The 1,063,306-nt window shown below is 38.5% G+C and overlaps 5 protein-coding genes, 2 long non-coding RNA genes and 1 other non-coding gene across 16 annotated transcripts; 5 read left to right on the top strand and 3 right to left on the bottom strand.

Annotated features, from left to right (window-relative positions):
- Positions 1-15,639: 15,639 nt before the first annotated feature.
- STC1 (stanniocalcin 1) lies at positions 15,640-27,051 on the bottom strand. Its single transcript, XM_002756834.7, has 4 exons — positions 26,666-27,051; positions 24,529-24,671; positions 23,601-23,812; positions 15,640-17,389 (listed from the first exon to the last, which is right to left on the bottom strand). Exons 1-4 carry the CDS (start codon positions 26,781-26,783, stop codon positions 17,119-17,121), a joined length of 744 nt encoding a protein of 247 aa, XP_002756880.3. The 5' UTR covers positions 26,784-27,051; the 3' UTR covers positions 15,640-17,118.
- Positions 27,052-64,432: 37,381 nt separating this feature from the next.
- On the top strand, positions 64,433-80,351 carry LOC118146655 (uncharacterized). Its single transcript, XR_004732514.3, has 4 exons — positions 64,433-64,738; positions 70,129-70,283; positions 71,136-71,307; positions 80,231-80,351. It is a non-coding gene; the product is annotated as an uncharacterized LOC118146655 (long non-coding RNA).
- Positions 80,352-100,450: 20,099 nt separating this feature from the next.
- Positions 100,451-424,586, top strand: LOC144578932 (uncharacterized). Of its 2 annotated transcripts, XR_013525502.1 has the most exons (5): positions 100,451-100,587; positions 219,398-219,435; positions 364,476-364,533; positions 400,276-400,320; positions 423,868-424,586. XR_013525502.1 is itself a non-coding variant. In XM_078347219.1 (4 exons), the coding sequence occupies exons 1-4, from the start codon at positions 100,455-100,457 to the stop codon at positions 423,995-423,997; spliced, it is 366 nt and encodes a 121-aa protein (XP_078203345.1). In that variant the 5' UTR covers positions 100,451-100,454; the 3' UTR covers positions 423,998-424,586. The 2 variants fall into 2 exon arrangements, 1 of the variants encoding a protein (XP_078203345.1); XM_078347219.1 differs by lacking the exon at positions 219,398-219,435.
- Positions 227,699-227,861, bottom strand: LOC118147107 (U1 spliceosomal RNA). The gene has a single exon (XR_004733270.1). It is a non-coding gene; the product is annotated as a U1 spliceosomal RNA (small nuclear RNA).
- Positions 288,995-715,167, bottom strand: LOC103787459 (uncharacterized). Of its 2 annotated transcripts, XR_013525505.1 has the most exons (9): positions 715,078-715,167; positions 712,023-712,132; positions 580,044-580,136; positions 568,303-568,453; positions 567,219-567,362; positions 491,745-491,834; positions 448,569-448,670; positions 396,218-396,302; positions 341,383-342,092 (listed from the first exon to the last, which is right to left on the bottom strand). It is a non-coding gene; the product is annotated as an uncharacterized LOC103787459 (long non-coding RNA). The 2 variants fall into 2 exon arrangements; XR_013525503.1 differs by lacking the exons at positions 341,383-342,092; positions 396,218-396,302; positions 580,044-580,136 and adding exons at positions 288,995-290,720; positions 313,510-313,616.
- ADAM28 (ADAM metallopeptidase domain 28) lies at positions 453,736-526,056 on the top strand. 6 transcript variants are annotated; one of them, XM_008979108.5, is made up of 24 exons: positions 453,736-453,868; positions 459,960-460,066; positions 469,823-469,899; positions 470,091-470,169; positions 471,294-471,370; positions 473,263-473,455; positions 485,974-486,045; positions 486,939-487,010; positions 492,461-492,630; positions 495,148-495,232; positions 501,297-501,427; positions 502,467-502,644; positions 503,955-504,044; positions 507,159-507,354; positions 510,868-510,970; positions 514,110-514,269; positions 515,818-515,898; positions 516,225-516,303; positions 520,541-520,649; positions 521,919-521,997; positions 522,622-522,687; positions 523,496-523,561; positions 524,759-524,821; positions 525,373-526,056. In XM_008979108.5, exons 1-24 carry the CDS (start codon positions 453,820-453,822, stop codon positions 525,391-525,393), a joined length of 2,403 nt encoding a protein of 800 aa, XP_008977356.4. In that variant the 5' UTR covers positions 453,736-453,819; the 3' UTR covers positions 525,394-526,056. The 6 variants fall into 6 exon arrangements, 5 of the variants coding, with proteins under 5 accessions (XP_008977356.4, XP_008977358.4, XP_002756913.5 ...); XM_008979110.5 differs by lacking the exon at positions 503,955-504,044; XM_002756867.7 differs by lacking the exon at positions 524,759-524,821.
- ADAMDEC1 (ADAM like decysin 1) lies at positions 563,913-583,870 on the top strand. 2 transcript variants are annotated; one of them, XM_054243738.2, is made up of 15 exons: positions 563,913-564,017; positions 569,875-569,940; positions 570,075-570,193; positions 571,076-571,152; positions 572,134-572,212; positions 574,129-574,205; positions 575,353-575,542; positions 575,764-575,826; positions 576,573-576,644; positions 576,959-577,128; positions 577,482-577,563; positions 578,253-578,383; positions 579,166-579,343; positions 581,893-581,978; positions 583,178-583,870. In XM_054243738.2, exons 4-15 carry the CDS (start codon positions 571,106-571,108, stop codon positions 583,182-583,184), a joined length of 1,182 nt encoding a protein of 393 aa, XP_054099713.1. In that variant the 5' UTR covers positions 563,913-564,017; positions 569,875-569,940; positions 570,075-570,193; positions 571,076-571,105; the 3' UTR covers positions 583,185-583,870. The 2 variants fall into 2 exon arrangements, with proteins under 2 accessions (XP_054099713.1, XP_003734623.3); XM_003734575.6 differs by lacking the exon at positions 569,875-569,940.
- ADAM7 (ADAM metallopeptidase domain 7) lies at positions 621,507-669,282 on the top strand. The gene is made up of 20 exons (XM_078347220.1): positions 621,507-621,558; positions 622,865-622,968; positions 628,027-628,103; positions 638,963-639,041; positions 640,399-640,475; positions 641,688-641,877; positions 643,647-643,700; positions 647,418-647,489; positions 650,476-650,645; positions 653,261-653,345; positions 655,127-655,257; positions 656,742-656,916; positions 658,359-658,448; positions 659,452-659,647; positions 660,052-660,154; positions 660,604-660,790; positions 666,797-666,877; positions 667,849-667,927; positions 668,440-668,545; positions 669,128-669,282. The coding sequence occupies exons 1-20, from the start codon at positions 621,507-621,509 to the stop codon at positions 669,249-669,251; spliced, it is 2,232 nt and encodes a 743-aa protein (XP_078203346.1). The 3' UTR covers positions 669,252-669,282.
- Positions 715,168-1,063,306: the final 348,139 nt, after the last annotated feature.

Below are 1,063,306 nucleotides of genomic sequence, written 5' to 3'. Positions count from 1 at the left end.
ATGAGTGAGAACATGTAGTGTTGGTTTTCTGTTCTTGTGTTTGCTGAGAATGATGGTTTCTAGCTTCATCTGTGTCCCTGCAAAGGACATGAACTCATCCTTTTTTATGGCTGCATAGTACTCCATGGCGTACAGCTTCAGCAAAATCTCAGGATACAAAATCAGTGTGTGAAAATCGCAAGCATTCCTATACACGAATAACAGACAAACAGAGAGCCAAATCATGAGCAAATTCCCATTCGCAATTGTTACAGAGAATAAAATACATAGGGATACAACTAAAACGGATGGGAACTACAAGGAGAACTACCAACCACTGCTCAAGGAAATAAGAGAGGACACAAACAGATAGAAAAACATTCCATGCTCGTGGTTAGGAAAATCAATATCATGAAAATAGCCATACTGCCCGAAGTAATTTATAGATTCAATGCTATCCCCATCAAGCTACCATTGACCTTCTTCATGGAACTGGAAAAAAACACCTTAAACTTCATATAATTTGTTAATTTTATAATTTATCTAATATATTGTCTTTAGAATCAATGAGCATTTAGATTGCTAAGCCTTCTCCCTTAGTTGCTAGGTGAAGCTTGTACTTTTCTACTTTTTTTCTTAAATTTAATATGCTATAAACATTAAGTGGCCTGGAGGTTTACATATCTGCTGGGGGAGGCAGCATGGTTTAATGGAAAAGGAAATGGATGAGGAACTAGGCAGGCTGAAGCTCAAATCTCTTCTCTACTACTGATCAGATATGTAACTTTGGGCTGGTTACTTTATTGATCAGAATTTCTGTTTTCTTATCTGTGAATAGGGCAATAGGACACCTCCCCCAACCCCAAGTGGGTCACTCCGAGGATTGAATGAGATAATACGTGCTTAGCATGGCATCTGTCACATAGCAAACCCTCAGTAAAAGTTACTGATAGAGTGTTTAAGTCTTAAACTGAGTACTTAACATTAATTTTCTTCCACTTATAGAATGTTCTGTTTTTATCTTCAAACCCCTGTTAAAAAAACACAAACCAAAAAGCAATTGCCTTTTAAAATGGAATGTTCTTGTATTGGCTCACATAAGTGGAAATGCACATCTGTATTTTAAATTAGATCACCTGGTGTTTCTAGCATCTCTGGGGCATATGAAAGACTTGTTTACATTAGTTTTGTTGAGTTTTTTATATGCTCATTAATTTTCACAGCATTCTTATGAGACAGGAATTAGACATACTATTCATGAATTAATGAAAGTATAGAGACGTTTCAGTACTTGTCCAACATCACGGAGAAAAATGAGTGATGGCCAGGAATAGTATTGACGTTTCCAGGATGGAAAGTTCGTATTGACTCACTATCCACTGATGACGTGCTCGGTGTTTATGTGTGTCTTTTCTCCTGAAGCAGGGTTTTGCATCTCTTAGGTCCTGTGTAGTGGCCCAAAGGTCATGCAGGGTGCACACAAAGCTTCTATCAGATGCTGTTCGCTCCTCTCTGTGCCAGTTTCTACTGGGCGAGCAGGGAGGGGCAATTAGAGCAGTGCTGATGAGAGGAAAGTGGAGTCCATGAAATGTCCATCAAGTTCTATTCCACAACTAAAGGCACCTCAGGCATTCTTGTGAATATTTAGTAGTGATGGTGAATATTTTTGGGGACCAGCAGTGGCATTCCCAGTACCTGTAAAATCACCCTGTGAGGTGGGAACCTTTCTGGTTCTCTGTGAGGGGTTCTGGTGGAAATTATGGTGTGAGATTCTGGGCTGATTGCCTTGCTCTTAGTGTGGTGCAAGCCCCCTTTGGCGGAAGAACTCTGCTCCTCAAAGGCAGCCCTGGGATTGACTCTGGAATGAACAGATGGCCCACGTCTGGTCTCCCTGTTAACTCGGGCCATCTCAAGTCTTGGGATGACTCGCAGACTCTTCCTCTTTCATGTTTTTGGACAAGCTTTTCAGTCTTTTCTTGGCTTACCTGCTCAACTCTGCTTTGGTCACTGTAACTGTGTTTTGATATTTTAAAAAATATTTTATTTTTTTATTATTTATATTTAGAAGTTATAAGTACTTTGTTTTCTTTACTTTTTTTTTGTTATTGTTGTTGAATTTCCATAGGTCTGGGGAGAACAGGTGATAACCTGGTAACATGAGTAAGTTCCTTAGTGGTGATCTGTGAGATTCTGGTGCACCCTTCACCTGAGCAGAATACACTGAACCCAGTTTGTAGTCTTTGATCCCTCACCCCCTTCCCACACTTTCCCCCTGAGTCCCCAGAATCTATCGTATCAATCTTATGCCTTTGGATAGGAATCCTCATAGCTTAGCTCCCACTTATGAGTGAGAACTTACGATGTTTGGTTTCCCATTCCTAAGAGTTACTTCACTTAGGATAACAGTCTCCAGTGTCATCCAGTTTGCTGTGAATGTCGTTAATTTATTCCTTTTTATGACTGAGTAGTATTCCATCACATATATGCATACCACTAACTGCATTTTTTCTGGCAGCCTAACCTTGCATCTCCTCTGATTTTTGGCTTCAAACACTTGCCTTGGTGTTAACCACTTAGTTTTGTCTCTCCTTGCTGTCATGTAAGAAGACAGACGGTGGCACAGGTGGCTGGCTCAGAGAAGGTTTCCTGTAGAAGGTAGGAATTGAGCTGGGCCTTGAAGTTTTGGAAACATCGTAACACATGGGGGGAATTGGAGAGGCGGCCTCAAGCAGCAGGAGCAAGAGCAAGGCAGGACTTTGTGGAGTCATAGAAAAACCAGGGCTCAAGAGTTCAAAGTGTGAGTCATCTCTGGTGCTTACAGGAGTCAGAGCTTACAAGAACCTGACCTTGGGCAGGTTCCTTACCTCTCTGGAGCTTGGCTTTCTTACCTGTAAAATGGGGAAAATACAACTTACTTCTCAGACATTGGGACTATTAAATAGTACATGTAAAAACAGCTAGCATGGTGCCCATGGTAAGTATTCAATAAATGTTGATTGTTTTTATGTCATTGCATGCTGCCCACATGCTGGTCTACTTAAGCAGGTGGGAGAAAGAGTTAGAGAGCGCAGCAAGCTCCTGTCACTGCTCTAGCCTCTTGCCTGGGTAATTGCTCAATGCTTAGTAAAGGAAAAGCTTCCTAAACCTATGTGCCTGTCTCTCTAGGGCCAGTCCTTGAGTGTCTTGATTCTTTGAGCTTGCACATGGGGCTAATGCTGAGTTATCTTGCCCTTTTTAAAACTCAGCCTAGGGATATAAAGAGATGTCAATTCCTCCCCCTCCCAAGTGCTTGTGTCTCTCATCCTCCCTCCCTGGGGTGGTGTATTCCAGCTGTTGGAGGCTTTGTGCATTTAACAAAAGGAATTGTTATAGAAACCCCTGTTTTATGTTGAGTTCAGGGAGACCCTGATGTTGGGAGCAGCCTGAACTCATTTGCTCTTGTTAACCAGGTTTGCGTGTGTGAACATATCTTGTCCCAGCTTAGGCTCCTCCTTCAGCAAGACCTGTTTGATGTTGCCTCTAACTATGACTCTTTCTGTATTTATTGATTATCTTCTCTGCTTCTGGGTTCTGATCTTTGCTCCAGGATTTCTGTCTCTGGACTTGAACCTCTGCTAACAGAATGTAGTCATTGTCTGTGGTCTTTAATTTCTAACTTCTTTTCTTACATTTGATCAAGAGGTCTCACCGGGTTCCATCTTTCCTCACCAGTAATTAAAAATACTACTGATCACTGCCCAGGCATTAACACTAGGGTCTCTGGACTAGATGTCCAGAAATCTTTATTTCTATTTTTAGTTGAATCCCTGGACCCAGATCTTTTATATAGATTTGACTCCCTATATCCATTCAACCTTCCAGAAATGCCTTGCTAGAACTCATTCTAGACTGCAAACTCTTAAACTCCAGCAGAGATTCTGATCCAGAAGGTTGGTTAGGAAGGAACGGGAGCCTAGAACCTGCCTAGAATCCCACGTGTTTCTGATACAGGTGGATTATGGATCACACACTGTGAGCAACACTGATCAATACTGAAGTTTCTGGAAGTCTGACTTTCATATAAAGGGAAATATTGTCATATTGGCCAGAGATTTAAAGTAGCAAAGTTTAAGACCAGGTAAAAATAACTTAAGAAATCAGATCTTCTTTGCAGGTGGCAAACAATTTAATTTCCTAAGTAAGCTAAATGTTCTCTCCCCAAGTTTGTCTCCTCTAAATATTTTCTTGATTAGCTGTTTCTGTAGAGGAAACCCAGAGGTGAACATCAGGCCATGTTTTGTTCAAATTATTTTAAATTATGAATTTGTTCAAGTCTGTGTTTATGATTTGTGCCTGGGCTTACAGAGTATAAAGTGTATTCTCATTAGGTCCCATTGTCACTTTCCCCTTCCAACCCTTACCCTTAATCTGCGCCATACTCCAGCCGGCTCTCACTAACTGTTGGTTGCCATTCTGTTAAGTACTTCATGGGCAATCTTTCTGGGAGCTGTATTTTTAGAGGAAGAGATGAAAGAAGACTGAAAAATTAAAATCAATATAAGCGGTCTCTCACTTGGAATGTTATTAAGAGGATGTGGTCATTTAAAAGTATTTTCCCTTATCTTCAGTGTTTGACATCTGAAGTCATAGAAGATGTTATCACACCTTGCTTTATTAACATGGCTAGAGTCGCCTGTTTCAAAAGGCCCAGGAGTATTAACCTTAAGTGAAAAGAAAGTGGTGCTTTTGGCAGCAGGAGATGCTGGCTCCCAGCCAGGCCCCTGCGGCTATTCTGTTAAATGGCCCCATGAATTTATTTTACGGGGAGATTACTTCCACTATCTGAGTATACTGAGGCTGTCGTGGTTCAGACATCTTGTGAAGTTGTATAACACGCTGTTCTTCCAGGAGAATGTGGGAAGCTGGTAGTAAGTTAGGAAGGAGTTGACCAGACACATAATCAGAATTGGGCTCCTCTGGAGCTCAGCAGGACTTGCCGAGAAGAGTCGGAGGGTTCAGGAGAAGGTGAAATGAGGATCATACACACTCTTGCCATAGCCATTGAGCCCAAGGCCAAGGGAGTGTACTGGCAGAGCAGAGTTCTCCAAGGAAACGCAGGGGGAAGCAGGACTGGGGGTGTGGGCTTCATCCAGCCGCAGAAGCCCTGTAGCAAAGCACTGTCCCTGATTCGGTTTTCTTTCTCTGAGTGCTGGGCTTATTTCTGTTTCTTAGAGATTGAATATTCCTAAAAGATAGATGGAGCGGGCCAGGGTAGGGGTAGTCCTTTTGGGCATGGGGACCTCATAGCCCAGCCTTTATGAGAGAGTTCAGACTCCACTGCCCTTCTTTGTTGACTCTTTTGTCAAACTGTATGTCCTGATTTGGGGGTGGGTGACCCCTGCGTTTGGTTTCTCTGGCAGTGTGTCACAGAGCGGTTTTGGATTCTGTCAGCCTTCACTTCCAGGTCGCTGTTTCCCCTCCAGAGTCTAACAAGGCAAGTGATCTTTGGTTCATTAGTATATTAGACTAGTTCACCATTCAGTAGAGGAACCAGGACCGAGGAAGGGGTTAGACCAAAAGCAGGACAGCTGCTTTTAATTCCTGAGCACGGGCAGAACCTCCCCCATGGCAAGCTGCCTTGCAAGTGAGAAGAGCCGAATGCCCTAGAGCCAAAGAAAGAGCGGGGAGGGGGCAGAGATCAGGTGTGAATGGAGTTCGCCACCTGGGAAGCCAGCTCAAAGCATGGGTCACCACGATGGGCTTTATCATCATATACAAGGAACAGCAAATTAGTATGCTGGCAGGAAGTGCTTTCCACTCACTAAAGAAAATGATAAAAAATTATGAACTGTAATCACCTTGTAGGGGTGAAGGTGGTTATTAGTCTTGGGCTGTGGCGAGTTTAGAGCCTAACACTTAGTAGGAGCTGGATCTTGGTGTTGCATGCTGTGTGAATTGCTTTGACCTTGAGTTGTGTGACTCAGCAGTTTTCTTGGAACAGACACATATGCTCTTAAACGTTAAAATCATTGGCTGTGTATGTGAATAGCTAGTAATCAAACATAACAAAAGTGTTTGCTACTAAAGAGAGGGCTTTTATATCAATATGTGTGGCGAGAACATGGTATTAACACTGTGAATCCTTCAAGGTCAATTCAGAGTAGTTTTATGGTAGTAAGTGACTGATTGGTTGAAGGGCTGCTTTTTGATGGTGATTTAAAAAAAATCTTAGTCTTATTATAAAAATATAGTATCTTATAAAAATGCCGAAAAAAAACCTCAAACCCAAACTCAGAATGGTAAACAACCGTATGAAACAAAGACAATCATTTTAAAGACCAACATTTTAAATGGAATCTTCTAGTCTTTTATATATGTATATGTATGTGTATATATTACATATACACATTTTTAAAACTTTTAAGTTCAGGGGTACATGTGCAGGATGTGCAGTTTTCTTACATAGGTAAACGTGTGTCATGGGGTTTTTTGTATAGATTATTTCATCACCCAGGTATTAAGCTTACTATCCATTCAGTATTTTTCCAATCCTCTCCGTCCTCCCACCGTCCACCCCCAGGTAGGCCTCAGTGTGTGTTGTTTCCCTCTATGTGTTCATGTGTTCTCAGCATTTAGCTCCCACTTACAAGGAAGAGAAGAGTTCACTGAATCCTAAAGGATTAATAGTAGTTAGCCGGATGTAGAAGTGTGTGTGTGTGCGCGCGCGCGCGTGCGGGTCAGTGAGATGGAATAATATTAGCAAACTATGATTGCATAGTTAATACAGTGGTATAAGCAAAGTTCAAGGAACAGTTGTACCCCTTAAATTTACACAAATTAAAAATGAAAGCAAGGTGAATGCATGGAATTGCATGTACTACATACAAGACTGGAGCTCATACTGGGAGAGGTAGAGCAGAGGTTTGGTTTTTTAGCAAGAGATTAGGCTGAAAAGTAAGAAGTGGCCAGATCATGCAGCATTTTATTTTGCATACTAAGCAATGGGATGTCTTTTTCTGATAGTTTGAATTTGACATTGATGGTTTTCGGGAAGACAACTGACAGAATCAGATTTTTTTTTTTTTACTGTAAAGAGTCCTCTGACCCCAAGGGAGAGAATAGATTTGGGGTTAGGGGCAGATTCCATTCCAGGTATTCCTGGAATCTGAGAGAGAATTTAGGGGGCTTCTAAGGCTGGGGCCTGATGTCAATACAGATAAATGGATAGATTTGAGAGAGAAATAGGAGGAAGAATCAATGGGGATGATTTGCTGAGATGGGAGAGGAAAGAGGAGCCACAGATTACAGTATCCATATTCTGGGGGATGGGGATGCCATTCATTGAGCTTGGGAACACAGGAGGAATAGTCTCTTTAAGAAACAAGGAGGTTTGGAGAGAGTTCAGTTTTGAATATGTTAAGATTTTAGTGGCTGTCATACATCAGAGTAGATATCCTCCACTTTGATATGTAGATCTGAAACTCAATAGAGTTTTAAGGGAAATACAGAGTCTTGGAGTTATTAATACATCAACAGCAATTGAAGCAGAAGAACAGACCAGAATGCCAACGAACAGCATATAAAATGAGAAGAAAAGAAAGGCCCCCACACACAAAAAGCCAAAGAACTCTAATCTTTAAAGAATGAGAAGGGAAGGTAAAGATTGAGATGGAGCCTTTAGAGAAAGGGAAAAGTGTTGTCATGGAAAAGCCTTTTCAGGAGAACAGCATGCTTGTCAGCGCCAAAAGGCACTGATTAATTAATTAAGACAAGGAATAGGGAGCTTCCTCTGGACTTAGCAATGAGGAGTTCTTGAACTTGTTGGTGGCCATTTCGGTAGAGACAGATGCCAGATTCTAAAGGGTTAAAGGTTGAATGGGAAGTGAAGAAAAGAAAGTAAATGCAGGCGTTTCTTTAGAGAAGGTTGGTTTTAAAGGGGTGAGAAAGACAGGATGGCAGCTGAAAGTCAGATGGTTTTGAGGGGAAGCAGAGGGGAGCAGGTGCTGATTAGAGGGTAGGGAGCATGGAGGCTGAAGTAGAGGGGGGATGCTGATAACGAATGCCCCCAGGGTAGAAGGTCTGCCCTGAGCTGTATCTAGGATTCAGGTGGACTCATTCGTCTAAGATAGGAAGGATGACTCTGTACCTTTTCGGACAGGAAAATAACAATGGATAGGTGTGGACAGTATGATGGCAGGAAACTGAGGAATTTGCCATGTGATGGTTTCTATTTTGTCTGTGCAGTAGGAGGCAAGATTTTCTCCTGGGCATTAGAAGGGAGGTGGTTGGGTGGGAGGTTTGAATGGATTGGAGAAGGTTTTAATAGTTGCTATGGAGAGTAGAAAAGGAAACTGAGCAGGGAAAGATAAAATTCCCAGGCAACACTGAGGGTCTTGTTGAGCTTGAAGCTGACAAATTTTAAGTGACACCAAATCTGTTCATGGCTTGATGAATTTTTTTTTCTCTAGCTGAGAAGACAGACTCCAGGGCTAGAATTTTTCCATTTGAGTGTGGCAAAAGACTGATGAGGCAAGCTATTTGGGGGCAGTGCTATGGTATAGTTGAAGTGATTAGCCATGGGTTCATGGTTGGGTGGGGAGCAGAAGATGATAGAGGGGTGTTGAAAGATCAGGAGAATGTAGAAGGGTCAAGGGAATGGAGCTTAAAGAATTGGTATAGAGCAAATAAGTGAATAGGTGGCTGTAAGGAAAAGAAGCCATAGTCAGAAGGGGAAATCTTGGATTTCAGATTTCAGAATTGCATCCGTTTCAGAAAGGGTAATATTCAACATATGTAACAGGCTTGACATGGAGAATGACCAGTCAGAATGAACAGCCAGTATGGCTACACTGGTGTGTACCTCCTGTTTCCAGGGTGTGGCTAGGGGGTGCAGGTTATTATTATTGGAGCCAAAGAAGGCTTGTAAGTTTGAGCACTGGATGAATCACTCACATAAATATTGAATTTTCCCAGACTCGTGATGGGACTTGAGAAAGAAAAGGAAAATCATAAATCTGACATGAATGTCATTGATCAGTGAGAGTCAATTTCTGTCAATATCATTCCAAGGTGTTTTTGGGCTGGATCACAGTGATACAGAGAGGAGGAAGCAGTATCCCTCAATTGATCAGAAGCTTATAGGACAGTAGCAGAATTCTATCTGGAACAGCATTGGGAAAAGAGGCACATGAGCCCAATTGCTGACCTTGAGACTTGGAATAATAAGCATCCATTTGGGAGGAATGCATGGGAGAACTCTTCTTGAGAAACCAGGTTTTAGTTAAGACAGGACATGGAGGGAATATTAAATATTAAAGAAGAGATTGAAGATGTAGATTTTCTTTTTAAATCTTGGAATGGACAGATTTTGAAAGGAGAGGGGTATTGTGAGATTGACTCAGGGAGGAACATGAAGCCACATGGGAATGTGCAGACAGGAGGGGCTCGATGATTGCGGAGGCTTACATTTTGAATGGTGAGTTTCGATGACCAGAATATAAGGCATGAGGGAACTGGCAGGCTTCAAGGTTTCCAACCAGTTAGGCCTAGCAGCCACCCAATGCATATGAGATGGGGAGGAAAGGAGCTTAGGCTAGAGTGACAGGAGACAGCTATGGCCAGGAGCGATTGTGTTTCCAAGAAATCCCAGGACAAGTGAGCAGGCTGTCATTGGAATTGGTTCCAGGACTTGGACCACATGTTGGAAACAAGTAGCCTCTTGTGGGATGTATACTGTATCGGTTTCCCATAGCAGAGTATACCTGCAGTGTGACTTAATTGTGTTTGAGTTGAAAACAACAGTCTATCCTCAAGTGAAAGCTACAGATCCCTTAGTCCTGAGAGGAAGCAGAGATGCATTTGATTGGCAGGCAAGGATCTGATTTAGTGAGTTCTCAGCATGGCATGCTGCAGGCCATTCAGGTATAGTGTTGAGTAGCACATTGGTGCTTAGTTGACATTTATTTAATCATCAGGCTTTAATTAGTTATTTGCAAAGTAGAGCGATGTGCTTTGCTCTTCAGATTTTATAATAGGGTGGTGTGGTAGGCTTACGGTAATGTCTCACATAGACATTTCAAGTTCTTTGAGGTAAAAAAAATCAAATCGAAGGGTCATGAGGATTGGAGTTTGTGGTGGAGCTTGAGCACTGGGAAGAAGAATTAGTGAGAAGAGGGGTATTATAAGAATGATCACAACAAAATAACTAAGGATACAGGGAAACATGATGGAGCTTGACTTGCAGGTGAATATAGTCTCCCTGTGTTCTAGCTCTGCAATGTGATGCTTTGCGAAGACCTGGCAAATATCTAACCATGTTTGTTGGTGAGTCTTTTGTTGCTCAGATTAGCAGGAGAAAGTAACAGCAACTGTGCGCTTTTATTGGAGCTAGTGCTGAAATGAAATGTAGTTATGTACTGTGGTTGCAAACTGGCCAACTTAGGGATATCTGAAGTGGCATCTGCAATTTGTTTCTCTCCCCACCATGGCAACATGCCCTCTATTCTCCAGCATACTCAGGTATTGCTGCTAGGGGTTCATCGTACTACTGGGGGAGGTGTCATAGGTTAATTGGTGGTGTTGGAAAGAATCCCTCCCTCCCTCCCAGCTTCCCTGCCTCCCTGCCTGCTTCCCTCCCTCCCTTCCTCCCTCCCTTCCTTCCCTCCCTCCCTCTCTTCCTTCCTTCCTTCCTTGCTTCCTTCCTCTCTCCCTCCCTCCCTCCCTCCCTCCCTCCTTCCCTTCCTTCCCTTCCTTCCCTTCCTTCCCTCCCTTCCTTCCCTTCCTTCCCTTCCTTCCCTTCCTTCCTTCCCTTCCCTCCCTTCCTTCCCTTCCTTCCCTCCCTTCCTTCCTTTCCTTCCTTCCCTTCCTTCCCTCCCTTCCTTCCCTCCCTTCCTTCCTCTCTTCCTTCCTTCCTCTCTCCCTCTCTCCTTCCCTCCCTCCCTGCTTTCCTCTCTCTCCTTTTCCCTTTCATTGCCTCCCTTCCTCCTTCCCTCCTTCCTTTCTCCATTCACAAATGCTTACTGCATGCCAGCTTTGTGTTAAGCATCAGGAATACAATAATGACTAAGTCCTTTCGTGTTAGCGATAAGTCTGCAGTGCCATTTGCTACCTGTTTGGCTGTGCTGGCAAGGTTTCCAGGAGGTGACATGAGCTTTAGTGAATGAAAAGGAGTTTGAGAAGAAGGCTACTCATTATAAAAAATTCTTTAGCAGGAACTATTTATTAGAAGGAATTGCCTCCCTATGAAGATGATCTGAAAGTCATGAGGCAGAAAAGGTCATGGTGTCTTTGGAGGGATAACAAGAAGTTAGCACCAACAGAATTTACAGTGAGTGGTGGAAAATGAAGGGCCTCTATTTTGAGGGGCTTAAACTTGAAGTCAAGATGCTTGATCTTCATCTTCTAAGCAGTGGAAGCTTCTAAAGCAAGGAAGTGAAATGATCATACTTGAACTTTAGCAACATTCCTGCAGTGTGGAGGTCTCTAGGATTGGGGAACTGACTCAGGTACATTGCAATACTTGGAACCTTGCTACTCAAAGCATCCTCTCTGGAGCAATAACATCAGTATAGCCTGAGCGTGTGAGAAATGCAGACCCCTGGGCCTCATTAAGCCATTCTCACTCATTTTAACTAGATCTCCAGGTGACTTGTGCATAGTAAGTCTGAGAAGCTGTGACTTAGGGGTTATGCTGATGGCTCTTCTGCACTCACGTAGACCCGTCAGGAGGGGGCCTTTTCCTCTCATACCACAGACTCGTAGACCATTCCATGATCTCTGTCACCTCCATTTTGGAAAGGATGACAACAGTTTTTAAAAAATTAAATGTGTATTTCCATAATTTGAGAAGTTCTATCCTTTGAGCCGTGGCTTTTCAAAATGTTTTCAAGTCATGGATTATTGATGGGTTCGGGGGGCATGCTCAGGAGACCGTTACACCTGTTATTCTATTTTCTAAGCTTGGTGATGGGATGCAGGTGTTCATCACTTGCCATTTTTTTTTGCAGGTTGCAATAATTTATAATTCAAATTTATAAGATCTTGCTAGGTACAGTGGCTGATGCCTGTAATCCCAGCACTTTGGGAGGCAAAGGTGGGCAGATCACCTGAGGTCAGGAGTTTGAGACAAGCTTGGCCAACATGGTGAAACCCAATCTCTACTAAAACTACAAAAATTAGCCAGGCCTAATGAAGAGCACCTGTACTCAGGAGGCTAAAGCAAGAGAATCACTTGAACCTGGGAGGCAGAGGTTGCAGTGAACCTAGATCATGCCACTGCACTCTAGCCTGGGTGACAGAGTGAGACTTCCTCAAAAAAACAGACCAACAAAGTTAAAAAAAATCTTAATAAAATAATAATGTTTGATGACTTACAAAAGGAAAAAATCAGAAAAACATTCTTCATCTAAAGTGGTACCTTGATACTCACATTGAGGGTGGGAATAGAATCTAAATGCTGGGAATAACATTAATGGAAATGGTGAGAGTTACATATATTGGGTGCTCAGGGAATTCTATTCTGAGGGTACTTGCTATATATTAGACACTATTTTAAGTCATTTATATGTAACACATTGAACTCTCTGTTACTCTTGGAATTAAGACTTATCATTTGTCCCTATTTTATAGGGGCATTTTCCTAAATGAAAAAAAAAAACTAAGGTGTGAAATTTTAGACACTTGGCCCAAGGCCACAGAGGAACTAAGATTTGAACTCAGTTTATAGAAATCCCAGGTCTGTTTTTTTGTTTTAACACTATGCTATTGTGTAGTATGCAGTCTCTCTGTATAAATAAATATTTGTAGAAGACTGTGGAGGAAGGGTAATAATAAAAGAAATGTGCTCTTTTTCTTTGGCCACGTCAGAGTAAAGCAAATGCAATACATGTTTGGCCCTTAACTGACAATTCTTATGTTATTTATTAGTTGCTTTGGGCATATCTGAACTTGGGAAAATGCAATTTGGAGCTAGAAATGAATGATCTTGAGAAAAATGCCATTTAAATTTAAAATATGGGTAAAATACACTCATATGTAATTGTGAAGATTACCTTCCCAATTAAAGGTATCTCTTATATAAGGTATCTCTTGAAAAACATTATACCACTGAAGCTCCCCTTTTTATGTAACCAAACTCATAAGCATCCTGCAAGACCCAGCTGTCATTCTGTTGTGAAGTCTTTGACCATTTTTTTTTATTGCATTTTAGGTTTTGGGGTACATGTGCAGAACATGCAAGATAGTTGCATAGGTACACACATGGCAGTGTGTTCTGCTGCCTTCCTCCCCTTCACCCACATTTGGCATTTCTCCCCAGGCTATCCCTCCCCAGCTCCCCCTCACCTCTGTCCCTCCCCTATTCCCCCCAATAGACCCCAGTGTGTAGTACTCCCTTTCCTGTGTCCGTGTGTTCTCATTTTTCATCACCTGCCTATGAGTGAGAATATGCGGTATTTCATTTTCTGTTCTTGTGTCAGTTTGCTGAGAATGATGTTCTCCATTTTTTTTGCGATCAGAAGCTTTTGCTCTCATTGTCACAACTTGTATGATAACAGCTGACCTTTGCTGAGCATAGGGTCAGCTGTTAGCATACAAGTTGTGACAGTGAGAGCATATTGTAACAGTTCACTTGTTTTATCTCCCCCTAGCAGCTCTGTGAGATCGTGGTCACTACCCCCATTTTACAGAGGGGGAAACTGATGTGTTTTGAGATTGAGTAACTCATCTGACATCATGTGGTTAGTGAAGGACAGCAACAGAATTCCAATCCTTTGCTTTAACTGCAGAGCTTCCTGCCTCCCTTGTCACACTGATTCACTTGTTTTTTCCCCCTCTTCCAACTCCTTCTAAATCATTCATTGAAAATATTGAAGATGCTCTTTTAGTGCTGGGGACACACTGGTGACCAGGCACGCACTCCTCATCATGCTTTCTCTCTAGGTGAAGAGTGCAGGAAAAAATCTTCCAAATAGTGACGGTAGCATCCATAAAAGACCTGGAAGGAAGACAGTCGAGTCTTTCCCAGAGCTGTCCATGTGGCAGGAGCATAGAGGTCACTGAACAGAAAGAAAGTTGGGTCTTACAGCTGAGCGGCCTGCAGACCTTAAAACTTTTTCCAACCTTGAAAGGAGTTTGGGATTTCATCAGTGAGAATAATGGGAGCCAATCAATGGTTTTAAAGAAATTTGGAAAAGGTTGATTCAGACTATATGTCAGATCTACATATTGACCGTTCGTGACCTTAAAGAAAGTAGTTAGTCTGTGGTTCATGTTCAGAAATTCTCATTCAAGAAGTTTTTAAATAAATAACAATGAAAGACATGGGGGGAAAACCAATAAAATGTAACACTTTATTATTTTCATCTTAGAAGGAATTCACCAAAGGCTTCATATTACGCTATGGCATCTTTAATTATAAAAATAAGCAAATAAAATAACTTGCATCTGTCATTACCATGATATGTTTCATAACCTTTATATGCACATGGAGCTTAAAAATGTAATTTAACAATAAATAATGACATATACCAGATATGCTCACTGTTTATTCCAGTACTCAGCCAAAAACCTAAATATCAGTTAAATTATAAATACATAATGCAAATATAATGGCACAGAAATGTCTAAAGTGCAACCAAATCACAAGAGAAGAATCATGCAAACTGGTCTAGGTCAGCCCCCGAATCACTCTGCAGCAAACACAAGACGAAGCTTTGGAAGTTTAAGGGGGAGTTGGAGGAAGTGGGGTGGAAGAAAGAGAAGCAAAAAACTAGCAACATTGTGAGAACTGCTTCTTTCTGTATGTGTAGATATATGTATTGTAGATACATATATAGATATCATTGTGGGGGAGAAAAGGGGGGTACCACGGTTTGAAGAGGTCACAGCGAAAAAAATAAAAATAAAAAAATAATGAAATCTACGGAACTGAAAAAAGAGAGAATTTTGCTAGGAATACTCAAACTACTTATCGCATTGGGGTCCTGGCTTGGGTTTGCAAAATGGACACAACACACAAACTTTAATAGCTTTTCTGGTTCAGAGAAGTCAGCCTTGCCTGGGGGTGGGAAGTGTGGGAAGGCGGGGAAGAGTCTAACTTAGAATATGGTCTACCTGATTTCCAAGAGGCTAAGGCAGTGTCCATAAGTTTGGGGACCTGGGGATGGGACAGTTCTGAGTATAAAAATGCCCTTAACAATCTGATGTCAGCACGCTTAGAGGCTGTGTGGGGACAAAGGCGGCAACGTTGGTGCTGCTGCTGCTGCTGCTGGGTCTGCTGCAATTGCTCTTGGTCCTTGAGCAGCACGTTACTGGTTTTAAAGGCTTTATGGTAAAGTTGTATTGCTTTTCATTTTTCTGGAGATGTGCCCTCTCTCCTCCCACCAGGATCCCTATCACTCGATTTGGTCAAATCTTGAGTTTAGCCCGGTGAGAGTCAAGCACCAATAGTTTCTACCTAAGCGAGTTTGGAGTGGCCCCTGCAGTCCTACCCCTCCTCCCTCTCTTCCTCTCTGAACATTGACCTTTGGTGGGCAGTGACGCTCAGAAGGGACTGTTGGGTTCAAGGACAGTGACCCTGAGAAACTACTGTTGTTCATAGATAGGTTAGTCATTTGGCTTTGGTGGTTGCCATCTTGTAAACATCGTGGCAGAAATGATCAAACCACCAGCTCTTTTTCCCTCTTCTTTCTTTCTTTTTTTTCTTTTTTTCTTTTTTTTTAAATGATCCTACAGAGATGGTCCAGCTGCCAGGACTACTTTGGCAGGCAGCGTGCTACAGGACGAAAATGTAAGAGAAGTCTATTAAGGCTGGACAGCCCAGGGTTATTTATACTCTCTCAGCCCCAAGTCCCCCGGACTAAAGACCCAAAGGCTGGTTGACTCATTCCTGATTGATTTAATGGAAAGTCTCCCACCCCATCATCATTTGCCAGAGTACCAGGCACCGATGAAAGGGGATGAATCAAGAACTGCCACTTCCTAATATATAGTAGGCCTTATCACACTACAAGTGGTCCAAGCCCATAGGGATGCTCTTTTTGGTTCCAGAATTTCCAGTTGGATGTGACAGAGATCTTTCAGGACAGGTCTAAGTCAAGTGTAGCCTCTGGGTTGAGGTGGGCTGGGAGATTGACATCTTACCTGGGGTCCTTCAGATAAACCTGTTGGTTTTTCCTGTCTCATACAGGCCCATCTTAAGTTTCGATGTTGAATTAAAACTACTTCTACCCCCTTAGTTATAAAAAAGGCCACAAGGAGCATTTATGTGGATATCTGGAAGTGAGATAGTTATTCCATTCCCAGGAAAAGAAAAATAAAGCTAAGTTACAAAACTAAATCTATATGCAATAAAGTTATTATATACTGCTTTGTTTAAGCAGAGTCCTCTGGAATTTATGTACAGTACATTAGTTTTCAGCTACTTATATTCCACAGTTAGACCTTAAGATTCTCTGGTTTTAAGACAATTGTTAAAGATACTTTTAAAGCTCTGAGCAGTTACAGTACATAAAGATGTTAGCTTTTTGTTTTTCATTAGATGCAAGAAGATGCAGGCTCAAAGTCTGGTTGGACAGCCAGGCTCAAGCAATTTGGTAAATGTGTCGGAAAGGAAATTAGACATTGGAGGATCAAGACCATAAGACACTAGCTCATTAGAGATTAAGAATTCAAATGAGACATTCATATTCGTCCATGGCCAGCACAGATTCATAACACGAATTCCATTTAACATCTTTATGAGCGTTGAAGACATGCATTTAAGTAAAGTTTTCTTATCAGCTAACTCTACTGGGGCAACCATTCTAAAGGGATCCACATCTTCAAATTACAATGGCTGGAGAGTTACATGAATGTTTGGTGTTTGAGGGTAGGCTGAGGGGCGCAGAGGAAAGATCGTGGCAGAGGGAGATGGTAAAAGAGGGTACTTTCTCCTGAGGAGAGGCAGAATGATCACATGGATTTTGTTGGTGGGAACACTGCCATTGCAGAATGTTGGGATATTGTTTACAGAAGCCTAGTTTCATGCAATTTTCTTTAAGGGGGGATAGAAAATAGGAACTACTTTAAAAAAATCAAACCAGGCACAGTACACTCAAAGTTGGTGTGTCAACACCCCTAAATGATACTAGTTTGGTGAGGTTGGGAATAACCTCTCCCTGGTTATGCACTCTCATGGGATGTGCGTTTGATGTGGGAGGGAGAGTCCTCCTCACCTCGGAGGTTCCTGAGGAGGACTTTCAGCTTCTGCGGCTCATTGGTGCGCCTCCTGTTGAAGTCAATTCGCGGGTGTGTTTGGGCACAGTGGTCTGTCTGCAGGATGTGGAAGAGGCTGGCCATGTTAGGCCCAATTTTCTCCATCAGGCTGTCTTTGATTGTGCTGACCGTGTCTTCATCACATTCTAGCAGGCTTCGGATAAGTCTGTTATAGTATCTGCATCAAGAAAGACAGTGCATGTGATGCTCATCCAGTGAGAGCCAGGAGAGACCCAGGCTTTCATCTTGGCTGCAGCCAACACGAGCCTCTAATGGCCTGACCATGCAAACATCAATAGTTCATCAGCTGAAGATGGCTTTTGCTCTCTAACCCTTGTGCCATGTCTCCCTAGTTGGAATACATCTGCTCCTAAGGTTTACCACACAATGCAAGACAGGTCTTCATGTTTAGCACTCAGGAGATTTAGATCACACTTTGAAGAGCAGGCTGAATGTGGTGACTGACATTTTTAGAAACAGAATTACAGAGCTAGCTGGGACCATAGAGACCATTTGGTGACTAGTTCAACTCTCATTTTGTAGAGCAGAACCTAAGGTGGATGAACTGAAGTGACTTAGAATGAAGTGAGTCCAGTGCTTAACTCTGAGATTAGCCATTGAACATGTGTATACATTTATTCTGATGCTTTTTTGTGATTTCCCTTTTTTTTAGTGGTGTGTGGGCACAGGTGTGTGTGCATCTTCTGATGAAACTTCCATCTAAGGCCCCTCTTCTGTGTGCCATGCATTTTTCTATAAAATCTAATTCCCTTACCACGTTCTCAGCCAGCCTTGATAAAATATATTGACTGATTCCATCTTCAGCCCCGCTCCCCTCGCCTGCCTTCAAAGGTATATTTTAGTCAGAAGGCCAAATCCTAGGCAAGAAGGATATTTAAATGGAAATATTGGTGGCTTTTAGGGGTTCATACTACTGTAATTCATAAATCCTTCTCCTACTGTACCAGGGTTTGCTAACCTCTTCCCTTTTTGGATGTTTATAGATCTTTCACCCTCACACAGACCAGCATTTGATGGTTTTGTGATGGCTTTGTTTCCCTGACTAGACTGTAAGCTTACCAAAGGCAGGATGTGTGTCCCTTGTGTTCCTCATAGCCCAGTGCCATCATTGCCTGCTTACTGAACATTTGTTGACTTATTTTGTGGCCACTAAGAAAATGGAATTTTAAGAATATGATTCTCTTCAGTAGCTAGTGATTCCCAGAAGAAAACTTACCCATAGTTCGGGTTTGGTATCAGTTACCTTCATCTTTGGAGTTTGGAGTGAATTCTTTTTTTTTTTTTTTTTTTTTTGAGATGGAGTTTCGCTCTTGTTACCCAGGCTGGAGTGCAATGGCGGGATCTCGGCTCACTGCAACCTCCGCCTCCTGGGTTCAGGCAATTCTCCTGCCTCAGCGTCCTGAGTAGCTGGGATTACAGGCACACGCCACCATGCCCAGCTAATTTTTTGTATTTTTAGTAGAGATGGAGTTTCACCATGTTGACCAGGATGGTCTTGATCTCTTGACCTCGTGATCCACCCGCCTCGGCCTCCCAAAGTGCTGGGATTACAGGCTTGAGCCACCGTGCCCGGCCTGGAGTGAATTCTTTAACCCCCAAGCAATGCAGCTAAGCTCTGTGGCTCTGAAAGGATTAAACTGTCTAATATTTAGGGCATATCAGTGACTTGTCCTGTTATTAGGGAAGACAGTTCAGGGATTTTCCAGTTTAGATTGGGATGTGTTTGCTCCATTTTGCATTGGCAGTTGACTTGTCAAAACCCATTAGCTCTGTGTTCTCTAATAAGAGACTCTGGACGACAGTGACCTGCAGTATTTATGTGGAGAGAACCTTTTCTCAGAGGATCCCAAGGATCTCTTGGGCCACAGGATCTTCCGTGAAAAGAAACCTGTTTATTTTTAATTCACTGCACGATGCACAGGATCACACATCTTTCCAGAATAACTTAATCCCCCAGGGAGGGTCTTTGAAAGATGTATGGTAAGTAGCATGGAATGTGGGTAATGAGGTGGGGTGGTCACCCTTCTGTGGCCTAGCAGAAGGAAGCTGAGAGGCAAGTGCAGTGTCTGGGTTGCTGACTCAGGCCTGGCGAAACCCCTCCCTCCAGGGAGAATTATATCCAGCTGTGCTTAAAATTGGAACTCTCTGGCACAGAGGAATATTTTCCAACTCTTTGGAATTATAAAGCACATTAGTCAAAGGAGAGCTCCTTTGGATGGGGAAATGGGGAGAAAACCAGTTTTGGAAAAACATAGAATAAACAACTTTTCACAAGCAGCTTCCGGCATCTCCGCACCCACATAGATCTCCAGGCCTCTTCTAGCTCTTGGGCTCTGCTAGGACCTGGGTGCTTGGATGGCTGTGTCTATTTCAGAGGCTGATTAGATCCTGGAGGGTGGTTTCTGAGCTCTCATCCCTCCGATAAGGACTTTATAACTTAAAAGTTAACTCTTTCATTTCTAGAAAGAGCTGTTCATGCCAGATGAGTCCCCAAATGGGCCGGAAAATACAGTCTTTCTCTAGAAAGGGATAGGAAGAAATGCAAGTTCTTTCTTAGAAGGACTTGAAAGCTCTGGTCTGGACAAGGAGGTCCAGTACCCTTAAGGGAGTTCAGCTTCTGCAGCCAGCTTTGCAGCATCAAGACCACACAATTTCTTCAGGCTCAACTTTGTCAGAGTGCCTGCTCTTTTTCAGAGGGGTTCTGCCCTTTCTACCCTTTAATGTCGCTTTGTCTGCTGGCTCAGACATGATACCTGACCTTGGTGTTTCTTGACAATGACCCTTGTCATCCTGAGGGCTCTTAGTGAGAACCACCCACCCCCACTGGAATCTACCCTGTTTCCCTCATGGAGCTTTTGTTCACTCAACAAGGGCAGGCTAAGAAAGCTCTTTAGAATATATATATATAAAATCTATGGCCCCATCAGTAGTTCTTCAAAGGCTGGAAAATTTGTCAGGATGCTTTGATGTCACCAGTGTCAGTATGAGCAATAGGTTAACCAGCGCCTATCCAGTAAGGGCTGGAATAGGCATTTACCTCTGGGATCATGCTTGCCAATGACACAGCTCCTTTCTGTGTTACCAAGTGAGATGAATCATTGAAGAGGTTGTGTCTCCAGCCAAGGCTGACTTAGCAGTCATCACCTATTTAGTGAGCACCTTTCTGTACTGTGGTCTTATTGTTCATATAGCTATTGGAAGGAGGTGGCCATCCTTTAGGAGAGAAAGTACACAGATTTAATTGTGGACTACCCTGGTGCACATATATTCAATTGTGCTTGGTATTCTATTTTTGGATTGTGGCTATTTCCTGCAGGTTTTGCTGGCTGCCATTTTTGAAGTAGAAATCAAATAGCTTGGCTCAAGGCCACATGAGTTCTAAGCCCAACTTAGTTATTCACAAGCTGTGTGACCTTCAGCAGGTCACTGCACTCTCTGAGCGTTTCTTCTTTAATCAGTAAAATGAGGCAGTTAGTGTAGGTAACCTCTGCAGTCATCTCCAACTATGGCATTCTATGCTTTTAGGGATTCAATACATATTTTTCTTCTCCATTTTACAAAAAATAGAGCAGGTCTGCTTACATCCCCTCCTTGGCAATGGTAGCCAGGACTGCTTAAGAAGATTCCTTTCTTTATCTTTATGGAGGATGGAGGAGATATGTTGGAAAGACTTGGTGGGCTAACTGTCCTGATCACCCAGCCTGAAAGGACCTTTTTAGTTGTTTCTTTTTTACTCACTTTGAAAATTCTATCCCTTTTTTTTTTTTGGTAAAGAATAAGATCAGATATTCTCCATAGCTACTGTTTCAGCCATGCTTACCCAAATATACACATACTGCCTAGGAACGTTCTGTGTGAGGGTTTATAAATAGTCCTTTGTTTCCCTTCATCAATATTATTCTTCTGTTTCCTGTTCCCTATCCATGCCCTAGAGAGTTGGAAGCTTTGTCAGTTTTCCCACTCTGGATCTGGGTTGGTCTAAGTGGTTCCCAAGCCTCACGCCGCCCTGCCTGGCTGATCAATTTTGCCTGCCTCCTACAGGGTTGAAAGCATAGTTTGCAAATTCAGGCCGGTAGACACTCCAGCCGCCTTTTTATCTTCTAGGTGCATTTCTGTCATGGAAAATCCCCTTGTTCTGGCTCCTGGTCCAGTCACAGGCTTTTGGATTCTCCCAGCCCCAAATCTCATGCTAGATAAGTCACAGGAAGGTGGAATGAACCTGTAACTACTTCCTCTTGCAATTCTGTGCCAATTGGCACTGACTTAACGTGTGTCTATGGTGGGATAGAGGCTGGGAAAGCAGGATGTCCCAGGAAGGTGAGCAGCTTCAACGGAGCAGAGCAAGCCCAGCATGGAAGCAGACCATTCTACAGTCTTGAGCAGGAATAATACAGCCTGTTGAAGTGAACTTTTTGGAGAAAGGTTGCATGGAAGATTCTGGTTTTCAAGGGCTGGCCACATTTTTTTCTTCAACTGACCTTTCCTAATGGATCCCTAAGATGTAAGAGGGAGATAAGACTTTCTTTTTGAGCATTTTCTAAAGGTGTTGAAAACAAGGCACTGATTAGAAGAAATAATGGCCTGGTTAAAAATTTACTAGTCTCTTAGATAAGTTGGGACCCCTAGTTCAGCAGCTGTGTAGTTCTTCCTAAAGACCTCTCTGCCTTTCTAATGGAAGATGCTACTTCAGATGAAAGGGAGACTAGTATTGCCCCAAAATTGGAAATATGCCATATTATGGATCATGATTTGTCACAGAATCCTCGAGAATCTAAATCCTAATAGTGGCTTTGCTAATGCACCCCTCCCCCCACCTCCAACTACCACACAAACACATACTTTGTCCTTAGCCCCTGTCTGGCTGATAATTCTTAATTTCTTTTCCCAATGGTGAAGGAAGTCTCCAACAATTAATCAGGTCTCCCCTCCCCACCCCCTGCCCTGTTTGCTCTGTGCAACAAAAATCTTCCTAGAGGGAATTTAAAACTGAGATTTATATAGAGACAGCCCACTTGAAAAATGGTTTGATTTTTCTCTTCTGAGAAAATAATTTAGAACCCCATGATAAAGTCACTTCCAAGGACTAGAGAAGTGATTTTTACAAATTGACTTGTGGTTCTGAAGGGCAATCACCTGTAGTTAAGGGTGAGTAAGAAATTTTACAAGTGTTTGTGTTAGGCACCTTAACCTTTCCCTAAGGAAGAGCTACTTTTCTGTTGCATGTATGTACATGACTAAATCACTTGTAAGTCCCAGAGGGACTTGGCTGTTGCCACTGTCTTAAGAAGGGTGGTGGAACCTGGCTAGGAAATTAATCAGATAAGTCTGTGATAACTCTTGGGTGCTCAGAGTAACAGGCAAAGGACTGATCATTGTGACTGTGTGCAGATTTGGGTGGAAAGTCAAAGAATCATAGAAATTCAAGACTGGGAATCAAGTTTTTAGACTGAGAGATATCACAGGGGCTCAACTTGACCAGCCTGCACTTGCCCTGCCATAACTCCACACAACCCCATCAGCATCTCTCAGTTCTTGCTGGGAACCTTTCCAGGCCTTGCACATGAATTGAGGATGCCAGCTCTGTCATGTAACAGGAATTCACTTCTGGCTGGTAAAGACATTGAAAAGCACAGTGCCCAGATGTTCTAGCTCAGTGGCCTTGGGTGGTGTTTGAATACTCACATGAGAATAGGATCTGGGCAGCCACAAAACCTCATTCTAGGAAATCTTGGATTAGAGGAATGGGATAACATAAGGCCTTGAAGGGAACCTGAAAATGGTCCAGCCCAGCCATTTCGCTTTTTACAAAGGAAACTGGAGCCCCAGGAAAGTGAGGTGGCTTGCTCTGGGCTACCCAGTGAAACCTCTGACTGTGTTTGGGACTGATTTGAAATAGATGGGGATTTAAAAGTCTGCATTATGACATTTAACCAGAGGGCTTTTTTCGTTCTTTCCTTCCCTTTTTTTTTTTTTTTTTTTTTTAAATCACAGCCAATTGTGCTGTTGCATGGTTTCAGCCAAATCTGATGTCTTAAAAGCTTGTTACCAGAAACTTCGACATTCCCTTCAGGCTTATGGCAAAAAGTGCTCAATGAAAGAGCACCAAGAGATGCTGCAGATGAGGCTGGATTTCTATAAGCTTCATGAAAAGACTTTTCCTATAACAGTAGAGGGGGAAAAAAAAAGCCCAAGCTGCTTAAACTGTCACAACCAATCACAAACATATTTTTTTTTTTCCTGCAAAAGCTGGGAAGACTGTAAGCTAAAATAAGAGCATGACTGTGGCAATTTAACCCTCCCTCCCAGTCTGGCTCTGGCAGCCACCCGCTGCCAGTCCCCGAATGTGAAAAAGTAGACTCAGTGTGTACCTGTTGGAGAAGTGATTGGGCAGCTGGACAACCTCAGTGATGCCTTCAGGGTTCCGCTTGGCAATGCTGCACATGTTCAGCCTGCGGTAGCACTCTTCCTGCACCTCAGCAATCATCCTTTGGAAAGTGGAGCACCTCCGAATGGTGAGGAAGACCCTGGAGGTGACCCCATTGGCGATGCACTTTAAGCTCTCTTTGACAAATGCTTTTCCCTGCCATGGAGGAAGGATGAGAGGAACGTCTTTAGCTTGACCTGACAAACAGGATGCGCATACACATGAAGGAATTTAAGGGGGCTCCTCTGGGCACTGTATCATGGGCATCTGCATATCCTCACAATGAGAAGATTGTATGCTATGGCCAAGGATTAAGAAAAAATGCCCCCTCCCACCTCCCTGGATTCCCTTGAGAAGCGAGCTCTGCAAAATGAAATTAGATGAGAGAAAAAGATGAACCATGATCAACCATCCTGCAGCTTAAAAATAGTCATATTCCGACTTTACATTCTTGAGATTGAGACTTTGAAAATTCATATCAAAAACTAGTATGCTAGGTCATACAGAGAGAACTTCCTTGTTATAAGCATGTTTTTATGTCCTCTCACAGAGGAAAATCTTTTTGGTTTATCACCCCTGCCCTTATAAGACAGCCTCTACTAGCTCCTTACGATCATGCATTAGAGTGAGGGGGGTGTGTCTTATACAAGAACCTGTTTCCTGGCCAGACGTGTGCTTGTGTGTGTGTGTGTGTGTGTGTGTGCATGCATGTGTGTGGGCACTTGCGCATACACACACACTGAGATGGGAATTTAGAGTGGGGAAGCTGAGAAGAAGGGCTGGTTCCCTACAGGACTGGTTCCTAAGAACAATGGTCTAACACACTGTTAAAGACAAGCAGCCAGTGGGACCAGCGGTCAAGGTCTTATTACCTGAGTGTCAAATTTAGCAGCGCTGTACAAGAAGGATTTACAGATGTCATACATCCCATCTGTGTCACAGGTGGAGTTTTCCAGGCATGCAAAAGCCCCGCAGCCGACCTCTAGAGCACGGCTGAGGCAGCGGACCACTTCAGCTGAAAGAGATAAATGCATGCAATCTGGGTCAAACAGGGAGGGTGGCTGAGTGGGATCAAGTGTGTGCAGAGTGGATTTCAAGGACATAGGGTCAGAAAAACTTATCCTTGGAATCTGTCATGGGGGCAATTGGCAGACCCATTTGAATGAGAAAGAGAGAATAGGCTCCTTTTGCTTATGAGAGCCAGAGCACATGATGGACAGGGAGGGAGTTCTCTCTTTCAGACACATGTTCTTTCATCTTTACCTACAATTTTGGTATCTGGAGAAGTGAGGCTTAAGTCCTGAAATGCACAGTGCCTTTAAGCAATTCCATAGAACCAAAGGTCATTGCTTGGCACTTGAAAGCATGGGAAGGCAGGAGGCAGTGCCTAGTGGTGAGGTTTAAGAGGTAAAAGAGCCAGGGGATCCATCTAGCTTTGGAAAAAAAATTCACTGTGGAGTAAAAAGCATGGGATGTTAGTCTAAATGGCAGAGAAGACTGTGCCAGGAGTCCACTTGGAGACCCTTCTGCTTTCAGGCTTTTAACTTATCATCATATTGGCAAAAGGAAATCTGACCTGTTCATGTTTCACCCCAACCCTCCTCTAGGACGGTGCTTAGAGGGATGTATAATCTCTTTCATATTAAAAGCCTTAAAAAAAAAAAGAAACACAGGTGTGAAATAACCAGGCCAAGACACCCCTTGTGCAAGACTGGAAGAAAACCATAAAAAACCTTGCATGAGGCTTTCTACATTCTGGATAAGATCTCCCATAAAAGTAATTTCTCTCCCACAGAAGGGGGGTGTTCTGGCAGGCAGCTCGGCAAGAAATGATCTGCAGCCTTCATGCCATAGGATTCTCCTCTGAGATCAAAAGCATGGTTCAGTTAGTCTTCCCCACCCCCTCCCACCACCCGCAGCCTCTAGGATGTTACAAGTCATTTCCCTAATTATATATTTCCATGGGTTTAAATTATAACTTTGCTTTAAGCAGTTTTAATATGCATTAGGGCTGCTATTGTTTTAGGCAAGCTCGAATTGTGAATCACTGCATCTCTATAGCAACTAAGTACAAAAGGAAGTGAAGCAAAAGCCCTTTTTCTCGGCAGGGACCTGTGCTCTTCCAAGGGGATCATCATCTGCAGCATTTTGACACCTGCGATCTGATCTTTGCTGGCAGTTGGAGGACAGAGGGCAGTATTGGAAGGGGAACAAGTGGAGCCAGATAAGTCAAGAGGCAGAGGTGTCAATGCGGGCTTCCTAATGACTCTTTTCCTTCAGAAGCCAAGATAATGCACAATTAACTGCTCCAAGAGTCAGGACAAAAGTGAGACCTTACCCTTGGAGAAACAGCTGCTACGTTTCACATTTTTTTCCTCCAGGGGCTCTCTGGCTATGGGCTGCATGGACGATTGAATGGAGCCCTAGAGAGCCTGGAGGGAGACAGGCAGCAGGGTTGGGGGTGGGACGTGTAGGGTTTTCTCTGAATCCGCCCTGGATTTGTCAGACTTGAGGGCTATGGTTCTGAAAATCAGTCCGAAGAGGGAGCTTTTCTGTGTATTCTCTTAAGAGGTAAAAAAGTCAAGAAGTGAAAACGTAGGGTCTTCAGACGAAAGGAAGAGGGACATCATCAAACAAGCCAGGTCTTACCTTAGATCAGTTTCTGGAAAGTATAGAGAGTGCTTTGAAGCATGCCAACATTCGAGCCTTTCCTCCCCTCTCCCCCCTCCCCCCCCAAGAGGGTACGTGCCAGATTTCAGGCAATCAGGCTAGGCTTATGCAATGAAATACCCTCAGCAGAGCGTCCAGCTTCTTCGTTAAGTTGCATGCAATTTATTAAACAAAGGAGCTCCACTGCCTAAGGCTATTGGATTACACTGTCAGTTTATTGCCATCAGGCATGAAGCACATTTATTATCAAGATCAGCAGTCACAGACACAGTTGCAAAAGGGAGAGGCAAATGAGGACAGCTCTTTGCGGGAGAAACCGGTCTTGGGTTTGCTGCTTACCTGAGTTTTGAGCCGCCACTCGGGATCTCCTGGGGCTCACAGAGTAATTCTGCTCCGCCTCATGGGTTGCAGAAGCACTGATCACCAGCACCAGAAGCACTGCTAAGTTTTGGAGCATTCTCTGAGAAGTTTCCGCTAAGTTGTAGGGTTTTTTTTTTTCTCCTGCCCCCCTTTCCTCTTTCCCTCTCCCGGCTTGAGTGAAGATGTGGATCTGGATACACTGAAAGCTTAGGTGAGGATTTGATGAGGATTTTTTTTTTGTTGTTTGCTGTTGATGCTGCTCTTGCTGTTGCCGCTGCCACTGGCACCTCCGCTGCTGCTGCTGCCGCCGCCGCCGCTGCTGCTGCTGCAGTCGCTGCTTCTTGCACCTCTGGCTTTTGCAAACTGGGGGCCCAAGAGCTGCACCCAGGGATTTTATAGCCGTTCTTATCGGTCCTCAGGATCAAGGACCAATCAGGTCCCTCAACTTGTCTGGCGAGCCAATAAGAGGGCATGCAATTCAGCTGGAGCTTTTTGACTTCTTAGAAATATTTTCCAGCAAATTAAAAGTACCTGCTGCCAATGTTTTATATGAGTGTGTGGCTGTGTGTGCAGAGATGTGTGAAAAAGCTATTTTCATGGAAGTAAAGGATAACTCTGTATTGATGGAACTAGAGAAAAATCCTATAGAAATCTCTCCAAGTTGCTTTTTGAAATCTAGCCATCTTTTTTTTCTAATGAGCCACTGGGGGAAAATGGATAGCAGGGGTAGGGTGGCGAAATGTGATCTCTTCAGATGAGAACTAAATCGCTTACAGCAGTTTTACTCTAATTTTAACAGCACATTCTCAGTTCTGTTTTGTGAGCTACAAATGCACTCACTCCCTATCTTCTCTGTGTGTACATGTTCACATGTCTGTGTTGCATTTTTGTTTGTATGTGGACATCCTCGGTTCTCATTCACATGTTTGAGACCTTAAGGAGGAATTTATGTGAGTGGAAAAGCCTTGGTGGACTGAGATATGACAGCTCAGAGCTGGAGCCTTAGTCCCCCTACTGATCACCCCAGGACCCTGGCCAAGTCCTTTTACCTTGCCCCACCTCCGTATTCACATCTGTAAAATGCCAAAGTTGGACTCTGACATTCTCTATGCTTCTAAAATAATGTGATTCTTCAATAGTCAAGTCAACGTTGACTTCATCTTTTCAGTCATCAGCAAACTGCAAAGTCCAGAGATGTTAGTTACCGTAGGTATGTACATGTACACCTGTGCACACCACACTCAACAGGGAGATGTCATGAATGCCCAAAAATTAACAAACTGTGTGTTCAAGCCCAGCAACTTTATAACCACTTTAAAACAATAAGCTGGCCGAAGCAAGACTAAACCCGCTGAATGTAAACCAGTTCGTTTCTTGGGGAGTGGGGGAGAAAAAGCAGGGGCAGACTGGAAAGAAGGCATAGGGAGAGACCAGAATGTGTAGGAGAGAAGAATGATAAGCCGTAGACTTAATGGGAAAATTGCACTGGAATCACAAATCATGCTTGGTATAGAAGTTTATATTTTCTTATAAGTGAGTTGCAGGCAACACAGAGATTTGTCCCTAACATGGGAAAGAGGTTACTGAGCCAGGAGAGGGACTTCTCAGGGTAGGAAAGTGGTGAAGGTATTCTATAATTTTGGGGAAGTAGCTGAGAAAGGGCCATTGGTGATTCATACAGATTTGGAGCAGGATAATCTTGCAGAGAAACGGGGCCAGTGGCTTTAGTTTGAGTCCTAAAACCTTCAAACAAAAGTTGAAGAAAGAGTGTCAACACTGTTAACCACAAACTATACCAGAATCAGCTCTGTATATGTCAGTGGGGGGGTGGGTCTGGGAAGTGGGGGTTCTGGGTGATGATAGCCTATTCCTTACAAAATAGGGTTGTTTGGGAAGTATGAACGTTTACTAGAAAAAGGGGTGGAGGAAGTGAACAATACTGGAAATACCTAAAAGAAAGGAAGGGCATTTTCAGATTTACATTAAATAAGAATACATTTTAATTTATATTAGTGGACAGTCTTGGTATTTCTTGATTACCTTCTGGGCTGAGTGCTAGGGGACAGTGTGGGAGGTTAAATGAGAAGAGATAGAGAGGAAGGTAAATTCATGATTCTTGGCCTGCAGGTGAGTTGAGAAGATGACCAGCCACAGTCATACTCCCTAAAGGTTCAGGATGTCAGGACCTCACATGGGAAGACGCAGGCTCAGGCAGTGCTGGCTGGAGATGTAGGGAAAGCTCTTGGGGGAAAGATCAGTGGGGAAAGATGTAAACTGCTATTGTTGCTTTTTTAAGAGTTTAGGAAAAAGCTGTGCTATTTCATTTTAAAAAACAAAGCTTGTATTGTGGAAAATGTCAATGTTGTTTGTACATAGTCAGAAGTAGTCGATGCCAGGCAAGGCAATATAGTCACTCAGGGTTCTCTTCCAGAAAGGGAATAAGAGGACAGATGCATATTCCTCCCAAGGGTCTCCTGTTCCTTAGCATCCTCTACCTCCTTGGCCTTTACTCCTCATCAGAGGCAGTGCCATTGTTCCTCTTGGGCTTTCCCTGAGTTGGTCTACTTGGCCTGGTAGGGCGATGGTTTACCATCCACTTTGTTTTTCCAACTTTCTGTTGCTCTCACCAGCACATGATGTCCTACAAGCATCAATATGTGTTTGTGGTTTTTTTTTTTCTGATGTTGCTTTATTGTTTCTTCTTATTTTGCTCACTTACTACCTTGTGCCTGGAAGTTCATTGCTCGGTGTGCCAAGTGTTTCCCAATAACAGGTAAACTGTCCTTTGAACAAATACAATAGTGGTCAGCCCATGGATTTGAACGTAACTAGTGTGTGAGCCAATGCAATTGAGAACCTTAGGGGAAGGAGCTGAAGTCTGCCTGGAAGTGCCCAGTGTAAAGATTCTTCCTAGAAGGTCATGGTTTGTGGCTATCCAAGTGCCCTCAATCATTGTGCACCTGTCTGGAACTTTGATATAGCAATGATAAAAGTGTCTTGGGGACCCTGGAGGTGATGTCTGACTTCTTTGTAACTTCTCTTGGGGGTCTGAGAGAATATGGAGGAGTTTTCCTAGCAGACTTCAGAGTCTGGATTTTATCCCATAAGGCACAGGAAGTCATTAGGGCTCTTGAGTAGGAATTTTAAAGGATGGTTGAAGTGTTTGGACAAGATTGTTTCATCATGCTTATGATGGTTTGGAGGAAGAAAAGAATAGAAGTTTTAAGACTAGTTGGTAACATCGAATTTTATTGATGAGATTCTGGCCTATGATGGTGGTGGCAGGAAAGAAAGGGAGACAAAATGAGAGGTATTTTAAATGAACTGGAAATTGTTAATTAACTTAAGGATTGTCTTGGGAAAAACCTTTCTCCCAGTTCAATGGTAATGGAGATAATGCACGTGAGCACCTTTCCCTCCTCATGTTTTGGTTATGACTTTTAGTTGACAGGGCTACCTAGTGTCTCCGTGAGGCAGGTGCTTCCTGACTTTCTATTGAGCAGCAGAATTACCTAACAAAAGGACTTGACTGCATGTTAGGGAGGTGTGCCTGAGTGCAGTGGGTGGGAGGGGTGGGTACACTTTGTCATTGCCCTAAGCAGGGAAAGTGCTAAGAGGTTGGTGGGAGAAGCTGCCAACACCTAAGACTGGGTGATGATGCCCTGGCTGTGCCCATGCAAGGCTGGCATGAGTTCAGTGAGAAGATTAGGCCAAAAATCTCTGGGGCTTTGTTGGATTTGGCTAGCTAAAAGCTAAGTGGTGAACAGCGCTTTGCCTTTTGGTGAGAGGAGCCCAAAAACAGAGTATGTTTTCTTTGTGTGTGTGTGTGTGTGTGTATTTGTGTGTGTGTATGTGTGTGTGTGTATGTGTATGTGTGTGTGTATGTGTGTGTGTATGTGTATGTGTGTGTGCGCGCGCGTATGTGTATGTGTGTGTATGTGTGTGTGTATGTGTGTGTATGTGTGTGTGTGTGCGCACGTATGTGTGTATGTGTGTGTGTATGTGTGTGTATGTGTGTGTATGTGTGTGTATGTGTGTGTGCGCGCGTGTGTGTGTATGTGTGTGTATGTGTGTGTGTATGTGTGTGTATGTGTGTATGTGTGTATGTGTGTATGTGTGTGTATGTGTGTGTATGTGTGTGTGTGTATGTGTGTGTGTATGTGTGTGTGCGCGCGTATGTGTGTATGTGTTTGGCTAACAGAATGCAAGACCCCCCATCGTTGTTTTGACATAGTGACCCTTGGAAAAGTTTTCTTTGGGAATTCTGAGCCAGTGTTTTTTTCAACTGGACTTTGGGTGGTTGAATCATGCCATCCTAACCTCAAGACAAAGAAGGAGGAAAAGGAAAAGAAGGAAGATGAGGGGAACACATTTTTATTTGCTCTTCTATAAAGGCCCCAGATTATCTGTGTGGACAGTCCTGGATTGAGTAAACCTCTGCCATTTGCATATCTCTGATTGCCGTAAACTCTACTAAAGAAAGAATGTGAGAAAATATATTAAGAGGGCAGACTCCCCACTTCTCCCCTTGGTTGATGGAGGGTGACTGTGTGACTGGTTCTATCTAGGTCAGGTGTCGGAATGCAGACAGATGGTTGACCTTTGCCTCTGCTCCATGAATTCCCAAACTAGTTCGTAAAGCATGTTTTATTTGAAAAAGAATATCTGTTTTCTGGAAATAAAATATAGCAAATGGGTTGGAATAGAGTTTATAGATTTGGATTCAATCAACATTTACTGGGTACCTATCTGCTCTATGCCAGGCATTACTGGAGAGCCTTCTTGACTGTGAGCAAAGCCCTGCTCTCCTCCCTTCCCAAAGGAGGAGCTGGGGATCTGAAGAGAAGGATGGCCCTCCCAGAGTCATACAGTGCATGGTGGAAACATCTCCTGAGATTTGCTTATTACAGAAGCAGCTCTGGGTTATTTAGCTGTGTGACCAGTGCAGTGGTAGAGTCAGTGTGCATGCTGACAGCCCTGCCCCTCAGGGTGTGGGGAGCAGGATAGAGGAAAAAGAAATAGGAGGACCTGACATGTTTAAACCAGAACAGGCAAGTTGAAATTAGCCTCCACTCCTGTTAACATCTGCTTCTCGTTCCTTCATGTATATAAGTTCCAATGTCGTTTTATATCAGGGAGGACAAATTCATCATTCTAGAGCACCCTGAAAATCTTCAGAGTTTCACATGAGGCTTCTGAAGCAAATAGGAAGAGGTTTTATGTGTCATGGAATCTGTCCTTTAAAATAGCTCTTGGGGAGACCTAAAATGACATTACTCTATTGAGACGCATGAGGGCGCTCGGACCAACCAACAATGAGGATCTGTTTCCTTTAAAATTAAAAAAAAAAAAAAGTTGTGAATGCCGGCTGTGTTCGATCAGCCATTGTTTCATGCTGTCAGGATGCTTCTGTGTTCACGATCTAGGGCAGTCACTCATGACTTAGCCCTTGAGCTGTCAGATTAGTGTGGTCCTGCATATTTGGAAGCTGTGCAACATACACCTTTCTATATACTATTCTGTTATCGCCTGATAGAGAAATAGGTTGCAGGCAAGTTTCTTCCTGTTCAACCCCAGTCCTAAGTGAAGAACAATATCTGTACTCAGATTATTCAAGGCAGCTGAGAGGATACGTCAGATAATACACTTGTGGTACTTTGGGCTTCTTGGTTTAAAAAAAGGATTCTATTTCCAGGTGGTGGTGAGTGAGCATTCCTAAAGAAAAAGGAACCTTTCATTCATTTTTCTACCTAGGATTTTTTTTTTTTCTAGTGGTCTCTAGGCAGATCAAGGCTGAATAACTTATTCTATTTCGGTCACTTTCTGTGCCCATCTTCCTGCTTGGAGATCTTCCAGGGGAGCGTGAGAGGCAGACATCGGGACAAACCTGTGCACCTGCTGCTCCACGCTCCTGTCCCCAGCTGCCTTTGTGAAGAAGGGGTTTTGCATTCGGTTAGATGCAGAGGCTGGTTTGGAATGCCTGAGGGGTGGGGCAGGCTGTCACGCCTAGCATGTCTGAGATGTGCAAACCCCTTCAGTGAGATATCAGGGCTTACCACTTCCTGCGACAAATCCACCCATCAGTGTGCATTTCTTCTGCTCTCTGTGCTGAGAATGGTGTTAGCATTGTGAGAGTATAATGAAGTCATGGGACGAGGCTTAGGCTAAGGACATTGAACCCAAGGTAGCATATGCATGGTGTTAAAACTGAGCTATAATGAGTAGGGCTGATCAAGGATGCCAGTGAGTTTGTGAAACAGAAATATTTAAAAGTCCACTCCAACAACCCATGCTGAAGCATCATTCTGACATACTTAGCCTAAAGCCAGCTTGTCATTTGCAAAATGCTGTCAAATTATAAAGAAGTGTCTTTCAGCCATTCCTAGGTGCTAGACAAATCTATCGTTACTAGTTTATTGGCTGAGAAAGAGAGGTGTGGGAAGAAACAGCCTTTATACGAAGTTACCTGGCAAGTCAGCAAAAGGGCTAGACTAGGAGATTATAGATTTCTTTACTTGATGTTTGGAAATCTTGCCAAGAATTTTTTTAATGGCAATTCAGATGTATTTTATAATCAAATTGCATTTAATATGCTTTAGGCTAAAATGCAATTAAGACACATCAGTTCCTGGCTCTGGATGGGTCTCAGGGGAGAATCAACATATTCCCATTATTACATCAGAGTAATAAAGTGTGCAGAATGCAGAGTCAGAATTTATACTGTAAGATTTTGACAACGGTAGCAAAAATGGTCACCCAGTACCATTTTGTCTGCTTTTACAGAGCACTGTTCCTGTTAGCTGTTTGGGAAATAAACTCTCTTGATCCTTTTAAAAATTAATTGTAAGGAAATTTAGTGGAACAAATGGAAATCCAAGTGCAAAGGAAACAACTCTGGCCTCCAGGCAAGGATTTTCTTCAGTGTGTCATTCTGCACTCCCTGGTGACAATAGGAAGGGGAAGAAGAGAGAAGGGCTCCAGCTTTGGAGGAAGTGGCAGAGTCCATAAGAGAAACATGCCATCGGGGAGTCAGTGCTGCTAAGAGAGGGAAGTGTAGCTCAAAAAGTGTGGAAGGATGAAATATGATTTTTTTCATGTAGCAAATTTTAATTATATTTTCATATTTGTACTTAAAATAATTTCTTCATAGTTGAAATTGATTGTCTTTACTGTTTCTCTTGTTAGATTAACAAAGGAAAGGCCGTTTCCTCTGTGGGGTGTGTGTATGTGTGTGTGTGTGTGTGTGTGTATGTCTGTGTGTCTCAATCATTCACAATAGACTTTGGTATATAGGAAACAATGTAAAATGAGTCATTCTGTGAAAATCAAACATTCGAAGTGAGAATAGTGTATTTCCTATTATGATATATATCAGACCTTAAAAAATGGGTTGATTTGAAAGAAAGGTTAATGTTTTGGGCATTTAGAATGATAGCATCTCTCTCTCTTTTTCTCCATAGAGGTAGAGAAATAGACTGACAGCTTAGACTTATTCCATGAGTCCAGATGTCTTTCCAGACCATTCAGAAAGGGGCGTGGACACAGAGTCGTTCTGCAGAGATCCCTGTTGTTGCCCTCCCTGGCCCTTCATTGCAGCCCAGGCTGGAGCTGAGGATGTGAGGGGCAGCCTCATTTCCACAGTGAGCAAGGCTCCGAGAATGCGTACCTTTATATAAGCCTTACATGTTTCCTTTCGAACAAGTGAAATTTCTTTAGATGACCTTTAGAAGCTGTGAGGTTTTCTTTCAGCCTTGCTCCATCCAACTCCTTCCCCCACTCCTGAATATGTTGCCTTTTGACATCCACAGCTCCGTTCAGAAGCAGTGACTGCGAAGCTACCAGCTGTGAAATAGGTGCTGTGAATGGCTTGTCACAGGGAGGGGTAGATTTACCGAGAATGAGCTGTGCTTTGCTGCAGAATTCTGTGACTATTGCCAAAAAGGGTTTGCTACATGGCAAGGAATCCAAACCGTGCTGTCTGTGGGCCTTGAGGGCTGTGGAAGGTGGGGAGGGAGAATCCTCCACGTACCCTATTATTAGGTTCAGTAACTGAAACCGGGTGCTGCTTTTGTGCCAGGGGCTAGGTTCATAATTTTGGTTCCTTACTGGTTGAAACTTCTGCAGCTCCAGGGTGTGTGTGTGTATGTGTGTGTGTTTACATCATATGAGTGTATATCCACGGTGAAAAGGTGTGGCCTTTCTCAACTCCAGGTTTTCATTCTCATGGAGCTCCTAAGTCATAGCGAAGCAAGCATGTTAAAATGCACCCATATTCTACGATAAGTATATTTTTATGTAATTGTATATTTAAGGTGCTGGACAGTCACGTTTTGTAGATGCTTACTTAAATACCTGCTTCAGCTTTGTGCAGTTTTGTTTTTGCATTTTTTTCTTTGGAGTAAGGAAATTTTTCCCCCAGTTCTCCATCATCTTTAAGGCTTTGAAAAGCATGTAGATGCTGGGCACCATCCTGTAGTGCCTAATGAATAAGGTGGCTTTGGGTTTTGAGTTCAAGAAGGAGTTGTCAGACAGAACACAGAGGCCCATTCGTTTAAACCAACATTTCCCAGCCTGTGTTCCAAAAGTCCTTTGAAATGCACCAAGAGAAAGGGACTCCATGCTCAAATTCATTTTGCTGTAGGGCAGTACCAGAAACATCAGCATGTGAAATCACCCAGAAATCCTGCAAGATGAAAGCGTTTGAATTATTGAATCCAATGTTTCCTAAATACATTTGATTCAGATGTTTTTTTAAATGAGTACCAGTTACTGTTCTCCTGAAAAACGAGTGTTCCTTGGAACTAACTTTGGGAACTCCTGACTAGAAACCTCATAGCTGCCACATTAAGTCTTCTGGGTTTACCTTGGTCCTACTTTGGCCTACATGTTTATATCTGCAACCTCAGGCATTCTTCTTTACACCCATACTCAGAATTAAACCCACGTTTGCTTGAGGGCGGGTAGGGCTTTGAGTGCTGGACATACCTAATTCAATTGATCTCACAGTTGCAATCTTCATCGCAACAGTGTAATACAGGCATTATTATGCATATTGTACCTACAAAGAGAGTGAGGTTCAAAGAAACCCAATCAATATGAAGTAGAGTCTTTACTCAACAGAATATGGGGTCTGTGTGACTCATAGCCCATGATTCTAACCAATGGCATGCTATAGAAGAAAACTAAAACACTAAATCCAGAAATAAGTATATTGGGGAATCCAGGACATGACTATGCCCCGTTTTCATTCCACTGCAGGTCTCCCCATATGTGTCTTCTATCTATAGATCTAGGAAAGGTCATAGAAAGTGTATGTCTCCTTTAGGTCCTGACAAACTCTACCTTTCAACTGAACAGCACTCTTCTAAACTGCCTGATGAAGCAGCTCAGGGAGGAAGCAGTGCAGGCACTCATGACCAGTATCCCTCCCCCAGTTTAGAAAATTCTCTCTGCTGCTGACAAAGTGCAGGGAGTTTGGGTCAGGTTGCACCCAGAGGTTTAGGAGCGCTTCTTCCTTTGGGATTTCTCTCTGGCTTCTGCTTCTCATTGGCCATCTTTCCACATGGCTCCTTCTAGTAATTACTGCTGAGCTAGCTGCTGCCTACCCAAAATACTGCAGCAAAACAGAATCATCTGAGCTGCCTTTTTCTCTCTTTTCAATGTTGCGCCATTAAGATTGCTTTTTCTCTCACTAGGGAGATGGCCCAATCTCTGCTTGAGGGTGTTTTCTTGACTTGAGAAAATAGAGGGGCACCCCGATGGCTGCTTTGATGAGTCTGCAGAGTGCATGATGTCTTGGCTTTCTCTCTATGCAAAGAGAGGAACTTCAGGGTTAAGCTCTTATTGCTGCTCATTTGAGAGGTCTCAAGTCCTCACTCCTCAAAACTGCTGGGGAAAATTCTAAGCTTATGCCTTTCTCCATTCATATGTAGTGTAGAGGGTGCACACCCAGTAAGGGTCACAGAATCTAATATTTGTAAGCATCTCCTTTCATAGAACAGTCTCTGTGTGCCGCCCAAGTAGCTGATTCTCCATTAGTGAGATCCTGTTTCTGATCTCTAAGGCTTTGTGTAGTTGTAGCCTGCCCGTGCCTTTGTTTTTTGGAGGGTGGATTTATGGAGGGGTGGACATAAAATTGCACACCTATACTCTCCAGGCTTTGTAGTTGCATGAAATGACAAAAACTTAAAAGCCAAATTATTAAAATGAAAAGGGTAATTAACATTATGTTTCTCTTTCATACTGTTTCTAAACCAAGATCATCAGCAGGGATAGGAAGAAATTATGTGTTGTTAAATATTACTTAGACATTTGACATGTTATGAAGGAAAAAGTCTAATCACAATCTTACGTATACCTATTAATATCAGTTCTCTATTAATATCAATAGTTGGGCTCAATGAAAATTACAGGCTAACATTGAGCAAATAAGTCATAAATGTGCTCAGTGTTGCAACTCAAAAATTTAAGGCAAGATTCAGACTGAGCCCAGGTTGGGTGATCAGAGGTTTCCTAAAGGAGGAGGTGTTTAAGCTGGAATCTAAACAATACCTAAGACGTAGTTAGACAATAGCAGGGACAGGGTAATTGGTTGCACAATTCTGGTGATCACTAGTTACAGTATCTAGACTAGCCCTGATTGTAGAGGGTTTGAAATTAAGGTGAGTGGTGGGGAGAGGTTTCTAGTGACAAGCAACAGCATGCGTGACCATCCTTAGATGGAGTATGGTGGGTACAAGAAACTGAAAAATGTACAATATGGCGAAACGTAGGGAGAGAAGGACGAGTGACATTAAATGAGACCAAAGAGGTTGGATGGGCTAGATCAAGTGTGATTTAATAGTCCTTGTTAAGGCTTTTGGACTCTTCCTCAGGGCAGTGTGAGAGCACTAAAGGATTTAAAGTAGGCAAATGCCAGGGTGAGATTTGCATTTAAAATTATATGCTTCATACTACAATATGAAGAATAGGTTGGTTGAGAACTAAGGTAGAGTAGGTAGACTAATAGGAGATGAACCATATTGAACGTTGTTTGGACTAGAGTGATAGCAGAGTTGGGGGAAAAGAAATGGGTCCAAAAGATGTTTAGTGGGAAGAAGGATGTTGAAATGATGGTGTGTGTGAATTCAAGGGTAATTTCTAAGTTTCTGTCTTGAACTGGTTGGATGAAGGTGACATTTACTGAGGTAGGGAACACTGGTGGCAGAGAGTTTCTGTGTGTCAATGCAAGATGATTATCTCAGTTTGGGACAAATGGAATTAAGATGTTGACACGGTAATGGAAAGTTTTGAGTAGGTGGTTACTTTTGTGGATTGGGAGCTCAGGAGGGAAGTCAGCTGGAGTTATAAACTTGGTGGCTATTAGGGTCTGGAAACCATAGAAATTGGTGCAATTATTTAAGGGAAAAGCATTGAGTTAGAAACAAGGAAGGCCAAAAAAGTAAGAGGTTGTAGAAATCACACACACATTAAATGGTTGGGTAGAGGGAGGAGATTACGAAGGAGATTTAAGAGGCATGTTCCAGGGAGGTAAGAAGATCTAGTCACCAAAGGCAAGGGAAAGAGTGTTTAGGACGAAGGAAGTAGTTAGCTGTGAAGGGCTGTAGAGAGAACAAGGATATAAGGCTGGAAGTAACAGAAAAGCTGGTTGAAATTGTGTAACAACCAAGGTATGTATTGACTCTTCTTACTAGAATTTTAGAAGTAGGGAGAGCTTCTAGTTCACCTTATTCTAATGGTTCTACCCTCATTACTCTGGATTCACCTGTGGGTATGCTCCTCTGTGTGCTGGTTTTATCCTGAGACTATTTCCCTCATGGAGACAAAATGGTTTTAGTTGCTCTGGCTTCGAGTCAGTACCTCCTTGGGTCCAGAAGAGAGTTGTTGTCTCTTCTACTTTGCTCAGTCTTGAGAGAAGGAAACTTACTTTACAGAAGCTCCTGGAATACTCTTCCTGGCTTATTATGGGCTAAATTGAGTCAGGCTTATTCCTGAACCAAATCCCGGACAGAAAAATACCTTGCATTTAATGATTTAAATATGATTTCCCCAATTCATTATTGCCAAGGGGTAGGGGTAAGTAAACCAATAAATCTCATCTCAGGAAATAGGAATTGTCTTCCCTTGAGTTGTAAGACTAGAGTTCTGGGGATGGCGAAGGAGAGAACACATGTAGGTCGGGCAACTGACAGTGTCCACTATGTCACTATGTCACCATGTCACTATGTTACTAACGTAAGCAAGAAATGAGAACTGCTTATTGGAATCAAAAAAAATTGGACATATTTATTGAGGTATACTTGACACATATTCATTGCACATACTTAAAATGCACCATAAAATCATGACCACAGTAAGGATAACGAGCACAAAATTTTCTCATTACCCTTTGTAATTACTTGCTCCTCTCTTCAGCCTTCTCCTCCCCTCCTAGTCCAGTGCTTGGGCAATCACTGATCTTCTCTCTGTTGCTATAGATTCATTTGCATTTTCTAGAATTCTTTATAAATGAAAGTATGTGTTTTCTTTTTTGTGGCCTCTTTCATTGAGCATAATTCTTTTGTGATTCATCCATGTTGTTGTGCATATCAATAGTTCATTCATGTTGATTGCTGTATAGTATCCCATCGAATGGATATGTTACAATTTGTTTATCCATTCACATGTTGATGGACATTTCAGTTGTTTTCAGTTTTTAGCTGTTACAAATGAAGGTGCCAGGAGCATTCATGTACAAATGCGTAGAATGCACTACCCAGTGTTACTGCTTCGGGATTGTATTGCACATATTGCTATGTAATTTGCTTTTTTCCCTTTAAATACATATCTTGGAAATAAGTAAACACAAATACACCTTATTTTTAAACTGTTCTATAGAATTAGTGCACAAGATACATAGCCAGCCTCTGAATGAGGGACATTTAGCTTGTTCAAACATTTTCAGTATTACAAATTATTCTAAATCATTGTAAATGCCTTTTTAGGCATGTATAAGCTTTTCTGTAAAATAGGTTCTTTGAGGTAAAATTTTTGGATCAAAGGGTAAGCACATAAAATTTTATATACGCTTTAAAAATCACCTAAAGGCTATAACATTTCTTTGAACAATCTATGAAAGTATCCGTATACTCACCAGTGCTGAATATTAGGAATTAAACAATATTTGGTGAAATTAATGGACTACTATGAAAGTATGAAGAAAAACAAGATCGCGCCTTTTGCAGAAACATGGATGGAGCTGGAGGCCATTATCCGTAGCAAACTAGCACAAGAACAGAAAACCAAATACCACATGTTCTCACTCATAGGTGGAAGCTAAATGATGAGAATGCATGGGCGCATAGAGGGGAACAACACACACTGTGGCTTTTTGGAGGGTGGAGGGTTAGAGGAGGGAGAGGATCAGGAAAAATAAGTCATGGGTACTAGGCTTCATACCTGGGTGATAAAATAATTTGTACAACAAACCCCCATGGCACACATTTACCTGTCTAACAAACCTGCACATCTACCCCTGAACTTAAAAAAATTTTGGTGAAATTAAATGGTCATTGTAATTTATTTCCTATATTACTATTGTGTCTTTCAAAGTGAATCATTTTCTCTATTTTAAATATGTTTCGTTTGTATTTTTGCTTTATTAAGATTTTCTCTTTTTCTGAGTTTATTTTGGCAATTTATGTTTTTCCTAGAAAATGTTACTCATCTACATTTCATTACATTAGTGTAAGTTTCTCTATGGTATTCCCTTTGAATTAGTGAAAATTTCTCTGTAACTGTGATTAAGACCATTTGTTGGCTTTTAATATTGTTTATTTGTATTTTCTGCTTTTTTTTTGTTAATAAGACTTGGTAAAAATTTGCTTATTTTTATCAAGTGTTTTCAAAGCACCATAGAGTTATATTAAATCTTCTAATTAAAACCTTTTTAGATCCTCATTAATTAATTTTTTTCTACTTTTATCATGCTCGTTAGCTGTTAGTTTTATCACTTTTTGGAAAATAGCTTAAAATTTTTTATGTGATCAGTATTCAACATTTTTCAATCAACTTTATTGTGATATAATTTATCCATAATAAAATTAATTCCATTTACCTACTCCCTATACTTTTAGGTATAGTCACATTTTTTACTTCTATATATTATAAACCCAGCTTCCAATAATATTATATTTGCTTTCAACAGTCAGTTATCCTTTAAATAAATTAGAGAAAAAATTATATTTACTCGTTTATTTACCACTTCTGTTTGTCTCCATTCCTTCCTGTAAATCCTAGTTGTCACCTGGTGTCATTTCCCTTCTGACTTGAGGCTATTGTTCAGCACTACTTCTAGTAAATATCTACTGAGCAGGCCGGGTGCAGTGGCTCACGCCTGTAAAGCCAGCATTTTGGGAGGCTGAGGCAGGCAGATCACTTGAGGTTAGGAGTTTGAGACTAGGGTGGGCAGTATGGTGAAATCTTATCTCTACTAAAACAAAACAAAACAAAAATTAGCCTGGCGTGGTGGCTTGTACCTGTAATCCCAGCTACTTGGGACAGGAGGCTGAGGCATGAGAGTAGCTTGAACCTGGGAGGTGGAGGTGGCTGTTAGCTCAGATTGTGCCATTGCACTCCAGCCCGGACAACAGTACGAGACTCAGTATTTAAGAAAAAATCTATTGAACAAATTATCTCAGTTTTTGATTTTCTGAAATATCTTTATTTTTGCTAGATACAAAATTGTGGATATAGTGTTTTTTTCTTTTAGCATTTTAAAGATGTGATTTCATTAAATTCTGGCCTCCATTGTTTCTGATGAAAAATTAATAGTCTTTATTATCTACAGTCCCTTACATGTAATTAATCTTCTTTCTCTGGCTGATTTTAAGACTTTATCTTTGGTGCAGTTTTATGATGGCCATCTTCAGATTGGTTCTCTTCTTGTTTATTCTGCTTGGAGTTTATTGAGCTTCTTGGATCTGTAAGTCAGTTTCTTAAAAAAGCAAATATAAGGAAGTTTTTAGTCATTATTTCTTCAAATATTTTTTCTGTCCTGTCTTAGCCTATTATTCTCCTGAAATTCTTATTACAAGTAGGTTATACCAGTGATATTTTCCCACAGGTTCACAAGAGTGTATTTATTTTTCTGCCATCTTTTTTCCTTTTGTCCACAGATTAAATAATTTCTATAACTCTGTTTTCAGACAGCCTGGGCAAGACATCTAAGATGACCATTCACATAAGTAGTTGTTAATCCTCATTGTCAACTAGACCCAACTCAGTTGAAATTGTCAAACACAGCATCTCAGTGTGGCTTCTCATGTGACTTGACCTCCTACATCATGACAGCCCAGTGTTTCAAGAGGCACAGGTAGACGCTGTAAGGCTTCCTAAGACCTTGCCCAGGACGTCTTGTTATGACACTTCTGTAGTGTTTTATTGGTCAAAAAGTTCCAAAACCAGAACATAAGAGATTGGCACAGAACTTTGAAAAAAGAGCATATGGGATAGGATATTGTTGTAGCCATCTTCAGAAGATACAACCTGCCACCACTTCTTTAGAATCGTAGCCTGCTAAATATAACATCTGAACCATCTTGGTTTTAGTTTTATCGATTAATCTTTTCCTTTATGATAGGTTACATTTTCTTTATTTTTCAAAAAATATTTTTAGTGGTTTTTATTGAATATTTGACATCTGGAAGAAGACACTGTAAGGGTTCTGAATTCTGTCATCTTTCCTTTAAGATTATTGAGGTGTGTTTTACCAGGAAGTGAAATTGGTGGTTGATCATTCTGAATTTGTGTGGAATTGACTTTATGCTTTATTTGGGTGGATATATTTCCTAAGCCCCTCTAAGTCCTGGCAGTCCCTTATAACAAAAGGGATCTAAACTCCCAAAGCCCCTCTTCCATAAAGATCTTGTCAGGGCTTAGTTTTAAGCGTTACTGATTTTCAGAAAGTCTAGAATAAGTCTTGCTCTAGAGCTTTACCCTTACTTTCTGGTAATTCAACTTGATGTTGAGAAATTAATGAGGATTCTCCTCTCTGGCAGGGTTGGAACTCCCTGGCACTGCTCTTACCTCAGCACAGCCCCACCTCACGAATCCAGGTTCTCTTTTCAACCCTGGTGCAGTTGCTGTCTGGAAAACCTCGGATGGAATTGTCCCGTGCATGAGCAGTCTAGATCTCACCATGGGCTCATGTACCTAACACAGATTGCTGGAGCCCCCAACTCTGCGCATCTTCCTCTCTTTCTTACATCTTTCCCTATAGAATCAGCTGCTTTAAACTCTGATCTCTTCCTCCTAAACTCAGCAGGACTGTCAAATTCAGCTTATCTCCTGAATTTTCCTACTCTCAAAAATTATAATTATCTTGACTATTAGCCAATGTCTTAAAAGAGTTGCTTTATATAGTTTGTCCAGTTTTATAATTTCCTTTTTTTGTGATGGAGTCTTGTTCTGTTGCCCAAGCTGGAGTACAGTGGCACAATCTCAGCTCACTGTAACCTCTGCTTCCCAGGTGCAAGTGATCCTCTCATCCCTGCCTCAGCAGTAGCTGGGACTACAGTCATCCACCACCATGCCCAGCTTACTTTTTATATTTTGGGTGAAGATGAGGCTTCACCATGCTGGCCAGGTTGGTCTCCAACTCCTGAGCTCAAGTGATCTGCCCGCCTCAGCCCGCAGAGTGCTGGGATTACAGGGGTGAGCTAATGTGGCCTCACTTTATAGTTGTTTATAGTGAAGAAACTAATCTCATAGGGGCTACTTTATCATGGCCAGAAGCAGAAGGTCTGTCAATTTTTATGTTATGATTTCTCAGTTTCATGTTGTACTTGGAAAAACTGTCTCCATTCTGCAATTACAATTAAAATCTCTTTTTTTCTGGCACTATTAATGCTTTTAAGTTTTAAAGATTTAAATCTCTGATACATCTAAAATTTATTTTGATGATATATGATATGAAATATGGAGCCAATTTTACCTTTTCCTCATGATGGTTACTCTAGTCCCTAAGCCATTTATTAAAAAAAAAAATCCTTAATTTTTAACAGTTTACTTGAAATAGCTCCTACGTAATTTACTATATTTTAATTCTTATTTGAGTATATTTCTGGACTTCCTAGTATGGTACACTAATCTCCCTGTTCATATACTTAACTGTTTATTTTAAACTTTATGATGCTTTTAAATATATGTGATAAAGCTGTTTCCTCCTCATTAATCTTTTTCAGAATTGCAGTGGCTCTTTTTATTTTAGTTTTATATCAACTTTAAAGTCAGCTTGGGTAGTTGATAAACCCCATTGTTATGCACTTGGGTCGTACACTATTTAGCAGGAATTCTCTTCTTTGTGATGCCATTCTCTTCAAGAATGCACATTTCCATTTTATGTATGTAAGAGTTCTTTTGCATTCACTAGTCTCACACTTCTTATTAAATTTATATCCAGGTACATTTTTGGTGTGATTTTTTTTTTTTTTTTTAATTTTGAGACAGAGTCTTACTCTGTTGCCCAGGCTGGAGTGCAGTGGTGCGATTTTGGCTCACTGCAACCTCCGCCTCCTGGATTCAAGCGATTCTCCTGTCTCAGCCCCCCGGGTAGCTGGGACTACAGATGCCTGCCACCACACCTGGCTAATTTTTGTGTTTTTTAGTAGAGACAGGGTTTTGCCATGTTGGCCAGGTTGGTCTCGAACTCCTGACTTTGTGATCCACCTGCCTCAGCCTCCCAAAATGCTGGAATTATAGGTGTGAGCCACTGCACCTGGCCTTGTTATGATATTTTTAATAAGGGCTGTTTTTGCAGTGCACCCTTAACTAGTCATTGTGTATATGGAAAGAGTTTGGATAACATATGGATATCAGTTGGTCATTTTCAATCAACTTTGAACAACCCTCTGTGATGATATATATGTTTCTCATTTTAATCTAGCAATATCACATTTGTAAATCACAAATCACAAAACTGTAACAAATGATATTAATCACAATTTAATCTTCCACCTTGAAAGTGAATAAATAATGCAAATTCCCTTTCAGCTCTTAAGGCCATTAGAACGCGTGGTGCTGTTCACTTTGCACTTCTCAGCTTGTGACATGGCTGTCATTTGGTCTATTCCTGCTAGAAGTTGCAAATTTTCTTCTTTCTCTTAATGAGACTCAAGCCAAAACCCTGGTTTTTTGTTTTTTTTTTTTTTTTGGGTGAGATCGAGTCTCACTCTGTTGCCCAGTGCAGCGGCATGATCTCCACTCACTGCAACTTCTGCCTCGCCTCCCGGGTTCAAGTGATTCTCCTGCCTCAGGCTCCTAAGTAGGTGGGATTACAGGTGCCCATCACCACACCTGGCTAACTTTTTTGAATTTTTGTAGTGCTAGGCTTTCACCATGTTGGCCAGGCTGGTTTCGAACTCCCGACCTCAAGTCACCTACCTGCCTTTGTCTCCCAAAGTGCTGGGATTACAGGTGTGAGCCGCCATGCCAAGCCCAAAACCCTGTTCTTTAGAGCCCCAGTGTCCTGAGCAAGACTTCAAGCACCCAGGATGATGAGAATGGGCTATCAGCATTGCCATTGCCAGAGACATTCAGAGTGGCTGTGCATTTCTTCCATCTCATAACCACATCTGGGTCTCTGGGAAATCGCTCATGTGGCTTTCCCCCTCCCTTCCCCACTCTTTCAGTGGAATTTAGACCCATAGACTGTCTGGCTAGCTGGCAGCTCAGTTTCAGACATGGCAGCTGAGCAACCTACACTCCCACCTCTAGGTCTGGGTCTCTGGGGCTTCCCACATCTTTGTTTTTACCCAGGGAAGGTAAGAGCCTGGCTTCCAGGGGGCTGGAGTCTCAGCTGTGAAAAGTTCCTCTCTAGAACTCTCTGTACTCAAATAGGCCACAGTGCAGACACAAGGCTGGTGATAGACCCTTATGTCAGTACCAAGGAGGCCTCTACAGTATTGTTTCGGAAGCAAATTCCTTCTCTCTGATGCTTATGATATCACTGACGCAACTTTCTGGAGCTACTGCTGCTGCTACTGTCATCCTTTTATGTCCTCAGACCTGAGGATGGTGCTGGGTAGAAGGTTCAAGATCTTGAATAACTCACATCCCTGAATGCATGGGGTCATTCTGCCGCAGTCCTGGGCACAATGCTTTTCTTCCTGTGTCCCTGGGTCCTACCTCTCATCTGATGCCCAGCAGCCTGACCTGCACCGTGGCCTTCCACTAGTTTGAGTGGTCCTTCCTTTCTCCTGTGCTTTCAAAAGGACTTATGTGTTGAGTTTGAGAAATGGTGGAATAGAGCATTGTCTATTAATAGTCCTCATAAAAATGCCAATATGCTTTGGGAGGCTGAGGCGGGCAGATCACAAGGTCAAGAAATTGAGACCATGGTGAAACTCCGTCTCTAATAAAAAAAAAATGCAAGCATTAGCTAGGTGTGGTGGCACGCACCTGTGGTCCCAGCTACTGGGGAGGCTGAGGCAGGAGAATTGCTTGAACCCGGGAGGCAGAGGTTGCAGTGAGCCAAGATCGTGCCACTGCACTTTAGCCTGGGCAATAGGAGTGAAACTCTGTCTCAGAAAAAAGAACTGAAGATCATCATGACTTGTTTGTTGTCCCAAGCTATTTTTTTTTTTGATTACCAACAGTTGGTTTAACTTTATTTTGTGTCAGAGTCTCTATCTTTTAAAAAATAAAAGTCATTTTAAAGAAATTTACCTGTATTGTTACCTATTATTCATCTAGTATCATGTTTTGGACTGCAGAGGTATTTTTAGTGGGTTTATTTATTCTTCGCATTATACTTTAATTGTCTGATTATATGTATTTAAAAAAAATACCAGACTGAATTATTTGAGGAGAGGGTCCATAATTTCTTGGAACTCTGTGTCCTTGGGGTCTAGTAGAGAGAGCTTTGAGATGAATTAATGAACTCATGGTATAAGAGAACAGAGACTAGATGCACTGACGTGTGTGTGTGTGTGTGTGTCTGTGTGTGTGTATTTGTATAATCTAAGTGGCTAACAAATGGTACCAATATAAACTAACATAAAAACTAATATAAGAGTTGAATGTACAAGAAGGCATTATAAGGATTAGATTCTCAGCTAGTCCTTGACAGATGGAGAAGAATTGGATCTACGGATAGAGTATCAGATGATGCTTGACGAAAGGGAGATGGTGTGAATTAAAATATGGAGTGAGATGTGCCTGGGGAGCAGTTGGGAGCAGCGTGCCCAAATGGGATGGTTTGTGTTGGGAAATTACAGGCAGAAGTGCCCAGATTTGGGCCAGTGTGTCAGCATCTTGAACATCCGTGAGACATTTATATTGTACCCTTTACACACAAAATGAGGATATTGGGGATGCAAGGTTTGGGGTATGAAGTGGGATGGGATAGCTGCTTTGAAGAGAGTACTGCGCTTTCATTGTGATACTGCCACAGTGAAAGCAAAAGTGTTTAAGAGAGTGTTTAAAAGTACTTTACTCATTCTACCCACTTTTTTTCCTGTGGCATACAAAGTCCCAACCACTAGGGATACACCACTGAATGAGAGTCAGTGAGTATCCATCCTCAGAGCTGTAGAAGAGGCAGGCAGCAGACCTTTGCAATACTTGTAATCAGTGCTAAGGACGTGACTGGTCATTAGAAGGCATATCTGACACATCCTTGGAGGATGGCAGGGAAGGTTTCCCAGAAGTGACACCTTGTTGAGTCCTAAACGATGAGTAGCAAGTTATGGAGGGAAGGAAGACTTCTGAAAAAAAAGCTCCTAGCTCCTAGCTTTTTCTGTGGCAGGGCTGGGGTGGGGTGGGGTGGGGTGGGGGGGGGGTTGGGGGGAAGCTCTCTTGAGAGAGCATGGCACTTTCAGGCCATTTTAAGTACTTGAACCTGGAGCATAAGGGACTGAAGGGGAGGAGCAGAAACTCATGGCAGAGGGAACTGGAGAGGTCAGTGGGCTGACTTGTTACTCTAACCAGCTGGAGATTCCATTCTTAATATCTAAAATATTCATCTTTCTTATATCTCCTCTAAGATGTTTATCAGTTTACTTTTTTATACTATGTCAATGTAATTCATTGCATTCTCTTTTACTCTTAGAATAAGGGCTTTCAAAACCAGTGAACTTTTGTCCACAAAGCACAGAGACTCTCTTTTTCTCCACTGATAGTCTAAATTCAATTGATGGATATCTAATATTTATAATCCTGGAGTTTCTAGAATAAAGCTTGATTTATTAAAAAAGAATTTTTCTAATAGTAGGTGGATTCATTTGCCACTACTCTATTTCAGAGTTTTGCTTATGCATTTTGCCAAGGGATTGTTTTGCAGCTGTGTTTTTGAGTGGACTGTTTGTCAGATTTCAGAGAAGGTAAGTATAACTTGGTGAAGTGAATCACCAGTTAACTTTCTGTTGTTTTCTATGGCCTACCACATTTTTTTCAAGAGGGTAGAAATGATCTTTCTCTAACATTTTAAAAGCTTTATAATCTTGTAAGAAGAGCTTCTAATGGCATGAACCTTCCTCTGAGAACCATGGTGGCCCTAAACTTGTTTAGTTATATGGTGTTTGCATCTCATTCTTTTTATAGATAATTTGCAATTGTGGTTTGTATTTGCAGTTTCCTTCTATTTATGTATATATTTATTTAATTTTATTTTTTCTTCCCACCTTAAAGTTTTTGAATGTATTTCCAATTGTGTACAAAAATTTCTTAAAGATGTGTTTTCTAGCCTAGTTCTTAAGTTGGTTTCACTCATGAATTAAAATGGTTGCTATGATTTTCTTTTTCTAGAAATCATATTGCGTTCGTAGATTTTGATCTAAAGCAGGGATAGGTAAACTTCTGTGAAGGGCCAGATGGCAAGGCTTTGCAGGTGTCTAGTCTTTTTTGAAACTATTCAACTCAGTCATTGAAGCAGGAAAGCAGCATCAGACAGTCTATAAACAAATAAGCTATGCTTCAAATGGTGATGTTCCAATTAAACTTTATTTACAAAAGCAGAAAATGGGCTGAATTTTGCCTGTAGTTCATGGTTTTCTCACCTCTGGTCTAGACTATGGATTTTTGCAATTTAGTGACTTTTAAGCACTTTAATATACGATTAACTTTTATAAATATTTTCTGATCATTAGAAAAGAAGGTATGTTCTATCTATGCATGGTATGGTTTTTATCTCTTAAATCTGATATCATATAATTTAGGCCATTTTAGCTTTTTTTCTTTTTCTTTGGTCAAGTTTCTCAGCCTTTGACAAATCAGGTCATTTTTACCAATTATAGCAATTTTTTGTGGCACAAATAAAATATTTGCCAGTTGTCCTCTAAAAAAGTTCCAGGAGAGTGCTGAAAGGTCATTCTGTGAAATATTATAAATAACTGGTAGCTCAGTTATTTTTTTGAGGGGGCTTCACCATGGGATTTTTGTTTTGTTTTGTTTTGCTTGAATCAGTTCCCAACATTTAGCTATATGGAGATTTTATAAAATTTTATAAAATCTAAGATGCCATGATTGAGTTTAAGATACATCATTATTTTACATACTATTAAGGAAGTAAAAACATTGTTGCCATTCATAATTGTAAGACACCGTTGATCATAATACATATCCTGACTTTAAACCTGTGAAAATGTGAAAATGATTCCATCTTAGAGTCAATGTGTTATGGTATAAAGAAGTTCTGGATTTGTGGCTGCTTTTATTCATGGGAAGATCTAACAGTATTAGGACTACATTGTCACGTCTCAGTCATGAAGCTGCTCTGTTGATGGCTAGGAGCTTTGAATTTTTCACAATCCTCACCTGGCCCCACTAATTTATGTAAGTTACCTGCAGGTGTGACTCCTGTTTCTATGGTAATAGACCCAATCCAGAGGCATGCTCTGCCTTCTTCTGTGGAAGTAGAATGGCTCCTTGCAATACTGAAAAGAATACTTGACATCTCAGATTGCAGAATTTGGATTGCAGTGACTTTATGGATGTCTGGAGCTTCCATGGTTTAATAGGTACCTTTACAAAGGGCATTTGTGTGCTGAAGGAGACTCACCTTGAGGTGCCTCTCAGAACAAAGTGTCTGCCATTCGTTCTTAGGTAAATCCACGCTTTCAAGCCAAGGATCACAGAAGGCATGTTTCTGGCAGTCTAGAATAGCAATTTTGTTCCTACTTCTTGCTACCAAATGATCAGACATACAGAAGTCCTTTCTCAGTGTATCCCAGTACATAGTCTAGAATGTTTTCTTTTTAAGTGGTTAAAGAAATGAACATTTTTGTGTCTAGTAGGCTTTATTTATAATGTAACTACCAGAAGCCAAAATATTTTACAGTTCAGTTTAATACTGAATACCTGGAATTTCCATTTAAATATTCATTGTGAATACTAGCCATTAGCACCATAACAGAACCCTCTTTGGAATGCTTTATGCTTTTGACTATGAATTCTAATTTTTCTGCCATAAATACAGCTATCCCTATGTTAGTTATTGTCACTTACCTGACATATCTCTGCTTATTCTTAGAACTTTTTAGATTACTTTGTTTTATGTTTGTACCCAGAACTGATAGAGGATGGGAGTTACTGCTCCCAGGATTTCTCTTTTCTCCTGCTCTCCCCTGGAGGGCGGGGCATCACTGCCTTCCTTCTTTTATCCCAATTATTTCTGTAAGCTGTCTTTTCCTGGGGCCAGGCATGGTGGCTCCTGCCTGTAATCTCGGCACTTTGAGGCTGAGGTGGGCAGATCACGAGGTCAGGAGTTTGAGACCAGACCAGCCTGGCCAATGTGGTGAAACCCTGTCTCTACTAAAATTACAAAAAATTAGCTGGGCATGGTGGTGTGTACCTGTAATCCCAGCTACTCTGGAGGCTGAGGCAGGAGAATTCCTTGAACCCAGGAGGTGGAGGTTGTGGTGAGCGGAGATCACACCATTGCACTTTAGCCTGGGTGATAGAGCAAGACTGCATCCTAAAAAAAAAAAAAAAAGGTATCTTTTCCTATTTTGTTTTTAATAGGGAAGCCTAATGTTGCTGTATTATTCCATTTTCACATTGCTCTAAAGAAATATCTGAGACAAGATAATTTATAAAGAAAAGGTTAATAGGCTCATGGTTCCACAGGTTGTATAGGAAGCATGATGGTGGCATCTTCTCAGCTTCTGGGGAGACCTCAGGAAACTTTCAATTACGATGGAAAGCAGAATGGGAGCAGGTATCTCCCCTGGCTGGAGCAGGAACAAGAGGGAGAGAGCGGAACGGTGCCACACATTTCTAAACCACCAGATCTTGGGAGAAGGCACTCACTATCATGTGTTCAGCACCAAAGGGATGGTGCTAAATCATTCATGAGAAGTCCACCCCCATAATCCAGTCACCTCCCACCAGGTCCCACCTTCCATAATGGAGGCTACATTTTTTTTTTTTATTGTACTTTAGGTCTGGGGTACATGTGCAGACCATGCAGGATTGTTGCACAGGTACATACATGGAAAGGTGGTTTGCGGCCTTCATCCCCCCATCACCTATACCTGACATTTCTGCCCTCGTTATCCCTCCCCATCCCCCACTGTCCCTTTCCTAACCCTCAGAACTGACCGTAGTATGTGATCCTCCCCTCCCTGTGTCCACGTGTTCTAATTGTTCATCACCCACGTATGAGCGATAACATGTGGTGTTTGATTTTCTGTTCCTGTGTCAGTTTGCTGAGAATGAGATTTCTAGATTCATCCATGTCCCTATGGAGAACACAAACTTATTGTTTTTTATGGCTGCATAGTATTCCACAGTGTATATGTGCCACATTTTCTTTATTCAGCCTATCATTGACGAACATTTGGGTTGGTTCCAGGTCTTTGCTATTGTAAACAGTGCTGCAGCGAACATAGATGTGCGAGTGTCTTTATAATAGAAAAATTTACAATTTTTTGAATATATACCCAGTAATGGGATTGCTGAGTCAAATGGAATTTCTATTTGTAGGTCCTTGAGGAATTGCCACACTGTCTTCCACAATGGTTCCACTAATTTGCACTCCCACCAACAGTGTAAAAGTGTTCCTATTTCTCCACATCCTCTCCAGCATCTGTTGGGAGACTACATATTTTTTTGTTTGTTTTTGTTTTCTTAGACAGAGTCTTGCTCCGTCACCCAGGCTGTAGTGCAGTGGCACACTCTCCGCTCACCACAACGTCTGCCTCCCAGGTTTAAGCAATTCTCCTGCCTCGGCCTCCCAAGTAGTTGGGATTACAAGTTCATAGCACCACGCCTGGCAGATTTTTTGAATTTTTAGTAGAGATGGGGTTTCACCATGTTGGTTAGGCTGGTCAGGCTGGTCTCTAACTCCTGACCTTGTGATCCTCCTACCTCAGCCTCCCAATGTGCTGGGATTACAGAGGTAAGCCACTGCATCTGGCCTGGAGATTACAATTTGACATAAGATTTGGGTGAGGACCAGATTCAAGAGTCTGTATCAGTTTCCATGAGGAGAAATCTGATTTGTTGTTTTTTAATCCAGCAGTCCTCACTGGAAATTACTAATGGAGTCTGACATGATATAGTCTCTAAACCTTAGTTTTTGGGACAACACATTATCATATATCCCTGTACCTCAGCAAGGTGTAGTGTGAATTTGGTAAAGATGAACACCATTTTCACCAGAAAGTTGTAAGTGCTGTTTTAAATCCCTCCCTGGCTAGAAAGGGAGTTACTATCTGTGAGTTAATGTTTCTGACTTCAAACTTTTTTTTTCTGTTCAGCATGAATAATTTGGGAGAAAACAATTTTTTTCTCTTTTTGCTTAGTACTTCCCTTTCAAGAAACAGCAAGTATGTTATGACCGTTACTGAGAAACAATGCATAGTTTATTTGGGTCTTCTGTGTTTGGTATGTGTGTGTGTTTTTCTAAACAGATGTTGAGTAAAATCTTCAGAAGGTCATGTGTGAGACAGAATACTTAGAAGAATGCTTCAGAGCCCGGCCGACTTTAAACAACTTGCTAAATCCATTGTGTATTAAAGTGAAACAATGGAAAAGAGGAAGTGGCAGAAAGCGGCTTGGTTAATATTAAATGAAAGCCGTCTCTCTCCCCCTCATAGGACATGTCCAACTGCAGTAAATTACAAGCTAAATGAAGTTGGAGAGCTGGTTCAGAAACCTTTGAACCAAACCAAAACAAAACACAGCGCTGTTGACACGAGTGTCTTGTAAACCATTGTATCAGGTTGTTTACTGCAGAACAGAGGTAAATCTACAAGAGGTAGATTCTCAGGGTCAACCTGAGAATGACTCTACCAAATGGGAGAAGAGATGTAGCTGAGAGAGGTCTTGAGAAAAGTGGATTTAGGAAGATAAGGAAAGTTTTCCTATCGCTGTAGAAGAACTGGCTCTACTTTAAATTGACTGGAATGCTTTTTAGTGTTTCCTTTTTGTTGTTGTTGTTGTTGAGACAGGGTCTCACTCTGTCATCCAGGCTGGAGTGCAGTGGCACCATTGTGGCTCACTGCAGCCCCTGCCTCCCAGGTTCAAGTGATTCTTCTGCGTCAGGCTCCCGAGTAGCTGGGACTACAGGCATGTGTTACCACGCCCAGCTAATTTTTGTATTTTTTGGTAGAGACAGGGTTTTACCATTTTGGCCAGACTGGTCTCCTACTCCTGACCTCAAGTGATCCACCCGCCTCAGCCTCTCAAAGTGCTGGGATTATAGGCATGAGCTAATGCTCTCAGCCTAATGTTTCTTTAAGTAAGATCAAAACATTCACTCCAAGCAGGCGCAGTACCCTACAGGAAACCAAGCCAGCAGGAAGAGAAAGCAAGGTTGGAAGTATAAGGAAGATACCTGGTTTCCTTGCTATGATAGCTAATGTTGTGTGTCACCTTTGCTAGGGCATGGGACCCAGATATTTGGTCAAGCACTCATCTAAATGTCACTCTGAAGCTATATATTAGATCAGATCAATATTTAAATTAGTAGATGTTGCTGAAAGCGGATTAACCCTCATAATGTGGGCGGGACTTCAATTGAAGACCTAAAGAAGTAAAAGACGAAAGTCTCTTGAGCAAGAGGGATTTCTGCCTGTCCGCTGTCTTAGGACTTGAGGTACAACATCAACTCTTCCATGAACCTCTAGCTTCCTGGCCTGTCCTGCAGTTTTTAGCCTTGCCCACTCTGTGCTTGTATGAGTCAGTTTGTTAAAATCTCTCCTTTCTCCCTGCATCCATGCTATTGATTTCGCTTCTCTGGAGAACCTTGACTAATAGGCTTGCAGAAGTCCACAGAAAGTCCATCACTCCAGATGCCACCTAGGCGAGTGCCAACTGATTCTTTCTATTTCTTTGTTCATAATTCGGTCGCCCTTTCTAAGCCATGCAGTCAGCTCACGCCTGAATCTGCATAGTTTCTAGTGTGGCTCCTCGTTGCTGAAAAGTCAAGTTCAGGATTTTATAACTGAGAGATTCATTGTAATCTGGGCTCATGTTCTCTCTCCTGTGTCTCCTTTTACAACATAAAACCTCTGTTGTAGGTTAGTAGTTTCTCTTACTCTATTTTTATCTCAAGTAAGCCTCACATTGCAATTACTTATTCTATAATATTGATTGGATATGTTTTAAAATTCAACTGTAGGCTCCTGGAGAGAAGAGACCAAGCCTTTCACTCATTCTGCCTATTCATGTTGTCTACTAGAGAGCTAAGCACACAAAAATATCATCCAGTTCATGACAATTGATGGCTGAAAGAATCTCATCTGGGGTATGCAACTGTGCTCTATGTCTCCTCTAGACGCATAGCTGCACTGTAAACTGTGCAGTCTTCTATCTGCGTTCTCTTAGGGGAAATGTGACTTCAATGTGAACAATGGGCATGACTTCCTAGCAGTTATTGTTCATGTCGCATCCATGAGTAAATTGCTGTTTACTGCCTTGCAATAGTTCCTGGTAGAATTCTCTTTTGAGGTGGTGTTTGCTTTTCCTATACTTTAATATTTCATCGGTTTATATCTCAGAGTTTAAAGACATTTAGCAGACCCTACAATTTCTTGCACATAGTAGGCCCTCCATGAACTAGACCATAACATAAAGGAAGCAAAGTGTAAACCTGAGAGGTACAATCACAAACACTACAATCCTGAAGGATGAAATCCTGAAAGATCAAAATCCCCAGAACTTAATTCTGTAAAAACAGAATTTGAAGCATTTAAAAAGGACATTTACTTACATTTTAAAATGTGGATTCATTTGAGAAATATAAAAACGTGACAGAACACTTCACAGGCCACTTTACACAGTAAAATAGGCAAGAAGAAAATTCATATTTTTGCAAGTTTAAGCACTCAGTTATACTAATGACAGTTGCACCGGTACAACAGTTGTGAGCAGATGAACCACATTTTTAAGAACTAGATAAAGTAGAGAAATATATAAATACATATTATGATGAATGGCAATTGTGTGCACCCAACTTTATCACTGCAGTCATCTGAAATACTGTGACAGACAACCTACGTCTTTTGACAAGACTGTTCAAAAAATTGGGATGGGTCACCACTGCATGTGCACTTGTTCAAAAAGCCAAGATCTTGAGAAATTTTATCTTTCATAAATGCAGATGTACAAAAAGCACATCTCTTCATTTACTGAGGACATTTCCAAGTTTTTATGTACACACACGATGTTTACATGCAAAGTCGACGCTGTGATAATGCACTTTCATGGACCCAAGTTTGCAAGAAATGCACAAAATAGGTTAGAATGCTCTCAAAGTCACTATAGAATTTATACTTCCACTAATGGAAATGATGAGAAGATGAAATACGTAGTGTGGAAAATTGTAAAAAATAGTGCTGACCATGAAAAATAGTGAAAAACAAAACAAAACAAGGAAAAAAAAAGAGAAAAAGGTAAAAATCTGAGAACCAAACCAAAACAAACTAAAAAGAAAATTCGACGTATGAAAAAGTGGATTACAGGGATAGTTTATGGGCAGTCACATGGAGATAGTCCATAAGAACTGGCCTAACGTGGTGCAACTATCCTGTGATTATGATTTGCAGGATTTTAGACTAGAGATTTTGAGCTTTCAGGATTTCAACATTTAGGATTATAGAGTTTACAGTGTCTTTGGTGATTATGATTCAAATTTGCTATAAAGGGTATGGAAAGATGGGTTGTACTCTTCTTTTTGCAATAGTCTATCACCAACTTTAACCAAGAGAAGGCCCCTCATCCTGTCTAAGCCTGGCCATGGACCATAGTGGGAACAAAGGGACTCAGGGTTAGGAATGACTGCCTAAGCCTCAGGAAGTTGCTTTGAAATTCTAGGCTGGTGGCTTCATAATGTATGTTTGTCCATCAAATAGTTCCATGATTTCTTCTGAACAAGATTGTTTTTATAGTTTTAAAAGATATGTTTGTAGAGAATTTTAAACACAGAAAAGATGAAAAAAATATTGGTGGGTGGAGGGCCTCATTTCCATCAAAAAACTATGCTCTGTGAAATAGTTCAAGGGCTTCTCATGTAAGCCATCTCACAGAGAGGGCCTTTTCATGTTGAAGTGAGGCATAAAGATGTCTCTGATCTTGGACTCTGAGAAACCTCATCCTTGATGATCCTGCCTTTTTTTCTGCTTACTGTCTCATCCCCTTGCCTATCGAATCCATATGCTGTATAAGATACCAGTTATATTTTTAAAAACCAAGAGCTTAATATTTAATCAACATATAATTGAACACCTACTATGTGCCTGTTACTTTGGGTTCTGAGCATATTTCTCCTCTCCTTGAAAATCTCTCTTGAGTTCTCTTTGCTCCAGATTGACTTCACATGTCCTTTCCAGCTACAGCTCTCACCGCATCAGACACAGGGTGTAGGACACACGCTGTTTCTGCTACTAACATTCCATCCCTTCCATGCCTCTATGCCTTTGTTCGCATAGCTTCCTTGGCCTGAAACATGCTTCTTCCTACTCCATGTCTAGAAATTGCATTTTATCCCTCAAGGCTTAGCTCCCATTTCCATCTTCTGTGATACTTTTCCACTCGACTCTGTGAGTTAGCTTCTGCAGGAACCCATAGCTCATAATTCTGCTGTGGCACCTGAACTGTGATCATCTACTTCTTTGTATTTCTCTCTCTACTTCAGTAGGACCTTAAGTCTTGTATCTTACTCATTTCTCAATCTCTAGCACATAACAGATAACAATTTTTAAATAATATACTGTATGCAATACATACATAAATTATAAATTTTTGTCAGTTAAAAATAAATAATCAGCTGGATGCAGTGGCTCACGCCTGTAATCCCAGCACTTTGGGAGGCCAAAGTGGGTGGATCACTTGAGGTCAGGAGTTTGAGACCATCCTGGCCAACATGGTGAAACCCTGTCTCCACTGAAATACAAAAAAATAAAATTAGCTGGGCATGGTGGCATGCACCTGTAGTCCCAGCTACTTGGGAGGCTGAGGCAGGAGAATTGCTTGAACCCAGGAGGCGGAGGTTACAGTGAGCCGAAATCACGCTACTGTACTCCAGCCTGGAGCCTGGCAACAGAATGGGACTCTGTCTCAAAGAAAGAAAGATAGATAGATAGATAGATAGATAGATAGATAGATAGATAGATAGATAGATAGATCACAGAGAAAAATCAATTCCGGGAGAATGAATAAATGAGGAATGAAAGCTAGTCAAAATGCTTAGTATGCTTCTTTTTTGAAGTCTTGACTTGTGTATGGTACCATTTTGAAGAGAGGTCTTTCTGATTTTTCAGACATCTCTTCCAACTTCTCCCTGATTCTTTTTTCATTGATGGAAGGACCTCTTTTCCCTTAGTGGGGAACAATGACCTTCATTTTGCAAGTAGAAAGAAGACTTAATGCACAGTTACTCTCGGGCAAGATCACAGACCAACTGCTGCTCACCTTGAATGGTCCTTTAATTAATACTAGAGCTTTTTCTGAAAGCAGACTTTGGTGGGTGATGAAGAAGGAACTGGAGGAGGGCATCAGGGCCCTGAATGCTTGATGAGCTGGGGAAAGACAACACAGAAAAGGATACTAGGGATTTCAGGATGGTGTCGTTAGCCACTCTAGAAGCTCCTCTGCAACACTCTAAGATCATTGTGGGAGGCGTTTGCTTAGTGCCCTTTGCTGGTATATGTTGACTTGCCTTAGTAATACCAATTCTGCCACCTTCTATTTACACAATATCAGATAAAGTATTTAAACTTCCCTGAGTCTCATTTATAAATGGGGATTGTAACATATAGCTCAGAAATGCGTTGTAAGGATTAAATAGGGATCACGTACATAAAAATGATACAGCTCTTTGCAAATGGAACGGATTAATATGCTATGTTGTGTTTTTTCCCCAGTAACTAGTGCCAGGCCTGGCATCTACTGGGCATATTTTTTGAATGTTACATATTACACAAATGTGCATATGCAGTGTACAACTTGTGGCCATGGTTGGAATCCCTGCAAGCCTGTTTCAGGTTTGAAGCAGGAAAGGGTTTAGAAGCAGAATACCTGAGAGAACTTTTCTTTACCTAGTGGGTATAATAGATTCCATACTTTCTGATAAGCAGAGCAAGCCCAGCTTACCTCCTTTTTTACTTTTGTCTATTAGTGCACACCTTATCTTTTTCTGGAACCCTCGATGGCAGTTCTTTCAGGCCTGCCGGATGACCATATAAACTAGAATAAGCCAAGGCCAAGGAGGGCTTATTGGGGCACAGTTTTCCAGCATCTATTTCCATCAACCTTGGGAGATGGGCCATGTTGGGGGGCTTGCCACATAGGAGATTCCCATGACCTGAGTCTATGCATGCTCTTTACTTTCTTATCCAAAAATTGTTGCGCTACTCCCAATTTCATTTTATTCATTTTTAAATGTTCTTCTGATTTTTAAGAAACATCCTTTCTAGAGCTATAGAAACAGGAGGGGTTTGAGTTTAGGGAGGAAGAGCTAGTGTCCAGGGATAACAAAGGGATAGAGATAAGTCAGAGCCCATCCTTTTGCATGAGCACTTGGGCACCACAGAAAGGATCCTGTAATGAAACCAGCAACACTGTTTTGGGCATGTGCCATTCTGCCCTACCCCACTGCTGGTCAGGGGTCTCTCAGATCCAGTCTTTTCTCATTATGCCTCAGGCCATGGTAACTAGCAGATCCGCACACTGTAGCTAGCTAGTCACACTGAGAATATTCCTTTTGGAAAAAGGGGCTCTGGAAAATAGGAAATGCATAGTGGCAGATGTTAGAGTATGTTAGATTTTGGGTGCTCTGTTTCTGTAGCTGAACAGTGGGTAGATGAGGTTGATGTCCTGGCATGATGGGTGATTTTATGTGTCAATTTGACTGGACCATAGAGTGCCCAGATACTTGGTCAGACATGATTCTGGGTATATCTGTGAGGGTGTTTTTGAATGAGATTGACATTTAAATTGAAGGACTCTGAGTCAAAGATATTGCCTTTCCTGATATGGGTGGGCCACATCCAACCAGTTGATGGCCTGAATGGAATAAAAAGGCTATATTCATTTCAGTAAGAAAGAAGTCCTCTTTCCTGATCTTGAACTGGGGCACTAGCTTTTTCCTGACGTTAGACTTGAACTGAAACACCAGCTCTTCCTGGGTATTGAGCCTGCTGGCCTTCAGACTGGAACACCATCAGCTCTCCGGGATCTCAGCATTCACACTCAGACTAGAACTAAACCATTGGCTCTCCTGTGTCTCCAGCTTGCTGACTGTAATCTTGAGACTTTCCAGACTGCGCAGTTTTGAGAGTAAATTCTTAATAATCTCTCTCTCTCTCCCCACCCCACCTCTGTATATGTGTGTGTGTACATATATATGTAGATATATGCATACATATAATATATACATATATATGCATGTGTGTATATATGTGTATGTATATATATATATGTATATCTCCTGTTGCTTTTGTTTCTCTGGAAAACCTTGAGAACCTTGACTAATAAACCTGGTCTCTCTGTATAGCTCTGGGCTCTGCCTGAGCTCTGGGGATGAATCAGGGTGATGGATAAATACATAAAGCTCACAGGGAGGTTATGCAGCCAGCTCATGTGGCCCTGTTTGGTGCCTGGTTACTGTACTGTTTTGTGTTTCCCGATTGTCAGGATCTGAATTTCTGGTACTGATCTGAGGCCAGATCCAGCTCTTTACACCTTTCCCAGAGGGGATTTTTCTAGACCATTAGGGAATCCAGGGTATCTGACAACAGGGGTAGAAAGGGTCTCTGCCCAGTGGACCTAGAAGGTGGCATTAGGGATAAAAGCAACAGGATACTGGGGGTTGAATTTAGTGGCATCACAGGTAGCATTATACCAATCTGATTTTTCTGAAGTACAGTTTTTACTCTGATTTCATGTCTTGATGTGTGTTTTTTCAACAACAATGAAATGTTGTTTTTGATATTTTTGAGTGTGAGAGGTTAAGAAATTCTTCCCAACTGTGAATGGGATGGGAGTATATGGGGCCTCACATGAAGTCTCTGAGTGCCATTTTATTGAGTCATGAGGGCAAATGTCTAGAACGAGCCCAGGGCCGAATGTGAGTCAGTGAAATAACTCACGATTCTATTTCTACTTTTAACTCAGGGGCTGACCTTGGGCAAGTCATTCAGTTGTTCTTGGCCTCCTCGGTCCTTTTGCTTCTTCAAAGTGGTCTTCCAGCCAGCAGTCGCAGCATCACTTGGAAGCTAGTTAGAAATTTAGACATTTGCACCCTGTCCTGGACCTGCTGAATCAGAATCTTCCTTTTAACAAGATCACCAGGTGATCAAGTTTGACAAGCACTGTTATGGAGGAAAAAGAGCACAGTGTTCTGGGGTCATTTAGAAATGAGAGTTTTCTTGATACGCACATTCCTGTATTTGGATGTGTGGGTGAAACTCCCTGAGACTCAACTTACCTATTTGAAAACAAGGGGTAAAAATAGCTGCCTGCAACCTGATGGACTTTTCATGGCGATGAAATTAAAATCTCACATGCATGTATTGAGTGACTTGCATGTGTCTGGCCCCGTGTAAACACTGTAGGGTACAGAGATGACTGGGACCTGGTAGTGCTCATGCCCAGGAATTCGGCCTCTAGTGCGATGAGAAAATATGTGTGACAGCACTATATAAATGCAAAGGGCTACCTCAATGTTAGCTATTCTAAGTATTAATGGGGATAATAATACTTGCCCTACTTATGCTGAATGGCTATCATTAAGCTCAAGTGAGATAAAGCATGTCAAAGTCGTCCGAAAAGTTGAAAAGTATTGACGTAAGAAGTTATTATTAGTATTATTATCGCCATCACTGAGTGAATGATCATTAATTTTAGTAGGCAAAAACCTAGAGTCATTTACATTTACACAGGCAGCAGAGGATGCTGGAGTTTAAATACCAGACTCAGAACTCTTGAGCTGAATGCACAGGGAGATTCTCGCTTGCTTTTGGTTCTGCAGGGGAACTACATCGACAATTAAGAGTCTGTTAATACTTGTGCTGTTTCAGAATATCTGATCCTAGAAGCAGGGATTTATTTGCAGTTTATTGGCGACCCACTGAAATGCATCCATCTGTGAGGTGGAATGTTCTATCTGATGGGCAGCCTGACAATAGCACTACCCTGCCGATTAGGATGTGGTCAGGTGGAATAAACACAGGTGGCTTATGCTGTGTGAGGTCCTCTCCCTGGGTGTCTGTTCAGGGGCGGCCTTGCTCTGCGCATGACTATCCACAGAGTCCATGGCGTCATGCTGAAACCCTAGAAACTCAGGGCAGGCAAAGGAACAGGGAAATCAACCTAGTCTAATTCTCAAATTTGCAGACAATGTGGCCTAGTGTTTCAAAGGGCTGTCTGTGGCTGGCTCCAGATCACACTTGAAGATGATGGAAAAGTTGCAACTTGAAAGCTTAGTTCTCCTGGCTCCCGGTACAGTGCCTTCTCCTTAAAGCTCCATGCATTAAGGATGCTTTTTTGCTTTCAGTCATGTACCAGCAGGGAGACAGTGCTCACTGCAGTTTTGATCTGTCCCTCAAGCGTCTGCCCTTTGCTTTGTTCTTTACAGCGCAGATGTAGTCTGAGCGCTGCCTCCTCACTTCCTCACTGTGGCTCTTCTCTCCTGACACTGCCTGTGATATGGTCAGTGCAGATTTTAATGAGGCAGCAGCAAAAGGGCAAGATTAACATTTCCGTCCCTGACAGTCCTCATGCTTGTGGCTTATTCTTTTATTACATGTTTATCTTAGTCTGCCCTGAATTTGAGTTAACATATATGTGTTTACTCTTCTCTCTAGATTATAAGGCTCTGGAGCTCTGGAGGCGGCAGCTCCAGGGTGGAAATCCAGCTTTGTCACTGCATAGATCATTCTGTGATCTTGGGCAGTTCACATCATCATTTTGAACTTCTGTTTTTAACATGTAAATTGAGATAGGCTCATATCTACTCTATAGGTGGCGAAAACTAAAGAATACACATGACACCACTGATCCACTGTAGTTACCGCTAATGCCATCTCTGCTTCTCTCAGGTATGGCATCAATAGTAACCTTCCTTACTTCTCCATGCATGGATCCAAATGGACTCTCAAGACAAAAATGGCCTGAGCCTCTCAGTGGACTCTCAGACATTTTTCCCAAGAAAGGAGCTTTAGATCACTCATGAGGTCACTTATTCTGACTACTGGTCTTTTTCAGGAAGATTGGGTCACAGACTGCTAACTCCCATTTTTTTCAGCCTTTGGTTTTGCTTTTTAGCTCTGAAGTCTCTCATTCTCTTATTTCCAAGATCATTCCCATTTTGTTTTGATCCTTTCAGGAGATAAAAGTTGCTTGCTTCCCTATGTGTGAATTCATATGTACTGGATTGAGAACAGGTGGATGCCACCATGCCTGGGACTCTTATCTGTGCCTTGGCTCCTCATTTGTGGCAAATTTACTGTCTTAACTTCTTCCTCTTTGGAGGCTTGCAGCCGGAAGTGACCTCTTCCTCCTCTGACACTGTGATGTCAAGGCCAGCCCAGCCTTGGACTGCTCCAGGCCCCAGAAGCACTTTACCTGCAGCAGAAACAATACAGAGTTGCCTGATTCCTGTTTCTTGAACTTGATGCTCCTCTTTTAATTAAAAGATGTTTCCCTCTCACAGCATGTATTGGAATTCCTCCGAGAGAGTGTCTCAGCTCCTTCCCTAGAAAAATGTCTCATTAGTGTATTCAGTGTAGAAATTGAGCCTCTGGTACTTGGTGCTAAGGTCTGAAGAAGAAAGATTTCTTCACATAAGAGAGGAAAGAGTATTTGGAGCTGGGGAATTGGGGTATTCAGGAGGAAGGTGGTGAGGCCTGAGGAGAGAAGGACCCAGCAGACAGGGGTGAACATGATGACAGCATGCCCACTCTTGATGTTCTGACCTCTACCCTGGTCCTTAAGTAATCTGAAAAGATGGGCGTCTTGGGCTTTGCTGTAGATGTGGAAGAAAGGCTGATTCTGCCTCATGAGTGGGTGGGAAGGCAGATCTGGAGACTGAACATCTCTGTGATTTCACAGAACCTTGAAGGAGGAGCATGAATGGGAAACAAATTTTGAACTTCCCCAGACCTTGGAAATGGAGGTCTGATGCAATATGTGAGGGGCGCAGCAATTCAAGGAAGTTAAGTCAAGAATGCAAGGAGCAGAAGGCCCCCAGCTGACCTCTGGGTTATAGTCACATTGAGCCTGGCACAAAGTCAGGCATTGAAAATGATATCCTGCCAGGTTTGTTTTTTTTTTTTTTTTTGGTTGTTTCCTTAGAAAAAAATATGGCAAACTTTCAAGGGGAAACTGTTGATACCAGAAGGCCAGTTTGGGTCATCTCATCCAAAAATCTGTGCAAACTCCCACAATGCCCAGGCACTAAGCTGGCTTTACAGTCTGAGGCCACCACTGTTCTCCTCACTGCCTTCTCTTTGGACAGATACAGGTAGCAGCAACCACAGGATACCAGGCATTTGGGGAATCTTAATCCTGCTATGTTGTAAAATACTATTACTTGCTGTGAACACCACCACCACCTCTTCCACTGAGCGTCATGGAGCCAGGCTGGCAGTCGATCTTGTGAACTTGAAAAGCGGTCACTGGTACACAGAGGCCATGCTCAGTGGCCTTATCAGCACGTCAGGAAGGGGAGATAACCAACCAAACCCATGTGATGTTTCAAGCATGAACAGATGAAGGTTTCTGCGAAATTTCCCAAATTATTCCTTTCAAACAGCACCTCCTCAGTCTTCCCCATGTTTGCTGTGAGACAGCAGCCGTGTTGCTGTCAGCAGTTGCTGCAGGGATGCAAAATTGTAAGAGGTAGATCAATATTTTTTATTCATTATGACTTACCCACAGCTGTTCACATATTTGGTTTCTTTGAACATTCTTTCCACTGAACTTAACCAGGGAGGGGTTTCTTAAATCATAATATGACATGCAGAAAAATTAACAGTAAAAGTTTTAAATTTAAAAGTGACCTTAAATAGTTCTTAGGTTAACAGAGAAATCAAAACTGCAGTAACAGACTGATTAGAAAATAACCAACAATGAGAATACACACATCAAACTTATGCCAGTGTTGTTCTTGAGAAATGTCACTGCTCTGAATGTTTTCAGAAATAAACAATAAAAATGAAAGAGAATTAAACTGATGAGAAATGCAAGCAGCCAGAAGAAAAAAAAAAAACTGAAGAAAGCAAGAAGAAATTTTTGAAGGTGGATATAAAATTAGAATGCCTACAGGTAATATAATGCATTAATAAATTCAATAAGTATTTGTTTTATTTTATTATTTTTTTGAGACAGAATCTTACTTTCTCACCCAGGCTGGAGTACAGAGGTACAATCTCAGCTCACTGTGCCCTTCACCTCTGGGGTTCAAGCGATTCTCCGACCTCAGCCTCCTGAGTAGCTGGGACTACAGGCGGCTGCCACCACACTTGGCTAAATGTTTGTATTTTTAGTAGAGTTGGGGTCTCATTATGTTGGCCGAGCTGGTCTCAAACTCCTGACCTCAAATGATCCACCTGCCTTGGTCTCCCAAAGTCAGTAAGTATTTATTTTTAATATAATAAGATAAACTAAACTCTGGCAAATATTAATCACCAATATAGTGAAAATACAAAGATTTAATATTGGAAGCAAGAAAGAGAATGTACCTTACAGAAAGAGGTGATTTAAGGAGCAAAACAGTATTACAGGCAACTGTATGCCAGTGATACTAATAACACTATGTAAATAAATAATTTTCTTTTTTTTTGTTTTTTGAGACAGAGTCTCAGTGTGTTGTCCAGGTTGGAGTGCAGTGCTATGATCTGGGCTCACTGCAACTTCTGCCTCTGGGTTCAAGTGATTCTCCTGCCTTATCCTCCCAGGTAGCTGGAATTACAGGCCTGTGTCACCACACCCGGCTAATTTTTGTATTTTTTAGTAGAGATGGTGTTTCACCGTATTAACCAGGTGGTCTTGAACTCCGACCTCAAGTGATCTGCCCACCTCATCCTCTCAAAGTGCTGAGATTACAGGTATGAGCCACCGCTCCTGGCCATAATTTTTTTAATGCATATAAATCACCAATTTTACTGAAGAAGTACAAAACGGAAACAGAAGAGTAGCCATGAAAAAAATTGAAAAAAAGAGTTTAGAGAATTACTTTAAAAAAAAAGGTCCTGGTATATGTGGTTTTACTTTTATCTTCTTTTAAACTTTTAAAGAAACCTACCAATCATAAAAGAAAAATCAACAGATTTGGGGTTACACAAAAACTTTAAAAAAATATTATGGTACCAGGTATCAAAAACTTTTGAAAGAAAATGGTAAATGGAGAGAGAAAATAAGCACAAATATATATATATAATATGTGTGTGTATATATATATATATATGTATATATATATATATATGGCTAATATTTCTTGCATGTCAATAACTCAGAGATTAACAAGAAAAATTGTCAAAATAGGTAGAATTTATTGTATTTATAGCATAAACAAAATTTTATACTTAAAAAAAATGTTTAATTTCAGTGGTACATATGCAGAGTTTGTTACATACGTAAACTCATGTCATGGGGGTTTGTTGTGCAAATTATTTTCTCACCCAGGTATTAGGCCTAGTTCCCATTAGTCATTGCTCCTGATCTTCTCCCTGCTCCCACCCTCCACCCTCCAGTAGGTCCTAGGGTGGACGGTGGGAGGAGGGAGAGGATCAGGAAATAACTTTTGAAGTAATTCTCTAAACTCTTCTTTTTTTTCAGTTTTTTCATGGCTACTCTTCTGTTTTGGGTTTGTACTTCTTTAGTCAAGTTGGTGATTTATATGCATGAGAAAATTATGGCCCAGCGTGGTGGCTCAGGCCTGTAACCCAGCACTATGAGAGGATGAGGTGGTGTTTAAGTTGACAGGCATTTTAGTTGATTCTGTGTCTTTGCATACGTGCATAGGTCCTTATAATAGCACAATTTATATTCCTTTGGGTATATACCCAGTAATGGGATTGCTGGCTCAAATGATATTTCTGTTTTTATGTCTTTGATGAACTGCCACACTACTTTCCACAATGGTTGAACTAATTTACACTCCCACCAACAGCATATAAGCATTCCGTTTCTCTGCAACCTCACCAGCACCTGTTATTTTTTGACTTTTTAGTAATAGCCATTCTGACTGGTGTATCCCATCAATTATATTGTCTTATAATACTAAGCCTTCTAGAAGCAACTGGCATGTTCAGTATAGGGGATGATTATACAGATTATAAAAGTAATAATTTTTCAAGCCCAAATCTTTTCTATTTTCACACATACTCCATATCCAATTCATCTATAAATTTTCTTTGCTGTTCCTTAAAAATGATTTCAAATCCAAACATACTTCTTCACTTACTCAGCTGCTCCCTGGTCCAAACCCCAGCCCTCTCTGGCCTAACACTGAAGCATTTTCCACCTGTTTCCGATGCTTTCACGCTGCTCCTCCTCTTGTCTCTTATGCGCACAGGTGCCAGACTGGAAATTTAAAATGCAAAATAGCTGCCACCGTCTTCCTCAAAACTCTCTAGTATCCGTCTTCATATTATACTTAACATGACACCTGCAGTTCTGACCAAGTCTTACAGGATGTTACCTGATCTGGGACTTGGCCATTGCTCCAACCTCATTTCCTACTGCTCTCCCCTTTCTGGCTTCTCTACCAACACTGGCTTCTTCTTGTTCTTTGAACATGTGCAAGAACCTTTTAACTTGATGCTCCCTCTATTTCCTACACTGTCCCCTAAGGCTGTTGACATAACTCTCTTCTTCACTTCCCTTGCCTCTTAGTTCAATTTTGTCCTTCTCACACCATTCTGTTCAAAATAGCAACTCCCCTCTGATCCTCATTACATTAGTGATACATTCTGAGAAACACAAGTCCAAAACTCAATAAAGCGTTGAAAATAGTTTAAATCATTGGTCCCAAAGCTGGGTTGCAGTGGTATTTCTATACCAGTTGGAGCACTTTATGCAGATTGTCTCACTTAATTGTCACCACAACTCTTTTGATTGGTGTTTCTTATTTTGAGATCATGAACCTGAAGATGAGAGATGGTTTCCTACAGTGTAAGTGGAGGAGCCAGGACTTGAACTTTGGTAATGGGGGTCAGCACCAACAGGCTACACTGCCTCCCAGGGCACTGGGCATATCTTTGCTGCTCGCCCTTCAACTGTGTCACAGGGGGAAGCTGTCTTTAATTTCATGTTTTGCTCTCTCAAAATTTCCCCAATTTTTTTTTTCCCTAAAACTCAGCCTACACTGATAAATTGCTGTCCTGTGCTCAACTCCCTTCGTCCCAGACCTGCACTTTAAAGCAATCTGGAGTCCCGGACTTCTCCAACTCTATATTTTTGGCCACTTTGTCCGTCATCATTTGCATAAAGAAGTGCAAAAGACAGCCCGGGGGCATGCCACACCCTCCTACAAAGGGGCGGGAGGAGAGACAGTTCTCATCACACGTTTTGAGTTTTTAGGATATGCCTCTGCAATACTTCAGTACTGAGCACACACTTCCTGAACTACTCCAGGTGGAAATGACTTCACCTTCCCCTGAACTTCTATAGACTGTGTTTCTGTTTCCACTGATTTGACACTAGTATTTAACCATATAAAGAAAATGGTAGGTGTGTTGCCTTTAGCAAGTTATTCACCACTTTGTATCTTAGTTTCTTCCTCTGTAAAATGGAGAAACTATGTCTACACTTCCAGGTCATTGAAGTGATTTAATAACATAAGATACATATTAATACTTGGCATATAGTTGACACTCATTAGTCATGAATTGATCTTGAATCTGATGCTGAAGGCAGAATATGTATCTTTCCTCATATTGATGAGGAAAGCTGCAATGTTGAGTCATTGTATTAGTCCTGAGGAAGTAACTGGAAAAGAAGTCTAAATTTCACTGCCAAATAAGTGATTGGATCAAGATTATATGGCATATTAAAAAAATAAAAAACAAGCAAACAAACAAAATAAATGTAGGCATGCTGAGAACCCTCGTAGGTGTGATTTTTAGGTCAGACATTTGTAAATATAGTCTTCTGTGGACACCTTTGAGCACTGAATGACAGATGCATAGAGTGATGGATAAGGAAATGGACCAGACAGGAGATCTGGGTCCTGAGTATTCCCACCTAGAAATGTGACCCAATTTAAGGCACACACTTTCCTTAGGCTCAGTTGGTTTTCTCGTTTGTTTGCTTTTATTTCTTTATCCTTTAAATGGTAAATAATAAAAACCCAGTAATCAAACAATAGGGATTTCTGCTTGCTTCATAGAGTGTCTGTGTCAAGAAAGATAACCTACATTAAGGTATTTTGTGCATTAAACATGTAACAGAATAATTTTACTGTCTCCCTTTCAACTGAAAAAAATGCAGCTATAAGTATTTCCCTCAGTGTTGTGTTGCCAGACATTCTGCAGATATTGAACAGCTTCTACTCTTTTTAGGGACATGCTACTCTAGGATACCTGCATCAGGGTCAGGATTGGGAGGGGCATGATCAACAACTGAACCTTGAACTATGGCTGACTTCCAGAGGCCATTGCTTTGCCCTTGATAGGATAGTGACTCAACCTCCAGGGCTGAGTGATGCCTGTTGGCCATGGATGTTCTCTATTTTCCTCTTTATATACATCTATACATTTTTTTCTGCCTCTATATCTCTGTCTTTATCTGTATATGTATATGTGTATACATACATACACCTGTATCTGTCTATACTTATACCCATAACTCTATTTTTTCTTAATCACTACAGTTCTTAATCTAAATTCTTCTTTTTGCTGCAAAGCTAGTTTTATGCATTATCATAAATTTATTCATTGTCATAAAATACAAATGCTCCAGAATGGTTGGTTACCACACAAATTAAGACATATTCATCTCTGTATTATATATATCTCTATCCATCTGTCTGTCTTTCCATCTATCAATTCAAACTCTTGTTCAGCCCATCCGTTCAATCCTACCTGCTAGAGTTTATCTTTTTTTCTTTATCTTTTGCCTTTCTTTGGGCCCAACCTGGAATAGAAACTATGGCTTCCATCCAAGAAAGCATCATTCAAATTGTTCTCAGCCACATGGCGGTCTAAATTTGGAATCCACAAGGTTTCGAGAATGTCTTTCAACCTTGGGGTGATTATCTGAACTCAATCCAAACCTTCATGCTTGAAGACTCTGCTGTTGTTAATTATGGCTTCTGTTCACCACTGGTCAGTCACCTGGCTGTTTTCATTTTGCCTGGGAAATGACCTTGTACAAATTCTCTGGATTGTTTGAAATCAGCTGCATGGCAGAGGCTGGTTGATGATGGGTGAACCAAAGAAGGTTGATAGCTTTCAGCTTGGCCTACCCTGGACGAGGGCCTGAGGCTCCCAGCTTTGAATAAACTCAAATGCAATTCACCTGAAGAGCAGCTTTCTCTAACAGTTGTTTGTGTTATATACTTAGCCACAAAAGCCTCATGAGAATGCTGGGCCAGAGAGCACAGTGATGGGTGTGATTGGGGGCCAAGTGGGGATAGGGGAGCTGATTACAGGATACGCCCACTTCCCCCACCATGCACGTAGCTTTGGTTTGGTGGTTTGATTTTAGCATACCTTAAACTAATTTAGTCTTATTCATACTCAATTCTAGTTGGGCACTTGAGAAAGGACTTTTATTTCATCCTTGGCTTAAAAAATAAAGGCAATATATTCTTTTTAAAGAGAAAACACCAAACAGGTTTTGCAAGGGCTGGATTTTCAGTTCTGGAGTTTCCCACACTATGGCCTAAAGGCTTGGCAAGGGCAACCCAGAGCTGGTTAGGGTGAAACAGATGAAAAGAATATCTTATGCTTGTGCAGAGCTTTATACTTTAAAATGTCTTTTCAACCATTACTGATTGCAAACTTAATCTTTGCCAGGCAGTGTGCTGGGGAAACAAAGTGAGGTCTTTGCTCTCCAAGAGTTCACGGGTTAGTAGAGGGAGATCAACACTGATGTAAGCAGATGAAACAAGCCACTTTCATGCCACCATGACACGAGACAGGAAGGAGGAGCCAATTCTGTTGTGCAAAAGGTAAGGCAGTGAGAAGAGCAGGACAAAAGTATTACAGAATATTCAAACTTAAAGGGACCTTCGATTGTATTTAATCCACAGTCATTCTAAAGATGAAAGTACTTCATCCCAGATGTGAAGTGACTTACCTAATGTCAAACAGCTAGATTAGCAGTGCAGTGGATCTAGGATGCTGGATGTGTAGTTCTCAGGCTCAGAGTTCTTTTTTCCCACCCTGCATGGCAGTGTCTCACATTCTCAGCAAGGGACCTGAGCGCTTCAGTGGGGTACCACACTGTGCTGGTGAAGACCCCACGAACTTCTCTGTCTTGTTTGCAGCGCTACTTCAAGGCCAACCGAGCCTCAGCCTGTGTCCTCTCTGCATTTCTCACTGTCTTTCATTTTGAGTATTTTGATGTTCAGGGCCTCTCCGGGAATCACATGTACTCTTGCATTCTAAGGAGTTAATGATTTCCTTCTGGAATCTCTTCCAGAGTGTAGCACTTAGTATAAGGTCTCAAGAAAAGCAACTAATAGGAGACTTTTAGACACTTAGTAGAGATATATTTGGGAGATAAGAGCCTTCCTACATCTACTCAGTCTCTCTGCACTGAAGACCATTCAGTAGGTCTAGTTTTAGAAGTGAAATTGTCAGGGAGAACCTCTGCCTTATCATCAGAACCAATCCTTATCTCATGGAAATGCATTGGGAAGCCACTCTATGGCTCACAGGTGAACTAGATAGAGGGGTAACTGGCATTTTACAGAAGGAGACCGAGAGAAGTGATGTGAAAGTTAAGGTCACACAGCTGGCAGAGGACCTCCAGTGCTCATGCTGCCTGATGGAGATTTAATTGGTATCCCTCTTACCAGGCTCTGGTCGAGTCCAGACACTCACAGCTGCTGTGGAAATGTGAGATCTGAGAGCCAGGTTTGGAGGCTGAAGGCTTTTCTGTGCAATCATGGAAATCCATTACCCTCTGTGCTCTTGGGAATGCCTGCACTTCTTTCTTGCATTTGTCTGAAAAAGAACAAGCAAACAAAAGTAAGTATTGCTTTCCCTTGTGTTTGACAAGCACTTTATGTGGTGGGCCTCTTTTGTTACTTAATTCCTAGCTGATTTTTGGCTCTCTGTGCAGAATATTGGTTCTTGGGACAGCTGTGTGTGTGTGTATTTGCATTTTGATCTCTGTGTATCAACATACTAAAATAATGAACTCCCAAAGTTTGTTTCAGGCATCTGAGTATGGTAAAATTTGGCTTCTGGAAGGTCTAGGTCCTGGAGTTTTCTAGGCTAAAAGTTTTCAAGTTGTTTAAAGTCACAGAATCTTTGTGTAACAAAGAATCTCATAATTGTGCCTAAGAATTTATGTGTTTGTATACACACACATACATAGCTTTAAAATATATCTATTACTCCTTGCCATGGGTATATTGCAACTGGCCCTAATATGTTGTCCTGTAAATAATGCTAGAAAGGAATCAGGGGTGATGAGTGAGTACAGGAAGGGAGGAGAGGAGGGAGAAGCATATCATAATTTGTTAAGATAGAATATTGACAAATCATTTTTTTCTAAATAAAAATATTGCATCTGACATATATTTGGAAAAACGTATACACATTTGCACAAATATAAAATAGGGAATAAAGCAGAATTTACATCAGTTTATAGTAGAGAGCCATGGAAAGGTTGTGGGTCTGTGATAACGGTGCTGCCCAGGAGGAAGTGCGGCGTGCTGCATGAGAGAGTTAAGGGAGCTAAGGTTACAAGCCAGCTGCTCTCACTTAGCAGCTCTGTCAGCTTGGGAATATTACTTTCTATGGGCTTCAGCTACCTATTCTGTAAAATCAGGGGAAATGATGTTTCTTCAGAGAATAATGAGAAACAAAATCTTAAATTGCTTGGCGCATGACCAGCATTCCATAAAATGTCAGCTCCCTTCATAATCCTAGCGTTTTTAGTGTTTATGGCGGTAACATAATACTTGCACATTGTTATGGACTGAATATGTCCCCCCAAAATTGGTATGCTGATACCCTGTTTGGTGGTGGGGGCTTGGGAGGTGATTAAGTTTAGATGAGGTCATGAGGGTGGGGCCCTCATGTTGGGATTAGTGGCCTTATAAGAAAAGACACCAGAGAGTTTGCTTCCTTTTACTCTGTCTCCTCTGAATAAGAACACAGTGAGAAGGCAACCTTTTGCAAGCCAGGAAGATAGCCCTTATCTGGAACCAAATTGGTCAGCATGTTGATCTTGGACTTCCTAGCCCGCAAATAAATGTCTGTTGTTTAAGCCACCCACTTTGTGGCATTTTGTTATAGCAACCTGGCTGGCTAACACACACTTGATGGTATCTTATTTGTGTAATTCCTAATCCTAGGAAAAGGTAGTTATAGCTTGATTCCTGTTTTAAGGGTGGCAAACTAGAAGTCTTGGGGAAGTTGTGAAGTCCAACATCACAAGAAAGGGCCAGCATCAGGATTAGAGTTTGCGCTTCCAGTGCCTACCTCAGCGTTATTGAGTGAAACCATACTTCCTCTCTCTATAATAATTAGGGCTGTAATGTCAGAAATGGGGATGGTGTGGGGTTCTATCTTCATTGTTTTTAATTTGGTTTCTCATTTGGGTGACAGCAGACCTTCTTAACCGGGAGCAGCTTTGCCATTGCCCCTCCGCCGCCAGGAATATTTGGTATATTTGGAAACAGTTTTGATTATCTCTATTTTGATTGGGGTAGAGAGTTCTACTAGCATTTAGTGATTAGAGACCAGTGATGCTGCTAACCACCCTACAATGCATAGGGTAACTTCAATGGTGGAGAAAGCCCGGGTTATGGTCATACAATGGAATGTATTCTCTACCTGGAGATGGCCGTACTTGTACTGTTTGCCTTTTGCGGCGACTGCGGGATTTGGGGATGGACATCTTGCTGCAAAGTATAATATAAAGCTAGAGGAGGAAATACAACCAGCTGAGAAACAATAGTCCCTGAATACTTTTAAAAAAATATTATGGCATTGACAAAATCATATTAAAATAACGGGAGGTATCCAAGATAAAAATATTTCTCAATCTCATCACCTAGTTAATTCATCGTCATACATATTTAAAATGTGAGAAATTCATAACACCATTCCAATTCTAAGTTAATTAGTAAATTCAGCTGATTCTCATGGTTGTAAAATTGTATAGAATCGACCAAATATATTCTAGAGCCTTCTTCATGAGTCTGTTATTGAAGAAATGAACTGGAGGCTGGGCGCAGTGGCTCGTGCCTGTTATTTCAGCACTTTGGGAGGCTGAGGTGGGCGGTTCACTTGCGATCAAGAGTTTGAGACCAGCCTGGCTGACATGGTGAAATGCTGTGTCTACTAAAAATACAAAAATTAGCCAGGTGTGGTGTCGCACGCCTGTGATCCCTGTGAGGCGGAGGCAGGAGAATCACTTGAATCCAGGAGGTGGAGATTATGGTGAGCCAAGATCATGCCACTGCACTCCAGCCTGGGTGACAGAATAAGACTCCATCTCAAAAAAAGAAAAAAAATTTTAAAAAAATGAAGTGGAACTTTGATTAGCTGAATCTTGGGCTCATTTGAACCCCTATAATCTTATTTAACAAAATACAGAAATGGCAAGAAAAAGAAATTTATGTGAAGGATTTGTGAAAAAATTTCTAGGGCATCTGCAGAGGTCAGTATGGATTTCAAATTCCCCCACCCGCTGAAGGCCCTGGAGCAATCTGGTTTATGATGTAAATGATCCCAGGTGCTTGTGGTGTCTCACTTGTGCTGGACAGACTTAGCCTGACTTTGCCAAGGCAGGAAAGTAAACCCAGAAAAAAATTGCATCAGCATAAAAGATTGGGAGTGAGGAGAAATTTTTAGGGGGGTTTGGATTAATTACCTGAAAAGCTTAGTACTCCAGGGTATTCTAACCAATGGAGTTTTATTGCAAAACACCCTGTGTATGCGGAAGAGCGAGTAGGAGGCTACACGAGGCTGCATATTCCAGTACAGAATGCGGTTAGAGGTGACAGTCTACTGCAGGAAGCTCAAAGAATCCATGCTCAGCCAAACCTCCTGGGAGTATTAAGCTGGGGGAATCTTAGATTATGACAACTTTGATGATTCTGTCCCCAAAGCATACTGAGATTGTGGCAGAGGAATTCTTCCCTTTGAACATGAGATATAGGACAATCATGGAATGCTTGTGCAGTCGCTTGACAAACCTCTTCTTGAAAAAGCAAATTATTTTTGATTTAGAAGTAGTGGCTCACACCTGTAATCCTAGCACTTTGGGAGGCTGGGCTGATTGCCTGAGCTCAGGAGTTCGAAACCAACGTGTGCAAGATAGTGAAACCCTGTCTCTACTAAATTAGCTGGACATGCTGGCATGTGTCTGTACTCCCAGCTAGTTGGGAGGCTGAGGCAGAATTGCTTGAACCCAGGAGGTGGAGGTTGCAGTGAGCTGAGATTGCGCTAGTGCATTCCAGCCTGGGCAACAGAGTGAGATGCTATCTCCAAAAAAAAGAAGAAAAAAGAAAAAAAGAAAAAGTTAGAAATGCACAGAAAAAAATTTAAAAAACCAGCATACCATGTGTAATTAACAGTATGACGTACACCTCGCACCCCTCACCTGGATTTTCCAATGACATCATCTGGCCTCACAACTTCCATCCCACTGTGCACGTATAAACACACTGCCTTGGTGCCAAACCGTTCATAAATAGGCTGCAAACATCATGGCAATTCCCTCCTAAAAGTTTCCGCAACTCCCGGGGAAGAGAGAATTTCTTATACACTACCACGCCCTTAACAAATCTGAGGAAATTAATAATTTCATATCCTCACCCAACAGTCTATAAAGTCAAATCTTCCCAATTGTCCCAACAGTGTTCTCTGTGCTCTGTAGATACTGCATTGCCTATATGTCTCTTTAGTTTGCTCCCATCTAGACCAATCCACAGGTCTTTCTCTGTTCTTCATGACAGTGAAGCTTTTGAAGAGTGAGACTCATCTGAAAGTTTCCTCATAATTAAATTCGGGTTAAAAAATTGTGGCAAGAACACACACAAGGAATGTGTGTACTCATGTATCACACAAAAGGGCCTACAGTATCAGCGGTCCCACTATTCGTGATGGCGAGCTTGACTATTTGGTTAAGGTGGTGGCCCCCAGATCTCTCTGTTGAGAAGCACATCCTCTCCCCCTCCCTTTCCCCCTCCCCAACCCTCCCTGGAATTTAATAATCAGTGAGGTAATACTTTAAGATTCTATTTTTTTAAACATACATTGATAATTTTTGCCTTAACTATTATACTGGAGGGTTTTCTAATATTACGAATCCTTTTACCTTTACTAGTTGATATTTTTTTTGTAAAAAGATATTTTCATTTTGTTCTTATTTCTCCTCCTCCCCTTTTCTCTTCTTCCTCTTGTTCTTATCCTCTGCCTCTTCTTCCTTCTTTTTTCCTCTCTTGCTTTTATTCCTTCTCTTTCTTTTTCTCCTTTATCTTCATCATCTCTCTTTCTCTGTTTTTCAAGTATCAGTATTATCATAATATCTGCATTTCTTCAGCGTTGTATTTTATTATTACTGTTATTCCTTATGATCTGCGATCATCCCAGACTTAGGCAATGAGAGCCTCTTCAAGACACTCCTGTCTTTTGACCTGTGTCCATCAGTCCTGGATTCTTGCTTGATTCTGGCTTACGATGTGTCAGGCTTTTCACTGCCCAGGCTGGAGTCAGCATTTCTGATGGAATAGTGGTTCCTGTTGGTAGGGAGTGGTATTTAAAAATACACACATGCAATTGATACTTATACATCCTATTCATGTAGAAAACCACAGAATTCCCCCCCCCCCCAGCTTCTCTCACTCCATATCTGTATCTCCCTCTTGCAAAGGGAAACCCTGGCTCCCTACAATATTAATTTACTTACACATTCACACTTTATTGTACCACAAACAAAGTAGTTTCAAAATCACAGCATGAACACCACTAGGAACAGCAAACCTAACTGTAAAATTCACAATTTGGTTGCAATTCATCTTCTCAGACTACATTAATCCCGTGTTATCTGAAGTTTCACTTTTCAGTGTTTTAGTTATCTGCGGTCAACCTCTGTCCAAAAATATTGAATGGAAAATTTTAGAAACAATTCATACATTTTACATTGCACACCCTACTGCAGAGCATGATGAAATCTTGTGCTGTCCTGTATCTTCCCGCTCTGTCCTGCTGGGATGTGAATCATCCCTTTGTCCAGCTCCTCCATGCTGTGGATGTTCCCTGCCTGTTAGTCCCTTTAGGGCCATCTTGGTCATCAGAATCACTGTTGTGGCATCACCCTGCTTGTGTTCAGTCACCCTTATTTTACTTAATAATGCTCCCAGTCCCCAAGAGGAGTGATGTTGGCAATTTGGATGTGCCAAAAAGAAGCCATAGGATACTTCCTTTAAGTGAAAATGTGCAAGTTCTTGACTTAAGGAAAGAAAAGAAAGCAGATGCTGGTTTTTTCCCCCAGGATCTATGGTAAGAGTGAATCTGTGGAATTGTAAAAAAGGAAAAAGAAATTCATGCTAGTTGTGCTGTCACACCTCAAACTTTATCATAGGTGTGTATATATGTATAGAAAGAAACAGAATATATATAGGGTTCAGGACATCCACGGTTTTGGGTGTCCACTGGGGACCTTGGAACATAGTCCCCATGGATAAAGGAGACTACTGCATATCCCATTGTATTCAAGTTACTTGAAATGATTATTTTCCCTGTTTGCATATGTTTTAAACTTTATGTATAGTTTGAGTCATTTGCTTCTGTTTGTATTCAGTTCCAGGGCTTGGCTTTTATATTCTTTGCAATTTAAAAAATATGTGAACTCTTAACATGATTGAAAAGTAAAAATTATATAAAAAGATAAACTCAAAAAATCTCATTGCTTCTTATACTCTCACTTTATTCCCATCAGCTTCTATGGATAATCATTTTCATTACCTCTATTCTTAAACAAAAAGTAGACAAATATGCATATGTGTATTCTCATTTTTCTGTTTTTCTTTTGGAAAAGGTGGCACACTCTACAATCTCATCAACACTTCAATGTATAATGTGCCACATGCTAGTCACCTATCCCCTCCCTCCCTGCCACAATCCCACAATCCCACCTTCCAGAGATGCCGCCGTTCTCAGCTAGCCATCTATCCATCTACCCTCCCCTTGAAGAGCTCTAAGTAGGTGATGGCACCAGGTTGGAAGCCACATGTGATCTCCCCTCTCTGCTGCCCCACGATGCTCAGAGTGTTTTCAATATGGTCCAAATTAGAGCTTCAGGCTCCTTGTGCCTTCAGCAGTTCCTCATTCAGAAGCCTGGGTTGACTCTTAACTTTGATGCAGCCTTGCAAATTCAAAGCTCTCTTATCAGGAGGGATGGAGAGAAAGGTTTGTTTCCACCATCCTCTCAATTAGGCGATTCTTATATACTGCACCTTCTAGCCTAATTGTCTTCCAAGAGAACGATACACACAATGTTTTCCTTTTAACAAGGCCTGGCTTCCAAAGGTGCTGCAAGTTTATGTTTAGTTATAAATTTAACAGTTGGCTGAAATTACTACTAGGAATACCTTGAAGTTGAATGATGGTTCAGCCTCTGATAGTGTTTGGCTAGGCATATCCTGCTGGAAAACCCATTTAGAGCTATAGAAAAGTGGATGGACTAAGTTTTTAAATTTATAATCCCATTGCTTCTAAAAGCAGTCTTCTGCTAATGCCTCTTTACCCCAGCTGTATGAGATATCTCAAATTTTACTTGTTTTCTTCAAGTATGGAATTTATCAATTGGGTAATAAACCAAGAAGATCCTTCTGGCTCTGACCATCATTTCAGTAGAGGTACCACAGCTGTGATAAGAGCAGCCTGCTCAGGGGTGGTTTGTTAATGCCCTGGGGAGATGGGCAGGGTCGGGATGGCAGCTCTAGGAAGGGCTTGCTTTGTTAGGTTGGAAAATGTCACATGGAGTCATGGCCCTTTCCCTGAGGGGCTCTTGGAGAAGAAATCATAAATGCAAGGCTTTGGAGTAGAATCCCTGGAAAACCATTTATTGCTACAGCTTCACGGCTTGGCTCTGGAATCTTGTCTCCAGCACGGCTCTGGTTCCAACTCACTCTGCCCTCCCAAGCAACTGGGTCTTGTCCCGACCGGGGTGTTGGACACTCAGATAACTTTTAGAGACAAAGACAGCATGGTATTCACCCAAGTCCCTCTTGGTGTCCTATGTAGAGTCCAAATCCTTCAGCAATGCATTTGGAGGTCTGCCAGAATCGCCATATGTCTGTCTTAAAAATACTCATCTTATTCATCAGGAACCAGTTTCACATGGCCCCAGGCTGAAGGGGTCTTATCATAACATTATACTTTGCCAGGAGCAGAGCCAGAGAGACTTTTGCCCACAGCATGAAGGTTCAGGCTGAAAATCTCCTGGGGCGTCACTTTTAGCATCTTCTTCCTCCACAAAGGCAACATTTCTCAGAGATTGTCAGGAGTGAAGTATGGGCAAGTAACTTATCCCAAGTCTCCTTGTGCAGTGGCTGGAGAAGAGGGAGGGATAGTGACAAGAATCCTCATCTCCATTCTGGAAGAGGGGTGGGGCAAGTGTTCTATAGCTCAACTGTACACCCACTGTTTCCTCAGCTCTCTGACTTCTTCAGTGCCCTGGAACATGGGCGTGGGATTCAAGGACAAAGGGTAGTGGGAGTAAGAGAGAGAGAACTGATATGTGTCGAATGCTTCCTATGTGCTGGATAATATCCACGCTTTGTGGAACCCTCCCAGTCACCCTGTAAGTTAATCGTCTCTGTGATCTACTGGAGAGCGAGACTGAGTCTCCATCACACTGTTGACTTCCCCAAAGTGACACAGAGAGTGAGAGGTGGAGCCAGTATCTGAACCTAGGCTTGCCAGTCCTTCCTGTAAGTCACAATGATGCCTCTCACTAGTGTCCCCAATAAAGGATCCCTATAGGAGTGAAAAATGGGTTGGGAGGAAATAGAACCCTGCCCAATGCTCAGCACAGAGTCAATAAAATCTACCCTCACTCCTTTCCTCTCCATTCTCTCTTTCCATGATCACAGGATTAGAGGTGGAGAGTGGGCAGCAGTGGGTGGCACTTCTCTGGAAAGAAGCAAAGCAATACCAAATCAAGGCCATCTGGAGGAAAACACTCTTTTGAGAATCTGGGGAGCATGTCAAAAGGCACAATGATTGTTTTCTCTCTCTCCTTTCTCTTTTCAGTGGTAAGACTTCAGGACAAGATGCATTCAGATTCAAAGATACTGTTTACTGTGGAGAGCTAAAAGTAACAGCTCTCAAAGTTTTTGGTGTGAGTCCTTTCACCCCATAAAAATTATTAAATGTGAAGTTTAAGGTGGTTTTTTCCAGTTCTGTGAAGAAGGTCATTGGTAGCTTGATGGGGATAGCATTGAATCTATAAATTACTTTGGGCAGGATGGCCATTTTCACGATATTGATTCTTCCTAGCCGTGAACATGGAATGTTTCTCCATCTGTTTGTGTCCTCTCTTATTTCATTGAGCAGTGGTTTGTAGCTCTCCTTGAAGAGGTCCTTTACATTCCTTGTTAGTTGTATTCCTAGGTATTTTATTCTCGGGAGTGTAAGTTAGTTCAACCATTGTGGAAGACAGTGTGGCAATTCCTCAAGGACCTAGAAATAGAAATTCCACTTGACCCAGCAATCCCATTACTGGGTACATATCCAAAGGATTATAAATCGTTCTACTATAAGGACACATGCACACGAATGTTCATTGCAGCACTGTTTACAATAGCAAAGATCTGGAACCAACCCAAATGCCCATTGATGATAGACTAGACAGGGAAAATGTGGCACATATACACTATGGAATATTATGCAGCCATCAAAAATGATGAGTTCGTGTCTTTTGTAGGGACATGGATGAACCTGGAGACCATCATTCTCAGCAAACTGACACAAGAACAGAAAATGAAATACCGCATGTTCTCACTCATAGGTGGGTGTTGAACAATGAGAACACATGGACACAGGGAGGGGAGCACTACACACTGGGGTCTATTGTGGGGAATAGGGGAGGGACAGCGGAGGGTGTGGAGTTGGGAAGAGATAGCATGGGGAGAAATGCCAGATATAGGTGAAGGGGAAGAAGGCAGCAAATCACACTGCCATGTGTGTACCTATGCAACAATCTTGCATGTTCTTCACATGTACCCCAAAACCTAAAATGCAATACAAAAATTATTAAATAATCTTAAGTGGTTTTCCTTTTTCTCTTTTTTTCTTTTGAGATGAAATCTTGCTCTGTTGCCCAGGCCGGTGTACATTGGCGTGATCTCAGCTCACTGCAACCTCTGCCTCTGGGTTTCAAGCAATTCTCCTGCCTCAGCCTCCAAAGTAGCTGTGATTACAGGTGTGTGCCACCACTCCCAGCTAATGTTTTTTTGTTTGTTTGTTTTTGTATTTTTAGTAAAGATGGGGTTTCATCATATTGGCCAGACTTGTCTCAAACTCTTGACCTTGTGATCCACTCACCTTGCCTCCCAAAGTGCTGGGATTACAGGTGTGAGCCACTGCACACATCTTAAGTGGTTTTAAAATGTGTATATATATATATATATTGGTATTTACTAAGACAGATATTAAAAAACAGAAAAATTACAAATACTAGTTTCCCTAATAGTAACAATGATATACTGTTGTATGTTAAATGGCATATCTTAATTAAAAAGAACTATATTTTTTCTGAACAAGGAAGGTATTTATTGGGTAGAGAGGCATTTTTTTTTTATTCTTGGAAATCTCTTTTATGTGTCTTAACAGAAAACAATAGCATTCTTATATTTGCTCTTACATTCAGTCTGTTGCAATATACTATTTTGGTTAAAGTATATTTGGCAGAAACTTTATACAGATATGTAGTTGGAAAAGGGAGTATTTTAATAGCCTTTTCAGATCACATTACTATTCTTTGATACTTCAAAGTTCAACAAGTGGTGATTTCTTAAAGGTTAGTGCAATGTGAAGTATGAAACCAAGTCAGTGAACTTTATGTGCTCTGTGAAATTGAAATATATTGGTCTATCTCACACTTTTAATATATCTTTTTTCATGCATGATTTTATAATTTTCCTGCATTGGTGATTTGGAAGATATTAGCTCAACGAATCATGCAAATCTTCCAAATGTTAATTGGTTTTATTTTTAAAAGTCACATTCATTAATTGCTAACCTCCTCAGAAAAGTCACTAAGTATTGGAAAGCTATCAAGCTCATAATAGTGGATACACGTTTTCCAATATTCTTATTTTCTGTGAAAGCTCAAATTTTATCATTGGCAACAAATACTGATTGTTTCTCTTTAAGTGACAGATTTGCTTTCTTCATTTTCAAGAAAATGTCTGCCAAATGCACGAATCTAAGTAACCATAGTATTATGACTATTTTTCCAAGTAAAAATGTTGCTGCATTAAAAAATAGGGTAGTTTAGCTTGTAGCTTAATCACATAAGTGCTTTTTCCTGAGACAATCATTGGACTTAGGTGTGTTGCAGAAAAGGTTTATTCATTCTTCCCTTTTAGTCACACCCAATATTAAAATGACATGCACTCAAAGGTTAAAATATAATAATATTACTACTTTTTCCTGCTTTATCAAGGACATTCTCAAGATACATTGGCATTTTTCCTCTGTGCTAGTATGTGGTATTGAAGCATATGACCACTGGTAGAGTTTGAGGTATATCCTTGATTTATGCTAAATGAACAGCAATTTTATCTACCATTCCCGCTCCACCATCAGTGCAAATGTCAACATAGTTGGTCCAGAATGAAACACGAGATTTTTAGAAGTTACTAAGCACTTGGAATATGTCAGTACCACTGTGTTCGTTGCCAAGCACTTACATGAAACATATTCTTTGATCATTAGCTGTTGCTGATACCAGACAAATTCAAGCAAAACAGCAAGTCTCGGCATATCTGTCGGCTCATTTAATTGTAAACGAAAGTGCAGTTGTGCAGAGGAGGACTCAGTTTTGCTGTTTACAGACACGTTTTTAATTTATTAAGTTACTGTGTTTTTGGAAAGTGGCAGTGTCATGATTTTGTTAACAGACTTTTCATCTAGTAGGCAGTTGGCGGATGTCAAATGCGGACACTTCATTAACGTCTCAGTTATTATATTCACTTCTCAGCCAGTGCTTTAGGTGCTGAATGTCAATATCATACTGCACCTTAACTGACACCAAAATACTATTCAACAATGTTCTGTTATATGAGACACGCCTGGTAAATTATCTATAAAACCAAGGAAAAGATAACTTTTGCTTATTTGCTTATTTTTATTTCTTATTTATAGTTTTGCCCAGATTGGGGCAGTTTCTTCCCTTCCATGAGTCAGAGAACTCTCTGATATGTCAATATTATCTTTATTAGCATTTTAGAGATAGGTAATGCAGCTGTGAGTTGAAAAACTCAGTCTCTAGTTTCTCCCTGTAAGCCAGCAGTCTATCCTAAAAATGCAAGAAAAACATGTTTTAAATGTATTTTTATTTATTTTAGAAAAATATTCAATTAAGTTCTAAAATAATGCTTTAGACAAAACAGAAAAGTTTTAAAAATTGAAAAATAATTTTGCAAAAGAAGACAAAAAACATAGTCACACTCTTCTTGTGCATCTGCATAGGTATGAGGAAAACTTGGAATTTTAAAAATAACTTATTGGACGGTAAGGAAGTAACACAGATTATAGATGGTATAAATGGAAATAGCTGGCAAAATCTCAGTAGAAATTCTGAGAAGAAACTGAGCTAACCTCTGGAAGTGCATGTGTTTATGTCCTAAACCTACAATCTTAAAAAGTTCTAGAAAACCCAAGAATACAGGAACACATATTTCATTAACCATCAGAACAATGGAATCCTTACACATCATGTAAATCAGGAAAATACCTTACACATCCATGAGAGGAAAAGAGTGAAGAGGGTCAGTGACATTTGTATTAGTCCGTTCTCTGGCTGCTGTAATGGAATACCTGGGACTGGGTAATTTATAAAGAAAAGAGGTTTAATCGGCTCGTGGTTCTGCAGACTGTACAGGAAACATGGCAGCTTCTGGGAAGGCCTCATAAAATTCATAATCATGGCAAAAGGTGAAGGAGAAGTATGCAGGTCTTACACAGCTGGATCAGGAGGAGAGGAGATGGGGGGATGCACTAAACCATTCATGAGAAATCCACCCCCCATAATCCAGCCACTTCCCATCAGGCCCCACATCCAGCAATGGGAATTATAACTCAACATGAGATTTAAGTGGGGTTGCAGATCCAAAGCATATCAACGTCTTAGTAATACGACAAAAATAATCTTGGCGTCATGGACACTCTAAAAGAACTGCTGATTCTTTGAGAGCTGCTGGCTACAGAGGGACTGAACAAGGTTCAAGGCAAAGAAAGGAAAAGATTAATCATTTAGGACCTATTTTTTATTTTTAACGGAAAGGGTTAAAAGGGACATGAAAGTTCCACATGATCAGGCGTAGCTTATCTGAGTAGGCAGAGATGAACTTGGGAACAGTGGCCCTACTCAGGAACAAAGGTTACAGATGGCTTGGACATATTTCGTGTGTGTGTGTGTGTGTCTGTGTGTGATTCTAAGTTGACTCTACATAGCAGAGGATTGCTGGCCTGGGTACTAGTTTCATGGAGAGCTGGGAACACCTAATAGTCATTAATCAATATGAGGCCTTTTAAAAGTGAGATAGGAAAAGGAACAGAAAAACATGTATATTACGAGATTGCTTTTTTTCCCCCTTGAACATAACATTTCTATTCTTATCATTTTCAAGTAATATGAAAAACATATTTCTTTGCCACTGTTCTTCCATTACGGTTCCTTGTTTTCATCCCCTGCCCCATTTCTTTGCCTAGAAATTTCCTGCCAAACGGTGAAAAATCTGAGCTGTCCCAGAGTTTGATAAGGGGCAGTGTTGGGTCTTCAGCAGCAATGATAATGTCTGGCAAGAAATGGGATTGTCTGGAAATAGCCCGTGCCCTTCTGACTCATTCTCTTCCCATCACGTTGTAACTGGCCTGTTGACAGTTTCTGTACACTTCATCTTTTCCCTCTTCATTCCGTTAGAAGATTTAGATGAAATTAAAAACAAAACTCCGTATATAAACAAACATAAAACCGTTCATTAGAACTTACTGCAGTGATGGCTGTGTCCCCTATCTGTGCTGTCCAATATGGCAGCCACAAGTGACGTGTGGCTGTGGATCCAGGAAATGCGGCTACTGCAACTGCCAAACATTTGAACTTCAATCGCCACACGTGGCTCGTGTCTACTGTATTTCATTGCACGTCTCTAGAAATCACTGGCCCTGACCAGTCTGTCTAGTTTCATCTTTTGTCTCTGTACTCCTAGACCCCTTAGGTTTCAATAACCTATCTTTCCTTCACAGAGTTTATTTGTGTTGTTTCCTCTGCTTCATGAAATCTTATTTGTCCCTTAAATTGCCATTTCAGTGCCATCTATTTTGCTAAATTTCCCCAGCCTTTGGACCCAAATTAAGTATTCTTTACTCTGTGCTCACATAGCGCTGTGTTCATGCTACTAAGAGAGTGCCTGGGAAGTTGTCTTTTTTGTAGTCATAATATGTTTGTCTCTCATGCATGTTCAATACAGATGCTGCTGGCCACCTGTGACTACCTAAATTTAAGTGAATTAAAATGGGATAAAATTGAAAGTTCATGTAATTAGTTGCACTTGCCATTTCAGGGATTCAATAGCCACATATGGCTAGTGGCTACCAGATGGGATAGTACAGATACAGAACATTTCTATCATTGCAGGGAGTTCAGTTTGACAGCACTGACTGAATTATCTGATAGCAAAGACTGTTCATCTTTGTGTCACTGGGATGTTCATGGTGTCTGAAAGGGAGACAACACTCTATCAGGCCATGCCAAGAAGACAGGGCTCATGGGGCACATTTAATGCTGGCATGTGAGAGATAGAACCAAAAGCCATTTGTTGAGTTGAAGAATCAGGATTTTTAAGAAGACTGCTAAACACCAAAGCCTGTTGGGGTGGTAATAATGATGGCATGGCCAGGATGAGTTAGCAAATCAGGGCCAACATCAGAGTAATTTTGCTAGATAAAATATAGGCACTAACATTGTCATCAAAGGACTTTCTTTGAACAGTCATTGTCTCTGCTCCTGCTAAATTGTCGGTGATTTTAGAGTGGCACTTAAAGCCTGGCTTCCATCAGATGGGAGATAGTGCTCACTAACTGTAAAATAAGATGCACAAAATATAAATGCAAATATATATTTTAGAAATAAAGCATATTAGTTATAAATCACATATGCAGTGAACAGAACTAGACAGGTCTAGGATGATTAGTTTCTCCAATCAGCAAGTTCTTAGTCTAGGTAGAGAGACAAACACATATACAACCAGCTGAGCAGTATGATAATGCTGTATTAATATGAGCAAAGCATGGAACCCACTAGAAAAGGTGATTGATTCTACTCTGCTTTTAATAGCCACATTCTTTCAATATGAATCCTTCATTTGCTCAGTTCCGCACAGGTACAGAAATGTTTGTCGAATCGAGGAATGGTTACCCTCTTAACAAACATACTATATTTCTGCTTTTTGTAATCTGGGATCACCTTCTCATTAGCTCACTAAGATTCCACCAACATCACTCCTGAATACCTGGACAACTTTCCTGTCATCTCTAGACAATTAGTCAACCAACATTGCTGGAGCATCTATGGGGCATTCTGCATACCACTGGGTGCTATAATGGATGGGTGCTTATTTTCAAATAGCTCGGGATTGTATAGGAAAATAAGCATAATGCACTTAAAAGTATCATTGCCAGTCCAGCGTACATTAAATACCAGATGAATGGTATAGAGATTAAGTGCTAGGCCAGTTCAGAGGAGGGAAGTATGTTTTCTAGCTGGTGTGATCCAGCCGCTGTGATTAATCAGCAGAAGGGTGCCCTGGGGGATGGTAGGTAGTGAGAGGTCTGTTTTCTGAGGTCTTAACTGCTAAAATAAGCCGTTCTAGGGACTAAGGAAACTGACTCCATGAAAACAGTTCCACTCTGCCTTCTTTTAAAGAAGAGCCTTGGCAAGTAGACTTCCCATTGGAATTCAGTGACCAGCAGCTTAACATGACTGTTGTAGATTGCCCGTTTTTTTCTTCCCCCTTTTTCTTTGTTAGCTTCTTTTGGCTGTGAATTGGACTATAGAAATTTTTTAAAGTCACAAAAGTACCATTCTGGTGTCAGTTTTCATACGTCGCAGAATGTCTCCTTATTAGTTGTGTGCTTGGGAAACTGAATTTCATGATTTATTTGTAATTCATGGCAACATGGAGTAGGATCTGGATTTAAATTCCAATTTGCCACTTGCCAGCTGTGTGACCTTGGACAAATCAACATCTCCACTCTTTCCTCACTTTTCCATTTTTATTCCTGATTTCTGCTTTTATTTTTGTGTATATAGGTGTTAAATGACATCACAAGTCATTAGTTTATTCAATAGTTACCTTTCAGTTAAGTAAGATCCAGGATCTCTTATTTATAGATTTTTCTTTCTCTATCAGATAATTCTGTCTGTAGCTTCCCTTTAGACATAGATAACATTATATGATTTTCAATGTAATTACCTCAAGAAAGGTGGCAGAAACCTTCATCAGGACCACTTAAAATAAAGGCTTTACTTTGAGATACTCATAGGTGACATTCCCCCTAAATTTAATGTCATTTATGGCTGAATTATGGTATAGAGATACAGGTTTTGTGGTGCTGAAAGATTATCCAGTTGAAGATGGAACTTGCCATTTATTTATTTTCCCACACTTTTTGTTATATAGGTCTGAATTCTGATCTATACTATTTTTCTTCTCCCTGAAGAATTTTTAACGTTTCTTACAGAGCCGGTCTGGTAGCAATACATTTTCTTAGTTTTGTTTGAGAAAGTCTTTATTTCTCTTTCACTTTTGAAAGCTAATTTTGCTGGACATAGAATGCTAGGTTGGTGGTTTTTGGTTTTATTTTTGACATTTAAGTGTTTCATCCCTCCCTCTTCTTGCTTGCACAGTTTCTGACAGGAAGTCCACTGTAGTTTTTATCTTTCTTCCTCTATAGGTAAGGTCTTTCCCTGTCCTTCTTCTCCACTCCCCACCAACTTTTCTAAAGATTTTGTCTTTGTCTTTTTTCTTTTTTCAGTTTTAATATATTATGCCTGGGTTTAGATATTTTTGTTATTTATCCTGCTTAGTGTTCTCTGGGCTTTCTGGATCTGTGGTTTGATATCTCTGTTATTTACTTTTAAAAAATTCTGAGCCATGATTGCTTCAGATGTTTCTTCTGCTTCATTCTCTGTATATTCTCCTTCTGATAGTCCAATTATCTAAATGTTACACCTTTTGAAATTGTCCCACAGTTCTGGGATGGTCTTTTCTTACATCTTAAATTCTTTTTTTTCTCTTAGAAAAGAGAAAGTTTGAAAAATTTCTATTTGAACTATCTTCAAGTTCACTGATTCTTTCCTTAGCCATGTTCAATCTACTGATGAGCCAGCACATCAAAGGCATTCTTCATTTTTGTTACAATGTTTTTGGTTAATCACATTGATTTTATGCTTGAAGTCTTCATCTTTGTGTTTACCTTATTCACCTATACTTCCTTTTTAAAAAAAATTTTTTTATTAAACCTATAATGTGTGATCATAGTTGTTTTAAATTCCAAAATCCATGCCATATCTGAGTCTGATTCTGAAGCTTACATTACAACATTTTTTTTTTACTTCTCCATAAGTTATTGGGGTACAGGTGTATTTGGTTACATGAGTAAATTCTTTAGTGGAGATTTGTGAGAACCTGGCATACCCATCACCCAAGAAGTACACACTGAACCATCTTTGTAGTCTTTTATCCCTTGTCCCCCTCCCACTCTTCCCGCTAAGACCCCAAAGTCCACTGTATCATTCTTATACCTTTGCATCCTCAGCTTAGCTTTCACATATCAGCGAGAACATACAATGTTTGGCTTTCCATTCCTGAGTTACTTCACTTAGAATAATAGTCTCTAATCTCATCCAAGTCAATGCAAATGCTGTTAATTCATTCCTTTTTATGGCTGAGTAGTATTCCATTGTATACATATATCAGAGTTTCTTTATCTACTCATTGATTGATGGGCATTTGGGTTGGTTCCACAATTTTACTATTGTGAGTTATGCTGCTGTAAACATGCATGTGCAAGTATCTTTTTCAAATAATGACTTCTTTTCCTCTCTTCACATGTTGCTTTTTACTAACTTTTTGTTGAAAATTGCACACGTTATGTTGGGAAGTAGGAACTGAGGCAAATATGCCTTTAATCAAAACATCACTGTACTCATATAAATACATACAATTATTATATGTTCTTAAAAATTTCTTTTTAAAATGGGAAATAATAGGTTTTACTGTGAGGTTCTGTGTTAATCTGGGTCTGAGCAGGGCTGTATTTAATGTTTGTTGCAGCTGTAGGTTCTAGAGCTTTATGTTTCTCTCTTGTCCTTATTTTTGTTTCCTCTGTTGTCATTGGGCTTCCCTGGAAGCTCATCTTTATATAGTCTCCATCTTGCAGTCCTTTCAGCTGTAGTCTCTGTTATTATAACGGAGTCCTGCTGGTGTAATGGTAAGGTCTGGAGGGCGAGAAGCATTGTATAATCTTACAATTAGTGCTCAGTCTTTTAGTGGGCCTGTGACCTTCACAAGGGTTTCTTAGATTTTATTTTCTTACTCTTTATTTGAAATGGAAAAGGTAGATGTTTGGGACAAAGCCCCCAGGTGGAATAAAGCTCTGAAAACATCTTTTCTCTGGGAGAACAGGCTTTTGAAATGAAGGATGCTCTGGGTATATCATATAATAGTTACTTCTCCTCTCCCTTTGCTTAAGCTAGTCGGGATCTACCGAGCTCTTCATAGTGAGAACCTGGTGGAATTCCTGAGTGTAAAACCCATAAAACTGTGAGGTCCCTCTAAGACTGTGCTCTCAAGAGTTTCTCCCTCTCTGGCTAGTGCATACTCAGCCTTGAGAAAATCACCAAAATGACCATTTACATGTTCCTACTAGTTTATGACTCCAGCAGCTTCTGCTCTAGGTAGGCAGAGCCTTGTCCGTGAGCCTCTGAATTTGTGTTTTTCTCCAGATTTCAAATGTTAAAGATATACACTTTGAGTATTTGATTTGAATGAACTCACAGTGTGAACTAGATTTTGCATATGTGTCCTTCTCACATGCAAATCAACCTTGGCTCTAAAACTACACTTGATTTTTAAGCCTTTTGTTTAGGTTTGTTCTAGGGGCTTGTTGAGGGAGCAGTGGGAACAGAAGGAAGATGAGTTTTGCATTATGCTTTGCATTTAATGAATTCTTCAGAGTCTGTTTTATTTCTTAGGCTTATGGCAACACGTTTTTGTAATTACAGAGGAGTGCCTGAAAAATCTTATAATTCCTCATACCTGTAATACTTAGTCTATATTTGAGATTGGCAGAATAGTAGGAAAGCTATGTTTCTTTTGGTATTGTTTCCAGTAGATTGGGTGTTTGGTGGTTTAAAATGCTCCATTTATTTTATTTTTCCATTTTTCTCATGGGATGGACTTAATCCATGGACAGTGTAAATGACTGAACTATTACTGATCAGAATGAAAGAAAGAGCACTGCCCTCTCTGTTCAGGTCAGTGCTGGCTCAAGTCCCTTCCCTTGGGCCATGTGGACAAGTGTGTTGCAGCTACATTTGTTAAACTGGTTGGCAGTTCTTAAGGGCAAAGATATACAATCTCTCACCAACTACCATGGTGCATGGTATATCTTAGAAAGTAAATCACTCAAAAATACTTTGAAGAGAAAAATGATATTTTAATTACGATATGTCAGAAAATGGAGAAAAAGAATAAACCAATTTTTTCTCACAATTAATTTTCCCCTTTTCATGCATTTCCTTCCTTACACCTTTTTGCTCTGCATATGTTTCATGTAACTGTAATCATAGAGCAAACATAATTTATATCCGCTTTTTGAACATCATTATATTGCTATGAACTGGATTGTGTTCCTCCTTCCCAAATTCATAGGTACTAACCTCCAATGTAACTGTGTTTAGAGACAAGGTCTTTAAGGAAAGTAACTAAGGTTAGTGAGATTGTAAGGATGAGATACTAACCCCGTAGTGGATGTGTGTGTGTGTGTGTGCATGTGTATTATACAAGAGATTGTGTATCTTTGCCCTTATTTTTATTTTTGCGTGTGTGTTTTGGAGAAAGGATTGGCGTGAGATCTGTGGGAGTGGTTTGTAGTATTACAGACTTTTATTCCTCTCCCTTAGCCCTCTGTGAGGTGATGGGAAAGTAATGGTATCTGTACCTGTGAAACCTAGAGTGCATCCCGACCACAGTAAGTCTTGTAAAGTCAACGTTATAGAAGGTACTCTGCTTTCATGGCTCCAAGCTCTAGAATTTTGTCTGCGGGGCAACTATAGCTGCATCTACAGCTATATCTAGTTTTTATAATTGAGAAATTTTAAAGAAAGTGGTATGATTAAGTTAGATGACTCAAGCCACACTATGAAATTAGAACTATAAATATTTTGGTATGCAGTTAACATAAGCATAAAAATATATATTAGCAATGACCAGACTGGGGGTTCTGTTTCTTTTCAGTTAGGAAACTATTAATCGTAAATGGCTAAGGAAATAGTTTCTGTTTCAGTTCTATCCAATTTCTCTTCTTTTGAATTATCAAGATTTTGATAATTCTCATTAATGTGAGAGAAATGATCAATAGCCAATATGTACAATTAATCAAATTTCACATTTACGGCCAAGTCTTTGTCATGGACTCCTTCAAGGATGCTCTCCATCCACCTGGGGTTTCTTGTTTATTACTGTGGGAATTATTCCTTCACATTTTTCTTTGACATATTCTGCACTGAGTGTTGCACAATCTACATGGAGTTTCTGTGCTTTGCATTCGTGTATGTATTTGTGTTTTTCTCCTCTCCTTTTATTCACTGTCTTTGGCAGGAAGAACAACTTCCTGATGGAGTTTCAAGCTGGGAAGAAATAGGAGTTGCATGTTTCCTAGACATATTTTGTAGCACCTGTTCACCAACACCCCATTCTAAAGGATACTGCTTCATCGTGTCCTGTGTCTCATCAGCTGCTTCAACTGCAACTGATTGGGAATATCACCTAAGCAAAGGCTTTGTGAAGCAAAGCCTGGTGTTTTGTTTGGGTAGAGAAAATGTGTCTTGAAAGTCAAAAGCATGGGTTATTCATTGGACATATTTCTGTGAAGAGCTACCATCTATTAGGCAAAGGGGGAATGTCCACCTGGCCTGCACTCTCAGTACAGTTGAATTTTTACAGCCATTTGCAATTAGGTATCAAGCTTCCTTCAGTATCTAATATCATTTGATAATAATACCCTTAACAGTTCTCAAATGCCTTTTTTTTTTTGACTTAATGGCTTTATGATAACATCATAAAAGGATTTATCAAGACTGACTTAACCTACAATAAATAGATAGTTAACTTAGCATAAAGTGATACAGTTAGAACCATAAATAATATGATGTTCTATTATTAACACCGTTCTCCTGCATGAGAATGAAGAAACTGCTCCTCAAGGGAGGCAAAGAAGATATCACTGTCCTAGTCCTTTATGTATCCTCTTTTCTTCTTTAGTTCCTCAACATTTGCCTTCACTGTTCTAGACCCCATGGTATTCTGGGTCCTATGCAGGTCTGCCTGGGAATATATGTGTTGTTGTAAATTTGGATTTTGATTTAAATCACCTCTTGATATGCAGTTGATGAAATTTCAGACTTAAAAGTATAGGTATTATTTACATTGCTGCTCTGAAATCAGGCAATCTAGATTTCCATTTTGGTCTCTGTTGTGTACAAACTCCACAACCTTAGACATGCTTCTTAACCTCAGTGTCTTCATTCCTGAAATGGACATAAGAATATTACCAAATGTATGGGATGGTAATGAGGATTAAATAAGAGCCTTGCACTTACTCTCAGTGTGATCTCCGTAATGTTAGCTCCTTATAACACTCACACTCACAGTTGCTACCTCTAGACACTGCAGTTGCTGTAAGGCACCCATGCTGTTTTGTGCAATGTAGGCTCAGGGCCATTCATTTCTTCAGCCGCTGTCAAATGCCTGCTGCAGCTGCTTATGGCTCAGGAAAGACTTCTCTCTTTATTGCTTTGCATTCTGTGGCATCTTAGCAGGATAATGGTCTTGTTCTTACTTTGAGTAGCAAAAGGCATTTTTCAGGTTATGTACAGAATGGGAAAGACCCTTTTCTCTCTCACTTCTTCCACATACCCACACAGTCACTGGCTGTTTTGTTCTTTCATGTTGCACCTGGCAAACTCACATTTGGATAAAGTCATCTGGAGAATTTGGTTCCATTAGTTGCTCCATTCGATGTTCAGGCTACATTTGTACTGCCCTAACTACTCATTTATAAGACAAAACAGTCAATACTCTTTTCTACTGAATTAACTGACTTTTACCTACTGTAGGTTTTTTGCAACTAACTGTATCTAGGCCAAATCATGAAGGTGATGAAACTTACATCGATCCTCTCCCAGGTTCTTGGAGTTTTTCTGTATCTTTCTTCCACAGATTCCAATAACTGAGCACCACTAAAATTATATGCATTTAACTTGGCAGGTATTTTTGAGTTTATCCAAGCCTCTCAAGATGTATCCTATTCTGATGAAGGAGGGAAGGAGAACTGATTTATTTATACCCAGGAGTTAACATGTTTATCTTCTTCCTTTCTGGGAACAATATCTGCAAGAAACAAAAGGAGATGGCAATGCTGAAGTGAACCAAGGAAGGAAAGAAACAGGGATCTAGCGAGTGCCTTCTATGTAGCAAGAAGTGCCAATATGTCCAGCTGCATGAGGTAGCAACTTCAGGCATTTGATATTCAGGATTTGACCATTTTACAGGTGACTCAGACAGATGAAGGAACTTTTCCAATATAACCCAGCTAATATGCAGCAGAGCAGGCATTTTAGACATCAAGCTTGTCTTTTCAGAGAGATGTGGCTGCACCACATATCATAGCAGTGGGTCAGCCATCCATGTACTCAGGCTGGCACTGGTGGCTGCAGGAAGACTGATCTACAGTCACTTCTATAAGATGAAGTCCTATTTTCCAGTGGCGGTTATGGGAGGTAAGATTGGAAAGGGTTAACAGATGGTTTGCAGTTCCTTCAAGAACCCTGCTGACTTTTGTACTGTGAAATAATAAAGTTCCAATTTGGAGGCGAACTTGCTGCTGTGACACTAATACAGCCCGAGGCTCTCAGAGGATTAGATGAGCCATCAGCTGTGGCACTGGAGGGTGACTCAGCATGGTGGGTGCTGGGAGGATGGCTGTTAATTGGAACTGGAGAGAAGGAGCCCTCGTTTGGCAGATTGGGTTTAAATGGGTGGATTGTCTGACGGAGACGTTTTCTGTTCTTTTCTGGCTTTGGTTCAATGCATATAGCCAGATTGTCCTGCTGCCAGCTGGACTTCGCTTGAAATGTGTTTCTTTTCTTTCTTTCCTTGCTTTTTCTTTTTTGTCAGTTTGTAGCTCCAGATTTATACGAGCTTGGGTTAAGTGAGAAGCAGTGGCAATATAGCCAACTTGCATCCTTTGACTCCGAATTCTCTGAGACCCAATTTTACTTTCAAGTTCATTTCCTTCTGCAGTCAGCACTGACCTGGGCTCCTTCCCTCCTAACCATAGAGCAATTGTTGGCTGTGAGTTTCTCCTCAGTCAGTGCAGTCCAGTTCAGTAAATGTTTATTAGGCAGCCAGGGAGATGCAAGGAGCAGAGAATGTGCTGGATAAAGACCAGAGTTCCAGTACTGCTCTTACTACTTGGATAAATAACTTCACTGCCCAAAGCCTGAGCTTCCTCCCTTGTAAAATGGGGATTATAAAAATGATATTCACCAGACAGATTGGTCTTTAGCCTGTGCATTTGAGAGGCTCCTGTATTAATTCATTTTCACACTGCTGATAAAGACATACCCAAGACTGGGTAATTTATAAAGAAAAAGAGATTTAATGGATTCACAGCTCCATGTGGCTTAGGAGACCTCACAATCATGGTGGAATGTGCAAGACCAAAGGCATGTCTTACATTGTGGCAGAAAAAAGATAATGAGAGCCAAGTGAAAGAGGTTTCTCCTTATAAAACCATCAGATCTTGTGAGATGTATTCATTACCATGAGAACGGTATAAGGGAAACCACCCCCATGATTCAATTATCTCCCACCAGGTGCCTCCCACAACACATGGGAATTATGGGAGCTATAATTCAAGATGAGATTTGGGTGGGGACACAGCCAAACCATATTAGCTCCCATGAAATCAAGTGGTAAAAACTCAAGAGAAACCAATGTCTTCTTACTGTTTATGAAACTCAAGAGCCATACCCTCATGAAGTTTTAAAAAAAAGTTTCTTAGGCAGGCAGGGTCTCTTTGTCCTTTAAGTTCCTTAGTGTGATAAGATTGCTGTGTGACTACCTCCCATAATCCACATAGTGTAGACAGTGGAGACTGGAGTGCACTTAGCAGTGTGACCTTGGGGGAAGTTACTTTGTTTCTCTGAGACTCAATGACTCAAACTCTAGAATTCATACCTGTCTTGCAGGTTTACTGCAAGGAGCAGAGGCCATAATGCTTCTATAGTTCCTTCTACAGAGCCTGGAGCATAGAAGGAACCATAAGTCCTTTCTGTTTCTTCCATTCCCTTATTTTTATTCTTTTCATCCCCTTTCTCTTTACTAAGTCCAGAAAAAAGAGTTTGCAAAATGCTCTTTGTAAAGGGGTAGGAATCTTGTCTCTCTGTAACCTCTGCCTCCTGGGTTCAAGTGGTTCTCCTGCGTCAGCCTCCTGAGTAGCCAGGATTACAGGCACGTGCCATCACACCAGCTAATTTTTGTATTTTTAGTAGACATGGAGTTTCACTATGTTGGCCAGGCTGATCTCAAACTCCTGACCTTGTGATCTGCCCACCTTGGCCTCCAAAGTGCTGGGATTACATGCGTGAGCCACCGTGTCTGGCCTCTTTGTTTCTCTCTTTAGGATTCCTACTACATATCTCTTTTACCTCTTGGATTGATTGCATACTTTTCTTCTATTTTTGCCTTTGATTTCTTATCTCCTTTTCTTCTTGTTCTATATTATTGTGAATTTTTTTTTTAAACTTTCTGTTCTATCCCTTTCAATTTTACTTATCTATTTATTTTGTAGAGATGGAGTTTCACTATGTTGCCCAATCTGGTCTTGACCTCCTGAGCTCAAGTGATCCACTCACCTCGGCCTCCCAAAGTGTTGGGATCACAGGCATTGTTCCACCGTGTCCACCATCCTTTCAGTTTACAAAAATATTCTGCTAGCATATTTTAAATTTTCAAGACTTCTTTCTGACTCTTCTTTCTTAAATAGCATCCTATTCTTCTTCTTTGTTTTGAGACAGAGCTTCGTTCTTATTGCCCAAGCTGGAGGATCTCAGTTCACTGCAACTTCTGCTTCTCAGGTTCAAGTGATTCTCCAGCCTCACCTCCCAAGTAGCTGGGATTACAGGCATCTGCCACCCTGCCAGGCTAATTTGTTGAGTTTTTAGTACAGACCAGGTTTCACTATGTTGGCCAGGCTGGTCTTGAACTCCAGTGATCCACCAGAGTGGACCTCAGGTGATCCACTCACTTCCCAAAGTGTTCGGCCAAATAGTACCTTATTCTTGTTTCATAGCTCTCAGTCTTGCTCCATTCTTTGTTATATATTTTATATTAAATATGTTTTACTTTTTTTCCTCTTCCACATTTCTTTTTTGGTATAGTTTTTATGTTAAAGACTTTCGTCAAGTCCTGGATACCCACAAGCCAGCCTTTTAAAGGCTGAAGTACTCACAGGTTGAGCGGAATAGCTGAGCTGAGGAGGGACTCTTTGATTACTGGATGCCACGACAGGATTCCCAGGTAGGAATTGGGATCATTTGTTGGGGATGAAACTTCAACATCGGTAGGTGTTTTATTCCCAGGGGGAATTGGACCTGTCTTAGAGAGGAGCTCTTTAGTTTCCAGGCTGGGAGCTGTAGACCTGGCTGTCACTTTCGTAAGAGTTCTCTAAGGTGCGGAAGAATTGTGAAGCCCATCGTTCATCATAAGGACTTACCTAGTACCCCTGAGTTTGGCACAGCATCTCTCTCTCCTGCTCATAGCTGTGCCTACTATTCTTGTTTCGAGAGCTTCCTTGTCTAACTTGTTCAGAGACTAAATCTCCCATCTTCTGCCAGGCTAAGAGATGGCAACATTTGGACTGTGCAGGCTGATGGAGAAGATCTGGAGGTTTTCCTCCTTCTTAGACAGACATCTGACCAGTTCTTGTCTCTTTCCACCCTCTGGGCTCTCACTCTGGCCTTCAGCAGTTCCTGCTGCTACCACCTGCTGAGGCTAAGGATTCTTCTCCTCCAGGCAGGAAACATGAGTCCCGAAAACCATAAAGTACAGCAACAACATGATATAACCCTATTTCAGTTAGAAAGATGTTGTGGGAAGTTTACTTAATACTTGTCTTATTCAAATGAGGTTTTTATTTTTTGGTTGGTTTTTTTTTTCTTTTGTCTCTCTCTATCTATGCTGGAGTGTAGTGGCACAATCTTGGCTCACCTCAACCTCCACTTCCTGGGTTCAAGCAATTCTCTTGCCTCAGCCTTCTGAGTGGCTGGGATTACAGGCATGCACCACCATGTCTGGCTAATTTTTGCATTTTAGTAGAGATGGGGTTTCACCATGTTGGCCAGGCTGGTCTCGAACTCCTGACCTCAAGTGATCCACCTTGGCCTCTCAAAGTGTTGGGTTTACAGGCGTGAGCCACTATGCCTACCCGTGTGAAAGATTTATACTATAGGCATTCCTGGGGGACTCCTTTGGGCTCCACCCACTTAGGCAACAGGGTGTTAGCAGGTCCCTGACCAATTGTGTGGGACCTACCAAGTGTTTTCTGCCTTACTTTAAGGACCCAGCAGATCCTCCCCTCCTCCACAAAGCCTTCCCGAGCATTCCTATTCTCATTCTCGCATCCATCTTTCTTTCTAGTTCTTAATATCCATGATCATCAGCCCTGTGCTTGCCTGGGGCATCTTCTTTCTTGGCTGTTTAGTGTTACTTATTTATCTGTTTAGGCACTTACCTCTTTTGCCCCCAGGGATGGTGGGTATTTTGAGGATGGTGGTACCTGAGTTGCACTTGTTAATATCCCCCTGTTCCGTACAGTGTCTTCACACTTACACACACACCCACACACTATGCACTCACACAAATGCTCCCATCACCTTAAACCAGCAGGTATCTGACTATAAATAATCACCGATGGAGACATTGACGTCTCATGAATTTAGCTCTTCATACTTCATAAGAACCTTCGCACACTATGTCATTGCAGTTTTACGACCACCTGGGAGGAAGATGTGTTACACCTTTCTCAAAAGCTGAGAACACAGAGGCTCAGAGAAGTGAGATGACATGGGAGACTCACAGCCAGACCTTTCGAGAGACAAATATTTGCCACAAACAATCGCTGATCCCTTCACCCAAGGGAGGGCTAGGGAGTACTCCCTCTGACCCATGTTGCAGAAGGAGAAGAAAGCCCTTGCAGTGGCTGAGAGGGCAAAAAGGTGAGCTGTGATGAAACCAGCCTTGCAGAGCCCAGGTGCCATGTCTCCCAGGCTGCTTGAATCACACTTCCTCTCAGACGAACGTGGGATTGTTTTGTCATAAAAATACAAATGCAGTCATAAAACATGTCTTTGTGGGGGAAACAAGTTCCCAGGCCTAGGAATGCATCTGTGTATATATGAGACGAGCTAAGACAGGTGTTTCTCTTCCCTGCCTCCTAGCCCAGGGCTAGCATCTCCAACACAAGGGGACCCCTGAAAAGCCATGGACATCTGATAGCCTCCATATCAGGCTTCAAACAGTTTTCCAAAAAGCTCTGCATTTCCTGGGTTAAGAGTGCTCTCTCTATTTTTTTTTTTTCCCTCAAAGAACATGTGTATTTCAGCAGAATTTTAATCCCTGGGGCTCCAAGTCCTTCACACTTACATCAGTTAAAATGGCATTTCTGCAAAGACATGTGATCCTGCAGAAACCTCCAGGGACTGCACTCAGCTTGGCATCCTTCTCATTTCTTGACCTAAAAACAAAACAAAGCCACATACAAAAAAAGGGGGGAAAGTCACGTTTCATTTTCAAAATGATCTTGACAAAGTCTTTCCTTCAAGTTGGCCCAGATGGAATTGCTTCTCTCCCAGATCCTTTCCCCACATTTTCGTATTGCTTTGCGTGATGGCAGCAGCTGCCAGGTTCAGACCGTGCCTCTGAGCCCTCGAGCTGCTGGGCTTCTTGAAAGAGGTGCCTTGAGAGAGTCTGGGCCTTTGCATGAGAATCGGACAAGTTTTCTTTCTGAAGGGAACCTAGAAGTTACCTTCCAATTTCCTGCTCCCCATTTTGCAGATAAGGAAACTGATATCCAGAGAGAAATGCCTTTCTACAATCGCACAGATAATGAGTAGAGATTCCCATTGTTTGAAGACCTAGACTGCCAGACATGGTGCTAAATGTTCTACAGGTATTATCTTATTTACCTATTTAGTAATTCATTAACAAGCCATTAGTATCCCCATTTGACTACGGGCGAAAGGAGGCCTGCAGGGATTACGCACCTTGTCTAAGGTCATACAACTTCTGGGGCAGAATGGAGATTAGAGTTCAAGTATCTGATGTTCATGTTCATGGTCTTACCCAAGTGTACTACACAGCTCCTGTAGGGAGTGGAAGGGAGTCTGGGGCAGAGACCCAGGGCTCCTGTTGCCTATCTCACATTTTTTATGATTTTGACCTTAAGAATATTTTATAGACTGGGTGTGGTGACTCTCACCTGTAATCCCAGCTTTTTGGGAGGCTGAAGTGGGCCAATTGCTTGAGTCCAGGAGTTTGAGACCAGCCTGGGCAATATGGTAAAGCCCTGTCTCTAAAAAATAAAATAATTTCGCTGGGTATGATGGTGAACACCTGTGGTCCCAGCTACTAGAGAGGCTGAGGCAGGAGGATCAATTGAGCCCAGGAGGTTGAGGCTGCAGTGAGCTGTGATTCTACCATTGCACTCCAGCTGGGGTGACAAAATGAGAGAGACCCTGTCTCAAATAAATTAAAAAAAAAAAGACTATTTTGTATAATTGCTCAATTTCAGTATGCATGTCTAGCTCTTAAAAACTTGTCTACTTTTGCCTAAGATATTCTGAGAACTAATAGGTGATATTGTTGACTTCGGTTTTTGCTCCACCCCTGTGTTAGCCCCTCCCTCACACCTCCTCTTTGTCTTTCATGTATTGGTGGCACCTAGTTCCCTCTTCTTTTTAGAAGCAATTTTCAAGAAAGGATCTAATATTGGTGATTTATAACTCTGTGAAATTAAACCAATCAGGACCTCTTGTAGGGGTATGGTCTTATCTCTGATGATGAAATGAAGCGACTTCAAGGAATAGGGAAAGGCAAGGAAATCGCATTCATTACTGGCAGGTTCTTCATGTCAGATCCTTTCCTAGATTCTGTTATACAACTCTGCTCGTAAGACTCTTCCTTTCTCCCACCTCACCTTTTTGTGGATAAGGGAACAGAAGCTTAGGGTGGTTAAGTAACTTGCTTCGGGTCATCATACAGTGACTTGTATTTACAGGATTTTTTTCCACTCTCCCATCAGCTAGAAGCTAAGGATTTTTGGGGGTGATATGGTTTGGGGTGGGGGCTACTCTGTGTCCTCAAATCAATTGTGAGATGCTCACCTCTACTGGCATACAGCACTTGAACACCAAAAGGAAGGAATGGTTTTCCTGGCCTCTTGTGGTCTTTTCTTATATTTTGGAGATAAATCAACATCATATATGCATGACTAGTGCTTATAACATTTGAAGTGCTGGACTAAATGCTGACAGAGTGCAAGTATAAATGAATTGGCCTCTGAAAGTCCCGCTAGGAATGCAGTGCAAGCGCTCCCCACTTAACATGGTCTCTGCTTCACCAGGGAGACATTTCCAAACAGCAAAAGGACAATGTTCTCTTCTAGAGGAGCTAGAAGACGCAGGTCTAACCACGGAGCAGGCTTCTCTAGGTAAGCATTCTTCCCATATCCTATTCAATATTTTAGAATATGCGCATCTTCTTTCTGTATCATTATTCTGTATCTGTATCTTTATCATTCTCCACCCAATTGTCCATTCTTTTTTCATGCAATATTAGTTCTTTAAACAGCCACTCTGACTGGGAGCCATATAAAATGTGTTGGTGACATAGAGAATGGACTCTGATGAATGTTTTATTTCCTTATCTGTCATTCTTATCCCTGGCCTTCTCTCCTGTCTCTGGTTACCTGCTTCACTTAGCTGGCCAACTGAGAATGAGATGAAGGATGAAAATAAATTGGCAGATTGCCTTTAGCTGCGAGACAAGGGTTCTTTCTTTCTGTGGTTTAGTTTCACAAAGGGTTTTGTAGGCACTGGAAGTTTTGCTACAAAGCAGCAGGATCTAAAGGCTGCACCCCAGAAGGTTGAATGAAGAGGTCAGCGTCCCTGGCTTCATGCTGCCAGGTTTTGATGCGAGGAACTCACTTATACCTCTTCTTGCCCTTTATCTGCACTTGGAAAAATTAACTTTGAATTATAGTAGATTATGATCATTATTGTTTTATGTTTTGTTTGGAAATAAGTTCAGATTTACTGAAGGAAGTGCCTGACTGGAGTTGTATTGCTCACAGCCTGAATGTGATCATGAAGCTGCTTAGGATTGTGTATAAAATCACTCTGCGTCTAAAAGAAGCAGTTTTCAATTAATTTATAATGTTTTCATTATGCTTTTCTTATTATAAAAGTATTTCATGCAGAAAATTTGAAAAGCTCAGATAAGGAACAAATAACATACATAAAACCACTTGAATCCTGTTGCCTAAAGATATCCACTGATAACACTTTATATTATCCTTTAGGCTTTTAAAATACATTTTTAAACATAGGCAGTATTACACAGTTCACAGTATTTTTAAACTGACTTTTCTCTCAGGAGCATATCAGAATGTCTTTTTATGTTATAACAAACTTACACGATATCATACTTCATGGTTGCATAGTATTTTGTCATACACACAAATAGTAATTTGTGTAAGTCTTTCCTTGTTTAGGGATAATTAATTTATATCCAACACTTTGTTCTGTTAAACCCTTCTACCTTAAACATCTTTGTTGCTAAATCTTTGTGCTAATAATTTATTCTTGGCCGAGCTAATAAGTTATTCTTGGCCAAGCGCAGTGGCTCACGCTTATAATCCCAGCACTTTGGGAGGCTGAGGCAGGCGGATCATGAGGTCAGGAGTTCGAGACCAGCCTGGCTAACACAGTGAAACCGTGCCTCTACTAAAAATACAAAAGATTAGCCAGGTGTGGTGGCAGATGCCTGTAGTCCCAGCTACTCAGGAGGCTAAGGCAGGAGAATCGCTTGAACCAGGGAGGCAGAGGTTGCAGTGAGCTGAGATTGCTCCACTACATTCCAGCCAGCCTGAGTGACAGAGAGAGACTCTGTCTCAAAATAATAATAATAATTTATTCTGTGTGTGTGTGTGTGTGTGTGTGTGTGTGTGTGTGTTTAAAGTGGAGAGTTCTATAAATGTTTATTAAGTTTACTTGTTCTGGATTTGAGTTCAAGTTCAGGATATCCTTGTTAATTTTCTGTCTCATTGATCTATCTAATATTGATGTTGAAATCTCCCACTACTACTGTGTGGGAGTCCAAGTCTCTTTACAAGTCTTATGTATCCTGTATTGGGTGGGTACACATTTATTCTTTAGGATCAAAAAATGTGAGGACAAAACAGTTAAAGTTTTGATATTGTCCAATTGACCCCAAGAAGGTGGTATTAATAGATTTCTCTGCTCATTGAATTATATACTGGACAACAGTTGCAGTAAACTACTTAAAAATGTTACCAATTTGATAGATTAAAATACTGTCATGTCATGTGCTTAAAATTTCTTGATACTGAAATTAAACAGTTTTTGGATTTGTATAATAGACTTACTGATTTTCTAACCCATAAACAGCTCTTTATTTCCATTTGTACATTTCTACATTTCCAAGTGTTAACATATAAAGCATGGGCGATGGAGACACATTGTCTGGGGTCCTGGACAGGCTCTGACACTTTCTATCCTGCTTAGAAAGGCCTAACCCCAAGACTATATGAATATTTACTCCTATTTTTTTTTTTTAGATACATTTTGGTCCTATTTTCTGCTTATCTACATTTGAGCGCTGTGTTAGTGGCTGTGTGGGCTGTTGTTTGGTCCATCAGAACCATTCCCTCTCCTTTCCCAGCGTATTTGGTGCCATGTGACATTGCAGGAATGTTCTGCCTCAGTGGGCTGCCTTGCCTGCTGACTTTTGGTTGGGTTCAAGAACTGCATGGGAGAGAAAGAAAAGGAGGAGGCGAGAACACTAGATTGCAGAGAGCAGCATGGGCTGGGCTGAAGGGTCTGGGTTTAATTCAGTGCTCAGCGGGCAAATGTGAAGGGTTTTCGGTGGAAAGTAAGACGATCAAAGATCAAAGTGATCAGTAAAGACAGTCAATTTGACGACATTGGGTAGGCTTGAAGACAGACAGGCCCAGGAGGAGGTCAAGGTTGCAGCAAAGAGGTCAAATTTGCACATGTTGACTGCGAGTGATGAAAATAACAAACCACTAACTTAAGAGACATTTTCAGAGAAAATGCACTGGTCTTGGAAACAGGTATGTTAGATGTAAGAAACCGAGGAGTAACACTGCTGGTATATCATCTTCTACCCCTGCCTTCAGCCCTTCTAGAGCGAGATCCCACATGGATCTTTGCAGGAGACCCTACCTGGCCTGATAAAGAGAAAGGCCTTATTTGTCATACCACTAAAACCAAACAGTATTTCTGTATTTTTCTCTTTTGTTTGATCCCGGGTCTTGGAATTTTGTTGATTTCTTGAAAGCATAACAATAGCTAACTTCACTAAGTACTTTTCTCTTATTTTTTATGGCATTAACATATTATTCCACTTAATATTTTATTTCTAACTGGCCTAAAAGTTATTGCATGATGAGTTGGAAATATGAGTTGGGAGGTAGCCTGGAAAAGGAAAGAGCCTGGTCTGGTGCAAGCAGAGCTGCTTCCAAGCAAAATGGGGCAGCCCACAGCCTGCACAGCCTGCTCAAGCACCATGCTTCGGTAACTTCTTTATCCTCTAAATCCTTTTCTTAAAAACATGACTTCATCTGGGGACAGTATGTAAGAAGGTGGGAGGGAGTGGGAATTTCGTCCCTGAGAGATATGATAGATTTGGCCTTCTTTGCTATTGGCACTGCTTCCTCTTGGACATTTTTTGAGATAATAGTTTCGGTCCGATAAGTTAGCAATGGTAACTGTATTGAAAATTCACCTTGGCAATGACTTCACATATTGTGTAATCCAATCTCTTCACTGTGTCAACAAGGAAACCAAAATTCAAACTTCCTTTTTTCTATTCTTTTCGGTCTTATCGCACTGAAAATCCCTTAGTTTCTGTGAATCAACTCTATGGTTAGTTATATATCACATAATGGTGTTCCAGTCAACAATTAGCTGCATGCACTGTGGTGGTCCCATAAAAGACCATGTTTTTACTGTATCTTTTCTATGTTTAGATGCACAAATAGCACTGTGTTACAGTAGACTATAGTATTCAGTATAGCAACACGCTGTACAGGTTTGTAACCTAGGAGCAGTAGGCTGCACCATATAGCCTAGGCATGTAGTAGGCTACGCCATGTAGCTTTGTGGAAGTTCACTGTATGATGTTTGTGCAACATTGCCTGAAGCCGCATTTCTCAGATCTATGTTGTTAAGTGATGCGTGACTGTATTTGGGTAACTTGGAGGGGCCTGGTAAAATGTGACAACCCCCATGACAAGCCTGTGGCTCTCCTCTGGCCCTTTGGTGATCTGCCCATGTCCACAGCACCCATTATGTATTTTATATTTGCTTTTATTTTGGAGGGAGTTGATTCTGGTAAGGACTAGAGCATGCGCGGGGTTATGTAGGGAGCAAGTGTTCTTTGCTCAGTGGGATTTAATAGATGAAGTGGAGGAGGAGATGCAACTGTGACCTGTGGGACAAAAAGGCAAGAATTCATCTGGAAAGACCACACTGGTCCTCCTAAGCAGTAGAAATTCTGCAGGATTAGCTGGTTTTCAATACAAAACACTTGCAGGGCTACAATGCTATTCACTTTCTCATGGTTTTAAATTTTCTTCTTTGTAGATTTCTTTATTCTCCGACTTTTGTGCCATGAATTTCTTCCTTAGGTGTTCAGAGATATGTATGTTATGTATCTGTATCTATCTCTCATTTCCTTTAAAAGGTCAAATGCCTGGGAGAGCAGCTCTGAAACCTTTGTTGGGGAACTTCCAAGAAGATTGAAAGTGAAGTCCTAAATGGAATTCGCTAAACTGTTCTTGGGGAAACAACTTTGGAATAAAGCATTCTGTGGTCAAATGCTTTTGGAGTGGTTTATTCCAGCCCCTTTCTGGAGACTCATGATGCCCATGAAAAGCACTGAAACTTTCTGGAGGAAAAGTCAAAAAAATGAGACAATGCAAGATTCTGTCTAAATCTCTTTAACACAGTGTTTCTAAACATAGGAGACTTGATACTCTTTTTCTGTGTCTTAACATTCCAACAGAACAATATTTTGTAACATACTTTGGGAGAACTACTCTTGGAGGAGTCCTATTAACAGCTATAAAACCTTTTTTTAGGTGTTTATTTGAAGCCCTTGGGTCTCAGGATAAGCCTGCCAGGGGCCAGAGACAAAACTGATCATGATGTCTCTTCCTTGTTTTGTTGGGGTGCAGATGAGCACCAAATAAGGTAAATAGTAGGACTTGAGAAGTCCTAAAAGCTCACAGTTTAGGGTAGGACGGGAGGTGTCTTAGTGGGAGGCTGTCAGACTTACAGCCTGGAGGCAGGGTCTATACATACCTCAGTGTAGGTGGGATATGGCTTCCTCTTCTGTTTTCTGTAACTGACTTCTTTCTTTTTTTGAGATGGAGTTTTGCTCTTGTCAACTAGGCTGAAGTACAGTGGCATGATCTCCACTCACTGTAACCTCCACCTCTTGGGTTCAAGCGATTCTCCTGCCTCAGTCTCCCGAGTAGTTGAGATTACAGGCACCCACCACCATGCCCAGCTAATTTTTTGTATTTTTAGTAGAGATAGGGTTTCACCATGTTGGCTAGGCAATTCTCAAACTCCTGATCTCAGGTGATCCACCCACCTTGGCTCCCAAAGTGCTGGGATCACAGGCATGAGCCACTACGCCTGGCCTTGTGACTGACTTGTTGAGTCACTTCCTAGGAGCTTGGCTGCAGCTGTTCCCTGGCTGGATGGCGGCCACTGTTCTTTTCTGGAGGCCACAGAGCGGCAGGATCTGCAAGTACTCTGGGTCCATCCTGGGTGTGCAGCACTGTTCCAGATGCCTAGGAGCCACTCAGAGAGACAGATAGCCTCACTCTTAACTTTCTCAGCTAATAATCTAGTTGAGGAGATATGGTGTATATGTCCGAGGTATCAGAAAATGTAAGATGTGATTGCATGCTTTGTCATGTGGTATAGATTTTAAGGTATTACAGGCTTTTGGAGAAGTCGAGAACGTCTATGAGCCAGGAGGAATTAGGAAAGACTTTCTTAGGGTGTGGGAAGATGTAGTGTGGAAGAAAGAAATCGAGTTTGGAAAGCCGGGGGCGAAAAAGAAGGTGACCAGGCCAGCGAACCCACGTAGGGGATGGCCCAGGGCCTGGGAGGAACACAGGATTTGTCTTGGGTGGTATTAGCAAGTCTCATTAAGAAGTGTCAGGCCTCCCCAAAAGGTCTAACACTTGCCAAAGTTTTTCAATCAGGGGTGCCACTTGAACATCTCCATGTAGTCCTCCTTGACTGCCCCAGTGTCTTCCCTGACTGGAATGGGGCTATGGTGGAGGAAGCCGTTTGTTATTCACAGTCTCTGGCTTGGTCATTCGCTCTGCAGGTACATCTGACAAGTTCACACTCTGCTAAGAAGAACCAGGCTCAGAACTATCATCTATAAAGTAGTTGCCAACTTTTGAAGGGCTGGGAAAGGAGGGGCCCATTCAGTTACTTGTAGATTCTTACCCATTTTTCAAGAACGATGAGTTGGAGTCTATTCTGTTGTGTTCTGTGGAGGCTGTCTTTCTTATTGATGTGGACTAGCCTGCCAGCCACCCTAGTCCATATTCTCTCTCTACCCCAGGGCAGGGACTGGAAGGTTCTGTAGCTGTTTGCCAATTTCAGAGCAGACCTTGTACCTCTAGGCGCAGTCCACCAGATGGTGCAAAACAAAATGAAACACTCCCCCTGGTCTGTCCGGCTTATCAAACCCAAAACTGGACAGTGGAGGAGAGGACTTTCTTTCCTGGAATTTTCCACTTTTGAGTTCAGCCAGAATAGTATGAAAATGCACAACTGAAACTTGAATAGAAAGTCTGGAGTAGTTTTAAGGATTAAAAACGTTTTTGTGTGCGCACGTGCATGCATACTGCCTGTATGTGCTTGTGATGAGATCTTATATGGAGGCAGAAAGGAGACATTTGCCTATGCTTGATTGCCAGGAGTCTGGGAGACACCCTACCCTCACTCCAAATATTCTTTCATCTCCTGGCTTACAGCTGCACTTCCATGCCACAAGGTCATAAAGGTGTTAGTGTTAGCATCCTAGGGAAAAGTCGTAATAACACCTCATATTTAGAGCCTTGCATGTACTTTCATGTATATTATTTAATTAGAACTTCATACCAACCCTGGAAAGCAGGTGATGCTGCTATATTCATTTTTTAAATGAGGAAACAGAGTAAGAGACAGTACGATGGTATACCCTTAAGGTTGTACTCCCAGTGTACACCCTTAGTCTGTGCTAGAGCCGCTAGATCAAATGGAGAATGTCAAGGGTTGATCTCCTTCTGTTTTTCATTACACTGGGATGAATTCTGTCTTTCAATAACTAGCATCCAGTTTTTTTAAATAAACAGATTGTGAGAGGGAGAAGGAGTAAAAGAGTGGAGGGAACTGAGCTCTTTACAGAGGAGAGAACAAGGACAGTGAGAGAGAATAGGGCCCCCGAGATGTAATGTGTGTTTCTGGATTTCCTTGGAGTTGTTTGGTGTGTTGTGTGTGTGTGTGTGTGTGTGTGTGTGTGTGAGAGAGAGAGAGAGAGAGAGAGAGAGAGAAGGTGGGTTTATACTCACACATACTTGCACACACAGTGTGAACGTCATCTTATGTACATACTTTTATTCAAGTTGGTTGCATTTGACTCCAGTGACTCTTGCTATAGCAGTGAATAGTATTAGAAAACCAAGTTCCAAACAAGAACCTATGGGAAATAAACATAGAAAACTCTTACACTATTAGTCAAGGTTGCACCCATATCCCAGTACAGAACTGTGCCAGGCCTGGGGACATGGTTTTCATTGCCTGTCCTATCTGCCCTCTGAGCTGTGCAAGCTCTGTCCCTCCTGGTGTCCTCATAGGGCAGCCCTTGCAAGCCCATCATCATGCATGCTCTGTCTCTGTCATTCTAGCCTTCTCCTCGACAGATCCCACAAGACTGTTGCAGCCTTCAGAGCTGACAAGTGACCAACGGATCGCTCCAAATTATCTGTGCTAATATGTCAGTGAATGGTAGGGATCTCATGGGTTTCTCCTTCTAAGTATCACAGAAGCAAAGGCTTTATTTTACTTAAAGCTTTAGACATAGTTCAAAACAAAGCAATATGGAAATTCCAGGCACTGCCTTGGTCAGGCCTTCAAGGTTCTGCAAGACTTAGCATCCTGCAAATCACAGGAGCTGTTGGTGCAACCAGCCTGTGGAGTCAGCCTTGAAACTTGTCCTTTTTCTTTCTTTCTTTTTTTTTTTTTGAAATGGAGTTTCGCTTTTGTTACCCAGGCTGGAGTGCAATGGTGCGATCTCGGCTCACCACAGCCTCCACCTCCTGGGTTCAGGCAATTCTCCTGCCTCAGCCTCCTGAGTAGCTGGGATTACAGGCACGCGCCACCATGCCCAGCTAATTTTTTGTATTTTTAGTAGAGATGGGGTTTCACCATGTTGACCAGGATGGTCTCAATGTCTTGACCTCGTGATCCACCCGCCGTGGACTCTCAGGTGATCTGCCTGCCTTGGCCTCCCAAAGTGCTGGGATTACAGGCGTGAGCCACCATGCCCAGCTGAAACTTATCCTTAGAGTTGTTTTCTGGGAGGGGATTGTACCTAACCAGGTAAAGTCACTCATACCTGTTCCCTTCTTTCTTATTTTAGTGCCTCTGGGCTAGTTGAGACCCCCAGGAGCTCAACTTGGATTATTGTAATTATCTAGTTGGTCATTTTATGTCCAAGCCTCCTTGTACTTTGATCTTAGATGTGGCTACCAGAGCAACTTATTTTTAAGACAGGATATCTTTCTTTCGCTCAGGCTGGAGTGCAGTGGCATGATTCATAACCCATTGCAGCCTCAAACTCATTGGCTTCCCAAATAGCTGGTACTACAGGCACACACCACCATGCCCAGCTAATTTGAAGAAAAAAAGTCTGGGTGCAGTGACTCATGCCGGTAATCCCAGCACTTTGGGAGGCCAAGGCAGGCAGATCACCTGAGGTTGGGAGTTCAAGACCAGCCTGACCAAAGCCTGACAGAGTTTAGTAGAAACTCTGTCTCTACTAAAAAAACAAAATTAGCCAGGCATGGTGGCACATGCCTGTGATCCCAGCTACTCAGAAGGCTGAGGCAGGAGCATTGCTTGAACCCAGGAAGCAGAGGTTGTGGTGAACCGAGATTGCACCACTGCACTCCAGCCTGAGTAATGAGCAAAAACTCCATATCAAAAAAAAAAAAAGTTTTATTATAGAGATGGGGTCTCATCATGCTGCCCAGGCTGGTCTCAAACTCAGAGCAATTTTTATATAACTCAGATTGTATCATTTCACTTTCCTGTTTGAAAATTCTAAATAACTCCCCTGTTTTTCACCCTATTGTTCTTTTTTAAACAATTGCTTTATTGAGATATAAGTCACATACCATAAATGTCATCCATTTAAATGACAGAACTTGGCCAGGTGCTGTGGTTCATGCCTGTAATCCCAGCACTTTGGGAGGCTGAGGCAGACAGATCACTTGAGGTCAAGAGTTTGAGACCAGTCTGAACAACATGACAAAACGCTGTCTCTGCTAAAATTACAAAAATTAGCTGGGAGTGGTGGAGGATGCTTGTAATTCCAGTTACTTGGAAGGCTAATGTGAAAGGATCACTTGAACCCAGGAGGCAGTTTGCAGTGAGCCAAGCTGGCACCACTGCACCCCAGCCTGGGTGACAGAGCGAGACCACGTCTCAAAAATAAATAAAAATAAGGACACAACTCAATGACTGTTAATATATTCACGGAGTTGTGCAACTACCACCACTGCTATGGACCGGATCATGTTCCTGTCATTCACATATTAAATCCTAACCCTCTAGTACCTCAAAATGTGACTGTATTTGGAAACAGGGATCTTAGGGAGGTGATTAAGGTCAAATTAGCTCATATGGATACACCCTAATATAGTATGAATAGATGAATATGGACAAGGACGTATCCTAATCTAACTGGTATCCCCATAAGAAGAGAAGATTCGGCAACAGTTGTCATACAGACTGAGAAGGCAGCCATCTACAAGCCATGGAGACCTCAGGAGAAACCAAACCTACTGACCCCTTGATGTTGGACATCTGGCTTCCAGGAATGTGAGAGAATACCTTTCTGTTGCTTATCCACCTAGTCATAGTATTTTATTATGGCAGCCTGGGCAGACGAATACAACCACAATCTCATTGTACAACATTTTCATCATTCCATTTTCCTCCATCTCCCCCAGGCCCTGGTTAACCATTAATCTCCTTTCTGTTGTATAGACTTGTCTATTCTGGACATTTCACTTAAGAGAAACCACACAATATGTGGTCTTTTGTGAATGGCTTCTTTCTCTTAACATAGTATTCATCTGTGTTGTAATATGTGTCTATTATTCATTCCTTTTGATTGCTGAAGGAAGTTCCACTGTTTGGGAACACCACATTTTATTTATTCACTCATTAGTTGAAGGAAATTTGGGTTGTTTCCACTTCTGTACTGTGAATAAATTAGCTGCGAGCGTTCATATACAAGTTTTTTTGTGTGGATGTCTGTTTTCATTTTTCCGGTGCATACGCCTAGGAAGGGCATTGCTGGGTCAAATGATGACTGGTATGTTTAAGATTTTGAAGAACTTCCAAACTGTTTTCCAAAGTAGCTGCAGCTTTTCCATTCTTGTCAGCCATGGATGAGAGTTTCCATTTCTCCACATTATTGCCAATATTGGTTTTTATAATCTCTGTTTATGATGATAGTTGCAGTAGTGATGTATTTATTATCTCTTGTGGGTTTGAGTTACATTTGCCTAAGTGGATAATTTTTGTTTTGTTTTGAACATTTTTCGTGGGCTTATTGACCATTTTCATATCTTCTTTGGAATAATGTTTATTCGGATGATTTGCTCATTTTAAAATTATTTTGTTGTATTGTTATCATTGAGTATTAAGAGTTCATTATATATTCTGGATGTAAGTCCATCCAGACATGATTTACAAATCTTTCCATCTATCCTGTGGGTTGTCTTTTTGATGGTATCCTTTGAAGTTAAAATGTTTTTAATTTTGATGTTATTAAATCTATTTTTTTTTATTGCTTGTACGTTTGGCATCTTAGCTTCTATGAAATCGTTGTCTAATTCAAGATCACAAAGATTTACTCCTATACTTTGTTCTAACACTTTTATAGGTATGGTTCTTACATTTTCATCTGACTCATTTGAGTTAATTTTTCTGTGTGAAGTTAGATAAAGAAGTCTACTTCATTCTTTGGTCTTCAGTCAGTTGTCCTAACACTATTCGCTAATAAGACATCTTGCCTTATTAAATTATCTCAGATTCTTATTGAAAATAAACAAACCATAAATGTAAGGCTTTATTTCTGGACTCTTAAATCTATTTCATTGGTCCATATGTCCATCTTTGTGCCAATAACCCACTGTCTTGATTACAATAGTTTTAGAGTACATTTTGAAATAAGGAAGTGTGCGTCTTCCAACGTTTTTTCTTATTTTTAAATATTGTTTTGGTTAGTCTGGGTTCCTGCATTTCCATAAAATTTAGAATCTGTTTTTGTATTTCTTCAAAGAAGTCATCTGGAATTTTATTTTCATTTTTGTTATATATGTTTACATAAAAATATATATATAATAAAAATATTGAAGCTATCGAAATACATATATTTCAATAGATTTGGGGATACACGTGGTTTTGGTTACACAGATGAATTGTATAGTGGTGAAGTCTGAGATTTTAGTGTACCTATCACCTGAGTAGGGTACAGTGTACTCAGTATGTAGTTTTATATGTCTCTCCCTCCTCCCACTTTCCCCTCTTCTGGGTGTCCAGTGTCCATTATACCACTGTGTATGCCTTTGCACACCCATAGCTTAGCACCCACTTATAAGTGAGAACGTACAGTATTTGGTTTTCCATTTTTGAGTTACTTCACTTAGAATAATGCTCCCTATCTCCATCTAAGTTGCCGCAGAAGACATCTCATTCTTTTTATGGCTGAGCAGTATTCCATTGTGTATACGTACGACATTTTCTTTATCCCCTCACTGACTGATGGGCACTTAGGTTGGATCCATGTCTTTGCAATTGTGTATTGTGCTGCAATAGACATACACATGCAGGTATCTTTTTGTTGCAATGACTTCTTTTCCTTTGGGTAGATACCCAGTAGTGGGATTGCTGAATCAAATGGTAGGTCTACTTTTAGTTTTTTGAGAAATCTTCATACTGTTTTCTATAGAGGTTATACTAATTTACGTTCCCACCAGCAGCGTATAATCATTCCATTTTCACCACATCCATGCCAACTTATATTGTCCTTAGACTTTTTAATAATAGCCCTTCTGGCTGGGGTAAGGTAGTATTTCATTATGGTTTTAATTTGCATTTCTCTAATTACAGTGATGTTGAGCATTTTTTCATATGTTGGACATATGTATATCTTATTTTTAGATGTGTCTATTCATGTCATTTATCTGTTTTTTTATGGGATTATCTGTTTTTTCCTTGCTGATTTGTTGAGTTGCTTGGAGATTCTAGATATTAGTCCTTTGTCAGGTGACTAGTTTGCAAACATTCTCTCCCATTCTGTGGGTTGTCTGTTTACTCTAGTGATTATTTCTTTTGCTGTACAGGGCTTTTTAGCTTAATTAGGTCTCTATTTATTTTTGTTTTTGTTGCATTTGCTTTTGGGGTCTTGGTCATAAATTCTTTGCTTAGGCCAAAGTACCGAAGAGTTATTCCTAGGTTTTCTGTAAAATCTTTATGGTTTCAGGCCTTATATTTGAGCCTTTAATACATCTTGAGTTGATTTTTATAAAGGATGACAGATGGAGATCCAGTTCATTTTTTTTACTTGTGGCTATTTAGTTTTCCCAGCACAATTTCTTGAATAGGGTATCTTTCCCCCAATTTATGTCTTTGTATGCTTTGTCAAAGATCAGTTGGTTGGAAGTATTTGGCTTTATTTCTGGGTTCTCTATTATGTTCCATTGATCTATGTATCCACTTTCTTTTTTTTGAGATGGAGTTTCGCTCGTTACCCAGACTGGAGTGCAATGGCGTGATCTCAGCTCACCGCAACCTCCGCCTTCTGGGTTCAGGCAATTCTCCTGCCTCAGCCTCCTGAGTAGCCGGGATTACAGGCATGCAACACCATGCCCAGCTAATTTTTTGCATTTTAAGTAGAGACAGGGTTTCACCAAATTGACCAGGATGGTCTTGATCTCTTGACCTCGTGATCCACCCACCTCGGCCTCCCAAAGTGCTGGGATTACAGGCTTGAGCCACCGCCCCCGGCCTGTATCCACTTTCATAACAAGTACCATGCTGTTTTGCTTACTATAGCCTTGTAGTATAATTTGAAGTCAGGTAATGTGATGCCTTAAGGTTTGTTCTTTTTGTTTGGGATTCCTTTGGCTATTTGGGTTCTTTTTTGGTTCCATATGAATTTTATGATTAATTTTTCTAATTATGTGAAAAATGATACTGATGTTTTTATAGGAATTGCAGTGCATATGTGAATTGCTTTGGGCAGTATGGTCATTTTCATCCCGATTCTTCTAATTAATGGGTATGGGAAATATTTCCATTTGTTTGTGTCATATATGATTTCTTTCAGCAGTGTTTTGTAATATTCCTTGTAGAGACCTTTCACCTCATTGGTTAAGTTTATTTTTTTTTTTGAAGCTATTGTTAAAGGGATTGAGTTCTTGATTTGATTCTCAGCTTGGTTGTTGCTGGTGTAAGGCAGTGCTATTAATTTATGTACATTGATTTTGTAACCTGAGACTTACTAAATTCATTTATCAATTTGAGGCATCTTTTGGAGGTGTTTTTAGGGTTTTTTCTAGGTATGTAATCATATTATCAGCAAACAGAGATAGTGTGACTTCCTTTTTTCCAAACTGAATAACCTTTATTTCTTTCTCATGTTTGATTGCTCTGGATAGCTTGAATTTTAAAGAAATTGTGTTAAATTTTTACATCATTTGGGAAATATTACCATCCTATGGTAATATGGATCTTCTGATTCATAAACATGGATTCTTTCCCCTTACTTAAATCTTTAATTTCTTTCAGCAGTGTTTTATAGTTTTTGGTGTAAAATTCTTCCACCTTTTTAAGTATTCTATTTGATTCCTTTGTATATGAAATTGTTTTTAAATTTTATATTAGATTGTTTATTGGTAGTTTAGAGAAGTACAATTGACTTTTGTTTGTTGATTTTCTGTTCTTCAAACTTGATGAACATATTTCAATGTAAACATATTTCAATAGTTTTTTAGTGTATCCCATAGGGTTTCCCATGTACAAGGTCATGCCATTTGCAAATATAAATAATTCTACTTCTTCCTTTACAATCTAGATTAAAAAAAATTTTTTTTTCATTGCCTAATCACCTATCCAAAGCCTCTGGTATAATGCTGAATAAAAATGGTGAGCAGACATCCTTGCGTTGTCTCTAATTTTAGGGGAAAAAAATTCAGTCTTTCAGTGCTAGCATTATGTTAGCTATAGGTTTTTTTTTAATAGATGTCCTTTATTAAATTGAGGAGTTCTATCATTAATCTGTTGAACATTTTTATCATTAAAGATTGCTGGATTGTATTAAGTGCTTTTTCATTGTCTGCTGAGGTAATGATATAGGTTTTTTCCTTTATTCTATTAATATCATGTATTACATTGATAGGTTTTCAGATGTTTAACCAACCTTCTATTCCTAGGATAAATCCCACTGGGTCACAGTGGGATTCTTTTCACATTTTAATAAATTTGATTTCAATTTTGAATTTGTTGGTATTTTGTTGAGATTTTGATATCTATATTCATAATTAATATTAGTTTTTAGTGTTGTCTGTGGTTTTGGTGTCATAGAATGAGTTGGGAAGTTTTTCTTCTTTTTTCGGAATGAGTTTGTGGGATTAATGTTCATTCTACTTTACATGTTCTGTAGAATTTATCAGTAAAGCCATCTGGGCCTGGGCTTTTCTTTGTGGAAAGTTTGTAAATTATTGATTCAATAGTGTGGTGACTGTTATAGGTCCATTCCGATTTTCTATTTATTCTTGATATTTCAGTAATTTTTGTCTAAGAATTTTCCCATTTCCAGCTAAGTGTGGTGGCTCACTCCTGCAATCACAGAACTTTGGTGTGTTGAGGCGGGCAGATCACCTGAGGTCAGGAGTTTGAGACCAGCCTGGTCAACATGGTGAAACCCCATCTCTAATAAAAATAAAAATTACCTGGGCATGGTGGTACATGCCTGTAATCCCAGCTACTTGGGAGGCTGAGGCAGGAGGATCACTTTAACCTAGGAGACAGAGGTTGCACTGAGCCGAGATCGTGCCATTCCACTCCAGCCTTGGCGACAGAGCAAGACTCTGTTTCAACAACAGCAACAAAAAATGGTCCATTTCATCAAAGTTGTCTACTTTGTTACCGTAAGTTAATTGGTCAATAACTAATGATCAGTTGTCAAACAGTAACATTGTTTGTGTCATTCCCTTATAATTTCTTTATTTCTCGAAGGTTTGTAGTGATATAGTCTCTTACATTCCTGATTTTCATAATTTAAGTTTTCTCTTTTTCTTGTTCAGTCTAACTAAAAGTTTGTTAATCTTGCTTCTATTTTTTAAAAAACCAATTTTTGGTTTTGTTGATTTTTTTCTATTATTTTTCTATTTTATTTATTTTCATTCATATTTTTTATTTTTTTCTTTCTGCTTTGAACTTAATTTGTTCCTTTTTCTAGTTTCTTCATTCAAAAATGAGGTTATTGATTTGAGATATTTCTTTTTTTTTTTTTTAAATATGCATTTACAACCACAAAATTTCCTATACAAATTGTATTAGCTATATCACATAAATTTTAGTCTGTTGGACTTTTGATTTCCTTGGTCTCAAATCATTTTCTTATTTCCCTTTTTGATTTTTTCTTTGACCAATTGGTTATTTAAGAGTGTTGTTTAACATCCACATATTTGAAAATTTCTCAATTTTTCTTCTGTTATTAATTCCAAATTTCATTCCCTTGTATTTGTAAAACACACTTTGCAGGATTTAAATTACTTTAAATATATTATTGCTTGTTTTATAGTCTATAATATGGTCCATGCTGAAAAATATTCCATGTATGCTAAAGAGGAATGTATATTTTCCACTGTTGCTGGATAGAATGTTCTATAGTTGTTTTTCAGGTCTAATGGGTTTATATTACGCCCACACTTTTTGTATTCTTGTTGATCTTTTGTTATCCTCCTATCCACATACATGGATTCAAGTCACTGTCTAATGTGACTTCTCTTCAGCCTAAAAACCTTTGAGTACTTTTTACAAGGAAGAGCTGATAACAATGAATTCTCTCAATGTTTGTAATATAGGAATATCTTTATTTTGCCTTAAATTTTGAAAGGTAGTTCTGCTGTTTATTTTAATTGACTTTTGTCCTCAGTACCTTGAGTACGTCATCCTGCTGACTTCTGATCTCCACTGTCTGTGACGAAAAGTCAGCTGTGAGTCTTACTGGGATTTCTTCCTCTGTAACAAGTTAATTTTCTGTTTCTGTTTTTAAGGGTTTTCTCTTTGTCTTTCAACAATCGATTATGGTACGTTTTGGAGTGACTCTCTTTGCATCTATCCTACTTTGAATTCATTGAGTTTTTAGGATGTGTAGATTAATGTTTATTGTCAAATTTAGGAAGTTTTCAGCCATTATTTCTTTCAATATTTTTTCTTCTCCTTTCTCTCTGGAACTCCTGTTTTGTATATGTTTGAATGCTTAATGCTGCCCCGTGTTTCTCTGAGACTATGTTCCTTTTGCTTTATTCTCTTTTTTTCCTCTCTTTTTAGATTTCATAACCTCCACTAATCTATTTTTGAAGTTTTCTGATTTTTAAAAATTCTTTCTTCTGCCAGTTTAGATATACTGCTTAGACTCTCTGGGAAAATATTTTTATTTCTGTTATTTTATTATTATTTTTTAGGTCTGGAATTTCCATTGGTTTTCTAAAAATAATTTTTATCTAATATTGATATTCTTCATTTTATTAGACATTATTATGATTTTCTTTAATTATTTAAATATGACTTTAGTCTTTTGAATATATTTCTAATACCGGCCTTGAAGTACTGTCTGTTAAGTTAGGTACTCAGGTCTTCTCACAGACGATTTCTGTTGCTTTTATTCCTTTGTATGAGGTCACATCTTTCCGTTTCTTTGCATTTCATAATTTTTTATCAAAACTGGACATTTTAGATAATATATAGCAGCAATTCTGGATACTCATTTTCATCTCTGGAATACAAAAATGGTCAGCAGAAAGAAAGACAGCATTAGATTCAACTTCTAATTTATTTTCTTGCCTCAACTTTTTAAGAAAATATAGTCAATGTTAAGACTTACTGAATAAAGAGAAATAAAGAGCTATTAGGAAATAAAAGGAAATAATATTTAATAGGAAATAAAAGATTGAGGCCTGGTGTGGTGGTTCATGCCTGTAATCCCAGCACTTTGGGAGGCCGAGGTGGGCAGATCACCTGAGATCGGGAGATCGAGACCAGCCTGACCAACATGGAGAAATTCCGTCTCTACTGAAAATGAAAAATTAGCTGGGCATGGTGGTACATGCCTGTATTCCCAGCTACTTGGGAGGCTGAGGCAGGAGAATTGCTTGAACCCGGGAGATGGAGGTTGTGGGGAGCTGAGATTGCACCGTTGTACTCCAGCCTGGGCAACAAGAGCAAAATTTCATCTCAAAATAAAATAAAATATTGAGCAAAAGTGTAAAAATTCTTCACTGTACAGGTTAAGATAGATATCTCTTTTCTACCTCCCCAGGTTGAATATTGCTGTATTTATAGGGTGAGGTGACAAGTAAAGGTGAAACCAAAAGAACTTGAAATTACTTCTCTGTTTTTTTTATTTTTGAGAGCAGTGTTTTGATTTTGTACCAAACTACTTTTCAAAAAAGGGTTATGAACTGTGTCCTTCTGGAAAACTAACAAGGGTAAGACAAAGTCCAAAGGAGATGGAAAGGGGTCATGGCTACTCAGCATGATTTCTGCAGTCTCGGCTGTAAGAGATAAGTGCTTTGAGCTTTTCTTCTTACTCATCTAGTGTAGGCAGCTAGGAGAATGAATACAACACATTTTACAGAGCAAAGTCTGTACAGTTAGGAGTTTAGATTTGACTGAATTGTGTCTTGTGTGGTGTATGTCTGCTGGCATCCTTTTCATTATTTTCTCATAATAGCATCTCCTTTCATCTGTGGAAGCTCTCTTGTCTATTTCTCATGTTCAGGAGAAGCACTTCATGACAGCACCTACTCATCTAACTTCACAGATGTGGGCCTCTGATCCACATCTTTTTGTTTGTACAATTATTTCTCTATATTCTAAGAACTTTACTGTATTCATGCAATACATTTTTCCCCCTTAGGTCAATCAAAATCTATTTATATTAATTGCAATTAAAAAATCCCTAGATACCCAGACCCATGTGATATTTGTCTCTTCAGACCTTTATTGTAACTCCTGGGACTCCCTTACACAGGTTAATATTACTGACCAAATAACGTCGATGATAAGGCGATGATCTATTTCAAATTCAAAGACAGGAAAAAATGAACGACTTTAGAATGAACATTTGTTCATTTGTTTAAGAGAGCTTAATACTACTGGTCCATTACTTATCAGTACAGAGGAAATGTTGAAAGAGTTACTAGATGCCAAAATGACTACATTTGGAATTTGAAGAGGGAACTGGAAGGAGAGTGGAAAGGGGTCAAGCTATTCCTTTAAATTAAAGAGGAAAACAAAGAACACACTGTAATTCAGAAAGCAGCAGGAGAAAATCCTGTACACATCACCGAAGCAAACTGTGCCAGACAATTTCTTCCTTAAGTCCTATCCCACTGAGACTTTTTGGCAGCCTCTGTGTCACGCCTGATGTGAGCTTTGTGGCATCTTTGGTCTGCTGGTTGGAGTTCTTCCTGCTAGCCAGGTCACTATTGCCACCGCCAGTGCAGGGCCTGTAGCTGGTTCTGCAGCGCTGCACGCTGGCACTTGTCATCCCCACGTTCACCTGCCACCACCTCCCCTGCCACCACCTCCCCTGCCACGCCTCCCCTGCCACCACCTCCCCTGCCACGCCTCCCCTGCCACGCCTCCCCTCAGCCGTTGCCTTTGTCCTCTGTGTTCTGTTGCTGGGAGTTTTGCTGATGTCATGCCAAGGCTCTTTGGTTATGCCCCCAATATCCCTGCTCTTGTCTTTCTCAAAGATGACAGTATTCTGTCCTTTCTAGAAGCAAGGGCAAATTCATTAACACCTCTCTTTACAACCTTCTTCTGCGCCCCCTCCACAAGCAAAAACAAACAAACCATCTGATCTTAGCTCATACACATGTTGAACATTGTTGAACAAGAGTTCTGCTGGTGAGATTTTTTATTCAGTGCTTCTCAAAGCTTAGAGAACAGAAGATCCCTATATGAAAACAAAATTCCAATTCCATAACTTCAGGCTTTTGCCTTGCTCTTCGTCTCAGTTGAAAGGGGGCATCCTGAGGCCTAGCCATCCCTGCAGAGGTACTGGGTGCAGTTCCATATTTTTTCTGATTCCCAGATTTCTCACTTTTTCTTCCCCTCCTTCTTCTTTTGTTATTTTGAGACAGAATTTTGCTTCTGTTGCCCAGGCTGGAGTGCAATGGCATGATCTCAGCTCACTGTAACCTCAATCTCTTGGCTTGAAGTGATTCACCTACCTCAGCCCCCAGAGTAGCTGGGATTACAGGCACCTACCACCATGCCCAGCTAATTTTATATTTTTAGTAGAGATGGGTTTCACCATGTCGGTCATGCTGGTCTTGAATTCCTGACCTCAGGTGATCTGCCTGCCTTGGCCTCCCAAAGTGCGGGGATTACAGGCATGAGTCACTGCATCTGGACTGATTCCCAGATTTCTCATTGGGGGACTTCAGTCAATATTATGTCTTATGGTGATATTTGTAATACACCTGTCACAGGTAAAGCATATACTCTTTTTCCTTCTCCTTTCCCTCTCATTTTACAACAATAATTTCATTATCTTTAGGAGGCAAATCCTGCTGGCTTCTTCAGTGAGTTTGCTTTATGGCTTCAGCTTCCTCCTACCCCACTCCTTCTACCCCAAACACATGCTCGCTGAAGTCGCATTATCACGGCTTCTCTGATTGTGAGCAATCCTATACCGTCAGCCTTTGATGACGGCATATATTTTGGGGAATTCTGCACATCAAGAAGGCAGATAGGCACCTTACACAGAGAAAGTTTGACCCATTTCTAACAAACACGTTTACTGATTTCAACAGACTCCTTCAGATTCTAAATGTAACTGCTCATGCTGACGTGTAGGTGACTCACATCACCACTCCTCTGAACATCTAGTTTTTGAGCATTAAGAGGTTGTAAACTTCACTTTTTCTTCCATTGTAAAAAGACATTCATTGACTTACACATGACAGTCTGTATGCTTCACAAATTTGTTACAGAAAAAGGGAGGAAGAGGCTGGGAACAATGACTCATGCCTGTAATCCTAGTCCTTTGGGATTTTAAGACCAGTCTGAACAACAAAGGAAGACCCTTCCTCTGCAAAAAAAAAAAAAAAAAAAAAAAGAGATATATATGTGTGTGTGTGTGTGCATATATATATACACACACACACATATATATACACACACATATATCTATATACACATGCACACACATACATACACACACACACATATATGAAAGAGAAAGGGGACAAAAGTAGAGAGAATTGAGAGACATTTCAATATTTAGAAAATGAATCTTAGTGCTTTACCTCATTACTTTTAGACAAAGATTAAATTCAAGAAAACAAAGGCAAAAATGACAAAGGAAGGTGGATAAAATTTGACAGGTTTTAGACATTTTTAACACTTTAGAGCTGTATAAAAGGTCCTAAGAAAACATACCATCTTTTCTGATAGTAAGGAAAATATCTTTTTAAAAAATGGAAAAAAGGCCGGGCGCGGTGGCTCAAGCCTGTAATCCCAGCACTTTGGGAGGCCGAGGTGGGTGGATCACGAGGTCAAGAGATCAAGACCATCCTGGTCAACATGGTGAAACCCCATCTCTACTAAAAATACAAAAAATTAGCTGGGCATGGTGGCGCGTGCCTGTAATCCCAGCTACTCAGGAGGCTGAGGCAGGAGAATTGCCTGAACCCAGGAGGCGGAGGTTGCGGTGAGCCGAGATTACTCCGAGATTGCCATTGCACTCCAGCCTGGGTAGCAAGAGTGAAACTCCGTCTCAAAAAAAAAAAACAAAAAAACAGAAAAAAGCTGTGTCTTTTTCCTTTGAACTTTTATGAGACAGAGTGACTTGTTTCTCACTGACTTTCCATGTTAGCAAGATTCAGAATACTTCAGATTGAGGTTCACTTCCCATTAGTTAATTGATGTATTTATTTTATAGAGCTGAGGCTCACTATATTACCCAGGATGATCTCAAACTCCTGCGCTCAAGTGAACTTCCTGCCCTGACTTCCCGAAGTGCTGGGATTACAGGCTTGAACCACCATGCCCAACCTCAGTTAGTACTTATTGAAAGCTTATTGAATATAAAGGTTTTATCTGAGGCTTTCAAGTATATTACCTCCTTTGCTTCTCAAAATGATATTATAAAATATTATTGCCATTTTACAGCTGAGCAAATTAAGGCTTGTGACAATTAGTGATTTCCGTAAAGTCAAAGCAGAGAGTCAGATGAAATCCTTCCTAACATCCTTAAACTGCTGCAAAACCAGAACAATTTTCTAGGACCCAACCAAAACTAAAGGAAGTGACAATGAGAAATGATCAGAACTCTCTCCAGAAGATGGGTAGTACATATAAGCAGACAATTAGAGTGTTGCCTAGGGCAGCTTTCTCCAAAAACCACTCAGAGCACCCAGGGCTTCAGAGGGTCACTAAATCCAAGGCTCAGCTCATAAAGATCCACCATGGCCCTGAGAGGAGGCCACATGCCCACAGCTTCCCAAAGAACAGTATGCACAACTTTTGGAAATGAGTCAGGGCTGTGCAAAACACCTCTGATCAACCTCATACATTGTCACGTCTTTGTGACTGTGCAAAAGGTGTAAGTTTGTCATCATGGTAGACAATAAAGATTAAGGAAATCTATGAACACTTGAGCAACCTGTGCTTAGACTGTATGAGTGTTCTGCCCATAACCCCTGGCAGCCTGCAGAGATGATGGGCTCAGGCCAGCACTGCGGCGCTTCACCGTGAGTGGCACACAGGGACCTTACTCTTCTTTATGTATTCTTACTGGTCTTGTAAAGTCACCTCATGAAGAAACCCTCCAGCTCTGCTCGCTTCTCCAAATCCATGCTCTTTTCCTGACCACATTAAAATACTCTGAGTGCAGTCTTGCCCTGAACCAAACATTTCACTCATGCTCTGTTTATGTCCTTGTCTACTTTCTATGGGGGTAAAATCTATTTCAAAATGAGACATGACTTTAAAAACAATTGTTTTATGGAGTGCAGATAGCACAAGATTCCAGGTTAGAGTGAACACAAGCTTCTCTGAAGAGCTGGCTTGGGTAGGGACAAGGGAGGGTTGTGATGGTGGTTTAGTGTAAAGGACCTCTACTGTCTTGGAGTCAGAGACTGAGATACCAGACATGGCATTCAGAGTTACTGACTGTATTCATCTGGGCTCTGGAGAGGGACAGAACTAATAGTGGTGTATATATACATATATATATATATATGTATATATACACCACTATTATACATATATATACACATATATGTGTGTGTGTGTATAAATATATAAATATAAAGGGGAGTTTATTAAGTATTAACTTACGTGATCACAAGATCCCACAATAGGCTGTCTGCAAGCTGGGGAGCGAGGAGAGCCAGTCCGAGTTACAATACTGAAGAACTTGGAGTGCGATGTTTGAGGGCAGGAAGCATCCAGGAGGGGAGAAAGATGTAGCCTGGGATGCTAGGTCAGTCTCTTGTTTCCACTTTTTTTTTTTGCCTGCTTCATATCCATCGTCAGCTGATTGGATTGTGCCCACCAGTTTAAGGGTGAATCTGCTTTTTCCAGCATACTGACCCAAATGTTCATCTCTTTTGGCAAGACCCTCACAGACACATGCAGGATCAATACTTTGTATTGATCCAATCACGTTGACAGTGTTGACCTTCACGCTGATTAACATTAAAGAAGAGGTTTCTATAAGTAGACTTACAATATTTAATGAGAAGACAGGTAGGAAAAGGTGTGAGAAAGCATTATGGTAACTGGAACACTCTAAATGCACTGGTTATTAGAACGTAGGAAATGGAAGTGGCAGAAGAACAGACATGGGCCCAGGGGAAGCCATGTGGTAGAAGGGTTGAAATCCCTGCATGGGCTGGTGGTGGTTTCAAGGGCACATGCTAGAGAGCTCAGAGGTAGATGTTTTAAATATGGGTTAGTTTTCTGCCTATTTTTTGTTGAACAGTCAGTGGCTTGTTGGCCATGGATGATGATATCAGTTGCTCTGATGATACAAATACTTCAGTTTTCCTTGCTGACATCCACCTGATGGTGAAAGAGGACTGTTGCTTTCTTTCAGGTTCCCCCAGGGTTCTGAAATTCTGCAGCATGCACTAACCTGATTGCTACAACTGCAGACTTAGAAAAATGTGGTCACTCTTGAGGTGGCCAGAGTGGAATTTAGAACCTCTGGGAACATCAAGTTAGCAGCTGTCTCTGGCTTAGAGTCTCTGCCATGTTTTCTTCTTTTGGGTGATCCAGAGGAGGAGAATCCAGTACCAGAGGAAGAGAATTGCTCAATTGGAAATTTCCTTAATATGAGACAGGTAGGCCAGTGTTAGAGGAAAAAAGGCTCTTTTATCCCCTATAATGTTATCTGCAATGTTTGAATTGCTGAGACAATGCATAATTGACTTTTGAGATAGAAATAAAGTTTACTGTTACAGGTAAATTCCTGAACTTTGACTTTGGCTGAGCTAGAGGTTACCAGAAGAGGCAAGATTGACTCCAGGATTTCTCCATTGGAGAGGTTTGGGTAGGACTCTAGTTGCCAGCCTGGGTTGGGGTAGGGCAGGAAATATTGACCTGGCCAGGGATTTGTTAGGTAGAGTAAACACACTGCTTTTACTTAGAGTATATGCTTCAGTGGAGTGGCTTGGGAATCACAGTGTTTCTGACTCTGGATGGGGGCACAAGCCCCATCAGCAACTCCACACTGCCAACTCAAGGGCTGGAGAAGCCAGGTCAATTGCTTGCTGAAGTGTAATGGACAGCACATTCACCAGGGAGGTTGGGAAACCTGGCTTCCAGTTCTAGCTCTGCTGACAGTGCCACCCTATGCAAGTCAGACTCTCTTCTCTTTAGACATTAGGCTGATAATACTGAAATTAGAGAAGGATTCTAGATCAACACTATTTCACAGAATATAATGTGAGAAACACATGCAACTTCACATTTTCTAACAGCCACATTAAAAAAACAAGTACAATTATAATATCCTATTTTACCCCACATATCCAAAATATAATAATTCCAACAACTATCCAACATACAAACAACTGATGGGATGTTTAACATTCTTTCTTGTACTGATTCTCTGAAGTCTGCTCTTTGTACTTACGGCATATCTCAATTTGATTAGCATGTTTTAAGTTCTCAGGGGCTCCACGTCAGTGCCTCATTGGACAACCCATCTCTAGATGAGTAAAAGCCGGTCCAGACAGGCCCTCCCTGAACTGCTTTGCTGTTGGCTTCGTCATCCTTCTTATTCTGGGTCTTCAACTCTCAGGGACCCCCGTGTCAACCTGAATACACAGAAAGGAATAATCTGTGACTAGACCCTCTGCCCCAGATAGGCTATAGGCGGAACAAAGCAATTAACTACCCCACTTACCTTGGGAAATTGCTTTGAGATCCCGTGTGAAAGGAGATGATAAACACAAGTGTGAAGTAATTAGTCCTTGAACATTTCTTCTTACACAGTCACCGACGTAAGTGCAGTCTGTGATGCATGTTCCTGCCCGAGCCTAATTAACAATCTCCTGTAAAGTGCTACGAGATGCTCCAGATGAAAGGTGGTTAGTGAAAGCCAAACATCATCCCTAGCAACATTTAATCCTGCCCCTCCTGGGGCTGCACCATTATCACCTGGACTGACGTCACTTTCTACAGTTAGTAGCTCTTCTGCCAGGAAAAAGAAGTGGGAGTGTCCAGGTCCCACCAGACGACTCATAAAAAACAAACAAACAAAAACAAAAAAACAACAAAAAAACACCCTGGACTTTGCTCCAGGGGCATTGCCTGCTCATCCATTCTAAGAAGCCAGATCCCATTTTCTCCAAATTACGCTTTTACTGCCTAATTGAGCTCTCCTCTCCTTAAGCTGAAGTCACTTAGGGTAGTAGATGAGTCAGAAATACCAGTGTGGTTTCATTTGCTTTGAAGGCAGTTTTTTTTTTTTCTTTTTGTCACGTTGATTTTGTCCTCAGGACAAAATGTGAAGGAGGTAGAGTTTAACTTTAACATATGCCTACTTTCTCTTTCTAAGGCCTGTTTCCCTTCATAGGCACCTTGCTGTACTGATCAGGGTTCTCCAGAGAAACAGAACCACAGTAGGATCTAGGTGATCCATACATATCACATCATATACCTAGATGATAGAAATTGTCTCACATGATTATGGAGGCCATGAGGTCACAATCCACGATTTGCAGAGAACCAGGAAAAGAAGGTGAGGTGGGAATGGCAGTGATGGTATAAGTCCCATCTCAAGTCCAAAGGCCCAAGACCCAGGAGCACTGGTGTCTGATGGTAGGAGAAGATGGATGTCCCATTTCAAACAGAGAGAGTAAATTCACCCTTCCTCTGTCATTTTGTTTTATTTAGGCCCTCAGGGCATTAGCATTGGATAGTGCACATCCATATTGGTAAGGGTAGTCTTTCCTTAGTCTTACTATCTCAAATGCTAGTCTATGCTAAAAACTCTTCACGGACACCCAGATAATGTGTTACCAGCTATCTGGGCATCCCTTAGCCCAGTCAAGTTAAGATATGCAATTACCCATCTCACTGGCCACTGAGCAGGCTTTCCCTCTTTTACTCCTACCCTGCTATCTCAAAAGCAAGCCCTGGACCCATACGTTTCCATTTCACTTTTGAAACTGCTTTCTCACATTGCTATTTTATAAAACTTTTACTATAGTTATCAGGTGTGAAAACCATAATGGCTGATTTCATTCATTCTTTTTTATAGTTAATTATTCTTCAACATTTACTTAGCACTCCTTATTTATCAGTGTGCTTGGTAGGCAATGATCTGGGCTTTTGAGGTGAGATACGCCTCTTTTGATAATTCTTTTTTCCTGCTTGCCCTTTTAATGCTGATTTTCCTCTGGGGTCCATCCTTAGACCCCTGCTCTCATTTGTTCATGGAATGTTCTCTTCAGTCCACATGGTCTCTCTAGGCCGCTGCACTTGGCTATGAAGATTGTCACTGTACTATTTCAGGGAGCTCCAGGATAGAGTTTCAGTTCTATAGTGGTTGGTTCTACTTTCCCTAAGAAATCTCAACTAATCCTATGCCAATGAAGTGAAATGTGTATTACCAGAGTCCTCCTCATTCTTCACCATTGGGCTGCCTGGATTCAGTTTCATTTGATTTGGTTTGACTTGATCCCCTCCCCTCCCCTCCCCTCCCCTCCCCTCCCCTCCCCTCCCCTCCCCTCCCCTCCCCTCCCCTCTCCTCCCCTCCCCTTTCCTTTCCTTTTTCCTTCCTTCTTTGTAGACATCCTTCCTTGCACATAACATTTAAGAAATCGCACTTTGGGAGGCTGAGGCGGGTGGATCACGAGGTCAAGACATCGAGACCATCCTGGTCAACATGGTAAAACCCTGTCTCTACTAAAAATACAAAAAATTAGCTGGGCATGGTGGCGCGTGCCTGTAATCCCAGCTACTCAGGAGGCTGAGGCAGGAGAATTGCCTGAACCCAGGAGGCGGAGGTTGCGGTGAGCCGAGATTGCGCCCTTGCACTCCAGCCTGGGTAACAAGAGCGAAACTCCGTCTCAAAAAAAAAAAAAAAAAAGAAATTGATACATAGTATTTTACATATTTATGGCTACATTTGAGTGCTTATTACATGCGTAGAATATATAATGATCAGTTTAGGGTATTTATGGATTCCCTGCCTTGAGTGTTTGTCATTTCTCTGCCGGAAACATCTAAAACCTCTCTGATAGCTGCTTTGAAAATACAATACATTGTTGCCAACCACAGTTACCCTATTCTGCTGTCAAACATTAGAAGTTATATCCTTTATCTAACTATATGTTTGTACCCATTAACCAACCTCTATTCATCATCTTTTCTACACTCAGACCCTTCCCAGCCTCTGGTATCTATTCTATTCTCTACCTCCACAAAATCAACAGTTTTAGCTCTCACATATCAGTGAAAACATGATACACGCCTTTTATGGTAGAACATAACATTTACCTACAGTGAGGTGTATCAAGTTAATTGGTTTTGGCTGATATGACAAAAATACCGTAGACTGGGCAGTTTAACAGCAGAAATTTATTTCTCATAGTTCTGGAGTCTGGGAAGTCCAAGATCAAGGTGCTGGCTGATTCAATTCAACTCGTGAGGACTCTTCCTGGTTTTCATATGATCATCTTTTTGTGTATCTTCACATGGCAGAATGAGACAAAGAGGAAACAAGCTCTCTTCCATCTCTTCCTGGAAGTGTACCAAACCCATTATGAGGGCTCCATTCCCATGATCTAATTATCTCCAAAGGTCCCATCTTTAAATACCCATCATATTGGGGATTGGAATTTTAAGGCATGAATTTTGGGGCAGACACAAACGTTCAGTATAGAGCAGGCTCTAGTCTTAATTGTATATCATAATAAGTTTCCGCATATGTGTACTTCTGTGTATCCTCTACCCAGTTCAACATATAGAAGGCATCTAGCATCCTAGAAAGTCAACTCATGTCCTTTCTCAGTTGCTACCATCCCCTGGAGGTAACCAGTTTTGAGACCTTTTTATTTTATTTTATTTTTTTGAGACAGAGTCTCTCTCTGTCATCCAGGCTGGAATGCAGAAGTGGTGTGATCTCGGCTCACTGCAGCCTCAACCTCTTGGGTTCAAGCCATCCTCCCACCTCAGCCCCCCAAGTAGCTAGGACTACAGGTTCATGCCACCACGCCTGGCTAATTTGTGTATTTTTTGTAGAGGCAGCATTTTACCATGTTGTCCAGGTTGGTCTCCAACTCCTAAGCTCAAGCAATGCACCTATCACAGACACCATTTTTGAAACTTTTGATCATAGATCAATTTTGCTTGTCCTTGAACTTCACATACATAGGACATTTTGTTGTGGGCTAGGGCGGGGGCAGGTGGTTTGGCTTCCTTCACTCAGTGCAACGTCTGAGAGATGTAACCTCTTGCATATATCAATATTTAGGCCCATATTTCTGATGAGCTATTCCTACTTGTATATCCTGCTGGAAAATTCAATGGTATATACCACAGCCAAACACACTATTTCTATATTTTAAAATATGAACAGAGGTCACCTTTGGATCAAAATAATTAAAAGTGATCCTGTAGAGTTTCTGGAATATTTTAATGAGATAATGTATATAAAATGCCTAGCATACTACTCATGTAGCTAAAGTTGAAAAAGTTATTCAGAATTAGGGAAGGGTGACTTTCCTCATTGTTCCTCTTTAATCTTAGTTGTCTCCTTGCTTTTTAAGGGAGATAGGTCCTGAGCCATCTAGTGGTCATAGTATTAATTGATATTTGAGCCTTTACTGGTGCTAAATAAAATGATTTTGTGTGTCGCGGGGATTTAGAGATACATTGGAGTCTGCTTATTTGCACATTTGCATGTGCGTTAATTTCCTGGGAACTACAGATTAGGCTTTGATAGTACCTTAATTAAGCCTTCAGTGTGAGAAAAATAATCTAGATACTCTGTCACCTTTAAGCATAGAGTGATGTCTTTAATCACACAGAGAATCTTAAGATAGATAAATAAAATAGGAACCACCCTAGCCTTCACTCCGTGTGTCAGACTTACGGCACTGCTGAAGTAGTAAATTATTCATTTTGCATAACCTTAAAACTCAAGCATAATGTGAATCTATGGTCATCATAGAAGCTCTATGAAACATTATAAATATCTAGACAAAGGGAAAAAGGAAACAAAATTCTGGGAATTTGGCGTATAGAGTCAGGATCTCCCACTCTGGGAACTAATCGTGGAATCTGGGAAAGTGGCTGAACTGTAGATGTTTGGAGTCAGGGAAGTGTTATGCATTGCTATGAAGTTCTATAAAGGAAAGAGTAACTACAGGAATTAAATTTCCACAAATCTCCAATGCTATGGTTTTAGGCACTGCAGCCCAACTGCTGTAATACACACTTAACATGCGGTATAGAAGTGGCAAAATGCCAACTCCTTTCATACCCTGAATTGTCAGTTTAGCCTGGTTTGAACTTTTATAGTGATAACACCTTTAAAAATGGAAGCAATAAGGAAACAAGATTTATTTTACACAGATTCCCAGCTCATTCTGTGGCCATAGTCTATAACATTAAAAATGCCAATAGTGAAAGGAAAGCACTTTCCCCACCAAAGTTCCTCCATTTCTCAACCTTTTCTTTTTATGTAAATGCAGTAAAAAGGACATAAGAGTGACACTGTGATCTGTTGGCTGCTGAAAATTTGGGGCAGCTACAGAGCCTCTGAGTGGGCAGCACTGATCAGAGGGGCAGGGCTGCTTCTGAGCAGAGGCTATGAGAATCCTCAGGAGAAAGACATACAGCCACCTCTCTCTCCACAAGGCAGTAACAAAACGTGGGATAAGCAATGACCCTGACCTTGCTGTGCCTCTACCATCATCTCCAAGTTCATGATATTAGAGGTATCCACCTCAATAGCTATGTTATTATTCATTCACTGAATATTATTATCCTTGGTATGGGATACTCTGCTAAAGGCACAGATGTGAACAAGGCATGGAAACTCCTGTTACTGCTGCTCCTTCTTATTGTAATTTAATTTATTTTTTGCCATTGTTGTTTTTTGAGAGTGTCTTGCTCTGTTGCCCAGGCTAGAGTGCAGTGGCGTGATCTCAGCTTGCTGCAGCCTCTGCCTCCTAGGTTCAAGTGATTCTTGTGCCTCAGCTTCCTGAGTAGCTGGGATGACATGTGTGTGCCACCACACCCAGCTATTTTTTTAATATTTTTAGTAGAGATAGGGTTTCTCCATGTTGGCCAGGCTGGTCTTGAACTCCTGACCGCAGGTGATCCACCTGCCTCAGTCTCCCAAAGTGCTAGGATTACAGGTGTAAGCCACCACCCCTGGCCTTCTCCTTTTTATTTTTTTTTTTTTTAATCATGAAAATGACCTCTTTCGTGTAAAGACTTGATGGCTTGCAGATGGGATTATCAAAAATAAGTACTCTGGGTCATGGCTTTATGTGCAAAGGTCAAGGAGAGAGAATGTGTGATCGGAGAAACACAGTATGGTGTGACTGTAGCAATATGACAAGCATATCAGGACTTGAACCTCATTTCTATGCCTTACTAACATGTGACCTTGGACAAGGTACTTGCACTTTCTGAAATTTCTTTGTGGAACAGAGATGAGCATAGCTACTTTCTAGGATCGAGGTGAAAATCAATGGGGTAATATGTGCAGAAGGCAGAGGAGAGGATGGAAAGTGATCATAATTAGTCCCCATCCATATCTTTACCACCTACTCTTCCAACGATATTTCTTTTTCACTGACTTTGTGCTGGGGTCCAGTGATAAGGCAGAGAATGAGGCAGTCCTCCACAGTGTGAAGAAGCCCAAGCCTGCTGCAGCACACACTGGGGCAAGCACAGCTTTCCTGGGGCTTGGATAGCAGCTGCTTTCTATCTTGCTGGTCTGGGACCACGTCTGTGTTAGATGGCAGGTTAAGGAATATGGGCCATAAAAAAGAATTCTCCATTTGTGTTGTCTTCTGCATTTCATCGAAACTGCACTGTCAAGACTATTCTTGGGATGAGTGATGTAAAACAGGGACAGAGGGAGTAACTAATATATCAGGTTGTAGATGTCTGTTCAGTTAGCCCTGATATTCCTACAAGACTGCTGTTAGCTGGCAGGGAAACCTTTATGTCTGGATTACATTTCCAGTGTGCAGAGGGGCCTTATTTTGTACGAAAGTTGTTTTTCTAAGAGGAAATGCAAAATAAAGATACAAACAATTCCCCCAAAACTTATTAAACCTGCTAGGACAGTTGCGGGTTATATTACAGACTCAGGGGCCTTATTTTGTATGAAAGTTGTTTTTCTAAGAGGAAATGCAAAATAAAGATACAAACAATTCCCCCCAAAACTTATTAAACCTGCTAGGACAGTTGCGGGTTATATTACAGACTCAGGGGCCTTATTTTATACGAAAGTTGTTTTTCTAAGAGGAAATGCAAAATAAAGATACAAACAATTCCCCCCAAAACTTATTAAACCTGCTAGGACAGTTGCGGGTTATATTACAGACTCAGGGGCCTTATTTTATACGAAAGTTGTTTTTCTAAGAGGAAATGCAAAATAAAGATACAAACAATTCCCCCAAAAACTTATTAAACCTGCTAGGACAGTTGTGGGTTATATTACAGACTCAGGCAGCCCTAAGCACATATGAACAGTCCTTCCTTAATTTATATAAAACTGGTAAAGTTAGCCTTGGATTTTCTCAGTGAGAGATGGCCTTGTGTTTAGTCACAAAAACTAACAGCTACCACCTGGGCTTGCTGGGGGCAGTTAAGAGCAGGTTATTCAGCTCTTGCTTTAGATAAGCACTGGGTAAGAATGTCAGGTCCCCCCACCCCCTTTTCCTGCTCCCCACATGCCACCCACCTCGGCTCTCCCAGATGTTTCAGATTCCAAGAATGTTTGCATTGATTAAACATTCTATTTTTTGCTTGTTTCCCCATCCTAGACCTTGAAAATGTTATCTCCACTTTGATTGCTTGAGATCAGGGTTATTTTGGAAGGTGTGGCGTTCCGGGAAAAACAAATCCTATTCTGTGTTCTTCTCTCTCCTGGTTCTTTACTTTCATAGAAGTGGAAGCTAAAGTGACTTTGATGGCAGCTGTGGTAGAAGGAGAGACTATCCAAAGTCTATTCTTGAAGAATTCAGCTGGGATGTTCCTTGAGTGAGGGGTAAAGGAGTGCTTGCGAGCTTGTCTGCCATCTTTTTTTTTAGAACCAGGCAGTCTTTGTTTAGCAGTTAGGAGCATGGAGTTCATCCATGTGTGTGGAGAGAGGAATACATGTGAGGGGAAGAGAGGTGAGGATGGTCTTATCTTTATATTCTGGGGAGGGAAATGAAAGGCAACAGTGCCAACGCATTGAGTTTCAGAAAACAAGCCACAGACTGGAAATAGTCCGTCAGTTATTCAGTAGCCCAGTTTTGATTCTAATGCACTTCACTGGTTTAGCACCCAGGTCACTGCCTTCAAGCTATGCTTGGGCTAGTGATCAGAGGCAACTAATATTGAATACATTGTGGACTTCAAGTTAGTAGACTTGAGATAAAACTAGATCTTGGCACTTCCCAACTCTACAGCTTTGGGCAAGTCAGTGAACCCTTTTGAACTTCAATTTCTTTATCTACTAAGACTTGGGCAATAACACCTGCTTCATAGGACTGGCCTTTCCGTGTTCTTAGGAGCATTAAATGGAATGATGTATGCAAAAATTTAAATCCATTGTTTGGCAACTGGTGGATGATTTGCTCTGTCAGGATTTGTGAAGTTCATAGAGTGTCCTTTCCTGAGGAAGGGATGCTTTCATGGGGCTTCTGTGCTCAAAATTGCTTTAAAATGACCCTTACCTTTCTAAAAGTGGATCTGATTTAGAGAATTCTGGGTCAAGACTCTATTAAAATGCAAATTTTTATTGGTGGTTGTTCTCTAAAAACTTTACCCTTTTACTAATTTGTGAAATAGGTGGGGATTACAAAAATCGAAGGATATGGTTTTAGCAATGATTTGGGGGTGCTAATTCCCCCAATTTAGAGCATCAGATGGTGGTCCATGATATTACTTAGAGACCTGTCAAAAGTGCAAAACTCAGTCTCACCACAGACCTGTGGCATCGGAATATCTTAGGGTGGTGCTGGAAATCTGCATTAAAAACCAAGCACCCTTGATGATTCTGTGCACAGCAAAGATTGAGAGCCACTGCTTTAACTGTTATGGGTCATTTATTACTTAGGCCGACCATGGGATTGGAGTGCAGATTTTGATGGTGTGGAAGGAAATTGAGGAAGGAGAGGTAGCCAAGGGTCAGATGAGAGGTGGAAGACAGAGACAGGAATAACTACGGACCAGTTTTGGGAACTTCCTTGATGTGAGAACCATCCCTTGCCTCATTATGAAGGATCACCTTCTCCGGGGTGAGACTAGGACTGATTTCCAAGCACTTTAGCCTGGAGTGAATCAATAACTTGTTTTTCTCCCCACTTCATGTTTTGGTTTTTGCACAGTGTTTGACAAAGGGTCAGTGTTGTGCTTAGGGATCTTTGGAGGGAGGACTAGAGAACATACTCCAGCCATGGATTGTGCCAGGGAGAACTTACTGTATTTTTCCTCTCTGATTAAAGTAAGCGTAAATCACATGCTTGCTAGTAGCACAAAAAAATAGGTGTGAATTAAGTTGTTGTATTTCCTGAATTTAACTTTGCCTGTGTAATAATACACAGCCCACAAGAATAAAGGATATGTTTTTCTCCCAGTGACACATCTATGATTCCTCCCTCCAACTCCCCCACCCCAAACATCCTACAAGAAAAGGAAGAGAACTTTAGCACGAAACATAAGGAGGTTTCACACAATTTAGCGGGCCGTGGTGGAGTTCCTGGAATGGAGTGGAAAGCCCAAAATAGACATCCAGGGAGAAGAAAGGAAACGGCTACAAAGACCTTCCTTTAAGCTTGCGGAACCCTCCTTTCATTGACACAATTGAGTCACGTGAATTTTTGGTCCCTGCTACCAAGAGGGGTGTTTCCCATGGATTGATTCATATTCCCTGTTTCCTTCCAGAAGGAAAGAAAAGGAAACTACTCTGATGATCTGAGTAATCCCAGCCATCAAAGTAGTAAGAACTCATTGATTTTAGGTTCACACGGAAGTGCCTGGGAAATAACGGAAGGTTTAGAGATTCTGTTCCTGTAAGAATGCATTCATTCGGTGCATACTTACTGAGTGCCCACGACATCCCAGGCACTGTGCTAAGCAATGAGAGACAGAAACTAACAGGAAACTGCCCTTGTCATTAAGGAGACTTTTGTCCATTGCAGAAGACATAAAGTGAATGAGGAATGCCTGCGAAGTATGAACTGAATCTGGGGGAGGCCAAATGGCCGCTCTGATTTTCTCTGTGAGCCTTCACATAGCTCCAGTCCAGTGAAATTCAGCAATGACAACAGTTTCAAAGTTTAGTTGCTGTTGTGGGCTAGGCAGTTTTCTCCTAAATTCATGTCCACCTGGAGCCTCAGAATGTGACCTTCTTTGGGAATAGGATCTTTGCAGATGTAGCTGAGTTGAGATGAGGTATATTGAATCAGGGTGGGCTCTGATAAGAGGAGAGGATACACAGAGTCACATCGGGGAGAAGACCATGTGAAGATGGAAGCAGAGATTGCACTGGCCAGCTCCCACCAGAATCTAGGAGCGACACAGGGAACAGATTCTTCCTCCCAGGTCCCAGCAGGAACCCACCCTGCTAACGCCTTGGTTTCAGACTTCCGGCCTCCAGAACCAGGAGGGAATGCATTTCTGCTCTCTTCAGCCACCCAGTGTGTGGTAGTTTGTGATGGCAGCTCTGGGAAATGAATAGAGTCGCTTGCTACAAACTGCATATTGCTGTCTGTCTCCTTGCTTTGCTCCTGAATCTACTAAACACACACAGTGTTTCTCCTGGCGTTTGAAGAACCTCCGAATACTGATAAAAGGGAAAAACAAACAGGAGACAGTTCAGTAACGCAAAAGTTTCCATGGTTACTTTCTTATTTGCCTTCTACTTTGGTGTTTTCTAATCAGGTTATTCTGGCTGGTTCTTAGCGCTTCAGAACTGATAATTCCCATGGCTGGAGTTGTCTTTATCTCCGTTCTCACCTACTGCCTTTCTTCACTTGAGGTATCTCCAACATCCCTTGTGAAAAGGCTTTGTTCCTTGCAGAGCTCTCTAGCAGGTCACCACAGGGACTTTCTAACTCATGGTGCAATTGTAATTGTTGGCCTTACCTCCCTGCAAGGAGGTTAGTAGGAGGATAATGGCTATATGAATATGAGACTTTTAGCCCGACAGCCTTCTGGTTGTTCTTATAAATACAGGAATTTTAATGTTGGGAGAGGAAAATCTAATGAAATTTTTTATTGTATTGATCCTGAGTAGCTAGGATTACAGGGGTGTGCCACCATGCCTGACTAATTTTTTATAGAGGCAAGTGTTGGTGATTTTTGACACATATTGGTAACCAGAGCCAGAATCGAGATTGAATAAAAGGTCTTCTGCTCACCTTTCTAAGTGTCAGGCAGAAATGGAGTGACCATTGTCCCATAGATTCCAGTGGTTAGGTACCAGAGGTTAAGGAGTTATCTCTCAGGTTGGATTATCTGGGAACATTTTTAAAATTCGACTTCTCTTCCCTTCCCCCAGCTGCATTATTAAACAGATGCCAGATGACGACTTGTAGATTGTATTTCAGTTTCCCCATTCACTCAGAAATTTTGTGACTTTTGTTTCATATCCACAGGACAAAATGTTTCCAAAGAAGCTTGAAAATTATTGAGGGGATTGAATGTCCCTCCAATAGCCCCCTGAGATGCACTTAGGGGTAAAAGTATTTTTTAATCTATTTATTTTACTGTGTGGGGGCGACTGGATATATAATTTTAATAGAAAAAATAAGTTGAATTAGTCAATACAATGACCCAACTGATCCATATTCCCTCCATCCTCCCCAAACATGACTGGTTGTGAAATTTGTGCTAGAAAGAAAACCCAGGATTATGAATGGGCTGGATATCTAGAATACCTGTCATACTTCTGCTTTACAAATCGCTGCCCACATCACTCTGCAAGCCAAGGAATAGACCAACCAGACTTAAAATGATCACAGCAGCCACAGGCTCTCATTCCCACTTCCAAGAATATGCCTGAGTAGAAGGATAGACTCTACTACTTATAAAAGATGTTGCTTTGTTACTTACCCTGTCTGGCCTCAGTTTCCTCATCTGTAAAATGGTGGTCACTCTGTCCACCTGTCAGGATTACTATGAGGTCAAGAGGTAAAGTTCATGAAGGAATTTTTGGCAGAGTAAGAGTTTACAATTGGGAACTGTGCTTATTATTATTTTATTGGTTGGTTGATTGAGATGGAGTCTCTGTCACCCAGGCTGGAGTGCAGTGGCACAGTCCTGGCTCACTGCAACCTCTGCCTCCTGGGTTCCAGCAATTCTCCTACTTCAGCCTCCCAAGTAGCTGGGACTACAGGTGCATGCCAGCATACCCGGCTAATTTTGTACTTTTAGTAGAGATGGGGTTTCACTGTGTTGGCCAGGCTGGTTTTGAACTCCTGACCTTGTCATCTGCCTGCCTTGGCCTACCAAAGTGCTAGGATTACAGGTGTGAGCCACTGTGCCTGGCCTATGCCTATTATTTAAAAAAAATTATTATGATTATTTGTGAGTCTTTGTGTATAGTCTTACCATTCTGAGGTTTTAAAATGGGAAGAAAATTACCCTAGGTTTATTAATTAATCAATTTAAGAGGTAAAATGTCTTTGTGTTATCTTCAGTCACGTTTGGCAGTGGTTCATCTGCTTATTAATGCTTGCTTTCTCACGGCCCCTAGGAAATAGGTCAGCTGAATGTCTTGTGGCCTCTGTCTGGTATTAGGTATCCTGGTGCAGGGATTGGGTGGCTGGAAGTAGGAAGAGGCAGTGAATGGCACCCTTCTTTGGGTAAAAGTGTTGTCACCCAGTTAACTGAGTTGTTTGGGTCCCAAAGTGCTCTTGCCTTAAAGGGCCCAAAGGGGACATCTGAAAGCACAGAAGAGCAGTTCATATTAAAATTATGGGGATATCTGATTGCTCTGTCTAACTCCTCTGGGCGAAGCAGATTCTCCATCCTATAGCAGTCACATTGATTCTCTTTTTTAAATTTAGACATGTGGTCTTGCCCTGTTGCACAGGCTGGAGTTCAGTGGCAGGATCATAGTTCACTCCAGCCTTGAACTCCTGGCCTCAAGTGATCCCCTCACCCCAGCCTCCTGAGTAGCTAGGATTACAGGGGTGTGCCACCATGCCTGACTAATTTTTTATAGAGACAAGGGCTTACTTATGTTTCCCAGGCTGGTCTTGAACTCCTGCCTTCAAGCAATCTTCCTCCTGCCTCAGCCTCCCAAAGCACTGGGAGTAGACCTGTGAGCCACTGCACCCAGCTGATTCTCTTTTGGTAGCTGTTTTAGATGCAGCTTGGTCTCTTGTCCTCCTCTTTTGCATGTCTCTGTCAAGACAAGGCACTATTTCCATTTTTACCTAAGAGAAATTAGTGTTTGCCTGTGCTTGAAAGAAAGAGTATGCTGGTGTGTTATTAGGCTTGCTAACGGGTCTGAAAATATCTAAGATTAAAGGCACAGCATACTTAATATCTTCCTTAAAGAACTAATTTGGACAAAACACCAGGTATCTAATTATTAAATATTGGAGCCTGTGGAGAAGATGGAAGGAGTTATTATGTTTAACAAATGAAGACATAGAAATGAAACTGTCACATCATCTATAGGCACATAAGTTTCCATCTGACCTGCTGGGTAGCTCTTTTTAATAGAAAGGACATAGCATTTGGAATCAGAACATTTGAGTTGTGTTTCAATTCTGCTTGATACTGTGTGATTGCATCGGGTAACGCTTGAGTCTCACTGTCCACATTTGTAAATGGGGATAATAATGCTTGCCTTACCTGTCAGACTGGTTGCGATGATCAGATGAGTTTAATGATGATCAAATGAGTTTAATGTGAAAGTGCCTTGTACCAAATGCCATATAAGCATGATTATCAGGCTATGGCTTGATAAAAAGGGGCTTCATGTCTGTTTATATCTACTTAGTACATAGCTGATCTTGATCTCCAAGGAAATTAAGATCAGCTACTGACTTCATATAGAAAACTGAAGGAAAGTGTCTGCGAAACTCACATCACTGATCTGTGGAAGCTTTTTATCATTCCCAAATGAATCCAGGAAGAATTTAGCAGCTGAAGCAGTTTTGCTGCTTCATTTGCTTTCAAAACCTTAAGTTGTCTGGAAAATTACAGGGTTGGAGTGGCTAAAAAAGTGAAGCCACTGAGGAAGGCATGGCCAGAGAGGCCCTGCATGGCCGGTGCTGCTGAGTTCTGCTGCAGACACCACAGAGGTGGCTTTTCAAACCAGAGAGCAGGGCTTGAGGAACTAAACTAACCAGGAGAGCCTTTCTGTGTTCAATTCCCAAGAGCCTGAGGAAGTCAATTTGCTCAAGCCTGCTCAGGAACTTTCTGGTGCAGAGAGGAAAAAGGAAAAACAATGCTTCATGGGTAGGAGGAGGTGGAAAGTCAGAATCTTTGAGGCTCTTACTGTACTGCTGGAATAAGAAAGAGCCAGTGTGGGACAAGGAGAAACCAATGTGTGCCTTCCTTGACTCAGTTCGTTCATCTCCTCCTTGGCAGGATACGCAGCTTGTCTCACAAACAGAGCCATTGAAAGATCTAGCCAGCATGTGGGCTCATGTAGAACGTACATACTGAGTGGCTTTCCTTCATTACCTGATAGTGGTGGATTTAGGTCAGGACCATGAGCTGTGGCTTTCATAGTGTGCCCAGTGAAGTATTAATTCTGACGGGATTTTTTTTAAGTTCATAATTGTTCCCATGTCTGGGCGATGGTGTTAGAAAGTCAAAATGCCCAGTCTGGGCGTGGTGGCTCACGCCTGTAATCCCAGCACTTTGGGAGTCTGAAGCATATAGATCATGAGGTCAGGAGTTCAAGACCAGCATGGCCAATGTGGAGAAACCCTGTCTCTACTAAAAACACAAAATTAGCCAGGTGTGACCCCAGCTACTTGGGAGGCTGAGGCAGGAGAATCATTTGAACCTTGGAGGTGGAGGTTGCGGTGAGCTGAGATAGTGCCATTGCACTCCAGCCTGGGCAACCAGAGTGAACTCTCTCTAAAAAAGAGACTGTCAAAATGCTCTCAGCCATTAAAGGACAAGCTTAGTGTCGCCTCTGTGGGCAGGAAGATGGGGCCAGGTCATGGCGGGTGACAGCTCGGTGACGACAAGTCCACAATAATAATCATAGGTACCTTTATCTTCCGGGTTCTGTGCTTTATTCACTGCATTTCGTGTGCCCTTTTCTTCTCACTTAATCGTCACAATTGACTTATGAGAGAGGTAGTATCACCCTGTTTCTCAGAGTAGAAAATAATAATGGCAGAGCTTCTATAACTAGCTCAGAGACATATATTTCTAGATTGTCAGAGCTGAGAAAATGACTTTCATCCAAGGAATGTGAGTCCTTTTAAATTATCAGGCCAAGAGGGACATTAAAATGAGATGCCAATCACATCCTACTTCCTGCTTGGGCATCTCTCAAGCTCTTGCCATAAGTAGCTATAAATTAACCTGCTAAGGCCACACCGGACACTACAACCCATACCCTATAGCTTGACAGTATATAGCCAATCCGATAATCAATGTTATTTCTGTAGAACAATGAGAATTTCTGACAAATAGCTTTGTGTCTACCCACTGTCTGTTCCCCTCTTTTGCTTTTAAAAATTCATTTGTGACTGCTGCTAATCAACGTATATTCAGAGCAACTTGAATTGATGTTCCCGGGTTATAGTCTTCAAGCTTGGCCCAAATCAACTTTCTTTTTATATTAATTTCCTCTCAGCTTCTTCCTTTTAGGTCAATGTATCCAAGATTTAGACCCAAGTATGTCCACAGGTGACATTGTACTGCCTTGACTAAACAAAAACTTGTTGCAAATTCCTCAGTCTGTAGGGCCCTGTGAAAGGTGCTGTCTTACTCCCAGTCTTCAGTGGGGGTTTCCCTCTCATAAGATAAACAAAAGAACACAAATATCTGTGTCTGAAGGAGGAGCCCTATTCAATAGATGTGGGAATAGGCAACTGACCACTCAAAGCAGGTGCTGGCATGAAACCACCAGTCCCAATGTACCAGTGGGGACAAGTTAATCAGCAGTCCTAGCGTTGGAGAAACGTTTTGAAAGCCACATATACTGCCACCTATCAAGGAGGATGAGGGTGAATTGTGATTATAAGGCCATATGTAGAATATAAGTTAAACCTTTTGTAACTCAAATTATAACTCAACAAACATCAATGACATTGATGTGGGACATTAGCTTCCCAGCTTACCCTAAGCATCTCCCAGACACTTTAGTGCAATGCTTGTGTGCAATGCTTTAGTGCAATGCTTGTGTAATGTTCTGTGGAATCTTCATCTTTGGACACCTTGTTGGCCAGGCACAGCTGTGTTTTGGTGACTGCAACCATTCTGCCAACCATGGACTCCCCAGAGGGGCAGCTGCTCTCGCTTCACCTGCAACAATTCCAACATCTTAAGTGTATGTCTGCTCACAAACTTTTTTTAGGTGGTTAGACTGTTTTATCCCATTCTTGGGAATCTGTTCTTCCTTGGCTGTCCGGGAGAATGCTAGCAACATGGTGTACTGTGAAACTCACCATCTTCTTTAACCAGTTTTGTATCTAGACCCATGGAAAAATCATCCCTCAGCCCCCAAACCACAAAGCACATGTTGAATTCTTGCTGTTAACTCTGCTAGGTACCATGTCAGAGACAAAAAGAGAAGGTATGTTTCCATGCTTGAAGAGTTTTTACCCTCCCTAGAGAGACACTGATGTCCCCATGGAGACCAGATTGTCAGAGGAGTGTGTGTAGCAGTCAGCTCTCTGCTTTCCACGTGCTGTGACCTTGCTCAAGCCCCTCAACCTCATGCTGTGCCTTCATGTCCCCCTATGAAAAGAAAATAACTGACCTAGATGGTATTTTACTGCCATTCTAATTCCACTTTCTTCAGATTTCAGTAAAACATGAGACAACAGTGATAAGTAATTCATGGCCTACTGGGAGGATCAGACATAGGTTCTGTGTAGACATGGAAGGAAAAAGTGCATAGTGAGTCGGGGGTGTTCATAGAAGACTTGAAGGAGGAGAAGGGACTCATTTGCAAATTAAGGAACAATTAGGCTTGGATTTGCAATGTGTGGGAAGAATTTGGTGCATTTCTATCCAGGGTATAAAAGGATTAGGTTTGGGAAGTTACAATCTAAAATGAAACTGTAGTTAGTGTATATAGTGGGGAGTGGGCGGATTCAGCATCCATTTTAGACAAATTTGCTGTATTTCTGTCCTTAATTTGTTTTCCTAAAATCCAATTCCATTTTTGAGCTTCTTTCTTGCCCTCTAATTTAAAACAAGAAGTGGCAGCACGTGTGTGTGTGTGTGTGTGTGTGTGTGTGTGTGTGTGTCACCACTTCTTGTTTCTGAATTCTAAGGGAAAGAGCAGCTTTTCATCTGTTCATGTTGTTTGCACCCTTTCTTTCTAGAACCCACCACTCCCAATATTCTTTCATTATCTAAAGGGCTCCCTGAGTGTAAATAGTACCGTGGTAGCTCGTCTTCAAAGATGACCCCCCTGCGTAGAATCATGTGTCATCACACAAGTGTACCCTTACACCATTCTTTTTTTTGAATACAACTGGCCCTGAAACTCATTCCACGGAGGGTGGCAGAAGTGAAGCTGCCTGCCTTCTAAGACCAAATCATAGAAATCCCTGATGTTTGGGTCAGTGTCTCTTATTGTGTTAGCTCTTGGTAAACTCTCTGTTAGAAATTAGCCATGATGTAGACAGGGTAACAATGGTGTTATCCTGAGATGTCATGCTGGAGAAGCCTGGGAAGCTGAGATGTTGTGTGAAAAGATCCTGGGCCTATAAGTGAAGGAACCACGTAAGAAGTGGATCCTCTCGTACAGCTGATGTTATGTAGATCAGAGACAGACCAACCCAATCTTTCTCAGATTCCCAACACACAAAAATTATGGTCAAGCAAAAGTGGTTGCTTAAATCCCTGAGTTTCTGGGTGTAGTTTAAAAGCTGCAATAGACAGCTGGAACAAGGACCGCAAAGCTGTGATACTATTCCTAGAAGTGTTTGCAGCAACAATTTACAATTTTTTTTTAAGTAGTGGAAAGTAATGTCAGAAAAGGAAATTAAGGCCAGACTGTATCATTCTAAGACATTTTGATTTTATTCGATGAATAATAGGAAACTATTAAAGTTTCTGATTGGGAGAATGACCTGTTTGAATAAAAATTTACCTTGAAGTCTGGCTGATGCCTCAGAGAGAGAGAAAAAATAAACAAAGCCAGGAAAATCAGTTAGGGAATCCAGGAGAAGAAGAAGGAGGGTATAAAATGGAAAAATGGGAAGAGAAATGGAGAGAAGGGAGTGGGCAAAGTATGTTGTAGCATTATCATAGACAGCATGTGACAACTAGCTAGACATGGGGTGCAAAGAAGCAGTGGAGCATCAAAAAGGACCTCACATTTGTAAGCCTTGGTGACTTCAAATGACTAGCCATTAATAGCACCAGGGGACTTCAGAGGAGGATTATGTTTGAAGATGGGGGAGGCGAGGGAGGAATATGATGATAAATTCAGTTTTGTGATATTTTATTAGCAATCTATTGCTAACTAATACATTTTCCCAAGGCTTAGTGGCTAAAAGCAGCAGACATTTACTATATCACATAGTCTCTCAGGGCAGACATCCGGGACTGGCTTAGCTGGGGGATTCTGGGGGGTCTCAGGAGGTTTCAGTCAAGCTGTCATCCCAGACTGCTGTTATCTGAAGATTTGACTGTGTCTGCAGAAGCCCTTTCTAAGCTCATTCACGTGGTTGTTGGCAAGAGGTTGCAGTTTCTGGCCACGTGGACGTCTCCATAGAACTGCTCACAATATAGCTTTTCCCTAAGCAAGGGGTACAAGAAAGGCAAAAAGAGAGAGGATGGGGCGAGGGGAGGAAGGAGAGAAGGAGGAGAAAGAAGCAGGGAGGGAGGGAAGCAGGGAGGCAGAGCCAGAGCCCAAGCCCGGAAGACAGCCATAGTTTTTTAAATAATCCAATTCTGAAGTGATGTGCCAACACTCCTGCTGCATTCTATCTGTTAGAAGCAAGTCACTAAATCCAGCCCACACTTGAAGGGAGGAAAATTAAGCTCCACCTCTCCTGAAAGGAGAATTGGATGGATTTTTAAAACCACCATAGATGTAATGTTTAGCTGCTGAGAATCTGAGCTAGGACAGCCGTGGACTATAGGAAATGTGCAGATGGAAATCAGGATTTTGACAAGGGTGTACACCAGGGATTGAGAAATTATTCTTTGATTCATTTGACTTACAAATATTTATTGAGCATCCCGAAGTGCCAGGCACTCTGTTGAGAGAAGGGGATTGGATGGCGAATAAGACAAGTAAGGTGCCTGTCTTTATCACGCTGACAGCTTAGAGGAAAATTCAGATAAGCAAATAGGAAGTTATACATAGAAAATTACAGTACCTTGGCAATAGGAAATGGGGAGTCAGAAGGTGAGGTTTAAAATGAGATCTGAAGGATATGTAAGAATTAAGCAGATGAAAACAGGGTTAAAAGAGAGACGTAGAGGACAGTGTGGGGATCATGTGGAAGTCGGGGAAAAAAGAATGCTGTCTAGGAGACAGGAGCTGTTTCCAACCTGGCTGCTCGTGAACAGAATCTGGCCCAAAGGCGTATTTGATTTGGCCTGCATTCTGCTTTCTTTCTTTCAAAAAATGAAAACGTTGCCAATATTTAAAAATCCTGGATTTCTGGTTTCTCTAGAAATTTGCATTCTCTTGTGGCATTTTCTGCTGGTGTGGAGATGGGGCTGTTCTCTTTCCAGATTCGCCCCCCTCCCCGCGGCTCCCCCTAGACGCCAATGCGGCTGCCCTTGACTATCTCATTTACATTGTTAGGCCCATTTCCTTCATTCAGACCCTCCGCCTTGCCCTCGTTCATGTGTAAATGTGCAATTCTTGAGTGCATGTTTGGATGCACCATCATTAGGTGCATGTTTAAATTATCCAAGACGATGGTAGATGCAGCATTAGGGGAAAATTACCCTCTCAAAGTGGGATTCTAGAAGGCACCACTGAAAGATCTGGAAGGGAAAGGATGCTTGGCAGAGTGGTCAGAGGGGTGGAAGCACTTGGCCATTGAAGGTGAAATGCTGGAGAGAATGGTACTTGTGGGGCTGCCATTGAGGATGACAGACAACAGGATGGGGAAACACTGGGGGTAACAATCTCTCCAGAAGAGTATGTTCTCGCAGTCCCTGAAGGAGGATGTTAATAAGACTAGCCAGTCATCACGGAGCACTTACTATGTGTCAGCTCCTGTTCTAAGCACCTTGTGCTCACTATTTCCATTATTACCGTAACAGTGCTAGGAGGAAATACTAGTACTGTATCTTTTTTTTTTTTTTGGCAGATGGAGAAACTAAGACAGAGAGAAGCTGAGCTGCTCAAATTAAATAGTGGCAAAGTCAGGATTTGATTCCAGGCCTTGTGACTCCAGAGCCTGAGCTCTCAACCCCCAACCTGTGAGAGAGGAAACTTGAAAGCTGCATCAGGACAGAATGAGCCAGCTTGGTGGGCAGGATGAACTGCACTGGGGAATGCTTCCTTGTCTCCAAGATTTGCAGACACACCAGCCTCTCTGGAAGGAGCTAACTTCATTCTGGATGAATTGTGTCTTCTTGGTTTTTAGCTTGTTTGTTTTTTTAATTTTGGGGCAGGCTCCAGAGAGAGGCTCCCAGAGAGACGTTGCTGGCACGTGGATGCCTAAGTCCTGATTATTAGAGGACTGATCTCAGGAGCTAGGGCAGTCTCAGACAGTGTCAGGGTAGTCAGATGCCTGGTGTCTCTATGTCGGATGCCTGGTGTTTTGAGGCTGACTGAAGTATACAATGCAGTCCAGGATTTTTTTAAATCTGTATTTATTATTAGTCACAAGCGCTGTCCCTGTTGGGCCCTGCCTTGAGCTTTATCTGTGGGGGTCTTGTGTAGTCAAGCATGTGCAAAGGTACGCAGCCAGCCCTGGCGTGTGTTGTGGGCTGGGACTAAGCCTCAGAATGTACCCTCGCTCGGCTCTTGCTCACATGACTGGAAAGGTTCAATATTTACCATCTACAGCTCTCTGCTTCCAGCTCCATGTTAGTGATAACCTCACTTTAGAATGAAGATTCTGAAATGCTTAAAGCTAAAGCTCGCTCTTTCTTAGACCACATCTATCTGAGAAGGGATAATTGAATTCACAGAAGTAGATAACTTGAGTTGTTAACATGGTTTTTCAATTCAAATCTTTGCAATATGGTTTGGTTTATCTCCTGGCCTGTCTTGAGTCCTGGGGACCCCTGGAGGAACAAACGTAAGCCCTTCTGGTTCCTGGTTTTGATAATTACCGTTAGCATCGTCTGCCAAGATTGCTTCCTAGCAGTATAGTGCCAGTTTTCCCTCTGGTTTTTCCTTCTTTTGCTGAATCAGAATAAAGCTCAGCATAGAAACCTGCTGTCTTGCAACATTTGCCTGACATGCATTTCAGACTAACCGACAGCAGTGTTGCTGTGGCAGTTTGGGCTTCCTAGAAATAGCCTTTTCATAGTTGGAGGCATGTTTAAATAATAAAAGTAGGCTGTCATCCCTGGGTTATGGGTGAAGGAGCTATTTATAGATAAGCAAAAAAATCCCCAACGTGATAACTTACATTATTGTACAAGGACAATGGAAAATTCTTCAGAAGACAGATAGCATAAAAGGGATTTAAAATTAACCTCGTCATGTTTTATTCATCAAGACCTTAAGTTGACTTATTTTTTTATGAAGGCCATATAGTTTTGATTCCTTTTACTCTCTTTTAAAAATAAAACAGCACGCCATTTAAATAATTATGCAAGGTCACAAACTGTGGTCCTACTGGCCTGTCTTGCCTGAAGACCCATTTGTTTTGCTCAATATAAAATTTTAGTTTTTGAGTCCTTTAGCTTGGGCTCATTCTTTCTGGTGTATGTAGTCTGCGGTGCCCTCTTCTGCAGCCCTGTGGGCCGCTTTGGATGCCCAGTGGGTATCACCTTGTGCTGATCATGTTTCTTCTATGCCCTGGTCTTTGTGCATATTGCACCCTCAACTATTGTATCTTTCTTGACCTATTCTTTGAATGCAAATCTTACATATCTCATACACTGCTTCCAAGAAGACACTGTAGGTTATTTTGGTCTATGGCTATCATTTGCCTTTTTCTTTTTTTTGAGATAGGGTCTCACTCCGTCGCCCAGGTTGGATTGCAGTGGTGCAATCTCAGCTCACTGCAACCTCTGTTTCCCTGGCTCAAGCGATTCTCCTGCCTCAGCCTCCTGAGCAGCTGGGACTACAAGCTCGCACCACCAGCCCCAGCTAATTTTTGTATTTAGGGGTTTTGCTATGTTGGTAGGGCTGGTCTTGAACTCTTGGACTCAAGTGATCCTCCCCTCTGGGACTCCTGATTTATCTGTGGGTCTTGTGTAGTCAAGTGTGGCACAAAGGTACACAACCAGGGCGTGTTTTGTGGTCTGTAACTGAGCCTCAGAATGTGCCCTCAACTCAGGAGAGTGGCCAGGCTTAGTGGCTCACACCTGTAATCCCAGCAGGGTTTAAGCCACTAAGCCTGGCCACTCACTTGCTTTCTTACTTCTCAATACATGTAATTCTCAAATGTTGGAGACCGGGCAGAGGAAATGTGATTATTGAAAAATGTTATAATAATGTTGTAATGATATTTAAGATCCTTGAGGACAGGTACCACATCATCTAATTGAAAATGCACACCTCAATGTTGGTCACAGCCTACACATTGTAGTTCTTTTGGACTGCGTAGCGTTTCAGATTTACTTGGTTCATTTGCTTTGACACTTTGAATAATGAATAATCAGACATTGGAAAGTAAAAAAAGCAAAAAAAAGGAAGGAAGCAAGCAAGAAAGAATGAGAAAAAGGTAGAAGGAAGGAAATAATTTAGAGTAATATAATTCATAGCGAATCACCAAGATTAAAATCTGATCAGATCTTAAAGAACACATATGACCCTCCCTCAGATTGTGAGAAAAGAGAGACACAGAGAGTTGAGGTGACTAACTGAAAGTCACACTGCTAGTTAACAGAAGCATGAAACTCATTATGTAGTCTGCCAGTTTCCACCCCAGCGTCATTTCCCTCTTTCTCCCTCCCTCTGTGTATGAGTGTGTGTGCATATGTCTGTGTGTGTATTCACCCCCACACACATTGGTATACATAGAGTAGGTTTTGGAGGTCTGTCTAACGAAAACAAGAGCCCATTGACTCAGCGTCAGTCTTTTTGTGTTGATGGAACAAGATTAACTAAAGCTGTAACATTAGGAATATACAGTTAATTTGATTGAGAAAGTCAGGGAATCTAGAGATACATTTTAGGAAAGTTTTCATCTATAATGGTTAAACAATTGTTGGTGCTTTCATGTGTCACAAACCTTCAGCTAGCTAGAAAGGCTGAATGTCCAAACTGTCTCCTTCCACCAAGTTTACAGATAGTCAAGCTTGGATTGCATTTTAATGAGTTTGCAAATGTGAAGCCTCAGCCTCTGTGAGTCTTTGGAGCAAGAGAGGCTCCAGGTGGAAAGGGTGCCCTTGCAGACATTTTCTCTTGCTTTCCTGCCCTTTGTGTTGTGGGGGATTGATATGCAGCTGTTCTCCAGATGCCAGCTCTTTCCCATAAGCAGCTGCATCTCAGCAGGAGCCCCTTCTATCAAAGTGACAGCCTGCTGAGGGCTTTGGAACTCTTCCAGATGTAAGGCCTGTTGAGGCTATAAAACATAATCATTAGCATTATCTCCATTTTCATTTTAGAGTCTCAGCTGTTAAAATTTCTTGTACAGATTTAGGGCTTAATTGTTCTCATTTTTCTTCATAGGTGGCTTCTTTTAGACAGCATGGGATCTTCCCTGGGAGCTGATTTTCCTAAAAAGAAAGACAGAATAGCTATGAGTAATGTTCTTTGCTTCTGGCTGGCTGGGAAGGCTGAGATTAAAGAGCAGTCTTTTCCCAGCTGCAGTTATATGATTGTCAGTGAGCTAAACATAATTGTCCATGGCTTTCTTTTGCTGAATCACAGGCTTTCTTTTGCTGAATTCACTTGGATTCAATTTCTTCTTTCTTTTTTCCTTTTCTACCTTCCCCTCCCTTTGTGAATACAGCTCTTATCTTTCATGTAGCCTGGAGAGGATCTCTTCTTACTTCCTCCCTCTTGGAATCTATGCTCTATTCAAAAGGGGCAATATATATTTTTTTTTTGGCGGGGAGGGTGTTACTTGAAGATTAACAAGCTAACATTACTTTGCATGAAGCAAAAGGATTTTATATTGAGGGTGGAGAAAATTGGAAATGGAGAACTTGAAGATCTCCGAAAATATTAATCAAAGAAACAGATAAAATAGTAACCTTGAATACATTTGCCCCCAGAAATTCATAAACCAATAAAGGTTTATATTGCAGTAATTTTGTCTTGAAAACCCAATTCCTCAGTGCACAGTCTCAGAATCACACTGAGTTTCGATGACAGGATTAGAAATACTCACACAACTCCACGCTGGTCATCGTAGGCAGGCGATTTATGGAATCAGTGGTAAGCATCTCATGCCAGGAGCTGCTGAGAAGGATTTGTTCACACAGGGAGCCCAATAATTGGCCAGAGGAGAGAGGCTTATGCATACTGATATCTAAATATCCTGCAATGTTTTACAAGTCTGGAATTAGACATTGAGAAGGTTCTTGTCAGCTTCCTAGCTTCCAGAAAGCTGGACAGGCAATCCCCCAAGGGACTTGAGCTGCAGCTCTCTCCAGAGGCTGGATGTTGGGGCAGGTGGATTCCTGAGATACACAGGCCTGTCTTCTTCAGTGAGCGCCAGTGTCTGTGAAGAAAAATGCACAGGCTAGATAGAGGGTGCACCTTCAATCAGAAATTCCTTCTTTTGCTTAATAGCATAAAACAGTATGTGTAGTAAGATTCTATTTTAAGGATACACACACACACACACACACACACAGACACACACACACACACACACACACCCCTATCATCTATTTATCTAAAAATATGTATTTAAAAGAAGACCGAAATACACAGAGCTGACATTGCATTGATTTTGAATAATCTATATTTTCTTTTTAGGGTTTAAAAGCATTTTCTGATGTTTCTTGTATTTTCTATTTTTTTCTTCAATTACACGAGTTACCTTTATAATCAGAAAATATGTAAAGATGTACACAAATCTAAGCGTTTGAGCCTGCAAATTAACAGCAGAGTTGGACAGGATCAGTGTTGAGATTCTTTTCTCTACAATCTACTGGAATCCCAGTTACTCAGGAAAGCAACCCCGTGTGTCATAAAAGCTAGCTCAGGCAGAGCAGCAGAAATACGGCTCTGCAATCTTGCTATCATTGTTGCTGGTGAATTTCTCTAATACCCATATTTTTATTATCCCATTTTGGCTAGTTATATGACATATACAATTGTGAAAATGCCCAATTATCTTAAAGATCTATCTTACTGTATATTAGTTACATAAGTAAAACAGAAATAAAAAATCCACATAAGGTGAAATGTGCATTTTTAGACCTTTGTTAATTTCGATGGGACTATTTTTGCACAAATTGGTGATCTGGTCAGAAAAATCCCCAGTGGGACCAAAAATGTGATATTAATAACACTAGCAAAAGCCATGTCTTCCCCAAGAAACAGCAGCCCCCAAAATGCTGCCTCTTACAGAAGACATTAGTGTCAGGGAAGAAAGGAACTGAGAAAAATCCCTTAGGTTTTATAATTGGGAGAGTAACAATGAGAATCTCTATGATGTGAAAATGATTGAACGATAAAAGCATCATCTGGCATTAAATCACTGAAGAAGGCAAGAGCAAGGTAACATACCTGGGATGTCTTTTATTTTATAAGTAATAAAGTCACCTTCAAATTGTCATGTTTTCCCCATTGGTGTTTAAGGCTCAGCCCCTCCCAATATGTGAGACATTTTAATAATAAGTAAGTAGCCTTAAACCCTTGATAAAGCCAAAAGCTTACTTCCTAGGCCTTCTTTTTAATTTCAGTGGTACAAGGTGAATTGAAAAATAAATCAGATGTTTTTTTTTTTTCAAATATTTAGCTAATAAAGTAAATTTAGGAAAAATTTATTCTAATTATTGTCTCAATCCTTATCTTCAGTTAGAGAATTATAATAATTGTGTTTCTTATAATTATTATAAAAATAGTATTTTAAGTTTTTGGTGCATTATAGTTTTTAAAGCATTTTCACATACTGGATCTCAGTGGATTACCCTAACAACCCTCAAAGAAGTCAGGCTAAGAATTATTACTTTTTATTGTAAGGAAAATGAAGTTCAGCGAGGTTATGTAACTTTCCCAATCCACTGCTAGAAATTGGAGCCAGTCCTCTCAGTCTGGATTCTGATATGCCTGAATCAGAATAGACATTTCTTATTTATTCCTATTTTAGAAAAATTTGTTTAACCAGAATCTAGTAGATTAGTGAGTTGGGCTGCTCTGGATGAGTGAATGCCCTAGTTCTTCCACCTATGGGGTTTATATTAGGGTCCAGGCTCCTCCTGCTTCATTGGTCTATGGCTACAAGTGAGGTCACTATAAAAGCAATAATTGAAATATCTCCAGATCAAGTTACGTCCCTGAAAAAGGTAGAAGGGTAAAACTCCCAAACAATCCCCCACATCGGGGATTCAAAGGGGGTTGGCCCAAGTCTGTAAAATGCCAACATACACTGCTAGTAAACATTTTTACCATCTGTCATTGGAGGGGGCCAGAACTCTCATTTTTAATGGGGTCCAAATCTGCCCTTGGGAGCTTTAGCTCTCCCTGAGCCGCTGTGAGGTTGAGTACCTCTGAGAAGTAGATACCTATGCCTGGCTCACCTGCTGTCTGCTTCTCTTCATCACATCAGCATTAAAGAAGGATAGCTTAGCACCCTGGTCTCAAGGCTTGCTAAAAAAATTAAAAATAAAAAAAAATAATCCATCAGCTCTGCTAACACTTTTTATTAGTCTGTTCTCACACTGCCAATAAACACATACCTGGGACTGGGTAATTTACAAAGAAAAAGAGGTTTAATGGACTCACAGTTCCACCTGGCTGGGGAGGCCTCACAATTGCGGTGGAAGGTAAAAGGCACATCTTACATGGCAGCAGGCAAAGAGGGAATGAGAACCAAGCAAAAGGTTCTCTTATGAAGACAGATGTTTTCCCTTATAAAATCATCAGGTCTCCTGAGACTTATTCTCTATGGCGAGAGCAGTATGGGAGAAACCTCCCCCATGATCCAGTTATCTACCACCAGATCCCTTCCACAACTCATGGGAATTATGGGAACTACAATTCAGGATGAGATTTGGGTGAAGGCACAGCCAAATTGTATCACTGTTCTTCTCTTCCTCAGCTCATACCTGAATTTGAAGACTTAGCAGAGGTCTAATATCTACAGTCAGACACAAGGTTTTCCTGCATTCCTTGTATTCCCCTCCTCCACTTTGCAATACATACACACACACCCATCCCAAATCTTCAGCAAAAACCTCATATGCAAATAACATTTGGTGACCTCACCTTCTAGTCATTACACAGGCCAGATTGCTCAGATGTGTTTGAATCCTATTTGTGGCTCAAACCAAAGCCTCTGCTCCATTATTTAGCTGCAACAATAAGATGAACACCTGTGAAAAGATAAGTGCACGCAATGCAATGTGAAACATAATCAAATGCTACAGAAGCTACATGTACTTCCAGTGTCATGGGGTTCTGGGCCAGGAAAGGTCCCTACAGGCACATGTTAGGAAAGACTGCGTGTGCTGAATCCAAAAGCAAGGGCAGGATTTTGATAGGAGGGATCCTGTGTTCATTAATCCTGCTTGAGGGAGGTTTAGCACATACATTCTTATAGAGTTCATTTAATGAGTTTTCTAATTTCCTGCTTTCAATAGAAACTGAATTACTGGCCCTTTGTTTTTTTTCTGGTACTAGAAAGACAAGTGTTTCTGTTCCAGTTCCATGCCTTCATGTATTGAAATTATTCAGGCCAGAGATGAGTGTTTCTTAGACCAAAAGAGAAGCAGTGGAGACAATCAGAAGTTACTAGATTTTACTGTTTGCTGATGAACGGGATGTGGAGAAACAAAGGAGATGAGAATGATTATCAGATTTTTGTCCCAATTGACTGGAAGGATGATGTTCCACTGGACTGAGATAAGGAAGGCTGCAGGCTCAAGATGTTATTGAAGAGAGAGGATTGGGAGCTCAGTTTTGCACATTTTAAGCTTGGTATCCAAACCGAGATACTCATTACCTGGTGAGATATGTAAGTCTGAAGTGCAGAACAAAGTTCTTGAAGTCATTGGCATAGACATGACCCTTAAAACTATGATGCTTAAGGAGAGCACCTTAAAAATGGGAGGAGATGGAGAGGAGGCAAGGCCCCAGGCCTGAACTCTGAGCCTAGGGGTGCCCCAGCATCCCCAGTCATCAATTCTGTCTTCCAGACCTATGGGCTTCCCTTCCCTGCACCCCACCTCCAGGCTCTGGAGACCAGGGCGCAGGTCACAGGCTCTGCTACCTCGGCCGGGTACTGCTGCCATCTGCTGGGCACTGGTGGGGCTTCTCTTGTGTGCAGCTACCCGGGGTGTCACAGTCCTGAGTTCTGCAGAGCTGGAGTAGTCCTAGACACTTGAGATCTCAGAGATGGGTAGAATGAGGGCGGCATGTGTGTGGGCACACAGGGATTTACCAAAGCAGTGGAGCTTATGCCCCCAAATTTAGCGACTGAAAACTCCAAATTCTTGATCTTGGAGCTACCTACTCTCCCAACTTCCGCAGGACTCAAATTCCATTCAAACACCACACTGACCTTAGAACTGTCCCTTCCCTGACTCCATCGGCCATGCTTATCTGTTTGAACTTCTACTCCCTTGGAATGAATTCTCCCCTGGGAGGTTTCTTCATCCCTCATTCAAATAGACATTTGGCAAGTAGTCTAGCACGTCAGTTTGCCAGACATACCTAGATGTATATCAGCTCTGGCAGTGGGGCTTTTAGGAGTTTACAGCACCCTAAATTCAGACATTTTCTGTTTCCCATAAGAACACCTCACATGTTAGTTACTCTGAAGTTCACTGGTGCAGAGTGCCATGCATCTGATTCATAATAACGTTTAACAAGATGGAATCTTCTGGTATGGGAGATATCTTTTCTGAAACCTTTTAAATCATTAGCTTCAAGGAAACAAAACTTCATTTGGCACCAGCAAAGGCAAAGCACTTGCATAGGAGTTGATAGACATTTGCTGTTTAGCTGGTATACAGGTGAAAGTACACAGAAGTCTATGATACTTAAAAGTGTTTGGAAATGTGACCCTTAAGATCACACATTTATTAATCGTTTTTAGTATGGTCAGGCTTTCTTTAAATTTGGGGTTTCACAGTGTTTTTAAAAGTTGATATTTTCTTCCACTTACTGTTTTAGAGACAAGGTAGTGCCCTGTTGCTCAGGCTGGGTTTTAGTGTCGTGATTACAGCTCACTGCAGCCTTGAATTCCTGGTCTTAGTCATCCTCCTGGCTCGGTCTCCCAAAGTGCTGGGATGGGTTTCAAGGCTTTTAAAAACCATATTAGCATTAGGAATCTTTGCATGCCATAACAAGTATTTATTTTTGAGCTTGAGCAGACCCCACAGTGGCTTTGGTTAGGCACCTATTTTGCTATTTTGCTGTTTATACCACTTCTCCTACTATATCATATGTAGATCTGCTATATCATATGCAGCAGTTTGAGAGTTTGTGGGTAAGCCCCACTACTGCTGGCTGGTGTTTATTCCAACTGATTGGATGTCCTCTTTGATTGGTTCTTTCCAATAGCACATCTGTAAATAAATTTTGAGTACCATTCCTGATTTTAGATACAGTTGTTAACCTACTAATGTGATAGTTTACATTTTATAGAATGATTGTACATACTTATCACATTCGAAAATTGTAACAACTCTCTGAGGTAGATGAGGGAAATATAATATTCTTACTTTCTTTTTTTGTTTGTTTGTTTTGAGGTGGCATCTTGCTCTGTTTCCCAGGCTGGAGTGCAGTGGCATGATCGTGGTTCACTGCAACCTCTGCTTTCTGGGTCTAGTGATTCTCCTGCCTCAGTCTAGGAGTAGTCTCCTGCCTAGTCTCCTGAGTAGCTGGGATTACAGGCACCAATCACCATGCCTGGCTAATTTTTGTACTTTTGTTAGAGATGGGGGTTTCACCATGTTGGTCAGGCTGGTCTCAAACTCCTGACTTCAGGTGATCTGCCTGCCTTGGCCTCCCAAAGTGCTGGAATTACAGGCATGAGCCACAGTGCCTGGCCAACTTTCTTTGAAAGATAAGAAAACTCAAAGTCACAACGATTATACTCCAGTTTATACAATAAGAAGCATCAACACCATCTTCAGGAATCAGGGCCTCTGAACCCTGGGAAAGTGCTCTCTCTCATAGGCAATCTTCCCTTTTATTTTCTTTTCTTTATTCTTTATTTCTTTCTTTTGGCATGATCTCAGCTCACTACAACCTCCGCCTCCAAGAGATTTTCCTGCCTCAGCCTCCCAAGTAGCTGGGATTATAGGCATGTGCCACCATGCCCAGCTAATTTTTGTATTTTTATTAGAGAGACGGTTTCACCATGTTGGTCAGGCTGGTCTTGAGCTCCCGACCTCAGGTGATCTGCCCGCCTCTGCCTTCTGCCCTTTGGGTTATTATCTAAATGGACTTTGGTTTCTGTTTAGAGCTGCTAGAGAGAAGCAAAAGTAGAAATATTTGCTACTGCATACTTTTCACTATTTTTTTTTAAACGGCATTTCCTTCTCATTTTGGTTTGTGTGTTTGGGAGACAATGTCTCATCTAAATGAAAAAATGAAGACGTAAATTTATAGGCTGATGTGTAGGAGAGAGGAGGGGGTGTCTTGTGTGTGATGACGGGTGTATGAGGGATGTGAGGTTGAGAGCAGGTGTGTGATAGAGTGTGATGGAGCACAGTCATGTCAGGCTGAGTAACATTTTCTCTCCACAGGGTGATAGAGCAGGGGACTCTTGACACCGCAGGAAATGTGGAATAGATAGTGTAAGAACAGCTGGAACACCTGGAGAAACTTTATACTTGGAGAGAATTGTGAATTCAACATCTTTATCGTCATCTCATTTGCTACCTGGTATTGCTAGTTATCTTTCTTTGAATATGTTATTTTTTTCTCTAATTCCATGCCAAGCTTTCAGATGGACAATATGATATTTGGCCTCAACACATTCCTGCAATATCTGGCACAGTAGAAGGAACGGTGTATGTGTTTAGAATTGATTGTTAGTTGAGTGATTCCTGCTGTTTTCAGTGGTCAGGGAGACATATAGCATATTGCCCCACAATCTGTAGTTAAAAACCAAAAAAACGAACAAAATCCTCCAGCCCCAGTAAGGGAAATCTGTTAATAGTCACTACTTCCTTCAACTCTTAAGGGGTCCAAACATAATAATGCTCTCATTTGGATGTGCAGATAGATTTCTTTAGGTAAAAACTTAAGAAAAACTAAACATTCTGGAAAGTCTGGTCAGAATAGCCTATCTGAAGAAACTTTTGATTGCTTAACCATAATAATTCTGTCCCTAATCACTTCCCTTCCAATAATTTCCCTGTGATCCATTTCATCCCAGATTTTCATAATGATTATTTGCTGGCCGTAGAAACTCAGCAGTAGAAAGGATAAAATGTAAGTTGCATGCAGGTGAAAACTTGGAGCACATGATGCTTATGATAGATTGCAAAAATGACCTCAAATTGTTCTCCTCTGTCTTCCATACCCCGTTGTAATTTACGTCATTGCTCCCCTCATCACCATTGGAATATCTTTCCCCACTCTTTAAGTCTGGCTGTACTTGATTTTGCCAGTGGGGCATTAATTAATGTGACTCTGGTAGAGACTTGAAAAGTGCTTTTTCATTGAGACTTTTCTCTCTTGCTGCTATGTGAATAAACCCAGGCTACCTGACCACATGAGAGCCGGGTGGCCCAGTTGCCTCTGTTGCCCCAGCCAATAGCTAGTCAAGTTCCAGAAGGAGAGCTACTTTAGGTAACTGAAGGTGAGTCTGACTGAGACTACCAGAAGAGTCATCCAGCTGAGCCCAGCCCAACTTGCCACTGTGTCAGATTCTGAGCTAAATAAATAGTTCATGCTTTAAGTTACTAAGTTTCGTTGAGGCTATACAGTAAACGTCATCTAATACAGTCCTCAGTCCTCAATAAAAAATTATTGAATAGAAAATTTTAATGAACGAATGATTAAATAAAGGAAATAGGTGGTTATTTTATTCAATCTTTCCATTCCACAAATAAGGGAATTAAAGTCAAAGTAGTTAAATAACTTGGCTAATTTGAGGCAGCAAGTTTGTGGAGAGACAAATATAAACCAACTATTGTTGCCTTTAAAAATAATTTTATGTTTCCCTAATGATATTGTAAGCTCCTTGAGAGCAGGAAACATGTTTCTATTTCTTTACATCATCAGGATCTACAAAAAGTATCTCATACATTTCCAATTTACACATTACTATTTTAATATATAGCATATGGCTATAGCACGAGTCAAAAGGCAGAACAACTCTAGTGAAAAGCAACCCTCTTTCTCACCTCTTTCACCCAGCCATCCGATTCTCCTCCTCAGAGATGTTCACGGTCAACACTTTTAGTTTGCTTGTTTGTTTTGTTTTCTGTCTTTTCAGAAGTCTATCATATGTTTGGTATAGATGATGGTGAGTGGAACTCAGGGCTTGTTTGTTTCCAAAAATCAGGGAAAAGAGAATATGGGACAATTAACAAAGTCCAGTCCCATGCCTCCCTCTCAGCCACCTGCTATACCATCTACAAAACCACATCATTTTTTGGAGACAGCGTTGAAATAAAAAATAATCAGTGCTGATCAAAATAATCAGAGTAAGTGATATCTTCCACGTTATCGTGGTCTATATCCTGGCAAAATGCAAAAACAAAAACAGGAGGAAAATCAGTGTGAAGTTATAAGGGATTCTTCAGATGTTGGTCAAGAACCATACCCTTAAATGTTTTGTCTGGCTCAGAAACAATGGAAATATGTCTCCAAGGCTCAAAGGAATTACTGTGGTTTGCTATCCTGTAGGGATAATTGTGCATAGACAACATTGATACTCTGAGGCTGGACTGGGGGAAGACACAACAAAGGAGAAGGGGAAGAATGTGAGAATGTGAGACGAAGTTGGGGTGCAGTTAAGAAGGATCTGGGTTTCCAGTAGTTTAAAATGTGGTAGATAAATTAAGAGGATGAAGTTTAAGAAAGGGTGTGGCTGTCACACAAAGCAGGTTATGTTACAGCGTGGAAATACAATACATTTCAGTAAAGTAGGGAGCTGGGAGCTAGATTGATGGAGTGAAGAAGTAAGGGACAGAAGGAGGGAGGACTTGTATAGAACAGGAAAGTAGCAAGTGAACACCATGTGTGCAAAGTGTTTTGGTTACTATGGGAGAGTGAAAGATAGGTTAGAGTAGGGAAAGAGGGAATAAAGCATTAAAACAGCCTTTCTAAAAGTCCTTTTAAGATCGGGAGGTTCAGAAGTTTTAAAATGGAAAGAACTTCTCCCCCACCATTCAGAGAAAGGGACAAGGAAAGAAAAATTATGGGAGAGAAGTCTCGGATACAGGAGGAAAACTCAGTTCTCTTAATAATATCTTAGAAATAATTTTTTTAAAAGTGCTTCAGGGACTTTATCTCCCTGGTATTTCTTGTTATAAATACTTACATGCTATACAAACTTACAGTTATTTTTCTCTGTCAGGAAAAACCAAATATTTGTTACAATTCAGCTTTTTATAAAGATTAAAAACCTGAAGTTTTATTTTCTTTTCCTTCCTTTCTCGCTTTTCCTTCATGCGTTATCTTTTTATCATCACCTCTTCTCCATGTCCCTGTGCTGCAGCATTTTGCCCGAGATGATGAAATATTACCACTCCCCTCACTTTGTAATTTTCTTTCAACTTATTTTATACTAAAATGTTGTCCTGTTTCCCCAAAGTTTTTATTGTCGAAGCTTTATAGCTCACCTCTTTTCTACAAGTGTACTTTAGGCAGATGCTTACCTCTTGCTTTAGGGTAGTGTAAAGTTTTACCAGCTCCCTGAGACACACGTGCAAAACGCCACAGCAGCCTTTCACTAAGATATTCACCACATGGGAAGAGTTCACTTGTTTCTTAGCAGAGTGTTTTTCTACCAGTGCAACATCTTAATTTTGTGTGGGGAGGGTTTTTTAGATCCTAGTGTGTGCTAGCGGTTTCAGATCAAATGAATTTCCTTCTGCAGAAAGAATTTCTTTTCTGGTTCAGAAAACTAAATTTCTTTCTGTGGACGTCTATTGAAGACAATTTTTTTCCTCAACATCTAGTCTCATTCTACTCTGTTTCTGTTGTCTTGCATTAAGGTATGTCATCTCCTTGAAACCTGACCAAAGGCATGGCTCCCCAAATTCTCCCAAACGGAATTATACTCTAGGACAGAATCATAATATCCTTCAGATGGTACATTCTGAAAATTTCATATGCCTGAGAAGTCAGGGATTCTCTTGCGTCTCCTTTCATTTCTCTTCACCAAGTACTTTTGCTGGTGAAAGTTACGCTGTGATAGTTATGGGAAGGCATTAGTAACTTTAAGAAGTCTGTACTTGATCTGATCCTTGGATGATGACTTCTTAGACACCAAAGGGCAGATATGTTTGGGCAGAGGAAGGATCTTCCTGACATTCTCCAGCCCACCCAGCAAAGTTGCTGCTGACTCTGCATGCTCATAAGACAGCCCAGCCCCCATGGTAATTATCAGTGCTTATACCAAGATTCAAGGCTGCCTTTTCACCAGTCTCTCTACTTAATGATCACTTCTCTCTACATTCTCCACCACCTCGCAGCTCTGCTGCATTGGCCACCTGCATATCAAGGTTGCACTTGTCTGTACGCCCTGTCTCTGGCAGCTGTGATATTCACCTTCCCTGAACTGGAACAAGAGGGAAGAAGAAAAACCTCTCTGTTGAGAATTCGTTCCAGCACAATTACCCGGCAGGGAGCCTGTCTTCTAGGTTCCCTCCCACGCACTGCTCAAAGCTTCCAGCATCCTATCTCTGTAGCTCTAACCCTGTGTCTGCTTTGATAAGAGCCTTGGTGTAATCAGCCCAGCCGCAATTCTCTAGCTCTGATTCCCCCTCGTGGCTTCTGCATTCCTGTTGATAATTAAAGAAAGCTTTCTTGCCATGATGCAGGCTATATAAAATAAGTTAATAAGTAATAAAGCAGCTGGCCTCAAGCCAGGAACTTGCTGCTGCTGGTATTGGTCCCATCCTGTGGTACGGTTACTGAGGGGGAAGGAAGCTTGGCTCTCAGACACGGCCTTTTGGATCAGAAAGCTGAGAGAGTTAGCTCGGCCTGGCATTCCACTAAAAATGTGAGAGCCATAAAGATCATTCTGTGAGAGTTTATGGGGCCTTGGCCTTTGAATGAGATGATCACTGGCCCTCTTCCCTCCCCCTTAACTCCCAGATTACCTGACTCTTTTTGCCATCCTTATCACTGCACAGCTCACTCCTATTTTATTAAGTTTAAAATAAATGCAGCAGGGACGTGATTTCCAAATTTTATGTGGACTCAGCCATCAGTTTCATATCTTCCTTTTCAAGATTGCACCCTGATACATTAAAGATGAGTGCCCTGAGAGCTGTTTATTTTAAGATTAGTGTGTGTTCAATTATTGTATTAAAGTTCTCTTCTCAGACAGAACCAATAGGATAGCTGGATGGATGGATGGATGGATGGATGGATGGATGGATGGATGGATGGATGAATGTGAGGGGATCTGTTAGAGAAATTGGCTGACATGATTATGGAGCCTGAGAAGTCCCACCACAGGACATCTGTGAGGTGGAGAATCAGGGAAGCCAGGAGCATGGCTCAGGCCAAGTCCAAAGGCCTGAGAATCAGGGAAGCCAGTGGTGTAGCTCTCAGGCCAAGGCCGAAGGTCTCAGAATGTGGGGGCCACTGGTATAAGCCCTGGAGTCTGAAGACTGGAGAACTTTTTCTGATGTCTAAGGGCAGAAGAACGGTGTCCCAGCTCTAGAAAAGAAAGAGTAAATTAGTCTCTCTGCTGTTTGTTCTATCAGGGCTCTCAGCCAATTGGATGGCAGTGCCCCACACTGGGTGAGGGGGGATCTTCCTACTTAGTCCACTGATTCAAATGCCGATCTCTTCTGGAACCATCCTCACAGACATAGCTAGAAATAATGCTTTAGCGGTGATCTGGGCATCCTTTAATCCAATCAAGTTGACACCTAAAATTTATTGTCACACCCATGCTCTTTTGAAGAGGTTTTTTTCTGTTCCTGGAGGCCTTGCAGAAGTTTCCCTGTAATGAGGTTTTGGCTCCATCACAGCCAAGGAAACTTCCTGGGAAGCGTTTTGGCCTAGAGGAGAGTTGGGTGGTGGTGATCCTGTTTTGATTAGTCACAAATGCCTTGCTTGCATTTAGTCTCTCTTTGGTACAAAAAGAGGGAAGAGCTAAGACCATTATTCAGGTAATTTGGGTTAAAAAAATCCCCATACTCAGTTTCCCTCAAAGAAGAAAGTGATGTTTGAATGTGAATGAGCCAAGATGTCTGTTTCTATTAATGAGGGTAGCTGATGCTCAGGACACACATTTGCTTTTATCAGCTGCCCATATTGTCCTCTGACCTGGAAAAGGTACAACTCTTCAGAGGGCTGGAGGGGTAGTTTCAGGAGCACCCCACAGCAACAACCCCTGTAAGCCCTCCAGCCTTCCAAACCCACTGGCAATTAAGTACAGCATTAGCAAAATAAGCTCTTTTACACCTAACTGCTACTTCTGCCTCTGAAGTTTATTCTGGAATTATCTACAGCTCATCCCTGGTTTTGTTGTTGACTGTAAGCTTTGGGTTTCATACATTACTCTCTGTGCATCCCTTGGTACTGACTTCATGGTGACATTCAAACATTCACTAATGCTTTTTCCCTCCTGAATACTGATGTGTCATCTTCTTCTTTCTTCACACATGCTGTCCCAGAGTTGCTCTTGGTTGATTCAGAATTCCTCCTAGGTTTCCTACCCTAGGTTGGCTCCTGACTCCAGCTCCTCTTAAAGTTGTTTACTGTGAAACTTGACTGCCTGGTAGGTGATGAAAAAATTGCCACCATCTATTTGCTGACTCATCCTGAGATCCAGAGATATAATTATGATAACTACCATAGAATTAATCAACCACATTCCATAACCAGAGCTGCCACAGTGGACAACCACGGGGGCCACCCCTCACATAGAACACAAGGTGAACAGTGCCTCTTAATGTCGTGCTATGTGAAGGTCCTGGTCAAAGCTTTGTCCGTGGACAGCAGTAGTTCCTTTAACCTTGACATGCAAGACTAGACTGTAGATGCATCTGGAAACTCTGACATATTTAGTGATCGCAGGAATGTTAAGATCAGACTTGCTAGAGTGAACTGATTTATTACTGTCTTCTGTGTCTACACTCTAGGTGTAGGTGAAAAAGCCACATTGTGGTTGGTCATGCACAATATTGGGAAAATAGAAACTGGGTTATATGCACTTACGTTACATTCTGCCACGTCACCCAATGCTCTTCTGCATCTTTGTCCCTAGCTGTATCTACTATTCTTCTCAATCTGAAACATTCCCTACTATTCAGAGACTTTATTCTATTTGGAGTTAGTCATTCCCCTTCCTAATACATACTGAATCCTTCGCCCCTCCTCTTTTTGCCCCGGACGCATTTCTCGGAAGGCTTGTCTTGGATTTCTTTGCTGATGGGCTTTGACAATTTTGATAGTGGTTATAATTGTTCATGTACCCTCTATAATTCCTTAATTGTTGGAAAGTTAGGAGAGGTGGGTTATTTCATCATCAGGAGGATTAGGAGTTAGATTAAGCTATAAACTCTCCTTCCTGTGTAAATATATGGTGATATGACTTCAGTAACTACTTTATCTCCCTTTATTTGTATACTATTATCATAAGGGGATTGAGTTATATAATTCCAGCTACGTGGCTGACTATATAGCATGTTCCATATAGTATATTAGTACTTTTTGAGCACTACTGTATGCCAAGTTTGTTGTAGCAAACAAATGAGATTGAATTTGATGTTATGTCAAGGAAGATAAATATTTCGCAATTGATTATGCAATAATTGATTATGGTTCCTTTAAAGTACCTTGAAAGAGAGGTATAATAGGCAGTGAGAACTGACAAAGGGAAAGCCAGCTGTCCTTGGAGGCCAGGGAAAACTTCCTTTAGCTGGAGTTGAGATTTGAATATAGAGTAAGAATTATCCAAAGAGGTGAAGTGATGATAATGAAGGAATTGGGAAGTGGAAGTAATCTGGCAGTAAATGTCCCAGGTAGAGCCTAAGGCATATGAAGATTCTGAAGCAGGAAGAAAAATGCCATATTCAGGGAGGTAAAAGATGGCCAAAATTACAGGAATAGAGAGAGCTTGGGGAAGCATGTTAGAGATGTCAGCAGAGGTCAGATCACACATGGATATCTGGATCATATAAAGGATACTGTCACAAGTCAGGTTTTCCAAGAAGCAGATTCAAAATGTAGATGAGTAGCATGCAGGGAGTTTATTGATGAATACTTTAGGGATCAATATCTGTAAAAGAGTGAAGCAAGTGGGACTGGAAAGAGAGACAAGTTGAATTATGGTATAGTCTCAAGAAATGTGTAAGTTCATTCTGTAGAGAGCTGGGAGGGTTTCTCAGAACTGTCAAAGTTTAGGTGAGGGGGCTGGGTCTTTATGCTTTCTCAATGACCAGTTGACCAATGGCCAGTTGAGAAGTGTGGTGGGGAAGGGTTTGCTTTCTTAATTGAGTGGCTCTCTTCATTTGAGGACAAGTCCAGGAGAGGGATTCAGCTGAGAGTTGTCAGCTGTTATACTCTCAGCAGCTGGGGGAATGCATGTCTTAGTCTGAAGGGAAGGATCCTGATGTACACCATGGTATCCATTATCGACATTATTCTAAGTCTGATGAGAAACTGGTGGAAGGTTTCCAGCCTGGAAGTAATATAATATTTGTGTTTGAAAAGATGATACTGACTGTTGGATGGAGAATGGATTGGAAGGCTGATCAGATTGGCTCCAGAGAGACCAGTTAGGAGACTGTGGCAGTAGTTCAAGCATCAGGTAACAACAGGCTGCACTGGAAGGTGGCAGAGTAACAAGGGATCAGGTATGAAAAAGAGAACCTGACAATGGACTGGCAAAGTTAGGTATAACCATATGGTTACTGGCTTTCAGCATGGAATGGATGGTGAGGCCATTTGCAGAGCTACCCAGCTAAGAGAGTAGATCTTGAGTTCAATTTAGGCAAGTTGAATTTGAGCTGCTTGTGAGACATTCAAACAGGGAAGGCAGCTGGATGTATAATTATAGAGCCTAGGAAGATGTCTGGACTGTAGATGTAAATTTTAGAGCTGTCATGGTATTTCAGGCCATGGGCATAGATAATAAGATGGCTTAGAAGAGAGCGCGGAATAAGATGAGATCCCCAGAATGAGCTTAGAGGAGCTCCCGCATTTCAAGTGGAAGATGAGCCCCTAACTAAAATAGACAAGGCATAACCAGAGGGAAAGGAGGAAATTCAGGGGAGCGTAACATCAGAAAAAATAAGAAAGGTGTAATGAGGAAGAGTTTCCAATGCTGCTCCTGTAACAGGTAGGACTGTAGCCATGTTTTAGGCATTTTTACGTTCTAATAAAATGCTGTAGTTTAAATATAATGAGAACGTGTGTTAAAAATATGGTCCCAGTGTTTTTTACATTCCTTTTTAGGCAAAAACTACTTTATCCAAGTTTCTGAATCTGTGGTCATGCAGCAGGATCCTAATTAAGGAAGCATTTTACCTTGGTGCAAGGGAAGAAATATATATTTTTTTTCTGTCATGTTGCACAGAAAAATAATTGGTGCCTACGGTGCTCTAACATGCTGCTAAATGCTGCTGACTCTGTGAGTTCTAAGACAAGGTCTTTGCTCTCTAAAGGCTTAAAACCTAATTGATGAAGTAAGACCTGCAACTTCATTAGATCTGTCTTAGTACCAACAAAAATGGTGCTACTGTCTAGCAAATGACAGCAAAAACTATGCGTTGGAAAGATCAGAAAAGGCTTGGGTGAAGACACTTAAGTTTGAGCTTCACTCTAAATGTTGGGTAGGATCTGGGTGGTAGGGAAGGTACTTTACGTGAAGGTCAGGATTCAAGCATAGGTGGGGATGGTGGAATATTCTAGATGCATGTAAGGGATATCAGTAAATGAGAAATCCACAAATTGAGTGGCACTGGAATGCCATTTGAAATAACTGTCATATTCTAAATTCTCACCCATTTTTGAGGCATTTAAATATCCTGATAGGCGGTTTGTAATATCTCTTGAGATTCTGAAATTTTCTGATGAAATATATTTTTATTTGCTTTTCTTTTGAATTATAATTGGTGTGTGCTTTGCTTTGTGGTTTTAAGGCTCAGATTGGCTAACTTTGGCAATCAAGCCTGGAGGAAGTTTCCGCTGAAATGCAATCCAGTCCTCTCCCATATTGTCCTTCCTTCTTTCATCCTTACCCCACCCAGATAGATCACCGCACGTGCTTTTACTAATGAATTATAGATAACACGTTTGGTTATGGTTTAGAATCCAGAATGAACAGTTTTTTGAAGCATCTAAAGCTTTCACTTGTACTTTATTCATATTCATTTAGAATCGATAGACTAAAAAGGAAAGGTATAATCAACCCCTATATGTTGAAATAGCAGACACAGCCCCACAGCATTTTTGTATGATAACTGAACATATTTAGTAAGTGTCAGAATTCAATCTGGCTCTTTCCCAAACATAAGATACTGAATGTCATTTTACAGGTTTGTAATTTTCAAACCTAAACTGCTAGAAGCTTTTTTTTTTTTTTTTTTATGGTTACTACAGTTGTAACCCCTTCAAAACTGAACAGTTTCAGAGAGCACCGCTGATACTATGCTTGATGTAAATGCCCTTTTATTCCTCTCCTATTGCATAGCACCTGGCCTGTACCACATATCCTAACTTTGCTTGCACACAATGTAACAGGCAGAGGTGATTCCTGGGCCCTGGCCTTCTGGTAGAATGGCTTAGAATGTTAGAACAGCTTGAGAATGTTCTTGTTCTTAGAATATTCTTTACCTACTCCAGCACTTGCTTTATAGTTTGATTGAATCAAGAATTATATGTTGAAACTGATTTTCCCTAAGCATTTTGAAGGTTGTATTCCATTTTATTCTAGCATGCAGAATTGCTATTTAAAAGGCTGATTTTTTTTTTTTGGTATATAATCAGTTTTAATCCTTTGAATAGTTTTGGCATCTTCTCTTTGTCCCTGATGCTATCAAACTTCTGCATCTATCCTGAGTATCTTGGGAAGAACATTTTCTGACACATTAGGTGTCTGAAAATGTCTTTATTTTAGTTTCTCATTTGACATTTTGTCTGGATATATAATTTTAGGTAAAAAGTAATTTTCTATTAGATTTTTTAAGGAATTGGTTTATTGTCTCAGAACTGCTAGAGTTTCCATTAAAAAGATCATTGCCATTCTGATTTCTGTTTCTTTATTTGAATTGTATTTTCTCTTGGAAAGTGTTTTTGTTCTTTTTATCCTGGGAGTTCTGAAATTTCATAATGATATGCCAAGGTGTGAATTTGAAAATATTTATTACGTTGAACCGATGGTTAGACCATTTCAATCTGGAAACTACTAATCTGTAGTTTTGAGAAATCTTTTGTATTACTGACTCATTCTTCTTTCTGAATATTAGATTCTTTGGATATTTAATATTCTAGTCCGATTCATCAAATTTTATAGTATTTTAGTTGCTAGTTTTTTCCGTTTCTTTGACTTTCATTTTACTCTTTAGAATATTTTATCCTTTCTTCTAGCTCCCTTACATTGAGTGTTTTATTTGTGGTATGTTTTTAATTCCAAATAGTTTTTCTTGTTCTTAGAATGTTCTTTTAAAAAATAGCATCATGTTCTGTTTTCTTATCTCTATAAGGATGTCAATGATAGCTGATTTTTTTCTGCTTCTTGAATGGTCTGTTTGCGTCAGGACCTTTTATTGTTTGTTTTGGTTTCTGTTTTTCATTTTCCAGGCTTCCCTCAAATATCTGATGATCCGTGGCAGTATTTAATATTTGAGAGTAAAATTCTGAAAAGCAATTTTGCATGAGGCCTATTGACTGGCAGGTTCACTGCAGATGACAGTTGAGCTTGCTTCATTGGGCTGGTTGGTTTTTCCAGAAGGGAGTCTTGCAGTCTTCTTCTGAGGACTTATAGGCCTGGCTGTTTTTATTTTAGGAATCAGACAGAGGATGGGGCTGTGAGTCGCCCTGCTCAGTATGTAAACTTTCCCATATGCCCTGTGCAGAACTCCGGTCCTCATGGTGCCCAGCATCCCCATAAGCCATGCCAGCTGGACTGCTTAGGAAATGCTCAGTCTTCTCTTTGGTTGAGGGGGAAGGAATTATATTTTCCTATTTTCTTTGTCTTTGTAGACATATACCTTTAAAAGAAACCACTTTATCTTGTTTTTAATAGTGATTTGAGAGACATGGAAAGTTACCTTTTGTTTTTAATCTCCTATGTTTACCGTGGGGTCAGTGGCGTTCTCTTCAGAGGACAGTGAGTTGGCCCCATCATGCACTCACGAGGCCGTGGTATGAAGTCTCAGACCTCCTTATGACTGTGGCCACAGTGAATTCCTCTGGAAGATGAGGGTCCCTGAAACTATCTCCACTATCTGTGCATAGTCTGCTTGCAGGTGTGGTCGTTTCTTACCCTTTAATCATTCTCAAGGGCCCTTCTCATGGCCACCAAAGTGGTACCTCACTAGGGTTCTCCTTGGATCCCAGAGCAGACAAAACCTACGTTCTACTGGGCAGGTTACACTGTGTGAGCTCACCATGTCTGTGGTCTCCTGGGTGATTCTGCCCGCTACCAACAAAACCTTGAGTCCAGACAATGCCGACCCTGTGCCCTATCTCTGTTATCCACATTGACTCCCAGGCAGCCTCTCCAGTTTCCTATCTCCCCATCTCCCACTCTCACTTTCCCCAGGCTTTCTCCTATATACCTCTTCCTGCTGCTGCTCCTTACTCAGCATCTTTCATATCAATACGTTTTTCTTTATCTTTTAGTCTCTTCAGAATTCTTTCTAATATCTTTCTTTAACTTTGCTTAACTTGACCATATTTTTTAAACTCATGAGCTCCCTTTGCAATATTACATAATTCTTTTGACTCTTTTTTGAGTTTGAAATTTCTGTAATTATGTTCCTATAGTATGTGATGAGGAAGTGCTTTGAAGTAAAGTGCTTTGATGACGTCAGCATGCTATTAACGTTCATATTATAAACTTCATTACAAGACAGTCTTTACATTTGACTGTAGTCTTTTACCCAGAAAGGGAAAACTTGAAATTTGTATATAAAATATTATTCATTAATACACATCCATATTTTAATATTATATGTGAATTTTAATTTTTCCCATTTAAAAAATGAGACATACTCTTTATAGTAAATTAATCCATAATGATAAGCCAAATTTTTTAACAAACTGCTACAGAAATGGTAAATTTTAAAATGCATATGTTTGAGAAAGTATATTGAAGTGTAATTCAACATTACACATTCAAAAAAGCACTTTATGGCTTGATGATTGGGATTACTTCACTTTTTATTTACATGGAAACCTGGCTCTTCTCCTAAGATTGCTCTCTCCTTGTAGATCTCTTTTTTTTTTTTTTTTTGAGGAAGGGAGGGATGAAGGAAGGGAGGAAGGGGGGAGGGAGGGAGGGAAGGGAAAGAAGGAATTCAAGCAGTGAGAGAGACATTGCCGACCTGGATCTAGAGGTTTACAAGTTGATTTCTTTTTTTTTTTTGAGTGAAGGAAAGAAGAAAAAAATGAGTAAAGGAGAGGAAGAAAGAGGAAGAGAAGGAGGGAGAGTGAGTGGAAATATTGCTTTATTCTTAAAAAAAATGGGTATTAATAATGGCCAATCAATGTTTCATTTAAACCTATGAGTACGTGTGATGTGGTATTGACTAGAATGTATATTTTGTGTATTTGAAGTGGAGAGCTCTATAAATATTTATTAAGTTTACTTGTTCCGGATCTGAGTTCGAGTCCTTGATATCCTTATTAATTTACTGTCTCATTGTGTCTTGAGTAGAGGCAGTTGTTCCCTTATCTCACAGGGCATGAATATGCCATCAGCAGTCTCTCTCTTGACTTTGTAACTGACCAGGCCATCATTGTATCAGGAATTCTTTATTAGTTGAGAGCATGGCCACCTGGATCACAGATTATTTCTGTATTTAACAGAGTCTGGAACTGATGGCTAAGTTGTCTTCCTGGCTGGGGAAGGGATTGTGGTATCCTGTACGTTGGGCAGTACTAACCTGGGCCAGCTCTGCATCCCCTCTGAAATAATAAACTCCAAGAATCATTCTCTACGTCCAACTTTCCATGTCTGTAGGCCTTCCTTCTGTCCCAGATACCCTGGGCTTAGATCTCACTTTGATCTCTCATTTCCTTTTCTTTCTCCAGTCTACAAGTCTCCTCTGTACTTGACTTCTTCTCCATCTGCTTGAGAACTCCATTGCATTATTCAGCTATCATTTTCCTCACTACTTTCCACATTTTATTAGTAATAACAAAAATCACATTTAGTAATTGTGTTCCAGGTATTGGGTATGCTACTAACCACTTTACGTGAATAACCGTATTTCATTCTAAAAACAAGCTCTATGGTTAGATGCTATTATTATTTCCAGTTTACAAATGAAGAAATTATAACTGAGAATGATTAGTTTGCCTCAAGCGATGTAGCTGGAAAGAGATACACTGAGGTTCTGTGTTGCTCTAGAACATACACTCCTTTAAACCACTGTGTTAGCACCTCAATAGCTTCATCTTACCTGTCTTGCAACTGCTGCTTTGAAAGATTTTTGTCATCCACTTTCCTCCTCTTACATCAAGGATTCTTTTCTTTTCTTTCTTGAGACAGAGTTTACTCTTGTTGCACTTGTTGCCCCGGCTGGAGTGCAATGGTGTGATCTTGGCTCACTGCAACCTCTCCCTCCCGGGTTCAAGCAATTCTCCTGCCTCAGCCTCCCAAGTAGCTGAGATTATAGGTGCCCACCACCATACCCGGCTAATTTTTGTATTTTTAGTAGAGACGGGGTTTTGCCATGTTGGTCAGGCTAGTCTTGAACTCCAGCCTCCCAAAGTGCTGGGATTACAGGCATGAGCCATCGTGCCTGGCCTTACATCAAAGATTCTAAGAGCTGTTAAAGAAAAATTGTCAGAGCTAGGTGGATTGGTGCCACTGCAGAATCATCATCTCCAGAATCCCCTGAGCTTTTCCTTGAATCTAGTTTACATAATTATTTCCCTTTCTTCAGCGGCCATTCAAAACTTTCCGCACAACAATGCTTGGGTCCTCTGTCTCACTCCTGTCTCATTCACTCTTAGCAAATGACTTTGACTCCTACCTCACTAGGAAAATTATGATTATCAAGTGTAAATTGCCTTATTTTTTTTTTTTTGCCTGCACACTGACATATGGACTCATTTGTGTAATCCCATTAGTCTTTTTTCCTGAAGTCCAAGAAGATGACTTATCTGTTCTCTTATGTCTGGACTCTGCACGTCACCTTCCCTCATCTAGCCAAAGACAAGGATCGTATTACGTATTTCTTTCTCTTTCTTCTGTACTTTCTGTCTCTTCCTCTCTGCTGGCTTCTTCCCTTCACAATGGTCCATATTCTCCTTTAGCAGACTTGAGATATGCATTAGCTGGAGTCCTACCGAGAAGCAGGTGGCACTCTCACAATAATTTGAGGAAACGTTAACAAAGAGAATATTTGCAAAGCTATGAATATGTTGTAGGTAAACTACAAGCACTGTAGACATGCAGGGCTGAGGGGCAGGGCAAGGAAGTGGTTACTGGAACCCAGGAAAGAGTTATTTGTATGAGATCAACTTGAGAGGAGTTAGCTAAGGCACAGAGCTAGTCTGAGTTGACTCTGCAAGGAGGCTGTTGAGAAATAAATACCTGAACCTCATTCTTCTCCCTCCAGTCTCCTGCCAGAGCTCTCCCATTGGTTTGAAGAAGTCAAGCCAAACAGAATCAGAAGCCAGAGGACAAAAGATTCCTTGATATGATGATAGCCCGTAGAGATCAGCCTCTTAGGGCACAAAACAGGCTGAAGAAGAGCAGATAGGAGATCAAGAGGGACAAATTATTGTACAGAATCATTTTTTTTTTCTGGAAAATCTTCACTCAAATTGTCACTGGAATGCTAATTTTAAAGACAAATGTCATTTTAAAATTTTCAATTGGCACCATTTTGTTTCTAGATGGTAGAATAAATTTCAAACAAAATACATCACTGAGAACAGGTCCTGCTTTCTATGATTCTTTGTTCCGTCATTGTGAGTGGCCACTTACTTAGTCTTGAATATGGTCAGTGCCAAATAAATGATTGAATTGAATTTGCTCTAGCTTCACAGTACACCATTCTCTATTTGCCTGTATTTCTGTTGCCTGGTAACTTTCAAAGTCTTCATTCTATAAAAAACAAAGGTGAGAGAAAAAGCAAAACCAAAAATACTCAGGATTTTTTCTCCCTGGTATCACAAAGTAAAATACACGACAAAACATGGAGTGCTGTTACACATTGAGGAGAAAGATTAATTTGAAAAGTAAGGAAGCAGGTTTCCCCACCATGCTTGGCTTTGGCTATGCCATGGTCCATTATGGCCAAAGGAGAGCTACAGGGCCAGGGTAGGTCTGAGGGAAACTCCCTGTTCAGACTTGGTGGGCCCCAGAGCTGCACACGCACACTGCAAAGAAGAGCAATGGGCCCTGTTATTGGTGGCCAGGAGCAATTGCTCTTTCATCAGGGCTTTTTCTAGGCCTTCTCCATTTTTCTAGCATGCATTGCAGTTAGCATATTCCAGAAATGGATATACCTTTGGCTTTCCTAGGAGACTAATGTGGAAGAGAGTGGGTGTTGGCTACCTAGACTTGGTCAAAGAGGGTCCTGGCTTTCTTGGAAGCCTTGAAACCTGGTGACTCCCTTGGGTCTGTCTGAAGCTGTCTTATATTCAGGATAGAGTGCATCACCATGAATTGTTTTGTCGTCATTATATCCTAAAATGGTAAAACATGCCTCATGGGCATAAAAATCACATATGGGGTCAAACTGATGGTTATGACCTGGGGAGAGGATGGCATGCATATCTGTTTCATCTTGGAGTCAGACAGAATCTTAAGAAAACTTCTTTGTCTCCTAAGAACAATTTAAATCATTGTGTTTGCTTCTCGACCTCTATTTTTTCTTTCCAATTTTCTATTTCCCTTTATAATTGCACTTGAAAATGTCTTTTACCATCAGTCAGGAAACAGGATAGACACGTATCTGATCACCATTCTTTGATGCCTAGACATGTGTCCCAATCTATAGGCCAGGCAATTGGCTAATGATTCCACAGTTTAAGTGGGTTGCAAATGCAAGGGAATTCCTACAGAAGTTTTTCACTGCTACAAGAAATTATTCCTACCCTTTGGTTATATGCTGCCAAATGAACAGTGGAGCTGGAGCCAGATTAAATATACCCTGATGGGAAACTGGGAAACGGCTGGTGTACTTCTCAGTAGGCCCGCTCATTTCTGTTGAACTAAAAGCTTGCTATTGCCTATGCATTGGAATTAAAATAAGATCGTTTCAAATGGGGCTTTTATTTCCTCTCGTTACTTTATAGTCATCTTCTCTACAGTCATCTTTTCTGCAGATATTCACTGAAAGCCTTTTAAGTGCCAGGTATTGTTTTAGATGCTGAGATTACAACAAGAAACAACAGGCAAAGCACCTGACTCACCAAGCTCACATGTGAGTGGGGCAGACATGCACGCAGGGGAGTATGTGGGAGACAGCAGGTCTGTGAAGAAAGGTGAAGCCGTGTGAGGGGAAGCAGGTTGCAGGATAGTCAGGGAAGGCCTCTCTGATGAGAATCCTTTTAGTGGAGATCTGAAAGCTATAAGGAGGTGTACCAAGAGTCTGCATGACGGTCTATGCGTGTAGCATGTATCTGGCTACCCAGGTACAGTAAGTGATAGAAAGGTCATATCTAGATGACATACTTCCTCTCTCTTTCTCTCTAAAGCACATTGCTATATTTTGCTGAGGTTGTGCTTTACTGCATGTCTGATTACCTGGATGGCCATTCAGATGGCCAGATGATGGTGCAAATATATTTATAGGATTTATTGGAGCATACTCCAGATGGTCAGGAATGATCTGAAGCAGGGAACAGGGACTGAAAGAGAAGCTTCTGCCACCAAGAAGAAGGAGAACGTTCCTTCCTGGGCCTGAGTGGGAGTGGCCTGAAGAGCTGCAGAGGTCAAGTTTCATGGGTTGGTTGTGCTTATGGTTTTCATGGAAGCAGAAAGCGCTTTATACAGGAGTGTTGGAATTGCTACCTCGGCCTGTGAGCTCTTCAGTGGGTCTTGTACCTGCCTGGTTGGTGATCCATGCTGGCTCTGAGAGACACACTCGACAATAAAGGTGGGGAGGTGCAACCTGATCTGGAGGCATCAGTGACAACATTGAGTAGCACAGAGTTTTTTGAAGAGGAGAGTGAGGTATTAGGAACGCAGGTTGACTTGTGAAGTTCCTTTGAAAACGTCCTTTAAGCAAGTCTTTATAGAAGCACAAAACTTAGTTACCTCATCTCTAAAATGCGGGTAATAAAGCATCTCATGGTGAGAATTAGATGACATAATGCATATAAAATGTTTACAGTTACGTGGGACATGTATTAAGTGCTTAATAAAGAATAACGGCTACTTTGATAATGAACGTGGTGTTTAAGGACGACTGATGTGGTGATAGTGTGTAGGAATAGTTGGAGGAGGGATACAGTGGAACAGGGAGTGCAGTTACGTGGTGGCTTTAACAACGAAGGCACAAGACTAGTGGTAATGAGGCTGGGAGAGAAGGCACCCATGAGGAATTACGGTAAGGAAGAGTTAGGAGGATGTGGCGACTGCCTGGGAATCTACCATGAAGGAGATGGAGATCTAAAGAGAATTAGGATTTGGGCTGGGCAGTGGAGAGAGTGATGGGTGGTTCAAAGTGTGAAAGTGGCATTCACTAGGATTGTCAAATAACAATAGACAGAGGAGGATGGGCTGGGAGAGAGCCCCCCGCTGGAACAGGAGTCACACTGGAGGAAGGAGGAATGGGGAGAGTCGAGTAAAAGTTGCAGGACGGAAACAGACCAGAACAGAGGAGAATTGAACAATGGCACGGCCTGTTGATCAGAAAGGCAGCAGTACCAAAAATGAGCTGCCTGGTCAGCTCTGCAGAGTCCAAGAATTAAACCAGGCTGGTTGCTCCTTCCTGCCCTCCCTCCTTTCCTTCCCTTGCTTTCCTCCCTTTCTTATTTCCATTCTTTCTTCCTTCCCTTTTTCTCTCCTTCTCTCTTTCCCTGCATCTCTTTCTCCCTGCCTTCCTGCCCTGCCTCCTTTCCTCTTCCTCTTCCTTCCTTCCTTCAAGAGTGGGCTAGATCTTGATACTAGATGTGTAAGGAAAATAAATGAACCTTTGCTCTGAGGAAGTTCACTACTGAAAGTGAATTACAGAAAAGGCTGCGTACAAATGTGAGGTGTAGGTTCAGTGAATGAGGCCCACTTATTTTGGGTGAAGGAAATAATAAGCGATTTTTTTTCTTCGTGAGGATCTTTACACAGGTGATATGGTTTGACTCTGTTTCTGCCCAAATCTCACGTTGAATTGTAATAATCCCCACCTGTCAAGGGCAGGATCAGGTGGAGACAATTGAATTGTGGGGTGATTTCCTCCATACCGTTCTCGTGGTAGTGATTAAGTCTCACGAGATCTGATGATTTTATAAAGGGGAGCTCCCCTGCACGGCCCTCTTGCCTGCTGCCACGTACGGTGTGTCTTTCCTCGTCCTTCGCTTCTGCCATGATTGTGAGGCCTTCCCCAGCCGTGTGAAACTGTGAGTCAGTTAAACCTTTTTTTTCTTTATAAATTACTCAGTCTCTAGTATGTCTTTTAGCAATGTGAGAACAGACTAATATAACAGGTAAGGAGTTGTGGTCACCCCAGCTTATTCTTTTTTGTTGATGACCCATGAAGCCCCTTTCTCTCAGATTGTAGTTGCTAGGCCTGCTTCGGCAGCACCACCTTGGAATTGGCGAGGAATGCTAATTCTCAGGCCTCCTCCCTAGACCTACTAAGTCTGAAGTTCTGGGCTGAGGGAGTTTTGTTTTTACACATAGTCCCCGTGATGCTGAGGCAGGCCAAAGCTTACGAATGACTGCTTTATGTTCCTAGCATGGAGTCTTGCACTTAGTGGATAATCCATACACGTGTTGAATCCAGTTAGTAATATTGAAGGCTCTTTTCCCTATCTACCAGAGAGATGGTACTAGACTCCCAAGGTGAAATACTATGTAAAGTTCTCTTTGAAAGCTGGAGAAGCACTGATTTCTTGTCCTTTTCTTACCTAGCCTGATTTTTCCTCTTTTCCTTGATCTCAACTGTTGTCATATGAAACTTGCCATTTTGTGTGAGGCTCAGGTTAGAGTTTGGGATGCAGTATTTTGTGCTTATGAGGTGATAGTGAATGGCCTTGATGAAAGCGAGTCATGAATAGCAATCTTTTAGTGACCGCTTCAATTTCTAGGTTTTACAGAGTCGAGAGAGCAGCCTTTCTAGTTTATCCTTGCTGCTTGGGCACACGACAGCCTTCAATCCTGTTGATTAATGCTGCCTTCTTGGGACTTCGCCTCTTGTCTTCCACCCTACCTCTGCTGTCTATCCTTCAAAGCTGCTTCTCCTGTTCCTGACTCCTCCATGTAGGTCCCTGCCTCTTTCTCTCTCTCTGTTCTCTCTGCTTTGGAGATTCCAACCACCTCTCTGGTTTTAAGTAGTATTTCATGGGGAAATTGGTCACAAGCTTATTTCTCAAGCACAGATCTTCATTATCTGTGAGCAGCACATTTCCTTCTTCCCTCCCCTCCCTTTCCCTCCCTTTCCTCCCTCCCCTTCCCTTCCCTCCCTTTCCTCCCTCCCCTTCCCTTCCCTCCCTTCCCTCCCTTCCCTCCCTTTCCTCCCTCCCCTCCCTCCCCTCCCCTCCCCTTCCCTCCCCTTCCCTCCCTTTCCTCCCTCCCCTCCCCTTCCCTCCCTTTCCTCCCTCCCCTCCCCTTCCCTCCCTTTCCTCCCTCCCTCCCCTCCCCTCCCCTCCCTCTCTTCCCTCTCTCCCCTCCTCCCTTTTCTCCTTTCCTGTTTCCACTCTTCCTTTCCTCCTTAAAGAGTGGGCTAGATCCTATGCCTGATACCAGATGTATAAAGTGAAACAGGTGACACCTTTGCTCTTAACACGTTCACTATTAAAAGTGCATTAGAGCCTGTAGTCCCAGCACTGTGAGAGGTTGAGACAGGCAGATCACTTGAGGTCAGGAATTTGAAACCAGCCTGGCCAACATGGTGAAACATTGTCCAAAAATTAGCCAAGTGTTGTGGCGGGCACCTGTAAACCCAGCTACTTGAGGAGGCTGAGGCAGGAGAATTGCTTGAACCCGGGCGGCAGAGGTTGCAGTGAGACGAGATCATGCCATTGCACTCCAGACTGGGTGACAGAGTGAGACTCCATCTCAAAAACAGAAAAAAAAAAAAAAGTGGATTAGAGAAAGGGCTAACTGTCCTCTGGACCTTCTGCCTAGACATGCCCCTGGTGCCTTCAACTTAATCTGCTGTAACCAAACTCCTCAATTTCTTCCCATCGTCCTACTTCCTTCCAGCCTCCCTGTTACTGCTCATGGTGCCATTACTTTCCTAGTCACACCTGAAATGTTAGAACATCTTTTAACATGCAGCATCAAGGAGAGGGCAGGATTAAGGAAGTAGAAGCTGCTGAGGAGTCTCCCCAGGTGGTTCTCTCTCAGGTACAGCCCTGTTTTTGCTCGCTCCTCTCCCCTTTCCTAGTTTAGCATCTCACCTAGGCTGTTGCAAGAGATTCCTGTTTTTCTCTCTGTATGAGAGACAGGAGATTGCGAGAGATTGCCCTTAGCCTTTTCTTTCTCATTTGAACATCCCCCACTCATTAAATATGTGGAGAAAATAATTTTGCTCTGCAGTTGTGTAATAAAGCTCTTTGTGGCAGCTTGTTCAGCGTGGGCTCGAGAGCATAAACAAATGGAGGTCACTTTGCCTTCTGGGGGATTATTTTTAATATCCAAGTGCCTGCTCATTTCCCCTGCTTCTTCACAAGCTCCTTACAGCTAAATCCATTGATGGCTTCCACAAAACATAAATCCCACAGAAGGATGCATAACTTATTAATAAGAGAGACCTTCAGCTCTTCCATCAAAACACAGGTACTAATGTTTTAGATACATTCTTACCTGGCTTTGCACACGATGTAGAAACAGCAAATTCGATTTCTAAAAAAAGAGAGGGGTGCTGGCAATGCTAGTATTTATTGACCTTACAGGGTGACCGTTCGAATGTGCAAAGGAAAGGAGGAAGTAGAGTAATCAATTATCATTTAGTATTTTACATTCCTGTTCTGTAAATCCTGACAATAACTCTCATATGCCAGATGAGGAAACTGGAACTCAGAGATATTTAATGACTCACTCAAGGTCATATTTCCACAAGAACTAGAGATTCTTACTTGAGCCCGTTTAATTCTCAAAGCCAATTTTCTTTATTACACCAGCATTTTCCAAAATGACTCCACGGAACAAAAGTTCTTTGGAATGATAATAGGGATTCTGTGTAAAAGGTCATTGAAGTTACAGAATGCTTCCAACACAGCTCTTCGTTGTTGCTGCTCATCCCCACGTTGAGACCCTGGCTACCATTGATTTCTTTGTTCCTATAGCTTTGCCTGTTCAGGTGTCATATGAATGGAATCATGCAGTTTGCAGCCTTTTGGTTTATGTCTCCTTTCATTTAGCAAATGCACTTGAGATTGCCCATGTCGTGTGTATCAACAGTTGGTTCCTTTCATTGCTAATGAGTGTTCCGCTGCATAGATGGACTGCAGCTTATCCCTTCACCGAGTGAAGGACATTTCAGTTGTTTTGAGTTTTGGGCCATTGTGACTAAAGCTGCTATAGACAATCACATACAGGTGTTATGGGTACGCATATATTTTCATTTCTTTCAGGTGGGATGAGCAGAGGGTGGAGAAGAGACTGGAAGTAGATACACAAATTCCTCGCATTTTCTCCTTTAGGGTTTCTAGATTCTTGCACCTTCACACTGAAAAGTTTAGCTGAATTCTTAGATTTCTGGCTGCATCTTCCCCAGGTAAGCAGGGCTAGAGTTCTGTCTCTCCCTGCAGGCACCAATCTTTGCCTAGATTGCTGGTAAGTTGGTTACCCTGAAACCTCAGCTGTCGAATGGGTTCCTGAAAAATTGTGACTTTGCAATTGGTCTGGCTTTTGGTATTGTTATAAAGGAGAAAGCAATGCTTTTGATACTGCTATAAAGGAGAGAGCAGTGCTTTCAGGCTTTTCGTCTCAAGCTGAAACTAATCTTAAGCCGAAATTCTACTTGTTTATTAAAAAAAAAAAGAGTAAGCATTGGTTTTGAACAGTTTATTTCCAATATAGTAGCTATTGTTTATCTGCATGTCAGAAGTTTGATTGTGACTATTTTCATCTGTGAACATGGAGGGTTATTCTCCATGGATTCAAAATTTCAATGCCCTCTGCATGTATGTCCTTTAAAGAGAAGCCTGACATCTTCCAGCTACATGGCTCTCTTGTTGATTCCATCCCAAAGCAAGATTCCTTAGATTTAACTAATCTTAGTCTTAGATTAACTACTCTTCATTTCACATGTGCCCGTGCAGCATGTATATGTGTAAATGTGTGTGTGAGAGAGAATGATGCAAACAGGAGCTAGCACGTTCCTGTCTCAGCTCAGGAAAAGTGTGTAATTTTGGATGCCCGTATCCTTCAGCGGTACCTTCCTCCCTGCATCTTTGTGTTGTTACCTTCTGACCTCCCGATTGCTACAGCCTGTCCATTGGAGCCTTGGGGAGACAGTCCTGTTACAAATCCCAAATTTTGTCATTATCTAAACTCTGTCCTCTGAGAATTACTGGAGATAAAGCCCCTGAATGGTGCCTATACAGGTACATGTTTTTAAATCTGACCTCGGCTCTCAGCCCTCACTTCAAAATTTTGTATGCGTTCCTAGCCTGCTCATTATCCCATTAAATTCAGAGAATATTTCAAAATATTAATCCCCTTTTCAAGATACTCAGACTATTGTCCTACCACTCATTCAGCTGATGACCTCACTGCCTACTGAACAGAGAGATACAGGCATCATGCGGATCTTCTCCCTGTCTTCGGTGTAGTTTCTCACATCTTTTATAACCTCTTTTTGTTTTAGTCAAAGATAAATTTATTTTCCAATCTAAGCTTAATCCTTCCCTCAAAACTCAGAAATGTCTAACATACAGAATCAACTACTAGTTGACATAACCAGTTGAGGTTTTGGGTGGTAATTACAGAATTCAGAGAGATTCACACTAATTATTAATATTTGCTGATATCCTTGGTAATACTTCATATTTGATGGTTTTCTAGATAGGACCATAGTGACTTTAGCATTTTAAAAATTAGTGTTTGCATCCTTTTTTTCCCTCCATTTTATCATAGTCTGTGTTTTTGTATTTAAAGTGAGCTTCCTGTAGACAGTATACAACTGGATCTTGCTTTTTATCCTGTTTGAAATGTAAATCAGGTATTTTAATATATTAACTATTTAATACATGCTTAATATTTAAATTGGAGAGTTTATTACATTTGCAGCATGTAATTTCTCATATAGTATGGTTCATATTTAATATCTTACTATTTCCTATTTGCTTCATCTGTTCTTTGTTCCATTTTCTTGCCTTTTGGATTAATTCAGTATTGTACATTTCATGTCCTCTTCCTTACTCAAGTTTTATTTTTAAAATAATTGTTTTAGGGTTTACAATATGAATCTTTAACTTACCACAGTCTACCATTTCATATGTAATTTAAGAGCTGACAACATAGATCTCCTTTTCTTTCACTCTGTCCCTAGATTAACTACTCTGCATCTCACATGTGCCTGTGCAGCATACTGGAACAGATACTAAGGAGTCTGTCATTTTGGAAAGGCTCGCTATTGTAGATCCCAGGGATGTCAAGACAGAACTGTCTCCAAGGTGCTTGCTTGAGAATATGGTTCATGTTCTCAAGAATATGAGAATATGGTTCATGTTTATTTTTTATTTTAAGAAAAAATATATAATCTCAATATTTTGGGGGGGTGTAAGTGGTTGTTTTGGTTACATGGATGAATTGTAGAGTTGTGAAGTCAGATTTTAGGGCACCTATCACCTGAGAAGTGTACATTACACCCAATAGGCAGCTATTAGTCCCTTAACCCTATTCCACCCTCCCTGCTTCTGAGTCTCTAATACCCATTATACCACTCTGTGTGCCTTTGCAAACCTATAGCTGAGCTCCCACTTATAAGTAAGACTATGTGGTGTTTGGTTTGCTATTTTTGAGTTATTTCACTTAAAATAATGGCTTCTGTCTCCATCCAAGTTGCTGCAAAATATATTATTTCATTCTTTTTTATGGCTGAGTAGTATTCCATGGTGTATACATACACCACATTTTCTTTATCAGCTTATCGGTTCATGGGCACTTAGGTTGGTTCCACATCTTTGCAACTGTGAATTGTACTGCAATAAACATGCATGTAGGTGTCTTTTTGCTATACTGACTGCTTTTCCTCTGGGTAAATACCCAGTAGTGGAATCACTGGATCAAATGGTAGATCCACTTTTAGTTCTTTAAGAAATCTCCATATTGCTTTACATAGAAGTTCTACTAATTTACATTTCCACCAGCAGTGTGTAAGTCTTTTTTCACCAACATCTATCAATATTAGTTGACTTTTTTAGTAACAGTCATTCTGGCTAGTGTAAGGCAGAATCTCGTTGTGCTTTGCACTTCCTTGTTTAGAGATGGTGAGCATTCTTTCATATGTTTCTTGGCCATTTGTATCTCTTCTATTAGTCAATGTCCATGTCATTTCCCACTTTTTGGTGAGATTGTTTTTCTCTTGCTGATTTGCTTGAATTCCTTGTAGATTCTAGCTGTTAGCCCTTTGTCAGATGCATAGTGTGCAAATATTTTCTCAAACATTTAAATGGAAAATAATTATAATAGGGCAAGAAAATACATATAGTAAATGCCTAATGACAAGAACAGATATTAAGGACAAAATGAGCTCATGGTAGAATAGCATCACTTTAAGTGGTCAGGAAAAGCTTCATCAAATAATGAGAATTCAAAGGAAGAATTTATCCAAAGAATGATTTTATTAATTGAACAGATATGAATATGATGCTGACACAGATATGGTAGAACCAATCAGATGGAAATGAGCTGGAATAGGATGAGAAGTTCAGGCTGCAGACAGTAGAATATAAATTTGGAGCAATTGGCATAAATAATTGCTGAGACCAGCTCAGCTGTGGAGACCCCAACCCAGGCAGTGCTGAAGGAGTTAAGAAACAGACACAGAGATAGGGCACAAAAGGTGGGTCTAAAGTGGGGATCAGGGGTCTCCCAGCATGTCCCAGTTGAGAGCATAGAGCAGACTCTGACTCACGAATTTATTCTTCCGGTGACAAGTTTAACAAGCGGATGCTCTGTGTTCTTCCATTGGTTAAAGGTAAACTAACCAGGCATCTAGTGTATGTTTACTGCAGGTTAAAGACAAACTAGCAAGCACTCTTTAGAGAGAACAAAGGAAGGACTCACATATGCTTAGATCAAAGAACTAATTGATCTGGTGTGAGACATACTGTTTTATAGTGCTTTGAGCAGTTTTCTGGTTTGGGGCACTGACTAGGTTTTCCTTGCCACCATTGCAGCAAACAATATGATTTCTCACACACATCAGAATTTGCTCTCAACAAATAATTCTACAAAATTATGCACGGTATTTCTTGCAAGATGCTACCTCATTATTCTACAAATTTTGTTTCTATAGCTTTGTCCCTTTGTGGTAATGCTATTCCATCTCACTTTTAGATGATGGCAATTTGTTGCACAGCTTTCCAAAAGCAGTACTGCTTTCATAAACCTTGTGTCTAATAACTGTTAATGAATTATTGAAGTGCGAAAGGCAGAGCTGGGAGGCAGAGAATTTAATAAGGGATGGAGAAAGCAATCATGAATCTGGTAGCAAATAACACTTTTGGCCTTGAGAGAACTTTACTTGAAAAAGAACAACAAATATTTCTTAGTTTCATTCTCTCTTCTCTCAGTCCCTCTTCTCCACTGCCTATTAGTTAGATTTGTCTCACCTTTAAACACACTGTTTGAGACAGGGTCTCACTCTGTTACTCAGACTGGAGTACAGTGGTGTGATCGCAATCACAGCTCGCTGGAGCTACAACCTCCCAGGCTCAAGTGATCCTCCGACTGAAGCCTCTGGAATAGGTGAGACTATAGGTGCAAGCCACCACACTGGTTTTCTTTTGTATTATTATTATTATTTTTTTTTTTTGTAGACATGGGTTTCATCATGTTGCCTAGGCTGGTTTTGAACTCATGGGCTCAAGTGATCCACCCACCTCAGCCTCCCAAAGTGTTGGGATTACAGGCATGAGCCACTGTGCCTAGCCTTAATACATTTCTAATTTATTGCTCATGTTCCAGCTTGTATTGCTTCTGAAGCCTTAATTAACATGTGAGTGATCCACTTAGTGACTCCATGCCATAGTTGTTGCCTGCAGTTGGATATGGGGGTGGTTTATCTTCTCTCTGATGGAATCATCCTAGAGGCTGTATAGGCATTTAAGTTTTCCTTCACTATTTCATGGCATTTCCCAAAGGATAATCCTCACTGATACATGGAGATCATTCTTCAGTCAACAGTGTCTCTATATAGTCTGCAATACATAAAGAAACTTTCATATGATTGCTAACCTGGCACTAAGACTCCCCCCACCCCTTCTCAATCCTAGCAGTGCACAGCTATTGCCATGACCAATGCTACTTCCACATCCATTACCACTACCACTGTTGGCTGTAATGCTCAGCATGGTGCTAGATACGATGTTTCCAACCCTCTCACAACCCTGTGTCACTGCCCTCATTCTTCATGAGCTCCCCAATTATCTAATGGATAGTGCAACTTGCCCAAGGTGAGTCATCAGTAAAGCCAGGAATTAAGCCTAGGACTGACTACTTTTTTTTTTTTTTTTTTGAGATAGAGTCTTGCTCTGTCACCTGGGCTGGAGTACAGTGGTATGATTTTGGCTCACTGCAGCCTTTGCCTTCCAGATTCAAGTGATTCTACTGCCTCAGGTTCCCATGTAGCTGAGATTACAGGCATCTGCCACCACAACAAGCCATATATTTTTTTATTTTTAGTAGAGATGGGGATTTCACCATGTTGGCCAGGCTTGTCTCAAACTCCTGACCTTGTGATCTGTTGGCCTTGGCCTCACAAAGTGCTGGGATTACAGGTGTGAGTCACTATGCCCCGACAGGTCTGTCTAACACTTAAGCTAAAGTTCTTTCAACCGTCACCAACAGCCTCTCAAGTACCCTGTGTTTAACATGAATTCATTTTCCAAAACTTCCATTGGATTCCTACAGGGCTGTGCCTGGAAACCCACTATTCTGTTCAGTATGTACCTATAGACGTCTTTCTGACCATCTTAATGTTACTACTTTTAAAATTGTCTTATTTGTCTTTCTCGCTGCCTCACCGCCAAGTTGAATGTTGTATCCTTGGTTTGGAGTGCCTGTGGCAGCTGGTGAACACTCCACTTGAGCACTGATTTTTATTCCATAAATGCTTTCTAAGGGCTGTGTAACACATTCTCAACGTGAGGTCATTTCATAATAAGGAAAATTTGGCAATTCAGTAGTTTAATGTTCTTAGAAGTGGTGACATATGGTAAGTATAGTTTGAGTGTTTTCTTGGGGAAGGGGGTGATACATGATGGCACAGGGTGTAACTTACTTTAAACATAGTCACGCTGAAACATTTACACACCAAAAAAATTGCCAATGGTATCTGCTCTCAGGTTATGCCATATTTGTGTTTCTTATAAAATACAGAAAAAACCCTTGCTGTAACTGGTGGTTTTAATTATTTCATGCTTTGCTGCTCTAGTTTCTATTTCATACTTCAAGTCAAATTCATTTTCTATAGTTCCAAACCTCTTGTATTTAAATCTTGTCTTGCTATGTTTAGAAATATCCCAGTTCCGTGAAATGCAGACACTGTTGGTTGTCCCCCTTATTCCTTTAGGCAAGATTGTAAGCTTGGCTTTATTCCAGCAACGAGGGGATGCATCTTGATGAGTATTACCCAATTATAGGTCATTTCATTGCCCTTTAAAGTGAACAGGTTAAGTCTTGACATTTAATGCAATTGTGGCTAAAGAGACATGAAGGGAAGTCTGTTGAATCATTCTTGTAAAGCTTATTTTCATTGGTAAATATTTATGCTGGATGAACTGTTTTTCTTTTCTTGAATCCCTCAGTATTTCTGTGACTATTGTGATGTATGCAACTTCCATAGTCATCTTGCAATAATGAGAAACAAACCTAAGGAGCAGGAAAGAAAACAGATGCAATGCTGGAAGATGGAAAAAACCTGCGTTCCTAGTAATGTCTTTGACTTACTGAGTTAATAAACTACAAAGCTGATCTGTAATCCTTACACGAGGTGATAATACTAGATGTGCAATTAGTTGGTATTTATGAGCTATCAAACTTTGAGAAGAGGCCAGATCCTTTTTCTTCTTCTTTTTTTTTTTTCCACAGAAGCACTTGTCAGAGATTGCAAGGCCAGTAGATAAGTGAGGAAGAGGCTCATTGAGCTGAAGGATGTTGAAAGAGTATTTTATAATTATAATACGAATATTAGCAACCTTTTTTTTTGTTTCACTATGCTGAATTTCTAATGCATGCATTACTATTAGATGTGGTCTAATTATTTGGCCTTTATCATTCTCATGAGTATGGAAATCTCTAGTAGACAAACAAAGTGATAAAGTTTTCTGCTGACCTCAAAGTCATCAATGCAGTGCTTGAGACTGCTAACCACATCAAGACAGCTATGTCTGCTTTTGCAGAGGAGGTTTTTACAAGAGGCAAAGCTGAAGAGTTGGTTTATATAAATCTTTGTGGCAGAATCCTACATTCAGACTTAAGTTACCATGAAGAGAATAAACAAGAACAATGCGTATAAGGTGCATTGACTCACAGAAATTGACTCACAGAAATTGATAAACTAATTTTCTAAATTTGGCAATAATGTCAGTAAGTGACGAATGTGAAATTAATAGCAATAGCTAAAAAAAAAAAAAGCAATAGCTAAATAAACAATTGAAGACATTACAGGATGTACTTTGTCCTTTGGCATGAAACATTTCAGCCAGTCTTGTTCTCTTCCAGGATTTTCTTTAGGATCTAACTTCTGAGAAAAATTAGAGAACCCAAGGTCTGTATCTCCCTCTTCTCTTTGAAACCACATCTGTTTTGTTGCTCGTTCTGTCAAATACTGGAATTTGCTGACACACTGGAAAATAGGATAAAGATGCAAAAACATTTCAGTAGGATTCAGAAGACTTGGGTTCTGCCCTCCGGGTCATCACTGACTAGCTCTGTAATCATCAACACGTTAGGTAGGTTTGCTTTATCCATCCTGGAAATGATTTAATCAAAGCCAATTGAACTGATTTTTTTGGATAAGCCATAGTATCCATACTCTCTGGAAGTCATGAATCACTGAGAGTTGACTATAAACTCAATTTTGTCTTTGTTATCATATTATACATACCTAATATGACTTGCTCACCATGGATTGTGACGGTCCTTGCCCTTTAACTAATAATACACATGCATAGCCAGTTAAGATATGGTCTGAATCCCTGAGGTCAAGTGAAGCTCTTGGCCCCACATGGGCACATAGCAATGTACTTGTTATTCCTACACTCCCACCAGCTGTGCTTATTGACCTTGTTGCATATCAACTTGTTTTGAATACCCATGCCGGAAATTGTGGAGATAGGTGCAAGATACTGAAAAAATAAGCAAATGTTATTCATCTAATGATGTAGAACCATAGAGCTGATTACCTGCAAGCATGTCATCTCTTAGTTAAATGCTGACTTGAAAGGTGGCATCAGTTCCAGGCTGCTCCTCTGCTTCCTCATAGGTGATTTATAACCAGTTGTCAAGTGATAATTTGATGAGATTAAATTAGGGTTTTTAGATAAATAAGTCTCTAAATAATTGCCACACTTGAGAAATTTTATGTCTCACCAATGTTCTGGATACCTCACATCACAGTCAAACCTGTGCGTGCTGGGTTTTTATTATTTATTGACAAAGCTGCTGTGGGTCCTCTTCAGACAGCTCGTTTACTAGGGTGTTAATGTCAAGGCCAGACCAGTACAGTAGGATTTGTGTTTTCAAGGATAATGCAAACCTATTAAGAGAGACTTGGAAGACCACGGAGGATGAAGCAGAATGAAAGGGAGAGCAAATAAAACTATTGAGAAAAATTTTTCCTGCAGAAAGATAATCGGGAGGAATTTTCTTTTTAAGAGTTAGCAGATAATTGTGTTACATTTATTTATTTATTTTTTATTTGCTGTGGTCCTGCTATATGGTTTGCGAGGTCAGATAAGTTCAACTGTTGAATCCAAGTATCTCTAGGTCAAGGAAACATGAAAATCTTCAAATTTTTGTGTCATAATGCAGGGCTTTTGGTTCATACTGTTCTAAATCTGTGTCTGAGACTCTATTCTTGGATGTTCAATAATTGCTTAAAAATGCTGTAGAGATGACGTGAAGTAATGTATATGGAGAGAAGAAATTGTTTTCATTAGTATTGTTTAAGCCAATTAGTGTGTGACAATTTGGCTGGACAGAGCTTTAGAGCTTCATAGAGAGGGTGTTCTCAGAAGTATTTTTCTTTCTATTTTTTGTTTTGTTTTGTTTTGAGACTCAGTCTTGCTCTTTCAGGCAGGCTGGAGTGCAGTGGCATGATCTTGGTTCACTACAGCCTCTGCCTCCCAGGTTACAGTGATTGTGCTGCTTCAGGCTCCCGGGTAGCTGGGATTACAGGCATGCACCACCATCTGTGGCTAATTTTTGTATTTTGAGTAGAGACATGGTTTCACCATGTTGGCCAGGCTGGTCTGGAACTCCTGACCTCAAGCAATCTGCCTGCCTCAGCCTCCCAAAGTGTTGGGATTACAGGCATCAGCCACTGCACCCAGCTCAGAGGTGCCTTTATTGAGCCACAGAATGACAAAATAAGAATGGATCCTTCCATGATTCTAATCTTTTATTCTCCATTTATAGACAGGAACATTGAGGATGAAGTTGAGATAATTTAAAACTACTTGAAAAATTAGTGTCAGAGTCACTAGGACACTTAGGAGACAAAACGCCAAATGTACAGGTGGTATGTGGAGTCTGGAGCTGGGCTCTGAGCTAAAAAGTGCTTCTGCCACCCCCTGACTATGTGCCTTTGAGTAAATTGCCTAGGTTCCCTGGGACTAGTCTTCCTTATATGTAAAATAGAGGTGTTACCTACCCATGGTTTTGTTTTACTTACCCCATAAGATGCTTATGTATGATAATATATGTAAGGATTATAAGTATATATAAACTAGACATATACTTAGGCAATACCTAGTAAGTGCTTCGTAAATGTTAGCTACTATTAACTATAATTACAGCAACTAGCATTCCATTTCATTGCTCAAATGTTGATGTCAGTAAAGATGATGTAAGATTATAAAGAGTATGCAGCATCATCTCTGACTGTGGGAAGAATATGAACTGATGAGTCAAGAAATGTTGCTCAAGTAGTTACAGAGCAATGAAAGGCAGTACAATAAGTTGGTTATTTATGATAGGTATTCATCAAGGTTAGACAAGTCTGAGAATTTGGAATAATGCAGCTAGCAGAAATGCAACTGGCCTCTTTCCAGCCTTGAAAGAAAAAGGAGTTAACTGAAGCCCCCGGCCTTGAAAGAAAGAGGAGCTTCAAGAAAGGGGAGTTTCTTTCAAGGCCTGGGGCTTTAGTAAAGAGTCCCAGGAACCACAGGTGACTCAGTATAAACTTTGGAGGGAGGATATCACCAAAAAAATCCAAAGAAAAATGGAAGCATCACAGGAAAAAGATAGAGATTTAACAATCTGCCAGACAGAAGGAAGCTTATAAGGGTGCAAGTCTCATAATGGTATTTTTGTTTCCATTATTTCTTTTCTCTTCCTTTCCTCTAACCTCAGAGGAAGGGATAAGAATTAGTAACTGGTATGAGGAATAAAAAATGAAGGAGAAAGAACGAAGTTAGCTGCAATCCCTTTCTTAAAGGCAGATGCCTTGTCTTTAATAAGGATTAGCTTGGAAAGAGTATAATGGTGTCTTGCTTTTGAATAAAGTAGGTAATTAGGCTGGAGAATTTAATCTACTAAACTCAGAGTGTTTGTGACTCAAACTCATGATAGATTTTTCTATTGTAAATTGTCTAGAGGAATCATGGGAGGGAAGAGCTAACTAAATTTTTATTCAATGATAAAGGGAAAACTAGCATTACCGAATACCTTTAAATGTACAGTGGGAGATAAAAATAAAGTAACTTTATGATTTTCTTCATGAGTTTTCTCTTCAAAGAATCATTTAACATATTTGACCAAATTTTCAGTCAGCCACCAAATTATTCCAGCTAATTTTGTCACCTGAAGTGTTCATGGTAAAACAGCCTATTACTCTCATTTTCAGAACGATAGAAGGAAAGCGTATCTACGTATTTATACCTACTTAGGTAGGTATACATCTATATACAAAGCATAATTCTCTAGACCTTTCTGCACTCACTTATGCAGCAGTCTTTTATGTGACATACATTATTCTTATACTTGGGGTAAAAGAAATAGCCCAGAGAGAGTATCTATTTCAGATGTGACCTTAGGAGGCCAGGCTTAGAAACAAAAGCAAGAACTTAACAAGAAGCTAGCACAGATCACATACCTCAGGGAATACAGAATCTAGAAAAGTTACTACGCAAATAATTGGCAACCAGAAAAACAGTAGCAAAAGCCACAAAACTTTGGGATGGGATGCCTCGAGGAATCTGATGCCACAAATGTTACAATGTGTTGTTAAAAATCTAATTTTCAACAGTAAATTAAGTCCTTGTCTAGTAAGTTTCTGAGGAAGCTTGGACATTGGATTTACTAGACCCAGACTTTAAATGAGCTATGTTAAATATGCTCAAAAAACTACTGGAAATTGTGTTTAGATAATTTTTTTAAGTATGGCAATAATGCTCACCAAATAGAGAATATCATTAAAGAGACAGACATTATAAAAAGGAGGGTAAATAGAAATTCTGGAGTTGAAATACAGTAACAGAAAAGAAAGTAATAGCAATAGGAGATTGAGCTGGCAGAAGAAAGAAGTAGACTTAAAGATAACAAGTCATTAAAGATGATCCAGTCTGAGAAACAAAAAGAGTAAAGGAAAATGAGCAGAGTCTGAGAGACCTGTGGGGTACCATAAATACACATAATGGAAATTTCAGGAGGATGAGAAAGAGAAAGGGCAGGATACAAGTGAAGTAATGCCCCAGTTTTTCAAACTTGATGAAAAATGTTAATCTACGTATTTGAAAATTTCAGTACACTCCAGTTAGAATAAATGGAAAGATATCCCCACATAGACATGTAATAGCTAAATCGATGAGGTCAAAGACAGAAATAGGATGTTGAAAGCAAGAGAAAAATGACATCCCATGTGCTAGGCATTTTTAGTGAGTTTAATAACTGATTTCCCATAAGAAAAAAATAGAAGATAAGGAAAATCTGATAAAATCTTACTATTTAAAGCAAAAGATTGTCAACTAAGACTCCTGTATACAGATAAGCTATTCTTTAAATATGAAGAAAAATTAATTTTTAGGAAAATGGAGAATTTACTGCTAGCAGGCTTTCCCTATAAGAGTTTCTAAAGTATGTCCTTTTGGATACAGTGGACAGTAACTCAAACTCGTGTAAAGAAATAGCACTATTTGAGGATAAATGGAAGTCATTATGAAAGACAGTATAAATATTTGTAACTATTCTGTTTTAGAAGACAATTGCATAATGCAATAATTATAAAAATATTTGTTATACACTCAACAATGTATAAGGTCGTAATTTGTATCCCAACACTAGCACAAAGGAGGGAGAAGAGAGTTAAGCTATAGTAGAGCAAAGTTTTAAAACACGATTCAAATTAAGCTGGAATTTTTTTACTAGGTTGTTATAAATTAAGATGTTAACGTAATCCCCAAAACAACTGAGAAAATAATTTTTAAAAGCAGATAGTAAAAAAATTGACAAGAGAATTGAAATGCTACAATAGAAAATATTCATGAAACCCACAAAGACAAATTAAGGGATAGAAAAACAGAAAAGACATAGCATATAAAAATAAAATGGGAAACATAAATCTTTATCAGTAATTATGTAAACCGACTAAACACACCAAATAAAAATAGATTCTCAGAATGAATTGAATACAGAACATCATGATCCAACTATATACTGCCTACAGGCAGTACACTTACAAGTCAAAAGATGCAGCTCAGAAAAAGACATAAAAAGATTAACGTCTTAAAAAGCAGGGAAAAAGATACATACACTGTACAAACAGTACCCAAAATAATTCCAGTGGCTATACTAACAGCAATCAACACGGTACTTAAAAGCAGTATTAGAGACAAAAAGGACATTTCATGAAAAGAATGAGTCCTTCAGAAAGATGTTATGATTATAAACAAAGGCACGTTTAAAAAGTTCTCAAAATACAGGAAACAAAAATGGACAGAATTGAAGGGAGACATGGATAATTCAGCAATAATATTGGGAGGATTTAATATACGATATTCAATAATGAGTAGATTAACTGGACAGAAGGTCAACATTGAAACAAAAGACTTGAACAAATAGACTTAATAGACATCTGTAGAATAGTTGTCTCTAAATAATACAAAGTATGTTTTCCAACCAAAACAGAATTAAATAGACATCAATTAAAAATTTGAGAAATTCACAAATAGGCAGAAGTTAAGTTACTCTTCTAAACAGCCAATGGGTCAAAGAAGAAATTGCAATGGAAATGCAAATACACTTTAAGACATGAAAACAAAACATGACATATCAACATAAATGGAGTGCAGCTCAGGCAGTGTTCAGAGGGAAATACATAATTGCAAACAGATGAAGGGGTAAAATTCATAAAGGCACTTGAAAAACAGCAGGCGCATAAAGATCATTCTGACCTTTGAGTTATTTCTTGAAAGCAGAAGACAAAATTCCTATGTGAAATGCACCCTGAACATTAGAAAGAAAAGCAACATCTTTATCCTCAAGATAGGAAGTCAATATTGAGAGAATTCTGTATAGACCTGGTTAAAATAATTTTTATCTTTTCAGCCTTAGTTGCTTATTCACAATTAACTACTCTTAATTCAATACAGAACATACGTAGCTGACTATAATTGCTGCTTTGGGTATTCGTTTCTTCATGAGGGTTCTCATACCATGTAAAACTTGAATTATGCTTTTCTCCTATTAATCTAGCTTATTTAATTCTTGGATCCAGTCAGGACCCTAAGAGGATAGAAATGGAATTTTTTCACCACTGCACAAATAAATAAATAAAAAAATCTCTAGATAATCCATCTTAAGATATTCTTTGAGAAACTAGAACACCAACAGAAACTAACCCAGAGCAAACAGAAAGAGTGAAAACAGAGCAGAAATAAATGAATTGGAGAATAGAAAAGCGATAGAGAAATTCAACAGAATTAAAACTTGGCTGTTTTGTAAAGATCTACAAAATTGACAAATCTTTAACTAGACTGAATAAGAGAAAAGAAATCAAGATTTTTATTAAATCGGAAATGAAAGAAGATATCACTAAAGATTTTGCAAAAATTAAAAAGCAGTACTGTGAATTCAATAATTTAGATGAAAAAGTAAATTCCTAGAAAGACACAAACTATTGAAACTGACTCAAGAATAAATAAAAGAACTAAGTAGAACTATAAAAAGCAAGTTTGAGTTAATGATTAAAAACACTTCTAGCAAAGAGACGCTCAGAGCCAGCTGTCTTCACTTGTGAGTTGTAACAAATGTTTAAAGAATTAATACCAATTCTTCACAAACCCTTCCAAAAAATCAAAGGAGATAACACTTCCCAACTCATGCTATGAATTCAGCCTTACCTTTTTACCAAAAACAGAAAAATGCATCATATGAAAACTATTTACCAATATCCTTTATGAATGTAGGTGCAAATACCCTCAACAAAATGAGTATACAAAATCAAGTAACATTTATAAATGGTCATATACCATGACCAATTGAGATTCATTTTAATACAAGGTTAAACATCTAAAAATCAATAAATATATATCAATAAATATATAAATAAAGGACAAAAAAGCCCTACATTTATTTTAATAGATGCAGAAAAAACATTCAACAAAATCTAATACTCCTTCATGATAAAAAGAATACCAGGAATAGAAGGAAACTTCAACTCAATAAGTCACATCTGAGAAAACCCCACAGCTAGTGCCATTCTTAATAGCAAAAGAAAGAATGCCTTTCTCCTAAGATCAGAAACAATAAAAGAATGCTGCTCCTGCTATTTCTATTAAACATTGTGCTGGAGGTTCTAGCCAGGGCAATTTGGCAAGAAAAAGATGTAAAAGACATTCAAATTGGAAATGAAAAAGTACACCTGTATTTGTAGATGATTTTATATAGTTTTGTATAGAAATAATTATTAAAAAACTAAACAATTTAAACTGGTAAACAAGTTCAGCAATGTAGCAAGATACAAACTCAATATATAAAAATCAATTTAATTCACCGGCAAAAAACAATTTTAAAACAAAATTAAAACAATTCTGTTTATAAAGCATCAAAAAGAAGAAAGTGCTTAGGAATAAATTTCTTTAAACAAAAAATAAATTTCCCTAAAAAATAAGATGTGTAAAATGAAAACTACAAACATGGTCAAAAGTAAGATCTGAATAAATAGAAGGACGTCTGTGTTCATGGATTTGAAGATTTAACATTGTTAAGGTGGCATTGCTTCCCATTTAAATATACAGAGTCAACATAACCCTGTCAAAATCCCGCTTTGCCTCCAGACATTGATAAGCTGATCTAAAAATTTATATGGTAATAAAATGCACCTAGAATAGTCAAAACAATCTCGAAAAAGAAAACAAAGTTGGAAAACTTACACTCTGCTGTTTTAAAACATACTGTAGTTCACCCTCTTATACCCTTGGGTTCTGCATATACAGATTCAACCAACCACAAATCAAAAATAATTGAAAAAATAATACAACAAGTCAACACAAAACACAATAAAATGCAGTGACTAGTTACGTGGTGTTTACATCTTGTTGGGTACAATGTGGAAGCAGGAATAAAACGTATGACTGTTATGAGGCTGCTTTCTGCATTGTTGAAAATGTCCCACAGTTAGAATGTGGTCATGATTGTATAATTCTGTAAATACAATACAAATTATGAAACTGTACAGTTTAAGTGGGTGGATTTTATGGTATGTGCAGTATATCTCAAAGCTGTAAAAAGTGACCTAGAATCCCAATTCCAACTGAAAACTCTTTTCAAACCTATGCTCAATTTTTGAGACTTTGAACGACTTATCCAGTGTTACATCTGTGGGCTGTGGCAGATTTAAGGATGGAAACTAAATCTAACCCTGGAATTTGGGTTTTTAACCTTTCCTAGATCTTCACCAGACAATAGAGCTTACTTGACTGATAAACCCATCTTATTCAGAGGTGTGAAGCCCTGGGTTGTTTAGAAGTTGCCATTACTATCATATAGTAAGCTAAGATATAGTTGATGTAATTATAATCAGGTCTGCTTAAGAATAGATTGTAGATATTCTTTTCCTCTGATATGATTTAGATTCTGTTTCTTTTTTTTCACATTGATAGCGAACATTTGATGCAAAAACTAAAATATCCTGTAAAAAACATTCTCTAACTAGGTTAATGTTTGTTGAGAGTGTGATCATGTGTAAGGTGTAAGCGTAGGTTTACATGTATTTTTTAAACGCTTATACATTCAGTCAAGTGTTACGTATTTAGAAAAACATCAATGGATCCTCTTGCTTGTCTAAGCGAGACCACTTGTACAGGCTTAGCATGTGATGTTCTCTAGTACAGCACCACCCACTTCATCCATATCTCCCATGACTCCTCTTCCTATAGCACATGTTGTAGACAGATTGCCTGCAGATGGGTTATTTGTCACATCTTCAGTTCTGAAGACCAGAAGGGAACCTTGGGAAATATTTCCTTAAGGATAAGATCATAGGGAAGGAGATAGAGAAGTAGCCTTCCATCCCTGTAAAGTCACAAAAAGAGTGCTGAGTAAGTACTTCTTACTCAGAAGTCCTGAGCACAGTACTTCTAACTTACTATTGCAGTGAATTAGAAGTGCTTACTGCGTGCCTGTCATATGCTCATCTTGGCAGCGTAAAAGAAAAATAACAGCAAAACAAGGTTAGGCAAGTAATTTCTTGTGGAAAAATAAGGTAATTCGGAGATGAATGGGTGACTGTCCAGTAGAAATAGCCAGATTGGAATGGGTGGTGAGCACTGGAGACAGTGAATGTATGAATTTGACTCTGAAAGGAAATGGATTTTGAAACTGTCAGATGGACAAAATAGTCCGTGAAGAACTTAGAAACACAAAGTATATTTAAGCAAAATAAAGGGAAAGAATAAATCAAAAATAGGAATTCAGATACCAGTTACAGCCTGTTTGGAGGCTCCGTTAACAAGGCCATGGTCAAGGGTTTGGTTGTCCTCCAGGCCAGTTAGTCCTTCATAATGAATCCTTCGATTTTGGTCACAGCTGCCTCTCTGACCCTGGGCAGCCATTTAACAATTGCATAGTTTTTGACACATAGGAAGTCAGGCAAGAGCTGTGAATGTTCAGATGCAGAATCTTCTCAATCTACGAAAAGGAAACTTAGATCCACACCCTGCAGAACGGGTGAGATATATGTGGTAGAAATCCTGCTGGACTTGGATTTAGAAAACCTGGATTGCATGTTTTCTTTCTGTCACTGTTCCCTGAATATTATCAGGACCAAAGATTCCATGTTCTGCTTGCTGAATGTGGCTGATAGTAGTATAAACATCCTCACTAAGACAATTTACCCTGTCTGGTAACAAAAAGGTTACTGCGCCGTCATAGCGTGGCAGGAAAGAGACAGTGAGCCTGGTTCAATCATTTGTTTATTCACTTAGCAAATGTTTATTCAGTGTCTATTATCAGGCACTAAACTAGGTAAGAGGCGGGGTGCAATTGTTGAGAAGATAAAGTCCCAGGAAAAAACAGAGAACACAAGTAGACAATAAATAAACAGGGCTTTTAAGGACTGTGATTAAGTATATAATAAATTTGAATGGCTAAGAGTGGCCTCTGTAGAGGGAGTGCCATGAAGAATGTCTCTCTCTTGATTTGAGTTCGTCCAGGAAGAGGCTCTGCACTAAGAATTTAGGCACACGGGGTTTGTTTGGAAGATAAACCCAGGAATCCCCAGAAGACCAAGGAGTGAGATGAGGGAAAGAGCCCATCAAAGTGTTTCATTGACCCTGAAATCACTTAGGCACCTGCAGCTGACTACTCCTGGGGAACTCTTGGCGATGGTGTTGAACATGGACCTCTGTCTGAGTTTCCCCACTTGAGATGGGTGGGAGCTGGGGTATTGTTAAAGCAGTCATGGTCAGTTATTGGTTGAAAGTTACTGTGAGAGGAGGGCATTTTTTGGCATTTCCTCCCTGCTGAACATGTGGCCAAAGGGGATCCAGCAGCCAGAGAAAAGCTGCCAGCTTAAAAATAAATGGAGGTGTCAGCAATCGGAAGTCTGGTCGTCATAGTAAGAGGGAATGATGGGAGCCCGCCCCAGTTTCTTAATGACACTTGCATAGAGATAGAAAGGATGGAAATGATGCCACCACATGAAGAGCTAGAAGCAGGGCATTTTTGGAAACAGGAACTGCAAGAAGAAAGGTCAAGAAGTAGGAAGAATGGATGTGTTTGAAACTAAAAAACAGGCCAGCTAAGTACTGGGGTTAGGAGGAAGTTGAATGTGATCAAACAGGTAGAAGGGTCTCGATCAGATGTGGCCTTAAAGAACAGAGAAATGGGATAGAAGTCATTCCAGGGGCAAAGGGCCTAGGTAAAGAATTTTAGGCAAGGAGAATGATGTGGCCTGATTTACTGGCTCCTAGGGACTAAAAATTACAAAGGGGCAAGAGTGAATGAAGGTGGTGACAGGGTAAAAATAAATGAATGGGTTTGACATTTGAAAAAAAAAATCGACTGGGTGCAGTGGCTCACACTTGTAATCTCAGCACTTTGGGAGGCCGAGGCAGGCAGATCAATTGAAGTCTAGAGTTCAAGACCAGCCTGGACAACATGGTGAAACCCTGTCTTTACCAAAAATACAGAAATGAGTGGGCTATGGTGGTGTGCACCTGTGGTCCCAGCTACTTGGGAGGCTGAGGTGGAAGAATTACTTGAATCTGGGAGACAGAGGTTTCCCTTAGCTGAGATTGTGCCACTGTACTCCAGCCTGGGTGACAGAGCGAGACCCTGCCTCAAAAGAAAATCTAGGAAAACCATGGGACATGATTGGGTAAGAGGGCAAAAGAAATGAAGGACACAGGGATGACTTAGGCATTTGGTTTGAGCAAACAGGCAGATGGTGGTATCCTTTCTTGAGGTAGGGAAGACTGGAGCAGAAGAGTTTGGGGTGGGCAAAAAATAGATTTGTTGTGATGTCTATTAAACATCCAGCTGGAGGTGTTCAGTGGGCAGATGAGTCCAGAGTTGAAGGGAGAAAGGAATTTGAATTACGAATTTGGGAGTCACTGACATATAATTGACCTTTAAAATTAGGTTAGATTAGCTCCCCTAGGAAGAGAGTAACAGATGAAAAAAGGAGAGATTTGTGCACTAGTAATCAGGAACCATCAGCATTTAATGGTCAGCTGGAGAAGGAGAAACTGGCAAAAGAAACTGAAAAAGGAAAATCTGTGAAAGAAAAACAGGAGAATGTGTTGTCATGAACATTATTAGTCAATGCATTTTGGAGGCAAGTTATGATTCAAGAAACAGCTGACTTATGCAAAAAAATGAATTCATTGAACCGCACAATTGAAAAATTCAAGATGATCCAGCTTTAGGCATGGCCATATATAAGAGCTCAAATGACATAATTTATCATTTTGGGGCTCCATTTTTTCCCACTTTCTCCTTTATACTTATGCCAACTCTTTCAACATGGTCACAGTGGATTCTTCTGACTTACCAATTCCATTGTCAAGAAAACTTCTCTTTCTTAACACACACCCCCTAATCAATGACTGTGGTCAGGAAATGTGAGAAAAGCAGAATAGCACCATGATTAAGGGAATGGGATTCCACTAGTCAGCTCCATCATTCATTAGCTGAGTGAATATGGACTAGTCAAGGATTCTGTGGTTCTGTTTCATCATTACTCAAATGTGGCTAATACTAGTACCTACCCCATAAAATTATTATGAATATTAAATGAATTGTTGTTTCCAAAATGTTTAGGACCGTGCCTTTGACATAGCACTTTGTGCTATTACTATTTAATTGAACAGATCTGAAGTAGAAGGTCACTCCCGACCTTCTGAAATGATGTGACCTCCTGAAATGATATGACCAAGAGAAGGAAAACTACGAAATTAGAGTATTGTCAACAGAAGGGAGAGTGGGTCTTGGTGAATGAAATTCAAGACATTCACTGCAGAAGCAAGAAACAGAATGTTCCACGAGGCAGGACAGAGCGGAGTGAGTCAGATTCTGCGATGATGCAAGTGAAACGAGAACAGAGTAGAATCTGTTTGGCCTGGAAACAGGAGGTCACTGACAACAGAAGGTGAAGGAGACGTGTGGATGCAGAGAGAACTGGCAGAGATGACTCTTGAAGATTTTCTGTGATCTTGGACATAAAGATGAAAAGAATGAACACTGGAGACTCCAACAGGGGAATGGAGGGGAGGGGCAAGAGCTGAATAAGTGCCTGTTGGGTACCAAGTTCACCATTTGGGTGATGGGGTCAATAGAAGCTCAAACTGGAGCATCACTTAATACACCTATGTGAAGAAACCTGCACATGGATGCCTCGGATACATTTTTTAAAAAGTTTCTCTGCAGTTAGAGGTATTGAACAATTGAGCAGACACTGGTAGGAGATGTGAGAGTTAATGTTTTGTTTTCTTTTATGTTTTCTTATTAATGTTTTGTTAATAAGAATACGTATGTCAAGAGAATGGCCCACGAGAGATAGAGAAACTGGTGACATAGGGTATGGAGAAACGAAAATTGACGAGAAAGCAAGAGGGGATGAGAGCCAGATCTTAGGCAGAAGAAATGGTGTGCAGTGAGAGCAGGACATTTCCTCCATTGGAGTAATGAAGGCAAAGCTGAAGATGGATGCAGGCAGTTATATAATTTTGTCGAGATGATTATGAGGCAGTTTGCCTTCACTGCCTTCTTGTACAGTGGTGTAAAAAGTGAGGTCATTATCTGATAATGTATATCTGAGTCCATATTGCTGGGGGATGCTGGAAGGTTTGAAAAGAGAAGTTTTGATAGAATCTTAGCAGGGCTGTGTAGGATTGTAGGATGTTGCAGGATAGTCCCTTTCTCTGCTCATGAGTGAGCATTGCTGAGGCTGGGGGCTCATTTAAGGACTGGGCACCCACTCAGGTAGAGTCCTGGTATGTGTCAGGCAATCTCATTATGTGTGAGATAAGCTATAAATGTTCGTGATCTTACACTTCGTGTTTCTAAATTGTATTTTAATCACTCAAGTGACATGCAGATATTTTTAATTACTGGCCTACCTCCAAGAAGCCTTGCAGTGATACTGACTGTCACCTTTCCACCACCTGCATCAAGTACAGAGGCACAGACGTTTCCTTAACTCTGCCAGATGCTCAGGCTTACTCTCCCCTGTAGACTTTTGGATCTTTGGATATTCTGAAAGGTGGTGGTTTTCTTTATTTGGTCAGGGCATAAACAGTGGCTGGGCTCACTCGATTCTGGATTTTTGTGGAAGGAAAACTCTCATCAGATTCTGATGGGAAGGGTGTGGGTAGCTCCTGGGCAGAGAAGATGGGTAGTTTTCATTCTCACAATGGCTGAGATGTTTGAGACAGGTGCCTCATTGCCCAGGTTATGAGACCATGCCCTGAGGTCCCTCAAGATGTTCATTTGCACAATGCCTTCTTGTTTCTATATATAAAACATGATCAGATTTGAACCTCTTCATTACCCTTAAATTTTTCTCTCATACTTTTTCTTCCTGTATAACTTTGGAAGAATCTTTTTCTATCTTCTGGATAAAAATCCCTCATTCTCCTAAATAACATGTTTTATCTCAGAAGTATGTCACTAGATAGTGGCTTCTAAGGGATTTATCATTTAGTAAAAGTGTCTAAGCATGCACCTGTAGTATATGCATAATTTTATCATTAAATTTGTATTCATGTCTGCATATATTTGTATATATGCAAATAATCATATATTTGCATATGTGCCTATTTATGTAGTTGTGTATATGCATAATTCATACGTAATATACATGTACTACGCTATTGATAGTTTAGATTCTTCACAAAACATACAGAAATATAAATTTAAACAAAGATGAAATGATAAAAGTAAAATTTATTTAAATACATTTAATTAATAGCAATAGAGACCTTTTTGCTCTCACTGAAATATCAGTAATGATAATTATCAACAATAACATGTTTAGTGAGAGTAAGGTGAAAAACGACTGTTGTTGGAATGAAATGGAGGCTTTTGAGGCCCGAAAGTAGTTTTCAATACACCCAACTCCGCCCCCCCCACCCCCCCCACCCCCCCCCCCGCAGCCTTTTTTCTTTTTAAACTTGAATGGGCCCAGGCTACTACTAGAACACGTTTAACTTGGCCTTGGCCAGACTTCACCTTGAAGCCATGATCAATAATTTCTAAAACTGCTGCTGATAGTGGGAAAGAGCAGAAGATTGGGAATTGGGTGTGAGAGCGCTACTTTCAAGTTTGTCATCTTACTTGGCCTGCCTGTACCTCTACTACTCTGCCATTTTCTTACTGCCCAAAGTTAATTATTTCATGAGGTAAGAGAGTCTCCTATGAGACTTTTGAGGTAAAATATGTTACTTTCCATGTTCCCACCCTTTTATTGAGGTTATATTGACAAAGTTTATGGAAGGATGAAAAGGATAAAATAACCTTTATGATCCTTCTCTTCATCCCCCTCTCCCACCCTTTTTTTGTTGGTTAAAAGAAGGCAGTAAGGAACCATTGATAGAATGGGATTAAGATAATTAGTGACTGCCTTTTTTCTCTTTCAGATCATTAATCATGCTGGAGTAGGGCAATGTGGGAATGCTCCAGGCTGTGAAACTGATCTTTACCCACATTCTGTCTCCATCTGTAGTTAATGGGACAACACTGAGGAATGGCTATGAGTAAAGAACTTTTTTTTAAAATAGTAAGCAAGCTTAGTGAGTGCCATCTCCCTCAAGGGAGACCCCTTCAAAAGCAGTGCATTTATTGGAACAATAATGTCATTGCTCAAAATAGTTTCTGTAAGTTCTATTTTTCAATTGCTTTTAGAATTCTTCATAGCGAGGTGGGTGGATCACGAGGTCAAGAGATCGAGACCATCCTGGTCAACATGGTGAAACCCCGTCTCTACTAAAAATACAAAAAATTAGCTGGGAATGGTGGCGCATGCCTGTAATCCCAGCTACTCAGGAGGCTAAGGCAGGAGAATTGTCTGAACCCAGGAGCCGGAGGTTGCAGTGAGCCAAGATCGCGCCATTGCACTCCAGCCTGGGTAACAAGAGCGAAACTCTGTCTCAAACAAAACAACAAAACAAAACACAGAATTCTTCATAGCTACCCAGTGAAAATCAGTGCTCATGTATTAAAAGTCAACCCTAATTTTTAAAAAATCAGAATTGCTAAGCCTGATTGCATACATTATTCAGAGAACTCAACTTTGGATGAATTCAGGCTGTTTCTGAAACTCCTGAGAATTTTCTGGAGAACAACAAGTTCTGAACAAAATTCCACATGGGACAGCTAAGCAGTGTCTTGGGCATGGGACTTTAGAGTTAGGAGAAAGGGATTAAAGTCCTTTTTAGGATACTTGACATATATGCAAGCCCTTTCTGGCAATTATTAGGTTCTCCTACACAGGGTTATGTAATGAACGGTGATAAAAATAAGGTCACTTTCATTCATTTTCCTTCCCCTTCCCTCCCCAACTTAGTGCCATTCCCCAGAGGCTTCTGTGCTTTTTCTTCTGTCAGTTACGTCACACACTTTCTACTGAACTCCGGCCACTGGAGTCACTGAGCCTCCCACCACCCAGAGTCCACAAGTGCCTGGGAGTTGATGATCCTCTGGGTGGCCATATGCAGGGGAATGTGAATCACCAGCTTCCTTTTCTTGATCAAATGTGAGTCTTGCTCAGAGAGCACTTGACCTGAAACCATACTCTTCCCTGTCCTGGCTGCCCTTTTTCCCTGGGATTTCTCTTTAGGACCCAGTCCTTCATGAATCACTTGCACAAAAACCTTTCTCCCAGGATCTGATTCTGCACACACCATCCTCCTAGGATCTACGTTTTAATTTAAATCAGGATTGATGTTCAGTTATTACCATGTAAGTATTCCTGCAGAGGCAACCCACGTACTGTTTTTCTTTATTAGATTAAAAGTTTTTTCTAAGTTTCTTTTAATTCTGTCATACTCCATTAGCATAGCCTCAGTAGTTTTCAAATGCATTATTTTGTCACGTCCTTTATTGCACTTCCAGGGCCATTCTTTGTCCTTAGCCTGAAATTTTTTTAGGCTTTCCTATGCACCGCTCTCTGCCTAAAGGTCTTTCCCCCAGATCTTTACTTTTTATTTTTGAGAGTTCAATTAAATGTAAAATTTCCTAGAGAGGTTTTTCTGACAATCCTGGTTAAGTAGAAGACCTGTACTTAAAACCTCTCCGTTACTCGCTATCTGTGCGGTTTTTTTTGTTTGATTGTCTTTATAGCACATATCCCAATTTGAAATCATGTCACTTGATTAGTGGGTTTTGTTTTGTTTTTGCCTGTATCAGTGAGTGAGGGGTTGCCTTTGGCTTTTTACCACCCTTTCTTAGTTGTCTGGGACAAAGACTGGAATTAAAAAGGTATGCAAAGTGTATTTGTTGAATGAATGAATGAACTGAAAGTGTAATGAAAAGTGAAAGGATAAGGCGGGAAACAGCTTCAAGATGCCTAAAGATCTGTAACAGAAGAAGCAAAGTGGAATGAAAGTAGGCGGTAGTACAGCAGTGCCTCTTGTCTGAGGGGAATGCCTTCCAAGACCCCCAGTGGACCCTGAAACTGCAGACAGCACTGATGGAACCTGGTTGCTGCCAATCAGAGCACACTTCTGTTCATGTGTCCCACCCACAAGTTTAATGCCTTTTCTAGCCTAACTAAGCGCTTAATCATGCACTGTGGCCAAAATTTTTGCAGCTTAAGATGCAACAGCAAAACTAGCATGGATTTTTTTTCTTTACAATTTCACAGATAGAAGATTAGTTTTTGCGTACATCTTAGCAACCTCAGCATATGCTCTTTTCTCTTACCTTGTTAGGTTGAAAACTCATCTTGTCACTCAAAGGAGGCACTTCAGTGCTGCCCTTTGGCATATCTGAATTGCCAGCATCAGTTCTCTTGGACTTTGGGGCTGTGATTCAATAAGACAAGGATGACTTGAACACTTCATGGTGATACTGTAACAGTGGGTCACTGAGATGCTACTAAGTGACTAACAGCAGGTAGTGTAAATGGTGTAGATACGCCGGTCAAAGGAATGGTTCATGTCCCAGGCAAGGTGGTGAGAGTCATCGTGCTACTCAGAATAGCATGTGATTTAAAGCTTGTGAATTGTTTGTTTCTGGAATTTTCTACTTAATACTTTTGGACCAAAGTTGACTACAGGCAACTAAAATTGTGGATAGCAAAATTGTGGATAAGGAGAGGCTACTATATCCTAGGGTAATTTATAAAATACAAATCTGCCTAACATTCTTCACTGGCTGGACTTTTTTTTTTTTGAGACAGAGTGTTGCTCTTGTTACCCAGGCTGGAGTGCAGTGGCCCGATCTCAGCTCACTGCAACCTCCGCTTCCTGGGTTCAGGCAATTTTCCTGCCTCAGCCTCCTGAGTAGCTGGGATTACAGGCATGTGCCACCATGCCCAGCTAATTTTTTGTATTTTTAGTAGAGATGGGGTTTCACCATGTTGACCAGGATGGTCTCGATCTCTTGACCTCGTGATCCACTCGCCTCGGCCTCCCAAAGTGCTGGGATTACAGGCTTGAGCCACTGCGCCCGGCCCTGGACTTTCTTTTAGGGCAATGTCCAAACTCCTTAACTCCTTTATGCAGCCCACAAGGTTCCTACGATGAGGACCCTGTCTACATCTCCTGCCTGAAGACCAACCATTCTCTCCTAGTCTCCTTCCTCCAACTATTTTTGTCATTTTTCAGCAACTTGCATGTGGCCATGATCATTGTTCCTTGGTGGCTTTATGTATACTGTCCCTCGGTCCATAACACTCTTCCTGTTATTTCTGCCAAGCTCCTTTTCCTGGACTTGCTTCAGGTCTCAAACGTCCTTCTTCAGGGAAGGTTTTGTGATTCCCTAGACTAGCTTATGCCCTCCCCCTCCCATTCTGTAATAAACCCTCACACACCAGCATTTCCTTTGTAATCAGTATGTTAGGGTCTATTTTTCTCTCTGGGCTTTGCTCAGTGGCAATATCATAAAGAAGGAAGTTGCTCTGTGGCACAAATATTAGTATTTTTCTCTCTGAAGTTTCATTAGGTATAGTTTGAAGATAGCCTAGATTAAGGTCATGTGAGATTTCTATTTTTGAAACATCAGATTCTTGAGCCCCACCTCCAGAACTACTGAATCAGAGTCTTGAAGTGGAAACATTGAAACTGCATCTTTAGCTGGCTCTCTAGCTTCTGCTTTGCAAGTTGGAGATCCACTACCCTAGTAATACCTGGTATACTAGAGTCTATATATACCTTATTTCATGTGCATCATTAGTCTTTTGTGGTGCCTGCTTATGCCAGTAAAAATGGAAAAATAAATCCCTTGGCCATAGTACCTAGTCATAGAGAAGAAGAGACAGAGCCTGGGTCTAAGTACAGGTGGAGTGATAGGATTGGATATGTGAAAGGAGGGTCGGAGATATACATGATTCTCAATAAAAGATTCAGTGAGGGCTCTTCATTTGTAGAAGACAGGAACTAAACAGGCTTCAGCCAGAGAATAATTTGTTGTTTTGTATAGTTAAAATATTTAGGTGTGTGTTTGGTTTGAGGCATGAGCGGATTCAGAGGCTGTGACCCATTAGACTCAGTCACTCTTCTTTCTTGCTCATTATTAAATCCCTATTTCTTATTTGATGCATGCTTTACTCTGTTGATGGTGAAATGGTTACTAACAGCTTTTCTTACACAGGTTAATTCCGTTCAGCTCAGTGATCTTAGCAGATAAAGAATGTCTGTCCCCCCCCCCCCCCCCCCCCCCCCCCCCCCCCGCCCCGAGCTGGAGTCTAGCTGTATCACCCAGGCTAGAGTGCATTGGTGCTATCTTGGCTTACTGCAACCTCCTCCTCCCGGGTTCAAGAGATTTTTGTGCCTCAGCCTCCCTAGTAGCTGAGATTACAGGCCTGCACCACCACGTCTGGCTAATTTTGTATTTTTAGAAGGGATTTCACCATATTGGTCAAGCTGCTCTTAAACTTACCTCAGGTGATCCACCCACCTCAGCCTCCCAAAGAATGCCTCTTAAGGATTAACTCCAACGAAAGCCCTGAGATTTGAGTTTATTTGACCAATGTAGTTGTCCGATCATTCCTAAGTCATGCACTGGGGCAGTCTAGGGGGTGGAATTAATTGCCCACACCTGAAAAATGTGCCCATTCCTTTAATGATGGAGAGTAGGAGGTGGTAGAGTCAGATCTAACCAATCCATATGGATTGAAGGGAGGGCTGGGTTTTCAAAAGAAAAGTGAGAATATACCAAATATCTATTATTGAAAATTCATCCGTTCAACCATTATTTATGATTCCAGGTTGTCTCATGCACTAAGTGCAGATCATCTCATGCACTAAGCATATAGCAAGAAACAGTGAAAAAATCACACCTTCTAAGCTTGTGTTCTTTCAGAGCTTACAGTCTTTCAAGGAAGGCAGATAATTTGATTATAATTACAATAAAATTGGGTGACTGTTACAGTAGAATTAACACAGAGGATTATAGAGAGCTCTTGTTTAGGCTACAGATTCAAGTAATTGACTGAATTACTTCCGTGACTGTGTAACCAGTTCTCTGTATTAAGTGCTCACTGCTTGAATACCTAGAGTGGTTTTCTACTTTACATACTGTACTATGGCAAAATGTAAAGCCATGTGCGGTTACCTTGTTTCACTGTTGATTTGGGAACAAAAGCCTTATTAGCCTGGATTCAAGATACAAGAAGAATTTTATCTCTAGTTTGCCTAGTTTTCATTTCAGGTTTTTCAGAATTTCTTAATTGATGTGCTAGAGGTCTTTATATATTGATATCCTGACACTAATTTTTTGTCTATTGTATATGTAACAAATATTTTTCAGGATGGACTTTCTCCTTTTTCACATTTTTGGATGTCCAGAATTTTAAAATACTTAAAAGTAAAATCATATCTAGTTATTTTCTGTAATTTAATCTAAAAAAACACTGAAAGTTATATACTCATATTTTTCTAATCATTTATTTAATGGTTGAATTGTTTACACATCTAGAATGTACTGAATCAGATACCTAGCTTATGTTCCCCACAACCCTCACCAAAGGGTTGGAATTACTTATTGTCACTATTTTGTTAAGGGCTGATACGTTGAGTAACAATAACTGTTATTCTGTTCATTTAAGTCAAATCTCTTTATCCAAATTCCTTAAGATTTGCATTATAGTATATTTTTGTGTTCTTGACATTTCGCAATAGCAGAACATTTTATTGAATGGTTTCCGTATCTTTTAAAAATCTGGCTGAAGATACCATGTAGAAATCATGTTAGTAGGTACTAAGACACACAGGAGATGAGTATTTTCTTAAATTTAATTTAAAATGTTTACTTATCTAATTATATTTACGGCAGATTGGCTGGAATGAATTCTCCTCTCAGAATATAAAAACCATGTTGCACAATATAGTATTTAGCCAAAAACGTGCACGTATTTAGCTCTGTTATTTGGCATCTAAAAAGTCCTTCCCTTTAGGAGCTTAAAAACCATGTATTCCTTCTGTTTCCTTAAAGACTTGGTTCAGATTATCCTAATTGTCATGACTGGTCTTCAACCCCCCCACCCCCCCACCCCCGAATGAAATAAATGTGGAGGACACAAATAACAGTAATTAAGGTCCTTAGGATACCAGTGTCACCATAAAGCTTAGTATGAAAGCTCAGAGCTCAGAGGAAGATGTTTTTGTAAATCTAAGTAGAAGTTTGTTTAGGCTTGCCCTTTAGATAAATAATTCAATGTAAAGAAGCATGGAAATAATTCATGAGCTCAGTATCATTCAGGCCCATTTAACAACTTTAAGCCTCCAGAATGCATCAATTCATTCAATCAAATCAATCAACAAATTTTACACTAAAAATCTCAAGTGCTAGAGATTCAAGAGTGAACAAGATATACGTGGTCCCTGTATCCAAGAAACTCCAGTCTGCTGAGAGAAGTGGCCTGTTACCGATGTGATGGGAGTAATTAGAATTTGTTATTTAACACACGTGGAAGTACATTTTATCCAGTTTGGGTAGGTCAGGAAATACATCTCTCAAGAAATCTAACTGGAAATCTAAAAAACACCATAATGATGAGTGGGAAATGGATATTCTAAGGCAAAGAAACAGCATAAAACAAAGTCCCTAGGAAGAAAGCCCATGGGGGCAACAAGAGAACTTCAAATACTGATAATGACTTGAAGACAAAGGATGATGGGGCTGAAAAGATGACCATGAAATCCAGTAAGTCAAATTAAATATTTGTCCCTAGGCCAGTCGGGAGGGTGGTAACTGTAGGGTAGAACACAATCAGATTTGCTTTTTGTAAGACTCACCTGGCTTCAACTGATGAATGAATTGAAAAGAGGGCAAGAAGGGAGGCAGGAAAACCAGTTAAGAGGCACAAGTGGGGTTGTATCATAATCACATGAAAAGAAGTGGACAGATTCCAGGGGGTTTAAAGAAATAGAATCCGCAGGGCTTGATGACACATTGGAGATGAGGAAAAGGGAAGAGCACAGGCTGACTTTCGCTTTCTGACTTTAGTTTTGTACACTAAGCTACAAAAGACCTTAGTGTAGTTAACTGATGAGACAACCCCAGAAGAAATAACAGATTTGGGGGAAGAGGCGCTGAGTTCAGTTTTGGGCAAGTTAAATCCAAGGTACCCATGGGTTATCCAAGATACATAGTAAAGATTCGAGTACTGGACGTAGACCTTAAAGACTGAGGTGTGGGGATTTTGGATTCAGCAGTTTATCAATAGAGAACGATATGGAAATTATAGAGATTTTTAATTGTACGTCTGACTGTTCACTAAGGTGGGAAGGTACAATTACTGAGCAAATAGAACTAAGCCTTGCCACCATTTGACACATCATGAAGTACAGATAGGGCAGTAGGGTTTACACCTGAACAATTTCGCCTATGAATTTTTAATTTTATTATTTTTTAAAATTTATATTGGGGTGAGGCATGGTGGCTCAGGCCTGTGATCCCAGCACTTTGGGAGGCGGAGGAGGGCAGATCACCTGAGGTCAGAGGTTTGAGATCAGCCTGGCCACCATGGTAAAAAACATCTCTACTAAAAATATAAAAATTAGCCAGGTGTGGTGGCGGGCACTGTAATCCCAGGTACTCAGGAGGCTGAGGCAGGAGAATCACTTGATCCTGGGAGGTAGAGGTTAGTGAGCTGAGATCTTGCTGCTGTACTCCAGACTGGGAGACAGAGCAAGACTGTCTCAAAATACAAACTATATTAGATATTGATGAATTATAATTACATATATTTATGGGATAAAAGCGATACTATAATATATGTGTACAGGTATACATACCTTCTGTCACCTCAAATACATGTCATTTTTTTCATCCTGTCTAACTGAAACACTACACCCTTTGATTAACATCTCCCCATTTCCCTCACTCCCAGCCTCTGTTAACCACCACTCTTTCTACCTTTATATGTTTGATTGCCTTAAAGTCCACAGGTGAGAACCTGCAATATTTGTCTTTCTATGCCTAGCTTATTTCATTTAGCATAATGTCCTCCAGCTTCACCCAGGTTGTTGGAAACGGTGTAATTTCCCTATTTCCTTAAGGCTGAATAGTATTCCATGGTATACACACAGCATTTCCTTTATCACTTCTTGTGACATTTAGGATGGTTCCTTGTCTATTGTGAATCATGCTATAATGAGCATGGAAGTGCAGACTTCTCTTTGACATAATTATTTCAAATTCTCTGCATATACGCAGGGAAGTAGGACTGCTGGATTATGTGGTAATTCTGTTTTTATTTTTATTTTGAGGGCAGTTCATAGTGTTTTGCATAATGTCTGTATTAATTGACATTTCCACCAACAGTGTATAAGGGTTCCCTTTTCTCCACATCCTCACCAACACTTGTTACCTTTCATCTTTTTGATAATAGCCATTTCGACAGACGTGATATCTCACTGTGATTTTTAATTTGCATTTTCCTAATGGTAAGAATGTTGAGCATTGTTTCACATTATCTGTTGGCCATTTGTATGTCTTCTTTTGGGATTATCTTTTTATTTCTGGCCGGAGTACTCCAAACAACTTTTCTCATGTCTTTGCCGATCTTTTAAAAATTGGGTTACTTATTTTCTTGCTCTTAAGTTTCTTATATATTTCAGATATTAATTTTATCAGATGTATGGCTTACAAATATTTTCTCCCATTCTGTAGGTTGCCTCTTTACTCTATTGTTTTCTTTGCTGTGTGGATGTTACTGAGTTTGATATAATTCCATTTGTCTAGTTTTGGTTTTGTTGCCTGAACATTTGGGGTCAAATCCCAAAAAATCATTGTCTAACTAATGTTGTATAGTCTTCTCTCTGTTTTCTTCCAGTTTACAGTTCCAGATCTTAGGTTTAAGTCTTTAGTCCATTTTGAGTTGATTTTTGTACATATGCTTCTTCACCTCTGATAGGGTTACATCTCCAACCCATCATAAATTGAAAACATTGTAAGTAAAAAGTGCATTTGTTACAGCTAATCTAGTAAACATCATAGCTTAGCCTCGCCTTCCTTAAACATGCTCAGGAGGCCCGGCACAGTGGCTTACGCCTGTAAGCTCAGAACTTTGGGAGGCTGACATGGGTGGATTACCTGAGGTCAGAATTTTGAGACCAGCCTGGCCAACATGGCAAAACCCCACCTCTACTAAAAACACAAAAGAATTAGCTGGGCATGGTGGCACTCACCTGTAATCCTAGCTACTTGGGAGGCTGAGGCAGGATAATCACTTGAACCCAGGAGGCAGAGGTTGCAGTGAGCTGAGATCATGCCATTGCACTCCAGCCTGGGCGACAAAGCAGGACTCTGTCTCAAAAAAAAAAAAAAAAAAAAAAAAAAACCAAACAAACCACGTGGCACTGTTTACAATAGCAGAGACTTGAAACCAATCCAAAAGCTCATCAGTGATAGACTGGTAAAGAAGATATGGCACATATACACCATGGAATACTATGTAGCTATAAAAAAAGATGAGTTCGTGTCCTTTACAGGGACATGTATAAAGCTGGAAACTATCATTCTCAGCAAATTGATACAACAGAAAACGACATGTTCTCACTCATAAGTCAGTGTTGAACAATGAGAACACATGACACAGAGAGGGGAATATCACACACGGGGGTCTGTTGGGGGTGGGGAGATTGGGGAGAGATAACATTAGGAAAAATATCTAATATAGATGATGGGGGGATGGATGCAGCACAGCACCATGTCATGTGTATACCTATGTAACAATCCTGCACCATCTGCACATGTACCCCAGAACTTAAAGTATAATAATAAAAAAAAATGCTCAAGATACTTACATTAGCCTACACTTGAGCAAAATTGTCTAACACAAAGCCTATTTATAATAAAGTGTTGAATATCTCATATGCTTCATTGGCTACTGTACTGGAAATGAAAATAGGAATGGCTTGCTGCTGTTGCCCAGCACTACAAGAGAATATAATGCTACATATCACTAGCCTGGGAAAAGTTCAAAATTCAAAAATCAAAATATAATTTCTACCATATATGTATTGCTTTTGCACTATGATAAAGTAAAAAAGAAATCAAAATAAAAAACCAGCGTAAGTCAGGGACCATCCATATATGGTGTGAGATAAGGGTCTAATTTCATTCTTGATGTTGCTATTCAGTTTTCCCAACACCATTTATTGAAGATCCTTTCAAGAAATAACCTTTTCTCACTGTGTATTCTTGGCAACTTTGTGGAAAAGCAGTTTACCTTAAATGTGTGGGTTGATTTTTGAGCTCTTTATTCTGTTCCATTGGTCATTGTATCTATGTTTATGCCAGTATCATGCTGTTTTAACTATAATAGCTTTGTAATACAATTTGAAGTTACTTTCTGTGAATTCTTAGAAGTGCCATGTTTTAACCGCATCGGCATAAATTTAAATTTGAATATATTTTCAAGGAAAATTAAAAAAAAGTTTTGTTCAGTGATACATCTAAGATATGGAAGACTTCTTGACACATAGTAGACACTTAACAAATGTTTGATAACTCAATACAATTATATGCAAAAAAAGCTAATCAGCACAAAATAGTCTTCAAGTTCTTAACGTTAATAAATTCGGTAAATGACTGTCTCATTGATTATATTTTTTAAATGTCTAAAATTTATATCTAGAAGGGGTGAATTGCAAACAAAAAAGTATCAGAGCCTACAGCACAGAATCCTAAATTCTGATTCTTGCACCAGGATTTGTGCTGGCCAAGAGTACCCTCAGCATCTCTTCTCATTTAGAGATTCCTGTGAAAGGGGATGACAGATTATGTTGCTTTCCCACAAGCTCATGTGAGGCTTCCACTGTGTGTTTCCATGGGTAGCCAACCTTCCAGATTTGATCCTTTAAAATCTCTGCTTCCACCTCTCCTTCCTTGTCTTCAGTGAAAATAGTTCTTTTCCATACAAATTTGAGATTGCGACTTAAGATATCCCCATTCAAATGTCTTTTCTCAACCTGTTGTAGACTCTTGCCCTTTGTTTGAAAAGAGTGAAACATCATGAACTTTACTTTTTGACCTTTGAACATTCATGGGAGAGACAGGGGAAAGAGGCAGCACAGAGGCCCTGGAGACTGCCTGCCTGTAAGCGGCTGTCATGGTTTGAGCTTCTAAAAGGGCAAGCCTGTTGCTAAGGAAACTGCTGCTCTAGGAAGGCTAAACACACAGTAAAATAGCAGGAAAGGAAGGCATAAATAAGTCAGGTGCTTGGGGGAGGGGTGGCATGAGGCAACCTGAGAACTTTAAACCTTTATTGCTAGGAATATATCGAAGTCTCTAGTGAGGGGAAAACCAAGCATCCATATCCCTTCCTAGAAAATAGCTGTAATTTAAAGGAAACCTAGACTTCATGTGATTTTAATTTTGGTTAGTATACAAGCAGAAAAACAGTGGCTGTCAATATTCCATTAATACTTAGAAAGTATGTAACAATTTTCCAAATTTAATAATGCCCATTTGTGGCATTTAGTATCAAAAGAACATATTTGCAATACTCAAAAGCATTTTTTATTTTGTAGTCAATGCTTAAAGTAACTATAGATGTGGTGACTTTGGAAATTACATAACATATGTATTTTTAAATGAATAACTTTTCTTAAAAGTAGTTATGCCCATAGTTAATGGTGTATTACATTTATTCCCTGTTAATTACTTCTAACATTCCTGTTAATTACTTCTAACACAATAAGCTTAGAGTGACTTAAATGAATACATTTGCAAAATTAGGAAACATTAAAAAGATTTTTAACCTTATGCTAAATACAGGAGGAGTATAACTTCAAAGGCATTTTCCTATTAACATAAAATAAGTCATTTAATGCCAGTGAAAGTTAGATTTTTAATATGCAATGAGTTGGCACAGCATCTAACATGAACAATCTTTGGACCGTTCATTGCCATGGCTTGTAAAAACATCTGCTTGTATCAGTAAACATTTCCTTTCCGTCCATCCTCTCCTCTCCCAGAATAAGTCATCAGTCCACAGCTATGCTATCTAGATTACTTCATTATTAAAGGTATATTGTTGATTAGAGATCATGTAATCTAAGCCTTTCATTTAACATTTGATGGTATCTAAATAATGCTTCTATTTCTCGTTTCTGGGGCCATTTTCAAACATATTTATGAATAGGAGTCCACAAAATTCCAAGTTCAAAGTCCTACAGCTACCACCAGTACACCTAAAATTTTGGCTTTGAAAATATCCACCTCCTTGTTAGGCTACAAAGATTTTTATTTCAAAGGATGTTTTACCAGAGTAAGTGTGTAAGATAGTCCCACGGGTAGGGGGGCAGTGCCAAGATGGCTGAGAGGGGGCAACACTGGAATGCAGCTCCCAGGAAATGGGACGCAGAGGGCTAGAGGATTTCATGATTCCAAATGAGGTGCTCGGTTCATTTTGGGGGGACTAGAAGGACTCTGAAAGTAGCCCAAAGAGGGAGCCAAATCATGAGTGAACTCCCGTTTATGTTTGCTACAAAGAGAATAAAATACCTAGGAATACAACTAACAAAGGATGTAAAAGATCAAGGAGAACTACAAACTACTGCTCAAGGAAATAAGAGAGGACACAAACAGATGGAAAAATATTCCATGCTTATGGTAAGGAAGAGTCAATATTGAGAAAATGGCCATGCTGCTCAAAGTAATTTATAGATTCAGTGCTATCTGCTTCAAGCTACCATTGGCTGCCTTCACAGAACTGGAAAAAACCACTTTAAACTTCATATGGAACCAAAAGAGAGCCCACATAGCCAAAACAATCCTAAGCAAAAAGATCAAAGCTGGAGGCATCGCTGTACCTGACTTCAAACTCTATTACAAGGCTACCAGCATGGTACTGGTACCAGAACATAGATCTAGACCAATGGAATAGAACAGAGGCCTCGGAAACGATGCCACACCTCTACAGCCATCTTTGGTTGTAGATCTCTGACAGACAGGACACAAACAAGCAATGGGGAAAGGATTCTATGTTTAATAAATGGCGTTGGGAAAACAGGCTAGCCATATGCAGGAAGCTGAAACTGGACCCCTTCCTTACACCTTATACAAAAATTAACTCCAGATGGATTAAAGATTTAAACATAAGAATTAACGTCACAAAAACCTAAAAGATAACGTAGGTAACACTATCCAGGACATAGGCACAGGCGAGGACTTCATGACTAAAGCACCAAAAGCATTGGCAACAAAAGCCAAAATAGACAAGTGGGATCTAATTTGTCTATTTTGGCTTCTGCACAGCAAAAGAAACAATCAGAGTGAACTGGCAACCAACAGAATGGGAAAAAATGTTTGCAATCTACCCATCTGACAAAGGGCTAATATCCAGAATCTACAAAGAACTTAAGCAGATTTACAAGAAAAGAACAAATCCATTCAAAAGTAGGCGAAGGATATGAACAGACATTTTTCAAAAGAAGACATATATGTGACCAACAAATATATGAAAAAATGCTCATCATCGTTGGTCATTAGAGAAATGCAAATCAAAACCACATTGAGATACCATCTCACACTGGTTAGAGTGGTGATCATTAAAATTTCTGGAGACAGCAGATGCTGGAGAGGATGTGGAGAAGTAGGAACACTTTTACACTGTTGGTGGGAGTGTAAATTAATTCAACCATTATGGAAGACAGTGTGGCGATTCCTCAAGGATCTAAAAATAGAAATTCCATTTGACCCAGCAATCCCATTACTGGGTATATACCCAAAGGATTATAAATGGTTCTATTATATTTATTTTATTTTTTTGAGACCGAGTTTTGTTCTTGTTACCCAGGCTGGAGTGCAATGGCGTGATCTCGGCTTACCATAGCCTCCACCTCCTGGGTTGAGGCAATTCTCCTACCTCAGCCTCCTCAGTAGCTGGGATTACAGGCACACGTCACCATGCCCAGCTAATTTTTTGTATTTTTAGTAGAGACAGGGTTTCACCATGTTGACCAGGATGGTCTTGATCTCTTGACCTCGTGATCCACCCGCCTCAGCCTCCCAAAGTGCTGGGATTACAGGCTTGAGCCACCGTGCCCGGCCAAATGGTTCTATTATAAAGACACATGTACACATATGTTCATTGCAGTGCTGTTTATGATAGCAAAGACCTGGAACCAACCCAAATGCCCATCAATGATAGACTGGACAAAGAAAATGTGGCACATACACACCATGGAATACTATGCAGCCATAAAAAAACGATAAGTTTGTGTCCTTTGTAGAGACATGGATGAATCTAGAAACCATCATTCTCAGCAAACTGATACAGAACAGAAAACCGAACACCTCATGTTTTCTCTCATAGAGGGACGACGAACGGTGAGAACGCTTGGGCACTGGGAAGAGAACAACTCTCTCTGAGCTAGGTGTGGGGGTGGAGGGGAGAGGAGGGGAGGATGGGGAGGGATAACACGGGGAGAAATGGTTGATGCAGGTGATGGGGGTGGGGGTGGTTGGCGGGGGATGGAGACAGCAAAGCACCATGGCATGTATATACCTATGCAACAATCCTGCAGGATGCAGGACATGCACATATACACCAGAGACCAAAATACATAAAAAAAAAAATAGGAGCTTTAAAATTAGGAGAATGCCTTTTGAATAAAAAAATGTTGAGCTGTGCAGAAATGAGAATGTGGCAGAAAGGTCAAGAAATGTACTTTCCTATGCATAGCATTGTGTAGATTCCAGGGGAAGGGTGCGTGTGTGTGTGTGCGCGCGCGCGTGTGTATGCACGAGCATGTGCATGTGTATGGGTGTGATAAGAACAAAAGAGAAATTAAAGATATAAATGTAGTTTGGCTGGAATCCAGAATCCAACAAAGTTACTTGGAAGGAACCCAGCTTATCTTTTATAAGTGCTTTAGTTCAAGTAGGTGTTGTCTTCAAGAGCTATGCAAATTCAGGGTTTTAAGTAAAACCTCCAGTGTGTGCTTTGATGAACTCAGCAAACCAGGTTGGGAACCCTCCCCAGTACCTCCTTTGGGACTTGCAGCATGTCACCAGATTTCGTTTTTTATATGGTAGTGTTTGGCTTTGTTACGTAGATAAAGTATATTTTTAGAACAAAATAATGCTTTCTTTTAAATTGATGCTAATTTCTAACCCAATATCTCTTGTAGATATTTTCAGAGAAGCTCTTGAGCTCTTAGTAATACGTACTAAACAGTCTTAAGAAAAAAATTAAACAAACATTCCAAATGATGTAAGCTGATTTAAGTTAATTGTGAAAGTGGAAAAAGCAAGAGTAACATAAAAGAAGGAAGATAGCTGAGAACATGAAGCTTAATTAAGAAAGTCAAAGGCAGATTAAAGTGGTTCATTTGTTTTTAAAATTCTTTTTTCAAAAATTATATTTTATTGTATTAAGAACACTTAGCATGGGAGCTACCCCGTTAACAAATTTGAAGCGTACAATATGGTATTGTTGCCTGTAGGTACAGTGTTATACAGTAGATTTCTAAAATTATTAATCTAATTTAACTGACACTTTATGACCATCAACTAGTAAGTCTCCATTTTCCCCATCACCCCAGCCACTGGCAGCCACCAATCTACTCTTTGATTTAATAAATTTTTTATTTTATTTATTATTTTTGAGATGGAATCTTGCTCTATTTCCCAGACTGGGGTGCAGTGACGTGGTCTGGGGTCACTGCAACCTCCGCCTCCTGGGTTCAAGTGATTGTCCTGCCTGTCAGCCTTTGGAGTAGCCAGAATTAGAGGCATGTACTACCATGCCCAGCTAAGTTTTGTATTTTTAGTAGAGACGGGGTTTCACCATGTTGGCCATGCTAGTCTCGAACTCCTGACCTCAGGGGATTCACCCACCTCAGCCTCCCAAAGTGCTGGGATTATAGGCGTGAGCCACTTTACCCGGCCTGATTCTATGAATTTGATTATTTTAAACATATAAGTGTAATTGTGAAGTATTTGTCTTTTCGTGACTGTGTTATTTCACTTAATGATCAGACATTTTTCAAAGAAGACATATGTGACCAACAAATAAGTTATAAGACCTGACTGAACTCCAAGCACTGTGCTAGGTACAGTGTAGGAATATATTATTAAGAACATGCAGTTCATTTCCTCAAATAGCTCACACTCTGTGACCTAAAAATAGAATTTATGGAAATAATTATATAGCTTTCCATCTGACTTATTTTCTTTATATTTTTTGGTTAAAAGTTCTTTTTCAGACATATGCATTAACAAATTTTATGCCAACTTCTAGCTTGCTTGTATTTTCTTAGCAACACCTTTGAAAAAGCGAACGTTTAAAATTTTAATAACTACATTTTTATAATGTGGGCTTTTTGTATCCCATGTAAAAATCTTTGTCTACTTCTAATGTTGCAAGGAATTTTTTATCTATGTTTTCTCTTAGAAGTTTTGCAGTTTTGGACTTTACATCTAACTCTATGATCCATCTTAAGGTCATTTCTACACATTGAGTAAAGGAAGGGTCAAAGTTACTTATGAATTTTTTTCATATACATATTTAGTTGTTCTATCACCATTTGTTAAAAACATACTTCTTTCCACAATAAATACTTTGGGTTTTTTTGGTCATAAATAAATTAATATACATGGATCTATTTCTGTTCTAATATATTTCCTTGATTTATGTTTACTTTCTAATGTCACATTCTCTTCATTGAAATGTGGTACTTTATAATAAGCATTGAAATTAGGTAGCATGATTCCTTTATGTTTGTTCTTTTTCAAAATTTGAATGTTCTGAGTTTTTTGAATGTTCAAGTCATCTTAGAATCTATTTTTTGTAAATTTTTTGGGTATATAGTAGGTGTATATATTTATTGGGTACCTGAGATGTTTTGATACAGGTATGCAATGTTTAATAATCATTTCATGAAGACGAGGGTATCCACATTTCAAGCATTTATCATTTGAGTCACAAATAATCCAATTATGTCTTATTCAAAATTTATCTAAAATATATGATTTATTTAAAAGTATGCAATTATTGATTGTAGTTACCCGGTGTGCTGTCAAATAGTAGATCTTATTTCTATTTTTTGATACACATTTAATTTATTAGTATCCTCAAAAAACTTGCTGGAATTTTTATTGAGATTATTAATTTGAGTAGATTTGACATCTCAAAATACTGTATCTTATGAACCGCAAGCATACTATATCCTTCCATTAATATAGGTCTTCTTTAATTTCTCTCATAAGTATCTTTGAGTTTTCATTATACTGGTTTTGTACATATTTTGTTAAATTTATTACAATTTCATAGTTTTTCTATTTTAAATGGGGTGTTGCTTTGTATTTTAATTTCCAAAATTGTTCTGTAAGTACAGAAAAAAAAACTGAATTTCCCTTGATCTTACATTCCTGAGTCTTGCTGAATTATTCTAGTAGAGCTTTTTGTAGATTGTTTAGGATTTTCTATGTACAATTAAGTCTTCTACAAATAAAGACACTTTAAATTCTTCCCTTACTATCTTAGGCTTTTAGATAATTTTTTTGTCTGTACCATTTCGTGCTCTTAGTATATTACAAAATAAGAACAGTGAGAGTGAACGTCCCTCTTTTGTTTAAAATCTTAGGAGAAAAAAAATCTTTTAATGTTACGTTAGTTGCAGATTTTTTCGCATATGTCTTTGATCAAGGTGAACAGATTCATTTCTGCCGCTGTTATTTTGAGAGTTTTGCCATGATTAGCTGTTAATTTCTGTTACATGCCTTTTCTGCTATGTTTTTATTTTATCAGGATAATGAATTGTATTGATTTTTTGAATGTTAACCAATTTTATATTCAATCTCCTAGCTCACATTGTATTCTTCTATTTCTTGGTTCAGTTAGCTACAATTTTGATAAATATTTTTATGTTTATGTTTGTGAAAAATATTTGTCTATATATTTTTTGATTGCCTCTTGTCTGTTTTTAATTTGACTTTTTTTTTTTTAATCAGGGTAATACTAGCCTCATCAAATGAGTCAGGGAGTGGTTTCTTCATTATTTTCTTAGAGAGTTTGTGCGGGAATATATTGATATTAAATTTTCCCTTTAAATATTTGAAGTAATTCAACAGTTAAGATATTAGAGTCTGGAGTTTTTGTTATAAAGATTTTTAAGTTACCAATTCATTTTAATACATGTAAGCCTATTTTTATTTTCTATTTCCTACATCAGTGAATGTCTCTACTCTACCTTAGTTATGCAATTAAATAGCAAAAAATTATTCACAACATTATTTAAAAATCTCTGTAAGGTCTATATTGATTTTTTTCATTTGTGATATTTTTAGCTCCTGAGAACTCTTTTTTCAGTTTCTGTCTACAAAGAAGTTTCTCCATTACAGTTGACCCTTGAACAATGCAAGGGTTGTTATGGCTGTTATTTGCTCTATTTTTCTCAACGAACCTGGAAGACATTATGCCAAGTAAAGTTAAAGTAGGACTCGGAAGAATAATGCATGGTCTCAATTCTATGTGGAGTATATAAAAGTTAACCTCATAGAAACAGGTAGTAGAAGGGTGATTATCAGGGGTCACAGGGATGGAAGAAATAGGGAGAAATTGGTCCAAGGGTAAAAATTGCAGCCGTAAGATGAATAAACTCTGGTGACCTAGTGTATAGCATGGTGATATAATAATTATACTTGAAATTCACTAAGAGAGTACATAAGTGTATATAGATATGTTAACTAGCTTGATAATTTTACAATGTATACATATATTAAAATGTCACATTGTACACCTTGAATATACACACTTTTTATTGGTTAATCATACCTCAATAAAGCTGATAAAAGATGAGTAATTTTTAAAAACCTGAGATTGGCCAACTCTCCATTTCTCTGCCCTGATTTGGTCTATACGTGTCATTTTCTGTAATTGTATAGATTTCTCTTTATTTCCATTTGTCTGCTCTAGTGGAAATTTGGATGTAGGCAGGGGAAAGGGAAGGTTTAATTCCGTATCTTCAGATTTCCATCTTGATCCTTAAAATTCCTCCCCTTTTTTCTTTATTTCTAGGCTAAATCGCAGGACTGGGGCCTCTCAAGTTACTTAAGGTATACCTTGCTTTCAATTTATTTAAGTGTCTTAGAGATTAACAGATCAGCCCCATCGATGTTAGTTGGTCTGGGATGGGTTTCAGTTTGTCTAAATCTACCTGCTTCTTTACTTGCAAATTAGAGGGTATCTTGCAAAAGTTATCTGTTCTGAAATGATGATATACACAAAGACAATTTCTAGGCAAAAACTGAGTATCTGATAATCATCACTAAAAATGCAAGTATGTAGAGTGTTTACTTTTGTTAGAATATATCGTTCTTTACATATATCACACCTTAAAATGAAATCTTTTAAGAAGATGCAGCTCTGAAATTTTACATTTTACAATTGCAAAACTCTGAAGTTTGGAGAATGTATTACAATACAAATATGCTGAGCAATTGTCAGCCTAGAAAACTTGCTGTCAGAGAAAATTAGAAATAGCTTCACACTACAAAATTAAGAAAGGAATTTGGCAATATATTTGGGTTGCTTGCCCAATGTTTAATATCACTTGAGGGAGTACCTACTTCTAATGAAAAATAAATTTGTAGAGTGAAAGAAAAGTTTTATTTGTTCCTTTACCAAAAGTAAAAGTATGAATAAAGAATATGGCCGCAGTACTGCATTTTTTTATGAATATAAAAGATTTTTCTCATGCTAACACACTTCATGATTAGCAGATGAGCACCCTTATTTTACTCCTGTCCAACCTATGCAAGACCTATGCAGGGCCCTGGGTAAGAGTAAAAAAGCTGAAGATTATTTTCAACTGCACGGGAGTAACTGAGAACATACAATGCCTGCAGATCAGGCAAACCTCTAAGTGTGTCTTTCTGAGCCTTAGTTCCTCATCTGTAAAGTGAAGAAAATACTACCTATGCCAGTGGAGTGTTGTGAGGATTAAATGGGATAATTTATGCAAAACAAGTAGGAGCTCAATGAATGATGAAATTTGTAAATTTTTATCATTGTTTATTAGAATTATTTTTCTGAGTCTATTCCTTTTTCTACAGTGCCCAAGAAAAGAATTAAAAGTGAAGGAAAGATTGGGAATGAGAGAGACTAGATGTTTCAGCTTTAAAGTGATGGTAAAGGAGAGAATCTAGAACTGTGTCTCTGTTTAGTAATTTTCTGTTCCTAATAAAACAGTAAAGCTGAAGAAAAGAATAGCTTTGTAGCATTTTAGAATCAGTTTACATTACAGTCAACCCAATACACACACAATATATTTGGGTTGCTTGCCCAGTGTTTAATATCACTTGAGGGAGTACCTACTTCTAATGAAAAATAAATTTGTAGAGCGAAAGAAAAGTTTTATTTGTTTCTTTACCAAAAGTTGTTTCCATGATTTCCTTTACACGTTGTTTCCATGATTCAAAATGGAAAGGGCATCTCAAATTTAGCTCCCATCACTTTAGAAATTTTAACAACCAGAGTTGTTTTGTTGTCATATTTTTGATGGATCCGTGTCTATCCGGATGCCCGTTAATGCAGTGTGGCCCCATGGTTCTTTCAGAGGTACACGCCCTTTCCTTGAGCATGTATCAGCATAAGGTGCAGACTCGGGAAAGAAAACAGCTTTTGGGAAACCAGACATCAAATTCAGTTCATTGCATTCTTCCCATTTTCCCCATTGTTTGGATCAGAGTTCTGGTTTGGATAAGTTCAGAAGGACAGGTTTTTCAGGAGTCAAATCGTTTATATGATTTCAGGAATTTGTAAGCCCATGAGTTGTTGGCTGCGGTCTTCTTGTCTTTGCCCTTCTTTTCTTGGAAAGTCTAAGTCCTTTCAATGTGGCCAGAGTCTAGCTTCCCTTTGCTGCTGCATCTCTCACCATCTTCCCTTGCCCTCTGTGACTCAGCACTTCTCACCTTCTGTCATTTCTTTAAACTTGTGGTTTCTGCTCCTGCATCCAGTCCTTCGCATGTGCTTTCTGCATGCTCTTTGCTTTTTCTTGTCTGCTTACCCTTCAGGTCTCGGCTCAGAAGTCACTTTCTTGGCTAGGTCCCCTTCTCTGTGTGTGCACATTTGCATTAGAAGACATAACAAATTGGGCTGCAATGGGCTGATTGGCTGCTCACTGTTCTTGTAGTCCCATAATGGAGGAAAACCATGCTCATTTTATGTCTTAAGTGTCAAATATAGTGCCTGGCACATAGGAGAAACTCAGTGAATATTTGCTAAATCGATACATTTGAACTGTATTTTAAGGAACAAAAAGGAAGAGTTTGGGAAAGTACCGGTGGCCCAATTATAACACAGCTTTTATTTGCCCCTCAGCTATTCCTAGTTCCTTCTTGCCACATCTTTATAATCTCCCTTTCTGGAATCTGGGTAAAAATTAAGCAAAATATCAAGTACCTTCATAGCAAAGCCTGTTTAATGGTAATGCTACTTTTAATTTATAGTGTAGGTAATGAGAACGCAGAAGAGCTTAGATGTGAAATCCCAGATTTGGAGTTAAACAAACCTGTGTTTAAGTCCACACTGACAGATGGTGACCCTCAATGCTGTACATGTCTATGGCAAAGGATTTGCTGGGGACAATTCCATTAGATATTTTATGTGCAGTTGGTTTATTGAACACTACGGGTTCCATAAGGTATGAGTAAGAAGCAACCTACTGTTTTTTTCTTTTCATTATTTCTTTAGAGTTGTCTTGTTGACTCTTTCCTTTCTCCAGGGTGAAATCCCAAGCAGGTAATCATGAGACTTCTGATCATTCTTAAGTGTGAATAGGTAGTTTTGTTTTCAGGTACTAAAGAGTCTAGTCCATTCTGATTTCACAACAGTTTCTCACTTAATTCCGAGTTTTTCGAGCTTGGGATAACTTCAGGTTAGGAAAACCATAATGAGGGAAAGAGGTTGTAGTGAGCTTCCTCAGTATTTTCCCATGTTACTCCTCCTCCTGTCATTCACTGAGCTGCCTCTCTTCTCACAGGGAAGAGCCTGGGAAAGGGAAGAGAGGGAAGGATAGAAAAGTTCTTTTTTGCCAGCATAGCTCCTACCCAGTACTGGTACATTTCTAATGAGACAGAGGCAGATGCAAGTTATTTCTCTCTGGACCTCTTGTTTGTTTCTCAGAGGATCTCATTTTTGGGAATCTTCCTCCTGCTCTTCCATGATGGATGTAATATTTTATGGCTGGCTGCTCAGCACTCTCCTCAGTCCATTTCTATCCACTCCAAACAACTTTCTTGGGAGTGCCTTACTCTCCAAGCCTGCCTTTCAGACAGGTTCCTCTTAAGTTGTCTCATATCTGGCTTCATTCCCCAATGCTACCTCTCTTTTTGTCCTGGAATTTCTAAAAATTCTCAAAGTGCAATGTATTCTTCATCTCTTTCCAGTAAGTGGAGCCAGACTTGAAGACCTTGTTTTACATAATAGAGTATGGGGAATTCTTTTCTACTTTTGATACAGGATTCATAATATATTTATATTATGACCTTCATTCTAAGCATATCTCTTCTGCCAGGCCAGGGTGCTCTAAGCAGCTTCTGGCCTTTAGATTTTTTGGGGGTGGGGGCAGAGGGGCATAAGTCAGGTATCAGTCCCAATGTCCCCACAACTTCAGAGGATATACCCATCAAGATTTCTGAAACCTAGCTTACTAGGTTGGAAGGTAGAAAAGGGAAGATATGGTACCGTGCAATGCTCTTGATAAAGACATGCTAACACACCAGCGTCTCCTCACCAATAAGCAGATTTCCTTGGTGGTTTATGCCCTGGAGGTAGCCCAGTGTTTGCTAATCCTGTTCGCTAGGCCACCCGCTAGGTGGTCTGGTATCTCTTTGGAATATTCGATACTCATCACCATTTGATATCGGGTTACCAGCCAAAATTAACATGATGGGAAAACACCCCATTTGATATCCTGTTGTACATGTAAAATTTATATAGTTAATTAATAACTGGTTGTGGTAATTAGCTTGTTATTAAAGCAAAGCAGATATGTCAACATCAATTCTATCATTCTGAGTCATTCTCCCTTTTAAGAATGGTGGAAAGATTTAAGAGCTGGATGTTAAATAAAAGATGAATGAGGACTATGTCCATGTCAGAATCACCACCTTGTCATTTCCCACCCCTGTTATAGAAAGAGATAGCAAGGAAGGATTTTTCTTTACTGAAATATATTGGGATTTTATGTCACGTGTTATTTCTTTGATCTGAAATTTCTTTCTATCTCTTTTTTTCCCCAGCCCATTTGTTTAAAAATATGTTTATTTTTTAAGACATAGCAAATGTTTCATTATATTTGAAAGTTTTTTCCAGTGTCTTTTAGAGGAGATCTACCTTTGTATTCAGATGGTATTCCATATAGGCCTTTATTTTGAGACTTCATATATTACATTCATTAGTGTATTTATGAAATTCTTAAGAGTAAGAACTATGCCTTATGGCACAAGCTGGAATATGCAAGAAAGCTTCAACTGTAATGTAACACTGGTGGAAATTTTACGGTTAGACTAAAATCTATGAGAAATATCGATTTGGTGTTAATAACAGAAATATGTACACATGATTTTAACTGAAACAAATCTATTTTTAGGGACCATTACTAGATCACCAATATTAAATGCAAAAATTATGCTGAAATTTTTCAAATTTATACTAGACTTTTCTATTTACATAGCACTTAGTACTTTAAAAACTGCTTGAAATTTCTTGCAGGATTCTCACAATAATTCAAACTCTGAGGCTTACTCTTTATTATCAACTCATAAATAACCTATAAATAGACATAAATTCCGTCATTTCGTGACATGCTATAATGCAGAAACTTGGTTACAAGTTTATGAGAAAGTGATACTATAAATTACAATACCATTTATAGCTTTGAAGCAAGAGAATCTTCTCATCTTCTAATGGTAAAGCTACCATTCATCCATTTATGTACTGATTAAGTGTTCTTCTATCACAGTGCAAGAACATGGCTTAGATCTATAGAGGATATGAGCATTAATAAAGTTTATCCTTTGCCATCAGGTGTTTGAGATTAAATAAGTATATGACATAGACTTACACAATGCCAATATTTAGTAGGAAAGATAAAAAACTGAAGGAATATTTTAAAAAGTTCAGTGGAAAGAGAATAATACCGCCTCAGGGAATTAAGGAAGATTTTAGAGAAAAGACGTTTAAATAAGATCCTGAATAATATAAGCAAGTAAAAAAGAAAAGAATCTCCTAGAGTCAGTGAAAAAAAGACAAAAATAGAAAGACACAGGTTGAGTTTTGGAAATAATTGGTTGGACTATAAAATATATGACAAGAAGTAGAGGGAGATAGGTCTAAAAAGATATTTGAGGCCAGTGAAAGGCCTGGAATATCAAGTGAAGAAATGGATTGTATTTGGTGTTGATGGGGAGCTCCTGAAAGATTTTGATTAGGAGAATGTGACAAGTTGGGAGATGGATTCCGTAATGATTTTCACATTTGGAAAGTGGAAGAAGCATCAGTTAGAGTGATTACAGTTGTACATTTCAGAATTGCCTGAGGCCAGGAGTATGAGACCAGCCCTGCCAATATGGCAAAACCCTGTCTCTACTAAAAATACAAAACGTAGCCAGGCATGGTGATGTGTGCCTGTAATCCCAGCTACTCAGGAGGCTGAGGCAGCAAAATTGCTTGAACCCCAGAGGCAGAGATTGCAGTGAGCTGAGATTGCACCACTGTACTCCAGCCTGCTGGGTGACAGAGTGAGACTCTGTGTCAAAACAATAAATAGACAAAAATAAGAAAGAAAATTCCATTCTTCTTAAAATGCTTGAACAGTTCCCCTTGTCTTCAGGGAAAATTAAAACTTTTCAATATGCCTGAGAAGATCCCATGTTTTCCCATTTTTCTTTCTCTACCTCCCCTCATTTATTGTAATATGAGTGCTCTCTCACTCTTGATACTTTCCCCATGAGAAAACTGCTGCCTCTCTCTTCTTATCTGACTGACTTCAAGAATATGTATTAACTTTATTAGTTCAGGGAGATTTTTTCTTCTATAAAACAATAAAATCCACCAGTTATATGTCCCCATAGCACCATGAACTCCTCCTGCTCTGACTGTTATTCCATTTCATTGTAATTAGTTGTTTAATTGTGTATCTTTCCAGTTAGACTGAGTGCTCTGTAGGGGCAGAAACAGCATCTGTCTTATTGATTCATGTGGACACATGCACCTGGGCCATATTTCAGCGCAGTACCTGGGTCATGAAGGTTTCTTTCAGATAGATGGGTGTATATACAGGTATCACATACAGAAAAAAGTCCTGGAGGAGCCAAAGAGGGATGTACTGTTTTATAACTGAGAAGTAGATGTTTACAGAAAATAATTAAGTTACTTGGTAGATTTTTCCTTTTATAAATTAGAATGACCATGAATTCTGGTGAGGTGGGTCAAATTTCATGGTTCGTTCCAAGTCTTTGCTATTGTGAACAGTGCCGCAATAAACATGTGCGCATATGTCTTTATAATAGAATGATCTATAATCTTTTGGATATATACCCAGTAATGGGATTGCTGGGTCAAATGGTATTTGTTTCTAGATCCTTGAGGAATCACCACACTGTCTTCCACAATGGTTGAATTAATTTACACTCCTATTTTTCCACATCCTCTCCAGCATCTGTTGTCTCCTGATATTTTAATGATCACCATTCTAACTGGCATGAGATGGTATCTCAATGTGGTTTGGATTTGCATTTCTCTAATGACTGGTGATGATGAGCATTTTTTCATATGTTTGTTGGCTGTGTAATGTCTTCTTTTGAAAAGTGTATGTTTATATCCTTCGTGCACTTTTTGATGAGGTTGTTTTTTTCTTGTAAATTTGTTTAAGTTCTCCATAGATTCTGGGTATTAGACCTTTGTCAGATGGGTAGATTGCAAAAATGTTGGTGTTCTGTTTATTTTTTAAATACTTTTCTCCCTCTGTTTTATTTTGGATACCCTGTCCTGCCATGTCTCTAAGTTTATTGTTTTTCTTTTCAGTGTCTAATCTGTCAGTCAGTGCATTTCTATATGCCTGAGAGGATCCCATTTTTTTCATTTTTGCAGTTTCATTTCAGTTCAATTTTTTAATCTTCTACTTTTCTTTTTATTATACTTACACTTTCCTCCACCTTCTTGAACAAATTGAGTTGTATTTATAATTACAGTTTTAACACCCTTGTCCACTAATTCTATTATTTTAGTTATTTCTTTGATTTCCTTGTTACTGACTTGGTATGCTTCGTATTTTTCTGGTTCTTTTCGTGACTAGTAATGTTTAATTATATTCTAGTTATGAGTTTTAGATGATAAATTTTGTTTTGTTTCTTTATGTTATAAATTTTAGATAATAAATTTAGTTTTGGGCTATGTTCCAGTACACACTAAGCTACTTAAAAGTTTGTTTTGAAGTTTTGTTTTGTGGGTCCAGAACAGCTTTTATTTTAGGACTAATTTGTCTCAACTCCTGAGGCAAAATACGTTTGAGGGCTCTAATCCAAACATTGGTAAACTTTTTCTCTAGAAGATCAGATAATAAATATTTTATACTTTGTGGGCCAAATGGTCTTTGTTGAAATGGCTTAATTTTGCTATTGCGGCACGAAATCAGTCATAGATCATATGTAAACAAGTGAGTATGGCTGTGTTCCAACAAAGTTGTACTCACCAAAAATCAGGCAGCATGCCAGATTTGGCTTGTGGGTCATGTTTTACTGACTCTTACTTTACTTAATGCTATGGTTTAGGAGATGTTTCCATTGCAGCTGTTGAGAGCATGAACTAGTCCCGTCTTTTGGAAATCATTCTCCCTGCTCCTTTCTAATGCTACTTGCCTTAGCTTCAGGACTTACTTTTCAAGCCTATGCTGATCAGTACTTGGTTAAAGTCTTGAGGAAACCCTCAGATAATCTCTGATGTTCATTCACTTCTCTTCAGTAATCTGCCTCATGAATTGAGAATTTCAGCCGACTTTTTTTTTTTTTTTGAGATGGAGTCTTGCTCTGTTGCTCAGGCTGGAGTGCAGTGGAGTGATCTCGGCTCACTGCAGCCTCTGCCTCCCAGGTTCAAGCTATTCTCCTACCTCAGCTTCCCAAGTAGCTGAAACCACAGGCATGCACTACCATGCCTGGCTAGTTTTTTATTTTTAGTAAAGATGGGGTTTCACCATGTTGGCCAGGCTGGTCTTGAACTCCTGACCTCAGGCGATCCCCCTGCCTGTCTCCCACAGTGCTGGGATTACAGGAGTGAGCCACCTCGCCCAGCCTGGACATGTTCTTCAATCATGAAGACCAGGGGAAAGTCCAAACACAGTCCCCCACTACCACAAATTATGCCAGTTGAGTTTCTCACATTTGGGGAAATTGCAGGGGTCAGCGCATCCAGCTTGCATCGATGAGCCTCGCCCTAGGAAAACCACCTTCATGACCATGGTATCTCTCTTGCCATTAAGTGTGAATTCTTAGCCTTCTTAAACCCTGACCTCTGCCTCTTCAACTCAGGGAAATACCCAGGTCCTGCTTGGGCTGATCTGTTGTATGTAGCATACTTTCTCCAGGTAGGAAGCTAGAGCAATCTTAGGGCTCCTTTACTTTGATTTCTGATTCTTAGGGATCCCTGCCATTATTTACTTGTTTTCCAATGTCTGAAAACTGCTCCTTCCTGTATTTTGCCTGCTTTTCCCCTGTTATTTCAAAGTATGTATAAATTTAGTCCCTGTAATTCCATCATGACTTGGAGCATATCACCTCTGCTTTAAAAAGTACTTTATAGGTACTGTTTATTACTTATAAAGTCTCAATTGTTATCTGTAATCCCTTTCTACCTTGATTCCATGGGAATGGATTTTTCTTTTTTGAGATGAAGTCTCGCTCTTGTCACTCAGGATGGAGCGCAATAGCGCCATCTCAGCTCACTGCAACCTCTGTCTCCCAGGTTCAAGCAATTCGCCTGCCTCAGCCTCCAGAGTAGCTGGGATTACGGGTACCAAGCCTAGCTAATTTTTGTATTTTCAGTAGAGACAGGGTTGCACCATGTTGGCCAGGCTGGTCTCAAACTCCTGACCTCAGGTGATCTACCTGCAGGTTTTTCTGATTCCCCTTTTGTATATTCTACTTATAAAAATAATTAGTTATATCCATATAGACACTGGAATTTGAGTATTATTCACTATGGTAAATATTTTTTAAAATAAAGTTTCTGAATCTTTCAACATTGTTCCCTCTAAGCTTATAAAACCTTTTTATCTGTAAATGGGAATTTTTCTGCCTTGTTTTTGCCTCTTACTTTTTTTTCCACTAGCGCATCATCTTAAAACTTATTATGCTAACACTACTCTCAATACCTACAATTTCTTTTTCATATTAATGGATTTTCAGTAAGTGACAGGTTATATTATCCCTGATTGTATAAAGGAGTATTTTCTTGTCAAAGTTTAGCTTTAGACTGAGAAGGTGGGAGGTTGAGAGGATTTTGGCACAGCTTATACCTTATATTAATAATATAATTTCAAAATTAAAATACAAGTGGCAATGATTAGAAATCTAAGAGACTAGAAGACAAGCCAGGTTGGTGTTATAATGTGGGCTTCCACACAGGGATGAGAGCAATTACAATGTCTGGGCAGTTAAACATCCAGACACTCTTAGCTGGATGACGGAACAAAGTTGTGATTGGGCTCTAGGTTTTAGTCCGATTGCGTCTGCACTAGATCGAGTGGAACTCAGGTATTTATAATTGTGGATCATACCCTTTTGTTGTTCACACTTCTGATGTTCTGGGCCCTCCTTTTTGCATCTCTTGTTATTTAGCTGAGATATGACACAAAAGGGAAAGGGATGGGATGTATCTTCCGTTCAGGAGGAAAATAGAATCAGCTATCCTGAGCATTTTAAACCTTTTGGGGTTACATGAGGCATTTCAACTACCTACATCAACTACACACTTCATTCAGTCAACGTTTGCCATGTATATTGTCCCTCTATATCCATGGGTTTTGCATCTGAGGATTCAAACAACTTAGGATCAAAAATACAGAAAAATAAATGCATATACAATAATGAAAACAATACAATTAAAAACAATTACATTGACTAGCATAACATTTACATTGTTTTTAGTATTATAGTGAGTCTGTTGATTTAAAGCACAGAGGAGGATGTTTGCAGGTTATCTGTAAATACTACTACGTTTTATGGAAGACACTTGAGCATCCATGGATTTTTTTCTATCTGCAAGGGTCCTGGAAGCAATCCTCCGTGGGTACATAGAGATAAGAGACAATAGAATCACAATAGCTGATTCTGTCTTCCTCCGGATGGGAAGATACATCCCATCCCTTTCTCTTTCTCTTTCTTATCATATCTCAGCAAAATAACAAAAGAAATGCAAAAGGGGAGGGTCCAGAACATCAGAAGTGTGAACAATAAAAGGGTATGATCCACAATTACAAATACCTGAGTCCGACTTGATGTAGTACAGATGCAATTGGATTAAAACCAAGCGCCCAGTCACAACTTTGTTCTGTCATCCAGCTAAGAGTGTCTGGATGTTTAACTGCCCAGACATTGTAACTGCTCTTATTTCTGTGTGGAAGCCCACATTATAAGAGACAACTGTACTCGTTATTTGCTACATACTGAGACAATAATGGTTATTACATGTCTTTTAACTTTATAGATGTTAGTTCCTAGTGAGAAAGATTGATGTAATAGCAGGTAACTTTACTTATTATCTCTAGTATTAGATGTATATGTGAGATGCTCAGGATCGTCCTTGAACAATTAGCAAGGCTTGTCGGGACTTCTTTAGTAAATGCATTATCTATGCCTCTGGGAATTTGTATCACATATTGTGTCAATATACTCCTATCTCTGATTACCCATTATCTGCAATTTACTCATAGAAAAGGGCATGCTGCTATTTTGTTCTTAAGTAACCAATTTTATTCTTATTTTTGACATTATCGATTAAATCACTTTTCCTTTTCCTTGACTCTGTATTTCAGAAGTAGCACCTTTTAAATATACTTTTAATATTTTACTTTTTGAGTCGCCGAGAAAAAATATTTCCAATTATGCTTAGCTCTGGAGAACTGATTGTCATTATTAGCAATTTTGCAGCATGAGAGAGATTTTTAAAAATTTAATTCCTAGTCATCTGAGGCAGATGTTGATTTAGTAGGCAAATAACACCAAGTAATTTCAAGACTGGTATCGGGCAGTTCTTTATGTTGTCAGCTTATGAACACGTGTGATCCTTCCTCCACTCTCAATTTCTTTTTCTCTTTTTGGGCACATTAGATTAAGTTGATCTTCCTCCTCCTGAGGCACAGTAAAGGAAAAAGCCAGCTGTATCCATTTGACGGAATTCATATGAAGGCATTAGGATATTTGAGCTGAGTTTCTAATGGGGAAAAAATCTCAAGATGTTTGTGTTTGCAAGTATCTTTGGAAGCCACGTACCACAGAAATTTGAGTGTAGAAGGTTATGCCCGTGTTTCTTCTAGACAGGTAGTTTTAGAGTGCACATGTGAATTAAAAAATCTGAATTAATAATTACTTTGAGGTAATGAGTCTATTCTACACAAAGAATGCATGAATTGCTGTGGGGAATCAGCTTTATCATTCATCCTAGTATTTTTTTTTTTTTAAAAACCTTTCTAAAACTTACCTGGTGGGTGTCACTCCTCATACCGGGCTCAGCTGGGATATTTACTCGGTAGTGTACAGTCAGACAAATGAGAGGAGAAATGGACTGAACTGTGCAACCAGAAATTTCAGTGCTAAGAAGTCAGGCAGGCTCTCCGTAGTATCAGCTGACATCCATATTTGAGAAGGCTTACTCCAGCAGGTTGAAATTGTCATAAAGGTATGGGGAATGGGGGCATCTGAAGTCCAATGGCAAGCAACTGAAGGTATTGGGAGCGAGACCAGCTCTTCAGGGGGATTTCAGGAATGTAGGACTGGGTAAGCTGGAGTCGGAATAAAAAGCATAGTATCCAAGATGCGATCAGTGGACTGAGAACTTGGGCTAGAGGAAGGGTATTTATGTATAATAGGGAGGTTGGGGGAGGAAAGAATGTACAAATAGGAACAGAGCTCCCTTAGAAATACAAGACATCATTTGATGAGAGTGAGGCTACTTTCAGGCACTGCTCATGTTGTACTCTCCTTCTAGTATGGGCTTAGAAGACTAACCAGGGCTCAGCCTGCAAAGGTGAAGGTAAAGCAGCCCAAAGTTGACTCTTGATGTTGAAGTTAAGAAAAGAAAAAAAGGGCTTATTCTAGCATCTAATTTCCCTCACATTCCTACACAAGGATTAAATTAATAAATATCAGGAAGGCCTTTTCCAGCTCCAAACATCCATAATTTAGGGTTACTTTCTGTCTTATATACATACGTGTGTGTGTGTGTGTGAGAGAGAGAGAGGGAGAGAGACAGTGTGTGTGTAATATTACATAATCGATATCATAGATACCTAGAGCTACAAGATATCTTACTGATATTTCTTAGTTTCATATATATTTATGTTTCATATGATATATAAAAGTTATATATCGTTTTATATATAAATATATTTATAAAGTGTATATGTGTGTGTCCACATACACACATATAAAGAGAGAATTACATCATCATTAAGAAATACATTTTAAGTCAGTCCACTCAATAAGAGGTTTTTATGCCAGGAATCTTTGGCATTATTACTTCCTGCCTGTCCCTAGCCTGCCTTGTTTTCATTCAAGAATACTTCTACTACATTTTAAGCATAGGACTAGGGTCCAGGATGCAAAGATAAATAAAATATGGCCATTATTTAGGTCTTGCAACCAATAGGCACAAAAGGGTTTGATTCTTCTCCATGTCTAGACCAGATGGGCCTCCTTAATCTATAATTAAAGCTTCTGCTGATGTTGCCAGAAGACCAGCAGTTTTGTTGCCCAATGCTAGACCAGGCACTCCTAGGTGCCAAACAGATGCTTATTCCAGATAAGATTCATGTTTGGTGATTTGGACTGATGATATTTTCCTGGATGGGGAAATCCTTCCTTCTTAGTAAATGTGTCCTGCTTTCACCCAAAACGAGTCCCTGTTTGCTGCCTTATCTTGGCTGAAAGTTCCCAGAATGCCATGTGGTTTTAACAAGAGATGTGCTGAACAAAATAAATAATTATACTTTTGTTTCTAGGCTGGGGGATAAAAATGAGGATAAACATGTTGTCTCATAATAGTTAAACTCACATTCATCCTATATATATGATTTTTGAGGGTATTTGATTACTGCATTCTTCAGAATGAAGATTAAGACATATCAGGGTTAAATTAGAGAAGAATAATTATAAAGAATATGAGATTTATTATACGGTTCAGATCTTTTGCAAGGTGGGAGCTGATGGAGTCTGTGCAATCCTGGTATCTTGAGTCTGGGTTGAGCCAGAAACAATTATGAATTAAGAGAGAGAGAGATGAGGAAAAGAGCTGAACATGTACAGGAGCAAGAAAAAACAAAACAAAAAAATCACACAAGAAAAACAGAACAAGAATGGATGGACCTGTTAGAATAAACTGAAACCCATGTCTGTCTATCATCGCCTTGCACTCTCCTCAGGGGTTACCTGCAGGAGAAGCAGGCTCCCTTTGCCACGGGGCTGCACATATGCTATTATCTTAGGACTCAGGGTACCAGAAGAATACCTAGCAAGGGTCAGGAGTTAAAGTGGGTTCAGGTGTTGCTCCACAGTAATGGTGATTCCCTCAGATGAATGATCACATATGAGCTCTAGTGGTCACCTTCATAGAATGACAGCATGGCTGTGGTTCTATTTCCACTTTACAGATTTGTGTAAATATTGGCCAACTCTTACCCAGCACCGTGTGAGGTGAGAATTCTAGGAAATGCAATTTCAGTTTAGCTAAATTGATACAGAACAAAGCCATCACTTTCACCAATTGTCAAATTGTTATACCAATACACTTCTGATCATATTTAACTTTCAAATAAAGACAGTACTAAAATCATGTTTTTACCTAAAAGGTAACTATCTCATGTACAACTGAGAACACACTAACTTCCTCCCCAAAGGTACAAAATTATTTTTCTGTCTTTGATCCTCTTTTCTCACTGAATTCCCTTTTCCCTTTAATCCCCTAGAGTTTTCCTCCTGAGATATGGATTGTCTACTATTAACTCATTTTTTGTTATATGGTGGGGAAATGGGGGGAAAGGAAGCAAAAAAGAATTAGCTGAAATATACACAATTATATTTACATCAAAATAAGAAAAATATCATATCTGCAATGGGGCATGCAACTATTACTCATAACTTTCTTATTGTACTGCTCATTTTTTCCCCTCCAGTCAGTTGCTAGGGTGATTATAGCCTTTATTGTTGAAGTGTCTCAGCCGGCAGTCTTGTCTCCTGCTAGATTGCTGAAAATTTCCCCTGACTTTATGGCATATGGGAGGAATAGCACATCATCCCAGGAGATCTCCTATTTACCTACTCCTCAGTATCCCCATTTTGTTACAGTAATTCTATTTTCCATTGTCAGAATTAGAATCAAAGTCAGAGTCGGAATCTATTCAGCCAGTATAGTAGCTTCCTTTTTTGCTTGTAGATTCACTGAAGTGAGGAAGTCAAAGTGGACAGGTGGCAGTTTGAAACTTTCTGTTCAATAGGAGATTGCTGTGTCTTCAGGCAAATGTACACCTTCTTGGTAATGAAAACCTCTAGCACTGCAGAACTTACAGTTATAAGGATGTGATAGAGATATTTTGTTAATGAATGGATCATCAGAGGTAATAGTTTGAGGAGCTATTCCTACCTCTTGATGCCCAGATCCATGAATCTTGGCAATAGGAGAAATAGCACCATATGTTGGCCACTGATTTAGGGCATGTAACATATCTTGGTGACATTACCCAAGTCCTGCAGGTGTTATCCAGCTGACACTGTGTTTGAATCTCCAAAAGGCCATTTTGCTATTCTGTCGGATTTTAGGGTGTTAGAAACATTTTAAGGCTCGTGAATTCCATGAGTGTGGGTTCATTCCCACGCTTACATTCTGTAAAATGAGTGCTTTGGTCAGAAGGCATCATATCTTGACTGTGAATAAAGCAATTTAGAAGCTCATGAATGGTGGTGTTGACAGAAGTGATACAGTCAAGAAGGCAGGTTCAAATCCAGAATAAGTATCTGCTTTCCAGTGAGAGCAAAATGCTGCCCGTCTATGGTGGGAGTAGTCCAATGTAACCAGCCTGGTAGTTGGCTAATCCTCACTGGGAATGCCATAGTAGGGGTTATCATTGGTCCCACAGTTGGACATTTTCACTAGGTCAGCTTTGGTGAGTGGATCCATGTTGCTAATCTCTATCATGCTGCAGTAGCCACTTTGTTGATCAGCCCACTAGGCAAGGTCAGTGGTGGTTGGGAAAAGAGACCTATTGATGTCCATAAAAAAGGTCATTTTATCCACCTGATTATTAAGGTCTTCCTCTGCTGGGGGAATTCTTTTGGCAGTCATTTTCAAGTGTCTTTACACTCTTCCCACTTGGAGAGTTTCTCTACATATTTCTTCTCAAGATCCCCCGAGGGCTTATTTTCCAATCTTGTTTCTTCTTAGTCCCTAAGGTCCAGCTAAACCATGGGTCACTGTACTTCAGCCGTACTTCTGGCCACCTCTATGACTTCAAGATGTGCTTACATTTTTTCTCTTATACCACTTTATTTGCTTACAGAATGCTAAATTTTCAGCTTTGCAGGTCAAACAACCCCAATATATGATGGGCATCTCAAGTTGCATGGTGATTTAAAAGTCCACGGCTAAGCATTCCTTCTCTACCAGGGCCATTAGTAAGCCAGAAGCTGTTTCTCCAGGTAAAGGATGGCATAGTTTTGTTTCAAAATCCTAAAAATCTGCAGTGTGGTTCACCTAGAGATTCTTGCCAAATGCCTATCTGCCTCAGACATTTCAAGCAACATCATGATCTGCTGGGTCACACAGCCTTACTGACAGAACAGCTTGCTTGACAGCTGGACAGGTGCAGAGTGTTTTCTTATTCTGCTCCTCAGTATGCTGACAAATAAAAAAAGAAATCTGAGCTTGGGCTTGTGGCCAGAGCTGATCTTTTAAAATTCAGTAAGTTATGGAATACCTTATGAAGCCTTTAGAAAAATAGCTAATAGTTTTTCCTTGCCAGTGAAATAAAGTCTTGTCTTTCCCTGATAACTTGGAGAGTTCTGCTTTTATTAGAGTTTTTTTAGTTTGCTACCAACTAAAACCCTTAGAGCATTTTTAAAGATGTCCTTAGGCCTGTGTAGCAATCCTAACCGTGGGCATGTGGTTAATCCTTTAAATTTGTTGAATTACTGCATAAGCAAAGAATAAGCCAAGAAATAGTTATGAGACAAATGTTCATGTTGCACAAATTGGTAGAAGATATGGATTCAATGTATACAGGATGGTTTATATAAACACTGATACCCATAGATACCTAAAGAAATTATTCAGGTTTTTTGAAATTTATAATTTGTGTTCTGTTACATGGAACGAATGTGAAAGATTATGTATGTGTATATACATATATATGTATTTTTTTTTTTTTTGAGATAGAATCTCGCTCTGTCGCCCAGGCTGTAGTGCAGTGGTGTGATCTTCGCTCACTGCAACCTCTGCCTCCAGGGTTCAAGAGATTCCTCTGCCTCAGCCTCCCGAGTAGCTGGGACTATAGGCACGCACCACCACATTTAGCTAATTTTTGTACTTTTAGTAAAGACGGGGTTTCACCATATTGGCCAGGCTGGTGTCAAATTCCTGACCTTGTGATCCACCTGCCTTGGCCTCCCAAAATGCTGGGATTACAGGCATGAGCCACCATGCCTGGCATGTTTATGTATTTTAAATTTTATTTTCCAAACAGTTTTAGATTTACAAAAAGTTCAAGATAGTACAGAGAGTTTCCATACACCCTACATACAATTTCCTCTCTTATTAATGTCTGTCAGTACCATGGTATGTTTGTCACAACTAGTAAACAAATATGGATACATTATTTCTAACTAATGTTCATTTTTTTTAAAGATTTACTTAGGCTTGTTAAACCTAATGTTGCCTTTTTTTGGTTACAAAATCCCATTCAGAATACTACATTACATTTAGTCATCATGTCTTCTTGGTTTCTCTTGGCTGTGTCAGTTTCTCAGTTTCTTTGTTTCTGATAACTTTGAAAGTTTTGAGACATCCTTCTCAGGTATTTGGTAAAATGTCCATCATTTGGAATTCATCTGATATCTGTCTCATAACTAGATTGGGATTCTGTGTTCTTGGGAGGAATACCAGAGAGATAAAGTGCCATTTTCGTCACATTGTATCAAGTTCAAGGATATATACCATCAACATGACTTACCACTATCATTTTAACCTTGATTACTGGGCTCAGACAGTGTCATATTTCTCTACTCTTACACTGTTCCTTCCCCTACTTGCTGTCCTCTACTCCTGGGGAGGAAGTCACTATGCAGAATCCACATGTAAGGCATGGGGAGTTATGCTTCCCATTTGAGGGTGGAAGAGCTACATAAATTATTTGGGATTCTTTTGCATGAGAGATGTCTCTTCTCCTTTATTTATTTATTTATTCATTCATTTATTTAAGATGAATTCATAATTCATTTATTTAAATCAGTGTGTAGTCATGAATATTTATACTTGGGGTTATAATCTAATACTATATTTTGTTGTTCAATTTGTCTCAGGTTTGCCCATTGTTGGCCTTTGTGTTCTTTTATATACCATAATCATTACGGGTTCTTTTGAACACTTCCTTACCTTCTGTCCCTGCAAGATGCTCTGATCTCGTCTTGTATATTTCCTGCCTCAGTTCTAGAATCAACCATTTTTCCAAGGAGTCTTTGTAATAGAGAATGACATTTTTGTTGGAGAGTGGTATTGGAAACCACAAGATCTGGATGCTAGGTGTACTCATTACGATTTGGGTGTCATTGTCTTTAGGTTTTCTCAGTGGACAAAGAAAGAACATACATGTGTGTTTACTATCCAATCTATATCTATGTATTTTTTCACTATTACTGTATGCAATCATTTGCATTTATATTAAGCTAAACATAAGCTTATGCTAATGCCTCTATACCTTGTTTATCTGTACATAACCATTCCAAAATATGAAAAACTTGACTTCTACCTGCTATCATAAATTCACTTACTTGTTCTATTCCAGCATATGTTCATAATGATTTAAAATTGTTCACCCACATTGTCATGGGAAACAACTTTATCAACTAGAGTGCAGTGCTTCTGCACACTTTCCCTTGCTTTACTCTAGTTTACTCAAGTCAGCACTTTGCCCCATCCCATCAGTGAGATTATTTTATACATTTGTAGTACAATTGATTCTTTTGTGACTACTTCCATCATAGGATTCCTCAACCTCCTAAATGATATTTAAATTTTTACATACATTAAGGTTCAATTTCTGTGCCATAAAGCTTAATCTGTTTTGACAAATGCATAGTGTCATCTATCCACAATTATAGTATTACAAAGACTGTTTTACTGCTCTGAAAAATATCCCTGTGCTTCACCTATTCAACTTTGTTTTCCCCTCATCTACTGGCAACCACCGATCAGTTAACTGTTTCTACTACTGTGGCTTCCCTAGAATGTCATTTAAATGAAATCATACAGACTTTCAGACTGATTTCTTTTAGTCAACAATATGCACTTAAGATTCATTTATGATTTTGCATGGCTTTTACAGTGTAATGTATTTTCTAGTTTCTGTGTTTGATACTTTGTTATCTTGAGGTCCTGGAGACCCTGGAGGAACTGCCCCTCCCAGAGCAAGCTAATTCCTAGACATATAGGTCAGTCTTTACCTTTCATGTGAAAACTAACCAATCTAGAGCCTATGACCCCCAGTGTCCCTCTTTATCCTCTTACATTACAAGCGACAATCTCTCTGTTCCAGTCATTCTAGGGAAAGGTAATTCAGGTCTATAATCCACTTGGGTTAATTTTTGTGAAAGGTAAAAGGTTTTGGTTTAAGTTCTTTTCTTTCCCTCCCATTTTTTTTTTTTTTTTTTTTTTGCATATAAGTGTCCTGTTGTTCTAGCAACCTTTCCATTCTTTTCTTTACTGAATTGCCTTTACACTTTTGTCAAAGATTATTTAGCTAAATTTGTCTGGATCTATTTCTGCACTCTCTGTTATGCTTCACTGATCTATGTGTCCGTTTTCCTTAATGATAGCACACTGTATCTGTATTTTAACTTTATAGTAACTTTTGAAACTGAGTAGTATGTGTCATCCAGATTTGTTTTTCTTCTTTAGGGTTGTGTTGGCTATTCCTTGCATTTTGACTTTTCATGTAAAGTTTCAAAATATTTTATCGATATCTAAACATAATTTGCTAGAATTTTGGTTGTGATTGTGTTGACTCTATAGATCATGTTGAGACAAACTGCCATTTTAATGCTATTGACTCTATTAACCCGTGAACATAGAATGCCTCTTCATTTATTTATGTCTTCCTGGATATCCTATTTTTTTCTTATTCCTCTGCTTTTCTCCCTCCCAAGAGAAATTCTTGGCCCTCTGAAGCTTCACTGAAAAGTCAGATATCAAAAAGAAGAGTAATAGGAGAAAGGATGTACAAATTTATTTAACATGTTTACTCAGGAGGCTTCAGAATAAAGACCCAAGCCCCCAGCAGGGTACAGGAGCTTATATACTATCTTGAGGTTAAAATAATGTGGGCTCAGAGCATAACCAAAAACTTGTTATGGTAGTAAATCAAATTTGAGGGTCAAGACAGGTTATGGGAGAGAGAAATGAAGAGGCGATGCTAGCAAAGGTGGCCTTGTTACATAGATGAAGTCTCATAGGCCACAGCCCTTAGAGACAATGGATAATAACTATTTCTTTTCAAACGTTTTAAGATGTCAGACTTAATCTCTACTAGATCTAGGAAAGACTAAGAAAGGAAAGACCTGGCTGCATTAATGGAGATTCTCCACAGCTGCAAATTTCCTTTACAAAAGAGAGCTTTGCAAGGTTACTTCTGTCTTCTGATCCCCCTCAGCAGCCATTTCAAAATGAGTCAAAGAAATATATTTTGAGGTAAAATGCTTTTATTTCCTTCAAAAGCATTCTTCATTTAGGTTAGAGTTTTTGATATCTAGTATTCCCTTTGATTCCTTCTTAGAGTTTCTCTCCGGTTACCTTTCCTATTTGTTCTTGCATGTTGTCTGTTGTTTTCTACAGTTATTAACATATTAATTACAATTATTTTAAATTCCCTGTTCCAAAGTCTATGTTACATCTAAATTTGGTTCTAGTGGTTGCTTTGTCTCTTTGGACTGTGTTTTCCCTTGACATTTATCTTACTTTCTGAACAACGTATGGAGTAATAGAAATCGAGTTAAATAAACATTTAATTGTGACTTTTTAATGTTATGTGGGTAGAATTAGGTTGTCTTTAACATTTGCTGTAGTTATAGGTGCCAGAGTCTTCACATCCTATGATATCTTTGTTTTTGTCTTGTTTGTTCTCTTTCAGATTCTCCCAAAACTTCATTTTTGTTTTGTTTTTTTTGAGACAGGGTCTCACTCTGTCACTCAGGCTCAAGCACAGTGGCATGAACACAGCTCACTGCAGTCTTGACTTCCTGGGTTTACACAATCGTCCTTCCTCAGTCTCTCATGTGTCTGAGACCACAGGTTCTCACCACCATGCCTGGCTAACTTTCTGATTTTTGTGGAGACAGAGTCTCATTTGTTGCCCAGGCTGATCTCAAGCAGTCCTTCCACCTCAGCTGTCCAAATTGCTAGGATTACAGGCATGAACCATTGTACCCAGCCAAAACTCCAATTTTGATAGAGTCTATATCTTGGTACTCTTTGAGCTGTAGTTCACTGCGACTATACAGGAGACCTAACAGTGTTGTGTAAAGTCTGAGGGAGAGGAAGTATTCTATAATCTTATAATAAAATCTCAATGTGGTAGGTTTCTTAGCTTCCCCCTCTTTAGATTGAACATGAAAGCCGGAGGGGGCTTGAGTCATAGGAATGACTTTTTCCATGTGAGATGAGGCTCTGGTAAAGTCTTTATTTTTGGAGAGTAGGCGTTGTTATGGATAAGGCTTTATATGTATTTCACAGTGTTTTTTCTTGCCTGACCCCTACCACAGCCATGTTTCTTGAATTTTCACATTGAGAACTTGTATTATCTATCGCAATAAAGCCCACAGAAGTACGGCACCCCCATCAGACTGTTAACCCCAGGAGTTTCTCTTTCATGCTGATCTACACTTAGCTTCCCAGAATTCATCAAAGCTGCCATTTAGTGTTTTTTCCCAGTTTTTGACTCCAGAAGGCTTCTGCTCACAGTGAGCAGATACCAGCTGTAATTGTTTGGAGTTACCTGTGTCCAGATTTTGCAGTGGCATGAAACCTGTCTTATGCATCCAGTTCATGTTTTGTTTGTTGTAACACTGGAGTGACGACATCTTATGTCTTTGCACATCATAGGTGAAACTGAGAGAATTGCCATCTTAATACTATTGAGTCTACCAATCCATGAACATAGGGTATCTCTCCATCATTCACTTTCTTATTCTTGTTGATGTACCAAAATAATGCTGAGAAAACATGTTTTTGTTTCCTAAGAAATATATCATCTATCCCAAGGAATTAAAATCAAGTATAGTATTCTTTTTTTTTTTTTTTTTGAGACTCTGGTTACCTAGGCTGGAGTGCAATGGTGCAATCTCGGCTCACTGCAAGCTCTGCCTCCTGTGTTCAGGCAATTCTCCTGCCTCAGCCTCCTCAGCAGCTGGGATTACAGGCACGCGCCACCGTGCCCAGCTAATTTTTGTATTTTTAGTAGAGACGGGGTTTCACCATGTTGACCAGGATGGTCTCGATCTCTTGACCTTGTCATCCACCCACCTTGGCCTCCCAAAGTGCTGGGATTACAGGCTTCAGCCACTGCGCCCTGCCACGTATTCTTTTTTTACTTGATGCTTTACTTGGTTTTATGACTTTAATAAAAAATTACTGCTTTCCTCTCCAAACGCTATGCTTAAGCATTGCTTTTCTTTGGACTGATATGCCTATATCCGAAATGTTTTTCCAGTTGCTAAAAATCTCTATCCCTCAATTGATTTATTTCTCTAACTTGGGTTATAGCTCTAGGAAGTGCCTATAGATTTGGGGAATGTCAGTAAAGTGCCTTTTTTATAAAATTTATTTTTTAATCTTATAAAAGTTAAATTTGTCATAGGAATAAAGAATAAATATGCTAGAGGAACTAAAATCTAAAAACTGGTTAAAGTTATGATGGAAACACTTGAAAACTTTTCTGTGTGTGACAAAGCATACATCTGTGTCTTTATTAAATGAAATTACTGCCCAGCAGATCGTAAAATTACATGATATAATTTCCCTGTACCACAGAACTTCCTGTGACTCACACACATGAACTACCTTGTGTTTAACTAGCACTTGTTTTTTTCTAATACAAACCTAGAGCCAAATTAGTTATTAAGCTTCCAGGAAAATGAACAAGATTGTCTTTGCTTTTATTCTCTCTTTAAAACCACTAGTTTACTTAATGTTATTTCTTCTTTCTTTCTAAGTAAGAATTCCTTGCCAATTTTGATAAAAATCCAAAGCAATTGGCAGGCATTGATATTTCCTCCCTCCTCTGCATGTCTTATGCAAAATGACCCACCAATATGTCTCCAAGTAACTTACTTCCCCATCTCTGGTAGCACCATTAATAACAGCACTCCTTTAAGAAATTTTAAGAGTTTCACCTGCTTTCCAGGCAGCTTAGCAGCAGTCAGCCTGTACACTATTCAGCACTCTTGTTGCTACAATAATTCTACTGTCACACCTTTTTGTGTAGAGTACCAGGTTTTTGTATCTTTAAGAGGATAATAATGATGACCACAATTTATTAAGCAACTCCACTCTTGTAGAAATTTTGCATATATAATTCTCATTTAAGTTTTACTGTAATTTTATGAGTTAAGGGCTGCAGCAGGCCCACATAGATATGACCAGACATGTTATTTTAACCGGTATAATCCAATTTTAAAGATGAGTAAACTGTGTAGAGACTATTTTACCCAAGATCCTTTAGCTAGTAGTCAGCAGAACGGATGTCTAAACCAAGATGTCATGCCCTGCCGGGTTATTTATGAATCCATCACTTTGCAGGAGGACAGCAGCTTTCAGTGGGCAGGTAGTTTTTCAATTGGGCTAAAGATTTAATGCCTAGAATCCCTAGAATAGCAATATAAGGGCAATTTTTTGATGCGGTATTGCAAAATATGAGTATATTAGAACCATCTCCCTGTGATGGTTTCTTTTGAACACAAGTTGTGTTCAAAAGAAACACAATTTGTGATCAAAACCAAGACAAGGTCCCTATGATCAAACTTATGACTTTACATTTCTTGGTTGTAGAGAAATATGAGCACAACTCTGTTGAACTGTGGATTTCCCCCTTCCCTACCTTTTCTCTCCTTTTTTCTTTTTGCTTGCTTTCCTCCTCTCTGCCTCCTTTTCCCCCCCACTTTTTCTTTCTTTTTCTTCTTTCCTTTGCTTTTTGCTTTTTACTGGGAAATTACAAGAAGAAACTGCATTTGGCTACAGAGGCTGGCAGTGGCTGATGTGCTAAGTTTGAGCACCAGTGCATGGGTCAGGCCACCAGGCCACATACAAAAAAACAAAAAACAAACCCTGTTTTTGTATGATTCTATGAGCTAAGAATGGTTTTTACATTTTTAAATAGTTGAAGAATTAAACTCTGTGACACAATAAAATTATATAAAATTTAAATTCAGAGTTCATAAATAAAGTTTATTGGAACATATCCATGCTCATTCATTTACATATTGTGTCTGGCTTCTGTCCAGCTACGATGGCAAAACGGAGCAGCTGTACCAGAGACCACATGGACTCTATAGCTTATTTACTCTCTGGCCATTTATAGAAAAGATTGGTGACCTGGGTTTTAGACGGTGAATACTAGTCCCCAGACCTTAGAATGTAACAAATGGTTGGATCTCAACTATTTGGCCTCCTTCCTTTGGAAAGAGGGATTTTTGTTTATTTGAAATGCAGATCTTTCTCGAAGACAAGCCTGTTAATCACTAGAAATGCGTTAGACTTTATTGATTAGATCCTTACATGGCATGCAGTAAATGGCCAGGACCGACAGATGAAAGACCTGAGAGATCACACAGTTTTCTCTAGGCCGTTCTAACAAGATAGGGTAGACAGGCTGTGGAGTGGGGTGGAAAAAATACAAGACACCGACATTTAATGTAGACTTAGGATGCATCTAGCTCACCATAACATTTTAGTGTACATTTTCTATTTTAATCTTCATAATTCTACCAGGTAGATAAAAATATTATTTTTATTAAGGAAGAAATGGAACATCAGAGAGATTCTCCAGGGTATCAAGATAGTCGGACAACAGTAGTTTTGAAACAGGATTCAACCCAGGTCTAACCAATTCCTCTGTTGCCGTGATCACATGTATAACTTTCCTTTCCTGCTAACACAGTTTTGCCTAGGAGTGACTCAATTTACATAATTGCAATACTGGTGTAGTTTCTATACTATCAAATTGCTACTTGTAGTAACGAACTTACTACCTGTTGATTGAGTTTAGCTTTTTGCCGGAGGGAGAAGGGAGCTGACCCAGCCCAAACAGCTTTGATGGAGTAAATGGTTCTCTGGGCATAGGGATGAGAGATAATGACTTAAAAAATTCATACTGTACCCCTGCCTTTCATCCCATCTTTCCTGGTTCACTAGGTTGAATCTTACAGAATTCTCACTTGTAGATAAAAATGAATTGAAATTAAAAAAAAAAATTCAGAAGATGCAACCTAACATATTTATGTGGTATTAAAGAAAATTACTTTCAAGAAGATTTTGTGGAATCGAAAAAGGCTGAGTAATTCTCTTTCTCAGCATATTGTTGAGGGAGTTACAGATGAACACTGATGTCTCTTACTGCCAGTTTACAGAAATGTTCTCTTTGCTACTTCTCATTTCTTCCCTAAGCCACAGGTTTCTGCAGCATCTGTGATGAATTCCTATCCTCCAAAAACCCAATGAACCAGAATAATTGCTTTTATTTATTTGGCTGTGATGTCCTATTATGATGGAAGTCATATGATCAAATGTGAATGTGGGTATCTATGTCTTTAGTTTTTTCCCAGATTAAGGATGGGATATGTCTAGATTCACTAGACTTAATTTTCACACAGTTTTCTACTCAAAATGCCATGGACCTCCTATTGATTTCTTTCCTATGTTTAGAAGCAATTAGCAATTGAAGTAAATTATAAGGTGTTTCATAAGCTTCCTTTAAGAATATTCCTTCCCTCTGTGTTTGTAATTCCTTATGCCTTTCTCTTCTTCCCCACACTGTGTGGGGTCATTTGTCTTTGGAGGTTTTCTCATATGCTAATTTTTTTTTTTAAGCTATTCATTAATTCTGGGCTACTGCTACTGGTTTAAATTGTGGTTTTATTTTTTTTCCTGGTTAAAACAATAAAACAACATGCAAAGAAAGTTATCCATACAGATGACTTAATGTTTACAGATTTTTCTGTGGAGATAGAAAATGCTTTGCTTGCTGGCACAGGAGAGAGAGCTGAAGGCTGTGTGGACAATGCGAAACTTGAGAGGGGAATAGGAAATTTCTGTTTTTCCCTGGCACGGGCTTCCAGGAGAATCACTATGGTTCAGCTTACACAAAACCAATCTCTGAAGTTTTGCTGCTCACAGCCCAGATGTGGGAGTGTTGAAAACCTGATCTCTCAGCCTAATAAGAAAAAGGAGCAGCTGTCAGGATTAGGTCAACCTATTTGTGATTTTAACTTTCCTGATTGGACTCAAGTCACAGTTAGTTGCTTTTTCTGTGCTCAAGTTTAAATAGCAACTGCAGGTACTCACTTATGCTTATGATTAAAATTCACAGAGAAGATCTTTGGTAATTTTACCTAAAATGTACAATTGAACTGAAAAGAAATTGCATAACCTCTGCTGATTCTTCATTTCCACTGTTTAAAACATAATAGGCTTTCAAGATACACATTTTTGCACTTTATATTTAAGAAAAGGCTACTACAGGCCAATGCCTTAGTAGGGTGTGAAACTCTTAGTAAATCTTACTATTTCCTTTTTTTTCCCCCACTTCATATATTAAAGCCATGAAATACTAGATAAAAACAAATGTTAAGGGCAATCTTAGAGGAGAAAAGAGGTCACAGAACATGGGATCTGGCTGGGTGTGGTCATTCACACCTGTAATCCTAGCACTTTGGGAGGGTGAGATGGGCAGATTGCCTGAGCTGAAAAGTTTGAGACCACCCTGGACAACATGGTGGAACTCAGTCTCCACTAAAGTATAAAAAGCTAGTTGGGCATTGTGGTGAGTGTCTATAGTTTCTGCTATTCAGGTGGCTGAGGTGAGAGAATCACTTGAACCCCGTAGGGGGAGGTTGCAGTGAGTTGAGATCATTCCACTGGACTCCAGCTTGGGCAACAGAGATCCTGTATCAAAAGAACCAGCCAAACAAAAAACATGGCATCTAAGGACAGGGTGGTGAGAAACCTCAGCTGTAATTATTTATAAAAATCCCAGTGACAGGCTAGACACTGAGGGCTAGATTGGCACCTTTGCCGGTCACTTTCCCTCCAACTGTCCATCTGAGCAGGAGCTCAAGCTATTTTACAAGTAGACAAGGAAAAAGCCATCAATAGGCTGAGCGAGGTGGCTCACATCTGTAATCCCAGGATATTGGGAGGTCGAGGTGGGAGGATCACTTGAGGCCAAGAGTTTGAGACCGGCCTGGCCAACATGGCGAAATCCCATCTCTACTAAAAATACAATATTGTGTATTTTAAAAAGTTGTAAGGTGGATATGTCATTTTCTCTTACCACCATAAAAATAAGTAAATAAAATTTGAAGAAAAATATGTAACTTTGCTGAGAATATTGACAAAAATTTGAAAGCAATGGAGCTTCATATCATCGTCTTATGATTCAAATTGTAAAAATATCCATTCTTTTGTTATTAATACATTCATGGATTTCAGTTCCCATCAGAATGTCATAAGATGTTGAAACATGATAAAATGTTTCTAATACTCATCTAGAAGCTTAAAAATATGAAAATAGGGACTTAGAGTTTGATAAAGAATAATGAGATAGGGAAAGTCATGCAAGGAGGTATTAACATTTAAAAAAAAATCAACCTACAATAGTTTTTTTCAACAGCTATGTCATTGTAGATACAATAGAAAGTTGAAAAACAGACATTAGTATATGTAAGAATTTACTGTTTCAAAAAGGGAGTATTTCAAATTAATGATTGCTTTTTAGAATAACCCTGTCTCTTACACATTTACATACATTCTAGACAGAAGAATTAAAGACATATATATTAAAACAATCTCCAAAATTGTGACTATGCATGTATATGAATAAAAATATTTTTGATATGGGTAAGGTTTTCTTGAGGACAGTGGGTAAAAGTTTTTGTTTTGCAAAAGCAACTTACACGGTAAAAAAAAAAAAAACCATAAATAGGCTAAGCAAGGTGGCTCACACCTGTAATCCCAGCACATTGGGAGGCTGAGGCAGGAGGATCACTTGAGGCCAGGAGGTGGAGGCCAGCCTGGCCAATATGGTGAAATCCCATCCCTACCAAAGAAATAAAAATTAGCTGGGTGTGGTGGTGTCAGCCTGTAATCCAATCCACTTGGGAGGCTGAGGCATAAGAATGGTTGAACTTGGGAGGTGGAAGTGGCAGTGAGCTGAGATTGTGCCACTGAACTCCAGCCTGGGAGATAGAGCAAGACTGTGTCTCAGATAAATAAATAAAATGCAGATAAGACCCCGTGGGAAATAGTTGTCTCATATATGTTAGACATTTATGTGTCTCATATGTATTTGAATTTCTTTCTCAGAAATATAAAAATATATATTTCTTACATTTATATTATATATATGTACAGTCCATTTGCATTTCTTCCTCTGAATTTTCTGACAACCATTTCACAATGTTTGAACACCTAGTAAACATACTGTCATATGTCCCACTTCAGTATATTCTTAAGAAATTCAAGTTAAAAGCATGACATACTTTTTGCCTATTGAATTAGATGGTATTTTAAAATTATATTAAAATTAGGCTATTTTATCTGGGCAAGGTTATAACAAAATGGATATTCTTATATACTTCTTTTCAAAATGGTTATACCCATTAACCCAAATGATAATTTTATGGTAATTTTTATTAAAATAATAATTACGGCAGTGAATTTGGCCCCTGATGTATATTTCATATCATTAAAAAATACAAAAACATAAAATTCTATAATTGTTGAGTGTTATAAAAATTTGTGATAGATACAGGTAATATACAATATTGACATTTTATCAAAAACAGTTGACTACTGGGAAGATAAATGTTCCAAATCAATATTAGACATGCAAATAACTTACCACTTACTTTAAAATAAAATTGAAGATAATATGTATAGCATGAATTAAAGATAACTTTTTATAGAAATAAATCTGAAAGTGACAAAATTTGGTAAGTCATCTTTGAGTTCTTCCTCAGTTTTGTTGATCTGTACTTTCTAAATCTTCTAAAATATGTAATAGTTGTTTAAAAACGTTTGGAATAATTTAGGTATAGGAAAGTTGCAAAGAGAGCAGAATTCCTGTATACTCTTCACCCAGCTTCTCCTAATGTTAATATGTTATGTAATTACAGTACAATTGTTAAAAATAAGATATTAACATTTATACATTACTATTAACTGGTTACTTTATTTGAATTTTGCCAGGTTTTAACTGGTTCTTTCCAAGATTTAAACCAGGATACCATTTGCATTTAATGTGTTACTTTTCTAAAAAGAGGGGAAAAAAATCTCCAAGACTAATTGAAAAACAGTAATAGCAACATAAAATTTCCCAATTAAGAAAAACTACAGCATTTGAGCATAAAATTGGCTTTGTCTAGGCTTTCTATTGTACAAGAAACTAAAGGAACGATGATAAGGGACATAAGCCTTCCTTGTTGGGTACTGTGTTCAGTCTACATACTTGAAGCAGGTAATAGATAGTAATGGGGTGGTGGAAGTAGGAAAGTGAGGTGGGATATACACACCACTATTCCAAACTGCCCCACTGAAGAATGTTTCTTCTCCTGTGCAAAGGTTATCTATAGCAATGGATCTTTGATTCTTGTTGAAATATACTTACATACAATGAAATATACTTACTTAGTTCTGCTCAGAAACTTTGGTGATCATTCCTTATTCATAATAAGTTGAAAATGATGTATTAAATGCAATTGATAGGCTTTTGGTTTCTCTTGGGGGAAGCAAGAAAAGAGATTTGGTAATGAAATATTTAGGGTTACTACTTACATGCTAATGAGGTATTTACAGTCTTGTCTCATATCTTGAATTGTGCCAGTTTATTTCCATTTCTGTTGCTTGGCCCCCCGAGTGACCAGGGGTATACCTTTGTATGGCAGCCAGTGTAAGACTTCCAAGCAGAGTAAACTTTGAAGGACAGTTTAAGTTTGCATATCCGAGAGCTACCTTTGGAATGGCTTTGGTAACTATGGTATAGACCCATTTTATCTCCTTCAGTATTTGATTGGGTATTAGGCAACCTCCTCTTTGCCTCCCTGTAGCGCTATATGATTTGGAGTGTTGCCATTGATCACCTATAACTCAGGATTTATCTGACTTTATGAAATAGAGAGAGGATTTAACTGAGGGAACTTCAGAAACTCAATCCCTTTGACTTAGAGAGCTTTCTATCAGAGTTCTTTTAATGAGTAGGGACTATAGAAAACTGTCATTGTGGAATCAGGCTAAGTAGCTGAGTGTCAGATATACTTTTAGGGCTCTCTCGAGCCTGAAACAAGTGGTGGCCGATCTCTTGAACACATACAGTATGTTGATTTTCCTGGCAACCCACCCCTTATGGGTTAAAAGAGTACCTAAGCTCTTTTAATCTAGGCAGTATAATTCCGGATAGAGCATATGTAGTAAACAGTAGACTTCAGAACCTAGATGTGAACAAGCACTATTGAGGAAAAGGTTTACGTATAAACCTACTTTGATTGGCATGTAAGGCCCCTCTATGTAATCCACTCAGCACAGGCTCTGGGGTAAGGCAGAGGTGGGTTCAATTCTGACTCTGTCACTTACTGTGGGATTTCTGGTTCATTCCTTACCCTCACTAACTTCTATTTCCTCATTTATAGAAGAGGAAATCTGATATCCTCTTTGCAGAACTGTGAAGTTAAAAGAAAAAAGATTATAAAATATTTGACACAGTCATGGAAAAATGAACACTTTATTTCAGGCCTGTTTCTTCCCTAAAAATGAGCCATCTTGGTCACAAAGATGTAATTCTTACATAATCATTTTTTTTTAGAAGCAGGAAAAGGGGGGACAAAAAAGAATAAAACAAAACATGGTATTTCCCAATGGAGACAAGTGAATTGAGAGTTTTGGATGTCAGCATCAGGCTATGTCCTTTTGGATCAAGAAATTTCAAAAAGGCAGGGTAAAATTGTGCTGTGATTTATACTCCCATCAAATTGAATTTTCAGAACCAGCTACTCTGCAGATACTTGGTGCTGATAACTTAGTTTTTAGGCTCATTTAATCAGTTCTCGCACGAAGCCAGAAGTAAATGAATCCCAAATGATTTCTAGCTATTCTAGGACAAGTGTCATTTTCCTTAGCGCTGGTCATTATGCTTCTTCCCCCTGTGTATTCCACAGTTTTCCTGCCAAACAATTTCTGTAACAAGGACTACAAAAGCAAAAGTGTTTACTTTCAAAATATTGCAAGCTACTTTAATTAAAAGAAGATGAGATGAAAAAGCATTTGCTCTAAGTATACACTAACCCTAATATGATATAGTTATGAAACTCAAAAGGAATGTCAAAATGAAAATAAGAATTTGTTTCATTGCATTGTATTAGAAGGTAAGAGGGTAACTTTGTCATACAGATGTATCTTTCTTTAAACAAGTACACTTATTTTAATATTTTGTTGGTTTAAAATTTTGATGCATTGCTTAATAAAACTGTGAATTTGTAGGTCTCACTAACAAAGATTCTGAATCAGTGGTGCTGAGGTGGAGCCCTGGAATATGCCTTTCAAGAAAGCATGGATACGACCTTTGGGTAGATTTCTTTATAGAATTTTTTGGGAAATAATTGGAGAATGAAATTGTATTGGTGCAGAGGACTTTTCTTTTTTATTTTATTTTTTTAAAATTTTTATTGCATTTTAGGTTTTGGGGTACATGTGCAGAACGTGCAAGACAGTTGCATAGGTATACACATGGCAGTGTGTTTTGCTTCCTTTCTCCCCTTCACCCACATTTGGCATTTCTCTCCAGGCTATCCCTCTCCAGCTCCCCCCTAGCCCGCTGGCCCTCCCCTTTTCCCCCCAATAGACCCCAGTGTTTAGTACTCCCCTCCCAGTGTCCATGTGTTCTCATTTTTCATTACCTACCTATGAGTGAGAATATGCGGTATTTCATTTTCTGTTCTTGTGTCAGTTTGCTGAGAATGATGTTCTCCAGATTCATCCATGTCCCTACAAACGACACGAACTCATCATTTCTGATTGCTGCATAATATTCCATGGTGTATATGTGCCACATTTTCCCAATCCAGTCTATCATCAATGGGCATTTGGGTTGGTTCCAGGTCTTTGCTATTGTAAACAGTGCTGCAATGAACATTCGTGTGCATGTGTTCTTATAGTAGAACGATTTATAGTCCTTTGGATATATACCCAGTAATGGGATTGCTGGGTCAAATGGAATTTCTATTTCTAAGGTCTTGAGGAATCTCCACACTGTCTTCCACAATGGTTGAACTAATTTACACTCCCACCAACAGTGTACAAGTGTTCCTTTTTCTCCACATCCTCTCCAGCATCTGTTGTCTCCAGATTTTTTAATGATCACCATTCTAACTGGCATGAGATGGTATCTCAGTGTGGTTTTGATTTGCATCTCTCTGATGACCAGTGATGATGAGCATTTTTTCATATGATTGTTGGCCTCATATATGTCTTCTTTTGTAAAGTGTCTGTTCATATCCTTTGCCCATTTTTGAATGGGGTTGTTTGTTTTTTTTTCCTGTAAATCTGTTTGAGTTCTTTGTAAATTCTGGATATCAGCCCTTTGTCAGATGGGTAAACTGCAAAAATTTTTTCCCATTCTGTTGGTTGCCGATTCACTCTAGTGACTGTTTCTTTTGCTGTGCAGAAGCTGTGGAGTTTGGTTAGGTCCCATTTGTCTATTTTGGCTTTTGTTGCCAATGCTTTTGGTGTTTTGGTCATGAAGTCCTTGCCTACTCCTATGTCCTGGATGGTTTTGCCTATATTTCCTTCTAGGGTTTTTATGGTGCCAGGTCTTATGTTTAAGTCTTTAATCCATCTGGAGTTAATTTTAGTGTAAGGTGTCAGGAAGGGGTCCAGCTTCTGCTTTCTGCACATGGCTAGCCAGTTTTCCCAACACCATTTATTAAACAGGGAATTCTTTCCCCATTGCTTGTTTTTGTCAGGTTTATCAAAGATTGTATGGTTGTAGATATGTTGTGTTGCCTCCGATGCCTCTGTTTTGTTCCATGCAGAGGACTTTTAGAAATTCAGTTCCACCAACTTCTTGCAAACTTGCTCCATTGACCTAAAATTCTGGACTGTTTGAATCAACATTAGCATTCCACACTCTGACTTCCTGTAGTCTGAGGAGGTCAAGATGCTCTGAAATCAATAATGAAGCCAGTGAACATTTTAAATTGTATTAACAGTAAACACTCTGATGTAGGGTATATGGCAATGTTTCAATTATAATAAAAATATTGTGTACAAGGTTATAGAGATGCTTCAGAGCTAGCGGAATTAGTACATAAGAGAAACACTTCATTAGAGTTTCCCAGGAGCATAACTGACATTAGAGAATGGCATCTTGCATAATGAATCAAGCGGTAACTTTAATTTTTACGTAGAGCCTCTTGACATAGACCAGTGCTACCCAAAGTGTCTTCTGAGGGCTGGCGCCATCTTTGAATTGCTTGTTATCAGTTGGTGACAAAATCAGAACAGAAATTAAAAGTAAGCTTTTAGAAACTTTGATAATATTTGTAAGGAGTAATTTTACGTTTCTTAAATCCAAGAGGTAAAAATACATCGGATTTGCATTTGGTGTATCTTTTCTCTCCATTTCATTTTTCTAGAAATTGATGTTGATTGCATTTTACAAGTGTTGGGCCATGATGGATTGGGAATTTTAAGTAAACGTGTTTTTTTCATCAGGAGTAGGTTGAGAAACCCTGATCCAGATCAATTTCATTGGTGAAAACTCTTTCTTTCTTTACGATTTTCCTTGGGATAGTGATTTATGATTGCCCAGAGACTGACCATTTTTCTCTCTTGGCAGTCATACCATAGCTGTTGCAAGCCTGTTTGTAGTTATAAGTAGACAGTGAAGATAAGGAGAGCTATTTATTGTATTTTGTATGCGCGCGCGCGCGTGTGTGTGTGTGTGTGTGTGTGTGTGCGTGTGCTTACATTATTCCAGAAAAAAAATTTCAAGGAGACTGGCTTAGGGAATAAGAAAGCTGAGATGGAATGAGGCTCTCTAAATTTCAGAGACATTTCCTTTGTTCTCGAAGAGCCCAATGGCATTTCAATGGGAGCTTCCTTTCCTTTCTCCCACCTTCTGGAAGATTATTAGCATCTGGGAGCTGGTCTTGTCTACAGTATGTTTGGATCCATGTGGGATTCAAATCTGGCTTTTTTTATGATGATGTGCAAGGCCACTTCTTAGGTGGAATGCAGAAAAAGCTATTCTGAAATTTAAGTATGATTGTTGTCAGGCATTACACAGTTGACGTGCCTCACGTACAGTTTCTTAACTCTGAGAAATTAAGTTTTGGGAGGAGAAATATTACCTATCAATACTGATTACCAGCTACACATTTATTACATCTCTGAGTCTCATGTCCTACTAAACACTGTCCCGAGTCGAAGGTGGTAGTTAGATCAGGTCCACAGCCAATATTTTCAGAGTTCATTGGGCTGTTCCTGTTAACCTGCGATAGCTGGGCAGATCCAATCTAGCTCTCCAAAGATGCTTCCACATAGTATACTGCAAATGCTGTAGTTTTTATAAACCCGTATTAAGTTTCTGTTGTTATTGAAACAAATGATCACAATTTGCTGTCTTCACAAAAGGTATTTATTTTCTTACAGTTCTTGAGACCAGAAGTCTGGAATGAATCTTACAGGGTGAACACCAATGCTAGTTTTCTCTGGATGCTCCAAGGGGAAATTCCTTTCCTACTCTTTGCAGGTGTGTGTCTGGTGGTCTTACCCAGCTTCTGCTGGCCGTATCACTCCAGTTTCTGCTTCTGTCATCACTCTGCCTTCTCCTCATAGTATCTTCCTCTGACTATCTTGGAAGCATTCTTGTGATTACATTCAAGGACCACCTGGCTAATTCCAGATAATTTCTCCATCTCAACATCGTTAGTTTTATCACATCTGTAAAGTCATGTTGGCTCTCTAAGATAACATATTCATGGTTCCAGGGATTAGGATCTGGGGAGTTTAAGCTGCCATTATTCAGCCCACCACAGACCTCAGTAAAAGTCCCTTAATCCCCTTTTCCTAATCTTAACACATTTTTAAAATGTCAAAGCAGGGCTTTTTTTTTTCCTTTGTGAGAGATTTTATTGGCTGCAGAATTAATATTGAAGCAGAAAAGCAGGTAAGAGCACAGCTTTGGTATTAGACTATGTGGGTTAAAATCCTAGCTCTGCTACTTACACTCTGTTTAACTTTGAAAATAGCCACTTTGTGCCTTATTTTTCTCGCTTGTAAAATGGATAAAATAGTATCTACTGTATACTCTTCTTATAAAGATTAAATGAGTTAGTTTATACAAAGAACTTAGATCAATATTTAGATAAATAGGACATGTTCAACAAATGTTAGCAATATTCTATTATCGTTAAGCAAATATGTATTGGTTCACCCTGCAGCAGGCTCTGTGACAGCCCCCAGGGATATTTTCATGTGAGTCGCATGACTGAGGACTGGAAGAAGTTGTGCTGAGCTTTGAGAACTGGCTGCTTCAACCTTTATTCACCTACATCCAATGTGTCTGCCTGTGGTGAGGCCCCTCAGCAAACTGACTCAGAGGTGAATAATTGCGTAGGAGAAGTTGACATTGAAGAGTCGCCATGTTACCGGAAGCTGTGGGGGATTAAAAGACATAAGATTATGTAGAGAAAGGAGTTAAACTATGTGGCAGTTGTAATGCAGGGTACAGTCCATTCTATGAGGGACCTCTGTTGCTGGAATGATCCTGCCTTGAGCCAAAGGGTCCTTCCTGTCCTTCTTACCCTCCTGCAGGTCAACAATTAGATGCAGTGTGTTCCTGGGATTGGGCCTCATCCTGGATAAATTAAGTTTCTCCAGCTGAAGGGAACTCCCAGAGAAAGATTGAGCCTAGAGAGGTTGGCCACCCATAATATCAGCGGCAGGAGGAACGAGTGACTCAGTCCCCAGGAGCATCTGTGCCACCCATCTGGAGGGCGTCATCTGCAGTGCTCTCCTAGACATTCTGTTGTCTGAAGTCCTAGGGTCTCACACTCCCTTGTGGATGAAGAGCTCTGTGTGATTTTGGTTCTAGCAATCAGAGCTAGTCTCCAGAGGTTTTGATTTAGAACTTAGTGAGGCAGAGGACAGAACAGACATTCATTTACTAACAGCGACTGTGGCAGAGACAGTGCAGTTTTTCAGTTGAAGGCTTCCTTATATGGCACCTTCTCTCACTGATGTTGACAGCTTTCCTGCTGTCATGGCAGAGGCAGTGTGATACTGGGGACTGGGAAGCATTCCACAGAGTCAGGTTGGAGCTGGCGCTCCTAACCTTCCTGTGAGTTTTCCGTAAGCCACAAAATACCTGATAGTAAATTATTTCTACTTAATTTAGCTGGATGCTAAGTTTGTGGCAACTGTACCATACCCAGCTATAATAATCTTTTTGTCTTATGTTTTGGAGATAAGAAAACCAATTCTCATAGAGGTGCAGTGATGCTCATAGCACCATAGAACTTGCAGCTTACTAGTGGCAGAGCCCAGATTCTGACCCCAAATGCTGTGCTCTTCCCCTGTGGAAAGGTTAGAAAATACACATTACATATGCTGCCCCTCATCTGTCAGCCCATGTCCAGAAACAGGCTAAGAATCCTTAGCACGAAGCTCCAGAAAGCTACAGCCAGTTGACAGAGGGTAGCATGTAGATAAAGTGTGTTTCAAATTTAGCTCCATATCACGCAATGTTTAATTATGGTGGAGCAAGTTTGGTTTCTTGGTTCTCTTTCTACCTTTGTTTCTCCTGTTTCTCAGTACATTTCAGGGCCTTTTCCCGGTCGAAGACTCACAGATGTCAGTAGTCCTGCCCCGCTGAAAGGTGTTGTCAATTGAATGTGTTATCCTCACATCAAGGATTTTAACACTTAAAGGATGACCTCCAAAAAGAAAGGCAATGCTTCACCCTACAGAAGGGACTAGTAATAAAGTAGGTTTAGAATACTCGAAGGGGGATGTTTCAATAACGTCGTCTGGTTACTGGCACTTCCTCTAGTATAGCACTTTGCACCCTTTTGCTTGGTAAATATTTTTTGATGGGAGCTTTTCTAATTTGTCTGCTAATGGCTGTGTGGGCAAAGGCAGAAGACTTGGATTCAAAACAAAGAGGAGTATTAGGGTTAAAATGATTTCTTCCAGGGACAGCTCTCAGGGTAATATTCTAGAGCATAAATTTAGCTTGGCTGATATTTTGTGAAGGAAGTAGAGGAGTCTTTATTTGTTTTGAAATGCAATAGCCAAGGATTCAGCCTTTGATTTTTCTCCAGATATCGTTGGAAGTTCTGAAAAGGTCTTCTGGGTGCCTGGATCTTGCTGCTCCAATGCGAATCATCTTGGTGTCTCTCCTGGATAGTTACAATTTGCCTTTGATCTCTCTCCCTAATTCTGTGTGTGTGTGCTCTGACATTTATAGTTGTAGATTTGTTTGCCTCTTTCTGCTTGCCTAATTGATCCATTTTCCTGCTGGGGGTCAGTATCCAAATGCTGTGACTTAGGTGGCAATGCCACCCACCCCATTCTCAAAGTAAACACATGTCTGTATCACATAAACAGTGTGGTATTGTCCTAACTGCAGAACTTACACCGAAGCTGTGTGTTTCTACAAATGTATTAAATAAAATGCTGCTTGACTACATTGGTGGTTTGACAATGAGTGTAACCTTGAAGCAGTCATATTTTGGCCTCGTCTAGTATGAAATGGGTAAAGGAAGTGACATTTACTGAGTTTAGTTATGCTAGGCACAGTGATAGGCATTGAAGTATATAAATTTCATTTCATTCTCACCATGTTTTATGAGGTGGGGATGATTATTCTTCAGGGTGAAGTAACCCAAGGAGACAGAGATTGGAACCCAATTGCGACTGCCTTGTCAGAACATCACGTTGCCTCCTGGTTGGTCTGCATAGTTCCAGGTAGACCTGCTGGAAGTAACTGTGGAGGTCTGATGGTTGGGGGTGGTCTTGGGTTTTACCTTCACTCTGTTCTTCAATTTGCATTCATCTAAGTGCAAGAAAAGTAAACTCGGGGTGGGAAGTCATGAATTCTTGTCCAAATATTATCTTTAGCTTGCTGTATAATGTTGGGCAAAATGCTCCGCTTATTTGGGCCTCTCTCTTATCACCTGTAGGAATGCTTTGAGCTAAATTTCTGCTGGATTCTCCCCTGCAGTCCTCCTGGCTGCCTGGGAGTAGGAAATGGCTTCATAAAAGATATTCACTTGATTTTGGTCTTTAAAGATGTACATGAGTTTAGCAGCAAAGAAGGAGAACAATAGCATTGCTGAGAGAGAAAACAGAACGTTCACTTCTGTATGTATGGTGTGATAGGACACATATTTGGAGAAGCAAAGTAGGCTTTATGGATAAGATACACTATGAGGTGAGGAGAGAGAGGAAGTTTGGGATCCAGTTGTAAAGGGCCTGGGGTGACAATTTAAAAAGTTAGAATTTTTCCATAGATGTAGGAAACCAATGAAAGTCTTTAATCTGAGCAAGTCATTGTAAAGAGCTGTATTTTAAAAGAGTTTTTCTGGCTGCATTAGTATTCCATGGTGTATGTGAAAAAGGATGGGCTCATGTCCTTTGCAGGGACATGGATGAAGCTGGAAACCATCATTCTCAGCAAATTGACAGAAGAACAGAAAACCAAACATCGCATGTTCTCACTCTTAAGTGGGTGTTAACTATGAGAGTACATGGACACAGGGAGGGGAACATCACACACTGGGGTCTGTTGTGGGGTGGGGGGACTAGGGAAGGGATAATAGGGGGTTGGGGGGTTTGGGGAGGGATAACATTAGGAGAAATACCTAATGTAGATGATGGAGAGAGGGATGCAGCAAGCCACAATGGCATGTGTATACCTTTTTAACAATCCTGCATGATCTGCACATGTACCCCAGAACTTAAAATATTATTTAAAAAAAAAAAAAGAGTTTTTCTAATAGCAGTACAGAGGATGGATTGGAGGGAGAAGTCAAATGGAAAAAGCAACAGGTTTTGCATATTAATGTTCCAGAAGGTGATGATGAGGGCTAAATTAGCAGAAAAACAGAAAGAAAGGATGAGTTTGTAAAGAAATATATGAAAGACAATATGTTCCCTATCATACTGATCTGAGTTATCTTTTGTATTTTACAGATTTTAAATGTGCATTTAAAAATATGTAAAGATTTTTGAAATTGGGATTCATGTTACCAGTGGCTAGTCCTGGTTTGATTGGCAGAATATTTTTTTTCTTTCTAAGTGCGTAAACATACTGATGAGTGTAACAATTCATTGCGTCACAGTTAGAATAAAATAAGGTAAGTTATTGTCTACTTTTCTCACGTTCTCTGTACAAAAACCCTTTAAACTCTTCTGGCCCAGTGGAGGTAAAAATCATTGCCCTTTCCTTGGTCAATGAAGCAAAGTAAAAGGATAAAAATCAACCTGGCTCTTTTTAGTAAGTAGAGGATCAGGTTGTTTGTCTGTTGAACATGCAAATCCAGTCTTTATTGTAAATATTTGTTTATAGGTGAAGTCAGTTCTCTTTCCTAAATGAAACAGCAGAATACTCAGACTCTGCAGAAGAGAAGTAGCATGAGATAAAACAAAAATAAATTTGTTGCAAGCTTTAATTTCGAGTTCTGCATGTGGGGCATTAGTTGTGTGACCTTGGGCAAGTCATGTCAGCCTCTATAAGCTACTCAATTGCCTTCTTGGTAAATATAGTTCCAAGATCAGTCGCATAAAATTGTTGGGAGACTCAAATCAAGTAATATATTTACATAGTGTAAGAGAATTTTTTTCTTTGTTAATTCATTATCTTGTTTGAGTACTTTGTAAGCTCCAAATTACTATGCAAAACCTAATTGCTGCCCATATCTGCATGCCCTGGTGGTATGTTCACAGCCTATTGAAGACCTAGTATCTCAGACCTCCAGAGAGTAATCTTGTTTAACCTGTTTTGTAATTTGGCTCTGAAAGCACATTTTGATGGCGGATGTGGTATTAACAAATGTTCTAGAGGGGAGAGTGGTTTGCCAGGAAGCTTTGCCAATTAAAAGCAAAGTGAAAATTCAGAATTACAGAGATTTAATTTCCTGCTGAATAATTCTCCACAAGCTGTGTAAACTTCTCTTTACTGAACAAATACTCAGAATAAAATACCTTAGATGCTCTTTTCCTTTTTAATAAGAAAATGTTCATATTATTTGCATGTGGAGCCAAGGGAAGAAGGAGGTCTGTCTCTCCTGAGCTGAGTTTGTATAAGTCATCAAGAATCCTGCTGTACCCTGGACCCATGGAGCTTGGAAGGCCGAGTGAAAAGAACCATTTTTTCCAAGGGCCTTTTGCCAACAGGAGCTCCATAGATTGTCCCTAGGTTAGTTCCTTGCAGTCTGTTTAACTTGATACTTTTAAAATGAATTAACCATTAATGGAAGATGCTTTAGAAGAGCGTTTGAGCACCTCCAGTGGGCCAGTCCTGAGATCAAGTGGGTAGCAAAATAGACATGGTCCTTGACTTCCCAGAACATAGTTTGCAAGAAAAGTCAACCAACAGATGTTCACATACATAAATATAAAGAGAAACATTGTGATACATGTTAATAGTAATGCATCCAAAAAAGGCTATTTAAGAAAGGACATTTGAACTGGAACTTAGTGTAAGTGGCAGGTGTTCAGCTGCCTGGATCATAGATGAGTGTTCAGGCACTGGTAGTCTCTGTGCAAAGTCCCTAAAATGGAAATGGCTGGGCGACCTTGAAAAGCTGAAATGAGGCCAGTATGCAGGAGACAGCATGAAGAAGAATGGTCCAAGAGAAAGAGAAATAGTTCCCAGACAATAAAGCTCCCCTGGACCTAAGCACAGTGGGAATCCATTAGAGGGTTTAAATCAAGGGAATAGCCTGGTCAGACTGTGTTTACAGAGATCACCTTTGCCTGCTGTGTGGAAACCCAGTGAAGAGCAAAGTTTGCAAGCAAGGAGAGTAATTAGCAATCCTTGTAATCATTCTAGCAACTGATGGTATTGAGATGGACTAACGTGGTCAGAGGTGGTGGAGAACTGTGCAATTTTGAGATATATTTCATAGTCAGGATCTGCCTGACTTGATTCAATATTGGATGTGAGAAGTGAGGGAGAAAAGGAGTCATAGTTGAGTCTCAGGTTTTCAGCTTGAACACTAGCTGGGTGGATCATGAAGCCATTTACCAACTCGGTTCCACAGGGGAAGGAAGGTTTGAGGGAAGACTTTAAAGTTGAGCTACAGATTGTAAAGTGTTTTGAACTGTATATTTCATATAGATTTCAAATAGACTTCATATTGAGTTTGAGCTTCCAAGACTTCCAAGCAGAGTCATAAAGTGCATGCTACACTATGCACTCTATGACTGGAGTTTTCAGCAGAATCTAAGCTTGGAGATACACATTCAGCAACTCAGGGGACTATGGAGAGTTTTGAAAGCCATAGTATAATGGGATTCCAGGGTGTTGTCACTAAAGGAAGCTGGAGTAGGTGCCTCCTTCTGAATACTATGTAAGAATTCATTGATGTGATCAGGATAGGAAGATATAGGCCATGATCAGGAAGCTGAAATAGATCACTAAGCAATGAAACTAACTGAGACTCAGACCATAGGCTTCTGCTGAGGGGAAAAAAAAAGCAGCCCTGTCTTTCACATAAAACATGATAAAATATTATTGTGCTTGTACCATGTAACAGGAATCGTGCAAGGCATTTTGTTAACATTTTTCCAATGTAATTTTTTTGAAAAGTTTGCATTGTTATGAAAGACACACACACACACACACAAACACACACACACACACACACACGTTAAGGGGTTGAATAGTTATACGAAGGTCATTATGAAAACCACTGTTTCCTCTGTCACTATTTCCAGCACCCACTCCTCATAGTCAGCTGCTTTCTATTCTTTTAGCTTTTCCTCTTGGTATTTTCACCTATGTCCTAAAATACATTTTATGATGTTAATTCCTGATTTTTTATTTTATTTTTTGTTTCAGCCATTGTATTTTGGCATTGTTTTTCAGGCATTTGTATTTTTATGAAAAATGGAGAACTTAGCCTTTTTCTTCAGGCTCTTCCTCCAAACACAAAGGCACTGAGAGAATAGACTCTAAAGCTATAGACAGTGTAGAGTGGGATGCACTTTTAAAAGCTTCCTGGTAGAGTTCGAATTTCCAACTGTACCTCCAGGTAAGAGATACAGCTTGATGGAACGTGAGGGTATAGCAGTAATCTCTCACCTACAGAGGAAGCTTCTTACCTGGACGAGAGTGGTAAAAGGAAGTTACGGCAGTGACCACAGCACCTTGCATTTCAAAGCTTTGTGTCTTTGCAATTGCATTTTCCTGCTGACTCTCTAAAGGGCTTCCGATATTCCAGTGAAGCAGGTTGGGCATATCATTATTTGTATAATTTTTTCCCTCAAAAAAGAAATTGAAGTTAAGAAAATTTGGGTGGTTATGCCAAGTTGAGTGACAATTGTGGTTACAGCCATGAGAGAAATCATTGATGAATAGCTATTTTTCAGAACTAAATGAACAAAGTCATCTGTATGTTTCTAATAATCAAGCAATATAAAGTACATATGTGTATCTCCATAGCAAATGTGTTTTTGCATATGAATAATGTAAATATTTAACAGCATATTTCACTGGCTCTTTAAAGTATATATGTGTGTATATATATATTAATATATGACATAAATTGGCACAAGACTAGAAGAAAATACTCAAACCCGAAATAATTTAGTTGAAAAGGCAGTAGCTTAAAAATACTTTTCCCCTGCTATGTTACAGCTAAGCAAATTAAAAAGTAGTGCAACTTAGCAGGTTAAAATAATTTTCCTCCCTCCCCTCCTCCCCTTCCCCCTTCCCCTCCTCTCTCCCCTCCCCTCCTCTCTCCCCTCCCCCTCCTCCCTCCCCTCCCCCTCCTCTCTCCCCTCCTCCCTCCCCTCCCCCTCCTCTCCCCTCCCTTCCCCACACCCCCTCTCCCACCTTCTCTCCCCCCTCCCCTGCTTCACTCCTCCCCTCCTCCCTTCCTCCCTCCCTCCCTCCCTCCCTCCCTCCCTCCCTCCCTCCCTCCCTTCCTTCCTTCCTTCCTTCCTTCCTTCCTTCCTTCCTTCCTTCCTTCCTTCCTTCCTTCCTTCCTTTTCTTTCTGTCTTGTATTGTCCTTGTTTTGTTCTTGTGTTGTCTTGTCTTGTCCTGTCCTGTCCTGTCTTGCTTTGTTGCCCAGCCTGGAATACAGTGAAGCAGTCTTCACTCACTGCAACCTCTGTCTTCTGGGTTTAAGAGATTCTCCTGCCTCAGTCTCCAGAGAAGCTGGGATTATAGGCATTTGTCACCATGCCTGGATAATGTTTGTATTTTTAGCAACATGGTTTCACCATGTTGCTCAGGCTGGTCTCGAACTCTTGGCCTCACAAAGTGCTGGGATTACAAGTCTGAGCCACCACACCTGGCCAAGAATTTGGACTTGTTACTACAAATGCCATAGGCTGTTGTTTAGAAATCCACATGAATTAAATTATTTTAAGAGAAATTGTGGAGTGAGCGTGAGAGTAGTATAAGAAAGGGTAGGGATAGAGTCTTTCCTCATTTTACAATGCACCCTCCCCAGTCCCTATTTCATCATTTATATCAAAATTGTAATTTTTTTGGAGTATTTTATCTAGTGAATCATGATTATTTATGAATCACCATGTGAATTCATAGACTTACCACTGCCTGTCACACAGCCATAAGTGTGCACATGCTTATTTCGCTGTGCCCCTCTGCAAGGCAGTCATGACATTGCTGGCTGGGAGAGAGGCACAAGAAGATTTGTTGGTGTGAATTAATCATGGAGGTGATAATGCCTGGACAAGGGCATATATGGGAAAGATTAAGGCAATAATTTGAAGAGATATATTTTCCCCAAAGAAGTTAGTTGGAAAAATCACTATTCTGAAAACTGCTCAATATATGATTTTTTCAAAATTCGGGCAGTGTAGCAGGCATGCCACTGAAAAACAGTTGAATTAGCAATGACCGAAAGCACTGTTGAGAATGCCAGGTCTCTTACATGTGAATGTTATGTCTATGAAAAATGCAAAGGTGGCTTGGGATGTAAACACAACCTGTTTACATATATATAATGCCTCCTTAATAAATAAATATAATAAAATATATAATAAATTATATTTAATTTTATAATAAATTCATACTAAGAGGAGGGATAGCAGGAGTCGGGGGCTAGGGGAGGAATAGCATTAGGAGAAATACCTAATGCAGACGATGGGGTGATGGATGCAGCAAACCACCATGGTACGTGTATACCTACGTAACAAACCTGCATGTTCTGCACATGTACCCCAGAATGTAAAGTGTAATAAAAAAAGTAACTTTATAGAAATTACAAACAAATTTGTAATAATAAAATTATTTTTGTTAATATAAAAAGTCATGGAAGACCAAATTGCAACTTTCTAGCCTAACCACTAGAACAGTTAAATTGAAGAAGAACCTCAGCCTTCCTCCATCATCCTATAATGGATATGACATGCGTTCGAATGGCAGCATCTACTCTGGGTGACACAGTATAACCTACGCTCTGAATAATCCCAAGAAAATGGCTAGTTCTACTTTTTTCCCTGTGGTATGCTTATCTCTTGCTGATAAATGCATTATTTATCTTTGTAATGGTATATGATTACTTACAAATGAATTCTACCCCCTACCTCCAAATAGGAGTATGCTACTCTCTCAAGTGTGAAAATTCGATTTGGTGAGGAAGTTGTTTTAAGAATATCCAAATGAAAATAGTAAGTTCCAGGTTAGAATGAGTAAGGATTTTTGTGTATTTCATTAATTTCTCTTTATTGATTCAGAGACGTTTTCATCCACTTTGGATTATAAATTTCATGTCTTTTTGATAGATACTTTATATCCTGATACAGAGTTGATATAACATGTGTATTTCCTGCCTCCGTGTATCCGAGATTATTGGGAAACAGTGGTCAGAAAGCTGGTTGGAGGCTTTCTCGAATGGAATGAAACTCAGGCTCACTTTTTTCTTCTTATTGACTTTTAGTCTCACTCTGTCACCTAGACTGGAGTGCAATGGTGTTAGCTCACTGCATCCTTTGCCTCCTGGGGTCAGGCAATTCTCCCGCCTCAGCCTCCCAAGTAGCTGGGATTACAAGTGCCAGCTGCCATGCCTGACTAATTTTTGCATTTTTAGTAGAGACAGGGTTTCACCATGTTGGCCACACTGGTTTCATATTCCTGACCTCAGGTGATCTGCCCACCTTGGCCTCCCAAAGTGCTGGGATTACAGGTGTGAGCCACTGCACCTGGCCATTTAAATTTTTTTTCCCCACATTTCTAGAGCATAATTAACAAGCCTGCAGGGGAGTAGGTAGATGAAGAGTCACAGCATCATGCTGAATAAAATGGGCACAAAGAACTGTTCAAAGTGGGACCAGTCATCAGAAACAAGTGGCTCCTTAGGGCAGACCCCAGGACCTCCTGAACTAGAACTGAGTAGTTCAGCTTTTTATGTCACTGGGTTAGTGAACATAGCTGTGTCACCCACAGGACAGTGGCCAGGAGCATCTGCTCATTTTTACAACAGAACAACCAAGGGGCTTATGTTAGCTTATAACAATTTTGAACTCTAGAGTTAGATGGCAGGCGTACCTCTTGGCCTGGGAAGGATGACAGACGAAGGCCACTCTATGTTCAATAGCACAAATGCCAGCCAGTGGGTAATGATATTTGCAGCCCTTTCTCCCACAGTGGGTGAACCTTTATCCCTCTGTTGTGGTTTTTACAATCATGGAAGAAGACAAATGGGTGAAGAGAATGAAAGTGTTCTCAGCAATTTCTTTCTCAATAGGCTTTTCCAGTCAACCATTTGTTCAGCCAGTGCTATTTTCAGGGTGACTTGTGTTTGTTCTTTTTTTGGGTTTAAAATCCACAGTCTGGCCTATTTCCCTGGCTATTAGCCTCTTCCTTCTTCGCTTATCCAGCAGAAACAGAGCTGCTTTTTACCTCTGTGACTTCCCAGAGACAAGTGCCCAGCTATACTTCCATAGTGTATATTTCTCTTCCATAGGAAAATTAAGATTAAGTGTGCACACGTGCATGCGCGCGCGCGCACGCGCACACACACACACACACTGAAGTCCTTGTTGCTGATGATTGCAGTTTGGGAATTCAAATTAATTTTTTTTTCATTTTTTAAGCGACTCTCTTTGAAGGGATAATTGCCAATTACTGAAAGCCATTTTTACTCACTGATCTGTTTTCTTGATTAGTCACATAAAACTGTGTGTGTGTGTGTGTGTGTGTGTGTGTGTGTGTGTATGTATTTAAATCTGATGGGTATAGATATCTTCTTACCAAGGATGACTACACACCTTCCTTTTTTCCCTAATGCAGCTGTTCTTGTTCACTTTCAAGGAGGCACCATCCTATGCCATGCCCCTAACAGTCTTGAGCATAAGTTACTGAACTTGGATTTGATCATGTTTGTAGATGCTGCAGGCTGTGGTTTATTTCATGCCAATTGCAATTTCACTAGGAACAATTTATTTGATGTCTTAAAATACCTTGAGCAGGTATGAACACAGTACCTCTGGCAGTTCCATTTTCTGCAGAATGTTGGCAAACCTGAATGACTTGAGAACGGTTCAATATTTGAACTTCCTATTAGGAGAGTTGACCTTGGAGCTATTTTTAAGAGCAACCAAGGAAGTTGGAGGAAGAGTTAAAAACAAAGTCGATGATCTTAAGCAGCTGGCTAAAGCTTGGGCAGTGTCACACCATTTAAATTTTCTTGTTAAAAAATCCAAATAATTTTTATTTATTACCTTTTAAAAATTACGTCTCTTCAATTATGAAAAGTGATACAATATACTTTAAAACATTTGGAAAATTCAGTAAACAGGAAGAAAGTAAAAATCATTTGTTATCCAAATTTTAGAAATAATTTCTGTTAACATTTTGATACGTATCTGTGGATATTATATATACACATATCTATCCATGGTGTGCAGTAATATATGCACAATTTGGTTATATTGGTGTGTGTGTGTGTGTGTGTGTGTGTATATATATTTGCATTGCCCACAAATATATTCATAGTTTTGCTATATATAATTTCATTGCATTTGAATTGAAGACATATATGAATCCTCTACAATATTTTTTACATAGTTAAATAATATTCCATCTTCTAATGTTTTCTCATCCATTGTTGGGCATTCACAGAATTTCAGATTTTTTATTATAAAGAATAATTTTGGCTTGGCACAAAATTATTGTGGCTCATGCCTGTAATCCCAGCCCTTTGGGAGATCAAGCCAGGTGGATTATGAGGTCAAGAGATCAAGACCATCCTGGCTAACATGGTGAAACCCTGTGTCTACTAAGAATATAAAAATTACCTGGGCGTGGCAGCGAATGCCTTTAATCCCAGCTACTCAGAAGGCTGAGGCAGGAGAATCACTTGAACCCAGGAGGCGGAGGTTGCAGTAAGCCAAGATCACACTACTGCACTCTAGCCTGCACAACAGAGCGAGACTGTCTAAAATAATAATAATAATTTGATGAATATCTTAGTATATTTATGTTCATTAATGGTTCTATTTCTATAAGAAATATGGTTAGCTCCAAAAGCTTTTGTACTTAATTCACATTCTTAAATTTCCCATCAAAATTGTTCTTGTGCCCCAGCCAAAAAATTTTTATGATACATATTTCTCCATAACCTTGCTAACATTTGGTATTAATATTTGTGTTGATAATTTTGTGAGCAACACATTTTATTTTCTGATTATTACTGAGTTTGAATAACTTTATTCCTACTTGTTACTTATTTTTTCTCCATTTGAACACTATGGTTTTTACCCATTCTTTATTTTTTTTAATTTTACCTTAGGTTCTGGGGTACATGTGCAGATTTTTCAGGATAGTTACAAAGGTATATGCCATGGAGGTTTGCTGCATCCATCCCCCCATCACCTACATTAGGTATTTCTCCTAATCTTATCCTTCCCCAATCTGCCCACCCCCTGCTAACCCTCCCCTAGCCCCCCACCCCCCCAACAGACCCCAGTGTGTGATGTTCCCTTCTCTGTGTCCATGTGATCTCATTGTTCATCAGTGACTTATGAGAATATGCAGTGTTTGGTTTTCTGTTCTTGTGTCAGTTTGCTTAGAATGATGGTTTCCAGATTCATCCATGTCCCTGCAAAAGACATGAACTCATCCTTTTTTGTGGCTGCATAGTATTCCATCCTATATACATTTTCTTTATCCAGTCTATCTTTGATGGGAATTTGGGTTGGTTCCAAGTCTTTACTATTGTAAATGATGCCACATTGAACATATGTGGACATGTGTCTTTATAATAGATCACTTTATAATCCTTTGGGTGTATACTTAGTAATGGGATTGCTGGATTAAATGTTATTTCTATTTCTAGATCATTGAGGAATCACCACACTGTCTTCCACAATGGTTGAATTAATTAACACTCTTACCAACAGTGTAAAAGCATTGCTATTTCTCCACATCCTCTCCAGCATCAGTTGTCTGCAAATTTTTTAATGATCACCATTCTAACTGGTGTGAGATCCTATCTCTATGTGGTTTTGATTTGCATTTCTCGAATGACCAGTGATGATGAGCATTTTTTCATATTTTTGTTGGCCACATAAATGTCGTCTTTTGAAAAGTGTCTGTTCATATCTTTCACCCACTTTTGGATGGGGTTATTTGCTTTTTTTCTTGTATATTTTTAATTCTTTGTAGATTCTGGATATTAACCCTTTGTTAGATGGATAGCTTGCAAAAATGTTTTCCCATTCTGTTCGTTCCTGGTTCACTCTGATTATTGTATCTTTTGCTGTGCAGAAGCTCTTAAGTTTAATTAGATCCCTTTTGTTTATTTTGGCTTTTGTTGCCATTGCTTTTGGTGTTTTAGTCATAAATTCCTTGTCTGTGCCTATGTCCTGAATGTTTTTGACCTAGAAAAACCTTAGGAAAACCTTTCTTCTAGGATTTTTATGGTGTTAGGTTTTGTGTTTAAATCTTTAATCCATCTGGGGTTAATTTTTGTATAAGGTGTAAGGAAGGGATCCAGTTTAAGCTTTCTGCACATGGCTAGCCAGTTTTCTTGACACCATTTATTAAACAGGGAATCCTCTCCCCATTGCTTGTTTATGTCAGATTTGTTAAACATCAGATGGTTGTAGATGTGTGCTGTTACTTCCAAGGCCTCTGTCTCTTCCACTGGTCTATATCTCTGTTTTGGTACCAGTACCATTGCTGTTTTGATTACTGTAGCCTTGTAGTATAGTTTGAAGTCAGGCAGTGTGATGCCTCCAGCTTTGTTCTTTTTGCTGAGGATTGTATTGGCAATGTGGGCTCTTCTGTGGTTCCATATGAGGTTTAAGGTGTTTTTTTTCCAGTTTTGTGAAGAAGGTCAATGGTAACTTGATGGGGATAGCATTGAATCTACAAATTACTTTGGGCAGTATGGTCATTTTGGCAATATTGAATCTTCCTAACCATGAGCATGAAATATTTTTCCTCTCTTGTTTCCTTGAGCAGTGGTTTGTAGTTGTCCTTGAAGAGGTCTTTGATGTCCTTTGTTACTTGTATTCATAGGTTTTTTTCTCTCCGTAGCAATTGTGAATGGGAGTTAACTCATGATTTGGTTCTCTGTTAGTCTGTTGTTGGTGTATAGGAATGCTTGTGATTTTTGCACATTGATTTTATATCCTGAGACTTTGCTGAAGTTGCTTATCATCTTAAGGAGATTTTGGGCTGAGATGATGGGGTCTTCTAAATATACAATCATGTCATCTGCAAATAGAAACAAATTGACTTTTTCATTTCCTAATTGAATGCCTTTATTTCTTTTTCTTGTTTGATTGCTCTGGCTAGAACTTCCAATATCATGTTGACTAGGAATGGTGAGAGAGGGCCAGTTTTCCAAGAGAATATTTCCACTTTTTGCCCATTCTGTATGATATCGGCTGTGGGTTTGTCATAATTAGCTTTTATTATTTTGAGATATGTTCCATTGATACCTAGTTTATTAAGAGTATTTTAGCATAAAGAGCTGAATTTTGTTGAAAGCCTTCTCTGCATCTGTTGAGAAAATCATGTGGTTTTTGTGTTTGGTTCTGTCTATGTGATCGACTACATTTATAGATTTGCATATGTTGAACCTGCCTTGCATCCATGGGATGAAGCCTACTTGATCATGATGGATAAATCTTTTGATGTGCTGTTGCATTCTGTTAGCCCGTATTTTATTGAGGATTTTTGCATTGATGTTCATCATGGCTATTGGCCTGAAATTTTTGTTTTTAGTTTATCTCTTCCAGGTTTTGGTATCAGGATAATGTTGGTCTCATAAAACGAGTTAGGGAGGATTCCCTCTTTTTGTATTGTTTGGATTAGTTTCAGAAGGAATGGTACCAGCTCTTCTTTATATGTTTGGTAGAATTTAGCTGTGAACCCATCTGGCCCTAGACTTTTTTTGGTTGGTAGGCTATTAATTGCTGCCTCTACTTCAGGCCTTGTTACTGGTTTATTCAGGGATTCAATTTCTTCCTGGTTTAGTCTTGGGAGGATATCGTGTCCAGGAATGTATCCATTTCTTCTAGATTTACTGGTTTATGTGCATAGAGCCATTTGTAGTAATCTCTGATAGTAGTTTGTATTTCTGTGGAATCAGTGGTGATATCCCCTTTATCTTTTTTATGGCATCTATTTGATTCTTCTCTTTGCTTTTAGTCTGGCTAGTGGTCTATCTATTTTGTTGATCTTTTCAAAAAACCAGCTCTCGGATTTATTGATTTTTGAAGGGGTTTTTTTTTTGTGTGTGTGTGTGTGTCTCTATCTCCTTCAGTTCTGCTCTGACCTTAGTTATTTCTTGTCTTCTGCTAGCTTCTGAGTTTGTTTGATCTTGCTCCTGTAGTACTTTTAATCATGATGTTAGGATGTCAATTTTAGATCTTTCTTTGCTTCTCATGTGGGCATTTAGTGCTGTAAATTTCCCTCTAGACACTGCTTTAAATGTGTTACAGAGATTCTGGTACATTGTGTCTTCATTCTCATTGGTTTCAAATAATATCTTTATTTCTGCCTTCATTTCATTATTTACCCAGTAGTCATTCAGGAGCAGGTAGTTCAGTTTCCATGTAGTTGTGTGATTTTGAGTGAGTTTCTTAATCCTGAGTTTTAATTTGATTGCACTGTGGTCTGAGAGTCTGGTTGTTATGATTTCTATTCTTTTGCATTTGCTGAGGAGTGATTTACCTCCAATTATGTGGTAAATTTTAGAGCAAGTGTGATGTGGTGCTGAGAAGAATGTGTGGAGAGTTCTGTAGATTTCTATTGGGTCTGCTTGGTCCAGATTTGAGTTCAAGTTCTGGATATCCTTGTTAATTTTCTGTCTTGTTGATCGTCTAATATTGACAGTGGAGTGTTAAAGTCTCCCACTATTATTGTGTGGGAGTCTAAGTCTCTTTGTAGGTGGTTAAGAACTTGCTTTATGTATCTGGGTGCTCCTGTATTGGGTGCATATACATTTAAGATAATTAGCTCTTCTTATTGCGTTGCTCCTTGTACCATTACTTAATGCCTCTCTTTGTCTCTTTTGATCTTTGTTGGGTTAAAGTCCGTTTTATCAGAGACTATGATTGCAAACCCTGCTTTTTTTTTGCTCTCCATTGGCTTTGTACATGTTCCTCCATCCCTTTATTTTGAGTCTATGTGTGTCTTTGCACATGAGATGGGTTTTCTGAATACAGCACACTGATGGATTTTGATTTTTTTATCCAATTTGCCAGTCTGTGTCTTTTGAATGGGGCATTTAGTCCATTTACATTTAAGGTTAATATCATTATGTGTGAATTTGATACTGCCATTTTGATGCTAGCTGGATGTTTTGCACGTTAGTTGACACGTTTTCTTCATTGTGTTGATGATCTTTACCATCTGGTACGTGTTTGGAGTGGCTGGTACTGGTTGTTCCTTTCCTTGTTCAGTGCTTGTTTCAGGAGCTCCTGTAAGGCAGGCCTGATGATGATGAAATCTCTCAGCAATTGCATTGTCCATAGATGATTTTCTTTCTCCTTTGCTTATGAAGCTTAGTTTGCCTGCATATGAAATTCTGGGTTGAGGAGGCAGTCTGTTCCTTATCAGAGCTCAGGTGCTGTGCTGAGAGCTCTGTTGCTCTCTTCAGAACTGTTAGTCAAAGATGTTGAAGTCTGCTGCAGCGGAATCCACAACTGCCTCTTTTCCCAGGTGCTCTGTCCCGGGAAGGTGGGGCTTTACTTATAAATCCCCGAACTGCTGCTTCCTTTTTTCAGAAAAGCCCTGCCCAGCATGGAGGGAGTCTAGTCACAGTCTGCCTGCAGAGGCATTGCTGAGCTACTGTGGGTTCTGTCCAGCTGCTGTGTAAATGTCTTTGCAGTTTTGTTTACACAGGTAAGGTTAGAACTGCCTCAATAATGGCAGACTGCCTCAGTTATGGCAAATTGCCTTGGTAACGGCAGATGCCCTTCGCCCCATGAAGCTGAAGCATCCCAGGTCTAGCTCAAACTGCTGTGCTGGCTGCGAAATCTCAAGCCAATGTGTTTCAGATTGCTGATCTTTGTGGGGGTAGGACCTGATGAGCCAGATCACCTGGCTCCCTGCCTTCAGCCCCCTCTTTTTCAGGGAAACATGTAGCTCTGTCTCACAGGCATTCCAGGTGCCAGTTAAAACGGCCACCCAGATTTGTGCAGGTTTTTGTGCTGGAAACTGGCATTGCTTGTTGGCTGGCAGCAGTCTCCTAGTCAGGGGGCCATAAAGAGCACAGGAGAAGTGCAGTATCTGAACCAGAGTGCCAGAGTGGTTGGAAAAGTCCCCATGGCCTCTGTTGGGTCAGGGAGTTGGGTCCTCCAGTGTGATGCACTTCCCAGGTTGGGCAATGCCCCACCCTGCCTCGCTCGCCCTCTTTGGGCTGCACCCACTGTCCAATCAGTCTCATTTAAATGCACCTGGTACCTCAGTTGGAAATGAGGCGATCACTCTTTTGTGATCTGTGTGTCACTCTTAATGGAAACTGTGCTTTGGAGCTGTTTCTATTCCACCATCTTGGCAGAGCTCAGGGCCACCCATTCATTATTCTTTTAAGAATATATTCTCTTAGTTTTTTCTTTTTACTCCTTATAAGACTGTAGCTCAGATATTTTGCCAGTCAGTGTTGTGTTTCATTTCACTGGGATGTGATGAGCTTTCTCAGTTTCATACAGAAGTGTTTTACTTGAATAAATATCACTGTTATAGCTCTGTTACTTAGAATGTAATAATGCATTCTTAAACAGCCAATCTTTGTTACTCATGCATTGTATCTTTGTGAATTTGCTTACTTGATAAAATTTACCTATAAACCCCAAATAATAATTGCAATGCTTTCACAGTCATTTGTAGACATGCACATGTGCTCACCAGTGAAACCTTTCAGTCCCCCAATGTGTGCATTCTCAGCTGAGGTGAACAAGGTGACGCTCTGTCTTCTTATTTCAGTTCAATACTGAAAACAAGAGTCTTGATCATGTATATTTAGTGCCTCATTTTTATTTGCATCTTTATGCTTTTCCTTGGTAATTTCTCCTTTTAAAATGGTCTCCAAACATTGTACTGAAGTATGTCTCGTGTTCTTAAGTGCAGGCAGGCTGCAAGATGATTAATGGAGAAATTGTGCGTCTTAGATAAGTTTTTTTATTTTTCCAGACATGAGTTGTAGTGCTGTTGGCTGTGAGCTTAATGTTAATAAAAAAATATATAGTCAATAAAGTGTCTTTAAACAAAAACACATATAAAACAAAAGTTATGTTCTGTAAAGATGTTGTAACCAGAGGTTCATAGGGCAGAAACCCAACCATTATTTTCCTTAGGGGGTACTGATTTGTTATTTGGTGCTTCATAGCCACTTTACAGAATATAACTACCACAGATAATAAGAATGGACTGTATGTCCTTAAGGGCATTGGTATGTTGGATCACTGAGCATTCCTCTGTTTCTACCATTTTCTCATGTTTTTTAAACTTTTGATCTCTCAAAACATGAGAAAATGGTAGAATTTTTTTTGAGAGTGTTATAAATTTGATGCTGCATCAGTGATTTATTTATTTATTTATTTATTTATTTATTTATTTATTTATGAGATGGAATCTGACCCTGTCACCCAGGCTGGAGTTCGATGGTGAAATCTCAACTCACTGCAACCTCCACCTCCCAGGTTCAAGCAGTTCTCCTGCCTCAGTCTCCCGAGTAGCTGGGATTGCTGGCACATGCCACCACACCCAGCTACTTTTTTGTATCTTTCATAGAGACAGGGTTTCACCATGTTGGCCAGGCTGGTCTCAAACTCCTGACCTTGTGATCGGCCCGTCTTGACCTCCCAAAGGGCTGGGATTACAGGCGTGCCACCGTGACCAGCCCACACCAATGACTTATTACATCTTCCGTGAGAATGATCAGCCTTTCATTGTATTGTTGTTCATCTGAGTTTCATCTATCCACATATCTCTGAGTATGAGTGTAAAGAACCAGGACAAGTCTTACCAGGCTTACTAAAGAAACACCATTATGAACTGAATGTTTGTAGATTATTTTGATTTTCATTTTAATTCTTTGATGCATCACAAGGCTCAGTATGCCAGAACAATATGCAGAAATGAAAATATTTCCTTCATTCAATTTCTCCAATATAAACAGTTCTACTCAAGAGTATTTCAATGAGTAAGATAAAGTGTAATTTTCTCCTAAAATAGAGTTGTTTACCTATACTCCATTGTGGCCCCACTTTTAGAAAGTTAAGGTTAAATAGCACCCTTAATATTAATTGATCCACAGCAACATTACTCTTTGAGTATATGGAGTAATGTTGGGGTAAGGGTCAGGAAAGGCATCCGTGATTTTCTTTTACATAAAGAAGCTCACCTTTATTGATTACTAATAGGCATTTAAAATATGTTATCTTAATAATTACAACCCCCAAATGGCATAGGCATTTAGATAGTCAGTGTAAGAGCTGATCTTTGGAGGCAATAAAAGCTTCCATTTGGATCTGGACTCTCGTACTCATAAAAATAATAATTGTGTCTAGCTTATAAGGTTATTGTGATCATTAAATAAATTAATCCTTGTAAAACTTCTAAAGGAGCTTCTGACACATAGGAAAATATATGTGTTACTTTCATAACTGTAACTTTGATTTAGGTGAAGAAAATAAAGGCCAGAAACATCAAGTGACTCATTCAAGGTCATACAGCAAGTAAATGGAAACACCAAGACAGACCAAATTTGTCTGTTTTTAGATTCTTCATTTCTCCTGTGCCATTTACTATTTCTCAAGATAGCAAATTTTATGAATCTATATTTGTATTATAACTGCAAATGCTGCAGTAAATACTATAAATCTATATTTGTATTATAGCCGCATACGCTGCAAGAACGCAAGGATCAATGTCTTCAAAGTGATGACTTCTCAGTAATAATAAAAATAATAAATGATCATGCATTTAAGAGGATTACTGGTCTTATATAAATGTTTACACACTTGATCTGAAATGATGGGCTTCTGCTAATTTCCTCCTTCATTTTTGTGCCTGTCACCTGTTTACCCTGCTGTGTAGCATGGATCTTCTATTAGTGCTGGCAGTTGAGATCTCTTTGACCTTTTCAGCTCAAGGATTAGACTAAGGCATAGAGTTTGCTGTGCCATGACCCTGTGATTCTTGTTGTGGGTAATTATGAAACCTGTTTTGAAACCAGCTGTTCCCCAAACACAGAAACTTCTTGTATGTCCCACCTTACAGATACTGCAGAAGATATCTAATTGTTGTGGAGGTATTAGAAAATGCTTCCCGAAACCTAAATGCCATCTCTGTGGCTAATGTAGCCTTCTTTCCAACCTTCTATCTTAATGAGGGCGGGTATAGAGTAGCCAAAAGTCTACAGACTATGCATACCATAGTTATGACTACTTAATACATGTGAGACCCAAAGCAAATTACTTAGTCTTTGATTAGCAAGTTGGTCATTTAAAAAATACTGTAATGATGACTATGATTTAGAACAGTTGCACAGACTTACTGGGATAATACATGAAAGCACTCACCTGTGGATTTGTATGTTAAAGGTACTCTTCTGGGCCGGGCACGGTGGCTCAAGCCTGTAATCCCAGCACTTTGGGAGGCTGAAACGGGTGGATCACGAGGTTGAGATCGAGACCATTCTGGTCAACATGGTGAAACCCCGTCTCTACTAAAAATACAAAAAATTAGCTGGGCATGGTGGCACGTGCCTGTAATCCCAGCTACTCGGGAGGCTGAGGCAGGAGAATTGCCTGAACCCAGGAGGCGGAGGTTGCGGTGAGCCGAGATTGCACCATTGCACTCCAGCCTGGGTAACAAGAGTGAAACTCCATCTCAAAAGAAAAAAAAAAAAGGTACTCTTCTATTTATCCTCTCATGATTCTCACAGTCACGTGCGTGCAGAGCATGTTTTCAAGATCTCTTACTTCTCAGAAAGTCTGAGGAAACTGTAGCCTTTTTGATGATTTAAAAGAAACCAGCATGCAGGAAAGAACTAACAGAAGGTATCACTTCAGACTAAAAGATCCTTAGGTAAAATGATGAGCTGAGAAAATTTTCCTGAATGCAACAATTGATTGCTGACTCTGATTTCAAAATTTAGGGAAGTTCTTCTTGTTTTGGGTGCATAATTATAGTGGAAAAGTATGTAGCTATACTGTTTCTACTATCATGTAAGTTTCACACTAAGATGACTTGGACTGTATGAACATAAAAGATAACATCAATAATCAATGTAGTCACCTTAATGGCAAAAAGAAAGGTTTTTTTTTAAGCATCATGTAAACACAATGCTAAAAATTTGGGAAACAATATTATTCCAATACTATTTCCCAGAGAATAATATTATTGGGGAAACAATAATTCTTCGGCAGAATAAGAGGTTGAGCACCTCTAATCTGAAATTTCAAAATTTCAAATGCTCCAATATCTGAAACTTTGTGAGCACTGGCATTATGTCACAAATGGCAAATTTCACACCTGACCTTTTGTGATGGTTTATAGTAAAAACACAGGTGCATATCACACAGTTGATTCAGCATTCTCAAGGGAAAAAAGACCCTCCCAGTCCCCTTCAGCCATGATACAACTTTGCTGTGCAAACAGATTCCCCATGCAAGCATGCCCTAGAAGTGTAATAATGGCATGTGTGCAGGCTGGACATGCCAATGGTAGGTTCACCACAGTGCTCCACATGGGGCCAAGACCTATGCACATTACTCATTGTGGGTTTTTGTTTTGTTTTGTTTTTTGCTTATTCTCTTCTCTGTGGTGTAAAAACATTGTTGAAAATGTCTACAAATATCCCTATGGGTAGTGATAAGCAAAGAGGAAGCATTTATGATAATATATAGCACAGAAGGTCAAGCTGTAGGAGAAAGTGGACAGTGGTGTAAGTTTGAAACACCTCATAAGAGAGTATGGTGTTGGAATGACCACTCTGTATGACTTGAAGATACAGAAGTACACACTTTTGAAATTTTATGCTGAAACAGATGGAGAGAAATCAATGAAAAATAGAAAAACACTGCATAAAGCTAAAAACAAAAATCTCCATTGTGTGTTGAAAGAGTAGATCTGTCATCACTGCAGTGAATACATGCCACTTAATTGTATACTGATCGTGAAACAAGCAAAGATCTGTAACAGTGAACTGAAGATTGAAGACAACTATAAGTATTCAGCAGACTGATTGCAGAAACTTAAGACATGAGATTGAATTTTTTAAGACTTGTGGTGATAAAGCATCTACTAATTATAGAACAGTGGAGAAATTCATTGATGAGTTTGCCACTGATGAAAATATGATACCAGAACAAGTTTATAATGCAGTGAAGCATCACTGTTTTGGTGTTACTGCCACAGAGAGCCACTGACTATAGCTGAAGAGACAGCCCCTTAAGGAATTAAGGATGCCAAGAATATCCTTGCTGCTGAGACGTGCTAATGTAGCAGGCATGCCTAAGTGTAAATTGCTGTGATATGCAAAAGCTTGCATCCTTCCTGTTTTCATGGAGTGAATTTCTACCAGTACATTATCATGTTGACAAAAAGACAGGGATCACCAAGGACATCTTTTCTTTTTCTTTGAGATAGGGTTTCACTATGCTGCCTAGGCTGGAGTGACGTGGTGTGATTGCAGCTCACTGGAGCCGCAGACTCCAAGGGTCAGCCTCCTGAATGGCTGACACTACACACATATGCCACTCTGCCTTTATTATTTTATTTTTTGTAGAGATGGGGCCTCCCTATGTTGTGTAGGTTGGTTTTGAACCCCTGTACTCAGGTGATCCTACCACTTGGGCCTCCCAAAGTGCTGGGATTACAGATGTGAGCCACCAAACTTGGCCAGACATCTTTTCTGATTAATTTCACAAATACTATGTACTAGCAGCTTGTGCTCATTGCTGGGAATCTGGACTGCAGAATGACTGCAGTAGTTTGTTATTACTTGACAACTGTTCCTCATCCTCTAGCTGATACTCTCATAAAAAATAATACTTATGCCATGTACTTTTCCCCAAATGTGACTTCATTAATTCAGCCATGTGACCAGGGTATTCTGAGATAAATGAAGAGTAAATATGGAAAACACCTTCTTGAACAGCATGCTAACAACGGGGAACAGAGGTACCGGTGTGGAAGTGTTTCAGACAGCTTAGCATGCAGGATGCCATATATGCTGTTGCAACACCTAGAGCACGATGATGGAAGACAGAGTTACATGTGCCTTGTACAACCTCTGGTCTGAGACTATGTTCGGTCATGATGATGAACAATGTGGTGGCTTTGAAGGATTCTGCATTTCAAGTAAGAAAAAAATGATGTCTTACCTTCCTTTTTTTTTTTTTTTGAGACGGAGTTTCGCTCTTGTTACCCAGGCTGGAGTGCAATGGCGTGATCTTGGCTCACCACAACCTCCGCCTCCTGGGTTCAGGCAATTCTCCTGCCTCAGCCTCCTGAGTAGCTGGGATTACAGGCATGCGCCACCGTGCCCAGCTAATTTTTTGTATTTTTAGTAGAGACGGGCTTTCACCATGTTGACCAGGATGGTCTCAATCTCTTGACCTCATCAATCTCACCCACCTCGGCCTCCCAAAGTGCTAGGATTACAGGTGTGAGCCACCGTGCCCAGCCGATGTCTTACCTTCTTATATGAGCAAACATTATGCCTTCAGAGTCCATCAGTAATCTGGAAGAAGTAAATACCAAAGAAGTTTCTAACATTGACAAGGAGGCTCCAGTTATTCATTCATTCATTGATGGTTAAATAGCTGAAATGGTTCTGAATCCAGGTGATTGGGATAATAGTGATGATGAAGATGACATTGTAAACACTGCAGAAAATGTGCCTGTAGACAGTGTGGCAAAAAGGTGTCATGGGCCTAGTGAAGGGCTGGAGCAGCATGCATTCATAACAGAATAAGAAATCAGGTCAGTATTTATAAAGTCAGAGATGTCTAAGACAAAAACTTTAAATCATGTAAATCTCATATGTATATACACATATTACATATTGTATAAAATTACCTTCAGGGTATGTATATAAAGTGCATATAAAGCATATATTTGTAGAATATCTACATGAAACAGCATATCTACATGTATGTATATTAAGCACACATAAAACATTTTATATATATAGTATAATATAGGTATGTATGTATTTTCTCTAGAGAACCTTGACTAATATAGCTTGTAAATACCTCCTTTATTTTAATAAGGAGGTGTTTGTTAATAAGGGCAGTGACTCTGGGAGAAACATTTAAAAAGTCACCCAGCAGAATGCTTCCTCGTTCTTAAGGTCCCGTTTCCTTATTCCTCAACTGCTTCTGATGTTTCTTTTCACCTAAAACCAAAATACAGCGTACAGTAAACTTGTAGCTAAACACAGCATTGTAGGGGAGACAGCCTGCCGTTGCCCCGTGTTGCTGTGGTCTAACAGCTGATGCGGGTCCTCTGAGGATGACACTGTGCTGCTTAGTTACCTGAACACATCTTTTTTCTTGTATTAATGGTACGTCATTTTTATTTAACTGTTAAGTACTTATAATGAATAAGTATAAGAACTTACTGCTTATCAGTAGCATATACATTCAGAGTTAGGAACAATGGTGATGCCAAACTACAGGTCGTCCACACGGGTGGCTTTCTGATGTGTGCAAACTGTGTTTCATGCACAAAGGTATGAAAACTGTCGTATAAAGTTACTTTCAATCGACGTGTAAAAGGGGTATGTAAAACAGATTACTTTTGTGTTTAGATTCAGTTCTGTCTTCAAAATACCTCATTATATATATGCAAATATTCCAAAATCCAAAAATTAACAAATTTGAAATACTTCCAGTTCCAAGCATTTCATATTAGGGTTACTCAAAACCTGAGAAATAGGGTGTGATCCCCAAATAACTAGATAAAGATAAAAACAAGCGTCTTTCAAGGGAGTGTCCTTAAATCAGAGATGTAGGAAAGAATCGCCTGTAGAATCTTAAATATGTACTCATCTCTGTCATTTGGCCTCAGAAGTTCTTATTTGATAAATGTGGATGAGGCTCAGTATCTGTATTTCATTTTATAGCAGGGTTATAGCTGTAATTCAAGCTACCACGTGGATTCTACAATGTACATATGACTCTTGCTTTAGGCCAGCAATATATATGTTGCTTATCCATGTTCAGTATCCATTCTTTGCCATCTTGTTCTGTGTTGGGGGAAGCTGATCTCTAGAAGTATTTATTCCTTTGCTCCTTCCCTATCAAAGTTTCAGTTCCTAGGCATCCCTTAAACTGTCTGGGATGTGCTGAGGTCTCCCTCCTTCAGGCCCAGGATTGTAATGACTTTTTACTATTCACAGACCAGGATATGGGTGCTATTTCTAACCCCAGAGCATTTGGTTTTCTTAAATTCAGTCAATACCTTGTGTGGTTAGTTTTGTGTGTCAGTTTACTGGGAGATAGGGTGGGTGTCCAGACATTTGTTCAAAAGTTATTCTGTATGACTGTGAGGGTGTGTCTGGGTGAGATTAATATTTGAATTGGTGAAGAAAACCAGGTTAGCCTCCCTAATGCAGGTGAACTTCATCCAATCAGCTGAAGGCCTGAACAGAACGAAAAGACTGTTTAATAGGAAACTCCTGCCTGACTTCTTGAGCTGTGGCATTAGTGCCTTCTTGACTTCAGACTCATTCTGAAACACTGGTTCTTCCTGGGTCTGGACTTTGGACTGAAACTTACGCATTTGGCTCTCTTGATTTTCAGGCTTCTAGTCTCAGAATGGAACTGCAAATAGGCTCTTCTGGGCCTCCAGCTTACTGGGTGCAGATCTTGGGACTTCTTATCCTTTATAATCACATGAGCCAAGTCATTGTAATAAATCTCATATATGTATATAGAGTATTACATATTTAAAATTACTTTCAGGCTGTGTGTATAAAGTGTATATAAAACACACATACACACTATAACTGTAATATATATAACTACATATATAATTATATATCATATGTAACTATATATTGTATATTATAGTTAATATAGTTATATGTAATAACTATAGTTATATATTTTATATAATATATAACTATTATATATAGTAACTATATAACATTCAATATATAAAAATATATATTAATATATGTTTCTATATCAGTATAAAATATATATTATTGGTATAAAATAATATTTCTCTATCAGTATAAAATATATATTATATTCTTTAAAGAATCTTGACTAATACATCTAGTAAATACCTGCTTTATTAAATTCTCTTCAGTTGTCACATTTGGTGAGTAAAATGTGATAATTAGTTCTTTCAAGACCCTGCCTGGTACGTATACTCTAGTCCAGTGAGCAATAACAACTAGTTACTCTTTAAAAAATTCAGTAAACCTAAAAAGTTGGCATCATTGGCATTACAAAATGGTTTGTATTTCTATGTCAAAAAAGTATTGAGGGTTTTTCAGTGGTTTTTGGAGCAGTTGATTTCTCTCAAGAGGGGATTAAGACTTTTAAAAATAAAAATTAGCTTCTTTCTAAAAGTATTTTGCCTTTTTTTCCCTAAATTCCAAATGTAAGGGTAGATTAACTTCTTCAACATTTATTTCCATGTGTGTGTTGTCAGCTCTTCTAGTGCACTGGTATGTGTGGGTCTTAGTGAAAACAGCTGAATTCCCAATAGAAGGAGTGTCCAATTGCTTTAATTTCCTTTATCACAGCTGTTAAACAGCTCTTTGATCTTTGCTATGGATCAACTTTTGTTGCATTTGAAATTCTTCAGAATAAAATTTAGCTCACAAAAAGAATATTGACGTTGGAACACACGGGTGCTGATTAAATGTGCAGGGTAGGGAGATGGACTGGCCATTCCAGTGAGGGCTCTGGTGATTGGAGTTGATGATTTCCTTGGAAAAAACCTGGAGTGTCATCTGGGATTTTTATTGAATATTCAGTTCATTGCCCTCCCTGGTTCAGTTTTGTCCAGTATGAATCCCCATATTTTTCTTTCTTTCCTTTTTTTTTCTAGAAGTGGCAAAGTTAGTTCAAGCAATGAAGGTAAGCACAATTCTCTGATGAGCTTAAGTGATTGATGATTCTCCATTTGCCGTATGTGTTATGGAGCAGAGCTATTTAGTCTCTTTGTTTTTATTTTCTCCATACATAAAAGCCTAGCTTTTCTACTTCAAAGAAGTCTATGCAAATATAGGCTAGACTCTGGATATTAGAAAAAGTAGGAATTAAGCTATTATGTAATGCAAAGGTTCTCATTCTGGGAGACGTAGGTGGACATTAGGGTTTTGTGAACCCCTGAAACTAAATGTGTAAATGTGTGATGTGTGAGGGCAGGGAGGTGGAAAAGCCAGAAAAGCAACTGTTTGGTTGGTTTGTTTCACAGATAGCTCTTTCTCAATCCTGGTCTTCCACATAGGAATCTAGGGATCTCCTGGGGAGAAGAGTAGAATCAGGTCACATACATACACATACACATACACATACACACCCTTGAAGAATAAGGTTCATGTCATATTGTCCAACCCATAGTCAGTTCAAAGAGTGATAAGAAATTGGTGAGTCTATTTCCTGTTCAGAAAAAAAGGGCCTCTCTCTTAGATATTTAGGGTATCCCGTGTGGGCCCATCTCTGTCAACAGTAATAATTTTATTTATGTTCTATATCCCTTCTATCTCAGTCCCTAGGTGCCTTTCACCTCTTCTCTTTCTCCAAAGTTCTCATCTCCTTGTCTGTTTTGGCATTTCACCTGGCTCGTGATTATTCTCTCCTTTGTCTGGTTCTCTTTTGGAGAGGAAAAATAAACCAGTTTTTGTACATAGAGGAGAATGAAAGGCAAGACACCAGGAATTCTGGCTTCTGAGTGAAATACCAATAAGATAATGAGACACTGAGCTTCCTTATCAACTAAATGATAACATTATAAAAATGTCTGTTTCATTGTTAGCTTGATCTTAGAATATGCTAGCCTCTAGGAAATAATAATAAAATATAAGAGGAGAAACATTTGTCCAGCTTTGTGTATTTTTCTCCTGAAAGGTTTACTATCACCAAAGAATAAATGACCTGAAAGAGTTTGAGTATCACTGCTTCAATGGAAAGTTTTCATGTTACAGATGAGAAAACAGGTATTCAGAAAAATGGAGAGAATTGCCCAAACTCACACAGGGAAAGGCAGAAAGGTGGAGCAGAGCTATAATCCACATTCTCAGACTGCGTTTGTCATTCCATCGCTCTTTCTAAAATACACTGAAGACTCTAATATCACATATAAAAGGAGGGTGAAAAACAACTTCTTGAGGAAGATAATTTCCTTAAGAAAGAGGACCTAGGACTTTTTTTTAAATAAGACCTAAGTCAAAACCCAACCTGCTTTTCCTAATTAGGGAATAAAATTTTGAGACTAGTTAATTTTTTAGGAAAGATAGTTATAAGTAATAGTTACAAGTGAGCAGCATCCCAATATTTAATCCATAAGGGGATCTCAAGTGTATCATCTTTTGTCTTGATAGCAGGGGGCAGACAATGCTTTGTAAGTGGGAGAGAGCAAGGAGAAGAAGAGAATTTGATTTTCTTTTTCTGGCTTTAATTCCCACAGACACAAATTGATAAAAATATTCATTTGTTTTCCACTTGTGGCTCGTAGGTTTATGTTTTTCATGCACACATATTATAATTCACACACATCATAATTACAGACTCATATAGAGCAAATTTGAAGATATTGCTACTGTTAAAGCTCCTCAGTGAATCACTGAATCCATTGATCTCTGATAAATCAGGCATCTGTAATGCTTCCCAAAGTTAGCTCATGTGTCTGTAATTACTTGTAGTGCTACTCCATTTTACGACAAAGTACTTTTTTTTTTCTTAGATGATAGCATTTATTGAAACGTTGTTTTGGGTGCATGAGAGTCCCTACACTAAAAAAATGTTTACCTATTTGCTGCTTTCTATCTGTGAACTGATTGACTAACACATATTTGAAGCTTGCCAAACTACTACTTCTCTGTGTTAGTGCCTAAGGCACATATGTGCATAGTGACTGGATATACTTATCCTATGCATGTGGCTGAGTATAGCTGAGTCGTACTCAAGTGGTCCTACTAAGCAAACTTATTCTGGATGGAACCGAGTGGTTCACATACACCACTACAGCAGTGTCCAAGATTTCTCTGATTCTTTCAACTGCCGCCAGAAATTATATCCCAACAACAGTGTAGTATAATTATGCAGATCACAGAGGGCCATCAGAATGTGAACTGGGTATCATTCACAGAATGACTGAAATAAGATGGTTTCTTAAATATCTCATATGTCGCCACTTCTTCCTCTTTACATATAGACACTGTTTTCTGAACTCTAACAAACAAAGGGTTAGGCCATGACTTAATGCCTTGGTAGGAAGGTCCAGGCCTGGGATGATGCCACTGGTGCTCAGAACATTGCTGGTTGACACCTAGTGTTCTAGGATGATTTCTTGATTTCTCAGGACATCTGTACATGTTATTTTAGTGTTCATTCTAGAGATAATATAAATCCCTAATTTATCACTGTATATCTTGAATGAATATAATGTAATTTTACTTATGAAGTAAGAGTCTTTCAGCAATGTTTCAATCTAAACTTCTATTTTTTGGTACTATTATTGTCATACATTTTGTTGCTATAAGTTATAACCCCTATGTAACATTCTTATCTTTAGCTTCCAAGAGGCAACTGACTTTTATTTTTTATTTTTTTGATGTTTTCCATAATAATATTTTATTATTTTTTTCAGATAGTCTTATTCTTAGCTTGTATGTTTGTGAGTTTGGGTACATAGCTTAAAAGAAAGACTTCCAAAAATCTCCATTGAACAACCGGAATTTTTAACAATGATTTTTTTAAGTTAATTTCTCATAGCGTTTCAATTTATTATTATTATTTCAAAATGCATGCATACTTAGCTAGTTGCTGCTTTTTAAAAAATTACATTCCAAGATGACTCCCAAAACTAATTGAAGCAACATAGAAATATTAGCTTCTTTTAGAAATACTTTTACTTTTTAAATGACTTTTTAAAAAAAAATTTTTTTTTTATTGCATTTTAGGTTTGGGGGCAATACCACATTACAAAGAAATGCTAAATAAACTTCTTCAGACAGAGGCGAAATAAAATATCAAACTGAAATGTACCTCCGGAGTAAGGAATAAAGAACAATGCAAATGGTCAGTATGTAAGAAAAAATAAAAGACTAGTTTTGTTTTTTAAAAAAATTATTTAAAATCAGTTGGATTGGGAAAATGTGGCACATATACACCATGGAAGACAGTTGCATAGGTACATACATGGCAGTGTGTTTTGCTTCCTTTCTCCCCTTCACCCACATTTGGTATTTCTCCCCAGGCTATCCCTCCCTGCCTCCCCCTCCCGCTGGCCCTCCCCTTTTCCCCCAATAGACCCCAGTGTTTAGTACTCCCCTCCCTGTGTCCATGTGTTCTCATTTTTCATCACCCGCCTATGAGTGAGAATATGCGGTGTTTCATTTTCTGTTCTTGTGTCAGTTTGCTGAGAACGATGTTCTCCAGATTCATCCATGTCCTTTCAAACGACACAAACTCATCATTTCTGATTGCTGCATAATATTCCATGGTGTATATGTGCCACATTTTCCCAATCCAACTGATTTTAAATAATTTTTTTAAAAAACAAAACTAGTCTTTTATTTTTTCTTACATACTGACCATTTGCATTGTTCTTTATTCCTTACTCCGGAGGTACATTTCAGTTTGATATTTTATTTCGCCTCTGTCTGAAGAAGTTTATTTAGCATTTCTTGTAATGTGGTAATGCAGGAAACAATGTATCTAAGCTTTTTTCTAGGAATGATTTGATATTACCTTCAGTCTTAAAGTATTTTTCCACGAGTATAGAATTCTAGGTTGGCAGTTCTTTACTCTCAGCACTTTAAAGATACTGTTGTCTTATTTTGAGGCCTCCATAGTTTCTGGGAGGCAAGTCAGCTTTATTACTGTCACTATTGCACCACATGTCATGTGCCCCTCTCCCTTGGTTTCTTTACGATTCTTTTATTTTTGTTTTTTATCAGTTGGACTATGATGTGACTATGTGTAGTTTTCCTTGTGTTTAAACTGCTTAGTCTTCCTGGATTACCAATGTGCTGTTTTTGAACAGTTTTACAAAAAATTCAGGCACAATCTCTTTAAGTATTTTTATGCCCTATTAGCTTTGCCCTCTCTTTCTGGGATTATCAATACAGCGGCATTAAGCAACTTAACAAACATTCAACTACTTGTCATTGAATGCTTTAATTCTTAACATTTTAAAATTATTTATTTTTTACTGTGCTTCATTTAGAAAATTTTCTATTGACTTCTGTTCATGTTCACTGTTATTTTCTCCTGTTGTGTCCAGTCTGCTTAAAATACCATCCAACAAATATTTCAGTTGCTAAACCATTATTCTCAGATACAGGAACAGAAAACCAAACATCCTAATACAGGAACAGAAAACCAAACACTACATGTTATCACTCATAAATGGGAGATGAACACTGAGAACACATGGACACAGGGAGGGGACCATCACACACCGGGCCTGTTGGGGGATTGGGGGACTAGGGAAGGGATAGCATTAGTAGAACTATTTAATGTAGAGGATGGGTTGATGGGTGCAGCAAATCACTATGGCATGTGTATGCCTATGTGACAAACATGCATGTTCTGTACATGTGTCTCAGAATTTAAAGTATAATAAAAAAGTTTTAGAATTTCCATTTTGTCTTATTTAATTTCAATGCATGAAATAGTGTTAGAGTATATGAAGTTCTATATTGCTCCTGAAATTTCCCATTTTTTTGCCCATTGTATTTTTTTTCTATAGCTTCTACAACATATTTATCACTGTTATTTTAAAGTCCTTATTTCTTAACTCTGTTTGGATCATTGGGGGCATTTGTAGTTTTATTTCTATTAACTAATTTTTCTCTTTATCATAGGTCATGTTTTTGCAAATCTAAATGTACTTTTTCTGAATATTGGATATTATGTGTTTTTGAGGCCTTGGATCCTGTTATAATTTTCAGAGGGGTGTTGAATCTTGTCTTGTGTTCCCTGGAACCTCACTCCATGCATACTTTGTTCAGTGGTCCACAGAGAATTTGAGGGACGTTTGCATGCAGATTTTGTAGGTTCTCCTCTGTGACTCATTTTTTTCTTACTCTATTCACTTCCAGCTATGCTGGCAGGCTCAAATTCCATCATCTGACTTCTCAGTCCAGTAATACTATGAATGATTTTCTGTTTGAGTTCTCTATTTTAACTGCACTGTAGACAAGGAAATGCCCTCAGCAGAGTCAGGAGGAGGGTAAGAAAGGCAGGCAGCTGGGTTGTAAGGTATGAGGAGACATTCATTCTCATGGTCTTGAAGATCAGGGTCGGAACCTGACAGTATGTGCCTCCTTACATTTTACACTTCACATGCCTCTTTTTTCTTACTTTATTCTAAGCCCTGTCTGACTTTCAGAGAAAAAACTATATAAACTAGAAAAGAGAAAATAAAACTATTACTACAAAAGAAGACAAGAAGAGAGCAAGAAAGAAACTAAAGAAACATCTCCCTTCCCTAATAAAAACCTAGATTGAGAAACTCACTATCCAGGCATCTATACAGTCATGTATATTGCTGTCTGTCTGTCTGTCTGTCTATCATCTATCTAACTAGCTCACAATATCTTCATAAAGGGAAAGAGCTGAGGGAGACTATAAATTAGAGATGTCAGTGGATTTGGAACAAATGAAAGCAGTTAGGTAAGTGGAACCTGTTTTGCATTTTGGAGAAAGCTGAAATGCCTGAAGAGGAAATGAAAATTAGAAGCAAGGCTGTTTGAATCATAGAATCCTGAAAAAGCTGGGCAGGAAGGAGTGAGAGACACTGCTAAAATCAGGGGGTTGGAAGCCTTTGTAATGATTACTTAAACCTTAGCATCCCTCCTACTTTCCAGATAACTAGATGCTTACTTTCCTCAATACTTCAGAAGACCCAGGACCTTATTCCTATGGAGTGGTGAGAATGCCCTGTCTTTGGCCAGAGGTTAAGCATTGTGTAACAAGTATGAGGATTGAAAGAACATACATCTCTAGTGGGGATGTTCTTGGCCCTCTTTTAATACTCTTCAGCCAACATTTTGGCAGCCAGCCTTACATATCTCTTGGCAAGGGAACTAGAAGATTCTTCTCTGGAGAAGCTGACCCAAGAGAAACACCTATAGATACTAACATTTGGGAATACTCCAATGAGATGGTCAGGACCTGACCAGATTTACAATAACAATCTGAGCCCTAAGCCCACTTATCTTAGAAACTAATAAACCAAATAGAAAAAAAAAGACTTGAATTACATGAGAAACAAGTGAGATATACAACATCTTGTATTTAATAAACTGAGAATAAGCAAAAATGTTCTATTAATAAAATTTGTGTTAGGCCCCAAAGAAAAATAATCTCCTTAAATTTCCATAAAGTAGAATTTTTATAGACAACACTTACTAGCTATCAAACAGGAAATTGTAAATTACCAGTAAAAACTTCTTGGTTGTAAGCAACAGAACTCACCATGACTCTTTTAAGCAGTAGAGAAGTGTATTGGAAGATAGCAGGGAGCTTCCAGAATCAGCTATAGGCTGCAGATCCAGGCAAAATGCAAGAAAGCCCAGGTCAGACATCAGGAAAGATGGTCAAGGTCTAGTTCAGGCATCACATTGTGTGTTGCTATTATTAGACGCTGGCACTACTGGAATCTTGCTGAAGCCCTCACCTCTGTACTCGCCACATCATTGCTCTTACCGCTGTAAACATTTCAACTGTCCCTATACCTTGTTTCTCCTTCAGTATTCAAAATCTAGGACAAGAACATTGAATTGGCCAAGTCTAAGTCATGGCCATTCCCTAAGTATTCTGAGGTGAACAGAGAGTATGACAAGGCCATTCCAGTGGGAACTCCACCACACATGCTAACCTGAGAATTAAAGGGGTGGCTGGATGCTAGGTAGCACAAAACAACAAGCATCCACTATTAAAAATAACAAAATAAAAATAAATGCCCTCTATTATCCACATGAAGTTTTAAAAAAGTTTTAAATAACAAATAAATGTTGAATTGATAATTTATTTGGGAAAAATGAAAACATGAGCAGAATATCAAGACTGATGAAGTAATACAGGCATGTGTAACTCAATGAGGGGATACGTTCTGATAAATGTGGCATTAGGCAATGTTGCTGTGCCAGCATCATAGATGTAAACCTAGATGGTGCAGCCTACTGCACACATAGGCTACATGGTAGAGCCTATTGCTCCTAGGCTACAAAATTGTACAGCATGTTACTGTACTGAACACTAGGCAATTACAACACAACGGCAAGTATTTGTGTGTCAAAAAACATCTTAATATAGAAAATGTACAGTAAAAACATGACCATTTTAATGTTATGGGACCATGGCTTTATATGTGGTCTGTCATTGAGTGAAACATCATTGCTTGGCACGTGACTGTATTTAGATTCCAATTTTTAACAAAATGCATATATTAGAGAGATTGAATATAAAGCATATTATTTTACAAGCCAAAAACAAAAACAGTTATCTCAGGAAGAGACAGAAAACCTGAAGATACTAAGAAACAAGGGAAAATAGAAAATATAATTTCAGATTCATCACCTTAAGAAGGCAACCAAGCCCAAGTTAGTGGAAAGAGTCCTATCAAATCTTTTAGGGACGGAATTCTATTTACACTATTTAAATGGAAAAAGAAGTTCCCTAAATCACTCTGTTTGGCTACATGACTCTCATGAAAATAACTGGATGAGAAGCATAAAGAAAAAAACTATAGATCAATTTCACTTGTGAGCATCAGTGCAAAAAATATGAGTGTGCTATTTTCAAATTAAAATGCAATAGTGGATTAACAGAATAACCACATTCCAAGCTTGGTTTATCCCAGGATTGCAAGAATTATTCAACAATTGGAATCAATTACTCTAAACATATTAATTGAAAAATCAAACACATTATATTATCTTCTCATAGATACCACAGGGGTCTTGATAGCATTTAACATTCATTTCTGGTTTTAGGAAGCGTCATGAAGTTAAGAAAAGAATACAGCTCCTGGCCGGGCGCGGTGGCTCACGCCTGTAATCCCAGCACTTCAGGAGGCTGAGGCGGGTGGATCATGAGGTCAATAGATCGAGACCATCCTGGTCAACATGGTGAAACCCCATCTCTACTTAAAATACAAAAAAAAGAAAAAAAGAAAATTAGCTGGGCATGGTGGCACGTGCCTGTAGTCCCAGCTACTCGGGAGGCTGAGGCAGGAGAATTGCCTGAACCCAGGAGGCGGAGGTTGCCGTGAGCTGAGATCGCGCCATTGCACTCTAGCCTGGGTAACAAGAGAGAAACTCCATCTCAAAAAAAAAAAAAAAAAAAAGAATACAGCTCCTTCAGGCTGATAAAACTCTGTATCACAAAATTACAGTACATATCATAACAATTACTGAATCACTAAACATCCCCTAGAATGTCAATGTGGCAGGCAATATCGTTGTCTACCCATTATTCATTCCTCATTTTTTTGCTAGCAAAATACCAATGTCCTTTCTAGGGGTCAAGGTCTAGTTGAATATTCCTTTTCTGACTGTTGCTGTTGGAGGTGGTCATATAATCAAATTCTGTTTGCCTAATTGTAGGGGGAAGTCTCCCGTGCATTCTGAGAATGCCTCTTTCACTTTCTTGATAAAAGGTGGTGTCGGATGGTCGTACTTGTCTTTCATCTTTTTGCCTTGATTATGAGAAAGAGCCATGTTGCAACCAAGAAGGAGCCTAAAGGAAAAAAGACCAACATAGTAAGGATGATGCAGAGAAAAATATGAAGAGCTTGAGTCAGTTTGGGCAGTTTTATCCAGCAATTGTATCACAACCAGCAACTTACTCCTAATTATAGAAGAAGGGATGAAAGAGGGAAGGGAAACTTCAGTTGAGTTACCCATAGCCGAAACATTTCTAATGGAAACACCCAGAAATAAGACAAGAATGCCTGGCATACCCAATACGATTTAGTGGTGTATATTAAAGCTAATATAGTAAGAAGAGAATAATTGAGTAAAAGCTACGGGGATTGGCAAAGAGGCCAATTTTCACCATTAATAAAACAATATATTTTGCTAGAAAATAAAAATAAATTTAAAACCAAAAGAATAGCAAAGTGGCTGGTTACAGTATCAACATAAAATGATCGATGGCTTTCCTAATCAATATTCGCAATAAGCAAATATAAATGGTTCCATTCACAATAGAAACAAAATTATAAAATACCTAATAGAAAGGATACAAGGTCTGAAGACAATTATGAAACTGTAATGATGACTAAAGACAGACATACTGTGTTCCTGGAAAGAATGATTCAGTATCTTAAAGATGCTAATTATATCTTAAAGATGCCAATTGTTCAAAAATTATTTAAAAAACCCAATGGAACACAAAGTTCTTAAAACGGTATTTTGGAAAACTTGGTGAGAAGATTTTAAAGTTTCAGAAAAAGATAAAGTAGACAAAGTAGGCAAGAATATTTGAAAACAACATTGAAATATGAATAAATATACCCTGCCATACATCAGCATACCATAAAACCATAGTAATTAAAGCAATATCATTTTGTCACAATAATAAGTCAATTCAGTATAACTGAATAGTTGATAAATTGGCCTATGTTTATGATAAAGTTGTGTGTGTGGGTGTGTATACATGTGTATATGCTAGCTTCTTCCACATCTAGAGTTAAAGACAACACTTCGAAAATGTTGTTATTATTAATGTCATTCAAGTGGTTACGAAAAAGTGAGCCATCCATTGCCCTGGTTGAGTGGTACGCAAAGGCGCTGGTGAGAATATTGTTGAATTCAAATATGGGAGAAAGGCCAGACCACGTGACCTCTTTATTTTTGTAGTTCAAATGTTGTTCTGACTTCTCTGGTGACTTGAGATTGTCTTATTCATATCTATTGCTATCAGAAGACACCAAGGATCTCAGAGGGTGGTCATTGGGAAGGAGATTGCTTGTGAGGATTGTGTCAGGTGTAACAGAGCTTGGATCCCCAGAAAAGATGAGGGCTGTTTCACACACCAACTGTGGCTGAGACTGGGAGCTCTAATGGCCCTAATACTCTGGCAAACTGCTATGATTTGGGCATGAGATCTGAGCATGCGAGTGTGCAATGATAGATCTGCACTGTTGGAGGGCAATGCAGTCACTAATGCAGACTGCACAAGCCCAGGCATAAATTCAGAAGTGGACAAGTGACCATCAGACTGTATAGGGATCAGCGCTTAAGAGCAGTACTCTGTGGCAGAGACAAAAGTGCTGATGCCGATGAGCTGATCAGATGTTGCAATCCTCTTGCTTTACCTGGTATTTGGAAGTAGACTTGAGGAAGACCCCTTTCTTCATGCTGTTACAATTTAATGTTAGGATGGTGGGAGGCATAAGGAACATAGTAGATTTTCTACTGGTAAGATATTTAAGGCTTGATGAATGGAAAAATAAATCAGATATGACTTTATATGTTTCCCTAGTTGATAAACTCACAAAGGTGCAAAAAGTTATAGATAAAATTAGATGTAACTTAGATTTTCCCATTAAAATTGCAAATGGAATCACAGTATGAATGCATTGTTATGAACTTAACTGTTTGCTTCCATATATATCTTAGACATTTTCCTATATGATTATATGTAGATATAATCCATTCTCTTATTCTCTGGTATCTTATTGTAGGGATACATAAAAACATATCTATTTTGCCCACTATTAAGGAACACAGGGGTTCTTTCTACGTTTTTGCCCTACAAAAACGCACCAAAGAGTATCTTTGCAAATATATCTTTGCATCATTGTATAATTTTATTCTTAGGTTGAATTCCTGGAAATAAAGCACTTAGATCAAAGTGTATGTATAAAAAAATTTTAAAGCTACTGCCAAATTGCACACTAAAAAGTTGTTTTAGTTTGTAGTAGCCAAAATAATGTTTAAGTGGGCCTGTTTCTGTATTGGCAAACATTGGATATTCTCAAAGACGTGAATCTTTGCCAATCTGATGTATGCAAAATTGTATCTCTTTATCATTTTGTTTTGAATTTCTTAAAACATAAGAGGCTGAGAATATTTTCAAATTTGTCGGCCATTTGTATTTCTTCATACGTGGTTTGAAGCAGTGTTCTTTACTCATACTTATATTGAGCTAGTATTATCATTTCTAATTTTCAAAAGTTTATTTTACTAATGCATTTTTTTCCTAGACTTTATTTTTAACTTTCTTATGTCATTCTGTTTTATATATCTCCTTTGGAAATAGTAAAGAGCGATTTTTTAACCTAAATAAATTGTAACAGCACCGGGAAAGGGGCTTTATTAAGTAAGTTGTATTTATTTATGTTCATGATGACTTCTGATCTGTTTGGTCCCTTTGGGAAGATACTAGTTTATTTCACTTTATTATTTATGCACATCACATTTAAAATTTTAATTTTCTCTCCCAACCCCCTTTCCTTAATTAAATTAATTTTCTTTGTTTTTTGTGCCTTAAGTGGTTTGAAATGTATACATCTCATGTATATTCAAGTAATAATTATTTTAAAATATTTAAGACATGTTTGAATTACCTATCAAAATGAAGAATTATAGCATTAATAGTCTTCTCTTTTTGAACAAGAGAGCTTTAGATTTGAGCCTGTTTTAACTTCCTGCGTTGCTAGTCTCACTCTTTTCTCAGTGCACCACCCAGGTTTTGCTGAAATAATTGGAAGTTTTAGCTTTAGGTTGCTATTATCATCATTGTCATTATTATAACTGTGTTTTATATTTCTCACTTCTATCTAATTTAAAAATAATTTCATAGATATTATCAGCAGTTATTTAGATGCACCCCCAGTTTTCCTTGTTGTAACTGACCACTGGTTTTCCTGCATCGTGTCTTCTCTCTTCTTGAGGTATTTATTGCTCAGATTCAGTTTTGCTTATTTAATACATTTTTTCAAGGTCTTTACTCAGAAATATATTTAGAAAGTACTCTTTTAGTTTTTATGTATCTAAGAATATCTTTATTCCTCCTCATATGGCAAAAAGATCAGCCTTTTCTGTTTGTAGCTTTTCAATGTCATTTTCCTTGACCTGCGTCCTGAGGGGTGAGTTTGAATTCTAGTGTTCATGTGACTGGAGAGATGAGGAGACATTCTGGACAGAGGAAAGAACATTTGGAGAAATTCTAGGTTATTAGAGTTATCCTTGGATATACAGGAAGAAGAAAAGGAACATATTGAAGGTAAAAATGTAGTTAAGGAGGAAAAAAAAGAACCAAATGTATATTTCATGACATTTTACAGTTGAAATTGGTAGAAGTGTTAAGATCATATAATAAGAAGGCAAAATTATATAAATAAAAAGCCAAGATCAAAGAGAAGAACAAGAAGACTAGAAATAAAAAGGAGAGTGAGAAAACTGTAGACATATAAAGGTATATATAGAGAGAGGGAGAGAGGGAGGGAAAGAGAATCGAACTTGGCTGGCAAGATCCAATTGGTGACTCAAAGAAGACAGTGGACGTGAAAGCTAAAGAGTACTCATTTGAAGAGTTTGGTTTAAAGGCAGGAGAGGTTGAGACTGGTGGTTGGAATAAAAACCTTCAGGAAGAAATGGTGAAACAGCTGTGGGTCCTGTTTCCCAGCATATGTGGAACATAAATCTGGACATTTCAGGAGGTCCGATATTGGGCTCTATCTACTTCTCCGAATATTTTCTCTCTCTTATGCTTAAAATAATGTTTCTAAATTTAAAAAAAAAAGCATTCTGATGATTTCCCATGAGTAACAGAAAGAAATACAGATCCTACTATATGGGAAATAATTCTGGCTCAGGCACTGCTAATTCTGATCCTGGACAGCATCGACTCAGAAGGTTGCCCCAACAGGCCTCCTGTGCCTGATTCCACTGACCACACACATTCATTTCCAGAGTAAAATAATTACTGTAAATGCAAGACTCCTCTCAATAAATTTCCTGTGACATTCTTTGAATGACCTCAGTTTACCCCCAAGTGACAAATGGGAAAGTAAGAATGCCACAGAGACTGGGTTTAGCACAGCTCTGATTATCTGTCCTTGGTAGTGGAAAATAGTTTTTTTCAATTTGGATGCTTGGATCTGGCCCCATGGGCTTTCTCTTTGATGAAGCAAGGACATCAGGCTAAGTTACAGCTGGGGTCTCCCCAGCTGCTGGCTTAGCTTATCTTAAATTGCTCAGGGATTGAGTAAATGTCATTGAGATGGCAAAAGCCAACAGGGCCATTAAGTAACACTGTGAGTATTCTATTCGGTTTTATGTATCAGGCATTACAAAACTACTAAGCAACCTTCTGTAATTTTTTCCTGTTGTAAAGGAAAATCAAGTAAAGGTAATGAGTAGATATTATTTCTAATATATAGGTATTTCAATTTTGAGAGCTACTCTATGAGATAGTTTGATATGACCTGGTCTTTCCCTTGCTCCCTAATCCCTCAGTGACAGGGAAGAGCCTGTCGTTAAGCAAACACAGAGGTGATTTTGAGAACATTTTCTGTTCCATCCTGCAGTACCATTTCTCATTGGGTAGTTTCCCTCCCATCTCCCCAACACCATCACTTTTTTAAAGCAGTATAAATGCAAATGAATTGAGTGATTTACAGCTGCCCTCACTCATAGCAGCTGGAGAAAATTGCTTTTGTACAGAGTTGGTTCTCAGCACTCTTAAGATATTTTCTGGTTTTTCCATAAGCAAGCTGTGCTGACCAGAAAGAGGGGCCGGGCATAATCCTTCATTAAATTGACAGGAGAAGAGCATTTGACAATGTCACAGTGTCCCAACTCTGGGCAGCATGTGAGAGGTGACCTTGTCTCTTTTTGAGGAGAGCAGAAAATGGGAGAAGGTATCTTTTCCCCTGGAAAAAAAAAGCTGAAAGGAAAGGAAACATTTATTTGTCTTCTGTTCTGTATCAGGATCATTGTCGAATGCTTTTATTTGCCTTTGGTTATTCCTTTGACAATCTTTGAAGTAGGTGATAGATGGTCCTTCATCTAAAAAATTGTGAACACTATAGGAAGTTTAAGATAATTCCTCAGGCCACGTGGCAACCTTCTTTCACCTATAGCAACTGCCCCATCTGCAGAACAGGGAAACTGATCAACAGACCAGTTGACTCCTTTGGAGGCAAGAAGAGCTGTATTCATTCAGGTCAGGAAATGACAATGTTCACTTGTTCCAAAAAAGATTCAGAAAGCCTCTTCCACCTCATAATGCACACAGTATGCATCTTCTAGGTCAATGTGCTTCATGCTTTTTATAGAAACACATTTTATATTGTGACCTCTAACTGTACACATGCATAGTGTCACTAAAAGTTATCTGTTTGATTAGAAAATGCTGGCTGGTGCTCCACAAAATTGATTTTATGATCACTCACACAGTGATCTGCCATTCAAAAATCACTCCCTACACTGTGAAAATGAACAAGTAAAACCTTCAATCCCCACCCTCACCTAATTTTAAAAATTATTTTTCCGGCTTTCTCTGATCTCATACAAATTACTCCTCATTTCAAGACCTGATTATTACACCCACTTTTTTCTTCAGTCTTCTCTGGTCTTTGACCACATAGATGTATTTGGTCGAAGTTAAATCCTGAAGTTACCTAATGAAAGGTTAACTTTATACTTAGCCTCTCAGAGCCATATATAACATCTTAATAAAAGGTACAGGCATTTGGTTTAACTTAGCTTTGTGGATTCCTCATGTCAGGACCTTAAACCACATAGCGTATACTCTGATCCCTTGCTGGAAGATAGCACGGATTTTGAACTTAAAGATGCCCAGTGGATGAATGTTACGCAATGGTGGGAAGACCTAAAAGTGGAACAGAAACTAGAAACCTGTGTGGCCTGATTGATGGTCTCCAGGAACTATTTTGGTGCAGTCATAGGGTATCCAGAGCTCCTGAGTGCAAAGCCTAGAAGTCATGAATCATACTGTGAGGCTTACTCTGAGGGAGACTTTGCATCACGTTTTTTTTTTTTTTTATGATTTGTGAACAGTCTTTGACATGGGCCTCACCATTCTATTTATTTAGTTTAGAGAGTATAATAATTAACTGTAGAAGTGAACTGTAAGGCAGAAATAGTCTTATATAAATGGGTTCTAGACCAAGCTACAGAACCAAAAGGATTTCAAATGCATGTTGCTGGTGGCTCCAGGGGTTACTGCAGTTTCTGGTTTGCAGAAACTCTGTAGGGAGCCGGGAAACAGAATCAGGAGAACCATATTCCTCAGTGGTGAGTGTCTTATCAGACTCTAGTGGAAATCCGTTTTGCTTTTCTTCATGGAATTCTATCCATCTTATAAGCCCCCAAAATAAATTTCTATTCATAAATATATTAAGCACTTGACTTTTAGAAGCAGGGGAAAAAAAAAGGTATTAATTCTGTTACTGTTTACCAGGATAAAGGAATGTGAGGTACAAGCTGAGAGGAACTTTTCCCAGATTTCAGCCTAAAGGAAGTGTCCAATAAGCTTATTAATACTTGGTTTCTACTTTACTGGGGTTTTCAAGATTTCCTGGGATTCTATCTTCTTGCTCCATCCAAGTACTAATAAATCCATTGATTAATTTTACTTTCCTGATATTTATGGATACCATATATTGGGCTAGATGCTGCTAAGGAAAAGTAAGTTAATCACTGTTCCTCCCTACATGTAATGCAGAGTCTGAAGGCATGAAAGTAATTCTGTAGTTCAAAGTAGCATTCAAATGAGTAAAAATTTGTTAGAAAAATATGGGGACAGGAGAATCCTGCAAAGCCTCCCAGTGACACTGCTGCCTCTGTGGGGACAGATTCTTACAGAACTGTGAAGCAGGTAACATTTGTCTGCCTGAATATTTTCCAGGATTTTAGAGGACAACAACAGCGCAAGCCCAAACTGTCATTGATCTTTCAAACTGGAACTGTAGGAGGGCTGATTAAATGCTACTACTGATACTAATCAGAAAGAATTCAGAGAAAATGACCCTGTAGTTTCAAATGTAATGCAGATAAAATCTAAATGCCTAATTGATTTTTATCATTAACACAATCCTGGCAAGCTGTTTCAAAAGCTACTAGTTATCCTGTTGTGGAAGCCTTTATTCTAAGACATGGCAAGAAGTAGAATGGATTTTTCAATGCTCCATTTCTGTTTCTTTTGATGTGGACCAGTGTAACTTACTCAGGCTTGGAAGTTTTCCTCGTATTGGTTTCTTGCAAACTATAAACTTTATTTAACCAACAGTCTGCAAGAGACAGGCTTGTTCTGCAATCTATTTTTTTGTTGTTGCCTTGGAAATAGATTAATGTCTAAGGGAGGTAAAAACTTTCTTAGCACTAATTTCTTTTTTTGAGTCAAGAGATATAAACAGGATGAAAATCTATAATGCCATATGTGGAAGCATTCAAGTTCAGGAATTCCTTGAACTTTACCTAAAACTTGATTGAATGTGAGCTCCGTGTGGACAGGTGTCTTTGCTTTGTTCATATTGATATGTCAGGCATCTAGAACCATGTCTGATATGCAGTAGATGCTCAATTAAACAAAACCTTGAATCTTCAACAGCCCAGTTAGATCTTCCTCAGGGACATGACAAAATGCAACATGGACTTACTGTGGAAATTAATCATCTGGGGGAATTTGTGGAGCACTTACATGTGCTCATTGTACACCATTAAAAATTTGTTGCAAGGAAAAGCATGGAGATTGCTTTTGGGTACAGTAGGATATAGTAATATTTGCACTTCTGGATTCCTTTCTCCTGTTTCCTTATGAAATAGGTGCTCTTTGCTTATCCCTTTTTCTAATCCATATCCCACCATATTCTTGTTCCAGGAAGACATAGTTCAATCACATACTACATCATAGTGTAAAATTATGTTACATGGATAAAGAACAGGAATGTCTAAGTAGGTCTAAATATGTGTGTATTTTTTAGGGCAAGGTTTCTTAACTTTGTTACTACTGACATTTCAGACCAGATAATTCTGCTAAGAGGTCTATCATGTCCATAGAAGAATGTTTGGCAGCATCTCTCTCACTTGCTAAATGCCAGGACCACCTCTATTCTGTCCACTTCTTCTTACCCTGTTGTAATAATGAAAAGTCTCTCCAGACATTGGTCCTCTGGGGAGAGGGAGAAAAATATCTTTTTGGTTGAGGACCACTGCCTTAGAGAAATGTATGGTTTCTCCAAGTTCATTTCTCATCATCAAGTTGAATATCCTGCTAAAGGAATTTCAGAGAACTGTAATACATCTAAGTGAGAGGAATTTTTTAGGAGGTCTTTTGAAATGCCTTTAAAGTGAGTGTTTACTTATTTATCTTTGTGAATAGCTATAATACAATGATTCTTGCACTCTTGGACCCGGGGTAGGGGTTGAGTAAATCAAGCATCTATGAGTTATCTGAGGACTCTTTTTGATTGTATATACCTTCCTATCCATCCTTACCTCATTTTTAAGGTTGTTGGAACATATCATGCTTCTATTCTTAATGATGACATAATGGCAATGATCATATTATGATATAATCATAATTACAATGAGAATAATATTGATGAATGCTCTATATGTTCCAGCCACTGTGTTAAGTGCCTTATATGAAATAATTCACACAATTCTCTCAGCAACACTATGATGAATGATGATAACAATTGTGTAACACATAAAGGAGATTATATTCTAATTGTCATCATTATTAATATCTGACTGCAGAAAATATATTTCTGAACAATTGATATAAGTAGAACACTCTGGTAAGTAAAAGAAAATATACTTGGCTGTCTTTAGTTTGTTGTACTATTCGTCTTTCTGCATTGCAATTATTTGTAAACATCTGTCTCTTTTCACTAGACTCTTAAACCACTTGTGAGGGTCTGACTTACTGCCTTTGGTATCCCCAGTACTTACCACATGACAAGCACTTCAATGTGTATTGAATGTGTAAAGGAATAAGAGAATGGAGGCCATGTTGTGTTATAAAGAGGACAGCACAAGTGAAAGAAACTCTGCATTTATTTCCAGATTACTTGATTTAGCCATCAGGACTCAAAAAATATTCTCTTTCACACCTCTTGTTGGGATAAGAAGTTCTTAAAGGCTTACTATATAATGCAATCCTTGTGGGTTAAAATGAAAGAGAGAGTAACATTTTTGAATCACATATTATGTGTGAAGCCCCTTCTCAGATGTCAGCTCATTTTATTCTTGCATGGACCCGGATAAGTGGATATTATTTCCATCATTTTGAAAATTAAACAACTAAGACTCAAAAATGCTATCAAATGTATTTTCTTTCAGATCACTATCCTTACAGGAGATAGCACTTTTACTGAATTCTTTATTTATGATGCAAGATACACAGTGAGTTGACCTGTACCCTCCCCCAGAAAACTCTCTGTCCTATTAAATGAGTGTACATTCCAGTGTATGGACTGAATTTCCATTGCCTTTCCCTTCAACTTATGTTGGCATTCTGGTGTCTCATTTTTTTCATTCTTAAATGAACATTGTTCATTTTTGCCATCAGACCATGTCAACGACTACTTTGAAATCCTTAAATGAAAGACCCTAAACAAAGGTTTTTTAGGTTTTTTGTGGTTTTTGTTTACCATAAACAAAAAATATGGTATTTCAGTGACAGTAAACAATCAAAAGGAAGTAACTTGGGGCTAAAGTGTCAAGTTTAATACTTTGAATTCTTTCATTTCCAAGCAGAGCCAGGGCAAGTGCATCTTTCCCCAAACTTCTGTGAACCACACACTAAAGAACTGGGAAGTCTGTTGAGTTCTACTGAAGAGTTAAGCGAATCTCACCAGTACTCCAGCGCATGGCTCCAAGGAGTCTAGGTACATCAAACAAGATGTTCAGACCACTGAGCCATGCCCTCCAGCTGTCCTAGGAAAACATTTCATAGACTAAAAATGAGTATCTCGCTTGTCATCACTGAGCATCATGTAGCTTCCAGGAAAGCCAAGGCTGGTATTTTTAATTCGTTTTGCTATTGTTAAGCTGTTCATTCTTGTGGTCTACTTTATTTGTGTGTGTGAGAGGCTTAAAAAAAATACATGTTTTCGCTTTATCTCTCTTTTGGTATTTATTTTCTTGGGGACAATCTTATTTAAGGACAATTGAGGATTGCCCAATGGTCAGTAGAGTCATGAGGCTGCTATCTAATTTTCCAGTAGGAGGATAAAGCTCAGTAACTGCTTCCTTCTGAAAACTGCCAGTCTGTGGAAATTTCCAGTCCCAATTTTTAGGTGTTATCTTTAATTTTGTGCAAAATATCATTTTGGCCCTCTGATGTTCCAGAACACCTCTACCTTCTGCTATTTCACCCTTTGTGTTGATTGAGACTTTACCAGTGTAAAGATGTAACAGCTGGAGCACAGTATTAATAAAAAACAGAAAAAGCATCTGAATTCGCTTAAGCCTTTGGACATCTGCCTCCTCCCTTGTGTCTAATCCACTATGCATGCATGAGTTCTGGGTACCAGGTTAGAGAATAAAATGTCCTAGGACATTGGTGTCTAAAATATTTTCTTTCTTTCTGATATGAAATCATTCAAAAGACATTTTTTTTCTCTCTGTCAACTAACAACTATGCAGTAGGAATTAGGTTAAGTTCTAAACCAGCACTTTGGTAAAGCAAATGCCCAGTCAGATTCACAGCGTTGGTGACACTCCCTCCCCCAACCCTCTTTGATGGCAGTTTTGACAATGGAAACATTAGAAATATGCACTATTGCGTAAAAAGCTTTTTTATCTTGGGACCAGAAGAAACGCTTTTATGGTTATAAATACACTGAAAGAAACCTCAAGAAAACCTGGAGCAAATTAGTCAATTGCTGTCAAAATGACAGAGGTCTTCTTACTGTCACTGCCTGGCTGCAACCTTTTGAGTTCCTTTCTAATTGCTTTCCTCCAGTTAACCTACCATATTCACTACATTTTTATTTTTGGACATTAGGCATTCTTTACTTTTATCCTTTGACACGCTAGCCGAATACTTGGCCAAAGATGATTTTTGCCTCAAAGTGATATAAAGAGGGGAACTATACGATTACCATTTAAATCCTAGTATTCTCAGAATGCAAAACCGTGAGTGGCAATAGTATTCTCTTAAAAGAAATAAAAATTTTCTGCTGATCAAATCTGCTTTGCATCATGTTGAATCTTTGACTATCTGTTGTCTCCTATCGGTTTACAAAATACACACTTGTTCTGGTAGTCAAGAGCCAGGAAACTACCTTTTGTTTCCACATTGGGTAACATTGAAATTCTTTCCCTTTGCCTACTCATCTGAAATTAAAGCTTTGGATGTTACTGGTGGCCTGACAGTACCCATGTGGGGCAATTAATAATGGAAGATAAATATCTCTAAGGAATGTTTTCTCAAAACAACTTGGTTCCAGCCAAAGTTTTGAGGGACAGGAGAAGTCCTGGTGCAGCACATGAGTCCAACAGCATATGTTCCTGGTTGCTTGCCTTCTCACATGCCTCATTCTGCCTTCCACTGTTCTTATAGTCTTTCTTTAGATTATACTGAAATGCATGGGGTTTTGGTCAGCATTATGATTTAGAGATGTTATAAACACCAAAAACCTTAAAAATAAACATACTATGGGTAATGGTATGTTTCAATGAACACATAAGAGTTTAATAAACAAATTTTCCTGCTGAAACTTGTCTTTCTTTCCTTCTTTACCCCTTTTCTCCTTCCTTAAACATTTATTGGCTCCACTTTCTCTCTTCTTTTTTGATATTGATGCTTATAAGAATCTGAGATATGGCATTATTTTTATATGGATATTCTAGATGAAAACTATTCTTTTTGGGGCCTTGTGATTTTTCTGTCTTGTCATTGATTGACATTAAGATGTATTAGGGCTTTAGCAACAAGCTTACCCTTTAGGTTTCTTTATTACTACTAAACAGGTCTTAATTATAATCTTATCTGTGGTGTTATGCTATGAAAGCCCAGAACACAAAGCAATTTAATGGATCTATTGATGCAATATCAGCATAATTATGCTCACAGATGCACTTCATCATGATCAAAGTTGGGATAGGAGTTGGATTAAGAATTACAGCCCAACTCTTCTTGCTCTTACTCTTTCAAGAAGTATTGATTGAAAAGATAGCCCTATATGGCCAAATCTTAGAGCAAATCCTTATCTACACATAAGTATCACATAGAACTGTCTAATCTCCTAGACTAGATCCATGGGATATGCAAAAATGCAACGACCACTTCATATCACCTTCAATTATCTTTATAGGAGATGGCATGAAATTCAAAATATCAGTACGCTTCGTGTCAGTCTGGCATATCTGAATGAATTTGGGGAGATATAAAAAAGTAAGTTTAACAAAGGAGAAAACACAAGGGAAAAATTTAGAATTCTTTGTATATTGTGAAATTACAATGCTGATCAAGAGTAAGAGATCAATATTGTGATTATGAGTCTGATGATCCGTGTGCCTACTGAAAGGCAAAAATGCTGGAGACTTTATGAATGTGAAGAAAGTTTAGACTTCAGCAAATGGATATGCAAAGAAAGAAGTTTATTTATATGAATTAATATTTGTATTTACTGATCTCAAATATATGTCTATGTTTAATCTATTATCTCTAAAAAACTTTAAGTAGAGGATGGATTAAAGAAATAAATATACTTTCTGAGGGTACAAGTGTGGCAAAGGTTTATGCTCTTGCTTGTGGAATTAATCTGATCACAGAATATAAAAGAGTAAAGGTTTTCCTTCATTAGCCCATATTTTATGGACTTAGGTAAGAAAAACATACAGAAATGCAAGTTGGTAGAATATGCTACAGACCATCTAAACTAAGCTGTTGATTAAGTTATTTTATCTCTCTGAGTCTCCGTTTCCTCATCTGTAAAAATAAAGACATTGATTTACCTAGTCTCTAAGCTTACTTCCAGTTCTACAGTCTAAGATTGTATTAGATATGTTTATTAATAAAATACACAAGCACATATAAATGAAAAGAGAAGTACGGGATGATGACGTTACCCTTGGGGTAGTCAAAGAAGCAGAAGGTGGACATTCACTGAAAGGTGTTTATGGAGAATCCAGTGCTGATGATCCACATCACCTTCCTCATGTTAGGAAAGGAGAGCTTGGAGGAGAAGCAGAAGGCTCAGAGATAGTTAGAATATTTGAACAAAAGCTGACAGGTTGATATGGAGAGAGCAGAATGGGCAAAATCAAAACTGGGTGAGAATTTTCAATGTATTTAGGGAATGAGTGAGTAAAAGAAAAATTACAAAGGAAAAGTGATGGGAGGATGAAGCTAGAAGGCTGATTATGAAACAGTTGCAATAGTCTAATATGTCATGATAAGGATTTTTAATTTATCTTAATAGACAATGGGTAAACATTAACAATTTAACCAAAATTTGAAGGTGGTAAAAAGATAACTCTGGTAAAAGGTAGGATGGTTAGATTTGAATTTGTTACATGGGTTAGGGGTTCCATAAAAGTATGCTCAACCTTGGTCCACTGGAATAAGGTAAAAATGTATTGGAACTAATATTTATGTTTCATGCTTTATTTTTAACTGAGGAAGTTAGCCTTTTGGGCTGGGAATGGTGGCTCATGCCTGTAATCCCAGCACTTTGGGAGACCAACATGCATGGATAACCTGAAGTCAGGAGTTCAAGACCTGCCTGGTCAACGTGGTAAAACCCCATCTCTACTAAAAATACAAAAAATTAGTTGGGTGTCGGGCAGGTACCTGTAATCCCAACTACTCAGGGGGCTAAGGCATGAGAATTGTTTGAACCCAAAAGGCAGAGGTTGCAGTGAGTTGAGATCACACCCTTGTACTCCAGCCTGGCCAACAAGAGTAAAACTCCATCTCAAAAAAAAAAAAAAAAAGATATTAGCCTTTTGTAATATTGCCTATACTGATTAGGTGTAATATATATGCATCATTTATAAATTAATAGATATATATTGCTGTGTACTCTTTTTTCTTAAATTGAGGGTCATGAGAAAATTAAATTTGGAGATAGGGTTGTTCTAAACAGGTGGTCTTTACCTTGAGACCATTGACCTATTTTGGAATGTGATAATATCTCTGGATCTTTTGTCCAAATACTACATATTTTATATATTTTTATTTGTTTGAAGTATAAATTAAAAGGAGAAAAAGAATACATGTTTAAATATATTTTAAGTACAATTTTAGAAGGTTTATAAAACATCTGAAGCCAAAATAATGAGTGTTTGATCTGTGGTTAAGGAATTTTGGGGTGGAGAAAATAGAAAAGTTAAAGACACCACACACACACACACACACACACACACACACACACACACACACAAAATCACCAGAAATTTGTTAATAAATTGGGTTTTGTTAGTGATGAAAGAAAGTAGCTGTGGTTGAATCTCAAATTTCTCCTTTGAGCTTATGTAGAGACAGATGGCGATATTACATTAGATAGAAAAGAGAAGCATGTTTTGGGGGAATATGAGTTGGGTTTGGGATATTTTGAGTTTGTGAAATTGAAGAATACCAGTGGGAGTGAAAAGATCTGAGATTTAGGAAAACAGTAATTTGGAGCTATATATTTGAAAATGAATTGTACATATATGATAAAATCATGGACCAAGATGAGATCCCCCACAAACAAAAATGAAATTTCCCAAGAGCATGCAACATGTGAGAAATGATGAGGGTTCTAGTAAAGAACCCTAATAAAAACTACGCTTAAGGGGAAGTCGAGGAAGAGGGCTGAGTGTAAAAGAGACAGTGCAGGGAAGGAAGAGGAGAACTAGAGTAATAATACAAATGAGTCAGAGTAGACCACTTGTGAATATAAGGCCAGCAAGTTTAAGTGCATAGACATCAATTAGGAAGAGGCTATTAGGTTTAAGGATCTTAGAAAATATTTTCAGAACTTGAAACGTCCATTTGTTAGGACTAAAGAATAAAAAAGTAAACAGAAAATGTAGTTTATGTTTTAAGAAGATGGATGGCAAAAAAAAAACAAATAAATTAGGTTAGCACCTAGACCGAGAGGAAGAATCAGGGAATGTTTGTCTGTATTAAGTAATTGAGCATATTATCCATGAGCTCTTAACTGATTAATGATGCTTAATCTTCAGGTCTTAGCTAAATAGTTCATTCTTCTTAGGAGGTTTTCCCTGACTTCCTGAAATTGGTTAGAACTCTAGAATTTCTGTGATGTTCACCTGTAGCTTCCACTAGCTTGTCTTTCATGGAATTCATTATACTGGCCCATAGTACATTTTCAGTAAATGACAGCTATTACGTTGAGTCATAGCTGTCCTTGAGACTTCTAAGCAGAGCTATCAAATACATAGTCAGATTTATAATGTTGGACCTCAGAAGAAATGGCTAGTTGGAGGTAAAATTTGTGAGACAGACACAAAGGGATAATTGGAGCCACTGGTTTTAGTAAAATCCCAAAGGAGACAGTGGGATATAAGGAAGCCTAGGATTGAGCTTCAGGACCCACACAGTTAAGTAGCCCTGTAATGGACAGTGACTGTTGAAAGGAAGAAAGGAGTCAGTGAGTTCCAAGTCCCACTTGTTTACTTTTTTTCTGTTGCATGTGCTTTTGGTGTCATATCCAAGAAATCATGGCCAAGACCAATGTTAGGAACCACCCTCCGCCACTGCCAATATTTTCTTCTAGGAATTTTATTATAGTTTCAGATCTTATGTTTTAAGTCTTTTATCCATTTTGAATCTATTTTTGTGTATGGTATAAATTAAGAGTTCAATTTTATTATTTTGCATGTGACCCCTGTTTCCCAGCATGGTATGTTGAAGAGACTATCCTTTTCCCATTGAGTATTCTTAATATTCTTGTCAAAGAGCAGTTGGCTTTATATACATGCATTTATTTCTAGACATTTCTTTGTTCTGTTCCATTGGTCTATATGTCTGTATGCCAGTATCATACATAATCTTTTGATTACTGAAACTTTGTAATATGTTTTGAAGTCAGGAAGTGAGTTGCCTCCAGCTTTGTTTTTCTTTTGCATGCTTCTTCTGGCTCTTTGGGATCCTTTGTGATTCCACATGTATTTTAAGATTGTTTTATCTATTTCTGAAAAAAAAATAACATTCGGATGTTGATAGAACTTCCACTGAATCTGTGGATCATTTGGGGCAAAATGGATACTTTAACAAAATTAAGTCTTCCAATCCGTGAACATGGAATGCCCCTCTATCTTTGTCTTCATTAATATCTTTCAACACTATCTAGTAGTTTTTAGTGTACAAGTCTTTTGCCTTGTCTAAGTCTGTTTTGTATTGCTATTACAGAATATCTGAGACTGGGTAATTCATAAAGAAGGAAAGGTTTATTTCACTCATAGTTCTGTAGGCCATGAAGTTCAAGGGCAGTGGCTTCTGGTGAGTGTTTTATGCTGCCTAATAACATAACATAAGGTTAAAGGGGAAGCAGGGTTGTGTGAAAAGGGACCAAACAAAAGCGAAAACCTTGCCTTATAACAACTTGCTCTTGCAAGAACTCATTTATTACCACAAGAGTGAGAACTCACTCATTCCTGCAAGATGGCATTTAATCTATTCATGTACCCCTATGACCTAAAGATCTTTCACTAGTCCCCATCTCCCAACACTGCCACATGCAATTAATTTTAAACATAAGTTCAGGTAGGGACAAATTACACCCAAATCATGACATGTATCTTGGTGAAGTTTACTCCTAAACTATTTTTTTTGATGCTACTATAAATGAAATTGTTTTCTTAATTATCTTCTTGAATTATTTGTTATAAATTCATAGAAATTCAACTGGTTTTGTGTGTCAGTTTTTTATTTCTCAAATTTGCTAAATTTACTTATAAAATTTTGTGATATTTTTAGAATTTTCTAGGTATAAAATGATGTCACCTGCAAAAACTCATCATTTTACTTCTTCCTTTCCAAGTTGATGCCTTTCAGTTTGTTTTCCTGCCTAATTGCTGTAGGACTTCCAGTGCTATTTCGAAAAGCTTTTAAATTGTGCACATTGCGTATGTTAGCTGTGAACTTTTCAGTATGGTCTTAATTATGTTGAGACAATTTTCTTCTATTCCTAATTTTTTGAGGTTTTTATTATAAAAGGGTATTGAATTTTGCCAAAGGGTCCTTCTGCATCTATTAAGAGGATTGTGTTATTTTTATCCTTCATTCTGTTAAATGATTTATCACTTTGTTTTTTATATGCAGAGCTATCCATGAACCTTAGGGATAAATCCCACTTGGCTATAGTGTATAATCCTTTTAATATCCTGTTGAATTCAGTTTATTGGCATTCTGCTGAGGACTTTTTCATCCATATTTAATAGGAATATTGGCCTGTAGTTTTATTTTCTTGTAGTGTCTCCGTCTGGTCCTGGTATAAGGGAAATGCCAGTCTCATAAAATGAGTTTGGAAGTGTTTTCTCTTTTTCATGGTTTTGGATGAATCTGAGGGGATTGGTGCTAATTCTTTTTGAGTGTTTGGTGCAATTCACCAGTGAAGCCACCTGGTCCTGGGCTTCTATTGTTGTTGGGAAGGTTTTGAAAACTGACTCATTCTCATTACTAGTTATAGGTCTGTCCAGTTTTTCTTTGACTTCATAATTCAATTTTGTTTTGTATGTTTCTAGGAATTTATCTATTTCTTCAATGTTACTCAATTTGTGGGTGTGTAACTCTTCCTAGTAGTTTCTTATAATTGTTTGTTTATATTTCTATGGCATCAGTTGTAACATCCCACTTACATTACTGACTTTATTAATTTGAGCCTTCTTTTTGTCTTGGCTACTGTAAGTAAAATTTTGTCAAGTTCATTGGTCTTTTAAACTATTCTTTGTTTCATTAATTTTTTTTTCTATTGTGTTTTTCATACTCTATTTTACCTATTTCATCTGCTTTACAATTTATTATTTCTTCTGCTAACTTTGGACTTCATTTTTTCCTTTTCTAGTTCCCTGAGATGAAAATTATGTTCGTTATTTAATATTTTTCTTCTTTTAATGTAGATATTTACCACTATAAACTTTGTTCCTAGTACCACTTTTTTTGCATTTCATATGGTTAACATGTTGTGTTTTAATTTTCCTTTGTCTCAAGATATTTTCTAATTTACCTGTAAGTTTTTTTTTTTTTTTTTTTTGGATCCATTGACTGTTCAAAAGTGTGTTTTTTAATTTTCACATATTGTGACTTCTCCAATTTTTGGTCTGCTGTTGATTTCTAATTTATTTTTATTCTAGTAAGAAAAGATAACTGGCATGATTTCAATCTTCCTAGATTTTTAAAGTCTTGTTTTGTGGCCTAAATTGTGATTTTCAATGGAGAGTGATCCATGAGCACTTGAGAAAAGTATTTGCATTCCGCTGTTTTTGTCTGCTAGGTTCCTTTTATCTAGAGTATGGTTCAAGTCCTGTTTCCTTATTGATCTTCTTTCTAGATATTCTTACCATTATTGAAGTGAAAGTTAAAATCTCCTATTGTTATTGTAATGTTCTCTATTTTTCCCTTCAGTTCTATCAATATTTGCTTCATATATTTGAATGCTCTGATGTTGGATTCAAGTATACTTATAATTTTTATATCTTCCTGGTGAATTGAACCACTTATAATGTCGATATTTGTTGTGACAGTTTTTGATTTATAGTCTCCTTTGTCTGCTATTAAGTTTGGCCTCTTTAGCTTTCGTTGGGTACAATTGACATGGGATATTTTTTCCATCTCTTTACTTCCACCTATATGTGTCCACAAATCTAAAGCAAGTTTCTTCCAGACAGCATATAGTTGAATCTTATTTAAAATCCATTCAGCCTTTATGTGTCTTTTAATTGGAGAATTTTATCCATTTACATTTAAAGTAATTACTGATGGGGTGGATTGCTGTTGACATTTTGTTAATTGTTTTATGTCTGCCTCTGAGTTTTTTTCTTTGTCCTTCTCTTGCTATCTTCCTTTATATTTTATTTATTTGTCATAATTATGTGCTTTAATTATCTTTTCCTTTTATTTTGTGTGTCTTCTATAGGCATTTTATTTGTGGTTATCATAGAGGTTACACAAAATATCTTATAACCATGTATTCTAAGGTGATAACTTTAATTACACACACAAGCTCTGTATTTTTAATTTTCCCATTATGCCATTACAACTTTTTATATTTTATATCCATTTTACATATTTGCTATCGTTTTTTAGACTAATTTTATAACTTCTATACCAAAACCAGAATTGATTTATGGACCACTGTTACTGTATTGTAGTATTCTGTGTCTATCTATATATTTACTTTTATCAGCTAGTTTTATACTTTGAGATACTTTTGTGTTTCTTTCTAGCATCCTTTAGTTTTAGCTTGAAGGACTCCATTTAGCATTTCTTGGAAGGCATTTCTGGTGGCAATGACATTTCTCAGTGTTTCTTTATCTGAGAATGTTTTAATTTCTCCTTATTTTTTGAAGCATAATATTGCTGGACATAGTATTTGTAGTTGACAATTATTTTCTTTCAGCACTTTGAATTCATCACCCATACCTCTGTTCCTTTAGGACTAGTTTTGGAGACTTATTCATCTGAATGGGCTATGTCTTCTTCTGTTTCTTCATGTGCCTCATGACTTTGTGTTGCAATCCACACACTTTAAAAAACAGTCACCTCTCCCAGTCTTTATGGAATGGATTCATACAGGAAAAGACCTTTACTAATCACCCTGGCTGGAGATTATGGGAACTTCTCAAAATTTGTGTGTGTGTGTGTGTGTGTATGCATCTTACCTGGATTGTGCAAGTAAACTCCTGATTTGAGGGATTTGCTGGTTCCCCTTATAGGAATTTCTAATATCTTGTTCCCTCTGGTGTCTTTCTACGGTACTGCAGGTTATCTAGAGCTGTTGCAAATTCTTTTGTTTTCTATCAGTGTTCCCCAGGCTTCTAGAATATACTAGTTCTCATCAGTGATACAAATTGGGTGAGACAAAAAATGGTTAGTTCTCCTAAAAGCTCGAATTTGGACCTATATTCCACTTCCTTGTCCAGTGGAAGGGGCCCTTAAGTTGCTTTAACTTCTGTCTGTTCTATGACACATCCTCTGGAACAATAGCAAATCATCCAGCTCTCTTTTGTTCTTGGTGGCTTCCAAGCATCTAGATTATGCCAGGTCCTATCAGCACTCTGAGATAGATAAGAGGGAATAAAGTTCCTTGGACAGGTCCCTTGAAAAACTGGAATGTTGGATGTACACTCCAACTCTTTCCCTCCCCAGGGAGAAGCCAGGAGTTGGGGATATTCTCCTGACTATTCCACACTGAGTTAGGGAAAGGGATTATGACAAATGAATGCAAATAGCTCAGGTTGTTGCCTTTGTTCTCAGTACTGTCAACCTGATGCCCATTCCTGCTAGCTCTTAGATTAAAGCAAGTCAGAGCCAGTCCTTTGGGCAGGACCTCAGCTCCAAAGTATGAATATGCAATGTATGATCCAGTCTTCTTTTTTGTTCCCAGGAAAAAGTTAACAGCTGGGAGTTTTTCCCCTTATCAGTGCACTGTGATAGGAGTAGGGACTATCGTGAGTGGCATGAATTTTTCTACCTGTGTTGATGCTGTTGGATTTGCATTTGCTTGATGTTCAGGAGCCTCTTAACAGGTTTCTGTATTTTTCTGAGAGGGAATTGGTCTGCATATCATTCAGTGTATTTGCAGAGGATCTGGGGCTTTTTATTCCACATTGCTGATGTCAGTCCTTATTTTACTATTTATATTTGGAAAATTTTAGCAATAACTTTTTAGGAAGCATGTGATTAGTATTTGGTATCACTTAAAAACAAAGTATTTTAAACAGCATTTATTATTTTAATATGTTTAGTTTTTAAAAGTACTTTAGTTATCTGACAAATACACCCAAATATTTAAGATTTTCTAATATAATACATTAAGCCTTTTCTAAAGATTATTTTTCTCTAAAGTCTTAAAACTTTTAATTTGTATATTATAACCTTATGAGAGTTTAAAACTTAAAACATCAATTATTTAATTATTCATTGTAAATTTGGAACTATAAGACTGATCAGCCAAATTCACTTTATATTGCATTTAAATATCAAATGCCTATCTTTTAGGACCATATGTTCATAATTCTACTAACAGCTAAAAAATGGAAAGTCATTATGTACAGCTCTTTTAAGGATGTGTTGTCAGATGTTTTCTCAGGTATCTTGCCTCCTACTTAGCCAAATTGTAACCTGAACCTTTTTGGAGCTGAGCTTAATCTAGCATGACTTGGCTTTAGTGAAATGTGATGTTTTCTATTGATCAGAAATTTGTTTTCCATATCTCGAAATTGAATTTTCTCTTATGTTTTACAGTTTGTGGCTTGAAAAGCAAGCTCCTTTGATTTCAGGTTCTCAGGCTTCTTTTCTGCTGTCAGTCAGTGACAGAGACTTCAGGTCCCTGTTGAAGGGGATTTTGTTCTTGTAACTGGCAATAGTATCCCTGAACTTGATCTCTTTTGTGGGATGTCAGTGAAATGGTTCAGGTGGTTTTGATGTTTTCAAGAGTAGTATTCATCATCTTTCTGGCTCTTCTGTCACTAAAGAGTTCTGAGAGTGGCCACTCTCCCCTTCTGCCCCTTCAGTTGCAGATGGACTTCAACTCCTCCAGATTGAGGTAGGCAGAAAAATATCTTCAGCATACTTTACACCTCTCTCCAGTGCCCTTTTGAAAATCTTAGCTTACCATAAAGCTACCCATGCAGCCTCATTATTTTCTTTACTATTTCTTTCTTTTTAGAGGTTTTTCTATCATTATCACAAAGTTTGGTTGACATGCTACTTTTTCACAAAATTCTGTACACATATCATTAACCAATAATTCTTTGTTGATAATAAATTATTATAAAATGAATATTTTAATTTTTGTTTCCTTTTCATGACAATATATACAATGGGCTTTAAGTCACCTTAGGAATATACCTGATAGATGTGACTTTAGCAGGATTAGACCTTGATCCTTCCCCTTCACATTAATTATATCATTATTTAATTTTGTTTCTCTAAAAATTCCTATGGTATCATTATCTGCAGCTTCCATATTTACAAAATCAGAATCTTACATAAATAAAAAAAATCTATATCTCTTATCATATATGAGATTTTCTAAATGGAGTTAATTTTTTCTCATTTTTAAAATAATCATCTATTATTTGTTTTCCTTAGCATGTAAAATGCTAGTAGGTAATAAGCAAAGCAATATATTATTAGAAAAACAATTTAATTTAGACTAATTAGTTTTTTAGTATATGTAAGCTTGCAAAAAAAAAAGATGTTTCAGGCTGAGCACAGTGGGTCATACCTGTAATCCCAGCAATTTGGCAGGCCAAGATGGATAGATCACTCGAGCTCAGGAGTTCAAGACCAATATGGGCAATATAGCAAAATCCCATTTCTACAAAAAATACAAAAATCAGCCCGGCGTGGTGGCACGTACCTGAAGTCCCAGCTACTCAGAGGATGTGGTGGGAGGATCACTTGGGCCTCAGAGGTTGAGGTGGCCGTGAGCCATGGTTATGCTACACTGCACTGCAGCCTGGGATTCTGTCTCAAAAAAAAAAAAAAAGTTTCAGAAGAGTGCCTGACTAATGGCTGTGTATACTAAAATAAGTACTGTAGGACATTTATAAGAAGGATATATGGTATCAGGTTAAATTTGACATATCTGGCCTTAAGGAGGAAGCAAGAAAATGAGATGCAAAGAAGCAGAACAACAAGGAATGATGTGAACGAAGACTTGAAGGTCTGAAAGCATAAGGGGACATTTGGAGAAAGCTAGACCTCTTTGGCTAGATTGGAGCATTTGAAGTGGGTTGATGTAAGCATAAACAAGTATGAGTCCAGGTGCAAGAGGAACAGAATGCCAGAGATGAAGTTCTGATGCTTAGAGCACTGAAACCTGAATGACAGTGATCCCTGAATGACACTGATCCCTGTGAGAGGAAAGTTTGGTTTGTAGAGAGACCATGTCGATAAAGAACAGCTTTGGCTCTGTGATATTTAACATTACCTGGTGTTAAGCCATTTTGTTTGAGAAAGCTTAGAAACTGGAAACAAGACAGACTGGATGAAAGAGACTGTTCAGGGGCTTATCAGTGAATGTACTGTCTATAGCCATTTTAATAAACTCATTATGTCTTGCTAGTATAAATTTTTTTAAAAAATTCTTCTTTCTCATTCTCATACTGCTTTGCTGCCCACCTGGAAGTTTATGGTGCTTACACAGAAAGAGTTTGTGTTGATGCTCAGCATCTCAAGAGCCAAAGATGAATCTCATATTAAATCTGAGTTTGGCTTGCATGGAGAGATGAAGAGATGTTTTTTCCAAGTTTGGCAGCCGCTTAGATGTTGAGGTCCCAATGTTTCAAACTCAGCTCAAAACCCTTTAGTATTTTGCGTTTGGCTCTTGGCAAAGCATGATTTCCTGTTTCTAAGAAAAAAGACACATGAGAGAGCCTTAATAAAGCTTCTTGGACATGAAAACAACATTCTGATGAATTAACTGTAAATGAATCCAAACATATGGATTCATTCTCTCGAGATACACACATGTTTAAAAAGAGGGGGGCAGGGTTGTTGCTCAGGGCTAGATGTGTTTTGAGTTTCATCAAATGAAGAATGCTTAAGGGAAATAAAAGTAAAAAGGATGAATTGGAACTTCTGCTTTCTCTTTAAATAGACAAACCATTTATAATCTTACTTGTTGCCACCTATTGTTCCAGAAGAAAGTTGACAGTGATAACTAGTCACAACCAGCCAGGCCTCACAGTTTCTATCAGTACATTGTATAGTTATGTAGTCAGTACATTGTATAGTTAGTCATAGGGGCTTGAAATCCTGGGCAAGGCTTTGAGAGTTTAGGACAGAATAGATTTTGTTTTCGTGTTATTAACAGAGTAACAGAGTTCAAGTCAGACTGTCTGATAAGGATTGTTTTCTTTTACAAATCATTTGTAAATCTACTAGCCTTTTATCGAATACTTTTCTCCTCTTGATTGTCCTTTGAAATTCAGAATGGTTTTCTTTGATTATTATTATACTTTAAGTTCTGGTGTACATGTGCAGATGGTGCAGGATTGTCACATAGGTCTACATGTGCCATTGTGGTTTGCTGCATCCATCCTCCTGTCACCTACATTAGGTATTTCTCCTAATGTTATCCCTCCCCAGACCCCACACCCCCAGCATCCCTCTCCCCAACAGGCCCCGATGTGTGATGTTCCCCTCCCTGTGTTCATGTATTCTCATTGTTCAACACCCAGTTAAGAGTCAGAACATGCGATGTTTGGTTTTTACAGAATGGTTTTCTGAAAATCTTTTTTCAAAACGAATGGAACCGCCATAAGTTATTACTTCACTTGCACTAGGATGACTGTTCTGCAATAAACATAAAAAAACAATTTTTTAAAAGGAAGTGGAGAAATTGGAACCCTTCTATACTATTGGTGGGAATGTATAATGATGTAGCCACTATGGAAAGTAGTGCCATATGATCCAGCAATCTTCTGTGTATATATACACAAAATAATCGAAAGCAGGGACTTGAAATGTGTACACCCATGTTTGTGTCAGTATAACAGCCAGGTATCCACCAACAGATGAATAAAGTGTAGTTTATATATACAATGGAATATTATTCAGCCTTAAAAAGAAATGAAACTTTGACACATGGTACAACATGGATGAACCTTGAGGACATTATGCTAAGTGAAATGAGCCAGTTCAAAAATTCAAATACTTATGATTCTATTTCTTTGAGGTATATAGAGTAGTCAAATTAATAGAGACAGAAAGTAAAATGGTAGTCCCAGGGGCTGGCTTGGGGAGAGGGTAATGAGGAATTGTTGTTTAAAGGGTACAGGGTTTCAATATTGCAAGATGAAAAGCTTTCTGGAGATTTATTGCACAACAAGGTAAATGAGCTTAACATTACTGCACTGCACATTTAAAAATAAGATGGTAAACTGTGTGTTATAGTACTTGACCACAGCAACATAAAACGAAAACCCTGAAACAACTAATGAAGTTTATTTGAATACTGTTGGTAGCCAGAGTAGTCTGAAGAATATATGACTCCTGCAATCTCTGGAGTTTTGTCTATGGCTCTATAGACTCTGATTTCTGGACTAGAAGACTTTGGTTTTACCTGTGAGTATATGAATACACATGCGGGCACACACACACACGTATAAACACTTATCTCCTACCCAGTCCCCTCATACTACAAGTTCTGTGATGCTTCCCAGTACATTCCACTGGCCCCAAAGACTGTTTAGTCTCAATTTTAAGGAACCATAAGTGAAAATTGATTTTGTGCTTGGAGGAAGGAGCACATTTGGATTTGCCAATTTCTACTCATTTGACGGTATTCCTGTTTCTGCTTATTATCATGGAACTTAGGTAAAGTCCCAATAAAATCACCTACATGAAGAGAATGAAGGAGAATAATATGGCTTGGCTAAATTTCATGAATAGCACTCTTACCACTGCAAAGAATACATTTTCCCCTTGGTGTTTCTTTTCAGCTTGTGCCCAGGAAGAGAAATGATAAAATGTATGGTTTGTGGAGTATATATTTGATTTATACTATTCCTCTAAAAATGATTTAAAATTCCAAGTCGCAAATAAGGAAAAGTAAAAAGGAGAAAAACAAGTTGGAGATAAGGTTCCTTTTAGTACAAAAATATATGCAATAGACTGTATTCTAGCAAAAATACTGTATTATTGCTAGAGACAGGCCATACATTTGACTCTGAGTTTTTTAACTATTAACACAAGGAGGAAAATGCACATTATAAGATTTACAGAGATGAATTTGTCTCTACCTGACAAAAAGCTCTCTTGAAACAGGTACACCATGGAAATCTTTTTAGTCTGATTTTTATTTTATTCTTTATCTTTATTTTATTCTTTATCAAAAATTCATTTGGTGCTACCAAGTGGCTGAAAGACCTTTGGTTTACTACATCTGTCAACACTGCAGTGAATGAAATCTAAGCATTATCTAATTTTTTGAAAGTCACCTGGATTTTAAATTTTCCCTTTATTGCCTCATTCTCCTCCTTTTTTTTTTTTTTTTTGAGATGGAGTTTCACTCTTGTTACCCAGGCTGGAGTGCAATGGCGTGGTCTCGGCTCACCACAAGCTCCGCCTCCTGGGTTCAGGCAATTCTCCTGCCTCAGCCTCCTGAGTAGCTGGGATTACAGGCATGCGCCACTATGCCCAGCTAATTTTTTGTATTTTTAGTAGAGACGGGGTTTCATCATGTTGACCAAGATGGTCTCGATCTCTCGACCTAGTGATCCACCCGCCTCAGCCTCCCAAAGTGCTGGGATTACAGGCGTGAGCCACCGCGCCCGGCCCTCTCCTCCATTTTTTTATTAGCATCTCCTGAAAAGGAAATACAGGTTGCATGAGAGGAGACAAACTCAACTTATGTTACTTTTTTTCTCTATTTGTTTACCTGATTCCTGGAAAAAAAAAATCCCAATTTAGTCAGTACTTGATTCTTCATTTGACTTGAGGTCTAAAAAACTAAGTGGCTTTAGGCGTCTTTTCTCATTCTGATTCTGTGCTAGGTCAGCAACTTGGTAGACAAAGTAGAAATGGTGGTAGATGAAGAGTTAGCCAGGGCTAGCACTTAATTGACAAGTTAGCTTAGAATAGAATAATCTGATCACTGAAGGCTTGGCAGTGCCTTTTTGCTGGTCTTTAACACAGGAAAGGTGAATTAGATAGTCTCTTTGGTCTTTCTCAGCCCTTCATTATATTAGTTGTTTAATTTTTCTACTCAGAGATGACTCAAATACATGGAAATAGCTTTAGGTGTGGTGTTATCTTTCACTAGTATCTATTCAGTAATCTCTAGCTACAAAATGTTGGTAATAACAAGATCCCTTAAAAATGCTTCTGAGTTCTTTGGGGCAAAAGTCCAAGACAAATGCTTTGTGTAATTCAAAGGGCAGGGGCATTGGAGAGGGCCAGGGAGAGGAGGTTGGGATGTCACCCTAGGCTGAAAATGACTACTATATACACAATGGAACTTGGCAGTCTAGATTGTTTTGGCTTTGTTTCCATTCCTTTAAAACAAGTATGTGTGGGAAGGAGATTGTGGGAAATGGGAATGGAAGAGATAGAATTTATTTTGGGTATTGTGTATTAGTCATTTTTTTGTCCACAAAGTCACCACCTGAAAGAAATAAGACAGCAATAGATGTCATTCGTAAGCAGTACGTTTTGTTTTAAGAGAGACGTTCATGGATGTGATTAAGCCCTGTTAAACATCCTATGCCACCGGGGCCGGAAGCATTCTCATTGTGTATTCTCACTTGTAAAATGCCACGACTCAGGAAATACATGAACTTTTACTACTCTGGCTGAATTCATACATGCTTTGGAAACTAGGGAAGGGCAATAGAGTAACCTGATCATTGAAGCCTTGATTATGTAAAAACTGAGCCATAAATCACCCAGATAATTTCCACTGTTTGCTGTATCCATTTTCTGGAAGCAAATAATGTTGCTTTTACATTTAAAAACAATTTATTTTCTTATTTAACTGTAATACCTCAAATTCTGTCCACGGTACTTTACTGGTACATTTGGAGCAATCGTTATACACACATTTCCAGTAATTCTTCACAATGTTGCATGTAATGGTCTTAATCTAAAACTGGTGGACAGGATTATTTTTGGAGTAACCTCAGTATTTTGCTAGAAAAAAAAGTCTTTGTGAAAAGGAAGAATAAATAGCTTTTTATGAAACTAAAGGCCTGGGTTAATATATGTATCCAAAGAAATTACTGGTAACACAGATACTGCAGAGGACAAACTGAGAGTGACAACGATGGATTGGGCCTGTGACATGGGTTTTGTCCTTTTTCAAATATGGCCATAATCATAGAATGTTCCAGACTACACTGACACTCCAAATTTTGAACTGGAGTGTTTGTAAATCAAAAACTCCACATTTGATTTACATTTTCAAATTAAAAAACACTTTACAATTCTTTTGAGAAACAGCACACGGTAAATAATGCCACTTTAAATAAATGACTTGTCACTTCATTTGGGCATAAAAATCTCTCTTAGAGCTTAGAGGTACATATGCATCACATGGTGTTTGTGAAATTAGTTCCAAATACTAGATGTTTGTCTGATTCTTTACAACTGGTTCTATCCACAGGTTATATAACTAAATGTAAAATCCAAAAATAATTCATTTGACCTACCACTCCTGAGTTTAACAAACACTGTCATGTAACAAAGATCGAAACCAAAGACAATGGCAAAAGCTAGAACAAATAAATGAGACCACGTATATATAAAAATCAAAAGAAACCACTTAACATGACTTGTAAGTTTAATATTTTTATAAGTTGTCTGATTCAAAGAAAACGTCAAATATAATAAGTTCTTATGGAGGATCTAAGGTTGGCAGCACGTCTTATCTGGGCACTCTTTGACATGGTTAAGATAGAAAATTGATGAGGGACTGTGGAGATTAAGATACAAGGTTCTCCTGGAAGGCTTATTTTTCCAATCTTCGACTTAATTAACCTTTGAATTTTAAAGATTTCAGGCTATTTTCTGATTGACTTTTGATGCCTATCTCTCACTGTATGATACTTGAAGGTATAAAAAGTCTTTGAAAGGTTCCTACTCTGAGAATTGAGGATCTTTCTAAGAGTGAGCTTTGATTTACAATGATTCGTTTACCTTTATCATCTATTTTGCAAACATTGCATGTAGTTGAAGTAAAAATATAGTTCATCTTATTTTTTAATCTTTAATTTTGGTAAAATATACATAACATAAAAAATACCATCTTAATAATTTTTAAGTGTATAGTTCAGTAGGGTGAAGCACATTTACATTGCTCCAGAATGCTTTTTATCCTACAAGCAATCTCCAGAATGCTTTTCATCCTGTAAAACTATAATTCTGTACTCATTAAACAGTAAGTCTATATTCCCCTGATATCCTTCTCAGCCACCATTCTACTTTCTGCTTCTAGGGATTTGACTATACTAGATACCTTAGATAAATGGAATCATACAGTATTTGTCTTTTTGTGACTGGCTCATTTCACTTAGCATAAGGTGCTCAAAGTTCATTAATGTTGCAGCATGTGTCAGAATTTCCTTCCTTTTTAAGGCTGAATAGTAATAATTCACGGTATGCATAAACCACATTTTCTTTTTCCATTCATCTGTTGGTGGACACTTGCATTGCTTCCACCTTTTGGCTATTGTGAATAATGCTATTATTCACCTTAGGGTGTGAACAAGGGTATATAAATCTCCTGGAGACCTTTTCATGTTTTTAATAAAAATTTTATTCCTAAATATTGGAGAAGAAACAACTTCCAAGACAGTCAATCTAAGATACACACTTCATTCTTTCTTAATAAATTCTGAGTAGATTATATAGATGAGCTATTACCTGAATCATCAGTGTTACAGCTTCTATTGCTTGTGAGGACTTCCTGTGTGAGTCACACAAACTACATTGACCTGATACTGACCTTTCCTTTGCATTTAATGCATGAACAAAATAAGTTATAGATGAAATTAAATGAGATCAGTTGAGACCCCTGATTTTTAAAGCAAAATCAAAACCTGTACTTGATTCTGCTTTGAGAATCATGGAATTATTGGAATGACCATTGGAATGATCTTTAAATAGGTATGTTCCCAGTGAAGGAAAAGATCTCACTTCACCTTTTAAATTTTACCTTACTGACTTAACAGCACTCCCTCCACTATTCATTATCATTTCACTAATTCAGTCCTGCATTCTTTTACATTCTATGAATCTTTATAGAGCCCCTCTCTTTCAGACACCTTTGTAGGTGCTCAGTGTATAGCTAGGAACAACACAAGTTCCTAGCATACATATTTCTTATGTTAGACACTGACATAATGGATGATTGCTATTTATAATAAACAAGTAATAATTCACTTTCCACCAAGCGATTTGTTATTTATGAATAAGTCTTACAAAGGAAATTAGGTGGGCAGTATCGTAGCTTGCATTTTGACAGTGCAACAGGAAGTTCCTGGCTATTTCTGAGAAGGCAATTACCATGCTCTGATATAAGCTTTTAAAGTCACTCTGGCTTTTAAATGGAGAAGAGACCTCGAGTGCCCAGGAGTAAGGACAGAATCACAGGGACCAGTTAGGAAGCTGTTGCTTTAGTCTAGATTAGGAATAATGGCGACCAATCATGGGACTTCACCTTGTGATCCTGTGAGTCAATTCTCCTTAATAACCTCCCTTTCATATATACCTGTATTCTATTAGTTCTATTTTTCTAGAGAACCGTGACTAATACAAACATATTGTTAGTCAGTAGTAATGACAATTACTCATGCCAGTTAAATTTGGGATGTCTGTTACTTGTGACTCTCAAGTCCCACGGCAGGTTGTCTGCAAGCTGAGGAGCAAGGAAGGCCCATAGTGGCTCAGTCTAAGTCCCAAAACATCAAAAGGAGGGAAGCCAACAGTGCAGCCTTCAGTGTGTTGCCAAAGATCCAAGAGTCCCTGGAAAACCACAGGTGTAAGTCCAAGAGTCCAAACAAGAAGAACTTGGAGTGTGATGCTCAAGAGCAGGAAGCATCCTGCACGGGAGAAAGATGAAGGCCAGAAAACTCAGCAAGTCTGCTCTTTCTACCTTCTTCTGCCTGCTTTTTCTAGGCATGCTGGCAGCCAACTGGATCGTGCCTACCCAGAGTGAGTGTGGGTCTGCCTTTCTCACTCCACTGACTCAAATGTTAGTCTCCTCTGGCAACATGGTCACAGATACCCAGGAACAATACTTTGCATCTTTGAATCCAATCAAGTTGACACTCAGTATTAAGCATCACAATGGTTTTGGCCACTTGTGTGTCTCTTTTGTTTTTTAATTCACCTCCTGTCAGATTGCTTATTTTCCTGGTTTAGTTTTTTCCTTATCAATGTACAATAAGTTTTAATATATTAAGGATATTAAACATTTTGAGTGATGCATAATGAGAAGCATATTTTTTCATATTTTAAAATTTGCCTTCAAGTATCCTAATGACTATATCATTCAGATATGTTAAGTTTTTATATAGTCAAATATAAAAATATCATTTTGAATTCTTTTCAGTTTCTCTGAAGGTGGAAGGTAGGGAGAAAGAAGAGCAAACAAAACAAGGCAGACAAACAAAAAGCAACTACCGAGTACTAGGCTTATTACCTGGGTCATGAAATAATCTGTACAACAAACCCTTATGACATGAATTTACCTATATAACAAACCTCCACATGTACTCCTGAACCTAAACTAAAAGTTACAAAAAAGAAACAATAACCCTATCTACGTAGAAGAGATTAAGTAAATTCATGTTTGTGATCTTCTATCTTAAAAGATTTATTTGAGCCTGGACACGGTGGCTCAAGCCTGTAATCCCAGCAATCTAGGAGGCTGAGGTGGGTGGATCGCCTGAGGTTAGGAGTTCGAGACCAGCCTGGTCAACATAGTGAAACCCTGTCTCTACTAAAATTACAAATAATTAGCTGGGCATGGTGGTGGGTGCCTGTAATCCCAGCTACCAGGGAGGCCGAGGCAGGAGAATCACTTGAACCCAGGAAGTGGAGGTTGCAGTGAGCTGAGATCAAACCATTGTATTCGATCCTGGGTGACAAGAAAAAAAAAAAAGATTTATTTGAATTTTTATTATGATGTGTATAGAAATACTGCAAATATTAAAAGTAAAATTATCTTTAATCAAAGACAATAACAGATTACATTGGTATTTTTAATATTGTACTCTGTTTTAATGTATTTTCACCAAATAATACATACATTGTACATTTTTGTATCATTTCATATTTTTTATAACATCTTCAGTATCTGTCTTTATTTTACTTATATTCAGGTATGCTCTTTGTGTTGGACGTTTTCAATTTTCTGCTATTGCAAACGATGTTGCTAAGATACATTGGTAATGAAATCTTTATGGATGTTCATGACTTTCCTTAGCAGCTACTTCTAACATAAGTTGGATTTCAGCAGTATTTCTATTTTAAAACCTCTGCAGGGCAACAGAAGAGTCATTTTGAAGTTGGACTGTGAAGGCAGGCTGCCTTAGGTAGATCCCTCGTCCTGTCCTCTACTAGCTGTGTCACCTGGGCAAGTCACAAACACAAACTCACTGGGTGCCATTTTTCTCACTTCTATAATGTAGAGTCCATCATCTACAATAGTACCTACCTCAATATTGTCATAAATATTAAGTGAGCTAAAACACACACTAGCTTAAAAGTGTGTCTTGGCATTCAGTGAGAAATATACTACTTTTTTTTTTTGAGACGGAGTTTTGCACTTGTTGCCCAGGCTGGAGTGCAATGGCATGATCTCGGCTCACCACAACCTCCGCCTCCTGGGTTCAGGCAATTCTCCTGCCTTGGCCTCCTGAGAAGCTGGGATTACAGGCAAGCGCCACCATGCCCAGCTAATTTTTTTTATTTTAGTAGAGACGGGGTTTCACCATGTTGACCAGGATGGTCTCCATCTCAATTGTCCTAAATATGGTGTCTGTTTACAATTTTTTAAAATATATAGAAATTCCTACTTACAGCAGGCTTTTTTCTTTAAATTATACCTTAAGTTCTGGGGTACATGTGCAGAACATGCACGTTTGTTAAATAGGTATACATGTGCAATAGCGGTTTGCTGCATCCATCACTCCGACATCAACATTAGGCATTTCTCCTAATACTATTTTCCCCTACCCGTCATCCCCCAACAGGCCCTGGTGTATGGTATTCTTCTCCCTGTGTCCATGTGTTCTCATTGTTCAACTCTTACTTATGAGTGGGAACATGTGGTGTTTGTTTTTCTGTTACTGTGATAGTTTGCTGAGAACGATGGTTTCCAGGTTCATCCATGTCACTGTATAGGACATGAACCTATCCTTTTTATGGCTACATAGTATTCCATGGTGTATATGTGCCACATTTTCTTTATCCAGTCTATCATTGATGGGCATTTGGGTTGGTTCCAAGTCTTTGTTAGTGTGAACAGTGCTGTAATAAACATACCTGTGCATGTGTTTTTATAACAGAATGATTTATAATCCTTTGGTCTATACCCAGTAATGGTATTGCTGGGTCAAATGGTATTTCTCTTTCTAGATCCTTGAGGAATGGCCACACTGTCTTCCACAATGGTTACACTAATCTATACTCCCACCAACAGTGTAAAGGTGTTTTTATTTCTTCACATCCTCTCCAGCATCTGTTGTCTCCAGATTTTTTAATGATTGCCATTCTAACTGGCGTAAGATGGAACCTCATTGTGATTTTGAGTTCTCTAATAACAAGTGATGATGAGCTTTTTTTCGTATGTTTGTTGGTTACATAAATTTCTCCTATTAAGTAGTGTCTGTTCATATTCTTTGACCACTTTTTGATGTTTTTTTTTTTCTTGTAAATTTGAGTTCTTCGTAGATTCTGAATATTAGCCCTTTGTCAGATGGGTAGATTGCAAAAATTTTCTACCATTCTGTAGGTTGCCTGTTAATCTAATGATAGTTTCTTTTGCTGTGCAGAAGCTCTTTAGTTTAATTAGATCCCATTTGTATATTTTTGCTTTTGCTGTCATTGCTTTTGGTGTTTAGTCATGAAGTCCTTGCTCATGCCTATGTCCTGAATGGTATTGCCTAGGCTTTATTTTAGGGGTTTTATGGTTTTAGGTCTTATGTTTAAATCTTTAATCCATCTGGAGTTAATTTTTGTATAAAGTGTGTAAGGAAGGGATCCAGTTTCTGCTGTCTGCATATGGCTAGCCAGTTTTCCTGACACCATGTATTAAATAAGGAATCCTTTCCCCATTGCTTGTTTTTGTCAGGCTTGTCAAAGATCAGATGGTTGTAGATGTGTGGTGCTATTTCTGAGGCTTCTGTTCTGTTCCATTGGTCTTTATCTCTGTTTTGATACCAGTCCCATGCTGTTTTGATTACTGTAGCCTTGTAGTATAATTTGAAGTCACGTAGCATGATGCTTCCAGCTTTGTTTTTGTTTTTGCTTAGGATTGTCTTGGCTATGCAGGATGTTTTTGGTTCCATATGAAATATAAGGTGTTTTTTTCCAATTCTGTGAAGAAAGTCAATGGTAGCTCAATGGGGATAGCATTGAATCTATAAATTACTTTGGGCAGTATGGCCATTTTTACAATACGGATTCTTCCTATCTGTGAGCATGGAATGGTTTTCCATTTGTTTGAGTCCTCTCTTATTTCCTTGAACAGTGGCTTGTAGTTTTCCTTGAAGAGGCCCTTCACATCCTTTGTGACTTGTATTTCTAGGTCTCTTTGTAACTATTGTGAATGGGAGTTCACTCATGATTTGGCTCTCTGTTTGTCTGTTATTGTTGTATAGGAATGTTTGTGATTTTTGCACATTGATTTTGTATCCTAAGACTTTGCCAAAGTTGGTTATCAGCTTAAGGAGATATTGGGCTGAGATGATGGGGTCTTCTAAATGTACAGTCATGTCATTTGCAAGTAGAGACAATTTGACTTCCTCTTTTACTAACTGAATACCCTTTATTTCTTTCCTTGCCTGATTTCCCTGGTCAGAACTTCCACTACTATGTTGAATGGGAGTGGTGAGAGAGGGCATCCTTATCTTGTGCTGGTTTTCAAAGGGAATGCTTCCAGTTTTTGCCCATACAGTGTGATATTGGCTGTGAGTTTGTCAAAAATAGCTCTTATTTTGAGATTTGTTCCATCAATACCTAGTTTATTGAGAGTTGTTAGCATAAAGGGCTGTTGAATTTTGTTGAAGGCCTTTTCTGCATCAATTGAGATAATAATGTGTTTTTTGTCTTTGGTTCTATTTATATGATGGATTACATTTATTGATTTGGATGTTGAACCAGTATACAGGCTTGCTATTTTATTTTTAAAATACCATTTGAAAATTTAGAATGTTATATTACTGTTTTAATTTGCATCTACTTTGCTTTCTATCAAGAATAAACATTTTAAATCTATATGTCAGTTGCTGATATATATTTATCCATTTCTGAATTGCTTGCCTAGACATTTTCCAAAATTTTCATTGGGATATTTGTCCCTTATTTAGTAAGATTTAAAAAAATGTATTGATATTAACTCTATACCTTATGTGCTGCAAGTATTACCTCCTGTCAGGTGTAAATTTGTATATGTGTTTTACCTAGTATTTTTTTAGGGGCAGAAACTGTGGTATAATACTCTTTTATAAAAAGATTTTCTATTATCACTAGCATGTTCACTAAATTGCTGGAAACTTAGACATTATATGAGTGAAGTATAAATTTGACAGATTCAAGTTAATAAGGCAAAAGCTTGAATTTAGAATTAGTTATTTTTAAAATGAAAGGATAGTAATATACTTTAGGTTATGTATGAGAGAGAGAGAGTGAGAGAATTGAGTCCTGTTGGCAATTCTTGATAAGATTTAGATCATACCCAGTTGGCCCTGTCTGGAGTAGTTCCATGAAATAAGATCGGTACTTCACCAAAGCTGCAGTTGTTTCATTGTTAAGATCTGCAAGTGGAAGAAGAGTTCCTTCCCTGGGAAAACAAGATCCAGTTTTCTTGGAGACACACAGGCACCCAGATAAAAGTGTAACCTCTTTTCCATTGGTGTGCACCAATTCAGCCTAGGGTGTGAAAATCTCCATTCCTCTCTACTATCTTTAGCTACCACTCTCTGCCATTTCATTATCCACAGGAACAGTCTAGGAGGAGAAATTAAAACTTATTTTGGTTCCTATCTTGTGAACCTATATTTCCAGTGTAAAATCCCACTCATTTGAAGGACAAAATATCCTCTAGATCAATCTCTGACATTTAGAAAACCAGTTTTTATTACAGTAAGGCAAAGTAACTCCTGAAGCTGAAAATTTAGAAAGATTTATAAATATATTCATCTTAAAAATTAATGGTTTCATTATTTATATGTTTGTCTTCAGTTCCTCTGCTGTGTATTTGGACTTATGGCAAAACAAGATTCTTACTTAATTTATTTTCAAATAATTAGTCAACATTTTCAGTTCCATTAATTTAAAACACTATTTCAGCATGCTTTTAGAATATGATATTTATAACATTGAAATTCATATATAAAGTGAACTTTATAAACTACTACACCAGAACAAATACTGTTTTTATCATGGATTTGTCGTATGTTTTACTGTCTGGGAGGCTGTTAAATCCCCTCTTTCTGACTCTTGTCCTCTAACATTTCATTGGCTGATCTTTTCATTCTTCTTCCCAAAAAGAAGTGTTGAACGTCTTAAGAGGAAAAGGAGAAAAAATTAAAACTGTTCCAGAGGGATTTTTTTCTTCTAATTTTTGAAAAAAAAATCTATATAAATTTGTTGGGTTAGCTGTTTATGGCATTTTTCCATGTGAGAATATTACATATATGTATAAATTAATGACTATATATAAATATGTATATATACATATATATGTGTGTATATATATGTGTATATACATATATATGTGTGTGTATATATATATATATAAAATTAATATGTTATTTTATGTCTGTCCTTAAAAAGATAGTCGTAATAATACTCTGTATATTTTGATAATATATGGATATATAATGGCTATGCATTTTTGGATATTTAATATTTTAAAATTTGAATCATTAATGAGATATGGTCTTTCTCATGTATTCTACCAGAGAGTTACTGATAAACAGCAAGACTGCTAGTTGTCACACATTTGCTTTTCATGGGGATATATAGGGACATTACCTTGGTTTAAGTAGTACATTATCCCTTTACGTTTCTTGATAGGCAATCATATGATTGCAGATAGGTGATGTTATTCTTTCCTTTTCTGACAGTAATTACTTATTTTCTTGAGAACTTACTCACCTAGCATGAACTTACAAGATACTGTTAAATAACTGCAGTGAAAATTATTTTACCTTAAAGTTTTGGTGTTTTCTCTAGTTTATGATTTTTTATCATGTTAAAGAAAAATAATCTTTTTTTTTTTTTTTTTTTTGAGACAGAGTCTCACTTTGTTGCCAGGTGCCAGGCTGGAGTGCAGTGGCACAATCTTGGCTCACTGCAACCTCTGCCTCCCGGGTTCAAGCAATTCTCCTGCCTCAGCCTCCTGAGTAGCCGGGACTACAGGGGCACGCCACCACACCCAGCTAATTTTTGTATTTTTTAGTAGAGATGGAGTTTCACCATGTTGACCAGGATGGTCTCGATCTCTTGACCTCGTGATCCACCCACCTCGGCCTCCCGAAGTGCTGGGATTACAGGCTTGATCCACCACCCCGGCCCAAGAAAAATAATCTTTAATAATTAGGAATGGGAATTCATTCTTATCAAATTGCAATTAAAAATGATTATTCAGTCCAGGCACAGTGTTTCATGTCTGTAATCCCAGAACTTTAGGAGGCTGACGTGGGCAGATAGCTTGAGCCCAAAGTTCTAAACCAGCCTAAGCAACACAGTAAGATCCTGTCTCTACAAAAAGTATAAAAACTAGCCAGGCATGGTGGTGCATATAGTCCCAGCTACTCAAGAGACTGAGGCAGGAGAATCACCGGAGGCCAGAAGGTGAGGCTGCAGTGAGCCATGATCACACCACTGCGCTCCAGTCTGGGTGCCAGAATGAAACTGTCTCAAAAAAGAGAAAAAAAAAAAAAAGATCATTCAGTACTTCCTATGACCCCTATCCTAGGAACTTTACCTGTATGATGATTCCTCTGCATCCTCCCAACTCTGTAAATTAGGTACTCTTATAATCCCAGTTATACAAATTAGGATATTATAAAGAATTTAAAAAATCTTTTCAAGTACTATGAAAGTGGTTACTGGGTTTCAGAGTTCTATTCTTAATATCCTATTCATCTCTTTTTGGGACATTTATAAACATAATTTATTATTTATCTTCTTTGACATATCATTGGAATGAATTTTAACTAAAATTTCTATTAAAGTTTTTTCTTTGAGTTACTAAAGCTGGCTATGCTACTCACTGTCTACATAGTAGTGGACTTAGGTTAATAGCACTTATTATGGTATATTTAATTATGTATCTATGTGCTGGCCTAGTATTTTTGTTTAATTTTAGAGATAAGATTTAAAGCATATTAATACTCTTCATACTCCCTTCCCTCACTCCATTTCTCTGGTTCACACTCCAATCTGCTATTCCTACCACATCATTCAAATTAAACTGCATTGTCTATATCATGAGCCTCCTCCATGCTACCTGCCACATTTAATGGTTCTTGCCATCATTACTAACTTAGAGAAGTCTTCCAGACAGCAAGCCAGTCTTGCTATCTTGAAACTCTCTCTTAATTTGGCTTCTGAAACAAAATACTTCCAGGGTGGTTTCTTGTTTTATGATTTTTTCTCTTTTTGTGTTTCAACTTGAACATATAAAAATTAATCTTTAGTTCACTGATTCTACTGCTTATAATAAATCTGATAAACACATCAAAACAATGCTTTGTCTTTGATATTTTATGTATGTATATGTGTACATATTTATAATATTTTCATTTGATCTTTTCTCATTTTTCTGCTGAAGTTTCGCACATGGTTATTCATTTTTTTTTCCATGTTTTCTGATAAGGGTTTTGGCATATTAGTCATAGTTCCTTCAAATTCCTAACTCTCCCACTGTTAATCCCAGTGCCTGAATTATCTTCACGTCTAGTTATATTGTCTGCTTTAGCTCTTGACCCAGTTGTTTTCCTTGCTGTATTTTCTGTCTCGGGATTTTTGATTGAATTCTGTGCATGATGTAGTATAGAGTGAGGTTAAACTGTATTCATGACTGAAAACAGGCATGCCTCTTTATATTGATATATAAAGAGGCTGTTGGTGTGAAAGACTGATTTATTCTTGTCAGGAGTTGAGTTATCTTTGGGTTTTGTTGTTGCTATCATTACCTCTAGTAAAGCACAGGCTTCAAGGCTCTCTAACAGAGAGCTGCTGTTATCTTGTGTAAGAGTGGGAATTGTGATACCACAAGGTTTTTATCAGTATAGGAGTCCTCTCTTATCCAGGAAGAATACATTCTAAGAACTCCAACGAATGCCTGAAACTATGGATAGTACCAACCCCCTGTACTCTCTTTCTTTCTCTTTCTGTCTGTCTGTCTGTCTGTCTGTCTGTCTGTCTGTCTGTCTCTCTCTCTCTCTCTCTCTCTCTATATATATATATATATATATATATATATACACACACACACACACACACACACATATTATATATATAATATATATATATAATGCCATATTTTTCCTACACATACATCCTATAGTAAATTTAATTTATAAATTAGGCATAGTAAGAGATTAACAGCAATAATAAAAGAAAAATTATAACAGTATACTGTAATGAAAGTTGTATGAATATGGTCTCTCCTTCAAAATATCTTACTGTATTATACTCTCCTATTTTCAAACCATGGTTGATTGTGGGTAACTGAAACTGTGGAAGATAAAATCATGTATAAGAGGGACTACTGCTTTTCTTTTCCACCCTTCCTTCAGTTTTTAACCATCCTAGCATGTCTCAACCACAGAGAGGGCTCTTCCAAAGCTCTTTCCCTCTCCCAAAAGTAGACTGCTCTTGTTACTCAGTACTAGGTTCCTGGCAGGGGAAGCAAAGTCCTCAGTTACCCTGCTCCAGTTTCAGGCTTAGCCTCACTCAGTGCATGTCAGTCTTATATTTAGAGCTATCTCAGTGTTACTACCCATTCTGTCCATTGCAGAAATTCTTTTTTTAATCTGTGGTCAGTTTTGGGCAAGAGAGAGTTTACTGTTCTTTTGCTAGCGGTAGCAAACTTCTGCTTAGCATTGGTGTACTATCCCGAGTCAGAGGTGATATTCCACCCATTTTCTTTCAAGCAACAGTGGTTTCTCCAAGTGTCTTTCTCTAGAAACATCCATGTTTGTATGGTTGGAAAGGCTTCCTATTTCTCCCCAAGAGGGAGACAGGTTTTGTTTTTCTATTCATTTCCTAGAATCAGTTATGTTTTGTCTGTACTCTTAGTCTAAAGTATTTGTTGCTCTCTTCCAGTAGTCTATGTGTTTGCTTCGGATGGGAGTATTACATAAATAATCCAAAGACATCTTCTTTCTATTGTCCGTAGATGGTTTACTTCTTCAAAGCTCATGATGGTGTCGTTAGTCCAGAGGCAAATCCAAATGTTTACACATCCAGTTGCCCAGAAATGTAGCCCAAATAAGCATATATTTAGTGAGTTACAGTCTGCCTTCTTTGCATATCCCAGAAAATTTTACTCAACATCTACTAGCCATAGATAAGCCAAATTCTGGAGTTATAAATGACTCCAAGCCACTGCTGTCCTTTGAAAATCTTGGTCCTAGGGACTCCCCATGTTGCTGCTTTGTCACATCATGTAGACACATAAGCCCCACACAAATTATTCTCTTTTGCCCTTGCCCTGTTTTCCTTCTGGATGGTAATCCTGTGCCATTGTCACTGGAAGGTCTCATGCTGTAATAGGCACCCCTTCTGTCCCACCACATATACACATGAAAACCTGTCAAGGTACCACCCTCATAAAGCTCACTGTTTGTTAATGCTACTTTGCTATCATATATTTTATTTTTTTTGATAAGCCTTGAAATCCCTGAACTCACTTCACTTGGCGATGAGGTGATTTTTGGTTATGATCAAGGAATCCATACGGGTCTACCCAGTTAGTAAAATAATCACTGGTCATATTAGTTCTGGACAGCCTTAAGTGATTGGGACTCAAACAGTGGAAAGCCTATATGTTAATTTGGTATGACATTTCTCCATGCTGTATTGTACTCTTAGTATTTTTCATGTCCCTGCCATGTGTTATTAGCCTGGCCAAGCAGAAACACCAATATCTGAGTGACTCCTCATCATTGGAATTGACTTTTGGAGTCAGAGTCCCAGGAAAAGTTGTTAGTGCACCTGTCTGAATCCCCCACTAGGAAGGTGCTCAATACTGTAAGACCTGCAGGCCTGAATTGAAAAGAGGGAGGAGTATATACCTCTAGACCAAGGGTGGCAGATCTGTGACCCCCATAACAGGCTACAGTGGCAAGAGCTCCTTGTAGCTCTGAGACAAGTGGATATCCTTATTCCTGGGGACTGATGAGGCAGAGACATTAGGCTCCTCAGCCCAGCTGGAGGAGTGGCCTTTGAAGCAGCTAGCACACCTCCGTGATACTCAGTTATGTTGTGTGATGTTGTCATTATAGTTTCTCCTTAGAGGATACTGAGGTCCCAAACCATGCACCTAACTACCCTAAGTGTTACTTCAGGTGAATAAAATCAAGGCAATTTACATCTTTGTTCCTTCCAGAACTTTAAAGAAACCACTCTCCTGGTGAGCAGATGTTCCAAACCACAACTCATGTGTTGGTCCTTGTTTATGGCAGCTTCTTACCAGGAGGCCACGCAGAGAGTGAGGAGGGGCCTAAAGTCCTGGGGGAGATCATATGAAGAGAGGAACCTGGGGAAGAGGACTCGTGCTCTCTAGCACAGTGTCACCAGGACAGGGACTGTGATAATTTACCCTCTGCTTGCCAGTGACCACCCACTAAGTAATGAAGACACAAAAATCAGAAGGAGAGGTCCAAGGAGGAGGAGAAGGTTATCATTTGGATGAGGAAATGTGGCCTTTCTCTTATGCTGAGACCCAGTTTCTCTTTAAGGAGCTAGCCTGACAAACAAATGTAAAAGGGCAGTCTGGTTACATAGAGTGCTTTGGTGGGGAGTAAGCTCTACCTAGCAGGAGCTAAATTTAAACCATTGGCTGCCATAGTATTAGATGCAAAAATGGTATTCCTATTAAAGAATTCTGTAAAATTAGTGCAGAAGGTAAGAATAACCCACAGAGGAAGCTTTGGTCCTGGTCCACAGATGACTTGCTGATGTAGATTTGTATGAGTTGGGCAGGTATTCAGCCTACATGAGTCCTTATAACAGCCTGGGCAAAGTGTCAATGGAAAATATTAGCTGAGGCCAAAAACCCTCTCCACCAATTGGGGTTGTAGGAATGGGCTTATCAGTCAACAGATGGCATATAGTATGATGACTTGGCAAGTCTGGCTGAGGCTGAAATATGTCGAGTCTATCCAGCTGTTTCTCGGTGGTGGTGGTGGGGAAGTCCTGAAAAATATAAGTTGTCCTTATTGGCAATCATGGCTAATGCTAAATTAATTCGAAAGGCCATACATACCCTGGATTTAAAAGGTGTTCAGATAGCCATGCCTCAGGATAACCCACAAAAATTAAACGAATAGCCCAAGGACTGGAACTGATGGCCACATCTCATGCCTGGATTATTTTTTGGCTAAAGAAGCAGGTGTACTTGCTAACACATCTTTCTGCAGTGTTTATGGATAGCCAGGAACAGGTCCCAAAGGGGCCATAATGTTACTCCATTCACTAAACATTTAAATGTGTAAAAGTCTCTTCCTTTTCTATTCTCCGGATTTTCTTCCCCTAAATGGGCAGACTACCCGCAAACAGAATTTGAAAATCGTAGCATGTGCCCTTATTGGATTCTGGGTCATTAGATTCCTTTATGACTCACTGGCTCCAAACTCAGGCTTTATGAAGTAATATACAGCTCGGATTATAAAACGACATGGGGCAAAGGGATGGGTTGCTATATACATGAGCCAAAAATAGCCTTGTGTTGTTTATGTCTTCACACCAGACTGGGACCACTGAGCTCAAAAACCTGTCAGAGCTAAAATCCAAATTTTTACATATCCAGTTGCTTTAAATATATCCCAAATGAGCATATTTTTAGCTATTTGCGAACCTGCCTTTGCATATTCCATAAAACAGCACCCAACATCTGCTAGCCATAGATTATACAAACCCTAGGATTTAAAAATACTCCAGGCTGCATAATTCTCTGACCCAGAGATTCACCGTCATGGTGGACACTTAAATTCCCTTTCCAGTTCCTCTCCCCTGAGAGCACTAGCTCTCCTGACCTCTTGCCCCTATGAGTGGTCCACCCTGCTCCCGTTGTCCCTGGAAGATCTCTGACAGAGAGGGAATTTCCCTCCTCAGGCTAACTTGTCAAATTACTCCCCAGACTCCTGTGTGTTACTACCACTTGGTTGTTTGCAGGCTGATCAGCCTGCAAATCCCTGAATTCATTACGGAAAAGAACAGTCTGGGAAAGTAGACTTGGCTTTTCACTACCCCAAAGCCTATCTGCTAATACCCAAAAGGGGTAGAGATTCCCAAAATGAATTGTGAGATAGACAGATTACGGGGAAATGTTGGGAATGCCCAGGTTTCCATTCATTTTAAGTAAACGGTGGGAGATAAAACGAAGCTGCATTTTATTACATAACATGAATTGGGCTTCAGTTCAATGGCTAGGTTATAAGCACAGTATCTTCTGAGTTTGACCACATTCTGCTACTTCCTCTGCTACCTCTCTAGACTAAAGCACTGTGATCTTTTCCTTGGACAATTACAACATTCCTAGTGTCCTTGCAACTTAGATATTCTACTCCCATGATGTCTGATGTCTATTCTCTATGTGACAGTTTTCTTTTTCTTTCTTTTTTTTTTTTTTGAGACAGTTTCACTCTTGTTGCCCATCCTGGAGTGCAAAGGTGTGATCTTGGCTCATTGCAACCTCTGTCTCCCAGGTTCAAGCGATTCTCTTGCCTCAGCCTCCTGAGTAGCTGAGACTACAGACGCCTGCCACCACACCTGGCTAATTTTTGTATTTTTAGTAGAGACAGCGTTTTACCATGTTGGCCAGGCTGGTCTTGAACTCCTGACCTCAGGTGATCCACCAGTCTCAGCCTCCCAAGTGCTGGGATTACAAGTGTGAGCCACCGTGCCCGGCCTGTGATGGTTTTTAAAAATGTAAGTCAAATTATTTCACGTTACCATTTGTTCTCTCACTTTATCTCCAATCACTTTCTTTTTTGTTCTGTCTACTGATATGTTTAAGAGAAGCAAGGAGGAATGTAATATCAGTCATGTTCTTGCCTTAGGCACTTGCATTGGCTGTTCTCCTGGCCAGGAGTGCTCTTTCCTACTTATTTCTGTGGGCTTCCCCAGGACCTTATCTAGAATAACCTTCCTCCTGTCCATTGCATACCCTGTTTGCTTTGTCTTCATAGCATTTTAGACATCCAGCATGCCTTTGTTTCTTTCCTATCTCCCACTGAAATATAAGCATTGGAAGGGTGGGAACACCATCTTGGTTTTATTCACTGTCTCTCGAAAGCCTCATTCTTGACAGGTCCTCTGCACATCTCTTTGGACTTAATGGGCCAGTGTTTAAAATCAATATTTAGCAAAAGGAAAATACTACTTTCAGAGAAGAAACTTCATAATATGAGAATTTGAGTACCAACAAATTAACTATTACTACAATTTTTAAATTGTAATCAAAGAGTCAAATTTTATAAGTTTGGCATTGAAGGACACAAATGTTAATTTCCTAGTGCCTTCATCTACAAGCTTGCTTCCGTCATGGTTTTTTCCGACCAAGATAGTTTTTTCACTCGTTCAGCTGACAGTGTTCAACTGGTAGCTGCCGCCTAATTATTTCATTTTTCACTCCCTATCTCCTGACATAACCCCTGAACTTGATTTGTGTTACATAATGCAATTTCTTTGAAGCAATCTTATAAATTAAAGCTTCATGCAGTATTTCAAAAAAGATGTTTTCTGAATATTTTCAGAGTTTAGGCTTAGAATTATTGCCTTCGCTCATATATCTTATCTCTAATATTGCTTTGCATTCACTTGCTGTTTGACATAATCCCTGTGGGAAGAATACCCTTAAGACCCGGAAATGCAGAAATGAAAGCAATGTAATTAGTTTTCAAGATAACAAAATTGCCTTTGATTTATTGTCTGTAGCTCAGTTTCCATTTAATGAATATTAATTTTAGCATCTTACGTGAGTGGAATCATGGAAGAATTTTTGCAGCAGATAAAATATTAAAAATTTATAAAGTTTTGAAATTACTCTGGTTACTTCAGCAGTATCCATCACACTCACTGCATTTTCCGTTTGAAACTATTGATGAAAGAGGTCAATGCTGGTTGGCTATGGGTTGTCTTGTAAATAAATTATTAAAGATTTATTTTATTCAATAAATCTTTTTGATCTGTAATTGCAATTTTACCACATTTGAATATCTTGCATAGGTATTCTAGAGGGCAGCGCTCAAATGTCTTATATATTATGTAGTTTTTCTTCCGCTACAAAAAAATGCAAAACTCCCAGTACATTCCTGATAAGGCAATGGAATTTTTTTTTTTTTTTTTTTTTTGAGACGGAGTTTCGCTCTTGTTACCCATGCTGGAGTGCAATGGCGCAATCTTGGCTCACCACAACCTCCGCCTCTTGGGTTCAGGCTGCCTCAGCCTCCGGAGTAGCTGGGATTACAGGCACGCACCACCATGCCCAGCTAATTTTTTTTTTGTATTTTTAGTAGAGACGGGGTCTCATCATGTTGACCAAGATGGTCTCGATCTCTTGACCTCATGATCCACCTGCCTCGGCCTCCCAAAGTGCTGGGATTACAGGCTTGAGCCACCGCGCCCGGCCGGCAATGGAATTTTTAAAATATTATTTTGTACTACAATTTCTTTCTGAATGCACAATTAATGGGTGTTAAAACAGTGTATGCTTTTGGCTTCTTAAAGCTTACTTAAAGCGTAGACCACATGGGTGCCATTTGCAACATCAGTGGCATAACATTGTTTTAAAAATTATTTTCTGTTTTATATGTATTTCTTCAATGAAATTCACTGTGTTATTATTTTACATGGGATACAAAATTCTCTGAGCTAGCAAGCAAACAGAGGTATAGTGGAAATCACTGTAACTCCACTGGGCCATCAAACCTTTAAAATTCAAAAATGGTTGGGTATCAATATCAGTCCTATTGACGTGTTTCATTAATATTTTCTTCTACAGTCAGAACTATAGGACAAATTTTATTTAAATACTTTTGTAATAATTGTTTTGAAATTTAATTAGTGAAAAATATTGGTTCTTGGGATACCTTTATTTGCCTCTAATTTTTTCCTTCTTCAGACTATTTATTTATATTGTTTATTGCTTTGAATCAAAGTAATTTAGTGTGAATGTTTTCTATATAATTTTGAAAATTTTTCTTTTCATGAAAATGTAGTTTTTAATTCATCCTTATAGATATGAAAATTCATGAGTAGGATGCTTTTAAATAAGCTGTAAAGTATAGGTGAAATTAACTAAAATTTAAGGATTGCTGTATATAATAGGAATGCCAGTATGTAATTACTCTATTAAGTACTAGAATTATGATAACAATTTCTCTCTTTTTAAAATAATTTCTATTATATAGATTTTTAAATATTGTTGCTTTTTATTAGAAGTATGTTTCTCATATAGTTAGTTATGCAGAATCTATCTAGTATTCTCAAATTAACTATATTACTCTATTCAGCTGCTTGAAATTGTTTAATATTGATTTTTATATATAAAGTTAATGGCTTTCAGTCATTAATTATGGAATAATTTTTCTTGCAATAATACATACAAATATTTCATCCAACTGATACAATTTTAAAATATAGCATATAAAAGGGTTTCATTCAAGTTACAGCTAGAATATTTGCCTTCATTTGATTATGAATATTTAGATATTAACAATACATTTCAATGGTATGCCTATTCATATTACCGAAGCTGTTATACTGATTAGATATTATATCAACAGATTATGGCTCATGTACAAATTTGTGGGTACCAGTAATAACTCTGGAGTAGAGTTTGAGCCTCCTAAAGAAGCCACACAGGAGCTTTTGGCAGGATTCCACCACCGAAGCCGGTCTCCTGTACACCAATAACCAAGGGCTGAACCAAGAATAAAAGAACAGGCACACTTTTCTTTTACCTAGCATTCACACAAGAAGAAAGATGATGTGACATTATCTCAGCATACATATTGGGAGAGAATATGTTTGGAAAAAGCATCTGTTCATTCTGCAAAGCTTTATTGGGCATCTTCTCTGTGTCAGGCACATTCTGTTAGTCAATGGGCATACAGCCCTACAGAAAAGAGACTAAGACCCCATTCTAGTGGAGTAGACAGGCAGTATACAGATAAACAATTAGCGTTTTCCCAGTCAGTTTCTATGAAGACAAATAATACAAATCAAGGAAACAAGGGGATTGCAGCTTCTATATTAGAGAGGTGGGTCAGGGAAGATCTCTCTGGGATTTTCTGATAGTTGACAAAAGGTCTAAATAAAGTGAGGACATGAATTTGTGAATATCTGGAGGAAGAGCTTTCTAAGCAGAGAGAACAGCATGCACAGAAGCCTATGGTGTGAACATGCTTACTGTATTTAACTAACTGAAAGGAAGCATATTTGAATAACTGAAAATGGTTGCTGTATATTACCATTTTCAATTACAGGGCCTTTTACAATGTGTTAAGTTCCAGAAACTCATTTTTAACAACAAGAACAACAAAACAAAATTCTTTTTGTTTTTTTTTGAGATGGAGTTTCGCTCTTGTTACCCAGGCTGGAGTGCAATGGCGCAATCTCGGCTCACGGCAACCTCCGCCTCCTGGGTTCAGGCAATTCTCCTGCCTCAGCCTCCTGAGTAGCTGGGATTACAGGCACACACCACCATGCCCAGATAATTTTTTGTATTTTTAGTAGAGACGGGGTTTCACCATGTTGACCGGGATGGTCTCGATCTCTTGACCTCGTGATCCACCTGCCTCGGCCTCCCAAAGTGCTGGGATTACAGGCTTGAGCCACCGCGCCCAGCCAACAAAATTCTTAAATAACAACTATTTTTAAGAAACAGCAGCATGTCCTGTATAGCTGGGTAGCAGCAGTTTTCATAGTTTACGGCTATAAAGTTAAGTATGTGGGAGCGCCACAGAGGCAAGGAGCTGTGTTTTGACATCAAACCAATTGTCCTGACAGAAGGAGTAATGAATGACACTTTGAAGTAAAAATTGGAGGTGTGGTGTGAGATTATGCATTTAAAGATTAATTACAATAGGGTCAAATTGTACCTAAGTGTGTGTGTGTTTCTTTTTCCCAGTCTGTTGCTTACTTTGTTGTAGTTCTTATATTTTAATAGAATTATACATATTCCTTAAGCTACTATATGGCAATATTTTATATGTTCAAGCATCTAATGTTCAAATGTGGCATTTAGGGCCTTGTGAGAAAATTATCTACTATTTGTATCACATGCTCAAGTGCAAGATCAAATAAAATGAGTATAGTTTAAAAAAGCAGAAAGGTCACTCTGTAAATCTGTCAGTCTAAAAACAGTAATGCTACTGTCACTGAGATCTCAAACATCTGAACTTTTTATGAGTTATTTCAGTAAAACAGTTACTCTTGCTATATTCTTGGAGTAAATGGCATTATAAGATCCTCGTTCTTCTGTCTTTTCTGCCTTTGTCTAGTTTACAACATGGATGTACTAAATGGTTTAAAAGGAAAAAGGGATTATAATACTATTGAAAGACTTCTGGTTTCTGGGCCATCAGAGAAGGAGCTTAGAAGCTGCCACTCCATCTCAACAATAAGTAAAAAGCTGGAAAAACAGCAACTCTTTTCAGATTCATCAGAACGCTGAGGTCACAGGGCAAACTTGCTGCCCTCATTATTGGAGAGACAGATAAGCATAACCAGAGAATCAGAGCTTACTGGAGCAGACACAGACCCGCAGGACCCACCCCAGAACTAATGCTGGCATGGGCATATCTGAACTGTAGTTGACAAGCTGCTGGAGGTGCAGTGTGGACAAGTCTGAGAACTTCCAGGGAGATCCAATTGTAGAGGGCCCCACTCTTTTGTGAGTTCTCTGCCAGCTTCTCACAGTGCAGATTGTTGAAAATTCCCTAAGGCTTCCAGCAGGGACTCGGGGGGAAAAGCCATTCCTGAAATGCAGCAGAGGACTCTGCTCTCTCTCACTAGGCCTGCCTTCCAGAAAAATTAAGCCACTGGGGTTTTACTAGAGGATAACTTACATGGGGAAGGAAAATGCCTAACTTTTCTACATTTCCTGTACCACCTAAGAAGGTGGGGGTAGGGGGTAGAAATCCCAAACAAACTGAAAAGCATTAGTGAAGTTTCTAGTCCAAAGCACAGGCTTATTAAAAGACTGAGACGTGAGACCTAATCATAGGAGTATAAAATGCTTCCCCTCCTCTACATAGTACATCACATTACTGGAGGCGCTATTTATCACAGTTCTGTTTACCCAGTGCATGGTATCCTCTATCAATGAGAAATTACAAGGCACACTAAAAAGTGAAAACAAACAAACAAAAAACAGTTTAAACAGAGCAAACATCAGAACCAGATATGGCCAGGATGTTGGAATGATGGATTTAAAACAAGGATTAATATGCTCAGGTCTCTAATGAAAAGAGTAAACAATATGTAAGAAGAGATGGGTAATGTAAGCAGAAAGATAGGTATTCTAAGAAAGAGTCAAAAAGAAATGCTAAGGATCAAAACATGGTAAGAGAAATGAAAAATGCCTTTGATGAACTCACCAGTAGATTGGACACAGCTGAGGAAAGAAACTCTTAGCTTGAGGATATGTCAATAAAAACATTCAAAATTAAAAAGCAAAGAAAAAAAGGAACAAAATATTCAAGAACAGTGGAATAACTATAAAATACTCAAAATGTGAATACCAGGGAAGAATAAAAAGGAAAATAGAAGCAATATTTGAAGCAATAATGACTGAGAGTTTCCACAAATTAATGGCATACAACAAACCACAGACCTGGGAAGTTCAGAAAACACCAACCATGATAAATGCTCCTCAAAACCTTGCACATAGGCACATTTGTAGGCATGCTATATTTGAAAGTGGACTTGAATTACCTAGTTAAAGGTAACCACTCAGGCAATCCCTGAAAGAAATTTTAAAAAGTAGTATAATATGCTAAGGAAGGAAAAAAAGTAAAATCATGTAGAATAATATAGATCTTACGATCCTGACAATAAGTTTGAATGTTAGTAGTCTAAAATCAGTTAAAAGATAAATTTTGTCAGAGTGGAACAGAATAAACAAAGACCCAATTTTATGTTGTCTATAAGAAATCCATTTTAAATAAGACACAGATTAAAAACAAAAGGGTGGAGAAGGTTACGGCATGCTAATTAAAAGAAAATTGGAGTAGCTACATAAATTTCAAAGAGAATAGACTTCAGAGCAAGGAACGTTATCAGGGATAGAAAAAGGCATTACAAAACAATATAGCAGTAAATTCTCCAGGAAGACATCCACACTTTTATTCAAAATGTACAAATCCAGTAAGCAGAAAATCAGTAAGAACAAAGCTGAATTCAATGACTACATCAATCTACTGGATATAATTGACATTAACTAAATATAATTCACATGCCACCTTTTTCAACAACAGTATCATTCTTCTAAAGCCCACATAAAACTTTTTACCAAGATAAACAATATTTGGGGCCATAAAACACACCTTAACTTATTTAAAAGACCAGAAATTATACAGTGTATGCTCAGACCACAATGGAATTATACAAAGAACAAATAACAGAAAGATAGGTTAAAAAAAAATCCCCAAATACCGAGAGATTAAACATACCTCTAAACAACACATGGTTCAGAAAAGAAATCCTAAGAGAGTTTTGTAAGGATTTTGAGCTAAATAAAAATGAAAATATAACTTATCAAAGGGGATATAGTGAAATTATTTTGTACTGAAAAATTTATAAAATGGAATGCATATATTAGAAAATAATAAAAAGCTAAAATCAATAAGCTTCCATTTTAGAAAACCCGAAAAGGAAGAGCAAGTTAAATCCAAAGTAAGTAGAAGAGTATAAATAATAACAAAGCAGGAATAAATAAAATCAAAAACAGGAAATCAGTAGAGAAATGAATGCAGCCGAAAGCCAGCTCTTTGAAAAGATCAGGAAGATTGAAAATCCTTTATCTGCCTAAGGAAAGAGGAGAGAGGACACAAATTACTAAGATTAGAAATGGAACAATGCAAACAACTCTGTGCCCAGCCATTTAATAATTGGACAAAATGAACCAACTCTTTGGAAGACCATCTTCCAAAAGATTATTATTTCTCACATAAAAAAAATTACTCTCTGAATAAGTCTATATCTATCAAAGAATTTGAATTAATATAATAATCTGTCCAAACAAAGTACTAGGTCCAAGTGGTTTCACCCATGAATTCTTTTTTTTTTTTTTTTTTTTTTTTTTGAGACGGAGTTTCACTCGTTACCCAGGCTGGAGTGCAATGGCGCAATCTCCACTCACCGCCTCCCCCTCCTGGGTCCAGGCAATTCTCCTGCCTCAGCCTCCTGAGTAGCTGGGATTACAGGCACATGCCACCATGCCCAGCTAATTTTTTGTATTTTTAGTAGAGACGGGGTTTCACCATGTTGACCAGGATGGTCTCGATCTCTTGATCTCGTGATCCACCCGCCTCGGCCTCACAAAGTGCTGGGATTACAGGCTTGAGCCACCGTGCCCGGCCTCACCCATGAATTCTACTGAATATTTATGACAGATTCTAGACCAATTTTCTACAATATCTTCCAAAAGGTAGAAGCAGAGGGAATACTTCCTAACTTACTCTATGAAGCCAGCATAACCATAATCCCAAAACTAGACAAAGGCATTTCAAGAAAAGAAAATGGCAGTTCAATGTGTGTCATGGAGATAGAGGCAAAAATCAACAATAAAATATTAGTAAATTTAATCCAACAATGTATAAAAAGAGATACATACCATTACTAAATGAGATTTATCTCAAGTACCTAGGGCTAGATCAGCACCTGAAAATCAATGAGTGTAATACATGACATCAACAGGCTGAAGAAAGAAAAATCACATGATCGTATCAATATGTACAGAAAAAAACCTTTGACAAGATTCAACACTCTTTTTTTTAAATTTTTTATTGCATTTTAGGTTTTGGGGTACATGTGCAGAACATGCAAGACAGTTGCATAGGTACACACATGGCAGTGTGTTTTGCTTCCTTTCTCCCCTTCACCCACATTTGGCATTTCTCCCCAGGCTATCCCTCCCCATCTCCCCCTCCCACTGGCCCTCCCCTTTTCCCCCCAATAGACCCCAGTGTTTAGTACTCCCCTCTCTGTGTCCATGTGTTCTCATTTTTCATCACCCGCCTATGAGTGAGAATATGCGGTGTTTCATTTTCTGTTCTTGTGTCAGTTTGCTGAGAATGATGTTCTCCAGATTCATCCATGTCCCTACAAATGACACAAACTCATCATTTTTGATTGCTGCATAATATTCCATGGTGTATATGTGCCACATTTTCCCAATCCACTCTTTCATGATAAAAACGCTCAACAGACTAGGAGTAATGGGGAGCTTCCTCAATTTGACCTATAAAGAACATCTCCAACAAATTGCTAACACATTTAATGATGAAACATTTGAAGCTATTTCACTAATATCAGGAATAAAGCAAGTATGTTCCCCCTTAACACTGCTTTTCAATATTATGCTGGAAGTCCTAGCATATGAAATAAGACAAGGAGAGGAAATAAAACATATAAAGACTGGGAAGGAAGAAATAAAACCTTCTTTGCTGCTGACTTGATTGCCTATGTAGAAAAGCCGAAAGAATCAACAAGGAGCTCTTGAAACAAGTAAGTGATGACAGCAAAGTGGCAGGATACAAAGTTTATGCACGAAAGTCAATTCCTTTCCAAATACTGTCAATAAATGATTGGAATTTTAAGTTAAAAGCACATCACCATTTACATTAGCACTCCCAAAGATAAATACTTAGGTATAGATCTAGCAAACTACATGTATGTATACAATTTATATGAGAAAAACTACAAAACTCTGATGACAAAATTTAAAAGAACTAAATACATGGAGAGCTATTCCATATTAATAAATACTCCATGCTGGTACTGTAAAGACATCAGTTCTTTCCACCTGGATCTATAGATTCAGTGCAATCCCAATCAATATCCCAGCAAGTGATTTTTAAAACTAGCTTTAAAGTTTATACAAACAGGTTAAAAATTCCACACAATATTAAAGGATTACAAAGGTGGAGGACTGATAGTACACAACTTCAAGACTCTAAAGGTATAATACACTTTGTTGGATTGGTTTAAAAAAAAAAACACTGGCAGAAAACATTTAGAAAAGACACATCTGATAAAGGACTACTATCCAAAATATACAAACAACTCCTAAAATGCAATAGTAAGAAAACACATGGCTTGATTAAAAAATAGGCAAAAAAGCTGAGCATACACCTCAGTAAAGAATATGTTCAGGTGGCAAATAAGACTAGGGAAATATGTTCAATATCACATGCCCTTAAGGAATTACAAATCAAAGCAAAACAACGATGAGATGCCGCTACACAACTATTAGAAGAGCCGAAGTGCAAAACAGGATGTGCAGCAATAGGAGCTCATTCTTTGCTGGTGGAAATAGAGGTAAAATGGTTAGCCACTTTGGAAAACAGTTTGACAGTTTCTTCAAAAACTGGACATAATCTCACCATGTGATCTGGCAGTTGCCCTCCTTGATATTTGCCTTAATGAATTGGAAAGTTATGTTCATATAAAAACTTGGACAGATATGTGTATAGCTACATTCATAATCAGCCCAATCTGGATACAACCAAGATATACCTCAGTAGATAAATGGATAAACTCTGATACATCCCAATATGGAATGTTATTCAATGCTAAAAAGATAGGAACTACCAAGGCATTAAGTAGCATGGTGAAAACTTAAGTGTATATTTCTAAGCAAAAGAAGCTAAAAAGTCTATATACTGCATGATTCCAACAACATGTCATTCTGGAAAGGCAAAAGGCATCATCTATGTAGATGATAAAAGGATCAGCGGTTTCCAGGGTTCAAAAGGAGGGATAGTTGAAGAGGCAGAACACAGAGTGGATTTTCAGGGCAGTGAAACTATGCTATAGGATTCTGCAATGGCAGATTCATGTCATTTTACAGTTATCAAAATTCATAGCATATAGAACATCAAGAGTGAACCCTAATGTAAACTGTGGACTTTCAATGATGATAATGATGTGCCAGTGTAAGTTCATCTATGTCGCTAGTGAGTGAGATTGTGTGTGAATGGGTGCAGGGGACATGTATATGACAAATCCCTGTACTTTCCACTCAATTTTGCTGTGAACCTGAAAGTGCTCTAAAAATTGTCTATTAAACTGTACAGTTAAAAAAAAAAAGCACCTTTCAAAAACACTTTTGGGATTTTTGTTGTTATGAATTGCATTTTATTGTCAGCTGCTGAAAATAGTAGTGTGGAGAGCAGGGGAGCCCTTGAGTTTTTGGTGGAGGCTGTCTGGCTTTCTTTTTACCTTCTCCTCCCCTTCCCCACCCTGCTTCTTTTGGACTGGTCTTTTTTTTTTTTATTTTACTGGTGGACTATAGATTTTAGAGCATGGTGGTGGTGTCAGTGTCAGACTGATGACATTCAAATCCTGGCTCTGTCCCTTACGTACTGTATAACTTTAGGAAATTTACTGACCTACTCTAAATCTCATTCTTCTCAGATACACAATTTCAGGGAAAAATATAGACTTCTTTTGGTTACTGAGGAGCACTCAGCTAATTTTCAGTTCATAGCAGCTCCTGTTAATATGGATGTTGCCGCTGAGTAAATGGGACTGCCCTGGAGAAAGGAGTTTATTTATAGACAAGTCTGCTGAAACCCCTGATGAATGTCCATTGCTCAGTTGTGTCTAATTATCCTAAAGAGGAATTTCTGCCTTTTAATTTAGACCCACTTTCCTATCCTTAAAGATTTATTTATTACCCCAAAATTTAGACTTCTTTTGTGGCCCCAAAGGGTAAACTAAGAAGAAAGTTTTTACTTCACGATAAGCAAGAGCTTTGTGAGCATAATAATAATTAGCTCTTACTATCTTTAGAGCCTCAAGAAGTTTCCTCCAGCTTTCTGAACCTCATCTTCTTCACTAATACAATCAGAAAGATGAGACCAATCTTAGAACATAGTTGCGAAGATTAAGAATTACAGTGACAAGCACTAACTGAAAATGTTAGTTCCCTTTGCAAATCCTTGTGATCATCTTCCCTTTGGTGTATCTGCAAGGAGCATATCTCAATTTCCCACCAATCCTAAACATCTATAGTTGTCAACGTATAATATATTCAGTGCAGAAAGGTCCTATTTTCACTGTCTGCTTTAACAGGGCACCTATTCTAGTGAAGCTAAGGCAAATATAAAGATAGATGCACATACTTCAGGATAGAACTTTGCTGAAAACTCAAGAACATTCCACCATCATCCTTCACTATATTCCCATTCCTATTTTTCTGTGGTGGGGTGTATGTGTGTGTGTGTGAAGAGAGTGGAAAGAGAGATTCAGACAAACAAATACAACTTTCTCCTATCAAGAAAGGGGCAGCATTATGTACTTCACGCAAGCATGCATGAAGATGAATGGGAAAGCAGTCAATGAATGGAGGTCCCAGATAGAAAGTAGAATTCCTTCCTAAGTCTGCCCCAGAATGACAGCATTCTCTCTTGCCTGGGATCAGCATGCATATTTGAAATAGCCATTAAAGAATAAATGAGCTTTGCAGTCAACAAATCAGGGTTGGAATTACTACACTATCACTTACCAGCTATTATTGCTATTGCCATAGCAGTTTCACATATGTGAACCTGAATTTCTTCATCTGTAAAAACAGGAATTATACCTGCTTCACAGTGTCAATGAGAGGAGATAAGGCATGTGTATATAAAAGATAAATGTTTGTTTGTTGATATAAATCAGCAAGCTCTATGTAAGCTTGTTAGAATATACACTATCCAAATGGGAGAACATTTCTTAAATTCCTCACTGGATGCTGCTACCATGGAAAACCCAACTTTCAAATTAGCCCCAATTAAGACCTGATAAATTCACTTAGTATGAATAGTTGATTGCAGAATAGCAACAGTTTTATGTTTGTAATTTCAATGTCAAAAAGAATGTTTGTACGTGAAAACCATTGTGTTTCTAAGCAGTTGTTAATAAGAAAGTGAATATTAGAAAAATCCATTCATCTCTATGTGCCCAGAAAATATTAGATATGGCCATTTAGCCCTGTATGCTAGCTTCAACAGGGGTGTTTTGTGAAAGCATGTGATTATCTTCTTGATAGCTATTCTGTAAATTTACAGAGTTCCTTGCCCCCAATATTAAGTCATTTAATAAGTACACATGGTTTTATAATTGATTTATTTATCACATCCCTTAAACTCTTTTCTGGCTGGTTGTGGTGGCTCACACCTGTAATCCCAGCACTTTAGGAGGCTGAGGCAGAAGGACCACTTGAAGCCAGGAGATGGAGACCAGCCTGAACAACAAAGCAACGCATCATCTCTACAAAACTTGAAAGAAGTGTTCTGGCCATGGTAGGGTGTGCCTGTAGCCGCAGCTATTTGGGAGGCTGAGACTGGAGGATTGCTTAGCCTAGAAGTTCAAGGCTGCAGTGAGCCATGATCATGTCACTGCACTCTGGCCTGGACAACGGAGTGAGCCCCGGTCTCATTAAAAACAAACAAAAACTAAAAAACAACACCCCGTAAAAGCCAACCTTCTTTTCTGAAGAGAATCAAAGTAGTACAGGATCAGGGGCCCATTTGTGGCATATGTATCATGGCTTCTTCCTCCTGTGCCTACAGCAGACACCACTGATCAGTAAAGAAATTCTTATTCTCAGAATTCTTCCCAACTACCAGTCTATATGTTTGGCAAGTAAAATGAAACCTAGGTGTTATCCTGTTTATAGAGAAAAGAAGAATACTGGAAGGTTAACAGGATTTCTTTACTCTCAATTCTTGATAAATCTTAGATATAGATATCTCAGAATTTATCCAAGACTGACTTTTCACATCTATAAAGCAAGAGAATCATTGTGGCTTTGTGACAGGTCAACTTGGGTGGGCTAAATTATTAGGTTGGTGCAAAAGTATTTGTGTTTATTTTTCCATTAAATTAATGGCAAAAGACGCAATTACTTTTGCACCACCATATACATTTTTCAGCATTTTCTTTCCTATATTTTTCCAGATAGCATTGACCAGAAAAGAGATTCTTGAGGAAGATTCTTGATGGATGGGAAGCAGCAGCCATTTCATTGATGGCAGGCATTGTGGCTGATCTGCTGACTCACCTTGCTGGCATGAGGCAGCAGACAGGCTGGCAATGGCTCTGCTTTGGCATAATCCTCTCCATTTGTTCAAAGCCTAGGCCAAGTGTATGTGTGTTCAGCCCTATGACAAAGGCCCCAGCTTCTGCAGGATAGCTTCATCCCCAAGTTCAGTGGCAGCAAGAACTGATAATGGGTTTCACACTGTCCTTCCAGTTATGCATGAGTGTTCCCACTTGATCTTGCTCTCACTCATCTCACATCCAACTTCCCTTCCAACTACCTGTCTTGTGATCTTCAGACTCCAGCGTTAGACACAAAAGCAACAACCTTACGAAGATCTCTAAACCAGACCCACAATAGCACAAGATCAAGTCCTTGCAACAAATCGACCTATATCCTATTGATTCTGATTCCATGATTGAGCCTTGACCTATACAGGAATTCAAATCACATGAACAGTTTCCAAAGTTTATTTCCTTTCCTGATCCCCCTTCATAGAGGGAGGCCCAAATTAGCAGAGTGTTTGGGGGCCCAGGCTTTGTAGTTAAGGTTAACTCAGGTTTGAATCTTAGCTCTGAGATTTGCTGTACACATGTCTTTGGACAAGCGTTAAACCTCTTTGAGCCTCAGATTTCTTGTCTGTAACAGAGAGGCACTAATATTTACTTCTCTCATAAGGTCATTATGAGGATTAATAAAAAATTATAATGCACTTAGAATAGTGCCTGTCACTCAACAAATGGTAGGTTTGTAAAGTTGTATGTATAGGTCTAGTCTTTGAATTGACAGAGGGGGTTAAAATAATAAAGCTGAAATTTCTTTGATTAAAGCTAAAATTTCTTTGATTACCTTAGCTGAGAATAAGCAATGTAGGAAAAGAAAAAAAATCAAAATAATTTTATTGTCAAAAAGAGCTTACTGCTTATGTTTCCAATTTATTTTCTTTTTAAGCTATAATTTGATATTTGATTGATATTTAAAACAGCTGCTTTGCATTTTGAAGCAAAATGCTTCTCTCTTGATTACTTCTTTTTTATGGGGTCTTAAGTCTGTGTGTGTGTCATTCAGTAGAAAGTGTATACAGAGGACTCCAAAGTCCTGGATTCAAGCTTGACTTCACTGCTCTCATAAGTGACTTGCACAAATAATGTAGCATTACTCAAACCCGATTCCTTATCTGTGAAATGAGGATAATACCTTCTATGAATACCTGTTTTAAAGGCTTTCAATGAGGATTAAATATGAAAGACTTTTGGTAACTTCCAATGATATATAAATATATATGATATTGTGGTTTTTAGATGTGTTCTCATTTAAGTCCAATTTGAACTATTCTCCTGGCCCTGTTTAGCCAAACAGCAGCACTATTTATTTTCCATAGTTTGTCAGTTCTCATGAATTTTTCAAAATTATTTTTCAAATTTGTGAAATATAGCACACATTCAAAAAGTGAAGAAGGCGTGAATGTCCCATACAATAATTAACAAAACTGAATGCCTAAGTCCTCACCATGCCAGTGGAAAAATAGAAAAAAAGAAAAAATATATTGTCAGTATCTTAGAAGCTCTTCATATATGTAGATTTAATCTATGTAGAAAATTATATTGTGTATTCATAGAAAAAATTATTTCAATTATTTTACTACTATTTCTTGTTTTGTTGAACTGCATAGGACCTAGATTATTACACTGACTAATAATTTAAGTTTCTTGAGTCCCTATTTAAGTCATGTGAAACCCAAGTAGAAATTTTGATATATATTTCCACAGGCAAAACGTGGCTGGTGGCATCTCTCTTACATTGGTTACAAAATCCCTTTCAGTCTCATGGATTAGTAGTGACCTATTTCTCATTTACCTCAGTATCAGAACTTTTCATTTATTAATTATGGAAATTATCATTCTTGTATTCAGTAAATATTTAGTAATGAATCAATGAACTCATTCATCACAGAGCTTCTGATATAGCTAGAGAGATAAAACATATATCCATGTAACTTTAAAATTTTTACTTAATTTTTGGCAATAGTATGATACTGTAATTACATAATGTAGGCAATAACTGCTTTGAGTTTTCTGGTGAGGTGATATGTGGAGAGAGAGCTGGTTTACAGATGGACTGAAAATACTTGGTCTTTATCCCTGGGGATTCCTGGATGCCTGGTTTTACTTTTCACCAGGATAATGGCAGTGGTATTTATAACTGGCTACTTAAAATCCAAACTTCCCCAGTGACCACCCCCCGCCCGCCGGGTCAGTTTATTTGCTGAGGATTTGCAACTGGCCTAAACTGGTTTAATAACCTGGCATGACTACTTAAAGAGCTACTGAGAGCTTTGGGGGGAATCTGGCCCCAGGCTTTCTTGCTTGAAGTTGGTTCAAGCCAGAGGCTCAGTTCATCCCTAGTTTGCAGAGACAGGGCCCCGGGGACTTTGTGCCTCCCGATGATGTCTCTCCAACCTCCAATGCATGTCCGCATTTCCCTTCTCCTGCTGCCTTGAACCTCTTGCCTTTACATAAAACCTCAAATGATATACTTTATGGCAAGTACTTTTCAAAATATCCAAACTGGGGAACACTATACAGTGAGTGACCCAGACGGGACATTTGAAATGACCCTTCCTTCCCACTCTGTAATTTAGGCAACAGCTAAGGCATTGCTTAGGAGAATGAGAGATGAGCTGAGTTTGAGGGGATGAAAGCATTGGTTTCAGCTGGCTTCTGACCGCCCACTCATAGGCTGAGGTCACAAAAATATTCTGTCCACAGATGGGTAGAAAAGCATTTGTGGACCAGGGCCAGGGGAGGTAGCTAAATGGGTAACAAAAAAGGTTTACACTGAGGAGAAGTCAGCCAAGAATAGGTGTCTTGGCTGCTCCCATCTGTTCTAGCTAAAATGACGATCCCAGAGAGGCAGAGTGAAGCTGCCAGAGCCTCGGTATTAGGTCCTGTGTCTGTGAGGAATGGGCTGTCCATGGGGAACCGGTCAGATCTTTGCTTTGATTATAGTCTGGTCTGTTATAAAAGTGAGTTAAACTACTTTTTAGCTTCATTTGCAGTTATTTTCACAATTGCTTTTGCAATGGAAATTGAGTTTGGGGGATCGTGGGTAACTTCATGTTGGATCTTACTCAGGATCCTAAATTGGCTTGCAGCTTTCACGGAATTATGGTCCCACTCTGTTAAGTTGCATAAAGGCAAGAGTATGTGATTCATGCCCTGAAAAGGAACGTTGTCTCAGTCCTCTCTTAGATATTAAGTGGAGTACCCCCAAGCTATTGAAATGCTAAGGATGTGGGTAACTTTATGTTGGTTATGGGGTGATGCATAAGTTAATGCTGTGACTCAGGAGTTCCCAACCCCTGGGGCACGGACCAGTCCATGGTCTGTTAGGAACGGGGCTGCACAGCAGGAGGTAAGCAGCTGTCATTACTGCTTGAGCTCCGCCTCTTGTCAGATCAGCAGGGATACCAGATCTCACAGGAGTGCAAACCCTCTTGTGAACTGCGCCTGTTAGGGATCTAGGTTGCATGTTCTTTATGAGAATCTAATGCCTAATGATCTGAAGTGAAACAGTTTTCCCTCCCAACACCCCAACCTCACTGGTTCATGGAAAAATGGTCTTCCATGAAACCAGTTTCTGATGCCAAAAAGGTTAGGGAACCCTTCTATGGCAGGCCTAGGTGAGAGCTGATGTTGTAATAACTTGCAACTTCATGGACTCCTCGGGTGCCTACGTTGTTGGGCAGACAAAGAGATACAAAGGAAACTGCAGATCTCTTTACTCAGCTCCCCCAAATGGGGTTTAATGACAAGGAAAAGAGCAGGATTATTCAGAAGAAATAAATCAACAAGAAGGCAAGAGTTGGAAAAAAAAAAACTTGGGATCATTGAACCAAGTGTAAATAATTTATGGTTGATTAAAAAATGGCATGAAAAAGGAGATAGATGGAGTAGTCATTAAATGTTAATGAATTGCTATAAAAGATTATAAAAGCTATTATACCAACTCAGATGATAAAATGCATGAGACAGGTTTACTCAATGTATCCTAGTAAATTTATCCCAGTAAATTCATCCTTGGAAATTTACCCTAGTAAAAATTTTATGGTTTAAAATTTTGAGTATTACACAAAAGAAGAGTCTAAAACCTTTTCAGAGCCTACACCAATATTGAAAGTGAAATTCAAGAGAGGGTTATGACTGGGACATGACAGAGCCCAAGCCTCTTAGAAAAACCCTCAGGCAGGGACTCCTGGTTGTTTGCATTGGTACAGGTCAAGTGGCTCATGCATAGTGAAGAAACTTTCAGGACTGCTGAACAGTGGTACTTAAACCTGCTAATGAAGTGTTAAAAGGTGATGCAGTTAAATTAGAAGGTTGTGGTGTTGTAAGTAACGAAGGTGAGCAAGTGGCTCAAAGTGGAAATTTATGGATGCAATATGTGCATGGTGGTTGCCTTGCTCTGATGAAAGTATCACTGCAATGGATGTGATATCTGAATGAGGACATTTTCCTTACCTAAATCACTGGGAAAGGGATGTTGTGCAGGTTTCCTCCTCCTGTTGTTTTATTATGCATGCTGGATCACAAATTGTTAGAATGAGCCCACTTACGTGTAATTTAAAACAATACAGGATACCTTGGCAGGCATAAAGTTTGGCCTGAATTGCAGATCTATTATATGCAGTAACATTAGTGCCCATGAATTCCTTACATCATAGTGCAGGATGTTCTATAAGAAAAGCTGATGGATCCAGGAGGTTAATTGTAGATGAAAAGAGGAATGAATGATTTGGGAAGTTTCTGCAACTTGCAGCCATGCTGACTGCAGCTTCTGGTAAAGGCCTGTGACTGCCACCCAGCGGCAGCAGCTAGGATTTTAAGCTAGAAGCTAGCAGACTGGCAATGTGATTTGGAAAATAGGCCTTAGAAGACCGGAAGAGAAAAGGAACATCTGGTGGGGTACTCTGTTATAGAAAAAAAAATCTATGGACTTCAACAGGCAATTAAAATGGGACCTATGTCCATGCTCGCTAAAAAGCCCCCTTTGGCTGGGTGTGGTGGCTCACACCTGTAATCGCAGCACTTTGGGAGGCCTAGGTGGGTGGATCACCTGAGGTCAGGAGCTCAAGACCAGCCTGACCAACATGGATAAACTCTGTCTCTACTAAAAATACAAAATTAGCCTGGCATGGTGGCACATGCCTGTAATCCCAGCTACTTGGGAGGCTGAGGCAGGATAATCCCTTGAACCCAGGAGGTAGAGTTTGCGGTGAGCTGAGATCATGCCACTGCACTCCAGCTGGGTGACAAGAATGAGACTCCATCAAAAAAACAAACAAACAACAACAACAACAAAAAAAACCTTCTCATTTCTGAGGAAACTTGGACCCATAAGTAAATGTCCTCCTGTGCACTTTGGAAGTGGCCTTTTAGGTATGCAAATTGAGCTCTGAGCTGCCATAGAGGCATTTGAGCAATGCAACAATCACGGGGATAGAGACATATCCACATGTCTCCCTTAGGAGCTTGAACAGTGACTAAAAATTGCTCTATTTGTCAGCCGGAACATGAAAGACAAAATACAGGCATGGGCTTCATACCAAGGTGGTCTGAGCCTGCCTATAGCTGGCAGGTGGATTCCCAACTTTGTGGTAGACACAGTGGGTCCTCACTGGGATGGATATTCATTCTGGATTTGGGTTTGCACATCTGACAGCTGAAGCAAATTCCTCTAACACCCTAGAGGCCTAGAGCAAACAGTATTATTTCAGTTTGGACTTCCTGCTTATATATTATCAAATGCAGGAATCAATTCTATTACAGGTGCCCTGCAGTCTGAGATTCAAAAGCATTCTATACAAGGAAGTTGACAACCTACCGAGTACCAGACTAACTGAAAATGGGAATGGGGAATTGAAACACTGGCTTAGTAAACTGGAGGTGGTAAGAATTGAAGTGATGGTTACCATGATCGAATACAATATGTTAAAACACAGACTGTGTGGAAGTAAAGAGGGTTTGCCTTTGAATCGATTGTTGACATATTGTGGGCAAAGATAGGGAAGAAGGAATGGGGCACAGGAATTTACATAAACTTTTTCTCTACTTCTAGATTATTTTCTTTTTCTCTGCCTGATCTTGTAGTGCCAGGAGTTGAAATGCATTTGAGTTCCAGAATAAGGACCAACTGCTAACATGACACCATGACAGTGTCCCTCAATGTCACCGTACAATTCCCTCAGGGAATGGCCAGTTGTATTTCTCCTGACTTGTATGAACTGGAAACTGGATCAGTTTCTGCTTTCATACCTAGTGGATGAGCTAGTCTTTTAAGCATGTACTTATACAACCCTAGTCTATTTGAATGAAACAAATAAAGAAGACATTTGCAGGACTCACACTGCTGCCCTGTCTATACGTCAGTCCTCTGCTGAATCTTATGCTTTTACTCCAGGGGTAGAAGGAGGATGCGGGTGAAAATCAATCAAAGAAGGAGAAATGCTTGCTAATCTAAAGGGAGTCAATAAATGGATAATGCTAAGAAGGAAAAGCTAGAGCAGAAAATGGTATTTACTTTAGATATATTTACATATGCTCATGAAACTGAATGTGCAAGCCTGCAGAAAACTCCTTTTTTGCTTGAATGTGAAGGTCCAGGATGGGCTTCAGGGAATTAAAGAAGCATTAACATGTGTTCATTTATATGAAGTGTGTCAATGACAGTATTGACACCTGTGGAAGACATCTTTTGGAAAGCACCATGCAGGAAAGAACCATAGATCACCATGTAGCTGTTGAACTAAATGATGACCTGTTAACAAAGATGCCTAAACATGATGAACACATTTGTTGCATCTTCAATTCGTCATAGTATTAAGTGGCCTAATGCATATAATCCATGTTTATGTGGATTGAGAAAAAATCATCAATGTGAAGAATACTTTTCAAACAGATTTCAGTGTCAGTTTAGGGGTGACTTGGTGAGCCCATACTTCCTACTGATAGCCCCAATGTCTGCCAAGGGATTATATAGGAAACTGGCATACTCAAAATATTTGAGGGTGTGACTATTGATTATGTGACATTATCCGGAGAAATTCACCATTTTTGTATCCTCAATATGTACTCAAGTTGTACTCAGTAAGACTCTATGGCAATAGCATATCCAATGGGTAAACCAGCATTGTCCAAAACACTCTGAAGGCGCCCTGGACGAAACTGGTATAGCCCTAGGACAAGCCAAATTTACTTTTATTATATATAGAAAATATACTGGAGAAACAGACTCACTGACCCATATTAACCTATTAGATTGGATATTATTTCAAGAGAAAGAGAAAAGGTAGCAAGAAGCCTGGGCAGATAACACAGTCTTGGAGAAGAAGGTAAACAGACTCAATAGATAGTTTGGCGCACCCTAGGGAACAAAGGTAGAAAAGAGTGCATGCACAGTAACCAAAGAGGAGCTGTGAAATATGCTCCTCCAGATGGAAGCAGTTAGCATAAGGGCAATGGCCTGGGATCCAGGGATGAGTTACAGGAGAGTTATGTTCTCTGGAGTGCATGGAAGTTTGTAAATAGAGAGTACAATCTACATGCATGTGCTTAACTGTCAAAGTCACATGCATAAATAAAAACAGATGTACCCCATAGTGAAGTTAGTTGAAAGTGGAAGCCTAATTAAGCTTGATCAAGGTTTTTCCAGTGGGGAAAAGATAGACATTTCTTAAAAACAAACACCTTGTCCATAAAATCTTGCAGTATCAAACAGAGCATGTAACTATGCCCACAAGGGACTTGGAATCCAGAACTAACTGCAACTTGGCCCTCGATTTATACTTCAATCCCTGATCACATTAGGTTTATGGACAAAGTCAGTTTTTGCTGGGAAAGTCAGAGAAATGCAACAATTTTAACTGACTTGTTTTGTAGTAATCTAACTTGTAATCTAATTGCTTATTGGTATAATTCTGGTATAATTATAATGTTAATTTAAGGGATTTTTACAAAACCTGTAACACTGATACTAATGACCAAATATATTGTCAGATTGAATTAAAACCTCTACAAGATTTTCTTCCAATAAAAGCTGATTGAGCAAAGGAGGAACTAAATTTAGTTAACAATGAAGTAATCGTTCCATTGGATCAATGCATTGATACACTTTACAAGGTTTACATTTCAGTGGCAGAGGGATGTCAAATTGTGGTCAAGCTAGTGCATTATTATGAAGAAGTTTGCACTGGAATCTTCTAGAATCTTTGACAAACCGAAAGCTTTCTTTAAAGTTATACCCATGGTTCTTTGTTGATAGAAATCAATAGTATTCTAGCAGTTGTTCTTTCTTCTGTAATAGTATGAAAGATACAGAGAAAGGAACACCTATCAGCAATTTATACTTGCAATGCTTTGACCAAGAGTTAGAGAGCAGGCTGTGGGAATAGAGCTGTACTGGGAATATTCTGTTTTTATCTTTGGGGATATAGAGATACCTGGACACTTTTTACTCTTAAGCAAAATAAGGTCAGTGGCATTTATGATGTACTGCTTAGGGTCTGAAACAAGTTTATCTTCCTTACTGATGGTCAGGCAACAGGACCAACTAGTTTGATAAGCCTGGTTTGACTGAAAGAGATACTGAGATTGTTTTAGGAGCATTCTCCTGGAGCTGAGATTTCTTACACAAATGACAGTTGAAATCATGGACACACTAGTATACTGCCCAGTCCTAGCGTGCAGATAGAGCCCTGGGGAGTTCAAGCTATGGGATATCTCTGGGGACTTCTTTCTTGTTATGTACTCACTTGAGGCTTTTATTTAAAGGATACATGGTAGCTTTCTCATGCTACCATGTATCCTTTAAATAAAAGCCTCAAGTGAGTACATATCAAGTGGTGATATTTCTTTTGAAACATCCAAACTAGATATGTATATGTGCACTGGACATGATGTTTTGTTGGAAAAGGTAGGAGTTACCAAAGCAGTTTCTTATAAAACACAAAACATTTGGGGCTGCTTAATTTTAGACAGCAGGTATTATTAACTCATCAGAACCAGTAATGCCCAGGACCAAATGGGTTTAGGAGCAGCCCAATAGCCTTCAAAGCAGGTCATGAGGCAGATAAAAGAGGAAAAATAAAATATAACCTCATGAACTCATAGTCAGGTTTTCGCTCAAGTTCCGAGGTCTATATGAGTCTAGTTTTTCAAATATTCATTTATTTAGAGCCTTCTAATAGTTGCTTTTGTATTCTGTAAATATTAAGTTATAATTATCAGGAGGAAAAAAAAGTAGAATGCTCTTAATCTCGTCCATCACTGGAAGCCCCTGGAAATCGTCTTTACAACATAACTCAAATTGTGTGACTCTACTTACCTTCCAATCGATTGCAATTACACTTAGAATGAAATACACCATTTCCCCATGGCTTCAAAACCTCTGCTGAATGGCTCTTGCCTATTTCTTTCTTATGTTAGCTCCTTCCTTAGTACTGTGCTGTCCTACCACAGTGGAATACCTCCTGATTCCGGAAGATGCCAAGCCTGTTTCCACATAGGGATTTTACACTTGCTATTCCTCCGCCTGAAGTACTCTTTTCCAGATTTATAATCACATACCTGGCTTATTCCTTACAATGGTAAAGGAATATAACTGGAAGATAAATCCATCAAAACTATATACAATGTTGAGATGCAGATGAACTAAAGGTCTAATTTTAATGGTCAACCATAAAGTTATTAGAAGATAATCACAGTGTATTTCTGTCTAGAATTGTTGAACAACTCCTTGAAATTCAGGATCAGGAGATAAACTAAAATATTCTCTCCAACCTTAATTAAGATGCTATTTGGAAAAAAACATACATGTGGTATTGGGTATTCTGCAACTTGAAAAATAATTAACATTTGAGATTTGATAAAAATTGCAAATGCAGAAAACATAAAGCCAAAATATAATTACATAAAAAATAAAGATTTCTGTTAAATATAGGACATTATAGAGAATTTAGGCTGAGAGAAGGTGTTTGCAATGTCTAACATTGAAGAGGGATTAATATATAAAAGTTATAAGAAAGACTTGCAAATAAGAAAAAGACATGAAAAGAAAATGGGTAAAAAGTTTGAACAGGAAATTCACAGAATAGAAAAGCTCAAAGAGATGCTCAGTTTTATTAAAAGAAAAATACAAATGGAAACATCCATAATTATCCCTTTATGTGTAACAGAATGTGATAAATTAGTAAGCTGGATATTGGGAAGTGTGGCTGTGGATATATTATGCACTGCTCATGGAAGCATGGTACAGCTTATTTTGCAGAACAGCCAGAAATATTTAGTCTAATTAAATCCATCTATTCCCCATGACCCAGGGATCCTTCTCCAAGGCATATGATCCTAGAGAAACTAAAAAAAACATGCCCTCTGATACTCACTGCAGCAGTATTTGTGTTAGTGGGCAGCAAAAATGCAGAATATGCATCACTGGGGAGGCTGTTGGATAGTGTGTTGTAGGTAAACCCCATGGAGGATGAGTCAGAATTAATAATAACACATTAGATATACACACAGAAACATGGATTGACCTAAAAGCAGTGATGAAGGACAAAATTAGGAAGGTTAACACAATCTTAAAAAAAAAATTATAAACTTCAAAATTACATGTCTACAAAACAGCAATTAATATTTATAAAAATGAGTAAAAGGCTATACATTTTGTTAGAATAATTGAGACACAGATATGGAGGAAACTGAGTAAATACACAAATTAAAATATCAATGGATGAGTCAAAAACAAGAAACACAAAGAGCAGGGTTGTGCAGAGCAGTGATGATAATGTTTCACTGAGTGAAGATTGTGATTAAAGTGGCTCTTGGTACCAAGAGTTTGTCCTACCCCCCAAAATACACATCACACACTCGCACTATCTCAGACACAATCAGTGTTAGTCCCTTTATGTTTAAGATCAAGACAAAAATGAATATTCTCTTCAACACTTAATATGCTATTTGACAAAAAAAAATACATTAGCTACTCAGTCCTGTGATAGCTTGGATGTGGGGTATTGATTACGATGATTTTCCCATATTCATTTTGGCCTATTTCATTTTTACTTATTTTACAACTTAAAAAAATAAGTAAATATTATTGAATACCAGTATATATCAAACCCTGTGTACAAAAGAAAAACAGATGAATTTTAAATGGTATAGCGATATGATCAAGACATTCTAAATAATTTCAATTTAGAAATTGTATATAGTATTAAACATTTCAAGTTATGTATATATTTTTCAACTCCTTTATTGAAGTATAATCCACAAAACTTACAATTCACTCCAAGTATAAAATTAAACAGCTTTTGGGAAATTCGCAATTCTGCATCCCTCATGACAATAAATTCTAGAATACTTTCCATATCCTACAATGAGGCCCTATATGTCTTAGATGTCCCCCACCAGTCTCTCCACTTCCTGGCTAGTTGTACCTCTCCAGGAATTGAATTCCTGTCTCTATACATTTCCCTATTTGGGATATTTTGTGTAAATGGAATCACATAATATGTGGTCATTTGGGCCTGTCCTCTGTTTAGTATAATGTTTCCAAGGTTCATCTATATTATAGCAGGTTTCAGTATTTCATTGCATTTTATTGAATAATATTCCATTGTATGAATGTAAGATATTTTATTTATCCATTTATCAGCTGATAAACATTTGAGTTGTTTCCACCTTTTGGCTATTACAAATTATGCTGCTGTGAACAATTTGTGTACAAGTTTTTATATGAGCGCGTTTTCATTTCCCTTTCACTTCATGTCATTTCCTTTAATCTCTCTCACATAAACAGCTAGGAGTAAAACTTGCTGGGTCATGTGATACGAGTTGCCATACCGTTTTCTAAGACAGCTGCACCATGTTATGTTCACATCAGCAAATAATGTGATTGCGATTTATCCACATCTTTCCAACACTTGTTAATTATCTTTCAGATTATAGCCACTTTAGTGGATGTGAAGTTGTATCCCATTGTGTTTTTCTGCATTTCACTCATGGTTAGGGATGTTGAGCTTTTTTTTCATCCTTTTTGACCATTTTTGTATTTCCTTGAGAGAAATGTCATTTCAGTTCCTTCACTCATCTTTTAATTGGATTATTCATATTTTTATTATTGTATTACTAGAGTTGTAAATCACTAAAAAAATTATTCTAGATGTCAGGAGCTCATCTGAACTGGCATATAGGCTGAGCTGCCATGCATGAGAGTCGCCAGTCAGAGCAGCAAGTCCAGTATGAAAATTTAATTACTGTAATGGCGTAATGAGGCTAAAACTCAAGAAAGCACAACACTGCCTATTCCATCTTCCTCTCTGGAAGGATGCACCAACGAAAGGTGCCGAAGAGAAAGAGCAGTGTTCATTTCTCATTCTGGGTTAAGGCTATGCTCAAATTTTACTCTTCCCTGTGGAACAATTCCCTTGGTTAGAACAATGCTGTAAGCATATTTCAAAACCGTTGCTTTGCCCTTTCCTAGACAAATCCAGGAGGGAATCTTTCTCATTGCTTCACCAGGAGAGCCGTTCAGGAGTTTCTTATAGGCTATCCAAGTCAAATTTCAGCAATTTAGCAAAGTATTTACCCAAAATTCAGCCATTTTGGGTACTACTAGAGTTTACAGCTTCTGTGGCTTCAGTTCTGCAGATAAGCAGGCCTCAGCTGTCACTCTCTGGAGTCACCTGTCTGTCCAGATTTGGTGGTAGATTTTTATTTAGTCCAGCTTTCTCTTGTGAAAGAGGAGATGACTTGCAAGCTCTTTATGTCCGCGATGCTTGAAGACATATTTTGGATTGTGGATTATTAGAATGTAAATGTTTATTCTCTAATGTCCAATGTGGATGCATTATTCCCTTTAAAATATTATCTTATTAAAATTTGTATTTGATTGAAAGTAGCTGAAGGAGATATTTCATGTCACTTCAGGCAATGTGTACTGTAGTTAAGAACCTCACTCTAAAGTCAAAATATGGGATTTTTAATTCTGATTCCTTTTTTATTGATGTGTAACTTTGAGAAAAGTATTTCACACCTTAGTTCCTTAATCTGTAAAATAAGGTCACAAAACAGATAGTAACTTTCTCTCATAAGGAGGTTTCATTGTGTTAATACCTATAAACAGAATAGTGCCTGGTACAAAATGTGCTTGGTACTTAATAAATACTGGCCATTATTAAGTTTCCTAGATGAGTATCTTTTTCTCTATTGGTGTGACAACAGTGCTGTGGTTTTAAGATGTCTCAGTGTGCCTTTAGAGTTTAGAAACCAGGCTCAGATTGGCATCAAAACTGATGTAAGTCACCAGGCAATTTCAAGGAATGAGGCCAGGCTATGGCAAAGGGTTATCTAATCAAGAGACACGCCTTTACCCGTGATAACACAGGGCAAAAATCCAACAGCTTTGCCTTATTTTTGTTGAAATTATGTGTGTTTGAAGAAGTCTCTTCATAGTTTATAGACTTTGGGAAACTTCCCACAGAAACAAGACTCTTTGATCCACAAGTTTTTTTTTTATCTTAAAAATGAAACAAAAGGAAAAAATCACCAACTGTAAAATAAACCTCATACAAACTCTAAAGTAAGTGAAAGTGTTTGAGGAGCTTTAGGGCCCATTCTTCTTCCTGGAAGTCTTCATACTATTGTAACCATTGCCTTGTGATGACTGAGAATGTGACCAGGTCCTTCAATGAAACGGAAGATGTCTGTAAATAGGAGAGGAGAATTCTCTGCTCTGATTTGACTAGTTGGTACCATATTGACTAAGGCAAAATCTTGAAATAGAAAGATTGTCTTCTACAGTACCCAGCCGCTCCTGTTCTCGTCTCACCTGTTTCATCCCATCCTCAAGTCTATCTGTTTCTAGTATCATCAAGAAAGATTGTTAACTGCCCATAAGTTAATATCCCTATAGTTGCATGTTAACTTATGGGAATGTTAACAATTGTTAACATTGATATAGCAGGATAGATAGACAATTGTTAACATGCCCATATGTTGCATGTAAAAATGTGGGAAATTCATTTTACATCTAGGGAATGTAACTTTCTATTCACAAATGTTGGGAGTGAATGCGAATTATTTATTCTGTGGATATTAAAGAGTTCCAGTCTATGGAATGTGAACAAAGTGGTACAAGTCAGTTTCATATCTCACTCCCAAATCATCCTACAAAGTCTTTCATGCGTTCTCCCTGTCTGAAAACCAAAAATGAAGAACATCAAGATGAGATAGCCACAATGTAGAAGGAAATGGTCCCTGAATTAGTTCTTGGCAGAAAGTTACCCCCAGTGAAACCCAAGAGACACCTGATACAGAAAATCCTCTTTGGATTTTGTGTCATTAGGACATATATTTTACTCTGTTAACTCTCCAAGTTTTGCAGTGGTTTGTTATAGCAGTTATCATTAAATAATGCAGTTGTCCCTTGGAATCACTGGGGGTTGGTTTTAGCATTCCCCACAGATACAGAAATCTGCAAATGATCAAGTCCCTGCTATACAATGGTGCAGTGTTTGCATATAACCTCTGCACATCCTCCCATATATTTCAAAGCATCTCTAGATCACTTATAATGGCTACTACAATGTAAATGCAATGTAAATAGTTGTTATACTCTATTGCTTTTCTTATTTGTATTCTTTTTATCATTACATCATTTTTAACTTTTTTCTGAGTATTTTTGATCCAAGATTAGATAAATGTATGGATATGGAACCCATGGATATAGAAGGCTAGTTATAAAGACAGAAAAAGAAATCTCAGAAAATTGAGGTAATTTATTCTAGATGACATATGACTTAATGCCAGGGCTGGAACTAGAAGTTTCCAATCCCTAGTTTAATGTATTTTTAAATCTCTAGTACTTTTACTGTCCAATCCCAGTTAGTTATATAAAAAAGAAAAAAAACATCAACAGACAAGGAATGGAAATTGAGCTATTTAATGCATTAATTCTACTCAAAGCCTTTCTGCTTTCAGAAAATTACTGAATTTTAAGACATTCGTTCCTTTGGATACATGCCATTGCTTCTCCCAGCATATTTTCTGAAACGGTGGATTTCAAGTGGTATAGCTAAAGTTTGGGGAGATCTGTAAAGACACTGGACAGTTATTCAAAGTCAAACCACAAGAGTTACCACTAACTCTATAGACTAAGTCAATTTTCAGTTTTCAGAGGTCATATTTCCCTTTAGATTAAATGGTAGTCACATGAGATTGTCAATATTTAATTCCATTTAATACTCTATCCATGCCAATGGGATGAGTTGGATGGTGAAAGGTATCTGAGTAACGGAAATGACTTAGGGCCAAAGTAAACTGTCAAAAGGAGGCTAAATTTAGCTTTGCAACAAAGCAGATGTAAATCTCAGTGAGTTTCTCACCATCAGCTAAGAAAATAACAAAACATCCGTGTCCCACAGAAGAATTTTAAAAGGTTGAAGACAGACAGGGCAAGGTTTATACCCTGTTTCCTCTAAGCTGCAAGTTTGAGATCAGTTCCAGTAAAAGTTGAAGGTTATTTGAAGGAGTCTGACCTATTTCACCCTGGGTACATAAAGTGTTCCCAAATAAAACTCTAGTTCAGTGGCTCTGAAAGTGCATGCTTATGTCGAAATCACAGAACATGACAGCTTTCGGTAGCCATACTGTTACCTCAACTGCTCCAGGGAGTTTACAAAGATTTCCAGAGGGAGGAAGAGTGATTCTCTTTCCCAGTTCTCTTTTCCAGCATAGTGAAATATTTGCATACAGTGACTCAATCACAAGCAAGCTGAATGTCTATTGTTATGAAATCTTACATTCTTCCACAGTGATGGGGAAAAAAGAAAGGATGGAGAGGGATATTTTTATTTTACAAACAAAATCTCTTGTTCTATAAGCTTTTCCTTAGAAAGTATATGGAATTCTATAACTGTTATTAACTATATTTCAGTTGTGACTGTTGAGTTTTGGGTTTTGCATTTTGAGAAGATTTCTGTGTTCTCATTGCTTAGTTTTCTTAACATTTGTAAAGTAATTGCATGAAATAACTTCAAAAAAATGTTTCCAGATTTCTCTGCCAAAAGTATCTGAGCAACTTTTCCCACTGTGGCATTCCTGCAGGTCTTTCTTCAGAGCTGATGGGTTACTCATTTGCCCGAGGACAAGGCCACGTGACCAGGTAAACATACTGTGGCTTTTGAGAGAGATTAATTCATACTATTTTGGCATTATATAAAAAATAAATACAATGCACATCAAAGTATTTCTATATAGTAATTATCTCACAAAATATGTCTACATAGTATAAGAAAAATTACAACAAAAATCTCAACATGGGGAGTATTCTAATGTGAGCCTGGGGCAGGTATTTTGGAATATACTAAAATATATAGAGTATATATGTATGTTGCAGAATATTAATTTAAATATTCATAGTCAGTATAATAAACACTGAGCTGTGAACAAGATAATAACCTCTATGTCTTATACTCCATTGAAAGTAAAGAATAGCCTCATTCAGTCCTTAGAGGACAGCAGAGCTTTGCTGCTAATGCCTTTGTAAATGCTGACAATCAAAATGACTTTAAGCTTTGACCTAAAGGGCAGTGGCTCTGCCCTATCAACTAAGGAAGCAACCTCAGTTGGGACAACCAGAACCCAAAAGGAAAGCCACGCCTGTTCTTCCAGGGAAAAACAGATGAGGACTAACATGATGGACTTTCTTTCATAACCATTGTCTTTTTTCCCCCTTGTGTAATTATTCAGATATAGGCGGTCCCCAACCTGTAAGTTCACAAAGTTCGTTTATCAAGAGAACCGTGGGAACTCAGAACATAATGTTCCATCAAATCAATATTATGCTGCTGGTTTCTAAGGTTGATGAGTGTTTTTCTTCTTTTTTTTGGCCTAAACCCCTCCCTTTGTCTACTGTTGACAGTACCCCTTTCTCTGTCTCTCACAGTGTGGTTCTCCAAGAGTGCCTGCAAACCCCTTGACCTCCAGCGGTTTAGTCAAAGTTTACTAATGAGTCAAAGGAGTGGAGGGGATTCAAGTTGGGGCAAACATAGTAGCTACCCCCGAGCCATAGTGATTTATGCAGTGGTGGCCAGGCAGCTTAAACTGAGCCTGATTAACTGGATTCCTTTCCAAGTCATTTTCAACTGGAGCTATGAGGACAATCCCAAGTTTCTCTACTGTGAGGTTGTGAGGTTGTGATCCCCTCACTGTTAGAGTCACATCTCCCACTGTGTGAAGACACTATCTTATAATAAAGAATAAAACTACCAAGCCAAGAGAAACATGAGAGAGGAAGCTAGGGAGGGTGATAACAACATCGGATCTCTCTCTCTTTTTTTTTTCCTGCCTGAGGACCAGAACTGCTTTGATTCCAAGGTTGATTGTTTAACTCCTTGAGGATGAAAGCTCCTTGTCACCTGAAAACAAGACCAAACCAAACCTCTCTCCCTTTTCTATCTTTGTTTCCGCTAAGTCTATTTTTAATTATATTTCTGGCTCTTATAAGCAAGTGTCCTACTTAAAATGGTTGGATTCTCAGGCCAGGCAGGATTTAGAAGCCTATTTTGACAATGAAGTAAGAAAGTGAACCCCTAGTATGAAACTGGGGACTCTTGCCCTCCTTGTCCCTCTTATCTGATTTCAACAAGAGTTCAATGAGATCAGATAACCTAAATAGAGAAGGTTCAACCCCAGGATTTGGAACTCAGTATCTCCTTGCTGTAAACATAACAATAAGTATTTGGTATAAAGGAAGCATAGAGATTCACAGAACTCATCTAGTTTTCTGGGGACCTCAGCCCAAGTAAACAGTGTAGAAAGACCTTCAAGTAACATGGTGTGACTCACTAATAAATTCAATGTTGTGCTGGCTGACTATTCATAGCATAGCTTTTGTGAAAGGGTGTGTATGACAGTGGAAACAGCTGAGAGGGTCATAGCTTTAATTATCTGAGGAGGGCATTCAGGTCACACTCATCCACTTATTTGTACTTTTATTTTTCTTTAAATAGCTGAGTCATCTCAGTCATGGAAAAATTTAAAAATACTGCTGAAAATAGCAATTACATTATGGTGATGATAATGATTGCTAATCAACACTATTAGACCAATTCATGATGCATGAGAATATTCATTTCTGTAAAGACATGAATCTTCCCAGGTTCTGGAATAATGCTTTATCATACTCTGAAACAATTAATTTGTATTTTTTAAAATCCTAGCTGTTTATCTTGCCCATATGCTCTATCATCTTAAAGCCCTTCTGGAAACACACAGACACACTAATGTGTGTCCATTTCCCTTTTCAGCCACAGTCTCCATGTTGCTTAGTGTGACCACACTCAAACCAGCTACATCTGTACAAACCAGTAGGATGTTTGGTGAAAGGTGGGGACAGATGACACTTTTATATCCGTTTATTCTTCCCACACATTTTCTAACTTTCTATCCCTGGGGTGGGTTATCTAACTTTCTTTGATGGATATATTCCTCTATTTAATAAATCCTACTCAGGACCTGTTGTGTGTTAGACACTATGTTATACTCCAGGAATTTAAAAATTAATAGAATAGAGTCCTTGGCAGTAAGTTCTCAGCCCCATGGTGAGGCTGTCACAGAATCAGGAAATTTTAGTAGTCACAATAGATGGTTTGAGTGTATAAAAGAGGGACACCTATTGCCTCCTGAAGTCAGAGCGTGCTTTCTATAAGAGGGATAGTTTAACCACTACATAGAGAATGCATAGAAGTTGTTAACTCCGTGGAGAATAGAGGAACAAAAGGTGATGGCTGAGAGGAGGACTCAAAGGAGTGTATTTTAGGAATAGGACCTAGTATAGAGGGAATGGCGTGGTATAAAAGTGATCCTCAAGCAACTTCATGTTGTAGGAGTGCAAAATGAGGAATAGTTAATGACTAAAACAGAGAACTAAGAGATAGACAGGAGCCAGATGATGGAAAGATTTACCTGGCATTTTATGGTATTTGAGTCTTTTCTTTATTGATGGGATCCACTAAGGGAATTTAGATAATGGATAAGTAGCATAAACAGACTTGCCAGTTTGATCAACGGCTGTAGAATCAGCCTTGAGGATTGATATGAATAGTATGTGAGAACCTTACCTGCTCACATGGAGGAGGGCTTATCTGCCACAATTCAATAGAAGTCCAATAACTGTTGCGAAAATAGTCAAAGTATATGAACACAGAGTTTATGGAAAAGGAAATACAGATGATCTCTAACATTAACTATTAAAGCTCGGTCTCATTCATGATAAGATAAAAGAAAATTAAAGTTCCAATAACATGTGACTTTTTCCTGTTGGCAGAGGTCAAAATCTATGAGCACACTGTGAGAGCATGAAATTTATGAGAGCATGAAAACACACACATTCTTGCATTCATGATAAACTTTTAATTCGGTAAAATCTATATAGAGAAAAATATATATCTACATATATAACATGCATATTTACTTTGAATCCTAATTCCGTTTCTAAGAGTTAGCTTATAATCTCATATGGCATAAAAGTAATTATACACAAGGTTCTTATTGCAGTGTATTATTTTTAAAGGCAAAAGACTGAACATTTTAAATTAAATAGCAAATAATGACAGTTTATACGTCTCGGAATAGTATGCCCCACTAAGAAGAGTATTGATAGTTCTTTATATATGGAGAGAGAATGACCTCCAAAAAGATACTTTGAGAAGAAAAGAAAATGATACACAAGATGATATACTGCATGACTACTATGTATGGGGAGAAACCCACATCAGTGTGCATAGAATATTTCCGGAAGAATACATCAGAAATTGACAATGAGGGTGGCCTTTAGTGAGGGACCAGTAGAGTGGGGCTTCAGGAATTCACAATGACTTCTTTTTCATAATATACTCTATGGTATTTTAAAAATTTGTGTCACTTGCATTTATTTTCTAGTCAAGGATGGAAGAGAAGGAGGGAGAGAGGGAGGAAAGCAGAAAGAAAAGATCAAAGAAAGAAGAAGAAAAAGAAAAATTAGTGTGTAAACTGAAATTTCCTTTCTCCTAAGAAGACTGAATTTTTGCCCTACATGGGGTCAAGAGATAAGTACTGGAATCCATGTGGAGTAAAGAAATGTACTTGAGGCAACCACAGCACACTCTGATTCTCAAAGTGCTACAGCCTCACAGCCTCAGACACATGACAGCCTAGAAAAGGTACACATATCAGCATTATGGCATCTTTTCTCATGAATGGAATAGAATAGAAAAATAAAATTTTCTTTATGAATTCATAACCATAAACCTGTCTTTATTAGCATTTGAAGACTACTTCTTATTAGGTATGAGAATCCCTATGCCAAGAAAGTAAGACAAAAAGATGCTTAGGGATGGTAATATCTTGTGATACACAGCAGAATCGAAAACCATCCCAGCAGTACACAATGTTAGTCTCAATTTCTTAGAGTCTTCATTGATAAATCCCTTAGAATAATGAACACATGACCTAAAAATGGCCAAAGACACCACAAAACAAAATATCATGAATGAGAGATGAAAGTTTAGTATTTCAAGAGTGTCATATAACAGAGCCATTACATAAGATGTTTAAAACTATTAAACACATTTTTTTTAAAAATGACTCAAATCTAAAAGATAATATAAAAACACGTAGCAACAATGTTAAACTAAATAAAATGAAGCTTCTAGATAAAGAATGGTTCTTGGAATTAAGTAAAGAGACATGGAAAGTACAAAAGAGGTCAAGAGTCATAAAAATCATATTTTCAGCAAGTAATTTTTCCTTGCATTAACTAAAGAAGTTTAAAACATTGATCTGGAAGAATGCAAATTATTATCTTGTCTATGAGATATTCGTAAGGCCCAAGTAATAGTAAAAATGCAGGTCTATACAATATATGTCTAAATAATTAAAACTTATTAGTCAAGCTAACCAATTAATAAATGATTGATATCTTTCCTCATTGACAGATATACCTTTATAACAATGTAAGACTTTGATATGTCTAAAAGAATAGCAAAGATGACTAAATTATTACTGTGCATGTTTGGATTTTCTGTTCATGAAAAAAGATGTCTGAATGTATAATATACAATAATATACACAATTTATGAATTACAATACATTCATACATTTTTCTTTTTCTTTTCTTTTTTTTTTTTGAGATGGAATTTCGCTCTTGTTACCCAGGCTGGAGTGCGATGGCGCGATCTCAGCTCACCGCAACCTCCGCCTCCTGGGTTCAGGCAATTCTCCTGCCTCAGCCTCCTGAGTAGCTGGGATTACAGGTGTGCACCACCATGCCTAGCTAATTTTTTGTATTTTTTTTTTAGTAGAGATGGGGTTTCACCATGTTGACCAGGATGGTCACGATCTCTTGACCTTGTGATCCACCCGCCTTGGCCTCCCAAAGTGCTGGTATTACAGGCGTGAGCCACTGTGCCCGGACTAAAGTTTTATTTCAAAAAGTCATTAGTTATATTAATAAAAATAAGATTGTCATATAATTTGTTCCATAGACAGAAATGTCAAATTAGAGCACTTTCCTTTAATTTTTGTAGTTCTTCTATAATATTCTTAAAATTGATTTCATTTTGAATAATTAATCGATTTGGAAATAACCTAAGAACATTATATTGTATTCTGACTTTTTAATAAGGATGCCTATGATAATATATTGTGGCTGCAGGAAAATGTTAAACATTTTAATTAAATCAAATGCATTGCTCTCAGATAGTGAGTTTCACCATCGATTAAAGTGATATCTACAACACTACACTAATGTAAAGATTTAGTATATCCAGACATACATGAATACAAACTCAAGAGTAATACATTAGTCAAGGTTCTCTAGAGAAACAGAACCAATAGGACACACACACACACACACACACACACACAGAATAGATTTTTGGGAATTGGCTCCCATGATTGTACAAGTCAAGAAGTCCCACAATATGCAATCTACAAGCTGGAGAACAAGAAAAGCCAGTGATGTAATTCTGTCTGAGGCCAAAGACCTGAGAACTTGAAGAGCCAAGACCCAGAGGTTGAGCCAAGAATCAAGAGCTCTGATGTCTGAGGGCAGAAGAAGATAAATGTCCTGGCATAAGAATTGTGAAAGTCTGTGCCTTTTTGTTATTTTAAGGCTCTCAATAGATGGGATGATGCCCACTTGCATTGGTGAAAAGGAGCTTCTTTGCTCAGTCTACTGTTTAAGTGCTAATCTCTTTTGGAAACACCCCCAAAGGCACTCACAGAAATAATGTTTACCAGCTATCTGGGCATCTTTAACTCAGTCAAGTTGACACATAAAATAAACCATTCCACAAAAATTCCTTGGTATTGCAAAACATTGCTCAGTAAGATATGGTTTGGCTCTGTTTCCCCACCCAAATCTCACCTTAAATTGTAATCTCCATAATCCCCATGTGTCAAGGGTGGGACCAGGTGGACGTAATTGGAACATGGGGGCACTTTCCTCCATGCTGTTCTCCTGATAGTGGGTTCTCACAAAATCTGATAGTTTTCTTTTCTTTCTTTTTTTTTGAGATGGAGTTTTGCTCTTGTTACCCAGGCTGGAGTGCAATGGCGCGATCTCGGCTCACGGCAACCTCTGCCTCCTGGGTTCAGGCAATTCTCCTGCCTCAGCCTCCTGAGTAGCTGGGATTACAGGCACGTGCCACCATGCCCAGCTAATTTTTTATATTTTTTTTTAGTAGAGACGGGGTTTCATCATGTTGACCAGGATGGTCTCGATCTCTTGACCTCGTGATCCACCTGCCTCAGCCTCCCAAAGTGCTGGGATTACAGGTGTGAGCCACTGCGCCCGGCCAATCTGATAGTTTTCTATGTGTCTTGTATTTTCCTTTCTTGCACTCACTGCATCCTGCTGCCCTGTGAAGAAGGTGCCTACTTCTCCTTTCCCTTTCACCATGATTGTAAGTTTCCTAAGGCCTCCCCAGCAATGCAGAACTGTGAGTCAATTGAACCTCATTCCTTTATAAGTTACCCAGTCTCAAGTAGTTTTTCATAGCAGTGTGAGACTGAACTAATACAATCACTAAGTTCAATTGTTGGTAACCAGGCTAACTGTTAGGTATCCTGGAACTATGAACTGAAACAAGAAGAAAAGCAAGAGAGTGGACTCAAGGTACTACTTGGAAACGTATTGTGTTATTCAAGAATCTCTTATATTCATCCTTTCAGAAAAGAAGGATTTGGCAAGCTAAGTAAGCTTCCTGCTCCCTCAGTCTTCTGTTGCTCACATCCTCCGAGCTGCAAAGCACCATCCATCTTTGACACCGGCTGCCACACAACCACAACATTTAATAACATTTAAAAATTGCCTTTCTTTCCCCACAAGAATACAACCAAGATTTCTTGGGGTCTAACTGGTGTTGATTTTAAGACCAGATGTTTAGTTTTAAGTTAAATTGTACCAACATTGAGTACTGGATCCCAAGTGATGATACTTGTTAAATGTGAGTTTTTTTTTTTGCCATGAAAATGCTTTATTAGGTCAAACTACACACTATAAAAATGCTTTAAAATGTAGCAGGAGGAGATGCAAAGAATCAAAGAAGTAACAATGGCTGTCAGGACACACTAAAGAATCCATGCTATTTCCCCCTTTACCTAGAAAAGGAAGCTTCTAGGCTACCTCCTCCTCAGCACACTTGTTTAAAATGTTAATTATGAGAGAGAGAGAAAAAAATAGACAAATTGCCCTATGAGCTATCAAAAAGCGATGCAAGGCAAACTCAATTACAATGATAAGGTTTTGGTATAGGATCGAGAGACAACAGAGAAACGTGTCCAAAAATGTTTAAATAAATATGTAGAAACAAGGAGATGTAAATATTTAAAATAATAACTACTTTAATGCCTCTTTATAGGAAAACTCCAAAAATATACAAAACCATCCAGATCTTCCTGGATTACTTAATCTATAATATTAGAAATGCCTCATGTTTTCCTTAGTTTGGTGTTAGCAAGGAAAGATGATTTCTCTTTATTTATTATTTTTAATTTACAAGTGGGACCATTTAATTTAATACCTAAATTAAATCTTCAGGGTTTCACTAATTTCATGTGTTGAATTCATCATACCAGGTCCTATGTCAGTAATTTCTAGACTTCCTAGACAAGATACGAAAAGGATTCAAATCCATTCCATAACATTTATCCCTCTTCATATGGCAAGGATGGGAAAAACTTCTGCTCCCGATATGAGAGCTACAGTAGAAAAAGAATTCCCCGCAATCCACTAGCAACAAGCACATTATGCTGTAGTTCAGGCTAAACACTTCACACCTGAGAACATTCCCATCCTGATTCCTGTAAACAAGGACTGACTCCTTTCAAAACCCAATTTTGGTTGAGAAGTGCAGATTCACAGATACGGGCATGGAAAGATGATTTTAATAACAAAATAACTAAGAATAGCCAGAAAACCTCTAAAAGAGTATTAGTAAGAAGGAGATAGTCCACAAATTGACATATTAACTCAGTATTAGTAAGGGGGAGAGAGTCCACAAATTGATATGCTAACCTATCAGAAGATAGTCCAGAAATAGACTACAAATCATGTTGTGGATAATACGTTGTAGAAATATTGGGTACTTACTATGTACTTTCAGGCTTTTAAGTCCCTTAGAAATACTCTCACTTAAGTCTTTATTAAATCAACCCTATAAGGTAGATGCTATTATTATCTTCCTCTTACAGAGGAGAAAATGCAGCAAAATTTTGAATAAATATGGAAAGATGGATTTATTAAATAGTGACGGGATAATTGATTCAGTTTCTTAAATAATATGTAGATATCTATAGCTTTACACAAAAATTAATTCCAGTGCATTAAATGCTTAAATGCAAAATATGAAACAATGATAAAACTTTGAAAGCATAATAACAGAATACTGAAGACTTTCTAGTGGAGACAAAGTCCATGGCTTTTTAAAATTCCTAGATGATTCATAACAAAGAACATTAAGACAGTGGATGAGTATGAGAAAAAAGAGAAAGATTTATTTATTTGTATGTGGTGTTTGTGTGTTTTTAGAATAAAATAGACCTTTTCTTGAGAAGAAGACCTATTGAGAAAGATGAAATTTGGAAAAATTTAGGAAACAAAATATTTGAGAGACAGGAATATAAGCAGGAACTGGAATTATTATAAACTAGAAGACAGACATCTCACATTCTTAAATGAATGAGTGTTCTCTTCCCTGTGTCCATGCTTTCTCATTGTTTAACACCCACTTATGAGTGAGAACATGCGGTGTTTGGTTTTCTGTTCTTGTATTAGTTTGCTGAGAACGATGGTTTTCAGTTTCATCCATATCCTTGCAAAGGACATGAACTTATCCTTTTTTATGGCTGCATAGTATTCCATGGTATATAGGTGCCACGTTTTCTTTATCCAGTCTGTCATTGATGGGCATTTGGGTTGGTTCCAAGTCTTTGCTATTGTGAACAGTGCCACAATAACAATACATGTACATGTGTCTTTATAATAGAATAATTTATAATCCTTTGGATATATACCCAGTAATGGGATTGCTGGGTTAAATGGTATTTCTAGATCCTTAAGGAATCACAGGGAGGGGAATATCACACACCAGGGTCTGGGAGGGTAGGGTGCTAGGGGAGGAACAGCATGGGGTTGGGGGATTGGAGAGGGATAGCATAAGGAGAAATACCTAATGTAGATGATGGGACAATGGACACAGCAAACCACCACCACAGCACCTGTATACCTATGTAAGAAACCCGCACAATCTGTGCATGTAGCCCAGAACTTAAAGTATAATAAATAAATAAAAAGGAAAACAAAAATAAAAGGAATGAATCCTGGGTGTAGTGACTCACACCTGTAATCCCAGCATTTTGGGAGGCTGAGGCAGGCAGATCACTTGAGGACAGGAATTTGAGACCATCCTGGGCAACCTGATCTCTACTGAAAAATAAAAATGTTAGCCAGGTGTGGTGGCATACACCTGTAATCCCAGCTACTTGGGAGACTGAGGCATGAACCTGAGAGCCAGAGGTTGCAGTAAGCAGATATTGCACCACTGCACTCCAGTCTCGGTGAAAGAGCCAGACCTTGTCTCAAAAAATAAAATGAATGAAGTTCTGGGTTGAAATTTATGCTTTTGTGGTGACTTACAAATCATTTATAAGGTTGGGTATTTTTATTTTTCTACCAATGCTCAACTGAGAGGGGAGAGAAAACACTGGAAGGGATTTGGAGTAGGAAGTTTGTGGGGGCAGCAGAAGGAAGGAGGAAAAGGAACTGAGAGTTCTGGCAAAAGGGGAAAGGGTTTTTTTGGGGGAGCTCAGCTTGGGTAGGATTAAGGGAGAACTGAGAACTGAGAGATTAGGGAAAAAATGGAGGTTTGAAAAACATGGCAGTGCTAATGGAGACAAGAAGAAAGGATGAGCACTGGAGAGTTACAACGGGAGGGAACTGATAAAGTGACTGTGGAGACATCTAGTATGACTTCCACGCTACTGTCTTGGACGACTCGGTACATTTATAAATTTGGACGTATAGAAAGGGGAGCAGGACTAGGAGAAAAGGGATAAATTCCGTTGTAGACAAATTGAGTTTCAAGTGCATGTGTTCATCTAGAGGACCATATTTAGTAGGCATCTATGAATTACAGATTCAGCAGTGTTTTACCTCAGCTTTCCCAGAAGCAGATGCTGAGACAAAATTCATGTGCCAGTGACATTAAAGACGTGCTTATAGGAGTTCCTTTGGTAAGAAAGAGTCAGACAAGAGTTAAGTTTCGATGATGTTTCAGCCTTCTCCAAAGCCAAATGAAAGTCTGAAGAATAAATAGCACCACAAAGCTGGTCATAGCAAGAAACCTAGGTTTTTATACTGTGGCATCAGTCATTCGCTGCGGTCTGCCCCAAGGGACCAACTTCCAGGCACTTGAAGGCTCTTGGTTTATCCAGGCCGAGTGGCTCCAGTAGCCCAAGGAATACCTTCTGAAGAAGGTGGCTGGAGTTAGGCTTTAGAATCAGAGAAATGCAAATCAAAACCACAAGGACATACCATCTCATGTCAGAGTGGCTATTATGAAAAAGGAAAAGGATAACAGATGCTGCTGAAGCTACAGAGAAAAGGGAATGCTTATACACTGTTGGTGAGAATGTAAATTAGTTCAGCCACTGTGGAAAGCAGTTTGGACATTTGTTGAAGAAATTAAAATAGAGCTAACACTTGACCCACCACTCCTGTTACTGGGTATATACCCAAGGGAAAAGAAATCAGTTTGCCAAAGAGACGCATGCACTCGTATTTTCATTGTAGTATTACTAATAATAGCAAAGACATGGAAACAACTTAGATGCCCGCCAGTGATGAGGATTCAATAAAGAAAATGTGGTACACCGACACTGTAGAATACTATGCAGTCATAAAAAGGAATGAAATCATGTCCTAGTCAGCAATATGGATGCAGCTAGGGGTCATTATCCTGAGTGAATTACTGCAAGAACAGACAACCAAATACTGCACATTCTCACTTATAAGTGGGACTTAAGCACTGGGTACTGATGAACAGAAAGATGGAAAAAATAGATGCTGGGGAGTGCTGGAGGTGAAGGGCTGAAACACTGCACATTGGGTACGATGTTCACTACCTTGGGATCACTCATATCCCAAACCTCATCATCACATGAGATCCATATAAGAATCCTGAATGTGTACTCCCAGAATCTGTGAAGAAGGGACACACAGAATCAATGAAGAGGATCTGAATATACCTAGTCAGGACACGGAATCATCTGGAGACAGATCTAATTCTAGAATTCATCAATCTGAGTAAAATTCGGGACAGGAAGTAGGTAAGTTCCTGAAGAGAGAGGGTACAGGAGGTCAAAATAATCCTTGGGAATTTCTGACCTTCAAAAGGAAGAAAGGCCTTTAAAGAAGCCTGATTATTGAAAAAACCATCAAGAAAAATAAGAGTAGCTGACCATGGAAATATCCTGGGGCGTAATCTTGATTGGGTTTTACTTGTTTGTTTTGCAATGTAATATTTCACACACTGCTGTTTTCATACAGCCAATAGTGAGGTGACAGCAGAGAGTTCCGGTGAGTGGCATAGATGCATCTCCTGGGAGAGTCCAGTCATCAGCCCAAGTGGGACCTTTCAGCTCTGCCTCCTTTCCACAGAGCCCCTCAAACCCAAGCCGAAAGGACCCTCACTGCTGTGATGGACTCAGACCAGTTCGAATGGCTGCAGCCTGCAGGCTCATAGTTTTCTTGACCAAGTGCACAGTGTTTGCAATCTGGCAATCCAGACAGCAGTAAGACGATAAAGAACAAGCTTTCTGAAGGGGCAAAGGAAATTGTCTCAGGGGCAGGAAAGAGCCTGGGGTGATATTTACATAGACAGAGGTTGAATCAGACAGTGCTAAGACCTTCTGGGTTTGCTACCAAATAGGAAATGAAGCTGTATGCATTATGGTGACTCAGAAGCTAATCTTACTACCTACTTGGTGGTGGGGTGGGGGGATGAGGGGGAGAGAGAGAGACTACCCCTTCTGAGTTACCTGGAAGGGAGCGGGGACCACAAAGCTGGGACTAGTGTGAGTTATCTGGTGGGTGTTCTTTCTCTCAGCACAGGAAAAAGCCTTCTGGTGTTTTGAGAGGATATGCCTCCACAATTCTTTTATTTTCAGGTCTACTACCCACCTTTGTTCAAGGGCACAGTTAGTCAGGTCTGTTACCACTGTTATTGTTAGACAATTAATTATTACTGAAATAATACATGCTTAGTGGGAAAACATAAAATTCCAAACATGACAAAAATAATGCATATTCTCATAATCAAATATTGGAGATAGTTCACATGCATAAAATATGAATCTATAATTACATTGTGCTTTGTATGTTAACACATTTAAAAAGTCATTTTACGGCTACAGAATATTGCTTTGTACACATGTCACAAGGTATTCGACCTCTTGACTATGGTTTGATGTATTTTCTAGCATCCTGTTTTTAGACTCAGAACAATGCATGCCTCTTTGGTGTGCTCTAGGTCTCAGGTGTTCTGCAGCATGGTGGGGATCTACCCGCACTTGGATATTCTAGGCGCAGCCGTTGATTGTATTTGGGAGAAATGCTCCACAGGTGGACAGAATGAGAGGACAGTGTAAGAGGAAGAGCTATATCCAGACAGAATCTCCAACCAGGTTAATGATTCAAAACTATCCTCTGGTTTGATAAAACGATTTTAAAGCTAAGTGTGTAGGTCTAATATGATAATTGCTAGTTGAAGCCCCTCTGAAATCTTAGAATCCTAGGAAATGTCTCCAGCAACACCACATACGCTATGCCACCTCACCCCATTTCCAGATTAGGATAAGAAAGAAATGTAAAATATGTTCCATGGCCTGAAAGAAAATATGATAAAGCTAGAAATATAAGATAATGTAGGCTCTCTCTCTCTCTCTCTCTCTCTCTCTCTCTATATATATATATATATATATATATATATATAAAATACACATATATACATATAAATATATATGTACATATATACATACATATAAATATATATACACGTATATATGTACATATATACACACACACATATATAGTCCTGCCATTTCCTCTAGCGCAAGAATAGTTGTTCTTCTGATATTCTTAAGTTCTTTACGTCTACTGCCTTTAAATCCTAATTTCCTCAGATTCCCTCTACTATGTCTACACTTTGAGGTAAAATGGCTCCATATTAGTGAACTTGTATTTACTTAATAAAATCTCTTTATTCCTTTCTCCTACCTGTTCATTTTCTTTTCTTTCATCATGAACTCCAGCCGTACTTTTTTTCCCACTCTTAATTTTTGTAACTCGTGGCAGTCTCTGTTACCTTCTAAAGTTGTGGTTCCCATGATCAGCCATCCCACACCTTTTCCATGAAGATCTTAGCATTCTTCCTTCCTTCAATACTTCATATATTCATTTACTTCAATTCTGAGACTGCTGTGTGTTGCCAAAGAATGTCCCAGGTTTAGGATATTATGTTCTCTCTAAATTCATGCCTTCTCAGCTTCAATGTTGCACTGACAGGTGCCCAGTAATCCTTTTATTCACGTCTTATGGATTTCCTATGACATCATCCATGCAGCTGCTATTCTCAGACTTCTCCATGCTCACTTGATCAGTCTGTGCGCGTTGCTTACTCTGAATTATTGCCCTTCATTATTTGCTAACAGAACCTCACTTTTATTAAAGTAGCACAATGCTCAGCCTGGAAGTAAAAATTATCATTGGTCTAAACCAGTCATGCTAACCTTTTATTTATTTATTTTTAAAAATAGGTTTACTTTAAGTTCTGGGATACATGTATGGAATGAGCAGGTTTGTTACACAGGTATATATGTACCATGGGGGTTGCTGCACCTATCCTCTGAGCTATCTTCTAAGTTCCTTATCTTCACCCCCAGCCCCTCAACAGGCCCTGTTGTGTGTTGTTCCTCTCCCTGTGTTCATGTGTTCTCATTGTTCTACTCCCACTTATGAGTGAGAACATGTGGTGTTTGGTTTTCTGTTCCAGTAATGGATTGCCGAGTCAAATGGTATTTCTGTTTTATTTTATTTTATTTTTATTGAGATGGAGTTTCACTCTTGTTACCCAGGCTGGAGTGCAATGGCATGATCTTGGCTCACTGCAAACTCCACCTCCTGGGTTCAGGCAATTCTCCTGCCTCAGCCTCCTGAGTGGCCCAGCTAATTTTTTGTATTTTTAGTAGAGATGGGGTTTCACCATGTTGACCAGGATGGTCTCAATCTCTTGACCTCATGATCCACCTGCCTCGGCCTCCCACAGTGCTGGGATTACAGGCGTGAGCCACCATGCCTGGCCTGGTATTTCTGGCTTTAGATCCTTGAGGAATTGCCATACTACCTTTGCCATACTGTATGGTTGGACCTTATATAAAAATTACCTCAAGATGGATTAAAGGCCTAAATGTAAAACCCCAAACCATAAAATCCCTAGAGGAAAACCTAGGCAATACAATTTGGGACACAGGCATGGGCAAAGACTTCATGATGAAAATATCAAAAGCAATGGCCACAAAAGCCACAATTGACATATGGGATCTCATTAAACTAAAGAGTGTCTGCACAGCAAAAGAAACTAGCATCAGAGTGAATAGGAAATGCTGCAGAATGGGAGAAAGTTTTTGCAATCTACCCATCTGACAAAGGTCTAATATCCAGAATTTACAAGGAACTTAAATTTACTAGAAAAAAAAAACATCAAAAAGTGGGCAAACACTATTCAAAAGAAGACAGTTATGCAGCCAACATACACATGGGGAAAAAAGCTCAACATCACTGATCATTAGAGAAATACAAAGCAAAACCACAGTGAGATACCATCTCACACCAGTCAGAATGGTGATTATTAACATGTCAAGAAACAGCAGATGCCGGAAACGCTGTTCAGAAATACGAATGCTTTTACAGTGTTGGTGGGAATATAAATTGGTTTCCACTGTGGAAGTGAATCCCATTTTCTTAGTAAGTGGCTGATCTTGGATTAACCCCTGACTAGTTTTGGCTGCTGAGATTAAGATGATATTTGCTGGTAGCTTCTGAAAGAAGAGTGTCTGTATTTGTGTGTTGGTAGTGTGTGTGTAAAATATAATATATATGTTTATTACATAACACATAAATATATGCAATGTATTTTATATATAACATAATAACATGTTTATTTTTTCCCTTCTTTCTTGTCTTTTTGGTGATGTCCTGTAAAATAGTGACGTTTGACTCTTCCACCACCATCTCGCCACTTTCAGGGAAAGGCGAAGGGAATTGCACAGATGACAATCCTGTACCTTGATATTTACCCTTACCCCATCCTGCAACTGCTTGCTTTTAAGCTTCTTAGAGCTAATGAGATAACTAAGCTAAATGAGATAACTAATTGCCTTTTATTTATTTTTAGCTGGGAGTTATGCTGTTTGTGGGGAAAAATTACCCTGATGAATCCATGTCTTAAGCCCCAGTCCTTATCACTGCCTTCTGATCTCAGCAGTTGATATCATTTCCTACTTGACTGACAAGCCCTAAACTATCCACACAGCTGGGTGGATAGTGGCACATCTGGGTGTGCCACAGATGGCACAGCTGGGTCATCTCCCATTCTATTCTTTCTTTCTCCTATTTAATAGAAGGGAGTGCTTTTTCTTAGCAAAATTAACTGGTTTATCTGTTAGAGTCCATCAGCTTGTTCCTGATCTAAGACATGGTTCTACCAATTCCTTTATTTCACCTGAGACTTTCATCTTTTTGTTTTGTCTCCTCCTCTTCCCACTAGTGTGGGTGGGATTTCCATCTTAGGGTTATGGGGAAGACCAGACAGACCCATGACACTCAGCACTGTGCATATGAGATCAACTGTGTATTAGTCACATACATTCACAGCCCAGGGAAAGAGGATATCACGTGCCACCCATGGCCATGTAGTGATTACACTGAGGGATATTATAAACAACCAGAGGCTGTGGGAGGTTAGTGGGGCTTTGTAGCATCAAAGGGGTGAGGTACCCTCTGGTTCCTGTAGGAGCAATGTGATTGGCTTGATATTTCTGTGGACTGGCAAGATACCGAAGCCTGCTACTTAGGGATAAGTAGGAAGTATCCCAGGTCCCTGTGATATGGAGGGTCGTTTGGGGAATCTTGTCCAGAAAACAAATATGAACATGTGGACTTTAAATTCTAGGCAGATATGGTTATAAACTTACCATATACTATTCATATATTTTAAAACTTGTTCTTTTTCAACTCGATGAATACTTTTCTGTTCTTTGAAGCAGAGCTGCAATTGCTTTTGCACCGATCTAATATATATTGACAGTATGTGATTTGTGACTGTAATGTCTTTACCCAAAGGCCACATGTTAGATGTTTAATTTGGGATGAGATGCTGCTGTTATATTTTTTTGCTGAATATTCTTACGGTTGCATATTTGCACATACACATGATATTTTTTCTTTTGGATAAATTCTAGGAAACAAATTGTGTCAAAGAGTTTAGAAAAAGCATTAACCATCTGCTTTCAATTGTCAAACAAAAAGTTCTGATTTATGCTCTTTAACATATTACAGAGTTCACATTTCCATGTATTTTTGATAACATCTATTCTATTTTAATTAACTCCAATGGGATAAGTTAAAATTGTCCCTCTTGTTTAAAAAGCCTTGTTTTCCCACACGTTTACTGGTTATTTATGTTTATTTTTTCATAAACTAAGTATAACCATTTTCTATTTTCCTATGTAAAGTTCATACAATTTTAGGATGAGCATGTAATTCTTTTCTAATAGAAATAATTTTCAAAATGACCCTGTAACCTATTTAGCGATAAAATATTGCTGGATGTGCTATTTTTAATTAAAATTACCTAGTTTTTAGTAAGAGGCCCTTTACCTCTAAATATCCAGGGCTTCTTTATCTTAAGGCAATTTTCTTCCTTCCTTTATTATGCCTTCTCAGTTCACTGTTTTGAAATTCCTCTTACAATGATGTTGGACCTCCCCATTCTGTTACCTGTATTTCTGGTTGTTTCTTAACACAAATTTATTGTCTTATTCTGATTTTTCTAGGTGACTTCTTAAAATTGTACTCTACTTAAAAAAATTCAGCAGTTCACTGCCTCTACTGCATTTCTCTGTTTAGTAATCACGTCCTTATTTTCTATTGTGACTTTCCTCCTCCTCTTCTAATACCATAGCTGCAATACTCTCTCAGCTTTATTTGAAAGTTCAAGATTTTCTAAAGTCCTCTTCTGATTCTTTCAGCAGCTATGTTTCATAAGATACACTTTTACCTATATTGATGCTTCTGTTCACTGCTGTGGTACTAACAGATTATGTTTTTCTATTTTATTTTGTAATTTCAATACCTTTGATCCAAAATATTTTCCTATTTTAGACAGTCAAAATGGGTGCTTTTAGAAATATATCTTTTGGGTCTCTATTTTAGTTAATAAAACTCTGCAGGAGGTGAAAAAATTAGGTTTGTTAAGATGTTACTATGCCAGATCATATATCTGGGACTTTGGGTGAAAATAATAGGCAGTATTCTGTACAGTAAAATTTGCTTCTGTGCTAAAAACTTTCTTTTACATAGTTATGATGGCTTGAGTATAACTTAGCCAGTGATTGTAAGGGTTATTGCTGAGTTTAAAATGAGGAAACTGAAGCCAGTATAAGAAAATTAAATGCCAATTTATTCAGCTCCCGGGCGAGGTTCTATGATCCAGGGAAAGGGGGCCAGAGAAGTCACGTTGACTTCCCAGGGCATGAGGGTTTTATGGCTATGAGGAAGGAGCAACAGCTGGGTGATGATTGGCTCCAGGGGAGCAGGATTGGGATGGGGTGGGCTGCCATTGATTGGCAGGTTGTTGGGCAGGTTTTCCAGGGCAAGAGCTGGAGCGTTCCAGGGGAGCCATGTGGCAGAGCTAGGTGCTGAGTGCAGAGCCTCGTGCCGGGTGCAGAGTCAGGTGCTGAGTGCAGAGGTGGGTGTGTCTGGTCTCCCGGCGAGGCAACTGGCCTTACAGTGACACCCTCTCCAAATTACTTCGTTAGTAGCCAATTGGAATATCAACAATATTTCACTTAGGTTATTGTATACTTAGCAACACAAAAATGAGTGACTTCAAAAGAAGACTCTCCAGCTCTCCAAGAAGCTAGTAGGATAGATATTAGGCCTTTACTAATTGTCCCAAGAGACATCTGCACTCCTAGTGTTTTATTTTTTAAGCTAGAAGATAGTATTGTAGTTCTGCTAGGTAATAAGTGCTATTTTCTTCAAACGCAGACTTTTGTATTGTGATAAACAGCAATTCACAGTAATTTCATCAATCATTTCTCACCTGTGGGTATATTGCATATAGCCTTCTTCCACACTTTTCACACATGAAACTATTCCCTGGATAGTGTCAATACACATTTTTCCCATTATTATATCCCTTAGGGTATTTTTTTTCAAATAACATTTTTTTTAAATAGAGGTAAGAGATAGGTCTCTTCCTATCTTATGAAATAAGTAGTTGACACTCTTTCCCCTAATTTCTTATCAATGACTCATTGTTTAATTCTTTAAATCTACTTCCTTGTTAGTTTAATTACTTCCTATCTAATAACAAGAATATTAGTTCTTTTCACTCTCTGCGTCAGTCAGAACAGGCTAGCGTACGCTGTAGTAAGAAACAGTCACACAATCTATGGTTTTAAAGAACTAAGAGATGTTTCTCAGTCATGCAACATGTCCTTTGTGGGTTGGCAGAAGAATCGAGTTCACATTACATGGCACCCTGTGCTTAGTCTCATGCTAATGAAGCAGCTGTTATCAAAACGTTTAGTCACCTAGCAGTGGAAACCAGAGGAGACAAGGGGAAGTTCTCACTGGCTATCAAAGCTTTCAATGGAAAATAACACAAGTCACTTCCAATCACATTTCATCAGCCTGAACAAGTCAGGGAAACAGTCTTTAATGCACCACAAAAAAGAGAGAGGGGGCTGGAATATTTATGGACAGTTCTAATAACTACCACATTTCCTATCATTTTTAACCTTTAACACTATTGCCAACCCAAACTTCTAAAAATGTCCTCTTTGTTTTCCACAACACAAAATACCAGTGGCCTCTTTTCCCCTAGCTCTGATTGTTTATCATAGTTTTCTCCAACTTCTTTTCTTTTTGCAATGACCTAAGTGTAGTTGATCCCTAAATTTCTATCTTTGTTCATTTTCCATTTTATCACTTTTCTCTGTCCTTGAGTGACCCTATTTGTGTCTGATTGTTACAAACACTCATCTATCTACTAATTCTTGAGTTATACATTTACCATACATTTGTTTTTAGTTTTACATGTGCTATGAGACATAAGGATGAATGAAATAAAATCTCTATAGGAATTTCACCAGTTACTTACAAAGGCAAAAATAAAACATGAAGTTCATTTTACTGAAACTGTTAGAATAAATGTGTGGTATGTGTGATAGAAAAGTTTGTAATTCCAGTGAATAGCCTTACGAATCTGAAATATGGAAATATTCAAGATTATTTTCATAAACTTAAGCTCAAAATATGAAAAATAATGACAAAGTCTCAAAACTTAAATGAAATTTTTTATTTCATTACTTTTGGGTAAAATTTGTTTCTTGAATGTTCTGCAGAGGAAAACTATCACAAAGAGGAAGTACTAAGGGGGCGGCCATAATTATTTAATACTGCTTGTAAGATTTACCTGGATGTGAAAATATTTCTAATCAGAAAATATGAAACTACAGATATCAAGATTTCGTTTTTTAAAAAAATATCTAACTTAATTAGTATAAGAACAAGGTCTGACTCCTTAGAGGTCAAACACTACCTCTATTCATCTCTGTGTTAAATAGAACACTACACACAGTATCTCAAAAATATTTATGGAATAAAATTTACCCACTATCTTCACAGAATTCACTTTTTTCATGCTACTTCTCATGTACAAGTTGAAAAGAAATTCCCTCTGGACTATTAAGAGGATTAATGACCATAATCAGTAAAGGCTCCTCGAAGAGACCTAGGTTAGTGATTTAGAGCTGCCGCTATTTATGAGCAAGACACTTACCTTGCTGTGGTTTGGTTTTCTAGCATTAAACTTCATGAGGAATCGATGATTTCAAGCAGGAATTGAATGCTGAAAGGATGAGTTTAGTAACATGTGATTTATTGTATCTTTAGATTCATGTGCGTTTGAGTTACTCAGTCTAACATCCTTAAACCCCTAACCTCCAAAGCCAAATCCTATATATATTATTTTGAGAGTGAGAAATGATGTACAGTTGTTACAGTCAGTATGTAGAGGTCAATCCACCCTATTCCTAGAAAAGTAGACATCTGAGTAAGTATGCAAATAAACAAGGTAAAAACAAATATTTTCCCTTAAAACGTGTATTAGGATTCTCTAGAGCAGCAGAACTAATAGGAGATATGTATATATATATATATATACACACACACACACACATACATACACATACATACATACGTACACACACATATATATACACATACATACATACACATATATATATCTTGTATGAGTTAATCATATGGGTTAATAGTACTTGATAAACTCCCATAAACATATAAACTCCCATATACATTGGAGTTTCTTAAGTAGTATTAACTCCCAACATCACAAGGTTCCACATTAGTCCATCTGCAAGCCTAGGAGCAAGGGAGTAGTCTGAGTCCCAAAGCTGAAGAACTAGAAGCCTAATGTTTGAGGCAGGAAGCATCCAGCATGGATGAAAGATGTAGGCTGGGAGGCTAGGCCAGTCTAGCCTTTCCATGTTTATCTGCCTGCTTTGTATCTGCTGGCAGCTGATTAGATGGTGCCCACCCAGATTAAAGGTGGGTCTGCCTCCCCCAGCCCACTGACTCAAATGTTCATCTTCTTTGGCAGCACTCTCACAGACACACCCAGAATCAATACTTTGCATCCTTCACTCCAATCAAGTTGACACTCAGTATTGACCATCACAAAACCCATATCAATCACTGGCATTTCCTAAATTCAACATAATGTGGAGGAGGGAAAGAGGTAAGTAAGAGAGAATGAACCATGTTTGGACTTCTTTCTATTTCAGGACATGCAGAGTCTCTGAAATGTATATTTTCATAAAGTCAAGATCAGCTAACTGTAAACATACCATCCCTTTACATTTTTGGACAAACCCTTTATATGACAGGTATTCGTTAAGATCATATGCATTATTAAGGAGGCCATATTCAAGCACCATCTGCACTTTAAAGAAAAAAATTTCACTTAATATACATTAAGTGAAAACAGATGATCCTTGAGGGTATAAACCTGTAAAGTCACAATCAGTCTCAAACATACCTGTAAATAAATGCCCACATACTAATTTTGAGGTTAAAAACACATGTTTCGTACTTGGAAAAAACTCCAGACCTTGCATTTGTAGCAGAGACATGAAATAACTCTGGAGTAAAAAGGCGTCTTAGTTGTATGTTACACGTCAGTCTTTGCAAATGTTCTCACTGGAAGCATTCACTATAATATTCTTTGTTGATGAAGCCAAAGACCTAATTGTTTATTAATCAAATGCTCTATCATAATGTTGCTCTACTAATTCATGTTGGCGTGTGTGTGTGTGTGTGTGTGTGTGTGTGTGTGTGTGTATTTATTTATTTATTTTGAGACAGAGTTTCACTCTTGTCACCCAGACTGGAGTGCAGTGGTGCAATCTCGGCTCACTGCAACCTCCACCTCCCTGGTTCAAGGAATTCTCCTGCCTCGGCCTCCTGGGTAGCTGAGATTACAGGTGCGTGCCACCATGCCCAGCTAACTGTTGTATTTTTAGTAAACATGGGGTTTCACCATAATAGCCAGGCTGGTCTTAAACTCCTGACCTGGGGGTGATCCACCCGTGTCGACCTTCCAAAGTACTGGGAGGCATTTATTTAATACACTAAACTCTGGAATAATATTTTCTTTTGTAGGACAAAAATTTATCTTTTTAGAGATAAGTTCAATTTGTTCTTTACTTTTGTGGTCATTTTGGATGAAGAAAAGATGAATGTCTTACATTACAAATTTGAGTAGAATTCCTTAGGGAATGAAAGTCAAATGTAGCTTTTTTTTCAAGCTATGTCGTTTTCATAATGTGCTTTGCACAATAATACATTCCACTCGACAGCTTATAATTAAATAATTTTTAAATTTGGGTTTTAGTTCCCTCCTTGGCTCTGAGAACAGTGTGATTTCTTTCCCTTGCAGAATGTGTCTTTCCATTCAATCTGTTTGAGTTTGGGACGCTGACTTCTCAGCTTATTGTTTCTAAGGAAATGTGCAGGAAACGTCACATATCAGCTTGTGAGTTAAAATAATGAATGGACGTTTGAAATGAGTAAGAATGAGTCTTACCCTCTGTCCCACCTAGGCCACGTGTTTGCCTTGTGCCTCATTTCCCACAACTGGACGCTCCCAGCTGAATAATCATATCCCAACATGCTGAGCTAATTGAAGAAAGGTGCTATATAAACACAAGTTACCATTATTATGGTCATTTTCCCAGACCTTGGGCTTCCCCACCCACTTCCTCTAAATTTACAATGAAATAAAAAAACGTAGCCTCCCAGTGGATGCAGATTTAAGAGCAAGGCCTTTGGCGCCCTCTAGTGGTCTCTTCTATGTAGCAATCACTTGAGTGGTGGAGGCTTAGTTGAAGACAAATTCCCTTCAACAAGCCAGTTTAGAGAGGAAAAGATATGTGGTAGAAGTACATAGTCCTTTACGTAAATATTTTTTAAACAAAGTGATTTCCATGTATATAAATGTCAGGCAGTCTTTATTTAAAAATAACATCAGCATCTCTTCTGAATGGGAAAGGTACAAGAAATACTTTTGTTGATAACCTCGTCACTCAACAAGTTGCTGCTTTGGCAGATTTTTCTATCCTAAAACTAAGCTACGTTATGGATACTCGAGAGTATGTGGGAGTACTTAGCAGCCAGGACCGCTAGTAATCAGCCAGTACTTTATAAATGCTTCTTGAGTCTCTGTCTTGTCTCAAATCCGCCACTGTCTAGTTGGGTGAGGTCAGATAAACTACTTGTCCTAGCTGATCTATTTCTTCATCCCTAAAAAGAAAGCACTGAAACAAATTGGTTTTTAAAATTATTAATTGGTTTAATTAGCTGAGCCCCTTATTATGGATGAAACATTCCACAGAATGCAAAAATACAATGAAGGATGGTGGAACCATTCCAGCTTAGGCTGTGTCAAGGAAGCTGAGCTCGGCCTTCTTAGGTCATTTCCCCCAAAGTCTCTTTCGAACCCTGATACAACCCTAGAGCTCCATGGGACAGAGTTCAAAATCATTTTTACTAGTCATCTCTATTGTTTATTTAAGCTCTAATTTTAAAAAATGCCTTAACATACTTATTAGTTTGCTAATAGGTATTTTAGTGTTTACCTTTTCTATTGGTAAGTATTTTTTCCATTTCAGTCGTTAGTGTGTACACAGAGGAAAACTGAGGTTAAACAAAATGCATTCCCAAGCCTCCTGTGTATTCTCCTCTTGTTTTTAACACTATGAGTCTCTACAAATACTTCTATTTAATCGCACATACTTTTGAGTATCAGATAGTCAACTTGATGCTGGATTTTAGCAGGATAAAGAAGCTGATTGAAGTATAATCCAGTGAACAGAATTTTGAAGGCTATAAGGTACTATCACATTATATAACTGGATAATACCAAATGTGTATTATGAATGTGCCATTTATGTGACACAGCAGTCTAAATTTTATTGCCGTTCAGAGAAAAGGGAGAGCAGTATGTTGTGCAGGAATCAAAAGACAAAGTGAGATGAGTTTAGTGTGTAAGAACGAGTGACTTTGGATACATAAAAGGATTAGAGGCTGATTTAAAAAGCCTTGATCAAAGTTCGGGCAGGACTGAATGAGCAGAGCCTACCTCTGTGAGGCCACTGGTACGCAGGGGAACCCCAGGCTTTAAAATCAAGGGTTCTATTGCTTGACCTTGGCTCTAATTTCTGTCAACGGGAGAATGTCCATGAGATGACAACAGTATGTGACACTAAATATCATTAATCTACTTTCCTCCCTTAAAGGGTGATACAAAGAAGAAAAATTACCTACTGTTCTCACATATGTGTACTTTTTCTTTTACTTTTTTTAAAAAATTGTACTTTAGGTTCTGGAGTACATGTGCAGATCTTGCGGGATTGTTGCACAGGTACACACATGCCATGGTGGTTTGCTGTCTCCATCCCCTACATCAGGCATTTCTCCCAATATTATCCCTCCCTAACATACCCACTCCCGACAGACCCCAGTGTGTGACGTTCCCCTCCCTGTACCCATGTGTTCCCATTGTTCAACGTCACCTATGAGTGAAAACAGGCAATGTTTGATTTTCTGTTCTTGTGTCAGTTTGCTGACAATGATGATTTCCAGATTGATCCATGTCCCTACAAAGGACATGAACTCATCCTTTTTTATGGCTGCATAGTATTCCATGGTGTTTATGTGCTTCAATTTCCTTGTCCAGTTTATCATCAATGGGCACTTGGGTTGGTTACAGATCTTTGCTATTGTAAAAAGTGCTGCTAAGAACATATGTGTGCATATGTCTTTATAATAGAATGATTTATAATCCTTTGGGTAATACCCACTAATGGGATTGCTGGGTCAAATGGAATTTCTATTTCTAGGTCCCTGAGGAATGGCCACACTGTCTTCCACAATGGATGAACTAGTTTACACTCCCACCAACAGTATAAAAGTGTTCCTTTTTCTCCACACCTTCTCCAGCATCTGTTGGCTCCAGATTTTTTAATGATCATCATACTAACGGGCTTGAAATGGTATCTTGATGTGGTTTGGATTTGCATTTCTCTAATGACCAGTGATGATGAGCATTTTTTCATGTTTGTTGGCTACATAAATGTCTTCTTTTGAAAAGTGTCTATTCCTATCTTTCACCCACCTTTGATTGGCTTTGTTTTTTTCTTGTAAATCTACTTTAGTTCTTTGTAGATTCTGGATATTAGCCCTTTGTCAGATGGGTAGATTGCAAAAATGTTTTCCCATTCTGTTGGTTGCTGGTTCACTCTGATGATTATTTCTTTTGCTGTGCAGAAGCTCTTAAGTTTAATTAAATCCTATTTGTCTATTTCGGCTTTTGTTGCCAATGCTTTTGGTGTTTTAGTCATGAAGTCCTTGCCTATGCCTATGTCCTGAATGGTTTTGTCTAGGTTTTCTTCTAGGGTTTTTACGGTGTTAGGCCTTATGTGTAAGTCTTTAATCCATCTGGAGTTAATTTTAGTGTAAGGTGTCAGGAAGGTGTCTAGTTTCTGCTTTTGGCACATGGCTAGCCAGTTTTCCCGACACCATTTATTAAACAGGGAATCCTTTCCCCATTGCTTGTTTTTGTCAGACTTGTCAAAGATCAGATGATTGTGATGTGTGGCATTACTTCTGAGGCCTCCGTTCTGTTCTATTGGTCTATATCTCTGTTTTGGTACCAGCACCATGCTGTTTTGATTGCTGTAGCCTTGTAGTATAGTTTGAAGTCAGGTAGCATGATGCCTCCAGCTTTGTTCTTTTTGCTTAGGATTGTCTTGGTTATGCAGGCTCTCTTTTGGTTCAATATGAAGTTTAAAGTGTTTTTTCCAGTTCTGTGAAGACGGTCAATGGTAGCTTGATGGGGATAGCATTGAATCTATAAATTAGTTTGGGCAGTATGGCGATTTTCATGATATTGATTCTTCCTAACCATGAGCATGGAATGTTTTCCATCTGTTAGTGTCCTCTCTTATTTCCTGGAGCAGTGGTTGGTAGTTCTCCTTGAAGAGGTCCTTTATGTCCTTTGTTAGTTGTATTCATAGGTATTTTACCCTTTTGGTAGCAACTGTGAATGGGAGTTTGCTCATGATTTGGCTGTTTGTCTGTTATTGGTATATAGGAATGCTTGTGATTTCTGCACAGTGATTTTGTATCCTGAGACTTTGCTGAAGTTGCTTATCAGCCTAAGGAGATTTTGCACTGAGACAACAGGGTCTTCTAACTATACAATCATGTTGTCTGCAGATAAAGACAGTTTGACTTTCTCTTTTCCTAATTGAATATGCTTTATTTCTTTTTCTTGCCTGATTGATTGCTCTGGCTAAAATTTCCCATACTAAGTTAAATAGGAATGATGAGAGAGGGCATCCTTGTCTAGTGCCAGTTTTCAAAGGGAATGCTTCCAGTTTTTGCCCATTGAGTATGTTATTGCCTGCGGGTTTGTCATAAATAACATTTATTATTTTGAAATATGTTCCATTGATACTTAGTTTATTGAGGGTTTTTAGCATAAAGGACCGTTGAATTTTGTCAAAGGCCTTTTCTGCCTCTGTTGAGATGATCATATGGTTTTTGTCTTTGATTCTATGTGTGATGGATTACATTTATAGATTTGCATATGTTGAAACAGCCTTGCATCCCCAAGATTAAGCCTACTTGATTGTGATGGATAAAACTTTTGATGTGCTATTGCATTTGGTTTGCCACTATTTTATTGAAAATTTTTGCATCAATGTTCATCATGGATATTGGCCTGAAGTTTTCTTTTTCAGTTGTGTCTCTGCCAGGTGTTCGTATCAGGATGATATTGGTCTCATAAAATGAGTTAGGGAGGATTCCCTCTTTTTCTGTTGTTTGGAATAGTTTCAGAAGCAACACTACCAGCTCCTAAGTACCTCTGGTACAATTAGAGTGTGATCCTCTTTGGACCTGGACTTTTTTTGGTTGGTAGACTATTAATTGCTGCCTCGACTTTAGACTTTGTTATGGGTCAATTCAGGGATTCAGCTTCTTCCTGGTTTAGTCTTGGGAGGATTTAAGTGTCCAGGAATGTATCCATTTCTTCCAGGTTTACTTGTTTATGTGCATAGAATTGTTTGTAATAATCTCTAATGGTAGTTTGTATGTCTGTGGAATCGGTGGTGATATCCCCTTTATAATTTTTTAATTGTATCTATTTGATTCTTTTTTCTTTTTTTATTAGTCTGGCTAGTGGTCTATTTTGCTGATCTTTTCAAAAAACCAGCTCCTGAATTTGATTTTTTTGAAGAGTTTGTGTGTGTGTGACTCTATCTCCTTCAGTTCTTGTTTGATCTTAGTTATTTCTTGTCTTTGGCTAGCTGTTGAATTTTTTTTTAATCTTGCTCCTCTAGCTCTTTTAATTTTGATAATAGGGTGTGAAGCATTCCTTGCTTCTCATGTGGGCGTTTATTGCTATAAATTTTCCTCTAGACACTGCTTTAAATGTGTCCAGGAGATTCTGGTATGTTGTGTCTTCATTCTCATTGAGTTTGAAGAACATCTTTATTTCTGCCTTCATTTCATTGTTTATTCAGTCATCATTCAGGAGCAAGTTGTTCAGTTTCCATGTAGTTGTGCAGTTTTGGGTGAGTTTTGTTTTGTTTTGTTTTGTTTTTTTGAGATGGAGTTTTGCTCTTGTTACCCAGGCTGGAGTGCAATGGCACAATCTTGGCTCACTGCAACCTCTGTCTCCTGGGTTCAGGCAACTCTCCTGCCTCAGCCTCCTGAGTAGCTGGGATTACAGGCACGCACCACCATGCCCAGCTAATTTTTTGTATTAGTAGAGACGGGCTTTCACCATGTTGATCAGGATGGTCTCGATCTCTTGACCTCGTGATCCACCCGCCTAGGCCTCCCAAAGTGCTGGGATTACAGGCGTGAGCCACCATGCCCAGCCCCTGGGTGAGTTTCTTAATCCTGAGTTCTAAATTGATTGCCCTGTGGTCTGAGAGACTGTTATTTCCATTCTTTTGCATTTGCTAAGGAGTGATTTACTTCCAATTATTTTGTCAGTCTTAGAGTAAGTGTGATGTGGTGCTGAGAAGAATATATATTCTGTGGGTTTGGGGTGGAGAGTTCTGTGGATGTCTGTTAGGTTCACTTGGTCCAGATCTGCGTTCAATCCTGGATAGCCTTGTTGAATTTTCTGTCTCATTGATCTAATATTGACAGTGGAGTGTTAAAGTCTCCCACTATGCTGTGTAGGAATCTAAGTCTCTTTTAGGTCATTGAGAACTTGCTTGTATCTGGGTGCATATATATTTAGGATAGTTAGCCCTTCTTGTTGCATGGATTTTTTTACCATTATATAATGCCCTCCTTTGCCTCTTGTGATCTTTGTTGGTTTAAAGTCTGTTTTATCAGAGACTAGGATTGCAACCTGTGCTTTTTTTTCTTCTTCCATTTCTTTATTTTGAGTCTATGTGTGTCTTTGCACATGAGACGAGTCTTGACTTTTTATCCAGCTTCCCAGTCTGTGTCTTTTGATTTGGGCATTTAGGCCATTTACATTGAACGTTAATATTGTTATGTGTGAATCTGATCCTGCCATTTTGTTACTGTCTGGGTTTTTCCTGTTAGTTGATGCAGTTTCTTTATTCTGTCATTGGGCTTTACCATTTGGTCCATTTTTGCAGTGGCTGGTACTGGTTTTTCCTTTCCATGTTTAGTGTTTCCTTCAGAAGCTCTTGTAAGGCAGATCTGATGGTGACAAAATCTCTCAGCAATTGCTTGTCCATAACAGATTTTATTTCTCCTTTGCTTATGAAGCTTAGTTTGGCTGGATACGAAAATCTGGGTTGAAAGTTCTTTTCTTTAAGGAGGCTGAATGTTGGCCCCCACTCTCTTCTGGCCTGTAGGGTTTCTGTTGGGAGATCTGCTGTGAGTCTGATGGGCTTCCCTTTGTGGGTAACCAGACCTTTCTCTCTGGCTGCCCCTAGCATTTTTTCCTTCATTTCAACCCTGGTGAATCTGATAATTATGTGCCTTGGGGTTGCTTTTCTTGAGGATTATCTTTGTGGTGGTCTCTGTATTTCCTGTATTTGAATGTTGGCCTGCCTTGCTAGGTTGGGGAAATTCTCCTGGATAATATCCTGAAGAATGTTTTCCAGCTTGGATTCATTCTCCCAGTCACATTTAGGTACACCAATCAAGCGTAGATTAGGTCTTTTCACATAATCCCACATTTCTTGGAGGCTTTGTTCATTTCTTTTCACTCTTTTTTTCTAATCTTCCCTTCTCACTTTATTTCACTGACTTGCTCTTCAGTCTCTGATATCCTTTCTTCTGCTTGATAGATTCAGCTATTGAAACTTGTGTCTGTTTTGTGAAGTTCTCGTGCTGTGTTTTTTGGTTCCATCAAGTTATTTATGTTCTTCTCTAAGCTGACTATTCTAGTTAGCACTTCATCTAACCTTTTTTCAAGGTTTTTAGTGTCTTTGCATTAGGTTAGAACATGTTTCTTTAGCTCAGAAAAGTTTGTTATTACACACCTTCTGAAGCCTGCTTCTGTCAATTCATCAAATTTTTTTCTCCATCCTGTTTTGTTTCCTTGATGGTGAGGAGCTGTGATCCCTTGGAGGGGGAAAGGTGTTCTGGTCTTTGAGGGTTTCATCCTTTTTGGCCTGGTTTCTTCCCGTCTTCATGGATTTATCTATTTTGATCTTTGAAGGTGATTTCGGATAGGGTCTCTGAGTGGACATTCTTTCTGTTGATGTTGAATCTATTTGTTTTTCTCTTATAGTTTTCCTTCTAACAGTCAGGTTCCTCTGCTGTAGGACTGATAGAGGTCCACTCCAGATCTTGCTTGCCTGGGAATCACCTGTAAGGGTAGTAGAACAGCAAGGATTGCTACCTGATCTTTCCTCTGGTAGCTTCATCCCAGAAGGGTAGCCACTAGGTATCAGCCAGAGCTCTCCTGTATGAGGCATCTTTTTGGTTTTACAGGGAACTGCTTGAGGAAGCAGTCTGTGCCTTGAAGATACACTGCTGGGCTATCATGGACTCAGTCCAGTTGCTACGTAAGCTTCCTCTGGCTTTTGTTTACACAGGTAGGTTTAGACCTGTCTCAGCAATCGTAGACACCCTTCCCCGCCACCGAGCTCGAACATCCTGGGTTGAGGTTGAACTGATGTACTGGCTGTGAAACTCTCAAGCAGGAGGCTTGGTTTGCTGGTCTTTGTGGGGGTGGGACCCAAACAGCTGCATCACCTGTTTCCCTGCTTTCAGCTCCCCCTCATTCTGGGGAGTGGGTAGCCCCGTCCCACAGGTGCTCTCCGTGCTAGTCAAAACGTCCACCCAAATCTGTGCCAACAACTTGCCGTGCTGCCTGAAGCTGCTGCTCAGATGCATGCTGGTAACTCGTGGCACCTCAGCCAGTGGGGATCTCCTGGTCCGTGGGTTGTGTAGAGGCCACGGGAGAAGTGCAGTGTCTCAACCGGAGTGCCAGGAAGGCAGGGGGGAGGTCTCTGATCCTCTAGTCAGTTGCACTTCCTGGGTGAGGCATTGCCTGACCCTGGCTTAGTTTGCCCTCCTTGGGCTTCACCTACTGTCCAGCCAGTTCCATTGAGATGAACCTGGCACCTCCATTGGAAATGCGGAGATCACTTGCTTTCTGTGTCTCTTTTGCTGGGAACTGTGCTCCAGAGCTGTTCCTATTTAGCCATCTTGACAAAATCTCCTATATGTACTTTTTATCATGTAAAACATAAGAATATTAAAACATATTTACAATATAAGTTCACAAAGTATATTTAGAAAGGTCTCTTAAGTTTCAACCTTTAAGCAGATAATTCATTTTTTAAATTTATTTTTATACACAGATGTATTTAACACATAGATATAAATAAATTTAAATTTATTTTTAATACAATGATGTTAAGAATTGGTTTAGCCCTTTAAACTTGAGTGTATATGGGCATCTGAAAAGTTTCTCACTGTCAGGTAAGCATGCCCCAGGAACACTACTGGCTAGGTCAGAGCTGCCGTAAACAGAGAGCACAAGTCATTAGTTATCACCTATCCAAGGAGTAGACTATGTCATAATATTGGAAATGTAGCTTTCCAAATATAAGAGATCGAACATGGCTAAAATGAAAGGTCTTTTTTTCTTATGTCACTATTAAAATGCCATCTTCAGCAAACACAAGGCAGATGGAGGTAAGAGGTAACATGAAAGTGAGCAAATCCCTATAAAATAATGACAGCTCCTAGTTGTTCTTCACCAAAATCCACCCCACCCCTTATGCATTACAATTACAAAATTGAGGTAAAGGGTGTTTCTCCTCATAAGTAAATTGCTCCTGCGACTCTTTTTCATTTCACACCCAGGCTCATATGTTTTCTGGCTCTGGAAGGGAGTGAAGGAGGGCAGGAAACGTGGTTTTACCTTCTCTGTTTTCTGCCATATCAGCTTTAGGAAGTGTGGGTTCAAGTCGGGTCCTGAAATCTCCCTGAATCAAATTGGTTCATCCCTGGAGAACGAGACTTTCTGTTAATAAAATATATAGTGCAAACTAAGAACACTGATAGGAAACAACATATTTCATCACAGTGAACTCAAGGGAAAGAAAAGCAGAATAATCCGGAGGATGCTGGAAAAGTATCTGAATATGAAAAGTCAGCATCTCTTCACAATTGAAAAATATTTTAGTGCACTTGAAATTAGAAATTTACATTCAAATAAGTAGGTAATTTATTTTCTAGGGGAAAGGACATATAACTATTGGAAAGAAGGACAGATAATTATTATTATGCAGATGGTGTACCTAACAGGAAAATAAAACCATTACTTTGACAACCATTATAATACTTATATGTGAAAATTCATACATGTTCTTTATAACAGCAATAACAGCTTCTGTTGTGAATGGAAAAATAATCCATTCATAATGGAATATACTCCATTCACAATATTAATAAAAATGCCATAAATAAACCATAACAAGAAATGTATTATACAAAACATTAGAAGCTATAATAGAAGTGATATCATAGGGTTATGGTCTATTGTCTTTCTGAAACATGCAAAGTTTATTTCTTGGCCATCCCAGTCTGATGCTACAAGTTGTAAAAGATTATTTTAACACAATTTTAAATCACTGTTACTAACTTTTGGTCCATGCCTTGAGCAGAGAATTTTGGCAAAGTTTGGACTTCTAGATTGTATACCACTGTCAAAAGCAAGTGGCGAATGTCAAATCCCTTGATGTTTCAAGCCTCATATCCTCTTCCACTCACCACCTACCTAGGCTTCCAAAGTTTCTGTTTAATAGGCTTTTCAGTATAGGTGACCATAGAGAGCCTATGTATGTCATCAGCTGCCAGCGTTCTAGCCCTTGATTGCATAAAGGCTTTTTTTTATTGCTGTCAGCACCAACAAGGCCAGGTCATAAATCTTGAATTTCACCAACTTTGCTGGAAAGATTCTTGGCTGCAATTATTTTCCAGTACTAATTTTTGTATTAGTTTAATCATAAGCACAAAAGTCCAATTTATAGCATCCAGTATCACAAAATACATTATTGTAAGCAAAAGAATGGTGAGTTTTTAAAGACAGAAATTATTAAAGAATAGTGGTAATGTACAGAATCTTTTGAGGTGCCAGGAAAATAAGCTTGGAGATTACACAGACAGGGAGAATGTCTTAAATCAGAAGAGGACACATTCTCCTGCCACTGCTGGGATTTAGGTGGCACGTGTGACTGACACTAGACATTTATGTCACTGGAATTAGCTACCTCCTGTCCTACTACCTGTCAACCCAGCATTAACCTTCAATTACAAGCTGGGGGAGGGTGTGTCTGATTGGCATAGCATAAAACATGTGGCGACCCTGGAGCTATGGTGGGTGGGACAGTACATATCTTGCATTCCTACGTCTTTTGGGGAGGTAATCATTGCCTCTTCAAGAGAGGGTGTTTGTAAGTACACTAAAGGTTTCTATTCTTGGGCTGCAAAAAACAATGACAAATACTGGTAAGGAGGGGACATCCTCTCTCATGTATTTCCTTTCAGAAATCACTTTCTATCTTATTTGTTTCCTGGAGAATTGTAGCACTAAAAAATGTTGAAATTATTAAGTAGAGTTCAGATTTTGGTTACCATAGACCTGTATCAATGAGATAATTTGAAAAAGTCACATTTTGTAATGCTCAATAATTCAGGAATATGGTGTGAGTCACATACTCATTTATATTTTATGACCAAATTTATACTTGTTATTGCCCAGTATATTGAAAAGCTATTGATTTGTAACATTGTTTTATTGGAATTTAATATACATATAGAAAAGTATATATAGCATGTGGATATAGCTGAATGGATTTTCCTAAGCTGAACACATCCTTATAATCAGCCTCCAAATCAAGAAATACAATGTTACCAAAACTTGACACCCAAGACACACAATGTCATTAGCTTGAGATCCATCCCATGTTGCTTACATGTATTAATTCATTTCTTTTATAGGTGAGTAGTATTTTTTATTGTCTGTACAGATAATATATTTATTCAATAATCTGTTGAAGGGTATTTGAATTGTTTCCAAAGAAAGCTGCTGTGAACTTTATGTACAAGCCTTTATAAGAATGTCTCCTGTAATTTATCCAGGACAGACAGTCTGCTGTCAGGCTTCTAGCTGAGCTGGTAACTAGATTCCCAGCTCCAGCCTCAGCGCTCAGGGTGGATCATGGAAAGTGTGTTGATCGTATCATCTTCAAATAATGCTAATTTCATTTCCATTTCAATGTTTATAGCACATAGTTCTTTTTTTCCTTGAATTTCTAGAGATTATGGAAAATGTTCAATAATATTTTGAACTTATTACCTAACTTATTACCAAATTTAATGTCTTCAAAGTTTTAATTTCCAAAAGAAAAAATTATGCTAAGGAAATATCCTTCCAAACCTAGTTTTCTGATTTTTAGAACAGAAATGTGGTACATTAAGGTGAGTAAATGGCAATGGTCAATTCTATTATGAAATGGTTTTCTCCTTGGATCTGATCACCTAATAAATTTATATTAACACCACTGACATTTTAAAGTAGTTTTTATTATTTTGTGCTTTTTGGGGTTTAATTTCGAGTTTTAGAAAACAAATTAATTTTTGTGTTTGCTTCCTAAATTTCTTTCTTCTTCATGTTATTAGAGAGTTTGACTTATTTACCATTACTTTTACAAGTGGCTTTTTTCCCTATGTTACAGTTTTATGCCCTACATATGTTTTACTATGTTACCTGTTGGTCTTTTTCCTATGGATCATTTTCTGTATTTTATTTCTTCTTCACCCTTGTATAAAAGTAAACAGCATTTTAAAAATTCTCTAATAGAGTACCTAAACACTTTAAAGCATATACTTAAATTTTTTTCTAATTGTACACTTTGACATAAAAGAAGATTATGCAGGTCACATGTTACAGATGAAAATAAATCAGGATATATTTATTTGATAGTTCAATAAGTGTACATAAAATTATAATTAAATATATATATGATATTCCATTTAGACTTTTTTCATGTCTTTCCTTAGCCTTATGTATTTGTCTTTTAAGAAGTTATTTCCGGCCAGGCATGGTGGCTTACACCTGTAATCCCAGCACTTGGAGAAGCCGAGGTGGGCAGATCATCTGAGGTTGGAAGTTCAAGACAAGCCTTACCAACATGGAGAAACCCTGGTCTACTAAAAATACAAAATGAGGCAAGTGTGCTAGCTCAGGCAGGAGAATGGCTTGAACCTGGGAGGCGGAGGTTGTAGTCAGCCGAGATTGCGCCATTGCACTCCAGCCTGGGCAGCAAGAGCAAAACTCCATCTCAAAAAAAAAGGAAGTTATTTCAGATGTTTTACTATGTTATTGTTCTTCCCCAAACATTAACCAATGTTTATTTTTATGTTTGTTTACTTTTTTCTTTCCATCTGTCTTTTAATTTTTTGGTTAGTATCAAAGAATTTACTGTAATTTTGGCTGAATTTCAAATATAGGATTAGTTGTTCTTAATGTCATAAATTAATTTATAGCCTACAGTTTCACATTTGATCAACAAATATTGGTATAGTACAGAAAATGTGTTTGATTAGTTTCAGTCTATGAACAAAATGTTTTAAAGTATTGACTGTACTAAGCTTACTTTATTTATTTTCAAGATGGAGTCTCACTCTGCCTCCCAGGCTAGAGTGCAATGATGCAATCTCGGCTCATTGCAACCTCCACCTCCTGGGTTCAAGCGATTCTCCTGCCTCAACCTCCCAACTAGCTGGGACTACAGGCATGTGCCACCATGCCTGGCAATTTTTTTCTGTATTTTTAGTAGAGACATGGTTTCACTGTGTTAGCCAGTGACCTGGTGATCCGGCAGCCTCAGCCTCCCAAAGTGCTGGGATTACAGCTGTGAGCCAGGCCACTAAGCTTACTTTAATGAAATCGATGACTTCCTCTGTGTTTTTCAGCACAGCCACGACGTTAGCAGTACTTCCTTGGATGCCAGTGCTTCAGTAAGTCTAAACCCACCTTCTTATTGATAGCTTCTAAAACTTTGATAATGTTTCTATGTCATCTGCTATGTTTTACTATAATGTTACTTAAGGTACAACTTCCAGTTTAGCATATGTTGGTTATAAACATACTTTTCCAATTCAAACAGCAATTAATAATATAGTATGTGAGATTAAATAAAATTCTATCTCCATAAAATTGTCTTAGCACATGTTGCTGACATCAGTTACCATATGTCCTTAAATATGAGACTCCAATGACTCTATAATACACCACTTTATGTATTTGTGAGAAAAGCAAGGCTTTTAATTAAGCTGTAATGCAATGCTGTCTTTTCTCATAGAATTTTTATTTTACAGCTATTGAAATAGCTCTTTTATATTTACGTAGACAAATATTATCACAATCATTTTATCTTGTCATTTTTATACCTCCTGTGATGTAAAGCCTAAAATTAATGTTCAATAATACATGTGTCTTGATATTTGGAGAAAACTGGGAGGGCTTTTAATGACATAACTGCAAGTTTTCCTCCCTACTCTGCTCCTGGAGAGAATGGCCTCAATTCAAAGAACCTTGCTTATCAAAGGGACCAGTTCCTGCTTAACCTGGGTTACCTCTCAGTCCACAGAGTTACTCATACAAGTCCATCGCATCCTTTTATAGGGACCAGGGAGGATCCTGTTTCTAAGAATCTTTGGTTGTATACTTCATTCCTGAATGCAACCTCTGTGTGGTACAGTGCCCTCCTCTCCCAGGTTAAGTATATGTGACTAATAAACAGATATGGTTAGACCCTATGTCCCCACCCAAATCTCATGTGGAACTGTAATTCCCAGTTTGGGGGAGGAGCCGGGAGAAATGTGATTGGATCATGATGGTAGATTTCCCCCTTGCTGTTCTTGTGTTAGTGAGTTCTCATGAGATCAGGTTGTTTAAAAGGGTGTAACACTTCCCCCTCTCTCTACTGCTCCATCATGGTAAGACGGGGTTTTGCCATGTTGACCAGGATGGTATCAATTTCTTAACCTCATGATCCACCTGCCTTGGCCTCCCAAACTGCTGGGACTACAGACATAAGCCACCCCACCCGGTCAAAAGGTATACTTTTTAGTGATTATTTGATTTATTTATTTGCCAGAGATAGGGTCTTGCTGTGTTGCCCAGGCAGGTCTAAAACTTCTGGCTTTAAGTGATCCTCTAGCCTCAGCCTTCCGAAACACTGGGATTATAGGCATAAGCCCCCATATGCAACTTCAGTGATTAAAGATTCTGAAGCTGTCTTGATCCACTGCATCTTTTTGTCACCCAAAGCATTTTTTATGGTACCCTAGGCTCAAATAAATACCTTTAACTACTAATTAAGTAGTTAGGCACAAAAGGTAAAAATGGTTGGTGGCAGTGTAAATTAGTTCAACCATTGTGGAAGACAGTGTGGTGATTCCTCAAGAATCTAGAAATAGAAATACCATGTGACGCAGCAATACCATTACTGGGTATGTACCCACAGGATTATAATCATTCTTTTATAAAGACACAGGCACACATATGTTTACTGCAGTATTATTCACAATAGCAAAGACCTGGAACCAACACAAATGCCCATTAATGATAGACTGAATAAAGAAAATGTGGCACATATACACCATGGAATACTATGCAGCCATTAAAATGAATGAGTTCATGTCCTTTGTAGGGACATGGATGAAACTGAAAACCACTGTTCTCAGCAAACTGACACAAGAACAAAAAACCAAACACTGCACGTTCTCACTTATAAGTGGGTGTTGAACAATGAGAACACATGGACACATGGAGGGAAACATCACACAGTGGGGCCTGTTAGGGACTGGGGAGGGATAACATTAGGAGAAATATGTAATGCACATGATGGGGGAATGGATACAGCAAACCACCATGGCATGTGAATACCTATGTAACAAACCTGCACATTCTGCACATGTACCCCAGAACTTAAAAAAAGAAAAATACTTTTACTTCATTAAAAAATGAATGACAGTTACTTATTGAGTGTATATACTTCTCAGGTCTGCATGATTTCCCAAAGCCCAGTGAGACTGGACACTGTATTAGTCTGTTCTCATGTTGCTAATAAAGACAAACCCAAGAGTTTAGGTTCCCAGATGGCTAAACAGAGGCAGCTCCAGAAGGCAGCTCCCAACAAGAGAAACACAGAAGCTGAGTGGTCTCCACTGTTCTAAACAAGGTACCAGGTTCATTTTGTGGGTCTGGTTGGAGAGTAGGTATAAACCAAAGAGGGCAAGTTAAGGCAGGAGGGGCATGGCCCCACCTGGGAGGTGCATGCAACTGACCAGAGGATCGGAGGCTCTCCCACTCTGGAACTTCAGTTTTGATACTGTGGTTCACCTAAGCCCTCCACAATCCACAGAACAAGTTCTTCACAGGGATGAAAAGCCACACAAGCTGCCTGAACAAGGCTGAGCAGCAACACTGGTGGTAATGCAGTTGGTGGCACAGATCTAGACAAAAGCACTGACACCAAGAAAGTCTGTGGGACAGAACTACCTGCCCCCTAGAAAGAAAGGAAACTGAAAACAGGAAATCAGGCCACACAGCTGGAAGGCTACCTACCTCCCCAACAAAGCCCAGGAGGCGGAAGCTCTCTCACTTGAGAGTATTGCAGGCAGCACATCAGTTAGAGCATGACTAGGAACGATTGAAATTGGGGGGGGGGGGGAAGGGCAGCTGCCATTGCAGAGGTGGGTCTAATCTTCCTGAGTACACAAAAGATACAGGAAATATATACAGCAGCTACACTGAATCTGTGGCAGCCCAGCAGCACCTCCACAGGCAGGCAAAGGAAAGTCCACCTCCCCAAGCAGCTACCTGAAATCAGAGCTAGATAAATCCAAGAAGATGGGAAGAAACCAGTGCAAAAAGGATGAAACCATTAAAGACCAGAATGCTTCGCCCCCACTAAGGGATCACAACTCTTCACCAGCAAGGGAACAAAACAGGATGGCGAATGAATTTGATGAATTGACAGAAGCAGGCTTCAGAAGGTGGGTAATAACAAAGTTCTCTGAGCTAAAGGAACATGTAACCTAATGCAGAAACACTAAAAACCCTGAAAAAAGGTTAGATGAAATGCTAACTAGAATATCCAGTTTAGAGAAGAACATAAATGACTTGATGGAGCTGAAAAACAGCATGAGAACTTCACAAAGCATACACAGTTTCAACCAAATCTATCAAACAGAAGAAAGGACATCAGAGATAGAAGATCAACTCAATGAAATAAAATGAGAAGGCAACACAATAGAAAAAGTGAAAAAAATGAACAAAGCCTCCAAAAAATATGGGATTATGTGAAAAGACTTAATCTACACTTGATTCATTACTAGCAGATGACGGGGAGAAGGAATCAAAGCTGGAAGACACTCTTCAGCATATTTATCCAGGAGAACTTCCCCAACCTAGCAAGGCATGCCAACATTCAAATCCAGGAAGTACAGAGACCACCACAAAGATATTCCTCAAAAAGAGCAACCTCAAGGCACAAAATCATCAGATTCACCATGGTTGAAATGAAGAAAAAAATGCTCAGGGCAGCCAGAGAGAAAGGTCAGGTCACCCACAAAGGGAAGGCCATCAGATTTACTGTGGATCTCTCAGCAGAAATCCTACAGGCAAGAAAGGAGGGGGGACCAACATTCAACGTCCTTAAAGAAATTTAAACCCAGAATTTCATATCCAGCCAAACTACATAAGTGAAGGAGAAATAAAATCTTTTATGGACAAGCAATTGCAGAGAGATTTCATAGCCACCAGACCTGCCTTACAAGAGCTCCTGAAGGAACTACTAAACACAGAAAGGAAAAACCAGTACCAGCCACTGCAAAGAAGAACCAAGTGGTAAAGATCAACGACACAATGAAGAAACTCCTTCAAACCAAGGGCAACACATCCAACCAGTAACAAAATGGCAGGATTGATTTCACATGTAACAACAATATTAATGTTAAATGTAAACAGATGAAATGTCCAAATCAAAAGACACAGACTGCCAAACTGGACAAAGTGTCAAGAACCATTGGTATGCTGTATTCAGGAAACCCATCTCATGTGCAAAGACACACATAGACTGAAAATAAAGGGATGGAAGAAGATTTACCAAGCAAGTGGAGATCAAAAAAAGCTTGGGTTGGCTGGGCACGGTGGCTCACGCCTGTAATCCCAGAACTTTGGGAGGCCAAGGCGGGTGGATCAAAAGATCAAGAGATCGAGACCATCCTGGTCAACATGGTGAAACCCCATCTCTACTAAAAATACAAAAAATTAGCTGGGCACGGTGGCACTGCCTGTAATCCCAGCTACTCAGGAGGCTGAGGCAGGAGAATTGCCTGAACCCAGGAGGCAGAGGTTGCGGTGAGCCGAGATCGCACCATTGCACTTCAGCCTGGGTAACAAGAGTAAAATTCTGTCTCAAAAAAAAAAAAAAGCTTGGGTTGCAATCAATCATAGTCTCTGATAAAACAGATTTTAAGCCAAAAAAGATAAAAAGAGACAAAGAAGGGCATTACATAATGGGAAAAGGATCAATACAACAAGAAGAGCTAAGTATTCTAAATATATACACACCCAATACAGGAGCACCCAAATACACAAAGCAATTTCTTAATGACCTACAAAGAGACTTAGACTCCCACACAATAATAGTGGGAGATTTTAACACTCCACTGTTAATATTAGACAGATCAATGAGACAGAAAATCAACAAGGCTATCTAGGACTTCAGTGCAGATCTGGACCAAGCAGACCTAATAGACATCTACAGAATTCTCCATTCCAAATCCACAGAATATACATTCTTCACACTTCCTCTAAAATTGACCACATAATTGGAAGTAAATCACTCCTCAGCAAATGCAAAAGAAAATCATAACAAACAGTCTCTCAGACCCCAGCACAATCTACTTATAACCCAGGATTAAGAAACTAACTCAAAACCATGCAAGTTTATGGAAACTGAACAAATTGGCTCCTGAAAGACGACTGGATAAACAATGAAATGAACACAGAAATAAAGATGTTCTTCAAAACCAACGATAATGAAGACACGATGTACCAGAATCTCTGGGACCTATTTAAAGCAGTGTCTAGAGGGAAATTTACAGCAATAAATGCCCAGAGGAGAAACAAGGAAAGATCTAAAATTGACACCCCATCATCAAAATTTAATGAGCTAGAGGAGCCAGATCAAAAAAACTCAAAAGCTAGCAGAAGACAAGAAATAACTAAGATCTGAGCAGAACTGAAGGAGTTAGAGACACAAAAACCTTTCAAAAAAATCAATAAATCCCAGAGCTGGGTTTTGGAAATGATCAACAAAATAGACCACTAGCCAGACTAATAAAAAAGAGAGAAGAATCAAATAGATGTAATAAATCATAAGGGGGATATCACCACCGATTCCACAGAAATGCAAATACATTACCATCAGAGATTACTACAAACAACTCTAGGCACAGAAACCAGTAAATCTGGAAGAAATTGATAAATTTCTGGAGACTTTCACTCTCCCATAACTAAATCAGGAAGAAGTTGAAACCCTAATAGACCAATAACAGGGGCTGAAATTGAGGCAGCAATTAATAGCCTACCAACCAAAAAAAGTCCAGGTCAAGACAGGTTTACAGTTGAATTCTACCAGATGTACAAAGAGGTGCTGATACCATTCCTTCTGAAACTATTCCAAACCATACAAAAAGAGGGAATCCTCCCTAACTCATTTTATGAGACCAACATTATCCTGTTACAAAAACCTGGCAGAGACTTAACTAAAAAAAGGAAATTTCAGGCCAATATCCATGATGAACATTGACACAAAAATCTTCAATAAAATGCTGGCAAACTGAATGCAACAGCGCATCAAAAAGTGTGTTCATCATGATCAAGCAGGCTTCATCCTGGGAATGCAAGGCTGGTTCAACATATGCAAGTCTACAAATGTCATCCATCACATAAACAGAACCAAAGACCAAAGCCACATGATCATCTCAATAGATGCAGAGAAGGCCTTAGACAAAATTCAACAGCTCTTTATGCTAAAAACCCTCAATAAATTAGGTAAGGATGGAAGGTATTACAAAATAATACAAGCTATTTATGACAGACCTACAGCCAACATCATACTGAATGGGCAAAAATTGGAAGCATTCCCTTTGACAACTGGGACTAGACAGAGATGCCCTCTGTCACCACTTCTATTCAATATAGTATTAGAAGTTCTAGCCAGAGCAATCAGGCAAGAAACAGAAATAAAGGGTATCCAATTTGGAAAGGAGGAAGCCAAACTGTCTGTATTTACAGATGACATGATTGTATATTTAGAAGACTCCATCATCTCAGCCCAAAATCTTAAGATAATAAGCAACTTCAGCAAAGTCTCAGGATACAAAATCAATGGGCAGAAATCACAAGCATACCTATATACCAATAATAGACTAACAGAGAGCCAAAGCAAGAGTGAACTCCCATTCACAATTGCTACAAAGAGAATGACATACCTAGAAATACAAGTAACAAAGGATGTGAAGGACCTCTTCAAGGAGAACTACAAACCACTGCCCAAAGAAATAAGAGAGGACACAAACAGATGGAAAAACATACCATGCTCATGGTTAGGAAGAATCGATACTGTGAAAATGGCCATACTGCCCAAAGTAATTTATAGATTCAATGCTATCCCCAGCAAGCTCCCAATGACCTCCTTCACAGAACTGGAAAAAAAAAAGTTTAAACTTCATATGGAACCAAAAGAGAGCACACATAGCCATGACAATCCTATTCAAAAAGAACAAAGCTGGAGGCATCATGCTGCCTGACTTCAAACTATACTACAAGGCTACAGTAATCAAAAAAGCATGGGACTGGTACCAAAACAGAGACAGAGACTAATGGAACAGAAAAGAGGCCTCAGAAGCAACACCACACATCTACAACCATCTTATCTTTGACAAGCCTGACAAAAACAAGCAATGGGGAAAGGATTCCCAGTTTAATAAGTGGTGTTGGGAAAACTGACTAACAATATGCAGAAACCAGAAACTGGACTCCTTTCTGACACCTTATACTAAAATTAACTACAGATGGATTAAGTATTTAAACATAAGACCAAACACCATAAAAACCCTAGAAGAAAACCTAGGCAAAACCATTCAGGACATAGGCATAGGCAAGGACTTCATGACTAAAACACCAAAAGCAATGGCAACAAAAGCCAAAATAGACAAATGGGATCTAATTAAACCTAAGAGGTTCTATACAGCAAAAGAAATAATCATTAGAGAGAACCAGCAACCAACAGAATGGGGAAAAAGTTTGCAATCTGTCCATCTGACAAAGGGCTAATATCCAGAATCTACAAAGAACTAAAACAGATTTACAAGAAAAAAACCAAACTCGTTCAAAAGTGGGTGAAGGATATGAACAGACACTTTTCAAAAGAAGATATATATGAGGCCAAAAACATAGGAAAAAATGCACATGACCACTGGTCATTAGAGAAATGAAAATCAAACCACACTGAGATATCATCTCACACCAGTTAGAATGTCAATCATTAAAAAATCTGGAGGTAACAGATGCTGGAGAGGATGTGGAAAAATAGGAACTCTTTTAGACTGTTGGTGGGAATGTAAATGAGTTCAACCATTGTGGAAGACAGTGTGGTGGTTCCTCAAGGATCTAGAAATTCCTTTTGACCCAACAATCCCATTACTGGGTATATACCCAAAATATTATACATCATTCCTTTATAAAAACACATGCACACATATGTTCATCACAGCACCGTTTACAATAGCAAAGACCTGGAACCAACCCAAATGCCTTTTGATGATAGACTGGATAAAGAAAATGTGGCACTTACACACCATGGAATACTTTGCAGCCATAAACAAGGATGACTTTGTGTCCTTTGTAGGGATGTGGATGAATCTGGAAACCATCATTCTCAGCACACTGACAGAAGAACAGAAAACCAAATGCCGCATGTTCTCACTCATAGGTGGGTGTTCAACAAGGAGAATATGTGGACACAGGGAGTGAAGCATAGCCTACTGGGATTAGTTGAGGGGGGTTAGAGGAGGGACAGCGGCGGGTGGGGAGAAATACCAGATGTAGATAATGGGGGGATGGAGGCAGCAAACCTTGTCATGTGTGTACCTATGCAGGAACCCTTCATGATTTGTAAATTTACCCCAGAACCAAAAGTACAATAAAAAGAAAAAAGAAAGACAAAAATATCAACTTAGCTTTATAATAACTATCTGGTTATATAAAATTTGTGTGTTTACTGCTTATCTGAGAATAAAAATAAGTAATTAAATAATAAAAACATATCCAAGACTGGGTAATTTATAAAGGAAAGGAAGTTTAATAGACTCACAGTTCCACATGGCTCGTGAGGCCCCACAATCATGGTAGAAGGCAAAGGAGGAGCAAAGTCATATCTTACATGGCAGCCGGCAAGAAAGCTTGTGTAGTGTAGCGGAAGTCCCGCTAATAAAACCATCAGATCTCATGAGACTCATTCACTATCATGAGAACAGCATGGGAAAGACCCGCCCCCATGTTTCAATTACCTCCCATCGGGTTCCTCCCATGACACATGGGAATTATGGGAGCTACAATTCAACATGACATTTGGATGGGGTACAGACAAACCACATCAGACACCATCACCCTCATTTTCTGTTCTACAGTGATTCACACTTGCTTTTTAATACAGCAAGACCTGAAAATCCATCTTTATAAAGATCATCTAATGTTGAAATTGCAAGCAACTACTAATACTACTAGTATCATATACAGTGTTAGTTAGCCAATATTATGTGTTTGCCTAAAAGAGTAAAATAGCTTGCTATACCCTGTGAGTTGCTATGTTAATGGTACACACTATAAACTAATGTGAAGCGAGAAATCAATAGCATAAAATGTGTATGCAGGGGGAGAGGGGAGTAAAACTGTATAATTTTTCATGTTATTAAAATTAAGTTGTTATTAGCTTAAAATAGAACTTTGTAACTATAGGATGTTTTATGTAAGCCTCACAGTAATTGCAAAGAAAACCTATGTAGTACTTACACAGAAAATAAAGAATAAAGAATCAAAGTTTACCATTGCGACAAATTACCAAATCACAAAGGAGGACAGCAAAGTTGGAAGCAAGCTGAGTATAGTATATATCTTTAAGTATTTTCCATTTCATTCATATTTTCCTATTTATGTGCACACAGTACAAATTTGTCTTCTAAATATCTTTATTTTTCTCAATTTTTGTGGTTATTTTCCATCTTTTCAATCTTTAAATATTTATGCAGCTCGCTTTTTTTCTTGATTAGATTTAGGCTATGATTTTGCTATAAAACTATTCATCCTTTTTTCATTGTTTTTATTTTCTCTTTTATGGTGTATTTCTTATATCTAACCATTTCTCCTTTCATTTTCCTTCAGTTGGTTTTGTTTTTCCCTTTGTACCTTTGAATTTTTGAGTTTAATTCATTTATCCTTTTTTTATAGAAAGACTAAATTTTTCTCTGAGATATACTTTAACTGTATTCTATAGATTCTCATATGGAAGGGTCATCATATCACTATTTGGGGGTGCTGTGAAATTTTTATTATTCCATCACTAACCCATAGACTATTTAAGATAAGATCATTTTTATTTCCAAAAGACAGGAAGTCTTTGTTTTCTGGTTTGCTTGGTAGGTTCTAGTTTATCGACAGAATCTTTTTAGTTTGTAGGAAACTCATTGAGAATGTCAGTGACATTGCCAGTAATATTTTGGCATTAATTTTAGGGTCCCATTCATTCTCACTCAGACGATGTAAAAAAAAATAAAATGTGTGAAACTTAGGACTGTTTTAAAAAAGTGAAACCAAATAGGGAATCCTAAATTTAGTAACATAGGTTTTCTTTCTAAAGTAGTTCTAAAATTAATTCCAAAATAATTCCAAGGTATTATATAGGCAATTGTAGAATATCTTTAGAATAATTTAAAAGAGAGATAAACTTCTATGATGGATACTTTGAAAACATTCTCATTTTGTCAATGCATTCTTATTCAAAATACACTAAATTTAAAGTCAGCTACTTGAGTTAATATCCTGCCTATATAACTCTTTAATTGTGTTATCTTGAGCAAGTTCCAGAACTTCACTGACTCAACACTGTCACAGTTAAACATACAGTAACAGAGACTTTCTCAAATGCACGATTTGAGGATTATAAATATAATTCATTCAAAGCACAAAGCTCAGTGCCTGCCATAATGAAGACATCCTGCAAATGGTAGTTATTCCTATAACATGCTGGTATGGTTTGGCTGTGTCCCCATCCAAAATCTCATCTTGGAATCCACATGTTGTGGGAGGGACCTAATGGGAGGTCACTGAATCATGGGGGTGGGACTTTCCTGTGCTGTTCTCATGCTGATGAGTAAGTCTCATGAGGTCTGATGGTTTGAAAAATGGAAGTTTCCCTACACAGCTCTCTCTTTGCCTCTCGTTATCTATGTAAGATGTGATTTGCTCATTGTTGCCTTCTGCCATCAATGTGAGGCTTCCTCAGTCACATGGAGCTGTGAGTTGTGTATAAAACTTCTTTCTTTTGTAAATTGCCCAGTCTCTGTTATGTCTTTATCAGCAGCATGAAAGTGGACTTATATACATATTGATATCAAAACCACCAAGGTAGGGACAAAACTATAAGGATCTTGTCCCACTCATACTATATTGTACTATTTTCAATTTGGTGACAGTAGATTGCAAACTTTTTTTAAAGGAATAGAGTGTATACATTTTCCAAAGAACCCAGATATATGATGAGTATGAACCTGTTATTCAATAAACTTTACTAATTTTTGCGTTCCTATTGAGCTCTTTCGATTGCTCACAAAAAAGCAATCTGAGAGTGCTTATATTTCTCTCTCTTTTTTTTTTTGGTGTTTCATGAAAAGATTTGATCTGATCACTAGGTGGCAGCAATATGTAGGGAAGGAGCTTGAAGATCTGACATTAGCTTGCAAAAGTTAACTCTTCTGCATAAGCACAGCTAGCCTGTCCCAGTTCCTGTGATTGACCTGAGTCACTTCCCTTCACAGGGTGCATTTCCAGTTGATGCTAAGGACCCAAGGCCATAGTGTCCCGTTTGCCACCTCAACAGAATGGTCAGCATGTCATTTAGGAAATTTCAACTATTTTTAGTAAAAAATATTACCGAATAAACAGCGGTACTTCAAAAGTGCTGCCCGTTGCACTTACGGCTGCTTCTATTTCAACTCCAATAAGCTTATCCTCTGTTTCTATAGCCACCTCATGAGCTGTTTTTGTTTCTGTCACCGTTTCTGAGCTATAGCACGAGCTCCTGTGATGGAGCTTTCTGCATTTTTTACTTATATGTTATCAACATTCTCCAAATTTAGTTGTAATGGTCTATGGCAGGTAACTGTTTTAACCAGTCATAACACAGAGTACAGAACAAACAGAGATTTAAGTTTTTAAATTTTGGAATGATTCACAGAGTAAGTACAAAGATAGTGCAAACAATTCCCACACACATTCCTGGTAAGGATATGTGACCTCTCTGTAAGCCTAGCTGTATTCCTCACACTACTGAATGAATGATTTAATAACAATGATCCTAGAAGACATTTTACCTGTTAGTGGATGATGAAGAATGCTGTTTTAGTCAGCTTGAGATGCTACAACCAAGTATCATAAACTAGATGGCCTACTAACAAAAGAAACTTATCTTTTATGGTTCTTGGAGGCTGAAAGTCCAAATTATGGTAACAGCATTGCTGGGTTTTGGTGACAGCTTTCTTCCAGGTTGTACACAGCTGACATCTCTTTGTGTCTGCATATAGCAGAAAGGAGGTAAAGTAGCTCTCTGGCCTCTTCTAATAAGGGCACTTATTCCATTCATAGAAGCTCTAGCCTTATGATCTAATTACCTCCCAAAAGCCCCATCTCCAGATTTCATCATGTTGGGAACTAGACTTCAAGGAATGAACTGGCAGGGGAAACAGGAAGCACAAACATTCAGTTCGCAACAGATGGTTTTAAGGACATGCCAAGGTCCAGATAAAGCTTTGAAACCAGCCACTATCCAAAGAAACATAAATCTGAAAGTCATTTTCATTTGTTTTCTTATTATTTCAAAACCTCTTGCATTCTCCTCCTATATGCATTTTATTCCAATTTGCAAACCATTTTTACACATTTACTATTTACTGCAATCTTTACTGTGATCTTAGGTAAAACAGGCATTATTCTGTTGATTTTACGGATAATTGAGGTGAAAACTAGGGAGGTTAAGCAACTACATGAGCATTAAGAATGTAGACATTTAAATAGTTTGACTCTAATTTACTGTTCTTTCTTCTTTGCCTCATTCTTCTTACCTCAATAGACGCTTAATGAGTGCTCTCCTGAAAACAAACTTTAGTAAGAGTTAAGAATGAATTAAGCACTGAAGCTTTGAGCAGAATTTAATCTGAAGGCAAGAACCTTAAAGACAATCTCTCCTTTTTAATTCTCCAGTTGTCTTGACAGGGATAATCCCTTGTAAATAATCTTTCAGAGCTTAGAGATATGAAGAATTTATTTTCACCTGACATTAATGATATACCCAAAACCACCTTTGCAAAAATTCTAACAGTGGGAAAATATTGGTAGTGAAAGACATTTGATGCAACTGACTCCATTTTGCTTCTGACCTCCAAGCATCACTTGTTCATTCCTAGGTGTAGGCCACAGTAACTTTGGGAGAAACTTAGTTTACAGCTTAACTTTGAAACAAAGATAATAACAGCCCTTTCCCAAAACAAGCCCCCTTCTTGCCTGGGGACCAGGCTGCTTTTTAAAATGAACAAATTAGCCACAAGATTACAAATTATGATTTAGTAGTTATGAAGCTAGAGACCACAATATTCCAAATGTTCCCAGTTGCTCCTAGGGATAGCACCGTGACGATAAATTCTAAGATTGATGCTTGAGATGTTTTTTAGATCCTTAGTTCTGATGCAAGAGCTGGCACCAACCGGACCAGTAATCTGGTTGAACCACTTGTGCAATCCCACCCAGGAATAGCAGACAGCAAGAAAAACCCACTTTGACCCCCTGTGATTTCATCTCCGACCCAGTCAATCAGCACGCCTCCACTCCCTGGCCTCCTACCCACCAAATTATCCTTAACAAGCCGCCATCTCCAAATTTTCTGAGTGACTGATTTGAGAAATAAAACTCCATTCTCCCACTCATCTAGCTCTGCGTGAATTAAGCATTTTCTCTACTGAAATTCCTGTCTTGATAAACCAGCTATATCTGGTCAGCAAGCAGGAAGACCACATTGTGTGATTACATAATTCTTGTAATAGTTAGGGCTCATTTGGTCTCAAGTATTGGAAAATCCAGACCACCCTGACTTTCACATGAAAGGAATCTTACCGGTTTCTAACTGAAAGTACAAATATGGGACTAACTTCAGGACAGACACAACCCAGGCATCCTAACCATGTTACTCAGGACCTGTCCTCACTCTCTCTTTATCCTGCCTTCTGCAGTGTTGACATCCTGCTCAGTGTCCACCTCTCCATACTCCAGCCCACTCCACTTACCCCGAGACAGCTCTCAGCTCTCAATTCATGCTAGCAAAATGGCTGGAGTGGCTCTAGAATTTGCTTGGGATCTACCAGAAGAGAACCTCTCTGTACCCTTAAATAATGTAGAGTGAAGTTTTAACACCTCCCATTTATAACCATTACAAACATCTCTGCAATGAATATCTTTATTCCCATTTTTCTGCATTCATGTTCACTTCCTATTTATATTGTATCAGATAAATAAGTTCTTTGTTATTCTTTTCCTTTAATGCATATACTTTTCTGCTTAGTTCTAAAAAATTGTTTTCAAGCTTGCTTTCTAATTCCCTCTAATATCCAATCTAATGTATCTGTCCTTCAGTGTACTTGGTGGATGTTATATTTTTAAGCTCTAGAAATTTCCTTGATATTTTTTCCTCTCTCAGAAAATTACAGTCTAATTTTAGGATGCAATGTCTCAGACGACCCACTGAACAAAAATTAAATATTTGCTAAACATTTTCTTCTGTGTCTTACAGCATATATGTTTCATTGAGGGCTATTTGTTGATGCCTCAGTCCAACTTTTTTTAAGTGCCTTCTTCTTTAAGTAAGTCTATTCGTGACTAGTTCATAAATAGTTGAGTTCATTGAGATTAATAAAAGGAAGGACAATTATTACTAAATGTTAATTATCTCAGATTTTATAAAGTCTTTCATTAATATGGCTTATAAATAGAACATTAGAAATGGTTTTAAAGAGGGAACACTTCTTACAGAAGAAAGCAAGAAGATTATTTCATTTTGTCAGAAGTTTCCTGTAGTTTCAAATCTGTCCTGTTTTAATCTCAAGACATTCGGTTGCTTTCAAAAAATTGTAACTTTAGGTATACATCAAAAAAACTCTATTAATGGCAAATTTCTCATTAGCTACAAATTTCTTGAGGTTCTATTTTTCTCCTGTTGTGTGGGGAGAGGGGTCAGGGATGTGTCTGTGTGAGGGTGTATGTGTGTGTGTGTTTTCTTCCAGAACTGTAAGACTGAGTGGGAAGGAAAAAGGTACAGGAGCAGAGAGAGTCAGTTGTTAAGAGAGGCTCTGGTAGACAGTCTCAATAAGAGACATACATTTATATTGACATCACCAGGAATGGTAGCATTTAAAATAAAGTAAATGAGGAGAACAAGAAGCAATTTGTAAAAACGAATGGCAAGCAACTGAAAAAAGCAATGAACCTACTTATTCAACGTAATTCAAACATCACAGATATTATGAAAGCAAAAAATTAGAAAAAAGAAAAAGGAAACATCTTTCTTATTCCCATACATTCATATTTTGTTGTAATTCCAGTTTTTCTTGGAATATAAAAAACCGTTTTTTTATACAGAATTGAGAGAGATAATACAATGCTAACATGTAATTTGCTTTTAAATTTAGTATCACAGTATGAATAGTATAACCCACCAAATTATACTATTCATAATATAAGAATGGGGGAAGGCAGATTTGAGGCTAACGTCACTAAAGAGGCCTGTTACACTGATACTTTATGGTCTGCCAACAACAAAAAGTCACATCCAGTTTTATTACATTGCATTTAAAAAACTTATATTGCTGCCATGTCTTATTACTACCCAAATAAGATATACAAAAAGTTTTTCGATTATAGGAAAAATAGGATATATGTTATTTTGTCAGCAGTTGAAAGAACCACCAAATAAAAGTTATTGTATTAACCTCTTCTAAGTCATGTATTCATTTATTCATTCATTCAGTGATGAGTTATTCAGTTCACTTTGGAATAATGAATAAACAGTATGTTAAATAAAACTTTAAAGGGTTTGAGTAATCCACTAAGACATTTTGTTGAATTACAGTACTGGCAAAGTATTATAAATTGAAGTCTAGAAAATGTTCACCGAAGTGCCTGAAAATGGCTTTTTCTTCCTATCCAAGAGTCAATAATTTTTGCTTAGAACCAAAACACTAGTTCCAAGTTACAACAGATTAGAATTGGACATTAGAAAATGGTTTATAGGAATTAGTTAAGGTTCGTTACTCCTCACTTTCTGTAAACGTTCTACATAAATCTGAAATTGTTTCACTTGTGTCTTTTATGATGATCAGGTCTCCTTAACATGACTAAGTTTACCTTGGAATGTTCATTGTAGATACCCAATACATATATGTTGTTAAGGTGGCTGAACTGTAATATTACAACTTGATGTTACAGATTTGGACAGTGTCAGAGGAGCCTATACTTCCACCTTCCTAAATCCTCCTCGAAGTGTTGGTAAATGTCTCCTGTAAGATAACTTATTCTTTATCTACTTAAAACCAGATTTTCTTACATTTTGGTTTTCAGTTTTCCAGTGGGTGGCCTTCTTGGACAAGCTTAATGAATAAGCTCTTGCTGTATTTCAACATTTATAAAAAATGAGTCACTTCCCATTATAAAATTATTTTGCAATACTCAGGGAGTGAGTTACAATGGTGAAACATGAAAATGGAAACAATTTACTCAAGAAGAAGGGAGCATTTACAAAAAGAAGTGAAGAAGCAGAGAAAATAATCATCTAAATGAAAAATTCTTCCTGAGGTATTTTAACCAAGTAGACGTATGAACTGTAACGCTGAGATCTGAGATCTTTAAGCCTGGCTGAGTCTTAGAATAACTTGGGGCAGCTTTTAACAAACACCAAATCTGGGTCTCACCCCTGGGATATGCAATTTAATTTGCTTCGGGGGATGTCTGAGCATTGATGGTTTATGACAGCTCTCCAGGTGACACCAAGGGACAGAGTTGAGAATCACTAGCCTTGATCATTTTCTCAACTATCCATATGAAATATACAGATAATGTCATCGGAAGTGCACTGTATTTGTATTTCTACCAAAAATGTGGATTAATTGATGTTTAATTTCTTTTGAGTTCCGGAAACACTGCAGTTAGTGGTTAAACACACACTGGCACAATAAAACGTCAAGCTGTCAGGTGTTTCAAGCAACAAATAGGGTTTACACAGTCTTTAAATGCCATTGTTCAAAATCTTCAAGTTGTAACAGTGTTGTAGTAATAATCACCGATCCTTAATAAAAATAAAATTGGGCAGTTTGTTCTAAGATTACATGTCAGCCCAAACTCTTAACTATAGGACTATAAATGGGAATTGGAAAATTCTTTGGAAATAACTGTCCAGTATTTTATTTCATTCCTCTTGAGGTGAAAGTGGTAACACATGAAGAGTAATGTAGGAATGTGGAATGAGGTACAATCCTTATCAGAATTTTCCTCTATGCTGAGAAAGCTGCTGCAGTTTGAAGCAGTTGGGCCAGGGGTGGTTGATGACTCCCGGGGAGTATGTCTATGAACTCCACCACTGAGGGAAAAAATTGATGTGTAGGAATAGGGCTGCATGATTCTACACAGTCAGGAAGGACACAGGGTCTCACTCCTCCAAAACTGCAAATCTTCCTTTTTTCTATACTGACTTCCAACTAATCCCTGTAAGTGAATTAAGTTAATACTGTAACTAATAAAAGTAAATAATCAAGAATTAGATGACCTAGAGTTCTTTGTCTAACTTCCTTGCAGGCAGGCTAGGTAAAATTTCAGGTGTGCTCCTTTGTTTAAAAAGACTGCCAAAATTAGATTATTCTTGATTATTTACTTTTACTAGTTACAGTATGAATACACTTACAGGGATTGGTTGGAAGTCACCTCTGAACAAGAAAGGAACATTAGGTAGCAGAGTCCAAGCAGAAGCCCTACTTCCACCAATATATCTGAAACCACGGTGCAGACATATTCCCAATTCTTTCCCTGTGGCCTTTTCCTTCCCAATTGTTAACTTGAGTGGACTTCACAATATCCTACTCCCAAATCTTACTGACACCTGAGGTTGCAATCCCTCCTTCCTCCTCTCTTTCCATTCAATTGGAATCTCTTTCAACCACTGTCAAGTTGCCTAACGAAAATTCCATTAAAATTTTGGCTCATCTGATTCATACTTAATCTTTGTTAATTTCAGTTCTTTTGTTGGTGAACCAGAAATATTGTCTTTTAACACTTTTTACTAGAACAAAAATTTGATTACTTTATGGGAAGGTATACTGCAAACTGCTGCTACTCAACCTAGAGAAATTCACAGGGTTTACTTTCTTTGTTTGTACCATGAAACGCCAGTGCAGTCTGCATTGCATAGACGCTTCTTTTACTGGAACATTCAACGTCAGGTTGTACTCATTGTTGTCCCATAATTATTTAAACTTTTGTGGCCTCCCTGTTGCATTGTCCAAAGTACTGCTGCATAATTTTTCCACTTTCTTCAAATCTCTACTTCTCCCCCATTTCAGCTCCTATGGGTAGATGATCTTATATTTATGGGTCCATCTGATGGGATGTCCCTTTAATGTTTCTATATTTTACCTGCATATTTCCCTAGTTTTTCATCCTTTTTCTCTCTCCTTGCTCCTGCCAGGAATCTCTCCTAAAGATGAACTTGACTGAATTCCAAATCCTCCTTCTATGAAACCTACTATTTCATTACCTGCTCCCTGCCCAGCCTCCTCACTCTATTGATTTGCTGCCTTCGGATATATTCTAGTTTCAGCATCCTAATGTAAACTCTCCTTCACCCTGTTTCTACTTATATATTTCTCTCTCTCTCAACAGAGTTTTGCTCTTGTTGCCCAGGCTGGAGTGTAATGGCATAATCTCAGCTTACTGCAACCTCCACCTCTGGGTTCAAGTAATTTTCCTGCCTTAGGCTCCAGAGTAGCTGGGATTTTGGGTGCCCATCACCACACCTAGCTAATTTTTGTATTTTTTACTGGACACGGAGTTTCACCACATTGGCCAGGCTGGTCTCAAACTCTCGACCCTATTGTGATCCGCCCGCCTTGGGATCACATGGGATCGAGGGACCCATGTTAACTTCTCTTCTCAGGTCCACAAGGGGCGTGGTTTCAAAGGCAAAAACTTTCCAGCACCATGCCTGCATCCACCTCCCAATTGGGATACCTAGAGTTCTTTGTCTAACTTTCCCACAGGTGGTCTAGGTAAAATTTCAGGTGTGAGCTCCTTTGTTTAAAAAGACCGCCAGAAACCCTGGAAGGAGGGGCTCTGTTGTGGGCTAGATAGCTAATACAACATCACAGTCAAAGATCAGTCACTCCAGAGGAGTAACCCCAAAGTTACTCTCACTGGGTGAGAACTTGAATGGGGTGGGAGTAACTTCAGAGTTAAGATCCCCCCTACTCCCTTACCGATACGTACTCCATCTCTGGATCCCCTCCCATGACAGCATGGGAGCTCACACTCTCTATTTCTCTTTGCCTAATCAATCACTTCCTGCAAAACTGTCTGGATCCCATACTTACTTAAACGAGCTCACCTAGCCACCAGGACCCTCTCCCCGTTCTTAGGTAAGGCCCAAGGATCTGGGGAAACACATCCGATCAGGAAACAGTGAGTATCTTGGGAACACCCCCATAGCCCTGCTCCTATCACCTGGTTACAGTATTACAGGCATGAGCCACTGCACCCAGCCTACCTGCATCCCACATCTTAGAAAGTAGCATCTTCTCATCCTCTTTTGCTTTTATCTCCCTTTATCTCTTTTTCAAACTTCATTTTCTGTTATTTCTCAGGTGCATTTTCCACAATTCATAATTCCTACCTTTATGATGCCAGAATTCTCTGTCACAGATACCAAACTTGTATTTAAAACTGAACTCATTATGTTTCCCTCAAGCACATTTATTTTCCAATACTTTTAATTTCTATTCATAACATTACCAATTACCTAATATTAATGCTTCAATCTCAATTAATCACCCACTCAGTCATATTTAGTCTACATGCAGTTAGATTCATATTTTAAAATTATTTAATCAGTTTGGCCCATTCAATTAGCAACTCTTAGATATACACACATATGATTCTTCATTGCATTTTTAAATCAATGATGTGGATATTTTGTAAATATTAATATGAAGTGAATTACTAGAAAGTGTTTCAGTTAATGGCAGTGTATTTATAAGAAGAAAGGAGTTGATTTATTCCAATCTGATATGCAACTGTTGCCCTGGATCTAAAGCCAAATATCTAGTATGGTGTGAATCTCTGTACAACACTGTTAAATCCTATCTTAAGTGTATTTTAAAGTTTGTCTTAACGTTAAGCTATAGCAAGCGCTATGTCCCACTGATTTCTACTTTATTAAAAGTTCCTAGCACAGTGCCTGTATCCAGTAGGTAATCAGTAAATACTCACTAAATTCACAGAGACATTGAGGACTTGAGGTAAAATGGAAACAAGCCATGCCCAAAACGAAATGACTGTAGGGCTGGTAACCAAGTAGAGAGACTATAAAAACATTCTTGGCTTATTTTTACATTATTGCTAAGTCCAGATAAAGTGATGGCATCTTCAGCAAGTAAAAAAGGAAATAAATACAAGAAGTACATAAATTTCTATCCTACATTGTAACTACGTGTTTGTTATATGTTACCTTTTTTTCTTTGTGATTGGCAAGCCCTACATATTTAGCTTAACTGTTCATTTTGGTAGTTCTCTCAAAAATATCTTAAGGTTAGTTCATTTCTGAAACATGAGCAATTTTTTCCATGTTTGTTACTAGTAATAACAGCAATTAGTTAACAAAAGGATTCAAGGCAAGCAGAGCTATGGAGTCATTTGCCGTTGAAAACTTTACTGGAGGTGGTGATGGGAGAGTCACTGAACGGAGTTTACACATTTTAAAGCAGCTTGAGCCAGGAATTATGAAAACATAGACCTTACAGCAACTAACTTCCAACTCTGTAAACTTTCTTATAAAGTTTCAGAATTACTTTTTTGAGATTTCTCATAAAATTCTAGCAGTTTTGATTTTATCTTGAAACTGGGTTGGCTTAGTGTCAAGCCACCATTCTTGTGTGATTTTTATAGTTGGTTTTATGCTGCCTCCTTGTTAGTTTGGCACTGGCACTATGAAATACTTGAAAATGTTTCAAGAAAATCCAGTCTCTTGTTTTCACTGCCAAAATAGTACACCTTCATAGAATGCTTATTAGGCAAATGACAGTCTCCCTTCATTGTGGGAATTGTATTGGACTTTTCAACACAGCCATTTGCTGAAAATGAACTTGCTGCTATGGGCTACTGTTTTCACCAGCAGGATGTAAAGAAATCCATTAATGGCTTGATATTTGATTTCTTAGATTCACACATGATGTGTGGAACACAGGGAATAAATAAGAAGAAAAAATGAAAAGAAGTGAGAGTCATTTTGCTTTAATTTTCATTCTCTTTTAACCTATTCAGGCAAAGCAAAGCAAAGTTCACATTTCTCTATGAAACATTTATCCCATTAACTTAAGTCAAATAAATGATAGCAACAATATTTTGGAAAATTACAAATAGCTAAAGTGAAAATATTATATTGCAATATTATATGTAGTAATACTATAAGTACATCTATATTGTCAATATGTTACTATAAATTAGTATAGATACTGTACATGTATAAATAGTATATATACACAAATGCAAAGAACATATAAATTCTTTGACAGACTATGAGATCCTCAATGCCAAGGGAGACATTTGGCTTCATCTTTGTACCTATTTGGGGGTGGCATATTTTAGGGGGGAGTGTGTGCTTAGTTTATAAAGAAGTAGCATCACCTTAATAATTACAGCTGGATGTGTCTATTAGGGTGAAAAAAAACCTAACTTTTTTCTTTGGAAACATGAGTTAAATTTTAAAAAGTCAGAGAAAGAAGGAGCCCAGAATTCTCCAGTGTGACATTCAGAAATACTCCTATGAAACAGAAACATCTATGGATTTATGTGTTTTGCCTGAGAGTATCACTCTACAAAAACAATCGGATGGAAAAAACATCTTGGTGACTCATCTATTTCCAACAGATGTTCTATATTCTACAGTGTATTCTAAATGGAAGCCATGCTTATTCCAAAATGCTATGCCCAAACTCTAAACACAGTGAAATGTATATGTCTGTTTCCTTATGGAAAAATTTAAAGCCAGCTTCTAACATAGTCTGGGAACTTAATAAAGGCTCGTCAAAAATGTAGAATAGACTCTTTCCTTTTTGTGAGTCCTGCCAGACCCAGGTCTAGTCTCACCTTGTGGAGATGTCCACAGTGCAGAAAGGAAAAATAAAAATCCTCTTACAGCCAGGTGCAGGGGCTCCTGCCTGAAATATCAGCACTTTGGGAGGCCAAGGCGGGCAGATCACCTGAGGTTAGGAGTTCGAGACCAGCCAGGACAACATGGCATAACCCTGTCTCTACTAAAACTACAAAAATTAGCCAGTCATGTTGGTACATGACTGTAAACCCAGCTACTTTGGAGGCTGAGACACGAGAGTCACTTGAACCCAGGAGGCAGAGGTTGCAGTGAGCCGAAATCGTACCACTGCACTCCAGCCTGGGCAACAGAGCAAGACTCTGTCACACATACACACAAAAATCATCTTACTTGGTTGTGTTATTTTTACAGAGGAGAAAATTGAAATGTAGAGAGGTTAATTGAATTGCCTAAGGTCACAAAGTCTCACTGTTCTGAGGCTAAAACCCAAATCTTCATGTCCAAGTCTACTCACTGTCCCAATTTCCTCGCTGTCTGTAGTGAACCTTTCAGCTTTGAAATTACTAAATACATGCAGTTTAGGAAGATAGTGTTCTAGGAAATGGGTGAAATGTTCCAGGACCAGCTCCCTGACCTAGCATGTCTTCCTGATGAAGGAAACAAATGTAGGAGGCTTGCCGGAGACAACGCCTCCCTCTGTCCTGCCTGGTTAGTTTGAGGGGGTTATGACGGCAATTACAGCAGAGGGTTGGAACAACCTCTTTGCCAAACTTATCATAGCTTCCTTTTGATACCAGGAATCAGTGCATGTTTCAGAATACTGATTATGAAACTGGGTCTGTAAATGCACTTCAGGGGGTCAGGGAAGTGGCTCAGCTTCAGGACTGACTCTAGAAGTACAGCTGGGTTAGAGAGACAATGGACAATTGGTCACAGATTCAGGTGGCCAAGGAATCAGGTATTTAGAATCAAGTAGCAAAAATTCAGGCAAAGGTGAGTTTTCAGATTTAGGCCAGAGGACAGGGAGGCAGTTGTTATTTCTGAGAACTGTACATGGCAGGCAAAACCCTCTACACTGACTCAGATCTAGAAAATTCTTAAGGTGAACCCGAAGGTATCAGGACATCACTATTAAAAAACATCTCTCACATCAGAAAACACTGGAAAAAAGGACTATGGATAGAAAAGGTGTTCTATCAGCCATATAACTTGTATCCAGAAATCTCTGTCAACAACACCAAGTTCTGGATGGCAAAAGAGACTCAGAGACTATCATGCCAATCCAGCAGGCATGATAGGACCACTTATTCCTGAGTCTAGAAAGGGTCATGATTCCTTCTAACATCTACTAAATGTGGAGAGGAGCAGAGACTGGTTTTTTTTTTTTTGCATCCTGTATTATTTAAGACTGACTCAAGTGCTGCATGGGACAGAGTGAATCTTCGCGGGGGACACCAGTAAAACTGCTGTGAGGAGCTGGGGTAGTCAGAGGCAGGGGTGTTGCTGAAGACTAACGAGAACAATAAAAGTGAAGTTTCAGAAAGATCCATCTAGGTGGGGAGCACAGAATGCTCCAGAGGAGAGAATTTGCAGACTGGAAAATTGCAGAAGTCTTGGAAGGGCAATCAATGTAAATGGAAAGCGAATGAGCGTGGTATAGAAACTACAGGTGAATAGAAAGGCTTGCAAGTATTAGGTGGGTACAAAAGTAAGATGCAGTTTTGCCATTAAAAGTACTGCACTGAGCGCTTAGGTGAGCTGCTACATAATTTACTGTCACACACAATTCTATCCACAGGCCAGAACAACAGAAGAAAACCTGGACTGTCCCAGGAAAACTGAGATATATGGTCACCCTGGATATGGAGTTCAAAGCGCAGAAAGAGTACAGGTGGAGTCCGGGTTTGGTCAGCTCATGGGAAACTTAAGTCCAGCCTGCTAAGAAGAACTGTGCACTCACACACTCTGTACGATGTGATATGGGATTACAGGGTGTGATAAATCGCCTAACTAGGTATTACTGTCTTTTTTTGTTCAGCCTTTTTTTTTTTTTGCTCTAGTTAATAAGACTCAAATGTGAAATATCTGTATTGTAATACTTCAGACTCTGGATTCTTACTAAAACTAGTTTCAGAGTTTCTCAAACTATAGTCTGAGAAATACTGCCTGAAATGATGTGATGATTCAAACATATGTTCTTAAATTTCTTGACATTCAATGAGACAGAAAATTAATAAGGATATCAAGGACTCGAACTCAGATCCGGAACAAGTAAACTTAATAAATATTTATAGAGCTCTCCACTTCAAATACATAAAATATACATTCTTGTCAATACCACATCACACCTACTCATAGGTTTAAATGAAACATTGATTAGCCATTATTAATACCCATTTTTTTCAGAATAAAGCAATATTTCCGTTCACTCTCCCTCTCTCTCTTCCTCTTTCTTACTCTCCTTTACTCGTTTTTTTTTTCTTTCCTTCTCTCAAAAAAAGAAATCAACTTGTAAACCTCTAGATTCAGGTCGGCAATGTCTCTCTCATTGCTTGAATTCCTTCCTTCCTTCCCCTCCCTCCCTCCCTCCCCCCTCTTCCTCCCTTCCTTCCTTCATCCCTTCCTTCCTCCCTCCCTTCCTTCCTCCCTCCCTTCCTCCCTCCCTTCCTTCCTTCATCCCTTCCTTCCTCCCTCCCTTCCTCCTTCCCTCCCTTCCTGCCTTCCTGCCTTCCTGCCTTCCTCCCTTCCTCCTTCCCTCCCTAAAAAAAAAAAAAAAAAAAAGAATTCTTGACATTCTTCCCATTGAGAGTAGTCGACTAATTCAGGGGTCAACAGCCGTGGTCCATGGACCATTACTGACTTATGGCTTATTAGAAATCAGGCCACACAGCAGGAGGTGAGCTGTGGGTGAGTGAGCATTACTACCTGCGGTGCACCTGCTGTCAGATCAGCGGTTGCATCAGATTCTCATAGTGTAGCAGTCCAATTCTCCCTCACAATCACAGACCGACCCGCATAGCACCCAGTTACACAGACACATTTCCACAGCGCTGCCTTAACACTGAGCAAATGGTGAAACCTAGGGAAATCGGTGCCCAGACATCAAAGCTAGAAATGAAACAAATGGCCAGTAGGAGCCTTGCATGGGCTTCTCCTTTGCTGGAGAAAGACAAAGTCATAGAAACACTTTTACATTCCTAGTGCCAGGACCCATCTCAGGGCAACAAAATCTGAGACAAGTCGAGGTAACAGAGACAGCTGTTTGAATAGATTCATTTGAGAGTGTAACGCAGCCCTCAGGACCAAGCTATAAAGGAGTTAAGATAGAAACAATCACTCCAGTTTCAAAGTAGACAGGCCTTGAAGGTACTGGGGCCCTTTCAATCGGACTTAGAAAGCATTTCTTTGCTTCTGACCTTCTAGTTGAAACAAAATTAGTCACCAATAGACATAGGCGAATGCTATACTGCACGTAGGCACATAATCCCAACCTATATAAGCGCTAACAAAATTGTGACACTCTGAGTTGGTCTGGTGGAATTATCTCTGGCCTTCTCCCTGTTTCTGGTTACAGTAATAAATTTCCTTCTTTCCTAGTTCGTCTGCTTCTCATTATTGGGCTTTGAGAAAGCATGGCTCAGGAAACAACATGAGTGTGAACACTATTGTGAACTGTAAGGGATCTAGGTTGTAGGCTCCTTATGGGAATCTAATGCCTGAGGTGGCACAGTTTTATCCCAGAATCATTCCCCCTACCCCCCATACCTCTGTTCCCCAGTGGAAAAACTGTCGTCTATGAAACTGGTCTCTAGTACTGAAAAGGTTGGAGACCCCTGGTCTAATTCCTCTTTCCTTGAATATGAACTTGACTTAGTGTCTTGTTTCTAATGAATAGCATGTGGTGAGAATGACACTGCATGGCTTTTGTTTTGAGATAGAGTCTTGCTCTGTCGCCACACTGGAGTGCAGTGGCATGATCTCAGTTCACTGCAACCTCCTCCTCCTGGGTTCAAGTGATTCTCCTGCCTAAGCCTCCTGAGTAGCTGGGACTACAGGTGCATGCCATCAAGCCCAGCTAATTTTTGTATTTTTAGTAAAGATGGGGATTCACTGTGGTGGTCAGGATAGTCTCAATCTCTTGACCTCATGATCTGCCCACCTTGGTCTCCCAAAATGCTGGGATTACAGGCTTGAGCCACCAGGCCTGGCCAACACCGCATGGCTTTTGCAGGTACAATATAAAAGACAACACAAGTTCCGCATGGTCTGTCTTGGGACACTTGCCCTTAGGACTCAGATGCCAGGGTGTAAGGAGAGCCCAGGCCCCATGAAGAGCCTTTATGAAGGTGACCCAGATGGCACCTGGCTTGGCTTGGGTCCCAGGCAGCAGCCTCAGTAACCACCAGATGCATGAGAAAATGTGAGCCGTTAGATGTTTCCAGACCAAAGACTGTCTAGCTGCAATTATATGAGAGGCTCCAGGCAAGAAAGTCCTGGCTAAACCCAGGCACATTCCAGAACTGTGAGGGACACAATACTGTTTATTTGAATAGTGAAGTGTGTATGGTGCTTTGACAGGCTGCCATAAAGAATTAGAACAGAGAGTAATGATTTTTCCACCAGAAGTAGTTCTGTGATCCAATATCTTCTGAAAAAAATCTATGAATTATTTTGGCATGTCACCAGGCAAGGTAAACTGTCAACTGAAAAAATCATGAGATCTATAAATTTGGAAAGAAGATTTTCTTTCATATGAGTTACAGTCTGCAAGGTGATCCTTCTGATAGGCCAGGAAGCACAGCCTCCAGCACACCCCCAAAGGCAGTCACTTTTGAAGGAGGAGGGCTTGGAATAGGGACTTGTGCTGAATAGGTTGGCCAAGTATTCATATTCAACAGGCTACAGGAGGAGCTATTAACATCCACGAAGGGAATCCTGATACATGTGTACTGAAAAAACATGCACGTTACATACCACCCATGTGCACTTTGCAGTACAGACGTAACATTTAAATGTCTAACATTACAGTTAGGGCCTACACATCACAAGGTGAAGCAAGGACATTATAATTGCTCAGTCTCTGAAAACTGGCTAGAGCCAGTCCATGGCTGGTGGTCATCTTATCGGAGGAAAGTTACTGAAATCACTCTCTTTTCCCATTCAAAGCCCCTGGTGGAACAGGGGCTTATGAGTCAGTGTCTGATGGTTGGTGAGCTTCAATTGTTTTGATATTGTTATCTCAAGGCCAATGCTCCCTTAGCTGCTAGAGAAAAAGTGCAGCAGTTACAACATAGTGTATTCTATAAGTGTAGCGGGGCATGACTTAACCCTTAGGTCTTGTTTCTAATTTGGTATCTTACTGCCATAAAGAGTCCATTCTGTCAGTCTTATAATCTCTATCTTAACATTAATGCTGGTCAGTTGCTATGTCTGAGCCACCAAAGGCAGGAGATACAACTGTGTGTCTGACCTTCCATTCCATGGTGGCTTAGCTTTTGAGGTTTCTCTGAGGACCTCTTCGCCAACAGGAGACCTATTCAGTCAGATGTGGAGGATTTTATGTTTAGTTTTCAAAGCACATAAAGTTTCTGAGAATTTGTCATTGTTGAACTGGTGCTTTCAATGACACCATCCTCCCCCACCCCTTGCCTTTTTTGGTAGTAGTAACTCTTAATACCTAAAAATCACAAAGTTTCACACAGCATAGTGAAAATACTTAGCTCTCTGTTTCAACTTAGTGTTGTAAATTGTTGTTAGGCTATCTCACTGGGGCTAAGTTTATGGTTTTGTGTGCAATGCTATCTGTTCAATTTTGCCAAAATAGATCCTCTGCAACTTAATAAGAGGTTTTGATCTAAGCCACCAAAGATTACATCTGGACCAATAAAAAAAAACTTTAAGAATGGGCCTCAGCTGAGCTAGACAGAACCCAGGAGTGACAGCACAGATTACGAGGCTACAGTGCCATAAAACTCAGCCCTCTAATTAGCCTGAGCTCAAATGATCTACCTGGAGGTCTCCTGAGTATCTAATTCTCATGTAGAAGACAATGTTTGCAGAAGTGTCATCTGAAGTTCACCTAAAGTAAACCCTACAATGTTGCAACGAAGTCGAGCATCAGTAAGGAGTGCAGAACTGTGATTAATATGCACGTAGGGCTTTTGAAGAAAACATGCTTGTGATACACAATTGTCTCTAAAATCAAGATTTGACAAGAAGTGATAAAGGGACTTGTAAGTTGATCACGAATCTCTTGGTAATCTGGTTCCAAGCACTTCCTCCTGCATACAAACATGGCAAGCTCTTTTCTTCTTTCCCATCCAGAAATGGTGGGAACAGATGGCCCTGGAGAAATTTGTTTTGTAAGAGGAACGTCTATCATCATTTTTGCTTCTTCTAACATGAGACGTTGGTCCGAACATGAGACCCTCCAATCCTCTATCACATTGCTGGGAGATGCCACCATCTCTCTGACTACACTGACAAATCTCTGGCCTTGGCCCTGGTATATTTCTGCCTAAAGTTATCAAATGAGAAAAGCTATAACTCGAGCAGAGGTTTGTAGCAAAACCAAACCAAACCAAACCAAAATAATACAATTAAGAGAGAACTGAGCTGATTTCCTGCTTTGGCATTAACCGGTAGTGGAAGTTTTTTCAGAAGTATCTTGGCCTCATGGACTTAGGCTTTCTTATTAGGAAAAGCAGTGGGGCTGGCTAAGAATTCTTCTCGCCTAACTGGTTATTCTGCAGCTCAATCCCTGGTGCATTCAGCAGCATCTCTGCTGGAGTGAACGATGGTACGTTGTAGAAAGTGAGTCTTATTCCATAACATTTATCTATGCCTTCTCTGGTTCTGCCATATTCCTTTTCTTCACCTATTTCAAAAATCTCACACATTAAGTGACCACACACATTATTAGGTAACTCTGCCTCAAATAGCTTCTCTAGCCTTCTCACCTCTTGCATTTTAATTAGTTCTAAATTCTAACTACACTTAAACTGTTCATACCCTCTCCTTATTTCCTGGTTGACTCTTCCCTCTCAGCCCTCAATCTTGTCTCCAAGTCACTGGCAATCAGTCAAGTGTTCACTTGTGTCTTCGGCCTGCTTCTTCCTCTCTAAGCACGATTTATTCTTATGAGAAGTCCTTTGTCCAGGAAAGAAAGATGAATTCAAGCCTCATAAATGAAAATCTTCGCTCTCACCTGCCATCTTCTCCCCGATGTGTGCTATTTAATGTTTTATTTTCCAATATTTTGGTTCCCAGTTCTCGACTGAAAAATTCACAGAGGAGAATGTTCTGCACTGTGGCAGGTTTATGAGATAACTGAATTCTCATGCTTACTTTTTTACTTGCTAAGTATTCTTTGGCAAGGGACTGCTGCGCAGCTTATGCAAATTCATTCATTAATAGAACCTGCCCCTCAGTCTCACAGTGTCCTCCTATTGTAAATTAGCTGTGTTCCTACCTTGCTCTACTTTTATCGAAACTGTGAATCAGTATTTTAACCAATTTTATTCATTACCTTCTACTTTGAAGCGAGATGGCAAAACCAAGAGGGAAAACATATATTCTCTCTCTTCCTCTTTCTTTCTCAATGGGGCTATTAACTCAATGGGGTTAGATTTACCAACAAGAAACACATTACTATTTTCAGTAAAATGCACGGTCCACTTTGGCAAGAATGGAAAAAATTTATTGATTACTAACTTACACCAGTGGTGTTTTACATATAGATCCCAGGAAAGAACTCAACTATGTTTATCTAAACGTTAGGAGCTAACGTGAACTTCTTTAACATCTGGGGCGTGTTTGTATGTGCGCGTGTGTGTGCATTTGTGTGTATGTGAAAGAGAGGAAGGGAGAGAGAAGAGAGAGAATATACGTGTGTTTTGTGTGTTTGCTTTTCTCACCTCCCTGCAGAGTGGAAGGTAATGAATAATCATTTATAGTATGAATGAGTAAAATTGGTTAAAAGCTGTCAAGATTACTGAGGTTATAGCATGTATTATTTTTCTATTAATAAACAGAACAGGGAAACACACCTACTAATTCACTTTACTTACCTAAAAAAAGCCAAAGTTTTAAAAATTCAACAATATTTTTCCATAGCTTCTACTGTTCAGATTTATTTTGGAATTTTCCAAAGCTGAAATCTTGGAATGAAATGTTTATTTAAGAGTTTAAAATATAAGCAAAATAAATCATGGCTTCTGACAAATATTAATATGCTAAGAATTAGTTGATTTCAAATTCTCAGACAATTCTGTCAATCCTCAGCGGATGGTGACTGTGTGAACAGACTGTACTCAATGGGGTTAGATTTACCAACAAGAAGTACATTATTATTTCCAGTATAATGTGCTGTCCACTTTGGCAACAGTGGAACAAATTTATTGATTACTAACTTACACCGGTGCTGTTTTACATATAGACCCCAGTAAAGAACTCAACTGATCAAGACTGCAATCCAGTTTGCCAGTATCAATAAAAATTGGCTGAAAATACCAAAGAAGCTACTTTTAAAAGTTGTGAGTCTGTCTCCAAATGTTGAGTGTGTGTACATGCCTGTGCATGGGTATTCTCTGTAACATTGTTTATGAGAGAAAAATGTTGAAAGCTATCCCAACAAAAGACATCAGTTACATGTTGTATAAAGCTTCAGAACTGAATCTATTGGAAGATTTTCCCAACAAATTTTTAATTGAAAAATAATGTTATGAAATGAATACCATGATCTCATTTTGAAAATAGTAGTATACATGTAGATTTGTAGATAAATTTGCTTAAATAATATATTCTGGAGTGATAATTTATGTCTGGTTTAGGGAAGTTAGAGCCTTTAAAACATTTTCCCCCATTTTTCCTTGTTTATACTTTCTATTTTTCAATATTCATCATGAGTTAACATTATAATAAACAAGTATTCCTTGGTATATATGCTCCACATTTTCTTTATCCAGTCTATCATTGACGGGCATTTGGGTTGGTTCCAAGTTTTTGCTATTGTAAGTGGTGCTATAATAAACATACATGTACATGTGTCTTTATAGTAGAATGATTTATAATCCTTTGAGTATATACCAAGTAATGGGATTGCTGGGTCAAATTTTTTGAAGGGACCTGAATGAAGCTGGAAACCATCATCCTCAGCAAACTAACACAGGAACAGAAAACCAAGCATCGTCATGTTCTCACTCCTAAGTGGGAGTTGAACAATAAGAACACATGGATACAGAAAGGGGAACATCATATACTGGGCCTGACAGGGGGTGGAGAGAAAGGGGAGCGAGAGCATTAGGATAAATACCTAGTGCATGTGGGGCTTAAAACCTAGATGATGGGTTGATGGGTGCAGCAAACGACCATGGCACATGTATACCTATGTAACAAACCTGCACAGTCAGCACATGTATCCCGGAACCTAAAGTAAAATAGAAAAATATACTCTTCTGAATTAAAAAAAAAAGTATTTTCAAGGGGGCTATTTGCTTCTACTAATATAAGGTCATGGAAAATCATGCCCTCTGCATAAGAAAATGTGCATATTTGGAGGATAGCCCAAGAAAAAAATTAATAAGTGACATTTATAAAAATTTGTGCTAATTTTCCCTTTCATCAGCAGTGGCATCCTTAGCAATACCTTTGGAAATATAATTTCATCACGATTTTTTAAAGCATTGCCAATTTGACGGATGAAAAATATGCATTTATTTATATTTTACATCTTAATCTTTAAGCAATCTGGAATGAGCATATTGGATAGAAGATCCTAAGTTTATGTTTTTCCTTTCCATACTCATGTTCATTTTATAACGTTATTTTTCACTTAAAAATTTGTTGGGAAAATCTTCCAATAGATTCAGTTCTGAAGCTTCATACAACATTTAACTGATGTCTTTTGTTGGGATAGCTTTTGATATTTTCCTGTCATAAACAATGCTACAGAGAGCTATTAATTTACTAAGCCTGCTAACTATATCATGTTTGGAGCAATCTAAACTTTCTCCTCTGATATGAAACTATAACCTTATCATACATTAAATCCTGAGGTATATTTTGGTGCATTTCTGGACTTGATCTTCTACTCCACTGATCTATTACTATGACTGTACAAGACTTTTAAATTTGGTAGCTTTGTGACTGATTTTAACATCTGGTTTAAAACAATGTATGCTCAGACTCACTTGTTAAAATAAATTGAGAATTATTAATCGATACAGCTGAGAACACGTATAAGAGTGCTCTTGGGCACCAGCTGTGGCAAGTAAACTGATGACATATTTCTGTGGGTCTCTGAGTCAGTAATTTCATGACGAATTGTTTACATCTCTAGACGATATTTCTTCTGCAGACGAATATTTTTCCTAATCAGCTTCCCTGCTGTAAATGTCGTTACTCCCTGCCCTGTTTCCTAAGAACAAGCAATAACAACGTAGAATCCTCCTCGAGCTTCTCGGATTGTGTAGTTTATGCTTCATTCTATTTACTCTGTTGCTCTGGGCCTGTTCACAGGATGTCACTGTTTTATGACAAATACTTTCCTTATAATAATCACCTTCTAGAGTGTACCCACTAGGTATGGTATGCCAAGCAACTCTGGGAAGTGGTTCATTAGAAAATGCTTATTGTAGACATTTGAGAGCTTCTGCAAGTTTCTGTGATCTTCATAGAGGAGACAGAATTCCCAAGTTCCAACTTCTGTGCTCTTATTCTTCCAAGTATTTTTTCCTAGAACTGTGCCTTTTTCTTTCAAGTGTTTGCCAGACTTCATCAGCTTTCCAAATGGAAACTACTTTGCTCAATCTTTTCCTATACTTTTACCTCATTATTTCCCTGTGATTCCTGTGGGAATTTGTCAGCACACCATCGTTCTCTCTTCTAGACATTCCACTGTGCTTTCTGAAGTGACTGATGCTTTGTTTACAATACACACCTCACTTTTAACATTTCATCTTGTTTGCGTACACCAAGGGTAGCATGCACCTGCAGGCTTTCAGTAGATGACCCTCATGCTACCGCTTTCTAAGAACAAGCCTAGGATGCAGTGTTCAGTTTCTCTCAATTTCCCACTTACATCATTATACGTTTTACATGTGTGCAAGCACCTCTTTTTCCATTAAGTTAGGCACTCCTGTACATTTGCTTAACCTCCGAGCTACTTCTCCATATTCATCAAGGATTTACTGCTCATTTCACAGGTTTCCTGTTCTAATCCCCACTTCCTGCCACCGTCCTGAGTGATAACAATGTCCGTGCAATCCTAGAGAAAATACTTCTCTCTCAGTTCCTTGATATCATTTGCATTTTTCTTATCACTTCCTAAGCCACTCAGAAATGGTTTCTTTCTTGGCCTGTTCATTCCTTGAAATTCTCCAGCTTTGAAACAGAAATTTTGAAAAGTTTTGATTTTCTATTTATTTTCTAAAATTAATAATGTTCATCTTAGAAAATGTTTAAGAAATTATAAATGAAGAATATACACATCACCAGTAAGCTTGTAATATTGGTAATTGGAATGTTATCCGTATCTACCTATCCCTCCATCCATCCATCCATTAGCCCATTATCAATAGTCCATCCTAAGTTATCTTGTTATTTAGCTATCCTTCATCTAGCTATGTAGCTCTGTTTCCTTACCTGTAATTCTCCTCCACACAAGTCTGCACACTCACACACAATACTAATACATAGGTACATATACATATTTTTTCCTGTATCTTTTTGAATTGGCATTGGAATCTATTCTGGCCTGACCTGCTAGAAATACATCTATGCTTTGGAGAAATGCTGTGTGAATGAATTTAAAAGCTGTGATGTTTTAGCCAAGCCCATGTAAGCAAGATGCACAGTTGCAGCCATATTACCTCCCATAGTTGAAATAAAAGATCTCTCTAATTGCCTGTAGCTCTTGACTAATCATCAACAGTGTGAAAAGCTGCTCTCTGTTTATCTTCAAAGGACAGAACAGAGTATCAGTAGCAGAAATATTGGACCCCAAAGCTCACATTGGCATCTTACCAAACGTTCTCCTGCATGCTTTGCAGCTACTGTCATTTAAGTGTGCTTCCTCCTTGTGGATTTCTTGTTTTATAGAGTTGTTTTTTTAAAAACTGTTGTCTTTGGGGGGGATATCATAGGCCTCCTAAATTGTTTGACATACTCTCAAAAAATTATTTTAACACTCATGCTTTGTTTTGGTTTTGCTTTTTGGAGGGACCTTCAGAGAAGTGTTCTATCACCTTAGGTCTGCTCAAGTTGGTTATCTGATGTATATGCAACTTGGATAGTGTGGTACTTCTTACTTCTTATTTTTCCTACTGTCATTCAACTGTATATATCAGCAGAGCTGCCATGATGGATTTATGGATCCCGACATCCAACGTGCCCCTTGGGACCCTCACCCAACTTCACCCCTCACTCTTAGTTTGTTCTTATTTCATGGATAAAAATACTTTCCATACTGTGCCTACTTCTTCACCAGACCCCAATATTTTGAGGTCTAGTGATAACCTATATTGGATCTAAATGAATACAGGTTTTTAGTTATAAATAATAACTTATATTGAGTTAGATCCAATATAGGCTATCGTTTATAATCCATCACCCCATTTGAATACACTTACCTGCTTTCTTAATCCTAGCTCATCTCAAGCCCAAAGAGAATTAACTCTAAACTACAACCCTATACTTTTCATCCTTCTGGACTCTTTCCTTTCAACCTATAAATAACCAGTTTTATCTTGGGGCAAAAAAATAGCTTGATATTTCTCCTTTCCTTCAACGTACAACTTCTGTAAATAATATATTTTTGTTTATACTCTTTACTCAGTTCTGCCTTAATCTCTCCACTGAAACTATCCTTGACAAAGACATCAGTGACCTTCTCATTTTCAAGGCCAACGACTACCTCTTAATTAGTATAATTAATTTCTTGGGGATATTTTGTGCTGTTGACTACTTTATTTATGTAGAAAGTCTCTTCTGTTCCCTAGTTGTCCACCACTCCGACTTATTCTCAATTACCTGCTCAAGGCCCAGTTTCTCTTTCTTGTACTTACTGTGAGTACCTGTCATATGCTGGGTTCTACTAGGATGGGTATCTCTACACCATCCCCAGTAGACTACTAAACATGACTAGTGGGAGAAGAGTGGTGGATTTTCCCATTCTTGGAAAAAATATTTGCGCAACTGTTTTCATCATTTCTTCCTTTATCACATCTTAAGTGGTAGAAAGGGGAGCATGTTAAACTTTAAGTGGATTGCTTTATCCAAAGAATCCAAATTCCCACAGGAAGCACAGGGAAATAAATGAATACTTTGTATTAATCAGGGCTCTCCAGAGAAAGAGAATCAGTAGGGAAATGATTTAGGGAAATCAGTAGGGAAAAGATACATATCTTTCATATGAAAGAGATTTCCTATACATATGAAAGATATTTATTGCAAGCACTTGGCTCACACAATTGTGGAAGCCTGGTAAGTCAGTATTTTGTTTTCCCTGGAGAGCCAAAGAAGAGCTGCAGTTGAAGTCCTAAGGAGATCTGTTGGCAGATTCCTCTTGTTCAGATGAGGTCAGTCTTTGTTGTATTGAGTAAGGCCTTCAACTAATTGGTGAGACCCAACTATATTATGAAGAGTAATCTGATTTACTCATACTCCTCTCATTTAAATGTTAATCTCATAAACATCTTCTCAGAAATGCCCAATAAGATTTGACCAAATACATGGACATTCTGGCTCAGTCAAGTTGACATATAAAATTAACCATCTACTCTAACGCATGCAGGGCTTACAACCTAGATGATGGTACAGCAAACCATCAGAAAACATGTATACATGTCTATGCAACAAACCTGTATGTACTGCACATGTATCCCAGAACTTAAAGTAATATAAAAATAAATTCAATGCCAAAATGTAAAAAGAAAAAAAATTAACCAATACATATGTATAGGTTAAAATTCCAAATCTTAATTTCTTCAAACTCTTATCTCTCAGTTTCAGAACATTCCTTGGTATTTATTTTCTTTTTAAGTGGTTTTCAAAAGTCGCTTCCTACCTGACCTATCCCTATCTGCTTAATCCCAAATAAACAAAATGTTTTTCTAAAAGCCTTGTTTAAAAGTGAGGACAGTGCTGTCAGCCTCAGAATCTCTGTTGGTTCTGGCTTGTACGATTTTATCTGATCAAAATATGAATATTTGTATGGTTGACATTCATACACCTTGTGACATTATTGTTCATGTGGGTGTCCCTTATGTTATGAAGTGGGCCCAGGATCGTTGACCCCAAAAAGCTGATCCTCTTTGTCCTACAAAGGATCCATTGGAGGGCCTTCTGAGTCATGCAGATGTATGGTGAGCAGTATTATCTGCTTTTATTTACCCTGTTGGCTGGGGAGGAATTCCCATCCTAGGGTAATGAATAATATAATATAGAACATGATGTCTGGTACCAGACAGATAAGGTTGACAAATGCTCATGTCACATATACTCATTGCTCAAGGAGGAGGACATTGCATGCCATAAAAGGCCACATGAGAAACATAAGTACAGGGAACAACTAGGGTTGTGGGAAGCAGGCTTTGTAGTTAGTATCAACCAGAGGGTGAGGTGCCCTCTGGTTCCTGTGGGAGTATGTGATTACCTTATATGAGTAATTCTGTAGCTGACAGGCAACTGAAACTCACTACTCAGGGATAAGCAGGAACTTGGCCCAGTGTCTCAGATAAGGAGAGTTGTTTGATGAGTGGACATTATCCATGGGGGAAGGGAGAGGAGCAAGACATGTGGTTAAGCCATTCCAGGCCCTACCAGTTTTCCCTGGATGTCCAGTCATAGGTAACATTAGGCCTTAATTTTGGTCCTTATATCTCATCATACCAGTGGAGAGTGGAGCGAGAACAGAGAACGTAGAAGAATCATAGCTATAAAGATGAGTGGTGTCTATCCTCATTCTACTTGGAAGGCAGACTGTTCTGCCAAGCCTTGCCTGCTTGTTAAGTACATCAAATTATGCAAATACTACATCCATTGATTGTACACAGTATGTTAAGATCTGTGCTGATTACCTGTTGCTTTAAAACTGAGATACTGTATGATGAGGGGATAGGCTGTTTCATGTTAAAAAGGCATGTTAAGCATGCAGCATGTCTTAAACACCCAGCTAGTAATTCAGGACCTGAGAGGTTATTAACTAATTATAAAATAGCAACCTGAGCAAGTGGGTAGAAACTTGTGTAAATATCATATCTGAAAGGTGATAAGAAAATCTCTTGGCTTTCTTTTGTGACAATGTATTGACTAAGCTCAAAAGCAAATCGCTTTCTGTTTTGTGTGTAGCCCTATCTACTTACCACAAGTGGGAACATACTAAGTTAGCATAGGAAACCCTAACTGCTTTTTTTTCCTCCTCCTCTTAGGCTCAGCAGTTCATGACCTGTGGTTCTGAGGCTCTGCTTGTTTGTGAAGAGTGATCCTCTTTCATTCACGAATTTAGTGTGCAAATATTTAGTAGCTACTATTTCCTAATCACTATATTAGAGTGTTCGGGATTTAATGATGAATAACACATATGTCTTTTTTTTTTTTTTTTTTTTTTTTTTTTTTTTTTTGAGACGGAGTTTCGCTCTTGTTACCCAGGCTGGAGTGCAATGGAGCGATCTCGGCTCACTGCAACCTCCACCTCCTGGGTTCAAGCAATTCTCCTGCCTCAGCCTCCTGAGTAGCTGGGACTACAGGCGCGCGCCACCATGCCCAGATAATTTTTTTGTTTTTTTTTTTTTTTTTTTAGTAGAGACGGGGTTTCACCATGTTGACCAGGATGGTCTCGATCTCTTGACCTTGTGATCCACCCACCTCGGACTCCCAAAGTGCTGGGATTATAGGCGTAAGCCACCGGGCCCGGCCATAACATATATGTCTTAAAGAAAATCTCGGTTCAGAGGAGGAAAAGCTTGTTTCATTAAATCTGGAAACTATTTAGTTTTCATACCTATTTTTACATAATTGTTAAGTTATAAAAGTAATACCAACTACTGCTTAACAAATAAGAAATAAAGACTGAGAAGAGGTTAAAAAATAGTCATCTTCTTACCACACACACACACACACACACAAAATTCATACATGTCTTTCTAAATATTTTTGATTTATTTTTCTGTTTTTGGTTTTTATTCTTAATAGATTATTAATGTTTTAATTTAGTTTTGATCATTTATTTATATAACTGTATTACTTAATAATTGCCCTAAAAGTATAATGTAAACATTTCCTATAAGAATTCATTATAAACGTAATTTTACATTATGGTTTACTGTCTTACTGAGTAAGCATGAAATATTTACATAACCATGTTCTTATTTTGGGACTTTTAATTTTGGTTTTATCCTCTATCAACAATGTAGTATTTTGATACATTCTACATTTCAGATAACTTCTTTAGAATGATTCTCAGTAGTTGAAGTATTTGTTTAATATATAAGAAAATATTTTAAAAACTTGTATTTGACACTGACCAGCCTGTTTTTCTCTAGGAGGTCACTCTCCAACTCTACGTTTGTACTTTTTGTCTGTTTTGCTAACCTCAACAGAGATAGGGATGTAATCAGATACATTTTCAGCACATATACAATATATGTAGTGAGCAGATAGAAGGAATGTGGTCAGCCATGTTAAAGTCCAATTTCCTGAAACCCCAACAAACATATCTTAAAAAAAAAAAGCGTTCAGTCAGTGCCAGTTCTGTAGAGGTGATTTCTGGATGCTGGTAAACAAATACAGGGCCTTGACACTGTATGACTGCGGTCTGTTTTTGAGTTGAAGGAGTGGTACTGTTCTGTCCATTCCAGTAGCAAATGTAAGAGCACAGCTGTTAGTCAATAATATTTTAATTGAATAAAATTGTATTTTAAAGATCCCATACCCAGTGGCTCCCAAATTTGTCACATATGCTCAGGAAAGGTCTTTGATATTTCCATGATATTTACTTCTGAGGATTATAGTGAAAATTAGTATGTACTAATATAAACCATCTGGCACATTTTATTTTGCCCAATGAGCATGTGATCCTTTCTCATTTTCCCCTTACCAAGACTGATACCCCCGACCTGAGGCAGGAGCTCAGTAGGCATCCTCCTTCTTCTCTCATTCCCAGCCTTCAATACGAAACCCATTTACTCTTCTTGCTATATAACCACCTTTGAACTAATGATTGAAAAGAGGTGTTTGTGAAGTTCTTTTGAGCAAACATACAATCTTTCATATGTACAGTCCCTCTTCTCCCCTGCATGAATAGAGTACCTGGGAACAGAGCCCTTTTGTTTCCAGGAGTAAAAGAGTTACAGTGAAGTCCTTCTGGTGCTTCAGTAGTAAACCTCCTTGGGTAAAGTTCAAGATACAATTTCTCTCACTCAAAACCACACAACTACATAGAAATTGAACAACCTGCTCTTGAATGAGTCCTGGGTAAATAATGAAATTAGGGCAGAAATCAAGAAGTTTTTTGAAACCAATGAGAATAAAGAGACAGCATACCAGAATTTCTGTTACACAACTAAAGCAGTGTTAAGAGAGTAATTTAGAGCACTAAATTCTCATATCAGAAAGATCTCAAATTGACACCCTAACATAACAACTAAAAGAACTAGAGACGCAAGAGCTAACAAATCCAAAAGCTAGAAGAAGATGAAAAATAACTAAGATCAGAGCAGAACTGAAGGAAACAGAGACATGAAAAACTCTTCAAAAATTCAATCAATCACTTATTAAACAAGGAATCCTTTCCCCATTGCTTCTTTTTGCCAGGTTTGTCAAAGTTCAGTGGGTTGTAGATGTGTGGTGTTACTTCCGAGGTCTCTGCTACGTTCCATTGTTCTCTATCTCTGTTTTGGTACCAGTACCACGCTGTTTTGATTACTGTAGTCTTGTACTATATTTGAAGTCAAGTAGTGTGATGCCTCTAGCTTTTTCTTTTTTCCTTAGGATTGTCTTGGCTATGCAGGCTACCCAAAGGATTATAAATTGTTCTATTATAAAGACATATGCACGTGTATGTTCACTGCGGCACTGTTAACAATAGCAAAGACTTGCAACCAACCCAAATGCCCATCGATGACAGACTGGATAAAGAAAATGTGGCACATATACACCATGGAATACTATGCAGCCATAAAAATTGATGAGTTCATGTCCTTTGAAGGGACATGGATGAAGCTGGAAACCATCATTCTCAGCAAACTGACACAAGAACAGAAAATCAAACACTGCATGTTTTCATTTAAAAGTGAATGTTGAACAATGAGAAAACACAGACACAGGCAGGGAAATATCACACACTGGAGCCTGTTGGGGGGTGGGAGAGTTAGGGGAGGGATAGTGGGGTGGGAAGATTGGGGAGGGATAACATTAGGAAAAATACCTAATGTAGATGACAGAGTGATGGTTGCAGCAAACCACCATGGAACGTGTATATCTGTGTAACAAACCTGCACATTCTGTACATGTACCCCAGAACTTAAAGTATAATAAAAAAATAAAAAGTTAAAAAATTCAATGAATCTAGGAGCTGTTTTTTGAAAACAATTAATAGAATCTGCAAGCTAGAATAATGAGGAAGAAAACAGAAGAATCAAATAGACACAATAAAAAATTACCCCACAGAAATACCAACAACCATCAGAGAATACTATAAACAACTCTATGCAACAAACTAGAAAATCTAGAAAAAAATGGATTAATTCCTGGGCACATACACCCTACCAAGACGAAACCATGTAGAAGTCAAATCCCTGAATATACCAATAACAAGTTCTGAAATTGAGACAGTAATAAATACCTTACCAACAGAACAATTTCTCCTTTCCAAACAATTGAAAAGCAGAGACTTCTCCCTAACTCATTTTATGAGGCCAGTGTCATCCTAATACCATAACCTGTCAGAGACACAATAGAATAAAACTTTAGGCCAATACCCCTGATGAACATTGATGTGAAAATCATCAGTGAAATACTGGTAAACTGAATCCAGCAGCATATCAAAAAGCTTATCTACCATGATCAAATCAGCTTCATCCCTGGGAATACAAGGCTGGTTCAACATATGCAAATTAGTAGACACAATTCATCACATAAACAGAACTAATGACAAAAAACACATGATTATCTCAATAAATTCAGAAAAGGCCTTTGATAAAATTCAACATCCCTTCATGTTAAAAACTTTCAATAAACTGGTATTGATGGAACATAACTAAAAATAATAAGAGTGATTTATGACAAACCCACAGCCAATATCATTCTGAATGGGCAAAAACTAGAAGTATTCCCTTTGAAAATTGGCAAAAGACAAGGATGCCCTCTATCACTACTTTTTTTTTTTCTTTTTGAGATGGAGTTTCGCTCTTGTTACCCAGGCTGGAGTGCAATGGCGAGATCTCGGCTCACCGCAATCTCTGCCTCCTGGATTCAGGCAATTCTCCTGCCTCAGCCTCCTGAGTAGCTGGGATTGCAGGCACGCACCACCGTGCCCAGCTAATTTTTTTGCATTTTTAGTAGAGACAGGATTTCACCATGTTGACCAGGATGGTCTCGATCTGTTGATCTCATGATCCACCCGCCTTGGCCTCCCAAAGTGCTGGGATTACAGGCTTGAGCCACTGCGCCCGGCCTTCTATCACTACTTTTATTCAATGTAGTATTGGAAGTTTTGGCCAGGGAAATCAGGCAAGAGAAAAAAAGTGTATTCACATAGGAAGAGAGGAAGTCAAATTGTCTGTTTGCAGATGACATGATTCTATATCTAGAAAACCCCATCATCTCAGCCAAAAAGCTCCTTAAGCTGATAAGCAACTTCAGCAAAGTCTCAGTATACAAAATCAGTGTGCAAAAATCACAAGCATTCCTACACATCAAAAATAGACAAGCAGAGAGCCAAATCATCAATAAACTCCCAGTCACTATTGCTACAAAGAGAATAAAATACTTAAGAATACCATTAAAAAGGGATGTGAAGCCACCTCTTCAAGGAGAACTACAAACCATTGTTTGTAATTCAAAGGAAATGTGAGAGAACACAAACAAATGGAAAAACATTTCATGCGTGTGGATAGGAAGAAACGATATAATGAAAATAGCCACATTGCCCAAAGTAACTTATAGATTCAATACTATTCCCATTAAACTACCATTGACATGATTCACAGAATGAGAGAAAAACGACTTTAAACTTCAAATGGAACTAAAAGAGAGCCCATATAGCCAAGACAATCCTAAGCAAAAAGAACTAAGCTGGAGGCATCATGCTAAATGAATTCAAACTATACTACAAGACTGTAGTAACCAAAACAGCATGGTACTGGTACCAAAGCAGACACATAGGCCAATGGAGCAGAATAGAGATCTCAGAAATAAGACCACACATCTACAACCATCCCATCTTTAACAAACCTGACAAAAATAAACTATGGGAAAGGATTTCCTGTTTAATAAATTGTGCTGGGAAACCTGGCTAGCCATATGCAGAAAACTGAAACTGGACCCCTTCTTTATACCTTATACAAAAACAAACTCAAGATGGACTAAAGACTTAAATGTAAAACCCAAATCTACAAAAATCCTGGAATAAAATCTAGGCAATGCCATTCAGGACATAGGCACAGGAAAAGATTTCATAACAAAAACATCAAAAGCAATGGAAACAAAAACAAAAATTGACAAATGGGACCTCATTAAACTAAAGAGCTTCTGCACAGCAAAAGAAACTATCCTCAGAGCAAACATACAACCTATAGAATGGGATAAAATATCCATCTGACAAATGGTCTAATATCCAGAATGTACAAGGAACTTTAACAAATTTACAAGAAAAAAAGCAACCCCATCAAAAAGTGGGCAAAGAACATGAACAGACACTGCTCAAAAGGAGAAACTTATGTTGCCAACAAACATGCAAAAAGCCCAACCTGACCGATCATTAGAGAAATGCAAATAAAAACCTTAATGAGATAACATCCCATGCCAGTTACAATGGAAATGACTCGAAAATCAAAAAGCAACAGATACTGTAGAGTCTGTGGAGAAATAGGAATGCTTTTACACCGTTGGTGGGAATGTAAATTAGTTCACCCATTGTGGAAGACAGTGTGGCAATTTCTCAAGGATCTCGAACTAGAAATACCATTTGACTCAGAAATCCCATTACTGGGCATATACCCAAAGGAATATAAACCATTCTATTATAAACATACATTTATGCATATGTTTAGTGCAGTACTTTTCACAATAGCATAAACATGGAATCAACCCACATGCCTGCTAAGAATAGACTGGATAAAGAAAATGCGATACCAAGACCAGAAAACCAAACACTGCATCTTCTCATTCATAAGTAGGTGTTGAACAATGAGAACACATGAACACAGGGAAGGAAACATCTCACACACTAGGGCCTGTCAAGGGATGCGGGGCTAGGGAGGAATAGCAGGGGGTTGGCAGAGGGGCTAGGAAACGGATAGATAGCATTAGGAGAAACACCTAATGTAGATGACGGGGTAATGGATGCAACAAACCACCATGGCACATGTATACCCATATAACAAACCTGCATGTTCTGCAAATGTACCCCAGAACTTATAATAACAATAAAGAAAATGTGGTACATATACACCATGGAATACCATGCAGCCATAGAAAGGAATGAGCTCATGTCCTTTGCAGGGAAATAGAAGGAACTGAAAGCCATTATCCTCAGCAAACTAACACAGGAACAGAGAACCAAACACTGCATGTTCTCACTCATAAGTGGGAGCTGAACAGTGAGAACACATGGGCACAGGGAGGTGAACAGCACACACTGGAGCCTTGCAGAGGGTGGGGTACAGAGAGGATCAGGATTAATAGCTAATGCATGTGAGGCCTAATACCTAGGTAATGGGTTGGTAGGTGCAGCAAACCACCATGGCACACATTTTCATATGTCACAAACCTACGTGTCCTGCACATAAACTCCAGAACTTAAATGTAAAGAAAAAGACAAAGTTTCTCACTCATATAAATTGATGGTTGTTAGTAATTACTACTGAAAGTATTTTAAGCTCTTCAATATAAGTATCCAGAGAACACATCATGACAATCATATTTATGATATTATCTACTATTTTTTAAAAACAGTTGTCCATCCTGAATTCCAAACATACTTTTCTAATTAATGACTGAATATCCTGCCTGCATGTAGCATGTCCCAAACTACATTTACATATTTTTTCCCCTTACCTGTTCTCTTGTGTGAATCTCAGCTCTAAGGGAACAAGGCAATTATCTAACTCACGGGCCCATACAAAGATCAGGAAATCAAGCCATGAGCTAACGTTGGCACCTTTACTGCCTAAATATGTCCCTAACCTGAGCCCTGACCTCCATTTTCACTGTTGCCTCATTGTTTCTTAGATAATGTATTTTAGCAGGCTCTAAATTGGTCTCTTTTCTTCCACTCCTTATTTCTTTCTCACTCTGTGGATAAATTTTAGAAACGTGCTGAAATCAGCCAAATTCTACCAGAGGTACAAAGAAGAGCTGGTACCATTTCTTCTGAAACTATTCCAAATGATAGAAAGAGAGGGAGTCCTACCTATCTCATTTTATGAGACCAACATCACCCTGATACCAAAACCTGGCAGAGACACAACTAAAACAGAAAATTTTGGGCCAGTATCCCTGACGAACATCAATGCAAAAATCCTCAATGAAATACTGGCTAACCTAATCCAATAGCATATCAAGAAGCTTATCTATCACGACCAAGTTGGCTTCATCCCTGGGATGCAAGGCTGGTTTGGCATATGCCAATCAATAAATGTAATTCTACATAAACAGAACCAAAGACAAAAACCACATGATTATCTCAACAGATGCAGAGGAGGCCTTTGACAAAATTCAGCAGTCCTTTATGCTGAAAACTCTCAATAAACTAGGGACTGATGGAACATATTTCAAAATAGTAAGTGCTATTTATGACAAACCCATGGCCAAAATCATACAGGATAGGGAAAAACTGGAAACATTCCCTTTGGAAAACTGGCATAAGACAAGGTTACTCTCTCACACCACTCCTATTCAACATATTACTGTAAGTTCTGGCCAGGGAAATCAGGCACGAGAGAAATAAAGGGTATTCAAATAGGTAAAGGGTAAGTCTCTATTTGCAGACAACATGATTATATATGTAGAAGACCCCATCGTCTTAGCCCAAAATCTCCTTAAGCTGATAAACAACTGTGACAAAGTCTCAGCATACAAAACCAATGTGCAAAAATCACAAGCATTCCTATATGTCAGTAACAGAGAAACAGACACCCAAATCATGAGTGAACTCCCATTCACAATTGCTACAAAAAGAATGAAACACCTAAGAATACAACTTACAAGGGATGTGAAGGATCTCTTCAAGGAGAACCATAAACCACTGTTCAAGGACATAAAAGAGGACACAAACTGATGGAAAAACATTCCATGCTTATGGTTAGGAAGAATCGATATTATTAGAATGGCCATACTGCCCAAAGTAATCTATAGATTCAACACTATCCCCATCAAGCTACCATTGACTTTCTTAACATAATTAAAAAAAAAAAACAACTTAATTTCATATGGAACCAAAAATGAGCTCACACAGCCAAGACAATTCTAAGCAAAAAAGACAAGGATGGAGGCATCATGCTACCTGACTTCAAACTATACTCAAGGCTACAGTAATCAAAATAGCATGGCCCTGGTACCAAAACAGAGATATAGACCAATGGAACAGAACAGAGGCCTCGGAAATAATGCCATACCCCTGAAACCATCTGATTGACAAACCTGACAAAAACCTGCAATTGGAAAAGGATTCCCTATTTAATAAATGGTGTCAGGAAAACTGGCTAGCCATATGCCGACAGCAGAAACTGGATGCCTTCCTTACATCTTATGCAAAAATTAACTCAAGATGGCTAAAGATTTAAACCTAAGACCTAAAACCATAAAACCCCTAGAAGAAAGCATAGGCAATACCATTCAGGACATAGGCATGGGCAAAGACTTCATGACTAAAACAAAGGCAATGGCAACAAAAGCCAAAATACACAAATGGGATCTAATTAAACTAAAGAGCTTCTGCACAGCAAAACAAACTATCATCAGAGTGAACAGGCAACCTACTGAATGGGAGAAGATTTTTACAATCTACCTACCTGATGAAGGGCTAATATCCAGAATCTACAAAGAACTTAAACAAATTTACAGGGGGAAAAAAAAACAACCCCATCAAAAAGTGGGTAAAGGATATGAACAGACACTTCTCAAAAGGAGACATTTATGCAGCCAACAAGCATACGAAAAAAAGCTCATCATCACTGGTCATTAGAGAAATCAAAGTAAAAACCATATTGAAATACCATCTCACACCAGTAAGAATGGTGATCATTAAAAAGTCAAGAGACAACAAATGCTGGAGAGGATGTGGAGAAATAAGAACACTTTACACTGTTGGTGGGAGTATAAACTAGTTCAACCATTGTGGAAGGCAGTGTAGCGATTCCTCAAGGAAATAGAACTAGAAATACCTTTTGACTAGGCAATCCTATTACTAGGTATATACCCAAAGAAATATAAATCATTCTGTTATAAAGACACATGCACAGGTATGTTTACTGCAGCACTATTCACAATAGCAAAGACTTAGAACCAATCCAAATGGCCATTAATGACAGACTGGATTTAAAAAATGTGGCACATATACACCATGCAATACTATGCAGCCATAAAGAAGAACGAGTTCATGCCCTTTGCAGGGACATGGATGAAGCTGGAAACCATAGTTCTCAGCAAACTAGCACAAGAATAGAAAACCAAACACCACATGTTCTCACTCATACGTGGGAGTTAAACCATGAGAACACATGGACACAGGGAGGGGAACATCACACACCAGGGACTGTTGGAGGGGTGGAGGTAGGGGAGGGATAGCATTAAAAGAAATACCTAATGTAAATGATGGGGTGATGTATGCAGGCAACCACCATGGCACATGTATACCTATGTAACAAACCTGCATGTTCCGTACATGCACCCCAAGTATAATTTAAAAAAAGAAAGAAAGAAACAGGCTGAAGGTCCACCAAGGGTGTCTCATTGCACTTGACATAAGCTACTTTCAGACTCAACATTCTTCTTCCCTTTCCCCACATCTCCCACTGACTCTTCTCTTCTCCTTCAGTCACTCCAGCCACATGGATTTTCTTTTTGTTCTCAGACACATTGAGTGTGTTTCGTCCTCAATCTTTAGTATTTTCTGTTCCCTCTGCCTGAAATGCTCTTCCCTCATGTATTTTATGTTTAGGTTCTCATAATTTAGACCAAACACTGTTCCCTTTCCAAAGAATAACAATTAGCTCCAGCTCTCCTTTCCTACTCCTTCTTGTTGGTCTTTAAGATAAAGCAATTTAAAACATTCATCTTCCTCACTATATCTCTGAAACATCTGAGAAAGCAGGCAAGGTAAATAAAGATTAAAATAGCCCCTTTGTAATTGTTAATGGTGGATATGACAACAAGCTGGTTTATAACTTTGGACTAGCATGTTTGCTAGCACTGGTCCCCAGAATTCAGTAGGCTCATCTACGAGTCCCAGGAAGTCCATGGGGCTGGCTATGTTCCACATGAGGACAGCTCTCCACTGCCCCCCGGACACTTAAGGAGGGAGAAGCAGAGCACACATGTGTGCCACCAAAAGCCAGGCAGATGGGTCCCTCTACTTGCCTTGGCAGAATAAGAGAAAGATCAGAAAAGGGCCAGGAGGTTATGCTACCGGGTACTCTTTCAAAGGCAGGAAACAGTAGGAGTGAGCAATGGATGTTTGTTTAGAACTTGTCATTTAGTTTTATTTTTTTTATAGCAGTTATTTTGCTCACATTCTCATTCCAACTAGGTTCTAATCTCCAAGCATGTATATGTTTTTATCTCTGTGTTCAAAGCTGAATCCCCAAAACCGATTGCCCTAGTTGGCACATAGTAGACACTAAATAAATATTTAATGAATAAACCCTCTTCTAAATTTCAGCACCCCCATACCTAATTAGTAACCAAATCTCACCAATATAGTCAATAAATATTTCTCAAACCTCTCCCCTTCTTTCCATCCCATTGCTTCTGCTTAAATTCAGACTCTTTCATTTTCACTTACAACTGGTTTCTTTTCTCTGCTCTAATCTGGCTTTAGAGTAATTTTCTACACTGCTGTCAAGGTAACTGTTCTAAAATTTAAATCTGATTTTATACCATTCCATACTTTCTTTTGCAGCCCTGATACCCTGTAGCATTATTTCTCTTTCTGAAATAAGATCCTAAATATATTTATATTTTTACACACATATACATATATACATACAATTACATGTGTGATGGATCACCATCACACATGCAATCCATTAATGACTGAAATGTAATTTATGAGGCACATACCTGTATATATTAGAAAGATGTTTTAATCCAGGAGGCAGAGGTTCCAGTGAGCTGAAATTGTGCTACTGCGCTTCAGCCTGGGCAACAAAAGAGCAAGACTGTCTGCAAAAAAAAAAAAAAAGAAGGGAGGGTTTATATGTATTTATGTGTGCATATGCATGTATATTTATGTGTGTACCTACATACAGTTATGTACCACATAAAGGACATTTCAGTCATTGATAGACTGCATGTATGATGGTGTCCTATAAGATTATAATATTGTGTATCATTTCTACATTTAGACATGTTTAGTTACACAATACTTACCATTGTAGGACAACTGCCTACAGTATACAGTATATGCTACACAGGTTTGTAGCCTAGGAGCAAGAGGCTATACCATATAGCCTAGGTGTGTAGCAGTCAACTCTAGGTTTGTATAAATATACTATAACACAAACCAACAAAATTGCCTAAGGACACATTTCTCAGACTGTATTCCATTAAGTGATCCATGACTCTGTGTGTGCATGCGCACATGCGAGCATGCACGTGTGACAATAGTAATGATATGTATAGATGCATGCATTATTCCTGTAATTTATTATATATGGAGAACATTGCTAAAATACGTTTTAGCACAGGTTTTGAGTGCTAGCTTATGCTTTTTCTAATTTTATTGTACCCTTCTGAGTGTATTATATGATGAAATATATGTTTTTTCACTCTGTAGGTCTTCTCTCTGCCATTTATGTTTTATATTCTGGCAAAACGTTTGCCAAGTTATGACAATTAAAGATATAAACGATACTGCTGTAGTTAACACAGAGGAACAAAGGGAAAAGTTACGCTGATTGTCCAAATTCAACTTATATGCTTCTTTGACGCATCTTTGAGGAAATAACCAGGAAGCAGAAATAAAATTTATTTAGAGACTGGTATAAATTCTTTGACAGTAAAGCGCATTATAAAGATAACTCTGGGCTATGAAGATTGATAAAAACTTATGAGAATGAGTACTGGAAAAATCTGTGATCAAAGGCACGTCATGACTACAAGATAATTGAACAGAACCGAAGAACGACTGCTAATTTAAAATGCCACATGCATCTGCCTGTGGACGGTCATCATTCACCATTTCCAATGCACTCTTCTCCTGAAGAGGCAAGCAGGAAAGTTATACCACTTCTCATCAGATCCCATCAGTGATGCCCATTCACCACAGGGTTCAAGTCAAGCAGGATGTTTTATACTGGCAAGATATCTTCCCGTTCTCCCTGACATTCTTTGCTCCAACAAAACCAAACACTACCAGCCATAAACTAATGTGCTATAACATATCATCTTTACTTATCCTCATAATTATTTTTTTCCACCTTTTACATTCAGAGAGGTACATATCCATCTGGATATATTAGGTGATTATTTGTACCCCTGAGATTTGGGGTACAAATAATCTTGCCACCCAGTTACTAACTAAGCATAGTATCCAATAGCTAGTTTTTCAGCCCTTTCCCCTCTTCCCTCCCTTATCCAGTAATCCCCAGTGTCTACTGATGCCATCTTTATGTCAATGAGTACCCAACATTTAGTTTACATGTGTACATAAGAACATGCAGTATTTGGTTTTCTGTTTCTGCATGAATTTGCTTAGATAATGACCTCTAGCTGATCCATGTTCCTTCAAAGAATATAATTTAATTCTTTGTTATAGCTGCATAGTGTTCCACAGTATATAAACCACATTTGATTTATCCATTCCACCATTGATGGACACCTAGCTTGATTCCATGCATTACTTTTGTATATTGTACTGTACTGAACACACGGATGCATGTGTTTTTTTGGTAAAATAATTTATTTTCTTTTGGCTATATATCCAGCAATGGGATTGTTGGGTTAAATGACAGTTCCACTGTAATTTGAGAAATCTCCAAACTGCTTTCCAGAGTATCTTAACTAATTTACATTCCTACCAACATTGTTTGAGTGTTCCCTTTTCTCTGAAGTATCACGAGCATTTGTTGTTTTTTGACTAATAATCACCATTCTGACAGGTGTGAGATGGAGCTCATTGTTGTTATGATTTGCATTTATCTGATAATTAGTTTTGTTTGGCATTTTTTCATATGTTAGTTAGTTGCTTATATGTCTTAAGAAGTGTCTGTTCATTTCTTGTACCCATTTTTGGGGGGAGGAGGACAGAGTCTTTGCTCTGTCATCCAGGCTGGAGTGTGGTAGTGCAGCCTTCGTTCATTGCAACCTCTTCCTCCCAGGTTCAAGATATTCTCCTGCCACAGCCTCCCAAGTAGCTGGGACTACAGGTGCCTGACACCACACTTGGCTAATTTTTGTATTTTTAGTAGAGACAGGGTTTCATCATGTTGACCAGACTGGTCTTGAATTCCTGACTTCAGGTGATCTGCATGCCTTGGCCTCTCAGAGTTCTAGGATTACAGGTGTGAGCCACTGCACTTGGCCTTTTGCCCATTTTTAAATGGGGTTATTTGTTTCTTGCTGTTTAATTGTTTAACTTCCTTATAGATTCTGGGTATTAGATTTTTGTCAGGTGTGTAGTTTGCCCATATTTTCTCCCATTCTGTAGGTTATTAATTTGCTGTGATGTTAGTTTTTTGCCATACAGATGCTCTTCAACTAAGATTGCTTTTGAGGACTTAATCATAAATTCCTTCCCAGGGCCAATGTCCAGAATGTAATTTCCTTGTTTTTCCTTTCTAGGATTGTCATAGTTTGAGGACTTACCCTTAAATCTTTAATCCATCTTGAGTTAATTTTTATATATGATGTAAGGTACGGATCCAGTTTTATTTTTCTGCATATGGCTAGCCAGCTATCCTAGCACCATTAACGGAATACGGAGTCCTTTGCCCAGAACTCCTGCCTCCAGGATGCACTCCCTACCCTGCTTGGTGTAGACCTCTGACTGCTATTGACAAATATACTGAAACATTAAACACAATGTATTGTGATAATTTATAGGTAGTACTCACTCTGTACAATTTTATGGTGATTGAACTTACCTTCTCACCAGATTGTGAACATCTTAAAGAAAGTGATTCTGATTTTTGTTTGTTTGAGATGGTGTCTTGCTCTGTTGCCCAGACTGAAGTGTGGTGGTGCAATCTCAGCTCGTTGCAGCCTCTGCCTCCTGGGATTAAGCAATCAAGTGAGTCTCCTACCTCAGTCTCCTGAATAACTGAGATTGCAGGCACACACTACCATGCCTGGCTAATTTTTGTATTTTTAATAGAGATGGGGTTTCATCACGTTGGCCAGGACTGGTTTCAAACTCTGACCTAAGGCAATCTGTCCACCTCAGCCTCCCAAAGTGTTGGAATTACAGGCTTGAGCTACCACACTGGCCATGACTGTGTTTTTTCAACTGCAATCTCAATGTCTGATACCTCATCATTACAAGTGAAATGACATTGAATCAAGGGAGGAAAAAAACATGTAATAATTAAAAAGTTAAAGTATTCTTTCTGTTCCCTGGAAAAGACAATGCAATGGAACTTGGGTTGAAGAGGCAAGAAATCTGTGAATTGCAATTCTGATGGTTAAAATGCTCAATAACTCAGAAATTTACTTGTGGTTGTTAGTTGATGACTTTATGATCATTTGGAAACATCAATCATCACTGCAATCCCTCTAATATGAGAATGTGCTTCAGAATCTGTAAAATGCATGATTTTTGTGGACTAGGACTAGATTTTGTGGTAATAACTGGTCTCCAAAGTTATTTATATTCCTTCAGAATTCCATACTTACTTTTATTCTATATGATCTTACCAATAGAAATTAGACTGGGGTTACAAGTTAGCTAAGCCACGGGAAAGCATTAGACTATATGACTAAGAGCCAAGACAACACCTAGTTCAGATTCTACTTCTACCAATTACTGGATAGGTGATTTTGTCTGCTTAATCTTATTAATCTATACAATGAGAACAATTGAATCTTAATCTTTTGAATCCCTTTGCCTTTTGAACCCCAATTTTCACCTACAAAATGATTGTAAATGTGTAATACACGAGTATCATAAGGAGTGTAAAATAACAAGAACAGTAGACTTAGGAGAGTACCTGTCTTAGTCCATTTTCATATGGTTACAAAGAAATACCCAAGACTGGTCAACTGATAAAGAAAGAGAGGTTTCATGGACTGACAGTTTCACATAGCTGGGGAGGTCTCACAATCATGGTGGAAGGTAAAGGAGCAAAGGCACATCTTGCATGGTGGCAGGCAAAAGGAGCATGTGCAAGGGAACTGCCCTTTATAAAATCACTGGATCCTGTGAGACTTATTCACCATCTACAGAATAGCATGGAAAAAGCCCGGCCCCTTAATTCAATTACTTCCCACAACCCATGGGGATTATGGGAGCTATAATTCAAGATGAAATTCCAGTAGGGATACAACCAAACTATATCAGTACTCAAAACTTAATAAGAAGCTCAGTTGATATTATTTTTTTGGTTATAAGTATGATTTTTGGACATGCCCAATTTAGCTGTTCTACCACCAGTATCAGATCCAAAAATTTTATCCTTTGGGTCTTGAATCCTTTTTCTACACTCCCAATTGTCAGTTACGATACAAATACCCCCAGGGATCTAAGAAGTCTTATGCTTTTGCTGTCAGACATTCTTATTTCAGGATAAAGCTTCCTGAGAGCACCTTTGTGTGAAAATAGAACACAAAATAACTGAAAACAGAATGTTATATAGTAATTAGGTTGAATTAGAAATTGCTTTACAGAACCACATTATGTATGTGGGGGGAAATAACATTAATAACTTTTTTCCAACAACTACATATATAAAAATGTATTTAAACATATGTATATTTATATATAGTATCTAAATATCTATAATGTAAAGATGATAAATGCCTGGCATATTTTTCAGGACTCATTAATGCAGCTGCCTGTTTCCTTATAGCTTATTTGGCTATAGTAACATGTAAGAAATATACTACTTTGGAGTAGGGAGTATGGAGAAGGAGACCGAAACAATAGTTTAGATCAAAGAATCTTAGAGCCAGGAGGTGGCCAGGACTTCCGCCTGCTGTGCCATTGTTGCAGGACCACAGCTTCGAGGTTGTGCAACACCTTTAGTAAACACTTCCTGAATCAGAGACAAGAATGAACCAGGGAGTTCCGTTCAGTCTCACTGGAGAGGAGGCAGGGACAGACCTAGCAGCACTCATCTGAGCAAGAACAGACACTGTGCTCCTCGAATCACCCAGCATGTTGCAAGGTCTCCTGACAGTTAGTTTCCTCCTCTTTCCTGTTCTAGGTACGTGTTTAGCTCTTTTTCAGGTTCTGTTGAATGCATTAGTGAACTTTTTCATCGTCTCCTCATAGTTTTATTGTATAAAATATTCTGACTTTTTTCTTTTTTCTCAAACAATTTTACTAACCAGTTGGGCTGGTTTTAAGCTGTTGTTTGGAGGGTGTGAGTGATATAAAGAAAATGTTAAAAAGAGGCAACAGGAGGTCTTGAACCAGTATGTATGCATCTTATCCGAGAATATACGAAAATAAAAGGGACAATTTCATACAGCATAATTTAAATCATGAATACGATTTTTGACTGCAAAAGTGGAATTCATCAGAACTAGCTTGTTATTTTTAGAATGATAAAGATGTGGCAGATTTGGCTATTACTGTATAGAAGTCTTAGGAAAATATCTGCTATCATTATGGGGGCCAATTTGGCTCTGTTTTAGTGCATATATTTAGATATACTCATTTTATTATTAGTAAAAAGTGTGACTAAATAGAAATAAATATTTTTTTAATTTATGAGGTATTGTGATATTACTTAACAAAACAATGTTGCTGTTAAGTTTAAATTGATAACTTCTATTTTTCTGGTTTACCAAACATTTAAAAATTTGAAAGGAGAAAAATACTATTTTCTAACAATGAATTATGTCTAGCATGTCTCTGAATTTCTGGTAAATCTCTAATTAGATTTTGGTTAAATTAGATTGGGTATCATAATTCTTCAGCTTATTTCTATTTCCAGAGCTTATTTAAGTCAGTCCATGAACTGCAGTGTTTCGAATCTTTCCCTAGTAAACCTGTTTTTGGGTCTTAGAATGTTTGCTGAGATCTGGGAATTGGAACAGATGATCAACTACAGGTATAGGCTTCGGGAGGAAAAGCTGTTCCTCCTCCACTCACCTGCTTAGTACTTGGTTGCTAAAAATGATTTTCCTGCTTTTGACGTTTCTAATTTGTTTTCAAGACTTACACAGATTTCACCTAACCTAATATCTGTAAATATTTGGTTATTTTCCTTGTTTCTATATATTTTGCTTTCTATAATATATACCTATATCTGAACCGAACCTTTTACCACTGTGCAGTGATCCCCTTCATCCCTAACGCCTTTTGCCTTGATACCTATTTTTTCTGTTTTACATTATACCAGTTCTCTTTTGGTAAAATGAAACTGACATATTTATAAAAATATATAAAACTGATGCCAGCCATTTAAAATTGTCCTGAGGTTCCTTTTAGAGTCAAACTTAATAGAAATCTTTTTTCTCTCCATTCTCCAAAAATTCTATCACCAACAGCTTTTCTGGAACCCCCTCTTGGTAGAAATACAAGAACTGCTTGGGCACTAGCTTTGTGAAGAGCAAAAAGATCAAGCTGGATCCACTAACAGAGTTACATGGCTAACACTGGCCCGTGCACATTATAGCCCTTTCGTGCAATTGGGCACACCAACCGATTCTGCTACCTGAATGTGCATGCACAACAGGGCCCCAAGAGACGCAACTTCTTCTGACTTCATGCCTAAAAGTGTGATGTTACCCCTCCTTTAACTTCTAGCTTGTATTATTAAGGGTGTCTTTTTGTGACTAAACTATCCTTGTTATGATCCCCATTTGGGTTGCCTTTTCAGTCAGAACCTAAGAAGTAAAATAGTTTTCGTTTCCCACCTCTTCCTCTTTGTACTCTGCCCCCATCATCGAAACAATACATATGTGACCCTCCGACTATGACTTCTGCCCAGTACCCAGAGGGTTGAAATAAAAAAATCAGATGTAAAATGAGGCCGGTTGTTTGCTGTGAACCTCACAATCCTCTGAGAAAAAATGACTTATGGGATTTCATCCTATGAGAAGGAAAAACAAATATTTAAAAGCATTTGACAGTGTTTGTGAGGTGAAGATGTAAATGAACACACCAATAAAGGAGAAAGGTCCTTACTACATTATAGCAGAATACCCAGGATGTACAGTATTTTAAAAAATTATGCAGCAATCAGAAATGATGAGTTTGTGCCATTTGTAGGGACATGGATGAATCTGGAGAACATCATTCTCAGCAAACTGACACAAGAACAGAAAATGAAATACGGCATATTCTCACTCATAGGCGGGTGTTGAAAAACGAGAACACATGGACCCAGGGAGGGGAGTACTAAACACTGGGGCCTATTGGGGGGAAAAGGGGAGGGCCAGTGGGGGAGTGGGGGAGCTGGGGAGGGATAGCCTGGGGAGAAATGCCAAATGTGGGTGAAGGGGAGAAAGGAAGCAAAACACACTGCCATGTGTATACCTATGCAACTGTCTTGCATGTTCTGCACATGTACCCCAAAACCTAAAATGCAATAAAAAATTTAAAAAAAATTATTTTACTTCAAACTATCAGTTCTTCCCTCTGTAAGATGACTAGAAGACTGAAATGAAAATATATAATTTAATCTAAATAGTCAAAATAATAGACCTAATTAAGATGCATTTTTTTCTTTTGTTTGTACTCACTTTTAATGTATGAAGTTTAAAACCACAAGACGGTTTGAGGAGATGCAGGGAATCCCAGAATGTAAGTCAATATCCTTCTGTAAACACTAATTCGGGGTTTAATGAGGTATGTTCAATTTGGAAAGAAGACATTCCTTTCAACAGTTGCAAACACATTTGAACAAAAATGAAAACGTCAGTATTACATACTAATGTTCCTATTTCCAAAATGACCCAAAACACATGAACAAATAATGTAGCAATCCAGACTAATGTCTATCATATTAATATTAATGAGCTTTTAATTTTCTAAAACTCAAACCGGTCAAAAATAATTATCCAATCTAAACCAAAATAACAGTTTTCTTTTTCCTGATCTGGGTTTGCAGGTCAAAACGAATCCAGCATGTGAGTTCTGTAGGAAGTATTAAAATGAATTAGGAGAAACGTATTGTGTTACACCTGGGATTTGTGTAATCCCTGGATGGTAGTTAGTTGTGTTTTGTTCCTCAGGCTTCAAAATAATTAAGCTGATATTCAGTGGGGATGAGGCTGTGCCATCTCCATTAAACTTGAAGATGGGTGAGCTAAACAATATTTAGGTCTGTTGCATTCTCTATGATGGCTGTGTAATTTGTTGTATTCCAGGTTCCATTATTTCAGAGACTTCTAGGTTTCCAGAAAATAAGCCTTTAAGAGAAATTCTATTTGGTTTCTTTAGAGCACATATGGTGTTGCAAGAGTTTGGGAAGAGCTGGAAATCCATTCACTTCAAACTAAAGAGACTGAGAGGTTGCCAAAGGCTTTGAAAAAAAATGTGTTTTTTGTTGCTGTTGTTTTGTTTTGCTCTGATTTTTGTTTCCATTTGGAAGTGTTCCGCCACTGGAAAGTTGGAAATAGATTTCATAGCTAACTTACATATTTTGAGCCCATATTTAAGAGCCAGATTGTCATTTTTGATTTCATGAAACATTAGAATTCAGATACTAACTAGAAGCATAGAGGTCAGTGTGCATGCGAGAGAAAATTTGTGTTGTGTAGATGGGCCAGTTTTTCTTCTCACTGTTTCTGAGTGGTGTTGAGAAGGAAACTCACTTCATTTTCTGCTTCTATATAAATAATCAGGAATGCAGCTATTATTTTATTCCATGAAGGCAGCTTGGACTAGTATTTCCTGTTAGAATCATGTGAGTGCTCATATAGCATTTTAAAGGATTTATGTTGGCTGCAACATTGGTGAAATTTGTCTTTGTGAACTCTGTTTTAACAAGACTAACTGCATTGATTAACTACTGTAATACACCAGGCAGCATGTTGGTGCCATACTGTATGCTTGTTCTGTGTCCCTGAGTTAAGGAGGCAGCATGTGATTGTGTCAATATCATCAGTTAATTTCTGGCAGGAGCAATTTTCTTACCTTTTGGCATCTTATTATTGCCAAATAATTACAATAATTACAAACATTTTAACTCAGAAAAAGAATGATTGATTTAATATTTCTTTCGGTTTTTGAACTTAAGTTACAAAAAAGTTTTATAACTGATGTTATTGTTTTCCTTTACCAAAAGTTAATTTAATAGAAATAAAAGATGCCCAGTGATTACCTCTGTGAGAGCAAGAAATGAGGACTGAAGAACCTTGTGATGTTGTTCTTGAAGTGTGACAATGTAAGGAGGCTTATTTTATCACAATGGGTCAGAATTTACCTTTCCTAATTAATGATCACTGACTCTTCAAAGATGTTATAGGGAATTCTGTATTTATTTACATCGATCATAAATCACTTGAACTAGCTTGAAAAACCATTCAATCAGCCTCCTGTTTTTAAAATGATTTAAACACCCAAACCAAATAAAAAAATAAGGTATTCTAGTGTCAGTGCCATGGCTTTTGAATTTCTTTTTTAGAGTAACTCTTAAACCACTGAAAGAAAAGATTTTTCAAGATTTTAACACCCCATTTGTGACTCAAAAAGTTCTTAGCCAGTTTAAACCCTTTTTCTATTCTTCCAAGTTAAATGTAAATGACTCGAGTAGTCAAATGAATTTAAGTCATGCTCAAATGATTTAAAAAATCAACAATACTAAGACTTTTTGAAAGTTTCTGCTTTAGTTTCTTAAAAAATTTTTTTAAATGAGTTTTGCTCTGTGGGATGTGACTGGAATGTGTACAGTCCTCCTAGGTAAGCAATAAATAATACTTATTAAGTGCCTCAGTTGTGTTAAAAGATCAACCAAAGTAACATAAATGTATCTCACCATACAACTTAGATTTTAGTACTTTAATGAACTAGGATTATGTTTAGAGACCCTCTTAGTCCTTGCCCAGAGAAGAGAATCAAACATTTCCAGTTCCAATCTTAGGAAGTTGTTGAGTTAGGCCCCACTCTGCTATTGCAGTCTACACTCTGGTTAAGCCTGCTCCCACCTTCAGCAGCTAAGAAGCAGGTCTATTAACTATACACAGAGCAGAGATGAGACCACATGGGCAAATCAAAAAGAAAATAGAAAATCTAAAGTTCGGTTTGAGAAAATTGAAAACTCTCTACAATGACTTCCAGGCCAGGTGCAGTGGCTCATGCCTGTTACCCCAGAACTTTGGGAGGCTGAGCCAGGAGGATTGCTAGACACTGAGAGTTTGAGACCAGCCTGGGCAACACAGCGAGACCTCTTCTCTGATAGGAAAAAAAAAATAGCCAGGCATGGTGGTGCATACCTGTAGTCCCAGCTACTCTGGAGGCTGAGGTGAAGGATGGCTGGAGCCCAGGAGGTTGAGGCTGCAGTGAGCTGTGTGTGCGCCACTGCATTCCAGCTTGGTAGCAGAGTGAGACCTTGTCTCAAAATAAAATTAAACAAAATGACTTCTAAAAACAACATGGAGAGGAGCATTTAAGATGCAGATAGGTTGGATCAAATCACTTTTTAGTTCTCTTTCAATAAGACTGCAGGCTCAAAAAGTCCTCCCAGGCCTCTGATTCTGTTTGAGTTACTGGCTTCTCTATTTTCATTTCAAAATGTTGGTATGTAAAATGAAGGTTTATCTGTACTGCTTATGCCACCACATTCTATAAACCTAGTATTGGAGCCTTTTCTTACTGTGACAGTTTTTTTCATTAGTATAGAACATTGCTGTTTTCAAATTCAAGAAAAATAAAATAAAAAATTGTGTACATTAGTTATTTTATTTTTTTAAACATTGTATGGTTTCCAGTGCTTCAACTCAATTTTTGGGGGACTGATTAGCTTCTCAGAGGATTACTTTGGCTTCTGTCTTTATTTCTTTTTGCCTTGTGCTGCTGCTATGTCCCTGTACCACAGGGATCAAAGCTAAGGAGAAGTGGAAAAATCCAAAAGAAATACTTTCTCTAAATAGAGAGACACTCGTAAACTTTTAATGGGGAAATATCAGAAGACACAGATATAGGTTAAAGTAAAACGTTAAGAGTAAAGACAGGGTTTCTGATGTCGTTTTCTTCTGGTGTGAGCACATTAATAACGCTGACATTCATCATTTCAGGCTTCTGCATGTAGCATCGTTCACTGGGATGCAGTAAGGATGGCCATTACTGACCAGCCTACTTCACTTTTACCTGGAAAAATCTTTTCTTTTTCTCTTTTCTCTCAGCAAGTGCTATAAAAGAACTCCCTGGCTTGAAGAACTATGAAGTGGTTTATCCTATAAGACTTCATCCACTACGTAAAAGAAGAGAGATCAAAGAGCCAGAGCAAAAGGTACAGCTTTTGATTTATCAAATAATCTTGATTTGAAATGTGTATATATATATCTCACACATGTGAGATAAGAGATAGATATGAGATTTATATGTGTTTGTGTTTATGTGTGTGTGCGCATGTGTGCACGCGCCTGTCTGTGTGTATCAAAGTGGACTTTGTGATATTTTTAGTGATTACACCTTGGGGTTAAATAACAATGATTACATTTGTATTTGTTTTTGACCTTTTAAAAAATCTTCATTATAACCCAAAGTTATATTATTAGCCTCTTTTACAAATCAATTTTCTGAGAAGTGAAAGAAAATGTCCAAGGTAACAGAGTAAATTGAACAGTTTATGATAATTTATTCTAAGTACTTACAAAGAAAATTGGATGCCACCTACCTACCTATCTCTATCTTCTTATCTCAACATTACCTGTCATCTAACACAACTATGACAATTAAAACAGAAAATAAAATACAGCACGTGAATGCAATGTACACATGCATGCACATTAACATGAAATGTATCTGTCTTTTCTAAATAGGCTCCTGTTAACGTTTGCATGTTTCTTACTACAAATGAAACAACATATTCTCAGTCAGCAATCACTCAATAAACGTTTATTAATTCTAACAAGAAAGCTAAAATATGATGATTCATTCAACAACAATGTTATAATTACCTGCACTGTTAAGTCTTCTTCTGGGAGCCAGAAAAATACAGATAAATGAGACATAAATAATAGTTTACAGAAATACTGAACACACTAGGTGGACATATTACCTTACCAGGCATCATTTCCCATAGCATTTCTTCTAAAGCAAATTTATGATAGCAGATCCTGTAGTTGACCCTCTTTCTCAAAGTAATTAGCTATCGACCAAATGGTTTCACTAACTTCAGATGGAACCCATATGCATTGGATTACGCTCCAATATGACTTTCTTCAAATGCTTCCTAACAGTTCCTTTAAAATGTCAGGCACCTTTTTTCCTGTTGCATATTATGAAAAAGTAATCTTTTCATTAACAACACCAAACCCCCATGACATGCGATTTACCCATATAGCAAACTAACACAGGTATCCCCTGAACCTAAAAGTTGGAAAATAAAAGGATTATTAATATATTTTTATATTTAGTCCTTTCAACAACTATACAACATAAATGTATTTTTATAGAATTTTATTTCTAAGTAGAGAGGTAGAGGCTCAGAAAAGTTAAGTACCCTGCCTAGCAGCACACAGCTAATATGTTTTAGAGCTAAGATTCAAAGCTTTGTTTGACTCCAAATAAGTTTATATGTTACTATTATTTGTGGCTGCCTACCCAAGCAGCTAAATTAATTTCATATGTGAGAGAATCCGTAAGTTCTCTGAAGAGTCTTTTTGGAATCAGCAGAGACTTTGTGGCCATTAAGGTAGCTCAGGTCCTATTACAGTAAAGTCTCAAAGTCACACTGTAACTCTGAGACACTGACCATTTTGTTATATCATTTACTGGTAAAAATAAGAGACTCATCAGCTGAATCCTTTTCTAATAATTTTTTCTTTTTAAAAATTCTATTTTAAGTTCTGTGATACACATACAGGATGTGCAGGTTTGTTACATAGATAAATGTATCCATCGTGGTTTGCTGCATCTATTAACCCGTCACCTAGGTATTAAGCCCAGCATGCATTACTTATTTTTCCTGACGCTCTCCCTTACCCCAGCCCCCACGACAACTTTGTGTGTGTTGTTCCCCTCCCTGTGTCCATGTGTTCTCATTGTTTGTGTCCTTTGTAGGGATATGGATGAACCTGGAAACCATTATCCTCAGCAAACTGACACAAGAACAGAAAATCAAACACCGCATGTTCTCACTAGTAGGCAGGTGTTGAACAATGAGAACACATGGACACAGGGATGGGAGCATCACACACTGGGGTCTGTCAGGGGGAAACAGGGGAGGCACAGCGGAGGGTGGGGAGTTGGGAGGGATAACTTGGGGAGAAATGCCAGATACAGGTGATGGGGAGGAAGGCAGCAAACCACGCTGCCGTGTGTGTACCTATGCAATAATCTTACATGTTCTTCACATGTACCCCAAAACCTAAAATGCCATAAAAAAAATGTGGTGTTTAGTTTTCTGTTCCTGTGTGTATTTGCTGAGCATAGTGGATTCTAGCTCCATCCATATACCTGCAAAGGACATGATTCTGTTCCTTTTTATGGTTGCATAGTATTCCATGGGGTATATGTACCACCTTTTTTTTTTCCAGTCTATCATTGATGAGGATTTGGGTTGATTCCATGTCACTGCTATTGTGCATAGTGCTACAAAAACATGTGCATGCATGTATCTTTGTAATAGAATGATTTCTTTTCCTTTGGGTATATACGCAGTAATGGGATTGCTGGGTCAAATGGTATTTCTGGTTGTCGGTCTTTGAGGAATTGCCACACTGTCTTCCACAATGGTTGAACTAATTTACATTCCCACTAACAGTATAAAAGCATTACTATTTCTCCACAGGCTTGACAGCACCTATTGTTTGTTGACTTATTAATAATCACCATTTTGACTGGCATGAGATAGTATCTCACTGTGGTTTTGATTTGCATTTCTCTAATGATCAGCGATGTTAAGCTGCTGTTCATGTTTGGTGGCTACATGAATGCGTTCTTTTGAGAAGTGTCTGTTCATGTCCTTTGCCCACTTTTTAATAGGATTGTTTGTGTATTTGTTTTTCTTGTAAATTTAAGTCAGTTCCTTGTAGATTCTGGATATTCAACTTTCATCAGATGGATAGATCATAAAAATTTTTATCTCATTCTGTAGATTGTTTGTTTACCCTGGTGATAGTTTCTTTTGCAGCACAGAAACTCTGGTTTTATTAGATCCCGTTTGTCATTTTTTCCATTTGCTGCAATTGCTTTTGATGATTTTGTCATGAAATCTTTGCCTGTGTTTATGTCCTGAATGGCATTGCCTAGATTTTCTTCTAGGGTTTTTACAGTTTTGGGGTTTACATTTAAGTCTTTAATCTATCTTGGGTTAATTTTTGTAGAAGGTGTAACACAGGGGTCCAGTTTCAGTTTTCTGCATGTGGCTAGCCAGTACTCTCAGCACCATTTGTTAAATAGGAAATCTTTTTCCTATTTCTTGTTTTTGTAAGGTTTGTCCAAGATCAGAGGATTATAGATGCATGGTCTTATTTCCGACTTCTCTATCCTATTCCATTGGTCTATGTGTCTGTTTTGCACAGTACCATGCTGTTTTGGTTAGCCTTGAGGTTTACTTTGAAGTACGGTAGTATAATGCCTCCAGCTTTGTTCTTTTTACTGAAGATTGTCTTGGCTATACAGGCTCTTTTTTTGTTCCATATAAATTTTAAAGTAATTTTTTCTAATTCTGTGAAGAATATCAATGGTAGTTTAATGAGAATAGCATTGATTCTAAATTACTGTGGGCAGTATGGCTATTTTCACAGTATTTATTCTTCCTATCCATGAGCATGGAATGTTTTTTCCATTTGTTTGTGTTCTCTCTGATTTCCTTAAGCAGTGGTTTGTGTTCTCCTTGAAGAAGTCCTTCACTTTCCTTGTTATCCATCAGCTGACTTTTTACGAGTTCACCTGCATTTTCTGTGTTATCAGCCTTTAGCTACTAAAGCAATGATTAATTGCCTCCTTCTGGAAATTTACAAATTATCTATCTCTTTATGTGTTGTTGGCTCACAGTAAACAACGTTTCCGAAATGCCAACATTTACGCATACACACTCATACACACAAATGCCAAATACCATTTTTTCACTGAACATATTGAGGAAAATTTAAACATAGGTAAAGTGTTTTTAATTGCATCTGTAAAGTGATTTCTTAACAACTGTAAAAAATAAATTTGAGCTTCATATAATATATTTTTATTAACAAAAGCCATAGACTAGTTACTGGCCCATACTAGATGAATAGTATTAATTTTTGCAATGATTGAGTAGATGGATGAGGTTGATATAATACGCTTTATTTTTATTGCAGTTATATTCTTTATCTAGTCCATTACTAGGTTAAATGGCTACACAAACGTTACATTTTCCTCATCCAAAGTGAAAGTGTATAGAATCTAAAATCAGAGGATTAGTTTGTGTTTACCTGTAAATTTTGTAAATTCTCTCTGTATAAATGTAGAAAAATATAAACTTTAAATTCCTTGTCCTAAAGTGGAGATGATCATGATACTACTTATAAAAATATTTTGGGATATTATATATGAAAAATAAGACCGGATACAAATTTTAACTCCTTATTCAAGATTATGTTATGGGCAGGGTGCACTGTGACCCCAGCACTTTGGGAAGCTGGTGTGAGTAGATCACCTGAGGTCAGGAGTTCATGATCAACCTGGCCAACATTGTGAAACCACATCTTCACTAAAAATACAAAACATTACCTGAGCTTAGTGGTGGGCACCCATAATCTCAACTACTCGGGAAGCTGAGGTAGGAGAATCCTTTGAACCCAGGAGGCAGAGGTTGCAGTGACCTGAAATTGTGCCAGTGCACTCCAACATGGTCTTCAAAAGCAAAATTCCATGTCAAAAAAAAAATTATGCTATGGCCTTGCCCTATGTAGCCCATCATATTTCACTTCTTATGACTAATTTTCAATTTTTGTGGCTTCATGTCCCAGTTAATAATCCTTCATTTTAAAATTCTTCTTCTCAACATAAACTGTTAGACAACCTTGGTATTCTCTTTTCCTTTCTTAATAATATGCTCATTTTTCCTTCTATGCCCTTTTTAATGGATTTCTTACTACTTAAAAGTTTCTCTCTACATTTACAGTCCCTTATAATCTTTGTTAAGTCAAGTTGCCATATTCATATATATACTAGTATGTCCCTATCCTGAAATTGTGTACCAGTCACAGTCGGTAATATAAAGTTTGGCTACTGATTTTAAAAAGAAACTTTAATTTTGTGTCTGTAGCAATGGTGTGTTCACAAGTGTATGTGTGTGTGCATGTGTTTCTATGATAGTAACTGTAACCTTCACTTCTGATTTGAAAGTCTCCAGGTAAATTTTTAAAAGGTTTTCTTTTTATGTCTTTAACATGTCCCTACTCCTCCTTCACCCTCATCTGCCAACCCTTGTCCTAGAACAAAAATACCTGTTTCATAAATACCTCTTGGTCTAAATAAATACTTGCAAAGCACATTAATTTTATCTCTAAAGGAAGTAAGAGTATTAAAATAAATACTACAGATAATTGAAGAAAAAATTACCTAAGTAATGAGAACCTTTAATGTTTAAGTGGAAAATCTTACTTGAATTTTTTTTTAGTTTTATCTGTTACATTTCCAAGTCCTCTCCTGCTTCCTTTAGTTGTAGAGAGTAGAAGAGAATACATTATCCGGCCTGATGAATATAATGGAATGAGCACTGAATGGTTCCACAGCATCTCAGAAATAAATAAAACCCTCCCATGTTTACTCTTTAATATCTCAGGTGTCAGGTGATACCTTTGAATCACCTCACACTAACTATGTGGCTTAACTGTTAGCAGTAACTTCTGCTAGGATTTAGTTCCGGTTGTGCACAGGAAGATGTCAAAAGTCACATGGTAGGGCTGCTGTATTTCATCTGTATTCTACCCATAAGTTTAAATGAAACATTGATTGGTCATTATTAATACTCAATTTTTTTCAAAATAAAGCAATATTTCCATTTACTCTCCCTCTTTCTCTTCCTCTTTCTTCCTCTCCTTTACTTATTTTTTTTTTCTTTCCTTCTCTCAAAAAAAAAAAAGAAATCAACTTGTAAACCTCTAGATCCAGGTCGGCAATGTCTCTCTCATTGCTTGATTTCCTTCCTTCCCTTCCCTCCCTCCCTCCCTCCCTCCCCGCTTCCTCCCTCCCTTCCTTCCTTCCTTCATCCCTTTCTTCCTCCCTACCGTCCTTCTTCCCTCCCTTCCTGCCTTCCTCCCCACCCCCCCCAAAAAAAGAAATACAGAATACTAGTTAAGTTTGATTTTCAGACAAACAGTAAAATGTTTTGTATTGGTATATCCCACACAACATTTCTGATATTATAAAGATGCATTACAGCAGAATGAATCTAATTTTCCTAGTTAGTGCGTTTGCATTTCTTTTTCTTAGTCACTGATCTCTAGTTTCCATTCTTTCTCACATCTTCTAAACTCCTCCATGTGCAGGGTTGTCACATTTAGCAAACAGAAACAAAGGATGCCCAGTTAAACTTAAATTTCAAATAAACAATAACTATTTGATTAGTATGTCACAATTGTCATATGGGGCTTATGTATTTAAAGAAGTATTCTATGTTTATATTTATAAACAAAAAGTATTCTGTTTATCTGGGATTCACATTTAACTAGCATCCTGTATTTGATCTGGCAATCCTATCATGTGGCTTTTGATATCACCCTGTGAACATCCAGAACTAAACTGCAGCCATCTCCCCATGATTCCAGCTTCTGTCCTATTCACAGACCTAAGGCTCCTATGCTGCTGCATGCCTCATATCTCAATCCTGCCCTCTTGGAGTTATTTGGTTCTGCCATGTCTACTTGTTTTACAAACACAAACTAAAGAAGGTAGTAACATCTTTTTTTGTCACACAACAGGTATATGATTTCCATTGGCACAGAGTCTTCTGTAGTCTCTCAGGCACACCTTATGACCAATAACAACACTGTCCTCCAGGTTGGTGGAGGACAAGCCAAGTTCTTGGGAGTTACCTTTGCAGTTTCTGTGTTGAGACTATTGGTCTTCCCTGTGCAAAGAGTTGATTAGCAAATACTATTTGAAACGATCTAGAATTCATAGTGCAGTGGACCACCCTTATGATCAAGGGGACCTCTGTATCCTATACATGCTTCATAGGTCTCATCCTAGATTAAGTACTTCACTTCTCAAGACAGTGAAAAGATGGGGGACTTTTGTAGTTATGATTATATGACTGTGCCCTGTGTTGTTTTATTATACAACCACAGAACTGAGGCACTGGCTTTACCTGTGATCTATGCCATGGGTGTGACACCATCTTTCTGCATTGATCACACATGACACATTGCTTAGTATTTCAGCTAGACTGAAATACTCCCTGTGTACAAATTTCTGGGGGCTGGAGGTAAAGAACAAGGTAGAACTTTGAATATTTTATTCATGATTATATTCACAATTATATTTTATATGAATCACATAAGAAAGATGAAATAAGTATGTGTTAAATAAATGATCAAATGAGTAAGTAAACTAATGGACAATGAATGAATGTGACTGGAGCATAGAACTCATAAACCTGCATAGATATATATTCAACACAAACTCAATGGAAGTTCCTGATGCTAGGAACTTACAATCTAAAGACAGTAACTATTCTTCATAGAATTCAGCATCCAAATTGTACATGTTCTTAGAGGCCCAAACCATCTTGCTATTGGCCCATGTCATAGAAGGAAATATCTTACAGCACAATTCCTCCCTCATATTGGGAACTCTTTCAAGCCCATTAGCTGATTTAGCAGGGTTTCTAGAGCTCGTGGACTGACTGTATGTTTTGAACAACTGTTGACTTGCTAGAATGAAGAGCCTCTCTAGGTCTTCCAGAACTGCCCTTGATATTTCCTGTGTGCCCATTGATATGACCATGACTTTACAGATTTGTTTCTTTGGTCCTTTACAGGACCATCCAAGTCTGTGGCTTTTGCAATCTACCAACTAAATGTGAGCCATGACATTATTTTTAAAGGCAGTTTGGATCTATATGTTTCTGTGGCCAGCTAGTCTTACTAAGTAAAACCAAAATCATTTCCTTTCTTCCTCCTCCAAATCAAGGTGCATCTTACTTCTCTTGGCACATACTTCAGAACCCGCAGAGTACACAAACAGAACACGCTTCTTATCCTCAGACCTTGCTCTCCACCAGGGAACTCTCTTGCGAAAGTATGGTTATACATTACCCAGTGTACTCTCTTTCACAGAGGCCCCTGGCTTTCTTCCTCGATCTTTCCTTCCATCCATAATCTTTATGCCAGTGTGGGCTAAAACTCCACTCCAAAGGCATTTATTCTTTTCTAAAACAACCTTCAACTAAAGTTTTAGTAACTAAATCTACTAAAAATCCATTGCTGCCAGGAAGCAGATATGTGGAAGGCCATTTCTGGTAGAAGACCATATTTGGTATCATTCTCATAGCTTCATTCTAGCTAGCCTTTCTTAAACCTGAACAATAAAAGGTTATGACTATTCTCCCTTTTATTTTCAATGCCCTGGCTCTTTCCAGTTCCTGCCATCCATGAAAATAAGCTAAGTGTATCAGCCTCTACTTATCTAGGCCCACTGTGAGGGATATTTATGGTCTGGGATTACAGACAACAGAGCAGACCTCAACAACTGAAGGTTTAAGGAAGGTATGGACCATAACAATTGACTTTGGAGACAGCTAAATCCTAGCATAGTACTCATGATCGGATGACTCTAGCATGCATTGTACCTCTGTAAGTTGAGATACCACCCTGGCCAGAAGGGAAGGGAGAGAAGGAAGGCTTGACCTAAGGTGCAACACAACAGAGGAAACAGAACTCCATTCGTAATATGTGTTTCTCAACCACCTTTGGTCTATCACATTTACACCTGTTTAATGACAATCAACCAGGCACTTCCCAATAATTTTTTAGATAATGAGTGCAACCACAACTAATAACCCTGATTTACAGACCAAAGTCTAAATGTGACCCATGACATTACTTTTAAAGACAATTTGGATCTATAGGTTTCTGTGGCCAGCTAGTCTTACTAAGTAAAACCAAAATCATTTCCTTCTAATGAGTACTCTCCTAAGCAAGGTGCACTTACTTCTCTTGATGCATACTTCAGAACCCACAGAGTAAGTCCCCATAAACATCTTTAAAATAAGTCTATGTAGTCCTCAATAGCTCTCCTTATATACCTAAGTCTAAGTTTAAAATAATTTTCCTTTTATGTGGTTTACTTGATGTAATATTTCTTCCTCCTATACCTAGGACTGCAGTATCTTCTTAATGGTTCTTCCTCACGTTGCAGTATATATCCCTGTTATGTTTCTCAGAGTTGATGTTGCACTTAGTCTTGAGAAGACCTCAAGGCCAAAAATCATGAAATGCAGTGGAGGTTTTTAGGCCTCTTTGCATACTATTCCTTCTACTCAGATAACTTCCCTTACTTCACCTGGGTAATTTATGTCTCCTTTTAATCATTACATCCTCAAAAAAGCCTTTCCTGTCCTTAAGATGTTAGAGATCCTAGTACAAACATCCATTACCATGCATGTAACTCACCTCATTGCCTGTCTTTTCACAAGATTATAAGCTCTCTGACAGTAAGCAACAATGTTTTTTGCCTAGAGTTAAATTTTCAGAACCAAGCAGTATCCTGCAAAGAACCAGCATTCACTCAAACAATACTTGTATAATGCAGGGATGGATGGATAAATGGACAGATGGATGGATGGATGGATGGATGGATGGATGGATGGGTGTGGATATAAGGCTCTCAGATAATTTGTCTATTTAGTTGCCAGGGTTGTTTGATCTGTTAAAAGGAGAATAGGAAAGCATTTGGTATTATAGTGCTAAAAAAGCAGATATTGCTTGCTAATGAGTAAAGAGATAGAAATATAATTGTCAAATAAATATTAGTTTTTAATTACAAGTGTTTGTACATTTTTGCAGGAATAAATATCTGTTTTTAATTACAAGTAAGTGTTTGTACATTTTTGCAGGAACAATTTGAAACTGAATTAAAGTATGAAATGACAGTTAATGGAAAAATTGTGGTGCTTTATTTGAAAAAAAACAAGTAAGTATCTTTACCTTTGATATGATTTTCAGCAAGAGCAATGCAGCATGTGGAAAGTGTGCTGAGTCTGTTACTGCTTATGGGTCACACACACCTGGACTAATCAGCTTTTACTCTCAAATGACTGGAGAAGTTACTGGACTTTGCAACCACCACAAGTAACCACAACATTTTTGTATTTTTTTCTCCAGGAATCTCCTTGCAACAGGCTACACGGAAACATATTATAATTCCACTGGAAAGGCGATCACCACAAGCCCACAAATAATGGTATGACAGATTCTCTTCAATTCTTTACTAGGGGTTTTACCCAAAGACCTAAAGGCAGTGTCCTTGCCAGGCAAAAAGTAGAAGTGAAACTGCATTTATAACATTAGTATTTTTTTTGCAGTAGTAATTAAATAATTGATCTTCCACTTTTCTTTTTTTATATTTTAACAAGAAAAAAACCATTTCCTGGCAACTCTGGTAAGTTTTTGTAGCCTTTAAACACTCCTGTAGGAGAGTGGGTAGAAGGAACATGTTATTTTCTTGAGAGTGAAGAGTTACATACTGCTGGTTCTCTCAGTCAATTTTATCATTTCTCTAGGCTTTTGATCTTTCAAACCAAGACTATTTCCTCAATGGCAATTGCAGAATTATTTTTCTTAAACAATTTCTCTTTACTCCTGTTCACTGCACATCTTTTCTTAGACTGAGCAAATGACAGTGTGTAGCCATGTGAGGGGTCATGCACCATTACTTCTTTTTCTGAGCTACATTTTCCATGAGAAGTCCTTCAAGCAGTCTTCCTTACAGCAATAATACAAGTTTACATGGGCAAGCACCTCATCTATCCCAAACTAGAAAGATCCTTCATGGAACACCCACATGAGAAAATGTTAAGACGGGCATCTTTCTCCAAATGGAGGCAAGAAATGTGCTCATCCGGTTAATCTGATGGAACACTTTAGATGGAACACTTGATTTAGATAAATCAAGAAATTAAAAAAAAAAAACCCAATCTGAATAACCCACCCTTTGCAAAAAAGCTTGTTGATCTTTGCTGGAAAAAGTTAATGAGAAATCAGCAAAAAGGAAAAATGAATGCCCAGTGTTTTAAGGGGTCAGGTTTAAAGTTACATATCCAAATGTATTTCTTCTAAACATTATTAACATTTATCCTAGTCAACACTGATGGTTAATATCTTGTAAATATTTTGGGATTGTTAACTTACATTAATAATTTTAACTTATATGACAGCTTTTATTTAATAAACATCTCCGAGTTTACTGTTGTTTAGCAGAATATGGCTTGAAGCATTTAAAATCCTGTTTCACGATTTCAAATGCAACTTTAGCAGTGGCTCTAAAATTCACAGGTACTTCTCTTTACAAAACCCCTTTTCTTTTAGGATGATTGCTATTATCAAGGACATATTCTTAATGAAGAGGTTTCTGATGCTAGCATCAGCACATGTAGGGGTCTAAGGTAAGACTTCGGGAATGTTTTGCATGCACCTATGATTGTATTATTTGTGTATGCATCTAACAAACCAGATTCATCCCAAATATCATTAATTTTCCTAATGATAATATGCATCCTAAGGGCCATAAAATGTTGAAATTTGAAGAAACACCACTTCTTTTGATAGCAGTTTGCAAATTACATATCTGAATTGTTTTCAAAGACATTTTTGTTAGCTCATTAAAAAAATACAGGGTTTTGAGTTCCAGTTATGGACTAAGAATCTTTAGGGAATGGGAGCTGCTCTCTCTTGCTTCTCACTTCATTGTTTTAGGCAGAGTCTCTGTCACCCAGGCTGGAGTGTAATGGTACGATTTCAGCTCACTGCAATCACAGCCTCCTGGTTTCAAGCAATTCTCTTGCCTCCGGCTTCCGAGTAGCTGGGATTATAAATGCTTGCTACCAAGCTTGGCTAAGTTTTGTATTTTTAGTAGACATGGGTTTCACCATGTTGACTAGGTTGGTCTCAAACTCCTGACCTCAAGTGATCTATCTGACTCTGTCTCCCAACTGCTGGGATTACAGGCATGAGGCACCACACCCAGACTCTATCCTCACTTTTAACTGTCTCTCTAGATTGTCTTATCCATGACTATGACATACATTTCTGTCTGTTAATGATACACCATGTATCTGTCCCCAGTAAGGTGATTCTTCTGATGTCCAGACTTATCTAATCTTTTACATATTTTCAGCTGGATATCTTAAATAAATCTCAATCTCAGTGTGCCCTAAATCCAGCTAATGATTGTCTCTTGAATCTGATACTGTTTCCATGTTCTCTATCTTGATGGTATAATCAAATAATCACTTGCCCAATTCAGAAACCTAAATTCCTTGAGGTCTGCTTGCCTCTCAGCTCTGCATTTTCAATCCCTCACCAAGTCTTATTGATTATATCTTCTAAACACTTTCTGAAATTGTTCATTCTGTCTCTTCTGCAACATCCTAGTCCATCTACCATGATTCCTTATGCAGACCATTGCAATAAAGCCATAATTTATCTTCTTACATCCACTCTTGCCATTATCTAATTTTATGTACACTTAATTTAGTTGATTATATACTCATACTTTTTCTTCGCACCAATTATCTATTCTAATTATGTGTAAGTACTTACTCTGTAATTATATATATTATGTGATTATTTGATACACATCAATCTTCCTCATTTGAACATAAGCTCTATAAGAAAAGAGATCACGACTTAATTTTTACTGTGTATCCTTAGTCTAATGCCTAATGAATAATGGGCACTCAATGAATACTGGTTGAATTACTCCTGGTTCAGGGCTTTACCAGATAAAATAGAGAAGAAATTGATTTGTCATATAATTTACATGTTCTCACTTTCAATCTTTACTATCACCATACTAGGTACGTATCATGACAAATGAATGTGGCAAACCTGAGGCTTGTGAGTTTAAAGAACTTTCCCAATGAATCACAATGAATAAGTTATAAAGCCAGTGTTTTAACACTTATCTATAAAACTCTCAAGTCTCTTTCATTTTAGGTGTACCTTTAGACCAAGTATAGTTTTAAAACTGGAAGTATGCTGGACCAAGTGTCAGGAAATATTCATTCTAGTCAAATGATATGGTTGCTTACATGACATTGCAGCAGTCACTTCTCCCTAATATGTCTTATTTCCTTGTAGAAAAATCTTTAGATAATCTCCAAGATATCTTCAGCTGTAATTTTTTACTGTATTTTATTGCCAAAAGCTTGAATTGTTTTTGACAATGACTAGGAATTTTAAAGTCCTTCTTTTAGATCTTATAAATCTGCATAAACCCAATGCAATAATTTTTTGTTAAGAAGCCAGAACCCTTTAAAAAACTATTGTTTTTCAGGGGCTACTTCAATCAGGGGAATCAAAGGTACTTTATTGAACCTTTAAGCTCCATAAATTGGGATGGACAGGAGCATGCACTCTTCAAGTATGACCCTGATCAAAAGAATTATAACGGCACCTGCGGGATGGACGGTGTGTTGTGGACCCATGGTTTTCAGTGGAGGATTGCCCTACCTGCCACCAGACTAGTAGTATGTGTAACTTTGATTTTTGTTTGAAATGTTCTCATGTATTCTGCCCTGGTTTTCAGAGTTAGCAGTTAAATTTACTGAAACTATCATCATTGTTGAAATTAGTAAGTTATAGAGACACTAAGCCTTAAAGATTGCTAGGCATTAATGGTTCATTTAACAAGTACTTAGGAATTAACTATTATCAACTATTAGTATCAGCAATGTACAAAGGTTAAACATAAGTGTAAAATATAATAACTGCCTTCTAGAAGCAGGCAACTGTTGCAGTATTTTGTGTAGCTTACAATAAACCACAAAAATATAAAATATTATTATTAATTTGCTCTTAACTTTAGTGAAAAAGCTATGAAGTGATTATTAGTATTTTAAAATAAAACATCCTGCTGTCATCATAAATTCATTCAAAAAATCTCTCTTAAAGTGCTGTCACAGGTGCTGGGAAGATAGAAATGAGCAAAACAGACATAGAATCTGTCTACAGAAACTTAGAATATTATTTTAAGTGTAGAATTCTGCTTTAAGTCCTAGGAGAAAAATAAATATAGTTTTGTGTTTTAGACTGTAAGGTATATTAAAATATCTTTGTTGACATTACTTTTATTTCCTTGTTGATATTATTTTTATTTCCAAGATTTATTTCAAATCCAATCATTTGTTTTAAACATTCTCAGACTCTTTAAGCACTGGGCAGAATTAGCCAAAATAAAATTTCTGGTCAGTTTAATTCACCGTAGGTTTAAATTCTACCAGCAAGTTCAACTGGTAAATAGAAATATATAGTCATATCCAGAATACTCCAATACTTTTACGTGCTCTGTTGATCACATGTATCTCTAGTATGAAACTTAATAAAATGAATCAAAAATAACCATAATAATTTGTTCAGAAATATATAATCTAAAATATTTATATTTTGACATTAAAAGTATAAATTATTGTCTAGAGTTTTCATACTGAACTTAAATTGTCATCAATATAAGATACTCCATTACAACTCTAAGATGTTTTAGGTAAATCTCATGTTAAATACAAAGAAAAACCTATCTATAGAAGATACAAATGATAGAAAAGAATAAAAATACAGCACTACAGAAAAATCACCAAATCACAAAGATAAATAAAGAAGGAAAAAATGAACCTATAGGAAAAAAAACCCTATAAAACAACATGGCATTAGTAGGTCCTTACCTATAAGTTCTTACAAGAAATGTAAATGGATTAAATTATCCATCAAAAGATAAAGAGTAGCTGAATGGATGAAAAAAACAAGGTCCAACTATGTGCTGCCTCCAAGAGACACAGTTTTAAGCTTTAAACACATGCATAGGCAGAAAGTAAAAAGATAGAAGAACATATTCCATGTCAACATAACAAAATAGACAAACTCTTAGCTAGGCTAAGAGAAAAAGAAAGAAAATTCAAATATATCTAATCAGAAATGAAATGGAGCTATTACCAAAAAATGCCTCAGAAATTAAAGAAAATCTTAAAGGACTACTATGAACAATTATTTGTCAATAAATTTGATAGGCTAGAGAAAATAGATGAATTCCTAGAAAAATATAACCTATGAGGGTTGAATCAGAAAATAGTAGAAAGCCTGAGCAGACCAATAACAGCAAGATTGAAAGAGTAATTAAAAATCTTTCAACAAGGGAAGCCTAGGCCTAGGTGACTCTAGAGATGAATTGTATCCAACATTCTAAAAATAATTATTACCAATACTTCTAAATTAAAAAAAAATGGAGCTGGAAGGTATAATTTTTGACACTTTCTATAAGCCAGTATCATCTTTATACCTAAGCTAAGACAAAGATACCAAAGAAAAGAAAACTACAGGCCAAGAATTCTGACAAACATTGAGGAAAAAATTTTCAGAGAAATATTAGCAAATCAAATTCAACAATACATCTAAAAGATTATATGTCATAATCAAACAGAATTTATCTTTGGCATATGGACTTAACATACACAAATTTGTCAATGTAATATATCAATCACATCAATAGACTGAAAGACAAAACACACATAATGTTATCAGCTGGTGAAAAGGCATTAAAGTTCAACATGCTTTCTTGATTAAAAGTTTGAGAGTTTAGGCATAGAAGTTCCTCAACATCATAAAGGTCATTTATTTATTTTTATTTTTTAGCAGTCAAATATACCTTATTTTATTCACATACAATGCTACAGGTTCCCTTAATTTAGGATATTTGTAAATATCCTATAGCATCTAGGACCATGTTTTCCCAAAACTAAATGCAAGTTGATAGTTCCTAATCAGGAAACATTTTTACATGCCAGTTACATTTCAGAGCTTTTGTCATTCTTATATTGTTTTTTCTTCATGGAAGTGCTCACTTAAATACGTGGGCTTTCTTTGGAAATTCATTTAATATATAACTGTGTCCTTGGCTTAGTTGGGATTCAAGTTGAATGGATGAAAAAACAAGGTCCAGCTATGTGCATCCTCTGATAAGACAGTTGTGGTTAAATGCACATAAACACCAGCTTTCAGCAACCACACGGCTGTTGATAGTGTGCAATGCAACTGTTGATGATTAAACAACAATGAAAATTTAAGAACACTTTTGCATTATTTTATTCAAAGCTAGAACGATGTTAAACTATAAAATATGTCCCAAGCCAAATAATAAAGGTTACCAGCCACTCTTCTTTTTCCTTATATAAGTTTATTTTAAAAAATTAGAATCCATTTATAGAAACCCTTGATAACATCATAATCAATTGGAAAGGAGAAATAGAAAGCTATTCCTCTGGTCCCAGGCAAGGATGCCTACTCTCATCATTTCTATTAAGTACCATAAGTACTATTAGGAACATAAAGAAAAGGAAAAAAAAACATTCAACTTGGATAGGAAGAAGTAAGTTTACCTGCATTTGCAGCTGAAATGATTCTATGTACAGAAAACCCTAATGACTCCACTGGCAAACCATTAACTCTAATAAATTCAATCAAGTCACAGGATGTAAAATTGACATACATATTCTGTGACATTTCTATACACAAATAACAACCCAGCCAAAAATGAAATCAAGAAAATAATTCCATTCATAACACAAATAATACTTAGGAATACATGTTACTAAGGAGATGAAGACCAGTACACAGTACAGTTACATAGTAAAGGACTACTATGAACAATTATTTGTCAATAAATTTGATAGCCTAGAGAAAATAAATGAATTCCTAGAAAAATATAACCTATAGACTGTAAAATGTTGATGAAGGAAATTGAAGAAAATGCAAATAAATGAACATCCCGTGCTCATGAATTAGAAGAATACTGTTAAAATGTTCATACTACCTAAAGCAATATGTAGATTCAATGCAATCCTTATAAAACCCAATGACGGTATTTACAGAAATAAGAAAAAAGCAATACTAAAATTTCTATGGAACCACAAAATATTCCAAATAGCCAAAGGGATTCTGAGAAAAAAAGTTGTAGACATCATATTAACTGATTTAAAGCTATATTATAAAGATATTGTAATCAGAACGATATGATGACATAAAAGCAGACACCTCAACTAGTAAACAGATTAGCAAGCTCAGAAATAAATCCAAGCACGTATGGTCAATTAAGTTTTGACAAGGTCACTGGGGAAAGGATAAGCAGTCTCTTCAATAAACAGACTCACGGTAAAACTGGATCTATACATGCAAAACAATGAAATGGAACCCTTTTCTTATACCATAACAATCAAATAAAAATAAATAAGATACCTAAATGTAATACCTAAACCCATAAAACTCTACAAGAAAATAGAGGGGAAAGGCCATTTGACATTAACCTTGACAATGATTTTTTAGATCTCGTACCTAAAAGCTAAAGTTATAAAAGTAAAAAAATTTTAAAAAGAGACTATATCAAACTAAAAAGCTTCTGTACAGCAAAGAAAACAATTAACAATATATATAGGAATTTTCAAAAGTCGGGGTGAGTGTCAAATATATAGAGGCAGAGAATAGAGCAGTGGTTACCAGGGTCTAGGTAGGGACAGGAAATGGAGAGATATGGGGCAAAGTATTCCAAGCAGCAAGTGTGCAGGGCAAAGCAGTTGAAACAGCTAATGTGCAATATAAGGACTGTTAAGAACAAACTGTAAACAAATTTAATAGAGTTTATTTGAGCAAATAATGGTTTGTTAGAATCTGGCAGCCCTCAGAACCAGAAGAGGTTTGGAGCAACTCCATAGTGCTCTATGGTTGGAGAGCATTTATGGACAGAAAAATGACGTATGGAAAAAGAACTAAGGTACAGAAACAGCTGCACTGGTTACAGCTTGGTGTTTGCCTTATTTGAACACGGTTTGAACGGTTGGCCACCTTTGATTGGCCAGAACTTGGTGGAACTCCTAGCTTTATGTTGCTGTGAATATCAACTCCTGGGTTTGCCTGTACAGGCCTCTTATCCCTCCGTCTCCATTCCTTGTTAACTATGTGAAAGAGCCTTGCTTTGAGGACATTTTATAGCTTTGGCTTTCCTCTACCTCAGGAGTGCTACTCCTTCTCATTTCCTTTCTGTCATCTTGCTCTGATTGACTGGTAAGTATTAGAGAACCTCATATAGCTCAATCCTGGATCTTTTCTTTGGTATACTTACACATTCTTCCCAGGTAATCTCACCCTGTCCTGTGCCTTATTTAAATAGGAACTGTGCACTAATTGCCATCAGATACATATCTCTAGTCTCTGTCTCTCTCCAAAAGGCCAGACTGTTAAAAATAACTGTCTACTTAATATTAGCCATTTAGACATCTTGTATCACGAACTTAAAGTACACCCCCAAAAGAACTATGTTTCTAAACTGTCAACAAAACCCACTTTCTCTCATTCTCCTCATCTCACTCAACACCACCAATCATCATTTATTCAAGTTCTAATCTAGAAACTATCTTTGATTCCCTTTTTCTTGATGCCTCTTTATATGGTATCCAACAGCAAGCGCCTCCGACATATTTCAGATCTTTTTCTTTGCTTCCTTTTATGACTACTCCATCTCATAATAACCAGGGCAACAGGCTCTGCCTGACCTTCCCATCCCAGTTCTACAGAATCTACACTCCACACAATACAGTGTTTTTATTGTAAATCATATCACATCCCTTTTCTGTCCAAAGCCCTCTAATGTCTTCCCATTACATTTAGTATAAAAGCCACAAAACTGACCATGGGTCAGAAACCCCTATAGGATTATAGCCCCATTGGCCTCTCCTGTCTCTTCATACTCTTTACTTCCCATCTCTTGGTGACCTCCCCATTATGTTAAGAAAAACACTAGCACTTTTTTTCTATGCTTTAAATATGCCAATACCATTTCACCTTAGAGTCTATTTACTAGATTTTCTCCCTGCTGGAATTGTCCTCCAATTTATCTTTCCTTGCCTGACTTCTCATTTTCATTAATACATCTACTTGAGGGACAATTTTTTTTAATTGTACTTTAGGTTCTGGGGTACATGTGCAGATCATGCAGGATTGTTGCATAGGTACACACGTGGCAATGTGGTTTGCTGCCCCCACCCCCTCCGTCACCTACATCTGGCATTTATCCCCATGTTATCCCTCCCCAACCTCCCCATCCCTCTACTGTCCCTCCCTTATCCTTCCCACAACAGACCCCCGTGTGTGATGCTCCCCTCCCTGTGTCCATATGTTCTCATTGTTCATCACCTGCCTACGAGTGAGAACATGCAGTGTATGATTTTCTGTTCTTGTGTCAGTTTGCTGAGAATGATGATATCCAGAATCATCATTTTTATGGCTGCATAGTATTCCATGGTGTATATGTGCCACATTTTCCTTGTCCAGTCTACCATCAGTGGACATTTGAGTTGGTTCCAGGTCTTTGCTATTGTAAACAGTGCCACTATGAACATACATGTGCATGTGTCTTTATAATAGAATTATTTATAATCCGTTAGGGGAATGCTGGGTCAAATGGAATTTCTATTTCTAGGCCCTTGAGGAATCACCACACTATCTTCCACAATGGTTGAACTAATTTACACTCCCACCAACAGTGTAAAAGTGTTCCTATTTCTCCACATCCTCTCCAGCATCAGTTGTCTCCAGATTTTTTAATGATCACCATTCTAACTGGCATGAGGTGGTATCTCAATGTGGTTTTGATTTGCAGTTCTCTAATAATCAGTGATGATGAGCATTTTTTCATGTTTCTTGGCCTCATATATGTCTTCTTTGGAAAAGTGTTCATATCCTTCTCCCACTTTTGGTGTTTTTTTTTTTTTTTTCTTGTAAATGTGTTTTAGTTCTTTGTAGGTTATGGAAATTAGCCCTTTGTCAGATGGGTAGATTGCAATTTTTTTTTTCCATTCTGTTCGTTGCCAGTTCACTCTAATGATTGTTTCTTTTGCTGTACAGAAGCTGTGGAGCTTAATTAGGTCCCATTTGTCTATTTTAGCTTTTGTTGCCAACCCTTTCGGTGTTTTAGTCATGAAGTCCTTGCCTATGCCTATGTGATGAACGGTTTTGCCTAGGTTTTCTTCTAGGGTTTTTATGGTGTTAGGTCTTATGTTTAAGTCTTTAATCCATCTGGAGTTAATTTTAGTGTAAGGTGTCAGGAAGGGGTCCAGTTTCTGCTTCCTGCACACTACTAGCCAGTTTTCCCAACACCATTTATTAAACAGGGACTCCTTGCTTGTTTTTGCTGGGTTTGTCAAAGATCAGATGGTTGTAGATATGTGGCATTACCTCTGAGGCGTCTGTTTTGTTCCATTGGTCTATATCTCTGTTTTGGTACCAGTACCATGCTGTTTTGGTTACTGTAGCTTTGTAGTGTAGTTTGAAATCAGATAAAGTGATGCCTTCAGCTTTGTTCTTTTTGCTTATAATTGTCTTGGCTATGCAGGCTCTCTTTTGGTTCCATATGAAGTTTAAAGTATTTTTTTCCAGGTCTGTGAAGAAGGTCATTGGTAGCTTGATGGAGGATAGTGTTGAATCTATAAATTACTTTGGGCAGTATGGCCATTTTCACGATATTGATTCTTCCTAACCATGAGCATAGAATGTTTCTCCATCTGTTTATGTCCTCCCTTATTTCCTTGAGCAGTGGTTTGTAGTTCTCCTCGAGGAGATCCTTTACATCCTTTGTTAGTTGTATTCCTAGGTATTTTATTCTTTTGGTAGCAATTGTGAATGGGAGTTCGCCAATAATTTGGTTCTCTGTTAGTCTGTTATTGGTGTATAGAAATGCTTGCGATTTCTGCCCATTGATTTTGTATCCTGAGATTTTGCTGAAGTTGCTTATCAGTTTCAGATTTTGGGCTGAGATGATAGGGTCTTCTAAATATACAATCATGTTATCTGCAAATAGAGACAATTTGACTTCCTCTTTTTCTAATTTAATACCCCTCTTTTTTTCTTGTCTAATTGCTCTTGCTAGAACTTCCAGTACTATATTGAATAGGAGTGGTAACAGAGGGCATCCTTGCCTAGTGCTGGATTTCAAAGGGAATGATTCTAGTTTTTGCCCATTCAGAATGATATTGACTGTGGGTTTGTCATAAGCAGCTTTTATTATTTTGAGATATGTTCCTTCAATATCTAGTTTATTGAGAGTTTTTAGCAAAAAGTCCTGTTGAATTTTGTCAAAGGCCTTCTCTGCATCTATTGAGATAATCATGTGGTTTTTGTCTTTCGTTCTGTTTGTGTGGTGGATTACATTTATAGACTTGTGTATGTTGAAGCAGCCTTGCATCCCTGGAATGAAGCCTACTTGACTGTGATGGATAAGCTTCTTGATGTGCTGTTGCAATCGGTTTGCCTGTATTTTATTGAAGGATTTGCATCTATGTGTATCATGGATATTGGCCTAAAGTTTTCTTTTTTTTGTTGAGTCTGTGCGGGTTTTGGTATCAGGATGATGTTGGTCTTATAAAATGATTTGGGAAGGATTCCCTCTTTTTGTATTGTTTGGAATAGTTTCAGAAGGAGTGCTACCAGCTCCTCTTTGTACATCTGGTAGAATTTGGCTGTGAACCCATCTGGACCTGGACTGTTTTCGGTTAGTAGGCTCTTGATTGCTGCCACAACATCAGCCCTTGTTATTGGTCTATTCAGAGTTGCAACTTCCTCCTGGTTTAGACACTTAGAGTACAAGTGTCTAGGAATTTATCCATTTCTTCGTGGTTTACTGGTTTATGTGAGTAGACCTGTTTGTAATAATCTCTGATGGTAGCTTGTATTTCTGTGGGATCAGTGGTGACATCCCTTTTATCATTTTTTATTGCATCTCCTTGATTCTTTTTTTCTTTTTTATTAATCTGGCTAGCGGTCTATTTTCTTGATTTTAAAAAAAACCAGCTTCTGGATTTACTGATTTTTTGAAGGATTTTTGTGTCTCTTTCTCCTTCAGTTCTGCTCTGATCTTAGTTATTTCTTGTCTTCTACTAGCTTTTCAGTTTTTTTGATCTTGCTCCTCTAGCTCTTTCAATTTTGTCAATAGGGTGTTGATTTTAGATCTTTCCTTGCTTTTCACACGTGCATTTATTGCCATAAATTTCCCTCTAGACACTGCTTTAAATGTGTCCCAGAGATTCTGGTAAGTTGTGTCTTTGTTCTCATTGGTTTCAAAGAACATCTTTACTTCTGTCTTCATTGTTTATCCAGTCTACATTCACGAGCCAGTTGTTCAGTTTCCATAAAGTTATGGAGTGCTGAGTTAGTTTCTTAATTCTGGATTCTAATTTGCTTGCACTTTGGTCTGAGACTGTTTGTTATGATTTCCTCTCTTTTGCATTTACTGAGGAGTGATTTACTTCCAATTATGTGGTCAATTTTAGAGTAGGTGCCATGCGGTGCTGAGAAGAATGTATATTCTGCGGATTTGGGGTGGAGATTTCTGTAGACGTCTCTTAGATCCAATTGGTCCAGATCTGAGTTCAAGTCCTGGATATCCTTGTTAATTTTCTGTCTCATTGATCTGTCTAATGTTGACAGTGGAGTGTTAAAGTCTCCCACTATTATTGTGTGGGAGTCTAAGCCTCTTTGTAGGTCATTAAGAACTTGCTTTATGTACCTGGGTGCTCCTGTATTAGGTGCATATATATTTACAATTGTTAGTTCTTGATGCATTGATCCTTTTACCATTATGTAATGCCCTTCTTTGTCTCTTTTGATCTTTGTTGGTTTAAAGTCCATTTTATCAGAGACTAGGATTGCAACTCCTTCTATTTTTTGCTCTCCATTTGCTTGATAAATCTTTCTCCATCCTTTTATTTTGAGCCTATGTGTGTCCTTGCATGTGAGATGGGTTTCCTAAAGACAGCACACTGATGGGTTTTGGCTTTTTATCCATTGCCAGTCTGTGTCTTTTGAATGAGGCATTTAGTCAATTTGCATTTAAGGTTAATATTGTTACGTGTGAATTTGATACTGCCATTTTGATGCTAGCTGGACGTTTTGCCTGTTAGTTGACACATTTTCTTCATTGTGTCGATGGGCTTTACCATTTGGTACATGTTTGGAGTGGCTGGTAATGGTTGTTCCTTTCCTTGTTTAGTGCTTCTTTCAGGAGCTTTTATAAGGCAGGCCTGGTGGTGATGAAATCTCTCAGCAATTGCTTGTCTGCAAAGCATTTTCTTTCTCCTTCGCTTATAAAGCTTAGTTTGGCTGGATATGAAATTCTAGGTTGAAAGTTCTTTTAAGGATGTTGATAACTGGCCCCCACTCTTTTCTGACTTGTAGGGTTTCTACTCAGAGATCCACTGTGAATCTGATGGGCTTCCCTTTGTGGGTAACCCGACCTTTCTCTCTGGCTGCCCTTAGCATTTTTTTCCTTCATTTCAACCCTGGTGAATCTGAAGATTATGTGCCTTGGGTTTGCTCTTCTTGAGGAATATCTTTGTGGTGTTCTCTATATTTCCTGGAATTCAATGTTGGCCTGCCTTGCTAGGCTGGGGAAGTTCAGGATACCCTGAAGAGTGTTTTCCAGCTTGGATTCATTCTCTCAGTCACATTCAGGTACACCTATCAAATGTAGATTAGGTCTTTTCACATAATCCCATATTGCATGGAGGCTTTGTTCATTTCTTTTCACTTTTTTTTCTCTATTCTTGCCTTCTCATTTTATTTCATTGAGTTGACCTTCAATTTCTGATTTCCTTTCTTCTGCTTGATCAATTCAGCTATTCAAACTTCAGTATGCTTCATGAAGTTCTCGTGCTGTGTTTTTCAGCTCCATCAAGTTACTGATATTCTTCTCTCAGCTGTTTATTCTAGTTAGCATCTCATGTAACATTTTTTCTAGGTTCTTAGTTTCTTTGCATTGGGTTAGCACATGTTCTTTTAGCTCTGAGAAGTTTGTTATAGCCCACCTTCTGAAGCCTGTTTCTGTCAATTCATCAGATTCATTCTCTATCCATCTTTGATCCCTAGCTGGTAAGGGGTTGTGATCCCTTGGAGGAGGAGAGGGGTTCTGGTTTTTGGTGGTTCCATCATTTTTGCACTGGTTTCTTCCCATCATAGTGGCTTTATCCACCTATGGTCTTTGTAGTTGGTGACTTTTGGATGGGGTCTCTGAGTGGATGTCCTTTTCGTTGATGTTGAAGCTATTTCTTTCTGCTTCTTAGTTTTCCTTCTAACAGGCCTCTCTGCTGCAGGACCACTGGAGGTCCACTCCAGACCCTGCTTGCCTGGGGATCACCTGCAGGGGCTGTAGAACAGCAAGGATTGCTGCCAGTTTCTTCCTCTGCTAGTGTCATCCCAGATGGGTACCCACCTGATGTCAGCCTGAGCTCTCCTTTATGAGAGCTCTCTTTGTGTCTCTTTGGGTATAATGAGGTTGGGGAGTTGCTTGGGGAGACAGTCTGTCCCTTACAGGAGCACAAGTGCTGTGCTGGGAGCTCCATTGTTTCGTGCAGAGCTGCTGAGCTGGTACCTTTAAGTCTGCTGCAGCTTAACTCATAACCACCTCTTTTCCCAGGTGCTCTGTCCTAGGAAGATCAGCTTTATTTATAAGTTTCTGTCATGCTGCTGCCCTTTTTCATAGATGCCCTGCCCCACATGGAGTAGTCTAGTCACAGTCTGCCAGCAGAGGTGTTGTTGAGCTGCTGCAGGCTCTGCCCAGCTGCTGTGTGAATGCCTGGGTATTGGCGGACTGCCTCAGTAGTGGGGGAAGGCCTTCCCCCCACTGGGCTGGACTATCTTAGGTCCAGCTGCACTTGCTGCAAAACTCTCAATCCAGAGCGTTTCAGATTGCTTGTTTTGTGCAGGTGGTAGCCGCTGAGCCAGGTCACCTGGCTCCCTGTCTCAGCCCCCTCTGTTTTAGTTGAGTGGGCAGCTGTCTCCCAGGCATTCCAGGCACCAGTCAAAACGGCCACCCAGACATTTGTGACTTTCTGTGCACCCACCCAGTACCAGCTGGGCACGGGGATCTCATGGTCTGTGGGAAGTGAAAACTTGTTTGGAAATGCAGTGAGCACTCACCCTCTGCACTGTTCTCACTGGGAACTACATTGGGGAGCTGTTCCTATAAAGCCATCTTGGATCCTCCCCATGACCCCAGGGCTAATTCTTTAGAATATTTCACCTATTCTGAAATAACTACCTAGTAACTCAATATCACACGCCCACTTTAATCATACACATAGCACTGGTCACCATCTGATACATCTATGTTTGTCTCTTATGAGCTCCGTCAGCAGATGGACCATGTTTATTTCACTGCTGCATTTGTAATTACCAGAGTACTCTCACTATATAGTAAATGCTAATAATTATTTTGTTCTCATGAAGGGTAGGAAGTAAGTACATGTCTCATTAGATAATATCTAAAAGTCTATCTTTAGAAATTTGTCCTTTGTAATGGAACTTTAGCTACCTATTAAAATACATGTACTTCCAGAAATGCAATCCAATAAACTTTAATGGGCTACGATTATTTAGTAGGAATAATGTATCTGCCCCTCTTCAATGAGATAACTATTCTTTTTGAGAGAGAAAAAGGAACAGAGCATTGGTTAGTTTGAAACATGGAAAGGAGATTCAACTCTGCCTAAAGAGAGCAAAGTAGACTATAAACAACGGTGCCTCTGCATTGCACCATTGGTAAAGGAGCAGCTATTACATGAAGACATGAGTTAAAGGCTACCAAAGAAAACATAAAACAAACTAAAAACACTAGGAAAATGCTGAAGTCAACGTTTCTCTATTTTGTTTCAGGATGGTGAAGAAGTCTACTGTTTAAAACAATAGACAGACTTGGTTTTATTTCTAGCTCACCTATTAGTAACATAATAATTTAGACCCCTTGATAAAATGAAAGACTCAGACCAGAATATTGTGGTGCCCCTTCAACTCCAAAATTCTGAGCCTTGTCGGTAGATAATCCTACCTGTTTAATTAGTGTTAAAATGCTAATATTGTCTGTCTTTACCAACTGCTTATAAAATTACACATTGCAAATAATAGATGAACTCGTGTGGAAAAAGATGTCATATCAGTAATTGTTCTCTTTATATTTCAGAAATTGAATGATGGGCAGGTTCATGAACATGAGAAATATATAGAATACTATTTGGTCCTGGATAATGGTGAGGTACGTATATGAGATAAATATGTTGTGCTTCAAAACTCCCATCTACATATATTTATTATGTGAAATATTAAATGTCTGGATGAGATTTAAAGAATCACGAATATGAGATATGGTTACAAATATTTCTAAACCTATGAAATTTGACATTTGTAATTAAGCTGACATGATTTCTTCCTTTTGGAGATTCTCAGGGCAATTGATATGATATGCATAAATTGAACTGTTGGCCCTTATAATGCTATTTTCTTATTGACTTTATAGCACTAACTTAGTTTCCAATTAAATTCTTCTGTCATTTTGCCTTTTGTTAAGTTGTTAAATCATTTGTAAATTAGAAATTATTCTCATTAGAGATACAATATAAAAGCTTATATTGGTCAATATGAAAGCTTAGTGAATGGAATCCTCTGAAAAGGTAAGTCTTTGGTGATAGTCACTGTTTTATATAACAGTGCATTTTCATATACTGGATTTTCTAAATATGGAATCCACACATGTATGGAAATGTAAGTCAACTATTAGCTCAAGCCCTAAAGCTCTGACCTTTGTGCTTAATTCATGTACTGTCCATATATCTATCTCTTAAATTAATAAGATATTCCTTTTGCTAAATCTGCACAGCTTAGAAAATTATAGAATTTAAGTGAAAATACATTTAGAATAATTCTTTAGAGCTTTATACTGAACTAGTACTTCAGAAAAGAAACATCTTATTCGCTCCCAAAGTGCTTTAATGTAGCTAGACAAATAGGTATCAATTTAATTCTAACTTTTAATTAACTTTAATAACTAATCTTCAATTAAAATCAATATAACATAAGAGTTGCCTTTTTAACCTTCCACATATATTAATTTTTATCAATGTACATATCCTTTCTTAAATTTTCTTTCAGTTTAAAAAGTACAATGAGAATCAAGATGAGATCAGAAAGAGAGTGTTTGAGATGGCTAATTATGTCAACATGGTAAGACATATTTTATTACCTGCAGTTTTACACAGTTTGCTAGGAGATGCCTTTGGGTTTTTCAATGAATGCACATGAAGCAGGGAGGGAACGACAAGGCTCCTGAGACCTATGTGGCTGACTGGTATGACCACAACTTTTGCTACTTAAGTGAACATGATATTAATGCCACAAACCAACACATTTCTTATTTACCTGCCACACTATTCTCAGGTATAAGAGGACATAAAAACTGGTTTTATTTGGGTGCATTTGTTTTCCAAAAATTCACTAAGAAAATGCTGAAGACCAAAAACTAGCAGAAGACAAGAAATAAGATTAAAGCAGAACTGAAGTAGATAAAGACACAAAAGACCTTCAAAAAATCAATGAATTCAGGAGCTGTTTTTTTTCTTTGAAAAGATCAACAAAATAGACCACTAGCCAGATTAATAAATACGAAAAGGGAGAAGAATCAGGGAATAAAAAAACGATAAAAGGGTTATCACCACTGAATCCACAGAAATGCAAACTACCACCAGAGATTACTACAAGCAGCTCTACTCACATAAACCAGTAAACCAGGAAGAAATTGATAAATTCCTAGATACTTGTGCTCTACCAAGCCTGAGCCAGGAGGAAGTTGAAAACCTGAATAGACCAATAACAAGGGCTGAATAATAGCCTACCAACCAAAAACAGTCCAGGTCCAGATAGGTTCACAGCCGAATTATACCAGATGTACAAAGAGGAGCTGGTTCCATTCCTTCTGAAACTATCAAACAATACAAATGGAGGGAATCCTCCCTAACTCATTTTATGAGACCAACATCATCCTGATACCAAAATCAGGCAAAGACTCAACTAAAAAAGAAAACTTCAGGCCAAAATCCATGATGAACATCGACACAAGAATCTTCAATAAAATACTGGCAAACAGATTGCAATAGCACATCAAGAAGCTTATCCATCACGACCAAGTAGGCTTCATCCCGGGGATGCAAGGCTGGTTCAACATATGCAAATCCAGAAACGTAATCCATCACATAAATGGAACCAAAGACAAAAACCACATGATCATCCCAATAGATGCAGAGAAGTCCTTTGATAAAATTCAACAGCCCTTCATGCTAAAAGCTCTGAATAAACTAGGTATTGACTGAACGTATCATAAAATAATAAAAGCTATGTATGAAAAACCTACAGCCAATATCATACTGAATGGGCAAAAGCTGGAAGTATTCCCTTTGAAATCAGGCACTAGACAAGGATGCCCTCTCTCACCACTCCTATTCAACACAGTATGGGAAGTTCTAGACAGAGCCATCAGGCAAGAAAAAAATAATAAAGTGTATTCAATTAGGAAAGGAGAAAATCAAAGTGTCTCTATTTGCAGATGACATGATTGTATATCTAGAAGACCCCATCATGTCAGCCCAAAATCTTCTCAAACTGATAAGCAACTTCAGCAAAGTCTCAGGCTACAGAATCAATATGCAGAAGTCACAAGCATTCCTATATACCAATAACAGACTTAAAGAGAGCCAAATCAAGAATGAACTGCCATTCACAATTGCTACAAAGACAATAAAATACCTAGGAATACAACTAACAAAGGATGAAAAGGACTTCTTCTAGGAGAACTACAAATCACTGCTCAATAAAATAAGAGAGGACACAAACAGATGGAGAAACGTTCCATGCTCATGGTTAGGAAGAATCAATATCATGAAAATGGCCATACTACATAAAGTAATCTATAGATTCAATGCTATCCCCATCAAGCTACCAATGACCTTCTTCACAGAACTGGAAAAATCACTTTAAACTTCATATGGAATCGCAAAAGACCCCACATAGCCAAGACAATCCTAAGCAAAAAGAACTAAGCCAGAGACATCACACTGCCAGACTTCAAACTATACTACAAGGCTATAGTAATCAAAACAGCAGGGTACTGGTACCAAAACAGAGACATAGACCAATGGAATGGAACAGAGACCCCAGAAGAAACTCACACATCTACAACCATCTGATCTTTCACAAACCTGGCAAAAACAAGCAATGGGAAAAGGACTCCATGTTTAATAAATGGCATTGGGAAAACTGGCTAGCAATGTGCAGAAAGCAGAAACTGGACCCCTACCTGTCACCTTACACTAGAATTAACTCCAGATGGATCAAATATTTAAACATAAAACCTAACACCATAAAAACACTAGAAGAAAACCTAGGCAAAACCATCTGGGACATAGGCATAGGCAAGGATATCATGACTAAAACACCAAAAACAATGGCAATAAAAGGCAAGATAGACAACTGGGATCTAATTAAACCCAGAGCTTCTGTATAACAAAAGAAACAATCATTAGAGTGAACTGGCAACCAACAGAATGGGAAAAAAATTTGCAATCTACCCATCTGACAAAGGGCTAATATCCAGAATGTGCAAAGAACTAAAAGAGATACACAAGAAAAAAACAAGCCCATTCAAAAGTGGGTGAAGGATATGAACACTTTTCAAAAGAAGGTATATATGAGGCCAAGAAACATGAAAAAATGCTCATCATCATTGGTCATTAGAGAAATGCAAATCAGAACCACACTGAGATACTATCTCTTGCCAATTAGAATGGTGATCATTAAAAAATCTGGAGACAGCAGATGCTGGCGACTATGTGGAGAAATAGGAACACTCTTACACAGTTGGTAGGAGTGTAAATTAATTCAACTATTGTGGAAGACAGTTTGGTTATTTCTCAAGGATCTGGAAATAGAAATTCCATTTGACCCAGCAATCCCAGGACTGGGTATATACCCAAAGAACTATAAGTCATTCTACTACAAAGACCCATGCACACATATGTTCATTGCAGCCCTGTGTACAATAGCAAAGATCTGGAACCAACCCACATGCCCATCAATGATATACTGGACAAAGAAAATGTGGTACATATACACCATGGAATACTACACAGCCATAAAAAACGATGAGTTCATGTCCTTTGTAGGGACTTGGATGAATATAGAAACCATCATTCTCAGAAAACTGATGCAAGAACAGAAAGCCAAACACTGTATGTTCTCACTCATAGGTGGGCATTGAACAATGAGAACACATGGACTCAGGGAGAGAAACATCACACACTGGAGGCAGTTGGGAGGGGTAGGGGAGAGACAGAGGGGAGTGGGAGGGAGAGGAGGTAGGGCGGGATAACATGGGGAGAAATGCCAGATTTAGTATGCACCTAAAGTAAAATAAATAAACTTTAAAAAAAACGAAAGAAAGAAAATGCTGGAGACCAGATCCCAACAGAAAGCTGGTCCAGAGGTGAAAAAATTAAAAAGTGACAAGCACTGTCACAATAGCTTATTTCATAAACAATTATCTCATGTAATCTCCAGAACAATCCTAAATATTACCAAAGCCTAAGGTAGAACTAAGGAAACATATTCTCAGAAACAAAGTAACCTGTCTAAGATCACAAAGTGAGAAAAGGAGATAGCCAGGAAGTTTCAATATAGATTTGTCAGATTTCCAAACCCATTTGAGTCATACAACTGTTGACTGTGTTCTTTAGACATGATTGTGTTTTCTAGTTTCCAAAATATTTTAAAAATGAGTTTACAGTCTTTAATATTAAATACTAATTCTTAGTTTTCTGTTCATTGGATATATAGTTAGCATACTTATTTTGAAATGAATGAGTCTCTTTGTGGTATCCTATAAATGCTCTAATTTTTTGTTGTAAAACATAATGCTGTAATATACTTATTTTGATACCCATATACATAGGGAAGTGATTAACATGAAAAAAACTTATTTATTTTCTATGCTGATGGGAAGAATTTGTGAAGGGCTCAGCAGTGATAATGCAGGAAAGATAGAATTGTTGGAATAATCTTGAGTGGGGGAGATATGGGGCATTTAGGACATGAGTGGAGAAACTGGCCTTACACTCAGAGGTTGTTCATTCACATAGAAGATGGGGAGGTGCAGGGAGTTTGGACAAGAATAGGTGAGGAGATAGACTGGTGGTGGGAGCTTATGGACATTCCCTTCAGATTGCTCTTAAACTCTCGGTGAATGTGGAAACAAGGACAACTGTGAAAGTCTGATTTAAAGAAAATGTCAGAATTATTAAGAAAGAAGAGTATAAAGGTGTGCAGAAAACGGTATGTAAATGGATTTTAAAATACAGCAATTTTGCTGGAAAGTGTTAAGGACTACTTGAGGTTAATAGTCACAGCTTTAAAGTGAGCAATCAAAACGATGTGTTTTCCTCTACGTTCAAGTGCAGGAGGAGGAGACATGTAGGGGCAAGTTGCTTTGAACCAGGATTGGAGTTTTGTGAGATGAGTAAAAGTAAGCAAGACAGGAACAAGGAAGTTGAGGGAATAGTCAAGTGAAGGATGATAACATGGCTGAATTTTTAACTTCACTTTCAGTAACTGCATTCCTCAAGGGTTTTTCTTGCTTACCAAACTATCTTTTAAAAAACAAACATTTAAGGTTTTTAGCAGAAAGTTGCCGGTGAGAATGTCTGTCACTGTGCACTTTTAGAAACTACAGTAGTAATTTCAGCTTTTATCCTTAGATTAAGCATATTGTGTCGTAAGCTTAACTCATTATTTCTAAAGTTTATCCCATATGCATTGTGGGTTATTTGGTTCAATCCATGTTTAAGATTAGAAGACCATTGTCTCAGTCTGAAAATACATAAACAGGGTAGCTCATAAATGACAGCAACTTACTGCTCACAGTTCCGGGGGCTGGGAAGACCAAATCAACTGCCATCAAGATTTGGTTTCTGGTGAAGATTGTCAGCTGCTTTCTCGCTGTGCCTTTATATGATAGAAGGGACAAAACAGTATTTCATTCAAGAGGCCCCACTCTCATGACCTAATCACCTCCCAAAGGCCCCACCTTCTAATAACACCATCACCTTGGGGTTTAGGATTTCAACATGTAAATTTTGGGGGACACAAACATTTAAACTATAGCAACTACTTAGCTTATTGTAAATGTACCAATGTACAACATTTCATTGTATCATGTTACGTCACAAATACCTCTACTGGCACTGAGCCAACTTTGCTAATTCTCAAATATTCTGACTCTAGGAGCACTGAAAAACATAAAGGCAATTGAAGCCATAATCATGGGCCACTGACACAAAATTAAAGTACTTCTTAGGAGCACACGAAGGAATATTTTGTCTTAATAGGGCCCTTTTCCCCATAAAAAGGAGTTTACAGACCTAAACTATCTTAGTGTATCTGTTTTTGGTTTGAATGGGAGTTTTAGTAACTACAAAATAATAGATACATTCTGTTTCACAAATATGCTTGGAAACAAGGTTTTTATATACTGCTGTTATAAATGTTTAAAAATATAAAATACATTGAAAATGTTTAAAAATGATATCACCATTATAAGTCATTCTTTGCCATATATTGTCTTTGGACAGCTTTATAAAAAGCTCAATACTCATGTGGCCTTAGTTGGTATGGAAATCTGGACTGACAAGGATAAGATCAAGATAACCCCAAACGCAAGCTTCACCTTGGAAAATTTTTCTAAATGGAGGGGGAATGTTCTCTTGAGAAGAAAGCACCATGATATTGCTCAGTTAATCACGTATGTACAGATTTTCCTCCGCTGCACACTATGTGGTATTCAGTGGTAGCTTTTCTGAGCCTTGGCAAAGTGAGGTGTACACATAGGGGAGTAGACATTTATAAAGCATTTACTTGGATTATATGTCAAATATGTACTTATTTTGGATCCAAATATTCTCTTTTTTTCGAAGAAAAGACAGGGCCAAATATTTAGCAATGATTCACAAAAAGTTTGTTTTTATTGGGTATACAGGAAGAAAAGACAAGTTTATGTAAGAGAGTTTTTGATTCAGTGTTTAAAAAAGAACTGATTGACTTTAGGCTCAAGTTAGAAGAAACCTCTAAGATGTTATTAGAAAAAATATTGAGTGTTATATTGTAACCCCACATGTTCCCTAATTTACTTCCTGCTGAAATGACCAGTTAAGAACAATATGGGAAAGAAATCTAATGGCTGTAAATTTTATGAGACTGGAGCATGTACCTCAGAAGAGTCAAGAAAATGCTGCTGGATAGCTGGATAATACTTAGCTGGAATTAGATAGAAGGAAGCAGTAAGAATTGACTTGAAGTTACTGGAGAGTCTGTTACCCAAGGAAACCACGAATTTCATGGGAAATCAGTGAACTATGTCCTGCCAGAACTAGTTAATATTTCTGTGCTGGTCATCTGTTACTGCGTAACAAATGAGCCCAGAATTTCTTGGCTTGAAATAAGGCTTATTCACTTATATAACTGGCATCTGGGCTCATTTGGCTGAAACAGTGAATCTGGTTGGTCATGTCTCTCTCTGTATCGCCTTTCATGTGCCTAACTTGAGCTTCCTTCAATATGGCTGTCTTAGAGTAGGTGGACTTATTACTAGGTGTCTAGCTTTTCTCAGAATAAGCATTTCAAGATGCACAAGATACTGACTGTATCAAGGTTTTTTATGACCTAACTACAAAAGTCACAGGATGTCACTACTGGTACAGTCTCTTAATCAAGGGTAAGTTGTAGGGCCAATCCAGATTAAAGGGGAAGGCACTGCTCAGGCTGAGAATACTGCAAGGCTGGTTCATTAGGGGGCCGTCTTGGAAAGTAGCTGATACAATATCTTAACTTAGAAAGGCGAGTTTTAGACTCAAGAGCCCATTCTTGTCGGGGGTGCTTAGTGACTTTCCAAGGTCTCATAGCTGGTAAGTAGTGAGGGACTTGAGCCTGGCAGCAGAGCCAGACAAATTGCTGAATATTCCATCACTGTACAGTAATAGTGTAGAAGGTTAAAAATAATAGATGAGATGATAAATGTATAGGTAAAAATAAATGGTGATACATGCCAAGAATAGATTCCTTGAAGAGATCAGAAAAAAATGAAAACAGATTAAAGATACAATGAAAGGAAATATTTGTTCTTACAGTTACAGAATTCAAGTCATACCATTTACCAAATTAACAAAAGATACCTATATTTGGGTGTAAGTAGGTAAAAATCGTAGCATCAAAATATACTCTATTCACTTAAAAGATGTAACAAAATAGATAACTCCAAAATAAAAGAATTTTGCAAATGAGCAAGTGGGGAGAATTGAAACCACAAAAAATGTAGAATAAAGTGTAAATAACTTTATAATTTTAAAAGAGAATACAGATATAAATCTTTTAAATATGCATAATGTAAAATATATTTTTAAATAAGTATATGAAATCAGATCAGAGAGATAAAATCTGCAGGAAATGGAAAGTTGGTTTTCTAATTTTCTCATTTTAGATAGCAGAATTGATATTCTCTATTTTTAATATTGTTTTATGGGAAAAGACAGGTTCAATTTCCCAGGTAAATGCATCTTCTAAGGAAATTAAAAACTTGATACAAACTTTGCAAATTTCTAGAGACAAATAAGAGCCAGGATCTTGTACAGATAGCCAAGAAACTATAAGGAAAGAGCATGAAATTACTAAAGATTAATAGAAAAATTAAAAGAAACCAAAAAGGAAAATTAAAATTACTAAAGATAAAACACATTATCTACATAAGTGAAAATGATTCAAACCCCCCTCTAGCATAAAAATTATGTGAATAATATTAATGATAAATAATACAAATGCTTTCCAAATGTGCCCAATCTCTAAACCTCCTGTAGCTAAAACAGTGTTAATGTAAAACAAAAGCATATGATTTAAAAACACATGAATAAAATATAAATAAAAACAAAGCATGTGTGGTAATGTTAATATCAAAAGAAGATATACACAAAGATTAGAATCAAAAAAAGCCTTTCTTTTTCTTCACAAGGGATCTATTTCACAATGAAAAGTGTTACGATCAGAAGTGACAGAAACTATGCAACATGACTATATCTAGGTGTTTGGATCTTAAGTGATACAAAAGCCATTCTACAGAAAAATGCCTTATGCAAATTCAAAAACTGAAGAAAAATATGAGAGTGATGGTTCACAGTGAGTTTTTCTGCTAACCATTAAGAGGTTTGGATGAATTGCCTATAAAAATAGAGCTAAGCATAATTTGTTATATCAACTTATTCCTTTCTTGCAGAGCCACAGAACTTGCTGGAACAACTGTGGGTCTTGCGTTTATGTCCACAATGTGCTCTCCTTATCATTCTGTTGGCATTGTTCAGGTTTGTATGATGATAAACTGTTGGTTCTATTATTTATGGTTACCAAATGCTTTTTCAAACATCTATAGAGAAGATCATGATAGCTTTTCTCCTTTTGTCTGTTGACATGGTAAATAACATTGATTTCAAATGTTGAACTAATTTTGCATTCCAGGGTAAATGCAACATAGTCATAATGCATTATCTTTAAAATATATTCTTTAATTCAACATGTTAATATATCTTTAGAGTCTTTGCATCTATATTCAGGAGTATTATTGGTCTGTAATGTTATTCTCCTGTAATATGTGTTTTTAGGTTTTATTATCATAGTAAAGTTAGCCATAAATAAGTTGGGATATGGTTCCACCTATTTGATTTTCTGAAATATTAAAGTACAATTGGTATTATTACTTTCTAAAATGTTTGATACAATACACAAGTAAAACTATATGGAAGTGGAGTTTTCTTTTGGAATGATTTTTTTAATGTTTTATTTCTTTTTTTAATTGCATTTTAGGTTTTGGGGTACATGTGAAGGGCATGCAAGATTGTTGCATAGGTACACATGCCAGTGTGATTTGCTGCCTTCCTCCCCATCACCTATATCTGGCATTTTCCCCCATGCTCTCTCTCCCCAACTCCCCACCCCCTGCTGTCCCTCTCCTATTTCCCCCCAACGTGTGTGATGCTCCCCTCCCTGTGTCCATGTGTTCCCACTGTTCAACACGCACCTACGAGTGAGAACATGTGGTGGTTGATTTTCTGTTCTTGTGTCAGTTTGCTGAGAATGATTGTTTCCAGGTCCATCCATGTCCCTACAAAGGACATGAACTCATCATTTTTGATGGCTGCATAATATTCCACAGCATATATGTGCCACATTTTCCCTGTTCAGTCTATCATCAAAGGGCATTTGGGTTGGTTCCAGGTCTTTGCTATTGTAAACAGTGCTGCAATGAACATTCATGTGCACGTGTCCTTATAGTAGAACAATTTATAATCCTTTGGATATATACGCAGTAATGGGATTGCTGGGTCAAATGGAATTTCTATGACTAGGTCCTTGAGGAATAGCCACACTTTCTTCCACAATGGTTGAACTAATTTACACTCCCACCAACAGTGTAAAAGTGTTCCTATTTCTCCACATCCTCTCCAGCATCTGTTGTCTCCAGATTTTGGAAGTTCTAGCCAGGCAAGAAAAAGAAATAAAGGGCATTCAAATAGGAAAGGAGGAAGCCAAATTGTCTCTATTTGCAGACGACATGATTGTATATCTAGAAGACCCCATCGTCTCAGCCCAAAATCTCCTGAAACTGATAAGGAACTTCAGCAAAGTCTCAGGATACAAAATCAATGTGCAAAAATCACAAGGATTCCTATACACCAATAACAGACTTAAAGAGAGCCAAATCAAGAATGAACTGCCATTCACAATTACTACAAAAAGAATAAAATACCTAGGAATACAACTAATAAGGGATGTAAAGGACCTCTTCAAGGAGAACTACAAACCACTGCTCAACAAAATAAGTGAGGACACAAACAGATGAAGAAACATTCCATGTTCATAAATAGGAAGAATCAATATCATGAAAATGGCCATATTGCCCAAAGTAATCTAGAGATTCAACACTATCCCCATCAAGCTACCAATGACTTTATTCACAGAACTGGAAAAAACCACCTTAAACTTCATATGGAACCAAAAGAGAGCCCACATAGCCAAGTCAATTCTAAGCAAAAAGAACAAAGCAGGAGGTATCACACTACTGGACTTCAAACTATACTATAAGGCTACAGTAATCAAAACAGCATGGTACTGGTACCAAAACAGAGATATAGACCAATGGAACAGAACAGAGGCCTTGGAGGCAACACAGCACATCTACAACCATCTGATCTTTGACAAACCTGACAAAAACAAGCAATGGGGAGAGAATTCACTGTTTAATAAATGGTGTTGGGAAAACTGGCTAGCCATGTGCAGAAAGCAGAAACTGGACCCCTTCCTGACACCTCACACTCAAATTAACTCCAGATGGATTAAGATTTCAGACCTAACACCATAAAAACCCTAGAAGAAAATCTAGGCAAAACCATTCAGGACATAGGCATAGGCAAGGACTTCATGACCAAAACACCAAAAGCATTGGCAACAAAAGCCGAAATAGATAAATGGGATGTAATCAAACTCCACAGCTTCTGCACAGCAAAAGAAACAGTAGTTAAGAGTGAATCGACAACCAACAGAATGGGAAAAAATTTTTGCAGTCTACCCATCTGACAAAGGGCTTATATCCAGAATCTACAAAGAACTAAAACAGATTTACAAAAAAAAAAACAAACAAACAAACAAGCCCATTCAAAAGTGGCGAAGGATATGAACAGACACTTTACAAAAGAAGACATACATTAGCCAACAAACATATGAAAAAATGCTCATCATCACTGGTCATTAGAGAAATGCAAGTCAAAACTACATTGAGATACCATCTCAGGCCAGTCAGAATGGCGATCATTAAAATTTGGAAAGATTTTTAACTACACATTTAATTTCTTCCATTCAGGTCTATCTCTGTTTGAGTGAACATTGGCAGTTCATGTCTTTAAAGAAAGCTGTTTATTAAAGATGACAAAAATCTGTTGCTAATATCCTGTTTTATTCATTCAATATTTGCCAATTTTTTAAATGACATCCTCTCTCTCTCATTCCTATTATTGCGTGTCCTTTTTTGTGGTCAGTCTGACTAGGGGTTTCTTAGTTTATTGATCTTCTTTAAAGAAAAAGCAGTGTTTGATTTCATTGGTGCTCTCTACATTTTTCTGCTCTCAATTTTATTGATTTCTGTTTTTATTTCCATCCTTTTACTTATTCTACATCAAATGTATTCTTTAATGCTATCGATTTCCCAGCATGCACTGCTTATGCAAGATATTTATATATGTGTGCTTTTATTTTTATTTAGTTCCAAAATATTTTTCAATCTCCTTTGACTCATACATTTAACTGTGCTGTACTAATTTCTATTGTTGATTTTCTGTTTAATTCTGTTGGGGTTGGGAACATACTTCATAGAATTTTAATATTTGTAGTTATTTTGAGGTTTGATCCTGGTCAATGCTTCCTATAGACTAGAAAATAATTATCTCCTGTGGCTGAATGGTGTTTTCTATAATTGTCAATCATGTCGAGTTAATTTATTGTATTATTTGGGTCATTTAAATTTTAATGGTTAGAGAACATTGAAGTAACCAAGTATAATTATAAGTTTGCTTGTTTCTTCTTTCAATCCTCTAAGATTTTAGTTCATGTTTTTTGAAGTTCTGTTGTTAGATAGATACGTGTAGTTGTATAGCTAAGTCTAGTTGTTACGTCTTCTTGGAAAATTAACCCTTTCATCATGTCAGGATCCTGAAGTATGTATCTGTAAAATGTTCCTTGCAGTCTATTTTGTTGGATATTATGGTTATTTCAACATTTTGTGACTAATGTAGGATGATACATCCTTTACTTTTTAATCTGTGTATTTCTTTATGTTTAGAGAAGATTTCTGGTAATTATATGTACTTGGGTTTTACTGTTTCATCGAATCTGACAGACAGTCTTTTATTTGTTAAATTTAGTTGATTTATATGTAATATAACAATTGACATTGTTGAATTAAAAATGTTCCCTCTTGGTGTTTTCTATTTCATGTACTCTCTGGTTTTTGGCCTTAAGGAGAAAAAAGCAATTTTTAAAAATAATTGTATTTGTCTCCATTTTTACCTTTTATTGATAACACTGTTTTCAATGGTTACTTGAGGATTTAATCATACATCTCTACCCATCAGTTTAGCTTGAAAAAGTTGTACACTGCTGCATGTTATATACAGACTTGTTAAGAGTATGTCTCTAACTCTTCCTTCCCGTCTACTGTGCTATTATCATATGTTTAACTTTATATCACCAAAAATACATGATACATTACTAGTTCTGCTTTAGAGATCCATCTTTCATTGCAATTTAAAATTATAGTTTTCATTTGCACAAAACAACCCCATGACACAGTTTATCTACTTAACAATCCTGTACTTGTACTTATGAACTTAAAATAGATTTTTAAAAAAGTTTTATATTTACCATCACTATTGCATTCTGAGCAAGCACTCTTTACTTCTCTATAAAAATCCAAATTTTTATCTAGTATTATATATTTTGTCCTTTCAAGGGCATTTTTAAAATATGCCTTATAATACAGTAAATTCTTTCAGTTTTGTCTGTCTAAGGAAGGCTTTATCTTACTTTCATTTTGAATATATTTTCACAGACCTTTGGATGTCCTGTAAGCCAAACTTACTGGTGGATTCAAGGGAAGTTATAGTTGTCTTATCTGCCTTGTCCTTGTTAGGGTAAAAATGTTCTTTCCAGGTTTCTACCTCCTAGGTAGAAATGGAATTAACATATTTTTTAGTGAGTATCTTTTGAGTCTGGATTCATAATAGGCTTCATGGATATGCAGAAGTAGTAAAGTACATATTTTCAAACTTGAAATAGCTTGCCATAAAATTGGAAGAGAAACTTGCCTACTTAAAGCAATAGTTTTAACAGATAGTAGGTAGCTTAGTGCTACTTTACAGAATTGAAAACAATGCTAGGAATTCATAAGAGAGGATTGTTGACGAAGATTAACATGGTCAAGAAAAGTTGCATTAAGATGGACCTCAGCCTGTAATCCCAGCATTTTGAGAGGCTGAGGCAGGTGGAACACCTGAGGCCAGGAGTTCAAGACCAGCCTGGCAACATGGCAAAACCCCGTCTCTATTAAAAATACAAAAAGGTAACTGGGTGCAGTGGTGGGCACCTGTAATTCCAGGTAATTGGAAGGCTGAAGCAGAAGAATTGCTTCAACCCAGGAGGTGGAGGTTGCAGTGAGCAGAGATTGCGCCATTGCACTGCAGCCTGGGCAACAAGAGCAAGACACCATCTCCAAAAAAAAAAAAAAAAAAGATGAACTTCAAAAAGTACGTAGGATTTAGAGAGGGGGAAGACAGAATGGAGGTCATTCGAGGGCATATATCATTTAATTTAGGAAAACAGTTATTTAAAGAAAGAAATCATAAATTTAAAGGAAATTCAGATACACAATCTGAAAAGTCTCTAAACACATTTTAATTTTTCTTGGGCTTTCTGGCTTGCATTTTTCCCCATTTGGAGAGGTCCATATTGCTATCTAGGAGAGTTTACCACATTCATCTCAAAAGAATGAAAGAATATAAAGAGTGTAAGTATCGACTTCCCAACTTACACAGCTGTGCCTTGTTTGCCAATCTTGTACTGTCTCTTATCAAACTTTACATCTAGTTCTTTGAGATGAAGCAGATAAGAGAATCAGACTTCCATAGGTGGATGTTACTGGCAGATTCTTGTTTCCTTAACCAGCAATGATTCTCCTGCATTGTTTTATTGCTCCTGATGATTTACAGCTGCAAGCTCTAATATATCTGCAAGCTTGGAGCTGAGCACAAGCCCCTCAAGCCAGAAACAATCTGATGATCAAGTTGGCCATAGGCTGGACTTCATGCAATGGGGGAGGTTTTTAACTGACTCATGTCTACTCTTGGCAATAATGGAATTGAGAAAGATACAAATAAAGCTAAGTGCTAGGTTGAAAAACAATTTTAGATCCCTAATGGCCAAATGTATCAAAGACTTCTAAAAGGCAAGTCATAGGGAAGGGAGATCGATCACTTAAAAAAAAATCTTATTTCTTATCATTGTAGATGTAAATTTGCCATAATCTTTCATGGAAGGAAAGCTGGAAAAATTTCCTTCATTGTAGGAACCTACTCACAGAGCAATGGGCAGACCATAGATACTGTGATGTGCATTCAGTTCTACTTAGTTGTGTGTGTGTGTGTGTGTGTGTGTGTGTGTGTGTGTGTGTGTGTGAGAGAGAGAGAGAGAGAGAGAGAGAGAGCGCGAGCGAGCGCGGGGGGAGAGAGAGAGAGAGGGCGAGAGAGAGCGCGAGCTCATGAGCAGGTAAATTGTAAGTCCACTTGAAAATCAGAGTATCTTTTTCTTTTTTCATACCCTTAGGACCACAGTGACAATCTTCTTAGAGTTGCAGGGACAATGGCCCATGAAATGGGCCACAACCTTGGAATGTTTCATGACAACCATTCTTGCAAGTGCCCTTCTACAAGATGTGTGATGGACAAAGCACTGAGGTAAGGCTGTCTGGGGCATGCTGTGTAGCCCTGGTTTTGATCCACACTGGGCTCTACTACTCTTTAGGACATCTGCAACAACGTGTTCAAGTTTTTGAGTGATTAAATAAGTGCATATCTCATCTATCTGTAACACTTTTCAGTAACTAAGACATAATTTAAAAATATTGTCTCTTTGCTCTGTGGGCAATTTATCATTTTATCGTCATCTTATCTATATAAGACCTGGCTTCAGAAATATTATTAGCATTTATCAGGTTTTCCGTTAAGTTCAGAATAGATGGTGGTCGGAAAAGGGTTCTAGAATGAAAATCTAATTAAAGAAGAAACTTCTTATAGGACAATGAAGACAGTCTATGAAAAGACATCACACATTCCTAACCTGACTTAGGCAAAATTTTCAGGCAACCTTATCTTTAAAAATCTCACAGTCTTTTTTATATATTCATGTCCTCTTTTCTATTCCTACAGCTCATTCTATAAACTATTTATTTCCTCTTTTCTATTTTCATTTCCTCCCTCAGCCCACTCAAGCTAGGGTTATTCTCCAGAGCCCCTTCACATAATAGCATATGGCTGCATGCCAGTTACAGAGCTTAAGTTATCTTTCTCCTCCATTATGAGTTTTAAATCTCATCTTTATATGTGGGATGAAGAGACCCTATCAATAGGAATTCCTCTAAAGGAAAGTGAATTCTGAGACATGTAAATCAGTATTATTTTGCTACCTGTAGGACTTCACAACCCCAAAATGATCTAAGATTATCTGGAGAAGTCAGAGTCATTTTCTTTACTAAAAGTGGCCTGGATGCTACATTTTGAAATAGGACTATATTTCCTCATGAAGTTGGAAGTGTTTGTGTCCACACAAGTGGATTAATTGAGGCATGGAAATGAGCTCAGCATTCAGCAGCTGGCCCAGTGGATTGGATTTTGTCTTTTGGGGCAGGCTGTGGGTGTAATTGTGCCGAATTTCAGATACTGCTTCCCATATGCTAAGCAGGATATATTCCCGGTTTGTCTTTCCTTATCTTCACAGCTTCCATATACCCACAGACTTCAGCTCCTGCAGCCGTGTCAGCTATGACAAGTTTTTTCAAGATAAATTATCAAATTGCCTCTTCAATGCTCCATTGCGTACAGATATCGTATCCACCCCGATTTGTGGGAACCAGTTGGTGGAAATGGGAGAGGACTGTGATTGTGGGACTTCTGAGGTACCGCCAATCACTTTCTAAAACGATCTAGTTGTTTTTCTATCACTAAGAAGATAAAAGAAGGTGTGGCCCACTATGACACTGTAGGTTTTTTGGTCATTTTGGATATGTCCATTTGGAGGTATTTTCCAGGAAAATCTTTTTGACAAGGAATCCTGTCTGCTGAACAGACCTTGATAATTTTTCTCCCAGGGTTTGGTCCTCATTCCTTTTTTAAGGCCTATTTACTAACTTGGGTTTTGTGTCCTCCTCCCTCCCTTTCTGAGTGAAATAGTTTAAGTTTCTTACGTGACTGTGACTCACCAAGCATTGACACAGCACTGTGAGAGTGCTCAGAGTACACATAGCTTGGTGGTTCAAGGTCACTGGGCTGGCAAATGAAGGAGCCAAGATGCAGTTTCAAATGTATCTGTTTCCAGCTCTGAAATCCAAGACCACCCAGCACAGGGATCTGGTGTAGTCCTTCCTGCTTTGGGACTCAGAGGTTATTACCATCAAGTTCTGTCCTGACCCTATTCACGGGGCAGCTGGGATTTTGAATAGGACCTCTGCTTCCATGTTATTAATGCTTAATGTAAGTAATATGTCAAGCCTTCAGGGTATTGGCTTTCAGTAACTTTGAAGTATGATTATTTATTTGATTATGTATTCATTCACTCTATGAGAAAAAACAGTCTGTCCTGGTTGATGATTATACTTGAACTAAGGACAACAGTTTTAAGCCTAAAATGTTATAACTCTAAAACTATCACTCTTCTAAGGGAATCTAGACAGCTACAGAGAACATTTTTGAGGGAGGACTTTCTCTAATACCTTGTGCAGGCAGGATTCCGAAACAAAGCAGAGAGACCAAGTCAAAGTCTTTTGCTTCAAGCACAGTTGAATTAAGTATTAAAATTAGATAAAGAGCTATATCTTTAGCTTTTCAGTAGATACTCTAGCAATTGGATTTACTGCTAGATATATACATAACTGATGAGTTGAAGGAATTATGTTCTATAATTACACAAATCTTAAGAACTGTGTTTTTTCCTTCATATTTTGCCAAAAAGAAAAGGTCTTTCCTTAATATTATTGGAAACTGATAGAAGTAGTTAATAGAAAAATGGTGTAAGTGGAACTGACATAAACAGCAAACCATCAGTTGCTCCACAATTTCAGGTTTTCTAATTTTTTTTGTCTTTAATTTTGAAAAAGTCATATTCAAACTTCATGAAAGTAACATGTGCCTGATGAATATATTATGTTACAAATTGTGCTGAACAGGGACCGAAATGTAATGTTGCCTTTATATTTCTCATATTTTTTAGGAATGTACCAATATATGCTGTGATACTAAAACATGCAAAATCAAAGCAAGTTTTCAATGTGCCTTCGGAGAATGTTGTGAAAAATGCCAAGTAAAATTATTATTTTATTCTCTTTTAATAACTACTATCACATTTTTGTATAACAACATCTCAGTGATTATGTTAACTGAATATGTAGTGCAATATTTTTCTTTCTATGAAATGATATATTTACTATTTACCAAGCACTTACTCTATTAAGTACCAAGTACTTAATATACATGGCCTCTTTAATCTTCCAATGACCCTTCATGTAGAGATTATTTCATTTGTTTCTGAGGACAAATGCAGAGTAGAAAATGAACAAAATAATACGTCCACTATTGGTTATAGCCTGGATAAACCTGAGAACGTTATGCTAAGTGAAATAAGCCAGTATAGAAAGAAAAACACTGCATACTGATCTCACTTACATGTGGAATCCAAAAATGTTGAATACATACAAACAGAGAGTAGAATCGTGTTTACCAAGGGCAAGGAGGCTGGGGAAAGGGGGAGATGATGGCCAAAAGGGACAAAGTCACCCTTACGTAGGATGAATAAGGCTAAAGAGCTAAGGTACAACATGACTATAGGTATTAATACTGTATTGTGTATCAGGAATTTGCTAAGAGAGATTTCAGGTGTTCTCAACACACACACACACATGCACGCATGCACACACACACACACACACACCCCTATGTAAGAGACCAGTACATCAATTTGACTATAGTAATCATTTAAAAAATTTTTTTACTGGGGAGGGATAGCCTGGGGAGAAATGCCAAATGTGGGTGAAGGGGAGGAAGGCAGCAAAACACACTGTCATGTGTGTACCTATGCAACTATCTTGCATGTTCTGCACATGTACCCCGAAACCTAAAATGCAATAAAAAAAATTTTTTTATTTTTTATTTTTGTGGGCACATGGGTGTACATATGTAGTACACATTTCACCACGTATAGGTATATTAAATCATGCACGCCTTAAATATAGACAATAAAAAATGTAAAAATAAACATGGCCACTGTTTAGTGGGATAACCCCAAGTGTGACCAGCTCCAAAGCCAATGCTAGTTACTCCTTTCTGCTGCTGTTTCTCATGCTCCATGGCTTTCTCAGGTCAAATCTCACAAAACTGACTTTATCTGTCTATAGTAATGTGTGTGGTGGAAGAGGTTTTATTCTGAGTAGTGTGGGGTGTCCCTATCTTCAATCTTTGAAATAAGACATGTCACGGTCTCTGTGGTGCTTCTCTGACTTGTCCTTCAAGGTCAAGTTTAGTATTTAACTTTGTTGTTGCCTATCATCATTCTATATGTTGAGGATTTGTTTGTTTCCATAATTATATCAATTGCTAAGGGCAAGTGACTGTTTCACTTTCACCTAGCACAGAATTTCACACATTTTAAATGATTTATCAGTGCAGTATGAATGTGCAGATGGTATACCAGGTTATAGGAAATATTTGGTTATTTTGTTTTTAATGTCAGAGAGAGAAAAGAAATGAAGGCATCCAAAAGGGAGTAAATTTGAGAACTTAAGTAGTATTCAAAGAGCGTTTAGGAAATGTTATTTGTTAGAGATTACGGTACATATAAAAGTATCCAGTTTCTTACTGTTTATTTAGGGCAATGACATGCATACATGAAACAGATGAAAATATAATGTGTGATCCAGTGGCCATGTTCATAGCATAATGAGATATTAAACTGTTTATATAAACTGTCACTTGACTTTCACAATGGCCTTGTAAAGCAGATGTTTGATGAAGACAGGGAGTTTCGGAGAGATTAAATCTATTCTAAAGTTCAGCACTCAGACACTCACAGAGCCAAGATTCAAATCCCCGTGACCTAAATCTGAATTCAACTCTTTCCAAGCACAGGAAAGAAACAGAAGTGGCAATTTGCACTGAAGAGGTCAGAGGAGCCTTGGTGGGGAAAAGGGCTTTCAAATGGACTTGAAAAAATTTAGACAAAAGGGATTTAGTCATAAAAGAAAAGAATTTCCAAATGAGAGCACAGAAACAGCAAAGACAGAAGAGAAGATACAAGCATGGTTTGTCTGGTATCTGGTTAGACATGGTCTGGCTGGAGCCATGGGTTGAATTTGAAGGATCTCACCGGCTTGCACTAAAATTTGGATTGGATTCTGTCACTGGTACTAAGATATTCTAAGTTATTTAATGCAGTGAAAACCTATCTGCTCCTGTTAGAAAGAGGAAAAAGCAAACATGCTTTCTCAGTTTTATAGGAATTGCAGAATTTGTTTTACTAAGGTTTCTCAGAACAAGAAAGAATAAGATTTGCAGAAATTGATTACAACTGAGTTAACCTATCAAGTAAATATTTGTTTATTTCTCCCTCATGATAAGTCATTCTATGGAAGAAGTTAGTGGAAAGGAAACAGCTCAACCTACAATAAAAGGAATTAAGGATTAGGAAACTCAAGGCCTGGGAAAGTCTGATCCTGCTGATGTGGTGGCTTGTAAGCTTATCTCCTAGAATACCAAAGATCCACTTTACCAGTAAATCTCTGAAGTTGCAGATTTAACCTTCCTTGGAGTTCCTGACAGAGATGCATTCAACAAAGGGAGAAATAACTCCCTTCTTTATATCTAAGTCGTTGCTTGTATTTTTCCGGTACTTTCTACATTATGTTTCCTTAGTGTTTGTAGTACAAATTCAGAAATATTGATTGCTTAAAAACTTAGGGCATAGGCTGGGTGTGGTGGCTCATGCCTGTAATCCCAGCACTTTGGGAGGCTGGGGCAGGAGGATCACAAGGTCAGGAGTTCAAGACCAGCCTGGCCAATATGGTGAAACCCCATCTCTACTAAAAATACAAAAATTAGCTGGGTGTGGTGGTGTGCACCTGTAATCCTAGCTACTTGGGGGGCTGAGGCAGAAGAATCGTTAATCATTTGAACCCAGGAGTGGAGGTTGCAGTGAGCTGAGATCACACTGTTGCACTCCAACCTGGGTGACACACACAACTTAGGTAGAAGTGATGTAACAGAGGACGGCTTTAATTTATAATAACAACGTAAACTGAAATGAAATCACACCTCCAACTACCATGCCCCAAAAGGCCAGAATGGAAAATATTATGCGTTGATTTGAGATATTAGGGTAAAGCAGGTAGGAAAGAAAAAGACTTCTATTTTTGTTTTTCTACAGTTTAAAAAGGCTGGGATGGTGTGCAGACCAGCAAAAGATGAGTGCGACCTGCCTGAAATGTGTGATGGTAAATCCGGTAATTGTCCTGATGATAGATTCCAAGTCAATGGCTTCCCTTGCCATCAGGGGAAGGGCTACTGCTTGATGGGGGCGTGCCCCACACTGCAGGAGCAGTGCACAGAGCTGTGGGGACCAGGTAGGAGGACAAACCCTTTCCTCTGTGCATGTGCGAAGAAAAATTATCTCAGATGACAGTGTTTAATCATGGCCAAAGGACCATTCTGTCCTATCCTTCTTAGAAACTTCGAGCTCAAAATCATGGAATGGTTTTAAGACTTGAGGTTGATTTTAGGGTTGCTAAGATATACCAAATAAAAATAAGGATGGCTCAGTTAAATTTTACCTTCAAATTAATGACAACTTTTTGTCTTAGTATGAGTATATCCCATGCAATATTTGAGGTGTGATTATACTAATATAAATTATTTATTTATTTGAAACTCAGATTATACTACGTGTCCTTTTTCTTCCTTTTTTTTTTAATCTGGCAACTCTAAGATCATAAACCCTTGGAAATCTCTCTCTCTCTCTCTCTGTGTGTGTGTGTGTGTGTGTGTGTGTGTGTGTGTGTAACAAGTACTGGGGGATGGGACAGAAATAAGGAAAGGTGGAAAAAAAGAAGAACTCTGGAAATGCAGAAGGGCGATCAAGAAAACTGAAAGTTGTTAAATGCTCACTTTGTCCATAACACCAGAATTTTAGAAACCATATTCTCTAATTTCACCAAGAAGAAAACTTGAAAAATGAAAGTGTAATCTAAAGAGATACCTGAAAATTTGAACAATTTAAATAGTATTAAATAACTTTATTAGAAAGGCAATTTTAGATCATATAAATTTCTTGCTTATTTGTGAAATATATAAAAAAGTTGAACACATAGAAGTAGAAAGTAGAATGTTTGTTTCCAGGGGGTGACAGGGAGGAGGTAGGGCAATGCTGGTCAAAGGATACAAAATCTAATTTGAAAAAAAGAAAAAGGCAACTTAAAAAAAAAACAGTTATTTGGACTTTCTGGATATGATGTGTATTGTGTATATGTATTTTCTTGCCACACCCCCTTCCTAATAGTTTCAGATTCCCGCTTAAATGACTGAAACAATATTTTAAAATAAAGAAAATCTACATATTCCTAAAAATATTTGAAAGGGGACATTGCATACCAGAAACTTTTTATAATTCCTGAAAATACAGCTAAAACAAGATTGAGAAAATCAACAAAAATTCTTGACTTACAATGCACTGTGAAAACAAGGAACCTGGGAAATTAATAGACACAGCCCTAGAAAAACCTTCCTGTAAACTCTTCAGTCTTTGACTGCAGTGGGTTAAGAGATAATTTGAGGAGCAAAGCTCAATACCATTAGTATGTCAGGAAGCTCACTGGTGTCCTGGAACCAGGACTCAGGAATCCTGCTAAACTTCGTGAATGTGCAAGGTTAAAGATGGAAACAAAACTGACTTTGCTGGTTACGAGGCTCATGCTTCCTTGGCTAACTTCGATATAAGTCAAAAACCAGGAGAAAGAAAGTCTTTAGCACAGAGGTGAAGTTCTGAGCATCGCCTTTATTATCTTGCAGTAAATATTAACTGCAAATAATATTAACTATTACCTCCCTTTGTCAGACTCTATGATTACCCTCCTCTGCAAGTCTGTAAACTTCCTGGGACAGGGCATTGTCTGCTGCTCATAGCTGTATTCCCAGTGCTTCCTAGCACAGTACCTGGCTTTAGTAAAAAGCTCAAAATTGTCTACTGAATTAACATGGACCATCTTTATCCGATCATGAAATGAAGAAGACCTCTTCAATCATACATTTAAAGACTGCCATTATAAAAGACCAGAGACATCAATTTGCCTAAATAAAATTCCAAATTTTACAATTCACAGAGGATTATGCCTTTATTTTAAATTAATCTGGAAAGTTTGAAAAGTCTTGTAACTTTGTAAGTAATTTTAAAATAATTCTTTTTGGCATCGAATCATTCCTAAAAATCAGTTGTAATTCCAAGTATTGAAAATACGGCTATGGCATAAGCAGGCCATTCATCATGAAGAAGAAATACAAATATGTCGTCGAAATTAAAATCATTTTGACTCTCCAGCAATATACAAAACCTGAATGAAAACAAGTTAATCTTCTATATTTGCTAATTGGCAAAAGTTTGCTACAGATGTTAATGTTCAGTGTCAGTGAAAACGTGATCAAACAACTCCCTTCATACACTGCTCGTGAATATAAAAATGAGCACAATCTTTACGGAGAGAAAAATGCATACACAAAATTTTAAAAAACTTATTTAAAAAAAATTTTGTACCCCATCTCCTAGCAACTGTACCCAGAAATCATTTATTCATGAGGATTTTTCAGCCAGCATTTTTTAATTATAGCGGATAATTGAAAAACATCTCAAAATCCAAAAAATAAGAATTAAATACATTAAACTATATTAATTCAATGCAATTCTTACAGCTGTGATGCTTTAGACAATTTAATGCCTAGGGAAAGGACAGGCATATTTTTAACTGGCAAGAAATAAGTTGTAAAATAGCATGATGCCAGATATATGAGATACATTCTGCAATAATAGCAGCAGTAACTCTGAAGTCTCAGATTAGGAATATAATGCTTTCCCCTGATTATTCATGACTAATGATTCTTTTATTCTGTGTAGATATTGTCTAATAAAAATTTATAAATTTTACTAAAATACAAATCAAAAAAACGGTAACAAAACTCATTTTATCATCTTGCACATTGAAAAATGAAATTAACTTAAAATATTTTGAGTTTACAAGTCATCATAACAGGTTTAAAGTATTTGTTAAAAATAATAAACTATCTTCTTAGGTATTTGCTTATTTTTCACTTAGTTTGCTATTTGTCAAAGGCTAGATTCAAATTTTCCAAATGTTTAAGACAGAGTTACTTACTGATCTTTAAGAGGGGGTACCTCAGCACAGAGAAGGAGCATAGGTCTCTCTGTGTGACTCAATAGGATTCTTTTTCCTTATTAGTAAATTGAGAATAGTAATAAAAATGGTTAGTATTTGTCAACCATGTACTGCTGACCACATACTGATCTCAGTAGCTCACCTATATCAAATGATTTAATCTTCAAAACAACTATTTGAGGTAGGTACTATTATATATATGTATATATACACATTTATGTGTAAATACAAGGTAAAGTATACATTCATAATTATATATACTTATCCTTACTTTACAGATTAGAAAACTCAGGGGTTAAGACGTTGCCCATAGTCACACAATTACTCAGTCTTGCTTAAAGCCTGAGCTCTTCGCCAGTGTGTTTTGTCTGATGGAGATCTGAGGAAGCTTACCTGAGACATGAAATGTGGGATGCTTATTTTCGTACCTGGTACATAGTAGGAGTTTATTGTGGAATAATAGATGACTTAAAAGACCATTTATTTACAATTCAAGCCAGCTCATTTGATACCAAATTACTGTAGCCTGTGTTTCTAGGAGTGGCCAATGGAAGTATGCTAAAATAGTATTTTTCTTGTTTTGTATTTTATAAATCCTTTGTCAGTACTGAATTTTTAAAATCTCTTTTCTTTTCAAATATCTCTTGACTCTCAAAAATATATTTACTTTTTCCTACTGGCTGTACCTGGTCCCAGGAACTGAGGTTGCAGATAAGTCATGTTACAGCAGGAATGAAGGCGGGTCAAAGTACGGGCACTGTGGCAAAGTGGACGGCACACCCATTTCCTGCAAAGCAAAGTAAGTGGCCTTTTCTGAACCTTTCTGCTTCACAGACTAGAGCAATGGTACACTCCCAGCTACACATTCTAACTTACTCCAGGTAAAGGGAAAGTGAAATAGGTCCTCAATCATTTGACAGACATTTATTGAGTGACTTCTATATGCCATGTTGTGGGCTCGTTGCTGAGTCTAAAAGACAAATAAGAAATGGGTCCTTTCTTTGAGTACCTCATGGTGGGTGCTTCAGATGACATCAAGCACAGTCATTGTTGAACAGAATGAATGGCTGTGATGGAACATGCAGCAAAGAATGGGTCTGGTTAGAAATTTGTCCAGGAATCATAGGCATGGGCAAAGACTTCATGACTAAAACACCAAAAACAATGGCAACAAAAGCCAAAATTGACCAAAGGGATCTAATTAAACCAAAGAGCTTCTGTACAGCATTCATCCAAGTAAACAGGCAACCTACAGAATAGGAGAAAATCTTTGCAATCTAGTAATCTGACAAACGGCTAATATCCAGAATCTACAAAGAACTTAAACAAATATATAAGATAACACAACCCCATCAAAAAGTGGGTGAAGGATATGAACAGATACTTTTGAAAAGAAGACTTTTATGTAGCCAGCAAACATATGAAACAAAGCTTATCATCACTGGTCATTACAGAAATACAAATTAAAACCACATTGAGATTCCATCTCACACCAGTTACAATGGCAATAATCAAAAAGTTAGGGAACAATAAATGCTGGAGAGGATGTGGAAAAATAGGAATGCTTTTACATGGTTGGTGGGAGTATAAATCAGTTCAACCATTGTGGAAGACAGTGTGATGATTCTTCAAGGATCTAGAACTAGAAACACAATTTGATCTAGCAATCCCACTACTGGGTATATACCCAAAAGATTACAAATCATTCTACTATAAAGTTACATGGACATGTATATTTAGTGCAGCACTCTTTACAATAACAGAAACTTGGAACCAACCCAAATGCCCATCAATTAGACTGGATTAAAAAAAAATGTGGCACATATACATAATGGAATATTATGCAGCCATAAAAAGGATGAGTTCATGTCCTTTGCAGAGACATGGATGAAACTGGAAACCGTCATTATCAGCAAACTAATACAAGAACAGAAAAGCAAACATCCCATGTTCTCACTCCTAATTGGGAGTTAAACAATGAGAATGCATGGACACAGAGAGGAGAACATCACACACCGGGACCTTTTGGGGGGTGAGGGCTAGGGGAGGGTAACATTAGGATGTTACCTAATGTAGATGACAGGGCGATGGATACAGCATATCACCATGGCACCTGTGTACCTATGTAACAAACCTGCACATTCTGCACAGGTACCCCAGAGCTTAAGGGATAATAATAACATAAGAACTTACTCATGTAACCAAATACAACCCGTAACCTAAGAACCCGGAAAAATAAAAAAGATGAAAAAAAATTGTCCAGGGATTTCCCAGTATAAATGGGATGCTTTCTCAAGCAAATGCTTTTCCTTATATGTTTCAGAGTAAAAATATTTATCTACCCACAGGAATAACAGTGCAATGCTTGAAGAGTAGAAGTACATAAAGAAAAAATACAGTAAGAGAAAATATTGACAATTTATCTAAAACGTTTGTTAGTTTCAGTACTGACATCTGGAAAGCACTATAGAACAGCACACCAGATGAACTTTAGATTTTTCTATGGTTTATTTTTAATTCTGCAATTTTAAGATGAGTTTTAAAATTGAATTATAGATTAAACTTTTGTACCTGCTCTAAATTTTACCCATACAAAATAATTTATAACAAGAGGTTGTACAAGATCAATGTTTCCCAAAGTCTGTCTATTGCACACGAATTTCACTGTATGACTGATATTACCAAACTATACTTTGGATACAGGGTTGTCCTCGGGGAATCTGTGCCTAGACAACAACCATTATTGCTGGTCTTGTGATTTCTTTTTTATAGGAAATCAGGCCACATTCAAAAGAGGAAATCATGTAAAAGGCAGTAGGTAAGGGCCAGAGGAAGTGTAATGTGTAGGTGGTGAATGGGAAGAAAGTGGGTCTTGCCATCTTTTCTCTGCAGCCTGTGCACACACCATTGTCCTATGTAACTTTTTGTGTGGGCACTACATAGTTTCTGCAGCTAGTGGCTCAAGCAGTTCCTTCTCCCTGCAAACTGGCCTCCTAGTCACTCTCTAATACTCATCAGCTACAGTGGAGAGTTAGCCTGAAATTCCCTGTGCCCTAAAGCCATCCTTTATGGCATTACCTTAATGATTCAAGAAAACCACACTCTCATGTTTTAGAGAACACATATGCTTTTCTCCCCTTTTCAAACATATTTTCTACAGCCAAGAGGTATCAAAAAATCTGATTCCCTCACTTTCAGGATACTGTCTCACAGCCCTCTTCCGAATTCTGCATAAACCAATTGACTTCGATTTTATTGTCTTTTAGTCCTGCTGGCAGTAAATCAATGGCTTGATTGCGTGCTGAGCAGTTTAGTCTGCAGCTTCAGGAAGACAGTTCCTTTAGTAACTCCACTTGATGCCTCGCAGTGTCAAGGGAGGCTCCGCTTTGTACTGACAGAACTATAGTGGAGAGCTGGGCTTTTGTTTGGTGGAATTTTTCTGCAGCCAGTTATAGAAATAAATGAGTAACCTATCTGAAACAAGGAGGAGACTGATTTCTCAGATGTCCTCTATGATGTTAGGAATCCACATGACCTCCATTTCCAGTGTTTTAGTCTATGATGACTTCTCCAGCTATCACACTCCAATCAGCAAAAACAGACAGCATTGAGAAACAGAAGATACTTCTTCATTTAAGACTACCCTTTAGTATTGGTGCTTAAGATTCTGTTTTCCTCTCATGGGCCACCAGTTAGGGAACTGGCAAAAATTAGGCATAATTTTTGGGTGATGCTGTTTATTTGAGCAATAATATATTGTGCTAACATTTGGGCATCCTATTACTGAGAAATAAGGGAAAATGAGTATAAAGTACAATTAAAAATCTCTGCTACTGGGAAAAAAATACCATCAGTTAAATATCCATAGTCCTAGAGCTGACTTGCATTTATATAAAATGCAATTTGAATCCTGCAATAAACTTTGGCCTTTTCCTCAGTGATACCATGTGTGGGAAGTTGTTCTGTCAAGGTGGGTCAGATAATGTGCCCTGGAAGGGACGTATAGTGACTTTCCTGACATGTAAAACATTTGACCCTGAAGACACAAGTCATGAAATAGGCATGGTGGCCAATGGAACTAAGTGTGGCCATAACAAGGTAAGTTGAAATTGTGGCTTTCACTCAAAGTAGTATTTTTTGCATTGATGTGTTTTGTTGTTTTGCCTCTCATTAGTTATTTACTCCCTGTCTTATTTCCCAATTTTGGGGTTCACCATGCCTTAATAGAACCCATAGAGATTTGAATTTGGAACACTGAGAAATAAAAATGTCACAGAACCTAGTAAACAGCAGCAATAAGCATTGATAGTAACATTCTCAAACACCATGGTGAAATTTGGAAATCACTGACTCTCATTGTTATGATTTCAAGAAGAGTATCATATTGTCACGCTGTTAACACAGGGTAGCGTCCATTTAACTTTCATAGACGAAAGCTGGAAACTCAATGTGCCAGTGTATTCGATACTGAGCTTCATTTAACAGATTTGTACATCATTAATAATATAATGAACTTAATCTCAAGTACAAGTACTGTTTAGCCAAGGGCCAACCAACCCACAAACTTTGACAATGAGGAGGTTTGTCTCTTATAAGGGATTGGAATTACCCTATTTATCTGACTAAGATATCCACGTGACCAAAGAATTCCCATGATTATTCACTGTGGTCAAGTCAATCCTAAAAATATCATCTATTTACTTAAACTGTTTGGCTATTTAAAGGTAAATTTATTCAATGATGGGTCCAGAATTTTCTTAGTGGTTCAGTGTGGGTATTGTTCACACAGTTTTAAAAAGTAAATATAAAAAGGTGAATGAGATTGACATGGTCTCTGAGCCTCTGGAGCTGAGAATGAACATTTAGAAAAGTTTACAAATCTGCTAATTTGACATTACAACATTAGGTCTTACCTATAAGAATTACCCACAGTATTTAAACTTCTCTTTTCCCCAGTTTTTCCTGAAATACATGCCAGCATCAAGGCAAAAACCTTTACATAAAATATAATCTTTAATTGGATTTTCCAGGTTTCAGATAATAATTTCCTTATGTTTTCTAGTGCTGAAGCATTTAAAGACATTGAGACAGTATCCCATGACCTGGCATGAGTATTATGCTTGGGACTTAAGGGAGGAAGTTACTGGGAGTAGGGCAGAATGAGGTTTTCCTGGGTCCAACTGCTTATCTAAGGGCAAAAGTCACACTGTAAGTTCTGAAACTACATTTCCCTAAGCTCTCTGAATCTTATGACATTTTAGGTCAATCATAATAAAGCTAAGGGAATGTTTTCAGCATTAAATGTTGAGAATTGCTAATTGTTCAACCCTTCAGTAGCATAATTCATTAAGCATGCCACTCATGTTGGCATCAAGATCATCTTATTATTGCTCATATCTTAACTTTGTGTATAGTCATTGCTTCTGGGATACAGAGTGTTGCAATCTTTAAAAATACATAAATGATTAGGTAGAGTTTCTCGATCTTTTTGGGTTGAGGATACCTTCAGCAACAACATTTCCCTTCCTCTGCAACAGCCTCCTGGCAAAGCCACCTTAAACAACATCTGCTAGCTCTTCACATACCTCAACTTTCTCACCTACGTTCAGAGGGGATTAACCTTCATGTTTTCTACATCACTTTCAGGTTTGCATTAATGCAGAATGTGTGGATATCGAGAAAGCCTACAAATCAACCAACTGCTCATCTAAGTGCAAAGGACATGCTGTAAGTTCTGAAAATGTTTCCCTAAGCTCTCTGGATCTTATGACATTTTAGCTCAGTCATAATAAAACTAAATAAATGTTTTTGCATTAAATTATAAGAATTAATAAGTCTGTCCAACCCTTTAGTAGCATGGCTCAAGGAGAAATTTCTTCTGAGAATCATTTATGAAATGCCTCTCATTCATTCCTACTTTTGTAGATAGATGGAAGCCTGGAGATTGGAAATTGAGTTATTCCTGTTTTCGAATGAATTTTATTATGGATGATTAGGGCCTTGAGTTTGTAGTCAGTCTAGCGGGGACACTAACAGGATCATTGCTCCCCTAGGTGTGTGACCATGAACTCCAATGTCAATGTGAGGAAGGATGGAGCCCCCCCAACTGTGATGACTCCTCAGTTGTCTTCCGTAGGTAGCATTACACATCTAACCTGAGAAAATTGCTCTCCTTTTCCAAGCCTTTATTTTATATGAGACTTCATTGCTTCTTCTTTTCTTGAAATTTGTTCTGTAGATACTGAATCCACAATATTCATCCCCCAAATTTCCTTAACATCTTTTAATTATATTTTCCATGTCCCTATTTTCACTGCACATGCAAAACATTTTCCTCAATGTTTAGATTTGCAATGTTATTTTAATTTCCCAAATTTTGTTACTTTCGGATTGTTCCATTTTCATAGCAGCCTCAACTTAATGGAAAAATGTAATATTCTCATAAAACTCCCTATGAGGTGGGGTGAGGTGCCTCACCTGTAATCCCAGCACTTTGGGAGGCCAAGGTGGGTGGATCACAAGGTCAGGAGTTCGAGACTATCCTGGCCAACATGAGGAAACCCTGTCTCTACTAAGAATACAATAATTAGCTGGGAATGGTGGTATGTGCCTGTAGTCTCTGCTACTCAGGAGGCTGAAGCAGGAGAATCGCTTGAACCCAGGAGTCGGAGGTTGCAGTTAGCTGAGATGTCACCATTACACTCTAGCCTGGCGACTGAGCAACTCGTCTCAAAACAAACAAACAAAAACCACAACTATGACTATGGTTATTTGCGTACATTCAATTCTATTCTTTGAATTATCTGATTCTTTTGAGTTGGGTTGTTCTGTTCTATCACCACGCCACTTGTATTCTGTTGTACCAGTTTTCTTCAGGATATGTGATCCTTAGCTGAATGTAGAATTGATTGAGCAGAATGAGTTCACATGAGTTATCTCCGCATTTTTGTGTGCTATTATACCTACAGATACTTCTCTTGAGGGGGAATCTGGCTGGGAGCTTTATGGGCAGGTAGGCAGGTCTGCCTTTAGGTCTTCAGGGTGGGAAGGAGCCAGAGTGGGACCCGCTTTCAATTGTTATGATGAGAAGGGAGCTTGTTATCACATTTTTTTCCTGAGATAGCTGCTTTCCTCACCAATTTCTCCTTGACTCTCCTCTCTCTGTCTGATATAGTATAGGTATGTAGAATAAGCCTCTGACCTCCTTTTCATGTTCCTGCATCCTCTGATTGCAGAAACAGAGATATTCTTAGGGTCTTCTCTGCAGGTGATGAATCAATCTTCTTCTATATACACAGGAGATTAAGTAGATATGAGTGAAATATGTGTCCCAAATTCAGATTGTTATACTATCCAAGAGAGAATAACATTTATTTCTGATGTTTAGCCATATTTATTCTGTTTCCATCCACATAAATCCCCTAGCGACTACACCCACCTACATCTACTTTTAATAGAGATAGGGTTTCACCATGTTGGCCAGGCTGATCTCAAAGTTTTGACCTCAGGTGATCTGCCAGACTCAGCCTCCCCAAGTGCTGCAGTTACAGGCATGAGCCATCTTATTTCTTAACATATGTGGAAATTTTCTAATTATTGTTAAATTAATACTTAGCATAATTACAAAGCTATCAGGGAAATACTGTGTTAAGAGTATGTTGAAATATTTGTATGTATTCAGTCTGTGCACACATATGAAAATACTTCCTTATTTATTAAAATGATTCCCCTTTACTCTGTTAGTACTACAAAATAAATCATCTGGTTTGTGATCACTGATTTAACTTTGCAACCTTTGAATAAACCGAACTTAGAAATAATACCTATTTTATATGTTGGTGGATAAGTTTTGCTCTCATTTTATATTCTTGGGTGATACTGGAATGTGATTTTTTTCCTACTAAAATAATTGCTGAATTTTGGTATCAAAATTATGCTAATCATATAAAATCCATTGGAGAGTGTTCATTTTTTTATATAATCTGGAAGAATTTGTATTGTTTGCTCTTATTTTATATTCATCAGTGATATTAGATTGAGTTTTTCATACTTGTGTTCTGTAGTATTCTTCAGATATTTTGTATATCGAGTTTATTAATTGATATATAAATTAATCCTAATATTTTGTTTATTCTACCAATTACTGTGCTAAGAATGTTAAAATTCTCCCACTATAATTGTGAATTTGATCAGTACTTCTGGCTCTATCAGCACTTACATACTTTGAGAGCATGTTATTATATACATACAAGGTTCAAATGTTGCATCTTCCAAATTATTGAACAGTATATCATTATAAAATGGTTCTGTGCATCTCTAGTATCTTCTTGCCTTTTAAAATATTCAGTTCCTGGAGGCCATCTATAGCTGTATTTCTTTTGATCTTTATTTGCACTGGAATAACATTTTTCCATATTTTTATTTTTCTCCTTTCTGAATCACGTTTTAAATCTTTCTTTTCTTAAAGAAAGCACACACATATATTTTTCAGGAGTACTCTCCCATCTTTGGTTTTTGTTTCTTTAACTGAGGTACATAATCCATTTAAATTAAATGTAATTACTTACATACTTGGGTGAAATCCACAATAATGTAGTTTTTATTTTTCTCCCATGTTCCCTTTTCTCTCCCTTTATATGGACTTATTGATTCTATTCTTTTGTTAACCTGGCTATTATGCATTTATTTTACATTATTTTAATGATTATCCTAAAATTTCCCATTTTTTTTTAATAGACTTTCTTTTGTAGAGCAGTTTTAGGTTCACAGCAAAATTGAACAGGAAGTGCAGAGGGTTGCCACATACCCGGCCTGCACAGGTTCCCTCAGTCAAAATCCCCCACTCCTGTGGAGTATTTGTTGAGTGCAAATACTCCATAAACCTACATTAACATGTCATTATCACCCCAAGTCCACAGTTTCCATTAGGGTTTGCTATTAGTTCATTCTCATTTCTTTCTGCATTTCTGAACTTCTATGTAGGATCCCTTTCTTTTCTGTCTCTCTGGGTTCTCGCCCACTCACTAATCTCTACAAAGTAATTTTATCTAACTTTTAAGTGCTTTTTTATTTTTAGGAGGCTTTTGTTTGCAAATAATTTAATGATTCTTTTTAACGGGAGAGTTGGTCTTAGTTTCCTAGTCCACCATTACCAGAAACAAGAAGAGGCTGCACTTCCTCTTCAGTGATTTCTGTCTTCACCTGCAAACCTTACTGTTTGTTGTACTTCCATCTGTCCTATGTCCCAACTTTAGCTCCAGACTATGTCTTCTCGAGTTCAGGGTGTTTCTGAAGTACTGCCAAGTTCCATTTATTTCCTCTGCTAAAATATCATTCTTTGAAAATAGTTACAGTTCTGACATTAGTGCAAGTAAGTGTATATTTTTCATTCTGAAGATATCTACACTGTAACAGAAGGCTTCAGTGTTTGATTTTTCCTTTGACTTTTTCGATGGGAATTTTATGGAATGTGGAGAGTAGTGCATGTTTGAACTGAAGTCATTGTCTTACCCAGAATTCTGCTTCTGATGTGCCTATCTCTATCCGCATGTGTGTGTGTGCTCACACTTGTGAACCTTTCTTGCATGAATACAAAAATTAATCTTCCTATTGTTTTGCTGATTTTAGTAATGAGAGTGGTAACTGTTGGCACTGCTCTTTGAACTTTTACTTCCTATTCTCTTGTGGTTTCAGATTATTGTAAGAGAAATGAACACTTGAGATACCAAAAGACTGGAGTTTTTGCATTCATTATTTAAATTCATCAATAAAAGAAAAAGCACCATTGGGCCCCAGGAATATTTGTTCAAACCATTTCCTTATTCTCAAGGTCACATAACTTCCTTTCTGTCCATATTAATTCCATTGTGGACCAACATCAGTGGAACACTCAATTATTTGTCCATCAGTTCTCTTAGTCATACCTCAGCTTCTTATTTTCTACTGACAAGAATATATCTTCCAAGTTTTAGCTTCTTTTCTCTGTTTTATTTCAAGACCGCTTCTCAAAATATTTTATTTCTTCTTTGTCATCTTCCTTACTGTATATTCTCTTCTATTCTCCCAGCTCATTTTCCAGTTGTTACAAACATTATCCCTTCTAAGTATTCTCAATATTATGATTTTTTTGCTTATTTCATGTTAGATATTTCCTACAGATTTTATGTATATTTCTTCTATCTAAATATTAATATAATAATGCTGATCAAAATACTTTTCATTTTACTGACTATGGGAGGTTTTCCAGGGAATGTGTATTCATTAGAGAAAAGGGTAGCTGGAATGTGTGCTAAGTAAAGAAACAAGGACTGGTGTGATGGGCAGATGTGTGTTTCTGCAGTCCTCAGTGGGCCTCTGTTCTCTGCCGCAGACTTCTCCATTGTGGCTGGGGTGCTGTTCCCAGCGGCGGTCATTTGTCTGGTGGTTGCTGTAGTAATCCGGCACCAGAGCTCCAGAGAAAGGCGGAAGAAAGATCAGAGGTGACCCTTTATCTTATATTGCTGTAGAGACTCTCTGACCCCTTTTTTACTTAAAATTCCTGGGTATAACCTACCCTTTCAAAGTGAATTTTGATTTACTTCTAATATTCAGAAATACATGCATATACAGTCTTTTTGGACCAGAAGCCCAGTTTCCTTTTAACTGAGATATCATTCACAGCAAGAAATGGGTTTTTTTCCTTCTGTTAGTCATTGTATTTATATTTAATAATAAGAGTGATATTAACTCATTATGACTGATTTTTGAATTTACTGTAAGAATATCTAGAATTAATTGATCACTATATGATAAGCACTGTGCTAAGCCCCACACCGTTTTTTTTTTTTCTTTCTTTCTTTCTTTTTTTTTTTTGAGATGGAGTCTCCCTCTGTGGCCCAGGCTGGAGTGCAATGGCAGGATCTCGGCTCACTGCAACCTCCACCTCCCGGGTTCAAGTACTTCCCCTACCTCAGCCCTCTAAGTAGCTGGAATTAGAAGCATGTGCCACCCACACCTGGCTAATTTTTGTATTTTTGGTAGAGACAGAGTTTCACCATATTATGTTGGCTAAGCTGGTCTCGAACCCCTGACCTCAAATGATCCACCCGCCTCGGCCTCCCAAAGTGCTGGGATTACAGGCATGAGCCACCACACCAACCCTGTGCTAAGCATTTTATATCTTCTTACCTCATTTAAACTTCTCAAGAACTTCAAAGTGGTTATGATTAGTTTCATTTCACATATGAAAAGGGTTTTATATTAATCCTTACACAATTTTGCAAGGTTATGAACTTCACATTTTGATGGAAGTAGAAACGGGCTCAGCGAGGTTATCAAAGATGCTTTCAGTGATGCAGAGTAAGTGGAGGAGCCTGGGTTGATCTTACAAACATGATTCTAGCACAGTAGTGGTTTTTTGGGGGGGGGATTTTTAAAGACTGATTTATTTACCTATGAGTTTCTTTTTTTAATATTGAATAAGGTATTAATAAAACAACATAATTTAGATAAAAATTTGGATTCAACACTATCATTTTTAGAAATCAGGGTTCTATAGAGAACAAAAAGAAAATTACATGTACTGATTATGAATTACAAGCCAATGAAGGAGGCTGACAGGGAGGTAAGAGCTGAAAAATGACCCAGGGAGCAGATAAAAGACAAGAAGGACACAATGGGAAAAGGAAGCTGGGAATCTTGTACAGAGTTTCCCTGTCATGCTGAAGGAGCTGCTAAGTCAATTGATATAATGTGTTTGTCTATTACAGGCCACTATCTACCGCTGGGACCAGATCACACAAACAGAAGAGGAAACCCCAGATGGTAAAGGCTGTCCAACCCCAAGAGGTGAATTATAGTTTGGACCGTGATTACCATGTCCCCACTTCGCATTTCTCTCACACTCTTAGACCACCTACCTATCATTTCTACCCAGCAGCATTTTGTGATTACACATTCAGAAAAGTCTCCTTTGCCTTTTGCTAAATGCAAAACAGAGTCCCTAAAATGCAGAGGCTACTTCGTCGGGGTTCATGAAATGCAAACAGAATAAAGAGAACAAAGAAGGCAGAAAGATGTCTGTCTGTCTTTGTCTCTGTCTCTCTCACACACACATTTCCTCTTGCTCTCTGATTCTAGGTTACTTCTTTGCAAATTGCCCAGTAGATACAAAAATATGTATGTTTGTATAATACATATGTATAGTCCTAATGTCCTCCTCACATCCTGGAAATATAAATATTTTAGCTGAAGTTGGTTAATGATAATAACACTGGGAATAATTTACTGATGAAAACTTTTCATTACCACTCTGGGAAATACTTCTGTAGCATATACCAGCTGAACCACTGTGACTCTAACTGGTCTCTTGGTGTCAGCTTAGTTCCAAGCTTCCATGCCTTGAAAAGACTGCTTAAAAACTGTGCCTATGAAACTAATGGTTCATTTTGAAATATTCATTCTTCTTTTTAGATGAGTCGGATGAAGGCCCATGTGTATGATCTGCCATTAGAAGGCAATGAGCCCCCAGCGTCTTTTGTGAGTTAGCAACTTTTCTTAAATGTCACCATAGTTCAATCTCCAGGAAATATCCGTGAAAGTCATAGCCGACAATGTTCCATTATTTCTTCAGGACAATATTGAAATATATGTGAATATTAATAGAAAAGAGAAATTCTTGTGCAAAACTTGAAAATATAAAATGTGAACATGTATGTTACTCCATGCCAACTTAGGACAAGAAGAGAACCAATCTGCTTAATAGGGTACCACTGCTGTTTTCATTGGCTCAGGCTGCTGTAACTAAATTAGCATATACTGGGTGACTTAAGTAACAGAAATTTAGTTCTCATATTCTGGAGACTGGGAAGTCCAAGGTCAAGGAGCTGGCCGAGCCAGTGTTTGGTGAGGCTACCTTCTGGCTTGTAGACAACTGCCTTTTCATTGTATCCTCACATAGCAGAGAACATCTCTCTTGTGCCTCTTCTCATGAGGGCATTAATCCTATTATGAGAGCTGCACCCTCAGGACCTCACACTCATGACTTCCAAAAGGCCCTACCTCCAAATACCATCATTCTGGGGATTAGGTTTTCAACATATGAAATTGTGGGGTGATGCAAACATATGGTTTACAGTAATCATCTTCATCACATATCTGTTAGAATTGGACTTCTGTCTCAATTGTGTGTGTGCAACTAAATAAAAGCAAGTGAATGCATCCATTTACAATATTCTCATGGGTAGGGTCATGGCTTAGCCATTTCTGAAAATGATTTAAGCCTTTTCTTTATGCACACCTATTTTCAGGACTATCTTTGAATTTAAATTTTTTATCCTTTTCTTAGCCAATTACAAAGCCAGATTTTCCACCACCACCGATTCCTGCACCCATACCATCTTCTTCTTTCCTTGTAAGTATCAGATGGTCACTGGTGATTTTTTAAGTATCTCTTCTGCTCATTGTGAGTACTGTCTCAAAATCCATGGGTTATTTATCAGGATGTGTGCTTTTGAGGCTAACTTGAGATATCATAGCACATTTGCCCCAGGGATATCTAAAAAAGCAAGGCCTACTTACTATGTATAAATTAGTATGGGTATTGATTTTTTATTATAAATATTAGTGCTACTGTTACATAATTATTGAGAAATGATAAATAGCTCTGTTGGGTGAGGTAAATGGCTCCTTCAAAGATTCATTTCTAGATGCTGAAGAGGAGATAAAACTTTATTATGTGATAATTAACTTTATATATATTGTAGATAGAATAAGACCTATTATTAGTCAGTTTTCTGTAGGAGGTAGGGTATGAAAAATAGGTCAGATAGAGGCAAATCTGCAATAAAAATCTGGTGCTCATAAAGTAAGAAGTACAGGACATTCAGTCATTAAAAGCCTCCTGACAATGTTTCTTATGCTTGGTATTCTGCGGTAGGTAAATCAGCAAGACCTAAATTTCAATTCCTTTTTGTTTTTTTCAAAAAAAATTCACATTTTAATGAGAAAGTAAGTGATATAAAAATGGAGCCCTTAGGCTGGGCATAGTGGCTCATGCCTGAAATCCCAGCACTTTAGGAGGCTGAAGCTGGCAGATCACCTGAGGTCAGGAGTTCGAGGCCAGCTTGACCAACATGGGGAAACCCTGTCTCTACTAAAAATACAAAATTAGCCAGGTGGGGTGGCATATGCCTGTAATCCCTGCTACTCGGGAGGCTGAGGCAGGAGAATCATTTGAACCCAGGAGGTGGAGGTTGTGGTGAGCTGAGATCGTGCCATTGCATGCCAGCCTGGGCAACAGGAGTGAAACTCTGCCTCAAAAGAAAAAAAAGTGGAGCCCTTAATTCCTATATTATTTGTAGTATCACCCAAGATGAGTGACACTAACTAGAAAAATATGGTGAGGGAAAGTCAACAGGATCAGAGTAGTTAAAGTAGGATGAATATTCATTGGCTGAAAGTTGGAATTTGAACTGGACCCTGAAAGTTGGGGAGAATTTAAATGAGTGAAAAAGAAGTAAGGAATAATTTTATTGAAGAAATAACTATAGCTAAGATGGGACAAGCACAGCATTCTAATGACATGCCATCGTTTTTATAATTAATATAGCATAAAGACACAAAAGCATGTCACTCTACTGTTTTCAAGGATAATCCAATGTCTATACCAAAGGTAAGAGATCTATAGACACACTATTATATTCTTGTATTATAATTTCCTACTGTCAAGGAGAGAAGGCCCACCATGTCTTTTTAGAAGAAAGTTACAAATAATAGTATCTGCATGATTTGGAGATGAGCTGACATTAATGTCTTACTTCTGAGTATGGCCAATAATTGAAAAGAGGGAAATTAGAAGGGTCTCAGCTAGAAAGCTATGTAGATACCAATATTATTTATTTTCTCAGAAATATTCCCCAAGGATGAATATGAGAAGAAATCTCCCATAGAATAATAAGCATAGTATTCTGTAACTCTCCTCCTGGTTCCCTACCTTCTCCATATTATGCTAATTACCAGATAAATATTTACATCTTAGTGTGGTGTTTTTCTCACTCCTTTCCTATCCTCTTGTATTTCCACTTCTTCATTTTTGCTCAATCAAATAACTTATGAAATAGAAACAGTGACTTCACATAATTTCTTCATAGTTCAAAGTTTCATAATAGAGAATATCTAAATTTTTGGAGGAAGCTGATCATTTAAAAGTTCTATCTTTTTTAGGGCTCAAACCCAAAAGCATGAAGTAACAACTAGCAAGAACTCATGGCTAAATTATCAACTTGGAAAACCGGAAAATCTGAATGACAGAGACATATACTTATTTCTCACTAGAATTGCTCTTGACTCAAGGAGGTTAACATTTTCTGATTCATGCTGTACTTTAAAGAGACTGAAGAAAATTTTCAAGAGTGACATATGCCTGAACTTTTTGCATGAATTTAAAATTTCAATTATCCATACTTATAAGAAGGAAGATGATTGTAAACAAATATCTCTGAAGTTAAAATCCTTAATAGGAATTGATTCATTCTCTAATGAAAACCAAACAAAATACATCACACTAATCTTGGAAGAATAAGAGAAAAATTGCACATCCATTATTAAATGAGTAGCAACATCCTGATCATTTTAACTATTAACTTGTCAAATTAGAATCTCAGTTAAGAAAATGATATAAAGATTGTGTGTTGTGCATTTCTTTCTTACATTAGCTTCTGAAATCATTATTGGCTATATCATTTGAAGTTTTCTACAATTCAGTACAACTATGAATTAAAAAATGTTTCATCATATATATTTGTGTAATTACTGGCATGGTTAAAGTGGTGTTCACTTTCTAAATTGAGAAAATTTTAGTTAAATTAATAAAATAAACCAGAGGTTTCAAACTGGTAAGCTGCAGGGCATGTTTGGACTGCAAATGTATTTTATTTGGTCTGAATGATACTGGACACATAGTATTTTTAAATGTTTTGAATGTATTGCTAGTATTTACAAATTGAGAGATCTTGCATAAACCTCCAGATTCCCAGCTTTGTCAGATGTAATCAAAAAGTAATCCGACTCTTTTTTCAACAATAGAACCACATTGCCTATATCAACCATCAGCTTAGTTGATGGGTAATGTAGCAAACACTATGGGTTGCCCGGAAAAACAAAGCCCTTCTTCCTGGCTTTCAGAACCCTAATTTTGTTTACCTGCTCACTTACAGGAAAGAATATCCTAACTTCATCTCGTGGTTAAAACCCTATCCATTTAAGTCAATTATAATAACCTCATCTTCCCATACTAGTGGTTGCCTTGGAGATGATTTTATAATCCTCCCCCATTTTTCCCAGTAAGATGAGAAAGGAGTTACGTCAACACATTGCTGGAAATTTTTTCCTCATCCCTTTTTCTGGATTTGGGCATCTGAAAACTCTATCTGGTACTGCTGCACTCCACACTGCAATTATAAAGGCTGAAGAAAACACAGCAGAAAGATGAAAAGAATAAAGCCTGACCTTTCAGTGACGTCATTGATCCGGTAGATAAATGACTGCTGGAGTTACCTCACACTTTCTTAGTACTCCTTGTTATATGATCCATTAATTTTCCTTGTTGTTTAAGCCACTTTGAGTTAAATTTTATCTCACTTTAAACAGAGATCAGCTAGTAATGTAGCTATTTCTGTAATCAGGGAACATGCTTTAGTTCAACATCACAGGAACAGTTTTTCTTCTGTGTGTCTGCTTCACCCATTTCCATCACTTAACTGGCCCCCACAGGCCTGTCTCTTCATGAGGAACTTTATGGTTCATTTACCCTTGCAGTATGAGGTTCTAGATGAGCTCACTCTGGCCTCAAAGGTGAAGCTCAATCCTCAGGAAATCCAGAGTCCACTGTTCAAATCACTGTCAAGGCTAGAGCCTTTCTTTCCATATGGCATTTGCACAAGAACAACTTAAAATGTATAGCTTTAACTACCTTGTGAGGTTTCGGAAGACCCTCTTCTGAACCAGAAATAAATCCCTATTTCCTGGAAAGCTATTATGTACTTGCGACCAATTCATGAAAACGTTTTGCTTGTTTTTTTAATTTTAATACCTGTCCCCAGTAACAGATTCGCCTCATCAGTTTTTATACTGATGGAATGAAAATCTTAAACCTATGATTCTTCAACTAGCCAAGTACCACAACCTAAGCAAAAATAAACCAGACACAATCAAGCAGTGGCATATTAACATTCCTGTGAGTTCCTAAATGATGTCAGTAGGTCCCTGATGCAGGCAAGTCATAATTCTTTTTTTGAATTGCATTTTAGGTTTGGGGTATATGTGAAGAACATGCAAGATTGTTGCAAAGGTACACACGTGGCAGTGTGATTTGCTGCCTTCCTCCCCTTCACTTATATCTGGCATTTCTCCCCATGCTATCTCTCCCTAACTTCCCACCCTCCACTGTCCCTCCCCTATTCCCCCCAACATAATTCTTATATGAAGAGAAATAACTGTAATACAGTGACAGAGAAACCGTTATTTTATCATAGGACGTTGAACCCAAGTCCTACACAGTTTCCCTTTGAGCTGAACTGCAGAGGAGTTTAGAACAGATTTTGATTTCACAATACTGTTTCCACACTTACATCCACAACTTTCTAACTTTGAGAATTCCACCTGTTTGACATTTAACCACCTCAGATATGCCACCAAGCCTGCTTTTTAAATCACTAGTTATTTTTGCCTTCTCTGCTTTTTTAAAACAGTGAAATTATTAGGTTAAATTATGTTCTTATCCAGTTACTCTGAGATAACGTAGTGTCATCCAGATACCTACTACACCTCACCAAATTACTGCTTTTATCTGGACTTTGGGAATACTTTTAGCTTTTTCTAAAATAATGAAGTATGCACGAAAAAGAAAGCAAATTTTAGTTGGTTGCAATCTGAGAATATGGAGAGGATTATTAATATTTTATTATTCACATTAGAAATAATGACTACCATGTGGTGAAAAATTGAAGGTGGCCTCTTGCCAGCAGCCAGAAGAGGAGGGGGCCCCCTGAGTTCGACAACCCTCAAGGAATTGACATCTGCCAGCAACTACTGAATAAGCTCAGAAGTAGATTCTTTCCCAGTTGAATCTTGACTGCAGCCTTGTGAGATACCCTGAAGTAGAGGATACAGCTAAATTTTGTCCAGATTTCACACCTACAGAAACTATTATAATTAATATGTGTTTTAAGTTGCTATGGTTTAGAGATATTTGTTATGCAGCAATAGACAGTTGATACAAAGAAGTAGAGAACATACGTTTTGTATTAGTCCATTTTCAAACTGCTATAAAGAATACCACCTGAAACTGGGTAATTTATAAAAAAAGGAGATTTAACTGACTCAGAGTTCCATGTGGCTGGGGAGGCCTCAGGAAACTTACAATCATGGTGAAAGGAAGCAGGAACATCTTACATGGTGGACGGCAAGAGAGTGTGTGTGAAGAAGGAACTGTCAAACACTTACAAAACCATCAGATCTGTCATGACAACAGCATGGGGGAAGCTGTCCCAATCACCTCCCACCAGGTCCCTCCCTCAACATGTGGGGATTACAGGGATTACAAAATGAGATTTGGGGAGTTGGACATAGAGCCAAAGTGTATGTTTCAAATGCTCCAGATAGGTTTAGGGAAAATTCACAAGTATATTTAATAGACTTTCATCATTGCAAAACTTTTCTTCCTTTCTCTCTCTGTGTCTCTAGCCTCTTTCATTTGTTCTTTTTTTTTTTTTTTTTTTGAGACAGTCTCACTCCGTTGCCCAGGATAGAGTGCAGCAGCACTATTTCAGCTTACTGCAACCTCCACCTCCCAGGTTCAGGCAATTTTCCTGTCTCTGCCTCCCAAGTAGCTGGAATTACAGGCATGCACCACCATGCCTGGCTAATTTTGTTCTCTCTCCTTTACAGGCACTGACTATTGGCTTGAAATCTGATAGCCAGTATTCTCATTTATCATATTTTTTCTCACTTTCATGTATTTCCTGGTATTTTTGGATAATTCCTTAAGTTTGTCTTCCAAATTACTGCTTTTTATGTTCTGTCCTAGCAGTCCTCCCCTTTACTCATTTCAAAGTGTTTTATAGTCGTTTCTCCTGTTTGGTTAATAACATTTTCTTCTATCCCATCAGTGGGATTTTATAAAGGCTAACCAATCCACTGCTTTTAACTTCCACTTCCAGATCTCATTTTAAAAATTAAACTAACAAAGCAAAATATGTGTAAACTTTATTACTGCTTCCCACAGAAACCCATCCTCTCTCAGCCACCTGACTAGTATGTTCTCCGTCTTATTTGAGAAGTGTTACATTGCTATTTTTCAGTTGGTGCAGCCAATGTCATTAATATCAGGCTTTTAATATCCTTTCATTATATGTCTTTGCCCATATAATCTATCTCTTGAGATTAAGTTAAATAATTTGCAAACACTAGCATCTGGATGTAATATGGAAATGGCTGGGGTGATGAGCAAGTCTTGCATTTTCTTTTCTGCTCAAATTTGTTTTCTCTCCAAATTGGTCTATCAGGGCCAAGACAGGGGTGGCACAGCTCTGTTGGAGATACTGAGAATCACCTTGTCAGGGAAGATTCCAACTCCGGAGAAAGCACCTCTAACAAAATCTGTAGCCACATTGGCACATCTGCCCTTAAATTCACCTTGTCTCTTTTGCTGCTTCCAGAAAAAGGTCTTTCCTTGACAATGTTAGACACTTTTTAGCCACTAGGCCTTGGTGCCCAACACTGATACAATATCACTAATACTGTTAATAGTATGCTAAACAAATAATATTGTAGACTGGATAAAGAAAATGTGGCACATATACACTGTGGAATACTATGCAGCCATAAAAAAGGATGAGTTCATGTCCTTTGCAGGGACATGGATGAAGCTGGAAACCATCATTCTCAGCAAATTGAGACAAGAACAGAAAACCAAACACTGCATGTTCCCACTCACAAATGGGTGTTGAACAATGAGAACACATGGACATGGGGGGGGTACATCACACACCAGGGCCTGTTGGGGGTGGGGGCTAGGGGAGGGATAGCAGTGGTGAAGGGATTAAGGTTGGATAGCATTAGGAGAAATACCTAATGTAGATGACAGGGTGACGGATGCAACAAACCACCATGACACGTCTATACCTATGTAACAAACCTGCACGTTCTGTACATGTACCCCGGAACTTAAAGTATAATAAATTTTTAAAATTTTCTAAGCATGAAAATTATGATATATGACTTGTTGTGAAGGCAACTTCTTGTGAGCATTATACTCTTTATCTCCCTTACCTCACGTTAAAGTCCGTATTCTTAGGATATATCTGACATCTCAATATTAAATGACTAAGTCATTTATGTTGCTCCCACCTCACACAGAGTTAAAACTATTTGTTACTTTAAACAGTTTGACAATGTTATTTTAAAATCTGGACAAATCACAAGTATAAAATATTTAATTTTCTTCTGTAAAAAAATGTATGCTTGGCCAGGCACCATGGCTCATGCCTGTAAACCCAGCACTTTGTGAGGCTGAGGTGGGTGGATGACAAGATCAGGAGTTAGAGATCACCCTAGCCAAGATGGTGAAACTGCATCTGTACGAAATATACAAAAAATAGTAAGGCATGGTGGCAGGTGCCTGCAATCCCAGCTACTCGGGAGGCTGAGGGAGGAGAATCACTTGAACCTGGGAGGCAGAAGTTGCACTGAGCCAAGATCATGCCAGTACACTCTAACCCTCTAACCTGGGTGACAGAGCAAGACTCTTTTTCAAAAAAAAAAAAAAAAAGTATGCATGCTTAATGTGAAAAAGTTGGGAAACAAGAGAAAGTACTAAGAAAAACTTTTCCTATCTTATTCACCAAGTATGATTTATATTAACACTCAGGAATATGACTTTTTCTCTCTCTTTCCTGCCTCATATATAATTTAAATATTAATATTTATGCTATTTTTATTTATTTTACTTTTACTTAGAAATATAATAGAAATATGTAAGAGTGTTGATGGCTGCATAATAATCTATGTTATGAATAATACTTAGTATCTGATTCAACAATGAAGTCATTTTTCAAAAATGTCTATGGTTAAAATAACACAGTAGTGAACAATGGTGTATAAACCATCTTCAGGCAGTTCTCTGTATCACAGTTTGGGTTCCTGGGCGACAGAATTGGGGATGGATTTTAGCATGCAGGAAGTTTATTACGGAGTGCTTTCAGATCAGGCCCGCCATTTATTTAATGGAATGGGAGGAAGCAGAATTAGGCAGGAGGAGTTGGGAATAATGCTGCCTCAAAGATGGCCTTAGCTGGCCCACCCAGCCCTGAGCCCTGAACCTGGGCAATCCTTTAGAATGAAGTCAACTTGAGGTGAAGGGGAAAAGGTTTTATTCCCTCATGTCAACTAGTCACAGGTACAGGTTGCTCTTGAAATAGATGTGACTTTGGGCAAGATGACTTTATTTAGTGAAAGCATTTTCCAAGGAAAGTGGATGCTGTCTGCAGGCAGCACTGCCAACAATCGGGGGATGAGTTCTGTGCTTCATGGGGATCTGAGCAGCCAAAAACAAGGCCTTTTATTTTGTTTGTTTTTGAGTCTGGGAATCACTATGTTGCTCAGGCTGGTCTCCAACTCCTACACTCAAGCAATCCTCCTGCCTCAGGCCTCTCAAGTCTCTGAGATTACAGGTGGGATCCACCACACCAAAGGCCTACTACTTCTACTTATTTCCTCTGTATAGTACTCTACATGTTGGATAGCTCCCTAAACATTTTCCAACGTTTTTGCTATACTTTGAAAAAATTTTTCTCTCATAGGCTGATATGAATTTAAATTTTCGTTAATAGTTTATGAAAGCGTTTCTGCATAGGCATTCTCATTCTTAATATCTGCCTGTCTTAACACCTTCCCTTGTTTAGAGGGTTGCCACGTTGTATGTCTTGGTGGAGATAGAGCTCCTATGCTATTTACAGCAGCAACTGGAAACATTATGCCATGCTCTTACCAGACTCATTCTTTTCTGGAGACAGGATTTTACTCTGTTGCCCCAGGTTGGAGTATAGTGGCATGATCTTGGCTTACTGTGACTGAAACCTCCTGAGTTCAAGCAATCCTCCCATCTCAGCCTCCAAAGTAACTGGAACCATAGGCATGTGCCACTACACTCTGCTAATTTTTATATTTATTGTAGAGAAGGGGTCTTGCCATGTTGCCCAGGCTGGTTTCGAACTCCTTGGTTCAAGTGATCTGCCTGCCTTTGATTCCCAAAATGCTGGGATTCCAGGCATGAGCCACTGCACCTGGCAAAGCCACTGCACCTATGTCATAATTATGGATAAGGATCTACCTTTCAGCTGCACCCTCCAAGAACTTTGAATCAGAAGGACGTAATATAAAGGAGAATTGTCTTTTGTGATGCAGGATGCTATAATAAGGGTGAGTTCCTCAAGAAATCTTCAGCCTGAGGGCAGTTGCTGATTCAAAGCTGGTCTACTGCAAATGATGTCATCAGTGTCAGCTGGTGACAGTGTCAACAGAGACAGACATTCTGTATTAATTATTCAGCTCCATGATATGGGCTGGAATTCCTAATTGTACTGCTACCAAGTTTGGTTCCCCAGTCCTCATTCTGAGTCCTTTTTTTAACCCAAATATTATATTTTATTGTGGAAAATATATGTAATATTAAATTCACCATTTTAACCAATCTTAAGTATACAGTTAAGTGATCTAAGTACATCCACTGTTACTTATGATGGATGGCTCTGCAAACACCACTACTACCATCTATCTCCAGGACTCACTCATCATCCTAAATAGAAACTCTATACCCATTAAACAGTAATTCTCATTGCATTTTTCCCTCAACCTCTGGTAATCTCTATTCCACTTCCTGCCTCTGAATTTGCCTATTTTAGGTAGCTCCTATCAATGGAATTATTCAGTATTTTTCCTTTTATCTGTCTGAAATATTTCACTTGGCATCATGTTTTCAAGTTTCATCCATGTTGTAGCAAGTATCAGAATTTCATTTATTTTTAAGGCTAAATAACCTAATAATCTTTTAATATATAATTTTCTACTTGAGATGGCTGCAGATGATTTCAGCCATCTAAAATCATCTCCAACCATCTCAAGTAGAGAATAATATGTTAAAATATTGTTGCTCCACGTTGTTATTCAAATTAACATTACTGCCATTCTCTTCTTAGTGAGAAACACATCTCAAGTTGCTTTCTTGGGCTTAGTCGACCAAGCACAGGCATGGGTTCAATGCTGAAATCTTAGCTGTGCAATCCTGATGGGAAGCACAATTTAAGGAAGTTCAGAAATGTATCTAAATGAAAAATAAAATGATGATAATAGGACTAGAGATAACAGTTTCTTCCTGATGTCTCAATAGCTTTTTAGAAAGAAGGCATCAGCTGCTGAACTGCAAAAGTTGTTGCATTTCTCAGAGGAAACTTCAATTCACAGGCTAAGCACTGTATCTCAGCAGTAACTCTTTTCCCTTGTAAATCAATGTGTGTGGACAAATTGGCCTGGATCTCTCTAACTGCTGTGGACTAGCTCTCTGAGATTCATGCATCTCTTGAGACATGTAACTATAATTGAAATGGAGCATGCAGGAGCCAGTTCCTGGCAAGACTCTGTTAGTTCTTTCGTGCCCATGGCAGGGCTGAGCAGATTCACTGGAAAGCTGCCATCTCAGATGGGGAATAAGGGAACGAAAATGTAGCAGAAATATTTAGACAAAAGAATAAGAGGTAGAAAAGTCAGTTTATGGTGTGGGAGGGTAAGCCACACACAGAAGTGAAAGCATAGACAGTCCTCTTCGCTCTGCTAAAAGCTAGTTCTTTAGCCTGATGCAAGTAATTCAATCATTTTAACATCTGTATATTTACTCATCTATAAAATGAAACTAAAAATGTATGACTTGCCAATATCCTAAGAGGATTTTCTAAAAAACGTGTAAGGGCAGCATGAAAATAAAAAGAGAAAAGAGGGAAATGGCCATCGTCTAGAAAAGTAGGTAACATGCATCCATCAGTGCCCACCGGAAGGGGGACTCTATTGTTGAGTTTATCAGCACTGAGACCCTCTCTGAACAGGCTATTGTGTCATATATCTTTGAGCAGAAAGTAAGGTTTGGGGAAAGAATTACTTACTGTTAGTACACATTTCACTGGTAAGTTTTTTTCTTTTTCTTTTTGATACAAGGTCTGTCTCTGTTGCCCAGGCTGAAGTGCAGGGGCATGATCATGACTCACTGCAGTCTCAAGCTTCCGGGCTCAAGTGACCCTTTCACCTCAGCCTCCCGAGTAGCTGGGACTGTGGGCATGCACTGCAACACCTGGCTGATTTTTAGATGTCTCTTAAAGACAGAGTCTTCCTGTGTTTCCCAAGCTGGTCTCAAGTTCCTGGGCTAAAACCATTCTCCTGTCTCAGCCCCCACAAAGTGCTGAGATTACAGGCGTGAGCTGCTGTGCCCAGTCAAGTCTTTTTTTTTCCTTGGTCTTTTATTCTTCCTCTGAGGTGTTTTAGAGTTTTCTCCATAATCCTATTTGGTTTTCTCGTCTTATGTTAAGTTGAACCTCAGTCAAAACTTCCAGGCCAAATCAAATACCATCCTACATTTGAGGCTACATTGTGCAAAGACCTTGGATTCATATTTTGGGCAAATGAACATGCACTGAATTCACACAGCTTTTAAAAAAATAAAATCATAGCCAATTACAAATTTGATTATTTTCTAAGGTAAGAATATCAAAAGGTAATAACAAAAGTACACAGGAGCACATTCTGACTTACGTTAAGTTTGTGTGTATTTGTGTGTGTTTGTGTGCATGTAGAATTTCACTTATTTATGACAATCTTGTGCATGAATCTTTCTTCCTTGCACACAAACACACCGCCTATAGCAAAGCACTTTTGCACGAAGTGGAACACTCAATACTATAGTATTAAGTCTGACAATTCTACTTTATCTCCAGTGAAAATATATCTGAAGTTGCAGTCAAATCTACATTTTTATTTCTAACTTATTTTCACTTCAGTACAAGAAGTGCAAGTTTGTTACATAGGTAAGTAAACACATGCCATGGTGGTTTGCTGCACAGATCATCCCATAACCCAGGTATTAAGCTCAGCATCTATTAGCTATTCTTTCTGATCCTTTCCTCCTCCCAACCCTCTCTGAAAGGCCCCAGTGTTTGTTGTTCCCCTACATATTTCCATGTGTTCTCATGATGTAGCTCCCACTTATAAGTGAGAATATGCTATACTTGGATTTCTGTTTCTGCGTTACTTTGCTAAAGATAATGGCCTCCAGTTCCATCCATTTCTCTGTGAAAGACATGATTTCATTCTTTTTTATGGCTGCATAGTATTCTACAGTGCTTATGTACCACATTTTCTTTATCCGGTCTATTACTGTTGGGCATTTGGGTTGATTCCATGTCTTTGCTATTGTGAACAGTTTTGTAATTAACATATATGTGCATGTGTCTTTATAATGTTTTATATTTTGGGCAGTATATACTTGGTAATGAGATTGCTGGGTCAAATGGTATTTCTGCCTCTAGAAATACCTCTAGGTCTCTGAGGAATTGCCACACTGTATTTCACAATGGTTGGACTAATTTACACTCCACACAACCATGTAAAATCATTTTTTTCTCCACAACCTTGCCATCATCTGTTGTTTACTTTGTAATAGCCATTCTGATGCAATCAAGGGGCATAAGATTTGACTGCCCCTGAAAATCAGTTCTCATTTTTTCCTATTCTTGTTACTAGTGATTAGCAGAGAGCCTGGAAGATGGTAAGTCCTCAGTAAATCAACTAACACAAATTTTCCATCAGAATTCTGAGTTGAATGCATCGTGTGATTTATACTTATCTGGTTGTTTTCTTTAATTCTATAATATGAACATTTACAAAGTCTCCATTTACTAAGTGGACACTGGAGCTAGAAGGATTAACCTCTTTCTTTGCTGTCCAAGGATTCACATCCTAGTTCTAGAGATTCACATAAATATAAAAATAATCACTGACATAAAGCTAAACTGCTAAAATATGAGAAGAAAGCACAGAGGAAATGTTTATCAAGAGAGGACATGAGAAGTTTCTCAGAGGTGGTACCATATAAATCTTGAACTCTAGGCAGCTTATAAGACCTATAAAGGAAAAAGAGAAAAGAAAATCTTCTAGAAAATAATGGGGTTAAATAATAGCCTGGCCAAGTCATAATTCCAGAAGGACCATGACATGTTCAGGAAACTGCAAGCAGATCATCAAGACTATAGAAAACCAAAAATTGTTATTTATTTTTGAGTATGTTTAGGTATTCATATATACCATTCTTCAAGGATACACAAATTTAGAAGATTTAGAAAAGTGTAACACCCCCGATAAATGAACATTCAAGAAAACTAGAAAACAAGAAAGCAAGAAAGTTATAGAAACCATAAAGCTATGGGTCAGATGAGACTTGTGAAATATATTTTTGATAAAAATGAGCTCCAAGCTGTACTCCAAACTAAGAATACATGAAAAAGTAAACAAGAGAAGCAAGCAGGATTTATATGAGAGTCACAGTGCTTATAAAGTAAGAACAAACATACCATCATGGAGGACAGCAAAACCACATAAACAAAACAGAATCAGTCAGCCCAGTGAATAAAAATGAATGGATAAGACTGAGCACAGCTCTTTTTGCTTCTGAGACCTAAGATATGTACCAGGATGGTGTTGCTATTGTATCCAATTAGAGAACCTGTGTGTACATTTTGTCTGACTCTTATCCTGGGATCCCCTCTGTACTTTACAGGTGCAGACTGTTGGCTGCCTGCCCTAACCACACTGCAGTCACACACAGTCATAAATAAATTCCAGCAGTAAGCAAGACATAGGCTCAAATTAGAGCACCCTCTCAACCTTTTCATCAGTAACTTTCGGCACTGCTCAGGGTAATGGAGTAATTATTTCTAACTGAGCTGCATGTCATGAATTTGGAAGCCAAGTAATAACTTGGCTATTCATATCATCGTTGAACAAGTAAAAGTTATTCTCACCTACTTAGAATACTTAAAAGACTTTTTAAATATACATCATAGTATCTTTAAATTTTCCTTTGAGGGAATTCAATATCTGAAAACACAGTGGTTTAGTGACATTGGTTACATTTTTTTATCACTGCCTAATCATTAGTTATAATTTTTTAAAAATCTTGATTATTTGAGAAACCGAATCTATTAATTTTTCTACAGAGTAATTCCTAGGCATATTGGATGATATTTTCCGGTGACTAAAGTACATGTAGGATGTGACAATTTTTGTTCTCTTACCCTATAATTGTTTTATTTGTAATCAATCCAGCATGGAATAAAAGAAGTACCAGTAAGGTATAATTTATTTCAATTTCTAAAAATTAATGTTGAAAGAATTCTTCATGTAGTAATGGCTCTTGACAAAATGAGAGGATCAAAATAATATATTACTTTGAAAAAAATAAAGGCCCCACTTTATACTAAGAAAATCTGAACACAGAGAAAAGGAATCAAGACATCGGTATTTTAATAACTTCTAGAGATGATTCTAATGTGTAATCTTGGTTAAGAGCCAAAGATTTAATGGAAATATTTCAGCCTTAGTTGGTTACCAACATCTTATCCCTACTATTATCTTAAGAGATTAATTATATGCCGTAATTACTGATCTTAATTATCCACAAAAATTAGTATCCAAAATAGCAAAAGTAATTTGATCACAAAAAAATCAGATTCAAAAAAATGTTTGTAACTTCAACTTTTTACCTTAAGAATTTTCATAAAATTCAAGCATAGGATATTTGATTGGTGGTACTGCCAAAGCCTCTGACTTTACCTGGAATAAATAAGTTTTATTTTTATTACAATAGTTTTTGGGGGAACAGGTAGTGTTTGGTTTCACAGGTAAGTTCTTCAGTAGTCATTTCTGAGATTTTGATGCACCTGCCACACAAGCAGTGTAAGCTGTAGCCAGTATGTAGTCTTTTATCTCTCACTCCCCTTCTAACCTCCCCCAAGTCCATCGTGTCATCCTCATAGCTTAGCTCCCACTTATAAGAGAGAGCATACGATATTTGGTTTTCCATTTCTGGGTTACATCACTTAGAATAAAGGCCTCCAGCTCCATCCAAGTTGCTTTAAAATAATTTTTTCTTTTTCATGGTGGAGTAGTGTTCCGTGGTGTATACAAACCACATTTTCTTTACTCACTCATTGGTTGATGGACACTTAGGTTGGCTCCGTATCTTTGCAATTTTGAGTCATGCTGCTATAAACATCCATGTACATGTGTCTTCATAAAATGATTTCATTTCCTTTGGGTAGATACCCAGTAATGGGACTGCTGGATCCAGTGGCAGTTATACAAAGTAAAATGTCTTGAAAAGGCAAGTAATCCTGAAAAGATCAGCTTGTAAATAATGAATAAAAGAAAATTTTCAGATGTGAGATTACCATTTTTCTTCTGTTGGCTGAAAAACTTTGTATAAAAATATAAAGCATAAATAAGACAATGTTCATGACTGTAGCAGAATCCAAAGCAGTTTGGGAAACTCCTAACAGGTACAGCACTCTGATTCTTCTTTCACTCATTTGAGGTTCATTCCTATGACCATGCACAAAACGCATGGCCTTTTAATAATACACTGTATTTTAGAGCAGTTTTAGGTACTTAGAAAAAAATTGAGCTCAGAGTACAGAGATTCTTTCCTTCCCATCCCATAGCCTCCCCCACTACCAACATCTCATGCCAGAGCAATATATTTGATATAACTGACAACTCTATTTTATCCCATTATTTTCATCCAGAGACCGTAGTTTAAATTAGGGTTTATTTTTGGTGTATCTTCTCTTCTATAGGCTTTGACAAGTGTATAATCACATATATCCACCATTATAGTATCATACAGAATAGTTTTACTGCCTTAAAATTATATTTTCTCTGCCTATTCATCCCTCCATCTTTGTCAACTCCTGGCAATCACTGTTCCTTTTACTGTTAATAGTTTTACTTCTTTCAGAATACCATGTGATTGGAATCAAACAATATGCAGCCCTTCAGTTTGGCTTCTTTCACGTAACAATAGGCATTTAAAGTTTCCCCATGTATTTTCATGCATCATAGCTCATTTCTTTTTAGGGCAGAGTAAAATTCCATTGTTTGGATGTACCTGAGAATAACAGAATACACCACTTCAAAAGATGCCACTTTGACATAGGATGACTTCAAACTAAAGGCATTTTAATTACCGCAGACCCAAGAATAGGGCATTCCCATCATCCACCTTTCTTTCTGAAAACAGGAGATAAAAAATCCCATATGAGTGATGTCATCCTTGTATCAGGAGAAATGGAACATCCTTCAATGGGGAGCTATAGCTGGGAGGATTATGTACAAACACGCTTGTTAAAATAATGATCTTCCTTTGGCCTCCCCATATAATGTAGTTACTTTACACAATTGCTTCTCTTTGTTCAACATAATAAAAACGCATGTATGTTTTGCCACTTCTTTGGGTCTTTGTTTACTGGGAGCTTTCTGTGGCTCCCATGCCATATAAAACTTGTATTATATAAATTTGTAGATTTTCCTTGTTAATCTGTTTTATATCAATTTAATATTTTGCACCAGTTGAGGAAAAAAACTCTAAAGAGTATAGGTAAAATTTTCACCCCTACATTCTGCAATGTATTAACCCATTCACCTGTTGAAGCTAATCTTATTTGCATCCAAGTTTTGGCAATTATGGATAACGCTGATATAAACATTCCAGTTCAAGTTTTTGTGTGGACGTAAGTGTTCAACTTCTTTTGGTAAATACTAAATAGTGCTAATGTTGGATTGTTTGGTAAGAATGTGTTTAGTTTTTTAAGAAACTACCCAACCGTCTTCCAAAGTGGCTATAATACCACTTTGCTTTTCTGTCAGCAACGAATGAGAACTCCTATTGCTCCACATCTTCAACAGCATTTGGTGTTATCAGTGTTCTGAATTTTGGTATCTCATTACTGTTTCAATTTTAAATTCCTAATGACATATGATGTCGAGCATTTGTCATATGCTTATTTGCTAGACATAGGCTTCCAAAGCAGCCCCAGCACCCTTTACTTTGTTCCAACTGGAGATAATTTCATAAATAGATATTATAAATACTGACTCAGATGACCTCAAATAACCTCTGCATCAGCGATCTGTGAAACTTTGTGCAACAGTGTCTCACCACTAAAACCACATGAACTGTCTAGAATTTTGTTTTCTACTTAAAACACAAAATGGAGAAGTAAAGAAGAAGAAAGGTAGCTAGGCTGATAAACTGACTTTTATCCTAAAAAGGGGGTTTTAACAACCCACTCAACTGAATGATGTCAGTGTAAGTAAATTTAATGATAAAAGAAAACATGTATATATTTACCTTCTTAAAAAGAATTCAACGGTTTCAAGCAAACTGCTGATTTTCCACAGTTGTCTTTTGCTTTAGTCCCACAAGTACTTAGGAATGGGAAGAAACCCCTAGAGAATCTGGGAACTGCAGTGGGTGTATTTTTGTACCATGGATGTGTGTGGCTTTGGCTTTGGTCACAAGGCAGTTTAGCAAGTCTCAGAGAGAAAGAGAATGCATCGTTGTGCTTCTCTGGCCACTTGCCAACTTTGCCTTGAACATAATGCTGGGTGCATACCTGCAGAAGCTGTAACTAGTCCTAGAGTGGACTCTGAGATAAATTTAGGGCAACAGAGAAACCTTGTGCAATGTAACACCAGGTAAAATGAAACTAATCTCTGGCGGTTGCTTTCTCACTCCACCCACTTCTAAACCTGCAAAAGGATTAAGTTTATGTTACTCATTCTGCTTTTCTAAGGACAAAAGGTGAAAATCGGACTTAAGCTCTATCTCTGGCTGGGGAGTGATTGACTGGTTTTCTGGTCCCCAGGTTTGACATATATGAGAAGGATTCATCAACTCCCAGCTCCCTAAGTGCTGAGAAATGCTAAGTGTATGAGTGCTAAGAAATGCTCAGTGTATGATAGAATATATTGTTTGCTAGGAAGAACGATGGCAAGGAAAACCTAGCTGCCCACCTCCCCCACCAAGTGGAAAACTATTTGGGGCATTCTAAAGTGGCAGGACAATATATAAATGTTATACACTGTTTAAAACAATTCTTTAAGCATGGGACATCCCACCCTGCCCCCATGGCTCCCTCCTGGAGAATACCTTTTAGTTTGTCTGTGATCAGTGGTAAGCGGGCACCAGCTGCCTACTTGGCATATTTTGTGTTATAAGAAAATACCAAACACTTGTCTGTTAATAATAATCACTTGTTGAGAGAGAATAAATATGTGGGTCAGAGTCTGCTCAAGGCCCTCAGCCCAGAATGCTGTCAGCCCCTGAGGCTCTCAGCTGGGAAGGCTGTTGCACCCCTCCACACACCCATAGTCCCACTTTGTTGTTCTATCTGGGTGTTTGCCTCTCAATTCCTTCAGCATCACCTGGGTGAGGGGCTCTACGGCCAAGCTGGTCTCGGTACCTAAGCTTTTCCAGTTGATAATATCTGATATGCACTGTTCTCCGTATGCACTGCTTAGTAGTATAAGCAAAAATGACATTGCTTGCCAGAATAATTGACAAGCACAAACATTTGAAAAGAATAATAATATGCCGGGTTACAGATTCCAGTGTAAGCATAAGTATCAAAAGAGAGGAGCCAAAAATAATACACATATTAACAGACATAACGGATATTTGAAATATGAAACCATAAGGAAAATTTCAGACATAAAAAAATGTAATAAAATAGGTAGATTGAACAACAGTATAGATAAAAATTGAGGAGCAAATCAGCAAACTGTAAAGATCAAATAGAGAAAATTTTTCAGAAGAAAACAAAAATTAGCAAAGAAATTCTTTTAATAAGAAAGTGTGGTGATTCCTCAAGGATCTAGAAATAGAACTACCATTTGACCCAGCAATCCCATTACTGGGTATACATATATATATTTACTCAAAGGATTATAAATCATTCTGTTAAAAAGACACATGCACACATGTTTGCTGCATTACTATTTACAATAGCAAACACTTGGAACCAACCCAAATGCCCATCAATAATAGACTTGATAAAAAAATGTGGCACATATATACCATGGAATACTATGCAGCCATCAAAAGCAAGAAAAAAAATTTAGAAATATTTTTGAAATTTGTCCAACTCCTCTATTTTGAAAACTACAAAACATTGAGATAAATATTTAAAAAGACCTAAGTGAAAAAATACATGTGTTTATGTATCAGAATAGTCAATACAGTTAGAATATTGATTATTAACCATTTGATTCAATGATTCAATGCAATCACAAACAAAATCCTAGGAAGCGCTTGTTGGAAACTGATAAGTTGAAATCAAAATTGGTATGAAAATGTAACAGACATAGAAGAGCCCAAACTTGTAAGTAAGAACACTGGATTACATGCACTACTTGATTTTAAGTTTTTGTTCATTTGTTTGTTTTGTTTTAAATAAAACTACAGATCAAGACAGTGTGGTGTTGATGAAGAAATGGGCAAACACACCTACACAGAGATCAAATGATTTCTAATAAAGTCACTGAAGTAAATCAATGAGTTACTTATGCTCTTTATTTTAAAAGTCATAAAACAGCATGGATATAAAAACAAAGTCATAAAAACAAAGGAAGAAATATCAGAAAAATAAAGTAATTAAAGACAGGTTAATTTTATGTAACAGGAAATGGATGAAGGGTCTATGAGATTCCTAGACAGACTAAAGGAGCAGATGAGACAATATACAGGCCTCAATTTAGAAGATCCTCTTGGGCAAGGAATGTTAAAGCTTCAATTTGTCACTGGAAGTTGGCCAGACATTTTTAAAAAGTTACAAAAAACAGAAATGGGAAGACTGGCCCCTAAGTGAACATCTCAGAGAAGCTCAAAAGGGGTATGTGAGGAGAGACGAAGAAAAGCAGAAACAAAAGATAAAACTTATGCTACCACTTTCCAACAGATGGCTCCAAACCCATGTGCTTCTAAACAGAGCTTCCACATGGCCACAGACTATAAGGGGTTCACACCCTCCTTTAGGGCACCTAAGGCTCTGTCTAGAGGACCAAGACTCTTGTTTACCAGGCCCTCCCAAAAGTATGGGGGAGTAAATTTAGATAATCTCATAACTGAGAGGAGGGAAGGGCAAGATAGGTGTTAGAAATAGAGAAAAACAGGTCACTGCAGAGAGAATGTCCCGAATTAAGAAAGGAGAAAAGAAGCCCTTCCACTCAGGCCCTTCGAGGAAGAACAGGGGAGTCGGGGCTCTGCCTCTTTTATCTTGAGTCCCACCAGAAGCCATTGATGCATTTAGAAGTGGGACCTAAGCATGAGCCTATCACCTTTATAATAGATTCAGGAGCAGCTCATTCCTCTGTTTGTTTCCGCTATCGAATATTGCCTACTTTTCTAAAGAACTTTTGATTTCTGGGGTAAAAGGAGAAGGATTTAAAGCAAAAAAGTTAGAAATCACAGAAATTAGATACCAGGATTGATCAACTCATATTCAGTTTTTACTAATCCCTGAAGCAGCAACCAATTTATGTGGGAGGGATTTAATGTTAGTTAGGCATAGGTCTACAAGTCAGCCCAAGAGGATTCCTCACCTCATTAAACCTACTCACCACTGCAGATGAAAAATACATTAATCCTAATGTCTGGTCCAAAAACAGGGAACCGAGGGAAGCTCTGCATCCCTCCAATCCACATCAAGCTAAAAAAGCCCAGGAAAATAGTAAGGAGAAAGCAATACCCCATTCACCTAGTAGGCAGGACAGGGTTGAAAACTATGATTAAAGACAGGCTTCTTGAGCCCTTCATGTCCCCTTATAACACCCCAATACTTCCAATCAAGCAATCAGATGGGTCATAACAGCTGGTATAGGAGCTTAGAGCTATCAACCAAATAGTTCAAACTACCCACCCCATTGTCCCCAAGCTTTACACCACTCTCAGCAAGATTCCATATAATCATCAATGGTATGCTGTAATAGATTTGAACGATGCTCTTTGGGCATGTCCTCTGGGTGAAGGTAGTGGAGATATATTTGCTTTTGAGTGGGAAGATCCCCATTCAGGGCAGAAACAACAATATAGATGGACAGTCTTACCCCAAGGGTTCACAGACTCCCCTAACCTTTTCAGTCAAATTTTAGAACAAGTATTAGAAAAAGTTGTCATCCCCCAAAAATATGCCTGCTTCAATATGCTGATGATATTCTTGTATCTGGTGAAGATATAAAGAAAATTGCTGGCTTCTCTACACATACTCTTCATCATCTGCAGTTCCTCCCTCCCTCTCTGCCAGCCTTTGAGAGGGCTGCCAAGCTCGAGCCCCACACTCACTACAGGCAGGAGGAAGGAAAAGGAAAAGAGACCTGGCTTCCATGGTGTTTCACTGACCACAACTGCAGCCAGAACACAGTTACCCCAGGCTGCTAGGAAAGCTGGAAGGTGTGTTCAGATCTTTCCACACTTTGTTTCACAGGAAAGCAAATGAAGAGTAGACTGGAAGTGAGCTACCTTGTATCACTGCCATGGCTGGCCTGAGACAAATTCTAGGATTGTCTGGCTTTCCCCTATGCTCTGAGCCCCCTGGATACGGGATACTGGTTTAGTAATCACAAAACAAAATAAGCAACACCAGACACCTGGTGGGGTATGAATTAATGTTAAGCATCTGTTAACATCTCCTTGAAGGAAATTGTGGGAATTAGGGCTCTACAGGAAAAAGTTCATGACCAAGATGAGTCCTGATAAACAGAGAATGTTCCTAAAAGCCACTGAGCAAGGCTATGGTGGAATCGCTATTTCAGTGGGGATTTATTTCTATCTAAGTCTGCTTCGAAAGAATTAAGATCATGTTGCATGATAAAACAATCTATGAGCCATGCCACGTGGAAGGACAAGTGTCAAAGAGGGATATGTGTAGCTGCACATTCTGGACATTAAAATAAATGTGATCACGGGAGAAGATGAAAAAAGTCAAATACATACCAAGAAGTCATGTGATGGAGCTTGATGTAGGCATTACAGCTCCTTGTTGGACCATCGTCCAACTGAGGCCAAGCTGCTGGACTCTCCCCATTAAAAGCCTCCAGAGCCACAGGAAGACACTGTGAGCACCTGATTCTTTTCTGTGCATCTTCCCATTGGACACATAGTAGCTGGAACAGCTACTATGCAGAAGGCATGTGAATAGGCACTGACATGTGTCTCATCTCATCTGATTTCTGAGCCAAGGGATGGACTGGTAAAATTAGTTTTAGTTCTGCAACTGACCTGCCTGGATATTATACGAGAAACAGGCCTGGAATAAAAATGCAAGAAAGGCTGCCTTGAAAGAACACAACAAAAGATTATCTTGTGATTATGACTTCATAAAGTACTTCATTTTATAAAGTGTTTTCATTCACTGTCGTATTTTCATTCAGTGTCAAATTTGTCAAAGTAAGTATTTATTGGGCAGCAGCTTTCTGGTGACTGATCAAAGGGAAAGGAAAAAGTTTTTTCCTGCCATTATCAGCTCAGAGAAGAAAGAAAGAAGAAAGAGAATGAAAAAAGAGAGAAGGAAGGAGAAAGAAAATAGAGCAAGAAAAAAGAAAGAAAAAAAAGAAAAGGAAAGAGAGCCAACAGCAGCACAGGGGAATGCACCATGAAAGCTCAGCATAGGAGAGGCCGACTCTCTCCCTGCTCTCATCACGGAGGGAGCTTTGTAGCTCACAGAGACATCCAAGCTGCAGAAGGCAGTAAGGAGAGGCCACCCTGAGCCAGAGACACAGCAGCAGGCTGTACTTACGCAGTTAGGGGTCAATGTGATCTCCCTGTGCCCCTCTTATGAAGCCTTCTTTTTAAACTTTAAGCTTGAAGGAATTTCTGTCCTTGCAACCAAATGATTCCTGATTACAACAGCTCTGTAGGCATCCCTTGTTTCTTGACAATCAGACATGAAGTCCAGTTCTCTAACAGGATCTGTGAACCCTGGATTCACCTGCTTGGTCTGGCCCTTTAAGCTTTGTAATTGGTGCTCCCCGTTCTTGTCTCATTTATTTCGCCCCCTGGTGGCCATACAACAGTCTGGTCCTTATGCAGCCATATTATCGCGACTCTAACACCTTTTTTTTTTTTTTTAAGGCCAATAAGATAAATAAGACATCTAACAAATCAGATAGACTAAACCTTACAAACCCACTAATCCACACCAGTCCAAACAGCCCTCTTGTCCTGATAGCTCATGCATAATTAATTATACAAGCAAAAAACAGAAAGATGTGCTCATAATCCCATTCCCCAAATATAACCATTGTTATCCTTTTTACAGTATATACTTCCAGGCTTTGTTTTATAGACATTTACACACAGTTTTCCTTAACAAAAATAGGGTCATATTAAAGTAACTGCTTTGTAACTTGCTATTTTCACAACTGTATTAGTAATGGTCGGTTAGTTACAAGTACACAGTAGAAATCAACTTCAACATGGCTAAAGCAAAAAGGAAAATAGAGCATCAGACGGAATTCAAGGGACTGACCAGACAGGCAGCGGGAGGCACAAGCCTGGTTTCTTCCTCCTCCCATTCCCTCAGTTTTCCTTCACATCTTTCTCAACATCTGCCTCATCTTTCCCCAATAATTTAAAAGTTTCTTCATTTGCATCTATACATTTAGCTCAGGCCTAATGTTAAACATTTTTTCTTAATTCTTTTTCAAAGTTCACATTTCTCCTCCTTTCAAAGAATCACACCTTGTATGGTTTTAAATCAATTCTACCATATTTCTGTGTCTGAGTTTGTTAATTTTCTGAAACACATTCGTTCCTCTCTTCTAGTTTCCTTGGGCTTATTTACTGTTTTTCTAGTCTCTGCTATTCTCAGTCTCCCTTTTAAAAACCGATAAAGGCAACTGTGAGCTTTCCCAAGCCATCTCCTCTACATGATGTTCATCCTTTCTTACTCAAAGATGTGGGATTGATGAGCAGGTTCCAGAGGCTGCTACTGAGAAGACTTACTGTCTTGGGGCCCCTGGAGCAGCACCTCTAGAAACACAGGCACAGAGTCCTTCAGACTCTACCCATGCTTTATGATTTTAGAAGGTCCTAAATTTAAAACCAAGAAATGGCCAGGTGCAGTGGCACGCCTGTAATCCCAACATTTTGGGAGGCCAAAGCAGATGGATCACCTGAGGCCAGGAGTTTGAGACCAGTTTGGCCAACATGGTGAAACACTGTCTCTAGTAAAAATACAAAAAATTAGCCAGATGCAGTGGCACGCACCTGTAATCCCAGCTACTTGGGAGGCTGAGGCAGGAGAATTGTATAAACCTGGGAGCCGGAAGCTGCAGTGAGCTAAGTTCACACCACTGCACGCCAACCTGGGTGGCAGAGTGAGACTCGGTCTTGAAAACAAACAAAATCAGCCAGGTGTAGTGGTACAGGCCTGTAATCCCAGCTACTTGGGAGGCAGAGGCATGAGAATCACTTGAACCTGGGAGGTGGAGGTTGCAGTGAGCCAAGATCATGCCACTCCTCTCCAGCCTGAGTGACAGAGTAGGTCTCTCTCAAAAAATATAATATAAAATAAATGATTGCATCTCTACTATTTGCCAAATGCTGTGCTAGTCACACTGACATACATCCAGAAAGGAAGAGAGTATTATTTTCATTTTACCAATAACATATGGACAGAGGGCTCCCATGATCTACCCACTTACACAGCTAGTCAGTGACAGAGCTCAGAGGTGGGCCTAGATTTAGCTAACCCCAAACTCCATGCTCTTTCCACTACTAAATGTGTTTCCCAAACGATTCGGAAGAGAACCAATAAAATCATAAAGAAAAGCCTCCCTACCGTAGCACTATCTAAAGCCAACAGAACTCTTTAGGATGCTTATATCCAAAATCTCTGGCATCATAAAAGTGGGTATTTTATTTTTATCTATATCCATCTATAGATATATAGACAGTGTATCTACAATGGCCATACATTCCCATCATCTGTTAAGGTATTTTTCTTGGTTTTCTGAGAGATGAGCTTCGAGAATGCAGCAGAAGCAGCTGTTTTGGAAATATTGCTTTTCCTTTGTTCTGAATGCTATTTAAACATTGGCAGGGGGCCTCATTAAAGATGAATCATTGAATTAGCAAGTAGTGTTGTAGCTAGAAGAGACAGCATGTGCTCCTGCGGCGAAAACAGATTTGCACAAAGGAGGGAAGGTTCGGGGTAGGTGGGGGCAGGAGGTGGAAAGAGGATGAAAAGACCCAAGACATGGCAAAGTCATGTGTTTTACCGTGTTCTCTAACCTGCCCACTACCACAGAGAAGCACAAAAAGACCAAAAAGCGGCCATGAGCAGCTCCGTTTCTCCAGAGAATGGATATGAAAAGGGAGCCCTTCACTCTAGGGCAATTCTCGTTGTTAATAATCCTCACTCCCTTCACGTTACAGTGAGTTAGTGACCTGTAGCCTCAGATGACCTAAACACTTGGGCACCCCACCTGGTGTGGTAGTTCACACCTGTAATACCAGCGCTTTAGGAGGGCGAGGTGGGAGGATCTCCTGAGCTCAGGAGTTCAAGACAAGCCTGGACAACATAGTAAGACTCCCATCTCTACTAAAAATAAATGAGCCAGGTGTCGTGGTGTGCACCTATAGTCTCAGCTATTTGGGAAGCTGAGGCAGGAGGATTGCTTGAGTCTGAGAGGTTGACGCTGCAGTCAACTTTGATCGTGCCACTACATGCCAGCCTGGACAACAGAGTAAGACCATCTCTCCAAAAAAAGGCAAGACTTGGGTGCCAACACCACTTTCAGTATGAAACGCCAGGTATGCTATTTACCAACGATAGCAACCAAAAGGTGAATGATTCTAAGATAACCCCTCTCCTCACCTCCTCCCCATGTGCTCTCTCTTATCTTGGAGGTGGCAAAGTGGTATTGGCAGTTTTATTTCTTTGACTATTTTTGGCAATTTCTATCATCTCTCATGTTGTGATGGCTTCTATTTGCTTCTGGGTTTAGAAATGGAACAGGCAGGCCAAGGCGATCTCCTGTGGGGTGAGCGATCCCAGCCCTGAGGCTGTGACTCCTCCCTCCAGCAATGTTTCACTGATGTGTCACTTCCCTCAGCCCTCTTCTTTGCCCTGAATTTTTCATGCCTTATAATTTGGGAAGGGAAGAGTAGAGAGTGGGGAACTGATGGAGAAAGAGGTGAAATAAATCAGTACTGAGCCTCTACTAAGTTCCATTCATTATTTATTTCTAATAGCAACCCCCAAAGGAGAGAGTCTTAGTCCCATTTCACAGGTTAAAACTGAGTGTCACAGAGAATAACCTGCCCAAGGTTGTGCACCTGAGAAATAACCCAGCTGGAACTCAAAGTCACATGTATTTGACTCCAAAGCCTATGCTCTCAACTTGCTAGTTCTCACAGATAATTGTGGATCTGTTAAGAGAGAGGATTTGTGTGTTAGTCACTAGCCTAAACTGGCCATCCTAGAAGGCCTTGTCTCCAGTGACCTCTCCCCCATGGGGACCTGAAGACATTCCTGGCATGAGTCCTCAACAGGAGCTCACCTTGCTCCTTTCCTTAACTCCTGCCATCCCAGCTCCTGGGGCCACTGATCATTGGGGCAGAAAATGCAAAAGAATCAAGATCCAAACAGCCAAGGCCTGGAGAGCAGCTGTATCCCAAACTGCTCTGGTTGCCAAGGTCAAGCTTCCTGCCTTGCTGAACTTCTGTGCTCCGGACCTTCAGCCCGGACTAGGCCCCAACACAGGCCTCTCCCTTCCCAGGCAGGCCTGCTTCTGTATTTCTCCCCGAGAAGCCTGTGCTCTTGAAGCACAGATGGGGACTGATTGACAAAAGGCCGATGGGTAAGCTACAGCAATATGTGAGTTGAGAGGATGCTGGACAAGGTCCCTTGTTCCCAAACATGCGTCACATTGTCTATCATGCACCCTTCTCTCTCTAAAGGCTTGAGACTTCTTTGAAGCCTTTTTTGTTTTGTTTTTTTTTTGAGACAGAGTCTTACTCTGTCACCCAGGCTGGAGTGCAGTGGTGTGATCTCGGCTCACTGCAATCTCCACCTCCGGGGTTCAAATGATTCTCCTGCCTCAGCCTCCCAAGTAGCTGGGACTACAGGCATGCGCCACCATGTCTACCTAAACCTTTTATATTTTTAGTAGAGATGGGGTTTCACTATGTTGACCAGACTGTTCATAAACTCTTGACCTCAGGTGATTGGCCTCCCAAAGTGTTGGGACTGCAGGTGTGAGCCACCGCACCCTGTCTTCTGAAGCCTTTACTACCAGTGAGAATACAGCATCCTTCTCAAAAGCAGCAAAAATGACGGAGTATCAGAGCCAGCCACCATGGGAGGTTCAGAGCAAACGGTCTGTGGCTGCCGCTAACAGGCCTTTACATACCTGCGGTCCTCACTCTGAGTCGGCTAATACAGCCTCTTTAAATTAGCAGCGTCAGGGACCTCATGGCCCCCACTCCACCCAGATCAAACCAGAAAGTCAGTTAACATCGCTGAAATGTCCCAATAACCCTGCGTACCTGAAATCTGAAGACCTCCAGCGGACACAGCTCCATTCAGCCCCTGAGACTTCTGCCTTCAGCTCTCTGCTTCTCGCGCCAGTGTCTTCGCATTTACTCATGCATTGAAAACATCTGTCTGCCCTCCAATTCCCTCTTTTCAGGTGGCCTAATAGCTAACTGCTGCTTTCATTGAGCCCCAGGTGCAGACCTGCCTGGAATCGGCCTCCCCGAGAATCGGTTTCCCTGGGGAGTCACCAAGGCTCCTCTGGCCACTGTGTTTCTTTGTTCATTTGTTGTGATGTGATGTCCTCACCAAAAGACATTTTGTAAAAGCATCTCCAAGGACCTCCCTGCTCTGAGCTCCCCACCCCTTTAAACTCACTGGCCTGCCCATATCCGAATGGTAAAATCAAACAATGTAATACACCCCTCTGTCCAAACCAAGTTGACAGCTCTGAGTGGACTCTTTGCTCTTCCACCTTTCTTAGCTGTGTGACCTAGACCAAGTTCACCTGTTTGAGTTTGTTTTTTCACATTTAAAATAGGAGTATGAGTCTTAAATGTCTCACGTACAGAAATGCATCTCTACACTTACGTCTGGCACACTGCAAATAATCGGTCAGTCAGAGTGTCCTTCCCCTAAGCCCCAAGCAAAAATTGGCGTCATTTCTACTGAAAAATGGACCCAATTAAATTGGTTTATTAGCCCAGCTGAATTAATGCAGATTGTCAAATCAGGATGTCGGCACAACCTGCAAACAATCAAGAAGCATTTTTAAGAGACAGCTGCGTAAGAATTCGGCTAAGGTTACAGAGTAGAAATAGGTAACCATTTGCCACCTTCTGGGGTTAGCGTAGAGATGCAAACACCAAAGTGGTCTCCTTTTGAAAACAAGTTCGAGTATTAAACTTGGACTTCGGGTTAAAAAAAAAGTCAAACACCCTTTACTTCACTGTGTGGCATCACGGACTGTTGCTTTAAATTTCTCAGTGTTTCAACTGATGCTTGGTCTTTTCTTATTTTTTAAAATACAACCAACTCACTTTCTGTCTGGGGAGAAAGGAGCAGCAGAGGGCCAAGTGCCTGAAAAGAAATGCCTGGATATTAATCTCCTCTCTTTAGAGATTTAATACTGCATAACTTTATAGCCAACAGTAAGTCAAGGTGCTGCCTTAATGAGGAAACACGGGTAGAAGGGCCAGTTCATGATCTAAATGAAAAGGCTTTACCTATGACCAAAAGCACTCCGGGACCAGGACCTCAGTCCAGCTGCATGGTTATGTGGCTCAGATGAAGAACGTGTCTCTCCTAAACTGACTTGCGTGACATGTCTAAACAGACAGGCCTTCGGTTAAGGAGGTTTTGTTTCCTGCTGTTCTGTACCTCTGCCTTCCCTGTACTTTCTCAGTTAGGTCATTAAAAAAAAAAAACTCTACCAAAAAATGTACTAGAAACTATTGATTTCTGTTGTGCTAAAGCCCCTGACATTCCGGCGCGATGAAGATATTGCTGTGGACCTTGTGAGCTTTCTCATACTTCTCTTCTGCTTATGAGGGTCTCTGAGGATGGTATTAAAGATATTGTAGTTCCCACTTTCTGACTGTGGGATATCAGCAGGGTCTCTCCTGTGTAAAGAATAATTATCAGCACTGCTGTTACCTCTAGTAAGTGTGTAATTACATGCTCGGTTTTGTGGGCTCTAGGCTGTGCAATTTTAAATTATACAATGTCAAATTCTCCCTCCCTCCCTCTCCCTCTCTCCCGCTCTTTTTTTATTTGAAAGGGGAGGTGGGTAGTTTCTTTTAAGAGACAGAAGAAGGAGTGAGTGTGGGAGCCTTTCCATCCACACCAGCCGAATCGACAGCATGGTAACCAGGGAAGGTCAAACGCTGCCTCTTTATGACAGGATGTCAACCTAGAGGACACCTCTTTAAAAATCAGAATTTACTTGACACTGGATGGGGTGATTTTAACAGGGAAGGGTTGCCCCCCAAAATGGTGAAGGTGGGGAGATGGGGAGATGGGGGGGCCGAGGGGAGTAATGTAGGAAAAGGAGAAGGTGTGTGTTGGGTGTGTGGTGAGCGACAGCAACATCTACAGGAAAGGGGCGTGGGGGTGTGTGGTTTAGGGGCTGATCAGCATCAGCTCTAGGCCTGGGAAATCAGCCTGAGCTGAGGACCAACCTGCAGTGAGGCTGATGGCCACGCGGCGGGATCTGGAGGCTCCTAGGCGGGCTGCGGAAGCCCCGCCCCCACCCCACCCCACCCCACCCCACCCCACCCACCTGGGGCCAACCCCAGTGTGGCAGGTGCAGCCCCCAGCCCAGTGGATTGGGGTTGTCCTGGGGTTCCTTGCTCACTGCGGGGCTGCTGCCCTCCTCCTGCCCTATTCCTCGAGGTGTTAGGGGATGCTCACTCCTGTGTCCACCTCCACCCTTGAAACCATCCAGATTCCTCCCGCTCCCAACCCTAGCTTATGTATGTCTATTTTATAATCAACTCAGCCATCCAGGTGTTAACCTATTCAACAGTGTTGGGACTCAGAAAACAGTATCCCCAGATAAAGGCCTCAGGAGCAGAAGTTTTTCTCTCACCTCCTGCCTTCCTGTCCCCCAGGCCAGTCATAGAAACTAGAACCCCTTCTTCAAAGCAGCCATAAAACCTAAAAATATTACCCTAAACTTCCGCTGCCTTTCTGTGTAAAAATAGGCCATAAAGAAATTATCTGACCTACCTAATTTGACTGTAGGTCATAGGACCCCCATTCCAGAAAGGGCCTGCCCCGCACACGAGGAAGGAACGCACACTCAGAGGCCCGGAAGGATGTAGACAGGCCTCGCGGTTTCCTACTCAGTCTGTCAGCATCAGATCACACCCACTTTGTCCAGTCGTATTTCTACATGGCTATCCATACTTTGTGTACCTAAGCATAAAAATAAACCATTTCCCCTGTCTATTTGGGTGTCATTGTGAAGGCTACCACCCATATGCATTAAATCAATTTGTATGCCTTTTCTCCAATTAATCTGCCTTTTACAAGTTGATTTTCCAGTGAAACTTCAGAGTTCCCTGAAGTTCCCCTTGGCCCCTACACCTGCATTCTCACTTTCCTCCTACACCCCTGAGGGTGCCCACAAACTCTGAGTCCTTCCCCCTCACTGGGGTTTCACAGAGTCCTCTATCTCTGCCAACCCCACCAATGCCCTTCCCCACATTGGCCATCACGTCTGCAGCTGCCACTTCTTTGAGTCACTCACAGGTCCTGAACATCCTGGGTGTTCAATACGTATTTGTTGACAACAGGCAAAAAATTTTTTTTTTTTTTTGGAGATGGAGTTTCATTCCTGCTGCTCAGGCTGGAGTGCAATGGTGTGATCTCGGCTCACTGCAACCTCTGCCTCCTGGGTTCAAGAGATTCTCCTGCCTCAGCCTCCCAAGTAGCTGGGATTCAAGGTGCCCACCACCACATCCAGCTAATGTTTTGTATTTTTTTTTTTTTAGTAGAGATGGGGTTTTACCATGTTGGCCAGGCTGGTCTCGAATTCCTGACCTCGGTGATCCACATGCCTTGGGTTCCCAAAGTGCTAGGATTACAGGCATGAGCCACAGTGCCTGGCCTGCAACCTTCTTTTTACCATCTAGGAAAACAGGGCCAGAAAAGTTAAGTAACTTGCCCAAGGTCACAGAGCTGTAAGTGACACATCCAACAGAACCCTGCTCTTCACAGAACCGACTCCCAGTTCACCATGCTGCCTCTGAGAACTCTGAGATTACAAAGTGCCAATGATTTCAAGCAACTAAAAGGGTTGAACTAATAATATAGAAGATGCTGTGCCCATAGTAATAAGAAACTATTTATCGAATGTCCATTTATGATCACCACAATAATCATTGGAGGTAGGGACTTCATTCTTCCCATACAGATAAGAAATTGAGGCACAGCCCTGGGTAGAGGCAAGATTTGAATTCAAACCTGCCTGACTGTAAATCCTACATGTTTAACTCATCTGTTAGTACTTCCGGTAAGATACCTCACTAAATCTGTTGAGCCGATGCTTAAGAATGAGTTCATGCTCTTCGGTGAACATTTCTCTCCTCACCTATCTTATACTTTTCCATCCTGCAAAATACAGTTCAACTTTCCTCCCCTGCACAGTCCCAGATTGATTTTTGGTTTGGGGCAGTTGAAGTGCAGGGCCAGCAAATCCTCTGAAACTGACAGGGAATCCATCCTCAGGCCTAACCAAAGTTAGGCCCCTCTCTCTGAGGCATAGACTGCCACCAGCTCCATTGGACCCCCTCCTCACCTTCCATCTATAAAGCTTCCTCAGTCCTAAGCCAAAAAAAAAAAAAAAAAAAAAGGCAGCACCAAGAGATTGTCAACCCAAACAGACTGGGTCAGACTGAGTTTCTGAATTTAATCATCACTTTCCGTGGTTTTTGTATTTCCCAGAACTATCCTCTTGCCTTTAAACAGATATTTTCATTTCATGGTGTTTTTGCAATTTATTATCCCAGTTGATGCTTCATCAACTCTGCAGAGAGAAGGCAGCTATTTCTATTCACCTTTACCCCATCCCAACACCATCTTTTGCAAAAAGGAAAAAAAGAAAAAAGGAGATATAGTTACTTAGTCCAAATTGCAGAAAGAAATGGAAGCCTGTATACAGAACCCTGATAAGTGTTGAATATTATTGAATTCATTGAAATGATGGTTTTTTTTTTTTTTTTGAGACATAGTTTCTCTCTTGTTGCCCAGGCTGGAGTGCAAGGGCACCATCTCGGCTCACCACAACCTCTGCCTCCCAGGTTCAAGTGATTCTCCTGCCTCAGTCTTCTAAGAAGCTGGGACTACAGGCACCCACCACCACACCCACCTAATTTTTGTATTTTTAGTAGAGACGGGGTTTCACCATGTTGACCAGGATGGTCTCGAGAAATGATCATCTTGTACCCATGTATTGTGTGCCACAGCTCACCGGGCACTACCACTCTATTGCATTGTTTGGAAGGAAAAAGACTGAAGCCCAGGGAGGTCGAGTAGCCTCCATGGAATGCAGACAGTGTGGAATCAGGCCAAAAACCCCGAGGCCAACCCTTCCCCACAAGCTTCCTCATCCTGATACTGTCCCCAGTGTCCTGTTTTGAGAACCTCCTGTAGCCTTAAGTCAGGGTGAATGTTTCCTTTTTATTTCTCATGCCACATTTATCTACAACTCTGATGTTCAATAATAACTTCCTTTCTGTACAGAAAGTTTGAGATGCAGCAGGGACCCCCCCCTTAGGGACCTGCCAGCCCCTCCCAAACATAGAAATAAAGACAAGTCTTCAGTTTTCTGGAAGGAAATTACAGGCACCTAGCTAGCCCTGAGAAGCAAATAAGCAACTTGATAACCAAGAAAGTAATAGTAGCTTAAAACAAAAGTCAAGGAAATCAGAGTCACAGGATACTTGGTTCCCTATAGAAACTAAAGATAGCAGAGTAACATACATCTCTGAAGTGTTTTTTGAGAAACCTATACCTCCACTAAATGAATCCACCGACACACAGACCTCAAATAAGGGGGAACTGAGGACTGAACTCTTACATTTTTGTTCTGTATTTCTTGCTGAGGGGCCTAGAGGAAGGCACACCCATAGACCAGAACTTGACATTCCTTTCTGCTGACTGGAAGATTTTAGACAGAGCTTCCATTCCTTAATCAATCTACAAATCAGAATCCCTGAATCCACCTGTGCTCTGTAAGCCCCCACTTCCAGATATCCCACCTAAAGCCGCCTTTTTAGGTAGAGTAAACTATGTTTAATATTAAAGTAATGTTTAACATCCATGTATGAATTTACAGTTTTGCCTGTAACTTCTGCTTTCCTGAAATTTGCCCCACTTTTAAAAAACCTTTGCTTTTAAGACATCCAGAGGTCAGGTCTTAAGCATGAGCAGCCCAATTCTCCTTGCATGGTACCCTGCAAATAAATGCCCTCCTTTCTCCCCCTGCAAAATCTTGGTGTGAGTGTTCAGCCTTACTCTGTCAGCAAGTGGACCCCAGTCCAGTTCAGTAACATGTTCAGGAAGAAATCCCCTTCACAGGTCATATGAATTCAGACTAATGATCAAACAATGTCTCCCACAACTGAAACATCAAATTGATGTATATCTATTCAGAACAGTGCTGGACTGTGAAGGCACAACAGAAAGATGGAACTGCCTTCAAGGAGGATGCAAATCAGCAGAAGAGAAGGATCTTTAGGCAAGTAATTAGGATTTACATAAACGTTCAAGAGTGTAAACAAGGTTCGAGAGAGTATACAGGTGGTGACTTGCTGGACCTTAGAGAATACAGTGGTGAGTGGAAGAAACCAGATTCTGTCCTTCTCAAGAGTGTTGGGAATCAATTTGTTAAATATAGTGAGTTTTAAGTTTTTCTCTTCAGTATATCAGTATGTTGAGGTTTCTTATTCTTTATTCTCCATTTTAAAGTCTACTGCCCCTAGTTTCAGTAAACAACCTTCCTACCAGCTCTCATCGGTAGTTCACATCTGTTTCCCAGTCACCTGCTCCATCCTGAGTTACCCCTGGCCACCTGCTCTGACCTGAGTCACCTTTAGTCACCTGTTGTTTATCCATCTTTCCTGCTGAAATTGCTGACCCTATCACTCCGGCTTGTATTCCTGCTCTCTTTAAATAAGCCAATCAGAATTAGCTTAGACAGTGTGGTCCAACCCCAGCCAATAGGTGAATGACACAGCAGTAAGGGCTACCTGCATCAGGTATAAGAATCCCTTTCCCTAACTTGTTCAGGTGTGCTCTTGCCATTGCTCCATCTGCAAGACACACCCTTTTATAGAAGTACATTGCCTTGCTGAGAAAATTTATGTTTGAGTGCTATTTCTTTCACAGAATTGAAAATTTATTTCTAACATATATAATATGTATATTAAATATATATTATATAACATGTATGCATTATATTTATAACATATGTTCAAAGAAATGTGAAAATTGTAAAGGCAAAAAGATGTGTTATATATATCATAATATACATATAAAATATATAATACATTTTAATATCAATATTTTTTCTCTAGCTCATCAACGTATTATTAGTGATAGGTTTATTTAATTGATCTCCATAGCTAAAAGTATAATTTATATGCACAAACTTGAATCTTTATTTTTGTTCTGAATATAACACTCCAAGTTTTTGCTATGTTACTTCAACGTCTTAGCAGTTATAATTTTAAGGTAAAAAATGTTCATAATTAGAAAAAATAGAAAAACTGATGTATTGTTATTATATGGGCCAGCAAAATTGGTAGGATCTAGCAAGATATTTAAACATTTTTATGTTTAAATATGTTTTAAATAGGATTGTAATGAATATAAAATATTTGAATATATGCAAGCCACTTAGAACAATGCCTGGCTATGTAACTGTTGGCTAATATTACTATTAACACAGCTTTCTCTTATAGGGATTCCTGGTGGGTGTGGACAAGCTCAGATTGGAAAATCTCATTAGATAATTCCAATATATTGATATACCACTGAAGTAGGGAGCATGGCCCCTACCCCAATGTTACAAGCAAACAGGGATTCCTGAGCAGCAAATTGTAGTTCAGAAAATGGACACCACTATGTTACTTCTCATCTCAAACCTCTGATTCTTACGCTCTCATATTCTTAAGATAGGCTTCTTCCCTGAGGCAGTTGAAGCCATCATAGAGATCTCCCACAATAAAATGTTTGAAATTCTTTATCAAGCACATGTTTTCCCACCTTAATGACTTTGGAAACATCTATTACATACCTGGGTGATTAGAAGGATCATACATCACCAAACCTCTTTGAGTCATCTATAAAATGGCAACCACAATCTTTGAACTGACTACTTATATCTATTGTTATATGACCAAAGAAAATCATGTATCCAAAAGTTGTTAACTGTGCAAGACATGATCATAGGGTTTTCCATGTTGCTGTTCTATTTTCATCTGTAGTTAGACAACATTTAAACATCTGCCCCAAATCATTAAAAATATGTTATCATCCAACATTCCAAAATGTTAAGTTGCTTTATGGGAATAAAATTCTCTGTAATCAGGATGTTGGTCATGATTTCTTAGTTGGAGAAGCATAAATTAAATCCTATGTTTAGTCAAATCTTGAATATTGTTTTCATAAGGCTCTGTATATATTCTATTTCTCATTCCCTCCAGATGCTTTGGGTAAACAATCTCTTCACTGTTATTCCTACACTTCTGATTTATAGGCTGATATTCAACTATCTGATAAACAGCATCTGTATCTTATGCAGAGTTTAATTTTCAATTTTTTTCATGGTGTTTATATATTGAATGAATATTTTAAACATCCATTATTATCAAGGTGCTGTGATCCTGAAGGGTACCTCAGGATATATATCCTGTGTTTTTAATGGATTAACAAATTATAACTTCCATCAAGACACCAAATTGGAAGATTTAAATAGTGGCTCAAGCTGAACCCCAGAACCCATTCCAGATTGTTCTGTCCCTTTTCCAACTGGGAATGACAACATACAATCGTCAGCAAGTCTGACAATTTTATAAGCTAAATATTTCTCAAATACGTGCCTTCTCCTTTAAGATCATTTATTACCCCATAACTTGGCCCCTGAATGTATTATAAGTTTTGTATCATATACCTATTACTTTTATGTTATGTTCAAGTCATGAGGAACATGTACTTCAGCAAACAGTATGATTTTCTGTATACTCGTGGCTTTGCTTATATTCCCAGCTCCACTACTGCTTTTCAAGCTAATATTATCATCCCCACCTATGAAGTGAGGTGCCCCTTCTAAAACCTGTCTCAACACAATACACAAACCTCATTCATAATACTTCATATTTGTACAGACTGCCTGTTTGTGGCTGTGTCTCTGTTATTAGACTTTATCACAGAGATATCTGAATAGCAAGGATAGTATCAGAGTCATCTTGGGATCCTTATAAATATAGTAGGAATTTTATTAGATACAAAACTTTAATATGATTTCAATAAATATTCAACTGTTCTAGCAATACTAGTTTTATAATTAATAAGCAAATTAATTTCCAGTAAACAGCCAGAAAGCAAAATTATCCACAACAATAATAGACACCGAAAGATAGTCAAACAATACCTCCAAAGTGCCGAATAGTAATTGTTCTAACAATAGTAACTGTTACTATTGTCAATAACTAGAAGCCTCATGGCTGAGTCTATGGAAAACAGTGCGTAGATTCCATAAAGAACTAAAAGCAAAACTAACATTTGATCTAGCAGTCCCACTACTGGGTATCTACCCAAAGAGAAGGCCTCAAGGCTGATGCTTCTAGGGGTCTATGAATGTTATATTTCTTGAATGGACTGGTATTTGCATGGGACATATACTTGGTAAATATTCACTGAACTTACTATTATATATTTTGTACACTTTCCAGAATACATGAAGCTAAGAAAATATATTTCACTATTATTTAGTAGCAAAGGCTGTATTTTAAATATTAACAATTACCATTGTTAGAACAATTACTACTATTACAATTCTAATTCTCACAGCTAAGCTACTGTTAAAGAATAGGATGAAATAAATATGCCCTCAGAAAATTTTAAAAAAAAAGATAAAAGTGCAAGAACCCATTAATGAAATATTAGAGAACCTGTTTATAAACATGTGTGTGCAAGTATCTTTTTCATATAATGACTTCTTTCTCTTTGGGCAGATGTCTAGTAGTGAGATTGCTAGATCAAATGGTAATTCTACTTGCAGTTCTTTATGGAATCTACACACTGTTTTCTATTGTTGCTACACTACTTTATATTCCAACCAGCAGTATAGAAGTGTTCCACTTCACTGCATCCATACCAATCCATACCAACATCATATGTTATTTTTTTATTTTTTGTATTATTTTTTTGATAATGGCCATTCTTGTGGGAGCAAGGTGATAATGCATTGTGTATTGCATGTATATAGCAGCACGGTTTGCAACTGCAAAAGTGTGGAACCAGCCCAAATGCCCATCACTCAGTGACTAGATAAAGAGACTGTGGATACATGTATAAATGTAGATATATAATTTTTTCCATGTTACTGTCCTATTTTCATTCATAGTTAGACAACATCTAAACAACTGCCCCAAATCATCAAAAATGTTATTATGCAACAACTTAAGTTGCAGGCTTTATGGGAATAAAAATTTCTGTAATCAGGATTTTGGTCATGATTTCTTAGTTTTAGGGTCATAAATTAAATCCTAGGTTTAGTCAATACTTGGATACTGTATTCATAAGGCTCTGTATATTTTTTATTTCTTATTCCCTCCAGATGCATTGGGTAAACAATTTCTACACTGTTTTTCCCACAGTTCTAATTTATAGGCTGATATTCAACTATCTAATAAACAGCATGTATATCTTATGCAGAGAGTTTAATTTTCAAACTTTTTTCATGGTGTTCATGTATTCAACGAATATTTTAAACATCTATTATCATCAAGATGCTGTGATCCTGAAGGGAACCTCAGGATATGTATCTTGTGTTTTTAATGGATTAACAAACTGCAACTTCCATCAAGACACCAAATTGGAAGATTTATATGGTGGCTCAAGCGGAACCCTAGAATTCATTCCAGATTCTTCTGCCTCTCTTCCAACTGGGATAGGCTACATCCAATCAATCAGCAAGTATGAGATATGTATGTGTGTGTGTGTGTGTGTGTGTATATATATATCTCACAAATCACCACAAAAGAACTCAGTCGTGTAACTAAATACTACCTGTTTCCCAAAAACCTATGGAAATAATGAAAAACAATATGTTTAATGAAGAAGAAAGTTAATTTTAAAAAACTGCTGCTAAAAGTACCTGGGATAAAAGAAGTTAATACACATTAATATTTTCAAACATCTGTAGAAAACACACAAGATAATCATAATAATGATTAACATGGGGGTCAAAATCATGATAAACTAAAATACTCGACAACAACATGTAAGGTGGCAAAGTGCAGGGCACCGATAAGAGTTCACCATTCCAGGATTCTTTTATTATTTGATGATAGAGACATAATCAGCATTATACTTTGTTAAAATATTAATGGTGGATATAGGCCGCCATCATGAACAACACAGTAACTATCCGCACTAGAAAGTTCATGACCAACCGACTACTTCAGAGGAAACAAATAGTCATTGATGTCCTTCACCCCGGGAAGGCACCAGTGCCTAAGACAGAAATTCGGGAAAAACTAGCCAAAATGTACAAGACCACACCGGATGTCATCTTTGTATTTGGATTCAACTCATTTTGGTGGTGGCAAGACAACTGGCTTTGGCATGATTTATGATTCCCTGGATTATGCAGAGAAAAATGAACCCAAACATAGACTTGCAAGACATGTCCTGTATGAGAAGAAAAAGACCTCAAGAAAGCAACAAAAGGAACGCAAGAACAGAATGAAGTCAGGGGGACTGCAAAGGCCAATGTTGGTGCTGGCAAAAAGTGAGCTGGAGATTGGATCACAGCCGAAGGAGTAAAAGGTGCCGCAATGATGTTATCTATGGCCGTTGTGGATTTTACACGAGAAGCTTGTTAATAAACTAAAAACTTTTGTGTCGAAAAAAAATATTAATGGTGGCTCATAAAGGATATAAGAAGAAGGTTTATCTTCTGGATCAGAAAGAGAAATGCAAAATGCAAAATTATAGAGAAAAATGCTACGGTTTTTACAGAAGGTAGAGGAGCAACTAAATGAAGAATTGACAAAGAGGGGATTTTTAAACTTCCAATCAGATGCTAGGAAATTCCTAAATGTTTCAGTGAAAAGTCAGTGCAGCAGTTAGAAGGTACAGGTTTTTAGATTGGGAAAACTCTACACATGAAAATTTACTTTGACCCTAACTTTCTGAAAAGCACTGAGTCAATGTATATCAATAAGCTCAAGTTGATTAACCCTTTTTGACCAAATAATAGCACTTCAAGACATTTATCCTGAAGAAATAATTAAAAAGTCAATTAAATATACACAACCACACATTACATAGGTACTCAACACATGCTTATGTACAAATTATGATATTTTCTAAGGAAGTAATTAAAATGATGTCTTAATATTCAATGTCATGAGAATGCTTGTGTTATAGTGCCACAAAAAAAGTAAGTTTCTTAAGCCCTTTGTATAATAAGGTTAGCTTTCTTTCCTTCTTTCCTGCATAAAAAGATGAAAATAAATTGTAAAAATATTAACAGAAGTTATTTCTTGACATTAGGTCATTGGACAACCAACTCTTTTCCCACAATAAACTTTATTGTGATCAGGAAACTACAATATTATGGTCAGAAAAACATTGTTACTTTATAAGGCAGGACTCACAATACACCTCAAACCTACTTCATGTGTTGTATGTATACTTTGGTTAAGGCTAGCACTGCCAAGATAATTTAGATTTATTGTACATTTCTTATACATGCACATTGCTTTACAATTTTACATACATTTGCATAAGTGTGTGTGTGCAAACTCATGAATTTTCTAAGAATCTTGAGGTAGCTGATATTATCAGCATCCCCTTCTGACACATAAGGAGACTGAACGTTAGAGATATTTGCACTATCCTGGTTTGTAGGACTTTGCCTGGTGCTTGTTTTTCAGATTCTGTGTTCACTGTGGCAGTTTCTCAAAATATGTACAGAATACTGATATATGTTCTAAATATGTGGATTGATTTCCATAAGGATACTGAACAGCAATCATGATGGTCCAGTTTGTTGAGTATGTAGATATGCCTGCAAGCACCTCAGTCTCAGTTCACACATTCCCACTGCTATAGGAGCACCAAGGGCAAACACTGTCCAGATGTGAGGCCTTAACAAGCTATAACCACAGCCACAAATATCTCTCAACGAGGAACATCCTCACGATGTTGACACTGCAATTTTTTGACAATTTCCCAACACTCTTAAGGAACATTCCCCAACCTCACACGAAAAGTGGGGGTTTTCATTTTCTTGTTCAACTTCTAAAGATAAATTGGGGAAGATAAGACGACGCTGGGGAAACCACAACTTCATGCTGCGTGAGCTTTCTCAGCTACCTGCAGTGGCCACCATGTCTTGGGTCCTGCTGTCTATACTCTGGCTCATTGTCCAAACTCAAGGTAAGTACCATCACATCAGCATTTTATATAGAAGTCAAATTATGTGATGAATGCTTAAATGCCTTTGAAAAAAATGGCGTATGTTTTTGAGATCAAAGATCACTGCTATTGGCATTTTGATATATTTTCTACGTCTCTCTCTCTCTGCAAAAGCAAACTATATATACATATGTGTATGTGTGTGTGTGTATATATATAATTTTGAGTGAAGGTATTTTAACCCACTATATGAAACATGCATTCTAAAATTTGTCATATTTTCTCAAATTATGTTTTAATAAATAATAAATTTTATGTTTGCACAATATCTTCTAAAATAGGTGAACCAAAAGCTACATATTGTTTCATTCATTATGTCTTTTCTCTAGTAAATAAAGTTTTATTAACATCTTCATGAATCAAGGCTGTTTAAAAGATCTACACTTTGAGATATTTTCTTGAGAAAAATTCCTAAAAGCAGAATGACAGGGTAAAAATGACTAGTTCTGGAAAAATAACCCTTTTTGTCTTTGAGATTGATTATTCTTAGATGAACCAGTTTGCCCATCACTATATACACTCTTATTATGCCACAAATAATTTTCAAGTCACTGGTTATTTTACTAGTAGTCACATGGTAAGCATGTTAAAAGTCAAGCTGTAAACCTGCACATTTCCATGTATGAATACATTTGTGCTGAATCCTATATTGAAAAAGGTAAAGTATATAACTGAGGAGTTATCCAAGCTCCCCACATAATTATCACTTGCCTAAATGTTGCTTTGCAAAAGCTGCGTACAAAGGGCTGGCTCTAGCCTTTATATTCTCTTTCATTTCTCACATTGTCCAACATCAATAATATACCCAAAGGAAAGATAAAATAGAGTAATTATTAAACCAATGATTATGCCATATATACACGCAGCTCACTGAAGTCTTTTCAAATCCAATTATTAAATCCATATAAACATATAGACAGGCTTATAGTCAACACTGTGATTTGCATAATAATTTAGCAAGGATGTCTCTGGAATTGTATTTCTTATTTAATAATCCTGCTAGATCTATTATTTTCTTTTCTAAAACATGCCATCCCAATGACAACATGGAACTAACTTCCTGGCCAATAATCAAATCCATGTATCTAAGAGAACTTTCTAATCATCTCTAAAATCATCTTGAATAAAGTTTGAATCCTTTGATATTTTCTACCACATGAGGAGACAATCATTTATCCAAAGACACAACTTGGTCAAAGACTTTGCCAGGATGAATGACAGGAAAGAGTTTAAAATAGAATGAGGGCTAAATCCTATATAATTGTATTATTAAACAAAAATCAGATATAATGCATCATAATTGCATGATTAAACAAAAGGAAACATTAACTGACCAACTGAACAGCTGTGCCTGTGCTGTCTGTTGAGAATTCTGCCTAAAGACACACAACATAAATGAAATAGAATTGTTTAACTGAAAATAAAAAAATTCTACACATCTGTTTTCTCTCATTCCTCACAGAGACCTCAAAATACTCACTGCTGAATTTCTAGAAAGAGAAACTTGTTTGTATTACTATTGTTCTCTCAAAATTCTGCTGAAAATGTCGCTAAAATGCTTCTGAATTTGATGATAGTTTACGAAGCCCATAGTGCCCAAGTAGCCCTGAATTTTTAAATGTTTCTCCCTATTGCTTTGGAAATCATTACTTTAGATAACCCAATAGTTAACAATAAAAGCTATTATTTTAGAAGATATTTGTTAGATTGCAGTTAGCTAGATAATTTTATATCTAGTAATGTTCTTATGCTTATCCATACACAATCTTATCAGGTTAATAATCTTATCTGGTTAATTATTCTTCTTTGAAGCCCACAACTTTCTGGAACTTCCATAAAATCTTAACATTATTGATCATTGTGCACGAAACCATCATATTCAAACAAACTTGTACTCATTGAACTACTAAACAAAATGAACTTTAGCATTATATTTGTTTGGCTTTATGTGTATAAACGCTGCCAGAAGTTTCCGGGGGAAATGGGAAGGACTGACAGAGGTTTCAGCTGGTGTTCCACCATATTCACCAATCTACTGCTCCTTGTCCCTGTATGATCAGCCTTACCTTCTGCTCCTGTAAGTGACCTATCTATGCTGGCTTAACACCTCCATTTGTTCCCTAGATCTTATCCCTTCTCATACAAGGACACTGACCTAGTATTTCTCCTCCTTCTACTTTATCTCTTCCAGATTCTCTATGGAATCATTCCCATCAGCATACAAAAATTCTCCCAACTTAAAATGAACGTCCTTTTTCTTCTTCTTCTGCCAGTTAACACACTAAATTTTCTCTCCTCTGCTGGGCCTGTCCCGCAGACCCTGGCCGACAGATGAAATGAGTACTCAGACACAGGTATGCAGTGTTAAGAACCGCTAGGTGACTGCATGGCCTTAGTGGCCAGAGAGCAGCTGTTATGTTTTGCCTGGACAATGGCTTCTGGTTGTCTTGTTGTTCGCAGAACTCATCATACCCTGCCCTTCAGAGAAGTATTGACCAGCCTGTAAAGCTGTCTTAGGCAGCACTAAGCAGCCCCATGGGGGCATATGGAAGTTGTTTGCTATGGCCTCAATGAATCCTTTCATAAATGGGCTAGCAGCTCGGCTTTCTCTAAATGCTTTTCTCTTATGTGTGTCTAACTGTGGAAAGGGATGGATTCATGTGCCCAATTGCTTTGTTGGCTTTGCATCACTGGGCGGACCAAGAGCTCCCCTTTTAATGCCCCTTGCCTAAGATGTGGTCTCATAACTGTAGTGTATCCCTTGTCTCTATGGCACCTTAACCCCATAACGGTGGTGCTGAGGTAGGCGGCGGCGGTGTGTAATAAGGTAGATGATGGTGCTTTCTCCCTTCCCTTTATGGGCTCTTCTGTGTAGGGCACGGCCAAGGCAGCCCTAACTAGGCTCATAACGTTAAAGATGTTACTGGGACCTGTTGCCCTTGTGCATAATGCTGTTTAAGATTTCTTTCCACTTGCTCCCAGAGCTCTAGGTCTAACATGCCTTATTCCGGGAACCACCTGTTATGGAAAACAAGAGTTTGCATTAAGTCCCTTAATTGGACCTCCAAGATCAATGCCCTGATAGCTTTAAGCAGCTGTTTTAACATTTTTATATAGTGTTGCTGTTAAGCTGATAACTGTCATCCCATGATGAGACCCTACCTTGAAAATGCCCCCGAACTTGGAAATCCCCAGCGGGCGCCAATTAACTGCACAGTCACTTCAGTTTTCAAGGGTTCCGTCGTGATTCGTTGCAGCGTTCCTCAAATGGGGCACCATCTGCAGGGTCTGTCCCAGAGGCCCTGGCTGATGGACAAAATGAGTATTCAGACACAGGTATGCAGTGTAAGAACAGCTAGGTGACCGCCTGGCTCTGGCGGCCAGAGAGCAGCCCCGAGGAGCTAGAGCCGCTTGCTTTTATTCAGTGCAGGCACAATACCGAAAACCTGGAGCAAGCACAACCTGTAGGTAATTAACATTTATTGCTCCCCTTTCAGGGAACGTCAGGCACGCGAATAGTCAGTTCCCGGTCAACATAATTAAATGAGCCTGTTTAAGATAAATTCCCCCACACTCCCTTATACCTACTCCTTGCCCTCTGCCTCAGGGTTCTAGAACAAGCTGCCTTTAGCTAGTCTTCCACAGGCTCTGCAGAACCTTGTGGCCCTTCAGAAGGTGCTGTCTATATACTTTCTCTCTAGCCTCATCTCATTCTCTTCTACCCTGCTTCTACAGGGTTTTCATCTCAACACTCCACCAAAAACTGCTCTTACAGCTTCAAGGATGTGAAATACAGCGGTCATTTTGGGGCATCATGTTCTCATTTATTTTCTGTCTTTCTTCCTCTCCTTTCTCTCTCTTTGCTTTTCCATGGCATGAAACACACCATTTCATCTGGAGAAGTCCTACCTCATATTGCCTCCTTCATTCGTTCCTCCTCTTCTCCTCAATTTCCTAATGTTGGAATACCCCAGGGATCAGTGCCTGATACTCTTCTTTTGTAGCAGCGTTCATTCATTTGGTGATTTATCTAATCTTTAGTTTGAAGTACCATCCACAAGAGGACAACTCCCAACTTTTTGCTTCCACATTAAAATATACTTTATTTTCAACAAATCCACTTAGATGCTGTGATGTGGTGGGCAGTTCTGTGCAAACCTGCCCCACAGCTGAAGGAAGATGAGAGGTCAAAGAGAAAGGCTAAAAAATCCAGTTTCTTAGAGAAACAGTTTTAATAGGGACTTACAAAAAGCAGCCATGTCTGTGTCCTGGGTGGTGGTGGACAAGACCCCTATTCCATCACTCTCCAGCTCCAGGGCATTAATACTGCAGGGGAGGGCTGGTTCAGAAGAGATGTACCGGACAGTTGAGGTGTGATGACATCACAGTTCTTTGACCTAAGGGCAAGATTTATGGTAAGTATCTGCTCTTAAACAAGGAACAATAGATACACTGGAAATCTTAGCTCCCAGAACAGGGATTAATCAGAAGCCAACTTGGCAGATTAGCATCCAAGATGGAGTTGCTTTGTCCTCTACAGATGCCTAGAAGACATCTCAAAACAACACAGGGGAACCCAGAACCTTTTCCACATATCTGTTTTTCCTTCACCTTTCCCCATGTCTGTCAGTGGCAATTCTGTTTGCTCAAGGCAAATATATGGAGTCATTCTTGATTCCTCTCTTTCCTTCATGTTCTATATTCAATCCTTCACCAATTCTATTGATTTCACCTTTAAAATATATCCAATATCTGACCACATCTCACTCCTTCCACTGATACCACTTTCATCTAAGTCCCCACCATCTCTCTCCTAGATTATTGCAGTATCCTCTTAAATGATCTCTCTGATTCTACTCCTGCCTCTCTGCATGACATTCTTGACAAATTAGACAGGGCAATCTGATTAAACAAAAGTCAGATGATGTTACTTCTCTGCTCCAAACTCTCCAGTGGCCCCCATTTCACACAGAGTAAAAGCCAACTTTTCTAAGAGTCTATCAGGTCTTACACAATCTGCGTGTGAAAATGTCAGCATTCAGAAATAAGACTAACCTTGTATGAATGATTGAATAATTAAAAGAGAAGAGAAGAAGCATGCTGCCCTCTTCCTAAGAGGGTGCTAAATGATTTTATATATTATATCTTATTCAAGTTTTACACTAACCTATACTTTAGATAACAAACTAACACTAAAGTGACTTCTATGAGGTCATTTGGCTAAAAGCATAAGACCACATCTTTTGGCTCCAAGAACATTTCTTTTCTACTATTTGTAAACAATGAAAATCTGTCTATATAATGTAATTTCAAGTACATCAAGAAGAACATTGTGTCTATAAACAATCTTCCTACTTCCTCTCTGAGGCTTTAAAACTCTTCAAAGAGAGGACAACAAAATCTTTATTTCTTTGAAATCAAAAGTCTTGAGGGAACATGCTGAGAGAAAAAGCATCACAGCCTATTGTCAAACTGAGGAATAAAATAACTGCTAGTAGATTCATCTTGCCTAAAAATAAAGCCTTGTATACAAATGAAAAACTTTGTTTTTGGAGTGTATGGTCAGGGGTTGTGCTTCAGAGGGAAAAGGGTATAAAAAAGGAAAAAAGAAAAAGTCTTGAAGGGCATTGAGAGAAAAATTCACAATTTTTAAGAGGACCCTAAAGCAAGAAGAAAATGGGTTTCTACAGGCAGAATTCTAGGCTCCACAACCTCTGTTCTTAATCCATAACCATCCTTTCTGGATTTAGTGGTCCAGAGTTTGCATACACTGAGAGATCTTCTGAAGAACTGTTTTATAATCTTCATGTCTTTTCAGAATGAGAGGAGAGAGAAAAAAAATCATTGTCATGGAAGCTGAAGTAGGAGAATCAACTGGTTGTTGGTAATGTTTGCTGTCTAATCAGGAGCGCAGTCTTTAGTGCCCTTTTAGCAACCCGAGAAACAAAAACAAAATACAACACAACTAAAACTGAAACCTTTAAATCTTTTATGTGAATATTATTTCTCTTCCTCTAGCAATAGCCATAAAGCAGACACCTGAATTAATTCTCCATGAAATAGTTTCTCCTAAAAAACTACACATTTTACATAAAAGAGAGATCGAGAACAACCATACAGAGAAGCATGGCAAAGAGGTAAGCAAGGCGAATGACTGTGGGAGATGATACAATCATCCGAAGTGACAATGAAAAGCCTTTTCACTAACAGAAGTGATGTGACAGTTGACATCTAACCATTTCACCTTGAAGCCCATATATACAACTCCCCTTTATTCAGGAGATCGCACACAATTTCTCAGAATGCCTCTATGGCTAAGCAGCAGAGAGTCAACAGCCTCATTTGATAAGAAAAGATAAAGCTGCTTAGACATGTCTCCAAATCTGAGGGTGAGGAGAGCAGCCCAGGAAGGTCAGCCATCTTTAATGGAGATGTTGTTCCTCACCAGCCTCACCAAGCTCATGGCGTCCCCTCACACCACCCCTTTTCTCCAGTGAATTGTCTTTTCCCTCAGCCATTTTGTCAATAGTGAAGAATTAAACTTTGTATCAGTAGTTAACACAATATTTTTATTAATAAAGATATTAATTATTTGACTATGACATTGTTGCAAATATTTCCTCATTTTGTAATTGTTACCTAATTCTTAGTGGGTTTTGAGGTTTTTTTTTTTTTAGTGTATTTGGTTTGTTTTTAAAGCAAGAAAAATATACACCTTGTTTTGATTCCCTGGGTGATCCCGGGACCATGTACTAAACATTAGGGTAAATGATATATCCCTGTCTCATGTATTAAAGTTAGTTTACTCTACAGGTGTTATTACTACATTATTTTACTTTTTGGAAGTCGTCTTACTGCATAACTTATGTTTTGTCTTATGTATTTTAAAAACACAAGAGAACTGCTTTTATCCTATATGCATTTGTAATTGTTCTTCTAATACATACTACATATATCATCATAATTATTTTAGTTATTCTCAGAAATATAAATTGTTTGATGTAATTAAATATTTGCAGGAAAGATATGAGCCTGAAGTTCAATATCAGATGATCTTAAATGGGAAAGAAGTCATTCTCTCCCTACAAAAATCCAAGTAAGTTTTACCTCCTGAAAGTATCACCGGGGGATCATATTATGAAATTGGGGAGGGATTCTTTTGAGGATCCATTTAGTGTGGTTTGACATAGAAGACATGGGATGTTTTGAGCTTTGGATGATATTAGTTTGGGCCAAGGTTACCTAGGAAGGCTGATTTCCTAAGAAATATGTACAAAGTGTAAAACCAAAGGAAGGGCATATGTAAACGACTTTCTTCCTTGACCTTCTGGGAACTTACTGAACATCTTTCTCTACTCAGATAAACTCAAGACTTTGATACAGCTTTCCATTCCTTTATAAGAACATATGTCCAAGGCCGATTCAAGATGCATGGCCTAGAGATAGGTTCCAGGGGATGGGGCTCCTCCTAGTTCGACAGCAGTTAGTAAACTTCTCCTTGAATGCAATGGTCCTTTATGCATATTTGTGACCCAACACTCTCCAGAGGTTCTATGGAGATTGTGTCCTTGGTACAAGAAATCTCAAAATGACTAATTTGAAGATAGGGAATCTGCAGATGAGAAGGAGATGAGGGGACTTCTGACCTCAGATTTCATAGGAAAACTCCCTGATTTGCTTCAGCAGGAAAGCTCTGATGTTGGAAGAGCATCAGTAGGTCAGAATCTTAGCTGTTTTAGAAACTATTACTTTTTTTTTTTTTTTTTTTTTTTTTAGACAGAGTCTTTCACTGTCTCCTAGGCTGGAGAGCAGTGGCACAATCTCAGCTCTCTGCAACCTTTGCCTCCGGAGTTCAAGCAATTCTCCTGCCTCAGCCACCCAAGTAACTGTGATTACAGGCACCTGCCACAACACCCAGCTAATATTATTGTATTTTTAGTAGAGACGGGTTTTACCATGTTGGCCAGGCTGGTCTCGAACTTTTAGACATTACCACTCTTTTAGTGCTGAAGTTCATGTCAGGAAGTTCCACCTTTCTGCATGAAGCATGTTTCATCCAGCTCTCTGCTCTCTACAGGCATCTCCTGGGGCCAGAATACACTGAAACATTTTACTCACCCAGAGGAGAGGAAATCACCACGAAGCCTGAGAACATGGTAGGGTCCGAACACTTTGTGGGACTCTGTTGAGTTTTAGATGTTATTAGTTTGCGCTAATGTTACCTAAGAAGGTTGATTTCCTAGGAAATTATATACAAAGTGTAAGATAAAAAGAGTGGTACATAAAAATGACTTTCTTCCTTGACCTTCTGATAACTTAAACATCTTTTTCTACTCAGACAAACTCAAAGCTTTGCTGTATCTTTTCATTACTTTTATAAGAACATATGTCCAAGGCTGATTCAAGATGCACAGCCTTGAGGTAAATTCCAGGGGATGGGGCTCATCCTACTTCCACAGCAGTTAATAGCTTCTCCCTGAATGCTATGGTCCTTTATGCATATTTGTGCCCCAGCATCCTTCAGAGGTTCTGTGGAAGTTGTGTCCTTGGTGCAAGAGATCCCAAAAGAACTCAACTACTTTATAAAATTCAGAGGTCCAAGAACAACTTCAAAAAATAATCAAAGGACTTGAAAGCAAGGTGCTCTTCTGTCACCAATGAGACAACATTAAGGAAAATCACATTCGCCTCTTAAAACATAGGCGCAGCAGAAGAGGCTTCCAAGTGTCACATTTGTAAAAGCAACCGAAAGTCCGCTTGTCCCTAGACCATCTTATCCATAGGTTAGAAGAATTCTTCTTTATAGGTCCTTGAAACTTCGCATCACTATTATTTTCTGGGGTATATGCATTTATCCTGAGGTTAGCAATGGAATATCAATTATATAATTAATATTTTTATATCTGATTAAACCATTGGATTATAGATGGTTTATAGATGTAGATAATTCCAGGGCCAAATGTCAGACATTAAGAGTCATGGAATAGAGGATCAGGAAGCAAATACAACAAATCTCAATCAAGAGGTGTTCATGTTCCTGATCAGTTTCTCAGGGCCACCCTCCAAGTTACCCTAGACATGTATTTCTCTACAAAAAAGAAAAAAGACTTCTGCCACAAAGTGGCCCTTAGTTCCCCATGCTCATCAAAACTCATTTCATGAACATCTGGCACTTTGCTAACACTGTCTTCAGCAGACAGTGCCTGATAAATTAATTCATGCCCAATTGTTAATAGCTGACGATGATACGTTAATGAGGAATCTCAAGTCTTTTATGAGAAAATGTTTATGTTGACAAGATCTCTTCCAAAAAGGGAGAAAAGACCACAGCTGGAATTTCAGACCCCGAGGCAGGTCAATTTATTTTGCACCGGAGTTTTTTCATTATCTTTTTTAGATCACGCCACAAAAGTGGCCCCCTAACTTTGCTGATGTGGGCCAACAGTCCTGTCTGAATCTCTAGTGTTGTAGGCAAATAATTTTGGGTCTTTGAGGCTGATAAAGGGATTCTACTAATAGAACATAGAACAGTGATTAAATCAGTCTGAGGAGCTCAGTGGTGACAGTATCAAATCTTGAGGATTCCCCAGTCTAGAAAAACAGATGTCTCGTTTTACTTATTTGTAATGCAATGAGCCTTTGGGACTCAACACAGGGAAGCCAAATCCTTGAGCACTGGCTCCCAAACCTGAGGGCCCACTGGGATCTACACATCCCAAGAGGACTAGCTGCTTCTCAGAAAACTCATCCACTTCTGCTGTGAGCCCACCTAGGTTTAACATCCCTGGACTCTTTCTTAGTGTAAATTAATGTCAGAAAAACAGCTCAGCCACCAAGTATAGAGAGTTTCCAGTGAAGCAATTCCACAAACCTCTGAGGTTCTTGCTTTTTGTATTTCTGGGAATTGGTCTGGTCACAGTCAGTACTTGAAGAACGTTTTTACATATTCAAGATGGTAGCTTTCCTCACAACTGCACCACATGTATTCTCATAGTTACACACACACATACACACATACACACATACACACACACACACATTTCTAAAGCATAATTTCTTTTTTCCACTCCAGGAACACTGTTACTATAAAGGAAGCATCCTAAATGAAAAGAATTCTGTTGCCAGCATTAGTACCTGCGATGGGTTGAGGTATGAACTATCAGAATTACTCAAGATCAAGCAGCTTTTTGTTACACAGAATTAAGCGCTACTGGATATTTTCTTCTTACTATTTTGGTAAATTATTCACTGCTGGAATGCTGAATATGTGTGGTTCAAGTGAAGAACAAAGTATCACCCTGACAATCAATTCATAATCTGCCACTCTAGGAGAAGTCAGGCCTAGCAATGTAAAACAAGAATGCTACACTCTGGACCTTGATGATATCTGGATCTGCTTCCATGTTTATCCCCTCTACTCTCTGAAACAGTTATTTCCTGTTTTCTGAGATTCTACCCTGAAATTGTCACAGTTGAACTTAATTTTAGAAGCGTGTGTGTTTCTGTTTACACAGATGATTCTTGCCAATGAAAGTTTGGAAAGTAAAAAAAGCACAAATTAGAAAATAACAACTACCACAAAAGTTGACCTCTGATGGATCACTGTCAGTAACATCGTGTCATGTGTGCACGCTTACATACATACAGATAAATGTTTCTTTCACAGGGTTGAAATAAAAAATAAAACACGCTGTTCTTCCAACATGGCTCATAACACATGACAAGTTTTCACGTCATTAAATACCTTCAGGGACATAATTTTGAACAGTTATGCTGGCAGTGTAATATTTTATTACATGGAATCACCTTCTATTTATGAACAAATTATCATACTATTATAATCATAGAAAGAGGGACTCCTTAAGCTACTTCTAATCCCAGCATGTTACTCTGGCTGACCTGATCACTCATACTCCCCTCTGGGGTTCTTCCTATCTAAATATTTTCTTACTCTATTTTCTATTACCATCCTAGGATCTGCCAATAAATATTTGTTAAGGCAATCAATAAACTAAGGAAATAAATCTACTAAGCTTATGGTGTAAATTCCAAATTCTTTGGGGTTGCTTCATCTTTATAATTCTTGTTCAGACTTCTCCTGGTAAATAACTTAGGCTTCATTATATATTGACAAATACTGATTATGACTTAGATTAACAAAAGTTAGCTGAGAGGTCTATGAATGACAAGGCTGTGTGTGAAACTGTGATGGAGGTGCAGACATTAATCCATTCTTGGCAGCAAATATGACTCTGTGTGTCAGGAATCCTGAAATAGAAATCTTTGTGTCTCCCAGAGGATACTTCACACATCACCATCAAACATACCTGATAAAGCCTCTGAAAAGCACAGACCAGAAAGAACATGCCATCTTTACATCTAACCAGGAAGAACGAGACCCAGCTAACCACACATGTGCCAGTGTGAGGAGCACTGGCAGGGAACAAGGCCCAGTTCGAACGTCTAGATCCCTTAAAAGCCCAGAGGTAAATATCATTCCCTAACCTCATCACAGACTTCAACTGTCTCAGCAAAGATAGGCAATATAATACTATTCCTAGAAATGAGTAGTATGTGTTGAGCCTATAATTTATTTACTTATTTTCTATTTATCTTCTCTCTTAGGGAAAAAAAAGTCTCCTTTTAAGGTTTGGAATCTTTTAGAATGAAGATAATAATTAACAATGTTCTTTTATTCTTTGTAAAGCAAGAAGACTTTCTTCGGGCAAAGAAATACGTTGATCTGTATTTGGTGCTGGATAATGCCTTTGTGAGTATGAAATATGCGGGCCTCTCAGCCAGTTAAGTCAACTTTTAAGTTTACTTATCAAGCAAAAGCAAGCAATAAACTATTTTAGCTAATAATGGGGCGTTTTTCCACCTGGGTGTCTTGGCTGTTTACTTGCCTTACCAGCAATAGTTATTATCTCCTCACCCCTTTAATATCCATTTTCCACAAAAATATTTAGATATTGGCAATATACTTAATACCAGATAGCTACAGGAAATCAACCACAAAATGAAAATTAAAAAGAATGTATCATTAAAATATTATAACATTTTCTATCTTAATATAAAATTAAATATCAATTTAAATAAATAGTATGTAAATATAAAATCAACACAAAACTCTATATAACTTACAAATTATATCAATTCTAAGCATTTTCAAGGGAAAATGCTAGAATCTACATTTCTATCTAGCAAATACTGCTTTGTAATCAAATTTTAGTCACATGATTCGGTTTAAAAACCTTAAAATTGTTAATCTGATTTATTCAACTTAAAAATGAAGAACATTAAAATTTCACATGTATGTCTAACTTTTATCAAAAAACTCTTAACATTTGAAATAGAATTCACCAGAACACACAGTCTTACATAATTTAATTATGGAATGAATAGATGTTAATGATATCGAAATGCATAATTTTCTTAAAATGTGAAATCCTCTATGCCATCAGCTTCTCAGTCTAATTTGTTGTTTCACTATCGTTTGTGTTTTGTATTTTACAGTATAAGAGCTATAAGGAGAATCTAACTCTCATAAGAAGCTTTGTGTTCGATGTGATGAACCTACTCAATGTGGTAAGACCTTATCATGTAATCCTCATGTTTCTACATAGAAGCCTGGAGCTTCCCTATGATTTCACCAACAAGAAGTTACAAAGGTCACAAATGCCTTGAGTTCAACAGTTCAGGGAAATTGTAGCAGAACAAGGATCCTCATCAAGGTGAAATCACATATGTTGCAACAAAGTCAACTTTAAAAATTTTTACTTTCAAAATGAAAATTCATTACTTGTGATTCACCACTTTATGTATCACTTGTGGTCAGCAAAAGCTCTCAAACACAAGAGGAATCCTGAATGTTTTTATGAGGATAAATGCTCTTTCCACAGATTTATAACACCATAGATGTTCACGTGGCCTTGGTAGGTATGGAAATCTGGTCTGATGGGGATAAGATAAATGTGGTGCCTAGCACAGGCACCACATTTAACAACTTCCTGATATGGCACCGTTCCAACCTGGGGAAGAAGAAGATCCACGACCATGCTCAGCTCCTCAGGTGAGCACATGCTGGCCAGGTAAATGTAGGAAGAATGGATAGCTATACCCAAGCTTCCTTAGCAGGAATTTCCTCTCTGTAATGTTTCCCTGATCAATTGTTAGAGTGCTTGACATTCTACCAGTAGCAATTCACCTGTAAGATTATTGGATCAATAATCAGATGATGGAATGAGACCTTGGATATAAGATAACCATCTGTGATCATTATAACACTATGGAATAGAAGTTTTTGGGGGGGCTCAGTGAATATAAAAGGGCGAGGTCAGTGAGGTGATTCATTAACATAATTAACAGAAGCTAATGGTTACAAAGGCTCAGGTTGTGACAGTAGTATCTGTAACTTTCATACAGTGGGATTGGCTTCAGCAATCGACGTGTGGGAATGGCAGCCTCAAATTCCCTGTGTTCCCCATCTTCGGTTGCTGTTATTGAGGTTTGTAAACTCATAGTAGGACTCCCTGTGATTCTATATCCTCTATGAAGGCCACCATAACACCTTATATAGAATTGGCAAAATGAACATTTCCTTAACGAATGAAAGTAGAAAGGATACTACTGGTAGGTCATTGCACTGAAGATCCCTCGGATTATGAAACAACATCAATTTACATCAGCCTTGCTAGAAGGTGCCTTGTCATTCTTCAATTCATGTTAGAAAATCAGAGTAGGAATATTGGAACAGAAAGGGAATCCAGGTACCCTCTGTGGCCTGGACTAACGGTAGTCATCCCCAGTATCTATGGTCAGAGAGGCCAGACAAGGAAGAAGGGTGCTTACAGGTGTCATGTGGCCAAGCATTCCGATGTCATAGGTATCGCACCAATAAGTTTCGGAGACCTCTGATATGGTGCCTATGAGTACTTCCTATGAAGAATGTAATTAATTTCACCATGATTTACTGAGAACTTAGTATCCATTAGTGCAACAAATATTTATTGAATAAAATGTATTGTATTCATAGGACCCAACCACTTCAAATGCTCTTTCAACATTTTGCAGTACATAATGACAGGAAAGGAGCTAACGATTGACTAGTTTTCACCACTCAAGCCATTTTTGAAGTACTGCACATTGGGAACAACTGGATAAAAAAAGAAATATATGTGTCTACTTTCTTTTCAGGCTAAAAGAAAGAATAATGTGGCCCTTGTAGGAGTGATGTCACATGAGCTGGGCCATGTCCTCGGTATGCTTGATGTTCCATTCACCACCAAGTGTCCCTCTGGCAGTTGTGTGATGAATCAGTATCTGAGGTGAGAGCTTGTCACCCTAGAAGAAAGTTGTTTTCCAAATCTTAAAGAATTCAGATGCAGTCTACAGATATTGAATGGGCATATTTTCCCCAAAGGTTGTGCATCCCATTAATTTAAACTTTAGTCTCATGATGCACAAATTTTAACAACTAACTTGGCATATTTGGAAATCTTAAAGAATGATTTCCAAATATGCCAAGATAGAGCTTGCAAGTATGGTGACCTTACAACTTAAAATGAAACCGTAGTTTCTAAAAATATTAATCTCATGAAGATGATGACAGGATCTTCTTATATTCCCATCATCAATTAGCCAGTCAATCCATTTTTGCCTATTTATGAATTGCCTGTGAATGCCTGGCACTTTGCAAATACTTGGGATAGAAAAATAGATAAAACATACCTTGTTCTTGAAATGCTTACAAAGAAGAAGAGAAATATTTCCATATAGCCCAGAAACCTGCCACTAATTCCCTTCAATGGTTCCTTATTATTGTCTCTTGCCCCTCATTTCTCAATGCAAAAAGAGTAGATAATAACAAATGGTGATGGCCATCATTGCTGTCCTTTAGAACAATACTAAATGGCCACATGGAAATTGAAATCCTTCCAGCTCTATGACTTGAGCTCTATGAAAAAAATTCCAAATATCATGGTTGCTAAATTTGGAATTTCCATTGAGCTCGGTAATACAGTTAGATAAGTCAGAGTCTCAGGTTCCTTTATCACACAGAAGGCACCACACTGTGTATCATATTATTTGAGTTTTCTTCTGATTACAGTTCAAAATTCCCAAAGGATTTCAGTACATCTTGCCGCTCGCATTTTGAAAGATACCTTTTATCTCACAAACCAAAGTGTCTGCTGCAAGCGCCTATTCCTACAAATATAATGACATTACCGGTGTGTGGGAACCACTTGCTGGAAGTGGGAGAAGACTGTGACTGTGGCTCTCCTAAGGTATTATTTATTACAGTTACTAGGGCAGAAGAATTGTGAAGTTTTTTTGTTTTTCAATGTTCTTTTGGAAATTCTTTCTAAAGACAAACTTGGCATCAGAGTAAAAAGTAGATTTGCACTTTTGGGTTTTTTTTTCACTTTTTAAATTATCATACTTTAAGTTTTGCCATGTGTAAACCTATATAACAAACCTGCACATGTGCAGAACGTGCAGGCTTGTTGTGTAGGTATACACGTGCCATAGTGGTTTGCTGCATCCATCCCCCCATCATCTACATTAGGTATTTCTCCTAATGCTATCCCTCCCCTAACCCCTCACACCCTGCTATTCCCCCCATAGCTCACCCACGCCCTCGTGTGTGATGCTCCACTCCCCGTGTCCCTATGTTCTCATTGTTCAACACCCACTTATGAGTGAGAACACGTGGTGTTTGGTTTTCTGTTCTTGTGTCAGTTTGCTGAGACTGATGGTTTTCAGCTTCATCCATGTCCCTGCAAAGGACATAAACTCATTCTTTTTTATGGCTACATAGTATTCCATGGTGAATATGTGCCACATTTTCTTTATCCAGTCTATCATTGATGGGTGTTAATTTAGTAATCTTCTGAAAGGCATTTCAAAAACCAGGACGTGATTTTAACATAATTATATAAAGTTGAATGTAAAGAAGTAAATTGTTAACTATAAAATGTCACTTACAATCTTTCCAAAACGTAATGTCACAGTTGATCATTTGTTGAGGAGTAACAATTAGAGATCCAGAAGTAAGTTCTACTTAGAGAGAGAGTTGGTCTTTTCACATCAAGCCAGTGTGTAAACCAGATGGTAACCAAAACAGAGAAGAAAGAAGAAAAGTAAAAATCATCATAAAAATCTATAGAAAATGGACTATTAATGTAGAACATCCAGAATAAGCACTATGATTCTGCTAATTTATAGAAATCAGACTCCTTCAAGGCATTTGTGTGCTCTAAAGAATGCTGATCACTAGCAATCCTAAAAGATACTGGCTTCTAAACGATATTTCTGTTGTCCTAACAAGTTTCTTTTAAGACAAATCATAGGATTCCTATTTGAAGAGTTTTGGACATATCAGATAATCTGAAAATTACTTTCATATACTCCATATCTTCCACTAACTCACAAAAATACAAGATAAATACTGTTATTGTCCACATTTAGAGGCAAACTGAGGCTCAGAAAAGTTACTAGTTTCAAAGATACACAGCTCATCATTGGGGAAGTGGGATGCAGCCAAGGAGGATCCATTATTTACGATGCTCTGTGACAACGAATGTGGCATCAAAACTCTATATGCTGCAGTTTATTTATTGAGAAATTTTAGGTGGTTAGATTACATCTGAAGACTACACAGCATAACTTAATCATTTATGATGAATATTGTAAATGTTCTGTTTATTATAAAGAGGCATGGAATTTTACAAAAGAGTTGACATTTCATAATAAATTAGAGTTACGTTTGTCTAATTCTTATTTGCTTATATCCATCTATGGTTTCTTGGGTGGAAGACAACTAAAGATATTCATAACCCTAGGTATTTCTGGTTTCAGCAAGCAAATGGTATGTATTTATAGAGAGGAAAGGGGGAAAGGATGAAGGAAGAGGCTAAGAGAGAACCATTATATACACAAAATGGAAGATCTAAAATTCTTGAAGCATATCAGTCAACTCCTGTATTATTGTCATACCTCGTTGATATTTTTTTCTAATGTAATTGAATAAAACTAGAGAGTTCAGGCTTAGGAACAACTAAATTTCTAAATAACTGTTTTATTATCCAAAAAGTAGTATATATGCTTTATATAGTAACTTTTATTGAATAATCTAATTTCTCACAGATATGATTGCCAGTTTGCTATTCCTAGGCACATAATTAGAGGTTTTTTTAGATTAAAAAAAAAATAAGCATTCCGTCTAGATACTTCTCCTAGGCATCGGACTATTTTAAAGATTGCAACTTGACAATCCATTTTAATGTCAAGTCTCTTCATTTTTTTTTAAAATTACTGTTGTTGCAAATTTGCCCACAAATACAGTAGAGACTTGATGGAAATGCATTAAACTTCTATTTAACTTTGAAGGGCACTGATATTTTCACAATATTAAGTGTTGCCTTAAAAGACAAGTTGCCTTTGAAGCTTATGAGGAAAGTTATATACAAAGTTCTTCATGCAGTTCCTGCTCTTTTGAAAGTTTTCCTAAATTATTTTCTTAACTTTGTTTCTCCTTTGAGTATGTTCAATTTTTCTTTTTATTTGGGACTTACACATTATACAGCTAGACAAAATTTATTTTTGAAGAATTCTTGAACAATTCTATTTCTCACCTTTTAAAGGATAGTCTTCATTGTTGATAATAATTTTTTCTATTTTTCAATATCCTTGGTTATCTTCACTGGAATTTGTCTATCAGAGTAATTTAGTTGAAAAATAAAATTTCATTGCCATCTTGTACCAGAATTCTATCACCTAATCTATGGGAAGAAAATGCTGAGCCACCTTTTTCCATCGTGTTTGTGCTTTGAAGGAATGCAGCAATCTCTGCTGCGAAGCCCTGACCTGTAAACTGAAGTCTGAACCTGACTGTGAAGGAGACACTTCAAACCACACCATGTAAGACCTTTTGTTTTCTTTGTTCCAACATGTTTTCTCACCTTTATTTCAGATTTGAGATATGCCACTGAGTTCTGTAATACAGTAAAACACCATGTATCTTATATTTTTTAAATGACTCAATTTTGGAGATTAGAACTAGCAACCATCATGAACATAACCAAGGATGTGCAGACAAACACTCATGAGAAAGCAGCTACCTTGACATCTGTGAGATCAGGGCTGCTGGAATCCATGCCAAAACCTGTTTAAATTCCTATAAGTGATAAATTTAATACAAACTGAAATGAAAATAGAAAAGTGTATTTTAAAACAGCCTCAGTTGATGAGTTCATTTTACTCTTGGTTAAAAGCTGATAGTTTTCATTGGCAATGCTGTCAGAAATTCAATAGCATTTGAGAACATTCTATAAGATTTGACAATTTTATTTCCTTTGAAGTATCTCAGTGAGTCATAATCCAGGCATTAGCTCTGCGTCTTATACATCTCCGATGTGAGTTGCGCTAGGGAACCCAATGGCTTGGAATATGGTACTTGTTTCAGTGAAAAATAATCTCTAAATATAAAAATGGCAACAACAACAAAAGTCAAAAATAGGGGAAAGACTGAATACATTTTTAACTCCTTTTTCCTGAATCTTTTCTGAAATTGAAACTGTAGAGAGAGAACAAAGAAAATAATTTACTCCAGCGCCATCAGCTATCACTTCATTGGGAACAGGTTGGCAAGGTCATAGATAAGGACCAAGCCTTGTTTATTTACCAAGCACCATTTAATACAGCCCGCTGGGAATCATGGAATCAATCCACTCTCCAGGGAATTCTGGAAATTGTTCCCAGGCCAGAAACAGCAATTCAAATAAAAAAAAAAAATCATCCAGCTATTCAGAGGCTTGGAACCAGAGGTGAACATGCCCCTTACTGTGCAGGATAAGCAATTTAAACCATAGAAAGAAAATTGAAGGTGGACTCAGGAAAGTAAAATTCTAGTCTTTTCTGCCAAAAACTAGCTCGGGAACTTCAAATCCAGGTAAATTAGTTTTTTTTTAACTTATAAGATACAGTTAATGATATTGTCTCTTAAATAATATTAATTGCTATTCACATAATTTAAATTCTATACATTATCATTATTATTACATAATATTTTATAACTTATAATAACCTTCGCTTCCAAACTTGACTTTTCCTTCAATCAGAGAGTGAATCAAAAAGTCAACTTCACTGAGATGCTACCTTGCCAGGACAAGGACCAAGATCTCTAACTGTGCAGGAATCTTGTGAATTTTCACCTTTGTATTTACACATATTGGTCTTTCACTTGTCATTCTACTTTCTATATTGTTATCGGTTCAGGAAACAGGTAAATAGATGTACTTATAGACCTTGGCTGTTTGTTTAGGCCTAACCTTCCATGTTTTTAAAGATCATGAAGTTGGGACTTAGTTCTGCTCTTTGGAGAGCAAAAGAAAGTAGCCTTTGATCAAAGCACCTTAAAACACCTGCTGAATTATTCAGTTAATCCAGAATTTTTAAATTACAAGTATTGTGCTTTAACGCTTCTTTCATTTTACTAGTGTGGCCTATAAAAATAAAATACCATTTGATGGGTGAAGGCTTTGGCAATAGAAAGAACAGAATTCAGGTTTTATCTTATTCCTCTGTGTTCATGTTGCCTTTTGCTGAAAACTGTAGTATATTTCTATCTCATGTTAAGAACGATTAAATGTAAACATTTTTAATTTTATCATGTATAATCTTATCTACACTTCCTTCATCATCGTATATGAAGTTTATTTTGAGAAGTCTACATTTCTTACCATTTAATTGAGCCAGCAAAGAAGGCTTAATGATTTAATGAACCTCAATGTCAATAAAAACACTTTTGAGGATTTTCTGTGTGGTCATTTCAAAACTGAATATTTTCAAGCTTCTTTGAAGGTTTGCGTTAGGTGTTGAAGTCTCACATCACTAGAAAATTGTCACTTTGGTAATTTGGAAATATTGCCACAGATAGCCAAGCAATGCTATATGGATCTGATAAAAGGAGGTCGCATCATCTTTTAATGCCTAAAATGGAATGATGTGCGGCCAGTCACACAGGAAAACTAGGCTTCTTCCTGAGGTCTCCTTCTCTAAGTAATTTTTAACGATTGATAAAAGTCACCTAAATTTCCATAGATGCCGATCCTGGGACACTAGAAACTTAGACCTATTTTATTTTATTGAGACACAGTTTCACTCTTGTTACCCAGGCTGGAGTGCAATGGCATGACCTCGGCTTACCGCAACCTCCGCCTCCTGGGTTCAGGCAATTCTCCTGCCTCAGCCTCCCGAGTAGCTGGGATTACAGGCACGCGCCATCCTGCCCAGCTAATTTTTTGTATTTTTAGTAGAGACGGGGTTTCGCCATGTTGACCAGGATGGTCTTGATCTCTTGACCTCGTGATCCACCCACCTCGGCCTCCCAAAGTGCCGGGATTACAGGCTTGAGCCACCGCGCCCGGCCCACTTAGACCTATTTCTAAAGATTGGGCTTTGAAACCAACGGCCTCCTGGGATGCCCTGTCTCCCCCTTCATGACCTCGCCGAACTTAAAATACCATTAGATCCTGCAATGTCATTGAGTATGTACCCAAAGGAATATAATCCATTCTATTATAAAGACAGGTATGTGTATGTTCATTGCAGCATTATTCACAATAGCCAAGACATGAAACCAACATAAATATTCATCAATGATAGAATGGATAAACAAAATTTGGTACATATATACCATGGAATACTATGCAACCATATAAAAGAACAAGATCATGTCCTTTGCAGAGAAATGGAGGGAGCTGGAAAGCATTACACTCAGCAAACTAACTCAGGAACAGAAAACCAAGTAGGGCATGTTCTCACTTATAAGTGGGAGCTAAATGATGAGACACATGGACACATAAAGGGGAACAACACACACTGGGGCCAATTGGATGGTGGAGAGTGGAAGAAGGGAGAAGATCAGGGAAAATAACTAATGGGTAGTGGGCTTAATACCTGGGTGATGAAATAATCCATACAACAAACCCCCATGACACAAGTTCACTTATGTAACAAGCCTTCACATCCTGCACATGTACCCCTGAACTTAAAATGAAAGTTAAAAAAATTGAATATATATACCACGGAATACTACTCAGCCATAACAAAAAATGAAATCATGCTTTTGCAGCAACATGGCTGGAACTGGAGGACATTGTCATAAGTGAAATAATTCAGAAACAGAAAGCCAAATACCTCATTTTCTCACTTATAAGTAGGAGCTAAATAACGTGTACACATGGGCGTACAGTATGGAATGACAGACACTCAGAAGGGAGGCTCAGAAGGGTGGGTGGGTGCGAGAGGGGCAAGTAATCAAAAATTACCTAATGGGTACAATGTACATTATTCGGGTGATGAATACAATACGATCCCAGACTTTATCATTGAAAAAAAAAAGATGTTAGGTTTCTAACACAATCCCAACATTGTGCTGGGATTTAAGCACACTGGATCCGAGCACATGGCATTCTCTGGAAGCTCTCATAGCATTCACAACTGGCCAAGAGAAAAATAGATATGAAGTACTCCAGAGGTTATGTCATAATGTTTTAAATGTGGTTATTATCTTGATCTAGAAACAAATTGGAAAAAAAATATGTATCTCTAATAATTAGACTAGATGAAAAGACCAATCTAACCAAGCCTTAGACATCAAGAAACCAAGGGATATGTCAGATACATGTGCATATGCATCTGCGCACGTGTGTGTGCATGTGTACTTCCTCAGAGGACTCCATTCAAACCCAGAAAGATCATGACACATCGAAAGAAAAGTCTGAAAAGCCAGATTCCCTAGAATATCAGTGAGGGAGGATGCTAGATAAGGTCAATGCAGAGTTCAGTCACCCCAGAGTAGACCCAAGAAGAGCACAGGTGTTGGCCTGGGGCTACAGGAAGGGAGCAGGCAGCACGTGGAAGATTTCACTGATCAAACTGCTTTGCTGTGGATGGTGAGGAATGAAGATGCAACAGAGTTTGTCACTTCATTGAAGTGATGAAGAGTTTGCTAATTAAAGTGACATTGCAAGGTAGAAGAGGGAAGAAAATTAACACAAAGAAAAGACCTTCGTGAGGGAAGTCATGTAGTAGTATTCCTTTTGGAAAAGGAAGTAAGAAATTAAACTGTGGCCATTTAAAAAGGAAGACAAGTATTTTGAGCTTTTACAGAAGTCAAATTTGAAAGAAACACACAAAGTAAGTGTTGGAGGTGATGGATACCCCAATTACCCTGATTTGATCACTGCATGTTCTATACATGGATCAAAATATCACATGGACCCCGACACATGTGCAATTATGATATATCAATTAAAAAATACAAAAAAGTTTAAAAATAAGATCATTGTATGAAAGGCATGGTTTAGAAGATGGCATTGCAGGCTGAGATTAAGAACGTCAATACCAAATGAGAAATATCCATGCATAAGGATATTTTAGAGAGGACTTTACCTGCTGTGATACACTCAAATAGAGAGGAGATGAAAAGCATGGAACAAATGGTGTGTTTTAAGGGAGGCGTTCTCAAGTGAACATTTAGAATCTTGTGCCAGACAATCCCCCTGAATTGGACTTTTTTCCTGGAGGTTTCTTTAGAATGAGGGTTTGGCCAGGCATGGTTGCTCACACTTGTAATGCCAACACTTTGGGAGGCCGAGGTGAGCAGATCACGAGGTTAGGAGATCAAGACCATCCTGGCTAACATGGTGAAACCCTGTTTCTACTGAAAAATACAAAAAATTAGCCAGGCATGGTGGCACATACCTGTGGTCCCAGCTACTCAGGAGGTTGAGGAAGGAGAACTGCTTGAATCCAGGAGGCGGAGGATGAAGTGAGCCGAGATGGCACCACTGCAGTCCAGCCTGGGGCCGGAGCTAGAGTCCATCTCAAAACACAAAGCAAAACAAAACAAAACAAAAGAATGAGGGTTTGAGAAAAAAGGAAAAGGGTGTCCACAAGCCCAGTACCTCACCACTTAGCACATTATGTAAAACTTTCAGATAGACACCAGAAAAATGAAAGAATGAACTATTACATCAAGAGAGAATGGGAGAAGAGGGCTGCACACAATGTCTTTCTAGCTTTGCCCACCCAAAAGCCCACCACCATCTAGTAACAACCCTAAATTGGCAGAATTTTTCATTCTGAAATCACATTAACCTATATTTTAGTATCTCCATCTATACAAAATAAGAAGCAAGAAGAGAGAAACCTGCAAAAATAAGAAAGTCCTCCCAGCCATCAAGAAGGTTAAAATAAAAGCAGCCCAACATGCTGCTGGCTCAGGTATAATAAGGGCCCCAGGATACAAGAAAACAGTGAGAAATCAGAGGAAAGGGAACAAAGCAAGGTTTTCATGGACAGATGGGAAGAAGCTGAGAGTAAGAGCCAAGGTTGGAAAATTCAGTAATGACGAATTTAAATTAGAGGTAGGCATTTAGGAGAAAAATACAAAATGTTTCAAATCCTGTGAAGACAGCCCCCGACTGGCCGGTTGAGCAAGGTCTGGGGATGCACCATGCCGATTCCTGAGATAGTTAGACTGCCTTCTTACAAGTGCATCCTCAACCACAAAAAAAAGAAAAGAAAAGCCAAATAAAGCGTTTTAGAAATAGAAAAACAATTTTATTCTATCCTTAATAAAAACAAGAAATAAATACTGTGATAAGACACAAACTTAAATGGAGTCATTTTTCCAGGGTGTGGCCCTCGGACCTTAGGAGAAACCCCACAGCAAAGGACTGGCAAGTCTTTATGTATCGTGCCCAGTTCCCTTTCAGCTCCTCAATTTCCAGGTGGGGAATTGCATTTTATTACTGATTTCCTAATCTTTCCTCTTCAATTCCTGATCCCGTTCATTCCTAAAATTCCCTCTTGAGAACCGTCTGTAAGGAGCCCCTGACCTCCACAGAGTCTTTCCACCAGGAGTCCACTTAGCAGGTGATGGGGAAGGAGAACCCACTGCCTCAGCCCCACAGGTCTCTCTGCCCACACAGCAGGGTGGGAGGAGAAGGGCTTCAGGACCAGGGGTTCTTGGCCTTTCTTTGCCTTTGCATTTCCTCTGCATTTTTCCTGCACCAGAAGGGCTGTGACTGGTGTCCTGTAGCTGGCAGCGCAGGAGATCCCTGAATCCTGGTGTATGGACCTGACTCAGACAGGCCTTTGTGGGCAAAATCGAGGACCTTGTCCGCCCTCGTGTGGCCATAATGTTGACAGCAGCAGAGCCCAGGTCTCCACCTTCTGTTCAATCCTAAAACTGAACACGAGCTGCAGAGAATGGCTTTATTGCAGGCCTCTGGCTGTGCGGGTCCAGCCGTTTGTGAACACGTGACCGTGGCAGAGAGGAGAAACCCAGAGTCACAGAGAGCTCCACCGACCTGAACCACAGCCTGCCCACAGCCTCTACCCTCCGCCAATCTGTAGGCCCTTCAGCTCACCTGAACAAAAAGCTGAGCTTCTTGGGCTGCAAACCACATCCCTGGCCAAGCCTCATTCACTCAGTTCAGCAGAACCAACCCCTCTATTATTGCCTGTTGAATGAAAAAATAATCGACCTCCATCTCCGTTCCACTTTGTATTTGAAACTGAATTTGAGACTAAGAGTTTGCAAGGTTCCTCTTTCTTATTCATGGCTGATTTGGCCAGTTTTCTGCCTGAGAAGAATCTTGGAAGGAGAAAAGAACATACATGCTCTAGAAACGGTGTCTCTGGGGCCCTGCTAATGAGCCACACACACACACACATTCACAAGCCAAGCTGAGCACACTAAGTCACTCCAGACAGTGACCAGCGGCTCCCACAGAGACCCAGCCAGCTGTCACCTGGAGTCTGTGCAGGGGATGGTTGACCACAGGTTTATCGTCTCTACTCGGGAGTGCAAAAGGAAAAGGCCAAATACTAAGGAGATTCTGGCTTATTGTCCGGGGATATGAGAAGAAGAAGGAATAGGGGATTCGAGGAATCAAGGGTCCAGGTGAAAGATTCCTGGGGCAGATCACCCGCTCCAGACTGACCTATCTCAGTCTTTGAACAGAAACAGACCCCTTGCCCAGACTAGCAGGCCAGGTAGGTAACCTCAGCCCCGATGGCCAGATAGAAGCCTGCTCAGGCCTGTCAGGTGGATTTCCAGGTAAGGGACTTTCAGGGAGTTTAGGGCTAATTAAACTGAGTTTCATTCCTAGGGCAATAACTGGCAAGATGGCACCACCATCTGTTCCTCTGAAGTATCACAGTTAGTCTAACCAGTGTCTCTTATCCTAGAGTTCAATCAACCTTTTCCATCTCCTTTTACTCAAAGAAAAAGCTACCTTCTCCTTACCTTCTCATATAGTTTAGATACGTGTCCTGCCCAAAGCTCATGTTGAAATGTGAACCCCAGTGTTGGTGGTGGGGCCTGCTGGGAGGGTTTGTGTCATGGAGGTTGATCCATCATGGCATGGTGCTGTCTGTGATCATGAGTGAGGTCTCCTGATATCTGGCTGTTTAATAGTGTGGGGCGCCTCCCCTCCAGCCTCTTTTGCTCCCTCTCTTGTCATGTGAGATGCCTGCTCCTCCTTCACCTTCCACCATGATTGTAAGCTTCCTGAGGCCTCCCAGAAGCCAAGCAGATGCTGGCACCATGTTTCCTGTACAGCTTTAAGAACCATGAGCCAATTAAGCCTCTTTGTGAATTACCCAGTCTCAGATATTTCTTTACAGCAACACAAAGAGTGGCCTAGCACACCTTCTACACAGTCTCCCTCCCGTCTCCTGCTTTGTTCCTTTGCTTCTCCCTTGATGATTTTACTTGCAACTGCAGGTTTGCCTCGTTTATCGTATTTAGACAGTATGAGAAATGGATCCAATGGACATTGGATCATGACTGCCTACCTACTGTCATTTTTTTAGGATTAGAATTCTAGGCACAAGTTATTTGTCTTACACACGTTTTGCAAATATCCCAGCTATGTCACATATATGTATACAGATAGAGCATTTCCTCCCAGGCTGGGGCTTGCCTTTTCATTTTCTTATTGTCATCTTTTCAAGGTTAAAAATTGAAAATTTTGGTGAAATCCAATTTATCTTTTCTCTTTTATGCTTTATGCTTGCTCAGTACTAACACATCTATATTCCTCCCTGGTTGATAAGAAATTATTTTATGTTTTCTTTCAGCATTTATATTCTTTTAGATGTTACATTCTGTTATATGATGTATTTCAAATTAAATTTCATGTATGGTGTCAGGTAAGGTTCAGTGTTCATTTATTCCAGATATATGATGAGTTGTTCCAGCACCGTTTCTTGGAAAATAATGCATCCTGTTTTTATTGCATAGCCTTGATACATTTGTGAAAAAGTCAATAAGCATGTATGTGAGAATCAGTTCATGGCCTCTCTATTCTGTTTTATTGATCTGTATATCAATCCTGTAACCTTGCTACATTAACTTATTCTAATAGCTTTTATGTAGGATCTGGATTTTGACATTGCTTTTTCTTGATAGACCTTGTCTACAGGATTGTAAATGTAGTGCTCTCCATCGACTTGTCACATTATTAAGACACGGATGACTATTCCTAAATCATGCTGTGCAGCCAGTTCTGTTTCCAACGACCTGGATTGGATCTGAACCTACACGTGTGTCCTGTTCTGTATCCTGAAGCTCTTCCCAAACCCTGCCATGTGATGGTCCTCCGGTCCCATACTCAATAGCTTCCTCCCTGTACCGGGTTGTTGTCCTGAATGTCACTCTCTCTTCTTCATCCTCTAAGTCAGAGGTATCATATATATATTTGCTTAGACAACAGCTTTAGGACAGAAATTCAATTTAGCAAATGAATCTTTCAGCTTTTACCCTGGAGGGAGTTATCTCTCTGGGACTGGGGAATCCCATATCCATTGGTAACTGAGAGTTTAAAAGATTAATACTTTTTTAACTTTAATATCATTTATTGATATCCAGGACGATGGCGCTGTGAGAACAACCCAGGATTGGAGCTCTTCTCGTTGAATCCACAAACGGTGAGTCAGAGCGGCATTTCCAGACTGATCTTTGTTGCCCACAGAATGGGGAAACTCCCAAGTATAAAAAAGACACGGGACGCCAGGCAGTAGGTCTGCCTGGCAAAGCCGGCAGCTGGGGCAGCGGCGGCCGGCCCTACCCAGCAATCCCCACAGGGTGCGCTTGTCCGGGTGCCATGTTGAACCGGCAACCTGAGACTTGAGAGGGCTGGACTTGAGACTGAACGAGACTTGGACAGTAGGCCAGCCCAGGGGATTGCAGGGATTGGGATACCCAGTGGGACGAACAAAACCGCGATTTCAAACTATCCCGAGCAGATGGTCTGAGACGCTCTGTGGGGGAGGGGCGTCCACCACTACCGAGGCAACCCGCCCCAACTGAGATACACGCCCACTGCTGACGCAGCCAGCCGTTGCCGAGGCAACCCATCCCTACTGAGATACATGCCCACTGCTGACGCAGCCTGCCGTTGCTGAGGCAACACGCTACAACAAAGAGACTCCGCCGCAAGGCGTGGCGGAGACCACAGCAGAGCCGGCAGGAACAGCACGAATCACACAACAGTGGGGCGGAGCCTCGGCAGCCAAACAGTGGCTAGTCTGCCTTCTAGCTGGGCAGGACACCTGATCGGACATCCAAAAATAAAGCCCAAACCCCTCAACACAGAGCATTTGAGAAAAAAAAAAAAAAAGGGTTTTTTAATGAGCTCTGTTGCAGCAGAATCAAACATAGCAGCCTAACAGCCCTGAATGAACAACAGAGTGCACAGCTCAACAATTAAACCCCTATAAAGTACAAACTGTCTCCTCAAGCAGCTCCCTGACCCCTCTATATCCAAAAGACTGACATTAGGCAGGCACCATCCTGGGACAAAGAGAGCAGAAAAAGAAACTGGTAGCATCCCTCGCTGTGCCACAGCTACTAGAGGTGCACCCCAGACAAGCAGGGTCTGGAGCGGACTTCAGCAGTCATACAGCGAAGGGGCTAGACTGGTAGAAGGAAAACAAAGCAACAGAAATACTTCATCATCAACATTCTGGGTGTCCACTCAGAGACCCAAACGAAAAGTCAGCAACTACGCAGACGACCAGCGGACAAATCCACAAAGATGGGAAGAAACCAGCGCAAAAAGGAGGAAAACACCCGAAACCAGAACACCTCGCCTCCTAGAAAGGACCAAAACTCCTCACCAGCAAGGGAGCAAAGCTGGACGGAGAATGACTGTGACGAAATGACGGAATTAGACTTCAGAAGATGGATAATGAGAAACTTTTGTGAGCTAAAAGATTATGTATTAAATCAATGCAAAGAAACTAAGAACCTTGAAAAAAGATTTGAAAAAAGATTCGAGGAAATGATAACAAGAATGGATACCTTAGAGAGGAATATGAATGAATTAAAGGAGCTGAAAAACACAATACGAGAACTTCGCGAAGCAAACACAAGTTTCAATAGCCGAATTGACCAAGCAGAAGAAAGAATATCTGAAGTCGAAGACCAACTCAATGAAATAAAACGAGAAACCAAGATCAGAGAAAAAAGTGCAAAAAGGAATGAACAAAGTCTCCAAGAAATGTGGGACTATGTGAAAAGACCTAACCTACGTTTGATAGGTGTACCAGAAGGGGACGAAGAGAATGAATCCAAGCTGGAAAATACTCTTCAGGACATCATCCAGGAAAACTTCCCCCACCTAGCAAGACAAGCCAACACTCAATTGCAGGAAATACAGAGAACACCACAAAGATATTCCACAAGAAGAGCAACCCCAAGGCACATAATCGTCAGATTCAACAGGGTTGAAATAAAGGAGAGAATACTAAGGGCAGCCAGAGAGAAAGGTCGGGTCACCCACAAAGGGAAGCCCATCAGACTCACAGCAGATCTCTCGGCAGAAACACTACAAGCCAGAAGAGAGTGGGGGCCAATATTCAACATTCTTAAAGAAAAGAACTTTCAACCCAGAATTTCATATCCAGCCAAACTGAGCTTCAGAAGAGAAGGAAGAATAAAATCCTTTGCGAACAAGCAAGTACTCAGAGATTTTGTCACCACCAGGCCTGCTTTACAAGAGCTCCTAAAAGAGGCACTACACATAGAAAGGAACAATCAGTACCAGCCATTCCAAAATCACACTGAATGCTAAAGAGCATCAACATAATGAAGAAGCTACAACAATTAACAGGCAAAACAGCCACTTAGCATCAAAATGGCAGTATCAAATTCACACATAACAATATTAACCCTAAATGTAAATGGACTAAATGCACCAATCAAAAGACACAGACTAGCAAATTGGATAAAAATCCGAAACCCATCAGTGTGCTGTATCCAGGAAACCCTTCTCACATGCAAGGATACACAAAGGCTCAAAATAAAGGGATGGAGGAAGATTTACCAAGCTAATGGAAAGCAAAAAAAAGCAGGAGTTGCAATTCTCATCTCTGATAAAATAGACTTTAAAGCAACAAAGATCAAAAGAGACAAAGAAGGCCATTACATAATGGTAAAAGGATCGATAAAACAAGAAGAGCTAACGATCCTAAACATATATGGACCCAACACAGGAGCACCCAGATACATAAGGCAAGTTCTTAATGACTTACAAAAGGACTTAGACTCCCACACAATAATAGTGGGAGACTTTAACACTCCACTGTCAATACTAGACAGATCAACCAGACAGAAAATCAACAAGGATATCCAGGGCTTGAACTCAGACCTGGAGCAAGCAAACCTGGTGGACATTTACAGAACTCTCCACCCCAAATCCACAGAATACACATTCTTCTCAGCACCACATCACACCTACTCTAAAATTGACCACATAATTGGAAGTAAAGCACTGCTCAACAAATGCAAAACAACTGAAATCATAACAAACAGCCTCTCAGACCATAGTGCAATCAAGTTAGAACTCAGAATTCAGAAACCGACCCAGAACCGCACAGCTTCATGGAAACTGAACAACTGGCTCTTGAATGTTGACTGGGTAAACAACGAAATGAAGGCAGAAATAAAGAAGTTCTTCGAAACCAATGAGAACGAAGACACAATGTGCCAGAACCTCTGGGACACATTTAAAGCAGTCTCTAGAGGAAAGTATATAGCAATAAATGCCCATATGAGGAGAATGGAGAGATCCAAAATTGACACCCTATCGTCAAAATTGAAAGAGCTAGAGGAGCAAGATCAAAAAAGCTCAAAACCCAGCAGAAGACAAGAAATTACTAAGATCAGAGCTGAGCTGAAGGAGATTGAGACACAAAAAACCCTTCAAAAAATCAATAAATCCAAGAGCTGGTTTTTTGAAAAGATCAACAAAATAGACAGACCACTAGCCAGATTGATGAAAAAGAAAAGAGAGAACAACCAAATAGATGCAATAAAAAATGATAAAGGGGAAATCACCACAGATTCCACAGAAATTCAAACCATCATCAGAGAATATTACAAACAACTATATGCGCATAAACTAGTAAAACTGGAAGAAATGGATAAATTCCTGGACTCCTGTGTCCTCCCAAGCCTAAACCAGGAGGAAGCTGAAACTATGAATAGACCAATAACAAGGTCTGAAGTCGAGGCAGCAATTAAGAGCCTACCTCACAAAAAAAGCCCAGGTCCAGACGGGTTCACAGCCGAATTCTACCAGACACACAAGGAGGAGCTGGTACCATTCCTTCTAAAACTATTTCAAACAATCCAAAAAGAGGGAATCCTTCCCAAATCATTTTATGAGACCAACATCATCCTGATACCAAAACCTGGCAGAGACCCAACGAGAAAAGAAAACTTCAGGCCAATATCCATGATGAACATAGATGCAAAAATCTTCAATAAAATATTGGCAAGCCGATTGCAACAGCAAATCAAAAAACTTATTCATCATGATCAAGTAGGATTCATCCCGGGGATGCAAGGCTGGTTCAACATACGCAAGTCTATCAACGTAATTCACCACATAAACAGAACCAAAAACAAAAACCACATGATTATCTCAATTGACGCAGAGAAGGCATTTGACAAAATTCAACAGCCCTTTATGCTAAAAACCCTCAATAAACTCGGTATCGATGGAACGTATCTCAAAGTAATAAAAGCTATTTATGACAAACCAACAGCCAATATCATACTGAATGGGCAAAAACTTGAAGCATTCCCTTTAAAATCTGGCACTAGACAAGGATGCCCTCTCTCACCACTCCTATTCAATATAGTACTGGAAGTTCTAGCCAGAGCAATCAGGCAAGAAAAAGAAATAAAGGGTATTCAAATAGGAAAGGTGGAAGCCAAATTGTCTCTATTTGCAGACGACATGATAGTATACCTAGAAGACCCCATTGCCTCAGCCCAAAAACTCCTGAAACTGATAAACAACTTCAGCAAAGTCTCAGGATATAAAATCAATGTGCAAAAATCACAAGCATTCGTCTACACCAATAACAGACTTAAAGAAAGCCAAATCAAGAGCGAACTGCCATTCACAATTGCTACAAAAAGAATAAAATACCTTGGAATACAACTCACAAGGAACGTAAGGGACCTCTTCAAGGAGAACTACAAACCACTGCTCAACGAAATCAGAGAGGACACAAACAGATGGAGAAACATTCCATGTTCATGGTTAGGAAGAATTAAGATCGTGAAAATGGCTATACTGCCCAAAGTAATTTACAGAATCAACACTATCCCCATCAAGCTACCATTGACTTTCTTCACAGAACTGGAAAAAACCACCATGAACTTCATATGGAACCAAAAGAGAGCCCGCATAGCCAAGTCAATTCTAAGCAAAAAGAACACAGCGGGGGGCATCACACTACCGGATTTCAAACTATACTACAAGGCTACAGTAATCAAAACAGCATGGTACTGGTACCAAAACAGAGATATAGACCAATGGAACAAAACAGAGGCACCGGAGGCAACACAACATACATACAACTATACAATCTTTGATCAACCTGACAAAAACAAGCAATGGGGCAAGGATTCCATGTTTAACAAATGGTGTCGGGAAAACTGGCTAGCCATGTGCAGAAAGCAGAAACTGGACCCCTTCCTGACACCTTACACTAAAATTAACTCCAGATGGATTAAAGACTTAAACATAAGACCTGGCACCATAAAAACCCTAGAAGGAAATCTAGGCAAAACCATCCAGGACATAGGAGTAGGCAAGGACTTCATGAACAAAACACCAAAAGCATTGGCAACAAAAGCCAAAATAGACAAATGGGACCTAATGAAACTCCACAGCTTCTGCACGGCAAAAGAAACAGTCACTAGAGTGGATCGGCAACCAACAGAATGGGAAAAAATTTTCGCAGTCTACCCATCTGACAAAGGGCTGATATCCAGAATTTACAAAGAACTCAAGCAGATTTACAGGAAAAAAACAAACAAGCCCATTCAAAAGTGGGCAAAGGATATGAACAGACACTTTACGAAAGAAGACATATATGAGGCCAACAATCATATGAAAAAATGCTCATCGTCACTGGTCATCAGAGAGATGCAAATCAAAACCACATTGAGATACCATCTCATGCCAGTTAGAATGGCGATCATTAAAAAATCTGGAGACAACAGATGCTGGAGAGGATGTGGAGAAAAAGGAACACTTTTACACTGTTGGTGGGAGTGTAAATTAGTTCAACCATTGTGGAAGACAGTGTGGCGATTCCTCAAGGCCTTAGAAATAGAAATTCCATTTGACCCAGCAATCCCATTACTGGGTATATATCCAAAAGACTATAAATCGTTCTACTATAAGGACACATGTACACGAATGTTCATTGCAGCACTGTTTACAATAGCAAAGACCTGGAATCAACCCAAATGCCCATTGATAATAGACTGGATTGGAAAAATGTGGCACATATACACCATGGAATATTATGCAGCAATCAGAAATGATGAGTTTGTGTCATTTGTAGGGACATGGATGAATCTGGAGAACGTCATCCTCAGCAAACTGACACAAGAACAGAAAATGAAACACCGCATATTCTCACTCATAGGTGGGTGATGAAAAATAAGAACACATGGACACAGAGTGGGGAGTACTAAACACTGGGGTCTATTGGGGGGAAAAGGGGAGGGCCAGTGGGAGGGGGAGGTGGGGAGGGATAGCCTGGGGAGAAATGCCAAATGTGGGTGAAGGGGAGAAGAAAAGCAAAGCACACTGCCATGTGTGTACCTACGCAACTGTCTTGCATGCTCTGCTCATGTACCCCAAAACCTATAATCCAATAAAAAATTTAAAAAAAAATCATTTATTTATTCATTTGATTATTTAGGGTAATATTCCTTCCCCTGTGGATTAAAGGGAGTTACAGAAGAAATATCACTTTGAAGAAGACGAACTTGTGTCTGGGAATTTTCCAGCTCTGATACTCTGAGGGCATCGTTTTGACACAGGAGCCACAGACCTCACCCTACAAAAGAATATTCACCAAAACAGATGTAACAATCTTAGCTAAAATGGAAGGCCCAGGGTTGAGTTCAGAGATATATTATATGAAAAACTGAATACTAAATTACTTAAAAAAAATGTCCAGAGAGTATTCAATAGTAAAGTCCTCTCTAAGCACAGGAGCACAGGAAGATAAAAACTTCGACTGAGACTGGTGTGATGGCTCATGCCTCTAATCCCAGCACTTTGGGGGACTGAGGCAGGGGGATCACTTGAGGTTAGGAGTTCAAGATCAGCCTGGCCAACATGGTGAAACCCTGTCTCTACTAAAAATACAAAAATTAGCCGGGCATGGTAGTGTGCACCTGTAATCCCAGCTACTCAGGAGGCTGAGGCAGGAGAATCTCTTGAGCTGAGATCACACCAATACACTCCAGCCTGGGCAACACTTGAGAAAGACTTTGTCTTAAAAAAAAAATTGGTTGAATACTGGGAAATGAACTTTCTCATAGCCTGCTAAGCAATAATCACCAGCTAGCGATTGTTAGTGGTTATGTTTTCTCTGTGTTTTTGAGTTTCCCCTATAGCCCTAGACCAGGACAATATGAATCTGCTATAGGCTCCAATTACAAAGAGTAGAGAGAATTCTTATTTCCCTGCTAATTACTCTAAAAACACAAGTTGAAAGAAAGAGCGCTACCTCCTGTATCCCTCAGCAAATAGCACCATGCCTACTCCCATCCTTCACCACCCAGGTATCGCTGCCTCAAAACTCTCCATTGTTGTCATGAGTCATTGACACATGACACCTTTTAGGGGCAATGGCACCTTCCAGAGTCAGCCTCTGTGTAAAGAAAGCAGAACTGGGCAGAGAGATGCCTGGAAAAAAGCATTGGCAGGGATGTGTGACTCACTGGGTACCTTCCAGACAGCATGTAGTTGGTTACCATATTTCAAGTCCTTTCACATTTTAACATTTACGAAGTTGGGATACTGCTTATACTATATATGTATCTATATTTTTTGCACATATACGTATACACATAGAAACACACACGCTTTATAAGGTAGTGTTCCCCTTTCTCCCCTTGAAAGCTATGATGAAATGGATGCTGTCTATTTCATGTCTATTCCAGTAAGACATTTGTGACAGGAGGAAATATACTCATTAGCAGGGCTGTTCTAACATGTTAATAATACTAACTGAACGTGTCTGTATTTTGGGGGGTTGGTGGTTTGCTTTTTTGCATTAGGAAATTTTGCAGCTTGCTTCTCTTTTATTAGGCAATTGTGACACCTGCTGTCAGAAATAAAGAAGTTACCCTGTTCTCAAAAGCAAGCCTTTACTATGGAAAAGAAAGAAGTGCTGAGACATGCAGACTTCTGGGGGAAGATGAACAAATAAGTTATTTTTTTCTGACTGTTTAAAGTCCAGTGTGAAGCAGGTAGCATTTGTCAATGAAACATTCTCAACAGCCCCAATCCTGTCTCTACCTCCCACTCCCTGCCTCTTTCCCTCTGGATGTGGTGGTGAGCCATTTGGAGACCAATAGTTGGACTAACATTTGCAGGCATCTACCCAACCTTTGGGCAGGTGGATAGCGCTCTTTTCTAGTTTCTAGCTACCTACATACGTTTACCTCTCATTTTTTGAAAATATGACTTTATTAAGGTGTAATTTATACAAAATAAAATGCACTTACTTTAATGGCACTGTTCAGTGAATTTTATTTAACAAATCTAACAGTTTCCTCAATCCTAATATAAAACATTTCCACTACCCATTCCTTTATGCCCCTTCCTTGTCAGCCCCCATTTCACCACGGGTCCCAGGCAGTCACTGATCTGCTATCACTATAGACTAAGTTTGTCTTTTCTAGTGTCAAGCAAAGGGAATCATCCAGAACACGTGTTTTATGCCAGGCATCTTTCACTCAGTGCAATGTTTAATAAGAGATTCGCTTATTGTTCCAGTGACTGCTGCATAACCAGTGACCTCAAACTCAGTGGCAGGTAACAAACATTTCAGCATGCTCATTGATCCCACAGGTCAGACTTTCATTAGGTCACAATAGGGACACCATAGGGCCTGAGAAGGGAATATGGGAAGACTAAGGGTGAGTAAGTGCTTGGGGGCCAGGGTAATGGGGGTGATTTCACTCGAGGGCCTAAGGATTGATGCTAATTACTGGTAGAGACCTCAAAGGCATGTATGGGCTGGAACACTTGGATGTGGTTTTCTCACAGCTTCATGGCCTCAGAATAATGAGAATCATTACATGGTAGGTCAGGATTTCAGCAAGAAGCAGTTTGGCCTTTTCTAACCTCGTCATGGAGGTTACATAACATCACTTGGGTTGCGTTATGTTGCTTTTAAGTACATTATCATGGTCAGTGTAGATTTAAGGGGAGGCCCAACAAAGAATTTAACAAAGGATCTGTGGATATATATTCAAACTGCCACATCATTTAATTTCACTAGAATCATTTTTTTAAATTATTTTTAATGATTTTTTTAAGAAATCATTTTTTAACTGTTCATAGGTAGTTAGGCAGTTTCCAGTTTTGGGGTATTATGAATATAACTGTAATGAACATTTGTGTACAAGTCTTTGTGTGGGCATATATTTTCATTTCTCAGAGTAAATACCAAGAGTAAAATTTCTAGGCCATATGGCAACATATATTTAACTTTATAAGAAACTGACAAAATGTTTTCTAGAATGATATCACTTTACATCCCCAACAGCCATATGGGAGAATTCAAGTTGCTTTACATTTTCAACAGCAGTTAGTATTGTCAGCTTTTTCAAATTTTAGTCACTCAATTGTCTATATAATGTTATCTCATTGTGATTTTAACTTTCATTTCCCTAAGGACTCATGTCATTTGAGCACAGTTCTGAATGCTTATTGGCGCATGTGTGTTGAAATCATTTGCATGTCTTTAATGAGTTCTTTGTCCTATTATTGAACGAGTGAAGTTCTTTATATATTCCTGATATAAGTTCTTTGTTAGATGTACATACTACACAAATATTCCCAGTCCAAATAATTGTTTTCTTTTGTGTCTTAACTTCTCTGTACTAAGAAATCTTTGCTTCTTTTGGGTTGCTAAGATTTTCTCCTGTATTTTCTTCCAGAATCGTATTATTTTAGCTCTTACATTATTTTTGATGCATTTTCATGCATGTTAGATACAGTTTAATGTTCATCTTTTCCATACCTATGTCCAGTAGTTCTAGCACTATTTTTTTTTAATTTTTTATTGGATTTTAGGTTTTGGGGTACATGAGCAGAGCATGCAAGACAGTTGCATAGGAACACACATGGCAGTGTGCTTTTCTTTCCTTCTCCCCTTCACCCACATTTGGTTTTCTCCCCAGGCTATACCTCCCCACCTCCCCCTCCCACTGGCCCTCCCCTTTTCCCCCAATAGACCCCAATGTTTAGTACTCCCCTTTCTGTGTCCATGTGTTCTCATTTTTCATCACCCGCCTATGAGTGAGAATATGCAGTGTTTCATTTTCTGTTCTTGTGTCAGTTTGCTGAGGATGACGTTCTCCAGATTCATCCATGTCCCTACAAACGACACAAACTCATCATTTCTGATTGCTGCATATTCCATGGTGTATATGTGCCACATTTTTCCAATCCAGTCTATTATCAATGGGCATTTGGGTTGATTCCAGGTCTTTGCTATTGTAAACAGTGCTGCAATGAACATTCGTGTACATGTGTCCTTATAGTAGAACGATTTATAGTCTTTTGGATATATACCCAGTAATGGGATTGCTGGGTCAAATGGAATTTCTATTTCTAAGGCCTTGAGGAATCGCCACACTGTCTTCCACAATGGTTGAACTAATTTACACTCCCACCAACAGTGTAAAAGTGTTCCTTTTTCTCCATCTGACAAAGGGCTGATATCCAGAATTTACAAAGAACTCCAACGAATTTACAGGAAAAAAACAAACAAGCCCATTCAAAAGTGGGCAAAGGATATGAACAGACACTTTACGAAAGAAGACATATATGAGGCCAACAATCATATGAAAAAATGCTCATCATCACTGGTCATTAGAGAGATGCAAATCAAAACCACATTGAGATACCATCTCACGCCAGTTAGAATGGCGATCATTAAAAAATCTGGAGACAACAGATGCTGGAGAGGATGTGGAGTTCTAGCACTATTAATTGAAAAAAGAATCCTTCCCTCATTAAATTACCTTCATACATTTGCAAAAATAATTAATGAGCATAGATTGAGAGTCCATTTCTGTCCTCTTTATTCTGTTCCATTGATCAATACTTTGGAAGCTTTGACCTTGCTAAACTAATTTATTAGTTTCAATAGTTTTTGGAGACTCTAGGATTTTTCTACATTCAATATCATGTTGTCTGCAAATAAAGAGATTTTTACTTCCTTCTTTCTAAACAGTACACCTTTTATTCTTTTTTCTTATTTTATCACGATGTTAGGCACTTTAGAAAAATATTTAGTAGAACTGTTGAGAATGAATATCCTTGTCTTGTGTTTGATCTTCTGGGGGAAACATGCCCTCATTCACTATAAAGCAAGCTTTCTCAGTCTCATAGAGATGAGGCTGACATTTGGCGCATGACAGTTCTTTACTGTGCAGGTGGCGGGCTGAAGTGTTCTAGGACATTTTGTAGCACTTTGGGCTCCTCCTCACTAGACACAAGTGGAACGTCATCCTCCACCCTAACTGTGACGAGCAAACCTGTCTCCAAACATTGTCAAAAGTTCCCTAGGGGCAAAAATTACTCCCAGTTGAGCAACACTGCCATGAAGTATGATCTTTAACTGTAGGGTTTATGGATTTGCACCTTATTAGGTTGAGAAATTTCTCCTCCATTTCTAGTTTGCTGAGAACTTTTATCATCGATGGGTGTAGAGCTTTATCAAAGCCTGTTATTGTTAAAATAAGTCCTATGATTTTGAAGCGGCATTGCTGTCTGGGGTAAATACCCAACGATCGTCATCTCACACCAGGGAAATCAAGGATGTGGACACCAAGAAGTAAGTTTAACAGCAGAGGTGTAATAGATGAAAGAAACAGAAGAGCTCTCTCTCTGTTATAGAGAGAGAGGGGTTCTTGAGTGCGTCTTCTGATTCTGTGGTGAAATGTATGGGGTTTTATAAATTGGCTTGAGGAGGCAGTGCCTAATTACATAGAGCCCAAAAGATTGGTCAGGCACACAGGTGTGCCATTTACACAGCACAGGAAGAACCTGGCCATCCTACCCTAATCTTTCATTATGCAGATGGGAACTCTACCTGGTCATTGTCCTGTTGCCTTCCTTTATCCGCCCCCCCTTTCTTTTTGAGGTGGAATCTTGTGCTGTGGCCCAGGCTGGAGTGCAGTAGTGTTATCTTGGCTCACTGTAACCTCCGCCTACTGGATTCCAGCGATTCTCCTGCCCCAACCTCTGGAGTAGCTGCAATTACAGGTGCTCGCCTGCTAATTTTTGTATTTTTAATAGAGAAGGGGTTTTGCTGTGTTGGTCAGGCTGGTCTTGAACTCCTGACCTCAGATGATCCGCCTGTCTGGGCCTCTCAAAGTGCTGGGATTACAGACCTGAGTTACTGTGCCTGGCCTGCCTGTCTTTTTTACTGTACACGTGGCAAAAAAGAAAACCGATGAGGGAATCTCCATTTTAAACATGCCTGCCCCTCGGTAGTCTTTTCCTGCTGGGACAGCTGCCAGCGTCCACCTATACAAGCTTCCAGCTTGTTTAATTATGTCTACAGCTCGATTTAACAGGCTGCTCTTTGTTAGAAAAGAAATGATTTGGGGGCTGCTTTTTATTAAAAGGAAAATCTTACTAAGGACTCTACCCTTACTATCTGCCTAAATAATTTGTTTCTAGCCCCTGTATTAGTTTCTCTTTCATTATGTTCATATGATGAAATGTAGAGGTTAATTTTTGAATGTTACGCCAAACTTGTATTTCTAGAATAAACTCCACCTGATCATGCTGTATTATTCATTAATATATTGCTATACTTAATATATTTATATTTTTAACTCTTTCCTTGCTCTCTTCATGAAAGATAAGCCAACCATTTTCTTAAAATGTTTTTGTATGGTTTTGGTGATAGGTTAATTCTAATCTCAAAATATAATTGTGAACATTTTCCTTTATGTTTGAAATTTAAAAAGAGTTCATGTAGAATTCTTAAGATACTGGAATGAGTTTCACCAAGGAAGTTATCTGTGAGTTTTCATTGAGGGAAGGTTTAAAACTACAAATTCCATATTTCTAATTGCTGTGTCTATTCAGATTTTCTATATCCTGCTTAGCATGTTTAAACAACTTAAACCTTTTAAGGAATTTCCCCGTTTCATGTAGAGTTTAAATATTTGTTTGCATAAAGTGGTGCTGATCATAATCCCAAACACTTACCCAGCGGGGCTGCTATTCAATCACCAGTACTGTTTCCACCAAATCTGCGGTCTGTACATGCGGGTATGTGAAATGGATTTCGGACACCCAAAACAACACAGAAGCATGGCAGAGAAGGTGGGAAAGTTCAGTAGGAAATGCTCACGTGTATGCACATCAATTCATAGAAAATTTCAGAAAGAACACAGCCATGTGGAAAATGAATGTGAATGTATTTTCCAAAAACTATGTCCTAAGAGAAAAAAAAGCAGATATTCATAATTATGCAAGACTTCAAATTACAGTTAATAATGATAAAAGTCAGTCAGTTCTTAGGAACTACTTCTGTTCCTACCAAGTCTGTCTCTGGAATGTACTTTCTCCCTCCAACTTTTCTATTTAGTTTTCACCCTGTTTTAAATTGTCAGCATTTATTCTTTTTACACTTTTTACAATTTGCTATACTATGAATTTCATTACTGCATCATTTCCAATACTAACGGTGTAAATTGTGTAGAAAGTTTTTACATCTAAACTCTATCTAGTCCATAGAAACATAAAAACATTTTCTCCATATCCCACAAAACTGTAGCAGTAAGATCATGCAACCTAGATCAACAAGAAAAATAGGCTAAAGGAGCACCAGCTAAAGTTCTTGAAATTATCTTTTCTAGTAAATCCTGTAGATCAACTAGTTTTCTAGTTAACTAATTCTCCCTGAAGGGTAAAACGCATTCACATGTAGGACTGTGCATGTTCATGTAGAAAACAAATTGAAAAAAACAAATCCATTATTGTTACTCAAAAAATGTGACTATAAGTTTTATGTGTTTGTTTTATTTTCATCTGGGAAATTAAAATAAGCTTATAGAACTAGAGAATCAAAATAGTTTGTTGTAAATTAAAAGGAAACATTCATTTGTTGGCTTAAAATGTTTTTTGGTGGTTTTACTCTTTAGATAAAGTGCCTTTTCCCAGGTCCTGCTGTTGAAATCAGACTTCTTTATTAAAAAAAGACCATGTTGGAGCTGGAAAAGAACTTCAGTACCTAACAACCTTAATGGATTTAGAGCTAAGTTTAGAAAAAGGTATATTTAGGACACATATTGATTCCTAGTACTGATTAAGTTCATGTTTCTTCAGAAGTATATATTCCAGTTACCACTCTATTTTCCTATTACCTAAATGAGATTTCTAACTGCTTTGAATCCTAAGTCTTGGCAAGAGATAGATACTTGGTATTTTTGTTTTGAAAGTTATTTACTTTCAATAGTATTAGTGTGATATCCAGAAAAAACAATTGGCTTTTTAGGACATAGACTCAGGAATCCTTATTCTGGCACTTAATATCCATGTGAAATTAGAAGGAAAATTAGTTTACTTATCTATAAAATGACCATCCCATCCTCCCATGTTAAATGTAAGGACACAGGGTAGGCAAGCCCTGGATAAAACATGGTTATGTTTCACCATCTTTGGAAGGTTTGATAGAGATTGCTTAGCAGTGTGTGTGAGACACAGTAAGCATTCAACAGATGCAAGGTAATATTAGTAAATATCAACAATAGAAAACGTTTTTCTCTGTGTTCAATCTCATGTAATGTCACAGCTTTGCAGATTTTCTACTGCACCATTACCTTCTGATCTAGACAGTAGTAGCCCAGGGCACACTGAGCACCTTTCAAGTGTTTTTTGGGGCCTTTATTTTTCTGTGTCACATGTACTGACACAGTCCTTTACGTACTTTCAACAAAGAGGGGTGCCCCAGTGTCCAGGTAAAGAATTCCCAGAAGCTTCATTATGAGGCTGGATATTCTAAGAGACAAGCTTGGCTTTTTCTAACAAAAAAAAATATAGCATTAAGCTAGTTACACAGTTGGTCAAACAAATTATTTTATCTTTGTTTCTTGCTTTTTTTCATTGCTCTTATATATATATGTGTATGTTTGCGCATGCACATATTTACATGTGCAGGTGCAATGCTCTGTTACGTTTACTATTTGAGAGGCCTTCTATTCATCTTGCTTGTTCAAATTTCCATTTCAGTTCTTCTTGAGAGCTCTTGTCAGTAAAATGTAATACAATAAACCTCTAGGGACAATAGATACTTTGAGTTAGAAATATATCCTTAAAAAAAATGACTCCTCCTTCTCTCTGCTTTGCCTTCTTATAATATAATAGTGAGTTATAGCTGTAGTTATATAATTAGTTGAAATTCTATCTTAGAAGGAATAATGATTTATAAATGCTCCATTTTATTTCCTTGGAGTTTAATCTACTTAGCATCACTTTTTTGGTAGGCCAAAACCTGGCCCAGAAGCTGGTCACCTTAAATAAATACTATTAAATATTTTCCTCTTGAGTGGTTCAAAAATCTCCCCAAATTTAAAATGCTTACAAAAAATTAAAAATAACCGTAACATTAAAAAATATGACTTAAATCAGAGGTTGATATACATTTTCTGTAAAGGCCAGATAGTACGTACCTATTTTAGATCTCAAAGGCCATATGTTTTATCTTGCAACAAAGCTGCCATTGTATCATGAAAGCAGCCACAGACAAGTAGACATGGCCATGTTCTAATAAAGCTTTATTTATAAAACTTGTTGTATTCCATAGATTGCAGTATCCTTTCCCCTGGCTTAAGAAATGCAATGGCTGCCATTTAATTTCTTAATTTTGGAGAAAATCATGGAGTAGTCTTCCAAATTGCAGAGAAAAATCTTTCAAAATGCTTTGAAAATCATCACATTTAATACCCTATGTTAAACACAGTTGGGATACCCTTTCTCCAGAAAAAGAAAACTCCAGGAATAAAATCTCCGAGCCGGAAGGATAAAAACAAAATATATCAGTGTGAGAAAAAACTAAATTAAAATCAAATCTGGCACACCCAACACTGTTTTCTTCTTTCCTTATTCCAATCCGTTCTTCCAGGTATCCTTATCATTCAAAAAATTTTACGTCTGCATTTAAAATCTTTAGCAGCTCTTGCCATCAGGATAAATTATCTTTTTACCCTAGCAAACTGACCTCTTCACAATCCACCCTACCTGAGCGGCTCATCTCATGCCTTGCCTTTCCTCTCCCCAAAACCCATTAACTGATTCCATCGCTGAACACATCTCCACTGGGCACCCAGTTCCAGGAATGTGTCAGTGTTTATATGTGCATCGACTCCATCTGGATTGTTTTTAAGCAACTTCATTTCAGTTCATAACAACACTGCACTAGAGAGTGCTTGTGGGAAAAATCTCACCTTCCCATTAACATCTAACTTTTTTTTTTCTAATCTTCTCAAAAGGGTATTTAATTGCTACAAGCATGAATTACTCAGGGAAAGCAACATAGAAAGTCCAGCAAGGAATATGGTGGAAGCCAATGCTGGAGGACCTTAAACCGTAACAACAAACAGAATAGAATATAAGAAACAAAAGAGAACAAAGAAAACAAAAGCCTACTTCCTGACTTCATAGGGAGACAGTGAGAATAGTATTTTGTGTGAATTCTCCTTAACCATTAGGGGAAAATGAGCATGATTTTTGAAGGAAGAAATTTTGATGAAAGAAAATTTAAAAATTCTTAGATTTCTATCTAGGACAACCATTGGCATGAGCAGGCCGCAGGACCGCCAACGAGACACAGAGGAAGGCAGAGGCTCCAGTAACACCCTTCACCTTTGCATCGTTTGCAGTAAGAATTTGAAAATGGAGGAGACTGGTTTCCTTAATCTCAAACCTTGTGCAGGTGGTGGTTACCTTGAGAAGCAAAAATGTTTTTCTAAAGACAATCATTGATAAAGGGTTTCTCTGTGAGGCACATAATTGAGAGTTAGAATAGTGAAACCCAGTAAATTAATTGTCTAGGAGACTTGGGCTTGGACAAAGCTTCCCCGTTTGCTGGTTTTCCTAGAGCAGGTGAATTTTTCTCTTGAGCCTCGGTTGTTTCATTAGTAAAATGGCTGAACAATAACTAACATATATTGTTAAAATGACTGAGCCTGACAGAGCAAACGCTAAGGATATTAGCTGTATTTCATCATTACTAGAGGAGTTAACTTCAAATCTGCCTCAAGTGCACACTTTCCAACCTAAGGAGGACATTCTGGGTGCCAGAATACATTTCTTCACTTTCTCCTGCCAGGGGACAATTTTAGCAACAGGGAGCTTCTGGCACAGATTTGAGGGCCACACTCAGCCTCTGACCCGTGATTAATGGAGACCTGCTGGTACCGGCACACACAGATTAGGCTGTGCCCGAAAGAACAACCGTGGGTGAAAGCGATCTTACAGAGTTGACCGAGCAGACTGCAGAGATGTTATCACACTCATTCCTCTTTTCAAAACAACAAAACAAAATGATGATGGATATTCAGGATTTTATAACTATTACTATGGCCTTGGCTCTGGTATTTGATGGCTCATGAATAGCTCTTGATCCCAGATAACTCTGGAGCTTTTTAGCAGCCTTGGGCTAACTATAGAGACCCAGAGCAGTATATATTTTTAGGAAAATAAAGATTTCAGTGGTAATTGTTTCTCAGTCACATCAAATATACAACATTTACCATCTATTCTATAAATTGGGTGTGGCAATAAAGTTATGATAAATCAATTAACTTCTTAAACTACTACTTACAGAGTCCCAGCAATGTGCACAGTCTAGTGTTTTCAGACCCTGCAGAAGACACGTGAATGTTAGCCATGGTTTCTGTCTTCAAGGAGCCTACACATATTGTGAAAGATAATATGAGAATGTGACCTGAGATTCCTGGCATTGCAAATGTTCAGAAGCAGGAATAGGCAGAGGACTTGCAACTTAAAATTTATCACTTTATTAAGGTATAAACAAACCAACTGAATACCTCACAGCTCACTACAACTAGTCCACAATAATGAGGAAAAAATGATCCAAGACTCACTCAAAGGCCCTCACACACAAACAGGCAGACTGCAGAGCAGAGGCAGGAAGAGTGCTAGGAGTCGGGAGAGGTAGCAGAGCTTTCCTGGAGAATGTGATATTACGTGCGTGGGTTTGGGGAAAGTGACGGACATGGGGCAGGAAGCCCCTCATTCCAGAGGATGATTTATCATATTGTCAAATTGGAGTAGAAAGGTGATATGGAATTACAAATATGATTAGGCTGCAAAAGGCTTTACAGGTGCCCTCAGAGTTCTGCTCAGTCAACCTTGAAAACTGTGTTTCAGCAAAAACTGTAGGAGGATGAAAGCAAAGATGGCTGCGTGGGAGAATTCACACAGGCATGCCAATGAAAGGAACAGGGACACCAAGAACTGAGCAGACCAACCAACCAAGTGACCAGCTGGCCAAAAATAGCATCTCTACATCTAATTTCTTAGTTGATGATTGTAAAACATTTTCCAAACAGTTACTGGGCATGATAACTTAGGTCTCCTTATCCTTGAGCATTCCTGATACTAGGAAATTCTCTTCAGAAAGACAGAAGAATCTGGAGTGTTGGCTATTTATTCATAACACTCAGTTCTTGGAAAGAAAATGTAAGCTCTTATAAGAAATGCAAGCAAATGTACTATAAGGACAATGTCCTTTAAACTGATCATTTTACACCAAGAGTATTTACTGAGAGGCTACTATATATGAGGGACTACTCTAGACATTAAGGATTTTGCACTGAACCACAGATGAAAGTCTGTGTTGCACTCTAGTACAGAAGGATAGATGAGAAATACATAAAGGCTTCGTCAAGCAGGTGCTAAGAATTGATATAAGACACAAGTGGGGAGGGGAATGCATGTTTAAATGCATGTATATGGGGGGAGTGCAATCTAAAATAGAGTAGAAAGTGCTATTATTTTCTGAAAAGTGAGAAGGTCTTACTGCAAAGGTGACGTTTAAAGAAAGAACTAAAAGAGGTGAGGGACAGAAGCTAGGAGGAAGGAGCCTTAGAATAACAACATGCTGGCATCTTACAGCAAGAACACAGCAAGTTACATACAGCAGGAAGGGCAGAGAAGGTGAGCAGGGGGTGGGTAAGGGATAAGGTTCATGAACAGCAGAGCCCCAGAGCAAGTGGGGACTTGGGGATCATTGCAAGGAATTTAGCTTCTACTCACCTACTCACGCGGGGTGGGAAGCTATTGGAAGATTTTAAACAAATAATGACATGGCATTGTGTTCATTTTAAAAGGATGACTGGCTAGTTTTTAAACGAAAGGAATTATGGGAGAGAAGCAAGGACAACAGGGATGACACTGCCAATCAAGAGGCAGCTGCAGAAGTCCTAGTGAGAGGTGATTATGGATTAGCTGAGTGGTAACAGTGGAGATGAGAAGTGGTTAAATTCAGGGTATATTCTGAAGGAGGAGACAACAGGAACTCCTGGCAGATTGTAGAGTGTGAGAGGAAGCAAGGTGTCAATGATGACTTCAGCGTCTTTGCCTTGAGGAGCTCTATTGACAGTGTTGCCATGTACCTGAGGTGAGAAAGACATATGGAGAAAGAGTTGGGGGACGAAGATCACGAGTTTGGTTTTTGTATATATTAAAGTTGGAATCCCTACTAGAGACCAAAATGAAGATGATAAATAGATAATGAAGCCAAGGAAATATTTCTGGTTTCTGTGAATCTGACAATTAACCATACAGCTATAGTTTTAAAGACATAGTATTTATTGAGATTCAAGAATAAGTATAGACAGAAAGGAGAATAAGCAAAAGAGTGAGCTTTTAGGCTCTTCCCATGTTTACATTTCTGGAGCATGGGGAGAAATAAGAAGGAAAACCTGAGCTGAAAGTCACACAAAGAAAGTGTATCCAAAAAGCAGATGATTCAGTAACAAATCAAACACAAATGAGAGGTCAAATGAAGTCAGGACTGCTGAGAACAGACCAATGAATTTAAAATCTGGGGATTCTTAGTGACCCTGATGAGTAGTTTCAGCAGAGTAATGAGGGCAAAAACCTGCAGGTGGCCTAAAGAGGGAATGATGAGAAGAACTAGTGACAATGATCACAGATAACTCCTTAAGGGGATTTTGTTACAAAGAGATCAGAAAACTGTAGGCAGTTGGATGGAGATGCGAGATCAACAGAGTTACTATAAGTTTTTAAAGATGAAAGGAAGTGTAACTTGTGTATATGCTCGTGTAAATGCTCCAGGACAGCATGGGAAAAGGAGGCAAAGCAGGTGAGTTGCTGCTCTCAATTGAGAAAGCTGATGAGACAAGTCTCAATCATTTTAGGAGGTTTATTTTCCAAAGTTAAGGATACACACCCATGACACAGCCTCTGGAGGTCCTGAAGACATGTGCTCAAGGTGGTTGGTGCATAGCTTCATTTTGTACTTTTTAGGGAGACGTGAGACATCGATCAATATATGTAAGAAGTACATCGGTTCCATCCAGAAAGGCAGGACAACTTGAAGCAGGAAGGAGGCTTCCAGGTCACAGGTAGGTAAGATGAAAATGTTTACATTCTTTGAGTTTCTGATGAGCCCTTCCAAAGGAGGACATCAGAATATGCATCTATCTCAATGAGTAGAGGGACAACTTTGAAAATAGAATGGGAGGCAGGTTTGTCCATCCTAAGCAGTTTCCAGCTTGACTTTTCCCTTAGCTTCATAATTTTAGGGCCTCAATATTTTGTTTTCATACTGCCATGATGTCCTTCCATAGGGAAGAAGAGTGACAGTCTAGTGCAGAAGTGGTCATATCAGCCTTTGACAGAAGCATGGCCCATTCATTCTCAGTAACTGTAAGACAGAGGATCTGGGCACAGACTGGTGGGTAGAAGTGGTAGTGAGACTTTGTAGAAACGCTTTTCTGGTTGTCTCTTTTTTCCGGTAAATGGAAGCAAGGTCATTAGCTATTAGAGATGAAGAGCCACTGGAGGACTGAGGAGTGAGGAAGATGAGGAGGAGCCACTGAAGAAGATGAAACTTATGAATAGAAATATGAATGTCATCACCTTGGGCCCAGTCATTCAACAGGGAAAAAATCTAATTATACTGCCTTAATACCCTGTCACCATTTGGTTTTAAGCCTGTGTTATTTAAGCCATTTTGACCTTATTAAACTTAGTGAAATTCTTAAAAGTTTTATGAAACAGTCAGATTGAAAGTGAGAAAAACATCAACAGTTTCACAAAATCGAGAGTTATACATGTGTTATGCACTATTCATTAATCATCTTGTTTAATGTACACAGTGACCCTAGTATCCTATACCAGGAAATGTTAAGTAGTTTGTTCAATGTCACTAGCTAAATAATACGATTACCATAATTAAGAGGCGAAATTATTATGCACTCTGTTTACTCTGGGCCTGCCACTCTCCAGGAATGACCTTATCCCTTCGGGCAACAGAGTGAGTCAATTTTTGTGACTCTTGTTGCATTTATTACTTGACATTTACTATCTGTATTAATTGATAAATGTGTAATTGGAGATGGAAGATATGATAGTGATAAAACGCCCCCAAATTTGTACTATTATGGTAAGTTAAAATCTATACTTACAATATTGGTAAAGCAATGAAAACATAACATTTTGTTGTTGAAACAATCTAGGGGATCGAACATAACTATCAAAATTTATAAATAAGGTGCAGGGGCCCCCAGAAATATGTGACTTGCTGAAGTTAGCTGAATTAGTTAGAGAAGAATACATGGCTTCTGATTTAGAAACTAGTATTCTTTTCAGAACACTTAAAACATAATTATTAGCTGAAAAGAGCTTTTGAATCTATGAAGAAAATTACAAATTCCCCTGGAATAATGTGTCTTTGGAGTACATTATGATGATACTCATTGTAAAGTCAGATAGAAAATGCTAATTTTTATTCCAGTAATTCTATATAAAGCTTTTTTTTGTCATTACGATTCTAATTTAAATGAGGTACTTTTAATCATTCTCTTCAGTCTCTCCATTCACTTAAACGTATTGCAGCCTTTCTTCATGTTTCTTTGTACAAAGGTGGGACAAGGGTAAGCATTGAGGTCCACAAAGTGGGCAGGTTTCCATTTCCGAAATATATTCTCAGAATATATTCTTTATCAACTGCCATTCTTCCCAGACCTCCTTTATCACGAATTCACTCTTTTAAGTCCTTAAGAAAGTTGATGAGTTTGCTCTCCAAGTTGCTAGCTAGGAGTGGGAGTGGGAATGAGGAAACTAGAGAGAGAAGGAGGCTTATGAGGGCAAGTCTGAAGGAATATCTAGGTTTTAAGAGAAATCAAAAGAAGAAAAAGCAAGTTGTGTGCAAAGCTGTGAAGCCTCCAAGACAAGTATTACTGGTTGAGTGTTTTGTAAAGAGCTGGTCCCAGTGGTGATAAGGAATGAATACATGAATCTCTGACCTCAACACTCCTCAAGGAAACAGAGGTTGCTCAGTCAGAACACCTGCTATGAGAAGCTGCTTCACTCGTTTGCAGCGGCTCAGGACATAAGAAGAGAACAGAGCGTTCTCATACCTGTTTAATCTCTAAAATCTGCTTTTGTTTGGCATTTGGACTCCACAGAATTCCTTTGATATTGAAATGTTCCAGGGTCCATTTTTTTAAAGCTTTGGATTCTTTAATATCATTAATTTAAACACAGAAAGGTGTGACCTAAGATGAGAATAGATTATAGACTAGTTATAAAATCTTCATTTTTATTTTTACTCTCCCCTACCAATGACCTGGTGGAGTTTAGAATGGAGGGATCATATTCCTCAAACTTGAAAAATTGATCATAAAGTGATTACATGATTATGAGAAGGAATAAAGTTTCTCTTCTCCCACATTAAAAAAGAGAGGCCTCACTGTGTAATAAAAACAACACAAAGCTCGGCAGAAATTGTATTTTCCTCTCTGTTTTCCGCTTATTATGAGGTTTGAATAAATTACAAAGACTTTTCTGTGAAGTTTCTTAAAGTTCCTGGTTGTTTCATCTGGGGTAACCATAGCCAATGCTATATGTAATATTTCGGATGTACTAGAAAGTTGACTTGACCATAAGTTGCTGAAATACATTGGACAAATGCCATAAAGCCTTATCTTTCAACATGACACTATAAATAACTCAGATTCCATGAATGGTATTTTTAAAATTGACATATTTTGTTTTCCACAATCATATATATATATATAATTGCATTTTAGGTTTTGGGGTACATGTGAAGAACATGCAAGATTGTTGCATAGGTACATGAAAGGCAATGTGATTTACTGCCTTCCTCCCCATCACCTATATGTGGCATTTCTCCCCAGGAAGAAGTTGAAACCCTGAATAGACCAATAACAAGGGATGAAGTTGAGGTAGCAATTAATAGCCTATCAACCAAAAAAAGCCCAGGTCCAGATGGGTTCACAGCCGAATTCTACCAGACATACAAAGAGGAACTGGTAGCAGTCCTTCTGAAACTATTCCAAACAATCCAGAAAGAGGGAATCCTTCCCAAATCATTGTATGAGACCAACATCACCCTGATACCAAAACCCAGCAGAGACTCAATAAGAAAAGAAAACTTCAGGCCAGTATCCATGATGAACATAGATGCAAAAATCTTCAATAAAATACTGGCAAACCGACTGCAACAGCACATCAAAAAGCTTATTCACCATGATCAAGTATGCTTCATCCCGGGGGTGCACGGTTGGTTCAACATACACAAGTCTATAAACGTAATTCACCACATAAACAGAACCAAAGACAAAAACCATATGATTATCTCAATAGATGCAGAGAAGGCCTTCAACAAATTTCAACATTCCTTTATGCTAAAAACTCTCAATAAACTAGGTATTGACAGGACGTATCTCAAAATAATAAAAGCTATTTTTGACAAACCCACAGCCAATATTTTCCACAGTCTTGACTGTAAGAGAGCCAAGTTCAACATATTTCCCAACTTAAAATGTTCTTTTCAAACATCACTGTGAATAAAGCTAACAATTTCCACTTGATGTTTGAATGAATGTTTGTTTGGTGAAGGGTCAGATACACTCAGCAGGCCCATTGCCCTTCAACTCTCTCTTCTATTGGCCAGGAAGAGTATTAGAAATTCTACTAGTAAAGATGATAGTTTGGGTTAAAGTTGTCTCAATGGCAGCTTCACAATTTCTGGAAAGGAAATATGTAAGGATCTAATCAGATAATAATTATTTTGCAAATTGATTTAGTAATTCATTTAACAAATTTATACTGAATGCAATGTCTATATGCAAGACCTTGTTAGGTCTGTGATACTAGAGTAAGTAAAGCAACTGTGCTTTTTACTTTGTGGAGCTTTGGTTTTCTGGGGGAGACAAATATTCAAATACTCAGACTAATAAGCTCAGGACACACCAACATACATTTTCAGAAGTAAAAGGGTCTTTTTCAGAAAGAAATGTGGGATAGACTTAGGTGTTCAGGAAGACATTCTTGATATAGTGACCCTTGAACTGAGAACTGAAATAGGAGAAAATTAATTCATCCACAAGGAGAAGAGAACAGAACCAAGGGTAAAGAAGTAAGTATGTCTAGAGGCCTGTTAATGGAAGAAAGATTGTATATTGGAGTAAAGAGGGAAAGCCAGAGAACCTGGAGTTCAGAGAGCAAAAGAAAGAAAAAAAGTAATAGCAGATACAATTGGATCAATGAAAGTAATGATACCAAAAATCAGCATTTATATAGCTCTTAGAAAATCAACACTTATCTAGCTATCTACATATGAGAGGCATTTTTAAGTGATTTACATAAACCACTTCATGAATCCTCATAACAATTGCTACAAGTTAGATAAAATGGCTATTCTTATTTAAGGAGATGAAAATACTGAGGCACAGAGAGATCAGATATTGTCCAAGGTTTCCAGGTAGGAAGTGTAAGTGTTAAGTGCTGGAAACTGAGCCCTGGTGGTGTGCTTCTTAGTGTGTACTTTTATTGACTGTACTTTGGTTTTCTATAACCTCCCCATCATTAGAAACTAAAATAATCATAGTTTACTCTTCTTTTGTTTGAAGTGGAGGTTTAATAGGCAAGGGAGAGAGAAAGGAATAGAGCTCTCTTCTGGTGTGAGAGAGGGGACTTCCTAGAGGAAAAGGCCGACTGCTGGTAGATTTGACAAGAAAGGAGGAAATTAGGAGAAAAGCTGGAGATCCTGTTGCCCACAGATTGGAGGCTGTGGTTGGAGGCTGGGGCCAGTCCAGAAAACTTTGGATGACACCAGAGAGTACTCCCAGACAGAAATCCTCAGGTGCTCAGAGGACTGAGCTCAGAAGACTAATAGAACCTATTCCAGTCCCATGCGATGCTAAGTCCTCTGTGAAAGCAGCTGGTTCAAACATGGTCAAAATGCACAGCAACCTGAGCGCTAGGGATTCTCTGTGTTCTGCCCAGTAAGCCTCACATTGGAGTCTTTAAGAATAGCAGCCACGCGGCTGGGCTTGGTGGCTCACACCTGTAATCCCACCACTTTGGGAGGCCAAGGCGGGTGGATTACCAGAGGTTGGAAGTTCAAGACCAGCCTGACCAACATGGAGAAACCCATCACTACTTAAAAAAAAATACAAAGTTAGCTGGATATGGTGATGCATACTTGTAATCCCAGCTACTCAGGAGGCTGAGGCAGGAGAATTGCTTGAACCCCGGAGGCAGAGGTTGCAGTGAGCCAAGATCGTGCCACTGTACTCCAGCCTGGGCAACAAGAGCAAAACTCCATCTCAAACAAACACATAAACAAAAAAATAAAAAATAAAAACTGGTAGCCACACTGACTGTGTTTTTAACTGGCTGATAGATGTCCATTATTGATTTGATTTGGTTCTAAAATGGAGGCCGAGAGCCTCAAAATGAAAGGACAGACTTGAAACTTCTCTATTCATCTGTTTGATGAATGTTGTAACCTTGGTATCTGGACCAGGTCTGCAACATAAAACAGCCACATTGTCTGGAGTAAATACCTGGCATTTGTCATCTCGCACCAGGAAATTTTACATGGACACACACGAGGAGTTTAGGAGTGGAGGTTTAATAGGCAAGAGAAAGAGAAAGAAAGAAAAAAGAAAACAGCTCTCTTTGTCCAGTGAGAGAGAGAGGGGAATTCCTAGAGGAAAAGGCCCATAGTTTACTTTTATTGAGTGCTTGCTGTGTACCAGATAATCTTTCCAAGTTAGTAAATGTATTATATTATACATTCATTCAATAAAAAATCTACTGACAATCTAGGGTTCTAGGCAATTAAGATAAGGGAGTAAACAAAGCAGACACAATTTGATCATCACAGAGCTACATTTTAAGGAGAGGAGTCAGGCTATGAAAAATAAGTAAACAAACAAGTAAATATACAGCATTTCAGATGGTGACTATTACAAGGCACAAAAGGGCTTAGAGGTGCCAGGGCGGGAGCGGGCAGGTCTATTTTGCATATGGTGCTTAGAGAAGATTCACAAAATGTTATGTTTAATAGAGATCTGAAAGGAGAAAAAAGGACAGATGTGTGACTGAGAGGGTTACATTCCAGGAAGAAGGAATGCCAGAAAAAGACCCTTGAAGTAGAATGAGCTTGGCATGCTCAATAGATGCCAAGGACACCTGGTAATAGATTCAGAGTGAGGGAGGGGAAGAGTAGTAAGACATGAAGCCAGAGAACATCAGGCTAGATCACGTAGATCCTGGAGCTATCAGAACTTTGCCCATTACTCTGAAAATGGTAGTTATTGAAAAGTTTGGACCGAAGAAATCCCATAATGTGAATAAGATCATTCTAGTAATAGGTGGATAATACATCGTGAGGGACCAAGAGAAAAACAGTAAGACTGATTAAGAGTTTTGTTTCAATAAACTAGGCGAGAGGTGATAATGTCTAGATTATCCAAGAATCAGCGCAACAGCAGTAAATGCTGTGAGAGATGGTCAGAGCCTCAATGCCTTTTCAGGATAGTGGCAACTGGATTTGCTAAAGGATGGAGTGCAGAGTGTGGAGAAAAGAGATGAATTGAGGATGACTCTTGAGTAACTGAAAGAATGGAGTTGCAATATCCTAAGATAGAAAAGACTATGGAAACACCAGGTTTGGAGGGGGAGAGAAGGAATCTGGCTTAGCACTCGTTCTTGTGAAATCCGTTAGTCCTCCAACTGAAGATGTTGAAAAGAGAGTTGCCTCTATGTGTCTGAACTTCAGAGGAGATCAGGTTAGATAAATAATTTGGTAGCCATCATTTTATACATAATATGAAAGACCAAAAGATTGAATGGGAACTGCCTCATTAGTATACAGAGAAGTGAAAAGTCTCAAGAATGAAGCTATGGGAATTATAGCATTTACTCACCTGGGAGAGAAAGAGGACCCAACAATGGAGACTAAGAAGACACTGAATCAGCATGGAGGAAATCCATGGTGCACCAGGGACTCAAATCCTTTTAAAAGATGGTAATAATCCACTGCGTCCGATGCTGCTCAAAGATCAAGTGAGTAAGGATTGAAAATCGATCACTGAATTTAGCGAGATACAGATCATTTGTAACATTGCTTTGTTGAGCAAAGGATAAAAAGTCTAACAGGACTAATTTCAAGAACAAATAGGGAGAAAGGAACTAGAAACAAACTGTAGACATTTATTTTTTTTGAACTTTTACTGTTAGAACCCAAGAACGGGTGGTAGCCGTGTGAAGCGAGAGTGATGTAAAAGAAGAAATATTTTTCAGAGGATAGAAAAACTGATCATGTTTATATACATATTAAATGAAACGATATGGTAAAGATGGAACACAATTGCTGGAGTGATGACACTGAGGGGAGGGGAAGGAATCGAATCCTACCTATTAAAGATGAATAGACCTTGAAAGCATGAACAGTGCACGCATAAAAACAGGAAGGAATAAGTCCATACAGGCACACATTGTAAGGTGGATGTGACAGTGGGAGAAACTGACAGTTCCTATGATAGTTTATTTTTTTCCAGTGAAATAGAAAGTCAAGATGGCCAGATGAGAGTAAGGAAGAGGAGATTTAGAGATTTAGGGAAAGGAGAAAGGGTGTACAATAGTTAGGAGAAGTGGGGAGTGAATTAACTACCGAATAAAAGATGGCTTGTCAGCACAGATTCGTTTAATATTCACACCATCTCGTTCAGATTTATATTATTATGCCCATTTTATAGATGAGAAAACAGAAGCATATAAATATTTTATTCTTAAGCAAAGCCATAAAGTTAATAAGGGTAGGGCAGTTTAAGTCAAGTGAGGCTTTTTTCTAACACCAGTCAAAAACTATTGAAGCATTTTTTTTTAACAGGCACATGACACGGTCAGGTTTACATATTAAAAATATCACACCTGTGGCTGTGTGCAGTGGCTCACATCTATAATCTCAGCACTTTGGGAGCCAAGGCAGGTGAATCACTTGAGGTCAAGAGTTTGAGACCAGCCTGGCCAAGATGGTGAAACCATATCTCTACTAAAAATACAAAAATTAGCTGGGCATAGTGGCGTGCACTTCTAGTCTAAGCTACTCAGAGAGCTGAGACGTGAGATTTGCTTGAGCCCAGAAGTTGCAGGTAGCTGAGATTGCACCACTGCACTGGGTGACAGAGTGAGATGCATCTCAAAAAATAAAAAATAAATAAATAATCACACTTGTTGTAATGTAGCCAAACAAAGTCTTAGACTAGAATGGAGGCAAAAAAACAAAGTGGTGGACTGATTACAAGGGATGTCAGTGATGATACTGACTTTCAGAATCGCAATGCAAAAGGGATGAGGCACTGCTGGTCAAGACAGAGGACAAAGTGGCAGGGGTGTGGGGGGATGTACTTTAAGTCTTGTACCTATTGATTTTGCAGAGACTTTGAGCCTTCACAACGATGACATGAACTAGAAACTTGGCTGTAAAGATCTGTTCCCCAAATGGCTGGAAATATAAAACGTGAGGCAGAGCATAGCAATAATTCAGTGATAACTGAGGACGAGATGGCTTTGGAACAAGCATAGTTGGAGGGAAAGAGGATATTGAATAAATACACAAAGCAACTTTTTGTATTTTTAGTAGAGACGGAGTTTCACCACGTTTGCCAGGCTGATCTCCAACTCCTGACCTCAAGTGATTCACCTGCCTCAGAAGATGAGATGACTTTGGAACAAGTATAATTGGAGGACGATAGGGTATTGAATAAATACCTCAAGGAACTAAAAAATTTAAATCCTGGGTAGAAGAGCATATGCCTACAAGTTGCCAGTGAACCAGGAAGACGTTAAGAAGGCTATCGTGTCAAGGGAGTTAAATGGGACACTGCAAGAAGAAGGGTGTGGTCGGCAGTGCCAAACATGGTTGAGAGGGCAAATGAGATAAGGAAACAGAATATCTATTGGATATAGAAATGGTAAAATCACTGGAGATATTAGCCATTTCAGTAGAATAATAAAGCCAGATGCTAGAACTGGGATATATTAGGATAAGTAGGAGGTAAGAAAATTACAAGAAGTCCAGATGATGTCGTGTAATACATTTAGCTGAAAAGGAAATGGGAAAGAAAGTGATAGTGACATATAGAATAAAGACTAGGATTTTTCAAGAAGGAGAGACTTTTTATTTGACGTAAAATGATACCCCCATTTTAAGCCAAGGGACACCGATTTCCTTGCCTCCTTTCCAAATCAGCTTATTTTATCCCAATTTGTACATATCAGTGTCAATTTCCCTACATGCAAAGTGAGGATTATCTTTTATAATGTTGCTATACATGGCTGCTAATTGGGAGCAAGTGAACTGTATGAGAACAGTTCTGTTTTTCAGTCACTGTGGATGAATGTTAATGCCAGGTGGATTTTTTCTCTTATGTTTCCTTGTAGAAAAGGTAATCTTTAGAGCAGAGGGTCTAAATATCAAAAGGAAGCTTCTAATTGACATAGATTGATTCGGTTTGTGAAAATATTAGAGAGATATAGACATGAGAGAGAAATAGAATCCCAAATGAAGATAAAGAGATTCTATTGGCGATGGCCACACAACAAGAGAACACAAACATACAAATAGAATTGTCCAGGCCCTTTGCAAATTTGTCCATTAGTATTCTCTTTTTTTGTATTGATTTGAAAGACTTCTTTATTATAAGGACACTTACTCCCACTTTATGATCATGTATTGCACATATTTCTGGAGTTTGGGTTTATTTTAAAATTTCAATTAATATGTGATTTATGCTATATAAATTTTCAGTATTTCTTATTTATTTTAACAAATGTTCCTTTATAGTTTTTACATGGGGTACTCTGCATAGCAAAGATTTCACTGTCTTCAACCAAAGAATATATATAAATATTTGTCAACTTTTTTTAAAGACATTCTTGACTTTTTTTCCACTTTTGAAGTTTTCAGATATCTGAAATCAAATTTATATTAGACACCAGCCTGGAATCTATGTCCAGCCAACCTTTACCACCATCACAGAGGTTGCCTTTAATTAGAACATGATGTTTAGCCTCCAGGTTTTAGCCTCAAGCACCTAGCAAATTGTGTAACTCCCTCAAGGAACACTTCCTCATGCTGGATCAAAACTGCTCACCTATCTGTGAGGTGCTTCATCCCTGCAGTAGAAGCGAGGAGGAAGAAAGGTGAACGCCTTTTCTCAAGCACTTGTGCTCTCCTCCACCAGAATCATTCAAAATGCTTCCCGGGTATATATTCTTGATGATTTTTCTCGTTCCTCAGGTTAAAGGTATGTCTTGCTCTTTTTATCAGGAGTTTCTTATTATGTTATGAGGTCATGTCTCTTTAGTAACAAACTTTGAATTGTAAGTGATAAAAACATTAATTGTGTATTGGTGATTTGGCCGAGAGCTTCAGCTAGATGGTGCCTGACCATGAGAGTCTATACATCCAGGTAATGCCACATCACTCTTGAACACTCTGACTCCCAGAGAGGAGGAGCAGGCAGCAGACCAGTCCTGCATACCCGCAACATGGCAGGCACTGTGCTGGCAGTAGCTGCTTTGTATGTTAAAGGGTTTAAAATTAGAAATTAATACCTTCACTTTACAGATAAGGAAAATGAGACTAGTATTTACAAATCAGCGAGATTAGATATCCTACTTATGGCCACACAGTTAACAAACTGGTAAAGTTTTGACTCAAATCAGAGCATATTCCAAAAAGCCCATGCCCTCTCCTCCATATTGTTCTTTAAGTACCACACCTTAGTCAAGCTGGACTCACCTTATAGGTGACTATCGAGGTGATAGGACATGAATAGAAGATTATGGTTAGCACTGATTCAGGGCTACCAAAAATTCTCTAACAGGTAAAGGTCTTATACTTAACTATGGGAGGTAAGACTGAATGCAAACAAACTGGAAGACCAAATTCAGCAATTTACATTTAAACAGGCCAACAGTGCAGGCTTTGACAGGAGACAAAATCCAGAGACTGGCATGAGGAAAATAAAATGACAACTGCAGGCTGGTTTGGTGACTCATACCTGTAATCCCAGCACTTTGGGAGAATGAGGCAGGCAAATCACCTGAGGTCAAGAGTTTGAGACTAACCTGGCCAGTTTGGTGAAACCCCGTCTCTGCTAAAAATACAACACTTAGCCAGGCATGGTGGTGTGCGTTTGTAATCCTAGTTACTCTGGAGGCTGAGGTGGGAGAGTCACTTGAGCCCAGGAGGTGGAGGCTGCAGTAAGCCAAGATCATGCCACTGTACTCCAGCGTGGGTGACAGAGCAAGGCTCTGTCTTAAGAAAACAAATAAATAAAATAAAAAATGAAATTATAGCTGCAGAACAAGATGAAAATATGGAAGAATTAGAGGGACACTGATTTCTTTCCAAGTTTTCTTATATTCTCCTGATTTATAAATATCAGTGTCCATTTCCTTGCCAGGAAAGTGGGAATAATATTTCATAGTGTTGCTGTCCATGGCTGTTAACTGGGGGAAATGAACTGTATTAGAAAATTATGTTTTTCAGCCACTGTGGACGAATGTTAATGTCAGATGGATTTTCCCCCTTATGTTTCCTTGTAGAAAAGGTCATCCTTGGAGTAGAGGGTCAACAACTGGTTCATCCTAAAAAGCTTCCTGTGATACAGAAACGAGACACTGAACACACCCATGATGATGACATACCGGTACAGGTTTTGATTTAGTAAATAAGATTTATTGCTTTCACAGGCATGTAGACAGTTGTCTCTGTCTCCAACCAGAAGCAAATAGGAAGAGAGAAGATTCAATTTTCCTAAGGAGTCCCATTCAGCATACAGTATGTGCTTAGGAATAAGCAACCTCTCAATGGGTTAGAAAACAAAAACGAGTAAAGCTCAGGTTTAAGGGAAACCATTCTAAATTTCCCACTTTATGAAAGAATTCCACCAATAGCTTTCCAGGCTGACTTATAACAACCTCATTTGTCCTGAGCCGGTGCCTGGAAAGTGTCATCTTGAGCATTTTGCTTTCACAGAGGGCTGCTACACAGGTTTTTGTTTATAGAGTCTGCAGCAAAGATGTACAACTTTCAGAGGAACTCAAAGGCCTGCTTGGTCTGTTGCACAGAGGGTATTTACTCAGATGTTAAAATAAAGAAAAATATGTAAAATATTACTTTCAAAAGTACTGAATGCATATTATAGAAAATAGATATATGTATGGGGGAACACGCTTCAAAATTAGGATGTTTTCAGTTTCCACTGTAATAAAAGATATTAGATGAATGTCCTTAGATATTTATATTATGTGCTTGATTTTAAGCCTTAGGTTTTAATTTGGCTCATAGAGAATACTGATAGGCTCTTTACCCAGACATACTATGGAAGTGCAAACCCTTCCCAGTGAGTTTCTTCCGCCCACCATCAGAGCAGCCATCTTGTCAGCTTCTCACTTGTTAGGGTTCTCAATCATAAATTAGATACATTTCAATTTTTGAAACCTTCCCATTTAGATCTCTTTCCTATGGCTTGAGATTATTAAAATAAAAAAAACCCTCTCCATCACCTCCCATTTAGAACTAATATGTAACTGTTTTTCTTCAACAATTCTCTTTGCAAAGATTTTCCTCTTAATATCCAACACTTTTCTCACTGTCTCAGACTTTGTCTTGGCTGAAGACTGGTACTTAGCTAAGTGGACTTTGACCAACTTTTTACCAACCATTGCGCATACGCTGGTGGGCTCTTCTCACAGCTACTGTCTTAAGATTTAATCAAGATTAATGTTAAAAATCTCATTATGGCCAGGCACAATGGCTCATGTCTTTAACCCTAGCAATTTGGGAGGCTGAGGTGGGCAGATCACTTGAGGCCAGGCATTTGAGACCAACCTGGCTAACATGTTGAAACCCCATCACTACTAAAAACACAAAAATTAGCCAGCTGTGGTGGCTTGCACCTGTAATCCCAGCTACTCAGGAAGCTGAGGTGGAAAATCGCTTGAACCCAGGAGACAGAGGTTGCAGTGAGCCGAGATCATGCTACTGCACTCCAGCCTGGGCAACAGAGCAAGAATCTCTTAAAAAATAAAAATAGGTCGGGCGCGGTGGCTCACGCCTGTAATCCCAGCATTTTGGGAGGCCGAGGCGGGTGGATCACGAGGTCAAGAGATCGAGACCATCCTGGTCAACATGGTGAAACCCCCTCTCTATTAAAAATACAAAAAATTAGCTGGGCACAGTGGCGCGTGCCTGTAGTCCCAGCTACTCGGGAGGCTGAGGCTGGAGAATTGCCTGAACCCAGGAGGCGGAGGTTGCGGTGAGCCGAGATTGCGCCATTACACTCTAGCCTGGGTAACGAGAGTGAAACTCCATCTCAATAAATAAATAAATGAAATGAAATGAAAATCTCATTATGAATATGCCAGATAAGCTTGGATAAGGGCAAGAAATATAAACAATGAATCTAAAGCTTCCTGTAGTACCACAAGGGGCTCAAACAGACAAAACAAAACAAAATCCAAACTAATGAGGGTGTGTTGTCAAAAGAATTCAGAAGGCAACAGAAAGAGCTCTCGATGGCCAAAGCTGGGATAATTCGAACAACAAAATAAATAATACAGTTTTGTGTTATAGCATGAAATGTAAACAAATATCACGAGCCCATAGTGATATAAATACATGATTACATAAATAATATATAATAATAATAGGTACATAAATAAATAGAAAAACTGGACCGTTCTGAGAGAAGAATGAAATAATTTATGTAGATGCTGTCCTCTCCAGGAGGTGGAACCTAAATCCCCGTCCTCTAAGTTTGGGCTGTAGATTGCGACATCCTTCCAGAGAGTACAGTACTGAAGTGGGCAAAGAGTAATTTTACAGAGAGAAAGAAGAAAACACCACCTCAGCCAGGTGGTCATGTTTAACACTTGTTAAGTCCGGAGGCTGGAAGGGTGTAATAAAATGGTACTTTCTATTGTGGTTTTCACCTCAGAATCCATGACCTCAGTTTAAGCATGAGAAAAACATCAGAACAAAAATAAATCGTGAGACAGCCTACAAAATGCTTGAGGGGCAGTCCCCATAAAGGTCCAGATCATAAACAATTAAAAAAATTCTGCGAAACTGTGAGACTTGAGGAGGCTAAGGAGACATGACAACTAAATGTAATGTTGGATCTGGGATCAGATCCTGAAAGAGTTAAAGTACATTTGGGAAAAACTAAGAAAACCCAAAAAACTATAAGCTTTAATTAATAATATTATATGAATCTGGGCTCATTCGATGTGGCAAATAGTCTACAGCAATGTCAGATATTAATAAACAGGGAAAAATGGGTGCAGATTACGTAGAAACTCTCTGTACTATCTTTCAACTTTTCTGTCAATCTAAAATAATTCCAAAATAAAAATTAAAAATCAAACTCTGTTATTGAAAACAATATTAGTGATACAATTTAGATTATACTTGACCATATTAACAATAATCTTTTAATATTTGTTAATATAAAATCCATATTTGAATTTCCATAAAAGTTCCAGTGCCACCTTTACACCCCTACAGCACATACACATACATGCAGACACACACAGACACACATGCACATCTACACATACAACTTATCATGTTGCAAAATGTGACCAAACCCTTTCTGTCTGATTGAGTACGTAGCCTAGTGTCTTGGCCTCCTACCTGTGAATTCTGTGACTGTATGATCAAGGCATAATTTTATTGTTCAACTTGCAGTCAAAACAACCCTAACTAATGCACACCTAACATTTAACAAATACAGAACTCTCCTTCCCGACCTCATAGCTGCTCCTCTTGAGATCCTTCTTGCTACAGCAGCACAGATCTACAAGTTAAACAAATCAGGAATCCAGGCTTAGTCTTGAGTACTCTCTTACTCCATCTATCACTGAGCCTTGTAAATTCCAGCATGTAAACGTCTTTCAAAGTTACCTACTCCTTACTCCTTTGCTCATATCACCTGCATTCATCAACAGCCTTAAATGGTTTTCCTGGCTACAGTACTGAGTTTTGCTAATCCATTATCTATAGGAAGTAAAGTGCTAAAACACCGTGCTTGCTACTGCAGGTTTCTGCCTAGATATTTAGCATCTCTTTGTTCTTAAGGCCAAATCCTTGACTTACTAGGTTGTTCATGGCTTACTCTTTCCCATGTTGTCATTTCATTTCTATTCAACTTACACTTGATTTTCCAGCAATATTCAACCTCTCTCTGTTTTTCAAATGTGTCATGTTCCTTCCTGGCTCAGTACCTTGGCATGTGCTGTTCCCTGCCCCTGACTTTTCCTTGCAATATCCTTGGCACAGCCCTTGCATTTCTCCTGTTATGATGCTCATTACACTCCACTATGTGTGCTTGGTTATCCAGTTTTTCTCTGCCAAGCAGGGGTTTCCATGAGGTCAGAGACCTCCATCTTCTACACTGCTGTGTTTTCCATATTATCGCTGTGCCTGAAATAGCAGCCAATGAATAAATGAACAGTAATCTCAAAGAAACATGCAACAAATATGACCAACAACCGAATCTTTAAATTATAGAGAAATTTTATGAAGCATGAAGAAAGAAAATACCATAAAAGAAAATGGTGAAAGGATATGAATCAGAATCCATATGAAAACTGCAAATAACTAAATGCATAAAGGAAAAGTATTGATGTGAATAATCTTCCAGAAACACAATTTATCACAAAAAGTTATCACTTCATTGTATGAAATATTTGTATCAATCATAATATCTATTACTGGCAGAATGCTATAAACTGATGGTAAAGTTCTCAAGGTGTGCACTTCCTTTCTTCGGGATAGTTTGGAAATATTTAACAGAAGCTTTAAATTTTTTTTATGGCATTGAAAATGCAGCTTTGTCCAACTATAGGGAATACCCCAAACCAAATTTCTCATAGTAAATATAGATTAAATAAACTAAGTTTCACTCACATTGTGCTTAGCTGCCTAAAGACACATACTATAGAATAATTTTTTAAAATAAGGAATAGTCATGATTTATCATTGAGTGGATAGTAGACAAAAACAGTGTGCATAAAATTGTTTCAAAAATGCATAACAGGATATCTCTGTATGGGGCTGCTGCTTAGACATATGGTTACTGGTGTATTTTGGTTGAGGAGAGAACATGCATTTTCCATTTCATTGTATTTTATAACTAGAAACAAAGCCCTTTGAAATTTTTAGTTAAAATATAACTAGGAGGAGTTATAAAATATAATTGAGAGAAAAATATAGGTAAATATATTTATAGTATAATATAAATAACTATAATATAAATATATTACAATATAAACTATATTATAGCATATTAATTTACTATATTAATTTATATATTAATCATGTTAATTATAATTTATTGATCATAATTTTCATTAAACTATCATATATTAAACTATAACATTCTATATTATATCAATATCCATAATATAAATATGACTATGATAAACTATAATATATAATATAAATATAACATATTTATATTTTATTCTAATATAATTATAACTAGAAGAAATTTAGTTATAAAATATGACTAGAAGGAGGTTTGTAAAATCCTCCTTTTAATATTAGCTCTCTTTCAATTCATCTTTATTAGCATTTAGCATTTGGCTGAAAGGACTACTGGGTGGATTGGTGACAGGGAACGTCCACCTGTAGCACTGCTTGCTCCAGCACACACTAAATGAGCCCACGTTGAAGTCATGCTGTGCATCTTCTTTTTTAGAAAACGTATGAAGAAGAATTGTTGTATGAAATAAAACTAAATAGAAAAACTTTAATCCTTCATCTTCTAAGATCCAGGTAAGTTCTGTTGTGATTCCAGCACCTTATGGATTTTAGCAGTTATGGTATGCCAGTGTTCGTAAAAACTGCCAGGGAAGTGAATTCCTCAAGTCATTGTTTTTTGTATGTAATCGGATTTTTTCCTCTTCAAACAAAAGATCTTCATGTGTAAGCCAATCACATCTCAAAAGCTTAAAGACAATCATAGATGCCACGGTTCTCCCATGCCTTAACAACTCCACACTGTGAATACTTGGACTTTTTTTGAGCTCTGTGTAGTCCTCTAAGAACAGGGTTAATACATCACTGTGCTGGGTCAGTGGAATAAAATAAATTTGAAAAATATGGTTTTTAAAGTGACTTCTAAGTTGTGTAAACTAGATATCAAACCAAGTTCCACTGCAGAGTAAACTGAGAATTGTAGAGCATTTGTTTCATCAAGACGTCTTCTGAAGCCAAATACTGTAATTCCAATGCATATAACTTCCTTCACTGGTTTTCTTCAAAAGAATCTCTATTGTTCTGTTGCTTAATTTTCATCTTTTTTCTGTTGGGCCATTTCTCCACATAATAGCTCTGTCTCTGAGCACCAGATATTAAAAGGATGAGGAGCTGTCAGATGGTAAGTAGAAAGAAAGTGACACTACTGGGGAAATGAGACTGGTCTATTAGATAAAAATAAATAACAAAACACACCCACGCACACACACACACGCACGCACGCACACATACACACCCTCATTCTATTCTGAATCCCTCACTGGACAAATGTGCAGAATAAACTTAATTCCATAACCATGTTGATGACATATTTAGACTCTTCATATTTTTACCTTCTCAGCATGAAAGAAGATAACATTAATTGAGAGATTTCTATCTCTTCCCTCAAGTTAATTTTTAACTCCTGAAAAATTTATATGAGACAGATGCTGTTTAATTTGCACTTTACTGAGGAAGAATCATAGGTTCACTGAAAAGATAACTAGTCTGGAGTCACAAGGCTCAAAAGCACATGATGATGCAGATGATCTGACTGAAGAGTTTCAAGTCACTTTCACAATTACCATAGGCTTCCTATGCCTCTGAGTCAATTTCATTGTATTAGCCATTGTTTAATTCTGGTAAACAGCCTAGAGTGGTATGTTATTTAATTGTACATACACAGGGCAGTTTAATCTAATTTCAACATCTCTAATAGGCAACACTGCCTCATTTCCTCAGGTCTACAAAGAAAGTGAATGTAATGTGTACCACAGAGTCTCCAAATCTGTGAATATTACGTAATTGGATGCTTTTATAATTCAGTAACAAACAGAAACTGATCTTATTAATTTAGACATCTAGTTGTCATTTTCTCCATGACCACATTTTTCAACATTTCCCCTGTAAGTTTCACTCAGCTTGGTTTTAATAACAACACATACTTATTTTATAAACTCCTGTTGAGAAATAGTGATGAATCTTTCTAGGACAACAATGTTAAATCAGACTGTATATTTATTCCATGGAAACACTAATTGGGTCAACTTTGTTTTCACTATAATAAATCCATTAATAGATGAAGAGTTTTATTTGTATGTGTATATGAATCACTAGAAATATTAATTTAGAATCTACAAAACCAAGCAATTTATTAGATATTTTACATTTGCTATTTCAAAACAACCACAAAATAATTACATTTACCTGTTGCATCTAGTTCATGTTCCCAAACACATTATGAAAAAATTTTCACACATGGAGCAGAATTTAAAAAGTACATATATCCACTGATATATACATATACCCATAGACCCATTAAGATATACATACATATACATACTCATTACTATTTCTGTTTTATATCATCTTCCTCATCTATCCATTCATACATTTATCCATCCATTTATTTGCCATGTTATTTTTATGCATTTCAAATTATATTACAAACATCAGTTTATTTTCCCCTCAATACATGAATAAACTTAGCATTAGAGTTTAGTATTTGTTTTTGATTTGTTTGTTTGTTTTGAGATACAGCCACACTCTGTCACTCAGGCTGGAGTGCAGTGGCACAATCATGGCTCACTGCAGCCTTGATCTCAACCTCCTGGGCTCAGGTGATCCTCCCACCTCAGCCTCCCAAGTAGCTGAGACTACAGGCACATATTATCATGCCCAGCTAATTGTATTTTATAGAGAGATGGAGTTTTATCACGTTGTCCAGGCTGGTCTGAAACTCTTAGGCTCAAGCAACTCCTGCCTTGGCCTCCCAAAGTGCTAGGATTACAGGTACGAGCCAATGCGCCCAGACTAATATATGTTAATAATTAAACCTTTCTTTAACATTTTCATAAAATGAAATGCATAAATATTAAATGTGCACCTACATATTTGTTACATTTTATGTATGTATGTATGCACATATGTATTCATTTATTATAATTTGGCAAACGATAGTTGTATGTATTTATGGGCGCAAATATGTGATGTTATAATTCATGAATACAATGTGAAATAATTAAATCAAACAAATTAACATGTCCATCACCTCAAATATTTACTTTTTGTGGTGAGACACTGAAAATTTACTCTCTTGAGATTTTGTATGGTAAAACACACTAGTATTAAGTAAATTCACTGAGCTATGCAATAGATATCAATAAAACACAAACTAAATCATTCATCCTATGAAGCCTGGGCTTTGTACCCTTTGACCATCTTCTCCCCCTTTTTCCTACAGCTCCAGTCTCAGGTAACCACTATTTTACTCTCTGCTTCTGTGAGTTCAATTTTTTTAGAGTCCACATATAAATGAGATCATGCAGTATTTGTCTTCCTGTGCCTAGCTTTTTTCATTTGGCATAATGCTCTCCAATCCCATTTATGTTGTCACAAATGACAGAATTTTCTTCTGTTTTAAGGCTGAACATTATTCCACTGTGGATCTTTATCATATTCTCTTTATCTATTCATCTGTTGGTGGATGGACACCTATGTTGATTCCATAATTTGGCTACTGTGAACAATGTTGCAGTGAACACAGGGGTGGAGACATCGTTTCTGTATAGTGATTTCAAATCTTTGACATAAACACTCAGAAGTAGAATAGCTGGGTCCAGCCGTTGGGTTCTGGAAAGTGCACGTACCTACGAAACTCCTATAAAAATACAGAACTGTCACTTAGAAAAGTTCTTCATGCCTCCTCCTAGTCACCTCTTGTCAAAATCTGTCCTTGGAAGTTTTGTTTGTTTGTTTGTTTGTTTTGCCATAGATTACTTCTTTTCATTCTGGAAATTCTTAAAACAAGAATCACACTACCTGTATTCTTTTGCATAAGACTTTTAAAATTTGGCATACTGATACTGAGATTCATTCATGTTGCTGCATTTATCAGAAGTTTGCTTTATTTTCTTGGACTATTCTGTTGGATAAATATACTGAGGTTGTCCATCCATTTCCCTATTAATAGACACTGGGCTGTTTTCAGTGTTTGGTTATCATTAATAAGGCTTCTATAAGCATTCATGCACAGTCTCTCTATAAACATGTTTTTATTTCTCTTTGGTGAACACCAAGGAGTGATATTCCTGAGTCACAGGATATATATATGTTTAGTTTTATAGAAATCTGACAGATTCTTTTCCAAAGTGTTTATAAATTTTAATAACTATCAGCAATGTATGAGAATACTAGCTGCTCTATGTAGTCATCATTTTATATCGTCACTTTAAAAAAATTTAGCTATATTAGTTGGTTAGTTGTAATATTTAATTTTTGTTAAATATTCTGTTTCCTGTTGAAAACTTTTTATGTGCTTATTTGACCATTTGTATATCTTCTTTTGTCCTTAAATATTTATCCATTTTTATTGGGTTATTTGTCCTGTTATTATTGAGTTCAAGGAGATTTTTTTTCCTCCCCATGTCATCCAGACTGGAGTAGAGTGGCATAATCTTGGCTCACTGCAACCTCTCCCTTCCGGGCTCAAGTGACTCTCGTGCCTCTCTGCCTTCTCAGAAGCTGAGACTACAGGCATCCGCCACCAGGCCTAGCTAATGTTTTTGTATTTTAGTAAAGACTGGGTTTCACCATGTTGGCCAGGTTAGTCTTGAACTCCTGAGCTCAGTCAATCCACCCACCTCAGCTTCCCACACTGCTAGGATTGCAGGAATGAGCCACTATATAATTTGGATACCAGCTCTTAGTCAAATATAGTTCTTGTTATGTATTTTCTTGTCTGTTGCCTTTTAATTATTTGTTTTTAATTGTGTCTTTTAACAAGTAAAAATGTGTAATTTTAAAGAAATTTTAATGTATCAATTTCTTTCTTTAAGGTCATCACTCTCTAGGACCTAAGAGGACCTAAGAAACATTTTCTCTCTGCAAGTCACAAAGATATTCTGTGTTTTCCTTTACACTCACGTAGTTTTAGCTTTTAGTTTTGGTCTGTTATAACCTTAAATTTGTGTGCGTGTATGTGTGTGTGTGTGTGTGATTTGCTGGAGAAGTCAATATTCTTGTTTTTCCATATTTATAGCCAGTTATTCCAGTCCATTTTATTGAATTGTCTTTCTCATGCTATTGGATTACCTGAGCACCTTTGGCCAAAATCAAATGACTATTTCTGGGCTCTCTATTCTATCTTATTCATCTCTTTTCAGCTTGTAAGCCATGACTACGCTGCTTTCATCACTGCAGCTTTTTGTATACCTTAAATGCACAATGCGGAAGTCTTCTAATCAGAACTGTTGATCTATTCTAGGTCCTTTGCATTTCTATATAAAATTTAGAATCATCTTGGAAATTTCTATTAAAAAGCCTGCTGGAATTTTATTGAACTTCATTTTAACTCATTAAATCTATACATAAGTTTGGAGAGAACTAACATCTCAATAGTGCTGACTGTTCATGTTAGAACTCATCTGTCTTAATGTTTATCAACATGTTTTAAAGTTTACAATCTGGAGCTCTCACCTGTCTTTTGTAAAATTTATTTCTAAATATTTACTACTTATGGTGGTCTTATAAGATGAATTATTTTTATTACTTCATTTTTCTATTATTTGCATCTACTCTATAAAAGAAAAATGGATTATTTAATTTCAGCTTTGGATTTCAGAAGCATTAGTAAATGAATTTATTGATTGCTTTGTATAGTACATAGAAATCTTCTAGGAAATTTACCATCATGTCATCTGAAAATATTGAAAGTTTTATCTTCCTCTCTGATTATTATTTCTTTTATTTCTATAATTTATTTTATGACAATATCCAGGACCTTCATTACAATTTTACTAGAAGGAGTAAGGGGAAGCTTACACTTCTGCTGATCTTAAAGGGAATGAATTCAATATTAAATGATTAATATGACAGTACCTGTACATTTGTCATTGATATACTTTATCACATTAAGAAAGTTCCTTGAAAAGTTTGCTGAAACTGTTTTGTCTGAATCCAACGAAATGTCCATATGAGAGTATACAATGATTTTTGCTCATGATACACTATAATAAATTACTGTATTTAGTTTGCAAATATCTTAAGGCTTTTTGAAATTATGTTACTGATGGCTATTTGTGTCCCTAGTTTTTGCAATAGATTTGTCACATTTTGATAATAGACTATGTTGGGCTCCTGAGTTGGGAAATATTCTCTCCTATATTTTCTAAAATAAATTATTTATTTTCAAAGTGTTTGACGGAATTTACAAATGAACTTGCATGTGTCTTGGGTATATTTTTGTGTATTCATAGAAAACAGGTCTTATAGAAAATTAAAGTTTATTGATAAGGGGTTATTCAAAGTTTCTATTGTATTGTGCATTAGTTGTAAATTACAGTTTTCAAGAAAAAATTCTATTTCACTTGAGTTGCTCTATTTTTTTGGCATAAAGTGTTTCATACAATCATGTCATAATTTTTAAAAATGTAATAATTTATTTAGTGAAAACTCTTTTTCTTTTCTTTTCTTTTTTGAGACGGAGTTTCGCTCTTGTTACCCAGGCTAGAGTGCAATGGTGCGATCTCGGCTCACCGCAGCCTCTGCCTCCTGGGTTCAGGCAATTCTCCTGCCTCAGCCTCCTGAGTAGCTGGGATTGCAGGCACACGCCACCATGCCCAGCTAATTTTTTGTATTTTTAATAGAGACGGGGTTTCACCATGTTGACCAGGATGCTCTCGATCTCTTGACCTCCTGATCCACCTGCCTCAGCCTTCCAAAGTGCTGGGATTACAGGCTTGAGCCACCACGCCCGACCCGAAAACTCTTTTTTAATTGGTAATTTGGATCCTTCCTCCTTCATGACCAACCTAAAAGGGGCTATCAATTGTTGACCTTTTATTTAGTTAGTTATTGTTAATTTTGTTTTGTTTTGTTTTTTAGACAGAGTCCCACTGTGTTTCCCAGGCTGGAGTGCAGTGGTATGATCATGGCTACTGCAGCCTCAATCTCCAGTCTCAAATCTTCCTCCCACATTAGCCTCCTGAGTAGCTGAGACTATAGGCATGCACCATCATGCCTGGCTAGTTGTTTTAAAAACTTTTTGTAGAGACAGGGTTTCACCACGTTGCCCAGGCTGGTCTTGAAGTCTGGGGCTCCAGCAATTCTCCTGCCTTGGCCTCCCAAAGTGCTGGGGTTAGGAAGAGTAAGCCATCATGCCCGGCCTGATCTTTTCTTTAGCGTTGTGAATAATTGTTATTGGTTGTCTATTTATTTTACTGATCTCTTTCATTACTTGTATTATTTTCTTTGCTCTTCTTGAGTGTTTATTTTTCTCTGGTCATACAAATGTTTAATATCTTATAAGTATTTAAAATACTAAAGTCATAGCATTTGCCTCAAGTCTTCATTTAGATACATCTCAAAGACCTTGATATGTTTCATTTTTATTATCATTTATTTCAAAATATCTTCTTGTTTCTTTTGGGATTTCTTCTTTGAGTCATGAATCATTTTAAAGTATGTTATTTAATGACCAATGTTTGGATTTGTTTGATTTTTTAAAAATGTATCTTTGGGCCAATCATTTGTATATTTTGCAGTTTGTTATCTGATATTAACATAGCTAGTCCAGTCTGCTTATGTTTAATATATAAATAAGATACTATTCTTTTATTCATTTCCTTTCAATGTATCTGTGTCTTTACATTTAAAATGTGTCTTTTGTAAGATAGAAATTAGTTTGATCCTAATTTTTGGTGCATTCCAATAATCTCTGATTTTTAATAGCAATGATAACATTAATACTGAATGTTAGGGTTATTCCTTTTTAATAGGTTAACATTTAATGTCAATATTAACATTCCTATTAACATCACATTAAATGTTATGGTTAGTATGGTTGGAATTATTTCATTTCTGTTTCGCTCCCCTGTTATTATCCTTTTTACTTTCAACTTTGGCTTACTTTATTTATCTTTCACTTTACCTGCTGGCTTCTTATTAATCTGTTAACTTTGTAACAATGACTCCATTACATTTAATTTTCATTTTAGAGATTGCAGCATATACTTACAATTATTTAGTTATTATTTATAGTTAATATCATGTCATTTTATGTAAAATACAAATACATTGCAATAAGTTCATTTACCTATATGACTTATTTGTACAAACTTATCATACACACACACACACACACACACACACACCTATATACATTATTAATCCCATGATGCATGACTACTATTTTGGCTTTAAACATTTATATGCATCTTATGTGAAAATATAATGTTTTAGTTTATTCATTTATTTATCATTTCTTAGCTCTCCCTTTTCGTTAGAGGTTCCGTTTTTCATGTGTTGTAATTTCATTCAGACTGATGAACTTATACCAAGTTTTTGTGGTATAGATCTGTGACAAAAATTTACCTCAGTTTTATTTTATCTGCAAGTCTTTATTTTGTCTTCCTTCCTGAAGTCTATTTTGCTGTATATAAAATTCTGAGTTCACCGATTTTCTGTATTTTTAAGAAAAGATGATGATTGATGATGTTCTCCTCTCTCCCGGCCCACAGTCTCTAATGCAGTGTTAACAGTCGTGTAAATTTCTGTCCCCGGTATGTGTCGCGTTGTCTTTCTCTTTCTGGTTTAGAGATTTTGTCTTTATTTCTGATACTCTGCAATCTGACAGGGATGTGCAAAGGAGTGACTTTCTTCATATATATGCTGCTTGATGTTTGCTGAACTTCTTGAAATTATAACTTATGTCTTTCACCAAATTTCATTTCTGTTTATCTCCCCTGTTACTATCCTTTTTCATTTGAACTTTGGCTTACTTTATTTATCTTTCACTTTACCTGCTGGCTTCTTATTAATCTGTTAACTTTGTAACAATGACTTCATTATATTTAATTTTCATTTTGGAGATTGCAGCATATACTTACAAAGTTATTACTTATAGTTAATATCATGTCATTTTATGTAAAATACAAATACATTGCAATAAGTTCACTTACATATATGACTATATGTCATATACTTATAGTTATGACTATAAGTAGTTATGTGAAAATATAATGGGCTATAAGGGTTAATTTTCTGCTACTACTTCTCTGTTTTTTTCTATGACACCCTTTCCCCACTTTCTCACACTCTGCTTATCAGTATGTTACACCTTTGATATAACCTACATGGCTCTGAAGCTCTACTTTTTTTTTTCTGACCCTTTTCAAGTTAGATAATTTCTATTGATCTCTCATTGAGTTTGGCAACTCTTTCTTTTATCAATTGTGTTCTTATTTTAACTATGTCCAGTAAAACTTTTATCTAGGTATTTTTCAGTTATGAGGTTTTCCGTTTGTTTAATATAACTTCCATTTATCTGCCACAGTTGCACGCTTTTGCATGCCCTGAAATACACTCCCTCTGACTTTGCTAAGCATCAACATAGTAGCTGCTTTAAAAGTCTTATCTATAATTTCAACTTCTAGATCAACTTGAGATAAGTCTCTACTGACCATCCTTTCACTTGACAGTAATTCGAATTATGAACAATTTGAACATTGTAAGAAACAGGCTCTGAATTCTGTTTTTCTGCTGAAAGGTTCTGATATTTTCATTTTGTTTGGAAATGAACTTTGCTGGACTTAAACTGCAAATTCTGTCTTTTGGATGGCAGCTCAAATTATAGTTCAGTTGCTTCATTCTTAGCAGCACTACTTTTAGTCTATCCCTCACTTGTCATAGTTCAGGAAAAATTCTGAATTGGAGACTGAGTTTGTTTACAGAACTGAGGATTCTCTTTGCTGTCATTTTCTTTTCCCCATGACAGAGCAGGGAGAATCCTCATTTCTGTAAACAATTACTGTGTTCTGTGTCCATTCCGTTACTATGATTACTGCAAACTCTGTTATATGGCTTTTCAGATCAGAAAAAGAGTGGTTTCCCAGTAGAGTTTTGTCCATCTTCTATAAGGCAGACTTCAGCCTGACCTCATGCTAAATGCTATAAAGCTGGAAAGCTCATCTCATGCTGTGCCTTCTTCTGTTTCTCATGCTGTGCCTTCTTCCCTCTGCCTCTTTCCCTTTCCCTAAGGATGCTGACATCCCTTCAGAGTCTGCCTGCTTTTGCTCAGTACCTATATCCTTTAGGTACTTTCTTTATATATGTTATCCAGAACTAAATAATTATGCATCAAATGTCTATCTGATAGTAGCTTATTCAGCCACAGCAGAAGCGAAATGCTGTATTTCATTCATTTTAAACATTAGTTCTGCAGTTTTTTGGCCATTCTTAATATTCCAAATACTATCTTAGAAACCAGGAGATAAAAATAAATGAAAGTGAAAAAGTTCCTTTCCTAAGGTAGTTAGTTACAAGTAACCTGGTAGACTGACATGAAATACATTGAAATGAACAAACGATATTGGTACACCAAATTGGACATGTTTTCTATTTATGTACACCCCTTAATCTAAGAGTAATATTTAAAATTTGGAATATTTGGAGTCAAAACAGCAGCAACAATAACAAAAACTAAAATGAAACCAAGAATTTGTAATAGCAGCCACATACGTGGCCCATATAGCCTTGAATGCTTATGATCTTCGCCTATACAGAAAGGTTTGCTGACCTCTAGAATACATAATAAAAACGTGGCAAACACGAAAATGCACATCTTTGGAAGTGTGAAATATACCTTAGGAAGGAATCTCAAAATCTGATTGATGAAATCAGGAAGTGTGTTTTGGACTGATTTTTGAAGAATCTAGGAGTTTCTTATGTTCAGGTTGGTACCAAAAAGTGGCCATGAGTAGTCCAAAAAGATGTTAAAGAAAAATTATTCAGTGACAGTTGTTAAAGCACTGTAAGGCAGGCTTTATTCAGGTCCATCACTACAGACATAGAGAACACTGCAATGGTAAGGTCTTGCCACGGGGGAGACAGACTGACTGGGCTCAATTCCAAATACAGCATTGCTAATATGAATTTATTATAATTAATACATTGCTTTTATCTAAATATGTAGCTGTTAGGTTATTACATACTAAGACATATTCATCACATATCTTATGATATGATGAATATAAGACATATTCATCACATATATCTTATGATGTCTTATATTTGTCACATATATTAATGCATGTATTTTGCATTAATCTTGGTCTCAGATTTTTGCTTAGATAACATTTTCTCCAAGTTATTTAAAAACTAGTCCTTTGCTAAAACTGCCAGAATTTATTTTCTAGCTTTCCTACAGTCTTTATGAACCATTATATTTAGGTAGAAAGGCTTTTTCTATCAGTGGGCTTGATTTTGCCTTACTGTTTTTAGTAGAAGAGGATCTTACTGAGATTTAGAAGCAACCTGGACACTTCTTCCTCACATTATTGGTTTTATCTGCCACATTTTTAAATGAACAAATCTCACCACCTCTTTGCCCTCTTTTTCAGGGAGTTCCTGGGCTCAAATTACAGTGAAACATTCTACTCCATGAAAGGAGAAGCATTCACCAGGCATCCTCAGATCATGGTATCTTATGGAACATTCCTATGTCTCTTCTCTAAAAGCAGTATTTCCTAATGTGATTTAGAGACCCTGTTCTAGCTGTACAAGCTGCTCTAGAGAGTACTACATCAGAAATACATTCTGAATTAATTACTCTCACTGAAAAATTGTAGAGTAAAAATTATAATCCTGTGGACTCTAAAGGAAGTCGTTTACTGCCTAACAAGCAAATCTGTAACTGCGAATATATCTTTCTTTTCCCAAACTGATTTCTATGCACTCAATATGGTGTTAAGTCAAAAGAGGGTAAAGCGGGACACCAAAAATACAAGGCACCTTATGAGACTCTGATCAAGCTAAGTGGATAAAATCCGAAGCTATGAAACAACTGTAAAATCTCCATTCGTTGATCCTTATGTGATTCTCACCACCTTGCCCAGTTTTTCTGATGCACCAATGTTGAGGCTTTGTCTTCAATCCTCAAATAATTTTTCATTCATTTATTATTATTGCTCCATTAATTTTAATAAAATATATTTACAGATTTTATTTTTATATCCCCAATGCTTTTTTCCAAAACTTGTCCTCTGTAATCTTCTACCAAGAACATTACTTTTTTTTTTAACCAAAACTACACATTTAAAAATGTATTTCCTTGTTTTAAAGCAACTGTCCACTTCTATGAGAGCTAAGTCTTCATGCAATCTTCAAAATAGAACAAGAGGAAAACTGGGTAACATTCTTCTCTGCAGGAATTGGGTTATTTGTGAGGGTGTGAGTCCCTGGAGGGCCATAAAAAATGTTATTCATAGGCAGGATTTGAACACATGGAAATAATGGGAAAAATAATTACCTGATTGGACTACCATGGGCAGAGCATCAAGTAGGCAGTAACAAAGACACCAACTTGATTGAAGCAGAGAGGCAGGAGAGAAAGGCTTTAGGGGAACTGGTTGGAGAGGGAGACCTAGTTTTAATGATAATCAAGCATTTGGCTTAATTTCATGGGCAACTGGGAAAAATTACATTATCACAGAAAGGTTACTATGGTAAAAATTTAGGGTAGATTAAGAAGTAATATTTCTAAGGAAAAGGGCCACATTTCTAAAACTACTGTCATCACTAATAGACTATTTAATTTTTAGGGGAAGAATCTATACTTTGCTTTACACAAAATAATCACATAATTAAGGTAAAAGGTCTCTGAAGCAGGCTCAAATATTTCCAAATGAAAGAATTTAATGAATAGATGCATGAACAAATATCAAAGCAATTTGTCAAAATAAAATGTTGATATATTCTGAACAGAAAATATTTATATATTAAATTTGCATAATATCAATATTTATACCTGAAGTAATAGCGTCTTCTTCTATTTTAGGATCACTGTTTCTACCAAGGATCCATAGTACACGAATATGATTCAGCTGCCAGTATCAGTACGTGTAATGGTCTAAGGTAATGCAGAATATCTTTCTTTGTTCTTTATGAGTTTTCCTATGGATTTTCAAAGAAATTAACTTCGTTGATTTGGTTTTATCAATCCTGGTATGTAGAAAAATTCATGAGAAAAAAGCTACTGTGGATTTTTATCAGTTTCAGCTCTAGACTGTGATTTATGCTTTGACAAAGAGATGTCTAATGCATAGTGCTGAACAAGACAAGCTTTGCAGTACATGGATAAGGGATTCATATTTGGAAGATTACTGAAAATCATTTAGTCTGGCCTCTCATTTTGCAGTTCAGGGTATTGACTGAAACTAGAGACTTTCTCCTGAATAGTCTATTTGCTAGTGATAAAACTGAGTATAAAACCCAGGTCTTGGCCAGGCGCGGTAGCTCACGCCTATAATCCTAGCACTTTGGGAGGCCGAGGTGGGTGGATCACCTGAGGTTAGGAGTTCAAGACCAGCCTGGCCATCACGGTGAAATCCCATCTTTATTAAAAAAATAAAAGATAAAAAAGATTTATTGTGTATTTAATAATTTTAATTTTTTAAAAATTTTAAAAAAGAAAAACCCGGTCTTTTTAATGCTAATTTTGTAAATTCCCATTATACAATAATGCTTGACTCATTTAGGTTTTTACTAAATCAAACTGTGTTTACAGTCCCTTGAAAAAAAATCAGAAGTAAAGCCTATAGTTCTCTATACATCATGGACAAAGAAGGACAATGTGGAGAGGTAAGGAGTAGGACAAGAAGGAAGTTCTGTCTTCAATTATGAGAAATTTACTTGAATACTTCTCAGTATTTTCAAGAATGAGAACCCCCTTTAATGACACAATTATCACATACTAGTATTTTTACTTTCACAAATTTACTTTCATATTTATCCCATGTCAAGAGAGACATAGAAACTCACAAAATTTTTGCAATAACTCCTAAGTGATTCACATCCACCAGTGGAACTTGCTACTCTACCTGTACTCCAAGCAGATATTGGACTGTTAAACTTCTGAAAATCTAGTATGTTGGCCCTTAGAAAAAAGGTACTGATTCAGTCAAAGGTTACGTATCATCATGGTTCCTTACTACCAATGAAAGCATCCTCCTGCATGTTCACGAAGCACTGGCTTTGTAGTTTATCTTTTATGAAGAGAGAAAGTCAATAAAAGAAAGTAGAGTAGTTACAGAACTTGGATAGATTTTGTGTTCCCAATTTCTACAGGGGATTCTTCAGAGTAAATGACCAAAGATACCTCATTGAACCAGTGAAATATTCAGATGAGGGAGAACATTTGGTGTTCAAATATAACCCAAAGGTGCCTTTTGTTGCCAATTATTCCTGTATGGAGCCTAATTTTACCAGGAAAACTGTTGCAGAGGATACTGAATCTAAAGGAGACTACAAAACAAAAGTGAGTAATTTATTGCTAAATCGTCTTTGCCCCAAATGAAACACTTTTTGTTTTCTTGATGATACCTCAGGACAAAGTATGAGTCCAGCTAGTGAAATCTAAGTGCTACTTGGAGTCACTTCATCTACTACTTGACATTTGAAAACTTTTTTGTTATCTACGTAAAAAGTGTTTATTTCGTAGAGTAAATCTCAGTTTGTTTCATCAGTTACCAAACGGATGATTCTACAACCCTGCATGTAGATTGAAAGCATTGGGGCTGTAAGTAGCTGGAAATAATGAAATTTTTAATGTCCTAAAACCTAATCTAGAAATATTGTCTTTCCTTGTCTTCCCCGCCATTTTTTGCAGTTATTGATGAAAAGCTATGTTCTTCCTTTCTTATCATCCAAATGTTTTAACAGCTAAGGACACTTAAGGATAAAATAGGTTGTTTTTGGTGGGATTACTGCATAAATGTACTCCTTGGAGCTTTAGGCTTTTCTATACAACAAATCCATATCCCCTTAAATTCCTAGTGGATGTTAGCCTGTAAGCTACAACGTTGTTTTTCTTCTTCATATGTCCATGATTCACACAGTGTCTGAAACATACTGGATGTCAAAGGAATGTTTCTTGATGGAATAAATCAACAAATAAATGATGACTTAGTCCATAGAAAAATGGTCTCACCAAATCTCTGAACAATTTACCTCCATCATGTCCACAGAGAATATGCATGTACCTCAGTGCATGCATACTGAAAGCTGAACACTTAGAAGAATTTCCTGGTATCGGTGTTTTATAGAAATAAAAGATCAGCCAGGTGAGGTGGCTCAAGCTTGTAATCCCAGCACTTTGGGAGGCTGAGGTAGGCAGATCATTTGAGGTCAGGAGTTTGTGACCAGTCTGGCCAACATGATGATACCCCATCTCTGCTAAAAATACAAAAAAAAAAAAAAAAAAAAAAAGGTCAGGTGGTAGTGGCATGCACCTGTAATTCCAGTTGCTTGGGAGGCTAAAGCAGAAGAATCAGTTGAACCCTGGAGGTGGAGACTGCAGTGAGCCAAGATCGTGCCACTGCACTCCCGTCCGGGTGACAGAGTGAACCGTCCCAAAATTAAAATTAAAAGATCTATGAATAACAAAATTTATACCAGTTTCCTTGGAATTGAGACTACTGCAAATTTGAAGGTTGGGAGAAATGCAATCAGTCCTATTAGTCCAGCTGATGTTTTAGCTCTCAGTTACAGATGAATGTTTTCACATGAGCTAACTAATGAAGCATTTACTCAGTAAATGAAAAAAAAAAACCCTAAATGTTAAAGTGTGTGTTTATGATTATCTACAACTCTTATTTGATCTGAAAACCTAAACAAAGCAGTACAAAAAAGAGCTAATGCATCCTGGGCTTAATACCTAGTTGATGGGTTGATAAGTGCAGGAAAGCACCATAGCACATGTTTACTTGTGTAACAAACCCATACATCCTGCACATGGACCCTGGAAATTAAACAATTAAATTTAAAAAGGAAATGTAAAAATGAAAGTCAAATAGGAAACATTGTTTCAGTAATAATAAAATCTGGTATATAGGACACCGTGTTAATCATATAGTAGATCTCATTTAGATAAATTCATATAATTTTATATATTCATGTGCCTTCCCTTTTTGGATCAATAATATTAACATTTCTTACCATGAAAATATTAGGGTTTTTCTTTCCAACTTAAAGGGTTAAGATAAAAAGCATTAATTATATTTCACTGAATTTTCCTTAAATTTACAGGGCATCTACAATGAAAAGTATGTTGAATTGTTCATTGTTGCTGATGATACTACGGTAAGTTTTCAACTGAACATTTTTCTCTTTATTCTTCCTTGTAAAACTTGTAGTTATGATTCTAGCATAGAAAAAAATGTATTCTAATCAGAGTTCCAATCTAGGCCCAAAGTCCTATTTTTAGCTTCCCAAAACAGACACACATAATAGACTGTGGGGTTCTTTGCCCAATAGCAGACTGACCCGAAATAGAACATTCCTCCCCATTAAGAACATATAAAAATGCTGAACGACATATAAAATGTTGAAAACATTTTAGCAAACTATTGTTAAGCTCAAAAGAAAAACTGGAAAATCTCCAAGTACTAAAAATGAAGAAAAAAATCTCTACTAACAGTAAGTAAAATTCAAAGGCTTGGTGACCATGATATATAGAATACAAAAAGAGATAAGAAATTAAACCTCATGAGAAGAAAATACTGAAATTTGGAAATGAGTCCTCTGCATCATTCTCAGAGTGATAAAAGGCTGCCCATCTCAGAAAAGGGAACTAGAAATGTGCCGCAGAAACTGCAGGAGGTTAAGGAAATTATCTGCCTTCCTGTGGCCATGAGCAGGTAAAATGTTACACAAGGGAAAACAAATCACCTCTTCGTGTTATGCACAGATGTGGGACCTGATATTATATATTTATACAGATGCAGAATTGCCAAGTAAATTTTTAAACATAAAAGCATATTAGAGGCCTGCAAAACTGCTGGAGGTCAAGTCAAAAATGTCCTAAAATGACTTTTTAATAATCCAAGATAAAATGAATCACATGAGGAAGAGTCAATCAACTTAGAGAAAAGAAGAATAAGCCCACCAGGAACTGTAAATGATCCAGCGATATTTCAGACTATGCTGTAACATTAAATTACATGTGTAAAGTTATTAAAGATATAAAGATGAATAAAAATGACATTAAAATAATTAGAAAAGACTGGACAAAAGGGCAGGCATACTTGTTTTAACATCTATAAAAGGAAAAATTACATACCATTGAAAAAATTAAACAGAAGATTAGAAACACGTGAAGAAAGAATTCGTGAATTGAAGAATGGAGGAGTTAGAGAAACGACCATTTCTCCAGAGAAATAAAAAGTTGGAAACTGTAAAAGAGAACATAAGAGACATCAGTTCAGAATACAAAGTTTAGGAAGAGAGAGTGAGAATGATTGGATGACAGACAAATAAGAGACAATTCTTGAGAATTTTCCAGAAGTAAAGGAATAAATCAGATAACATTGTAGAAAAATGTCTGAATATCAAAGACAAAGAAAAAATCCTTAAAAATCAATTGTAAGAAGGAGATAGATGGCCTGTAAGTAAACCACAGAGCATATGTTTTAAACAAAAGAAGACATAGGTTTCTAAAACAGTATGTTCAAACAGTTAATGCAAGATGTTGTAAAATTTAAATTGAGTACTAAAATATCAGGCAAGGATAATAGGTTGGGAGAAAAAAATCATACTTAAAATGTTCAACAGAATTTTAGATTAGGAATGTAAAGGTAGTCACAATTTTACACTTTGTAAGTAAGGTATGAGTGTTAAATTTTAATAACAATAGATGTGATATTAAAGACTAAGAAGACGTTATTAAAATTTTAACTCGGATACTAAGGAGAGGGGTTGCTTGGTGTGACTTTATTTGCATTAAAATGGGCTTTATGTGTATAGCTCTTACACATGCTGCTTTAATAGTGTCAAAATACTTAAGGGTTTCTTTATTTAGAGAAGTTCCTATGGTAAATCATCCATTTTCATTTGACAAATAGTTAATGAACAGCCAATATGCTAGATTCTGAGCATTAATGATATATATGATAGCCAAATAAAAAGGGCAGCAGAGGTCAGGTGCAGTGGCTCACATCTGTAATCCCAGAACTTTGGGAAGTCAAGGTGGAAGGACTGCTTAAGACCAGGATTTGAGACCAGCCTGGGCAACAGAGAAAAACCTCATCACTACAAGAAGAGAAAAAAAAAAAAGCTGGGTGTGGTGGTGTGTACCTGTGATCCCAGCTACCTGGGAGGCTGAGACAGGAGGATCACATGAGCTCAGGAGGTTGAGGCTGCAATGAGCCATGTTCACCCCACTGCACTCCAGCCTGGGTGACAGAGCAAGATCTCATCCCTAGGAGCAACACAAACAGAAAGGGCAAGAAAGCAATTCTCAATATACGGACTAGAACAGCAACCTTATTAACCCTTCTGTGTCCTTGGTGTTCAAGAAAATTTGAGCGTTCCAGTCATATAAAATAAGGAAACCAAAGCAGTCTTTGGAAACATGTTGAGATGTTTACATATCTCAAAGATAGTGAGGAATTCTCAGCAGGAAAGCAAAATGAGGATATAGATGATACTCCCAGAGCTGCCAAGTTGAAAAAAAAAAAAGACCAGGACACGAATGTCTGAATCCTGGGAAACACCAACCATTAAATAAAGATTTGGCAATAAAAGTGCAAAGCTCATACCTAACCATTCCTCCTTCCTCTTCTCTGGTTGAAAATCATTGATTGACAAAGTACCTACACTATGTGGTCTCTAAGATAGCCTCTGAATCTTTCTCCACAGTGAATTTCAGGCAGTGAATTTTGAGCAATTCTCATCAATCAATAGAAATCCTGTCATGAAACTTATTTAACATCCAGTATTTAAGGAGATCATGGTAATGAACAATAAAATGATGTGAGTGTACGGAGTAATAGAAACCAAGAAATTAAAAAATTTATTGAAACAGAAAATGGTCAATATTAAACATGGTCAAGATGACCAGGAAGGAAAATATGTTCACAATGTATTTGAAAAGAGAATATTTGTGGGTTTTTAAGAATAGTTTCAATGGAATAGTGTCAGTTATAATTAGGGTGTAGTAGGTTGAGTAGGTGGGATGTAAAAATCGAAGAGATTCTAAAGCTATATCGTAGTGGTATTTAGATATTTGATATAACAGGAGAGCAATGGAAGGGTAACAAGTAGACACTTGCAAGATTCAGGAAAGGCAGGTTAATTTCTTGTTTTTATTATGAAAAACATTTGACCATTTGAATTTATTCCTACAGGGCATCTTATGCTATTATTAAGTATATTTGATCAGGTCTAAATTGATAATTGATACAAGATCCCAATAGTACAAAAATGGAATCCAGTTACCAGGTGAGAACAAAAGTCAGAATAGTTGGAACATGAAAGTCTGGTTTGCCCTCTTATCTATGTCCTGGAGGGAAGACACAGCCACAGTTTCCTGTCCCTCTTCAGCACATCTCCAGCTCCAGTGGGTTTTTTTGTTTTGTTTTGTTTTACTACATATTCCTTATTTTGTGAACACCAAGGACACAGAAGGGTTAATAAAGTTGCTGTTCTAGTCCGTATATTGATTGCTTTGTGGCTTCAATAGGTTTATGTCATCAACATGATAATAATGGACTCTGAAGAACACTACTCAGTTGGTTTAATAAATTAATGTAATGTAGTACAATGTAACTTGAAAACCAAGTTAGAAAGAAAAGCTTGAAGTAATACTAAGCCTAAGCATGTCTTTAGAAGGGCTGTATTTAGTTATCTTATATCAAAAATGTATTTAAGTTGCCTGGATTTTAGCTGAATGAAAGGAGATTTCTTCATTAGGCCAATGACTTTTTTCTTTGTAACAGCTAATGATGAATGAAGTATTTTGTTGAGCTTTTATGCAACTCCTATTATTAATGAATGTTAATATGATATTTATATTTCCAGTATCACAGGAATAGTCATCCTCATGATAAACTAAGGAACCGAATTTGGGGAATGGTCAATTTTGTCAACATGGTAAGGTTTGATATAGTTTTTGAATCAAGCCAAAAATACAAATGAAAAGAACTTTTTATCACAGATCTCTGCTGGACAATTGTAGTCACCTGATATTAAGGCAATAAAAACTACAGATATTCACCAAATAAACTAATAAGCCAAAATCCACTAGAAAAAGGAATAACCACAGCTCTGAATTTTCAGTTTTCTATGTAAATGACATTTAATATTGAAATAAGTTTCAAAACTTGGTCTATAATCACAAAATTTATGAAGCAATGTACAAAGAATATGAATATCAATCACTATAAACCAAATCTCACTTTTAAGCTATAATTTATTGTCCATGATTTGGCATGGAAAGTGGGGTAACTGTTTCAGTAAAATATATTAAAATGCTCAATTTGCCTAAATTAGAATGAAGTATATAATCCTTTAAAAAATACTGAATTTCAACACATTTTTTTTTTACTGATTCATTCTAAGACACATCAGCCCTAAAACTAGGATAAAGAGACTCCATAAGAAAAAGCTTTAAAGAAGGCCCCTCTAGGCCAATGGTTATCAATTCACCAGTTGAGGGACATTTGTTTATAATTTTGATAGAAATTTCTATAGATAACAATTATGTCAAGTTGGTTGATAGTGCTTTCAGATATACGTAAAACAGTAAATACAAAGGCTTTAAATATTTGTATACAATTGTATGTGTAAATTAAAATTTAATTCATTTTTTGTAAATAACTAAGTAGTAGGAATACTGGGTGATATGGAAAGTGTGTGCTTCTTTAGCTATTTCCCACACATTCTAACATACTTTATTTGAAATTTTCATCCAACTAAAAATATTTCTAATGTGCCTTGTAGCTTTCTCTGACTCAGTGGTTATACGTGTGTTTTATAATTTTTAAATACTTGGGAATTTATTACATATATTTATGTTTATTGAGCCCTCATTTTTACTCTTTGAGGATTAGAAATTATGATTTTTTAAATTTCAATTGTTTAAAATTTGAGTTATTTTTTCATGGCTCAGAATCTGGTTTAGCATGGTGAATGTGCATGTGTACCTGAAAAAAAAAATATTTCACTATAGCTTTGTTAGAGTTTTCTATAGATATCAATTATGTTAAGTTGGTTGATAGTGTTTTTCAGATCTCTGTATTCATACTAATTTTCTATTTTATAACAATTACTAAGATAGAGGTGTGGAATTCTCCAGCTATAATGGTGAATTTCTCTGTCTGTCCCTTCAGTGTTATCAGCTTTTGCTTTCTATATTTCAAAGCTCTGTTGATTAGTGGCAAATGCACTTAGAATCACTATGTCTTCTTGGAGAATTGACCATTTTGTCATCCTGTAATGCCCTTTTTTAACCTTTGTAAATATTCTTTGTTCTTAAGCCTACTTTATCTGATTAATACGGCCACCCACTGCAGCTTTTTTTTTTATTTGTGCTTACATCTTTGGCTATCTTTTTACTTTTACCTACAACTTTATAGTTAAATTAAATTTCTTGTAGATAGCATATTTTTTTCTTTATCAAATCTGATGACCTCTATCTTTTAATTGATATATTTGGTCAACTTACATTTACTATAACTTGATATCATTGGATTAAAATCTATAATTTTGTTAATTATTTTTACTTATTTAATCTTTTTCATTTCTCTTATCCTTTGTCCTGCCTGCTTTTGGATTGAGTATTTTTTATTATTTATTCTACCACCACCATTGGTTTTTAAAACTATTTTTAGGGTTTAAATATGAGTGCAATATGTGTTTAATAAAACACAGTCTAACTTCAAATAGCGTTATGCCACTACACATATAGAAGTATCTTATAAAAATTTACTCCAATTCATCCAATCCACCTTTAGTGCTAGTATGTATATATATATATATATATATATATATATATATATATATGATATGTATATATATGTATATATTTATATTCAGGGCCAAGAAGAATAAGGATACATATCACAGGCTTCAGTATAGATCTGAGGTCAGAGTTTAACTAGATATCTAACTTCAGGAGAGTTTAAAAGTCACCTAATTCTCCTGATTATGAAATGACCTTTGTGGGTTCTATTGACACATGGAATTCAGTACATTCACATCCTGTAGGTTAAGAAAAGTAGAATATTAACACAAGGTTATTGCTATGGGAATGATATGAGTATCACACTTTGTACTGACTAGTTACATTGCCTAGGAACTTTGTATGGATTATCATTCCATTTCTGTTCATTCCATGTTCATAGTTTATCATTCACTTTCTTTCAAACTACTCGTACTGACTACTGTGGAATATAACACTGACACAATACGTATTCCTTTCTCTCAAAATTCCCATAACCGTCACATGAACTCTGATTTCTTTTGTCCTGGCATAAAAGTACCTATCACGCAGGTGTTTACCGAGCAGCTAGGAATAGGTGTGAGGTTTATAGGCTACAACTACTTCTGCTTGCTTAGAGCAATGCCTAGTAACATTTCTCAGATTTCTTTTTTTAAAAAAGGCAGCTACAAAAATCAAGCATAAAGATCAAACACAGCAGCTAGGTTTTTGAAAACCAATACCAGCTTTCTAACCTGCCACAGAATAAACACTTGGCCTAAAGAATGAAGGTGAGTAAGGAGCACTCACACCACCTGCCACTGTTAGTAAATTCACACTTTTAGGCCAGTTCTAACCTCAGAACTTTAATACATTCTTCCAGCACATCCTGAGACAGTGCCTGTAAGACTTACGATAGTTCAAGGAAGCAGACCTTTCTGATCAAGTTTTATTGTTGACCAGAAAATTCATCAGGTATTCTGGGCAATGCACTCTGTGTTCCATTTTGGTACATCTATTTGTAAAATTAGGTTTTCACTATCTACTTATGTACCTCACATGTTCAAGTTATTGATTTTGGGGAAACATAAAGGAATATAATAATGAAGAAGAATCTTTCTAGCAACTTGACTTTGTGAAAAATGATTTTTTTAACAGATTTATAAAACGTTAAACATCCATGTGACGTTGGTTGGTGTTGAAATATGGACACATGGAGATAAAATAGAACTACATTCAAATATAGAAACTACCTTGTTGCATTTTTCAGTTTGGCAAGAAAGGATTCTTAAAACAAGGAAGCATTTTGATCACGTTCTATTACTCAGGTTGGTGACTGCTCTATTTCCTTGCAGATTTTAGGTGGATTATTACAAAAGAAAACAAATAATGAACAGAAAAAAAAAACAAACTTTTTAAGCAGTTGACTTTTTAGTATCACATAGGGACAAAATGCTATTTGTAGCTATACAGAAAATTTCCAACGAAGCACAGTGGCTTATACCTTTAATCCCAACATTTTAGGAAACCAAAGTGGGAAGATTGCTTTAGCCTAGGAGTTCAAGACCAGTCCCAGGCAACATACCAAGACCTCATCTGTACAAAAAAATTAAAAATTAGCTGAGTATGGTAGCATGCACCTGTGGTATCAGCTCCTTGGGAGGCTAAGGCTACGGGATCTCTTGAATCCAGGAGGTTAAGGCTAACGTGAGCTGTGATTGTGCTACTGCACTCCAGCCTGAGTGACAAAGAGAGACCCTGTCTCAATAAATAAATAAATAGAAAGTTTTCAAGTGGACTACTTCATAATCTTTCTTTCTAACATTAATACTAGAAAAGAAAAATTCTGATATATTCATATTGCTTGGTAGGCTTAAATGCCATTAGGTAAACCAAGTGCTTTTAAAATCCATTTACATTTCTTACCAGCATCCAGTGCTAACTCCTCCTACCCTCCCAGTGTTGTACCATTCTAATATTCTACCAAAACCTGCCTTTTTGGGAAAAAGCACCTCACTTTCTGGATATTCCCCTCATCAAAATCTGCCTACCTGGTGACCAGTTCTTCAATATCATCTTCTCTACTATCTATTTGACCAGGAACCTTATCTGATAAGTGAAACCTGTCACAGCTTTAATATGCCTGAGTAAGAGTGTGACTTTGTCTAGACTACTCAATCTTTAATTTCTTTAAAAAAGGGACTTTCTTATTATTTTTGTTATTCAAGATACCTAGCACAGTACTGAGCCCAGAGGAAAAGGATAGGTAATTATGGAACTGAATCTAATAAAACCTAGTATTTAGTACAGTCCTGTTATCCTAAAGAATGCTAAATTGTGCAAGAACTACTTTGGAGCAATGCCATCTTTTAGCATTTCTTCTGATGCCCTTAAAGCTACTATATTAGACTAATATCCGCTTTTCCTACTTTATGTACCCATAATTCTGGTATTTCCTCTAAGGTCTGCAAACTCAGCCTGCTAATCTATTATTATTTAATTGTTGACTTTCAGTATGAACTCAAAAACCTGAAGTTTCCAATACTTGTAGTCAGAAGTCAGATTCGGTCCTTTGGCAGATTAACGAGAGTGAATCAGGCCTTCAGAGTAATGTAATTTCTGGTTTTTATATCTGGGATGGCCCATAGCATGTATCTCCAGAGGTATAGTTGTGCCTGGGCTTGGACTTGAATATTCATGCATTAGCGTGCCCCCAAAATCATGGGGAATGGAGAGTAGCAAAGAATCACCATAAATTTCAGAGTGGGTAAGATTAACTACTTTGTCCTCTCCTTATACATGTATTTTTAAATACTTAATAAATAAAACCAACAATATTTTGAATGGGTGTAAGTAGAAAACTGTTTAACTTCCTTAGAATATCTCCTATTCTAACCAGTAGCTTCTCATATCAATAGGATATCTGCAAGTAAGGACATAGGGTGAAATGCTACTAAATAGCCAATTAAGCATCATGTTTGGGACTTCTTACGTGTTAAGTTTCTTGGGTATCTTCCCTTCTGTATTCACTTAGGTAAAGAAGTGGCAAGATAGTATATATGGCATTATCATGGTATTACTTGATTTCAAGTAACTACATAACTGAAATAGTCAGTTTCAAATACATTGGTCAAATACTTATGCCTAAAGTGTAGGATGAGAAACATTTCAATGATAAAAAAATATATGGAGTGTATATTAACCAAAAAAGGTAAAGACTGAAAGGGGTCATCTAATCTGACCACCTTTCTTGTCTCTCAGTTCTGTTACATTCCAGACATGGCCCTTCAGCCTTTAAAAGGCTCTTTTTAAAGTGGTGCAACTCCAAATACTATTCCTGAAATCAAATCAAATTTGGATTCTTATAAGATAAATATCTACATTTGTCTTTTCAAGTCAGCCAACAATGGTCCTCATTTTGTCTGACAACTCTTTTAAATGTTTTATTTTAGCTATAAAATCCTACCTGAGTTTCTATGGTTGATTGAAAGTCTTAATGTTTTTCAGTCCTAGCTAATCAATCATGGTATTAAGTCCATTCACTGTGTTACTTATATTTTTTCCTTCTAAGCACTTTTAAACTTCATTAATTAATTAATTTCTCATCTTGTAAGTGGTTTTATCCAAAGCTGAGAGCAGCGTAGACGAGAGTCAGGTAAATGGGATTTCAATTTTATTTTTTGATTTGTATTTTTTTGTTTTTGTTTTATACCTTTCTATAATGTCAGCTTAAGATTGCACTGGCTTTTTCAATGCCTGTAATATCCAACAGATTAAAGAGCTCAATTTCAACTAAGGTCAGCCTCAATTCCAAAACTCCAGAAACAAAAAGGCATTTTCACATGCAAAAGCATTGGCATTGTTGGGGTTCACTGAAATTTGATATTTGTGTTAACTGAACTATGAACTCAGATTAAAGAGTATATTTGCATCTTTTTCATAGTGGGAAGTGGCTCTACACACATGTGCAAGGAATTTCTTATCCAGGGGGTATGTGCCTGCCCTATTATTCCTCCAGTGTCATTAAGGTGGGCTGTATTTTATTTATATTACCTAATCAAAAATGTTTGAATAAAATTTCTGTAATGTCCTGAGTTCCATGGAAAGAGATCATGTGTGCATTTTCTCATATATACTCACGAAGATATGTCACAAATAGACTGTTTTATTAAATGAGTTTAAAATTCTCATTAAAAGCCATATATAAATATTGAAGGTAAACTAGTTTTGTTCAGAGTTTGGAAGGATGGCACAGCAGAGATCAGCATACAATGATTAGCAAATCTCCTCTGCATATGACATCTGCTATTTATAAGGGCAAATAATGTCCACAAAAGTTGATGGCTCATTTAGCAAGTGAGGATAATTGTTCCAGTACTGTTAATAAGATACATAAACCACTTCATATATCATTTCAAGGCAGTCTTTCCATCCACTTTTAGGGAGCATAAGACCTATAAACTGTTGACTCCGTTTATGTGATCCTTTCCAAAGTCCCTAAGCTTCTAGTAAATGTTGTCCAAGTAACCCCATCTGAGAGATTCTTGAAAACATGAAGGTTTCTATTTATTTCCTTTATGTTGCTGCCTAGTTGTTGCTATGCCTTTTCTGGTATTAAGATCAAAGATTAAAAGCTAGTACTTATTTAAATGACCACATGACTTATATATTATATAGTTATTTTTATGCTTATAGATTTGCCTAAGGTATTTCAATAACATCGGTTTGGGATCATAAATTCAGTTTAATCTGTTGTATGCTGTTAGATTATGCTACTTAGGCTATGATATTATAACCACTTCAGGACACATGTTAAACTTTGTGTGAATAAGATGAGATGACAAAATTTGGTATGTTTTATTAGCTTTATAGTAATCTGACAGCCTACCTCTTTTGGGAATTTTTTTTTATTAACATAGAAATTAAAGCAGTTAACAACTAATTCTTCCATGGATTTGATATATCTGACATTTAAGTTTTTCTCATAATAGAAACATCCTCTTTAAGATTGTATAGCCTTGTTGTGCCATGTGAGACTACACATTGAAAATGAGAACCACACATGTTTTTATTTGTATCGAATTTGAATAGTACAAAGAGGACACTCAATATTATTTCTTACATTGTGTAGGATATTTATCTTAGATCATTCTAGCTGTTGTAACAAAATGTCATGAATGAATGACTAAGAAACAACAGAGATTTATTTCTCACAGTTCCAGAGGCTAGGAAATCCAAGATCAAGACTTTAGCAGACTGGGCGTCTGGTGAAGCCTCTGGCTCATAGCTGACACCTTGCTGTGTCCTGATATAGTAGAAGGAGCAGAGGATCTCATTCAGGCCTCTTTTATAATTCCATTAATCCCACTTATGAGGGCTCTGCCCCCATGACTTAATAACTTTCCAAAGGCTTCACCTCCTATTATCACCACCTTGAGGTTAGTTCTTTTACCTTCAACATATGAATTTTGAAGAGGCAAAACCATAGCAACATTAGCTAATAGTTTTTAGCTCTTTATAAGAGTGAGCTTCTATAAATCTAACAATTATTATTAAGCCACAAAGAAAGAAACTCAAAATGTTAGAGCTACAGATACTTAAAAAGTCACTTTCTTGGCTTTATTGTATAATTAAACAAAATGAGATACAGGGGACAGAAGTCATTCGGTTCCTGGCTTTTTAAATAGGTACCAGTTAACTAGGAGCTAGAAACCAGGTCTTTCAACCCCGAGTTTGCAGCGCTATGTACTACAGTGTGCTATCTTTCAAAAATTTCTAAGGCAATTGTCGTTTCTTTTTTCTTTATCAGGATCTTTTACCTGACACAAATATAGTTGCAAACAGAATGGCCCATCAATTGGGGCATAACCTGGGAATGCAGCATGATGAGTTCCCATGCACCTGTCCTTCAGGAAAATGTGTGATGGACAGCGATGGAAGGTGAGGTTCTAACAATATAGAGAATACACTTAAATATTTCAGAAGTGAATTTCGAGTCAAAATCCATTATTGCAGGATGTGTTGTTATGCCATGGAATTTCCTAAAAAATTTGTTACATAATAAACTAAGCATGGGAGTTTTTCTTCCGAAGCTAAATCTTGCCAACTGGTAGTGTTTCTCTCTGGTGATACCGTGAGAGAAATTCCAAAACTCTTTCTAGGCGCATTGCAAAAGTATACCATGAACAATTGGAACTAATCACTACTAAGGCAATTAGGGGAGAATTAGACTCTGATTGCCTTGTTTTGTCATCTTTTCTATAAGCCATAATGTCTTCTTTCATATCTTTACTCAAATGTTTGTCCCACCAAAGTTTGCCCTGGCCCCCCGATCTAGAGCACACACATGTCTTGGCATTTCAACTCCACTCCTTTTGTTTTTTGTCTTCTCCTTAGTACTTACTACTGTCTGGCATGTTATATATTTTATGCATTGAGCTTATTTATAATTTTACTCTTCTGCTAGAATATAAGCTGGTCCCCCAAGATCAGAGTGTTCTACCTGTTTGGGTCACTGTTACATCACCATTAGAAAAGTCCCAAGCACATATTAGATACACCATAAATAGTTACAGAATAAATGAAAGTCCAGCATTCCTACTGTTCTGTGAATTACCATGCAGTCAGGTTGTAAGTCTTGCATAACTTTGAATTCCTTCATAGCAGGTATACATAAAGCATTGTATATAGTAAGAAAGTTTCTTAATGATCAATGCTTCCACACATAGATGAAGTGAAATAAAGTGGCTAACACACCCAAATGTGATGACTGGCATGGAGTAAGAACTCAGTAATTAATATCTAGCTTTACATTATTATTTACATAATTAGTAATATTTTTCAGAGTCCTACCGTCTCAGTCTAGTGAAATCAAGATTCTAAAGTCCTACTGTGTTTAATTATTAAGTCAATAAAAATATTAAGGGAGTCAAAAGAAAAGGAAGATGGAAGGGAGATAGATTTCATTTTAAGAAATATATCACATTCTTAAGGATATGCGTATTGTTAAATTTACAGAGAACCACTTTGTGCCAGGCACTGTGTTAACTGGTGTTTTGTTTTGTTTTTAAATCGCACATGATACAATTATTGCTTTGAGATGCTTGTAATCTAGTAGGGATGATAAACAAGTACATAGGTTATTTCAAGAGGACCAAATTAAAGAGGATATAGAAGCAATAATCATAGAAAATCAGGCTATAATGTGGGCTTCAGGAAGGATTTGCTAGAAGATGTACAGCCAAGATATTTTTACTAAAACAGCATGTGTTAGCTGTGTTTTGAGAAGGTATTTTCAATAATAAAGAACCCAGTTACTTACATTTACATTGGTTCTTTCTAAATGCTTCATAAAATGCTCACAGCTGCTGTACCACTCTGCATGGATATGATTAATCTTTATCTTACCTCATTCTAATCTCTAGCATTCCTGCACTAAAATTCAGTAAATGCAGCCAAGACCAATACCAGCAATACCTGAAGGATTACAAGCCAACATGCATGCTTGACATTCCATTTCCTTACAAGTTCAATGATTTCCAATACTGTGGAAACAAGAAAGTGGATGAGGGTGAAGAGTGTGACTGTGGCACTGGTCAGGTATGTACGAATGATGTCATCTTTAAATTGCAAAGTTTATGACCAGGTAGAACCTAGGCAGATTGTGACCATTCATCAAATCAATCACAGTGTTCCTTGTAAAGCTTTTTAAAATTTTGCTTTCATTTTATAAAACAAATTATTGGTGCAGTCTCATTCCAAGGCTTCTTATCAAATCATATATCATGGGTAGTGACCTTACTGCAAAGCAGCAGCATCACCTTTCCTGTTTATATGTAATTGGTTCTGCTTGTGAGAGAGTCCATACGTGTCCTTAAGTCTGATCTCTCATGCGCAGTTGGAATCTGCTCTACAAAATCTCTTACTCAATCAAGTTTTATTTGCTAACTTATGAGTCAAACCTATATCACAGTTGGACAGTTCCAACTGTATTAGAAAACTCTTTCTTAATAGAGCAGAAACCTTTTTCTTAATAGAGCAGAAACCTTCTACTGTTTCTTGTATTTATTGTAGCTGTGGTCTCTGGAGCATTTAGGAAAAGCCCTTGAGGCAAATTTGAAAGTAATTCTTGATATGCTTTTCCCCAACATAGAAGCTATTTGTTTTAAGAGCTTATCACATAGGTGTGTGTTCTAGACAACTGCCTCTCAAATTAATAAGTGCAGATGAACCACCAGGGGACACTGTTAAAATACGGACTCAGATTCAGTAAGTATGGAGTGGTGCTGAGATTCTGCACACCTACCTAGCTGCAGGGCTACACTGATGGTGCTGGCCAGAAGACCACATTTTGATATCTACAGTCTAGATAATGCACAATTCAAGGACTGTTAGAGACTCCATGATCAGACTGGGGACAGTGACCTGTCCAAAGGGCATAAGAATGTCTTCAAATGTCTCAGCTTAAATGTAATGAGATGCTTAATTTTGGAAACCCTCCAGTCCATATGCATTCTTTGGAATGTTTCCACGAATTCATTCTTACATGTGAGGTTCCTTATCCAGCGAGACTCCATTTTCTTTGAGGTTTTAATTTTGTTTGAGAAAACAGGGCATAAGTTACCATTTTGATGCTATTTAATGATATATCAAAAAATAAAAGTGAGCCAGAAACATCTGGCAGCTTGAGTAAAAGGTAAAATCAGATCTTCAGCAGCTGAACTATCTCACATCACACTTCAGTACAGGGAAGCGGTAAGACCCTTCAAGGAAATGGAGATCATTAGGATAATGGAAGATTACAAACATTGGACTCCCTAATTCTGTTAATGAGAATCCATTACATGCAGTGTACTGAATAGCCCGAGAGAAGGAGATACAGTGAAAGTTCCAAACAGTAATCTTTATGCATACACCATAGCCAACAATCATGCATTAGTATTTAACTCTAGCAGATTACACAGAAGCACAACTAATTAATTCTTCAAACAGGAGTCAAAGCACATACCAACTTCTCATCTTTCTTTTGCGATTATTGCCAGGAGTGCACTAATCCTTGCTGTGATGCACACACATGTGTACTGAAGCCAGGATTTACTTGTGCAGAAGGAGAATGCTGTGAATCTTGTCAGGTAAGGTGACAAGGTCTGCACTGCCAGAAGAAGTGTTTTTTTCAGTTTAAGAATATGTAGGATCCAAGAGTTATCTAACCATTGGAGAACCCTGCACCATTGATTCCAGAATGAAGCTAGACTTGCAAGTACCCAACAGAGATTCCTGTGAGATACTCCAACATCTGAGCACTGGGCTGTGCTATGGCCTGGGGAGTGGAGAAACTTCAAGTAGCAATTGGAGTTTTAGGAGGGAAGTCAAATGGCCAACTCTTGCTCCTTTGTAAATAATCACCAATCTATTTAACCTTAGCTGAGAGGATAGGTGAACTCCCAAGTGTGAGCTAAAAGAGAAAGGGGGTTATTTTAGGATTGGAAAGTGGTAGTGGCTAGTAAGTGTCTTCCTAAGGAAGACAACCAGAAACCCCAATGGCTCTGTCCTGGGGTTCATTGCTGCTTCTTTCACCCAGTATGTTGTAAACTCATAAGGAAAACAAACATGTCTTATGCATCTTCAAATTCATCTAGAACCCAGCGTAATCAAATTCATATTGAATGGCTGAATGAGAGATTATCTCTGTGCAGTTCCCTCCTGCAGTGAAAGCAAGGGTATTTTTCTCCAGCTCATAAGCAGGAATTTGATTCACGGAGACTGGAGATTTCCTCATCATAGGCAGGGGTTCCCAGTTCGAGGTGGGTAGGGGGCAGGCAGGTTGTGTACTGGACCCCTTGGGACAAAGACAAGACAAGAAAAATAAGAACACCTGCCCATTTCTTCATCTGATGTACATCCCAACTCGATCTAAGGCTATTCTAATACCAAATTTCAAAAACATCATTCTGTCATTCCTAAAGTCACGAGTGCCAACACATTTACAAATGATAACGATTCTTGGTGGAATGGAGAAGGAAGTTACGATCCATTCTTAAAACCTTTTTAAGATAAATACATCAACTTTCTACCCACTTACAAAACCTTACCGACCTCAATGTATTCAGGAATCTTTTCATTTTTCCTCAACAGATTAAAAAAGCAGGGTCCATATGCAGACCAGCGAAAGATGAATGTGATTTTCCTGAAATGTGCACTGGCCACTCACCTGCATGTCCTACGGACCAGTTCAGAGTCAATGGATTTCCTTGCAAGAACTCAGAAGGCTACTGCTTCATGGGGAAGTGTCCCACTCGTGGGGATCAATGCTCTGAATTATTTGATGATGGTGAGAGACAATCACAGTGAATGATTCACAGAGATAATGGCCTATATTTCCGTTATTTCCCTGTAGGAATTGGGTGAAGATCAGAGATAATACCATCTGTGGCATTATTCCAAGATATTGCTTAGCATTTCTCTGGCTATTACCTCCAATATTAGTTGATATTACATCTAATATTAATTGACTATCTCAGTATGTGAGCTCCATACATTTGTTACTGTTTTCTATCTCCAGCCTAAAATATTATCCTAAGGCAACAGGAAGATAGTTTTAAAATAATTTATTACATTCTACTTCACTATGACATGATTCCAAAAGTTTCATTACATTAGAAAATTAAGGTCTTTTATGATTCATGATATTCATGCTTTTATTGTTTTTTACTTTTATACCATTTTTTACCCCAGAGGCAATAGAAAGTCATGATATCTGCTATGAGATGAATACAAAAGGAAATAAATTTGGATACTGCAAAAACAAGGAAAATAGATTTCTTCCCTGTGAAGAGAAGTAAGTGCCCTGTGGAAAAAAGTAATTTGCCTTCTTACAGTGCTTTTCCAAAATCAGAATGGCTCCTGTTCCCACAGCTGTTAACCTCTTTTTACTGAAATCGGGAGAAGAGGGGAACAGGAAATAAGAAGGAAATCTTGGTGTCTTGATTAAAATGATGCTAATTCAAATTACTAGTAAGAAATATCTTCTGTAAACTTAAGCCAACATTACTTAGTGAGGTTCACAAGGAAATCCAAAAGAAATGCAATCATTTTATATTTTCTACTGACTCATCTCAGTTCCTTGGACCAAGACTTTGCCCAGTGGTTTTCTCTGCCCATCCCAGTCTCCTTGACTTGCTAAGAAACCTGGATATAGACAAAAAGTGGCCAGGTGGCTTCATTGCCAGCCTAGTCTCAAGAGTTGTGTTTCTAATTCCAAGTGTGAGTATTCTCCCTTTCCTTCAGAAATATCAGATGTGGAAAGATCTACTGCACTGGAGGGGACCATTCCTCTGTCCTTGGAGAAGACAAGACCTATCACCTTACGGATCCCCAGCAGAACGTTACTGTCAAATGCAAAACCATTTTTTTATACCGTGATTCTAGAGACGTTGGCCTAGTGGCTTCAGGAACAAAATGTGGAGAAGGAATGGTAAGACAAAAGCCCTTTGTTTTATTAAAACTTCTTAGTTCAATCCTTTAAAAACATTATTGGATACTGTAATTGGTTCCAAAGAGGCCTAGCTATGGAAAAGGAAAAAAATATTGAAAAGTATTTTTTTAATGAGGAGCAGAGGAGCAATAACACTGTAATAAACATTCATTTTGCCTAACTTTAGTCATGCCAAATGATACATAATTGTTATAAATGTGCTTAATTAGTAACTTACAATGGATATCTAATGAAATTATAGATGTAGATTATTCTAATTAATGTGACTATAAGTAGCCTCACATACTTCATTTATTTTATTCATTCAACTGTATCTACTGGCCAAGTACGGTGGTGCCACTGACTGTACATGAAAGGTGAGCATACATGAGAATTTCATACACGAAAGATTAAATAATTATACTTTAACAAAAGTGTTTTCTTGGTGTGACCAACGTACATTGATGTCTAAAGGAAAAAGTGGGTGACTTTGCTAACAGAAGACGAAATGGCATCTTAAATGAGTAACATTTCAGCTTTAACTTGACGAACATTTTAACACACAGGAAATGGAAGAAGACATTTTAGCAAAAAAGGCCCGCACAATATGCAAAGGTACGAAGTGTAGGGAATAATTCAGATAGCCGGCAATTTCAGAGTGGCTTGACCTTTGGGTAAAACGGCAAAAGATGAAACCGAAGACAGAATGGGGCCAAATTGGAAAGAGGTTTTTACAGCAAGATGACACTATTAGAATGCATACCCTAAACGTTAGCTGGCTCATAAAGAATATATGGGAAGCACATGATATTTTACGCCAAAAGTCAGCTATTTGAAATTGAGTAGTTTCTCTTTGTGGTATGTCTTCCTCTCTGTCTCTACACTGTCACCAAAAATATTACAGTGACATTTGTATGGTGTGATAGAGAAATAAACTGAAAACCAAAGTTCAGAATGTTAAAAAAATAAGAATTAGAACTAAATATTTCATAGAGACTTATATTTTGAATACTCCTTCCCATTAAAATGATTAAATGAATATCAATATGCTAAGAAATTTATATTTGTGAACGTTAAGGTATGTAAGCTAACCACAAGCTAAAATATTCAAAAATACTCAATAAAAGTGTGAAGCCTTAGGTTGAAGAAAGTACCAAAAGATTTGCTATTCATTTCAGATATGAAAAACAAGCCTGAGATATAAAGTGCTCCCTTCTTTAAGAGTGGCAAGGGCTGAAGAAAGGGGCTGATAGAAAGGCCGTTTTTAAGGAATCCATCTCCATCCCCTAAGTACATTGTGACCATGTACTCTGCATAGAGGGCTTAATCCTTCAAGAGAAGGCCTGGGGCAGAAGTACATCCATCACAGTGGTGCCAGCTCTTCGGCCATATTCTAACGAGGAAATTCACGCATAGTAAATGCTGTTTTATGTGAATATCACAATGACGTGAGTGAAAAAATCTTCCTTTTGGCACTGAAATGCTATTTTTAGACTATGAACTATGGGATCTTATTCAACTCTGTTGTGTGAGTAGGACTTCTATAAAAGCAAAGGACAAACAAAGGAGTAGGCTAATAAGACAGAAAACATTTTGGTAATAATTGTCCCACTCCAGCCAAACACCAGTAAAAAATTCTGTGGTCTGACTCGCACTACATTAGCAAGGATCAAGTGGGAAGCCTAGACTTCCATTTTCTTCCAGCTCTGACGGATGCCCAGCCCCCACGCAGGGTTTCAGCAAAGGCTTACGGGGAGTCAGGATACTCACCACAGATCAGTGGTGATTAATTCTTCCAATCTCATTGTGTCCTGACGGTATGTGAGGAGGCTGGGTTTCCACCCCAGCTGGCAGGAGTGAGACAGTGATTCTGTTCCCTTACAAGAACAGTTTTAGAGAAGGCCTGCTAAACAACAGACTGGAATAAGATCCCATACCTCACAGTCCTCAAAGTATCTAGAATACATATGAATGCCACTTCTATACAAAGAACCACAAAAATCCCCATTGAAATGACAAAAGACAATCTCTAGATTGAACAACAAGGTGACCCATATGTTGGAATTACCTGACAAGGAATTTAAAGCAGCCTTTATAAAAATGCTTCAACGAACAATTACACACATGCTTGAAAGAAATAAAAAAAATTAGGTCTCAGTAAAGTAATTGAAAGTTCCTCAAAGATGTGTGAAATCTAAAACCCAAATAAAAATTTTAGAACTGAAAAAAATACAGTGCTGGAATATAAAAATTCAGTGAATGAGTTCAACAGAAGAATGGATGAAATAGAAGAAAGAATCAATGAATTTAAAGAATAAAATAAAAATTATTCAATCTCAATCACCATTTCAAGTAAAAGTGAATTTAAGGTGAAACTGGAGCAAAGGTAACTCTTATTATGTTTTAGCAAAGAGACTGGTGGCATTTTGCCCTGGCCCTAGAGATTTGTGGAACTTTGAACTTGAGAGAGATGATTTAGGGTATCTGGCAGAAGAAATTTCTAAGCAGCAAAGCATTCAAGAGGTGACTTGGGTACTGCTAAAGGCATTCAGTTTTATAAATGAAGCAGAGCATAAAAGTTCAGAAAATTTGCAGCCTGACAATGTGATAGAAATGGAAAACCCATTTTCTGAGGAGAAACTGAAGCTGGCTTCAGAAATTTGCATAATAAATTTGCATAACAAATGTTAATCTAAAAAAATAATGGGGAAAGTGTCTCCAGAGGTCATGTCAGAGGTCTTCATGGCAGCCCTCCTATCACAGGCCCAGAGGCCTAGGAAAGAATGGTTTTGTGGGCCAAGCCCAGGGTCCCTGTGCTGTACGCAGTCTAGAAACTTGGTGCCTGCATCTTAGTCACTCCAGCTGTGACTAAAAGGGGCCAAGGTACAGCTTCGGCTGTTGCTTCAGAGGGTAGAAACCCCAGGCTTTGACAGCCTCCATGTGGTGTTGAGCCTTTGGGTACACAGAAGTCAAGAATTGAGGTTTGGGAACCTAGGCTTAGATTTCAGAAGATGCATGAAAATGCCTAGATGCCCAGGCAAAAGTTTTCTGCAGGGGCAGGGCCCTCATGGAGAACCTCTGCTAGGGCAGTGTTGATGGGAAATGTAGGGTCAGATCCCCCACACATAGTTCCTGCTGGGGCACTGCCTAGTGGAGCTGTGAGAAGAGGGTCACTATCCTCCAGACTGCAGAACAGTAGATCCACCCACAATTTGGACTGTGCACCTGGAAAAGCTGCAGACACTCAATGTCAGCCCATGGAAGCAGCCAGGAAGGAGGCTGTACCCTGCAAAGCCACATAAACAGAGCTGCCCAAGGCTATGTGAACCCACCCCTTGTATCTGTGTGACCTGGATGTGAGACATGGAATAAGAGGAGATAATTTTGGAGCCTTAAGATTTGACTGGCCCACTGGATTTCAGACTTGTAATGGGGCCTGTTAGGTCCTTTGTTTTGGTCGATTTCTCCCATTTGGAATGGCTGCATTTATCTAATGCCTGTAACCCCACTGTATCCAAGAAGTAACTTATTTGCTTTTGATTTTACAGGCTTATAGGTGAAAGGGACTTGACTTGTATTGGATGAGACATTGGAATATGGGCTTTTGAGTTAATGCTGAAATGAGTTAAGATTTTGGAGACTATTGGGAGGGCATGATTGGTTTGAAAATGTGAGGACTTGATGTTTGAGAGGGGCCGGGGCAGAATGATATGGTTTGGCTTGTCCTGACCCAAATCTCACCTTGAATTCCCACACATTGTGGGAGGGACCCACTGGGAGGTAATGGAATCATGGGGGCAGGTCTTTCTCATGCTGTTCTAGTGATAGTGAATAAGTCTCATGAGATCTGATGGTTATTATAAGGGGGAGTTTTCCTGCACAAGCTCCATTTGTTTGCTGCCATCCATGTAAGACATGACTTGCTCCTCCTTGCCTTCCACCATGATTGTAAGGCTTCCCAAGCCATGTAGAAATATAAGTCCAATTAAACCTCTTTCTTTTGTACATTGACCAGTCTCACACATGTCTTTACCAGCAGCATAAAAATGAACTACGATGTTCAAAGATTTCCTCCTTTATCAAGAAAAAGTTAAGTTTTTGGATGAAATTTTAAAAGATATCAAATCTATATGAAAAAGTATAATTGGAGATCAAAGAGCATTGCCTTCAAAGTACAAAATATCATGATTGCTAGTTGATATGTAATGTGGAGAGTAAACCACTGAATGGATTTTACAAAAAAAGATCAGTAAGTTAGAAGCTAAACTTCTTAACACAGAATAAGACAAAGGAATTTCGAAAATCAAAGAAAATAAATAAAAGCAGGAAATAAGAGTTCTAAAAAATTTATTACAGATTTAATATGCATTCTAAATTTAAGAAAAAAAAAGCAGAAGAGAGGAGAAAATATAATTAATGAAATAATCATAATGTGTCCCTGATCTGAAGAATGTATGAAAAATTCACTTAGTGCCAGGAAAAATTTGTAGAAAGAAATGAGTGTTTTTACTTACTCTCATGCCTTGAATGTCAAGAATAAAGAATACACATGATAGCACAAAGGAGAAAAAGTCATTAATTTTCTACAGGAAGAAATATCAGATTACCATAATACCTCTCTGCAAGAAGCATCCAGAAGATAATGGAGCAATATCTGCAGAGAGATTTGAAAACGTAATTGTTAGGACCCCAAAACTATATATACAGCCAAATTATTATTCAGACAGGAAAGCAATAGAATGATACTCTTACCCCCATCATGACTAATAAAAAATATAGAAATCTATATACTGCACTTATTTTCTGAAAAGAAAAATAGTCAAGGACATATTCTGGCCAACTGAGAAATAAATTAAAATTAAGAAGGTAAAATGAGGAGATAGGATATTAAGGAAATGATTGCAAGCAACAAAATCTATAAAACTTTTGAGTAAATTCTAATTATTTATTGTAATATATTTATTACAAGAATGTAAAGAATCTCATGAATAACAAATAATTTTCACAATCTAGAATCTCATTTACTCAATCAAAAACTTGAACTGAGAGAAAGAGGAAAGAAGTAAAAACATGATAAATTACTTGTCTTACAGAAGGAGGAGTTAATGCTGATTTTTTTCTTGAAAATGACAGAATCCTTTAGATTCAAATATATTAACATAAACCAAATCAATATTTAGAAATTAGCATATATGCCTTTCAAATCAGATAAAACAATAGCCAAATAAAAGTGTAAATATAGTAAAAGGTACGCTACAGTGTCTAATATTGGAAATCAAGTAATTAAAATGAAAGAAGTAAGACTATATAGACCACTTATTACAATAAATATGAATGGATTAAGTTCTCCCTATACAAAATGTAAATATAATCTTTGAATTGGTGGCAATAAATGAATGTTTAATTATAAATACAATTAAAAATAATGGTTAAAAATTAAGTAAATGAGTAAAGATGAGTAAAAATTAAGTAAATGAGTAAAGACCAAAAATAACAAAACCAATAAGATTTTGTTGATCAAATTTACCAAGACAAAGGAAATTTTTAAACAAAAATATTAAATGCAAAAAGATTAATTGATATGAATAAAATACCCAACCAGCAACTGTGGTATAATAAACATACACTGTTAAACCAAATCAAAAGAAAAACTTCACTGAAACAAAAGAAACTGTTTTGATTGCAGTTTTAGAGTCTTTGACAGATTAACATTAAAAGAATTACTAAGAACATAAACACTTTAATAACTAATGAGTTTTAAATATTTGTTTGCATGTACAGTATACTCCTCAAACATTTATAGAGGATTTCTCTATCCACAGAAGATACCACATGTGGAATTTTACAATAGGAAAAATTACATAACTTGTAATTAACTCATGTAAATTAAATTTTTTCATATGTAAATGACATGCAAAAGTGTACACTTCACATGAATTATGTGAAATTACAATTTCATATGAATTGTAAGTCATTTTAACTCATGCTTGGTTACTTCATTTCTAGGTGTGCAGCACTGGTGAATGTCTAAACATGGAAAAGGTCTACAACTCAATCAATTGCCCTTCTCAGTGCCATGAAATTGCTGTAAGATTTGACTTCTTTTAAAATTAACGTCTTATTAGCCATATATTTACTTTATTCCTCAGTCTGTATGTGCATGTATATGTATGTGCATATGTATGTTTGCTGCTTTTTAAATCAAACATATATTTGGGATTTTTTCATATGTTATTAACAAAATTGATCCAAGGAGCCAAACCACATATTATTACACACAGATACAGTCAGCATTACCAGTAAAGCTTTCATTATTGGACTGGCTCTCTAGAAATTCAGTGATTTATGTATATATAAAGTTTAAATCTAGTGTTTAAAGTTGCATCTATTGCAACATACCTTATAGTTAAATTACACCAATGTCATGTTAAGCTTTTGAGAAAATCAACAAACATTATATATTTTTTCACTTAATTAACACCATTTAATACCAGCAATTACTAACAGTGTGTGCATAACATCTCTCATAAGCTGGGTTAATCAGTAATACTTATATAGTAATACACACACACACACACACACACACACACACACACAGTTTTAAAATCTTCATAATCACCTTAAGAGGTTATGGGAAAAGCTGGGATTTAAATTCAGAAAAACCACATTTTTCCCACATCAAAATTACCTCATAATTACTAAGCTTAGTTGGAGCCTGATCTTCAGCTATGATATATCCAGCTCTAACAAAGGCTGTTCATTTAATGATGAGGACACTTTTTGGAAAGATAAATCATGCTGTCCCGTTCATCTGTCATTGAATTTGTCAATATCATTATCTTATTCAAAGGACTTTTTCAAAGATGATTGCTTCTTGTATTTTGTTTACTTATTTTTATGCATCATTAATTTTGTTAGGCAGTTTAATTAACTAATAAAAAATGTGTGTGTGTGTGCTTGTGTGCATGTATGTCTGATGTAGAGGTAGCACCAAACTAGGTGAGTTGCAGAACACAATTTATATCAGTCATTTGAGAAAATATTGACTGCTTTTCCAGATGGATGACCATGGGCTCCACTGCCACTGTGAGGAAGGACAGGCACCTGAAGCCTTGGAAGAACTCTTCAATGTTACCAGTGAGCATCCTAAAATAAAATCTTTCATGTATCAAAAGTCTACCCAGCAAGAAAAGTTGTTTTTCTTATTTTTCAAGTCCGGACTTCTTTTATTTTAATATGGATTTGTATGGTCTTTATTATTTTGCATAGACACCCAAATTGATTTTATTGCAATCCTCTTTTAGAGCCAATGTAGTCTCTTCTAGCTAAATCAGATTTTCTTAGGTCTTCCACAAACCCTCAACACACAAGGGCTATTCTATAGTTAATAATGGACAACCAAAACTCTTCCTGATGATCTTAGTTCCCTAAAATATAATGGAATATTGGGTGGAATGTCAGTTGCAAATACAAATGATAATTTATATAATGTTTGGGTGTTTTACTCTACATAAAGTAATTGAGAGCACAGGAGAATCAAAGTCCTATAGAAAGGAATAAGCAGCATTGTAACAGCTCTGTTAAATGTTAATATTTCACTGTTCTATAGCTGATGCCCTGGCTGAAGCCCGTGTTTTTTAACGTTGCAGATGTTGTCTTCTTGGCTGTTGTGCTTGCCCTGGTTATTATCGGTATTGGAGTTGTCATACTATTAATTCGTTACCAAAACTCTATTAAGTTGAATCAAGTTCAGAGGTACATTTGCATTTTCTGTGTATTGAAGGGAGTTGTTACTGAGAATATATAAGCTTTGTAGCCATAGAGGATATTCAATGGGGGTGAGCAAGGGCTTTTACTGAAGACCTGGTAAGAATAGTAGTAACTCAAGCTTTTATGTACTTGCTCATATCCAGATGCTGAACCCAGTGCTAATTCCCAAACTTTGTGCACTTTGAAATCACCTACGGCTCTTTCAAAAAATACTGATGTGGTTTCAGGAATTGTGATTTAATTGTTATTGGATACAACTTGAGCATCATTATTTAAAAAATCTTGTAGATGATTTAATTTTAGCCATAAGTTTATCCCATAGCTTGTTTATCCCATAGTTTCTGATATTTCCAACATCAAAAATCAGAAAGGTGACATCAATGAAGACTTTATAAGTATTAAGTGGATAATTACAAAATATAAATAGCATTATTTCAGTATATTTAACAGCGTAATAAAATGGAAATTTTTGAAATGTAAAAATTACTAAAGCTTTCTCATGAAGAAATAGATAACCTGAAAGGCCCTATATCTAATAAATTAAGTGTTCAGTTTCCTTCTTGACAGCCCACCTACAGAAACCCTGGGAGTGGAGAATAAAGGATACTTTGGTGACGAGCAGCGGAGGAAGACTGAGTCAATCCCGCCAGAAATTCATTTTCTACATGTAAGAAAATTCTATTTCCAATAGTGTGTGTTTAAAGTGGAATCCGTCTTAAGCTAAGTGAGCTCAAAAGGGCAGAGGAGCAATTTAACATGGTTCTACACACAAGAAGCTTTGAATCTACATGTAGGGAAATGAAAGAGGGCAGGACTCAAATATGGAACAATAACCAAGATACTATTTCAGAGCAGAATATATTGGTTGAATAAAATATTAACTTGTGCACTGTTGGAAAATTTTGCAAGTATAAACCACATTATGGGCCATAAAGCAAGTCTTAATAAACTTAAAACAATTGGGCCAAGAGCTGTGGCTCATGTCTGCAATCCCAGCACTTTGGGAGGCTGAGATGGGTGGATCACCTGAGATCAGGAGTTTGAGACCAGCCTGGCAAATAGGATGAAACCCTATGTCTACTAAAAAAAAAAAAAAAAAAAAAAAGGATTAGAGCCATACAAAATATATTCTCAGAATTATATTACAATAGAAATTACTAATGGAAAGATACTACTGATTAGAAAAATTCTCAGTTGAAAATTAGATAATGATTTCTAAGGAACTCAAATTTCAAAAGGGAAATTAGAAAGTATTTTATCCTAAATAAATACTAAATACAACACACCAAAACATGTGGATGCAGTAAAATCAGTAGAGGAAAATTTATACCTGTTTATGTTAGAAAAGAAGAAAGGTAGAAGATCAATGACCTCACCTTTTACTTTAAGAAACAAGAGAAAATAAAGAAAATTAAGCCTTATATGTAGAAGGCAAGAAAAAGTAAATGTCAGATTGGTCACCAATAAAATAGAAAACAGAAAAATAACAGAAAAAATGTATTTTGAGAAGATTAATAAATGTTATAAGCCTCCAGCCAGTGTAACTAGTTAGTATGCATTTTTAACACCAAGAATCAGAAAGGCAGTATCACTGAGGATTCTGTAAGTATTAAGTTGACAATTAGAAAATACGATGAAAAACTTTAACAGATTTGACAGTGCAATGAAACGGAAATTTTTGGAAGATAAAAATTACTAAAGCTTACTCATGAAGAAATAATCTGAATAGCTCTGTATCTAATAAGTTAAATTTGTAGATAAACTTTCTACACATGAAAATGATATTAGACCGATATGGCTCTACTGGTGAATTCTATTTAAAAATTCATGAAGACCTAACAGCAATTCCACATAAACTTTTTCAGATAATTGGAAAGAAGGAGGACATTTCCAGTTTATTTCATGAGGCCAATATTTCTCTGATACCTACCTATACAAAGTCATTACAAGAAGAAAACACTACTAACCAATACACTAACAAATACAGGTGCATGAATTATTATTAGATTTTAGCCAATTGAATCTCATGATAAAAGACAATGTATCATGATCATTATAAAGGATAATGCAGTAACTTCAGTTACTGCAGTAATGCAAAGAAACTTCATTCAAAAAAGCAATGAAGCTAATTTAGTGTATTATCAATGAAAATGTAAATCATTTGATCATATCGATAGATGCAGGAAAAATATTTGAAAAAATCTAAAATCTATTCCTGAGAAAACTCAGAAAACTAGGAATATAAGCAATATATGAAGATCTAAGAAAGATGTTGAAAATCCTGCAGATGATCACAGCTTGTTCAATGACTGTAGCAACAGCTATGATTTCCAATACATTCGGCTCACTTAAAAAACTGAGTGGACAGGCACGGCGGCTCGTAGCTATCATTCCAGCACTTTGGGAGGCCAAGGCAAGAGGATCACTTGAGGCCAGGTGTTTGAGACCAGGCTGGGTAACATGGTAAGGCTTTGTCTATATATACGCAGCCAAGCATAATGGTGCACACCTGTAGTCCCTAGCTACATGGGAGACTGAGGCACCAAAAATCTTTGGAGCCCAAGCATCGGGCTGCCATGAACTATGATCACGCCACAGCATTCCACCCTGGGCTACAGAGTGACACCCTGTCTCAAACAACAAAAACAACAAAAACACAAGACAAAACCTGTAAGCAAAGATTAAGAAACTACAAAGGCATTAGCTTTTAAAAAAATTAGCTGATGAAGAAAGCATCATTCTTGCTAAGATTATCTCTTTGAAATGATGAAACTGCCCATTAGGATTTAAGTCATAAAGAAGGAATCGATAGCCCCAAATTTTAAGGCTAACAATTAAGTGACTGTTGCCACATGCAAGTGCCAATGCAAATATAATGCTGGCAGTATTTTAAAATCAGGGTATTTTTGGTTGGGGGTGGGTGGGTCTTGTTACATAATTCCAGAGGTTCTGAATGCTTTCACCAGGCCCTCAGCATCCCACAAGCCTTGTGTTTTTTACTGCACAGCATTGCAGAGCATGCCCCACTCTATCCTCCAGAACACATACATGACATTTTAGTGGAAATGCCTCTGCTGAATGTCACTGGGGCATAGCCATAGTGGATCTTTCTCTGGTTAAGTATGATGGTTACTTATCATTTTATCCATTTATATTCTTTTTTATGGCAGATGTGACTCCAAGAAAATAAAAACGAGTCTTAATTGTCCATTAGAATGTACAAAATAAATGTGTGATTTTTTTTTTAAGTTTACACTGAAAGTTTCAGGAATGAAACCACATGATGCTAATCTAATTCTCATTCATTTGTCCTGAGGTTTAAATGAGAAGCTATATGTAAATGTACGTAGCACAGTGATTGATATGTATTTAGCACTCGATCTGTGTGGGTTTGTTTTCTGAGATGGAGTCTGGCTCTGTTACTAGGCTGGAGTACAGTGGTGCAATATTGGCTCACAGCAACCTCTGCCTCCCAGGTTCAAGTGAATTTCCTGTCTCACACTCCCAAGTAACCAGGATTACAGTCACACGCCACCATGTCCGGTTAATTTTTGTATTTTTAATAGAGACAGGGTTTCACCAGGTTGGCCAGGATGGTCTTGATCTCTTGACCTCGTGATCTGCACACCTTGGCCTCCCAAAGTACTGGGACTACTGGCATGAGCCACCACACCCAGCCAACATGTGTTTTATTAAAAAAACTACTATGCCTCATGTGCCATTCTAGTTACTTTCCTAATTACGTTTTCCTTAAATTAACATGTTAAAAGAGGTGGACTTCCAGAGGGAGGAGTCAGGAAAGGTAGCCTGAGCACTGGTCAGTGATGAATAATCATAGAACTTAGGACATATTTGCTATGATTCCAGATTCTCAGCTTCCTCTAAGGGCTTTTGGTTTTTTGGTTAAATGAGGGGCCCTTGAACAGAAGACGAACAAATATCTCTTGAATATATGAGTAAGTTCAGTCTGCTGCTGATGGAATATACACCATGATATTAACACAGATAGCAGAGTTTGGATCCTCAAGCATCACATTTAGAGTTTTTGTATTTTTTGGCATGAAATATTGCAAACAATGATTTAACTGATGCTTATTTGACATAGTTACCCATCAAAGACTGGTTCTCAGCAAAACTGGGGTTTGTGGAAGGTCTGTCTTTGGTGTCTTTCACCTGTTACATTAATGATGCTTGTTTTTTGTTTGTTTGTTTATTTTTTTCTCTCCTTGCTCTGGCATCCAGTGCCTCTCCCAGGTCCTGCTTCCGCTGGACCGTGCTTTCTAGTTGTATTAATGTCTACTGGTAATTTAAAAGAACACACTTTATTTTTTTTATTTTGTATTTTTGTTTTTTGAGTTGGAGTTTCACTCTTGTTGCCCGGACTGGAATGCAATGGCACAATCTCAGCTCACCACAACCTCCGCCTCCTGGGTTCAAGCAATTCTCCTGCCTCAGCCTCCCGAGTAGCTAACAGGCATATGCCACCACGCCCAGCTAATTTTTTTTTTTCTTTTAGTACAGACGGGGTTTCTCTATGCTGGTCAGGCTGGTTTTGAACTCCCGACCTCAGGTGATCTGCCTGCCTTGGCCTCCCAAAGTGCTGAGATCATAGCCACGAACTGCCACTGCACCCAGCCAGGACGCACTTTAAAGAGGGAAACTTAATTTAGGAATTTTTGTATTTTAATAGGAAGTTGTGGAGTTTCTCAAAGACATTCAAAGCCCAAAGGAATGTGACTGGCTGTGGAATTTCAGGCATACAGTCACTCAGTGATAGTAGGATTTGGTGGCTAACAGACCTGCCTCATCATATTCATATCACAACAAATAAATAACCACTCTTTTTATATGGAAATTTGCCTTATAGACAGATCCTTAGATAGACTCATGTGTCATAGGCTAACAATCTAGGCAAGAATATTATATCTGGGTCTTTTAGTATTTCTATATTTACTAGGAATTGTAGGTTAACAGTATCTTTTCACAAGCAGAGAACTCCAGAGCTCTTGGAAAGCCTGCCCCCCAGTTTTTCAAGTCCTCACTACATCACACTGGTATGTCTCCCCTCCCACTCCTCTTGGTGATGGCCTGTGTCCTTTCCACTAATAATTTTTATGCAACTTAACCATTTGTTGGTTCCTTGAAAAGGCTCAAAAATATCACATTGATAGTTCTCTGACTGGAGGTAGAAATGGGACACTCTCGTAGAGACTTACTTCTTAACAGTGTGGAGATGAGGGTGAAGAGGGTGAGGTGAGCCAGACAAGTCCTGGGGCAGACCTAGTCTTTGTTTAAAATGTTGGCATTTTGTTCAACATGATACGTGTATTTTCTTGCAAATTAATTTTGATATTTTAAACGAACATATTTGCACATAATTTATCTTAATTGCTGAATTAGTTTTCACCCTTAAATTCTGCTCCTGAGACCAATGCCTCACTCTCCTCACTCCAGTCCGGGCCCCTGTTCTGAAAGGCAAAAACCAGAGTCCCTGATTAGCCAGAGGGCTCTCCCCTGGAGCCCTCATTTAGCTGAGGGAGTATAATCCCTGAAACTTTATTTATAAGGGAGAAACAAAATGGCCATATTAGCACACACATGCATTAGAGACTGAGTCAACACACACACACACAGAGGGAATGCGGGGGAGAGAAAGAGAGAGAGAGAGAGAGAGAGAGAGAGAGAGAGAGAGAGAGAGAGAGAGAGAGAGAATGATTACAGGATTTCTAGGAATTGCCCAAATAGCTGGAATCTCTCTCTCTACATCCTCAAGGTTACTCTGTAGAGCACTTGTTACTCAGAACTGGGTGCTGAATACACGTACATTTTCAATTCCGTATTTTTAAAGGCAACCATTCTCATTAAGCTTTCTCTATGGACAACTAAACTAAATGTGATTCGTTGTTTAAAACACTGTGAGTCGTTGATTAGTTCTAGCCTGAGGTTGCATAGAATCTTCAGATCACACAAAAGGATCACAGGAAGTGCCAAACAGCTGGGAGAGTTGTATAAATGAACTGGTTCCTTGAACCAGTGCAGTCCCTGTTTAAAATCAGTTTTACTGGGATTCCAATAGAGATGTTATTAGAAGGAAAGTGCTAATAATTAAAAGGCATTTGAAAATCTCTTACTTAGTATATTCTAGGGAAGATTCACAAGTTTTACAAGGAATGATGGTTTCTGATAAAACTTCACTTAACCAGAACTATCTATCCTCCTCTCCCCCAATCCTATAGGAATTTACAAACTGTGTTAAGCAGAGGTGGTCTGCGTATGTGTGTATGTGCTCATGTGTATGTGTGCATATACATGTCTGTGTGTGGATGCACATGACTGTAACATCTGGTGCAGCTCCTGTTACAACATAATTTATTTATTATAGCAACCTGCAAGTAAAGATTCAAGAGGAACTGCAGATCCCAATCAAAATGCCAAGTGGTAGGTTACCCTGACAGATAGTACCTCCCTTTTTTATTTTTCAAATGCTGGCATAGTTTTGTGTTCTTTAACTACTCACTGACTTACTGGGGATAACTTCTGTACTTATCAACAGAATAAAAGGGTTAGAATTATTTTAGCTGATATGCTTGCATCTCTAATATATAATTCTGCTAAGGTTGTTTTAATCCAAAACTTTCAAGCCCGACCAAAGGAGCAATCTATAATTCAACAGTGCCAGAGTCTCAATACAGGTCAGGAATAAGGAAAGCAGCACTATTCTTTCAGAATTTTGTTGGTCAGAGGGTACAAACCCACAGGTTTTCTTCAAGTATGTTAAAGGACTTAGTAATGTTGGGCAACACAGCAAAGGAACAGTTTCCTTGGTGATGACTTTTCTAAATCTTCCCCTTACCAAATCAATAAGTGGGAGGGTTGATTACACATTTGGCTTAGTATGTCTGTGTTAGAACATTTATCCAAAAATTGTGATTTATGTCAAAGGGAGAGAAAATGAGCACGGCTTGAGCATATTTCTAGTTTGTTTTCATTTCTTCCTTCTTTCATTTCTGCTGAGTTTTTACAGTGTACTAGGCACTGGATTAGTATGAAGGTTCCTTCCACAAAGCGTTCTTATGAGGAATTTTGCTTAATACAGACATACCATCTCCCTCCACTGAAAAGCACGGTATCTTCTAATGATCCTGCCACTCCGCAATGACAAACCTCTCCCACAGAGAGTAGAGAGTGGAGACACTCCTTAGGGCAAGCAAACTGGCATCCCATAATGGAAAACACAGTTATTTTCTTTCATAATAGGCCTATTTATTTTATAACTGCTTAATTAGCAATGGCTAGGGAGATCTCTAAAAGCACAAATAAATGTGGGACTGCAGAACCCAGAAAGGTTATTCTAATTAGTAGATATAAATGAAGAAATACATAGTTCACAGATTTTATAGAAAACAACTTATTTTTAACCATCTGTTTCTATTTAGAGCTTGAAGTTGGATATCCAAAATGGCTGTGCATGCCTAGACTGAGGATTCTGGATCCCAAGATCTTCACAACCTTACCTAGATATTTGCTACTCAAATTTTTGGTAGTTCTTCTAATGTTCTTTATCCAGACAGAAAATGTTTAAGAGAAACAACTTCTTCCTGTTAATATTCACCAGTAGAATTCACACTCTCTATCATAGACATATGCTGTAGAAAAAAAATTTCTTAAGGTCTTTCAAATGCTCTTTGGCACAATATCAAAATTTGTACTCTTGCTGTAGAACTTTTCCTGCAAAATGTTACTCTAGTTTCTTTTAAGAGTCAAACTTTGAGGATGATATCTTGTAGTCTAAGAAGGAAAACACTGCATATAAAAAGTTACTTCTTTGAAAACATAAAAATACTTTAAAAAAACTTCAACATGACATCATTATCACTAATTCTGGCTTAAATGAAATTCCTGCAGAAACACCAAAGGCAGGGCAGAGTGACATGGATTCCACCAAGTAATTTAAAGTGAAAGAGGCAAAAGAATAGTGGCCAGAACTGCAAGATAGTCCTTAAAATAATGGTGGCAGGAAAAAAAGATAGAATGCTCCTGGCAATTCTAAATTCCTAGGTTTGCCTTTCTTCAGAAGCTGACAGAGAAATCAGAGGGTGACAAGAATTTCGGAAAATTTATTCCAAGTGAGAGGACATACTCACAACTCTTAAGAAGGGTTTCTAAGGTCTTTATCATGTGCAACTTGACAACGTGCCATTTCTGTGCTATCTCTGCCCCCTCCCTGTCTCTTATGGGATAGGGGGGTTAACCTGGGAATGATTTCAGCTGCTTCTAACACGGATGCCTCTCAAGGTGTTCTCTTGTGTCCTCTATTTTCGTCTTTTGAACTGTTAAAGCTACATGCAATATTCTTTTTTTCATTTACTGAAATAAAGATTTCAAGTGCTAAATGAAAATGGTCAGACTCGATGAAATAAATGAAGGCTACAAAGGAAGGGTTATTGTCCCCGTTGACATTTGTGTTGCTCTGCTGACTTTTCTCTTGGAGAAGAGCCTGCCTGCAGCAGAGCACAGCAGTGACTCAGCAATGGATACCACAGGAGCTTTCCTTCAGCGCCTGTTGTTCTTATCAAAGCCGCCACTTTAAGAAAGGATGTCTCACTCATAGGCAGGTGTTGAACAATGAGAACGCATGGACACAGGGAGGGGAACATCACACACTGGGGTCTGTTGCGGGGGAAAGTGGGGGCAGGAGAGCAGCAGCAGGAGGGTGCGGGTGGGGAGGTCAGGCAGAGATAACATGGGGAGAAATGCCAGATGTGGGTGACGGGGGGATGGAGGCAGCAAACCACATTGCCATGTGTGTACCTATGCAACAATCCTGCATGATCTGAACATGTACCCCAGAACCTAAAGTACAATTAAAAAAAAAAGAAAGGGTGTGGACAAATGTGCACTTAAAGGCAAAGAAACTAAGTTAAACGTTTTATGTAAATTTGTAGAAAAATGAAGAACCCCAGAAACTCCACATCTGATATATGCTAGCCTTGCTGAAGCAAACAATAGGCCTCTAAAGTCCAAAGTTAAGGAACAGCCACATCTTCATATTCTCCCTGTGAATGAACAAAGGACATTTTGATAATATGGCATTTCCTTTATCAAAGGATCACCTTTCTGATTCATTTTTTAATTGTTTCCATATCTGTTTCAGAGAACATCATCTCCCCCCATTGCTTCTGTCTTGGGCTCCATATTTAACTAACTGCTACTTTCTGGTGATTTTGTTTTTCAAAGTCCTTCTCTCTCCAATAATAAACATGTCTTGTGCTCCCTCCATTCTCCCACCTTATTGCCTCCTGTTCAAATCACTTTACATTTCTAATTTGCTTTCCTTTCCTTCCAACAACCCCAGAAGCCTCTGACAGTTAAGCCCCTTGTCAATTTTAGGTCACGTTCTCCAATTTTGTCCATATGTAGACCCCAGGCCTTAGGACTTTCTATTTCTTTTAAATAGCAAGCCTCTCCTTCCAATGTCTACAGAGAAGAATCAAATGTCACAGCTCCTTGTTACTTGTTGACCCCTTACCAGCCCAGTTTTGCCATGGCCGTGGAGCCAGTTACTGACCGTGATTTCCCAGGAATGGACATCGGGAGTCCCTGCCCCATACATGGATGTAGAACCCATTCTACTGCTGGCACTTGCCCAAATCCACCCTGAGTTTGTTGTATTTGGAGACGCTGTGTTTTAGGGTATGGAGTTGTCCTTGCAGTTGGGTCATGTTCCCTCTGCTCTCAACAGACACAGATTTATCTGGAAGCAAATGATCTTGCCCTTTAGAGCCCATCATATGCTATGTACTGACCTTTTCAACATTGTATATCTAATTCTGTATTTACATTTTTAATGCCCTTCCATGGGTTGGATTTGGGTTGGGAAAATCCAAATGATTTATAAGCAAAAATGCTATAACCTATGGAAAACAAATAGGGCAAAGATGTGTCTTAGCTATTCTGGGACTGGAGTTGCAGTTGAGGTGAGGAGTGGACCAGCCAAGGTTGGAATTAGGGTCACAGTCAGGGGCGTTCTGAGAATGAAGAGAAGCATGGAAGGGTTGCCAAGCTCTCCACTCACCCCTGTAACATGTATGGGCGTGGGTACCCGAGGGAGCACCGCAGAGAATAAAATCCAAGAGAGGACTGAAAGCTGATGAGATCTGATTATACACTCCCAATCCACACACAGACCAGTGCTCCGAGGGCTGAAATTTTATAGACCCTGGGGGCTTAAACAAAACCTCTGTCCAAATTACTGACCACTATAATACGCCCGCCCCAGGGCAACCCATAGAAAAACAGGATAAAACATAAAAATGAGAATTAAAACCTGAGCAGAGCTGCCCATTGCTGGACACTTTGGAAGGGAGTTAGGGGAGTTGACGGGGAAAATCGATTGTGCAGATTAAACCAGCTCACCACTTATTAAAAAAAAACTCAAAACAATAAATCGGAGTCCATATTTGGTATAAGATATTATCAGAATGCTGCTGTGCAAGGAATCTCACGTACTTATTTACATCAGTTCTGCCAGGAATGCACCGATGACACAAAACAAAACCTTCACTGATGGATGACCTATCATCAGCATTCCTGATACACCAGCAATTATTCTCAAATACCAACCATCTCCCCATAGTTGTTCTGCCCTTTTCCTCAAGGCATCTGTCCTCCTGGATGATTCTAGAATTCAGAAACTCACGTCATAGTGAAAATTAGGAAGTCATAGCCTAAGAAAGATAATAACTTCTTTATTAGCAGCGATTGCCTGTGTACCTGACAATCCATCAGTGACATTCATGGAAGCGCCACTAGGTGGCCACATAGCTAACGAATTCCTGTTAGCTGGAAAAATGCTCCAGGCTGCTGCCGTCCCTTTTCCAGACAGCACTGGGCCTTCAAAATCGTGACTTCAAGTAAATTTCTTAAGGAATGTGATCAATTTCATTCTTGATTATTACAGAAGGAAATCTAGGTGAATTGTTTCAAACACCGTGTTAATCCCTGGAAAAGTTGCGGATGGAAATAGGCAATCAAGAACCATATCCCTAAACAAAAGGGGAGCTGGGCTCTCAGCTGGAAAGCTTTGAATGGAGGTTTTACACTGGAAGGATAAATTTTCTTTACTTTTTGAGTCATGAAGTCCAATCACTGGTGTTTGGAAAGACCCTAAAAAACCCAGGCTCCTGAAAAACTACTGTCTAGTTTTGTTACTGTTGTTTAATTACATATATTATCTGGTTTCTTTCTTTTTTTTTTTTTTTTTTTTTTTGAAGGCCTTCAAATTAGCTTGGCTGACTGCTGTCATGGAAACTGGAAGGGCTCCCACCTCCTGGGGGATGTATAATGGATGGTGAATGTCAGAAGCCTGCAGCCTGTGTTACTTATCTGACATTGTGGTGGACTGCTGACGACAATTGATGTCCTCTACTAATCATCGTCATGGAGTGAGAAATATTGATTCGATTCCTAGGCTTTTTTAGAAGCTTCCTGATCACTTTCCAACTGAAGGTCAGGCTTTTAGGAAACTCAAGAGCTGATGTACAGGGCAGTGATGGTCTTGTGGGTTGGACAGAATCCATTAACATCTGTCTCCAGGAACAGTTGTAATTGTGAGATATATGTAATGGGTATTGATTGCTAAGAAAAGAAGATACATATAACTTTAAACCTTGGAAGTCTCCAAGGACAAAAAGTATAGAAAAGAGGGTTTGGGGATCGCAGGAATGCTTGCTGGAAAGAAACTGTGTTACAGCCGTTGTAGAGGATCTTGGATAAGTAAATTCAAAAGCCAAAATCTCTTGCCCAAGGATACCAGAGATTTGCTACTTCAGCAGTGGGAACAAACAGCATTTAGTGAGTGCACACTATCTGTCAGACATTATTCTAAGCACTTTATATGTATTATTTCATTTAACTTAATGAGTTAAATAATATTACTATTTTCATTTTACAGCTTGGGAAATTGATATCAAAAAAGTCAAATCTCTCAAAGGAGAGATAGCCGATTAAGTAGTATAGTCATAATTCTAAGCCAGGAAGTCTAACTCCAAAGAGCTGGCTTTTAATCATTATTAAGGTGCTGATATAAATATAATTTTGACAGGGAACATGCACAGCCCTCACCCCCAACATTCAGAACTGTATAAATATCTCACTCCCATTCTCTTCTTCCGTCTACCGTTCACCATACTTCCCAACCACAGTAATAACGGTGCATGAGTTAACACAGCAGGAAGGAAGAGCAGAGCCAGGCAGCTGTCACCTCCCAATTCAGCCAACGCATGGCTGAGATGCTGCTGCCCAAGGCTGTATTTGGGATGTATGTATTTGGGGATGGACTAACATTTCAACACTTTGTGCAGCCCTCATTGGCCCCTTCCTAGCAGGCACTTTGTGATCCTTGAATCTTTCCCTTGTGTTATAGATGCTTTTTTTTTTTTTTTTTCCAGATGGAGTTTCACTCTTGTTGCCCAGGCTAGAGTACAATGGCGCAATTGCGGCTCACTGCAACCTCAGCCTCCCGGGTTCAAGCGATTCTCCTGCGTCAGCCTCCTGAGTAGCTGGGATTCCAGGCATGCACCACCACACCTAATTTTGTATTTTAATAGAGACAGGGTTTTACCATGTTAGTCAGGCTGCCCTTGAACTCCTGACCTGAGGTTATCCACCTGCCTTGGCTTCCCAAAGTTCTGGGATTATAGGCATTAGGCATCGCATGCAATCTGGATGAGGCTTTCTTAACAGAATAGACCTCAACCTGGGTGGTGCTTTAATTCAGCTTAGTGTGTCTGGCCAAACTGTCTGTTGCTGTCTCTGGCATCACTATGCATAACAGGGAAGAGAGTGGGCCAGGGAATGGCAGGGGCCAATAAAGAGATAGAGCCCTCTGTCAACATTTTCTTCCTTGCTTGAATCAAATGAAGAATGCACCACATGACGGCCACTTGGAACTCATAGGGAAAGGTATGGCATCTATAAAGCATCTTCCAGACCCCAGGCACCTGCAAGATGCTATTACATTTCCATGAAATGCACAAGGTCCATAGAAAGGATTATTTTACAAATGAAAAGGCAAGGGATAAGAGGTCCTCAAACACACAGGCAAGAAATGGCAAAATAGGACTCCCAGGCCTCAGACAAAAGCCAACATCTGAACCGTAACTCATTCCAGTTTTAAGAGTGACAACAGCATCACAATTGGCCACTGAATGGCCTCAGAGTTCAATCCTGCAAAAAGTAGCTTTGATGTTGAAAGGGGCCGGGTAGCAGAGATCAGTGAGTGGGCCCTCCCCAGTCCTAGCCAAAAAGAGAACAGTATCCATTTCATTTTCACATTTTCAGGTCCTTCAAAGTCATTCCCGGAGGGAGAAAAAAATTAAAAGATCTATTGTCAGTCTAACAAGATTCAAGAGAGGAATCACTGGATGGATGGAAAAATGTGAGTTGATTTAGACAAAGCCTTTAGCATTTAAAATACTCATCACCCCATAACTAATCTATTCCTTTCTCTCACGTTGTCAGCGTCAGTGTCTTGATATCAAAGTGTTTGTTGATAAGCCACAGATGGGGAAATAATGGTTGGAGTGACCTCCTGAGCTTTCAGGTCATTCCCCCCTCTCCCTTAAAGTCCTGTCTCAGGGTCGGGCCTCCTCAGCTCCACCAGGGAAAGCAGCTGGACAGTCATCTGATCTCTGAAACGTCTCCTGGTGCTCTCTCTGAAGAAGGACATTTCCCAAGTCTAAGCTATCATTACCTACTGCAGTCTTCTGTCTGGCTGAGGGAAGGAAGAAATAATCTGCTAAGTAGCACACTGAGCAAATCTGATGCCTCAGTCTTGAGGCACTGCCAAGCAATTCAGAAGAGAAATAAATCAATTCATTCCATCTCGTTAATGGTGCCGTGGCTGTTTAACAGGTTTCTGTGCTGAAAATATCACCAGCTGGACACGGTGACACTTAATATCGCACCTTCAGAAATGAAATGTCAGGCACAAGCCCAGTCTGGTGTCATCCTCCTGCCCTGGTTCACTTGAATCTTCAGGAGAAAGAACACTCAGGCTCAGAAGGAACAATGATAAAATGGCAGATAAAATGACATCACCTCCTGCATCACAGAACAGGCAAATTATAAACCTATTCACTAGGCTCCCTCAGTGACTCCTCTAAATAGAAACAATAACAACAAAAAGCAGAGGCAGAGATCAAGAACAACTATAGATTTCAGGGGAAAAATTATACAAATAAGCAACAAATATGGACTGATGTCACGTACATTCTGTTTACTTATCCATTCACTTTTTCATTCAACATATACTCATCTCATACTGGCTGTGTTGGAGGATTATTCTGTGGACATGAAGATATGCAGGTGTACAAGCCCTGCCCTGAGGTAACCAAGCCTCGTAAGCTAGCAAAACAGGCTTCTAAATGGATGGTCATAAATTATGTGATGTCTGTATCAAAATGTCTCATGTATCCTCTGAGTATACATACCTACTGTGTACCCACAAAAATTAAAAATTAAAAGATGAAACATAAAATACATTACCACATATATATGAAAACTGAAATCACTGTTTAACTTCATTGGGCTTTGGGAAAAAATAGAAAAATAAATTAATGTGATACATGGCACCAAAGAGGAAGGCAGTGGGTGAAATGGCCCAGGGGAAGGAAGAGGAAGTGTGTAATGCTCGTTAGAATGGAGAAGGCATCAGAGAGGCAACTTTTAATCAAGGTCTTAACAAAGGTACAGTGGTCTGCTGTAATTATATCATAAGGTACATAGGAAAGCATGGTATGAGAGTAGATCAAAGTAGGCTACCTAGGGTATTCTATGCTCTGGTTATCTGTTGTTGTTCTTGTTTCAGACAAGGTCTTGCTATGTTGCCCGGGCTGAAGAGCAGTGGCACAATCTCAGCTGACTGTGACCTCCACCTCCCAGTTCAAGTAGTTTTCTTGCCTCAGCCTCCCATGTAGCTGGGACTACAGATATGTACCACCATGCCCAGCTAATTTTTTTTATTTTCTGAAGAGATAGAGTTTCACCATGTTGGCCAGGCTGGTCTCAAACTCCTAGACTCGTAATCTGCCCACCTCAGCCTCCCAAAGTGTTGGGATTACAGGCATGAGTCACTGTGCCTGGCATGCTGTGAATATCTTAAAGACAACTGACTTGGTAAATTAACTTAAATGAAAGTAACAAGGTAAAATTTGTTTTAGAGGGAAAGAAGTCATGATTTTGAAGGTTAGATGAGAGAACACTACTGTACTCTCCAAGTTAGAAAATATGAAACCTCAGAGAGACAGGGGTGGTAGAAACAGATTAAGGGAGGGCTTCAATAAGTTATTTTCTGATTGGGTGGAGGGAACAGGGTTGAGGTGGAGGGCAGAGCTGATGTTGTCTTCTATGTTTCTGATTTGTGTGGATGAAGCTTCATTGGTTCCTTCACAAAGAAAAGAAAAGACAAAAGAAAAGTGAAGCTGGTTAGATTGGAGATGAGAACGGAACTTAAGTTTGATGCATTTTTAACTTTCTTATGTAAATAAATATAGCGAATAAATATAATGATAAAAGTATACTGGTTAAGTTTGTGTAATCAAACTGGGGAAAGTGGGATACTTACCACCTTAAATATTTAATTATTTTATGCAAGAAACATTCAAATTTTTTCCAGTTGCTTTGAAATGTGATGTACAATTGATGAATGTTAAGTGTAGACACTCTATTCATGTATCCTGAAAATATGGACACCTATTATATATCAACCAAAAAATCTAAAAAAAGTATACTGAGAAATAATTACTCAGATAAATTTCCCTTAAAAAAAGATTACTTAAAAATATACATTCGATTCTACTCAGTTATTGTGCTAACAGTTGGCTGTCTAGAAGCTTGGACTAGGAGCACAGGGTATATAGTACAGGGTAGGTTTATCAAATATTGTTGTAGATTTAAAAGAAACATGTTCCTTTTATAAGTTTTGAAAACAAAGCCCCATGAAGTTAAACAGCTAGTGGAAAATAAACAAGACATGGATGATTCTGCAAACAGGATCCAACTTCACTTGCTTCTCATGTAGTACATGGTCCCTGCTCATCTGCAGACTCATTGCTGAGACAGAGAGTCTATTAGGCTATTCCAAAAATTCTCTGCAAACTGCAAAGACTTTACAGCTCTCCTGAGTAAGCCCCTCTAGAACTTTTACTCTAAGCCCCAATAAAGGCGTCTCAAGGGGGAAAGTTAAGGTCCCCTCAAGCAAGAAAGGCAATCTATTTGAAAAGAAAGAATGACATTTTTATCCTATTCTATTTTCCTTGTTTCCCTGTCTTAGAATGCCAAGTCCAGTGTAAATGTTTAATATCTTTTATATCGTCCATGTCTCTACATAAGTTTTTGAACATACTGAATATTATAAAGAGTGTTTTGATATCCTAGTCTGCTAAATCAAACATCTGTGTCTGTTCTAGGTTAATTTTGATGAAGTTTTCTTTTTATGTAAGACGTCTACTTTGGCCTTACTTTCCGTTATGAGAAAAAGCTCCCTGAGGCCGCACCAGAAGCAGATGCTGCCATACTTTCTGTACGTGTGAGCCTGTGGACGTGTGAGCCAGTTAAACCTGTTTTCTTAATTATCCTGCCTCAGGTATCTCTTTATAGCTGTGTGAGAATGAACTAACACATTCTGTGAAATATAGCTGCCTTACTTTACTTGGATCCATAGCTGCTCCTCACTTCAGGGAATCTGCTGGGCTCTGTCTGGGTTCCCCCTTCTTTGTGCTGCAGCCTGAAAACTCTCAAGGCAGTGAGCTTGGGAAACCAGATGGTTTGCCTCCTTCATTTCCAGTCTCTCAGTATTCATCAGCCTTCACTGTTGGAGGGCTTGTACCTTGAATTGTTGTTTTCATACTGTTTGCCCTTAAAGTTTTTGCAGTTGTTCCAGATAAGAGGGTAAATCTGGTCCCTGTTTCTCTAGTTTGTGCCTGGTTGGATCCAAGTAAAGAGTGAAGCTGAACTGTGGCTTCCCTACCTGGCAAAATAATGAACAAGAAAGCTAAAGAAATATGCCTGGTACAAAATACCAAAAGGTTCTGAAAAGTTCTGGAACTTTTTTAACTTTTAAATGCACTGCTGTTTTAATAAGAAAGTAAAGGTTATTCTGAAACAATGAGAAACATAAATCCAGAAATGTAAGCTAAATACAAACCACTTTAATCCCAACCTCAATGTTTCATCTCCCAATAAGTTTCCTGTGAACACGAGACTATATTTCAGAAAATCACAGAATAGAACTGGAACTAAGTCATCCAGAGCAAGGTTCAGTACAAAAAGTAAACAACGATGTTAAGACTCACAAATATGGCCAGGCAAGGTGGCTCATTCCTGTAATCCCAGCAGTTTGGGAGGCTGAGGTGGATGGATCATCTGAGATCAGGAGTTCGAGACCAGCCTGGCCAACATGGTGAAACCCTGTATCTACTGCAAATACAAAAATTTCCTGGACTGCTGGTCTGCACCTGTAATCCAAGTTACTCGGGAGGCTGAGGCAGGAGAATCACTTGAACTCGGGAGATGGAGGTTGCAGTGAGCCAAGTTCACCGTTGCACTCCAGCCTGGGTGATGAACAAAACTCCATCTCAGAAAAAAAAAGTCTCACAAATATTAATTTTGGAAATAATAGACTCAAAATATAAAATAAGTACATTCATTCAAAAAGTTATAGGATGACCAGAAAAATAGAAATATCAAATAAAAATAGCCTGAATATTTAAAACATACATAACATAGTTGAAATTTAAAATGCAGTGAATGTGTTGAACAGCATTTTGTACATAAGCAAAGAGATGTTTAGTGAGCTTTACAGCAATTCTAAAGAAGGTATTCCGAAATACAGCATACAGAGATATAGTTGAAAAATAAAGGAAGAGTTGAAAGATGTAAGAGAATGTAAAAGGGTGTAACATATCTAACTGAAGTGATGAGAGAATGGATTGGCATTATTCAAATAACAATGGATAAATATGTTTCAGTAAAGTGAAAAAGAAGGAGATGAAAAAGAAAAGAAAAAAATCTTCACAACTAGAGCATTTGAGTTTCCACACACAAAGTACTCTTCTTAGAAGTCATAGTAAAATTTCAGATCACAGGGTTTAAAGTGAAGAACCCAATACCTCCAAGAGAAAATACAGGTTATAAAAAAGGGATTAAAAATAGGATGGCATTATATTTCTTAATGCAGCTTGGGAAGTTAGAAGAAAAGGGAGCAAAGCCTTCAAGAGTGGAAGGAAAATGCACATCAGACTGCACTTACTTTGTTGCAAGACAGCATTTAATTCCTAAAACCGACAAAGGTACAAATGGAAGTACAAGTAACTTACTTAGACATATGGAAGTAGCTGGTGGTGGGAATTTAAAAGTACGGAATGTTTAGTACACAACAAATGAGAATTATAAGTGGTAACATATGGGACAGAAGCTCCTGTATTTCATTATAAATCTTTGGATACTATTTGATATCTTAAACTATGTGTACGTTTTATGAAAAAAAACCCTATTTTCAAAGAAGATAAAGTAGCTATGCATCACAAGATACAGTGAACTAATTAAAAAATTCGACTTATGGTTCATACAATTAAGTAACTTACAAAATTTTGCTAAAAACTTAATATATTTATTTATTGGGGAAATAACATAAGATGTATTTTTCTTGGTCTTCAGTGTATAAAGACCAAAATATCTAATATTTTATCTATTATTATATGACATATGTTTAATATATATAGGTGCCTATGGATCTGTGGATGGATAGATGATAGATTTATATATATATATATATATATATAATGTTGTTTGTTTGTTTTTTTCTGAATTGCAAGTTGGCTTCCCTATTGGAGAATTTGTAGAATGAGGGGGTATGTCCACAAGGTTGGTTCAAGGAAGACCAGGACTGTCCCTTTATCATCTCTACTTCATGCCAGAAAGACAATGTGAAATTGTGACTGACAGACAATGTTGAGGCTGAGCCAGAGAAGCATGTGCAAAGTGGGTCCTTAAAATTGCAATAGAGGAAGCATCAAGAGTTTACATATTGAAATCAACTAGAATTGGAAAGCTAGGCAATTTGGGGAGAACTGGCTGAGATGAGGGAAGAAAATAAGAAGTGGCCTGGAATAATTCCAGAATGAGAGCCAATGTCTGCCACTAGGCTTGTACAGATTCTCCATATATGTTTGCACAAGTGAGTTCTTCCATTTAAAAAAGATGGGACAAAAAATGGTTTTAGTCTGTCATATAACAGAGCCCTCAAAATTAGAACCAATACATATATACCTAAAACACAAAGGACTGAATTTTGAAAATCAATCCATGGCCTCTATGAGCCCTCCAAATAGATGAACTTACCAGTCTGCAAGTGATCAAGACAAAACTCTTTGTTGCAACGATAAGACAGCATCATTGGATGACAGCATCACTATTATCTGACTTGACAGAATATCTACATCCTGCCTTTGACTAAAAAGCCTAGCCTAGAAGAAGGCTCATTTCTTCTAGGTAACGGGCACACTTTGCTTTAAGAAGCAATGTTAATATAGGAAGGTTAAAATCAAGGCTTTAGTAATAACACAAGGATTTTTAAAACAGATTTACTATTTTAATTAGAACCAATGATTAGAATGTCTTGTATTACATTGCAGTACTTATGAGAATTCAATTTTCCTTTAGTCACTAACATAATAATTTTTATGAGTGTATTCACAGGATGCACATATATATTAGAGAAGGTGGAAGATGGTTTTTAGAATTGTTATGTCACAAGAAAAATTTAAAAATGCACTAAGCTAGTGATATTAATACTTTCATTCATTTGTTAAAATGTTTCCCTTTTTCACAGTCAAATTTCCTACTTATGCAGTATAGTTTTCCCCCCATTATAAGCAGCACAAAGTTTTTCTTTAGTAACATTGCATTTTGACAAGATATTAGAAATAAAAGAAATTCAAGTGTTATTTTAGTATTTTTTTAAGATCTGGGTTACTTGTTTAAGAAAGTCAGTGATAGCCCCCAAAATACTAGGATTTCTAATAGGTCCTCAGAGTATGATTGAAAAGGTCATGTCAAGACAGGGTCAGCAGTACACCTTGGCAGTGAGTGAGAGTTCGAATTGGCTTAGGAGATGGGATTGTATTTATCTGAAAGGAAGCATAACAGATACTCTAAATCATCCTTGCTCTTGGGAACTTACATCAGTTTAGGAAGAAGGACTAAAATGTACAGGAAAACAATCCCATGGTAAGTGGCACACATTAACCTTAAATAGACTGACTGCACAGGGTGATCTATCCTTATATGTGAGTTTGTGTGTTTGAACCTGAAGAACATTGTAAAATACTATTTTTTCAGGCTCTAAGCATGGGTCATTGTGGGAAACAGAAAACAAAACAGGCAAGGAGATTATCAAATTTATCTTTATGAAGTCACATAATTTACTAGTTAAAATCAATGGGGATTTCCTATAGTAATCTACAAATTAATAATTACTTTTACGATAGAAACATGAGAGACACCTGACTTGCCATCTTCATTCTCAGAACGGCAGATGGCTCATTTGAGATCTTAGAACAGATGCAGAACCATAACACAGCCTCTTCTTCCCTAACGAGGGCATCACGTTCTCTTCCTCTAACACAGAAGGTGGATCATGAAGGGCATTGCCAACCCCACTGCCCACCTCTCATCTTAGTAAAAAATCTACTCGGAGTTTTCAAAACATCTTGTGTATTACTGGAGAGGAGGCACATAGGATGAAGGTACCTGATGATGCCTACTGAAATGTGTCTTCTGTATTGAATATTGAGTACAAGAGTAAAATCCTAAAGAAAACTTTGGAAGGACACTCCACTAAGTAGGAAGCTTTCTATATCCAATTGTGGTGAAATTTTTTGGCTTGTTTTATTTTCTGTTTTTCATCACTTGATTGTGAATGAGAATAGCCATTTCTCCTGCTGTAACTCTGTGCTCTGTAGTAAGCTCTCATTTATAGAACATGGTACTAGATCTGCTGTATATATATCTCAAACCATTGTTTCTTGCTTGGGTGATCTTTCTCTTCAATTCACTTTACATAAAATTTCTAAAAGTAACCGTAATTCCTGTTCATGACATTCTAACATACTTACCAGTGACAGAATATATGCCAGATATAGAAAATGTAACAGTTGTTCTTCCCCATGTTAAATGTATGAACACAAGGGAATTGAGATATACAGAAAGTAGCTGCCAGCAAGGATATTCATTGTCATTGTCATTGTGTCATTCATTAGAAGTTTTATGAGGATAAAATAGCCATAGCCAGATAGTTGTTTTTATATATAACTAAGTTTTATGAAATTCAGCTTTCAAAGGCTACTAAGCCATCAACAAAAATTTAATTGGCACCTACTATGTGTTCAGTCCTCAGAAAGACTATAAAATATACATGATAACTGTTGTTAATTTTAAAATAATGAGGCTTAACAATTTGAAAAAGAGAGCTTCATTTCTCATAAAGGGTTGCAGCCTAAAGGGTGACCATTCTGACAGACTGGGAAGCACACCCTCTGATCAGAAGCCAAAAAACACACCTCAAGGGAGGGGCAAAGGGAACAGGAATTTATGCTAAGCAGGGTGGCCAAATATGTATAGTTGGAAAGCTATGGCAGTCACGTATATTTATGAAAAGAGAAACGTGTGCATGCACAGTTGAGTTTCATGACCCTTCATGAGTATAAATGGCTGCAAAAGCATGACCCCAAGGTGGAGTTTTCAGCCATCTGATGGCCAAAGGTGAAGCAGAGAACATAAAAACCCTCATTATACATTCTTTATAGACTGGCCGAAGCCACTCCATGGTTGGTGGGCTCTTATCAGGAAGGAATGTGGTTGTTGTTTTGTTGAAACTGCAAAAGGGTAGAGCAGTATCCAGTGGTTGGTTGACATCATTGGTAGAGTCTTTTGAAAGGGCTGGGTTCTGTTTTTCTCTTAGGGAAGAAAGGTTAATAGCAGTTTGCCAAGGAAGGGGTATAATGAGGCATGTCTAACCTCCCATCCCATCATGCCTGAGAACTCAGTTTTCAAGGTTTCTCTGAAGTGTCCTTGGACAAGAAGGTGTCCATTCAGTCAGTTGGGAGGCTTAGAATTTCATTATTTCTCATAATAAAAACAAAAAGCAGTTTTTATCTTTCTATTTAGATTTTGAAAATAAGATCTACCTATAAATAATACAAAGTATGTCATTCAAAGCTCAATATAGTACACAGTATATAGTTTTATATAATGTAAACATCCCACGTCTCCCTATAGTGTGACTTCAAAATAGAGGCAGAGGAGTGAAGTCGTTAAAACTGCTGACTCTGCAGTCAAGCCACTCAAGTTAGACTTCTCAGCTCTGAAACATACTAGTGGCATGTTTCTGAGCCATTACTAAAGCTTTCACTGCTTCCCCATAAGCTCCACTCATAGGTACTGAATAATACCTACCTTTAAATACAGTAGGGATTCACTCAGGGTGGTGGCAAAAATATTAAGGGAAAGATATTTGAGAAAGTTTTAAAATATAGTCACAAACTTTCTTGGAAGGCCAAGAAGTTTGCATAGTTTCAGTAGAAGTTTTGGTTGAAGGCAGCCTAAATCCTCTACATTTAGTTAATAAGACAAGCAAATGGCTAGGGTATATCGGGAAGTTTACATGAATAACTTGTTTACCTCACGTGGTCTTAAAACTAACCTTTGAACTGGATGGCTCTCTTGGGGGGAGGTCAGCCAGGGATATTACCCACTAATGGTGATTTCTTTGGGCATCAGAACCTGTCCTTTAATTCTCACTCTAGTGGTGTTGACTCAGAGTTTTTGTCATTTAATGTGTGCTGAAAAAAGGCTGGAGAGACCAGCATGTGGGGGCCAATGAAACTGTTTACAGCACTCTCCAGGCAGCTTATGGGTACACACTCAGTTGGAGTGGCAAAGCATAGCATCTGTGTGTTCGTGTACTTTATTCATCCGTCATTGAGTCAGGGTCTGCAGGATGTTTATTAAAGTCCACAGCACTTGTCATGCAGCCTTGTCCCCTACAGCAACTTCCCCACACCTTTCTCTTCCAGCAACAGTTCACTCCCTTTACCCTTTAGGATAAGGGTGGAAAGGACTAGATGCTGCTGACAGCCTTGGGGTTCTTCATCATCCTTTTTTATTTTCCTGAAACCCTAAATATACCTTTTTGCAAAATGGCAAATCATCCTCTTCCTGGTACTCCTTTCATTTACACTTATCAATTATCCCCCATTCAAGTGCAGCACCTGTGACCTGCCTGGACTCTGACAGTCACAATGTCAAAATTCTGCTGAGTTTCATGCCAAAGGAAGGGAAGGAATATATTCACTCTCTTTTCCTATTTGGTGTCCCATGCAATTATATGGAGCCCAAAGCAGATCAGGGAACTCAAACAGTTACACCAAATCTCATAAAACTCAATTCCCTACAATCTTAGAAAAGAGGCAAAAAAAATAAAAGCATAAAAATAAGGAATCAAGTTATTCTTCCCATCCTCTACTTTCCTCATAAATCCTGCTCCTAATCACCACATTCCTCCCAGGCATAAAAGAAAAATTACATTTCCTGCCTATGGATACAAAGAGGCTCAGCTGACAGGAGCAAGAGTTGGGAAGGCTTGGCTTACAGAGCATTAGCTTATCCAAGCAGAACGTTCTCAGTTCTAATAATAGAAGCAGGGAGAAGTAAGAAATTGATAATTACAAAGGTTGGACAAATCAGAAAAGGTTTTATGTACAAGACAAAATTGACTTGACCTTGACAGATAAAAAGGATTAAGGAATTTAGAGAGTATTTCAGGGAAAGGTAACATTTGTGCAAAGATAATGAGGTAAGACATTAATACATTGAAGGAAGTGGGGTTTAGGGAGCAACGGAAGATGAAGTCAAATGCGTAGAGGAAGCCACTTGAAGGCAGATCTTCAAAATTACATAGAAGTATTTACATTTAGATGTAATCAGCAATAGAAAGACATTGAAGGTTTAAAATCAACCTGAAGAGACAGGTGATGGACCACTGGAAGGAATTGTTTTAGTAGTTTTAATTTAATGGCTTCTTGGCGCTTTGGCAGTGCTATCTTCAAAATGACCCTTTAAACTTTCTGGACAATGTAGAAACCAGTAGAAGCCAAGCCCATTCTTCCATAATGGCATATACAGAAATCTGTAAATCATAGTTAAGTGAGCTTTACAAAGAACTACAGCACTTTGCTAAAGCTCTGCCCAGTAGAAGAGAGATGATAGATAAACAGGCCTTCAACAAAGCTCTGCAGTTGGAAATTGCAAAGCTGACAAAATGCCCAGAAACTCACCCAGAAGTAGTTGCCATACAACAAAGTTTCTTTAACTGCTATTTCTTGAAAAGTGAGTAGATCATAATTCTTTAGGCCTAGTCTACCTCTGTGATGGCACACTTTTTGAAATGTAGGCTAGAAGAAGCAATAATGTAGAAAAAGGGCAAAGAGATGAAAAGGATCAGAAATGGCTACAAAGTCCATCTCACAATGACTCCAATGAGATTACAGGTCATAAAGTGGTCTACGCTTTCCGATTATCTAAACTTTCTGCATATGATGCCTTCTTTTTCCCTTATGGACAACTGTAAGAAGTATAAAATCTTAGAGGAAAAAAGAAAGCCAGCATGTTTAGACTATTTAAAAAAGGTCAAGCTCCATACAACATTCTTTGCATTTCCTTGTTAAGTAACGACTTTATTAAGTCTATAGGTGTTTAGTAGTTTGCTCAAGATTACACAAAAAGATCTTAAATTAGAACACTCAGTCTTCATAATCAATACCCTTCACATGCTGCTCACCTGGTATAACTAACAGAAATCATTTAGTTGAATGTATACGTGCTCAACCCAATTGATCTGAGTTTTCCTCTAAGAATTTTCAACAGTATACTGCTGAGCTGTGTCTCTCTGAATTAAATCTCTGAATTAAATCAAGCCTATAGCTAAAGGAGATCCACTTCATAGTCCTTTTCTGTCTTTCTCACTGGATTTATTCATTGTTTTATCTTTTCCCCGTGTGTGTTTGAAGGAAGTTAAGATTTGATGTCATTTATTCATTCATACTCTTATATATTTCAGCATCTCTTATATGGAAGGCATCATTGAGAACCAAAATGAAAACTACAATCCCCCACTCAAGACATTTAAAATAAGTGAGTGGACAATTGTGACAAGAAATGCTATTGAGCCTCTAAAGTTGTATATTCTATAGTGAATGTCGTAAGTTGAAAGCAATTTTGCAAAATGTATCATGTCAAATGTAATAAACTGTGTGTTCTGACAAAGGAATGGAATACCTGGTTTAAGTAACAGAAATTTATCTAGGCACAGGACAGTCATTTTATATTTTGGGGGGGAAAAGCAATTTTAGTAATTCTTAAATCTGTGTGGTTTCCAAATACGATTGTGAGCTCATCTATACTCTCAGTATGTGTGTACATGAAAACACTGAATTTAGAACTGAAAAATACCTTTACAATTACCTTGTTCTACCCTCTTATTTGACAAAGAGGACATGTAAGCTCAGAGAGGTGAAAATTACATACCTGGATCTGACAAAGACTGAATTCCACGTTTTCTAACTTTAAACTCCTGCTAGATTGTCATTGAACTGAATGTCTGCTAATTCCCAAATCAGTACTTCATCAGATCTTTGTGACCCAATATTGATTCATTATCTTATTTGCCAAATAAATCACAGTTTAAGCACAATGCTATGTGCTGGGTGTAAGGAGAAAAGTGACACAAAGTCCCTGACCTAGAAAAGCTTCCTTAATACGGGAGAGGGTAAAATGCAAAGCAATACCTTTGTTAATACATTTGGATTCACAGGGTATTAGGAGAGAATAGTAAATATATTGTGGCATCTTAATTACTCATGATGCTTATTAAAATGCACGAGTATTATATAAAACATTCCAAATGAAATGCTATCAAATTCATGTGGCATTGTCGTAAAACCCTCAAGATATTGAATAGCTTCATTAATGACACTGTTAGAAAAATACCGCTGCAGTGCAGGCAATATTCCCATTTGGAATAAACTCATTTGCAGTTTTCTTCTCAGTGATGAAGCCACTGCTCTGCCATCAGTCAGTGCTCCAGAAACTCCTTAAGCTAAACCCACACTTAGGAAATAACACAGGTAGGTTTCTTGACTCCTCTAAGACCTTCTAAATCTTCCATAACAGTTGGTCCATTTGCTGAGCTGCAGGACTCACTCTTTCATGAAGGAATTTTACCTCACAGATTCAAAGAGTGGTTCAGGGCGATATTGGTCATAGGGCCAGTTTTCTCATTTTTCAGGTGAGGAAACTGAAACTTAAAGAAACTGGATGACTTGCCAGCTAGCTGCCAAATGAAACTAGATCCCTAAATACCTGGCACCTGTCTCCTGTTGCTTCTACTACAATATATTATCTGGACACCAGTCTTACTCTGTTTTGTGCTGCTATGATAGAATATCTGGGATGGGGTGATTTACTAACAAAAGAAGTTTATTTGGAGAACAGTTCTTGAGGGTGGGAATTCTAAAATCCGGCAGCCCACCTGGTTAGGGTCTCTTGCTGCTTCAACTCATGGTAGAAAGAGGGGACGGGGAAAGGAAGGGGAATTCGTAAAGAGACCAAACAAGAGAAACAACAACCTAGTTTCGTGCTAACTAATCCAATCCTGCAGGAGGGAGAACTCACTCCCCTAGATGGTATTAATCTATCCATCCCTGTGACCCAATAACCTCTCACTAAGCTCCACTTCCCAACACTGCCATCTTGGGAATCAGATTTCAACATGAGCTATGGCAGGAACAAACCACATCTGAACCGCAGCAATACCTTCTCCATTGTAATTTTTCCATTATCACTAAACTCACAGTGGCCCATTATGGCATGGGGTTCAAAAAGTGTTCTATCTATTAATTAAACACTATTCTGAGTCCACAGGAATATTCCAAGCAGAGGAGCTCAAATGAGAAAGAATGACACAAAGAGGGTTTTCTCTTTGTGGCACCTCTACTGGGATGGGCCTCCTTAGTCTGTCTCTTGTATTGAACATGATATCCTCTAGTGATGTATGTAGAAAGCCTTATGGAAATTTTAAGACGGAAATTCTGCTGGGTACTTTGCCTAGGCTATCTCATTCAGCCCTCACAAATCTGTGAGGGGTATGTGTGTGAGGGGTGTGTGTGTGATTACCTTTCTTTTGTAGATTAAAAAACTAAGCCTCTGAGAAATTATCTGTGCAGGTCATATGCCTAGTAAGGAACAAAACTTTCAGTTTCAGAGAAACTTTGAACCTAAACTCGTGCTGCTTGTACTGTACTAGGTTACTCATTGAAAGCACCAACTCTGCCTTAAGCAAAAGAAATATTTGTTTTCATATAATGTAATTGTATGTGTATATTTCAGGGTTTCAAATTAACAGAACCATGTTTGAATTAATATGACATTTTGCATTTCCCAAATGTTGTGTAATTTTTTTTTTTTTTTGATCCATGAGAAGATGTTTCTAAGTGATTTGCAAGTCATAGTGTTTTGTGTTTTGGTTTGTTTGTTTGTTTTGTTTTTGGCAAGGAGTAGGGGACTGAGCAGCTCTGATTTTGTTATTCTATGGCCTCAGAGGCAGGGCTGAATTACAGCTTTTAAAGTTTCCTGAGTTTTGTCTATGTCCTAGATTGATAAACCCATCCATCTCAGCTCCAGAACTGGTGTAGAGTCCTCAGGGCCACTGGGAACTATTGTTTAAAATACCAGGTCTCAGCCAGGTGCAGTGGCTCATGCCTGTAATCCCAGCACATTGGGAGGCTGAGGCAAGCAGATTGCTTGAGCTGAGGAGTTTCAGTCCAGCCTGGGGAAACATAGCAAGCTTTGCATCTACAAAAAAAAAACAAACAAAAAAAAAAACAAAAATAAAATAGCTGAGCATGGCGACGCTTGCCTGTGGTCTCAAATACTCGGGAGACTGAGGTGGGAGGATCATTTGAAACCGGGAGGTTGAAGCTACAGTGAGCTGAAATTGTGCCTCTGCCCTCCAGTCTTGGTCACAGAATGAGACTCTGTCTAAGAAAAATAAGATAAAAATAAATAAAGTATCAGGTATCTCTTTAAAAGAGCAAAATGAAAAACCTTACCAAGATTGATATGAGAGTCACAGAAACTGATGCTTGTGATTTGTGGAAGGTTCATTACCACACTGAACTGTCAATGCCTCCATGCAATCTAATGACCCCTTGGCCTTCAGTCCCCCAGTATTATGTAATGTAATAAAAATCTACTGGGGTTCAGTGGGGTAGATGATAGTGTCATGGTGTTTCAATGCTTCTGTACCGGGGCTAACACAATGGCTGCTTTCATATTCATTTCCTTGGGCTTCATTAATTACATTGTGTGAATATGCATAAACACAGCATAGATGTTAGTTTGGTTGACACTGTAATGACCCCTAGTAAGCAGCACCAATTTCCCTACAACTCCAGTCTTGCAGCTCTCAAAACTGAATATTTGGAAACGGTACATTTAAGCAAAGCCAAGGTGCCACAAGGTGTTTCTAAAATACGGGAGTTTTATCATCTACCTCCAGCTACAGAAATAGATGTCAGTGAAAACCCAGTTAAACTATGAGCAGAATAAAAATAAGAAATGAAATAGTGACAAAGGAATTTTACCAGCAGATAGGAAAGAGCTGCAAGAACAAATTCTTCTGTAAAATACTGTGGTTAAAATCTACAGGGCTACGGTTAAAGTTTAACCCAGGTGCTAAAAGAACCAGATTTCCTCCTAGGTCTGCTCTGATTCTTTGAAAATATTGGACATAAAATTGGAACTCAGGTGCCTATTTTCACAACTGTAGTTTGGAGCCTGTATCTATCAGTTCTAATTACAACATGCCTTGGTCTTATTTACCACACGTAGATCATGGCAGTATCTAATTCATAGATGATGACAAAGTTAGGTCTACTGAATAAATTAGGGTTTCATCTTCTTATTGCCTATAATGCTCACGTATAATTAAAAGGCAGCATAGTGGGATGGTTAAGTACATAGGTTGGGCCCAGAAAACCTGTATCTACTTCTTAACTACACTGCTTATACATGTAAACCTGGTTACGTTCCATAATCATTCTGTGCTGCACTTTCATCAAAGGTAAATTGTAATAATGGTACCTACATCATAAGATTGTATAATAATTAGCTGAGTAAACATAAGCAAAGCAATTAGGGCAGAACTTGGCATATAGAAAACACAAGTATATATTATTAAATTTGACCTTGTCAAAAAGATCTTCAGTAACTCTATGATTTCCTGTTTATTCCCTCCCTGACAATATTCCATTGAAACAATTTATGGATACTGAAACTGCCCAGTGAAGAGCAGGGGAAAGTGAAGGGAAGATTAGCAATCAAGGAGCAAGAACACACATTGTACACATCCCCAGATCTCCCAAGCTGATCTCACGTCCTAAAATACAAACTGATCAATGCATTCCAAGGAGGCTCCTTTGTAAAATACAATGTATTACTCATTACAGGGATCTGGAAATGGAATGCATTTTCTCACAACTGCAAAAAGGAACTGAAGGGCAAGTATACTACTTAATTTCCTTGTTTGAATTCAGTATTACAGAATGCAGCATTTTTTACTAGAATACCCTGGGCATAAGATGTTTATTATAAGCTTTCTCTTTGAGGCCTTTAATTTTCTGACACTTCCTCCCCATGAGTTCCCATTGCAGCCCCACTGGGGAAGCAACTTTCTGATCCTATAGCCTACACATAGCTTAGAGGTTTGTCTGTCTTAATTTCACATTCCACTGAGAAAAGAAAATTGTTTCCAAAAGAATAAGGCAATAAAATTCCTAATTTTGCCTTTAAAATGCATAGGTAATCTATTTAGAATGATCTCTCTTTGAATATATAGGTTTGAAACATCTTAGGGTATCATGATTATGAGTCAATTCCTGCTCCATTCTTCCAGGCTGAACTATAGCTCTTGGGCTTATACTGTGAAGACTCAGCTCTGAGCCAGTTTAGATTAAACCAAGAGAGACCGTAAGAAAACTAGCAGCTACCCTTGGATAGGGTCATGAATCAGTCCATTGTTTTACCTGGCTTCTAGAGTTGCCAGCCTTACATTGAGTAAAAGTTATTACTTCCTGGCCAGTCCAAGAACCTCAGGATAGGGTCAAGAATCAGCCCATGGTTTATTTGCAGTGATTCATAGACATCTGCTTGTCAATGAGCCGCAGTCTTGCATTAATCTCTTCCATGAGTTTCCAGACCACATATCTGGGCTTCTTACTCTGTTTCCTGAGTTGCTCTTGATTTGTACTCCCAGTTGCCTGATGGCATTGGAAATTGGAGCTGAAATCCACTGGTATAGAGAGGACCCTGACATACAACTTTATCCTCATTGTTATTTGTTCTGGGGACTGAACCACTTTTCTCTATGTTATATGTTGGTTTTTACTTTGTTCAAAACCACACGGACCACCTGGAACCATGACATGATTTCTATTTACCAGGCATGTCTTCACTACATAGAAGCTCTTTGTTTTGCACAACTCATTAGATCAGATGCCGCTGGAAACTGACAGCTCAAATCAAGAAATAATTAACGCTACTTATAGTTACTCTCATTCATACGTGTTTATGCTCTCAGACACAGCACCACATTTGGGTTTGTTAGCTCTGGCCTGGCTTATGTCTACTCACTCAGGTCCTCACTGAGCAACTACAGATGGTTGGTTCATCATGCCCCATGGAAAGGCCGATTATGGCCCCACTTCATCAAAATAATCACAGACACAGACACACACACACACAAACGTACACACACAGAAAACATATTCCCAGTGTTACTCATAACAGAAATACAAATACACGGCCAGGCATGGTAAATCATGCCTGTAATCCCAGCACTTTGGGAAGCCGAGGTAGGTGAATCACGAGGTCAAGAGATTGAGATCATCCTGGCCAACATAGTGAAACTCCGTCTCTACTAAAAATACAAAAATTAGCTGAGTGTGGTGGCAAGTGCCTGCAGTGCCAGCTACTCAGGAAGCTGAGGCAGGAGAATCACTTGGACACAAACTGGAGGTTGCAGTGAGCTGAGAATGCGCCACTGCATTCCAGCCTGGTGACAGAGCATGACTCCGTCTCAAAAAGAAAAAAAAAGAAAGAAAAAGAAAAGAAATACATGTACACATGCACAAAAATGTCAAAGCAGGATTATTTTTTAATCTCAAATCATTTAGCAACAGAATGCATAAATAAATAATGGGATACTCATGCAGTAGACTACTACACAAGAATGAATAAACATAGTTTATTGGTACAGGCAACATTATAGATAAATTTTGTATACATAAGTGACTAGAAAAAGCCAAGCACAAAAGGAAATATACTCAGTGGTTGTCTCTGTATAAAGGTCAAAAACAGACAAAACTAAGTGGCTATAGTGATTATCTCTGGGAAATAGAAGAAAAGACACGGCATGAGAATTAGGGAGTAAACATGAATAAATCACAAACTCCACCTTCTAGGAGCTTGCAGACTGCAGAGAATAGGAAAATGTAAACAGAGATTTATGAAATTAGAAGTTGCACCTTCAGGGGCAGCAAACAGAGGGCCTTTCCTTTGACTCCTAAGGTTCCGTAGAGATCTGGAAGGCTTTTATTTTATGACAGAGTTTATATTACAGTGAATACTAGAAATTGTCATTCAGCTGCTGTAACTTGACAAATGAACTTCGGGTGTCCTAGGATGTAGATGTTTCATTACAGTCCTTCTGTACAAAGACAGACATCTTCATATTCAATATCGGTGGACTTTTCTGAACATGTATTCTAATTATAACATTATTAATATGGTTTCCTGCAATTAAGCTTCCTACTATTTGATTTTGAGGCTACAGATTTATAAATAGTACAGAATCTTCCCCTTGGCTATTTATCCACCTTCATTTTACCAATATATTCCTGTGAACAGATGATGCCAAAGTCTATAGCTTCAGCCTCGACATGCCTTCCCTGCTGCCAAGCATACTTGATACACGTGACCACTTCAATACTTCCTCACTTTGACAGCTTTTCCACAGTACTATTCTTTCTCCCTCTAAAATCCGTTGAGTCCATTCTCTCCTCCCCTCCTTGATAATTATCATTCTTCTTGCCACCCCATGCCTATTCCTGGACAATTGCTGCCACCACCTAATCAGTATTCACAATGACAATTTGTATCCATCATAACTGTGACCCCTTCAAGGCCATAAATACATTGATGCCATTCTTTTGCTTAAAAACATTAATGTCTCCCAATTGCAAATTGAATGCAATCAAAGCCCCTGGGCCTGACCTTCAAAGTTGATTTCAAACAACCTCACTTATGCCTTTTGCTGCTCTACTTCTCATATGTGATTCTTGTAACTAGACTGATTTTCTTAACCTTTGCTGCGTATAGTCTTACCAAAGTTTTTTTTCCTTTATTCATAACAGACCCTCTGCCACGGATTTGTATCTTCCTATCTTCAGAGACTTAATTCTATGTATCCGACAATATCTAATTCAAATACTACCTTTTTGATGAAAATTTATCCTCATTCCTTCCAGGTACAATTTCTCCCTTCTTTCAAGGGCCATCACCCCTCTACTTTTATAACTTTTATATGTATTTATCAATTTTCCCCTTATACCAGGGCCTACTTTGCAAAAAAAAGTTACTAAATTTGTAATCAGAAAGCAGAAATTTGAATCCTACCTTTGTTGCTTATTAAGTGTGTAATTCGAGGCAAGTCATTTAACTCAAGCTTAAGTTTTATTATGTCAAAATATGGAAGATGGCTGCAAATTTTCAGGACTCACTACAATATAAACTCTATCTTAAAATAAAAGCCTTCCAGATCACTATGGATCCTTCGAGTCAACAAAAAGACTTTCTGCTAGGTGCCCTGTAAGGCTATGCCCTGTTTTATAAACCTTTCCTATCCTCTGCAAGGCTATAAGCCCCTAGAGGATGCAGTTTGTGATTTACTCATGTTTACAGCCTTAACATAAGCACCATGTCTTGTATACTGTTCGTGCTTGAGAACTGTGTGTTCTTTAAGTAAATCACGCAAAAGAATCATATGATGAATGGGTGGTCTTTTACATAAAGAATTATACAAGTCTGGAATATATTGGGAATGACCAAAGAAGTTGTGTTCATTGACAACATTAGGATCTAAACCCAGGTGTCATGTCTCAGAGGCTAAGACTCTAATAACTTGACAGTTCATCCAATCATAAATAAAAGAGTGAAAAGAACTCCAGTGAACATCTATTTCAAGCACGTCATTTTATAGGTGAGTTCCTCCAACTGTTGAAATGCTTTTCTCACTTAATATAGCCAGAAAAAGCTCCAGCAAGAATCCAGGTTTCCTCTCTTCTCTAGAGATCTCTTCAGCTTGTCACTCTGCATACCTCTGGAAGCTCTGTTGCTAGGCAACCATGAGCTCTTTCTACCACTTAAGTGCATTTTATGAAATTTCTCTGCTTGATATACTTGAATGATGGTGGAGTTTACTAGTGAGCAAGAATAAGCCTGATAACAGACAGCTTGTGAGCTTTAAGAAGTTAACTCAGCCTGGTTCCTCTAACTGGACAGTGGGATTCTCTTGCTTGATGTGAATAATGAGTAGGGTACTGGCATTATAGCATCAAGCACCCTGAGTCCACGCTAGCCCTGGGCATGTGGATGAAAGCGCTTGCATCTTTTACAAGGGTGGTGAATGTTAATCTCACTATGCCCTTTTCAAATACAGATTTTTCCATGAAAATTGTATTTTTTGGTTATTTGCTTTAAGAAGATTTTCACCGGGAAACTTCCACATTTAATCTGAGTTTTATAGCAACCGCACATAGTACAGAGGCCATTTTCTCGCACCTGATTTATAATCTTTCCCTGGAAATTGCCCTGGGGACCCCTCTGGCCCACTGCCAAACTCTGGTACTCTTGGTCTCTGTGGTTCCTTCAATAGGGGAGCAAATGGGAATTAAAACTGACTTCTTTGACTTGTTTCAGCGTTGCTATTCACATTTCTCTGCAATGCAGCACAGAATTCTCTTCCAAGCACAGAGAGCTCTAATTCTCGCAGTGTTTTCATCATTTATAATATATTTTAATATTGGGACTCGGTTCACATATTTGGGAGGGTTCAGTTCGTTATTTCACAAAGGCTTGGATATAATGAGACGTTTGTAGCCAGCTGCTCTCCTGACCATTAGTTTGCCTCATAAGCAAACTCTGAACCCAGTTTACTTCACCGAAAACTGACAACAGTGGTTTTATTTTTAGCTCTTGATCCAATTATGCAATGATGATTAACCAGTTATTTCAAAGGTGATATAAGAGCTAGGAATTATTATTCCAAAATATTTGAAAGTTGTCAAGAGCCATACAACTTTTATTGAATCGTTTATAACAAAACATGTTAGAATTACAATTATAATAATTTACTTTCCTATATCACTTTTTAGATTATAAAATACCTTATCATGATGCTTACAATGACCCTGTAGGATAGGCAATGGTCTCTAAAGGTAGCATGAGCTCCAATTTATACACTTGAGAAGCCCAGACTCAGGGAAGTAGCATGACCTGTCCAGGAACATTCTGTAGAGGAGCTAGGACTTCAAACCCAAGACTTTTAGCTCCAAACTCACCACTCTATTACTAATGATACTCTCTGCCAAATATCAGAAGATTATACTTAATTGAGCTATTTATCCCATATCTTGTGTGATAGAAAGTAATGATAATTCCAATCAATGCTAATTCTAAACATTATGAATACAGTTGGAAGTCAAGTTCTATGACATACATGCTATTGTTTTCCACATTTTACTGATACAGAAATATAGGCAAATTCAGGTGATATAACTTGCGAAATATCATATGTTTAAGAGTCAGAGTGAAGATTCACATCAGGGCCAATTTCTGAGTCCTAAGCACCACTCTGACTGATGTAGCAAATATAAGGCAGTTAGCTGCAGAGGAGGGACGGTGGTGATCCAGCAAGTCCACAGGTTCATGTGAGGACCCATCCTGAGACCTCATATTCATTAATACAGTATCCACTTGCTGCAAGCAAACAGCTGGTTGGTTTACAACTTTGCAGCTAAAGGAATATTAGACTCAAGCACTGTGGGTCTAAGAAGTCAGCTGAATCTGGTGGGTTGAGGGGTCACAGAAATGGCTCCTCCCCTAAATTATTGATTGGGAAAGAAGCATTGCAACCTTTGACCCTGCTCTAAATCATTCCTATATCTATATTTTTTCCATAGTGACATAGCTTAAATAAAATATGATAGGTAGGATGATCATATGTCCCCATTTTCTAAGGTCCTTACTGTTTTACCTCTGTTGTTTCAAAATAATTATTGGCAATAGCCGCTTTCACTCTCAAAGGCTTCCCAGTTTGGGTAGTAGATGATACGGTAAAAACCCACAGTTTCCAAACTATTAGAATTTCAACTGAGTGGAAAAACCCACATTTTGTTGCATAATTGACTTGAATGTGGATTCCAGTTAATAGCTATTTTGCCTTGATTATTGAATTTATCTCAGTCTCATGTCTATTATCTGCAAGATGGAGATACCAATATAAATCTTGCACACTTGTAAGGATTAAATTATACACAAGCATTCGCTCCCCATGAATGTGTTCCCATCCTTTGCTTCCAGTATCCTTTATTTAACACTTAACTGAGTGCTGACAGTTGTTATTTTCCACATATGCCACTTGTCTTTTAAAATTGGTTAAGTCCCTCAGTGGTCATGAACAAATATTAAATCATTTTAAGTCCCAATCACTCGATATGCTTCCTTGTAATGGCTTTTTGTGTAATAAATGTTTGCAGATAGTATATTTGTCTATTAATTGATCTTATTGAAATATTTAAGCATCTTTATGAAACAATAGTTTCATGGAATCAATGTTAATGCCAGAAAGCCATCCAGCCACAAATCTTACTCCCTTGGGTAAGCAATTTCATCCTGGTGGTTACGATGTTTCTTTTGTACTACTAGGCTATTAGCAAATAGCTGCAAGAATGCTTTACATGTCATGGTGCATTACAGCTAGAAGTCTTTCCTTCTTTCTGATCCTTACAGCAATATTTGTTTTCTTCATTTTTGTACATGATAAAGTTTATCCTTTATTTAAAAACTAAATAGTATAGCAATGGCTTTTAAGTGATTTAGGCTCTCTAAGAATTTGCAAGTTCCTTAAAGAAGCACTGCATTGTATCTTATGAAGGTATTGCATGATATGGCTACAGAGAAAGGCAGTTCCAAATTGAGGTTTGCATGAAGATATGTTTCCAGGGGTCTTTGCAGCCTTCTGGACTGATCTGCACATGATCTCCCTAACATGCACCTGAGAGGGAGAGGAAGACACAGTGGCTGGTCTGAAACACACACACCAGTGCCATCCTGAAAGAATCTGACTTTGCTAGAAAGGCCAGTAACAGAGATGATCAGGCAGCTCCCAGCAGTGAAACCAGCCTCAGTTAAGATGTTCCAAGTGGTCAGTGTTGAGGAACAGAATGAGGTAGGAAGAGCCGAGTATGGAAAAAATCCAAGGAAGAGGGAGTAGGATTCTCGACAATGAGAGAAACTGGTGCTATGATTCCATGAAATTTCCTCATTGAGAACTCCAGGCCCAGCCTCTTCAGGGATTAGAAATTATATTTCCTCCATAAACATTCATCATATTTTATATCAATTTCTTGTTAAATATCTGTTGTCTCACTAGAATGTAAACTATGTGAAGGTAAGGGAATGTCAGCCTTGTCCCACTCTAATCCAGTAGCCAGCAGGCACATTGTAATTGTTCAATAAATATTTGTTATGCAAGTAAATGAACCAACAAGCTACATAAACAGCAGTATCTCAGCCATGAGTCTAGAAAGAACACTAAAGCAAAGCTTTTAAGGGAACTGTGAATCAGGAAAGTACCAGGTCAAAACTGTGGGTGTGATATGGACTCACCTCCACAGACAATACCCAAGGTCAACCTGGCAGAGACTCCATGGGACCAATGAAATTCAGGGATTCAGGGTATAGCATATGGCTTCATCCCAAATCTAACCAAAGAGAAGAAACTACCATTGAGATCCCCTGTTCTTGTTTTGATCAGATAACACAAGTATGACTGTTAATAGGTCAACCCTTGGGGAGTCACAAAAGCCATTGGGGTATTTGTCCTTGCAGGAGGTCATTTTAATGAGACACTTCTGGCAGATTCTGTAAAATCTACGTATTGGCTTTATTTTTATTGTAATTTGATGGAAAACTGGGTATTGATTTTTACAGTAAAAGCAAAAAAAATACTTGGAAAGGTTTTGATTCTTTCCATTAACTTTATTAGGAGTATAACAAACCAATCATTTATTAAGACTACAGAATTTGTATAGAGAAGACAGAATCTTACATTAAAATCCTTTGTCCCAATCTCTGTCTCTCCCTAAGCAAATGCAGTATGTTACTTAACTGTTCTTCTAAAGATATTTTTCTGAGGCAGGGCATAGTGCCAGCACCTGTGGTCTCAACTACTCAAGAGGCTGAGGCAGCAGGAACCCGTAAGCCTGGAAGGTCGAAGCTGCAGTGAGCTAGGCTCACACCACTGCACTCCAGCTTGAGCAATAGAGTGAGACTCTGTCTCAAATAAACAAAGAGATTAACACAATAATAATTTATACAGACAAAAAAATTATTTGTTTTTTGACACAGGGTCTTACTCCATCACCTAGGCTGGAGTCCAGTGGCATGATCATGGCTCACTACAGCCTTGACCTCCTGGGCTCAAGCAAAACTCTCAACTCAGCCTCCTGCATAGCTGGGACTATAGGTATGCATGCCCATGCCAAGCTAATTTCTGTATTTTTAGTAGAGATGGGGTTTTATTATGTTGCCCAGGTTGGTCTTGTATCCCCGGGCTCAAGCAACCCATCTACCTCAGCCTCCCAAAGTGCTGGGATTATAGACATGAGCCATCATGCCTGGCCAGTCTCTTCATTTTTAATATAAATACTTCCACTTTAAAAAGAGCATTGCTTATTTGCTTTGAGATAAAGTCTTCAGGAAATATCAAAAACATTCAATATACATTTGAATCTATTAACACTTCATTTTCTATTTGAAATTTTTAATAAATGTTTTTAAGGATACTTCAGGCTCAGCTATGAGTCACTATGGGATAAGTACAATTCAAGGTGAAGCTGAGGCATGCCCAGAGCAAATCCAGTAGAATGAACATTAATATATTTAGCTCTGTAATCTAGGGCTTAGGCACGAATGTAAAGTAGAGGATGTGCTCAGAAATTAAATGAAACAACAGATGAAAATTTTAAAAAGTGAATGAATTAAATAATCTTGAATCAAGTATCTATTAACTGGCTAACCAGTGATGCCAAAAAAATCTCAAATAGGTCAAAGCAATTGGCTTACTATTGGTGGTGATAACATGCAATCAGGTCAAACCTGTGGTTCCTGGCATGACTTCCCACAGTTTGAATGGAGGGCACAGCTCAAAAAAAGGCAAGTGACAGGAACAATGCCTAGATTCGAACAATGCTGAGCCGCAGTTGAGTTTAAGTCTCTTATCTCACCATGGATATGAGAAGTTGAACAGGAAGACAAAATAAAGAGGAACAAAGAGGCCTACACCTCAGAGGCAAAGGTGAAGGCTGTATCCCTGTGGCTTTCAGATGCTCATGGCTCATGAGAGGTGAGGCAGATCAATGACAACAAATCTAATTCACGACCTTTGCTCTCAGTGTACTTTTTTCTGTTCTGATGGGGACTGGCTACACACAGTGAGGGACGTTAGGGTGAAGTGAAGGTTTCAGTATCCCATGGCAGAAATAAGTAGAGAGTGATATTAAAAAATTCCTGCTAAGTACAACATTTTCTTTCTCACCACCTAGGATGAATGAATCTTACCTAGAGTAAAGGGGAGATGGTAAAGAAGATGCCAGAGAGGGTAGGTATCTGCACCCGCCTGTCATCCCTGCAATTGCTTTGTGATCTAGGTTCCATTTCTCCCAGTTTTACAGACAAGGAAACTAAAGCTCATGGAAATTAAATAATGTATAAAAGTTTACAATACAGAAAGAGACAGAGATAGATGTCAAAGCCAGGTCTTTTCCAATCTTATGGCACTTTCAGCTAAGTTATACCTCTGAGAATCTAAGTCTATGAACTGCAACAGAAACAAAAGCCTGCGCTTCTTTTCTGGACTGGAATGTTCTCAGGTTAGCTATTAAGAAGTGTGATAATTTTCATGCCCTTACTCCAGAGTGTCACTCCAATCATCATCCCCATTAACCAGTCCTCAGATGTGTATTGTGCTAGGTTCTGACAGAGACTGAAAACTTTTAACTCCTAAACCTTGATCTCATAGTGTGTATAATCTAATTGGCAACACAAGATAAATATTGTAAACAGGTCACAATATTAGTCCAGAGGCAGGACAGAAGAAAAAATGTAAGCAGTCAAAAATGTTAACTCAGACTAATAGAAACTGCTTTAAGTAGAAGAAATGAGAAATTATTCTGACCTAAAGGATTCACGGGACTAGAAAAGAGAGGTAATGGCAAAGGTATCTCTATATCAGAGAAGAACAAGTAAGCTGCTCATGGTTAACGACAGGAGATTTTTCATCCACGGATCCTTCCAGTGCTGCTCAAATACCTCAGCTGTATTCATCCGTTTTGTTCCCACATGCATAGATTTCTATTCCTCTCTCCAGCACATAAATCCAACACTAACTCCCAGTTTACCAAGGACAGATGGTTAAGGAGGTGTAATCCATGGGAAATAGATGTTTCAGAAGCCACAGGGTTTAGTACATATAGTAAATCATCAGTCTATAGTTCTCTTTGCTCTTTTTTCCTCCAAGAACTGATACCTTTTTAGCATGCAAATAGAGGTATTATGAGTCAGCAAAAAGAAAATAAAGTTTTTGTTATAAGTCAAATTGACTATTAGTACTGTTCCATGTTTTGCATGGAAATAAATCACATTCCCTTCTTTAATCTATCCATATGCTATATGTATATCACCTAAAATGTCTTTAGTATCAACTGTTAGCCCCAACACTGCTCTACATTGATTTATACACACAAGGGTTAAAGTATCGAAAAGTATCTTAAAGCTACATAGAAAATGAACAGCCAATGAAAAGCTCTTTTGATGAGGTAATGCTATTTGCTTAAGCTTCATTGGTTGAGTCTAAAACTTCTGTTTCCAGGAGTTGGTGGACAAGTTTCTCTGCAACCAGAAAGAACTGGATAGTCTCCCATTGCTTATATAAGGTATTTTATGATCACTCAGTAAGAGCAAGTCTCTCCTCAACTTGCCAATAGCCTAGAATTATTTCCCAACAAACTCATGCAAAACTAGACTGCAGGGATTTCTGCTTGTTCCAAAAGAAAATCTACATAAGAGATTAAGAAATGCAGAGTTAAATTCTAATTATATTTGTGTACTATGGTGGGAAGAATATTAAACTATGAGTTAACACACCTCGTTCCTCATCCCAGTTCTGACACAGTCACCTTGGCAACCTTGTGCTGCTACTTACCACTTCTAGAATTTAGGTTCATCTTGTTTTTGTAGATTCTTATTTCTTGCTGAAAATGATGGTAACTGAATTTTTGCATGCAAGGGCATCCAATGAAATTCTGAATATGCAAGAACTCTGAAATATATCTACCTCAACTTTCAGGGTTGTCTGTAATTTTAGGGAAATATGACTCCTTTTTGAGGCAACATTAGCACCCTTTATAAGCAAGCACAGAAAGCATCTTTGCTAGAAGTGATACTTCCATATGTTAGAAAGAAAGAAAGTAAAAAACCCAAAAACTGAGAAGGCAGTCTGCCTTAATACTAGGGAGGAAGATACAGACTTTCTTTAGGTAGAATTCTATCCATGCTAAACTGTCTTGAGACTTAATCATCTAATTATAATAGCTCTCTTAACTTTGTGAAATACAGAGAGTCTGTTTGTCCCATTGGCAGTTTTAAGTCCTATCTTCAAGCCCACTAGACTTTGCAGCAGGTATCCCACTACTCACTGCAATGTCTAGCCATCTCAGTATACAACCCACTGCATAGGCACATCTGTAGCTTCAAGTCTGTTGCTATCTTGGCAAGAAAAAAAAATGCAACAGATTTATTTTCTAGGAGAGAGTTCTAATTACAGGTCTTAACATATTTAAAAACAAAACTCTTGGTATTCTTACTACCCAACTTGAGCCTTTCCAAATCCCTATTCCTCTCATCTCAGTAAATGGCAATCTCATCCTTCATGTTGTCCAAGCATAACACCTTGGAGTCATCTTTATTTTTTCTCTTTTTCTCCACCCAACCTTGACTCTATTAGCAAATGCTGCAAACCTACTTTCAAAATACACTCACAATCCAGCCTCTTCCACTAATAATCACCACTGTGAATATCACTCTGGTCAAAACTGCTGCCATTTTTTCCCCTGCTGTTAGATATTTTAGTTCTTGGTCTTTGCATCTTCAGATTCCAGGAACTATACTAGTACCCCTCCAAACACACTCCTGTTCTTAAGACTTCAGATTCAGGCTGAGAGTCACACCATGGTCACCCCTCATTCTCAGGCCTTCAGACTCAGGCTGGGAGTCACATCATGGGCTCCCCTGGATGTCAGGCCATCAGACATGGCCTGAATTACATCACTATATTTCCTTGTCCTCCAGCTTACAGACAGCATGTCATGGGTCATCAGCTTCATAAATGGATGATTTATATAATTAATCTTCTCAATTATATTAGTTATGTTTTTTCTACAGAACTCTATCAAACCCACATAAAATCATGTCTTCTACACAAACCCTCTTTTACATTGTTACATTTTTCTCTATCGTTCTCGTCACTATCTAGCAGATTTTAGGTTGTCTTGTTTATTGCCATTCTTTAGCACGACAGCATAAGTTCCATGAGGACAAGGGTTTGATCTGAATTTTTCTTCTATATTCACAGCACCTAGCAGTAGGTGCTGAAAAATATTTAATATAGTACTCAGGAAAGGTATTGTATTCGTATCTTACTTGAAGTAATCATAACATATTTAATACTTAAGGAAAAACCAAAGTGTAATTATGAACTCTTGAAATTGATCCTAAAAATACTATGATTTGCGTGTTCCCAGAGGAGGCATTCAGTCAGTGTCAGTATTATTGGACTAAGTGTACAGCTGCTCAAGAACATTCTATTGATTGGAAATAGGAAAAAGTAAAATACAAATCAATGCTTAGAATTACTCAGACACTGGGTGATTTTCTTTCTTTAGCATTTTTATCTACCTTAAAGAATCTCAGTGGTTAATAATCATTTAGATGTACAAATCCTTATGCATTCATTATAAAATGTCTTTTCTGTTTGTATAAAAAACACATGTATATTAATAAGATACTGAAATATTATCCTGACAACAGTCAAATTCTCATATATGGGTAAGCTACTCTGTAAGCCCAAGTTAACCAGTTATTCAAGTAGGTTGGGAAGTGCATACTTAATTCATCTTAAATAGAAAGAATTTTAAAAATAATCTAGAATAATCAGTATGTTTCTGAGAACCTTACTGATGTGCAGAAAGAATATCTTCATAAGAAACAAATATGGGGCCAGGCGCGGTGGCTCACGCCTGTAATCCCAGTACTTTGGGAGGCCGAGGCGGGTGGATCACGAGGTCAAGAGATCAAGACCATCCTGGTCAACATGGTGAAACCCCGTCTCTACTAAAAAAAAAAAAAAAAAAAAAAAAAAAAAAAAAAAAAAAAAAATTAGCTGGGCATGGTGGCGCATGCCTGTAATCCCAGCTACTCAGGAGGCTGAGGCAGGATAACTGCCTGAACCCAGGAGGCAGAGGTTTTGGTGAGCCGAGATCATGCCATTGCACTCCAGCCTGGGTAACAAGAGCGAAACTCCGTCTCAAAAAAAAAAAGAAAAAGAAACAAATATGGCATATATTAAAGAAAAAATTATTTTGGTACTTGTTAAAAGGATATGAAAGATTTTAATCAGCACTATTACCATAGGTATCAGGACCATTGCAGAGAGAGATGACCTCTGAGTACAAAACACACCATTAAGGATTTATAGCCAATGAGCAGAGTGAGGGAATCAGTGGATAGAAAATTACTGGCTGGGCACAGTGGCTCACGCCTGTAATCCCAGCAGTTTGGGAGCCAAAGCGGGCAGATCGCTTGAGGCCAGGAGTTCAAGACACCTGGCTAACATTGCAAAACCCCATCTCTACTAAAAATACAAAAATTAGCTGGGTGTGGTTGTGTGTACCTGTAATCCCAGCTACTCAGGAGGCTGAGAATCACTTGAATTCAGGAAGCTCAGGTTGCAGTGAACCGAGATCACACTGCTGCACTCCAGCCTGGGTAAGAGAGTGAAATCTGTGTCAAAAAAGAAAAAGAAAGAAAAGAAAAGAAAATTACTAGGAGGTGATAGCTAGCATCTAAGCTAGTGGGATTCTTGCTAAAATGACTTAAGATTCTTGCTAAACATAGCCCACGTACATACGCACCAAAGGCTAAGGATGAGAAATTTGATGACTTATCAAGTGTAATCAGATATCAAGGGTGGGGAGATTCTTATTAAAGTGACTTAGCAGGATTCTAGCTAAAATTGCACTGAGCAGGCCTACGATAAAACCCAAGAATGAGGCCTAGTCTGAAAGAAGGCTCAGAGGAGCCTGGCTAAGCTCTAGTCGAGGAGAGAATCTTTGTTACATAAAAGGTCATATCAAGAGCAGATCTGAAGTTCATTTGTCTCCAAATATCATAAATAAGACTCGGCCATTATTTAATTCAACATTATGCATCCATGACCTTGCTGTAGGCACTGTGCTCAATATAGAAGAAATAAATTCAAATATAATGCAATTTTGACCTGGGAACTCCCACTCTAGTGGAGAGACCAAAGTGTAAATTAATCATCACGGTGTAATACAGAACGTGCTTTAATAGAGGGTGAAGAACGTATTGTGAAACACAGGGAGGAAAAGGAATTGACACTGAACAGAAGGGAAAAGTACAGGGGTCATACAAGACTTCACAACAGTTGATTCTTTTGGTTTGGGTCTTGATGGAAGGGTAGGAGTTTACTGATCAGAAAAATAAAACTGAGGAATATCTTTTAAGGAAAAAGCAACAGCACTTACATAGGTTCAGAAATACAAATGTGATAGCTCATTGAGAGATGCAAGAAGAAAGTGGACCCAGTGTGGGGGCCTGAAGAGGAGTGAAAATGAGTTAGGCAGGTAGTCACCTGGAGCCAGATTGTGACAGACACTGTACTCTAATTGCATCCCTGCGCTTGACCTATAGGAGAAGCAGAGGAGTGGAAGTCAGATTTATAGTTTAGAAGGATTTCTCTGACACAAGTGGAAGAAGAAGTAAAAACAGATCGAATATAAAAGATCACTTTGGTAGTTTCTAGAGTCTAAGAGAAAAAATAATGAGGGTTCCAAAGAAGGCTAATGAAGTTGGAAAGGAAACAGTAAATTTAGAGGGGACAGAATTTCATTAGAAAGCCAATGTTAATTACCAGGGAACAGTAGAACTCCCAGACTTCTGGGTGCTTATGAAGACAGTGGTAGTATTAATACATATAAAGAGCATAGAAAAATAAAATAAAAAATAAAATAAATAAAATAAAAACACATTGCCTGTGGGATACATAGAGAGATTTGTTTTGAATATGTTGAATGTAAGGTGCTCAAGTGACTTCCAAGTCTAAATATCTGGAACGCAGATCTGTGTGTGGGTTTGTGATGCAGGTGGAGGTACAAGTTGAGACAAAAACTTGCAAATCACTGTAATAAAAACAGGAGTTTGAACTACTGGAGATGGAAAACGTACACAGGAAGAACCCTGTGTGAGGAGACAATAAAAAATGGATCCCAGGTGCACTCATGCTGAAGAAAAATCACTGTGTGTTCAATTAAAAAGAAAAGGCTTATGATAGATAACCCCAACTGTTCCTAAGCAGGAACAGTTACGAGAAAAATGTTAATGAGAAACATGTTAATGAGAAAAGCCTTGTTTTGAGAATACATTGATAGGTTTAGATAAGCAAATATGAGATATGCAAATCTGCTAAATTACTCCATAAATGAGAACAAGAGAATTGAAGTTCCTTAGAGAAAAATAGAGACAAAAGAACAGAAAAGGAGGGCTAGATGCTGAGGGAAATCAGAGAGCAAGACTCTGGCAGGAACTCTGGAAAAAAAAATACTTCAAAAAGAGATTTGAAGTTCTATGTTGTGATTTACACTCTTCCCAGATGAAAACTTCAGTAGTCCACAGTTCACTGATGTCTTTACACCTGGGGATTCATTGGCCTGGGATCGTGTGGAGGGGGTCAGTTCTCCAAGAGTTATTGATTTCCACTTTTGACTACTTAGTGCAATTAAAAGACAATGTTTACAAGATAAGATAGAGGAAGCCATGAGAGACTAGGCAGCAATAATTGACATACAAAAAAAAAAAATTGTGAGGAGGACTTTCTTCTTCCCCCAGGGGTAAGAAGTTTCCTGTTGACCTATGTGCTACATGGTACAGATATACATAAATGATTCATACCAGTAAAATACATAAAATAAATTTAGCTAGCTAGCTAGCTATGTGATTTCAGGCAAGCTTCCAGTATTTACCCATATATTGACTCACTTACATATGCCTCTGTATTCTTATATCAAATTCAAACTCAAAATGATAGCCTCATTGACATGCACGGCATGCACCATCATATTTGTCTACATATTTAACCTTCCTATGAATACAATCCCTACCATGTGTATATGCAAAGTGTTGCTTCACTGTACATCCCCAAAAATACAGGAACGGTTTATGTACTTTTTTTTTAAGCTACATATTGGCTGGGTGCAGTGGCTCACATCTGTAATCTCCCAGCATTTTGGGAGGCCAAGGCAGGTGAGTTACCTGAGGTCAGAAGTTCAAGACCAGCCTCACCAACATGGTGAAACCCCGTCTCAACTAAAAATGCAAAAATTACCCAGGCAAGTGACACACACCAGTAATCCCAGCTACTTGGGAGGTGGAGGCAGGAGAATTGCTTGAGCCTAGGAGACGGAGGTTGCAGTGAGCCAAAATTGTGCCACTGCACTCCAACCTGTCAGACAGAGCAGGACTCTGTCAAAAATAAATAAATAAGCTACATATTAATCTCTGATTTTAAAAAAGATAACTTTTTATCTTATGAGTTTTTGTGATAGGCAAATCATGCAAAGCAGATATAAGAAGCTTAAAAATATTTCCGTAATACAAAATCATAAATCAGAAGTCCTATTATAAAAATCAATAACAGCCAAGCAAACCTTATGTGCATTCTGCAGGCAGCTGCTGTCAAGTTTCCATGTTGCCCTATGGGTCTCAGAGGATGCCCTTATTCTTGCTGCAGATACTGCAGAGATGTGGGTGTGGTTTCCAATACAGAAGCTGACTGTCTATGAATATTCATAGACACACTCTAGCTAAAACCTAACGGTTTTCTGGGAACAGTTAAAATAGCAACAGTAAATTTTGATCTAATCAAATAAAATAGATAAGGAAGGATGCTGAGTTATTTGAAAATGAATATATACCACACACCACTCCCAAAGCCTTCAGCATAGAGCCAGATTCCTTCAACTCAGTCCCCTCTGAGTTATAAGGGCATGTTACTTGAAATGAATTGGTAAGGAACAAGAAGCACAATTCACAGAAGCTACAAGACAATAGGATCCAATGATTTCTTAAGGCAGTGTCTATAATTTGATATTTGTGAATCCCCAGGAAAAGTTCCAAAACTCAGCCTCAAACTTTCCTTATACAGTATTGATTTTTTGCAAAAGTACTCACTTAAACATCACTGTTTTCCCAAACATGAGCTGATCTTTGCACAAAATGTGAAAAATACAAAGTTGTGTAAAGAAAGCCAAAATACATTTAATTCCTCATCCAAAAATTATAAATGCTATAGAGACAACTAAAATCTCTTTATGCAAATTTATCTATGTATCCATCTATCTACCATCCATCTAACCTCTCTGTACATATATACACATACATATCTATCACATAAATTTCTTTATGCAAACTTATCTAGGTATGCATCTATCTACCACCCATCTAACCTATCTATACACATATACACATACATCCAATATTTTTAAATGAGCATTTTGTGTATTTAAAGACATTAGTAGTTTATCTATATACTGTTCGATATCTCTCTTTGCAGGTTATATCAAAGTCACTTGGCTAAATTTTTGCAAAAGATCTAAAATCCCACATTATAAATATGCTATCATGCATGTAAATAAACTTTAATTGTTAGACGTTCAGTAGTTTTTATTTTTTGCTATCATAATAAGAATATAATATTATTGTACATAAGTCTTTATGGGCATTTCTGATGATTTTCAATGAATAAATTTCTTGATTAGAATTAGCCAAGTAAACTTCCACAGAATTTTTGAAAATGTATAAAAATTTTTGCTCAAAAATGAACATTTTTTATTTCCCCCTGTAGTCTTCACAACTAAGATAATAAGTATAATCACAATAGCAAAAATCTTAATCTCCATTATCTGATTACTAACAAAGTGGAACATTCCTATATGATTATTTCTTTTTCTTTTCTATTATTTGGTAATGGTCACATTATATTCTTGATTATAGTCTTTAATAGTGTGAAAATTAGCTTTGATAGTGTTTAGTTATTTCCTTCTCTGCTTCTATCATCATCAAATATAGTTTTAGCAAAATGTAAATTTTTATTAAATGAATTGGAAGGCTTTTGATCTTAGTTCCTTTTAACCGGGCATAATTTGTTACAGGCAGTAAATATTTGGAAATACAAAATAAAAACAGACCTGGAATTACCAGTTGGGGCAACAGTATTTTTCAGATGTCACTTTTTGACAAAAAAAAATATATATATATATCCCATTTTTGCATACCCATGGTCAATTCCTATCTTCTATTTCTTCTTAAATCAAATAAAGTCATGACATTTTCTGAGAAATTACTCTGTCAAGGTTTCAAATGAAATAAAATTTATTATCAGAAAATTCTAGCTGCTATTTATTGAAAAAATATTTTTATTAATCATATATCCTTTTTATTTATAATGTTGTGGAGTTTTTTCTCTATCTTTTCTTAAAATAGATAATATAAGTTCAGTTAAATAGTACTTTATTTTCTAAGGAATTATCATTTTAAATTATAAGTCATCTTTGTATTCCCACTTAAAGTGTTTGCTCTGGAACGCGTTAGCTGTAACTAATGTTATGTATACTTTGATTTAGAATTTTATAAATTTTTGGTCCAAAATATTCTCTTCAACAAATTTCTGATAGCAATTCCATCTCACCTTATTTTGGAAGAGTATTACTGAACAGAATTGTTCTTTACTTTTTGTCCAGTCTGTAATCAGGCTATTTGTCTCGGTTAAATGTTTTATAATAACTCATGTTTGGGCTTTCATTCCATTTTGTTATACCTGTTTTTCTATCTTGTTCTTTGAGCTAAGATTTCTTATTGGATTTTGCTTTTCTCCAATAATTCGAAGAACTTACAACCATTTTGCATTTTGTGTATGGTTAACCCAAACTTTTAAAACTATATTGGAAATTTATATTTCTAATAATTAGTGTTAGAAATGGGAAAATATTAACTGACTTCTATTTTGAAACATAAGCTTTTTAAAAATATCCTATTACTGCATGCTTTGGGTGCTGTCTTCCCAGATATACTATGATTTTTTTTTTTAATTAGTTGCTTGTTTGACTTTCTCTTTGTCACTAGGTTTTAGTTTCCTAAACTTACCTGATTATAGAAATCACACGGGGCTTTGGCTGCAATTATGAATTTTTTGGTTCCATCCAAACCCACTCTCTAAAAGTGGGACCGGGAATTAGTATTTTCAGCATGTATTTGAGGCTTGTTTGAGCTTGTTTCTTTTTAAGAGGTGTGAGTTTAGAGTTTTCATTCAACTTTTTTTAACCAGGGGATTTCTTTGATCTGCAAACTAGAGTATCATTAAAGAGTCTTTTCTATGTTATCTATGTATGTATCACTGTTCCATTTGTGGTGTTTTATTTTTCCTTTAAGAATGCCAATTGTGTATAGATTATCTCCAGTTTTTATATGAAAACTTTCACTTCTTAGCCATTTGAATGTTTTTACTCTTAATGAGTTTTTGTCTATCATGGTCCCATTTAGTAATTTTGAATTTCTGTCATTATATATTCTTCTGAATATGATGCAGATTTTAATTCTTAGCTCCTTCTGTTCTTGTTGGTTTATTTACAACTTTTTAAAAGAATTTTATGTCAATTTTACTGAGAAGTATTTTTATTTTATTTTACTTCATTATATGTCCTGTTTGCTATGGTTATTCAATCTCCAAAATGTGTTCTTTTCTTAAAGGCACAGAATTATTGTGGAATCATTCAACTCTGAGGTTTTGTTTGTTTTGATTTGACTGGGCTTTGTTTGTTTACTCCCAAGTGAGAGTAAGTAAAAGTCTATCCAAATGTTTTTCTCTATAACAAGGTGGGTGAGAACTCCTGGATTTTTCTTTTAGTATGCTTGAGTGCTGATTTACTCTTTTTATTTTTAATTTAGAGCCTCCTCATGCAGTGTTTCTCTTACTAACATGCTTATAAATCACCAGGAATCTTCTGAAAAAGGTGGACTCTGACTGAGTGGCAGTGAGTGGAGCCTGAGGTTCTTCGTTTCCAATCAGCTCTCAGATATTGCTGATGCTGCCGCCCTAAGATGCACACTTTCAGTTACAAGGTTCTAGTAAACTATCTTAGTGCTTTGAACTTATAGATGTGAAATAGAATCAACCGATATGGTTTCAGTCTTCTATAAAACCTTCCACTAACCATAACACTTGCTTCTTCAAATCTGGGGGAAGGTTAGGGATACAGCATGTATCCAAGAGGCTTTTTAATTTTTAATTTCCATAGGTTTTGGGGGAACAGGTGGTATTTGGTTACATGAGTGAGTTCTTTAGTGATTGTGAGATTTTGGTGCACCCATCACCCAAGCAGTGCACACTGAACCCAATTTGTAGTATTTTATCTCTCATCCCCTTCCCACCCTTTCCTCCTGAATCCTCAAAATCCATAGTATCCTTCTACTGTTTTTGCATCCTCACAGCTTAGCTCCCACTTCGGAGTGAGAATATATGCTGTTCTGTTTTCCATTCCTGAGTTACTTCACTTAGAATAATAGTCTTAAATTTCACCCAGGTTGCTGTGAATGCCATTAATTCATTCCTTTTTACAACTGAGTAGTATTCCATTGTGTATATATATATATATATACACACACACACACCACAGTTTCTTTATTTATTCATTGATTGATGGGCATTTGGGCTGGTTCCATATTTTTAAAATAGTAAATTGTGCTGCAATTAACATGTGTGAGCAAGTATCTTTTTCACATAATAACTACTTTTCCTCTCTGCCGTCCTCCTCCCCACTTGTAGATGCTACATAAGCATGGTGGCCTCAAGGTGACTTTGAGCCTACAAGTGTGTACACTGTCTAGTCTCTGATCTGCCTCAGCCAAAGCCTTTGATTGCTCCAAATAAGTACTGAGAGTGAAGTTTACAATGGTCTCCTCTGTATATTTCCTGTAAGAGAATACTCTCAAGAGTGAACAGTGCAAGTTAGCCCTGTCTTCCTTTAAACCCAAGTCCTTTTGTACTCTATCCTACAGATTTCTTATCTTTTCTGGACTATGGATAACTTCTATGACTGATCAAAGCATTGAGGATGATTTTGCTTCATTATATTTTGTTGATCATTTCATTAAGGTACTCCAAAGAGGGTGGAAAAAATGGGGAGAGAGACATTTAGAGAAATGGATGAAGTTTTCTGCTCGTCTTATCATCTCATTCAGAAGTCTTACACACTCCTCTTTTTGTGTTTTGTTTTCCACATAAAAATAACCCTATTTACTTTGTGGTTATGTAAGTAATATTCTGGATTGTATGTTTTTCAGACAGTACAAAAATTCATCACAATAAAAAGGAACTAAAGTTGTCCTTGCTTTGGTCTATATCTGTGTGGCCCCAAAACTCATAATGAAACAATCTCCAAGACAAGAGTATTAAGAGATGGGACCTTCAGGAGCTGATTAGTTAATGAGAGAGAAGCTCTCATAGATGGGGACTAGGCCCTCATAAAAAGGCTTGAGGGAATGGGTTTCCTTTTCCACTTTTCTGCCATGTGAAGACACAGGCATCCTGTTTTGCACTTCCACCCTCAGCCTGCACGTGGAGCACTCAGCTAAATAGATTTATATGCCTTAGCTCATTTTAACTTCACCATAGCCCTATGAGGTAGGAACTTCATTATTCCAGCTTTGCAAAGGAGGGAACTGAGGTGCAAAAAGCACAGTGGATTGATCAAGGTCATTGAGTGTGGTAACTGGGCAAAGCCAAGGAATGAAAGGCCATATATTCAGAGTCAGACGAAATTTCCTCCTGAAAGACATAAGGAGATGCTGAAGGATTTTAACCAAGACAGTGACGTGAACTAATCTGAATTTTATAAAGCTAGAACTGGAACTGGGGACAGGGGAAGAAAGGTGGAACAATGGGCAGAAGAAAGCAAAACAGATTCATTTAGAAAGCTTTAGCTGAGATCTAAGGGTGAATAATGAATCAGAACATATGCATCTGGTGAGAAGGGAATATTTGAGAGAGAAAAGCAAACTATCGTGGACCATCAAAGGGCAATTCAAGGATTAAAGTACTGAACCAAAAAAGATATTAAAGATGCTTTATTATTGTATATTCACCCCAAAGGATGATGGATCTGCATAATTACAAAGAATTTACACTATGTTAAATATTGACTTGGCAATGTGGAAAATCTGATTAGTGATTAATGGCCCAAGTTATTTTAAACTCATGGATCATGGTCATTAAGAAAGGAGAAAATTGCCTCTCTTACTGCCTTACACTTTAATTCCCACTAGGAAGAATCATTTAGCAGCCTTTGTTAGGGAGATTACAAACATCTTTTGGAAAAATGGGACAGCATCAACACAATATCATTCTGACACTGCATGATACTGCATTCAGCTGCTACCAAACAGGACAGACAGAGTCCTACAGTCCCAAACCAGGACCCAGAGTTTCCAGCAATGAAGGCCCAGTTCCTGTCCTCACTTCTTGGCTCGTGCCTTTAAGGCGGGGTGGGGTGAAGAAAAAAAGGTTATAAATAAAAATCACTTGGTTATCAGCTCCAGAATAAGTTTCCCTCAATTTCTTTCTTGTATGTCCACAAAAGCTGGTCAAGGACAATTCACTAACACCATGGTTTTCTTCCTAAAAGGACAATAAAACAGTAACTACATTTAAGTTTCCAGGGAAAATAGGACCAGAGAAGGGGGAGAACAACAACTCAGTTTGCCTGCATCCAGGGTACTTATCCCAAGACACACAAAAGGAGCAACATTGTAGGGGTCCAGGAACATGAAATAGAATGATTCAGTATTTTGCATAAAGGCCACCTGGAAAGTAAGTTTCTGCTAAGTCCTGTTCTTTTTCATTATAACCTGTAAAAAAAAATTATTGCATGTGTTAAATTTTCATAAATCATGTCAAAAATAAGGCTTCATGTGTGGGAGCCTGGATAACATTTTAAGAAATACAAAATAAGGCTATTCCTAGGTAGGAAAAGTAATCAGAATTGATATTGATTGCCTTGGCACATTTCCTAAGTCTAAAAAAAAAAGCAAGAAGTTATGAATTTATAATATATATAAAAATGATATCCTGTAGAGTTTTTAATTTTATCTATTTTATCCATTTTTAGAGTTGGGGGTCTCAGTATGTTGCCCAGGCAGGCCTTATCCTGGGCTCCATTGATCCTCCCATCACAACTTCTCAAGTACCTGGGACACAGATGTGCGCTACCTCACTCAGCTCGGGTGTCTTTTTTTCTTTTTTACACAGCACACACACCTAAATGTGCACAGATTGTAAATGGACAAGTCATGCATTTTTAGCGTTCACATCCATGTAACCAATGACCAGTTTCAAGAATCAGAACTTGGCTAACAGAATAGAAGCTTGCATTTACCCACTTCCAGTCACTAATTTTCTATTAAAAATGGTATTAGGAACTGAACGCTTTTCTCCTCCCCTCAAATTTAGATGTTGAAACCCCAACCCACAACTTGATGGTATTTGGATACAAGATGAGGCCCTTATAATGGAATCAGTACTCTTATAAGAAGAAACTAAAGAGTACTTGCTGTCTCTCCCTCCACACACAGAGCAAGAACAGGTTATGAGAGTACACAGCAAGAGGCAGCCACCTGCAAGCGAAGAGGCCTCCGAATGAAATCTGCCTTGCTGGCACCTCAATCTTGGACTTCTCAGCCTCCAGAACTGTGAAAAATCAAGTTCTGCTGCTGAAGCCACTCACCCGGGACAGCTCAATCCAACAAAGACCAATGGTAACTCTTCTCTGACTTCTAACACTACAGATCGCTTTTTCCTTGGTTTAGAATTTTATTTGAGTTGACGTACGCTGTATGCATTCATTAGGTTTGGTTTATCTAAACATAATGAAAAATCCATTCATCTATACCAGAATAAGGAAACGCTTTTTCTTTTTCCTTGTTCTTTGAGATTTATTTTCCTTCTTTGTTGTTGTTATTGTTGTCTCTTTGGCTCATGGTTGTTGCTTTCCTGTGAATAGTATTAACATCACTCAAATGTTTTTCTCCAGATGGAGAAATATAATTTGATTGCCACTCCCACCACCATTTTCCTGCTAATACGAAGGATAACACTGGTTGAGTTTCAAACATTAGCTTACTCTTAACATCCCTGGAATAAGACTGATTTATTCAAGATGTATTCTTTTTTAAAATATATTTTGCTGGATTCACTGAGCTAAAATTTTATTAGAATTACTGCATCTATGTACCTGAGAAATATTGGTTTATAATGTTCTTATCAAGTTTGGTGCTGAAGGTTACATCGGTCTCATAAAAAAAAGTCAAGGAGTATTTCCTTTGTTTCTATATTTTGAAAGAACTTTTTAACATTGGTATTATTTTTTCCCTAAGTATTAAATGAATGCTGGCAAAGTTACATGAGTATGTTTTGGTTTATTGTTGTTATTTTGTGTGTATGGAAGGTATTTAGCAACAGATTCAATTTCTTTACTAAATATTAGGCTGGACATTTTTTCCTATTCCTCTCAGGTTATGTAAGTTTTTTCTTAAGCAATTTATCTATTTCATCCACATTGTCAAATTTATTGGCAAAAAGTTGTTTCTAATATCCTGTTACCACTTAAAATATACATAGGAGATGTGGTAATACTTATTCTTGCTGTTGGTAACTCACATTTCCTCTCTTCTTTCTTTTTTCTTTTCTTCCTTCCATGTTTTCTTCCATTTTCCTTTCCACCCTTTCTTCCCTTTTGTTAATCACCCTTTCTAGGTATTTATCAATGTTATTAATTTTTTAGAAGAGCCAAATTGTATCTTTATTGCCTTTCACTATTGTGCTCTATTTAATCTTATTTATTTATGCCTTTAACTTTTTAAATTTTTCTTCTACTTTATTTAGTTAACTTTCCAACTACTTTGCTTTCTTTCCTTCCTAATATAGATATGTAAGCTAAAAATTTGCCTCTGAGCCTTAGTTGAGTTCCACAATTTGCTTTTTAAAAAAGGCTATATCTTTACTGGACTTCAATTCAAAATAAACTTTTTTTTAAATTCAAAATACTCTATAATTTTGGTTATAACTTTTTGATCTGCAACTTACTTAGAAATTCACTGTTAAATTTCTAAGTTTGGAGATATTTTATATATATATATATATATATATATATATATATATATTTTTTTTTTGGACGGAGTTTCCCTCTGTTGCACAGGCTGGAGTACAATGGCACAATCTTGGCTCACTGAAACCTCTGCCTCCTGGGCTTAAGAGATTCTCATGCCTCAGCCTCCTGAGTAACTGGAATTACAAATTTCGCCGCCATGCCCAGCTAATTTTTGTATTTTTCATAGAGATGGGGTTTTGCCATGTTGGCCATGCTGGTCTCAAACCCCTGGCCTCAGGCAATCCACCCACAGTGCTGGGATTACAGTCATGAGCCACTGCGCCTGGCCCAATTTGTATTGTATTTTTTAGATATACCCTGTCTCTAGGCTGGAATGTAGTGGTATAATCATGGCTCACTGCAGCCTCAATCTCCTGTGCACAAGCAATCTTCCCACCTCAGCCTCACAATGTTAAAGGATTTTAACTTATTTTTAATTTTTTATTTCTAGCTTGATTACCCTGGAGATCAGACATCATACTCTGAATATTAATCCTTTGATATTTGTTAAAGCTTCCTTTATGGTTCAGCGCATTATGGTTTTAGTGAATGTTTTACGTGTACTTGAAAGTAATGTGAATTTTGAATTAGTAGCATTTATATACACCAGTAACACCCAAGCTGAGAGTAAAACCAAGAACAGACCCCATTCATAATAGCCACAAAATGAATAAAATACCTAGGAACACAGCTAACCAGAAAGGTGAAATATCTCCACAATGAGAATTACCAAATATTGCTGAAATAAATCAGAGATGACACAAACAGGAAAAACTTTTCACACTCATGGATAGGAAGAATCAATATTGTTTTAATAGCTGTACTATCCAAAGCAACTTAAAGACCCAGTGCTATTCCTATCAAACTACCATTATTTTCTACAGAATGAGAAAAAAAAATTCTAAAATGTACATAGAACCAAATAAAGAACCTGAATAGCCAAAGCAATCCTAAGCTAGAAGAAAAAACCTGGTGGCATTACACTATCCGACTTCAATAAGGCTGTAGTTACCAAAACAGCATAATACTGGTTCAAAAACAAATACATAGACAAATTGATACACACAGACAACTCAGAAATAAAGTGATACACCTACAACCATCTGATCTTCAACAAAGCCAACAATGAGTTAAAGACTCCTATTCAATACATGGTGCTGGGACAGCTGGCTAGCCATATGCAGAAGATTGAAAATGAGCCCCTTCTTTCATCAAATAAAAAAAACCAACTCAAGATGTATTAATGATTTAAATGTAAGACCTAAAACTATAAAAACACTAGAAGAAAACCTGGCTTATACCATTCTGGACATAGGCCTTGGCAGACAGTTCATGAAGTCTCCAAACGCAACAGAACAAAAATAGACAATCATGTAGCAACAAAACAAAACAAAAGTTATCACAATAACAAAATTAGAAAGGTGGGACCTAAGTAAACTAGGTTCTGCACAACAAAAGAAACTGTCAAAAGTGTAAACAAACAGCATACAGAGAAGGAGAAAATATTTGCAAAGTATGCATCTAAAAAAGGTCTAATATCCAGAATTTATAAGGAACTTAAACAAGAAAAAGCAAATAACACCTTTAAAATGGGAAAAAGCATACATGATGCTTTACAAAAACAGACATATGCATGGCCAACAAGCATATGAAAAAATGGTAAACATCACTAATCATTAGAGAAATGCAAATCAAAGTTACAGTGAGACACCATCTCACACCAGTCAGAATGGCTAACATTAAAAAGTTAGAAAACAAGATATTGACAAAGTTATGGAGAAAAGGAAACATTTATACGTTGCTAGTGTGAATGCAAATTAGTTCAACCACTGTGGAAAGCAGTTTGGAGACTTCTCAAACAACTTAAAACAGAACTATCATTTGACCCAGCAATCCTATCACTGGGCATATACTCAAAGAAACAATGTCATTCTACTAAAAATATACATGATGCATATGTTCATCACAGCACTATTCATAGTAGCAAATACATGGAATCAATCTAGATGCTTACCTACAGTGGAATGGGTAAAAAAATGTAGTGTGTATACACAACAGAATACTATGCAGCCACAGAAAAGAATGAAATCATGTCCTTTGCAGCAACATGGATGCAGCTGCAGGTTATTATCCTAATTGAATTAATGAGGGAACAAAAAAAAAGACCATGTTTTCACTTGTAAGTGAGAGCTAAACATAGAGCATACACATACACGAAGAGGTAAACAGTTGATACCAGGGCCTACTTGAGGATGGAGGGTAGAAGGAGGGTAAGGGTTGAAAAACTGCCTATTGGGTACTATGCTTACTACCTGGATGACAAAGTCATTTGTAAGCTAAACCCTAGTGACATGTAATTTACTCATGTAACAAACCTGCATATGTACCTCTGAACCTAGAATAAAATTTGAAAAAGAAAAATGAATAGAATGTGAATTCTACTGTGAGTTTTTTTATTTGTTTGTTTGTTTTGAGACGGAGTCTTGCTCTTTCACCCAGGCTAGAGTTCAGTGTCTATTGTGATTTTTACAGAGTGTTCATTGTGTTAAATGCCTAGTATTCCATTATTGAATGCTACGCATGTGGAAGTTATTCATATCTTAATGCTCAAGGTCATTGCCAAGGTCTAATTGCAAAAATTTTAAAAACTGCAATGTCAGGCATAAATGGGTTAATCAGAGCAAATCTATTGAATGTGTTCTTCATTTCTTCTATATTTTCATTGAGTTTTGTCAACTTGTTCTACAAACTACAAGAGAGATGTTTGTTAAAATATGTCTATCACTTTGGTTTGTCTATTTCTCCTTTAAATTATGTTAATTTTTTGCTTTACAAATCATAAAGATGCACCATTGAAGGCATACAAATTTAAAATATTGATATTGTTTTGACAGATTTACCCAGTTACTATTATGAAATACATCCCCTTATTTTTAGCAAGATTTCTTACCTTAAAGTCTATTTTGTTTAATATTAGCAAAGTTACTACAGCTTTCTTTTATTGCATATTTGCATGTAATATAGTTGCTTATTACATTTATCTTTATGTTTAATATGTTTAGATATAAGTACTTAACACATTAATACTCAATTATTTATTTCTGCTTCTAGCTACCACTTTACTACTTGGTCTTCATTTGACCCAATTACTTTATTTTTATTTTTCTCATTTTGTATTTTATATTATTTAAATATTATTTTCATTATTCCATTTTGCTCTTATTAACTTCTCAGTTATTTTCTGTTTCATTCTTTTTTATTGGTTGCTACATATGCCACAGCAGGCACTGTAGCTACTACCTATATTATAGCAGGCATTTTTCAGTGAGTATAATGTAGTATAACTATTACTTTTACCGTCTCCTAATAATTCTGGAACTTACAATACTTTAACTTAAATTACTCTTTATGCATTTCATGTTATATTTGTCATATATTTTAATTCTATATGCTTTTTTAAATTCACAGACATTAGGGGTATTCTTTTCTGCAGTCAATTTCCTCACATTTATTCACACATACACTCTTCCGGCCTTCTCATTCTTTCCTGCTTTTCCATATTTCCATTGAAATCATTAATTCTTCCTGTAGAATTATGTTGGATTTTGTTTAATGTAGGTCTGCTGGTGACAAATTTACTTGGTTTTATTCTAAATATGTCTTTACTTTCACATTCATCTCAAAGGATATATTTGCTGGGTGTAAAATTCTAGGTTGGCAGTTATTTGTGTTTCCACACTTTTAAGATGTCATTGCATTTTTCTTGCTTCTTTTATAGAAAAATCAACTGTCTTTTTCTATGACTACTTTTAAGATGTTCTCTTTCTCTTTGTTTTTTTAACAATTTGACTATCACGTGCCTATTGTTTAATGCATATTTGCCAACCTGGCTTTCCCTGAGTTATCGGAAACCATAGACTAATGTTTTTTATAAATTTTGAAAAATTTTCAACTACTGTCTCCTTAAAAACTGCTTGTTTTTCACTTTCTCTTCTTTCCCACCCAAACAACAAGTACACATTACACTTTTTGAGCATGACTCATATGTCTATTATACTGTGCTCTATTTTTTCAACTCATATTCCTCTCTTTTGGGTATTTTCTATCAGCTGTTCCTCCTATTCATCATTCTGTCTTCTGGTACATTTCATTTGCTGTTAAAACTTATCCATTCAGAAATTATATATTTCAGTTTAAGAATATCCACTTGACTTTTATACAGCTTCCAATTCCAAGTTGATACTCTACTCTCTTTCCATTTTTCTTTTTTCCTCCTTTATTTTTTAACATCTTGATTAAAGAACTAGTCTGTTAACTTTGATACATGGATTCATTGTTGGATTATTTTTGTGGTCAATTTTGTCTTAAAGGTTGGTCCTGAGATCCTATCTCCTCACATATCTTGCCATTTTCTTAATGACACATAATGGGTTAAAAATTATAGATACTTTAAAGCATTTTATCTTCCACAAGAGAGCATTCCCCTTTCTTTTGTTAAATAGTTAAAAGGAGACTGATTACTTTAAACCAATCACAGAATACTCCTGACGCTGTATTGCAGTTTGTTAAGATGCAGCTAACTTCTTTTTTGTAGCTGTTCCTAGGGTATAACCCTTCAGGAATTTCAATTGAAATCATTGTGAGTTTTTACCTTGCCAGCAATGAGAAGCTGCAGGAATTTCTGCTGATTTTCATAGGGTTTTCAGCTTAGTGCTTTAGTCTCCCATCCCACACATCAGAATTTGACAATGGTCTTGAGAAGGAGACCAGTTGTGTTTAAAGGCCCCCAACTTTCCAATTTTATCACTCAAGTTCTGAGCAAATGTCAAACATCCCTCTGGCTTCTTTGTCTACAACAATGGTCCACTTCTAGAGGTCAAGCTTGGATTTTAAGATTGTAGCTATACCCATATATTCAAGTATCTCTATGAACAAAGAAACTGGAGTTCTGTATCCATGTCACTAACATGGAGGCGGGGTATTTTAGCTCTCATCTCCTGTTTTCAGTGCATATGTGCTGTCCCTACTACATATTTGTTTGCTGAGTAACAAGACTGAAAAATTCTACTCAGCATTTCTGAGACCTGGGCTTAATTCTTTAGCCTCCTCTCCTTTGCATATTTGGAGTGCAGCAAATGTATTACAAGGGAAACTATCAATCTGTTTGAGGATTTGCGTATCTCTAAATCTGTCACCAAAACCCTTCATGACTGCTAAGGTTACCTCTGGTTCACAGCCTGGGCTGCACTTAGATTCTCAGTTTCAAATCCATCGACAGAATCATATACTGTCCACAAAGAGCTGCAAGTCCTCATTTCACCTTCTAAAAGTGTTTCTCTCCCTAGAACATTACTCTCTTGTCCTCATAGTTCTGTGGTTCTCTGACATTATTAAATCTATAAAAATTGTATCTTATCTGACTTGTCTAGTCTGTCTCAGTGGGAACGTTGGTCTGCTATGAAATTCTCCATCCCATCCATAAGAATTCCCAACTTGGCTATTTAGATAAATAAAATAAATGTCATTCTTCATATTTTTATTCCGCATGGAGTTTGCTTTCAGATTTTCTGAACTCATATCAAACGGCTCTTACAGCCTCTTTGCACATAGATGAAGACTGACAAAATAATCTTATTTCAAAGAAACCATAAACTGTAATTCATGTCATCTTTTTAAAAAGTTTCTGGATGTTTTTAGTCTATAACCAAAAGGAAAAAAAAACCACACCAAAACTATTTAACTAGTTTTTCTATAAATGTTAGCTTTTAGACAACTGGATATTTATGATTAAATTTATGACTTCTGACTAGGAATTTCATTACTCAAACACTTTATGGAAAAGTTTTCTAATTATCTGTCTAAACATTGGTAAAATCAATCTATACGACTCCTGGATTCTCTGTCCCTATCCCCCTTCACTGACAGTGGTTGCAGGTTGGCTTCACTCTTGCCCCACACTGTATCCAAACACCCCTTTCTTCTCCAGTGTTGTTAATAGGGAGTTTGCATAGTTTTGTCTTCCATAACATAATTTGTTTGGAAACGTGTTTGTAAAGGGATCTGAAGATTTTAAACCATAAAGGCATTTCATATCAGCATTTGCATGTTACCATGAACTCAAGAAGTTTTGACACCTCTCTCCTTCTGCAGAACAATGATATTAATGTTAATATAACATTTTGTGCTTATAAAATGGCTTTATAAATCTCATATTTGCATCCCAATAAGTATATAACAAAATTGTTATTATTGTCTCCATTTGAGAAATGAAAAACTGATCTCTGAGGGATTAATTGATTCCCCCAAAGTAAGGTAACTAAAAATGAACTGAACTGGAGCTCAACTCCAGGTCTTCCTATTATAAATTCTAAGCTCTTTTCCTTTACTTCAATGGTTTAATCTAGATAACTAGCGTATCAGATAGTGTTTTTTCATTAGCTAGCAACCCTTGCTTATTTTTTAATTATTATATAAATCTTTTTCGGAACTTTCATACCATCTACTTCTGTCTTGGGTATAACGTTCCCTAAATTACCACAGACAAGTGACAGCACAAAGAATCATGTGCAGATGCTTCAATGTGTTAAACTCATCACGTTTTTCCCCAACTATTCTTGAAAAAGTCATTGCAAATTTTGAAGACATCAAATTTCTCTCTGCATAGTTATCATAAATTCTTAGCTAAATTTGGTTATGTTTAATGGGCCAACATTTACAAGATTTTGTTTTATCTGCTTCCATGTCCTTGTTTTATTTACTAACAGTTTTCTAATCTGAAAAAAAGATACATGAAACAATATAATTAACATTTTTATATTAAGGGTTCTATTTCAAATCGGAATAATTCCTCAATCATAACTGTTAAATTTTAATAGAAATGTGTAATTTTCAAGGATGAGGCAAATATTATGGTTTTTTAAATTCTCATATTTTATGAAAGATCCTGAGGCACAGTCAGACAATGTTGTCTTGCCCTCGGTCATACTACAGAACCAGAATTTAACTTAGTTTCTAATCCAGTGATTTTCCCATTACTCCATGCTGCCTGATCACTGTTCTCCTCCCTTCCACTCTCTATTTTTTTCCTCTCACTGACTACATTCCAGAAATCTTATTACTTCTTATAAATTCTACAAAACATAGGCAGGAGTTATCTTCCCTGGAGTTTATGCTGTTGATTAGAATTCCTGAATTCCATAACCAAATGACAAATGACTTAGACTTTAGGGAGCTCTCTCTTTCTGTCAATTACTGAATGACCCCTTTCTGAATCTTAGATTCATTTTTTATCCTTGACACAGAAGTAGGACCTGACCTACTTTCTAAATTTATAATACATTGCATTTTACTCCCACTTCTAATCACCTAGTTTATTTCACTGCTTTGAAGAAAAAATAAAATGACATGAACACATTTCTGGGTGAATTTTAAGTTAAGTTCTTAGAAAGCCTATTAGTTCAAGATAAGGTGTATGGAACTTTTGAAGAGATAGAGGGGAAAAACTAAAATTTATTATAACCTGTCAATTAATTGAGAAGTAAAATACGTTAAAATAGCCCCTGGGGTAAAGTTCATTCAAAGCAATCTCTCAAAAGCTAGTTTGGGGAATAACTGTGTAGTACATAATCTCCATCTCCCTAATATGGGTATTTTAGGATGAAAATTAGAATTAAAATATAATAAAATAACAAGTTTATTCTAGTAGAATTTAAAAACAAAGAAAAAGGAGAGGGAAAAAAATCACAAAGATAGTAATATAGGAAAATGTCTAGAGTTGAAGAAATAAGTTTCCAGATTCAAAATATCTGTTGAGTTATAATACTGTATATAAAGAAAATATTGAAAACTTCTGAGAGACAAATATCATATGATGAATATCTGGGATCTGAATGTTTTTCGATTCCTAGTCAATAATGGTTTCACGCAGATAAATGACATCTCTGATTTATAAATTTTAAAAATGACTCTAGATGAAGTGTAAATAATAGATTGGAATGAAAGCAGTGAGACAAATTAGGAAGCTGTTACGCTCATCCACCCCCAGTGGGACGATGACAGTGGGGATGCAGAGCTGTCCAGAGGTGTCAAAAGGGATAAAACTGAGAAATCCCAGGGAACAGAGACCTACCAGTTCCCCAAATCCCTTATATATCCCCTACATAGTCTCTCTGTGACTGTAAGAAGTACACAAATTGTATCAGGTAAGCATAGTCTGAAGATCTGGAATTCCTTCCCAGACACCAAGCAACCTTTACGTTTCTATCCTACATTTCATACACACACACTTTTATCTGATTATATGGAAAATCTCCAAGGGGCTTCAGGCAGCTTTCTACTATTTCCTTTTTCTCTCCCCACATTACCCAATAAAACAAAAGAGGAGAAATCACAAATACAGTAATCTAAGAAAAGGTCAGAGTTTGTATCCTCAAATAATGTAAATTCTAAGTGACACAGAAAGGTAACTAATATTATAAGAATACATATGGGTGAATACATTAAGTGGAAAACAGTTATAAGGTCACAATATTCTTTTGGCATTTGGAGGGAGAGGTTTGCTGTTTGAGGGGTCATGGAGGATTCTCAGGTAGAACCTGAAAGTTTGGGTGTCTGATGGTGGAGCAGAAATGACAGCCATCACAGAGAACACAGTATAAATAATAAATGAGACTTAACCATCATGTTTGGGAGGTAGAGAGTAGAAGTAGCTGATTGGAGAGATCTTTATGACCACATACAACACATAAGAAGAGCATTTTCTTTTTTGCCTAATTGTACACTCCACTGACAATTTGAGTGCACGTTCGTATAAGAGCTCAGTGCACTCACCCCTATAGCTAGTACTGGGCTTGAATACAACGATATGACCAATATACATATAATTTGGTCCCACCCACTTCTGAACATTCATTATATTTTATATTCTCCTTATGTGGTAGCTGTGGGATTGATGCACTCAGATCTCACTTCAAGAGAATTTGCTATGGAAAGCACAGGTGACTGGTAACCTCCAGCTGCCACACTTTGAGATATATCTTCATATTCACACCGGGGCATACTTCCCCTGTTTCACTTCTAGCTGATAAGTGAGCCTAGCAGAGATATTAGCACTGGGCCAATCCACTGACATGGCCGTTTTCTTTTCAGAACTGGATAGAGATCGGAGGTTCTCTCTACCTAATCCTTCTCTTCCTCTTTCTTTGCACAGATATCTGACTTAGCACCACAGTTTGAAAGCTTTCCCTTTCTTGGGCATTTCCTGTGAATCTCTTGTATATCTCATTGTATCTTGGGGCCTGCTTCTTGGAGGATCAAACGGACACACCTGGACATGCATCCTTAAGAATAAAAATCAATAATTGTTGCAGCCAGGCATGGTGGCTCACGCCTGTAATCCCAGCACTTTGGGAGGCTGAGGCAGGTGGATCAGATCACGACATCAAGGGATCAAGACCATCCTGGTCAACATGGTGAAACCCTGTCTCTACTAAAAATACAAAAAAGTAGCTGGGCATGGTGGCGCGTGCCTGTAATCCCAGCTACTCGGGAGGCTGAGGCAGGAAAATTGCCTGAACCCAGGAGGCGGAGGTTGCCGTGAGCTGAGATCGCACCATTGCACTCCAGCCTGGATAACGAGAGCGAAACTCGGTCTCAAAAATAAATAAATAAATAAATAAATAATTGTTGCTATCAGAGACATCGGAGGGTAGAAATCTTTCTGAGACAAATATAACCATTAATTCCTTTCGTTCCATTAGTTTTCACTCTAGGGTTAAAAGTAACTTTTAAAGATCATCTAATTCTATTCTACATTTTGACGTGTGATTACTGAAGTAGATAAATGTCAAAAATGGCCTGTTCCTTCACCCGTCCCTGTATCCACATCCCTTGCAATGTAACCTTGAAGCTTCTCTCATCAAGCGAACACTAATTATTGCCTCACCCGTTGCATTCAGTCTGGCCTTGTGACTTGCTTTGGTCAATACAAACGGGTAGAACACTGAACCAAGCTCAGCACTCCAGAGACCTTGCACACTTCCACTGTTTCTCTTGGACCTCAGCCTCTAAGAGAACATGATTAAGATTGCTGGGTGGAGGGTCAGAGACCGCATGAAACAGCCGAGTCAGTTCAGTCACCCCAGCCAAGGCACCAGGCCTGTGAAAAAGCCCAGCTGAGATGACCACAGCTGCCTAGTAACTGATCACAGCTATATGAGGGGGGCCCTAATGAGTCTAGAAAAACTGGCAAGCTGACCTGTAGACTCCTGAGCAATAAAAAACATTTGCTTTAAGCCAGTGAGTTTGGCAATGGCTTGTCATGGAACATCATTGTGTTATATATAGCTAATACACATGTTTTCTAAGATCATTTTTTTTACTGAAGCACCCAGATTCTGCTAGGACTACACCAGGGGAAGGACATAAATAATTGATCAGAACTTTTTGTCTTTATTTTCTTCTTTTATCTATGATTAAATAAATGAGATCATGTGGTTATTTTGGTGGACCTCAATAAATACTCAGGGGTAGAGATGTCACCGTGCTGTAACCCTCCTGTCTCCCCCATCATCCATTGTTTTTCAGTTTCTTCCAATTCTGTGACATGCCCAGTTATTAGGACTGATTTTTCCCAATTCTATTACATCTAGTTCACCTACACAGTTAGTACGATTGAAGAATCTGAGCCACGAAATTGGGATATAGTTTATGACATGTTCCTCAAGATCAGAGATTGTTTTTGAAGGGTGGGGACTTTTTATTAATTTGGTTATTTTCATGGAGTTCTTTACTGCAACTTTTAAATCGATCATATGTTGTAGCTAAAGCTCTGGGCAGGGATGGAGATCAACTAGGAAAGCACAGAGTTGCCAACACCTGGAAGCCTGACTACCATGACATCAACAAACGAGAGCTTTGTGTTTCTTCTCACCCAGCGGAAAGTCTCAAGTAATTGGAACTGCCTTGCAGCTTAACGACAGAAGTCACAGGGTCCCTGGCATTCTCATGAATGCCAGATGGCAAATCCTTGCATTTGAAGGAAAATGAAGAGAGGAAGTGATAGTGCCAAAGTTATTTGTTCTTACCAGGAATGAGAAGCCCCCAGAAGATTTTGTTTTGTATCATTGCCTAAAATTGTACCATGTGGCCACCACTGCCGCAGGGAAGGTAGTGAACTATGCAGTGAGCTTTCCCATTCTCAGTGTGAAGGTAGCAAGGGCTAGAAGGACTTGGGATTGGGTATCGGGTTAGGCAACAACAGTATCTGCCACAGTATGTACACTAAAGCAAAGAGTACAGCTGGGGAAATAGGCAAGGCATGTTTAATCAATGCAAGATTTATTTGTAGGCAGACAACATGCATTTGGAATTTCTTGAAACACAGTAAATATTCTGAGACTTTACTCCTTAAATTAATTGTTGTAATACGGTGAAATTATATTGTGAATGAGTAACTTTATCTAATATTGAGTCAAACCAAAGCTCCAGAACCTGTATACTTGAAAAATTCCACACGCCTTTGTGTATTCGAGCTGAGCTTGCATCCCATCCCCCAACTCTAGTTCATCTAGTCATCCTCTTCCTCACCTCTTATATCTATCAAGTCCCAAGTGCAAGCCCCTCAGCCTCCCAAATAGGACTCAATCACTCTTCCTCTGCATTACTGTTGATTGTATCAGAGGGCAGTTCATTACCCACCCGCATTACTACAATAGAGGCCTTACTGCTTCCTTCTGTTAGCATTTTTCCACACTTCACCACCCAACAATCCTGCCAGATTGATACGACTAAATTCCAACTGAGCTTTTTCACTAGCTAAATTGAAATTTATTTCTCTTGAAATAAAAGCAAGGATCCTTTTGGCAAGACTTAAAATGTCCTTTACTATTTGGTCTTCACCATTCTTTTCTAACTCTTAACGCTTTCCAAAGGACCCTTTGCCCTGAAATTCCTAGAGCTCCCTAGATAATGCAGACATACAAAATGATGACTTCTCCCCATGTTTTTCTCACATGTTCTTGCACTAGGAATAGCTCGAGGGTCCGTTACTCACAAGGGCTACTCCTTATAGTGCCCTTCAGCTCTCATCTCAATGATAACCTGCTCATGTGCCCCTCTTGTGAGCTTCTAAAGTGACTGTGTACTTGTCACACTTCCTTATCATCTCACTATTACTTATCACTGCAGTTGTGTGTTCATATGTGAGAAAATAAAATTTAAAAGCTTTTGGGACCCCTAAAACACTTTCAGTCTTCAGAGACATGTGACTGTAATCTGAGACATACAGTATGTCATTGTAACCTCTGCTTCTTACAGATTTACTTCTTCTTAGTGTTCTTGTTTGGTAAGTGACTAGGAGAGATCAAAAGCCACACATCCCTCCCCTTCTAATTACTTACCTTTGTTATAGATTAACTGCTGCCCTTACTGCCCTGTACCTAACTCAGACCAGGTGACACAAAAGACTCTATGCCTGTTACATCTTCAGTGTGGAATGTTAAACATACCTCTCCCAGGAGAAAAATCATACCTCTCACCTTGACCAATCAGATCATTACAACTATGCAGTAAATCTATATAGAAAGATGTTGAAATTCTACTAAGATTCCCTAAACCCTGTCTATACAGACAACCCCATACTTGTACACTTCAGAACAGTGATGCCCAGTCTTTGGAGTCTGTGCTTCCTGGGCAGGTGTCTTCGAGCTTTTTGCATGAATAAACAGTACATTTAGTCACGTATTCTGAATCTCCTTATTTAAGGTTGACGCGTGTGCGTGCGTGTGTGTGTGCATGTGTGTGTGCATGCGTGTGTGTTTTCAGCCTTTTAAAATTCATAACCATCTAAGGTATCCAGGCAGAGTACTGAAATGCTACAGTGGCACCTACATGCTACCACTACCTTTCCCTTTACCCTGCCACAGAAGTCAAGGGCACAGAAAGAACTATGCAATCAAGGCTGTGAGTTCAGGACTCTGTCTTTGTGCCTTTACTGTCTTCACTGGCAACACCTAACACCCTTCCTGATATGCTGTGGGTGGATTTGTTGAATTGGTGAGAGGAGAAAAGGTGATAAACGTTAACATCTAACAAAATGTTTCTCTCTCTAGCGAAAAGTAGAAACTACATTCCCTGAGCCTCAATTCAAAAATTATGGCTTTGGTTGACCTTCAAAATGGCAATTTCCAAGGGAGAGGCAAATTTTTACATCTCAACAGTAGAGTAAATCATGTATCTTAATGTGGGCTCTGAGTCTCTGAGGAGGACTGATGGGCCAGTGAGTGGGAAAGAGGGGGCTCGTTAGGTTCTGGACAACAAGAAATGACAGCCAGTGGCTTCTGTCACTTTTCCCCAGATTTTTCCTAAGTCCTTTCAAGTGATTCTCTGCACTTTTTTCTAAATTGAGTTCAATTTTTACCTTAAGATTATTAAAATAACAAACCCAATTGTCTTCAATAATGAAAAGGTTAACGTCAGCCTCAACCCACATGATGAAAAACACCAAATTAGTGTTGGATTAATGAAGTTTTACTGAAGTCATATTCCTAATTGTAATTTTGGCATTGCTGATACTGGCAGAGTAAATTGAGAAAAGCAATTTGGCCTTGGATTCTCATGCATCAAATTTCTTGAAGTCTAAATATAGATTCCTGGGATCTCCTGCAGTTTGGGAGTAGCACTGTGCCAACCCAGATGAAAAATTTTTCCCCAGGGAGCTCCTGAAAAAGGGTCTAAAGGAATCCAATGCTGTTTCAGAGACCTCTAGTATACATTAAAAACCAAAGCAGCAACACTTAATGTTTATATATAGACCAAGCATTGGTGCTTCAGAAAGTTTTCCAGAAAAGAAAAATGTAAGTTAGTTTTCTTGCTGAATCAAGTCACAGAAGAGTACTTTACATCAATTACAAAAGCAATAAGTGAACAACAACAACAAATGTGTACTTGATATCTTTCCTAAAAATGATTTTATACTTTGTTTTAGGGAGATGGAAGAATTGCAGCTTGCCTATTAGGCAAAAAATAAAAACCAAACCAAAAACACCACTGTGTAAACAGTGTTGTTCATCATTCAAGCATTAGGATGACCTAAATCACTCACAAGTCACTTGGGCCCTGACCTGAGGCATTCCTTAGGACATACTTGAACTCTCCCAGATGGGGCCTCACTTCAAATTTCCCAGGTATGTTAGAAACTGAGGCTACATCACTAATACCAGATACCAAATCTAGAACAAGTATTTCAGGATTCTTGAGTTAGAAAATAGTGCCTGTTCATCCTGCTACCTGACTTTAAACTACACAGTAACCAAAACAGCATAGTGTCATACCAAAACATATATATATATATACACCAACAGAATGAAACAGAGGCCTCAAAAATAACACCACACATTCACAAGCATCTGATCTTTGACAAACTTGACAGAAACAAGCAATGAGCAAAGGATTTGCTATTTAATAAATGATGGGAAAACTGGCTAGCCACATGAAGAAACATGAAACTGGACCCCTTCCTTACACCTTATACAAAAATTAACTCAAAATGGATTAAAGACTTAAATGTAAGACCTAAAACCGTGAATACCCTGTAGGAAAACCTAGGCAATACCATTCAAGACATAGGCATGGGCAAGGACTTCATGACTAAAACACCAAAAGCAATGGCAACAAAAGTTAAAATTGACAAATGGAATCTAATTAAACTAAAGATCTTCTGCAAAGCAAAAGAAACTATCATCAGAGTGAACCGGAAACCTACAAAATGGGAGAAAATTGTTCCAATTTATCCATTTGACAAAAAGCTAATATCCAGAATCTACAAGTAACTTAAATTTACAAGAAAAGAAGAGCCCCATCAAAAAGTAGGTAAAGGATACAGACACTTTTCAAAAGAAGACACTTATGCAGCTAAACAACATATGAAGAAAAGCTAATCACCACTGGTCACTAGAGAAATGCAAATCAAAACCACAATGAGATACCATGTCACACCAGTTAGTTAGCTTAGTGATCTTTAAAAAGTCAGGAAACAGCAGATGCTGGAGAGGATGTGGAGAAATAGGAACACTTTTACACTGTTGGAGGCAGTGTAAATTAGTTCAATCATCATGGAAGACAGTGTGGCAATATCTCAAGGATCTAGAACTAGAAATACCATTTGATGCAGCTGTCTTGTTACTGGGTACATACCCAAAAGATTATAAATCATTCTGCTCTAAAGACACATGCACACATGTGTTTACTGCAGCTCTATTCACAATAGTAAAGACTTGGAACCAACCCAAATGTCTATCTGCGATAAACTAGATAAAGAAAATGTGGCACATATATACCATGGATACTATGCAGCCACAAAAAAGAACGAGTTCATGTCCTTTTCAGGGAAATGGATGAAGCTGGAAAGCACCTTTCTCAGCAAAGTAACACAGGAACAGAAAACCAAACACTGCATGTTTTCACTCATAAATGAGAGCTGAACCGTGAGAACGTACAGACGCAGGAAGGGGAGCATCACACACCAGGGCCTGTTAGGGGGTGAGGGGCAAGAGAGGGATAGCATTAGGAGAAATACCTAATGTAGACGACTGGGCGATGGGTGCAGAAGAACCACCATGGCACATGTACACCTATGTAACGAACTTGCACATTCTGCACATGTATCCACAGAACTTAAAGTGTGTGTGTGTGTGTGTGTGTGTGTACACACAAAATTGTACCTGTTTTGGCAGCTGAGGAAACAGAAGGTGGTGCTCCATTCAGGCACTGCCACCAGACAAATTTTATAGCCTTGCATGCATCGCTTAACTCATGAGAGCCTCAAATTCCCCATCTGTGAAATAAGAAATTTGAAATAGAAAACATTACCTTGTATTTGTATAATATTAAATAACTCGCAAAGCACTGCAGCTGTTTTCTCATGAAATCTTAAAAAAAAAAAAAAAATGGGTGAAAGGCCGGGCTGGGTTAAAATCAGTATCTTTATGTTGGTGAATTGTTGAGGAGTCCTAAGGGAAACTAACTTTCCTACATTTACATCAAATCACTGGCTTTAGCATTTAACAGCAATCAGACAGACGAAAGAAGAGTGCCAGGAGCTAAGGACACAAACAGTCTATGGAAGCTAGAAAAGTCAACAAAAGGGAATCTTTCCTAGAGATGCCAGAAAAGAAAGCAGCCTGACCAACAGCTGGATTCTTAGGCTCACGGCACTTGTATCAGATTTCTAGCATTACAGAACTATAAGTTAATAAATTTGATTTGGCTTTGGCTACTAATGTTTTGTACAGGTTGAGAGTCCCTAATCTGAAAATCCAACATCCAAAATGCTTCAAAATTTAAAACTTGGTCATTGCCAACATGACACCACAAGTGGAAAAGTCCACAACTGAACAACTGACACCTTTGCTTTCTGATGATCAATATATCGGTTATTTTGTGTATGAAATTAAAAATATTATATGAAATTGCCTTTAGGGCATGTCGATAAGATGTTCATGAAACAAAATAAATGTTGTTTTTAGACCTGGGTTCCAACCCCAAGATCTCTTATTATGTATATGCAAATATTCCAAAATCTAAAAAAAAAATCTGAAATCCAAAGTACATCTAGTCTCAAGCATTTTGGACAAGTGATACCCAACCTATACAAATTCTGTAATTTGTTGCTGGCAATAGAAAAATATTATATGATACAACCACTTCGGAAGACACTTTGATGTTTTCTTAGGAAGTTATGTATATCTATAACATGATTCTTCCATGCTACTCCCTTTATCACATCCCATTCACCCAAGAGAAATGAAAACATATAGGTGTATAAAGACTTGTACATTAATGTTTATGGCAAGTTTTTTGTTTATTTGTTTGCTTGTTTTTAGAGACTGAGTTTTACTTTGTCACCCAGGTTGGAGTGCAGTGGTGTGTTTATAGCGATTTGATTTGAAATGGCTAAAAACTGGAAATGACCAAGGTGCCTATCAACAGATGAATAGATAAAAAATATCTGATAACCCATAAAATAAGGTACTAGTTAATGATTTAAAAGAATATGCCACTGATCTATGTAACACTGGGGATGAATCTCAGATTATACTGAGTAAAAAAAAAAAAAGCCAGAGAGAAAGAATACACACTCTATGATGTCATTCATACATTTTTCTAAATAATACAAACTCATCTACAGGAACAGATCAGAGGTGGTGACAGGGAAGTGGCTGTGGGTCAAGCAGGAGTGAGGAAACATAAGCATAATGAAAATTCTGCAGGTGACGGATGTTCATTCTATTGATTGTGATACTTGTTTCACTGGTATAGAAATGTCAAAATTTATTATGTGAACACATTGACCTGTGTCAATTACATCTCAAAAGAGTTGTTAAAAATAATGTAAAAATATCAGGGTTCCCAGGTTTATATATGTTAGTAGCAGAGATAAATATCATTTTTCACAAATTTATCATATTCCTAAAGGCTAGTATGACCTAGCTGCAAATATCAGCATAATATTAATCAAGAATAAAATGAGTTTTGTTCAAGGGTCCACGATTCTGGGAAAATATACAGTTATTTGGCATGATGGATTTCCAGGCTGGAGGCTGTGTTCACTGGCCACTTCTTAACCTCATAAGCAACTAATTATTGGCACAAAGGGATGGATCAATGAAAGGCCTGTAAGATATCTTCTGAAGGCAAAGGGTACATGGAAGACAAAGAACACAGTCTCTGCAGGAACCCTGATGCCAAATGAATACTGGGGACCATTTAAGGTGCCAAAATGGGAAGACAGCCATCAATGGGAAGCCAGGTATGTGGCAAAAAGCTCCCACTCTTCAAGGAAGGTAGCATGCATGAAGGAAGAGTTGTCACCACTGAGTTGTTATTTAGGGAAAAATACAATCTTTCGGGTTGGGCACCATGGTGTGTGCCTGTAGTCCCAGCTACTCAGGAGGCTGAGGCAGGAGGATAGCTTAAATCCAGGATGTCAGCTGGGAGCAGTGGCTCACACCTGTAATCCCAGAACTTTGGGAGGCTGAGGTGGACAGATCACCTGAGGTCAGGAGTTCAAGACCAGCCTGGCTAACTGGGTGAAACCCCATTTCTTTCATTTCATTTTAGGTTTTGGGGTACATGTGCAGATCATGCAAGATAGTTGCATAGGTACACACGTGGCAGTGTGTTTTGCTGCCTTCCTCCCCTTCACCCACATTTGGCATTTCTCCCCATGCTATCTCTCCCCAGCTCCCCGCCCCCCACTGTCCCTCCCCTATTCCCCCCAATAGATCCCAGTATGTAGTGCTCCCTTCCCTGTGTCCATGTGTTCTCATTGTTCATCACCCGCCTATGAGTGAGAATATGCGGTATTTCATTTTCTGTTCTTGTGTCAGTTTGCTGAGAATGATGTTCTCCAGATTCATCCATGTTCCTGCAAAGGACACGAACTCATCATTTTTGATTGCTGCATAATATTCCATGGTGTATATGTGCCACATTTTCCCAGTCCAGTCTATCATCGATGGGCATTTGGGTTGGTTCCAGGTCTTTGCTATTGTAAACAGTGCTGCAATGAACATTTGTGTGCATGTGTCCTTATAGTAGACCTATTTACAGTCCTTTGGATATATACCCAGTAATGGGATTGCTGGGTCAAATGGAATTTCTATTTCTAGGTCCTGAAGAATCGCCACACTGTCTTCCACAATAGTTGAACTAATTTACACTCCCACCAGCAGTGTAGAAGTATTCCTATTTCTCCACATCCTCTCCAGCATTTTTTTCTACTAAAAATACAAAAAATTAGCTGGGTATGGTGGCACACACCTGTAATCCCAGCTACTTGGGAAGCTGAGGCAGAGGTTGCAGTGAGCGGAAATTGTGCCATCGGACCCCAGCTTGGGCAACAAGAATGAAACTCCATCCCCCCCGCAAAAAAAAACATCCAAGAGGTCAAGGCTGTAGTGAGCTATGATGGTGCCACTGCATTCCATCCTGGGAGATAGAGAGAGACCCTATCACTTAACTAGCCCTTCGACATGCCCCTAGTAAAAACACAGGAAAGAGAGAGTGAGGGGAGAAAGAGAGAGACAGCAGTTCTCATACCTTTCAATTATATATTGTTTTCTATACACTCAACTAAGGGTGGTGTCATGGATGGATGATGTCTTCCTCATATATTGAACTCCTAGTCCCCCAGTACTTCAGAACATGACTGTATTTAAAGATAATATCTTTGAAAAGTAATTAAGTTAAAACACATTAGGGTGGGCCCTAATCCGATATGACTGGTGTCCTTATGAGAAGAGACAACGTGGACACAGACATGGTCAGAAGAAAGACCATGAGAAGACATAGGGAGAAGATGCCGTTGTAAGCCAAGGACAGAGCCTCAGAAGGAATCCACCCTTATGGCCCATTGATCTCAGATTTCCAGCTTCCAGAATTGTAAGCAAACCAATTTTTATTGTAGAAGCCACCCAGAGTGTGGTACTTTGTTATGGCTGCCTGAGCCAATTAATATGGTTGGCCTGATCTGAGACAAGTTGATTTCCGACTGACCAGAGCCAATGTGGTTATGCATGATCTTTTGGGGAGATATTAGGGACAGTTCAGGTGCATAAAAACTGTACATCTCCCTATCATATTCTTACTATTAAGTTATCAGAAAAGTAAACTTCAGATCACTGGAACCCACGAGGTGGAGGTTGCAGTGAGCCGAGATCTCACCACTGCACTCCACCCCAGGCAACAGAATGAGATTCCATCCCAAAACAACAACAACAAAAAGAAAATAGCATAAAATAATTTTGTAACCTATTCTAGAATATTTCTGCCCTTTAGGAAATAAGTCCCTGCTGGGCAGAGATGGGTCATTCGGGAAAGCAATACTCTAGACGGGATTCAGTTAGCTTATACTTCACATCAGCAGGCAGAATCGTCTAAACACAGAATATCTTAAAATCAAGCTCCATTCTACAGAACAATAGTAAGAATCATCATACAATCTCTTTTTGTGTGTGTGCTGCTCAACATATTTTTTTAATTTATTTATTTTACTTTAGGTGCATACTATATCTGGCATTTCCCTTCTTAATATCCCTCCCCACCCCGCATTGTCTCTCCCCTCCACCCCCCAACTATGTGTGTGATGCTCCTCTCCCTGAGTCCATGTGTTCTCATTGTTCAACGCCCACCTATGAGTGAGAACGTACAGTGTTTGGCTTTCTCTTCTTGTGTCAGTTTGCTGAGATGGTTTCCATATTCATCCAAGTCCCTACAAAGGACATGAACTCATCATTTTGTTTTTTTTTTTTTGAGATGGAGTTTCGCTCGTTACCCAGGCTGGAGTGCAATGGTGCAATCACGGCTCACCGCAACCTCTGCCTCTTGGGTTCAGGCAATTCTCCTGCCTCAGCCTCCTGAGTAGCTGGGATTACAGGCATGCACCACCACGCCCGGCTAATTTTTTGTATTTTTAGTAGAGACGGGGTTTCACCATGTTGACCAGGATGGTCTCGATCTCTTGACCTCGTGATCCACCCGCCTCAGCCTCCCAAAGTGCTGGGATTATAGGCGTGAGCCACTGCGCCTGGTCAAACTCATCATTTTTTATGGCTGCATAGTATTCCATGGTGTATATGTACTACATTTTCTTTGTCCAGTCTATCATTGATGGGCATTTGGGTTGGTTCCAGGTCTTTGTTATTGTATGCAGGGCTGCAATGAACATATGTGTGCATGTGTCTTTATTGTAGAATAATTTATAGTTCTTTGGGCATATACCCAGTAATGGGATTGCTGGGTCAAATGGAATTTCTATTTCCAGATCCTTGAGAAATCGCCAGACTGTCTTCCACAATGGTTGAACCAATTTACACTCCCACCAACTGTGTAAGAGTGTTCCTATTTCTCCACATCCTCTCCAGCATCTGCTGTCTCCAGACTTTTTAATGATCGCCATTCTAACTGGCGTGAGATGATAGCTCAGTGAGCATCACACAGTCTTATACTTTCTTCACTCGAGGCCAGAGAGTATTTCTACAATTTTTAGCCAAGCTATTTTCATGTCTTTAACACTACTAATTTTTCCAATGACCATGAATTTTTAAAATAATTTTTAATTTTAGACTTAAAACTATTTTAGAAATAATTACAAGTTGTTTTAATGGATCTGAATCTACTTCCTTTTCTCTTTCCACATTAGTTCTCCTCTAAAAAAAAAATCTGAGTGGGTATGATGAGAAGGTCTTATTCAAAGATTAATAGAAAAATTTCTTTTTATAACCACAGATGCATTTCAACAATTGATTTAGAATCTGTAAAGGTAATTGTAAAATGACCTCTCTATTTCCCTGTTACCTAAGTATTTTTTAACACATTGATTTTTTTATTCGTGTATTTTTACAAGTCATCAATATCAAAAGCATTATACCAAACCTAAATGTATATATTTTCTGACAGCTAATTTAATGCCAAATACATAATTGCTAACATAAAATATGTAAATTATTCCTTTCAGCATCATCTTGTTTTTTTCCCCCCTTAGCATATTTTCAGAGGAAAGTCTGAAGAAAATAAATCCATGTTGACTTAGATGTTTACTCCTCTTTAAATCCATCCTACCATTGAATGTGGTTAGCTGTAAGTTTCTTGCCACCCTATGGGACCAGACAGCTCCAAACATTCTGTGAATTTTCTTTTTTACATTTTATTTCTTACTGTTAACATTTGTGAAACTTACGTTTTGGCAAATGGTGAAGTTGACCTGTTGTCATCTAATGACTGAAAAAATCAAGGTGATTGTGTTATGCTGCTAACTTTTTGCCTAGATGTACAATCCACCAACACAGCAGATAGGAAAGTAGGTCATACAGACATCCTATTGACACCTGATACCTTTTCTTCAACAGAGAAATGTCCTAATAAAAGTGTTTCCAAGACGGGGTGATTATAGATCTAGAGATGTGATTTTAATTTTATTAAGAAAACTGAGGTTTTCCTCCCCACTAATGTGGAAGATGGTATATTTATTGCCTTCAACATTGTAATTTGAGACTTGACTCTTCTTAGATTTGACTTATATCTCATGGTTTACCCTATGTTAGTCTTGATTCAGGGTATTTTAGAAAAGTATTAGAAAGTCAAATATTTTTTAGGGACTTTCTCATAGAAAATCTACTACCCAAGTGTAGTTAAATCCTCTAAGAAAACTTGAAATTCCCAGAATGCAAATCTTTCTATAACAATGTAAGTAGAAGAAGAAATTATTAGAGTTTCAAAATACAAATTGAGCCTAGTTATTTCTTGATTGGGATATCTGTACACCTTTTCAATATGCACCATGCACTTACTGTGTCTATGCAAACCCAAATCCAGGAAGGCCATCCACTCTCCATGAATGCCCTGGATTCTCTTCCCTGCTCCCCCTAGTGGAGTTGACAGCTCAGATTTCTGAATTTCACAGTATGTTGTCACATCTCAGTTATATACAAAGTATACATACATAATCTGTCTATTCATTAGAATATTATGTGTCAGAATGTATATATCTATTATGTATATATTCATTAGGACCCTATGAATTCCTTGAAGACAGAAACTGCTTTATAAAAAAGGCTTTTGACCAAAAAGTCAGCATTAACTGGTTCATGGAAGAGTACCAGCATGAAATGAACATGAATGTAGCACACAGAAAGTTAAATAATAATACTGGTGTTTTAAGAATAATCTTAGACAAATTAAATTTAACAGAGTTTAACTGAGCAAAGACTGATTCATGAATCAGGCAGCCTCCTGTGCCACGGTAGGCTCAGAGAGACACCAGCACAACCACATGGTGTAAGGAGATTTATGAACAGCAAAACAAAAAAGATGTACGGAAAATGGGAGTGAGGTTAAAAAAAATAGTCATATTGATTACTGCTCGATCTCTGCCTTATTTGGACAAGACCTGAAAAGCTGACCTCTTTTGATTGGCTGAAACTCTGTGACTGGCACAAGAGTAGGTTACAGTCTGTTCATGGATCCAGTAACATTTCAGTTTACTATGTACAGAGAAACCTTCAGGCTGAAGTTAAAATGTGCAAGGAGGTAGCTTTAAGCTCAACTTAGTATCAGAGGATTAAAAATATTTTATGGACAATGTATGACACCAAAAATACATTCTGTAAGCTCAAAGAGTTAGCTTAGAAAGATCAGGTAAGGGTTCAGGAAGAAATTAGGAATTGAAAAATAACTTGAAATTAGTGTAGCTATGGAAGAAGGAAAACAGTTCCATTCTGGGATTATTGGGGTTTTCATGACAATAAATCACAAATTATTTACCAAATAAAAATCTCTTTCCTAGGATGTTAAGTTGGAAATGACAGACTGCATCTTAAGTTTAACAAAATTGGTATATTATATCTTAATCATTGGGATAATATGGAACTTTCAAAACCAGGAACTCACCCAAGAGGACTTTGAAAATGACAGCCCTAGGCTCACAGATTTTTAAATATAGCTTACAAAAGTATTTTGATTCAATTTGCCCTTTGAAGAATGGAATAAAAACTTCATTTTTCCCTTACTGCAATAAGACATCAATGTGGGGTATTTTGCCGGGAGGGCTTTAAGCACCTGTGTTGTCCTCCATACATTGTATGTCAATAGAATAAATGAATTGTGTTGCAACTGTACAGCCTGTCAGCTCTGGCAGATGCCTCATGCCTCACCTGGTTCCATGAGATTTGATAAATTATGAAAGACCTTTGCAAATCTTGTAATTTTTTCTTCAAAGCAGGCACATGCTGATTCATAACAAGCACAAACCAATGAGATAATTTAATGTGTTAAGTGTTAAATGTGAAGGAGAAAAAAATGATTTCAAAAACAAAGAGAACAGAGTTATATTGGCTAATTTTATGTGTTAGACTGACTGGGCTGAGGGAACCTCAGATAGCAGGTATACATTATGTGTGTGTGTGTTACCACAAGAGATCCAGATTTGAATCTGCAGAGTGAATAAAGAAGGTCACCCCCATTAGTGCGGGTTCATCGCACAGCATCAATATTGCCATCACCCTCAGGGATCCAGGTAATTTTCAACATGGGCATCACCCTCAGGGATCCAGGTAATCTTCATCAACATGGGCATCACCCTCAGGGATCCAGGTAATCTTCAATATGGGCATCACCCTCTGTGATCCAGGTAATCTTCATCAACATGGGCATCATCCTCAGGGATCCAGGTAATCTTCATCAACATGGGCATCACCCTCAGGGATCCAGGTAATCTTCATCAACATGGGCATCACCCTCAGGGATCCAGGTAATCTTCATCAACATGGGCATCACCCTCAGGGATCCAGGTAATCTTCATCAACATGGGCATCATCCTCAGGGATCCAGGTAATCTTCAACATGGGCATCACCCTCAGGGATCCAGGTAATCTTCATCAACATGGGCATCACCCTCAGGGATCCAAGTAATCTTCATCAACATGGGTATCACCCTCGGTGATCCAGGTAATCTTCAACATGGGCATCACCCTCAGGGATCCAGGTAATCTTCATCAACATGGGCATCACCCTCAGGGATCCAGGTAATCTTCATCAACATGGGCATCATCCTCAGGGATCCAGGTAATCTTCAACATGGGCATCACCCTCAGGGATCCAGGTAATCTTCATCAACATGGGCATCACCCTCAGGGATCCAGGTAATCTTCACCAACATGGGCATTACCCTCAAGGATCTAGGTAATCTTCATCAACATGGGCATCACCCTCAGGGATCCAGATAATCTTCAACATGGGCATCACCCTCAAGGATCTAGGTAATCTTCATCAACATGGGCATCACCCTCAGGGATCCAGGTAATCTTCATCAACATGGGCATCACCCTCAGGGATCCAGGTAATCTTCATCAACCTGGGCATCACCCTCAGGGATCCAGGTAATCTTCAACATGGGCATCACCCTCAGGGATCCAGATAATCTTCAACATGGGCATCTCCCTCAAGGATCCAGGTAATCTTCATCAACATGGGCATCACCCTCAGGGATCCAGGTAATCTTCAACATGGGCATCACCCTCAGGGATCCAGGTAATCTTCATCAACATGGGCATCACCCTCAGGGATCCAGGTAATCTTCATCAACATGGGCATCACCCTCTGTGATCCAGGTAATCTTCATCAACATGGGTATCACCCTCAGTGATCTAGGTAATCATCAACATGGGCATCACCCTCAGGGATCCAGGTAATCTTCATCAACATGGGCATCACCCTCACCAATGTGGCATCATTCAATCTGTTGAGAGACTGGTAGAATAAGACAGAGGAAAGGCAAATTTGATCTCACAGTTTGAGCTGTGCCATCCAATTTCTCCCACCCTCAGACACAGGTGCTCGTAGTTCGTGGGCCTCTGGACTCAAACCAGGACTTACACCATCAGTTTTCCTAGTTCCCAGGCCTTTGTACTCAGACTGAATTATAGCACTGGCTTTTCTGGGCCTCCAGCTTGTAGATGTCAAGTTGAGGAACTTCTCAGCCTTCATAATTGCAAGAACCAATCCTTCATAATAAATCTCTCTAGATATCTCTATATATCCTATTGGTTCTGTTTCTCTAGATCAATCTCACAGAATGGGTCACTATAAAACCTGCTTTAATGCTTCAGTGCAATTGTAGATACATGAAAGTAATGAATAAGTGGTTCCTTGAAAGCTGTCATTAATACTTGGATCCAAAGGTCAAGAGGTGATTGATTTCCCCAGTTATACATTGGTATTGATATTAATATTGACGTGGATGTTACTCTATGGCAGAAGCCTTTGTTTACCTCCAGGAATTGAAGAAAAGTGAAATATGAGTGTCCCAAGTCCATCTGACTAAAAAAAAAAAAAAAAAAAAGCAAATCCTGAAAAGCCAGAAAAAATGTTCATTGTACTAGTCAATATTTCAGCCCAGACTGGCTGGTAAAGTTATAAAATTGTCATGCCTTCTAGTGTTTCAATTTGAAGTTTTCCTTTGCCCTCTTGGTCCTATTCCTTATCCATCTCAACCAAGTCTTTGTGGAAAATTATACTCTGTGGCTCTAATAATGGTCAATATTTAATGAGCCCTTATTATGTGTCTGACTTAAGCATATTTTAACTCTCTGCCATGATAATGCTCGTAATTACTCTATTATCTTACTGTCTCTTTATGCAGATACAAAATCTGAGGGGCCAATGACAATTAATCAAATGACACAGCAAATCTTAGAACACACAGCAAATACATCATGAGACCAAAATTCTTAATAAAAGTTCATAGGCTCTTGATCTCTATTTTATACTTGTATTTGGGACCCCAGAAAAAGTAATTGAATAGATATACCTATGATACTAAGAGATTGACTTGATATACCTATGTGGTTTATCACATAGTAATAGTAAGGAAACATAATAGTTTAAGAAAGAGAGTAAATTAATTCCTTCAGTCTAAGAACGTGGTATGTTATTTCATTTATTTATATCTTTTTCAGTTTCTTTTATCAATGTTTGACAGTTTTCAGTGTGCTGATCTTTTCACCACCATTAAGTAAATGTATTCCTAAGTATTTTATTGTTTTTGTAGTTATTTTGGTTTTTTTTTGTTTGTTTGTTTGTTTTTGTTTTTTCCAGACGGAGTGTCGCTCTTGTTACCCAGGCTGGAGTGCAACGGTGCGATCTCCGCTCACCGCAACCTCCGCCTCCTGGGTTCAGGTAATTCTCCTGCCTCAGCCTCCTGAGTAGCTGGGATTACAGGCACGCGCCACCATGCCCAGCTAATTTTTTGTGTGTGTGTTTTTAGTAGAGAGGGAGTTTCACCATGTTGGCCAGGATGGTCTCGATCTCTTGACCTCGTGATCCACCCACCTCGGCTTCCCAAAGTGCTGGGATTACAGGCATGAGCCACCGCGCCTGGCCCTGTTTTTGTAGCTATTTTAAAGGGGATTCATTTTTTACTTTCTCTTTTACATAGTTCATTGTTAGTACATAGAAACACAACTGATTTTTGTATGCTGATTTTTGCATCTTGGAACTTTATTGCATTTATTTCTAACAGTTTGTTTGGTGGATTCTTTAGGGATTTCTGTATATAAAATCCCATCATCTGCAAACAGAGGCCATTTGGCTGCTGCTTTTCAGACTGGGGTATTCTTTCCTTCTATTTTGTATCTAATTCCTCTGGCTGGGACTTCTAGTACTATGTTGAGTAGAAATGGCAAGATTGGGCATCCATATTTTGGTTTTGATCTTAGAGAAAAATCTTTCAGCTTTTCACCATTGAGTGTGTTATCCATGGGTGTGTCATATATGGCTTTTATTAGATTGAGATATATTACTTCTATACCTGATTTATTGAAAGCTTTTATCATGAAAGGATGTTGATTATGCATCATTGAGATGATCATATAAATTTTGTCCTCCATTCTATTAATGTAATGTATTATATTTCCATTGTTTATAAAAGATACATGCTATGTTTTGTTATGGCAACACAAATGGACTAAGACAAACCCTTATTAAAAATCATATTTGTTTTAATTTTTTTCTAGATAATTCTAACATCTGTATCACCAATGAATCTGGTTTTAATGATTGCTTTGTCTTTCAGACAGTGTTTTCCTTGCCTTTTGGCATTCTTTGTAATTTTTAGTTGAATGCCAGATATATTATATTGCATAATAGAAACTGAAGTAAATGGACCTTAAATGTTTGGCTTTTTTTTTTTTAAATAGAGTCTTTCTTTGTCACCCAGGCTGGAATGCAGTGGTATGATCTTAGCTCACTGTAACTTCTGCCTCCCAGGTTCAAGCGATTCTCCTGCCTCAGCCTCCTGGGATGACAGGTGCCCCCTACCATGCCCGGCTAATTTTTATATTTTTCCTAGAGAAGGGGTTTCACCATATTGGCTAGGCTGGTCTTGAACACATGACCTAAGGTCACATGCCCACCTTGGTCTCCAGAAGTGCTGGGATTATAGACATGAGCGACCATGCCCAGCCTAATGTTTGGCTTTATGTTAATCTGGCTGGAAGTCAGGCTGCGTTTAATGTTATCTGTAGCTGTAGGTGCCAGAGGCTTCAAATTTCTCTAGTGACCTTGTCTTTTTTCTTCCCTTATACTTTGGAGTTCCTGAAGTAAATATTCTTCAGAGAATATCTGAATCTAGTAGTTCCTTTAGCTGGAATCCACTGTTATTACGGTGGTGACCTATAGGTTTTAATGAAAGCTTTTGGAAAGGAGTGCTTTATACTATTATGATTAACTCTGGGTCTCTTAGTAGACTTGTGTCCCTGTCTATGACCTTCACAGGTGTTTTTCTACTTGTGTAAGTTTTTACCCCTTCCCTTTGCTTTCTTTCCTGGCTGCAGAGTTGGCAAACCATTTCCTTGAAGTCCTGATCTCAACTGAGGATGTTTTCCTGTTTCCCTCTGAAGTAAGATGGGAAGTGGGAGATGACTGGTGTGCTAGAGAAGAATTTCCTCCTCCCTGCTGAGTTTAAGTTTCAGAAATAAACCTAAGGTTTCTCTATTGCAGCATAGGTCTTTGTATGGAGAGTGTTCTAGGAGTATTTCACAATGGTAACTCTTCTGTTAGCCTGTCAGAGTCAAGAGGGTCTTTCTTGAATCCTCATTATGAAAATCTGGTACAGTTCCTGATGAGAAAGCCCAGGAAAGTGTCCTTGCGCCCTGTTACAAGAGGGCCTTGGAAACACATGGGATACTTTAGATATAATGTAAGAGAATGGTATATTTTCACTGCATCAGAAACAACTTTTGAGTCTGGGTACATGGCAGGTCCTACTGATGCCCTTGCTCACAGGTCATGCAGCATTAACGAGGTCCTGACTTTTAAACCAGGCATTAAAGAAATTAAATTTCGCTTCTAATACCTATTAGCTGAGCCGCTTGGCAAATTTCTTTGCAAGCCATTTTGTAAATTAGTTATCTGGCCCATATTTTCACCTGTAAAATCAGGATAATATCTATTCAAGGAGTTTTGAAGACAACATTACATAATGCATGCAGCACACAGGGATGGAGGAAATGCACAAGAAATAAGTATTTTATTATACTTTGAAATATGATAGTTAATATATAATTATATAATAGTATTTAGTTATGCTATTAAAGTTTTTGACATTTATTTTATTAAGTTAATGGCAGTGAATGGGTAACAAGGGTATCTCTCCAGTCACATAAGGTTAACAAAGTGAATTCTACTCTCTTTAAATGAGCGGAAAATAGGCCATAAACTTATGTGTGGGGAATAGAGAAATGGCAGAAACCAGTGGACTCTTCATATCAAGGAGAAACTAGGGAATGGGAGAGACAGTGAGCTCTTGAATAACTGGAGAACTGTAGCAGTGAGCTCAGCCCCGGAGCTTTAGAACTCTGGGGTGGGAACACAAAACTCCCCAAAGGTTTAGAACCATCTTTAGAGGTATACATCCTGGAGTTGGGAAAACAAACAAACCAATTAGACTTACTATGAGAGGACCAGACAAAGGGGAGGACATGGACAAGAATTATGAATCAAATTGAATAAAGCAATTTATGATGTACTCTCAATTTTCTATTTCTTTAAACTCTAATTTATAATTTCAGGGAGCTTTGTCCTTTAATTTTAGGGTCACAATCAAGCCAGGCAGGAAACCATCTGAGACAGTGTGGAGTAGAGGAGAAGACTAGAGTTTGCAATCAGACCAGCTTGGATTCAATGTCTAAATTTTGCTAATGATAGAGACCTGTGTCCTCTTGTCATTGGCCAGCTCCTTAAATTTCTTAAACTACCTTTTGGTGGCATCAGGGTGTGTCATCAGGCCTTAGACCTCAGGAAACAGCTGGAAGGAGATGGCAGTCATGCTTTCTTACATTCTTCCCTAAAGTTTCATGTTGCACCTAGCCTGGGGTGGGGTGATGAGGACAGGGGTGCCTTTTCCCTAAACAATGATAAAGGGAGAAACATAAGGCACTGATGTTTACCAAAGGCTTGCTAATTTCTAAGACATCCTTTTGGATTCCTGCATTTTTAATGCCATGTTTTGGGTTTCATATTGTGAAAAGGTGGTAGGAGAAAACAAGAATTCGAGCCTTCAAATAAGATACCCTAAGATAAAGGGCAATCATAGAAGCTAAGAGAACATAAAAGCTGCACTAGAGACCTAATATGTCAATATTTCTCAGTCAACCTGCTTCAGTTTTACAAAGATAATGAATTATTTTTAATAAAACCTGCCAGTCATCAGATACCTTGAGTCCTCCTTAGAGGAAAACACAGGATAAAGAGAATGTGATTATTTTCTATTATGTTCTCTTTCCTACTTAGTGCCACCCAAATCAACTCACACTTACTAAAGACCCAAGGAGAGAAAAATGTCACACAGCAGAAACGCAATGCAGTAAGACACAAAAAAATCTGTCCACTGATACCAACAATCTATAATTTGGGACAAGTCACTTAATCTTTAATGCCTGTGTTCCCACATCTGTAAAATGATAGGTTGAATGAAATGACCTCTAAGGTCCCTACTGCTTTTATAAAGTGATAGGAGAATAGGATCCTGTCCAAAACAGAGATAAGAGTGGATGACAGAAGGCCTCCACGTTACAATTCACCTACCAACACAAGTTTTTTGGAAGGTAAGCTGAATGTTTGCACTGCCAAAGCAATATGATAGTTTGTAAACAAAACAGTGCTCCACCACGTGAATTCGGTACAAGTAACCTGGAAATGGCAAGATAATTTCTCTGTATTGAACTCTTCATTTCACACACTGAAAGTAAATATTTACAAAGTTGCTCCTAAAGGCAAGCCAGTCATGATTTCATCAATTTGGACATTAGCACTGTCCAAAGGTGCAAGTAACCATGCCATTTGTTAGTTAATAACTTTAAGCAATGATCTTCACTTCACTGGTGTCAACCCATTAGTGAGCAGAGCCTCCCAATAATAATATCTCAAATAGAAGACGATAAAATAGAAAATAGAAATAGGAAATAGAAATGAGTAGAAAGGAAAGTACATGACATACAATAAGATTATTTTGTAAAACAATTTTCAAGTATATCACATATGCATCTATGGCATGCATTGAAATATGCATACACATGTTTATATGTGCATATACAAAAGGCAGATACATGCTTATATATACATATATGACAAGTATATCATGTTTATATGTGTGTATATGAGAATATTGGGTCATGTTGTAGAATTTAATTTTTTACTCTGCATCAAGGTCAAACAACTATGAAAGCCGCAGCTCCATGGCAGCTCAAGTCTTCCCCAGACTCACCCCTACCTATACTGCAGGGTGAGAAGACCTCTGATGTTGTGCAGCTTTTTGCATGGAAATAGATCATGAGATAGGAATGAACCATTTGCATCATAAAATATTCTAACTTCCTTTAAGTTCTACCTTTTGACTCTTGGACTTGTGCTCTTTCCTGGAAGTTCTGTTGAAATATTTATTTTTTGGGAGGTAGGGTGGGGAATATAACATATTTGACTCTTCTTCTGTGTAGTTGATGCAAAAAGAATAGCCATGACCTCTTTTAAGTGAATGTGCTGTCCTCGGCCTCTTAGAGTCAGGAGTGAAGTGGGAAGCAGTCAGGAGACCAACGGCTGATAAAAACTTGCGCATAGCAGGGAGACAGAGCAGTGAGAGATGGTGAAAGCTAGAGACAGATAGAGAAGTGTCCTGAACACCATGCTAAGGATTTGAGACATGATGCTTTGGGGAAAGAGAACATGGGGTGATGGGGAAGGGGGTCACAAACAGACCACTGGAAGTTCTGAGTCAGAAAATGCAGAAACATATTTGTATGTAAGCAGGTACTCTGAAGACAAGGTGGAGTCCAATAGACAACTGAGAAGATCTGCCTTGGCCCAAGCAAGAGAACGAGAATAATGAAAGCGTGAACTAGGGTACTAGCAGTGATGACAGAGGCATATTCAAGACTCTAAGAGATAACAGACTTGCTCCCATAGCACTAATTTTTTTTTTTAATTTTACCACCTTTCCAGAAAAAAAAAAAAAAGCTTTATCCCTTCCAATTTATCACTAATACAAGCATCATCTGGTCACTCAGAGGAAAAAAACAATTATAACCTTCTTCAGTTGACAGTGTCCTTTGTCCTTTCTCTTTTATTAGTTGCCAAGAAACTGAAATCTTCAAATCCATATTTTTCTTGGTTTTCCTTTTTCTTTTTTTTTTTTTTTTTTTTTTGGTTGTGTTTGCAAACATCCTCTTCTTTTGCTCAATCCATTATAAACCAGTGGAGTCTACTGAGATAACTTTTCAACTGGTTTTCTTACCCTTCCTTTTTCTCTCCCTTTTAATTCCCTGCCTTCAAACTAATCTTTCCATGATGATATTTTTTTCCTATATCTCCCTAGTTATAGACTCATAATAGGTTCCAGTGGCCACGAGGATAAAGTTAAAATGTTCTGGTTCCCCACCTTATCTCTCATACTTTTCAAACTTTCTTTAACAAATGCCTCACTTTTTATTCATTCAACAAAGAATATCTGAAAACCCACTATATCCCATACTATTTAAATTGTAGACAGGAGCAATGGTGAAAGTAATTAAATTTATTTCAAAGTGGGAAGCCATCAGAGGAGCTGTTTTGTTTTTCAGACTTGTTTAATTGCGTTTTTTAAACAAAGATGGACATGATCTGGTTCAGATTTGAGTCTTTAGGGGCTCACTCTGGAGGGTGGGTGGAGAATGGATTATTGGGAAGCAAGATAGATGCAGGGTGACTATTAGAGTATCTGGGAAAGATTATTGCAGCCTAAACCAAGATGATAATAGTAGAGGTGGACAGAAGTCAGTAGATTCTGGATATCTTAACAGTGCACTTTCTAAGACCTGGATTATGGATTCAACATAGAGAACATGGTAAGAAATAATTCAATAAAAACTTTGGAGTCAGACATAATTATCTGAGTCTAAACAAATTTTTTAACTTTTCTGAAACTAAGTTTATTTATTTACTTAAAAAGGATAATAACATTGTTTTTACACATACGTAATTGCACATGCTGACTGTTAGTAACCTAGAAAAGTCATGAACTTATACGGTTCAATCTACTATTGAACTCATAGCATTACTGGAAGGATTGAATGGGATGAAGAATGCAAAGATACCAACTTAACACCCTGTTTCATAGCTGCGAGTTTATTTCTCCTCCTACTCTTCCTTCCTTTCATTTCAGCATCTGAATACAAATCTTCACTGCAGTCTTCTCGAATTCACTAGCACTTATTGATCTCTTTATCCTCAGGACTCTAATTTCTACACCAGACTGCTCTAGTTTAACAAGTCTCCACATTGGCCTTTTTTTGTAAGAGCTCAGACAAGCCAAAAGCGTTCATTATGCTACACTGTAAGTCAATGACAGACTCATGCCATAATATAATTTTCTGAACTCTGAGATTTACCACACTGTTACTGCTTTGCTGCATATTTACCAACCTGTACATTTTATCTCTTTAAATACATTATAAGCTCCATTATAAGCAAGTATAAAGTTGTGTGGAACCCAACACTGTCTTGCATCTGGTGTATATTCTGTAAATACTTTTTGAAGTACTTCAAACTAGATATGATCTATAATATATAGAAATAAAAAATAAGAACACATGAAAAAGAACATAGGTTTATTATCAAATCCATGCAAACAAATTACTCTAAAAGAGGAGAAATAAAGGAATAATCAGAATAAATTCTGGTTAATTATGGAAAGTCTCCTAAAGAGAAAGACCAGTTCTACTAATTGTAGCCACTTTATTAAGGTCTTAGGGCAATTTGTTAGGTATTTAAAATGCTCCAAATGCAGTGAGTAGGACACAATGAGTCAGAAGCAACTGTTAGCAGGGGTGTTTCCAGTTCTTAGTAGGCATCTGTTAAAGCAGCTGGAATCTGAAAGCACCTGTCCAATTACTTACTGCATAGCCTCAATCAACATCACAAAACTAAAGAGGTCTCATATTAAAGTTATGCTTGATTTGTTTGAATGTAACAGTAATTTTTAAATCAAAACTGCCTGCAATTTTACACATAACCACTGACTAATGAAATCAGATAAAATACCCATGAAACTGAATTGAATTAATGGGTCGGTATTATTTTAAAAACCAGGCAACCTTAAATAAAGGCAATCAGGTAACTAGCATGCAAACACGATGAAATAACTTTTCCTTAGCATTTCTAATGAAAAAGAAGAGAAGGATCATGAGTAAGTCAGCAGGTAACAACAGCCCTTGAACTTGACAGTCTATTAAACGTTTCAGGTTTCATGTGTTTCACTTGACCTTCCCCAGCCTTAGGGTAGCTATTATGCCTTTCAATTTTCAGATTAGAAATTAAAATTTAGAGAAGATACGTGTATTAGTCTGTTCACACACTGCTATTAAGAACTAGCTGAGACTGGGTAATTTATGAAGAATAGAGGTTTCATTTCCTCACAGTTCCTCAGGCTTAACAGGAAGCATGCCTGGAGGGCCTCAGGAAACTTACAATCATGGCAGAAAGTGAAGGGGAAGCAAGCATGTCTTACGGCAAAGCAGGAGGCAGGCGGAAGTACCACACTTTTAAACCAACAGAGCTGATGAGAACTCACTCATTATCATGAGAACCATATGAGGAAAATCTGCCCTCATTATCTAATCACCTCCCACCAGATTCCTCCCCTGACATGGGGATTACAATTCCACATGAGATTTGGGGGACTAGGGGGGCAGGGTGTGGGGTCGGGGACAGAGCCAAATTATATCAGTGGTTTTCTTAAAATCACATTTCTAGTACATTAGGAAGCATGGATTCAATACTGAGTTTTTTCTCTACAAATATTATTCCATTTATATTGGTGGTGCCTTACAAACATCGCTGGATATTGGAATCACCTTGAATTTTGTTAAATGCAGGCACCTGGAACAAAACAAATCACACCCAGGTTGATGTTGTGGCAGGTGATATGAGTATCATACTTTCAGAAACACCAAAAGGAAAGTGGATTAGAGGGAGCTGGACAGGTACCAAGTTTAAAGTGTGCATCTTTTAAGACAAAGGACAAGGAATGTTGCATTTTCTTGTAGGAGTTTGATTTACTACAAAGGCACTAATATGAATATTAATCTACTTCGAGAAGAAAAAGGAAAGCAAGAATATGACACCAGATGTAAGCTAGTCACATCACTATTAATATGCTGTATGTCCTCTTAACTCACAAAGACAAGCAGTGACTAACTCATTACTTTAATGATACTGGAAATCCTATTCATCTCATATGCATCAAAATTAACCAAGGCTAAAATCATTGCAAATACCTGGATTAGGGGAAAACAAAGGTATTATCAATAAGGGGCCAGTTTTCAGGACTATGTAACACTTTATCAGATTTTACTGAATGGTTTAACAGAATAAATGACAGTAGTGACTACAGTTGATGAAATAATCAAACTCATCTTATTAAAATTGAATCATTTTTGACACGTACATATTAAGTACATGTATGGAACATGGGTTGATTTTCAACTCCTTCAAAAAATATTAGTGTCCCAAGAATAGGGTGATCAGCTCTTTTCCTTTGCCCAGGACTGAAAAGGTTCCATTTTAAAGCAAGGACAGTCCTGGACAAACTGGAACAAGTTCGTCCCAGTGTGAGACTTTAACTGAAATTGGAGACTTTAAGTTAAACCAATGAGGGATGTTAAGTCCAGGGTAAAAGCAAGGTAGTCGTAGGTGGCTAGGTGGAGTGGCCCAGGAGGAATAAATCAAAAGTTTTTCATAATTAAGCACTATTCACATAGTAGAATAACAACAGGGCATAGGAAGGAAACTAGGAGGTTATCATCTGTAACAATGTTCAGTGAGTAAGTACTCAGGAAGTCAGTGACAGTGAGGAGTAAGCATGCAAGCTAGAACAGCCAGCTTGAATAAGGCTCAAAGGCTCTGCTAACAATCAGTTACAATGGAATGGAATAAAGTTTCATTGCAGAAGACATAAGGAACAGTTTGTGGAGAAAGAAGAGGACTGTGACTTGGGCTTCGAAAAAAGAACAAACAGAGCAATGTATGAGAAATACGTGAGATGAAGGTGAAAGCTACAAAAGATCAACAGCTCCTTCTCTTTATGCAGTGGCCAAAGAGAACACTGAAACACAAAGCTTCCAAAGCAAGTATTCTCAGGAATTATACTTGGATGAACTGTGCTACTGAGGGGAAGTTTTCCTAGGATTAATCCCCCTATGCAGGAGGTTGCAATGTTTTGAATGTTTGCAATCAGACCTTGGTGATAACCTTGAGCAGCAGGATATAAATAACTCCCACATGCTTAGCTTTCCAATAATGGAACACTAGGCATAAATGTTTACTGGCTGTTGACATCCTTTCTCATCTGTTTTTCTTTCATGACTATATCTCAGGGACTGGAAGTCTAAAAACTCTATTTCTGACTCCTTTGAGCTTGGGCTTTGAATGAGATCTAAGTTTCAATGATGAAAATGCACTTGAGGAAGTTTATGAAACAGAAGGAAGCCAGAGACCATAAACCTGCATCAGTAGCAGGGAACTAGCCAAGTCCCCTAGATATGGATGTTTGTAAATACTGGATCTTACATTCTCCTGCCCAGTCACATTCTACTGAGAGTGGAAGGGGAGGTGGCAGTAGCATACACAAGTTTGCTTATATTTGTACCTAAGCATTCAGTTATAACCCCTTGTAACTCTACTTCTCCACTCTTTCTAATGATTTTTCAAGTATTCAATTCCCTTTATCAAACCCTGTTTGTTTCAAAGACCTAGAATGATTTCAGTTTTCCACACCCATAGCCAAGACAGAAGGCCAATAAGAAGAGCCACCTCTCAGGATTGTCATAGTGTGTTAAAAACTGAAGAAGTTTTTATAAATGGGAAGGCTACAATTTCCTTGTAAAGAGTCCATTTAATTTTAAGGTAATTTTGTTCTGAAGGATCTCCTGGCCCAACTAAAGTAATTTGATAGTTCCTAAGAATTTTACACAAGTTGGAAATAGCAGCAACTTCTAATGGACAGGAACATAAAGGCATCAGAGAGGACCCAAGGTACAGAAGTAATCACACTCTTCTCACGAAATCCTTGACCCAGAATACAGAATTAATTCATTTCCAGGACTCTTTTTTCACTTTAAATTGGTTCAATAGTTTCAATTTATTTTGAAATAATTATAGATTCAGAGGAGTTTGCAAAATGTACAGGAAATCCCCACATGCTCTTCACCCAGCCAAAGTGAAATTCTTACCCAACAGTATAACATCAAAATCAGGAAGTTGACACGGTACAATCAAGAGAGCTTATAAACTTACTGAGATTTCACCAGTTATATATGCATTCAAAATGAGCATGTGTTTTTGCAACATTACCATGTATACCTTCCTAACCACCCAAACCAGATTCTTCACTGTACCATCACCACAAGACTTTCTTGTGTTCCCCTTTACAGCCACGCCAACTCCTCCCTATCCCTAACCTTGCCAACCACTTTATTTTCTCCATCTTTAAAATTATGTTCTCTCCAAAAATGTTACACATATGGGGTGGCATAGCATGTATCTTTGGAAAATCTTTTGTTAATAAAAAAAAAGTAGTCTTCTGCCACTCCAAAAGTTTTTCACATTTTAAATAGTGAAATATTTTGTAACGAGGATATTCAGAAAATCTTTAGTTTCTAGACATAAAAACACTTTGAATATAAAGTATTTGCTCTTTTTAGCTATAGCATTATTGTAAGTTGAGGAATGACTTTCAAATAATTAAAAATACTCTAAAAACAAAAGATCAAAATAATTTTCAAAAGGAGGGTAATTATTGTGGGATGCTGCTTTATCTCCTACCATAAATAAATGTACAGATCCAATTATAGAGACTTACAAATATGCTATCTCATGTTTCCAATATTCACACTGTAGGGCAAATGAGGTTCTAGTTACTAACACAACCTTAACACTTATGAACCTTGACAATACTTCTTTTGGAATACAATATATTCCACCCACCTTGCTTTAAAAAAATGAGGTAAACTCAACAGAATTCAGCAAACTTTCTATTCATGTGGGCAAAATTGAAATTAAAATAGAAACCTTGAGGAGGAAGCCTATAACACTGTCTGATTTAGTTCTAAAGAAGAATTCAGAGGAGTACTGCAGTGAATCAGATTATTAGCAGGGGCATATAAAGTTCAGAGCCTTCTCTAAAAACTGTTTCTCTTTTTCTCTTCTGTTGGATCTCCATCTCTTGGGACATATCTCAAAGCCACTCACCACTCCAACCTAGGAGCCTGGCAATCCTCTCAGAAACTTAATGTGTATTTCTTTATTTGAGCATTATTTTCTACAAACAAATAAATGACCCTGTTATGACAAAGGAGTTCTAGGCCACTTTCAGCTAGGTAGGACAATTTAGAGTGTGTATTTTAGTTAATGAAATATTAAAATCTTCAAGGATTTTTATGGTTTATAATCAAAATAATTTCAGAACTATTATATGAGATTTAGGATGAGTATCTAGACAAATATGGAAGTCTGAGATCAAGGTTTTGGCAGTGCCAGTTCCTTCTGAGGGTGGTGAGAAGAGGCTCCATCTCCAACCTCTCTCCTTGGCTTGCAGATGACTGTTTTCAGGTCTATATAGCGTTCTTCCTCCCTGCATTTATGCCTGTGTCCAAATTTTCTCTTTTTATAAGATCAATCATTCTGCATTAGGACCTACTCTACTCCAGTAGAACTTTGTCTTACCTGACTGACTACACCTTCACTGACCCTATTTCCAAAGTAGATTGCATTTCAAGGTACTGGGGGTTAGAACTTCAACTTTTCGGGGGTTACTATTCGATCCATAGCAGGATTCACATTATTTTATTAAGATAATATTTCTCTCTCCTTTCTCCAGACTGTTTTTCCACATGGATTCCTACCTGCAGAGGACATCCTGGTTGGGCAGAACTGTGATAAGCTGCAGGTCACTTTCCTTTAGGGTTGGAAACAAGTTATCTTGGACCAGAATTTTTTTTAAAGAACAGAGTCATTTGTGTAGCTATTTCTAGTTATAGAAGTGTGAGATAAGCAGACACTCATTTCCTTGAGGATAAAATGCAACTGATCCTTCACTGATTAGTGTGACAAAAGGGACTCCCTTCCATAACATTCACTGAACCTTGCTTTCAGGGACAAGACTGATAAATGTGTGCCATGGGGTATCCTGTAAGAACAGTGACTGGGAATTCAGCTCCTTTGTTTTGTGGAGTCTGATGGACTGAGAATACCAAATGAGGTTCATCATCATTGAAGACACCAAGAGCACCCCAGGAGAACATTCAATGAGGGTAGGAGCTCTCTGAACAAGACATCCGGTTTAACAAAATAGAAAGTTACATGAGGAGGATTTGTTCAGCCATAATATGAATCTACCTCAGACCTGGGTGTCCTATGGCAGAAAAAATGTCAATGCATGTGAGTGTAAATTCAAAAACAGACGTATTGGGAGGCCAAGAGTGGAAAGACTATTGGCATGCATTATGTCAATGAAATTGTCCCCCATAGAAAAATCACTCAGGGCTGCACAGGGAGGTAGACAAACAAGACAATTATTACAGCAGTGGATAAAAACTTCTCGAATGGTGCAACAACGACAGAAACAATGAAAGATAAAATTCAGGACACACTATCGACTTTTCACTCTGCAAGAAGGAGTGGTCCCTTTAGAAGTAGTCAACCTCCTGCATTTTTAGGCAAATCAGGGAAAAATTTCTATGGTTGCAGAGTGTGGTGACTATTTACATTCAGGTAAGTTAAGTGAATAGTGTTGAATTTTTAAATCTGTGATTTTACTTACATGGCAAAACATACATATGTAAATACACATAAAGAATAACACCTGGAGAGGGAGGACTCAAGATGGCGCTGTGAGAACAACCCAGGATTGGAGTTCTCGTTGTGTCTGCGGAGAGGTGAGTCTGAGCTGCATTTCCAGACTGATCTTTGTTGCTCACGGAACGGGGAAATTCCCAAGTGAAGAGGAGACGCAGGACGCCAGGCAGATATTCCACCTGGCGAAGCCGGCAGCCAGGGTGGCGGCGGCCGGCCCTACCCAGCGCTCCCCACAGGGTGCACTTGTCCGGGTGCCCCGTTGAACCAGCAACCGGAGACGTGAGAGGGCTGGACTTGAGACTGAGCTAGACTTGAACAGTGGGCCAGCCCAGGGGATTGCAGGAACAGAGCGTTAGGATTGGCCCAGTGGGACGAACAAAACCGTGATTTCAAACAAGCCCCGTGCAGACGGCCCGAGACACTCTGAGGGGGAGGGGCGGCCACCATTACCGAGGTAACCCGCCCCAACTGAGATACACGCCCATTGCTGACGCAGCCAGCCGTTGCCGAGGCAACCCGTCCCTACTGAGATACACGCCCACTGCTGACGCAGCCTGCTGTCGCCAAGGCAACCCGCTAAAACAGAGAGACTCCGCCGCAGGGCATGGCGGAGAACAGCAGAACAGCGGAGCCAGGGTGAGCCTCACAACAGCAGGGCGGAGCCTCGGCAGGCAAACAGTGGCTAGTCTGCATCCTAGCTGGGCAGGACCTCAACGGACATCCAAAAATAAAGCCCAAACCCCTCAACACAGCATTTGAGAAAAAAAAGGGTTTTTTTTAATGAGCTCTGTTGCAGCAGAATCAAACATAGCAGCCTAACAGCCCTGAATGAACAACACAGCTCACAGCTCAGCAATTAAACCCCTATAAAGTACAAACTGTCTCCTCAAGCAGCTCCCTGACCCCTCTATATCCAAAAGACTGACATTAGGCAGGCACCATCCTGGGACAAAGATAGCAGAAAAAGAAACTGGTAGCATCCCTCGCTGTGCCACAGCTGCTAGAGGTGCACCCCAGACAAGCAGGGTCTGGAGCGGACCTCAGCAGTCGTACAGCGAAGGGGCTAGACTGGTAGAAGGAAAACCAAGCAACAGAAATACTTCATCATCAACATTCAGGGTGTCCACTCAGAGACCCAATCGAAAAGTCAGCAACTACGCAGACGACCAGCGGACAAATCCACAAAGATGGGAAGAAACCAGCGCAAAAAGGAGGAAAACACCCGAAACCAGAACACCTCGCCTCCTAGAAAGGACCAAAACTCCTCACCAGCAAGGGAACAAAGCTGGACAGAGAATGACTGTGACGAAATGATGGAATTAGACTTCAGAAGATGGATAATGAGAAACTTTGGTGAGCTAAAAGATCATGTATTAAATCAATGCAAAGAAACTAAGAACCTTGAGAAAAGATTTGAAAAAAGACTTGAGGAAATGATAACAAGAATGGATAACTTAGAGAGGAATATGAATGAATTAAAGGAGCTGAGAAACACAATACGAGAACTTCACGAAGCATGCACAAGTTTCAATAGCCAAATTGACCAAGCAGAAGAAAGAATATCTGAAGTCGAAGACCAACTCAATGAAATAAAACGAGAAACCAAGATTAGAGAAAAAAACGCAAAAAGGAATGAACAAAGTCTCCAAGAAATGTGGGACTATGTGAAAAGACCTAACCTACGTTTGATAGGTGTACCAGAAGGGGACGAAGAGAATGAATCCAAGCTGGAAAATACTCTTCAGGACATCATCCAGGAAAATTTCCCCCACCTAGCAAGACAGGCCAACACTCAATTGCAGGAAATTCAGAGAACACCACAAAGATATTCCGCAAGAAGAGCAACCCCAAGGCACATAATCGTCAGATTCAATAGGGTTGAAATAAAGGAGAGAATACTAAGGGCAGCCAGAGAGAAAGGTCGGGTCACCCACAAAGGGAAGCCCATCAGACTCACAGCAGATCTCTCGGCAGAAACACTACAAGCCAGAAGAGAGTGGGGGCCAATATTCAACATTCTTAAAGAAAAGAACTTTCAACCCAGAATTTCATATGCAGCCAAACTGAGCTTCAGAAGTGAAGGAAAAATAAAATCCTTTGTGAACAAGCAAGTACTCAGAGATTTTGTCACCACCAGGCCTGCTTTACAAGAGCTCCTAAAAGAGGCACTACACATAGAAAGGATCAACCAGTACCAGCCATTCCAAAATCACACTGAATGCTAAAAAGCATCAACATAATGAAGAATCTACAACAACTAACAGGCAAAACAGCCACTTAGCATCAAAATGGCAGTATCAAATTCACACATAACAATATTAACCCTAAATGTAAATGGACTAAATGCGCCAATCAAAAGACACAGACTGGCAAATTGGATAAAAAGCCAAAACCCATCAGTGTGCTGTATCCAGGAAACCCATCTCACATGCAAGGATACACAAAGGCTCAAAATAAAGGGATGGAGGAAGATTTACCAAGCAAATGGAAAGCAAAAAAAAGCAGGAGTTGCAATTCTCATCTCCGATAAAATAGACTTTAAAGCAACAAAGATCAAAAGAGACAAAGAAGGCCATTACATAATGGTAAAAGGATCGATACAACAAGAAGAGCTAACGATCCTAAACATATATGGACCCAATGCAGGAGCACCCAGATACATAAGACAAGTTCTTAAGGACTTACAAAGGACTTAGACTCCCACACAATAATAGTGGGAGACTTTAACACTCCACTGTCAATACTAGACAGATCAACCAGACAGAAAATCAACAAGGATATCCAGGGCTTGAACTCAGACCTGGAGCAAGCAAACCTGGTGGACATTTACAGAACTCTCCACCCCAAATCCACAGAATACACATTCTTCTCAGCACCACATCACACCTACTCTAAAATTGACCACATAATTGGAAGTAAAGCACTGCTCAACAAATGCAAAACAACTGAAATCATAACAAACAGCCTCTCAGACCATAGTGCAATCAAGTTAGAACTCAGAATTCAGAAACCGACCCAGAACCGCACAGCTTCATGGAAACTGAACAACTGGCTCTTGAATGTTGACTGGGTAAACAATGAAATGAAGTCAGAAATAAAGAAGTTCTTCGAAACCAATGAGAACGAAGACACAACGTGCCAGAACCTCTGGGACACATTTAAAGCAGTCTCTAGAGGAAAGTATATAGCAATAAGTGCCCATATGAGGAGAATGGAGAGATCCAAAATTGACACCCTATCGTCAAAATTGAAAGAGCTAGAGGACCAAGACCAAAAAAACTCAAAACCCAGCAGAAGACAAGAAATAACTAAGATCAGAGCTGAGCTGAAGGAGATTGAGACACAAAAAACCCTTCAAAAAAATCAATAAATCCAAGAGCTGGTTTTTTGAAAAGGTCAACAAAATAGACAGACCACTAGCCAGATTGATTAAAAATAAAAGAGAGAACAACCAAATAGATGCAATAAAAAATGATAAAGGGGAAATCACCACAGATTCCACAGAAATTCAAACCATCATCAGAGAATATTACAAACAACTCTATGTGCATAAACTAGTAAACCTGGAAGAAATGGACAAATTCCTGGATTCCTGTGTCCTCCCAAGCCTAAACCAGGAGGAAGCTGAAACTATGAATAGACCAATAACAAGGTCTGAAGTTGAGGCAGCAATTAAGAGCCTGCCACACAAAAAAAGCCCAGGTCCAGACGGGTTCACAGCCGAATTCTACCAGACACACAAGGAAGAGCTGGCACCATTTCTTCTAAAACTATTTCAAACAATCGAAAAAGAGGGAATCCTTCCCAAATCATTTTATGAGACCAACATCATTCTGATACGAAAACCTGGCAGAGACCCAACAAGAAAAGAAAACTTCAGGCCAATATCCATGATGAACATAGATGCAAAAATCTTCAATAAAATATTGGCAAGCCGATTGCAACAGCAAATCAAAAAACTTATTCATCATGATCAAGTAGGATTCATCCCAGGGATGCAAGGCTGGTTCAACATACGCAAGTCTATCAACGTAATTCACCACATAAACAGAACCAAAAACAAAAACCACATGATTATCTCAATTGACGCAGAGAAGGCATTTGACAAAATTCAACAGCACTTTATGCTAAAAACCCTCAATAAACTCGGTATCGATGGAACGTATCTCAAAGTAATAAAAGCTATTTATGACAAACCAACAGCCAATATCATACTGAATGGGCAAAAACTGGAAGCATTCCCTTTGAAATCTGGCACCAGACAAGGATGCCCTCTTTCACCACTCCTATTCAATATAGTACTGGAAGTTCTAGCCAGAGCAATCAGGCAAGAAAAAGAAATAAAGGGTATTCAAATAGGAAAGGAGAAAGCCAAATTGTCTCTATTTGCAGACGACATGATAGTATATCTAGAAGACCCCATTGCCTTAGCCCAAAAACTCCTGAAACTGATAAACAACTTCAGCAAAGTCTCAGGATATAAAATCAATGTGCAAAAATCACAAGCATTCGTCTACACCAATAACAGACTTAAAGAAAGCCAAATCAAGAGCGAACTGCCATTCGCAATTGCTACAAAAAGAATAAAATACCTTGGAATACAACTCACAAGGAACGTAAGAGACCTCTTCAAGGAGAACTACAAACCACTGCTCAACGAAATCAGAGAGGACACAAACAGATGGAGAAACATTCCATGTCCATGGTTAGGAAGAATTAAGATCGTGAAAATGACTATACTGCCCAAAGTAATTTACAGAATCAACGCTATCCCCATCAAGCTACCATTGACTTTCTTCACAGAACTGGAAAAAACCACCATGAACTTCATATGGAACCAAAAGAGAGCCCGCATAGCCAAGTCAATTCTAAGCAAAAAGAACACAGCGGGGGGCATCACACTACCGGATTTCAAACTATACTACAAGGCTACAGTAATCAAAACAGCATGGTACTGGTACCAAAACAGAGATATAGACCAATGGAACAAAACAGAGGCACCGGAGGCAACACAACATACATACAACTATACAATCTTTGATAAACCTGACAAAAACAAGCAATGGGGCAAGGATTCCATGTTTAACAAATGGTGTTGGGAAAACTGGCTAGCCATGTGCAGAAAGCAGAAACTGGACCCCTTCCTGACACCTTACACTAAAATTAACTCCAGATGGATTAAAGACTTAAACATAAGACCTGGCACCATAAAAACCCTAGAAGGAAATCTAGGCAAAACTATCCAGGACATAGGAGTAGGCAAGGACTTCATGAACAAAACACCAAAAGCATTGGCAACAAAAGCCAAAATAGACAAATGGGACCTAATGAAACTCCACAGCTTCTGCACAGCAAAAGAAACAGTCACTAGAGTGGATCGGCAACCAACAGAATGGGAAAAAATTTTTGCAGTTTACCCATCTGACAAAGGGCTGATATCCAGAATTTACAAATAACTCAAACAGATTTACAGGAAAAAAACAAACAAGCCCATTCAAAAGTGGGCAAAGGATATGAACAGATACTTTAAGAAAGAAGACATATATGAGGCCAACAATCATATGAAAAAATGCTCATCGTCACTGATCATTAGAGAGATGCAAATCAAAACCACATTGAGATACCATCTCACGCCAGTTAGAATGGAGATCATTAAAAAACCTGGAGACAACAGGTGCTGGAGAGGATGTGGAGAAAAAGGAACACTTTTACACTGTTGGTGGGAGTGTAAATTAGTTCAACCATTGTGGAAGACGGTGTGGCGATTCCTCAAGGCCTTAGAAATAGAAATTCCATTTGACCCAGCAATCCCATTACTGGGTATATATCCAAAAGACTATAAATCCTTCTACTATAAGGACACATGTACACGAATGTTCATTGCAGCACTGTTTACAATAGCAAAGACCTGGAATCAACCCAAATGCCCATTGATAATAGACTGGATTGGAAAAATGTGGCACATATACACCATGGAATATTATGCAGCAATCAGAAATGATGAGTTTGTGTCGTTTGTAGGGACATGGATGAATCTGGAGAACATCATCCTCAGCAAACTGACACAAGAACAGAAAATGAAACACCGCATATTCTCACTCATAGGTGGGTGATGAAAAATGAGAACACATGGACACAGAAAGGGGAGTACTAAACACTGGGGTCTATTGGGGGGAAAAGGGGAGGGCCAGTGGGAGGGGGAGGTGGGGAGGGATAGCCTGGGGAGAAAAGCCAAATGTGGGTGAAGGGGAGAAGAAAAGAAAGCACACTGCCATGTGTGTACCTACGCAACTGTCTTGCATGCTCTGCTCATGTACCCCAAAACCTATAATCCAATAAAAAATTAAAAAAAAAAAAAGAATAACACCTATTCACACTCTATTTCAAGAATGTGAATACATGTTATTATTATTCCAAATACTTCTCTGTGGGAGGATTATACTTCCCCACCACTTTGATATCAAGCTTGGTCATATAGTTTACTTTGACCAGTAAAATATGAGCAGAAGTAACAAAAGCCACTTTCGAGTTGAAGCTTCAAGAGTTATCTTCTGGTTCTGCTTTCTATCCCCTACCCACTTGTTTTCTGCCACAGGACAAGAGATGTCTCAGACAGGAGGTGCTCTTTCAACCTGGTCCCAGAATAAAGACAGTGCCAGGCTATCCCAGGGCCAACCTTGGTGGTCAAAATGTGAGCAGGGAATACAAAATCGTTGTAGAAATCCAACACCATTTGGGAGGAGTGCTTATTACAGCTTAATTTGCCATGATCAAAATAGAAAGTCTTAAGGTTAAAATAGCTTTTCAGGCAATTATTTATTTATAAACGGAAAAGTCCAAAATAAGTCGGATTCCGGAAGTCCACTGATGTCTTCAGGACTTTGTAGCTTTCACTCTATCACCTGGCTGTGATTTTTTCTTCATTGTCCCCTTCTTCACCCATTCTTCCCTCGTATCAGCAAGATGACCCTTACATCCTATCTTCCACAGGAAAATTCTCTCTAGCTCTAACTAGTAAGATGTTCAAAACATCCATTGAGAAATGAATTTTAATTTGTTTATTTTTATGTTTCTTTTTCCTTCCAAGGTCATACAGAATTCACTGGTTCCAGAATGGTTAGTGTGTGGCTTCGAGGTGAGGAAAGGCTTCACAATGCAAGTAAATATGAATTAAAATTCCAACCTGAGGGTGCCACAAGCCAGGGTTTCTGATTTCTTGCAGGAAATCATTTTTGCCCCATTTATTTTACAGATAGCACTCTAAACAGTACATAGATGACTCAGTATCAGCTCCCCATGTGCACAAAGCCTGCATCCTGGAGACCACCTTCTGGGTAGATGTCAGAACCTCAGACCCCAAGCATGAGGGCTTAGATCAAGTTCATCTATCCCCATGAGCTCTTCAGCCTTAGTTCTTGATTAATGCTTGCAGAGTTCATCCATCATAGCTGGCTCCTGGAATTTTTCTCGTTTTTAAATAGCTATGTATCAAAAATTACTGTGTTCTATCTATTAATATTTACTTGGCTCAGAAGACATGCTTTCACATTAGCTCAATGTACCAGGTTTTTAGTGACCTCTGTAATTTCTTTGCAATGCTCATTAATCTTTTGTCCATGCAACATCAGGTACTGTACCTACTGTGTTCACTCCAGAACTTAATGCGAAGTTGAGCTAATAGTAGGTACTTAATACATGTTTCTCAAGTGGTAAGAGGCAGTAGAACACAGCAGTTAAAAATCTTGCCTGAAATCAGATTGCCTGAGTTTAAACCCTAATCTGTCACTTACTACCTATGTGAACTTGGGCATGACTCAACCTCTCTGCACTTCAGCTGCTCATGGGTTAATAGAATAATAATGGCATACCTGCCTCATAAGGTTGTTGTTGGGATTCAATGAGTTAATATAATATACATAAAGCCTCTGGATCAATGCCTGTAATGTGTGTAATCAGCACTATGAGAGTGTTAGCACGTATTATTTGATTTTTCATCATTAATAATAAACTGTATTTGGAAATAGGTAAGCCTTTTAGTAGGACACATAGTATAACCAGTTATCTCTTCTGCCTATGTATAAGGCTGGCCCTGGGATTACATCTTGTTGAAGAATGCTGATAAATGAAATAGCTTAAAAAATCAGGAGACAACAAATGCTGGAGAGGATGTGGAGAAATAGAAACACTTTTACACTTTGGTGGGAGTGTAAATTAGTTCAACCATTGTGGAAGAGAGTGTGGTGATTCCTCAAGGACCTAGAAATAGAAATTCCATTTGACCCAGCAATCCCATTACTGGGTATATATCCAAAGGATTAGAAATCATTCTATTATAAAGACACATGCAAACGTATGTTCATTGCAGCACTGTTTACAATAGCAAAGACCTGGAACCAACCCAAATGCCCACTGATGATAGACTGGACAAGGAAAATGTGGCACACTTATGCCATGGAATACTATGCAGCCATAAAAACAATGAGTTTATGTCGTTTGTAGGGACATGGATGAATCTGGAAACCATCATTCTCAGCAAACTGACACAAGAACAGAAAATCAAACACCACATGTTCTCACTCATAGGTGAGTGTTGAACAATGAGAACACAGGGAGGGAGCATCACACACTGGGGTCTGTTGGGGAGGACTAGGGGAGGGAAAGCAGAGGGTGGGGAGTTGGGGAGGGATAACATGGGGAGAAATGCCAGATATAGGTAACAGGTATGGAGACAGCAAATCTCACTGTCATGTGTGTACCTATGCAACAATCCTGCATGTTCTGCACAGGTACCCCAGAACCTAAAGTGCAATACAATATATTTTTTTAAAAAAAGAAATAGCTTAGAACAGAAACCTGGCATTTGAAAATCAAGTAAGATAAATTGCAGTGGGCACAGCAAGTTATGGTAGTGCCCAGGGCTGTGTTTTTTCATCCCAGCCATCAAGTGGCTCACTGAGGGGTGGGGTGAGAGAAGAAACTGGAGCGAATGAAAGGCAAAAAGAATGTGCTAGTGTCTTGGAATCAACACAGAAAAATTTTTTTCTCATTAGGCATTGAATTCACTCTGCAGAAGTAGTCTATTTGTATCAGGATCAAACATTTCCAAATCTCTCAGTGAATATGTGGGTATAATAATCTTTCTAGGTTACAAAAGTAGACATATAAATAGAAACCTTGATTTGGAAAAGGTGCTTCAGTCATAAAGACTGTCAAATCTTTGTTTGATAAACTCAATAATTACCTACTTACAGTTTTAAAATATTAATTCTTTTATAAAATATAACTTGCAATGTGGAGAGTTCTACTGCAGAATCCTGCTGATTTAAATGTACCAATGTTTGAACCCTGTCTCAAAATAGAGAAAAAAAAGGCAGAGTAAAACTTATATACCAAAGGTAGTGGTGCGACTCCTACATGTAACAGCAACTGGGTAAAATGTTGATATTGCATACAGGTGTTTTCCCCTTGTTGTTTTCACATTCTTTCTAGCTGATAAACTTAGCAAAATAAATATGTTATCTCTAGATTATGACAAGGCACCCAAAACTAAACTACTCTCTCTGGCGATTAAAGAGTCTGAGAAAATAGCATGCTAGTCTTTATTTCTTCTTTCAGCAGACAGGGCAATGAAATAGAAAACAATTTAAAAACTTTTTAAGATATCCGCAAAGATATACTTAGTTTGCGTCTTTTTTAGTTTGAGAAAACAAACAGCAGAATGGAGGTGCTCTAATTAATGTTACTGAGGTGTTACATTTCTTTAAAAAAAAAAGCATACGATGGTAGCAAAATCCGTGAATAAGGAAATTAATATATACTTTCTAATCTTTAATGGATTCAGATGTAGCTTCATTTAGGCAAACATTAACATAATAATTGCTTGCGCTTGCTGAATATGATTCTGTAGATTATCTACTTTTCTGTAAGTCATTAATGGAGAAAAACTATCCACCTAATTATTAACTGGAATATATTTAATTACTCCCCCAATTTAAACATGTTAACACATCTCTAAATGTTATCTGAAAAGATGATATAATGGATGGTGAAGAGTCAGAATAGCTTGTCACCAATGAATTATTATTAACCATAGAGGAATTTATTAGTATATTGATAAATCAAGGCCTAATTTATGAATATATTTTAAACAAATACTAAACAAATATTTTGAAAAATACTCAAAGATTATGTTTTATTGGCAGCATGGCACAATTTGAGAAATTAAAATTCCTAGAAATAAATTTAAACATCTTGGCCTACAAATTATATTTTAAACTTGGCTGGAAAGTATGATGAAGCTATCGTACTTTACTAAAAGCAGAATGGATTGATGAACAACTTTAGGTGTTATTTTATGAACACATTTATGTGCATCTCTTTTTCTAGACATTCTGCTCTACTCCACTGGCCTAACGTCTACCTGTGCAAATCCCACTCTGTCTTACTTAAGGTAGTTTTATAGTAAGTCGTGAATTTTGAATGTAATCCTGCCCAGGTGCTATTTTTCAAACTTGCTTTGGTTATTCTTGTTCATTGAAAGCTGAAATAAATTTTAAAATCATCTTAATATCACTATTGAGATTTTAATTTGGATTACATGTATTTTATATGTCAATTTTGGGAGAGAAAATATCTTTCCAACATTTACAATATTCTAATCCACGGAAATGGTTATTGCCACTGTTTCGTGACGTTAAGAAAATCAATAACATTTTAGAGCTTCCAAATGTATAGATATTTCAGTTTTCATTAGACTTACTTGTAGATATTTGATAGTCTTGAAACCATTATAAATTATAAGCTTTTATGTCATTTTAATTTCTTTTTTATATGTAATTTTTAAAATCTTATTTTGGCTTGTATCTTGCAACCATAATTCACTTAGGAATTCTAACGTTTTACTTATAGATTCTTTCTACATCCAGTCATATCACCAGTAAATAGTTTTATATCTTACTGTTTAACTTTTATAACGTTTGCTTTTTTTTTCTTACTTTGTAACAAGAAGTAGGATCTCTATACAATATTAAATAGAAGAAGAACTAGATGTCTTTACTCATTCCCAAATACAGGAAGAATTTTTAAGTAATTCAGAATTTATTCATTACAGAAATTTGTTTGGTTGGTTACTTTGGTTTTACAGATGCTCTATTAGTTTAGGCGAGTTTATTTTCATTTCTAGTTTGCCAAAATTATGAGTATATAGTGAACTGAATCACAAAATTTGACATCTATTGAGATAACTGATATTTTTCTCTGCTTTCTGTTAATGTAGAAAAGTACATTGACAGACTTTCATTATATATTAAACCTTTTATATACTGCTAGAATTAATCTTATTTTTATGAGAGAGATCAGCCCTACAATTTTCCAAAGTGCAAAAAAAAAAAAAGAGCCAAAAGATAGTTCATTAAAAAGACTAAAAAAAATTAAAAATCATTAGCAAGACTGATTAGGAAGAAAGAAATAAGATACACGTTACCAGTATCAGGTTTGAGAAGGGAACATTGCTACAAATAGATTCTAAAGAAATTAAAACCTTAATTAAATAACTTTAAGTCAATAATTCAAAATATTTGTTGAAAAAGGCAAATTCCTGTAAAACATAAATTAACAAAACTAAAACAAGACTAAAAAAAGATTTGAGTAATCATATATCTGGCAAAGAAATTATAATTAAAACCTCTCCACACAAAAATCTCCAAGCCCACATTTAAGGAAAAAGCATTTTAAAAAAAAGACTATAATGCCAATCTTTAAAAATGCTTTTAGAGATTAGACAGAAAAGATTTCTTCCTCACTTATTTCAGGATTCCATCATAATTTCAAAACCAAAACCTGAGAAAAGCACTAGAAAAGAAATACATAGAAATTACGAGATGAGCTCTGCAAACTTCCTTATCACCACCTCCCTCACCACCACCAGCCCTTTTTAACACAAGGGTAGTTTTAAAGAAAATGGAAAAGTTTTGAAATGACTGGCGCTGAGGAAGAAGGCAAATGTTTCCGGAAAATACTGGATCACTTTCCATAGTATTAGAGTTTCAGCACAGGGTGAAAATTTGAACCTGTAGTGAAATCAGTTTGCATGTGGTAGGATTTGTTTTTTGTTTTGTTCTAATTTCCTCACTGCATTTGGCAACCTAGGTGAAAATGTAAAGTCATACTTTTGGATTGATCCAGGTTTAAGATACTGCCATGTAAGTATGAAAAGAAGGAAGAAGAGGAGGAGGAGGAGGAGGGTGAGGAGAAAAAGGAAGAGGGGGAAGAGGAAGAGAAAGAAGAGAAAGGGGAAAGGGAAGAAAGAGAAGGGGAAAGAAAGAGAAAAAAGGAATGGAAGGGGAGAGGAGGGGAGGGAAGAGAAGGGAAGGGAAGGGAAGGGCCAGAAGATCCAGGAGACAAAGGAAAAACAAGAAGTATATACTCCAGACACTGGAAGCATTATGAGAAAAAAAAAAAATGACATAGCAATGAAACAACTAGTCATGGAATGAGAGCTTCCATCCTCCATAGATTGTGATGTTTAAAAGATCGGAAATGGAAGAATTAATTTCAGTTGATCTGTGGCTATGTGTATGGGTAGCTCAAGTAAGGTGAAGTTATTAGCACTGAGGAAGTCATGGAAGTTAAAGGCCAGTAAGCAGGCTGGGTCGTCCACATAGCTGCTGTTTACCTGACAGTGAACTGGACCGAGGGGAACCAACTCATCCATCAACCCACTGTCTACGGGAGCAGTGGAAATATAAGCATTCACTTGGGAAGGACAGGGTCAATGTTTTCTTTTGGGAAAATTCGTGTTTCCATTATGGAAAGATGTAGAATAGGGTTCCATGTAGAAAATGAGAAATTCTATGTGATTCTAGCCAGTGGAATTAAAATAAAAACAATGGTGGAGTTTGGGAAAAATAATATTCTTGGACTCACCTAGACATTCTATATCAGAATGTCCAGGGAAAGAATCTAGGAAGATATCTTCTTAGTAAATGCCTCAGGTTATTAGGTTACTGTTTTTTTTTGTTTTTTTTTTTTTTTTTTTTTTTTTTGAGACGGTATCTGCTCTGTCATCAGTCTTCAGTGCAGTGGCATGATCTCGGTTCACTGCAGCCTCCGCCTCCTGGGTCCAAGCAATTCTTCTGCCTCAGTTTCCAAGTAGTTGGGACTACAGGTGTGCGCCACCACACCCAGCCAACTTTTGTATTTTTAGTAGAGACAGGATTTCACCCTCTTGGCCAGGATGGTCTGGATCTCTTGACCTCATGATCTGCCTACCTCGACCTCCCAAAATGCTGGGATTACAGGCATGAGCCACTACCTGGCCAATGCCTCAGGTTATTTTATTTTATTTTTGAGTCAGGGTCTCACTCTGTCACTCAGGCTGGCATATAGTGGCACGATCTCGGCGCATTGCAACCTCTGCCTCCTGGGTTCAAGTGATTCTCCTGCCTCAGCCTCCCGAGTAGCTGGGACTACATGTATATGCCATCATGCCTGGCTGTTTTTTTTCTTTTTTTAGTAGAGATGGGGTTTCACCATGTTGCTCAGGCTGATCTCAAACTCCTGACCTCATAATCCGCCCTCCTTGGCCTCTCAAAATGCTGGGATCACAGGCATGAGCCACTGTGCCCAAGAGGTTATTCTTCTGCTAAGCCTTGTCAGAAATTTGGGGAGAAAATGTATAATACAGAAGGAATTTTTGTTTTGTTTGTTCTGATAGGCATACAAGATTTCTAAGGGCCTGGGCTGATCCAAGCAGGGGTGATTTCCCCATTGCTGACCTGGGGCATTCACTCTTCAGACAGCTGTGGCACTTGTGCTGTGTCCCAGGCTCTGCACTTAGGGTTTTATTCCTGCTCTGGGAGGGCCAACACCCTCATGGAGCAGACAAGTAATAGCGGAATAAAATAAAGTGTGCTAAGATCGTGATATTTGTTATAAAAATCTTACAGGAGCACAGAAGATCAACTAACTCTGTCTTGGAAGTCACGAAGAAATTTCTCCTAAGAAAGACATTTAATTTGAGTTTTGTAAAAGTCAGTAGGAATCTGCTAGGCAGGGATGACAGGGAGAGCAAAGAATCAGTGTACAGATGCAATGAGGGTAGGAATGACTGTTCAGTGTCTCTGCCTAGGTTCTATTTTGCTATGACTTGAATTGTGCCCCTACCAAAAAAAAAGATATGTTAGGGTCACTACCACTCACACTGCAGAATGTGACCTTATTTACAGATAATGTCTTTACAGAGGCAATCAGGTTAAAATAAGCTCATTTCTATGGTTCCTCATCTATGATAATATGACTGGTGTCCTTATACAAAGGGGAAATTTAGACACAAAGACAGACATGCACGATGTGAAGACACAGGGAGAACTGGTCATTTTCCGGCCCAAGAGAGAAGCTTGGAACAGATGGTTCCTCATAGACCTTGGAAGGAACCAACGTTTCCAACATCTTGATCTTAGACTTCCAGGCTCCGGAACCATAAGACAATAAATTTCTACTGCTTAAGCTGCCCAGTTTGTGACACTTTGTTATTTTAGCCCTAGCAAACAAATACACAATTCTGTTTAAAAACAAAATAAAATGATATGTGCAATGGACTGGATAGTGGGCTTTTTTCTTTTTTTTTGAGACGGAGTTTCGCTCTTGTTACCCAGGCTGGAGTGCAATGGCACGATCTCGGCTCACCGCAACCTCCGCCTCCTGGGTTCAGGCAATTCTCCTGCCTCAGCCTCCTGAGTAGCTGGGATTACAGGCATGCGCCACCATGCCCAGCTAATTTTTTTGTGTGTTTTTAGTAGAGATGGGGTTTCACCATGTTGACCAGGTTGGTCTCGATCTCTCAACCTCGTGATCCACCCGCCTCGGCCTCTCAAAGTGCTGGGATTACAGGCTTGAGCCACCACTTGGTCTGTCAACCACAGTTCCAGAATATTGTGCAATCTGTGAATTAGCACTATACTGTTACATTTCCTTAGAAATATTTAAAATTCATATGAGTTACTTTAATTTGGAATAAATACATGGTAACTATTTATACATGGTATAAATTAAATGGTAACTATTAGGCCCACATTGTAACATGACTTACAGAAACTCATAGCATATAAACATTTACCAAGATATGTATGCATAACGCACAATTCTATATTCATCTGCATTGATTGTGCAATGCTATAACTAACATTTCCTGATAGACCACTCTTGATGTTCATGACCAAGTCGTCCTCTAAAGACTCTTTAAAAAAAATCCTGATTCTCAGAGACAAAAGGATGGATTTAAATAAATATATTCTTGACCAGCTGTAGTGAAAGCCCACTGTTTCACAAAAATCCTTCTTTGTCTAATAATAATAAAACATTTCCATTATCTACAAATGCTTAAGTATCAATATCTAAACTACAGACATAATCAACTCCATTTCTGGGCATTTATCTATTTGCTCTGGATGCTTCAGCCAAGTCCTGCTATTCCTGAATTTAAGAAGATTCACCACTGTGCATCCTTCCAATATGTGCTCTGCAAAAGTGCTTGCCTCAGCTGCCTTCTAATGCACAGGCAGCTTCGGATTGCTGGTGCTGCAGTGGGTGGCCTTTACAGCCAATCTTGGTCTCTGGCAGGAATTCAGCAGAGTGTGCTGTGATCACTCAAAGATTCCTTTAAACAAGTGAACAAACAAGAGCAACAACAAAGACACAAAAATCCCTCCGTGTTTTCTTTCTATGTTCCACTATAAACTATACTCTCTTCACCCACCCCTAATAAGGAATAATATCTTAGTGTTATTTACTGTTTCATAGTCACTTAAGCATAGACTTGAAAATATGTAAAAGAGTGTGCTATAGTCAGGTGTTATGAGGCAACAAAGAAAAGTTGTGTTTAGACTCTAAAGAATATTTGTTTAATCTCAGCACTTTGAGAGGCCAAGGAAGGCAGATCACTTGAGGTCAAGAGTTCGAAACCAAACTGGCCAACATGGTGAAACCCCCATCTTCACTGAAAATATAAAAAAAAATAGCCAGATGTGGTGGCATGTGCCTGTAGTTTCAGGTACTCAGGAGGCTGAGGCAGGATAATCACTTGAACTTGGGAGGTAGAGGTTGCAGTGGGCAGAAATTGTGCCACTGCATATTCCAGCTTGGGTGAGACTTCATCTAAAACAAAAAAGAATATTGCTGCTCTAGGCTAAGACCTTTGGACTGTATTATTTTATGATATATGCAATAGGCTTGGATTGAAGAATTTTTAGCAAAGGAATAACTTGACCAGATTTACATTTTTTGTATTTGTAAAGATCACTCCAATGAAAGGGTAATCTGTGGATATACATGGCTTTAGGAGACTTGGATAAGAGCTGCCTGCTATCAGTCAAAACAAAATGTCAATGACACAAGTCTGTTCTAACACAATTTGTGGCAAAATGTAATGAGTCTTTTATCTCCAAAGGACAGCCAGCATTTTTCAATGCCTGTGGTATTCTGGGATTTGGGATGTCTGCTTACTCTTTTTTAAACAATGACTATAGTAAAGGAGAGAAGTGAATGGACCAAGAGGTATTAAGAAAGTAGAATGATATTTAGTCACTGATTGGATCTCAGAAAAGGATGTATACTATGGTACTCTACTGCAATCAGTATAAAGTCAGATCAGGATTGAAATATTGGTTTTCCTATTTAATACCTGTATGACTCGCCTGGAACTAATAACACCTACTGGATGAGGTTGTTCTAAAGACAAAATAAAATAACACATGCAGAGCATGTAGTATTGTGGGAAGTACAGAATTAAAAGTCCATTTATTTAGCACCAAATAAAATGAATAAAATCTCAAAAATAACTGAAATTCCTCACTGGGCATTCTATCAGAGGTATTATAGAGGAGATTACCACACTGAGTGTGATGGGAATTCATGATTCAATGGTTAGAAGCAAATATAATTTCTATGAAATTTTTTTTTTAATTACAAAGCAGTTTTTCGTTTAACTGCTTTTAGTATCAGTTAACTGCAGCAGAATCTCTGGTTGCTGATCTCACTCTGGGTGATCTGTCTTTCTTCCTTTGATGAATCAATCCCTGCAGAACTCTAGGGGAAGGCATTTGCTTATGCAGCCTAATAGGCAATCCCTTGTTTCAATAGCAGCTGATCACTGTAGGCACCATTTCCATTCTTAGGTCATGCTCTTGTTAGAGCATCCTGGCAGCTCCACAGCAGGAGGCACCTGGCTCTCCATTAAATGCATACTGCAAACCTCTAGTAACCCTGGTAATAATCATCAGAAGACACAGCCCCAAACCTATCCTGACCTTTTGACCATCTGTGGTGAAAACCACAATTCCTTCCTGTTTGAATGTTTTAAATTAGACACTCATGAGATTTTATTTGGTCAAGGGAAAATATCACGTGTCCATGACGACAACTTCCTGATATCAATCAAAATGAAGTATCAATGATAAAATGCTGTTCTAACACAATTTGGGGCATAATGCAATCAGGCCTTTATCTCCAAAGGACAGCCAACATTTTTCAATGCCTGAGGTACTCTGGGATTTGGGATGTCTGCTTACTCTTTTTTAAAAAATAATTGCATGAAGGAAATATTTGTAGTGTTTCTCTAAGAGAAATATAAGAAATATTAAAAACTGAGTGACATAATTATAACTAAAATTAATGGATTTTATAGTTCTTCTGTCTAAGTTTAAAAAGAAGAAAACTGAAGCACCAAAGAGGAGGAGGAGTACTTACCCAAAACAGAAAATCTTTAAGGGATTATACTCTGGCTTACAGAGTGGTAGTTACCATGGATTTGGGTTGGCATGGCAGGGGCAGCGGGGAATGCTGCTTTGGGAAGATGTTGGTCAAATGATACAAAACATCAGATAGGAGGAATAAGTTGAAGAGATCTATTGTACAATATGGTGACTATAGTTAATAACAACATATTATATACTGAAAAATGCCAAGAGAATAGATTTTGAGTGTTCTCATCACAAAGAATTACAGGTATGTGAAGTAATCCATATACTAACTAGCTCAATTTAGCAATTCCACAATATATGCATGTTTTAAAACATCATGTTTTACCCCAGATGCACAATTTTGTCAATTAAGACAACTGAAAATAATTACATCATTTATTATTTAGTTACACTGCGTTCATAGATTCATTCATGCACCACACTCAAAACAGCATTGCACATGTGGTTGTCTATGCTTCTTTACAGGGGATGCTTGTCCTCACACGTGACAATGTGTGAGATGGTGCTTGAGCCATGGGTAAATATACCTCATCTCCATAGACAGTCAATTTTATTAAAATAGATACATGGGTCCACTAAACAACTAACCCGCAAATAATATGGATAGCAATGTAAAATTTACATGAAAGAGAAAAACAGAAAATTCGAAACAATAGTCTACATTTGGCAGCCCTGGTTAGTCTTTTATACCAAGATCTCCAAAGTTATATATCTCGCCTTGTCTCACAACTTTGAAAAGAAACTTGGAGGAACTCTATGCCAAGAATAAAACCGGCATATAGGCCAGGAGCAGTGGCTCATGACTGTAACCCCAGCAATTAGGGAGGCTGAGGCGGGGTATCACCTAAGGTCCGGAGGTCAAGACAGCCTGACCAACACGATGAAACCCTGTCTCTACTAAAAATACAAAGATTAGCCGGGTATGGTGGCACACGCATGTAATACCAGCTACTTGGGAGGCTGAGGCAGAAGAATTGCTTGAACCTGGGAGGCGAATGTTACAATGAGCTGAGATCACTCCACCTCACTGCAGCCTGGGTGACAGAGTAAGACTGTCGAAAAAAAAAGCAAAGTATATACAATATAATCTCTGACTTGATTATAATATGAATTTTACATAATACACATAAAGAGATATAGGGTATAACTATATAAAAGACCTGACAGCAAAAAAAATAAATAAATAATAAGAAGGACTCTGCAAGTTGAAATAAACCCAAACTGTTTAGTCTTTTTTGTTGTATAATTCAAGTGTTTGTTTTCTTCCTGTTTTTCTGCACATATAATTTTTCTTAAGTATATATATGGCATTTTTAAAGCAAATCTTAAAAAGTATACTATTTTTGAATTAAGAAAATGTATATAAACCAACTTATATTATTAATCACCATAGAAGGATTAATTTCAAATGTTAAAACGTAATTTGGTTATACTAAATAATAAAAAATTAGTATTATATTAGATGAGATTTCTTGGGTTCTTAACAGTCTTCCTCTGGAACACATTATTTAACTTTCTAGAACTGGTAGAAGTTTAAGAAATGAAAAAACTTACAACTTTTTTATTCGTTGTGTGGATATATTAAATCCTACAACTGAAAACTCCATCTTCTCACCACGTGGAAAATATCTAAGAAATAATTCTTCAGTTTCCCTTTATTCAAATGGTGATATTAAATGTCCTACGGATTTATTCATTATTAACTACAAAAATACTTTAAGATGTGATTTGCACCCTCCTTTTGAAAAGCAGCTTTAGTTTAATTTGCAGGCCATACTCATCGGTGTTAGAACAGATATAATGTTTCAGTAGATACCAAGCAACTATATCATCAGTCTCCAATGTGCTAGCAGAGCACTTATTAGCAAAACTAGGGCTCTTTTGAGCCTCTGGTTCTGCATCTGTGGTCCAGCAAGACTGTGGAGGATTTAAATTATCGTCTGTGCATTGCATGATACCTCTGGAGATGAATGATCTGGCCATGTGTGGAGTCCAGCAAGCAATCACTGTGATGCGTGAACTGCAATGAACGCTTGCGACATATCAAAACGTCTTTTTCACAAAACCTCTCTGAGCCAGCCTAAAAATTGGAGGTGCTCTTTCAACGTTCTCTCTCCAAATATAAAAATTATGTAAATCATGCATATAAAGTGTCTTACAATATGTTTTGAGTGTGGTGGAGATAAAACACTTTAAGGCTGACAATCAAGCGGCCTGTATCCTGAGCTCCAGTTTGCCACATTACATGACCTTGAATAAAGGTATGTGACCTCTGGATATCTCATTTGCATCATCAAGAAAATCAACATAATAGCACCGCTTTTTGCTATCTCACAAGGCTGCCGAAATACTCAAATGACTGGAAATACAGCTTTAACATTATAAGAGAACAATAAAAATACAAGGTCATGTCACTTTTTAATATTCAAATATCAAATTTTTCATGTTTGAAATAAGAAAGTGCTTTTTTTAAAAAAGGGTGATTTTTAAAATATGTTATCTCTTAAATAGGACAAAACAATAGAATAAATTTTTTATTTGGGACATCTAAGGCTTTTGGTTTTTGTTTCTGTTTACCGTCAGACAGCTCTGTCAAGTGAAATATTTTAACTATATGAGAAACTTCAAAGTAGAAGTTAAATATTTGCATTTTGTTTTCTATATGCACATAGGACGGGAAGGTGACTGACCACTTCCTGGACTAGGCAGCCATCTGTCCCCAGACCCCAGGAAGAAAGATACCACTGAAAATTCCTAAGGATGGAATTCAAAACAAGCAGACTTGGTTCAATTTGGCCTTATAAGGTTGGCCATTTTCATACCAACACCTTCCTTCTCATTTCCTCCTAAACCTGCTCCCCCACAGAAATGTAGATTCTTCAGGAGCAGAGAAAATATCTTATTAATCTTTTGACCTCTCCCTGTTTTGTAATACAGAACTTTGCAAATTGTAGATGTAAACAGTTTGCAAAGTGAATGCGTAATTACCATTTCTCGGCCTGTAGCTGTACTGAGAACTAGCAGTTGCTGAGTATGTGTTCAGAGCTTTGTCACCATGCTAATGACCTTACAGACAAGTTTCCCTGAATCTCCAGGGAGAAGTTACTAGTAGAACTTAGGATCTAGTAAGCATGAAGTAAATATTAACTGTAATTAAGATAATGATCATTCTTCTTATTACTACTCCCTTTAACAGATGAACAAACTAGTTTCAGAGATGCAAAGCTGGCCAAGGTCACAGGGCCAGTTAACAGCAAAGCAAAGTGATGACTTAAAAGCAGACCTATATGGTGTCAGAATTTGTATGTAGCCATTTGACCCTACTGCCTGCCCACAGGAGATGAGGTTATGAGTGGAATTTCGCTCAAGGACAGAGGTACCACCTTTGCTGGTTTTGACAAAATTGCCCATTCCCCTCTACAGCTTGGCAGACTTTCCAAAGAGTCTGTGAGTCGTGGGGAGGTTTTACTAACTGTGTGTCTCCTTCATGGGACCCAGTTTGGGATTGCTGTCTTCTCAATCTGCTGCTCTCACTTACTGGGCTTCACAGTATGTGCTCTGGGATTTCTCACCGCAAGCAGATTGAATTTCTGTATAAGCAGCTGGTGATGCTTCCCAATTTATATGCTATGATATTTCTTTGTTTCATTGAAGAGAGTCTCTTTCTTATTTCAGGAAATATTGTTTAATTGCATTATTTATAATATGAATACTATATTTATTTTAGAGAAATCATTAAGACAGAAAAGCAACAAGGAGGAAAATCAACAGTCATCCATAACCACACTATTAACTGCTGTCTACAAGTTAGTAGTTGTCTTTTTCTATGTATGATATTTGTATATGTGTATAAATGTGTAAGTTTTGTGTATATACAAACCGTACACACAATGGTGTCATACCTCAAAATACATACATGTCAGGTAATTATTTTTTGAAATGGAGTCTCACTCTGTCACCTGGGCTGGAGTGCAGTGGTGCGATCTCAGCTCACTGCAACCTCCGCCTCTCAGGTTCAAACAATTCTCTGCCTTAGCCTCCCAACTATCTGGAATTACAGGCACCTGCCACCACACCCAGCTAATTTTTGCATTTTTAGTGGAAACAGGGTTTCACCATCTTGGCCAGGCTGGTCTTGAATTCCTGACCTCATGATTCACCCACCTTGGCCTCCCAAAGTGCTGGGATTACCGCACAGGCTATAACGCTTTTTTCTTTTTTAAGCTCAAGAATACGTTTTGAGCCTCTTTCCTTTACATAAAATATTATTAAACATTATCATGTGAAGTTATGATGTAAATTATTTAAATAAGAATGCTTCGTTTAAGCATGTAGTTTAAGCCAACCTCTCATTAATTTTCAAATTATAAATAAAATGCTGCAGGGAATATCTTTGTAGCCACATATTTACCCACATCATTAATTATTTCCTTAAAATGGCTTCTAGATTTTGTCTTCTCCAATTTTATAGTTTTACACAGAGGGAAAACTATAAAATACATTCTACATTTGTTTTAATCTGTAGTTGAGTACACATAGCTGAGTACACACGGCCAAGACATGTAGTGGCTTGGATTTTAACTACCAATCTGTGTGACTTAAAGTCCCTACACTTCCCACTGTACCATATGGTACACGTCCCAGAATACTGGTCAAAAGACGATGTACGATGTACATGTCCAGATTGTACAAGGGAATTTTTAAAGGAGAACTAGGAATACTTAAGTCAGGGAAATTGTCATTTTGATGATGTGGTTATATTTTGGAATCATACTTGCACTTAAATTTTTAATTTTCAAAATGCTAGAGGGAGCTTGACACACAGTCTCTAAGCTGCAGAGGTCTAACCATGAAGTATATTGGCCTTTCTAATGGGCTCGGCAAATTCTAGGGGAAGAAAAATGCATCTATTGATTTGGCTCAGCTGTCTCAATTTGGGAGCTGTCCCAGTAATCTCATTACTATGGTATGTATGCTTTTATTCCCTCAGCAACAGAATTAAGTCTATATATAGAGCCAGCAGCTGCATTCTCAGCAAGACCTCAAGGTATCGAATGCCCTACTCCTTTTCATTAACACAAGGCACTGATGACAAATATGGTTCTCTTGATCCACACGTTATTTTCAGTCCAAAGTTCTATTTTTCTTCCTTGCATATCTTTGTCCAAACTAGCACAGATTTTTAAAAAAATCATTTCCAGATTCAGGCCTTATATGCTTAGATTTTGGCAGAGATTTAAATATATTCAAGCAAATCTTTCTTTTTACCTGACTCATGAAACCACCAGATTGGCCCTCAGAAGATTTGGTGAATTGAATACAAAGAAAAGTATAACTATTAAAGAATAAATGAATAAATAAATAAATTATATATATGTATAATACATTTAATGTCCTTTCTATCACATAAATTTATTTTAAAATGAGTATAAAAATGTTTTTGCTCATCAGGAACCTCTTTTTTCCATGCTATTCCTTTATATTTTTCTCTTTTCTGCATGAAAATATATGCTTATGTGCAGAAAGTCTGGCTTGCTCAAGTCTCCGTTTCACCCTCACTTGCCATATGCAATGCATAAATTTATAATGTGTTAAGCTTTGAGAACAGCTGACTACAAATTTCAGCTATCCGACCTAGGCTTAATTCCACCTAGACTCTCTGTCCCCTTATATCAGCTCTGTGTGTTGTGAAATGCTTTTATGAAGAATCAAATATCTTCTGCTACAAAGATTTCAAGGGCTTTTAGGGAAAATGAAAACCTGTATTAATAAGGTTTGAGAAGTGCTAATGAATTGTGTTTTTCTCGTTGCCACTTTTTTCTCCCTGTCTTATCCTTGAAAGGTCATGGGCTTTCAGAATGGAGGCTGCCTTCATAACCAAATTCTATGACATTTACATGAAATGTTGGTTTATAGAATGTCTGTTTAAACAGTAAGATTAGCCCTCGCACTATCGTCTTTTGCTTTCTAGTGTCCCAAGCAGAAACAGTGTTTAATTTATTTCCATGTGCTCAAGGCAAAATCTTTTTAGTAGCAAGAGATTTATGTTTAATCTCTTGCTACTAAAAATCAGGCAATTTTAAAGGAGGAAGAGATTATCTGATTCAATGTCATTGTATTTAAAAAAAAAAAAAGCGAAGTTAACGCCACACAACCAGATCATAACAGAGCTTGGGCTAAAGTCTAGGGATTTTAAGTAACTTCCTCAATAATACTTAGGATATCTTTGATCTTTCTTAAATACTGAAGTATAAATAGATTTGCCTATTCAAATTATCTTGGTATCTTTTTTGTGAAAAAAGCAGACTGAGAAGGTCATGATTAGTAACCCAACAAAGAAAGCGTTCTGCTTATTTGGTTGAATTTTTTTTTACTTCTAACTAGATGACACTGGAAAAGGCAAAAACCATAGAGATAATAAAAAGATGAGTAGTTGCCAGGGACTGGTAGAAAGAGAAAGGGATGAACAGACATAGCACAGAAGATTTTGAGGGCACTGAATCTGCTCTGTATGATACTGTAATGGTGAGTGTATGTCGTTATGCATTTGTCTAAATCCACAGAATGTACAATACCCAGAGTAAACCCTAATACAGGCTATGGTCTTTGCGTGACAATGATGTGTCAGCTTAGGTTCATCAATTGTCGCAAACACACCACTCTGGTGGGGGATATTAACACTGGGGAGGCTGTGCCTATGTGAGAGGGGCAGAGGTAGATGGAAAGTCTCTGTACTTTCAGCTCAATTTTTCTGTGAACCTAAAACTACTCTTTAAAAAGTCTTTTAAAAAATCTACAAACTAAGATGTCAAATCAAATTAAAATTAGGTACCTGTAAATCCAAATAAAAAGAAAAATTTAAGGTGATTCTAAGCAATATATCACCATCAATTTGAGCATTTGAAATAATGACAGAGATGGTAGACAGTTCATGAAGATACCTAAACAAAGTTCTAAAACAGGGAGTTAAGGGGACTTCCTAAAATGATGGCATCTGGAATACAAACATCTCAGCCTCTCAAAGATATACTGAAATGACCAGAGGATATAAAATATTGGGAAAAAATATGTATCAGCATTGGAAACTGAAAAATTCTGTCCACATCTCTAAAACGTAAAGATGTTTTCTGCTAAATTCAGTGTAAACAGGATTATGCTGAGTAAAGACTCACCAAGGGCCAATTCACAGTTGCTCTCCTCAGGTAAACATTATAATTCCAAATGTATTTACAAGAGACATACTAGCAAAACACTCCCCAAAAATCCCAATTTGTAAGGGCCAAGGTAAGATATTAATATGTAGCAAAATATTCTGACCCAGCTGTCCTAGGAGACCCCAGGGAGAGGTTTGCTCCAGCAAACTGTGAAAATGGACCCTTATTTCTACAAGAAGATAGTTGTACCATGGTACACACAAAAATTCATTCCTGCTATTTCACTCCATGTAACCTGAAGCTAGATAAATATCCTTTTTGTGCCTTTCATTTTCTCAAAATTAGAAGTGATAATAATGGTTCCAATTTCACAGGTTTGTGGAAAGGAATAAATGAAACCATATATGCAAAGTTTTAACCTGGGTGTATAGTTTTAAATCAACACACAATATCTAGTAGCCACTATTATTATTATTATCATCATGATTATATTCATGGTGTTTACCACCTTCAGAGGCACGGACCTTGCATTTTGACAGTAGTGAAAGGAAAAAGCTGGAGGAGCTATTCTATACAGACACAGCAGAGAACAGAAAATTAGCTTTGTAAAGCTTGACCCTAGTGATAGATTTCTGCAACAACATGGTAATGGAAACTAAGCCCCTCATGCTTTAACCGCATTTAGGTGCCTCGTCACTATTCTCAGCATTTGGGGATTAAAGAGACAATAGCATAAATACATATCAATCAGTCCTTCAATTTGAGATCTGAGAAAGTATTTGAAAAGGGCTTAAGAAGGGGCTCTCCCTTATAACACAATACCAAACTAGAATTCTCCTCATCCTATCTAAATATCAAAGAAAACAAATACCAAATCAACACAAAGCCTGTAATAAGCGGACTAAAGTCCCTCCAAACATGTGTACATCCCAATTCTCAGAACCATTAAATATGTTGCTGTCTTACATGGTAAAAGATGACAATGGATGTGATTATGTTACAGGATCTTGAGATGGGAAGATTATCACGGATTACTCAGGTGGACCCAATGGAATCAGGAGGCATCCTTATACAAGAAAGGCAGGAGGATTAGCATTATCAGCAAGAGATGTAGCAACAGCATCAAGAAGCTGGAAGTGGTCACTAGTCAAGGAACATAAGTTGGTGTCTAGAAATGGTAAAGAAATGGATTATTTCCTCGGATTTTCCTCCAAGGAAGCCCTTTAAGGAAGGTTCTTTGAAAAGATAAATTAAATGGATAGACCATCAGCAAGATTAACCAAGCAAAGAAGAGAGAAAATCCAAATAAACTCAATAGGAATGAAATGGAAGATATTATAACTGACACCACAGAAATACAAAAGATCATTCAAGCTACAGTGAACATCTTTACATGCATAAACTAGAAAACCTAGAGGAGGTGGATAAATTCCTGGAATGATGCAACCCTTCTAGCTTAAATCAGGAAGAATCAGAAACAATGAACAGACCAATAAAAGGCAGCAAGACTGCAATGGTAATTTAAAAATTACCAAGAAAAAAAAAGTCCAGGACCAGACAGATTCAACAGCTGAATTCCACCAGACATTCAAAGAAGAATTGTTACCAATCCTAATGACACTATTCCACAAGACAGAGAAAGAGGGAATTCTCCCTAAATCATTCTACGAAGCCGGTATCACCCTAATACCAAAACCAAGAAAGGACATAACAACAAAAGAAAACTACAAAGCAATATCCCTGGTGAACAAAGATGCAAAAATCCTTAACAAAACACTAGCTAACCAAATTCAACAACATATCAAAAGGTAATCCACCACAAACAAGTCGATTTCATTCCAGGAAAGCAGGGATGGTTCAACATATACAAGCCAATAAATGTGATACACCATTATAAACCAAATTAAAAACAAAAATCACATGATCATCTCAAACGATACAGAAAAAGCATTTGACAAAATCTAGCATCCCTTCATGATCAAAACCCTCAGCAAAATTGGCATATAAAGGACATACCTCAATGTAATAAAAGTCATCTATGACAAACACACAGCCAACATAATTCTGAATGGGGAAAAGTTAAAAGCATTCTCTCTGAATACTGGAACAAAACAAGGATGCCCACTCTCATCACTTCTATTCAACATAGTACTGGAAGTCCTAGCCAGAGAAATCAACCAAGAGCAAGAAATAAAGGGCAACCAAATCAGTAAAGAGGAAGTCAAACTGTCACTGTTTGCTGACGATATGACTGTACACCTGGAAAGCCCTAAAGACTCCTCCCAAAAGCTCCTAGAACTGATAAATGAATTCAGCACAATTTCAGGACACAAAATTAATGTACATAAATAAGTAGATCTGCTATACACCAACAGCAGCCAAGCCGAGAATAAAATAAAAGACTCAACCTTTTTTACAACAGCTACAAAAAAAAAAAAGGTAATACTTAGGAATATACCTAACCAAGGAGGTGAAAGACCTCTACAAGAAAACTACAAAACACTTCTGAAAGAAATCAGATGATACAAACAGAAACACATTCCATGCTCATGGATGGTACAATCAATATTGTGAAAATTATCATAATGCCAAAAGCAAACTACAAATTCAATGCAATTTCTATAAAAACACACCATTTTTCACATAACTAGAAAAAACAATCCTAAAACTCACATTAAACCAAAAAAGAGCCTGCATAGCCAAAGCAAGACTAATCAAAAAGAGCAGATCTGGAGACATTACATTACCTGATTTCAAACTATAAGGCCATAGTCACTAAAACTGCATGGAAATGGTACAAAAATAGGCACACGGATCAATGGAACAGAATGGAGAACCCATAAATAAATCCAAATACTTATAGCCAACTGATCTTCAACAAAGCATTAAGTGAGGTAAGGACACCCTATTCAAAAAATGGTGTTGGGATAATTGGTAAGCCACGTGTAAGAGAATGAAACTGGATTCTTATCTCTCACTTTATACAAAAATCAATTCAAGATGGATCAAGGACTTAAATCTAAGACCTGAAACTATAAAAATTCTAGAAGATAACATGAGAAAAAAACCCTTCTAAACATTGGCTTAGGAAAAGACTTGATGACCAAGAACCCGAAAGCAAATGCAGCAAAAACAAAAATAGATAGGACTTAATTAAACTAAGGAGCTTCTGCACAGCAAAAGTGGAGTAAACAGACAACCCTCAGAGTGGGAGAAAACCTTTATCATCTATACGTCCAACACAGGACTAATATTTAGAATCTACAAGGTACTCAAACAAGTCAGCAAGAAAAACAATCCCGTCAAAAAGTGAGCTAAACATATTAAAAATTCCTAAACATCGCTAGTGATCAGGGAAATGCAAATCAAAGCTACAATGTGATACCATCTTACTCCAGCAAGAATGGCCATAATCAAAAAACCAAAAACAATAGATGTCGGCGTGGATTCAGTGAACAGGGAACACTTCTACCCTGCTGGTGAGAATGGGAATTAGTACAACTGCTATGGAAAACAGTGTGGAGATTCCTTAAAGAACTACAAGTAGAATTATCATTTGATCTAGCAATGCCAAAAGTCATTATACAAAAAAGACACTTGCAGACTCATGTTTGTAGCAGTACAATTTGCAATTGAAAAAATATAGAACCAGCCCAAATTCCCATCAATCAATGAGTGAATAAAAAATGTGATGTATATATATACTACTCGGCCATAAAAAGGAATGAATTAATGGTATGAACAGTGACCTGGATGAAATTAGATGCTATTATACTAAATGAAGTAACTCAGGAATGGAAAACCAAACATCATATGTTCTCACTCGTAAGTGGGAGCTAAGCTATGAGGATGAAAAGGCATAAGATTGATACAATAGACTTTGGGGATTGAGGGGAAAAGGTGGGAGGGAGGTGAGGAGTAAGACTACAAATTAGGTTTGGCGTATACTGCTCAGGTGATGGGTGTGCCAAAATTTCACAATCACCACTAAGGAACCTACTCGTGTAACCAAATACCACCTGTTCCCCAAAAATCTATGGAAATAAAAAAATAAAAATAAGAACAAACAAAATCCATAACACAAAAATTTACTGAAATAGATGGAAAAAGAGACAAATTCACACTCTCTCTTCATAGTTGATATAACAAAAGAAAAAAACCCAGTAGAGAGTAAGCATAGAAGATCTAAACAACAAAATTTAAAATTTGGTATCATGGACATATTACTGTATCCAATAATGACAGAATTTTTATTCTAAGTTCAGACAGAATACTTACACTAAAATTTAATCAATCCTGGACTACCAGAGAACAAAAAAAAAATAGCCAAGATTCACATAAAAAGAATAAAAAAGAAAGAGCAGTCATCATGTCCCAACTGGCTGATGCACCAAGTAGCCAGCAAGCTCAATGCCTTTAATTCTTTTCCCACCACCATACAGACCAGAGGAATTAATTCTCCTTACCTCCTCTAATCCAGCCTCATGTATTTTATCAGGGAATACTCTACATGCTCTTTAAGAGGAAGATGTTAGTTACGCTGAATCTGGAAAATGTATATACTCATATATTAAAATGAGAACTTTCTTCACACCATAATCTTATTCCACTTTAGAAGACAAGATCACAGCAAAAGATAAAAGCACAAATTGCAGGCCTACTCTATTGCTATTTATATTAATACTTTAATAAACATGAAAAAGATCCAGGATAAACTGGAAAAACAGATGAAACATTCTAACAATTGTGAATTGCGACTTTCAGAGATCAACCAGGACATATGGTCATACCAATCTTGTCCCACCCTAAAAAGCAGTGTAATTGTTTTCCAGCTAGCTTAAAGAGAAGCAGATGTATTTATGCCCTTTATCACTGTTCTCTCCCCATCATGCACAATGGACAAATTCTCTTTTCAGTTTAACAGCTGGCGACAGGATGACAGGCACAGCTCTCAGCTGATTTCCTCTTCTGAGTCTTACTTCTTGATTCTCATTATTTTAAGCTAGAATAGTCTGCATATGCAAGGCTGAATTCCCAAATATAATTCATAGAGTACATCAGAGATTTAATTGAGGAAACTAAATCTCCTAAGATGCTATCAGTCTTTATTCCCATCTTAAATGCAAGTTTTCTAGGTGCCCCAAATACATATCTTCATTTATGGAAGAAAGGACTAAAATAACCTGGATGTTTGAAAAGTAGAACCCATACCACAGAGGGACCATTTTCTGGCAGTAACAGATTTGGGATGTTTAAGTGTGTATGGCAGAGGGGAGGTGATTACAACTATTGTAACTATTATGATTACAAGTATTACATGGCAACTATTTTCTAAATAGTTTTAATGTTCTTACTTTGCACAGGTGTTTTTATTGATCGGGTTCAGTTTGCTTCCCCTTAATTCCTTATAGATACTGGTAGGCTATCTGCAAGGCTTACGTGTAGATACTTCTGCAATTTCATATACTTTTGCCTTTATGGGTATTTTAGTAAGAAATTGGGGAAGATTAACTAGAAGTTCATAGTTGGATTTCATTATAAAGTAGAAGTTCCTGAATCAATAATTTTTTAATGAAGGGATATGAGCAATGTGCTCTAGAGCTGATTAGAACTCATTAAAATACAGTTTCTTTAAAACAGTCTTTCTGCTTCACTCTGTACCTCTACTGTGGTGCCACAGGCCATAAGATGTGCTGAGATTACTATAGTTTCCAGAATTAAGACTGACACCACTTAACTACAATTCTCTAATACAGAGGTTTACAAACAATTTTGGGTCTCCCTCCAGAGTTTTCACTCCTCTCCAAAAGAAAATATCTTATATTTGACAATACATTTGATTAATTGCAAAAATAATTTTTAAATTGTTGATTTAATTAATGGCCCTGAAAAATATGATTCACAGTAGTTTCATTCTTGTTCTCACATAGAAAATGGAGGTAGAGTTAGTTCTATTTTTTCTTTGTTTGTTTTTGTTTTGAAATAGGTTCTTACTTTGTCTCCCAGACCAGAGTGCAGTGGCACAATTATAGCTCACTGTAACTTTGAACTCCTGGACTAAAGAGGTTCCCCCCATCTCAGCCTCCTGTGTAGTTGGAACTACAAGCATAGACCACCATGCTTGACTAATGTTTTAGTTTTTGGTAGAGACAAGATCACGTGTTGCCCAGGCTGGTCTTGAACTCCTGGCTTCAGGCAATCCTCCCATCTTGGCCTTCCAAAGTACTGGGACTACAGGTGTGAGTTGCAGCACCTAGCCTATTTTTCCTTTGTTAATCGTTCATTTCTTTTGAGAATTTTCCTTCATCGATCTAAGCCCTATCAATATTTAATAGGCCCCATTTTAATCATGTGAAAACAGACTCATATATACATTGACTCTATTTACTAAAATTCACACAAATTCAATTAAAACAGAAATTTTTTATATACCCTCTATATTAATAAATTTATTGTATGGCTCTATTAATGTACAGAATTATTTAAATTCACTTCCTCTATGTCATAAAATGTGAGTCATAAGCTGTCTCTCTAATACTGAATACATTACTAAAGACATGACATATTCTGTTCTCGTGTGTGCTGGAATGTGTAAAATTTCATTTTATCATTGAGGGATTAGGTGATAGTTATCTTTTTTATTCACCCATTGAATTTTCTCAAAATTTTAAAAATGATACACCCACTCATTTTCTTTTTTAGACAGAAAAACGTTCCATGCTCATGGTTAGGAAGAATCAATATTGTGAAAACGGCCATACTGTCCAAAGTAATTTATAGATTCAATGCTATCCCCATCAAGCTACCAATGACTTTCTTCAAAGAATTGGAAAAAATCACCTTAAACTTCATATAGAACCAAAAAAGAGCCTACATTGCAAAGGCAATCCTAAGCGAAAAAAAAAAAATAAAGCTGGAGCCATCACACAACCTGACTTCAACATATATTACAAGGTTACTATAATCAAAACAGCATGGTACTGATCCTAAAACAGAGATATAGACCAATGGAAGTGAACTGAGACCTCAGAAGCAACACCATATATCTACGACCATCTGATCTTTGACAAACTTGACAAAAAAAAAAGCAATGGGATAAGGATTCCCTATTTAATAAATGGTATTGGAAAAAACTGGCTAGCTATATGCAGAAAGCTGAAACTGGATTCCTTCCTTACACCTTATACAAAAATTAAATATAGATGGATTAAAGATTTAAACATGAGGCCTAACACCATAAAAACTAGAAGAAAACCTAGGCATGTCCATCCAGGACATAGGCATGGGCAAGGACTTCATGACTGAAACACCAAAACAATGGTAACAAAAGCCAAAATAGACAAGCAGGATCTATTTAAACTTAAGAGCTTCTGCACAGCAAAAGAAACTATCATTAGAGTGAACCAGCAACCAACAGAATGGGAAAAAGTTTTTGTAATCTACCCATCAAATAAATGGCTAATATCCAGAATCTATGGATAACTTAAACAAATTCATAAGTAAAAAACAACCCCATCAAAAAGTGGGCAAAGGATATGAACAGACACTTTTCGAAAGAAGACATTTATGCAGCCAACAAACATGAAAAAAAGCTCATCATCACTGGTCATTAGAGAAATGCAGATCCAAAGCACATTGGGACACCACCTCATGCCAATTAGAAAAGAGATCATTAAAATCAGGAGACAACAGACGCTGGAGCGGATGTGGAGAAACAGGAATGCTTTCACACTGTTGGTGGGAGTGTAGATTAATTCAACCAGTGTGGAAGAGAGTGTGGCAATTCCTTAAGGATCTAGAAACAGAAATACCCATTTGATTCAGCCATCTCATTACTGGATATATATCCAAAGGCTTATAAATCATTCTATTATAAAGACACCCACTCATTTTAATAGCCTTCAGGAGGGTAACGTGAGGCGCCTTGGTCTGATGGAAGGAAGGAACACAAACAAAAATTGAAGCACTCCTTTTGACCATATCATCCTTATTCAAAACATTGCAGAGACGTTTACTTAGCTCTTTTTTCTTTTTTTCCTTTCTTTCTTCTTTTCTTTTTATTTTTAAATAATTAGGGTCTTGCTCTGCTGCCCAAGCTGGAGTGCAGTGGTGAAATCATAGCTCTCTGCAGACTCAAACTCCTGGACTCAAGCCATCCTCCCACCTCTCGAAGCTTCTTACAGCTCTTGGATTACAAGATTCAGCCATGGCAGCCAGTCTAAAACCATTCTTGTAAGTTAAATAAACAAGTACACTTTGTAAGTGATATTATTGGAATCATTATCAACCTAATGGATTTTTCTTTGGTATGTGTTTCTCTGAAACTGAGGAAAATTTTTAATGTTATTCTTTTGCGTACACATTTTTGTATCATATTTTGGAGTACTTAAATGTTAGTACTGTGGTTGAAAATCCACACAGATACTGTCTCATTTTTTTTCCTTAAAATCTCTCTGTAAAGTAGGAACTTTATTTCTCTGTTTTACAGGAAAAGAAATATACTCGGAGAACCCTGATACTTTGCTCAGGGTCATCAGCTATTGAATGACAGAGCTAGAACCATTCTTCCTAAGGTGGCCTGATGCTACTCATGTCAGAAACCCATAATTTCCCATCGGTTAAAAAAATTTAAGATGTTTAGAGCCTCCACAATGCCTGCTGCTCTGTGTCAGAGTGTAAAAACCTCACTTTTCTATCTGTAAGTTTTCTAATTACTGGCTTTATTATATAGTGATCTACGATATCAATTCTACTTAGGTTGTTTTATTTTTTGTCTTTAGCAATTTCCACCAGCTCAGACAAATTGATGGATTTCGAAAGTCATGAGTCTTGACAATGCTTCTTTTCTCCAGTGATTCTCTCATTTGTAAAGCTTACTAATATTCTCTGCAAACGTGCCTTTATAAAAACATCTTCTCTGACTGATGTGACACAAGATTTTACAGACCTCTTCAACTTTGAAAAATAACATCTCACAGCTGAAAGGCATGCTTCTGTTATTCAGAAGACATTTACTTTTTGTAGGCTTTTGTTTCTTCTTATAAAGTAACCTCTTGCCTTATTCCTGATGAAGGTTTTGGCAGATCCCTGATTCACATTCATTTTTATGTGACTTATCTTTATTCAACATGCCTGTGATATGTCAGTGACTAATCAAAGCACTAGAGATATATTAGCAGTATTGGAAATGACTGCTTGCCTTCAGGGAGCTTAAAATCGAGAGGGGGAAACAGACAATAAAAGTGATGACTCAGTAAATTAGTAGAATAGAAAGTTGTAAGTGTGAAGAAGCAAAAAAAAAAAAAGGCAAGAAAAGGATGTCCAAAGGGGGCAAAAATTTACATAGTACAGCCAGGGGAGACTGGAATCAAATTATTTAAGACCTGGAAGAAGGCAGAGATTTGGGATTTGAGATAGGTTGAAGCTGATATAGTTTATTTCATCACCTAATAGATCACAGCATGCAGCAGCCAATAGTTGAAAACCTGAAACAATGTAAACTTAAGTGTCCTAATGGAGATGAAATCCACAACCTTAGTCTTACCTGTTCTGTGTTTTGACAGAACTCACCTGCCAGGAATGGCCAAGAGACTGGACCCATTGTGTCTTTATTAGTATCCCAAGGCTATTTTATCTGTGACTTGGGGCAGAACCAATGAGTACATATTTTATAAAGCAGAGACATTTATTCTACTATTCTTGATTTAATAGTTCATTAACTATCCCCCAAATATTCTGGTTCTTCCCTAAATGTTAGTTTGTAATGACTCCAATAAATATGAGTCAGGATGTCTCACTTTTTTTTTTTTTTTTTTTTTTTTTTGAGAGATGGAGTCTTGCTCTGTCGCCCAGGCTGGAGTGTAGTGGCATGATCTCAGCTTACTGCAACCTCTGCCTCCTGGGTTCAAGTGATCCTCCTGCCTCAGCTTCCCAAGTAGCCAGGACTACAGGCATGCACCACTACCACACCCAACTAATTTCGGTATATTTTTAGTAGAGACAGGCAGGTCTCAAACTATATGTTGGCCAGGCAGGTCTCAAACTCCTTACCTCAGGTGATCTGCCCGGCTTGGCCTCCGAAAGTGCTGTAATTACAGGTGTGAGCTACCATACCCAGCCCCAAATTATCTTATATAATCCTTATAATTACTCCCTCAGGTTTATATTATTTTCTTGCTCTGGATGAGGACAAAAGGCTCAGATAGATTAAAGACCTTCCCTAAGTTAAAGTGATAGTAAAGTGATCAGAGGAATTCACACACAGATTTCATTTTAACTGTAGAGACTATGTTCTTAAATGCCAACGTTTATTCATTAAACTTGATGCATCAGACATGAAAGAAACCTAAGAATGAATCTACTCCACATTAAAGCCCAGAGAGATGGAGTTATTTTTCCAATGACTCAAAGTCACGGTCACGAGCAGTTTGGACTAGAAATCAGATGTACTAGTGCTTAGCCTGACCATCTTACTACTACACCATGCAAAGGTTATTTATTGCTAGGATATAAAGCTCCAGGACAGATAAACAACCTGTTCCATGCCCCATTGTTTCTTGGCTAGAATGACCTATTCTTTCTTTAAAATCTGGCTGGGAGCGATGCCTGTAATCCCAGCACTTTGGGACGTTGAGGCAGGCAGATCACGAGGTCAGGAGCTCGGCACCAGCTTGGTCAATATGGTGAAACCCCGTCTCTACTAAAAATACAAAAATCAGCTGGGCATGGTGGCATGCATCGATAGTCTGAGCTACTCAGCAGGCTGAGGCAGAAGAATGGCTTGAACCCGGGAGGTAGAGTTTGCAGTGAGTTGAGATGGTGCCACTGCACTCCAGCCTGGGTGACAGAGAGAGACTCTGCCTCAAAAAAAAAAAAATCCAAGGAGATAGTGTCTCCTTTGTAAAGTCATCCTTGATACTTCCAACTACTGCTACTCTCTCCTTCTTCCATTTAACTACTGTTGCCTTATCATGCCATCTGAATCATACCATAATTTATAAATCACATGTCCTTATCTCCTTGAAGACTGAGCCTCTTGAAGGAAATCATGTCATTCTTCACAGTATCCCCAGTGTCTACAGCAAATACTAAATAATTCTGGCAATGAACTTTTTGTATTCCCATTTCCTTGAGCAAACTATGACTAATATGGCCTTTTAAGTTTTATATAAAGAAAGCACAAATAGAACTTTAAACATTTTTATTGTTATAATGCAATTTTTAATTCAATCATTTGTTAAATAGATAACTTCATGTTTAATTACCAACTTAAATATAAAATTATTTTCAAGGAGACACAAGTCATTCTTTAAATCAATTTTTATAGGGGCTTTAGTATTCTACATTTGTTAGGAGAAGATACCCCTTTTTCAGCTTTCTGTACTATCCCTAGTGGGGCACAAACCATTGTAACTGTTCTGAGCAAAAGCAGCTCAGGTTACCCAGGGACAGGGATTCTTCTGCATGGTCTGTCCATATATGTTTCTATTCCTTCATGATGCAATGTGAAATACTGCAAAAAGAACAAGATCTATGGTCAGAAAACTTGGTTTCAAGCTCCAGATCTTCCATTTAACTTCTAATGAATGTGTGTAAATCTCTCCATTTTTTAGTTCACCAAAATGGGGATAATATCTGCTCAATCTACTTTCTGACAAGGGAGTGAATGTCAGCTGAATGATGTTTGTAAATGTGCTTAAGTTGGTTAAGTACTACGTTAGTCCTAGTTATTATTTGCCTAGAATTTTGCTTAGATGCATAACATCTACCATTCTAATATTAGCATCAGTGTTCTCTGCTATTCCTAAAGAGAATAAAAACATAAATGTAACAGAAATCTTATTTTGTCTCAAACTTAGGGGAATTCCCCATATTATTTACCTTATTACATAATTCTGTCCAATTAATGATATGGAGAGAAATTACTCCTCATGAGCAGGTGGTGGATGACAGAATAAACTTTGCAATGGTTGACTTAAATAAAAATTAGTAGTGTAAGTTGGTGGGGTCCTCCTCCACAGTCCTAGGTCTGTGTCTGTGTTACGTTATTTTGGTGAGTGCTATTGGAGCTTACTGATTTCTGATGAGGGTGTTGGGGTGATTGGTTTGGAGACAGTTAATAAGCAAGAACAAAAAACTGTTTCTTGACTAGTAGCACTGTTAGGATTCCCCCCATCCATCCCTTCTTCACCTGTACCACAACTGGTGTAAAGATTCTTCAACAGGCTTCTCACCAAGACCAGTAAGAACAGAGCAATTAACTCTGCACTGTGGTGCCTTGTAAAAAGATAATGTCCCCAGATCAATGAATCACTCTTTCTATAGGAAATCACAAGCAGAGAAAATGTCACCGTGTCGTAGCAAAGCCTTCCTTGAGATCACATTAAAGATGATTTAATTTTCACATGTATCTGCTAATACTGAAATAGAGATGAAGAGATGATTGAGATGTTTAATGCAGATTTTTTCCTAAGGCAGAGAGCTTTTTAAAAAATTATTCAATTTTCCAAATTGTACCCTGCCATTAGGAAATCCTTCCAGGATATAAAGATTGAGTTTTAGAGAATACTTAAAACCCAAAACAAATAAATCAAGACAGAGCATAAGAATTTCCTATGTCAGTGTAATTTACAAAGATAGATACTGCACATTTTTACTGAATGTCAACAGAATGGGAATTGCATTGAAAATTCTCTATCTACAATCTCCCAACCACAGACTTGGGAGCATACTGATAAAGTTAATATTTTTAATGACATCTTAATGTACCTTATGCATATCTGGATGGCTGGGAGCAACCAGAAAAATCAACTGCTTGTGTCCTTATGTCACACTCAGTGCCCTTTCTCCTCCTTACTCCCTGCTTGAGAACGTGTCTTTATCCAGGTCTCTCAAGAATCCAGGAATACTGAAAATTTAGTATTCCTTCAACCACTGGTTAGTGATGGGATCTTATGAAATGTCAAAGGGCATTTATTTTGTGAAAGAATAACAATAAAGAGTAGTACAATTTAGTGAATGTGAATATTCAAACACAATTATAATATTTAAGTTTCATTGATAAAAGGCCTTGCTAGAGGAAACAGTTTTCTTGTGGACACTAATATTTAGAATTGTTTGAAATGTCATGATGAATTACTGTGGTTAGCAAGACAAAGAAGGACTTCCATTAAGAAACAAGATGAGAGGCCGGGCGTGGTGGCTCACTCCTGTAATCCCAGCACTTTGGGAAGCCGAGGCGGGTGGATCTTGAGGTCAAGAGATGGAGACCATCCTGGCCGACATGGTAAAACCCCGTCTCTACTAAAAATACAAAAATTAGCTGGGCGTTTGGCACACACCTGTAGTCCCAGCTACTCGGGAGGCTGAGGTGGAAGAATCGCTTGAACCCGGGAGGCAGAGATTGCAGTGAGCTGAGATTGAGCCACTCCACTCCAGCCTGGCGACAGAGCAAGACTCCGTCTCAAAAAAAAAAAAAAAAAAGAAAAGAAACGAAAGAAACGATGAGAGAGAAGAGGACAAAATTTCACTTGCTTATTTGAGGCCACTTGAGAGATATAACAAGAACAGAATGAAGCTTAGATAAGAAAGTCAATGTCTTAATAAAGAATGCACTATGCACAGGCCACTCCTAGTAACCCATGTCAGGATTATCTTGCCAATTTCATTATATAAACACATAGATATATAGATAGATAGATAACAGACAGATATCAAAATACTGATACATAATTTAGTAAAAACAGCACTCTATTGTGAAGTACCATATAGTTTGGTATTTCCATTCTAGAACAAAGACTGTGCATAAATTTTCATAGTGAAGAAAAATAAGTGTATTTTCTGGTGGGATGAATTCAAACTTGGTAACTTGTTATGGGGATTCCTGGTGCCATGCTCTCCTTTCATCTTGCAAAAAAGAATAATAAAAATGTCCAAAAAAGAATAATAAAAATGCAATTTTATTTCTATTGTTATCAACTTATAGATACTGAGAGCTTGCTGGGAGAGCCCATCATGTCTACTGTTTCAATTTGTCCTCCTAGTACCCTTCTGAGGTGGGAATTATCTGTTTCCTCCACCTTATGAATGAGTAAAGGGTTCAGACATGATAAATAATTCACTCCGAGAAAGTGTTAGAGTTTCAATTTTAAAGTAAATTTTATCTACTAAGACTTATGCTTCTTTCCAAAATCACATACTGACCATCTTTTATTCATTTAACTGGCACTTATTAAATTAGGTGTTACAGAGAAAATTATATGGTCATAGTTAATTGCATGGACTCTAGAGTCAGACAGTCTGGGCTAAAATTCTAGCGTTGTCATTTGGAAGCTTGCTGGCCTTGGGGAAGTTGTTCATTTTCTCTAACCATTAATTGCCTCATCTATAAAATATAGATTTTAAAATGGTGTCTGTTTCAGAGAATTGGCTGGATAACTAAGGAAGATATTGCATACTTAGCTCAGTGCTTAAATCATAGTAAACATTAAGTAAATAATAGTTGCTCTAACTGTGATAAATATAGCAGGGCCTCTGCCTTCAAGAACCATTGATTTAAGAAGGGAGGATTTGATATGCACCAAGTGACTGCAATGCATAATTTAAAATGACATTGTGAGAGGTGAAAGGACAAGTGATAAGTCTGATCTAGTGAGATCATAGGCATCATTGTCAGGGAGCATGCATTTTATTAGGGCCTTGAGGAATTGGCTTATGCAGACTCAGCAGAAGGGCATCCCATGGAGAGGCGTGAACAAAATTCGAGGCAGGAAAATACAAGCCTTGGATGATCAATAAAGAGAACCGAGACTGACTCAAGCATGGGCTCTATGTAGGAGCTCAGTGGGAGTCAAAACTAGGAAAATATATCAGAGGCTGCAAGAGGAGTTAGAGGAAGATGCCTGACCTCTTAAATAAGATGCAGATGTAAAAATGCAGTAATAACTGAGAATGTAAAATACAATTATCACACTGGCCAATTAAAAAGACTATATGAAAGTTAAAATGAACAATAATGAGACTTAAGCAAAATAGAGCAGTGGGAAGTTATTGAAGAGAAATGGACTATATCTGAGGGGGATAAACACATAAAATGGACAGTAGTTGTCAAATTAGACAGGAGAGACAAGGGAGAGGAAAAGATTTTTAAAATGATGCTGAAATTTCAAGTTCGATATGAAAGGATGGTAGAGGCAGTGAAATAAAGAGGGAGATCAGAAAGCTGACCAGCTTTGTGGAGCAGGTGATGAGCAATCTTATGCACATCCTGCTTTTGAAACCAGACAGCTATATAGCGATGCTGAGAGGTGTTAAAAGATAAGTCTTAGGTAAATTCAATTTAATAGAGTTTAGTTGTCCAAAGTATGATTGGCAAATCAGGTAGCTTCCAGAGCCAGGGTAGGCTCAGAAAGACCAGTGCAGCCATGTGGTGGAAGAAGATTTATGGAGAGAGAAAGAAAAGTGAAGTACAGAAAACGGAAATGAGGTATAGACAGTTGAAATGTTTACAGCTCAGCGTTTGCCTTCTTTGAACGTAGTTTAAACAGTGGCAACTTTTAATTGGCCAAACCTTGGTGATTGGCACAAAAAGAATTTAGTCTGTTTACACACCCAATTAGGTAGGTTTCCATTAACTATGTATGGAGGAGGTTGAACTTGAAGTATGTAAGGAGGCAGCTTTAGGCTAAACTTAATAGAGGACAATCAGAATTGTGAGGCTGCAACTCAGAAGAGACTTAAAATGATGGTGGTAACTGATTTGGGAGAAATTTCCACAAGGATGAGAAGTTAAGTATCCTATAACAAGTGCAATTACTGAGAGAAAGAGAGGAGAGCCAAGAGCATTGCAGGCAGAGAGGGGATAGAGTCCCAGAGAATACAAAGTATAACAAGAACAATGTTAAAGCATCACAAAACCAAGAAATAAATAGTAAGTAAAACAGATGATCATCAGTGCAAAATTGTGTAGGGAGGCCAATGTTAGAAGCTAATAAAATATCAATATTAACAATGGAAAATAAGAATTCATTGGTGGAGCTGCTTTGGAAAATACTTTTGGTGGCTCCTCATAATTTTAAACATACAGATGCTATATGAATCAGTATTACACTCATAGATATCTACTCAGAGAGAAGAAACATATTGTCCACACAAACTGCTCATGAATGTTCATAATAGCATTATTCATGATAGCCCCAAAATGGAAATAACCCAAATAGCCAACAATTGAAATGGATAAACAAAATGTAGTAAGTCCAACAGCAAAGTATTATTCAGCAGTAAAGAGGAACAAAGCAATGAAATTTGCCACACATGGATAAACTTTGAACACACTATGTTAAATGAAAGAAGGCGGTCATAAAATAGTACAGATTGTATGATTCCATTTATATAAAATGTCCAGAACAGGCAATTATATTGAGACAGTAAATTAATGTTTGCCTAGATACAGAGGAAATTGAGAATAATGAGTAGTGACTATTAATTTGCATTTGGCTTATTTTTTTTGAAGTGATGAAAATATTCTAAAATTAGATCGTGGTGATGACTGTACAACTATGTAGATATACTAAAGCTATTGAACTGTATCCTTAAAACTACTGGATTCTACAGTGTACAAATGAAATCTTGATAAATTCATTAAAGAAAAAGATAAAACAATGGAAAAAGTTAAATTGTTAGCAGTTGAAAAGATGGTAGCACAGAGAACTTTTAAAGCAGTGAAAATGCCTTGGAAGATGCTATAATGGTGGATAGAAAGGTATCATTTTACACTGTCCAAACACATAGCATGTACAACACCAAAAGCAAACCCTAGTGTAAACTATGGATGCTGGGTGATGATGGTGCCTCAGTCATAGGCTCATGGCAAGACTCTGTCTCTACAAAAAAAAATTTAGCCAAGTGTGGTGGCACATGCCCGTGGTCTCAGTTACTTGGGAGGCTGAAGTAGGAGGATCACATGAGCCTGGGAGTTTGAGGCTGCAGTTAGCTCTAATTGTGCCAATGTACCCCAGCCTGGGTGACAGAGTGAGGCCTGTCTCAAAACAAAGAAAAGAAGAGAAAAGAAAAGAAAAGCATAATGAACTTTCTAGAAAAAGAAAAGGAAGGTAATGACCGTATTTCGCAACTTTTTGACATTGATTAAAACTTTCCTTCTCTGGTGATAAAGTCTGCAGAAGTGAGTTGCATCATCAGGGAGCCACATGACTAAGAACCTCGGCCATTAATTCAAAGCTATTCTCGGGACTGCAGGAATGGCGACTGTCCCGCAAACAGCATAGAATTGTGGAAACACCGCTTGTCACTGACGCCGCTGCTGGTTCCAGCATTTCTGTTGATTACTTTTCTTGGCCATGCCATATATATTTTTTAACCTTAGTAACCTCATTTAAGAAAGTGAGAGTTCTCAAAAAAATCTCTATAAATAAAAAGTTACACTACCTCCAAAGCCATGTTATTTAATGTTAAATACATATTAAAATATGTATTTAAATAGAAAAAAAAACCCTCATTTGAAACAAATGAACCACTCTGCTGTGGGATGTTAATAGTGGGGGAGGCTATAAATGTGTGGGGGAAGGGGGCATATAATTCATTGGTCATGTTTGAAAGAGCTGTTTCTGTGAAATAGGATTCAAAGGAATAAAAGCTTCCAATATGAACCACATTTAAGAAAGTTTTCAGTAAGTTACAGCTATGAGGTAAATCAAACGAAACCTTAAATAGGACACCACCTAAGATGCTGCATCCTGTCTCTGCAAATGAAATTCTGGCAATCCATTAATGTCTTACCCCAAGGTGAAGGTGAAAGGAAAGTGGTTGTGTGGCTCCAAATGCGATTTTCCATGGACTTCAACTCCTTCTGCATAACAACTAGTTGATTTGTGTAGAGATGCCTAAGATTTAGTCATGAGTCAAATACTTTCATTGTTTACTGTGAACATCTTGTATCTCATCACCATATGCAGTTGCAACACTCAGAATGACCCAGTAGGACCTTCATCATAGATTTGCTTGTCTATCATACAGTGAAGCCACTAAGAGAAAGGCCTAGTGGTCTACAGGATAGTTACCTTTACTCGCCTGGTGGTCTTACTGGGGTGATAACACCCAGGGCACCCACTGGAGGGTGTATCACCCCTGCGTGTTATGTGGGCTGCTCTCAAGTGTGGCACCAGTGATCAGCATCCTGGGGCATTTGGTTGAATCTGGGGGCTGTAGGCACTAAAATGACATCAAGAGTCACCACAAAACAGGAATTAATATGTCTTAGTACAAAAGCAATAGTAACTAAATAGTTTGTATATATGCCCCAAAATTTTAAGGAATGAATATTAAGATTAAATAGAGTTGTGACATTGCAATAAACATACATACTTAGAGCAATAGAAATCCTACAAATCCTTAAAAAAAATCTCCAAGCATTAGTATGGCTCTAATGAAAAAGTGATTTCTCTTTCAAATATCATGTTTCTGGTTCTTTCAATAAGGATGATTAAATAAAACAGAATAAATGGTATTTTTAAGTGTAAATAAATAAACAATATAACACTCTATTGTTAAATTCCTTAAACCCAAACCATTTTGACTTACTTAAAAAATATGGCTTAGCGTGTTGTTTGCTTCACAGCTGATTAGTAACCCGAACTAATTAATGGTTGGAGAAAACCCCACTTTCAGCAGCTTTTATGAAAGAAATTGATGCTTCTGACATTATAGGACAGGTACCTCAACACCCAAGAAAACTTTCCTCCAAGCCCAATCTCCTTTTACCTTCTCACACTGGCATTTTGTTAGCTACTCAAGGAAAATAGGATTTTTGATGGCTAGTGAATGGTTAAATACCATTTATTTCCAATCCTCTGAGCCATCTCCTTAATATAGTAAGATTGAGACACCACTGCTTCAGAATTTGCATTACCTAAGACTCTCAGATTGATGTGCCAGAGAGAGCCCTTCAGAACAAAAGCACAGAGCAGGAGCAATTCATCACTTAAGTGGATTAAAATTTGATTCAACAAATTTTTATTGAGTGACTACTATGTGCCAGACAGAGGACTCATTGTTCTAAATGACACTGTTCTGAATATACTTACTCTATTCAAGAAGGCACTAATGTAGTAGAGTGGGTTAGATTTTAAAAACTAATAAATTTAGTATTATGTAATCTAAATACTAATAGGGAGTTAAAAGAAAATGTAAAAAAGTTTAAAATAAGAACCTGTATTAGTCCATTCTCACACTGTTAATAAAGATAAAAATATCTGAGACTGGGTAATTTATAAAGGAAAGAGGTGCAATGGACTCACAGTTTGGGATGGCTGGGGAGGTCTCAGAAAACTTCCAATCATGGTAGAAGGGGCATAAAACACAGCCTTCTTCACATAGTGGCAGAAAGGAGAAGTGCCAAGCAAAAGGGGGAAAACTCCTTATAAAACCATCAGATCTCATGAGAATTCACTCAGTATCACAAGAACAGCATCATGGGAGTAATCGCCCCATGATTCAATCACTTCCCATCAGCTCCTTCCCATGGCATGTGGAGGATTATGGGAACTACAATTCAAGATGGGATTTGGGTGGGGACACAGTCAAACCACATCAGAACCCTATTTGGAAGATGAGAAAAACTTCCAACTATAAATTTATCTTTGATGTAATGATAGAATAATACCATTTTTTAATGTTCATGTGACAAGCATATTAACATCTATTTTCTCTTTAGTTACAGAAATAACACTGTGATATAGGTAGGAATATTTCCATTTTTACAGATGAGAAAACAAGTTAGAAGAAAATAATGTATGTCTCAGATTCATGTACAGTCAATAAATAAACAGAACCTGGATTCAAACCCAAATCTGTCTGACTCCAAAGGTATAACAAGGTCATTATAATAACTTGTAAAGCACAGAAAGTTTGTACAAGCAGAACTGGTGTCAAAATTTCCCACATGTAGGGGACTAAGGTGAAAAGATATCTACACAAAAGACTATGGGGGTGTTAATAGATTTTCAGAAATACACCGCATATAAATACAGTAGGGAAGAAAATAAGAGTACATGTACTACCCCTAACATTCACAGGTTGAAACTCTAATCCCCAAGTGATAAAAATGGAGATGAAGACTTTGGAGATGACTAAGTCATGAGGGTGGAGCCTTTGTAAATGAGATTAGTGCCCTCATAAGAAAAGATCAGAGAGTTAGTTCTCTTTCCTCCATGTAAGGACACAGCAAGAAGACAGATATCTATAAACCAGAAACACAACCCTCACCAAGAACCCAACTCTGCTGACAACCTGATCTCAGTCTTCCAACAAACTCTAAAGCTGTGAGAAATATATGTTTGTTGTTAAAGCCACCCACTTTATGGTATTTTGTTATAGCAGCCAGAGTTGACTAAGACAGTGCACAACTGGGAAAGAGAAATTTAAGAGCCAGTCAAGAATTATGTACCTTTTTGGTTAAATATAATAATAATAGAAATTCCCTGGCAACTTTTCACAAAAAGAGCAGAGCATGAAGAACCTTAATTCAGGAAGACTGCCCAGACAACAGCGTGTACAAGAGATTGCATATTGAACAATAATGATACATATCCATAAAGAACAATCATTCTCAAATAAAAATCCTTATTGCTCATTAGCAGGCTGTTTACTAGAAGGGTTGACTATGGGTAAGAGAGGGAAGGTTTGGAAGGTATTTCATGTAAAATAATTCCTCAGGGTGGCCACTAAAACAATGTTAACCATTGTTTGGAGTGAAACACTGAGAAATAAGATGGTATTTAAAAATATTTATAAAATTGTGCTGCATTCACTGTGTCTTAAGCTGTTTATCTTATTGGGCTCAGTAGAGCCAATATTTCCCAGCCCACAAAAATATTTTCTTTTTTTCTTCAAGAGCTGCTGTTTCTTGGGAATTATTCACTGCAGACAGCCTGTACTACTCCAAGACTGGAGAAGCAAAGAAGGAGGTGGTTGTGGTGTGTTAAATGGGAGTCCCTAAAAACATATATTCATATCTTAATACCTGGATCTAGTGAATATTACCTTATTTTGAAAAAAAAAAGTCTTTGCAGGCATAATTAAATTGTCATTAAAGATTTTGAGGCTGGGCATGGTGGCCTATGCCTTTAATCCCAGTACTTTGGGACGTCGTGGTGGCTGAATCACGTGAGCCCAGAAATTCAAAACCAGCCTGGGCAATACAGCAAAACCCCGTCTCTACAAAAAATTTACTAGGCATGGTGGTGCATGCCTGTAGTCCTAGCTACTTGGGAGGTGGAGAAGGGAGGATCACCTGAGCCTAGAAGGTCCAGAGTCCAGTGTGCTGTGCTTATGCTACTGCACACAAGCCTAGGGAACAGAGTGAGAGCCTGTCTCAAAAAAAAGGAAAGGAAAGGAAAGGGAAAGGGAAAGGGAAAGGGAAAGGGAAAGGGAAGGGGGAGGAAGGGGAAGGGAGGGGAGGGCAGGGCAGGAGAGGGGAGGGGAACGCAGGGAAGAGAGAGAGGGGGAAATAGAGGAAAGAAGGAAGGAAGGAAGGGAGGGAGGGAGAGAGGGAGGGAGGGAGGATGGATTAAGAATTTTGAGATGAGATCATTCTGAGTTACTCAGGAGGACCCTAAATCCAATGACCCTCATCCTTACAAGAGACAAGAGAGAAGACACAGAGAAGAGGAGAAGGCCATGTGAAGACAGAGGTGGAAATTGCAGTGGTGTTATAAGCCAAACAAGTCCTGGGGCCATCAGAATCTGGAAGAGGCAAGGCATGGGTCTCCCCTAGGGCAGTCGGAGGGAGTGTGGCCCTGCTGACACCTTGACTTCAGAAGTCTGGCCTCCAGAGCCAGGGGTGAACACATTCATGTTAAATCAGTAAGTTTGCAGTAATCTGTTACTGCAGCCCTAGAAAACTAATTCAGTGATGTTATTGGAGCTGGAGTTGGATCCAGAATAAGCACATGAAGCTGGAGCTGGAATGAGAGCAAGTGTGTCTAGTAGGAGCTAGAATTCAGAGGGGTAAGAGCCACTGGTAGAAAAGCTACTCAATGCAGGGAGGGAGGACAAGACCCCTGTTTCTGCTCTCCCACCCCCATTTTCTGCCAGAGCCACTCACTGGCTGATGGCAGCTTTAGGCCAGCTGACACAGGAGCCTGGAGTGGTCAGTTCCCACCACACAGAGATGAGTCTGGGAGAATTAAGGTGATGTCTGAGGGCTACAGGCTCAGAGGCAGCATCTTATGGAGCACACTGGGTAAGCTAAGCTTAGTATATCAGGAAATCTTCACAGAGAAGATAATATTTAAGCTTAATCTAGATGAATGTGCAAAAATGCATTAGGCAATGTAGGAAAGGCATCCAGACATTAGAAGAAGCACCTGCAATGTCAAGTCCATGACCCATGCCATCTTCTTTTCCTCTACTGTTCTGCTCATGGTATCTGAAACACAATTGTGTGCAGATTTTAATCACTAGGGGCAAGCATCCACTCTTCCTCAGGGTGGCAACCTGGGTGATTGGCATAGATTAAATCTTCAATCTAATCTGAAGATTTAGCCATTTTAGGTGCAGAACAAAGAGGATGTAGAACACCCCACTGGGTATCTCCAGATGAAGTTTCACTCTCCAAATCAGTCACAGAGAGGTCTGTGTTAAGGGTTATGTTAAGGCTATGTCAAGTAATTGCCAATCTGTAAGAAAGCAGTATTAATTATCTGTGCTGTTTGGCCTCTCACCTGGCATGCATAAATAGCTTCAGCTCACCCGTAAGGAACCCCAATGGAGCTAAAGTAAAGAGTAAGAATTTCACATCTTTTCTCCATTCTGAAAAATAGATGCTAATTTTTAGATCACATGATATATTCATACATAAACATCCCTTACGGAATTAAAGTATGTTTCTGAAATTCAAAGCAAATATTGAGCATGGGAAAGAGGTTTGGAAGTCATCACAGAATACTTTAAAATGTGGGATTGGATGAGAATATTGAGGTAGACACTCAGCCCTGAGCCAAAGTTATCAATGGAAGCTTAATATTAAAACATTAGATAACCCCTTCCTGTAATACCTAGTCTACCAGGTATTAGAATGGATTAGTTAGAAAATAACACTGAAAAGCCTTTAGAACTTTTTAGCTTTTCCTAAAATCCACCTATTCTACCTGGATTTCAACCAGAGTTGAAGAGAAAAGGTCCTCTTATTTTACTGGAATTGCACCTCCAGCAACTATAACTCCATCTTTAAACGTTCTGCTTTTTATTTCTTGCATATTTTATCCTTCAAATTCTTGCTCAAACAAAAATATAGTGATACTTCCTCATTTTAGCTCCCACTTTATGTAACCTCAAAAGGCAAAAGAAGACCTCACTGTACATTTTCTTTTCATGGACGCAGCCGTCCTCAAAGGACAAACCTGTATCCAGGCAGAGGCTGGCAGTGCTACAGCAATGCACACAAAAGAGTGATGCACTGCAGATAAAATGCAAATCAGCCTGGCTTCTGGGCAGCAAGCCCGTTCAAGGAAGAAACCTCGCTCATTCCTGGAAGCGCACCATCCTTCTTGTCCACACTCCCCAAGTGCCTGTTATTTCTTCAAGAAAATATTAAATGAATAACTGGTCTCAGTGAAGAAGTAATGTCCCGGAGGGAGGACTTTGACCTTTCAAAGCAGTCATCAACTTCCTTTTTCTACAGACAGAATCAGCTTCATGGATTTAGATGTGATGGGAATTGCCTGTCCTTTCTTGATTCATTTTGGATATTTATAAAACATCCCTGGTAAATTTGAGAACACCTATGTCTATTTTCTAGTCTTTGGAATGATAATCCAAGCTTTAAGATCTATAATTCTATATTAACTATGATATTAAAGAAAGAAAGGATTTTAGAGATTATCTAGACTAATGTCATCATATATCCCTAGCAGGCAATTTTCTTTGTAACATGTCTGGAAAATTCTGCTTTAAAATGTTCAAGGACAGGAAGCCCAACAGCTGTTAAAGCAGATCTCTTTGAAAGCTCTAGTTGACAGAAAGTCTCTCCTGGTAGAAGACTGACATATGTATCAAGCATCTCATCCTATATACAACACCCAACATACCCTCTACCTGGCCACACTCCATTGAATCACACCTGCTCTTCTACATGAGAGCTTTCTGTGTATTTCAAGGACACTTTTGCTTTCACAAACACATGGCATCCATAGCTGTACATGTATTGGGAAGAATATGCCATGCTGTGAAACTGACTAATACTGTGCCCGTCCTACAATGCTGTACCCAGTCAATACATGCTAGTGCTTCTTAAATAACAACCTCTGAAATTCAGGGAGGATTTTACAATTTAAAGGACTTTTAAAAGTTCTTTTATGTCAATGGATCCACAAAATGAAAATGAGGAGGTAGGGATTTATGATCTCTTCTTGAACGAGATACACACGCTATTAGTTGATGTTTTGGTTTTTATTCCTTTATTTTTTATAATACCTTAAATTGTGGGGTACATATGCAGAATGCACAGGTTTGTTATATAGGCATATACGTGCCATGATAGTTTGCTACATCCAACCCCCTGTCATCTATGTTAGGTATTTCTCCTAATGTTAGCTCTCCCCAACTCCCCCAACTCCTGCTATCCCTCCCCTAGCACCACCACCCCCGACAGAACCTAGTGTGTGATGTTCCCCTCCGTATGCCCATGTGTTCTCATTGTTCAACACCCACTTATGAGTGAGAACATGCGGTGTTTGGGTTTCTGTTCTTGTGTCAGTTTGCTGAGAATGATGGTTTCCAGATTCACCATTAGGTGATTTTGTCATTGTACTAACATCATATAGTGTACTGATAGAAATCAAAATGGTGTAGCCTACTACACACCTAAGTTAATAACTATGTATATACTGTATATGGCATAGCCCATTACTCTAAGACCACACACCTGTACAGCATGTAACTGTATTACTGTGTTGAAAACTACAGACAACTGTAACCAAATAGTGGCTTTTCGTGTATATAAACATAGAAAAGGTAGAGTACAAATGTGGTGTTATAATCTCCTGGGACCACTGTCATATGTGGTCCATCAGTGACCAAAATGTCATGGGCACATGATTGCATACATACATATGTATATATGTGCACACACACAAACACACATTAAAGATCTCATTTTATTCTCTTAACCACTTTAGAAAAGCGGTTACCTCCAGTTTAGGGATGAGAAACTGCTGGCATGAACAAGTTATTGAAATTGTTTAACATCACACCACCTTTCAGTAGCTCCTGTTAAACTAATTCAGGTTGTAATTATTTGTATTTCAACTAGTCAGATTTGTGTAGCTTCTGCAGACACCTAATTATAAAAGGCAGAGGACCCAATATTTCCACAATGATGTGAGGAGCTCAGGAAAGTAAAATGAGCAACAGGCTCTACAATTTGCTCTTTAACAAACAAAAAAGCTATTAATCATCACAAAATCAAAGCCAGTTTACTAGTCAGTGGAAGTATCTTCTATCATACAGAGTCAGAACCCACTCTAAACATAAAAAGCAAATGAGGAAAAACTGAATTCTTCAACCTGATTTTCCTTCCTAGAATTCTGCTGCAGGTGCCTCCTGGCAGGGTGAACACACCCTCTCTGATGGAGTATTAAACCCCCGACGACCAGGGCCTGCCTGGTTTCCTGCCTTTTTGGCATATACACCTGACTCTACATAATGTAGCCTGATCAGGAATCAGCCTCGTTGTGAGAATTGACTGATGGGAGAAGCCCAGGAGACTGTGCAGACATTCAAGCTGACTGCTGGACTTTTCTCTTTTTAGAGTGAGCATCGCTGGAATCACTTATATGCTGTACACACCCAATCTTCATTCTGGACCTCAATATTAGGTATTACCGAAGACAAGGGGCCCAGGGCCCTGATTTTTGAGACAATTTTACATTCCTACGGTGAGCAGCTTCCTAACTCATGTTTGTGGATCTCTGTCCCCCACCCTACGGCCTCCTTGACTGTTTCCACCTAAGTGACTCCCCATTCTGACTGCAGAGCTTTCTTTTGTCCTGGACAGCCACCATCAAGCTGACTTACTCCCAACTCACACTCACCCTCAAACACTTGCGCTTGGCAAATGGGGAGCAGATACACTGAATTTTCCAGGTGAGCAGGCCTTCAAAATAATCTCAGCAACCATTGCAAAGTGATTATTATTGGGTTTAAGAGCCTGGGTTTAAGAGTGATACTCACTTGATGTTTTGGGGCAGGCTGAAAATAAAAGTGCTTTCTCTTTCTATCTGGGTGTAGTTTGATTCTTTCTATTGAAGTGAGAAAGGAACTACAGAATCCTGAGAGACAGGCTAGCCAAAATGTTTCAGTGTCCCTTTATTACCTCGTAAATGTAGTGTCAAACATTATCCAAATCATTTCCAGCTCTTTTCCTGCCTTCTGCATCAAGGAAATGTCCAGGCATTTCCCCAGAGTCCCAAGCCCCATGACCAGCTCAGCTTGCTATGTGATAAGGCAGACAGATGGGGGTCACTGCTGCTGCAGACTGTCCTGGCCTGACCTGCATCCATTCCAGTGGGGCAAAAAGGAAGAAGATTGGGTAGGAGCCATATATTCTAACTCTTTCCATTAGTTTTTTCATGCAAGAATTATGACTACTCAGTACAAGTTCTTATTTCTGTTTAAACCTTTTTTATTGTGAAATATAAAATACGGCTTGCATACAGAAAAGTGCGTAAAATATAAATGCATGGTTTAATACATTACCATAAACATCTCTAAAATCACCTCCAAGGACAAAAAAGAGAACACTGCTTGCACCCTCAAACTACTCAACACACTGTTCTTCATCTAAACGCTCATCTGGATGCTGGAGTAACCCTGGCCTGACTTTGATGGTAATCATCTTGTTTGCCATGATAGTTTGAATATTTATGTACAAATCTCTAATAATATAGCATGGTTTTTCTATTTTTGACTCTTATGCAAATGGTATTATACATAATTCTATACAATTATACAGAAGTCCGTATTATATTGTACAAAAGTCTCCATCTTTTGTTTGTGGGTGGTTTTTTGTTTTTTGTTTTTGTTTATTATCTTATTTTTGAGATTCCTTCACATGCTTGCTTAATGAATGGTTAGTAGACATTCATTCATTTTCATCAGCAGAGAGCAAACATTTCCACATATGAAATACTAAAGCATACCTCTTCATCATGATAAATACTTGTTGCTTTTTTCTACACTGGGTCATGTGAATAACACTGCTGAGAGTATTTTATACATATCTCAGTTCACTCTTAACATCATTAAGGGATACATAAAAAATGAGTAAGTCTGAATCCAAAGCGAAAAGTGACATTTAAAAAGGGAATTTTTAGATAACAATTTTTTTCTCTTTCTTGAGATGTATCATTGATCCAGAAGAGAAATATGCAGGTCTTTATTGCCTAACTATTCTGTTTACCCCATCTGCTTTGTATGAGCTGGTAAATATTTTTATGACATGGTTAGAGAAATCTGGGGCCCTAAAAGCCTTATTTCCTCACAAGGGAGTTCTGGAACTATTGTGCCACCACTCACCAGCAATAAGACTTTGGGAAAGTGATTGCCGTTGTTAACCTTCTGTTTCCTTTCATGCAAAATTCATAAAGGAATACATTATTGTTATTAAGCATAAATTATATAATGCTCAAGAAATTTTGCCATCCATGTAGTTAACTATCTTAAGCATTTCAAAAACTTGGTGAAACAGGAGCCACATGTTCTATTTTACTATTTTTATCTCCCAGAGTTGTTTTGGGTACTAAATGGAATAATGTATGCAAGTGCTTGCACAAAGTTGAAAGCCAAAACATACTCATTACGTTGATAGTGCCTCATCGCAGTCTGTGCATTTTAAAAAATATTTTTGATACTAAGTGCATTTTATGTATATCTAATCAAATCAGCACATTGATTTTGTTAGGATATTTATGTCCGATCCCCTTCTTTTAAATCATTTCAATTTAAAGTATGGGAAGAAGAAGACAATAGGAAGCAGAATTAATGTAAGAACTAAACTGAGTTTCCACTCAAACTTAGTAAGTGTCTTTAAAATGTCTCAGTCCTCTGAAGACACGGTAAAACACAGTGAAAAATTGGAAACTAGATTTTTAAGTTGCCTTTATTTAAATAAACCCCATGCCCTTAGAAAAATACTGCACAGAGATAATTTTTACATTGGATCTTCATTTAGATCACTCAAAAAAGAAAGAGAAAGGTGAGGATTTTTGTGGCTACATTTAAGATCTATTTCTGCTTCATGTTTCAGGTTGGGGGCTTTAGCACTTTATTTCACTTTGGCAGGCAAGTAAGGAATATTCCACAACCCTTGTTTACAAGGCTTGTTTTGCCACAGGATTCAGGAAGAGGCGCTCGGTAGCTTTGATTACACTACTTAGAAAGAAAAAAGGAGTGCCGGGCGCGGTGGCTCACGCCTGTAATCCCAGCACTTTGGGAGGCCCAGGCGGGTGGATCACGAGGTCAAGAGATCGAGACCATCCTGGTCAACATGGTGAAACCCCGTCTCTACTAAAAATACAAAAATTAGCTGGGCATGATGGCGCATGCCTGTAATCCCAGCGACACAAGAGGCTGAGGCAGGAGAATTGCCTGAACCCAGGAGGCGGAGGTTGCGGTGAGCCGAGATCGCGCCATTGCACTCCAGCCTGGGTAACAAGAGCGAAACTCCGTCTCAAAAAAAAAGAAAGAAAGAAAAAAGGAGCAGTCTCAGAAGAGAAGTGAGAGGAGCACAGTGGCTGAGACATAATTAGAGAGTAGCTTTTGTTCCCCAACCCAGCCTGGCTGCTTCCCACATTTGATAGCGAACAACATAATGCATCTTGCTAACAAGCTGAAGACTCCTTGGGTATCACAGCTGATGACTCAAAGTCAGAGAAAGAAAAAAAGGAGGGCATGGCAGCCATTGTACAGGGAAAATATTGAGTGCAAACCCCATATAATGCATCGTATAAAACAGATTGCCAAGCGTGATTCACTTGTCAAATCTCAAGTTATTGCGTGGATTTCACCTTTGCCACTCAACATTAGAGATAATGCATAATTATTGCTCGAAAAAAAGAAGATTGAGAACATCTACCCTTCAGTAACACATACTCCCTCTGGTACTGCAGTTTCTGAAATCTGATTTTCCTTGCTTTCCCCCCACCCCACCCCACCCCAGTGCAAGTTTAATACCTTGAATTTAATGCCCGCAATCCCCTGAGCCATTATGTCAGAATCTTTAGCTCATGTCCATCTGGAAAACTAATTCCTGAAGCTTCTTTGATATTATGTGATGGGAGATGAGAGCCTGCAGGACAGCCAGGAGCCAAGAGGGGCAAAGGTGATGGTGTTCAGAAGCTAAGAAGAAAAGAACATGTCAGCAGAATCCACCATGAAGTTACAGCCATTTGTGCCTAGCTATGTATCAAGCCAGTTCTCTAATCAACAATGCAACTCCATTTCCCAACCCTGGAATTAGATACTATACAATATAATCCGTGGCAAAGAGTTGTTTGTGGCAGCAGTGGCTGTAGAGTAATGGGATTGAGCAAATGGTATGGCTTATGTAATATGTCTTATTCTGCCTGCAGTAAGTCATCCTGGCTATGATTAGGTCACCCACAGTATTACTAAAAGCTGGCTAGAGGATTTTACTCAGTTCTCAAAAATTCGCTAAGAAAATTGTGACTATCTAAGCTTTAAGAGGAAGTTAACTATGATCTCATTGAAATTTGTTTTCCAAGTTGAAGATTCAAAATCTTTTTCATAGCAGAAAGCTACCTTCATTTTATCAATATACAGTGTATCTTTTCTATATAGACCCAGGAGCCAAAATGCACCTATTTAAAGGGGAAAAGGCAATACCCAAGCAAAAATAACCATTAGAAAATAGCTGAGAAATATTAGGAAAACCAAGTCTTCCATTCTGTCAGACACCAAACATTTTCAGCACCGCAACAACGAGACTAGAGACCAAAACATACCACTGTCTTCTGAAAAACCAGACATTCATGAATCATAACCCATCTTGAGGTTAGAAACTATGGCCTTAGCAATAGCTGTAATTGCTTAAGTACGTACTACTTTTAAAAATACTACCAGGGAATTTACATGCCTAACAGTTAATCTTCTCCACAAGTTTGCAGGGTTCCCATTATTATACCCATTTTACGGATGAGCGAATTGGGATCCAGAGATGTTAAAAACCTTACATGAGATCATATAACTGATAAGTGGCAGAACTGGTACTGAAATCAATTTCTGCCTCACTCCAAATCCTATTTTATTTATGTTCATTATGATATTTATACTTCTTTCTCTGAAAGAGAATTCATTCATTTATTCTTTCACTCAAAATTACTAAATGGCTGGGCGCAGTGGCTCACACCTGTAATCCCAGGACTTTGGGAGACTGAGGAGGGTGGATCACTGGACGTCAGGGGTTTGAGACCAGACAGGCCCACATGGTGAAACTCTGTCTCTATTAAAAACGCAAAAAATTAGCTGGGCATGGTGGCACATGCCTGCAAACGCAGCTACTCAAGTGGCTGAGATAGGAGAATTGTTTGAACCTGGGAGGCAGAGGTTGCAGTGAGTTGAGATCATGTCATTGCACTCCAGCCTGGGAGAAAGAGCAAGATTCCATCTCAAAAAACAAACAAACAAACAAATAAACAAACAAAAAACCCCAGTGTCTAATAACTATCAGACACTGTTCTAAATGCTAGGATTATAGCAGTTGTGAAACAAAATTCCTACCCATGTGGATCTGACCTCTTGTAATCATTAATCTATAAAGAAGTGTATGGTATGACTGAGGTTGAGACTATGGACTACAACTTCAAATAAGGTAGTCAGGAAAGGTCTCTCCAAGGACAGGTCACTGAGCTGGGTACATGGATAAGGAGGGAGCAAGGTAGGTGAATATCTGGGAGAAGACCTTTACAGACAAGGAAGAAAGGATATGCAAACGTTTTGAGACAGAAGCATGCTTCCTACAGTAAAGAAAAAGCAAGGCTGTAAATGCTGGAGCCAAGTGAGTAAGCAGAGAATGGTAGAAAATGGAGAGAGAGGGAGGCTTCAGGGGACCAACCTTGCAGGTTCTTGCTGGCTTTTATTTTATGTGTGATGGAAAGCAACTGGAGGGTTGAAAACACAGGAACAGCTATGATCTTACTGGATTTAAAAAGGATTGCCTTGGCTGTTGTGAGGAGAAGGGGCTTTGGGATATAGGTTGAAAGAGAAGGCAAGGAGAGGCACTAAGGGTCTGTCTCAGTAATCCACGTGAGTTACGAAGATGAAGAATTGGAAGCAGATGTGAGAGAAAGAGAATAGTCAAGAAAGACTCCAAAGTTGGTGGCCTGAGCAACTAGACAGCCCAAGCAGTCTAGAAAAAGGAAGCTGGAAGACTCAGTTTCTGATTTCAAAACTTATTACAAAACTATAATAATCAAAACACTGTGGTAATGGCATAAGGACAGACATACAGACTAATAGAATAAGTTGAGACTATAGAAATAAACTCATACATCTATTAATATGACCAGTTATGTGAGAATCTTTGGCTCAACCGATTTTTGTCAAGGGTGCCAAGTTCATTCAATGAGGAAAGAATAGTCTCTAAATGGTGCTGGGACAACTGGATAGTCATACACAAAAGAATGAATTTGGTCCCTTATCTCATACCGTATGCAAAAATTAACTCAGAATGAAACAGCCTCATGTAAGAGCCAAAACCATAAAATTCTTAGAAGACAGCATAGGATATATCTTCATGGTCTTGGTAATTGATTCTCAAGTATGACGACAGAAACACAAACAACAAAAGAGAAAAAAAACAGATTAGACTTCAGCAAAATGAAAATCTTTTCACATCAAAGGACTTTATCATTGAAGTGAAAAGACAACACATACAATGGGAGAAAACGTTTGCTGCTCATACAGCTGTGAGAAGCTAATATCTAGAACACAGAAAGAACTTAACGTGAAAAGACAACTCACAGAATAAGAGAGTATTTGCAAATCATATAGCCAATAAGGGTCTAATATCTAGAACATATAAAGAACATATAAAGCATTCCTACAACTTCACAAGTAAAAGATATACAATTGAATTTTTTAAATGGACAAAGGCCTTGAATAGACATTTCTCCAAATAGCTGATCAACGTAATTAGTCACCAGGTAAATGATAATCAAAACCACAATAAGGTTCCACTTCACATCCACTAGGATGTCTATAATCCAATAAACAGAAACTAACAAGTGTTATCCATGATATAGAGAAATGGGAGTCCTCCCATATTACTGGTGAGAAGGCAAAATGGTTAATTCAGCATAGAAAACAGTTTGGTGGTTCCTGGAAAAAATTAAGCATAGTAGTACCATATGACCCCACAATTCTGCTCCTACGTAGATACCCTAAATAACTAAAAACAGGTCCTTAAATACACATACACCCATGTTCATAGCAGCACTATTCACAATAGCAGTAAGGGGCAAACAGTTCAAATGCCCATGGCCAATGAATGGATAAACAAATTGTAGTACATACACATAGTAGAATATGATTCATTCATAAAAAGGAATGAAGTACTGATACTAGGTACAATGTAGATGAGCCGCCAAAACACTATGCGAAGTGAAAGAAGCCACATACAAAATATCACATGTTATGTGATTCCGTGTATATTAAATACCAGTAATAGATACATGCATACAGACAGGATGCAGATTAGTACTTGTCAGGAATTGGGGAGGGGCAGGGAATGGGGAGAAACTGGTTAACAGGTAAAAAGGAAAACATGCTTTCAACTTAGATAAAGTGGTAGTTGCATTGTGAATGTACTAAATGCCACTGAATTATCCACTTGAAAATGGTGAATTTTGAGTTATTTGAATTTTACATCAATAAATTATTACACTATAAGTTTTTTTAAAATCTAGGAGCAGTCCGACTCCAGGACCCACACTCTTAACTATAATGCCGTAGTGACGGGGCGGTTGTGCTGTAGAATTGGCTTTCCACGAGCAGGTCTTAGTGTGATGCTGGTTTTCCTGTAACCGTCCTCAGATTGTGCCCGGTTACTGGCTTCCTAATCAAGGCAGGAGGGCTTCTGATGTGCATGGAGTATTTTAAATATTAAAAGACTGAAGAAGTAAGATATTCAACTAAAGTGAATTAGCATTGATTAATGCAAGTTAAATACCTGTCTCTTAATGGAAGCTTAGAGCTTCTAATTTAATCAATGGGATTGAGAACTGACAATTAAATCCACTCAATAAACACTCACCACCTGCCACTACCATTCACTTGGTCCTCACTTCTCACAAACTCCTCTTCCTTTTCTGCCTGTAAACCATGACTCTTTAGTGTTTGTGTCTGCCTTTCCAAACCAAAGCCAAAGAGAGACAGTCTATAGAAAATACCTTGTCTACACTGAAAATGAAACCTAGTTCACTTGTTTTCAACACTATGCCCTGAGCCAAAGAGGACTGACAGAAGGCAGCCACAAAGAGCAGTGACGGCTCTGGCATCGCCAGCTGATCGAATTAGCCATGTGTAGTGGTACACACCTGTAGTCCCAGCTACTTGTGAAGCTGAGGTGGGAGGATCACTTCAGCCCTGGAGTTTGAGGCTACCGTGAGCTATGATAGCACGACTATACTCCAGCCTTTTGACAGAGTGAGACTCTGCCTCTCAAAATAAAAAATAAAAATGACAGGATAGTCTTCTTTTGGGTCGACTTCTTGGTGACACACCAAATTCATAGCACCAGTCTTTTGATTTTCACAAGGCTCCATTCCTCAGTTCATTCAATAGATACTTACTGAGCATCTATTATACACCAGGCACTTCTGGGTAATGGCAACACAATGGCAATAAAGCATAGGCTTTGCCCTTGGAAAAAAACATACAATGTAGTAATAATTGTGCAGTGTGATAAATGCTATTATAGGTATTAACTTAGGATGCTATGGTAACATAATGCTTTGGCCAGATTGTTACAAACATCTTTATAGAAACATTGGTGCTCATTTTGAATAAAAAAGGATACATGGATATGTGTTTTCAGCCAAATACAATTATAACTCAGGACCTTGGTTTTATCATATGTAAAACAGGTTAAAAATATTTTCTTTTCATCATCAGAATCTTTACAAAGCTAAAGTTTAAAGAAGACATAGGGAGATGAAAGGTCTTTGTAAATTACAAATTATCTGCCAGAACAGAATTAAGTAGCATGGTGATTTCTCTAATGTTCGACTCTGAAACGAATGCTGCACTTTCGGCATTCTCATAGGAGAGGCTCATATTTTCCCCTAGATGAAAATCCCCATACAGGACACTTTAGGTATAGCTAAGCCGGCTCCCTTACAGTTGCAAGTGTTCTGGAGACCTGTCAAGTAGCACTTACACTCTTAACACACATAGCCTGTGAAGGAATTGTTCCTAGATGGCTCTCTAGTGCTATCTAAACTATCACCATCCCACTCCTGGTTCCCACAAGAGCACTTGCACACCCTCTCTCTCTCTCTCTCTATCACACACACACACACACACACACACACACACACACAAAACCATGCACATACACAAACAATTCCTGCCAAACAATCCCTGTCTAGTCTTCTTCCCTCATTGTAGGTCATCCTTTTAAGAGGCAAAAATGACCTAACATAAAAGTAACTAAAGAGAATACTTCCGTAAAAGCCCAATTCCATTGGCCTCCCTCACTTCCTTAAGATCCTACCTGTGTGTTACGAGTCATATTTACTTCTCCAGTTTCCATGAAACCTTTGATTATTCCAACCCATATTGACTTCTCCTTTTTTTGAACCCTGGTGGCACTTAAAATCCGGAGGCCACAGCCCCACCAACAGTGGGACAGCCCCCTCAGAAACGTCCACACCACATTCTTTTGCACACCACTGTTCTTGAGTGACTCTTCATCTGTAAATCATCACCTGTAAAATCCTTACTTTGCAGAATACTCTCAAAACTAAATATAATAAAGTGATTTAAAAATAAATTACAGCATCTGCCTCACAGAAGGTACTAACTAAATAACGTCTCTGGCCTCCCTTTCTTTTGTGTCTCCAGCGATCAGCACAGCTCTAGAACAAATAGAAACGTGTCAATAAATAGGTATTGATTTATTCTATCATTTTGCATGCCACTCTTTTCTATTCCCTTTGGAATTAAAAAAATTTTTAAAGCTATAGTGAAAGAACTCAGTGCTCTTTATGCTCCTCCCATCAATTAACTTCCTCTCAATTCTTGTCCTGCCTAATTACATACAGTCTCTTCAGGCCCTTCTCCAGTTACTAGCTGATTCAAAGGCGTGTTTGTTTGTGGATCTCATTTAAATTTCTACTTTACAGGCTAATTGCTGATGATTTTATGAAAGTAAACAGTTCAGGAAAGCTGCCAATGTGTCCTATGAATTCATCACTGGTGAAAGCCCTTATTCTGCCAAGCATGTGCAGAATGTATAAAATATTCAGAATGGAAGGCACTCATGTAGCAGAAAATATCCCAGCAGATCCGCAGCTCAGCACAGAACAGTGGGCAATGACTTAGAGCCCAGAGGAGTTTATCACGCAAGCCTAGTACTTCTATTTATGGTTAAAAAGGAGATGAAACTTGGCTGTTCTTAGAGTGTGACCTGAAATCTAGGAACTATGACAAGTCCAGTGAGCTGCAAGAGAATACAAAACACACCCACCCCTGTATGTCTGTTGTCAAAGGCAAGGAAGTCAGTTACCCTGTCCCACCTCCAATCTCTGATAGCCATTCATGACAACCAGCCATTCTATTGGTCTGCACATCAAATGGCCATACCATACAGATCACACGCTTTATGCACCAGAGGGTTTGCTAGCAAGCTCTCCTCCTGTAAGTCCGTTCTCTTCAGGAATGCAGTATTGACTACTGAGAGACTGGCTCTTCCAAACACTAAGAACCATTCTAAAGGTCATATGCGGATAATGGTAAAGGTGTTGGCAATCGCACTGCGTAAAGTCAACCAACTGAGTCCATTAAGCCCCTGTGACTTGTCATTTCTACAGGACTGGAAAGACTTCCTATCCTTGACACTGCGACTCCTTTCTACTTGGAACACCTGAAAATCACAAATGAAAGTTGTAGCCCTGAAAGTTGCATTATTTACTTTAAAGTAAAGATCAGATGCAAATACACCTGAGCTAGGTGACCCAGTGATTTCTATTTAAAGAAAGATCACAAATCCCCCCACTACCTTGATTGTGTGCCTCGTACAATTGCGAAGTCGCCGGGAAAGACGACATGCATTGATTCCTTGTCTATGTCAAAGAGATTGCTCATTAAGTATTCCGCAACTTCGCTGAGCACTGCAACAGAAATCAGACACAAGCAAACGTGGCATCTAGAAGCAAACACTTCTATTCTAAGTGTTTTGCCTTCCCCTCTTTCGACTTTAAGTTGTAAGATGCACAGGATAACCAACTAGTGGAACTGACTTTAAAGATTTCTGGTTAAAGGAAAAAATCAAGAGTCCACACCCTTCCTACTTGTCAGATCCCATTAATATAATAAAAAGAATATAAAAGTATATTCAACTCTACACCTGTGCCTGAAAGCAGGAAAAAAAAATGCCACTTACATGCACAAAATTTTAAGAAATTTCTGCAAGAAACAGCGCCGGCAAGACCAAGGTGAAGGGTCACCTGTTCAGCACCCAGATCCCTTCATGAAGGGGAGACCCCCTCTTGTGAGACACACAGAAAGGCTGAGTTGACCCCACTAACTATTAAAGTTGGACCAGGGGCAATCAATGCAGATTAAATCAAATACAACTACTGTCTCTGGAAAACATGTCAGAGCCGATGCCCAGAGTAATGGACTGCACTTCCCTTCACACCTTTGGACACCAGCTTTGGACCAAGCAAGGACATGGGAACCAATAAGAATTGACCAACGCGAAAATTCAGCTAAGTTGCAGGTGAAGAAACAGTAAGGATCAAATCCATCACTTCCTTATATGCCAGCAATAACTGTGTAAAATATACAATTAAAAAGAGCTTATTCATAACAACAATGTAAATTCTAGCAAGTTCAAGAAGTAAAGGTAAAAAAACTAAGGCTTAAAGTAAAAAATAGTTTATCACATATATGCAATAACCTTATTTATAAACAAAACATTAGAAGAAAATAGAAGTGCTTGTATAATATCATTTGTATGACATTATTTTTTCCAAAATGTGTCTTCAAAGGCTGTTTCTTAAAGGAAAAGGGCAATCATTCAAAAAGGGTTACAGACATATGTGCATAAATATTAAAATATTAACTAGTTATACAAAGATATATAAAATTAGTTATACAAAGACATGTAAAATTTTAAATGTAAAATTAAAATATTAAAATCTTGGGAGATAGAGTGAAATCTAAATGACCAATCTTTGACATACAAAGAATACTAGCAAATTATATGAGAAAAACAAAGTTTGGACACCTTCAAAACAAAACACTAGTGACCCTGAAATATATTAATGTTTACAAATACTACAAGCTAATAATATCACATCTCAGTTTTTAAAATATCAAACAGGTTACATTAAAATTAAAATTCATTGGCAAGAGTCAGAAGATGGGCCCTGCCATGTACTGTCCTGTGATAATTTCAGTTGTTAAAAACTCTTTTAGCACTACACGAAGGTGTGTATCAAAAATCTTTAAGATAAGCTTCTCATTTATACAGTATCCCATGTCTAGAAAATTAATTTTGAGATAATAATTGTAAATATAGCCAAAGATGTCATTTAGAAAATACCAATTACAGTACTGTTTTAAATAGCACAGAATGAGAAACAGTCCAAGTATTCAACTTCAGGGACTGATAACTTTTTTGATACAAATAAAAAAGTTATATGTAGCCATTAAAAAGTATGTGACAAGGGGCCGGGCGCAGTGGCTCACGCCTGTAATCCCAGCACTTTGGGAGGCCGAGGCGGGTGGATCACGAGGTCAAGAGATCGAGACCATCCTGGTCAACATGGTGAAATCCCGTCTCTACTAAAAATACAAAAAATTAGCTGGGCACAGTGGCACGTGCCTGTAATCCCGGCTACTCAGGAGGCTGAGGCAGGAGAATTGCCTGAACCCAGGAGGCCGAGGTTGTAGTGAGCCGAGATCGCGCCATTGCACTCCAGCCTGGGTAACAAGAGTGAAACTCGGTCTCAAAAAAAAAAAAAAAAAAAGTATGTGACAGAAATATATTTAATATAAAACATATTTTGTAAGAAAACAGTATGTTTAAAATTGTGTATAGACTGTAATTCAAGCCTGTTAAATATGCATTCATCCATTCAGTTGCCCACTTACAGAATCATGGAACCTACATGTTACAGGAAATGCATATATCTGACTACATATCCATTTGGAAGGCTAGACATTAAAATCTTACTAGTGACTATCTCGTGATTATCTCAAGTGGAAAGGATGTTTACTAAGTTTCCTATTCTTCTCTAATAAATGTGTAAAAATAAAAAAGGTTATTTTGAACGGAACTTAAGAATAATAACATGGCTCAATTCAAATTACCGGTTACTAAATACATTTCTAAATACCAGCGTTTGAATCCAAGCATTTGCTTTGAAAGACGCTTCCATGTATATAAATTTAGTTCAAATTTATAAGCAGTTTTACATAATTATTCTGAGTGAATTAATACTATCATTAAAATTTTTTCTTCTACAAACAAGTGTGAATAAAAGAAAGAGAACTAATCAAAAAAGAGATGAGAAATTAAAATGCATTCTTACTGGTGGATCATTCTTTTCTCCCAGCAATGTCTCTCCCTTCTCTGTAGAATGATGCCTCAGTTCATTAAACAAATGCACGCACATTACCCACAAATTCAAGGGATATTTCTTAAGGATACATATAAATCACACAAAAGTTTTCTTCTAAAATAATGAAAACAGAATACAGTCTTCACATTTTTTAAAATATGCGGATTCTGTGCTATTCTCACGTAAAGTATTTATTTGTGGATGCTGGAATGAAGAGAAAATTGCAAGTTTTATATAAGGAGCTTTATATATAAACAGGGCTTCTTCTAGATTGCCATCCCTTGCATTTTCTCCTAACATCCTTAAGACTTTTGTATTCATTTCAATATCACTTCCAATGCCCTTTCCTCAATCCTGTATCTTAATTTAGTCAGAATAATTTTCAAGGAATCCCTAACAATGGGTTCTGGTTTTAGCCCCACCAGAAATGAATTTTTGCATTTGAGCAATTTATTTCACCTCTCAGAAGAGAGCACGCATGTATCTGAGAATTCTTAAGGTGTTATTAAGCACCATGACTCACTTCCACATTGTGCATCAGACTAATTTTTGATTCGATAAATAAATATGAATTGGTTAGACTCCATTTTTTAAAAATACATGAAAAAGAATTAACAGTAGTCCTCTTTTTCAAACAGGGATGTTTTAAAATAGTTAATGAACATATGTATTATGTGCTTGCAAAGCTTTTTACACCTCTGTGCAACATGAGGAATACACAGAGGTAAATTGCATTATCCCTGCTTTCAGGTTGGAAAAGTAAGATAAAGCATAAAGGATTCTAATATTTACTCACATGTTACATGTAATATGAGATGAGCCATCCCAACATTCTAGGGAGACATGCATTTGTACCTATTTTGCAGATTGAGAAATAGAAGCTTGAAACTGGTGACTTGTATGCTCAAGGCCCCAAGAGTATGGTCACTAAATCAACCCTATCTGTAAAGAATGGAACAGAAAATATTTTAAAATTTAAAATAAACACCTACCTTATCCCAGCCTGCCAAATATATTAATATTCAGTAAGAAACTGCTGGGATGTTTCTTCCATCCTCTGAATCTCCTTAAATCTATAATATTAGACTTGTATATCTATTTTTCGCTGGCCATTCTTCTAATCCTTTTGTTGGTGGAAAGCCAAGTCACATATGAATATATTATTATAGAATGAAATTTATCCCTTCTTCTTCAGTTCTCATTATCATTCCCCACCTCTGCATTTCAAAGATTTTGCAGCAAATCTTAAAAAGAAATCACTCTCTGGCCATTTTTTATTCAACCTTTGACAGGCTTCTTTAAAAAAATCAATAAAATGTAAAAAAAGTAATGCTTAATACATGCATTAGCTATACTGGAAATAAGGAAGTGCTTCTGCAATTGCTTGTCTGTGTGTGTGTATATACACACACATACCTCCTCTGTGTGTGTGTGTGTGTGTTTGTGTATATGTATGTGTGTGTGTGTGTATACACAGAGAAAGAGAGAGAGAGAGAGAGGGGGAGAGAGCTTTTGTAGGGGAACAGGCATTCTAACTATTCTGTATGGGGTCAATGCCATCTAATTTGGGCACTAGTTTCTTCACCTATATTTCAGTGACCAATCTCAAGTTGTATAGTGATTGTATTCACTTGATGAAAATGTTTCTGACATCAGGTAATATCTGCATTTAGGACTTGATTTCTTCAACACCTCGCCTTTTCTTAAATTATCTTCCCTCTCAATTTACCTGTTCACACTTTTTCCACCTTAGCTCTACCTACTATTCATGATGATACTGCAACTGTGATTGTTCCTATTCACACACACCCACTCACACCCATGGATGGTTCTACACTACACAAGCCTTCTAGTATGGAAACTTCTGCATTCATTATTAGGCTGACAACCTTTCCATACCTTTGCAGTTCTCCCAAGAAATATAAAGATTCAGACAAATTTCCTTTTACCTTTTTATAGGTGTTCCACCACATAGCTTCTGTCTCTCTCTCCCTGTCTCTCATTCCCTCCTTCCCTTTCTCTTCCAATTCCATCTTCAAATTTCTTCCCTCCCTTGTTTCTTTCCCATCAACAATTAGTTCTCTCTTCTCTGTCCCAGCCATACTTTATTTTTTTTTTTTTAAAAAAGACCCAATCCCACTTCGTCAGATTCCATTCATCTTTCCACTCATTGCACACTGGCCTCTCCCATCACAATGTACTGGAAACTGCCCATGACCAGGTTGCCAGCAACCTAATCACCGATTAAATTCAGTGGACTCGGCAAAGTTCCTTTTTGTGGCTACTTTATTAGTAAGTATCTAACTCTTTGACACTATCGTTTGTCTTTTAAAACATGTAATACAACCAGGTTTTTTTAAATCACTGAAAGCCAGATATTGGCTGGGTGCAGTGGCTCACTTTGGGAGGCCAAGGTGGGTGGATTATGATGTCAGGAGTTGAAGACCAGCCTGGCCAATGGTAAAATACCATCTCAACTAAAAATACAAAAAAAAAAAAAAAATAGGACGGCGTGGTGTCAGGCAGCTGTAATCCAGCTACTCAGGAGAATGAGGCAGAGAACTGCTTGAACCCAGGAGGCAGAGGCTGAAGCAAGCCAAGATCACACCACTGCACTCCAGCCTGGGCAATGGAGTGAGACTCAGTCTCAACAAAAAAATAAAATAAAAATAAAACTTTTTAAAATGCCAGATATGATCAAAGTCTAAATTCAATCATTGTTGCAAGATCTCCTTAAATGCATTGTTTTCACTTTTCGAATATTTAAGCCATGGCTTCTGTGAAGATATGCTATTTCTATATTTCTATTTCTATTTCTGGGTTTTATTGAGCTGTACTATCAAATTTTCTGTTTCTATTATGATTCTGATATATAATCATCCTAAATGATCTAAGAAATAATTTTACATAAAATATTCTTATAAGATTTAACTAAAATTAAAAAATAAACTACAAATATATATTTCTAATTCACAAAAATGGAATTCAGTCTCCAACTAGTTGCCATTTTAAAGAAAAATTATCATACTTCAAACATTCCATATCTGCTCCCACATATATACAAAATTCAGAGCCATATGCATTGTTTAGTATTGCAAAGTATCACTTGGCCTCTAAGTAGTGTGAGCAACTATTGAATGCTGCACGAACTTACACCTCTAGAATTATGAAACTGACCCAAGAGAATGAATGATTAGCATGACTGGGAAATGAACTTTTATTATTCAACCTTCTATTCCATGCATGTGATCTGAAAAGGTTTGACAAGTTGATTGACTTGTTCTGTCTCTTCCCCAAGTCCTTCTACCTCCCAGATCCCGCCCCCCTCCCACCACCCCATATTCTGAAAGTGTCCAGCTCTGATAGCAGCAGCACGACCTTTGAGCATTAACAGCTTTAGGACGTAGCAACCTTTGGAGTGAGGACACACAGCAAATGTGGTGCAGCAGTCTCCTGGGGCCTGAATGGCGTTAGTCATGAGAACAGATATTTAGAGGCACATGCTGTACTGTGCCAGTTCTGACTCTGGATTCTGAGTGACAAGCCAAGGGTATGCCTGGCACAGCCTTCCTGTCGCTTCCTCAATTTCCCTGGCTCTCTCTTAATTCCTATGGCTGGTCTCTTGAGCACTTTGGTTACATGTGTTAACTATAATATGGGAACTTCTGAAGTAGGAGAAAAAAGGCAGGTCTTGCCCAGGCCTAACAGCAGTAGTTCCAGCTAAAATACCATTATCATCTCAACTTTGCAGATGAGGAAAACAAACCATAAAAAGATGAAGCACTGTGGCCTGATCACACACCTACCCAAGGACAGGTCTGAGATGTGAATCCAGGCAGCCCAACTCCAGATGTGTTTTCTTTTTGGTTTATAGTATTTCTAAAGCAAATTTTTGTCGTTTTTGTTTCAAAACAATAAAAATTCAGGGTGCCTTAATAAAATCCAACAACTCAGAGAAAAACTAAGCTAAAACTAAAATTGTCCTTTTTGGAGGTGGCTTTTGCACTGACTCTTTACTCTGAAAATTAGTAAGTAAAGGGAAATAATTATGCACCTATCTTGTCTTTCACAAAAGGAACTGTATTTCAGGGTAACAGAATAACCCTAACCAATGAGGAAAAGGGAAAACAGAACAAAACAAACACCAGTGCTCTTTACTGTATCAAATAGTCTTGTAAATACCTACTAAAAGGAAGAAACCGTGGCTTAAAACTCGAAACTTATTTTAAATTTCCTTTCTTAAACCTTCTTTTTCTCTCTTTCTTTTCACCATTCCAAAGTATCTCCTTTGCAAATGTTGTATAATATAATAGCAGAGAAATCACTCTAGAGGGAGTCACTTACCCACTATCCTTAGAACCAAAAGCAAGCAAGTTGCACAAAGAAATTAATTTATGCTAATGTTTTAAAATTCTGCCAAAATGTTTCTTGCTATTTCCATTAACATTTAGGATCTGGGCCACAATTCAGAGTAATATATTCTAGTAACATTAGTATAAATTTTAGTATTGATGTAGTCATTGAAGATATTTTTAAAATTGTTTTTACATTAATCTGCTAATGAAAGGCAAGGTGACCGGACTATTATTAGCCTGAGAATGTCTGTAAAACAAAAAAAAACTATTCAAAAGGAGAAGAATGAATGGGAATCAAAACTGCTTCTATGACCTTGGTCAAGTTTTCAAATCTTAATAGGTATTATTGCTCTAATTCCAAGAAAATTCTCCTGAGAGAGAAACTAAGATATTTGGTAAATACTATTTTCACAGGTGGTGTTATGTCCACGTCCCTGTCACTTTTATCTTTCTACATTCCTGGTTTAGTGACACGACATTCTCTCAATTCTAGAAGCATCCTTTCCATTTCTACTAGTGTTCTCCGTGATTCTAATTCATTCCTGTGATTTAATCAACTCCCGTTATGACTAATTGTGAAAGAATATTCATCTGCTGCTGTACTTGCAACTTAGCATGGGATTCCTAAATTCCCTCAAAGCCATGAATATTGAATAGTGAAACTTCAGATGTTACGGCAAGCTAAAAGTGGAAGACTGGGAAAGGAGGAGTGGAGGGAAGCTATCTCCCTCAGACCACCCTGTGGGAGTCCCTGTCCCACTAAAGTACAAGACAAGCCTATTCACTATAGCCATAAATAACCAAGGAAGCCGCAAATATTGTTAACATTCTTGCTTTCGTGTCATCTCTTTTCCCTGAGTGTTGTATGCAATAGCCATAAAGCAACCTATCAACGTTCTGAAGATACCATTGTGTATATAATGGCAACTGAATTTTTATTTAGAGGTACTTTCACTGACACCAACATGTTTAAAGCAAACTCTAATTTATGTTCTTTTCCCTCTTTTTTTTTTTTTTTTTTTTGAGACAGTCTCGCTTGGTCACCCAGGCTGGAGTACAGTTGCTGGATCTCAGCTCACTGCAACCTCCCCCTCCCGGGTTCAAGTGATTTTTCTGCCTCAGCCTCCCAAGTACCTAGGATTACAGGCACACTGCCACACCCAGCTAATTTTTGTGTTTTTAGTAGAGATGGGATTTCACCATATTGGCCAGGCTGGTCTCAAACTCCTGATCTCATGATCCACCAGCCTCAGCCTCCCAAAGTGCCAAGATTATAGGCATGAGCCACCACACCTGTCCCAAACTGTCATTTCTTTAAGGTTTAAGATAGCAAATGCATTCTCTTCTCATGAGAGGTGGCATCTGTTGTTGCTAAATAACATTGGTAGATTTGCAGAAAGTTGCACTGAGAAGACTCTATAGGAGCTCATCTAATTTACCGCATTTTCCAAATTCTCTCCCACGTTCCACCTTTTAATGAAGAATCTGAGAGAAAAAAAAAAAAGTTGGAAGAAGTCACAGCATTTCACTAATTCTCATCTCTCACCAGAAAATGAGAAGGAAAATGTATCTCCTTGCTGCGGACAGGAACCAGGCATGACTTGCTTCCGATGCCTCTTGGCGTCACAGAGTAACCAAGGACTCAGGAGACCAGACAGGGAAACCGAGGGAGAGACAGGCCAAGGAAGGGTGTGCCAAGCTCCAGTACCAAAGATTCAAGAGGCTCAAGAGAAGCAGGCAATGGGAATGGAAAAGGACAGAGAGCAGAGAGTAGGCAAAGTGGTGAAGGGGGCCCAACAGTTGTCACTTCTGTCCCTGTTTCTTGCACCCACTTCTGAATTTTCTGTCCTGGTGGTCCTGGAGACAGAAGACTTTCTCAGTACAACCAGCAAAACAGAGGAGTGTCTTATTGGCCAGGGCTCCAGGATGCACCTCACCTGAAAATTAATCTCCATAAGCCACAGCAGGGCTTAGAGGAAGATCCCCAAACCTGCTTCGTCCTCCAAATACTGAAGTATCTATTTAAAGTACAGATTTTTGTCTGGGTGCAGTGGCTCACACCTGTAACCTCAGCATTTTGGAAGGCCGAGGAGGTTAGATCTCGAGGTCAGGGGTTCCATACCAGCCTGGCCAAGATGGTGAATCCCCATCTCTACTAAAAATACAAAAATTAGCTGGGTGTGATGGCAGGCATCTGTAATCCCAGCTACTCCAGAGGCTGAGGCAGGAAAATGACTGGAACCTGGAAGGTGGGGTTTGCAGTCAGCCGAAATCACATTACTGCACTCCAGCCTAGGTGACAGAGCAAGACTTCATCTCAAAATAAATAAATAAAATACAGATTTTCTGACTTGTCCCTTGGAGAGTTTGATTTAGTAGGTTGAAGAGGCTCTGAGGAATCTGTATTTTTCACAAACACTCTGTGATTCTAGTCACCATGAAGGTTGGGAACATATGGGAGCGATAAAGAATGCAGACTTTGCTGCGGCAGAGATGAGACCTACTCATAACGTACCTTGGGCTGAGATTTTGAAATTTCTGAAACTCAGTTGCCTCATTTATAAAATAAAGATAATAATTATAGGAGGGAACATTAAATTGCCTCCTACAAGTAGTCTCGTCATATGCATGGCAGGACCTGCATTCAATAAATATTAGCATCTAGTCCATACCTGCTATTTTCCTTGGCAATACCTCTAGTTTTAAGGCTCGGGGCACAACAGATAGTTCCTCATTATTTAGACAGAGGGCTATCCTGTTTTAAAAAGAACAATGCTGAAAACTTCCACTGAGTGGTAAATATGAATTACTGAGGTAAGAACCCAGATGTCAGGCTATATTTGCTGAGCACAGCTACTGAAAGATGGACAAGAGGTGACCCCCAATGAGATTCCTGTCATAAAATATAATTATCCCCTCTTTGTCTCTAGACCGTGATCTCCATAGTTAGGTATCTACTTCTGCCTCATCTACCCCCTGGCTGTGTTTGACTCTATGTGATGTGGCCTCTGTCACCCAGGTTTTTTTTCCCAGCTGGCTTCAGTTTGGGATTTGGAAGTAATGCATTGATTATACTTTGCCTCGCCCTTGACCAAGAATTCCCTGTAGCATGCTGCCTTTCCACCACTATCCATGGCTCCAGCCTTCCAATTCCAGGCTTTCATCCTAAAACAACTTTCTCTCGAGGCCAATATCACAGCGACAGATACGAGGAATGGATTGAGGTTTAAAACAGTGGCTACATGTGTTGTGGGTTTTCAATCTCTACCTCTCAAAATATGTTACATGGGATTCCATTAGAAACAAAATGACAACCTCAATATAACAGGAGAATTTCAGTGGGAACTAACGTAGAGTGAACTTACATCTCTACTTAATTGTCAATGGCTGATATGACATCATTTTCCCTAGTCACGTTCTCAAGAAAAGGAAAATAGAATAATAGGAAATGTTTATAGTGAGGAAGATGAAATGTTTAAAAACAATGATTTCTCTTCCAGTCTTGCCTTACAGACCAATCATGTGCTCTTGGTGATCTGCTGGAGTTTAGGGACATATGTTTACCAAATAACTGAAGGTAATAGTCCAATGAGGTTAACAGAGATAGGGCATAAGATACCTATATTATGTATCTCAGTGATTGTATCTCTGTAATATTCACCTTCTGTAAGAACAGGAGGAAGAGCAGTGGTTATACTCCACTGTCTTGGAAATATACTACACAGAATTCCAGAACTGAAAATTGTATGCAAAAGAAGACAAGACAAATCACTTGAGTATTTCTATCTACACTTATGTAAAAAACAGGCTATCAACTCCCTTGGAGAGACTGGGTAGGATATCGGTGACTGTTTATTTTAATTCTACAGTTAACATGTCTCAGAAAATACTTGTCTTTGAAGCACTCATTTCTAAAAATCTATCTCAAACATAATGGCCAATTTTCTTAAGTTAGCAAGTAAAATATAATGAACCCTGACAGGAAAATGAAGGGCAAAGAAGTCCCACCTACCCTTAAAAAAGTTAAAAACAAAAATGTCTGATAGGTGAAATCTTCCAAGAAAATGGAGAAAAGGTTTTGAGAAGAGATTTTTGTCAGAGGACTCTATGCTGCTTTTTAGTGTATCTTTGTAACTTTGTTATCTACTTCCTCTCCCGTTTTTCTCTATTTCTCTTCCAACCAGTATTTCCCACTGCTTATAGACTTCGTATTTATTAACATAATATTTAATTTGGTGTTTAACTTACAATTTGCACTGAAGTGAAAAGAAGTAGAGGAAAAAGGAAGAGAAAATGGGCATTGTACTAGTCTGTTATCATGTTGCTAATAAACACATACCCAAGACTGGGTAGTTTCTAAAAGGAAAGAGGTTTAATTGATTCACAGTTGCACATGGCTGGGGAGGCCTCACAGTCATGGGAAGATGAAGAACAAAGGGACTTCTTACATGGGGGCAGACAACAGAGACAGCACGTGCAGGGGAACTCCTCTTTATAACACCATCAGATCTCACCATCACAAAAACGGAAAGGCAGAGACTCACCCCCATGATTCAATTACCTGCCACTGGTTCCCTCCCACAGTATGTACAAATTATGGGAGCTACAGTTAGAGTTGTGGAGGGGTACACAGCCAAACCGTACCAGGAATTAGCATATTTATGTGCCTAATGTGTTCCGGCCACTGGCGGTGGTTTCTAGGCACATTTGCACATCCTATGCTCACAGCCATCCTGTCTATGGGTACTGTGGTTTTCATCTTGCAGTTGAGAAAACTGAGACTCAGAGAGATTATGGCTTATCCGGAGTTTAAAAAAAATACTGAATACAAGTGCTGATATTTTACTTGTAAATCCAAATCCAACTTCTTTTATTTAATCAGATGTGATTGACTTGTAAACACATAGCTGTCCACTTCACCTTCCTGGCCAACAGAACCCTACTTTTATTAAGAGAACCCCTTCTTGGGAAACATTATTTTATCCCAGCTCAGGCATTATTTTGGGTAAGTTGAAATCAATGAGGAAAGTCCCAGTTCCCTTGCCAACATTAGTTTTCAGAGTATGAATATGACCCAACTATGTCCACTGAGATATTCGAAAAGTTTGAATAGGAGAGTTCTGGGAAAACGTGAGCAAAGATAACATTGTTACTTGATCAGATATGGTTGAAATGCCTGCAACTGTGGCAAGTATATTTTGACCATGAGGGCTCAAGCCGAAGAACAAAGCAAACATATCAAAGGCAAAACATTGGAAGGTGAAAAAAAAAAACTTGGGTCTTTGATGAGACCATTGTGCTACTGAAATGACCAGCCATGAAGCTGCTTTGCCCTGGCACTCTCACTATACAGCATAACAAGTGCCCTGAGACATTCAGAGCTGAGTTTGTTACTTCCAAATGAAAGCATCCTAACAGATATAAGCTTAATTGTGGGGGATATAACAGATGCGGTGCCAACCCAATATGGTGGCAGAAGACACTGTCAGTTTATGATTAACTAAAATGGTATAGAAATAAAGAAGCCACTTGTGGAAGCAAGTGTGTAAACAGACACAATACTAGAATAGCATCTCAGCAACATCCTGGAGCAAAATATTCTACAAATATTCACAGTTCATTTCTCTCCTTGTCTCAAAGTCTCACAAGCCTCCATTATATTGCTTCGCTTTGAGACATCAGGAAAGCTCTGAAAACCCAACCCTGGGCTGTCTCCAGGGATTCCGATCTAAGGGTTTTGGCTACAACTTGAGTACGGTTGGGCTCCCAAGGTGGTTGGTTCTAACATGATGCACATAGAACATCACTGTTGTATAAACTTCAGCAGAAAACAAGCACATGGCATTGTTTCAAGTGCTTGATTACCTCCAGAAGATATCTGAGGCTTGCCCATATCCAACTACATACATCTGCATTCTCTCTCCCCAAAAATATTTCAATATTTCATGGAGCAAGGGTGAGGTAAGAAGAGACTGGAGCAGAAGTCATTCACGAAAGGTCAAGGCAGTTGGAGTTCTGCGTGGTAAGTGAGCAGCAGCACTGGCTTAGAAGCCAGGACATCTAGGTTTCATTGCCGGTATCATCAGTTACTTGGGATCATGGGAATCACCTGCTGACTCTGGGTAATCTTGTCTTCAAGGGTAAGACAGGGCTAATGATCTCTGCTTCCCTCATGGGTATTGTAAAAATCAAATTCACTATGCATGTGAGATTTTTTTTGTAAAAGGTAAATCATTACTCAGCTATGAGATGTTGTGCTTTGTGAATGAACAGCTCCAACTCCAGAAGTTTCTGGGTTGTCACCCACTAGTTATTCTAGGCTTGAATCACTTTGCAATAGCTCAGGTTTTCTTAGTCTTTTCCCCTCATTAGAATTCCTTGGGGAGTCTTTAGGAGTCACCGATGTCCTAACCTGCTGTCCAAAAATTATGATGTAAACTGTCTGGGGTGGGCGGGTGACTATTAGCACTTTTTAAGGCTTATCTGTTGTGTCTAATGGGGAGCCAAGGATCTCCAAATCCAAATGCTTGTACATAGCAGTGTTTTTTTCAGGTTGTACGGGTTTGTTCTGTTTTGTTTTTTGCCTTCCTCATCCCTGACCTCCTGCTGGAGACAGTGAGTCAGCTGCAATCCCCCGTCGTCTATGCAGAGGATTGATGGCTCTGGGAGGCAGCCCTGGTCTCCTGCTGCCTGTCTGATCTCAGTTCCAGAGTCAGGAAGGAGTGTTCTCCTCTGAGTCATCCCCTATAAACAGTCCTACAGTCGGGTTGCCAGTCACCCTGACCCAGCCACAGAGGCCTCCTTCTGGGTTTATTCCATTCAGTGGCTCTGCTGACGCAGCTCTCACCTGGGCTTCTAAGATGTGCAAATCCTATCTAGTTACCATCTGCAGGTCATTTAGAGGCCATGCAGCAGAGAGAAAGGGGAGAGAAAGAGAAAAAATCTTTACTTCCCTATGCCCTACAGTTCTACCTGCAATTGCATTTGTTCTATCAGGCTCACCATCAATTCACAGCACTGAAGATGTAAATAAACTCTAAGAAATAGGTAGGCCATTTCCTACCAATACAGGGTGTTCTAGCCCCTGGGACACCATCTTTTCACTTGGACTTTATGTAGAAGGAACAGGGAATAGGCAGGTCAGGAAAGCCTGAAAGCCCAGGAAAGTTTGGGATTGTGGAGTCCTCTTCTAGGGAAGGTGCATCCAGGAGCATCCTGTGGATTTTTAGGGAAGACAAGAGACTCCTACCTCCTGCAATGCTTAGAGGATTTTCTGAAGCCCCAAAGTCCTGTGGACCAGCTATTCTCACTGAACTCAGGCACCCTGTCTCTTCCTCTTCAGTAGACTCACCAGTAGTTTTCTTCCTATGATGATTACTGACATTCAAATCACTACCCCATTCACTGTATTGTGAACTCCTAGGCACATTGTTGATTCATCTTAGAATATCAAGGGGCTGTCAGTAAAAAAATTTACCAATGAGTGGATGGTGAAATATTAAGGGAATGGTGAATGGGACTAATCAAATTGTTTTCTCATTCTTCCCTAAAAGCAATAGTTACTTGTAAGAGTTAAGTGTTATCTTACAATTAGATGAGTAGGAAGAGAGAGGATGTGAATGAGTAAATGAGTTTTAGGAAGACAGGCCCAGCTCCCGGACTGCTGCTCTGACCACATCACACCATTTTCTCAGCCCATCGATTCTCTGCCCTTTTACTTATCCTTAAGTGAATGAATTTTTCTATGCCCTTGGCTTCTTACACAGTCACTAGGCATGTTCCCTTTTGACTTCTACTGAGATTCTAGACTGATTCCTACGCACTCGTCTACTATGGTCAATTGTGGTAACTCCAACCTCAGGGAGAAGACTTGTTCAGTTGTTTCAGTTTGTTCGCTGTTTCATCGTTTCTCCCTGTTCATTTGCAGCATATTTTGGCTGTCACTGACAAAATCACTTCAAGGCATTGCCATGTTGAGATTAAATCTGGAGGCAATGTTCTGACCTCCACTGTCATTGCACAGAGGCTGTGAAAACCAGTTCCCTGATGAAGGTGACAAGCTGAACATCGAGACCTGCTCTCATCCAGCATTTTCCTTGGTAAATGTTTGAAGCATTTCCCAGGAAAAGAACATAGTATTATCTTGTGCCAAACACTGACCTCTCCTTATTTCCTATCAGTAGTTCATTTTGCGGAGTGAAGAACCACGCCTAGTTTTATCATGGGGCCACTTTATTTGAAGAGTTTACTTTTTTACTTGGGTTGCCAAAACAGCAGAGGTTACGCTTAAGAAAATTTGATAACTTAGGACAGTTTCCACCCTTAAATTTCCTCTTACATTTCTTTATCAGGAAGTGGATTCTAATTGTCCTTAGCACAAGATATCTATCAGTGTTTATTTTTGTTTCTGGACCAATTACTTTTGAAGAAACAGGGCAGTTAATGGGCAAGGCACAAAGATTTAACTTCAAGGCCAAACACTGATGTAATTCAAAATTAATGAACATTTACACAGCACCTACTATGCCGCAGGCCGTTTCTATCCCCTGGTTTCACTGAGTCTTCAGACAGGTTCTGAAGTAGGGATTAGCATATCCAATTAACAAATGAAAATACTGAGAATCAATGTAATGTTACACACCTACTTATTTTTAAAGAGCAAACAAAATTATATACATATAGTAAAATGACAAATAGGTACAATGAGAAGGAAACACAGGATAATTTTAGTTATTCCAGCATGATAGAATTGTGAATCCGAGTGAGTTTATTCTTTATATATGTTTGCTCCCACTTAGTGATTATGCATTATTTCAAAACTGATAAATGGTATATATTTTAAAGAGAATAATAAAACAAAACTCAGAGGCTGCAATTGTTCATGAGGGCATTGTTAGTAAGCTTCTGAGCCAGGGTTTTCGTTTTTCTAATGGAAAGCACTGCTCTCTAGTCCACAGTGCCTCTGAAAGGGAAGCAGGTTGTGAGGAACAGGGGCACAGGAAAACACCCTCTGTGGACCTGCCCTGCCCCAAGACTGCTCCACATTGAGCTCTGGGCCTTACCTGAGAAAGCAGATTTGAGAAGCAGCTTCTCTCCTGTTGTCAAAAGAGTTTGAACTAGAGCAACTCCATCCTGAATAGGGGGTGAGTAAATGAGGCTGAGACCTACTGGGCTACATTCCCAGACAGTTAAGGCATTCTAAGTCACAGGATGAGATAGGAGGTTGGCATAAGAGACTGATCAAAAAGACCTTGCTGATAAAACAGGTTGCAGTAAAGAAACCAGCGAAAGCGCACCAAAACCAAAATGGTGATGACAGTGACCTCTGGTCATCCTCACTGCTACACTTCCACCAGCATCATGACAGTTTACAAGCGCCATGGCAACACCAGGAAGTTACCCCAAATGGTCTGAAATGAGGAGGCATGAATAATCGACCCCTTGTTTCACATATAGCCAAGAATTAACCAGAAAAGTTGGCAACCCGTAGCTCTTAGGGCTGTTCTTCCTATGAAGTAGCAATTCTTTTATTCCTTTACTTTCTTAATAAACATGCTTTCACTTTACTCAGTGGGCTTGCCCTGAATTCTTTCTTGCTGGAGATCCAAAACCCTCTCTTGGGTCCATATCTGGACTCCATTCTAGTAACACTGTTGCCTTCCTTAAGTTTCCTAATGCTCTCACTGCTGGATTCAGTAGGATACAAATGATTCCTATTGTCCAAATTCCAAATCCAAATGATTTTCCCTTTCATTCAGAGTCAATGAGTCAAAGTGTTGGTATGTGTCACTCCAAGTGCAAGTTCCCTTACAAAGTATATTATGGAATTAGTGCTGGGCTCAGAAATGAGGACTAGGCTGAAGAACATTTGAGAGGCACTCACGTCATATTGGCAGCTGCTTGTTGCTATGACTTTTGTACAGCATGTCTGGTTTCCCAAAATTCACTCATTTGCATTACCTGATCTTTGTAAGCCCTGGAAATAGGCAGGCATTTGTCCGAAAAGGAAACAGAGACCTTGGGAGTCTAAGTGACATTTTTTTTACTTAGTTCAGCTCCTCTGTCCAAAAACATTCAAGATGGCTTAAAATAAGACATTTATACAATGGTGGTAGTGAAATAGAAATTTTTAAATGACAGCCACAAAAAAAAAATAATAAGAGAAGTAGATAATCCAACCAGACAAGCTGATATACATGAAGTACAAATATTACCCTGAGTTTCTCTGCATCCAGAACAAAAAGGGAACCAAGGGAAATTAGCACATTCTTATTACTGGAGAGGATTGGGGGAGGGAGAAAATACCATTTTCTCAGAGAAACAGAGTTCTTTTTAACTTGGTTGTAAAATCTAAATGGAATTTTTTATGGGAGACACTGAAAATTGGCAATGACCTTGACAACAGATTTTTACACAGATTTTACAGCAAATACAACCAAAATGAATTTCATATGGCTTTTTTTGAAAGCTACAAATTTTAAGCTACAAATTATTTTTAAGCCACAGGGACTTCTATTTTTTTACATGAGCTAGATCATTAAAACCTTACAAAAGCTCTATGAAGTATTTACTATCACATTTCCAAAGTCAGAAATGGAAGCTTAAAGTGATTAAGGTGCTCTCCCAACATCCCACAGCCCACAATCGGCAGAGCTGGGGCTGGATCCCAGGTCTGGCATCTTAAATTGTGTGGATAAGTAAAACACAATCACATAAAGGCAATCTGGCAAATTATCCAAAATGTCATCTCCTAGTGGACTGACCTAAGCCCACAATAAAACTTAGATCCCGGAAGTAAATGAACAATATATTGCAAATTATTTTAAGAATCATTTCTCTAGCTGGACTTTTAATAAAGTCTAAAAAGCAAACACTTAGCCATCATACACTAGCAAAGGCTGATTGTTGATGCTACCCTCGAAGATTTATACAAGTTCATTCAGGTGGATTGAGCCCTGCCAGGTTACACCCCAACTCCCCCACTACTAAGTCAGAGTAATCACATTGGTCTCTCCCCAGCTACAATCTTATGCTCATAGTTTCTAAGGTCAAGGAATATTTATCAAATATTTTTCCATATATTTAAATCTGATATAAAATAGTCCTCCTGAGTCTGGTGCTTCACAGGAACCTGAGATTACTAAAGCTCTTCAAACAGGACGGGATTATGTAACAAGTCCTCCGGAGAGTGAGCAGTGCTGGAAGTGAACTGAGGACATTCTCCTTAGGAGAAAGCCAAGAGGCAAGATTCACAGGAGATAAATTTCCACAGCCTTGGTGTTCTCTATTTTATTGTCCACACAGTGGTTTACATCCCTGAAAACCTGCCATTGTCCTCAGCTGCATCCCTGAGGCACTAAGGCTTAATGAAGTCAGCTATGACTCAGTCAAATCTCTCCCAGAGTAAAGGTTTCACTGGAGAATAGGAGTCCTTCTGCAAAGGTAATTCTATCTGGAACAGGAAGAATATTAGAAAATAGTCAACCATAAATTAAGTACTTATATAACACCAATATGTGTAATTTAATATAGCAAAGACATATACTGCAGGGATTAAACGTGTATACTTTGGAGCTGGATAGCTTTGATTCAAATGCATATCCTGCCAGGGTCTGCATTTGTTAAACTGGCAGTTATTTCCAGGCCTCAGTTTTCTCGGTGTACAATAAATATTAGCTATCAAGGTGCAAAGAACTGAAATAAAAGCTGAATGAGCTATAAGATTAATATTCTAACTCTCCAGGAATGATTTTAAGCAAAATCTAAATGATGGAGTAATTAGCTTCTAATGAGGCTGTATTCGTTAGCTTTTCACTGTGTAACAAACAATCCTGCAAATGCTGTGGCTCAAAACGATAACCATATTTTAGCACAATTTTTACATACTGTCAATTTAATTTACACTCAGCTAGGCAGCTCTTCTGGTCTGGGCTCAGTAGATTTCAGCTGGGCTTGCTCATGTTTGACAGTCAGTTAGCCTGGTTTACCATTGTCTTTTCTGGGACACCCAGATTTACTGGAACTTTTCTTTCCATGGTCTTTCACATCTTGGATGGCAAGCCCAGTCCTATTCACATGTCAGTCTAAAGGTTTCAGGAACAGCACAAGAACTATATTGGAAACTACACATCCTTCTTTTAAATATCTTTTGGCTCTTTCATCACTGGGGATTATTTAAAGAATTACTTCTCTAGCTGGACTTCTAATAAATTCTAAATAGCAAACACTTAGCTGTTGTAATGATACCACCACTCCATGTCACACCCCAATAACTAGGCTCCCCAGGCCTTTCTCACTTTTCATCCCCCTCTTGCTGAGTGTGTCCCAAATGTGGCTTTCCCCAGAATCTGCTTCAAACACAGTGCTCAGGCCCTATATTTGCTTGAAAATAAACTAGGATTTACAACACAAAGGACCTGCCATTTAACAGGGTTCACGCTTCTGAAACAGTCCTGGGTTTTTCTTCCTGTTATTAGAGAGTATGTATGTTATAATATTCTCTTTATCAAAGCAAAATCAACATTAATACAAGAATTATAGAGCCAAAAATTGCATTATAACCATACTTAACAATGCTGGATCACTGATACTGCCACTTCCTGGTACTTTCCCCTTAAGTTCCCGTACCCTAATATTCCAGCTCTGTTTCATAAATAAATTTGAAAATCTCACCCTCTGATAGAGATTTAGAAAGAATTTTTAGGGCACCTGGGGATGAATCTAGTCCCTTGGGAACCATGAGAATAATGAGTATCAGGTTGCCTATCAAACTCATACAGCAGGAAGAAAGTCCATCTGGCTTGTCTTATTTTATCCTGATAAATTTGTTTCCCCTATATTTCAAATACACTCACAATATCTCCCTGCATGATAATTAAGATTGTACCCTGAAGACTCACATTGACTGAAAATTTGGGAATTTATGTTCAGATATAGGAAACGAAAGACACAGGAGTTTTAAGTAAGAGCAATTTCAATATATGGCACATGTGTCTTACATTATGACTTACTTTATCCAGTAAGTCTGGGCTGTATTTCAAGCATGGAGTCTCCAAAGCAAATCTAAGTTGCATATAGGTGGGGTTGATTTTCATTTTCCAAACTACATGATCTCTTTCTAAATATTAGTGATATAATACCTAAAGAGCCATGCACAGCAACCTGCAGCCCAGCTGTGTAATGGAAAATGAGATTTAACATGACACAAATGTCCAGGAAGTACAGACAAGAGAAATCAATGAAGAGAAAAATTTCAGTGCTGCCTATTGATGGACACTAAATTTGAATATACTTTGCCTTATTTATTGATGGATAAGAGGAAATCAAAGCAAAATAAATGAGACATAAGAAAAGACACTACAAAATATGCAGGAAAAAATGAATTGAAATAACTTAGAAAAAAATGATGAAAATAGTCTACTTTTTGTTATTAAAGAGGGAAGAGAGGAGAAAATCTATTTGGCATTCTCAACAGATTTTTTTAAATGCTAAGAAAAAATAAAATGAGCTGATATTGGCAAAACGATGGAGTAAGGACTCTGAAAGTTCACACCTTTAGAAAAATCAGTGAAAAAATCTGACTAAACAAAAATCAGAATCAACTTTATATAGAAGCATACCAAAAGCGTGAAACAATGCACAAGAGCACTCATTTAAAAACACCAGTTAAATCTTGGTAAGACCTTGTGGCTTTTTAATTTACCCTAATTCTCTCTCTCACTTCCAGCTCAGAGCATTATTGAAAAATTCCTAATTTCTGGTACTTGTAACAGATGGAGCAGAAGCCATTTATTTTCAGAGTGTTGAACATTAATGTTTTGACTGGTCTGGTGGCTCCCTGGAAGACCAGATCAAAAGGTTTCTCTTTATCTTGCCTGATTCAGAACCCACCTAGTGCTAAAGCCACTACCTGGAGTGTGTTTATAGAAAACATTTACAGGCAAATAAATATTTTAGTGACTGCTGCCTCAGGTAATGGATGATACTTAAAAGAAAACACACTAATCCAAAGTCTTGAAGGAAAGACTAGAAAATAAGATGTGTTGGAAAATAAGGGCTTTAATAAGCTCCAACATATTGCTGGAAATCTTGAAAGCTAAATGCCTGCCTACAGCTGTGTGCATGCTCAAGGAAGACCCAGCAAGGTCTGAATCAATTACTGATGGCTGACCTTGATGCTCTGTGAAAGCAGAAAGGCATTATCGGAGTTTTAAACTGCCTGGCTCAGTCTTGAAAACACACCACACACACACACACACACACACACACACACACACACACACACACCCTGTGTAAGACTAAAAGATGCTGTAATCCCAGCACTTTGGGAGGCCAAGGCGGGTGGATCACAAGGTCAAGAGATCGAGACCAGCCTGGTCAACATGGTGAAATCCCGTCTCTACTAAAAATACGAAAAATTAGCTGGGTATGGTGGCGCGTGCCTGTAATCCCAGCTACTCAGAAGGCTGAGGCAGGAGAATTGCCTGAACCCAGGAGGCGGAAGTTGCGGTGAGCCGAGATCGCACCATTTCACTCCAGCCTGGGTAACAAGAGCAAAACTCCATCTCAAAAAAAAAAAAAAAAGACTAGAAGATGCTTTGGTTTCAGGATTTGAATAAAATTTCTGCCCTATCATTAGTTGACCACTAAGCTAATGAAACAGAGACCTCAGTGGCCACACATAACAAAAATGAAAAGTTAACAGAATTGTTTCTGAAAGTCACTAAAACAAACAAAAAGCTAGCAAACAATCAACTACTACAACAAGCAGCAACAACAAATCCTGAAAAAGAGAAAAATCTGGTTATCAGATTTCCCACCTTATAATATTTAAAAAGTTCAATTTGAACCAATAAAATATCAGGAATGCAAAGAAACACAAAGGTATGATCTGCACATAAAATCAGCGGAAACTGTAACTCAAGGAGTTCAGATGACTTATCATACAAATGACTTAAATTATTTATTTTAAATCATCTAAATATATGCTACAATATAAAGAAAGTTATTTCAAAAAACTATAGAAAGCATGAGAATAATGTCTCACCAAATAAAAAAATGCCAATAAAGAAACAGAACTTATAAAGTTAAAGAGAAATTCTGGAGTAGGAACGTACAACAACTTCAGTAAAATTTCACTAGAGAGGATTAAGAGCACACTTGGACAACCCTAAGAAAAATCAGGAAAACTGAAGATAGGTCAATTGAGATTACTCATTCTGAGAAATGTAATTTTAAAAATGATGGAAATAAAGAGAGCCTAAGAGACTTGTAGGACACCATCAAATATACCAACACCCACATATGTGAGTCCCAGAAGAAGAGAAACAAAAAGGGGAAAAATATTTGAAGCAATAATGCTCCAAATCTTCCAAAACTTGAGGTAAAAATAGTAAAATACACATCCAAGGAACTCAAAGAACTTCCAGTCAAAAAAAAAAACTCAAAGAGATCCATGCTGACACATAGTAATCAAAGTGTCAAAAGATAAAAACAGGGAATCTTGAATGCAGCAAGAAAAAAGGACCTCATCATTTGGAAATGATCCTCCATAAGACTAATGTTTATTTTCATAAGAAACCAGAGGCCAGAAGCAGTGGGATTACATATTCAAAGAGCCCAAATATAAATGAAAAAAAAAAAAAAAAAAAAATCAAACAAGAATCTTATACCCAGCAAAACTTTCCTTCAAAAATGGAGGTGAAATGAAGACATTACCAGATAAGTAAATACAGACAGTTACTACCAAACATGCACTTTATGAAATTCTAAAAATCTTTCATAGTGAAATGAATGGATACCATATAGGAACTTAAATATATACAAAGTAAAGAACAACAGTAAGTTATCTACAGAGGTAAATGTAAAAAAATAGTATTAATGTACTTTAACTTTTTTTCTTTTACAGATGAGGTCTCACTATATGGGCCAGGCTGGTCTTGAACTCCTGGGCTCAAGCAATCCTCCTACCTTGGCTGCTCAAAGAGCTGGAATTATAGGCTCTGAGCCACTGTGCCTAGCTGTAAGAGGTGTTTGAACCAGAAAGACTCCACCTTAAATAGGGGCTAAGCAAAATAAGACTGAGACCTGCTGGGCTACATGCCCAGTAAGTTAGGCATTCTAAGTCACAGGATGATAGGAGGTTGCCAAAAGATACAGGTCATACACACCTTGTTGATAAAACAGATTGCAGTAAAGAAACCAGCCAAAACCCACCAAAAATAAGATGGCAAGAAGAGGACCTCTGGTCGTCCTGACTGCTCATTATATGCTAATTATAATGTATTAGCATCCTAAGAGCAACTCCCACCAGTGCCATGACAGTTTACCAATGCCATGACAAAGTCAGGAAGTTACCCTATATGGTCTAAAAAAGAAAGAAACCCTTAGTTCAGGGAATTGCCTACCCCTTTCCCAGAAAACTAATGTATAAGCCACCCTTTGTTTAGTGTATAATCAAGAAATAACTGTAAGTGTTTTTAGTGACGCAGACATTCTTTGTTCCTTTACTTTTCTGAAAAACTTACACTTTATGGCTTCACCTCAAATTCCTTCCTGGAAGTTCAAAGAACCCTCTCTTTGGGTCTGAATCCAGACCCTTGGTGGCAACACAGCCAAATGTAATTTTTAAATTTGCAATTCCTTTGTTTACATCTGATTTAAAAGACAACTACACAAAATGATCACTGCAAGTCTATATTGGAGAACACATAGTGCAAAAAGATCTACTAATAATTTGTGAAAATAAAAGCACAAAGGGGAAGAGGATCTAAGCTATAACAGCAATGCTTTAGTGTACTACTGCAGTTCAATTAGTATTAACTCGAAAACATGGTATACTATGAAATATCATTTAACTCAAAAGGAGGCAATAATGGAGGAAATGTGGAAGAAAATAGAACACATATAGAAAACAAATATCCAAATGTAGAAGTGTATTCTTATCAGCAATTATATCCAATATAAATAAATTGAACCCTTCAATTAAAAGGCAGAGACTGGCAGAAGACTTAAAGGAATAATTAACAACAAAAACAACAAAACATGATCCCTACAGACTATATGCTGTAAGAAACGCACTTTAGATTCAAAGACACAAATTAATGCAAGTTAAAAAAATAGGAAATATAAAAATATATCCCATGTAAGCAGTAATCAAAAGAGAGCAAACATAATGAACTTTAGCGCAAAAGTTTTTTGAGAAGCGAGGAAGAACATTATATAAAGATAAAAGGATCAATCCACCAAAAATTTTTAACAATAATTAAAATATATGCACCTAAAAAAGAGCCCAAAATACATAAATCAAATCTGACTAAATGAATGAATAAATGGTATGATAATCATAGTTGAAAGCCTCAACACCCTGCTTTTAATAATGGACAGAATGATGAGACAGAGAATCAAGAAAATAAAAGAACATAACAACACAATAACCCAACTAATCTAAAGAACATTTCACTTTGTGGTAACAGAATACACAATCTTCTCCAGGGCATCTGGAATATTCTCCAAGATACACTCTGAGTCAATCCATAAAACACATCTTGTAAGTTTAAAAATGTTGAAAGCACACGAAATATGTTCTCCCACCACAATGGAATAAAACAAACAACTGAGGAAATTTTGAAAATTCATAAATATAACAAAATATAAAAATTCACTCTTAAAAGATTCATGAGCCAAAGATATCATCACAACAGAATCAGAAAATACTTTCAAATGAACTAAAAGAAAAAGGGCCAGGCACAGTGGCTCACACCTGTAATCTCAGCACTTTGGGAAGCCAAGGCGGGCAGATAATGAGGTCAAGAGATCAAGACCATCCCTATGGTGAAACCCCGTCTCTACTAAAAATACAAAAAAAATTAGCTGGGCGTGGTGGCGCATGCCTGTAGTCCCAGCTACTAGGGAGGCTGAGGCAGGAGAATTGCCTGAACCCGGGAGGTGGAGGTTGCAGTGAGCTGAGATCGTGCCACTGCACTCCAGCCTGGCACCTGGTGACTAAATGAGACTCTGTCTCAAAAAAAAAAAAAAAACATGCCAAAATATGGGGACAGTGAAAGTAATACAGCAAATCTATAGCTGCAATTGCTTTCATTAAAAATAAATGCAGGCTTCAAATAAATAACTGAAACTTCCTCCTTTAAGAAAAAGAAGAACAAACTAAATGCAAAACAAGAAGATATAACTAATAAAGATTAGACAGGAGGTAAACAAAACAGCTAATTTAAAAATCTAAGGCTACAGTAATCAAAACAGCATGGTACTGTTACCAAAACAGGCAGAGATCAACGGGACAGAACAGAGGCCTCGGAAGTAACACCACACATCTACAACCATCTGCTCTTTGACAAACCTGACAAAAAAAAGCAATGGGGAATGGATTCCCTGTTTAAGAAATGGTGTTGGGAAAACTGGCTAGCCACATGCAGAAAGCTGAAACTGGACCCCTTCTTTACACCTTACACAAAAATTGACTCCAGATGGATTGAAGATTTAAACATAAGACCTAACACCATAAAAACCCTAGAAGAAAACCTAGGCAATACTATTCAGGACATAGGCAAAGGCAAGGGCTTCATAACTAAAAACACCAAAAGCAATGGCAACAAAAGCCAAAACAGACAAATGGGATCTAAATAAACTTAAGAGCTCTGTACAGCAAAAGAAACAATCAATAGAGTGAACCAGCAACCAACAGAAATGGGAAAAAATTTTTGCAAGCTACCCGTCAGACAAAGGGCTAATAACCAGAATCCATGGACACTTAAACAAATTTATAAGAAAAAAACAACCCCATCAAAAAGTGGGCAAAGGATAAGAACAGACACTTTTCAAAAGAAGACATTTATGTGGGCAACAAATATATGAAAAAATGCTCATCATCACTGGTTGTTAGAGAAATGCAAATCAAAACCACATTGAGATCCATCTCATGCCAGTTAGGATGGCAATTATTAAAAAACCTGTAGACAACAGATGCTGGAGAGGATGTGGAGAAATAGGAATGCTTTTACACTGTTGGTGGGAGTGTAAATTAGTTCAACCATTGTGGAAGACAGTGTGGTGATTCCTCAAGGATCTAGAAGTAGAAATACCATTTGACCCAGCAATCCCATTACTGGGTATATAGCCAAAGGATTATAAATTGTTCTATTATAAAGACACATGGACACGTATGTTCATTGTGGCACTGTTTACAATAGCAAAGGCTTGGAACCAACCCAAATGCTCATCAATGGTAGACTAGATAAAGAAAACATGGCACTTAAACACCATGGAATGCTATGCAGCCATAAAAAAGGAATAGTTCATGTCCTTTGTAGGGACATAGATGAAGCTGGAAACCATCATTCTCAGCAAACTGACACAAGAACAGAAAACCAAACACTGCATGTTCTCACTCATAAGTCGGTGTTGGACCATGAGGACACAGGGAGGGGAACATCACACACTGGGGCCTGTTGGGGGTGGGTGTGCTAGGGAAGGGATAGCATTAGGAGAAATACTTAATGTTGATGACAGGTTGATGAGTTCAGCAAACCATCATGACACATGTATACCTATGTAACAAACCTGCACATTCTGCACATGTACCCCAGAACTTAAACTATAATAATAAAAAAATAAATAAATAAAATAGAGAAAATGAAACCAACAGTTGGTTCATTCAAAAGAATGACAGAAGTCCAAATTTTATTTTAATTAACCAAGAAAATAAGAAACTCAAATTACTAAAATTAGGAATAAAAGTAAAGACACTCAAACCTCTTTTAAAGAAATAAAAAGGATTATTAGAGAATACTCAATGATTGTGTGTCAACAAATTAATCTTCTCATCTCTATCAGGTAGCTGATCTTTTTGAAAGATGTTCAACTGTTCAGAACTATGCTTAAAAATCTCCTAAAATATGTAAGGAACTCCTTTCTGATCTAAGTATTATTTTTTTTAATCCTATTCCTCAATACTCTTTGAAAAGCCCAATAATAGAACCTGGGCTAGTGAGGCTACTGTATAGTGAGGCTACTGTATCATTGTTAGAGCTTGGTCACTTTGGATAATGGCCCAGATCACCTCTGGGAACTCATAGGTCCCACCAACACACACACATTCATGCACACAACATTCCTAGGAAAATCTGAATATTTTAGAATTTGAGAACTTAATTCCCAAAGCATTTTTTCATGATCACATACTCAAAATTAGATTTAACATATTGATTGACCCCCAGAAGAATGACTCAACTTTCAGTTATTTTTAATGCTTTGTTATAGTATCCAGCAGGCAATGGTTGTTTTCCTAAAACAAGCTTGGGATGCAAGTGCAACTGATCGGGAAGCCTGAAGGGACTCACCTTTATTATATCATAACGTCTCTTGTTTCTTCTGAGTCATGTTTTTTTGTTCTGTTTTGTTTTTTAATTATTATTCTTTAAGTTCTGGGATACATGTGCAGAACGTGCAAGTTCGTTGCATAGGTATACATGTGCCGTGGCAGTTTGCTGCACTCATCAACCTGTCATTACATTTGGTATTTCTCCTAATGTTACACCTCCCCTCGCCCTGCACCTTTCGACAGGCCCCGGTGTGTGATGTTCCCCTCCCTGTGTCCATGTGTTCTCATTGTTCAACTTATGAGTGAGATCATGAGGTGCCTGGTTTTCTGTTCCTGTGTTAGTTTGCTGAGAATGATGGTTTCCAGCTTCATCCATGTCCCTGCAAAGGACATAAAGTGAGTTGTGTTTTTAAAACTTATATAATATTGAGACTTAAACAATTCCTAATAATTTAAGTCAATTTGGTGGCACTCACTAGGCATTAAAACATGCATTAATCTTTTCTAAATTTTTATTTATTAAAAGCTCTGGGATATTCAGAAATCAATAAAAGCAGAATCAATTATCTTTATCTCCTTGAATGTTCAGGAAATGAATCAGCAAGCCCAGCAGTGAGAAGCTGTTCTGCTTTTTTATGAGTTAACTGTGCAAACGGTAAACTGTTTGAGAGAGATGTGGAGATTTAAGCTGCCGAACTGACATTTACAATGTAATAGATAAACATTCGTAACAATTAGTATTTACAGAAGCTCTCACCATTTCTCAGGCAGTTTCACATGCATTACCATATTCAATCATCACAAAAAAAAAAACCTGAGACAGGTATTTCTGTCTTGGATTTAAGGTATGAAAAGATAAAATGTCTTAATAAGAAACACCAAATCACAAACAGACTCCTGGTTCCAGGCCCAAAGCTCTTCACCATTTTGCTGAGTCATAGCAGAATCCCTACAGCCATTATTGAATTTTGTCTCATCATGAAATATGCTCTCATAAATGTTTATTATAAATGCGCTTTCCTTGCAGGACATTATCTTTCTTGACAGTTTTTAGTTCTTTGTCATACAATTTAGAGAAATTATATTTAACCACATATAATTAATTTCCCCATCAAATTATAAAGAACTGAATGTTGTAAACTTCATTTTGAAATCATAAACCTTAGACAATTATAACTAAGATTAATTCCTTACAGTATAAATTATCACAAATTCATGAAACCCATTCTCAATTACTCATACTCATATTATCTATGGTTTTCTTTATCTTAAAAGTATTTATTCCTGTCTCTGAGAATACTTCATGTTACAACACCCTAAAGAGGAAATATAAACATAGATATTGGCTTAAAAATATAAAATTAAGATAAAGGGCATAATATGCATGTCATATATGTACAATACCTTTTGCTACTTTCTTCCAACTGAATGGATAATCAAGAGTTGATAAAAAAAGTAATAAAAACACACATAAACATATACAAAGTATATATATGACTTGTATATATGCACACACATACACACAAACATAATATGAATACGTATGACATGTATACATACACATATTACATAATTATGAATATAAATAATATGTGTGTATATACACATATGTATGAGCTCATACTGAAACCTCAAATAACAAATCAACAGCCACAGAGGGTTCAGTCTAGTCTTCCCCCTTTCTATAATATTCAACAAAAATGAGAAAACTAGTTCACATTATATTTCATATACACACTTGTTTCTCAGTCATAAAATATACAAAAAGTAGTTTTAAAATTGTTAACCCTTACCAATGCAAAAACAAATGCAACCTAACTAGATCTCAAGATTTACACTTGATCTTCATCAAAGGCTGCGAAGCAATGAGATTTCAATATCTGTATACAGCTTCTTCTCCTCTTTAAGCTAAATACAGTGCTCAGAGCTAGTAAGGTTAAATTTTCTCCTCATTCACTTTGATAATGTTACTCATTTGAAATACAATTACATTAAACTTATTTGCTTCATATTTTATTATTCTTTTGTGCATGTACAACATTATCTTGACTGCAAAGAGTCAAAACTATAAGAAAAGTATACATCTATCCTTCCCCATCCACAGATTCTGCATCCCTAAATTCAACCAACTACAGATTGAAAATATTTTTCGAAAATAACAAAAGACAATACAAAATAAAAATAATATAAATTATAATAATACATTATAACAACTATTTATATTGTATTCGATATTTGAAGCAATCTAGAGATGATTTAAAGTATAGGGGAAGATGTGTATAGGCTATATGCAAATACTAGCCATTTTATAGAAAAGACTTGAGCATCTGCAGATTTTGGTATTTGCAGGGCTCCTGGAACCAATCCCCCAGGGAAATGAAGGGATAATTGTACCTAGAAAAGTATCATCCCCATGCTATCTTTTCCACCTTGCTGCCATCTGACAATCCCTGTAGGTTGTCAATCCCATTATTTTCTAGTTTTCATTTCCTACAATCCATTTTGCAAAAATAAATGGACACATGTATTTTTATACTTCCTTTTTTTAACCCAAAGTTAGTGTGCTATGAACACTCTTTTACACTTTGTGTCCTGCAAATCACTCTATATATTTTCATAGAGATCTTCATCACCCTTTCATAGCAGCCCCATAACATTCTGATAAATGCACACACCATACTCTGTTCAATAAATCTTTCATGTATGGTCATTCAGAATGTCCCAGCATATTAAATTACAAAAAAGTAATACAATAAACACCTTTGTGCAAATGTATTTTTATACTGTGGGAGATATGCCTTTAGAATAAACTCCTAGAAATAGTATTTCTTGGTCAAAATGTAAATAAATATGTAGTTTTCTTAAATATTCCCTTCCATAATGGTTGGACCAGTTAATACTCCCACTGGCAATGCATGTCAGTGCCTACTTTCTCCCATCCTGAGCAATAGTCTTCATTAAGTTGTCATATTTCAGGAGGTCAGAAGTCAAGAATCAGGCTTCACTGGGCTAAAATCAAGATGTCAGTGAGGCTGTGTTTCCTCTGGAGACTGAGGGGACAATGTGTGTCACTGGGTTTTCCAGCCACTACAGCTCCCTGTGTCCTGTGACTGCTGCATTCCTTTCCCTCCATCTTTAAAGCCAGGAATGTGGCATCTCTCTTTCCCCTCTTCTGCCCTCATACCTCTTTCTCACTGCAGAAAGTTTCCACCCAAGTCCTTCTCCCTTCATCACATCTGCAAAGTCCCTCTCATCATGCACAGTAATGGATACTTGGTGCTTAGGACATGGACATCTTTAGAGGTCATTGTTTTTACTGATACAGGAATGTTATCATTGAGTGTCAAAATTTCTCCTTCTGGGGATGAATTTTTGTTTCATCTGAGTTACTTATTCTCTCCTTCTTTTGATAGAATCTCTTGCACCTTCCATTTCTTTCTTTCTACACCCACAAGCTTGAGGGGCCACTGTAGCTCTGATGAGATATGGGGTTTATTTTTCTCAGATATCATTTGAACTTCATAGTATTTTCTGCCTCCCACTAACGTAATGCTGAAATCTTAAGATGTGGGTTTTTTTATGCTCCTTGTTGTACGTTAGGTTTTTTGTTTCTCTGTACTTTATGTTTAGGAGCGGTTGTATATGGAGAGATTTAGATTCAGTTGGCCACAACATGGCAGATTTTGTGACTATTGTATGATTTAGGATATTTCTTAGGACTGTCCTAGATCTTTGATACTGTTACTATAAATGTATTTTGAAAACAAGAAAACAATATTACCTCTGTTCATCAAATATGTCAATGAAGAACAATGTTCCAGGGCAATTTTTACAAAATAGGAGGGAAAAACTACTGCAATCAAGCAATGACAACTCAGAACTACAATGTACCGCAGACTAATAAGTGAACACCCACTGGAAGACAACACCTTCCAGTGAATTCTAATTGTCGCTTCACACCTACTCCCTACAAGGCAGCTTTCATCTGCAGCTGCTATAATCAATAGCGCTTTGTTGCTGGCAAGAATTAGTTTTTTATAGCTGCAAAATGGAAACAGAAAGCTTCAAAATGTCTCAATATCTGTGTGAATATCTCACTCTTCTTTTCTCTGTTCTCTTATTTGCTAACACTTGTCATGTTCTCTCTGATCACTTTACAGATGCTCTCTCATTAAGAAAGATTTCATTATTTTATCTCTTAAGAGGAGAAATGGGCAGTGCCCCAAGTTTCGTAAATTAAATGGGCATACTGTATAAAAGAGTTAATTTAGGCAAGTTGGGTTTTGCAAAACTCTTTATCAATTGTGTATTTTCAAGGAATATGTAAAAATAAAATGACACGAAGAACACACCATGAAGAGCAGCTTTAAATTACCCCTTCCAACTTTAAATTCTCAGTCCCTCAGTTCTCTACTCAAAAGAAACCACCTTGCTGTTTTCTTATTTATATTTTCAAGCTTCATTTAGTTACAATGACATGTGCATATATTCCCCTTTACAATACAATACATAGATGTGAGCCAATGATACTACTGGGTCTCATTCTTTCTACTTAGGTATCTTATGATCTTTCCTTATGTACATATATAAATCTGTCTCTTGTCTTTTCACAGTTGCATGGTTTTACTCTGTGTGACGGTTAATACTGAGTGTCAACTGTAGTATTGTTCCTGGGTCCATCTGTGAGGATACTGCCAAAGGAGATTATCATTTGAGTCCGTGGATTGGGAGAGGCAGATCCACCCTCAATCTAGGTGGGTACTATCTCATCAGCTTCCAGTGCAGCTAGGGTAAAAGCAGGTAAAAGAACTTGGAAGGACTAGCCTGGTTTAGCCTCCTGACCTACATCTTTCTCTCGTGCAGGATGCTTCCTGCCCTCCAACAGCAGACTGCAAGTTCTTCAGCTTTGGGGCTCTTGGACCTTTAACTGCACACTGAAGGCTGCACTGGCGGCTCCTCTGTTTTTTAGATTTTGGACTCAGACTGGCTTCCTTGCTCCTCAGCTTGAAGACAGACTATTGTGGAACCTCACCTTGTGATCATATGAGTCAATACTCCCTAATAAACTACCCTTTACACATACATCTATCAGTTCTGTCCTTCTAGAGAAACCTAATATACTCCATATTAATAATCTAGAATTTATTTTAAAACTGTCCTATTAATGAATTTAGATACTTTACTTAAACTTCCTATTACACACCTTTTTATACTCCAAGTGGTTTTTTTTTTCTTTTTAAGAAGTAATAGCACAAAGTCAGAGCAGAAAATGGAATCTGTTTAGCAGAAAACTATTAAGAACTTTAAAAACCATAGGATCAGTTTCTGACATGCAAAAGGTTTTAGAGGTCAGCATTCTCATCCTGACAAGAAAAGAAGATGAAAAAACTGAAAGTTTCTGGATTAACCAAAGACTTGAGATCATAGAAAAAAACCACTACCCTGAAATCAGTAGATATGGGTGAACAGAATCAATGGAAAAATAAGCTTACCCTGAGCAGAAGCCACTGGTAAACTGGTGGGAACAGTGAAATCTTAATTTTTACAAATTGCTGAAGCCTGAATGTGAATGACTATGAGAGTTAGAAATGCCTATGGAGCTATAGTCTTAAGAGGACCTTCCATTTTTTTATGGGTTTCACATCAAGGAACCCTACCAGATTTTCACAGTGAAGAGCTGAAAGATTTCTCCTGGGTTCCGGAAGAGAAGGAGAAAAAGTAGTAATTTCAAAACAATGCCAAGAAAGTTCTCCATAAGGAAGGCCTGCTCTCAAGGTTAGCCCACCTAGGGAGAGTTCTGATGTCCAAGAGAAGACATAGAATGGGGTAAAAGCCACAAGTTTATAAATTTGTAAATTTGAAGTCAGCACAGCCCAAAGTGAATAAATATAAAGAAAACATGCCTAAGCACGTCATAGCCAAAAGTGTCAAAAAAATAAATAAATAAAATAAAACAGAGAAAAAGAACACATTATACACACCTGGAAATGAATTCAAATGGTCACAGACTTCTCATCAAAAATCAAACAGGTAGGTAATGTCATTTCAATATAAATTGAATTTACATTCTGTGATCATTAATTTCACGCATCAACTTGACTGGACTAAGGAATACCCAGATCACTGCTAAAGCATTATTTCTGGATATGTGCATGAAAGAGTTTCTGGAAGACAGTGGCATTCGAACCAGTGAACTGAATTAGAAAGATCCACCCTCACGCAATGTGGGTGGCCACCGTCTCACTGGCTGAAGGCTCCAACAGAACAAGGCAAATTTTCACTCTCTCTCTCATTCTCTTTCCCTCTCTCCCTCTCTCTCAGCTGAAACACCCTTCTTCTCCTGGTCTTGCACATCAAGTTCTTTTGCTGGTGTAAATCCTGAAGTCCAAAGGCAAAAGAACTTGATGTGCAAAGCCAGGAGAAGGGTGTTTTCTTCTTCCTAGGGTTAATTTATTTCCATTTTGATTCTCACAATTCTGTGCTCTCTATTCAAGGTCCTGCATATTTAGTGAGTTCTTTTAACTCTGTCTAGAGGAACTTGAGCATTTCTTACCCTGGTGTGGGCTCTGGAAGTTGTTCATTTGACACCTTTCCAGGAATTGCTTTTTCTTCAAACATGACTTTGATCTGGCCTCTTGGGGTTTCAGTCCACACACGTGCAGAGTCTTCACTCAAAGACTGAGGACCTTTATCCATATTCCTAGAGTCCTTTCTATGTATCTCTCTCTTATTTTGGGTGCTTTTCCCAGAAATCAGTCACTTTGGCTTCCCTAAACTTTGATCTTTGTCTCTTTTACTCAGTGAGTTTCGGTAGACTCTGCTGGAGGCGTGTTGCTCTGAGCCACCGTCCGGGAGTCATCTCCATGCAGAAGGCTCTGTGATGAGTTCACCTCATTTGTTCTCTTGATTTCCTACATTGCAGGAATCACAATCATGTGCTGTCTGTGGTCCCATGTCTAAAGCCACGTATTTTTAGGAGCTACTCCAGTTTTAGGTTATTTATAGAAGGAGATCAGTTCTATACCAGTTTGCTTTATGCTAGGAACAGAAAGTCACTTTTACTGCCTTTAGTTGTATCAATCTACCTCTCATTTTTATTATACTTTATTATGTCTACCTTCAGCTACGGAAATGGCACAGTATTTCTGTTCACCTCAAAGTATCTCAGAGTGATTAAAGACATCAAAATTAGGATCATGGCAGATCTAAAAAAAAAAAAAAAAAAAAAAAAGGTGCTTTCCCCAAGTGAACAATATTAACTTAAAAATCATAGCCTGAAACTCTTCACTGCCTTAAAGCTTATTTTATATGAAATTATTAGATTCTGAGGCATCATGGGTAATTCACTTCTCTTCATGCCCACACACAGTGTTTAGTGCCCAGCTTCTGTAAGGAACTTTACATTTTCCAACTTCTTTGTGATCATTCCTCGCCTACACTCTACCTCCCTTTAGCCCTGCAAACTAGCAATAGGTTTTCAAATATCTTCATAACTGTTAGCACCCCCCATCTGCCAGCTGATTATAGAGAAACCATCCATGCAGAATTCCTATCTCAGAAACTGTCTGCTTTAACTTTTGATGTTGGGAGTTGTTTGAACTGTGTTCTTTCAAGATACGAGGCATTGAAGATGAAACTGTGAGCCCAAACAGAGTCCCTCCTTCTGTGGAAATTATAGTCTAATGCAAGATGGCCGTTAATCATCACATCATCCAGTGGATATTTGGAAGTAAGGATTCTTATAAAGATAAGGTAAGCTGTGCTGTAAGACAGTATAACCCAGCTCTATCAAAGAAACTCAGGGAAATCTTAATGAAATTACTACTGACACAAAATCTAAAGCTTGAGTAGGAATTATCTGGACAAAGGTGGTGGTGGGAAGGTGGGGTAAGAGTTGTTCAGGTAAAGAAAACATCTTGCACCCAAGGCCTGTGTTTAGAAGTATGGCACACTGCCACGACACAAACAAGGTGGACATGGCTGAAACCAGAACATAAGGTTATGCGGGTCAGAAAGGCAAAGATGTGGTGGTTTATGCTGAGGACAGTGGCCTTTACCTTTAAAATAAGTAAGAAAATTGCCAAGGCTGGAGGATTGCTTGAGGTCAGGAATTCAAGACCAACTTGGGCAATACAGCAAGACCTCATCTCTACAAAATAGTAACAATAATAAATTATCTCAGGGTTTTAAGCAAGGCGTTGAATTGATCAATTTAAGTTATAAAAAGATTATCATGAATTTGGTATTGGGGAAAGATTGAAAAGAAGCAAGAATGATGAAAACAGAATAATTACACTGGATGGGCATGGTGACTGATTCCTATAATCCTGATACTTTGGGACACTGAAGCTGGCAGATCACTTGAGGTCAGGAGTTTCAGACCAGCCTGGCCAACATAGTAAAACCCCATCCCTACTTAAAAAAAGAGGAAAAATCAGCCAGGCATGGTGGCACATACCTGTAATCCCAGCTACTTGGGAGGCTGAGGCAAGAGAATCACTTGAACCTGGGAGGTGGAAGTCACAGTGAGCCAAGATTGCACCACTGTTCTCCAGGCTATGCCACAGAGCAAGACTCTGTACCCCCATTCCCCAAAAAAGAACATCTACACTATTAACCCAGAGAAATGACAGTAGCCTGAACTTGAGAGTCAGATGGGATCAAAAGGTCTGGGAGATAAAGTTGTCAGGGAGTGAGTTATTTTAAAGAAGCACTTTGGGCTCTCACCTGTGGAAAGGAGAAAAGTAAAGCAGGTCGAATAAAGGGGGAAGTTGAGTTTAGATATGGGGACTTAAAGAGGAAGAATGAGAAAATTACAACTTGTGAGATTACCTAACAGTGTCATCTTCTAAGAAAGGGAAAGAAAAGCAGAGTTAGCGATGTTTGGTAAGAAAAATGAATGAAAGCTGAGTTTAGTTTGTATGTGCTGAGTTGGAGGTGCTGTGGGTTCACTGAATTGCCACTGGTGGACAGTTGGGAATAGGGAGATGCAGCTCAGAGAAGTCAACATGATAATTGTGGATGAGTTTTGCCAAAGGACATAATATAGAGTCTGTAGAGATACTCCCATGGGCCACCTAGACCCCCCTCCATGAGGGAGTAACTCTTTGCCCCTGCTACAGGGAGTGCCATTGACCAAGGGCCTTCAGTTATAGTTACTTCAGGAATATTCTTTCTTTTTTACAAAGACTGCCTAGTCTATGGTTATGCCTATTTCCAGGTTGCCCTTTGGTCAATGACTCATAAATGGTGGACTATAAAGGCCAGGGCATCATGGCCATTCTAGCTCCAGAACTTCTCACATGGTGGGCTGAAGCTGTGGCTAGGCCGTTATCACAGCTCCATTTCTTCCTTTACTCCATCATGCCTTCCTTTCCTCCCTTCCTCAGGTGAAGGCCCAAGAGTGCTTCTTAAATGACAGACCACATGCCAGCTCTGGGGAAACCAACTTCAGTCACAGTAAAGAGACCTGGACTGAGCTTTAATAAGTCCAACATGTTAGGCCCTGATAAGAGAACAATCGTTTAAAAAATCAGAGACAACATGACTGGACTAACAGACCTACAAGTAGGCAAGGGTAGATGCCATAGATGCCAAGAAGCTGAAGGACTAATTCAAGTATGAACTGAAAAATATATTTGTATTGGACATATGGGTGAGAGTTCTTTCAGGGCAGTGATAAGAGTGGGAAACCAAACTATAGTAGGTTGAGAAAAAGAGTAAGATGTGAAACAAAGGAAAACAGTGAACACAGGCACTTCTGTTGAAAAGCTCATCTCTGAGGGGAAAGAGAAAGAAGTGGTTGCCAGACGTCAGGAAGACGATTTCAGTTCTTAAGAGGATGAAGTTTCACATTTAGTTGTTCGTAGAAAGAAAACAGTTGAAATGGAGTTAATTTTTTAGAAGAGATAGAGAGAGAGCAAGATAATAAGCTGTTGTATTTGGAAAGCTTAAAAGGCCAAGAAAAAAGAATTAAAACCAAGAGGGTAAATATGAGGAAGGGGCTCACTGCAGTCAGATTTAAGTGGAGTGAGGAAGAGAGGAAGAGAAAGGCAGGTCTCTCCAAGGTCAGGTTTTGTTTTGTTTTGTTTTGTTTTGTTTTTTAATCAAACTTCAGTATGTATAAAAATCATTAGAGGGCTTGATAAAAACAGAGTCCAGGATAATTCCTATTCCCGGAGATTTGGATTCAGCAGAAATGCAACAGAGCCCAGAATCTGCATTAGTAAGACCCTCAAGTGATTCTGACAAGGATGGCTCTGAACTGTCTGAGAACACGAAGGCATTGTCGGTGCCAGTAGTGAGCCCTCCAGTGGCTCTCGGGGAGAGCCAATAGACAGCGCCTGTGTCGGAGGAAGAAATAAAAATATTAAGCGTCCCAGAGCCCTCTGGGTAGGGAATTGACTTGGCTTAGCAAAGTACTTCTCTGGGAAGTAGAAGGTAATTCCCAGAGGCCTTGGGGACTGGGAATGGAAAGTAATGAGGCAATAAAGAAACAGGTACCCTGCCAGGAGTTCAAGACCAGCCTGGCCAACATGGTGAAACCCCATCCCTACTAAAAATACAAAGAAACAAAATTAGCTGAGCATGGTGGCAGGTGCCTGTAATCTCAGCTACTCAGGAGGCTGAGGCAGGAGGATCACTGGAACCTGGAATATAGAGATTACAGTCAGCAGAGATCGCACCACTGCACTCCAGCCTGGGCAACCAGAGTGAAACTCTGTTGAAAGAAAAGGAAAAGGAAAAGAGAAGAGAATGAAGGTAAAGAAATAGGCATATTGATATGCCAAATAAATAAACAAGAAAGGGAGGGAATGTGTGGGGAAGAGGTAGGGAGATTTTTTAAAAGGTTAGCATTTAAGGGAAAAGGTGGCCTCTGAAAAGTTAAGAATGATGATAAAGTGACTTTTTAAATCTGAGTTGCTACTGTTAGAAAGGTGCCCTCTGACTCCAGACCTTCTCTAAAACCTGACTTGTCTACAAGAGACACATGGTGGCTAAAGAATGAGCAGATGAGGGGAAGTGTGATCGGCCCTGTGTGGGTTTCTCTACTGAGCCTCCTGATACCTGGATGGTCCAGGCCATAGTGTGAGTGGGTAGACAGTGTCTGCAAAGATGAAAGTGCCATCAAGCACCAGTTACTCCATGGAACCAAATCTTTATTGGAAAACTCAGTTACATATTTATTCATCTATTAAACAAATATTGACTGTAAATCAATGGTGCTCTCTATAGGATATATTATAAAGGAGTAAAAGCAGTCACAGTCCCTGTCCTCATGGAACTTGCAACACAGTGAGGAAGATAAAAGGTGAATAATTCTACAGATATATAATTACAATAAGGTCCCAGGAAGACGAGACACATGCCACAGTGGCTCATGAATAATAGACGATGATCTACTGTAGATCCATTTTCCAGATAATTACACTGAGAGCTGAAAAGAGTTAGAGTTAAATGGGGTTAATAATACCTTGTCATAGTGTCCTTGAGAGGATTAACTAAAACACTATAGTAAAAGCCTCAGGCCATGGCAGAGTTCCTGGATTCCACTATAGTATAAATGAAGACACACTGATTTAACAACAGATTTGTGAGGTAAAGAAACGTGATCCCTTTATATCCGCACATTTAATGTAAGATCCACTTCACTTCTGAAATCTAAACACCATTGGGACTGAGGCTCAGTATTCTTTGTATTTCAAGTCTGGCATAGTGCATGCCATATAGTGGATACTCAACTAACATTTGCAAAATAAATTAACATCTGCTCCATTTTTGTCTCTCTTTCATCCTTCCTTTTCTCACACACGTTATTATCTCATTTATCTTGTCAAGCACAGATTTGTTAAATGCAGTCACATTGAAATTTTAAGGATTTATGTATTCATCCTTCATAGAGCATTCTCACTTTAAAAGCGGCTATGGAAAAGGTAAATATCACACTTGGGAAATGAATGCATTATTGTGAAATGTCAGGTATTTCTACTAAAATTATTTTGAGGTGAAAGCCCACTCAGACCTTTGAATTAGAACATGCAAAAATAAACTTGTATTAGAGTATCCATTACTTAAACAAGTATCAGTCCCTTTTTTGGTGACACCACTGTCCAGTGCAAGCAGAGTAGCACTCTGCTTCACATTATTCAGGGATCTAGGATCCTTGCAATTCTGGCTTTACCTTCTTCTGGGTTGTGGAGTTTTCTCTATTCAGAAACAGGATGGAAAAAAAGACTGTGGAATTTACAATGGGGATATTTAAGGATCAGGCAGAAGAGAGACACACATCAAATTAGTTCACATTCCATGAACTGGGACTTGGTTTCATGGCCACAATAAATTGCAAAGTGAATTTAAAATGAATTCTAGCCAGGTGTGGTGGCTCATGCCTATAATCCTAGCACGTTGGGAGGTCAGGGTGGAAGAATCACTCGAGCCCACGAGTTCAGAGTAGCCTGGGTAACATGGCAAAGCTCCATCTCCAAAAAATAAAAAAATTAGCCAAGTGTGGTGGTGCACACCTGTATTCCAAACTACTTAGAAGACTCAGGTCTCACAAACTCAAGTGGGAGGATCACTTGAGTTTGGGAGGTGAAGGCTGCAGTGAGCCATGATCATACCACAGCACACTAACCTGGGTGACAGATCGAGACTCTGTCACAAAAAAAACTATATATTACATATATATATATATATATATGTACACACACATATTTATGTAATAAAGTCTAGGTAAGGACTCAGTACAGAGAAGAAAACACAGAGATTGGTGAATCCTAGAACTCTCTGCTACACTTTTATTCCATCTGTATGTGACAGCCACTGTCATTGTGCATTTATTGGCAGTTCTTTTTAAGTTTTGTTCTTACCATGTGACCAAAGTCAGGGATTACCCATAAAAATAGCTTGTGAAAGTTTTGTAAAAAAAAAAAAAAAACACACACACACAAATATAATATTTAATAAAACCATATATATGTCATATATTTATATAAATGTATATATATTGTATATGAATATGTATCATTCATATTTTTTTCCAGGGATAGTTCTCACCTAATTAAATTGACTCTCCAAAAGTGGATGCTAGAAAACAATACTTTGAAAAGTCTCCCCAGGTAACTCTGGTTCAGCTCATTCAAGTCTTTGCATTTGAATATTGTTGAACTAACTCATTCATAAACCCATGTAAAATCTTTGGAAGGAAGAGTGAGATGAATCTGAGCCAAAATATTTTAAAGTATAAATTGAAATCATTCAAACAATTGAAGGTAGAGGAGCAAAGGAAAGTCTGAAAATGAGAAACAAATACTTCTTGAGTATTAAGAAGCACAGAAAGAGAGCAAGACCAAGTCAGGAGTGAAGAGCTGTGGGTGTGGAGCCACAGCAGCTAAGGGAGAAACAGGATCGTGGAACTTGGGACTGTGCTATTTGAAGGAGTATACGTGAGCCAGTCAGGCAGATCATCACCCACCGTTTTGTAAATGCAGAAATTAAACATCAAAGAGATGATTTTTCATGATCACTCAAGAGTCAAACTCATTTTTGTCACATCATGTTATGTACATTTATGCCAGGACTGACCTGAGATTTAAACCTAATTTCTGGCCACAGACAAAGCACCTCTAACTGGCGACTTAAGAATGGATTCTGGAACAGGCACTATGAGGACATACTCTTAGGTGGCCCCTCATGGTCTCCACCTGCTATGGTTTACTCCTTATCTAATTGCCTTCCTTTAACTGTAAAAAGAACCTTTGACTTGCTTCTGATTGATTCAGTATAGCAAAGGTGTTAAAAATGCCACTCCAGTGACTATGTTACTCAGGTAAGACTCTGTCTTATGGTAGAATGGCTCTCTTTTTCCCTTTCTAGCTTTGAAGAAGTAAATAACCATGTTTTAAGAGATCCTATAAAGATGTGTACATGGCAAGGAACTGGGAAAAAAACAGAGAAAAACTGGTGCCCTGAATCTGACAGCTTCAAGGAAATTAATTCTACCAACAATGTGAGTGAGCTTGGAAGCATAGTCTTCCCCAACCAACCTTCAGATGAAATATGGTCCAGTGGATACCTTGATTGCAGCCTGGTGAGATCCTGAGCTAAGGACCCAACTGAACAGAACCCTGATTCTTGAACCACAGAGACTGTGAGATTATAAATATGCATTACTTTACACTGTTAAATTTGTAGTAATTTGTTATGTAGCAATAGAAAATTAATGCAGGGACCTCCTTTGTTCCTCTGAGTCATGCAGGTCTGACATAGATTGGTAATTCTAATCCTTAAAACATAATTGTTCAAAATGAATTGAAAAATAAACAGCACATACATCAGCCGAAGCATCAATTGTTTCCCAATCCCCCAGAAAGAGGTCTCGCTGGGTCTGCTATGCTAATCATCCTTCTACACTGATGGTAATTTCTTCCCGACAGATTTACTAGATAAACACTCAGCTTTCTTGCCTGTGTAGCTACTGACATGCTGCCCTACATTAGCTTCAGGCCTGATTGGCTTCTGAATGTACAAACATCATTCCAAACTTCACACAGATGGATCATGAAAAAAAGAAGATGGTAAAATGAATAGAAATGAGCCCAACATTTCTTACTCAGATGTCTAAGGGTCTAAGGAGCCGTGTGCCGTCAGGTCTAGTGGCTGCCAACTCCATGTACCTGGGCTGCTGAGCAGAGGAACAGTTGGCTCCAGGCCCCTCTCCATGGCCAGAAATATCAGGTCCTTGGAGAGCAAAGAAATTTTCAGAGGCAGCCTGGAGTGGGGCTTTGAACTGCTGCACTCTTCAGCTGCCCGGAACAACTGACAGATGGAGCAGGTGACAGAGCCAGGTGGGGAGGCTGAGCTGCTATCTAGCTTCCCGCCCATCAATCCATCCTTCTGCTGCTCTGGGACGTCCCACAGGAACATAGACGCAGCAGGGACTTGAAAGGCTGGGAAACACCTTAGCAAGAGCTTCTAAGTCAGCCACGAAGCGCAGCCAGCCTTTGGGAATGGGACCAACTGCCACTTTTGCTTTGCAAAAAATGAGTCAGGTTCTTCTCTCCACACCAGGAAAAGGGAGCTATCCTAGACTGTGGGGGAAGGAGTTGACCATATGTTGGCTTCATCCTATAGGCAGGATTAAATAAACTCCCCACAGAGGCCTGTAACATCACCATCTCAAGCAAACAAAAATAATTTTTGGAAAAATTACATTTTATAATTTTAAAAGATTTCTTTATTGTGGTAAGAACACTTAACATGAGATTCACCGTCCTAACAAACCTTTAAGTGTGCTATACATTGCTGTTGACCACAGGGAAATGTTGTACAGTAGATCTCTAGAGTGTTTTAATCTTGGTCAACTGAAACTTCATGCCCATTGTTTTCTAACTCTTGATTTACCTCTCACCCCATTCCCTGGCAACCATTACTCCACTTCTTTGCTCAAAAGAAAAAAATATTTGGACTCATCAACACCATTTCACCTACCTTAACCCCCAAATCCACCTTATCACTTTAATTCCCACCCTTAACTTTCTGTCAGCCACTTGTTTCCTCAAAAATCATGAAGCTAACCTCGGATTTTTTCTACATTTTACACTTTCCTTTCCTTTTTCTGTTGTCACATCTTCATCTATGCAACAAATTAAAATTCACACATGTATACACACACACACACACACACACACACACACACAGATATTTGAAATACGTATTCCTAGAATCAAAGGGGAAAATAAAAAGAGTAGGAAGATACAATGCAGTTCAAATTGAGAAAAAAAAAACATGTGGCAGTACAGATAAAGAATAAAAAATAGTTCCTAGAAGGAACATCACTCTCCTCTGCAAATCAGATCAGCAGATGTTTAATGAGCACCCACTATAGTCAACACACTAGGCTAGATGTTAAAATATAAAGAAATTTAAATTACAATTTCTTTCCTTAAAAGTTTATGATTTGTTTGCAGAGCTAAAACAAAGAGATTAGAATGACAACATAGTATACATTGCATACTTCGTTTCACTTACACTGCATTATTATCTTTAGTGGATTACTTTTTTTTTTTTTTTGAGACAGAATTTCACTCTTGTTGCTCAGGCTCGAGAGCAATGGCATGATCTTGGCTCACTGCAACCTCTACCTCCCAGTTTCAAGTGATTCTCCTGCCCTCGCCTCCCAGGTAGCTGGGATTACAGGCATGTGCCACCATGCCTGGCTAATTTTTTTGTATTTTTAGTAGACATGGGTTTTCTCCATGTTGGTCAGGCTGGTCTCAAACTCCCAACCTCAGGTGATCCACCTGCCTTGGTCTCCCAAAGTGCTGAAATTCCAGGCATGAGCCACCATGCCCAGCTGTCTTATTTGTAATCTTGACTCACCCTTAGAGAAAGCTTGCGGTGGGGGCTTTTTTACCCTTTTAAATACTGACAAGGAAAAAGGGAGTCTCAGAAACATGATGATGTGCTGAAGGTCACACAGCAAATAACTATGTGACCCAAATCTTAAACACGGCTTTAACTAAATTCAATGCCCTTTGCCATGTATGCATCTGTTTCTAAATAAAACAAACTATAGGCATGAAAGATGTCCACAAATGGGACAAACTATTGAGAATAACATAAACAAGCTTGGCAGCAGGAATATGTAATTTGAGCTGGTCCTGAATAACGAGTAGATTTAGGAATCAGAGAAGCTGGAGACGGCACTTTGGGTTGGGGAAATGTTGAGAGCAAAGGCTTAGAAGCAGAAATAAGAGTTAATAAATTTAAGGCCCTCTAAGTATTTATAAGTTATTGAACGTCACTCATATTTCATACTTGCAATCATTTTCTGTGTCTGTAAAATAAGAAAATATCTTTTTATTGGGTACATGCATTGTTTTTCTCCTAGAATAGGGGGGCAGGTCCAACCATAGCATGAAGAGCTGGAAACTCCCAGCTGCTAGAGATCAGTGGCTTCAGAGTCGAAATAGATTCTGAGCAAACCAAGTTTTATAGATCTAATTAGAAAGTATAGTTTTATGACTCCAAAGAGTATAGAAGACTCATCTGTGTAGATTTTATATGGTAGCATAAAAATTAATTCAAAGTCTTTCTTCAGTATCTAAAGCTATGTTTGGCTCTTTATTTCACCTAAACATTTGACACTTATTAAAGAAGCAAGTTCTGGACACATTACTTTTTGTATTTTGAACACTTTGGATTCATAAATGATTCAGTATTTTTTTTGAGACAGTTTTGCTCGTTGCCTAGGCTGGAGTGCAATGGTACAATCTCAGCTCACTGCAACCTCCTTCTCCAGAGTTCAAGTGATTCTCCTGCCTCAGCCTCCACAAGTACCTGGAATTACAGCTGCCTGTCACCATGCCTGGCTAATTTTTTGTATTTTTAGTAAAGACGGGGCTTCATCATGTTGGCCAAGCTGGTCTCGAACTCCTGACCTCAGGTGATCCACCCACCTCGGCCTCCCAAAGTGCTGGGATTTACAGGTATGAGCCACCATACCTGGCCATTTTTCTTTCCTTCTTTCTTTTTTTAGATATATGAGCAAATGCCTTTCTTATTTTAAACATTTTAAATTCATAAGTGATTCAGTATTATATTTTTCTTTTTTGGATATATGGGCAAATGAAGTCACTGATGTTCACAGATGTTCACTATATTTTGTGGTTTCCAGTAATTGCAGATGTGACAGCAAAAATCTCCAAGAAGTAACGCAATCAGATGACAGACACTTCTAATGGATATAAACCATCTCTTAGCATCTGATGCATTGCGCATGTGCTCAATGCTAAGCTCATCACTGAATGATTAGCAGAGGTGATAGAGAAACAGAGGATGTGGCATGTGTACAATGAGTGGATTGTCTCAACTAAAAGTAGAAATTAATGAATCTTTCCAATTTGTTAATCTATCAATAAAAGATTCCCAATGACAATAATTAAATAAACCTTACCTGTTCAGCAAATCACCTTGTATTGAAAAGAAAATCATTATTATCTTATAAAATACTTTCTCTTAAAGATGTATGTTAGTTAAAGTAAACTTTGAAATCAATTTAGCGCAGGTAAGACAGAGCCCTAAAGTAGGAAAGAGAATGCCAGAAGGGAAGGATGCTGCCTGTGACACCTGCAATGCCTGCGCTTTCTATGTATGACTTCAGCTCAGTGTTCCACAGCCGAGGAAGCACATCAATTATTATATTTCCAGTCTCCAAGTAATCTCACTGTGAAGATTAAACATGAAGATTCAAGCCCATGCTCCCTTGCTGTCTGTGGCCTCCCAAGAGGAAATGAAAACAATGATCATTTCTGGGAGGGGGCACATGCTCTCTGCTCCAATCCTCCAATGTAGTCCTTGCCCACTGCCTCCTTTGGTGTAAAATAAGGCCTTACGCAAAGAGAAAACTGACTTTTCCTGTTATTGCCCCTATTAAGAGTTACCACCATCGTTACTTATAAGGTTAAAAAAATCGAGAGGATTCTGGAAAATTCTCTTCTTCATTATAAGTCCCTGAATAAAATTCAGGTAGGAAAAAGACGTGTACGTATAAACAGATAAAGTTACATGCAAATAAAAGCATAATAGTAGGCAAAATCTAGGTTCCATGAAGTTATTTTTTCCTTACCAAATTGACGGATTACTCAAAAAGTTACTACTATAAATATAGAAGTGGACACATCTATCTTCATCACAGAATAGTGACACTGATACAAAATTAAAATTGTAAAACACAAATTATTTCTGAGTTCCCTATCAAACTTAAAACATTTCTGTAATTCAATTCCTTCTGTGCTCAACCCTATGGACAATAACTGCATTTCCAAACTTTCTGGATGAAAAAAGAAAATACAGTTATGCATAATGCTATTTCTTTACAATGACTTATTTTTATGCAGATTTTAATGCCAGGGAAACAATCAAATCTGTATTTTATTGAAAGAAAAATACAGACAAATGGCTAAAAACTGAATAATGGTTAGGCACTTTTAACAATGAAATATTGTCATTGAGGATGTCAGGTTAAATAGAGTGGTATATGAAAAATGTATGTATGTGTAATGCGAAGTAGACAGCATGAACAAGAGAGTCTTGGCTTAATGGATCTAATGTCCTTAGCACAGGATACAGGGTAATGCCTTATCTGAATTTTGGAAAACTTACTCAATTCCCATTCCACTCCAGCTTGACAAAATGAAAATCTCAATAGCGACTCAAACAGTACATAACCGTTGCCCCTTCCAATATACACTTGACTGCCCTGACTTTATGACCAGTGTTATGGCCTCAATTTTGGAAGTTTGAGAGTAGCACCATCACTTGGGGTTGGTCTTTAACAAGGTAAGTAATGGAGGGGCTACCTTTACCTTAAATTCTACTCAATGCAATGTCATAGTCAAAATAATGGGAGTAGAATAGCAATTTGAAACTGAAATTAGAAAAGCAATTCCATTCACAGTAGCATCAACAAAAATAACATACTTAAAAAAATTAACAAAAGGAATTTAAGCCTTGTACACTGAAAAGTGTAAAAGTACACAATTGTTGAAATGAAGTTAAAAAGACCTAGATAAATCCAAAGACATTCCATGCCCATGGATTGGAATAGTTCATATAAGATGACAAGAATGCTCAAAATCAATCAACAGATCAACTCAGTCTCTAGCAAAATCCCAGCTGGTTTCTTTGCAGAAATTGGCAAGCTCATCCCGAAATGTGTACGGAAATTCAGGGTACCCAGAATAGCCAAAACAATCTTGAAAAAGAACAAAACTGGCAGACCCAACATTTCCCTAATTTCAAAACTTATCATGAAACAACTGTAATAAGCAAGTGTGGCACTGGCATAAAGACAGATTATATAGACTATTGCTGAAAACAATAAAAAAACCCTACAAGACTAAACATAAATAGATTTTTAACAATAGCACCACAATTCATTGGGAGAAAGAATAGTGATTTTCATCAACAATGCTAAAACACCTGTACAAGAATGAAGTTAGACCCTTAGCCTACACCATACATAAAAATTAACTAAAAGTAGATTATACACCTAAACTTAGGAGCCAGCACTATTAAACTGGTGGAGAAAACATAAGTAAATATTTGATACCTTGGGTGAGGCAATAGTTCTTATAGTAGCAAAAGTACAAGAAACAAAGAAAAAAATAGATAAATTCAACTTAATGAAAATTACAACTTTTTGTGTTTCACAGAACATCATCCAAAAAGAGTGAAAACATAATGCACAGAATGGGAGAAAATACTTGCAAATTGTATATCCAGTAGGAAATTTTACCCAAAATAAGGAATTTTTATAACTAAATAATAAAAGGACAAATAATCTAATTTTAAATTGTCAATGGAATTAAATAATTTCTCCAAAAAAAGATGTACAAATCGCCAATGAGCACAAGAAATGATGACTGACATCATTAGTCATTAAAGAAATAAAAATCAAAACCACAATGAGGTGTCATTTTCTACCCTTTAGGAATTCTGAAATAAGAAAGTCAATACCAAGTGTTTGTAGGATGTGGAGAAACTGGAACTTTCATGCATTGCTAGTAGGAACATAAAATGATACAGACTCTTTGAAAAACCATCTTGCATTTCCTCACCATGTTAATCAGAGTTACCATATGACCCAGCAATTCTGTTAGCACGAACTGCAAGACTCCTCAGTTTTTCTCTAACTTCAGAAGAATTTTGCCAAGAAGCAACTAGTAATGTCAACAAAAAGTTCATTAAGAAGATAAGAGGACACTCCAAGAGGGGAGCAGGCTACCTCCTCTGGAAGACAGCTCTGAACCGGTCTACTTGGAAAAATAGCAGAAACTGTTTATTTAAAGAGATAGTATACTCCGAAAGAAAAGAGTGGACTGCTCAAAAGAGAGTACCAGCCAGCAACAGGCAATGCTGAGAGACTCTACAATAATCTTACATGATTGCCGGGTGCCATGGCTCATGCCTGTAATCCCAGCTCTTAGGGAAGCAGAGGCAGTAGGACAGTTTGAGCCCGGAGTTCGAGACCTGTCTGGGCAATACAGCGAGACCCCATTCTCCATAGAAAGGAAAAAAAATAAAAAGACAAAAAAAAAAAGAGAATCTTACATGATTATTCATGACAGGATGTGAGGGGGTGTCACTTGCAACAACGTTTTAGGCAGAAATATCTGAGACTGGATATTTATAAAGAAAAGAGGATTAATTAGCTCACAGTTCCACAGGCTATACAGAAAGCACGGCTGGAGGGGCATCAGGAAACTTACAATTATGGTGGAAGGTGAAAGAGAAGCCAGAACATCTTACATGGCCAAATCAGGAGGAAGAGAGTCAGGGAGAAGGTGCTACACACTTTAAAACAATCAGATCTCATGAGAACTCATGCACCATCATGAGAAGAGCAAGGGAGAAATTCGCAAAACATGATCCAGTCACCTCCAACTAGGCCCCACATCCAACACTGGGGATTAAAATTTGACATGAGATTTGAGCAGGGAGATAAACCCAAACTATATCAGGCAGGCCCCTTGTGGACATGTGCTCTGTGGTGGTGCATGCTAATACATATGTCATGTGTCTCATTAGCATTTAAACTCTCCACCCAGGGGTGTGGCTTTTACTATTATAATGCTCAAAGGAGTACTCTAGGGAATGTTATTGAAGAACTACACATGCCCGTCAGTGGGGAAAGTGTCTACCATGATTCTCTCTAGCTAGGGTCGATAAGCTCTATTAAAGGCTTGAGATGCCCAATCACAAGGCCATGCATAGCCAATGTAGCCACTGTCTTTTTTGCTGTCAGCGGGCAGTGTTGACTCTCAGTGGGCAGCATCTCCAGGACTTCTTTTCCCAGGGGGCTCTCCTGTCCGCTCATTTCTGGCTATCTGCCTATTCCAAAGGTTCTAATCCTAGGTATACACTCAAGAAAAATGAAAGTCTATGTCCACACAGAAACATGGACATGAATGCTCACATTAGCACTGTTCATAATAGTCAAAAAGTGAAAACCAACCAAGAATTCTATCAAGTGATGAATGAATAGAATGTGGTATAACTATACAGTGGCATATTAATTAGCAATAAAGAGAAATATAGTATTTATATATGCCACACATGGAGAAACCTTATAAATATTACACTGAGAAAAAGAAGCAAATGGCCGGGCGCAGTGGCTCACGCCTGTAATCCAGCACTTTGGGAGGCCAATGCAGGCGGATCCCAAGATCAAGAGATCAAGACCACGGTGAAACCCCATCTCTACTAAAAAAATACAAAAATTAGTTTGGCATGGTGGCACATGCCTGGTCCCAGATACTCAGGAGGCTGAGGCAGGAGAATTGCTTGAACCTGGGAAGTGGAGGTTACAGTGAGTTGAAATCATGCCACTGCACTCCAGCCTGGTGCCTAGCAACAGAACTAGACTCTGTCTCAAAAAAGAAAATGAAGCAAAACACTTTAGCCATGTATCACATAATTTCACTTATATGAAAAGTCAAAGGGCAAATTCATAGAACTGATAAGTAGTTGCCGAAGAAGAGGAGGAGGCGGGGGGAGGAAAAGGGGAAGGAAAGAAAAACCTAAGAAGTGACTGGTACTGATGAGGACTTTCTTCTAGGAGTGATGAAAATATTCTAAAACGAGCAGCAATCTTTGTGTAACTCTGTGACTATACAAAAGCCAATGAATTGTACCCTTTCAATGGGTAAAATTATGTCTCATTAAATTTGAATTATATCTCTTGAAAGCTGTTATTTTATGAAAAGTATGAAACATCAAAGAAAATATTTATAATTGGAATACATTATAGCTAAAGCCTTTAGCTTATCAAAAGGGCACCATTACAAAAATGAAAGGTGAGCCCACAGAACAGAAGACATTCACAAAACATGTAGGTCTGGAAAATCAATCATCACCAGAATTTATAAGGAATGTTTAGAAATAAGAAAAAGAGAAAAAAATCAGTCCGTAGAAACATGGGCAAGACTTACACAGATACTTCACAGAGAAGATGTCAAGTAAAAAATACACGTAATGAAAGATGCTCAGCATCATTAGTCATCAGGAAATTAAAAATTAACTTTACCAAGTGAAGCTCCTACACACGGATTAGAATAGGTAAAATGAAATTGAGAGAAAACATCAAAAGTACAGGAGGGTTAGAAGCAAAGGGAATTCTTACATACCGCTTGAGTGATACAATTTTTTATTATTTATTATAATTATGTTTTTAATTTTACAGATGGGAGAATCTCACTCTGCTGCCAGGCTGTCTCGAACTCCTGACCTCACAAGATCCTCCCACCTCAGCCTCCCAAATTGTTAGGATTATAGCATCTCCAAAAACTGTAATTATCTACTAAATGTTAACATATACATATCATATCACAACAATTCCTTTTTTACGTACATAGGCAATATAAACTACATCAAATACCCAGGCATGGTGACTCATGAATTTAATCCCAGCACTTTGGGAGGCTGAGACAGGAGGACTGCTTAAGGCCAAGGGTTTGAGACCGTGCTAGGCAACACAGTGAGATTCTGTCTTCACAAAAAATAAATTAGCCAGGCATAGGGGCATACGCCTGTAGTTCCAGCTACTCAGAAGGCTAAGACAGGAGGATTGCTTCAACCCAGAAAGTTGAGGATATAGTAACCATGGTTGCACCACTACACCATGGGTGGCAGAGTGAGACTGTATCTAAAACAAAACAAGAAAGAATAAAGAAGTAAAGAGAGAAACAGAGAGGAGGAGAGAGAAAGAAAAAAAGAGAAAGAAAAAGGAAGGAAAGAAGGAAAGAAGGAAGGAAGGAAATTGTATCAAAAGAGAAATATGAGAATGTTATTTTATTTTTATTTTTTAATTTTTGGAGACAGTCTTGCTCTGTTGCCAGGCTGGAGTGCAGTGGTGCAATCTTGGCTCACTGCAACCTGTGCCTCCTGGGTTCAAGCAATTCACCTGCCTCAGCCTCCCAAGTAGCTGGGACTACAGATGTGTGCCACCACACCCAGCTAATTTTTGTATTTTTAGTAGAGAAGGAGTTTCACCATGTCAGCCAGGATGGTCTTAATCTCTTGATCTCATCATCTTCCTGCCTCGGCCTCCCAAAGTGCTGTGATTATGTTAATAACAATATCATTTGTAAAATCTCCAAATTGGAAATAACCCCAAAATCTATCCAGAGTTAAATGAATAAATAAGTTATGAAATATTTATTGAACAGCACATGAATGAATGGACTGCTGTATACAACAAACCGGATAATTCTCACAAATGTAATTTTAAATAAAGAAGACCATTACCAAAATGAACACATTCTATGATTTTATCCAAATAAAGATTAAAATCAGGAAAACTTTTCAACATTAATGGAAAATGGGACAGTGGTTACCCTAATAGAAAGGGGTTTTGACTGGGAAGAGATACAAGGAGGGTTTCTTGAATACTAGGGATGGTCTATTTCTCAAAGCAGAAATTAATCAAGCTATGTCCTTAGATCTCTATATTCAACACATATATATTAACTTCAACAAAATGTCTTAAAAATTTACACAGTCATTGCATAAGTTTATAACATATCACATATCACATTACAAAACAAAAGTCTGCCAATACAATTTCTTTTAAGAGCAAACATATTTTTTTCTGCCTAGAATTTACCCCTAAGCATCTTCTGTATAAAGCTAGGGCTCCAAGCTCTGAGATATAAGGGAATAGAAAAAAAAATTCCAGGCCGGGCATGGTGGCTCAAGCCTGTAATCCCAGCACTTTGGGAGGCCGAGGCGGGTGGATCACGAGGTCAAGAGATCGAGACCATCCTGGTCAACATGGTGAAACCCCGTCTCTACTAAAAATGCAAAAAATTAGCTGGGCATGGTGGCGAGTGCCTGTAATCCCAGCTACTCAGGAGGCTGAGGCAGGAGAATTGCCTGAACCCAGGAGGCGGAGGTTGCGGTGAGCCGAGATCGCGCCATTGCACTCCAGCCTGGGTAACAAGAGCAAAACTCGGTCTCAAAAAAAAAAAAAAAAAAAAAAAAAATTCCATTTGAAACATTCAAGTGTTAATTTTTATTTTTATTTAAATCATGCACTTAGTTTGCAAAATAACATTTTAGGTGCTGACAGTCTCAAGAGCCAAGTTTTCTAGTCTCTTATCAGTCTATGGAAACTTTTATGAACAGTGATATGAAAATCTTCAATAAAATACTGGCAAACCAAATCTAACACAACATCAAAAACTTATCCATCACGATCAAGTTGGCTTCATCCCTGGGATGCAAGATTGGGTCAACATATGCAAATCTGTAAATGTAATCCATGACATAAACAGAACCAAAGACAAAAACCACATGATTATCTCAATAGATATAGAGAAGTCCTTCGACAAAATCCAACAGTTCTTTATGCTAAAAACTCTCAATAAACTAGGTATCAATGGAATATATCTCAAAATAATAAGAGCTATTTATGACCAACACAAAGCCATTATCATACTGAATGGGCAAAAACTGAAAGCATTCTTTTTGAAAACTGGCACAAGACAGGGATGCTCTCTCTCACCACTCGTATTCAACAGAGTATTGAAAGTTCTGGCTAGGGCAATCAGGCAAGAAAAAGACATAAAGGGAATTAAATTAGGAAAAGAAGAAGTCACATTGTCTCTATTTGCAGATGACATGATTGTATATTTAGAAGACCCCATTGTCTCAGCCCAAAATCTCCTTAAGATGATAAGCAACTTCAGCAAAGTCTCAGGATACAAAATCAATGTGCAAAAATCACAGGCATTTCTATAGACCAATAACAGACAGAGAGCCAAATCATGAGTGAACTCCCATTCACAATTGCTACAAAGAGAATAAAATACCTAGGAATACAACTAACAAGGGATGTGAAGGACCTCTTCAAGGAGAAGTACAAACCACTGCTCAAGGAAATAAGAAAGAAAATAAATAGATGGAAAAATGTTCCGTGCTCATGGTTAGGTCACACTGATCAAATTAATTTATAGATTCAATGCTATCCCCTTCAGGCTATCATTGACATTCTTCACAGAATTGAAAAAAAACACCTTAACCAAAATGGAGTCCACATAGCCAAGACAATTCTAAGCAAAAAGAACAAAGCTGAAGGCATCAGGCTAGCTGACTTCAAATTATACTACAAAGCTACAGTAATCAAAATAGCATGCTACTAGTACCAAGACAGAGATATTGACCAATGGAACAGAACAGAGGCCTCAGAAATAACACCTCACATCTACAACCATCTGATCTTTGACAAACCTGACAAAAAGCAGCAATGGGGAAAAGATCTCCTATTTAATAAATGGTGTTCAGAAAACTGGCTAGCCATAAGCAGAAAACTGAAACTCGATTACTTCCTTACACCTTATACAAAAATTAACTACAGATGGATTCAAGATTTAAATATAAGACCTAACACCATAAAAACCCTAGAAGGAAACCTAGGCAATACCATTCAGGACATAGGCACAGACAAGGACTTTATGACTAAAACATCAAAAGCAATGGCAACAAAAGCCCAAGTTAACAAATGGGATCTAGTTAAACTTAAGAGCTTCTGCACAACAGAAGAAACAATCATTAGAATGAACCAGCAACCAACAGAATGGGAAAAAATTTTGTGATCTTCCGGGCTAATAACCGGAATCTACAAAGAACTTAAACAAATTTACAAGGAAAAAAAACACAACCCCATCAAAAAGTGGGCAAAGGATATGAACAGATACTACTCAAAAGAAGACATTTATGCAGTCAACAAACACATGAAAAAAAGCCAATACATTTTCAAAGACAGAAATCCTTTGGGTCACAAATTTCTGAATATATAACGTAATTAAAATCCACCTGGAAATTTCAATTTACTATTATAAACAACTCTCAGATAAAAGTGGAAATTAAATCAGCTTTTACAGAAAACACAGAAGATGATACAGGACATCTTACTCAGAACAACCCATGGAGATGTGGCCAAAACTACATATAGTAAAATTTGTGATTTTGACTCATCTAATAATTTTAAGAGAAATCACAAAAATAAATGAACTACATTTTCAACTCAAGAATCTACAATAACATTGAAAAAATTCTAATGCGAGTAGGAGGTAAACAATATTAAAAAGTAGAAATTATTAAAATTATAAATAAAACATCATTGATAAATTATTTCCTAAATTAAAAAAGCTAGTAACAATATAGTTTTTTAAACACAGAGAGAGAAGGAGAAAGAAAATGAGATCCTGTGTTCTCTGGACGCCCCTCTTCTCACTCTACTCCTCCCTAGAAAGAACGGAGGCATTCAATCTGTGATCCAAATAAGGGTTGAGTCACGTCTGTAGAAATGCTCCCTAGATGGATTGAACATTATGTCTGTCCTGTTAATAATTATTTATTTATGGAGAGAGATGTCATTATCTCAGGATTCTACTACTCACATGACCTTAGATATACAACAAAGTAAACAGAATAAACAGGTCTGTTCTGAATTTAGTTCACATCAGTTATGTGATTCTAGTCTAAATATTTGAATCAAGTGTTTGGGTAGCAGGCAAGTTTGATCAATACTTTGGTGGTGTCGAAAGAGTAGTGAGTTTAGACCAGAGTCAGAGAACTTGGGACCATGACTTTTTTCATTATTTATCTCTGATCTTGGACAAATCAGTACTAATCATTGTACTTATAATTCTACTTCCCTCTCAGGTATCTTTGAACACCACCTCCCACTTGCCCCTCCATGGAAAGATAGGATGAACTGCCATTTGGGAGCAATAGCTTTAAGCTTTGTAACAGAACAGCATACCATCTATTATTTGTCAGATATTTATCAAATGTCCTGGTTCAGTGCCATGGAATACCTCCTGTGCAAGACTCTGTCAGAGTTTGGTGCCCGTTTTGTCCACTGTTCGTGTTTTCAAAAGCCCAACTTGGACAAACAATCTCCAACAAAGACAGCCTCAGGGACATGTTATCTATATACATCTCTAGGCATCTTAAGTGCATAATAGTTACACGTTAGGTTATAGATATATGACATACCTAGATCACACTAACTTAGCTTATTGCCCCAGAAAGAATCATGTTTGCCATAATATTTGCAACTAATTTGGAGGTTCTGGCATATGTCTTACACTCAGATGGGAAATGGCTTTGTAAAAATAACTTTTCATTCCTTTAGGGTTATTGTTGGGACATTTTCCATCATGCTACTTATATTGGTTCATTTTTACACTGCTATAATGATAGGACCTAAGACTGGATAATTTATAAAGAAAAGAGGTTTTGTGGACTCACAGTTCCACATGGCTGGGGAGGCCTCAGAAAAACTGTAATCATGGCAGAAGATGAAGGAGAAGCAGGAACCTTATTCACAAGGTGGTAGGAGAGTGAGCAAGTGAGGCAGTGTCACACTTTAAAACTATCACTTCTTGTGAGAACTCACTCACTATCACGAGAACAGCATGGGGGAAACTGTCCATGTGATCCAATCACTTCCCACCAGGTCCCTCCCTCGACACCTGGGGATTACAATTCCAGATGATATTTGGATGGGGACACAGAGCCAAACTGTATCATTATTCAATACCTCCTGCATGAAGTCCCACCTGATCAATTCCTTTTGAAACTTAGCAAAACTTTGTCTCTTTTGAGATATGCATATCTGACTCCTATGTCTTTCCATTAATATTAAACATTATGTAAAACAGGTTATCTCCCTTTTTAATTTTGTCAGTCAGGGCCTTTTAAGTCCAATTCACTGTCCAATGACATGTTAATACAGTGTATCCATTTTTGTTGGAGAATCAGTACAATGTGGTGGCTAAGAATGAGCTCTGTGCAGTCACACTGGCTGCACTCAAACCGGAGCTCAGCCACTTGCCAGCTCTACGACCTTTGACAATTCACAGAGCTGCACTAACCCCGAGTTTCTTCATCTGTAAAACACGGATAACAGTAACACCTACCTTATGGGATTTTGTGAAGATTAAATAAGCAAAACCATGTAAAACGCTTATTCTCAACACCTTGAACATTATACTTGATATTTTTATATATTTTATTTTAATAATTTCATTTCACATTTGTCCTTTATTATAAGCTACTTCTAATTTTTTTAATGCTGCATATTAACTACTAACATTTACTAAATGGACACTAACCACCAGATATGGTTACAGTGCCTTCACTGCACTACACCGAATCTCCACTGATGATGAGTTAATTAGTCATCCAAAATAATTTTTTTAGCTGTTAGATTTGCAGCAAAAATTTCCCTGCAAGCAAAAAGACCCAAAAAGCAAAATCCTGTAAACCATGTAATTCTCCCTATCTGAGAGGTGGAAATCATAAAATTTGGTATCTCATAAATTTGTAGGGGAAAAAACAAAAGACATTATACATACATGCTAAAGAGTGTTGGGAATATTCTTCTTCTCTGGATTAATATGGGTGAAAATACTATAAAACATGAGTGCAGAAGTAGTCTTTCTATATAAATAAAAACAATCCTACGTAAACAAAACAGGAGTAAAGGGGTCAGTAACTGGATGAGCTTATCCATAAAGGAAGAGAAAAGGCGAGGAAAGCACATTCTCCCCAATTTCCGGTTAAAACGCTTAAAAACATGATTGTGGGAGAATTATTTTTTACTTGTATGAACCTGAGGCCAAGGCATCAATGTTGACTGATCAGGAATTTTATGTTTGATGAGAGTATGTATTTCTTTGTTGTTTCCAGCAAAGAAATATGTGTATGTCAGGGCCCGTAAACATAATACCTTAAGGCCAAATCACTTTTGTAACAAGTATAACCCCATGGAGTTCATGATCATTGTTTTTTAGAAGAAAACCTAAATTCTTTAGCATCCTACCCTTTCTTCATTTTAACAGCTTGACGGCTTTGGCAGACCCATCAGACACCAGTTAATGGCAATGCCTGTAGTCGTATTCCAGCAAGGTGGTCAGGCATGGTAAAAGCAATAATCAAATGGACTCAAACCGCATTGCATGTCCACATACCACACTCGTGATTTTATTTGCTGAACTCTTATAATAATGGCTTACTAAGTACCAGCCACCACTTCTAAATGCGCCATATATATTAATTATTAACTTTGATAATCATCAGCCTATAAAGCAGTGACCATTATTATCTTTCAGTTTATAAATCAGGAAACCAAGGCACAGAGAGGTTAAGCATCACACTCCTCTAAGGATGGCTGGCATTTGAAGCCAGGCAAACCAGATCCAAAACGCACACCGTCGACCACTACTCTCTACTGCCTGATGTGTGTTAGTATTGGAGATGCAACACAAAACTGAACTCCAAAGTAGCTGATTGATATGTCCTCTTCTCTTTGTTTATCCATATAACTAACTCCTCATGTTGTCAAGCTCATCTAATGTAAAGGCTGTTTTACCCTCAGATAGAAATAATCTTTCTTTCCTCTGTGTTCTCCCAAAACTTGTACATTCTTCTAATGATAGCACTTTCCACGACTGTTAATTTTGGTTTGCCTCTTTCTTTCCCTACTGAGCATAAGCGTTTTTTTTGTTTGTTTGTTTGTTTGTTTGTTTTTTGAGATGGAGTTTCACTCGTTACCCAGGCTGGAGTGCAATGGTGCTATCTCGGCTCACTGCAACCTCCGCCTCCTGGGTTCAGGCAATTCTCCTGCCTCAGCCTCCTGAGTAGCTGGGATTACAGGCATGCGCCACCATGCCCAGCTAATTTTTTGTATTTTTTAGTAGAGACGGGGTTTCACCATGTTGACCAGGATGGTCTCGATATCTTGACCTCGTGATGCACCCACCTCGGCCTCCCAAAGTGCTGGGATTACAGGCTTGAGCCACCGCGCCCGGCCACATAAGCTTTTTTTATTGTAGAAACTGATCCCATGCTCCTGGTGCCTAGAAAGGAGGAATAGAGGAATATGGGAGGGAGGGAGAGAGAGAGGAGAAAGGAATGAGGGAAGGAAAGGGGAAGAGAGAATGGATTTGATTCTTTTCTCCATATTAAGCGGTTGTTTTTTAATATACATAGTATTCAGGAGTTCTCACCATTTCTCCATTTAGATGACTTATATGTGAAGAGGCTAATTCAGTGCTGTAAATTTGAACCAATGCATGGAAACATTTTTTAAAGTTAAATAGATTGAAGGAAAGAGACACAGAAGAGAGAGAGAAGAGAGGGGAGAGAGAGGAGCGAGGGGAGAAGGGGAGAGAGAGAGGAGAGAAGACGGTGGAGAGAGAGAGAAAGGGGGGAAGGGAGAGGGGAGAAGGAGAGAGACATCAGAGTATGTCAGGTGTCTGACACCGAATTCCCCTAAGAGACAGACCCACAAGGAAGAGGGAGACGGGAACAAAATAAGGGAACAGGCAAAGGAGTTTCGAGAATACTTTGAAACTGCTTAGCCAAAGAAAGGAAAGCTGGCTCCTTTTCTTCTCCACTTTTATCCAGAGGAGATACTTAGCTGATTAAAACAGGAGCTGATTCACTTCCAAGAGACTGCATCACTCTCTATTTATTAACTTTTACCCTGTCTACAGATTGAGGTATGCAAACATTCCACATGTTCAAATACTTCATGTCCTAGAGACAGACATCAATTGCAATTAATTTCACACTTTTGCTGACCATAGCCATGACCCCTCTGCCCTTCACCTGTCTTGCTCTTTTCTTTCCATTTGCAAATTTCATTGATCTGTACAGAAAAAATGGAAATTTCACAAGCATTGTCTGTTCTCCAAACAAAAATTCTGGTGACCTCTACTTCTAAATATCTTAACCAATGGTGCCAAGAAATTACTGGATTTTATTTCTCCTTCATCTAAAACGTAGTCAGCTGCACCAACCTGCAGCTGCCTCACCCATGATACTACTCAGACATCTGCTTAATGTGCTCCCAAATACTCTTCTAGCTGTATGTTTAAGCAACATTTTCCACTTTGAGAGTTTTTCCAGCTGGGCCAAAGGTTTGCTTGACTTTCCTATAAATGTCATCCAAGTACGAGATGGATTGGTTTGGAGGCACCCAGAGCCATTACCAGGCTGACCCAAGAGACCCAAGACTCTAGAAGCAGAGCCCATGTCTTGAAGCTGGCAACACACGGCCTCTATGGATTTTAAATAATGAAATGATGAAAGCTATTTAGTACCACAGTATATTTCATGCATTAATCTAATAGCATTTTATAAAGCCAATTCCCTACTCTTGTCTCCTTGGAATATAAAAGCCATCTGCACCAACCCAGAATAATTTATTAAAGACATGAAAAATAACAGAGGTGTATCTTTTCTCCTTTATGATTTCCCTTGTTTTTATTTTTCAAATCCATTTTTACCGTATTTTTTCTATGTATGATTTTATTTTTCTGATTTAATTGCCTAATGGACATGACTTTAAAATGAAGCCCATGGAACTGAGCTCTAAGAATTGATAAAAAGAAAGTCCAATGTTTCCCTCTTTACCAAATTTCATATTAAAATGATGGGTTTAAAAAACACAGGTTTTAAATTTTGGCAGCCTGACTTCAGAGGCCAGATGTGCCGCTGAAGCTACTTCTTAGATGAAGTCACTTAACCTTGATAATCCTTAGTTTTTTCATCTGTAAAATGAAAATAATAAAATCTACTTTTCCAGGATATGTGAGCATTAATTCAATAATGAATATATACAAAGTCTCTGGTGTCAGGCACATATGCAATTCTCTCTAAATGAAAGTGGATACTAAAAAACACGAGGTTCTCAGATAATTTTTGAAAGTATCTTCTCCGATTACTGCTTTGACATCTCAGAGAGTCATTAGGGAGGGGAGGAGAAAGGACACAGGGCACCAAGTATCACAGCAGTTTGCTCACATGATAGTTGCCCAGTCTGCGCTGATTTATTCCTCCTGGACTCTCCAGGTGGTCACTCCAGCAGCAGGTCAACTGGACTGCACCAGGGGAACCTCCGCAAGGCAGATGGGGAGAGAGCGGAGACAAGCTGGTGAACTGAGGAACAATTAGGCTTTTTCAACAAGGCTTCTCTTTCAGGTAGAACACTTCCCTAAGCTGGGTTAGAGAAGTACGTGAGTCTCCAAAGACTGTTTATTTTTGTTTTGATATGTTTATTTTTTTCACCTTAGTATAAAACTAATCTCAGTTTTCTAAATTTATTTTCAACATGTTTGGGGCTATAGAATTTTCATTTAAAAATCATCAATGTTTCACCCTCTCTAATATCTGTTGTATATGAGTCTTAAAAATCAGACAATTTAATTTAGAATAAACTAAAAACAACAAAGATAGCGGAAGTTCATTCCTACCTGGTTTTACACACATGGGCCATAATGTGCCAGGTGTCTGACACCAAATTCCCCTAAGAGGATGAAGCCAGTGCCTCCACCTTACTGCACTCTGCTTATAATTGTGATTATGTACACCTTAATCCTCTGCTAGGTGAAATGTATCCTGAAAGCAGGGCTCATTTCTAATTTATTTGATCAGTCTTCACGGTCTCTTTACAGTACCATGCGAAGTACAATGAATGCCTACAAATGAATTTTAATTACTCAGAACATACAAGTGAGATGTCAGCCTGACCAAATTTACATACCCTTACAACCATGATGGCAATCTGTGCTTTACATAGGAAAAACTGAGCAGCTATGAGGCTGCCTCTGTTTCCCCCACCTAATTTCCTGATTTACAATATGAGCAAAAGCCAAAAAAAAAAAAAAAAATCAATTACCTCCATTACCTTACTTCTGCTAAGAGGAAGAAATCCAGTTTGACCTCTTCACTAAGCATTCTAGCACCCAATACTGTGTAGTGTATTAACCATGAGGTTTGTGAGCAGACTGGTAAGATGACAAAGGGCACTCTGTGTGAACTTAGATTTGTGACATAATCATGTAAGCTTTGGCTTTCTCATCTGAAACAGAATAGCAGCAATGCCTCCAGCACAAATTGGTATCATTAAATACGTAAAATACGTATGCATAATGGATTCAATATAAGTTAGCTTTTCTTTAACTTTTGGCAGACAAAAAGTATGTGAAGAAATGTTCAAATTCTCTAGTAATCAGAAAAATATAAAGTCAAACCACTCTTTAGGCCCATTATAAAATATCAAATGTTGGCAAGTAGTGTTTAGACGGAAATCTTATACAGTACCCTGGAGAGAGCAGACTGGAGCAGCTATTTGGGAAATGTATCTGTCAATCTTTGTGAAATTGAGTTTGCATAGATATGAACAACCTGATATCCCAACCCTGCTAGTATTTCCCAGGGAAATTCTCATACAAGTCCACAAAGAAACTGAAATGAGAAGAATTATTGCAGTGTTACTTATTATAGTGGGAAACTGAAGGTAAGCTGACTGCCCATCACTGAATAAGTTGTAGTGGAGCCTTCTGTAGAGTTCAACGTAAAACCATTTAAAGAAACAGACTAGATGTATGTAGAGCACATAGTCTATTGTAAGAAAAGGAAACTGACAGGTAGCCTTTACATAAAGGAAAGACACATGCAAAACAGCACTGATATTTTGCTAGGATGCAAACAAATTCAAGGTCACATATGAAAGACTTCAGAGCGCATGGCCATGAAGAGGAAATGGAAGCCGGCGTTTAACTGTGAAGGGAAACAATTTTTTTCTTTTCTTTTCTCTCTTTTTTTTTTTTGGATGCAGAGTCTTGCTCTGTCACCCAGGCTGGAGTGAAGTGGCACGATCTTGGCTCACTGCAAATTCTGCCTCCTGGGTTCAAGCCATTCTCCTGCCTCAGTCTCCCCAGTAGCTGGGATTACAGGTGCGCACCACCACACTCAGTTAATTTTTGTATTTTAGTAGAGACAGGGTTTCGCCATGTTGGCCAGGCTGGTCTTGAACTCCTGACCTCGTAATCCACCCACCTTGGCCTCCCAAAGGGCTGGGATTACAGGCGTGAGCCACCACAGCTGGTTGGGAGACAAATTTTTACAAGTCCATTATACAGACCGGTAATGTTGACAGTATGTCACAAACTGAGAGGGATGACAAATTCTAATCTCTGCACCTCGAGTTCAACTCACAAAAATGCAAAAAATTTAAAATGTGCATGTTGAGAGGGTAGAAATGTGGTTGTGTGTATACCTATATGTGTATGAGCTACTATATTCATGTATACTTTTCTATGAATATACACAACAAACTAAATATTGCTCACTTTTGGAAAAAGGAAGCAGAGATTAAGAGAAGGAAAGAGGAACTTTGTTACTTTCACATTGTTAGAACTTTTTCCTTATTAAATATTAGTTTGGCTTTTTAAATTAACTTCTGCTCTCTACTCTTCCAATTTCACCTTTTGATCATTTATTTCCACATAGGTATCAGAATTGTTCTAAAACGTGTATGTGATCCTATTAAGTTTCTACTTAAAAGCCTTCTGGTGGCTCCGACTGCCCGTAAAACTAATTCCAAATTCCTAGCATGGCATGAAAAGCCCTTTGAAGTCTGCTCAAAACTTTGTAAACTGGAGCCAATGTAAGACCATGAAAACTTTACTTTTGGAAAATCAGATATTCACATGTTTTTTATACTGCCAGTTACCATCACATTATAAATTTTTGCTCATGCTTGTTCTCTGCCCAGAATGCTATCCCCTGATTTTACTGTCAGATGATCCTACATATCCATTAATGCCTACAACATATCTTGTCTTTTATGAATTTCTTTCTGGCTCCCTGATTTCTAGACCAGGCTTTATGACCTGTTACTCCCACATCTATTTCTCTGTCACACTTTAAAGGAGCTTCAACTAAAGCCAAGTCTCAGTGACCTGGGGTTATTTGTTGCCATGTCTGTCTCCCAGGCTAGAAAGTGAGGTTGTGTTTTTCTCCAAATGTTGAAATCCCACTACTTTGCAAGGGCCTGACATACATACAATGGATACATAATAACAGTTTGTTGAATTAAACTGAAAATTATTTTCTCAGATTGTGCCATTAAATGAAGTATAAATCCACCCATCTGAGCCAAAAATAGAGTAAAGCCAAGAGTTATAGCCTAAGTTTAAATTTTAAAAGACTTTGATGAGGCTCACACTTCTGGGGGAAAAATAAGTACAGACTCACTTATCCCTGCTCCTCTCTTCTAAATACAACTAAACATTCTGGAAATAATTTAACAATGACAAAAGGACTCTGAAAAATAAAAGGAGGAAGGCAGATTTCCTAGAGATCTCAGGACTTGAAGAATGACATGGGAGTGAGATCCTAGGTTTCTTTTTATCTGTCCTATATCCCAGACTGGGTGCTGGAGAGGTCTTCCTAGACCTTCAATAGTAAGAGACCAGAAGAGCTCCCAAAATTTAGCCAAACAATTGGAAAGTGAGCAACTCAGCAGGGCAGAAATCTTTTGAACAAAACTAAACCTGTGCTAGGCAAGCACCATGAATGACCACCTGTGCCCACGACTACAGCACTGTCAGAGACTGAGTCAGGAGTCTCATCTCCTGATTGCCACCTGATGACAGTGGATAGGCCAGGGTAAGCCCCTTCCTCCCCTACTGGTAGTCCAAGTAGAAACCAGGCAGGGAATTTGTCAACTCTCTTCCCACCCCTCATCCCCGACTCCAACAACAGCAGGAGACCCAATACAGCAACCCCCTTTCTCTACTAACTTACAATTGAAGACAGACGGTAAGAGTGGACTCCCACCCCTGCCCAGGAACAGTAGGCAGCATCTGTCACCCTCCAAACCAAAGGGCTGGGTGAAGATCTTGGAGAAGAGACAGCTGGAGAAAGGATTCCTAAACCTGTAGAGGCAGGTCTGACCAAGTTCAACATGCAACTCTCCAAAATCAACACGCCAGTGTTTTAGAAACAAAATATGGCATGGAATTCCACTTCAATTTTTAGAATGGATTCCAGGGAACACAAACATGAAGCAGAATCAATGTGGACTGCCAGAGCTGTGACCACTAAAGCATTACTGGTATTACATTCCACAAAAGCAGGGCAGGACACAAGTTCTAAACCTTTACAAAGTAACATTTGGCTAAAACAGCAGATAGAAGATACAAAGAACTAAGAGGATCACAATTTGACTGAGAAAAGACAATTAACAGATACTGACATGGAGATACTGAAATTATCTAAAAAGGATTTTAAAGTATCCATTGTAAAAATACTTCAATAAGCAATTAAAAATTCTCTTGAAACAAAGAAAATTAGAAAATTTCAACAACAGGAAACAGACATTATAGTAAAAAAGGAACCAAATCGAAAATACAGACCTAGAAAATATAATAAGAGAATTTTTTAAATTTACCAGATGGACTCATTCATAAATAGTATTATCATTGGCAAGGTAAAATATCACTGAACTCAAGGACCAATCAGTAGAATATACCCAACTGGAACAACAGAAAAGAGACTGATTTTAAAAAGTAGCAAAACAGAGTCTCAGAGACCTGTCAGACAGTAACAAAAAATTTAATATTTATGTCATCAGAGTCACAGAACAACAGAAGAAAAAGTGTGGAGCTGAAAAATATTCACAGAACTAATGACTGAAGGTTTCCCAAATTTGTGAAATACCTAAACCTACAAATTCAAGAAATTGAGAAAATCTCAAAACTACTTTTGCACTTTTGCTCAAACAAATTCATACCGAGATACATCATGATCAAATTTCTAAAAACAAAAAACAAGAAAAATCTTCAATGTAGCTAGAAAGAAGCAATGTATATGGGAGAACACTGATGTGAATGATTGTGGATTTTTTTTTACTGCATTTTAGGTTTTGGGATACATGTGAAGAACATGCAAGACTGTTGCATAGGTACTCACATGGCATTGTGATTTGCTGCCTTCCTCCCCACCACCTATATCTGGCATTTCTCCCCATATTATCCCTCTCCAACTCACTACCCCCACTGTCCCTCCCCTAGTCCCCCCCAGTCCGCCCCCAACAGACCCCCGTGTGTGATGCTCCCTTCCCTGTGTCCATGTGTTCATTGTTCAACACCCGCTTATGAGTGAGAACATGCGGTATTTCATTTTCTGTTCTTGTGTCAGTTTGCTGAGAATGATGGTTTCCAGGTTCATCCATGTCCCTACAAAGGACACGAACTCATCGTTTCTGATGGCTGCATAATATTCCATGGTGTATATGTGCCACATTTGCCCTATCCAGTCTATCATCGATGGGCATTTGAGTTGGTTCCAAGTCTTTGCTATTGTAAACAGTGCTGCAATTCCTCAAGGACCTAGAAATAGAAATTCCATTTGACCCAGCAATCTCATTACTGGGTATATATCCAATGACTGTGAATTTTTAAAGTGAAACTGCGAAGCCAGAAGGAATTGGTACATTTTTCAAATGCTAACATAAAAGAATTGCTAACTTTGAGCTCTATATCCAGCAAAAATATTCTTCAGCAAGGAAGGGGAAAAACCCCACTTTCTCAGATAAAAGAAAACTAAGAGAATCTGTTGTCAGCAAGCCTACCCTAAAAGAAGTATTAAAGAAAATTATCCAAATAGAATTTTAATGTAACAGAAAGAGATTTGGAAAAATTCAAGAAACAAAAAGATATCAATGGAATGAGTACAAATGTGGATAAATAAAACATGTTTTCATTCCTTTCCTGTGTTTTTAAAACTATTTTGATGGTTGAGAAAAATATAATACCTTCCAACGTGGTGCTCAATGGACTTATGGAAATACCTAAGGCGTCTATATTTTTAAAGGGAGGAGGCTAAAGTGTGGAAACAGAAATATGATTTCCATACTTCACTCAAGGTGCTCAGTAAACTTCATTGTAAATAGGCAGTTTTAAGTTACACACATATATTGTAATATCTAGAACAACCACTAAGAAAACTGTATCAAAAGACATATTCCAAAACATTTTTAATAAATCAAAATAGATTCTCAAAAAATTTTAAGAAAACCAAAGGAAATCAAGGAAAAGGGTATCAGAAAAATGAGAAGTAGAGGGAACACACAGAAAAATGAACAATAAAACGGCATGCTTACACTCTAGCATGTCAATAACTTTAATTGTAAATAGTTTATTTTTATTCTTTAACTTTTTATTGTATTTATTTTGTTTGTTTTTTTATGGAGAGTTTTGCTCTGTCACTCAGGCTGCAGTTCAGTGGTGCCATCTGTGCTCAGTGCAACCTGTGCCTCCCAGGTTCAAACAATTATCCTGCCTCAGCATCCCAAGAAGCTTGGACTAGAGGTCCCTGCCACACGTCCAGCTAATTTTTCTATATTTTTAGTAGAGATGGAGTTTCATCATGTTAGCCAGACTGATCTTGAACTCCTGACCTCAAGTGATCCACCTGCCTCAGCCTCCCAAAGTGCTGGGATTACAGGCATGAGCCATCACACTTGGCCCCAAGTGTAAATAGTTCAAATGCAGCAGTTCCAAGACAGAGATTATCCGAGTAGAGTAAAAAGCATGCCCCAATTATATAATGTCTACAAGAAACTTACTTCACACATAATGACTTAAGGTGGTTGAAAGTTAAAGGGTGGGGAAAAAAAATGCCAGGTGACCATTAATGAAATAAAAAACTATATTAATAGCAGATAAAGAAGACTTCAGAGCAAAGAAGATTACTAGAGACAAAAAGGAACATTACATAATCATACAAAAGTCAATATACATATCATTTCTAAAAGTGCATGCATCAAACAGAGCGTCAAAATACACCAAGCAGATACAGATAGAATTGAAGGGAGCTGGGCGCGGTAGCTCACACCTGTAATCCAAGTGCTTAGAGAGGCCAAGGCGGGCCCATCACCTGAGTTTAGGAGTTCAAGTCTAGTTCAGCCCACATGGAAAAGTCTCATCTCTGACAAAAATTTAAAAATTAGCTGAGTGTGGTGGCACATGCCTATAATCCCAGCTACTCAAGAGGCTGAGCAAGAGAATCGCTTCAATTCCAGAGGTGGAGGTTGCAGTGAACTGAGATTGCACTGCTGCTCTCCATCCTGGATGACAGAGTGAAACTGTGTCTCAAAAAAAAAAAAAAAAGAAAAGAAAAGAACTCAAATGAAAAGATTCTGATGAAGGCTTTCAACTGATGATTCTGGTGATTGAGGATCAAGCCCTAGAAAGAGTACAGGAAACCAACAACAACCTCTCACAAATTCCTCCTTGGACGGAATTTGTGAGAAGACGATCTTCTATGTTAACAGCAAAGATGCTCTGTAAGGATTTACTAAGCTCCTGGATCAGCTAAAGAAAAAAATAAATAAAGAATGATTTCCCTAAATTAGAAGTCTTATCATAATGATAGAGAAAATGACCTCCTATGCCAGATGTTGGCATGTCACAAAAAAATTATACTGTATTAATATTTAAATAGATGGATGACAAATATTAATTGGTAACTCAAGAGCACTGCCACTTTAAGAAAAAAAATGAATGGGCATAGAAATGTCATGCAAACTTAAGCTTTGAGCTAGCCCCAAGCACCTGGATCCTTATTCTTTGTCTCAATCCATCCATTTATCTGATCTGGCAGCCAACAGGAGCTAGCTGTTGTAAAATGGTATTTCTCTTGGCCCCAGCCTCCCTCGGTTTGATGTGGCTTTTGACAATAGCTTTATTTGATTTATTGATGCCAGTTTCTATTGCTCATATAACCAGTATGAACTCCTACTTCTGGCCAAGCTATGGTAACAGGGACCATATTTACTGTCCCACCTGAAAGAACAATAAGAACAAGACAAAATACATAAAATGACAGTTTTAAGAAAGTGTACATCAGGCAACAAAAGACAGTGTTGCCTGAGAGAAGAAAAACAAATTGCATGAGACCTACAATTTCGCCAGGTTATTTCCATGAGAGTCTCTGGGCTCGAATGCAGGGAGGGGAATCCAAGCAGAGGCCCCAGACTCTGTGAGTTAAGGAGACAGAACTAAATCTAAGGAAAGAAAATCAGACATCTCAGGACAGTATATCAAAGAGGAGATGCTGCACAGAGTGACTTGGAGATCTGCAGAAGGTCCTGCTGGAATTAATCACATGCACACCCATGAGGAAACTCCCAGTGGGCAGGAGAAAGAACCTCTGAAGAATTAGAGAAAGCAGTGCCCAGTGGTCACACAGGTCTAGAGATAGTTTCTGCTGTCACGAGATAGACTGGAAAACCTTATGTTGGGTGGAATCCTCAGAATCATTTTGCCTCAGGAGTGGGGAAAGTACTGCTCTGATCCCACCTAATGAATCTTAAAAGCAAGATTCCAAACAATTAAACTATTTCCAAATAACTTAACTGCAAGCCAAAACAAAAGTAAAGAATATTCATAGTAATACAGTACTATCCAGCAAAAAGGATGAAAGGGAAAATTCACGGTGTCCGCACCCGATCGAAGGTTATTAGTCATGGAAGAAAGCAGAAAAGTATGACTTGTAATGAGACGGCTAATAAGCCTGCCTCTCCCCATCTCACCACTCAACCATGGCAACTGACATTTACTTTTATCCAAAATAAACAATTAAATTGGTGTCTACAAATTATGACTTCAATATTTTGTTTTGTGTTTTGCAATCTCCTCTTTAGGAAACAGTGCTGAAGCCATTTACAGTCATGCATTGCATGGCAACATTTCAGTCAACAAGGAACCTAATGGACAGCTGTGAACCCATAAGATTTTAATGAAGCTAAAAATTTCCTGTAGCCTAGTGATATACCCGATGTGACTTCGTAGCTGTAGTGATACTGCAGTGCAAATCCTCGTGTGGTTCTGTAGCAGCAGTGTGTAAACAAACCTACTGCACACCGCCAGTAGATTAAAAGTTAAAAAAATAATACATTTAAAAATAGAGAAAAACTTGTACTATAAAGATATTAAAAAATATTTTTGTACAACTGTGAAATGTGCTTGTGTTTTAAGCTGTATTATTATAAGAGTCAAAAGGTTTAAAAAAAAACTATGAAGTAAAAAAATCCACATTACACTAAGGTTAATTTGTTATTGAAGAAAGAAAAATATGTATTTTTTTATTTTACTTTAGGTTCTGGGGTACATGTGCAGGTCATGCAGGGTTGTTGCATAGGTGCATACATAACCAGGTGGTTTGCTGCCTCTATTCCCTCTTTGACTATATCCAGCATTTCTCCCCATGTTATCCCTCCCCAACCCCCGCTGTCTGCCCCTCCCCTAGTTCCCCCCAACTGCCCCCAGTGTGTGATGCTCCTCTCCCTTTTAGTGTAACCTAAGTGTATTCTTTATAAAGATTACAGTAACATACAGCACTGTCTTAAGCCTTCGCATTAAGTCACCACTCACTCAACTCACTGAGTTCTGCCTGAGGCTCCATCCACAGTAAGTGCCCTATACAGGTGTACCGTTTTTTACCTTTTAGACTGTATTTTTTTACTGTGCCTTTTCTATGTTTAGATACACAAATATCATTGTGTTGCAATCACCTACAGTACTCAGTACAGTGGCCTGCTGTACAGGTTTGTCACCTAGGATCAATAGGCTATCTCCCACATAGCCTAACTGTACAGTAGGCTATACTACCTAGGTTTATGTAAGTACACTTTATGATGCTCACACAATGATGAAATCAGCGAACAATGCGTTTCTCAGAACGTATTCCTATCAAGATTGCACTCCATGGGTGGTTGTAAGACTTCAATTTTTTCTGGTAGCAAGATCCCAACACTTCCTCAAGGTCATTGGTTGCTGTTAATTTAACCTGCACTTCAGCATTTTTAAAATAAATGCAAACACCTATTTTTTCACCACTGGATAGAAGGTCAAAGTCTTATTCTTGTCAACTCCTAATCAGAAGATCTCAGCTTTGAGAGGCAAAAATTATGATACACTTGAGTGGCTCCGAGACAGCAGCTTGTATTTGAAGAAGCCCTGTAGGTAAGCACAAATTGAACAAGGAGAATGAAATCTGCCTGTGATTATGCTTACCTTGCCCAGCTATTGAGAATGGCCAAGAGGAAAGTCAATGCTGACCCTGTGTTCTGAAGATTCACAGTGTCAATCATTTGATTACCTCCTGCAAAAATTGTTTTTGCTCAAATAAGCTCTCAAGAATATGCAGAAAAGAGGTTCTATGTACTGCATTAGCTGGTGACTTGAGAGTACTCTATGATCATTTAATTTACCTCTTTGATTATGACATAAGATGTCAATTTTTCACTCTCACTCTCCATGACCTTTAGCAAGTCATGAACTAGCTTTGAGTTTGTGTGAATAGATGCAAAGCTGGAATACAATCTATTTTCCATGAATATCCCTCAGAGAGAATGAAGTAAGATTGTGTATTCAGAGCTTTCCTTTGCCAAAAAGGCCTCTGACAGATACATAATAAATCATTGTTCTTGGAACCAGTGGCAGCCTGCTGCCTTGTAAACGAAAGTGCTCAATCAATACTGTTGTTTGATAGATGGGTTCACCAAGGGAAGGTGTCCATTGAGGAACCTACGCTGGAAAACAGCCCCCATTAAAGCAGACACAGCAGAACCTCCACCAAGTGTGTAGATGTAAATGTCACCCCGATTCTGAGTCAGGAGAGACCTAGCAGGGGCAAAGGAAGACATGAAGAGTAGGTCTCAAACCCAAGTTGTCCTGGCAAACAAGTAAGTCCAGTGCCGTGAAAGGCCAACAGACACTAGTTACGTTAACAGATATTCATAAAGGACAAAGTTCCACTTACAGGCAAAGCTAGTTTTGTTGGGCTTTGGTTTACTGTGCTTTACAGGTATTGCATTAAAGAAAAAACGAAAGGTCTGTGGCAACCCTAAAGCCAGAAAGTCTATCAGCACCATCTCTCCAGCAACCTGGGCTCACTTCATGCCTCCGTGTCACATTTTGGTAATTCTTGCAATATTTCAGCATTTTCGTTGTTATTTTCTCTCTGTTAATCTGTGATCAGTAATTTTATGCCACTATTATAACGGTTTTAAGGCAACACGAATTGTGCCCAAATAAGACGGCAAACTTACTTAGTAGGTGCTACACGTGTGTGCTGTAACTGCTCCACCAACGAGCCATTTCCCATCCCCTCTCCCTCTCCTCAGGCCTCCCTATTCTGACACACATCAATATTAAAATTAGACCAATTAACCACCCGAACGATGACATCTAAGTGTTTGAGTGAAAGGAAGAGTGAGTCCCTCACTTTAATCAAAAGCTACAAATGGGCCAGATATGGTGCCTCAAGCATGTAATCCCTGAACTTTTGGAGGTGGAGGTGGGAAGACCATTTAAAAAAGGAGTTTGAGACCAGCCTGGGCAACACAGTGAGACTGTGTCCCTAAAAAAAGTTAAAAATTATCTGGGCATGTTGGTACACGTCTGTACTCCTAGCTACTCAGATGGCAGAGGTGGGGATGATCCCTTGAACCCAGGAGGCTGAGGCTGTAGTGAGTTGTGATTGTGCCACTGCACTCCAGCTTCAACAACAGTGCAAAATCCTGTTTAAATAAATAAAAAATTGGCCATGTGCATTGGCTCACGCCTGTAATCCCAGCACTTTTGGAGGCCAAGGCAGGAAAATTGTGAGGTCAGGAGTTCAAGACCAGTCTGACCAACATGGTGGAACCATGTCTCTACTAAAAATACAAAAATTAGCTGAGCATGGTGGTGCACACCTGTAGTCCCAGCTACTCAGGAGGCTGAGACAAGAGAATCGCTAGAACTCGGGAAGCAGTGAGCCAAGATCCTGTCATTACACTCCAGCCTTGGCAATAGAGAGACTCCGTCTCAAAAAAGAAAAAAAAAGGAAAGCTAGAAATGTTTAAGCTTAGTTGAGAAGGCATGTCAATTGCCAAAGTAGCCCAAAAGCTAGGCTTCTTATACCAAAGAGTGAGCCAAGTTGTGAATGCAAAACCACTCTTGAAGAAAACTAAATGCACCACTCCAGTGAACACATGAATGATAAGGAAGCTAAACAGCTTGTTGCTGATATGAAGAAAGTTTTTGTGGTCTAAATAGAATATCAAACCAGGCAAAATATTTTTTTTTAAGCCAAAGTGTAAACCACAGCAAAGTCCTAACTCTTCAATGCTATTAAGTCTGAGAAAGGTAAGGAAGCTGCAAAATAAAAGTTTGAAGCTAACAGAGGTTTGCACACAAGCTTTAAGGAGAGAAGCCATTTCAGTAATGTAAAAGCACAAGTTAAAGCAATAAGTGCTGATAGAGAAGCTGCAGCAGGTGATGCAGAAGATCTAGCTGAGATCATTGATGAAAGGGGCCACACTAAATGACCAATTTTCAATACAGACACAACAGCCTTCCAGTGGAAGAAGATGCCATCTAGGACTTACACAGCTAGAGAGAAGTCAAGGCCTGGCTTCAAAGTTTCAAAGGACCGACTGACTTTTGTTAAGGGGCCAATACAGCTGGTGACTTCACACTGAAACCAATGCTCATTTACCATTCCAAAAATCTTGGGTTCCTTAAGAATGCTGCTAAATCTACTCTGGCTGTGCTCTTATAAATGCAAAACCACACGTGTGCATGACAGCCCATTTGTTGGCAACATGGTTTACTGAATATTTTCAGCCCACTGTTGAGACTTACTGCTCAGAAAAAGTATATATTTTTTTGAAATTATGACTGCTCATTGGTAATGCATCTGGGTACCAAAGAGCTCTGACGGAGTATACAAGGAGATTAATGTTTTTATACCTGCTAACACAACATCCTCTGATCTACATTATCTATGATCCATAGATCAAGGAGGAATTGTCATTTTCAAGTCTTATCATTTGTGATTCCTGTGATGAATCTGAGCAAAATCAACGGAAAACCTTCTGGAAAGGATTCACCACTCTAGATGCCATTAAGAACTTTCATGATTCATGGGAGGAGGTCAAAATATCAACATGAAGAGGAGTTTGGAAGAAGTTGATTCCAACCCTCATGCATGAATCTGAGGGGTTCAAGATTTCTGTGAAGGAAGTAGCTGCAGATGTGGTGGAAATAACAAGAAAATTAGAATTAAAAGTGGAGGCTGAAGAAACGATTGAATTGCTACAATCTCATGTTAAAACTTAGTTCACAAGTTGCTTCCTGTGGATGAGCAAAGACAGTGGTTTATTGAGATGGAATCTACTCCTGGAAAAGCTGCTGTGGATATTATTGGAATGTCATCAAAATGTTTAGAGTATTACATAAACTTAGTTGATAAACCAGAGAGGACTGACTAATTTGAAAGAAGTTCTACTGTAGATAAAATCTTATCAAATCTTTCATAAAAGAGTTTGTCAAGGTGGCAAACTTCGTTGTCTAATTCTAAGACATTGCCACAGCCACTCTAACCTTCAGCAAACACAACCCTAATCAGTCAGCTGCTATCAACACTTCCACCAATAAAACATTTACAATTTGCTGAAGGCTCAGGTGACCATCAGCATTTTTTAAGCAATAAAGCATATTTTAGTTAAGTTACGTAGATTGACTTTTTAAATTAATGCTATTGCACACTTAATAGACTACAATATAGTATAAACATAAGTTTTATATGCACTGGAAAAGTGAATTTTTTATTTTTTAAAATATATTTTATTTTGTTTATTTATTTATTTATTTAGAGACAGAGTCTTGCTCTGTCTCCCAGGCTGGAGTGCAGTGGTGTGATCTCAGCTCACAGCAACCTCCGCCTCCACGGTTCAAACAAATTCTCCTGCCTCAGCCTCCTGAGTAGCTGGGACTACAGGCACATGCCACCACACCCAGCTAATTTTTTGTACTTTTAGTAGAGACAGGGTGTCATCATGTTAACCAGGATGGTCTCGATCTCCTGACCTCGTGATCCATCCACCTTGGCCTCCCAAAGTGCTGGGATTACAGGCACCACCTATTTTATATTAGTTTTAACAGATAAAATTCTATGTATTGATTGTGTGTAACGTGATTTTTGAAGTACATATACACTGTAGAATGACTATCTAGATTTCATGTGACTGACTTTACTGTGATATCCACTTGACTGTGGTACTCTGAAACTGAACCCACAATGTCTCCATGGTATGCCTGTAATAGGAAGAATTCAGGACTCTAATAAAAGATACCTTGTAAATGGAGTATCTCTGTCAGCTAATTCTCCTTCACTCGTAGGAATCATTATCCACTTAGCATATGGTAGTTTGCTTTAATAGCTCTGTTTGTGTGAGAAAATATGGTACAGAATCTTACTAGACTCAAAGTCTAAGAAATAGTTCCAGCAAAACACCATCCTTCCTTTCCATATATGTCTCTTGTAAGCCATAGTTCATCAAGCCCAATGTAATAAGGAAGCTATAAATCTGATCATTTTAAAAGTCTGGATGAGAGTTTTAAAAAATGTTATCTAGGTTATCTTTTATCCCCACTGGAGTCAGAGAAGTTTGTCCGGGCACACTGTCATGATGCCTCCATTGCAATGATTTAGGACCAACTGCACCCCCAAATCCCTCTCTCCCACCTGTACACATTCTTCTACAATCCTGTCTGTCCCTGACACAATGTTTATAACTATTAGTCACATTTCTCAGGACCTTTGAGAGGTACATATATTAATATTTCCAATAATGTAAGTTGCATGATTTAAAAGGAATTACATGGTGAGAACTAAAATCAGCAGAAATCATTTTCTTGAATTAACTTAGAACTGCCTTTTATTGTTTAGCAAATAGAAGCTTGAAATAATGAGAAGAAAGACTCAGCAAGAATGAGAGTGGAAAAGCAGCTTGTGGTTTTGAGCATCTCATGCGAAAAGGACAGTATTTTAAAAAGACATGGAGGTAGGAATAAACGAGAATTAGAAGCAAAGACAAACAAATTCCATTTTTGCTTTATAACCTTCACTAAGATTTAAGTGCATTTAAATTTTTGTAAATATAATATGATTTAGAGAACAGAGAACTGGAGGATCACAGGGTGTCTCCACTAGAGTATATGTTTGGAAAAGATTTTTTATTATGATTTGAATTATAATCAGATGAGATAGCCCCTTAACCAGAAGAGAAGTACCCTATTACTGTAAATACGGGCTTGCCAGAAACACAAGCATGCTCAGGCTGTCCTCTGGCCACCAGAGGCAATGGCAGCAGAAATCTGAAGGACCGTTTGCAAGTGGAACAGATGCTCCTTGCCAAAAACTATTGAAATCCTCCAAGATGAGGCAGACCCAGAGGCTGACCTTGTAGAATAGGAGAGAAAGAATGGAGTGATGCCACTCAAGTGGGGAGAAAACTCTCAGGCAGCCTGACTTTGATAAATGAGTTTAACAGTGATTCCAAAACAACAGGAATGCATTAAATGAGCACTGGCAGCATCAAGGGACAAGCAACGCTGCACTTGTATTAATCAATCCAGCCCGGTCGATGCAGACATCATTCACAGGCAGTGCACAGCATCATAGTAAAGCAGCCTGATGGTGTGGAAAAGGCATGCTGCAAAAAGTCAGGAGCACCAGGAGGCACATGAAAACACTACTGAACACCTGCTCTTTTCCAGACACCATGCTCAGCACTTTGCCAGCAGAATTTTACTGAGTCCTCCCAGTACCTTCTGTCATAGGCTTTGGTGTGCTGGAGCCAGTTCAGACCAGCTAATGAAGCATCTTTTTGTTGTTTGCCCTCTTCCCACGTCCATGTGCAATGATGTCACACTGGTAGCTTAAACCACATTCTGCATTCAAAGGCTCTAATCGTGCTATGATGGAAACCTTGACAGAAATGAAGGAAAGAAACCTGTGCCCTAGAACAATCATCATCTTAACAGAGTGCTTAATCCTTCTCTGCCTTCTCTCATCTTGTGATCACAGTCTGCCTCTAGTTAAGCGAGGCCTTGTTGAACACCTAATAGGTATGACAAAAGCCTGGCAAAGATTGCAATACGTCTGTGTTGCAAGTGATAAGCAAGAAGACAGGACAGATATAAAGATGTGGAAAGACCATCCACCATGTATGATCATTTGTATTTGTCACACATTTTCATATGATACACAATCAAATGTCACCAGTCACTGCTTTAGTGCTTGGGAGCTCAGAACCATGCCAGAGCAGATGAAAGGAGTCTTTGATACTTAGAAGCCTCATTTTCATCCTGATTCTTTGTTCTCTTCCTCCTTTCTTCTTATTTTGTGAATGCTCTGCTTCCCTTGATCTGATCTGATTTCCTTCTCTATTTCATCTCAGTGGAACACTATGACTCCCTATTTTCTCAGTGTGTACCTTTGCTTACCAGAGTACCCTTTAAGGCTAATCTGAGTATCTTTACATTCAAGAAAGTCATTAGTAGTTCTTTGCTTCTGATTACACAAGTAATCCATGTTCTTTATTTTTTAAAACTACAGAGAAGCAAACAAGAGGATAAAACGCTATCTATAACCTCATTACTCCAAAATATTATCATTGTCAATAATCTACAATATTCTGTATTGATTCTGTGTTTCTTTCTAACTCAGCAAATCTTTAGATCAAACTTTTAATCAGTGTTTCTTGATCAGTGATGAGTTTGCCAGACCAATGCCCTCCTTCCTTCTACCAAAAGATATTTGACAAAGTCTGAAGGCATTTTTGGTTCCCACAACCTGGAGGGGGATGCTACTAGCATCTGGTGGGTGGAGCCCATGGATGCATGTAAATGTGCTAAAATGCTCAGAATGGCCCAACACAGCAGGGAATTATCCAGTCTGAAATATTGATGGTATCAGGACTGAGAAAGTCTGGTCTTCACACAGCCTCATACACTGAAGGCTTTCACAACACCTCTTAACAAGCGCTTAATCCTTCTGTGCCTTCTCTCATCTTGTGACTGTAGGCTTCCCCTAGTTAAGGGAGGCTTTGCTGAAGAACTAATATGTATGACAAAAGCCTGGCAAAGACTGCAATGCTTCTGAGTGATAAGCAAGAAGACAGAACAGATAGAAAGATGTAGAAAGACATCCACCATGTACAATCATTTGTATTTGTCAATGCTTACTTTTAACACATTTTCTGATCCCTCTAACACATCAGTCAATATTCTGGTTTCGCCTTTGTCTGTCTTCCTCTTGGAGCCCAACAATGATGATTCACCCATAGAACTGTCAGGCAATTAGTGAACACACACTAGTGAACGAAGAACTTGCTTCCTCTGTCTCTCCTCCAGTCCTGTGTTCCTCTCCAGATCTGCATACAAATACTTTATCTCATATTCTCTCCCTTAGTTGTGCCTCCTTCTGAGTGTGTGTATGTGTGTGTGTGTCACACTCATTTCTGTACCCAAATACTCTGACTTGATCATTTCCACTTTTATTATGGGCTTGCTTATGCACTCTTCACATTCTATGAAAGGTTTACTCTTCAAGATAAATTAACAAAATAGTGGCATGACTAGAGAGGAAACCTAAGGGGACAGGAGCGGGTGCTCCAGGGGGCTGTGGGCTCCTAGGATAATAAAGAAGAAGGAGAGGGCAGTGAGACTTCCAGGGAAGTCAAGGCAGGCTCCCCCAGCTCAGGTAGATCTAGCAGTGTAGCATGGGGCCGGGCGCGGTGGCTCACAGCTGTAATCCCAGCACTTTGGGAGGCCGAGGCAGGTGATCACGAGGTCAACAGATCGAGACCATCCTGGTCAACATGGTGAAACCCCGTCTCTACTAAAAATACAAAAAATTAGCTGGGCATGGTGGCACGTGCCTGTAATCCCAGCTACTCAGGAGGCTGAGGCAGGAGAATTGCCTGAACCCAGGAGGCGGAGGTTGTGGTAAGCCAAGATCGCGCCATTGCACTCCAGCCTGGGTAACAAGAGCGAAACTCCATCTCATTAAAAAAAAAAAAAAAAAGAAGAAGTGTAGCATGAATGGGTCCTAGGGCCCTGAAACAACCTCAACCACGCACCCAGTGTCTAAAAGACTTTTTACTCTTCTCAAAAGCCTGGAAGGACAGGGTCATATTTCTCTGTCATTTCCAGGAGCCTGAGACATTGTGGGACTTCCAGAGATATTATGAATATGGTAGAGTTCACATTTGTATAGGCAGTTTCCTTTTAATGAAATATCTGTCTTTCATCTTGAATATGAAGTATTTCTAAGAAGTTCTGGATGTCGCATACCTATGGAGTTTTGTTGCACAGATATTTGAGCCAAACAAAGTCCTTTTCCGTCATGTTCCCCTATCCCACTACAAACATCCTGGGTACCAAAGGGGTAACTCTTCACCAAGAATTATGTTTCCAATAATAAATGTGCTGAATAGTTAAAACTTCATTATTGAGATAGCTAATATTCATAGAATTTGTAGACCGTAAAGCATTTCCATGGTTTATGTTACTTGCCTCTCACAATCATGTGAAGTATTTAGGCCACTTGATTTTACATTAGAATTGACGTACATTCCCCTCTCTGCCACTTAGTACCTATTTGGCTTCAGGCAAGCCACTTAGCTTCTTTGAACTTGTTTTCTCATCTGTAAAATTATTCTTTTTTTTCTTTGGTTCTAGTGGGATTAAGGTAAGAAATTATATTAGAGCAAAATTTTTGTCAGCAATAAAGCATGTCACCAACACAAGCAACTATTTTGCAGATGGAGGGACTGAAGCTGGAAAAGACTGGTCATTTTTTGAATGTCATATGCCTAGTAAATCCTAAATGCAGATCTCTGATATTAGTATACAGATGGTGCCCAACTTAATGATGGCTTCAATTACAATTTTTTGACCTGATGATGGGTTTACTGAGGTATCAAATGCATTTTTAACTTACAATATTTTTGACTTATGATGGATTTATTGGGACATAACCCCACTGTAAGTCCAGGAGCATCTGCGTTCTGTTACTGCATTCAGCTCTCATTCCACTAGGTGTTCTCTAGAGCTCCTGTCATTGCTCCAGGTAATCTTAAAACTTAGCAACTCCGTAAATTATATTCTACATTCTGCTTAGGTTTTAACACAATACAACTGATGCCTGATGCAGTGATGGCCACAAAGACTGTAAGTACTGAATAAATATCCCGCCTGCTTGAGTGATGACCTTAAATTAATAGCAAAATAAAATACAGGTTTTCACCAGTTGTATATAGTTCCTCACCAAGAGTAATCATTGCAAAGTGGATACAAAGCAGGGTTATAAAATCAGACAATCCAGGTTTAAAACCAAGCTCTGCCCCTTATAAATTGTGCAACCCTGAACAACTTCCTTACCATCTACAAACCTGTAATTCTGAATATGGATAATGACGTTCCATAAAATCGCTGTAAGAATTAAAATCATGTTGTATCAAAAGAGCTGAGCACTATGTCTGGCATATTATGTGAACTTCATAAATGTTACCTATTTCTATTCTTTGACACCCACTGTCTTTCTGTGCTATTGAGCTCATTTGATTTCAAGGAAGACTGTTTAAAATTATAAAAGAAACATTCATTCCCCTTGCTAAGGACAATGATTTGTTTAGGAGGCATAGGAGGCAGGAGAGAGACATAAAATTGGAAGCGAACTTCCCCTTGAATTGGTGTCTCAAAGGTAGTTGTTTCTTTGCTAGGGATTTTTTTAAGTATGGAGAAGTTGATTTTTTTCCCCTCTAAGATCTATTAGTGAGAAAATAGAATTCTTCCTTCTAGTCCTGTTCTGTATAGACACAGAATATATCAGTTACAGCATACCCTGATTAAAAACACACTTGCCTCTAAGATAGCAAATATTTGTCTTGTTCAAAGACCAAGAGAAAAAGGAGAGTTCTTAACAAAGACATAATTAATGGGGAACTATTGAATTGGCCAGGGCCAGAAGATTTTTGGAAGAACAGCTATGAGTCTTGCCTTTAACTACTAAGGATAAAAAACAGAAGCCGAAAAAAAATCACACCTCCTACTGCCCTTAAGTAGTGAAAAGGACCTCCTGTTTAATTCCTTTCTGTCACTTACTCCCAAGGACCTCCACCTCCAAACCAGCAGTACAAGAGTAATTTTCTGTTAGAATTCATCTGGAAAAAAAAATGCCTTTTTGCTAGATTGTGTCTTGCCTGCCTCAGCGTGGGGGCTTGTTTTCATGCCAGGCCTCAGCAAACACCTGAAGAGACAAGCGTATTTCAGAGGAGCTGATGTCCCAAGGTATCAAGCTGTAAGCTTTTTCCTCCACCAATCTTTGCACATCGTGAGAATAAAGTCAGCCAAGGACTCAAAATAAACTTTCTAAACACTCTTTCCTCATTACTGTCCCTGCTGTGGCTCTCTATTCCTCAGCCACCTGACCTTCTTGTTCAAAGCCTCCAATCAATTCCCCAGCTAAGTGCTGTCTCTCTGGAATTGAGAGCAGTGTTGAAATTTGAAAGACTGACACTTTTGAACACCTGGGTGAGAACTTCCTGGTGAGATAAGACAGAGAAATAATAGAGTGGGCTCTTCAGCATTCAGGAGCTGGATACACAATGATTTAAAGGGAATAAGAGCTTAATACTTGTGGCCAATATTCTTCATGCCAATCCAAATATATCACACATTCTTTAATTGTGTTGTGCCCAGGTAAAGTGTCCAGAGTGTCCAAAGATTTTATGCTCTTCCACCTTCATAACCAGAGATACGTGTTCCTCAGTTCTGGCTGAGACTTTTTTTCAAGACAGAATTTTTTTTTTTTTTTTTTTTTGAGACAGAGTCTCACTCTGTCCCCAGGCACTAGGCTTGAGTGCAGTGGTGTGACCACAGCTCACTGCAACCTCCGCCTCCCAGGTTCAAGCAATTCTCCTGTCTCAGAAGACAGAAAATTTTTAATGGCAAAGTAAATATTTTTGAAGTTTTATTAATATTTATGTCACAAAGTCCTAAAGGGGAGTTGCTACCTTAGGAAGAAAAAAATAGGGTAGGCCTCTAGGAATCCCAATTGCATGAGAAACAAAGGAAACTCCCTACAGAAACAGAGGTGAGAAATTCAAGTCACACACACACACTCAAGGGTCAGAAGCAATTTTCTCCTGACCTCATAGCATGTAAAGTATCTTATTATGGAGGAAAAGAGAGAAGATTGATACCAGTGCCCTGTGCGGACCTGGGAAAACTGACCAGGCAGCAAGAGCATTTCCTTCCTGAAGGGAACAGGAGCACGTATGTATGTAACCAAGAGTGGGGAAAAGGAAAAACCAGCATAAGTAAAATTCGATGGGCAAGATGGAGTCCAATCAAAGAGAACCCAGAAACACAACACCTAGATTGTAAGGTAGGGACCATTCTCAGCAGGGAAAATATGCCCGTTGAAGGTGGGACAAGGGAGATGTGAAGCCAAATAGAGGCCTACAGAAGAGACTAGGTAAACAGAAGATGAGAAGGCCAGGATTCTTAGTCAACTGTCAGGCACTCAAAATGAGGCTACATTTCCCAATGGTGACCACGGAAGGGCCAGGCAGCAGGAAGCTGAGGTCAGGACCACTGAAGCAAACTAACCCACATATACTGTGGGCAGATTCATTAGGAAAATCTCGGGATCCATGTGGACACCAAATTCCAAATTCATCATTAGGTCTATGGCACTAGGAGTGCTGGGAATTAATGCTGGAAGAATGAAAGGAAATGGACTAATAAACTTAGTTCTAGCTAGTATTTGCTAGAGAATGGTTTTCAGTTCTGCCACCAGGTTTGGTTCTTATTGAGCCCTGTCCTGGGTGAGCCTGAATTTGCAATAGCAAAATGCCTCCCATGAACCATTTTATCTACCCTCTTGGAAACCATCACCACAGTGTCACATGGGGGAGTGATTTTAACCATTTTTCACAATTCTGTTGAAAACTTTCAGGTCAGATGACAGTTAATGGCATTTATAGAATGATAGCTATGACATCTATAAAATGGCCATAGCATGTCTACCTTTCAAAATTGTTGTGAAAATTAAACATAATTCCTATATGGTTTACAGCTATGGTGTCTAACAATACTATGTACTCATTACATAGTAATTATGAATTATTATTGTTATGAAGCATAGCATCTTTCCCCCTCTTAGCTAATAATTAAAATGTCCAAAGAAATATATAAATAGGTCAGGTGCAGTGGCTTATGCCTCAAATCCCAGCATTTTGGGAGGCCAAGGCAGGTGGATCATTTGAGGTCAGGAGGAGTTCAAGATCAATCTGGCCAAAATGGTGAAACCCTATCTCTACTAAAAATACAAAAAAACGTTAGCCAGGCATGGTGGCATGTGCCTGTAATCCAAGCTACTTGAGAGGCTAAGGCAGGAGAATCACCTGAACCCAGGAGGTGGAGGGTGCAGTGAGCCAAGATTGTACCACTGCACTCCAGCCTGAGTGACAGAGCTAGACTCCATTCCATTAAAAAAACCGAAATATAAAAATACAGAAAAACCCAACATCTGCAATGGAAAATAAGCAAAAGTTCCATCAAGTAAGTAGATATTCTACTTGTGTTACAAACAACTAACTCACAAAGTTCCTTATAGAGAAAACAGGATGATGCCTCAGGCAGTAGACAGGACAGACATATGCAAAATGTCATAAATGTTCACATTTGAAGAAAAAAAAAACCAAAGCTAAATGAAGGTTTACAAATAAGGAGTAAATTCCACTTAACATCAGTTTCACCACGACTGAACAACAGCACACAAAAGCAATTGCTCTAGGAGAGCTAAGGAGAATGTCAGCAGGTGATGAGGCCTCTGCCACAGTAGCTACTAGGAGTCCATTCACAGACACCCCATAGTCATGATTCTCAAGCCTAGCTATGACAGAAGAATTTAGGATCTTTACAAAATATTAATGCCTTGTTATTTCTTCCCAGACATTCTGACTTAATTTTTGCCAACAAGTTTGGGAATCATTGCACTGGAACTGTAGGCCAAGATGAAGTAAAACCTACAAGAAGGTTTGGCTTCTAACTCAATAGCTTCATTATCACAGAAAACAAACTCTGCAGTTCAGCCACAATCTTGGTTCCCTCTCCACTCCCTTGGGCAGCAGGAAAATCGAATCACTGAATGCAGCCTTCGATGGAGCAGAGTATAAAGGGACTGAGCAACCTAACACCAACACAAACACCATAATGAGGCACCTCTCCAGCCACCCTGCAGTTTTAAGTCCAGCATCAAGCTGGGAGAAAGCTCTGAAAGCTCTCCTGAAACAAAGACAAATCAACAGAGCGAGCACTGCAAAGCCCGTGAAAAAATCATGCATCATAAATAGAGTGAGAGAACACTGTACTCATTAGAATAAGAAAAAATATTTTTGGAAAGGAGAAAAACGACAATTTGACAATATCTATTTTGTGCTACTAATAAAATTTCAAGACAAGGAGAATTTAGTAAGACATGATGATCAGGAGTTAAGACAGAATAGGGTGGCAGAAAAGAAGACTTAAAAATTAACTGTACAGAAATGGATTGTTGCATTCCTCCAATTCTGTGCTGTCCTTAGTATTTGTTTGTTTAAGCAGGACATTAAATTAAAAGGAGATTGCAGGACAAAGGTTGTGATCTGGGGCTTAGAACATTCAAAATTATGAATAATTTTGCTTTAGTCAAGGTCTTGCATTCTCAGAAATTCAAGACATCAGAAAATACACCACCTGAGGTCATTTCCAAAAAGAGAGAGCAAAGAAAAAGACAAAGTCTCCAAAACACACTCCTGCCAGTCAAGAGAGACTCACATTTGTAAGGGGGATATAATTCTAGACTGTACTAACATAAATGAGAAAATCAGAGGGAAAAGCCGGAAGGAAATGAAATATACCAGTGTTTTCATATTACAAAGGGAAGAACACAGATATTGCTTGCATTAATATTAAGTATTCAAAGAATAGATATGCTAAAAATGTATATATACTTTCTACATTAAAGAAAGTACAAAGCATGTTTTAATGGAAAAACAAGAAATCACACAGAAATATTAAAAATAGAGACACAAATAAAAGTAAACATATTAAATATATGATCCTCCCAATCTTATTAACTGATGAATTTTCTCAGATGGGATTATAAGTGTTTATGTGCTTGTCTGAAACAGTCACATCTCAAATAAGTGACAAAGATAACAGCAATAAAGGAATGAACAAAGAGATACAAAATAATAAAAAAGAAAACAGAAGAAGGGTGGAGTATTAATGTAAGGCAGAATTCAATGCAAAAAAGCATTAAAAGACACAAATGATGCAATTATGTCTTTGATAATAAACATAATCCAAAATGAGGACCTGTGTCACCCATAGATGTTTATGCATCAATTTGCACAGCATTAAATCAAAACAAAAATTATTAGAAACACATGGAAAAACAGAGGAACTAAAAAAGGTATGAGAGACTTCAAAGGACTATAAATCATTCTGTTATAAAGAGACATGCACACGTATGTTCACTGAAGCATTATTCACAATAGCAAAGACATAGAATCCACCCAAATGCCCACTGATTATAGACTGGATGAAGAAAATGTGGCACATATACACCATAAAATACTATGCTATATAAAATACATTAAACAAACAACAAAAACCATAACAAAACAAGATCATGTCCTTTGCAGAGACATGGATGGAGCTGGAAGCCATTAACCTCCGCAAACTAACACAGGAACGGAAAACCACGTCCTCACTCAGACAGAGGTGATCAATGAGAACACATGGACACAGGAAGGCGAATAACACACCCAGGGGCCTATCGGTGGGGCAGGTGGGTGGAGGGAAAGTATCAGGAAAAATAGCTAATGTCATGTTGGTCTTAATACTTAGGTGATGGGCTGATAGGTGCAGCTAACCACCATGGGACACATTTACCTACATAACAAGCCTGCACTTCCTGCATAAGTACCCCAGAACTAAAATAAAAATATATGAGTGACTTTAACATAACCTCTTGTAGTAGATAATCAAGTAGTTGTGTGTGTGCGTGTGTGTGTGCACACGTGTGTGCGCGTGTGCGCGTGTGTGTGTGTGTGTGCATGCGTGCATGTGTGTATTGAAAGAAAGCATAAAAAGTATCTCGATAATTGAAGGTCCAAGCCATCAACCTCTAAACCAAGAAATATATTTAACAGCATTAGAAGTGGAAACACCAGGAGCAAAGAGGTCAAGATAAAAAACACACAGTCAGGAGCGGTAGAAATAACAGCAGCAATGAAAGAGGGATGCCACTGTGTCCCACAGAAGGTATCTGCCATGTTCACAGTCCTAGTGAGACAAATACTACTGAGATGTCTTGGCCTTCCATTTTTCTCTCCAGGTTGGTGGCTACCATGCTTATTTATACCATCACTGTGTTACTAAAGCTGAATGTGATTCTTTACTTCTCACCCTTCTACTCAACACCAATGTCAATATCAGCATGGCTTTCAAAAACGAGATCTGCAACTACAATAAAACTTCGTTCAATGCACCAACTATCCTATTTATTACGACCTTGTGACATTGTGAAATACGTATTTGGTCTCCTCCTCTGTTTCCTGGCACACAACACCTAACACTCTTGGAATCTCTTAAGTGATAAGTGCCTTTATGAATGACAGGGAAATGACTAAATGACTGGTGGCGGTGGGCTCCTGGATGGTGGTGGGTTGCTCTGATAGTGTCAGGATCGGGTCTGGTTGCCAGGGAAACAATCAAGTGACTAGAGGTTAGAGACTTTCAGCCCTCCCCCTATCTCAGAGTGGGGAAGAGAGGCTAAACATTGAATTGATGATTACCGGCCAATGATTTAATTAGACATACCTATGTAATGAAGCCTCTATAACAACCAGAGAAAACTGGATCTAAGGAGCTTCCAGATAGTTGAACATGTAGAAATTGCTGGAGGCGGGCACACCCAGAGAGGTGCTACTGCTACCCAGTCTGACATCTCCTAGGCCTTGTAGCTGCCGGGCTCTTGAAATGCGGTTAGAATAAACTGAGATAAATGTAACTATAAAAAAACACAATGAATTTTGAAGACTTAGTGCAAACAATGAAAATGACCTCACTATTTTGTATTTTTAGATTAAAATATATTGTTAATATAAACCATACAGTGTTTATTTCTGCTTTTCTAATGTGACTACTAGAAAATTTTAAGTTACATGTATGGCTTGCATTATATTTCTACCAGTTGCTCTGATAAACAGTTTTGACCCTCTTGTGAATGTAATACCACTTCAGAAATTCTAAGCCATATTAGGAATGATCAACTTGCAAAGAATTAAAGTGTATCAAAATACGTCATATCCGAAGCATCTACTGAACCAAAGGCTGTGTGTTCTCTGTGATTATTCTGAAGGCACATTAAGATGTTGTGACTTAGCATAATTGCAATAAGTATTTGTACTGGTGGTGGAAAAGAGTAAGAACATGCGAATTCCATGGCATATGGAGTACCCTACTCAGATTTCTTGGTTGCAGGTAACAGAATCCACTCTGGATCTTTTAAGCTGAATATTAAAGATATTAGTTAGCTCACAGAATCATGAGAACACCTGGAGTAACAGAACCAAGACTATATGTTCAGGGGCATTGTTGTACAACCAAAAGGTGAATACACCCACCAGCAAAATTGAAGCTTATTGCTAAATCTGTTCCCATTATTCATCTCCAAAGCAAATCTCCCTGAGAGAATGCCTAGTAGGAGGAGCTGAAATTGATGTCAGCGTCCTAGCAGCCAAGAGTCTGATTCTGAATTATATATTGGAGATTTGGGACTCATAATATAGAAATTTTGCTCCAAATTGAAAGGGCATTCAAAAAATGATGATCAGGCTGGGCACACTGGCTCACACCTGTAATATCAGCACTTTGAGAGGCTGAAGCAGGCAGATTACCTGAGGTCAGGAGTTCAAGACCAGCCTGGCCATCATGATGAAACCCTGTCTCTATCAAAAATACAAAAAAATTCAGCTGAGCGTGCTGGCACACCCTTGTAATCCCAGCTACTTGGGAGGCTGGGGCATGAGAATTGCTTGAACCTGGAAGGCAGAGGTTGCAGTGAGCTGAGATCACACCACTGAACTTCAGTCTGGGTAACAGAGTGAAACTGTCAAGAAAGAAGAAAGAAGAAGAAGAGAAGGAGGAGGAGGAAGTGGGAAGAAGGAAGAAGGAAAAAAGAAAGAGGAGGAGGAGGAGGAAAAGAGAGGAGGAGGAGAGGAGAATGAAGGAAGGAGGGGGGCGGGGGAAGGAGGAAGGAGGATGATGATGACCAGGCACAAACATGAAAATTATCTACTATGTGGAATAAACCTCTTTTCTGAAGGACAAATCTCTTTTGAGTATTTGTCATTTCCTTTGTCATATGAAATGAAATCTAAAACACTATCCATGTGAAAGCAAACTGGTACAACCTTAAGGCACACACACTCTGAAAACCCCACATTCTGAATGAATCTATTTATATAAAGTACAGAAAAAGGCCAGACTAATCTACATTAAGAAATACCAGGAGAGTGATTGTATATGCCAGGTGAGGACTGACTAGAAGGGGTAATAAAAGAATGTTCTAGATGATGGAATTGTTTGATACTCTGATTGAGGTCATGGTTAATTTTATGTATGCATTTATAAAACTCACAGAATTGTGAGGTCTGTGCATTTCAATATATGCAAATTGTATTTCAATGAAAAAAAATCTTTAAATATAGAATGAACAGCTTTATAAGACTTAGCTTAGTTTTTCAGTTACCATGACTCTAGATACGGAACTTTTATAAAGCTACTAACCCTACAGCCCAAGCCTCTACAGGCCTCCAAAATTTTCAGTACTAGGAGGCACGTGAGGTAAACCAACAGGGAAGGGAGAAGTAGGGGAATAGGAAACAATGACAAAAAAGACTTGAGGACGCGTAGATGCATGAGCAGCTGTAACAAAGCCATAGTCACGCCAGAGCCACAAGAACTCATAAATACATTCACATTCAACTCTACAGCTACATCCTCTTCCTATTTATTTGCCTGGAATGTTTTCTTACTACTCTTTTCATTGATCCAAATCCACAGTGGTCATGTGTGGTTCCGTCATCATGGAGCAAAACACCTGAGAAGGTATTTTAAACCTCAGGGTCAGCCTCAGCACCCTATGTGCATTGTTCACAATTTAAATTTAAATTTGCTGGTGGGGCTTATAGTGGGATCACGGTCCTTTCTGTGGTGCTGGTTTGGAATAGAGCAGTTATTAATGAAATCTTTGTGTCTTGCTAAGCTGCTTTCCTGGTTCTTTGCTCAAAAAGCAGGCTTTGGTTGGAGCTTTTTTTCTTTTTGTTCTGTTCCTTTGGCACTTCTGGGTTTCCACTTTCTCCAACTCCAGGTCTGGGATATATGAGCCAGAAAGAGAACTCACTTCAACTCAACTCACCGTGGAAGCATCTGGGTCATGAGTACCCTCATCTGTCTCCCTTCTCTATGCCTTTCCAAGCCTTCTAATGCTTGCTTTAATTTGAAGGCCAGGGTTTTTAATCTGTGCTTATCAGGAGGACTAGGAAAAAATGACTCCATCTTTTCAAAAGCCAAAGTCTCCCTGATGTGCCTTTTGTTGCTGACTTGTCTCTATCTCCCAGATCATGTAGTTGCCAAAACAGTGCAAAACTCAGAGATTTAATTCTCGCTTTTATATGGCCCATGAGTCCATGGGTTGGTGATTGAGACTTGACACTGCTTCTGAGCTCTGCTGGGCTCATTCACATATCTGAGAGTGGATCAGCTGTCAGCTAGAGTCACATAGCTTTGTTCCTTCTGTTTCTCCTATTTCTCTAGGAAGCTGATCCTGATGTAAGCTCACAGTTAAAGGCGAAGGTGTAAAAATAGAAATAAAAGAGTGCATATGGTTTTTCAAGTCTCAGGTGACTCCCATCTGCTAGAATGTCATTGGTCTAAGCAGGTCACATGGCCAAATGCAGAATCAAAGTGTGTGGAAATAGACTGTCATTTTAGTGAGAGGAACAAAATCACATAGCAAAGCAGACATAAACAGATAGAGTGAAAAATTAGAGCCATTTGTACAATCAGTCTACCATGTTGTTCAAAAGGAAAGCTCCTCAAGAGCAAGGCTAGATATTCTTTTTTTTTTTTTTTTGCAATGGAGTCTCGCTTTTTCATCTAGGCTACAGTGCAGTAGCAAAATCTCAGCTCCCTGCAACTTCCACCTCCTGGGTTCAAGCTATCCCCCCATTTCAGCCTCCAGAGTAGCTGGGATTACAGATACCAAGCCCAGTTAATTTTTTTAATAGAGACAGGGTTTCACCATGCTGGCCAGGCTGGTCTCAAACTCCTGGTCTCAAGTGATTTACCCACCTTGGCCTCCCAGACTGCTGGATTGCAGGCGAGCCACTGCCCCTGACCTATTCTGTCTCACACATTCTTGCATGCCTCATATCTAAAGTCCTAAAAGGCTCAGAGTAGTTCTCAATAAATGTTAACTTGCATGCATGCATGCATGCATGCATGAATGAATGAATGAATGAATGAATGGCAACATTTAAATTTACTTACCAATCAGCTGACAATTGGAAGAAAGATTCCCTAGCTTCTAGAGTTTTTTTTTTTTTTTCTTCTGTAACTTTAGTTCTCTGTTGTCTAGGGGAACACTGATAATACACATTTTAGCAGGACTTTTTCTACTCAGGAGATTCTAGCAACATTTTTTCCCAGGAACGTTAACAATCCACAGCAACAAGTTTCCTCGCCTTGCATGCAATTCACCATCAAAAAGATCTTGTCTGCACCAACAATGAACATGAGATCTGTCTAGAAATTTCAGAGCAGGCAGCATTGCTCCTAACCTCAAAACACCTGTCTTGTAACATATTAACCTGGTTGCTGCCTGAAATGAAACAAAGTCTTTCTACATTCATTGAGACTTGTGTACCTTGGTGTGCAGATGGGCCTTAGCTTCTAACTCAGATGTCTAATTTTCTCTTCTCTTTAGCTGGTCTCTTTCAGCTTGTTCACAGCATAAAAGGCACTACTATCTATTAATGATTCTCATACTTCTGGTGGCATCCGCTTGGCAAAGTTCATATAAGAACATATACTTAGGCAATTGCTAGATATGTCCATGTGTCTTTAAGTAAAATGATGCAATATACATACATAAACCAGCTTTCATAAAATATTTATATAGAAAATTCTAAAATTATAGCACTCATTTCTTTTCAAGTTCTGCAGACTTAAAAAAAATTTAAGATAATCATAGACATTTCCAGTGATTTATATATTATAATACTGTATTTTTTTTTCTTTTTTTTTTGAGACAGAGTTTCACTCTTGTTACCCAGGCTGGAGTGCAATGGCGCAATCTCGGCTCACTGCAACCTCTGCCTCCTGGGTTCAGGCAATTCTCCTGCCTCAGCCTTCTGAGTAGCTGGGATTACAGGCACACGCCACCATGCCAAGCTAATTTTTTGTATTTTTAGTAGAGACGGGGTTTCACTACGTTGACCAGGATGGTCTCGATCTCTTGACCTCATGATCCACCTGCCTTGGCCTCCCAAAGTGCTGAGATTACAGGCGTGAGCCACCGATAATACTGTTTTATAAAGAAAGCTGTAACACATGATTTTTCCCTACACTTCTGAAGTCAATGCCACCTTGCTCTGCTGTAAACTCTCTGTCAATGACCACTACAAAAGTGATTTACAATCACTCTTGAAACTTCTAATTTCCTTTCTAAATGTAATGGTATATGGTAAAAGATACACAGCAGATTGTGTCAGAAAATTTGAAAAAGTTACATTTGGTAAAAATAAAAACCAAGTACTGCAAAAAGAAGTGATCTTTGTTTAACTTTCGAAAAATACCTAGAATGCAGCTAAGCACTGTAAAGCTGTTTCTGCAAAGAACCTCGTGCCATTGGAGAGAAAAGATGATCTTACTCAGATTGAAAAGAAAATAAACTTGGTGGATTTTATAATGAAGAAGACAGGTGATAAGTTTTCTGCCTTTCTTACCGCAAAGAGAATAAAATAAATGGTAGAAAATGAAGAGAACATCAGAAAAACTTTTCATATTTCCTCCTTCCACTTTTACATCTCTAACCTGAACTATTTCTAGTCCACTCCCTACCTGTTTTACATAATCAGAGTGATTCTTTAAAAATACCTGAATTAAAAGCAAAACCTGAAGTGGTTACAAGGATCCAGTTAGGGAATCCATAATTATTAGAAAATAAAAATCATCTATTATGCATCATTGACTTGCAGGGATTTTTATTTATTGACTTACCAATAAATATTTAATGAATAGCTATTGTAAGCAAGATATACTGATATGGTAATGAGATATAAGGATAAATCAGGGCACAAAGAGATCAGAAAGACTAGAGAAAATGAAACAAATAGCAGAAAAGTGATAGATGACATACAGAGAGATAAGAGAAACAGATACAAAGGAGAAAAAAGTATAAAATACAAGAGAAAAGAGAAGAAGATTGAAATGGTGGAATGCAAGTGCTGTGGGAGGTCAAAAGGGAAAATTTCCAGCCTCCATAGGAAAGTTGCCAAGTTGTGGGTTAGGATCCAAAGCAGAAAGAAGAAAATAGTTTGGACCTGCGGTTATTAAAATGGCTCTTTCAGGGGACAAAATGGAGCTCGAACGAGGAGAAAAAGTCTACAAAGTAGGCAAGTGTGAAAATATTTAGAGTAAAGGAAGTGGTTTGGTGGCAGCACAGAGAGTATGAGGAAATTGCCAGAAAATAGATTAGTAATGTAGTTCAACTGACATTCCAGGGGTGAAACATTACAAAAAAAAAAACAGTGTCGACTGGGCACAGTGGCTCACGCCTGTAGTCCCAGCACTTTGGGAGGCCGAGGTGTGTGGATCATGAGGTCAAGAGATCGAGACCATCCTGGTCAACATGGTGAAACCCTGTCTCTACTAAAAATACAAAAAATTAGCTGGGCATGGTGGCGGGTGCCTGCAATCCCAGCTACTCAGGAGGCTGAGGCAGGAGAATTGCCTGAACCCAGGAGGCGGAGGTTGCAGTGAGCCAAGATCATTCCATTGCACTCCAGCCTGGGTAACAAGAGTGAAACTCCATCTCAAAAAAAAAAAAAGAAAAAGTGTCAGAGACAAAAAATAAACATTTTATTTCTCTTGCCTACTAAATTTTAAGTATAACTAATTATAAACTTTCTACATAAACTAACAAGGATCATGAATACAGTCACCAAATAAATGCCAAGTTATTTTTAAAATAAAAATATATTCTTGCCTTTGGGAGACTGAGGCAGACAGATAAATCACTTGAGGTTAGGTGTTCAAGACCAGCCTGGCCAACATGGAAAACCCTTTCTCTACTAAAAATAAAAAAAAATTAGCTAGGCATGGTGGCACACCTCTATAATCTCAGCCACTCAGGAGGCTGAGGCAGGAGAATCTCTGGAACCCAGGAGGCAGAGGCTACAGTGAGCCCAGATTGTGCCACTGCACTCCAGCATGGGCAACAAGGGCAAGACTGTCTCAGAATATACATATAATTATACAATATACTATAATATATAGTCTAATATATATATATTCTATTTTGTATATTATATAATAGACTATATTATATATACAATAAATACATTTTATTTTGTATATATATTATAGTCTATTATATAATGATTCTCGTTTTTAGATATATGTACATATCTATATCTATTGATATATCTTATATCCATTATATAGATATGGATATAGATTCTTACTATATTCCCAATACTTTCTCATATATAATGCCAAAAAGCTGCATGAGGTTTGTCCTCTGGATATTTAGATGCTGCATTGAAATAATTTTCCAATCCTATCAAAAGATACATATCCCAAGGCAGAGCAAATAGCAAAGGCTAAATAGAAAAACAAACATCCACAGCAAAGAGAGACAGGAAGAGAAATAAATATTGATTGATTTCAAGAAGTCAAGAAGCTATCTCAAGAATTTCTGGTTCTTGCTATATTTCAGCCTCTTTTGAAAATTGGAGGAAATAATCCTGTAGCATCCAAAGCTGTGTAGACAGATTTTTATTGCAACTTCCTTTGTTTTACCAGCAAACCTAGAGCAGAGAGACCATAAAACTTTCCATGTAACCCAGATCTTTGGAAGGGTGTGTAAATGGAACTATAAAAATTATACTGAAAACTGATTCTTGGCAGCCAGTCAACATCTCTCCATTTCTGAAATTAAATGGCACGGCCTCTCCAAGAATGGGAGATGAGGGGACAATCAAAAGGCTGCTGTATTATTCCTGCAACTATAAGCCAGATGGTTCTAAAGTCAAATGTTCCACACATGAGTAAGTCACAGCACTAAATGAATTACTCTGGGATCTGCAAAACAGAACATGAAGTGTCCACACCACTGAAATACATTCCACTGCACCATCAATCTTACCTAAAGAAAAATCATGGTGACAAAAGCCCCAAAGAGCACGTTTAAGAAAAGCATAATGTACTGTTTAGCATGCACAGGGAATACAGAATCCCAAAGCATGTGTGAAAAAGTCTTTTCATTCAGAGAGGTGGGGAATAGTAGACCAGTAACAGGTATGTGTAAAAGAAATTGCTCCTAATAAAGTGAACGCTACAGAAGCAACAAGGGTTTAATAAAGTACAGATTCTAGAGCTAAAGTCTATTTAGTGAAAACAAGGGGCCTAAGTGACTTCAGCCATTCTGCACATCTGACTGAAGCATTCTGGCTATCACCACTGCCCTCCTGGTGGTACCTGTGCCTGATGCCTTGCTTTCAAAGCTGTGAGTGCAGGTGCCCCTGAGCTACCAAAGCCCCCAACTTCTTGGGAAACAAAGAGCAGTGGCCTTTTCTTCTGTGTGACTTTTAGAACTGTGTCATAGCTGCAAATGGCAAAGGACAGAGAGTTACAGCTATCAGTACTCCATCTGAAAAATAAATACACACGCATACACATGTGCACACACACACAGAGGACTATTTTACCTAACAGGCAGTCTGGGCATCATCATCTAAACACTGTGCCCAGAGATCAGCTCTCCTTGTATATCACCAGATAGGACACTGCCCTTCTTGAATGGAAGACAGGAGTGCCAGCTCTTCAGAGCGTCCTCTAGGACAAGATTTCTTCCTTGATAGTTCTAAAAGATTTACTATCTACAGCATGGCTGCCACAATTACCATCACTACTTCCATCAAAGTCTTGCTCATGCTTTTCTTTTTACTCCAGAAAAAAAATAAAGGAGCAAGTTCCCACCACAAGGCCAGCCCCAAGGTCTCCGCCTAAGAGCAAGGGCCAATGAGAAATAGAAGAAGCCCTGTACCTCTTTCAACCTCAAGGCCTCTCTCGTGGCTCATCCCAGTTTTAGGATGATCATTTGTGGGAATGCACAGCTCCTTCTGGGGAAACCCATCACTACCTACAAGGGTAGAGCCATGCCTTTGTGGCTTCAAAATTCAAATCCAAAGTAAGACTTGGAAACATGTTCTTTGGGAGCTATTTGCTTCCTGTATCTTATTTAGGATCAGTTGTTTAGGTTCCATTAACCACATTTTGCCAGACATCTTACTGAAAGCATTTGAACCAGCTTTCATATCACCTATTATAACATCCAATGTTAACAAAGGCCCATCTACTATCTATTATGAACCAGGCCATCTATGAGGGATGGGGAGGAGGGCTGTATAAGTAACCCTGCTCTCAAAACTCACTCAATATTTTACCTAAAGAAAAATAATGGTGACAAAATCCCCAAAGAGCATGTTTAGGAAAAGCATAATGGTAGGGAATGATTTCGTCAGGAAAATGAGATCCACACATTAAAAGACTTGTGAAATTAAGGGAATACAATGTGATGAGAAGTAAATGAAAATGTAGGCAAAAAGCTCACTGTGCGAAGAAGGAAATATGACTCCTGAGTATCTCATACAAAGGGCTTTGAAAGTTAATAGCATCCAAGGAGTACCTGTGTTGCATTTTTGGTTTTTGATAGATAAGAAAGAAACCAAAAAGCTTTTTTTTCTTTTTTCTCCTTGGGGGTAGGATTGGATAATGAGAGGGTATTTCAGAGGGAAGGTCTGAAAATCCTTCATAAAAATGCCTTTAGCAGTTCCTTGTGTACCCACTGATGCTTCTTCTTGAACCAAATTTGATTTTAATATGCAAAGGGAATGCAGGTTGATTACACAGAAGACTTCATGGAAATAGCAGACTGAGAATTATACTTTGACTTGCTGTCAGAGTAAATTCCATCTGATCATTACTGAAAGAGAACAAATAGAGAATTCCTTCAGGAGGTTTTAAAGGTCTCCCTTCTTCCATTTCCCCAGATCTCCCCTTCATCCTGTTCTTTCTCCTAACACTAAATAACATGCTTTAAAAGTGATATGAGACTTGGTCTGGGCACAATGGCTCACGCCTGTAATCCCAGCACTTTGGGAGGCCAAGCGGGGCAGATGACGAGGTCAGGAGCTAGAGACCACAACTGGCTAACACAGTGAAAACCTGTCTCTACTAAAAATACAAAAAAATTAGCTGGGTGTGGTGGCACATGCCTGTAGTCCTAGCTACTTGGGAGGCTGAGGCAGGAGAATTGCTTGAACCCAGAAGGTGGAGGTTGCAGTGAGCTGAGAATGCACCACTGCATGCCAGCCTGGGTGGCAGACCAAGACCCCATCTCAAAACAAACAAATAAAAAAAACCCACAACCAATATCAGACTGAATGGGCAAAAACTGGAAGCATTCCCTTTGAAAACCGGCACAAGACAAGGGTGCCCTCTCTCACCACTCCTACTCAACACAGTATTGGAAATTCTGGCTAGAGCAATCATGCAAGAAAAAGAAATAAAGGGTATTCAATTAGGAAAATAGGAAGTCAAATTGTCCCTATTTGCAGATGACATGATTGTATATTTAGAAGACCCCTTGGTCCCAGCCCAAAATCTCCTTAAGATGATAAGCAACTTCTGCAAAGTCTCAGAATACAAAATCAATGTGCAAAAATCACAAACATTTCTATACACCAATAACAGGGAAAAGAGAGCCAAATCATGAACAAACTCCCATTCACAACTGCTACAAAGAATAAAATACCTAGGAATACAACTAACAAGGGATGTGAAGGACCTCTTCAAGGAGAACAACAAACCACTGCTCAAGGAAATAAGAGAGGACACAAATCGATGGAAAAATATTCCATGCTCATGGTTAGGAAGAATCAATATCATGAAAATGGCCATACTGCCCAAAGTGATTTATAGATTCAATGCTAGCCCCATCAAGCTACCATTGATCTCTTCTCAGAACTAGAAGAAAACACCTTAAACTTCATATGGAACCAAAAGAGAGCCCACATAGCCGAGACAATCCTAACCAAAAAAACAAACAAACCCCGAGGCATCACGCTACCTGACTTCAAACTATACTACAAAGCTACAGTAATCAAAGCAGCATGGTACTGGTACCAAAACAGAGATATCGACCAATGGAGCCAAACAGAGGCCTCAGAAGTAATACCAGACACCTAAAACCATCTGATCTTTGACAAACCTGACAAAAACAAGCAATGGGGAAAGGATTCCCTTTTAATAAATGATGTTGGAAAAACTAGCTAGACATGCACAGAAAGCTGAAACTGGACCCATTCCTTACATCTTATACAAAAATTAACTCCAGATGGATTAAAGATTTAAACATAAGACCTAATACCATAAAAACCCTAGAAGAAAACCTATGTAATACCATTAAGGACATAGGCATAAGCAAGGACTTCATGACTAAAACACCAAAAGCAATGGCAACAAAAGCCAAAACTGATAAATGAGATCCAATTAAGAGCTTCTGCATAGCAAAAGAAACTATCATTAGAGTGAACCAGCAATCAATAGAATGGCAAGACATTTTTGCTATCTACCCATCTGACACAGGGCCAATATCCAGAATCTACTAAGAACTTAAACAAATTTACAAGAAAAAACAATCCCATCAAAAAGTGGGTGAAGGATATGAACAGACACTTTTCAAAAGAAGACATTTATGCATTCAACAAACATGAAGAAATGCTCATCACTGGTCATTAAAGAAATGCAAATCAAAACCACATTGAGATACCATCTCACACTAGTTAGAATGATAATCATTAAAAAATCAGGAGACAACAGATGCTGGAGAGGATGTGGAGAAATAGGAACACTTTTACACTTTTGGTGAGAGTGTAAATTAGTTCAACCATTATGGAATACAGTGTGGCAATTTCTCAAGGAACCAGAAATAAAAAAACCATTTGACTCAGCAATCCCATCACTGGGTATATACTGAAAGGATTATAAATCAGTTTGTTATAAAGACATATGCACACATATGTTCACTGTGGCATTGTTCACAATAGAAAAGACTTAGAACCAACCCAAATGCCCATCAATGATAGACTGGATAAAGAAAATGTGGTACATATACACCATGGAATACTATGCAGCCATAAAAACAAACTGACACAAGAACAGACAGCCAAACACCACATGTTCTCACTCATAAGTGGGTGTTGAACAATGAGAACCCATGGGCACAGGGAGGTGAACATCACACAACAGGGCCTATTGGAGGATAGGACAGCTATGGGAGGGATAGCAGGGGGTGTGGAGTTTGGGGAGGGTAACATTAGGAGAAATACCTAATGTAGATGACAGGGGATGGATGCAGCAAAGCACCATGCCATGTGTATACCTATGTAACAATCCTGCAGGATCTGCACATGTACCTCAGAATTGAAAGTATAATGTTTTTTTAAAAGTTCATAGAAAAAAAAAAAAGTGATAGGAGACTTTGAAAAATCATTCCACTTCTAATATTTGAACATCCACAATAGAAATCCTTAGTTTTCCATTTACCTTGACTTGGTTGACCTTAATAAAGCAAATCATAGAACAAATATAAGAACTAGGAAGCTCCATGATTGTGAAAATGATTTTCCCATCTCCTCCATGGAGCCACATGCTGAAAGCTATTCTTATTGGTCTGATTAGTTCTGTGTATGGAACACTAACGGTGCTTGGGGATTGCTTTACTAAACAAAGCCCTAGACTATTTCTGTGCCCTGCGGTTTGCCTTAATTGCCTGAAGAATATCATTCCTCCTCAGCTAAAATGGAAGCTTCTCAAAGGCTCAAGAACTTGCATTTATTTTCTGTTCTGCTCAACATACATAACACTGGGCAAAATTATAGTACACATTTATTAAACATATTTAATGGACTTCTTGGTTGAAATGCATTCTAAAAAGTTGGAGGTTTTTTTAAAAATAACATTTTAGAAGTTTGCTTTTATTATCCTTTTAATGGTATTTTACACAATGGGTGCAGTATTTCTTAGTATATTACAGCATTTGTCTACAATTTTTAAAGCCACATTCCCATTTTTCAACATCTACCTTTTTCTCTCTCTCTTTTAATGTTTAATGATTTATAAACTAACACAACTTTATTTTGAGAAAAAAAATCAGAGTCTGTGTCTGTGGATATTGTTTAAGACAAATAATACTTTTTGAATGTGAACAGCCACTATCACCCTTGATTTATTTATTTGTCTCTTAAGATTTGTAAAGAACATATTCTTTTTTTTTTTTTTTTTTTTTTGAGACAGAGTTTCACTCGTGTTACCCAGGCTGGAGTGCAATGGCGCAATCTCGGCTCACCGCAACCTCCGCCTCCTGGGTTCAGGCAATTCTCCTGCCTCAGCCTCCTGAGTAGCTGGGATTACAGGCATATGCCACTATGCCCAGCTCATTTTTTGTACCTTTAGTAGAGATGGGGTTTCACCATGTTGACCAGGATGGTCTTGATCTCTTGACCTCGTGATCCACCCGCCTTGGCCTCCCAAAGTGCTGGGATTACAGGCGTGAGCCACCACGCCCGGACCAAAGAACATATTCTTAAAAAGTGTAAGCTAAAAGGCAACTAGTTGATTCTACAAAGGTGAGAAAATTGACATGCATACAAGAAGCCTCACTGATATAAGCTGTGAGCTTTGGGATCACTGAAATTCACAGTATCTATCAAAATATATTTATTCCTTTACACTTCATAGAATTATGAGTCCTAAGGGTAACTGATATACAAAAATAAAATAAAATCAGAAGCTCCAAACACTTAACATATTCAAACTAACAGTACCTATACTGTCACAACCAGAGAACACAGGGCAGCCAGAGGTGGTAGAAATACCAGGAAACAAAAGAAGATCAGTATAAGCCAGCCGGCCAGAGTTCTATGGAAAGGCCGTAGCTGCCAATAGCAATTACGTCTATCATTTTTCCTACCTGTAAATCACCAAAAAGAAATGCCGGTTATACCAGGAGTAACTTGAAAAATACAAAATTGGTGAAGAGGTAGGATGTCATTTAAAAATGTAAAAGCCCATAATAATCTTAGGAAAACGTCTCACCCTTCAAGAAAGCTTCAAGAGTAGATCCAGCATGGGCCACATGTATCTAAAATTACTCATATCCAGCTGGTTCCTCTTTGACACTGTATGGCAAACTGAAGTCTATCTTAAAAAAAAAACACTGAAGCATTGACCTTAGATATTTAATTGCCTATTGAGATGACAACTCAATGACCTTGTCTAGTTTGGAAAATACAAAGAAATAGTCACTTAGGTAACCGCGTATGAGCCTGAATTTGGTGGAATTTAGTCTTATACATGGCCCTGACTCTGACCGTTAATGAGATGTTGGGTTACATTAGTTCACTTTATTTAAAAAGTGGAAAACATTAATACTTTCAATGCTCTCATCTCTATGCAAGCAGGTATCTCCTTGCATATGAAGATCATTAGATTTGATGATACTTCGGCTACAAAAAAAAATGACTTCCTATATTTAAAAAAAGAGAGGGTCGCGGGAGAGACATTCTTGATTAGATCTCTGTTACCAAATCCTAAAGACTCTAGGCCCTGTAAAATGAGACATTGAAAGGATTATGCACCATAATAAGGCCATTCTGGGCAAAGTCATTTCTATTCATCTCCATTACTTTGAGAGTAATCTGTCAAAGACATATCTTCCAGAGGAAGCTTACCAAAAAAATGTATTTGTTCCCAAAAGCTGTAACGTATTTATTTTACCTTTAGTCTCCACTTGCCAAAACCATAAATTGAAGAGTATCTCCATCAAAGATCATGCCAAATAACAAGCCTCTCCTCTGGCTGTCATCTGAGAGATGGCTCCACTTCAGGTTCCTATTAGCTGTGTGCAAAGACAGCTTAGGCAATGAAAAGTCAAGAGATAAATAATTTCTGAGGTTTCCTGAGCTGACTGTTTTGATCCCAACACTGCTCTTCACTGGAATTGCTAAGTCCATCTTCCCGCAACAGCAGAACTATCAGCACCAATGTGCCTGGGAGCAACTTATCTGTTCTGTAAGTTAGCATGAGTTTATATGAAGACTCAAGGCTGAGACCTACAAAACAGGCTAAAGTTAAGTTGGTTTTGTTTGTTTGTTGTTTTTTGTTTTTTTTTTTATCAAATGGGTGTGACCTTGAGTTTATCACCTCACATTCTAGGTGGATTATCCAAAGAATTTTTTTTTTGAACGTGCTCCTGAGATATTATAAATACAATTCCATTGTTGGGAGAGGTCTCAGGGCCCAATTCCTCCCCACTTGCACTTAAACCTTCTCTAAAACAACCTGGAAAAGAATGGCCTTGAAGCTTATGCCTGAAAGCCTCCATGCCAAAAAACACCCCTGACCCATTACCAAAAAACCAGCCCTGTTGCCCTGTTTGTTTGGTTTGATTCAGTTGTGAAGGAGCCTGCAGGCTGTACAAGAAGTGTGGTGCCAGCATCTGCTTGGCTTCTGGTGAAGCCTCAGGGAGCTTTTACCTATGGCAGAAGGTGAAGCAGGAGCAGGTGTGTCACACAATCAGAGCGGGAACAAAAGAGAGAAGGGAGTAGGAAGGTATCACTCTATTTTAACAACCGCATGTCTTATGAACATATTACCATTCATTACCATGGGTAGAGCATGAAGCCATTCATGAGGGATCTGCCCTCAGGATCCAAACACTTCCTACCAGGGCTCATCTCCAACACTAGAGATTACAATTCAACAGGATATCTGGAAGGGATGAACATCCCAAGTATATCAGTAACACTATTTAACTTTTAAACTATGTCTAGGGAAGGCATGGTGGCTAATTCCAGTGATCCCAATACGTTGGGAAGCCAAAGAAGATGAATCATTTGATATCAGGAGTTTGAGGCCAGCCTGGCCAACATGGCAAAAACCACATCTCTACTGAAGATACAAAAATTATCTGGGCATGGGGTGCATCCCTGTAGTTCCAGCTAGTAGAGAGGCTGAAGTGAGAGAATCGCTTGACCCTAGGGGGCAGAGCTTACAGTGAGCTCAGATGGGCGCCACTGCACTCCAGTCTGGGCAATAGGGCGAGACTCTATTCCCCACACAAAAAAATATTTCTGAACTTACATTTCTGATAATCATCATCCACCTTTGAACAATCTGCTATTCCACTGTATTTCTTGATTCATGCACTTGAAATAGCATTTACCGACTCACTATTCTGACAAAGGATTTAACTCTCTTAATATCACCCCAAGCCTTTCCTTAATACTCCTGCCAGTATGATTCTTTGCCTACTTTTTTAGCTTTTTTATTAATTACTTTTATAACTTTGAATGTTTACCATTTCTTTTTACAGCAACTATAAGAAATATCTCTTGTCTTGTTAAGATAAAGGTTATTCTGACTTACTAATGTTTCAAAGACCACCTGATCTTATTTGCAGAGATAGTATTTTCTTGAATCTCAGCCTTGTAAATTGTCAAGGTTAGTAATGTTTGCTTTCCCTTCTACGGCCATGCCTGTCCTCTGTGCTTTATCTGTGGCTTATGATGAAAGCAAGAAGTGAATCCTGTTTTGTCTGTTACCCTCTTCCGAGTACCACTTGCTGCAGAACAAAGTTATTGCTTAGGATGACTTTGCTGGTTTTGCACAGCTTTTGAGATTTTTCTGGAGTTTCTAATTGTCTTATTTCTTCATATTGCCTTTAATAATTTTTTAAGTAGTTCTACCTTCCTAGGGATCATATGAAGTCTACGAAACACCACATTTTGCTAAATGCCTCCCTGTTGGAGCCTCTGTTTTCTGCCTTCTGTCTGGCCTGCTGCTTCCAGGACTGCTGCAAAGCTGCATCCTGGTACTCCTGCTTCTCTAGGTCACCCTGGATCCACCCTTCTTTGGATCCCATGCCTTCCACACTCTTAATTAGTCTCATTTTGCTTAAGAAAATCCTCCAGTAACATCCTAAGAAAGTGTGAGAAGTAAATTCTTAGTTTCTGTAAATGTCTCTTTTTTATTCTCTACTCATCCAGACTGAATGTTGGAGTTGGTATTTTTTTTTTTAACAATCCTGGAAAAAAATTTTCCCTCAGACCTTTGAAATCTCTTTTCTATTTCCTTTCAGCATCTAGTATTGTGGATGCGAATGTAGCACTTGTCTGAGTCTCATTTCTTTGTAGGTGACCTGGCTTTGCTTTCTGGGAGCTCTGAGGATCTCTCATTGACTTTGGCATTTTGAAGGTTCGCAGTGATTTGTCTGGGTGCAGGCCTTTCTGCAGTTCCTACGTGTTTCCCTCCTCACTGGATCCTTTCCATCTTTAGGCAGAAAACTTTGGCTCTTATGATTTCTCCTTTAGTATTTTTTATAATGTCCTTCTGTCTATTTTCTTTGAATCTCTTTTTAGTCAAATATTTACCTCCAATTTCAGTCCTCCATGTCCCCCATCTTTTCATTTCTCTTTCTCTCTACTTGTCTTTTTTCTATAGTTTCCTCAAAATTACAGTGCAACTGTATAACTGAATTATATATTCATAATTATGTTTTTAATTTCCAAACACTAATTCTCATTCTCTAACTTACTAACATTCCAAGGATTATCTGACCTTATTTAGAGAGATAGTATTTTCCTAAATCCTTCTGGGGGCACTGAGTTATTTTAAAGATGGCTTCTAAATCCTGAGTTGCTTCAGTTCTTGTTAAGGTAACTTTCCTATGAGTTGTGCTTTCTTTTCTTCTGGAATATGCAAACCTGCCTCATACTTATTGGTTAATTTTGTGGGTGCCGATAAAAACTCCATCCTCTGGTTTCACTTCTGAGTCATTTGGCAGGTGGCTGGGGGATTCCTAAGTGCCAGGATGCAAAAGTCTTCTTGAAGCCGTGTCACAATCACGTTGACCTCGCTGACTGTGCAAGACAGATGATTCAATTTCTTCAAGTAAATGAATCCTTTCTTTTTTCTAAGTTTTAGTTTTGTCTAGGGAAGGCATCATACTAGAATGCCTAATATGCCGTGCATGGAATAAAATAACAGTGGTGGGAAGTAATTGTTTTACATGAAGATGTCCAAATACATTATCTTACAGAAATCCAACATCTCATTCTTTCCCTTTCTCATGTCTGAGGTATTAAATCCAGTGACTCTTCAGGGAAGTGAATCTTAACTTTTTTTTTTTTCAGATGAGTCTTGCTCTTTTGCCCAGGCTGCAATACAGTGACGGGATAGGTCACCGCAACCTCCACCTCCCAGGTTTAAGAGATTCTTGTGCCTCAGCTTCCCAAGTAGCTAGGACTACAGAAACACACCACCACATCTGGCTAAGTTTTGTATTTTTGGTACAGACAGGGTTTCACCGTGTTGGCTAGGCTGGTCTCAAACTCCTGACCTCAAGTGATCTGCCCACCTCAGCCTCCCAAAGTGCTGGGATTATAGGCATGAGTCACCGCACCCAGCCTGAGTCTCAACTTTTACTCTACATAAAATTTCCCTGAATGGCCTAGTAAAACACAGGTTACTGGGGCTCATCCCCAGAGTTTTTGATTCAGTAGAACTGGGATAGGGCCTGAGAATCAGCATTTCTAGCAAGTACCCAGATGGCAGTGAAGCTACTGATCTGGGAACCTCACTTCAAGAATCACGGCCCTACAGTTCTGTAAGCGAGAGCTACTCCCTTTTTAGTTGACTTCATCAGCCCCATCTAGTTTAGAGCCGATTTCCCTCACTCTATTTCATCTGCCATCAGTCCTTTACTTTCCTTCCATGTTCACAAAGTTGTTGGAATCTCTTTTCTACTAATGGTCTACCACCCTACCTTGTGTTAGAATGCTTTCTTTTGTTTTGGTTTTCCTTGATTGTTTAATTCTTTACTATCATTTTAATAACTTTTGGAGAAAGAGAAAGATGCTCATATGCTGTATATATCAGACCATGTGATCAGACTGCCCTGTTGAGCCAAAGTCATACTCTTAGTTCAATGAATCAATATGTCCCTGGCACCAACATTTCATTTTTTTCAGACTTTATTTCCACATGTGTCCATAGCTCTTATGTAAATTTTTAAAAGTTAATTTTTTAAAAATGTTATCCTAGTTGTAAAAATTTTATATATCTGACAGTATGGAAAAGGAGGTGTTTGGGGAATTGAGGCTATTTTAAGTAACTCAAAAATAAAATGTTGAATACATAGGTTGGCTGTTTACCAAGCCCAGTTTCTTTTCCTTTGGGACACCCAGAAAGTCTAAATTGGTTACTCATTCTTGATGATGGGCTGTGAGTGGAAATAATGTATGTCATCTTTAGGCCAGATTAACGCCAGGTTCTCTGAAGCCCTGGAGAAGAGGCCAAGACATAGATGAAAGGAAACTGGGTCCTTGAATAACTGACCTCAAGGAAGGCCCTAGATTAGGAATGATTCCATTGGACTACTATGTGCTAAGCCACTGAAATCTTAAATTTCACATTACATCAAGTTGCTTTACCCTAATAAATTAAGTGATAAAACAAGGCCTTTCTTGAGTCTATAAACATGCTTCGAAGAAATTAACTTGCATTGAGGTGTAGTCTATATGGACTTCTGTGTTAAAGAAAGCCTCAGATCCACATAGAATTTCGGCACAGCAATGCATTAAAGCATTTTTAGCTGGCATATTATGTAAAATTTTGTCTTGTAAATCTACAGAAGCCTTCTTATTTATTAAATTACAGATGAAACAAAATGTGATAATTATAATAAATTGAATGAGATTCTAGATAGAAAAGTGTTTTCCAAAAATAAAAATACCATTAAAGTGCCACATAATAATTAACTTTTCTTAGAAGCAAAGGTGAATTCGTGACCATTTAAAAATTTTCCTTTATCGATTTGTTAATTGAACTTGTGAATTTCAGATTCTTCCCTGGCAAGCATCTGATTCAAGGTTGTTGGAGATTTTAAATGAGCTCCCTCAGCTCAATTTATAAGTTAGTGCCACTGCATTGCTAAAAGAAATTTTTGTATTACTCAACTTTTAAAACACTAAAAGTTTTAATTAAACATCATCAGTGCTTTTAACCTTTGGAAACTCTGAGGATCTAACTGCAGTGTGTCTTAAGTCATCAAACATGATTGAAAACCCTGCAGGCCAAATGAAACTAATCACGCTTATTCCCATTTTAGTAATTGCACCACTGGCTTCATTCCACCTGTCTACACTGGCCTCTCGAAAGTGTGAGTTGTTATATTTTAGTCTAAGCTTTAACATTAAGATCCTCTCTACAAAGAGCTAGAAAGAAAGGTAACTTGGGCCAGGCGCGGTGGCTCACGCCTGTAATCCCAGCACTTTGGGAGGCCGAGGCGGGTGGATCACAGGGTCAAGAGATCGAGACTATCCTGATCAACATGGTGAAACCCCGTCTCTACTAAAAATACAAAAAATTAGCTGGGCATGGTGGCGCGTGCCTGTAATCCCAGCTACTCGGGAGGCTGAGGCAGGAGAATTGTTGGAACCCAGGAGGCGGAGGTTGCGGTGAGCCGAGATCGCGCCATTGCACTCCAGCCTGGGTAACAAGAGTGAAACTCCATCTCAAAACAAAAAAAAACAAAAAAAAGAAAGATAACTTGAGAGCACTGCAGTTCTTCCAGAGGTGACATTCAATAAGTCATTTGCAAAATATTAGATTTCTGTATTTCAGCTAACAAAAAAATATTAAGCACATATGGTATACCCCATAATTATTATTATAGTATTATATTCAAAAATGACAACAATAGGCCACAAATGACACTCAAATGAAACAACCAAGTTCTTTTAGAATCCAGAAGAGGCAAAGATCACCTCCACTTCCAGCTTTCTCAAGACCTTTCTTGAAGGAATGACATGTCAACTGAACTCAAAGACCAATAGGATTTCAACAGGCAACAAGAAGCAGGAAGTCATAACATTTCAGAGCAATACAATATGACCAGAGAAAGACAAGAAAGCTCACAGCAGTTTAAGAGTCACTGAATAGTCAATGTGAATTGAGTGTAAGATTCATGAGTAGGAGAATGGGGAAGAGGGATAGAAAAGGAACACAAAGTGTTCTGAATTTCAAGCAAATCTGGAAAGATCACAAGCCAGAGAAATAATATATTCAGAAACATTAGAAAACCTGCCACTAATTAGATACTCAACTTTTCTAGATTTCAATTCTTTTCATCAATATAATGACATGAATACACTTCCCATACCTAGGTGTCATAACTGTATGAGAACTCAAATGTGATAAGAAAGTGGAAATGCCTTGAAAGTCACGTAGACTAAACCGGAAAACCGATGGGCTCATTGAGTCATGATCTACGACATTGAACATTCACTCAGAACCATTCTATGTAGTCAGCTTCAGAGGTATCCCGCCTCACATTCTGCTTCCAGCAATTCATGTGAACCCAAGGCTCAGGACCCTTTTTAGCATCCCAAACTAGCTCTCGGCACATGTCTTTGCCGCAGACACTGAACCTCTTTCACCTAGTTTCTTTCTGAAAATTGTTCAGAAATTTGTTCATCTCCATCAGTTGGTTATAGAACCGTGTTTTCAGGTTTATTTAGTCTCTGAGATCACATGAAAAGCTGGATGATATCATGGGCAATGCACAGCCTTCAGAATTAGGCAGAATGATTTGCGACCTCTGATTCACCCACACTTACTAGCTATGTGTCACTGAACAACTTCCTTAACCTCTGTGAGGACTTTGTGAGACACGGGAAAGTATGGTTTTTCACAAGTTATCAAATCTCACACCTAATATGTTTTATAGGTTTCATTCCTTCTGTCTTCCCTACAATATAAACTAAAAATTCAGTTCTACTTTACAACTTTAAAGCACTATGATTAGTGATGATTTATAAGCCCTTGACTGCTGCAAACGATGTTCTCTACTTCTGTGCTAGGATGGTGATGAAAGAGGGAGAGGAAGAAAAGAGGAGAAATGGGAGGGGAAGGAGAAGAGGGAGAAAGAGAAGAAGGGTAAGGAAGATATGAAAAGAGCTAACAGTAAAGTACATTACTAGAGTAACTTGGACTCCATTGAGAATCTTAATTCTGGGTGTGTGTGTGTGTGTGTGTGTGTGTGTGTGTATGCGTGCATACATATGTATGTGTTTACATATTAACATATTTATTAATATCATATATATTTATTTATTTTTATATATACCGTTACATTTATATTGTATTATATACTTTTTATTTTCGTTTATTTTTTTGAGACAGAGTCTCACTCTGTCACCCAGACTGGAGTGTAACAGCATGATCTCAGCTCACCGCAACCTTCACCTCCAGGGTTCAAGTGATCCTCCTGACTCAGGCTTCCAAGTAGCTGGAAGTATAGGTGTATGCCACCACACCCAGGTAATTTTTGTATTTGAAGTAGAGTCAGGGTTTCACCATGTTGGCCAGGCTGTTCTCAAACTCATGGCCTCAAGTGATCCACCCGCCTCAGCCTTCTAAGAGGCTGGGATTACAGGCGTTAGCCACCATGCCCTGCCTTAATCCTGTCTATTTTTATGGGATCTCAGGGTTATGTATGCCTCCTAGTACCCAATCCAAACTAAATTTAATATAAACCTCTAAACTGACAGCTGTTGCTAACATTATTATATCCCATTTTATTTTTATCTCAGTAACCACTCCTAAACTGGATGAAATGAATGCATCTGAAGTTTAAGCAGGTGTCCATGCTAAATTTTGCACTGAATTTACAAAGAGATTAAGCATGAATTTCAATGGGGTTCCATGGACTTTTGCCCTTCCTTTACTGTTTTAGAACTGAGGTTAACTTATTCATGAATAATGAGATAACGCCAGAGTAAACACTTCACTTTTCAGATAATTCAGGTAAATTATCCAGTTCATTCTGAAAAAAAAAAAATTATCGCTTCAGTAAATATAAAAATTAAGAAGTTTTACATGGTTAAATACCATCTTGTATCTTTATCATAGCACAAGTTATATTTTTCCACCAAGGTTTAACTATTATGTTATCATAATTGTAAATGACATTTTATCATTATATTTACATATCAAATAATAGCTCATAATATGTTATTATCAAATAATAACTTATTATTATGTATAATATTTACAGTGAGTACTGACTTCAGCCGTAATCAAAATATAAATTTAACCAGTCTTCGGGGTCTTATTTTACTTTAATGATGAAAACACAGGGTTCCAACTGTAACCTGTTTGACCCAGTATTTGACCAATATCATTCTCCCATACATTGTTGTGTAAGATTGCAAGTGGAGACCCTTTCCTCCCTTTAAAAAAAAGAAAAATGAACTAGTGAAGGTCACTGTGATATTTTTGAAAAACTAGGGGGGTTATCACTGGGCAGCATTTAAGTGTTCCTTAAACCAATCCTGTTGCAACTGGCCTCCTCGACCAGGGTCTGTCTCTGAGGTGCTGTTTTACCTCTCAACGGCCTCCTCTGGTTGCTCCAGACAACCTTCTTCTAATAGCACTGCATTTTCCAAGGTCACAGCTACTGAATCCTAAGCACAAGCATGTCTGCAATTTGCAATGCAGTCATCATTGTGCTGAGAGAATCCTAGAGCAGTCCGTTTTCTGAACTCACATGCCTCTCCTAGTAACTCATCAAACCTTTCAAATCCTTCTTGCAAACACTTCTTTTCTTCTGCATCTCAGCTCTGTATCACATACACAGTGTGGCACTAAGATCACTGTGACTACAACTCCACAAGAAAATGAAAGGAATACAGATTGGAACACACAAAGCTAAACCGAGGAGAAAATATCCCAGTTTTAAGTGTAACCTACAAAAATGCAATTTGGTTTAAAGAAACATTCATTTTGTATCTTCAGAGAAAGACAGCCAACTAGAAGCCCCAAGCTCCCTGCCTCAACCCCACAGAAATAAATAAATGAATAAATAAAATTTTAAAATATGACATTTCAACCAAAACAACTAAAGGAAACCTTTGGAGAAAGCAAAGAAGCAACATAAATCCTGCAGAGCACAGAAACCTAGGCTGGCAACCTAGGGAAGAAAGAAAAACACCTTGCCCCCATCACCCCATCTTCCAAGCAAGATCGCTTGGAACCAGGAGTGACTACTTCCTGCAGGGAAAAGGTAAGCAAGAGGATGTCAGCAGCCCCAGACAACACCACAGACACAGGCAGTCTTCACTACCAAAGACTTGTGCAGTCCTCACAGACTGTGAGCGCAGCTGAAGGAGCTGCCCAGAGTCCAGACACTGAGCTATTCCCAAAGAAGGAGCCAATGCTGTGCCCACTCCCCACCCCACTGGCCTGTGCTGCTACTGTGCTGCACCATCTTAGAACCAGAGCTACTTCTAGAGTGTATTCTGCTCCAGGAGTGAAGATCCATACATCCTTCCATCAGTGAGGCTTTGTTGCCCATGCACAATGCCCACCTGGTAGCATGCCATCCATGGGATGAGCTTCTGCTGTACCTTACCCCATAGGGCCAAACCACTGCAGAGTTGTTCCATATCCCCACAATCCAGTCATTTGTGTCCCCACCTTTGTACGACCAAGCTAAAGTGCTGCCCTGCAGAGTTGTTCCATATCCCCACAATCCAGTCATTTGTGTCCCCACCTTTGTACGACCAAGCTAAAGTGCTGCCCTAACCCCAGGAACCTCAACTTCCCTGCACGCCACAACAGTCTACCCCCAGCACCACAACTGAGACAGTGTCCAGTCCCTCAAAGACTTCAAGGCTACTGCACACTGAAGCAGTCAACTCCCACACACAGGACACAGATGAGGCAGCATCATACCCCAAGGGCTCTGAGCCTCTGCCTTACCCAAGCAGTTGCACCCCTCAGTACCACAGCTGACATAGTGTCCCAAATCCTATGAGACAGAGATTCTGCCAACCCATGTAGCTATGTATTTTGGGCCAAGCAGATACAGCACCCCATATCCCAGGGAATCAGAACTTAGGCTGAGCTGTGCCATGTTCACTCTCTCCAGGATGAACAGCCATAGTGCTTTGGCCACCTGGAACTGAACTAGCCCCCATAGTCCAAGCTGTACCCCATTAATGAACAGAGTCACTGTTGCACTGTTCCCCTCTCCCTGTGGCCCAAGCAACAGTGGCATTTTTCCATTCTTAGATCCTTACTGTTGCTGTATCTGGCCTCACAGAGCCTGGGCCATGACTGTACCCCACCAACTCCGGGTCCAGAGTCACTACCACATGGTACCTCATCCCCTGGAACCAGAGTTCTCACTGTTGATTGGTTCTGAATTCCAAATTGCAGCTGTGCCCTGGTCCCCAGGACCCATGCCTCTGAAGTATCCTTTCTTCTCCTGAGCCATACCAGTGCAGTACCTTGCCCCACAGAGTCAAAATCACAGGTACATTCCAGACCCCTAGGCCACAACTGCTGGGGTATGTCCCAGAGCAAGAGCTTAGTAGCACATCTGCATCCACCTGTGCCTTGGAAAGTGAACCTTTCACTTTAAATCCCAGATGTTACCATAACTTCAAAAGACCCTGAGCCCAGGAACTCAGCTCCACAGCTGTTCCAAGCATCTGTGCCCTGGATTCCAGAACCACTGTGGCTGCCCATGGGCCATGTCAGACCCAGCCAACAAGAGATCTCCTCAGCTAAGACTCCCCTTCAGCTAAGATATCCTGTTCTAGGAAAGACAAGAACAGGAGGTTCCCTAGAGCTTTTACCCTAATAACCTATGCAGGGATAACCCTAATAATCACTGCCACAATCTCCTGCAGACTAGACCACTAAGGCATCTACAATCATTACCAAATTTAATCACGGCTGAAGGGGCAGCATGGGAACAACACTGCTTCACCCACACAGAGCCACAGCCATTGCACCTTGCTCAACCGAACCCCTCAAGCCCATCTGCAAATAAAAGTCTTCTTTTATAAAAGCCACTTTGTGAAGTCTGGAAGAGGTGACTGCACCAGCAGATGCACAGACATTAATACAGGAATGCAAGAAACATGAAAAAGCAAGGAAACATAACATCACCAAACAAACACAGTAATTATCCGGTAAATGATGCCAAAGACAAATATTAACAAATTGCCCGAAAGGGAATTCAAAATAATGATCTTAAGAAACTCAGTGAGATATGAGAGAAAATGGATGATTCAATAAAATCAAGAAAATAATTCATTATCCGAATGAAACATTCAGTAGAGACAGATATTTAACAAAGTACCAAACAGAAATTTTTGAGCTAAGGAGTTCAGCAAATGAAATTAAAAATGTAATAGAGAGCTTCAGCAGCAGACTAGTCAAGCAGAAGAAACTGTGAACTTGAAAATAGATAATAATTTTGAAATGATTTAGTTAAAGGAAAAAAATAAAGAGTGAAAAGAACAAAGACAGACTATGGGACTTATTGGCCACCATTAAGTGAACAAATAGTCACTTTATAGAATTGAAAGAAGGCAAAGAGACAGAGAAAGGGACAGAAAGCACATTAAATGAAATAATTGCTGAAAACTTTTCAGATCTTGGGAGATAAATGGTTATGTAGATTTATGCAGTCCAAGTTTTCCCAAATAGACAGAACCCAAAGAGGTCCTTTCAAAGGCATGTTATAATAAAACTGTTGAAAATCAAAGACAAGGTGAGAATTTGTAAAGCTGCAAGAGAAAAACGTCAAGTCACATATAAAGAAATCCACATTAGGCTATGAGCACACTTTCCAGCAAAAACCTTGCAGGCCAGGAGAGAATGGAAGATATATTCAAAGTGCTGAAAGAAAAAAAAGTTGCCAGAGAATGATGTTATACCCAGCAAATCTGTTCTTTGGAAATTAAACAGAAATAAAGTCTTTCTCAGGCAAGAAAAAGCTGAAGGAATTTATCATCACTAGTCCCACACTACACAAAATGCGTAAGCAAATTCTTCAAGAAAAAATCAAAGGATGAACCAAACTATCGTAAATACACGTGGAAGCATAAAACTCACTGGTAGCGGTGAATACATAGTCAAAGCCATGATACTCCAATACTGTAATAAGAATGTATAAAACATACATATCTCTAGTATGACAACTAAGAGTCGAAATAGTTAAAATAACTAAAGCTACAATCAATGTTAAGGAATACAAAATATAAAAATAGGTAAATAGTGTCACCCAAAACAAATAGGTATGGGGAGGGTAAGAATACTGATGCAACAGAAGTGAACTTATTATCAGCTTAAAATAGATTATAAACAAATCAAGTTTTTTTGTAAGCCTCATGGTAACCACAAAACAAAACAAAAACCACAGAAGATATACAAAGAATAAAGAGAAAGCAATCAAAGCTTACTACGGAAAATTATCCAATCACATACATTGCTACAATTTATACCTTAAACTGTCAATTATATTTTTACAGTGTAAAAACAATAAAAATGCATTTACATTGTCTAACTTGTTCAGCATGTGCAGTGGTCTACATTCCTTTGTATTAATGTGCATTGCCATCTGTCTTAACATTATATCATTCTGAAGAATTTCCTGTAACATTTTTGGTGCCAATCTGCTGGCACTAATTTCTTTCTTCTTTTTTTTAAAGACTATTTTTACTTACTATACAACTTAAAGTTCAGTTTTTCTTTGTGGTACTTTCAAGTTCCTTGTCTTATGGCATGCATTGTTTCTGACAAGAAATCTATCTTAATCTTTATTTCTGTAACATAATGTAGCATAAAGAAGTTTCTCTGTCCATTATTTAGATTTTTGCTTTATCATTGGTTTTTGGCAGTTTGATTATAATGTGTCTTGTGGTTTGCTTTGGGTTTATACTACTTAGGATACAGTAAAATTTATCTATCTGTAATTGATATTTTGCATCACATTTGAAAAAATGTCGGCCACTGCTTCTTTAAATATTCTTTCTGTCCCTACCTTTGCCCTAGTAGTTCTCTTTCTAAGATTATAATTACATGGATGATAGACTGGTTTTGCTCATGCATCAATAAATCTCTTCAAATTTTTTTTAGCCTTTTATTATCTCTCTGTTTCAGTTAGTGTGATTTTATTATACTGCCTTTAAATTCTCTGATTCTTTTTCAGGGCATCATCTGCTGATCAGCCTTTCTAGTAAAGTATTAATTTCAGATATTACCTTTCTCAACACAAAAATCACTTTGTATCTTCTGTCCTCCTCTTATTATGTTTATATTTACCTTGAAATCCTTACATGTATTTATCATAGCTGCTTTAAATTCCCTTTTCTGCTAATTCTATTTCTTGATAGATTTCTATCCTGGTTATTGGACACAATTATAGCTTCTTTGCATATCAAGTGTATTTTTCTAGATTCAGAATTTATAAATGTTACTCTATTGAGCATATGGATTTTAACTATTTTTTAAAATGTGAATTTATTGTTTTGTGCCCCACTACGGTACATGTGGGCCTCCTTAATCCTTCTGAAAGTTATTTTCAAGGTTTGTTAGGGTATGTCTACAGCACCCTTTACTCTGATGAGTTTAGAACTACTGTTAAGGCATGATCCTTCTTAGCTATCCACAGAATGCTTTGTTCCATGAAGTGTCTCCTCTGTGGCTCATGAAAACTTAAACACACCTCACTCCATTGTGAGTTCATGGACTCCCACCCTCTACACACACACCTTAGTGATCAGCCAAGATCTCAACAGGATCTCTATACATTTCTGCAGATCTCTGTCTAGTTCCCACCTCGCCAGTATTTCCCAGATATTCCAACTGCTTCAACCTTCCCAAACTCCAGTCTCTGCCTTTTCAGCTTTGGAATCTGTCCTTTCTCTGCTTGGATTCCTTTTTCCCACACTACAGTTAGAAAGTGCTTTTAAGCAGAAAACCAAGGTAATTTTCTTGCTCATATAATTTTTAACCCTTATCTCAAGGATCTCAGTTCTGTGCTGTTTTCCAATGTCTGCAAACATTTGTTTTTATGTATGCTTAGTTTCCTAGCTGTTTATGGCAGGAGGGAAAATCTGATAGCAGTTACTCCATCGGGATAGAAGTTGAAGTTGGACTTTGCAATATCCCATAATCACATTTTTTAAATTTTGCATAAAAAGAAGTAAATTTGACTCACCTTTGATTTCACTAGTTTGAGATATCCTCTATTATCATCATACATAGTATTTTTTCTATAAATATGCATAATTTTTACACTGCTAAACCTAGACCATATAAACTAAAGCTAGCATTGTTCAAAAAATGCCTCATCTTCTCATTCTACTCTTCATATTCACATTTACTAATACTTTGATCTTTAATAAGATACAAATATATGCCCCAAGACATATGTAATATATGAACATTCTGGCCTCCACTGTACTTTCAAGGAGGAGAGCATATTGCTCAAGTTTAGGAACAGATTAAGACTGTATCTTTCTGGCAGTGATGTTTCAAATGGATAAAGGCCCCCATGTCCTCAGCCATTGCCATTTCACTCTCTCCTTTCTTTGAAGCCACCTTGGTCCCAGCACAGCTTCTTCTGAAATGGCAGAAGATCCACCCAGATTTCTTTCTCTAATTCTGTTTCTCCCAAGTAGAGCCCATGCTTGGAAAAGGTACACGAGACTCTGAATAGCTAAAGGTGGTAGCTTCAGTTAGGTAATAAGTCTTGAAATAGTTATCAGGAAGAACATCTTTATATATTTCTCTCTCTCTTTTTCCTCTCTCTCTTCCTCTTTCTCTCCTCTAGCTTATTCAAGCTTATCTGGTAAAACAGTGTTTCTACATGTCCCAGACCAGCTGAAGTATAAAGTCAGAACCCAGCTAAAGTATAACCTTGCCTCACACTGCCAGTTTTCTTTTCCTGCATGAGGGAATACAATTTCCCTCTGGTATTCTTGAAGAAAAGATGTGATGAAGCCAAGCAGAACTGATTCATTCCTGGGTCCCTTATTTTAATAGCAAATTAATAGCTTCCCAACCTGAACTTAACTTCTTGCAGGTATTTGTTTTCTATTTCTCAGTATTTTAAACCAAAATTAATACATTTATATTAAATCTTTGTATACTACTTTAATTATCTCATGGTAATTAATTTCTGGAATTTGAGTTGTATTGTTAAAAAATATGAACTGAGGCCAGGCCTGGTGGCTCACACCTGTAATCCCAGCACTTTGGGAGGCCAAGGCAAGTGGATTACGAGACCAGGAGTTCGAAACCAGCCTGACCAACATGGTGAAACCCCATCTCTACTAAAAATACAAAAATTGGCCAGATGTGGTCACACGCACCTATAATCTCAGCTACTCAGGAGGCTAAGGCAGGAGAATTTCTTGAACCCTGGAGGTGGAGGCTGCAGTGAGCCAAGATCGTGCCACTGCACCTCAGCCTGGGAAACAGCAAGACTATCTCAAAAAAACCAACAATACATGAACAGAGCATTATTTAAATTTTTCACAAAAACACCAAATTTCCCCCTAAGAAAGTTGTATGGATATATGTTCTTATCACTATAAAATGTGTTTATCTGTTTATTGTAACCTCATCAATACTGGTTATCATTTATAAAACCAAAACACAAACACTTTGCTGCCAGAATCACAGAAAAAAAAATCTTACTACATTTAGCTTCTATATCTTTAATTACTTTTCACACCAATTGAGCATTTGTTCTTTGTTTTGAATTGTCTGCTCAAACTTACTATTTTTTCTATTACGGTTTTCATCTTCTTGATTGTCTATTTTTCATAATATTTTTCTTACCGTTATTGATTCAGAGGTTGTCATTTGCTTATTACCTTCATTTACTGAGCAATGTTTTTCTTATGCATTGAAATTCTGCCATCACACGATTTTCCCATCATAATTGACCATCCGATCTATTTATACTTCCCTTTCCAACACCTGACTTGTTACATATCACAAGATCTATGCACAGTTGCAAATTTAAAATACATCTAGATACAGTGGTCCTCTAAATCACCTTTGCTTTCCTTTCTTCTTGCAATTTGACACCATCTAACTCAAAATGCAGATTGTGTGTAAAGCTCCAAGCCTTAATTAGGAGGCAGAGAGGGAATCTGGTGAGCAAAAGCACATTAACTTTCCATATCTTGCTTTTTTGTTTTCTTTCCTATCTAAGTTCACACTTTATTTCCCTTTCCCAGGTCTGTCCAAGACATTGCCCTTTCATTAAGCTTTGCTAATCCATCGTCACTGCCACATTTGTAAATGTTTATGCAACTGAATTGGTATAAATAATTCAAAGCAATATTAGCTTTGATATAGAGATGGATTTTCCTCTGAAGGCAACTTGGATGGTATTTGGGGCATTACTGTCTTAACCAGAGAATGCTTTGATGTGGTATTTCTTGTGGAATTTTTTCCTCAGCAGAATTCTCTAAGGTTCACTTTGCGAAGGGCTGGAAAAGCCTCTCTTAGAGTCAAAATAATTTTAGAAATATATAATTACAATGCTGGAAGTAAAGATGGATATCCTTATATTTGGAGTGAAAAATAAATCATCCTGCCCAGAAAGGAAACTTGATCCCTGTTGGAAGTTGGCGGGCAGCAGTGAGGGTGGGGGTGGGCAGGAGACAAGAATCTCTGCAAGCCAGGAAGGAAGGAAAGGAAGGTAAGGAAGGGGTTAAGAGGATGTGAAAGAGACAAGACAGTGGTGAGGATGAGTAATGGGCGGAGGGACACGTAGCCCACACTCCCAGGAGGAGTCCAAGCTTTTATCTAAGGTCAGTAGTTTAGAAATTTGCCCTCCCATTTATTCCGTAATGACCTTGGAGCCTCTGGAGAAAAGAATGCTGGTGAGTAAGGACCACTGCCTGCAGAAACATGTTTGCCCTGGCCTCAGAACATGAATGAACAATCAAACCCATCTTTAATATGTCTGCCCTCAGCATGTGAAATATTCTCTCTGCAAGTGCCATCAAAGATTCTCCTTACTCCCCAGTAAAAGTCCTCTAAAGATCTAAGACAGATCAGTTGCCTGACCTGGTTTGCCCATGATGTATCCTAAGCCGTATTGGAGGCCCAAAACCTCTCCAGGTCCTCCCAGAATGAGGCTCCAGTGACAATGTGTCCTGCTCATTTCCTCCCCCAGAGTGAATTGCTACAGGCAGCTGCCTTTTAAGGAAACCGTCTCTGCAACCATAAACTCCCCCTGGGAGACAGCAAAGAAGCAGGAAGCTGGAAAGCAAAGGATGCAGAGTACAAATTGCATTCAGAGGCAGAAGGGGAGGGGAGCTCAGCTGGGATTTCAGCTCCTGAGTGACCCTCTCCATTGACCTTTGCTTCTCTCCTCCTTTATTCTCTAGTGCCCCTTTTTAGCTTTGTTCCTTTTACGCAGGAGTGTACGCTATATAGGGTATGAGCTAAACCATCAATAACCGAGACACAATGTTCCCCAAAACTCCAGAATTCTTAAAAGCATGAAGACACAGGAACAAGCTGGTCTTTAGTCACCTTTCTTATTCCCGCACAAAAAACAATAGCAAGTTACTAACAGCTGCAGAGAGCTCCTTCCACAACTTGCCAGTACATTTGGGGTCCACATGAATGAAGTATTTCCTGGTGGGCTGATCTGTTCCCCTGCCCCTATGAGGCGCAGTGTGTCTGCGTCTCCTATCTGGGAGGTACACAGATACACTTTGTCTCTGAGAGTAGAAAATTGCTGCAAGGAGGGCAAGGTAGCTTTTTCAAACCCTTTATCTCTGTAGGCCAGGTTGTTCCAGTTACAGGCTGCTCAACTGCTGCATCAAGTCTCTGCTTTCAAGAAAAATAATAAAGGAAAAACAATCTTACTTCTGGAAATCCAAAGCTTGTAAAAGCTTATCTTAGAATTTGCTTCAGGGAGAACGCACAGGAATTTCGCAGGTTGAGGAGGCAGACAATTGGATGTGTAGCAGAAAAATTCAACTCGGGCCCCGTTTCCCAACAGCAGCAGTTCTCAGAATTTTAGATTTAAAACTTAAGGAAGAAATGCTTTGTTTGAGCAAAAGAAACACTACTGAGCACCTTAACCTTGCGGATACACCCAACACACCAGCCCATCATCACCACCATCCAAATAACTCACTGGACTGACTTGGAGGTTGGTGCTGTTTTCATGAACCAAAGATGAGCTTCAAGTATGTTTTTAAAAATTAAATAAGCTGTATGAATTATTCATTGTTTACACCCCCTCCCAAAGAGTATGGATCTGATTATATTTTAAATATTATTACTTCCCCAATCCAATAATCAATTTCCTCCACAAAGCTTGTCATGATAACCTCAGCAGGAGGACATTTCTGCTCTGAATTACTATTGCATTTTGGATTGGCCCTGCTATGTGGGGTACTGCATGAATTGTCTTACAGCTGATTATGAGTACAAAGACCTTTTTTATGGTGCCTGAAAAACCACCCAGGAAACAGCAAAAAGCACCCTAGCCCAAGAGCCCTCATTCATCTTGATCAAAGTAATACTAGGGGACTGGATCAGTTAACCTCCTCTCTGACTAGGCAATTAAGGGAGCATAACTCAGACACTGAAAACAAGCTTGTCAAAAGCCAGGCTGATGAATTCAAATCTAATCTCAAAGCATCATGGGTAGAAATGGCATTTATCTTAATCAATGCTAAAGGTTAATGTATAGACATGGTTAGCCCTATAGAAACGAGAAAGAACATTGTTTTCTTCCTGGCTATTCACCACAAAAAGAAAATTTATCTTGAGAAACCAAGAGCAGATCATTAAAAAGCAAATGTCAGCCTGCTTTCAAAGCATCCATTTTCAGTGCTCAACCACATGACTTTGTTCTTCCTGCATTGTCCTTGACCAGGAAGTCACTTGAGAGAGCTGCGGGAGAGGGTGATGCTGACTCGGAACTCAGCGGTGATTGCCAGAACTGTAGGCTCCCTTCTCTCGTGAGTCCACCACACCCCATTTGCCCAATCAGACAAAGACAAGTTATCCAATGTCCACCTAGCCCATCTTCCCTCTTTTGCAATTCCAAATTCCAATAGAAAAAAAAAATTGCATTTCTTTTGTAATTCCAAAGCAAGCTTCTAGAAGGCAAAAAGCAGGGAGGGGTTATCAACCTGCTCCAATGGGTGATTCTCCAGCACTAGTCATTTCTCTGGATCAAATGCAATGAGGAGGAACATGGTTCCAGAAACTCCACAGAAGTTATGTCAGCTCTGTAGACAAACTGCGGCAAAAGGAATGGATGGCTGGTTTGCAGTCCAAACCCCCAGAAGGCATTTTTTCCCACCTTAATACAGGGGACATACATCAGAGGCAGCAAATAAGAGGAAATGGATGAAACAAGGTGTACCAGCTGTCAGAGGTAGGACAGGGAACCAGCCCAGCAGAGCTGCATAATAAGTCAGCAGCCTTCCCTGTATCCAGGCAGCAGCATCTGTGAAACTGAGCTGTAGCTATTTAAGTTATTGTTTCATTGTCCCACATGGAAGTGATCTCTTATGCAGGTTTTCTTTTTTTAATTATTAGTATAATGCTTATCACGATAAAACTCATGCAAGCACTGTCCTTTTTAAAGAAGAAGAAACAAAGACACAGGAAAAAAAGTCACAGTGCTGAGAGAACAGAAGGCCAGTGTTCTAGATCTAACTCCACTGCTAAAGTCCCACATAATCAAAAGAAATCACATCCCCTCTCTGCATCTTAATTTAGAGGCAGACATTATTGGTTGCCAAGAGGTGTATCAGTAACTCCACATACTTCTTGTTGGCAGAACCCCAATTTTATTTGGATAGGCAGCCTCCCCTGTGCTCAAAGAAGACTACCCTACTGGCCCCAGAAGAGGTGTATCAATTATAGTACTTTCCTTCCTCTCACTGCAATTAGTATAAGCATGGATAGGATATGTAAACTGACAAGTAAGATCCAAAACTACAGCAGGCCTCTGAGGACATTTTCCTTAGTCTTTAGAAGGGACACAGATGAGAACTTGCTTCTCCCTGCTTTTGGATCTTCTCTTATGAGGATGTAATTTATGTTGGAAGCTGTGGTAGCCATATGGTGATCATGAGGAGAAGTACCATTCTCACATCAAGGATGGCAGGACAAGACAATAGAAGGCACCTGTGTAACAAAAAATCTCACATGCCTCAGCACACGATTGCATTACAAGACTCCCCCAAGGAAGGTAAACTAATGAATCTTTTATGATTAATCCACTCTTAACAAGCAGCTAAAAGGATCCTCTGAACCCATCAACTCTGCTTCCCTCCTTCCAGTAACCTGCATATTTCTTTCCCCCCATTGTAAGGTAAAATAATTAACATTTTATGATTAAGCCACTCTTAGTTGGGTATTCTGTAACAAGTAGCTAAAATGATCCTCTGAATCCATCAACACTACTTCCCTCCCTCCAGTAACCTCCATATTTCTTTCCTGCCCTGACCAGTTGGGTAGCATCAGGGAAATGAAAGAAGGATGGAATGCTGGGAGGTTGTCAGGAGCCAAAAAGGAACTTGTGAAAGTGGAAAAAGCCATGTAATGTTAAAATTGAGCATGTAGTGTATTACGTGAAAAAACTTGTAAAGAAATGCAAGACTTCATTTTGAGGAAATGATGTCATTCAGAACAAACATGACACATGGTGAAATACAAGGAACCTGAAGGTCTGGCAAAGACATATGAAGAGAGAGCTTTGCACCACCACAACCACCATGAGCATCCCTGACCCACTAGGGGACACAGCTAGGGTTAAGGAGCGTGGTGGTATGGCAAGGCAGGCTTCCAGCTTAAACAGTCACTTTATGTCCTACTGAAAAGGGACGTTACCAAGGTACAAGATCAGCAGGACTTGCTTTCCAAGCACAAGTCACGAGACCTTGCTGAACAAATTAGGAGCTGATCAAGACTCAATGCAGCAAAGAAACTGGCCAAAATCAGCTAAAACCAAGATGGTGACAAGGGTAGCCTCTAGTTGCCCTCATGGCTCATTAGATGCTAATTACATATGTAGCATGTTAAAAGACACTCCCACCAGCACCATGGCAGTTTACACATGCCATGGCAACCCCCAGAAGTTACCTTACATGGCTTAAAAAGGGAGGAGCCCTTTGTTCTGCAAACTCCCTGCCCATTTTCCAGAAAATTTATAAATCACCTGCTCCTAATTTAGCCTATAATCAGAATAGCCTACATACAGACAGCCAGCAATCCACAAGGCTGTTCACAAGGCATAGCTTCTGCAGCCACCACTGCTGCTGCTGCTACTCTCATCTACAACGCGATCACCTTCCTGTACTCTGTTGCTCTAATAAACTTGCTTTCACTTTGCTCTGCTGTCTTCCTCATGATTTTTTTTTCCTGCATGAAGCCAAGAACCCTTCAGGCCGAGTCACAATTTTGGGGTTCACCTGCATCATCATTAGCCACCAACAACACAAAGGGTTGGACGAGGACTTTTTCTCAGTCAGACTGGAAGCCTTCAAGAGCAGCCTGTTTAAGTAAGCCATGTTTAGCCTTTAATTTGTGTATTTCTCACCCATTGGAATAGAGTTGATGTGGGTTTGCAAGTTGTTTGTGGAACCGGTCTAGATCGTAGGGGTCAGAGTGACCCCTTAAGTGTTTCCTTCTCTTAGTAACAGCGACTGTCACCCTGCCGAGAGAAATATTCCAAACCAGACATAGTTGTGGCCTCCTTAGAAGTGTTCCTGAGTGTTCAGGGACTGAATTCATCTTTAGTGGTTGCATAACTAATTACTACAAACTCCATAGCAAAAAGTAACACACACTTATTACCTAACAGTTTCTGGGGGTCAGGGGTTGGATTTCCTCAGCTGGGTCCCCTGCCTTGGGTCTCAGAAAGCGTGTGCTTCCCTGCTCATGTTGCTTACAGCATTCATTTCCTAGTGACTAAAGGATTCAGAGCATCTTGCTTCTTCAAAGCTAGAAAATGGAGAGAAAGACTAGCGGGAAGCTGCCGACGAGCCTGAGACTTACATGAAGTCATCGTGGAATGAGAGCCCACCACCTTTGCCATATTTCATTGGTTAGAAGCAAATCACAGGTTCCACTGGCACACAGAAAGGGGTTTACATAAAGGCATGAACACCAGAAGGCACAGCCCATGGGAGCTACCATAGACTTTATCTGCCACAAAGACCCAACCTGGTAATGCCAATGAGTTACCATGGTTGTCTTAAATTACAGCTAGATAAATCAAAGGAGTAACTTCTAGTGTTCTGTACCATTGTAGAATGACTATCATTAACAACAACATACAGTTTCGAATAGCTAGAAAGATGCTGAATGTTCCCAGCACAGAGAAATGATAAATATTTGAGATCATGGATGTGATGATTATCCTGATCTCATCACTATACATTTATGTATTGAAACATTGCTATGTACTCCATAAATACATAGAGTATCACATGTAAAAAGTAAAACTAAATACCTTATTTAAAAAGTTGTGTTTTTAAGTCCTCCAGGAACATACACTGTTCTAATCCTCTCTTTAAACCTTATTTTTCATTAGTCCAGGCAGTTGGCTATGGGAGCTGCCAGGAAGTATCAAAATCATGAGACTGAGCAGAATCAGGAACAAAATGTGAACCCAGAGTGCAATAAATGAAACTTGGAAATGTAAATAGTTCACTAAAATGGGCTTAAACGAAGTGTGAAAAAAGAAGCTGCAACCCTTTGAGATCAATGTACAGGCTTACAAATAAATAAATACATAGGAAAGACATCATGGATACTAGGGTCCAAGTTTTAGGTCTAGTGTCCCCTTCAAGTTGAAAAAGTTTTCATGCAAATATTGGAAAAGCATTGCAGTATTATTAAAGAACATAAAAAGCAGTAATAAGTAACTGATCAGGTTATTATGCTTAATGGGTCTTATCTATAGGTTAATATCTGTTCAAAAGATCTTTGAATATCAAGTCTTGACATGAGATTATGGGAATGAAGGAGGAAATCCAGACTAAGTATCAGGAGTGGGGTTCATAGCCCTATAGCAGCACTACATACTGGGAGGGAACGGCACTTAGGAAGAGATATTTACAAAAGCATCTTACTTAGAAAACAGATGCTTACAAAAGCCATACCACACTAGACAGCACAGGAAAGGAGAGAGATCAACAGAGCCCAAAGCAATTGGAGCAACCAGTTTTTGGAAAAGTCAATGGTTAATGAAACAAGTGCAAAAGACCAGTGTTCCTCAGCAATTCTTTCCCTTACCAAAGAGTGCCTCCACCAAAAAGAACTAGGTAATACTGACTCCTCATCTAAGGTCACTGCAGTCCTTGAGGAAGAATTCAAACAGCACACTTATCTTTCATTCCAACTTCAAGGAGGGCAATCTAAAGATCATTCCCTTTAGGCCAAAATTGGACATTTGTAGAATTACAGCAAAGAGCATTAAAAATGGTCATTTGTGCCATACTTTCTTTGGAGTCTTAACTTTGGATTCTCTCTCTCTCAGTGTACTCATCTGGGAATGTTCTGATAAACCAGGGGCTGCACCTGCTGGGTCGGCATTTCCTACAATCAGCAGTATGCTTCTGGTGGCTCTGACCTAGACTGTAGGGTGAAAAATTCTCTCTTTGGTATCATTCTACTTGGGCTTGGACTTATCTCTCTGTGGCAATAAAAATGAGGCTGTGAATCTAGGGAAAATGGACAAGGAGTCTCCTCAGCTTCTAAAATAAACTGAAATTCATGAGTGATTCAGCTCAACTTTTTAGCCATAAGAGAGTCCAAGAGTCAAAATTTAACAATGCCCATTTTTCTGTCTATCCTCCTTGTGAAACTAACTCAACAGTAGAAGCCAAATGAACACCCTTGGGATGAAAGACACATCCTATTACTGCTTTAGCAGCATCGTTTTCTAAGCGCTCCCCTGTTCTCTCAAACACCTAGCAGAATCGCATTCCTTCACACGAATTAAAAATGTGTGGCTCAATTCTGCTAGCAGCCTTAGGAGCCTGTGCATAAGATGTCATCCTCTTTTCTCTGGGGCTTGTGAAGCATTATTCAAGAAGAACCCTGCTCTGCCATCCTGGATTCCTGAGAGGCTGCAGGGAACAGGGCCTAGCTGACCTACAATGGGCATGCAGCATTAACAGGAAACAAGCCTTTGTTGTTTTACGACACTGAACTTTTTTTGTTTGCTTGCTTTTGGTTTCCACAGCATAACCTAGTTTATCCTGACAGTTGCAGACCCCACTGTTTGTGGCTTCTAAGGCTGTATAGACAGAGGCAGAATCTTCAAAAGAACTGTGATCCCAGCTTCAATGTCCTCTCTGAAACTGGAATGCTCTAAGCTTTCACCCCATAAAAAAAATAGGCTGTTGGATAGTTTGTTGAGCATTATAGGATTCTATGAGCAATAACCCAAGTGACTAGGATGAAAAATTTACCCGTATTTATAGATTGCTTACAGGAAAATTTCCCAAAGTTTTCATTTTCAAGCTAATATATGGAAAATGCCTATTTACAGGGGAGAGGGGAGGGCAGAGAGAGGGGAAGAAAAAAAGAAGATGCTTTGGCAGAGGTAATTTCTCATAGGTCATAAATTATAGGCCGGGTATGAGGCAAAGCTTTGCTGATGTCATAGAACAGTCAACCAGAAGACTTGTTAAGAAATTTATATTGGAGAGTTGTCTAATCAGGTCATATTTACTTCCTTTAGGCAGTAAAACGTAAGCATTTTTGGAATATATAATGAAAGTGCTTCACAAAACAATACAAAGTATCAAAGGGAGAAACCCTTTAGGCTGCCATTAAATTAAATGAAGGATGAGAAAGAACTATAAGAAAAAAAAGAACATTCATAGAAAGAGCTGGGAACATTGAAATGAAAATACTTCAATGAGAATATTACCCAAAAGAGACTTTTAAACTGAAAGTAAGTAATGACAAGATAAAATCTTCTTCTGAGTGGAAATGGGAGCCCATAAAGGAAATTAAAAAGAAAGGAAAGTAGAGTTTTGGTTTTGTATGAGTTTGATTTGTGACAGATCAATTTATATCTGAAACAAAAAAATAAAATAAGGTACTATATGAAATAATAGTAAATATACCAAATAACTTATGTAGTAGCTAGGCCCACATAAGAAAACAAATGTTGGAGCCCTACTTCAATAGAAAGGTAGGAAGAGGTCACCTGGTTATTTGTAGAAACCTTTGAAGAAACTAAGATATAACAGAAAACAGAGATCCTAACTCCACATAAAATAAAAGTTTTTCCTGGTCCAAGTGCCGGGATCACAGAAGCTCTGGGTGATTAAGCTAAAATTCTCTCTGTGTTTGCAAAATTCAAGACTGTCTTCCCTTGGAAATCAGAATAAGATAATCAACTACAAAGTTGATAGATGGAAGCCCCTCCCAATGAAGACCCCCTCATTTTATGTTAGATGAAGGGACTGAAACATTCGGGGAATCTGAAGCCCTCAAGAGCATTAATTCAAAGCCAGATGGCTCTACAGAGACCCAGAGAGCTAAGTATCTTTCCTTAGCCAGACATTTATCCAATATCCTGAATGGATAACCTCCTAGCATGACTAAGTTCTGCAAGAACTATTTCACACTCAGACCTGTTGAAGGTACTGATAGACAAAAGTGGCCCCAGAGAAGAGGCCAAGCCAAAGACAGCTTTTCCAGCATTCTAGGAGGAAGTACAGTACAATTGTTGAAAGCATCAACTTCAGCATCACACCGACCTAAATCCTGTCCTATTTCTGACATCTACTCACTGTGTGACCTTGTGCAAGAATGTCACTTAATCTTAATATCCCCATCCATAAAATTGAGATAATAATAGAACCTACTTCATAGGGACGACTCTGAAGACTAATCCACATAATGCACGTAAAATGTTTAGTTCCTGCCATTCAGTACAAAATCAATATATACTTGATATTGCTGGAATTTAAAATTTTGTGGACTTTTTTTTTGGCTCAAGGAGTGCCCTAATCTCTTTCCAATATTAGCTCAACAATTCGGTGTGTCTGGAGCATTTAACCAGCTAATATTAATCTTCAGCCCAGAATATGGAATCCTACTCAGAATATGTATCAGCTGTTCCAGAATTGAGTCAATCAGCAGCATTAGGAATTACAATGTATAGTATCATTAGGACAAATAGAATAAAATAGCTCCCCTAGGACAAGGTGGAGGCTGCAAAAAAACGAGCAGTTCTCTAAAAACAGACTAAAGTTAAAGATCTCCTGTCCAATAGCTAATGCTGAATAATAGCTATTCAGTCTTTGTTTGGGACCTGCCGCCCCCCCGTCCCTTTTGCTGGAAAAAAGGAAATCAAATAAGTACATCATAATTTTTTATTGTCCCAGATTATGGATGGACAAAGGGGCTGTAATAGGGCTGTGCCCCACAGACATCTGAGATACAGGAAAGAGACTCTCAGAGTCATGGCAATAGAGTCAGAAGAACTCTGTTATGAAGTCGTCATGTGAGCCCACATCTACCAACACTATAGGAGTGCTTAGCGTCATTTTGTCTTGGGGAAGATCAAGTGTTTGTTCAAAACGTATGAGGTCTTTGAAGTGGTTAGGAACTGTGAGGAATTACAATTCCAAATTTTATTGCTCAGCACTGATTCTACAAGAATTTGACTTCCAGATGAAATTTCTTAGCATATTTCAGTGTGATGGACAATGACATCTTCAGGACACTTTGAAATAGAAATTAAGAAATCTGAGGAAACTTTGGCCAAATAAAGTGTTCCCCAGAGGGGGAAGAATGTAAAAGAATGATGCAGCACTGACCACAGAAAAATAAACCGCAGTGCAACCTCTTTAAGATCCTGTAAGAATTAAATAGAGCAAGCCATGCCTTAGAAGCCAAATGATCTATTTTTGTTCATCTTCGAATTCAGTCATACTTTATCTCATCTTTTAGAAAGCCGCTTATCACTCATATAATTAACTTTATTTGCTTGGGGTACAAATATAATACACATTTGTTTTAGTTTTCCAATTCACATCTCTAGCTATAACATGACTTCATTAATATGAAGTTCAGTGTTGAACACTTGTCCTGAATAATCAAAGGAGATATATATTGAACATACAAGATGTTGAAAGATTCTTGCTGTCCTGAAACTATCAGTAAGGCACAGACCTAAGGCAGAATGAACACTAAGGATTCTGCATTTCAAGGTCAAGATGTATCAGTAGCTGGACCTACCACTTCCCAGAAAAGGTTACTAAGGTGCATCAGTAAAGAAAGAGCTACCAATCACTAGCCAATATAAGAAGAGGACTCCAAGTTTTTGCTATTGTGAACAGTGCCACAATCAACATTTGTGTGCATGCATCTTTATAACAGAATGATTTATAATCCTTTGGGTATACACCCAGTAATGGGATTGCTGAGTCAAATGGTATTTCTAGTTCTAAATCCTTGAGGAATCGCCACACTGTCTTCCACATTGGTTAAACTAATTCACACTCCCACCAACAGTGTAAAAGAAATTCCTATTTCTCCATATTCTCTCCAGCATTTGTTGTCTCATGATTTTTTTAATGGCCGACATTCTAACTGGCATGAGATGGTATCTCAATGTGGTTTTGATTTGCATTTCTCTAACGACCAGTGATGACGAGATTTTTTTCATGTTTGTTGGTTGCTTAAATGTCTTCTTTTGAGAAGAGTCTGTTCATATACTTTGCCCACCTACGTAACAAACCTGCATGTTTTCCACATGTACCCCAGAACTTAAAGTATAATTTTAAAAAAGAGGACTCAGGGAAAAGGGATACATTGCCAGTCTTTTAGGGAGAATGTTGATCATGGAGAGTAATTATTCCCTGCTCTCTCCATAGAAAGCCAAGGAAGGAAACATCCTAGAGAATTGGGCATAGTAGGAGTGTCTAAAGAATGGCAAATTAAATTTTTCTTTAGATATTGAGTTATACAGCAACCCTTTTTTTTTTTTTTTTTTTTTTTTTTTTTTTGAGGCGGAGTTTCGCTCTTGTTACCCAGGCTGGAGTGCAATGGCACAATCTCTGCTCACCACAACCTCCACCTCCTGGATTCAGGCAATTCTCCTGCCTCAGCCTCCTGAGTAGCTGGGATTACAGGCACGCGCCACTGTGCCCAGCTAATTTTTTGTATTTTTAGTAGAGATGGGCTTTCACCATGTTGACCAGGATGGTCTCAATATCTTGACCTCATGATCCACCCGCCTTGGCCTCCCAAAGTGCTGGGATTACAGGCTTGAGCCACCGCACCCGGCCTACCAACCCTTTCAATAAGTCCCTGTGCTACTTATACAGATGAAAAGAGAACTGGGTGAATGAGAGTGGGGACTGCAATGAAGGAAACTGCAAGGCTACTGTTTCATGTGCAAAGGACTTCTGAGGGTTTTTTTTTTGGATTACATGCACACCCAGAAAAGAGGCTGGGTTTGAACGTTCTTAATGGTATTTTAGTGGATGAGGAGACTCCTCCAGCAATGCTTGTTTCTGGTGGTAGAGAAGGGAAGAGGAGGTGGAGTCAGAGCTGAATTTCTCATATTATATATTTGGGCAATAAAGAGATTCTACTGAACTCTATGAAGAATCCCACGTACACCCCATGAGAGATCCAGGATTTAGATAAACTCAATGAATATTCAGGGGCATACCACATTAATGAAGTTTCTAAAGTTTCAGTAATACCTCTTTAAATTTGGGGGGGTACCATATACTACTATCAAAATATTTTTTTCTAATCCATTTATTGCGTGGCAAGGAAGTTTACCCATTTTGAGTAGGGCCCAGCAAAAGGCCACTGTGTGCAACATCTTGCAAATCAAGCAATAGATAAAGCATGAGCTGCTGCTAGAGAAATTTGTGATGATTAAGAACACTCTGTTGAGTCTCTAGCAACTTCCAATTGGGTAACTGTAGCACAGATCCTCAATATCCTGGAGCAAAGCCATGCCATCTCCAGTAGAGACTACTCTTCATTTGAAAATCAACTCTTAGTGTGCTACTGATCCCTAGAAGAGTCTGTGCCCCTGACTATGAGATTAAAAATAATTGAGCTACAGAAGCTGTCCATTATGGACATTATTAGATCTACCAAGTCACAAGTCAAAGAATCATTATATAGGATAAAGCAATCATTATATTGCTAGCAGTCATTATCTAGGATAAGGTGGTATCTCCGAATTGGACCTAAGAAGACCCACGAGAAAACAAATTATATAAGCAAGTGGCCTTGACTCTCAGGTCACCTACTAATGTCGTCAAAATGACGACATCTTACCTCAAACTTCTGGCCTCCTTAGGTTTCCCTATGACCAAATGATGATGGGGAAAATAACTTGGGCCTAGTTCACAAATTGGTTCATGAACAGTGTTGGTACCAGCAGGAAATAGACTGCTACAGCATTGTAGCCCCACTCAAGAGCAACCCTTAATAATGCTGGTGGAGGAAGATCAACCCAGTAGTCAGAGAGAGCTGCCATCAGTGTACTCGGCAGGGATTCATTTTATATAGGGGTCCCGGTTACCTGAGGTATAGATACACACTAACCATGTGGGAGACGGGAGATGAAAGCTAATGGCAAATGACTCGTGATTATCCAGAGTTCCGAGAGGACAATGGAGTTAGAGACAGGTTTATCCTGCCTGAAGTAAGACGGGCAGGAAGAGGAAGTAATGAGCTTTGAATCAAGTTTGTGATTGCATTTTGCCTGTGCACAGGATTGAGTCATAAACATCGGCTTGAAACTGTTCTAATAAATGAACAGCCTGAAAAATGTTAGAATCTGCCTGGATGTTATTAAGGAATCTACCACACAGTGAGAAAGTAGGTTCTACATAGTGCAATGGAGTTCAGTAATTGGAGAAAATATCATATATATATATTTTTTGAGACCGAGTTTTGCTCTTGTTACCCAGGCTGGAGTGCAATGGCATGATCTCAGCTCACCGCAACTTCCACCTCCTGGGATCAGGCAGTTCTCCTGCCTCAGCCTCCCAAGTAGCTGGGATTACAGGCACGCGCCACCATGCCCAGCTAATTTTTTTTATTTTTAGTAGAGACGGGATTTCACCATGTTGACCAGGATGGTCTCGATCTCTTGACCTCGTGATCCACCCACCTCAGCCTCCCAAGGGAATTTATATATAATCACACTAAGGTGCTTTGATCATGGGTCACTTTCTGGAAGGGGCATCCACTGACTTACAATTCTGGGGCAATTAGATGTATTCAGTGGTATAGCAGTGACCTTGTACATCCACACTAGCTGCATTATTACACAGTTATTGATCTTGAAGGTTATAGTTATTATTCACTATTCAAAACATTTATATTGAGGTATTACTATGTGGAAGACAATACTCTAGACACCAGTAATCTGTTGTTGAAAAAGGTAGAGATAGTTCTTACTCTTATAGATCTTACAGCATAGAGGAAGAAATAAATATTCTTTGAATAGTCATGCTAATATATATAGGGTACATATACCTATAAAATCCTCAGAAATAAAGAAAAAAATCAAGCCAGATAGTAGAGGAACATGATCAAAATAGGAGATTCAATGAAACTTCCTAAAGAAGTTAAAATTTTGAGCTGAGAATGGAAGGATAAGTGTGTGTTAAGCAGGACTTAGAAAGGAACACTTTCCAAGTGAGGAAAGAGTATATACAAAATTCCTGTGGTTGAGCAAGGATTAGCTGGGTATTTAGCAATTAAAATCAACAGAAGTTAAAGACAGCTTAAGGGTGGGCACAGTGGCTCACCCCTATAATCCCAGCACTTTGGGAGGACGAGGCAGGTGGATCACCTGAGGTCAGGAGTTCAAGACCAGCCTGGCTAACATGATGAAACCCTGTCTCTACTAAAAATACAAAAATTAGCTGGACATGGTGGTGCGTGCCTATAATCCCAGCTACTCAGGAGGCTGAAGCAGGAGAATCACTTGAACCTGGGAGGCAGAGATTGCAGTGAGCTGAGATCGCACCACTACACTCCAGCCTGGGGGACAGAACGAGACTCTGTCTTAACAAAAATGAAACAAAACATACAGCGAAAAAGATAACAGCATCGACAATAGAATTTTTAAAAAGACAGCTTAAATACAGAGGAAAAGGAAGGCAGAGTGTGTGGCTTGTGTCGTACATAGAGAGGACACTGAACTAAGGAGACTGGGGAGGAAAATCACGTGTTTGGTTGGTTTGTTTTGAAGTTTATAAACCTTTTCTCCTTTAAGATTGCAAAATAGATGCAAATCATTTGTACCTTTTAACAACTTCATATAATTAATGTGTTTATTTCTGTGCTAAACATAGCATGAAAGAAATTAAGCACAGTTGGAAACTCATACGGATTGTACTTAATGACATCTTCTCTGAAAATTCAATTACTCAGGACTTAATAACCTTTTAATGTCACAAAATACCTCTTTTTCCTACTTCTTTCTTCCAGAAATACTTTTTGAACACCTACTATGAGCCTAGAATTGTTCTAGGTGGTGAAAAATTCCTGTGGTTGAGGAAGGATTCCTTTTCCTCTATATTTAAAAGGAATATAGAAGATACATGCCTTCCTTTTCCTCTATATTTAAGCTGTCTTTTTTTATTCTATTTTTGATGCTGTTATCTTTTGCATTGTATGTCTTTTTCATTTTGTTTTAGTTAAGACAGAGTCTTGCTCTGTCCCCGAAGCTGAAGAGCAGTGGTGTGATCTCAGCTCACTGCAATCTCCGCCTCCCGAGTTCAAGTGATTCTCCTGCCTCAGCTTCCTGAGTAGCTGAGATTACAGGTACGCACCACCACATCTGGCTGATTTTCATATTTTTAGTACAGACAAGGTTTCACCATGTTGGCAAGGCTACTCTTGAACATATAGAGGCAATGGCATCTGTCTTCCGGTTTATAGTTCGGGAAATAAATTTTAAAATACAGCAGTTACAACACAGTGTTAAAAGTGCTCCCACAGGGAGAAGTAGAAAACTCCATGAGAGTACACACTAACCATGACCTGTAGCCCAGCCTTAAGGGCAGGATCAGTAAATGCTTCAAAATCAGAAGGTGGTGAGGTCTAAACTACAACCGGAAAGATAAAGGAGATTTGTCCCATCAAATGAGAGGCATGGAAAGGAGGACAGATGCAAACAGATAAGACTAATGACAAAGAGGGGAAAAAAAATCATGGATTATTCAACGAATTAAAACTAGTGTTATAAGACTAAAGTGTAGAGTTGGGTAAGAAGGGATAGCAGAAGATAAGACTGTTACATGCCACATTAAGGAGTTTGAACTTTTCTTGAGGGTACTTGGGAATAATAAAAGGCTTGAAAGTAGTGGTGGGTGCTAACTGGATTGGCATTTTTTAAAGGTCATTCTGTTATCTCTGCTAGAAGAAAGCAAGAACAGAGCCAGAGACCAAATGAGGTGCTGTTGACATGATCCAGGTGACAGCTAAAGTTGTCAAATGGAAAGAGAAAGAAACCAACGGTTTATGAACAAGATAAAAGATAGAAACAACTGGATTTTTAAATTCATTAAATACAGAGAGAGGCAAGAGTGAAAGGTGTACAAGATCAGTGCAAGGGCTTTGGCTTGGGAGCTGAATGTGCAGTAGGATCAATTTTGGGGAAAAGTTCATGGTTTTGGACATGAGTTTCAGAGTTCCAACAAGCAGTGAGGCAGGATGTTTGGAACATGAGAGTCTGGAGCTCAAGAGGGAAATTAGGGCAAGAGATAAATATTTGAGAACCATAGTTGAAGATGATGATGCCAATAAGGAGGACATGAGATGGATCCGGGAAAGCATGCGGGGAACTTGGGTAGGGTAAGAACAGAAGCAGACTAGGCTGAAACCCTGAAAAACAGAGGCAAATAACAGGCAGCTAAGGAGTGATACCTGTAAAAATACATAGGTGGTGTCTGATGCCTGTAATCCCAGCACTTTGGGAGGCTGAGGTGGGTGGATCATTTGAGGTTGGGAGTTCAAGACCATCTTGACCAACATGGTGAAACCCCACCTCTACTAAAAATAACAACAACAACATTAGTTGGGTGTAGTGGTGGATGCCTGTAGTGCCAGCTACTCGGGAGGCTGATGCAGAAGAATTGCTTGAACCCAGGAGATGGAGGTTGCAATGAGCCGAGATCATGCCACCGCACTTCAGCCTGGGCAACAGAGCAAGATTCTGTCCAAAAAAGAAAGGAAGGAAGAGAGGGAGGGAAGGAGGAGAAAGAAAGAAAAGGAGGAAAGAAAGAAAAGCAAACATATGTAGAGATGAGAAAACCCACAAAAGAACGGAGTCAGAAAAATCAAGGAAAGACTGTTGAGAAGGAGGAGCGTCAAGGATAGGTTCACTAAGACTAGGACTGAAAAGCGTACAAGGATTTCACAGCAGGGAGGTCACCAGCGACTCCCACACTGTTATAATGGAATGAATGAAATGTCTTATGTGGGATTTCAGGTACTTGCTACTACCTTGTTTTACAGAAGGTAAGAAAGCACTATCTGGCACTCAGAACCACCTATCAAAGGACCACCACAGCCACAATGCAAGAATTGCCCCCATTCCTACCAGCCTGGATATTTCACAAATAGCAGTATTTCTATTAACTCACCTTTTCTAAGGAAACATTTTTATTTTTGTCCATGTCAGCAGTGACCTTATAATCTCCATCATTGTCAGTGACCCTGTATCTAATCCCCCTTCTGAACCATTTGTCCTTGCTATATAAAAGATTCAAATCCCTAAGATAACATTTCTGAGGGAAAATCATTCCTGTGTTTCTTGGGAGTATCCATTCAGGAAGCTTGGCTTAAGTGCTTTTCATTTTCTTCTTTGGTATTGATCGTTTTGCAGGCAGAAGGGAGATTTGGTTTATCTGCCTTCCATTGAGATCAGCCCACAAAGATTAAAATGTTTACCATGCTTCTACAAATAGTGCTGATGGTTTGTATCAGTCAGGAGGCCTCCCTAGAGAACAGAATGATAAGGAAAACTGGGGGATCAACACAGCAACACATCAGCGATGTATTCATCTACCTTTCAAACATCTCCTGAGTCATTAGACCTTCATGCCACTCTTTGCAGCAGCACATGTGGGATGAAAAATTAATAAACAAAATAAAATCTGACTGATCCAATTCTGATTATCCAACATGAAGAAACACAAAGGAAACTGACTTGTATGTAGCCTTCCAGGTTCATATCCCTGTGATTCATTCACCACAGTGAAGCCAGAGATGTTTGTTTGTTTGTTTGTTTGTTTGTTTGTTTTCCAAGAGTTATTTCTGTGAAACACAAAGTTGATCTAGTGTTGCCTTGTTTAAAATCCTTTATGACTCCTTTACAGTACAGGGTAAGGGAACAGCTACTCGTTGGAATAATAACAATAACAGCTAAACACTGCATGCCAATGATAATCCTGAGCTTTAAATATACCACCTCCTTAAACACTTTAAGGAACTTGTGATGAGAATGTATACAAATGGCCAGTGAGCACATGAGAAGATACTCAACATCACTAATCAGTAGGGAAATGTGTACTGAAACCACAACGTGATATGATCTCACACCCTTTAGGACGGGGACTTGTATTTTACAAAAAAAAAAGTGTTACTAAGGACATGAAATTGGAACCCTTGTACACTACTGATGTGAAGGCAAACTGGTCAAACTGGTGCAGCCCCTACGGAAAATACTTTGGCATTTCCTCAGAAACAATGAAAAACAGAATTGCTGCATGATCCAGCAATCTCACTATTGGGCTATATAGCCAAAGGAACTGAAAGCAGGGTCTTGAAGGTACATTTGTGCATCTAAATTTACAGTAGCGAAAACATGGAGGAAACCCAAGTGCCCATCCCTGCACAAACGGATGGTCATAACGCAATATATCCATACAATGGAACATAATTCAACCTTAAAAAATGAAACCCTGACACATACTACAACATGTATAAACTTTGAGGACATGATGCTAAGTGAAAGAAGCCATTTGCAAAAGGAAATACTTATATGATTCCACTCATATGAGGTAGTAAGAATACTCAAAATGAGAGAGAAAGAAAGTATAATGATGGTTGCCAGGCACTGGTGGGGAGATAGGAATTATCATTTAAAGGTCACAGAGTTTTCGTTTTACAAGATAAAAAGTTGTAAAGATGAATAGTGGTGACAGTTGCACAACATTATGAATGTATCTAATACCACTGAACGTATACTTTGAAAACTTAAGATGGTAAATTTTGTGATGTACATTTTGCCACAATAAATTAAAAAACCTATGACGTGGTGTTTATTAGTAACCACATTTTGGCCATCATTAGTAACCTCATTTTACATGTAAGAAAACTGAGGTGTGAGGGCAAAATGTGTTCAAAAGCAGATAGATATTAAGTGTTAAAGACAAATCTGAAACTTGGAAATGATTTCAGAGTCTAGGGCTCTTAACCACTAAAGATACTCAACATTATGAGCTCAATCAATCTCCCCAGCACCATCTCCCACACTCTAGTCAATACATGTGTAACTATATTTACTGACTGAGTCAGTAAATCTAGCTATGTTTTACAAATAATACATTTTGGTTTTATTTTTGACACAATGTAAGAATCTTCAAGTTATCTTTTTTTATTTCACATACGCATTTTATATATTTTCTTAGCATAAAGTACGCATTTGTGGTAAAAAGTCCAGAAAATATCAAAAAGTATAAAACTTTAACACACACGTAACGTCAAGATATAATCATTATCATTTTTCTATACATGTGTATGTAACACATAATTAAAAGTTAACCTTAATTTTTTGTATCTAGGTACTCTGCAAGGGTCTCACACAGGTTAAATTATTTGTCCTCCACAACAGCCATACGAGGCAGATATTGTTAGTATTTCTATTTTAAAAGAAGACCCAGAAGCAAAAAGAGGTTAACAACTTTCCTGAAAGAAGACTTTGGATATAAATACAAGGAGGTCCACCTCCATGGACCACACTCTCATTAGGCTGTATCTTCTTTCTTGATAGTCCAACCAGAGAAAGATTAAATAGGTCAATGGATAGCCATGTGTGACTGAAGGAGGGAGAAACTCTGCGTTTTGTAACCTGTTTCTTCACTTAAAACATAACTTGCCTTATTAAATATCTTCCAACCATGATATTGACCACGCTATTCTATTGACAATTGCAACATCATTTCTTAATCAATTTCCTGTAGTTTAACTTTTTTTTTCTTTTTGGTTGTTTTTTAAACTGCACATTTAATGTCTACTTTTATATGCCTGGGGATAAGCATACATCCATGAGACCATCACCACCATCCAGGCCATAAATATATCCACCACCTCCCAAAGTTTCCTCCTGCCCCCTTTACTGTGTGTGTGTTTAGTAAGAACAGCTAACATTATATTTACCCTCTTGGCAAATTTTAAGAATGTATATTGTCAGCTATAGGCTCTATGTTAGAAGCAGATTTCCAGAGCTTATATATCCCGCATAACTGACACTTTGTACCCTTCAACCATTACCTCCCCATTTCCCGCTTCCTGCAGCCCCTGGCAACCACTATTCTACTGTCTGCTTCTGTGAGAGGGTCCACACATAAGGGAGGTCATATAGTATGTGTCTTTATGTGTCTGCTTATTTCACTCAACATAACCCTCCAGGGTTACCCATGTAACAAACGGCAGAATTTCCTCCTTTTTGAAGCTGAATAATATTTCATTGCATGTATAGATTATAGTTTCTTTATCCATTCATCCATCTATGGACATACAGGTTGCTTACTGGCTATTCTGAATAGTGCATATATCTCTTTGGGATTCCAATTTCAATTCATTTGCACATATACCCAGTAATGGAATTGCTGTGTTATATGGTAATCCTATTTTTAGTTTTTTGAGAAATTATTATGCTATTTCCCAAAGGGCTATGCCAAATTACAGTCCTACCACCCGTGTACAAGGGTTCCTCTTTTCTCCACATCCTTGCCAATACCTACCTTCTGTTTCTTTTTTACTAATAACCACCCTGATAAAGTGATGCTACAATGTGTTGTGATCTGCATTTCCCTGATGATTATGTAGGGAACCTTTCATATCCCTATTGGCCATTTGTGTGTCTTCTTTGGAGAAATATCTACTAAGGGTTTTTGCCCGTTTTTCATTTGGGTTATTTAGGTTTTTTGCTATACAGTTGTATGATTTTTTATCATTATTATTTGGATAGTAAAAACTTTTTATCAGACAAATGGTTTGCACATATTTTCTCCAAATCTGCCAGGTGCTTTTTTGTTGATTGTTTGCTTTGCAAGAGCTTTTTAGGTTGATGTATTCCCACTTGTTTATTGTTGTTTTTGTTGCCTGTGATACATTTATTTTATTTTTTGTTTATTTATTATTATTATTATTTGCAGTCAGTCTCTCACTCTGTCGCCCAGACTGGCGTGCAGTGGCACCAATCACTGCAACCTCCACCACCTAGGTTCAAGTGATTCTCCTGCCTCAGCCTCCCGAGTAGCTGGGATTACAGGTATGCACCACCATCCCAGCTAATTTTTTTGTATTGTTAGTAGAGACAGAGTTTTGCCATGTTGGCCAGGCTGGTTTTGAACTCCTGAGCTCAGACAATTTGCCCACCTCAGCCTCCCAAAGTGCTAGGATTATAGGTGTGAGCCGAGGCACCCAGTCACATTGCCTGTGATTTCTTTCTAAGGCTTTTACTTTGCCTTTTTCTCATTTAAGTATAATGGGTCATTCTTTTAGAAAACATATTCTTATTTGAATACAACCAAGTCAAGAAACTGCTTAATTCCACTCTGCTTAAGCAGGTTAATATTCCAAAAGTTACAGTTACTTTTGTTTCATTGTTTGGTTTTAGTCTTCTATAATTTAATAACAAACTATTCTGCAAGTTCAGGGTTTTATCTGTTTGCTGGCATTTTTGTCTGTGTCTGGTTTTGCTTTCGATTGATAAATCTCCATTTTAGTGCTCTCACCTGAGAAACTCACACAGCCCTGGCTCACCTTCACACATTCTCCCTCCTCATTCTATCATTCTCCAGCTCTGACCCCGAATCCTGTGGCATTTTATTTCCCTTAAGGATATATACATCCTGACTCATAGACTCATAGGCAAACTTCACAGTAAAGCTGCTAAGAGGATGTCAGCCACAGTCATCTCCCAGCACAAGCTAAGAGTGATCACACTGTCCTCAATCATCTTGCCAACCTCAAGAAATCCACCACTTCCAAAAAGGCAGTTCCACTGGAGGAAGTCATATTTACTCCAAGAACTGCTGTTTTCATTCAATTGTTGATGCTGTTATCTTTGTTGCTGTGTGTCATTTTTTGTTTGTTTTCATTAAAACGAAGTCTCACTCTGTCGTCCAGGCTGATGTGCAGTGGCGCAATCTCAGCTCACTCCAACCTCCACCTCCTGTGTTCAAGTGATTCTCCTGCTTCAGCCTCCTGACTAGCTGGGATTCAGGCATGTGCCACCATGCCTGGCTAATTTTTGTATTTTTAATAGAGATGGGGTTTCACCATGTTGTCCAGGTTGGTCTTGAACTCCTAACCTCAGGTGATCTGGCTGGCCCGGCCTCCCAAAGCATTGGGATTACAGGCGTGAGCCACTGCGCTTACCCTCTTTTTCACTGTATGTCTATTTACAGTTACTGATGCACAGAAGAAAAGCTGGCTCAACAGTTTTGTGATCAGTAGCTCACCCATTTATTTTATTTTTTCCCAATCATAATTCCCATCACCTTACTTGATTTCCTCACTTCTCAACATCTGCTCTTCGTCCATACACCGATGGGCACCTTCTAAAAATTATATCTAGGCTGGGCATGGGGGCTTAGGCCTGCAATCCCAGCATTTTGGGAGGCTGAGACAGGCGGATCACTTGAGCCTAGGAGACCAGCCTGGGCAACATGGTGAGATCCTGCCTCTACAAAAAAAAATATAAATAAATAAATAAATATCAGGACACAATGGTGGTCCCAGCTACATGGGAGGCTAAGCAGGAGGATAAATTGAGCCTACGAGTTTGAGACTACAGCAGGCTATAATTATGCCACTGTACTCCAGCCAAGGCAACAGAGTGAGACTTTGTCTAAAAAAGAAAAAAATAACATCTAGAAAAAAAAATTTATATATATATATATATATATATATATATATATATAATTGCACTTTAGGTTCTGGGGTACATGTGAAGAACATGCAGGATTGTTGCATATGTACATACATAGCAATGTGGTATGCTGCCTCCGTCCCCATCACCTATATCTGACATTTTTCCCCACTATCCCTCTCCAACTCCATACCCCACACTGTTCCTCCCCTAGTCCCCTGCAACAGACCTCAGTGTGTGATGCTCCCCTCCCTGTGTCCATGTGTTCTCATTGTTCAACACCCCTATGAGTGAGAACATGCGGTGTTTAATTTTCTGTTCTTGTGTTAGTTTGCTGAAAATGATGGTTTCCAGTTGTTAAACTACTTATGTATTATTAGTTTTTTGATATAAGCATCTACTTTTCATCTTTGAATGAGGCTACTTCTAGCCTGTCCTGGCATTTACCCTTAAAGGATTGTAAGTAGCTTCTCTCTGTTTCTCCATCCTATTTCTATAGTTTATGTTAGAATTCTGTCTTTGTCTGGATATTGGATGATGTCAGATTAAAGTTTTCTGATCCATGACCTAGCAGTGTGAAGAGGACAGAAAGAGAACTAATGCTAAGGACAGTTCCAGAAGGTAAGTTTTACCTCGACATAGCTTCTTCTCTGTGTGTTCGAAAATATTCTAGCAAGAAGGTTTTCTATATCTAGGGTCTCTTCGGCCAAGCCTCCATCTGAGGTACACTCTGCAACGTGACTGGTGACTGCCTGTCCCATCAGAAGAAAGCACTGTAGTGCCCACGAAGGGTCCCTAGAGCACGCACATGAGCTGTGGAACATTCTGGAAGAATTTCAGGGGAAATACTAGAAATTCTATTCAGTTTGGCAGCCTCACCCAGAATCTCCAAGTGTAGCCACCTCTGGATGTGAAAGCCATTTCACATAGAGTAGTCGGTTACAATCTCTCTCTGCCCCTTCCTCCCTCTTTCTCCCCTGCCCCCTTCCCTTTTTCCTTCTCTTTCTCCCATACCCTACCCACAGTTCAATACTTTACCAATACTGTAGCTCCATGTGACTTTCCCATTTTCCATGTAAGGCAATCACGAACTAGGCTTTTTGATTGCTTTCACACCAGGTCCATCCACCAGAGAACCAACAGACTCTTCCATTTTTTGAGGCAATGAATGGCACCCCCTCTTAGTTTCCATCACTGATTCTGAATTTCTTCTATTTTTGCATTTCTTTGTTCATTTTGGCCAATTCTGGCAGGAGGAGAGAGGGTGGCCAGCGCTGGTGCCCTCACTGCCAGCCTTCCCAGAACGACAACAGCATATGCTCCTTTTGATTTAGATAATCAGTGCCCTTTAGAGTAAATCTGACTTGACCATTCTGCTGACAAAGACACTCTGGCTTTCCTAACCCTTACAAGAAAGGCACTATTTTAAAAGATGATGCTACTGACATGTATCATTATTTAATAAGGTATATTTGAAAATTTAATTACCCAAACATTACCTCCTCAGAGACATAGAGGTCAGGATCTCCCTAAGACAGAATGTTTATCCAAAGAAAATGAAGATTTGATTAAAACGGAACATAGAAGTTCTCTCGAAACTGTTTTCCCACTGCCGTGAGCATAGCAATTTGTCAATCTCCTCTGAAACTTTGTTCAGACTCAGTCACTATCATCAGGAGAATATTTAGCTTCCATCTACAAGAAATCCTGCATATTCCTTCTATAATATAGGGAATGATAACAAGTCCTAATATCTTCTTTCTGTATGGTGAGTTCCTAAGAAACCTGTGAAGCTGTGTTAGATTTTTCATCACTAAATAAGCTTAAAATGGGACCAAAGTCCCAGGGCCCCTGAGTACAGAGAATGAGAGGAACACAAGATTCATGGCTCAAGAAGGTTCTCAATGAGACCTTTGTAGCAGCACTGTGACTCCCTGCCTGCCAGCTCTATGCATTTTAAATGGGTCATTTTTTTCTAAACCAGTGCAACAAACAACATAACTTCTGCCAGGCGCAAACACCCATATGGACTTACATTTTTGTCCGATCCTGCTGGTATTTGACTTCTTGGGACTGCTACCATATGCCCACTAATCTAAATGCACACATTTCATATTTGAACATAATTTTACACTTCTCAGTGCATCCCACACATAAAATAGGCACAGGGATCACTTGAAATCCTGTTAAAATGCAGATTCTGATTCAGTAAGACTTGGTGTGGGGCTCGAGAGTCCACATTTCTCTCCGATGCCCAGATCGTGCCAATGCTGCTGGTGCACAGATCTCATTTTGAATAGCAAGTTTTCGTTCACATGTCTTAATTTTCTATCTCACTGATTTTCATTGTTTATTCTAAATTTATGTTTTAATTAATAAACTTAATTTTTAAAGTGTTTCACAATAGGTAAGATGATTTTCTTCCTCTGGTTCTGTCAAGATTTTTGATTTTCTAAAGTTTGAATACAATATGTCTAGGTGTATCTTTTTGTCATTTATCTTGCCTCATTTTCTGAGCTTCTTGGACCTGTTTGATGTCTGACATTAATGTGGGGAAATTGTCGGTCATTATTGTTTTAAACATTATTTCTTTGTTTGTTTTTTAGACAGAGTTTTGCTCTGTTGTCCAGATTAGAATGCAGTGGCATGTTCTTGGCTCACTGCAACCTCTGCCTCTGGGGTTCAAGTGATTTCTAGCTAATTTTTGTACTTTTAGTAGAGACAGGATTTTACCATGTTGGCCAGGCTGGTCTGCAACTCCTGACCTCAAGTGATCCACCACCTCGACTTCCAAGAGTGTTAGGATTACAGACGGGAGCCACTGCGCCCAGGCTTCAAATATTATTTCTGCTCCTGTGTCTCACAAGATAATCTTTCTCCATTAGGGTTTCTCTATGACTAGACCCCCTCTGGAGTGTTTAGTTTTGAAATTCTCCACACTGAGACTCTGGTAATTCATCAATTATAGTTTAGATTGTCCTACCTATAGTTTAGATGATGGTTCTCATGGATTTTCTGCTCTGTTAAATTGTGATGCTCTGTATCTGCCTGTCTCTCCAACTTTGGAGACAATGGTTCATCCTGTGATGTCACTGCTTAGACGCACCTAAAAAGAGTTTTGGCTGAGCGTGGTGGCTCACGCCTGTAATCCCAGCACTTTGGAAGGCTGAGGCAGGCTGATCATGAGGTCGAGAGATCGAGATGATCCTGGCCAACATGGTGAAACCTCATCTCTACGAAAAGTACAAAACTTAGCTGGGCATGGTGGTGTGCACCTGTAGTCCCAGCTACTCAGGAGGCTGAGGCAGGAGAATCACTTAAACCTGGTAAGCAGAAGTTACAATGAGCTGAGATCACACCATTGCACTCCAGCCTGGTGACAGAGCAAGACTCCGTCTCAAAAAAAGAGTTGTTCATTTTTTAGTTTGTTCCGTTTTTTACTTGTAGCAAGGATGGAATGGCAACTCCTAAGCTCCTTACATGCCAGACTGAAAAGTGTAAGCCTAAACTCATTTTTTGCCCATTATTTTTAAAAGTGTCATGCTAATCTCTGCTTCAGAGCAACCTGACATTTAGAAAGTGGGACACAATAGGGTGGAACCATCTTCTGGAGCAGTGCTTCTCAAAGTGTGTGCAGTTAAGAACTATTGTTTCCCCCCAATCTATCACAGATAGATGTTTTCTAAAATGCAATAAAAGCCAATTAGAAAAATTACAAAGTAAACATGTAAAATACAAGCACTTATTATTACATTCAACAAACATTCTATTGCTCTATCAAGTACTATAAAAGTTTCTAAATGTTGAGTCATAATACTTGTAATTTCTTTCTTCAAAGCTCTGAATTATAAGATAGCATGATTTTTAAATGTGGGTACGTGCTAATAACCTCCCATCTAGGTTCAATCTCATCCTGAACTCCAGAAATATAATAATTTTCATTATTTGTGGCAGCTATGGTCTATAAAGTCACCGTAACCACTGAATTAGCAGGTACGGAGTCACTGCTTCTAAAATAGAGGAAAGCGAGGTTCTTCTGAGCCTGCTGACATTTTAATCTACATAGCTATATAGATCCTTGCTTTTTATGTGTTTGTTTATAAAGGCACTTTATTTAACATGTATTGTTTGTTAATTAACATCAAACTTATCGCCAATAGCACTCTAATTTATGCCTGAATGAAACTTATGTAACACAAATATTTTCCATCAGGCACTTCACAGGCTGATCACACTTAGGAACAATATACAGCACTTGCAGGCCATTTGGGGGCCCTTTACACAGCAAAACACCAAACAAAAAGCACGAGCATGAAAAAACATGGCAATAAATAGATCTCAAAGAAGACAACTATTTACAGCATGAGAGCTCAACCAAGGAGACAGAGTGTTGCCTTGCTCAGTCTCAGCTGGGAGCTAGGCATTACGTACTAAGCCACTCAAATTACCTACTCTTCTGAACATGTCCATGAGCAACTGCAAATGTACTGGAAGTATTAACTTGGGAGTTACAAATGAATTTTATTAAATAGGAAAATTCAGAAATATACAATTTGTAAATAATTAGGATTGACTGTGTGTATGTGTGTGTGAATATATATAATACCTCCCTTTGGAAGTTTAAAAGGACTCTCAACTTTACCATATGCAAGACAGAACACTGACTGTGCCACCAAAACTCTTCCTTCCATGGTTTTTCCCATCTCAGTACGTGACAGTTTTTACCATTGCCAGGAGCAAAACACCTGAAGAGTTTCTTCTTCTTTCACCCCAAGTATATCCAAAGTCCAGTCACTTCTCACACACCCATCTGGTCCAAGCACAGTGGCCCTTTTGCCTGTTTTATTGCAATAGTCTCCCATAGGGTCTGTCCTCAATTAAGCAGAATTTTCTTTAGAAAATTACTTGATTTTATGTTTCCAAACACTTTTTTTTTTCTGAGATGACTTCTCACTCTGTAGCCAGGTTGGAGTGCAATGGCGCCACCTCGCCTCACTGCAACCTCCGACTCCCTGGTTCAAGCAATTCTGCCTCAGCCTCCCACGAAACACTTTTACTGGTGTGTTTTTATTTTTGTTTTTGTTTTTGCATGTTAACATTTCTGAAATCAGGATGATAATTATAAACGACAACGAGGAAACTTTTGTGCCGTACTTTAAATGATAACTTTTGTTCCAGGGGTACATAAAATAATGTCAGGCCTTACATTTTAAGGTATCCTAGATGCAGTGAAATACAGCAGGATAAATTACATTGCTTCTTTGTCAAAAGCCCCCAGTGGCTTCCCACCTCATTCAGTGTAAAGTTGTTACTGAGGCTCGCAAGGCCCTGCCTGATCCCCGGCCCCCCACTTCTCCCATCCCATCCCTCACCACTCTCACACTTAGCCACCCAACTCCATCCACTCTGGTCTTTTTGTTCCTGCTCCAAGCCCTTACCCCTTGCTCTTTCTGCCACTTGTACATTTCCTAGCTATTCCTTCGCTTATTTGTCTTTCCTCAGTGCTGCCTTCTCAGTGAGGTCTACTCCAACCCCATCCCCTCTGAAATTACCACACCCCTGATGCTCTTCTCCACTTTATTTTTCAACATGGAACTTTATACTAACTGACATCACGTACATGTTTACTGCTTCCTCCTCCAACCACAATACAAGATTTTCAAATCTGAGCTGTGACTTCCAGAGGACTGAGAAGGCAGCCTTCAGTGAGTTAAAACTATAGTATCGATTAAGTTTGCAAGCTGAGTGCCTTCTTCTCCAGGCTCCAGGGAGCTTATTATTTAGAAAACGGAGCAAAATTTATATGTGGAATAAAGAACTATCCCCAAACCTGAAAATAGGCAGTGTGCTCTTGGAGGGTGCATCCTGATAGTGCTCAGTTTAACCACAGCAGGGTTTTTTGATACAAAAATCATTAACCTTAATTACTCTCAGCTTTTCTTCTCCTCTCACTGCTTAAAATGATAACTCTGTTGGCCTGCTTGTGCATACTCCTGAACTTGGTATTTAAGGCCTTGAACAATTTCACTCCAGGCTTTCTGCTTCTTCATTCAGTAGGCATCCTTTAAACCACATGTCCTTCAAACTGGTTCACCCACTATTCTCTGGTTTTCCCTCCCTCCATACTTTTTTTAAATTGTACTTTGGGCTTTGGGGTACATATGCACATACTGCATCCTACAGGATTGTAGCATAAGTACATATATGCCACGGTGGTTTGCTGTCTCCATCCACGCCCCCAAACCCATCACCTACATCAGGCATTTCTCCCAGTGTTATCCTCATCTCCAACCATCTAATCTTGGACAAACTGGACAGAAACAAGCAATGGGGAAAGGATTCCATGTTTAATAAATGGTATTGGGAAAACTGGCTAGCCATATGCAGGAAGCTGAAACTGCACCCCTTCCTTACACCTTATACAAAAATTAACTCCAAATGTATTAAAGTTTTAAATGTAAGAACTAACACCATGAAAACCCTAGAAGAAAACCTAGGCAAAACCATTCAGGACATAGGTACAGGCAAGGACTTCATGACCAAAACACCAAAAGCAATGGCAACAAAAGCCAAAATAGACAAATGGGGTCTAATTAAACTTAAGAGCCTCTAAACTTTTATTAGCAAGGACAAACTGACCCATAAGGTCCTTGCCTATCTTTCCCACTCACGCTAAGCTCATCCACACCCCATCTCTGCAAACATCTCCCAGATGATTCTTGCTTGAACTTAGAGCCACTATGCCTTTGAGTTTGGAGCAAAATTGTTACTTGAGCAATCCATTGACTATTATGCATTGTGACATTGATTTTATTGATGTCTTGAATTATCCAAGCAGTTTACTGTTACTTAAATTACCATATTTTTTAATGTTCTTGGCACTTAGGCCTTAAATAGGCTGTCACCAAATATGAAATGAGATAAAGATCATGATTACTGGAGATAAGTCAATTGACTAGCAAACTAGACAGCATTAGCGTCACATAAGTTTTGTCTTGTCTAACTTTCTATGTATGTATTTTGCCTGGTATCTCCAAACTGTTAACAAGAAAGGGTTAGATCTCAAAAATCTAATAGAATAGTTACTCTGAGATAATGTGTGTTCTCCAAATCATGCTGCAACTATCCCCTCTGTCAGTTTGACATACACTAGGAAAACAGAGAAATATCTACGACATCCAAAAGGCTTAATGGCTTTTCTGTGGGGGCTAGCTGGCATGAACAATTAATTTCACAAGTCAACTACCAAAGAAATGAAAGCACATGGCTCCCAAAGTACATAAGTTATACTTTTACATATGCTGTTTAGAGTGTAGAAATAAAGAGTTATCCTTAGAAACCATTTTGAGTTAACTAAGTATGTCATGTCAGACTAATTGAATTTTCTTATTACTGAACTTCCAAACTGTAAACTCAGGGATTTCATCAGTATAATAAAAAATGATTTCTGAAAAAGGCATTGACGTGTTCCTTCATGATATCTTTGTGAAAAAAAATATGCAATACACTCATATTTTATCATATGCATAATTAACTTATTCAAACACAACACTAGGCAAAGAGAAAAAATAAATTTAATAGTGACAGGTGGAGACAAAGAGCAATTAGCAGAATGTGCACAGTACCCAGACTTGTGGTCTCATGTTTCATTATATATTTGACATACTTATTACTGTATAGGATTTAACATACAAATACCTATACATGATTCTTTCACATTATTTAATATTCAAGAACAATTTTAACTACACATGATCTTTCCCCTAACATTATACAAGGTGGGAGTGTCCTGAAGTTAACAGATGTTTAAATATTTCTACTAAAAGACAATTCTCTCTGCATCTCTGGCATTATTGCATGTTGTAGGTCTTTTGAGCAAAGACATTTACAGCCAACTGGACAATGATTGTATAAGGAAGACACTCCAGGAAAGTAAAACTTTCCTTCTTTCCCTGGATTAGATTTGTTTATATTCTAGAACAATAAAAATATAGTCTGATGGACATATTTGCTGGGAGTTCCTTATAAAATGAGGAGTTTCCTAAGCTGAGTGTCCCTCAGGTGGGATACAGATATATGCTATATAGCATCCTACCCTGGCCCACGCCAAAGCACCCTCAGTGAGATGAGGGAGGCAAGGAGAACTGATGTGAACAAAAAGCTCCTGCCACTTGCTGTACCGAGAATACTACATCACCTATAACAACTAGGACTGACTGTTTCCTTACCAACAGAATCTACAGAATTGTGGCAGGCAAACCTAACAACCGCCTGCTGCTTACGGACTACTTCACTCCTTGATAATACGTAGTTAAACCAGATACAAAATATTTTATTGGCATCTCACTGTTAACCAAAATGTTAATCGTAATTACTTTGCAGTTGCTCAATAACATTTTGGCAACCAGTTAAATTATTACAAAGAAGTAATATTTTGTCCTATAGAGTTTGAGAGAGGCAAGAACTGAAAAGGAGAATTAACACTATGAGTAATAAAAAAGGACTCTATCGGATAGGATAGTGGTGCAAAATAAAATGGACATTCAAAGAAATAAATACAAAGTCCTAAACTTTTGTTTAAAACACTTTTTCAGAACAGAAGAAAAGAAGTTGAAATTAGCAAGTCATATGGTTCAAATTACCAAGTCAAAATAAAAACACATGGGGAACTTGCATTTCCAAACATAAGAAATAAAATAATCAAGAATTTCCCTCCTTCTGCAAACAATTGAAAACTTGCCCAAAACACAGAAAATGACTATTTTCAGACATTGGACAACAGGCAGTAGAGTACGGTGATTCTAACAAAACAGAAATAGTTCCTGCCTTGGGTAATACTGAATGTGGGCAAGAAGATTGAAAAACAACAGAGTCTAACAATCTTACACAGTTTATATTCCAGTGCAGTAAAGATAGAAGTTGGTGTTTGGAAAAGCAGAGGCAGCTATAATGGCAGAGGAGAATGTCTGCAAAGAGCAGGTAACACAGAGAAAAAGATTCCAGAAATCTGCATAGGGATCTCCCTGAGTCTTTGGTTGAAGATCATTCAATGCCTGTGTAAGGTAAAACCCAACAAGCATAGGGCAGAACAGCTTTTAAGGGAAGAACTATTACAAGGACGCTATATGTCTAACAAATTTCCAGAGGTCACCTAGAACTCACAATCACTGTGTTTCCTCTAATAGGTGTGGTGACATCCTGTCTAACTTATGAGCTATTCAGTAGGACCCTGGAAAGACCAAACCTTTAAAAAAAAAAAATCTAAGTTATCTCTAGAATAATGGCCACTAATGTATATGCAATTTAACTGACCGCAATAAAATAAAAGGTCAATATTCTTTAAAGATGCACAACAAAATCTTACACTTAACAATGAAAAATATGCAGCAGCCAATCAAAAGTACCATATATACAGAAAATAGACAATGTGTTTTACCATCAATAGAAACAAACCCAGGAATAACAAGATGATGGAATAGGCAGAAAAGGACATTAAAACAGTAATTTTAAATGCATTCCATATACTGAAAATGTATAGGAAAACATGAATATGATAAGGTAGAAAATGTAGAACATTTCCAAATCAAATATACATTGATAAAACAAACAAGCTTTAAATGAAATGAAAATAAATGACCAAGGATTAACAACCATTAAACATTGTATAAAAAGATCCAGAAACCTAAAGACATAGCAACAAACTATCCAAGTGGAAGCACAATCAAGAAAAGAACTTAAAAAATAAAGCCTCAGGGACTGTGGAACAAAATCAAGTAAGTTCATATATGTAGAATTACAGTCCTAGAAAAGAGAAGAGAAGAAAATATTTAAGGAAGTAATAGCCAAAGTTTTTCAAATTAGATGAAAACTGTAAACCTACAGTTTCAAGAATCCATAGAGCCTATGCAGAATAAACACTAAAAACAAAAAAAAAGTAAAAAGAATTACACTAATAAAAGAATAATCACATAAGTGCAGACAAACAAGAGCAATGTTATTTTTAAAGGGTTTTTCACCTCCTTATTCTTAGATTATTAATGTGTTAGGGAAGAAACGAGACCATTTTGTGTAGGCTTTTTCTAAAGTCCAGTACTCTCTGAACCAATTTTACATTCTCAGAATGTTTTTCACAAATGTAAAAAAAAAAAAAAAAATGAGATCTAAGGCTTGATAGAGTTCTTGACATCAGAAGCATAATGCATAAAAGAAAAAAATAAAATGGGCTTCGTCCAAATTAACTTTTACCATGAGAAACCCCTTGTTAAGAGCACGAAAGACCAGTGACAGAGAAAACAATTGCAAACTGCAATTCAATTCAGAGAACCCGTATTTAGAATATATATTTACAATTCTCAAAACTCAACAGGAAAAAAAAGCCATCCATCCAATTAGAAACTGGGAAAAGACAGCAACATTTCACTAAGAGAATATACAGATGGAAAGTAAAAACATGTTGTGATATTCAGAATTACTAGTCATTAGGGAAATGCAAATTAAGAGCACATGGAGAGTATGCAAAGAATATATATATGCTCATGCCTTCCTGTGTGGATGTAAAATGATGTAGCCACTCTGGAAAGCAATTTGACAGTTTCTTTAAAACAACTAAATATACACTTACCATGTAATCCTAGAAAATTTACATTTACACAAACACCTGAACACAAATTTCATAGCAGCTTTATTTGTATCAAACAATAGCCCAAAACTGGAAACACCCAAAATGTTCTTCAATAAATTAATGGTTAAATAAACGAATTAAAATTGATAAAATTTTATATTATGTTTACCACACCTTTTTTAAAAATGAAGGGGAAATAAACACTTTTTCTAGACAAAATCTAAAAATATTGATCAGCAGCACACCTGTACTATAAGAAATAATATGGAAAGTTAAGGCAGATAGAAAGTATTACTAGTTAGATATTGGATAGACACAAAATAATAGAGAATGTTGGGGAAAGTAAATCTATTTATTATGCTTACAAATAAAAGACATTTTATCATTTTTAGTCTCTATAAAAGATTTTGATTGTTTCAAATAAAAATAATGGCAATGTGTTGTGAGGTTTACAGTACATGCAGAAGTAAAACGTACTATAAACGTGTACATACCTTAAAAAAAGCAGGAAGGAAGAACTGTATGTGTTCCGCTGTACATTTCTTACACCATATGTGAAGTGGAATAGCATTGCTTAAAATCCTACCTTTCAAGTGCCAAAAAATAGAGCAAGGTACAGATAATAAATGAGTCATTAAAAAAAATAAAATAAAATAAAGCCTCAATCCACAAGAAGGAAGGGAAGGAAGGAAAAGCAGATGGGAGAAATACATAAGAAATAGCAAGATGGTAGATTTCAATTAGACTATGTTGATAATGACATTAAACATGCCTTATTTCAGATTATGTATTACAAGAAACAGATGCCAAGTTGGAATTAGGATGAGCAAGAGATTTATTGGGGGAAATGTGCATGAAGGAGCAAGGGAAGATAACTGGATAGGCAGGAGAGCCTTTCATTTGCAATGTAGGCCTGCCATGCGTGAAAGAAGAGAAAGAAGAAAAGAGAATTGAGTCGGAAGAACCTCAGACTACCACACACTTCTTCTGAGACTATTACAGCCAGGCTAATGGAGGCCCACTGAGGAAATGTAGCCTATTAGAAGCAGAAATATCCCAATGCTTACAACCGCATCATGCTGGGAACAGTGTGAGCCCTATGTTCCATCTGAAGGTACAGCTGGAGGTGACTGCCTATGCTCCCTTAGAGTATTTGCTTGAAGTAAGATTGAGCAGCCAATCTCCATGGCCACCATAGCCCAGCTTTGCCCTGCACAGATCCACACCTCCACACATCCCATGGTTTCACTGACCTCCTTTCCTTTGGGTAAACTTAGTGAGATAAACTAGTCTCTGTTGCTGTAGTTGGTCTCAGGGCCACAGTTGGTACCCCTCATCTCCTCCATCATTCAGTCTAATTTCCCTCCTCTCAGCTAATGCCTATGCAGGTATTGGTATCTTACTTGGTGGTGTAAACCAACCCTTCATTGCTAGGGATCTGAGTCCTTGGTAATTGTACCATTCTCAGGAGTTGCTGCACATGTTCATCCACAGTTGCAATTCGCCAAGGGAGTATTATGAGGCATCCAAGATCACCTGGGTGCCACGAATATTTTTTTCCTACCTCCGTTGTGTAAAAGTAGACCAGACTCTTCCTACTATCAGGGTCAATCACCCCTTCCAATATTATTACTTTTTACTTAGCCCTTATAGAAAGGACTCCAATACATCCTGGCAGTGTATATAACATATAATTCAATAAGATCTTGTTGGATGCTCTAGCAAGAGTATGGCTTGTTTGGGGTGCCAAGGTTTTCAGTCTTGCAGAACCCAAGGTTGCATGGATGGGAAGCAGAGACTCTTGCAATGGGACACTATATTTCATTTAATGTTTCTCTAAACTTACAACTGCTCAAAAAAAAATAAAGTCAATTAATTTTAAAGGTGGAGGGGAAGAGTGAGGTCATGTCATTCCTTTGCTCAAAATTGTAGTCACTCCCCATGTTATTCAGAATTTCAGCCAAATAATTTTATAAGACCTACAAGACCACTTTTCCATTATCCCTATTACTTAATCTGCCACTTATTTCTCTCTCACTATGGTGCTCCAAGCAGACTTCTAGACTAGGACCTTTGCACTGCCTGGAATGCACTTCACCTAGATATTTCCATGGTGAATTCTTTCACCTCCTTCAAATCATTGCTCTAAATAATACATATTTAGTATATTTAGTATATATTTTGTATATAACCTATACAAAACAAAGAGTTCTTATAACCTGTCAAAGACATCAACTGAAAGATAATAGGCACAAGATTTGAATAAGCTCTTCCCAAAACAGGAAACCCAAATGGCTCCTATAAAAGAAGACATGATCAGCTCATTAGTTGATCCAAATCCAAATTAAGGACAATGAAAAACCACTAAATACCCACTAGATTGGCCAAAATTGCAGTATGTGATAGTTTTAACTTTTAGTAATAGAGTAATTGGAACTTTTGTGGGGTGAATATTGGTACAAATACTTTCAAAATAGTTTGGTACTATCTAGGAAATTTGAAAGTATGCACGCCCTGTCGCACATACACTCTAAATCTGCACTCTGGAGTTTGCACCTAAATATGCACTGTGGAGAAACCTTAGTACACACCCAGGAGATAGAGACAGTTATATTCATAGCAGTATTATTCAAAATAGCTCTAAAACTGGAAATAATCCAAGGACATCAAGATTGAATCAATACAAAAATTAAATATGATTATACCATATATCTATAAAAATACATAAACTATAAACACACCCAAAAGAATCTTACTAATCTCCCATTTAATGAAAGTAGCAATCACAAAAGAAAAAAGTTATATCAGTCCCTTGTGTACACTTCAAAAACAAAATGAAACTAAAATTTTTAGTGGGCAACTATTGAAAAGACAAAAGTTATAGTGAGAAGCAGGGACTTATGGTCAATTTCATTGGCTGTTGCATCAGGCAGGGGAAGATTCCGATCTGACTGTGGAGAGTGACAATAGCATTTTCTACTTAGTCTGAGTGGTTCACAATGTTTGCTTTGTAATTATTTTTTAAACTGTACGTGTGTTTTATCCACTCTTTTGTATGTGTAAAATATTTCACAAGCAGTAAAACAAACCAATTTCAACAAGGCAAATTAATGATGGATCAAGATCCGCAGCCAGCAATGTGAATGGATGATGCAGTTACAGAATTAAGAAAACACCTTGTTACTTTTTTCACACAGCTTTGGCTTATGTTAAGTGCTACCTATCTACTGTTTGTGTTGCTGCCTATGCATTTTAATAGCTGTTCACCGATCGAGTCTGACCTTCTGCTTAGTAATTTTGAATAGTCAGCAGGAGGCATTAAATTGCGTCAAAACGTAACGTATTGTGTAATACTGTAAAAACCAAGGTAAAAAGTGGTACAGCTTGCAAAGCAGCAAAATGTAAACTAGACCCCTTGGAGGGAAGACATCCCTTTAACTGGGACAGAAATGTCACACAATTTAAGGACAACAGTCTCAGGGGAAAAAAGACTAAGAACATCCTGCTTTTTTCCTGTTCCAGGATTCCGAGATGAAATTCCTTTAATTTTTTTTTTAACTTTTGAATTTCAATTCTGAGAAGAACTAGTACAAAATTTGGCAAGTTGGTGCTAGAAAGACTGTTGCCAAGGTTATTTCCTAAGCATATATGGTAGAACTGTTTGAGGAATAAACTAAGGTCAAGCCAGGATATGAAAGCAAATCTATTTTCAGAAACTTCATTGTCAACTGTAATGTCAGATGACCTACCTAAAAGGGCTTTGTGTGGAACAAGCCTTTGGAACCAGCTATTCTATCTCCTTCTGAGGTTATATCCAAGTTTCGTAAATCTGATTTTGCATGTAATTGAAACTATATAAGTGTTATCAAATCTGCCACTCCTAATCAAATAAAAAATGAAATAGAAATAGTGTCAACAATGTAATCACATTTCTGTTGAAATATTTCTGTGTATTCAAGTCAAGAAACAAAGTGTAGTGTGATATCATGGAAAGCCCCTGGATCTGAGTTTAAGGGCTTTATAAATTATGTGACCATCAGTAAGTCATGTAACCTCTATACATAATTTTTTTCTAATCTGAAAAATGTAAACTTAGGTGGGATGAATCAAGCAAGATGGAGAATATGGAAATGGTCTGTAAATCTTATATCATTCTGCAATTACTTTACTACTATTACAAAAGCCAAGTAAGGAAGATGTTCAAAGTTTCTGCTCACTAAAGTTATCAGATATTGTATTTATCTAACGGCAACTCTCTTCCCAATTATGTAAGGAAACTCTGGTCACCAGGTTTCATTATACTCTTCCTCTGTAAAATATAATCTTCCTCTGTAAAATTTTTAACTCCATGGAGATCCACTTTATAGAAGTGTGACTAGAAGACGTGAATAGCAAGGGCAAAATGACATAGAGCACAGGACCGAGCGTTGGGTTTTTATTTTCTTCTGCAGGACCAGAAGTGTAGAAGAGACGATTGTTTATGACTTATCTATTCCAAACCTTAACATAAAGAATGTACTGAGAGAAGAGTCCTGCTGAGTGTCCAGCCCAGAACATATGCTTTCAAGTTTTCTATGATAATGTTGAGGGGCTGGCTCCAACCCAACTCTCACTAGGTCCTCCAGCATGAATTCATTTTCAAGATGGGTCCACCAGCATTTGCAGTTACAGACTATGGAAACAAAACACAGTTCTTCCTTGCGAAAACTGGATCACACGGGGTCTCAATCTGTGACCTTGGCCTCATTTGCTGTGCTCTAACTAGGCGAGGTAACAGGCCCAGATGGTAACAAGATGTAGAGTACTTTGGAGAAGTCACTCTGTACTTAACATAGATCAGCGATGACTTCTGTAAACTGAATTTTTTGATGGCATGTGCCGTTTCACCCCTAGGTACTTAGTGCATGGTTCTACGGAAGCAATAAGAGGGAGACAGATGGTCAAGCTGGAGGGAAGGAAAAAGGGAACAAACATAAAGGGAAGAAAAAAAAAGCCTAAAGGAAAAGGTTGGGATTCTGGCCAATGCCCAGAAATGTAAAATGTAAGAGAAAGCTTATAAATCTCAATGCCTTAGAAACTTAGGCATAGGCCTTAGCTGCTGCAGTAACAATTTAGCCATCAAAATGAAATATCCCATGCTTCAACAAAGCACATTATCATCAAAACAAAATATAGTACACAATTTGGATTTGTAAATATTCATGAAAGGACTCCAACCATGAAATACGTGGAAGAAAATGACATTGAACCTGTGAACACTTGAGAAGAATTCCAAAGTTAGAGAAATCAAGGGCAAGACGACTGGCTGAGGACAGTTCTAGCAGGGGGACAGAGTTCTTTCCAACCCTTGTTACTAAGGAAACTGTAGATCCAGGCTGAAAATAGCTCCTTACGATTAGCCCCAACAGAAACGAGGTTCTGTATCAATGCTGCAGTTCTGCACGCTGCCGAAAGAAATTTAATTCCAACCATTTCCTTCTTTCTTTTTTGGTGAAAGCAACAAAGAAAAAGAAAACACCACAGGAAAGAAAATGAAAGAATGATAGACCACTGCATAGCTCAAGAACTGCAGTGCTTCTATTTCACAGGAGTGCTCCTTAAACTCCTGCGGCTAGAGAAATAATGTGTACGTTGCTCCCAGTGTTAAACTAGGTAGGTGGTCAGTTCTGATACTTCCGAGTTGGCATCTAATGCCTGCTTTTTATGCATCCACGAAGAAGGGATTAATACAGTTATCTAGCATCTTTTATTGTGTTGAAAAGTCTAATTTCCTTGCAAGGGTTCTTTCACCCAAAACATTCACATATAATATAAATCATTTAAAAATTTTGTCAGTGTTCTTATGGCATTACTCTCTCTGTTGTAAACTCCTTCTCCCACACATAACCATTTTTGGCTCATTTCCCTGACTATCTGTTTCTGTTCTCTTTTGAACTTGTTTTTACCAAATAAATGGGTAATTTGAGACTATCAGTTTATTGCAGTAGAGGTAAATATCAGTGTGGGAAACAATGCAATATAATTTTCCATTCTGGCATGTAGTTTCACCAAAATTGCTGCATTTAGAACCTCCAAGCCTAATTTTGGTAAATGTATGGACAATATCTTCCAATATTCAATATCTTCCCCCTCTCTTCCTGTGGAACTCTCCTACAAAGAGTATCTACGACAGTATCTTGAAACCCATAGGACCAGCTTACCTGAGCGTATATAGGGTGCATGCCCTGTGTTCTACTTTACCTCTTTGAGAGAAAAATTAAACTGTTTCCCCAAATTAATCTGTAAATTTAATGCAAGCAAGGCCCACAAGAATGGATAAACAGATTATAAAATTCATCTGGAGGAGTGAATAAGCATGAATAGCCAAGAAAATTTTAAAGGAAGGATCCACCATACAAAATATCAAAACATGGAACAAAACTACATTACTTAAAACAGTATAAGATACACACAAGCAAATCAAAGGGACACAGAAGAAAATTCATATATAACTATATATTTACATACATGTATGTATATAAATTTAAAATGTAGCAAGGTAACTTTTAAAGCAGTGGAAAAGTTATTGAACAAAAGGCTATTCATCCATCAAAATAACAGAGCTAGATTTTCTACCACACTATACAAAATTAAACTCAAATGACTCAATAATCAAATTCTAAAATTAAATTTTGAAAAATAGACTGACTAACTAAACTTCTGCTTGGGTGGTAAAGCAGAAAGCTGTGCAAGTCATAAATCCAGAATTATCCAAAGAAAATATGACTGTGTGAATTTAAAAGTCATCAATATAGTAAAAGACACTTGAAATCAATAAGTTACAGCCTAAGATAAAATAGTAAACAACTATAACAAATAAGATATTAATGTCCATTATAAAAATCCTTAAAACTAATAAGAATAAATAAATAACTTAGTAAAAAAAATAGCCACAGGACAGAAACCAACAATTTAAAGAAGTAGAAATTCAATCAATAGTTGATAAACATATGTAAAGATATTTAGTCTTACTAGAGTCCAGAAAAATTAAAGCTAAAATAAAGAGAGATTCCATGTTGTAGCTATTATAATCACAAAAATTAAAGATTGGTAATATCTAGCATTGCTGAGATTATGGAGAAATTGGATTCCTCATATGATCCATGTATCCTGGTTAAATTCATCTTTCTGCACACTCACAGGCCTCAAAATAATCATCTTAAGTAATCTGAATGAGCTGCAGGCAAATGCAGAGATACAACTAAATGAAATGTTTACAAACAATGCATGAAAAACTTACAAGTCTCCTGAGGAAATAGAAATCCTTAAAAAGAACCAAACTGAAATCCTATACTTAGAGAATACAATGACAGAACTGGAAATTTTAATTGAAAGTTGAACTATCAGACTTAATATTGCAGAAGAAAGTAGTTGCAAACTGAAAAACAAGTCATTTGAAATCAGCCAATTAGAAGAACCAAAAGAAAAAATATATTTTAAATAATGAAGAAAGCTTAAGAAACCTATGGAACACCATCAAGCTCATGAATATATGAAAAATGGAGGTCCCAGAAGGAAAAGAGAGAAAAGGTCAGAAAGTTTATTTAAAGAAATACCGGTTGCCCTTCAAAACTGAGAGACAAAGACATTCATAGACAAACAAAAGCCAAAGAGTTCATCACATGAAACCTGTCTTGCAAGAAATATTGAAGAGAGTTCTTCAAGTTGCAGGAAAAGGATGCCAGGTAATTACAGAAAAACATAATCATGGTAAGTATATAGTGAAATTCAGAATACTTTAATACTGCAATGACAGTGTGAAAATCACATTTAACTCTAGTATAAAACATAAAATGCAAAATTATTAAAAATAACTGCAGCTAATTTGTTAATGGATATGCAATGTAAAAAGAGTTAAAGTGTGAGCTTATTAGTATAAAATGTGGAGAGAAATAAAAGTGTAGTTTTTGGATAAGTTTAAGTTGTTTTAGCTTAAATTAGAATCATGTAAGACATTTTATGTAAACCCACGGTAACCACAAGAAGAAAAAACTTAGTAGATACACAAAAGATACAGAGAAAAACTCAAAGCATATCATTATAAAAATTCAATAAATCACAAAGGAAGGCAGCAAGAGAGGAGGAATAAGGAAACAAAGAAACTACAAAACAACTAATAAAATAACAATAGTAAGAGCTTACTGATTGATAATTAATATAAATGGACTAAATTCTTCAATCAAAAGAAATAAAGTGGCTGAATACATTTTTTAAAAAATCAAAGATGAAACAACATGCTGCCTACAAGAGACTCAGATTAGCCAAAAATAAAGAAAAAAGAAAAGACACACACAGAGTCAATGTGAAGGGAGAAAAAAGGTAACCACAAGAGAGCAGGAGTGGCTAAACTCACATCAGGCAAATAGGCATTTAGTCAAAATCTGTCACAAGAGATAAAGAAGGTCACTACGCAATGATAAAGAGGTCAATTCATCAAGAGGATGTGAGAATTATAAATATATATGCCCCCACAATTGAAGCACTAAAATATATAAGGCAAACGTTAGCAGAATGAAAGGGAGAAATAGACACTGAAGCAGTAATATCAGAGAACTTCAATATCCCTCTTTCAACAGTGGACTGTCCAGATGGAGTAGCAATAAGCATAGAGCAGAGTTTATTAACACTATAGACAAAACGGACCAAACGGTTTGTACATGTTTTCCGTGTACAAAACATTCTATCCAATTGCAGCGTAATATACTTTATTCTGAAGCACACGTGGAACACTCTTCAACCGAGATCATATAAATAAATCTTAACAAACTAAGCTACAAATAAGTCTTAACAAATTTAGAAAGGCTGAAATCATCTCAAATAACCCTTCTAGACATAGTAGTATAAAACCAGAAATCAGTAACAGGAGGGATTTTGCAAAATTCACAAATATGTGGAAATTAAACATCAAGCTGCTAAGCAACCCATGGGTCAAAGAAGAAATCAAAAAGAGAAATCGAGGCTGGGTGCGGTGGCTCACGCCTGTAATCCCAGCACTTTGGGAGGCCGAGGCGGGTGGATCACGAGGTCAAGAGATCGAGACCATCCTGGTCCACATGGTGAAACCCCATCTCTACTAAAAATACAAAAAATTAGCTGGGCGCAGTGGTGCGTGCCTATAATCCCAGCTACTCAGGAGGCTGAGGCAGGAGAATTGCCTGAACCCAGGGGGCGGAGGTTGCGGTGAGCCGAGATCGCGCCATTGCACTCCAGCCTGGGTAACAAGAGTAAAACTCCGTCTCAAAAAAAAAAAAAAGAAAAGAAAAAGAGAAATCGAAAATATATTGACACAAATGAAAAGCTGAGAAATACAGCAAAGCAAAACTTATGAGATGCTGCAAGAGCCGTGCTAAGAGGGAAATTTATAGTAATAAATGACTACATTACAAAAATGAAAGGGAACTCTTAAATGACCAATCTAACTTCGCACCTCAAGGAATCAGAGAAACAAAAACAAACTAAGAAAAAAGGCAACAGAGGAAAGGAACCAATGAAGAGTAGAAGAGAAATTAATTAAGCAGAGGCTAAGAAAGCAAGTGAAATGACCAACAAAACTAGGAGGTGATATTGTGAAAAATGTAAACTTGACAAGCATTCATCTAGACGAACCAAGAAAAACAAATAGCTGAAGAAAAATTATAAATGAAAAGGCAATGTAACTGATATCTCAGAAATTATAAAAGACTACTGTGAAAAACTACATGCCAATACATTGGATAACTGAGAAGTGGATAAATTTTGAAAAACATACCACCTACTAATATTGAATCATGAAAAAATAGAAAATCTGAAGAGAACAATGATAATTAACGAGACTGAATATAGTAGACCCCTCCTCCCCTTTATCCATGGTTTTGTTTTCTGCAGTTTCAGTTACTTATGTTCAACTGAGGTACAAAAATGGTAAATAGAAAATTTCAGAAATAAACAATTTGTAAATTTTAAATTGCATAATGTTTTGAGTAGCATGATAATCTTATGCCTGTGTTTGTGTTCAGGAAACCCTTACTGGACTTACTGATGGCTCTGAATTGCAAGAATAGTAATGCTGACAATTCAGATAAGCCAAAGAGAAGCTGCAAAATGCTTCCTTTAAGTGATGAAGGGAAAATGCTCAACCTGTAGAAGAAAATAAAAATTATATGCTGAGGTTGTTATGATCTACAGTAAGAATGAATCTTCTATCCATGAAATTGTGAAGAAGGAAAAACAATTTTATGCTTGTTTTGCTGTCATGCCTTAAACTACAAAAGTTGTATTACCATGCATGATAAGTCTTAAGACAGAAAAGGCATTAAATTTGTGGATGAAAGGCATGAAAAGAAACATATTTTAATCGATGGCAATCAGGTTCATTACTATTTGTGGTTTCAGGCATCCATTAGAGGTGTTGAAACACATCCTCCATGCATAAGAAAGGACTACTGTAATCAAAACTCTCCCAACAAAGAAAAGTAGAGAACCTGGTAGCTTCATTGGTGACTTCTACTAAGTATTAAAGGATGAGTAAACACCAGTCACTGTCAAACTCCTTCAGAAACTTTAAGAGGAGGAAACATTTTCAAACTCATTTTATTAGGCTAGCATTACCCTGACACTAAAGCAATATAAGGATTCTACAAGAAGCCAAATACAGACCAATATCCCTTATGAAATCAGATCCAAAATTTCTCAACAAGATCTTAGCAAATTAAATTTAACAGCACATTAAAAGACTCATACACCCTGATCAAGTGGGATTTATACCTAGGATACAAGAAACATACATAGATTAATAACTTAAAGAATGGGAGAAAATATTTGCAAACCATATGTGTGTGTGTGTGTGTGTGTGTGTACATAAATATGTATGTGTACATATATATATATCTATATCTATAGCAAATTCTGATTTCTTTCTGCTTTCTGCATAATTTCTTCAATTCATTTTTCTTCTCTTGGATATCACCATAAATAATAAGGAAAACCCAGATTGCTTCTTCAATACTTTGCTTAGAAACCTCTGTGCTAGTCTGCTCAGAGTATGATAACAGAGTACTACACACTTGGTAGTCGAACAACAAAAAGTTATTTTTTTCACAGGTCTAGAGGCTTGAATTCCAAGATCAAAGTGTCTCAAGGCTGGTTTCTGGTGAGCCCCCTCTTCCTGGCTTGTAAACAGCAACCTTCTCACTGTATCCTCACCTGGCCTCTTCTTTGTGCACATACAGAGAGAGAAAGATCTCTGGTATCTCTTCCTCTTCTTGTATGAACACCATTCTATAGGACTAGGACCCTACCGTTAAGATCTCATTTAATCTTGATTACATCCATAAAAGCCCTATCTCCAAATACATAGAAACATTTGAGTTAGGATTTCAACATCTAATTAGGAGAGATGCAACTTAGTGCACAGCAGGTGTTAAAAAATAATCCCTATGGTAAAAACATACAAAAATCTATAGAATGTGTACATAAGGAAATGGGAAGAAAGTCAACATTTTTTACAGTAAAAAAAAAAAAAAAACAAATGCAAAAGCCAATGGTAATGTGGGACATGAGGAGCAAAAATACTGAAAAGCATGTGGAAAATGAATGGAGAACTGGCAGCAGCTCTTCCTTACCAGTAATTATGTAAGTATAAATAGATTAATGTAAGTAAATAAGCAGAATGGATTTTTTTAATGATCCAGCTATACACTGTCTACATAAAAAGCCCACTTTAGAAGACACAAATAGACTGAAAGCAAAAGAATGGAAAAATATGTTCCATGCAAATCATTAACAAAAGAATGCTGGGCGGCCATACTAACATCAGACAAAAGACTCTAAATCTAAAATGCTTATAAGAGATAAAGACATTATATATTAATAAAAGGTTCAACATAGCAACAAGATATAAAAATTATAAATATTTATGCACCTAACAATAAATGCTTAAAATACATGAAGCAGAAATTGACACAACTGAAAAGAAAAATAGACAATTCTCCCTGTAATAATAAATAAACCAATCAGACAGAAGATAGGGTGAGAAGGTAAGAAGATAAGGAAAGAGGACACGAACAACACAATAAATAGACCTAACAGATGTACACAGAATACTCCCCCACGACTGCAGAATAGGCGTACTTCTCAAAAGCACAGGTGACATTCTCCAGGATAGACCATACGTAAGGGCACAAAGCAATTTCACTAGATTTTAAAAGGCAGATATCAGACAAAATATTTTTAACCACAATGGAATAAAGTTACAAATAGCTGAAGAAAAATAGAAAATGTATAAAAACATATAAATTAAATAACACACTCTTAAATAACCAGTGAGTCAAATAAAAGTCATAAGTGAAGTTTAAAAAAATACTTAGACATTAATGAAAACAAAAATACAATATACCAAAATATATGGTATGCAGTGATAATAGTGCTTGCAGGGAAATTTATAGCTATAAATTACTACATTAAAAAAGAAATATCTCAAATCAACCCCTTATTTTTATACCTTGAAAAAAATTTAAAATTAAGAGCCAACTAATCATGAAGCTAGCATAAGGAAGAAAATAAGAAAGATTAGCAGACATAAAGAAAATGGAGAATAGAAAAAATTAAGGGAAAAATCATTGAAATAAAAGTTGGTTCTTTGAAAGGGTCAATAATCTATCCACAAAATTGGCAGGCCATTAACTAGCTGTACAAAGAAAAAAGAGAAAAGATACAAATAATTGAAGTCAGAAATCAAAGTGGGACTTTACTACCGGCCTTACAAAGGCAAAAAGTAGTATACTATGAACAATTATACAACAAACTATTAAATAAAAAGAAATGGATACATTTCTAAAAACACACAAATTACCTGACTCAAGGAAATAGAAAAGTTCAGCATTGGGAAGAAGGGAATACTTTCTATGTTATTCTATCAGGCCAACATTATTCTGATATAAAAGTCAGAAAATAACATTACAGAAAAATAAAATTACAGACCAGTATCCCTTATGGATATTGATGTGTAAATGTTCATCAAAATATTAGCAAATCTGATCCAACAGCATATTAAATGGATTACTTACCAGGCAAAGTGAAATTTATCCCAGGAATGCAAGGGTGGTTCACCAGAAGAAATTTGTCAGTGTAAATATATCAAGACTGAAAGCTCCCCCCATTATCAGGAACAAAACAAGGACACCCACTTTCAGTGCTGCTACTTAGAATTGTACTAGAAGTTCTAGCCAGTACTATTGGATAAGAAAACAACAACAAAAAAAGGCACCCAATTAGGAAATAAAGAGGTAAACTCTATTCGCAGATGACATGACTCTATATAAAGAAAATGTTCATGCCCAAGAAAGTTATTGCTGTTTTGCAAAAACAGTGATGACTTTTGCACCAACCTAATAATAATGTAATTCAGCAAAGCTGCAGGGTACAAGGTCAACATATACAAATAAGGTGTGTCTATATACACAGTGAAGAAAAATCCAAAAGGAAAATTAAGAAAGCAATTTCATTTAAAATACCACCAGAAAGAAATATTACAGAATAAATCTGACCAAAGAAGTGAAAGACTTGTATACTGAAAGCTACAAAACATTGCTGAAAAAATTAAATACCTTAATAAATGGAAAGACATTCTATGTTCATGAATAAAGAGATTTAATGTTAAGATGTCAAGACTAACCAAGGTAATCTACACATATAACACAATTCTTGCCAAAATTCCAACAGCATCTCAAACTCATTCTTAAATTAATAGGGAATTGCAAGAGGCCCTGAATATCCTAAACAATCTTGAAAACAAAGAATAAAATTGGAAGCTTCACACTTCCCAAATATAAAACTAACTACAAAGCTACAGTAATCAAAACAGTATGGCACTGGCATAATCAACTAAGTGTCCATTAACAGATACAAGGGTAAACAAAACATGGTCTTTACATACAATGGAGTATTAGCCAGCCATTTAAAAAAATGAAATTGACATACATCCTGCAACAGGGATGAACCTTGAAAACATAGTAAGCTAGACACAAAACAACAAGTATTTGTGTAATGTCAGAGGTACCCACAGTAAACAGAGACAAAGTGGGTTACCAGTGACTGAGGGCAGGGAGTTATTGCATATTGTGTACAAAGTTTTTGTTGGGACTTATAAAAAAGTCTTGGATACAGATCATCTTGATGGTTATACAACACTGTGAAGGTATCTAATGCCACTGAACTGTACAAAAATGGTTAAAATGGTAAATTTTATGTTAGGTATATTCCACCACAATTTTAAAAAAACAATTGAAAAGAAGATAAATGGTGAGATAATTATGGTAAGTGCCATCTGTTGAAGAGGATGATAAATTCTTCCAGGCACCATCCTCTTAAAAAGCAAATATCTTAACAAGTCAGGGCTTCAAAAGAATTCTGAGATCATTTGGGTTACAGCTCTATTTTTTAAACTGCCACAAACCTAATTGGCTCAGTTAATTCATCTCTACCTAATATTTACAATCCTGGCCCAAGGCAGTTTCATGAAACCAGGACTCTGAGTCTCAGGCTGTTTGAGGAAGAATACTAAGAACAGTAACAAGTGTAGTGGTCATCATAATAAAAGGTAAGGGATTCAAATATATGATGTGATTATGTAACCTTAAATTTGAAAAATGAACCTTGAGAGTCATATTTAGACATTTTGCCAGTGATAAAACTGACTAACACATTTTCATTATTAATTTAAAGCCAAATGATTATTTTTATCAGAGCTATGTTTTCTGACTTATAATTCAGAGACTCCTCTACTTTGCCACAGTAAAGTAATTTTCATTTATTCAGATGCATAACTACAACAGTTTTGAAAGTTAAGTACTTTATGGCTATTTGGCAAAATAAAATACATAACTTGAAAGTGTTGGCTGGGCATGGTGGCTCACACCTGTAATCCCAGCGCTTTGAGAGGCCAAAGTGGGTGGATCACCTTATGTCAGGAGTTTGAGACCAGCCTGGTCAATATAGTGAAACCCCATCCTACTAAAAAATACAAAAATTACCTGAGCATGGTGGCACGTGCCTGTAATCCCAGCTACTCAGGAGGCTGAGGCTGGAGAATCACTTGAACCCAGGAGGTGGAATTTGCAGTGAGCCAAGATTGTGCCACTGCACTCCAGCCCGGGCAAAACAGTGAGACTCCATCTCAGGAAAAAAACAAAGGGCTGAATGACTACTAAGGGAAAGTTAATTAAAATTAAACTCCACTGAATTTCCAAGAGCTCAGCTTATCCACAAAAGTATATTGGGATCAGAGAATAAAGCTGTCATAGGCATAAGCACTATTCCAGGAATTATTCTGACCACTTTCTGATCATCTCTGACTCCTACTGCTCCTTGCTCTTGCCTTTCCTGATTAATCAGTCAATCATCTCCCCATTTGGGCTCTGTAGATTGCTTTTCTAGTCTCTGTGATTAGCAACTGAGTATCAGCTTATAGCAGCATACCATTCTCCACCCACCCCAACTGGACCACACGATTTTGCTACGGACTCTATGTAAGCCACATAGGTAAGAGGCAACACTTGCTTAAGGACTATTTGTTGTACCTAGGACTAACCATCCCTGCCCCCTGCTTCCAGAGCTTGTCAGAGGTTGCTTAAAAAGTTGAAAAAGAAACTAACAGCCACCTAGTTTTAAAGCTGAATCAACTTTCAAAGTTACTCTATTACTTTAATAATAATATAATAGCCCAGACCTGCCTGTCCACTGGCATCTTTTAACTAGTCTTGCAATTTCTGTCTGTTAGAAGGTATTTTCTTATATTTAACTAAATTATGTCTCCTAATTTTTATTTATTGCTTTTAGTTGGACCCCTTGGGGTAAAACAGAATTTACCTGTTCTTTTTTATCCACATGACAATATCTTCAAATAGTTTGAAGATTTTACAAGTACCCATGTACATCAGGCTATTCCCCATTCTGAGATAAGGGGCAATTCAAATTCCTTTGGTAATTTATAACTTTTCTGAATTTCTTAACTCCCTGTCACTCTCTCACAGCGTCATCCAGTTTTTCTCTGTTCCTCTTCAAGAGTGATGTACAGAAGCAGATACAGCCCTCCGCATTAATTGTCTGCCACGACCGAGAGGGAGAAGACTGACATTGCCTGGGCTTCAGCTATGTCTCCATTCTCCACCTTTGTGGTTCTGCCTCCAGCATCTTGCTCCACTTACATCCTCACTCTTCTCCAGAGCCTATGGGGCTGCTTCTTCCCTAGGGGTTTGCAATTTACCCTCCTGGGGAAGAGCGCCTCTGTCCTTCCGTGGAAATTCAGAGTTCTAGTTTATGCTCCTTACCTTTCTTCTTTGTAGAAGAAAAGAAGGTAACTCCAATGATCCCAGTAAACTTAATTGAGAAATATTTGCCAAGCCTTCAGAGTGCAGGGACTAACTTACAGTTTATGCCTATGGAGCTGACCCCTGAGCAACACAGGCTTAACTGCTTCGGTCCACTTACAAGCAGCAGTTTTCAGTAAATTACACTGAGTGTGCCCGCCTCTCCTGTCTCAATTTCCTCCACCCCTTCTGCCTCCACCACCTCTAAGACAGCAAGACCAACCCCTCTTTTCCTTCTCATCCTCAGCCTACTCAATATGAAGAGTTTTATGATGAACCACTTCTACTTAACAGCAAATATATTTTCTCTTTATGATTTTCTTAACTTTTTTCTAGCTTCCTTTATTAAAAGAATGCAGCATAAAACACATACAATACACAAAATACGTGTTAGTTGGCTGTTTGTGTTATTAGTAAGGCTGCTGGTCAACCATAGGCTATTAGTCATAAAGTTTAGGAGGAGTCAAAAGTTATATACGGATTTATGACTGTGCATGGGGTCAGGTCAGCATGTCTATCTCCCATGTTGTCTAAGGGTCAGCTGTACAGCTAATCATTGTCTAATACCAGAAGACAAGCGTAACTTATCCCCTAAAGGCCACTAAAAGTTCCATTCATTTATGATTACTAGTTACACTCTATGGTTTTTCCAAAACTAGAAACTTTCTATAATGCCCATACTAACCCTCGTCCATACCTGTCAGTCCTGGCCAACTGTCAGAGCGATCTGTGGGTCTTCTCAAAACTAAGATAGCGCCTACTCTCCAAAGGTGATTCAATAGGTCTTTGTTGCAGTCACTGTTATTGATACAGCTGTTTTTTAAGTTCATAAGTGATTTTTAACTCACAGCCAGAATTCAGAAAATATTCAAGGCTCTGAAGTTTTGTTCTGTCATCTATTAGTTATGTGATATGGGCAAGTGATTAAGAAGTGTGAGCTTCTCTGGACACAGTGGCTCACACCTATAATCCCAGTACTCTGGGAGGCTGAGGTGGGCAGATGGCCTGAGGTCAGGAGTTCGAGACCAGCCTGACCAACATGGAGAAACCCCATCTCTACTAAAAATACAAAATTAGCTGAGCACAGGAGTGCATGCCTGTAATCGTGGCTACTCAGGAAGACCAGGCAGGAGAATTGCTTGAACCCAGGAGGTGGAGGTTGCAGTGAACCAAGATTGCACCATTGCACTACAGCCTGGGCAATAAAAGTGAAACTCCACCTCAAAAACAAAAATCAAAAAAACAGCAAAACAAAAGTGTGAGCTTCAATTTCTCACCTAGGAAACAAAATAACAATTCTCCCATAGGTTTTGTTATGTATTACCTATAAAACATTTAACACAGTATTGACATAAAATTCATATTTAATTGGTAGGTACCTCTTAGTAGATTCTACCATGCAAATGTCTATTTACCCTATCTGGTTTACTTTAAACACTTTCCCCACTCAAAGACAGAGTTAAGGGCTCCAACATCAAGTTACTAATAGTATGTCATACTGTTTCAATTGTAGTATTTTTATTATAATTGGAATTCCGAGACCTAGCAAAAAATATATACCTCTGAGAATTTCAGGTAAAATCAGTGTTCTGGAAATTTTTAGCTCTGACAAATAGTCTTAGCCATTCAAATGTATTTATCTACCTTTACCAAGAGCTTTAAGTAAATTATGTAAAATAATATCCAAAAAAATTTCTAAAATATTAGTTAGAACTCCAAACCAATAGCTAGAAAATGAAATTCTATTAAAATATAGTCTGTAAAATCTGTTTGACATTTTAATCTCTTTTGGGTGTTTTTACCTTGTGTTTATCAGAGAGACACAAAGAAGAAGAAAAGGCTTCTACATTCTAATTGCAAATCCATCACATAAATTATTGGCAGATTCACTTTTGCTGGATGAGCTAATGGAATTTTCAAAACTCCCAACTGAGCTAATGTGATTACACTCAGTTCCCATTAACCAGGGTCAGTCAGGCCAAGACCCTGCCACTGACTTATGATGAGCCAGAGTCGATAATAGTAGAAGAAATGGCAGCTACTCAAAAATGAAAGCATCACCGTCATCAGATCGTACATAGAAAGGCAAAGCTGTGTCAACACTCCTCTCTCTTCATTTACAGAATGCCCAAAGGGAGGTATATAAACATCCAAAAAGAGCAAACCTATAATACAAGAGCTAGAAAAGTCTTCAAGTTGAACACTCTTTTGTATACATGAGGAGGCTGGGGCCAGTGAGGATACACCATTTACCTGAGGTTACCCAGTGAGTTTGGGGCAGGTCCAGATGGTATGATCTTTCCACACACCATGCCATTTCAGATGCCTTTCTAACAAAACTGCAGCTGTGCCCAGTGTGGGGTTCATAAAAAAGTACACCACCTATGAAATATGCTATAGATCTTAAGGATGTATTTCTTCTATTTCCACCTGCTCCTCCCAAAACAAAGTATAGAGCATTATAAGCAACTTCAAATTAAAGATTTTTGCAGTTGTCTTCTAGTAATTAATATGCTTATTACCCCCCTTTCTCTGAATTACTGATTATGCACTGTGGAACACTGTTTCCTCTCACGTCTCTCCTAAACCAAGATGGTCTTGATTCCAAGCTGCTGTGAATAAGGGAATTTTTTAAAAATATATTATCTACCAAAAACTAGTTTACATTGACATGCTAAATGTGTTCAACACTTAACCTCCGAGGCTGAATACCTCACCCTGCATACATATCACACTCACATCCATTGTTTACCATTCAACACACCAAAATAGCTTCTGTCATGCCTCTTTTCCTCTCCCTTGTCGTCTGCTACTTATAGGTATACATTATACTATAATGTATAATATACATTATTATGTCTCTCTCCCCCTCTCCCCCTCTCCCCCTCTCCCCTCCTCTCCCTCTCCCCTCCTCTCCCCCTCTCCCCCTCTCCCCCTCTCCCCCTCTCCCCCTCTCCCTCTCTCCCTCTCTCCCCCCGCCACTGACTTCTCTGTCTCTCTTTTGGACAGAGCCTCCCTCTGTCACCCAGGCTGGAGTGCAGTGGCACAATCTCGACTCACTACAACCTCTGCCTCCCAGGTTCAAGTGATTCTCCTGCCTCAGCCTCCCAAGTAGCTGAGATTACAGAGGTACATCACCAAGCTGGGCTAATTTTTGTATTTTTAATAGAGACGGGGTTTTACCATGTTGGCCAGGCTGGTCTCAAACTCCTGACCTCAGGTGATCCATCTGCCTTGGCCTCCCAAAGTGGTCCTACTCTTTTCTCTTCCCACATTTCTCCCTTTCCTAGTCGCCATATTTCTTAGTTTGTGTGTTTCCCTTTCTTTGTCCCAAAATTGTTCTCAATTTGGTCTTAGATTAACTAATGTATACCTATAAGTCGATTCTATATCTAACTCTCATGATGAACACTGTCAGAGAAATAAACACAAGATAAATGTATTAACTGATAAAGCTCGAATTTTGAAAAATTAGTAAAAATTGATCAAAGAGTCATATATTCTTGATGAGTTTATATTCCAAAAAAGTGACCAAAACATATTAATTAGACTTCGAGGAAGTGATAGCCACTGAAGCAGCTCTCTATTGGCAGAGAGCCAAGGTGTAACATTTGATGGATGAGTCAAATGTTAGTCTTAAAATTCAAACGGAAACATTTGATGGATGAATCAAATGTTAGTCTTAAAATTCAAACTGAAACATTTGATTGATGAATTAAATGTTAGTCTTAAAATTCAAACTGAAACATTTGATTGATTAATCAAATATTGGTCTTAAAATTTAAATGGAATAGAATTGATCCTGAGAAAATTAATTTTATGAAATAAAAATGAAAATGGAAAAGTTGGAAGTGGCTTAGCGCTCTTTTTTAAAAAATCAGTCATGGAGTTAAATTGATTTGATACAATTTGCTCTAGAAATGACTGTCATGGCAAAAAATTATCTGTGGCATAATTGTGACTAAAATGTTTTCATTAAAATGGCTTAGTCTAAATATTCCATACCCCATGAGAAAATGTCAATGATGATGAAGCTTAAGAATTGTCTAAAAACAACTCCACAGCTTCCATTGTGAGGCAGATAATATTATACTCAATAAAAAGGATATTCAAATATATTGGTACCAAAAACGTACTTTGCTCCAGAAACCGGCACCAGCCTCACTTATGAATTAAAGGTTTAAACAGTGATTGAGGTACACAGGCTGTTGTGTGGATTGAAAAACATGACTTAGCCTCAGGAATCTTATATGGTGCTTATAAACCAAAACTTATTACTCCCTTAAATTTTTATTAATTTATAAAGTAAGTCAGCTGGTGTCTCCACATTCCAACTGGCTTTTCATTGAGTTATTGAGAAGGTGTCATCCTAAATTCTTGATCAAAGCAACCCAACCAGAGGAACCCACAGGTAAAAGGAAATACACAGGAGAGAGTTTAGTACTATCTCTCATCAGCTCAGGCTGCTAGGCAATGACTTAAATTCAAAGTTTATTCCTATGGTGAGTATGTCAGTGTATGTAAATATGTGTGTGTTATATTTAAACACTAAATGTTGGGAAATACAGAGAACGAATATTATATTTGTGCATGTGAGCGTGCATACTGCATAGTATATGTAACTGACATACACACAGCACCACGTAAACATACCCACTTTGCCACAGGACTTAGCCTGGCAAAGGTGATTCTGAAAGAATGGGCTTTCCTGGCAAGGGTGTCAGCATGTTTCAAGTTCCTTAGGTGAAAAAGCAATGAACACAGTCAGCAGAGGGAGTTCCGAGTGGTACTCAGTGTCTGGAATGTGGAAGACAAAGCCAGCAAGTTTCCCCATAATAAGGGGACATGATAATCTCAGAAAATAAGTTACTGGCTATTTTCCCTTCCATAAGCTTGAAGCTTGATATATATATAAGAAGCTGCTTTATCCTAGGTTAAAAATGCAGTATCAAGAATTTCATGCTCTATTATAGAAAGGATCCAATAGGAATAAACTCAGAGATGACGGGAAAAATGTGTATGGGAAGATAAATGGCTTAAGCTAGGGTGGAGGGGGAATCATGCCCCAGTGAATGGCCTCAGGCAAAACTGTCAAGGCTATGAACCTGCTTCCGGCCACCCTGAATCTCTGCCTTTGTTAGATTTCCCTGTTCTTTGCTTCCCCTGCTCCTCAGTGATCTCAGCCTATCAGGGTCATTTTTGTGTTTCATTTCTAGTGTTGTGTGTTCAAAGTGGACATTTTCACACTGAAGTTTTTAGGAAGAAGAGTTCTGATGGCTGCAATTTACTTTAAAATGCATCCAAAAATAAGACAGATTAATGGATGGATATCTGGATAGATGTGTGATAAGGCAGTGTAGTACAATGTTAATGGTAGAATCTAGGGATGTAGGGAGAGTGTGGATACTTTGCCCTACTTATGAAACCATTCCTCATAAAACGTTGAACCAACTGTAGCTATATTGGTCCAAATTTGGCCAGTGGAAACCTCCTCAGTTTTGCTCCCAAGTCCTTTTGACAGGAATCTAGTAGTCTTTGACAGCTTGCCTGCCACTTGAAATGACAAGACTATTGCAGGCTCATCTTATGTATTTCCTACCCTGACCTAGAAACAGACAATTCAGTGGGAAAAAATATTTAGAGGCAATAATCTCAGTGCTAGCAACATACATCGTAACTGCTCTGGTCATTGTTTTATGGCCTTCTCAGAGGACAGAGCTAGGATCCAGATAGGTTGTAAGTGAAGAGAGAAACAGAAAAACAATGAGAAAAGGAAAGAGAGAAAGAAAAAGATTTTTTTTTTTAAATAACATGCCCTATGAGTTCACAAAGACATTTACTTTTCAAGTTAATGTAATAGAGATTTTCCTACCCTGTCCTATATCACTTCCGTACTGTCCTTCTCCCATAGTGAGAATCCTGGTTCTCAAGGCACAGATGATATAGGATTAGAATACCTCATAATTCATATATTCTCTGTCCCACATTATACAAACAACAGTTTCAGAAAGATGATACTAATGCAGCCAATTCTGGTTACTGAAACCTATTTAAAATGTTTACGTATGCTTTCCCCAATCTGCCCCTCTTTTTAACACTGTATTTTATCAGCATTGTCAGGACATGTAGTCATTCAGGCTATACTCTCTTTTAAATCTCATTTATCCTTACTTCTAAAGTAACCCCCATTTATTGTGATTTCTAAAGATAACTATAAGTTCTATGCACATCATCAGTCCTAATGTTGAGGTCTCCCTTGTTTTTTGGTCTGGAATGTTCTTTAGTAGACTCCTCAGGAAAGGTTTATAGAAACAATAGTTATTTATTTCTTATACACAAATTATAGACTGTGTCCTTCATCAACAAAATTCAGTTTCCAATAAATACTTAGCTCGCATTTTCTGTCCTTGAATGTCTTAACTATATTCAATTTCCTTTGTCATAAAAGATTGCTGCTGAAAAATCTGAAGATAATCTAACTTTCCCCTTAAATATCGCATGCTCTTCTGCTTATATGCCCAAATGATTTTTGTTTCTCTTTAAAGTCTAGTAATTTTACTAGGCTATATCTTGGGGGTCATATACATTCATTCTGGATCTATATTTTCAGGTGCATGATATGCTCTTTCAGTTTGAGCACCAATTAAAAATACAATGGATTAAAGCCCATAAAATTAAATATCAAATCAGGAATTTATAATGATGCAAAAACTTAACTGGTCTTTCTAGGAAGACAGAAAACCAACTCACTACCTTAAAAACTGGGAAAAGGGAGTGATCATGCATTTAACCTCCATTTTCTATATAAGCACTGAGTAACCAAATAGTAAATAAGAGAAAGACATACTCATAAAAATATTTTCAGATAATAAATGAAAACTAAATATTTGAAGTACAACTTCAGCACTGGGCATATGAGCTGACTTATTTAGTTTAGATTCCATCCGGATCTCTTACGTTGCCCTTGGAGATGACTGGATATAATTTAATAAATCTGTAGTCATCAGCTATCTTAAGCGATTTGTTATTGACGTGAGATAGGGAGAACAGGACATTTGTGGAGAAAGAATATATTAGCTTTCTTTGTGGAGGCTGTGCTATCCAAAATAACCTTTCAATCTCTTTGAAGCTGCATCCAGAGGGCATTTCAATTTACAGGAGGCCCACCAGCAACAGAGGCAGCATCAAAGCAGGCTAAACGAAAATCTCAAACACAGATTTCCAGGAACAGTGGCCATGTGGACAGAAAAAAAGCTGAATAAAATGGCAACAACACGAAAATTAATAATGCCCACTATGGATGATAAGAGTTTGAATTTTCCAAGAGTTTATCTTGTGCAGCACCGGGCTAATCATGTTCGATTCTCACAAGCCTTTGAGGAACATACTGTAACCTTCCTTACTTAGAAGTCAATCGTAAGCTTTCCTGGATTATAAAATATATCTGAATGTTTCACACTTAAAAAAAAAGAAAAAGATTGTACTGACTGTTTCATACTGAGACTCATAGGAGTATAGAAACTTCTCTACAGCCACATATGTAACAGACATGGTAATAAGGAAAACGGGCAGCAGCCCAAGAACTAACAGAAAGTGTGAAGGGACAGGCATCCACCTGCAGCAACCCTCACAGACCTTGCCCAGGGGCAATTCACAATTCCACTTCCTGAGAAACAAGCTCCATCTCACAGGAGGCAATCAGAGGGGAGAAAAGTTAGATCCCATCTCCACCCTCGGACTTAAGGGACAGGGAGGAGCCTTCATAATTTGCCACATGTTATGGTATGTCTGTCCCCACCCAAATATCAACTTGAACTTTATCTCCCAGAACTCCCACATGCTTTAGGAGGAACCATGGGGGCCCGTCATTTCCATGATATTCTTGTGATAGTAAATAAGTCTCATGAGATCTGATGGGTTTATCAGGGGTTTCCGCTTTTCTTCTTCCTCATTTTCCCTTGCCACTACCATGTAAGAAGTATCTTTCAGCTCCCATCATGATTCTGAGGCCTCCCCAGCCATGTGGAACTGCAAGTCCAATTAAACCTCTTTTTCTTCCCAGTTTCAGGTATGTCTTTATCAGCAGCATGAAAACAGACTAATACAATAAATCGGTGCCAGTAGAGTGGGGCATTGCCGAAAAGATACCCCAAAAATGTGGAAGCAACTTTGGAATTGAGTAACAGGCAGCAGCTGGAACAGTTGGGAGGGCTCAGAGGAAGATAGGAAAATAGAGAAAAACTTGGAACTTCCTGTAAACTTGTGGAATTGCTTTGTCCAAAATGCTGACACTGATATGGACAATAAGGTCCAGACTGAGGTGGCCTCAGATGGAGATGAGGAGCTTGTTGGGAACTGGAGTAAAAGTGATTCTTGTTATATTCTAGCAAAAAGACCGGGAGCAGTTTGCCTCTGCCCTAGAGATTTATGGAACTTTGAACTTGAGAACGATGATTTAGGGTATCTGGAGGAAGAAGTTTCTAGGCAGTGAAGCATTCAAGCAGTGACTTCAGTGCTGTCAAAGGAAGTTAGTTTTACGAGGGAATCAGAGCATAAAAGTTCAGAAAATTTGCAGCCTGACTGTGTGATAGAAAAGAAAACTTATTTTCTGGGGAGAAATTCACGACAGCTGTAGAAATGTACGTAAGTTGTAAGGAGACTCATGTTAATCCCCAAGACTCTTAGGAAAATGTCTCCAGGCCATGTCAGAGACCTTCACAGCAGCCCCTCCCCACAGGCCCAGAGGCCCAGGAAGAAAAAGTAATTTCATGGGCTGGGCCCATGTGCAGCCTAGGGACTAGATGCCATGTGTACCAGCCACTCCTGCCATGGCTGAAAGGGACCAGCATAGAGCTTGGGCTGTGGCTTTAGAGAGTAGAAGCCCCAGGCCTTGGCAGCTTCCATGTGATGTTGAGCCTGCAGCTACACAGAAGTCAAGAATTGAGGTTTGGGAACCTGTCTCAATTTCAGAAGATGTATGGAAACACCTGGATGCCCAAGGAAAAGTTCGCCACAGGGGCGGGGCCCTCATGCAGAACCTCTGCTAGGGTAATGCGGAAGGGAAATGTGCGGTTGGAGCCCCCACACAGAGTCCCTACTGGGGCACCACCTAGTGGAGCTGTTAGAAGAGGCCACCGTCATCCAGACCCCAGAATGGTAGATTCACTTACAGCTTTCACCATGCACCTCAAAAAGCCACACTGAATGTCAGGTGAAAGGAGCTGTCATGGAGACTGTACCCTGCAAAGCCACAGGGGTGGAGCTGCCCAAGACCATTGGAACCCACCTGTTATATCAGCATAACCTGGATGTGAGACCTGTAGTCAAAGGAGATCATTTTGGAGCTTTAAAATTTAACTACCCTGCTGGATTTCAGACTTGCATGGGCCTGTAAACCCTTTGTTTTGGCCAATTTCTCCCATTTGGAACTGCTGTATTTACCCACTACCTGTACCTACATTACATTAAGGAAGTAACTAACTAGCTTGCTTTTGATTTTACAGGCTCATAGGTGGAAGGGACTTGCTTTGTCTCAGATGAGAATTTGGACTGTAGACTTTTGGGTTAATGCTGAAATGAGTTAAGACTTTGGGGGATTGTTGGGAAGGCATGATTGGTTTTGAATTTGAATGAAATTTGGAGGGGCCAGGGATGGAATGATATATGGTTTGGCTGTGTCTCTACCCAAATCTCAACTTGAACTGTATCTCCCAGAATTCTCCTGTGTTGTGGGAGAGACCCAGGGAGAGGTAATTGAATCATGGCGTCTGTCTTTTCAGTCCTATTCTCATGATAATGAGTAAGTCTCATGAGATCTGATAGGTTTACCAGGGGTTTCTGCTTCTGCTTCTTCCTAGTTTTCTCTTGCTGCTGCAGTGTAAGAAATGCCTTTCACCTCCTACCAGGATTCTGAAGCCTTCCCAGCCCAGCATGGGGAACTCTAAGTCTAATTAAACCTCTTTTTCTTCCCAGTCTCTGGTATGTCTTTATCAGCAGTTTGGAAATGGACTAATACACCACATAAACCTTCAGAATCAATTGCCTTCAGGATTAACAGTAAGCGCCAATAGAGCAGTTTCAACACTCCAGAAGAAAAAGATATTTACACAGATGGAGTTCGCTGCTAAAACTGCCCATGAGACAGATCCTTCCACAAAACGCACACCCTACAGAAGATGAATCACGGTTTTTCAATGTAGGATACTATAGAATACTATCAATTTCTGTGAGACTAGTTATTAAGCCCAAAGACAAGTCACTGGTATCAGGACAAATATCAAAAGAGAACAGACCTTTTTTCATTTAAAAATAAGCAAGCAGGAACAACAGCAAAGCCTGAAAAATAAAAGGGGCACTTTAAATGAGAAAGAAACAGGAAGCACAGCAGAGAAAGAACATGTTTTTGAAAATTATTTACTCTAGTGAACAACTGCTTCGTGCTCTCAAAGGAAGTAAAGAATAACCAAACAAAGGAAAAAAGTCAAACAATATGAAAACCATGAGACTGACAACCGAGAACTCGTTGTCAGCGAAGAATCTAGGTAAATTATGGCATAAGATTTAAAATGACATTAAAAGCAATAGAAACAACCTGTATTCTGCTGTAGGTTACAAACTTAGAAATGAGAAATTCTATAAAAATGCAGAAAATATATGTTATGAAAGCAATCAGAAAGAATATAGATTACAGTTATAGATTAAAGAATATAGATTATGAAGAATTGCTCACGATTTAAAATACTGATAGTGTTTCCATAGAGATCAGAATCAATATTACAAAAGCAATCATCAACTATATATTTTCCTATGTAGAAGACCTACACCTACAAATTTATAGTTTAATTTTTTTTCCAGAATATTATTAATAAAATAATATTCTGGAAAAAAACCCCCTAACATTTGGCTTTATTCCAGTGATTATTTTTCTTCAAGGATAAAAAAAAAGCAGTAATAGTAAAAGAATTCAGGCAGCCATAAAAAAGAAAATACAGAGCTGGACTCCCATTTCTCTTCAGCAACTCCAATTAACAAGGAGCAGATTTCTAATGTCTTTATGGTTGTGAGTGAAAAATATCAAGAGTTCTGAAGCCATTCACTTTGTCATTTAGATAGGAAACCAACAGAAAGGTGCTCATATTTACAAGGACTCAGGAAATAATGTCTATAATGTTTCAGTGCTGGGGGATTATTCTCAATGTGATGGAGAAAAGTCAACTTTAATAACTAAAAACCAGAAATTTTATATAATACAATAAGGACTGGCAGTTAGCACTGAAAATGCTAAAATGTAGAATTAAATCTAAAATTCTCATGTGTTTTATTGTACATATCATAAATAATATTTGAAGAAAATATTTAATTTTTTGTTAAATAATTTTAAAGGTGTTTTAAGATAATATTTATAAACCAGTAAAAATGTCCAAATTTTTTAGACTTTAAAAAAAAGAAGAAGAAAAAATAGAGGCAGTAAAAGTTTACTAATCGATTTTTATGATACAAGGATTTGTGTTCGTGATATCGATAAAGAAGCATAACTTTATAGTTTTCTTAAGGGGAATTACGACAGCTACATAAAAAACATTGAAATTTAAAGTATAGCACTTAAAACAGAAAACTCAACCCAATATTGGAAAATAAGAAAATTAGCCAGAACATAAAGTTACAACACAAAGAGCCCTAAAATATGACAGAGTTTAAGAGACATGAAGAGATCAAAAATTCATTAAGTCCACTGGTGTTTAAAAAGAAAAAGTAGAATGGAATTTAATAGAATCTGCTAGTACTAAAGAAAGACTGGAGCCTTAGGAAGATTGATAAGAAAAGCGTAAAATTTGAGAACTGCAAAAACGGATTAACTATTCTAAAGTTCCAGAGAGAAAAACAGTTAACCTACAAAGAAAGACAAATGCATCTCAATGTAAACAGCAGGTGCCAGAGAAGGAGACACTGCTCACAGGATGCCAAGAGAAAAATCACATTAAGTTTGATATTCTGTGAGCCACGAAGATTGCGTAACTGAATTGGTAAGTCATTTGAAATATAAAGCAAGTAAAAAGCAGCGTGATTTTAGAACGTGGGGAAATAATCAATTTCCATCACTCTAGGAATATTCCTCCTCCATTACTGTGAAGGGAATGCAATTCTAACATACAGCTTGATAAAGCCTTGAGTAGATTGAAATATACAATATTATATGTGGCCTTAACTTTTAGAATCAAACTACAGACAAAATAAAGAGAAATTCAGTGTTGTATGTGAGAACCAAGAATAAGTAAATAAAAATACAGCAGAATTCACTGGGGCTTATTTTGGGCTTAATTGTACCCTCTCTTCAAAAAAAAAAGAAAAAAGAAAAAATCAGATGTTGAAGCCTAACCCCTAGTTCCTAGGAATATGACTGCCTTTGGAGACAGAACCTTTAAACAGATGGTTAAATTTACATGAGGCCATTAGGACAGGCGCTAATCCAATCTGACTGCTGTCCCTATAAAGACAGGTCATTTGGACACACCAAAGAGACACCAGGGATACACGTGCAAAGAGAAAAGGCCACAGGAGGACACAGGGAGAAGCAGCCATCTGTCAGCTAAAGACAGAGGCCTCTGGAGAAACCAAATCTGCTGACACCTTGATATTGGACCTCCAGCCTCCAAAACTACAAGAAAGTGAACATTTGCCATTGAAGCCACCCAGTCTGCAGTATGCGGTTATGACAGCTAACACAGAGCTCACAACAGATGGGATGTTGTTGAGCTTAGTATTATAAAGCTGTTTGGAACAAGTGGAGGGCAGAACAGCAGCTCTAATCCTTTTTCAAAAAGGAGGAAATCAAGGATAGTGTCTAAATTTTATAGAGTGAAAAATACAATTTTAAGCATATTATTTAAAGTTAAAAAGGCAAGAAGAATAATTAATAGGATAATTATCCAACTCTAAAGGTAGAGAAAAAAGGAGCAATGAGGGATACAGTAAGTGCACTAAAATCATATTTTTTTTTTGAAGCCAGTGCCAATAATCATTAAATATTCAGCAGATATTTACTGAGCATCTACTATCCACCAAGCTCTGCTCTGGGCACATAAGATCCATCAGCGAACAGATAGAAGTGCTTGCCCTCATGGAGCTTCCATGACAATACAGAGAAACAGACTGTAAACAATAAAGGTATGAAGATGGAGGAAGCTGTAACAGAAACGTAAAAACAAGGTAAGGTCACCTTACAGGATCACGAGCATGGTCAGAAACTCGGCCAGTGTGTGATGATCCTGCCCTGAGCTCGGGTACTCACAAACCGGCCTTTAGGGTGTAGAGCAAAGAGGTGTTTAGAGCGGATCTGCAAGGATAAACGGAAGACTCCAGCACAACATAATAAATAAGTACATTGTCAGAGTTGTAAAGATGTTGTCTGCTGTAAGGAAAAGTGAACTCAGAGAGATAAATGAGAAATGACAGCAAGTAGGAAGGGGCCTGCAATTTTAAATAGAGGTGTTCAAATACATCACACTGAGATTTTATTTAAACAAATATTTTGGGAAGATGATAACTAGAGAAGAAGTTTCCTAAGGAGTGAGAGCAGCCAGTATAAATGTCCAATGACAGGAACACATTTGACCAAAAAATGGGAAGTTAGAGGAAATGGTTGGTTACTAAGAGAGGAAGCATCCTGAATCCAAAATGCGGAGGGGTAAAGCCTTTGGAGCCTGAGATGTGGGCCTGATACTAACAGCAGATGTGGATTTCCTGAGAATTATTATCCATCAGTAAGATTATACATTATAAGTTATTAAGACCAGAGCACAAATAATTTTATGAGACTGATTTACAAAGGATCAGAGAACTGAGGGAAACTGTTTATGGTAATAAGAGAAAGAAGTGCACATGGAAAAGACAAATATGGTGGAAAGGTTCTGAAACACAGTTGCTACTGATCAGGACATGGGTAAAAGCAATAAAAGGTACCAGGATATGAAGCAGGACAAAGAAGCTGGATCAGAAGTGCAAAAGCAGTGAGGGCTGTATTTTACAAGGGGGAGGCTCATTCAAAGAGAAAAGGAAGTGACCAGTGAGTCCTTTAAAGAGCTGCACAGTAGTGCCCATATTTTTGTTCACAGTGTTGGAAAGCAGAAGGAACTGCAAAATAGATACTGTGCACAAGGGTGAAACCCTGTTGGCCCGCCATTTATATGACATACTGTTCTCAGAACTAGGAAGTGGTCAGGTTTCATGTAACCTATTCAGTTATGAGGTTAATAATGAATGGGAGAGATATTATCTGAATACACATTTTAAAATGAACGAACGCTTTAAAAGGGTATTATTTTCTGCACCAAAGATAAAGTCTGACTTAAAAATTCATGTATTAAATGTCACCTTGAAAGAGTTAGGACAGCTGCACAGAATATGAAATACAATTAATGACAATTTGCAAAATGAACAGAACTCAATAAAGAGCCAAAGCTGCAACAAAAAAGAAATAGAGGAGTGGAAGGATACATATTCAACATTAATTTATGAAAATAGAAAGACAATTTATTTGCAGTAACTTTAAGAAACATACTTCCTAGAATAGAGGTAATTTATGTTTAATTAAAGGAAAAACAAAACAGTAAAGGTAAGAAATGAGTCACTAATAACAACACAAGGTAACAATGATCCCTATTCACATTTTGATAATTCTCCTTGCACCCATGTTTTCGTGCATGTATTTACCCCCAAAGTATTTGACATACTATATTTAACAACTTATAGCCTGGTTTTTCTCACTAAAATATATCAGAAGCATTTTCTCCGCATTGATTATTTTTCTAGTGTGTTTGATTTAATATTCAATTAAATCAATATAGCATGCCTTATTTAAACATTACCTATTCTTAAGGATTTAGAGTAGTAATTGTTTTTGTTATTATGTATAATGCTATTTTGGGCACACTTAGAGCTCATTGTGACATATTGTTATGATAATGTCAAGCCCATACCTCTCAAATCATACTATATATTGGTCTAATTTCTTGAGGTACTCTCTGCCCAAATATGGTTTTATGATCAAATAAATTTAGATGAGAACTTTTTTAAAATATGTTTTAATGCAGTTTGCAATGTACATTAGCAAATTTCAAATCCCGAGTTCTATCACTTAAAAGCCTTATTTAAGCCAGCATTTTCCCAAACCACAGAAAATCCCTCATAGTCATGTATATCCATTAAGATGCCTCAGAAATACGCATCTGAAAATGCCTAACAGTGAAATTGCTGGGTCAAAGTGCAGGAGCAATTTAAAGCTTGTGATATTTATTACCGAAGAATCTTCAAGAAGGGTCTGCAAGTGTAAGACTTTGTCTTCTTCTTTTTTCTTTGTCTTTTCTCTGTCTCTAAACTTATGATGGCAAGGAGGGTTATCACTTGCTTCACTTTCCTAATTATATAGGTGGTGGATTCAAACATTCTGATTGGCGTTTCCTATTTATTAATGAGCTTGACCTTTGCCTCACATTTCTTGAAAACACGTACTTCTTTTTGTTTGGGTAGACTGTTTATTCATAACCTTGGCCTCTTTTTCTGTTATGTTGATCATCTACTCCCTTATTCTAAAGCTCTTTGCCTGTACGTAATATCAGTAATTTTTCTTTTTTACATATTTCAAATATTGTCTCACAGTGCTATATTTCCATTAAAGTTTATGGTGTTTTATAATCTTTGTTTTCTGCAGACAAAACTAGCAAAATCTGTACACATGGCTTCTGCTTTACTTGCTAGTAGAAGGCTTCTCCTACACCCAGATCACATAAACTTTATCATTGGGCTAATTAGAAAGATTACAGCAACAAAACCAGATGCAAGAGCAATATACCATAATCAATCTATTTTCTATAAAAAGATCCTATTTACCATAAAATAATCAAACAGTATAAAGCTTCTAGGAATAAACTTTATAAGACATACACAGAACCTTTTGTGGAAAATGCTATAAAACTTTATTGAAGGACATAAAAGAAGGCCAAAATAAACGGAGAGATATTTAATGTTATTGGATAGGAAGACTCAATATTGTAAAGATATCAAACTTTCCAAAATAATCTATAAAGTTAATTCAATGATAATAAAAGTCTCAAGAACTTTAAAATAAAACTTGACAAGCTAATTCCAAAATTAACATGAAAAAGTAAATGCATAGGAACAGCCGAGGCAATTATGAAAAAGGAGAACAAGGAGGGATGATTTTTTTTTCTTTTTGTGGACTGAGCAATGTGCAACTTAACTCATGGGATTGACCTTAGCTTTGAGAAGCCTGAAAATGAGGCTTGGAGGTAGAGAGCGGTATGTGTATATGCTGTGGGAGGGGGTCAGACTCTCATGATCTCCGGTTCTGCTTTTTTGCTCCAGAACGTTTCCCAAACCCACCACCTGGGCTAACCCAGCCCTTGTGCTTCCCAGGTGCAAATGCAGCCATGGGACTGCAGAATGATTTTTTTGTGTGTGTCCTTATCAGAGAACCCAGTGAATTCTTTGTTCTTGATCATCAATGTGAGGAGATCCAGAGCAAGCAAGTGCTATTGCTGCTGTGAGCCTGGGGCCACATTTTCAGAACCCAGTTATGGGCAGAGGTGGGCGGTCACAGGTAAAGAGTTGTGAGAAAAAAGACAGCAGTATTTGTTCACCTCTGAACACCTACAGATTCATCCATTGCTCCGTTTCAGTTTTCAGTACTTGCCTGTCATGAGGGTGGCCAGAGGAAATACACACATTGGAGAAAGATGGTTAATTATGAGTGCAAGGTTACATTTTAGGGACCCCTGGGGTGTCAATACAGTTCCTAAATGAATGTACAAACATTACTCAATTTCTTCCTTTGTGTGTGTGTGTGTGTGTGTGGTCTCGCTCTTTTGCCCAGGCTGGAGCACAGTGGCATGATCCCTGCTCACTGCAACCTCCACCTTCTGGTACCTCAGCCTCCCAAGTAGCTGGGTTCACAGGCGCCCGCCACCACGTCCAGCTAATTTTTTGTATTTTTAGTAGAGACGGGGTTTCACCATATTGGCCATGCTGGTCTCGAACTCCTGACCTTGTGATCCCACCCACCTCAGCCTCCTGAAGTGTTGGGATCACAGGCATGAGCCACTGGACCCAGTCTCAATTTCTTCTCTTAAAGATGGGGCTAGATTACAATGGTTCTCAACCTAAGGAAATTTTGCATTTCAGGAAATATTTTCTAATTCCCAGAGACATTTTTGGTCGTCATAACTGTGAGGATGCTGGTATCTAGTCAATGGTGGCTAGGGATGGTGCCAAACACCCTATAAATGTACAGGACCATGTTTGCCAGCAAGCCCCAAAATGTTAATAGTGTAGAGAATGAGAAACCTTTGGTTTCTTCATGCAATGTCCTTTTTAAACTTTGTGCCTCTTTTACCAACTTTCCCCCTTCCTCCTGCTGAAACTGAGAATAAAGACGCTCTGGAGGCCAGGCATGGTAGCTCATGTCTGTAATTCCAGCATGGGGAGGCTGAGGCAGGTGGATTGCTTGAGGCCAGGAGTGCAAGACCAGACTGGCCAACATGATGAAACCCCATCAACAAGGAGGGATGATTTGCCCTTCCAAATATTAGATGAATTATAAGACTATAGTAATTAATACATGAGACTGGACAAATAGATCTTTGTTATAAAGAGTCCAGAAACAAGCCAATATGCGTATGTGGAACATTAGTATATTATAAAACTGGTATTTCAAGTTACTAATAGTGTTAATACAAGTAATGATATGCTCAAATGATACATTTAGGTCCCAACTCATGTCATTTGCGCAAAACAAAAAGCTGAAACAATTAGAGTAGAATATATATTTTCCTACTAAAATAGAAAAGGTCTTAACAAAGAGATGAGCAAAGAAAATTTATAAAGTAAAATTGCCTAGTTTTGCCACATCAAAATTCAAAGTCTCTAACAAATGATTTCATTAAAAATATGTAAAACATACTAGCCATATTTGCAGCAAGTACAAAGAGAAAAGAACCGTATGATTGATGTCATAGATTAAGCACCTGAACCCTATTACAGTATATTGTAACTGCACCCTTTACGACAGGAAAGCCAGGAGTACATCTTTCAGATTCCTGCAAAGCTGGCATTTGATACATAACCTAGTTACTACCAAGCATTCACATCCTTGTGAGATGTGGAAGGGAAAAGGGAGGCAGAAATAGGATTTCTTCTGCTTCTACTGTGTCTTCTGGAAAGGCAGGTTGTGTGCGTAACTGGGCTTTCCTGTGGCAGTGGCAGCAATGGTGCCAGTGTCAAGGCCCTAGACTCATGCCCTTTGAGAGTCAGGTTACTGTGCATCCACTCTGCTAGAAAGGATTACAGCTAAGATGGTCAATCATTCTGGAAAAGGCTTCCTCCTGTTTCCTGGAGCCAGCAATTGAGATAATGTTTTTTTTTTAATTCTCCAGCAGCAATAGTCTGTTTTCACACTGCTATAAAGAAATACCCTAGATTTGTTAATTTATAAAATAAAGGGCTGTAATTGACTCACAGTTCCACATGGCTGAGAGGCCTCAGGAAACTTACAATTATGGTGGAAAGGGAAGGGGAAGCAAGGGTCTTCTTCACATGGTGGCTGGAGAAGTGTGTGTGTGAGCACAGGAAAAACTGCCATTTACAAAACCATCAGATCTCCTGAGAATTCACTATCAGAAGAACAGCATGAGCACCTGGGGGAAACTGTCCCCATAGTACAATCACTTCCTACCAGGATTCTCCCTTGACGCTGGGGGATTACAATTCAAGATGGGATGTAAGAAGGGACACAAAACTAAACCATATCGACAGCTTTCTAACCGTTCTTGTATTCTGAATATGGAAAAGGCAACTGCTCTCTTGGCCACTTTTTCGGTGATGTTCTAGGAACCTTTCCTGAAAGATCCCTGGAAAGCCTCCGCAGAGCTCTCTTCAGCTGCTCCCACAATTTTAAGAGTGCCTAATATGTTAAATGCCTTTATTATTAAAATAGCTAGAGTGGTTTCTGTTATCTACAATAGAACTCGGCATTAGAAAGAATTTTGTAGCAGAGAAAATTACAAGCAACAGGCCAACAAAGACGGGAATCTGAAACTATCTTCCCCACTTCTTAGCTTTGAGGGCTTTAAAGTTTGGATTACAAATAGTGGCATAACAGCAACTTAAATATTACTTGTGGTCACCTGAAAGTGCTTTTGGACATTATTTCGTCAAACTGAGTATCAATTGTCATAGCATAGTGGAAAGGTTGTCAGGATTATTAGAAGTGTGTGAGTGAGTTGGCTACTCTAGCTGCATTGAAAAGTTTAAATAAACAAAATAACATATTTTGGGCTTTAAATTTTCTGCTCAAGACACAGTAAGAAAAGCAGGCAATTTCTATGATTTTCTTAAATGAACAACTTCATCTTTCAGCTCCATACAGCTGGTATAACTACAAACAGGATGATTCGGCAAAGTAATTGCTCAGTAATAACACAGATACAATTCACAGCCTCTCTTATGTGAAAGTTAAGGTTGTTATTGTGAAAGAGAGAGTGCTGAGAATTGGGGGAGTGACATTTAGAGGTTCTGTTAATCCTGAAGTCCACTAATTCTTCCCTGCCAGCAGAAGTAGCCACTGCCACCTTGTCTGATAAGGCTGGTCATGACTTCAGTAGAGCCCACATAATAATGTCACTTAAAAGCCTTAGTATTTAAGGAAAGGATTCTTTTCGCTATGCCCCCACCCTTGACTGCCCCTCACTGCCTTCCCCTCTGTTATAATTGATCTCACTTCTCTAGGGTCCTAATTACAAACTCAGACCAGAGAGAAGAAGGTTTATACACTAAAATAATACAAAGTTCTGCAAATGTATTTTATTAGTCCATTTTCACACTGCTGTAAAGAACTTCCCTGAGGCTGAATAATTTATAATGGAAAGGCTGACGAGGCCTCAGGAAAGGGACAATTATGCCACCTTCTTCGGAAGGCAGCAAAAGCAAAAGAGGACTGTCAACTCACCATCATGAGAACAGCATGGTGGAAGCCACCCCCTTTATCTAATCACATCCCACCAAGTTCTCCTACCTTGACACAATTACAATTTAAGATGAGATCTGAGAAGGGACACAGAGCCAAACCTTATCATTTATACTGAAAACCAACTCAAGACACTCATGTCAGAATGGATTCTGAGTATTCTAGTTTAGGGACAAACACAATTGCACTTCAGCAATTTATCATCATGAGAAATACTGGATTTAATGTTTTGGCTTGAGTAGCTATAAATGGTTCTAATTGTTTAATTACATTCAGTTATTTTTTACTGTAACCTGAAGTCAGTAACGGCCCACATGAAATGAAGGTGAAATACCAGAAAGTATCTCAATAATTAGAACAGGAGGGAGCTGTCAGAATTGTGAACAACTCAGGCAGCTCTGAGGAGAAAACTCCAGAAGAGAAGAAACAGCACGTGCTCAGTGAAAGCACTGCATAGGACCATAGCTTGGTGTTTTTGTGAACCAGCAACAAGGTCAAGAAAACTGGAGCAGAATAAACAAGGGGAAGATGAACAGAAAATGAGGCCAGAAAGGTAGCTAGGGGACAGATCATGAAGGTCAAAATAGGTCGTGGAGAGGGCTTCAGAGTTTATCCTTGTGCTGGAGATAAGAAACCAATGGACAGATCTGAGCAGAACAGTAACACGGTAAGCTGAACTGAAAACATATACCACATTCCCCCAATATCCCAAATTATTAGACATGGGATAAGATATGTACTTAAAAATACATAAGAAAACGAGAAAGAGTGCCATCAATGAAATGGAAATTCTGTAAAATTTTTGGAAAAATAGAAATCAGACTGTATTAGTCTGTTTACACAGTGCTAACAAAGACATACCCAAGGCGAGACAATGAATAAAGAAAAAGAGGTTTAATGGACTCAGTTCATGTGACTGGGGAGGTCTCACAGTCATGGCAGAAGGCAGAGGAGGAGCAAAGTTACATCTACAGGGTGGCAAGAAACAGAGTATGTATAGGGGAATTTTCCTTTGTAAAACCATCAGGTCTTGTGACACTTACTATCACAAGAACAGCATGGGAAAGACCCACCTCCATGTATCATTACCTCCCACTGGGTCCGTTCCATGATGTGTGGAAATTATGGGAGCTACAATTCAAGATGAGATTTGAGTGAGGATGCGGAGTCAGATTGACAAAGTAAACTAGAGCCAAAAGCACCTGCCAGAGGCAAGTGTGTAGGTAGATGAAATTGGAGGCAGAGGTTCTACAAGCAGAGAGTAGAAAGTAGGATGCTCCCTACTATGTCCTGAGTTTGTATGAGCAACCAGCAGCAAAAAAAAGTGGATGTGCTCCCCTACCCTCACAAAACAGCATCTAAGACTTGGTGGGAACACCTGGGTAATCCCCTTAACGCATAATGGAACACAAGCTCCTGCATTAAAAAAAAAAAAAGAAATAGTATCTCACCCTTTCTTAATAATCAACTGGAAGAGATTAGCATTTTAACTCATGGAGTAAGTAAAGCAGATTGCCCTTCCTAGAGTGAGTGAGAATCAACCAACCTTTTGAGAGCCCAAATATGACAAAGAAGAGGAAGAAGTTTGAAATCTCTCTCTACCTGACTGTATTAGTCTTCTTCAGGCCTTAAACTGGGATTTACATCATCAGCACTCCCGGTTCTCAGGCCTTTAGGATCAGACAGAACTATATGCTACTGGGTTTCCTAGGTCTTCTGCTTGGAGACAGAAGATCATGGGACTTATCAGCCTTGTAATGTGAGTCAAGTCTTTAATCAATCTGTGTGTGTGTGTGTGTGTGTGTGTGTGTGTGTGTGTGTGTACACAGTGAACACACACCTTGGGTTTTGTTTCTCTGGTGAACTCTGAATTATATATTTCACTGTGAAACAGTCAACTAATTCAACAATTGGGATAACTACATTTTGAAGAGAACATGTAATAAAACAGGTAGAATCAGATTTTTAATAAATGTAATTGTTAATTTCATATATGGGAAAACAGCCAACCCATGAAAAAAACAACTAGAGATCTTGGAAATTAAAAAAATGATTTTCAAACTTTAGCAAAAGTAACAGATAAACCAAAAAGTCAAAGAATATATAGTTGGGCTGAATTATGTAATGAACACAACTGAAGAATGAATTAATGAGTTGGATGACTGGGGCTGAGGACTACTCCCAGAGCAAAACAGAAATGAGCAAGATATATTGGGATTAATAAAAAGTTAAATTAAATGACATAGAAGAAATATCTGGAATTACCAGAGTCCATCTGAGAATAATGAAGAAATAATTAAATATCTTCCAGGAGAAAATTCCTCAGAGCTTAAAAAAAAAAAAAAAAAAAAAAAAGGATCTTTGTCTCAAAGAGGTCAGACAATGGAAACTAAATAGAGCCATATCCTATAATTAGAAAAAAGGCTAACAACATTTCAAAATTCCCAAAATAAAGGAAAAAGATCATAAAAACCTTTTCAAAAAAGGGAAATCAAACAGAGAAATTAGCCAATAAGAAAAGAGAAATAGACTATCATGGGCTATCTAATTGGTAGCACTGGTCACCAGAAGACAATGGGGAAATTGTGCTACTTCTTAAGTCGAATTGGCTGAAATCTTAGCCCAGCTAACAGTCACGTAGAAAGGAATAATACAGACTATCTCAGATTTCTGAAGACTCAAAGTTGGCTAATCACAGAGCATCTCTGAAAGAAATATTAAGGATATATTCCAGCAAAAATAGAAAAAAAAAGGTCACTAAAACAGAGTATAAGTTGAGCTTAAGCAAAAAAAAATGGTAATCAATAAACCAGTAAAACCTCTAGTAATTCTAAATCATCATTGATGCATGGTGAAAACATAAGTAATATTCTGAATTCTAAAAATATAACCCTGGGAATAGGTAGCAATCAGTGACAAGAGCCTAAAGAAGAGGGAGCACTTGACTCCAAGGAATGAAAATGCTTGGAACATTCCCAAGTGTGGAGGTAAGTGCACCCTTTCCAGGAGAAACCAGACCTGAAGCTATGTAACAATCTGCCCTGGTAAGGAATGTTGACGTCAGATATGCACCTGTGGCCTTAGTGTCCATATACAGCACCTCTGAGCCATAGTTCTGTTGACTCAAGCCTTGTTAAAAATCATAGTTGTGGTCTCAGTTTTGCTGAAGGAAATTAGGAATAACCTTCTGCCCTCTACATGGCTAAGAAAGATGAGAAAGACAGAGAGATGAAATCAGCCATATTACAAACTTCAGAAGCAGCATATTAAGTTGAAGGGACCAGAAAGAGCTATCTGAGAAATTTGTTGCAGGACACACAGTGAATTTCAGAAGTCACTAGATCCAGAGAAGAGCTAATTTCCAGCAAGTTGGTGGGGAATTATACTGAAAAAAAAAAAAAAAAAAAAAAAAAAAAAAAAAAAAGGTACTAAAAGGAAGTAAAACCTATTTTGTGGCCACATACTGGTAACCTTTATGGGCCACAGTAAGAAATTTTATCCTAGGCCCAGCTTAATTATTCAGGAACCACAAATGCCACTGAGATCACAAGATGCTCTCAGAAAAGTGAAACTACCATTTCTGCACTCTGTGGCTCAATTAAGGACACCATTAAGTCAGGTGAAAGCAGATTCTCATCAATCTGAAGCTGCCATGAGACCACAAGCATCCCTATTTTCCTGGACCCATGTAAATCTAATTACATGCCAACAACATGGATAACACAAGACTCTCCACTGTCCACTGAGGAAAGGATAGGTTAAAATTCTGCTCAGATTACAATCAGAATTACAGGACAAAGAGCTAAAACTAGAGAAATGAAGAATTACTGGGCTCTTTGGAATCATGCAGTCTAAGCGCATGTTCTTCTGCTGAAGAAACCAAAGCTCAAAGCATTACAGTGATTTTAAGGACAGACATCTAAAAAGTAAGAAGGAATAAGTAACAATTAAAATGGTTAGGTTACTCTATGATTAAACCTGTAAAAAAAAGAATATGCAATCTCATGTCACCCAAGTGAACAAAAATCAATTGATTTCCCTATCTGCTGTCCCGTTTTTTATTTTGTTTTGTTTTTTGGGTTTTTTTTGATTGTTCGTTTTAGGTTATTATCTTCTTTATTGGCTTTTAGCCATAATATTTTGTATAATTAATGATTGCCCTAGGGATTATAATATGCACCCTTAAATTAAACACATTTTATCATGACATACTAAATCACCTCACATATAATGTGATAAACTTTACACGGTAAATTCTTATTCCCCACTTCTCTATTATTGCTAGACATTTTACTTCTCCCTAAGTTAGAAACTCTACAATACACTGTTACTATTTTCTGCTGTAAACAGCCAATTATCTTTCAAACAAACTGAGGAACAAGAATATTCATTAATGTATACCAACATATTTACCATTCTTATTTTGCTTCATCCATTCATGTAGGTCCAAATATCCTCTAGTATTATTTTCCTTCAGCCTAACAGCTTCTTTTAACATTTTTTGCAATGTAAGCCTCCGGTGACAAGCTCTCTCGGCTTTTGTTTATCTGAAAACATTTTTATTTTAGCTCCAATTTTTAAAAAACTAGTTTGATGAACATAGAACACGAGACATTTTTTCTCCTTTCAGCATTTTAAAGTGCCATTCCATGGCTTTTTGGCTTGCATTATTTCTGGCAAGAGGTCAATGGGATTTTAACATTGACCCTCTATAATAAATATATCTTTTTTCCCTCTGGCTGCTATTGAGATTTTCTTGTTATCCTTGGTTTTCACATATTTTATTGATTTCATGTCTACCTACTTATGACTTTTTTGTGTTTATACTGCTTAGGGTTGCTATTTTTAAAAAATTGGAAGTTTTTAAGTCAGTATTTTCTCAATTTTTTTCTGAATAATCTCTGTCTTCTGTCCTTCTGAGATAAAATTTTACATATGTTATGACACCTAATGTTGTCTCACTCGATGGTTCAGTTCACTTTAATTTTTATGGTTTTTTGTTTCAGTGCTTCAAGTTCTATTGTCTTATCTTCACGATCTCTGCAATTTCCTTCTAAAGGCTAATATTCTGCTAAGCCCACCAGTGAACTTTTTATTTCAGATACTGTGTTTTTCGATTCTAAAAACACAGAAAATCCTATGTGGTTTGTTTTTACTTCTGAGATTGTTTTCATCGTGTCAATGTTTTTCACTATGTCCTTGGACATAATTATATTCATTATCTAGAAGTTTCTGTTTATTAATTCCTACATCTATCATTACTAAGTCTGTTTCCATTAAGTTCTTTATCCTGATTACAGGACATACATTGCTGTTTCTTAAAGTACAGATGGGACAAATTGAAACAAATAGAAAAATGTTAGGAAAACAAAAGCATAGTAAGAATTACATTAAAATAAACATAATAAAGGCTCCATTTGAACTTAGAATATAGAAATTTACAAGAGAATATCTCTCCCTTACAATGAAAAAAGAATCAAACAATTTAGAAAATCATATATTTTACTGAACCCATCAGGGAACTGAGGTCTTAATGCAACTTTTAAATTCCAAAAATTTAGAAGGTCCTCTGTGATGGTTGATATTGAGTGTCAACTTGATTGGATTGAAAGATGCCAAGTATTGTTTCTCAGTGTGTCTGTGACAGTGTTACCAAAGTAGATTAATATTTGAGTCAGTGGGCTGGGGAATGCAGATCCTCCCTTTATCTGGTGGACACAATCTAATCAGCTGCCGGCAAATATAAAGCAGGCAGAAAAATGTGAAAAGGCAAGACTGGCCTAGCCTCCCAGCCTACATCTTTCTACTGTGCCAGATGCTTCCTGCCCTCGAACATCAAGCTTCGAGTTCTTCAGTTTGAGACTTGGACTGGCTCTCCCTGCTCCTCAAGCAACGAGTACTGAAAACCTATTACATCCCAGAAACTATTTGAGGAACTTCTGCTACAAGAGTAAAATAAAATGTCAAAATCCATGTTTTCCGTTTCTCCCATGGTTTAATTCTAGTAGAGACAGACAATAAATAATACATACAATTTTAAAGTAGAGAAATAATAAAATGTATAAGCACACAGAAGTAAGTAAATAGGGTGTATTAGAAGTTGACAAATGCTATCAGGGAATAGTGGGCAGAATGAGGAAGACTGGGAGTGTAAAAGGTCTGCAATGAGATGGACCGAAATTGCAAACAGGGAAGATAAGATTACCTCATTTAAAAGGTAACATTTAGGGCCAGGCATGGTGGCTCACACCTGTAATCCCAGCACTTTGGGAGGCTGAGGCAGGCAGATCACTTAAAGCCAGGAGTTCACAACCAGCCTGGCTAACATGGGGAAACCCCGTCTCTACTAAAAATGCAAAAATTAGCTGAGCGTGGTGGCGTACCTGTAATCCCAGCTTCTCAGAAGGCTGAGACAGGCGAATCACTTGAGGCAGAGGAGGCAGTGAGCCAAGAGTTGGCCACTGCACTCTAGCCTAGGTGACAAAGTGAGACTGTCTCAAAATAAAAATAAAGAAAAGGTAGGCCGGGCACGGTGGCTCAAGCCTGTAATCCCAGCACTTTGGGAGGCCGAGGCGGGTGGATCACGAGGTCGAGAGATCGAGACCAACCTGGTCAACATGGTGAAACCCCGTCTCTACTAAAAATACAAAAAATTAGCTGGGCATGGTGGCACGTGCCTGTAATCCCAGCTACTCAGGAGGCTGAGGCAGGAGAATTGCCTGAACCCAGGAGGCAGAGGTTGCAGTGAGCCGAGATCGTGCCATTGCACTCCAGCCTGGGTAACAAGAGCGAAACTCCATCTCAAAAAAAAAAAAAAAAAAAAAAGGAAAGGTAAATTTTAAACAAAGACTTTAAGAAGGTAAGGAATACATCTAAAGGATGACCATTGCTGGCAAAATGAAGAATTACTGCAAATACCCTAAAATATGGTGGAAATTGTATGTTTGAGGAACAGCATGAAGGTCAGAAATGGCTCAAAGAAAATGGGTAAGAGAGAAAATTATACGAGATAATACACCTGAAATGGGAAAGCAAGTCATGTAGGGCCTTTTAAGTCTTGAAAGGTTTTGAGAATAAGAGTAACATGATCTGAATTACGTTGTTGAAAAGCCATTCTGATTAATTCATTATAGAAATACACATGTATTTTATGTGCATGTATTTATAATATATTAATGTATAACGTATTATACACACATTTTTATATTTTATATTAAAACATACTTCTGACTGTAAATCTCCTTGTCTTTCATTCTCAACTCAATATAAATGATAAGATCTGTCATGAGCTCAACACCTATTTAATATCCACTAGACATATGGCCCTATTCGTGGTGCTGAAGATCCTGAAAAACAAGTCTGAAAAGATTGCTTCTCCCATTAAGATAATTAAAAAATAGTAAGTTTGCAAATAAGCAATAACATAATAGATCATAATACATACTGTGGGGAAAAGTAGGAGGCAAATGAGATAGAGTCATCGATGGCTACTTTAGAGGGGAAACCTGGAAAAATCACTCTGCAGAAATAGCAACTAAGCTAAGACCTATCAGGCTAACCACGTAATTGTTTAAAGAAGAGAATCCTCAGCAGAGGTGTTGCTTGCTGAAAGATCTTAAAGCAAGAAAAATAAGCTTACTCTGGTCAAGTAACTCAAACACTGCAGTGTGCTAGACCATAGAAGTTACAGGGAAACTGGATACTTGACAATATAAAAGGCGCCAGCCCAGGTGGTGGTTTGAACTAGGATGGTAGCGACAGAGACTGTTAACTAATTGAGTTCAGGTTAGGACTTGGTGGAACTGAGAAAGAGAAGTCTAAGGCTTTTATATTGACCAAGTCATCCATGCCTTTTGAAAGTCTGTTCTATGTCTTACTGGAAAGAAATGGGTTTGCAAACCTGTGGAATCTTTATATGTTTATTTAGTAAATATCTTTGTCTAACTCATCATTTGAAATTCCATGTAGCTGCCTTTTAAGAGTACTTAAAACTCACTAGAAAAATTCCAGATATAGCATATAGTTTTTAAATAAAGCAGCTTCTTTTCTTCTTGCCTCTGAAACTGGGACATCATGCCCTAGGTTTGTGTGCCAGGTCAATGGAATCAAAAGCAAAAAGGTAAAGGTAAGTCCAGCCTAATGGAAATAAAACAAGATCAAAGCATAACACTGCAGAGGCTCAGTTTTTCCGCTAGCACAGAAATATAGGTGATTCTGTATATGCGATCTTTCCAGCTCTAATTGAACTACACAATCAAAAGTCTCAAAGAAAGCAGCTCAATTTAGACTTAATTAACTGTCTTATTAAGAGCATGGGTTTTGGAGTTGATGTAAATGTGAATGCTCTTTCTTCTTTATGCGTCCATTAAAAAAACACCCGATTTCTCTAAACCTCTATTTCCTCACAAAGAAAATAATCTATCCACCTTATGCACAGGTTATAAGAATTAAATAAGCTAGTTTGTAAACAATGTGTACATAAAATGTAAAGACTCTATGATGGCCAGGGGCTATTTTGTAATGTCTTTACTAGAGTAAAAAGGTGCTATCAAGTTGTAGACAATATAAATAATTTGGCTAAAATATTATGCAATGGAGAATCTTTTTTTCAACAGCAAGTAGGCTATGGTAAATCCCAGAAAAGTCCCCTACTGTTCTCTTGGTTGGAAAAACTCATACTTTCTAAGGTCTGAATATTTATGTTTCCCGAAAATTCATATATTGAATTTCTAACTCCCATGCTATTAAGAGGCAGAGCCTTTTGGAAGGTGATTAGGTCACAATAGGGGAGTCTTCATGAATAAAATTAGTGCCCTTATAAAAGAGACCTGAGAGATAACTACCCCTTTCCACCATGTGAGGACACAAGAAGAAGACAGCATCTGCCAGTGTCTGATCTTGGACTTCCCAGCCTCTGGAACTGTTGGAAATAAGTATCTGTTGTTCATAAGCCAGTTAGTTTAAGGTTATTTATCACAGCAGCTCAAACTGACTAAGACAGCATCCTAAGAATAGTGATTGCCTCAATTATTATTAAGCCTAAGGGTTGATGATGACTAATTATTAATGTTTTCGAAAACTAAGACCATCTCTCAGAGAGAAGAGATGAAGGATTTGGGATATTTCCTACTATGAAGTTCTCCAACTTCTTTCTTCCCTTTTAATACTTCCCATAGTTGAGATATAACAGAAGCATAAAATATTGACATGATCAATACAATAGACTAGCTGATCACAGAAGTAACAGGAGTGGGGGAGATGGATACAGTAGTGACAGTGACAGTGAACATACTGAATACAAAGCATGAGCTACAAGCTATTCCGCTGGTGCAAAAGTAATGGCAAAAAACACAATTACTTTTGCATCAATTTAACCCATAATGTATCAGTTTAATCCTCCCTCCAAGTCCCTAAGGATGAGGCCATTTCCCATACCGCACACTGGGGTTGCATAGTATGTCCAAGATCATACAGCTGTGAGGAGGCAGAGCTGGGATTTGGACCCAAATTTGTCTGTCTCCAAACTCTTGTGATTTCCATTACATCAAGACCAAAGAAACAGCCATTATGGGCAGTTTCACAGAAATACAATGAGCAGCCTCAACAGTGAGTGTGAATAAACAAAATTTAAGCGAATATAAGACAGATGAACTCTTTTGTATGAGCTGTGTTTTTGTTGTTTTATATTAAAAGATCCTTCTATTGCATGTTATATGATCCAACACTGTCATCCCTGTTCTCCCTCCTGCCTTCTGTCACCTGATCACTGAACAACTCAGCCCTGGCCCTCCCTATAGAGGAAATCCTCAGCATCCACAATCGGGAACACTGCTTTCTCTTTTCCCCCACATCCAGTCTGGTTGAGGTAGGTGGACTTGGCAGTCTTACTCCAAACCCTTTCCTTCCTAGCTTTTCCCATGTGACCACTCAACCCTGACCTACCAAAGAACAGCTCAGGCAGAAGGGCAGCTTCTCATAAAATGCAGAAAGATGGATGACAAATTTTTCAAAGAAAATTCTCAGTAGAAAAAGCAAAAGATCCCCAAGAAAGCAAAGGATGTTTTCTCTTTATCAAATCCTAAAACACTGATTAATGATATTCTAGGAGAGGCAGTCACCTTGTGACATCTGAAATACTGTTATGTATTTAGTGTATACTGTGTAGAGACCTCATCTCCCTCCTGAGACTTACTTACTGCCTGACCTTTTTTCTGACAAAAGTAAGATTCACTTTCTAGAAACCCCTACCTCTTATCAGTAGCTCATTTTAAAGTTACCCAGGGTTTGTCTAGAGAAAATTTAATTGGTGAGAGGCCACCACAAGCCTCTTTAGACTCATAGATCAAAGCTCTTTCCAACAACTGCTGTTAGTCACAGTAACATGTTAAAACAGGAAAAAGAAAACAGTAATTTAGTGCTTTCAATAATTTCTAAAGATGATTCAATTCCAGAAAGATTATACTTTTAGAGAAGACATTACAAATAACACTGTCTCCTTCCCAATAAGATCTTATATACAAATCATCACTTTTCATTTCCCAAAGTGCTTTCCTACCCATTGTATGATTGTTGTTTGAAACCATAAAATAGGAGGGGAAATAATATTATCCCTGATTTGGATCAGAAAACTGAGACAAGAGGCACTATGTGATATTTCTAAATGCACATGACCGGTTATTGGGTGAGCTAAGCTGAATAATGTATCATAACTTCTGAAATTATTTTCTCTATTTCTTATTCCCATCATTTTTATTTCCATGTTTGTGAAAGGGCACCATTCAGCATTTATTAGCACATATTTATTGAGCACCAATTATTTGACTGGTGAGAATTTAGGAGGAAAATATATATTGACAAAAACATATTTGTCCAGGAGCATGAAGCATACTTTCCAGTGAATGGGGGAAAAAGATAAAACAAAGGAAATAAACCAGAAAGAGAAGAAGGCAGTTCTAAGTGCTCTTACAACGGTGACATGTGGACAAGTGACTGGGGACTGTTTCTATCTGGGTAGTCAAGGTACCAGCATCCTCAAGATCACCGGGTTTGTCACCTCAAACCCTTCCTCCCTTATCAATCACATCCTATGTGCTGTCACATCATCCCTGATGTCTCACATGTTCTCCTGTCCTGCAGTCCCACGATGGCACCCCTGACTCCTTAGCCTCGGTAAGGCAGGCTTTCCAAAACTTGCCCAGCTGGTCTTTCTATCTTCAGTCTCTCCTTTGAGTGCACCTTGTCCATTCCTATTCATCTTGTATCCAGTGGTATTTGTATTACATTTAAAGTAATGGCAAAACCCACAATTACCTTTGCACCAACCTAATAAAAAGTCCTCTTGAATGCCATGGAAAGTGGGGGAGACTTTATCCCAACATTGAGATTCTACCCAATCTAATTCAAACTTCTCTTCTAAATTCATTTTATTGACCAGGTGCGGTGACTTCTACCTGTCATCCAAGCACTTTAGGAGGTAGGTGGATCATCTGAGGTGAGGAGTTCACGACCAGGATGGCCAACATGGTGAAACTCTGTCTCTACTAAACATACAAACATTAGACAGGCATGGTGGCATGTGCCTGTAATCCAGGCTACTCAGGAGGCTGAGACAGGATAATTTTGCTTGATCCCAGGAGGCAGAGGTTGCAGGGAGCTGAGATCATACCACCGCACTCCAGCCTGGATGACAAAGCAAGACTGTTTCAAAAAACGTTTCATTTTATTCTCAGCAAATGAAATCATTCACTGTTTCTAATGTTACATTTGCACTTTTCTCTTCTAATTCCTGTTCCTCTCCCTCCATTTAAAATTCCCACTCTCTCCTAGCCAGTTTCTAAGGCATACCTCTTTTCTGGGGTTAGCTGCACAGATACCTCCTCCATGAATGAATGAATAAATGCTCAAAGGAATGAAAGTGACTCTAGCATCTCCTCTGCTCTGCTCTTGTAATCTACTTAGATATACACCAATTGCCAGGGCTTTGTGTCTGATATAGCCTCTTGCTTCTCTAAGTGAGGATAATTTTCCCTACTCCTCTACTAGCAGGTGTGCTAATTTGGTTCTGTGATGTCCCTTATGAATGTCAGTCAGCTTGTCAGCTATAGATCTCTGCTCTTCTGCCTTCCTGTCCCCCAAAGCAAAATCCATTAACCCCGAGATCATCTGCCAGCTGATGACATCTGCTCTCTAGGAATAGGCTCTGAGTTCAGACCTTTCCCGACAATGCTTTGGAGTTCCCATCAAACTCAAATAGATCTCTAAATTCATGTCCTTTCAGAGCCTCCTGTGGTACATTTATTTTCCCTGTAAGATTCAGCAAAAAGGCTGTCAAGAGCACATGAATGAAGATAACAGGGGAGCGTGATACATAGTTTCTATAAGAAATCAATGGTTACTAAAAATATCCCACATGAAATACCCTGAATGAAGCATTTCTAGTCTCAGGGAGAAGCCTTTGGGGAGTTCACAGGGCTCTGGCTGTGAAATCTCATGGCAACTATTCCTAGAGTGGAAAAGTATTTTTCTTTCAGGCAACGACTTTGCTTAAATCAGGCACAGAAGCTAACATTTAGGTGTTGTTCTCTCAGGTAGGTTCATACTAAGATCTTTATAATGCTGTGTTCATACAGCCATTGATGTGGGAAGACTCGAGAGGAAATGTTTAGTGCCAAATGGCTGAAAATTTCATGCCAATACTTCAGTGTTTATAGGAGGCTGCCGAATGCCACTGGATGCTGAGAACTCACAAGAATAAAATGAGAGAAACCTGTGACAAACACATGGATTGAGGGAGACTTTATGATGTCAGGCAGATTCCTTTTCCAATTTTCTTTTTTCCTGAGGTGGAGTCTCATTCTGTCGCCAGATTGGAGTGCAGTGACACGATTGCACTCCATCCAGTAGCTTTTTTTTTTTAGCTCACTTTTAAATCCTTATGTAAAATCCAGATTATATGAGCATGTTTAAAATTCTTTTATTAAATAGAAAATTTTTTTCATTCTTTTCTGTTATCCAGAAAAGTAACTACATCATACAGCCTTTAGATCACCCTTGTGCTCATGGATGGGAAATGAGAAAAAATAACAGCTTTGCCAAATTAGCAGAGTACGCATGCAAGGAAATTCACAAATTGCAGTGATTATTCTGAACATCTGATTCCAAAGGGAATCACATTCACATCCAAGTAATAGAAATAGTTGAAGATGAATCAAGAGCAAATCCTGTCCAGTGCCGTATACACACTGCATCTGTCTGAGCTGCATCTCCAGTGCCACCACCCTTGTTCGATGAGTGTGAACTCTTGCTTGGAATATCCAACCTCATGCTTGGACTCCTTTCTTCCCTGCGTTCTTTGCAATATATTCTCCTGGGAAAACTCAAAATGAGTTTTCCAACATCAATTACATCACATCACTCCCCTGCTTAAAACTCTCCTGTGGCTTCCTACTGCATTTAGACTAAAACCAGACACTATCATCACATAAAATGCCCCGTAATAGTGAGGACTTGCCTACTTCTCCGACCAGATTTCGTAATAGTCTGTTCAGAGACTGTCAGAGACAGAGACGCTCTGTCTGATGTGTTCCTCAAGCTAAACAACGCGCTTCTCAAAACTTACAGAAACGTACTAAAAAGAGTCAGTTGATCTGCATGTAAATTATATTTTAATTTTAAGAATAGAAATAGGATAGGCATTCCTATGAATGCCAATCAACAAAGGACACTTTTAATCTTAAAAAGATATTTTAAATAGCAACAAAAGTTAAAAGAACCTATAGCAACAACTGCTATTACATTTCCATATTTACTTTTTCTTTTCTTTCTTAATAATAGAACTCTGATTTTATTCAGAGTGACAATATGTCCAGCTGAAACACTCCACCTTCCAGCCTCTGTTAGAGGTAGAATTTTCCAATTTGGTGTAAGCAAACATCAATGGACAGAAATCCCCTTTTGTCCTTCTGCACTCCCTCCTTCCAGCCTCTTGGAATCAGACACTACAGCAGAAGATCCAGAAACAAATTGAGGACCATGACAGAAAAGAAGAGTGAATCCAGAGACCTTACCCTTAGCATTTGGATTCAGTGAAATACCAGCAACTACCTAACTCTGGGTCCTTCTATTTAGGGGGTTGAGCTCTAATATTTTAAAGATACTGGAATAAAGGTCTCTGTCAGGCAGCCAGGCAATTCCCAACTAATATAATTATCTACATATGTATCTAACAAAGTAGGAAGAAAAGTATTAATGACAAATTATTTTATTATGAAACCAAAAAATGGAGAAATATTCCATGATTAAAAATGAAAACACTTGACATTATGATTATTGAGATCTGTAAATTCAATGCAATTCCAATCAAAATCCCAGTAAGATTTTTCACAGAATTACTTACCAGGAAGCTTAAATGTGTATGGAAGATTATGGCCAAAAAGAGCCAACAATATTGAAAAAGAATAATAGTGACAGATGACTAGCTTCAAGTCTTAATTTAAAGCCTATACTAATTAAGAGATAACTGTATCAGTTAACTGCTATAATATATCAATTAAGACATAAAGCTATCAGTAAATCAGAATGGAGAGCCTTGAAAATTTTGTTTAATAGAGTGAAGGCATTCCACAGTGCTGGAACAAGTGTTTACCCACGTGTAAAAGGATATTAGATGCCTTTCCTCACATGGTAAGTAAAAACAAATTACACATTAGAGATGTACATGCAAAGAACAAAATGTAAAACTTTTGTAGGAAAATATATCTATATTGTTTGGATAGGAAGTGATTTCTTAGCTATGTCACAAAAACACGGCAATAAAGGAAAAGCTTTATTAAAATGGCCACATGAAAACGAAAATGAATGACATGATTGCAGCACTGCAAGCAACATGACACTATTCGTAATACATGTAAGTATTTGATAATATTCAATTATTTACTTAAAGCAGCATGAACTTTTATTTTTTCTATTCTATGGATTATAACCTTTTATTTTCTTTGTTTTATTCCTCAAATTGTCCCAGATTTTGCCCCTGGGAGCCAGTTCAAACTGGCATCTAGTCTTTCAACGTTGTGAGCTTTACATTACTTTCTGGCACCTGGTTGTTCTCTTTGGAAAATGGTATAGAGAAGCTTTCATTTGTATGCCGGTGTATCGGCACAATTTTCAACAAGAAAACATAGAAGCAACCTAACCATCCTTCAGCTGAATGCAAAACAGCATATAAAAGACATGGACTCAATCTGCTATTATCAACCTAAGGTAATCTCACACTATGGAGTTAAAAAAAAAAAAAGCTACAGCATATTATAATTAATCAAACCAAGACCCACAAAACAGTAATGTATATTGCTTACAAAGAAATATATATGTATCAACAAAGAAAATACAGCCTCTGATATCCAGGAGGCTTGCACTCACAGCAAGGCCTCCTGTTGACTGTAAATAACCTAAAAGAGCATCAACATCAGACAAGGCTATTCTGTGACCATCATGAGACAAAACAAAAATACAACTGTGCCATAATTATATTTGAACACTAACAAAAATACATTGTCCAAACCACAAAAATGACCAAATACCCCTCCATCCTGTCTAATGAGTGACTGTTGCTTCTTTAACAATTACAACTGTAGTGTTGCTCTAGGCTTGAAATTTCTGAAGCTATCCAATCACAGAATTACCGTACTTCCTGAAAGCATCAATGCAGAGTAAAATTCTGTTTCCTTAAGCCCTCCCAAGATCACCTACTGCAAGCCCAAATCCTATTCTAAGTCCTCTCTGCCATCATTGTGTTGAGACACCCCACACTTTTCCACAGTTCTCATACAACTACAGATGTGTTTCTAGTAGTCTTTGGAAAGAGAACATAGACTGTAGTAAAAGTATTTTTATTTCTTATACTTTAAGTTCTGGGGTACATGTGCAGATCATGCAGGTTTGTTAAATAGGTATACACATGCCATGGTAGTGGCTTGCTGCATCCGTCACCCTGTCATCTACATTATGTATTTCTCCTAATGATATTCCTCCCCAATCCCCCCCACACCCTGCTATTCTTTCCCTAGCCCCTCACCCCTCAGACCCCATTGTGTGATGTTCCCCTCCCTGTTTCCATATGTTCTCATTGTTCAACACCCACTTATGAGTGAGAACATATGGTGTTTGTTTTTCTGCTCTTGTGTCAGTTTGCTGAGAATGATGGTTTCCAGTTTCATCCATGTCCCTGCAAAGGACAAGAACTCATCTTTTCTATTGCTGCATAGTATTCTATTCTGTATATGTGTCACATTTTCTTTATCCATTCCGTCTTTGATGGGCATTTGGGTTGGTTCCAGGTCTTTGCTATTGTGAACAGTGCCACAGTAAACATATGTGTGCATGTGTCTTTATAACAGAATTTTTAAATGCATATAAATAATGCACTCAGACTTTAGGATAGTACCTGTACCTGAGAGAAAGAAAAACAGGAGGAAAGTATGGAGCAGAGAGAAGGGAGCCATTTGCTATATTTTAACATTTTATTTCTTTAAAATGAGAGAAATCTAATGAATGTATGACAAACATATATATCCATGGTTGGAACATAAGTACCTCATGTAAGTGGAATCACATAGTATTCATTCTATGTCCTTATATGATTGAAATATATCATTATCTAACTAAAGATTTCTCTAAAATAGAGTAAAAGTAATGGTCTCCCCCAGTCATGCCCCAGAAGAAACAAATTTTGTTTTCATTTAATACATATACTCTTCTAAGATTGTACATAAAGGGATATGATAGAGCAGATACTCGTGTGGTACGAAGTCTTCTGTGCACCACTGTGTTTTGACTATCTGCATATAGGTCAATCTTGCCCACTAGAAGACCCTATATCCTTGAAAAGGAGGAAGGTGCCTTATTTCCCTTTTCACCTCCAATGTCAAGCATAGTAGCTGTCACATAACAGATGCTCAGTAAATGTGTGCCCCAAAAAGAATAAATTATTGTGCTTCACAGTTATCAGCTTCAACTTAGTAACTTAAAAACCTATTTTAAAATATGTCATTTGCTCCAAGTTATCAGTTTTAAGATCTCTGGTTATCTTTCTTTGTTGCCCTTAGAGTAACCTCAACTGTTCTTGAAGCTTCAGTAGCACAAGGAAATTAAGGATGGTCTCTTTTCTGCAAAGACAAGCTTCACTGATCTGTCCTCCCTACAGCCTTATCTTGATGTATCCAGCATTTGAAACTTAAGTAATTTTCAGGCAGATGTAATTGAAGAGATATTACAGCTGTTAAAGTGGTGCCAGTTACCACATTAATGTGGCTATAACTCAAGCAAAGCACTCTCAAGAACAACTTCATGGAAAAGGGGCTTATAATTCACTATCTTAAGTCAATTGCTTCCTCCATTATTTCTATCCTGCCATTGGTAAGGATGCAAAAGAAAAAGAACTTATTATAATGGATCACAAACTCAGGGAAAAATATTAAATGAAACAAAACAAAGAATTAAATTATTATTGACTAATTAAACTCATGAGCAAAAATGAGCCCAAATCTCGTACATGTCTGAGATCCAGGAATGTGAGCCAGTGAAGGATCACAGACTTTGAATGGAGAAGACCAGAGCACATGTCCTTATCTTGACTTTTACCAATAGTTTGACCTTGGATCATTCCCGTAACTTTGCAAACACTTGTTTTCAAGTGGCAAATAGTATTATCCACCTTAGAAGGATGTTAGAGAATTAAATGAGAAAAGCTATTGTCAACATTTTTATATACTGCAAATTGCTTGACAAATAACATATTTATATTAAGAACTTATCAAAGAAACATCTGAAGACTAAGAAGTAGGAATCATAGGATCAAAGTTCAACTCATGGTTTTGTGTGTTTAGAACACTGACTTCTGTGGCAAAGCACTTTCTTGTAAGTTTTCTGCTTTCCTGTAAGATACCAATGATGTGGGGAAATGGTGGTGTTTTAGATGATGTGCCCTTAAGATGCGAAATGCCCACAAGGCACTTCAGTGGGCTAAGAAGTCTACATACAGAATTCAGCCCAGTTCTCGACATAGTTCTATATTCCCACTACTTAATTTCTTTAGTCAATTAATTTTCCCACACTCCTTGGTGACTGTATTATACCTTTTCCATTCTCTCCAACCAAACCTCTGTTGCTGGTGGAGGGTGTCCTGTTTCTTGGGATTTTTTTTTTTTTAATTGAGACGGTGTTTTGCTCTTGTTACCCAGGCTGGAGTGCAATGGCACGATCTCGGCTCACTGCAACCTCTGCCTCCTGGGTTCAGGCAATTCTCCTGCCTCAGCCTCCTGAGTAGCTGGGATTACAGGCACGCGCCACCATGCCCAGCTAATTTTTTGTATTTTTAGTAGAGACGGGATTTCACCATGTTGACTAGGATGGTCTGGATCTCTTGACCTCATGATCCACCCGCCTCGGCCTCCCAAAGTGCTGGGATTACAGGCGTGGTTTCTTGGGGTTTTAAACAAAGAATTGGACAAAACGCACAAAGAAATGAAAGAAAAACACAGATTTATTGAAACAAAAGTACACTCCACAGGGTGCGAGTGGGCTCTAACAACCAGCTCAAGAGCCCCGTTACAGAATTTTCTGGGGGTTGAAATATCCTCTAAAGGTTTCCCATTGGTTACTTGGTGTACACCCTATGTAAACAAAGTAGTGGCCCACCACCATTCTGGCCGATTGTGGGAGGAGACCAATCAGAGAGTGAAGTTATTAATACAAAGCTACACTCCTATGCAAATGAAGACTTGGCCTGTGACCATTCTGATTAGTTGCAGTAGGGAACCAATCAGAGGTACTTTCAATTTTTCATCTGCCATGCAGAAGAAGGGGCGTGGGGGTGTTGCAAAGGGAGTAGCCTATGGTCCTTTTGTTACTTGGGCATTGGAAGTTGGGGTTTTCCTTTTGGTTTAGTTCTAGGAAGTCAGTGTGAAACCGCCTTCGGTTCCCCGCCTCCAGATCCTATTCCCCTGCCTCACCACCGCCCCAAGAACTCCCTCATTCACAAATGATGACCTCACTCCCAACCTCACGGAGAAATTTGACACTACCAGAGAGGAGCTCTCAACTTTCTAGCACCTGCTTTCAAACCTACAACCTATCTACATCTTCTCTCCTCTCTTCAACTCCTGTGGAAGCCAGCTCCCTTCTTCTAGTTTCAGTCCCATCTCTGTATCTGTATGCTGTAGCCCACCTCCTCAAGAATCATCTCCTATCAATAATCTGTTCTCTCTTCTGTGTCTTCCAACTCATCATCTTTGCTTGGTTCCCCCGTGGTCATGCAAACATACTTAATTCATACAAAGCAATAGAATGAATAAGACCTACTATTTGACAGCACAGCAAGATGACTATGGTCAATAACATGTTAATTGTACATTTTTAATAACTAGGAAATTATAATTTGATTGTTTGGAACACAAGAGATAAATGCTTGAGGAAATGATTACTCCATTCTCCATGATGTGATTATTAAACACTGCATGCCTATATCAAAACATTGCATGTACCCCATATATATATATATACACACCTACTATGTACACACTAGAATTTAAAATTTTTTAAAATTAGAAAACAAATATGTCCAATTTTTAAAAATCTCCAGCCTTATTTCTCCTTTCATAAACAGCCCTATGTCTTCTGTCCTTTTCTCAGTCACATTTCTAAAAGGAGTTGTCTACACTCGCTGTCTCTATTTCTTAATTTCTCACTCATTCCACAACCCACTCAGACCCTGCATCTCCCCTCAGCAGCTCACGCAACCACTGGGCTAAGTGGCCAATGACTTCTGCAAGGTACACTTTTGACTGGACTTCCCTAGGCTCTCAGCAACCCTCTATGGAGTTAATTATTTTGTTCTCTTGTCTTCCATGGCATGCTCTCCTCCTGGGTATCCTCCCACCTTTCTGAACAGTATTTTAATTTATCCTTCCCTTTCTCACATTCAAAAGTTGGAGTTTCCCAACATTCATTCTTACACTACTTCTGCTTTTCATTCATTCTTCTACACAAAATCAACTCTCACATCTTCATTGACCACCCACATATTGACCATTTGTGAACATGCATCTTTAAATTACATGCTAACTGTATCTGACTTGAGGTCCCCACTTGGCTATCTGATGCAGGCCAGATCCTGCAGAGCACACACTGACCTGGAGTATGGGTCATAAGATGTTTTCTATACGAAACAGTCCAAGGAAGGAGATGAACATCCTTCAGTTTCCCCTTGGACCCTAAGCAAGGAAGTCTGGAACCAATATTGCCCATAGAGTGCCCCACCTTACTTGTTCACCAGATGTGAACTGCTCCAGGAGGGACACACCCTCTAGAAGGCAGCTGCCACTCGGGCAGATCCTGAAGTTGTTGACTGCTGGTGGCTGTCTGCAGCCTGCCTTACCCTGGGCTGGATACCAAGTTCTTCCTTGAAGGGGGATCTCGGTGGCATATTTTTTCACCTACCACAATGTCTCATTTGTTTTGTGGCACTTTAACCACAAAACAAAATTGAGCTCATCCCCTCAAAACTCACTTCCTTCTCAGTGTTCCTGACCTCCAAAAATAGCACCCTCATCTATGCATCTGCACACATGAGAAATCCAGCTCTGATCCTCATGCCGCTTGTCCCTCACACCCTGCCCTTAGCCTAGCCCTAGTACTGTCTCTGTTAAGTGACTAAAAAAAGCTTCAACTGCTGTCCCCATATTCTCTCAGCCCCATCTAGACCTTTCTTTACACTCAGTCAGAAGGAATGACCCTTTTAGAACACAAATCTATACCATCACTTAGCTTGACTTCCCATCACTCTTAGAATAAAGATCCTTTACTGTCCCAGCCTTTGGGAGGCAAAGGCAGGTGTTATCCCTTGAGTCTAGGAGTTCAAGACCAGTCTGCAGAACATTGTGAAACCTCATCTCTAAAAAACATACAAAAATTAGGTGGGCAAGTTGACACATGCCTGCAGTCCCAGCTACTTGGGAGGCCAAAATTGAGCTGGGGATGTGGAAGCTGCAGTGAGCCATGATTTGGCCACTACACTACTACTTTACTGGAGTCACACGTTTCTCCACAATCTGGTCCTTCCCTCCCCATGAGTCTGGGTAGTTCAGCTACAAGGGACTTCATTCAGGCCCTAGAAATATACAATACTTGTTCTCATCTCAGACCCTTATACATGCTATTTGCTCTGCCTGAAATAAACTGCCCTCTTCCCCACTCAACTCAGCTAACGCTGACTCATCCTTAAGATTTTGGCTTTAATGTCTGTTTCTCAGAGTACCTTCTCTGACCTCCAGACTCCCTGTGAAATGATACCACATCACGGTGATTATCAGCACAATTGCAATGGGTCAGAGTTAATAACATACAACGTCGGATGCAGCTTGGTGCCTTTATGCTAGGATTTCATGTCTGCAAATTTGCCCACTGACGAAAACTTAGTTGTAACCCCAAATCAATATTTATGGTGTTTTCATGGTCATTCATAGACGAGCACAGAGTAGTAGCAAATTTCTGTTGTCTGATGCACATTTCCGACCAGCTGAGGCCCGACATGGTGGCGTTCTGCCTTCTTCTTTCTACTCTGATATTCTAAATAAGTGTTACTTTTGTCATCTATTTACTGCCACATTTTTCACATTTTTGGGTGTTTTTTTTTTTTTCGGCGATTTCACTGTTTAAAAATGGTCCCCAAGCATTGAAAGGCTGTCTAGTGTTCCTAAGTGCCAGAAGGCTGGGATGTGCCTTGCAGGGAAAATGTCTGTTAGATTAATGTCGTTCAGGCATGAGTGATGTGCTGTTAGCCCTGAGTTCATGTTAATGAATCAACTCTATATTAAATAAGGTGTCTTGAAATAGAAACACACATAAAACAAGGTTATATATTGATCAGCTGACAAAAATGTTGTGAGCAGAGGCTCGGAGTTACCTAATTCTGTGTTTGCTAATTTAGTGCTCCCAGTGACTTTATAGAACATTCTCACCTCAAAAAAAATGAGAATCTGCTGCCATTAGGTTTTTTGTTATCTCTCCCCTGACAAAACAAACTCCAAAAGAACAGCTACCGTCTGTCTTAATTACAGCTGTATTTTCAACACAGGGCCTTGTACATAGAAGAATCTTGGTAAGTATTTGCTGAATCAATTAAAATGAACAGCATCTCCTAATATCAAGAATATATTCTTCTTTAAAACAAACAAAAAAAAAGTCTCACTGTTGTCCAGGCTGGAGTGCACTGGTGCAAATGAAGCTCGCTGAAGCCTCAAGCTCCTGGGCTCAAGCCATCCTCTCACCTCAGCCTCCCAAGCATAGCTGGGACTACAGTTGCACCATCATGCCTGGCCAAGTTTTTGTATTTTTTTTAACAGAAACAAGGTCTCAAATATGTTGCCCAGGATGGTCTTGAACTTCTGGGCTCAAGTGGTTCCCACCCCTGCCCCCACTTCAGTCTCCCAAAGTGCTGAGATTACAGGTGTGAGCCATTGCACCCAACCAGGATACATTTTTTCTTCTTCTTCCCTTAAGACAGAGTCTTGCTCTGTTGCTGAGGCTGGAGTGCACTGGTGTGATCTTGGCTCATTGCAGCCTCCGCCACCCAGGTGATTCTCCTGCCTCAGCCCCTAATATCTGGGATTACAGGTGCTCACCACCATGTTCAGCTCATTTTTTAAAATATATTTTTAGTAGAGATGTGGTTTCACCTTATTGGCCAGGCTGGTCTTGAACTCCTCACCTTGTGATCCACCCACCTCTACCTCCCAAACTATTGGGGTTACAGGCATGAGCCACCGCACCCAGCCACATTCTTTTATGACTTTTACTGCAAAGCCAGGATCATAGGGGCCCTTCTGTGACACACAAACCTCATTCTATGAATACTCTTTTCTCTCTTAGTAAATGCTAAGCCATGAATTGAGGAAGCAATATATTTATGAGGCAATCCTATTTCAGGAAATAGGAAACCTGAATTCTGGTCCTGCCCATGTGACAATTAATGATATGGGAAAGAAGCTCCTCAACTGGAGTTTTTTATTTCCTCAACTGTAAAATAAAATAGACATCTGAGTTCCCTGCCAGCTCTGAGATTTCAGCTTGCCCATCACTCCAAGCCATGTCCCACTCTGCTGCTAGAATGTGCCTCTGATATGGTACTTAAGCCTCGCAGAGCAGGGACTTTGGAGGTTTGGTCTGCCGCATCACCAGTATCTAGAGAGTGTCCACACAATATGTATTTATAGAATCTATGAGTGAATCTGTCTCCTGAAAACCCAGACTGCTAGCTCCCAATATTAAGCGTAACCACTATGACATTTGCAGACACTTGAAGAGCATGTCACTACACTCAGATACCATCCTTCAGATTTCGGTGTGTCATTATTAACAGGAAACTACAAGCATGGTTTTTGATGACTTAGGTTTTCTCTAAAGGCGTAAGTTCTATATGTTCTCTAGAAAATTTGGCAAATACATAAAGGAAAATACAAAGGTAACTTTATGGGTTATCATCCAAAACTAAGAAATATTATCAATGCATGCTTTGTATTTTCTAGGGTTTTTTTTTTGTTTCTAATCCATGAGGATTCCATTTTTGTTGTAAGCCTTCAATAAATTCAACTAGTTAGCCAGTGATGCTTATTGAAAACAAAAGGCACAAATATTTATGACATGCTTAACATGTACCCACGTTAATCCGTCACTTCCTACTAGCTCTGCAGACATACTTCTCCTCACCATTCTCCAGTGGCCCAATTCAGAATCCTACAAGTCATCTTCACATTTTCCAGTGCTTCTTACTATCTAATAGGTCTCTGGGTCTTCTTTAAGACCTCCTTAACTTTGCTGTTGCCTGTGTCTCCCAGCCTGCATTCACACCCTTCTCAGTCTCTCCCCAATTGACAAGGACCAGATTGAGCATTTTTGGCTCTGCAAATGTGCTGTGCCCTCCCTGGACCTCAGACCTTCACACCTTCTGCTTATTTCAAAACGTCCTTCAGAATCCCTTCCCCTGCTTACCTTACTTACTTGCCCTTCAGAATCTAACTCAGATGTCACTTGCAGAGAAACTGAACTTAACTCTTGAGGCTGCATCAAATTTGTGTCTGTAATGATGTCATCGCTCAGGTGGTTTACATTTTCTGAGGTTATCTTTATTTATCTGTCTCCCATAAAAACTTTAAGCTTTTTGAGATCATAGGACTTATCATATTCTTAGTTATGTCTTCCAGTGTCAGACACAAGAAAGTTGCTCAAAAATGTTAATTGGAATGAACGGAGCGTTCTTTTCTCTACTGATTTGTAATTCTACCTTTATGAGGTACTTAATGTGATATGCACTAAGATCTATTTCTTGACCTTCTTTTGTTAAAGCTGTATCTGCCTATGCTTATTACATTATGCTATTTTAATGTATCACATCATTTTAATGTACTATAATCTCAAAATACATTTTAATATCTGATAAGGCACACTTCACACACACATGTATTACTTCCATTTTCTCATCTGTCTAGTCTACTAGATGACCTTGAGAACTACATGTTAGGTTTTTACGGAGTCTTTGTAAACTTCCCTTGGCATTTTAATGGGATTATACTAGATCTAAAAGGATAATTATATCATCTGTAAGTAATATTTTTATCTCTTCCTCTGAAAATTTTTAAGTTCTTATTTCTGTTACTGACTTGGCTAGAACTTCAGGGAACACTAAATACATTTAGTGTACCTAAATACCCAGATTTTATCAATATTATGAGCTATAAAATACTTAGAAAAGACTAATTTATTCCTGTATGGCATTAAACAACAATATTATTTGCAGGGGGGAAAAAAGCCAGAAGCCAAATTGTCTAAATAGGCTTTTTATCCTTAGGGCTTTGATACTGCCTCAGAAACATAAAATAATATGGTAAAATGTCTCAGAACTGCTAAGTTTCTAATCACATTTCAGATTTATTATTTTTTCTGCCATTGACCAATAGGAAGAAAACTTTCTATGACCTTGACAAGAATGGTTAATCGATGTTACAGCAATTTTTGTTGTGTTTTGTTTTGTGGTGTGTTGTGTTTCTGAGCGTGCAAGTTGCAATTCAGTTCGTCCACAGCGTTTCTGGAAAGTGGGAGACATACCCTTACCCTTCACTTGATTATTTGTTGAGCGCTCACTCTGTGCAGGAGCCATGCTGCATCTTGCATGCATTGTTTCACTTAACATCATTGAATGCTTTGTCAGTCGGGGCCCTTTGAGAACAAAACCAGCAGGATGTGAATGTCCTATTGCATGGAAACCTCCCCAGCTCGATGTCCAAGTTCATCACTTGCCAAGTTCTACTTTCCACCCCGTGACAGAACATAATTCAGACAAGTTTTCCACCAATTTATAACGCAGATCACCTTTCCTCCAGTGTTCCGTAACGTGCCTCATTTCCACCTGAGACCTCACCAGAAGGGGCCTTAATATTTGTATTTCAAGCAACATTCTGTTCGTGACAATACACATGCTCTCTAAGCCAAGAGAAACCTTCTCTACAGTTTTTCTCTCTTCGTTCTGAGACCACCCAAAAATTGCTTTTAATGTCCACATATCTACCAAGAATTCTTCAAGGCAATGTTGGTTTTTGCTATGAACTCCTTAAAAATTTTTCCATTCTGTAACCATTACCCAATTTCAAAGCCACCTTCACATTTTGGGGTATTTGTTACAACACCACCACACTTCCTGTTACCAAAATCTGTATTAGCTTTCTCAGGCTAAGAAAAGTAGTACAAACTGGGTGGCTGAGCACAACAGTAATTTATTCTTTCACATTTCTGAAGCCTAGAAATCCAAATTACTCAAGGTGTTGGCAGGCCCATGCTGCCCCTGAAGCTTTGAGGAGGGACGCTTCCTTGCCTTTCCCAGTTTCTGCTGCCCTCAAGCACTCCTTAGCTTGTGGCTGCATCACTCCCATCTCTGCCCCATCTTCACATGGTCATCTTTCCTCTGTGTCTGTGCATCTCTGTTTCTTCACATGATGTTCTCCTTGTGTGTCTGTGTCCAAATTACCCTCTTCTGATAAGGACATCAGTCAAAATTGAATTGGGGCCCTTGCTAATGACCTCATTTTAACTGGATTAAATCTGCAAAGACCTATTTTTCAGATAAGTACTGGAGGTTAGGACATTAAAACATCTTTTTGGGGGGTTATATAATTCAGCCTATAATTTCAAGCTCATTATTAATTTTTGTGAAGCGTTATTATTTCATTCTTAAATGCAAACAATCAGTGTTAAAGAGACTGAGGAAGCTGATCAAAGTTGCATAGTGTGTAAATTATTAAGCTGTAACTCATGCCCAGGTGTGACTAACACTAAACCCATAATCTAACGTACTGCCTAAGAAATTGTTAATACTGTGCCTAAAAATCTAATCAGCAATACCAGACAGTGCTTCTTGGTTGAATTTGACACTTCATTCACTCCTTCCTGAAATAATTCTACTTGGCTTTCCCGAGCACTCACCCTACTGACAGCCCTGTCTTCCCGTAGCTTTCTCACAGTCCTTTCATAAGCTTTAGCTTTCCTATTGGAGCTCCTTGTGTAGTCGTGTCCCAAAGTGGGTCTACTTATCCATGAGCAATCTCTCCTAGTGCTCTCAGTCTATCTTTAAATACCACTCTATGCCAATCTCTTTTAGATATATAACCCCACCTGTCCACCAAACAACAGATTTGTTATTTCCATTGCCAGGTTGATGTCTCTCCTTCTGAATCTAATATGTTTCTCAGACTCAACACGGCAGAACTATTTGAGGTTCTCATTGAAAACAAGCAAAGTCCTATCCCTATCATTTATGCATATATGGTATTTGAAGGGTATTAGATATCTGGCAAGATTCCTAGGATGATGAGAGACTCAGACTTAGGAGCCAATAGCCAGGAACGATCCCCAGATCACAACGTGGAACTTTTGGAGGGAGCTGCTGAACTACCATGCTGGGTACAGACACTAGACTCAGAGGCCATGCCTAGAATCTCTGCATTCACTGCCTCTGAAAACTAATGAGGCTACTGACTCCATCGCCAGAATGGATGCCAATTTGGAGCTTAACATGTGTGTCTGATTGAGCCAGGATCACAAGCTACAACCCAACCCTGGGGGCTACCAGTAAAGTAAGATTCTACTTATATCTTAGGGAAACATGCATTCCTAAAGTAGGGGAAATCCTCAAAAATAAGAAGGATCCTCAGTCGTACCCAGTGGCTAAGAAGAATGACCAGTGTCTACCACAGTGGCCAAGTAGAACTACTGACTCTCCTCAGTTTACCCATATCCTCAAGCTCTACACCATGGAATCATACCTGATGGCATCTTTTCATATTCTCCACATCTAACCTGTCATCAAATCATTTCACTTCTGTCTCTAAAACATTGCTGGAGTTCATCCTCTCCTCTCCATCCAAGCCACTTGCATCATTGCTTGGACCATGTGCTACCGTCGCCTCAGAGCTGGTACTCCCACTTCCACTATTGACCCTAGACAATCCGTCTTTCACAGCAAACATGTTCGTCTTCTGAAACTACAAACTGATCAATGTATTTTCTGCTTTAAGCCCTCCAGGCATGCAAGGTGCTGCATAGTCTAGTTCCTGATCAATCCTCTAGCCTCGCTGCATGTCTCTATGCCTTCCCTTGCTGAGCTTCAAGCACAGCCACACAGGAATCCCCTCGTATCCTTGGATACAACAGGCTCATTCCAACCACAGGATCTTTGCAGCTGTTTCCTGCACCTTAAAGTCTTTCCATAGCTGGATCCTTCTTATCTTTCAAAACTCAGCTCAACAGTCAACTCTTTTGAGATACATCATTCTAAGGGAGTTCCTCTGCACTCCATCCTATCCTCAGTTTTATTTGCAATAGGATTTATGATGAAGTGACATTATCATTTTTCTGTTTCATTGGCTGTCTCTCCCAATCAGCTTGCAAGTTTATCCATTTTTATCTACCATGTATTCCCAGGGTCTTCAACAGTGCCTGGCACAGGGTACAGATGACAGATATACTTGTGAAATGTCATCAGGCATCAAATAAATTGCATAGACTGAGGACTCTACAGCCAGAGAAAGATAAAATCGCTAAGCTCTGTGTTGTCAGAAAAGATTCCATTGAAGTATTGAATCATAAGCATAGCCATGAGGAATGGGTAAAATGTGGACATTCAGTTTGGTCACTTAATAGGATCCTGAACGCACAGGAAACATGACAGTTGAGGAAAGAGGAATTAGTACTAAGGTCCAGAAGTGTGATGGGGAAATCACAGTGAGTAAGCTTAAGGTTGCAAGAGGCCAAAAGAGAGCAGCATTAAGCACAGGAGATGTCATCCCCTACTTACAACTGGACATAAGGCCAGTCCTACTGTAGCATGCTCTCATCTGCAAATCATGTGCAAGTTTTCAGTGGCAGTGATGTGCTGACATCTTCATATCTAGAAGGAACCTGCAAGTCCTTTGGACATCTCATCAGGCAAGGAAATGGAGCTGATGATCACAGCATCAGGGTAGACACACAGGGAGCAGGGAGACACAGGACTCAAGAAATAACAAAGTCAAACTGCCACTGTTTGCTGATAATACAATTGTGTACCTAGAAAACGTAAAGACTTCTCCAAAAAGCTCCTAGAACTGATAAACAAATTCATCAAAGTTCCATGAGACAAAATTAATATACACAAATCAGCAGTTCTGTCATATACCAACAGTAACCAAGCAGAAAATAAAATCAGTAACTCAAACCCTTTTTACAATAGTGGCAAAAAATAAAATATTTAGGCATATACCTAACCAAAGAGGTGAAAGACCTCTACAAGGAAAATTACAAAACACTGCTGAAAGGAATCATGGATGACACAAACAAATGGAAACACATCCCATGTTCACGGATGGGTAAAAATCAATGTTGTGAAAATGATCATACTGACAAAAGCAATCTACAAATTCAATGCAATTCCCATCAAAATACAACCATCATTCTTCACAAAACTGGAAAGACAATCCTAAAATTCATATAGAACCAAAAAAGAGCCCACATAGCCAAGCGAGACTAAGCAAAAAGAACAAATCTGAAGGCATCACATTACCTGACTTCAAACTATACCATAGTATACCAAAAATCCATAGTAACCAAAACAATACAGTACTAGTACATTAAGCACAGAAGTTGTCATCCCCTACTTACAACTGGACACAAGGCCAGTCCTACTGTAGCACTGTAGCATGCTCTCATCTGCAAATCATGTACAAGTTTTCAGTGGCAGTGACATGCTGACATCTTTGTATCTAGACCAATGGAACAGAACAGAGAACCCAGAAATAAAGCCACATACTTAAAGCCAACTGATCTTTGACCAAGCAAACAAAAACAAAGTGGGGAAAGGACACCCTATTCAACAAGTGGGCTGGAATAATTGGCAAGCCACAGGTACAATAATGAAACTGGATCCTCATCTCTTACCTTATACAAAAATCAACTCAAGAGGGATCCAGGGCTTAAATGTAAGACCTGAAACCATGAGAATTCTAAAAGATAACATCGGAAAAATGCTTCCAGATATTAGCTTAGGCAAAGACTTCATGACCAAGAACCCAAAAGCAAACCTAACAAAAATAATGATAAATAGGTTGGACTTAAACTAAAAAGTTTCTGCACAGCAAAAGAAACAATCAGCAGAGTAAACAGACAACCCAGAGACAAAGTCTTCACAATCTATATATCTGACAGAGAACTAACACCCAAACTCTATAGCAACTCAAACAAATTAGCAAGAAAAAACCACCCCATCCAAAAAACGGGCTAAGGACACGAGTAGACAATTGTCAAAAGAAACTATACAAATAGCCAACAAACATTAAAAAATGCTCACATCGCTAAGGATCAGGGAAATGCAAATCAGAACCACAATGTGATGCCACCTTACTCCTATAAGAATGGTCATAATCAAAAAATAAAAATAACAGATGTTGGTGGGGATGCAGTTAAAAGAGAACGCTGCAGGTGGGAATGCAAACTAGTAAAACCACTATGGAAAACAGTGTGGAGACTCCTAAGGAACTCAAAGTAAAACCAGCGTTTTATACAGCAATTCCACTGCTGGGTATCTACTGAGAGAAAGAAGTCATTATACAAAAAAGATACTTGCACAAGGCAATTAAACTGCTTTGCTTGATACTATAATAGTAAAGAGGTATCTTTATACATTTGTCCAAACCCATGGAATGTCCAACATCACTAAACTGCTTTGCTTGATACTATAATAGTAGAGAGGTATCTTTATACATTTGTCCAAACCCATGGAATGTCCAACATCACTAAACTGCTTTGCTTGATACTATAATAGTAGAGAGGTATCTTTATACATTTGTCCAAACCCATAGAATGTCCAACATCACGAATGAAATCTAATGTAAACCAGGGACTTTGGGTGATGATGATGTGTCAAGGAAGATTCACCAAAGGCACAACTCTGGTGGAGGATGTTGATAATGGAGGAGCCTGTATATGGGTGGGAAAAGGAATATATGGGAACTTTTTGCACCTTCTACTCAATTTTGCCATGAACCTAAAACTCCTCTTAATAAACTCTTTAAAAAAAAAAGGAGAATACAAGAACAGGAGGGAAATGGGAGAATTATTCTTTTTATGTTGGTAGTTAGTTATGCCCTTTTTTATCTACTAGCTGAGGTTATCAAAATGAATGGCCTCTGGTTAACTGAAATTGAAATCCTGCCATTCCTTCACTAAGAAAACAGTGGCTGTTTTTGCTAACTCATTATATTATTGATATATTTGCTGCCATTCATTCCAGATCATGGCAAGTTAATCCTATGGCCAAGTACTGAAAATCAATCCTGGAGTGCAGTTGTCAACCTATCCTCATTGCCAGTAAGAAAAGCAACCCTAGGAGTTGGAGAAACAAGAATTACTAGCAGGGAAACTCCTTCACCGTAACTAAAAACTTCTCCCCAGAAGTAAAGTTATTAAAGTGTGATGTACTTGACAGTTTCAGAGGGGGGCAAAAAACAAAGTGCTGCTCTCTCTTGAGGCAGGACCAAATCACCACCTCCCATGGTAATGATAGGCCTTCCCCTCCTCAGAGCTGAGAAAGACCATCATGGAAAGAAGTGCATCAGCAGAATGGATGAGAAAATATGACTCAGGTATTGTATTTTCTGTATGTCGTCAAGAAATGCATCACTCTACAGATGGATCTGATTTAGTAATATTATGGAAAACGATATATAGTTTTCATCCGTAACAGATCTATTATTTATCGAGCACCTACTGTGTAGCAGCTGTGGTTCATATTACTTCACCCAGTTCCTCCACGTTATTTATTTTCTAATTGTATTAATAAGTAAACTGCACTCTGGGAGATTTTCGTTAACCTAAGATCACGAAATTAGTTTTCTTACCACTAAACTACCCTTCCTAGCCTTACCTATGCCGAAAGGTTGCAGTGGAAAACTAAAAATCAAATCTAAAAGAAGCCTAGAGCTTTCTAACTAACACCTTTCTCTGCAGGTGGCTGAAAACCTAGAAGACAAGAATGTTTTACAATTTACAAGAGGTAGAATATGCAGAAATAACTTCAGTGATAATAAACAAGATATGTTAAATACTAAAATCTTAAAATGCTGTAGTCAGAAGCAGTATTTTAGAATCATCACAAGGAATAAAATCCAGTAGAAAATGAGTCTGCATGGGTGGGAACTTATTCATTCAATCCCATCTAGATGCCACTCTTCCTAGAAAAATGTAGAGCTCAACCTTCCCACCACTTCAGCTGTTCACTGAAACTGGGAAGCCTCAAGTGCTAGGAACAACAGAGATCCCTTTTCTATCATGTGGTAACTAAATCGTGTCAGACGTTTTGTAGAGCATATTGGAAGAAGAAAGGCTCTCTTGAAATTGAGTGAATACAGACATTACATCATGATTGAACTGTGAGAAATTTCAGACCAGACATTCAATATTCTCTACAACCATCCTAAGTTCAGAATAGATGTACCACAAGAACACTCAGGAGAAATCAACCGAACATAGACAACAAAGGGGGAGAAATGTGGTCCAGCAAGTCCCCAAGTCAGACGTGATCAAGCATCTTCACTAAAGACCTCAAGGTAAGTTATTCTGCTTGTTATGTATTCATTTATGTTGTTTGTTGAATACTGACCCATACTAAGGGTGACAATAATATAAATGCAACGTGGGAAATTGTTCATAGTACAAAGCTACTCATTTTCAACCAATGCCACCTTTTACTGAGGAATGAAGGACCTCAGGGCAAACACTTCACTTACCCACTGATTCATACTAGGCCTTTGTCTTGTTGCATTTTACTTCTCTTTCATCCCCTCCCCTGCTCTCATCACCCTTCTTCTCTCCCATAGACACCTACTCTAGTGAATTTGATACACCTTAAATATGTATCATTGTAAAAATAGTTGTATACGTGTATGTGTTCAATTTGAATAAAGGGTATTATGCCTTGTTTCTTCTGCTACTTTTTACTATTTCTTTGTCTTGCTTTTTCACTGTGTACTATGCTGTCAAGATTTCTCTATGTAGCTGTACATATTATATGATAGATGTATATATGTGTAGGGCTGTTGGCACTGCAGGGTCATGGGGTGTCCCTTATGCTGTGCTCAGGTGCAGGATTTGAGAAGTAAAGAGACAGGACACTGAAGAACTGAAGAGCGGCTGGACTCAGGGGGCCATGCAACCTATGATCAGAGATCGAGGCCCCAAATACCCAGTAGCATCTGTATTTATTAGGTACCAGCAGGGGGCAGGGTCGTAAGTGAGGTCATCATCTACAGGCTTAGTAGATGTGGGCCATGCACAGAAGGTGGCTGTGCCATATGCAGTAGTACAGGGTCATGTACAGAAAAGGGGTCCGCCCCATTAGGTCACCAAGGCAAGGAGGTGGACTGTGTGCAACAGGTGTCGTGCGCAACACTTCTTATCTGGGGTCTGAAGACTTCAAAGGATTTCTAATAGAAGGATACTGTAAGCCAATGCAGTGGGAGCTGACAGACTTGTGCTTTTCTCTAAGATATTTATGGGAGGATGATTTGAGCTAGCACAGAAGGTAGAAAAGACAGGGTGTACAGCCGCCGTGACTGGTCACACCAGAGGGGTTCTTCTCCCTCAGTTATTTCCAGGATCTCAGGCCTGAGGCCTGCTTTCCACAAGAACTGGATGCAAGGCACTACATTTCCTACTTTACCAGGAGGAGAGGCTCTTGCTCCAAGCCTGCCATACAGCATATGCCCTTTCAGGCAGGGATGCCACCACCTGGGTCTTTGGTTCTTGTCCTGCTCTGGCTGTTTTTCTGTGTACTTCTTCTGTTCTGTGACTACTCAGGCATTCCTTCTACTAAAAAATACTATATGGTTATACAGAAGGATTATATAAATTAACACTAAATGTATCAGTACAGCTCTGACTACAATACCTATGCAATTATATAGAAAGATTATATAGAACTAGGTATGCCAGATAGAAGCATTAAGTATGTTATATAAGCTACATATATATGTGTAGTAAGTTATACTTCAGGCACTAATTGTGCCTGGGGTCTGCACAGTTCTCCTTCCTCGGTGCCCCTGGGGGGTGTTACCCACATATATACATATATTATAGTATCACTGCATAGTATTCCACAGAATGCATTCTCCTCTTTTCACTTATCCATCCCACTAGTTGTATTAGTCTGTTCTCATGCTGCTAATAAAAACACACCCAAGACTGGGTAATTCATAAAGGAAGGAGGTTTAATGAACTTCCACATGGCTGGGGAGTCCTCACCAACATGGTGCAAAGTGAAGGAGGACCAAAGTCTTACATGATGGCAGGCAGAAGTCTTACGGGCAAAGTCTTACATGTCTTACATGGTGGCAGGCAAAAGACTATGTGCAGGGGAACTCCCCTTTATAAAACCATCAGATCTCATAAGACTTATTCACTATCATGAGAACAGCATGAGAAAAAAACCACCCCATGATTCAGTTACCTCCCCCCACATCCCTCCCTTGATACATGGGGATTAGTACCATTCAAGGTGTCATTTGTGTGGGGATACAGAGTCAAGCCATATCACTAGTGATGGATGATTAGGTTGCCCCACCTATATAAACAGTCTCATATGGATTCACATATAAAAACCTGTGAGTTTCTGTGGCAAATAGCCATCTGTGGGATTTCTGGATCCTAAGATATATGCTACCTTATCTTCAGTAAGTCCTGTTCCAAGCACCTTAAAAAAGACTGTATCATATCAACTTCTACCAATGGATAAACTCATCCATTCCAACCAGAAATGGTTCCTGTTTCCCTACATCCTCATCCACTCTTTGAATGATTTGTCCATTTTTGCCTGACATATATGTTGAATAGTATCTTACCATTTCAATTTGCTATAAACTGATTGTAAAGGTAGGTCTTTCTTTCTATACTTGTTAGCAAGTTAGTATTTGCTCTTTACAATTCCTGATCTTCTTGAACTGTCCATTTTTTTTAGAAGTTTGTGTCTTTTTTTCACTGATTCGTCTAGAATTCCTTTCTATTCTGGGTACTAATGCTTTGTCCATTTTAAACACCACAAGCATCCTCTCATAGTCTGTGAACCACCTCTCATTTAAATTATTCTGTGAAGTCTTTTTTCATATTTCTAAAGTTCTAAGTTAAAAAAATTTAAATGTTGTTATGATTATATTTTAGATCAAGGTGACTGCTGACAATTGCAGTAAGGATTTGGTGTTCACAGTGGGCAGACCAGACAACAGTTTTAGAGTGTGGTCCTAGCTACGTATATTCCTGTCTGGCTGCCACATTTAGAAGCACTTGAGAACTTTAATTCACTTACTTTATTTTATGTCTGATGTTCACCTGCCTTCACTTCCCTAAGCCAAACTGTCTTGAAGCCAGATAAATTAAGCTTATGGTTTATTAGGCACATCATCTCTAAAAATAAACTAAAAGCTGAATTTCTCACCATCTCATCCCCAACCCCTGCAGCAACAGGGTAGCCCCTTGCTCAGGTGCCTTACATTTCTTCAACTCGTATTTTACCTTTCATGATAATTGTGCTGTAGAAATCATTGTGTCTCTCCTTATGCATCACAAGAATGTGCATCTTTGCTTAACAGTTATCATTCCATCTCATTCCTCTTTGTATAAATATGTCAAAGATGCTTGACCTTCTAAAATCAAGTTGCTACAGAATTTTCATACATTTTCTTCATCCATGGAAGCTCCTATGTCATGGATGGATCTCAATCCCATGTCTTCATTGCCCAACCTGTTTGTTTACCACCATATTATACTATCTTCACTCAATAAGGCTGACTTGAATCATTCAAAAAAGGTTTAAAAGCACCTTAACTAGGAACTGCCATCTGGTCCACACAATTCTGCTTTGAGAAAAAGTGTGAGCTATACTAAGCTGTTAAAAACAATTTTTTAAATTACTACCATCAGGTATTTCTCTTCTAGTATGTTAAAATGTGATGACTCCACACGGCATCTGCATATTCTATTGCCTTCTGCCTCTTTCATCACAGAATGGTGAGGTCACTTTCGAGCAACACAGCTGAATGCACTTATCAACTGGTGTTTATACCCCAGTGCCCTCCAGACCTTTTATCCTGAGAAAGGGAAAACCACGAGGGGCTAGCCTGATACTGATAGCTAGCCCTTAGCACTCTCCTTTCCAACACACAATTTCTTAGAACATGAACATCAGACAAGGCCACTCTGTTACCACAATGTACCAAGACAAAAACAAGATCCCTTGTAATCCTGTTTGAACAGTTAATGGACACTGTCCAAGACATAAAATAGCAAACATCCCTTTCTCCTAGTTAATATATTACTATTGCTTCTTTGCCAGTAAGAGCTTTAGCTGTTTAGCAGTCTGCCCTGCCTAGGAACGTTTAATTAAAATACCCAGTCTCTGCTTCTAGCAGCATCCAATCCACAGCAAAGCTCTGCTTCCTTAAGCCTTCCCCAAGATCATTTAACCCAAGCAGAAATCTTAGCTAAATTATTTGTGGTGTGTGTTCCTCCTCACTGCAAGGAGCAAAAAACCCAACTTGTTCAGCTACAGGTGTGCTCCTCTTGGTCTTTGGCGCAAAACATTACCAATTTCATTAAACCCATGAAATAATATATAGCATAGTGACAAAAGCAGAGGCTTTAGAATTCTCACTCTCCTACCCATTAATATTATGGTTATGAAAACATTAATGACTCCAAATCTCATATTTTATTCTTCTATAAATTAAGATAAATGAGATTACTCAAAAATTCCATGCAAATATACCTCATAGGGTTTTTGTGAGCAGGACATTCATGAGTAGTCAGGCATGCTGGGCACTGTACAACTCCAACGAACATTCACATAGACTGGAATTGTTCACATGGCAGTCCTGGCTATGAAATAATACATGTCAAGTGCCTGGCACCCTGTCTGCCACATTTGAAAGACTCAGTAAGCATCAGCTGAATTGCTAAGCATGCTTAAGTGTGTGACAGAGTGAGCATTGTCCTAGTATAAATGTTGCCTTTTTGGCTGAGCAAGTGGCTGGCTCCATAATGTGATTAGATAAGTAAAGCCAATTTGAAAAAGGTGCCAGGAACACCATCTGCCATAGATCACCCCCAATGGACTGTGAAATGTCTGGCATTCCACCATCCCAGGCTCTGTGTGCTAAAAGCTGGTCCCTTCTCCTTGGTGATCGGAAGTCACAGGAATGATAGCAATGGTGGGGCATCTCCGATTTACAAAGCTCGGCTTTATTTATTTATTTACTTGGTTCTCACAAAACCTTGTTAGAGTAGGTGTTTAGGGAATATTATCAGGATGCCCATTTTATAGGTGATAAAGATATATTCAGAGAGGTGACTCATCGAAACACACGTCAACTAAATGGCAGGGACATGATACTAACCCATAACTTCTGACCCCAAACCAGTTCTCATTCCATCAAGACACACTGACTCTCAGCGCTGGGTAAATCTGGTTACAGGTGCCAAGCAACTGAAATGCTAGGGGAAAACTCGGAGAGGCCCCTCGCTTATGGCAAAACTTGTTGTATTCACGTTCTGTCCCTGGAGCAAGTGAAGACGACACTGGCACACCATACGAGGTCATTTCGGGTCCTCGTCTAACATCCGTAAGAGGGTCTAGGTTATCACCCAGCTCTGTATGTGAAGACCTGATGACACTGTTTTGAACAAAATCACCCAAATGGTGTGCTTAGTACCCTCATCATTGTATCTCCTTTGCTGGCACATTTGAGTTCCCAAGTAAATTGTCTCCAAGTTCCATTGCCAAGGGGTAAAGGGGACAAGAAAGCTCACGCACATCAAGTGCTTGCTGCAGAGAACCTACAGCAAGAAAGGCCTGTCAAGATGTGCTAACCACATACTTGTTTTACCAAGAATTACCTCGTTCAACCATGCACAGTGGCTCACGCCTGTAATCCCAGCACCTCGGGAGGCCGCGGATAGACGATTGTGTGAGTCCTGGAGTTCCAGACCAACCTGGGCAGCGTAGTGAAACTCTGTCTCTACAAAAAAACACAAAACTTGAAAATCAGCTGGGTGTGGTGGCTCACACCTGTAATCCTAGCACACTCTGGGAGGCTGGCTCAGGAGAATTGCTTTAGTTCAGGAGCTCAAGGTTGCAGTGGGCTATGACAGTGCTGGGGTGGTAGCCCTCCAGCCCGGGTGACTCAACAAGAGCCTGTCTCAAAAAAAAAAAGTTCTCATCACAGGAACAGCAGACACTGGGGACCCCAAAAGACAGTTGAGAGGAAGGGAAGCAAGCATTGAGAGACTTCCTATCAGGTACTGTCTTCACTACTTTGGAGCCTGGACAACAGAAGCCCAAACCTCAGCATCAAGCAATATACCCTTGTACCAAAGCTGCCTATGTATCCCTTGACTATAAAATAAAATACTTACCCATATTTTTGAGGGAATTATCTCATTCAATTCTCACAACAACCCTATGAGGCCAACATGATTGTCCTCATGTAACGAGGGGTCAGGAACTGAGGTTCAGGGAACTTGGCCAGGCTCACAGCGGACGTGGAGAAGCTGGGGTTTTAAGGCAGCCTTCTGCTACACTGCACGCCAGGCACTTTGCATTTACCTCGTGGCCTCTCACCTGTGCGAAGGAGCCAAAACGTGTTCAGCTGGTTTGGAGTCAAAACGTGTTCAGCTGGTTTGGAGGGGAGCGCTAGAAGCTGACAATCGCACATCGCATTACTTTTTCTTCTTCCAAATATCTCTTCCAAAAGTATTTTATTTTCTGGTAGTGTCAATGCCCTTATTAAAAGTAAGGCTGGTGATGGGAATTGTAAGCCAGTGGGAAAAGCAACGACAGATCCTGAGCTGAAACCACGCAGCTAAGCAGCTTCCAGCTTCCTCACCCTTAGAATTTATGTGATCCTGGTGCAAATCCTATTTGTTAAAAAGGAAATAAAAAGAAAAAATCTGAGATAATAAGCCTCTGTTGTTTTAAGATGCTAAATGTGGAGGTAATTAGCCACACAGCAGTAGATATCTAATACAGGGAGATAACTAATGTAGGGGATAAGGGACCTGCCTAATGCCATCCACATATTAGCAACAGTGTCAAGAAAAAGCAAATTAGAATACAATGTTAAATAAGGGCCAGGTGCAGTGGCTCATGCCTGTAATCCTAGCGCTTTGGGAGGCCAAGGTGGGCGAATCACAAGGTCAGAAGTTTGAGCTTGGCCAACATGGTGAAACTGTGTTTCTACTAGAAATACAAAAGATTGGCTGGCCATACTGGCAGGCACCTGTAATCCCAGCTACTCATGAGGCTGAGGCAGGAGAATCGCTTGAACCCAGGAGGCAAAGGCTGCAGCAAGCGGAGATCAAGCCACTGCACTCCAGCCCAGGCAACAGAATAAGACTCCATCTCAAAAAAAAAAAAAAAGAAGTTAAATAAATAGTGACCCAAGATGGGTATAGGTGAGACATATTAGTAATAAAAACTAGGCCTATAAATTAAATCTGAACTCTCATCTGCAAAGCTAGAGTCTATCAAATATTTTATCAACAGGTATTGATTATAATTTTGTCCATTAGAGAGAACATAAAGGCAAGATAAAATCAATCATTCCTCTTTAGACCCTAACACATCAACATGCTCATTAACCTTTTACCCTGGATGTGCTAACCATGTATTTGTTTTGTCTTATATCTAACGTCACTGTGCACCAATCAAAATTATAAAAATGTTACCTTTACTTCACTACCCCCATTCTTCCATTTTCTATGAACAAACGTATAAAGGCCATGTCTTGTGGTTAGATACCATGGTTACTGCCTCTAATCCCACACTTTGGGATGCCAAGGCAGGGGGATTGCCTGAGGCCAGGAGTTGGAGACCAGCCTGGGCAGCAAAGTGAGACCCCCATCTCTACAAAAAGGTTTACCAGAAAAAGTTAGCCAGGCATGGTGGTGCACACCTGTAGCCCTAGCTGCTCAGGAGGCTGAGGTGAGAGGATTGCTTGAGCCCAAGAGGTTGAGGCTGCGGTGAGCTATGATTGCATCAGTGCATGCTAACATTAGCAACAGAGAGAGGTTCCATGTTAAATAAATATATATATATAATTATGTATATATATAATTATGTATATATATATAATTATGTATATATATATATATATATATATATATATAAAATATGGCCGGGCGCAGTGGCTCACGCCTGTAATCCCAGCACTTTGGGAGGCCGAGGCAGGTGGATCATGAGGTCAAGAAATTGAGACCATCCTGGTCAACATGGTGAAACCCCGTCTCTACTAAAAAATACAAAAAATTAGCTGGGCATGGTGGCGTGTGCCTGTAATCCCAGCTACTCAGGTGGCTGAGGCAGGAGAATTGCCTGAACCCAGGAGGCGGAGGTTGAGGTGAGCTGAGATTGCACCATTGCACTCCAGCCTGGGTAACAAGAGTGAAACTCCATCTCAAAAAAAAAAAAAACTATGTGTAGCTCACTCTGGGACACACACTTGGTTTGTGCTGTGTCTGTGTTTCCTGGGTTATTAGTACTCCAACTTTGCTCAAAATAAAAAGAACTTTAAATGTCTTTAAGTTATAATACCTGTTATATAACCTTTCAGTGGACAACAGTAAGGACAAAATGTCAGGTCCATCAGGTGAGGAGCTCTTTTTAACCAATCCCAGTCACCTCCATGGAATGCCTATTCACCCTCCTACATTTCTCTTTCCACTTAGGAACGGACAAGGTCTTCTCCAAGTAGAGGGAACAGAGCTTAAGGGTGAGTGGTGGGGGTTGCGCTGTGGGACGGCATGGAGACACAGGGGGTGTCAGAACGTGAGAGGCACCTTTGTTTTACATTCATCTCTGATTTGTATTTTCTGAAATTTAGCCCATTTCTCAGAAGAAAGAACAGATAGAGGATCATCAGAATAAAATCTTCAAAGATAGAGAAAGCAGGAAAGCACAGCTGCAGACTGTAGAACCACAGCTGGCCACTAATGATTTGATTTCTCAAAGCAACTTACAACCTGATTGAAGAGCAGCATGCTTAGAAAACTCATCTTCCGACGATACCTCAATCCCCAGGTCCTTAAAATACAGCGTATCTTTATTACAGATCCATTAGTCAAGCCTCTATTCGATGTAGAGCTATCTGCATTAGGTACTGGTTTAATCTGTCAGGGTCTTAAAAAGAACAATTGTATTAAATATTCCATTATGTAAATCACATGAAGAAATTGATTTGCAATAGCCAAAAGCAGCTAGATGCAACTGAGACCACGTAAGAAGCCTCTGAAAGATATCTATTGCCTTGAACCTGTCTTTCGTTGTATCCATACTGAGAAGTGCAAGTCATTGTCTTCACCAGAGACAACATTAACATGTAGCCATTTCTTAGAGGAAATAGGGTAGTAACCAGGAGTATTTGGATAATATAAATTTGCATCTATAAAGCATCTGCCTAGAAATTATTGATTTTCTCTTCCCCGAAAAGCCTATTAAAAGGAAATATCTTTTCTAATGCTTTCCAGGGGGCCTCCAGGAAATCATTACTGGTAGAGACTGTTGTTTTATGGGTCTTTGGATGGGAGCTTTAAATATGAACATGAAATGTGGAAAGGAAGGATGTGATAGGCAGACTCCCGCTGAGAGCTGGCTTTTATTCATTGCCTGTCCTCTAGTTTATTTCTCCAGGCAATTAGCCCAGGCCGTTGCTCTGGGAACCATCCTTTGAAAAACTCCTCCTCCTGGAGAAAGTTTTACTGGGTCAAAAGCTGGATTTAATTTCTACTCCTCACCTGCACTCCACCCCCTACCCTACCCTTTCCACCTCTTCCCAGGAGCTCGCTCCTTCCTGCTACCAGCCTCTCACCAGAGTTCTCACTCTCTGGTGTCCAGGCTGAAGCTTGGCACTCACTAGGACTGGCTGCAGCATAACAGCGCCCAGAAGGAGACCAGGAGCCAAGGCCAGGAACAATGTTGAAGGCCAGGGAGGCAGAGACTGTCTCTTAGATGGGCAGGTGCGGTCCCAAAGCACAGTACTCAAGGGTATGGTTTCATCAGAAATGGTTTAGGCAGGCACTGCAGGCTCAGACACAGTTCAAGGAATTCCCAGGGATCTTGTTGAAACTTCAAGTGGGAAAACAGTCTTGGAAATGATGGTTTGATGGCAAAAACAAGGAGGATAAAAGCAGCTGTGTTCTACTGATCACTGACCATGTGCATTTACTCTTTTGGTGAAGCCCTCCAATTCTGGGAGTTAGGCACAATTACTCTAATTTACCAATGATGGGTATAATCTGCCCTTTGTCACAGGTTTATGAATAGCAGAGCTGGTGTTCAAATCCAAACGCAGTGGACTCCAGTGCCCTCACTCTGAGCCAGTGACCTCCTCTCAGAGGTCAAACTTAACCAGCTTTGCTTTTGCTCACTATCAAGTTCACAGGAACATCAGCCTTTGTTTGTTTGTTTGTTTGTTTGTTTTTGATACAGAGTCTTGCTCAGCCATCCAGGCTGGTGGACAGTAGCAAGATCTTGGCTCACTGCAACCACCATCATCTCCCAGGTTCAAGCGATTCTCTCATCTCAACCTCCCAAGTAGATGGGATTACAGGCACTCACCATCATGCCCGGCTAATTTCTGTATTTTAGTAAAGACAGAGTTTCACCATGTTCGCCAGACTGGTCTTGAACTCCTGACCTCGGGGGATCTGCCCGCCTTGGCCTCCCAAAGTGCTAGGATTACAGGAGTGAGCCAAGGCACCCTGTAATCAGCCTCTTTTAAAGACCTACAGATGAGTTGAAGCATTGTCTATTGTGAGTTCTCTCAGTAATCTTGAGGTGCAGTCAGAGGGAACATGTTTACTTGAATATTTAGTTACAAAGCATTCACTCTGTGTTGGGAACTATGCTAGTCAATGAAAATAAAGATCAGAGAAGATAGGACAGTGGGGAAGTGGACAATAAGCCAACTGTCACAAAAGTAAAGATATATGGGGCCATCTGGGATAAGGCCATAGAGATGTATTCAATGTCATGAGAGACTGAACACAGAGATGATATTGATGTGACATAGGCGAGAGAGACCTCTCTAAGAACAGACAGGTGAGTAGGAGTTAAGAGTTAACCAGGAAGGGTGAGAGGAAGGGCACTCCAGGCTAAGGGAACAGCTCATGTGACGGCTCTGAGGAGGGCAGAAGACTAAGGCATTTGAGGACCTAAAAGATGGCCCAAGTGGCAAGCAGGAGAAACGGCAGGTGATGATCTGTCCGGGGGACAGGAGAAGGATCACTTCACATCTTGAGGGATTCTTGTTCACCTCCCAGGTGAAATAGGAAGCTATTGAAAGACCTAGTATGGAAGAGACATTGTTAGAAGGTCACGGGGTTGGTATAAGGATTGGGACGACAGCAAGGTCATTAGGGAGGCTATTGGAGTGGCAAGGAAGAGACATACAGGAAGGTAGTTTATACTGGGGGGTCATGTGAAAAAAGAGAGAGAGCGATCTAAGCAGTCAATACATACACTGGAGATAAACCTACTTTATTTGGTTACATAGAAGGAAGAAAAGTATATTCATTTCCTAGGGTGGCTGTTACAAATTGCCATAAACCTGGTGACTTAAAACAACAGAAATTTATTCTCTGACAGTTCTGGAGACTGATGCCAGAGATCCAAGCATCAAGGTGTTAGCAGCGCCGTGCTCCCTCCAAAGGCTCTAGGGGAGGATGCTTCCTTGCCTCCTGGGATGCTTCCTCACCTCCTCCTAGCTTTGGTGGCTCCTGGCCCTCCACGGCTTGCAGATGCATGTCCCCCACCCCTGCCCCAGCTCTGCCTCTGTCTTCACATTGCCCTCTTGCCTCTGGGTCTCCTCTGAGACTCTGTATCCAAATCTCATTTTTTGCCTTAGAAAGACACCAGTCAATGGCTGTAGGGCTTACCCTAATCCATTATGACCTTATCTAACCTGGTTGCATGAGCAAGAACACTGTATCCAAATAAGACCACATCACAAGGACTGAGGGTTAGGACTTGTGAATGTAACCTTACCGGGATTTTTGTTGGTTTGTTTTTGAGACAGAGTCTCCCTGTTGCCAGGCTGGAGTGCAGTGGCCCCATCTCGGCTTACTGCAACCTACATCTCCCAGGTTCAAGGGATTCTCCTGCCTCAGCCTCCCAAGTAGCTGGGATTACAGGCACACACCACCACACCCAGCTAATTTTTGTATTTTTAGTAAGGCCAGCGTTTCACCATGTTGCCCAGGATGGTCTCAATCTCTTGACCTCATGATCCACCCACCTCGGCCTCCCAAAGTGCTAGGATTACAGGGGTGAGCCACCACACAGAAAATATCTGTTTTGTGAGAGAAATGGAGTGATAACATAATTCAACCCTGCACAGGAAATAAAGATGTCAAGTATAACTTTCAAGTTTCTCTCAGGATTAACTTGGTCAATGGACGTGCTCAACTCCTAAATAGGTAAGAATTGAGGAGAAGCAGGTTTGGGTCCAATGCAGAGCATGTTACATTTGAAATACCAATGAGTGTAAAATGAGTTGATCAGGACTGCCTGCCTGCTTGCTTTTGGTTGCTTGCTTTCCCTCTTTTTTTTTTAATTTTTTTTTCATTTTTCTATGAAGCTGAAGGCTGCGGTAGCTGAAGCCCACACCACAGAACACTGAAACTTACCTCCATTTGCTACTGTAGAGATAACATTCACAGGTCGCTATTGCAACAGTAGATTCAGTTGTTTTTCAGGAACTTGGGCCACCTCCTAATTCCAACTGGTTGAGGCCACCAACCCTTCAGCTGGGCCTGTACAAGTACTGACACTGGATGACAAAAAACTCCACCTCCCGATCATGCTAACACTGCCATTTTCTGTACATATGTCCTATGAAATGCCGTAAATTCTGACTACACTCGTATAGAATAAATTTTTTACTTCATTTTCCCCCACTACCAACCACCTCTTCGCATCCCTTAAACCACCCACTCCCCTAACCTGTCAATAACCCTAAGCTTCATCTCCACAGAGGCAGATCTGAGAGCTGTTCTCTCACCTCCTTGTTCGGTGGCCTTACAGATAAAGCTTTTCTGTCTTGCAAAACCTATGCCACAGTGATTGAGTCACTCCATGCAGGCAGAATGGCCCTGGACCTAGCCAGGAACAAAGGTAAATGTCCAACTGGTAATTGACATGAAGGTATTAAGCAAAAAAGAAAAGTCTGGGCCAGAGATACACATTTAAACTCAGTAAGTCAATGAGATTATTTAAGGAGAGGAATTTTGTACAAAAAAATTTTTCAACAAATTGTATGCCACCAGAAAACATTTGAGTGAAAGACAAAATATGCAGATTTATGTATATTATATGTGGCAAATAATTTATATATAAAACATATGTGAATATAAATATGCAAGCAAATTAATTCTGATATATATAAGAAGAAAGGAAACTGACAAATATTGATAGTGTCTATCTCACAGGCGCTTTTCATTTATCCTTATGCTTTTCAGAATTTTCCAAATTCTTACCATTGGGTATACATTTTTTAGTAGAAATGCCTTAAAAGACAAACTATTCAGAAATTTAACATGGTTGAAATATGGAATATAGAAAATGAAGACTGGGGGAAAAAATGAAGCTAAATGGTAGTTATTGAGTCTAGTCTAAATTGCCAAACAAAGCAATTTGTTTTTCATTCTGCGTCCAACAGGAAATCCTAATGGCCTTGAAAAAAAGATGGAGATAGACTGATTATACCACGGAATTTAGTTATAGCTGCTTTTTTGACTGAAGAAGTAATATAACCTCATTATAGAAAAAAAATGGACCTACAGGAAATTACAGATCCACTTTAACATTTTTTAGTATTTCCTTCCAATACTCTTTGTTCCTATTTTGTACAGGTTAGGTCAATTTTGAAGCAGCTTCCTTTTTTAATTTACCATGATATGAAAAATCTTTCACCATGAATTTGAACATCCCTCAAAGTATAATTTTAGTGACTAATAACTGGCTACACCATGGAGATAACATTAGTTACTTACCTATTTCTCTATGTTTGAACACGTTTTTCATTTTCATTTTTAAATAATCAATAATGTTGCGATCAACATCTTCGCCTAAAAATTTCTATCAGAATATTCATTGAGTGCCAACTATTAGCAGACGCTGCAGTAAACGTTAAGGAAATGAAGATGAATTAAATAAGGTCCCTTCTCTCTAGTAAAAGGAAAAAGACTAAGAGAGAAGGACTTCCAACATAAAATGACACAGAAAATGCCTATGTGTCTATCTCTCCATCAGAATCATTCCTTGCTCTTAATGAGTTTACACCTTGCTAGAGGAACAGACAATAAGCTGTCACTTTCAAGGTAACACGGTAACTAAGAGGAATGCACACAAGTCTGGGCTCTTAAATTAAGCAAGTGAGGGGCATAATGAAAGGACGCACAGCACGATGACCTGGCTACGTTGAGAGATCAGAGGCACAGAACAGGTCTTGGGCTACTGTCTTTGTCTAGGCTGGAGGTTATGAGGGGATGGAATCGGGGGGAAAAGGAAGCTGGAAGAGGAAAGAAGCCTTTTCAGAGGAAAAACTGAAAGAGCAACACACACGAGTGCTCTTCTCAGCTGGTTTCTGTATGCATGCCTCCTCTCCCCAATAAGATAATAGGCACCTACCAGACAGGAGCTCCTTGTCCTGTCCTAGTGCACACTCAGTACTATCAGGCGACTGGTTGAAAAGACAGCGTGATGGCCAGATAAAGTAAAAAGAGAAATGTAAAAAGGAGCCATGGGTAAATGCACAAGAGTTGTGGGGTGATCTGTTGTTTCATTAGGGTGCCTCTCAGAAGCCTGAAATCCTCATTGCCATCTCTATTTCCACCTGGCGCTTGGTATGCAATAATAGCATCTTCCCAGTAGAGGGAACTGTCTGCATATTTAATTCCTCATCTGGCTACTGAGCTGAACCTGCAAACTGGCAGTGCTAACTGTAGAAATGTTTTCCAAACTGGTCATTACAGTTCAGCCTGAATTGTCTCACACTCCAGGCTGCTGAGTCCCCTGGGACTGGCATCGTTTGGCTAACTTTGTCACCAGCTCTTTGACTCTAGCCAGCCACCCTCAACCTTGCTCTTGCAACCACAGATGTTGAGACGCGCTATGAGCCACCTGCAAGCCCTCAAGGGCCCTCTGAAGCATTCTCTCCATAGGATAATCAAACTTGCTGGAACCATAGGTTAACCCTCATCGGCTTTGCTCACCATTTCATCTTCGGTGCTGAGGCAGGTGCCTAGCACATATTGGACATGCAATAAATTATTTCTGTGTGAATGACTGAGCCAGGCAACCCTCCTAAAATGCTTTGGTAGCCAGAACGCTTTGATAAAGACAATAATCTCTCTTCAGTTCCTGCAGATTTGTCCCTGAAGTCAAGTCTTTCTGAAAGATTCATTCTGCAGTTCATTCTGCCCCTGACAAAGGGTAACTTTCCTCTCTGCATCCTCATTTCCTCAGCTCCTAGGATGCACAGCTCTACCTGTTTCAAGCACTTGGACAGCGTGAACAAGAAAAATCACTCAGTTTGTTAATTAACCCATTGAGGGTAACTTACGTTTTCACAATCACAGGAAGCATTTTAATGGTGCAAGAAGGCAGGTCATTAACAAAATCATCTAGATTTTTTTTTCCAAAATACAAATCTCTATCTAACACCCTTCTCCCTTCTCCCCTGACCCCATCACACTGTCATGAACAAAGACAATCTCTGATACACCCAGGGGAGTGAAGCTTATTAGGAATATTCTTTGCAAGTCTGGTGGGTGATTCTAGTGAACATGGGTACACACACACACACACTCATAAACACATATCCTACTTCTATCTCTGGCACACTGAGAGCCATTACTGTAAACCAGTGATTCTACCCATTAGAATCAGTGGTTTAGAGTACACATCAACATCACCCAGGGATATATTTACAATTATACTAATACCCAGGCCGAATCTTAGGCAAATTAAATCGCAATGTCTGAGAGTGAGCCTCGGGCCTCAGGGATTCTACTGGACCACCAAGACTGAGAGGCCCCACTGTAGACACTTGGAGAATCCAATGTGAAGTGTCGGCATAGCTCCTGATCACAGTGCCTTCCAGCCAAACGTGGAACACAGTAAGATTTACATGAAATTACAACCACCTGAAATGCCCCAGAATGCAGAATTGTGAGAAAAACCTTGGATCCCACGATTTAGGAAGTGGCCTTGAATTTCTTACTCTACTGACCTTGGCACCTTGAAGCATCATTTAAGGTCTCTGAGGCTCAGTCTCTTTATCTGTAAAACAGAATTAGTTAAGGACAAAATGAAAAAGTCAAGCAGGAATTCTTTGTAAGTTATAAATGATTATGCAATTGGAATCGATTATTACAGGGAAATAGCAAATAAATATTTTTAAACATTTTTAAATAAGTCATTGTCATCCCAAAATTGACTCAATATGTTTCGTGGCATCTGTCAGAAGATTCCCATTTTCTAGCATTTCAAGCTATTGCCAAGTTCCCAAAGGTTTTTCCAATGTCTTTTTTCCCCAACTGATATGATCTTAACAGTCATCATTACTATAGTCACTGGCATCTTCTCACCAAGTAGACAGAGTATCTGTCTCTTGTCACCCTTTCATCCATGTCATCACAAACCCCTCTTGTTTTTCTTCAATAATATTTGCTACTGTTAAGGTGTTAAAGGTCATTGAAATACTTTATGCTAACAGCTTTTGAAGATCCTTTTATGGTCAGTTTCAGACCTCACCAATGAGCCAGTCGGAAAGCTGTTTTCAAATAAGGATCTGTCCTTGACCTCACAAACAATGTCATTTAGGGAAAGCAAACCATGTACAGGGTAGCAGCTTAAAAAATATGGAATAAGACGGGTGCAATGGCTCATGCCTCTATCCTAGCACTTTGGGAGACTGAGGCGGGGGGATCACAAAGTCTGGGGTTCAAGACCAGCCTGACCAACGTGGTGAAACCCCGTCTCTACTTAAAAATACAAAAATTAGCCAGGTGTGGTGGCACGCACCTGTAATCCCAGCTACTTGGGAGGCTGAGGCAGGAGAATCACTTGAACCTGGGAGGCAGAGGTTGTGGCAAGCCAAGAGCATGCCATTGCCCTCCAGCCTGGATGACAGAGTGAGATTCCATCTCAAAAAAAAAAAAAAAAACAATGAAAGAAAGAAAGAAATTTAGGACAGACTTACCACAGAACCCACAGGTTGGTTGAGTCTTAAACAAGTTGCTTAGATTTAATTTTGAGACATGCAATTAATGTAAGCATTAATGAACCAGCACTGTAAAGGCTTAGGCTATGTCATATAGGTTTTTATTTCTAAGCTGTGGCTTTGCATAGGTCACTTTTGAGGTCCTGGCTTTCCTTAGTGACTATCAGTAAAATTATGTAAACTATAGATGCGTAATGAGAAGACAAAAGGTAGCTGGTTACTATCTGAAATATGAGCAGTCAAGAGAAAGTTTAGTGTGAACGAAATGAGCTAAGGAACTACTGATAATAAGGGGAATATTTGCTCCTTACATCTTTGACAGAGTCCCACGATGAAGCAAGTGACCTTCATCTCAACCCCTAAGACTCCTGCTTGTGCTCTATCCACAAGGAAGAAAACCAATGAATAATTAAAGAGTTGTCTAGGTTGACATTATACACTGAATGTTTGTGCCCCTTAAATTTATATGTTGAAATCCTAACCCCCAATATGATGGCATTAGATGGTGAGGCCTTAGCAGGTGAGTAGATCATAAGAGTGGAGTCTTCATAAATGAGATTATTGTCCTTATAAAACAGACCCCAGAGTAGCTCTCTCATCCCTTTTGCCATGTGAAGAGACAGTAAGAAGACAGTTCTCTGTGAACCAGGAAGCAGGCCCTCGCCAGAGATCTTGATCTTGAACTTTCCAGCCTCCAGAACTGTGAGAAATACGTTTCTGTTGTGTATAAGCCATCAGATCCATGGTATTTTGCTACAGCAGCCCAAACACACTGAGATATTTGGGGTAGAAGAGGGAAGACAAGGTTGAAAGATGTTTGTTATCAATTATGTTTAGGCTTTGATCTCACAGTTTGAAAATACTCATTTTCTTTTCTTTTTACTTTTTAATTGGAAGACTACATTTCACCAGAGTCATCCAACTTTCCCATGTTATAATTAAATCAGAAAGTAAATTCATTTGGAAAGTGGAATAAACCCTATCCTTTAAATCTAATTAAGTCTGTTACTAAAATTGACATAATACAGGCATATAAATAAGATCCAACTCAATTTCAAGAAACAATCAGTGATAAAGTAAAAAGCTACAACTCTACTGAATTAATTGGCAAGATTTAAAATGCAAGTGATTTTACTTCACATTGATACAGTTTTTCACAGCCATGGTAGACCTAAAGGGCATCTCTCTCCTCCAAATAGAATGGAGGCTCTAGGTTGGATGTGGTGATTCACACCTACAATTCCAACAGTTTGGGAGACCAAGGCAGGAAGATTACTTGAGGCCAGGAGTTCAAGACCAGCCTGGGCAGCATAGCAAGACCTGTTATCTACAAAAAATTTAAAAATTAGCCAGGTGTGGTGGCAAGCACCTGTAGTTTCAGCTATTTGGAAGACTGAGGTGGAAGGATCTCGAGCCCGGAGTTCAAGGCTGCAGAGAGCCATGATTATGCCACTGCATTCCAGCCTGGGCAACAGAGCAAGACCCTGTCCTTTAAAAAAAATAATAAAAGGCATCTCTGGAGATCAAGAGACATCTTATTCGCTTTATATCCTGTATAACTCCTACTATCATCATTATTCAACATAGGCTGCACATTAGAAATTCCTCAGGACCTTAAAAACAAAGTACAAACTGTATCCAGACCCCATTCCACTCTGCCCACAGGGACCAGGCATGGGTTTTTGTTTTAAGTTTCTCACATGATTTTCAGTTTCTGAAAACAACTATTCAGCCATTTTCTCAGCCCACTTTGAGGTAAACAGAGTATAATAAAAAAATCATGCAAGGAGTCAGCAAGCCTGAATTCTAGGTTTGACTCAAATACTAAGAAGCAAATTCTGGCCTCTTGGAAGACTGGAACTTTGCTATGCCCCATTTTTTTACCTATGAAATTATAAAGTTCAGACTAAATAATACATATTAAAGCCCCTTCCTTCTCCCAATTGTCATCTGTTCAATAAATGAGGCTTTTCACAAATTAAGATTTGTCTCTCTTCCATGAGTGTGAGGAGAATGTGGACCAGGCTTTGAATTTTCTAGGGGTTGAGATGACTTTACTCAAGTCTGCGTCTCCAGCTCCTGTCACGGTGCCTGGCACAGAGCTGATTCAACAAATATTTGTTAAATAAAGGGTTCCTATGGCTCTGACATTTATAGCAAAAAGAAAACTGAGAAAGAAAGCCTGGCTCTTTCCCTTGTTTGTTTAATACAAATGAGCAAACTGGCATTGGAGACTATACTTACAGGTGCTTATAGCTGGGTGTGCGTAGCAGAAGAATGTGAATTCATACACCTCTGTCTGTCTTTCACCCCACCACATACATGCCGGTTCTCTTCCATCACATACTACACTGCCCTCCCTGCACTGCAACTTAGAAGATAAACAAAAGAGGCGTGTCAAACAAAGTTCCATCTCCAGAATTAGGAGAAAGGCATTTGAATTCCAAAATCAACTGTTCTCTAGGTAGATAAACCTGAACAAGTCATTTACCTTTTCCAATTTTCCATGTACAGGCTGAGACCAGATGATCTTGAATCTATTTTCTTTCTTTTTTTTTTTTTTTTTTTTTTTTTGAGATGGAGTTTCGCTCTTGTTACCCAGGCTGGAGTGCAATGGCGCGATCTCGGCTCACTGCAACCTCCGCCTCCTGGGTTCAGGCAATTCTCCCGCCTCAACCTCCCGAGCAGCTGGGACTACAGGCATTCGCACCATGCCCAGCCAATTTTTTGTACTTTTAGTAGAGATGGGGTTTCACCACGTTGACCAGGATGGTCTTGATCTGTTGACCCCGTGATCCACCCGCCTCAGCCTCCCAAACTGCTGGGATTACAGGCTTGAGCCACCGCGCCCGGCCCTGAATCTATTTTCTTTATGCTGCCAAGAGTCTATGATCTGGCAAGACAAAGCTAACCACATCTTCCTTATCATCCAACATTTTTATGACTGACAGCATTCTATGGGGATCAGAGTCATAAATACCCAAGGCCTGCTAATATCAAGAAAAGGGATTCCCTGCCAAAAGAAAAAAACCAACAAACTCAGAAAATGTAGAAGAACATCAAGAAGTTGATTATTCAGGCCGTCTTTTGCATAAGGAAACTA

This window comes from Callithrix jacchus, chromosome 13, assembly GCF_049354715.1.
Source record: "Callithrix jacchus isolate 240 chromosome 13, calJac240_pri, whole genome shotgun sequence".
NCBI lineage: Eukaryota > Metazoa > Chordata > Mammalia > Primates > Cebidae > Callithrix > Callithrix jacchus.
The sequence above is the reverse complement of the archived record's forward strand: the minus strand, read 5'-3'. Positions and strand labels throughout refer to the sequence as shown.

Excerpts from the sequence above, each read along its gene's own strand:
- STC1 (XM_002756834.7), bottom strand. The coding sequence starts at position 26,783 with ATGCTCCAAAACTTAGCAGTGCTTCTGGTGCTGGTGATCAGTGCTTCT. Across the intron at positions 23,813-24,528 it reads CTGCTAAATTTGACACTCAG|GGAAAAGCATTTGTCAAAGA; the intron begins GTAATAAGACCT and ends CCTCCATGGCAG. Across the intron at positions 17,390-23,600 it reads CCCAATCACTTCTCCAACAG|ATACTATAACAGACTTATCC; the intron begins GTACACACTGAG and ends TTCTTGATGCAG.
- LOC144578932 (XM_078347219.1), top strand. The coding sequence starts at position 100,455 with ATGCAGTGCAAGCGCTCCCCACTTAACATGGTCTCTGCTTCACCAGGG. Across the intron at positions 364,534-400,275 it reads GGACAAGGCCACGTGACCAG|CACAGCCACGACGTTAGCAG; the intron begins GTAAACATACTG and ends TGTGTTTTTCAG. Across the intron at positions 400,321-423,867 it reads CCTTGGATGCCAGTGCTTCA|GCCAGAACAACAGAAGAAAA; the intron begins GTAAGTCTAAAC and ends TTCTATCCACAG.
- ADAM28 (XM_008979108.5), top strand. The coding sequence starts at position 453,820 with ATGTTGCAAGGTCTCCTGACAGTTAGTTTCCTCCTCTTTCCTGTTCTA. Across the intron at positions 495,233-501,296 it reads ATTCTGTTGGCATTGTTCAG|GACCACAGTGACAATCTTCT; the intron begins GTTTGTATGATG and ends TCATACCCTTAG. Across the intron at positions 514,270-515,817 it reads CTAAGTGTGGCCATAACAAG|GTTTGCATTAATGCAGAATG; the intron begins GTAAGTTGAAAT and ends CATCACTTTCAG.
- ADAMDEC1 (XM_003734575.6), top strand. The coding sequence starts at position 563,930 with ATGCTGCGTGAGCTTTCTCAGCTACCTGCAGTGGCCACCATGTCTTGG. Across the intron at positions 564,018-570,074 it reads GCTCATTGTCCAAACTCAAG|CAATAGCCATAAAGCAGACA; the intron begins GTAAGTACCATC and ends CTCTTCCTCTAG. Across the intron at positions 577,129-577,481 it reads GACCATGCTCAGCTCCTCAG|TGGGATTGGCTTCAGCAATC; the intron begins GTGAGCACATGC and ends ACTTTCATACAG.
- ADAM7 (XM_078347220.1), top strand. The coding sequence starts at position 621,507 with ATGCTTCCCGGGTATATATTCTTGATGATTTTTCTCGTTCCTCAGGTT. Across the intron at positions 641,878-643,646 it reads AAGGAGACTACAAAACAAAA|GGCATCTACAATGAAAAGTA; the intron begins GTGAGTAATTTA and ends TTAAATTTACAG. Across the intron at positions 647,490-650,475 it reads TGGTCAATTTTGTCAACATG|ATTTATAAAACGTTAAACAT; the intron begins GTAAGGTTTGAT and ends TTTTTTTAACAG.